Consider the following 1,082,408-nt stretch of genomic DNA (forward strand, 5'->3'; position numbering starts at 1 on the left):
ACGAAGGGAAACATACTCATAAGCTTGGAGACTTGATATTAAAAATAAGGCAATTCTACTAAAATCAAAGCAATTTCATTTAAAATTCCCTAAGAATTTTTGGTGAAATTTGTCAGGTATACCCCAATAGTCATGGAAAAACAACAGTTCAAAGATGAATAAGATTAATTTGAAGAAAAATGATTCACCCCCAAAATTCTATTTCAAGATTTACTAAAAATCTACTTTATCACAGTTCCTCATTTTGTCACGTTTTAACGTCTCTGAAATCAGAATCTGTTCTATTATTAATGACAGTTTATATTTAATTCACAGCATTTTTTCCTCCTCACTGATATTTAAAATAATTGATCATTTTAGAAATGATGACACCTCGGAATCAGTAAACATGAACATTAAAATGATGAGGTACAGTCACATAAAAAAGACAAATAGGACAATGGAACAGAGGAGATTCTTGAAAAAGACACTTTAGCACTTGATATATGACAGAAATGGCATTAAAATAGTAAGCAAACAATGGCTGATTAAGTAAATCATAAAAGGATAATTGGCCATACATTTACAGAAAGATAAAATCAAATTTCTATCTCACATTATACACAAAAACAAGTAGCAGACCTAGATGGTAAAAGTCAAAGCATTAAAAAAAAATGAGAGTAAATGTAAGCTATTCTTAAAGGGAAGGATTTCTTAAGACATGTGAAACTAAAACAGGCACAAAATACAAAACAAAGAAAATCTTTTCCATTGACAAGATCAATTTGATTATATTAAAATATAATACTTCCGTATAAAAAAGACACTAAAAATAGACAATCCAAAGACTCAGAGAAGTAATTATAATGTATATGCTCAAAGAGGTATTGCATTCAACATATATATTCATATAGAATACAATAATATTATTTAAAAAAGACAGGGCTCTCATCTAAGCCTGCAGACCAGGGAAGCTGGAAATGATGCAGATTCAAGGGAAACTTTCACAGCCTCCCCCCAACCAATGCACAAGATAACTAGTGCTCTCTTTTCCCTCTATGAAGCACACTGACTGACAAACACATATGGCTCATGAGCTACTCTATAATGCCCATGAACTTCTGCTCTCATCTGTCTTATAATTTGCTTACCAGGAATCAGTGCTATTTGTTCCTAAATTTAATTGGGCCAATTGTTCTTATGCTGTGATTAAGTAATTTAACTAAATGTTACATTCAAAATGAAAAGGAATTGTTATAAAAACAAAGTTGAATGTTTTGGAATAATACAATTAAATGGAGACATCAAAAACCTTGTTGAAGTTGAAGCTTGTACAAAGAACCATAATGATCTAAAAGGATTCTGCAGAGAGATTGCTCTCCAAGTGTTTTAAAGGGCTCATTCCTCTTCAATCAAACTGAAACTGTTAATCATGGATGCTGTATTTTGAGCGTGGTTTGTGCTAAAAGATGATGTGAAACTCTAGCAAGAAAATCTGTCCTCAAAGAAAGAGTTTAGGCCCTACCATGATAAAGTGACAGATGAGTATTCAAATTAGTATTAAGTTAAGATAAAATGTAGATGGTAGGCATTTTGCAATACCTAATGAAACAGTGGATCTTGGTAACGATCATCAATGGCTGCTATAACCACCAGAAATGTGGCAATTTAACTTTAATTTAAATTAAACTAAAAATTCAATTCCTCAGTTTCGCTAGCCATATTTTACGTGCTCAATGGCTACATGGGACTCAGTGGCTACCATGTTAGAACAGATATAGAGTGTGTCCATCACCAAAGAAAGTTCTACTGGACACACCATTCTAGCAGCAGCAGTTTTGGAACTATAGCATGTTAAACTACACCATGAAAATACAATCAGCAAAGTCCAGAACATTGGAAATGTTACAGGAAAAAATATACAGTTTATTTAAATACATGAATGACATGAAAAAGAAGGCGAGCTGCTATACATTTAAAAAGACTTAAGAAGCATTGAATCTAAATGCAACATAAGGACCTTGCCTGGATCTTAATTTAGCAAACTAAACGTAAATGACATTTCTGACACAACTGGGAAAAATCAAACATGGACTAGATATTATAAGGCATCAAGGAATTATCATTAATTTTTAGGTGTGAAAATGACATTGTGGCTATGTTTTTGTTTTTTAGTTCATATCTATTAGGGATATATAGAGTTATAGAGATATAAAGATGATATATAGGTGAAATGGTAAGATATTTGGGATACACTTTAAAATACTACAGCCAGAAAGAAAAGTGCATGCAAATGCATATATGTGTGGATTGATGAAATAAAAATGGTAAAATAGCAATAATTGTGGAGTCCAGGTTGCTCTTTCTACCTTGAGGTATATTTTAAAACTTCCATCCTATGAAGTTCGAAATGTACATAGTATGTATATCTCATGTATTCTTTTTGTCTGTGTCAGTCTCCATTGTAACTGATTTTTTAATTCACTGTCAAACTACTAGGTCATGTAAGAGGGTGTCGAATGCATAACCCCCTTTCCTGAATGCTCACCTCCAAGGCAAGATCCAAATGAAGAGAGTTTGTAGGTTCTCCTACTTGATCAGATTGTCTCCTGTCTCCTTACCAACTTCCAGACAATAAAGGGCTTGTGTTAAACATGAACTCACCCTAACTTCATTTCAGTGCGGCAGAGTGGTTTACAAACAGGATAGATTTGAATGTGGTTGTTAATAAATCAGGGGCTGCCAATAATTATGTTTAATACAATAGAATTTTTAAAATTCTATTTATGCTCTTGGTGTCCTTTAGTATAGAAACTATTCAAATTCTTCTTGTACTTCAAATTCTATTAACAATAGATTTATATATTTTAGTATGGAAAAGTTAAGCTAGACATTCATTTAAGAAAAATATAAGTGCAGTCTCTCTCTCAGAATACCCACAAATAAATGCTATTAGAAAATTATAACAGTGAAGTCACTGTAGACTTAGAATAACACCACACACATCTCAAAGAACTGATATACCAATATGAGAAATAAAAAACCATAATCTGACAAAATAAATCATTAAAATAGCATCACCCATATTCAGTATGTCTGATAAAATAATGTCACTGAAAAAAAAATTTTGGCTGTCAAGAGATGGGATTTCTTTTTCTAGCTTTTTACTCCTTACTGCATTTTGATCCCATTTCTTTAACTCCAACATGAGCAATGTTAGGGCAGTGGTGTTCATAAGTATAATTTCTGCATGCAGAAAAGATTATTCAGAAGTTCATTTTGTGTTCAACCAAGTAACATTTAATTTACTAATGCTAAAATATCAAGAACCTAATTTGTAAGTTATTATGTGTTTAGCTTGAAAATCCTATACCTTAGCAAAGTTTAAAAGCAATTGCATTTAAAGGACTTTTAAATAAGATTGCTTTCTTATTAAAACATCTCAAACATTTTAACTGCGTTTTAAATATTTAGTTGTTCAGTTCTTAAATATTTCCATTGCTAAAGCATCTATCCTTTGAGTCATATAAATTTAATAAGTTAATTTAAAATTTTGGTGAAACGGTGCTACGAAAATATTTTAGTTCTATATATAAACAGCAAAGTTTAAATACTTGTTCAATTATAAATTTTAAAACTGGACTTTTGTGCTCTACTAGGCTAAATACTCTTAAACATTACAAAATTATAAAATATTAAACTAATGCAGATTTCTTAATGAGATAATAATAATATTTGATTTTTCTACACATTTTATATAGTTAATTCTAAATCTCATTGATGTTAAAAGATATCTACTCATTGAGAAAGAGAGTTCCAATCCAAAGAAATTGAAGTTATTTTTCCACCAGAGATTTAGGTCAATCATAATATTTGGAACTACATAAATTATTATGTCATGTCATATAATTTTGCTAGTTGCCTCTCCAGTGTCCTTGACAAGGAGTTTTGGTCAGAGAAGTGGACTGTGTTCTTTGTGTAGACATTAGTGGATTCTCTCTACCTATAATTGCTATATCAATTAACCCACAATTACATTGAGGGAGTAGCCACTCAGTCCAAAACATTTCTGAATTCATACTACATGATAAAGTCTGCAACTCCAATGTGAGTTGATCTCTAGTTTGTATTTCATCATTTATTTGACTCTTAGGAAGTATACATATGTCTTCTCTCTGAATATAGAGTTTAATCTTGGTGAAATTCAACATTTCTATATTCCTATCTTCTTGGGACTATATAACCATCATAGATTTTAAGTTATATCTGATTAAACTCTAAATATCTTATACGGACTTTATGTGACAATTCAATGACAACTTTCATCGTCATTCTACTAACAATAATCTACCATTATTTGCCTAAAAATAAATGGAGTTGTACCTTACCTGAATTTTCTAAAATGAATGTATCATTTCCACTATGTGAATTTAATATTATTGCCCAGTTGAATTTACTTTGGTGCAGATAGTCAGTAATATGATGACATTCACAACCATCTCTCTAAGTAAGCTTCAAAATTCCCTATTTTTTAACACCAAGATGACAGCCAAATTCCCAACTTGCTGCTCACTCAACAATTGTACAACTGGTATAAACTCAAATACTGGAGAACCTAAATGCCATGATCACCATGGCTGTTTCTGGTGTCCTCTGTTCAGAGTTCACATTTGGAAAATTAAGGCACGTTTAAGTATTTTGACAATAGTGCTTGATCACCACACGTTAGAGGCTAATCTGTGTTTCCTTTGTTGCATCATATTTTTATGATGATTTTTAAAAGAAAATGAATGTGGCATACATGTTTACATAAATAGCATCATTTTTAAATACACCTATAAGAACACACACTATTCCTAGAAGAATACAAAGAAACTGTAAACATTTCTTCTTAAGGGAAGCATTAGGTGGCAATACTTTTCATCCTGTGTCATTTTCTACTTTCTGGGTTCTGAAATATAGGCATATTTTAACTATTTAAACACACAAAAATATAATCTATTTGTTAAAACTCAAGTTTGACATAAAATAAGGTCAATTAGAAAAACTGTTCTAATTAATATTTTTCTTAAAGAAATGAATGAGAATGGTTTTTCTAGTAGTGACAGCGATGGGATGGCTAGTAATAATAGTTGGTATCTGCAGGGTCACACTCAGTTGGGAGAAAAAGAAGAACATGTTCTCAAGGATTTTTAATCTGCTACATTTTGGGAAAGCCAATGTTGTCTTGTCCCAGAAGAGTGGAAGCGGTTATTCTACTTTGTTAGAGAGCACGTTCTTGGTTTTTTCTAGAATAAAATGTGCTATTAGAAGTACAATACAGATTTTGGAAAAGCAGGGGTCAGCCAGTCTCAGTTTCTCTTCTAGAACTGGGCAGGCACATTGCCCCCCAAGTGGATTGACTCTGAGCCTGAGTTCAGCGTTTCTGTGGGCAGAAAATGTGGTTCATCTCTGTGGCCATTTCTGAGAAGGGAGGTACTGAGTGTTTGAGGAGCTGAAAACACAGGTCCCTCTGGACCCAAAGTAAATACAAATCTTAAAACAATGAGCCTCTGTCTGAGCAGGTCTTCTGGCTCCCAGAGTGACACCTTAGCCAACCCGTTTTCTGTGGCTGTCCTGAGTTGCAGGGCTGGGTCAAGGAAATAATACCCACACTCTTAGCTTCAGCAGGAGTACTCAGGCCAGGTGCCTGAGGCAAAGCTACAGACAGACTTCTCTCTTTCTCCAATCTCTCTCTCTCTCTCCAGCCCCTTCCTCCACCCCCAGCTAGAATATTCACAAGAAACTGGTATACTTGAAACAGGCACATAACTAGGATTAATGACGTGACCCCAGCCTTGCCCAAATTACACGTGTACCCTGGACTCTGCTGTTTTTTATTCTCATACTACAAGATTTCCATTGTCAATATTTCCATTCCTTTCCCTTATTGAGAGAAATTATCTAAAATGTATATATAGGCAAAAGGACGATTTCATGTTCATTGTCTGACAGGCTGCCCAAAGATCATTTCATTTTCTATGCCAGGAGTCAAGAAACTTTTTTCTGTGAAGGGTCAGATGGTACACTTTTTAGGCTCTGAGGACCACATATTACTCTCCGTCACAACTCTTCAGCTCTGTAACAATAGAAAAAGCTATCATAGATAAGTAAATGAATGGGCATAGCTTTCTTTCCCAAAATTTTATTTACAAAAACAAGTATCCAGCGAATGAATTTTGGTATACTGTAATGTGGGGACCTTTGGTCTAGTCTAGGAGAATTAACCTTGTTTGGTTTGCTATTTGCACTTGATTAGGGCCCAACCTCTGTGAGTTTACCAGGGCTAACTTAGTTGAGATATTGATCCTATAGAGTTGCAAAATATTGTTATTTTCTGATAGAATAGACAACCTCAAAATTATATAAAAATAAAACTTTTACTTCAAAAGTTTTGATCCTCAAAGCCTCTTTGAACCAATATAAAGCTCTGATATATTTATTTTCCAGCTCTGCTATTCTATAGAATTGCCTGCTTGTAGCAAAGATGATTTTCTTCCTCATCTACTCCATCCTCATATAAGACAGTTCAATGCAATGTAAGAATAGTGGGTCCAATTAAGGTAAGGTACATATATATGCACGTTGTCTGTAATCCTTCAAGCTTGAGACACAAAATAACATTGTTTTAATGATTGCTTTAAACACTAGGAGAAATTTCATATAAAAATGAGCTCCCAATGAGCTCTGACTTTTACATGCCACCAGGGTTGGATCAGATTAATTTTAGGGAGCATTTCAAAGCTGTACTAGTACGCTTTTATCATTTTTCAACCGAGTAACCAAAAGCTCAGTCTGTCTGGTCCCTGCCGTGTCTTCAAGCATGATTTCTACGCAGATAAATTCTCATATCTTTTCTAGGATACTTCCTTCTTCTAAGCACCAGGCCCCTCGACGCAAAGGCTTTTGACCATCTCCATCCTTCTCCTCTTCCTAAGTTGCCCACAATATGGTACCACTGTCAGCTTGCCTTGTTTGCTCAAAACGTTAGAGACTTCTTTGACATTTCCCTCCCTCCCACCACCACCCCTGACACCCACTCAGCTGCTGTGTCCCATCAGCTCTCCTCCCCTGTCACCAACAGCTCCCTAGCACAGGTTTCATTAGCTTCATTGTCTTTCAGCTGCTCCTTTCTCTCAGAGCCCCACTCACCACATTGACACCCCACACAACCACAAGGGACTTTTCTTTTTTCTTTTTTTTTTTTTTTGAGACAGAGTCTCGCTCTGTTGCCTGGGGTGGAATGAGTGCTGTGGCATCAGCCTAGCTCACAGCAACCTCAAACTCCTGGGCTCAAGCGATCCTACTGCCCCAGCCTCCCGAGTAGCTGGGACTACAGGCATGCGCCACCATGCCCGGCTAATTTTTTTTTCTATATATATTTTTAGTTGGCCAGATAATTTCTTTCTATTTTTAGTAAAGACAGGGTCTCACTCTTGCTCAGGCTGGTCTCGAACTCCTGACCTCGAGTGATCCACCCGCCTCGGCCTTCCAGAGTGCTAGGATTACAGGCATGAGCCACCGTGCCCGGCCTTACAAGGGACTTTTCTTAAACATAAATTTTCTTGTTCTTCCCTTCTTTACCCCTGATGAACAAGTGTTGACTATTTCCTATTTCTAGGCAAATACAATGCAAACCCAAGACCCCATCTAACCTACATAACCAAGACTTCCGTCATTGATGCATTTGAACTGCCGGTGAGCCCTTGTTCACTCTTTTTTTTTTCCCTAAAATACATTTTTACCACAGGCTTCACGTGGACTACTATTTTTCCACAGGTCCCAACCCTGCCTGAAGCTCTTCCCGGTTTCCCCAAAGAAAGTTTCCCTCCTTTGACACCTAACGTCTTTCACTAGTTCTCTCCCACAGTTTTAAACTTCTTAGGAATGAGTAAGTGGAAATGTGTGTGGCAATTGAATCTGAGAGTTTTCAGCTTGCACCCCGGCATTGACATTGTCACTTCTGTGACCTTTGCCAACTGACAAAATGGCTTCGTGCCTTGATTTTTGCATGATCTTATAAAAACTTACAACAACAGCATTTACCTCTCCAGGCTTGGGTAGGTATAAATAAGTGAAATTCGCCCACAGTAAGTGTCATTTACGTGGCCCTTATAAGATCACATCTTGTATATCTATGTCTGCCTTCGAGTTTAAATTATTTAATGAGGACCTGGAGAAGGATTGCTTTTGGCTTTCCAGCATCCTACTTTTGGTAACAGCCTCCTAGGGAATTATTTCTCCTCATTAGGTCCTGTTTAGTGAGGCTATAAATCAAGGTGCCCAGCCTCTCTTGCCAACATTGTGGGCACATTACTTAAGCGAAACAAATTGGACTTTCTGTCCTGGGACTTTGTACCTTGAACTGAGTAATGAAAAGTTAAAAAAAAATTGGAGTTTGTTTATTCCAACATTGGAACCCAAACAAAACAGTTATATAGTTGCTCTTCCTGAGATCCCTGGAATGTCTGGTTTTATCCTTTCTGAAATTTCTTCCTTTTCTTCTTTTCTTCCCCCCTTCATTCCCATACCTTCCCATCCACTCCCTAAGCCCCTTTAATAAATTTATTTTCTGCCTGAGTTACCAAAATTGAATTCTGTTGCTTGCAACCAAAGAACCCTAACGCAGGATATGTCTCTACCTTTGAACCTCTAATAGCCAAAACTCAATGTCTAGCACTTAAAGGCCTCAGTCAATTTTTGTGTTATAAAAGAATTCTTCAACTTCCATTAGCCTTGTCTATATACACCTTAAGTTTATTCTCTTAATTCCATTAGAAATCAGAATTCTTGAACATTTGATTTATTTCTACTCTAAAATTAAGTACTTATGCTCATTTTGTTCCAAAAATAATTTAAGGTGATTTCATTTACATTTATATAGAAAATTAAAACAATGTAGGAAAAGTTAAAATGAAGGAATATTTTCTGACAAATAGTTGTAAAACAAACTAAAAAGTCTACTATCTTGGCCATCAGATTAATTCATTTCAAATACTTCATTTCTGGTCTAGTGTTTCCTACCCTGGTTATCCCTTTGGGAATCTTCCCCCTGGGAAGATTTGTTTTCTTTTAAATACGTGTAACTAGCTCTCACCAGAAACCAATTTGATCTGAAGTTCTGGGTGTGGGAATTGGGGTGCAATAATTTTTAAATGTTCATTGTTGATTCTAATGCAAAATGAGAGTTGAGGGCTTGAGAACCATGACTCTGATCAATTATGGAAGATGCTTAAAATGTAATGTCGATCTTCACATGATATTGTCAACTGTAGAAAACTTTGTCTAGATTTGAGAACAAAACTGTGAGTGTGAAGATTCAGTAAAATAAACTCTCTTGAAAAACACTAATACTCTACAATTATTTTCCCATCAAAATAAAATAGTGCCAAGTACATGGCCTCTTCCAAGTAACAAATCTTTAAAACCAAAGTGAAATTTTGAAACCACTCCTTCAAATAGCATCCATCCGGTAGGCAGATGGCATGTTTTAGTTCATTTCCCGTTTCAACTTGGTGGAGTTCATGGGATATTTTGAGAATCAATGGGTAAATTAGGAATTTGGTGCCAATTTAGGTATTTAATTTGGAAATCGGGTCTTTGAAAACCATCAATTCCAAATATAGAGCAAGCCCTACCTATTATGCTATCCCAGAAACTAGTAATAAGAAAACTCTAAAAATATTTACAAATACAGGAGCCAGAGTCTCCGGGCTGCAGGTGGAGGATACACAGCTGCCAGGAAAAGTAAGACACCTGCTATGTCCTTGAGTACCCCTTGATGGGTAGGGAAAGGAGGACAATAGAGTATGCTGTAGCATAAGTCTGGGTAGTAGATAGTTATAAATAAATGTGATTAAAGAATGTTGCTGGGAGACATTTCTGAATGATCATGCACAGTGATCCTTGGAAGTAAGGAATCAAGGCTGGTAGTTCTAAGCAGCTTTTGTTAAACATAAAGGGTCGCTGGAAAAGTTACATACCTGCCATAATCAGTCATTAACACCATAAGAGACACTACTTTAGCAGACACATAATTAGCTGCTCCTTCTAGGAAGTTTAGCAGATGTCTATGAAGTCTATCATCTATGTGCCATTGTGCTAGGCTGAGAGGCATCAATTTCAAACCTAGATGTGAAAAAGGATCACTTGAAAATTTTGTTAAAAGGCAGATCTCTGAGACTCAACACAAAATAGTCTGATTCACAGAAATTGTAGAGGAATTGGGAATCTGCATTTTACCAGGGATTTCAGGGGTACTTTTGATACAGGTGGTCTGTGGGCAAACTAATGATGGAGAAACTGATGATGATTAATACCATGCCTCCATTGAGAGCCACTTAATTTGAGGGATGGGGGATATTTAAGAAACCTGAGTAATGTAGGAATTTGGCAGGGGGTTCTGGCTGAAGTATAGAAGCCTCAAAAAGCAGAGAGTGATAGGTAATCCTGAGTACAAGATATTCCAGAAAGTAGGGGAAGATGAAAAGGAAGTAGAGGCAAGTGGTTGCTAGAAACAAACCTCAGAATTACAAAACTTTACCTAAGACCCATTCTGGGTAGAACAGTTTTGGGAAGTGTAAGAAAATTTCCAATCAGCAATCATTGACCAAGTGTACCTACGTGCCAGCATTGCACCAGGTGCTTTGGAAACCGCCTTCACTAGGAGGCAGCTGCAGGATGTTGGTCAGCTGCATGGATTCTAGAGCAATGGTTGCCAACCTTGGTTAAATCTGAGATCACCGGAGAGCTTTCATAGGTACTGATGCCAAGGCTCCACACAGAGAGTCTCTGATGACATTGTCCTAGGGTGTAACCTGAGCCTTTGTGTTTTGTCAATGCTCCCTGCAAGAATCGAGAACTAATGCTTTAGAACAGCACTTCTCAAACTTTGGAGAGGCTCAGAATCATCTGGAGAGCTGATACAGCACATAGGGCAACTTTGAAGTAGAACAGAGCTTGGCCTCTTGTGTTTACTGACTGCCCTGGTGATTCTGATACCTACCGATTTTGAGAACCACTGACCTAGAATGAGACTCTATGGGTTTGAATTGGGCCTTCACCACCATCAACTGTGTGTGTACCTTAGACAAGTTACATACCCATCTGTGCTTCACTTTCCACACCTGTAAAGCCAAGAGGGTAGGACACACCTGATGAAGGATGGTGAGGATGGCCCTAGAGACCTTTTTCCTTCTTCATTTTTGGTAAGCTTAGCAGGGAGCTGACTCAGCAGCTCTTAGTTTGTTCAATACCAGCCCCAGCCTCATTCTACCCACCTCTCACGTGGCCACGTGGCCATGTACCCCACTGGGAACTTCCATTATTTCATAATCCCATAGACATTCCCTGCATATTCTCGCCCAAGCCTGACTCCCACCACAGTGATGTACACTCATAATTTTTCAAACTCTAGTGTGCATTGAACCATTTAGAGGACTTGATAAAGCACAGGTTTCTGGCCCTACCCCCAGAGTTTCAGAGTCTGTTGGTCTGCCTTTGGCCAGACCAAATTTGCATTTCTAACAAGTTTTTAAGTGATACTGGTGTCAACCTGAGATATACCTTGAGAACCACTGATGTAGAACACTTTAAGGACAGGACTCCTCTCTGCAGAACCACTGGGTATCATGAGGTCCTGAGGATTGTATTTTCCACTGCATACTGGTGGTGGTAAGTATATCCATGACTATAGTGGGGATTTCATGTGCTGTCACCTATAAAACTGTTTAGAAATGTACCTAACAAATAGCCTGGGTTCTTAAATGGAAGTCAACACTATTTTTCATTTGTCAAACCCATCTTGAGCACCTGCTATGTGCAGGACATTTGGATAGATGCTGCAATCACTATGATGAACAAGACATATTCCTTATATATTAGTACTAGGAACAGACAGTCAAGAAGAAAATGGAAGCATGCCCACAAATAATCATAATTCTATAACAGACACAAGAATATAAAAAGCCTCTGATATGGGCAGGGTCCCATTAAGTGAGTTCTCATTAGGGAAAGGTAACCGCCACCGCTGATATTTTTCCTACCATCCAACACCCACAGTGGGCATCAAAATCCAATCCCTCCCCTCCCTACTTTCCCTATTCCTGACCTCCAGTGCCCACTGCAGAGATTGCTGCATGTGGGGAGTATTAGGCTGGACTAGATTCATCAAAGATAAATGTGGCACAGGAAATAGCTCTTAAGAAATCTCTATTAGACGTGGTTTCACCCTAAATTATTTTTGCCCATACACAAGATACTTGAAGTTTTTATCATTATTATTATTATCTGGTGTTTACGTAGAGCCTGTCTTCAAAGAGCCACCACCACTTCTTCAAGTGTCATCTTCAACTGTTACCTTCTTGGGAGACTGAAAAGAGTCACTGGCCACCTCATTTTGGTGGAGCAGACATGGGATGGAGAGACATTAAATGCTTCATCCAGAGCTGGGGCTGGAAACCAGAACTTCTGAATGAGGGGAACAGAGCTCCACATTCTGTGTCATGAGAGGTAAAAGATATATACCACCCAGGGGTACATGCCTCACTCATTAACCCCCTTCCTGAACAACCTGACAGCACTATGAGGGACAAAAATTTGGGGCAAAAATAAATAAATAAATAAATGAAACCAGAGAAGAAGTATTATTTTTCAGAAATCATGATATCATCTGAGAGAAGCATCTTGTCCTCTTCACAGGATCGTTACAAACAGGCTATTTCAAATGAAGATATAAATATCCATTTTTATTCCCAGGATATAGCAGCTTCCACTACCTGACTCCTGTTTCTGCCAAGAAGTGTTTATCCGTACTCGATGGCCTTCAATAATGCTTAACAAATGGTCTGGACTGGACCACCCAGCTGCTGGTAAGAAGAAAGAAACAACCATTCTCAGGCTCTGTGTTTTTCTACACTGACAATGTTGGGAATGAATGAGAACTGTATGTTAAAATATCAGGACTCTACTCATTTAAAAAAAAAAAATGCATCCAAAGTCTTATAACATTAACATGAGGAAGTCCAGAGAAGTTGGACAGACAAATGGTTGGGTTTTTTCCTCTCAGATACTTTGATGTAGCAACTATTTACCAGATATACTACTTAACCAGACATAAAAATAATAGGGCCCACGGCAGCCACCTTCCTGCTAAAACTTCCAGGGAAATCCAGTTCCCAGTTTATCACAAAAGCAGCTAAAAATTCAGCACTTCAGCCCTGCTGCCTAGGATATTTTCCTTCAAATTTGTTCATTTCCAGGAAATCCTGCAAATATTTATAATCTGAGGTCACTTTGGAATAACATTTTCTAGATGCTGATGGAAAACACGTCTAACTTGATTTGAACCCTATCAGATTCTATAGTGAGTCAGAACACCTTTACTCCAAGAGATTCTTATAAAACTCAGAAGTGAGAATTATTGGAAAGCTTGGACAGGGAATGAGGAAAAAGCCCCTAATTCCTGGGGAAGTCCAGTGGAGTTTTATATGAATTTAGTTGTAGTAAGCTAAGATTATGGTAAAAATTTTTCTAGCTTTGATCATCCCACATTTGAAGGAATTTGACAGAATTATATTAGCATAATTTCTGGATTGCTATAATAACTCCACTAAGCAAGTGAAGAGTAAGTAATTATATCTCTGAAACTTGGCATAATCACAGGCAGCCAATATCTGCTTATATAAATAATTCCATGACCACCAGTTTTATAATTATGTAACTTATAAACATTCACAGAATGATTATGAGGCTCTCTGGTCAGAGAAACACCACTACCCAGGTAAATCATGGCTGAATTTCCAACAGAGAAAACTGATGAAGACAGCTGTCCTGTCTCCCTAGATCTTCATTATTAATATAATCAGCACTAAACCCAGAAAAGAGAAATTCTCAAGGTGTTTGTCGTTGGATGCTTTTGATCAAGATCTAGACTAGTTCTCTGATAGTTACACAAGACCGAGGTTACCCCACACAGAGCAGGGCAATGGCATTCTGTTTCCCTGACCATCTGACATCACCCAGAGACTTAGCAGAGTTAGCTGTGTCCATTGTGGATGAAGACATGAAGTGAGAGAAAGGAGAACCAGTTAAACCTTCAGAGTCTTAGGTCATTGTGTTGCTATTGTGACAGAGATGTCAGACTCCTTTGGCTTGCAGACTTGTGGCTTGTGGCTTCCTGGGAATGGCAACAATGTCCCAAGATTATCTCAGCAAAATATATATCTGTATAAAGCTCCTGTAAATTAGAGAAAAACTTCTTCCATTACACTTGTTCACAACCCCTTCTCTTCACCTTAATAGGGGATGTTATCAGGGTAAGAATGAACGCACCTTTAGTTTGGCAAATTTCTCCCTTAATTCAGATTGGTTGGAGTAGGAGGTCTTCACTTTGTAAACTCTTAGATTTGTGTGACTTTAATATCAACTCATTAGCTGTGAATGGTTTTATACTAAAGTATCAACATTCCATTTAATATTATATCAATGGGTTGATACTAAAGTATCAATACCTTCCTGCACATACTGATTTTTACAGTACCTATGGCTCCCCACCCCACCAAGCTTCACAAATAAATAGTACCTCTCATAAACGCCAGGGGTTTATGAGAAAACAAAACAATCTAAAAGAAAGGAAACCCAGGTTGTTATTGCGTGAATCTTGGTTTAACACCTTGACTGCCACACTAGGAAAAAAAAAACCTTTTTCCTTGGGGCCATAGTGTTTTATTACGAAAATAGAATAAAAACTTCAAAAACAAAATGACTCTTTCTAATTCAATGAAAAATTTGTTATTTTTTATTGTTTTCTGTATGTGATTTATATGCAATTAAATTGTCGATATTAATTGTAACAATATCAACCAGTAAGATTTTCACAAACCAACTGCAGGCCCTGGGCTCACAACTAGCATGAGTTAAATACAACTCACATGGCAGTTAATGTGTTAAATGAGGGCTCTGAGAAAGAGAGAGGCCTATATCATGGTATTACCTTGAAGAACAAGATGTAAAATTACAAAGCAGAGTAGCACTCCCTCCAGACTCCCTCCACCTAGCAAAATCCAGAATTGATTCTCCTTGCTGACCAAAGCTCTTCATTAAGCCAAAAAGCTCATTTTACAATACTCGTTTTGTACACACTACTCAATGAGCTACTTCTATTTTCTTAACTGAGGAGTTTTCTACTAAATGGGAATAAGAGAGACACTTTTAACAATCAGTGGCCCCCTTGCTTTCTGGAGGCACCACATTTTCTTAATCGGACTCAGATGAAGAAAGGAACTGTATCAAAGACCTATTTCAAAATGCAAAATGATAACTTCCAGCTCTTGTTCTAGCATGATCAAATATTTGCAAACATAGGATACTATTTCTTTGGATCCTGTTAAATGGATGGTTCTCAACCTTGGTCACATGTTAGAATCACCTCAGGTGATTCCAAAAATCCAAATGTCCATGCCACCTTATATTGTTCACATAGGACCCCTGGTGGTGGGGCTCAGACTCAGCATTTTCTGAGTCCCACTGGTGACTCCAATGCATAGCCAGGATTGAAAAATAATGACATAAGCCAGTGGTTCTCAAACAGTACTGTATATTCAAAACCAACTGGAGGACATGTTAAAATACAGATTGTTGGGCCCCCATCCCAGAGTTTTTGATTCTGTAGGTCTTGGGGGGAGCCCCCCAAATTGCATGTCTAGCAAGCTCCCAAGTGATGCTGGAGCCGAGGCTTTTAGTACCAGGATACTACTTTGAGAACCAATGTCTTACATGACTACATTGATCTGACCATTTCAGGCAGAATAAATAAAGCATTTTACATGTTTACATCTTAGAGCAATTGGTTTAATACAACTAGCCATTTTAACAGCATTATATAATTTTTAATTTGACAAACTAATGGAAATACCAGTGACAGTGCCAAAGACCAAATCTTAATGGCTTCACTTCCCTCCCAAATATACAAGAAGTCCAACTCATAAAATATAACTGAGATGTTTAAACAAACCACTTATGTGGCACTTAGGTGAAATCGTAACCCTTGTAAAATGGTACAGATTATAATCAGTTTCGTGAAGTATCTGGTTCATTTCATACAGCTCACTTGAAAATTTGAGCAGGTGAGCATCAGGGAAAAAGAATTGCATGATCGTACCTAGATTAGCAAGAAGGCAGTAATTCAAACTATTTATCAGGTTCATAATGGCTTTCTTTTTTCTTTTTTTAGGTGATAGCTTTTTCCCAAATCTTTGAAAAGCTCCAGCATTTCTGCCCTGCATACCAGCTGGGGAACATCACATTAATTCCCTCACATGTTAATCATATGTCTTAGTATCATTGTATCAAATTCATTTCTCCCTTCATGCTGTTTTAATTTTTGTTAACTGGCTACATATGTACCAATGGCCTTATAAATATTTTTTTAAAAACTTGCAGATAGATGTTTATATAAGTTTTATGCATAACAGAAAAAAACTGAAAATAGCACATTCATCAACAACAAAATGATAAATAAATGATAGCATATTTATACAAGTAAATATCATACAGCAATAAAAAGTTAATTAGTGCACCACATAACAACATGATGAATCTCATAGATGTAATGTTGAATCAAAGAAGCCATATGCAAGAGTTCATACTGTATGGTTTCATGCATAAGAAGTCCAAGAAAAGCATAGCTAATATATAGCTATAAAATTTACATAAGTGTGTTCAAGAGAAGTATTGACTGGTAGAAAGGCAGAGCCTTCTGTAATGCTGTAATGAATGCATCTTATTCTGGGTGATGTCTGTGTATGTAATCATTAATCAGACATATGATTTGTATGCTTACGTTACAACTTAATTAAAAATTTTAATTTCAAAATGTCACTAATATGACAAATTACATTTTGTGAGATATTCCTCAAATCCAAATGCGAAAGCTGCCTATGTGCTGGAACTTAATAATGGTTAACAACAAGCCTAATATAGAAAATAGCCCAAAAGTGTTGCTTATAAAGTCAAATGTAAAAGACTTCCATCTAAAAATGATTTCTTTCCTCTTCTTTTAGAGAGAATCTTTATTAACAGATAAGAGATTTCAAAAAGTTGAAAGGTAGAAAGCAGATGAAGGATGGTAGCTGAGTTAGCAGATGCAGAAAAATGCAGCTTATGTCACCATGAAGGAGATGGGGAAAATGAGAGGGATAATTTTCCCTGAAGAACCCTAGAAAGACATGGTAGTCAGAGATAACAATATGGTGGTTAAAGTGAACAGAACAGCCAAAGTGTGGAGTTGAAAAATAAGATTTTTTTTTAAGTAAAAATCTATATATAGGATGATGGAGACCAGACTTCCAGCTCCAATGAAAGTGGTAAAAATTTTCTTCTCTGAAGGAGCTTAATGATCCTAGTAAAAAATATTTCTTGCATACTAGCATGAGCCCCAAGCTAAATGTTCTGCTCACAACTAAATAATCACTCAAATGCAAAGCCCATCAGCCTAAAAGCATATAGAGATGCCAATAAATTTTAGTTCCTCACTCTCAATATGCAATTGACAACCAAGGACCACCAGAAATTGAAATACGCTCCCAATTTAAAAGAGAATGACCAAAGTAAGGAGGGGGAGAAGGAAACGCCAGGAAACATAGAGAACATCAAGCAAAACTTTATAAGAAATGCTAATTGGTTTGCACAATGCAACATAAGAAATTGTTATATTCACAAAACAGCAATAGGATGCTGTTTTCAAAAAATAATGGGGGATAAATAATTTTTAGAAATTAAGCAAACAATCACCAAAATCAAACATTCAAAAGTAACTTGAGAAGATAATATCAGGAAACATCTCAGGAGATGGAAAGACAAAGAAAAGAAACAAAAATGAGATAAATACAAGGAGATGTGGGAAATTAATGAGAAATAGACATTTCAGATGGAGAGAAAAAGGCAAAGAAAGAAAAGGAAAACATTCTAAAAATCATATGAGAAATATTACCAGAGGTAAAGAGCATGTGTTTCTAAATTGGAAAAGCCCAGGACAATAAAACATAATAAAATAAAATAAAAAGATCACACCAATGCACATCGCCATGAAGTTTTAAAACTCAGGATTGGATAGGTGTATGGAATGATGAAGTGAGGATGTCTGTGAACCTGCTCCCCTATAAAAACAATGAAAATACTGAAAAAGCTATTAATACCAATAATTTCATAACTCTCAAAATTAAAGAAAACCACCAAACAAACATAATTGCTGTACAAAAGAAATGACTAAATCTCAGTAAGACAACAGATTGTGTGGCATTTAACTTGAGGCTATTTCCCACCACACTCTTTCTCACCAGCTTAGCAGCACTGCAGCCATGAAAAGCCAGCAGCCTCACAGTAAAGGATTGGCATCTTTTGGAGCTGTATTAAAAGCTGCATCCTCAAAGCACAGTCAATATTTTGTCCTAATGAGTAGCTTCCTGGAAAATCTCCATTTCCAGACTTGTGTAGCTATTTTTTTTTTTTTAATGATGAGCTCAGCTCAGCAAGAAAAAACAAAAAGTCCCATCTATGGGAATCAATGAAAATAGCAATCTGCTAGCAACATTGCAGATGGCTCAGGCAGTGATTTGAGTTAGGAAAAGCTAGATCCTGGACAAATATTTAAAAGAACTCTTGGAGAACTTGAGAACCAGAGGGAACTTTGAAAAGCTCCAACATATTCCTGGGGATCTAAAAGGGATTTGGCATGCACAGTCCTGTGTATAGTAAAAACACAGGAAAGTGTAAGACCTTAGACATTCACCACTGGCTGACCTTGAGGACTTGCACAAGCAGGAAGTAAAACCTGTACCTTTGTCTTTTAAACCTTCTGAAATTTAAAGGTGTACTTTCATTCGCAGATCCCCTTAACAAAATGTGAAAGACATAAACGAAGGGCATTGATGAAAATCTTTTGACAAATCACTGTCTTATTACTAAATTATACTGAACAAGCGGTGGTAACCCCTAGGAAGCCAAGCCTTAAAAATAAAAATGAAAACGTAAAAAAAACTAAAGCTAGCAGAAGATTCAGTCTTCTCAAACTGTAGATAATAAAGAATCAATATACTTAGTCCAGAAAAGCAGCAATAAGAGAAAAAAACAGCAATAACATTAATAAAGCCTGTGGGGTGGGGGTGATAAGGTATGGGATACCAGAGTTATATCCATATATTATTTTAAATGTTCACTTTTTAACAAATAATGATGAGAGATGCAAAAGAAATACAAATGAGTATTAAATACAAAGGAAAAAATGTAGCCATCAGAAAAAGTTCCTGAGGGAGGCCAAATATTAGACTGAGCACACAAAAACTTTAAATCAGCTATTTTAAATACATTAACAGAAGTAAGTAAATCATGTCTAAAGAATTAAAGGAAAGTATGGCAATGATGTATTGCCAAATAGAGAATATTAATAAAGAAATAGAAGTCATATTTTAAAAGAACCAAATGAAATTTCTGGAGTTGAAAAGAACAACAACTAAAATAAAATATTTACTCAGAGCCTCAAAAACTGATTTGAGGTGTCAGAGAAAAAGAATTAATTAATTTGAATATACATCAATAGAAATTGTTTAGTCTGAGAAATCAAGAAAAAAAATAAAGGAAAAATGAACAGAGTTGCACATGCTTATAGGACAACATCAAGCATACCAACATATATATAATGAGAGTCCCAGGAGAAGAGAATGAGAAAGTGAAGAAAACTATATTTGAAGAAATAATGGCTAAAACTCTCCAAATTTAATGAAAACAATCTATACATCCAAGAACCTTAATGAACTTCAACAGATCAACACCTACACACATATTAATAATCAACAAATTGACAAAAGGCAAAAATTAAGAGAGAATCTTGAAAGCAGCAAGAAAATGGTGACTTATCATCAATAATTTTCAATAAAATTAACAGTTGATTTTTCAATGCAACTATGGAGACCATAAAAGACCAGAATGGCATCATCAAAAGGCTGAAAGAAAAAAAGGTTGTCAACAAAGAGTTTTATATTCAGCAAAACTCTCCTTCAACAATAGAGGAAAATTTAGGCTATTCCAAGATGAATAAAAGCTGAGAGAATTTGTTTGCAGATTTGCTATAAATGAGATACTACAAAGAGTGGTTCAGATTGAAATAAAAATAAATTAGAAGGTAACTCCAATCCACATGAAGTTAACTACATAATTACAGAAGTCAATACTTTTGCTTGAACTTTTTCCTAAAGATAAATAGCCAATTAAGAGTTTTTAATTAAAAAAAAGAATTTCTTTTTGTTTTTTTTAACTTTCATTTTGTTTTAGAGACAGGGTCTCACTCTGTCACCCAGGCTGGAGTGCAGTGGCCTGATCATAGCTCATTGTAACTTCAAATCCCTGGGTTCAATTGATACTCCCATCTCAGTCTCCCAGGTAGCTGGGACTACAGAGGTACACCACCATGCCTGGCTAACTTTTTTTTTTTTAATTTTTGTAGGGACAGGCTCTCTCACTATGTTGTCCACACTGGTCTGAAACTCCTGGCCTCAAGTGATCCTCTTACCTCAGCCTTCCAAACTGCTGAAATTATAGGCATGAACAACCGTGCTTTGCTCATGGATTGGAAAGATCAATATTGTTAAAATGACCATACTGCCCACAGCATTCTACAGATTCAATATAGTTCATATCAAAATACCAGTGCCATTTACCACAATATTAGAAAAAATAATCTTAAAATTATATGAAACCAAAAAAGAACAGGAATAGCCAAAGCAATTCTAAGCAAAAAGAACAAAACTGGAGGCATCACATTACCTAACTTCAAATTACACTACAAGGCTATAGTATCAAAACAGGATGGTACTGACATAAAAGCACACTCACAGATCAATGAAACAGAATAGAGAACCCAGAAATAAAATCATATACCTACAACCACCTGATCTCTGACAAAGCAGATAAAACAGACACTGGGGAAAGGACAACCTAGTCAATAAATGATGCTGGGAAAATTGGATAGCCATATGCAGAAGAATGAAACTGGATCCCTGCCTCTCATCAGAAACAAAAATTAACTCTAGATGGATTAAAGACTTAAATGTAAGATCTGAAACCATAAAAATTCTAGAAGAAAATCTAGGAAAAAGTCTTCTGGACATTGGTCTAAGACCAATGTCTAAGACCCCAAATGCAAATGCAACAAAAACAAAAATAAACAAACAAGACTTAATTAAACTAAAAAGCTTCTGCACAGCAAAAGAAATCATCAGAAAAGTAAATAGACAACCTACAGAATGGGAGAAAATATTCATAACCCATATATCCGACAAAGGACTAATATCCAGAATCTATAAGAAACTCAAACAACTCAGTAAGAAAAAAAACAAACAACTCCATTAAAAAGTGGGCAAATGACATGAATAGTTATTTTTCAAAAGAAGATATACAAATGGCCAACAAATATATGAAAGAATGATGAACATCACTAGTCATCAGAGAAATGCAGATTAAATCACAATCTTATTCCAGTTAGAATGGCCATTATTAAAAAGTCAAAAAACAATAGATGGTGACATGGATGCAGTAAAAAAGGAACATTTATACAATGTTACTTATAATGTAAATGAGTACAACCTCTATGGAAATCAGTATGAAGATTTCTCAAAGAACTATTAATAAAAGTAGATCTACCATTTGATCCTACAATCCCACTACTGGGTATTTATCCAAAGGAAAAGAAATTATTATATTGAAAAGATACCTGCCCTTGTATGTTTACACCAGGACAATTCACAATTGCAAAGATATGTAATCAGCCTAAGTGTCCATCAACTGATAAGTGGATTAAAAAAAAAAAACATGGAGTGCTGTCAGCCCTAAGAAAGAATGAAATAATGCCTTTCACAGCAACTTGGATGGAACTGGAGGCCATTATCCCAAATGAAGTAACTCAGAAACAGAACGTTAAATGCCACATATTCTCACTTATAAGTGGGAGCTGAGCTATGGCTACACAAGGACACACAGAATAGTATAATGTACACTGGAGATTTAAAAGGGCGGATGGTAGGAGGGGATGAGGGATGAAAAATTATCTATTTGGTACAATGTACACTATTCAAGTGATGGGTACACTAAAATCCCATACTTCACCACTATACAATATAAACATGTAATTCAATGTGTATTCTCTAAATCTGTTGAAATTTGAATTTCAAAAAAAAGAAATTTTAGTCCACTGACTTTGATATAAATTTCCAAGTGGATCTAAAATCTTAGATAACATTAGAACTTAGAAAGATTTCATTAGAGTTTAAGAACACTTTCAAAATCATCACACTTTTCATGTCCAAAATATAGTCCATAGCAAATTATTGTATGGTAAACCAATAGGGGCTGTTATTGTATGAGGGAGATTGGGCAAATATTTCATAATTAAAGAAATCTGGGAAAGGCTATGTTAAACACAGATGAAAAATTTCTTTTCTTACTGCAATTCTGCTGAGATACTTAAGTATATTGTCCAAAAATGAAATATGAAATGCAGGAATTCTCAGTTATTTGCCTATTAAATGAAACTTTTTCTTAAAAAGCTTCCCATACGCCATATTGCATGGATCTTCAGAAATGGCAAATCTTTTCAATTTGGAGTTGAGAAAACTGAAGTCCAAAGACATTGACTATCTCATACCAACTGACTTGATTTCCACTTACATGACTGTTTCTAGATTGCACATGAATTACTTCTTTTTCTTTTCTAACCTTCTGCAGGATATCACAGAAAACGTTCAGTATGCTGGAGTGGAAAAGCAAGAGATGCAGCATCCAAAACCACAATTTCAATTCAGGCTTTAAGAATATGAGCCATAAGACTTTGTTTGTGTCCCTTAGCTTCACTTGGCCTCAATTGGCTAAACTGTAAAATTAGGATGATGAGACATGCTTCACAGGGTTGTCATGGGTGCAAAAAGAGATAAAAATGCATTGTGTGCTTCTCCACCCCTTAATTTTTTCATGCTCTTTCTAGATTACATGATGTAGAATATTTCTTCTATGGCTCTCTAATTTTGATTTATGATATCTGTGGAATATTTTTTTTTAAACATGAGGACAAATTTAAACATGGGGACACTGTGACTCTTCTTATACAAAAGTGGAGTTTATATCCACTTACTTGCACCTGGATAGGCTTGTGCATGCTTCGACCAATAGATTAAGGGGTTAGGTGTGTTACTGCAAGGTAGGAATATGAAAGACCTCATGTCCACTAGAATACTCATGCTTGGAGTCCTAAACTACCCTGTTAGAAAATCAATTATCCTGTGGCTGCCATACTTGAGGAGGCCAAGCTATGTAGAAAAGCCACTGATAGGAACTCCAATTGGCAGTCCTAGAGCCATCCCAGCCCATATGCCAGACATGAGAATAAAGGTGACTCTGGAAGTTTCCAGCTCCTGGTTGTGTAGTCATCCTCAGATATTGTGGAATGGAAATAAACCTCCCTAGCTGAATCCAGTCTAACTTTCTGACCAACAAAATCATGAGCAATAGGCAGTTGTTGTCTTAAGTCACTAAAGTTTGGGACAGCTTGTTACACATCACTAGTAACCAAAAGAGTGCCCATGAAAAGAGGCCTCTACTTGCATTGAACACACTTGTTATAATGGCTTTGCCACTTGTCATTCTCAAGCCACTGTTAAATAAACCCTTGAGCCATAACATGGCACAATCATAGAGCAGCTACTAAGAATCATGCTAATTAGAGGAGAGGAATTCTAACAATAATTTCCATCCTATTCCTCACCTATTCATATCAAATTACAATAGAATGAGGAGTAATTAAGCCAGAATGATTAAGCATTTAATTTTGAAGAATATAAGAATGGCATAATTAACTAATTTAAAAAAAACCTCTCATTTGACTTAATTTCTTGAGTATTTTTTCTCTTTATGGATAAAACTCTTTATTTCAAAGTATTTTCTCAACTTAATACACCAAAAACAAGAAGTGAGTATTATTAATAAATAGCACTAGAAAGTCATGGGCTACATGGCATGCTTCAAATTTAATTTACAAATATATGGTTGGATTTCTGTTTTTATTGTAAATTACAAATATGTTTATGCCACATAATGGACCTATTGGTCTGATGATGGAAAGTAGGAAAAACTACATTGCTTTTCAAAGGCCTTCTATTTATTCTGCTGTGGTCCCAAATCACAAGCTGTTCTATGACAGACATACTTCATAAATTGAAGCCACGAATGGGGACAGTTGCCTTATATATTTTTAATATTTTCACCCTTCTATAAGTTGAAATATACTGTGGTTCATCGACCCACTAGTGTCAATTGAGCGGATGTGGCTAGTTTCCTAAAATAATACAGTAGCTTTTCATACATCTTAACTGGGGAATGCTTAGTCTATAATGATATAAATAAACAAATAATTGAAATAAAATCTGAATCACTACTGAGGAAAGAAGCAAAACAAAACATTTGCATCATCTTTTCAGGGGGGTATTTTTCTTTTTACTATTATCTTTTCTTGTTTCATTATCTTTTACGTAATTTCTGGCAGAAAAGTATTAATACTCTAGGATGGCACTTCCTTAATAGTATATAAAGACTTTTTTTTTGGTAACTTTCATATTATTAAGTGTTATACTAAGTAATGTCACATATTATATCAGAGCTTTTGGTGGTTTGTGTAAAGCAATGGAGAGGAACTGACAGAGAATTTTGACAAAAGCCCCACAGATGTGATCTGAAAGGTGATACCAATTACTACTCAGAGGCAAAAACAGAGTCCATGAATTTGATAGAAGGGTCTTTACGTAGATGGTATATGGTACATACATAAATTCTCTTTAAAATGTGCTAAGACTGTCTCTTCTTTAATTGCACTTGCTAGGATAAATCATGCATGATTTTGTAAGCTCCATGAGCACAGGGACTTTGTTTTGTTCACCAAAGTGTGCCCAACACCTTGCATATTTGCTGAATTCAAAGAGGATATGACCACTCAATTAATATAAAGCAATAGTCTTGAATCAATATTATTTTGTAAAAATAAAAAGAGCAAACTTATTTATGAATCTGGCACTTTTGATCATTTCTTGATGTTTGGAAATAGGCAGTGATGGAAGTAAACCTTATGGATTGGAAACTCAAGTAGGAAGAAAAAGTAAATTGAGTGGTGAGGTATTGCGGCAGATCCTATGGTGTCCAAATGCCCCTTTAGAAATGAAGGACTTATCCCTCCATTTGCTGGAAGTGCCGCTAGAAGACAGCTTCTACTGCCAACCATTCTCGGGGATTGCTTCAGCTGAAGAAACAGCCTTGTCCAAGAATATGCCTCCTTCCTGGGCAGCCTACATACAGTGGCTGATCAAAAAGGAATTATAAAGATGCAGTCCCCTAATCTCAATGGGGATCAACTCCAAAGGACCATCCTAGCCCCAGCACTCTACTATTTCATTGGAACTGAAATCCCCCTTCTCTTAGTCCATTCATTTTCTGTTGCTTATAACAGAATATCTGAAATTGTGTAATTTTTTTTTATAGACAGGGTCTTTCTCTGTTACCCAGGATAGTGTGCAGTGGAATGATCATAGTTCACTGCAGTTGCAGATTCCTGAGCTCAAGTGATCCTCCTCAGCCTCTCAAGTTGTTGGGACTAAAGGCACATGCCACCACATCAGGCTAATTTTTTTTGTATTTTTTGTAGAGTTGGGGTTTTGCTCAAATGATCCTTCTGCCTCATCTTCCCAAAGTGTTGGGATTACAGGAATCACCACCATGATTGACCAAAAATTGCATAACTTATAAAGAAAAGAAATTTATTTCTTACAGTTATGAAGGGTGAGGAATCCAAGGTGAAGGTGTGACATCTGGTCAGGGCCGGATGGCGGGGACTTGCTGGTGGGGACTGCGTAGAGTCTCTAGGTAACACAGGGCATCAAGGGTGAGAAAGCTGAGTGTGGTAGCTCTCATCCACTTCCCGTAAAGTTAACAGTCACACTCCCATGGTAACTCATTAACCAATTGATCCCTTAATTCAGGAATGGAGTAATCCATTCATGAGGGCAGACAGGCCCCTATGACCCAATCACCTGTTAAAGATCCCACCTCTCAATAAGGTCACATTGGGCATTAAGTGTCAACATGAGTTTTGGAGGGGGCAAAAATTCAAACCATATCATTCCTCTATCCAATTCTGCTCCATTTCCCTCACCTTTGCAATGTTCATTATGAAAGCATCCCTGATTAGTGAGATGCTCTGTGCTAATCTCTATCTCAGAGAACTAGGAGCTAAGACTCCTATTAATTTTTCTACTTTATCAAGCTGCCTCATACATGAACCCACACAAAAAAGTGCTTTTTGTTATTTTTATCCCAGCAGAAAGTAAGAGTTTTCCTAGAATAATAAGTATTTGCTTCCTGGTCTTCCATTATGTGGGATGGTTTAATTAAATGAAGACTTCTTTGCTTTTCTCGAGCCTAAATACAAGTTGAACCTGTTCTCATAACATATAAAGAACGGTTTTATTACAGATTTACTACGTCTTTCTATTTTTATTATTTGTTTTTAGAGATTGAAGAGCCCATTCATGATTACACATATGAACAAATCAGTTCCCAGCTCCTCTAGCAACTTTCTGAGCACTCTTGCTTGGAAAACACCTGGTGAAACACAGCTTCATTCAACTTCAGGCAATTCAAAAACAGCTGAAAGTCACTTAAGTGGAAACCCAACTATGATGCTGCTTTTCAAATCAAAAGCAAGATCTCGACTCCACAGGATGTGGCAGATTGCCAGGTGTTTCATATTTGAGGGACAAGTATACTGCAGGGAGCTTCTTTACATAATTGACAAACCAAAACCCAAAGCACCAAGGTTAACAATTCACTTCTCTTTGACCACAGAACTGGTATTGTGATATTCCTCCACTGCACATAAATCACTTTCATAGAGCCATTAGAGGGTTGTTTTGAGTCTCTACAAGACTAGCAACAAACCTCTGGGTAGCTGAGCAATGTCAGAACAAGGTATAGGGTGGGTTTAGGGTCACTTTGGAGCCACCATCCGTTTATTTTTTTCTTGCTTCTGAATCTGCCAAATTATTTTGGCCCAAGGGCAGTGCGTTTGAATTCCATGCAGACGCTAGCACAGACTCATGGTTTCTCCACAAGGTCTTTGATGGATTGGATCAGGACATCAAACATCAGCACATCTCCAGACGCCACAAAAAGCTTTGCAGAGGCTTTTCAGACTTTGTTTTGCCAACCGCCTGGATTGTGTGACAGGTAGTTCAGACAGAGGATGTTACATGAGCTGACCAGCATTGGCAAAAATGACTGGTGGTCAGAGGTTAAGGTGCCTCATTCTTTTCTGTGTGTGTGCCACAAGATACTCTAGTGATTATTAGAGGAATGATAGAATAAGAAACTAGGTCAGAAGTGAGTCACACTGAGTACATGGGATTTCTAAAGGAAAGATTAAATTATAAGTTAATTTATGTTATTTTGCTTTCCTTTGAAAGAAGAGAAGGAATTGTAAACTGACATTTCTGAATGCCTGTAATATGTTAGTTGCCCTAAAAATTACACACATATATATTTTTTATGTTAAAATAATTTATGTCATTATATATATGATTAAATGTCTCATTGAATTCTCACAATAAATATATGAAAAGATGAGAAAACTTATAGCCTTAGAAAGTTCATAACCTAAGTTTACACAAATAAATGAAATTATCCTTATTTGTATGCAAGTTGTAGTGACTTCAAAATATATGATATTCCCACCCTTACACCCAATGCTATATGGGTTATCATCTAAGTCCTAAACTAAACATTCAAAATTGTCCTCTTCTACAGATTTTCATTTTTAACTCATAAAAGAAGTAAAAAAATTTTTTCAATCTAGTTCATATTTTTGCTACTTCTTTCATCAATTGTGTACCTCTTGGCAAGGCCTTCTATTCATAAAATGAGCCATGCTCTTTTCAAGACTCTTAGTCCAAAGCACAGTGGGTTATGCTGAGATGAAAGACACACTGAGCCTACCTTTGATTTCTTAATTAGTCTGTGGCATTGCATACAAATAAATATTATACTAGGAGAGCTTGTACATGCTATTATTTCAACCAGACTTTAAAAGATTAATAGGAAGAACGGAAAGAACACCCTAAGCAAAGGGAATAGCATGCAAGATTTCCAGGACATAGGTTGCATGGAGTGAATTGTAAACAAAAATAAAGGAATTGTAACCATATCAAACTGTTTTATAAAAAGCTAAGCAGGAAGTCTGGAGGAGAAGACTATTGAAGATTGAAAGGATTATCTAAATTCTTCACCCCTCTCTGTATCCACATCCTTTGCCATGTAACCTTGCTAGGACCTCCACCAAGGGTTAGGGTGGCTCATTCTGTCCCTGGACTTTGGCTCAGTCCTGTGACTTGCTCAGGCCAATGAGGTGTTAGCAGGTGTAATGCAAGCAGAACCTTGAAATGGGCTTATTCACTGGATCTTGCTTTATACTGCCTCTACCATTGCCATGAGAAAATGCCTGAGATGGCTCATTGGAGAATGAAGACATATGAAGCCGAGCCAAATTGTTCCAGCTACACAGGTGCCTGAGCTAAAAGAGTTTACATCAGGCAACAGCCTGGGCAACCCTAGACATTTCAGTAAGTACAGTATAGTTCAGCAAAGACTCCCAAACAACTCCCAAGTGACTTCAGACATGTGAGCAATAAACTCGAATTGTCACAGAACACTGAAGTTTTGTTGTTGTTTGTTACACGGCAATATATAATAAACACAACTAACATAGGAAGTGGTAAGACAGTAGACAGAAAAATGATGCAGGGAGTGATGACAAACAGATAGATAGCCAATACAGGGAGTTTTAAGAATTCGTGAGAAAATCCAACAGCGTCCATACAGTTGGTATAGGATTTTTAAAGCAAACATCTTGACAGTCTGCCCCCCAAATCTATGTAGGGCACTCAAACAGCTGAGACTCAGAAGGAATTATCAGCAGATCCTCACACCATGACAACTCTCCAAATCCTGACACCTGGTAGACTTTTACACAGCCTGCAGTTTGATGACACCCTCCCTCTGTACCCTTACTTCCTTTTGTCTGTATGGTATTTCTATTCATGTTTATTTTTTCCTAAAAACACAAAAAAGACAGAGCATCTTTGAAGAAAATAAAAGTTAAACTTATTGAAAAGAAAAATAAAACTGTCTTTGGTTGCATGTGACCTGATTGTCTATGTAGAAAATCCAAAAAAAATCAACAAAATTTCCTGCAACTAGTACGTAATTACAACAAGGTTACAGGACACAAGGTTTAGTATAAAAATATAAAATTAAAAACACAATGCCAATTACACTAGCACACACACAAAAAGAAATACTTAGGTATAAATCTAAAAATATAAACAGTATCTATATGAAGCAAATCAAAGAAGATGAAATAAATCAAAGAATAACAAATAAATGAAGATGTGTTCCATGTTCATGAAAAGGAAAACTCAAAATTGTCAAGATATCAGTTTTTCCCAACTTGATGTATAGATTCAATTGAATCAAAATCAAAATCTCAGCAAGTTATTTTGTAGATATGGACAAAATAATTCTAAAGTTTATATAGAGAGGCAAAAGACCCATAATAACCAACACATTATTGAAGGAGAAGAACACAATTAGAATATTGAAAATATCCAACTTCAAAATTTACTATAAAGTTATAGGAATCAGGATAGTGTGATATTGGAAAAAGATAGACAAATAGACCAGTGGAACAGAATAGAAAACATAGAAATAGACCCACGTAAATATAGTCTACTGATCCTTGACAAAAGAACAAAGGCAGTTACAATAGTGCAAAGACAGCGTTTTCAACAAACGGTGCTAGAACAAATAGACAACCACATGCCAAAGGAAGAAAAAAGAATCTGAATATAGACCTTGTAAGTGTCAAATAACTAAAATCAAACTAGATTATAGACACCTAAATGTAAAATGGAAAGCTATTAATCTCCTAGAAAATAACATAGGAGAAAATCTAGATGACCACAGGTATGACAATGACTTTTTAGATAGGACATGAAAGGCAAAATTTATGAAAAAAAAATTTACAAGCTGGACTTCATTAAAATTAAAAACTTCTGCTTTGTGAAAGACACTGTCCAAAGAACAAGGAGACAAGTCACAGACTAGGAGAAATTATTTGCAAAAGACATACCAGATAAAAGAAATTTGTCCAAAATATAAAAAGAACTCTCAAAACCCAATGGTAAGAAAACTAACAACCTAATTTAAAAATAGACAAAAGACTTGAAGAGACACTTTACCAAAGAAGATATACAAATAGCAAATAAGAATATGAAAAGATACTCAAAACCATGTGTCATTAGAGAATTCCAAATTAAAACATCAATAGGATACCTCTACACACCTATTAGAATGGTCAAAATCCAAATCACTGACATCAACAAATGCTGGTGAGCATGTAGAGCAACAAGAATTCCCATTCATTGTTGGTGGGAATGCAAAATAGTACAGCCACTTTGGAGCATAGTTTGGCAGTTTCTCATAAAACTAAACATATTCTTACCATATGATCCAGCAATTGCACTCCTTGGTATTTACCTAAATGAGTTACACTCCATGCAAAAACTTTCACATAAATGTTTATAGCAGCTTTATTCATAATTGCCAAAAGTTGGGAACAACCAAGATGCCTTTCAGTAGATGAACAGATAAATAAACTGGTACATCTAAACAATAAAATATTATTCAGTGCTAAAAAGAAATGAGCTATGGGCCATCAAAAGACATGGGGGACATGGGGGACATCGGGGGGACTTAAATGCATATTATTAAGTGAAAGAAGCCAGTCTAAAAAGACTGTAGACTGTATGAGTCCAACTATACATCCCGGAAAAGGCAAAACTATGGAGACAGTAAAAGAATCAGTGGTTTCCAGGGGTTGAGGGGAAGGATGGATTAACAGACAGAGTACAGAGAATTTTAGGGCAGTGAAACTACTCTGTATGATACTGTAATGATTGATATAAGCCATTGCACATTTGTCAAAGCCCATATAACATAAAACACCAAATGTGAACCCTAATGTAAATGATGGTCTGTGGGTGATAATGACATGTAAACATAGGTTCATCTCTTATAACATACGTATCACTCTGATGGGAGTGATCTGTGCATGTGTGGGGGCAGGGTATCTATGGGAAATCCCCGTACTTTCTGCTTAATTTTGCTGTGAACCTAAAACTCTTCCAAAAAATAAAGTCCATTAAAAAAAGAAAAAACAGACAGCTTAGACTAAGATGACCTCTTCAGGAGACAATTCAACCCTTAAAAAATTAAATAAATAAAGTTCCATTTGATGAGATAAATGTGGCTAGGTATGTATCTTATGTCTCTCAACTGGTCCCTCAAATAGACCCCTAACTCCTCCCACTTTCCCTTCATCCAAATTGGGCTTGCAGATCGAGGGTGGGAAATGAATTTTAGGTTGACTGTGTTGCTGGATTACTACTTGAAGTCCAGGTTTCCATGAGTTATCATGGACGGGTTTAGTCTGCTAAACTGAATGATTCAGTTAATCCTAAACCTCACATGAAACAGCAATTCCAGCCACCTCTGCCTCCTCCCCAGTGTTTAGCCAAAACTAATAACAAATCACAAGGATTCTGCTGCTTTCTTGGGGAGGTACTAAGGAACCTGTGAACCAATTACCATAATTTCTGAAGACCTACTTATGTCCACCTTCTAAGATGGGTGCAAGAACAACTAACATTTGTTGAGTAATTCGTATGTGCCAGACATTGGGCTGAGTAATTTACTCTATTATATAATGTTCTAGCAACACTGTGAGGTTCTTATTAATATTCCTATTTTACAAATGAAGAAACTGAAATTCAGACATTTTATATAATTTTCCCCAGGTCACACTGCCTGATATTTGTGGTTTCTAATTCCAAAATCCATTCTCTAGATATGATGGACTAAGAGAGACTCAGAATTGATTCTGTGGTATTCCTGCCAGCCTGAATCTGATTATAAGGAAACAGCATGCCTGGATCAAGGGTATTTTGCAAAGCAACCAGCCTGTGCTTTCCAGGGATGTTGGGGTCATGATGGACTAGGAAGAGCCCCAAATGGCTTCAGACGAACTGTCACCAGAAACCCATGATAGTGTAGGATCTTGAATTGGATGCTGGGCCAAAAAAATAACACTGCAGGCAGTCAGCATGATCTGACGAGATCTGTAGATTAGATAATATTATTGTATACATGGTGACACCCCAGCTTTTGGTAACTATATTATAGTTATAACAGAATGTACCTGTTTTTAGGAAACACACACATCAGTGTTTAGAAGTAAGGGAAAATCGTGTCCACAACTTACTCTCAAACATTTGAGGAAATAAGCATGCATATAAATACAAATGCACATGCACACACACACATGCAGTGGCAGTACATCTATTGCCCCTGACTTTGAAAGATCCTAAATCAAAGAGCAATACCAATTTAGTCTCCAAGTTACAGTTTTTAAATGCGTCAAATTAAAAAACAGTCAGGAAAGTCATTCTTAAAGCAAGGGAAAAGATCCATTTTGTGTAATTTTGCCTGATGTTTATTTAGTGCCTTCCCAGTATTAATATATTAGAAGCATTTAAAAATTCAAATTCGGAACTCCTACCCTTGAATAATATATATACATATATATACATATACATACATACATACATATATATATATACACACACACATACATAGTGTTTCAATTTTAATTGAATATGGCCTAACACATAGAAGCTCTATCTAAGGTTAAATGATTCTACAGATCTCAAATAGAATTACCTTGTTGTGAAAGACTAAAATAAAAAAGGAAATTAACAAAGAATTCTAATTTGGCACCTTATTCATAAGTGGTATCTCCAAAGTAAACTTTAGACTGATACCAATTAACTCCATAATACTTTACTAACTAATACTTACAGTGTTGTTTGTCAATAAACCCAATTATCTGAGACAACTAACTTATAGGAGCCACCCTCATATCCAAGCCAGGACCATTGACTGTGTTCACTGCCATAGCCTCAATACTTAAAGTAGGAGGCAGGATATGTGAAACTTGATGGAAATGTGTTGATTAAATGAAGGTTGAGACAGACGAGATCTTGACAGGGCATCCAAACAGGCAGGAGTTCTAACATTTGTGATCGTGAAAAGCCAACTTGCATTCATCCCATCCCAGTGCCAGACAATCCTTATTCCCAGCCCCCTTAAGTCATCCCTGGGTAAATGATGTGGGACAATGCATTTCCCAATGTGACTTCATAGGTCAAGCTTAATTAGGCAGAAACAACTTTCCCAAATAGCACCCATCCCCTGACATTCGGCTCCACAGCTGTCTGGTGGCAGGATGCTCACATGGCCTTGGTTTATTTAATTCCTTATCCAAGACAATACTACATTCGTCTGGATCCTAAATGAATGGCTTCCGTTCCAGGTGCAAAGGTTGCCTCTACTATCTTATAGGAAGGAATATAAAGCAATTCTGTTTTAAATATTTCAACTGCTGCTGAAATCCCTTTTCTCAGCTCAGCAGGCATGTTTGGACTGAGGTTTCATTGATCATCTGTCATCAGAACTCTGAGAATGTGGCTGGGCTGTTTGCAAAGGAACTCATTAAGGAATCACTCCAGCAGGTCTAGTTCCTCTATCTTCATGTAAGTAATATTTGCCATCACCTGGCATTTCAGATTATAAGTGTTATGTGACTCCCCTGGTGTTGGAAGGAGGTTTGGAAGCAACTGTGTAGATCCTGTTAGTCATGTGTTTCTATGGTTATTTATAAATATTATGACCAACCTTAGTCAATATATGATGATTACAAATTATTATTTTCTTAATTGCCAGGAGTTGTTTCTTCCAGAGGTCATTTAGGAGGGCTTACAAATTCAGTTGACTCTGATGAATGTAACTTACCAGACAGAAAATATTGACACGGCCAAGATTTCAGCAATTAGGTTGAGATTCAGACTCCAGCTTGCTGTGAAGAGTGAGAAAAGAAAGAATAAGAGCAAAAAGGAAGGTTCTTCTGACTATGTCTTGGAGGAGGTACTTAATTTACAAGTATGAGGAAAATAGCCCTCAAAAGAAAAATCATCTATATACTTGGTGAATTGAGGGAAAGTCTGTTGCAATGTAACTCTCTTCTAGGTCTGAAATTACACAAGACAGAATTAGGAAGTTTCTCGTATCCTTATAAACTACTACATCATTGGCAAAGACCACTATACAGGCTTAGTAAAGGGCTATATTGGATAAAACGCAAACATGAAATGGGAAGGACATTCAGCAATGTGTGCAGAGAAATTCAGCTGATGCTTCATGTAGAATATGTAACGTTTGCTTTGGACCATTGGCCAGGCTCAATGTAGCTCAATACTTTAACAAGCAATTCTTGGAGTTTTAAGGATCCTAAGTGAATGGCTAACTAAGTCTTGGAGTAAAAGACTTAGGAGTTAGGCTTGTTTGCACCATAAACATGAGGCAGAGGAAAATTGTTTGGTTAAAATTGAACCACAGCAGTGGAAAAGACTCTCACGTCTTTTCTGTATCTATTTTTTAAAAACATCCCTCTTTTTGTTAAATAGAACAGGTGCAGCCAAATTAAGTATTAACAACTTTAATAAGCACCTCTTGGAAACAGCCACAATGGCAAATGCAACATTTTAAGGTCTTAATTGTTGCTTTTGCCCATTGAACATTTTTGATGAATCTGTTGGTCATTTGTTCAGTGAATGTCTTAACATGCTTTCCTGTAGGTATGGCAGGGTTGTTTTTGTCAGTTTGGTTCTCTCCCCCAGACAATAAGTGGGGCTCAAGATACAATAAGAAAGTAATTAACTCTGAAGTCTCCTCTTTTGCCAGTTTAGCCCCTCTGTTGAGTCAAGCTATGTCTATATCCAGATCCATCTATATTCCTATCTTGCTGCTGAAGAAGCTATAGTTCAAAAAATTTATTTCAAATCTCCCAACTTGGATTTGAAAGAACTTAGATTTGCACCCAAGTCTGTGACTTCTAAACTATGGTTTTCTATTATATGTGGATTCCAGGATAAAAATTATTATCAAAGCTATAAAAATAATTATTATACTTAATTTTAACATGTTCTTACATTTTTAAATTTTACTTTTAATTATGATGATTGATTCTATTTTTTCATATATGTCAGTTATATTGTAAACAAAACAGAGGTGAGTCAGTTTAAAGAAAGATGTTGATCAGTTATTGTATAGATGGCAGGTGTATATGGTAAAAAAACTAGAGGACATACATGCTTGAAAAACCCATGCTATACCTTAGTGCCTGCTACTTGTAAGTTAAAGGAAATAAATCTGTCTCCTGAAATCAGGAAACATTAGAGTTAAAAGGAAACTAGGGAGAAATATTTCCAAATTTCCCTCCCTCCATTATTTTATAGATAAGAAAATTAAAAGTTGGAAAGTCATTGCCTACTAAAGTCACACATATATTTTTGGGAAAAACTGTGTTTTGAATTTCATGCACAGGCTTGGAAGAGAGTCTTTATTTGAAACATAGATTTCAGGACCAGAATGGGGGACCAAGAATTCCTCTGAGAATATGCCAGCAAAATATTAGCTGTCACTACTGATCTGGAATCCATTCCAATCAACAGGTACTGTACAAATAGAGGTCTGATAATGGACTAAGATATATTTTTTTCTTCCGCTAAATTCTCTAATGATTATGAATCCAGTTGGGAACAATCTTCCAAGTAGTCACTTCTGAAGATGTTACTCTCCATCCTGTGATCCTGTCATGGTCAAAAATATGTTTGAATCTCCTACCAGTTGAGGCCCAAGCTCACATATCTATGCATGCATCTGACAAAGACTTATCAAGGGTCTATTATGAGCCAGGCACTGGGAAAGGGTTGTGGATCCTGCAAAGAAGGCAAAGTCCATGTTTTCTGAGAGCGTATACTCAAAAGGAAGAGACTGGCCACTCACAATTAAACAAATCAATAAATAGATAATAACTGATAGGTATCGGTGCTGTAAGAAAAATTAACAAGATGTATGGAACAGAATGAGAAAGGTCCAATTTCCAATAGGACAATCATTGGAAAAAGTGATCACCCTATTAGATGAAATGAAATTTAAGCTGAAGACTGGTAGAAAAGGCAAGCCACAGTGAGCTTTTATCCATAGGGGGAAAAGTATTCCAGGAACAGGAAAGAGAGAGAACGGCCTTATAGCCTAAATAAGCGGGTATGTTTTGATACTTAAAAAGAAGTCAGACCTCGTACATATTTCTAAAGAGAAAACGGTAGCTGGAGATGAAGAGAATGAGCCAGATCATAAGGGCATTTGTAGGTCATGGATAGGAGCATAGTTTTAATTTTAAGAACAATGGATTTAGGGTAGAGAAGTGGCATAACTTGATTTTAAGTTTTTAAAAGATCCTTCTGGCTGTGATATGGACAATAAACTGTAGAGACAAGAGTGGAAATGAAGAAACCCATCTTGAGACAATTGCAGGAGTCTGGGTGAAAATGGTGATGGTTTAGATAGACCAGGAGTTCTCAAGTTGAGAAAAATAGAAGGGCATGAGGTATATTTTGGAGAGAGAATTGACAGGACTTGCTGATGGATTGGATGTGGGAGATGTCGGAAAGGGAGAAGTCAAGAATGACTCTCAGGCTGCTGGCTACGGTAACTGGGTTGACGGTAGTGCTGTTTTCAGAGATGGAAAAGGCTGGGGAGAGCCAGGCTCTAGGGGGAAACTAAGGACTCTATTTTGGCCATACTAAGCTTGAGATGCCTACAAGACATCCGAGTGGAAATGCTAAATGGATAATTGGATGTTTGAATCTCAGGCTTATAGGAAACACATGGCCTAAAGACAGAAAGTTGAACACTCTCAGCCCATAGATGGGTTTCTGTTCTGGGAGACAATGTAAATGTATCTTTCTGAAAATATCTCCACACACAGTACTTTCTATTTTCCTTCTGATTCTAAGAATTTGGATCATCGACCTCTCAATCTTGGTGCTTTCTACCCACTTTACCTTCTAGATTTGTCCCCTCCACACAGTTTTGTCTTTTTAGGTAAATTTCCATTTGTCCCTTCAAGCTGTCCAAAAAGCCACCAAACAGGCCCTTCTCCTTTTGGGTGTTTTTAACTACAGCAGAAAAAAAAAAAAAAAAAAAAAAACACTAAGGGTGGTTTTTAGTAAAAACTGAAAAATGTTTCTCTTACTATATATAAATTGAGCTGTCCTGTGACTCTTTCCTCCTAAGGTACTTCTTGGGACTTAAACTGAAGGTTTGCATTTACCCTTTATCTTTGAATCCATTATTCCTTGGAAGGTTCTGAAAGTCATTTAGAGGTAGAATTTGTATCAACTCAGTATCCCAGATATTGAGGTTTGGAGAAGTCTTCAAAGACTAGTACAAACTTCCTATGTTACATGTGAGAGAACAAAAATCTAAATAAAAAGTTTAAGTGACTGCCCAACACTCTACTTATACTTGCTTAAAGCTACAGAGAGCTGCCCCCAAGTTCACTTACTATGGGAACCAGAAGTCTCTCTCATTGAAACTGGCCTTTTCCCTAAATCAAAGATGTCTTCACAGAGACTTCACAGGAAGAGGACTTCTAAAGCAAAACCTTACCCATTTATGAAGGGGTCTGGTGACTCCAATAGGGCAGTGCATGAGATAATGTATATAAAAAGCATTAAAACATTATACTGCTTTGCATGCTTGGAATCTACATTACTTTCTCCAACATTGTTCTTGTTCTTTGTAATTATTAAATCCATACAAGCTCAACTAAGAAAGTTCTGAAAGGAAGAAAGCACAAAGTAAACAAAAATATCTTAATCCCACAAATCTTTGATAATCACAATTTATATTTTGTTACATTTCTTTCCAGACCTTATTCTATACATATAGGGACATATGTGCTTTTGTGTGTCTATTTAGGCAGTGTTTACATATTTTCATGTATATGTATATATTTTTTTATGTTTATATATAAAGTCAGCCCTCCGTATCTGTGAGGTCTGTATCCACAGATGCAACCAACTGAAGATCAAGAATATTTTGAAAAAAATCACATCTGTACTGAACATGTCTAAGGTCATTTTTCTTGTCATTATTTTATAAACAATATAGTATAATAATTATTTACATAACATTTACATTGTATTTGGTATTATATGTAGCCTAGCAATGAATTAAAGTACATGGGAGGATATGCATAGATTATATAAAAATACAATGTCTTTTTATATAAGGGACTTGGGCATTCGTGGATTTTGATATTTGTGGGAAGTTCGGGAATGAATCCCTCCTGGATACCAAGAGACAACTGTACATTTTATACATATACACATGTATATAATATATACACAGTTATATTTTTCTATTATATACCCTTCTTTAATTTTTCTCTTATATGCATTTTACACACACACACACATTCTTGTTGCTGATTCTTCTATCCTAGGCTACATGAATGCAGCAGACCTACTTCATCTTGTGAATAGGTCAAGGAAAGTCTGTGATTTTACTTTTTTTCAACTAAATTTCAGGAAAAGCTAAAGGTGCCCTGCCAAGTCCCTTCACTGGACCAATGTGCCCTCCCCTAGATGCTATGAGAGCCAATGGCTCATAGGAGCCCCTCATACACACACACACACACACACACCCAGGCAACTGCACAGGAGTATTCGAGTCACCTGCCCCAAGGTAGAACCAACTCTGTGGTGCAATTCGTGACCCAGAGCTCCCATAGGATCAGGCCAAAACTAGTATCGAGCTAAGGTCACACATTTGCTTAGCTTCGTCCCTTGCCCCATCCTGCTTCCCTCACTTAGAGTAAAAAATGTGAGGTAAAAGATTAAATCTAATCGGAGGGATTAAATGGGAGGTCAGTCATCTGACCCATTGACTTCAAGAGTGATGCATCTATTAACTTGGCTACATAATGAAACTCTCCAAAATACAACAGCCTAAAACAATATGTATTCATTATTGTTCTCTAGTTGTCAGTGGGCAGTTTGGGGCTCTGCCAGGCTCATCCATGTACCGGTGGTCACATGCAGGTTGGTAAGGTTCTACTGATCTAAGCTGGACTCTCTCACAGGGCTGGCTGCAGGCTGAGTAAGAACACCCTTGGATGGGACAGCTGGGATCTCTTCCACCATGTATCTCATTCTCTAGCAGGGTAATCTGGGCTCGTTCACTTGGCAACTAGGCAGGTCCCTAAGAGAAAGAGCAGAATCATATAAAATCTCTTGAGTTCTGGGCTTGAAATTACTACCCTGTTGAATCTGCAACATTCTATTGATCAAAACCAATCATAAGGCCAGGAGAGTAGGGAAATGAAACCTATCTCTTAATGAAAGAAGCTACAATGTAACTTTGCAAAGAATGCACATACAGAGATGGGTTAACAATTGGAACCATTATTTACAATCAATCTGTCACAAACAGGAAGAATTTAAGCATCAGAAGGAAAGAGAAAGCTAAGCATTCATGGCTGTGGATAAAAAGAACATAGATTCTAAACTTAGACTTGATAGTTTTTAGATGTTGACCTTGGGAAAGTTACTGAAGTTTCTATGTCTCAATTTTCTTATCAGTAAAATTTATGAAAAAACCAGTACCCACCTGGTAGCATTGTTGAGTGAATTAAATTATGTAATCGATGTAAGATCCTTAGAAAAATACATTGCATATTATAAGCTCCCCAATAAGTGTTTGTTCTGTTTTTATTATAAATAAAAATACAGAGTAGGTGTTTAAGGAGGTGAGGAGTGTTCTTTGGCCAAGGCTGTAGGATACACTCACAGAGTAAGAGTTGAAGCCAGCAGATTTAATGACTCCAGCTATCCTCCAGCAGTGGAGGGCCATAATGATTAGTGTTAGCATCACCAAAAACCCTGAACCGAGACCAGGAATGACCATAAACTCAACTGTTTACACTCCTGTTTAGAGAATGATAGGCAGTGTAGAACAGGCTTGCCTCAGAGGCATGGGAAACCCACCATTGTTTTGATTCTCATTCTCAAGTCTTTAAATAATAAATCAATTTTCTTTTCTCCTAACAGCTACCACCTTTCCTCAAATAACCATACTACTCTGAACACTTACTTGCCTAAATTTTGCGTTCTAGAAATGCTAGGTGTTGTTCTAGAGACATAAAACACAGTAAGCAAAAAGAACATTAGCCTGTGAGTCAATGAACCTAGAGGTTAAACTCCTTTCCCAATGGTAAATCTTTGTTTTACAAAAATATAAGAATGTTCAAGATCACTAAGAAAGGATAAAAACAGATACATGTCAATCAAAGAAAGTGAAAGAACCTGAAATTAGTTTGTAAACCACAGGAGACAAAGGTGAAAGGGGCTTAATGGCCATAATTATAAGGTAACTAATTTTTTTTCTCATTTCCCCTAAGGCATAACAGTGAACGCAGGCTTAGCCTCAGACTCCAGAGGCTAAACACAAGGAAGAATTCCTTAACAAGCGAGAGTCATTCGACACAAGAATGAATGGCTGCGTTTGCGAAATATTCTCCAGAGAGCTCTCAGAACAGGCATGGTTCTCATCTGTCTTTGGTTGACCAGTTAGATGTGGCTGTGGAAAAAATGGATTCACTAGTTGACACAGGGCTCTTCCAGGGCTCTGGCTCTGTGAAACAGACGTTGGTCCATGGATACTGGAAAAACACAATGATGTCTCCTAAATATGTACCTCCCAGGAATTACATTTGGGGCCAAGATTTTGACAAGCACCTAGCATTGTCCAGACTGTGAATATAAGCTCATGGATGTTGATCTTTCTGATGCCGCATGTGAACACTAGACATGCTCACAAATCATCTGGTGGGAATTCTCAAAGTATGAGGTATAGTGCCCCAAAACTCCCTGGAAACCTTTGGCTATTTAAACACTTAGCTATGTATGAGTATCCAAGCTTTGGATATGAGTCTTTAATTCTTTTCTTTTAATTGAGTAAGTACACACACACATTTACCTACAATACTATAATCAGACTATTTTGGGCTTTCAAATAGTCATGAAACAATTCAAGTGAGGGTAATTGATACCTTAGGACAGTTTTCAGCCCATCTGTTGGTATTATTGTGATAACTCAAATGTCCTTCAGTCAATGAATGGATTATTAAAATTTGTTATATCTATACAATTATATACTGTATTATTCTGCGATAAAAATAATGAAGTAGTGATACATTCTGTAACATGGATGAACATTGAAAACATACAAAGTAAAAGAAGTCAGGCATAAAAAATACAACAGACATATATTAGATGATTTAACTTATATGAAAAGTCCAGAATAGGCAAATCCACAGACACATAAAGTAAAGTAGAATTTACCTAGATTTGGGGTTGGTGGGTGTGGAAAAGAATGGAATTAACTCTTAATAGATACAGGAGTTTCTTTGTGGGGTGATAGAAGTGTTCTAAATTTTGATAGTGCTGATGGTTCTAAAACTGTGAATATGCTAAAAACCACTGAATTGTATACTTGAAATGGGTGAATTTTATGGTATGTATATTAAATCTCAATAAAGTGGTTAGCAAATCAAAAGTTTAAAAATCTGACTTTTCTTTACCCATCAGAGTACAAAACCCACGATCATATCCATGGCCTTACAGTTCCTAACTCTGCAATTCCTTTCTGCCGCTGCCTGGAGGCTCCCTTTCTCTCCACATTCTTGGCCAGAGGTTACCTCTTTCTATCTCATAATACCTGTTTCCTGGTTCTTAGAGGCTCCAGAGATTTAAGTGTCTCTCCTTTTGTCTTTCTCACCCACCAAATTGTGACCAACTACACAGCAATGATGGGTTTTTAATCTCAGAATTTCCAGAAATTTTGATCCAGATTTCTGTTTGAAATATACTTATCTATGTGTGAAATAGTAATAAAAAATCAAAGCCATTATTTAGTTGTATATTGTAAAATGGATATATTGGAATATCCATTTGCATTCAAATTAATTCATTTTATATGGAAATTTAAATGCATCTTCTTCTGCCCTCTCCCCACAGATACTTGGAATGTTTATAAATGAGGCATTATTAAGACTTGTACTACACTAGGGCTTCTAAACTGGCCTCTTACGTTATCTGTGGCTTATGTATGTCTATGTAGTTATACTGTCCAAGTGCATAGACTTCTAGCCCAGCAAACCTGAATTTGAACGGCATCAGAATCATACAAGTGGCCTATTAAAACACTGATTGCTGGGCCCCAGCCCCAGTGATTCCAATTCAGTGGTCTCCAGGTAGGGCCTGAGAGTCTGCATTTCTGAATCTCTGTAGTTCTCAGTCAATACTGATGTAGTCAGATCTACATCAGTTCATATGTAGATCATCACATCATTTTAGGATCTTTGATGGACCATCAGGAGGGAGGTGAGTGAGTACAACATGCATTGGAGTGGGAGTAGGAGATGAAGTTTGTTAGGCATGTTTCTATAACCCACTGAAAAGTGCATTTGCTTAAAAGAGAATTATTAGCAATTTGCTTAAAAGAGAATTATTAGCAATTTTTTTTTATCAGGATGGTTAGGCACCTAGTCTGATATGTTTCATTCATCTATTCATTCATTCATCCAACAAAAACTTATTAAGTAGCCATCATATCTCAGGAATTAATATAGTCCCCACCAGCAAGTTGCCTGTGATATAGTGTGGGATATAAGCCAATAAAAATCTAGGGTATAACATGGTCTGTGCTTTAGAAGTGTGTGAGCAACATGCTGCAGGACTTTACAAGAAGGTGTGACATAGCCTGTCTAGGATGTTATAGAAGGATTCACCATCAATGTGAACTTAACAGCCCCGACCCAACTTGATTCTTACTTAAAATGTGGCAATCTTGGCCGGGCACGGTGGCTCACGCCTGTAATCCTAGCACTCTGGGAGGCCGAGGCGGGTGGATCCTTTGAGCTCAGGGTTCGAGACTAGCCTGAGCAAAAGTGAGGCCCCATCTCTACTAAAAAAATAGAAAGAAATTATATGGACAACTAAAAATATTATAGAAAAAATTAGCCGGGCATGGTGGCGCATGCCTTTAGTCCCAGCTACTTGGGAAGCTGAGGCAGTAGGATTGCTTGAGCCCAGGAGTTTGAGGTTGCTGTGAGCTAGGCTGATGCCACGGCCCTCTAGCCTGGGGAACAGAGTGAGACTCTGTCTCAAAAAAAATAAAATAAATAAATAAAAATGTGGCAATCCTTACTGAAGAGATGATCACTTCCCAAATTCTGCTCACATAATAAATAAAGGCATCATAGCTACAGTTTTAAACAAAAGTGAATAAACTAAAATACATGAAATTCAATTAGATTTGATAGTTCAAGTTAAATTGAGAATTAACTCCAAGATTTCAGATTCTATATGAAAGGCCTTGATATTTATCATGCATATTATTTTTGTACCTTGACCTAAATTACTTTAATCAACATAATACATATCTCCTTGTGTATGTCACTGTGAAACTGTAGAGATATGGAAAGGATTAAGCTTCATTTTTTGGTGAAATTCAATTTCTGAGATGTTGTTTTAACCACACTGGTTAAATTTTGCACTTGAGAAAGCTCTGCTACTATTTTAATATTTTATAAATGTGAACAGAGAAAGATGCTATTTTACTTGAGAAAGTAAACTAGTCTTATTTGAAAAAAATATATACACAGACACTTTTTTGGTTTGTTGTTTTGTTTTGTTTTTCTTTTCAGAAACAGGGTCTTGTTCTATCACCCAGACTGGGGTACAGAGACATAATCATTGCTCTCTGTAATTCTGAACTCCTGGGCTCAAGTGATCCTCCTGCCTCAGCCTTCTGAGTAACTAGGACTACAGGCATGGGCTACCATCCACGGCTAATTTTTGAAAATTTTTTGGTAAAGATGGGGTCTCACTATATTGCCTAGGCTTACCTCAAACTCCTGGCCTCAAGTGATCCTCCCACCTCAGCCTCCCAGAGTACTAGTATTACAGGCATGAGCCACTGCACCCAGCCCACAGACACACATTTTTAAGACCTGAAGTCACTAGTCTCAGCTTAACCCAAGGGTTTAAAAAAAAAAGAAAAAGAAAAGGAAGGTGGCCCTGCCATGGGCATGCACACATGTATAAAGGAAGAGGAAAACGTAGCATCCAGGTAGTAGGCCAGCACTTCTTAGTGGAAGTCCAAGAAAAAAACTCATGGGAGTTCACAGTATCAAAGGAAAATGACAACTGTGTCAATTTTTGTTCTTCTAATCCAATAAATAATCTAACTTTTTGACTGTCCTCCCTTTGAAATTGTACTACATACAGAGCATCAGCGTGGGAATCAGTTGCTGTACCTAGAGGTCACAGAGAGCAGAGCCTGGTCAGGTCTGCAGTGCTCAGCAAATTTATTACTCAGTCAAACACCTACAGTAGTTTTGACTATCATATACTTCTTCATTGACTGGTTTTGTATTAATCAGCTATTGCTGTGTCATTCCAAAATTCTTTGGCATATAACAATAAGTCTTTATTTCTTTCATCCTCCATGGGAAAAGAGGTTCTCTAAGGCACGTTTTTCTGATGGTGAAAGGCAGGAGGAGCACAAGAATCCAAGCACAGACATCCAACTACTCAAGTGCCCAGCAAGCCTCTATGTATATCTTGTCTGCTAACATCCGATTGGCCAAAGCAAGTCACATGGGATGGAAAATTATACTTCACTTCCCAGGAAACTGAAATGTGATAAGACAAAGCAGAACATCAATATGGTGGGGAAATACCACAGGAAGAACGCAGGGGTAGAGGAGTAAATATTTTCTGAACAATAATCTAATCTACTACCGTTCTTAATGTATGTTTAACTTGCTCCCCCCAAACCATGGTTGGTTGAAGTCAAAAAGCAAAAAGGCATCAATTATGATTGAGAGATTACAGAAACTATAGTAATCCTGTAAGCTTTTCTCAATACAATCAGCACCCGATCAGCACGTTGAGTTCTTCTAATTAAAACGTCTGCAGACCAAATCAGAACAGCTTTAGCTCTTGAAAAATCCGTGATAAAAAAGGAAAAAAAATAAAGCCAGAATTATATGCAATTTGGTTTTTCATTTAACATGAATGAAGAAGTTCCAGAGGTACCCTCTGTTTGAAAATAGAATACTAAGCCACTCTCTTAACACTTAGAAAAAAAACACATTAGTTTAGAAAGATAGACCAACTCACTTCCAATTCAAAGTGGTAATATATGGAGAGAGAGAGAGAGAGATTTTAATTTAAGAAACTGGCTCATATAATTGCAGGGGTTATGTCTAAAACCTGTAGAATAAGTGGGCAGACTGAAAATCCAGGTAAAAGTTGATGTTGCAGTCTTGACTCTGAAGACTGGAAACTCGGGCATAATTTCTATATTACAGGCTAGAGACAAAATTTCTTCTTCTTTGGGGAACCTCCATCTTTGCTCGTAAGGACTTCAACTGATAGGAGGAGGCCCACCTACATTTTAGCAGGTAATCTGCCTCATATAAAGTCAGCTAATTACAAATGTTAATCACATCTACAAAATACCTTTACAACCTCTAGACTAGTTTGTGGCCAAACAACTAATTATCATAGCCTAGCCAAGTTAACACATAAAATTAACAATTATAGACCATGAAAAGAAAGAAAATAATACGTTTGTAGCTGAAGGATGGTGATATTTCAATTAATATTCAGTGTGGGAAATCTAAGCATATTTAAAGGACAAGGGGAAGGATCCAGGCTAAATATTCAAGGGACAAAGGGATAAATAACCCAAGTTAAAGAGATGATTGGAAGAGACAAGATACAAAAGCCAGGTGGAGAGATAGGACTTAATTGGAGGTGATATCATTTGACACTAAGGGAGAGGAGAGGTTAGACATGAGAGAAGAGTGGAGATGATCTGAAATGGTCCTCCTGGAGAGCAAAAGAGTGAACTGACCATAAACTATAACAGCATGGCCAGGAAAATGGAAGACCTATTGAGACAGGTAACCAGGAATATGTAACAAATGAAATAGCACAACATATCTGCCATGCTTGTTTGTTCAAATGTAAGCACTAAAAGGTAAATAAATAGGGTGAACAAGGATTATGATATTCCCAGTTAAGTGTGAATAAAAGAGCAAGTGGTTTGGCCTCTTGGCAAGAATGTCATTGCAATGATGAACTTGGAAATATAAACTGTAAGTTGAGAGAAATAAAGAAAATAATGGATGGATTGAGAGCCAGGCGTGATGGCTCATGCCTGTAATTCCAGTGACTCAGGAGGCTGAGGTGAGAGGAACATTTGAGGCCAGGAGTTCAAGACCAGCGTAGGCAACAAAGCGAGACCCACATCTCTAAAAAATTAGGAAAAATTAGCCAGGCATGATGGCGCATGCCTGTAGTCCCAGCTACTCCAGAGACTGAGGCTGAAGGATCACTTGAGCTCAGGAGTTCGAGGCTGCATTGATCTATGATCATGCCACTGCACTCCAGCCTGGTGACAGAAAAAGACCTCATATCTTAAAAAAAAAAGAAAAAGAAAAAAAAAGAATGGATTGGATTGAAAGAAAGGATAAATGGATGGAAGTTTATGAAGATAAGAGAATAGTGAGAGTGGGTCATGGCTCAGGTTAAACAGAAAATTGGGAAACAGAGAATGTTGTGCTTGATGTATTACTGAGCAACCATGAAGGTTGAGCAGTTCTACGTCCTGACAAAGTTCAAGGCATGACTGTGGAAAGGGCAGCGAAGGCAACTTGGAAGGGAAAAGTAAAAGCAAAGATATGCGGATGTCGAAGAATCAGGATGAGGAAGAAATCTATGGGCCATTTGCCAAAGTCTTTGATAAATGAGGGGAGTGGCCAAGAGTTGGGTAGATGAGAACATCAGAGGGTGGAGAAGGTTCCATGCCAGGACAGCATGAGCTCCAAGTGGCAGCGAGAAGCAACATGGACACCAACACCACTTCCTAACTCAGAGGCACATCGGGCCTCAGGAAGAAATGTCTCTGCTTGAGTGTTACAGGGATTGAAGTGCACTGTGAGGAATTACAGATTACATTCCAGGCAAGGAGGAAGAAGAAATCCATAGTGAGGATGCCTTTTCCTAACCTAAATCACGTTCTTCTCAAAGTCCTCAGAGTTCATCTTTTCCTATAACCCTATTCATCCTTACCTCACTTGGTCCTTGGTCTCCCTCTCTCACTCAGTCACATATCTAACAATCACAAATCAGTCTCTGTGGGCTTTTCCATGATTGTTTTCTCCAACTTTATTGGTATTTTCCTATCACCTGCTACCTGAGGACATTATCCTCTTTCTTTGCCTGAGTACAGAAATCAGATTTCCCACCAAGCCTTGTATCATATCCTCAATCCGGTGATCCCACTCAAATTGCTGCTACTGATTTGATTGTCCTCCACTGATTCAATAAAAAATATTAAATAAAATAGTAAAATAAATGCAGAGTCCAAATAAAGGGCAAAAAGAAAGCCAGGACCTGCTCTCACTTACACAGCTATCAGCGTGTCTCCCAGAAGGGTCTGTTTTAACCAAATACCAAAACCCTGAGTTCTTTTGCACAGCTTGTAAGCGAATGTTAGCATATAAATTAGATTTATATCTCTCTTGCTGAGAAAGAGAAAGGGTTGTGAGGCTGAGGAGAAGGCGTAACAAAGGTTTGTTTTGTAGCAATGGCGTCACCATTGCCTGGTCAGAGATGGACTTGACTGATGGGTTTTCCGTGATAGCCTCCCAGCACTTAATCTTAGCCAAATACTAATGCGCTGAATTTATTACAGTTGAGTTCTGAAATTACAAATGACCATCTGTGGCACATGTGTGTGGTATGTAGAACAGTAATATATTGTGGGCCAGCCCAACACGCAGCAAAGGATATAGTGATTGTGACAAGGCAGGCAAAGTCACTCACACGCCAAGACAACTCAATGAATCCAGCGGACACTGGTGTTGGTCCTCTCTGCAGGTATCTGCTTTCTGAAACAAGGCACAGCATACATGAGATATTTATTAATAATTCCTTCAACATACCTCTATAACAGACTGTGCTGTCTAGATCTGGAAATTCAGTTTACTTCACTGAAACAGAGCAATCAATTGAACAAACCCAAATTCTTGAAGAGAAAGATCGCAAGTGTTAGACAAAAGAAAAACTATTTTTTTTTCTAGAGAGCAATGTTGCAGTGAAGCTCAGCATTGCAGAGGCTGTTACATTGGGATTTTGAGGTAGATGTCAGGATCAAATTAGGGAGGTGTGGGAATACATTTTGTGATTTTTTAAAAATAGCATTTTTACTAGGAAATATAATGCAACTGAAATTAACTTTTGCTACAAATCCAAACAGAACATGATTATATTACAAGGCTGAAGATGTAAAAGCAGGATAAAAAACTGATCTTTCTATGAATTTTATAGAGGATACTCTTATGGAAAGAAAGAATATAATTTGACAAGGAGTAGGAACCACAGAGCACAGATAAAGTTGTTTATTTTGAATGAGTTTATTCATACTATGAATTGTCTGGGTCCAAGGAATAGAAACCAATTAGGTTGAAATTAATTCTTGGAATGCCATGTCATAAGTATCATAGCAGAGATTGTGTTTTTATGTCTGTGACTTTGGTTTGTACTTACATGACTGAGTTTATTTACTGTAGTTAATTCACAGCTAGACAAGATGTGTTGCATTAGTGTACTAAAGAATTAGTGACTTAAGTATGATTTCACAGATATAAACTATAGAATGTCCAAATATTGTCCTGTCAGTTACCTGGATGTCCACATAGGATTCCTGAAGACACTATGCAGAAGGAAAATTAGTGGAGTAGGAATTAAAATATAACCTTATTACTAGCTGCCCAATAGCTGTAATGTTGTTAAGTTCAGTGATTTTGGCCCTTGGAGAAAGTTCTGGAGAAAGACACAGAGGGCCAGAGACCCAGAGAGAAGAGAGAACACAACATCTACAGGGCAGATCAAAGCTGAATTTACCCACTATTTTACATTATTCAGTACCCTTTCAATTATAAGTCATAGAAACCCAACTCAGACTGAGCTAAGAATATTAACAGGCCATGAGAAATACAAAAATGGCCAAGGAAGCGATGAAAATATTTTATCCTTTTGAAAGAATTAAAACAATCAGCAAGGAGATCTTTTTACCTCTAAAACAGGCAAGCTGTTCATAAAGATTAAGAGAAATGGTCATTTTCATGCAATGTGTTATGAAATCTTTCCAGAGATTAATTTGGCTAGAAAATGATAAAATTTAAAACTGTGACTTGTCATTTATTCATTGATTAAGAAAATAATTTACTGAGTGCCTATTATGTGCCAAGCACTTTATAAAATATCTACCTCTCACAGTGGTTGTGATACACAAGTCAGATACATATTACAAAAGATAGGGATACTAATAAAGTAAACAATGTACAACTGCAATTAAACACTAAAGGAGATTTATGTGGGATTAGAAATGCCTATAAAAAAGGTAAATTGAGCAGTCCTAGAATTTTGGCCAAATTACCTAGGGTACACTGAGCTATAAAGAATTAAGTAAATGTTTACTGGGAAAGGAAGGGAAGTGTCAGGAAAATGTAATAACATGTGCAAATAACACAAGGAAGGAAAAGGAATGCAGACTATTAAGCAGCGTATCAGTCAGGGACAGCTAGGCTATGCTGCAGTAACAAACAAGCCTCACATCACAGTGGTTTAAACTATCAGAGTTATTCCTCACCTGCATTTCATATTATAGCAATTGTGAATTGACATTGCTCTAATCAACTCTGCTCCTTTTTCTTCTTACTGTGGAACACAGTCTTTTAAAGCAGCCACTCTCTAGAATATTATCAGTCACTATGGTAAGGAGAAAAACCTAAAAGGCCAAACTAATCACGTGACCTCAACAAAAGGACCCAGGAAATGCACTCCTGCGAGGTGCCCAGATGGAAAAAAGCTGAAATACTTACTCAATAGACTAATCATGTGTCCAATGTGACTAGAGCTAAATAAGAAATATATGAGCCAGAGTAAGAAAACCTGTCTTTATCCCATAGCCAATGGGGAGTCATTGGATGCTTTATACTTTTAGGAATTTTTGCCAAGGAGAAAAATTATGTAGTTATGTAAAACTTAATCTACAAGCTTGTTTACCATAGTAGTGTTTATTAATTTTTTCAAATGGTAGAGAAACCAAAATATTCAACTGTTCAAAAGACAGTTGCTGCATTTTTATAATAAAATGAAATATAACCAATGGAAATAATGTGCTTAGGAAAATGTGACATGAAAAATATTAACTGAAAAAGTATGCATGAAGTACATACACAATGAGATCTACCTAATTTTTTAAAATACCATCTATCCACATATGTGCATAAAAACTCTTAGAAATACATACAGTATATAGAGGTATTTTATCAGTAGTTACTTAATGTAGTATCATGATTTGCTTCGTTTTTACTTGTATTGTTGTTGGTTTCTTTGCTATTATGTGTGCTTTATTCATGTGCTAATTTTCTGTAAAGAATATGTATTCCTTGTCAGAAGAATTTTTTTTAACTGGCCAGGAACTTATTTGCCACTATTGGAAAATAAATATCTTTTTCTTTTCTTTTTCCATTAGCAAATATGACTACACTTTCTATAATCTCTTATAAAGTACATAAAAATTATTCACATGCTGTTTTTGTTATGGTTGTTTCAATTCATCTGAACATTCTGCAAATCGTGTTTACGTTGCCACTAGTTCAGACACAGTCTCGAGGAAGAGAAAGTTTAACGTTTGTTCTTTTCTTTTCAAATTACCTCTTGCCATGAGCAGTTCCACAACTCAGGTTCTGGATCCATGACTTCTACTCTGGGGCAATGAAACAACAAGTTGTTATCTACCCAAAATAACCAAATATTCTTCAGGTGGCAATTCTAGAGACCAGCCAAGGACCCCAAACTTATCAAACAATAATGACCTCATGACAACTGCTTTGCATCCTCTTTGTTGACACCCCTTTGGCTATGGTGATAGGATGGTCATAACCACAAGTGAGGAGTCAAGAACAACACATTGTACATGCCACTGATGCTATAGCATATCACTGCAGAACAAGTTGCCTTATTTTACTTTCCTACTCCATCACTGGATGTTTTACAACAGAAAATTCTCTGATGTTGCAAGAAAACATTTGGTGTAAAAACTCAAACCATACTTCAGCTCTGTTTCAGCTTCCAAAAAAGTAAATAATCTGTTTGACTGGACTTTGCAGGCGTTGGCCAAACGTTGGCCTCAGGTCTGCGCTTATACCTAGACGGGTTGATACCTCTGACACAATTGGGTTACCACAAACTGGGCTTTACATGAAAGGCTGGAAAAAGTTTAAAATCAGCAAGGAGTGGAAAAACTTCACCAGGAAGCATGTTGGTGGAAGAGGAGATTTGCATTTCTTGCCGAGATTATTTTGTAATTTTGCTGTAAATAAGTTTGTTTTTGTTCTTTAAAGGGAAAAAAAGGTTAAAGAATGAGATAAGAGTCTCATTACAATCCCAGGAAACCAGCACCTTGTTTATCCAAATTACGATTTATGAGTTCTCATCCATGTGGCCATTGAAGAGGGCTCCTATTTTGGTCTGCTGAATGAAAGTGGGATTTGAAATAAAATAAAGGTCAAAATATGAAGCGTATTTACTAGACAAGTGAAAGATTACATTTTTGAAACAAGATCTTTTTTGAAAGTATCTAATTCCTCTTTAGAGGTACAAGTAGGTCTTTCCTTAGTCCTGCAGCAGTAAAGCAACAGACAGGAATTCTGCCTAATATTCTGCAAATATTTCCAAAATAAAATAAAAAACACTAATCAATGTGAAAGGAGATAATGAAAGTTTGAGTCTGTAGGAAAAATAAATGATGAAAAAGGCAAGTCTTCAATTACTGTTTCTATTTTCTTTTCTCCTAAGAGAGGAGAAAAAGAACAGGGGAAACAAGAAGAAAAGTTTAAAGTCTAATTAGCTTCATCAAATACTTAGTTGCTCAGGGGCTACTCCGTGAATACATAGATGTTCTTCCTCAACTGAGGAAAAAACTATAAGAAGGGAAATCTCTTTGAATTGCAAAAGGGTAATTTAAGGTTAGATACATCAGTCAGCACCTTTTAGGACACCAAGACAAATCCAGATTGGGTCAGGGGTCCGACGTCACCAGGAAGTAGAAAAAATGCTAAAACCTAGTTAGATTAGCAGAAGTAGAGTTAGAATACGTCCAGGTTCAGATGTCAGGAGAACCCAAAGGGCACATAAAACTCTAATGGGCAAATAAGAGTGATAGTTAGGTCTAGATCAAGGCCCTTAGGAGATAACAAGAAGATGAGTAAGAAGAACCAGCACATGTACACTGTCTTCAGCAGGTATTGGAATCAAGATTCTGCTAAGGGTTAGGTCTGCATCCAGATGAACGCCTGTAAGACACAACACTCCAAGTTTATCTGTCACCAAACATGGTGACTGAATTCAAATTTTTTATTTCCAGGAGACATTTCTACACAACAGAGCAAGTGTAGAAACTCCAAATTGTCTGAGCTCATCAACTGAATGTTCGTCTTATCATGGCCTAAACCAGATGCATGCTCCTCACTTATCATAGTGCTTTACGGCCTTATTTACTATTTATATGCATCATTTCCAATAAATTACTTGAGAGAACTCGCAATTTTAGCTGTGCATTTCTCTTAATATCCTGTGTGTGTGTGTGCGTGTGTGTGTAAAATCAAACTAAAAATCTTTTATGTGACAGTACCAATAAATAATTTCAAAAAAACTCAGATATCAACCCTCTATTTTTATTTTATTTACTTATTCATTTATTTATTCATTTTTTAGACAGAGTCTCACTCTGTTGCCCAGGCTACATTGCAGTGGCATGGTCATACCTCACTGCAACCTCAGACTCCTGGGCTCAAGCAATACACCCACCTCAGTCTCCCAAGTAGCTGGGACTATAGGCATGCACCACTGTGCCTGGCTAATTTTTAAAAATTTTTGTAGAGACAGGGTCTCACTATGTTGCTCAGGCTGGTCTTGAACTACTGGCCTCAAGCTATCTATCCTCCCACTTTGGACTCCTAAAGTGTTAGGATTACAGGCATTTGCCACTGCATCAAGCCAACCCCCGATTTTTAGAGGACAATATTGAAATTCCCTTAAAATCTTACCATCAGCCAATAAGTTTCATAAAATCATAGATTTCGAGTTGGCAGTTAATTAAGAGATCATCTATGGCATTTTTTTAAATGTCCACAAATTTTGGATACTTTTTCTATTAAAAGTGGGATCCATGCCCCTCTTTCATGCTTCTATATCTATTTCTGACTCACTTACAAATACTATAATGCAGAAAAAGTGATATCACGTGACTTCTGAGGCCACACCACATGTGGTAATGCAGCTTCTGCCTTGTGCACTGGGACATACACTTTTATATCCATGAGTTGCCGTGTAAGAAGTTCAGCGACCCTGGAGCAACCTAGGACACATAAAGAGGCCACATGTATATGCTCCAGTTGGCAGCCCCAGCTAAACTCTCATCTAGCTGCCAGAAAAACCTGCCAGCCAGGTGAGTGGACTACCTTGGACATTCAACCCAGTAAAGCCTTCATATGATCACACCTACAGTTGGCACATAATTGCAACTGCATGAGACACCCAAGTGAGGACTAAGCAAGCAAGCCCTTTTGAGTTCCTGACCCATAAAATGTTGAGTGAAATGAAATTGTTGTTTTAACCCTATAAATGCTGGGGTAATTTTATACAGTTCCACATAACTGATAGACCATTTGATCCAAGTCCCCACTCTGGGATGAATCTTTTTAGATTAAATGACTCTAGTAAAAGGAATTCCACCTCACATGTTAGCCATGTTTTGGATAATGCTGTTTTATTCCTCATGTTAGAGCAAAATCTTTATCTCTTTAACTTCAAACCCATATTCTAGATTAACTTTCTCTGGCTTCCTAAACATGAAAGCTTGCCATACAGACAGAGGCATTCTGAAAATATCTTCTTGGTCTTTTTTCCTACAGGAAAACAATATCCTGATACTTTCAGCCTTGCCTAAAAAGATATGATTTTCCGAATTCTGTGCGCCTTCTTCTGAACATATTCCAATTGGAGAAGTCTTAAAATGTAATACAAGGTGCTTGACACTTTGTTTCATAAATCATCTTGCTAGAACAGGATTTGGTGAAATTGTCTTTTCTATTGCCTCTATTGTGCTAGGCACAATATTTCATTAATGCAACCTAAGATTGTGCTAGTCTATTTTTCTAACAGCGACCTCACACCATTGGCTTATTTTATGGTTGTCATCAAATGGAAATCCCAGAACACTGCCATCTGTACTGTGGCCAAACCAGCTTACTCTCATACAGCTGACTTTCTGAACCTAAACAGAACTTCAAATTTGTTTCTGTTTAATCTCATTTCATTGGTTTGGGCCCAGTTGACATCACTTTTATTCTTGAGTCTGTCACTTATAATTTTAGCTATGCATCCTAACTTCTAAAACTCCATCACAATTATCAATACAAATGTGAAGTTAACAGGGCTAAGAGTATGGCCTAGTCAAACTCCCTTAGAAAACTATAGAGCTATTTACCAGCACATAGCAGGCATATGTTTAAGGCACTAAATATCAACAGCTCTACCATTCAATCCACTACCTAACTGTGATGTCCTTGCAAAAAATATTTTCAGATGCAATGATGTCATTGAAACAATAGAAATGTGTTTTACCTGTGGAATTTTCTGTTCTCTAGACATTCTAACAAAATGGGAAATCCTGTGAATTTGGCATAATTTGTCTGGAATGAATGTATGCTAGCTCCTAGAGATTATCTATCTTAGCTTCCAAAGGTTTATAAATTACATGCAATCTAATTTATTCTGGAATATTGTATCAAGCTTAAAAAGAAAAGATAATAATCACCATGATAAGTCATCATTACCATTTCTGAAAGCCAATACATAATTTTCATAATTTAGACTTCTATCAGAAATTTTATCCTCTGATATTTCTTAAAAATTAGAATACAGTTATTCTATACTAGTAGATAATAACTATGTGTGGAATGAATGAACTAATTAAGAAATAAGTAAAAAAATACATGAATCATTCCATTATCCTGTTTTATTTTCTTATACAACATATCATTCTCTGGAGGTCATCTGTTTTTCACTTTATTTGTGGTTCTCTGTCTGCCCTTGCTCATGATATATAGACTTTGTCTGTTTTTCTCAATACTGTATCCAGAATGCCTAAAATAGAGTCCAAGGCATAATATACTCACTGCATAGAGACATGTTAAATGAAGGAAAAAGATTTAATCAACCTAGGCCTTAGGTCTCAAATTCACTCAAATACTCAATACTCCTTTACTTTATTGAGTCTACTTCTTCCAGTTAGAAACACCTTTTCCTTAATGAAGAAGACTAATTCACAATAGGAGTTCCATTTTCTTTCTGCCATTTGGGAACATATTTCCAAGAAACCCTTACAATTTGTTCTTATTCTTATGCCAAATATTCTTTCAAAACTGGATGCTTTCATGTAGGTTCCCATGCAAGCGGTTTATTTTGGAGGTGACCCCAGACAGGAAACACTGGGAGGGAAGTTGGAGAAGCAAGACAGGAAAGGGAAGTATGAAGAGTTTAACTCTTCCATCCAGAGCATTCAAGAAAGCCTCCTTGAATCTTCAGAATTGCCAATAGTCATTCAGATAGACATCAAGAGTGAGTGGAGTAACAAACTTTTCACTGACTTTACATTTCAAGCATCTTCTCCACTTTTCCAAACAAAAGTTATATTCTCTACCTCAGCACCCTAAGAAAGATTGACTTCTCCCAACCAGGTTGACATAGATTTAAATGGAACATCTGTGTACATCTGTCTCTTGTTTCAAAGAGAAAGATTCTCAATGAAATTTTTGCAACTGTTATTTTCCCTATTTTGCCATTGACTTAAGATTTGTTGAAGAAATGTGAAACAGGCTTCTAGAATTAGTATATTATAATTAGAATATTAATATATTTGCAAATTTATACCAAATGCTCTAAAAAACTTGGTAATTATACATAACTATTTTAGTATTTTGTAAAATAAATATCACACATTTAGTGCCATGAAAATATGATTACTGGTCTTTTATTTAAAATGAAAAATAATTTCAGAGTAATATATGTAATAGGAGCTCATTTTCATAAAAATGTGTGTGTGCATATATGCCTCTGTGTGTGTGTGTGTGTGTGTGTAAACATAATTGGCATAGGTGGTAGAATTTGGGTTCATTTTGTTACTGCTTTTAATTATCTATGTGTCCGATTTTTTTTCTAAAATAAAATTACATATTATTTTTGTAATAAGCAAAAAAAGTTGGTAATTGGTATAAAAAGTATCCAAAATAAGAAAAGAGATCAATTAAAAAATATTATTTATAGATGCCTATGTGCCAACAAATAATTATCTAACAATAAGCTCTTATGGTTTTTCCTATTATAATATCATTAGATGATCATAAATAGCACTATTTCATGTGCATTTTAAATAAAATTTAGGTTGTAAAATTTGGCCTACCTACAATTTCCCGTGTATAACATCTTTGAAAATCTTGAATAAGGTAGAAAACAAAAAAGGTACCAGAAATTTCTATTAACTTAGTTCCGATCCCGTAATTTTGAGTGTTTGCTTTGATTAAATATAAAATACTACTACTAATAAGTACTAGTGACTAGGTAAACTTAATAAATTACCTTGATTCAAACATAATAATTGACATTTAATAGTCATCATCATTGTCACCACACCATCATAAATAAATAACAATAATAAAATCTGTAGGTATTAGGCATTAAAAACAGATTATGTTGGTGGTACATTACATAAAACTCTTCCAGAGCATATCTTGTAGTGTGTAGTCACCTTATACGATTGAGCAAAAGAAATAAGATGGCAGCTGGCAGGGAAAGAACCTTCAGGAAAGCAGCTTAGCAGGGACCATACAGACAATTGTGCTTTGACAATATTTCAAAATTTCTCTCAAATTCCAATACACTCCTTTGTTATCACAGAGCCTGAATTCAATTATATCTTAGATGTACACAATCCTTTATGATCTGTTTCTTTGTTGTTTGTCATCTTTAACTCTAAGAGACACATAGCTAGAGGTAAAACAAGAAGCACTTTAATTCACTATCCAAAAGATAAACTGCTCCCTTAACTTAGTTTTCTACTGATTGTCAATCTACAACTTACAAACTAGGGTAGAATATTTTTGTCATCTCTATATGCTTTCCAGAGTTTGTATAGAAGTGTTCTGTCAATATGATATCCACAATTTAAAATTAAATAAAATAAATAATTTAGATCATCTGTTGTACTAGCCAGATTTCCAGTGCTCAATAGCCAATACAGCCAGTGGCTACCATATTGGACAGTGCAGATATAGTACATTTCCATAATTGCAGAAAGTTCTACTGGACAATGCTAATTTATATATATCAAATGCTATCCAGCTACTGGTTAAGATCTAATGAAAAGCTAAGGTTTTAATAACATTGTAGTTTTGCCATAACCTTAAGTATCTGGCTTAAAAGGTAGCCAGTGTAACTTAAGGTAGAATTATTAATAAATGCAAATTTTGCCTAAATATTTAGCTCTATTGTCACATTCCAGAAGTCATCTACAAATACGCCTCCAAACCAACTGCTATTCTGGGTAACCAGGGTTTAGAATAGATGAAACTTGCTATATGAATTATTTATTGCTATGTAAAAAATCACTCCAAAATTTAATAGCTTGAAAAGGCAATAATCATTATCTTTTACAGTTTCTGTAAGCCAGGATTTTAGGAGTAGCTAAATTGAACAGTTCTGGCTCAGAGTCTCTCATGAGGCTGCAGTCATCTGAAGACTCAATTGTGCTGGATGATCCATTTCTAAGGTAAATTACTCAAATGGCAGTTGGTTTCCCTCCATGGGAAACTAAGTATCCTCACAACATGGCGGCTGGCTTCTAGTAGAGCTAGTGAGCCAAGATCCAAGATACTAAGGCAAAAGCTGTGATACTTTCTATGCCCTAGTCTTGGATGTCTCACACCATGGCTTCTACCCTACTCTATTGGTCTCACAGGTCAGCCCTGCATGACTCAATGTGGAGACAACTACACAAGAGCATAAATATTAGACTAGAGGCTTTGGGGGCCATCTTGGAGGGTGGCTGCTACACTCGGCACACAGTGTTTCTTACTAAAGTGTAGGGTTAAGAAGAGGCAGTGAAGAACATTACCAAGGAATTTAGTCACACCATCTCTGGTGCCTGCACATAAAGATTTGCCTAGTGATTCCCCAAAGGAAGCTCAAAGTTTGATTTTCCCCTTGTGTTTTTCTCAAATGGTCAAGATGCTGCAACTCTCTCTACCCCCCAGCCTTCCCCTCAGAAAGCATTTACCATATAAGGGCAGGGATCTTTACAAGATCAGACCTTCAAGGGTTTTGAGCCTTAGTTGCAACATGGAGTGATCTAGAGATTAAAAACAAAAAAAAATACTGATGCCTAAGTCCCACCAGAGATTCTAACATAATTGGCTCAGGTGTAACCTGAGAATCAGAAATTTTAACCACCACCCCCCAGGTGATTGCAATGTGCAGTGAAAATTGAGAACCACTAATTAGAAGAAGACCCTTCTAAATGTTCTCTCTTGTGACCCTCTCCTTCCTTAATTTCTTCATCCTACTCTCCCAAACCTTAATTTTCAAATTCTGGCTCCTTGTTTTTCAACCCAATCCTAAGAAAGCTCTTCACTTCCCACAAACATTGGAAAATTGCTTGGTCTCTTTCAGCATCTAGTTACCTCCATTAACCCAAGATGCAGCCGACCCTTACAGAGCCCTAAGGGCCAGGAATTGGTTCTGTTCCCAAAACCAGGGGAGAAAGTAGAATGTTTGAATCCACTTCAGGCTTTTGACTGTGGGATGTGCTCCGATTCATTTCCTTACTAATTACCTAAGAAGCAAGCCCACCTTGTCAAAGGGAAAAATTAATATTGACCTGAACAACACAGTCTAATCTAACACAAGAAAACAAGTTCCTCCTGTTAATACTACTCTGATCCTGCTTCTTGGGAAAAAAATAAATAAATAAATCACCTTAGCATGGTGGCGTTAAGGCAGATCTGTCCCCTTCGATATCTGGCTTATGTTGCAAGAGCCGCCACAGTAGTAGAGAAAGAATCCCCAGCAATCTGGACTTGTGCTAGCAGTTTCACTCATGTGGTTTAGACCCTCACATCTCTGCTCCTTTTAAAAGGAGAGAGGTGCCTCGCGTTTTTCCACCACACCATCAAACAGAGTGTTACAGGAAAAAAAAAAAAAAAAAGCTCTATCTATCAGCAATTCTCAAAATTTAGCCCACGTGTGAATTATCTGGGGCTCTTGTTAAAATGTAAATTCTGAGTCTAGGGTGGAAACTGAGATTCTACATTTTGAACAAGCTCATAGGAGATGTCTAGGTTGCCTGTTCAGAGGCCACACTCTGAGTATCAAGGATCTAGATATTTATTGAAAAATTCAAATAATGACTGCCAAGGACTTTTCATCTCCCTCCTTTGATCTCATGCTTGTCTGCAGAACTAAAATAGTTTTATCTTGCCCCTCCTTTTTAGTCACATAGTTTTTAATATTCAGAGAATTCCATTACTCTTATACTTTCCATTTAATCTGGTTTTGTTGTGGAAACACTTCTGAACTTACTTATGTTATAAGATTACAGATGATTTTGTGAAAAAAAAACGGATAGGAAACAAATTCATAACATGATAAAATTTATTCTATTTCTAAAAAGCATTGTTATAATCACTGCTGCAAGTAGCCATACAAACCCCAAATCCTAAATCCCACAAACTGTACTTAAATCTTCTTTATCAACCAGACTAAATATTTCACAGATATGTGATATGTGTTCTCCTAGATAGGTATCATAAAGCATGCAGCACATAATACTTACAGTACCAAAATGACTCATGCCCGGTGCCATTGTGGTGACTTGTCAGTCAGTAGTTTACTAAGCTGTATTTCTCTGCTTTATCCTATTAGCCAACCTATTATTCAGGTCTCCAGGACACACATAAAAATATGCTCATTGGAAACATATTATAGTACCTCCTAGCTTTGCAGGGGGGGGCGGGCGGATTCATGTGGTGTAATTAGCTATAGAGACATAGAAATTATCCTCATTGTTCTATTTCCTTGAAGCATCCTTTGGCATTATAGTACTTGGCCATTCCAGTGTATTACCTACAATGATAAAACCAACTAAAAGATCTTCTTGACATCTTCTTTAAAATAATGCCAGTTCAAGGTAAAAAAAAATTACTGAGGTATTCCAAATAGTAATTTCTCCAAGTTAATAATAAGGTTAATAACAAGACAGTGAATAAGATTATGCCTTTCTTTTGTCTTTATAAGTATAAAGACAAAGCTCATCAAAAAAAAAAAAGCAAACAAAATATGGAAAACAACTGAAAGGACACAAAATGTATCTTTATCATCTTGGGTACTCACTATAATCAAGTTAAACTTTTTAAAATTCCACTTTTATCACAATATTCTTTTATCTATAAAAAAGGCACCAAGCAAATATGACTCAGTATCAAGTGAATTCTATCATTCTTGAAACTGTTATGTTAGCATTATTCCAAAATGTTTCCATTTAATATTTCTTTAATTGATTCACATTTGGACACAAAGAGAAACATTTACCCCCAAATTTCTATAAAACTAATTTTGTACACACTGTGTAACCCTGAAGGAAAAAATATATGATTGTTTCTTTTGCCTCCATGGTATCAGTCAGTCTAATCATACAATATTTCCACACCTCACCCAGCCCAGAATAAATAAATGTATGAAATGACATTGCAACTTGGATGCCCAATGTTCTCAAAGCTGACTCCTTCCTAGGAGTCACCCTTACCACAATCTTTACCTTGGAAATTACATCTGAAGAGGCTGGATCAATCCCTTCAAGCAGCATATGTTGAAATTTTAGTCTAACTCCATGGTAACTATAGCAATGTTTATTTCATTACTAACTAGTATAATGAACATAAAGAACTTTGGATATAAATATTTGGCAACAATAATGAAACTGCCTAAATCTGGTAGCTGTTGTTCTGTTGCCTCCTGGGAGACCATCGTGAAAATATAAAGATTAAGTAACTACGTCCTTGATTAGACTCTAGAATTAAACTATAGTTTAATAGGATGATTTTCATTTGGCTGGAAAATAGAAGATGTGGATTCCTGTCCTGATTTGATACTGACCAATTCTTAAATTTGAATAAGACACTCAACCTGACTGAACCTTAGTTAATTTATCTATAAAAAAAGAAAATGATTTGTTTCTTTAATTAATTTATCTATAAAATAAGAGGTGACTTGTTTCTATATATCTGAAGTCTTTTTCATCAATAAAAATATAAGCTGTCTATTTATATTTTACATGTAAATTAAGAAATGTGTGCCTTACCCATTGCCCCCTCTCCAACAGTCTCATTCTTAACCTAAATAAAGCTTTTTGGAAAATTTCAGCCACTAACTCTGAATCACTAATTAAACTCCTGGCTGCCCATTCCAGATGAAGGAATATACAACTCTAACAAGTGTGGTAAGCTAATTATTAGCCATCAAATATTTACTGAGAAGCCACTAGAGACAAAGTACTACATCAAACTGATTAGTATTACAGCCTCATTGAAAAGCAACGATGGGACAAGTGGGTGGTGTTCCCTCCTATAACTGGGAATATTATGAAACAGTGAAGCTCACACAGGTATGGATCAGAGTAGAGATACACAGTATCATCTTAAAGAGGCAGAACACCCTCCATCCAAGCCTGAATAATATCTTCCCACATATCCATATAAGCCTGAATAATACCCAAATGGACAGTGTTAGCATACTTGAGAAAGAAATGTGTTTGGCAGAAGCAGCATTGATCAGCCTTGGAAGTGCAGAGCTATGACCTTGAAAACTTGTCTCTAGCAGAATTTAGATCCACAAGCCTCTTGAGAAAGGTCCTCAATGATAGAAGAGATATAACTTTCTGGCTAAATTGTGACCAGAATTGAGTTCTTTCAACTAACTACACTCTCAGGGTACCCATGCCCACTAAACCACCTTCTGATTCTAATTTGACTTCCCACATATCTGTGGAAAACATGATCTCCCTCCAGAATGAAAGTAATACATTTTCTGACTGGGATTGACAGCTCTTGGTGCACTGATAAATCTATATTCTGAGCTTCTCAAAATGTTGTAGGGAGAAGGGGGCTGCCTATATTGAACTCCTTTAATAAGGCCAGACTTTCCCAAGGAACACCACCCATCACAACTGAGCTTCTTTCCCTTCAGACTTCAACAATTTTATTCTATCTCTCTGTCCACCTCTTGCTTCTAATTCTTATCTCCCCTGCCCCCCCAATTCCTTTTTCCCCAATAAAGATAATGAACTGACATGGGCTTGAGTTTAAAAATGGCTGGGATTAGACAGCTGTAAGAAGAAGGCATTTCAAAGAGAAGAGCGATTAAGCTGGGCTGGAGGATTAAGTAGACCAGCCCAGCCAATCTAAAGAGGAGCGATGCCAAGTAAGATGAGACGAGAAGCTTAAGTCGGTGGGATCCTGCTCAGGAAGACTTCCAAAGGGCATTAAAGCTTCTGGTCCTATATGGTTGTCTATGAGAGTTTTTAGAATTTCTTGAAAGATAATGACATAGATAAAAGTTGCATTTTAGGAAGATTGTATATGCTAAAGACAACTATGCATGAAGGAATCGCACTATAAACTATATTTAACACAAAAGTATATAGTCTGATGCTTTGAACTTCAATCAAAGAGATTACACATTCCTCTCCAGTGAATGGAGTTAAGGCACTTAGAGAAAAATGACTAAGGTTTACTCATAGAGAGACAACTGGAAGGAGGTGGGGGGATTTGGGCATGTCCATGAGTAATGGAAGGAGGAAGGAAAAGACAGAATAGAGATCTCTCTAATTCATCCTGTACCTTCCCTCAGGGGTAGAGTTTGGCTTTCAAATGACCAGCAAGTCAACATTGGCAGCAACTCAGCCACCACAGCAATATCCAGGAAGCTACCGGAATCACAGCGGACTTTGAAACACATGCGTCTGGGTTTTGGTGTTATTCCCCAGAAGTGTCTGTAGTCTTCTCCCAACATCTCTCTCTGTGAGGAATGGAAACTAGGGTGACACAAGGCAAGGAGGGACAAGTGGACACACCAGCTGAATCATAACATCTGGTGGAGACTTTTCTGCTATCACAGAAACTGAGACATGTTTAGTAATCGTGCCAGCTTGCAAGAGTAGATTTTCCTACAGGAGGGAGAAGCAGCCTCAGGATTTCAGTTCAGGGGGGAAATATGTCTGTATAAGTACGAGAGAAAGGGAGTTGGAGCATATGCATATGTGTGCATGTTCAAAGCAGAGAACAAACACAGCATCACACAGCCTTCTGGTCTGATGGGTTTCCCTGAGTTGAATGTTTCAGTGATGCAGTTTGGCTCTGGAGCCTTCACCCGAGCTGAGGTTCTCTCCCTCTCTTTTTGCTTCAGTTCAGTGTTTTGCTTGAATCTGAGTCATAAGCTCCTTAAGCTGGCAGGAAGCAGAGAGTCGGCTGGCAGCTCGCTCTGCCCCAAGCAGAGGGAGTGTCTTGGCTGACACCTAAGCAACCTTTTCCATCCCCAGATGCTGTAACAGAACCAATGAGCATTAGCAGAATGGAAGGCTGGGCTACACTCACAGAGCAGAAGAGGGAAACCATCCTGGAGAAATCCACTAGTTCAAGCCATGGTTAAAAAAAAAATGGCTTATGGAAATACCTTAGCCACTCACCAGGTCCTTAGAATATTTTGCATTTATCCCCCAAAGCTGACCATAAACTCTCTCTAGTCTAGCCCTCACCTGGACCCACAGATCTTTTCATTCTCCATCAAGCTTCTGATTGACTCTGCCCTCTAGCAAGCTCCATCTTTCCCTCTACTTCTCCTAAACCACAGCTAATTCAAATAGCGAAGTTCATACTCTCAGGGTTGGACCTGCCTGGGCTTAAAACACCGTATCACAAAGTATGGCCCCTTGGCCTGCGGAGTGCTTTGAACTGAAGGAGACTTGAAGGTCTCTCCTATCTTCTCCTGCTCCCTCTTCTCCCCAAGTCATGTCATGGAAACCAGAATTCGTCTCTCTGAGGTGAGGCATAGAAAATAGAACTGCTTTCCCCCAAAGAAGCCATAAAACCTAGAGAAGTTGCTCTCTGACCTAACTCCCCTGAAAGTTGGTCATAAGACCCTCATTCCAGAGGGTCCTGCCCCATACCCCGGGACAGAGAATGCTACACAGAGAGGCCAAGAAGAATCTGAACAAATAGGCTTTGCTAAGCCCTCTCCACTCTCCCAATCCATTCCCTTTTTTTCCCCCCAATCATGTTTCTCCACAATTGTCCATTTCTTTTATTAGACTTAGCATACAAACACACAGCAGCTTTCCCTGGGTCTTCAGGTTTTCATTTCTTAAGGCTCCTCTGCTATGTAAAACTTCGATAAATAAGTTTACTATGCTTTTTTCTTGCTAATCTGTCTTTTGTTATACAAGTGTCAGCCATGACCCTTGTGACGGGTGAGGAAAAGGTATTACCTTTTTTGTCTCCACAGTCCTTACTTATGGGCAAAGTGATAAGTTGCAGTCTGATGAAATCAACAAAAGGCCTCTTTCCTGCCCAATTCCGATGGAATTCCCTCTTTACTGTGCGAGGAAGAGTACAGATGTGATCGGAAATGAAGGAAACATGGAGACATTATAAGTCATTGCCATCTCATCTTCAATCAGTTGTCAAATTCACTCCGACAAGGATCAAGGGCACAGTAAAGAGGAAACCAGATTTGGGGGAAGCAGAAAAACTGGGAGGGAAAAGTTTGGTGTACGAAGGTTGTCCAATGATTACTACAATGTGGGTGACCTTGGAAGCTGCAGTTCAGGGGAAGGGAGGGTGGGGGTCTGAACACCTGGGTGGAGACACTCTGCCAAAAGAGCTAAAGGGTGTTGAAAAGCAAAGGCAGAATGTTGGCTACAATCCTTACCTCCTTCATAGTTTTTCCTTAAACCAACCTGGTTACTTAGGTTTGGGACCGAGCCTTGGCAGGTTTTCTGCATGCAGACCCCAACAGAAAAAGTCTGTCTTACCCAAGACAGTTCCAAGACTCTGTATGTCCCTTTCCCAGCTCCCTCTATACTCCTGGCAACCTCCCACCATCATGCACCTTCCATTGGCTTTCATCTACCTCCTCATCACCCTCCTCAAACCCCACTTCTGACATGGTGCAAGACTTCCAAGCTCAGGGCCCAGGGCCTGCTTCTCCCTGACGTTCCTCTGTTTCTTCCTGTCTGCATCATTGCCTGATACCTCTGATTGCTCAGACCAGAGTTCTGCTGTCAATCAAGTGCTTGACCTCCAGAAGGCAGTCTTCGGCCATCCAATTTAAGAAAAGTAAAAACAAAACAGAACAAAAAAAAATCCCTATAATATTTGAAACAGGTCCTGTTTAGAAAGTTAAAACTCGTGAATGCTGAGTGTGTAAAATAATGTCTCCCACTGTCCTAGAGAGAACTTTGCAAAGCAGCTATATTTCCTATATTAGAAATATATGCAGTTTTATTATGAATTGAGCTCTTTCTTTCCACAGACACTAGCTCTTTGTTTATTTCAGATACGAGCAGCTACGCAGCTGCTCCCAGCTCAATATTTGCAGCATATTAGTTATGAGAGATAACACTGAATTATTAATATAAATAATGTGTTAATACTGCCCCACCTGCACATGTAATGGGTCTCAGAAAATAGTCTCTATACTTAGTTTTAAATGATATTCAGAAATAGATTTTCATAGAGGAGAAGAGGACACACTCATAACCACCAGGCTCAAGTAAGTCTGTTCCTCCCTTTTTAACTGGCTGGGATGAGATGTGCCCTCCAATCTTTCCCCATGTGTCAGACTCTGAGCATTTGAACGCCAACCTCCCGGCAGACAGATTGATCTTAGAGTAACTCCAGCAAACTAAAGATCTTGTGGCTTGGTGTTTGAGCACTGCAGACCTTATCTAACAGTCTCGGTTTAGGGATATAAAGGAAATAATCAGGGACCAAATAACTTAATAACAAAGTCTGGTAGGAAACAGAAGTGACTGCAGGAAAACTTCATTAATTCAATGAATTGAGGAAAGACTGAGTTGATGAAATGACTTACAGAAGAAAGAGTTAGGTGAGAATCCCCTGAGAATCTAAATCCCTATCATAATTCTGTCTCTAATGAGATGTGTCACCTGAAGTAGAATTCAATGCTTTCTAAAAATCGCACAGTATGACATACTATATCCCATGAATTATGTCCCTCTCTGAGTTCAGTCTCAGAGAAGTGCTATAGTCAAATGGCCACAGTTCATGCAAAAAATATGAACCCTTGAGTAACTGAAATTTTCTATTTGTATTTTTTGAACTCCTTAAGAGGACAGAGAATCTCTAGTAATACTTTTTTTAAAAAAATCCCTCTTTTTCTCTCATCCACTGACAAACATACAACCCACTCCCAAGGTACGTTCTTCAAAATAGCAAAAGAATATTCCCCTCTAAGCCTCCTTCCCTCCAGACATTGTCCTGGCCCTTCCCCACTTCATGGCTTTATTATGACAATTGATTGACTACCTTTTGCTAATCCTTTCCCTCCTCTCACCTCCCAGGTACCATCCTTCTATGGTCATGCTCTCGTTCCCCAACACAAATGCCAGGAGGACTGGGATCACCCTCCTCAGATGGCAGAACTGAAGGGGTCCAGAGTCCTATTTATGCCACAGCAGATATGAGATACTGAGACATGCATAGACAGATGCTTCTTAGCTGTTACAATAATGGTTCTTGCACGGTCTTAAGTAAAAGTGATACGAAAAAATATGTCATATGTTCCAAAGGATTTTTCAAATAGAAATCCCTAAACATTGAAGAATTGCTGTGATGTATTGGACATGGAAGTAGACTATATGACATTCAATGAAAATTAATGCACTGTAGCTACATGCATAATGTGGCTGGTTCTCAAGTATGTATTCCTTTGTTCTCCAGCATTCTGTCCTTTTAACACCTGGGTCTCCCCAGACTCTCAGTTCTGTTTCCTCCACTCAAGTTGTCCACCAAGCTCAGCCCGCATCCTTCCTCCCTGGCTCAGCCTAGAAACTCTTTCAAGGCAGTAAGCTGGGGCAGTTACAGGGCTTCCCACACTTATTTGTCACCTCTCAGGTATCTTTGTTCTGTCATACCTGATGACTGATGTCTTAAAAACTCTTTTTTCCCATATATTTTGCCCCCCCCTTTTTTTTTTTTGGTTATTTCAGGTAAGCAGGTAAATACAGTTAGTCTTACTCCCTCTTAGCCAGAAGGAAAATTCTCGCCAACCATGGATTTAACAGAAACTCAGGCTGTATTTGGTAAATTAAATTGGCTAAAGATTCATAACTTCAGACACATTATGGCCCTTCTGCTACCAAAACCAGATCTCAAAGAAGAGCTCATAAACCTCATGATGCTTTGTGCTTTAAAAACAGTGTATGACCTCTCTCAGGGTGAGCAACCTCTCCCTGGGTGTATTAGATTCCAAGACCTGCTATAAAAAATTACCAGAAACATCATGCCTTAAAACAAGAGAAATTTATTTTTTCATAGTTCTGGAGGCCAGAAGTTCAAAATCATGGAGTCCAATTGTAATTATCTTGAGGCCATTAGAGTATCTTCCTTTTATTCTAAATCATAGCACCCAACATCGTACTTTGCTCCTTAAGTAAGTTTTATAGTGTTTATATAATAGCTAATTTAGTTGTAATGGCTAAGAAGTCTTCTATGAAGGTAATTTAGGCTCCAGTTTTTAGTTTGGGAGTTCCTAAATGCAGTGCCAGGTATGCAATTCTATTAATAATGTTCCTATAAGGGGCACTTGGCTAAGGAACAAACAGTATTTTTCCCACCTGTGCGTCAGTTACTGGAATGCCAAACTAGAGAAATTTCACTATTTTACAAGCCACAGAGAAAGAAAAAATGGTCTGTATAAAATCAAATACAAACAATATGAGCATATGTCTTGCATGTGAGTAAAATGAGATTGCTGTCCTGCTTGAGTTACCATTCACCCTGTCCAGAAACCTTCCCCAGCTTTCTATACTATGAGATTTGCCATCCACTCAGCCCTTCACCCCCAGACATCCAGCCACATTGCAGTTCACTGGCCCAGTCTAGCTTGGCCAATCATATTTAAAATTTAAAACAGAAATACCAGAGGCTGGGAATCTTTATAGCCAAGTCATATTAATGGCAATTGTCTGACACATGGTGCTGGGATGTCTCGTAACTTTCCTTTAGATTACCCTTTCCAAAGGCTAAGGGGTTTAATCCTGCCTCAATTCCGCCAAACACCCCAGCATCCTTCCAGTAAATTCTTTTTTGTGGCTTTAAGTCAGCCAGAGTTTATTTTTGTGGCCTGAAACCCAGAGAACCTTAACTAACACAATGCCCTGAGAATATTTTCAGAAAGATATATAAGAAATTAACCTTAATTATCTCTGAGAAATGAATGGGACCATGGGTCCTAAAGGTGTAGAAGGAAAATTCCATTATTACCTTACAATGCTCTGTACAATTGAATGTTGTATTGTTATCATTTGATTTGGGATGTCTGTTTTTACATGAGCATGGAGTAGTTGCATACTTTTTTCAGCTGGGTTTCGTGTGTTTATTTACTTTCATGTTTGTAAAGTAATAATATGATAATACCTTTCTAATTTTTCATAGCCCACTTTCATCCCTATTCTGATCTAGCCGCCTTATTTCAGGATCATACAAACTGAGCCTAGAATAGTTATAATGTGGCTAACAATTTCACAGCTACCATGATGTCATTGTTTTAGACTAGCTCAGAATTACTCTTACCTTGTCATAGGGTGAATAACAATCTTTTTTTTTTTTTCTTAATGCAGTAGGTACTAAGTGATCATACATCTTCCTGCTAAGTAGCCTTATGTTCTTTCCTTCTATTTAATACTCCAAATTTACTCAATTTGAGATTTTTTGCTGGTTAATAATCACCTACTTTGAAAGGAACATCAGGCATATATGGATTTGTTACTGATCATTTCATACTTTGATATGAATTGTCTTAACTGGATTAAATTCATCCAGACACTTGGATAAAATCACTCTCACTGAATGAATCAGGGTTCTCATGGGACTGTGTTAAGCGCAGACTACTGGATGTTACATATTAATAGATACACTCTTTTAGCTCTCTCCTCCATCTTTTTCCACCATTGCTACTTAAAAAGAAAAAAAATAATAATGTGATCAGAAAAATCTCATCCCCTGGAATGAAATTAGCACCAGTCAAGACAAGTGATCCAAATTAGTCATCTGCAGAAAGTGATCCATCCTGGGAGATGACCTGTAAATGCCTCCTCCATGGAGCAAAGGGCTTCCAGTCCAGAGAGGGCTCAGGAAAACCGGACAGGTGTGTCATAATTACAAAGCAGTAAACTTTGTGGTTGTATTTTACCTTCCTTAGGATGATGTCATGGTGCTTTAGCAAGTGATTTTAAAATAAGAATCTGAGAGTAGGAATGTATCATTGTTTGTCCAGGACTGTCTTGAGAATCAGAGCACCACCCAGGATCACTCTGATTCTACACGAGGGATCACAGTACTGTAGACATGCAACAGGTGTTTCCTAGGCCACTGAACTTAGTAGAAACGGGGTCACAAAGAGAGCAAGAGAGAAAGGAGGGAGGGAGAAAAGGTGGAGGGAGGGAAACAGGAAGGGACAAATGAAGAAAGGAGGGGCAAGATAGGGAGAAGATTGGGGCAAGGAAATGGGGCAGAAAGGAAGAAAAAGCCCCCTCTTCAAAAAAATCAACAAACATAATTTGGCCACTCAAAGTGTTAGAATGTTGGGGGCAGGTCTATTCCCCTGGTCTATCATAATAACATTTTGAAACCACCCTTTATAAATTTAATAAAAGACTGTGAAGTGAGAGCAGTGGTAGGGCCTGAAGTCTGCAAAGGTACAGGAATAGTTCAAATATATTAATAAATAACCAGCCACTGTTCCCTAGCTTGCTTTCCTATAATTGCTTACTACTCAGGAGTCATACAGCTGATGATCACAAAGATTCTTAGCTTTCTTCATTGCTCCCATAGATAACATCATCCTTGTGAAACCTAAAGCTGGTCTTTGAGATATCTTCCAGACCCTGCGTTCTGGTGGACCAACTGACCCAACCAGACCAGTGACCCTTACCAAGGAACCAACTCAACTGGTCTCGTGACCTGGGAAACTGACTCAGCACAAGAAGACAACTGCTTCCCAGTCCTGTGAGTTCATCCCCAGCCAATCAGCAGACCCAATTCCCTAACCCTTTGCCCACCAAACTATCCTTTCTCCCAAATTCTCAGGGAGACAGATTTGAGAAATTCCTCCCATCTCCTCACATGGCGCTTGCAATATTAAACTTTTTCTCCTCTGTACCCCTTGCTGTCTCAGCGTATTGACTTCCTCTTGAGCAGCAGTCAATAAACTTGGTTGGGTGGTAACAATTTTAACTAATTTTTCTGATATACATTTACGTTGTTTCATCATGTGAATCTGAATATGGAAGTAAATAGCCCATTCCTAATTAAAATTCAGGACTAGTCCTCTACCTCCTTTAGCATAATGTTGTTTCTCAGTTAAGTCTGCCTTTCCTACCTCAGGAGCTCCACCTCCCAGCCACACCCCTCCCCAGTGCCCTGTTTTTTTGTTGATACGTACAGTTTCCATAAATATGCCTTGCTTTTTCGTACCCGAATCTTTTCATATTCTATTTTCTCTAAGTAGAATGGAAAGCCTGCCTTTCAACCGCCCAGCCATCACCCCTTGCTTCTTGCTGTCTCAACCAATGAGACTTTGCTCAAACACTATTTCTTCTAGAGAATCTTGCATGCTCCTCCATAAGAGATTGATTCATTAAGATTCTACTGGCATGTAACAAATGAACTGTAGTGATCTGACAACATTCCTCCCTCCTACAAAAATACTGAGCTCCGAAAGAGCAAGCCACCTTCTTAAGTTCACCTGCATATACTGGTCTTAAATATATACTCATAATAAACCCTTAAAAATACTTGAATCAATGAAGAAGGCAATAGAAACTATTGTCAGGAAAATTTATACAAGACATGAAAATGATTAAAAAAATATTTCTTGGCTATTTTAAAATTCTTTACAGGTGGCTTTTAATTTGTAGGAAATAAATAGCAATGTGAACGATTCCTATCCATAGCAACACAAATGAACTATACAAATCCCTGCAAGTCAAAGTCTCATTTGAACCTGTTTTAACATCTCACTGGTTCCCTCATTTACTAATGAGTTGTATAAAATCTTTGACATGCATTCATGTTATATTTACAGGGGAGTCATAATTTTACTGTTTTGGAAAATTATGCTTTAACACTATAATAGAACATTTTTATTTAATGTGTCTTTGCATAAACTACCAAATAGCATAGGTTGAGTGTGTGTTAATAGACTATAGAGAAGGCTTTCTATTAAACAACTTAAAATTATGGCTGTAAAGCAATATGGAAGTGAAATTAATATATCTGTTAAAATCATAACACTAAATTAAAACACCAACAGAATAATATAATAGAGTCCTTTAAAGTAGATGGTTACCAAGTTAGACACACATATATTACATATGTTAATATAATACATACATACATATGCACATATATGTGTTAAAATGTAACTAATACATTATAGTCAATATAGTTTCCATACAATAATTTTAAGTTTGTAGGTTTCTGTAACTCAAGTATGTATCACACTCTATTAAACATGTGGTCATAAGGGCACAGTGTTAACTCTGTTGCTTAACTGTTTTAATCATCGTTACTCACCCTTGCCTGTTGTTTGCTTTTCCATCATTTTCCCTAACTAAAGCCTGTGTATCATCCCCACTGCCAGACATAGTCCCACTCATTCAAGTAAAAATAAGAACCTTTCCCAATAAAGGCAGCTAAACAGACCACATTAAGCAAAAAGGTTCAAAATGTAATGGCCCATTACTCATAGTTAACTGATGATCCATTGAAATGACTGACCAGGTAACTGGGTCAGCCAGCTCAAGGGAAGAGTTTACTATACAGCTCTCACTTTCCCAAACCCAAGAACCACAGCTTCAGCCTCTATGAACAAAGACAGGATGTGGTCCCAGAAGCCATGTTGCTCATTACCTGTGCAGCATGAGTTTCTCATGGAGACATGCATGCTTCAGAGGACCAGGAGTACACCCTATCCCTAAGACTGAAGTTCAGATTCTCTCTAACTCTAAGGAAGGGACACTGGAAGTTCACCAATCTAGCACTCAGGTTAAAAAAAATAATAAAGCACTGCATCACTTCTTAAGATACCTATTAGATATGATTAGAACTTTATCCTATTTTTCTCCCTCTCTTAGCTGGCATTCCTTGGGAGTGGAAAAAAAAAAAATCAAAGGCATTTCCACACAAAAGTCCACATTGAAGTATGTTTAAGTGTCAGATTAAAACTAACAAAAGACAGGAAATAGGGAGTTAAGACATTAACTCAGTCCTGAACTCACCCTATTGTGCCTAGGTACCAAGAGGTCAGGAAAAAACCCTTTAGGTTCAGAATTATCTGCTTCTGTTTCCTTTCATTACTAAGATATTATACTTCAAAAAATATTAAATAGACAAGTAATCCCCAAGCACCCATAACCCACAGAGGGTGATAATCTGTGCATATCTCTAGTTTTGAAAGGCATGTTTCCACCTTACACCTTTTCAAATTTATAAAAACATTTGTTACCTTTGGTAAATTCTCTTTCCTATGTATCTGCTTCTCAGCTATCCAGAGTCCTTTTCCTTTCAAAAATAAAAGAATAATAAAAAAAGAAAAGAAAAGATGCCAGAAGCAGGAAAAAGCAGGAATTTCTTATCAGATACCAACCAGCACTTTTCTTTTCTAAAGAGACCGCTAAACTCATATTCAAACTTAATTTTCTAGGTTTCTAAATTTCTTAATTTTCTAAGTCTAGGATGACTTCTAATACCAGGTATGATTCTGATTCTTCCTGGTCGTCGTTCAAATCTGTCCTAGAGTAATAATTAAACGTGTCTCCAGCTTATCTGCAGGGGAAGGGTGCACTCCTCTGCAAAAATAGACCCCCACTTGAGACCTAGATCATCCCTCACCACAGCGCTGGGGCAAACACTACTCAGGTATGCGTGTAAGTCCACTGACTGGAACTGGGAATGCATTTTGTACTTTGTATAGTGATCAACCATAGTTAGCCTTCTGTGATCTGTAATATTGTTGACGAAATTGGCAGGGGTTATTAAGACTCCAAGTACAGCATGTAACAAGAGGCATCCTTGGGGAGAGACACCCAGGGTTCCAATAACTCAGGGTCCCTGAAACTCCTCTCCTTGAATGTTTGTCATGCTCCATGACTTGAGACACATGTTCCAGCAGATTTCTTTCTCCAGATATGAGAAACTGTGGATAAGTGAGAGTTCCTGCTAGCAAAAATCTTCCAGGTGAATTTACAGAACAAGCCTGCACCTGCCACCCAAGAAAACCTGGAACAAGATTCTCCTTTAACATTGCTTCTATCATTTTGTCTCCTTTTTTAACCTCCCAAAGAAGTGAGCAAATAAGCACTCCTCCTTTGACTAAGAAACATAAAGCCGTTCTTTATATCTAACAGTAGGAGCAACAAGTGGGGTAAAATGGCAAACAGCAACACAATCACAATTTAAATAAGATGTAAGTGAGTGCACTGTCTCCCTCAGTGGGGTAAAAGTTTTAAAATTGTTTCCTGCTTGTTATGTCATGCCTCTCAGCCCCTTCTCCCCACATGCAAACATGCATCTTTCATCTTCACTTAAATCTTACAAGAGTGAAACTCAGGTATTGAGAAGAATACGCTGGATCTTTCAAAGAAATGGCTTGGTACCTTCAGAGAATGATAAAGACTATGAAAAAGGAAATAGTTAAGGGTATCATGTAATTGATTCTCTCAACTGGTTGAGCTTAGAGAGTGAAAGGGGTCAGGACGAATGCTACACTGGACAGAGCAACAAGAGGCTCAAATGGGGACTCTCCCAGGCTAACCTGGATGTGGGTGGTCTCCCTAAAAGTAAAGTTACATAGATTCCTGGAGGGACTTTCTCAGGCATTTGTACTTAGAGAGGCAGTGGGGAGACAGACGTTTTTGAGCTATACGGTGCCTGGCTGAGCTGAGCTTCGGAAAGAGCCACATAGAATTCAGATGCAAGCTGGATTTCAGGGGCCCCAAAGGAACAGGTAGATGTTTAGCTTATTGCACTAGATCCTTGAAAGGTAATAGGGGTTTAAGCTGGCTGATTCCAATGGCATGAATGTGAGAGATTATTGATGTGAAATGAACAGACTTCTGCAATTTAAGAGATCTATGAAACCTCATGTCTATAGACAGGGTGAATCAGAGGTGATTTTTCTGAGTAACTGAGTAATACCTTTAGCAGTATTTTGTGGAAAAAACTAAGGCTGAAAGGTTAAGTACTATGCACAAGTTCACCAACTAATAACACCGTGGCCTTCAGGCCTACCTTTTAGTCAAAAGATGACTATATTTCAATGTGATAAAGGTCAAAAAGGGGACATGAACAAGAAACTCTGAAATCCTAGGAATTGCTTCAAGTTTGCAAGGTGTGGTAAGACCCTGGACTATAGATCTAAAGATATGCCTCTGGGTTCTGCTCACTCAATCTCTAACTTTTATTATCTTTGGCAAATGCTTGCCCTTTTATGGGCCTCAGCTATAGATTTTGAATCTCTGAAATAGGTATGTTTCTTCATTACTACGTACCTTGGTCTGTGTAGCTCCCCTCCCCCCAAGGATGCCCTTCCCATCTTGTCTACCTGAGAAGCCCTTTGTCATGTCCAAAGTCACTGCCTCTGTGAGGCTTTCCCTGAAAAATAACCCCCTGGGAACAGCCTACAAATGGATCACCTGACTGTTGAATTCTTGTGCCAGACAGAACTTCTTCCCTTCTAAACACCTTCCAGCCAAGGGATAACCATGTAGCATGGTTTAGTCCAATGGCACATAAGCAGAAATATTTTGAAATGGAGATTCAAGAAAACCTTTTACTTCTCCAGTAAATAGAGATAGCTGTCATGCTCTTTTGCTCTTTTTCCTTCCTTCTGCAAACCACCTCAAACATCATTATAGTTTTGGAGATAAACCAGCCATTTTGCAACCATGTTGTTATCAATAAGAGAGTGAAAGCCAGTAAACTAAGTTGTGGAAGATGTGATAAGTGGATTATTTATGTCATTTTGACACACTATACCAGCCCTGTACCTAATTTTACCCTTCCTTTTATATAAGAAAAAGAAGTTGCTGCTTTCCAAGCCCTTGTGATCAAGATACTTCTTACAACTAAAATCATGCCTAATCGACACACTATCAGTTAGCTATGGCCAAGTAACAAACAACCCCACAAATGTACACGTCAGCTGGACAGTCTTGTTGATCTGAGCCAAGCTTCTGCTGGGTTCTCCAAGCATCTGGAGGCATGAGCAGGCTGGCCTATTCAGGAAGGCCTCAACTGAGACAACTTCTCTCCACTCCATGTTCTCTCTCATTTTCCATCTAGCTAGCGATAGCTCAGGTTTTTGCACATGAGAGGAGCAGGGTTTTGAGAGAATCCAGAGTATGCAAGTTTCCACCATCACTTCCACCACATTCTGTGGCCAAAACAAGACTCTTGTCTGGGCCAGATGCAAGGGAAGCGGTGGAGAATTGGAAGCATTACTGCACTAAATCGATCACACAATCATACAGTAGGAGAGTTTGGGGGCTGGGATTGTGAGCCTTCCTATATAAGAAGCCTCTTCCAATTTTATTTTCAGCCAAATGTTTGCTCTGCTTAATTCACAGGGCTGCTGAAAGAATCCTTTATTTCTGAGTCCACAGTAGGCTAAATGGGAGGCCTTTGGAGATGCAAGGAAAGATACTACAGATGATTTACCAAAAACTGAATTACTGCCAATATAATTAGATCTTTGGATGCACACTTATAGAGCAAGATTTTTACCCATCTCCAGAGACTTTGGAAAGAGTCAAGAGAGGAAAGTGATACATAGAAGAGCTTCAGCTCCCAGTTGATGTTTGAAGTTGAGTTAACACAGAGTAGTAGTCCTTCTTTTGCCATCCAATAATGGCCACTTATTACCAGTAGACCACACGCTGTACTTAAGTCATCTACTTGGGATGATACTTATCTTTGCCTGGAAGTAAAGCCACCCATTTGATCCCCTCCATGTGATAGAACACAAGGAAAATTGGAGGTTCAAGCCCAAAAGAATATCTCCCTGGGGGCTGCTAACTGGTACCTGCCTGATTTTTTTTTATTATTAAAGACTGCCTTGTTTTTGTTGAAATGCAAATAACCCAGAAAATCATTAGTTATTCCGTATTAGGAAGGACTTTATCATACCCTTTTTAAAACAAGGAAACATAGATGAACAAGCCAGAAATATGTTTTTATTATCTCATGACAGTTAGAATCCTAGACACCTGGAAGAGAGGGCTATAAACAGACAAGTAGGTGCTTATTGGAAAGATGGAAGGCTGCCTAACTTTGCCTACTTCGTTGGGCACAAGGCATGACCCTGAGACATTCTAAGCAGGTATCAGGAACCTAGGACCTGCCTTGAACTCAGAGGCCAAGATGTGTTCTGTGTCTCCAATGCCCTCTATCCCTCACCTGCTGTCTCAACTCCTCTTCACCATGAGTCATTTCCTCTGAGAATTCTTTAGATCCATTCCAGATCTACTCTTCTTTTGTCTTCTGCAACCCCTGCAATTAGTAAATGCCTCAGGAAAACATTGATTATGCTATATTGCAGCTATGATTTTCCACATCTGTCTCTCCCACCAGGCTTTAGTCTAGGGCCATTTCCTGGCATAATTTGTGAAATACAGAAGATGTTCAAAAAATATTTGTTGAATTAAAGGTAAGCTGTTCTCTAGGCCCATGGGCCTCCATATCTGGTTATGACTAAAAATTTCTTAAGGAATACATAGAATTATGGCTTCCTAGACCTATGGAATCAGAATCCCCATGGGTGAGACCCTAAAACTATTTTCCACAAAGTGATAGCAGAACATTGAGTTTTAAGCTCCAGTTTTTCTAACCAAAAGTTCTTCCCATTGCAGGAATCCAGTCGGGCATTAGTCCTGTCCTTTAGTGGCTCTGGTGTACCTTGGAAGTACCATGAAATTAATGTGGAGAACATCATTCATTCATTGATTTTGTCATTGTTACTGAGTACCTGCTACATGGCGAGTACTGCTGTAGGATTTGGAAATAGTGCCAGGAATAAAATGGACAAGAAACCCTGCCCTCATGGAGTTTATATTCTAGGAAGTTAAGCAAGATAAATAAGTACAAATTTTATTTGTAATAAGTGCTGGAAAAAAAATTAAACCAGGAAAGGTCAGGAAGAGTTAGAGAGTGTTAAAAAGGGTCCAGTTTTATTAATAAGTACAGCAGCCAGGGAAGGCTACAGTGGGAAAGTAACACTGAGTAAAGATCTGAAGGAAATGAGAGTGAGAATCATATCTAGGGGAATAGCATTGAAGGAAAAGAGCAAGGGTACAGATCCTAAGAGAGGAATGTTCCTGGCACGTTTGAGAAGCAGGGAGGAGATCGGGATGGCTGAAGTGGAGTGAGGAGATGAGTGACATAAAACAGCCTCCCAAAGGATAGAAGGTGTCACCTTACACAGGGCTGTGTAGGCCACTGTGAGGTCTTTGGTTTTCCTCTATGTGAGACGGAGAGCCATTGAACAGTTCTGGGCAAAAGATTGGCAAAGTCTAACTTACCTATGGACAGCATCACCATGGCTAATATGCTGAAATTAGATCAAAGTGGGGACAAGGGTTGAGGCAGGGAAATCTATTAGAAAACTGTTGTCCTAGTTCATGCAAGAGATTATAGCAGATCAGATCAGGGTGAACCAAGGGAGGTGATGAGAAGTGTTCGGATTCTGAATACTCTGTATTTCAAAGGCTGAACCACCAGGTTTTGCCTGTAGGTTGAGTGTAGAGTAAGAGGGGAGTAAAGGACAACTGCAAAGTTTGGGGGCTGATGGCATTGTCATTTATGCGGATAGAGAAAACAGGAAACTGAACTGATTGGGGATGAACATGGAAGCTCAGTTTTGGATTTGTTAAGTCGAAATACCCAAGCAGAATCCTAAATGAGGATAGGGGCCATTGTTAACTTATGGCGTTTCTTCTTCACTGACCTTCTCCAGCTTTGACCTCCAATGCCCTAATGTGAAACAATCTCCATGTTCTAAGGAAAGGGACATAATTGCATATGTTTGTAGAATTACTTTGCAAAACCATAAAGCACTATCAGGTGAACATTCTTACTATTTATACATGGAAATCCCAGGACAATGCCATCAACTCCAAGATGGGCCTCTCATTGGGCCTTTAGAAAACCAGGCTATAGTAAACACGAGTTCACAATACCCTCAGGGTTTGGGGGCCAGAGGCATACAGGCTGGATTTTTATAAGCAAACATAGAGCCCTTTCTGGAAACCTTTACAGTTTACTGAACTTAAAAAAGTTAAACACCCACCACTAAATCGTAACCTAAGGGGACGTGAAGTAACAACTGACCATGCACACCCTCTTCTCACCCAGGAAAAGCATTATGTGCAGCTAGAAGAACTATGAGCTCAATTGGGACTATCTGAAACCCATAGATTTCCTTTTTAAAGAAACTAGAGTCCAATCTTGCAATCCATCTCCCACTTCCATTCCATCTCTCAACCACCAGCTCTGCCCTCATTCCCACCCGTCAAGTCTTGGTAGAAACAGCTGTCACCACAAAAGTCATACTAAGCCAGAACAGCCAACTGGCTCTGTGATTCACAAACAAATTAACCTTGGGATTTTATTTTGAGCAAAGGGGCTTCCATCCTATGTTCTCCTTGGCCATCCATATTTTTGCTCTTGGATAAACAAACACCAACTCAAATGTCACACAAGGCTGAACAACACTGTGGGTTTTCAGGGTCACTACCCACCATTGCTCTTTCAAAAATTTTCCTTCTTAATCAAAAGCCTTTATCTCTTTTCCAATGCAGAAGTAAGTAGACCCAGTTTAAGTAGCCAGACCCATGCCTGGGGTTCCACTTCTCAAAGAGGGAGGGGTTTGAACATTGTTGTTCCATTAACAATTTAACGATCATTTCTCAAAGTGTAGTCATAAGGCGTAGAATTAGCAGATGACATAATATGATATTTAAAAGTTTTAAGAACCTAGTAAATGTATGTGTTGCAGCACAGCACCATCTACTGACCAGACAGGGGAGAAAATTATGGGGGAAGGGAAGGAGAAAGAGAAAGGATTAGAAGGGCTGAGAAGGCTTGGGGTAGGGGGAAAGGAAAAAGGAAAAAAAGGAAAAAAAAAAAAAGAAAAAAAAGAGAGAAAAGAAAAGGAGTTGAGATTTCTGTTGATACAATTCCCCATTCCATAGGTAAAGAATCAGAGCTAAGAACGTTTAGTTGAATTCACCAAGGGTGTAAAACACTCTCGAGTCTCCTAACTATAAGGAAAACATTTTTGCATTTGAACGGTTTAAAAAATAATTAGCCTGCTATGGTATCTGAGAACAAATAGATATATAGAGCAATGGGACAGAATAGAGTCCAAATATACACCCACACATTGAGTCCATTATTTTTCTACAAAGGTACCAAGGCAATGCAATAGAGAAAGTATAATCTTTTCAACAAATTATGTTGAAACAATTACTCAAAACATGTCACTTCAACCTATATTTGATACCTTGTGTGAAATTTTTATACACTTTGCATAAAGTTGACTAAATACATATCATAAATCTAAATAAAAACCATAAAACTAAAAAGTTTCCAGGGGACAACGTAGGGAGAAAATCTCCGTGATCTTGGCTTAGGCAAAGAAATCTTGGACGTGACATCAAAAGCACAATCACTAAAGAAAAAAATGATAAATGGACACTATCAAAAATTAAGAATTTCTGTTCTTTGACAGACATTGTTATGGGAATAAAAAGACAAGCGATAAACTGGGAAAAATATTTGTAAATCCCATCTCTGATAAAGAATTTGTACCCAGAATATATATTGAACTTTTTTTTTTTTTTTTTTTTTTTTTTGAGACAGCGTCACCCAGGCTAGAGTGCCATGGCATCAGCCTAGCTCACAGCAACATCAAACTCCTGGGCTCAAGTGATCCTCCTGACTCAGCCTCCCGAGTAGCTGGGACTACAGGCATACGCCACCATGCCCGGCTAATTTTTTCTATATATTTTTAGTTGTCCAGATAATTTATTTCCATTTTTTAGTAGAGACGGGGTCTCACTCTTGCTCAGGCTGGTCTCGAACTCCTGAGCTCAAACGATCCTCCCGCCTCAGCCTCCCAGAGTGCTGGGATTACAGGCGTGAGCCTCCACGCCCGGCCATATTGAACTTTTAAAATACAGTAATAAGAAAGTAAACAACTGAATTTAGAAATGCTCAAAAGACTTGAATAGAAAAAATGCTTAATATTAGTACTCAAAAGGAAAATGGAAATTGAAACCACAGTGAGGTACTCCTATACACTTATAAAAGTATTTTAAAATTTAAAATTGAAATTGAAATTACACTACCAAAGGATGCAAAATGATTGGAAATCTTTTATATTGCTGGTAGGAATAAAAAAATGGCACAATCACTTTAGAAAACAGTTTGACAATTGCTTTATATAGCTAAATATACACTTACCATATGACACTGTAATCCTACTTCTAGGTATTTACCCAAGTTAAATGAAAATGTATGCTTAAAAATAAGTTGTATGTGACTGTTGACAGTGCCTTTATTTGTGATCATCAAAACCTGTTTCCTCAATAGGTAAACAGACAAACTATGGCGTATGGAATACTACTCAACAATGAAAAGGAAGGAGCTACTGATTCACCCAAAACATGGATGAATATCAAGTGCATTGTTATGTGAAAAATGCCAGTTTCAAAGGGCTACATGCTGTATCATTCTATTTAATGACGTTCTGGAAAAGTAGAACTTAAAGAAACAGAAAACAGATCAGTGGTTGCTAGGACTGGGGTAGGGGGATAGATTGACAATAAAAGGACATAGGAAAATTTGGGGATCAGGGGAGGAAACTGTTCCCTATCTTGATGGAGATGGTGATTAAACAGCTATATGGATTTGCCAAAACTCTCAGAATCGTACACTAGAAAGAGTGAATTTCACTATATGTAAATTATGACAGTAAAAAATGTAAAAAGTAATTAGCCTGTAATCCAGTATATGACTTATATTTTTTAAAAAGATGGAATTAAAAGTATTTTGTACACTCACACACTATTTGTTTATATTAATCAATTCATTTTTAAAAGAAAGCACTTGCTAGATGAAATGAATACTGGCTCTTGCCTCAAATATCTTATATTTAAAAATAATAGAATCTTAATTGGTAAGTTTTGAGTGCAACATGGACAGTTACATTATCCATATTTTAAAATATAATATATCCATATGTATTTTATTATAGAGAGTGGATTGGGCTTGCATTTAATACAATTTTGAGTACTTTTAATTTGAATTTTTATCCATGTGAAATGCCTCTAGAAATTATTCGTGGTGGCTTACATAGTACAAATAAGTGAATACAAAGTTCTGAATGGTTTCTCTTTCTTTTCAAGCTCTAAATTACATTCTTATCTGCCTTCCTGTAGCCATACATTTGTTCTTACAACCCAGGTGACATCTCTGCCCTAAAGAGAAGAGTTCAAATGTTGCCACATATAGGCAGAACATTTATTGGATTGGATTTATGATGCCAGGAGTAAGGGCCAACCAAAGTGAGAAGAGGAAGAAAAACTATGAAAACTCTTACAGCACTAAAAGCCATTTGGCCACACTATTAATAACCTCATCAGGCGTCTTATTGTTGCTTCTCTTTAGAGTCCTCATCCACTGATAAGATTTTGGGCTATTAAAATTCATTTATTTAATAATTTTTTTGTATGTCTATTATGTAAAGTACTATGCTGGAAACAAATTCATGGTATTGTGGAGTACAGAAAGACAAAGGAACTGTCCTAAAGCAACCATCCCAGGGAGGGTTTATACATCCATAAAGTCAGAAATTATGGTACAATAGAATCAGAATTGTGATGGGAAGCTTCAGGAGCACAAGAGAGGAAGGAAAGGTCACTGAAGCAGGGGGAGCATGGTTAGTAAGGAAAATAAAATTACGACAGCATGAGCATTAACCTGGTTGATGCCTATTAACTATCCATTAACCAGATTTATTGGGGAAAATAAGCAGTAAGAGAAGAAAATATGAGCAAAGCCCTAAAGGCTTAGAAGTCTTTAGCTTTATATAATCTTATAACTAAAGCTTTACCACATGATAAATATTATGCTTAGAAAATATGAAAACTCAGTAAAACTTTTAACAGCTTCAAATCTCTGTTTAATTGATTTGTAGATACCCAATAGAAGTAATCCAACTGGTGCTAATCGAAAACAGAGGGGGCAAATCTTATCTAGAGAAAATTCTACCCCAAAATGATATAATTACTTTGTCTTTAATTGGGGACATATTCTAGACAACTAAGTCCTCATAGGATGTTGCCAACTGAGTAAAAAGCAATGTTAGTCTTCATAAACTTTCTAAGGTCTGACACTGTGCATTTGGAGGTAGAATCGGACCAGACTGATTTCTGATAGATGGCGTTTTAGAAATAGATAGAAATCTCTTACTTTTTATGAATTTCCTGTAACAGAAGTATCTTTAACATTTAGGCTTGCTATTTCTTTGCACTGACGTTCATCATTCATAGAAAAACCATTCATACATTCAACAAATCTAGTGCCCACAATGTGCCACTAACTCAAAATCCTCATTTATGTCACGCACTTGAGTAATTACTCTCATCAGTCATATAAAAGCCTGAAGATGTCCATAAAATTACTTAGCCAGTAGCTTAAATGCTGAGGTAAGCTCTCCCTCAGACCTCAAAACCTATAATAAAACCTGGGCTAAAATGTCACACACCTAGCCCTATTTTTGATCTGTGCCATTTTTAAAAGATAGAGTTTCAATAAATATTATTCCTTTAGCATGCCATGAATTCACTTCTCTATAGCTTTAATAGCTTAGTCGTAGTTTTACAATTCTCAATTTTAGTGAATTTGTTCACCTTTAACCATCAGTCATTGCCCTTCTAAAATATTCATGATAGATAACTCAGATATAACATCTTTTATTTGTTCCCTGATATTGTTCTTCTTTTTTCCCCTCCTCTTTATTGCAAATGTCATTCTCCCCTTATTTTCCAAAGGCCATTCTGATGTTTCATGGTGGTACTGACTTAAACAATGGGCTGAGGTACCATTTTTGAAGGAGTGTCCTCACTTTCAAAAATAGTCATGACCAAACAGCAACCCGGCTGACATTTAAAGAGTTTAAGAATTACCAAAAAGCCAACATCTTGATTGTTTTCTCAATGAACTAAGCAACAATGGAAAGAAAATTTCTCTTCTTTGCATGCCCCTATAATATTCTGCCAGATGTTATTTAGCTAGATACTTACTCTTTGTTTGGGTCCTCATTTCTCTTAAGCAGTGATGCAGGGTGGGCTGTGTGAGATACTCTTTCATGTGGATAATGTATTGATTCAGGCAGAAGGAAACACTCCTATACTAAATCTTCCAAGTGAGCTTGTTCCATAAGGAGCTTGAAAAGCTGAGCAAAACAGTGAAAGAACCAAACATCAAACATGAGGCAGTTGTCATTGCCGACACACAACGTTAAAGACACTCATTTACCAAGTATACCTGCCCAAGCTAGTCAATTAATGAGTTTTTCACTCTCTTTTATTTTTATGTCCCAAGAAAGAAACACTAGAAAAAGTCTGGACTGTATGTTTAAAAGAACATAGTGAATTTTACAGATTATTCACTATTTACTTTGGGTCATTATTGTTAACTCTTAGATGTTAAATCCAAAGAAATATGGGATTTCACCAATCTTGGGCAGTGCTAGGGATTGTCCACCATCATTCTTCACTACATACATGTCACACACCTTCAAAACGAAACATCATAGCAGCCTGGGAAACATTTGGAAGGGAACTCACTGATACTCACATGGTATCTACAGAGATTTTGTTCAAGTCCATTCTGTTAATTTCACACTTATGGGTTGGTAGCCAACTTCATCCAAGTGCTAATACCCTCTTCACAAATCTGCTTGTAAGTCTTGATGAGTTCTGACCCTGTACGCCATAGTCCTTAAGCTTCTCTATGACTGAGAACTTGATGTGGAGGATGAAACGCAGACCACATCTGCAATTCCTGCCCTCAGTCCCACATCAGCGATAGTCTCCATCCACACCAAGTTGTTTCTTAGAAAACTGAGTATAGGATAGTGCCTGCTACGGGGAATATGGCTGAGCTCCAGTCAGAGACTCTTGAATTCCCTATGTCATGTCAGAGTGCCCATCTACAAGCTTCAGTGGGCCTTGTTTCATGTGCCCTGCTCCTGTGATTACATTCGGAAGGCTGACCTTGGCTACTGGAGAGCCAGAAGTGGCTGGGAATTTATAGCTCTTAAGAGTGGCCAGCCAGTCCAGTTTGCTTCAGACTGAAGGTTTTCTCAAGAATTTTAGTGCTAAAAGAAAAATAGTCTCAGGTAATTCGGAACTGTTGGTCAACCAACACCAAAAATGGGCAACTCTTAGCCAATATGAGACTGTGCAGGGGTGTGAAAGCCTAGCTTGCTTGCTTCAAGTTGGGACAAACTCTCAGGTAAAACTATACCCTAGAGCTCCTTGCAGGATCCAGCCGAGACTGGAATTTTCCTTGCTTGGCATCTTCCATTCTGTGTCTGTTTTCTCCTTCACACTGCCCTGTGCCTCCTGGAAGTACTTCCTTCATAAGTCACATGCACCCCATCCTCATCTCGGTGAAATGCTCTTGGGGAGCTCCTCTGAGGATACCCAACTCTCCATGAGAATTACGAAATTGCAGGATATGTCTCTCACTGAAACCCACAAGGCAGTGGTAAATTTCATTTTAGCCAAATGTTTGAGCCTCCTCTCCTGAACCGAAACTGGGAATAGAAATATTAGCAGGTAGAAAAGGCTCTCGTCTTGGTAAGTTCCATTTTCTTGTTTCCATAGCTTCAGGTCAACCTGGAGGTGCCAGTGATCACAGCAGAGGGTGTAGGTGGCTCTGAGGGACAAAGAAGCAGTAAAAGGAGGCAGAAGAAATTTAACTAATAAACCTCAAATGATCACTCCTTCTACACTGGGGCTCAAAGGGTATTTTTCCTGAAATAAGACTACAATCTCTCATATATTTGAAGAAAATAATTGGCTTTACTATGATAAGTAATTGAGTTATGTAATTATATTGTTTCTGTATATTTTAAAATATTTTTCTGAAACAGTAACTCTATACAATATTAACCTAGAATGGAATTGCTTTTTTTTAAAAATATATATATTTTTTAAAAGCTCTCCTTTTCCAACTTGCTCTTTCTTTGAATTCCTGAAGTGACTGTATCATGAGGAGCAATTTGCAATAATTTACCAAAATAATAATAATAATAATAAGGTAGCTCTACATCCTGTGTGTTCGATTCAAGGAAAAAAGATTTCCCTTTCAGGACCCCATGAATGTACAAGGTTCAAACAAAGTGCGGGGCGCTAATGAACAGGCTCTGTTTTCCTGTGCAGGGCCCCTGCACAGAATGACTTCATTCAGGGCTACTGCTCGCGCATGGAAAGTGTTGGTAAAAAATCCCACAGAGTTCAGACGACCTTTTCCTAACTTTCGTTTTTTTTTCCCTTGTTTGTCTTTCGGGTCTAAGCCAGGGATAACATAAATATTCATCAGCTGATATTTGCAGTAGCTGTGAAGTTATGAATGAGGCCGTGCGGCTTTGCCTCCTTTCCCATCTACAGAATGGCAGCTTCTCCTCTCAGCTCCCAGCCAAAGGACACTTTCCGAAATCCCCAACGTGTACTAGTAGGCTTTTCAAATTCAGTCTTTTTTTTTTTTTCTTTAATGCTCAAAGCAGAAATGCTGTCTGCTTAATGTTTACCCTGGGATTATAAAAGAAGAAAAAGAAAAACACTGCTTTGCCAAGCTTTAAACTTTCAGATGCTTTGACGTAACAGGCAAATGTGCTAGCAGCTCAAAATACTGGTAGTATATGTCAATGGACATGACTGTTGCAGGTTTCTTTTTTATATCAAATACTAGACAGATACCTGAGACATTTACTGTGTGAAGAACAGTGGAAATAACCATAGCTTTTATCTGTTTCTACTGTTTTGTTAATTATCTGAACAGGTGTTAGAGAGCGAGGTTGAAAAACACTTTTGAACAAGACAACTTCAAATACGTCCTCAAGGTTGATACATAAAAAAAATGAAAATTATGACTGCCATAGGCTCTGGGATGGCATTGATCTTTCTGTAGTCCAGATTTACCATAAATCAGTGCTTTAGAATCTGGAATCTTTTCATCTTCCAGGGTCTCTTACTCAAATAAAACTTTCGTGGAAGGTGAGTTGTGAATGGAAGCAAGAGACTGTGTGGTAACAAACAGCCAACAGCTAATCAATCAGTCAATCCCCAGTGGTTAGTGAACAGAAATAAAACACGTTTCCATAGCTATGGGATAAATGTGTCAATGTACAATATTCTCATTTTGACTTTGCTCATCAATGTGCTATATTCAAAGCTCAACATTTGGTCTTTCCTTGTCTCTGTAGAAATGTTATCTACATTATGAGTGAATTGGGTGATTTTAGGACATGAGGATCATTTAGAAGAAATATTGCTTACTGCACGCACCATACTTGGAAAAACCTTGTTGGGAATGTTCTCTATTTCTGAATTTTTTAAATCACTATTGCAGATCAAGACCTCTTATAATCACTGTTCTCTCTGTTCTCTGGGTTTAGCCGTCTTACCTGTACTAGCCAGTGGAAATAACTATCTAAACCACCAAACCAAAGAGATGAAGAGAAGGGTCTCAGGTGTTCAAATAAGGAGCTGATCCCAAACTGGCAAGAAACCTGACTGGAACAGATACTCGTGGTTGGACTCCTGTCTCTACCTCTAACACAGAGTCTAGCCTTGCCAGGACCAGAATGGGAGCCAGAGGCAAGTGATGAGCTGCCCCCTCCCTGGCTCCCCAGAATAAAGCCTGATGAGGAGCTGTGGGAGGGAGTCAAAAGCAATGACCTTCTGCAGGAAAAGCTAGACAGTAGACAGCAATGATGGATTGTCATGCATGACCAGAGACACTTGGGAGGCCAGCAGAGTTCGCAGAGGCAGAAAACACTTCCTCTCCCTCTAATCCTTTCCCAGTACTGAGCATTCTGACCTGGAAGTAGCAGATAGAAGAATTAGTGGTTGATCCTTTTCAATGAAACTCAATTTTTTCAAATGACCTCAGATCACGATGTCAAAAGTACTCCAATTAGATACTTATTACTCTTACATTATCAGGGGGAAAAGTGACTGGATTCAACAATGGTCTGTAATATCCTGTGTACAAGTGATTCTACCTTTTGAGCTTGGATATGAGGAAGCAAAAGCATTCATTTATTTGCTCATTTTCTTTGTTTTTAAAGGGATATTTGCATGTTAAAGACCATTACCTGGGTTCTAGCCTTTCTTTCATCCCTTTGACTTCTCTAGAAATACTGTATTTCCTCCCAAGAATACCTCATCAGTTCAAAAACACAGCTAGAATTTTCCACAGTACAAGAGAACTTCAGATCAGTTGATGCATATCATGGGTATAGTTCATATTATTCCATCAACGTGGTCCATGTAATTTATAATCCAAATTGGGAGCTTTTGAGAGTAAACAGGCATTTTTAATTATGTTAGGAGAATGAATACAAACCTGGGACGATAATGGGCAAACTGGAGCATATGATCACCCTACTCTTGGAGTCTTCTAGCTGATTCTCTCTACTTTTATCTTGTCTCCAGTTTTGTTCTCTAGATAATAAGTTGCTTTCCTATGAGGAGATTTAATGGCACCTTATTGGCTGCTGCTCATAGTTATACCAAATTATCATCAATATGCTTTACCTAGCCTGCATCTACCAGAGGCTAGTTTCCTGAGGTTGTCTGAGAAATGTCATCTTCTTTCTGTCTCCTTGATGAATTTAGTGATTTCTAAAGCATATCACATAAACTACTGTGTGCTCTGCTTATATGTAGGGCCAATATTCTCTCACAAAAAAGAGATTAGATAATTAGATTATTTATTTCCTTTACTTCTGAGAGACTACTTGGTGAGTTCTGATTATCCAATGTTGGTTCTCTATACTGAACTATGCGCAGTTCCTGATGGAATGAATCAGAATGGTTAACAAGGCACAGAAGGAAATACTACTTCCATGTGGTCCATGTCCACAAACGCTAGAGAAGAGCACCTTGGCAGAACAGCAACTTTAACACATCAGTTTTGGATTAGAGGGACCCGTGATGCCAGCTGATTTCTAATTCCTGTGTGGTGAATTCTTTCCACTGTTGGCTCACCTTGAAGAGCCATTGTATCTCTCTGGCTTCATATAGATCCTTCAGTATTCTAATGTGGCTAACAAAATTGTACCACTACAAAGTTGATAATTTCTGGAAGTAGCAATTACCTGAAGTCTACAAATGCTATTTAAACTGATTAGGAGAATTCTCACAGGGATTTACATAAACACAGTGTTACATTTCTTAGCATTAAACCTTGATATATTTTGTTATTAAAACTTTATCAGGCCGGGCACGGTGGCTCACGCCTGTAATCCTAGCACTCTGGGAGGCCGAGGCAGGCAGATTGTTTAAGCTCAGGAGTTCGAGACAAGCCTGAGCAAGAGCAAGACCCCGTCTCTACTAAAAATAGAAAGAAATTATAGGGACAGCTAAAATATATATAGAAAAATTAGCCGGGCATGGTGGCGCATGCCTGTAGTCCCAGCTACTTGGGAGGCTGAGGCAGAAGGATTGCTTGAGCCCAGGAGTTTGAGGTTGCTGTGAGCTAGGCTGACGCCATGGCACTCTAGCCCAGGCAACAGAGTGAGACTCTGTCTCAAAAAAAAAAAAGAAAGAAAGAAAAAAACCCAAAAACTTTATCAATTATCTCCAGCTCTGCTACTGTTAGTTAACTGGTGTTGGGTCAGTCATAATTTTTCTGAGTTAATTCCCTAAACTACAGACGAAGGGGCTAGATTTTTAGCACTACACATAGCATTCCACAGAACTCTAATTCTTTACTATATTAACTGTACCCATACACAAAGTATTTATGGAAAATACCTGGTTTAACAATGTAATTAGTTTTTTTTTTTACAATGAGACTTAAAATACATCAATAGGCAGATGTGTCTTATCAAATGATAAGACTCAACTTTAAGTTTACATGATTAATTTAGGTACTTCAATAATAAAGCCACCAAGAAGTTAAATTTGTAAGAATGAACTGGCAATGCTCGCTGTGGAATAACATGTTAAACTTCCATCAAACATTCTGTGGTCTTAAACTGACAGTCTGGTTTTGGATCACTGATGGGTGGTCCAGCAAGCGAAGTACGATACTACTCACAGTGGGACTCATGGCAACTTCCTAGCCAGCATCTAATTTCCCAGTTGTCATGTGATGCTGGACCCATCACGTGTTATAAGATTAAGATCAAAGAACTAATATGTTTCATAAGTTCCTTTTTTTAATGAAAATGAGTCCAGAAAACACTAGTTGGTTTGTAAGGAGGCCCACAGTTAAAGTTGCTGATTTAGCTACACATGAAAAAAAAAATACAGGGTGCCATATTAACTATGAATTTCAGGTAAGCAATAAGTAGTTTTTGTTAAGTCAATATATCTAAAATATTGCATGGGATATACTTATATACTAAAAAATGTTTCTTGTTTCCATAGGAGACACCTATTAATTTGTTTCCAATAAAACTTCCCTATTCTGGAAACAATAGTACCCCTTTACGCCCCTCTTGTCCACATTACAATATTTAGGACTCACAGTGGCCCCCATGTTCATATAGTATCCTTTCTTCCTAACCATATCTGATTGGTTAATGGATGGACAAGTGACCCAATTAGAGTTTTGCTCTCAGATAATCTTGAACTGGAGTTGGAACCAGACAGTGAATTCTTCTTGGGGGTAGAACCAGGAGATGCGACTCTGGGAGCTACAGGCAGCCGTGTGCCCTACTAAGAGGAGGATGCCATTCTACACTGAGAAAGCATAAAGCCTGTATTCTGGGGATGGTGGGGGGTGGAAAAAAGCAGAAAGAGTCCTTGTTGCTTTCAAACCTACTGTCCCAGGTTTCCCAAGGCCCAATTGCATCCACACTCTTCCTATGATTCAGTGGGATAATAACAACTCCTCCTTTTCCTTGACCTAGTTCAAGTTGTATTTTGTTCTTTCCAACAAAGCATCATGAGTTATGAAATCTCAGTTAAACATTGTCTAAGGTGCTTAAATAAAAAATAATTTTCTCAGAAGGACTAAAGGGATATTAATTACTCACCACTTTTTAGGAACTAACTATTGCACAATTGAGATGCAGCATATACTTTCATCCAACTTATGTGGCCACAGAATCCTTTATTCAAAGAGTGGATTATACGACTGGTTCATAAGATACACATGAGTAACATCCGGCCACATGATCTAACATATTCCAAGCAACTTTAAAATTCTATGACTTTGCGATATTTCAATTATTTATCAATTTCAAATGGATAGTTATTAGTTGTAAAAATAGAATCAAAGAAATTTGATTCTATAGTGAAATCTACTGGAGAAAATCATGCTCCTTAATATTATAATATTTCCTTTTTTATTTCTGTTCTGTTTTTGTTATTTTTTATTTTTATAATGACCATTTATGATCATAAAATACTTACATATAAAATTGATGTTTTTAGAATTTTCCATTAAATATTGTGATTTTGAATTTTTTCAATGGCATACTTTAAAGTATTTGCTATATTTGATTCTAAGCATAGAATATCAGAGTAAGTTTTGAAAAAAAGTCCCTATAATATCTGTGACAAATGTTCATCAATTAATTTAACAAATATTTATCAAACAACTACAATTTTTCATGCATGGTGCTGGTAACACAGCAACAAAGCAGATTTTCTCCCCTTATGGACATGACAACTCAGCTACTACTATTCTTACATAATTTTTCCATATTGGTGTTTGTTCTATTATTAGGACAACATTGAATAAGATTACCTATATGTCTATTTAACAGCATGTAAGAAAGTAAAGATCATCACATGTCAACTTCAAGACTATGGTACATTCTATAAGCATGATTTGCTTTCCAGGCATCTTTCCCAGGAACATTTTCATCCCTGAATGCACTCAGGGTGGCCAGAATGGAAGTAATGCCACATGAATAGATAGAACATCAATGAGGGGCACTCATTCTATTGTTCTGGACACAATGTTTCTTTTAATGTATTAAAAGATTAAGTAAGTTCATGGTAATGGAGTTCTGCCATCCCTAAGATAAATATTGAAAGCACCCAAGTACAGAGCAGAAAGCAATGTGCTATAACAGAAAGAGCTCTCTGTCAGGAACCCAAAGACCTGGATGACCTCTTACTCCAGTACTCATCATGGCGTGACCTCAATGCTCACAGAAATATCTGATGGCATCTGGAGAACCTCTAGGTTATTAAAGGTTATATCCCAAATTTTCACCCTCACTGTCCCTTTCTCTCACCTTCCATATGAAACTGTTTAAATGGTTTTTAAAATACTATAATGTTTTAGTAACTGATGTGCTATGTGATAGCCAATGACAGACATTGTTATTCATTTTACTAAAATGCTTCAATAGTGTAGACAAAGTCTGGTTATGAACATTTTCTGACAAGGTCCCATATTTCTGAGTTTCATTGCCAACCCTTTGTTTTATGGAAGCAAAAATATAAATGAATCTAGACTGGGAAATCAGTTTAGTTCTTACATTAGATAGACTACTAAGAATGCCTAGTTTATGTTTTATTTCTGAACAAGAGGCCAAAAGTCAGAAGGGTTAGGGGTACATAAAATAAACTGAAATTGATGTGAAGAGTTAGAGTCTTACCGAGTGCGAGTCTTATTTTGTTGATGATGCTGTTATTTTTGCAGCTGTATCATCTCTCATTTCCCTCTGTTGGGCAAGGTAAAAAATATTGTAGGATCGTGTGAACCTTCATCATCTGGAAAATTGTATAAGCAATAAAAATGTGAATATTTATAAAAACTATCAGAGACCAAATAATTATAATTAATAAATCATATATCATTTTTAATTGTCATTGAAAAATATACGATATTTCTTATTTACCTGAAGCTTTGAAACACTTGGAAAGTAAGATTGTTAACAAAGATGATGCTTTGTAGAGAGGGAAGAGATTCTTGTCCCTGAATTCTTGGGACAGGGACATCTCCAATGGGGAGGCAGTTTGGATATTAACCTCCCATGTCCTTTAACCAAGAGGTCCCCAACCCCTCTGGGGCCACGGATCATCAGTACCTGTCTGTGGCCTGTTAGGAATGAGGCCGCACAGCGGGAGCTAAGTGGCTGGGTGAGCAAGAGAAGCTTCATCTGTATGTACAGCCAACTCTACATCGCTGGCATCAACACATAAATTCTGCCTCCTGTCAGATCAGCCTCGGTGTTAGAGTCTACTGTAAACTGTGCATGGGAGATCTAGGTTGTGTGCTCCTTATTAGAATCTAATGCCTGATGATCTGAGCTAGAACTGAGGCAGTGATGCTAGCACTGGGGAGCGGCTGCACACGCAGGTTATCATTAGCAGAGAGGTTTGACTGCACAATAATGTAATGCACTTGAATCATCCTGAAACCATCCCCCTTCCACTGGTCCTTGGAAAAATTGTCTTCCATGAAACTAGTCCCTAGTGCCTAAAACGTTGGGGACTGCTGCTTTAACCACTTCCTTCTTGAGAAAGGCCCAAAACCGTGAGGAGGTCTTGCTTTCCAAAGATCTTTCATTCTGTTTATTTGTTTACACTTGCATCATTTTATTTCTCATTTGCCTGCCCAATAAAAAATAGATAAGAGAAGGCAATAGAGTTGAAAGCCAATCAAATAATTCTAGATAAATTGTTAGCAGACCTGGAATAAGATTAGCCAAGAAACATTTCGCTAAAATAAGGTTTTGGGAGAAATCTGTGGATTTCATTTAGATTGTGTTTACATGACAACAAAGCATCTGGTCAATTCTGTGGAAAGTAGGCAAATTGTTTATGCAGTTGTGTAGACAAAACAGTTGCTTCAGTGCCTGCCTTTTCAAAGTTAAGGATCCTGGCTTTTGTATACACTGCTCTACCCATATTCATGAAATATTTAATAGTTGCATGAATTATTTTGTCTTTTTATGATAGGTTAACAATTTACGAATGCTTAAGTCTTCAAATAATTTTTGTCGTTCTGTCCATCTGTTGTTGTTGGTGGTGTTTATTTATTTATTTTTCATCATATATGTGGTTGGGAATCTTGAAAACAATGAATTCTAGCTTTATTCAGTCAAATGATTGAAAATTGTTTAAAAAAGAATTTCTTCCTGACTACTTTTTTATTGTATTAAAGCAGAAAGATTACTACTTAAAACAAGTTCACACCATGACACATATTATTATACATTAAATTACCGTTATTTAGAAATCCTAAAACAAAAAGACTGGTAGATATTGCTCTTTAATATTTAAACTAGGTAGTATGGCTATAGTATCAACTAATATTCAAACAAAAATTTGAATGAACACTATAATTTTGACCAGGGGAAAGCTATTGCCTACTGAAGTTCAGAAATTTTCAAAAAATCTGAGAGGTTTGCTCATTAATATTGAAACTAGATTACATAGTATCAACAAACAAAGAAAATTTGGAACCAAAAATGTGCTCTTGATTTGGGCAACCCTAATTGTTCGTATGGTAAAGAAACCTGTGGTCCTAGATCAAGAAGATGCCAAAATTCCATAGAGAAAGACTCCTTATTGGTGCCTGTTTGCTATTCAGGATAGAGGGTTTTGTTCACTCTGCTGGACTGATTTATAATTCACCAGACATTCTAACACATCTCACTATGCTATATATTCCATAATGATGCAGGGAGGTAGGCAGACACTACTGTCTTTCTTTTCACAGTTGAGAATCTGAGCATCCTAAAGTTAAATAATGGTTCACAGGGCTAATCACTCAGAGCTTCAGGCTCCTAATTCAGTGCTTTCAGGCAGGGGTTAGCCTTGGTCTTCATTGAGTGAGGTTAGTAAAGAACATCTAACATATAATGTAAAGGATCCTACCATAAATGACTCTATCAATAAGAAGATCCCACTGCCAGAAACAGATTCGGGAGTTTGACTGTAATGGAAAACAAATCAGCTTTAAAGAGAGATGATCTAACCAGTGAATATAGGTAGGAAACCAAGCCAGGTTCTTTTCCCAAGTGATGCTGAATCAAAGGAACCAACAAAATCAAATGTATCACTCACTTGAATTCCAGCCCTTATTCTGGCATCATTCAGGGTAACACAATTCTTGCTGTTTAGAAGAACCTGAAAAATTTATTCTTGATCATATGCTCATTATCTACGTTCAGAAAAAAATCAGTGGAGAAGCAAACAGATAACTGAATTTTTAAAAAATGTATCCTTTTATTTCCTCCCACCAACTATGGGCAACCACATTTAGGGATGAAAGAAGATGCCTATTGCTCAAGTTAGACTTGAGTAAGGACAGGAAATTGCATCTTTTAAAATAGATAAGATTTCCCATCATATAAACATAATAATAGCCTTCTATCATTTCGGTTAACATTTATATTACCTAAAATAAACTCTCATCCTGATGTTGTTCTATAATTGGCATGTGACAGAGTACACATTGAAGCAAATATAAGTTCAGAAAGCATCCTCTGTCTTTATACGAAATCTTCAGACTTTCCTAAACAGACAAACTTTATTTTGTTGCTATGCAACTGACATGCAACATAGGCCATCAGACAGTAAATAAATTATGGATCTTACAATGAAGAGAAAAGTCTTTTCTCTCTGTTTGAGAACAAGCCACAACTTCCTTTCATGCTATCCTAATCCACCACAGCCTTCTAAAGCTGTTTCACAAACGCCAATGTTTTGGCAAGATAAACAAGCGAATGAATAACACAGCAATGACCCAAATGTAGTTTGCAAACTGCACGCTAAGAAGCATCAATACCATTCAATTTGTCTCTACAAGCCCAGGAACCTGTGCTCCCCAGGCCTGGTAGAGAGAAGAAAGTTTATTTAACACCCACATTCTTCCAGGTAGCAGAATATAAGCAAGCTTACATACAGGAGATTCTAGCAATTTCTGTTGGCAGGCACGACCACTGGTACAGGTCTTGGGCATGATTCTGCGTCAGGGCATAAGAGTGATTTTAGCCATGAGAAAAACATCTGTGAGGATAAGACATTGCAGAGATTGAAAACTTGTGGCATGTGGGCCACATCCGTGTTTAACATGACCTGTTTGATGTTCAAAACATTAAATATTTGCCACCACTTAAAATCTTCACATAAAAATCTAGATGTCATGCTTTTTATGAAAAGTAATAAAATAACACTGAGTTTGCATTTTCCCAAAAATCAGTTGGAAACAGCTACCAGTAGAAAAATTGGAAACAACCCAAACATCAAACAACAGGAGAAGAGAAAGATAAATTGTGTTGTATTCCTATAATGGATTACTACAGAGCAATAAACAGAACTAACTATTGATACCTTCAGCAACATAAATGGATTTCACACGTGTTAAGCAAAAGAAACCAAATACCAAAGCATATACTACATTGTTCCACATATATATGAAGTTCAAGACTAGTCAAAACCAATCAATGACAATGGAAGTTAGCATAGGTTTATTTCTATTGGAGGAGGTACTTTTGGAGATGATGGAAATGTTCTATATCTTGATTTGGGTGATAGTCACATGGGTGTATATGTAAAGTTTATCCACCTATGCACACAGGTGTGAGCACTTTACACGCCTCACTGCGTGCATTTTATACTTCAATAAGAAATGAAATTTAATAAAAAGAATCAGCTGGCTAAGGCGCAACTGGCCTTTTAAGGTGGGGCATGGCCTCTGCCTAGAGCCCACACCCAACAGCTGGCTCCTTCGGCTGGCTGATTCAGAATCTGTGGGGGTGGGGCCCAGCAATCTGTTTCAACAAGCCCTCCAGGTAATTCTGGTACACTCTTAAAGTTTGAGAAACACTACTCTAGAGCACTATATACATTAAAAAACATACAAGAAAAGCAGACTCGGCCTATATTAAACCAGTTATTCCTATTACTGGCCCTCAACATATTTCAAGAAACTCAGGAACAGAAGAGTCAGTTGGCTTCCTCAAAGAACTTCTACCAAGTGTTAAGTGCTCCTTGGAAAGGGATGTGCAAACAACACACCTTCATTCTGCTTTTAACCATTGAATACGTTTGATTTTAGTATTATTACAACTGGATCCATGCCACCCATTAAAAAAAAAAGTAAATACAAACAACTGTATATCTTTCTGATTGCAGATAAATATCAGACATGAAGCATTCAGATATATTCCGACTTTGAAGAAATAAATGAAAATCTACCTTGGGGGAGGTATGATGGCTCAGGGGAATCATAAAAATGAAAAATTCACAAATTAAGACCAGTAATCCCCATTCTCATTGTAACTTGTATAAAACTTACATAAAACACCCTTTGTGGATATTTATTTTCTGGGACGTTATCAACTTTTTAGCAAGCTACCACCGAGCCATGCACGATGATACAGCCAAAGTGGATATGTTGTGCCAACAGCAGAGTCATTTCTGAATCAGTTGGGGGAGTCAAAGAGGTGCTTATTAGATACCTATTCATTGATTAATATTAATTGGAAACTCATGAAACAATCACATGATATGACAATGATATTTCCTCCGTGCATTTGGAGAAAAAGTTAAGGGATAACTATTTTCTTCTTTATCAGACTTAGATATAATTTCAGAAAGAAAATCTATGTTTGTGTCCATGTTAGTATTTAGGAATGTCCTAGGATTTAGAAGCAGAGAGACAGAAAGAGAGAGATCTGAGAATAAAAAAAAACATAATAATAAAATAAACCATTAAAAAAACACACTTTAAGGTGGTGATTCTCTTAATTGTCTCATTCAGTGCTTGAACGACCAGAGAGATGAGGAGAAATCCAACTTCAGAATTATTTTGGCTACGAAGTTCACCTCCAGTTTGTCAACTGTTTGGTTTGGGAATAAATCTGAAAGTCACATGTCCAGGGCTTCATGGGCAGTCAGCAGGGCTCCAAGCTCAGAAATGGGCCTCAGGCTTGGGGTTTGATGTTCTGTGGTTGTTGGCTTGAAATTCTTAAATAATTTTATCATTGAGTTTGTGTTTTATAAGTGAAGCTCAATTTGACAATGGAACCTGTGCTGGGGTCTTGTAGCCTAGCATGATATATTGTCCCATCTGCCACCACCCTATGTCCCCTGAGTGGGCCCTTGGCTACTGGCTCAGCCACCCTGCTCAATGATGTCATCTCTCCACCCCTGGCAGGGTTCTGGGCATGGGCACAGGTGGAGTTGAGGCAAGTTGCAGGGCAATATACCAGGCACCTGGGAGGATACACTCTTGCCCTGTGGCTATCCTCATACCCACAGAAGCGTGACATGAAATAGCAAATAAAAAACATCATGACAGGTTAAGAGAAAATCTGTGGAAAGAAGGAAAAGGGTTGGTTTTTTCTGCTTTCTGAACAAGGGGCCCACATTTTCATGTGGCACGGCCCTCACACATTATGTAGCTATCCCCAAATGTGCTACCAGCTAGAAAGAAACAAAAAAGAAAAGAAAAGGAACAAGGAGGTATAGGAGAATTAATGGGATACGCAGAAGGAGACTGGGGAGGTAATTAGGATTTAGAGATTAAATGGTTGGATTTCGTATTTTTACAAAGGGCCCAGATACAGTCTTTTCAAAAAATCCTTTATTACTTTCTGATTAAGAAGTAATATACATCATAAAACATTCCGATATAGTCAGACATTGAAGATGTGATTGGAAAGCTACATTCAAAGGAGTATCACAAATCACCAGCATCCATTCCAGTTCCACCCAGTGATACCTTCTCAGTGGTGTGAATCAGGCACTTCCAACACTTGTGTTTAAACACAATGCCGGTTAACACACAGTGAGATCGTTATCTTTTTACCTCGGCATTCACTACTTCCAGTTTTACCAAAGGCTATCTTTTGTTTTCCAGCACTTTAGCCTGCCAGCGGATGACGTTGTCTAAACACATTTTCAATGTTTTCTTTTTAACAGTTAATATATTTCCAGGATGCAAGTCCATTTCTTTCTAAAAGGTTCCTAGGACACCCATTGAAAAGTCAAAAGCAATGAACTAAAAGGGATTGCTATTTTGTCAGAGAAGAACGACACCCTTTGTATTGAAGTGGGGAATTACAGACTGTGGTCACCCTCTGCACAGTGTCTCTTTGTCAAGTAATACACGCTGAAAAAAAAAATAATACAGACGGGAAAATATTGTGCACTGTCAGATCTTGGAAAGGGCCAAAGGATTTTTCCTCACCAATGTCTTGTCGATGACTTTCACATTCTGGCACCCTGAAAAAATAATGCATACATTTAATATGAAATGAATGCAATAATAATCAGGCAGGTAATCGTTTTCCCAAGGAATGTAAAATTTGACAAATGTAAGGTTTATGATTCAAGGTAGGCTTGCCAAATCTTATGTGGCATGAGACCATTTTTATTACCTAAACAGCCCTGAACACAAAATGACTGGCACATATTTTTATTAACACAAAGAGTATATTCTTTCTGCCACATTTAATAGAGAGTCAGTGGCTGAAAGCTCTCTTTTAGGATATGTCTGTAGCAAATTAAAATGCGCAGTGAGGATTCACAGAATGGCATTCTTCTCATTGAGGCTCTGTCTGCACAGGCCCGGCACAGTAGTGAGTAGACCATTTATCTCGGGAGTTCTATCTACACGGACAATCCGGATCATAGGGCTTACAGAAAAGGAAGCCCTCTTTACCTTCAAAAATGGGGCAGCTGATAGTTAACTCAAGGCCATTCTTTGCAGCTAAAGGTTCATTCTGAGTAAAATTCCAACTAGTCACTAGTAATAATGGCACAGCTGATTGACTTATTTATTTATTCTTTCAACAAATATTTATTGTGTGTGTGCCAGGCACTGCTCTAGGCACTGGAAATACTGCAGTGAGGACAACAAAGACCCCTGTCTCGTGCATCTTACATTTTAAAGCAGAGACAGATAATACATAAGGCATATAATTTAAAAGATAAATTATATGGTAGATGATATATAGAAGATGATAGGTGCTATGGACAAAGAATGAAATAAAATAGAGAAAGAAAACTGAAAGCTGAATAGCTGAGTGGAGGAAGGATTGCTATATTAGATAGAGTAGTCAGTGTGAGCCCCTTTGAGAAAGTACCTACAATGCATGCGAAAGCTTGAAGGAGATGAGGAATTTATTCATGTAGCTATGAAGCTTGGGGAAGGGCATCCAGGCAGAGGGAACAGCGAATGCAAAAGCCCCAAGGCTGAAACATGTCTGATATAGTCATGGGAGTTCAAGGAGGCACATGGGGCCTGGGGGGAGTAAGGAAGGGTGACAGTAGCAGGAGCTGCAATTGGAAAAATAACTGGGTTCAAACCACAGTTGGCCTTGTAAATCATTGCAAGGACTTTGGCATTTACTCCGAGTAAACCAAGAGCCACAGGAGGGCTCTGATCAGAACATGATCTGAATTCATGTTTAAAAGGATCATTCTGGCTGCCATGATCAGAATAGACCCGGGAGAGGGGAGGCAGACAAGAACAGAGGTGCAGACCCACGACATCCACAGGTAGAGAGCTAATGATGGCTTCAGTGTGGCCAGATTCTGATCATATTTTGAAGACAGAGCCCCTGTGGATGTGAGGATGTGAGAGAAAAGAAGAGTCAAAATGACTCAAGATCCTCCACCTGAGTGACTGAAACTATGGGCTTCACCTGATCGGAGACTGGAGAGATACAGGTGGAGCAGGTTGGATGGAGAACGTTAGCAGCTTAGGTTTGAACAGGTCAAGTTCAAGACACCACTTAGACATCCAAGTGAGGTGTTGACAAGCCAGTTAGATTCATGTGTTCATGTGTTATGAGATGAGAAAGAGCATGATGTAGCATCTAGCCTTAAGTACTTCTACTCACCAAAATATTCCTAATAAGGCTGTCAAAGATAGAGGCTAAGTGACTGCTATAGATGTGCACACTGTAAAGTTTCTTAGTTCCAAGAGAGCTCTGCACTGGAGCTATAAATACAGACTCAACTCCAAATTTAATATGCCCCAAAGGATTCCACCCCCTTCCCTTTCCAATTCACTTCTCTCCACCAAGGAGAAAGACTTACAGACCACAGAAGAAAAAGAAAGTTGTAAACGAGAATGGCGAGCTTACCACTCAGAGCCATGGCCAGCCGGAATTCTTCCTTTAGTATCTCAAGGACATCTTGGACACCTTTCTCCCCCTAACCAAGTAAAAGATAAAGAACTATTGGGTAAGTCAGCCTGACTTGTTTCATTCATTTGTTTCACTGTCCAATCATCCTGTTTTATACCTTTATCTTTGTCTAATTACCTGGAAGGCCAAGCCCCATATGATCGGTCTCCCCACAAACACAGCCCTGGCACCCAGGGCCAGAGCTTTCAGAACATCAGTGCCTTTCCGCACACCGCCATCCAGGAAGACTTCCACCTTCCCTTCCACAGCCTCCACAACTTCTGGCAGAGCATCAATCTGGGGAGAGAAGAGGTCAATAATGTAACACTATTAACATTGAATTGTTATTCAGCTCCACCTCCAAAACCACTGATGCATCCAACTAGGACTTAGAGTTGAAGCTAAGTAGTTTTGGGGTCTGCAATAAAATTATTTCCTTCTGAAACAAAAGAGGTACAAAGGCTAGCACAACAACCACAACCACAACAACAAAAAAAAAAAAAACAGCTAAATTTGAAGTTGAGTGGTTTGCTTCTTTCAAAGTCCAAGGCTTTTTTTTTTGTCCCTGATATGCAAATTCAAAGATCATAATCAAAAAAATTAGAAACATAATTTTAAAACATTTTTATAGCAATTTTTTATAAAATTCATACAAGTAAATGAAGTATCTTGTTGATATAAATTATTCTTAACATTACTCATTGCAAATCAATTGTTAAAATTTATACTCAGATAATAGTGCAAGCAATGGCATATAAAAAATGCAAACACAGCTAGAAATAAAAAATTTAGTCTCTGATTTCCTCATCCAATATACTTTGTATCCAGTCATATGTTAGAAAACTTTGTGAAAATATTTTTCTTGCTTTTATTTTTGTTTCATTTCAAAGTATTAAGGGGGTACAAATGTTTTTGGTTCCACAGATCACTTTTGTAATGCCTTGAGTCACAGCTGTAAGTGTGCCCATCACCCAAATAGTGTTCATTGTACCCATAGGTAGGTTTTTGCCCCTTTACTCCTCACCTCTTCCCCCCACTTGATTTCTTCTAAGTTTTACATTCCTCTGTGCACATGAGGGCTCATTGGTTAGTTCCAGTTTAATAGCAAGTACATGTGATATTTGTTTTTCCATTCTTGTGATACTTCACCTAGAATAATGGTCTCCAGTTCCATCCAAACTGTTGTGAAAGGCATTAATTCATCCCTTTTTATGGCTGAGTAGTACTCCATGGTATATAAATACCACATTTTGTTAATCCACTCATGAATTGATAGGCACAGGTTAATTCCCCATCTTTACAATTGTAATATGATAAATTACATTTGGATGCAGGTGTGTTTTTTATACAATGACTTTTTTTCCTTTGGGTAGATACCCAGTAGTGGGTTGATGGATTGAATTGTAGGTCTACTTTTAGTTCTCTGAGGATTCTCTATACTGTTTTCCATAAATGTTGTTCTAATTTCCAGTCCCACCAACAGTGTGACCATATGCACCTTGAAGATCTTGGTCTTCATTGACAATTGATCATGGGCTTAGGTTAGCACTGGAAAATCAAGATACTCATAGAGGTTGATTTGGTGGATTGCATTATTGTTCCTGATCCTTCACACATCTCAAAATCCACTCCCTTTCCAAGGCAACTTCATAGTTTCTCCCACTAAAAGGAACAGAGCACATATGCCCATTCCTTGACTTTGACCACCCACTTTGGCCAATAATATGTGAGCAGAGATGGCAGAATGCCATTTCTGAGCATGGGCCTTAAGCAACCTCATACATTTCTACTTACTCTTTTGCAGCTTTCCACTTGCCATGAGAGGAGCATCCTCCAGGTAATGTTTCCCCTCCAGCTTGGGCCCCAGGATAAATATTTAGGAAACAGAGCTATCAAAGCCAAATGCAGCTGGACTTAAAACTTGGAGCACAGCCACCTAGCTAGTACCAAGCCTAGATCAGCAGACACTAGTTGACACAAACTTTCTTGGGAATAAATGATTATTGATTTAAATCACTGAATTTGGGATTGTTTGTTTTCTAGCATCATATGGCAGTAGGTGACACAATTGCATTTGAGAACAGAAACAATTCACAAGGTAATCTATATAGATCAAAATCTGTAGAAATGATCCACATTCATCCCAAAATGTTAAAATATAAAATTAAGTTCAGTTCCCATTTAAAATGTATGCTGAAGAAGCTACCATACACTGGAGTACACTTTTTCCAGAAATAATTATGCTGAAATCACTCAAAGGCTTTCCCACTTCTCCTCTAAAATTTTAGAGGCTAAACTTAAAGAGAGTTTTATGTAAAAGGCTAAAGACCAAACACAAGTACAGATTTAGAGGAAGTGAAGGCAACATTTGGCATGTGCCCCTAAATGTTTGGCAGGTAATGTGATTTTCCTCTTTTCCTTTGGCTTCTCTGCCTTGCCAAACATGCTTTGGATCCATTTACATATGTCCCTTTACCTATACATAGTCCTCCTTTTACATTCAGGCAAGTTACATCAACATATAAATGCTACAATTTCCAAGCGATGATGCAAGCTATAATTAAGCATATTTCCCCATTTGAAACCAGAGCCAAAGAAAAATATTAGCTAGCTTGGGTTCAATATACGTTTTCAAAGTCAAGCAAATCAAGTCTGTTTAGGTTATTTCCAATGCCTCACCTGGTCTAAAAGTAAACTAATAAGGATACTTACAATGTGAATCCTGGGTTAAAACACAGAGCCCAGATTGGTGTTTCATGTGTCCGTGAACAAGAACTTTTATCCACTGCTGAACATTTCTATCCTCCCCTTTTTCTTTCAGTGGCTGCAGTGTTAGTAGGCATATATTACGCAAAATAATTCTGATCAGAACAGATTAAATAAATAAATATAGTAGACAAACCCACCACTTTATGGCTCTGTTTCTGTTTCCTTCTTTTCAGTTTGCTACACATCGGTGAGATCATTTATTTCAGTTGTTGTTTCTTTCTTTAGTGTTTCTTTAGAAAACTAGTGAAACTCTGCTGAAGTTAATCTCCAGAAAATATGGTAAGATCCTTACCTACCTAGTGTGGCTCCTCTGTCCCTCTATTCACTGATTTATCAAACACTTGGTTGAGGACCTGGTATATCCAACGCACTAATGTCAGGCAGGTTAAGGGACGATGTGAAAAGAATCCCAGAGCAATCTGACTCTCAAAGGGAATCTTCTTTCTCCTTCCTGCTGAAGTCACCCTCTTCCAAGATGCTCCCTGCCCAACCACACCCCGCCCCCACCCCTAAACAAAATTTATACTCACAGAGAATTCTCACCTTTCCACCGTCCCATAACATCCATTGCTATAGTACTCTTGATTTCTGACATTTTAGGTATGCAAACCTTTGTTCAAATTAAAGCAGTTAAACATAAACAAAAGCAGGTAAAAAACAGAGCTGCTTAGTGAAGAATGGAGGAGACAGAGTCCAAGCCACTGTCCATAATTCCTTACCCAGCTCTATCCCACCCCACCCATTGCACTTCCTAGGCAGCCCTGACGGGGTTTCTACCAAGCACACTTAGAAAAATCACTGGTTCATATACATTTAGCAGATTGTTTGCAACCACAAAAATGGCAGCGATGATTTCCCACTCTATCTACATTTCCTCGTGGCATCATGGGGGAGGGGTGTGTCGTATAAGGGAGGAGGGTTCTGTTCCCCATTCAGGGAAGCTGAGTTGGCCTTGCCTTGCTTTCACCAATAGAATGAGAGAGTAGTGACAGTGCCGGTCCCACGCCTAGCTCTCAGGAGGCCTTGCATGCTTCCGCTCATGCTCTAGGAAACGTGCCACCTAAGAGAACAAGCCCACCTACATGCTGGGAGACTTGTGATAATGCAGAACTGTCCCTGCTAAGCTCATCCAGCCCCAGGCTGTCCCAGGGGACACAGCAGCTGACCACAGACAGGTACGAGTGAGCCCAGCCAAGACCAGAAAAGCACCCTCCTCCCCCCGGCAAAGATCTCAGCCCAAATTGTCAATGCACAAAATTGCAAAATCGATATTGTTTTTCTGCCAGTAAGGTTCAGAGTGGTTTGTTACACAGCAAAAGGCAACTGATAGATTAAATATTTCTCAAAGATGGAATTGCATTGAACCCTTTTTAAGAAGAAAAATAAAATCTCTTAGAGTTCACAGTACATGCCCAAGGGCTCAATTTGAGAAACATCGACTGACTTAACAACCCAAATGCTTATTCTCTGAAAATGTTTTGCAGTTGGAAATATTCACTGGAAAAGAACATCACATTTTTAAGCTTGAGGTAGTTTAGGTCCAGTTAGCATCCAAGTAAAAATGTGAAATTGAAAAAAAAAAAAAAGTGCTCCTAGGACTCAAACACTTCGGAGAATGTCTTTGAAACCTCTCAGTTTGAGAAGATCTAGTGCTACGGATTTTAGAAATCAATCTGATTCTATTCCATTAGTTTCTAATTACTTCAAGGCCAATCTGGGCCACAGTATTGCCATGAGGACAAAGACCTTGACATGACTTTATTTTTTAATTCCTTTTGGGTAGAGCAGAGGCCCGGCAGCAGTATTAAGATGAACTGAAGTTAAATTCCAGTTCTAAAACTCTTTTTTTTTTTAATTAAAAATTAAAATTTATTTAATGATTTATGGACACTTAAGCAGCAAGGAGAAGGACAAGCTACACTACGCTGGCTGAGAAGCGCTTCTTAAAACCTCACTCTGTCAGTGACGACATTGCTGTTTTCAGTGACAGTCAGCACAGGCAGACTTGGGTAACCCATGGCAGGGTAAATAGTCAAAGGTGTGAATGCTGTTGCAAATTGCCCAGCTTGAAATTCACACATTAAGCTGCAGGCAACACTGCCTGGCCCCTGTTGAGGAGGGATTACGTGAGCTCCCAGGCAGTTTGCTCCCAGGCTGCTGGGGATTGAAGAGCGGAAAGACAAGTAACAGGTGAAAGGAAATGTTTTCTTTTGTCCTCCCTGACGACACGCTATCCCAGGTGAAGAGGGAAAGCCGTGTTTGCTGATGCGTGCGCGTTGTCATGGCAGAGCCACCTGCAACAGCAGTTCACCTGGGCACACTTCTTTCTGTCTCACGCCCCTCGCATTATTCAGGGAAGTCTGGGCTAAGCTACTCATGCTAATGGCCGACCCACTGATTCTACCCTGTCTGACTTAGTCTAGACACTGAACGTGCCACGACTATAAACAATCCTATTAACTATCTATAATATTTACATCTAAACAGTGCCGGTTACACCGTGGGGATCATTAAATGAATGAATCTACAAAGCATTTCAATTTAATTTGTCTCCTTTTACCATCAAAATATCTATAGATAAATAAAACTTGTTTTTATTCCATTATTGGCATTATTATCGTCATTCCTATGCTCATTCCTTGCAAGCAAACTAGGGGTCCAAAAGGAATTAATTTCTGAGTAGCAGACAGCAAATAAACACAGAACTTTGACATTTTCAGTAATAACAGTTAGTTATTGCCTTACCTCGCCGAGTTTCACATAACTTATTTATGTTCAGCATTTCTTAGCACCAAATAAATGTTAAAATAATTTTTAATACCAATCTTAGGGAGAATATATTCTTTTTTTTTTAATTTCAGCTTATTATGGGGGTACAAAAGTTCAGGTTATATATATTGCTCATGACCCCCCATCCCCCCCGAATCTTAATGATAAGTATTTCCCCATACAATGGAACTCAGTGATTTATAGAAATGGAGAAATGATATAGTTCACTTTCCTTTTGAAACCAACACACCACTTTAAAAAGGCTCAAGCTGAAAAGTCTGACTTGCTCACCTAGCCCTTACCCCTTAAGAGAGGCCAGACAAGGGCTCAACACCAAGACTCCCATTTCAGTGCTCTTCCCATGACATCATGCTGCCTCTGTGGCTCTGACCTATGATGTAACAGAATCAGCAGGGCAGCGAGTGCTTCTTAGGCATCTACTGAAAAGCTTCACACTACGGCCGCCTTCAAGCCTCTTGCCACCCACTGCAAAACCCACACACTGAGGGAAAGACACCCGTCCCCATAAACCAAATCTTTTCTCACATTTCTCTCACCATCAGGAGCCTCAAATTTGCTCTTAAGTGGGAGGCAAAATTCAAGCCAGTATCTCCTCCCATGCATACAGCATGCAAAGGGGAGGGTTATTGTTTTTTTAAAAACAGTCTCAGAGACCACAACTCAAAAAGCCCTTTTAGATGTTTCCATATCCCCTCAGCCAGAGGGAAATAAACCACACCATTTAGATATTTTTCCCTTAGAATTTAGTTAGGTTTGATTTCAGTAGATTTATATTTTATTTTTAGAAAACAAACTTAATTTGGCCTGCACACTAAGTCTATGTCTTCATACACAAGTGAGGCATAAATTTGAGAAAGAGCCTTGAGCTGTGACCAACTTCTCCACCCTCCTCAGAGGAGGGCTTCACTTTCCACCTCTATTTACCTGCAGGCAACATTTAATATCTCCTAAAAAGACGTGTCTCTGGAAGTAAAGCTGAGTTGGAAAGGGCTGACAACTTCCAGGTTCATGATTTTAAATTCTTGCCTATATAATCCTACAGTGTACAAAGGCTTGGTTGGTTCTCACTCTTAGTGTTTTAGAAAAAACTGCAAATGTAATATGCATACCCAACATTCCCTGCCTTCCTTTGATTTACCATAAGACCTACAAAACTGATCTATAAATGTGACTAAATCAACCTGCTAGTGAGTTCAATGAAACAATAATCCACTACTGCTTGGCTGAATTACTTGTTCTACTTTTCTTCCAGTTATTTGGATAAATTCAACTGGTCATCCCAATCATAGTCATCCATATAATAACTAGGACTGAATGGTTCTGATAAAAGGGGGAAACATATTAATATATATATGATGATTCAGTTCAGAGAGAGGAGGAGGTCTGGGAAGTTCATCTACATTATTTAGTAAATATTTTTTTAAGCTTTGTTATATGATGCTACTTGACTTTGCTTATGTAACTCAAATTATAAAACATCACAGTTTAAAGGCACCAAAGAAATCATCAAAGTGATGTTTAAACTTTAAAAGATGAGGAAACCAAGGTTCAGAGTGGCAATCAATTCCCCCGTCCTTCAGTGGCCCAGGTACCCCTTCTCTGTTTCCTTGATGGCTAAATTATGGTAACCATTAAGGCCCCCTAATTGCTCTTCCTGCCTCTTGTCACGCCAAAATCCAATTTATGAGACTCACTGAAAATCACCTAAGGCTCTTCTGTTGCAAAGCCAACAACTCATAGTATTCAGGAATCTTCTCCCTTATCTCTCCAGACAAATATACTTCCCAGGACTCCCCCACTCCCAACAGATTCTGCAAACAAAATGGATTGCTCGGTATTCCCCAAGCACATCTCACTCCTTCCGATTTCACATTTTCTGTTCACAACCCTAAAAACAGGGGTTCCATAGAGACAGAGCAGAGATGAAAGGTAGCTGCAGCATCATTGCCTTCTCTACAAAAAATCTTAGCCAAATCCCCACAAGGGGAGAGCATGTAAGGGAACCACTTTTAATACCCACTTATGCTTCTGGCCCCATCCTGGACCCTGGATCCATAAAATCTGTGTCTGTCTTCATGGCTTTTTATGCACTTCTGTGCATCAATTCTTGATATTAAAATCTGTCCCAGCACCTCTGCTGGCTTCCTTAGATTTAGGCCTTTTGGGGAGCTAATTGCTTGCTCTACACCACAGTTCTAACTCAGTCTCACACCTTTAGGCCAGTTTAGTTCCTTTTTATATCTAGATTCTGGATCCTGATTTGCCCAGCACAGTGTATGCGGTGTCTAAAAACCACAGGTGCATGTTGAAATCCCCTAGATAGCTTTAAAAAATATTGGTGCCTGTGCACCCCACCTCCCTGCCAGAGATCCTGACGAATTCATCTAGGGTATAGCCTGAGCATCAGAATTCTTGAAAATTCCCCAGAGAATTCCGATGCACAGCCCAGATAGTTCACAACTCAACCAGAGTGGCCCAGTGCAGCCCACTGCCCCTCCCCTAGGCCATGGGACTCCTTTCCCATCCCTGCCACCCTCTCTCCACAGCTTTGCAACCCCCACCTGCATAGGAAATTCCAAACTGTCCCTCCTCCTGACTTCTTGTCACAATTGTACCCTGATCCCAAACTCTACCAAAGCCTTTGGTAAGCCCCCCAATTCTCTGTTAGCTCATCTTCTCTGGACTCTCATGGCATAATTTTTTTTCATACTCCAGTTTACATTATGTCTATCGGTGTACCTGTGAATACAAGAATAATCCCAGCCCACAAATGCCTTATTATTTAACAGGGACTTTTATATGTTTACAAACAACTGTATTGGGCTAACTAAAAATAAATGTAGTAGTTATTTTAGGTAGTTATGCCCCGCCAAACTCAAAATCCAAGATCTCACATATTCACACATATTGCAGCTTGAGTGATCACACAAAAATACACACACACATAAGGCAGACACAAAGAAAGAACGGTGATTGAAATGGGAACTCCAAAGAGAAATCCCAGCATTTGCCAAAACTCACAGTGGCTGGTACCCCATCGAGTTGTCGAGCCCCATGATTCGACACCAAGATCCCATCCAAACCGTGTTTAACTGCCTCCCTGGCGTCATCCCCTGGAAAGAGCAAAATAACAAGACAAATGCCTTATAGGAACTGCATCTTGACAGAAGACTTGAGTTCAGAGGCCTCAGCATCCCAGTTAAAGGGAGGCTGACCCCCTCACACACACATATACATCTTGCTCAATACTCTTAAGCATAAAAATATACCCCAGGGTTAGATCTAGAATATTAGTGGTAGTTTATTTGGCCCAAAATGTTAGCACTAGTAACAATTTAATTATGAAATAAAATTATCAACAAATAGTAAATTGACATGAAGTTTAAAAATTTATTTATCTTTATAAGGTCGCTAAATATTCTTTTCCAATTAATATGATCATACCAATTTATCAGTTAGCAGAATCATTCCTCTGCAATACAGATAGCATAAAAAATATATGAATGGCAAGTACTCATTCCTCTGCAATACAGATAGCATAAAAAATATATGAATGGCAAGTACTTTAAGTGTAACAGGCAATGAACAAACCTATTTCAAAAACATTCTTTAATACAAATTTGTTATAACTTCAGTAACTATTTTAAGTTATATTATTCTATAATTGTACTTTACCCATTGAAATCTATAAAAATAATATTAAAATTCTACACATCTATAATCATGCTCCAAAATATATTGATTTCCAAAAGTTCAATTTTAAAATAGATTAATGTTCTCTTAAATCAATGTCCAAAATCTTAAAAAATATTTTATATTCTAAAGTATTATTTCCAGCATGCTCCCAGTAACAAACCATTTGCTAATAGAATCATGAAAACAACACTGGTTCTCAAGTTTAGCACTCAAAATGCAATACTATGCAAAACCAATTGGTTGAAGGTTACAGTAAAAATCAGACTTTGGAAACTTAAGCAAATGCATACAGAATATTGTAAATATCTATAAATTCAGCAATGGAGATCAAGGCAGACTTGAGGAAGAATAATTTAGAAATATATAGAGGAGAATCTGTAATTCTTATTGTTTTTAAAATTTTATATTAAAATACCATTTTCCAAACTGTGTTTCATGGAATATTAGTTTTGAAATATTCCTGTTTAAAAAAAAAAACGATGATAGTAATACTTTTCTTCTAAAATAATTGCTATATGAAAATGTTAAACCTATGTGTTATGGACTGACTATCTGTGTCCTCCCAAAATTCCTATGTTGAAGCCCTAACCACCAACATGATGGTATTTGGAAATGGGGTCTTTGGGAGGTAATTAGAATTAGATGAGTTCATGAGGGGGAGCCCCTCATGGTGGGGGTTCATGCCCTTGTAAGAAGAGATACCACAGAGCACACTCTCTTTCTCTCTCTCTGTGCTTGCACAAAGAAGAAATCATGGGATGGGAGCACACAAAGAGAAGGTAGCAGTCTGCAATCCAAGAGGAGAGCCCTCACCAGACACTGTCTCTGCTGGCACCGTGAGCCCAAACTTCCAGCCTCCAGAACAGTGAAAAAACACATTTCTGTTGTTTAAGCCACCCAGTGTACGGTATTTTGTTATGTCAGCCTGAACTAATTAAGACACCATATTATATTATTATCTGTACTACTGTTTGAGAATCCATCTTTAAGGAATGCCACAACAAATTCTAAAATGCAATGAAATAGTATGAAAGATCATCTGATACATGAATTGGCAGTGTTTACCAGCTACTTAGTATTGTGTCTACTCACTTGCAGCCTGGTGTTTTGTCATACATTTTGTTATAGGTTCCATATGTAGTTGGCAATCTATATTTATTTTATAATAAATATAAGGGCTAATGTTCCCACGAGACTGTTTTGGCTCTCTGTTTTAATCCAAGCATGCACTACATTTTGTGAAATCTCATTGGTAACTTCTGAGCCATTCATGGGGGAAAGGCCCAAGATTGAAAGATGACTTTTTTCCCCACCCCATTAATTGCTTAATATTTTATATTTTATTGCTATTTCATATTTTATAACACATGTTTTATAACATAGCTTTCTTTTCCTGGATTTCTAATTGCCTTTTGTTTTCTTTTCTTTCTTTTCTTTTCTTTTCTTTTCCTTTGCACTTATTGTGAGACTTTTGAATATCCTCAAGTTCTTAAAATCTTTCTATCTTATTCCATCTAACCTATCTAACTTATTTAAGTTGGCATACTTTCCTCCTAGGGGCAAACCCTGAAGCCCTCTCCCCTCCTGCTCTGCTCTCCTGCAGCTACTCTCAATACCTACTGTCTACCTTCATCCTATAGGATTGCTCCTGTTCTCTCTGGGTTGAATATCTTGTAGCCTGATGCATGCGCTCATTTGGTTTCTGTTCCCATTTATTTGTAGTACTTTCCTTTGTAACTTCCTAGAAAAGGATCCCAAAGAGGTAAACTTATAGAGCACTTGAATAGCTCCTCTTGTGTTTGAACGATAACTGGATTGGATAGAACACTCTGTTGTCCTCAGAACCTTAAAGATGTTACTCCATTGTCTTCTCATACCCACTGATGTGAAGACCGTTGCCAGTTTGACTTACATTCCTTTACAAGTAAAATGTCTTATGTTTATTTTTTTCTTTATACACATTATTTTTCTGAAATTTCATAAAGAATGTGATCAGTTTTCTCATTCTTATAACTCATATCCGCAGTATTCCTAAATTTCTAGTCTTTAACAATTGCCCCCCTGCCTCTTTCTTTTGTTTTTCTGTCTGAAACCATATCAGTTGGATACTGGACATGTTAAAGTAGTCTTCGTGTTCCTCATTCATTTAATCATATTTTCCTTCATTTATCTTATTGTTGTTGTTTTACATTTGGGGAAATGTCATTAATTTTTTTGTTCAACCATTCAATCATTTTATTTTTAACTTCAGAAATCATGTTTTTAATCTTTGAGAGCTCTTTTTTATCCTCCAATTTTCCTTTTTTAAAAGAAATCAGAAGTCGTATTTTCCTAATGTTAATCATTGGGATTTTTTTTTTTATATTCCAATTTTCTTTTCATGGCGGACTCTTCTTATTTACGTATAATATATTTTCTACATCTTTGGGACAATCATTTGACTTTTTAAAGTTCTTTTCTCTTTTTTTATCTCTTTCTTTTGGGATCAGCTTTTTTATAGATTTGTCTTGGTCTTTTATGTTTTGGTGTTTCTGATATGACTTGTGATGCTAAATTTTCCATTTATATTTAAGGAAGAAAAGGTTTGAGAAGCTGCAATAGGATTCCTGGGCTGTTTTGTACATCAGTTTCATTCCTGCCAACTCTTTGCCTGGAGTGGAAATTCCATGTGGGAAAAGGCAGGAAATGTCAACTAAGAGGGAATTGGACTGTGAGGTACTCAAGTGTCAGAATGAGGACAGCATCATGTCATATTAGAAATGCCACCCACCCACATGTCATCCCAGCCATCCATTCATTGCTTTAGAAAAGATCATGCTGCTTCCTTATTGAGCAGTGAACACCAGGTTGCCCCTTGTTTCCAAAGCAGTGGGGCAGGGAAGGATTGCTGGCTTGCAGACAACTTTCCCAAACAGATTTTCCATTAATCCTACTGCTTTCATTCTCCACTCCCAACCCTCTTCCACTTGCAGATTACACCCCGAGCCTCTCAGGCACTCTATCACATAATCTGCCCTTGCCTCCTCTATGGTCCTCCAATAGCCCATCTTAAGATGCAGTTTTCTTTGCATTTTCTTCCTGTCAACATACTCCCATGCGTTTTGTTTCTTTCATAAATTACTCAAAACTTCTCTCCTGGTTGTGCCCCTCATCTTCCTTTGCTTTGCTGTCATTGGCTTAAATATATTTGAATTTCTGTGCTTTAAGTTTAGTGTGGTCTTCAGTTTGATAAGAGGGTATGCATGGATTCAGCCCATCATTTTGAACCCAAAGTCTGATACACTATCATTTCCCACATATTTGAAGAATGTCTCTCTAAATGTATGGCCTTAATGCACTGTTGTCCAATAGAAATTTCTGTGATGATAAAAATGTTCTAGATCTGTACAGTTCCACACAGTGGCTACTAGCCACATGTAGCCATTGAGCAATTGAAATGTGGTGGTATTACTAAGAAACTGGAATTTTGCCTTTATTTAATGTTAATTAACTTACATAGCCACATGTGGCTAGTGGCTGCCATATTGTACAAGTTTACATGATCTTATCTATTCTAATAAAGACATGTAGTATGGTATTTTTAAAATATCTAAATGTAACCATAAATAACCTTAGTAAACAGTATAAAATTATATCCTGAATTGGTGTTGTTTTCTCTGATTATTTAGTTGCATGCATGATACTAAATATCAAGTCAAATGTTAAAAAAAGAAACCAAAAAATGTTTAGTATGGTATTTTTGAACCCTATAACTGAGCATGTGTGCAGTCCTCCAATTTATTTTCAGATGTCTACCACTATATAGCTATGATCTGCATTTTGAGAAATCAAATATTATCAATAAATAGATCCTATACAGTATGAAGAAGTGATTAACTGCTTAGAGTAAGTCATCAGACCACCTGGACTTAAATCCCACATCTGCTATTTGTTTGCTGTGTAAGTGGCAAGTTACTTAACTTGTGCATCATTGTCCTAAACCATAAAATGAGGATAATATTACTAATACATATAAAATAAGCTTGTGGATTAAATAAGTTGAATGATTGTTTAGAAAGTGCCTGACACATGTGGAGCACTCAGGTAAATATTAACTATTATTATTATTTTCCTCTGATTGTTGCAAGTAGTATAAGCTAAGAAGAGGAGTAGGTGAAAGAAGATTCATTTGCAGTATGATTTTGGCAAATCTATTTGAGTTCTGTTTTTAGCCATAATATTTCTTCCTAGTCAGGATTTCAATTATAGAGGGCCTTTCGTTTAAAGTAATTGCTACTTAAGTAATAGTTTGTTATCCTCCATCATTTCAAGTGGTTTTCCTTGTTCTCCGGGCAGTGCTGGGAATATAGAGGGAAATAACAGAATGACAGAATGGTTTACTTACAGGATAGGATCATGAGTATCTAGAAAAGCAAACACAGCAAGAATAATTTGTGAACAGATATAAGTCCCTTTCATTAGCTGCTTATAAAACTTTGTCCACAGTTTTTAATTTTATTCCAACCCAGAGAGAAAAGCAATTTTGCATTAATGAGAGAGCCAAAATGTTCTTACGCAGCACAATGTTCATGAATCTTTAATATTTTCATTATTCCTTAGTGTTTACTGGTGTGGCATTCCATATTTGTTAATTTGCCATTACATATGTCGACCATTTGAGAAACTCAGTAGTCAACAGACAATAGCACTGTTTGCTCTCCTATTAATATATTATTTCCATATTTAATTTAAACAAACAAAGCGAAATGTAAGTACTCATGATTTATCCTCAAGTTTTTGGAGCTTTTGGCCTAGGACTCTGTTTTGACTTATAGGAGTTTAGTGACTAAATCCTAGATACACAGCAGCAGGTTTGAATACAACCATTGAGTGAATATTAGACAGTATCCTGAACAAATGTATACAGGCATTCCTTGTTGTATTGTGCTTTGTTTCAAAGAACTTCAAAGATACTGTTATTTTTACAAATTGAAGGTTTGTGGCAACCATGAATCCAGCAAGTCTATTGGTGCCATTTTTCCAACAGCATGTGTTCATTTTGAGTCTCTGTACCACATTTTGGTAATTCTCACAATATTTCAAACTTTTTCTTTATTATTATATCTGTTAGGTTTCATTTATCATTGCAATAGTTTTGGGGTGCCATAAACCATGCCCACATAACACAGTGAAATTAATTGATAAATGTGCATGTTCTCACTGCTCCATTGGCCATTCCCCCAACTCTCTTTCCTTCCTCGAGGCTTCCTATTCTCTGAGACACAACAATATTGAAATCAGGCCAACTAATGACCCCACAAAGGCCTCTAAGTGTTCAAGTGAAAGGAAGAGTCACATGTCTCTCACTTTAAATCAAAAGCTAGACATGATTAAGCTTACTGAGGAAGGCATGTCGAAAGCCAAGATAGGCTGAATGCTGGGCTTTTTGTGCCAAACAGCCAAGTGTGAATGCAAAGGAAAAGTTCTTGAAGGAAGTTAAAAGTGCTATTCCAGTAAACACACAAATGATAAGGAAGCAAAACAGCCTTATTGTTGATATGGAAAAAGTTTTAGTGGTCTGGATAAATCAAACCAGCCACAACATTCCCTTAAGCCGAAGCCTAACTCAGAGCAAGGCCCTAAATCTCTTCAATTTTATGAAAGCTGAGAGAGGTGAAGAAGCTGCAGATGAAAAGTTTGAAGTTAGCAGAGGTTGGTTCATGAGGTTTAAGGAAAGAAGCCATCTCATCTCCAAAATAGAAAGTGCAAGGTAGAGCACCAATTGCTGCTGGAGAAGCTGTAGCAAGTTATCTAGAAGACCTAGCTAAGATAATTGATGAAGGTGGCTACACTAAACAATATATTTTTCAGTGTAGCTAAAACAGCCTTAAATTGGAAGAAGATGCCATCTAGGACTTTCATAGCCAGAGAAGATAAGTCAATGCCTGGCTTCAAAGCTTCAAAGGACAGGCTGACTTCACTCTTTTTAAGAACTAATACAGCTGGTGATTTTAAGTGGAAGCCAATGCTCATTTACCATTCCAAAAATCCCAGGGCCCTTAAGAATTATCCTAAATCTATTCTGCCTGTGCTCTATAAATGGAACAGTAAAGCCTGGATGACAGCACATCTGTTTACAGCATGGTTTACTGAATATGTTATGCCCACAGTTGAGACTTATTGCTCAGAAAAAAAAAAAAAAAAAGATTGCTTTCAAAAAATTACTGCTCATTGACCATGCACCTAGTCACCCAAGAGCTCTGATGGAGATATACAAGGAGATTAATGTTGTTTTCATGCTGTGAACATAACCTCTATTCTACAGCCCATGGATCAAAAAATAATTTTGAATTTCAAGTCTTATTATTTAAGAAATACATGTTGTAAGGCTATAGCTGCCATAAATAGTGATTCTTCTGATGGATCTGGGCAAACTAAATTGAAAACCTTCTAGAAAGGATTCACCATTCTAGATCCCATTAGGGACGCTTATAATTCACGGGAAAAGGTCAAAATATCAACATTTACAGGAGTTTGGAAGAAGTTGATTCCAACCCTCATGGATGACATTGCGGGGTTCAAGAATTCAATGGAGGAAGTCATTACAGATATGGTGGAAATAACGAGAGAACTAGAATTAGAAGTGGAGCCAGGAGATGTGATTGAATGGCTACAATCTTACGATAAAACTTTAACAGATGAAGAGTTGCTTTTTATGGATGAGCAAAGAAAGTGGTTTCCTGAGAGAGAATCTACTCCTGGTGAAGATGCTGTGAACATTGTTGAAATGACAACACAGAAGTTAATATATATTACGTTAACTTAGTTGATAAAACAGGGGCAGAGTCTGAGAAAAGTAAATCCATGCAGTAAACTACCTTGCTGTCTTATTTCAAGAAATTTCCTAAAGCTACCCCAGCTTTAGGAAACCACCACACTGATCAATCAGCAGTTATCAACATTGAGGCAAGATCCTCCACCAGCAAAAACATTAGGACTCATTGAAGTCTCAGATGATTGTTAGCATTTTTTTTAGCAATAAAGGATTTTTTTAATTAAGGCATGTACTTGTTTTTTAGACATAATGCTATTGCACACTTAGCAGAGTACAGTATCGTGCAAACATAATTTTCATATGTACTGGGAAACCAAAACATTTGTGTGACTTGCTTTATTGAAGTTGTCTGGAACTGAACCCACAATATCTCCAATACCAAAATTTTGTATGCCTGTATATGAAAACAGCCAAGTAGAGGACAGTTTCTCAGAATCAGAAAGCCACAAGTGGCTCATGGAAGTGAGACAGCGTAGTATTAAAATTAAAAAAAAAATTAAAAGAAAGAGAAAAAAGAAACTCTAAAAAGCATTATGCCTTTGCTCATAAAAGCCATTTGTTTGTTAGCGTTTGAGTTCTGAGGAAGACCAAATCCTGACTCATTGTTTGAAGCTTGTGTCAAAAGCTCTTCAAGAGCAGTTTAACCACAGAGAGAGATTACATCTTACATTCCCATTTGCATCCATTAAAATTCAATTCTTAAAATAGTGGTGAGGATAGGATGTTTCAGCTAGGTCTTTCCAGGTGCTCATGATTTTATGTTTCTACAAGCACAATCTGCACTTTTCTGGTAAAACAAAACTGAGAGAGGATGATGGCTCTCAGTCAGTGCATGGGACTTCTGCATGAAGACCAGCAGAATGGTGATTTAGGAAATCTAGGATTTCCTAGAACTGGCCCTGTCACCTCTGCCCCCATATCCACATAGAGCCTATGTATTACTTGATGCAATTGTTGTCATAGAGATGATTCTTGTTTGTTAAATAAATGAAACAAATAGTTACAGAAAACTACACAATGTAAACTGTACGTGTATAAATAAGCGATTTCCTTTCAAATTCCAAATGTCTTTCTCTTGCTTTTTGCCTTTCTATCTAATTATATAGACTTAACATAGTTTTCCCTGAGAATTTTAGTCGATAAACATTTGGGCTATCTACTATGTCCAAAACATATGAAAACATACAGAAACAAGCCATATGTTCCATTTGGATGAAAAGAAAAGGGAGGTGGTGGTGGTGGTGGTGGTGGTCCTAGGTAAGGTAATCACAGAATGAAGTTCTAGAAGCCAAAATATTCGTGACATAACCCATGATAGTAAATCTAATTCAACGGATCTGCTTCATATCCTAAAGGACAAAGTTGCAGGAAATGATATGAATTGGAAATCCTACATTGAAAAGTTGGTTAAAAATGAAATCACTCCCGCCTTACATGTGTTCTCTGTTAACTGAGATAATTATGGGACCACACTCTTGTTATCCTTCCTTAGTGTTTCAAGCCAGCCCACCTGGGCCATCTCTGTCATTAACTGTCTCAGTGTTCTAATTTAATTAGATCTTCTCAGTCCCCTCCTTGCCATTCCTCTAGGGCAGGCTACAGTCGGCTCTTTCCTGAGCAACATTTCCTAAATGTCCTCCCACACCACAATTTTACCACCTTCATCTTTTATTCTGAAATGAAAACTTTCCTAACCCACTCTTTTTTTTTTTTCATAGAGTGCCATGGCATCATGATAGCTCACTGCAGCAACCTCAAACTCCTGGGCTCAAGCAATCCTCCCACCTCAGCCTCCTGAGTACCTGAGACTACAGGTGTGCATCACTACATCTGGCTAATTTTTCTATTTTTTTGTAGAGATGGTATCTCACTCTTGCTCAGGCTGGTCTGGAACTCCTGGCCTCAAGTGATCCTCTCATCTCAGCCTCCCAAAATGCTAGGATTACAGGTATGAGCCACCACACCCAGCTTAACCGACTCTTGTAATTGTCTGCACCCTTTTTTTAAGCCACACCCTTATATAGATTTCTATCTCAGTGCCTTTAACATTGTATTGCACCCAAAATGCTTAGTTATATGTCTGTGTCCTACTAGACTCTCCTTTTGGCCAAGGATTTCAAATTATTTTATTTCATAAAGCAATTTTGGCATGCAGTGTGATGAATGTATATGGAATAAATGAGTGAGTGAATAAAAAGATGGATGAATGAATGGCTGGTACAGAACCTACAGGTTAATGTTTTTTAGTATATATTGTTGGATGTGGCCACAAAAGAATAGCATTAACAACCATGAATGACCATATGGATGCAAGGAAGGTAAGTGAAACCGTTGTTTAAAGGTGTCTGTAAACCAAGATATACTCACTGAAGTTATAATCCACAGAACTTTGAACTAGGACAATGATCAATAGGAAACAGTATAACAATATTTTCTTAAAAGCACAGAATAATGTTTGAGATGATGGATATGCTAATTACTCTAATCTGATCACTATACATTATATGTTATCAAAATATCACTATGTGACCCATAAATGTGTATAATTATTATATGTTAACTGAAAAATTAAATTTAAAAAATCACAAAATAAGATAGTTCTGGATTTAAACATATCTCTGCTACTTAAAAGCTTGTACGGGGTCCATTCTTTTACTTTTATGAGCTCATTCCTGAATACATAAGATTAAATAGTCAAAGTAGGTAGCATGCCTAGAACTATATAAATAGAGGCCATGTGACTCACACATATTCAAGTAAAACCTATGAAAAAAGTTTTGATTCAAAGTTGTTGTTAGACCCTGAGATAAGTTAATAGACTGTCATCCCAGAGTCACTCACTCAAACACTTCAGTTTAAAAAAAATATTTTGGCAGTTATCTATAAAACCATACTTATTGAAAAAAAAAAAAGGTTTTTCTAAGGCAAGAAAACATTTATGTGGGTAAACACATTCACACTCCAAAATTATTATAGTCATCGGTACCTCCCTGAGGGATTTGAATACATATGGATACTGGGGAAACAGTCAAGTTTCTTATTATCCATGGCTTGATAATGGAGGATTTTACGATCCTAGTCAGTCATTCTCTACAGAGAGGTGATGTGGGTTTGACCACACTCAGAAATTAGTCCTAGCCATTGGTACTTGGAAGGAGCACAAGATAAAGAGAAAAAGTTCTTAAAACAGGTTGGACTGTCCTAATACCATCTTTGGGGCATCTCTTTGATCTGAAAGCATCTGTCGTAGCTTTCAGGTAAAGCAACGAACTCATGACATTCTACCAAGATCTTGCCAAACTCCATGATTCAGTAACAGCTATAAAATAAAGCAATGGCATCACAATACTTTGAAAAAGCTAACTTTCTAAAATTCATGAAAGTTATTCTATTTCAGAATATTGCCTAAGAACGAGCAGGTATTTACTCAATAACATGAAAAGACAGAATTGAGAGTTGGACTGTCTTTTTTGATTTCCATGTTAATATTTCCTGATTAGTTATTTTCCCTTAAAAATATCATGACCATAACCACAAAGGATCATAAAATCAGTATGGCTTCAAGTAGAAAAATAAACAAACCTCTCAAAATTCCCTTTGCAACAATAGGCAGTGACGTCAGTCTTCTCAGCCATTTGATATCTTCCCAGCTGATAGATGGGTCTATTTCTTTAGATACATATGCAGCAAGTCCACTGTTGTCTCCAAAATTTTTCTTAGGAGAAAATGCTAAATCGCTGGTTTCAAAATTTTTCATCCTGAAATAAAGAGATGCATAAAATGAGATATTTCCCAAAGTTAGATATCTTTACAATGATTCACTCAATGAAAAAAGAAGTTACCCTTTTAGAAACAATTGGCTGTTCACTCCTCAACCATTTTTAAGTTGATTGCATGTGTATTTTCTATATTTTGATACGGAATTCTAGGCTAACTATAACAATATAGTGGTCTTACTTGGTCACCCACAGTTTATTTTACAACTCAGGCTGTGTTTATACAAACAAATCAATTCCAAGGAAAAATATGTGGCTAGGTACAAATATCTCCTTTTTAAGCCATTTGTGAATATAGACAATAGACTTGATGCTATTTTCTGCCATCATTGCAAATTACTCACTATGAAAAACATTTGTATGGTGCTTTATAATTTACAAATGGCTTTCATATACCAAAATCATTATAAGTTTTTCTTTAAAAATCTTGTAAAAAGTAAAATTGATACTCTACAATTCCCATTCTAAATAGAAAATAAAAACAGACTTGCACCACAAGTTGCCCTAACTATAAAACTCACCAATGGCAGCATTTAGGTTCCAACCTGGGTCTCTTGACTTGACTCCTAATTACATTCTCTTTGCTCAGATCTCAGTTGCATCAGCTATTGCCCCTAACCTCAGGAAACTTCTAATGCCCTTGTAGAAAATTCTAGAGGAGGTTGAAACTTCAGTAACGTGTGTCCTGCTCTTGTGGTGGTGGCAGTGGTGGTGGTGGCCATGTTGCTTTTTCTTGCTCCTGGAGCCCGAGTCAACCCCCACAGAGCAGACCGGAAGCACAGGGATGTTGAAGTGCAAATACCCCAGCTCCCTCGCCCCTATGTAGATTAACTCTGAGATGAATTCTACATAAACACCCAAAATCTTCTAGCAGGATCAAGCTGCAGTAGCCCCCACAGTTGTAGCTGTCTTGATCACATGCCCTTTGATCGATGTTTTCCCTCCCTTGTTCCGTTTTTCTACTCCTTCGCCTTTCAAATGAACTACTTATACTTAAATCATAGACTCACAGTCTGCTTCTAGGGAAACCCAAACCCAGACACAACACCGCTGAGTTGCTGCCTTCCCCTGGGTTTAATTTTGTTGACCCAGGTTAGCCCAGTATTTCGCTAACTCACCTCTAAGATTCTGCTGGTGGCTGGCTCACCCTATGCCAGAAGTCTTTTCTCTTGGCCTAACATCCTGACTCAATTTTGGCAGTTCCCCCAACTAGGGCAAACACTTTTCTACCTACACCTCTGACCACTAGCTGGATGGGTGGCTACCTGGATACATAATGGCATCATCCCTAAGACGTAGCTGCCCACAGCCCCAAATCCAGTTGAGGACTCTGTTCCTGAAATACTGTCTTTGAATGATGACAGTGACCTGGATTCACCTTGCTCTTATGCATATTACAAATTACCCTGCCAGCCAATCTCTGTTTTGGGTAAAAGTAAGGCTGTATATAGATGTCTGACTTGGTTCTGGTTCTTTCTTCCCTGCCACTAGCTCTGCCATTGAACATGGAAAAGATCTTGGAGCCATGACTATAAAAATTTATGTATAAACCTAGAAGTATCTAAGCACGCTAATTTTTTTATAGATGGAAGTCTCCCTATGTTGCCCAGGCTGGCCTCAAACTCACAACCTCAAGCAATCCTCTCACCTCAGCCTCCTGAGTGGCTGAGACTATCTACAGGCATGTGCCACTGCACCTGGTTTAGGCACGTTATTTTTAAACATTATTTAAAACAATCTTGACTTCCTTTAATAGAAAACTGATGTTTTTACATTTTACCGTATTTCAGCTAATGTAACTGATTTTAGTTTGGGTGGCATATATTACCATAAGAACATGAACATTCGTATCCCATATTACTTAATTAGAGCTGTTGACAAAGTTTTCTTAATAAGGATTGAATAGTTAGTCCTAGAGTTTCATGGACTCAACTGGCCACTAAAGATCATACAAAGTTCCAGTGAGAGGCATATGGATACCCATCTAACTTGGGGGCCTTGGTAGGGATTTCAGCTGAAATGCTTGGGCATTTTTTTTTCCCAATCAAATCACTTAGGGTTGTACATTTTATCATAGGCCTTGGTCTTCTGTGGTCACTCTAACTTGAAGTGAATTAAGCTAATCTTCTGGTCAATAAATATATTCTTATTTTGGAGACCTATTTCATTACTTACAGATAACATTAAATGATATTAAATTCCAAACTTTTAGACGATAGTCTTAATAAGAAAAAGTCCAATCTGTCTACCCATAGCAAGACCAGAAAAAGAAAAAGAAAAACATCTGTATGTGTATATACTCTGCATGGCACCCCACCCCCATCCCAAACAAGCTACAGTGTTTCAGCAGGGGTGAGGTGAAAGGGTGAAATGGATAGGAAAAAACAGAAACATGGATAAAATTATATAAATAACTGTTGTTATTCTTGGACGGTGAAATGCAGATCAACACTTGAATGAATGTTGCCTTACAGAAATTTCAGTGCACAATGAAGCCTTGTTGTGACTCTAAAACTTTGTTCAAAGCCAGAAGCCAAGAAAAAGTTTTCAGATATCTTGACAGAGACCCACGATGGAGTGTTTTACCAATGGCTCCGAAAGAAACCTCCATGAATGCTATTTTTATTCGGATTATGACATATATATAAAAAACATTTAAAGCAGCTTCTGATAACCAAAGTATTCCATTTCGTAAGGAAGGAAAGGGGCGACATCAAAATAATAACATACTTAGGGTTTCATTCCCTGAATCCCGATCTGTTTCATGCTGCAAAGGCAAGGGACAAGATTTCTTCTTTACAGGGTACTTATGTAGACCTTGAATGGCCTTCAAATATGCTTTTTAATCAAATGTAGAAATTGGTTTAGCTTTTAGTAAGTTATCATCAAAAAATAAAACAATAGTACAACTACTAAATAAAGTTTAACATTATTAAATAACCAATAGTAACACTAATAATGAGTATTGAGTAATATGCAATATTATTTATTATAAATACTAATAACCTGACATTAAATATAAAGCCACGTGTCTCTATATTGGGTAACTGAAAAATAAAACAACCAGTAGAACCCACAATATCAACACATTATGAAAAGAAAGAGAAATTGAGAGAGATGCTCATAATCCATATAGGAATTGGACATGGGCCACCAGATTTTAATTCTGTGGTTAATTCTTGTGTTGAGAATATAGACCTGGTGCTTTCTTCCTCAGTGTGGCTAGGCAGTTAGAAGAAAGATTCAAGGCATGAACTTTAAGTACAAATCCTTGTCAAACTTCTTACTGGTTATGTTATATTAGGAAAATCTCATAGGTTCCAGTATATTTTTATTGATTGATTCAACAATTACTCATTGAACACCTACTACATGCCAGTATTCCAGATATTTAGGATATACTAGTAAATAAAACAGTCAAAAATCTCCAACCCCAAGAAACATAATCAATAAGTAAATTATGATGCATGATAGAACATAAGTACTATACCAATGGTACTTTTCTTTATATAAGAAAAAGAAATAAAGAATAAGAAAATAAAGAAAAAATAGGACAGAATAAGAGGAATGTTGAGTTGCCAGAGCCTCAAGTTGAAATTTCAAATACGGTAACCAGGGTTGGCTTCATTGGGAAGCTATCTGGAGGAGGAAATAAGGAGAGTGGTGTTATTCTATTTGTTTCTTAGTGTTGCTGTAACAAATGACCCCAAATGTGGAAGCTTAAAATGACACAAATGTGTTATATTACAGTTCTGCAGCTCAGAAATCCAAAATGGGTCTCCTTGGACTAAACTCAAGGTGTCAACAGGGCTGCATTCCTTTTAGAGAATCCAGGGCAAGACCTATCCCCTTGTCTTTTCCAGCTTCTAGAGACCATCTGCTTTTTCTGGCTTCTGGCTATCCCTCCAACCTCCATTTCTATCATCTCATCTCTCTCCGACTCTGACACTCATGCCTCCCTCTTACAAGGACTCTTTTAATTACGTTAAGCCTACTGGGATAAAACAGGACAATTGCCTCATCGCAAGGTCCTTAACTTAATCACATCTGCATAGTCTGTTTTGCCATGTAAAGTAACAGGTTCCAGACATTAGGAAATGGAGATCTTTGTCCTATCACAGTTATCAATGTGAATGTTTTCCTAACCAAAGTGTCGCGAGGCTACTGGGCTATGTACCAAGTCCTCCACCAAGCTCTCTCTTCCCCGCCCCCAATTATATTATGTCCCTGTCCTGGTCTCTACCATTGATTTTTATTGTGGTTCCCAGTAGAGAGACATGTAGACCCCTCTCTAACGTCTAGCCTTAAAGTAATTGAGGATGTTAATCATGCAATGATTTGGGACAAGATGTTACAGGCAGAGGGAACAGCAAAGGCTAAGGCCCTGGAGCTCGAGCAAGCCCGGCATGTGACAAGCACTGCATGGCAGCCAGAGTGGAAGAGTGAGGATGGGAGTGCCAGGCAATAAGGCAGAGAGATGATGGGACCCACCCACATTGCATCTGGCAGGCCTCTTTTACCCTCAGAGACCTGGGAAGATAGTGGCAACCTGATGTGCTTTGGGGTGACCTCTTAATAAATCACTTCCAGCCTTAGGAAAACATGTCACTGGGCAAATCGTAGAAAGGGTAAGTACTGTAGTTTACCTTGATCTTAGTCAATGATCGGAAATTACTTTTCTCCTCTTTAAACTGTCCTGGCACTGAACTAAGGAGCTGAACCTTAACCCTGAGAAAGGAGCTATCTCCAGGGGGAATGGGAAAAGAAGAGACCCCTGCCTCAAAGCCTCGGGAATCAGTCTGGCAAACTGGCTTCACTCCTTGCGTCTTCCGAGAGCAGATGAGAACTCTCCTCACTCCCTCTCAGTTTCAGGAACCTCCATGTCATTAATAACTACACACATGCATGCGTTTTGCATATGGGCCAAGCAGAGACTACTGAAACTCTGAACTCTTGCTGGTCGCAGATGCCAGGAGTCGGGCAAGAGGAAGTAGCAAGAGCTGGAAGGAGCCACTGAGTTACAGACTCATTCTCCTCTGGATTTCCTGCCTCTCTCGCCTGCCAAACCTCACTGCTGAAAAGCCAGGCTTCACCTTCTATGAGTCAGGTCGGTTGCGGAAAGAAACCAATTTCATATCAGAATGTAACAGATGAGCTTTTTGGGTGTATGTGGCCTCAAGCGGAAGCCTGGACCTGCCATGAGCGCTCTCTGCCTTCGAGAGCTGAATGCGGGCTGCTGAGGAACTGACCAGAAGGTGCTGGGCAGCTCTGGAGTCCACTAACACAAACAGCACCAGTGTGCGCTCCGGGGGGCCGGGGTGCACCCAGCTGCGGGGTGTTTCCCGTGTTCCCTGTAACCTGGATATGTTGCTCATGATTTGATCATCTTCAGACCAGACATGTGACAAGCCGGGGAGCCGCAGCCAGTCCTGTGCACACGGATAGCTGAAAGGGGACTTTGTTTTATGGCCCTTCACGTCATCTGGGCAGGAGCCCAGGAGCAAAAGAAAAGGGGAAAAGCAACTCAACCTTCCCGCCACTCACCGAGTGACCTTGGCACCAAAGGGACAGGAGGTACCAGTCAGGATTAACAGCAGTGACATCTCCCACACCTAGGTAGATACCTCTCAAAACACATTTTGCTGTCGCAAACAAGAAAGTGCCTCTTAGGTTTCAAAAAAACCAAACAGACCAAAAAAACCTCCCCGTATTTATTATTATTATTGTTAGTAGTAGTAAGAGGCCAAGGAAAAGGAAGAGCAAATTCCTTTTCAAATGGCCAAGGGGAAACAATCAGGAATGTTTCCTGTAAGAAGCCTAGATAGTGGGAAAATAATTATTTTAGAAAGTCAAAAACAAATTAAGGTAGCCAACATAGAGAAACACTGTAAATACAGATTTCATATTAGGGAAATTTAAAGTCATCAGCTTTTGGATGAATTTGGCAAGCCATAAGAATACATCAGGAGCTTTCAAAAGTAATTTATGTAACCTAATCATTTGTACCCCCGTAATATTCTGAAATAAATTTAAAAAAGAAAGAAAGAAAGAAAAATACCCACATCAACAAATCAAAACTTTTATATACTAAAAAATAAATAAATAAATAAAAATTTAAAAAATAAAGATAGGGCATTTGGGTAACCCTGTGTCTGGGATATGTGGGGCTGTGTTGGCACGTCTGGCAGGAAGAACACTTTCTCTTTTCTGTCATTGCCCCACTGCAGGTATATACATGGCAGAACTAATATGACAATTACATGACATGCGTACAAGACTGTATACCAACTTCTGTGGAGGTTGAGATAAACCTCAAGCTGAATATAATATATATGAAATTCCTGGCATCCACTACTCCTCTTGTCCTCATGTGGAATGCTGATCTGATTTTGAATCTTTTAGTTTTTGAAGCTTTTAGAAGGGTACACACAGTATGTTTACATGTGGCTTCTTTCATCTCTTCTCTTTTATCGTTTTTCAATCTTCTTAGCCCTAGTTTTTATAAGTACAATTAAAACACAGACACAGTAAGTAATGGCCTATGGGGAATGAGGGCTAGATGCCCAAGAAGGGATCTGTCATGCTCTGATGGGTGTTTTTGGGGGTCCTATCACAAAAATGTCCTTCCTTAAAACTAAGAGTTCTATCGCTGTTCAAATACATATAGCCCTCAGGGCTATTACACATGAAATCTGAATTGACTTGAAAACCCCAAGAGCACACTTGGGAAATGGAAGAAGAAAATATGTGATGGGGAAAAGAGATCTATAGCTTAGGGAGTTTGAGATCTTTCCCAGCAAAGTACACTGACTTCCCAGGTTTGACTCAAGATGATTCTAATCATAAAATACTATAAGGAAAGAGACAATTCACTCCTGATGGACAGTATGGATGAATGACCTGATAAAACCATCATAGTTCAATTTTAGATTATTCAATACATTGTTTTTGCTAAGATGAATAAGTGAATGAATAAATGAATCTTGATCCATGGATCAATGACAATGAAAGAAGAATATTGCTGAACGCAGAAGTAGAAGACTAGGCATCAAAGTTGTGGCTTCTTTCACCTCCACGCTTTTCCCTTTTTTCAATTTCTTTAGCCTTAGTTGTTCCAAATCCAATTAAAAATAAAATTTAAAGGTGGATATTTGATTTCAACAAAGAAATAGAGTATCAGGATGGCAATAACAAATTGTTGCTTGGGTAAGTATCTTCCATCTGTATGGCAATTCATCCTTCCCAAAGCCCTTAATGCACTCTGGTACAAAAATTTACTTGACTTTTACAAGCGTATGCTCAATTGCTATCCTTGCTTTTTGCCTCAAATAAGCATCACCCACAAAAGAAGGGTAATTTGCCAGAGATTACCTGGATATTTAGCAATGATTCCATCTGTAAGAACCAGATACTATCATGCCTAGACAAGATCCCTTTCAACCCAAACCAGCTCAGGGCCAACGTGATCATGGTTACCTGAGTTGTGGCGGCAGCTTGAATCGGTTACGCACATCGTCGAAGCGGTTGCCCAGGTAAGGGGTGTCCACCGTCAGGAAGATAGCCTTGTAGCCCATCCGCTCTGCCCGCCGCACTAGCTGCTTGGTGACCTCACGGTCCTTGTAGATGTACAGTTGCAGCCAGCGAAGTGCCTCAGGACCAGCCTCTGCCACTTCTTCAATCGAGGAGGTGGCCCAGGTACTCAGCATCATGCCAGTTCCCAGGGACCGACAGGCTGGGAAAGAGAGATGATCAAGGCAGACCTGGCATTGCTCCCTCCCCCCAAGCCTTCAGGTTGCAGGTCAAAGGGTAAAGACTAGAAGGGCAATTTGGCAATGTAAGGTCAAATCTTTTAAAAGTTAGAAATATGCATTCCTTTCCACACACTGTGTATTGCTCCTAAAGGAAAAAAATGAGTCAAATAAGCAAAGATAGGCTATATGTACGTAAAAAAATTGGGAACAACCTAAATGTCCAGCCTTAGGGGATTGATTAAACTATAGCTCATCTATAAAATGAAATATGTATACCCATTAAAGGTAATGTTATTGCGATGCTTAGTTTTATGGATCAACTGGGCTAGGTTATGGTGCTCAGATATCTGGTCAAACACATCTGGATGTTGCTGTGAAAGTATTTTTTTAGATGAGCTTAACATTTAAATCAGTAGATTTTGAGTAAATCAGATTATCCTCATAATGTAGACGGGCCTCATCCAATCAGTTGAAGGCCTTAAGAATAAGACTGGCCTCCACTGAGGAAGAGGAAGAGGGAATTATGCCGCAGATTGTGTTCAGACAGGAGCTGTAACATCAGCTTTTCCCTGGGACTCTAGCCTGCATACCTACCCTGCAGATTTTGAACTTTCCAGCCTTCACAATTGGGTGAGCTAATTCCTGAAAATAAATACCTACCTATTTATGGAGAGATATATAAAGATAGGTAGATAAATGTAGATATAGACATATGTGTGTGTGTGTGTATAGATATAGATATTTCCAGAGAGAGAGAAGGGAGGGGGGAGAGAGAGAGAGAGATCCTATTCCTTCTTTTTCTCTGTAAAACCCTATTATAATTATAAAACAATTATTTACAGACGTAGAAAGATGTATAAGATATATAGATATATTAAGGAAAGAAAAAAGCCTGCAAAATGACAGATATAACACGATTCCATGTTTGTGCAAATATAATTATTAGTATATGAATATAAACAAACAAAATGCCAATGATGGGTAGAAGAATTATGGGTGAGTTTAATTTTTTCTTCTTTTAATTTTTCTATTTTATCTTTATTAAATATAAAAGCTTTATTAAAGATATAGTCTACCATTTATATTGTCTTTCAAAATTTCATAAAATGTGCACACTATAAATATCCCAAATAGACTCACATTCTTTTGAGCAAGGTAGAGGTTACATCCTTTTGATAAAGGTAGCAAGAAATGAGCAAATAAATGAAAAATTAAATAAAGTCATCTAACCAATATAGTTTTCCAGAATATTTGAAAAAACATGGGTGATAGGCTTTCCTCCAAAAATAGGTGGTAAAATTGGAGTCAGCTTTAGTGGAAGAGAAACCGATACAGCATTTATAGGCCATGTGCAGAACACACCAGAGAGATAAATTACCAGTGTATACAACTGTCTATGTGACTCCAGATAATTTAACATATCTGAGTGTTCACCATGTATCCAACAGGAGTAAACACAGTTGTCTAAGTGACACTCTTATAATAAAGATGAAAATCAAGTTAGTCACTGTTTATAAAGTTACACTGAGATGTTAAAAAGCTTCCATGATGCTCGAACTTTAGAGGACAAACTCCCCTGGAGGGAGAATTCTCCTAGAGGATTTGTGAAATCACAGATGTCTGGGTCCCACCCGCAGAGTTTTCTGGTTCAGTAGGTCTGAGATAAGGCCCAAGAATTTGCCCTTCTAACCAGCTCCCAGATTTTGCTGATACTGCCAGTGCTGGATCACACTCTGACATTTAAAGAACATCATAACCATTTCATAGTAAAAGTCTAAGTTCAAATAGTAATAAGATGGATTTTTTTATTTTTTTTTTTTTTGGAAAAATGTTACTTTTCCTGTGACTTTCAAGGTGTTTTTCATCCATATTCTCCAGGTTACTGGTCAGATACAGAGAACCACTCAGATGACAGAACATCTTATTGTAGTTAATACAAAGGCCTCATGTAAGCCAGCAGCAGCTCTGCCAATAGGTTATCAAAATCCACAAAGAAAATCTTGACTTCATAAGAAATATCTACAGGCATTCCACACAGATTATAAAAATGCCACAAAACAATGCACAAATAATATCTACTTCACCTAAACTGTCTAAAGTTGCAGGAATTGTCAACCCTCACAAATATTCTACCCAAATCACGGGGATATGCATGTCCAGAGAGAAGCAAGATCAACCCATGTCATCTATTTCCTGAACCTACCTGCTCTGATACAAATAGCTCCAGGAGTTATTGCTGTTCAATGTTTACTTTCCAATGATTAAATCGTATGTGGCTGAAATTTTGAATTGGAGTTCCCAAAATTCTAAGTTACCATTGTTTCCAATTATAGCCATCCAATAAATCTTTGGTGATTCAATAAATTATCCCAAGAGAATTCTACTGGATGTAGGGAGAATATCAGAGTCTGTGCTGACATATTATCATTTGAGGCAAAGATACTACTCCTAGGACAATTCAGAGGAGCAAAATTTAGAAGGCTCCCTGCTCTCTGGAAGAAATATCAGTGATCACTGTGATCTCAATGCACTTGGGATTATTTGCTGTGATAATGAAAATTATTGATGAATTATATCCATTATTTTCAACACAGTTTTATGTTAAAATGAGCTAAGGGAGCCTGGGATTTTACAAATTTTATGAATGAGATAGCATGGTCAGACTGTTTTTCAAAGTTCTAATTATAGTTATCCTAGTCTAACTATAATTTGTGCTTGAAAGCACAAATGTTTCAGTCCTTTTACTCTCCCTATCCATTTTCCACAATGAAACTCTGACCTCCTGCTCTCAAAAGTAGGAACTGACCAGGTTCATTTTACAAAGGACAGGGATCAGCTTTTATTTCTGTTCCCAACTTGTGGCTACTAATTATACTGTAAATGAGGACTTCAATGACGTGTGTTGCATTTTTACAACACCTGGCAAAATGGAGCTCACAGCTGAGGTGATATTACTATAAAGGCAAGGCCTGGCTCTTGCATGATTAAGATTCTTAATGTTGATCCAAGTCAAAAAATCTTGGCTTTTGTAATAGTCGGCACAGTTTAGAGATAACATATACAGGAGTTTATACCATCAAGTAAACATTGATTCCATATGGCATCCCAGCATTCTATCTCCTATAAGGAGATAATTTCTGCATTCCCAAGGTGTACCTTCCTCTGGAGATCCAGGAACAAGATAATAGCACATAATCCAGGAAGTACAATAAAAATATGCCTTTCCTCACCCCCTACCTTCCCACCTGTTTACAAAATTTCTAGGCAGGGAAATGCAGAGTAAGTCTAAGAGGCTGTCAGCATTTTCCTAATCCAGCCATCAATCAATAATACTGGAAGAAAATTCAGAAGTTCTCAGCATATATTTTCTTGTTTTTTACTCTTCCATTTGTAATACAACTATAAATATAATTATATGGAAATGAATGAAAGTAATATCATTGTTTACTGCCACCCCTACCTCCCCCTCAAAAAAAAAAATGGGCTATGGGCTAATGGAAAACATTAATTCTTTCTGTATTACAGAATAAAAGTTACACTCAGACCCATCCACGATAAAGTTCTTATTAGAGTTAAATCACATGCCCTAGGGTGGGGAAATGCTACAACGGTCTGCAATAACCTAGTATAGGTTAAGTCTGGTTCTGACTTCCCAAACTGCCATTCAGTAGAGGATTAGCTGAATTTCCTATACTAGAGAACCTGTAAACAACTTTTGAGGTTTGCATCAACTCATATCAAACATGAATGCAGCTACCTTTGGAATTGACACAAATCCTAAACTCTAATGTACAGTCATTTATTAATAAATGGGCTAGAATAGGCAAATGGCTTTGCAAAACAGCACGAATTGGTAATGCCTTCCCTGTGGCTGAGAAATGCAATTGTGCTTTCAGAGTCTGGCAGAATTTTTTGTTTTGTTTTGTTTTTGTTTTTGTCTTTGGCATCGAGCCTTAATGAAAACATTTATTTCTGATCCAGGTAATCTGGATGTGAAGGAGCAAAGATAAAAAACCTATTGAGTACTTAAATGTTAAAAACCTGGATATTAAGTCTGCCCTAGGTTTTTAAACGAAACCTACTCTGAACACACCACTCTCATTTGTCTAGAGTCTTCATCTGACTTCCTGTTCATTTCAGGCCGTCATTCTGAAAGTGACAGGGTCTTCAGAAGGGGATTATATTCAGGCTACATCCAATACTGTTTCATGTTTGAGGATTTAAACTAACCTTTGGCTGGTAACCAACAGGCACTTTCATACCATGCTCTGTCCAGGGCTTCTCAAGATTTGGTGTGCACAGGGGTCACGTGGGGATGTTAACAAATTTCAGACACTGACCCAGTAGGTCTCAGTAGTGGGACCTGAGATCTGCATTTCCAACAAGCCTCCTAATGATGCTGATGCTGTTGTTGTTCCATGGACCATACTTTGAGAATGATGAGGTAGATATTTTCTTTCACGAGGACTTCTCTGAGTTAATGGGCTACTTGTGATGGCCTAAGCAAAGACAGGACCTCATAGAAAATGGGAGAGAGAATCTTAGCAGCGGTGGTGGAGTGGATTGTGGTGGTCACATGGCTTGCCACTTGCCAACCATACCCCACTGATGCATCTGTCTGTCTCCTCTGTTGGTTCCCCTCCGGAGAGGCCACAAGTACATATGCCATGTTTGCTCATACATTCATCCCTAATTAAAGTCAAAGAATTAAAGTGTGTTAGAGTGGCAGCCCCTTAGCACACTTAACCATCATCATATGTATTTTATAAGCTTTTATAAGGATTTGTCCAGCTTTCAGATTTCAGATTAGAAACAAAAAATAAAAATAAAATGGCAGAAGATAAGATGAAGAGAGAGGTTACTGAAAGATGAGAAGGCACAATTTACCAATTACAAAATAGCTTCCAAATGTTTCATGTAATTTCCAACAATCTTACACAAAGAAATAAGATGATGGATCATCCAGTAGAACAAAAGTCCATCATGCTAGGCTTGACAAGGAAGAGAAGTATAACACATTTGAGAACGATGTTCATCTATTGCCACCATCATCCCCACCAAACAACAATAAAGAAAAATATAAAATATTAGTTATCATTGGGAGTAGATGTCCATTGTTTGGAATATTAATTCATGTGGGACAAATCATATACCCAGATTCCAGCTGAACAATTAAGCTGCATGTTACCTTGGGTCCAAATAATGTCTTTGAAAACAACTCTCTTCTATGGAAAAGGAGAGCTGAGTTTCCAAAATCATGGTTTCAAAGGAAAAAGGTGAAGGAAGAGAAAAGAGGTAATATGTTTAAAGGGCCTAAAATTGTTGTTGTTGTTTTTAGGTGCATTTGATTAAAAAGCTCCTGCATAACTTAGTCACCAAAACAGCTGCACTGAAAATAATTTTGTTGAGTAAACTCATTTTGTCATCTGCACAGGAAGTCATTACATAATGAGGAAAATATTCAATGACCACGTACCAAGCAGTTGTGTGGTTCTAAACTCAAGGTCTGACATACTGAAGTGTTTGCATAACTGCACACCATTGCGTGTGTCAGGCTTTCTTCACAGAGGTACTACCTTTATACAAGTTTGTTAAATACACAATTAACAGTGTTGTGTAAATGTCTAAAATTACAGTTGAGATTCCCCAGAAAAATAAGGTTCTGCAGTCAGTGATGTAAGAGAAGAACAAAACTTCCACTTATAATTATGCTTGAAATACTTAGAAGTGGTCAAACAAATCTTAATTTATAATTTATGCGAGTTAACCAATTTAAACGTTGCCAAGAAAGGTCAGGAAACCAGACTTAATCTTCCCAGTGCTTTCATGTTGGTCCATTATCTGAATCTGGAGTGGTGTAATCTTGAGTGATCACACTGCTATACCTCTAGACCTCTTTCCTACTGTATGCAAATATTTGCAAGAAAAAATCAGTCCCAGTGACATCTTAGCTCTCTCTTCCTTGCTTCTACTTTGTCTCTGGGGCAGAACTCTGCAATGGACTAAAACTTTAGCTCTACCATAATGAATCATTATTCTGTCCTCTTTTTTGAATTGTCAATTTCTGGCATAATTGGCAGATCACATGGAGACCATAACACAGTGATAGAACTTTTAATGATGGTTTCAAGAAGTATCGTGTTTGCACACAACTTCAGTCAACCTCCCAGAATTTAGCAGTCTCGGTGTTGGGATACACATGTGGAGCCTCGGACTTCCCATTGTCACATTTTAATGTCATCAGGTACACTAACAATTCAGAGAAGGAGCAATCTCATGCTCTTAAGAAAGCCACCCAATAGCTTAATTTTTGGTGCAAAATCCTAGAAATCGTACCATTTGATAATGGTCTTTATGTATTGGTTTATTTATCTGTTTTTTTTTTTTTTTCTGAGACAAAATCTCTCTCTGTCACCCAGGCTAGAGTGCCATGGCTTCAGCCTAGCTCACAGCAACCTCAAACTCCTGGGCTCAAGCAATCCTCCTGCCTTAGCCTCCCGAGTAGCTGGGACTACAAGTGCGCCACCACATTCTGCTATTTTTTTCCATTTTTAATAGAAACGGGGGTCTTGCTCTTGCTCAGGCTGGTCTCAAATTCCTGACCTCAAGCGACTCTCCCATCTTGGCCTCCCAGAGTGCTAGGATTACAAGCGTGAGCCACTGCACCCGACCCGATAACAATCTTTAATATAGCTAGATTCTAATTTTTGAATAGGTGTTTTTGATCAACAATGTTTGTCTCACTGAAAAGTAATTTCAACACTGAAGCTACCATTTTAATGAAAATACTTTAGAGATAAATTATATATTGTATAGACATACAATATAGTATATACACATGTATATAAAGGAGGTCTATAATCTTTTAATACAGACATATGTATATGGACTGAGCGTGCATACTCACAGAAAGAGTATGACCACTGGCCTTTTACTGTTGCAAAAGCAAGTCCCAAACAAAAAATTGAGCTGAAATTGGTTGGAATAAAGGTGAAACAAGATGTGAACTGATGTTTTTTTTTACTACAATGACACCAAGAAGTATTCCCTTGCAAATATTTTTCTAATGTAATTTGGACACAGCTTTAGTGAATCCTTTCTCCTGTATTCCTCCCTACTTTTGTTTCTTCTTAGTAAAAAATGGACAAAATAATGGATGCGATAAATAACTTGGTCACACTGTAGCGTAAAATAGACCTAAGTTGGAACCTCATCTCCACCATTGACTGGCACTAGGCTTTGTTCAAGGTCTTCCTTCTCCTCCACTGTCAAATGAGAATGAGAATTACCTCACAGGTCTATTGTAAAGATTAATCACAGGGACTAAAGTCCAAGCATTACACCTGGTACGTAAAAGGCACTCCACTTCAGAGAGAGTAAAAAAAAAAAAAAAATTTAAAGCAAGCTTTGCCTAGATTAGGTAAAATTGAGAGTCATGGGGATATTTTCCTAGTAGGTAGACTGAAATGTGTATCTACTTGGTCACCTAGTACAACACATATAAATCAATAAAGCTTTCAAAAGTACATCGTTTGGGTTTGGAGCAAAGGAAGTGACAATTTTTCCTGTTGAATGGTCTTTCACTCAGTGTTAAGGTTGATCGCTTAATCTCGGAAAATCCAGAAAATTCAACAGCTAAAGATCTCACCTACACCCTAATTCAGTTCTTTGGAGTCTGTGTGGCTCTTTGTGTTACTCTGCAGTCTGCTCCACCTGCACCTTAATAGGTGGTCAAGGCAGAGCTGAGTCCCAAAACTTCACTCTGGAATGTTCTGCCCTTTTAGGCTCAAAAAGAAAGTGTTTAGATTTAATGGTTTTATGGCCCATCAAATCCTGTGTGGTAGCCTCTAATTACATCCAGGGGCTGGAATTTCTTTTAAACTTTTTTTTTTTTTTTGACAGTTTAATAAGAATTTGCTAATATGCTGAGCATTCCTGCAACGCATTAGGTAGGTTTTAATTTTTCTCCATATGAGGTCCCAGCACTCCCTCATGTGGTATTTGTCTACATAACAAGTTGGAAGCCAAAGGATAAATGAATATTTAATCTCTTTTTCTCTTTATTTTTGATTTCTCATGTTTAAAAGAAAAAAAAGGAAGCTCCTGTAGATCCATGGAAGATGAAGTAAAATTTTATTATAGCCACTATGCAAAAAACATGAGAGATTTCCATGATAATGCTCTTAAAGCATCAAGTGTCAGAGTAAAGCATTTTATTAATTGGTTCTTTGAGAAGTCAGAGATCCTATACTAACCTTGCAAGACTGAAATTTAACATGATACCACTTATGTTATATGCTTCTAGCATTTACGTTTATCTTGCCATTTCCTTCAATATGTTAAATGTTTGTAGAAATGATTCTATAGTCTCCCCCTGAAGAATATAAAGGACAAAACTCAAAAAAATCAAAACAAAAAAATAATCTATTAGGGTTGCAAATGGATATGCCATTATAAGTAGAGGCACTTACGAGATTGCTTAAATATTATAGCAATTGACAATTATTAAAATGTTGATTAATCTACAGCAACAAATCTTTTATTCATAACATGATGCATGACAAACTGTCCTTCATCCAGTGTTTTCCAGTTATTTTCCTTCCACTTTAAAAGAGTTTTAGGAATTTTAATTCTTGCTTGTTTGTAACTCAAGACTTTTTTAATGCTCCCAAATTTTCTAAACAGCTCAGGTTTCCTAATAATTTCATTTTCTGTAACTTATTTCATCTTCTCAAAGTTAAAAGGGTAAAACTATTAAAACATAGATGTTTGCAATTAATATTCTAAGACTATAGCATAGGGTTTCCCTTAGGGTACTTGCTGCAGTTAATGACTTTTGGAACTATCAGTAACTATCATATTATAGACAGTATTGCCTAAGCGATTAATAATATAAGCAAGGTTTAACCTCTCCAAGCCTTAGTTTCCACACCCACAAGGCTTAGCGAAAGATCCTCAGGGCTCTGGGCTCATTTTAGGTTGGTAGTAAGGGACAGATGAGATGAAAAAGTCAAATTTCCTGGTGCATATTAACTGCACAATAAATGTTGGTTATCACTGTTTTTCACAAGACTCTGAAGTATCATTTTCTAAGGTTATACAGCATTTATTAAACAACTATTTGTGTTTTCAGCAAGATCCAGAGATAATGACATATCTCCTTCCTCTCCTATATGCCAAGATGGCGGTATGAGAAATGGAAATCAAATGAAGACAAGGACTGACATAAAGTGTGGTGGAAAGAAGTGTGATTTCAGAAATATAAGAAAGGGCAGCTCAGTACTTAGAATCGTTTGCTTCTCTTTTTGTATTTGACAAAATATTAAATGGGAACAAAAATAGTATATGTATTTACATACTAAAAAAATTGTAAAGGTCATCCACTCCTGTTGGGAATTTTCTAGTTTTGTTTTTGGAGTTGCTTTCTCATTGTGGAGGGGTTTTGTTTGTTTGTTTGTTTTTAACTTAGTAGAAGAACTCTTTCTTTAAAGAACTCTTCATCTGAAACCCAACACAAGCAGCTGTATGCACTGTGTCACACCTAAATTCCCTAATATCCCTGGAAACAACCACAGCCCCTTTGGGACATGGTATGCAAACCAGTGGTCTTGCTTAAGCAGTTCACTTTATCAATGAGGAAACATAATCCCAGAGAGTGACAATATCCTGCCATAAGAAGTGAAACCAGTTAGTGGTGAATTACCACATAAATCAGATGTCCCAGCTGGACAGCCCAGGGGACACTTGTAGCCCACAGAAGTGTTTGCTTTGGCCCACACATTGTTGCCCCAAACAATGTTTTAGGGAATTTTGATTTATTGGCCAACATTTAAAAACCAGAAGATTGTACATAAAAATCAAGACTTCTGGCTTCTCTTAAAATTTGTGAAGTTTTGGAAACCTCACATCCTCACTCCCTTGGGCCAGCAAGAGCTAAGATGTGGCCGCCCCCTTTAGATGGAACCTGCAATCTCAGGCTTGCTGTAGTGTCCACTCGAAGCCTGCACTGTTATTTTCTTAACTTCATCCCTCTTTGGACATTCACATTACAAGCCTGGCCCTCAAAGGCATTTTTGAGATTCCTGCATAAAGCTGAAAACAAAAATATTTTTAGCAAAAAAAAACCAAAACAACTTTCACTTCCACTTAGGTGTAAATGGAGTGCCATTTTCTGAAGATGAGTTTTTATGTGAGAAAGCGATTTGGGGACTTTGGGCTCTGAGGGGGCTAATAAAAGTGTGTATGTCCTATTTCTGTAAGCTTCTCTAGCATGTATTTCATGAATCCTCACAAGAAACCCTGGAGGTAAGGGTTCTTATTCATCTAGGGTTACCAGATTGAGCAAACAGACAGAACACTGAGTTACAAATGATTTGTTGTTTATCGGAAATTCAACTATCACTGGCCCCTTGTGTTTGATTTGGCAACCTTATATCCATCACCATTTTGAAATGAAAATAGAGTAGCTTCGTTGGTCACTCTGCAACCACACAGATACAGACGTGTGAAAGAGCGGAGTTCTGTCCTCCAGCCCAGTTCGTACAGGGCTTGTGCCCCACGGTGGTGAGAGGAAAAGCAAACGTGCCCATGATGTCAGGCTCTGGGAGGAAGTCGGGACAGTCAACTGGGACTATGTAAGACCATGTGAGATAGAGTGAGACGATGGTGCCATGGCAACTCTCAGAACTTTCGGAGGCCCATTCTAATTACTCAGGCCAGATCATTGTCTGTGGACTCAAATGCTTTTCACTTACTCTCACTGACCATGCTGCTGGGGACACCTCTCCAGAGAGGTTGCTAACCAACTTCTGTCTTCTGAATTTGGCCTCAGCTTCCCTTCCTATCAAGGGGCTAAGTCCCTAGAAACAGGAAAACGTAGGTGCCAGATGATGAGGAGGGTAACAACAACAACAACAAAAATCCTCCAGAACATCTTCCCTGGATTTTCCAAGGATCAGACTTGCTTGAGAGGATTTCCGTATTCTTTCTGGGAATGATGACATCAATCAAATAATACCTTCATTTTCTGAAAGAAAATAATGTTCTCATGCTCTTGCTTAAATTTGCCTGTGGCTACCTATATAGTCTTCAGCGAGCTATCACCCTGGTTTCCACACCTCCAGAAGCCAACGGTGACACAAGAGGTGAGAGCAAGTCATCTTATTTGGCAATGATCTCAAGATGAGTGGAAGGAGTGGGGACGTGAGAGAGGCAGGAGAAGGCAGCCAATAAAGGAGCATGTGTCAATGGGCAGGTAAATTCTGTGGGCAACTGGGGCTCAACCCTTCTAGCAAACACTGGGTGACACTGCTGGAAAAGGATTCAGTTACCCTGATCAAAGCGAGTTGAGGTATTTATCCACCAACTGCTGCACATCATTGGCTGAGGGACCCACTCCCAACCCATCTATACGTGGGCTCCTGTTGCCAGACAAACTGTCAGGGAAAAAGCAGCAGGTTCTGACAGCAAGGGGAAGTAGCAAGGGGATGTATCCAGGGCACCAACAGCATCTGGTCCAGGCGTTCCTTCTTTCCTTCCACGTAACCCATTATTCTCCAAACCCACGAACCAAGGACTGCTCTTTGTTACAAGCTAATGGCCGTTGGCTCGAAGGGTACATCTAGATTTTAAATAGGCAACAACCCATAGGTGGTCGGTCATTGGAACATAAACGAAAACCTCAAGAGTGTTGAAATCCTTGAGGGATGTTTCTAGTACAAATGCGGAATATAAACTGATGTTGCTGCCGTGAGCAGAATGTGATGGAGGATTTTAGATGTTTGACGGCAACTGTGTGTAAACTTTCATTGCCATCCCAGTTCCTCTGTCACCTTAATGTCACTACACCCTCCCTGTTCTGTCGGTTCCACCTTATCTATTGTATATTTCACTTTCCTGGGGCCCTGCTTTGCCTGGACCTAAAACTATAAATTAATTACTTCTGGGGGCGGGTGTCATGGGCTTCTCTTCATGACACTTTAGAGGATTTGCTGGAAATTAAAGACAACACAAAGTGGTTGGGAGCCCAGATTCTAGAGACAGAATGCCTGGATCTCTGTCATTTATGAATCGCATGACCCTGGGCAAGCTACTTGTCTGGCATGTGCCTCAGTGTCTCATGTGTAAAATAGGCTTAATAATATGACCTATCCCTTTGGGCCGCTCGGAGGATTCAATGCTTTAATGCTTGTAATGTACATAGAATGGTTCCCAGAACACAGTCACTGCTTTGTAAGTGTTTGTTAAATAAATCTAAAGGGATAAACTTCTAACAGGCATTTAATATTCCCCCATGGTTAGTGCTGGGGGAAACAATGTTGTATAAATGAGTCCTGCCTGGGCTATCACATCATAATTTCTAAGTAAGCTTCCTTCTTCTCTTTCTGCCCAGCCCAACACCACCAAGAATAAGCACTGGTCTTCAAAACCATCAGAAGTGAGTTGGAGAGTAAAGCTGGTAATTGACTAGCTAAGAAAACTTGCTTTCTCTGGAATGCTAGCTATTCGCCCACATAATGAGGATCTGTAAAATATAAAATAAACTAATATATGTAGAAATAATTTGCTTGCTGCATGGTGTCCTACCAGGTGAGCTCTGCTTACTGCCTTCTCTGCTTCCTTCCCTCATTTCCATTCAAAAAATAGTTTGTAAGTATGGACCAAAACTCAGAAGAATATAAAGCCAAGAGTAATCTCATCGCTCATAAAGAAACATTTGTAAACTGTGGTCAGCATCTTGGTCTTTAAAACTAAGTATATTTTAGGATCTATTAAAAACTATCATTTGTAACTGCTTTTTAAAAATATTATTGTAAAATCTTTCTATGCCATTATACTCTTCCTATGGTACAGTTTTTAAAATTTTATGCTATATTTAATGTACCCTACTTTTTGCAACCTATCTCCAATAATAGGACATTTGGTTGGTTTTTTTTTTTCTCTAATGTTTCTCCCATTAAAAATAACAAAGCCATGAAAATCATTGCAGAAATGTCTTTCCTCAAAAATCATAATTATTTCCTTGGAAATTTTAGAGGAGAATTTACAGCATCACATGAAATTCACAGTTTTATAGCTTTGATATAGAGTGCCAAATTATTTTTTAAAAATATTGTTTCACTTTATACTTTTCCAATCAGTGTTTGAAAATGCACATTTTCCCCAATCTAATAATACTGTATAATCTTAAAATAATAATTTTCTATCCATAAAATAGAATATATGGTTATAATTTATATTTCTTTGCTTATTAATGAAATTTAATAGTTTTCTTATGCTCATTGGCCATTTTTATGTATCCATTTGTGAATGTTCTATTTATATCTTTTTCTCACTTATATCTTTTTGTCCCTTTTGGGTCATATATTATTTTTTATTCAAAATAAAGGATTTTACATAGAAAGGACATTAACCCTTTTCAATCTCATATTTTTTCAATTTTTTTCAGTTTGTCATTTGCTTTCAATTTTTATAGAAATGTGAGAGCACTGACGTTTTAGTTTTTTTATGTTCATTTGTTTGCTTTTATTTTAATGGTTGTTGCTCTGTAGCATCATGCCTGTAAAGGCCTTTCTTATCCTAACTTTAAATAGATATATACACACTTAGTATTTTCCTGTTCTTTTTTTCTTCTCCCTGCCTATGTTTCAGAATTACCATAGACAGATAGCTGAAGACCCAAAGCTATGTATCTGTGTATGATCCTGGAATTAAAGAAGCTGCCAGCCTCTGACCTAAGTCTATCAAGCAAAACCTCATTGTACCATTCTGATATCCCAGGCAAAATTTTGTGTTAGACATTTCAAGAAGGAAGGCAAATTCATAAAATCCTTAATTCTTAAAACCGAAATGCTTTAAAATAGTATTTGGTTCATGCTCTTTTGATCTGCATTTCCTGCCTTGCTTAGCATGAAAAAAATTCATTACTAACTGTAATATGAGTTTCTGAAGCAGAATTTGGGGAGAGTTATTACTATGCATAGCCTTTCAAATGCTCATAGCTGCCAGGGAACTGGAAAGTTAATAAATTAGCCCTAATAAGAGATTTCTTTCCATCATATTTGATTTTCTCATCACTCCTTACCAAGGCAGCTGGACATGCTCTATTTGAGAATGTAACTCATCCATAAAAAAGAGTCATGCTCCAAAATCATGGAAGAAAACAACCAACCCGGTTGCTGCATTTGCTCTTTCACTGTGGGAACACTTTGGCTTAGTAGAAGCAGAAAGGCTTTGAGATACAAGGTGGTCATAAGGTTGAATCCAGTTTCTGTGACTACCTGACTACTTTGGGTGTGTCCATTTCTCAGATCTCCATTTCCTGAGATGCTGACATTAACACTCATAACAGTTACTGAGCCACTACTCTGTGCCAGGCACTTTGTATGTGTGAACTCATTCAATCGTCACACTAACCCAATGAGGTAGGTACTATTTTTAATCCCCATTTTACAGCTGAGGAAACCAAGGCACAGAGAGAGCATCTTATCCAGAGTCTCACAGCTAGAAAGTAGAGGAACAGGAATGCGACAGGCATTTCAACAGTAGAGTTAATGAGCTTAATTTTTCTTATTATAAAAACATCCAGGGAAGCATTTGCTTGGTGCATACAGAGAAGGAAGTTGCTAAATGTTAGTCCCCTTCTGTCCCTATGGTGAGGACCCTCTTCCTACCTCTCACAGTTGCAAGTTCCCCGTCCTCATGAGCCATGCGCTGCATGGCAGTGGCCCCCGCACATATGGGCATGCTGACCCTCTGTCCTAGAACGGAAGTGGACAGGTCTATTTCAGCAACATTCCGGAGCATCCGTGGATACAGCTTCCATCTAGAATTAAAAAAAAAAAAAAACAGTTTTAGAATTTCAAAAACATAATCAAAGCTTTGACATGTTTTAGTTAAAAAGAAAAAAATATTGTTTTTTCTCATCAAGCAAATTATTTTATAAAGCTAAAGAGCCAATTTTAATGTTTGTTAGGATAGAAAGTTAACAATAAGATGATAATGAAATTCCCAAGCAATTTATTTTATTAAAGTATAATTAACATACAATAGAATTCACCCATTTTAGCCTACAGTTTTGTAAATTTTGACAAATGCATAAGATGATTTAACTGTCACAACAATCAAAAAAGATCTAGAAAGTTTCAACTATACCCAAAAATGTCTTCCATTTGCTTTTGTAGTGAAAGTCCCCAGTTCAATCCCCTGACAACCACTGATATGTTTTTTTTTTTTCCCTTTGTCCTGATAACTTTGCTTTGCAAGAATATTATAGAAACAGAAACATGCAGTATGCAACCTTTTGAGTCTGGCTTCTTTCACTTAGCGTAATTCGTTGCATATTGTTGCATGTATCAGTCGTTTGTTTCCTTTGGTTGATAAATTGTTTCCATTGCACAAGATTACCACCATTTGTTTATCCATTCCCAGGCTAAAGGACATTTAGAATATTTCCAGTTTGGAGTGATTGTTAATAAAGCTACCACAAACATTCACTTACAGGTTTTTGTGTGAACATAGTTTTCATTTCACTTTCAAAAGCCATTTTGAAGATGGTACAAAGTGCATAGAAGTTAGATTACAGTTGAAGAAGATAGGCTATGTCTACTTTGTCTTTTTTTGTATAATAGGCAGTAGCTTCAGGCAATTACTTTGAAAATTACAATTTGGTTTCTTCAAAATCCTTGAGCTCTATGCTGTATTCATTGAAGTATGATAATAAACGAAGATTTTTTTTTAGTTTAATTGAACATTTTCCTCAAAAATGTTATTTGACAGGAATTGAAATTTTTAAAGAGTTTTTGACTTCTCAAAATTATTCTAAATTACTTTTTCTGTGACTCTTCTGTGTTGGAATGAAAAGTACCAATAAACCAACAACCAAAAATGCACTAGTAAAATTTATAGGAGAACTAATTCTCTTTCCTCCCAGGAAAATTTATATCTCCTATTTGTTGGGGTTTATTATTCTCCTCATTAGTGCTGTTTAAAACTGCAGAAAATACAGCCCTATTTCTAACATGCATTAGTATAATAAACGTGTTGTATAGACACACATAACATTCCTAACCAGCACTCACCTTTCACTACCTAGATTTAACTCTGTTTCCAGAGAGATCAAGATTTTTTAGTAAATATAGTGTTGTATGATTTAGTAATGGAGTAACCCCCCAAAAGTCCTTAATTGAAGCATACTTCCTGGAGCGGAAGAAGAAATTCTGCCTTCATGTTGCTTTGTGGAGTAGCTGCGGGTCTGTAATCTAACCCTTCCTCACATAATAAAGTAAAAACATCCAGTCCCTGAAAAGCATAATAAAGAAGTTTTACTGTGTGATTTCTATGCTATTCCTTTGAACATCATAATTGTCATTATTTTATGTCACACCACATGCTCTGTTGCTGGAAGTCTTTTCTTCTCGACTGACCCTCACAGCATGATTCTTTGATCTCCATTTTGAAGGGAGAGAAGCAGAAGCCTTGAAGGGAGTTTTTATTACCAATCATCTCTAAGTGTGTTATTAGAATGAGAGAAAACGATTTTAATAGCAGCGATCGGCATGCCAGCCTTGGAAGGCATTAATATTTACTTAGAGCTGAAGAAACAATGAAAGCTTTTATGAAGAGAACACACAAGGCCTCAGGGCCCCAGCTGTGTGTCTGTGTGTGTGTGTGTGTGTGTGTGTGTGTGTGTATGTATGTTTGTGCAACAAGAGACATTTTTAAATGGCAAACTCCCATTTATGAGGCAAGGCTGCATCCCTCTATCCCCAGGCAGTAGTTTGACATTTGTCCACGTGGTGGCGCAGTCACTTTACTGTTAATAACTGTGCGATCTTGCTTCCCCATAAAACACTATTTTCTGCTCCGAGGATATTACAGAGACTTATCAACTAATGCACAAAATGAAATTCCTATGCAAAATTAGATAAAACTCAGTGGAATGAGAAAACGTATGCTCTCTAAAGATTCCTCCATGTTTTGATATTTTTCAAATAGCAATTACAGTAACTTTATCAGATAGTTCAGTAGCAGCTTTTTACTCCAATTTTAAGTAACTTTCCCACAATGATACATAAAATAGTACCTCACTTTAATTTTGGACTGTGCTCTAAGGGAGTCTCCACTTTGTAAAAAGGATATGAAGACTGTCAAACAGTTGAACCAATTAAATAATACACCTCAAAATAAACTTACCAAAAAATCAGGTGATATGCACACTCCCTAGGAGGTAGCTACTCTGTTGAAGGAAGACATGCATCAGCCAGCTTTAAAGCTTTGTGTTGTTTTTTAATCACACCAACACAGTTAATCAAAGTTTTGTAAGTTTTTGTCCTGTCCCGAAGTTACTCAGTACACATGTAGGATGGGAATAATCAAGTACCATGTAATTCACATAACGCATGAAGCACTTTGCAGTTCACAACTTGGAAGTCACCAAGCCTTCTATATCTCACAAAGTTTCTAGAATTTCGAGGGCTGCAGAGGTGGTCAGTCTGCTTTGCCTCACCCCTTCACTCCAGTTGGCTCCAAATTGCATTCCAGTATTCTCTACATTAATTTTTTTATTCTAAATATTTAAAGCATATAAACCAAAAAGCACCTTAGTCACCTGTTATGTATACTAGCTGAATGATTTTGTGACATTTATGCTTATGAGAAGAATACTGAAAATGTCACTAAAAATTGATATTGCTTCTCAAATATTAAAGTGAGAGAATAATATCAATTTTACCCATTGGTTATTTAAAAGAAGACAACACAATTTTCAGTGTCAATGGGTGATGTGGCAGAAAAGAGATGAGCTTCCTTTTTTGAAATCATGGGGCTTCTAAATACCTAAATTGTAGAATATTTTTCAGTAATAATTTCAGGAAAAAAAAAAACTCAAAACATGTGCAGACCATAGTTGAGAAGCCTACTTTGAGTTAATGTGTAAGAGTAACAAAATACTGTTCCTTTTCAAATTAGCCTCAATCAGTTCAGGCCATTGCAAAATGTAGCAAGCTGACATTTGCCCTATCTTGTCATATTTGAAATGAGAAATTTTGGTCTTCTGAGTGGTTCCATGTATTCATCTTTTTGTAATTTTTTTCTTTTGCCACAATAATATTAGAGTCTTTAGTCTTATTCAGAAATGTTTCCGAGCAATTTCTGGGTCACCTGACTGACCCATATCCCCAGAACTCGGAAATGTGGTTGTCAGAGCTGAGCACAGAGATTAAAAGCTGTCACTGTGAATGACCTTTTGTTGTACTTGTGGGAAGGAGACGTGTAGATATTTCATAAATGTCTTTGAAATACCCCGACCTTGTGCCACAATGGGTTAGCTGAGGTTTGGTTGAACTGTTCTTTTCATTTGGATCAGAATGAGAAATTTCAGGTGGATTTGCTTCATGCCAGCAACCCAAAGCCAACACAACCCTGGCAGAAAGTCTATTCTTAGTTGCATGTGACCAGCTAGATGATATGGGGTGAGGAATCAAGGATCAAGTAGCAAATTACACATCAAAGGAGGAATTGAGATGTTAGCTAGGTAACAGCCTCTAACATTTGTTGCCATAAAATCTCAGGCAGTTGATTTAAAAAAAAAAAGCGTCAGCCGTCTGCCAAAGAAAGTAGATTAATACATTTTTTTTCTTTTAAAGTTAAACAAAAGGGAATGATCAAAGTTCATGGAAAAGGTAGTATTGCAAACTCATTCTCATTATCTGTGTCCTGTCCCTAAGTTACTCAGTACACACATAGGACCGGAATACTCACTGCAGTGCCATGTTATTTACATAGGCATGAGGCCGTTTGCCAGTTCACAACTTGAAAGTCATCAAGCCTTCTGTATCTCACAAAGTTTCTATTATAGAATTTCTAGGGCTGCAGAGGTGGCCCATCTGCTTTGCTGCACCCCTTTGCTCCCTCTCTGAGACCTCCACTGGGCCAAATGTTTGGGGTCCATTTTGCATCAGGTCTGTCCAACAGCATTATGGAGGTCAGTGTGCATCCAGTGGAATGTAAGCTCCTGTGGATGGGAACTTTGTCTGGTTCATGGCGCTATCCTCAGTGTGTAGTACAGAGTCTAGTCTGTAAGACCCTTAATCAGCCTGAGTTAATTAACTAGAAGGGAGTTGGAGGGGGCACAGGAGTGAGGAAGGCTCTATGTAAAATGAAATAGGTAGTCACTTGAGCACTGTGAGCTGAGCAATGTGGAGACATTAACCTGTAAATCTGTCAAGGGTCTGAAATTTCCTTCTTTCAAATGACCTATTTGGGTTAAGGAGACCACTCAGAGGCAAACCACATCACTTGGTGAATACAGTTGAAATTGACCCAAGAAAGGGGTATCTCTCAAGAGCAGAGACTTTTAAATGAGTCCAAAATATTAAATAATGATTGGAAAAGATCATGCAGAATCTGACACCCCTCTCCTCTTAGCCAACTCTCCCTTCTCATGATTTACCCAGCATGTGATGGGCTCATTTGGGTTCCAGGGAAAAACCTAAGACAAACTCACGACTTGAAGGGTTGAGAGAGGCCCTGCCCTTCACCCTGTCACCATTCTCTGATCTGTGGGTGAATCAGTGCTGTCTACGAGGAGTTGCCTTAGTTAGAACAATTTTATTCCTCCTAATTTACATATACAAAAGTGATTTTGAGTAATTTTATTATAGACTAAAGAAGAAATCAGGAAGGAAAGCCAATCTTCTCCTCCTGCATATTTTCTGCCTTTTTAAAATTTGCCACCAAGTATCCACAATATCCATTGCCTTTACTAAGAGCTATAATGTTAGACGGTTAAGACTGTATGAGGGTGTTGTAGTGAAGATACGCCTCTTCTACTCCAGCAAATAAACCATTTTTATAACTGCTGAAAGAAAAACATCCCTTAAAAGTTATTTTATTTCTTGTTTTTATTACAAACAGAAAACATAAACCATGACACCCACCATCTTGGGCTTTGAAGTATGAAAGTCAAGGGAAAACTAATTTAGGAAGAGAAATGAAGTGCTCTGGAGGAGAGATGAAACAGCAAGGTTGAGAGATTAATGCTACATAGACAAATTGAAATCTAAAGTGAAAGTTCAGACAACGGTAATCAAAATGAATGATAACACGGAAAGCCAGCAGGATGGGAACATTTGAAGCAACAATCCAATCTGGTTCAACCAGATAAGATAGTCGTTTTGCGTTTAATGCTGTTTCCTACACCATGAACATAAACACTCACTGCTGTACTCAGAGAAAAAGAAAATGTAGTCACCAGAATTTATCGCTATTTTTCTATATGTAGTTAAATTAATTATCATCATACTTCCAAGTGAGGTAACATAGGGTCGGCTTTTACAGTCAGTTGTTTAAGATTCCCAGGTTGGAATATTTTTAAACAACCTAAAAGCCAAGATTTCTCATAGCTCCAAGAATTTTTCTTCTCTCTACCAAGCACAAAGATAGACAAATAATTCTTCATCAACATAAAACTAGATTTTATTTTGGTACAATGTTTTTGTGTAATTTTAAACCTAACTTTAAAAAATAAATTTTCTTACCTGGAAAATGCTGCCATATTATCAGCCAAGGTTTCCTGATCATTTGCCCCAGACCTATAATAGTCATATATGGACTTTTGAAGTGTGGATTTAGCATGTTGTTCATAATCATTGATACAAAGTAGCCTAGGGAGCATTTTCGGTTTGTTGCAACCCCAGATGTTGTTTTGGCTATTTTTCTTCATACATTGCCTTCTACACCCTGACTGTTCCGTTATTTGTCAATTATTAATAGACTTTTGCCAAAGTTCAGGTTTAGTTCTTTGTTGATTATGTCAAGTAGACAAGCATTATATGCCTAGACTTTTACATTTCACTTTGCAGACTGTCTGCCAAAGAACAAACAAGTCCCGAGAAGTTGGGGTTGGGGAGACAGTAGGTGGGGATATTCCTACCCCCTCATGGGTGCTTCCTTCACCTCCCAAATAATCTCTTGTATTTGAGTACTTTTCTCACAGTTTTCTTTTGGTGAAACTCAAACCAGGACAAGGAGAGAAATATTAACAACTGCCCTGACGAGTGACTGTGAGGACCAAAGAATATATCATCAGTGAAACGCTCAGCACATGGTAGGTAGAGTTGACCCTTGAACAACATAGGTTTGACCTGCATCAGTGCACTTATATGTGGATTTTCATTTGCCTCTGCCACCCCTGAGACACCAAGACCAACGCCTCCTCTTCCTCCTCCTCCTCAGCCTCCTCAGTAGGAAGTCTACAAGCATGAAGACCTTTATGATCCACTTCCACTTAATAAATAGTAAATACATTTTCTCTTCATTGTGATTTCTTAATAATATTTTCTTTTTTTAGCTTATTTTATTGTAAGACTACAGTATATAATACATATACAAATATGTGTTAATCAACTGTTATCAGTAAGCCTTCTGGTCAACAACGGGATATTAATAGTTAAGTTATGGGGGAGTCAAAAGTTATACACAGGGGGCCAGAACCCCTAACCCCCACAGTTTTCAAGGGTCAACTGTATTCGGTAAATATCACCCACCATCACCTTCATAATATATTTTGCCAACAAATTTTTCCAAAAGTCTTTTGCTTAGCCAATTATATAAGTACAAACCCCTAACATGCAAAAAATTGGGATATTTGGACTTCTGGAAGGCCACTGCTGTTCTTCAAGTTGATCCTTTTCAATATTTTTTTGCTAGATTTGCAATTAGTTCAATGTTTTTCCTATGGTTTCAAGAGAAATGCCTTCCCGAAACAATGTATATTTATATAGCCAGATCTTTTTAACAACTCCTTTACCTCTACTTTACAAATCTTCATAGAATATAAAGGATAGGGTGCAAGATCATACTATAAGGGTCCTCTAAGTTTATTTTGTAAAAGAAAAATATTCTAAGGTGAAGAATACTAGGGGCCAGTATGTAATCTGTGACTTGGTTTAGACCTGTGGCTACAGAGTATACACACAGCCCAGTCAACTATCCTATAAAATTCCCATGCTGTGGATCACAAAAAGGAGTAAGAGAGAGGCTATCAATCAAACCCATTTCCACTACTGACAAAGCAACTAGAAACCAAAGATTTTTGTTCCATAGCGGTCCACTGGGAAAACTGGGAATGAAACCACAACCAAAATTATAAGCTACCCTTTCCCAGCAATAATCATATACATAGTATCTAAAGAGTAGACAGTTTTAAATTAATCAAAATAGCTTTATGCTGTTAGGAATGACATTGAATTATACAATACATAGGTTTGTTCTTAAAGTTCACAAATGCTTACCTTTTGCATCAGTGTAGTGATAGGTCAAATGACATAATTGGTATTGGGATGTTAAAACTCTGTTAATAAGATAAACAATGTCTAGGCCGGGTGCAGTGGCTCATGCCTGTAATCCTAGCACTCTGGGAGGCCGAGGCGGGTGGATTGTTTGAGCTCAGGAGTTCGAGACCACCCTGAGCAAGAGCGAGACTCCGTCTCTGCTAAAAAGTAGAAATAAGTTAGCTGGACAACTAAAGATATATGGAAAAAATTAGCCGGGCATGGAGGCATGTGCCTGTAGTCCCAGCTACTCGGGAGACTGAGGCAGGAGGATTGCTTGAGCCCAGGAGTCTGAGGTTGCTGTGAGCTAGGCTGACGCCACAGCACTCTAGCCCGGGCAACAGAGTGAGACTCTGTCTCAAAAAAAAAAAAAAAAAAAAAAGATAAACAACGTCTAAACAACTCAGTTTCACAATTAACAAAATCATTATGAAAGGTTGATCTAAGGGATCTTAACTCCTGCTGAGAACTGATTCAAAATTTGCAGATTAAAGTAAGACCTTTTGCTTACATATTTATTCACTTGCAATTTTAGCCATTATTAAAACTACTAGCACCTTACAACTAATGTAATTGGGATGAAGAGGTAAGGTAACATTCTCTAATGAACCTTAAGCAAATCAAGTCCTGGTGAAACTAAAGAAAACACATAAAGGCCAATGGTTCTCAAAGTGGGTCCCAGACCAGCAGCATCAGCATCACCTGGGAACTTGTTAGAGATGCAAATTCTCAGGCTCCACCCCAGTCCTACCAAATTAGAAACTCTACAGCCATTTGTGCTGTAACGCCTTCCAGGTGATTTGACGCACAATATTGCCTGAGAACCATGGTTTTGGCAAGATGGAGAATAAAGAAGGATTTTTTAAAAAGAGCTGTCCATAAAAAAAAAAAATTCCACTCTCCTTCTGAACTATTACAACCCAGCAGTTTATTTGGAGTACCATCTTAGTGGGCAAACCCTGAAATGTGGTCCCCACTTGGCTTAGATAGGACTAAAAGAAGAGATGGGTGTTTAGAACAGCTTTTGTTAATTTGTGATCATTACATTGTTTAAATGGCTCACCATTCTTTTAGAGACAATACATTCTATAAAACTCCTCTCTAGGTCCCTGTGAAGTGAGATGCTGAAGAGGCACATCATAGCAAAAAAAGTTCAGGGTTTGTTCAAGTTGCTAAAGGCTGCATTTGCACACGCCTCCACATCCCCACAACCACCACCAGGTGTGGGGATCGATCAGGGTGGTAAATGCCAATGTGGATGGTATCTGCGGGGTTTAGGGCCCTCCTTCACAGTGGCCAAAAGAATAGGGTTTGGGGTTTTTGTTTCAATTAATGCAATCTTAACTCCGACCCTCCCTAATATCCCAATAAATATTATCCTCTGCAGAATAATGCCCCAACATCTCCACAACCTGTAGATTTTTTTTCAAACCATCTTGAGGAACTTTCTCCTGCTCGTTTATTGCAAGGGAAACTCAAACATGAACTAGAAGGAAGCAATGAGAACTCCACATCCTCAACTGAATGAATGTTCATCATCATTTGTCTTAAGATGCAACATAGGCTATTGCTTTGAGAATTTCCTGTTTTCTGATTTGTCTTTTTAGAAGGCTTTTATTTTAAATGAGGGATGGGGTTTGGTTGAATCTTAGTCATTTCCATGAGTGTAGGCACTAGAAGAGGCTAAGTTTTACAATGTCTCAAGCACCAATGGCTAGCGAGATGCCAGGGTATCCTAAACTGCTGGAGAGAGTGCCTCTTACAAAGGTAAAAACTATTTGATTGCAGTCTTACTGTACATCTTTATATATGTTTTTTATTTTTGGCAGAATGGGGTCTCACTTTTGCTCAGACTGGTCTCAAACTCCTGACCTCAAGTGATACTCCCACCTAGGCCTCCCAGAGTGCTAGGATTACAGTTGTGAGCCACCACACCCAGCCTCCATTACTTTCCTGACATTTCAGGAACACATTGTAAAATATGCTTATAATTTTTTATCTCACATCTGTAGGCGCTTTGTAAAAGACTTTTCATTAAAGCTAGTCCATGTATTTCCAAATGCTTTAATTATGGTTCTTCAATTATGGGCCTTTTATTGTATAGAAATGTAAAAGTTTAATTTAGTCAAATGTATCAATAGTGTTACTGATGGTTTGGGCTTTTTAGTCTCATTTAGAAAAATCCCTCAAAGGTCTTAAAAACATTCTCCCATATTTTCTTCCATCTGGAACTGATCTTTGTGCACTGTGGTGGTCGCTATTTTGTATCTGTAAGCAAAATGAGCAAAATATTTGGTTCAAAAAATATATCCAGCTCCTCCTTTCAAGGCACACAGTGATATTGTATGTTCTTGTTCCCCTATGCATGCAGCCATGCTGGTTCTGGCCCATATGAACAGTTCTGAATGAATTATTAGTGTCTGGTAACCATCAAATTGGGGTTGAAGCATTCAATTGCCAATGCGAGATACTTCCTCTCTCTCCTCTCCTTGGTAGGTCAACAGGTTCTGTCCTCATGGTGGCTGCTTCGTCAGCATGGGTGGTGATGAGAAGAGCCCTAGGCAACATATGACTGGCACATAGTGTGATCACACATTATATCTTTGTCATTCTAAGTCACATAATGTATCCCAATCTAACTGATCCATACAAGGCCCAAGGTAGAAATTAATTTATTTTTCCAAATGAATAACCAATTGTCTAACCATCACTGACTGAATAAACCAGATTTCCAAACTCATTCAATAATATTCATTAGGACAGAAATATTTCATATTATGAATGTAACCAAAATAAGCCTAAACCATGTTCTTTTGATGAACAAAATACTAACTTTAAAAAAACAAAACTAACTTTATGCCACACTATTTCCTATGTAGATGTAGGATATTCCCAAAGTTAATAATGAAAAAAGATAAATAATGGATGCTATAACGTATGTCCTCTGTGAGCAGTGTATAGACATCTCCAAAGGGGGCTATTCTTAAAACACAGTTGTACTTGGAATCAGTGAGCAAGAGCAGATTGGCTAATAATTGGATGCCATGCTCTCTGATTTTAGAGATTAGGAATCAAAATGAAATTATCTTAAACAGTGTTTTGTTTGAACTATAGTCTTCTGCTAAGAGGAAAAGCTCTTCATATTTAAAACAACACAATTTCTTCAGGTAGATAATTTGAATCTACACAGGAAAGACAGCTCTACCTGAAAGGTGATGCTGAAAGGAAATCACTGCACGTGGGTGCACATCCCAGAATAGACTCTCATTCTGCAGGCACCTTGTCTGAGAGGGTGAGATACAGACACGTGTATTCTTCTGAAAGGCATGCAGCTATTTGATCCTCTTATAAATGTTTATAGACGATTATTAATAGTATGTTTCTTGAAAATCAAATCTGAAAGCCAAATAGCCATGTCAAATAAAAACGCCTTTTAGCATATTTGAAAACTAGAAAATTTGGGGGAACAACATATTTTGGAAATTAGTAAAATATGAGACTACTTATGTGAAATGTATGTAGAAAGCACGCAAATTTATTAAAAGCAAACGGACTTAGGAAAAGGAGCAGATTGGATAAATTTCTATCTTCCTCTCCTCATTTTGTTGCTAAATATAAAAAACTAAAAATAAAAGTCAGTCTTTTAAGATATGTAAAAATGCTTTTTTATATTCTGATACTTCAACTCAATTCTGGGAATATCATTTGTGACAAGCAAAAGTAGCCGCCCATTCATAAAGGATAGCGTAAGAGGAAGGAAGTGTTTATCTTCTAACTTATTACCATTGAGGGAACTGTTTGGCAGGAATGGTGTTTCTTTTATCTGCTCTGGGACCATTGGTAGTGAATGTTCCATATGAGATTTCAGACCAACATAAGTCAGTTTTGTGTGGATTGATACTCAATTTTATAAACTCTTAATGAAATCGTGTAGGCTCTTATAACATGCCGATAGCCTCAATATAATCTGAGAGACAAAGACTTCAACTTCTGTGCAGCACCTAAACGAACCATAACAGTCGGCTAATTATGGAAAATAAAAGCAGACCATTTTTCAGGTGTCTCAGGGCTATATACCTCTGTACAGCCCCGGCACCAGGCAATCCCTTTAGTAAAAAGAGAAATCACAGGTTTTCCATGGCTGCCTTTCTTTGGTTAGGTCGAGACAATATTATATAATGAAACCTTGTAGCTCTTTTCCTTTCTAAGCCATGCTTTATCCACTGTAGAATAACTCTTAAAAGTTAAGTACACATGTATTTAAGAGTCCTATTTTACTCTTCCTTGTTAAAGAGGAGAGAAGTCACTGAAAAAAGGATAGGTTGAAATGTTGACAAGAACATGGTAAATTTGCAACAGAAAGACACTTGGAAAAAATTTCATTTTAATATGCTCTGTATCAAGTGGCTGTGAAATTATTATCTAAGCCAATTGTCTCCTCTCAGCTGTTAGGTCACTTGTGAAAACAAAAACAATACATTAGCCTTGTTTTCTCACAAGTACTCAGCCCACACCCACTTCTACCTTTTCTGTTCTCTTAGTATCTACGTTCATCTCTTCAGTTCCACAGTAGTCAGACAGCAGCGGGAAGCAGGCCAGCTCACAGCTCTTAGCCCTTTTACCTTAATGGGATTTTCCAGAAATCATGTGGATAGGGATCATAGAAATTGTTCTTCCCCTTCAGCTTGGAGTAACAGGAAAGTGTCTGCTAATGAGATTTCAGCATTGATAGACATCAGTATTAACCAGAAAGGAGATGGCATCATTTTCAATGTTCAGGAAACAATTTCTTAATGGATAATCAGGTTGAAAAAGCAAAGGACTTAAAAATTATAATCATATGGGCAGGTTTTTATTTTAACTGATTTTTCTAAGCATAAATAAAATGTGTTTTTTTGGTTCTTTCAGTCTGGAGTCAGTACCGACTGCTGCAAAAATCAACATTGAATAATGTTAAATAGTTCCTGCCCATAGGGGATACATAAGTTCTCAAAATGTTTGGATACATATAAAATGAGCAGTACCTGGAATTCAAATTTGACTAGTGAGACATATAATCTTTATATCTGCCTCTTTTCATTTCCCTTGATTGGCAAAATTACAGAAAAGCAGCAGTTCCTAAAGCAGCTTCCCAAACTGGGTTCCATGGATAACTAACAAATATTCCTTCAGAGAAAGTGCCTATATGTAGGAAAAAAATATGTGGTTCAATGGAAAACTATGATTGTTTAGATCACAACCTCCCGGGTTATCTGATGCTAGGTGTCACTGTCTTTGAGCTATTTTAGAACTGTGTAAGTTGTAGATGTCTGATGGAAATGCAAAATAACACAAACATTCAATCCATAACAGCAGTTTAACCCAATTAATTTCATCTTTCATGATCATTGACCCCTGGTGCTCAGGCAAAAACCTAGGAAATATTACTAATTCTTTTTCCCTTTGACCATCTATATCTTATCCAGAAACAAGTCTTACTGACTTTGACATTAAATTATATCCCAATTCCTACCATTAAACAAAACATGTATTGCAACCATCCTGGTCCATGCCACCAACCTCTCTCACTTGAACCGTGGACCACAATGAAACTTATAACTTAAGTCAACCCATGTTACTCCCTGGCTTTCAAGCCTTCATTGGTTTTTCATCACACTGAGAATAAAATCTATACTCTTACCAGGTGACTTTCAGGGTGTTAAATAATCTGCCCCTCCCATCATACACATTTTTGCTTGAAGATATCAAACCTATTTTAGCTCCAGAGCTTTTTACCTCCAAGAAACTCTTATTGTCCAGACTTTTCTAGGGCTGACTCCTTCTCCTTCCAAAATTCTGGGCAAGTGGCACTTTTTCAGAGAAGCCTTCCTTGATTACCTTATTTAAAATTGTATCCTCCTTCCCTAGCCCTGCTCCTTATCCTGCTTTATTTTCTTCATAGTACGTATAAAAAAGTCTGAAATTATATTATTTATCAATTTATGTGTTTATTTAATATTATCGGTGTCCCCTACAAAAATGTGAGCTCCTTGAAGTCATAGGTTTATTTCTCTTTTGCACAGCTGAATCCCCAGTGTCCAGAACTGAGTGTGGTATACAGGCTGCCATGGCAGGCCGAATAATGCCCCCACATTCCTGCCACCATCTGTTCACATTCTAATCCCTGGAACCTGTGAATATGTTAGCTTAAATGGCCAAGAGACTGTGCAGACGTGGTTAAATGAAGGATCTTAAAATGAAGAGATTATCCTGAATTGGGCCCTCAATGTATTCACAAGGCTTTTGTAAGAGGGAGGCAACGGGTGTAAGTGGGGCAAAGCAGCGATGGGATGATGAGAGCAGAGATTGGAGTGGTAAGACAGGAGCCAAAGAATGCTGGCAGGCTCCAGAAGCTGGAAGAGGAAAGGAACAGATTCTCCCCTGAAGCCTCCAGAAGGAATGCAATCTGCTGACGCTTTTGAGTTTAGCCTCTTCAGACTCATAACTTCTGGCCTCCAGAAATGGAAGATCATGAATTTGTGTGGTTTTAAGCCACTAACTTTGTGAAAATTTGTTACAGTAGTATTATAATGGCAAACTAATATAGATGTAGTCCATAGATATGTGCTTAAGGAACTGGTTCCCTAACAGAGGCAATATACAGTCAGGCACTGAATAACGATGTCTTGGTCAACACATGCACGGATAGACTGCGTATTCAATGGTGGTCCCTTGAGATTATAATATCATATTTTTACTGTACCTTTAATATGTTTGGAATATTTAGATACAGGAATACTTACCACCCTGTTGCAATTGCCTGCAGTATTGATCATAGTGACATGCGGTCCAGGTTTGCAGCCTAGGAGCTATAGGCCACATATAGCCTAGGTGTGTAGCAGGTTATCCACCTAGGTTTATGTGAATTCACTTTATGATGTTCGCAGAGGGATGAACTTGCCTAATGATGAATTTCTCAGACTATGTGTCCGTCATTAAGCAACACGTCTGTAACAATGATTTAGAACACAGACTGTGAACTAAGATTTATTGGCTTCAAATCTTACCTTTTAGATTAAGAAAATAGTACCCGTAAAGCACTCTATACAATCACTCAATAGACACCAGCTATGCTGTGTCTCATGGTTCAAAGAGAAGTCCTAGCCCTGTGTTTCTTAACCCTGGCTGCACATTCAAACCACTTGAAGAGGTATAAAATGCTCGTGCTTTACCTCACAAAGGCAGGGTCGGCTACATAATTTGCAGGGCTCCATGCAAAATGAAAATGCAGGGCCCTTACTCAGAAGCTATTAGTAATTTCAAAACTATAACAGCAGCATAGCATTTAAACCCAGCAGGAGGCCCTTTCTAGGCACGGGACCCTGAGGGACTGCACAGGTCATATTCCTGAAGCCCACATTGCTCAAACGATTGTGAAATCATTTATCGAGGGTAGTGTCCTGGTATCTGTAATGTTTAAAAGCAGAGCTATTCTAGTATAGAACCACAGGTGGGAGTCACTTATGTCATCCAACAGTATCATTTAATAAGTCAAAAACACCGAGGCCCATGTTCGACGCCGGCTTCCCACAATATCTCCAAAACCACCTGTCAAGAAGACCAAGTTGAGCTTATTGTTTACTTGGTAACACAGTCCTACCTCAACAGAGCCTTAATTGCATCTTACTGGGGGGATTGGCAAAATTGCGATATTTATCAAAAACTGGAAGTCTCAAATGTGAAACCTGCTATAAGTAAATGTTAGACAGCAAAGCCTTCCTTGACCCAGACGCCAGAAAAACCTGCAGGAAGCAGAGTCACTACTGCCTGGGATGCCCGCCCTGGGCTCTGTGAAACAGTAATAACATTCTTGTTCTTAAAGACCCTAAGATTTCGGGGGCCTATTAGCACAGCCTAGACTAGCCTAATACAGTTATCAATTTCAAGAAGTTCACATGTTCTAAGAAAAGAATTCCTATTATTATAAAATATATCTCTTAAAGACCTTCAAGATTGGAGCAAAGTAGAGGGTTGAATTTTAGAAGTCAGCATTGTTGGCTTCAAAGCTGCAGGCTTTGCTCCCACCAAGGATGGATAATCAAGGTCATGTAGGCGGATCCAGCATAACAGATATATTTCTCTGCATAGACAAAGAAGCATTCTGAGCTAGTTCCTCTGAGGGAGGAACTTGGTGGCATGCAAGTTTAATAACTATCTTCTTACTACACATCCTCCTACATCTTCTAAAAGGAAAAAATCAAATCTGCATTTTTTCATTCTCTGAGAGTGTTTAAAGAAGTCACTTCAGCTCCTCTCTGCTTTTCCACTGTGCTAGTGGTCGGGAGGGTTAGATGTAGAATGTTTCCTGAAAGCCCTAGGAGACCAGGTTAGCCCACAGTGTCCTGGAGGATTAGCAGCGTCCCTTGCCATCTGCTGCAGCCCTGGCCTCCCCTAGACATCAGGTCAGAGGGAGACCAAGAGGTCAGGACAAGGAGTTTCTACAGGCAACACCATGGGCTGTGATCCTTGAACTTGTCTTTGGTTTAGTGCACTTTCCAGAGCAGCTAAAGGGCACGTGGTTTGGGTTTCACTAAGCCAGGCAGGGACAAAGACAGAGAGAGAGTACGAACAGACTGGATGGACACAGAGGAAAATTATTTTAACAAAGTAATATTTTTTTACTGCCCAGGCAAATGGCTTTTGTGAAAATACTTATATGAAAAGCAATATGCCACTTTGTTTTTACTTATTCATCACTTTCATTAAGTTTTGATGCAAATGGGAATTTACAATAAAATGAAAACATTTAGGATCAAGGATTATGTACAATACTGAGATCAAATGATTTGTGATTCAGGCAATGTACTTGAAACACATTATCTTGATTTCTCATTCCAGTTGCTGCAGATGCTGTTTGAGGAAGCAAAGAATACAGGAAGAGAAAAATAAATACACTGGGCTAAATAAATCAAGACTATTACGAAGAATATAAATAACAAATTTATAACATATTGCAGTACAATAAGCAATGTTTTTAGTATAAAAATTGTATTTCCATGAAGCTTTCTAATAAAAAATATGATTAAACTACTCTGGAAACATGTCAAAGTTGTATGAGTCACACATACAGAGTGTCACAGTCTACATAAACCTTTACTGAGAAGAAGCCATCTGAAGGCCACATCCTGGGCTGAAGCTATCAGAACCCTTGCAAGTGACCTCCCTGCTTCAGGACAGCTATTCAGAAAGCTGCCCCATCAGGGTTCATCAGACTTGACACCACATTTGGCTTTTTCAAGACAAGCTATAATCTTCTCAAGGGAATCAAAACATAGGTCTGAGGTAAAGAGATATTACACAAAAAGGAACCTTTCTGTTGGCACAAAAGATTACATGAGTACTTTCCAAAATGTTGGTATATTTGACAGGATGGGTCAACCACACATTTATGATACTGGCAGAAATAACACTGCAACGCCGAGATGAAGGACATAGACAACCTACTGATAGACACTAGTAAAGTACCAGTCTCCCCCTTCTTTCTCACGTCACACCAAAGATTTTATGCTGAAATCTAAAGTTTACCCTTATCTTCTCCACCTTTCTATTTTTTTAAATTTTTCTTTAGATTCTTCCATGTTTCCCATCCTGTTAACAACGTATTAATACAAGCTCCACTCCTGAGGGACTTGGGAATAAAAAGTCACATGGCAAGTACTCACCTTAAAAATCATTTTTATCATCTACCTTGCAGGTGTTACAAGATTCAGGTTCTACACACTTAAATATATATACCCAAAACACGTTGCAAAATCATACCTAGCAAAAAAGGTTTGGGCCATATAAAATCAAAATTTGCCTTTCTCCACTATCAAAAGCCAACCCAGTTGAAGCTTATTTACTTTTTACTACAGTAGTTATTTTGAAGTTATGCAGTTCACGAGGCCTGTGGCTGACAGACAGGGCTCCTGTGCGCAAGATGAGACTATATGTGCCCATGCAGTGCAAGACCCTGTGAACTTCAAGGCCTCTCTCCCACCCCACCCAATGATTATACTTCAAAGGGAAAGAAAGAAGTGGGATTGCTGGTATGATGCTTCACTATGAGATCTCTAAGCAAGCTGAATTGGTTTAGCAGATATAGCAAGAGATGAATAATCAAAAAATAAAAAGGTAATCAGAACTTGCAAATTTTCCTTCTAATCAAAGAAAAGGTGCCTGCTCCAACTACCCACACATAAAGCACTGCACATCCCCACTCCAAAATCCAGTTACTTTCATTTCATTCTCTTAATTTTAATTCTTATAAACTACCATTCAGATATTTAACTACCATTAAATATCTGGTATCACAATAGAGGGAAACCTGATTTTTAACTTTTTTTAAAAATCACAAGCATGTTTCCAAGCACTTGACTTCTAGATTAAATACATTATCTACAGGAAAAATCTCCAAAGTCTTATTGAAATGTTGATCTAATTTCAAGTTTAAATTGTTTTAGGTTGATTTTTTTTCCTTCAGTTTTATATTTGTTAAGTATTGAAAACAAATCTAAAGCCTTCAAGTGGAAAGAAATTAAATCAGATGTGTACTTATCAGGCTGATTGGTAAAAAATAACCCATCATTTGCCAGGATGTTAAAAAAGGGAAAATCAGGGAAAAATGGTTCCCATAGACACATACTTAAACTTTTAACAGGTCCTCTTCTCTAAGATGTTTTGTGCCTCACCCTCCATTTTTTTTTAAGTATTGCTAAGAAAGAAAATGCACTTTTCTTATTACATAATTAGATACAGGTTGAGCATCTCTTAACCGAAATGCTTGGAACCACAGATGTTTCAGATTTTTTTGGATTTTGGAATATCTGTATATACATAATGAGATATCTTGAGCATAGGATCCAGGTCTAAACATGAAATTCATATACACCTTATACCTATAGCCTGAAGGTAATTTTATACAAGATTTTAATAATCTTGTACATGAAACAAAATTTTGACTGTTTTTACTGCAACTTGTCACATGAGGTCAGATGTAAAATTTTCCACTTGAGCTATCACAGCACTCAAAAAGTTCCATATTTTGGAACATTTGGGACTTCAGATTTTCAGATTCAGAATACTCGTACTATTTGGAGACCAGCTGGAAATTGGCCTTACATTTAGAAAATCCAAGGTAGATTGTATTTCTACATGCCTTCTCCTCTGGTTAAATAATCCACTAAAAAAATATAAGAATATTTCAATTTGGGAGGAGAGAATTATACAGAAAAGCTAAACTACAAAACCTTTCTTACTCTGTACCTCGGACCTTGAACTTACTGTTCTCTGAAAACTTTGTTTCAGGTGATTAAGAGAGAAAGAAATCCAGGGACAGGAGGGAAGGCCCAGCTCAGCTCTGATCCAGAGAAGATTCCTGGCATCAGGGAGACGGAAGTGCCATGACCAGAACTGTGGCACTTTGGGTGAGGATGTGTCAGAGACTGACATGGCAGGAGGGGCAGAAATGGGTACCTGTCAAGGTTCTCCCAGGCCATCAGTTCTGTGATGTACTCAACCTTGAGGCTGAACTGCTGAATGAACAGTTATTACTGGTGACTCTTAACAAACTTCACTGTGCTGGGCAAGGAGGCTATTAAGTAACTGCGTTGGAAAGATGAAAAATAACTGTTTCTAAAATTTGATACTTTCAGAAGAATAACCTCCTTTGTGCAAGGTTTGCAATAGTCTCATTCAACCACAGGAGGGCAGAGAGTTTCAGAACCTCTCCTCACCAGTGAGCCCCCATGTTCATGGTTAATACAAGGGAAGAGTTATCTAAATAGCCAGACAGAAATGTACTGCATATTCCTTTTTAAAGATGACAGAAACTTTTAGAATTTCATATACCTGTACTCATTATTTTTCCTGGACCCAAGGGGCACAGAATCAACTTTAGGCATCTTTCATATGCCTGGAATCTAATTTCATGAATTTATTCTGAGACATAAATCAGGTAAGAGAGAAGTAGATGGATGGATTTTTAAAGGAAACTGGGCTCCCTAGATACATATAGTTGATTGAGTATTGAGACATTTATAAAGATATAATTCTTTAGATTATGAAAGATGGAAACAAAATCAAATCTTTCATTTCCAGATATTGACTTTCATTAATTCTTTCACCAAAAGCACATCACCAAAGGAAAACCAGAAATGGTTTTCCAGTTATTATTAAAGTGGTTCAAGAGCCAGGGAACCCCTTGAGATGGAAACAAAACACCACAGTATTCAAGTTTTCTTCACAAGACTACCTTGTGCTGGCAACACTTAGAGGGCTTCTGGCTTCAAAAAGAATATTGCTAAAGAAACTTCTTGGAAAAAACTACTACATTTTGGCCAAAAAATATAAAAGATCTGTCCTTTAAAATCCCTGTTTCCTTTTGAATCTCTTACGGTTACAACATTTTGTTCGAGATGCCTGGCAGTCACAACTTCTTGGGTTGTGGTTGCTGATTATCTAAACCCTTAAGTCAGAATAAACATGGTTGATGTAAACCTGGCTGCTAAGTCCTCTCACCAAGGAACAACTGTGCAGAGTGTGAGAAGCCTGCAGGCCCAGAGGGAAAGAGTTGAAAAAAAATTAAAGGTAAGGAAAAAAATACCACAAAGGAGATTTAAAGGTTTGGGATGATTTCAGAGCTCTTTTCTAAATCCAGGACCCTGTCAACTTCTATCTCTAAAAGTGTTCATGCACTATGGTGCCTGATGTTTCCCGCAATTTCACGAAAATAAAAACACAAGACAAGGAAGCAAGACTTCTGCTGCACAGTGAGGATGCTCAGAGCCAAGGCTCCTTCGTTTTCATTGTATGGGGCCTGTGGCCTTGTCTCTAGAAGGGGCTAATGAGGGCTGGGGGTGGCCTCCCCTGGTCAAGACTCTCTAGCCCCAAGTGAGTGAACTTATCCCCATCCCAAGTCCATGAACAGATCCTAACGTCGCCATCATGTTTGTCTTTCCACATCATGATTGTCATACCCGAAAGATTCTCCTTAGCATATATGAGGCTTACTGTCATGAGACCACATGACTAGAGATCATCTTTTAAGTGAGAAGCTTGCTTATTTAGAAAAAAATCAAGGGTTTGGTTTAAACTGCAGACCAGAGGGAAACTGACATATTCTTTTGGTCTGTATTCTTGGAAACAACGTCATTAACCCTATGGTCCCTTATCAGCATGCTGACTTTTGCGCTGTCTCAACGAGTCCTCCCCTTGCTCTGTGTCAGCTGAGCGGGGCTGCTCAGTGACATCTTCTTCAGTCTCCTCAGGTTCCACCTCCCCCTGGGCCGTACTGCCCTCTGTCGGGGGTCCCTGGTCATTGGCATCACTCTTCTCCTCATCTACCCCAGAAGCCGGGTTGTCTTCTTCCTCTTCTTCCTCTATTTCATCATCATCACCAAGGTCTTCTTTCTCTTCTTCATCATCTACAAGGCTGTCCTTGTTTTCTTCTTCATTCGAGTCATCTTTTTCCTCCTCTGCATCCTGCAACTGTTCAGCCCTTCGAGCCTCCTCTGACCTCTGATTCTGCTCTGTGGAGGGAAGAGAGGGGAACAGCCTCTGAATAAACAATGGCAATTCCGTAATCAGCTGAATGTGTTCAGCTATGAAATGAAAACATGGGGGAAGTGAAATTTTTTCCACGTTGGAGCTGTGCTATCACACAGGACAGAGTCTCCAACTGGCATCCCAGCCCCTTCCAGGGCTTCTCCTTCCCTCTCTGGAAATTTCACTGACCACGTGGACTTCGGCAGAGCATGTAGGCAGGGACAGCAAAAGTTCCTTCATGCTCTGTATTTTGTACCTCGTAAAAGGCTCAGTGACCCCCACTGGTCATGGCAATTGGTTCAGAAATGAGACAAGCTGAGCCAGTCCAAGTGCTCCCCAGGCGTTCTAGGCCAGAGTAAGGAGGAAAAGCCTCTCTTTCCTCAAGGACTGTTAAACAGAGAAAATGTGAGTTGGGACTGTGGACAGCCACTGAATGAGCCACATGGGGCAGAACCCCAATATCACTTGGGTTGTGCTTGAAGCTAGAACATCTCTGGACTTTTCAGGTATGTGAGCTAATAAATTTTCATTTTTTTCTCAAAGATGCTTTATACTGGGTTTCTGTCACTTTTAAGAATTCTAAGGATCATAATATATTTTCTAATAATCTATGGAAATCTCAAAGCCTCAAAAACTTCAAGAACTAAAAAGAAATATGAGAACTCCCACATAAAATTTAATAATTACAAAGTCTCATAAAAGTCCTTATGCAGTCTAAAAAGAGTCAGGAAGAACAACATGAGAATCCAGGGCTGCTTGGTCCCAGAAACAGTGTTGAACAGTGTGAGGATTTGGGGAAACTGCTTCTAAAGGACTCAGGAGAGGAACTGGCACATGGGGGTTTCCCTCCCTCCCTTCTAGTTCTAGTTCTAGTTTGAATGAAGGAAATGATGTCGCTGATTAACAAAGAACACAGGCCTAAAGGGAAAAAACAATTGCCAGAATGAAATATTCCCTAATTTAAGAGAGGAAAAAAATATTTTTGTTCAAATCTACCTACTAATTACAGAACATATTTTAAGGAATTCGGTAGTGGTGATGGTTTGGTCAGCTAGCAAGTCAGAGGGAAAATCCTCTGTCTGTATGAGCACAAAAGGGCACATCACAGAATTCCAAAAATACTCTATGTTGCATGAGCTTATCGTACTTACCAGAACGTTCCGATGAATGCCTTGGAAGTGGCACATAGAAACATTCTGATATTATCACCAAGACCTGAAGGGAAAAAAACGATTTCACAGTGAGTAGATAGGACATTTATTACCAAAGGGCCTCAAAATTAGGCCTTCCTTCTATAACCAGATATTCTCAGACAAATAATTAGCAGCTGGTCAAAAATCTTCAGCAAAGACAAGGATATAATTAAGAATTTCCTACTTTTGAAATGTGGCATAATACAGAAAAATATTAATTTAGAATGGGGGTCACAGAGTCAAAAGTCTACAGAGAGCTCATTATAAATAGATGAATCAATCAGGTATAAGAAAATAGACATTGGCCGGGCGCGGTGGCTCACGCCTGTAATCCTAGCTCTGGGAGGCCGAGGCGGGTGGATCGCTCGAGGTCAGGAGTTCGAGACCAGCCTGAGCAAGAGTGAGACCCCGTCTCTACTAAAAATAGAAAGAAATTATCTGGCCAACTAAAAAATATATATACAAAAAAATTAGCCGGGCATGGTGGCTCATGCCTGTAGTCCCAGCTACACGGGAGGCTGAGGCAGTAGGATCGCTTAAGCCCAGGAGTCTGAGGTTGCTGTGAGCTAGGCTGATGCCACGGCACTCACTCTAGCCCGGGCAACAAAAGTGAGACTCTGTCTCAAAAAAAAAAAAAAAAAAAAAAAAAAGAAAATAGACATTATCAGCCAAGTCTACCCAAAGGAACAAATTCAAAACTTCGGCCTTGTCACCACAGTGTTCTAACCAAGTAGGCAAGGTGTGAAATCACAGCTGAGTCGGTTGTCTTGGAAACTATCAATTTAAATAGTGTCTCTATTTATCTTTTCATCACTACATTCTGGGCAGTTCTTATCTTCAGAATATGCAAGGACCGTATTAGGGGACAATAATTTAATGAATTTTCCATCATATCTCACATTACAATTGAAAGCAGTATCAAACAAGCAAATGTGATTTAACTGCTTAGATTATACACAAAGGAATATTTGTTCATGTGCTTTTTCTTTTTTGGCTGCCTTTTAGTTTTACATGAAATCCATTTTACTTTAAAGACAGGAAAAAAGATTGGTTATCTCTTACCAGACCCATGAAAAGGCCCAAAACCAAGGTGGCTATGACGAAAAAGACATAAGAACACCAAGGAGGAATTCCAAGGGTCCCTATGAAATAGTTGTGAAGATGCTGTAATCAGAAGAAAACAAAAATATTTACTTGTCATGAAATTCAAATGTAATGTTTGAATCTCCTTCTCTAGCTATAACTCAAATCTGCAAATCATCTGTACATATATAAGTTCCTCAAAAGGTTTATATATCTAAAATGATTCCTAAAGAATAAGTCAAATTTCATTATACTGGGAACTGAGAATAATAATCAAGGTCATATCTAGTAAGAGTTACTTCCTTAGAGTCCATGATCTTGACAGAAATCTGATAGAACTGTTTTGCTAGTCCTCTTTTCCATTACGACAGATTTTTTTGGTCCCCTTCCCCTAATAATTATATATATCTCAGTGTTTACTCATAATATGGCATACATAAAAAAATTAAATTTCTTTGGCCTTTATCAATTTTCAACTAAAACCAAATTCCTCTTCACAGAACACCAACAATTTAGAATGCCTCTTTTTTTCTAATCATATTCTCTTGGCTCTACATCTATCCATCCTTAAAAAAGTTTATTAAATTATCAGAAAACATAAAATGTAACATTAGACAGCAGAAATATTTTTTGTGGCTAATGTATTATGAGCAAATGAAATTTCATCAGTCTTTGAGGAGAGTAAACATCCCTTCATGCTTACTGTTCACTGTTCCTCTGGACTCCATTTGATGACAAACACTTTAAAAATGAGTGAAGAGGAACAATCTTAGCTAGAAAGTATTCACATACTAAATCAAACAGCAATTATATATATGAACCTGCTAGTTCAAAGTCAAAGCCACTTAGATGTAGAGTTGCAGGAGCCATGCTTCCCCATGAGGAAGGATTTAGTGAGCTGTTTTAGACTCATACAGTCTCAAAAAACAGCCATTAACTATAATCCAAACAATTCCTGGACACAGGATGAAATGACTCCAAGTTAAATATCAGCAGCAAGAAGAGATAATGACTGAATTCCTTGCCTAAAACCAATAAGGTTAATGAAAATGAGTCCAAGTTTTTATTTTCATATTTCTCAAAATTTAAATAATTCTCACTGGTTTCTTAGTTTATATAATTTATGCAGTTAAATAATATATTTTATTCTGGCTTCATTCTTGAGGCAGGTATTCCTATTATCTCCAGGCTGGTCTCAAACTCCTGGGCTCAAGAGATCCTCCTCCCTCAGCCTCCTAAGTAGCTTAGACTACAGGTCTGAGTCACTGCACCTGGCTATTCTGGCTTAATTTTGAATGATAAATAAATAAGCAAAAAAGCTTGTTAACTGATCTAGAATAATCTGAGATCTTTCTCTACAATTTCGTACTTAGCAGAAGAGATAACTCTAAAGACTCAGCAAGTATTTTCAACACTGACACATGTAATCCAAGTATTCAGTATTTTTTGAATAAAGAAAAGATGTATCAAATGCTTGGACTATTCATAGGAAATACCAACTATTGATTTGTAAAACTATCATCTGTCCTCTGCTGATAGCATTAATATTAGTCTGTGCTCAGCCAGGAAATTGTTTTTGTTAAGCATAACCTAGTATTTTACAACCCAGTAGGTAAAAAGGGTATTTGAGATGTCAAAAGATTGTTTCATTCAAACTCTTTTCAATAGAAGTTCTAAATCTATTGTACAATTCCCTACTTTAGAAAACACTGTGTATTAAACACGGTTTATGCTTTTCTTGATGACTCAGTGACATCATCAGGATTAAACCCTGAAATATGCCAAAGAATTAGAAGACGCTGAAAGCCAGTCTGCCTCAGTGCATTCTGGAACTTACTTTATAAGGATCTGGTGATTTACCTTACTCAAATCGTTGGCATGAATAATGTACAGTTTGGGGATGAATAATATGCAGTTTTAAGTGTTCTTCTGTACAGTGTCTTAAGCACTTTCTGTAAAATCATTAAAGCAACCTTCAAGAAACTTTCTATTTTTAAGTTTTCATTAAATTATTTGTTTTTGAATCATTGTATTCTGAGTCAAACACTTCTTAGTATTTTCAAAACATCCTCTTATTTTAATACACTCTACTTCAATTTTCTTGTATCAACTTACTCTTTAGGGGATTAAATTGAGTTTCTTAAAGAAACCCTGCCATCTTGTGGTCTTTTAGGTAATTATTACTAAAGACCCATTAGTCAAGCTCTATTTTCAAAACTGCAGGCATAAATTTTTATCTGTTCACTTGGACTATTCATAGGAATGGCTTTGGAGCCATTTAGAATGTTAGTATTTGTGGTATTAGGTACTTGAAGTTTTGTTTTATATATGTGTGTATATATATATATATATACACACACACACACATACATATATATGTTTCCAAAGGAATAATTGATTAAAACAAATCTAATTCAGTTTTAGATTTTTGTGTTTCCGTTTCTTTGATTGCCAGGCAAAGTGACAGTTTTTACTTGTAGAAAATCCTGATTCTTGTTCAGTATTATATGTGTTCATTACAATGAATTATCCTACTCTGTTTACTGAAAATGCACTAAAATGTCACCCGATAGCGATGATACCTTAGACCAAACATAACTCCTGAGTTCAAAGCAATGCAGCTATGTGGGTGTCTCATCACTGGAAGATCGAAGAATACTAAGGACCAGCTTTTACCTCCAGAATGTCAGGCCTGGCAAGTTAACTTCACTCCTAAAGCAGAAACTCAAGGACTTTAAGGAATCACTAGTTCAGTGGGCTCTGATCTTCTAGCTACTGCTATTGTTTACATTGTTGTCATCACAGAAAAATTAGAAATTATAGAAAAAGATAAAAGGTTTTTAAAAAATCAGCCATAATTCCAATATCAGAGAAAACTACTATTGATCTCTCTCTACTCATTTTCCTATATATTAATACGTAGAAAAACTCCACACAAACATTAACACTATACGTACTTGTTTTATCTTTCCCTGTGGAAGTACTTGTAACCAGTTACCCATGCAGGAGAAACTATTGCTGAAGACTGACTAACTTCTATCTGTCTATGTATGCAAAAAATCTCAAGGGTAAAACAGACTGTGGATAGGTATCAAAAATCCTACCTCACTGGCATTAGCCAGTCTACATCTTCCATTCATCTCTTTGTCTTCTTTCTCTGAGACTTTATACTCTTTTGGTTCTATCCCCACCCCCACCCCCAGTTTCTATCCGTCTGTCTATCTGTCTCTCTCTCACCATGTGCAGAGTTTCTTCTGTTCATTGTTAATATAGTTGCACTGCAGTGTTATACTATCTAGGCATGAGTTAAAACAGATTATATGCCCCACAGTTATACAGTCAACACTGATTTGAGGATCCCAGACAAAAGGAAGAGCCAGCTAAATGAGCGAACTGAGCAAGCAGGGTAGTTAGCTAGGAGGATTGGCTGAGTAAGTGGCTCCACAAGGGCAACAAAGCAAGGCTGTACCTAAAGACTGAAGTGGGAACCAGAGACCTGACGGGTAGCCAAGGACTAGGTCTCACCAGGCCAGAAATCATAGACTTTATGAATAAGAGGACAAGAGCCAGATTCTAAAAACACAGGTGGTAAGAGCCCTATCAATATATTTGATAAAAGGATGGAGACTTATTTCTAAGAATAAAGGAAACCACAACAGTTGTCAAGAGGTTTGGGGAGGCTAGATGCTGATACAGAGGGCAATAGCAGACTTCTACTACAGACTATTAAGGCAATGTACATACATACAAGGAGATCAAAATAATCTGCAAATCTACCATTTATGTTCTTTTATGTACACCTCTCCCGTGCCTTCCTTAACACACACACACATACACAAACACTATCTACAATCAGAACAAATGTATTAGTGTTTCCAATAAATACAAATGGATTAAATTCATCAGCTGAAAGAATTACTTCTTGCTATATGCTTTTCACAAAATTCTACTAAAACATAACTAAAACATAATGACAACAAGAAGGTTTAACATGGAAAAAATATTCTAGACAAATGCTAAATAAAACTAAAAAATATGGTATTAATACTAGACAAAACTGACCTTATAAAATATAAAATGTAATTATTTGTATATCAAATTTTATAGTTTATCTTACAAAATGATCTATATTTGGTTCCCTTTGGAAATATCTGGAAATAAATTATAAATCTATATTTACATACCATATATATTCTACTTGTCATCACTAATAAGAACATCTTAATTAGTTATTCAGAAATGGGTCATATTCTATTCTCCAAATGGCTCTTTCTCTGCAGTGCAATATATCCACACAGAATCCGTATGTGCTGCTCATGGCTGGGCACTGTGTATACAAAGATAAAACACTCACTCCTGGCCCTGAGACACCCTAAATGTCACACATTGTACTCATTTGCATAACATAATGAAAAACTATAACTTCTAATTTAGACTCTTATTTATCTAAATGCTAAATGACAAGCTATATGAGGTCAGAGCAATGATATATCTTAGGTAATACTATCTTTGAAAGTAAAACTTCTCTTTAACAATCAATGAAGGCCATGATCAATTTCCATCTAGGCTTTTCTTAACCTGAAGAACAAATTCATCTCTTGATCTGCACTTATCATAGGTTCTGTGCTAAGATCTTGCTGTCAATGCTGCCTGATTTCCCTCTACTACAGTCATCCTGTTGAAGCAGACATTATAATGCGACACGGCTCAGACAACTCTCAGGCTACATAACTTTGACAACCTTGATTGTCAACATAATGCGAAGGCAGAATCCTTTACTCTCAATTCCCAGTTTCTAATTCACAATTCTCAGCCCTTGATTAAAATTCTCACAAATGTACGAAAATAGCAGAAGAAAACCACATGAAATTCAAACTATCCTGAAAAAGGGAAAATACTAGTTATTATTTAATGTGATAAACAAATGCCAAAAAAACATTAAATTTTAGCCAAAAAAAGACTGCATTCAAGTATCCCATTAGCCACTGATGTAAAAAACAAAACCACCAACCAAAAAAAACCTATAGTAATATATTCTATCTCACAAAGTAGAATATATACTACAACTGAGAAAGTGGGATATAAAAGCTTGTTCTTAAATGTCCCTCCACATGTATCACTGTGCCTGAGAAAAACAGTCTTCATGAACTCCCTGAATATTAAGTTTCAAACATGACACCATAAGCTACAAAGCATAGCTTAGAAAACATATATAGGAAAACCCATTTCTAAGATTTTTTTTTAAATATTTTGAGCTATATTTAATTCCAGAGCAATTTTGTTAAATCTGGTTGTATTTAGCCTCCCCTCCACAGAGGAAGAACAAAAAAAAAAATGGGATATATTCAACATTATATAATAGCTCAACATTTTTATCTGAATAATGGTTTGAACCCACTGAAATAACTCAGTGAAATTACACGATCACATGTAACGGGGGTCTACAAACTTCTTCTTAAAGGCCAGGTTGTAAATATTTTAGGCTTGTAGGCCACAGCTCTGTGTCTCTGTCACAACTAATCGATTCTACCATCGTAGCACAAAAGCAGTCCTAGACAATAGGTAATGAATGAATGTGGCTGTGTTCCAATAAAACCTTATTTACAAAAATAGGCGGCACACCCACAGGCTGTAGTTTGCCAACTCATGATACACAGAACCACTTTCAGGCATAAACAATCTTTGATCTGTGTGGAGATATGCCAATGGGAAAACAAGATGAAGTGAAACCGCACAGCCCTTTTGCTTTGATGGAAGGACTTCATCACATGTCTAAGAAAATATGACTTTGACACAGTAGTTACAGGTCCCTATTCAATTACCACTGAGAACCCCACATGAGAGTAGCTGTGTGGCTTAAGAAGAAAAGGGAATCTATAAATGTATTTATAAAGGCTTATTCTCCAAAGCTTAAAAGCTACATTTTTATTCTTAAAAACCTCTCTGCAAATATAACTATAAAGTTTTATTTAAGATGACTCACCCATATCTTGCCAGAGATGCTAAAAAGGCCAGCCATTCCAGACATCCTAAAAAAAGAAAAGAAAGAGTACCATTGATCATGTATACTGTGAAAAAACAAAACAAACAAAATTCAGGTCTGGAGGCTGCACCTCCACTGAGCCCTCCACTTCTTGCTATATATTGTCCTCATTCCTGGATTTCACTTCTGTTCTTATAGAGCTTAGCTTCCATGGCCATCATTTGAATCATTCTGCTGCAAATACATTCCAATTCCTTGGCACTTTCTCCCTCCATTGTACCTACCTGGCAAAAACTTCAACCCTAAACAGCTAAATGTCTCTGGGGGGAAAAAAAATAATCACATGACTAGTGACTGTTCTCACTGCTTCACAGTCCCAAACCGAAGCAAACTGTCAATACTGCCCAGTCCTACTGCATTTTTCAGGCTCTGTGATAATAGCTCACATCCTTTTCTTCAAAACTTACACATCCTCTCCTCCCCCTGGACTCTCAGCTAACAAACACTCCTCATATGTCACTGCGAAATCAGAAGCCATTATGTGATCTTGCTTATCTTCCCACCCCCAAATCTGAGCCTGGTGTACACCTGCATCCACCTTCTCTTGTAACCACAGAGAAAGTCTATCCGCCCTACCACAGTCCAGTTCCTCCCCTTGTGTGCCTTGCATCCCATCCCTTTTGTCTTGTTAATGACTTGATTCTTTCTCCCACCCCCTCTTCCTGCATGAACAATTGTTCCCTCTCTGCTGGATCAATCTCATTGGCATGTTTGCTCTTTTCCATCTTTTAAAAAGAGCATCCTATAACCCACCCAAATCTGGCTACTTAATTCCCAGTAAACTAAAAACTAACTGAAACAAATGTGCTGTGTGTCACAAAACCAGAAATACCACATGGTCCAAGAGAGGCCATATGTAGTCCAGGTAATTAGAAATGATGTGAAGAAAAATATAGGCTTTCAAGGCCCATAGGCAGTTAACTGGATACCTCTTTTTTATTAATAACACCATGCTGTTAAAAATTTAACATGTTACGTTAGAGAAGCTGGGGATTTCCATCCAGTCAGAGGCTCGACTGATTGCCATTTTTTCTCTAAGATATAATTTTGCAGGTCTTCAAAGATTCCTGGGCCACGGTAACGGCGGAATATCCCATCCTTTGCACTATAAATTATAAAAACAAGTAGAAAATAAATTAATTAAAATAACAGGTGTTACAGATAGTAAAAACCAAAATAACTATTGGTCAGACACGTGAATTGCATTTGAATTTTAAATTGGCTCAAATGAAGAAAAAAGTATAGTTAGGCATAAATCAGAAAGCATGCATATTACAAATCAGAAATTCTTAAACTGAAAGCATTAAACAATTTATTTGATCACTGCATAATGTGTGACTAAAAGCAAAGCTCTTGACAGAGTTTACTTTGCTAAGTTACTTTTCATTATTTTTGCTAACAATTATTTTGGTTTTTGTCTTATAATAACAAAATAGCCATTGTTATCAAGGTAAAAAATTGTATGCACATTTCCAAATTCATGTTATTCAAGTCCCTCCCCTCAAAAATCAACAAAAACCTCTTGGTCTCATATCCACCTTCATCCTTCCCTCCCTCTTGCCTTCTTGCCACAATCAAGTTTCCCAGAAGAGTCTACACTTGCCATTTTCTCCTCTTTGTTACTCGTTCACTACTCAGTGTGGTCACAGGTTCTGCTCCAATGACTCCACTGAAACTGTTCATATTGGAGTCTCTAATGACCATCAGTGCCATAATCCACGGAGCACTCTTCTGCCATTTTCCCTTCACCTGTCATTGGCACTATCCACTACTGAACACCACTCTGTTCCTCTTTTAAGTTGGCTTTTATGACACGGACTCTCTGGACTTCCTCCTACTACTATGATCATTCTAACTTAGGTTCCCTCACTAACTGTCTCCTTAATTTTAGTCAACCCCAGGTTCAATCCTTGACCTGCTTCTCTTCCCAGGATATGTGTTTTCTCTAGATACAATTCAACTGTTATCTATCTCAATACTGAAGAATTTCCAATAGGTACCGCCAATCTAGATCTTTGTTCTGAGCTCTAGATCCTGACATCAAACTGCCACCTAAACTTCTCCATTTGGAATTAGCATAGGCACTTCACACTATCTCTTCCATTTTTGCCTCTATCTTCCAAACTATCTTATCCTAATGGCTTCTTATCTTGAAGGCCAGCAAAAGCTTTTACTAGTTATACCTGGCCTGTTGGTAGTCATCACAGACTTTTCCTTCCCATGGCTAATCAGTCAGCAAGTCCCAATGATCCCACCTCCTAAGTATCTCTGAAATCCATCCCTTCTTTTCTCTTTCCCCTGCCACTAGCTGAGCCCAACTGTACCTGTAGACCAGCCAAACAGAATGAGTTATAGTTCTCAAAAAACATCTCATTTTCTCTTGAGCTTTTGTATGTTGTCTCTTTTACCTGGAAAGACCTACTCAGTTTGTTGGCTTACCCCATTCCTACTTATCTAATAAGAATCATCCTACCTTTGATATCACTGGAGAAATTTTCTCTGACCACTCCTCCCCACTACACCCTGCTGAAATCATGTCCTCCTTTTCCATAACACTCCAGTCATCCTTCTCGTATCCTCAGAGCAGACCAATCTGTCTCCTCTCAAACATTAAGCTGAATGAGTGGTGGCCATGGAAAACAACTTAGACTTCTTGGCACACATCTACTCCTTTCTAACCTTTGCAAGAGCAGAAGATTATTTTAACTTACTGAAAAAATGCCGGGAGAGTGGTGACAAAGAAGCGGCCACTCAAACCTACAAGAAGCATAAACAAAAAGAAGATCACAAGTCAAGCCCAAGCACTTAAGTTCCAAGAAAAAGCATCTATGAGATTGCTTTCATAATCACATGAAAATCACTGCAATTATTGAGTCAAATACACTATTTTTTGTATTAAAGAAAGTTCACTTTTTACTCATTTTTATTAACACTTTCCAATCACTGACACAACCTGGTTATCTTCAATGTGTTACTCTGGAATTTCCTGGTTTGTGCATCACTTGGGAAGTGTGTGGAGGGTAAAAGGATAGATTTAGAGTCAGCTAATATGGGTTAAATACTAACTTCCCCATTTAATTATTTAACCTTTCTGAGTCTCAGTCAACTCATCTGGAAAATAGGTATATTAAAGCCTAAATGTTCTGAAGTTAGATTAGATCAAGTATAATAGAGCTTAGCACAGTGCCTGGCACATAGTGAAGGACTCAATAAACTATCGGTATTATGACATCAGTATCAGTTTCAAAAGAATAAAGAATGCAAAATACTAAAGATCATATACAGTCTTTGCATACTTATAAAATTTCCAAGTACAATAGATGGAATATATGTACGTGACCTATATTTTTTTCAAGTTGTCTTAGCAAACTTTTACTGAACACAAAGTACTGACCAAATGCTATGCTACATGCATGTAAAGACAAATAAAACCCTTGGTTACCTAGCAAATATTAACTAAGCATCTACTTTGTTCCAGGGACTGCTCAAGACTCATAGATGAGCAAAAACATGTACAGCTTTTATTCTCACAGAGCTTACAGTCTAGTGGCAGAGGAAAAGAATTTAATCAAGTAATCACAATCAGAACTATAAGCAGAGAACAATGTTACCAGGAAAAAGCGGCACGCAACAAAAACCTGAATGAGACTAGGAGTTAAGAACAGATCCCTGCCCTTTAAATGTTTATAAATAAATAATATTTACAAATAAATATATTTATGTAGGCACCAAAAATGAGTAAAGAGAAGGACAGCTAAAGGATCCTCCTGGCCAGCATGGAAAAATGACATTTTAACATTTCTGATCACTCTGCCTTTTCCACGGAAGATCAATCCAGACAAATCAAATATCTATTCAGATCAAGTTGCTCAAATTTTACTTTGAACAATTCTTTGGTAACTTGCAATTCAAAACACTGAAGCTGTACTTTTAATGACATGGGAAATTTGCTTTTACCCATTTTATAAATTAAATCCATATTCAGTATAATAATTTATTAATTAATGATAAGTTTTCTCAAAAAAGGGTTCTCTATTTTATTTCATATCAGATCAAGTGGACTCTAAAAACATCCCTATGATACTTAAAAGGAAACACAGTACTCAGGGTTAACTAAAGTCAGTGTCATGAAAAGAAACATTTACTATATAAATTTGTCATTGTACATAGAAAAAAATAGTTGTATTCGCAGTAACAAAAACACAAGTGACCTGAAATGAGGTCAACTGAGGATTGTAACAAGCACCTCTGTCTAAGGACATTTTCACCTCTGACGATGTTTGGAATTCCACTCTAGTGGGGAACAAGGGATCCCATAGTATACTTCCAACTACAAATTACCAGGGAAAAAAATATCGGTATTCCTAAATGATTAAAAATTATTATATCTTTGGTTTAAAATAATTATTACAAACAGTTTCATATCTCACTTCTCTCCTAGCTATAGATTCTTATGACTACCCAAAATTTTTATTTCAGGAGAATTATCATTTTAGGGAAGTATTTTATTTATATTGCCTTTTAAAATAGAATGAACACAATAAATAACTCATCACTTCTTGAAGTGTTCTACTTAGATTTTATTTTTATTGGAATAAACAGGGTTTCTAATAAATGTTAGATAACACAAAGCATATTTTAAAATTTTCTCTCTAAAATCCTTCATATATTCTTAGTCATCATTGGCTATGGCAATAAATAAGAAAGCAAAAAAAAAAAGCAGAAAAAATATTTCACTGCAAGAACTTCAAAAAGTGTGGAAAAACCAAGTATACTCCTAAGCTTATAAATAAAAAAGACAAAAGTCTAACTACAAAGCCTCTCAAAATTTCTGCATGCCTTTTTTACTTTAAGGGTAATTTCCACTTTAAAATGAAGACTGTAATGCAACATGGGAAAGGTATAAATCCGGAATGTAAAAAAAAATTTAATTTTTTATCAGAAAAATGTACCTTAAACATATGTAGGAAAAGAGAAGTAAAAGCTTAGAGAAAGTAAACAAATTATGGTAGGAAATTATATTTTGATATGCAAAAAACACAACAGAAATTATTTAACGACTAAGAAGACAGAGATAGCTAATAGTGTGTGTTCTATTTATTAGCTGTGTTACCTTGGGCATGTTGCTAAACATCTCTGAGCCTCAGTTTTCTAAAATAGAGATAAACAGTTTGTTCTTCATAGGGTTGTTATGAAGTTAAAACACACGTAGGTGTGTAATATAATTATAGGCTGAAGTAAATGTTCATTAAATGTTAGTTATTATCACCAAGGGAATAGCAGAAGGAAAACCATGAAAAGAAAGTAGAACTAAACTTATTTTGAGATTGAAATAAAGTTGGCAATAGAATACAAAAGAAAGACTATTTTTATAATTATAAAATTAAAAATGTAACACTGACTGAAGTATAGCAAACTAAACTGGATTCAGTATTAAATTGGAGGTTTTAAACAGAATGCTTATTCTTGGCTGTGGTAGGGGTCTAGTTTATCTCTAATCTAGTGAAATAGCCATCACCAACGGGTGATCTATGAGCAGATGCTGTTTTCCTGCCCTTGACAACTAAGCCCTTCTGCATAGAACAGAAGGTTTAAGTACATACTCATTAAATTTAATTTCCTAAATTCAGCTCAACTGAAACATTACCTGATCTATGCAATATTAAACAGGCAATGTAATGTAACCTAATCTAAGGCCTGCCCTTTCCTTGACTTGTACATCTCAGCTGAAAAAAGCAAAATGTTTATAATCTCTTGATAATTCTGAAATTTTATTTTCTGTTTAAAATACCTAAAAGGATCTCTTATTAGACATACTGATGGAAGAGTTAATTTACTGATAGCTAAAGAGTATGCATGAACACTTCAAAAATTCTTATATTTTCCTCTTTTTAAATTTTACTTGCAGGGAAAAGTATTCAAATTATTCCTTACTAGCACTCCTGTAGCAAGGCTATGAAGAATATACTTACAGAGATCTGTAATGGAAATTTGAATACAGAAATATCAAGTAAAAGACTTATGGAGAAAATAATGTCATTTCAACGATTTTCTACTGCTTATTTAGGACATTAGATTTTTGTAAAAATGAAGTAAATACTCAAATTGTTTCCAAGATGGGGCAAGCTGCCCTGGTGGCTTGCCAGTGAGTTAGTACAACATAAGATACCTCTCTTCACTTGGCTTCCACATGCTCCTACTCCTCCCTGTCCTCTTTCCTCACTGGCTAGGCTACTCCTTTTCCTCTGCAGCAACTTCTTTTCTTCTTCTGAATAGAGTGCCCAGTTCTCACTTCTCTAGCACACAGCTCCTAGGTAATCTCAGTTCTTCCCCTAGCTTCAAATACCATCTACACTGAAGACCATCAAATTTATATCATTAATTCATCTCTACCTGGATGTCTTATTTAACATCCCAAACTTAAGCCCTGTCCCAAACCTGCTCCTCCTCAGTCTTTTCCATTTCCTGTCTTTCTCCTATATCCTACAACCAATCCAGCAGGAAATCTAGTATCTCCAATCCATCCACTTACCACTACTGCTACAAGTCCAAGCCACCATCTTCTCACTCTGGACTACCTGCTTCCATTTCTGACCTCCTGCAGTCAGTGTTTTCACAGAGTATCCAAAGGAATTATTTTAAAACATAAATCATATCATGTTATTCTCCCTGCTCAAACCTTCCAGTAGCTTCCTTTCAATCATACCTCATTTAAAATCTAAACTCCTTGCTATGGCCAGTAAGACCCTACACAGTCTAGTCCCTTTCTACCTCTCCATTCCCATTTATCTAGAGTACCCTACTGGTTGTCATATTGTTCCTAGGACAATATACCAAGGACACTCCCACCTGCACATGGTGTTTGCTCTGCCTGGAATGCTCCTCCCGAGACTTGCTAAAGTTCAATTTATCAAGAACTCTAGTTGAACAGTCCTTACCTAGCCACTATATTTTTAAAATTAGCTCCAATCATTTTCTACATTTTTATCCTATTTTATTTTTCTTCGTAGCTTTTGCCACAATCTCACATTATCTGCCTATTTATTTCTGTTACTATTTATCTCCTTCACTAGAAAGTAAGCTTAATAAGGAGCCAGGCCTCTGTCTTCCTCACTCACTTCTGTATCACTGGTATCTAGAACAGGGCCTGGTGCGTGGTAGGAACCCATATATTTGTTAAATAAACATGTTATTTCTAATTCCTATTAAAAGATTAATTGAAAGCATTAGGTTTATAATTCAAAGCAAAATTATAAACTTAAAACAGATATAATCTGAAGTGAAAAATTCTCTAGGCCATTCCAACAATTATGCATGTAGAAGAATTTGCCTCCTAATTTTTATTTATGAGTTGCACTTTTTAAGTTTTTATCATTTAAAAGAATTCTAAAGCCTCTGCCTTTAAAAAACTTGCTCTAATACATAAAATAATTAATAACTTTCATTTTACTGGATCTCTACAGAATACCACACAGAAGTTTTCTCCTTCTTCAATGAGTATTTCAAGTATATATAGTTTAGATTTATATAAATTATGAGTTAAAACAATGTTTTTAAAATATTTCTTTAATTTCTCTTTTATTGCATTATCAAAAATAATCCATTCCCAATGGAAAAAATAGTTATGTCTATATTTTTAGATGAAAAGACTATATTTAATTAAACATTAGATTTGTGAACCCATCACAAAGCTTTTTAATCCTTTAAATTCAAATCATGCTATAAATTCGTGGCAGGTATACAAAATGACTGAAATGTGAATAGGCCAGCTGCATTTTTAAGAAACCCATCATAAAATGTGTCTGGTACCCACTAATTTACAAGTCTTACACCTGATTTTATTGGACTCAAAGTACTAAAAGATGAAAACAAGTTTTTAGCAAAAATGTAATTGCAATGATTTGGTGTCCAAACAGAATAACTCATTATGACAGCCAAAACCAGGAACTAATAACTATAATTGTCCATCTCTAAATAGTGCATGGGCAGAGGTGGCTTTGTTTCAAACGCTTACAAATATGGCAGCTCAAGAACTCATGCCTTTTAATAGAAATCGCTCCCCAATTTTATTTTTTATTTTTTTAAAAATTATTTTTGAGACAGGTCTTGCTCTGTCACCCAGACTAGATGATTACAGTCATGTGATCACAGCTCACCTCACCCTCAAACTCCTGGGCTCAAGTGATCCTCCTGCCTCAGCCTCCTGAGTAGTTGGGACTACAGGTGGGTACCACCATGCCCAGCTGATTTTTCTTTATTTTTTGTAGAGACAAGGTCTCACTATGTTGCCCAGGCTGGTCTCAAACTCCTGACCTCAAGTGATCTTCCCACCTGGGCCTCCCAAAGTGCTGGGATTATAGGCATGAGCCACCGTGACCAGATGACACAACAATTTTAACATACACCATCCATTTTGTTATCCAAGTAATTGGTCTTCATTACTTTGTGATTTTTGAACTCACAGTAATTACAGAAAGGTGAATAATTATATTTTTATGTCTATCATCTTTTTTCCCTGGTAAAGGACACAGTAGTTAAAAATTGAATGTCAATAAGAAAAGATGACTATTAAAATTTGAAAATAGACATATTTTAGAGATTTAGATCATAGAAGGCCAACTTTTCTTCTCAATTTATACGTAATACACAAAGTTATTTTAAAACTACAAATTTATTGTATGTATTTTTTTCAGAATTTAAAACAGTCTCTTCTATCTGTCTCCACTCTTCAGGGTAAAAGCAATTCTTCCTTTCTTCTGAAAAATTACAACATTGGCAGACAATAAGTGTAAATGGAATGACAGAATTAGAAATTCATCATTCTGGAACCCATAATGGAATATCTGCTTCAGGCAATATCATCATGGATCTTAAAACCCCAAAGCATCACCTTACAGACTACTTGCTAATCACACAGTGGGGTTATTTCTTCATACTTGAGATATTTAGTGTCACTATCTCAACCAAGTACTCAAATTAACATCATTAATGTGACAGCATGTGCCTTCTGATGAGATGCAATATGAAATCACAGTATCATCTATGAAGGACTCTTGCCATAAATGTTTGGCCTGAATCATGCCTCTAGATCTGAACTTCCAGTTTATATAGAAAATGCAGAGAATACTATATATATATTCTTGTAAGTTAAATGTAACCATAAGGAAACACCTAAGAAAATCTTGGCTTGTTCTCTTCAGAATATCAATGTTATGAAAAAAAATGGAGGATAATTCTAGATTGAGAGAGACTAAAAAGATGTAATAACCAAATGCAATTTATGAACCCTGAGTGGATCCTGGTTCAAAAAACTATAAAAAGACACATGGGAAATAATTAGGAAGATTTTAACAAGCTAAAGAATTGAAGGATAAATCATCATGATGTCTACAACTTACTTTCAAATGGCTGAGCAAAATAAAAATATAAACATATATGCACATGTGTATGTGCAAACTCATAGACAGACCCAGATATGTCAAAATGTAATTCATTGATTAAAGGTAATCAGTTCACAGATAATCAGTATCCTAGTCTTTCAACTTTTCTGTATACTTGAAAAAATTCAAGCTAAAAATGTGTTAAACTTTCACATTTAATGTTGAACATTTACAGTACCTGGCTCCTGAATGACATCTACCTTCCCCACACTGATCTGAAGTATTTCACCATTCTTTGCAAAAGTCTCCCATTCTGAATCAGTCTGCTGGCAGGATGGACACCACGGGGCATAACTATAAGAGAAGAATAGCTAATCAATACAAACATATGGAAAAATATGTAAAATAAAGAAATAGAGTATTTAAATTAAAAAAGTAAACTCTTAACTAAAGAGAACTATAAAAGCAAGCTTTTCCAAAGTCATTTGATATAAAAAAACAGAAGCACATCCCTCCCCCTAGGATTTAATGTATAAATGTAAGTTCCATAGGAAAAATTTAGTCAAAGTTTGAAAATACGTTCAAGGATTATTGTAATACATAAGACAGTTTATTTCAATGTTATTCTTACAATTTTGTCACTCTCCAGATACCTTTTGATCTTTGAGGGTGAGCAGTTTTTATTGCTCCACTAAGTGGGACAATTTTTGCAAGGCTGTCCCTGAACTAGCCAAACCAGTTTCAGATCTACCCAAACTAGAGATCTGATGGGCAGAGACCAGACATATTGCTTGAGAGTCATCAAGAATGTTTCCAAACATCAAAAGATCTGTGGCACTTTTGAAACATTCTGAAAAGGAAAGTAGAAACTACAGGCTAACCCAGTTCTACCCAACACTTTCTTAAATAGAAGAGGCGTTAGAAATACCTGGGCCTTCAAGCTAGAACCCTATTTTTCAGTTATTTTTCATTCAATAAACATTAACTAAGCATTATGCTAGAAGCTGAAGCTACAATTGGGAATGACACACAGACTTGGTGCCTCCTCTCCTTGTGGATCACAAATTCCAAAGACGAATAGAGGTAAGCACAGGGATAAACACAATCCAGGTGGCAAATGCTATGACTGAGCGTGTGGAACAGATGCTATGGAGACGCTGAGAAGCTGGGGTATCTCAGGAGGGCCCAGAGAGAGAGAAAAACCTCTGTGCTAAGATCTCAAGCAGGAGTTAACAACCAGAGAGGAGTCAAGGAATGTTCTAATCTAAGCACAGAGAAAAGGATGTGTAAAGGCTCAGAGCACTAAGAGAGCAGGGTGAAGACATCATCCATGGTCTTTAAAAAAGTTGTATAAGAAGTTGACACCTCATTCGAAGCTCCATGGTAAGAATTATGATCAGATTTACATTTTGGAAAAATCTCTCTTATAGCCCTGTGGATAATCAATCAAGGAAGGACAAGATGGAAGCAACTAGAACTAGAAGCCTGGACAGCAATCCTGGCAATATGTCAGCGGCCTCACTTTGCCCTCCCATGTCCTGGAAAACATCACAAATACTCAAACCATAAAGCTCTGAAGTTCTCCAGGATTTAATCTGCAGATGTTAAAATGATCCAGAGAAGTCTGCTGCTTAGAAAGTGTAGTGAACTAAACAGTAGTCCCTAAAAAGATAAGTCCAAGCCCTGGTGCCTATGAATGTGACCTTATTTGGAATAAGAGTCATTGCAGGTATAATTAAACTAAGGATCTCATGATGAGATCATCCTGGATTTAAAGTGGGCCCTATATCCAATAACGGCTGTTCTTCTAAGAGGAAGAAGAGGAAAATTTGACAGAGAGATACAAGGAAAGGCCATGTAAAACTGGAGGCTGAGACTGGAGTTATGCAGCTACAAGCCAAGGACTGCCAACAGCCACCAGAAGCCAGGGGAGGGGCTTGGAGTGAACACTTCCATAAAGCCTCCAGAGGGAACCAACTCTGCCAACACCCTGAGTTTGGACTTCTGACCTCCAGAATTGTGACAGAATAAATTGCAGTTGTTTCAAGCCATCAGATTTGTAGCAATTTGTTATAGCAGCCTGAGGAAACTAGTACAGAAAGGAAGACATCATTTGAAATTAGAAGAAATCGAGATCGCATAAGCCTTATAGAGATTTAAAGAGCTGGCAAGGCTATGCTTAACATGAAATAACACCAACAAACAACAACGTATGCTGGAAATCCATTTTATAACACTAACATGACATGATTAAAAGTAAAATTAACATTTACAGAACAATGTCACAAAAATACATTAGTACAAGTAGAAAAACATTTTGTTTTGCTTAATAATACCCAGAAGATTAAAACAGCAAATAAAATAAATCTATCAATGCTCATAAAATGGAACAGAAAAAAAAATCATCAGGCACTTTGAATAGTATTTCAGGATGCCACCAACAACTAGACATATTTTTTAAATCTGTTTAAATTAAAATTTTTAAAAATCTGTTAAGTCAAGTCAAAATATTGAGGGAATAAATAAACCAGACATTTGAAAAAGACTTGATATCACTAAATTGTTCATGTACAACGGGTAAATGTTAAAGCGTATAATATAAATTATACCACCAAGGGAAAGAGGGCAAGAGGTAGAGATGAAACAAGATTGGCAATATACTGATAACCGTGGAAATTTGATGATGGGTAATGGTGATTCACTATACTACTCCTATTTTTGTGTCCATTTAAAATTTTTCATAATAAGACTTGATTAAATAGAGAAATATACTAACTTGTGGATGAGTAGGCTGAGCAATGTAAAAATGGCAATTTCCTCCTATTTATTTGTCACTTTTTCCATTCCTAAACTGCTTTTTATAAAATGTAGCACCTATTATTTCTACATCAAAGGAAGAAAGGGATAGTAGAAAAAGACAGAAAAGAATGCCTGCCAACAAAACCATACACACACACACACACACACACACACACACACACACACACAATGCCTTAGGAAAGGAAACAGTAAGGCAGAAGGGTATGAAACTAATGAAATACTGTAACAAGATTTAGGCTCAAAGGTGCCTTTCAGGTCATCACTCACAAAATTTTTTATAATAAAATCTTTAACTGTGCAGAAACATGTTTACAAGTACCATTCAAATATCAATGCAATGATACACATAAACCAACTTTGCTAAATGACAAAACAAATACAAAAAACTGAAATCAGGCAAGATTTTGATCTTTCACGTTATCTAAGGTAATGGAGGGAGGAATTAAAAAGCCAAGATTAGGGAAACGAAGGCATTTATTTTAGGCTAAGTGTTGAAAATTAGGCAGAACCCAGAAGAGAAAGGGCTGCCCAAAGCCAAAGCATGCATTTCTCTCTCCAGCTAAGCACCAGAAGCAGCGACACATAGAAAGCACAGTTGTTCACCGTCTCTAACTGCACCTTTAGAAAAGACTATTATATAGCCAATCCGAAGATCATTGTAAAAGCTCATCATCTTCCCATTACAGCTCACTGCCCAAGACCTGGGATCCAGGAGACATGCACCAGAGAATAATCTGCTGACATCTTTGAACGTAGATTTTTTTTTTTAAAACATTTATGTCTCTACATTTCCAAGGCAAAGTATATTCTTGGTTTACAGCGGGTGCTCAATAAATTTTTGCTAAATAAACAACTATATAAACTTCAATGAAAATTATATTCTTAATCTAAGAAAATAGTTATTTTCTACATATTTTCTAAATATCCAAATGGCAATGAGGTTCAGTCAGATAGCTGTCAAACTTTAGGAATAAAAAAAAGGGAAGCATTGAATTAAGTACATTTCAAGAGGTATTTTAGAACATGGGATAAGAGTTATGCCAGAGGAATCAGAAAGACCAACCAGGAATTAACCATGTGACTTTGGGTTGATTAATAATCTCTCCATGCCTTGGCTTCCTCAACTGTAGTTACCTTAGAAGATTAGATGACACATGCAAAACAGGCACATATTAGACCAATAATTAATACAAATTAAATTTGCAGTATTCTGTTTGGTATCCAAGACACTTTTAGGATGCATTAGTTCATCTGACTTTGCAACATCACTGCCAAACAGACAAAGGTTTAGAGACTTGTTTAAGGTCATCTAAGACCACTCAGAGCACGAACCCTGACAAAGGTATTTCTGTGATAAAAATCTTCAAGGAAAATAAGACTCCACACCAACAACCAGAGGGAGGGAGGGAGGCAGAGGGAGGAGGAGGAAAAGAGAGAGAGGAAGAGAGAGAGAATAAGAGAGAAAGTAACAAAAATAAGGAAGAAATCTTGAAGTATAAAATAATGAACTTTAGATCTTCTCTATTTCCCGAGGACTCTGTTTTACAAATAAGTCATGGATACATTTGCTACATCAGTAATTATTAAATCACGCAAATTTCATAATTTTGAAAACTCCCAATCCCTAATCTCTAGATAGGTTTTTATATAAATTGGGTTTTTGGTGAAATTGACCTTCAGATATACAATTATGATACACCCTCAGATATGCCATTGAGGTAATTTTAGATATGCCATTTTCTATGTAGCTGCTACCTGCTGGTATGCAGCATTGTTAATGCCATTATTTCAGAGATTTAATCAGAGCTGATAGTGTTGGCATGCACCAAGATGTTCTTTCAGTGGTGGAGATAAGCCAGCTCTGAGTCTTTGGTGTGGGAGGTGGTCCATTGTTGCTGCAGCTTTTTAAATTATTAGTATTATTTTGTATCTGAAGGGTGGTAATTTAGATAGGAATTTAGAATCTACTCTAAGTAAAATACCTCCAGGAGTGAAATAAATGCAAGGATAAGTCATGAGACCTTCATGCTCTTTTCTTCCTCTCTCTCTCTCCACTCTGTGAGAGTGTAGACATATATATGTATGTATATTTAATTTATGTGTGCATATATAATTTACATATGTATGCATGTATGTATGAATAAAACTCATCAGAAAGAACTTAACATGATCTTCATTTATATTACTGAAAACTAATTCACAGTAGCAGTCTTCTCCTAAGAACTGTTGATATAAAAGATCTGACTGCCATAACTTTGTCTCCTATAAATAGTCTTTCTTTGATTTAAGAGCTTTCAGGGGGAACTAGCTCCATGATCATCATAGAAACTATAAACCAGTATCTTTTCTATTTAAACTTTTTGCAAGGTCACAGTGGTATATAAAATTAGTAAACTTCATAAAGACATTTGAAATATATTCTAGATAGCCAAAATACTGTTAAATCATACCAACTGAGATATCAGTCCAAGGTTTTTAACCATTTCTGAGAAAGAAAATTCAACAGAAAGCTTTTGTTGTCCTTGTTAGTATTCACGCACAAAGTACACTGAGGTTCTGCGAGATGTAAGGTGGTTGAACGACCTTGAATCCTTTATTGTAAGAACTCACTGAATTTGGTAGGCTATTATATAAATTGGTGTACTAAACATTTCATTAGGTGCACCAAACATTTCAAAGGAAGGACTTACTTAAATACATTGGGTAGAAAGAAACTTTTACTAAATATAAATTTTTATTGACCAGTAATGTCAATTTTTCTTCTTCTGTCTTGGCTGTAATTTTACCAGTGTTTCTCAGTACATTCTCTTTTCTCAGTACACTGCCCTGACTTCTTATCCTTGCAGAAATGAGATGGTCAATGATTAGATACAGTCAATTTGCACTTAGTAAAACTTACTTTGATCAAAGTGCTCAAAATACTCTGTGACAATGAAAAGGGAAAAGGTACACTAGGTTCACTTTCTACAACTTAATACATAAACCTAAATCAAAATGTCAACAAAGGATGCCTCAACTACATCAAGTGTTATTCTTTCTTCTGGAAAATCTGGACTGACTCAGGAATTGAAAGCTTTATGCCTGCAGTCCCCAACCTCCAGTGCCTATTAGGAAGCAGGCAGCACAGCAGGAGGTGAGCAGCAGGTGAGGGAGCAAAGCTTCATCTATGTTTACAGCCAGTCCCCATCACTCACATCACCCCCCGAGCTCCACCTCCTATCACATCAGCAGCAGCATTAGATTCCCATAGGAGCACAAACCCAACTGTAAACTGCACATGCGGGGGATCTAGGTTGCACACTCCTTATGAGAATCTAATGCCTGATGATCTGAGGTGGAACTGAGGTGGTGATGCCAGCCCTGGGGAGCGGCTACAAATCAAGATTATCATTAGCAGAGAGGTCTGACTGCACAATACATGTAAGGTGCTTCAATCATCCCAAAACCATCCCCCCGCCCCACCCCCCTCAGTGTGGAAAAATTGTCTTCCATGAAACCAGTCCCTGGTGCCAAAAAGGTTGGGGACTGCTGCTTTACGTGCAAATGTACTTCTTTAGAAAATCATTGCTGGACGACGTCATCACAAAAGGTAGAGAAAAAATAAAAATTGACAGCTCTGTGAAAATCATGATACCTGCTAGAGAAAGTGGAATTCACTACTTTCACTAGAATGAATGCTCCATGAAGGTAGTTAACCACTGCATCGCTTGTACCTAGAACACAGTCTGGCGGGTCCTACACCACAATAAATATTACTGCAATAAGCAGATGGGAGATGATAGTGATTATACTTAAAACTTAAGAAAATATATACAGATGTTCCTTCCAGACATATATTTGTAAAATCTCTTGATTAAAGAAACAATTGAAGTCTATTATTCACTCATTCCTTCAGTTAAAAAGTATTTATTGAACACCTACTACTTGTTATTAATAGGTATTAAGAATTTGGAAACAAACAAGGAAGAAGAAAAACCTTGTTCCTCTACTTAAAAGCTTGTAATGGAAGAGTCAAAGAAAAACTTAGCACTAAACCATATAAACAAATTTATAATTACTAGTTGTGGTAAGGATCATGTTAGATACAACCAAGGCTTAGTGAGAAGGAATATTCCTGGGGTGTAGGGAAGGCAGGGTACCTACCTAAGTGGTGAGCAGCGTCAGGAATAAGCATGCAGTAAAAAGGCTCTTCATTTACAGAAACTAGAGAGGTGGTAAAGCATGGATGGGCTTCTGAATCCTACAGGAACAAGGCCTCCTGTCATGGGTGAGGGTGCCGGCCAGCTGAGACCTAAGCAAGGCTTCCTCTAGGTTCTCCTATGACCTTCCCAGGATTGAATCGGGGCCTGCAAAACTCAGGCCTGCATTCTAGTTCTGGCCTTGCCCACTTCTTACTAAGGATTTGACCTTGGCCAAAGCTTTAACCTTTTCAAGTCTTCATCTCCTCTAGTCAGAATGCGAATGATAATACTGCACCACATTTTTAAGATGAGCAAATAAGATAACATTTGGAATATGTGAGGTAAGCAATGTAACTATTTAATATGATTGTGATGGTGATGATGGTGATGATGATGATGATGACAGAGGTGATGTGGATGACAAGTTTTAATGAGGCTTTACACCCTCTGTGGAAACTATCTAAAATCAAATATTTGCATGTTTTTAAATACCCGTAACAGTGCCTAGAGAGCAGTGACTTTCAATTAGAGGTATCTGGAAGTATGCACAGGGAATGAGGGGTGTAATATTTTTGCTGTCACAGTACTACTGGAATGTAATGGGCTGGGACGCCAAAGGTTCTGCAATGTGTGGGCCATCCTCATACACCAAAGAACTGTCCCACCCAAAATGCCAGTAGTGCCCTGTTGAGAACCACTGTTGAATGTCAAACACAGGAAGCATTTAGTAAACATTTGCTAGGTCAATTAGCATGACTTATACTATTTATTTCCTTCAGAGCACTCTTGAAATCAAGACTGCAGCTCATTCACCCTCACCTTCCCAGATCCCCAACCCACGTAACCAGCATTTAATGACTATCTCTTAAACATTCAATCAATAAATCAAGACAATCTATTAAACGACAAGAAATTATAACTATTTGACATAGGCAAGTTAAGGTAATGATGTTCAACACATCCTCTCAGGTATAAGCAGCATACTGAGAAGACAATACGAAAACCTCCATGTCCTAGGAAAATAAATGAGGTTCTGCTCCATCACCAGGTTTTTAATTTCAATTTTGAAACATGAGTATGCTAAGAACAAAGAGAGAAAAAGCAGTGCTTTAAAAAGATCTATATGCTTTACAGAGGAAAATTAATTTAATTCAAAGATACAATTTTCCTCTGGGTGTCAGTTTGAAAGTAGATGGGTCAAAATTAAGCCACTTGGATTTCTACTTATTTATTATGGGGGGCGGAAAGCCAACAGAACAGTACACAGAATGTATCATACTGCATACTTTTGTGTTTCAAAAGAACAAAAGTAGTATTCTCAAGGAGATATATCACGAGCCAAGCAAGGGTTTAAAATAGCAAAAGGTTGCAAAGTAACTGAAGCAGAGTATAAACAATGGAAATAGAGACAAGTAAGCACCAAAAGGTATTTTAAAGATTAGATCATTTTTCCTAATTCAGATAAAGGGCAAACTTTGCATTCAGAAGTTAAGGGAGTGGAAAAACACAGCAAGCCAAATTATAGGGACATGGCAGAAATAGGGATAAACACTATAAAACAATCTATGACAGGAAACAACAGGAAAAGTGAGTATACAATAAGGCCATGACATTAAGAAAATGTACTAGCACTAGGAGAATTTTTCAGATTTTTAAGGTTTCAGAATATTAATAGAAATGGAGAATTACTGCACACATATTTTTAACTGATTCTGAACTGACTCCTTAATACAGAAGTACTTTTCTAAAACTGAAAATGCAATTGCAAGAATCCAAAATATTGACTGTTTGAAAGACAAAGAAAATGTAACCAAATAAATCTCCTAATAGGAGCTTTTCATGTCTCAGAGCTGCCAAACACTGCTAGGTCCTTAAAAATAAATTAAATTCTCTATACCAATATAACCAGAAATTGCATTACAGAGGCTTTATACGACATAGGATATAAAAGAAAAAAAAACATTCCCAGGAGGCAGTGTGTAAGCAAATGAACAAATAAAGAACTGTCATTCAAAGTAAAGTCAATTTTTTAATATCAGAAAGCTTCATAACTTGCTTCTTTGGAGAAAGAAATACATCCTCTGCAGACTCCTAAAAGTTTCCATTTATTATGAGCAGTTCACCTGAACAAGGTGTTAACATGGAGCTAGTATCAACATACTTTGTTTTTCTGTTATATACATCAGGAAAAGAAATCTGTTAACTTATTGTCAGTTTAATGAATTCTTAGAGACTTACAGTAGGCCTACAATGGTAGGCCTACAATGGTAGAGAATACAATGAATTTTATATTTTTTAAAGTTTTGGATTTTTTCAGAGGGAGGAGAGGGAATAATGCAGAAAAATAGATCACAAATAGACAACATCTTTCCTTTATAGGCTTGCTTCCTATCTACCTATTCTAAAGTATGCTTGATGAAAAAAGAACTTCAACTAAAATGACCTCAAGTGTCTACAGAGGTTATTTCCAGATTGTAAGACTCATCTTGCATCACAGCTCAAGCATATTCCATACGATGGGACACAGAGCAAGCCTGGAACAATTGTTACTATGCCTAGGCTTGTATATTTATAAAAAAGTAAAATTTGAACCATCAACATAGCCAAACATAGGAGTTTGTGGTGGTCACTCATTTATCAACTTATTGCAGCCTTAGTGTTCTTAGTTCTTTTACTTTAGGAAAAAAAATAGCAATTCTAAAAGGAACCATAAAAAAGTTGACATCATTAAATATAAGGAAAACTTTCTGATTTGACTGTCAGTATGTACATACACAAACTCCATTTTAACCAGAAAACTGACATATAGAAAAAGTCCACTCTGTAAGGATCTACTGGAAAAAAGAACTTTCTGTAGTATTGGCTGACAAAATGCATAGTTTCTCTAAAACTCTTACAATTACAAACACGGCAGTCCTAATATAAAGCTCCACTTACTTACAAAGATTCTGTCTTAAATGGAATATTACCTCCTTATTTCCATCCAGAGTATTAATAGTTAAGTGGAGTATTTTAATAAGTTGTTCATGTCTATACCTCTAATAATTTCACTGATTTATTATGAAAACAAGGGTATCTCATTTCGAGGTCTTAAACATCCCCTTTGTGACCAAAAGGTAAATGCATATTTTAAGGGATACTATGCATTAAATTGTGTAAGCAATGTAATCTGCTAAGTGACATAACTTTTGGCCCTGATCTTACATTGAGGTTTTCACTCCATAGGCAACTGCTTGAAATCTAAACTGAAAGAATAGAAATTTGTTCTTGGATAAAGGAAAGACATAATTTTGTGTCTGTGTCCTCGATGTAAAATTAATTATGAAATAGTAGTGATCAAGTATACATATTGCCTGAGACCACAGGCTAAAGAGACATAGTCTCAGTGATTATTTCTCCATTCTTCATTTTCCCTGCAAGCTCACTATGATGGTCTCTCAAGTCTATTCAGACACCTGTTCATTGTCAACATCAAGCCTCCTTTCAAATGATCACTTCCTTACCATAAGGAGTTTAATTTTAAGCTGCAATCAACAAATCCCTGTCCTTCACCTAACATAAAAATATAGTTTCCCATCTCCTTCAAACAAAGACATTACCCACCATTTACCTTCTATTGTTCAAAAAGGACAATTTTTTAATGTCCATTTTTTGACACCAGCACAATTATGATAATCTACCTAGAAAATCCTACCTCTAAAAATGAGAACACATATCAACATTTATTTGAAATCTTATTTTAAAACTTAAAACGCACCCGTGTGTGTTTTATTTTCACAATGACATCTCAAGGTCTTAAAAGGGAGACCTTCAAAAGGGATATTTTATATTATACAAATGGTCTGCCTTCACTGTGCTGTAATTATTCACTGAACTAATAACTTGCCTAGCCTCTGCTACGTATTCATACTGTACACAAAGGTCATTGATTGCGCTTTCTCTTCCACAGACCTATAAAAGCACACGTTTTCTTGCAGATTTTCTCCCTTCCCCCCTTTCCCTGGCAAGTTGCTCCATCCCTAAAACACTTTCCCTCAAAGCAAGGGGCCAGCAAGGAAGGAGATACTTAGCACCCAAAGCTGTCACCAGGGAAGGCTGGGTGCGCATGCGCATGCGCAGCGCGAGAGGCCCACCCCCGGCGCCGCGGGTCGTCCGCAAGGCGGATCTGGGGCCCCAGGTCGAGTCAGGCGGCCGCGCGGGATCGGGAGCTGCCCGCAGGGACAGCGTGGCGTGCGGGGCGTGCGGGCACACTCACAATTTTAGCATCCACTCGCCCTCCATCACAAGCGTCCAGTTGGAGGCGGTCATGGGCTGGACCCGGCTCTGCTCCGCCGGCAGCGCGGCCTGCTCGGGGCTCGCAGTGGCCGCCACCGCCGCGACCCAGGCGGCCAGGAGCGCCGTCCACAGCGGGCCGCAGCGCCCGCCCGCCATGTTAGGGCGATGGCCGAGGCTCCTCGGCACGGGCTGTGAGGAAGGGGAGCGGCCGGGACCGCAGCCTGGCTCGCCCGCCCGTCGAGGTCTTTCCAGGCAGTCGGAGACGCCGGGGCCGCCCCGCCTCCGCCCGGCCGCGTAGACCAACCCCGCTCGCAACGCGACGGCGGGCGCCGCCTCTTATCGGCCCGTGCCGGCCGAGGCCACGCCCCCTCCCGCCTCGACTTGCCGTTGCCCTGGGTGTCGGTTGCCCTGGCAACGGCCACCCTTTATTCCTGACCGCTAAACCCACAATAAACAGATGACCCAATGTTGCTTAAGTTAGAACATACGCCGCTGGGGCTCAGGCTCCAGTCGGCGGAGGGCTGGCGCGTGTGGGCCTCTCTAACAGAGAAACATGGCCAGTAATTCAAAAATCCATCGCCTCGTCAACCGCAGCACAAACAGCAGCGGACTGCAGGGTAGACTTATGTTTGATGAAAAATGGAGGGACGTGGTGAGCATCTCTTGCTCAAAGGAAGAGGAAAATTTAAGTACTCTTTGCATGTGTATATTGAAGCATCGCTGCCTGATTGGGGATAATGAAGAAATTAAGCTATGCAATTGCATTGTTTTATAAAAAAAAATTTAATTTCATAGAAACTTTTAGGACATGGGCACTAACAGATAAAATGAATCAGTTAAGAATATTGCCACTTGCAATAAAATGGACCTCTCATTTCTCTCAGCTACAGTTTTGTCAGATTTAAAATGAGAGTAGCCTTAAATGATTTCCAAATTTCTTTCCAGGTACACATTAGATGAATCCGTACCTTGGGACCACTGCACCATTAGTATGTAATACTGGATTACCATTAGACCTCGGCAGAGCTTTTTGAAAGGATGCTTTACATTCCTTTACTAGGTGTGCAAACCCATGAAACTGGGTACTGTGGTTAATAGACCATGAAAAAGATGTAATTTCTCTCCTGGACTTAAAACAGAGACAGCAATCTGAGAGTACTTCAGGGCACATAAGATCAATCTTCAACCAGTACTTAGAGGAAGATTAATTTTGCCTGCAGAGAAGATCTTGCCTGAATTAGGTGTTAATTAGCAGTAGCTAAAAACTGTGGGCCCAGCCCTTATCATCAACATATAACACTCAAGGGTTTACAGACTATTATAAATTAGGAAAATGTCTTTGTAATGAATGCTACTAAGATTTGCTGCTATTATGTACATACACATCAATCCTATAGACTCAATGGGAAACATTTTACTGTGCCTATAAAAAGAAATGGTTCACAAACAGGAATTCTATCATTCTTTCCAGTACAGCTTTTTTTGCGTGTGTAAGATTTGTGACTTTTAAAAAATTCTTAAAAATAGCATGTGGTATTAAGTAATTATGTTAATTTTGTTGACTATGATAAATGTGTGATAACTATATTTTTAAAATTCTTTATTGGTTACAAATAGTGAAATATTTGTGGGTGAAATAACATGCTGTCTAGAATGTTTTAAAGTACTCCAAAAATAAAATGTGGGGACTGGAGGGAAGATGGATGAAACAAGTGTGGCACAACATCAGTCAGTGTTGAAACTAAGTTCATTTTGCTCTCTTATCTACTTTTGTATGTGCTGGGAAGTTTGCAAAATGAAAAGTTAAAAAAAAAAAGAGAGAGCATCTGAGATGCAAAAGAAATTTCTTGCTGAAGGGCTTCCTGTCTCTAACACAAATTGTGTGTTTGAGGATTGCATTCTTGGCCTTCAGACTGAGGACAGTAGGTTAAGAAATATAGAAAGAATGTGTGGGAGAGTTTGTGGTGAGGAGGCACAGAGCAGGATGAGGAAACCGTTGCTGTCAGACCATGATAGGCATCTCAGCCCTGACACTTCCTAGCCATGTGACTTGAGGATAAAATTAGTTAACACCAAGGTTCTGTTGAAAAGCAAATGATAAATGAACCTACTCTAAAAGGCAGCTGTACAGTTTATATGAGGTAACTATAATGCTTAGCACATGGTATGGCTCAAAAGAGCTTATTTATTATTATTTGGAGGCAACAATAAGCTGTAATGTTCCCAAGCCTATTTTTCCTATACTGAAGTCAAATTCAGTTAGCATGATACACAGTGTCCTTCACAATCCAGCTTCAGTTTTGCCCACCTTGCATTCCACCGTTTCTGTCATCCCCTGTGCTCCAAAAAGCTACTTGCCATTTCCTAAGCATGCTATGAGCTTTTATGCTTCCTTGCCTCTTTGTTCTGCTTAGAACGCTAGTTGCCTAGTGAATCATTATTCAGCCTCTCTCACGTAGCTCACATTGTACCTCTTACAGCACATGTAGAATGAGCTGCTGGCTCTTCTCAGATCTTCTATATAACTCTTCTGTATAACTCTAACATAACATAGTGTAATTCAATTACAGGTAGTTATCACACTCTCTCTTCACTTCTCCAGCCCCTGCTAGGAACTCTTCAAGGTTAAGGGCATTACCTTATATATCTTTGTGTCTCCTGCTTGGCAGAATACCCATCCCAGAGCAGTACTTGTGGTAAGCAGCTTCTGACGTGGTGTTCATGCCCTTGTGCTATCCTCTTTTCTTGAATGTGAGTGGGGCCTAGTGATTCACTTCTAATAGAATATGCCAAAAGTTACAGGTTATCACTTCTGAGATAAGATTACAAAAAGCTGCGACTTCCACCTTGCTGGAACCCTTTTTCTTTCTTACATGCTCACTCTGAGACTCTGTATGGAGAGCTCCATATGCCAGGGAACTAAGGGCATCCTCCAGCCCATGTCCTAAGAACCGAGGCCTCAGTCCAACAGCCCTCAAAAAACTGAATCCTGCAAACAACCACGTGAGTGACCTTCTAGAAGCAGATCTTTCCCCAGTGCTCTTGAGTGAGCCTTACGAATGACACAGAATCAGGGCACACAGCTTAGCTGAATCCTCTGCCCACAGAAACTGTGAGATAATCGACGTTATATTAAGCCACTAAGATTTGGGATGTTTTGTTATGCAACAATAGGTCAGTGTGCAATCATTTTCATGTTTGAAGCATGGATTTATAGTTTCAAGAAGATTGGTATCTGATACTTAGAAAAAGAGCTTTTGTCCTGAGAGTAGTTTGCAACAATATCACGGCAGTGTAGCTATGGTTACACAAAAATACACAGGTCTTAGTACGATAAGGAATTCCTTGAACTCTGATGAGGTAACAACATAGCAGGAGAGAGGGGAGGAGTTTGGTTGATGCATATTTAGTTCCCCTCTCTTTCCCTACTCTTTCCCCACTCCCTCCTTTTTTTAAGAGACAGGATCTAACTGTGTCACCCAGTCTAGAATGTAGTGGAGTGACCATAGCTCACTACAACCTTGAATTCCTGGGCTCAAGTGATCCTCTTGTCTCAGCCTTCCCTATAGCTAGGACTACAGGTGTGTGCCACCATGCCCAGCTAATTTTTTTTATTATTGTTTTTTGTAGAGTTGAGGCCTCACTATGTTGCCCAGGCTGGTCTCCAACTTTTGGCCTCAAGCAATCCTCCCACCTCAGCCTCCCATTCCACACCCCTTCAAAGTCAGGCATACCAATATGAATAGTTCTGGCAAATGGGCTACAAACAAAAGTAGAGGGTGTGTATCTCTTCCCTGGTTGAAGCATTTAATCACTGGTGCAAGATGCTCCAGTGTTCCCTTCTCCTGCTGTGGAAATTTTAGAGAAAAAATTATGAACTAGGGGTCTACAAGACCACAGTTGCCTGAATTGCTGAACTGCCCTATGAAGAACAGTTATACTGGGTGGTCTCCTGGATTCTCAATGGACTTCACCTAGGCAAGAGATAAATTTTCATTGGGATAGCCTATTCAGGTCAGCTACTGCTGCATAGACAACCACCCCAAACACATTATACATGGTTCTGGAGTTAACAAGCTCAGCTAGGCTGTATTTGCTTGTATTCCTTCATATGGTGGCAGGCACCTGGAGGCTAAGGCTCAAGTTAGTTGAAGTCCTTTGCATTCACATCTGGCACCTGGCATAGGCTGGCCAGAACAGATGGGGACTGATCAGACATCTCTCTTATCCATACGGTCTCTCTATGTGGCCAGCTTGGGCTTCCTTACAACATGGCAGTTTCAGGGCTGTCATGCTTTATCTAGAGCAGGAATTCCCAGAAACCCAGGTGGAGCCTGCATTGCTTCAGAAGTCTGAGAATGTCACTTCTATGGGATTCAGTTGATCAAACAAGGCACTAAAGGCCAGCCTAGACTAAAGGGGAGAGGAATTCTATTACTCCTTAACAAGAAGCAGCAAAATAAATTGCAGCCATATTTAATCTATCAAAAATCCACTCTGAAAGTTTGGAATCGTTTGTCACAGAAACATAATCCAGTCTATTCTGAGTAACCCACATCTTCCTTTGATGACTTATTCAGAAGTAGCTGAAAGGGATTTTTTTGGTTTTTTTTTTTTTTGTTTTTTTTTTTATTTTGGTTTTTTCCTTTAAGGGAATAATATTTCCAGAGAGCAGAGTAGGAGCTACGACTCCCCTTTTGCCTTCTGTAAGCAGGTCCCGTGAGATGCATGTATAGGCAAAAGGTATTGCAGAGAAAGATTTTCAAGCCCTTGGCAGAGAGATGGTCTGATGCCTTGGTACTTAAGTACTCATGGGACTTCACAGAATTTTTGTTAACTTTATTCCAAAAAGATTTAAAAAAGTGTTTAGATTTGTGTAAATAGATCTATAAAGATCAGATAATGATCTTTTATATTTGTACTCTTTTTAGTCTTGAAGAGTGGATATAAAAAAACAATTTATCGAGAGATAAGAACTTATTTTCTAAGGGTAGAAACTTTTAATACATAGTTATTAGCAAAGACTTTGATAAAATTGGCAACTCAGGACTCAATATTAAGAAGATAATCAATAACAGATAAGGAGATTTTATTCAGATTACAAACTCTATAATAATAGGGTATAGAAATAATATACAATTATTTTCTTATTAAGGATGGTGAAACTGGTATGGAAATATTAAATAACCTAAGCAATGCTGTAAAATTAGTCCATAAAGTAATAATAGTACAGGAATTTAATTACACAAACAGATTTGCTAAATGCCTTACAGGAACAAGAGGTGGAAGAGAGAATTTAAATAGGACACAGTAATATTTCCTAGAACAGATGGCAGAAGAAACCATGAAGAATGGAAATACACTGAATTACACTCAGGCTTGTGACTAGAAATGAATTCAGAAGGAGCCTTGAGAAACCTCTAAGAAACAACCCCAGGACCATGTCGTGGTGAAAGAAAATCAACTAATTATTTTCAGAACTAACAAGTGAGCTCAGGAAAAGAGCAACTGCTTGCAAGAGAAGTGTATACACATCAGTTCTCTTCCTATACACCAGTTGGAATTAATTTTAAAATCTATTAAAGTCAAAAAGTGAATTCAATAGTAAAAAAAACTATTTTTTTAAAAAAAAAATCCTAATAGAAATATGCAAGGCATAGGAAAAAAGCCAGAAGACTTTATATGGCATGGATGTCATTTACTATGAATTAGTCTGTAAATTTAATGCAAAAATCATTGAAATCCCACCAAGGTCTTTTTTATAGAAGTCTAAAACATCTATCCTAAAAAGTTAATGCTTAAGACTAACCAACAGGATTTTGAAAAGGAGCAATGATGTAGGTCTGGTCCTCTTAGGACCAAAATCTGCTATAAAGTTACAATAAAAGAGGGAGGTACTGGCATAAGAAGCAGAACATAGATAACTGGATCAGAGTAAAGACTGAAGAAACAAAACCATGTATATAGGTATTTATACATCTTAAAGGTGGTAAATTAGTAAGAATGAGGTAGACTTAGACTATAGTAACAAACAGCCCCTAAAATCTGAGAGGCTTAATTTACAAAGCTCATTTCCCTGTCATGCAAATTGCACCTTGGATCCAAGAGACTCTCCAGGGAAGCTGTACATTGGGCAGTATCTACATACACACACTGCTTCCATCTTACAGTTCTGCTATCTCAACACGAGACCTCTTCCATGACCATATCAGGAAAAGAAATGTAAAGGGCTACAAGGAGCTTTTTTATTTCTTTAGTCCAGAAGTAACACAAAACAGTTCAGTTCAGAGTCCATTGGCTAGAATGAATCATAAGACCTTGCCTACGTGAAAAGAGAGGGGGTCTTCCATGGAAACTAAATATTGATGAACATAATAATGTCCATAAATGACATTTCATATCAACAGGGGAAATTGGACTAATACACAGCAGTGTTAGGACAATTTTCTCCTTGCAAAAAAAGAAAAACTATACCTCTGTCTCAAGCTATACTCAAAATAAGTTCTAGATCTACTCAAGCTATATCCAAAATAAGTTCTAGATCTACTAATAAAAAAGCATAGAATTTACAATACTCTTGAGAAAACTTTTGGAGAATAATTTTACAATCATCTAGTGGGCAAAGCCTTCCTAAGTAACACATGAAACACGGAAGTCATGAAAAAACTGTGACATTTTCCACACAATGAGAAAAATATTATGCAAAGCCAAACTGGGTAAAATGATCTAAAATGCACACAGCACACAAAGGTTTAATATACCTGAAAAATTCAAGAAGTTCTACAAATAATTAAGAAAAAGACATACAACACAATGGGAAAGTAGAGACAATTATCAATACCTACAGAAGAAGAAATAACAAAAGGCAGATTACTATGAAAAGCAGCTTGTGCATACTGCTAATCAAGAAAGTACATTTTGTAGTTACTGATACAGTTTATTTGATAATTGTCTTTGACTCTCCTTAAGGTTAAACCAATTGTGATTAGGACTAGCCATCCCAATATTGTCAAATCATCAGTGGACTCAAATTACGACAACTTCCCTTTTGTAACTACTTTCCCTCACTGTCACTTTTTATATTATACAGCTTGATTACATGATATTTGGGAACACAGCTTATGTGTGTAGATTTTAAAGTAAGACTAAATGGAAACTGGAACAAAGGGAGCGTAACTTTTACTCTAGAGTAATTGTGTGCCTCAAATATGGCAAACTTTACGAAAGGGGGAAAAACTCAACTTCAATGTATAAAGATTCCTTATAATGTTTGGTGCTCTCTAATAATCAGTAGGCTCTGTGCTAGGCTCTGTGAGATCAGGAAATATAGGAATCTCCACTCTTAATTAGGCAAGGCAACTGATAACATGTTAAATAATAAAAGTCAAATAATGTTTGGAAAATTGCAACACAAGAGATGTTATGAAGTACATATGAAAATTGCTAAACAAATTTATTCATATACTACGTGTTTAGTGATTTAGAGCACTTCAGAATAAGAAAACGGATATATCATGGAAGATGTTGAACTTTAGAACTACTCAGTTATGTAAGTAGGAATAGAACAGATGAAGAAAAGTGACAGAGAAAATTTCAAGTGGGGAAAAATGGCATGATAACAAGAAAGTGTAAAAACCTGAAAAAAAAGAAAACCAAAAAAATCTAAACCGTGTTTATTATGAACAAACAGCTGTTCTTGTCTTTTGGCATTTGAAGATTGGGAAATCAGGAACTGTATTTATGCACTTACCACATTTAGTCAAGATTTATTTTTACTAAAGAGAAGAAACTGGAATGGAACAAAGATGTCCATTGATTTTATTGCTTTGCCCCAAGGCCATAAAACAGGTTAACTAAACCATCAGTTCTTGTATGTCTACCAAGAATTCACTTTACTTTACAGATCTCATTTTAGGAAATATTTCTTAATATTTGAACCAAATATCTTTCAGCATACTTAAATCATGTTAAATCATGTTTTAAACTTTGTTTTGTTTACATTTCAATGAAGGTAGAAAACAACTGTTCACCATTTAATGAACATAATTTTATAATCCTAACATAATTTTTGCCCTATTTTAAGCTCCTCTCCATTTGTCTTCAAGTAAAATTTTGAAATCCAAAAGTAGAGATAAGCATTAAAATATTAGATAATGCAAGCCTTAAATTTGACATCTTGTATTTATCTAATAAAATAATTGGGATATTTGCTAGGCAGTAATTTGTATGTTAAGATATACTATGTAAGAGAAAACATAACTAAAATGTAACTGAAACAAAAGTCCATATTTCATATAAATCAATAGTACAATTTACTACCAAAGCATAAACATAATACTCGAAAATTTTTAATTTAGTGGGATGGAGTCTATATAACACCATTTAGCCTAAACACCAGTGAGTACCATGCTGGTAAATGTTTAACAACCCATATCCCTGAGCCCAAGCAGCCCTGATTTGTTGAGTTTGCCAATTTCCACGGTGTAAGTACACTCCTGCTATGGCTGATTTCAAATGACCCATTCGATATCCATAAGCTAGTAAAATTTCTGAAATTTATCAATTAGTTCTTGCAGCATCCTACAAGGTAACTCCAGAACCACACTGTGAACACTTATAGTAAGATACTATCACTTAACAAATGCTTACCCTGTACTTACTATACATATTAACGGGATGGATTAAAACCTCTAAAATACATTTATAAAATATATGAATATAAGGGTGTGTGTATGTGCTGCATATTTATGAACTTAAAAAATAGCACACTTGGCTCAATCCCTATGCTTTTAGGCACTTATTCAATTTTGTTTTAAAATATTTTTTAAAACATGACCAAAGAGCACATATGTTGTTAAGTGAATTTTTGTATTGTGTATGAATGTTACTGGTGTTGAATTACTGCTTGCATCTGTTGCTGCACACACACACACACACACACACACACCCACACACACACACACACACACCCTTGACTTTTTAAATGACTCGATTTAGTACAGGTGGTTGGGCTGTGGCAATGATATTCTTTCCAACATAACTAAATGACGCTTTTCCTATGTTCCATGGCAGATTTATGGCACTGCCTAAACCCTAATGAATCACAACATTAATTTTTTTCTCTAAACGCACTTACATAAAAGACAACATGTACTTTAAAACATCTGTAATGTAAAACATGCCCTGTGTTGTCAAGTTTTCAGCTCTTAACATTTTTTACCAATAAAAATGAGAATAAATCTAACTGACTTAAAAGTACTTGTTTTCCCAGATCAAAGGGCCAGAAATATTAGGCTAATTTTAAGATGTTTAATTTGAAAATAGAAGTATTTTCAATTTCCATTGATCATATTTTATGTTTGGCAAAAGGGAAAATTTTCATCAACTCATTGAAGGTGACTTAAAATTCTCCTTCTATAAAGTAGTGGCCTCTAAAACTCTCACTGAATAAAGGAACTAGGGAATAAAAGCAAACCCAAACCCAGGATTTGGGTGAGCATCAGAAAATGCTCCTGGGAGAAGGGACACAAATGTCCCATCATTTTTCACTTATGTAAGAGGTGGTAGGTTCAAGTAGAAATTGTGTTGCCTGTTGTGACAGTAATTCTTGTAGAAGTGGAGGTTTTCCTAAGAGAACTACTATACCAGGGCTTCTCAGGGGAGGGTGGGAGGTGACTTTGCTCCCCAGGGAACATTTGGCAATGTGTGGAGACATTTTGGTTGTCAGACCTTGGGGTGGATAGTGTTACTGTCATCTAGTGGGTAGAGACCAAGGATGCTGCCAAATGTCCTGCAATGCACAGGACAGCACTCCACAATAAAAAGCCAAAATGCCAACAGAAACCTTGCACTATGCCCAAACATTTGCATATGTGCAAATTACACATGTGAAGACATGGAGCACCACCAGCACCACTGAAGCCCTTCACATGGCCCTCCCCAATCGTACTACCCTCCATCCCCTCTGCAGGTGATCTCTGTCTCAACTTACGGGACAATTAGTTCCCTGCCTACCATTACGGTTTTTTCTATCTATGCACATATTAGTGAATATTAGAGAAGAACTTCCCAGTCTTGAATTTTATATGAATATAATTTTTAGATGAATGTTATACTTTCATTGGGTATTCTTTAGCATCTTCTTTCACCCAGCCTTGTGTCTCTGAGTCTTACGCATTTTGTTGAACGCAGCTGTGGTCTCCTTTTTTAAATTGTTGGATACTATTGCACTGTATGAACAAAACACAATTTATGCATTCAATTTAATGTAGATAGATGTTTAGATTGTTTCTGTTTTGAGACTACTAAAGACAATGCTGTTGTGACCATTTCTGTACATTCCCGAACCTTGGGACAGATGTGTACCAGTTACTCTGCATTATACACATAGCATTAGGATACTAAATCCCAGGGCATTTGCATTTTCAACTTTACTAGAGAGCACCAAATTCTTTTCCAAAATGGTTATACCAATTTATACTTCTACAAGCAGTATATGAGAATCCTTGTTAAGTATCTTCTCCAATATTTGCTATTATCAGATCTTTAAATCTACCAGGCTGGTAGGTCTGTAATGGTATCTTATTGGGATTTTTATCTATTTATCTGATTCCTGAAAAGATTGGTAATCTTTACAAACATTTATTAGCTGGTTCTCCTCATTAATGAACAGCCAGGTCTGTCTTTTGTTCATTTTCTTCTACTAGGTTGTCTAATGTTTTCTTATTGATTTGTAGGAGTTCTTTATATAGTCTGGAAATTAGTTCTTTGCCAGTTACATGTAGTTTGTTCTTTACTAATGTCATGCTGTCATTTTGATTAATAGATTTTCTTAAAGTTTTTAATGTATTTACCTACACTTTCCTTTTTGTTATTATCTTTTGTGTCATATTTAAGAGATTTTTTTTCCTAATGTAAGGCCACAAAGCTACTTTTTTTATACTGTCCCAAAAGCTTTCCAATTGTGCCTTTAAGTTTTAGGCCTTTACATTCCTTACATTTTTTTCTGATATGGTTTGAGATATGGATTTAACATAATTTTTTCTTATGTGAGTCCCTAATTATCCCAGAGACACTTCATGAACTCTCATAACTTTCCCTAGTGATCTATCACTCTTCCCTACTGTCATTGAGCAAGTATTTGTACATGTATGATTCAATTTCTGACTTGTCTATTCTGTGTCATTGGATTATTTATCTTTCTAGTATTAATGTCATACTGTTTTAATTAGTATATTTTATGACACGTCTTCATATCTGTTAGAGAAACCCCTTTGTCTGTCTTTTTCATGAGTTCCTCAGGTATTCTTGCTTTTCTATTTTGTCATATACAGTTTATTATAGAATTATTTGATTTTAGCCAATCCTAAAATCAACCAAGCAAACAAACAAAAACTGCTAGGATTTTTTTAATTGAGATTATGTTGGGTCTATGAATTAATTTACAAGAACTGACATTTAAATAATATGGAGTTTTTCTATCAATCAACAAGGTAGAGCACTTCCTTAAATACACCTTATTTACTGTCCTTCATTAAAGTTTTATGATTTTCTCCATGGAGATAACGCAATTTTTCTGTCCTATTTACTACTAATGAATCCATTTTTAAATGCTATTTTAAATGGTCTCCATGTAATTTTTTTTTCTAACTCTGTTTCTGATACATAAAAATACAGATGTTTTTGTATGTCAATTTTGCATATACTTCACTTGCTAAGCTCTTGTTAAATAAAAAAAAAAAAAATGTCTGAGGTTTTGTGGCAGGAAGAGTTCTAAGATGGTCCCCAAGATTTCTGCCCTCTGGTGTACACTCCCTTTGGATGTGGGCAGGGCCTGTGAGATCACGGCATCTGGTTTAGTCGTGTGGCAAAGTTGAAGGGATTTTGCAGATGTCATTAAGTTCTTCGATCAGTTGATTCTGAGCTAACCAAAATAGAGCTTATTCTGGGTGGGCCTGAAAGGTCTTAAGGGGAGACTAGGCACTTTCTGAAAGAAAAAGACTCTCCTGCTAACCTTGAAGACTCAAAGCAGCCGCCCTGTGAACCGCCTATGGAAAGAGGTGCCCTCTAGCAGCTGAGAACCTCGGTCCTGCAACCACAAGAAGCTGATTTCTGCCAACAGTTTGCATGAGCTTAACAAAGAGCCCTGAGCTGCAGATGAGAACACCTAGGTCAACGGAGGAAATGAGCAGAGAACCCCGCTACATCCTGCCTTGGCTCCTGGCCCACAGAAACAATGAGAAAATTAATGTGCATTTTTTAAGCCAGTAGATTTGTGGTAATTTGTTGCACAAGCTTCTTTCTTTTAAGGTTTTTGATACACACAAATGTAAACGAATAATGAGATTGTTATGCCTTCCTTTCCCATCTTTATTCCATTTATGTCTTACTCTTTTCTTATTGCTTTAAGACTCTAACACAAAGTTGGCTAGAAATGGTAGTGGCATTATTGTCTAGTTCTTTATAACAAAGGGAAAGTTTTAAATGTTGTGATATTAAGTGTAATATTTACTGTAGGTTTTTTTGTAGACCCTTTTTAACAAGACTGAGCAATTCTTATCTATTTGCAATTTGCTAAGAATTTTTGTCAGGAATGAATATTGACTTTTATCAAACACTTTTTCTGGACCTTCTAAATATACCATGTAATTTTTTTCCTTCAAATAGTTAATGTGTTGAATTATATTATCAGACAGTCTAATGTTAAACCAGACTTTCATTCCAGGCGAATGGAGGTGGGAGAAGTAGTTTAGTCATAGTGCTGTGTCCTTTTTATAAATTTCTACATTCAGCTTACTAATATTTGGCTTAAAATTTTTGCATCTATGTTAATGACTAAGAATGATTCTTAATTTTCTTGTATTTTTCTGTCTTTTTTGTGTGTTTTGGTATCAAGAATATGCTAGTCTCATGGAATAAATTCTATGGAAGAGTTGTGTAAGATTGCAATATTTTTTTTCTCACATTTGTTATAGAAATGAGTGGTAAAATATCTAAATCTGGAGGACTCCTGAAGAATTGGATGTAGTGTCTTCAGGTTGTAAGAATAGATGTGTTGAATATGCTAACACATACAGACATCCAAATATAGCAGCTAAAGATGTTTAATCAGTTGATCACTGTTGTAGAAACATATTTGCAGAAATTGAATGAGACTATAAATTAATGCTTCCTGAACATATTTGAATACTGAACACTTCATCAAGTTTAATTTGTGAAATAGAGTTTATTTTGTTAATTTAAAACTTTCTTCTTTCATTCAAAGATCCAAGAGAAAGAATTTGTTTATCATAGTGTTTCATAAACACTAAATCCCAAATGATGTATCAAATACATGCTGAATTTAAATATTGGATTGGCATACATCAGTTAGTTAATAAATGCTACTTATATAATAAAGCTCCAGATTTTGCATTCATGACCATAGAAAAGTATAAGCCATGTGGTTCAGTTATGAAGCAAGAAGAGTCCAATGCCATACTCAAAAGTAATGTCAAAATACTTGTATTTTTCAAGTCTCTTGAAAGTGACACTTAAGCCACATAGTGCTTCTTACAAAAAAACATAAAAATAAAATTCTATTTCTTCTCCTATTCAATACCTCCTACATCACAGCTGTTCTTAAGTCTCTCTCTGGCACACATACACACACACATGCACACTTGAAAAACATAACCACTTTTCTTAGACCTTGGCCCCCTGCTCCTATGTTCCTTCAACAAGAGCCCCCCAAGTTATAAACTCACTCAAGAATAGGACAGGAGGCCTGGCGAGGTGGCTCATGCTTGTAATCTTATTACTTTGGGAGGCCAAGGCAGGAAGATTGTTTGAAGTCAGGAGTTCGAGACCAGCCTGAGCAAGAGCGAGACCCCATCTATACAAAAAATAGGAAAAATTAGTCATGGTGGCATGTGCCTATAGTCCCACATACTCAGGAGGCTGAGGCAGGTTGAGCCCAGAAATTAGAGGTTGCAGTTAGCTATGATCATGCCACTGCACTCTAGCCCATGCAACAGAACAAGTATCTGTCTCAAAACAATAGCAGCAACAACAACAAAAACCAAGAGGGGAGGAGAAGGAACTACTGGAGGAGACAAGACTGATGTTACTTCAACAGCCAAGGAGAAGGCTGCAAACTAACTCATACACATGAGCCTCATGGATTTCTTGTCATACATTGATAGACCACACCATTTATAAAGGTAAATTATGACATGCTAACAAGAGCAATTGGATATACATATTTGGTAATTTTAACTTATATTTCTGAAGATTTTTCTAAGAAAAATGTTTTCATTTGATTGATTTTTTTCTTCAGTGGAACACCTACCAATTTTCTATAGAATACGTGGTTTCTGAGAAACACAATTTTCAGAAAATGTACTGTTTATAAAGCGTCATTTAGTATTTAGACACCATTCTTAATGACTTCTTCTAAATCACCATCTTTAAGGTGACTTACAAATGTCCTTGTTGAAAATTTACTAAAACATAAAATTTGTAGGTGGGCATGTAGTCCAGTGTCAAACGTATAAAACATATTTGAAATTTTTTTCTGGTTTTAATTCATTACAGGTCTTTACGACCTTTAGTCATGTGAGTTGAAATGGATAATTTCAGCTTTACATATATCAAGTCATAGACACCTCACAAGCTCAGATCTGCAAATGATTAGCTGAGGTTTTAGTGAGAAGATCTTAGTAAAAGAAGTTGCAGTTGATTAATTGTCAGAAATGGAAGTCATAACTTTATATATTACTGATGGAAAATATTTTGCAATCTCTAAAATACAAAATTTGGAATATACGTAGAACACTTCCATTTGTTAATATGGGATTCTGTTTCAAAGAAGACTGATTATGGATTCACGAGCAAGTCAGGAGAGAGGAGTAGAGGTTGCCACAGGTGCCCTGAAGTGGGTTTGTTTGTGGTAAGTCATTGAGTTACATATCCTTGTGGTTTATACACTTTTCAGTATTTGTATGTTAACTTTAAAGCATTTGAAAATTCATATTGTTGAAATTTATTAACATGAAATTAATGTTGATCATATTGGAGAATATAATAAATTAAATTATATAATAACATGTGTAGTATGATACGATATTTGAAAAATATGTAAGTGTGTTTGATCACAAAGAAAAAAATCCTTGAAAGATATAAACCAACAATTTCATAGTGGTTAATAAAAAGTGTTACAGTGCATGCCATATAGCTAATATAGTTTGTAGATGGTACTATATTAGTACATAGAGAGCTTCTTTAATGCTTTATGTATTTATGAATAATTAAATCAATTTTCCATTGATGGCATTTAGGTTATTTCTAAACTTTTATAAACAAGGTTGCAATCAATAACCTTGTACATACACTGCATTGCATATGTGTAAGTACATCTATAGAATAGTTTTCTAGAAGTAGAATTTCTGACTTAAAGGAAATATGCATTTCTAACGTTGATAGCCTTGGCCCTCCATAGCAATGGTCCTCCATAAAGACTGTCTCCATTTGTGTTCCCATAAGCAATGTATGAAACTGCCTGCTTCCACACACCCCAGCCAATGCACGTTGTATTTATTTCATTTCCCCCACCCCACAAATTTTTGCTTAATGTAAAAAATGTAAAAACCACAAAAAACAAATATTGGTGGTATTATAAGTGATTGCCTCCCCCTTTGTCTTTTTGGCTTTGTCTAGATTTTCAAATTAACAGGAAAAAAATCAAGTTACAGTACAGTATGCATAATATACATTGGAATAAAAACATTGGAAAAAGAATAGAAGTATGTTTACGTATAAGCATGGATATCCTTTAAAAGTTGAGATAACACAGACACTGTCATGAATCAGAGAGGTATTTCCCAACATCAAGCGTTATTAAGAATGGCAAGGGCCTACACCATCAAAATGCTCAGAGGATGCAGAGAAAGGCCTGCAAAGTCCCGGTGGCTCCACAGGTACCATTACCTAGACAGGCAGTCTCTAGGTCAAGTTCACAGCAATGTGAAGGGTTTTCGTTTTACACCCAGATATAGCCCAAGCCTAGCCTACCTGAACATGGTGCTGAGACCCCCACCTCAATGGTTCAGGACTCTGTTTACTACAGGCTATCCTTAGCCAGGGACGGCCTTCTAATAGCCTTTCAGAGACAATGCCTCTTCCTCCTACAAATATTAATAAGTCTATTTATCTTGAAGTCCAGATGACTTGAAGGTTAGATCAAATCCCCTGGGGACGTACCCCCTATGAAGGAAGTGAGTAGATCTCAGGCAGCTAATTTAACTCCTTCCTCCTAGAAGGATATGTGACAGTATTCTGGGGAAGCTGAAGAGGTGGGATCAGGGTAAAATGGAGATTTTAAACTGAATATCCTTCTGTTCCATATGAGTGGACTAATTCAAAACAGATTAAATAAATGCAATTAGCAAAAGTAATAAAATGGAAACATGCAATTTATAACCAATACAACACGATATTTCTGGATGCTAATTTTGTCCATATTCATGGAAAATGCTTCTATGTTATGCTTAACCATTGCCAATTTAATTTTGGTAATGGAATATTTGGCACAGGGAGGATTGGAATTGAGCAGGAGAATGTGACAAGATTAAAATCCTTTGGCTAAGAACATTACAGATTCTTGTTTGGTTTTGGAGCCCTGCCTAATAAAAGCCTCCCCCACCAACCTTCTGAAATATATTAGTGGATTTTATAATTTTATGTGCTTTCTGAATGAATTAATGACATTACCATTTTTAAGTTTGACCATTTGTATTTTATTATGCTTCCTGAATTAAAGCAGAGGCTTCAGGACAAAACCATCCATCCTGTCTTTGTTACTTTAGTGCCTTAAGCAAGACATCACTTTTTTGTCTTGGGTGCAGGTACAGTACAGTACAGTGAAGAAAGCCAGACAGACCTAAGGTTTGGACTGAATTTGGCTTGTCATTGCTATTTATGTGACTCAGCTTCTCTGATTTCCACTAATATTATCCCCATCTGCAAAATGAGGATATCAATGCCAACTGTTTTAGTCCAGATTCCCCAGAAAACAAAACCTATGGCCAGGTTGAAAGCACTACTGGTACTTAATTTGAGGTGTAGGGATGAAAATCTGGAGCAGCAAGAGCAAGGGAAAGAGAGGTGAGGCACAAGAGGTCTAGAGCCATGACAATCAGCAGATGTGTCCACCTGGCACAGGATTTCCTGGATCATTGAAAAGAGAATCCAGGCATCAGATCAGTCCATCAGAAGGAGGAGGAACAGGGAACACAGCTGGCTGAGCTTCACATGTCTCCTCTTTGCTGCCAGCCAAAGTTTGCCTCAATGGACTTTAACTCCACACACTGCCTAGAGGTATCCTTTGGCCCCTTCCACTGCCTCTTGGAATGCTGTATGCCAAGTCCTGGGTGTGATGTTTCACTGAAGTCCTCAAGTGGCTGGAGGAGTCAGAACTCCAGAGGGATCTGCCTGGCTACTTGTGGTGGCCACGGGAGGAGGTTCCAGCACTCGTGGGACAAGTAACTGTCAGCCCCAGGAGGTGAGCATGAGCCAAAGCAGAATTGGCATGGCATGAGGGTGACTGAGATATGGCAGGTAGCTGAGCTTCTGCAAGGTGGCTCCCAGGGAATTGAGGACATGCATAATAGCATTTGCATCCCATATACTTATCTGGCCTTTTTTGTGTGTGTGATGGCTAAAAAACAAAACAAACAAACAAACAAAAAAAACTGTTTCATGCCTGATACATAGAGGTGCTCAACAATGCTAGTTCTCACAAATGGATATAACAGCTATCCTATTTATCTGTTAGGGATATGATTGAAATTAAGAATACATTAGGTATATTTATTCTTTGAACACTTAAAAACCTCCTTTAGTAATCACCTAGCTTTAATAATCAGCAATATTTTACACATCCCATATTTATTGCAGGACCATTCACAGTAGCCAAGATAAGGAGTTTACCTAAATGTCCATCAACATATGAATGGATAAAGAAAATGTGACATATATACACTATGGTATGCTATTCAGCCTTAAAAAACAATAAATTCCTGTCATTTGTGGCAACACTGATAAGCCCGGGGGGATATTATGTTAAATGAAACATTAAGAAGTCAGGCACAGAAAGATAAATATTACTTCTTGCTTATATGTGGAAGCTAAAAAACATTGAAGTCATAGAAGTAGAGCATAGAATTGTTATTAGAAGCTGGAAAGGGTAGGGGAGAGAGGAGGATGGGAGAGGTTGGTTAATGGATACAAAATTAACAATATTGTGAATATAACTAATAACTCTGAGTTGTACACTTAAAAACTATTCAAGTGGCAACTTTTATAGTATATATATTTTACCACAATTAAAAATGTGATTATAAAAAAATAAAAAAATAGGTTACTGAGATAAATTTTGATCTATTTTAGGAAAAGAATGAATGGGAAGAATTGTTCATGGACTGTGAGACTGTACTACCAAGATAGAGCGCAGAGGAAAAAGAGGAAGATGATTATGACAAGAAGTGGGAGATAGTCATTGGGTTTTGATGACATTGAGTTTGAGATGATCACAGGCTATTGGTAATGTGATTCCAAACAATGGAGAAATATGTTCGGAAATCTTCAGCATTTAGTGGTAGTTGAAAAAATAGTATAATGATAATTAAAAATTGAGATGATTTTAGGAAAGCCTAAGTTCTTCTTAAGCTAATTTGATTATGTTATAATTTTAAAAAAAGATGGAAAACAGCTTACTTATTAACAGTATTAATAATTCTTTTTGTGACTTTTCTCAAAATACAAAAATTAGAGTGAACATTGTTGTGCCACTTCATAGCAACAGTCTAATTTAGTTTTCTTTTGTTTACTGCCAAAAATTTAATTAGATACATAATCAAGGGTCATTAATGTTGGGTCTATTTACTCCAGAGGACAATGGGCTTTTGTAGGGTGGTTCTGAGAATCAACTTACTTATGTGCCCTTTGCCCTCTATGGGAGAAGGAATTGTTGCTGGGACCCCTAGACACATGAATTTGGATATTACCAGAAAACATTAATTGGGTTTACCCTGGAATGAACTCACTGCGATGGAGTCCCAAGCCAAGGTTCAAATGAGGTAATACATGAGAAAATCCCGATACAGTTTAAAGCTCTATGTAAATATTATTTACTGTTATTATTATTGTTATGATAAAATAAGGCTGGGTCATTGGATCAGCTTGCATCACCAGCACAAACTTGTTAAAAGGGACCTTAGCAGTGTGTTATTTTTTTTTCTTTCTGTGATACTAACAGGTTTCCCTAAGGATTAGGGGACTCTGATATAGTTTATTAACAATACAAAAAAAAAAAAAAACCAAACAACAAAAAACTGTGTCATTAGTGTATTTGTATATAGTGTATTTGCATATCTCTCAGTGCAGATATGCAATCTGTCTTATTTAACCTGTCCTTTAGCCAGGATCTATGTGATGGATGAACATTAAGGCCAAGTCAAAAATAAGTTTATATCCTATACAGTTCCTGTTTTGTACTCAGCAAATTTATTTAAAAAGTAATTTTTATTATAATGATCAACACACGTGCTTCCATAAATTAGAAAACCTTAATATAAACTCATTTATTCTCTCACACACATGGCCTTTTCCACAAGGTCCAGTGAAGGATTCTATGTCTTTCAAAGTTTAACTGGTACATCTTGATGCTATTATGCCAAAATAACCTTGAAAGCAGGAGTGGATTCTTATTTCATTTTTTCAGGTTTCTGATTTTTACTAAATCTAATTACCATTCTTCTAGTTGCTATCAAAATCCGGAAAACAGAGCTTAGAAGAAATTCCTCATACCTTCAAATGGTTTAAAAAAATAATCATAGATAATTTTCATATTTTGATTTAAAAGAAAATATTATAGGGGGTAGTAAGATCCAGCGAGGAGCCCACGAGAGCGCAGCGCCCGGCAGCTCGAGCCGCCTCCCCGTGGGACCCCGCCTCGGCCTCCGCCCGCGCCCCGATATCGCACCGGCCTCCGAGAGCGACCCCGGCCGCCGCGGCCCCCCAGGACCCCGCGCCCAAGAGCCCGGGTGGGGACGCGGCCCCCGCAGCCCCCGCAGCCCCCGCAGCCCCCGCAGGCAGCGAAGACGCGGAGAAAAAAGTTCCCGCCACCAAAGTCCTTGGCACTGTCAAATGGTTCAACGTCAGAAATGGATTTGGACTTATACATTGAAATGACACCAAAGAAGATGTCCCTGTACATCAGACCGCCATCAGGAAGAATAACCCACGGAAATACCTGCGCGGCGCAGGCGATGGAGAAGCCGTGGCGTTGGATGGGTTGAAGGAGAGAAGGGTGCAGAGGCAGGGGACTGGCCCAGATGGAGTCCCCGTTACAGACGTGGGTACCATGGCAGGCGCCGTGGACCTCTCCGGAATTACGCTGGGGAGGAGGAGGAGGAGGAGGAGGAGGAAGGGAGCGGCAGCAGTGAAGGATTTGAGCCCCCCGCCACTGACCGGCCTTTCTCTGGGGCCCGGGATCACCTGCGCCGCCCTCAGTACCCGCAGCTGCGGTTCCCGCCTTACCACGTGGGCCAGACCTTTGGCCCCATCCGTCCCAACAGAATGCAGGCTGGTGAGATTGGAGAGATCAAGGATGGGGTCCCAGAGGGAGCACAGCTTCAGGGACCCGTTCATTGAAATCCAACCTATGACCCAAGGTACCCTAGGGGACCCCCCCCCATTAACTGCCCCAGCTGTTGGGGAGGCTGAAGATAAAGAGAATCAGCAAGCAGCCAATGGTCCAAACCTTCCATCTGGTCGCCATGGATACCGGCGTCCGTACAACTGTCGGTGACGCTCCAGTCCTCCTAACGCTCTTTCACAAGATGGCAAAGAGACCAAGGCAGGTGACGCCCCAACTGAGAACCCTGCTCTCGCCACCCAGCAGAGCAGTGCTGAGCAACACCAGGCTCCCCTGGCACCTTCACCGTCTGCAGGGTGACCTAAAGAATTAATGACCATTCAGGCCGGGCATGGTGGCTCATGCCTGTAATCCCAGCACTCTGGGAGGCCGAGGCCGGCGCATCGTTTGAGCTCAGGAGTTCCAGACCAGCTTGAGCAAGAACGAGACCCCGGCTCCACTAAAAACTTAGAAAGAAATTAGCTGGACAACTAAAAGTATATATATAAAAAATTAGCCAGGCATGGTGGCACATGCCTGTAGTCCCAGCTACTCCAGAGGCTGAGACAGGAGGATTGCTGGAGCCCAGGAGTTTGAGGTTGCTGTGAACTAGGCTGATGCCATGGCACTCTAGCCAGGGCAACAGAGTGAGACTCTGTCTCAAAAAATAAAAAAATTAAAAATGACCATTCAAAAGTAAAACAAAGCAAAAAGCAGACCGCAACCTTACCAACACCAAAGAAACATCCAAGCAATACAGTGGAAGACTAACCAAGATTTGGACATTAGAATGTTTATTATTGTATTCTTTAAGAAACTAACAACTGCAAAAGGAAAATGTCAGCAGATTTTTCCAGCAAGCTGAGACCCCAGGAATGCCTGCACAAAAGACAAGCACAACCTCCCCAGTTTCAGCCACCATTAGGTTTATATTTTTTTCCTGGGTTTTACTGTTTTGGTAATGTGAATTGAAAGAACAAATATTAATGCCACGTGGGGAGAACCCCAACCAAAGAAATCTGAGATATATAGTAAATGCTTGTTTTCTTTTTTGTTCATTTTGGATGCTGGTGCTAAACTTCCAAGTGTCGTGATTTAAAAAGAAATTTTATGCTCTTCTTATTTATTTCTAGGATGAGGGGAGGATAACATTTTTGCTTTCTTATGTGACTCTTTTTGAAAATATGCAGAAAGAATTTCCTCAAAAATAAAATTTTTACTCTTCAAAGGAAAAATAAAAGAAAATATTATAGAAATTATTTCTGAAGCAACAATTACCCTTGATGTGCTAAGAGGAAAGTGAAAATTGTTCCTCAAGTGATAATAAATTAGGTTTTTCACCAAGTGAAATGATGCATAAACACATTTTTATATTCCATTGATGTGATTTCCTTCCACACCCTTCTTCTAGAGTTTATATAAGGAATTCATAACTAACATATTAATATGAACTCCCACACCATTCACTCTACTGTATACTGGCCAAGAACAAAGAGAGAAAATTGTATCTATGGCATCCAATTCCTGAGAGTAAGATTGAATGCTCCTAGGCAGATGGGATTCTGAAACTGTTCCTGATTGGTTTTAGCTGCTTTTTATGACTTTTGCCACTAGAGGGCAATAGAGTTTATAAATAGGCAGTCCATTCTTGCATGTTGTGGGATCTTTTTAGTCTTCCATTATTCACCCATTGATTTGTATACTTTTAAATTATCCTTTATTATGCAAATATAGTTGTGAGTCAGATAACTGCAAGGTACTATGAATTCCTAGAAGACAGAAACCTTTTTCTCTATTTTTTGTGTCATCTTTAATTCCTCTATGTAGATTTAAAGTACTATAAACACACATTAAATATGTGAATTTTAAGGAATATAAAAGGCAAGTGTTAAACAGCAACATATATACCTTTGTTCACTGTCTTATAAATAAAAGTTAATTCCAGGACTCGCTGACATTCCCACTTGGAGAAGCAACTTTCTGTTTACCCATGCAGTATAGAGTCTGACAAACAACAAGAACTCAATAAATATTTGTTTGTCAAATGAATGAATGTATTTAGTTGGCTCTCATCTCCCCTTCATTCTTCTTAAGCTAATCATTGCTTCAATAATATGCTATGTCTTTAAAGTCAAAATTAAATGACTGTTGAATTTGCCACTTGTAACAGAGTACCAGATTCAATCATTACACTGAACTGAGTCTTTGTTGCATCTCACTCACTCCCAGCCTCTGGCAACTACCATAGTCTAAATTTTCCAGAAGGCCCTATCTAGGTAATCAAAGAATATGCAGCTATTCATGTTTGGCACCTTTCATTTATCACAATACGTTTGAGATCCATTCACGTTGTTGCATTCCCTTTTATTCCCGAGTAGTATTCCATAGCATGAATGCACCAACATTCTTTTATCTGTTCACTCACCAAGGGAAATTTGAGTTGATTTCAACAGAGAACATTTTAAAAATAGCAGAATAAGGTAAAAATGAATCTTGGTATAGAGTCTTTAATTTCCTAACTTCACATTTTCAGGTCACTCCGAGTTTCTTATAGTAAAATTGAGAAATCATCAATCTGAAGGGAATGATGCAAGTTTTGGGGGAGCAATGATCTCTTTATAATCAATCCTTTTCCCACTGAATTCATTCTGGTTTGATACAATTGCTCCTGTTTCTCAACAAGCATGATTATGGAAAGCGGAGTGTGGAAAGAAGAGTATGTTCCCATCGGTGACAGGTGGCTTCATAACAGTTGGGTAACCAAAGGATTATCCAAGAGCATAACTGTAAAAATAGCGGGCAGGGACTGGGTCAGAGGATGGAACAAACACCTTCTTGGGCTGACTTTTAAGCTTCAATTCCTCAAATGATGCTGTTGATTAGACAATCGTGGACGTGCTGCAGAATGGAGAGTGAAGAGGGAGGGGCAGTGGGAGGCACCATAGAGAAAGAACCTGGAAATTTCTGTTTTTTCCATTATCCATCTCCCTCTCTGCAATAATCTGAGCAAGTCATTGCACATGCTGTGCATGATTTCAATAGGTTAGAAACTTATTTTTAAATCCATTAAAAATGAGCCTGTGTCAGCATTGTCTCCATGACCCCTGGCCTTTAAAACAACTGAGAACAATGCTGCCTTGCTGATTTTCTCATGCTGTTGTAGCATTTGATATAACACAGGTGTGCCGCAGACGTTTCATTGTCAACTCAACATAATGCACCTGCACAATTCCGTAATTTCACTGTCAATGCAGAAATATTTTCTCCTTTGTTAAAAAGCTCTCAATACCATTGAAGTAATGCCAATGCATACTGAATTTGAGTCAAATAATACATGTGCCTTTCTCACTAACTTTGAGTCCTTAAAAAGCAAGATCTGAAAAATAAGAGATGTGCCCTGCAGTGAGTCATTCTATACTAAGTTTTGTGACAGCCAATATTTCTAAAAAGAAAAAAATAATAAGAAAAGAAAAGAAAAGTTCTCTATTATGCTTGAAGCCTCAAACTTGAGGCTTCTATGTCTTCTATTTATTTCTAGTCCTTTTCATTTTGTAATAATTCTTTCCTTAAAAGAGTTTCCATCAAAAAATGAAATGACTATCCATTTAGATTCATATGCTGAACATTTGCTGTCCTTTTTCCTCTCCCACCTAGCTTCCCACTAATGCTGGGGCTTCATTAATAACTCTCACCAGCAGTATCTTGGTTAGCTACACAATGAGACACTTACAGAGTTATTCATAGTTATCTCAATCAGGATCACAAAATACATACTTATTTGTCTACGCTGATCATTTGGGTGCAAGAACTGGGAATGAAAAGAGATTCCCTCATTTTCATTACCTGTTAAACTGGTGTGTATTAATAAATGCATATAAATAAAATAAATACCTATCTAATTTACAAACTATATATCTAGTAAATACTCACATAAACACAGACATAAATACATGTGTATATATAATGTGTGTGTAACTATTAAAATGCATATCGGTGCCTGGAATTCCCATGATTGAACCCTGAGTGGTTTCTCTCCCATGGCAGTACCTGTCCCAGCTCCTGTACCTGTCTGACTACATCCCTTACCTTCCTTTCTTGCTTCCTTCACTCTGATCCACCAAGCCTTCTCTTAGCTTCTTGAACACACCAACATAATTTCTGCATCCTGATCTTTCCCCTAGAAGTTCTCTTGGCCCCAGAAAGATCTTCCTCTGATGTGAGCAGTACCAAGTGCCTCTTGTCTTGCACATCTCAGCTTAATCTCGCACACTTAGAATGGCTTTTGTTGGCCAATTTAACATAGCTACCCAGTCATTCCCATTCTCTTATGTTTTTCTCAGTTTTTACTTCGTTAATCACTGGCATATCATCTGCCTTCCCGTAGCAGAGTTGTAGGTGCCTCTCTCATTTCTTCTCATTCCACGTGGTTCCCTCACCATGTGGAATAAGGGCTATACTTCCCAGCCTAAGGGAGCACCTGCTCCTCCCTGCTTGGGGGCTTTCTCTGCCCACAGGGACATACTCGACCTGCACAAGGGGGCAAGCCAATCGCCAGCGAGTTCATGTCCCAGAAGCAGCTCTCGATCCGTGATGGCTAGACCGGGCAGGATGACTCCGAGGCGTCATTTGTGAAATATCCCAGAGATCCACAGCAGCCTTGGGCCCCAATTGTCGTAGCAGTAACAGCTCTTTAACACACTTTTATTGTCTTCTTTCCCTTCCTTACTTGCCCTCTCCTCTGCCCATCCCCATCACCTCCCGAGTAAACCATTTGTGCCCATAGACTTATTTCAGGATCTGCCTCTGAAACCATCTGACCTAAGACACTCCCTCAGCTAGAATATAAGAAGTTCCTCTAAGAGCAGGAACATCGAACCTACTCATCATTAACCACCCCCTCCCTCAGGGCTGGGCACATGCTGAGCACAAGATAGATACTGAATAAGGAATAAGTGAATAGTAATAAATTGAATAAGTGATCACATGGGTATGCATACATGTGTGGTAGGATATAATATGGATATCTTAAGAGGTCCTTTCCCTGAGTCATTGCATTTTCTCTGTTGGTCTGAAAACCTGCCTATCTCCCAATATAGGAAAGCTTTTTATTGCCGTGGGTCCCAAGTGGTAAAGAGAAAACAAAAGCCTCCAGAGGACATTAAAAAGAAAACTATTTGAAACTTTGGGAATACTAAATTGACTTAAACTGTGTCTGAAAGCTGAGGATTTGATTTCCCGAGAGGGGGACTTTTTCAGCGAGAAAAGGCTGTTGGAACATTCACATTGTGAGAGAGGCCCTGAGTGAAGTTGCAGAGAGTGAGGAAGACAGGTTGGGGGATCTGGTAAGTTCCCATGAACTGCATTCATCCAGGAATATTTCTCCACCTGCCTTTCTCTGCTTCAACTTAGCAGAAAAGAGGGACACTCTGATTCCTGGAGATTTTCAGTGGCTGTAATGAGCTCCTATGTTAATATCATTCAATCGAAAATAGTTATCAAACACCCATGATATATTTCCAGGGACTATTTGAGGCATTGGGGTTGTCAATATGAGCTGAATAGCACAAAATCCCTATCTCTATGGGGTTTACTTTTGAGTGGTGAGAGGAAATTTAATGAGCAAATTTTTAAAATGACACAAACAATAATATCATTGGTGAAAATAAGAGAAAGAGGTAGAATGAAATGATACTATTTTATATAGGGAGGTGAGGGCAGATCTCTCTGATGAGATGATACTTGAGCAAAGGCCTAAAGGAAATGAAGAAATGAGCTCTGTAGATATCTCTGGAGGCAGAGCATTTGAAGCAGATGAAATAGGCCCAGGCTCTGAGGCTGGATGGTGCTTGGCATGTTTGAGCAGCTGCAAGGGGATTCTGAGGCTGAGCTGGGTGAGAGAGAGCAAGAGTGAAAAATGGGACCAAAGACATAGCCAGGACATCTTGGTGTGGAGTTTAAACTCTCCAGTATTTCCAAACCATCTTTATTTGACCCCACGTCAATTAATCTGACAATCGTGTGTTAAGTGAAGAGCTACTTTGTGATGAAGTCGCTTCATGGTCACAAGATGGCTGCTGTGCTCCAGCTTCAGGTTGCAATGTTGAGTAAGACAGCAAATATTACTTTTATATATATCATTTCAATTGAAGAACAACATTCATATTGAAAAGTGCAAAAATCTTAAGCGTGAAGCTTGATAAATTTGTGCAAACTGAACACATCCATGTAACCAATATCCAGATCAAAAAATAAAACACTATTCTGTCTCAGAAGGGTACCCACTATTCTAAATTCTACTGTCATGCATTATGTTTACCTCTTTTTGAACTCTATATAAATGGGATCAAATATGTATTGTTTAGCTCACTGACTTCTTGTTAGCTCACCTGACTTCTTTTGCTCAACATTTTGTTTATAAGGTCCATCTATGTTATTGCACACAGTTATATTTTGTTCATTCTCTTTGCTGTGTATGAATTATGTTAAATATACCACAATTTGTTTATCAATTCTGATATTGGGCATTAGTATTTTTTAAGTTTGGGCTACGACAAAGAGTGCTGCTATGAATATCCTTGTCCACATTTTTTGGTGAACATATATGCACATTTTCATGGGTATTTAACTAGGAGTCAAATTGATGAGTTAAAGGATATGGATTTGTTTAGCTTTAGTAGAATCTGCTGAACAGTTTTCCAAAGTTATTTACCAATTTTTGCTCCCATTATGAGTGTCCGAAAATTTCTATTAGTCCATCTTAGACAACTGGTATTGTGTGTTCTTTGTAGAGATATAGGATTGTGGTTTAGTTTATAATGTTTTGATGAATAATAAAGTTGGCACCTTATTTTTTGCTGGCAATTAAATGTTTATACTTGAAAAATAGCTTAAAAATCATTATAAAAGAGGTTATGAGACTACTAATAGTACCCATCTCCCAGGGTGGGAAAGGACTACATAAAAATGTCCATGTGAGAACACTTAATATGATGCCAACCAGAGAGTAAGAGCTTACTTAATATTGTATATTATGTATTATTACCCTTATTTTATGAGAAAAAAGAAAGAATAGCCTCAAAAATATGGTGATAATATTTGGTGCTAAATATTCCATTTGAAGATGAGCTCCAGAAGCACTGCTGAGTGAAAACAAAGGTGTCACTTCCGTAGAACTAATAGAAAAAAAAAAAAAAAAGCACTGGAACAGAAATAAACTGATCAAAATAACTTCAGAGGCTGCATAATTTTTATTTCAAATTATAAATACCATCTTAAACGTCAAAGTGAGAGTCAAAATAATGACATTAAATAAAGCTTCGTCTTTAACAGCTTACATGCACTTTAATTGTTAACGTATCTTATTGAGCTAGATATTTTCCTCTTTGGCTTATGAATTCATGTTCTTTGAGGACGTATGATATGGATTTGGTTATATTGAATGCAATTATCTGAGGCTTATTTTCACAATTATCACCATTATGTACGAGTCATTACGTGAAGTATGAACTGAACTAGGCAAACCCAATGCATAGGTAGAAGAAAGGGAAGTCAACACGGTGGAATGCTAATACCAGAACTTTGCATCTGATCTCAACCTTAAAAGGTGAGTAGGATTTATTGGAATCAAGGTCAAAGAGGACATATCAAACCATTACAATAATAGCCACAAAAGAACTGACAAACTATTACACATGTGACGTGCAGGGGATCATGAAGTCTGGAAGACAGGTGTCCAACAGGTAAGCAGAAGGATGTAGGCTGCAAAGACATAAGGGAGCTAGATTATGATGGATATTGACTTAGGCTGGATTTGGTTCTGTAGCCTTTAGGGGCTTGTAAAATAATTCTGAATTGAAAAATGAGAAATGATATGTACATATTCTGGGAAGGTAACCCTAGGAATCTTGCACATAATAAATGAAGTGGCATTAGTTTGGAGTGACAAAGCTTTAAAGACTTTGCAAGAGAAGAGGTGGTATATGACGAAAGCCTGACTGTAGGTGATAACCAAGAAAAGGCAAAAGAAAAGATTAATTTGAAATATACATATTTGAAATAGACTTGATGAACCCTGACAAAACCTGTTGGATGAGAAGAATTGAAGAGTGGTCAAAGAGGGCATGGAGGATTCTAGGCTAATTCTAGTACTTTCTAATTCTATAAAGTATGAACAAAACTGGGTGGAGACCAAATTCAGGAAGAAAATGATGAGTTTAGTTTGGAATATTTTGATGTTGATAGTTTAATTCTTTGACATTTGTTAACATAATGGAGATAGTAATTAAAACTAATAGGAAATCAAAGGTGGAAGCAATTTTGACTATGCCTGAAGCATTTGTAGGGCAAAAGATAAATTAGAGGAGGGGTCAAAAAGATAAATTTATGAGGCAAACATGTTTGGACAATGAAATGACAAACTAACATTATGTAAAGATGACATGATGTATCGTAGAAGATGAAAACATCATTTAATGCATAGGTTTTTCTATGTATACATAGATTCTCCTTCTTGGCATCTTCATTTCAATCTAATCAATGGAGAATCATAAACACCATAACAAGAGAGTAATTAAGGGAAAACATAATAATTAACTATATCCATATTTTTAATAATCTCAAAATTGAAAAAAGATATTTCTAATGAGTTAAGTTATTCTTTTGTCAATTTTTTGTATTACTATGATTCATTCACTCAAAATTTTTTTTTTTAATTTCTTACTATTTTTCCAGGAACTATTTTAAGCACTGGTTATCAGTGCACACAACAGACTCCAAATCTCAGTCCTCCTCAAGAACGTTTTGATGGTTATCCAGAAAGTAATTTCTCCAAAATTCACAGCAACTTGTCTATTTGTTTACCTTCTCCCTCGCCTTGTGAAAGCCACATATGGCTAAACATACTCATGATTATAATATGCAACCTGCATTAGGCTTGGCAAATACCATGGCCAAGAGACACCTGTCTAATAGAGATAAGTGGGTAGTAGGATTTCAGCACAACGCTGCTAACTGTAAAATGCTAAATAAACATTTAATGTGCCTCACGTAATTCAGTAAGCGAGGCCTGTATTTTATGAATAGAATTTAATTCACATTCATAACTGTTCTAATTTTTCACATCATGAGAGCTTTTGACATTGCACAGTTCATTTTCCCAGAAAGGACAGTGAGTCCTTAAAATAATTATATAACTAAACTTGGAGTGAACCAGCTCTTCTGTCCCTGCTAAAATTTAGATGTACTCATCATATTAATAGGTTTTGGCTCATCTCTGCTTCTTTACTTCCATCTTTTAAGAATAGATCTTGTTCTCAGTGGTGTACATTTTGAAAAGATAAAAGATATATTTTAAATAAATCCTACTTTTGCTTTTAACTATTATTTCCTCTTAGAATTTGGTTCTGGAATCTCACACAGTTAAATCATAAAATAGATGGTGTTGAGGATACTTCATCATTATGAGAAACTCCCTGATATAATGTTGGCTCACACTGTTAAAACTGGCTGATATTTTATAATAACTTAGTCCCAGAAAAGTTCCCAGGATTAAAAATAAATACAATATATCCTTTTCCTTAACTGGTCATTAAAACCTGAAATGTTTACTACCAACATTTTAGTAAATATTTATTTGAAAATCAAATTTGGACATGTTTTGTTCTTATTTGAACTATGGTCTCTATGTATACTATTTTAACTCTTGCTTTGAAAATTCATTGTTATTGTTACTTATTTTCTGCTGCTTTAACTCAGTTCTTCACTTCAATAAGATAAATTCCTGCCAGAATATTGAGATTCACAGGTATACAAGTTGCTTGAAATACAAAATTTCACTGAAATAAAATAAAGCATTTCAAAATAGGCATCTGGATGAATGAAGTCCAGAATTTAAAAAGATATTCTCACCTTAAATGAGCATCATTTCTGTTCAATAAGGTTCTGTTCCATTGTATTTATAGATTTTACAGATGCCTTGAAATATGTACTTTTCCTCTGAAAGAACATGAAGAAAGGTAAATATCTACAGGAATTCCTGAGAAAGTATTTCTTAAACAAAACTATCTATGTGGAGAGGGGGGAAAAAACAGAAAGAGAATAAATATATTTTTGTTTTTCTCAACACTGATTAGTTTCTCTTGAAAAGGTTCCAGTAGGGGAAATCATAAAATAAAATTACAAATAAGGTAGCTTGATAAAATTATTATGCATGAAAAACTTCCTCTGCAGTGTGTTCCAGATGAAAGGAATTTATATCCATATTTCAATGTTAGTCATACATGCACTACATAATCTGTTCCGTTTCATTATGCATTCCACAACCTTCAGATTAGATCTTGAATCTTTTTATACACTATTCATCCAAGATTTTGTTTGTAGTATTGGATTATTTTTTTTAAAAAAAATATGATTAAGATGCTTTGTAGCCACTTTAATTTTTAACTCCACACTGTAAATTATAGGTGCACCATGTCTATATTTGATGGTTGCATAAAAAACATTACATGGTCATGCTTAAAGAAATGAAGTGCAGAGTATTTTTCTCACTCTACTGAAGGTCAAAGTTTATTTCTCACTCTATGGTAGTTCAAAGTTTATTTCTCACTTTGCTGAAGTTCTAAATTTACTTCTCACTTTACTGAACACTGCAGGATATAAACAACTCTCTTCAAAAATAAACCACCAAGAGTGTAGTGGAGAGGAGCTGTGCTGTGATATTTCTTTGAGTGAAAGTCTATCATGTGACTAGAGTTTCCACAGTCTTCAAAACAAGTTGATTGCATGTGTTGTTTAAAATATCTGAAAAATATTGAGGCATGCACATTTTAACCTTGGCTTTGGATTTTAAGAGTGAGCTGAAACCATCCTAATTGTGCAAACAATCACATGCTTCACTGAAGCTATCGGGAAGGTACTCAACAGTTTATGTCTCCTGCTAGGTTACCATATTTCCAGGCTGCAAGGTCTAGGTCAGCAACAATCCAGTTACTTGTTTCCACAGCACCCATTGTTGGAGAAGGTCATAGGCTTTTAGCTGGAGGTGAGAGACAGGGGTCTTATATCACTTTCTTCTGAAAGCTACAGTATTACATGTTTAACTGTATCACATGAGACGGAGACGTTCAGACTTCTTGTTTTGGAAACCAAAGCAAGAAAACCATCAAATGATACTGTAACTAAGGAGAATGACTAAAGAAAATGATTTCCTTTCAATGGGATGTAAAATTTTAGAGACAATAATAAGACTTAAGTATAAAGACAATTTCTGTTTTTAACTGGCTACATACACAAAAAAATTCAGCAAGTAGACTGCAGATGCATTATTTTAGAAGCTTTAGACAATGCATAGCTCAAAAACATATTTATGAATTCTTAACTTTTGAAAATTATCTTCTCTCATAGTAAAGTTTATAAAGCTACTTGATGTTCATTTTATATTGGCTTCTTCTTATTTTCTAAAGACTCAAACTGTATAAAAATTAAAGACAAGTAAATGTGTGATTCTTATATGTTAAAATGTAGAAAACAACTATTTCCTTTATTTACAGTAAGATATGCAAAATGCTTTTGCATGTCCACTAAGTGCTAGGTATTAGGTTGTAGAAATCTATATCAAAATTTCTTCATTAAGGTGAGAAAATGGATGCCAAATATATAAATCATATCATATGGTAGGATGTGCTTTTTGCAGATAGCTAGTATAGACAGTAAGTACAATGTGAATTTAAAGAAGAGAAATTTCTTGAGATCAGGGAGTCAGAGAAGGTTTTATGAGAAAGTAAAGAAGGAGATAGTATTCTAAAGTGAAAAACTAGTCATTTATTCACTCAAAAAACTTTTTATTTGTAATTTTTTAATATTTTACTTGTGCAAATTTATGGAGCACATGAGAAATTTTGTTACGTGTATATAATGGATAGTGATCAAGTCAGGTATTCAGGGTGTTCATCACCCTAGTACAATACATTTTTGTTAAGTATAGTTGCCCTACTCTGCTATCAAACACTGAATTTATTCCTTTTATTTTACTGTATGTTTGTACCCTTTAACCCACTTTTATTCATCCTTCCCCCTTCCCCCAACACAGCCTTTCCAGTCTCTGTTATCTATTTTTCCACTCTGTAACTGCATGTCTTCAAATACTTTAGCTCCCACATATAAGTGAGAATATGCAATAGTTGTCTTTTTGTTCCTGGCTTATTTCACTTAAGATAATGACCTCCAGTTTTATTCTTATTGCTCCAAATGACATGATTTCATTCATTTTTATAGCTAAATAGTATTGTACTGCATATATATACACCACATTTTCTTTATCTATTCATTTATTGATAGACCTTTAGGTTGATTCCATATCTTTGCTATTTGAGCATTTGAGTGCAGGTATTCTTTTGATATATTGATTTCTTTCCCTTTGAGTAGATACCCAGTATAGGATTACTGGATAGAATGGCAATTCTATTTTTAGTTTTTTGAGAAATCTCCATACTGTTTTCCATAGTGGCTATACTAGTTTATGTTCCCAACAACAGTGTATAAGAGTTCCCTTTTCTCTGCAACCCTGTCAACATCTTTTATTTTTTGTCTTTTTAATGAGAGCTTGACTGGGGTAAGATGATTTCTCATATGGTTTTGATTTGCATTTCTCTGGTGATTAGTCACATTGAGGGTTTTTTCATATTCTTGTTGGTTATTTGTATGTCTTCTTTTGAGAATAGTCTATTCATATGCTTTGCCCACATTTTAATAAGATTATTTGGTTTTTTCCTGTTTAGTTGTTTGAGCTCCTTGTATATTATGGATATTAGTCCTGTCAGATGAATAGTTTCCAAATATTTTATCTTATTCAACAGGTTGTCTCTTTGCTCTGTTGATTGTTTCTTTTGCTGTGCAGAATACTGTAGGAACAATAGTAAATGAGGTATGGTTGTGGCATGACAACATTTAGAGTTTGGTAGTTTCACAAATCATTTATTGCCACAATAATGCTACATAATGATGATAATAAAACTTTGGTAACATACAGTAATAAATATTCATTTAGTTTATGAATGTATGGTTTCAACTGATCTGGGCTGGTCTCAGTTGTTCTCACCTGGGCTTGTTCATGTGTCTGAGGTCATCTATGTATTGTTTAGGCTGCTCTGTTGATCTTGGTGGGGCTCACTCATATGGATTGAGGTAAGGGGGAGCTGGATGTTGGCTGATGTTTTCAGCTAATATGATTGGGACATATTTCATTCTTCAGCATGCAAGTTTCTGCTACATCATTTTGACTAATATCCCATTGGTCAAAACAAGTCACATGGTCAAGCCTGGAGTCAGACTAGGAGGACACAACAAGATTACAAGGCAGAGAGCATGGAAACTAAAAAGGGCAAAGCTTTGGGGCCATTGATGCAATCCCTCTACCAAAGTGACTGAAATAAGAACTACAAGGTTTGAATGCTTAAGGAAGAGACACAACACATTCCTTTGGGAATTAAGAGCAGAAACAGGATAAATTCAAGCTGTGATGGGCTCATGAAAATTTTTCAAAGTAAATAGTAATTTACGTAGCATCTCAAATAAAGAGTGAGATGAGGGAGAATTTCAATAGAAGATTTAGTGAAGCAGAGACATAGAAGTAGAGAAGCAGTCAGCTGAGCTAGGAGACAAAATGGGCACCAACTTAACTCCAGTTAAGGGTAGGGAAGTACTGAGAAGCAAGATTTCCAAAGTGGGCTCAGGTGGGAACCTGAATGGTTTGTCACACTTAGCTAAGTAGTCTGGATTTCATCCTGTAGGCAATAGGAGCCTTAAAGTTTGCAAACAAAGGCACACCTTTTCTCAGGATAAGCTGACTTCCAAAGTGGAACACGTATCCCCCTATATAGATTTGCTACTGCTTATGCCCAAACTATTTAGTAGACCTAACCAGAGCACCAACTCTGCATGGATTTTTAAAATAATAATATAGACAGAGGTAGAATGAGTTAAGATGTTAAAGGAAACTAATGTGTGCAATTCTGAAAATGACTTCTCAAGTAAGTTGTGGCTCATTCTTGTTTCAGACACTGATTTCTCAAAGTCTTAACATTTTCTATTTAAGGCAAATAGGAAAAAATAAAGACTATTCCAGATAAATAGGACTTGTAACTACTAGTTAGAAAGTAGAAACTGGAATAAAATACAAAGGAATTTTGAAACAAGATATACTTTCCTACATAATATACAATATAATGGGAGGGAACTGAAGAGAAAACAAATACTTGTGATCATTGTATGTGAAAGAGGTATATGTGAGAGTTTTGGGATCACTAGCAAGAGGGGTCGAAATCTTGTGGGATTAAATTTTTAGTGAACCACATTGTAATTTCATTTGTACTTATTCCAGGACAGCATAGGACAGGGTTGTTTGGATTATAGAGTAAATGCCATCAATACTCTGTCTATAGCCCTCAGGTCTTACCACTTTTGTGCCTGCTGACTACTTGCAACTGCAAGTATCCACATCACTTCACTGGAGAGCATTCTCCAAACTGCTGATGTCCTTTCTGCTTCACTGCCCATGCTCATGGCTGGCTGAAAATGGCAAGGAATTAACACCCTTTGGGAGCAGCCCTCAGCCAATGACTGAAAGAACTGGTCTTCCTTGCCCTTCAGTTGGGGTAACTGTTGGGTGTGTGTTCTTCACTGTCTCCTAGAGTTCCCCAGCAAGACTGAGTTTCAATAAATTCACAGTGGTGACTTGCTTGATAGCACACTGTTTATTGGCATCCTTCTCCTCCTTGTGTCACTTCCCTACTCCCCTACTTCCCTCCTAGATCACTTCCCAGATGAACTTCTTGCACTCAAATGCTTGTCTTAGAGTCTGCTCATGCAGGAATCCAAATGAAGGCAGATGGGATATGTGTAATTGATTTAATGTTGGCCAATGCAGTCATGTTTGACTAGCATGTGTGTACATGGAAGTGACAGGAATAACTAGAGAACAGCTGACTGAAATGCAAAAACTCTACCGAGCCACATTTTTACTAATTTTCTCTCTTAAGATGCTGAGGGTCTCCCTTTATCTGCATCGATAGATTCAGAAGAGTATGTTTTATGGTCAATGATATTCCTTGCTAGCTCATTCTAATAAAATTGAAGGCTACTAAAAGTGATTTTATAATAAAAGGTAGAAAATTTTATTCTGAAAAAACAGAGTTCACTTTGCATTGCTTTTGTTGTCCAGGCATTACCAAACTTAAGGTGAAATATAACAACTTAAGGAGCTATATTCCATAATTGGTAATGAGAGAGAGCCATTAGCTTAAGTGAAAGACAATTTTACAACAATTTTACAGGCATTGGACTCATTTTGTAGTCTTTCTATTTCAGCCACTAAATTTCCAGAGAGCATCACAAATTTGATTTTATAAGAATGATCTCAGAGTACACTATTATTTTTACACTTTCTTGTGAACTTATAATAATTCTCCCATCTCATGTTAAAATTAGCAGACATAGAAATCAAGGCAATCACTATTACAGAGGCATATATGAGAAAGTGTATTCACTGGTCATAGTTAATTATACCTCATGGATTCCAGATTATATAACTGCCAAAAAATAGCCTTTTAATCCAAGAATCAAATCTGCTTATTTTATTTTATTTTTTTTATTTCAGAATATTATGGGGGTGCAAATGTTTAGGTTGTATATATTGCCTTTGCACCACCCGAGTCAGAGCTACATGTGTGCCCATCCCCCAGACAGTTTGCACCTCACCCTTAGGTGTGAATGTACCCATCTTCTCCTCCCCCCCTCCACCTGCCCGACACCGAATGAATGTTACTTCCATATGTGCACATAAGTGTTGATCAGTTAGTACGAATTTGATGGTGAGTATATGTGGTGCTTGTTTTTCCATTCTTGTGATACTTCACTTTGGAGAATGGGCTCCAGCTCCATCCAGGATAATACAAGAAGTGTTAGTTTACCATTGTTTTTTGTGGCTGAGTAGTGTTCCATGGTATACATATAAAACATTTTACTAATCCACTCATGTATTGGTGGGCACTTGGGTTGTTTCCACATCTTTGCAATTGTGAATTGTGCTGCTATAATAAACATTCTAGTGCAGATGTCATGTTTATATAACGTCTTTTTTTCCTTAAGGTACATGCCCAGTAGTGGGATTGCTGGATCAAATGGTAGTTCTCCTTTTAGTTCTTTAAGGTATCTCCATATCACTTTCCTTAGAAGTTTTACTAGTTTGCAGTCCCACCAGCAGTGTATGAGAGTTCCTTTCTCTCTGTACCCTTGCTAACATTTGTTGTTTTGGGAATTTTTGATAAAAGCTATTATCACTGGAATTAAGTGATAGCTCATTGTTGTTTTGATTTGCATTTCCCTGATGATTAGAGATGCTGATCCTTTTTTCATGTTTGTTGGCTATTAGTCTATCTTCTTTTGAAAAGTTTCTGTCCATGTCCTTTGCCCACTTTTTAATGGGGTTGTTTGATTTTTTTCTTGCTGATTTTCCTGAGTTCTATATAGATTCTAGTTATCAGCCCTTTATCAGATGTGTAACATGCAAATATTTTCTCCCATTCTGTAGGTTGTCTATTCATTCTAGTGATAGTTTCTTTGGCTATGCAGAAGCTTTTTAATTTGATCAGGTCCCATTGACTTATTTTTGTTGATGCTGTGATTCCTTTTGGGTTCTTCTTCAAATGGTTTTCTCAAAATGAATGACCTTTTAAAAAGAAATAAATGAATTAAAAAATTTCCCTATTTTAACCTCATAAAATTACATTTTAAATTATATTTGCTTACTAAATAAAGCTCCTCATACTTTTCAAGTCACTTTGTTACCAACACATTGCAACTTCCTTCCCACAAGCACACAGAAGAGTTATGAGTAAAGAAAAGACCTAGAAAGTGCTGGAAAAATGGACCTCCATTAAAATGACCAGGACAAATAAAAAAGCATGACCCTGTCCTCAAAGGAAGGAGTGGAGAGACAACCCGTAAAAAGTGCAATGACTTCCTTCCTATCCCTAGAACATTAAGAGTATGCCTGTCAAAAATTAGATTGATGTCTTCCTTAGCTGTAAAACATAATGGCTACATTAAATCAAGATTTGAAGAAACAATTTTCAAATATTAGTAATTCTTATGTAGCATAACCTAATTAAACAAATCCCTTTGAAAAGTGAGCGGTGTCTGTCAGAGGTCCAATTTTCAAAGTTGCTATTATGAGTTGTATTTTACAGATAACAAAATTGAGAAGTTAAGAAACACTCCCAAAGCTGATAATTCTGGATCTAGAAACTGTGCCCCTTACCATTATGCAGTAACTAAGGAGAAGCAGGACCCAGGAAGAATGTGGCATGCCATCTGTTAATTTGGAAAGGAGATGGAGAGATTTGGAACATAAAGTACTGCCTGTCTGGGCTGTGGCAACTCTTCTGAACAGAGAAGAAATCAGTCTTAATTTCATTAGATTAGTTTCAATTATTCATAATTTTTGGTCCATTCTCAAATTTATGAAAAGAATAAAAATTCAAAACAGATATTGCCTTTGAAAATATAAAAAGTATTTTTACATCATTTGTTATATCTTTGTTCTGTGGCCACTTTTATATATTTAGGAGGAAACACAAACAACAAGTAAGGGAAATTCATTTCAGAAACTATTCAGTATTAATACTTTCCAACCTTTCATTACTTTAGGTCAATCTTGAAAGCAAAGTATCTGATTTCATGGGAGTTTATGTTAATGAAATGACTATGATAATATCTAACTAATCATCAAAAGGGACAGTAATTCATAATTTTATTTAGTTCCCTTATTATTGTTCCCATTGTTTATTTGGTTATATCTTTGAAAGATAAATAACTGGGAAAAACCATAAGCCATGAACATATTGTAAATCCTTTAGTGATATTATTTACTTCCTATAAAAAGCAACGTGCTGTCATTGTGCCAAATTTACTGATTAAACAGTATCAAAATTTTAAGAAACTCTGGTAACTTTGTCTAGTGGTTGCTATACACTCATCAAAGAATGAAAAACATTAGGAAAAAAATTCACAGGACTTCTATGCTGGTACCATTTTTTTTCCTAGTGACAGGAAGACCAGTCAAAAGGTAAGGAGTATGCCTAAGATTAAGCCAGAAAGTCATCAAATGATCCCGGACAAACCAACTGGATAGTTAATCAGATTCATGATGCAACTATAATAATTGAGAGACTGTTTTTTAAAAAGATAGAGTAGTAATGGTATCCAAATAGAGAAATAGACCAAAAAGGAAAATAAAGGTAATAAAATCATGCATGAGGCAATGATATATGAAAACGATGGTACTGCAATTTTGCACGAGCAGGATGCTATTGGGATTTTTTTGTATAAAAAGGTAATTTGTATTTCACATCATACAATAAAATAAAACCAGATGAAGGGTAGCTTTAAAACAAAACTACAAGATAAAAGCCTACCCTATTATCTTTACTACTTCAGAATATAGAATGACTTTTGAACAAAGAGATAAAGGAACATTTAAAACAATAATAATCAGAGGTTATTATCATAAGTAAAAGACTGATACATTGAATTGCATGATAATTAAAAGCATCTGTATAAATAAGACACTGTAATAGGCAGGTTCTAAGACAGTCACCTATTATCCCTCTCTGTCTTGATATTCATGACTTTGAATAGTCCCCTCCCATGGAGTAACTTGCTTCTAACCAACAGAATACCTCCATATTGAGGCCCTATCTTTGCGGTGATTAGATTACAAAGGATTCTGACAACCACCTTGCTGGCCCACTCTCTTTCTTGCTTGCTTTGATGAAGCAAGTTACCACGTTGACTTGTTAACAGCCAGGTAGGAACTAAAGCCTCAGTTCAGCACTCAATACTACCCGAACCACATAAATGAGTTTGTAAGCTGATCCTCCCTCAGTTAATCCTTCAGTGAGCCTCAGTCCTGAGTGACACCCTGATTGTAGCCTCCTGAGACACCCTGAAGCAGGGAACTCAGTGAAGTCATGTCCAGATTCCTGAGCCACAGGAACTGTGAAATAATAAATCTGTGTAATTTTAAGCTGTTAGGTTGGGGTAATTTGCTTCACTGCGATGGATAAGCTTATACAGAGATCGTGAGCAGATAAATGTAGTGCAACAAGGCATTGCAACACATATTACACTCAAAGGCTTACTAGTATCAGGATTACATAAGAAACTCTAACACGTTAACATAAAATGACAATATAAAAATGGGCAAATGAAATGATTAGGCAACTCATAACAGAAACTTGCACTGACAATAAACATGAAACAATGGTTATTCTCCTAGCATTCCAGGGAACAAAACCTAAATAACAAATAATGTATTGTTTTTATTTAATTTACTTGGATAAGGTTCAATGTGACCGAAGTATATGGAAATAGGAACTCACATACACTGCTGGTAAAAGTATAAATTGTCACAACTGCTCTTCAATGCAATTTAGCAGCACTTTGTAAAAGTTAAAAGATGCATACTGATGACCCAGCATTTCCATTTCTAGGTATATGTTCAAGAAGATATGAGCGAGAATATTTATTCTGATTTTTTTGCAATAGCAAAAAACAGGAAACAGCCTCAGTGTCCATCAGTATTGGAATGGCATAGTCAGGGTTTGAAGATGGATACAGCAATTAAAATGAATAAATTGGGTCTATGGCATTTAGATCTCAAAAAAGAACATTGAAAGGAAGAAGAAAATTGAAGAATATAATTCATTGCATGATATTATGTAATTCTAAAAATCCTTCAAAATTATTATTAAGTATTATTTGATAATATGTAATAATTTTATTATTAAAATCAACCAAATTTATCATAGCCATGGCCTTAAGAAAAGAAAGAGAAGAGTGGTTCCAGGGAAAATCTAAATGTTAGTATTTTATTTTTATATCTATTTTTATTTTATTCTTTCAAGTGAATCATAATTATCCATACAAAATGTCAACATGTTGAAATATCAGTAGTTACAAAGATGTTTGTTATCCTTACCTTTTGGAGGGTGTGTGGCAATTATTTCCTCGTTATATGAGTGATACCCAAGAGAGCCACTGACATGAGATTTCCAGTAAACTGCCTAAATTGATACATGACATTTCTGAGTGCTGTCAGTGAAAATTGCTATGAAGAAATGTCTTTGATTGAAGGTCTAATCACATACTATCACATATCAGACTGGAAAGGTGGTATATGAGTATGTGCTTTTAACATTAATACAGTCATTTTCTTCACACTACCAGATTCAAAGACAAATAATCCTCACTATCAACTCTCTTTAACTCACAATTCACATTTCATTGCTCTAATTTGATCACAAGCTTTATCACACGGTTCTGTTGATCTTGGCCAGGCTCACTGGTGTACTTAATGTCAAGTTGGGGTTGGCTAGGGACTAGATGATCTAGCATGGCTTCAATAGGACCATTTGGATCCAGTCCACATGTCTCTCATCCTCCCCCAGCTTAATCCAAATGTGTTATTATGACAGTGGCAGCAGTCCAAGAAAGAAAGTGAAAATACCCAGGGGTTTTTCCAAAGCTCACTTGACTCAAGCCACCTGTCCAAGGCCAGAATCAGTGCAGAAGAGCACTACCAAAGTGAGTAGATACCAGGAGGTGTGAAAGATTTGGGACATAAACACAACGAATTACCATACATGCTTAAAAATAGTCATGGCTTTTCTTGTAGTTCTTATAATAAGATTTACTAAGTTGTCCAACTTTGGAAATCACCACGCTATTATTATTAGACAGATAACACTATTATTTATTGTACAAATAAATAACACTCTTCATTCAGTCCCCAGATTACTGTATTTTATTTCCCACTTATCAATACTAGAAATTCTGAAAGTGAGTTTACTCCCCTCTACAATTGCAGTCCACTCCATTAGAGACTAAGAATCCATGAGTGCTCATAAATATAAGCACAAACAATCCAGTCCATGTTGGCCTTACAGCATTGTAGGGGTTCCAGCTGCCAGTAGAGGTTGCCATCTCCTAATTTTGAAGCAAAGTATGGATGGTAGGATGGCACTTTGCCTCGTGCTAGATTTTCCTCAAGGTTAAACTGACCCAATGAGGGGAGGGTTGCCATTCTTTTACCCTCTTACCTAGACATTTTCCAGGTGTTACTGGGCTCCAGAATGATGAAGAGAGCCCCAATTTGCTGTCAGTTGCCCTTTAATGGAAATTAAGACCACAATAGAAGAGAGTTTCTAAGGCCCATAATACCTTTCATTGACACTAATCTGCAGAAGAATGTCCTGCAGGCAGGTGAGGTTCCATCCACACTAGTAAAAGGATGCTTGCTGGTCAGAGAAAAACGTGGTGAAGAGAGACACAAGCTACCATCAAATCCATAGTTGAAAATGTTCTTGGCTTTTTTAGGATCAACTGAGAAGAGCCATAAATCCTGGCTATTATAATTCTCAGTGTGCATCCCTTTTAGTTCATACATAGTGACTTCTCAGCTTTCAGGCAGACCTCGCTTTACTATTTAAATAATTCTTAGATTGTCTGTTAGCTCTGTTGAATGTTTCCTTGGCTGTGAGGAAGCTTTTTAATTTAATCAAGTCCCATTTATTTATTTTTGTTGTTGCTATGATTGCCTTTGGGACCTTCTTCACAAATTCTTTGCCTAGGCCAATATCTAGAAGAGTTTTTCCAATATTTTCTTCTAGAATTCTTATGGTTTCATGTCTTAGATTTAAGTCTGTTATCCATCCTGAATTAATTCTTATGAGTGGTGAGAGATACAGATTCTGTTTCAATCTTCTACATGTGGCTATCCAATTTACCTAGCACCATTTATTGAACAGGGATTCTTTTCCCCAGTGTATATTGCTGTCTACTTTGTCAAAAGTCAGATGGCAATATGTGTATGCTTTTCTATCTAGGTTCTCTGTTCTGTTCCATTGGTCTATGGCTCTATTTTTGTGCCAGTACCATGCTGTTTTGGTTACTATAGCCTTGTAGTATAGCTTAAAGTCTGGTAAAGTGATACCTCCAGATTTGTTCCTTTTGAGCATAACAAATTTGCCTAAATGATAAGCATTTAAAACAGACTTTAAATTTTTTTTAATTTATTATTTCAGAATATTATGGGGGTACAAATGTTTTGGTTACATAAATTGCTTTTGTATCATTTGATAGGAATGTATAAGTTTATAAGTGTGCCCATCCCCCAGATAGTGAGCACTGTACCCTTTAGGTGTGAATTTACCCATCTCCTCCTCCCCCCACCCACCTGCTTGATTTCCGATGAATGTTATTTCCATATGTTCACATAGGTGTTGATTGATTAGTTCCAATTTAATGATGAGTACATGTGGTGTTTGTTTCTCCATTCTTGTGATACTTCACTTAGAAGAATGGTCTCCAGTTCCATCCAGGTTAATACAACAGGTATTAGTTCACCATTTTCTTTATGGTTGAGTAGTACTCCATGGTATACATATACCACATTTTATTAATCCATTCATGTATTGATGGGCACTTGGGTTGTTTCCGCAGCTTTGCAATTGTGCATTGTGCTGCTACAAACATTCAAGTGTAAGTGTCTTTTTTATAGAATGTCTTTTTTTTTTTCATTGGGCAAATACCCAGTAGTGGGATTGCTGGATCAAATGGAAGTTCTACTTTTGGTTCTTTGAGGTATCTCCACACTACTTTCCACCGAGGTTGTACTAGTTTGCAGCCCCACCAGCAGTGTATGAGTGTTCCTATCTCTCCATATCCACATCAACATTTGTTTTTTTTGGACTTTTTGATATAAGCCATTCTCAGTGGAGTTACGTGTATCTCATTGTGGTTTTGACTTGCATTTCCCTGATGATTAGATATGTTGAGCATTTTTTCATGCTTGTTGACTGTTAGTCTATCTTCTTTGAAAAGTTTCTGTTCATGTAAAACACACTTTTAAGAAACATTTTTATCCCCCCGTCATTGGATAGGCAGAGAAAAAATAAGTAGCGGGCTCTTTGAATTTAGCTGTACAAACTTCAGAGGATTGAAAGGGCTGATTCAGGATCCCAAGTTAGTCTCCCACATTCCCACACATAAATCTCAGTCCATACCACATTCACTACAAATTCACACATGACAAATAATAATCGATCTATACAAATACATATGAATAATATATATTCAGGATTAATCCATCTAGGAATAGTCATTTGTTCAGCACCTACCTTATGCCAGACACAGTACCAAGGACCGGACACAGGATGACAAATACAGCATAATTGCTGTTCTTGAGCTCCTGTAAGGTTTTTAGACAGGAATAGCTATAGAAAAAAATGATCATCTTGCCATTGTTTGTAATTTTGTAGAAATATAAACACGTATTGTTCACTATCAGAGTTCAGAGTAAAGAACATGAATAATTTGTGGGTAATGCACAAAGCTAAAGCAGTTTTTAGGCCTGCAGAGGTTCTTTAAATGGAAGTTTCAGTGTGGAATTTATCAGAGGCAGGGCCATTGCATACTTGGAAGTGATAACTAAGGTTATTCAGCTCCTGGCTTTTTCTTTTGATATAACTCAGATGACTGTGATTTTGCCAAAGTTATAAATGGCCTGCAGGCCCTTTGCGGAAACATATTTTATTTACCATGAAGTGTAAGTTTCGTATCTTCTACTTTGGTAAATTTTATGAATGTCAACTAGAAGCAGGCATTTTGGAGAAGAAGGATGGGCACATGTTGAGCAGTGATAGCTGTCTCTTTGGATTCACTGGTGGTGCCTTTTCTAAACTACATTTTTGGAAATTCTCCAGATGGCCAATTATTAACTGATAGAATATTCTTTTAATTGATGTTTACATTCAGGAATAAAATGATTATTAAGTAATCCCACATTTTTTGCAATAATAATTTCACTTTGAGTAGCCTTGAAAACTATAGCAATAAGCATTAGCATATTATTTCATTTTCATTAATTTGAAACATAAGGTGATACCAATTTCAGTGATTTATACTGAGACCTAAAGTTAAACAGACAGGCAGAGATGGGGAGAGAGAGAAAGAGAGAGAGACAAAGAGAGATGAGGGGGCAGAAGGAAGGGGGGGAGAGAGAGAAAGAAGAAATGAATTTCCTATCTAGATTCCAGAGATATAAAAGGGCTTAATTCTTTAATGATATTAGAAGGAAATAACTTTTCTTCCCACTCACTAGAGTGACCCTTGAAATATGGAAAGAATCTATTATAATTATTTTAAAAGCCTGAAGCACAACAGTATATTTAAAAGCATATGCCTGACACTTTTAGAAAGTATGAGACATTACAAAAGAATGCAAGTCATAAAGCAGAGTCATTTTTCAACATTTAAGGAATGGATTTCATACACTTAGGGAACCGGGAACTGGTATAAATCAGTCCCCAATAATTAATAATACACTTGGCAAAAGTGATAAAAATAAAAAAAAAAATACCTGAAGACAGCCAACCATGGGCAATCTTATATGGTCAGAAAAAGCAATAACCTTTAGGAAGCCAACTGGTAGGTCTGGTCTACATTTTTAGAGAGGCTTTGTACACATGGTTTAGTATTTCATGTAAAAGTGTTCAAAAATTAATATGGTCATTTTCCAGGATGAAAATAAAGCTAATCCTCCACTATGTAAACATTTTTTATATGTTTATTCTGATAAACAATAGGAACATTGGGAGTTGAGTCATTACACAGAATAAATTTTTGCCATTGATTGAAAGGACATTTGTTTATTATGCAAAGTTTTTAAAAATAGATCTTCAATTAAAAGGACAGCATTCCCAGCCTATTTCTGAAAAATGGTCAATTTTCTAGTTAATTACTGGATAAGATGTGTTCTGCTAGAGGGCATTGGTCATGAACTCCCTTTGACTCTCAGAGAAGTCAACCAGCCCCATTCCTCTGCCTCTCCACTGGAAATCACGACTGAAGTCAGAATGTTGAACAGTCAGTTATCAAGAGTCTTAAATGCTGGGAATGAAAAAATCTAATGTGGTGAGCATTTACATCTTCCCTGCCTTCTGGAAATGCCTGTCTGATCTTCCATGAGCATGCCTAGGAGGAATATGAGCAATAGGGATTTTTAAATTTGTTAGGTAAGAAGTAATACTTCCAGTTAATTATTCATTTATAGTTCCCCCATGGCTTTTAAATAATTTTTATTTTATTTATTTTAATTTCATGGACTCATTTATGAATTCTATTGTGAAATTTTGTTTCTAAAATAGCAAATAAAACTAAAGTGCTTTTGAATGGTCACCAATCCCAGCCCCTTCATACTGTATGTTTTTAATCCCTTTTGCTGTGTGTATATGTGTGCACTTGAGTCTTTGTGGATGTGTGTGTATGCATTCACATATTATAAAAATATAAGTAACAAGTATAGTTAAACATATTTTCCATATAGTTTGGCCATTTGCATTTCCTCTCCATGAATTTATTATCTGTGAAATTCAAATAAAGAACTTATACAGAAATATAAATACATAGCGATTTTTGATATACGAATGGTTTCATATGGTGTATCACTGTATAAGTCACTTAGAAAAATTTTAGAGATCTTTCCTTGTCAGAATTATAGAGAACTACCAATTTCTTTTTAACTGCTGGATATATTCCATGAAGGAGATTTAACATGTTTTATTTCAACGTTCCCTTTTTGTGCCTCTTTGCACACGTGTCAGATTTTTCTAGCATAACCAGAAGTAGAATTGTTTAGTCAAAGGGGATACATATTTTAATTCTAATTTTAAAGGAATTCTGCCAAATTCTCCTTCAAAATGGCAGAGCCAAATTATTTCCACCAGTCATGCATGAAAGTTAATGTTTCTCCCACCTTTGCCAACACTTGAGGCTGACAAATTTTTAAATTTTTGTCCAACTGATGCAAATTATTGCATCAAATTTGTTAAAATTTTCAGTTCCCTGGGTAACAAGTGCATTGAACATATTTTCCATATAGTTATTTACCAGTTGAATTTCCTACCTTGAATTTCCTATTTATGAAATTCAAGTGAAAAAATGTAATGATTATGATGATGGATATTATAATATTATTTTTGTCTAACTTTTAGCTATATTTTGTGAAAGTATTTTCTTGTCAAATTGCAGAAGTCATTTATAGACCCTGAATATCATTTAATTTGTGTTACAAATGATTTCCCCTATTTTAAGACTTGTCTTTTAACTTTAATAATAGCATGTTTTACAAAATTTTAAACTTATGATATGATTTAAATTTATAAACTTTTTATTTATGGCATCATCAGTCCTTTTCCAAAATCATACACATACTCTCACTTTTGTTAAGGTTTTGTGTGTGTGTGTGTGTGTGTGTGTGTATATATATATATGTTGATTTTAATCCATCTGGAATTAATTTTTGTGAGTGGTGAGTGGGAGACAGGGTTTGAATGTTATTTTTTCCAGATGGAAAATCTGTTGTCCCAATGTCATTTAGTGAATGTTTCATTTCCTTGCTGATAGTAGATGCCACCTCACTTATATAGGAAATTCTCATAGAGATGCTTATATTCATGATTCTTTCATTTGTCCCATCTCATTTCTTAAATTATACCACTTACAAATATTAGAAATTTAAGTATTATTGGTAACAATTAATTATGCTCATCACTCATTTACCAATGTATTGAGTGTTTATTATGTGCCTGTCACACTATTCTAAGCCCTGAGAGAGCAATGAACAAAACAGGCCCAGTCTCTGTACTCACGGCTGTTATGGTCTGTAAGGGGTGGGGAGGGCCAGAGGGCACCACACAACCAGCGAGTATGAGACCTCTAAACTGCAAAACGTCAAGTGTAAAAAATGTTCACCTTCTCTTACACAGTGTTAAAGAATATAAATCCATTTTAAGTCCCCCAAATCTTTGGAAGGTATTTTTTGTTTTGTTTTTATTTGTTTTGACTGACATTTCTAAATTCCACATCAGAGACAATCAATCTGCAAAATTTTGAAACTAGAGGAAAAGTAATGGCAGGTCCTTTTCCCTCAAAAAATTTAAATTTAAAACGAGATACCCATAATCAAAAAGATATGACATAAATAGACAAATTGAATAGTAAATGAGAGACTTTGTGACAGTATAGCACTATTTTCAAATTAATAGAATAACTATAAAGACCATGCCAATCTTAGGTACCAGGTCATTGTGATGTGGAAAGGCTGAGATTCTGACTCTAGTTATGAACATGCAAATAAGTGGACATAAAGGGCCCGGCATTCTTCTTGATCAGGGGAATGTCCCAATTCCTTTTATTTGTTTTATTAAAATGAAAAAAGGACATGTGTCATTAGAAAATAGGCTTAAAAAAGTAGTATAGAGAGAGCTAGGAGAGGGCCTTCAACAGCCAAAAAGTTTGATTGTATCTTATATACACCAAGGGAAATCAAATGAAAACTTTTCAGCAGAAGTTCATGGTCAATGTGTGGTTTCAAGGAACCAGTGGTCCTGGAAACCTTGAAGGCAGGACTGTTCTAGACAACAAAAATCTTTTTCACCTCAACTTTCGTTTTATATTTTTCTCTTCTTTCCAAGGTGCTAAGTAACCTTGGGCTGACCTTTTTCTCTGTGGCAGCACCCTTTGGTATTTTGGACACTCCAGAAATACTAAAGGTTCTTCTCTACTTCTCAACCCCCGTGGAAAAAATTCAATAACCTCTGCCAAATGTATAATAAATCTAAAGAAAATCCATATGCCTGGATTATCATGGCTGTTCTTGAACATTCCTGTCCTGTAAAATATATGGGCATTTAACATAATTTGCTGAAGAAGGTCAGGAGATGAAGATCCCTTTACTGGAAAGTATGTGAGAATTTCCGTTTCTGGGGTAGTCTGGGAGGAGAGGAGCTTTAGTCTCAGGGAAAGCTTCAGGTCTTGTGGTAGCCTCTATAACAGCTCCCAATGATCCACACCTCTGGGTTTTCATTTGTTTATGTCATCCTCTTAAGTGTAGGCTGGACTTAGTGACTTGCCTCCAACAAACAGAATATGGCAAAGGGGATGGGCTATCACTTCCAAGATTAGGCTATAAAAGACTGGTTTCCATCTTGCTTGTTCTCTCTGGCTCTCTCTCCTTCAATTAATGGAAGCCCACTGCCATGTTATAAACTGAGCTACAGAGAGGACCAGAAGAAAAAGAACTCGAAAAGGAACTCGAGGAGGACTCCGTCCAAAAACCAATGAGGAAATGAATGACACCTGTCAACCACCGCCTGAGTGAATTCTCCCCCAGTGAGCCGACTGAAGAGTCAGCTTGATTGTCAGCCTTGTAAGAAACCTTGAGACAACACCCGGCTAAGCCACTCCCAAATTTCTGACCCACAGAATCTGTAAGATAATAAATAATTAGCTGTTTTGAGCCACTAAGTTTTGGATGGTTTTTTAATTCAGCCTACATAACTGATTCAGGCTACCTCACAGCAGAACATTCTGTGGGTATTGCAGGAATCATAGAATCTTGGGATAGAAAGAAACTTTAAAATCAACTAGATCCATGCCCCATTAGACGTTTGAGACCCTTATAATATTTCTGCTCATGATGGTCAAGTTGCATTTGAACACTTCCCATGTTGTGAACATTTTAACACAATTTTCAGTTAGTTTTTTGAATTTCCCCTATAATAGTCACATGACAAAGATGAACTTTCACATCTTTAGGATCAGCTATCATTAATGTTGGCTTTTCATTTGGGATACAGAAAATTAAATTATTGGTTCAGACTGATGGGAAAGAAAAAGTGTGTTATTTAGGAGAAAGTTATCATTGGGCTTGGTCGAATGAGTCTATAGTCAAGTTTCCTGTGTAAAACATGTAAGCTCAGGAAACTGAAATGGAAAATGTCAACATAATTGTGCTCTGTGACCAGGATAAAGAGTGAAAAATGAATTGTCATTGCAGTTGAATAAATACCCACAAGTATTTTTTTAAAAAAAGATAAAACATATCTGACTAATTGCATAGACACGTCAGTGATTTGGCTTCTTTGGGAAGAAAACCTGCACAATGTAATCCAGCTCATAAAATTACATAAAATTCTGAAGCCAGTTCATAAACTGCTCTTCATTAATTACAAGGCTGGGACAGCTGCAGTGCATCTTGGAGTCCCCACAGCATTTCCCAACTACTTTGCTAACAAATTGAAGTCATACACCCAAATGTGGTGAGGCAATCCACTCAATAAATAGCAGCTGTGAAAGACCGGTCAGCCTGAGCAGACTCTGAAGATAATTTAACTTGCAAAGACAATTGAAAACCAATACGGCATTCCTGGATGATTTATGTATCCGAGGCTATTGATAGCCTGCTCTTACCCCGTTGGGACTTACCCCTACACTAGGAAGGCTGCTTATTGCAAACACCTGCTACTCTTTGCCTGCGAGCTTTAATTCTGACTCATACTCAGGGCAAATCAGACATGCCGGAGGGAGGATAATGCTCTGGGTACAAGCTTCAACCAACATTGGAGCAGAAGGTAGGAGACAGATAGATATACTGTCTTCATTGCAGTTCTGTTGGCATAACTCTAGAGCCGCCCCCACCACTTCTGCCCCCCACTCCCTGCATTTAAGAAGCAGTTGCCCACAATGGTAACTGCTTGATAATGTGACCTCTACTGCCTAAATATCCTTCCTTTTCTTATTTTCCTACTCCACTACCAGTGTTTCCAGAGATCACTTCTAGTCATTATTGCTGTTCCTGAGATCATGCAAATAAATCATTTGGACTCAAATCCATGTCTTGGGTTCAGCTGCTGAGGGAACTGAATCTAAAACCACTTACTTGGCCATTGCACATTTAAATCAGGTGTCACACTTTGAAAGAATTAGGGAAGGCTTATACCCACTGAAATGCTCACTATTAGATCACACAAAATGCAACAAGTTTTCCTGAGTGAGGGACCAAAACCAGGCTTGGAATGTTACCCTATGAATTATTGTTCCATTTCCTCTTCCCTATCTTCAACTGTGAGGTAGTGCCAGAAGTCGTACTGCTGTTATTACCACAGAGATTTCCAATATAGTCTTCAAACCTTCACGAAACAGGTTAAAATGTAGTATTTTTCAACCCAAGAAGACTGTGGATTTATAAAGAAAGGTTCACACATTAACAGTAATCATAACTTATGGAATACTTATTATGGGACAGGAAACGTGCTATGTGCCTTTTATATACTTATCCATTCTCAGTTCAAAATAACCTTAGGCTTTGGGTACGGTTCTTGCTGTATTTTTTTTTTTTTTTGTCTTTTTGTAACAGCTTTATTGTTGACATAAAATCTTCACATATTTAAAGTACAATTTGGTAAGTCTAGACATATGTATATACCCATAAAACCATTATCACAATCAGGATAGTGAATGTATCTATGACTCCCAGATGTGGGAGTTTCCTCATGATCTTTTGTATTAATTCCTCTCTATGATTTAACACTCCTCTCCACCTTCCTCAAGCAACAGCCAGTGTAGATTAACTTACATTTTCTAGCATCTAACAAAAATGAAATAATACAGAATGTACTCTTTTATTGCTTGACTTCTTTCATTCGTAAGTATTTTGAGATGCATCCATATTATACATATCCATAATTCATTGATTTTTATTGCTGAATTTATTCTGTTGTATGGGCATACTACAATTTGTTTATCCATTCGTCTGTTGAAAGACTGCAATTTACTTATCCATATACCTGTTGACTTATTCTTTCTAGCTTTTGATTACTGCAAATGGGGGCATTAATGTATAAGATTTTGTATGTATATATGATTTCATTTTGGGGGTATAAATATTGAAAAGTTAAATGACTGTATTGTATGGTAAGTGTATGTGTAAAATTTTAAGAAATTGTCGTTGTACTACCTTATGTTCCCATCATCAATATATGACAATCTCAGTTCTTCCACATCCTCACCAACACTTGATAGGGTTAGACCTATTATTTTTAGCAATTGTTATAGGTGTGTAGTAGTCTCATTTATTTTAATTTGCATTTCTCTCATGATTGATGTTGAGCATCTTTTCAGCTGTTTATTTTCCCTCTGTACTTTTTCTGTGGTGAAATTCCTGTTCAAATAATTTCCCCATTTTTATTTGGTTGGGTGCTTTTTTTTAATCATTTGAGTTTGAGAGTAATTTACTTATTTTAGATACAAATCCTTTATCTGATCTATGATTGGTAAATATTTTCTCACCATCTGAGGTTCAGTTTTTCATTCTTTTGTCATTGTTTTTTGAAGAGAAGAATTTTTTAATTTTGATGAAGTCCAATTTGTCAATATTTTATTTTATGGATTATGCTTTAGGCATCTTATCTAAGAACTTTTTGCCTAACCAAAGTTCACAAAGATTTTCTCCTATGTTTTCTCCTAGTTGTTTTAAAGTTTTACATTTAACATTGAGATCTATAATTCATTTTGAGTTAATCTTCATATATGGTAAGAGATATGGATCAAAGTTTATTGTTTTGTTTAGATATCCAGTTTATGCAGCACCATTTGTTAGAGACCATCCTTTCTTCACTGAGATGCCTTTGCACCTGTTCTTAAAACAAGTTCTTGAGATATGTGTGGGTCTATTTATAGAATGTATATTCTGATCTATTGATATCTTTATCTATCTTAACACAAATGTTACACTGCCTTGATCATCATAGCTTTATAAGTATTGAAATACAGTAGTACTAGTGCTCCAAATGTGTTCTTCTTTTTGAATTATTTTGGCTATTTTGGGTCCTTAGAATTTTCATATGAATTTTTGAATAATCTTGTCAATTTCTACAAAAAATTCCTACTGAGATTTTCGTCAGGACTGCATTGAATCTACTCATCAAATTAAAGAGAGTTGCCATCTTAACAATATTGATAATTTTGATCCACAAGCACAAGGTGTCTTTCTATTTATTTAGGACTTGTTTAATTTATCTCAGGAATATGTTGTAGTAGTTAAAACCTCAGTTTTCAGGATCAGGACTTCCACATCTTTTTTCAGACCCATCCTTAGGTATTTCATATTTTTGGTGCTATTACAAATAGTCTTATTTCAATTACTGAATATTTATTCCTCATATATAGAAATATGATTGATTTTTATGTATTGATCCTTTATCCTGCAATCTTGATAAACTCATTTATTAGTTCTGGAAGATTTTTTTTTTGTAGATTTCTTTGGATTTGCAATACATTTATCTAGTTGTCTTTCAGTGAAGATAGTTTTGCTTCTTCCTGTCCAATTTGAACAATTTTAATTTCTTTTTCTTGCTTTATTCAGTAGATGAAATCTCTAGTATAAGGGTGAATAGAGGTGGTGGTAGTGGACATCCTTATCTTGCTTCTGATGTTAGGAAGAAAGCATTTAATCTTTCACCATTAACTATGATGTTAGCTATAGGTTTACGGTAGTTGTCCTTTATCAGGTTAGGTAACTTCCCTTATATTTCTAGTTTGCTGAGAATTCATATTAGATGTTAGATTTTATCAAGTCGTTTGTCTGCATCCATAGAAAAGATCATGGAGTTCTTCTTTTTCAGTCTATTAATATGATGGATTACGTTATTTTTTTGTTTTTGAGACAGTCTCCCTCTGTTACCAGGGACTAGAGTGCAGTGGCATCATCCTAGCTCCCTGCAACCTCAAACTCCTGGGCTCAAGCGATCCTCCTGCCTCAACCTCCCCAGTAGCTGGAACTATAAGTACATGCCAGGATCAAATCATTTGCTAAATAAAAAATGTAATACATCATGACCAATTAGAGTTTAGCCCATGAATGCAGGGTTTATTTAACATTAAAAAGATCAATCAGGCTGGGCACTTTGGGAGTTCAAGGCAGGAGGATCACTTGAGGCCAGGAGTTGGAGACTAGATTGAGCAAGATCCTGTGTCTACAAAAAATAGAAAAATTAGCTGGGGATGGTGGTGCAGACCTGTAGTCCCAGCTGCCCAGGAGGCATGATGCCACTGCACTCTACCCAGGGCCACAGTGTGAGACTGTCTCAAAAAAAAAAAAAAAAAACACAAAACTTTCTTGCGGTATAAATCTGTTAGAGATGAATTCTCTCAGCTTCTATATATCTGAAAAAAATATCATTATTTCACCTTTGTTTTTGGAAGATATTTTCTCTAAGTATGGAACTCTGGGTTAATAGGTTTGGAGAAGATGGGGCAGGTTTCATTATTTTCAAGACATTGCTCCATTATCTTCTCTCTTGCATTGCTTCTGAGAAGAAATATGCTGCTATACTCACCTTTGTTCATCTACACTGATATGTCATTTCTCTTCTGCTACTTTTAAGATTTTCTCTTTATTATTGATTTTGAGCAATTTGATTATGTTATACACAGGTATACTTTCTTCATTTTTCTTGTATTTGGTGTTCATTGAATTTCTTGCATCTGTGGGTTTTTAGTATTCATCAAATTCGGGAAAATATCAGTTTTATTGTTTTAAAAAACTCTCTCCCTTTCAGTCTCTTTTTGCATGTATAAGTAAACCACTTAAAGTTGTTCCTTAGCTCTTGGTATTTCCTTTTGGACAGTTTCTATTACTATGTCTTCAATTCTCCAACAATTTATTCTGTAATGCTCAATCTGCTATTAATCCTACCCAATGTATTTTTTGTATCAGACTTTATAGTTTTCATTTCTTGTGTTGTAATTTGACCTTTTAAAAAATTTTCACTTCTCTTTTTTTTTCTATTTTTTTCCTTTTTTATTTTTTTTATTTTCTTATTATTTGCCTGGTCACAGGAAAAAATTTTCACTTCTCTACTTATCTTTTTGAATGTATGGGAACTGCTTTAATGTCCTTATCTGCTAATTCTAATGTCTGGGTCAGTTCTGGATTTTTCTTCTTATTATAATCTTATTTCCTGTTTCTTTTCATGCCTAGTAATTTTTGATTGGATGGCAGGCATTGATTGCAAATATTATCTTTTTGAGTGTAAATGTTTTTATATTGCTGTAAATACTCTTCACCTGTATTCTGGAAGAGAGTTAAATTACTTGGAAACAGTGTAATCCTTTAAATTCTTGCATTATAATTTGTTAGATGGCTCCATAGAATATTTAGTCTAGGGTTAATTATTCCCCACTACTGAGGCTCACTATCGAGTACTTTCAAGGTACTGTAGCTAATGTTCCATAAATTTTGATGCTCTTTTTGTCTGACTGCAGCCACTATTCCCAGCCCTGTGTTAGTTACTGATAATGTTCTTTCTAATTCCTTCAGATAATTCCTTTTCTCAGGCAATTTCTTTATATGCATGTGTGCTGATCTGTGCTCTGCTGGATACTTAAGGGAAGCCCTCTGCATATCTCTAAAGTTCGCTTTCAGTTTAGCTCTCTCCTTTCAACACTATGTCAAGAGAACACTAGCCAACTTGTTTTCCCCAGACACAGTTCCCTCTCCTCAGCTCACGGAATCCACTGTGCTCCCCCTGGGATTCCCCTTCTCTGTGTCCTTGGTTTCATGTCTTCCATTCTTGAGTGTCTCAAACCAGTGTCTTAAAAACCATAATTTATATGTTTTGCACAGTTGTTTTATTATTTCAGTTGGGGAGATAAAGCTGTTACCTGTTATCCATTGCTGCTAGAATCAGAAGTCCCGTATAATTCCTTATTGCAATTTAATAAATGAGTAAACTAAAATACAAGGATTATCTTGCTTAAGTTCACACACTATTAAGTGGCAAAGTCAGAATTCAAACATAGATTTTCAGATTCCAGAGCATTCATTCTTGACTGGTACACTCTATAGTTTATGTAAATCATATGCCACTCCTTGCTACCTAGTTAGTAGTCAACAAATATTACTCATTTTAATATTATTGGTAATAACAAGAGAGCTATTAAAGTAAAAAAATAATTACATGGAATTAAATTTTTTTTTTAAAGATCAGATTACCTACACACAGGCAAGGGACTCTAGCTCACATAAACTAATTACATAAAGGACAAAAGTAATTCCAGTATGGACATTAAAGAGTTGTTTTCAAATAGCTAAAGTTGAGCAAGGAAAAATGGACCTAAATCTTAACAAAGTGAATTCAGATCAGGCTCTAAGAAGTTCTAACTGTGAAACATTTTAGAACCCTTTTCTTGGGTTACCCAAAAGTTGTAAATCAGATAAAGACATGTATATCTGTAAAGGTATTCTCCAATAAGAGCTCCCCTGACAGTCACTGACTTAGACCTTATCAAGGCTGATTCATGGAAAACGTAATTAGCTCACTTTCTGGAGACCATGTGAATGAGAGGCCCAGATGATTATGTAAAAATTGTTCAGAGTTAAGAGGGGAAAACAAGGTAGATACTGCCAATAGTCTATTGTCACATTTGTCTTATTTTTTAAAATGGGGCATCATCATCATTTTGTTTCTGATGAATATATAAAAGTATGTATTAGACTAGTCTATACATATATACACAACCACACATACAAAAACACACACATATACACACATATATAAGGCTGAGAAACTCATAAGTGACACCTTTCAATCTCTCTTCTAGTCCTTTGATTCTAATTAATTCTAACCATTTCTCAAAAAAAAAAAAAAAAAAATTAGCCAGGCATGGTGGCGCATGCCTGTAGTTCCAGCTACTCGGGAGGCTGAGGCAGTACGATCGCTTAAGCCCAGGAGTTTGAGGTTACTGTGAGCTAGGCTGATGCCAGGGCACTCACTCTAGCCTGGGCAACAAAGTGAGACTCTGTCTCAAAAAAAAAAAAAAAATTCTAACCATTTCTCATAGATTGTCTTAGCTGGCAGGTACTACTCCTCATTTGGCAGCTGAGAAAGTGATGTTTATTGCAAACCTTGATGTGAGAAAAAAATACTAAAATAGTTCCTCTTCTTCCCAATCTGCCTCCATGCAGCTAGAGATTAGAATTAATTTGTGTAAAACATCTGGCACAATACCTAGTACAGAGTAGGGACCTAACAATGGCCCCTTACATTTCCATAAATGAAAACTTTAGGGGAATAAATATATCATTGAGTGAGAAAATAAAGTCTATTTAGAAAGAAAGAGAAAGAAAGAATGGGGAGGAGAATGTTGCATGACAGTCAGTAATTTTACTTCCACTCAGAAATAGGAAAATGGGTGAAGGTATAGATCAGACAATGAAGAACAGAAGCAATCCATTCTTCTGTTTGATCGAGAACAAGTTAATAACTTATCCAAAGGCCCTCAAAGTGACAAGGTGCTCAATAAACATGTCTAACCACTATCTCAATGGATTCCTGGGGCAATCTTTATTTTCAAGAGGATTGTGAGGCTGCTGAATCAAAAAGTGAAATGCAAATGTGAAAGTTTCAACAGGATTTGGGAGAAGAGGAAGGGAAGAATTAAATTTTAAAGTAGATATTTCCGGATAAATGACGTCAGGCTTGGGGGACAAGTGCCTTTCTCATTATAATATTTCCCCATGCTGACTTTCAGGGCTTTATTCTAATTTGCTTAATAATACTTCACATTTTAAAAAATGTTTTGTTGAATTAACATCATCACAACAGGTATTGAGTATATAAAATGTTACAAATATTTAATGGAATACTCATATAATTTTATCAGACAATTTTATATAATAAATATAAACTTCCTATTACTTTTTCCTTTAAAAAAACTACCTTCAAATATCTTGTATCATATATCACTATCACCATGCAATTTTTTTGACTGAGATTTGCTCTCTTTTTCTGCAACCGATTAGTAGTTTTGTTTCCAAGTCTACACATTGAGTCACTCACATCTGTAGTGCCCTCGTGTTTTTTCCTCACCTTTTCAGACAATAGAAATATGATCATTACAGGAGATGGGCTGTTATCTGCAACTCCCAGGAGACACAGTTCCTCAGATATTCTAAATATTTCATCACAGGCCACAGCATTGTACATTTAGGAAAGAATTGCAGAGAATCGAGTGCCCACCTGTGCAAGACATTTCTGTAACTACAAAAATTATTCTGGAGAAATTACATTTTTCCTCCTCTTTCTTATCATTTAATAGCATGCTTTGAAGTGCCTGCACCCACTGGGGAGATATGTTCTCTGTCCAATAGGGTTACTGCTGAGAAAGGGCCCTCGCTGACCCTTTCATCAAACTCACATCAACTCTTTTTTTAGACCTCGTTTTTAATCATATATGTATTTAGCTCTGAATTGAAAAATAATGGTATCCGGGACTGAGTGACTTAGCAAACAAATGATGCGTAGAAATTACATAGCCATGTACTGTCTTGAATTTTCTTACAAAATTGGCTTAATGAGATGGAGATGGCAATTAACTTTTTCCAATTATCATTTCTCTAATTCAACATCCAGTTCCTGAGTGTCAGAGAAAGCACCACACATCATTCAGGGGTCAACAACTAAATGCCAGGACCAGAGTTTTAATGGTCTCACTTTCTCTTTTTAAAATGAATTTTAATATTTCACTAATACGACTCCTTCCATTTCAAAATATTAAACTGGTGGGCACTGCTTCGCCTTTGCTCCAAAAAATGCATGGAAAACAATATCTTTCAGACATCTGAGGACTTCAAAGAACGTCTTTATTTTTATCTAGATGAGAAGAACCACAACAGTCTAAAACCCTGGCATTTGGGGTCAAGGGAACTGTATCTGAATCTTGACTCTTCCCTTCCTAGCTGAGGGGCACTCAGCAAATTGCATAGTCTCTGGTTCATTTTCTATAAAATGAGAGTAATATTAGCTATTTTTTACAAAGCTGTAATGAGGGTCAGATGCATGAACATATGTAAAATGCCTGACAATGAATATTAATTCCTTTTATTTTCGTGGTAAACATAATACTGTGAGTTCAAATCTCATTAACTGCCACAGTTAGAGGAATCAGGGTGGTGTTAATATTTACCTGCCAGGATATATGGGTTCCAGTGACATGCAGGTGAACTTACTATTATGAGGAATCTTGTCCTCTCTGAGCAGATTTTCTCCAAGGAACTTTCATAATTCATCTTAGTATTTCTCAAGCCATTACAGTCTTGAAGGCATCTAACTGCCATGGGATATATAGAAAACAACAGAGAAATACTTGATGGTTTAGCCAAAGCTTAGCAGATTCTTTTACTCCACTAAACTACCCTCATGGAATTCTCTGATTCAACCCTACTTTTAGTTTCTGGATGCCCTAAAATCATGCCTTATGCTCAAAATCTGTGAAATCTAACATTTTAAACTAAATGTACTTCAGTAAAAAATAACTTGTACATACCATCTTTAAAATATATTTATTTATAAATGATACATATATATGTCTATGCTAATGCAGTTCACCTATTTTAAAACACAGATAAAAAAACATAGAAATAGAAGTCCTAATATTTTCTTGATATATTACAATAGATCATCTTGCACATTCTTTGGTGAGCATTTTCTTTGATACAGGGTGTTTTTCCTGTTGAAACGTGTGATGGTGGGGAACAAATTAGGCAGAGCAGTTTAATGCTAGAGACTAGCATTGTTTTGTTATAAGTTGTGATAATGTTGTTATAAGGCTATACGTTAGCCATATTTGTAGTGTAACAGATTCTTCTATTCTCATTTTATGGACAGCCAAGTCAGGCTTCTTTACTTTGCCAACAAGAACTGGAGGAAACTGGGCTCTTGGCTAAATGCCAGCCAAGGCTTTTACCAGCTTTATACTTTTGTAACCAAACATTACATCGTGTCCTTTGAGATTTACAAAAATGGCTTGAATCCCTACATGGAGTCCTGTGCAAATTTTCTTGCCCTCTCTAAGATTTCCGCAAGTTCCATGGAGAGTTTACATCCCCATGGTTACCTCTCCCTTCGCTTTCTTATTCTTGTGAAATTCTCTTTCTTGTTTACTTCTTACTACCCTGCAGGAGTTTTCTCCTCTCTCCTTGTACCCACCCAGGGGAGGAACATGGGGCACCAGTACAGGAGAGGATGATAACAGCTGGGTGAGGGGTGTTACATTACAGCACGGAAGAGCAGATATTTACAGATAAATATTACTTATCCTGTGATCCCCCCACCCAACATACACGTATTTATTTGTCTCTCTACTGAATTTTCCTGCACTGAATTTTTTCTTAAATTTCTTTGGCCTTCCACTATGGTGATATGTCAATATTTCCCAAGATTACCCATCCATCACTCACTATCTTGGGCAAACCTTTTCAATGAGGTGAATTCCAGGTCAAAGGGCACCAGCATCCGAGTTTGCAACAGTACTTCAAATAACAATTGTTGATCCTGTGTCATTACACACAGATGTGTCACAATCAGTTGTGAAGTATGATGCAAGTCATTTATTCCTAGCAGACTGTTAATAATATTTATTATTACTAGTGAGAATGCATTCAAGGTTACTCCCACAAAAAATGTCATTTTTACTTTTTTGAATTGTAATATAAATTTATAGAGTAGGAAACAAAGGGGTAGAATTCCAACAAGCATGCCAGAAATTGTGCATAAAATGGGTATATCCCTAAGAGTGTGTCCGATATGTGAACATCAACCACCATTAAAGGTTCAGCAGGGAAATGTTAAGTGTCACTTATTGGGACCAATTGGTCTCCAGTGTGGGGTCCATAATAAAGTGAGAGGATTCAGTGGGGCAAAAAGAAAATATCACAAATTACATTGATACTTATTTTTATCTCATGCTTTAAAATCTTTAAAATTTATTTTTGTATGTATGTAATGTACATATGCAGAAGTTTTAAAATACAGCCATAAGTTCTATGACACTTTTCTCAAGAGGTGAATCTATGTCTCCTCCCCCTGAATTTAAATTTACTTGCATCAATAGAGCATGACATAAGGAAGGCTATGAGATAGCCTTCCAAAGCTAGGTCATAAAAAGCCATGCAGGCTTCACCTTGTTTGCTGGAACATTTGCCCTTGCAACCCTGAGCCACTGTGTAAGGAGTCCAAGTACCCTGCGATCACCATGCCATGAGACAGCACAACCTACAAGGAAAGTGCTCATGTAGGCACTCTGGTCCATCAAAAATCTCAGATACTAACTATGCACATATATGCATAGAGAGAAGTAAATCTCAATGGAAATCAATCAGGGGGGAGGGGGAGGAGGAAATGGGCAAAAACCTATCTGATGGGTACAATGAACACTATCTGAGTGATGGGCACACTTTTAACCCTGACTCAAGCATGACAAAAGCAATCCATACAACCAAAAACATTTGTACCCCTGTAATACTTCGAAAAAAAAATCCCAAATGAACCCAGACATGTGAGTGAAGAAGCCTTCAGATGATTCCAGACATCAGCCTTTTGAGTTACTTCCAACAAGTATTACAGAGCCCAGACAAACCATCCCCTGTCCAAATTTCTGACTCAGAGACTACATGAGCATAAAAAAAGTCTGTTGTTTTATACTATTAAGTTTTGTGGTGGTTTTTAATGCAAAAAAAGATAATCTGAAATCCAAACAATATAATATATTCATATATTAGTATGTGTAAATAATGTATAGATAGATCTATGTTGTGATGGTATATAAAAAATAATTTTACTGACGAGGTACAGTGTCAAGAGGTTTGGAGAGCACTGAGCTAGACAGTGGATACTGAGCACAGGGCATTCAGAAAGGAAATGTACAGACAGGAGGGTTATGAAACTAGGTGGGCTAATAGATGCAAGCATAGGGCTGAACAGCAGAGAGAAAATACTGTTTTCAAGCCAGTGGTCATAAATCAAACTTGGCAAAATGCAGGAATCAAAGACTCCAGAGCAATCAGGTAAAACAAATCCAATTGCATATGTGGAGAATTAGGTGAAAGGTCTCAGAGACTTTGAGGTGACCTAGAGACAAAGGCAAATTTTCAGGGCTGTCAAGAGCTCTCATGTACTTCCTATTAGAGTAGAAATAAACTTCAGGCCAGTGAAGCAGTGGAAGCAGGTGAGTGAATGCACCAAACTGCAAAGGAAAACAAGAGAGACCTGTCACTTTCTCTTAGGACTCTGCATATTTCCTTCAAGGTACTAAGACATAATTCACATATCACAAAATGTTACGCATTAAATTGTGCAGTTCAGTGGAGTTTTTTAAGCATATTCATAAAGTAATACAACTTTCACCACTAATTCCAGAATATTTCATCACTCCCAAAATAAACTCTGTACCCACTAGCAGTCATTCCACATTCCCTCCTCCTCCCAGATGCCAGAAATCACTAATCTACTTTGTCTGTAATGATTTTTCTATTCTGGACTTTTCCTATAAATGGAATCATACAGCATGTGGCCTTTTGTGTCTGTCTTGCTCCACTTAGCATAAAGTTTTCAAGGTTTACCCATGCAATCACGGGTATCAGTATTTCATTCATTTGTATAGCTGAATAATATTCCATTGCATGTATATACCACATTTTGTTTATCTACTCATCGGTTGATGAACATTTTGATTATTTCCACGTTGGGCTATTATGAATAATACTATTATGAATATTTATGTTCAAATATTTGCGTGAACATATGTTTTCATTCATCTTGGCTATACACCTAAGAGTAGAATCATAGAATATATAGTAACTCAATTTTTAATCTTTTGAGAATGTTTGTTTTCCAAAAAGGTTGAAAATTTTACATTCCCACCAGTAATGTATGAAGGTTCTAATTTATACACATTCTCACAAACATTTGTCACTTGTTATTATCTGTTTTTTTTATTATCGTCATTCTAGAGTTTGTGAGGTACTATCTCTTTGTGGTTTTGATTTGCATTTCTCTGATTGGCTAACGATATTGAGCATCTTCTTATGTGCTTATTGGGCATGATTAAGTTAAGTTTAATTTATCTTCTTAAATGCATCTCTTCTGAAGTACATGGTAAAACTCATGAAGTCAAACACTATGTCTGTTTTGTTCACCTTTCTACCCTAGTGCCTGCTGTACAGAAATGGAGCTTTGTCTATTATTCACTGACTGAGTGATTGATTAGGCAAATGAGTGAATGGGAAAGACCTGGATGGTATATTCTCTGCTACTGCTAAAAGAATTCAAAGTCGCTCAACATTAATGGTATGGGGGGAAAAAAACAATAGGTTTCATCAGTCTGCCTAGATTCACTTTGTCTTGAAATTCTAGCTCAGGGTTTCCTTCCAGTACAATGGATTCAGCCAATAGTAATTCCACAATGCTGCGTCTGTACTTAGGCTGGTCAGTTTTTCCCAACATGTTTCAGCAAGGAGGGGGGAGAAATTCATCTCATACATCATCAAATCTGACAGTGCTGTTTATTTGCTGTGGCAAATGACTCCCAGATGCAACACTATCATTGTGTGTTCACTCCAGGATCTGCCACACTGGGTCGTAGAGCCTAGAGATGGTGATAGTCAAAGACTTATCTATGCGATGCTTGTTCAGCCAACATCGTCCATGTAGCTGAAGCTGGATCATATGCCACAGAAGTTGCTTAATGTCACTGGGAGACAGCTGATTTAAGCTTATGGGTGATCTGTCTTTGTTACAGATCTCTTGCTTTTATTTCATAGCATGGATAATCCACACCATTTGTATTTTTAGCATGCCACTTAATAACTCAGGAATATTGAGGGTGATTCAGCCAAAATGGATGACCCGTTCTTACCATATGACCACTTTCCTTTCACTATGACTATTATAATAGATGAAATTCCTATACACTCTTGGAGAAAGAGGATTAGAAATAAGCTGTTCTTCGTTCCCCAAAGCACCAAGAGTTACCTGCTTGCCTTGCACTAAAACAACAATAATGGATGAAACCAGAGTGTTCACTCTTTTACTTTTAAAATTTACTGCAGCTGACAAAAGCTTTTTACTGCCAGCTCTTCGATAGACTCTCTTACTGTCTGTGATCATAACGGCTACCTTACTTTGTGATAAAGTTCAGGCCTTGTCTTTCAAGATGTAGACCCAGCAGGATGGTAAAGCTAGACAATGATAGTTCTATTTTTGAAGAATTTAATGGGTGAATTTGTTTTTCCATTGAGCAGTTGTGATATAAATCTACTTTACTCCTTCAGGAGCACTGGAAATACTGGTTGGTTTTTTGACTTTTGGACATTGGAGAAGTCTCAGTTCCCCAGAACTTTTAAATTTTCTATATAGCAGATTTGTAGGAAGTCAAGTTGTTCCATTACCACTCACAATATTATCATCTCCAGATGATGAGCCTGACTCCTCCAAACATTGCTCTTTAAAAGGATGCCAGCACATTTAATATGAGGTTGAACTGGCTACCTCTTATGTTGTTTTCCTCGATAAACACAAGGAAAAGTCGATGCCCATGCATTTTCCAATACTGCCTAGTGAACTGCAGGGCATTCTTTATACCATCTACCAGCAGTAAAACTTCCTGAAATATGCAGTAATCACTTAGGTCAAAGAATGTAATACATCTTTGATATGCTGAAAGAACCAATGAAGCATCCTAACTTTTTAGAGATACTTTTTAGAAATACATTTCCACAAACTTCTGTTGAGGCCATATATGAATGAGTTCACCTGTTGAGGAGATTGAGCTGTATACCATATATGTTGAGAAAAACATGAAGGTGTTGACTACTACTACTGTTACACAAACTACTAAATCTTTTTCCAGGGGACTGTCATTGGAAAATCTCATGCTCACATTATCTTGTAGGGGGACCTAGCCCTGGATTGAATCAATGTCTTTACTAGCCAAGAGATTTTGGATGATAAAAAGGCTTGTCCCCAAAGAAATAGTTTTCTATTATGCATAGAGTGGCTAGTAAATTGCATTTGACTGTGAGAGTTTCTGTTTTTATAAAGTCAGCTGGCACTCAATAATATTTTAGAACAATGACTGGATATTCTCTGATGAAGTACTGGAGTCAGAACATCCTGAAATTCCTTTGTTGTTTGGGATTCATCTTAAAACTTGATCAATCATTGTGCAAAAAAAAAAAAAAAAAACCTGGAAATTCACATTCAGTGCCACACATAGCTTAATTTCAACTGATTTATACTAGTGTCTATTGGAGTTTTTCAATGGTGTCTTATATCATCTCTCAAGAAGTGCTTATGTCAACAGTATGCTTGAAACAACTCATACAAACTTGCAAGAGCCAATTGGGTACATCTCTTCATGACTCAGCATTCAGTTGCTTCACACTGGTAACTTGCAATCAGTAATGGGTAGAGTATTTCCACCATAGAAACTAGCAAAGGAGTGCTGGTTGTTTTTTGGTATTGATTTCAAATAGAAAAATCTCTTCATTTATTCATATCTCTGTGAGCCTTTTGGGCAGAAGACTTGTGTTTTCATTGGGCAGTGGGAAAATTTCTTATATGGCAGTGGCAAATTATTGTGATGGTTTCTGCATTTCACCAGTCCTCAATGCCCCCCTCCCCAATTTCTGTTTTCTCTCTCTGAAACTTACATTATGTGGCTGCTCTGCCTCCTCAATTGACCCTTGATGATTTTTGCCATTTTTAAAAACAATCTTCCTTTTTTTTTCTTTATATTTGTGCTGTTAGTCTCAGCATTTCATAGTCTGTTCCTAACACAATAGCCAGAGTGAATTGAGTTTAACGTAAGTCAGATCATAACATTCTTCACTTGAATCCCATTTCTCCCCATTTTTCTGAGAACAAACCTGAAAGTCCTTGCAATTGATATAAAAACATACATGATCTGCCTCTGGAACCTCTCTGGCTTCACTTCCCACTACTCTCACCGTGACTCATCCCACTGCAGGTACACAGCCTCCTTGCTCGAGTTCCCCGGCTCACTCCTGCCTTATGGATTTTGCACAAGCTATTCCCTCTGCCTGCAACACTGTTCCCTCTCCCTGCAACACTGTTCCCCCTGGATACTTTCTTGAGCCCACTCTGTCATCTCTCTCAAGTCTTTGCTTATATCTAAATTTCACAATGCCACTGACATTATATTCTCATTTAAATCCAAACCCTGCCCCCTCCCCCAGTATTTTCCATGTCCATTTCCCTGCTTTCTTATTTGTTGCCTAACATAATCCAATTTTCACTTGTTTATTCTGTTTGTATTTATTGTCTATCTCTTGCAACTAGAAGGTCAGCTCTGCAAGGATGCCATTCTGTATCTGTTGTATTTGCTAGTATAGCCCAAGCATGTAATACGTAGTACCAGAACCAGGTACATAGTAGGTATTGAATTAATATTCCTTGAATGAATGAGTACCTTTATGGCCTTGAAAATTAAATGATTTGGTTTTCTTCCAGCCTTTCAATTAAATATTTTATTCAGTAATTCTATTTCAAATTTACATGAACACTTTCTTTTTTTGTAAATTGTTCCTTAATTGTAGCTTCTTGTTTTTGTTTTACAGTTGCAAAATCATCTCATATTACTCTGAGAATAGTAATTTGAATATTTCAAAGTTCTTTTTTTGAATTTTCTTAAGAGAAAAGGTGAATGCTAATTTCTAATTTATTCAGTCATTTTCATTTCAAGTTATATGGCAATATGCAATAATCAAGACTTGATTGTCAGTACCAGGTACTTATTAATAAATCAAATTAGCTTAAGCAAAGCAACAATTCTTTCTTTTCCTGCTGATGTAATTGAAAAGTCCCTGGGTATATCTGTGTTCATTCATGGCTGAATCATGTATCTCACTGTCCAGTTTTGGATGGGCTCCATCCTCAGATGGCTGACAAGATGGCTACCAGCAGCCTAAGGTTTTCATGTCAGTTTACCAACTCCAACAGTACACAGAGTCTTTGGTAGTTGCAGTAGAATAGCTTCAGTGAAGATCCTGATTGGCCTGGCTTGAATCACATGACTAATCTTAACCCAAAACTTATGGCCAAGTACTTTGGATTCTCTGATTTTCCAGACCTGAGTCTCATGTTCCCAAGGTAGAAAGAAATAAAGATGAACAACTAAACAACCTCACTTAAACTACATGGATTAAGTTCCCCAAAAGGAAGAGAGATTTTTATTACTATAAGAAAAAAAGGAAGCAAAAACTGTGTATCAGACATGATCTTTACGCAGTTTGAGAATTGAAAATGATTCTTATTTTTTGATCACATTATCTTCAGCTGTAATGTTAGATAAAGATATAGAAGATCTTACTTTTAAGGATAGCCACCTGAATATACCCCATTAACTATTTTTTAAATTGCTTTTTGAAGTAGTAGAAGCAGGACAGTATCTTTAATCCCCTATCTGGGCCGTTATTTATGATGCAATGGAATCACCAATATTCCATTGACTCTATGACTTAATTTTTATAGTCTATCATAAATACTGCTTGCTGAACATGAGATTAAATTCATATGATTAGATGTTCAAGATATTTGTTTTTATTTCTATAAACCCATGCTAGGCAAAATTTTGCCTGGAGAGCAACAATATCTAAGTTTCTGATATTGCCAGAAAAGACCAAGCACTATAATTAATTCATTTTAAAGTAGTGAGGTTTAAAGCAAGTAACAAAATAACAAAATATTAACATTATAGTAACACTTCTACTAATAATAACTTTACTGTTGAATATTCTTAAGTATTTCCAAATATTTTCACCTATATTATCTACTCACTTGGTATCTCATCTCATAAAGTTGCCAGGGTAGATATCATTGTGCTTATTTACAAAACAGGAAAAGTGAAGGTCACTGTAGGCAAATGTAATATTTATGCACACCACCACATAGCTTTTATCATATTGCATCTTTGTTTATGTTTCTATCTTACCCATTAGGATTAAGAGCTACATGAGGGAACATACCTTGTATTACTTATTTCTGTATTTCCAGGTCCTAGCCAGTGCGTGACATATATCCATGATAAAAAAAAAAAATCTTCTAAATAGAATTTAGCTGCCTATGGTCACAAAGCTAAGTCACATATGGCAGGGACTAAAAACAAGTTCTTGTACTTTTCAGGACAGCATGTAGACTGCTCATTAAAATGCAATCAACACATCACATGTGATTTTAAATAAGTGAACACAAAAACCTTGAGTCTAGGGAGATGCCATCCAACAGAGTATGAGTCAAGGATTCTGGCAGGAAGCAGATGACACATGCAAGCTGGGTAATTGATGCAGTTGATAAAGGGATTATTACAAAAGTTAGGGAGGAAAACAAGGGATCATGCATGTCGCTGGGCCTAGTAATACATCAAGGAGCTGCTACCACTTTTAACCCTGAAGCAGTAAGGAGAAGTGGTTCTCACAACCCCTAGAGAGAGTTGTGAGGGCAACTTGACAGGAGTTTGACAGTAGATGGAACCAGCGACTGTACTGAGATCCGGCTGACAGGAAGCTGGGAGAGTAAATACTCTGACTGCACCCTCCTCCCTTTCTCCCATCTCATCTTGATGCACCTTCTATGTGAAGCCAATCAGAAGACAGAAAGCAAGGAACCCCTGTTGAGAAATCAATCCAGGTTAGCATCCCAGAGGCCAGGGCAGAGAGCAGGGTAGACAAGGATAGGCATTGGATCTAGACGGGTCAACAGAAGACCCCCCACATGGAGAGTTTGCTAACTCTAGCCTTTATTGATAGAAGTGAAAATTCACTTGACTACTTAGCCTGCGCTTGATTGGAGACTAAGGAAGCTGATGTACTTGGAAGGACCTGGTGTGCTAATCGGGCTGCTGCCAGTCTTTGGAAGAGTAACTTGTTCTCGTTAAGAGGCACAAACAGATGGGGTCCACAGTTTAATTCACCACTTACACTGCACACAGCTGTCAGTTGTGGCTATAGTCCTGGGTTCCAGAGGGTTGCAAGCTGTAATTTGTATCCAAGATCTTCCAGAGAACAACTGGCATTCTATTTGCACAATAAGTACAGGCTCAATCCTTCCACACTGTTAGTATCAAAGCATATTCTTCATTAATTGAATGTGACAGTACATTTACCCCTTCTTTTCCAGAGAACAAAATACTGATTCAAGGATTGTTCTGACTATGAACTCCAAAGAACACACAGAAGCCAATGAATCAGTTTGGTCTATTTTTTCATGAATAGATTCTTCTGTGCAGTGTGTCACAATGAGTGCTACTAACTTGCAAAGTCTCAACTCTTCTCACCCGGGCTAAGACAGGAGTAGTCTTCCCTTTAACTTACTTGGCATGGCTTTTCCTCTTGGGCCATGATGATCTCAGCTGCATTAGTGTGCAACTTGTGCACATAGACTATTAAGGAAATGACCTGAATAAGTCCCTTTCAAGTAAAGGGTCGAACTCAGGCTTCTGGTATTGGCATCTAAAAACTGGGATGAACCACATCTGGTTCCATCATTGAATGACCCCGTGAACTCATTAATCCCTCTAAACTTTGGCATTTCCATCTATGGAAAAAGATATTTAACTTCCCTTCCTATATCCTCAGGGTTTTGAAATCTCTGACATGCTACATAATTATGAGCTATTATAACCATATAACATATAGTTATCAAACATATACATTAATATTAAATATCTGAAATGGTACACATTTGCCTTTTGTTTCCTGCAGAATAGTTCATGGGGCTCATGAGGTAGTGTGTCCTAACCAGACTAAAGGAAAGGTATTTTTATTTCAACTTATCATGAAAAGTTGCATGAAAATGGAAAAGTCCCTCACTGGTATTAAGATTCAGAATTCTTATGTGAGTAATGGGGATGATGAGAACATTTACCTCCAGAATTTCTTTGGAGCTAAAAGAAAAGAAAAAACATTTAAAAAAAATATCAAGTCACAAAAATGAAAGTTACTCCTGAGGTTAGTATAAGTGATGAGTCATAACATTTGATATGTCAATTTATTTTCATGTTATGTAAGTAGTGTCTGGTTACTCTTGACTAATATTAGAGTCAGAATCCTAGTCTGTGCAAATGGAATGTTTTATGATTTCTGAAAGGAACATAAAAAAGTCATGACCTGAATAACTCTGGTAAAGTGGAAGCAAACCCTGGATTTGCAAAAAGAAAGAACACTAAAGAACTGATTAAAAACAAACAAAAAAGCTTCTATAAGTTTACTAACATTTCAGTTCAATAGTTATGGATATCCATACTCCTATCATTTATCTACTGCCGTAACAATGCTGTGTTGTAAACCACCTCAAAACTCAGTAGATTAAAACAACAGACATTTATTTCTGCTAATGAGTATGTAGGTCAGCCTGGCAGGTCATTTGGCATTGGCTGGACACACTCATATATCTGCAGTCAGAAGGGGATTGGGAACGGCAGCTCCATTGACCTTGGCTGGGCTGTCTCATGTTTGGGGGTGGGCTGGCTCTAAGCTGGTCTAGAATAGGCTCAGCTAGAGTGACTGAGCTTTTCTCCATTGATTTCTCACATCCCTCCAGCAGGCTAACCCAGGCTTATCCTTATGGTTCCTGGGCATGGCTAAGGCTTAGGCTCAGAGCTGGCATATTTCACTTCGGCACCATGCTTCTGAACTAATCAAGTCACAAGACGTCCAGATGAAAGGGGTGGGCAAAGAGGCTGCACTGCTGGATGGGAGAAGATAAAAATTACATTGATAGGGTATAGACACTGGGAAAGGTGGAGAATTGGGGCCATTTTTATAGTCAGTCTACAACACTACTTGAATTTCCTTATGAGCAAGACTCAAAAGCTTATAAACATCCCGAAAGCTTCAGAAATTTAGACATTGCTATACCAGCATTGTACTACAACATGCAGGCTGCGTAGAGCAAGCCAAATTTGTACTTAGAGGGATCTATAAGATACGCCAACTATTTTTATGAATGTATGAGTTTAGCTGACATACATTTTCTAGTATTTGAGACATCCCATTTGTGTCACTTGAGCAAACAGATCAGGTGCAATAACTGGTGGTGTGACCCCCTTCTTAGCCATCCTTGTAACAGAATTAAGTTGCTATTTATTTTAAATATTGGATTTAATTTAGGAATAAACTTAAGTCAATTTCTGAAAACTTTCATCTTATTGCTTTATTTTTAGGGGGAGGAAAGTTATTTTTACTTACTATATTTAGAAACATGGGCCTAATACAAAGGGCAGTTGTATAGCACATTTGCTCATATCTCTAAACACCAAAAAGTGTCTGTGGGAATTTATTTACAACTCTTTGCTTCTGCAGCTGTAGATATTTTCTTCACTTAAACATGAAGCTTTAAAGGGGAATTTAGATCAATGATAGTAATATTTTATTGCTTGGCCTTGTTAATAACAAAGATTTTGCTTGCATAAGTTGAATATGGAGAAAATAGAATTAAAGGATACCATTGGATAAGTACAATAAGAGCATTATAATGAAATCACTTAAATCACTACAGAAAATGTAAAATTATATAATTAAGAAAACTATTGCCCCTGCCCCCGATGGTTTTAGATATTTCAGAATATAGCTGAGGCAGTTTCTTAGCCAGAGTCACTCCCAAGATAAGATTTGTAGCTATTAATATAAAAGGTAGCAGTCACGCATTTAGAGGAGGTGACAGTTTTCTAACCAGTAATAAAGTGGGAAAATGATCTTACATATTATGCTTCAACTTGGAATGTTTTTACGGGTTCTATCTCATCAGGCTTTAAAAGGTGAGAGTATTGTATGTGTTCTGTATATAGTAGGAGTTACTTGGGAAAACTATTACTCCCATAGTTCATTGTCCAAATTTCTAGTTAGAATTCTTGTTTCTCTCACGTGTTCATTCTCTTCAGACTGATGAACTGCTTTTGAACCCAAAGCCCTGTGCCAATCTGCATGCCATGTGTGGAGATTAAAATCTTGTGCAGCCTTGGGCTTAAAAGTTCTCTTTTGGCTTTTATTGGCCCAACATTATTGATTGTCTATCTCAACCTCTTGTTCACTGAATTTATATATTTATTTAAGTGGGATATTTATAACACCTGAAAATAATAATCATTTGTAAATCCCATGTTGGAAAAAGCCAAGATTTGGGTTCAAATTATGGCTCCTACATTACTAATTATATGACATTGGTAAGGAGTTAGTTCACCTCTCTGAGCTTCATTTTTCTCACCTTTAAATTGGAGATAATCACTTTACTTATCTCATAAGATGGTTGTGATGCTACAGTGAGGTAATGTGCATAAAGTAAACATGTAGTAAGAATTTTGTAAATAATGATAGATGTCATAATTGAAAATACACCAATATCCTAATCCATGGAAGAATATTGCTGGGGAGTATGACTAATATAAGAGAAAAAAAAAAACTAAGAATACTGATATTGAGGTTCCCCACCCAGTAGCCCAGTCTGATGACTTTACAGTATGAGCCACACTTCGTAAGCCCTGCCTGTGCACTTACAACTTTCAATTAGAGTTTTTTTCTTGCCCATTCTTTAAAATACACTGGCAGCCAAAGATCATGAGACATTTGTGACAAGAGTCTGAAATGAAAAACAGAGATAAAGCAAGCAGGAGGAAGCAACCAGGTGGAACAGAGACTGCCACTGGAAGAAGATGTTTAAAATAAAAAAAAAGCAGACTGACCTTGTGGAGAGAATTGGAAATGAGACCAGGATGCTATAAAAATGATCATCCAGAGAACAAAAAGAGCTCTTTAAAATAAAAAATGATAGCAGATAGGAAAACTGAAGCAGAAGAGTTGGGAGGTAAATGCAGAAAATCCCATGGAAAGCAGAGCAAAAATACAAAAACATGGAAGACAGGAAAGAAAAGATAAGGAAATTAGAGGACCAATCTAGGAGGCCCAAGATCCAAAACACAAGGCATTCTGGAAAGAGAGAAAATGGAAGAGAGGAAGGAATCAATGAAATAATTCTAGAACACTTCCCAGAACTCTAAGACATGGTTTTCTAAATTAAAAGAGCCCAATTAAATTAAACGAGTTCAGCACAGTGAATGAAAATAACCCAGACCACAGTCTAAAAGTCATATAAATTCAGAACACCGGGCACAAAGAGGAGTTTCAACAAATGTCCAGAGAGGAAAACAAACAAACAAATAAAAAAAGCAGGTTTCACATGGAAGATCGAGACAATCGGATGTCTCCAAAGCAACACTGCTAAACACTAAAAGACAAGGTGAGAAAGAAAGCCTTTCCAATGCTGAGAGAAGAGGATTTCTAAACTAGAATTCTTCTGTTCAATCTATCAATTAATCAAGCAGGGCAGAGCAAAGGCGTTTAAGCACGTGACAGCTATCAAATAATTTACCTCTTTTGCATAATTTCTTAGGAAGCTACATACAGATAAAATCCTTGAAAACAAGAGGGTTAAGCAAAAACCAGGAAGACAAGAATGGGGAGTTCTAACACAGCAAGGAGGCAAGCGGAACTCTCAGCCTGACGGTGACAGGGACATGCAGAAGACGGTGGTGCGGAGACCCGGAGGGCACAGAATCTAGACTGGAGCAGGGAAGAAGTCTCCAGAAAAGTCCTCTTCAAGAAGAGATTGAGAAAATATATTCAACTTGTTTGCACGTATCACGAGGAGCTTTCGACAACTAAGGCTATGTCTGTCTTGAAACAGCAGTGAGTACAGAACAAATTGATCAAATGATAAAACGAGGCACACAGAACAAAACATTGTACAGGAAATGAAAAGTAATTATGGCAGTTGCATAACTCAGACTCAGCTGTGTATACATATATATGCATTTTTATAATACTATATAATTATTATATTAGTATGTAAATAATAATCATCATAATTATGTATCACATACTATATATCATGTGTATCATATATAATAACAACCATGTCAACATGAAATATTGAGCTAACCAAAATTTAGATAAATCCATATTTATGATGGGATAGCGGGAGGAGGGCAAAGATGGGGAAAGGATGGTGAACAAAAAGCAATTTCCTCATTTTCTGTATTGAGAAGTCAATAAATAGTGAACAGAGTGAATCAGTAAGTAGTAATATAAATATATCATTTAATGAGATGGAGCTAAATGCCAAAAGACTCAACTGAAATAATTGAAAGTATTTACATGGGAAGAGAAGGAAGTTGGGTGGGGGTAGGACAGCGGACCACTTCTATTTATAAGAGTCTTTGTAGATTTATTTGATCCTTAAAAATTAAGTGCTATACTATTTAATGAAAAAAAATCTAAGAGTCAAACCAATGTATCTATGTCATTACTCTCATTTGTTCCCATTTTGAAAAATAAAGCCAAATATTTCCCAAAATAAATAGATTTGTAGGAACTTTTAAACATGAACACATTCACATATACACACACACACACTTTTCATTATCACCATGCTAAGCAACTGTTTTCTAGATGTGACACATATTATTTTGTGTGAGTACTGCAATTCTTTGTCTAACTTTTATCTGTAGATTTTATCACACATTCTTGAGAATCCAAACCTGTTAAGCAACCTTACAGCAGAGGCTAGTTAACAAGAAAACAGTGACTAACCTTTTCCTTCTGCAGCCTTCCCCTGGAATAAAAAACAGAGTACAAACATAGGATATATCCTATTACTTTAAAAAAAAAATGCTTCCAAAAATGGACCAAAATAATAATTTGTTTCATCAAAATTTATAAAAGCCTTTGATTAAATAAAGGATCAAAAATTAAATACATACAAAGGAGAGAAATAATTGTAAATAGTTAATTTCAATATTTAAAAATTCAAATATCAAGTATTAGCAATTCATAATACTGTAGTTCCCTTCTGAGTAGCACTGGTCATTGTGCTATAATCATAAAAATCAATTTTCTCAATGTCCGGGGATGAAAGAGGGGAAAGCAGTAGGACAAATTAATTCTCTGAGAAAGAAATTAAGTAATTTGTTAGCTTTTCTCATGTTGTTCAATCTTGATTTTTCTACCACAGCACATAAAATCATATTCTAACATGAGTGATTAGGTGATCAGTGTGTTTCCCATGGAATATGGTATCAACATGGATTTTTTTGCCCAACTTCAGTAATCCATCAAAGCGCAGCATGTTACTCCATTATAGAGAGTTGACCTCAGCTATTCGGTAAAGAATATACATCTCAGGAAATGAGGCTTAAGATAGATGCCTAGATGGCACTGTGATTATTTCATGTATGATAAAATACTGAAATTCTCTACAATGCCAAGATATTCCTTGATAAGAAATGAGTTACTAAGGAAACTGGAACTAGGATTGCAGAACACTAGAGAATCACTTACCTGACTGTGGCACTAATAGATTACACAGGTGTTTATCAACTCCAATGTGCACAGCGATCTTTGGGAGCTTGTGGCTAAAATGTACCCTCTGATATAGCAGGCCTGGGGTGGGACCCAAGATTCTGTACCTCTAAGAAGGTCCCAAGCAATGCTCATGCTGCTGGCCTGTCAAGCACACACTGAGTAGCAAGGTGCTAAATGGTACCATAAACTTCTCATTTACTAGATTGCTAGGTTTCATATGTTGGCACGAAAGAGAGAAATCTACTTATTGGGTCCAATAAATTGCCTTCCTATCGTAGTAACTCAAAAAACATATTCTGGGTGACTAGGCTATCCTCAGAAATGTGTGGGGCAGAAGAGAAACCCCAGAGAACAGGTCTTAGCCATATTTAATGAGAGCTAGACTATATCTATATATGCTATTATCTATCTATTTCATTTATATAAATAATGCTGATGAGAAGTGCTATTTTAATAACTGACTTTCTCAAACATTTGCAGATAAGATTAATTTGCATAGTTTTAAATCAGATACTCCAAACATTATTATTTTATTAGGGACATGTATTTTGCAAGGTGAGTTCCTTAGATTTTTCTTTATTGTGGGTTTTGCTGTTGCCAGGCTATTTTTGTTGCTATGTGATTGTTATGGGCCAGAATTTTATATTCACTTATCTTTACCTAGTTTAGCCTGTCTTCATATTTAAAACATATTCAGCTTCCTCTACTGTATTATGTGGGTTTATTTGTTTATGGTATAATAGTGGAATTAATTAAAGCTACATATATACCACAGGGAAATAAAGAAACGATACATTCATAAGGCAATAAATGCACAATTATTTTAAGGAAGACAGTGAAAGCTTTAAGAAATCTTGAAATTATTTCTTCCTGTAGAACAGGAGTTTTCAAACTACAGCCCATGGGCCAAATCCAGCTTACCACTTGTTTTTGTAAATAAAGTTTTATTGGAACACAGACATTTTCATTTACATGTCTGTTTTCAGTCTACAATGGTCTAAAGTTGAGTAGTTGTGACAGAGATCACATGGCCCACAAAACCTAAAATATTTACTCTCTGACCTTTGCTGAAAATGTTTACCCATCCCTGCCATGCAACTAAAGACTACATTCCAATATATTAATATGAAAAAGTAATAGGAGACAGCATTATATATAATCTTCACTCAGTAAGATTAGAATTAGACTAGAGGGTGATCACAAGTCTTATCTTGTTTTACTCTTTGGAAGATGCAGTGGCAACATAGCTCAAATAACAGAATATAATTTGGTAGGGAAGGGGGAGATACTCTTTATTATTTATTTACAATTTAATATTTCTTTTTTTAACCTGCTCCCCTAAAAAGGGATTACTTGCTATTAAAGCATTTAAATTTTTTTTCTCTGTAGTCAAGTAAAAGGAGGTGTTTCATTCATCTTCATATCGATGATTTGAAATTTTACTACAATTTTAAGTAAACCATTTTCCAAGTTATTTTTCTTTGTCTATTTGTAACATAATCGTTGCCATCTGTTGCTTGGCTTAGCTGTTCTTTCCTGCTCTTTGTACATGTTTGCATATGTGCAACCTGATATCTAATATGTGCCAGTGGGGTAATATATAGTAGGGAAATGCATATACATTTATAAACTATCTGTATTTACCCACCATATAGATATATGTACACGTTGAATTCAATTTAATCAATTCAAAAGTTGAGTGCGTTAAACTGCTAACCTGGCACCTCTTTGTGTGAATGCAAAAATCCAAGCTCAACATTATTCTTTATCTATATGATTCAGTGTGGCATTGCAAAACTGGGTCAACCATGAATGCGGGATTATTTATTTATTTCAGTCTTTAAAATATGAGAAAAACTGGAATATATTTCTTCCTTTTGAGTCATGCTATTTAGTTCGATGAAGAATGAAATTATCCAAAGCCTTGTTCTGTCAATTCCATAACAAATAGCAACATTAACGGAAAAGATGGTATTCAAGTTAGGAAAAAGTAAAAATTTATAATATAGTATCTGTAAATCACCATAAATTGGCATTCATGGTGACATCCACTCTAATTATGTAGCTGCTATAGTCACATTGGGACCAATTTTTAATAAAACGCATTACTATGCTGGCTCCCTTATTACCTACTCTTTCAGATACTTTGAGTACAACTCATGAAAACCAATGTTTCTATACTGATCCTGGGGAGACCAGGGGAAAATTGTTTCAAATTTTGGTGGAATGAATGAGAACCAGTAATTTCTTTAGGATCAGAACCCTGGGGAAATATACGAAAAAAAAATAAAAGGGACATTTTTCCCAACTTGCTGGTGCAGAGCCTTGAAAGGCAATTAGAGAACTGATGTGGAACGAAGCAATAGCACTGGAGCTGCCAGTGTTTGGTGTTTGCTTCTACATCAGTGAGGGTAAGGTGTGGCTGCATAGCATGAAAAACCCTGAATTATAGGGACTTAAACAAGATAGAAGCTTATTTTTTCTCTCATTTAAAAATCTAGGCGATCCAGGGCAGTGTGGTGGTTGGGAGATCCAGAGACATCTTTCTCCTCTGCTAGTCTAGCTCCCGGCTTTCATGCTCAAGGTCACCTCATGGCTGGTGCTTCAGGCTTCAAGTGGGCATTCCAGGCACCAGGAAGGAGGAAGGGGGGAAGTGAACGAAGTGCATTGCTAGTCTAAGTTAGACTGGAGTCCTGCTAGGAGAATGGACACTGAACAACATCTAGAAATCTCTAACAGAGCCTCTTCAAAAAGTCACTCTCACTCCACTCCTTTGTATGTATATTTTAAAGAATAATATGAATAATATAACCAACAACTCCGTGGAAAGGTTTGCTTTCAGTTCCCTAAGGTGGGCCACCTGTAATGGAATGAGATAAAGCCAGAAAAAGAAGTCCTGATCATACTGTTGTTTGCAAAGTCATATTGTTTGTTAAATTTCCTGGACAACTGCGATGGGATGGCAGTCCATATTTTATAGCTGTCACTGTATCAGTAAAAGTGATTGAAATCTTTGTATAAGAAGGGGAGGCATGGAAATGTAAATTTTAACTTCAGCTTAATTTGGAAGTGGATGATTACCCCCAAACCAACCAAAAGGCAAAATGATTTAAAAAAAAATGAGAATTCGTTCATAGTGCTCAAAATTGTGAAACTATCACTTCTGGGCTTGTTTCTACTACATATATCTTTGACTTTGTATCCTTCAAACTACCATCTCTCTATTTCAAATAAATTTCCTATAGATTCTATTGCCTACAACCACAGATATCACCAGACCCAAAGCTCAGTGGTTTTATTTGAAGTGAGAAAGAATTCGGGGTGTGCTGATGTTTATTTTTATAGGGAAGATACATATCTGGAAGATAAACTGACTTATGAAGATTATATTTTGATATTTGTGTATCTCAGTCACTCCGTCTGAGAGTCCAGAGCTGGCAGGGAGGGAAATGGGGTGAGGGGAATGCTTCTTTCGAGTCCTGAGGGATTATTTTGCAGTCCTCCCTTCCTAACATCTGCATTTTCTGTGAAATCCAAATTCTGCTGAGAGTGTCTCTCCTTAACCATTTTTGGATCTGAGATTCCAAATTCTTTTTTTTTTTCCAAAAATTGCCTTTAAGGCAATCAGCCAGATTTCAATGAAAGCCTTTTGCTTTAAATGAAGAATAACTTAGAGCTTAAATGAATATAAGGTCATTTTTCTTGTTTTTCAAGAAGAGAAAAAACCTCACCATTTTTGTAATGTAACTACAACAATCTGAAAACTTTGTTTCTTTAGTGTGATAAAATTTAGAGAAATGTACTGTTCTATTAAGAAAGGGTTCAAATAAGAGCCTCCAGGAAGGAAAGCATGGCTCCTTTCCACGTGTGGATGATAATTTTAAATCATCTTCCTTTGAGTCTCTGCCCATTTCAGGGTTTGTCTTGATAACAGACCTCCCTGAGTAAGAGCTTGGCTGTTTCATCATGGTGCAGTTTCGTATTTACCACGTAAGATGCGTAAACCTTATGTCTTATATCAATGTGAAATGTAATGATAATAATAATGCCAAGGACATTTAAATTCTTGGCTCAAATACTCTTACAAATGTGTTTCTTTTTCCCATAATTGTACTGGGCAGGTGGACAAGTCATCAGAGTGACCTCCTTCCATAGAGTGATTCAGGGCCTCAGGCTAACAGAAGCTCTGCCTTCTTCAACACGTGGCTTCCAAAGTCACTCTTTCCAAGGAGCATCTTTATCCTAGCCAGCTGGGCAGGGAGAGAGCATGGATCCGCACACATGGGGCGGGGAGGGTATGTGTCAAAGATGCTTTACTGTAACCCAGATGTGGTTATTAATATAAAGCTGGTTCTGGGCAGTTTTTCTCTGTATCTCTCTGTTATTTCAGAAAAGACAGAGTTAAAGGAACCCTGATGCTTAGAGGCAATTAGAACTCATTTAGTCATGATGGAAAAGAGCTTTTCAATTCTAGAAGGTTAGAGATGAAAATGAATGTGATTAAAGTTTATAGAATCAATGCAGCCACAAAGAATTTGACTAAATCACAGACCACAGAATTAGGATGCTATCTTTGAAGACTAAAAGAGTGATTCTAGGGCACATAAAGGCACTGTAGTACAATTCCAGAATAACTATAAGTGTGTTAACTACTATTAATTAACACTATGTTATAAGGACTTGAATATGTGATTTCATTTGAGCTTTATAATAACTCTTTAAGATAGTTTAGTATTGTGGTTAAATATACAGGCTCTAAGGCAAAACTAACTGATTTGAATTCTGGTTCTTTTACTTACTAGCTGGAAAATTTTGGACAATTTAACCCTTCTCTGACTCAATTTCCCCAACTATAAAATGGAGATAATAATAGTAACCCAGTTCATAGGGCTAATGTGAGGATGAATGTATTAAATGTGTAAAATTCTTAGAACAGTGCCTGGTCATAATAAGCTTTCATCATGTTTATTAGCTCCTCATTTACATAGTAAGATATTGTATTCCCAGGGTCACAAAGCTAGTAGTCAGTTGAACTGGCTATTAAAAGGTATATCTATTCAAATCAAAATACCTAGTTTTCCCACTGTGGCAGGCCTTGAGGGAGTTATAAACTGATATGAGACTGGACTACATTTAGTTTCTAGGGGGACTGAGACTACTTATAATAATATAGTGTGGTTAAAAGTAGAGAGAAACTAACTCAGATCTGCCTTGTAAGTTCTAGAAGTGCCAAGAGTCAAGGTTCTAAAGTCAGACTTTCTAGGTCTCAATCTCAGTTCCAAGTTGCGTGACCTTGAGGATGTTAATTCATCTCTCCAAGCCTCAGATTTATAATAAGCAAAACAGGGGACACTAATATTAACTGCTAGATCAGCTTAGAGTAACAATAAGGCTTAAAGAATAAAGACATTTATTATATCACTTATCAAAAAGTCTAGAGATAGTACAAAGGGTTAGAAATCTCATGAAGGACCACTGTTTTTTGTACCTTTCTACTCAGGGTCCTCTTTACATAACAGTGTACCAGAGAGATTGAGAGAGAGAGAGGGAGAAAGGGAGAGAGAAAGATTTCCCTGAAGCCTTCCCCCAACCCATTGATCAGAGCTGGGTCCTTTATGTATCTCTCAAACCAGTCACAAAGGAGAATGGAATTATTGTAATTGGTTTATACCAATCATAGTTCATTCCCCAGAAAGAGAGGAGGATCACCTTTCCTAAGCATGGTTGCCACCTAAATTAAATCAGGGTTTGCTTACAAGAGAAAGAGGGTGGAGAGTGCTATTGATTAGTAAGGATTATGTTATTGAGTGTCCTGGAAGTGCTTAGTTTAGTGCTCTGGCCTCCAGTGAGTGCTCAATAAAGGTTAGCTTTGCCAACTCCCCGAGGCTGACATTCCGCAGGGGGCAATTCTGTGCTCTCACAAAACACAGACTTTCCTATTGTTTCAAAAAACAGAACATAACACTGAACTTGATGGATCACAGGCCTGGCTCACACAATTTTGGATATTCTTATAGGTCCTTTTGCATGGCAAAAATCCCTACCCTTTAAAAACATTTCTGTCTTATATCCTTAACAAATGGTGTGGAAAATCAGGGAGTTAAACCAAGCTGCTTCAGGCCTCATCCTTCCTGTTGAAGGGATTTATTCTGTAGTACTCCTGTATCAAGCTGCATTATTTTGCTGGCAGAAGAAGCTTCTGCCACCCATGTTTGTCTTGAAGACAAACCCTAGTCAGAATTCTACAGCTTCACTCTACTTTTAACATCCATATTCACAGAAACATCTGGGAGGACCCAAAAATGCTAGATGAAATACTCAACCATCCATTGCCACAATAATGGTGCATAACAAATGACCCCAATGCCAACTCAGTGGCATTCAACAATGAGCTTTTACTGTCATCCTTATGGGTTTGCAAATTGCCAGGGTTCTGGCAGATCTGGGATGGTTTTCATTGGATTTGTCTCCAGGTTGCAAACTGGGCTTAGGTCTGTCCTGTATGTCTCCTTAGACCAGAGGTTCCCTGAGGCATGTTTATCTCATGGCAATGATAAGATACCCAAGAGGGCAAGCCCAACCTCCCAAGCATATTTTGAGCATTTGCTCATGTCACATCTTCAAACATTCCATTGACCAAAGCAAGTCACATTATCCAACATCAATGGGGTGGATAAATACACAGGCTGTCTAATTGAAAACTACAAGGTCATAAGGCAAAATATGTGGACGTAGGGAGGGGCAAGGAGCAGGGAGCAATAATGCAGTAAGTCACCACAAGGAGGCGCAATTTCCCTTCTCATTTTGCTTAGAGTCCATTTCTAACTATCCCAACTCTTCTTTCAGTGGGCAGAGCGCTGGTCTGTCTTACCTTCCGAAACCACTCTGATAGATAAACCCTATTTGCCCAATAACCTTTCTAGTGGATAACAAAGAGATTGAGAGAAAAAAGAAAAGGAAAAAAAAAAAGGAAAAGAAAAGAGAAGACAATCTGGTAGGATCAAGTTATAAGGACAATTGAGTCCTGTAAGCCAAGTTTTTTTGCAGTCCTCCAAGTAAGGAATATTAGTGTGAGAATGTGATGTAACTAGCAAGAAGGTGTATGAGTAGCATATTCATGTTTAGGGACATGTGGTCAAAATGAAACAAGTCTGTCTTTCATGAAATTTTTTTGTGGCAAATGGCTTCCAAGGACAGGGCAAGGATCCCCAAAGACAGCGAGAGTAGGAGGAGGTCTTGTTCACCAGGTTATCCATGGTGATATAACAGTGCCTAGCATATAGTTGGTGATAAATAAATATATTTTAAGTGCAACTATTAATAAATATTTAAAAGCAAATTTACTCATCAGAATCAGATCTTTGGTATCTTTGGACCAAGTTTACAAACACTGGGCCTTGGAGACCCTGGGGGGCAGAAGACAGGGAGAATAAAGACTTAAGAGACAGTCATGTTTCTCTCCTTTTTTCCCCCTTCATATTCTGTTCGTTGTTTTTAACTATCAACTTTTTTTTGAGACACAATTTAGTTACAATAAAATTTACTCATTTTAGGTGTACAGTTCTATGAGTTTTGACATACATATACACACATGATATAGAATATTTCCAACACACCCAGAGCTCCCTGGTACCTCCTCCGATCAATATCTGCCCACCCTTGGCCATAGGCAACCATGGATCTTCTTTCTGTTGACATAGAATATCTTGCCTATTCTAGAATTCCTACAAGTGGATTCATGCAGCATGCAGTCTATTGTATCTGGCTTCTTTAACTAAGCTTAAAGTCTGTACAATTCATCCATATCCTTGCATGCCCCTTCCTTTTTATTGTGGAATGGTATTTCATTGTTTGGGCACACCACAATTTGTTTATCCATTCACCTGCTGATTGTCATCTGTGGTTTCCAGTTTGGGGCTATTAGGAAGAAAGGGATTAACATTGTTGGACAAGTCTGTGTGGGATATGTTTTCATGTCTCTTGGGCAAATATCTAGGAGTGAATTTTCTGGGTTGTATCATAAGTAAATGTTTACGTTTATGAGAAATTCTCCGAAGTGGCTTTACCATTTTACACTCCCTCCAGCAGTGGATGAGAGGTCCAGTTCCTCCACATCCTCTCAAACACTTGGTATTATCAGTCTTTCAAATTTTATCCATTTCAGTCTGGTCTTGGTCTTCTTTCCTTCCTTCCTTCCCTCCCTCTTCCTTCCTTGAAATGAGAAACGTTTGCTGAATGAGTGACTACAAACATTTCTGGACCTATGTTCCTAAATGAGCAAGTTTCTATCACTAAGACAGCTCTCTCTCTCTCTCTCTCTCTCACACACACACACTACGCACTTAAGGGGACGATGGGGAGAGGGGACCTTCTCTCTTCCTTAGGAAATAAAACCTTTGCTTCCCTTAGGATCACCTTTCTATCTCAAAAGCACAACTCAACCCTTTTCCCAGACTGACTCGAAGATCAGCGCGCTGCAAACTCGCGGGCGCGGCGAGGTTTCTCCAAAGAGCTCTTACTCCAAGCCTCTCACCTGCGCTCTTTGCTGATAAATAGTAATTGTCTTTTCGGGAAGCTGGTTTGTGGCCGGCGCTGGAGAGCTCCGGCTAGAGCGGAAGGCTGCGGGTTGCCTCTCTGATCCCTCCAGACGGCCCCCTTTTCCCACCCGGTTAAGATCCAAAGACGCTCCCGGGCTCGCGCCCAAGTTCACGGCTCCCGGACGCCCCTGGCACCCCTGCAACCAGGGCACCGGGCATGCTCAGAGGGCGTGCGGGAGGCAGGCGTTGCCTGCAGTGGGGCCCCGGAGCCAGGAGGTGCCGCTGCGTCCCCGCTTCCAGGCGCCTGACCCAGCGCGCAAAGTTGGGCTGGGATCCGCGGGGGGAAGGAAGGAGCGAGCGAGCGAGCGAGGGTGGCGGGGAAGAGAGGGCGGGAGGAGGAGGGAGGAGGGGAAGGAGCGGGGGCGGGGGGCCGCCGGGCGTGTGTCGCGCGCTCTCTCCCTCTGTGTATAGAGGATGTGCTGAATGGTGCGCTTTGAGGCGGCGGCAGAGGAGGAGCAGGATCCGGCGGCGGCTGCCAGCCTAGGCTGCCCGGCTCGGCTTCTCTTAGCCTTCCGAGGCTCCTCACCCGCCGCGGGCTCCCGATCCCGCGTCCCGCCCGGGGCATGGCCCGGCGCTGCGCCCCCGAGCGCCCCGCCTGCTGAGCGGCGCCCGAGGGAGGTGCGGAGGCCGGGAGGCCAGCGAGGCCGGCGGGGGATCGGCGTCGAGCGCCTCCGGAGCAGAGAGAGGAGCCCGCGCCCCGCGCCCGGTCCCTGCCGCGCTCGCCCGGGCTGCCCGGAGCCCCGATGAGCCCAGATGGCCGGGGCTCAACCCGGAGTGCACGCCTTGCAACTCAAGCCCGTGTGCGTGTCCGACAGCCTCAAGAAGGGCACCAAATTCGTCAAGTGGGATGATGTAAGTATCGGGGCGGCCCGGATCGGGGCGCCGGCCCGGGCACTGGGCAGGGCGGGCGGCGTGGGGGTGGGGCGAGGGGCGCGTTATGCAATTGTCGCCCTGGGAGCGGGCAGGGGCGGCCTCGGGGCGCACAGGGTGGCACATGCCAAGGGTGATGGCAAAGGACGCGAGCTTTGCGCGCGCTCCTGGATCCTCGGGGTTTAGTAGTTGACATCCTTTCTGGGGCTGGCAAGCGCCCCCTGAGGGTCTTAAATCTTTTGGGCCACTGGAGCAAGAGGGCAGGCTCTACCTGGTGATGGGTCCTGAGAGTTTGGAAAGTGGGGAGTGTGAAGTAGGGACGCCGGAAAGCTCCGGGTGTGAACAAGACGCGCCCTTTCTCCGCCCGGGGACGCACCCCCCGCCCCGTTACTTCCTTTGCCCCCTTTCAAGAAGGAACAACCTGGAAGTCCGAAACTGTTCAGTGATTGCTAACCCTCTTAGCGCTTTTGTGGGAGCCCACGCGGCAGAGGGCACGGCAGTCCAGCCGACAGGTGGTCGCTGATACCAAACTTCAGTGCCTAGCTCCGGAGTGAGGGGCCCTGAGAAGGGCTGCGGGGGGGGGGGGCACCTGAGGAGGCTGGTGAGCAGAAGGTGGGGGCCTGGAGGGGTCCTAGAGGGCTCAATGGACCTGTAGGCAGATGTAGAGGGCTAGTTTTTGAGAACTGAGCTGGCTGGAGTCTTTTGCTTGAAACAGACACCAGATGTTCCCTCTAGATTTACCTTCACCTTTGGCCAGGTCAGAGCCTAGCCCAGCGCCAGGGTCTGCTTCACACGCATTCCAGACCCAAGAACTTCAAATGACTTCTCCCTCCTCCCTCCTCCAGTTGCCTTCAGAACACTTAAATTTGGGGGGATTACTATCCCCCTGAAAACATTCGACTCTTGGGATGGAGAACATTATGGCATCAATTTTATGTCCTAGGTGTCATTCAAAAGGTTTGATAAGAACACCCCACTGAAATAAACCCGGGCTGCCAGGCTCCGAGGAAATTTAGGTCCAAATGACTAATACATCTCTTAATCAGGAGGAATTAGAGGAGAATGAGGCGTTCTTCTTGCTGAAAAGATTTTCCACCTAGTAAATTATAGCCTGTTATCCTCTAGGGTATTTTTCTTTAATCTTCTTAAGCCATTTTCCAGTGTCTGAAAACAATTTAAATATTCCAGGTAGCGAATCCAATTACTTAGCTGAGTGCGTCTGTGTCTATATTTTGTCCAGCTGGAAGTGCAAACGGAACTTGGAGTATGAGCTACAGCTTCCTTGAAAGCGAATGCCAATTATTAAATGCTGTAGGCAAGGATGTAGACGTGCATCTTTTTACCCTGGACTTCAGACTTTTCTTCTTTCAGTCCTGGTCTAATTGGACCGTATGTTTTTGTAAATGGAAGAGAATCTAAACAATAAATTCAGACACAGATGACATGCTTTGTGTCAAGGAAAAAAAAAAGAGAAAAAAAAAAGAAAAGAAAAAAGAATGAAAGAAAAGACAAATCAACAATAAATATAACAGTCATACCCATCTTGAGATCCTTGACTAGAGAGCTAATGTGATGGTGAATTGACCAAGAAAGAGAACGAAGGGCAGAGGGAAAAGAGAGAAAGAGATTTCACAGAATAAAAAAAGGGAGTTTCAGCATAAGCTTTGGATTTCTATACACTGATGATTTTAAACCATGTTTTAAATAATTCTCCATAATTTCTTGTTGGTGGAAAATAGCCAACGTCACTTTGAGAGGGAAGGCCTTCTATGAAAACACATTTTGATATATCAAGGTAGATTGTTTTTATTATGTGCATTTATGTAACAAATATTTCTTGCTCACCTATTAGTGCCAGCCCTAAACTAGATCCTGGGATGATGAAGAAAGTAGACAAAATCCCTTCTGTAATGGACCTTACGTGCTAGGTGGAGGAGACAAAAATGATCAAAATCCCTAATGAACAGTGCATTGAGAATAATGGAGAGGGCCCTGGTCAAACACCATCCGATGAATAAGGTGAAAAGAACTCCCTGTGAGCACTGCAGCAGTGAGTTTCTGAGGAAGCCCCTGTGGGCAGGATGTAGGGCAGGCATTAAGGAGAAGGCCAGTAGAATCACGGCTCTTTTAAAAAAGAAACGTAGGCTGTACCCAGGAGTCAAGTTATCTGGCATATGATGAGCTGTCCTGCAAGTTCTTTGCCTCTCTTGGTCTCCACTGTGACCTGTGGACTGCAGGGGACCCAGACTTTCTCTAAATTGCCTTTATCCTCCTCAGGCATCACCTCCTTTGCTCTTCCTAGGTCGTCTGTGCCCTTCCAGAATCAAGCAGTTCAGGTTATCTGCCTATGGACATTGCATCACGATGAAAGTGTGACAGAAAGGACTAGATCTTGAGTCAAAGGCTTGTGTTTACCTGTTAGTTCTCTCACCAGTAAGCTATGTGACTTTAGGTAAATCACTTACCCTCTCTGAAACTGTGCTGCTTCTTGTGCAAAACTGTGTTAATGCCACATCCCCTGTTTCATCTAATAGTTGGGAGAAGCCAACAGGATAAGGCAGCACTTTATTCACATTGGAGCATGCATCAGAGCCATCTGGAGGGCTTGGTGACACTTAGATTGCTGGGTCCCACCCTTTGTTTCTGATTGGGAAGGTTTGGGGTGGGGCCTGAGAATCTACATTTCTCAGATAACCTGGTGATGTTTATGCTGCTGGTTGGGGGAACCACACTGTGAAAAGCATTGGGATATGACTTATAAACGAACTTGCAAGGTACGACAGACAGATAGCACAATCTCCTTGTCCTGCCTAAATTTTCCCTGGTTTGTGAATTTAATTTTATTTCTCTGTTTGCGTTTTGAGAAATTCATCCAACTTACCACCTAAGAGGTAGAAAGACCTCAATGACATAATCATGGACAATCTTTTTAGATCGTCTAGAATGTTTTATGAAGTATCCCTGATACCCAGATTGTCTTAAATCACATTTATACATTTCTTCTGAATTGTTTATATGCAACGAAAAATTATTATTATTTTTTTAATTTTCACCTGCTTCTAGTTGGATTGTTAAAAACGGAAAGGAAAGAGAAGCTTTTTGAGAGGCCGCCTAGTCTGACTTTGTGTCTTTGGGCAGGGCGGCTGCTGTGTCCTTCCTCTTGGCACTTGCATTGGGAAATACCTGCTGTCCCCTGCCCCAGGGGTGCATCCCCATCTGCATGTGTAGAGGAAAAGTAAATGCTATAAACAACCTAAAAATCTCTCAAATATCTAATGTCATTTAAAAACTGCAGAACCTGCTTTCTGGTCTGTAAGCAGAAGGCTGGGCAAACTCATAAAACATTCTCCATATCCTTTTAGAAAGTGTAACACATAGCAGGGTATTCAACAATGATGAGTTTGGGGTTACTTAGGATTGTGAAGAGATCATCTCTTGTACTTTAATCAATTAAAGCACCATAGTCACTGGTCCCGTTGTCCTCACCACCATATGGAATGGAAGATGTCACCCAGACAGTGCAGTGCCATGCATAATTTGCTGGCCACCGACCAACAAGTCATACTGAGGCTTCGAATGCTGCAAGGGTGATAGTCAAAAGCTTTGACATAGGCACTAACCGATCACAACAGACAGCGTGTGTGTAATAGAGCAGGGCTTTGGAGACACCCTCTTGTACCCTTTTAACCCTTTTGCTCCCTGATCATGGGGATGTCTGGGGGTCCCCAGGGTCTGTAGGTGGGTGGGTGGGAGATCTGGAATATTTCAATGTTTTAAAACTGGTGTTGGTGTATATAGTCTGAACATCAAGGCTACAACTGTCCTCCTGAACTTGGCAAGGAGATAAAGGACTGACCTATTAGGGGGACCTCTTTTACTAATGATATTAAAAATGCCACTTTATATCCTTGCTTTTGTTTTGCATTTGTGTATTATCAGGCTCTGGTGATGGGAGGTGGGCGTTATTGGAGAATTCTGGTGAGATAAGCAGTAAAAGGAGAGTTACTTTCTCCGTCTAAGCCAGGGAGCTTGGGAGATTTTGAGACTGGCCCCTTTCTCTTCTGGACCTTGGCCTTGCTCCATATTGGACAGGACATGGAGGGAGAAAGAGGAAGAAGGAAAAACTGTACAGTGGGCCCCCTAACCCCTGAGTCACCTCTGCCACAGCTAAGGACCATGTCTATTTGTTCTACAATTTCTGGGAAATGGAAAGGTTTTCATTTTTTTGTTCTTTCTTTTTTTTTTACTCTCACCTTCCAAATTCAGATCTTACTGTGGGCAAGTTGCTTAACGCATCCCATCTCAGTTTCTTCAACTGTAACTTACAAATTGTAATGTTTCCTACCTCACAGAACAGCTGTTAAGGTGAAATGAGCAAATGCATATGCATTGCTTTGCATAGTGCCCGACACACAGGAGACCCTCAGTAAAACATTTTTAATAAGTTGTCACAAAGGGATGTGAATTTTATCAAGGCGGTCAGTATGTGTTATATGACTCTTATTCTACAAGTGGAACGGTCCAGAGCTTATTCCCATTCCCTTTAGTGTGTGTGTTGATTTTATAATTTGGAGGGGGAAAACAAGTCAGGTTAATTTGCCCGTTTTAAAAATTTTAGATATTTCAGAGCAAATGAATCTTCTTAATTCAAAGCAGGACCCACTCTCTCTACAGCAAGTCAGTTTACAAATCATCTCGAAGTTTTATTTCTACTTAAATTCCGTGTATATATATACACACACATGTGTAGTCTCACATTGTACATCTGTCTTGCAGGCATAATCTAACATTCAAAAGTCATAATTACTAGGCTAAGTGGTTTGAGAAGTCTGAGGAAGCTCAGAGGTTTGAATTTGCATTCATGTCCTGTGGATTTGAAACAAGTAACTCCGGTCTTTATCACCACAACCCCCCCACACCGAAAAGCCCCACAACTAAAACAGATAATTAAAAAAATATACTATTGTACATTTCTCAGCATCCAACACAAACACTTAGAACTTCTGCATTATGTGGAATCTGCAGTTCCTGTTTCCTAAATGATGACAAGATGACACTTTGAAGATGGATGAGGGAGAAGAGGGAAAGGGTTTATGAAGTGGGGATGTAACATTCACCTGGGAAAGGGTATGGGAAGCAGGGAAAAAACAACTCTGAGTTGGTAGCCATTGGATGCACACTGGGACACCCACAGAGTGCAAGGCAGATTCTAGACTGGAAGGCTAGCAGGTGCTCTCTAAAGTGCCACTTAAATATACCCAGATATGTCCACTTTTCATGTCCAAACAGCTTTGTGAATTTCTCATTGACAGTCATTACTATAATCTAAATGTAAGATTATAACTTTTTCCAGGTGAGCCAATAAAGCTATCTTAAGGTTTTTCTTTATTAGTGTGTAACACGCATGCAGCAAAACGTGCAAATCGTATGTCCAGCTGGGTCCGTTATCACAAGGTGAACACTCCCGTGTCACCGGCACCAGATCAAAATAAAGCATGGCTGGCCCAGGAGTCCTGAGCACTCTCTTCCTGTCCCTACATCTCCTCCCAAGGGTAACCCTTATCTTGACTTTTAACTCTGCAGATTGGTTTTGCTTGTTTTTAATCTAATAAAGCTATTTTTATTTTGAATGAAAACTAAACAAAACCTCTTCAGCCTAAAGCACTTTTATTATTGCTGAATTGACCTTCTAGAATAATAACAACAGAAGTGACTTATCTTTAGTTCAGATGGCCCTTGATTAGGTCCTTATCTGTCCTAAGTTGAAATCTGGCAAGTGTAGTAGGTATAGAAAATGGCCCCAGGGAGGAAACAGTTAAACAAAGCTCTAGTAATTTAGAGAGGAAATGTAATGCCTACAGGCTGTTATTGACATAGCAGAGCAGACTAGTATAGTGCTACTGTTGCTAGAATATATTTTTCCCTCACAGGTTTTCTCTCTTATCTTGCCTGACACTGATACTTCCTACCTATGGTCCATTAGGATAATTTGCTCTGGCTATTAGCCTCCCTTGAAAGTTTAGCCTATCAATAAATAGCTTCAAACTATATTTACCTGCAGTGATATTTAAATGGGACAGGAACATTTTGCTTTTTTAGGTTGAACTTGGTAACCCATAGTTAAATGTTTCCTTATCAGAATTGTTTCATGTTATCATGAACAAGAAGTGCCAGCAGAAAATAGAATGAGATTGATTGTGTATTGTTGACTACGGCTGTGGGTCCCCACTTAAATAACAAATCCTTGGTAACTGAAAATGTTAGTGTTCCTGTTAGCCAAGTTAATATTAGGTTCATGCAACCTTTCAGATCTTATCATAAATCCTATGTGCTCAGACAAATGTCACAATCTATTTCATCTAATCCTTTCCCCATCTATTCTGTGTCCCATCCCCTCATCAGAGCCATGTGCATCAGTAGCCAAAGGAACTAGAGACATATTACTCAGGTCATTTGCATATATAATCCTAAAAAGCAACCATTGATTTTTGTAAAAATTTAGCAGAAATAGGATATTAAGAGAGCTTAGGCTCTTTAAGAGTATTTCTGGTTCCCTTCTGATATGTTTAAGGTCTAATATTCAATTTTATTATCTTTACTATGTGTTAAATTTTGGAAATTTTTACTTTAATTTTATTCTGAAAAAAATATTTCGGTGTATGTATTATTCACTCACTAAATCTATATATTTATCAGGAAACTAAATTATTATAAATTGAGAAACAGACTATTATAATTAGGAAAACCTAGGTATTTAGTATTAGCATTAACAGCATCCTACGTCTGTTTTTTATTTCAAAGGCTTTGTTAGTTCACATTGTTTGGTTAATGTTTCATATCTTTTTTATTGCATTGACATTTCATAAACAAGTTCAGGAAAAATGGATTACTTAGCAAAGGAAACAGCTGAACTAGTCATGGTGGCTATCAATGTATAACATTGGTATCTAGAAGATTAAGAGACTGTTTTGCCATTTTTAAAAAAAAAAACATTTTTTTTTCTGGAACTTGTGTATGAAACAGGTAAAGGAAAGCTAATTTTGATTAATTTTATAGAAGAGGCCATAGGAGCTCAAAACTCTGGAAAACCACAGAGCAAATCAGTAATTGGTATGCTGGATTGAAAAAAAAAACAAGTAAAGATGCTAACCATGATGCTCCTCAGGTGTGCTGTGTTGGAGATGGCTGAATCTCACTTAGCATCCATTCCTACATCCTCTCAGTAGGACTTCGTATAATACAAAGTTTGAACATCTAAAGCTACATTTACCAGACTCCTTTGAGGCTAATATTCTGGCTGAAAATTAAGTTCCACCAAATAGGTGCACACACATGAGATTTGGAGTGTGGAAATGTTAAGGAGGCCACCTTACTGCATCTTTTGGGTGGTTTCTACAGCTACATGAGATGTTAAAAGAGGTGGCATCTCCTGTAATAGTTTTCCAGTGTCTCCAAGAAGCAATAGTGGCAGTGGCCACTCCCTGTTCTCATTTTAATGCTTCATTGTCTGCCCCTAAGCTGGCTTGTTTGGGATCCCTGTAGTTATTTCTTGATTTCTCACCTTCCTGCATGTGGTGGAGATGATAGTTCTCCTCAAGGGTCAGTGCTACAGTGTTCTGGGGTCATCGGTGGCAACCCAGCCTGAAGCCAGCTTCTCCAACCCTTCCAGTGATTCTGTCAAGTGTTTAACTACCTGCATTAAGTCCCTTTATCTTCAAAATTCCAGAGAAGTTTTTGTTTCCTGCACCAAACGCTGCCTGATATGGTCTTTTATGGGTCCAGGATCTGAACATCCTATGTAACTTTCTCCTTCAATACTACAGTTGAGTAAAATGGAGTTTTGCTATAATATTGCCCATGGAAATCAATATCAAGAGTGAGACCCAGTAGCAGGCACTTATTCTTGTAAAGCCCTGTTATGTATTTACATTTACCCCTATTCAATTATGAAGTCCACCTTGGGTGGTAGGAAAAGAGCAAGTGTTCTTTTCCATTTTACATAGAAGTACATCGAAGTTAGTCACTTGTGATTTGTCCAAGGACATACGACTAGTTAGAACCAGCATCAGAATTTAAAATAAGATCTTATGGTTCAATCTAGAGTCCTTTCCAGTCTACAATGACATCCCCAACAGTATCCTTTTTCTAACAAAAAAACTTTTAATAAAGTCCAAATGATTACAAGTTGAAAGAGATTCATTGACTTTTCCAAATAATCTTTCTGGTTTTAGGATTCATATAACTGAAGCTTAGATCTCTACAAACTCATCCCTTTTGCCTAGTGTCTTCAAAATAGCTGTTTTATAGTGTACATACAAAACCCATTTTTGTCTACACTATGCAAGATGTGTAAACATGGGAAAATGTCACCTCTGCTTTGAGGTGACAATGTCACCTCTGCAGAGGCCAGTGTGTGCTCTAGAATCTTTACAGATGTTCTGCATCAGTTGGACAATGTAGAAACATGCATATGGAAAGATAGCTATTCCGGAATGGTGTTAAAACAAAGGTCATTTTTTTACACTGCCTAATAAGTGTAATTGTGATACTTTTGTGTCTAGCAGGACTCATTGCATCTGCTACTCTACCTTTTTTCTCTTCCCCAAATACTTGCAAATATTGTATTTTGCTGGACTCCTATTAACGCTAGTCTAATGACTTCTCATGGAAATCAAGGTGTGTCACCTGCTCCCAAGTAAGATGTAGAATGGCTTGGAATACAAGCTAACATCAACTTGAGAGGCCAGATCTAGATTATCTGTGCAGGGAGGTGGATATCTCTTGCCTATATTACAACTAGACCAAGGCTTCTGGAGGGCTACAGCTTTATATTATTTGCCTTCTTTCCCTAGGGGAGAGCATAGGCTTGACACTGTGGCACAGGTACGTGCTGGTGCTCAGAGAATATTTGTGGGATGAAATGTGTCTGGTTCACAGTGGCTTCACCCAGAGGAGTGTGCAGCCTTGAGGCAGACCTGGAGGGTGGTCATGCTCCCATTAGACCTTGTGACCTTTGCATAATGTGTGGTGTTGATGGGAAAGCCCTGCTTTGTGTCCTTCCAGTCCATCTGAAATCTCCTGGAGCTCTAAGGGACTCTGTGGCCTTCTTAGATGGGGTTTCTCCATGTGAGTTTGTGAAGGAAAATGTTATTGGTAATGTAGAGCTGACTGCTGTCAGAATATTGATTTCGTTTAAGGTCTAAATATGGCTTAAGGTTGAGTGTGTACTCCATTGCAATTCAATGTTGGGTGAAAATGAGGTTGCTTAATGTATTTACATGTGATACTCTGAATGGTACCCTTGGTTCCTATATTCTGAAAAAGATGCTTATACATACAATGCTTATGCATACATACACATATTGCAGTGAATATGGCCATTAAAGAAATTCAGGAGTGTTGAGAGTGACAGAACAAAAGAATGATCATTGCAAAGACACTCTATCGCAATGATGATTCATAGAAACAAAAATGAATATATGCACTTTATTGCTAAAGTGAGAAATTAGCAAGTAAAAGATATGGTGCTAAAATGTTATTTATAATAAAACTTCTACTCACATTATTCCCTCTGTACAGAGACAATGGAAGTCCTAGGACAGTATTCTTAACTTTCTCCCTTCCCCACTCCTAGTTTGATGCACTTGGGCCACTTCCTTTCTTCTAGCTGCCCTCCTACCCCTGGGAAAGCACCTCTCTGTTTATATTCTGGAGTCCATCCTTCCTGGCCTCTCTGAATCCTGGCTTCATTATTGTCTACCACCACCCCTTCTCTTCTGACAGTATCTGTGTACATTTCCCCTCTGTTGAAGCTCTTCTAAGAGCATATCAATATGCCTCTCCTCGCCTCCCACCTGCTCCTTCTCAGCCCAGCACTCCATAGCCTTTTCCTGCCCTCACCACCGCTCTGGAAATTCTCTTGCCATGGCTACTCACAACTTGCCAAGTGCCAGCCCCCATTGGTATTTTTGAGAATCTACCTTTTCTTTTTCCCCTGCAGTATCCTTCCACCCATCTATCTATTCATTCAATATTTATACTTTAAAAATGTATTGATGCCTCTTCAAATCCAGACTTTGTACTAGTGTTGGGGATGTATGATGATAAGTGATTCAGTAGCTACCCTCATGGAGTTTGTGTTCTATTTGGGGAGATAGATGCTAAACAAAAAGAAGTATAATTATTTCATTAGAACTGTGGTAAGTGCTATAGGAAAAAAAAGTACAAACGAATATAAGAAGCATGGAAGTTTCCCTGGAAAATTCTATTTATGAAAAGACGTGAGTTGTAGGTAGGACTTAGGCCAACATGAGTAGGGGGAGTGTTTTGGGCAGAGGGACACCAGGTGTGGGCATTGCAAAGAGGCAAGGAACATGGGACCTTGAAAGACAGAACTGGAATAAGCAAGTAGAGAGTGTGGCTCCCATAATGCCGGATGGATGGCAAGGGGCTGCAATATACTGCTTAGGTCCCTGCAAGATTTTAGATTTATAAAGTCAACAGGAAACCATTAAAGCCATGTTCTCATCCTTGGCAGTATTGACATTTGTGTCCAGTAATTCTTTGTTGTGGGGTCTGGCCTGTGTATTGTAGGATATTTAATAGCATCCTTGGCCTCTACACACTAGATATCAGTAGCAATCCCTGGTGATGATAACCAAAATTGTCTGCAGACATTGCCAAATGTCTCCTGGTGTATAAAATTGCCCCAGTTGAGACCACTGGTTAAAATGAAATTCTATGCTCTTAATTGATTTTGAAAGTATAAGGCCACTTCACACACACACACACACACACACACACACACACAAACACACATGGCCAGTAAGCACATGAAAAGATGTTCGACGTCATTAATCATCAGGGAAATGCAAATTAAAATCACGATGAGATGTCACTGCATACTCACCTGAGCTTATGTCTTGCTGAAATTATCGGTTTTCTCATCTAATGCCCCCACTAAGTAATGAGCACCTGGTTTGATCAGGGATCTGGGCTTTCATTTTGTTTCATAATAGACTATCCGAAGTAGCTAACATGGTGTTTGAAGAACCATGCTTCCTACTTTTCCCTACATTGTGTCAAAAAGGATTTTTGTACTTGTTCATAAAAGGCAAGTGGTGTTTAATGGTGTTTCTCGCCCCTGTTTTGCCTCCTCTATTCTGGACCTTCTCAACCTCCTTTGCTTGTCTTGGGGGAATTTCAGACTGGACACACCGCTGGAGAAAAATTCTTACTAATGCTCATGCCCATGGAAGTTTTACTTTACTATTCTTAAACCAACACTCCAGATCCAAGACTACCCTTACTGTGTTTTTATTTCATAGTCAGGGCTGCATTGCTCATGTTTGAGGCGCATCACATCCTGTGACGCTTAGAATTCATCTTCCCTCATGCAGCTATTTTTTCCCCATCCTATATATCTACTGTATTTGACTCTACTGCTTCCTGTTGCAAGTGTTGGGCAATCCCTGTGAAATGTCGCTTATTCTTTTTCCTGGTTGACTCCGTACTATTGATTAGGTTGGCTGTGCATGTCCCTGTCCATGAGTGTTCACTTGCAATAGCATAAGAACCTGAGAATCACAGTGCACTCAGAATTGTGGTCAAGCCTTGGCCGATAGACTTTCTGACAGTGGTGCTGAAGAATGTGCTGTGGGTCTGTACACGGGTCCTTGACATTAGCCTTGGGATTTAGGGTTATACTTTGTTGTAGTTTACTGGGGCTGCCATAACAAAGTACCACAGATTGGATGACTTCAACAACAGAAATGAATTTTCTCACAGTTCTAGAGGCTACAGATGAAGGTGTTAGCAGAGTTGCTTCTTTCTGAGGGCCGTGAGGGAAGGGTCTGTTCCAGGCTTCTTTTCTTGGCTGGCCAGATGGCTGACTTCTCCCTGTGTCTTCACCTCATCTTCCTTCTGTGCATGTCTGTGTCCAAATGTTCTCTTTTTATAAGGACACCAGTCATATTGGTTTAGGGCCCATCCTTAAGACTTCCTTTTGACTTAATCACATCTTTAACGATCCTATCTCCACATAAGGTCACATTTTGAGGTATTGGGGATTACGACTTCAGCATATAAATTGGTGGGGGGGGGACACAATTAAATCTGTAACATACCTCAACCTGGTAAAGTGTAGCTCAGAAGGTGGCAGCATGATGGCTCTATTTAGCTATTTGAAGAATTGACACTTAGAGAAGCAACTAGATTTATTTTGCACTACCTCGATGTTAAAAATTAGATGGTAGCTGTGTACCATGGAGAAAGATTAAAAATATATAACAGGAATTGTCTGACAAAAGAACCAAGATTGCTTCGTGAGAAAGATTTGCCTGTTAAGGTGTGTCCACGTAAAGGTTTGGAGCTGTGCTGCCTAACAGAAATATACTGTGAGCCACGTAGGACACTTTTGAATTTTTCTAGTAGCCATATTAAACCAAGTAAAGAAAGGGGCAGATGGAATTCATTTTAATAATGTATTTTATTTAACCCAGTATATGCATTTTGACATGTAATTAATATCAAAAAATTATTAGTGAGCTATTTTATATTCTTGTTTTCATTCTTAATCTTTGAAATCTTATAGCCTGTCTTAGTCATGGCAAGACATAGCCACATTTCAAGTTCTCAGTAGCCACGTAGAGCCACAGTGGCTCTTGGATTGGATTGTGTAAGTGCAGAATATGCATTCTCAGTGGGGTCATATCACCTCCAAGAAAATGAAAAGTGGTTCTTGGGGAACAAAAATATCTGCTTAATCTATTTTTCTTTTGTATAAAGCACAGATATACATACAGCGTGTAAACAGATGTTTAGGCTATCTATAATATTAGGTCATTAAATATGGAATGTCACATTTTGAATCAAAAATTTAGTTAATTGTATCTTAGACAAGAGTTATTGACACAGTTTTGCCTTCTTAACGGTATTGTTTATACCCAGCAGTAAAGAAGCCTGGAGAGCAAGTGGCGATGAAATCGCAAAAGGCATTTTCCACAGCTTGTTAGAGAATTGAATATTTTTCCTTTCAAGAAGTGGTCCAAAGCCTGGAAGAAATGGTAGTCAGTTAGTGCAAGGTCTGGTGAATGTGGTGGATGACAGACAGTTTCCAAGTCCAGCCTTTGCAATTTGAGCAGCATTGTTTGTGCAACATGTAGTCCAGCATTGTCTTGCAAGAGGATTGGCCTGTCTCTGTAGACCCATCTCGGCTGGTTAATTGCAAGCATCCTCATCATTTCATCCAGTAGACATACACTATAATGGATTGACTATGTTTTATGAAGCTGTAGTGGATAATACCAGTGGTGGACCACCAAACAGACACCATTATGCCAAACACTTGCAGTTATCAGAAAAAATCCGTTTTTCATCACATGTAACAATATGGTATAGAAATGGTTCACCTTTATGTCATGACAGCAAAGAAAGGCAAGCTTCAAGCTGATTTCTGTTCTGATGCTTGTTTAATTCATGTGGAACCCATCTATCCAGCTTCTTTACCTTGTAAATTTGTTTCAAATGGTCCAATGTTGTTGGAATAGTAACGTCAAACCTTGCTGTTAATTCACACATAGGTTGAGATGGATTCACTTCCACTACACCTTCCAGCTAATCATTATCCACCTTGGTCTCAGGTTGCCCACGTGGCTCATTTTAAAGATTAAAATCACCAGAACAGAACTTCTCAAACCATGAATGTACTGTGCCACATCCTTCCTGAACACTTTGCTGATATTTCGAGCTGTCTGTGCTGCACTGGTTCCACGATGGAACTCATATTCAAAAATAACATGAATTTTTGATGTATCCATGGTTTCACAAAAATTACTCTAAAAAAAATTTGAAAGATAATCCCAAGCCAAGCTATGCGTTTGAAAGAATAAGGATATACCTTCACAATAAACATAAAACAAGAAGTGTCAAAGTGAAATGTCAAAGATACCAACTGTCAAACTTAGTACTTAAGGAAATTAGACATTTTATACTTAATATTAAAATTTCATGGTGGATGATTAGGAATATAAAGGTCTACAAAGGCTCCTTAGTAGGGCAATAATGGAAAAACATTGAGAAACATTGCTATAGAGCATGTTCTTAAAGGTTTAATTTCCAGTGCTGGGATTCCTTGGGCAAGTTAGTTAGCTGGGATTCTTTGGGCAAGCTAGTTAGCACAAGCCTTGATCTATTTATCTATAAAATTGGAATAATTGCAATGTTTACCTCTTACATTATTATAAGTATTAAAGGAGAAAATACAAGTGAAGTTCCCCACAGTGATCAGCTCAGAGCAAATGTTGAGAATGTATCAGTTATTTTTCTGCCAGGGATTTTGGTATTAGAAGGGAGTTTGAAATACTAGTACCTTTGTCATTTCCTCTCAGTTTTTTTAGGGTTTATTATTCGTTTATATAAGTGAATTGATGAGCAAATCATTATAGTAAAGAGTTATAGGATTTGGTAGTGTTAATGTTGATCCCAGTGACACTTTTTTCTTAATGAAATGTTTCTCATTCTTTTGGATGTTGAGGTTTTGTTAAGGCCCTTTACTTTATGCCTTTGCTGTTCTTTATTTGGCCTATAGACTCTTTAGAGATTCATGTAAATTGCAAAACAACAGCTTCTTAATTATTGTATTAGTCTTCACTATTGATGATATAGGGATGAGAGTAAAATGGTTTCTATCAAATAAAGGGGAATAAATGGAAATTTACTCTGCATCATCTGCTATTACTAACTCAAAACAGGTATGTTTATTACTGTTCTCTCTCTTTTTTTAAAGGCAAATATTCTTTGGAAAAAATCTCTTGTAACTTTAAGTAAATTGAAGTTGAATTCTTAGTTTGAGGCAATGTACTTACAGGTTTGCCTACACTCTGAGCTCATGGGTGCTTCTTGGAGCTTTACGTCATTCTATTCCTCACCCAAAGCCTCGCCCAGTATGGGCAGGCCCACAGCAGTGATTTTCAAAGTGTGGTCTCTGGACCAGCGGCATCAGCATCACTGTGAAAGTATTAGAAGTACAGATTCTTAGTCTCTGCCAGACCTACTGAATGAGAGACTCCAGGGAAAGGGCCCAGCAGTCTGTGTTTTAACAAGAACTCTCAGTGAATCTAATGTACTCAAGAGTTTCAAAACAACCATCTTATGGAACACACATCTTAAAGATATTGTTGGAGATATAAAGAATAAAAAATAGTGTTGTCTTTACATTTCTACAGTAATATGTTCCAAGAGTCACAACCTGTCTGCAGTTCCCTTGGAAATGAAGAATGAACATATATATCAAACTTCAAACCTACGCATATGTTCTGACAATTTAAGAATATTTATGATCTGGGTTGAGTGGCTACTTTGGTATGGGGAGAATATAGACACTTGCAGCTGTGTAGGAGGTGGGAAAAAAAGCAGGTGGAATTGAAAATGGAGATTCATATATTTCTGGGTCAAATCCTACTTTGCATGGCAAGAATGCCAAGTTCCAGCTGATCTTGGAATGTTTGAGGTGATTATGGAGGAAGCAGGCAGGGAGCCTAGATAAATGATCACTTAACAGAGGAACTGTAGCCGGAAGAGTGAAGTCAAGAAAATATTGAACAAAGGAGCTTTAATTTTGAAGGAGTAGAAGGAGTAATCTAGAAATAGCAGTATCTGAAACAAACTAGGCAGCCTACTACAGTGTTCCAAAATATAAATTTTGAGTAGTTTTGTTCTGCTCACTTAAATGTTTGATCACCTGGGATCCTTGCAGGGAACTGCCACCAAGATTTTCATTAGACTCTTGTCAGATGCTCTGATAAGGAGAGGAGAAACTAACCTGAAAATAATCAGTTACACCTACAGTTAATTCCAAAATCATCTGGAAGTGGGAAAGGTGTGATCACAGCTGATATTTAATACCATTATGTCACCTGAAAGAACAGGGAGCCACCTAGCACAGGACTACCCATTTAAGGCAATTGAAATTAGAGCTCCACCTCACACCAGTCCTCAAAATACTTTATACATGGAATAAAATCCTATATTAATAACAAGGATGGTGATAAGGAGGCTGAATGAGACCTTAAATAAAGCAAAAAGGTGGGGTGAGGGAGGTTGACATGGGACTGCATCAAAGTTTAAAGCTTTAAGTAGTCTTTTGTTATGTAAGTTAGATGTTAAAAAAGTCAAAAACAAGTCACAGAAAGAAAGTATTTGCAACATTTATGACAGCTAAAGAAGTAACGTCTAGAATACATAGACAGCTCTCAACACAAGGACAAAGGATATAAATAGGCAATCCATGTAAGAAAAACAGAAATGGATAAAAATGTATAGGAATACACACAGTTTATTAACAAATCAAGCAAGGACAGATTAAAATAAACAGATACAATGGTCGCATCAAATTGGAAAAATGAAAATGTTTCCTAACAGTGTTGGTCGGGCTTGAGAAAACCCTTTCAGATAAGTTCCTTTCATATAAGACAGGTGGGGTCATAAAATGGCAAAGCCATTAAGCAAAATTTAGGATAGGTATAGCGTTCAATCAGCACTTGCACTTCTGAGCATTCTCCTTAGGGAACCCCTACCTGGCCCATATACCCAGAGAGGGATACACCTCGCTATTACTCTATATTATAGGATTGTTTGTTGTTGCTCAAAATTATGTACAGCCTGTCAGAAACTTTTTGTTTTGCCCACCTCTAGAAGAGTAGGTAACATAACAGGACTGAAAATATTGCTATGATTTATTGGAATTATTGCTGTGAACTGTTATGCATGTAATCTGATAGAAAAAGCCTAATTTTTTTTTACAAATTCTTTCATTATATTATCAGCTGATTTCCCAATGTCTTTTTTTGACATTTAAAAGTAATTTTGAAATTTTAAAAGTCTAGCTGAAGTTCCATGCAACAACACAATTCTTATAAAAGATATTTTTCAAACTGCATGTTAAGAATGTATGTTAAGAATATCAAGATAAAATAGGATGGCAGTTTCTCAAAAAATTAAACATTGTACTACTGTATGATACAGCAATTCCACTCCTGGGTGTATACCGAAAAGCATTGAAAGCAGAGACGTAGAGATATTTGCATCACCTGTGTTCACAGGAGCATTATTCACAATAGCCAAAAGGTGGAAACAACCCAAATGTCCATCAGTGGATGAATGGATGGATTAAAAAAACATGGTATACGTAAATGGAATATTATTCAGCCTTAAGAAGGAAGGAGATCTGACACATGCTACAATATGGATGAAGTTTGACAACAATATGCTAAATAAAATAAAGGCAAAAGGACAAATATTGTATGATTCCATTTACATGACTACCTGGAGTAGTCAAATTCACAGACACAGAAAGTAAGAATGGGGTCTATGTGGCTGAATTGAGGAGAGAATGGGGAGTGTTTAATGGGTGTGGAGTTTTAGTTTGGGAAGATGAAAAATTTCTGGAGATGAATGTTGATGATGGTAGTATAACATCATGAATGTATTTAATACCACTGAACTGTATACCTAAAAATGGTAAATTTTATGCTATGTATATTTTAGTACAATAAAAGAATATCAGGATTTAATTTTTGATACATAATTTTTTTAATACAAAAATTTAATATTTTGATACATCTGTTTTTTTTTTCTTTTGAGACAGGGTCTCACTCTGTTGCCCAGGCTAGAGTGCTGTGGCATCAGCCTAGCTCACAGAAACCTCAAACTCCTGGGTTCAAGCAATCCTTCTGCTTCAGCCTCCTGAGTAGCTGGGATTACAGGCATGTGCCACCATGCCCGGCTAATTTTTTCTATATATTTTTAGTTGTTCAGCTAATTTCTTTCTATTTTTAGTAGAGACACGGTCTCGCTGTTGCTCAGGCTGGTCTCAAACTCCTGAGCTCAAATGGTCCACCCACCTCGGCCTCCCAGAGTGCTAGGATCACAGGCATGAGCCACTGTGCCCTGCCTGATACATCTGTTTTTAAATATAATCCACTAGATTAATAATAAACATTTTTGGGTGGCAAACATTTGTCCAGGTTCTTTATCCAAGTTATCCTATTTAATTCTCACACAACCTTTTGAGGTAGGTATTGTGATTATCCCTCCCGTTTTTTTTCAGTTGTGTAAAATGATGTGTAGAGAAAGGACAGGCAGGAATTTGAACCCAAGAGAAGACGAGCTCCTTAGCCAGGCTACAGTAGAACTTAACATGTAGATGAAAATCATTAATACAACTCTACCCAGTAGGAAAATATCCCAAACTCCAAAATTTTCTCTGCAAGTTCTAATTTTCATTATAAGTTCTTTTGATCAGATAGGAGATATGACATATGATAGTTATAATGTATATGAAAAAGTTGAAAAAAGCTAGCAATTTATGTCTCTACAAAATGCAATTCCTGCAAAGGCCTGAGTATTTCAGTATAAAAATCTATATCCAGTGACATGTATTATCTTGTGCAGATGGTATGTCTTTATGAAAATTGCTGAAAGAAAAAGAACACATATTTTAGAAATGTTTAATATTATAATTATAATGCATGCAATTTTTGCTTTATGCTATGTATGCTTTAAACTCAGAAGACTATCTATGATGTTTTATTTTAGCATGTGAAATTTAAATTTGCAACAAGTTTGTGTATATCTTTCGGAGTATGTAGAAGTTGGCCTTATTTACTGTTACCTTGGAAACGATGCCCAAATGCTATGCTTACTCTCTTTAGTACAATTAAAAATCATTTTATGGAGCAAATGTAATTTAAAATATTATCCTTAGGCATGAATTTTAATTAATATTAATCATATAACGTATGTAATGATATTTAGTGTTAAAATTATTTGGAAAATTAAATATAAGTTTTTAATAGAAAACATGTCAATGCCTTTAAAAACTTGCCTTATGCATCACTGGCTTTTTCCTTTATAAGTTATGTACAAATATTCTGATTATTGGGAAATTACCTCAGTAAAATAATTAATAATCTGTGAAGTTAAAAATGCCATGTCTAATTTTTTGGAAATCTTTCTTAATAATAGACAACCTTGGAGAATCTCTTAGCCAGTATTAATTTTTAAATAACTCCTGGGTAGATTTTTTGACAGTGATATATGTTGATATGCATGTTTTTTCTTACATTTCTAGGACTCAACTATTGTTACTCCAATTATTTTGAGGACTGACCCTCAGGGATTTTTCTTCTACTGGACAGATCAAAATAAGGTAAGAAATGAAATATGTCTTTCTTACATTTTATGGTTGGTTACTGCTTGGCAAAGTATTCATGTGTCTTATTTGTATAAGTATATCCATTTCATGGGATGGCCCTTTGCAGTTTAAAGATTCTACTTTAAAAGAATATGTAAGGCCAAAGGTCTTAGAAGTTTTCAAGGACAATTACTTTGAAACAGTAGATTTTTAAATCCTAGGACACTTGGTATTTTTCAGTTCTGCATATGTTATTTGTTAGGACAAGAACATGGAAATGTGAATTACATTTGACGTAGAACATAATTAGCCGGCGTTACTGATTGAAGTCCTCACCCATAAAGAATGAATAAAAATGGTGAGAAAATGACATTTGATCCCAATAACCATACCCTTTGCTTTTCCTTTCTCTCCCTTCTCCCCTGTGCCGTTCATTAAGGGCTCTCCCAGCATCAGCAGGAGTTTGGCCTTGTTAATTTGTTCATGTCAGAAAACCAAGAATAAAATTTCTTTAGCTTATTCCTGCAGTTTTCAGGAATTTCTTCCTAAATTAGCTTTCTGCCCACAATACCATGAATTTGGTATCTCATTTATTATGAAACCAATTGATGATTCTGTGTTGAATTATTAAAAAGTAGAATGTCTGCCGATCATAAGATTTATTTGGAATTTAATGGGCAGTTAAACAAGAATATTCATAGAAAGTGGTTATTATTTCAAGAACCATGCCACAGTTCTACACTTGAACCTCAGAGGCCACAGAATATGGAATATTTTTATCTCCTAAGTTGTGATCTATAGAGAGATGGGATAGGGTTTATTAAGTGTGCAAAATACATGTTGAAACCAATAGAATAGCAATAGTATTATACCATTAGATTAACTGGGACCTCCACAGTTACTAATGAAGGGAGAGTGAATTGTTAGCTCTTTCAAAAATCTGCATTAGTCCTTATGTACAAAGTTCCCTTGGCCAGGTAGTGTGGCCTGGTGGCTCACACCTGTAAACTCAACAGAGGAGTTTGAGCTAGGATCGCGTGCCACTGCACTCTAGCTTAGGTGATAGAATGAGACCCTGTCCCTGGAGTGTTCATCCTCTCTTGCTGCTGCCTTTGGGACAATCTCAGTTAGACCTGCAAGGAGTAGTTTGGAAGTGGCCTTGTGCGATGGCATGGTGAGGGCAGTGTGAATCCTAGAGGAAGCTCTTACTTAGGGTGTTGGAAAGTAATATCTGGTCCCAGAGTTAGTCCTGAGTGGGCCTGTTTACACATCATCCAAAAGGCAAATTTCAGCCTTGTGGTTCTGGAGTTACTTTCTGAATATGTGTGCCCTGGAACCATCTATGGACACAGATGTGGGGGGGTAAACCATAGACCCTATGCTAATGTCAAAAATTTTGTTTGAGTAAGAGTTCATACTTAATGTTCATGTTTATTATTGGGTGTGTTAATCACTTGGCTTAGACATTCTGTTGGGTTTCCTGCTGTTGTGTGTAAAACAATGGCTTACAAGAGGTTTTGCTTTTTGTTTTTTTCCTCCTCCTATAAGCTATTTTTAGAACTGTTGAAGCTTTATTCATGAAAGATGTATTTATAATGCCTAGAGCATTTCTAAAGGTTGGGTATTTGTACAAGAGACCAAACTGTCAGTTTGATTTTTTAACTTGTAAATCAAGCTTCTATAAAAGCAACAGAAGATATTTTGGGGTTTTTAAATAATTCATGGCAACTCAGTTAAGCTCACCTCTAAGACCAATCATAAATATTTCTTTGCTTAAGAAACAGAGTGTAGGACTGAGGCCTGTTTGTCGCATCTCCATTGTGGACCCAATATTTCGAACCATGTTTTTGTTCAAATCAAGGATAATGTATTTTGAGTTCTTATACCAACCTTTTTCTCTTAGTTGTAGTGCTATTTATGACCAGTTGAAACAGGTAATTTGGTGGCAATTCCTTTTATCTCCTTGTGACTTTTCTTTTCATGGATATTAACCTTACAGTTCTAGCCAAGAGATGGTAAATTTTACTTTTCACTTTTTAAATACCGAAGTCATCCTTCAGTCATTTATCAGAGTTTGGAGGCTTATTTTTTAGTCAATGATCATATATCTTAGAATCCAAAAGACAAGAAGATTTAAGCAAAAAAAAAAAAAAAATTAAACTTACTGTGCTTTCAAGTTTGTCATTTTCCTTCTGGCTTTAAGCCTAGTCCTGGAACCAAAATGAGTGATTCATCTGCTTTTAGGAGATGGATGACTGTAAGTGATATATTAGAGTAAGTGTATGATAGAAGAAATGACTAGAAGAAATGGCACATGTAAATGGAGGATGGCACACCAAGCTTTTAGTTGCCGTTTTTGCATAAAATCATTTGAAGGTACATGGCTGTATCTACATACAATCATGATGTTATTGAGAGGATTACATTCTTTAAAATGTTTTTTTCTGGCCATTAGTTTTAAGAATCTGTCACATGCATAATAGAGACCATGTTTCAGAGAAAAATATATAATAACCTTTAAGTTTATCCCTTGAATGTTCCACACTGTGTTTTGCACTGGTGGGGAAGCGTGCGTTGGTATTTATGGTAATATGCTTTTCTGCTCCCTTGAGGCTTCCTCCCAACATGTTCTCCCTTTGTTGCATGAAGCTTATACCAAAGCATTTTGATTAGCAACCACCTGAAACCTAATCTGCTCACAGGCAAGCAGAGTGGCTCTAAGAAGCCCTTTGTAAAGAGCATTATTACAAGAGTTTTTGTTTTGTTTTTAACAGCATTGGAGGAAAGGCATCATGTTTTACAATGCCTTACATGTGTCTTTCTCTTGTCATGGCTACATCAGACCTTGTACCAGAGCCGCTAGTTTCAAGCCACTGCCTTTCCCCTCTGTAAACAATGACATGCTGCCTTCCCCTCCTTTGATTTGTCACCATAGAAATGATAGGTGACAAAGAAGACAGAAAGCACAGCTGATGGATTTAGGAATTAAACACCAAAGCTAGCAAGTAATTTTTAGGTGGCAGAAATGTGCTTTAGTGAAACACGGACAGAATGTTTGGAGTTGGTGGAAGCAGATACACATGAATATCATTTTTAGGGATATGTGTTCATACTTTGTACCAGCTCTGGTCTTATTTTAATAATTCTTTCCTCTTTGGTGTTGGCTCTGTAAATCTTATTGAATATAATTGGCAAAAACAAGTTTCTGAATATGACTATTTTAAGCACGGTGGTTTTTCTTGTCTAAATGTTGATTATGTGAAGAGGATGAGTTTGTAAATCATGAGTGAGAAGGGACTTTAGCACGGTCTGTGTATTTGAGACGGTGCCTGCGTTGGGCTGTGACTTTTTGTTGGATCTGTGCCACGGGGGCACCAGAAGCTACGCAGGAAGCGTTAGCCATGAAAACCACGTGAACTGTAAGAATCTGAGCACAATTTTGAAAGAAAGGCTAAAGAAGAGAAAAGGGTCAATGTTGAAGAGTTAGCAAAAACCTATCCTGCTGGAATATGAAACAAAATAGGCCTTTGCCTTGAAACTCGATGCCCGGCTTCTGTGCCAAAGTTGGTGTAAAAATAAAACTAGTTGCTACTAGTTCGGATCCAAGAAGTTCAATTTAGTTCAGTAAACCCTTCCTTGTATCCCGAAAACAGGAGCTTGGGGGAAGGGACGAGGAACACATAATTAAATTCAAAAAGGAACGAGAGGAAAAAACACATTTTAAATGAAGGACTCCTACAACTTTCTTTTTTGTTACAGATTTTATTTTTTTTTTTAATTTTGCAGATAATGTACAAATATCTCCTTTTTGTAAAAGAGTAAAGTGCTATAAATATCTTTAAACTACACTCTCCCATTAATCCCAATCCTACTCCTTTTTCCAGAGTCAACTGCTGGTGAGAGCTTTATGGTTTCTTCTTAAGTCTCTTTGGAATGAATTTGTGCAGGTATAACTATGGAAGTATTTCATTTTGTTTTGTTTATAGCCATTTTTATCCCAAGTCACATCATATTATTTTTATTATTCTACAACTTCCCTTTCACTTTATGGTATATCTTAGAGAAATTTTCATCTTAGTACCTGTGTATGTATCCACCTCATTCTTTTAAATTGTTCTGTCATATCTCAAAGAATAGATTACCTATTTTATTTGAGAATAAAAAAATTATCATTGATGGATTCTTGGTGTTTGTTTATAATTTTGAGAACAGCAAACAATCCTATAATATAGAGTAATAGTGAGGTGTATCCCTCTCTGGGTATATGGGCCAGGTAGGGGTTCCCTAAGGAGAATGCTCAGAAGTGCAAGTGCTGATTGAAGGCTATACCTATCCTAAATTTTGCTTAATGGCTTTGCCGTTTTATAACCCCACCTGTCTTATATGAAAGGAACTTATCTGAAAGAGATTTCTCAAGCCTGACCAACACCGTTAGGAAACATTTTCATTTTTCCAATTTGATGCGACCATTGTATCTGTTTGTTTTAATCTGTCCTTGCTTGATTTGTTAATAAACTGTGTGTATTCCTATGCATTTTTATCCATTTCTGTTTTTCTTACATGGATTGCCTATTTATATCCTTTGTCCTTGTGTTGAGAGCTGTCTATGTATTCTAGATGGTACTCCTTTAGCTGTTATAAATGTTGCAAATACTTCCTTTCTGTGACTTGTTTTTGACTTTTTTAACATCTAACTTACATAACAAAAGACTACTTAAAGCTTTAAACTTTGATGCAGTCCCATTTCAACTTCCCTCACCCCCCTTTTTGCTTTATTTAAGGTCTCATTCAGCCTCCTTATCACCATCCTTGTTATTACTGTAGGATTTTATTCCATGTATAACATATTTTGAGGGCTGGTGTGAGGTGGAGCTCTAATTTCAATTGCCTTAAATGGGTAGTCCTGTGCTAGGTGGCTCCCTGTTCTTTCAGGTGACATGATGGTATTAAATATCAGCTGTGATCGCACCTTCCCTCTTGTGGCTTTCTTCCAGGGTCAGAGTGTGAAGGGCATAAGAGTTGGGAGCTGCAATGGTAGGTCCCTCAATGTTGATGCTCTCACATGTCTCCCACTGCGGACACCTGCTCCGTCTGGTTTGGAGGGCCCACAGCCTCCTTTCTATGTTTTAATTCCTTTGGACTTCTGGGTCATCATTTCCTTCTTCATTCTTATCCCATTTATCTTCTGCCTTTCATATTTTCTGGTTGCAGAAAATATGCAACCCTTTTTGTTTACCCATGATCCTTGATTATAGACATAAATTTATAGCTGAATATTTAGTCATTTCTAGGGATATAGGACAGGAGAGATTGGCTCTACCATCTACTCCATTTGCCATCTTGTCCTGGCTTGTGATTTTTGCATGAGACACCATTCGGCATCTTTGTACAGAGTGATGATTAAGTTTCTATTAACAGCAACCATAGATAGTCTTCTCTTATGATAACCTTAGATTTCTATGCAGAGTTCAAAACAAAGCTTAAAAGTTAAATATTTACATAAGCCACAGTGACATTTTTCAGCATGAGTTCAGAGTTCAAAAATATTTTGAACAATGCATCATAAACCTCAACAAGAAAATCTAGTAATTTACTATTAAAAAATAGTCTGGCCTCCATAAAGAACCACCGGCACCACACGTTTCATTGATGATTGTTTAGCAGTGGAGCTTCCTTTTTGGGACACACTTCTGTTGTGTATCCTAGAAACATGAACTTTGACCTTTCTTGTGTATGGTAAATGGGATCAGGTATTCAAGAGTCCACTTAGTGATTGAGTGCAGTGATGTGGTTATAAATTTAGAAGATGGACTCTGTTCATTTTTATTTGGTAGCTTCCCCTAATGGCTGAAACCATTACCTTAAAAACAGCAAAATCCATGTGGGGATTGCTTTGTGAGGGCTAAGGTTATTGCTTGGCTTGGAACAGCACACTAGTCATTGCTGACTAACCAGCAGAATTTATGAAATAAGTCTTTTCCTTCACCTTCCCAGAATTGCCTTCACGATCACTGATGATATTAATAGCTAGAGTAGACAGTGCCATGTCCCGACCTTCCCTGTCACCACTCTATGGGATGCTAACTGGACTCCAATGACTGGCCAACACCTATGTTCTTTTGCTTTTTCTGGCCACTAGAACTCCCTTTGCCACCCATGCGGCTGCCCAGAAGTTCCTAGCAATTAACACGCACCCTGACCAATGGGATTTGGTGGATAAACACCACAGCTTCCTCCTCTCTTGGGGGGGGTGGATAACTCAAAGGTGCATGTTTTATATTATTTTCCAGAGCTCTCCAGTGGGATTAAGCCCAGTTAACTGGCTTGAAAACACATCCTTTATGATCTTCCTTCCCTCTCTGTCTCACTTCTCCACTCATAATGTGTCCTAGAACCACCTGTAAAATAAACTACTTTTACTAGAATCCTCATCTGGGAACTGCTTAATATAGATGTGTAATGTTTAACAACTTAATATAGATGCCCCCTAATGGGGCATTAAAAGGATTCTTTAGTTCAGAGACACTCACTGGGACATATTAGGTGTGAATACTTTTAAGCCAGGGCTGGTTCTCCTAAAACAGTCCTAATTTGGGAAGCCCAAAGCTGGTTAAGAAAACCAACTTTGAAGTTGTTGTGACAGATGTGGGTTTGAGTTCTGGCTCTGCTGTGTATTTAACGAGTCACCTCCGGTGAATCGCTTCAACAATCTAAGCCTCAGCTTCCTCATCTATTACTTTCTTAGAGTTATTTTGAATGTTGAATGTGAAAAATGAAGTGTCTAGCATAATGCCTAACTTCTCAATCCTTTGTGGTGGCTTTTATTCCTGCTATAGTATAAATAAACAGTAAATCTCTGACCAAACAATTGTCCCTAACAGTTAAGGGACTAGAAATGTGCTGTTTTGAAATTCAAGTGACCATTTATTTTTGTGTATATATATATTTTATGCCTTTCTTCTTTAAGGCAACAGTGACTTGTTTTCTGTTTAGACTCTGCTGTGGTCTTTTGATGTAAAGCATTGAAGCTTAGGTCTGTTTGGGCAAACAAGATGTTTATTTATGTATCTGATAATGTTTTGGGAACAGAGCCATAGAAAGCAAAAGAAGGGATTTATTGTTTAAAGGACTTTTCCTCTGTGGATAATTTGCTAATAAATACTCCATCATAGGTGAAAGTTTCTTGGACCATTGGGAATTTGAACCATCTGATGGAGTAAACTTTAAGATGATTTAAAGGACTTCGATAGAAGAAAATGGTATTATACACAAGAAGAATTGGATACTACCATAGTTATCTGTGTCCTTTTTCCTAAAATAATCACTTTAGGGTTATTACAGCTACATTGGCATCAGGCAGCTCCTTCTCCTCCATACTGTTCAGATCCTTAGAAATTAAACTTTTGGTGTTTTTGAGCATAGTTTAGATAGTCAGACGTGGGTCAAAGTGCTGAGGAACCAGACTGTCCTCATCAAGTCAACTTTCAGGCTAAGTTCCATTTTTCTCAACATTATCTTTTCTCTGTCATGATCCCAAAGGTTTTAATTCAATGAACTCTGGCTAATATGGGATAGTCAAATGTTATGATTGCTTAGCCTATGTGGACACTTACGTAAGAATAAATGTTATTAGAATGGAATCTTTTACAAATTCTTCTAGCAGGATGTGATTCATGATTTTTTGGTAGAATTTTTAACCGAAGTATAGCCTCCTGAAGAGTATTTTAAAATCAGGTTAGTCATTATGAGATGGCATCATTTCAGTTTATTTGGAATCATTTTTAAGGTGTTAATGCGTTAATATAATTTTTATGTCCCCATCACCGCACTTCATCATGTGATAAACAACAATGCTCATTTTAATACATTGTAACCAGAGTTGAGAAACATATACTACTACCCTGGCTTTAATTCAAAATTCATTACTCCTAATATAATTTAATTACAAAATTATGCCTCCATTTTATGAGTTGCTCATTTAGCTCTTCCCAGTATTGTAGGAGAAATTAAAGTGGATATTTTCCATGCTATGAAGCCATATATAATTATGATATTGGACTTTTTGATACCAAAAATGGTCTGAGATGTTGGATTGAAAGAATCTGTAGAAGAAATGCATTTTGTATATTGTTCACAATTTTATTTCCTGTCATAGAGAAAATCCATTTGCCCTTGTTGTGAATAGCATTCCCAGATACTTGATATTGACATAATGCTGTGCTCCTTTGTTTGAATTACAGATATGTAGACAGAGTGAGTGTTCTGGTTGTTCTCTAGTTCATTTTCTTGCCAGTTCAAGATTGTTTGGTCCTACCGATGGGGCTCTTGTCAAGCTTTTCCTATATTTACTCAGCAAGACAAGGTTCTTTTTGCCTTTGGTAAAATAAATTTAGATTAGTAGTTTAGTTATTTAAGCATTTACCACACATGCAAAAAGACTAAAAGAAATAATACAATCAATTATTTTCTTCTATTTTTCATATTTTATCATTGTTTACTTAAATAATTTTAAAAAGCAAAAATGTAAGCCTTGATCTATTCATTTATTAGGAAGTTGATACTCACATATTATAAACGAGTTTCTCAAGTCTAGGGAAATATTTAATATTCAGTAATTCAGTCTGCACATACCTCTTCATTATTGTTACTGTAGTCGTTGTTATCATCAGCACCAAAAACAGCAAACACATATGTTGTGTTTTCCACATGTGAGGACTATTGTAATACATATATATGTATAGTATTAATATGTATATTTATTGTATACATAATTTACTATATATATTTATATAGTCTATATGTAGAATATATACTGTATATAGTTATAGTATATATATAGTATGTATATATACAGTGTATATATACTACCTACATAGTGTGTTTATATATGCATATATATGGTGTGTGTATATACACAAACACACTAATCATTTCTACAAGCCTATTAGGAACAGTGCCACTGTTATCCACATTTAAAAGTGAGTAACTTGAAGCACACACACAGGTTAAGTAATAATCCCCCCAGTTGTACAGCTGGTTAATGGCAGAGTCAGGGCAGTTCTATATATCCCAGCTCTTAACTCTTTGTTTTTAAAGAAACTGTTTAATGTATAAAGTTAAGTTTACCTGCAGGATTTTTTTCTTAGGTTTGTTTGAGAAAGAAACCTCAATAGACACGATACATTTGCCAGGAAGAGGCAAACAGCTTGAAGAAGAGATTAAGCTGCTGCCCATTGAAATCAATGGGGAGTTTCAAGAAAATGCTGCTGCCTGGGCCCCACCCCCAGAGGGTCTGACTTCATTGTTCATTGGTCTTGGGTGTAGTCAGGGGCCTTGGGCTTGGTTTTTTTGTTGTTTTTTTTTTTTTAGCTCCTCATTTGATTCTAATGTGCAGTCAAGGTGAACACAGGGATAGAAAGCAAGCTGACATTACAAATTAATTCAGTAAACCTCCTGAAAGGATGTGCTCACTCTGCCTTTCCTGTCTGTGGTGTGGCCTACTTTCTATCACGAGTAATACTCCACGTGAGCACCTACAGGCCCTACAAGATTCTGAATTATTTTACTATGACCGGATCATATTCCCTGTACTGTACTTAGTAAGGCAGGAAATTACTAGCATGTCTTAGAATGATGCTCAATATTGAAGATTGAATCAAAACAGATATTTTTTGTTATATTCTGTTGATTAAAATTCATTTAGCTTCCCATTCCCTGAATAGACAGGTATTACCCATTTGTTTTATTCTTACCAAAGATGTCCTCAGCATTCAAGCCCTGTTTATTACCTTTTGTGTTTTTCTAGACCCTTAATTAGATCAATGTACTGTTTAAATTCCATACTCAAATTAGCTGCACCCTTGAATAAGTGAATCTGGTTGTAAGAATTATTTTATGTAATTACTGCATTTCATGTCAAAATTTTTATTTATGGATACAGAAGCAGATGTTATCTTATTAAATTGCAACATTGTGTCATTGTTTATCAATGAATAGGACTCCTTCTTTTATTGAAATATACACCTGACGAGGAAAACCAGACAGAGCCAGATAATTCCAGGTGTGACAGGAAGCTTGCCATTTAATCACCTCTACATAATACAATTAAGAGTAGTAAAATTCACATTTCTCCCTTTAGAATGTTCAGTTTTTACATGCTGCCTTCTATAGAGAAGGACTGTGGTGAGAAGGATTTTCTATGAGACTTCTCTCCAACATTGTGCAGAACTCTCCACTTACTTAGAGACTTTGGCCTAGAAATTATACTGTGTCCTGGCAAACAATGCACCTGTTTGAAATGAATGCTTCATTGAAAAGTTTTATGGGGCAGAACTAGTTGTTATGCTAAGAAACTAATGACTGTGCTCCTGTACATAATGGAATCTATTTTTAGATGAACATTTGTTCCTATAGCAGGGCTTCATTATGTAAGAGGACAGCAGTTTCAGCACTATGTTGTGAATATTCAGATGTTAGCATACCAGAGTAGGTGCGTCCTTAGATATGTTGTGACTTTTTCATATACTTTAGCCCCCGCATAGTTCATAACTAGAGGGAAAAAACTAAAGCAAAAACAAACTCAAAATTTCAAAATAGTGTCAGGTTGCTGGTGTTTGTAAGTTGAGTTCTTCCAGCAGCTGACTACAAAGCAAGGATTCAAGCTCAAGCGGTTTACTCAGGAGGTGGCCCCAGGAAACATGGACAGGGTAGTGGGGAAGAGTACCCGGGAAGGCAGCCAATAAAGGGTGAGTTATCACGTAAGTTGCCAGGGTGGACAAGTGAGGCTGCATTGCCCTGGAAGCTCTGGGAGACAGAGCACAGGGGTGAGGGAGCTACAGTATTTACCTACCAGTTCCCACCAGCGGGTGATTAAGGGCAGCTCTCCCATGAGTTATCTCCTCTGCTCTTCTGCCACCCTCTCCTGGTGGCTACAGAGCCACTAGGCAAGTAGGCCCCAAGAGGCTATCAGCAGCCCTGCACAGGAACACAAGCACACCACCAGCAGCAGCCGCTCTGGTGGCTTTAATTTCCAGTAAGTCAGACTTTATAAATCTATATCACAGCATGCGAACTGGAGGCTAAACCCATTTTCAGACAGACCTTGCTTAGCCTGTGCAGTACATTAAACACATAAACATGACTTACCAGCATTTAAAAGTCTGGGGATTTCACACACATCTGGATTTCTCAACAAATCCAAGGCATGGCAACACTGGCCAACATACCCCCATGGCAACATTTGGCTGGAGCAGAGCAGCAGCTTTCTGCTTTAGAACGGACATGTGGTGTCCAATCTGCCACAGTCCCCACCAGGCCAGCCTACCCTGATTTGCATGACCTTTTAGACTCATTTAGACATTTGAGTGTACATATGGACTCTCTATGGTAACATCCGTACCAGGAGCTTCAATGAGCTAATAATGATAAAGCTTCATGTGGAATGAAGTTAATTCTGTCACAGTGGGCCTGTTGCAGTGCTGGGGCATAGAGCTGAGTTTTACAGTGTAACGACGGCTGAAGGTCAGTGTATCCACGTCCTGCTCAGAATTGCCATAAGCAAAGCAATGATGCCCCGAACCCACTTTTTCTCTGTGAAATATGGACCTGACGTGTATGAGCCCTGGGGTCCCTCTCTGCTTTAAAAAGCCATTACTCCTAAGTGACTTTCACATGGCATTGTGCTAGGTAAGATTTATACATACGACTCCTTGGCAAAGGATTTCGTGTTGAAATGGGCCATTAATCTAGGGGAAATAAGAATGGTGGGTTCCAAGACACCAGATAGCATGACTTTCCTTTGTGGAATGGGTGGGATTAACCTCACTTTCAGCTCAAGACAGTGAGCACTGACTTGTTTAGCCCACCAGTGTAGCCCACCTTTCCCTCACGTAGAGCTGTACTGTTGGGCATGGTAGCCTCTGTACATGTGTCCCTATTGACATTTAAATTTTAATTAATTATAATTAAATTAAATTAAAAATTCGGTTCCTCAATCCCACTACTCACAGTTCAATGATTTCATAGCCACCTGTGCACAGGTGCAGTTACACAACATTACCATCATTGCAGAAAATTTTCTTGGGCATCACTGCACAGAGGTCAGATCAGGAATGGCTCTTAGGAGTCAAGGCAAAGTTTCTGTGCAATGAGAAGTTTCCTTGAACTTATTATGGGGAAAGGATCTTTCTCTCTTTTGCTGGATTATGTGCTATAAGGATATAATATCTGAACCTGCTTTTGTTATTTATTTATTTATTTTACTCATGGAAGAAGATATTGGGGAAGCTCAGATACCACTTTGGGAGCTGAAGGGGGAAACTAACCCTGCAGAAGACAAACCAGTGAAGAACCAAGTATGTCATTTGGGACCCCGGATCAGTCCATTTCAATTCCCTTCATTGTCTAAGGCAGTTTAAGATGGAGTGTTTGTCCCTTTGCAGTCAAGATTACGAGCTGATACACAGGACACTCATTTATTCTAAGGAAGGCAGGGACTCAGATATTAAGGATCCAGCTACATCTGGCACATAAACATGAAAGAGAAATAAAAGAGGGAAATAGAATTTGTGAAATCTTTATATACTCATTGGTTACAATTCCATGTACATTATTGTTTTGTATGTTTTTCTCATTTGGGTTTTAGCTATCCAGGGTAATTTTAGTGATTTCTAGCCATCATGAGGGAAGAGTATGTCTTGAGAAACATGGGGAAAAGTGAAAATTGTACAAAGAACATAAAAGTTTCTGGAAATTTTGTATATTAACCTAATAGTCTTAATTGTACCAGGATGATTTCTAGGGAAGAAGAATAGAATTTATTGATAAACTGTCACGTTGCAGACATTGTGCCAATGTACCTTATGTGCACTATTGTATTAATTCATCATTTGATTGATTTTTCCCATTTTGCACTGAAGAAACTGAAGCTAAGGGTAGGGTGGTTCTTTCTCTGGAAGGCTGTCTGTAACTTTGCAAGTTTGGAATGAAAACACCTCTTGCGCTCTAAGAATACCTCATGCTTTCTTTCACTTTAGCACTTTTAATGCTGTGTTCATTCTGTGAGGCTCCTTTTACTTGCCCAACAGATGATGGAGTCCTGGAATTCAGGGACCTTACTCCATTTGTTTGGCATTTCTAGGACACCTCTAGTACACAGTCATTGCTCAATCAGTGTTTGTCAAAGGAATGAGACTCACAAAGGCTCTGCATCTTGTCTAAGGTTACAGGTCACTAAGTGGTGGAAAGCCCGATCTGTCAGCATCCAAAGCCAATGCCCTTTCCTACTACTGCTCATTCACTAAAACCCGCTCCTTGTTTACATCTCCAGCTGCCTTGCTCTTAGCAGTTTTTGTGACCTTTTCCTCCTGGAGAAGAGAGAAAGCATGGTAGGCTATCTCCGCCTACTTCTTGCTGCCAGCCTCGGAGGCCCAACCTCATCTTCAGCCTCCCTCTTCTGCTGTTTCCCTCCTCCCTTCCCAGGCCATCCCTACTTCCCAGGCCATCCCTACTAATTTGGCCCTGGACCCTGGCTTCTCAGTGATTTTACACTCACATTTAGCCCTTCTCTTTCTTGTGTTCTCAGTATCTCCCCTGTAACCAGACCTATACATCAATCAATATTAAACATGACATGCCTCTCCTATCTTAGAAGAAAACCCTGTACCCCCTGTCAGCCCTCACTGGCTGCTTCTTAGTTTCTCCTTTTCATTCACAGCACATTTTTGGAAGACGTATGCTCTGTCCACTATTCTCGCTTTTCATCCATTCTTCAATCCATATCAACCTCCATTCTGCATTCTTCACTCCTCCAAATTACTCTCTTTAAAGTCACCAATGATCTTCACATTTCAAAACATATGGGCCATTGTTTGCTCTCTTGGTGCTTGACCTTTTGTCAGAATATTATGTTGTTGATCACCCTGTTTTCCTTGAAACATTTTATCTTCTTGACTTTCTTGCTCTTATACTTTTTCCAACCTCCCTGCCCACTCATCCTCATTCTACTTTGCTGGCTCTACGTTTTGGTCCTTTTCTATTTACTTTTGAGGGAATCTCACCTGCACTTACAGCTTCATTTACCATCTGGACACATTGGTTCCTAGTTTTACACCACCATCCAACGCCCTGTTCCAAGTGCTTCCAAGATTGGTACTGTGCTCTTCCCTCCTTTCGTCCCTCACCTGGTCTTGCTACCTTATTGAACCCTTCACAGAGTTGCACAGTTCTGAACCCTAAAAGTCTTTCTCCACCTTCCCATGAAGCTCTTGGCCTTTTGTGCTCCAGCCACTCCAGCCCCTCTTCTCTTTCCTAGATGTGGCGTATCCCTTTCTGCTGGAAGTCTTCACATTGCTTTCGCTCTACTTGGAATATATGTTGTTTCCCCCAGGGCATGACCCCCTCCCCTGCTTCACCACACTTCTCACAGTTGTGATCAAATATTTTTTATGTACTTATGTAATATCCAGCTCCCCTATTAGGACGTTGATTCAATGAGAACAGAGTCCAGTGTTGGCCTGGTCAATGTTTAACAACTGGCTGTTCCAGTGGGAAAAATGATTTGTAGCATTTGCTGATTCCCCTGCTGTAAATACTCCCACCAGGTCTGATTTCAAGCTGCCAACATATGGTCACTGAACGCATATCTGGGAGGTGCAGGGCACTGTTGGCTCTCATAAGCTTACACACTTGCCCCAGCACAGGGCAGATGCATGTCTGTCTTTACTGTTGTATTCTCAGTACTTGGGGCAGTGCTTGGCACATTGCAGATGCTCAATAACTATTAGTGGGAGGGATAAATGCAGTGTTTTTATTCCAACTAGACATATGATAAAAAATGCTAATATTTCAGACAGAAGTAACATAAAATCCTTCATTTTAGAATTGGACCAAGCCTTAAGGTTTATCACGTTCAGTTCCGTCATTTTTCTCTGTTGGAATTGAGGGGTCAGGAAGCGGGATCTACCACAGTCACATAAAAGAGCTCAAGGTAAAATGTACCTCTCTTCATAGCCAACCAATACTCCTTCCACTGTACTACAATGTTGTTTCTAAAAAGAAAGTGATTTCTTTTTTGCTAGTGATTTAGTTCTGGTTGTATTGTTAGATAATGATGTACATACATATAAATAAATCTGCTTTACAAAACAAAAAGCAATATGTGATCATTTCTGTTAAAATTATGAATTATCTATCAAGAGGGATATTTCTCTTTCTCTCTCCCCTCCCCTTAATATTCTGATGTAGTTGTTTATAGAACAAAGGTATTGAGTCAGCTTTCACTGTGTGGCAAAACACCCCAAAACTTAGTGTCTTAAAACAACAACCATTTATTTAGGTCATCATTCTATAGGTTTACCATCTGGGGGATCATTTTTCTGGTCTTAGCTGGGCTCCTTCTGGCTTCTTCAGTTACCTGTGGGATGGATCATGGTTCTGCTGTTATGTCTGGCCTCCCCTGTCTGAGGCTTCGGCTGGGATGGCTGGGCTGACTTGTGTCTGGTCCACATGATCTCTCATCCTTCAACAGGCTAATCCAGCTTTTTCTTGTGGTGCGCTGGCAGAGTTCTGAGAAAGAGTGGAACTGCAAGGCCCTAGAAACAGAATTTCCATACTGGCAATTGTGTCACATTTTCTGTACCAAAGCAGATCATTCAAAAGGTGGGAAATAGATATCACCTATTGATGACAAGGTCTGCATAGTCACCTTGCAAAGAGGCATGTATACACAGAGGGTAATGATTGTGTGGATGTTTTTGCAATCAATACAAAAAAGTTTTTTTTTTTTCTTCAAACCAGTGGAAGATTCTTCATAATAGTGGAGTGTTTCAGAAGGAAGTATGGATCAATGGCTTCCTCCTCTTTCTGAAATATGGAGGCAATATGAAATACCCCACCCAGGGAATTGTGTTAATTGTGTACACTCAACATTAGAGCCCTTACATTGCTGTGAGGTAGAGGTCTCTCTCCGTACGCTAGAGTTGGAGGTCCTCGATTGATGTTCTAATAGGGAAAGATCCCTGTGAGGTTATAAGGAAGTAAAGCCGCTTTCCAACCTAGTGCTCAGCAGGCTGCTGCGTCCTTCTAGCAATAGTTCTTAAAACAAGATAGTGTTTTCAGACATACTGAGGAATGAGGCAGGGTAGAGGCAATTGCAAAAGCAGAGGGAACACTTAAGTCATCTTTGAGGCTACCGATTCATTGTTATCAATCTCTCACTTTGTTGTGTATTTTTTTTTCTCTTCCTAAATGATTTTGAGGTAATTTTTCTTTGCCTGATATATTTTTTTTCCCCTGGTATCCTGTTGGGAACATGGAAATAATTCAAAATCTATAAAAACACTAGGAGATGGAAATTAAACCTCAGGATTCTTCACTGTTGAAAAATGATCATGGGCAATTTTCCATGGTAGAGAGGTAGAAATCATTTCAGACCTCTTTTTCTCGCTTGGGCCCACAACATGCATTTTTCTGGGATGAGAAACATGAGTGTGACTGAGGGAAAGTTTGGTAGGTTTTGTCAATGAAGCATGGCAAGGGATCAGTCCTTGCCCTGAGCTCATCTTTTTTTAAGCTGAGTGTGCTCTGGGAAGATGCAGGCGTCAGCATCGTTATATCCGAGGAGCCAACAGGGCATGCGGTGAAAGGGAAGGAAGGCCATTATCTAGAGAATGTATATTGGATGGGGAGCCACTGGGGTTAAAAAACTCAGTTTATTTCCATCTCCTCACTTTGTGCTGTATAGACATGGTTCATGACCTCTATAATTGTTCTTTTGTAAGATACTCTGTGGAAGATCATAGTCTCTGAAATCCAATTCCCTGGGCTCAAAACCTGGCTCCAACATTGTATGTATCTCTGAGAAAGACATTTAATCACTCCGAGCTTCAGCTTTCCCTTTTGTAAAACAGGAATGATAAATGGGAATCTTTTATTAAGTGAAGAACACATCTGAAATACCTGGCATAGCCCGTAAGTGTTTCATACTTGCTACCTGTTTTCAGTAGAAATTTTAGTAAATTTGAATATATATTGTGTGAATTTGAACTATGACAGATATTCAGATACTTCTGATTTGTACTCTGAATCTCTTTGTACCCAGTTTGATTGAAAAAATTAGGGCCCCCAAGGAATGTCGATTCTCAGGTTGCAGATATACTGACAAGTTACAGATATAGCCCTTGACTGGAGGATGATCTAAGAGTATATCCTCTCAGAGTACAGAGTTTGGTGCCTGAACTTGGAGAAAACATTGTGCTTGTGACCTATATCTGCAATTACTCCTGGCCCGTTGAACCTTAGGAATGGAAAGCTGCAGGGGAGAAGATAGTTTGTCATCCAAACCAAGGTTCCGGAGAAAGCTGGAGGCCCTGATTGCTGGGCCGGCCCTAGAGAATTAGAGTAAATTCTCCGACTTTTTGAGAACAGCTGCCATGTCTGATTTCTGTTTGTGTCAGCAAGGCATCTTCTATTAAAAGAGTGGCATTAGGGTCTTCATCAAGATGGCCCGAGGCAATCAATTCAAGGGACACTGATTTTGTCCCTCTGCTGGCCAACGTCAAGGTTCTGTTCAGGTTCCCTTTGATTCCTGTGCACCCAGCCTGTGTATTTTTGAGTGCCTGTGTTGTGCTCTTCCTTGCTGTATCTGAGAACTTTAACTGGGGAGATCTGCTCAAAGTAACAAATTATTTTGTCTATCATAAGGACAAATGGAAAATCTTACTGACTCTGGGAAAAAATGGCACATATTTTTTTTTTTAAGCTTTATTTTCAAAGCTTAAAGTAGCTACACGTGGATATTTACAGAGCACATGCAACAAACTCTGTTTAAAAACAGAGGTAAGAAGAGAGGAGCACATGAAAATATAACGGGAGTAATCACAGTTTCATTCAAAATTTAAGTGGGAGAATTAAAATAGGAAATAATGTCATTTGCAGATTTATTTTAAATCACATCTGAATTTTTAGGTTTGCAAGATCTGGGTAGAATAAAAAAAGCATCATTGCATAGGACTTCTTAGGAAAACAAATCAATAAATCACTAGGAAATAGGCCAGGCAGTGAGCATTATTTGGTGTCTGCTGTTTGACCTAGAAGAAGCAGATTATATTAAAAGGCTATGTACTTGGTACATACAATCAAGGTGACCTTTAATCTCTGACTTTATATAAACATAAAAACCATGAATATAAAAGACTGAGTTAAAGAAGAAAAAAAAAAGGAGGCCTGAATCTATTAGGTTCAGCCATTTGAAATTGCCATAATTATAGGTCAAAAATGGTCCAACATGGGCAATTTCATATCGTCCAACAATACAGTCATTCTGAAAGAGAATTAGTATTACTTTTGCTAAAATGACCATCTAATGATGACAGTTTAGAACCTGACATTGATGTGGCAAACATGAGTTAACTTCTCTACTTAATGGATACGATTTTATTCTAATACATGAGTATATTGTGCAACATTTTATAAATAACAGGAGAGAATATGCTACTTTCAAGAATATGCATAGGCTTCTCACATTTAATTATATACATTTAAGTGAGTCAAATATAACTTTTGCTTAAGAGGTCAGTTTTGAATTGGAGTTTTGGGAAAATAACCTTCAAAAATTTTTCATATATTTATCATTTTATTTGTTCATGACTTATGTTCTTTTTTTGTTGTGTGGAAGAGGAACTGATTTAGGTTGCTTCTTTCACAGTATAGGGTGGTAGTTAAAAGTCCAGACTTTGAACCATATCTGCCTGGGTTTGAATCCCAGCTCCAAGGCTTATGAGCTGTGTGACTTTGAGCAAGTGACTTAACCTCTCTGCACCTTAGTTTTCACATATATAGAAAGAGGATAATAATAGTACTCCCTTGAAAGGTTGGGATGGGGATTATATGAATTAATACAATGTGCTTGGATCAGTGCTTATCATGTTGGCAGCACTATGTAGGTATTATGATCATTATTTTTCATTGCAGTCTCCTTTATGAAACTTGTGTACATGGGCTGTCTGGAGGATGACTCTTTGTCTTTTAAAGTGAGAAGCTGTACCACTTCTCCTATAGTACCAGAAATTCATCAGTGGGAGTGTCGCTTTGTCATTAGAAAGGCCACACAAGCCAGGTGAACCAACACGGTGGATCTTCCTTAATCAGTTCCCATTTTGTGTGGATTGGTTGGTGGAAATAAACTACCTCTAACTGTTCACTCAGCTGGGAACTATCTCATCTGTTATTGCCTTTTGTGTGTTGTAGCACAGTTTCTTTTCAGGTGTGTTCTTTCCCACAGAGCAGTTTGACATAACCATTCTAAACCACAGTAAGTGATGACTGGGTCTGTGTATATGAACATGCACCCTAGGATCCATTCATTTATTCAGCACAGTTTTATTGAGCATCTGTAAGTCTCAAGTACTCTTCTGTGTCAGATGTATTGCAGGTAATAACCAGCCACCTAAATGCATAATGAGTTAGCTGGCCTGCTATGCAGAGAGGTGAGAGTGATGGTAAGAGTTCAGGGAGGGAGTAGTAGTAAGTATTTCACATAGGTGCTCAAGGAAGGCATCTCTGATCAGCTGATCTTTGAGCCTAGAGTTAAAGGATCTGGGGGGTCAGCCATGTGGCTATCTGGAGGGAGAATGTTTCAGGCAAAGAATTTAGTAGGTGTTAAGATGTGTGATTCAGGGATAGTTTGATGAACAGCAGAGGCCAGTTGGCTGAAGCAGAGTAAATTTGGTTTGGTATAGTAATAGGAGAGGAGGTCAGAGAGATCCCTGGAAGGCAAGGGCAGATTATGCTGGGTTTTTACAACCATTGTAAGGACTTTGGCTTTGCTCTGAATGAAATTTGAAGCTGTTGTAAGGTTTTGAACGAAGGTGTGTTGTGAGCAGACTTGTGTTTTAAAAAAAGGATCCCTCAGACTTCTGATCTAGACAAGATGGCATAGACACATTTCTCTTTGTTCTTCTTCGCTAAGTGCAACTGTAAATCCTGGAAGTAAGTCCAAGAGACAGCCAGCAGAGAACTATGAAAGGTGCTAAGAGGAAGGCAGACTGGTTATGGCATCAGGACTAGAAAAACAACACAGTGGTTGGGCATCTTATGTTTTCCCCGACTAATAGAAGAAGGTGATCCAAGTCCGGCATTTCACACCTTGACTTAGCAATAGAAGGTGGCCCAGGGAAGCTCCTTTCTGCTATGGATTTCATGGATGTCCTACTAATGTCACCAGGGGAGCCCCACACCACTGGCGAGGGGATCCATCAGGAGCTCAGCTAACAATAAGTAGCCACGGTGAATGCTCTCCTTCTTGGCCACACCTGAAACTTCTTTCTTCATCAAGAGACACAACATGGAGGTGGCTGGCCAGGTTGGACCAGAAAAGGGGAGGCCACTACAACACACAGCCTGGCCTGGGCCACCTCTTGTCCCCAAGGGCCTGAGATGCCTACCCCCTACCCTGAGACACTAGGACTTCTGGGTGGCAACAGTAGGAGGGATTTCACTGGAACAAGCACTTGGCCCAGGAAGCCTACTTATTTCCATAGACCTGAGACTCCCCTCCCTCACCGAGAAACACTGGAGGGCCAGACTGAAGAAATGCCTCTGCCCCCTCTGCCACAGGGACCTGTAGAAGACCCACCAGTATCATACAAACCAAGCAGATTAAAATAACACAGCACAGGCTCTGAAAATTAAGCAGTCATTGTAATGACAGCCTGGAAAAGTAGACGAGGACTCATGTGATAAACTTAACTAGGGTTGACTGCCTGCTAAAATAAAAGATTTAAATGAGATTCAAAGTCTTTTAACATAATAAACAAAATGTCATGGGTACAACTGAAAATTGCCAAGAACCAGGAAAACCCTACTTGAATGAGAAAAGTCAGTCAACTGATGCCAACACCAGTATGAATCAGATGGAATTATCTGACAAGGATTTTAAAGTAGCTGGGAAAATCAGCATATTTAAGCAGCTGCATAAAAATGATTCAACAATCAGTTTACAAATTCTTTAGAAACAAATGCAAAAATAGAAAACCTCAGCAAAGAAACAAATGTTTTGAAAGAGCACCAAATGAGAAGGATAAAACTGAAAAATACAATGGCCAAAATAAAAGCTGAACAGGCTCAATAGTAGAGTGGAGAAGGCAGAAGATAAGGTCAGTGGTTTGAGGACAAATTAATAGAATTTACCCCATCTGCAGAACATAAATAAAATAGATTAAAAACTGAACTAAGGCCCAGGGACCTGTGAGGCAATAACAAAGTATCTAAAATTTCTGTCAATAGAGTCTCCAAAGAGTCCCAAAAGAATTAGGCTGAAGATGATTCAAAGAAACAGTGGCTGAAAATGTCCCAAATTTGGTGGAAGACATAAACTTGCAGATTCAAGAATCTGAGCAAACCTCAAAAGGATAAACCTAAGGAAATCTATACCAAGATATATCATATTTAAAGTTTTGAAGACAAAAACAAAGAAGAAGTCTTGGAAGCAAACTTAGAGAAATAATGCATTAACTATATGGAAACACCAATTCAAATGACAGCAGATTTGTCATCAGAAAACTTGGAGGCCATGGCCTCCATGGCCAAGGCAGTGACACATCTTTCAGTTGCAAAAAAAAAAAAAAAAAAAATCTGTCAACAGTGACATCCATGCATAGTGAAAATATCCTTCTGGAGCGACGTGGCAATAAAGACACTATCAGATGAAGAAAAACTAAAAGAATATGTCACTAGCAGACCTACGCTTAAAGATTGACTAATGGAATTTCATGAAACGGAAAATGATCAAGCAAGTTAACTTGGAGAATCAGAAAGAAAAAACAATGGAAAGAGCAGAAATATGAGTGCAGGCAGTAGGTCATCCTTTGCTTTGTCAGTTTTGTAAATTGTATTTTATGGTTGAAACAAAATTCTGTCACCATCTGATACCCAGTATGGGGCTATTTTGAAAGCCAAGGAGGAAAAGGGGACCCAAATTTAAAGTGAGGTGATTTCCACACTTTAACTGAAGTGGTTAAAATGTTGATACCCGTAGACTGTGGGAAGTCACATATGTATATTGCAATAGCCAGAGCAACCGCTATAAAAATTATATTAAAAATACTTTAAAAAACTACAAAGAAATCAAGATAGAGTCTTAAAAAATGTTCTAGTAACCCCCAAGAAGGCAAGAAAAGGAAAACAGCAGAATAAGAACCAGAGTAAACAAACAGAAAACAAAGGATAAAAAGGCAGAGTTAAACTCTAACATATCAATACCTAAGATAAGCAGCGAGAACCCAGAAATAGACCCACACAAATCCACCCAACTGATTTTTGAAAAATGTGCAAAATCAATTCAGCAGGGGAAAAGATAGTATTTTCAACAGATGCTGCTGGAGAAATTGGATATCAGTAGACAAAAAATAAGAACAAATAAAAATAAACAAATAAGTAAATAAAACAAATCTCTGCATAAACCTTACACTTTATATAAAAATGAATTCAAATGGATTATGGGTATTCAGGTAAAACATAAGACTATAAAACTTTTAGGAAAACACATAGGAAAATCTTTGGAATGTAGGACTAGGCATAGTTCTTAGACTTGACATCAAAACCATGATCCATACGAAGAAAAATTGAATCTCATTAAAATTAAAATCTTTTCCTTGTGTAAGACCCTGATAAGAGGATTAAAAGACAAGCTACAGACTGAGAGAAAGTATTTGTAAACCACGTATATTACAAAAGACTTGTACCTAGAATACATGAAGAACTTTAAACTCAGCAGCAAAACAAAACAAAAACAAAAAACTTAAACTAAACAATTCATTTAGAAAATGGGCAAAAGGTCTAGGTAGATAATCCACCAAAGAGCATATACATATCGCACATAAGCATATGAAAAGATGTCAATGTCAATATCATTAGCCTTTAGGGAAATGCAAGTTAAAACATCAGTGAGATATCACTATACAGCTGTCAGAATGGCTAAAATTAAAATAGTGATGTTACCGAATGCTGGCAAGGATGTGGAAGAACCAGAGCACTGGTGCATTGCAGGTGGGAATGTGAAATGGTACAGAATTCTGGAAAACAGTTTGAAAGTTGCTTGTAAAACTAAACATGCAGTTACCATATGACACAACAATTGTACTCTTGAGCATTTATTCCAGAAAAATTAAAAAGTGCGTTCATACAAAAATAGGTACACAAATGTTCAAAGCAGCTGGAGTATATTATTTTTTACAACTGCATGTGAATCTATAATTATTTCACTAAAAAATTCAATGAAATAAAAAGGACCCTGAAGGTAGCACTTAGGTGTTCTCATTAATATTTTTGACTTCAGAACATCTCTAGACAGAAATGATAATGTGTTGTTTTCCTAGGAATGTTTCACAATGTGATATCGTCACTACTCCCTTTTCAATAATTGGTAGAATTACATGTATAGGAAAAAATCTTAGGATATATCAATGTTAGTTGGTGTTATAATGTGCAAATGCCTGGCATATTTAACTCTTTGGGGGATGCATAAATAGGAATACTTTTAGAACAACTGGAATATATGATGCATGCTAATTTAATTAACATTTTTTATTTAACTTCACTTGAAATTAAGCATAGAAAATGAAACTGAATTTAATCTAAAGGGCTGAATTCCAGTAACAGTTTCATTGTAGAATAAAGTTGTTTCTAAAGGATTCCACTAAAGTTAAGAAAAAATGATTATGAAGAAGTTGAAGTTCAAATCATTACTTAATGTAACTAGAATTTTTCCCTTTAGCCATATCTAATTCTTGCTAAGAAAGATGAAGAAATTAGATCATGTAGGCTTCTTTTACACTTTACCTTCTGAGCCCCTAAATTATTAGTTATAATATTATTTTTACATTTTTAAGGCTTCTACTATGCCAAGATGCTCTGTGGTAGTAATTCCTGAAATTGTTCAAGATCAATTTTGTCAGAAATATAGCAAATAAATTAAAATGGAAAATGCAAAAAGTCATTAAAATATAAAAAAGGAAACCCAAACCCATTCATAATAGTAGAAATGCAGATTAAAACCACACTGATTTTCTATTTCTTACCTATCAGATTGTCAACAATCTAAAAGTTTGACAACGCCTTTTAATGGTAGGACTGTGGGGAAACAGGCCTTATCATGCACTGCTGGGAAAAGTACAATTAACACCGCTCTTATGGAGGGTAATTTAGTAATCTCTACCAGAACTATAAATACATTTAGCTTTGGGCCCAGTCATTTCTCTTCTGGATATCTGTCTTTTTATGTATATATGCACATGTACAAAAATAGCACTTGTACAAGCTTAGTCATCTTAGAGTTGCTTATAAAATCCTAATTTAGAAACAACCTAAGTGTCCATCAATAGGGGATTGGTTAATAAATTATGGAACATTCATATTCAATGGAATATTTTGCAGCCAGGGAAGTAGGGGAAACAGTTGGGGAAGGGATAAAGGAGAGATCATTGTATAGATGGAGAAAGTTCTCTAAAGCATATTGATCAGTAAAATACTCATGTCCAAAAAGTATGACTACAGGAGATAAGACTGTATTTGTTTGTGTTTGTATAGATAGGAGGACAGATATTACATTAAGGAAAAGTGTTTACTTGGTGTGGGAGGGGACAGGACTGAAAGGGCACTGGTAGACTGGTCACTCTACCTCTTTAAATTGTTTTGATTTATTAATCAGTGACCATTACTTATTAAAAAAGAATGCTATTAAAATTTAGATAACAAAATCAGTAAATGCATGGGACCACTACATATTTTTTGGTGGTGGTGGTGTTGTGTGTGCCTTTGTACATATACGTATGTTTAAACTAGATGTGCTAAAGCCTTACATAGTTCATTACTGTATGAATCAGTTATTTATGTAACCAACAGCCACAGAATCGCTGTGGCACTGAACAATGATCATTATGTCTAGCACTCTTGTTTGTGGCTTGGCTGGGATTTGGCTGATTTAGACTGGGCTCACATGGCTTCAGATCAATCTCTGTATTAGGCCTGTTTTGCTCCAGGCTCTGGGTGTGGAGTAGGCTCTCATCTTCCCAACATGTGTTTGTGGTGGGGCCCAGGCTTAAGAGCTAGCAGCCAAATGAAGAAGGATCTTCTCATGGATGGCAAAACACAAGAAAACAAGACAACTCCACAAGCACATTTGAAGTCTTTGCTTGTGTTAATGCACACCTGCCTTTGGCCAAAGCAACTTACATGGACAAGCCCAACATCAAGTGGTCCAGTGAGGGGAACTGCAAAGGAAGTGGACACAGGGAGGGGAACAATAATGCAATCTAACATAATCACAATTGTTGCTTTCCATAAAAATAAAATAAATATAAAAAAACTTGTGCTGTGTTTATATGCTTTTCATGCTTTATGTTTAATTTTAACTAGGAGGGAAGATGCATTTTCCTGTTAAAATTAAACTGGAAACGAAAAGAAGGGTAATGTGGAGATCTAGACAAAAGGAAATGTATCGCATGGTAATTCTCTGATAAGAGTTGCCACCAACTGGTAAACAACTTCCAAAGTTTTTTCTGGAAGCGTCCTGGGAATTGTCCCTTCTCATTCACATTTGTAATCTCTAACCTATTAAGAGGGAAGTGTACTTTGATGTTTTTCACTTTCAAAAATAGTCTTAACCAACTATGTTTGAGTCTTATAACATGAGCTAAATAGTCATAACATTAACACATCGGCGATGAGTATATCAGGAAATGGAATCTCAGGAAGAAAATTTATAATTTATAATTCCTAAAGTATTGTGTAGTTGACTGCTACAATTAGTATATGATGAACCAAATCGTGATTTGATTGGTAATTCAAATATTTTGTAAGTGTTTCAGAGGAAAAGAATTCTGTAAAGCAAATGATTTAGAAATTAAAATGAGAAGCATCCCAAGAGGTGAGTAGTTGTAATACGTATTTCAAAGTAATGTTGCCTACCCTTCCTGCTAACCACTATTTTATTCTCCATCTCTGTACATTTGAATATATTTTTTTAGGATTCCACATGTGAAATCATGTAATACTTTTTTCTATCTCTGGCTTATTTTACTTAGCATAATGTCTTCCAGGTATTTTATTGGGGATTTTTGCTAAATGAGTAGATTATAGGTGCACTTGCCAAAGGGGGGAGTGGGAATGGGTAACTATATGATATGATGGCTATGTTAAGTTGTTTCAGTATAGTAACCATTTCACTATATGTATGCAATATCATAGCATCTTTTTGTATACCTTAAATATACACAATAAAATTTATTTTAAAATGTTGCCTAGATGGACATGATATAACATTTCCTTTATTAGTATTAGAAAGGATTTTAATTGTACATGTAGACACAAGACATTTCCATTTGAATTTTATGTAGAAGCAAAGATATTACACAGGAAAATGTGTCTCTTTTACTTCTACACCCTAGATGTTGGCAGGCACACTCTTATCCAGTCATAGGAAACACAATGAACTTGTGGTTGAACATACTAGAATCTTCTATCAAATAGTAAAATTTGTCAACACCATAACATGTTTATCATCCATATCTTCTTAAAAAGCATGACTATGACAATGTCTTTAATTTTCAATTACCCAAATTTTCTCCAGTCATATTATTCATGGTGAGATCCATCCAACAAACATATCTATTTTAACTTGGAAGAATTTAAGAACTGACAACTTCCCACTTCTTTGGTATTTGTCATACTTAGAATCCCTTAGAAACCTCAACACTTAACCATTTGCCATGCTTCAAGGGAATGTTTTGGTAGGAAAAAGAATTCCCACAAGTATAAAAGAGAAGGAAAAAGAAGTATAGTTTTAATAGAATGTTCAAGATTCAAGGTCATATAATGTGAAAACTAGGTAGCATGTTCCTAGCATGTCCTGAATTGGTAGTGAACATATGGCCTCACTGATTTTCTTTTCCTTATATACTGATATATATAAATGTATGAGAACTATAGATTCCACACTAACTACTGAAGTCAGAGTTCTCATGTAAGTTTCAATCACAGAAAAAGGAAATTCAAATGACAGGTGAAACCAATAGTAGCATGTTAACGGAAGTGTGGTCTGCGTTCTCCTGTTTTGTTCATAGTGTACGTTCCTATGCCCTTTTTGTGAACGTGGTTGATCATTAAGCTGGTCGGAGTGTATGAGCTACCTGAAATTCTCAGATAAGTAGTTTCTTAATATCTCCTTTTGTATTTGCTGTTAAAAGCAGTTAGTGTTATTTTTGCTTGATTACGTGGAACTGTTCAATTATATACTTTCTTTTTAAACTAATTGTTCCTAAATACCCTACTGTGATTTTGAACTTTGAAATGCCTTAACCTCCCCCATCAGGGACAAGTAATGTTTTGCAGTTAGTGAGCTTGATAACTTGCATATAACTTTGTGTTTATGATGGCAGAACAAAGTGAAGATTTCAGACAGTTATCTTGACGGTTAGGCCTCCAGATGGGCTGGCTGCTCTGTTTACAGGCAAAGCAAGCCGGACGTGAGGATGTCTACAGACAACGTGTTAAGTACATAATGGTCCGGATTGCCTTCTATTCTCAGCACCCAAGCCACTTGCTGGTGTAAGTTGGCTATTTAAGGGTGAGCATTAACTCTCATAGGTCACCAGGGAACCATTTAATAAGTAACTAGAGGCCTGGAGATGTTCATGTATTCCTCTAAATGCCCTGGTTTTGTTACTGGTGCAGTTCACTCAAGGTCATTCTGTGGTTTCAAATATTTAATGTCCTTCCCAAGTGACCTGGGTCCAGTGGAGAAGCCGGCTGATTTATTTGTAGTCGACTAGTACGTAGTAAGCTAATCGAGTTCATAATAATTGTATTCTGGCAAGAAAAAGCTGACCAACAGAGGTAATGGGAGTTCAGAGAAGCCAAAATAAATCTGAATTATGATAAAACAACCTCATTAGATAAGCATGTATACATTATATATTCGTAAGGATTTTGAGCTGAATACCTTTGTGGGTATTTTTTTGGTAACTTTTATTTTGATATAATTTCAAACTTGGAAAAAATTTGTAATACAAGGAGCAACTATACATCCTTCACACAGATTCACTGATTGTTTCTAATTTTTCCCATCTGTTTCAATATTCTATTTACCAAGATATAATTCTACATAAAAAGTTATTTTTCCTGAACCATTTGAGGGTAAGTTGCAAACATGATACCTCTTAACCTCTAAATAATTTAGTGTTTATATATTCTAAAAGCAAGAACATTTTTTTACATAACTGCAATGCATAATAATCAAAATGAGGAAATTTATAATGATACATACAATTATCTAATTTTAGTTATGCTTTTAATAAATTATATGGAGAAAAGACAGGGAGAGGAAAGTGAATGACCACAATTCCAAAATGCCATAGTGTCAGTTGCATTGAGACAGATTATTATGCTATGTAATGGTGAAATAAAGCTGAATTAATTATTTGATAATCACACATCAGGCCAACGGAGAACTATTAACACACTTAGCAAGAGAGTCTGTGTAATAATGTAAGCAATACGGATAAGGCATACTATTTGAATTTTGGATTTTAAAAAATATCATCCATTTTTTAAGACTTTCTAATGGTCCACTTTTGTAGCAATAATTAAGAAGGTTAAATCCCTCTTCCAGAAGACTTTAGGAATGTGCTTGTCCATTAGAATTATCTGTTCTCACCTACCTCGTGTGTGTTTGTATAGTCTGTTTCAAGAGGAGATATTAGGTCTGGTAGAGTTCTCTTGCCCAGGAAGCTAATTCAGAAAATGTATTCACTGGGCAAACTGCAGACTGTTACATGGTGGGGTTAGGATGAACACTAAAGAACAACATAAAGGATAGATGAACCAGTAGCATCACCCACTGCTGAGGATGGTTAGAGGTGTGGGAAGAGAGCCTTCCTTTATTTCTACCTCCTGAGTATCTTAACATCAGCATCTCTATAGTGGCATTGGGAGTTTTTTAAAAAAGAATGCAAAATCACCTGCACCCTCAAGTCAGTTATAGAGGTAGGACGTGCATCATTCCTAAGGCAATAATAGAGGCAAGACTGCACTCATGTCATTTGCAAGTTGTAAATGGTACATTAGTGGCACCAGTGTATGTCCCTAAGGATTTAGGGGATGGACAGAGTATCTTAAAGACAGATAGAGAAGACTTATGGGAAATTGGATATGTAGAAAGGAAGGAAGAGAACATTCTAAGAAATGGTATAAATAAAAATATATAGCTGCAGGGAAGCAGATAACTGCTGAGTGGTGGCCGAATATGATGTAATGTGTATATCAGAGATTTCTAGTTTGTTGCCAGTTCTCATGAAAATAGGATGCCTGTTAAGGAAATCATCTCTAATATCTAATTAGTAGAACAGGATATACCTAAGGGATGGATGCTTTTCAGATATCTGATTACACCTAAGACTTTGCTAAGACATTTGTTCATGCACGTCTTACCATAGTGAAGTCCAGCCCAATAATTTCTGCCTTTGCAGGTAATTATGGCATATGTAATAGTATATAATATGAGCCTGCTAGAGAACATTCAGAACAAAGAGGACTGTTAACTTGACACATATTTTGTAGGAGATGTCATGGGAAAACAGGCATGTTCCCATATTGCCAGTGGGAGTATAAATCATTACAATACCCATGGAGGGCAACTTGGTGATATTTATCAAGGTTACAAATACACCTTTTGCCCTGGAAGTCCAGCTTCTGTAATTTGTCTTATAGAGTCACTTATGCACAATGCAATAAAAAGCAAAAGATTGAAACCCAAACCAAATATTTGAAAATGGGAACTGGTCAAATAAACCCTGGTAGATCAGCCGTGGAATACTATGCAGCTGTAAAAGAAAAATTTAAGGAAAGAGAAGGAGTAGGAGGAAGAGGAAAATGTGCTCTACGTGCTGTTTTAGAAGCATCTCCTGGAACAAAGGCAGGAATAATCTCATTTGCATATATTTGCATAAAGAAACTAGAAGGAGATATAAAAAACTGAATAAAAGTGTTTTGTGGTGGGTGGAAACTGGCAGATGGGGATAGGAGTGGGTGTGAAAGTCTTCCCTGTGGAAACTTTTTTGCACTTTAAAATTTTTGTACTGTGTTTATGTCCTAGTTAATGAAAAAAACTGAAAGAGCTCTATTGTGTTTTTACAGGGTTGGAAAGGACTACTAGTTTTCCACCCGAACAGCTAATCTCCCAATTGTTTTGATTTTAAACCAGAACGTTATCCTCTAGACTTAAAATAATATTTTCCTAGCTTCCCTTGCAGCTAGGTGAGGTTTTGAGATTAATGAGATTTAATGAGAAGTGTGATGTAGTACATTTCAGTACTTTCTAAATGGATCTAGTCAGCCATGAGGTTCTTTCTTCTTCCTGAATATGGATTTGATGTCTAGAACCTCAGCAAACATCTTGGACAATGAGGGGAACTTGATATTGGAATCCATGTGGTAAGAGGGCAGAGAAAGACCCATGAGTCCCTGGTGACACTATGGAGCCACCACACTGGCTGCTTCCTGGATTCTCTCACATCAAAGCTCCTATCTTGTGTGCACCACTCTTATTTTGATCTTTGTGGTGTTAATTAGACATTGAAATCTAATCCAGCATTTGCCCCCAATGGAGGAGAATAACATTTTCCTTTAAGATCTTTTCTTTCATGAACTTTGCTGGGACACTCTAACCTTTTGCCTTCATTGGAAATCTAGTTCCTCTTTGGAATGATATAATTATGGCTTGTGATAAATGTTTCATGAAATATGATTATTATCTGTCCATGTGTTTTGCAGTCCAAAGAGCCAATGTTAGAAAAACACCCATAAGTGGATCCTCTCATTTTTCTTTTTAATGTAGATATACAGCTGAATTTTTAATATTTCATATGCAGTTAAAATAACCATACTTGTGTCAAAGTAAATGTTCAGATTCTTAATCATGGATTTAAAGATGTGGAAATACATCCATTTTTAGGGATGGTACATGTCTGTTTTTTGGTTTGTTTTGTTCTGTTTTTTGAGACAGAGTCTCACTCTGTTCCCAGGGGCTTAGAGTGCAGTGGCATCAGCAACCTCAGACTCCTGGGCTCAAGCAATCCTCATGCCTCAGCCTCCTGAGTATCTGGGAATACAGGCACAGGCCACCACACCTGGCTTTTTTTTTTTTTTTTCTTTCTATTTTTAGCATACACAGAGTCTCGCTCTTGCTCAGGCTGATCTCAAGCTCCTGACCTCACGAGATTCTCCTGCCTCAGCCTCCCAGAGTGCTAGGATTACAGGTGTGAGCCACTGTACCTGGCCTACATGTCTGTTTTATTACCACATCTATTAAGGCAAAAAAGTATGAAAAGTAAGGAATAGGGAAAAATATGGAAACATGAATGAAATTTATTTTTTAGATTTATGGGATATTTGCTCAGATGGTAGTGGGGAGGACTGGTGTATTTTCAGCCAGACATCTATTAATGTGACTATAATAAATAAACTATAGCTACCAAGTAAACATTAACCTTTTTATCAAAAAGATTTGGTAGTAAAAAGATATGTCATTGTCTCATTGGTGGAAGACTTGTACTTTCTCATAATAGAATGGGAAAGGAATTTCCATCAGTGGTTGCACAAGTACCTCTGTCTTACATTAGATATCTGTCTAAACCAGCTTTGCTTACTTAAAACCAATGTCTAAACACCATTAAAGTGCAATGGTGTTGGTCCCTGATGTCATAGAGCTTTGTAAGGGAGTCTTGTAATGAATGAATTCCTCAATAAACACTGTTAATCGAAAACTGAGATAGGTGCTATGGAGGGAGAGCAGGCCATTCTGTGACTGTGTTACATAACAGCCTGATCCAAGCTGTGGGCTCAGAGAGCCCTGAGCAAGTGGGAGCTGAGGAAAGTGGGGCTGCAGGTGGGGTGCACCTTGGGTTCTAAGTGTATGAGTCCTTTAGTGCTTTGCAACGTGAGGGAGCTTTACCTTGTCCATCTGTAGAGCTTTACAGTGTGAGGCCAGTGAAGGTGGAGCTTAGAGAGCAAGAGGAAGGGACAAGTGAGTTAAGAGGCAGAGCTGGGTGGGGCAAGACCACTTAAAGCCTTAGGGATTTCATTCTTTGTTATTTATCCTTCAGTCAAAGGGAAATCATTGAAAGGTTTTGGAGAGACAGTGAGTGGGGGACAGAAGGTTCAAAGCAGTCAGAGTGGATGCCAGAGCCAGTAGCCAGAACAGACAGCTCCTTCAGAAGAAGCTAGATATTTGACAGTTTGCTAACACCTGCTGCTTCAGTAATCCTCTCCTTCACATCTGAAGAACTGAATGATAGTCTTTGTATTTTCCAAATGCAATTACAAATTACATTAAGTGAAAGCAACAGTGTTTTCTTTTATAATTATATGGCAAACGTGTGTGTGTGTGTGTGTGTGTGTGTGTGTGTGTGTGTGTGTAGTATATACTTGTATTTAATAAGAAGAATATTTTCTTGGCAATGAACATGGAGCAATATTATAGTTTTAAAAAATTGAACAATATCCCCTTTTGTGGATGATCCACACTTCATTTAATAGGTCCCATATTGATGAAAATTTTGCCATCATCAACAATATTGCAGTGAACATCCTTGTATGTTGATATTGCATTCTTTTTTTTATTTCAATAGATTTAGGGAATACAAGAAATTGTATAGTGGTGAAATCAGGGCTTTTAGTGTACCCATCACTTAAATGGCGCACATTGTACTCAATCTGCCCAGATGTTTCCCTTTGGATAAAAGTCTAAAATTAGAATGATTAAATCACATATATATAAACACTTGAGTCTTTGGTTACATATAGTTAAATTGACTTACAGAATAAAACTGCTTTAATTTCAGCTTCCACTTCTAATGCATGAAAATGTTCATTGCCATGAATGTTTGCCAAAATAAGAAATTTTTGACAATATGAAAATATATCATTGCCTCAATTTTATTTCTTTGAATATTTTGAAGTTGAACCTCATCATATAAATTGTTTTTCCTTTTATTTCATCATTTTTGGTGATTTTTTTGTTACATTTTAGTTATTTTTCTATTAGGTTGTATGTCCTATTCTTACTGATTTTATATATTAAGGATATTAATGATTTGTCAGGCATATTGCAAATAGTTATTCTAGTTTGTAATTTATCTTTTAACTTTAAAATATTACTTATGAAATAATTAAAAATAAACAACATAATGGAGATCTTTGTACTTATTATTCATATTTAATATATAATAATGAAACAAATACTTGTAAGTGATTAATGTGGTAGGTAATATCCTAAGCATTTACACATATTAATTCATTTGATATTCATAAAAATTATTTATGGTATGTCCTGATATTATCTCTTTTCTACAAATGAGCATACCCAGGCACAGAAAGGTTGAATATATCACCTAAGCTCATATAACTATTGAGTGGAGAAACTGCAATTCAAAGCTAGGCAATTGGCTTTAGAATTTATGTTCTTGGCACTGCATTTTATTATAAGTTACAAAAATCTTTTTATTCTGGGTATTAATTATTTGTCAAATCATTTACATTGCAAATATTTTCTCCCTCTTGGAAGTCTCTCTTTTAATTTTGTTTATGTTGTCTTTTGATATACAGAAGTATGTCATAACCATTGTATGGCCATAATAATGTGGTCAATCATCAATCTTCTCCTTCCTGGCTTATGTTTTTTTGTAGCACACTTAAGAAATATATTCTTACTCTTATGCCATAAAGATTGGCTCCAATAATTTCTTCCAAAAATCTTGAAGTTTTATTTTTAACATCTAGAGCATTTATATATAATTAATTTCTATGTATGATATGAGGTAGGAACTTAATTTTACCTATTTTGTTATAGAAAGCTTATAACTTCAGTAATATTTATTAATATAAATTTATTAAGGCTTTGAACTTCTCAGTTTATTTATTTCTAGATATTTTTAAAATGTTATTGTTACAGAAAATGAAATTATTTTGTTTATTACCTTGCCGAGATTGGTTATTCTAGTGTGTAGGAATGCTATTGGATCTTAGAATATTGATCTAGTAACCAGTAATCTTGCTCAACTATCTTTTGAATTTTAGTAGTTTTTATGAAGATTCTCTTGGATTTCCTATGTAGAAAAGTAATCTATCTTTAATCTATACACAATCATGTATTTTCTCAAACCTTTTTATCATTTAATTTTTTTTCTTGTCTGCTTGAATCATCGTGGGCCTCTGATAAAATACTGAATAAAAGCAGAGCTATCTGGGCTTGTATATTTCCCCTGATCTTAGAGGGTAAAAATATCTTAATATTAAGCATGATCTCAATGTTAGATTTTCAAAATATATTCTTTAACACATTAAAGAACTTATTTTTATACGTGATTTGCTAAAGACTTTGGGAAAATTATAAATAGGTTAAGTTTTGTCAAATGACTTCTGCGTATATTGAAAGGAGATTTTCTCCTCTCATATGTTAGATTAGACCCTACTTGCTCGCTCGTTGCTGAAAGCTACTTGCTAATATTTTATTTTGCATCTATATTCATAAATGAGACAGGCCTGGGATTATTTTTTCTTGCCCTTTCCTTATTCAATATCAAGATAATATAGCTTCATAAAATAAGCTGGATAAATTGTCTTGTTTCTTTATTAGTTATTTAATATTTTTTATGTTCACAATTCTTCTCCGTCATTTACATTTAGTTCCTGTCTTGTGTGTTGTACTCATCAAGAAGAGGATCCCCCTCAATATTGTAAAGATAATCACCTTTCTTTTTGTATATTTTAGATGTTGTGGGTTTTTCTTTAACCTTTAAAGCTTAGATAACATAGAGTCGGTTCTTCCACATCCATGATCAAGATGGGGTTATACAATTCTTATTTTAAAAGCACTGTAAAAAAATCCAAAGATCTTTTTAGAAGAAGCCTCAAATGTATTCTTCATGATACCAGCTGGGGTGCCCAGGAGAATTGCTGTAGGTTTGAGGCTTAAAATAAACCCGAGTCTCTACCTAATTCAACAATATGATTCGCTACTTAATGCAGAAGTAAGTCTTCATCTCAAAATATAACTAGAGAAGAAAAAAATAATTCCAGAAGAGTTCCAACTCATATAGGCTATAACTCAGTCAGAACTAAGGATTTACTTTAGCAAGCAGTTGGAATTCCCAAGCATACTGAAGCAAGGCATAGATAGGTAGCCTGCAAAGCAATGTGTGATGTTTTTTAAAGCAGCATCCACCTCTGGAGCAAAATTTCCTCTTTCAGGTTTACAATCAATGATGCTATTAATGACATGATTTTTAAACAAATGTTGAATAAACTTAAAGGAAAATGCTACTTACTTTTAAATGAACAGAGACATGGAGAATACAGTTTACCTACAGCATGAATGAAGAAGTATAGAGTTTTTGCCTGTGTTGGGTTTTGTAGGTCCTTCTTGATTCCTGCCTATTTTGAATATGTATGTTAGAATGAAGGTTTCCAACATAGCTAACCTTACTATTAATCTTATTCTCAGCTAGTATATTAAAAAGGCAGTATTTGGGAATGTTGTTCTTTTCTTGTTGGCACTTACTTATCTTTTTGTTTTTATTAATGTTGCTATTATACTGTTTGGAACTTTAGCCATTGTTTATGTATTGTGTGTGCATGCCTGTGTGTATACTTTCTGCATGGTCTGTTTCTACAATGATATCTCTCTGTGGATACCTGTAGCAGAAATGCAGACAGACATGCAAATGTAGAAGATATCATGGTATTTTTTGGACTAGATAATATTGATGCCACACATAGAGGGTTGCTTGTTTGTCTATTTAATTCAATAACATATATTAGGAGTATAGTGTGTGCCAGGTAATACATTGTGTTCTGGGATATCACACAGGGATAAAGACTTCACAGTGGAGAGAAGGAGATGATTATCTACAAAAATCACATCAGACAATATGATAACTGATATTCCAGTATCATAAATGATGATTTGAGGGAGCACAGAGAAGGAAAAAATTTGTTTTTCAGGTGTTTGGGTGTGAATGCAGGAGCAGAGATGAGGAAGAACACACATAGAAAGCAGAATTGGGTCTAGGCTTTGAAGTGGGGTATATTTCAGATAGAAGGGGACCAAAGCACTGAGTCATGAGGGCCCTTTGCTTCTCTGGGGAATGGAAATAATAGAGGACGTGTGGTGAGCAGTGAGCGGTGATTATGGAGCAGGAAAGGTTAGGCTGGAAGGGCTGGGAACTGGAGAAAGTAAAGCTCTCTACAGAGTTGAGGATGCATTCAGAATCTGAACAATGGCTGCAGTAACAGAACAACAGAACATGGGAGAGGCACAAGAAAGAGATGGGATCGATGACAAATTTAATATGCAATGTAAGGAAGAGGAAGAAGCAAAGAAGAGGTGGAAGGGTCTGATTTGGGTAAACAGATCGAAGGTGACTCATGAGTGGAATGAAGAATTAGGATGGAGAAGTGGCTTGTTTTGTTTGTTTTTTAAAATGATTTCGAGTATGGTGATGAAAAGAAAAAGATGGTGAATTGGGCTTTGATCATACTGAGTTTGAGGAGCCTGCAGAACTCTTTAGGTGGAAATGTCATAAATGTGGAGAAAATGAGTTTGGGTTCTGGCAGAGTAAGAAATAAATGTCCCCAGGACAGGGGTGATGATTGAAGACAAGGGAGAGGATGAGCTTGTATAGACAGAGATTCATACAAACCAGTTTCCTGACGCATAGAAACTTTTAAGATGTACCATGGGAAGAGTCTAGCCTCTTGCTGATGAATGATCAATGAGAGATGGAAGGAGGAAACTTAAAGAATATACCATAACTTACTGTATCAAAATATCACATGTACCCTATAAATATATACAACTATTATGTACCCATAATAATTAAAAATAAAACATTAAAAAAACTTAAAGAATATTTTCTTGAAAATTGAGAGACACGTGTTCCTATGGGGAATTGCCAACAAAATAGATTGGGATTATTTAATAAAGGCCCTAACCTCCTTGCCCTTCAATTGGCATAGCCCGAGAGCAAGTTCTGCACAGTCTTCCAGAATTCCCCGGCAGGATTGAGCCCCATGTGCCCACAGTGGGTCACTTGTGCATTGTAACACTTTTCATTGCCTTCCTTCCCCTCTCTGTCTCACTTCTCACCTCCCCTCTGAATGCTTTCTTGGGTCAGCTCAAGATAATCTATTCATAATCAAATCCTTGCATCAGGGTCTACTTCGGGGGGGGGAACAAATCATAGACAAAATAGAAGCGTTTTTTTTTTTGTTTGTTTGTTTGGTTTTTTTTGATCCCTAAGAGTGTAAGAGTGGAATGGGTTAGAAGGAAGATGAACTGTGGAGAGAACTTTTGAAGTGATGGGGTGGAGAAATAATTGAGTGAATAATAAATAGTCAGAAGCACTAAAGGAGTTGGAGTTAGAGCAGTAGGGGCCCTTCATCCCTGAACCACAAAGGAAGAGATTGGAGTGGATGCACATAACGTTTGAGGTGTGATCATTCTTGATCATTCCATCCTATCATTTCTCATAAAAGGAGATAGAATTGATTATTGAACATACACCTCTTCACAAGCACCCTGGGAAAGACCATTCATCCTAAGTCTGCTGTCATTATTCATTCAACAACTATTTATAAAGCGCATCTTATGTGTCATATTTATGATTTTCTGTCTTAGACGATAGGGTCCCCTTCCATCATTTTTTTTTCCCTTGCCACTTATTTGACAACACTGGTTGCTTCTACTTTTCTGACATTGAACTCAGTTAATCTCACTCTGCTTTTGCCAGCTGTGGTAATAAATTATTATCGTACAAATCTGTTGTGAATTTAAACTGAATATCCATCTTGAAGTTGCCTTAAATTCTTTATGGTAAAATTCATTGTGCATCATAATCAGGTAAGGCAGAGTAAAATATGAATAAATAAATTAGTCGGTTGAATAATGTTGCTGTGAAATATAGCAGGGCTCTTGAGAAGGTAATTAATGTTCTTACACTTGCTGAGATGGAGCAAAATGAGTTTTTTGTTGTCTGATTTTCTTATTTGGTTCTTCTCTGGCTTTTAACTTCATTAGCATGCACATATTACATTTTTTTTTTTTTTTTTTTGAGACAGAGTCTCGCTCTGTTGCCCGGGCTAGAGTGAGTGCCGTGGCGTCAGCCTAGCTCACAGCAACCTCAAACTCCTGGGCTTAAGCGAGCCTACTGCCTCAGCCTCCCGAGTAGCTGGGACTACAGGCATGCGCCACCATGCCCAGCTAATTTTTTCTGTATATATATTTAGTTGGCCAGATAATTTCTTTCTATTTTTAGTAGAGACAGGGTCTCGCTCTTGGTCAGGCTGGCCTGACCTCGAGCAATCCACCCGCCTCGGCCTCCCAGAGTGCTAGGGTTACAGGCGTCAGCCACTGCGCCCGGCCTACATTTATATAATTATAAGTCTTCTTGGTATACATCCTATGAAGTAGTCTTGCCCCCCCCCCAAAAAAAGAATCAAACCTGAAATTTATCAAGCCTCTAGGTTCAGCTACTGATTTATTGGAGATACTGAGAAGAAAAGCATGTGACTAAATGATGGGCGTGGAAATCAATCTGTACTACACTATTGGAAATAGGAAACTCTCCAGGACAGTCAGCCTGGTTTAGTCAACAAATCGCAAGGAAAAAAAGTGAAAAAAACATTAGATGAAGGAGGAAATTGTAGTTTGGAATACTTACAGGTGATTTTAATCAATTGCAATGTGTAGCTTTCATTTAGGTTGGGATTTTCAAAGAGAATTATGGCACAAATGAGATAGTTTGAATATTGAGTGTTAGATGATACTTAGAAATTACCATCAATTTATTTTAGGTATTTGGTTATGATAAAAAGAGGGATACCACATCTTTAGAGATATGTTCTAAATTATTTACAGGTACAATTATATGATATGTAGGACTTGATTAATATAGAATAGGGTAGTGGGAGACGGGGGATGGGGTGGGTATTGGAGGGCCATGGGTGGCTGGTTTTTGAATGTGGTTTATGGGTCTGGGCATTCGTTATTTTTGTGTATTTTAAAAAGTATGATAAAAACAGAAAAATAATACTACATAGATAGATCACCCTTAGTGTGTTAACAGAACATGGTTTATTTTTCTATTAAAAACTTTTGTTATGTAATAGCACGGTTTGTTAAATTCATCTATTTTGTAGAAGTAAGGTTAACCAAGTGCAAGAATCGATTAAAATCATCCTACAATAAGCTTCATTGCAAATCCAGTTTTCACCTTTGTTCAAAGAAGAGAATATGAAAAGAACACATTTTGTGCATGTTCTTTTCCTCACCTATGAATTGTATAGTTGTTAGCACAGTGAATTTCTTTTTAAGGTGATGGTTCTTCCAGCAGTTCTCATCCTTCTCCCATCTTGCTATTATCCTTATTTATATTTTAATCATTAATGCATATTGCTAACATTTTAAATAAGATATCTAAGTCTTCTATAGTGCCCCTCAATTAAGTTTTCTTAGTTTTAGAACTGCAGGATTCAATAAAATGAGGTAGGAATGATGAGTAACTTAATAATGGAGTATAAAAGCATTGTCAGTATTGTAATATTTTTAAAGGAAATGTCCTCAATCTAACTGTGAAATCATTACAGTTTCTCATATAATAATTTGGTAAATTTAATAAAATTCATTTTTGGAGCTGCATCTAGATTTGCTTCTGTCAAACTAATATGAAATATAAAATAAATAATTACTGTGCCTTAGCTAACACACTGAGTTTTTAATTATTTTTATTCCAATGAGTGGTAAGTATTGAGAATTATCAGAATTGCTATGCTGAATCATATAAAGGTATTCCAAGAAAATATTTCAAAAAAGGAAAAAAAGTAAACGCGCACAAAGATATTCACTATAGTATTTTCAGGACTAAAACAATTAGACATGAGTTGAATGAAATATAAAAAGTAAATACATAAATCATGATATTTCAGCAACATGAATTATTGAACTACTGTGAGAAATAAATTTTAAAATTGCTACAATATGGAAGTATTGAGATATGAAATTAGGGGAAAATACAAACGGAATAAAAAATTATGCCTTTACTCTGATAATAAATATGTAAAATATGCTAGTTTATAGATAAAAGACTGGAAGAGGATAGTCAAAAATTAAGCCATCTGTTGCATTATAGTGTTGGTATTAAGGGTGATTTATTTTCTCTTTAAAATCCCCTTCTGCTGTTATAATGATATTTATAAAATGTTTAAAAAAACTTGCTGAAAACAAAAAATTAATTCTGCCATGAAAAACTCTAATTATATTGAAAATACAGTCCTACAGGGAAGAAATCGCAAGATTACTTTTAAGTTAGCCCTAATAAATACAATGAATAATTTTCAGTGAACTGCCACATATTTTAAAGTCTAGTTTGTATTATAAGAGACAATGCAGGGCATCTCATGGCTTTGTCCTCCTTAAATGGAAAGGACAAATGGTGCCATAAATCTTATTTCTTCTTCTTCTTCTTTTTTTTTTTTTGAGGCAGTGCCTCACTCTGACACCTAGGCTAGAGTGCAGTGGTGTCATCACAGCTCACTGCAACCTCAAACTCCTGGGCTGAAGCCATCCTCCTATCTCAGCCGCCCAAGCAGCTGGGACTACAGGTGTGGGCCACCATACCAGGCTAATTTTTTTACTATTATTATTTTTTGTAGAGATGGGATCTTGCCACATTGCTTAGGCTAGTCTTGAACTTGTGGCTTCAAGTGATCCTCTAGCTTTGGCCTCCCAATCTGTTAGGATTACAGGCATGAGCTACTGCACCTGGCCATTGTATATTCTTAATGAATCATTGCATCACTAAGAAAATGAGCTATACCCAGTGTCCAGTACAGTGCTGGCCCCATGTGGGCGCTTGCTAAAAGCACGGCAACTCTGAAAGGATGTTGTTGAGTCCCCTTTTCACACATTCAGTGCCTCCCAGAAAGCAGCATTTTCTTTTACAGTGTCACATTTTATTTCTCTATAATATTGAGTTCTTTTTTCAATAACTACCTCCTTTCTCCACCTGCATTACAACTTTTAAATTGTAGGTAAAGGTTAATATTTAGAGGTGCTAACATTGAATCTTACTGTTCCTATATTCTTGTGGAGGATTTGCATGCTGAAGGAGGGGGGCGAATAGAGAAAGGAGTTGGCTTTTTGTTTAGAGTTAGTGCACTGGGAGGCATTTTCAAAACATCTGAGTATTTGCTTCCTATTTTCAGGATCCCAAAGAGTAGACAGAGGTATTTGAATCAAACTGTAGATAACTGTTTTATTTTGATTTTTCTTTTTCTCTCTTTTTTTTAGAGACATTTGAGGTCCTATTAATGGGTCACAGTGATTTGTTCCATAGACTTAATGAAATTCTTGGGATATGGGACCATAAAGTGAAATCATGTGACCAGATGGAGTGTTTCTTTAGCTTATTCCTTTTTAGTCTATAGTTAAGCTAAAATTAGAAACTCTGAAAAGCTGGCTGCTTTTCAGAAGGCGATAAGGGACACAATCTTTGATGAAGGCTGGCAATGAAAGGGGAGGGGAGGATATAGTCATTTTTCTATGTCAATAAACCCTAGACATGTTTGACTCATTCCACCACTAGGATATTGCTGCTGGGAAGCAAATGTTACCCTGTCTCTTGTTTATAGAGTGCATTTTTTTTCAAGTTAATTAAAGGGTTTATTATCTCACTAAACACACAGAAGTCTTAATAAAATGTAGTGCTCTGTTTAGTATCATTACATCTGTTTCATAGATAACATGCGGAGTGCTCTTGGAATATAAAAATACGGTCCTTGCCCCAAGGAGTGTATATACACTTTTTGATGCATATGCACAAATATAAGGAAATTTGCAAATCAAGTGATAGATGAGGACCAGAGCAATGTTTTTCACTCTTTTCATGAGATTATTAAAAGCAATTTGATAAAAATGAGCATTTTTTCAGATAAAATAGTGTGCAGAATAAGTATAACATTTTATTGATGAATTTAAAATTTTTTAACCAGAACAGCAGATCATTTAGTTAAGTAAAACAGAGAAGAGAAGAAATTTTGCTTGTAAATGATATTAAAATTTTGCTCAGTTTTTGTCTGGCTCTCTTAGTGAAGATTAGGATCAGATAGTCAAGATAGTATTAATGTGTTTGTTTCTAAAAATGCTTTGCTGGCAGTTATCTTTGAAGAGGATGATTAATAGCAGTAGAGATAACAGTGAAGGAAAACCGGTTCCGCAGTCTGTACAGATGGTCTTCAAGGGAAGGCCTCAGTGACCAAAGGAACTCTGGCTGCTATTTTAATTAAACTTGAAGGCAGAAGAAAAGAGACTTTCCCCACCCCTCCTGAAATAAGTATTGACATTACACAATGTGTTTAACCTTGGGATTTGTCAACAGTTATAGAACAAAATGACAATTTAGAGGAACAAACCAGTACGCAGTTGTTCAGTTTAGTAGACTTTTCCATTGTAAGTGAAAGTGGGAAACAACTTTTTTTGGCAAATGTAGAATTTGTTCTCAGAGGAGTTAGTTATTGTCTTCACACAATGGGCATATGTAAAATGTAATTTAGGGAAAGAAAAGGAATGTGTAATCTTCTGTTAATTTTATTGTGTCATGTTATATTGTTTTAAAAAGTTAGTTTACTTCCCTAAACTTAAATTCTTTTCTTCGTTTCTTTAAATTGCAAAAGCAGTACTTGCTTGTTGAAAGTATTTGGTAATTTTTGATTCCAATGCCATAATCTTTGCTGGAAAAAAAGAGCTAAATGATACAGAGGGATGTGAAATAGACAGTAGAGTTCTCTCTCCATTCTCCGACCGACCAGGAGGTCATCATTGTGATCAATTCGATGTGTTGCCATACAGAGCATTTTATTCTAAGTAGAGGCAGACATACAAACGTTGATACTCATCACAGCTAAGATTCAGGAGTGTTTATCCCAGCCCTGCCCCCGTTTAATTGCTTTTATGCACATTAGCCATTTCAACTATACAACCCTCTAATATCAATGCTATTATCAAACCCCAATTTATATATAGATGAAGAAACAAGACAAGGAGGAGTTTAAAGTAATTTCTGCAATGTCACACAGTTAGTGACTGTTAGCCTGAGTTGACATTTGAACACAGGAGTATAGACTCTAAGCTAAAGCTCTTCATGACCACACATATTACTATATACGTGAACTGAATATCTTTATCTGTCTTGATGTATGATTTTTGGCTTATTTGTAAAAAATAGGGTCATTCTGTGCATCATTTGCATTTTCCTTCTTTTTATTTAACAAGAAATCAAGCCCATCTTTCCACGTCTGTGGGTATAGTTGTATCTTAGTGTTACCAAAAGCTCATTTTATTGTTACTTATGGCTTTTAATAATTCCGTAGTTTATATACGCTATCATTTGTTTTAGAGATCTCTTTATTGAAGACATTTTGCTTGTTTCTCTTTTATTCATATAAAAACAGTGCTACGATGGTCATTCTTTTACACACATCTTTGTGCTCATGTTGAGTTATTGCTCTAGTGTAGATGCTTAGATATACAGTTGTTGGGTCAAAAACCGTGTTGATTTAAAATTAGTGGAAGGTACTGATAAATACTGTACCAGTTTACATTGGCACCAAAAGGGCAGTTTATAATAAGTAAGACAACCCAGGAGAAATAGAAGCACTTATTCAATAAGGAATTGGGTTATATATTGTGCATTTAGGAGCATTATCAAAGAAAGACAAAACATGATCTCAACTTGCTTAAGCTTTTAATTCAGTTATGTGGGCCAGGAATACATAGTCAAAGGGACACAGGCAATTTCCACAAGGTCATAGTTACTGATGTTTTTCGCTTTCTTAACTTTGACCTTTTTTCCCAGAATCACATATCTTATGCAGCAGAGACTCAAATCCCACTTAGCCATATCTTTTAGGTCCAGGGAGTTCAAATGTTTTTTACTAATGTGCCCCAAATAATTTCTTTAAAAATCTACGTATACCTTCACAAATATTTAAGTTAGCATCTACATTTTTTATCTGAAGTTTAGATAGCCACAAAAGATGTAAATTCTGGTTATATTATAAAAATGGACATTAAAAAAAGAAACTAGTTGATCACTCTTAATATATCTGATGGAATGTAAGTACCACAACTATGTTATGCTAACATTGTTCAATTAGAAAACAAATAAGTCCTTCAACAACAGGCTTATAATTGTTTTTGCTTTGACTTGAACTTTTGTACTACTTCTACCAGAGAATTTTAATCTGACATAATTTATTTTGTGCTTGAAATTTTTGCGTTGGTTATTTTATCATACTTTTCTGCAACAAAAGTATATATGTATGTATATTTAGTTTATATGTGAATTTAAAAAAATCTATGACCATAAGGGTTTAAGGGTTAACATTGTTCTGGATGGAGTATTTCTATTATTAATTCACAATTGATAAAAACAACTATTTCTTAATAAATAATTATTAAATATTATATAATGTACTTATAAATATTTTAACATAAAATGTATGACTTTATTGGAAACATATCTTAATGAGATGAATGAGGCTATCCTGTAAAGATTAATTCATGTGCCTGGGGTGAGAATTATTATGACTGAAATGAAATAAGCTTCAACATCACTGTTGTTCCTCTTCTTCCTTTTTATAAATAAATGAACATGCTAAAAATTATGCTCACGTAAGTAAATGGATGGTAATGGAAGTGTATTTTATAGTCATGCCTCTCAAATCATTGAACCTACTAAGTTATATACCAAAAAATATCATCATTGCTCTATCACCAAAAACTATTTTATTAATTGATTGGTGGACAACTTATAAATAATTACGCTTTCCTTCCATTTTGTTAAATCTAAAGGGTTGGAAATAACCTTACTTGTAAAAGAATTTGTTTACCAGTATTGAGGTCTTTTACTTTCTTGATTTTTGGGAAAGGCATCAAAGGATCATTCTGTATGCACATTACTCTTTCATATAGGGGCATCCTGTATAACTTATTAAAGTTCAGACAATCAGAATATTGGTTATTTCAGTACACTTTTGCCCATGTACTGTTTTCTTTGGGAAAAGCTTTTTATCATAAATTTATGTCTATCCAAACTTTGGAGCTGTATTTTTAACTCATTCAGTTTATGGGAAATGTTCTTCACATAATCTCATTGGAGAACCCATCCCTCATTGTCAGAAAAAGTCTTATTTCATTTTTCAATTCAAGTAAATATGTTTATACATACTGTGATGATCTCCATTTCATTTCTGGATTCAGAATGCGAGATAGAAGAGGAGCAACGCTCTGCCAGGTGTTTGTGCCTTGGTGAAGTGATGTTCTGCTTCTGTTAAGATGTCTTCCAATTCATTCCTATTTGTCCTCGTGGGATGCTCCCTCAGGATAGACGCATTTATTCTCAATAGTGGGGGTAGAAGAGGCAAGTTTGTTAAATTAAAATAGCCCTCCCACTGAGCTCTATGACATATCTGAACTCTGAGCATAGGTATGATATAGGGAAGACCCAATGGCACCACTACAAGCTTAGGGCGCCTTGGATGAAAGAGGCTTATTACACCCCTTCCTTTGGTGCCCCAAGAGATTCTACTCCCTGAGATAATGCCCTTTAACGAGATTCTGGTTGGATGAGAGGCATAACTTTCCTCTACAAGGAGTGAGAAGGAGAAGGAGCAGCCAGCAGTCTCGTAACATCTCTGGCTGATCAGACTGGGAAGTTGAAAGCCTACTGGAATCCTATTCCCTTAAAACTTTCCATGCCCATGTTTCTCTTGAGAAATCTTGGTGTACACTCCTATCTCCTTTTGAATAACACCATTTTAGATCATTTACTTGAAAGAATTAGTTGGCTGACTATGAGAAAAATGCCAGCGATGAGCATTTACAAATTTTACCAAATTTGGGCTTTTAGGTTCTTTACACATAATTATATTCCGATGAACTTGTAAGGCGTATGGATTGGCCTGTAAAAGTCTTCAAGAAAAGGAAAGGATGCAGAACTGTGAGTATTAATAATGAAATAAAATAGGAAATAGTAACCTTGTTATTTTTGGTTGCTGAGAGTCTTCAAATTTTACTTGGGTTTGTATTTTAGAGTGGAAGATGTGTTCATTCCAATTCCTGTTGACATCTATCACTATTCTTTTGTGAATTATGATTGGAACAGATTGCAAAATCTCTTGGTGTATCAGTTTTCCTAAAATAAATCTTTAAAAGCAGTTCATTATCTATAATTCTATCCTGGGTTAAAATAAAAATCTACTTTCTAGGTCACTCTTCATCAAGCTATTAATATCCTTTTCATATTATAAAACTTTTAATTTCCTTTATTAGCAACAGCAAGTAGCTGAAATATGAATGTCATTGTTTTGAGTCTTAATTGATATTGTAATTCTTTTTAGTGATTTAATGATTCTTTGTTCTGATGCCAGCAACCTTCACCCTGGCACACACAGGTACAAGGAACTTCCCCAACATATCTGTATTTACTGAGCCATATTTATATTTTTGTTTTACTTCTAGTGATGGGTGTGCCTATTTTCTATGATTTTCATTGCAGCAAAATTCAAGAAGTGTCGCAGGGACACTTAGCGGTACGTTTAGAAAAGCCTGAATTTTATCCTGCTTTATTTTTAAGAAAAGAAAAACCTCTTCAGCATAAATAAATGAGAACTCAATTTCCTAAGTTCAGAACAGCATCTGAATTTTTGGTTCATTTTATTAATTGATATATAGTACCATCAAAAATATTTAAGCATTTTAGATGCATTTTATTCTAGATAAAATTCACATCAAGGAAATAAGATTAGCGGAAAGAGCTCTGGAGTAAGAGTCCTACAACCCTTTTTCTTTCTGCTCTATGCCTTTTGCCAAATAAACATGTCTCTGAGTCACTTTGTTACCTTTTATAATATGAAAGGGTTGAATCATGGTTATTATTCCTAATTGTTACTGAGTTTTAGGATTATAAAAGTAATATAAAATTATGGAAAACACAAACTGTGTAGATATACATAACACACAAGGCGTAACATCTCTGTAATTTCAAACCTTGGCCAAAAGCGCTGTGTACTGTTTGCTGGTGCCTGACTGAGACATCCTTGCATGAGTATACCATTGCTCATTTACCTATTCAAGGACATTTGGTGCACTTTGAAGTTTCAGTTGCATTCCACCTGCAGAGACTACCAAAGAACATTCTTGCACACATTTTAGCATTTATATGTGAAAATGTTACATCAAAGTTTGTGAACATTTAAATTTTCACTTTTGCTACCATAAAAGCTATACCAAACATGAACATTGTAGATTTTAAAGTTTCTTGGCAAATCTATTTGTTGAAAAACAAGGCCTCTCCTTTCTTGTGTCCCTTCCTCCACCCATGTCTTTGTGAACAGCTCATTCATTAAAGCCTCTCCCGGTTCCTTTTAGATTGCACATCATTGTTGTCATGTTTCCTGCTGGGACTCTACAACTCTGTGGTCTCCAAGTTTGATGGTGATAAAAGTGAATTCACTAATTTATCCCAGAATTTTGGGGGGCTGGTATTGTACCACATCCTGAAGCTACAGTGATAAACAAGAGCATTATCTTTCGTAGTTGCCTTTATGGAGCATAAGATCTAGTGGCTCAGGGGCAAATGTTAATTAGATAATGGCAGGAATGCGTGTGTAATTCCAAACCGAGAAGAGAATTTTGTGAATACAGAAGGACCTGACTCAGCCCATGGTGGTGGCTGGCAGGGATAGAGGCTTCAGGAAAGAGCTCACTGGGATGTGATCTTAGCTCTGAAGATGATTAGGAGCTAAAGGCCCACGGAGATGGGGATAGGAAGTAGGCTGGGAAGCAGAGCTTTGTAATCAGAGGAGACTGAATGTGCAAAGGCCCTGTGGCAGGAGGTAGCAAAGCAGGTCTGATTTGCTGAAATAAATCCATGTGGGTAGGTCCAGAACACAAGGTGAAGTTTGGTCAAAGGTAAAACCAGGACAAGGACTAGAGTAAAGTCTGACCTGCTGGCCAGATTTGATTACATTTGAAATGCAATAGGAAGCCAGTGAAGAATTTAAGTAAAGGTGGGAATAGGGGTGGTGACAGTATATATGTGTGTGGGGGGGGTGGTGTGTACACATGTATTTATGTGTCTGCAGGACAGTAACATGATTAAATTTGCATGAACACACCTTGTAATGAAATATGAAAAGAATGCTTAGATTTTAAAACATTATGATCTTGCTTATCTTGTACCAGTGCCCATGTAAGCAGGTAGTTCATAATTCTTTTGGAGATAATCCTCATCAATACTGTAGTTATTTCCCAGCCTTTAGCAAGGAAACACTAATAAAGTTATTTTCCTACAGGGAAGAGAGTCCCACTCCAATTTAGCATCCACAACTAACAGTTTCCATATAACTTAATCCTTAACTACTTGACTAAAGCAGGGACATTATTAAATGTGTTTTAAAAATCCTTCTGATTAAGGTGACTAAAAAATTAGCAAAAGTTAAACAGAGGAGGTTGAAGTAAATAATAGTCTTACGTGTAAGGTTTTAGCTTTAGGAACAATTTACAAATAATAATTTAGTAGAAATGGAACCAGTATAGGCTGATGGAAGTAGCTGTGTCTTCATTGATTAAAAGGCTACTGAAATATGCCTAGTAATGCCTTTTGTAGACTTGCATTTTCTCCATTTGGGAGCAATGTCTTTATTTCAAGGACTAAGGGCACCTCATTCCTTTTTCATGTGATAACATCCTCTGATGTGGCCTTTGATTTGGCCATTAAGCAATCATGGGCTTTGGGTTGGTGGTTTTGGGGCGGGTGTGCTATTTCACTTTCTTTTTTCACTCTCAAATATAAACAGGATCCAGGCCCTACTCCCGAGTTATTTGGGAGACTGTTTGCACTTTCTTGTTTGAGAAGTTGTGTCTATGGGACAGCTAAGATAAAGAAAAAAACAAGCTAAATTGAAAATGGCATAGTTATTGCTGAAAAATGTTTCCCACCATTTAATTCCTTCGCGTGCTACTGGCTGAAAAGTCTTTTGCCTTCCCAGTTCCACGCCAGTTTTTTCAGGACTCAGTCCGATTTACATAGCTGGGCAGACTGCAGGAGCTGTGTGTTTACCATGCGAATGTGAGGCCACTGGGAAGATTATTTTGTTTTTCTGATCTCTTGACCTCCTGGAAGCTCTCATCAACCCATTTGCCTCCCACCTTCCACCACACTGTAAATAAAAGCCAACCCATAGGCACTCCCTTGGACATAGCTGCTTCTTAAATCTCTGAATCAATTTGTTAATCTCAAACGGCCGTAAAAAAAAAAAAAAAAAAAAAAAACCCTGAAAAGTAGCTAACAGAGGGGAAAAAAAAATTGAAACAAATTCTTGGATGACTTTGAAGCTAGAATGCTTGGGGAACATTGTTGTCTGTTGAGGGATTAGAGTCAGCAACATCATATCCCCCAGCAAGACAGAGAACAGCTTTGAATTATAGCCAGGAAGGAGCCATAGTGTGTTTTTGGAAGGTGGTGAAGGCCAGTTTTTTCCCTTTAAATAGCTGACAGTTCAGGGCCCCCACCCCCCTTAGAGCACTAGGGCCAGAAATTATGCAATTTGTTTGGAATTCTCGCTCAACAGTCCTAGTTTGAGGGTAAGGCTAGGTTGTGGACATTTAGAGCTTTCTGCGTTGTCTTGACAAAATCAAATTCATTGGGTGTTCTGTGACCATCAACATTGTTTTGGTTATATAGACCAAGTGTTCTGGGCACAGATCCAAAACTTGTACAAGGAGATCAGCCTCAGAAGGCAGCCTGAGGATCTTTGAAAAGTACTGAAATAGGGCAAAATATTAGACAATCTGCCATATTTGAAATGTTATATGTCCTTATATAGTATATATATTTACCTATGTATTTAATTCACAGAAAGGAATGGCACATATGCCATAAATAAGATAGAAATCTACTTTATGCAGAGTTAACGGAGTGATACCACAATTTAATGATACACATACCACTCAATAATTCAGTCTGGGGCTTTCTCTACTTCTTTTTATTCTTTTCATTTTAAAAAAAGCTCTTTATATGATTTTGAGGAGTTTGTTAAAATTAGCTGATATTTTAAGATCCTTTTGACATTTTACATGATTATAGGACGTGAGGACATAAGTTCAGAAAAACTGGAAGGCTCTCACAGTTGAAGAACTGCCATATTTGGGAGTTCTTGGCAGAGTTTTATGTAAACTGTATGTTTTTTACTTAGGGAGTCTTTATAATAGAATTAAAAGCACCCACTCTACTTTTTACATGGACAGTATTCACGCAATGAATTTAGCAAAGCTATTGAGCAATATAAAATTTTAGGTTAGAGAAAAAACTGAGAGCATAAATACAGACCTAAGGTCATTGTGAACTCAGACTGAGCACATGGCAATGACTCCACTTGTGAAGCTAGATGCAAACCCAAATCTGGGACTATGCTAGAATCTGCAAATTCTCTTCCAAGGAGCTAAAGCAGAGTTTGTTGTGTTCTGTTTTGGTCTCCACAGTTTGAGAGGGGCTGCTAAAACAGAGACAGGGATGAAATTCAGTTTAAAAATATGATTCTAAGTAAAGATAGAGAGTGGGTATAGTTAAGTGGAAATAGAAATTGGATTGTGATTCTTGGTGATCACTCAGCTAAAGGTAGTTTCCTGAGCCACAGAAGATCCTTGCCCTCAAAGAGGGTAGAGAAAGGGTCCCACAAATGCTCATATTTAAATATACATTATGGAGCCACACAAAAATGATGCTCCATAAGAGAAAAATTCAGAGTATTTCCCTCACTACACATGAACACACACAAAAATATTTGGCATTTGCAAAGGCTACATAGAAACCCAAGTACTTAGAGCTCCAAGTCTACTACTTATGGAGTATTCGGAGCCTTGAACAAACCAAAATGGTAATGCCAACCCATTTCCCTGACATGATGCAATTAGTAGCAGAGTCCCCCGATTCTCCCCTTGCCCAAAGACACTCTTGCAAATGTGCCCTCTTGTGCACGGCTCACCAATGAGATGCCATGTCACTTCCCTTCTCTGTGTGATTTCAGTCTGTCTGAGGGTTAGTGGCTACTGTGCAGCCTTCATACACCTTTCCGAAACCTTGTTTTAAACACACTTTACTGAAGGTGACATTATTCCTAGTTATTCCTTACCCACATCTTCTTTGTAAAGCAGCTGGAACCTTGGCACACCAGCCAAAGTGTGTGACAATTCTGAGTAAAGATCCCTTTAAGTATGAAGGGCAGGTTAGTGTTCAGATAGAGTGTCCACAACACGTGTGGCAAAGAGGCAGGGTCAAAGTCTTGGGAGATGGTAGAGTTGAAGGGGAGATCATCTGATTGGTAAATTGACAGGGAAGAAAGCTCAAGAGGAAAGCAAGAGATTGAGTGAAGAAGAAAGAAAAGAGATGAGATGGAGCACCACATCTGTCTCTGAGGATGGAGGGAGGGAGGACAGAGGAAGAATGGTACAGAGGAATGTCCAGGTGGAGAGAACAGTGGCACTGTACAACAATCTGATGGGAGAGATAGGAAGGAATTTGTGGAAATTTGATATCAATGACCTTAAACTTCTCAGCAAAGTGATAAATGCAGTGATCTGCCAGTAGCATGGTGCATAGAGCTGAGGATCTTGAGGAGAGTTGGAAAGGGATGGTACTATGGGTTGACTATGTTTCCCAAAGTTCATGTGTTGGAAACTTAAACCCCAGTGCAACAGTATTGACCTTTCAGATGCGATTAGGTCAGGGGGCTCTGCCCTTAAGAATGGATTAAAGCCATCATGATGGGAGTGGGTTAGTTATCACAGGTATGGGTTCCTGATAAAAAGGATGAATTTGGCCCCCTTCCTCTTTTGCTCTCTCTTCCCTGTTTTCTTGCCCTTTGGCCTCCCATCATGGGATGATACAGCAAGAAGGCCCTTGCCAGTGGCGGTCCCCTCAACCTTGGACTTCCCAGCCTCCAGAACTATAAGAGATAAATCTAAGTTCATTATAAATTACCCAGTCTGTGGTACGCCATAATGGCAACACAAAGTGGACTAAGACAGATGGACTAACTATTGAAGTGAATTTTTAGTTAACATTTATTCATCCATCCATCCAATAATATTTATATTGCTCTTCATTATATACGGAGGGCTGTATTAGGGACACGTTCAGTGAACATGGTAAATGTGGTCCCTTTTTTCAGCAAGAATGTAGTGTGTGTCTTGCTTTTCCAAGGGAGGTTCCTAAAGGTGCAACACTGTATCCCCTGGGAGAATGTTGGGGATGGTAGTCTCTATGGACATTAAAAGTGAGAGGCATTGATACATGGAAGAGTGTTGATTCTGGAGCCAGACTGCCTAGTTCAAATTCCAGCTTCCACCACTTACCAACTCTGTGGCTTTGGACGAGTGATTTAATCTCTTAATTTCCTTTTGTGTAAACTGGGAATAATAATACTACCTACTTCAAAGAGCTATTTGAAGATTAGATAAGTTAATATTTATAAAATGTATTGGCACATAGTAAATATTCTGTAAGTATTGCTAAATAAAAATAGGCACTTAGACAAAATTCAGAATGTAATAAGGACGAGAGAACATGAACTAGTGGGTCTTAAGTGGGAGTAGTAACACTACACAGAATATATTTTAGAATTTTGTGGGGGGTTGTTGTTCCATTGATTGGGAAATATGGGAGGAAAGGTCTAGTTCATTCCTGCACACATTTCAAATTTTCTAGCAGACATTTATGTAGGTGAAAATAACAACAAAAAAAAAATGATCTGAAGGTACGTATAACTCCATCTTACACGTGATTAGTTGTTTTAGAGTTTTACTGAGTTGTCGGATAAGTCTTTCAGAGTTTTATTATACATTGGATTTCCAGACCCACAACTGCCTTGTAAATTGAAGGATGATTATACTTTGTTTTGTTCAAAATGTTACTAAGAATTACTCACCATTTCAGAATGTCACTGATACAACATTAACCCTAGCATTTGATTCCTAATGTAACACACCTCTGTCAGTGTGTGGCATTCCCTCTGGTTCTCCTTATTTGTACAAGCATCCAAAGACCTTGCTGTGTCTTCTGGTGAAGCTATGGCCAAGCACTAATATATTGAGATGCATATGCTGTTAGAATAATTTACTTTCCTTTTATTTCTTTAGATTCCAATGAGGGCATTATATTGATTTTTTAAGAAATATCAGTGGCTGGATAGATTACGTTATCAATGAATTTTATTTTATTTTATTTTATCTTATTTATTTAAATTTGTTAGTGGCAGTATTGGGACTGATGTGAGTGGGAACTACTGGGACAAACAAAGGCCCTGGGGCAGGTGTCAGTGAGTCAGAGATGTGGAACTTGAACAGTTGTTAGAGGTTGGCTGTTGGCTGCTCTCTACAAGGAAAGTACTTGTTAAATGGGCACAAACTGTCACCTGCGGAATTTAATGTAGTCTTAGCTTGCTAAGCTCTGGTTTATGGATGTAAGATATTGACAATTCTCTTTAAACTTTTATATACAAAGTAGAAGTTAATGTCTTTCTAAGGGAGAGCAGTGATTACACCAAAACCAGCAGTTCAGATTTATGTCCAGACCCAGTTCACATACACACGTCTGGAGTTAAGCTCACTTACTAACATAAGAGTGTTTATTCCGTGACCCCTTCCTCTCACAGATGGCAGTGACATTATTAGAGGGATAGACAAGAATTTGAAGTTAGGTATATATTAGAAACTTACTTTTTCACGTTGATACATACACACATTGTTATTCATAATTTGTATCTATGGCCCACAAATAATGTGAGGATTTCGTAAGTGATTTTTCTATTCTAGGTTGCAAACTGCTGGCAGACAGAGAGTCAGATTTGAATATCTTTGTGCCTCTGGTAACTAAAACAGAGTCTGGCATAGAATAAGAATGCAATACATCTTTAATAAATGAATGAACCCTAATGTGTGGGGCTGGTGGATTTGGGAAAGTAAGCTGAGTTCTAGGTTCCACTTCCAGATCTGTCACTTAACTGAGTTTTAAACTTGGATAAATGACTTAAAAATCCTGATTTGGGGATCATCCAAAAACTGAGATGAATAATATATGCCCAGATTATGTATAACATTGTTTTTAAGATCACAAGAGAGAAGACAGATAAAACCATTTGAAATTCACATAGTGCTAGTCAAATTCAAGGTTTAATAATTTCTACAAGAAGTGTAGAACCAGATTTGGGTTTATTCAGAGAAGGAGTATAGTGGGTTGAATACCGTTCCCCCCAAATTCATATTCACCTGGAATCTCAAAGTATAACCTTATTTAGACATATTTTTTTATAGATGTAATTAATTAAGATGGGTCATACTGGATTAGGCTGGATCTGAAATTCAATTACTGGTATCCTCAACAAAAAGAGAGAAGACACATGGGGGGACACAGAGAAGAAGGCCATGTGATGACAGAGGCAGAGATAGCATGATGCAGCTCCAGGCCAAGGAATGTCACGAACTGCCAGGAGCCACCAGGAGCTACCCGAATTAGGCAGAGGCAAGAAAGGATTCTTCCTTAGGCCCTAGAGAAGGAGCAAGGTCCTGCTGACAACTTAATTTTGGACATCTAGATTCCAAAACTGTGAGAGAATAAATTTCTGTTGTTCAAAGTCACTCAGATTGTAGCACTTTGTTATGGCAGCCCTGGGAAGCTGATACAAGGGGTCTTCATTTTTTCCTCTTATGAAAAAAGGGACAGGATCAGAGGTGAAATAACGCTTTTGGAAATTCACCTGGTGTCTTTGCATCATTGCCACTGGCCAGACCTTCTTTATGGAAAGAGAAGCAGCTAACATAAGGTTTAACAGCTGTGGCTTTTGAGACAAACACAGTTAGGATCTAGGTTCCACCACTGGCAGCACACTGAGAGCTTGGGCATACTCCACTTCCCGCCTGTAAACTCCAGATGATAATAGCCGTATCTAGCCCATTGATTGACTTGAAGATTCAATGACATGATATATGTAGCTTAAATATATAGATACATGTAACTTGGAATAACACCTTCTAAAAGTGACTGATTACAACCATAGACTGGGTAACTCAAGGCAACCATAGTCTAATTCCTGATAGCTCTACTTTATAAGACTATGAGCCAAGAAGTTAAAAAAGAAAAATAAAAAATGGGCATTTTCCATTTTGATTCAGGACTCTTGATCACCTCTTTGTCAGAGCATCTGAATTTGCCTTTGTTATGATGACAATAACTAACACTGGTCAATTAACTTCACTTGGCTGACTTGCATTCTAATTGTAGATGTCTTTTATATTTTTTAAAGTAACTGCAATTTTTTGTAACTATTTAGTAAGAACCAAGAAATGGAAGGTTATGAGGAGCTCAAGCCCTTGAGTGCTGCAGTTGTTTTATAGACACTGTTTATGTTTCAAGATAAAGGCAAGGTTTTAAACGTCAGTTATCATGGGAAGATTCCAGATTGGCTCTTTGCCAGTGTGTTTCATTGAGAGATGAATACACCAGATTGTCCTCACACACTGTCACTGCTCTCTCTGAGCTCAGGCTGGGCTCTCCTGTCCCTGATCAATAAATATTCTTCATTAGGTTTAACATCTCAAATAGCCATTAATGAAATAGGTATTATGAGAAATTTTCAGAGAAGAGTTGTTCAAGGTCAAAGTTAGAATTTACACAGTTTCAGTGTTTAAGAAGATCAGAAAATGTCATTTTCCATACATAGGCTAGTACTTTTAACTATACTTCTCAAATGTCTCCTTGCATATTTTCTTAGATTGAATTGAAGCAAAAATATCAAAATATCTGGAAATTTAGGTTTAGCTTTCCATTATTTTTCAACAGTTTATTAGGAAAGTTTTCGAAGCAGCATTAATACTGTACCCCATGTAGAAATCATGCAACCATGTAGGCTCATTTACTTATTCTTGGTTCCGTGATAGTTGTATGTTAATTACATCTACATACATTCTGAACCTCACAAGAGAGTGTTATAACTTTGCTTTAAATACTAATGTGTATTTTTAAAAAATGAAGAGAAAAATCACCTTTAAAAAAATTATCCACGTATTTTCCAGTTTTGGTGCTTGATATTTATTCCAGAAAATCCAAGTTTCATTTCCCTTTGGCCTGAATACCTTCCTTTAGCATTTTGTAGTACCACAGATCTGCTGAAGAAAATTTCTCTTTAAATTTTATTCTGTTTGAAAATCTCTCTATTTTATCTTCATTTCTGAATTATATATTTCCTGGATATGGAACTCCAGGGTGACATATTTGTTTTCTTTCAACATTTTAAAGATATCTGTCTGCTTCTTGTGCCCGTTGTCAGTAGTCATTCACATTCATGGTTCACGGGTGGGTAATATCTTGTTTTACTTTAGTGGCTTTCAAGATATGCTCTTTGTCTTTCCTTTTCAGAACTCATACTATGATGAGTCTGGACAACTTTCTTCGTATTTGTTCTACTTGGGTTTTGCTGAGCTTCTTCCATCTGTAAATTCATGTCTCCTCCCAAATTTCAGAAAATTTTGACTTTTTCTTCAAATATTTTGTCCCACTCTCTTTCTTCTCTCCTTTTGGGACTCCAATTACATGTATGTTATACTTTTTTATATTGCCTCACTTTACACTATTTTTAATAAATTTATTCAATATGCATCTTCAGTGTTGTAATCAAATGCAAATTTGGCTTTCTCATACTTGATTTCTTTGGCAGTCCCTGTGAAATAAATCCAATCCTTCACTATATTCTTTTCATATAGGTTATTATTTGTTTTTATTTTAAAGAATACTATTCAACTACCCAGCAAGTATGTATGTCAGTCTTTACATAAATCTGCTATGGCTATGGTATTTGATTAGCTAAATTACCATTTTATTTATGAGTAATGTACTAATTTCCATATATCTATTGACTATCCTAAATCAAACAGCTCTGTCCAGTTACAATGATCAAGCTTCTACGGGTAAGTAAATCTTCCAACCTTACTGTAGCTCTTGGCAATGCTTCTTTTAAGTGGAATTCTATTTCTGCCACAGCATCATTAAACTTTCCTGTTTATGTCCCACATGAAGACTTTATTGCATTTCTATTATAGAAACCATAGTGTAGTGCTAAGGGGTCTTAGCACATTCCTTTCAGGGAATTTGTGCCTCAAATAAATTGCAACAATTCAGGCCTTTTTGAATGTTTATATTGTCTAACAGCTGTATTTAGAACAGGCTATAAGACCTCTCTGTCCTAAGCAGGACTTAAAGACTCATTCTTACCATCACATTGGCAAATACACTGCAGACCAGCCATTTGGAGGAACCAAAATTGAACAATCAAGCCTGAAGCCTTGATAGAGTTCCAAATTTGACCTTTTAGTCAGTTTCTTTCTTTCTTTCTTTCTTTCTTTCTTTCTTTCTTTCTTTCTTTCTTTCTTTCTTTCTTCCTTAGAAAATAGAAGAATGGCTGTTTACTATTGATTGTAATGTGTATCAACTTTTGAAATTCAGCATTAAACTTGTTTTACTGTGCACATTTGCTTTTGTTGAATTAAGTCCAGGTCTTTTCATTTCCCAGGGCATAAAATCTTGGTTAAATTCCATGGGAAAGGATTGTGTTCTGGGTATATAAACATCTAGCCAAATACTTGTAGAATTCAGAAAGAACATGCATTCTTAACAGTGACTCAGTTCATACACACGCATGTAGATTAAACCTCTTCTTCAAGGAGGCATGTCGTGTTAATAGTTTAGAAAATGAATTTTCCCAACCTAATTCAAATAGCTCCCATTTTTCCAGAAGAAAATATATCTTAAGTTCAAGTGGGAGAATTGGCATCACTCCTGAAGTGTTTGCTTGGGGAGAGGAAATTGTGCCCTAGAATACAAAAGGGAATAAAATCAGTAAGTGGATTATAGTGAGATTTGGCATGTGTGAGGTTAATGGAATTTTTCAAAGTTGCTTACAGTTTCAAATTGTTTTCATTTTGAGTTATTTTGGTTAAAAACTGAGACCAAAATTTAAGCAAACAGTCTGCTTAATGTAAAATAAACATGTAACTTAATTTGTGCATTTGTTGGATGCTTATTTTGGAAATTATTGTGGTGAAATGGAACTAGTCGCAGGGATTTCTTAGCCAGGTAGATGTGGATTTGAGTCCTGGCTGACTAGCACTGTGGTTTTGGGTAAGTCCCTTAACTCTTTTGAGCTATAATTTCCTTTTCTATAAATTAGAAATGATTGTATTTATCTTTAAGTGTGGGTTTAGGGGATTTAGCAATTCAACCAGCACCCAGCAGGTTTTCAACAAATACTTTGACTTTTGAGAGTAGACAAGACCAAAAACATTAATTTTTTTTTATGACTAATAAACTTCTAGGTTATGTTGTTTGCATTGTGATCTTGCTGGGTTGAGACAATTGGGACTGTATTTCGAAATCTTTGTGTTGTGAAACAAAGCACCATGCATGTAGTGCACAGACCCTAAATGTATAAGTTAATGAGTTTAATATTAATAAACACCTGTGTAACCATCAGTTTATCAGCTTTTATAAAAAATTTTAAAAGAACTTTCTGATGGTTTTATAACATGCATATGGAAAATTGTACAAATTATAAGTGCACAATTCAAAATAATTTTCACAAACTGAACAAACCCTTCTAACCATTGCCCAGATCAAGAAATAAGACATTTTCTGGCCCCACCCACTGGAATCCCCATATCCCCATGTGCTTACTTCATTCCCTAGCCATCCTCACCAAGGAGGGACACTCTCCTGACTTCCATACATGGGTGAGTTTTGCCTGGTTTTGAACTTTATATACATGGAATCACATAGTGTGTGCTCTTTTATGTCTAACTTCTTCAGCTCAGTATGAAGTTTGTGATATTCATTTTTTAAAACGTATTTATTATGGAAAATTTCAAGAATGCACAAAGAATGAGAAAGTACATGAACCCACGTCCATCACCCCTTTCAAACCATCCTTAACTCATAAATACTTTGCTTGTTCTAAACGCCGACCTAATTCTCTGGTGTCCCCAGAGCAATGGATTGTTTTTCTTAAACATCCTATCATTTCATCCATAAATATTTTAGTGTATAGCTCAACTAGAAAAGTATTCTTTTTGTCACATCTAAAAACTTAACAGTAATTGCATGTTTTCAATATCCTGTCAGGGATCAACATTTCCTTTTTGTCTCATGAGGGATTTGTTTTTTTTGTTTTTTGGTTTTTTTTTTGCTGTTGGATTATTTACAACAGGGTCTGAATAAAGTGTGCATATACCTTTTTCTAAATGCCTAATTGTAAAGTTGGGTACTTTGTTCTGCTTATATAAACTGAATATTTGAATGGGATTGCAGTTCTTCCTGGCTCATATGAAGAGAGAAAAATTCTGCATATTTTCCAACTAAATCTGTTGGGGTTTACAATATTTTAGAGTATTAAAATTTGAGATAATCTTTTAGTTTCCTGATAGCTTGTGTCTTGGCATATTTCAGATCCCTTTTGTACTTTGGAAGTGAACCTTTGGCCTGATGTATTTTTATTTTTTTTTTAATTTTTTTGGCCTTTGGTATTATAGAGTCCAATTTTTGCTATTTTGCTCCTTTGATTTTGCTCCAAGTAACAAGCCCAATGGGCTATATTAACTCAGCTTTTCTGCAGAATTCATCACTGAGACCTGTGAAATTTCTTTGAAAGAAACTGTATAGAGAAAGCCAAAGTGTTCTCACCTTCAAGTTCTCGCTCTTGCCAGTGGGGCTGGAGAGAGTGATCTTAAGGGTATAACAGTAAATATGACACAATCAAGTGTTTGTTTAAATGATTTTCTTTGTCAATTTTATCTTACTTTCAAGCTGACCACAGAGAACATTTGAGGATTCCAGTCCAATATCTCTCAGTCATTTCTGGTTTGAAAATTTTAGAGTCTGAAGCTTCTGCTTCCTTACCTGTCACCTGCAGGGGAATTTTTCTCTCTGTCCTTTCCATCACAAGATGGTACCTGGGTGTGTGGGGAGGTCACACACATTGTCCCTGCAATGTCACGGGTTGACTGAGGGCTCTCACATTGTTTGAAGTCAGGCCATGTCTCCGAGGTCATGAAGAATCACATGTCTTTTAGAGGTCATTCTGGCATCCCTGTTGATGCCTTTTACCATAGCTTCTAGTCCTAAACTCACCTCTCACTGTGGATTCTGCCCCAACCCCAGAACACCAATCCTATAGCTTCCCTAGGTACTTGTGCACTCGTAGCTGCTTTTCCTCAACTCTGTAGGATCCCAGACTCTGTGAGGCCACCCTCTGCCTGGTCATCTCCCTCACCTTTGCCATTCTATCATGCCCGGGTCATATGGTGCACACTGTCATGGAGAAGGCTGAGCTTAGACTACACGCACAGGGAGAAGCAGGGGGCCAGTAGCAATGGTTTTAGAATGCTTGATCCATACTGTGATACTTTCCCCATATCTTCTGGGTGTTCCCTGAAGGGATTACCAGGACCCTTCAAGCTCTATCCTCTTATCTCCTTTATATAATAACCTACTTCCTTCTTCATGGCTTGTTTTGGTCTTCTAGGATTGATGCAATGATTTCCTTTAAATTACTTAGGTAATGTTAAATATTCTAGTTGCCAAATTAAGGAGAAATAAAAAGAAGCAAGTGAAATGAACTTAAAAACCATTTTTATTTGACCTAATAAATCCAAAAATATTATCATTTCAACATGGAATCAATATAAAAAATGTGGAGATATTTTACATTGTCTTTTTCCTTTCTTTTTTGGGGGAGTGGGTACAGAGTCTTTGAATTCCAATGTGTGTATTTTTCACCAACAACACATCTCAATTTGGACCAGGCACATTTCAGGCTAGTGGCTGCCTTATTAGACAGCACAGGTGTAAGCAATCCAAGGTCATAAGTGAGGAAGCTTCTAGATAATTTTAAAAGAACCAAAAAGAAACAAACAAAAAAAACCCTGAACTCTTAGAATGGTGCAGCTTTGCCTGCCTACCTGAGCATTCATTAATTCCAGGTATCTAATGACCGAGTCACTTGGTTCACTTGATGTATATAAAATTTTACTTCCACTGAAACAGTCAGCCTTTTGATCACAGGAATCAAGTCTCTCGTTTCTTTTCAATCCACCCAAACACCTGCCACAGTGCTGATCTCACAGCAGGTATTCAGCCAACTAACTTTGTGATTTAAGAAAACACTACAGGCAGGCTGCCTTGGTGCCTGTGCAGCTTCCATTCTCAGTAAGTCCATTTTAGTTGTCTGACAGAAAAACCCCATTTCTGTCTTTCCCCAACCCACCCAGCCCACCCATTTCCCCAGCACACCCATTTTCCAACTGATTTTTAGTTTTAGGTCAATGCAACCACACTTTAAAAACATGATTTCATTTTGCAGGGTTTAGCAATCAAGAAAGAAAACTGGGAACTGTGTGTTAAAAGTGGAAACTATAGGATGCAAATGAAGCTTATCTGAAAATTTAGGAATGGGTCCCAGAAATGGTTATCTGACTTTAATGCTCTCAATCATCCACATAAAATACGTGGTGTTAGCAAAGTTCCTTGAAAAAACCCACTCAAAGAGATGACTTATCAATAATATGGCTGAGCTAGAATGACTCCCAAATCTTATCTAATCATATATGAAAATGATCATTCTAATTAAATATATTCTGATCACTCAAACAGATCTAAGTATGTCTGCTATATCTCTCATGAACTCTAATGACAAACTTTGGAGACTTAAAATATATGAAAAATTACAGATGAATAACTGTTGGCCCACATTTTGCCCCAGCAAGAGGATGTTTGGTTTAAGGACGAGCGCTGATAAAAGCATGCACCCACCCTTCCACCCACACATCCAGTCACCAAACTTTGTAGATTATATTTCTTAAATTCCTCTCAAAGCTGCACTTTCCCCTCCATTCCTACTGTCCCCTTGGATTGCTGGGATGGCCTCTTAGCAGGTCTCCTTGCCTTCTCTGTAAGTCCCCATCCTCATGTTTGTCTTCTAGGCTGGTGATTCAAATTCTCAATGGAGGAGACCAATTTTTTTTCCAATTTTAAAATTTTTTTAAATGACACGTAATCATTGTGCATATTTATGGGGTAGGTAGTAAGTTTCAGTACACACAATGTGTAGTCATCAAATCAGTAACTAGCATATCCATCACCCCAAACATTTATCGTTTGCTTTGTTGGGAACATTCAAAATCGTCGCTTCTATCTATCTGAAAATAAATAATAAGTTATTATTGCTTATAGTCACCCTCCAGTGCTATAGAACACTAGAATTTATTCCTCCTATCTAGCTGTAACTTTGTATCCTTTAACCAATCTCTCCCTCTCCCCTCTCACCCCTATTCTTCCAGGCCTCGAGTAACCACTATTCTACTTTCTACTTCTATGAGAACTTTTTCAGCTTCCACAGATGAATGAGAACATTCAGTATTTATTTTTCTGTTTTCCTAGAGAAGACCGTTTATTTTCCTCGGTCCGTTACAGTCCAATATTATGATAATACATAAGACAAATGAATTCCTAGAAAAATTAAATGAGAAAAAACCCAGACATGCAAAACTAAATCCACTTAAAAAATTATTATTAGGTTAAATAAACCTAAGATTGCTCTCTCAACTTGCTATGAAAGTTCCCAAATATTTACCCTCAGTTTCTGTATTTATCTTCTTGTGAGTTGGTTTGCAGACCACACTTTGAGTAGCAATGAAACAGATCTGCAGGGTCCCATTATATAGCCAGTACCATCTGTGACTTTTAAAACTGAAATTTTAATTAGTCTAAATTAAATTGATTAATAACTCAATTCCTCAATTGCATTAGCCACATTTCAGGTATTCAGTAGCCACATGTGGCTAGTGGTTACTGTACCGGACATCACAGATATAGAACATTTCTGTCATCACAGAGGTTCTGTTGCACAGTGCTGCTGTAAATCCTTGCTACTCACAGTGTTTTCCATGGACCAGTAGCACTTGTTTCACATGGGAGCTTGTTAGAAATATTAAGTCCTGAGCCTAAACCTGCTGAAATAGAATGTACATTTTAATAAGTTTTTTAGGTGATTCCTATGTCCTTAAAACTTAGCCCTACCCTAGGAGGTTTCCAGGACAATCTAAAATCCAAATCTTACCATGCTATCCCACTAATCTTGTTTTTATTGATACATAATATTTGTACATTTTTATGGGGTAGATGTACTATTTTGATACATGAATACAATGTGAAATGGTCAAATCAGGGTATTTAGGATATCCCTCACCTTGAACATTTATCATTTTTGTGTGTGTATGTTGGGAACATCTCAAATCTTCTCTTCTAGCTATTTCAAAATATACACTATATTGGTGTTAACTTAGGTCACCCTATATTGTGCTATGGACACTAGGACTTATTCCTTCTATCTAACTATGTGTTTGTACCCACTGCTAATACCTCCATAGCTGTCTAGATCAACTCTGTCTAAAATGGTAAGCACTAAGGTACATGTTGCTATTTAAAAAGTTAATTAAAATTAAATAAAATTGAAAATCATTTTCTCAGTCCTCTGAGCCATATTTCAAGGACTCCATTGTCACATGTGGCTAGTGGCTACCATATTGGGCAGTGCAGATAGAGAAAATTTTCTTCATTGCAGAAATTTGGTTGGAGATTGCTGATCTAGATGCTAGATTAGCACCCAGAGTTCTGCATCATCTAGCCCCTGTCTGCCTCTCCAGCCTGCAGTCCCATGGTGCCCCAGGTTGACCCTTGTCTCCAACATGAATGAGTTTTGAAATTTAGCTCCTTTGCAACTTCATATACATTGTTCCTTTGCCTTGACACTATTTTTTCCCTTTTCTCCTCCCCACATAGCTCCCCATATTCTTCATCTAACCTCTATGTCAAAATTTACCTCATGAATCAGCTACTCCAAGAAGCTTTTCTAGAAACCATACATACGTCACACACGCACATACGCACACACACACACACACACACACACTTTATTTTTATTTATTTATTTATTTATTTATTTTGAGACAGAGTCTTGCTGTGTTGCCCAGGCTAGAGTGACTGCCGTGGCGTCAGCCTAGCTCACAGCAACCTCAAACTCCTGGGCTTAAGCGATCCTACTGCCTCAGCCTCCCGAGTAGCTGGGACTACAGGCATGCGCCACCATGCCCAGCTAATTTTTTTCTGTATATATGTATTTTAGTTGGCCAGATAATTTCTTTCTATTTTTCAGTAGAGACGGGGTCTTGCTCTTACTGAGGCTGGTCTCAAACTCCTGACCTCGAGTGATCCACCCGCCTCGGCCTCCCAGAGTGCTAGGATTATAGGCTTGAGCCACCGTGCCCAGCCTTCACACACACACTTTAGATTACCCTCTTTCATTTCTTAGGTAGAAGCCTATAATACACACATGTATCACACTCTTTTGTTACTGAATTATTCTCTCCATTTAGATCAGAGTTTCTCAGCCTCAGCACTATTGACAATTGGGGCCAGATAATTCTTTGTTGGAAAAGTAAACAGCTGACCTATGTGTCGTAGGCTGTTTAGCCCCAGCCCTGACCTCTACCTACTGGATGTCGATAACCCCCCAGTTGTAACCTTCAAAAATATACATTGCCAAATGTTCCCTGGGGAACAGAATCACCAATGGGTGAGAACCACTACTTTAGACCTATAAGTTCAGTAAGGAGAGAGCCTCTCGAGGGCTGTGAGACACTTCAAATCCCGAGCACTTTGCAGTGACTGCACACAGTTGGCACTGTGTTGGCACAAATGCTGAATGAATGATTGATTGGAAAATCTGTCATCAGTAGGTGTTTCCTTTCCTTCTTTCCTTGCTTCCTTCCTTCCTTCTTTCTTTGATTCTGCTTCTTTGCACAGTAAGCAACACATTATTCTGTCTAATTCTATTTCCAGAGTGAACCCACTGACCAAGAGGGAGGGCCCTATAAAAAGAACAATTGTTGGTCAGATATGTCTCCCATGGCCACTTGGTTCAGTTGGCTGGTTTTCAGTAGATGGATGGACAAAATCATCAGTCTCTTAAGCTGAAGACTGGCACTGGGAGTGAATTGGATGTAACAGTCACCCTATGATCTTCAGTTTTATTTTAACTATGAGCTAGAGTTGTCAGATCTATCAACTCTCTAACCAGCTATCCATACAGGATTTCAGAATTTTGATGAAATCTCAAATATTATGCATTCCAGCCAGGCTTGGTGGTGTGCACCTATAGTCCTAGCTACTCCAGTTTCTCATGAAGCTGAGGCGGGAGGATCATTGGAGCCTAGGAGTTTGAGGCTGTAGTGTGCTATGATTGTGCCTGTGAATATACACTGCTATAGTGAGACCCAGTCTCTTAAAAAAAGATTATGCATTCCAGACTCCTCATTTTATCTATATGTGGACACATTTGTTAGGTCCTACTCCAGCCATCATTAACATCCTAGATGAACATTGAATTTTGAGGCTCCATCATTTACAGCCAATCAAATGCAGAATTATAAGACAGTCACACTCTTGGTTTGAAAGCTCTATGCTTCAATGTCTGCTTCTTTCCTCCCCACCAGTAAGCTCCTGGCACTAGAGCAATGTTCTGAGATGGTGACCCAGCTTAGTTCTACTCTACTTCTCCAGCCAAAAATCGAAGACCCAAAATTTGTCTGCCATCTGGGTCTGCAACAGCTTTGGAGTCCCCTTTTTTGCTGTGGTCTTTGTTTGTCTAGAATCCTTTCAGAAGACTGACCCCTCATTTTCTGCATTCTGAAAACTTGTGCCTCATAATATTTGTCCTTCGAATGGCTTTTATTACAAAGTCCCAATAACAAATGTTGGTGTGGATGCGGAGAGATAGGAATACTCATATACTGCTGGTGGGACTGCAAACTAGTACAGTCTCTATGGAAAGTAATATGGAGATACCTTAAAGAACTATAAGTAGAATTGCCATTTGATCCAGCAATCCCACTACTTGGTATTTACCCAAAGGATAAGAAAACATTCTATAAAAAAGACATCTGAACTTGAATGTTTATAGCAGCACAATTCACAATTACAAAGATGTGGAAACAACCCAAGTGCCCATCAATAGATGAGTGGATTAATAAAATGTGGTATAGGTATACCATGGAGTTCTGCTCGGCTATAAAAAAAAAAAAGAAAATGGTGAGCTAATACCTCTTGTATTATCCCGAATGGAACTGGAGTCCATTCTTCTAAGTGAAATATCACAAGAATGGAAAAACAGATACCACATGTACTCACCATTAAAGTGGTAGGAGTCGATCAACACTTATGTACACATATGGAAGTAACATTCATCGGGGGTTGAGCAGGCGGCAGGCAGGAAGAGAGGATGGGTAAATTCACACCTAACTGGTGTGGTGCGTGCTGTCTTGGTATGGGCATACTTGTAGTTTTGACTCAGGTGGTGCAAAGGCAATTTATGTGACCAAAGCATTTGTATCCCTGTAATATTCTGAAATTAATAATAATAATAATAATAATAATAATAATAATATTTGTCCTTCTTACTGGGCACCATTTCTTCCCAGATGTTCTGGACATGTCTTCCTATGCCTGACTCTAATTGCCATGATATTGCCACTATCCTGTTTTGAACTGGAGGGAAGATGGTTAAGTCTTCTCTCCTGTCTTGGTTTAGCACTTGTTCTAATGCTTTTTTAGAGCACGATCCATCTTTGATCCCAGCAGGCATGGTTTGATACCCTTCCAGCAGCTGGTGATGGCATTTCATTGTGACACTGCCTTTATGCTGCAGGCTAGGTTTTAAATGGAAGTGGGTATACGTTTCTTCGCTGCAGAGGGTCAGCTCCCTCTCCTACTCCAGAAGATGCCTGCCTCAGCCCTGTCATGCTCTCAGCCCTGGGCAGCCTTTAGCTTCCTTCATAATTCAACCACATGCTCAGTTAGATGGCCTGGGAGAATGACCACCAAATCACTTGGGATCCTACTAATCCCAAAGTCATGAAGCTTTGTTACAGTCATTTATTCAGTCTCGTCTAATATTTATCAAATGCCCACTCTGGGATAGCTCTTGCGGATACAAATAAGATGTCATGTTATTCAAGCTGCTGGTCATCTAATGAGAATGGAAGTGAAGCAAAAACATGATTATAGTACAGTGGGGAATGAATATACAAAGTGATATGGTAACACAGATAAGGAGAGAGTCAGAGAATGATGATAAGAATTAAATCCTTTTTAGCAATCATGTACTCTGTTCCAGCCAAAATACTGGTCATTTTTTATATGGTTTACATTTCTATTTAAAGTCTCACAACCACTTGGCAAGGTGGACATGTATCCAATATAGGGGAAGCCCCCTTTAGAAATTGACACTTGGTTGACCTAATTTTTTTTCTTTCTTTTACTTTTTATTGAAGTATAGCATACGGTTAGAAAAGTATACAGTTCCAAATAGTACAGCTCAGTACATTTTTACAACCTGAGCACATTCATATAACTAGCACTCTGGTACTTAGATTAAGAAACAGGACATACCCAGCGTCCCAGAAGTCCTCACATCCCCTCAAATGCACCCTCTTCCCACCATCCAGCCTCCTTCCAGATGATGCTGCCTCTCCACCCAAGGCTAGTCTTCTGGCTTTAACAGCATAAATTAATTACGAATGTTTTGTTCTTTACATGAATGGAAACATACGCATGTACTGTGTGTGTGTGTGTGTGTGTGTGTATTTTTTTCACTCAACATGGTGTAAGATTCATCCACATTGTTCCATGTAATTGTAATTCTTGTTGCTGTATAATATTCCACTGTGTGAACATTCCAACAGTTATTTATCCATTCTATTGTTTTGTGCACTTGAATAGTTTCAATTTGGGGTCATTATTAATAGTATTGTTATGCATATTCTAGTGCACATCTTTTTTTTTGCACATATGTCAGCATTTCTGCTGGACATGTGCTTCAGGGTGAAATTGTTGAGTGATAGGCAGTTAGGCAGTTGTGTGCTTGAATATGGAGTGAGGAAGAGATGCACACAGTCGGCTCACGAGACGTTGCAAGCTAGCTCAGAACAATATTGGGTAAAGGGAGTGCATGTGTCCAGCTTTATTAGATGCTGCCAAACAGTTATCCAAAGTGGTTTGATCGAGTGCTGAGTTTTGAGGAGCAGGCAAGAGTTAACTAGAGGGTTAAAAGTAAATAAAAATAATGATGATAATAATAATAATAATAATAAAGAAAGGCGTTCTAAAAGTGTGCAGTGTATGGCTGTCAGAACTGGTTGTTACTGGCTTAGTCGGGTGCATGAATTTGAAATCCTGTCCTGTGTTTGCCTTGCTTATTCTTGCCTGAAATTTCCAGCCACTAATGGAATGTAACACTTTACCCTTTTTGAACTTCTTCCATCTCAACGCAGCACCACATTAAAGGTCAACTGTAAAATTTCCACATCCTATTAAATACCATTCCTAGAATGGGATTTAATACTTCAAAATGCTACTCCTATTCAAAGACATATTCGTACTAGTTGTCCTGGAAGGATCTAGTGAACCTGAAATTCTTTGTTTGAATATCCAGTTGTTTTTTTTGCCTCCATTGTCTTTCCTTTGCCTTTGTGGATCTGGCATTGGTTGATAAATTGTTTTGGAGTAGAGGATCACTAGATTAAAAACAGTATTCTACTAAAAATAGACCTCTTGGCTGATTATCAGTGTCTCAAGAGACAATGTGAGTGAGTGTCTGGTTCTTTTTATCACGATGTTAAATATCACCCAGAACATAAAGCCAACTGACTTAACTCCTTTTTCTTTTAAGGATACTATGTTTAGAATTCATTTGTCCCTTTGTAAGAAGCTAATTTAGGGGATTCAGAATGACATAGTGAACGTGCCTGATGAGTATTGATTTTGACATAATCATTTTCAAAAAGTTATTTCTCCTGAAAGATAATAATGGAGTACCAATTTGCCCAAATTCATGTAACTTCTTTTTGGGGTACAGTGTTGTTTATTGGACATTTCTGAATTTATTCTCTGTATGTGATTTTCTTGGAAAACATGCATCTGAGATAATTTCAGAGCCTTTGTTCCAACCATGTAGAAATATATGTGGAACTTGGAGAGAATGAAAATGTGATATGCGTTATTTACTAGTAATTCACATAACATATTCCATTTCTAAGCCATGCTGCAGAATTATTCTACCGAGTGATTAAGATTGAAGGTGTCTATAGATAAAATCTAGCAGTATAATAAAAATAAAACATAATAAAGTAGAGACTGATCCTGAATTGTAAGAATATTTTAATATTAGAAAACATATCGATATAATCATTACCTCCACAGATAAAAGGATGAAAACCACATGACCATACTGATAAAGTGACAAAAAGACATGTGATAAAATTATATTCCTAATAATTTTTAAGATATCTTACAAATTAGAAATAATAGAATCCTATCTCAAACCAACAACATCATACACGATAAGAACATTCTGGGACTAAACCGAGAAGGAGCCACGTTTATTCACTATCAACCCTATTAGTGAACAGTGTTCAATATAATGAAATACGCACTATAAATATTAGAAAAGAGAAGTCATTTTATAATTTGCTTATGACCCGATTGCCTACCCAGAAAACATAAAGATCAACTAAAATCCTAATAAAAAGTTTAATAACATTATTTCCCAAATAAATTTATGAAATGAGAAGTTTATTTATGTAATCAAAATTTCATAAAGTTGGCATTTAAAACCTCAGCCCCAAATATAAAATACCTACTTTTTTTTGTTTGTTTTTGAGACAGGGTTTCCCCTCTGTACTTCGGGCTAGAGTACAATGGTATGATCATAGCTTACTGCAACCTCAAACTCCTAGGCTAAAGTGATCATCCCACCTCAGTCTCCCTGTAGCTGGGACTACAGGAGAGCACCCTCATATCACACACCCCGGCTAATTTTTAAAAATTTTTTGCAGAGGGGGTTCTTACTATGTTGCCCAGACTGGTCTAGAACTCATGGCCTCAAATGACTCTCCTACCTCAGCCTCCCAAAGTACTCAGATTATAGGAATGGGCCACAATGCCTGACCGTTATCTACATTTTAAAATATCTTAAGGAGTGTATAGGATCCATATATTTTAAAAATTTGAAGCATTCTCAAGGCAATCAAAAATAATTTTAAATAAATAAAAATATCATATTTCTGGAAGGAATAATAATCGTATTTTAAAGAGACATATCATTCCAAATTAAATTAATGCAAATTCAGCCATAGTTAGAAATTTTTTTTTCAAATTTGGAAAATGACTCAAGTTAATCTGAAAATTTTTGAAGCTATGTGAGGAACACTAAGAGGGATCTATTTATATCAACCAGAATTCAAACATAATGTTAAGATAACTGATATAGTATTTTATTAATATGGAAACCAACTCATCAGTAAAACAGAACAGAAAGTTCATAAATACACCTAACTACTAGAAAAATTATCATTGAAAGGTACTAATTCAGTTGAGTAAGGGTGGATTATTCAATGAGAGGCAGAACGTACAAAAGGAAAGACACATCTGACAGCAGTATTTAAAAACACTTCTACATAAAACAATTCACAAATTAAAAGACAAAATGCAAAGGCAAAATAAAACAAACTGGGAATTTGTTTTCCAAAATAGATGACATAATTTAGAAGCTTTTAATCCTTATTCCATAACTAGTCTTTATAAATTAAATATAAGAAAAACAGAAAAATGGATAAAGGATAACACCAACAACAAAATGAAACAAAGAGAGAAAGAAAACAAATACAAACCTAAGTAAATATATAAAAAAAATTAACTCTGTAGATAACCAAAGAAATACAAATTACATAATAGCAATAATTATTTTCACCCATAAAATTTCAATTTTTTCCCATAACTAGGAGATCCAGTTGTTGGCAATGGGGAGGTGAGTGGTTGGCATACCACACTAAGCTATTTTGCAGGGAATTTAAATTGGTTCAGCTTTTTTGGTAGCCTTTGGCATATTTATCCAAAGCATAAAAGTTCTCGAGCCCTTTGGTTCAACAATTTCATTTTTAATGCATTTTTCTAAGGAAATTATTATGTAAGTGGGCAGATGTTACAAGGAAATTTATTGTAATACTGGTCAATAGTATAACAAATTGGAAAATAAGCTATAAATATTCAGCAATAAGAAATAAATAATGATGATATATGTCTACAGTGGAATCTTAGGCAGACATTAAAAATGCTGTTGCTGAATTAAATAATACATAAATATATATTCATGCTCTACTGCCAAGGGAATTATGAAGATTACAAAGGAAAATAAAAAATAAGATCTGATTTTTTTAAAAAGAGAAAATGCCTAGAAGCTATATGGATAAGCATCAAAATAACGGTGGTTTTCTCTGTCTGGTTGGATTATAAATGATTTTAATTTACTTGTAAGAACTTGCCTCACATTTGCAATTTCTTCTACACTGAGCATACATTAATTTCATGGCTTATCATGATAAAATCATTGTATTGTATTTTACAACAGATATATTTTGTTTTCTAAAAACAGAAAACAGAAATTGAATGATTAGAACCATTTATTACTTCTAAGTTTGAAGGAGGAATCTCTATCCACCGGTTTCTCCATTACTACTTAATTGGAAAATCTAGCTTTTCATTTACCCTGATGTAGACGCAAATAGAATCTGCAGTATAATCAGGCACCAACCATGGGATTAATTAGCTAACTAATTACATGAATCAGATCTCAGTTTTAACAACCATACCTCTGCAAAGAATGCCTTTTTCTTTGTAAAAACAATAAAGTACCAATTTTAAAAAATTCATCATGTCAATTTGTTGTAAAAAGATGTATAATGTCCTCAGAAAATATTTAGAATGTACAAGTTAAAGATGACTTTTAATGATGGACAGACTTAAATATTTAGCTTTTCTCTAAGGATTTAAAATTATTCTCAAAAAAGAAAATTAATGGCCGAAGACTCAACAAAATCTCTTCCATGTGAGTTATGCAGTCTTGGAGGCCCCATAGGGGTTACAAAAGTGAATAAGTTGAATAAGTAATGATTTGTACTCTTGAGGAACTTACTGGAAGGAGAGGTGGCTTGGAGGGTGTTGGTGGGAATGGGCCAGGTAAGACTGTAATTTTAGGTACGATAATTTGAGGAGCTGGCAAGTTACCCAGGTGGAAATATCCAGTAGGCAATTGGGAATACAAAATTGGCCCTTGAATCAGACATAAAATGGGGATGATACTGATGTAGGAGTCAGTTACCTACAAGTGACAGCTGAGGCACTGTGCAGACATGAATTCCAGGTGAGTTCAGAGCTCCCTCGTTGTGCAACTCCAGATCCAGGACATGCTTTTCTCATTCTGTTGTCTGGTGTTATGCACCAGGGCATATCGCTCGCATAAACTACATCATGAATAATGCCCTTCTATCCCCGCATCATGCAAGGTAGCATATACTAGATGAGGTCTTTCAGGAAAGCTAAACGGAAGAAGTACAAGACCTCACATTTATATGTACAAAGTGAGGAGCATGACAGAAGATGTACAAAGACTCACATTAACATGGCCAAGATGAAAGGGGAAAAAGGAGTCAGCCAACTGGTGAAAAGAGGGTGGATAAAATAGGGTAGCCTCAAGGAAAAATGATATGGGGTAAAATTTCAGGAAATGTTTGGCCCATGGTGTCAAATATTATGAACAAACCTGAGGTAGTGAGCACTGAGACAGGCCACCGAGCCTGAAAGTAGGTCGACATGGATAACCTTGGAGACGGTGGAGTCCATTGAGTGAATGCATGGGAAGAAGACATCAAGGCATCTGAAAGCAGAAGCAAGTGCCTGGGAAGGAATGGAGGACTGTGGGCTCAGAGTGTAGTATCATTGATTGAAAGACTTATTTAGGGAAACCTAAGCAAGTTTCTGTATAGAGCGAAAGGAACCAGGGGAGAAGGGAACATTGCAAGTATAGGAAAAAGAAAGGATGATTGATTAAACAGAGAGAGAGAGCCGTAAGGAAAGCAGTATGGGGTTTGAGCAATATTCCAGGGCCAGGATCGGCCCTTGAAAAGAGAAGGAACACCCATTTCTCAGAGCAAGGATGAGACTGAGGTGGACAAGAAACTAACTCCTTCCAGAAGAGAAATGGGTGGTCTGAGAAGTCACTGAATCCAACAATCTGGTTGGAATGTGACATAAAAGGAGAGACCCAAAGTCATCAATGAGCCTTCTCATGAGCTTACAGAGTCATTAACCTTCCTGTGGATGGAAAGAAATAGCTTTAAGCCATCTTAGGCAAGGCAGTACTAACAATACACCTTATTAATGTCCCCACCAGATGTAATGAATACAGGCCAACTTAGAGATGTTTGTGAAAAGACCAATGATGGGCTCGGATAAATTGGAGATAGCACCAAATGCAGTTTACAAAAGTGTTAAGTTTTGTCTCTGGTAAATTTAGTTTAGTTTTGCCAAATAGTGCTTCAGTGTTCTGTGTTTCCTCTTTCTGGTGCTTTTTTTTTTAAAGGTAAAATCAGTTCATCACACTTTTGTTATAGATAAATCCTGAGAAAGGAATACTAAGTAGAATACTGAATTTATTGGTTAACACTTTAGACAGATATGATGCTAGATAGGAGATCCTTTTTATTAAACAGAAAGAATAGCGTTTTATTCTGAGCCTTAGAATTCTGTGGTAGAACTGGCAACAATTTAGTTCACAAAAAAACCACAGGGCTGTAGCCACTAATGCACTGCAAAACGAGTTCTTTGTTGATGTTGACGTGGAGGCTGTGTTAAATACCCTGCCTACAGCTGTGAGGATCTGGGTACAAATCTATAAAGCTATTTCGTATTTATGTTACTTCCTTTTGAGATGATAGATAAATCCCAATGATTTGCTTATAAATGAGATATGGTTTTACAAAATAGTAGACTAATGGGTATTAAGATTTCCAAATATCAAATCATCCATAGTTTCCAATCAACATTTAGCTGGGAAAGAACTTGAAAATTATCCAGAATATGCCTCTAATTTTTAAAAATAATTGTAATTACAAGTGGAATTCATGAATACCTTCTTCATGTTAAAAAACAAAAGCAGTGTAAGTAAGGTCAATATCCCCTTTGACACCTCTCAGCCTCCTAACAAAAACTACACAGGTTAGCTGTTAGCAGTTTGCTGTGCAATCTTCCAAAATTTTCATGTATAATTGACATGCAAGTATATATATGAAAATATGCAATCTTATATAGTGTATGTTCAATAAATAGAACCATGTTTTCCTGCAAGTTGCTTTTAATACTTAGTGGTATGTCTTAGAGCTCTTTGCATATTAGTAGGCATGGAGCTATTTCACAATTTTATCTGATGCAGAGTATTTCATCATTATGGGTGCCCCAGAGTTTGTTTCCCTTCATATGGATATTCAGTTTATTTCAAAATTTTCCCTATTACAAATAATACTGGAATGCACACATCTCTTTGTGCATGTGCACTGGCTTCTTTGGCATGCATAGAGAAATATATATGCATTTTATGTTTTAATAGGCATTGCCAAATTATCCTCCAAAGTCATTGTACTAATTTTCTCTCCCACTAGCAATCTTTCAATTTCAGGAATCAGGAAGTTAAGGCATGGAGATTTTATAGTCTGCCAAATATCATAAAAATTCAAGAACTTGAAATCAAGTATCTTGGCTCCCTTATAGATTTCTACTGCCTACACCAAATTATTTCCAAATTTAGAAAAGAGGAAAAGAATATTGAATTGACCACAGAAAACTTTGCTTTATACTTTTCCTATCCTTTATGAGCTTTGCGTAACCACTTCTGATTGGTCACCTAAATCAATCCGTTAAAAAATAGCAGAAGTATAGTTGTCAAATTATGGGTTAGGGGAAACTATTGTGAACACAAGATTATTTACTTGCCTGTTTTAAGTTATTTTTCCTGGGAACACACATCTGCTAACATTTTCATGGTTGAGATATTTCCTATTGTAATTGAAATTCTCCTGGTTTAGAAATCACATTTTCATAAACTTATCCACAGAATCATCTTTATTTTCTCTCTTCATGTATTTCCAAATGTAAGAAAATATGCACAGTGAGCTGATAAAAAATACAAGTAATCTACCTGAAAAATTAAGCTTTTACTTTCTAGAAAAATAATTTTAATGCGGTTCCAGTTCATGCTCTATGAGTCCTTTCATAGCCTGGGGCAAGGTTGGGTCACAGTTGTCTGACTATCCCAGCTAAACATTTGATTAACTTCATTTGGGTCCTCTTGCCTTCTTCATTTGGAAAAACACATCACTTGGACTTCCTCATGTTTGAAGAGAACTGGGCTGGCACAGTATGTATTTTTTGGTAACTAATGTCTTTGTAGCCACTTAATGTCAGCTTAAATTCGAAGCAAAGTTCTATAGGAGTTAAAAAATACAAGAAATGCAATAAATATTCTCTGGGCTCCAAGTAGAGGCAAGGAACTAAGGTACACATTTTCATGTAAGTTATCTACTATATGCTCACCAGAAACCCATGTGCTAAGTCTTATTTTACTTGATTTCTGTATTAGGAAATGGAGGCTGAGAGAGGGAAAGATAACACAACTAGTAAATACAGAGATTCCCTAGTTTTCTCTAATTCTTTCCACCACCCTGCCTCCCATTTTGGCAGAATTAGTGAAAGCTGGATCAAAGAGACCCTCTTGGAAGAAGCGGAGTTTGAGCTAAATCCAAAAAGGTGGCCAAAATTTAGATGAAGACAGAGGAGAGGCTCACATTTAAGGAAGAGGAGGAGTTTGTGCAAAGGCACAGATGAAGACTCAAATGAGGTTTACTTGGATTAACTACAAAGAGGAGAGCCCTGACCAACTGGCTTGGCATAGTAAAACTTTGGAGGAGAAAAGGCTTTGACAAGAAACTCATTTGGGTGTCGTGGAGAACAGCAGCCAGTTATTAGGAGTCAGGGGCTAAGGTGATTTCCTGTGTCTCTCTAGAGAGCTTAGTGTGTCTTCTCTCCTTCTGTTGACCTTCTCACTATAAGTTTGTTTTGTCTCTCTGCAGAAGGGCTTGTTTGCTCTGCCCAGTGTGTGGTCACAGCAGCTACAGCAGAGATTCTAGCTACTAGCATCACTGAGCCTCAGTGCCAGATTCCACAGGCCAGGTGTCCGTCCCTGGTTCAGCCAGCTGCAATGAGGAGAATGGCCCCAAGTGCTCACTTACCTTTGCCTGGGGGCAGGTTCTTTGATAGCATGGCACAGGCAGCTTCTCTGAGAAGCAAATGATTGGTATTTGAATCCCAAAGAGCAAGAGAAGTGAGAAGTCAATGCAGTCAGACTTACTGTGGAGTATCTTGAAGGCCAGTGGCAACACAGGCACTTTTTAAGGGGTTTGGTGCAGGGCAAGTTGAAAGCGTGGAGAGACTGAGGCAGAGAACAGAGGTGAGCTAAGAGGTAATGGCAATAATATAGTCATAGAGCAGAATGACTAGACTTAGAGAGATGGGAGAGATATGGCGATTGCTGAGGTCACAAGGAGTTACTTTGAAAGAAGGACAGGCAGGATTTATTGACTGGTTAATAAAGAAAAGGCAGCTTTCAGCTCCAGGGATAGGGACAAGATTGTGTGCCTTTGGAAGATAAAGAAAGGAGGAGAGGGAACCTGGTTTTCAGGAGAGAGAGAATGCATCTGGTTTGGGGATTGTCGTCTCAGGTTCATTTGTGGTATGGAAATATTGGCCATAAGACTGCAAGTGGGGTGGGCAGAATGAATTGCATAAGATATGTAGCTATGTGCATTGGAAGTTAATGAGATGGGGGGAAACAGGAAGTCAGTGGCCAATAGCCTTGAATCCAAATTTGCATCATTGTGGGACATTTTATCTCCACGTTCGTGACAGGATTTCACTCAACTTCCAGATGGCTTGGTCACATGATTAGATGGTAAAACTCTTGAACAATACCATAACCTAAGATAAAATTTTTGGACTTGCTGAAAGCATAGTGCTAATATATGAGCTCCCTCCAGTAGGGAAAACTCTAGCAGCAAGTTTAATGCTTACTGTAGATAAGACTGATGCTAGAACCTGCTTAAAGCTTGTGCTGGGCTGTTGGCTCGTGATTTCCCAAGCATGCCTTAGACTACACATGCAAACAGGAAAATGTTAAATTTTCAAACACAAGGCTAAATATTCCTTCCTCTTATACTAATAGGACCTAGCCATTCCCAAATGCAGGCAACATTGGTCTGAAAGAATGGTTGTGTTTTGGCCAAACCACAAACTCCTTTTTGAGCCCCTGCCAGTTCCTGGTGGAAGCCAGGAAATATATTTTTAGGCCTCTATAACTCTAGCTAAGGGAACTATGTACCTCCTAATGGTTGTCATCCAATGGATATAAATAGAACCTTTATAGAGACAAGCCATATGCTTTGTGGTGGTTACTTTATTTAACTCCAGATCTGATTTACAAGCACTTTAATTCCTAAAAACCACTCTATTTTATTCATTAAGAATATGCAATGCACAAGGGAATGCTTTGTAACTTGGCTGTGGAATCACAAATCAAGAATACTTTCGTCTCCAAAACTTGTGATAAGGTCAAATGCTAAAGGCCTATAGTAATTGTTTTTAGTTTTTCTCTCAGAATTGAAAACAAATGTTTTCTAATACCCAAAAAGAGGTGTTCTGTTAGTAATATATTTGTATATTTTGGCTTCCTCATCATTTTTATGCAAAATTAAGTGTGGTTCTCTAATTTTCAAAGAATTAAAAGAACTTGTTTTTACTAATTAAGATTCATACTCTTTTGTAGCAGAGAGTGCTACAGTAAAAATTAAAATAACAAATTTATAATGACACACATCAGACCAAATACATGCCCACCAGGAAGGCAAACATTGAAAACACTAGCAATGCCAAATTTGGCACAGATGTAGGTACTGGAACTCTCCTGCATTGCTGGTGGCAGTGTAAATTGGTTACAATCACTTTGCAAGACTGTTTATTAATGTTTATTAAAGCTATACACATCTTCCTTATGAGCCTAAGAGAAATGAGCATATATGTCCATCAGAAGATAGTAACAAGAAAGATCATAACAGCTTTCTTTGTAATAGTCCCAAACTACAAACACAGTTGTCTATCAACAAGAAAAGGGATAAACAAATTGTTGTATATTCACAAAATGTTATGGAATATTATTCAGCAGTAAAAAAATAATGAACTATTGAATGTATATTACACTATAGATGAAATCTCATAAATGTAATGTTGAATGAAAGAAATGGAACACAAAAGATAAATATGATTCTCTTTATATGAAATTCAAGAAAGGCAAAACTAATCGATGATGATAGACATCAGACTAGTAATCAGCTCTCCTCCTGGGCAGGATAATACCTGGAAAGGGGCACCTGACAATTTTGGGGTGATGTGGAAATGATCTACACCTTGGTCTGAGTGGTGGTTCCATGGGTGTATATATATATGGAAAAATTCATCCCAATGTGTACTTGAGGTTAGAGTGCTTTATCATGTGTGTGACATATTTCAGTAAAAGTATGAAATATGTGTTATATCCCTGAAAATGATTCACAACAAATTATTTTCTCCTTTCCAATTCCACAGAAAAGGGAGAGGCTAAATCTAGCACTAAATGTTGATTCTGGGCCAAACTGGGGAAGAGATGACGTAATTTAAGTATCCAAGCAAATACAAAAGGACTTTAACTTCCCTGTATTTATTGCAAAGAAGTAAATTTGGTCTACTTGTGACGGTAGTAAAATAGTATGGTTTGAGAGAGGTCCTATTTTGGGAGGGGGGTCTGTACAGCAAGTAATAATATTTTTATATTTTCTACTACATCATATCAGATACATTAAAAAAGAAAGAACATTAATTTTAATTTTAAGCAGATTTGTTTTTACTTTTTAAATTTTATGACCATAAAACTGTATAACCACTCATGTAAATAGGATCATATTCATGCTTGTGGGATTTTTTTAGTGCAGTCTTTTTTTTAGTATTGTTCCTGCTGCTTCTACCTCCTTTACTTTAGCTCTCTATTGTCACAACCTATGTGTGCCTTACATTGTTTTTTAAGCTCATATAATAAGGCTTAATTATTATATAAGCATGTATGTGTGTTTGGGTGTCTATGTGTACACACTCCCACACTCACATCCACAGATAAATACAGCTTTCTTTGTCTTTGTGCTATAAAAATGGCATTATATTATACAAACTGTCTTGTATCTTGCTTTTATTCACCCAGTGAAACTTCATTGAAATCTCTGTAAGTCAACTGGTATGTTATGGTGGCCCAATGGTCCATGGTGTGGATATATCTTAATTTATTCAGTCAGTCCTTTGTTGATGGGTTTTGGTTGGGCAAGGTCTTTTGTGTACTGCAGTGAGAAAGCTTTGGACTTAGAAGCAGCAATCAGGGCTTGTCGCTTAAATTGTCTGAGCCCTTGTCTTCTTATCCATCAAAGGGGGATAAAGTTTTACCTGCTCACTCCCATTACAGGGCAGTTATAAGAATCAAAAAGATGACATGTAAGAGTTTATATGTTTAACGCTATTGGAAGAGCTTTGCCATGTTTACAATCAAAGTTTACTTGTGTTTAATGCTTGCTGTGTGTGAGGCACTGTTCCAAGGGCTTTTAGTATATTCATTTAATCCTCACAATAATGAAATGAGAAACTGTGTATTATTATTTTTCCTTTTTCCCGCTGAGGGAATTATGAAAAATTGAAACAACTTGTGTGAGTTAAGCAGGAAATCCAAGATTCAGATCCTGGATTTCCCACTTGAGTGTCTGTGATTTTATCTACCATGTAATATTAACCTCTCAAATATGGTATTCACTATATCTTTTATTTTATACATAAGTATTCATTGGTAATGGAATGAAATAGAATGGTTCTCTTGGAAAAATGATGTAATTACATTGTCAATCATAAACAACACTGAAATTTAAAAATAAAAGTAGGGATGTGTATCAGATAGTTATTTTTGTATAAGAAACTATCACAAAATGTAGTGGCTTTAAATGACAACCATATATTTAGGCCTTGATTCTGCAAATCATCAATCTGATCTGGGCTCAGCTGGATGGTTCTTCTGTCTCCTCTGGGCTCACTCAAGCATCTGTGATTAGTTGCTGAGTCAGGTAGGCAGCTCTGCTCTGGAAATTAACTGTTGTCTAGGATAATAGGGGCAATGAGCCATAAAGCTCTTATTCAGTAGGGTTTTTCAGGCTTGTGCAAATGGTGGTGGTATGGTTTCAAGAGGAAGAATAAAAACATCTAAGAATTTTTGAGGTCTACTGTTAGAACTGACAGAGCATGGCTTCCACCACATTCTTCAGGTTAAAGCAAGTCACAAGGCTATCTCAGATTCAACCGCTTAATGAAAACTACTACCAAGACACATGGCAGGGGGCAAAAGATAGAGAGTGATGAATAATTGCAGCTATTTAAATCAGGGTTGGAAGCGAAGATAAACATTTGGTTTTTACTACTTTATTTAATCTATCCCATAGATCCCTGACACTGATTTCTCATTATTACTATTCATGTATGTGTGTGCATGTGTGTGTGTTTTGCTGAGAATGCCTGCTATATATTTTTTATCCTTTAGTTTACAAACAGCTGGTTTTCTTAACTTGGGACATGTCTTTCTGATATAGTGGTTTGCTTTCTCTGAATGTCTAAGACGAATTAAATCCACACTTTTGAGCAACTCTCACGATCTTGAAGTCTCTTTGCAATTATTTTAATATCTATTTCTCAGGTAGCAAGAGGACAGAACATTAGGTTTTGGCTTTTCAAAGCAGCAGTTCTTCTTGCCTAGGTAATCAAAGTATCGAAACCAAATTCTCTAACTCAGATGGCTTACAACGTGTGCAAGTTGTGCATATTCCAAGGAACACTATCGTACTTTCTTTCTAAGTACACCTCCTACACCTTCAGCATCCTCTCTCAGTACTATCAGTTCCCAAAATCTTTGCTCCATCATGCTGAAGAACGACACATATTTATCAGATGAATAAACTGGGGCACAGGAAAATATCTATCAGTTCCATACAGGGTTAATTGACTTAGATGCATAGGTTTCTCATTTCATGGCCTTTAGCCATATAAATTATCTGATTTGATTTTTACGTCGTTCAAGGTTTTTCTAGGAACCACCTCTTTTTTTTCTGGAAAGCTTAAAATGATACATTCTTTAACTCATCTATTCAACCTGACTTTTCTAGGAGGCCTAGTGGCATAGAAATGATGGTGTCTTTGTATAAGGAGCTTTAGAAAACCATGTTAAATTAGGGGCTTAGTGAATCTTCCTTTTTTTTTTTCTCAGTCACATGGTATAGTAGATGCTTCTAGAAATTGGCCATCCTGGGACTCAAACTCTAGTTCTACCATTTATAACATGTATGAACTTAGATGATTTAATACAGTACATACACACACACACACACACACACACACAAATGAGTCTTATATCTGTAGTATTTAACACTGTAGTAAACATTCAATAAATATTTATTATCATTATTATTATTTTTACTTTTGAAAACAAGGGACAGCATAGGAAATGACCTTAAGTCAAATCAGGAGTGGCGACTACATGACAGAAGACCACTTGTGCAGATGTTCTAGTGTTTTGCCTCCTTAGCTTTAGGGTGATCTTTCAAATGTCAGATAGCACCTGCGTTACCCTTGGGTAAGAGCCCATGAGATAATATATGCAAAGTTCAGGGTCTGGAAAGAGTAAGTGTTATGTATTTCTTAGCTTTATTCCTCTTCTGCTTTCTCTTTTCCTGGGGACTAAACGACTCATAAACTAGCCCCCTATCTTAGGTTGGGTTCTCCCAAAACAGACCCTGAGGTGAAGATTGTACATAGGTGATTTGCTAGGGAAGGATCTCAGGAGAGACTGGAAAAAAGTGGTGGAAGCAGGGCAAGGAAGGGGAAGAACTCAGACACAGGTTGCATTTCGTGTAAAGTCCTGGCCATGGCATGACCCTATGGCATGCTCTGGAACATAAATGGCACCTCAGAATATGCCCTGTCTTGAGACAAGGGAGCTGGCCTTGCACACTCCTGCACCAGTCTCTACTATGAACCCTCCTGGGGAGCTATAACTTTCCAGGCACTTCAGCTCTCCAAACTGTTACGACAATTGCAATAGCCCAATGGAAATGCTTGGAAAAGGCTGCAGGTGCAGTCAGTTGAAAACAAAGCATGTAGGATGCACAGAACCTGTGAAAGGGATGGAGGTGGCAGATCTGAGTGGCAACAGTGATGTCTTAGGGTTTATAGGGACTGGGTAAACACATCTGTTTCCAATGGAAAGGGCAAGACTACTACTTAGGTCAATGGCACACATTATTTTTGTGAGTGGCTACTGAAGCAATCTCAATCAACAGAAACAAATCCATCTTTGAAGGCCAAATACCCCCCAAATTTGTTTCAATCTTTATCCTCCCAGTCAATCTTCTTCCAGGCATGATCTGAATGTGCCTGTGAGTATGTGATTAGAGCATTAGTGAGTGAAGGAAGATGGTGTGGAAGAATCACCTTTAATATTATCCCTATAAAAGGAAATAAGTAATGATTAATTTTCAGCTATATAGGATTGTTCCTACTAAATGAATGGATAAACTGAGAGATTTACTTTTGAAGCAGGATTGTCTTTTCATGTTAACTAGACCTTTTAGGAAAGAGCAACTCAGAAAGAAAGCAAAGAAAGTTTCAGAAAGAGTTCAGAACCCACAGAGAATTGTGAAATTCATCTTTTGGGAAATGAAATACTAATAATTTCATGGATATTTGTTAAAATCAAAATCAAATGTCTTGGTTGCATGAATCTTCAATTGTAGTTTTTAACTGAGGAAATGCAGTGACAAAAAAAATCTGAGGATTTGATTTAAATAAAAAATAGAGTTATTGGAAATAGCAAATTTCCAAAAAGCTGTTAATGGTTTTTGACATATTTAAAAAGCCATTTATTATTTGTGAAAGGATAATCTATTTTAATGCATAATTATTTCTAATGTGCCTCATCTTAGGGTCTCTTGAGAAATTAGAAATTGCTGAGAAGTACTTTTGAATATTTTGGAGGTAAGTCAATAAAACACTTTATCTGTGATTCATGGCTTGTTATTCTTATATTATTCTTGTCTGGGTTAAGGACCTGTCCATCATTGGAAGTAATTGGAAAGAAAATTTTGCCTGAAGCTATATGAGAACTGGAACCAGAAATGTTAAATGGTGAAGAGTGGCAAGATTCCAAAATTAATTATGAAGGCTATTGAAATGATATAGCATCTTTTAACCTATTTTGATTGACAGGAAGTATCATAAATGGACGACTGACTCTCCCTTTGCTCTGCGCTTCCCTGTGATTTTAGGTCAGATGTACTCTGAAATCTGAGCCTCCATCAAAGCCAGGTCTTCATGTCTATCTGTCTGAAGCGGCAAAGACAAGACAGCCTGTCTGTGTGTATGACTTTCATAGTCAGAAGGCCTAGAGCCTCAATTTGTTTCTTTTGATTATTGGCAGTCCGCTGTCTGGGCTGTTTCTCTGATGTGACTGTTTGAGCATATTAGCTGTGCCCTCCCCTAATTATCCATGCTTCCGGTGTTACCCATTTGGAATTTATGACCGTAAGAATGGTGGATTAGAAGCCTGAGGAACTGAGGCTTAAGTCTGCTGCCAGAGATTTACTGCCATTGTTTTAGGTGCAAAGCATTTACAGGCAGGCCAAGTCACTTCAATTCCTGGCCTCGTACACTGAGTGGAGAATTATCTGAGAGTGAGTACGTTTTCTTTGACACAGCTGCAAAGTCAAACACACAGGGAGTTGTTGAAAACTGGGATTTGAGCTTAAACCTATCATTTCCATATCTGATGGGCATCATTCCCTATCTTTGAAAATCTGACACTGGGGATGTGAAATGCAGGCTTAGAAGAATGGTCTCAAAGTGTGTAGCAAAGGCAGTCTTATTTATTTAATGTCTCCCATTTAATACTTTTCAGTTTTTAGTTAGTCAATTAAAGAGAAAATTAACCGAATAATCACACAACTTAGATTGCTACTGTAAATACTCATATTATCTTTTATAATATCTCACTTATTTTACTTTATTATTTGTGATCTGTTGAGTTTTGTGACCTTGTGCTTCAAATGATTTTGCTTCTGTCAGGTATTTGGTAGTTAGATTCCCTTCGTCATGTCTTTTGACATCTTTGAGTGGCTTTTTTAACCTTTTCTTTTTTTTTTTTAGATCCTTTAATCTACAGTCTAATAGAGTAGGAAAAAACTATGAATAAAGTATACTTACAAATGATCCATTTAAACTTTTAATGAACTGGTGCATTTATTTTTCCTTTCTGTCTGTCAGTCAACAAATATTTATTAAGTCCAACAATATGCCAGGGACATTGCTGACTGCTGGGTCAGGGCGGCAAGAGCCATGATGAATTTCATCTTAATTTGAAGCTGTCAGTCCACAAATATTTATTGAGCCCAACAATATGTGAGGGGCATTGCTAGCTGCTGGGGATTCAGAGGTGGAAGGACATACGTAGTTCAATTTATTTATAGAATTTCCATAAGTGATACAAATAAAAATAATGCAGGAGAAATAAGATATATACTCTGATTGTCTTAATCTGTTCAGGTTGCTATTGCAAAAATACCCTAGACTGAGTAATTTATAAAAAAAAAAAAAAGAAAGAAAAATATTGCTCACAGTTCTGGAGGCTGGAAAGTCTGACATCAGGGTACCAGCAGATTCAGTGTCTCATGAAGACTCCTTCTTCATAGATGACACCTTTGAACTATGTCTGTATGTGGCAGAAGGGCAAAGGGACAAACAAGCCCCCTCAAGCCTTTTATATAAGGCCACTAATCCCATTCATGAGAGGATACCCCCATGACTTAATCAGCTCCCAAAGGCTTCATTTCTTATTATTATCACATTGGGAACTAAGTTTCAACAAAGGGATTTGGGGGGGCGGGTCACAACCTTCAGACTGATGAAGGGTTAGGCCAAGTACAAGGAAATACTCAAGGAGAAAAGCTTTTTATCTCCCAGAGGGTAGGGAGGATAGCCTTGGAGCTGAGGCTTGGTGCAGAGAGGAGTTTGCTAGGAGCATAAGAGCAGGGGGTCATTCAAAGCAGGGGAAACAACATGGTCAAAAGCACAAAGGCCTACCAGAGCTTCCAGAATCTACAAACAACTCTGAGTTATCGGAGAATGAAGTGTAAGGCAAGGAGTGGCTGCAGCCGAGGCGTGATTGGGTGGGAGTTAGATCCTAAAGAAACTGTACATGCTGTTTAAAATGATGCATAGATTTTCTGCCAGCCAGTTTTCAGAAGGGCATGTGCCCTTCTAGGAGGCATCTGCTATGGATAAGAAAATCGGAAAGGGACTTTTCCAACAACACAGATTACATAGTTGTAAGAGAGACACAAACCCAGGTCTGCTTGCCCCCAAAGCCTTCAGAGTTGGAGCAGACTTTGTGATGATAAAGTTTGTGATGACATCACTTGTTTGCTGCTGCAAAGACAACTGAAATTGAGAATGCCCGTGGATGAAAGATATTTATTGCTAAGGACTTAGGAATCTGGGTGTGAATATTTTCTCATTGGTGGGGGAATACTGACAGCTGCCTTTCTCAAGCTCTTTGAAAGGCTGGGTAATTCTGAAGGGCCTGGGTGATGTTATTGTTTGAGGGTTCAAGCAGATCTCCAGATTTGCAAGACATGAAATATAAGTAGTAAGAAATATGAGTGATGGAGGAGCAAGGTTAGAGTGGTACATCCATCATAGACTGGATAGGAAAGACAGACACCCTGGTGGAGGGAGGAACCTTGGCAGGTTACAGATCCAGCTGCCCAAACAAGCATGGAGGTCCTTTGCCAAGCTCAGCTCCCAAGGGGCACTGATTGGCATCAGGCACCTGCTAGTTTCAGTGTCCACTGAGAGCATGGCTCTTCCATTCTGTAATGAACAACTACTCACCTCTCTCAGATGGTGTGAAACTGCTGACTTCCCTTGGGAAAAGGAAACCTCAATGTTGGTGAATTGTCTGTCCTGTGTTGGGGCCACACAGGAAAACTTGGTATTGCACCTCCTTTCTCTTATCTCTGCAGAGTGTTGGCTTGGAAGAAGAAGGGATGGAAAGCAGTTATATGAATTGGCAATGGCTAATTCTAGTCCAGTGATCTCATCTAACATTAGAATAAATTAGAATAAATTTTGATGAAAACTTCCATTTTGTTAAGTAGCTGTTTCATGCATAAGCAATGCATCTGGACCACACTGTTCCTAAGATTATTTTTAATAATACCCCATTAGCTCACCAAGGCAAATTGAATTCTTACTTGCTTAACCCGCCAGCCCTCATTCACCGCCACATAGAGCATAGAGTTCCACTTACTATTGGATGGGGAAGTATGTGAAGGGAAAGACCTTCTGTGTCTTCCTCTCAAGGTCATACTTAGCATCAGTTTGATAGGCTTCAGATAAAACAGGTTCTATGGTGCCATTATAGTTTTGTTTCACGCTACTTATATTTAGGCAGCCCCGTCTTGCTTTATCTGAGACGGTCACATTATGCCCAATTTCTCTGAATAATTCTTAATATGGCCCCTTTTCATGTTCTAAAATATTCCAGTTTGGACAAAAAATCATAGCAGAAGCTGTAGTGTTCTACTCATATCCCTCAGACCTAACCATTCCAGAATATTCTTGTTGACAACAGCCTGTTGATATTGTGTGAGGAGTGCTCTACTGAAACAACAGAAACTCTTGGCTTGCTCTCCTGGCAGGCTGGAATTTTGGGTTATTAACTCCCCTAAGAGCACTCTTCAACCAACAACTAACAGGAACTGGTGGTCAAAACTCGTTTGTTTTTTCCTTAGGGACTTCCAGGTGCTCTAGCACTATTTATTTAGAAAATCTCCCTTTCCTATTACATTTCATTGACACCTTTGTCAAAAATAAAATGACTTTATTTATATGTGTCAGTCTATTTCTAGACTCTCTTCTGATCCATTGATCTACCTGTACACCAATACCAGACGGCCATAATTATCCCCAGGTGACTTTAATTTGCCATCAGGGCTGAGACTCAACAGTGTAGACTAATCGTGATTCATTGCTTGGAGCTGAATGCATTACTGGTATAACTGATTTGGGGGTTTTCTTCATAGAGGAGAGGATGAATATTGAGTTGACAGCTAACAGTGTTTACCATATATATGTTTAAATCATATATTATATTACTATTAAGCAATATATTTGTTATAAATAGTTCTTTATTCTCCTCATGTCATAGAACCTTTTTTTTTCCCCAAAAAATCTTCACATGACATTGGATACATTGTCTTTTTGGCCACTGGAGTATATTTTGAGTCATCTAATAGAGTTTTCCAGAACAGATATTTTTCACTTTTATTTATATTGTTTGAGATTCTGCAATTTGAGAATCCATATATGATGCAACCACTGGAAATTTTAGCCCAAGCCACAAGTTTCATTTGCATAAATTAGGATAGATTTGGGGTTTTTTTGCCATCAATCCTACATATATTAGGGCATCTCTGAAAACGCTTACTGTATTGATTTTTAAAGTGATCCTTAAAAGCCCTCTTTAAAGTATACACAACACTTGAGATTGTTAGATTATGCCCACCTGGGAATAATTACTAAATCTATGTTAATTTTTGTTTAACTTTCTGATATACTTGTTCTATTTAAGTTAAACCTCTAAAAGCATCCAAACTAGGATTAATGGAGGTAATTTCAGGATAATGTATCTTTCCTAAACATCATTCTGTTCGGAATAAAGTAATTACGGAGACACTGGTAACATGAGTGACTTGACTATAAATCAGGCCTCCTCTTTCTTGAGAGACGCTTATCAAGGGAAAAAAAGTCTCTGCTTATATACAGGCTTATATAATTGTTTTCTGACTACCAATTTTGGGCTGTGTAACTGCTTTTGACTATGGCTCAAAGTCGTAAGTTTTAAATAATTTGAAAACTGCAATCTAATATGGTTGACTTATTTTATATGGCTATGAGCCACCTTTTGGTTCAAATAATGTGTGCCTCTTCCAGAAGATCCTTGCGTATCACACATTCAAAACTAACTAGATTACCATGACATGGGAAAATGGTGTCATATGTCTTAGTTTCTGAAAGTTCACTTTATCCTGAATAATAAAATTACAGATCTACCTAGAATTGAAGTTAATTGCACAATATTGTATTTCCTTTGCCAATTAACCCAATGGAGGTTTGAGGTAATATATATGAAAAATGCTTTGTAATCTGAAAAGCATTAGGCAGTTGTTAATCGTTGTCATTACTATATTGGAAAAACTACCTGTAGCTACTCACAATGGAGAAAAAATCTTAACAGTGAGCAAAGAACAGCTCAACCCTTAGGCAAATACTTTATCATCAAAACATTTTCCAATGACTGTGATTCATAGCAGGTGAAAACTAACTCCACTGTTTTTCAAACTTGAGGTCTTGACCATGAACAGGTAGTGAAATCAGTGTATAGATTGGAGATTGGCATTTTTAAAAAATGAACAGTAGAATACAACAGAGTATACTAGAAAATATTGGAAATGGTAAAGATAAATGTTTTGAGAAGATTTCTACATACACATATATGCACATATGCAAACACTAGATGAAAATATAGAATATTCTAATTGTGAATCACTGCTCAATTTCAAAACAAGTTAAATAACAGTGTCATTACCCTAATCCTTACTTAAAAATTTTAAGATGTTACAATTGTCCTTCAGCTTAGGAGTTATTATAGTATTTAAATTGTGACATAAAATGTTAAAGCTTTTATACATCATATGCGTCTCATTCCTGAATCCATATAGAGTTTAAAGATTTTACCATTAATATTCTTCCCATAAAGGATTGAATTATTAAAGACAACCAGCTGTCCAGTTAAATCTAACACATTTATTGAGAATTGAGAATATATAAAAATATATCCAGGAAAATAAATTAAGACTATATAATTACATTTTATGTTAAATGCCAGTTTAGTTTCTTCTATGGGGTCTAAATATTTCATAAATAGTTGATTTTTATTAGGTTATTAAATATGAAATGTCCAATTTTGAATCAAAAGTTTAGTTTATTATATCTCAAACAAGAAGCAGTACAATTAATCAAAGTATGTGCCTAAAATATCAACACAGTTTTGCCATCGTTGCCAGCAGCGAAGAGGCCTAGAGAGTGAGTGTGATCAAATCATGAAAGATGTTTTCCACAGCTTGTTGAGAAATGAATATTTTTCCTTTCAAGAAGTAGTCCAAAGCCTGGGAGAGGTGGGAGTCAGTTGGTGCAAGGTCGGGTGAATACAGTGGATGACAGAATTTCTAAGTCCAGCTGCTATAGTTTGAGCAGTATTGTTTTTTGCAACATGTGGTCTTGCAAGAGGATTAGCCTGTCTCTGTTGACCTATCTTAATTGCAAGCATCCTCTTTAGTTCATCCAACTGGTTGCAGTGGACATTTGCTAAGATGGATTGACCAGGTTTCATGAAGCTGTCGTGGATAACACCAGCGCAGGACCACCAGACAGACACCATTAGCTTTTTTTTTGATGAATATTCGGTTTTGGACTGTGTTTCAGCACTTCATCTTTATCCAGCCATTGTGCCTAATGCTTGTGATTGTCAAAAAGAATCCATTTTTTCATCACATGTAACAATACAGTGTAGAAATGATTCACCTTTATGTTGTGACAGCAAAGAAAGGCAAAGCTTCAAGACGATTTCTCTTCTGAAGCTCCTTTGGTTCATGCAGAAACCATCTGTCCAGCTTCTTTACATTGCCGATTTGTTTCAGATGGTCCAATATTGTTGGAATAGTAATGTCAAACCTTGCTGGTAATTCACGCATAGGTTGAGATGGGTTCACTTTCACTATAGCTTTCAGCTCGTCATTATCCACCGTGGTCTTAGGTCAGCCACGTGGCTCATTGTCAAGATTAAAATCACCGGAATGGAACTTCTCAAACCATTGATATACTGTGCGTTCATTAGCCATGTCCGTCCCAAACGCTTTATTGATATTTTGAGCTGTCTGTGCTTCATTGGTTTCATGACCGAACGCATATTCAAAAATAACACAAATTTTTGACTTGTCCATGGTTTCACAAAAATTGCTCTAAAAAAAAATTTGAAAGATAATCACAAGCCAAAATGCACATGTGAAAGAATGAGGATGCACCTTCACAATAAACAAAACAAACAAACAAGAAATGTTAAAGTGAAATGTCAGAGATATCAACTGACAAACTTAGTACTTAAGGAAATTGGATATTCCATACTTAATAACCTAATAAAATGCAAATATATATTTAAAAATATTTGGGGGTTATTTTTATCCATATGGTCATGTACTCCATAATAATATTTCAGTCAGTGATGGATCTCATATAAAATGGTGGTCCTATAAGATTATAATATGATTTTTACTATACCTTTTCTGTGTTTAGATATACAAATACTTACCATTGTTTTACAGTTGCTTACAGTATTTAGTACAGTAACATGCTGTGTGAACTGACGTTCACACAATGAAGAAATCACCTAAGGACACATTTCTGAGAATATGTCCCCTTTGTTAAGTGATGCATGACTGTATTTCCTGTAACAGAGACTATACTTGTTAACTATTGATGCATAACAAACCACCCCAAATATAGTGACCTAAACAACAACTTTTACTTCTTGTGGATCAGCAATTTAAGTTGGCCTCTCCTGGGTGGTTCTTCCTGACTCCCTTGTGTGTATGGTCAGCCATTCTGCAAAGCCACTCTGGTTCTGAGAGTTCTGTGACTGTTGGCTGGGATACTTCAGCTCTCCCCCTACTCTCATCATTTCTCATCGCAACAGACTAGCCCAGACCTGTTCAAAGGGCAGAGACAGGGCTCCAAGAGACAGTGGAAGTATGAAAGGGATGTTGAGGCCTAAACTGGAATGGTCTGGTGTCACTTTGACTGCATCCTGCTGGCTATAGCAAGTCACAGGCCAGCCCAGATTTAAGGGAAGAATAGATTCTACCTCTTGATGGTAGAAATGGCAAAGTCACAAGGCGAATGGTTGACATATAAGGAGGATCTTAATTGAGGTCATTAATTCAGTCAACCTACCAGATGTTCTTCTCCTTCCTACCCTTTTCACTGGGTAGGAATACAAAGAAATCCTTTAGTTCGATGTCCTCAAAGTCCCTCTTTCCTGCTTCTGACTAAGCTCATAGTAAAAAGAAGATTAATGTGGAAATTAATCTAATTCATGCATTAATAAGTAGAACACTTACTTAAACTGGGCAATTTTTGTCTCAATTTGATTGTAATAAATATTTTGCTTTTAAGAGTCTAATTTTACTGACAGAAGGATTGTGTTTGCTCTGAGAACATAGTGAATTGCCTTAGTGAACAAATGCTTTCCTAAAAGGGTGTGGGTGAATAGAATTGAAAATCAAACCAATGTTTGTATATTGACCCCACAATTTAAGGGGATCTTTTTACATGTGTTCTCTCTCCATAGATCTCTCTAAAAGTCCCGGTTTTTAAGTGGAGTATTCCCCCAAGCAACATTTACCTGTAGAACATAATTTCCATATTTAGCTGAATCCTTGGGCCAGAAAGGCTAACATAGCATTTAAAGCTTGCAGATAAAAATGAATATAATCTGCTGAGAATAGTTTCATCAACTAAGTCTAGAAATAACCAAGTACTAAAGTAATTTTTCTATTATCATTTGTTTCATATTGAACAAGTTCAAAAGAAAATTAGAAAGGAAAGTGTTAAATATCTACTCACGTGATAATAATTTTATGAGGAAAAATTAAGCAAAATATGCATCTGTGTATATCTACCTGCCCTGTGAATTTTTTAGTCTACTATAATCAGGGAGGTAATGTTACCAAGTAGTGAGGATGGCTGACTCAAAAGACAGGCTACTTGGGTTTGAATTTAAGCTCCATCATGTGCTACCTGTGTGTCCTATGTTAATCTTTTTACATCTCTTAGTAGAGTAGGGATACTAATGGTTCCTACTTGATAAGGTTGTTGTGAAGATTCAATAAGTCAGTATGTGTGGAATACACAAGACAGTGACCAGTGCATGATAAGCAGTGAGTGTTAACTCTCACTATCAATACTACGGTTGGGTTTTATTACAACCTTCATGCAGTTTCTCGGATTCATTCCACACTTGTTTAAACACACATGCTGTGTGCCTGTGCCAGGGGCCTGGAAGACATAGATAAAAGATAGAGTCACTGTCCCCAAGTAGCTCCTGGTATTGGATGAGTACCCCCAACACACTCCGATGCACAGATGGTAATGCCACCCATGAGTGGGATATCAGACTTGAAAGTCATTCAGAATGTTCATGGGACTTGTTTTTTTTAAAAGATAGTTTCATGTATATAATTTCCTGAACTAAGGGACCTGCTTTTTAAGCTGTTAACTAAGATGTATTGAATTAGCTGGATTTACTCAAGTTTGCATTCAACCTCCGTGTTTCTCTAATACGGAAATTTCCCAATATTATGTAAGGCATGTTTTTTAAAAAGAAACATTGTGTACAGAGAGTACACTAAGCCTAAGAAAAGAGTCATGTTCTTTACTGTTGTAATATCCAAGTATTTTAATCTTATTTTGGTGGTTTTTAATTGTCCTCCTGAAAATGTGCCAACCTTAATATTGACTGAATTCTGCCACAAAGCAAAGTGATTATAATTCTCTTCATAGATCCTTGGACCCCATAAAAGGCATTGATTGGTTGGGGACCCTGCCTGGAGAGCCGGCTGTGTCAGTACCATCAAATTTTTACTATGAACTTGGCTCTTCTTGAGTTGGTCCCATCCCTTTTCCTGCCATGGATTTATATTTGCTCTGCAAGTGGTGAACTAGGTCGTAGGAAAATATTTGGTATATGAATTTCATTCACTCATTGAAGAAGTGGTACTTGAGTTTAGCCTTTCCCTGCAAAGTGCTAGACTCTAACAATCTCATTGCACAGATTGAAATTAATTATGAAGAGAAATTTATGATAGATTAAAATTAATTACTTCGAAGCGAAATAACATCAGGATTCTAATACCTATAAGTTAAAATAGGCAAGAATTTCACTGTTATCAATAAATACATTAATTATGTTTTTAAAACTTTAGTTAATGTTATTTTTGGCTTAGATTATAATACGTTCATTGCTAACCCACAATTATTTTTTTCTGTTTTTAAAATGTAGGTATACTTTGCATGAATAGCCATATAAATCTATAGTCCTGCAAGTTTTTTACAATTATGTGCAGTCATGTAGACATCCCCACACTCAAAATATGCAACAGTTCTATCACCCCGCCTCCCAAATTCCATGTATTACTTTGTGAGATGGAACCTAACAAGGCCATTTGCAGAATGGCCTGAGGCCCCGTGTCGGGTATCCTTAGATCCTGTCTAAGGGGACACCAGGAGGGACAACCAAATCCTAGCAGAGATAAACTACAGCTGTCTATGTCTGGGGCCAAAGAGGGAATAAGCAATGAGCTAGAGGGAAGTGCATCATCCTCATCAAAAGGTCTGCAGGCAAAAGAGCTCTGTTCGTGGGATTGGATTTAGCAGATGCTGTTAGTGCTCTGTGTGTATCTCCTTTACCCCAGGGAGGTGCATCCATCCTCAAGCTGCTGTGGGTACCAGCTGCTAGAAACTCAGAGCCACCCCCACTCTCTGGCAGACTGCCTTTGGGTGACATTAGCCCCCTTGCCCAGAGATGCCATGTAGTTTACACCTTCTACCAATCTGGAGACTGCCCGTGGTCAGTGACTGGAAAATGCAGGAGTATTGGTTGCCTCGAGGCCTGACAACCTTTGTGTTACAATTTATGCTCCAGAGCTCTCCATGGGATCAGACTGAGACTGAACTTCAGCTGAAACAACATCTTAGCCAAGTTCTTTCTCCTGTAACATCCTGCTTTTCTTAGTCCCTTAGAGGTTTCTCCTGAGAGCTCTTCTTCAAAAATTTGCACAAGAAACCCCGTCTCAGGCACTACATTTAGGGAACCTACCCTGAGATAGGGGTCTCTGAGCAACCCACAAAAGCATGAAAGAAAGGAAGGCAGGGTGGAGAGAGAGACACAGAGAGGAATCTGCTACACTTGCCAAGCGTAGGGAATGTAATGCCATCTTACTATTACTACTATATCAGGTAAGAACTTCCCTGCCTCCCTTATCTCTTTGCTAAGCTCCTCTAAGTGTTAGCAACCATGTTAGCAAGGTAAGGAAGGAGATGTCTAACCAAGCTATTTAGGGAAAGAAGCTAAGACAATCACATTCTTTTCCTTCTTCTAAGATTGCAGCTTTGTCATTGGACTTGAACCTTATAGAGAGAAGCCTTTACAGGAACCACAGCATGACTTTCCCATGAGACATTAATTGCTGGCCAGGGTACCTGGGAAAGTATAATCAGAAAATTCATGGAGACTTTCATGTAGGAGCCAGAGAATAACCAACCCACCCAATCCATTTAAGGTGATAGTGTAGGGCTAAGTGCTTAATGATGTTATTTCATGAGTCTTACTTGCTTGGTTACTTGTTATTCTAAAATAATTGAAAGGATAAAAATATAATAAAATACTGGATCATGACAAATGAAGATAGAAACTTGCTTTTCTTCTTAAGCCAAGGGCACCAGCAATAATTGTATGAATTAGAATATTAATTCTAATTAGTATTGAGGTTAATTCTCAATGAGAGATAATCTGTCAGACACGACACACAGTCTCTATGTCATGGCCATCCTAGCAGCCCCACAGACATCTTGGACAGGGCACTCTTAGCTGCTTTATTCTTGATAGCAGCTGGATCTTGTCCTTCCCATCTTAGTGCAAGAAATGCCCAGATATCTGGAGGCAAGGAAGAGTGGGGAATGTATAATCCATGAAGTCCTGGTTTTATGAAAACCCCAATGAAGAAAGAGAAACAGGAAGATATGGCTTAGAGCATGGGGCTAAGCAGAAAAGAATTGAACTTAGAGTTGCCTTTGATCTGTGGAAAGCCCTCAGTGTGACTGGCTCTTTTAAATATAAAAATGCCCAGTTTCATTTTTTTTTTAATTTCTTATGCTCCCCCAAATTTGTGGTTTCATGTTTTAGGACTGGCTGCTATAACAAAACACCATGCACTGTGCAGCTTAAACAACAGACATGTTTCTCACAGTTCTGGAAGCTGGGAAGTCTAAGATCAAGGTCCCAGCAGACTCACTTCCTGGTGAGAGTCTACTTGATGACTTGCAGACAGCTGCCTTCTTGCGGTGTGCTCGCCTGAACTTGCTTTTGTTTGTGTGTGAGGAGAGAGAGAGAGAGAGAGAGGGAGGGAGAGAGAGAGAGAGAGGTTTTCCTCTTCTTAGAAAGGCTCTCATCCCACCATGAGGGCCCCACCCTCATGACTTAGTCTAAACCTAATTACCACCCAAGGGCCCCACCTCCAAATATCATCACATTGGGGTGTAGGGCTTCAGAGTATGAATCGTGGGGAGATACTAATATTCGGCCTGCAGTCCTAATGCAGTATGGAGTAACACGGTCAGCACTGGAAATTGACTAGTGTCCATTTCAGCTCGGCCACCGAGTGCCAGAGTCACCATGGACAAGTTACTTAACTTCCTAAGCCTCAGTTCCCTCCTCTGTTAAGTGAGGATGGATTAGTTAATGTCTGCAACTCCAAAAAATATGATAAGCACAGAGTAAATGTCCAGTAAGTGTTAATCATGAAGTTGGGCTAGACTCTGGAGTAGTTAAGGAATGAGATGATTATTCATTATCGGATGAGAAATCAAAATGACCTTATTAAGAAGGAGATGCTGAACATTGTATCATCAACAAAGTTTGCAACTGGTCTAATATTATTTCACACTGTGACATTAAACAATCATCAGTTTCAAGTGCTAAGGTTATTTCCTTAAATATGACAACATCAACTGACTCAATTCAATTCAGTAGAAATTTGCGTGCCTTCACTGTGTACATAAAAGTTACATATTCAATTCTCATTATATGTATAGTCATGCATCACTTAACAACGGAGATACGTTCTGAGAAATATGCTGTTAGGTGATTTCATTATTGTGTGAATGGCATGGAGTGCATTTTCACAAACCTAGATGGTACAGCCTCCTACACACCTAGGCCATATGGTCTAGCCTATTGCTCCCAGGCTACAAACCTGTACAGCATGTTACTGTACTGAATACTGGAGGTGATTGTAACATAATGGTAAGTATTTTTGTATCTAAACATATCTAAATATAGAAAAGGTACAGTAAAATATGTTATAAAACATAAAAGTAACAGATACAGTAAAATATAAAAAGTGGGCCACCAGTATAGGGCATTTACCATGAATGGAGCTTGCAGGACTGAAAATTGTTCTGGGTGAGTCAGTGAGTGAGTGGTGAGTGAATGTGAAAGCCTAAGACATTACTGTGCACTACTGTAGACTGTATAAACACTGCACACTTAGGCCATACTAAATTTATAAAAAAGATTTTTTTCTTCTTCAATGATAAATTAACCTTAGCTGACTGTAACATTTTTACTTTATAAACTTTCTATTTTTTAACTTTTTGACTCTTTTGTAATAACACTTAGCTTGAAACATAAACCCATTGTGCCGCTGTAAAAATATTTTCTTTATTTATATCGTTATTCTATAAGTTTTTTTCTTTTCAAAAATTTTTATTTATCTATTTTTACTTTTTAAACTTTTTTGTTAAAAACTAAGATACAAATACATTATTCTAGGCCTACACAGGGCCAGGATCATCAATATCACTGTCTTCCACCTCCACATCTTGTCCCACTGGAATGTCTTTAAGGATCAGTGGAGGACACGTGGAACTGTCATCTCCTATGATAACAGTGACTTCTTCTGGAATACCTCCTCAAGGACTTGCCTGAGACTGCTTACAGTTAATTTAACAAAATAATAAATAGAAGGAATACACTCTAAAATAATAATAAAAAGTATAGTAAATACATTAACCAATAACATAATTACCTGTCATCTATTTGTCATTGTACCTAATTCTAATGTTTAGGAGCATAGGCTCTGGTGGCAGGCATACTTGGGTTCAATCCTAGCTCCACCAGTTATACCAGTTATTAGCCATGTGAATTTTGAACAATCTCAGTTTTCTCATCCATAAAATGGGAATAACAGTATCTATTCCTAAGGGCAGTTGTGAGGATTAAACGAGTGAATACATATGAAAACCCTTGGTCCTGAATCTGGCACATGATGGCACCAGGGTAATTATTATTGTTGGAGTTGTCTAATTCAAAGCATTTTCATTCCACAAGGGAATGATGAAAGTATCATTTGAGGCTTGCCAAAGGGCGGGAGAGCTATTTAATATCTAAATAATGACATCACTGATAATTTCTAACTGAGTTGAGATGGTTACATATTTTTAGCTAGAAGGAAACTTTGATAGAATGTAAAAGCCGAACTTTCACAAGCATTTTCATTCTTTCATTTATGCTTTGAAAAAGAAAAATGTTGCAGCCCCTTCTATTATGGGTGCCTATCTCAGATTTATCTTAATGTTGTCTTATACTTAACCTTACTTTTGATTCTGCACTGCATGAACTTCAGGAATTTCTAAAATAGAGAATTGTAGAACATGAATACATGTCTTCAGTCCCAATCAAGTTGGCTAAGTCATAATAATATTATTAACAAAATCATAGCCTTTCTACTGGCAACAGTCACTTGACAATCAAAGCAGGTGCCAATATAGTAGGAACAATATTTAGTGATTTGTGAACCATTGTTTCATTTTCTTTTAAGTTTTTTCTACCATCACCCTTAGAAAATCATACAAGTGTCGCTACAGAAATCAGAATTAATTCTTATTATAACAATAACCATTTTGACCTGGGTATTTATTTAGAGTCTAAGTAAGATCTCGCCTGTGTTCTTGAGTCTCTTCCTTTATTTAGCCAGTGCTGTGTTAACTTGCTGCAGAGCCTCTGGGTTCTTCTTGGTCAGTCAATGCTGAGGCTTTATGTGTTGGCAGCTTTGAACTATGTATCCATTAACTGTTGCCACAATAATGTTGTGTTAACAAGCCACTCCAAAACTTCAGGCTTAAAACCACTACTTATTATTTCTAGCAATACGGTTGCATTGGTTCTGCTAATCTGTGCATGTCTCAGCAGGGCTCATTCACCTCTCTGCAGTCAGCTCTGTCATTGAACTTGGATGGGCCCTCACATAGCTGGGCCCTCAGCTGAGAGGATTGGGTTCTGCTCCACATGGAACCTCATTCTCTGCCAGGCCAGCCCTGGCTTTTTCTTAGGCCAGCCTAGTCATGGTCTCGTGGCAATCACTAGCAGCAAAAAAGGAGGCAGCAATGCCCAGACGTGATTTCTTTTTGCATCAAGTCAGCTAGCATCGTACTGCACAAAGCAAGTCCGTGGTCAAGCCAAGAGCCAGAGTATGAAGGAGCCATAAAGTTACAGGGAAAAAAATGTGGCTACAGGAAGCTATTAACTGGGTTATTAATAAAACCAATCTACCGCAGGTGGGATGGATCCACTTCACATGGAACCACCCCTTTTCAGGGAGATTTCCCCAGCTGGACTTCTTTAATAGCCTCTCTCTCCAGATGCCCTGCCTATCTGCCTCAAATATGGTATAAAAATGGGTCCATTTGAGATGACCTGGTAGGTATCCTGCTACTGCTACCTTTAAAAGGCGTGACTTGTTGCCACTGCCAAAAAGAATCCAGGATACTGATGTTTGAGCCACCTCCCTTTACCCAGAAATGCTACAGAGGTCATTTCTAATGGCTGGGGAGAGGTGACCTGTCAGTGCTCAGCAAGCAATAATCATGCCTTAGGGATGATGTTGGTGCTGTGCCCAGATCCTCTTGGGCTGTTGCTTCCCTGTTTGCTGCTAAAGTTGCCTTTTTTTGGCCCAACACTGACTTGGTCTTTGGACAATTGTTCTTACTTAGCTCAAGGGTCGCTTCCCAACCCCTGCCCCATCTGAGCGGTACCCTGTCTGACTCAGTGCAGACATCCCAGCTACTTTGCCTCAAGATGGAGCTGTCTCTGTGTATAGTCCATGCTCCAGAACTCCCTTGGAATCAGCTCAGGGTAGACTCCAGCTGCAACCGCAGCCTGACTTAGCCCCGTCCCTTTTTACTTCTGCTTCCCTCACTCCTGTGAGTCACCCTAAGTAAATCACATGCATCCAAATCCCTATCTCAGACGTAAGACACATGTTATAATGTTATTTTTTGATCATTTTATTTATGTGTCTTTAAACTTCTCATTGACTCAAAAAAAAAAAATAGAGATCTCCTAGATGCAAAGTGAGATTAAACTCAAAAATTTATGAGATATGGATTTTTAAAGGCCTTTTGCAAAATTGTCAGTGTGTATATATGTGTTGAGGCAGTCCTTGGGGAAAGGGACATCAACTTAGTCAGAGAGAGTGAATTTATACCCTTGTTCTGCCTGGTTCTGGCCACTTACTGGTCCTGAGAACTTAGGAAGATATTTCATTTTCATTTTTTAGACAGAGTCTTGCTCTGTCACCTAGGCTTGATTGTGCTGGCATGATCATAGCTAACTGTAACCTCAAATTCCTGGAATCAAGCTATCCTCTTGCCTTAGCCACCTGAGTAGCTAATACTACAAATTCATGCCACCATGCCTAGGCAATTTTTGTTTTATTTTCATTTTTTGTAGAGACAGGGTCTTGCTATATTGCCTAGGCTGATCTTGAGTGCCTGGCCCCATGCAATCCTCCTGCCTGGGCCTCCCAAAATGCTGGGATTATAGATGTGTGCCACGATGCCGAGTTTAGTGAGATTTTTTTAAGCTTAGTTTTCAATATCCTCATGTGCAAAATGGGAATAATATTTACAATTGCAAAGTATTATTTTGAGAATTAAATTAAATGAGATAATGCATGTTAAAGGACTTTGTTAAGGGGCTACAGATATGTTAATTTTTTTATTTGTAGACTGCATTTTCTTATAATTCAGGGCTTTAGAAAATCAAATATAACTCCTAATGCTGGTAAAATAGAGTTGCAAAATAATAAAAGAAACTGATTTTCTTGCTTACTACTTTTTTCAAAGACTGATTTTCTTACTTTCTTCCCCCCCCCCCCCCCAAACTGGTTTTGTTGCTTGCTGGTTTTATCATTTGGTCAAATTGAAACATAAGTTTTGTATCTCTATCCAGGGGATAAGAAGACAGATTTTTGGCTTTCATCACATAAGCACAGTAAGATAAAAGAATGTTCACTTTATTTTAACATTATATTTTGACTTCCTCTTCTGAATGCTACTTCAGGCATATGGCAAAACAAACTTTCAAAATTAGTAAGCTTTGAGGAATAAATAATGATTTAAACATTCTTTATTTGTGAAATGTAGATAATTTTCTTTAAAAAACACTCAGCTAACTTCATTTAATTCTACTGGGCTTTAGCAACTTTTGGATATTATGATTGGCAGATTTTAGGTTCAAGCTGAAAAATAGCACTTTTCTTGGTACCCTGTCAATGGTAAAATTCACCGGTATTTTGGGTCAGTTTAGGGTTAAATTGAAAATAATGTTCTTTAGCATTTGTGGCCAGAATGATTACAAACAATCTCTACCAAAACGACCATTTTTTTCCTAGTGAATATAAAATTCTGGGGATTCTACATAGTACTGTGATCCAGATTCACACATTTGTGCTCTGAATACCAGTATGTGCAAAGACTCCTCTTGTAATCACTTTTCTAATCACATTACATTGACTTTCTTCATTTCTTTGTGCTTCCCTTCCACCCTGCCCCCCTTCAACTTGCTGGAAAAAAAGTATTTCCTTCCTTAAAGACATATTTTTGTTGTTCAAATACATTTTTCCCATGAATTTGAAAAATTCAAGGGAAGGGAAAAGAATTAGCAGATTTAGATTCAAATGAAGGTTGATGCTGATTATTATGTAATGTGGGCATGTATTAAATGGGAATGAAAATCTGCAAGATTATTGATACTGGTCAAGGTTTTGGAGAATTTTGGGCACAGATGTTCACATATATGGTGGCATCTTCATTTAACGAGGAAAAAAATATGTGTTTTGATTGATAGGTAGCTTGATTGATCAATCAACGAGTTGGTTAATCTAGGAAAAAAATAGAAGAGGATGGAGTTCTGCAAATAAAATCCAATGACAAGAATTCTTAAGATTAAGATTCCTAAATTTCTATTCCTTGAGATTTTACCCTCTAGTGTGTGTTCATTCTGATGTCTGTGATTAAAATCCACTTCTGTTCTTCTTCTTTTTGAAAGTGAAAACTGGCAGAAATTTTTTGTTCATTTCTGTCAATAATATTTAAAATAATTGATCTGACTTTTGAATAAATACCTCTGTCCTATAGCAGCATTTAAAAATTATAGAGCTGCTGTTACATAATTGGCCTCAATCTCACTTGTACCCCTTTTGCTGATATGGCAAAACAAACCTACACAAATATGGAAGAAATTACAGTTACCAACCCCCGTGCTGCTCAGTAGAATTCATTGTTGTACATAAACTCAAGCTGAAAATACTGAACATTCTTCAACCAGAGCTGTCTTTTAATTGCCATGCCATTGTGTTTTGTTTGCTATTTTTAAACTTTGCTTTACAATAGGTTTCACTGAAAGTGGTAGACATCATTCCCTTAGATGCTTTTGGTGTGCCTAAAAGAAATGTGCAAATAAAAGGGAGATGACTACACTCTGGTTTCCTCCAGTTTTTCTTCCTGGGGTTTAGTGTAATCTCATCTTCTTTTGTTGTTTTTATAATATGAGAATTTAAGGCTTTCAATAGTAGGTTATATGATTGAAACTGTTGGCCATCTGTAATTTCATGAAGTTTGTGTCCACACTCTCTTCAGTATTATCTCAAAATCCCACTGTTTCATTTTCACCCCTGATAGAATTAAGGGTCTATGTTATAAAACTAAAGAAAACTTTAAAATCAGATTAAATTTATTTTATGCAAGACAATTCATATTACTTTAAATTCATGGTTATTCTTTGTTCCTTTCATTGTTTTTCCTTTCTGATTCTCTTTTGATCTCAAGTGAAAAAATGTCTGCATAAGTTCATCCAAGAAATGCTGGGGCATAACAGAGGAAGTTTGACTTTTAAAATGTTTGATTAATAGAGAGAAGAGACAAGGCAAAGAGTCTTGTCTTCAAAAGTAAAGTTGTCCTTAAAAGTATGTAAAATTATAGCCTGAATGTCTTGGAATCAAACAAGACAGAAATAAAATTAATATTTATGTAGGTGTATGGGCTTAAGCATCCTACAATCCAATTACATAACAGAGACAAAATAAGGTAACCCTGGTATAACATCTTGTAAAAGAAGAAGCAAGCTTATATAATTAGACTGCATTTATCAAGTAGCACATTCCACCTACACAGGCTCTGAAGAGAGGAGGAGGAAGTGGGGAGGGAAAGATTTCTAAGGAATAATGACTGGGAACAGTTTGATATGTGCAGTGGTGTATCCTTCCAAACTTTTTTTTTTTTTTATACTATCATGTATAACATCACTTAAGTGCCTAATGCCCTACAGTTTTATCCTTCAAAGACCTTGATCAAGCCAGCCTGTGGGGCAAAAATAAGAGCTCAGTTATTTGGGAAAGAACCCATACTAGCTTGTTAAGAATTACATCTAAGGAAAGAGGGCCAGAACAGCTAACTGAGATTGTGTTTGTTTGGAAAGATTGTTTTCAGTATTGGTAAGGAGAGTTATTAGGTGTATAGAGAGCACGTCTTTTGTGCCTTGAGATATATGAGTGGGAGGATTAGACAAATGTAATATAATCACTGTTACAGATAATGCAGATAACTCAGTATGTTGGTTCTATTAGTCCAACAGTGTCGTGGGAAGGTACAAAAAAGAGAAAGAAAAAGCGAAGTGGTAATAAGGAGTTTTATTATGGTGCTCAGTGGTTATAGGAGGGGTAATAGGGCAGAATCATTCCAACTACCACCCTGACAGTGGTTTTGGTTTCACTTGTTCAACCACAGTCTTGATAAGGCATTTCTAACTCCTGTGCTATTTAAATCTGAAACAACAGCAATTCCTGCTGAAGAAGTGTATTTTGCTAACTGTCCTTCAGTACACCCACATTGGAAAATTAAACTCCAAACCAATTTCCCAGATTGTTTTCTGCTATTTTCTTCAATGTTGGAGTTTGTTGAAACAGCTTAGGGTAATGTCCTTATACCAGTTCTATCAGACATCAGAAGTATAGTGCCTTTTGCTTGTCTCAAATATGGGATGGCAACTTCTGATTAAAGAAATAAAAAAAATTAAAGTCCTACTAAATTAAATGTAATGGCTGAAACTGCCAACATTACAATCAACATGTGGCTACGCTGCTACTGCTTGTGTTTGTGCTCCCTCTGAGTGCTGCATGTCTGGTGATGAACATACAGTGTATGTGTGACTTCCGTGTGTTCAATGGGAGGATTCACAAATGATACATAGGAGAGCAGGTGAAAGCAAAGCGGTGACAATAAATGCGTAATAATTCCCCAAACCCAGGCTGAACCCAGTTAAAAGAGACAGCAATGAATGGGAAACAAAGATTGTCAAATAGATGAGGAAAATGGTCTCAAATTCTGCTCTTTGGAAATAACCATCATTAATGTTGGATAAACTAGATTTTAACAGAAGTTGGCAAATAACCAAATACATATTTAAAGACAGTTGGTGGGGAAAAAAATCGTTTCATAGTATTTATCTCTCATTTTATGACTTGGCTTTTTATTTCATTAATATTAACCAACAATGACTTACTTTTGGCTCTGATGGACTTTAATCAAAATGTCTCAAGATTGAAATTGGCAAGAATGAATTGCTATTTAAACTCTGCTCTGGGATTGTTAATTTTACTTGTTTTAAGATAGAGGCTATATTTTACATATACGTCATTTGGCAACAGTAATTCGCTTCTAAACTTTTACCGTGGAAAGCAGTCGCCAGTTTGGTGATAACGTAGGCAGGCGCTAAATCAGTGAAATGGTGCTGATTTGCTGCTTCAAATCATCCAGCCTGAGAACCTTCGTAAGCAGGAAACCTGACCCCACGGGCTGAGCTGACGTAAAGAAGAGCCTCTCATGTGCTCCCTTAGATTTGCATTTTGCAAAGCTCCTTCAACATGTTAGATTTTAGGGGCAGTAACGATTTTCATTTATTTTGAGAAACTGATTCTCAGTAGACTTTAGAGGCATTATTCTTCTGCATGGATTCGTTTTAAAAACCAGCATGAGAAAATAAATTGTTACTAAAATGTCACGGTGTAAATATCACAGTCACTGACATGAGCTGGAGCTATAATATAGATGGAAGTACAGGAAAATAATGTTAATTTTCATATTTTTAATTTTCATATTTTTGATTTTGATAAAAATCATTCTGTAGACACTATTTTAATATAAAGACTGAAAATTTTGTTTTAGTATCTATTGCCTCTCTATGAGGCACGAGAACATTCACTGCCTGGTGTGTTCCCCCTACTCTGCCTGACTCCGTTATCTTGATGTTTGTTACTGGTGTCATTATTTTTACATTTTGCATCCTTAAAGCATTCATGGTGTCCTGGAACCATGATTTCCATATTTGATTAATACTAGCACCATGTTTAAATGAGGTCAATGTTCTCCATCCACCATTTACTATGGCTTTGCATGTCTAAATCATTTATCTTGATCTTCTAAGTTAGCTCTATTTCATTGCCAAGGTTTATTTAAAAAAATATTTTTAGGAAGGGATCACAGGTGTGTACCTTTTATGAGTTTTCCCATGTTTGCCAATGTCAGTCTTTTGCCTTGAAAATGAATAATACTTTGTCTCAATGTAATGTTCTTGGGTCACATTTGTAGCCATTGCTCTCTGACCACCGAGCACTAAATAATGCTGTGCAGAAGTCTAAGGAGAATCTGTTCTTTCCCTGCAGTGAGTTATTTGCTTTTTATGCCTTGATGCTTGAAAAATTCTTTCCTTTATTTTCCTCTGGATGAGGATATTTTGCATAGTTGTTTTGCCCTTTTTTCATCTTGCTTGGATGGACTTTTTCAAATATTCTCTCTTTTCTAATGAAGTATTGGTGACTTCTTGACTTTTCTTGCTTCATCTGAGACTGGAGTGTTTTCCTCTCACAGGCTATGGTTTGAGAGCTGGGTATTTCAAGTTTTTTTTCTGTTTCACATGAGAAGGGAGGCTGGAGGGGGTACTGATGTCATATACATTCTTTCTTAGAATGCCATGTCTATTTTCTCTCCTGACATTTTGATAAATGTCTTGTACTGGGTTTACATTATCCTGTATGTGTGGGAGGGGGATCAGGGGTGGGTGTAGGGGGAAGGGGTTTGCCTTCAGACTTTATTAGCTTTCCCAGTTCATTCTGAAGCACTGGATGGATTTGTCCCTTACTGCAAAGAAATCGTTCTCTGCTATTTTCCTCACTCAGAAGCATTTTTGCTATTTCTCAGACAAGGGAAACTATTAAAACACCTATTCAACTCGTTTCTCTCTCAATTTGTGGTTACTAACAAGACTTCTCATTAAATTTAGACTCAACCATTGGCTTGGAGGAGGGACGAGTATTGGGCGTCAAACAGTGACTCCCTCTGCCCCAGAAACTTCTATTATTTTCCTAGCTGTCCGAGTTATTGCATTGGGTCAAGCTTTGTTTCTTGTTGGTTTTACGTTGTTTATAACTGTTTTGCCCTTTTAAAATGTATTCTGCAAGGTAGTTTTTATTCTCTGTCTTAACCTAAAAATCGGTACAGGATTTTGACTTGAGCCCAGAAAGTTGCTCCTTTGCCTTTGAAGATGGTGTGTTTTCCCTGTAGGGAAGCTGTCTAGAAGGCATAACCGCCTGTGTGAGCTAGGCTTATCAAAGGCTATTTAACTGAACACCCACTGGGTTTTTTTTTTTTTTTTTAACTTTATCTCTTGTCAGTGTCAAACATACCATATTTTTCCCCCCTTTTTCTGTTTTTTTGGTCACCACTGACAAGCTGCATAAGAAAGAACATTCACACCTCACTGACTTTCTTTTTATTGGGAAATCCTGATTTTTCTTCTTGATTTATTTTTCCTCTCTCTGAGGAGGTTTACAAAACTAAAGAGAGCGAAGAACATCCAGATACAATGCACTATCAAGATTATTTAAAAAGCCAGCATCTTTAATGTTTTGAAAGCAAAATTTAAAAAACAAAAAAGAGTAAAATAGAATAGTCTTAATATTTCAAGGTATTTTCCTTTCCAAAATGTGTTTCTGCTCGAATTTTCACTGATTTGAAAGATAAAATGATATCAGATCAACCTGCCCAGACAAAGAGTTAGTTTTCCATGTTTGGCTTCCAAATGCTATTAATTGAATAAGATTGAAAATTATTTTCTGTACATACATACTGTGCACATGTGAAGATAGAGAAGTATTACAGTAGACTTTTCTGTCGTATCCTTCACTGCATGTAAAGTGCTGCTTGGGAAATGTGTCATAGTGTGATTGTGAGAATTTAATGGAAAAATATATAGGAAGCACTTGATAAGCACTTAATAAATATTTTCTGTGGCTGTTGCTGCTATTATTGTTATATCATCCAACAGAAATTTCCTCATGTGGGTTTCTTATTGAATGTGCTCTTTGAAGTCGTTAATGCCTTAAAGGAGATTTTTGCATCATACAAACTTGGTAGGTTTTACATTTGAACTTTTCTATCAGAACGTGTTGTTTTGTTGGTTAAAATGGGGTGTAAGTGAAGCCAGTGGGCTCTGATGGGGACAGGTCTGAAATGCATCTTTTGTATCAGTCTCCAGCAACACTCTTCTCAGCCTGTGTCAGCAGAGTGGCAGTAAGGAAAGCATACATACAACAGCACATCTATAGCCCCTGCATGAGAAATGCCACTGGAATTGAGGATTTAGATTGTTGTATCCTTGATTTCAATCTTGACCCCACTCCTGTATAGCTCATTATTTTTACATTGCATTTCTCTGAGAATCTGATTCCCTTTGTACATACAAAAAATATGTGTGGAGTCATTTTTATATAAAGATACCATCATACCAAGCCACCCACAAAAAGAAGGGATTTTGAGCATAGCATCCTATATCTGGATTATTCTAAATAAATGGTTATTTCACTTGATGATTTGTTTCAAATTTCTTCTTTAAGTTGCTGCGGATGTTTCATACCATTGATTCTATTCAAGTATATTTCTTAGGCTTGCAGCTTTAGCGCTCTCTGAGAGTTTGTTAGAAATACAGGTTCTCAGGCCCCAGCTCAGACTTACTGAATCAGAATTTGCACTTTACCAAGATCCCCTGGAAAGTCTTTTGCAGGTTAATGTTTAGTGTTACAGTATTGATGTAGCTGAGCTCTTCTTTGATAAGGGAAACCATAATGCTCAAGAGAAACATGGATTTAAAAGGCCTTTATACATATGAAACAGAAGCTCCCCATTCATAATTAAAAAATTGCAATTTTAAACTACAATTAAATACCAATTTTATCTTCATAGATTGGTAAAAATGCAAAGGGATGACAGTATGCTGTGGTTTGTTGAGAAATAGGCACGGGCATTGCTGGGAGTCGGGGGATGGGTTTTGGCATATCTATCCAAAGTCTATGTTTTAACGCAGCAATCCTACTCCTGGGAATTTATCCTACAGATATGCTTGCAAAATGATATATGTTCAGAGATACTCATTGCAGCATTATTTATAAATGAGGGGTCACATAAAGTTCAGTTAGCCACTAGTGCAATAAACACTACAATGGAATATTATATAGCTATGTAAAAGAATAAGAAAGTACACCTTGTACTGACTGGGAAAACTCTTCAAAATACATTGGTAAGGAAAAGTGCAAGGTGCAGACAAATGTGTACAAGATTGTTTTTTGTATGAACAAAAACACAAAATGAAAAATGTGTATTTGAAAATGTCTATATGGGCATTAACTCTGCAAACACACATAAGAAACAAATTAGGTATTTCCAATACATGTAACTAATAAAGAGCTCACCAGGACATAAATGGAACTTCTAAAACCCTGTAAGAAAATGATAGATGACACACTAGGAAAAAAAGGAGATAAAGATTTTCCACCAACCAGTTCATTATTGAACAGGCTGTTCATAAAGGAGAATATCAAACAGCCAATAAATGTTGAAAAAGGGTTCAATATCAATAATGCAAATTCATAACAAGGGAAGCTATCATTATATACCTACTAGATGGCCAAAATTAAAATTCCTTACAATAGCAAGTGCATCAGGGACTTAGATGCACGCTGGTGAGGTAAAAATTGGTGTATACACTCTGAAATACTGTTTGACATTTTCTGCTAAAGTTGAACATGTACGTCCCATGACTGAGCAATCCTGATTCGAGGTAGGTGTCTGCTGGAAGTGTGTTCTCCTATGCACTGGGAAACAGGCACAAGAGTGTTCTTATTGGTGTTATTTGCAATAGCTCCAGACTAGAAAGAATCCAAATATACAACAACAGTAAAATAAACATAAATATTAAACAAACAAATAAAAATAGCAAATGTTGATGAGAATGTGGAAAAATTAGCAACTGTGCATTGCTGGTGGGAATGTAAAATGGTGTAGCTGCTATGGAAAAAAGAGTTTGGCCATTCCTCAAAAAGTTAAACATAGAATTGCTACATGATCCAACAATTCCACCCCTATATATATTTGCGAAATAATTGAAAGCAGAGACTCTAACAAATACTTGTATGCCAGTGTTCCTATTCAATTTACAATAGATAAAATATGGAAACTCAAGTGTCCATCCACAGATAAATGGATAAGCAAAATATGGTGTATACATATAATGAAATATTTTTCAGTCTCACAAAGGAATGAAGTTCTGATATTTGCTAGAATGTAGATGATCTTTGGAAACATTATACTAAGTGAAATAAGCCAGTCAAAAAGGACAAATATTGTTTGATTCCACTTACATGAGATACCTAGCATGGGAAAATTTATAGAGACAGAAAGTAGAGGTTATGAGAGACTGTGGGGAAGGAAGATTAGGAAATGAGTATTTAATGGGTACAGAATTTCTGTTTGGGAGACGAAAATGTTCTGGAAATAGTTAATGGTGATGGTTATATAACATGGTGAGTCTACTTAATGCTACTGAATTGTACACTTAAAATGGTTAAAATAGTAGATTTTATGTTGTTTATACTTTACCATAATAAACAAATCAAATTGTTACATGTAAAAAAGAATATTATGTAGTGATGGAAATGAATATACTGTAGGTACACACCACAGGATAAATCTCTCAAATATAGTGTTGAGTGGAGGAAGCCGTATACAAAATAATGCATGCTGTTAGTAATCGTGTGCAAGTTCACTTATACGAAGGACACAGAGGCAAAACTAAACTATAGTGTATGGGGATGCAACAAAGCAATTAAAGTAAAAAAGAAAGCAAGGAAGGATTTGCTCCAGAAAGTAGGCTAATGATTATCTGTAATGAGGAGCAGGAAAGGACCAAGAGGGGACAAGAAGGGTCTTCTGGGTGCTGGCAGTGTTCTGTCTCTTGATCTGGGTATTCACTTTATGGTGATTTGTCCAGCTATATATTTCTTAATGCATTTTTGTGTATGTGTGTTATGTATCACTGTAAAATATTTTTTAAAAAGAAATGAAAAAAGTGGTTCTGTGGTGAGGATGGTAACGGGAGAATTGGAGGGGGTAGGCTAGAGTCCTTAATCATACCATTTCCTGTTTGGGTTATAAGGCTTATGGCATTTAATTGTTTCAATCGGAATTACTGATTCAGTAAACTATCAAATGACCTGGATTAGATAACTGCAAGAAATTTTGGTTTTGCATATTCAACCTATATAACCTTCCAAAACATACAAAGCCTTGTTTTATAGAAATATAAAAACAAATATATTTTAAATATATTAATAAATATTAAATTTCATTTATCTTCAGAATCCAACATATCTATCAGAATAAACATTCTGTATTAAGTACCACTCTGAAACCCCACTTTTTGACTTAAGTCATTAAATAGTAAGCATTTAATTATTACAAATAAAAAAGAACATATAAAGGAAGATGGATTTATGTGTTCCTTTTTTAGACTGAAAACTGTTTTGCCGAGGCCTGATCTGGGTAGCAGTTCTCCCCAAAGAGGGGCCTCGCAGCAAGCCAAATTAACTTTGTCATTTGGATCACACATTCTGAATAAAGCCATTTCCCCAGGAAGTATAGGGAAGCATTAGTGCACAAGAACATTAAGCTTCCACATTGACAATATCAATGGTACCATTGGCCCATTGGACAACTAGTTCTTTCCTGGTCTTTGTGTCTTGTTCAGGTGTCCCTTTTCATGGCTACAAAAAAATAAATACCCTTTCTAAAACTAAGAATCCTATTTGGGGGTAAGATGGCATTTCAAATAGAGTAAGAATCAAACTAAACAACTTCAGCATGTCTCTTTCAAAACTATGTGTTCAGCACTCAAAGCAATGTCAAGTTGGGGATCTTTACAACAGCTTATTAAGCATTTGCAGCTTGGGAAAAAGCTATGCGTTTTGGGGATGTCATGGTTTATATTCAGCTAGTCGTTCTTCATGTAAAATCACTTGGAATTTTTATTTGTAAAAAAAAATCATGTAAGTAAACCTAGTACTCTTTTTAAAGCAATTTGTCTTGTTTTTTTCCTCTTTTGCTATTGTCTAAGTTATTTTAAAAATCTTTTTAATGTAGACACCATGGACTCTGTTCAGTAAATAATTAAGCAGCAAAGATCAGAATTTTTTAAGGTGCATAGAAAATGAAGGCATTTGTTTACTAGAGCCCTTTAAACTTTCAGACTTATTTTACCAGTAATCCTTTACATACCAAAGAACAAAGATCTACACAAATAGTTCAATTAGATAGCCCTTCTCTCTGCTCCTTAATTTGTTTCCAAAAAGATTTTGTGACTTCGGCCTCAAAAAATTCTCCAAAGTATAGGTAGAGTTTATATGAAGATGTTTTCAAGTGTTATTTTCTTGATACAGTACTATTGTCTTTTTCCTAATTTTTCTTTTAAATTAACAAATAATAACTGATATGCTCATCATTCAACAAATATATGCTCCTATTTAGAAATCTATTTTCCTTTTATTCTGTAAAGTTCCAGTATAGTAACATATAACATATCTACTACAACAACAGGGACTATACTAACTACTGTCTACCTAATAACTCAAATTTAGGGATGCAATTTTTTATTGTATTTTTGTATAATCCTAATATATTTTACAACTACCATTACTTTTATTAAAAGGAAAACTTTAGATAAATTATATAAAAATCTGATCTGGAATATTGTTTTAAAAATTTAAGATCAGCCTTGTTGATTTTTATATATACATAAATTTACCAACATACTTATGTAAATATTTATATGTGTGTATATAATATCGTGTTAAAGTGTCCAAGCTATTCATTTCATAGTCCATATTTTGTAACTGTCATATACATTACAGCGATGCCACGCTGTTTGTATGTAGTGCGGTTTATCCAACAGGGTGAGTAATACCTACTATGGGGATCAGCTGTATGTCAAAACATTAGTGTTCTACTGCCTGCTGATTTTAGTTTTTAATAAAAAGGAGAAGAGCACAAAGAAGAAACAAAATCAATCCAAAGTGTATAAATCATACTTCTTTCCCTTATGATCCTAATTGTAACTTTTATTACCTCATTGGGGGACAAAGTTATACACCCACACTGTTAAACCTGGGTTAGGTCAGCTGGCCATGTTGAGTGAAAGATAGCCCTTTGGTTCTCAGATTTTAAGTCATCTGACATTTTAAACGTGCATTTGGAAGCAATGAAGGAATGTAACCAATATTCTCGGTTCCTTTAGCTCTTGAGAAGGAAGCTGATTTAAGTCAACTCTTTGTTCAGATTTTTGGTCATTTTGTGTTATATCCAGCAGACAAAAATGACAGCAGCAATATGGAGCCAGGATATAAATAGATTTAGTTGCTTCAAATCCACTTGTATAAAAAATAAGCATGTGAAACAAGGAGAAATAATCAAAAGAGTTGTAGCTTTTTTGGTGGTGGTGGCGGTGGTTTTTTTGGGAATTTTTTTTTGACCATGAGCCTCCAAGTTGGATCTTATCCCAACTGCTTTCAATTAAACCCCTACTTTTTCTTTTAATGCTATTTTCTCCCATAAAATCAATAAGGGATAATGGTAGAACTTTTGGAAAGTATGAGTATTAGTTAGGATATGAGTCTAGCTACTGTAATAAAGATCCACGTGTCTTGTGATTTGAGTTTATTTCTATCTGACATTACTCTTGGACAAGCAGTTGAGAGCTGACATAGTGCTCCATGGTGTCCTGGACCCCTAACCTGGACTTCTTCCACATTATTATGCTGCCATCCTCCAACATTGCTAATGCCTCCCACTCTAAGATGGCTGCTTCAACTCCAGCCTTCACAGTCACCTTCCAGTAAGGAGGAGGAAAGAGAAAAGGATGGTCTGGAAAGTCCTAGAAGTTGCACGTATCACCTGTATTTAAATTCCATCAGTCTGTGCTTAGTCACACAAAGAGAGACTAGGAAATTTTGTTTTAATTCTAGGTAGTCATGGGCCCATGTAAAATTGGTAGTTCTGTTACTACAGGAAGAAAGGAAGATTGCATGTTGGGAGACACCTGGCAACCTTTGCCAGAATACAAAAAAAGTATAAAGAAGAAAATAAGTATTACCCATAAACTCGTCCCCTAAATATGATGGTTACCTTTAACTTTTGACATATTTCCTTTCACTATATTAATTCATTAAATATTTTTTTAAAAAATTATACTATATGTTATAATATGCTATTTTTGTTTAATTTAATAATATACCCTGAACATTTTCTCCAACATTTAACATCCTTCGAAACATTATTTTAATGGCTGTGAATAGTATTATATATTATGGATGAATCACAGTATATTTAACTGAATTCATACTTTTTAGTATTTAGATTTTTTTCTAATTATGTTCTAAAGACATCAGTGGTTATAATTATTTTGTTACTGTCTGTGATACTTAGCTTAGAGGTACAGTGAATATTTTAAAGTTTTTATTATATTTTTAATAATTGCCTCTCAGAAATGTGGTACAAAATTATACTCTCAGAGTTATGTCTAAGAGTACTCATTGCATCACATCTTTCCCATTACTGAGTAGTATAAATGTTAAGATGATTACTAAATTGACAGTTAACAAATGTTGTCCTATTATTATTTTAATATCTTTTGCTTTGATTATGAGCAACATAGAACCTTTTAAAAAGATTCTTGGTGATTTGTGCATCTGGTTTAAATTTCCTCCATATAACTTTTGTCTGGTTTTCTACTTTTATAATAAATTTATAAAAACCCATCCTATAATAAGGGTATAATTTGTCTTTAAATATGTTCAAATACTTTCCCAGCTTGCAGTTAGCCTTTTGTTTCAGTAGGTATTTATATTCTTGGAAATTTGTTCTGTTACCACAGTTAGAACCAACATTTATTTATGTCTAGTAAGCAATCAATAAATGTTTGTTGAATGAGAGAGTGAACTATTAGTTTTATTAACCACATTTTACCGTTTTTAATGCTTACTGCTTGCCTTTTCTTCTTTTAATCAGGTCTCCCCCATTCTGAAGCCTTTAATTTTGGTTTGTATCTTGGTTGACTAGAACTTATATTTTAATAATACTTTTGAGAAAGCATTAATGCGTATTATGCATGATGTACTCATGCATATCAAAATATTCTATTGAGTTTAACCAAGGACTTGGGTGATAGTATAGAATTCTTCATTATAGCACTTTCCCTTCAAAACTTTCCTGTCTTCTGGCATGTGATACAAAGTGTGAGAGTAGCCTGGTTTTTATTTCTTTGTAATAAATTGTTACTGTTTTTGTTTTATCTTCCTGGCAGCTCTAAGGACTTTTTTCTTTCGTTTTAAAATATTTTTTAAAAAAATCAACTCAATATACTATGAGTGGATATTGATAACATTTCATAACTTCCCCCCGGGAATTTTGGGAACTATTTTAAATAGATTTGGAAATGTTTTCTTTCACTCTGCCCTTAATTCTTATTTCTCCTGGGTCTATCTTATTTCTCCTGGTCTCTTCCTCTGGACCATCAGTTTATACTATTCAGGATTGCATTTCATATCTATTGTCTTCTTTCTCATTTCTAAAAATATATTTGTCTGTTTTGCCTTTTCATTCTGGGAGAGTTTAAAAGGCTTGCTCCTGTACCAGGGGCTTGCTGCTCCTGTTCTAACAATTATATGCCTGTTTTTTAATAAAGATTTTAATTTTGTTATGGTATTTTTTCTTTCTCAGTGTTCTCTTCTTAGCCTACCCTGCTTTTATTTTGCTTCTGCATGTGTCTTAACTCCTGTTTTCTCTCATTCTCTGCCCTCATCTTTTCACTGTTTATAGAGTTCTTATTTCAAGGAATTTTATTGATCCTATAAAACAATGCTATAAAGCAGATGTTTCACTTGTGTTTGCTCTAGTATTTCCCCAAATATATGCTTCCTCTTTTTGCTTTGCTTTTCATATATATATGTACACATATATACACATTACATATACATATATGCACATATGTACACATATACATATATATGCTTTTCATATATATTGCTTTTTTGTGTGTGTATGTATAACACATGGTATCTTCAGAGCTCAAGCTTTTAAAAATTTTTTATTCCTTTTCATATTTGAACATTATCCATATTTGAACAAAGAAATATCTATGAAGTAGGCCTGATATTTGACCATAAACATGAAATAATGGTGGTTGGATTCTTGGATCTTTTCACGTCCAAATGTTTATTTTATTTTTTTTTCTATTTTTTTTTATTTCAGCTTATTATGGGGGTACAAAAGTTCAGGTTATGTATATTGCCCATGCCCCCCCATCCCCCCAAATCAGAGCTTCAAGCATGTCCGTTCCCCAGACAGTGCGCATCGCACTCATCATGTAGGTATACACCCATCCCCTCCCCCCACCCCCACCTCTTTTTTTTTTCTATTTTTAAAGAATCCTCCCTCATTTCTTAACCTGGAAGACTGGGTGTTATTGTCATACGTTCATGTTGCTGGTTCATTGATCCAGACGCTTGAAGGGCATGTCCATTTTCTGTATTTAACTTTCTGTTTCAACTGGTCTCCATATCAGGTACATGGCGTGGCCGTGCATGACCTTCTCCCTTGAGCAGCTACCTGATGCATCATTAATGAAGCTCCAGGTCAGGAAGATGGTCCAAAGTTTGCTTGGGTAGCTGTGTCATAAGATCAGGGCAACCTACTCTTGTGGCCTCCTCACCTGTACTCACCAACTGGGGGGTTTCCTAGGATCCTGCAAAGATTGTTTCTAACTGTGCTGTGTTTATTTCTCAAGGTGGAGACTTGCAGGATAGTTCTTGGTGTTTCTCTTCAAGCAATGTCTCTTCTCACTAATATTTAGCTGTAGCTTTATGTTTCTGAAATATTGTTGGTGGTGTTTCAGGGGCAATATATTATTCCTTGCATGTTGTAGTCCATTGGTCATTTTAAATGAATTTGGGAGGCAAAGCATAAGAGGAAAAGATATGTTTTCTCAGGCTGCCATCATATGTGACAGTGCCAAGTTTATATTAAACATTAATGCCATTAACCTAGAATATGTATGCTGTTCTGATTCCTGGTTTCTCATAGTATATGATGATTGTATTTTCATATTATTTGATATTCTGGCAAAAAAATTGTTTAAAACATTCCCTACTATTTCATCATGAAATTATCATATGTATATTCCTATACCCCTCCCACCTATGAGCGTTAGTAATTTGCTGAGGTTGGCCCCCAAAGTGGAAGTGTGGTTGCCCAGTAGGTTCCCGTGAGCTGTTAGCAGCCACTATCCCAGGAAATGGAGGCCAGTAAAGCTGGTCTGGGCAGGGCACCAGTGACATCCAGTATATTAATCCTTTATGGCTCCTTACCTGTGAATTATGTGTGCTCTTTGCCCATTTCCCCTTTTGTTAGCTAATTGTTCATTAATTCAACAAATATTGTCCATTATGTGTTAGAGCCCTTGAATCTTTCTAAGAGATGTCTTTCAATGAAACCCAGGAATTCCATTGACAGTTCTTTATAGTAAGGTAGATATCCTTTTACCTATTGCATTTGTAATAAAATAATTTCCTAGTTTCCTATTCTCCTTATGATTGTATATCATGGTTTTGGCCTAGAGAGGATATGAAATCTCATACTGTTGAAATTATCAGTGGGATTTTTGTGCTTCTTCTTTACTTCTCCCACTTGTTTTTTTGTATAAAAAGACCACCCAAGTCATCATAAAGCTGATAGTCAGATCCATATTTTTGTCTCTTAATTATTTCAATATTCAACTTTTTAATCTAATGGGAATTTATTTTGAATTTTTGTGATTCAAATGAATGTATTTTCCTCTGAAAACGAGCCAATTTTTAGTGTTTATTCAGTATTCCTTCCCTGTTCATATGTGGGCTTTTTAACACTGTACCGCAAGGGATCACACCTCAATATTCAATATTAACATTTAATATATATTTATGTTCCTGTACAAATATACATTTGCATACTATTTAATGCTGTGTTATATTATACATATGATATTATAATATTATATGATATACTGTATACATATAAATTTATATATTTGTATATAGATATTCAGCACTGTGTTTCCAGTGTCAGGGATATTTAATAATATAAAATCTCTGATTAAAATGAAGAAGGAGACAAGATTTCACCAGCTTATTGATGATAACTGCCACCCCCAGTACCTCATCTTGTCCCCAGGAGGCTTGCTGAGGGCTGGAGAGCCAGATGGTGCCTGTGGCTCCATGTCGATGATTCTTACAGGGTTGGAAAGCAATTACTCAGTACCAGTCCCCTGGGAGGCAGCTGACAAGGCAAGCATGTTCCCTGCATTCATCTTTACAAGGTGTAATAATTAAGCCAACAGAATCATAGCATCCACCTGATGGATGTACAAAGAATCAACATGGACCCTCTTGACTTGTTCATTACCTCGTCACCCACACAGACTAGCAATTACGCAAGGCAGTTATGGCATTTACATGTGACAATGATCTTTGCTGCATTAATGCCTCAGGCACGTAAGGTATAGTGGACAGTTAAAAACCTGATTATAACCAGTGAAGCTTAAGCATTGAGGGTTTAAGTAGCCTTTATTGGCATCACCCTTAAGAAAGATTTTAGATGTCTTCTTCAAGAAGAGGAAGGAGGTATGTGCTGGATGTAGACATTTTGATGTTTATAGTTGGCAGCAGCTTATTAAATGCCCTAAAACTGGAAGACTTCTCTATTTGAGGTATATCTATTAATGTCCCCCACTGACTTAGGCTAGTTTCAGAGACTAAGCAGCAGAGGGCCCTCCCAACTAGTACACTGGGAATTCTTGGCTGATGGTGAAGGCTGTGTTTTAGGTCTGTCCTTCTCTAGCTCATGTTCCCGTCTGGAGCCCAGTGCAAACTGCAAGGGAGGCTTTTGTCACCCAGCTTTCTCTCCTTGAGGGGCCCAGAGACTACAAAGAAATGAGATCTTAAGATCTGTAATTCTTGTGTTCTGATGCTGGCAGACAAAGAGAATTCATGAGAAAAGAGAAATTACCGTCTTATGTTGGGTTCCCTAGAAACAGAGCTTGAGATGGGGATGCTTATGCAAGTGATTTATTAAAGGAATGCTCTCAGGAGAAAGAGAGCAAGCAGAGCAAAATAGGGTAGGGCTAGAAGCTAACTATAGATGGGGCAGGAGGCCTAGCCTCAGCCTGCACCCACAGGGAGCATGAATTGCACCATGGGAGTTGTCCTGCAAACAGGCAAGGGGACTGGGCCATGATACTCCTGTGCCAGGCATTGTTTACAAGCAAAACCCTTCCCAGGGCTGGGTGCAGAACCTTCCAGGCATTGCCAGCCAAGATAGTATTCCCCAGCCAAGGACAATCCTCTAGAGAGGAGCAGAAGTGCCAGCTGTCATCAGCCAGCACCTACATCATTTATAGAATGGGTGCAACAGCCCCGTGGAGGGGACCTTAGTGGGGCACTGAAGTGCCAACTACAGTAACTGACTGTATCTTCCTTCCCCTTGCCCCTGGCAGTCACTCTGTCTATCTATTCCTCTGTTTCGTATGGTCATAGCACTTACCACTATCTGAACATGGCTGGAATATTTGTATATTTCCTGCTCATCTGCCTCTCCTGCACTAGACCCCATTAGTGCCATAGCTCATCAGTGCTGCATCACTGGTTTCTGAAACAGTGCCTGGCATATAGGAGGTGGCCCAGGACACAATTCCTTGAATGCATGAGTGGATGAGTAGGGGGAGGGGGAGGGAGGACCGCTGCACATCTGTGTAGGGCCCCATGTTAGTGGACACCATCAGCGTGCACCCATTTCCCCTCAGATCCCAGCTTCTTAGTCCTGGGCCACATTCTTCAGCTTCTTTATGCTTCACTCCTAATAGGCCTTCTCTGCTGATTAGTCTGTGTTTTGTTAGTTGACATCTTATTAGTTGAGATAATAATAGCAAAATTGATCGGGCCCTTTCAGCCTGTCAAGCTCTGCTTTACGCACTTGACACGTGTGAAGTCAGTGCTTCTCAGGCTTTAATGGGCACACGAGTCCCCTGGGAATCTTGCTAAAATGCAGCGTCTGTGTCAGTGAGTCTGACATGGGGCCTGAGGGACTGCATTTGTGCCCAGGCCCCCAGGGAAGTGGATGCCTCTGGGCTCCAGACCACCCTGTGAGTAGTGAGGCGTTCACTCATTAATCCTTGTAACAGGTCTGTGAAGTCGGTTCTGTTAGTATTTCCATTTTTCTGTTGAGGAAAGTGAAGCACAGAGACATTAAGCAATTTGCTCAAAATTACACAGCTGGTAAGAAGTAGAACCAGAATGTGAACCCCAGGCAGCCTGACTCCCAAATGCATCCTCTGCAATGCTCCAAGAAAAAAAAAAAAAAAGGTTTCTATTGAAAGATGAAGTTATTATAAATGAAGTTGACCAGGCTAACAAGTGATGACAATGTGAGATCTCTGTGATGGATCTTAAGGTTAATAAAGCCTAGACATTGCCCTGGGACACTCAGAATGAATCATTGAACGAACATGACTCAAAGAGAGACGGTTCCACTGTCAGTTTCTCTTCCAGCCTCCCATGACTCCAAACCATTAGGCTGCGGTTTTGACAGTGTTTCCCAGTGGCTTAGAAGTAACTAATGAGTGAGTGCCAGTGCCTAAGAAAGGTGAATGACAGCAGTTATAATTTCTCAAAGATCGTTTGATTTGTCTTCTGCGATATTTCAACATGGAATGTAAAACAGCAGGGAACTGGAGATTTATAATCTGATTCGCTCTAATTGATTTCTTGGCTTCCTTAGGTCTAATTAATTTTTTTTCTGTGTACCCTAAAATGGTGCAGTAGGCTTCCTAAAAGCTGTTAGAAGGCATCTGTATCACAGTTTATGAAAAATTGAGACTCGGCTTTTATTTGGTAGGTAAATAGACATTGATTTTGCTGTTGAGGTCCAGACATAAAGGAGGGACATTGACTCCGGAACTCAACAGAAGACCCTGGATTACTCTGTCTTGGTTTGAATTCCCTTAGGAGGAGACTCTGAGACAAGGATTTGAGTGCAAGTAGATTTTGGGAAGGTAGTGCCAGGAAACCCTTTGTCAAGAATGGAAAAGTGAAACAGAGAAAGGATGAATTCACTAGAGGGTGCATTGTAAGTTACCATTTTGGGCGGCTGGTACTCTGTCTCTGAAGTTGTCTAGGAGACTGGGCAGGTCTTATGCTTCTGTGTTATTCCAACCAATGAACAAGTCAACTGGGGTATTTATTGATCCATCTCATCAGTCATGGGTTGAGGGCTGCTCCTTGAAGCATGTGGCATTAACCCCCAGCACTTCCAGGCATATGCCTGGCAGGCTTTGACAGCCAGAGAAAACTCTCAGTCAAAGAGACCGAAGTGCTTGCATTTGGAGCTATAGGCTTGGGCCCACATGGGAATGGTATATGCAGTAGGACTGTGGACAGGGAACCTACAGCATCTGTTACAGTGGCCAAATATATTAATTATGGTGCTTTGACCTTCTTTTGTGCACCAGTGATTTCCCTTCAGTTCCTGGCCTCTTGCATCCAACCTTGTATGGAGCTCATAACTTAGACCACCTACGTTACTGACTCGGAGACCCTTAACTAAGGCAGTTTTCCATCTTACATTTTATAATGCAATGCTGTATCCCAGTTTAGAAGAATATAAATCACATTGTAACTATAAATTATATAAATTGTAATTATAAATTATAACTATTGATGATATTGTGCAAACTCTAAAGTGCTTTGGGATTTTATTCATGGATTTATTCAGAATGCCTCTCATGGTGATTTAGCTTTGAGTGGACCCATGGTAACCTTTTTTTTTTTTTCTTTTTGGTGAAAAAAAGAAAAGGAAAAAAGAATGCCCTGCCAAACTGAAAATTGAATGGAAACTTCTGTGTTGCAGTAGTTTTTAGTGGGCTTAAAATTTAATCTTGAAAGTGCGACATTTGTGTTTAGCATTGTCAGAGGTGAAGGAGGAATAACAAAGTGCATTCCAGGCCCACGAAAAATAAATCTGATTTCTTCCCAGGCTCTGCTGCCTGCAGGGTGTCGTTACCTCCGTCTCCTGACTGGCACTCCACAGGCTGTCTTGCCACCTCCCAGGCCAGCACATGTGTGCCTTATTCCTGCCCCAAGAAAGGAAAACCAAGCACAAACAGTGTAGTCACTATAGTCACTGAGACTGGGCTTAAGGTTGAAGAAGGGCTTTCTCCTCGGGCTCTGAGTACCTAGTTATTAACCTGTTGCACTCAACCATTTCCTTGGGAACCGTGTGCGTTTGTAGATACTGCAGACCAGGAGGAAGATTTCAAGATCAAGCCCTGATTAACTTTTTGTTATTTGGAAATGTACATTTATCTTCCTATGCTCTTTGTTATGCAACTTGATGACACATTTTCACTTTTGTTTTATTTTAATTAATAAAGTGTCATGCTCACCATGTGCCAGGCCATATCCTAGGCACTGGGCAGATTAAACTCATTTAGTCTTCATAACTTCACCCGTGAGGTAGATGCTGTTTTTGCTCCCATTTTACAGATGTGAAAATTGAAGTGCTGAGAAGTTATCATAGTGGTATTATCATGCAAATAACATTAAGATTGTTGAAATATATGTAATCATTAATCCTTCTGCCCCTCCCTGCTCCTCTCCCCAGTGGCTTTAAGAATGTTTTTCAATAGATTTTAAAGGGTTTATTTGTGTCCTTTCTGGATTATTATTTAAAAAATTGAGGATAAGATGGTCCTGGTACACAGCTGTACCACTTAATTTTCTTCTCTACATTGAAAACTATCAATCTTTCCCCTTTTCTGCAGGAAAGATGAATTTACATACAAAAAAGGGGCAATTAGCCATGTTAGTAGTAATAATGTTCAATATCCAGAAATTAGCTCAGTACTTTGATGTCCAAAATAGTCAATACGAAAGTAGTATAGAAAAAAGCCACTAAATAACATGGCCTCTTTAATTGTTTATTGATAAAAAATTCCCAAAAGGAACTGGAGAAAATGGGGAGAGGCAATTGAATGCCAAGTAATAATCATTACAACCACTGAGGGATGGCTGAGAGTGGCTGGTATTGATTGATTAGCAAAAGAAACTTTCTTGGGATTCTGAGGAGGTCAGTAACATTAATGCACAACCACCATGAAAGATTTTAAAAGGTGAGGCATAAATGTCACTGTTAGAAATAAAAGCAAAACATTTTTCAGGAAGGGTCCTGGCAGTTTGGTCAGTCCAGAGCTATTCATTCCAGTGAATTCTGCCTGCATAACAGGGGCAGCCTCCTAGGGCAGCCACCTTCAGTCCCAAACCTGCACATGCACTTGTCTTAACAAGCTGAGTAGCTTTTTCTTTGTTTTTTTTGCTGAAGTCTGCACTACATGGTTTTGCAGGATCACATGCTCCTTGTTTTCCATTTTAAATCACAGGCCCGCCAAATGCCTGCTCTCTTTAATAAAAGGAAACAAGAACTCGAATCAAGATGATAAAGCTGCAAACCCAGAAGAGTCATTGATAGAGTTTGCATTATCCTTTTAAGAGTCCTTGTGACTAACAGGTGCTGAGAGAAAAACCGATACCATTTGCATTCTTATTTCCTCAAGCAACTCACTATTTTAAGAAATAATTACCTCGGTCATATTTCTAATATTTATTTTTTAAGCTGACATACTTTTAAGTAAATGTATTGAAAAAGGCCTTATTCATGAACTGAACAAAGTATTCCATTTAGAAGTGTGGAACCGGGTCTTTTAAAAATTTTCTTAACATGGAATGAGCCGGTGTGGAATACTGATTCTTTATTCATTTGAGTACGGAAGTCTTGTTTTGGGTTTTGTTTGTATGTGTTACAATTTTCTTTGCTCTGAAAAAAATAAATAATTGCATGTAAAAGCCATCTATTCTTTAATTTCAGAAGTATGCATTCAGCACTTCTTGTATTCAAAGCTCTGATGGTATTACACAGCACATGGGAGTTTAAATGCAGCGGGACATCCAAAACATAACCAAACAGCTGTGAGGGGGCATGTGTTATGCTAATGGAAAGGCTAGCTACAGCACCACTTTGACTACGAACATGTTTCTTTAAGATGAGAGAGAGAGAGAGAGAGAGAGAGAGAGAGAAACAGGCTAGAATAGTTTCATTCATTTATTTATTTATTTACCGGAAAAGTAGCAAAAGAGAGACTACAAAATTTCCTAAAATCCTCTTCAGGCAAAGCCCCACTCATGACAGCAGCTGCTTTGGACATGCTGCATCTGCATCCCATAACTACTGCTTTCCGAATCTCTTGTCTTCCAGGAGTGTCTCTATGTCTTTTCTGATGGAATTCAACTTAAACTCTCAGACTGTTCTCTGGACCCATTACCCTGACCGACACCTAATGGCTTACAAGCCAAGCAACCCAATAACTATGCCTTAAAACGGTGTTTTTGAGTTTTTGGTTTGTTTGTGTTTTCAATGACGTCCGAAAAAAATCCCACATTTTATCATGTGCCTTGGCATACAAGTAAACATCACACACACACACACACTCTCTCTCTCTCCCCTTTTAGGTCCAGGCTCTCTTCCATTGTCAATCAGCATTCTTGTTCACGGGCGTGCCATTCAATCTCATGGGTGGCGATATACCTTCTGTCCACTCCCAAATTCACATCACGTTTCCTTCTATAAGCCCCTTTTGAGTTTAAGGCTGTCTGTCTGATATCTCCACTTGCATGTCTATCACGTACCTGATTCCTCATCTGCAGGCGAACTTTTAATTTTCATATATCCCCAAAACTATTCCTCCCCCATTTTCCTTTTTAATAAATTCCATATCTATCTCCTTAGTTGCCCGGACTGGGTGCCTTAGGAGTCACCTTTGGCTACCACTTGGACTCTCAACTCACATGTAATCTATCATGTCCTGTTGATTGTATATCCAAAATACATCTAGAATCCAGACATTTCTGTTTCCACTTCTTTTCTCAAGGCTCAAGGACTTCCCCTTGCTTTACTTGGCTGACTCTTTCTCAGTTCTCAGCTTGAACGTTGCCTTATCAGTTATCTCTTGTCATAATAATGCAGTGTGACACACAAAAAACCTCCCTGGCGTATGATGCAGTGGGCATTTTTTGCTCACACATTTGAGGGGGTGGGGTTCATCTTGACGACTGTACCGATCTTGGCTGAGCTTGCTCATGTGTTTGGAGGGGCAGCAAGCTGCTGGCTGATTTAGGATGGCTTCAGCTAGGAAAATGGGGTGATGTCGTTCTGCTCAATGTGTCTTGTCCTCCAGTGTGCTAGCTAGGGAATGTTCTCATGGGAATGGCACAAGAGCACAAGTAGAGACATCAAGTATTTGTTCAAGGCTCTGGTATGTTACATTTCCTAATATCCCATTGGCTAAAACAAAGCACATTTCTTAACTTGAGATCAAGGGGCAGAGAATTATACATTGCTTCCTGAGTAGAGATCTTCTAATTCTATGGCAAGGGACGTGGATTATAGGGAGGATGACGAATTGGGATCATTAAAGCCATCAACCTACCACACTAGGTCAGAAAGGCCCTTCCACCCAAATTAGAGTCACACCTCTCCCATTAACACCCTCTCACAGGGTGCTGTTTACAACTGCAGGTAAAGATAAGCACTTTAGTCAATAAATTGGCCCATCCACCACCAGGTCTTTGGTATCAGTGAGCCTTTTGAGAGATGCCAAGTTGCCAAGCTCATGGCTGTGTGGTACCTCTCGCCTTGAACCAGAATTAGGGGCAGGAGTCAGTACTACAACACTGTATCTAACTCCCTGTTAGCTTCCTGCCTGGAATTGCAGGACCCACTCAAAGGAGCTGGAGAAACCCTATCCCTTCCCTGGAAATTCATCTCTCCTCCCAGGAATGTAAGCAAAAGCAATGTATACCCTGCTAATGGCATGGTCCGCAGTATTATCTTCCATGCAAAGGGGAGCATTTTTGTTAGTAAAACTTTCTTGTAGTTCAAAGAAAACTGACCCCTTTCAAAGAGCTGAGGTTGGTACCTCACAAATTAATAGTCAAATCATTTGCTTTCTACTGTCAAAGATTTCCAGGATAATTTATGAAGAACTAGGATGCACCGAAAGATACCTAATGCTTTCTTTTCCTACCAAATATGAAGGTGCACCTCATCAGCATGGGTTCAAGGGGAATATATTATCTTTTGAGATAAAAGGCAGCCAGGATGCTGATGAGAGAGCCCCATCCTCGGCCCCACCAAGACCTGCCATTGCGCATCCCATCCTACTCTCCACGCACTAGACACATGAAACACCCGCTGCTGCCGGATCAAAATCCCCATTGCCCTTCTGGTCATGCTGTTTCCACCATCTGGAATACCCTCCCCCACCATTCCTGACAGGCCAGGCTCTACTCAACATCTAGGCACTAGGTATAAATTTAAAATGTGCGCCCTCTTTGACCCAGTATACTTATTTTAGAGGATTTATTCTAAGGAAATGATTGAAGCTGTGACACGAGATTGTGCGGCAGTATGCCCAGAACATTAACAGTATTTGTGTCATCTCCAAGAGTTGGGATTTGGTGGTCAAGAATGTGGCTTTGGTGTCAGGCTGGCTGGATTCAAATCCTGTTTTCACCATTTGCTGGCTGTCTGACCTTGGACAAATCACTTAACATTTTTGCCTCAACTGCTTCATATCTAAAATAGAATGAATATTAGCAACTACCTCCTGGGCTTGTTGGGTAGATTAAAAGTGTCAGTAAATCTGATATACTTTGAACAGTGCCTGCTGCCCAGTAAGAACTCAGCACATGTAAGCGCTTGTTATGTTTCCAGATGGGTTTTCATTATTTGGGGAGTTTTCTTCTTTTTCTTGCTGCAGTTGTTACCAGTGGAAGGGTTAGACCCTTCTCTTTGTATTCTCTGCAACCTTTACCCTAGTGCTTTTGCTAGATTTGATGTTCAGTGAGCAAATATTAACTTGTCAAGAAAAATAATGAACGTTCTTCAACTAAACTAATTTCCTTTATAGAGGAACACAAGCCAATTTGCTAATTTGGGGAGCTACTCCTCTTTCATGATAGCTTCTGCAGATGTCATGACGGTTATTCAAGACCCTGGCAACTTGATAATATGGCCCAAATATGGGGCCAATTTAACTCAGCTATGAGCCCAATTTAAACAGGCTCGATTGGGTCAAAATTAGACTTTTAATTATACTTTATCTAATGTCAGGAGCCAGTGTTGTGCTATAGCTATTTAAAACTTTGGCTTTCAATTAGAAATTTAATAGCAATGCATTGAGGTCTTTTCATCATGTCTTCAGAATATAAATATCTAGCTTTTTTGCTCCTTTGATTAAAGTGCATTCCAGTCACTGACATTTGTATAAGTTGTAAGTTGCGTGCTCTAATGTTCCCCTCCAATTTTTAACTTTTTGAATTTTATTTTTTTAACATCCCCTTTACAAAGCGTGTCAGAAGAGAAATTATTTCTATCACTTTTTTTTTCTAGTTGAAAACTAGGGTCCTTTTTATTTTCCAAGGAATAATTTCATTTACCAAATATTATATTTTACCATAATATAGCATGTGGACATTGAGATGGAGTTTTGAAGATAGCAAGAGACAGTTTTGATATAATAATATTAACAATAAAAATAGACAAATAGAATTACAAGAGATTACATGGGCTGCACCCACTGCTAAGCTGTGAGGTAGGGATCAATATGACAAAGCTTGGTATACTTCAAGAGAGCAGCGGTCTCGGCCAGGAGGACAAATAGAGGTGAGAAGTAGCCTTTCCTTGTAAAGGCAGAATTGATTCCATCATTGATATTATCTGGGATAGAAGGTCTCTCCTGTGAGCAGCTCCTGAAAATACGAGAAGAGCATCTGGGTTGAAAGGTTTCCTTTTCTCTCTTTGTTACCTTATTCTTTGTATAGGGCTGCAGTTTCAAAGCAAAGGTCATAATTTTATCTCCTTAGTTGTTTTGTCTCTGGGCCCCTTTTGCCTTGATAGCAAGGGTGGTTACTAGTTCTTAAAACTACCAGAAGAGCTTATACTTACCCTCCTGAGCAGATGGAAGCTAGAAGAATGCCATGAAGACAGACACAGATTCTTGAAAGGGACTTAGGTGAGAAATAAGGGAAATTTGTGGGTGGTAAATCATGGGCTTCTGTTAAACAGAAGACTCATTAACCAGAACAGTTTATTCTAGTTAAGTGACTTTACAATCCTTCTTATACATAGTACATGACTTCTTTCATAAAAGGACTAGAGAAGAACAATATGAATTTTAAAAATCTCCAAACAGTGAAAACACTAGTTTTTTTTTCCCCCCTTCAAATTGGCCTTTTATGTCCAGTCCTAGCTACACTTTTTTTTTTCCCTTGGTAAGATCAGCAGGAACTTCCAGGTGGCTGAAATCCATCCTGTGCATTGTTGCCGAGAACATTTATAGCACATTGTTCAGAACAGAATAGCTGAGAGCGACAGGGGGCTCTTCAAATGTGCCTCATCGAGCCCCAAATTGGAGACGTGTTTTTGTCATTTCAGAGTTTCAGCAGTAGGATCCAGGATTCAAAGCAAATACCAGCTCCCGCTGAACACAAGCCTTAATTAATTTCCAGCAGGAGATGAGCGATTGCCAATAAGCCATGAATTAAAATGGAACAGTGCACCCAAGACCAGGTTCTCGTCTCAAATGAATAGCATTTCTTGCTGTTTTCTTGAAAGATCACCTTAGACTGAGAGGTGAGCAAGCTCCCACGACAGCTATCTGTCCGTAAGGGAGTAGATAGAACACAAAGCACTAAGCCCCGGCCCAGTAGAAGATGGGGACCAAATCTGATGGACTCAAAGGCATTTTGTCAGTGTTCCCATCATACAGCCTGAAATTTTCATGGAGCATCTATGTATCTGGCATCATTATTTCTCCTATTACCATTAAAACTCAGTCTTGGGAGGGTTCTTATAGGTCAGCTGTTTCCGTCACTCAGTCAATGCTTATAGTGCATTGAGGCTACTTCTGCCAAAGGGTGTCCAGGTGCTGCTTGAACTCCTCTTGTGACCAGAAACTCCCTCCCTCCAGGTGCAGCCTGTTTCATGTCTGAGCAGCTCAGCCAGTTTCCATTTCTTCTTAAAATTGAGCAAAAATGAATCCCCTGCTGCTTTGATCCATTGAGCCTGGTTTATCCCTGAGGGCCAAACACAATGAATCAAAAACCTTCTTGTGCTTGATAGCTCTTTAATAAAAAAGGCAAGGCAGGTCTCACACTCCCCCGAGGGGCCTCTTCTATGGGCAAAACATCTCTGAGCCTTCCATGCCTTCTACATTGGGCGCAATTGGTGTGTGTGTCTTCACTTCATCTTACGTAAATGATAATTATTATTATATGGCAAATAGCCAGTACTTACAGAGTGCTGGCAGTGGGCCAGGCAATGCTCTATGTGCTCACATAATCCTCAACAACCATAGGAACTGGTTCTGAGATTTTTCCCATTTTGCAGATGAGAAAAAATGAGGCAGAGAGAGATTCAGTAACTTGCCCACCAGGATCTGAATCCAGTCTCCACACTCTTAGCAACAACCTTCTAATGCTTCTCATGTCCTTATTTGTTTATTTCAATCATACATGTCCCAAACACTTGAACCATTTTTGATTTCCTGTGGAAAACTGACATTTCTGTCATCTACTCCACCCTGAAGTGGATGCTAGGAACTTTAGATATGTTTTCCTGATTAATTTTCTCGACACTCAGCAAACATTATCAACCCTGTTTTCCTGATGAGAAATGGGCTGGAAGTGGTTAAAGACAGTGGTGAGCAGTAGAATCAGGATTTGAACCTATGTACTTCTGGGTCAAAAACCGTGGAGTTTTCCTTCTACCAACCAGCCTTGAAGTCTGTAACCACATCAGGTTCAGGGAAGTGCCTACAGGTAGGCACCAAACACCTGTGAAGGAGTAAGGCACCAATTTCCTGTAAAGCACAGCGCTGCTGTCTAGGACTAGTGCCCTCCAGTGGTGTGAGAGAAGGGGTGGGGTGAATTCTGATTAATGGTTTGACTTCAGGTATTCAGCAGCCAAATATCCACAAAGTTGATTCCCTGACACCCCACAAACCTTGCTGTGCGTATCTAGTCCTCAATTCTGAGGCCCTCACTTTATACTTGCTGTAATACAGATTCAGCCTTTAGCGACAGTTAGAATTATGTACTGAAATGCTCATTTCTGTGGTCATGCAGCGATTAGCTTGGATTTTTATAGAGATGCATGCAAAGAAGGTGACGTCTTGAGCGTAGAGAGCTTGAAGTGTGTGGGCTTCTAAGGTAAATTGAGCCCATGGGTGTGACACCCTCATGATTAGGGGGCGGCTGGGGTGCTCCCAGGAATGAGCTCCAGGAGCATAATGGAGGAACTGTTCTTTTCTTTCTAGCTCTCATGGAATGTTTAAAGATTTGTTGGGATTAATGGCATTTCTCCTTTGAAGTTTAAACACTCTCAGAGGGTGTTTAGATGGTGGACAATTCTCATTATAGAATGAATTGCTTCATTGGGTGGCACTTTCCAAAGAACGGCTGCAGGGAATAAGTAATTTGTTGGAAGAGAAGAAGCAAAGAAAGGTGGGAAGAGCAAAAGCTCAGTGTCTCAGATAGGTCTTCTCTCTAGCTCCTTCCTCTCCTTCTAAAATGAATTCATTATGACTGAGAGGTTCCAGCTGGACTCCTGGAGACATTTAGGAGGGGTGCCTTGGAAATGCCACTGCAGTTCACTAATCATGTGAAACTTGTGGAATCTTCTACAGCAGTCAAATATGAGAAAGATGGCCAGATTTACTCAAGTTTTGGATTGAATCCTAGCTTTGCTTCTCAATGTGGGCAAAGCCCTTAATGTCTGCAATCTTCAGTCTTTTCACCTGTAAAGTGGGGCTTACTAATTCTTTTTGAGACTACCTTAGGGATCAACCGAGGTAATGTCTATAGCATGATCAGCCTAGTGCTGGACACATAATATATGCTCAACAAAATGTGATTGTGTTAAAATTACTATTGTTTTAATATTCGCTTATGGATTTATTGAAAAGTGAATGAAGAGCTCTCTTCTTACATACAATCTTCATCAATTTTGTAGGTGAACAGTTTAAGGAGTCTTTTAATGAGATTTTTGTTATGCTTGATTTGGAAGCAGTGAGTCTTTAAAAGCTGAACTATGAAACGTTACCATCAGGGAAGAGCTGCTGCTGCAATTTACAAGCATTAACCAAATCCCCGAGAATTAAACTAGAACCGAGTGCATTTTTAACAAGGCAGTTTGGAGTTCTCAGACACATCTTTATTTCTTCAGCTCATTTGCAAATACTTATCTATGATTTAAGTCATTCAAATGACTTCAGAAACACAATGGAAGCAGAACAGAACTAAGTGTTTCCAACTGTCAGGTCTGGTGAGGGATGATGTAAAATGGGACATTTAGCTGGCATCCTGCATGGTCTCTAAATAGAATTAACAAAAGATTCCACATTTCGATGGCTAAAAATAGTGTTTATTGTAAAGGCAGCATGCCTGGAGACTAAGGGTGGGGGTGGGCACATGTGGGTGCAGGCCGGGTGTTCTGAGGGGTCATTTAAAAAAAGGCTCTTAGTTTTTGGATTCATTTTTAATTGATTTCATAAAATGAAGCAGAAATAACTTTCCTTCTCTTGCTGGTATCAGCTTTCAAATATATTATGGGCACTGAATCTGCAGAGGTAAAACTGGTTGAAGGATTGAACAGTCCATTGATTTACTACAGATTATCATTTGGAATAGTCTGTCAAAGGCCTAACTGCTCCCCTTTTGCATTTAGACAGAATTTCAATGTTAATAAGATTTTGAATTTTGTGTCTGTTTTGGTTTGGGATTTTCTTTTCTTCTATCTCTTTTTTTTTTTTTTTTAGTTCAGCACTTCCTCTCTTCCCATCCCCACTAATCTTTAATTATGTTGTTAGTTAAGAACACGTGTATTTGACTCATGGTTTCTTTTCTAGAGCTATTTATTGTCTGTATTATAGAGAACTTTAAATATCAAAGTGGTTAACCCAGAAACTTTTTACTTGGGTTGCACAAGCAAATTGCATTACTGCTTTATGCAGAAATCTTCTTTTTATATGGAAACAGTTTTTCATAGCCAGCAAATAAAACTATTTGAGATGGGAAGACCTTACTCAAATGCTTTCTGAGCAAAACACTTTCTCTTATTATTTAATAAATGCATATATATCACTTACCATCTGCCAGAAGATTTATAGTACTTGCAAATATCAACTAATTTAATACTCATAGTGATTTTATGAGTGAAGTGCTATTAATATTCCCATTTTACAGATGAGAAAACTGAAATACAGAGAGGTTACATAACTTGCTCATGATCACATAGCTCATAAGTGTCAGGGGTATGAGTTGAACCTGGGTAGTGTCCATGAGTTTAACCTATCAGTACTTTTTTGCAAGAGAATTCCTATACCCATATAATGGCTGACGTAGGAAAGCATTTTTCTTGTTGTTTGACTAAGAAAACATAACATTCTGAAGATTTCTATAAAGATATTCCTTAGAACTGGCAATGGTAGCTAAAACAATGTCATCTTTGGACACCTGCATTCTAACTGGCTAACAGTTTTGTTAGTTGGGACTATAAATGAGAAATGGAGGCCCCGTGATGATCTAGTCCATTGAAGTGTCAAGTTTAAGTCCCCTACTTCAGAATTAAAGGGAGCCGTAGGGTGAGAGACAATCTGTGTCCATGATCCCGTTGACAGCAGTTTTCCTCAGGCTTTGATTCATAGCTCATCTGCTCCCTGCCGATTGCCCTGAGCTCAGCAATGCCATGCTGGTTTCCATGGTGCTGATTTGCATACCAAACCGGGATTTGTATTTTTGTGTTTGCCTCACACATTTCCAGTGCTAAGTGTTCTTCTAAGAAAGGGATTAGCATGCTAGCCAATTAAGGCAGTTTGCCAGAAATAAAGCACCCAGGGAATTATTCTGCAGGTTATATTACTGCTACTGTGCCTAAGAATTGACAACATGGTTGATTGGTTTTCTTATGCCAGCAATGAGTCTTAAAGATAAAATGTCTACAGTGAAATCTGTAGTGTTTTCTTTGTTTTTTGTTTTTGTGTTTTGGTTTTGGGTTTTTTTTTTTTTTAGTTGTTTCCAATGATTAATACAGAGATGTTTTGTGATTTTCTTGTGTAGTCAGACTCAATTTCTCGGAGTTTACCTTTGGAGGTTTTGTTTGTTTTTGTTGCTCTGGGTCACTCTGGTGGAAAAAATTTGCCCCATTAATTTAGGAACATTTTGTTTAAAAAAAATCTTTTTTTTGTTCAGAAATCATCCAAATTATCTAAATCAGCATCTTAATCAGCTTGAATCATCAGAACAAAAGCTGGAAAATGTGTAGTTCTAAATTTCTCCAATGAATACTTCCTTAGCAACACAAAGGAATGAAGTACTGATAGTCCCAAACTTTTGGACCAATCTCAAAAACATGATGCTGAGTGAAAGAAGCCTTTTGCAAAAGAGTATGTACTACTGTTTGTTTCCATTCAGATGAATTTCTAGAACCAACAAAATTAATCTATGGTGAAAAAAGGAACAGTGGTTGTCTCTGGGTGGTGGGGGCAGGGGTAGCCTGTGAAGGGGCATAAGGGGCTGTCTGGGGTGATGAAAATGGTCCATATTTTATTAGGAGTTGGGGTTCCTTGTGGATGTGTTCATCAAAACTCGTGGAATGTACACTTAAGATAACTACACTTCACCATATGTAAATTTCACCTCAAAAGAAAGAACTGCAAAAATAATGTTCTCTATTGTAAAACCTAGAGCGAGTGTATCAGATATTTAGTAAAAATAGAAACTGAGAAAAAGTAGTATGCGTAGCAGTTCAATCAGCAGAACTTAGAAATCACGTGTGGGTATGTCTATTCTTTCGAATATTTATCTGCATCTCTAGAGCCCTGTGGGAAGATGTCTGCTTCCAGAAACTTTTATGAAACTATAGACTTCATTTATAGTTTTATGTGGTCAGCAATAGATTCGATTGAGTTGGAAAGCAGGTCCTATGGATTTCACTTTGAGCCATCTTTCCTTTTAGAAATGAAAGTGTGATTGTGCCTTTGACTGAGTGGTGTTCAATAATCCTGTTTCTCAGGGTGAGCTTAGGTTTATCTCTGTTAAACTCATGGTCCCTTTGGAAAGCCCTTGGGGTAGCACAGAAATTGCACCGTGACTCCTGAGTGATGGTTTGCCCTTACCAGTGCCTTGTCTCCTCTACGTTGCCACTTGTACTTGGTTAGGAAGCTGAGGAGGTGGCGGCTGAGGCAGTCAGACTTGTGGAAGGTGGCTGTGGATTCCTGCCCTGACCTTATGGTTGGGTCTTGTTAAACAATTGGCAGAAACACACGTGCACGGATGTGGGCTTACAATCTGAACAATGGAGAAGACCTTAAATAACGTCTACACAGGAAGAGAATGAGTCCTTGGACTCCATCTGCCCTATGAATTATTGATGTCCTCACTCTTCTCTTCTCCCTCAACCTCTGAGTCCTCGCAGCTTGTGTGAACAGATAGAGTGAGCTGTAGAGGCCATTGTGGGCAGCCCATCTAGACTCCCTTCACCTGGCCCATGTGCTTACAGACCAGCTGCTGTGAGGATTGCTTTTGAAGGCCCACAGTTGCTTCCCTTCTCAGAGAATAACCCTCAGCTGATGGCAATTAGCTAGCCAGAGGGGCTATAAATATGGCCTCTGCCTCTCTATCCTCACACACACTGCTCTCCTCTCCTCCAGCCAATGGGCTCGTCCTGTCCCATCCCCACAAGTAGGACTGACTCGTGGTGCGTTTCACGCTCCTGAGCTCTCTGTGGGATCAGGCTAGGGACTGTAATCAGATACGTACATGTCCTCCTGTTTATCTTCCTCATGAAGATGGTAAAGAACCTCAACAGACCTTCAAAGACAGCAAGTTGCCCATCTTCAGACAGGATCGATGACTGCCTCTAGGAAGAATTTCCATGTGAGTATTTGGGTACCTGTAATTAGGTACTGGATATTTTCATGTTTTGCCTGGTTTGAAACCACTACGTGTTGTGCTCAGGGGGTGCTGCTCTTCTTGTATGAGACAGAACCAAGAGTAATTACCTTCCCATATATTAACAGGGGAGAGGAAATTTTTTTCTTTTTTTTTTTTTACATTTTACTCCTCTTGAAAGGGCATAGTTTACATTCATTTCATCTATAGAACTTTCAACAGGAGGGACATATACAGAAGGAATACAAATCCTGACTTTGAGTCATTAGAGCTCAAATTAAATTCCAGAGATTTTATAGCTTCTGGGAGCCAAGAGCTTCTATATTTTCTCTCTTGGAAACAAACAAAGGCTTCGACCATTGGTTAGGCTCTCCTGAATTTGAAAGAGTCACTGTTTGAAGAGTGGCTGTTCTCTTCAAAGTATCTGGGATTATAGAGTCACGGAAAGAGTGTAGCTCTTTACTTTGTGTACTTGCTTATATTGAAAGGATGTTTATATTTGTATTTAATAAAATGTGAAAGGAAGGGAAAATGATTTGTTTCTCATTAGAGTAAAATTTTGGTGCCCTTGAGGGCTTTTCAGCCTCTCTGCAGCATGAATTTTATTTAAAGCAAAAATCACCAGAAATGTTTTAAAAAAAGGAGATGCAATAGAAGAGAATTGTGTCAGTCATCTCTTTATAGAATGGTGCTGTGTAACAAACCACCTCAAATTAAATCACTTTAATTAGCTTAGGAATCTATGGTCACCAGTAATACGGTTCTCCACTTGCAGTTCTTCTGGTCCTGGCTGGGCTCATTCATGTGCCTGGCAGCTGGCTATTGTTTGAAATAATGGGAACAACTGAGTTGCACGTGCCTCTCGTTCTCCAGCAGGTTCACCTGAGCGTGTTCTCGTGGTAGTGGCAGAAAAGCAGAGATGAGAGCAAGCGAGGTGACTTACAGAAACCTTTTCAAGCCTCCTCTTGTGTCACATTTGCTAAGATCTTACTGGCTAAAGAATGTCATATAGTCCAGCATAAGGTCACTGTAGGAGGATACTACAAGATTAATGTCAAAGGTGTGAATACTAAAGGAGCAGAGATTTGGAGACATTGTGTCACTCTACCTTAAAAAAGAATATACATACATACAAAATTGTATCTGGTGAAATACGAAACTCACTAGCTCGAACCCTAAAGCTCCAATTGTAAATTCATATTTTCTCTGTCTTCTTTCCAGACTCTTGCCCCTGTTAATTCTCCTTGACTTTTCTCACATCATTTCTCTTTCTTGGAATATCTTTTTGTCTTTCCTATCCAAATCCTAAATATTTCCCAATGCCCAGCTCAAATTCACACTCTCCTGAAAACCTAATATCTGTGTCATTGTTCAACATTTATATACTAAATATTAATGATTATATTTATCTGTATAACAATGTTTTGTTATTCAATTAAATATAAGCCCCTTAAAGTCAGGGACCAGGTCTTAGTTTTATTCCCCATGTGGACTTATTATATAGTAAGAGGTTAATAGTATGTGATTGATTAGTGGTTTCCCCATGTTCTATGCTAATCTCCTTTTCCTTGCCTCTGCCAACGTTATCTTTGCTCTGCATGGGGATACATGGAGATAGCGTCATGAATGTCATGTTCAGTCCGTCAGTCACAGCTGCCTCAGAGTACTGTTTTGGGACCAACTCTAACCATAAGTAGCAAGAGTTGGGATGAGTGCCGCCACAGATGAGCAGTGTCTGCCATGGATGCAGGAAGGGGACAGGCCATTTATATTTGGTACCAAAACAGTTCTTATTTTTTTTTTTGAGTGGAATCACATCTTATAAGCTCTGGGGGGAAGTAGTAGTAATATTAATTAAAGAGGAACAATACCAATGATGGCAACATATTATAAGATATGTGAGAAACCATATATTCAGTCAAAAATCTCTCCATAAGAGGCAGTATAGTGTTAAGAGTAGGGCCTCAGTCGGGCAACCTGACTTCAAATTTCAGCTCTGCTGATCACTAACTCCATGACCTTAGGCAAGGTATATATCCTTTGTTTGCCTCAGTTCCCCTAGGTGCTAAAAATGGCACCACACGAGGGTTGTTTGGGATATTCAATAAATTAATATACACAAAATGCTTAGAATTGTTCTTGGCACATAGTAAGCACTGAATAAATACTAAGCTACTATTTTAGTATTAAGAAGTCAAAATTACAAATAAGTAAAACATTTAAAATTAAAATAAAATATAACTCATCCATCTGGAAATCTTAGATGGGGGCAGTTGATGAGAAGAATGGGAGGTTAGGGACCCTGGGTCTAAGAGTGGAGTAGGCCATTCCCAAGACACCAGGAACCACTTTGAGCAATGATTTTTACCAATTACTGGCACCTCCTGTGAGTCAGTTCAATCAGAGGTGCAGAACCACTAATAAGGATATGTTATAGGGATTTGACCTTCATGCAGTTGTGGGAGCTGTTGTCTCTAAGTCTGTAGCCTTCACATCTGAGGCTGGAGTATAATGTATGCAGGAAAGGCAAATAGATGTAAAGTGGGAGACATCAAAGACGGGCTGGAACTCATGAGCATGAGTGAGACCCCAGGAGAACAAACCGGAGCTCATGCCAGTTTTCACTTCCTCCAACCTTGGACTAAACAGGTATCCTGCAAGAGAAGTTGGAACCCTTTGTCATGGAGCTGAATGTGTGTCTGACCACAGAGGTGAAGAATATGCAAGGGCAGAAACAGGTGGAGCAATTGCATGCCAAATAAGTGAGCCATCAACTAAGTGACGATGGGCACCTGCCCTGGCTTTTTGTGTGTGAATAGCAGTGTGGCCACCATTTCACTTCCTTCTTCTAGCTCTCCTGATAAATGTCTCTGTGGCCCACCCTAATCAAAAATTCTGGGAAATCTTGTTCACCCAACGTAAGTTGACACACTAAAGAGTCATCACACACCTCTAGTGACCATGTGGTACAACAGAAGGAGAAGTGGCCTTTGAGTAAAAGATCTGGCTGTGTAACCTTGGGTAAAACCACTTAACCTTTTCCTCTGGGTTTCAGTTCTTAGTTTTCTTATGGATAAAATGGGGGTGAAGAGTAGACTTTTCCATCCTTAAGGCCCATTTCACTTAGTCCATAATTTTGTCACCTTCCTATCTTCATTAAGTTTCTTGGGTCTGCGGGTCTTGATTACGTATTTCCTGTGATTCTGCCCCAAGGCAGCCAGCTAAGCCAAACTGAGTGCTAGGCAGATGAAAGGAGCCCTGAGTGTTTGCCTAAGCTCTCAGAGCTGCTGAAGTTAAATGCTAAGGGCAAAGGGCAACCTTAAGTGATGGAATTAAATATTTATCATGTTAACCATGACCACTCATGGATTTCAGAGAGCTGACCATATTGACTGGAGTTTTCACTCTAGTTTTTCTAATGATATGCAATCTTAACTAAATTTGCCAGCTCTCAGGGGGTTGAACACTATTCAGCAACATTAATTTCTTTGCCTACTTCTAGTTACAAGCAATTATAATCTTGGCACTTTTACTCGCCTTGAATAAGCACTTGTACCCTTTATTGATATCTGGCAGAGCTGACTCCCTGCGTGCAAAGACTCACATGCAGATTTGACATTGCTAACTACAGAGCATCGGAACCACAGATCAACATTTGCTGGGTGTTCTGGGGGAAAATTTATGTCATTACTGAATGCTCTGGGACGGGATTCCATGAAAGCTTAAAGAAGTTGGTTTTTGAGCTCTAACCCACATCTATTTTACCTCCCCACCCCCACCCTGTAAATCAGTGACTTAATCCTATAAGATACTAGCTACAGGTTCAACATCCCTTATTGACAGTTCTGTCTCTGGAAATTGACCATGCCTGGGGAAAGATACTTTGCATATAGTCATGCCCCCTTCCTATAGCACATATTCAGTGAGTGTTGATTCCAGTACATAAGACCCAGCCCCCTTACCCCAATTCAGGACAACTCTGTAGAACAGTCTCAATTCAGAGCTCACATGAGGTTGGCTGAGACATCGTAAGCAACTGTAACATAGTCTGACTTCTCCTTTTGCCCTAACTGCTCCCTTCCCTTCCCTTCCTTTTTCCCTTCTTTTCCCTCCCCTTCTATAGTTACTGATCTCACAACTAATCCATAAATTCCTGCATACAAATCTCTTAGACTTTACTTTTCCCAGTAATCAAAGCTGTAACTACAGTGACATGGAGAGAGACTGAAGTTTGGGAGGCAGAAAGACCTGGACTATAAGCTACCCACTTACTCTTAGATGTTGGGAAGTTGAGTTTCTTTCCTCATGTATAAAATGGTCTTGTTGGGAGGATTAGAGCCAGCTCAGTTAGTACAGATCCCCAGTCCCTGTTGGGGACATAAGCACTACTTTTTTATCCCCCATAGCATTTATCATCTTCTCTCCTAATTTGCTTATGTTTTTTACTTGCTTTCTGTCTATACCAATGTCCCTGCCCACACACCCAAAAGCAAGAAAGAGATTTTGTTTTGTTCACTCATGCATTTCAAACACATAGTAGGTGTCAGTAAATACTGAATGAATGAACGAATGAGTGAAAGGGCAAAAAGGCAGGCTGTGACAATAATATAGGTGAACAGCATTAGATGCTGAATGACATCAAAGAATGGGAATGAGAAAAAGTGGATAGATCCTAAGGGTTTGGGGAAAGTCGAATGCACTTGAGTGATTTAGAAACACAAAGTTCTCAATCTTGCAGGTGCATCAGATTCCATTGGAGGGCTTATTAAAACAAAGATTCTCAGGCCCTACCCCAAGAGTGTCTGATTCTAGAGATCTGTAATCAAAGTTTCATTTAGGAAATTATTTCTTTTAGCAACATCCACCATCATAGACTGAGCTCCATGGTGAGAGACGGACTGTGTCACCCCAATCACACAAGCCCGCCCCCATCACTAGCGGAGTGCTTGGCACAAGTTAGTACTCAGCAAGGATTTGTTCAGTGAGTAATTTTAACCCACACCCCAAACCCCATGCAAATCTGTGAAATCAGAGAACTTAAAAATCCTCAGTATTATAAAATGAAAATTTACATTTTTAGGCATTCTTGTGTCCCAATTTTGACCAGATCTGAGGTATAAAGTTGGGCTCAACATGCAACCCAGATTACTGTTAACACTGTTTAGAGAGAGACGATCTTCAGCTTCTGTTTGTATGTGCTTTCATTAATCATTATTCACTCTTCCTGTTTCACTTTAATAAGATTTTTAGTTATTTTGTTCATTGTAGAAATAAAAAATAAATTGCTAGCGTTCACTTTGTAACAGTAAAACCATGGATTTAAAGACGATAATTAAATAGCCCATTCATCTGTCTTTTAGTTTGAAATTCTCCTTATTACTACTTATTTCCTCTTGGATAGTATTGGCAATATTTTCCTTCTATTGAGAATTCATTAAGAATTATTTGGTTTTTTTTTTTGAAATATATCTAACATCTCAACTTCTATATTAGAATGCAGAGACCAACACTGAACTTGGAATTCATAAATAAAATGTCAGTTATAACCAGACATTATTTATGTAAAGCCTTATGTCTATCATGCATTTTGGTATTCATACTAGGTCTTTAATCAAAAAACCATTTTGTAAATTTTTATATAGTTTGTGGTATTATATGACTTCCAGGATTTGAGTCCTTGAACCACATTGGAGATAGGTATTTTTTCCTTTTGGTCTTATGTCAAATTCATTATTAACTGCTGTCTTGATATTTTGGCAGGGTCGGGGGGAATATAACTTCCTTTTAATATGATGCACCTGAATTAAGACCATTTTAACTAGTCAAATACATATATGCTGATATTTTAGGTCTACTGAACCCTGCAGAACATTCTGAATATACTAAGCTAAATGTTATTTTATAGAAACTGCCCACTATTTTTTTTTTTTTAATAGTCATCATCTGCGTTGTTTCCCAGTTATACAGATAGACCAGAAAACCAGGAAGAGTCTGAGGCTGTTTTATTCATGTTTGGGTTCCCAGAGATGAGCACAATGTCTTCTGCATAGTAGATGCACAGCCGGGCTTGGTGGCTCACGCCTGCAATCCTAGCACTTTGAGAGGTCGAGGTGGGAGGATTGCTTGAAACCAGGAGTGTGAGACTAGCCTGAGCAAGATGGAGATCCTGTCTCTACAAAAAATAGAAAAATTAGCCAGGCATGGTGGCGTGCGCCTGTAGGCCCAGCTACTTGGGAGGCTGAGTCAGGAGGATCACTTGAGCCCAAGAGTTTGAGGCTACATTGAGCTGTGATCACACCACTGCACTCTACCCAGGGCAATAAGCAAGACCCTGCCTCAAAAAAAACAAACAAAACCAAAAAACCAAATAAAAAGCATCGTATTAACAGATACACAGCAAATGTTTGTTGAATAATTGCCATTAACAAAGTTATATTATTATTTTTATCCAAGAGAAAATAGTGTTTTCTTCTGTGTTGATTTTTTTTTTTTATGTCCATGTGGCTGTTACGTGAAAATTAGATAAGAAAATTTGGAAAAACAAATATTTTCAGTGGATCAATAAGATGTCAACCATCATGCATATTTTATGGTCTGATTTCTCAAGTGTGAGAGTTGGAGAATAAAATCCTTAAAAATGATTTTTAATCTGTTAAGTATTGAAAGTGAGAATAGTGTTCCCTCGTTTTTATAAAATCATCACTTTTGTTTGATGAAAGTGATGTATTTTTTACCGTCTCTTCCTACAGCTAATACCTTCCACTTAAAGTAGTCTATGTTTAGCTGTATTGCATCTACACTTAGTCAAAATATCTTTTACAGTGTAAATGTATATTGCACAGGCGTACATATATTTAATCATGCAATGACTGCTTTGTTACAGCTTTAAAACATGGGTCTTGGAGTCACAAAGCCTAATGTTGAAATTTTACCTCTATTATTGTATCAATTATCTTTTGCCAAATAATATTGTATAAATAATGACCCCAAAACTCAGTGGCTTAAGACGGTGAGCATTTATTTAGCTCATATATCTATGGGTTGGAGAATTGAGCAGGAATCAGCTGGGCAGGTCTTCTGGTCTTCTGGTCTGGCGCATTCATATGTCTGGCAGTCAGCTGACTTCAGTGAGAGGGGTGACGGGGTCATGTGTCTAGCCAGGCATGTTCACACAGTGGCTGGGCAGGACTCCAAGAGAAAGAGTGAAAGGGCACAAGGCCCTTTGAGGTCTAGGCTCAACGTGACGCACTGTTGTTTTTGGTGCATTCTGCTGGCCAAAAAAAGAAAAAATAAAGCTAGCTAGAATCAAAAGGTGAGGGAATAGACTACTTCTGGAAGGCAAACAGTGTGGGTGCAGAGGTGGTTCACTGGGGCTGTCCTCACAGTCCACCACAGCTATTCACAAGGTGACTTTGAGCAGTAACTCAAACCTCAGCTAGATAAGGAAGGAGGGTTCACACTTTTCTTTTCCTTATTGTGACCCAATGGATGGTGCATTACTCTGGTGAAACAAAGATGCTCCTCATTTACCACCAAGGCATGGGAGTGAACCAGCAAACATAGTGTCACTATGCTATGCCATGATAGTAGAAGACCCATTGAAAGTGTTGGCATCAGGTTTTGGGTGAAGAAGATGACACGTGAAGTCCAGGGGTATGGCATTTGGCTGCCTGGATATCCTAGGATGTAGCATGATGCATGGAACTTTTTCAATAAGTATATGATGGATGTATAAATATGTTTCTCCATATGTTGCTGTTGTATTGTCATTAATTGTGTTTTTAACACTAGGATCTTTCATAGCTACGTGAAATCACATACATATGAAATTGAAGACTGTAGGTATGAACTGTAAACCATCTGAGAGTCCGCGTAACAGTAAATACTTGCTGAGTATTTGTTACATGCCGAATGTTCTAGGAGATCCCTTCTATTAATGCATTTAATTTTTAGGAGGTAGGTATTAGGCACTGTAAAATTCCCCATTTTTGCAAAGGAAATTAGGTTCATAGACATTAATTGAGTGGCTCAAAGTCACAGAGCTAATGAGTGACAGTGGCAAAATTTGCCCTCAGGAAGGGCAGCTTCAGGCTTAGCCCTAAACCATTTGTGCTGCGGCTTTAGTTAGGGCTTCCGTATGTGGTCATCCTTGTAACTCTAGCTTCCTTCCTTTGAGCCAGTGCTCAGGGAAACCAAATCATGACTTGCATGTCCTTCCATGGGTGTTTTTTATCCAACTCTGGCTTTTTCCTGACACCTATCCAGTCTGCATCTAATAGGACTTTCCTTTGCCCTTCACTCGTGTGTTGTCAAGGAATGCAAAACAGTTTTAATGAAAAATAGTTTTAATGTCAGCCAAAAAAGGAAGGAAAGAAAAAAAGGAAAGAATGAAGAAAAGAGAAGGAAAAAGAGAATGAAGAGGAGGAAAAGAGTAATAGATTGCAATATTTTTCTACCATCCTACACTTCTGCCTTAGCAAACAAAATTGAAAGAAACTGTTTAGGCTTTAAGCTAATTCTGCAGTGTTCAAGAAAAGATGATACACAATACTAATAACTCACAAAACTGTTCTCCTTGGTGGTTTTTATTTGTATGAGTATGTATATGTTCCCCCTTTATAGCAAAATGTAAACACATGTGAGAAAAATTCTGATTCAAAACAGATTTTTAACCCAGGCAGCCCTTTAGCCGGCTCCTAATTGGTACTCATCAAACTCCTTGTCATCGTGTTCCAAGTGCTTCATAAATTTGTTTTCTACTCCCGTTTACTCTTATAAACTTCCATGTTCCGCTGCCTATGTGTTTGGTATATGTTAACGGAAATCAACTTTTAAAATAAGCATTCTTGCTGCCCGGGAGGTTAGGAGAAACTTTGAAGAACCTGGAGGGGTGAATGGGGGTCCTGGGACGGGAACAGCAGGCTTCTGATAACATGCCAGAGAAGGCATAGGGTCCTTTAAATATTTATCAGTGCTCCAGAGTTCTCAAAAATCACATATACAAAACTTCATGGGTACAGGATCAACAACAAAATTAGACTGGCTTTGATAATAGCACATGGTCTACAACTGTGTTACCAAATCATCAAAATGTTTCCAAATAAGTGAAAACCTCAAATCAAAGGCCACTCTCACATGCCTGCTGTGTCCTGAGCATCCTGTGCCGGAGGACTTTGGTCAGCACAGCAGACATGTCAGTCACTTTGATACTCCTTTGGCATATACGCTGCTAGGTTCTTGTTGCAAGTACTTGGGACTTTCTGTCTGAGATTTTTCAGGCCTCTGGAATGTTCTTGGCCATGTGCTGGGCAGGCTGAAAGTGTCAGAGTTAAAGCCTGAGGAAGCAGCCTTCCACCAATTACTAATGGGTAGAAAAATACCCCAAGTTCCTCAGCTTTTAGTTGGGGCAGATCTGAGGCATGTTCTCCTCGGTGTTCTAGAGCTCCCCAGCAGGAATGAGCCCTCATTGCCAGCAAGAGTGACCCATTTATTAACATACGCTCTTTTGGCTTCCTTTACTTCCCTGCCTTGCATTCCCACTCACCTGTCACTGCTTCCTGGGATTGCTTTTTTTTTCCCCCCCTTTGAGACAGGGTTTCACTCTGTCACCCAGGCTGGAGTGCAGTGCTGTGATGATAGCTCACTGCAGCCTCAAACTCCTAGTCTCAAACAATCCTCCTGCCTTAGCCTCCCAAAGTAATCCCAAAGAATTACAGCACTGAGCCACTGCACCCAGCCCTGGGGTTACATTTCACAGATAAACTTCTTATACCGTAGCTCTGTGTCCCCAACCCCTGGGCCACAGACGAGTACAGGTCGGGGCCTTTTACAAACTGGGTGCACAGCAAAAGGTGAAGGGTGGGCAAGTGATCAAAGCTTCATCTGCATTTACAGCCACTCCCTATCACCTGCATCACCGCATAAGCTCCGCCTCCTATCAGATCAGAGCCATTAGTTTCTCATAGGAGGTAAAACCTGTAAACTGCGTATTCGAGGGATCTAGGTTGCACACTTGTTATGAGAATCTAATGCCTGATGGGCTGATGTGGAACTGAGGTGGTGATGCTACCACCGGGGAGCAGCTGCAAATATAGACTATCATTAGCAGAGAGGGTTGACTGCACCATAAATGTAATATGCTCAAATAACCTTGAAACCATTCCCCCATCCCCCAGCCCGTTTCTGTGGAAAAATTGTCTTCAGTGTAACCAGTCCCAGGTGCCCGAAAGGTTGGAGACCACTGCCCCAGCCCTTACCTCAGAGTGTTTTACTGGGGCGATGCTTCCGAAGACATCTACCATAGTATTCCAAAAATTAGATTGCTAAAGCTATCCTAACTATTTTATTACACTTTCATTCTGTCCTTTTCTTTCCTCTATCAATCCTTCAGTCCTTCTCCATTTCTCTTTCCCTTGCATTCCAAGTTCATTTAGCCCCACCCTACAAGGTCAAGTCTTTTGTACACTGGATAAGGAATAATGTATAAAATACGGAAAAAAATCAGTAGATAGAGTACAACACCAAAATCTTAATAGTTCTTGCTGACGTTGCCCTTAAGAAAAAAAAAAACTCATTAAATTCCAAGATAGAAGATGGTTATTAAAAATAGAATGAAAAGATAGGATTTATTCCACAAGTATTTTTTAAATTAGTTTTTTAAGTAAGAGCCTTAGGTCATCAGACATAAAGTAGAAAAACACATATCCACATCAACGGAAGATATTTCTCAGAAAGGGAAAGAGCCCAAAAATTTATTTCCAAAGTTTTGAATTAAAGATGACAGAGGAAAGTGTCAATTTGGTAAGTTTTTTTCAGAACTTTCCTTCACTTGGTGGAGTGGGCAGCCTACTTGGCCTGTCAAAGGAAAGCAAACAGCTGCTACTGACCAGACGTGGGGAATTGTTTGGGGCTGTACTGCATGTCAGGGTTTGACAGAACTGACAAAAAAAATACACCTCACATTGTGTTAGAATTGAAAGGAACAGCTCTTGTTCATTAGAAAGGCGAGGCTCCTCAGAGAAGCTGCCTAGTGCAGGCAGATCTTTACCTCACAGAGTGAAAAGGGTTTCCAATCAAACCCCAGTAGCTGATTGTTTTGGAAAAACAGTGCCAACAGAGATCTGAAGCCAAAATAAACTTGGTTACATGCGTACTTGCAGAATCTGGTCATTCTCTTTCTTTCCGGTATGTTTTCTGTCCTTTCTGAAATACAGTCATGGATTCTTTATAATGTATAAGGTATTCCTAGGAAAATGTATGTCAAAGGTACATAATGTACAAGTTATCAATGTCTGTGTAACATACCAGTCCAAACTTAGTGCCATGAAACAGTAACAATCACTTGTCATTATTATCTATTATGGTTCTGGGGGTCAAGTAGGCCCATCTAGGTGGTAATCTCTCTAGGTCCCTCAGGAATCTGCCCTCAGAAGTTCCCTGAGGCTAGAGGCTTCCTTCCCCACTCATGTACCTGGTGTCTTGACTGGGCAGACCCATACAGCTGGGGTCTGTAACGGTTGGGGCTCTGGGACATCAGTCTCTATCCCTATATACTCTGTCCATGTGGTCTCTCTAGCAGGATGGATTCAGGATAGTTAGGCTTCTCACATGGAGGTTCAAAGCTCCAAAGATTCATGCTCTTAGAGGGAGAACCAGGCCATGGCTGCTCTCTGATCTAGGCTTCTGTTAAGTTAGAGGTAAGTTGCTTATTCAAAGTAGTCCATATTCAAGGGAGGGACATTAACTCCATCTCTTGATGGAAGGATTGATTTTCAAGAAATTGGCAGATTTTTTTTTAAGCTACTACATTTAATAATGATTTCCTTTAATCATCACAGGGACTTACCAAAGTTTGTAAGTCCAGTGTACTTAGCCTAATACCATGCTCAGTCATTGCTAAAAAAAAGTTTGCCTAATTTAATGTATCAAAGATCAGAAAGCAGCAATACTTCTGCTAATTTTTGTGTTCTAACTACTTTTTAAAATATATTCATCTAGAGGGAAGAGTGAAGTGAGAAAACTGAAGATGTTCACTTCTAAATCAAGAAAAAAAATATGTACTATTGCTTTTTTCCTTGAATTCAATTAATTGATTTCTGCAAAGTAACTGCTATAAGCATAATACTGTGCTAAGCTACTGTGATTAGTACAGCTAAGTACAGGAACTTTTAAAATTATGAACAGAACTTAGTCCTAGATCAGTCTCTAAAAAGGTGTGTGTGTGTGTATGTATGAAACTCACTGACAAAGATTATTTACAGACCATTATAGAAGTCACTCTGATGAAATATAATTGAAAGAACTGTATTCGGTTTTGATATTTTCTGGAAGAGTCAGGCAATAATCCCTCCCAACATTCTTCTAAATCCATAATCGACCCAAAGGAAATTATAAACAATATTCTTTGAATATAGAAAATGCAAAAAGGGTTGTTCATATTAGGGAATAATCACATGGTTGATTTTCTTTCTTACTATAAATTATCATTTTTGTTTCATAAATAGCATGCAAATGGTTGTTGAATGAATGAGGCATTATGAAGTATCACTGGGTAAAACTACAATTGTCAGATCTTCTTTGATATGGGGACTTCAAGGGCAGGAATTTAGGGATTGGAACTTCTTGAATTATTTTGAAGTAGAAGTGTGAGGGTTATAGCTTAGAGAAAATCGATTTTTACTCACTTTATTTTATAATAGTGTAAATGATGCCAAGAGGCACTTTTCCTTGGCCTTCAGTGCTATTTTGCTCTCATGAGTTCATAAACATCAGTGTGCCTATGTATTTCCAAAAAAAAAAACCAAAAAATGACTTGTGCTTAAATCCTTGTCATAGCCGCTGTTTCTTGGCCAATGCAGACCAACACACTATGACTGGGGTGCTGGCTATTTGATAGGTGCTCTTATGGGCTTTCCATGTGGGAAGAGTTTCTAAACGATTTTCAAAGAATAAAACTATTACAGTAAAGTTTTTGATAACATTAGGTACTGACACAAGAAAGACAAAAACAGGTTTTTAGGTATTTTTCTTGTGAAATTTGGCATTTAAACTGAAGTTTTCTTCTTGTAACAATCATGATACAAGCATTTAGAAGTCTCCAGTGATTCACAGGAATGGGAATAGTAGGAGCTACCAGGGGAGGCTGAAAAGAAGGGAGATGCTCTGTAATAAATAAGTGACTTAAAACTACAGAGACAGTTTTCTTGGTTAGATAGATTAATGCATATTCTGAAAAGAAGTGTTTGAGATTTTGAGTTCCAGATCTTCAAAGAAAGGGCTGATACTCTGGGGTAATATTGATGTACTTTAGACTATTGTTCTAGAATCTTCTCTGGTAAGCCTTTGAGATAATTTTGTGGGGCTGTGATCATGCCAGTATTTCAGCGAAGTTGTATTTTCGCTGAAAAAGTTTTAAATAGTTTAATAAGTAACACTTATTTGTAAGATTCATACCATCTGTGAACTTGGCCTACTATGGTGTTAATCTACCTTTCTGTTCAAAGAAGACACCTATGGAGTCAGGAAATGACTTGACAACTTATGCGGGACTTACTGTGTTCCAGATACTGGGCTGAGAAATTTATCACGGGTTAACTCATTTAATCTTCGCAGTCACCCATTTAATCATCTCCCCTGTTCTAGAGATAAGGCTCAGGAGGATAAACTAATATACCCAAGGTCACATGCATATGATTTGGTGGAGCTTGGATTTGAACCCTGTCTGTCTTCAGTGTCCATGCTCTTGTGAGGTTCCATGTGTGGCTGTTCTCCAGGAGTTCCTAGTTAAGCAGAAATGAGGGTGGACAAACCAACAATAGGGTTAGGTGGTGTACTAGAACATTCAGGAAGTTGAAAGGCTTGACTTTGCCTGGGGGATTTGAAAGCTCCACAGAGGAAAACACCCTTATGACCTGAATTGGAAAGGGCATAGCCCATTGGAAAAGTTGTTTCCAGGGAACAACATACTTTAGAATATTTTGAAAATCTGAATGAAGCTACAAGTACTTCTACCTACTTTTCCAATCTAGGTTAGAGTAATTAAAAGTGTATTCTTTTAAAAGAGATTTGCCCTTCAGGGTTGTCGAAGTAAATATTTTGCTCTCTGCTAAGTGTTTCTCCTTCGAAGCGTAAATATCTGCTAATGTGTTTACATGGGTCTCTTTAACTTTGGAAGATTCTTAACCTGTTTTCTTCCAGCTCTTCATACTAAATATTCTCTGGGAAATCATGTAGTGATACATTAACCTCTACAGAGTAAAATTTTAATAGAAAGTAACTTACGTGATATTAAATTTGTGTTGTTGCTCATTTGTCTAGCTTGTAGTTGTTCACCCATGTACTGAGTGTGAGATTCTGGAGGGAAAATATTTGCATTCTGGCCCAGCCCCTCTTGCGCCACAGAATGACGCTGAAGGCCAAAAAATAGGCAATTTTCAATTGTTCTTAGGCTTTCCAGGAATGATGGATTATGATTTCCCTTGGCCTATGATTTACCCAGTCTTAAAAAAAATACATTTCTTTTTCATGACTTACAAAATCGTTCTTGGTATAAGTTATGTACTTCCTCAGAAAGTTTTGCTAGTGACTTAGTTCAGCTATTTGAAATCTCTGAGGCAACAAAATGTCTATCATTAATCATATCTTCTATCTAGGTAACCCCCTAATGTCTATTGCTTAAAAAAAAGTATTTTGCTTTTTTTAAGGAAAAAAGGGGATGTCTTTTTTTTTTTTAATCAGAGCCAGATTGTATCCTGATTTTTATTTTAATTCTATGACATTCTGGAAGTTTCTCGAAAGTGTACCTGCTTATCAAGATTGAAACATAACACTGAGACGGATTTGTCAGAATTGATGTGTCTGCTTTCACAGGGCCCAAAAAAGTGACCTAAAGAAAATGGAAGGTTTATTTCTTTTTCATATTAAGGTCTGAACCAGTGGGCAGTTTGAGGTGACCCTACTCCATGTGATTTTCCAGGTATCCAGGTGTGTTTTATGTTGTTACACCATATGCTAAAGTATTTATATGGCTGAACATGGATCACAGTACCATGTCCTCATTCCACTTGTGGGAAGGGAGAAGAATGTAGAGGGAAATAGTTGCCTTTTAAAAATAGAATGCAGATCTTTCATAAGTGACTGATGCTCACCTCCTGTTGGCCAGAACTTAGTCGGATGCCCATGCTTGGCTGCAAAGGAAGGTGGGAAATGAAGCTTAGTGGCCAAGAGTTCAGCCAACACTCAGAGGTTGGTCTTGCCAAAGGGCAGAAAGGAAACATGGATGTTGGAGGACAGTTAGCAGTCTTTGCCCTGGAAGGCCTGCTCATCATAGTTCAGTTCAGTAAATATCAGGGTCTTCCTCAGTTTACTTCATGACAAACTCTATATTCTAATTTTTAAATTAATTTGTGTTTCACTTAGGCCCCCAGGGATTTTTCTGAGGCTTTTCTTGCTGGCGATTTATTTCACACATTGTTTAAAAATTATATTGTCTTCCAGTTGCCACCGTATAAAACTGATTATCTTTTTAGTTCATTTTGCTAACTGTAAATATATACTATATATGTACATGTGTAGAGTTATAGTGTTATATATACATATATAGTGATATATACCTATACAGTAAAACACATGTATATGTACATACACAAACACACATGCACACATACATACAAATACAGGCTGGGTATCCCTTATCCAAAATGCTTAGGATCAGAAGTGTTTCTGGTATTGGATTTTTTCAGATTTTGGAATATTTGCAGTATGCCAGTTGTGCATATCCAAATCCCTAATCCGAAAATCTGAACTGGTCCAATGAGTATTTCCTTTGAGCATAATGTTAGCACTCAAAATGTTTCAGATTTTGGAGGATTTCAGATTTTGGACAGATTAGGGATGATCAAACTGTACATGAAAATATGAGTAGGGGTCATTTTTTAAATACTGTTCACCAAATCTTTTTTTAATCTCATTTATCTTGCTGTACTCTTTTATAATAGTTTAAATTTGAATTCTGCTGCTTCTGCAGGGTGCTTAAAGTGGAAAGAGGAGGCAGATGTAGGAACTGCTGGTGTCCACAGCCAGCTTCTCTTGTCACTATGTCGACTTAATTTTTAAGCATATGACATATGACTAGTTTTTTGCTTTTTTTAAGTACATGGCCTGAGTGTGGCCTTAATCATTCCATTTTAATTTGTTACCCTGAATCATTTCTATTGGTGTGTTTTGTTATTTCTTTATTCCTGGATAACTAACAAATATATACTTAATATATTTCTATATATAAGTTTTACAAACTAAGCATGTATACATATAAAACAGTAGCTTGCTGCTACTCTAATACGCTACTTTTGCCATATCAAAGTTGATTCCATTTTGAGTTTTCATATGCTCTGAGATACATGCCTCGAAATAAAATATCTAAGAGTTCTTGCTGCTCAAGGGTTCCTAGAAGACTCCCTGGGGTGGGAGATTGCTCAGGAAGGAAACATGGACCATAAGCATGATATTATGTTATGGCCAACTAATCACGGACTTCTTGTCAATTGATAATCCAGATGTGTGGGTGACATCACACTGGGTACAGAATCAAGAAGCTATCAATCTCAACCCCAGTATCTGCAGAATCAATATTTGACTCTGACAGTATCTTCCAGCATCAAATGAGAATGCGAGATTCAAGCGATGATTCTAACTCATTACTGCCACTCAACTGGTTAGCTTTGGAGATCTTAAATGACAAAATTTAATTCTATATTCCTGTATTTATATCCAGTATTCTATAAAGGGAGAAGTTTGATGAAATGGTTTTACATGTGTTCTGATGAATGGAAATGAATCTCGGCCTCTTTCACTTTTAAAATCTTTACTTGCTTTTCTACCAGATGTGCTTGGATAGTGGTTGAACATCTCTCAACTAGAGCTGCCAGGACTTTGAGTACAGGCAGCATTTTGTCCTATCGGCCTAAAACTAGGACTTGTTTTGATCCACCACATTTGCAGCCATTGTTTCCTTTTCACTCTTGGATGCAGACAACTGAAATGTTTCCTCGTTTCAGCTGCCAGGAAATTTCAATGATCCAGGTTCCTCTCTGAGGCTACCATATTTTGTTCCATGTGCAATGATAATGTCACTGATAACATGACATCTTCCTCTGCTAGTAGGAGCCCAAAGCCAGGTATACAATGAAGCTTTTCAGTATTGCTCTCTTATTGAAATCATCACTTGATTTGGACTGTGGTTTACTTTTAGAGTTTGCTTCAGAGGCCACTCTGTGCAATCTCCAGAGCTATGCCCCACCATGTTCTGAAATTAGAGTTGGGTCTTTCTAGTCTAGAACTTCATGAGGACTCGTCTTATGAATTTCATGGGATCTCCTTCACAGCAGAAATATATATTTCAGTAAGAATTCCTTAGATATTTGCAAAGGAGCTATATTTCAGATTTCCCTCTTATAATTAAATGCTGACATATTTTATAATTGAAAATAAGAAAAACTATAGGTAGATGTTCAGGAATAATTTTTTCCTGGGATGAAAACCACTAAGGTAAAGATCGCTTCTCCTGCTAAAAAAAAAAAAAAAAAATGTAGTATAAAACTATGGGGCCTTAAAATGATGAGAATAAGGACATTGAATTAATAATAGCCATCATTTATTAATTGTTTATCATGTGCTGGGGCTGTTCTTAACACTTTACATTGTAGTAACTCATTTAATCATTATAGAAAATGTAAGGGGCAGATATTACTCTCATTTTCCTTTTTAGATGGGAAGCAGAAGCAGAGAGCTTGAGAAACTTGCATCAAGTCTCACAGCTATACCTGCTAAAGTTGAGATTTGAACCCAAGTAGTCTGATTCGAGAACCTGCATGCTTAACCATTGTAACAAAGACACGGTCCTTCCAGGTGTTGCATATAAAGACTTAAGCTGCATTTTATAGCCATAGAGAAGCCATGCTGCATTAATAAAGAGTGCTCCCTAGAAGGCTCTGAAATCCACTGGATTGGATTAACTCTCACTGGTTCAGCTGCATCAGACCAGTGTTCATTTCTCATATCCAGGAGGACATTGGTATTTTGAGACAGGAGTCTGCCAACCTCCTCATTTGCTGGCAAATTGATAAACTCTTCTTTCCTTCTCCTCAAAAAGCAAACAAAAAATAGGTTGGTTTAGGACTCCTGTTTTCTTGATAGCATTCCTGGGATCTTATAAAGGCAACAGTGTTCTGCAATTCTACTTGGGGGACAAACCCTCATTGACCTGTAACAGATTCTGAAAGACAGTTTCTGGACATTTTGATGGCATTTTTTTACTGGTTGACTTGAAGGAATATTATATTATTGGCACCCACGATAACGGCATCTAGGTCCTTTCCTGTGTCATAAAGGATGGATGTAAAATAGAATGAACTATGAAGGAGGGAGGTAGGAAGTCATATTTTCTCAGAGCATAAAGTAGGTTTTCAGTATACATTGCACATTTAATATATATGAGGCACTTCTGGTATATGTGAGGTTGGACTATACAAAATATAGGTCAAAAATGGTAGGCTAGCAGAAATTTTATCCACATACACGCACACACATATAAAAACTCATGTATATACACATGTGTAAAATATTTATGTTGCCACCCCAGTCAATAAAACAAATAGACCAAGTTCAAAATTACTCAGTGGAATTTTACTCAGCAACATCCAGAGAATATTAAAATCTTGTATGGCTGAAATTAGGAAGTGGCTCTGAGGACCCATTCTATCGGAAAATAATGTTTTCCAGACAAAGACTTGCTTTGGGAACATTATGCCTGCCATTGTATTCTTAAAGCAAAATTTATACACTGAAAGAATGAGACTCAATGCATGTGACTTTTGTTCCTATATAAAAATCAGGAGAAGGGGATTATACAAAGCTGACATTTTGAAGCTGCTGTTTTGTGGTTTTTGGTGTTTTTTTGTTGTTTGGTTTTTTTTTGTAACACTGGTCTGCTGAAAGTGAAGCCTCTTCTCTTGGCAGGCTGATGACTTTTGCCAGGTTTTGTGGTTAGGGGCATGCCTGTGCCGCAGTGATGTGAGCAGTTTTTCACGCACCATCTTTTTGACAGCAGTTACTGAAGCGTGCTGTCTGAGTCCACCAAACCATTACAGCTTCAGTTATTAGACATCTAACTGAAAAGAGGGGCTTTGGGATATTTTGATCCTTAACAAAGAGATTGTTGTTTGGGGTAAAGCGGTGTTTTGTTTTATTTTGTTTTACTAAATAAATGAAGCCGAATGCTCATTGAGGGTGGAAACTCATCTTCAGTTGGGGGGAAATTTCCCTTAAACGTAAAGAGGTGTTTGTGTATAGAGAAACTTGGCACCCCGCTGAAAGATACTCTGTGGACTTTTTGTGTTTACCTCACATAGCTTCATATCACTTCACTCTGTAGAATGATAGAATATAAGGTGACACACATAAAAGCAGCACAGGTAAGACAAGTGGCCCAGGAAATTAGCAAATATGAGGTTTTGGACTCATGTCTCCCATTTAACCACTGACCTTTGTCTCCTCGACTGTAAAGCCAGGTGATTTCAGACCATGACCTGGAACACACATAGGTTGTGTGAGGTTGGGTGCTAGGTTTCTGTTCTTAGCCCTAGAATTTCTGGCTGCTGAACTGGCAGAAGAACACACAAGGCATTTGACCTTGTTCCTTCTTTCATCACGCTTCCTGCTGCCCTTGGTATTTAAATGAACATGATTCCACTGACTTGCTGTCGGTGGGGCTTGCACTTTGGGCTGCTTTCCAGCTGCGGGGAAGGATTTCTGCTGATTCATTGACACTTCCTTTCCCAGTTGCCTTCTCTCCCACTTTCTCCTGTAGAATTAAGCAAAATCTGCCAAAGTCAATGTTCTTTGTAAACAGGCTAAAATGGAAAAAACTAAATAGATGTCAAAACAGAACTTAAGTGAGATATGTAGTGGCCAGAAAATTCTGTAAATTTATAGATGTGTTAGTTATCTCTTGTGGCATAATAGCAATAACCAAAATGTACTGGACACTATTTTAAGTGCTTTACATGTAGTATCTCATTTAAACTTCATGACTATCCTATGTATGGTAACGACGATTTTTCCTATTTGAGAAAATGGAGGTGCTGAGAAACTAAATTACTTGCCTAAGTCCACATGAAACTACTCAGTGGGAAAGCCATGGTTTGAACCCAGTAAGACTCCAGTGAAAGTGCTTATAACTGCTCCATTGTTCCTCTCTTTGGCTAACGGTGCTCCCTGCCTGTTCTGAATATGCATTGCCTGCCTTCTGAGGGAGGAAATCTCAACTCAGAATCAAACTCTGGAGTTCTAGCCCTGGGATATCAACCCCAACTCAGAGGAACTACTTGTGTCCAAACTTTACCATGTATAAAATGTGAAAATAACACACATGTGATTAGAATCATATTTGCCTCACTAACAGGGTTCTTATTCGACTGAAATATTTACGTAGTCGCTTTGAAAGATGCATAGCTAGGCACAGATGGGTGGAAGATGACTAAAAATACATATGCCCTTCCATGGTGTAGGGTTATTGCCAGCAAAAGTCTTCTCAGTGAAGGGCTACATGATCATCTCTCACCAGTCCAATGTGAGAAAAGTGATGTGTGTCACATCCAGGCTGATACGGTTACAGAGAGGATGTGACTTGCTCACCACCTTTTCCCTACCCCCGACTGAATGGAGGGAATTCCAGTCACATGTTGAAGATGGTGGAGCCAAGGACATTGGAGACCAAGTTCCTGAATGGTCACCTGCAGGAAAGCCATCTGACCAGGAATGCCCACATTGGATTGTAACATGAGTTAAGGAATAATCTTGCAATGAATTAAGGCAATGGATTTTGAGGATTATCTGGTAGAACAGCTAGAGTTACTTAGCCTAGCTACTACTAAATGCACAGTGCAAAGACGCTGTTGGTTTAATCTAGGTCCAGAATAAAGAACTGGGAATTGTGTTAATGTCCAGGCTTTCAGTTGCTGAGTAAGATCTTGAGCTTAATACCTTTTATATTTCTTTTTGATGAAGAAAATTTTTATTTCATGGCCTCAGAGCAATCTTTCTCAACTGGGGGCAATTGTGCTCCTCATCCCCAGGGAACATTTGGCAATGTCTGGAGATATTTTCGGTTGTCACAACTTGGGGGAGGATGCTACTGGCATCTGCTGGGTAGAGGCCAGGGATACTACTAAATTTCCTACAATGCACAAGATGTCCCCTATAACAAACAAGCAAAACATTTGGCCCAAAATGTTGGTAGTGCTGAGGTTGAGAAACCCTGTCTTAGAAGCATATTTGAAACCACAGGTGTGAACACTGTCACTGTGCTCTTTGTGACATGCACTTGAACTGGTGGAGACCCTGTCTGGCCCCTGCTCTGTTGTGGGTCCTATTTACTAGAAGATACATTGTTTAGGGCATATACTCTTGACAAGACTCTTAGTTCTCAGGTAGCATGTTGTGGTGGAATAAACACTGGAGTAGAAAACGAGCTATGTCTTTCTGTTAATAGCTGTATGATTTGGGACAAGTTAATAAACCTCCCGAGGCTTCACTACTTTCACTTGCAAATGGGAATAATATCATCTACCTCCTAAGTTTATAAGCATTAAATAGAATGATATACATAAAACATTTACTATAATCACTGGCATATAACAGGCATTCTGCATAAATATTCTTTTCCTTCCCAGGGCTTCATAAATGTGACAAAAATAACTTGTTAACAAGATTTGGAACTATACAGTAGAATATATTAGAAATAATTTACTGAGTTGTATAACATACTGACCCATATATTTATATGTTCTTGGTTTATTGGCTGAATAAATAACTGGTTCCAAAATAAAATGCTGCAGTGAATATTCAGCTCTAACTCCTATAGTTCCAGTTTTAATTCCAGTCCCTTCTTGACCAAGAATTGGTGAACACTTTGCCAGTATTGACTTAGAGAAAGGTTACTATCTTGAAACAGGCCCAAGTTCTTCTGTGCTCATTCCAGTTCTATGTGGTCTTTTGTTCCTCTTTCATATCCTAGGCTAGCTAGTCTGTGGCCCTAACCTACCTCCTCCCCAAGCTTTTCCATGCATGGCTGCTTGTGTCCTTGTATCAAGGTTAACATGCCATTGCAGAACATTCTCAGGTGCTCTCGGCAATGGCTCAAAATTCAGATATTGACTTTCAGAGTCTTCTTCAACTTTCCTATAACCGTGGCTATTAATATTTCTGTACCAAATGCAATCTGCACAGATTAATGCAATGCTAAGCCTTAATGAATGGGAGTCTACCCATCAATGCTTGCACTATAAATGTCTTCCTTTTGCCTGGAGGGTGGTTTTTTTCTGCTCAACTGCTATGATATGTTTTCAAAACGGTCCTGGAAGTTGATGGAAAAAGAATATTTTTTTATACTAGTGCTTATTTTTTGGGGGGTGACATAGCGTATGTAGGAAAAATATTAATATAATGCATATGCAGACCCTGTGATGCTGGAGGTGACCAGCTGGGACCTTGTACTGTTCAGGTCTCACCCAGGCAGATCTGTCACAACCATTCATGACATAATGACTTGTTGGGGAGCTCTGTTCTAGACTGCCTTGGTACTGAACCATAAAAGAGACAATCTTAGCACAAAATTCTGCCCACCTTACTAAATAGTTCCCATTCAAGCCTTATCCTTAATTTTTATTTTCTGGCTTGTTATATCATTTGTCACCTTCTCTTTAGAAGCTTGATTCATATGTCATGATTTGCCCCTGTTGGCTACACTTGAGTGTCTTTGCATGTGCACAAGCGGATCTGACCCCAATCAATGCTTGTTCTTCTGTCTTAGGGGTTGCTTGGTGCACCGGCATTATCTTCCTGCAAGCATGATGCATGTTATCATTATTCTCTTCTGCTCCAGGAATGAATATTGAGTTCTGTGCAATTAGTGCCATTACAAGGCAGATATGGGGCTCTTGCTGGCATCTCCAGTGCATTTGGAAAATTGCAGAAGAAAAGCATTATAGTAATTTATGTGATTTTAGGAATTAATTTTTTTCTAAGACTGTTAAAATGACATTTTAAAAATGGAGAAATTATTAGCCAAGAAGAAAGGACTCTTAGAGAACAACTGATTGCCTACAGTAATGCTGATCACGGAAGAACTGGATTCTGGCACTGCTTGTAAGAGGCCTGTTGATAGCAGGGAGGGTTCAGAAGGGTAAGGTAGAGCAGCAGGATCCACTGGGAACATTTGGGGCCTTTAGCCTGGAGGAAAAAAAGTCCAAAGGGAGGCAGGCAGCTATTTTCAGCTCTCTGAGGAAGAATTCTTAGAACTGATCTTGAATTCTCCAGTCCACAAAATTAAGACTAAAGGATAAAAAAGGTAGTCACAGAAAGAAATGGCAAAAAACACATTTAAAACTTAGTTGCTAGTGTTATTCTTCCAGAAGTTTTCCTATGGAAACTTAAATCTAAACCTATATACATACATGCATATTTCATATCATGCATATATATTTACTTATGGGATTATGGCCTATATATTTTTCTTAAAGTGGGAGGCAAATTTGGATTCTATAGAAGAAAGACATTCTAAGAATTGGGAATATCTAGTGGTGGAACACACTGAGCTTGTCATGAGAACAATAGTATAGGCCAGCAGTTCTCTAAATTTAGTATCCATGCGCATCTCCTGGGGATCTTGCTAAAATGCAGAAATACCTTCTGATGCAGTCGGTCTGGGGTGGGGTGGCAGATTCTGCATTTCTAACAAGATACCAGATGATGGCAATCCTGGGACCACACTTTGCGGAATAGGGTCTAAGTGAACATCCCTCGGGATGCTAAGAATAAAGACTTGTCTTGGATTGGGATTAAAATACCCTGTAGATTGCCTTATAGCTTTAAAGTTTTATTTTATCTTGATTACATAGATATCTGTGGAAAAGAATATTGATTATATACAGGTATTTTTATTTGCTGTCTCACCACTACTCATCAGTTCTTTTTTTTCTTTTTTTTAACACTATGATAATTATGATCATAACCTTTTCTAATTTAATACTTACAGCAAATACTATATTCCCTAACTTCTACTGGTTTCATATATCTTTATTTAGAAAAATATATAACTGTATATTTTAAGATCATTTCAATATGTCTAAGTTCCGCTACTAAGTATTACATTCAAATTATGCCCCTAGTAATTCTAATAGAAGGAACCATAATAAAAATAATAATCATGGCTAAGAACAATTAAATACAACTTGTATGCTAGACACTGCTTTAAGGTGTTTATATACGTTAAACTATTTAATCCAAAATATGCCCTAAGGAATAGGCATTATTATCACATTTTATCCGTAAGGAAAATGAGATACAGAGAAATTAAGTATTTGGCCCAAAGTCACCTAGCTAGTAAATGGTAGAATTGGGATTTGAATCCAGGTAGTCTAGCCTCCGAGTTGGTGATCTCAACTATTATAACCATATTGGAATAATTCTTTGGGATGATGCCAAATAAGATATTGCCTTACACTTACATCAAAATAGTGGGTTTTCAATTTAGTCCCATTAAGATACCGTTTTTTGTTGATAATTTAGTCTTTTAAATAAACACTTCTTAGCCTTTGAGAGCATAAATACTGAATTGTGTAATTTCTAACTTATTTGTTGAATTGCCTTAGACAAGGAACCAATTTGAATTTTATGAAATAAGACTTAAAATAGTCCTTGTGAGATGCACATGAAACTTTTATAAGTTCAGAATGATAATCTGCTGACACTTGCTAAAACGACAGGATGCCTGAGTTTCAATATTGGTTTGAGTAATTTTTTTTTTTTATTTTTTGGTTTGAGTAATTTAAAATTTTTTTTGCAAAAATTACACCTGGTGGCCCAAGTAGTCTCTCTTAAGAAAGAAATTGAGATAAGTGATTTCTTTTCCAAAAGGCATATTTTCTTAGTAATTCATGCTGAAGACTTTATATTCACTCTTGGAAATGTTTTTCTGTAAGGAAATTGAGACAGAGAAATGAAAGGAGTAAGAGTAAGCCCCAGATCTGTCCATGGCGTGTCCGTGCCCATACGCCGTTTTGGGCACATGGTGACCATTGCTAGAAGTTGGAGAGGAGGATGAACAAGTGAAGGATGGATGATGCCTAAGAAGGTGACTGTGACCAAGACCGTGGTTCTTAAGAAGCCAGAGATATCCAAGACTCAGAGATATAGGGGCCAGTGATGCTCCTTCTAAAATGACTCACAGTTCTAAGAATTAGCAGGGGATGTTTGTTTCTATTTTCTAAATACTTAAATTTATTAAACTTTACCAATAGATAATATGTTAAAATGGTCAAGAAAATATTATAAGATAAAGGGCAGGATTTTAACAAAGAGAGGCATGTTGATTATTCCTGGAGCTCAGCGCATTCGTAAGCAAAGCTCAGATACTGTCGTGTTTCTCTGTGAGAGTATATTCCACCAGTGGGGCCCCAGCGTTATAATTATTTTCGTTACTATTCATGGATGTATGTCTTTTCATCAATACCCTTTTGCAGGAAGAAAGCATTAAAATGACCCAGTATCAGATTAACTGTTGGGTAGAAAGTGCAGCTCTGGTGAGGGTTCTGTTTCTTTCATTCTCTTTGCATCTTGTGATGTATGGTGATAGTCAGGTGTAACTAGCAGAGCTGGGACAAGGGTGGCAAACTTGAAAGTCATCAATGAAGAGATTCTCTTTACCCAGCTATCAGACCAAGGATGTTTTTAAAAATTTGTCTTGCATATCAATGATTCTTCTTTGAAATATAATGTATATACAGTAAAATGCGCAAATCTCAAAGATATCGCTCAATGAATTTTGACAGATTTATACACCTGTATAATCACAGCATAAATGAATATAGAACATTTTTGCATGATCCCAGAAAGTTCTCCTGTGCCCTCTTCCATTCAATACCTCTCCCTTTTACCCGTGTACACACACACAAAATACCCAGAGATAACTATTATCCTGTCACCCAGCTTAGTTTTATACATAGTCTTGCCTTCATCTAAGTGGAATCACACGGTATGTTTTTGTGTGTCTGGCTTCTTTCACGCAACATACTATTTTTGAGATTCCTCCATGTTATTGCATGTTGCATTGCTCTAAGAATTGCTGTCAAGTTATTTTTATGTATGGCTTTACCACAGTCTGTGTATCCAGTCTCCAGCTGATAGATGTCTGGGTCGTTTCCAGTTCTGAGCTATTATGAGCAAAGCTGCCCATGACCCATCTTGTACAGGTCTTTTCATGGACATAAGTTTTCATTTCTCTTGGGCAATTACCTAGGAAGGGACTGACTTGCTGACTCATAGGGTAGGTGTCTGTTTTACTTTATTAGAAACTCCCCATTTTCTGAAGTGTCTGTGTCACTTTACACTCTCTCCAGGGGTGTATGAGAGAACAGGGATGATCCTGATTACAATGGTGCGCTGTCATCTGCACCTCCTGTAGACACTTCTGCAATCTTACCTATCACTGCGCTGGAAAGAGTGGGAGAGAGTGACAGGCTGGGGATGGGAGGCAGTGGAATGACAGAGTTAGCGAGTTGGAGAGGGCTTTGATCCCACCCCTGCCAGCAGGCCGGGCTCATTTACTCCCAGAACCACTCCTCAGCCCAGCGACGCCTGCCAACCTTCCATTAAGAGTTACACCATGCAGACTGGTTGTGTTACAGAATTAATTCCGGGACTGGCTTTCAGCCCACCTGCACCTTGACCTCATCTCTGCTTGTTCTCTCTCACACCCACACTGTATTCATCCAGCTTCACAAAATCTCCTTCTTCTGTTTTTGGTGATTTGCTTGGTTGATCCTCTCATTGCTGAAGCTTTGGAGTCATAAATTCTCTCCCTTAATAGGTGTGTCAGTTTGGGCCAGTTACGTAAGGTCTCCAAGTTTCTGTTTCCTTGCCTGTAAAATGGGGACAAGAATGCTGTTTTAAAAAGTTAATGCAACTGCTAATGCCAATAAAGAGCTTGGCAAAGGGACTGGCACATAGCATATGCTCAGTAAATGCTGACTTCCAGCACAACCCCTCTTGTTGCACTTCTTACATAGGATTGGCTCTCTTGCCCGGCCCCAGGGGTGGGAGAGCCCTTAATTGAAAATTAAGGAATTCCTGCCCAGGTCCCTCCCTTTCCAAGGCTCAGCCATGATGTGTTACTCTGAGACACAGTTGAGATGACACAGGTATCATTTCTACTGCAGATCTTAAAGTTCCTGCCAGTTTGATCTGGGGTTATTTGGATTTCCTGTTTCATATTTCTCAGGATGAAGATTAAAATTTAAGGATTGTATGCTAAAAATAGATTTCCATTATGCATTTCAAAGACGTTAATATATTGTTAAACTCTAGTTTTAACACATAAAGACTATCCCCCCTTTAAAAATGAATTGTTACTGCGTGCCTAGTACCGGAACACTATTATCCTATGTTCCTGATGTTCCTGTGATCTCATGGATGTCCAGGGAGCCTTTCCCAGTCACAATATACAGGACTTCCTGAGCCCTGGGGACAGAATGGTCATTGTTTTTATCTTAAAAGATGTCAGCCACCATCTGCCCGCTTTCTTCCAGACTCTTCCTTCGTCTTGTAGTTTTCAGGCATGATGCCTGTGAACCAGCTTAGCTCCTCACACTCACCCTTCTGCTTCTGGCTTCAGTGTCATCACCCTTGGGTATCCCAAGGCTGCATGTGGACCTCCCTCCTTTCCCCTGTCCCACCTTGACCAGGCCCCTGCACACACAGCTGGTTGCAACTCTTCTCCATGCCTTTACTCATATCAGCCTTCTCTCTAGTTAGCACTTCCTCTTCACCAGCTTGAAATCACTGTCTACTACTCATTCTCTGACTTTGCTGCTTTCACTGGCAAGCTCTTTAGAGAGTGGTCTTCACTCATAGTCTCTGCTTCCCACCCTCCCATTCTCACCCTAACACATTCCATTATGGCTGTTGTCCCCACCACTCTGCTGAAAAAGTTGCCAATGCCCAACCTTGTGTCATTTGTTTTCGTCTCACCTGACCCCTTAGCATCACTGGATGTGGCTGGTGGCCCTACCTCTTCCTTGAAAGGCCCTCTTCTCCTGGCTTCTGGGGCACTGGGCTTGCTGCTCTTTCTGCCTGGACTCTCTTCTTTCAGGTCTTCACGGCGATACCCCTTGGGATTCTCCTACTTCTCATGGAAATAACTTCCTTGCAGAGCCCATCCCAATCCCAGACCATCATAACCAAATCAGCTTCCTTCAACTCTTGACCTCACTGTCTACCCACTTTTTATTTTTAACAGCACTATCTACATCTGACATTCTCATTTATTTACATATATGTTCACCTTCCATGGGGCAGTTGGTAACAATCAAATTGTACATTTGGTGATAATGATAGCTAATGTTTATTGATGACTGACCTGCTATGGTGCCAGTTACTGTCCTAAGCACTTCACCTGCATTAGCCCATTTGATATCCATGGTAATCTTAGGAAGCAGAAACTAGTATCTTCGTTTTACATATGTAGAAACTGAGGAACAGAAGGGTTAGATAACTTGCCCTTGGTCCCAAAGCTGTAAGTAGCATAACAGGGATTCAGACCTATTCACTCTGATGCCAAGATCTGTGCTTAAAATCATTGCAGGAAAAACCACTGAATTAAGCTGCTTCTTCATGCTTCCCAAGTGCACAAAGGGAGATGTGGTAGGACAGAACATCTTCGATGACACCAACTGAGAGAACTAACATTTTGTTTTCTCTGGAGTGTTGAGAGTTTAAAGGTCTGGCTTTGTGACAGCTCAGTCATACATAGGTCATGGGCAGTGAGGTGTTCGTCTCACTCTGCGTGGGGTGTGACAAGCAGTCATAAATGATAAGCACAGCATGGGCCTCTGTATAGTCTTAGAGTAAGAATATAAAATTTTAAAACTTGAAGTTTATAAATGACAACATATGTTAGTTTACTCGTTAATGAATCAGTAATCTGGGATGAACTAAAACGAGTTCCTAATTAAAACAAAATAAGGAAAAGGAGCTGGTCTGTGTTTTCTTACCTTAGTTTCTCCGCATAATCATTAAAGCCATAGCCTTCACCGATTATTGGCAAGGAAAAGCAGGTTGTAAAGCGTTTTGCAGCTAAAGAGAGCAGGTGTTCCTCACCTGTTCGGTTCCGTCTCTGGGCTGAACTTTGCCTTCATTACACAGATCCGCAGCGCGCTCTCCAGCTTGTTAGTGCTCCTGTGAACTGCTGATCTGGTGCTGGCGAGCTGAGCAGCTTGAGTGAGAGCCAACCCTGCCCACAAACCCTGAACTGGGTCTAACCTGTTCTCACCAAATTCCATCTCTGCCTGAGTGGTGGGTCCTTGGGGAACCCTCATCCCCTGCCTGTTACTTCTCTAGCCCCCCAAAAAGAGACTCAAAACTCATTGGAAGTGTTATATTAATGGCGTTATGTATAGCCTCTTTTGTTCTGGAAGAGAACAACCAGACAGGCTGATGATATGTAGCCCCACAGGAGGAAGCCTATTCAGCTATAGTAGATGCCGGGGCGCTTGAATCCTAACAGGCTAGTAAATCTGGTCTACGTGGATATCCAAGGAGTAGTTTTAAACAAGTGAATTATAAATCAAGTATTTGAATGAGGTGTTCACTAATTGCTCCAAATATTTCTGCAGTCGGCACTTGGCTCTCATTCCCACAGCTATTCTCACTTACTTCATAGTCAGCTTTTCAAACCAAATGCACCTACCAGGCACCTGGGGCTCTGGATAATATACAGATCCTGACTCAGCAGGTGCGAGATGGTGCCTGGGATTCTGCATTTCTAAACTGCTCCCAGGAGATGCTGATCCCCCTGGTCAGGGAGCACACAGGGCATAGCAAGACCCTAGACCACCACTTTCCAAACGAGACCATGTACCCAAATCCCCTGGGGGCGTGTTAAAACAGATTTCTGGGCCCTATGGCAAAGAGATTCTGATTCAGTGGGTCTCAGATGGGGCCTAGGAATTTGCATTTCTAACAAGTTTCCTGGTGATGCTGATGCTGCTGGTCTGAGACGCACACTTTGATAAGCACCATTCTAGATTCTGGGAGGAGCCTCTGACTTGTCTTTCTGCCACCTCTGCATCCTTATTTCACCATCACCAGACGTATCCTTTAAATTTCTAAAAATTATTTTATGCACATCTTACCTTGTTTATAAAATGGCTAATGATCCTCAGTGGATCATTTAGTACACTCCCAGACCCTTTGGCACGCTGTAACACACAAAAGTAGGCATCCCTGGGTTATCTTAATAGAAACTAGGAGATACAGCCCACCCAGTTCATATCCCTGTATTTATAAGTGACTTATTGATTCTCTATTTCAGGGACTTGTGCAGACCACAAAAGCAGTTGTTGAAAATGAATAAACATATACTATAGAAGGACATCTGTAAACATTTTAGTAATCTATAAGGAAAACATAATACCAACTACAAAGTCGTCACACTTTGTATGACATCAGGTTTGGCTGACATACTGGTTGACATCAGGATTCTGCTGCCGACCTCCACGTCCAACGTCTTGAGACCAGTGTCAGGCAAGCGAAGCTGCTCTGCTCTGTTCTGCTCTGACCTGACCTTCACATTGCTCTGCCCTATTTTTGTTAAGTCTCTTCTCTGAGACCCCACACCATTTCTTTTCCGGGCTGCTGCTAGCTGCAAGGGTTATTTGTTGTTGCTGATGTTTGTTTTGTTGCAGGGATCTTGGTCCTAATTCCTTTTCTTTGAAGCTGTAAATACTCCAAGTGCAGTCCATAAAGAGGCTTGACTTGCCTCCAGAATGCGCTGCCAGATGCTAGCTTCCAGCGTTACTAGCCAACCGGAGAGTTGGATTTTGTGGGTTTGTTTGGTCTCGCAGTTTGCGCCAACTGGGCATCGTGTCCTTAGTCCACCTTCTTCTTTGCACACAAGTACAAAAGGGAACATTTTATTCTGCTTCTTTGGGTGGCAACAGTCATTTTATTTACGGGGTCTGAGCTAAAATTTGATTTCTCTATTGCATGATGCACTAGCTTTATCTGTGTACATTCACATCCCTTATCATCTAGCCATTTGGTGCCCAAATTCTTCTAGGCTTCTGATGGCATTCGAGCCCTCTGTGGCTTCAGTCTTCCCTTCCAGCTTCACCTCCTAGTATTGTGACACATCTACTCCAGCTGTCTGCCAAAGAAGTCATGTCATCTTCTGTGCATCCTCTCCTGGTGCCCACACCAAATGGGTTAAGCCCACACATGGAGGCGTACTCAAATCTTAAACTAAATCTTGTTAAGCCCAATGAAAATCAGGTGATATGTCCCCAAAGGCGATTGAATCAAACTCATCTCAGTTTTCTTTTTGTCTGGTTTTCCTAGGAATGTGCCTGTGAAGGAGAGGGGAGGTGTTTGCTGCAGGCAAATGTTTGAACATTCAGAACAGTTAGGGGAAGAAAGGATATATAAGGGCTGGTAAGACTGAGCGCAGTTGATGCAGATTTGGCATGCTCTAAGGAATTTTTGCCTCTTAATGATCTCTACTTCCTTCTTGCAAGTATGACCTAAGGCAATTGAAAGCAGAACACTTTTCTAACCAAATTGGCAATTATTTTTTAGTAGACTTGGTACACTGTACACTGGTTTTCCATATTTTTGGAGTCCTTAAAAAGTAAAGAAGCTTCAAAACTGTCAAAGTTGGCTCTTCATTTGCTCTTCATGATGCCTTCGGAGGGGAAAAAAAAAAAAGGAAAGAGCTGGACTGTTTTGGGTTTTTTATGTTCTGACACACACATTTGAAGAATTTGAAATGGATTGCACTTTGACACTTGGGTTACTTTTTCCTTTTGTGTTTTCACCCATTTGGTATCCTTGACTGATACCGTTCATGTCAGGGGACAAACCACAGGTTTAAAACGTTGATATTCTCCATCAATACTACTGAATGACCCTAGTCCTAAAAGCATGCCAAAAATTCATCAGGCTTGATGTTTAAAATAGTTTAGTTTTGATTATGTCCGTGTTCATGAGCCACAGCCTTACTCCTCAGGTCTGTGGAATTGGAAGCCTTGAGTAGCAAATGATGTTGTTGCCTGGCCGGACCCCCTTTCTGCCCCAGGCACTGTCCTCCAGCTGTCAGAAGTGCTGCCCTGGGCACAGGAGGATGTTCAGAAGTCCCCCTGCCCTCTATCCACTAGATGCCAGTAGTGGGCGCCACTAAATGTCACCCCACCAGAGGGACAACCACAATATCTCTAGACTTTGCCAAATGCCTGGGCTGGAGGCCAGGGAGAGGGTGGAAATGGGCAGCAAAACTGCACCCTACTGGGGACCATTAGTCTGTACAGGACCTGAAAGTGTGGTGGGCAAAAGCTAGGTCTCTCCCTAAACTTATGCAAGCACAAAGGAGAGTAGAGGTATTCTGCAAAATGAAGACTACGCTCTTTGCACGATCTCACTATTTCCTCTCTGCCCAATTTTAGCCAGATTTTTAAAATGACATCTTTCTCAAGCATCTAAACTGACAGAAGAGAGAAGATGTCATGGTTTATACTTTGAAGAGTCCAGTGAGGTTGGGTTTGGTCCTGGCGTAAAGTAGGGAGGTCAAAGATATTCTTGTTCTATGTTAGACTGTGGCAAGATACAAATTATACAAGAGGTTTCATAGTGTTTCAGACTTTTTTTATTACAGTTTTTTAAAAAGAAAATAACTTATTGAATATAATTGCCTAACGTTATAAAGATGGAGGTAGTAAAATTATTCAGAACCTCCCCTAAACCATAGCCCTGACTAAACTAATTTCAACCTTTTTCTGCTAACAAATTTCCCCCTTCCATATTCTCCCTCCCTCAGTTTTGTCTGTCCATGCAGTTCAACCCTTTGTATTTACCCATGATGAAAGATCTGCACATGATAAAGATAATTCAGCAAACCTGATTTTCAAGGCTTGCATAATTAATAACTATGATTTTGACATTTTAAGAATGGTATATTGACCTTGTTCTCGGTCAGTCATGGGAATTAAATGTAGGAGATGGGCACCAGAGCAAGGCCCCTGGCTTAATAAAGATTTAATTTATACTGTTTCCTAACATTTTCTTTTTAGTTTATACAGCCCACATTGTACCTTTTCTCGAAGCAATCATGAGTTACAATTTAAACTATTAAACACACACTACCTTAATCTTGTCAATTGTTACATTATTCAAGGCAGTGACCAGCAAAATTCTGTCCCTGGACTCCTAACCTGCTTTAAAACAAAAGTAATGTTCACTTTTTCAATGCACCTTTAAATAAATCCATTGAAGTTTTGGTTGAAAAACGTTTCCCTGTGTGAAGAGTTCAAATTGCATTCGGCAGTTGCCTTTGGAATCTCAAAGAGAGCAACAGTGAAAGTTGTGTCCCTGGAAGACTTCTTTAGTTCCAAAAGGCAATTGCCTTCCTCTCCCAAAAGAAATCAAAGAGGAAAGACAGGAATCATCTGAAAGAGAGACTCAAGAAGTAAATGCGTATCTTGGTGGAAAGCTGGCTAGCTAGACAGATAGAAGGAGGATATAGACTTTCGAAATAAATGGGAATTTTAAAGGATTTGGGGGGTGGAAGAGAGATGACTATAAACAAAGCCAAGTGCTAAATATAGAAACTGTGGAAATAAATAACCCATGCTCCCAGGATAGCCTTGGCTTTGATGTTAAGCAGCAAAGCAGCTCCAAAGGGTTCCTGTGTAAAGCCATAAACAGGAAAGGATTAAGAATATGCTGATTAAGAGAAGCAAACTTGTTTTACCTCAGGAATTATGTCTGGATTTTGCTGCTTATGGAATAAAAGACAAGCATGTCAGCGCAAGCACTTTGAATGATTAAAATTCTAGAGTTTATAGTGGGAAACAGACATATGAATATTTCTATTTCATAATTTGTTGCAAGGGAGCTTTAAAAAGGCAGGTGCCTTATTCTGATAATGCTAGCTAACTAGTAAAGAAACCATGGACATATGAACTCTGATGAGCGAAGAATCTAATTGGAGCTAGATGATGTGTCTAAAATAAACTTCATGTGTGTCTTTCTTTTATATGTCCTTGGATTGGTCTTACTAGAAATTTCCACAAGTTGGGTGATACTGGGAAAGTAATGGATAGAGGTACTTAGTTTATTTGCCAGTGAGTTGAGAATGTAGCTATATTAGAGAAACTGGAATTGCCAAAAAATATGAATAGAGTTGCCCATCAAAATATTGCTATGGCCCATTTCTTTTAGGGCTACTTACAAAGTTACTATTAAAATGGATGGATTTAATTAAGCCTAAAGGTAAGATGAAACATAAGAATGATGAATTTTGTGAATTAAATTTCAACTTAATTCTATGAAAAAAGAATCTATGAAATCTTAGGGTTGCTTTAGTTTCAAGTGATTGGAAGACAATCATTTCTCAGGCAAATGAGACGGGGAGTATTTGGGTTGAAAACACTTCGCAAGTTTCTGTTGGGGAAGAGGTGTTCCTAGTCATAATGAGAGATGATATTCTGGATCAGAGCAATCTAGAAAGCAGGTCTAGAAGAGGGAGAATTATTCAATCAGTGACTCTGTTGTCTTTTGGCAGATGCTTATCTAATTACTATAGAACATGGCAAGTTGTGCTGATACAAACATATGCAGGAAGAAATGTACTCGTTTTTGCTAGAGGAAGCCTGTCTGCAATTGACCTAGTATCTATTCTCCCCCTGTATTTCCCAGTGTTCCTTGCGGCTAAGTATGCCTGTGAGACTAAATTCTGGCCAAAAAATGTAAACAGAAGCCCATAAAAATTTTGGGACCTTTTCTTAGAGGGAGGGACATGTCCTTTGTCATCCCTCCCTCCCTGCTGCAGGCTGAAATGTTGCCAATATGAATTGTGTTTGTGTAGCCATCTCCACTATGAGGTAGATGCTACATGATGACAACTGAGTGGCTTTCAGACAGAAAAAGCTAATATAGCCCCACCAGCCCTGGAATCCTACTTTGACGTTTCTTTCATGTGAGAGAAATGATCTCTTAATTTTGCTGTTATTTTGGCCTTTTTTATACTAGTAGCTGAATTTAGCTGATACATATTAACTATGATTGTAAGTAGGATTAGAAGATACTTAATTCATGAGTAGCAGTTCATTTTCTTTCCCCAGTTCATGCTGAAACTAGGGCTATATCTTTGCTTAAAAACAAAAATCAATCAATCAAATGTAATTGATTGTGTATGTATCGTAGAGAAATATAAAATGGAATTTTGATCCTCAAGCGACTTTATTCAAAGTGAAGAAACAAAGCATTTAGTAGGTATATGCAATATATTAATATATATTTATATGTGTAGACACATAAGGACATATACACATCTACACACACACCCCAATATAAAACACTCCATTGTGTAATAGTTCAATTCAATAGAACCAGCGGTGCAGAGAACAAAAGATTAGCACAGAAAATAAAATCCTCAGGAGTTCAGAGGAAACAGCTGAAAAACAACAGGGTCGTGAGGATTAGACAGGTGACAGAAAGGGGAAATGGGATACAGTGAATCCATTGTCAATAAAATGAAAGGCTTTTAGGTTGTTATCTTAATATGACATATTTGCAGTCAAAATTCCAGTTAAAGGATCTTTTGCTGGTGTTCATTTCTTTCAGCTGGTCTTGATGGAATGCCTACGTTACCATGATAGACCTCACAGTTCCACTGGTGGCATTTTCAGGACAATTGTGCAATTAATGCCTGGATTTTCTTCTATGGAGCGTCCTTACTGTTTGTCTTCAACTTGTAGTTCTATGGTCAAGGGAGATAAGTGAGTGATTGCAGTGTAGTGATTGTGTCCGGAGAGGACAAAAAAGCAACGCAGAACACTTTGGTTATCTGCTGGCAGCATTGCTAGTGGAGACTGGAAAATGAGGGCATTTAAAAGGTAGAGTGAAAATGGTGGTTGTTAAAGAGGAGCTAAGTAATATGGTGCAATGGGATGAGCAGGTTTTATAGGACTAGGTGGGAGATCAATACTTTGAGAAGGAGAAATTTGGGGGTCAAAATGGGCTGTGGAAAAAGTACTAAACAGGATCCCATTGAGGAGGAAGAGAATGGGTGCATGAAAAGACCCAAATCAAAGAAAGAAAGAAAACTGCTGTTATTTGCAGATGGCATGATTTTATATGTAGGAAAACCCAAAGAATCTACAAACAAACCTTCTAGAACAAATAAGTGAGTACAACAAGATAGCAGAATGCAAGATCAATGTACAAAAGTCAATTTTTTCTAGATTTCAGAAATGAACAATGGGAACTTGACATTTAAAAAAAAACTAACAAATAGTACCAAAAATGAAATACTAGGCGTAAATTTAACAATATGTTCAAGGATCTGTATGTGGAATACTAAAAAACTCTGACAAATGAAGTCTCTCCAAAGAGATTGGGACATATTTCATGTCCATAGTTGGAAAGATTTAACATTGTAAAGATGTCAATTCTTCCGAATTCAACTATAGATTCAAAGCAATCGCAATCTAAATCCCAGAAAACGTTTTTTAGATGTTAACACACTTGTTTTAAAATTTATATGTAATGCAAAGCACTGAGAATAGCCAACACAATGCTAAAATGGATGAACCATTGGAGAACTCACATTATTTGATTTTAATACTTACCATAAAGCTATAGGAATCAAGAAAGCATGCTGTTGACAAAAGAATAGACACATAGGTCAATGAAACATAATAGATTAGCCCTAAAATAGACCCAAATTAGTATAGTAAACTGATATTTTTACAAAGGCATAAGAACAATTCAATGGAGAAAGGATAGTCTTTGCAACAAATAGTACTGGAACAATTGGGTGTCCATATGCAAAAGCATGAACTTATACACAGAGCTCATACCTTACACAAAAATTAACTGAAAATATAAACTCTAAATGTAAAATGCAAACGCATAAAACTTCTAGTAGAAAAGTAGGAGAAATTTTGTGTGATCTTGGATTTTTGAATGAGTTTTTAGATATAACATCGATAGCATAATCCATGAAAGAAAAATCTGATCAATTAGAGTTCACCTAAAAACTGTTGCTATGAAAAAGACATTAAGACAATAAAAGGAAAAGACATAGCCAGGAGAAAATATTTGAAAATCACTATTCTGATAAAAGAATTGTGTTTGAAATATACAAAGGATCCTTAAAACCTAACAATAAGAAAACAAACAATGTAGTTAAAAATTTGGCAAAACTTGAACAAACATGTCACTGAAGAAAATATGCAGATGGCAAATACACATATGAAAAGATGCTCAGCTGGGCGCGGTGGCTCACGCCTGTGATCCTAGCACTCTGGGAGGCCGAGGCGGGCGGATCATTTGAGCTCAGGAGTTCGAGACCAGCCTGAGCAAGAGTGAGACCCCGTCTCTACTAAACATAGAAAGAAAGAAATACGGAGAGCTAAAAATGCATATAGAAAAATTAGCCAGGCATGGTGGCGTGTGCCTGTAGTCCTAGCTACTCGAGAGGCTGAGGCAGTAGGATTGCTTGAGCCCAGGAGTCTGAGGTTGCTGTGAGCCAGGCTGATGCCACGGCACTCTAGCCCGGGCAACAGAGTGAGACTCTGTCTCAAAAAAAAAAAAAAAAAAAAAAAAGACGCTCAACATCATTTGTCATAAGGGAAATGCAAATTAAAATTTCAATGGAGTATCACTACAGATTATCAAAATGGCTAAAATTTAAAAAAATTATAACAATTGCTGGCATGGATGCACAGCAACAGGATCTCTTATTCATTATTACTGAGGAGGCAAAATGGTGTTATAGTCACTTTGGAAGACAGTTTGGCAATTTCTTACAAAACTAAACATATTCTTGCCACACGATTTAGCAATTGTGCTGCTAGGTATTTACCCAACTGATTTGAAAATTCATATCCCCACAAAAAAACTGCATACAAATCTTTATAGAAACTTTATTCATAATAAACCCAAATGGAAAGCAACAAAGATATCCTTCAGTAGGTGAATGGAGACAAACTGACATATACAATGGAATATCATTGAATGAGAAAAATGAATTAGCTATTGGGCCATGCAAAAACATGGATGAACCTAAAGTACATATTGCCAAGTGAAATGTCTGTCTGAAAAGGCTACATCTTGTATGGTTCCATTTATACAACATTCTGTAATAGGCAAATCCCATAGAGATGGTAAACAGATCAGTGATTGCTAGGGATTGTAGAGGGGATTGAAAGGGGGAACTACAGTGGATTTTTTAGGGTGGTGAAACCATTCTATATGATACTGTAATGGTTGAGTACATGTGCTGTACATTTGTAAAAATCTATAGAACTTTGCAGCACCAAGAATGAACCTTAGGTCTATTCAGATTTTTAAAAATCATTTAGGATGTCAAGGGCATCCCATGATGGAATGCAGATGGTGAACAACAGGATCCAACTGTATTACAAATGTATAAAACAACCTTACTGAAGGCAGTGGGAGGAGAGAGTTGCTGATTTAAGTAGCTTTGGAAATGCATGGAATCTGTGAAACTAAAAGCACCAAGAACCATACGTTAGCACTGTGCTCTAGCTGGTAGAATTGTTTCCCATGGGGGTACAGGTTAATGATTCTGAGTCCACTATTACATATACACTGGAATTGAGTAATTAGGTGGATGGCAGATGGTGGGAGCAAGAGTTCTCACTATTGGAGTGGGTGATGATAGAGCAAAGGGTTGGGGCTAGAATGATCCATGTGGTCATGGACTTAGAGTTGGAGACATCAGGGTAAACTCAGATTTAGCTTAATATATATACAGATGGATAAATATAGGAAGAGTTATAGTTATGTGTATGTACATATGGGTTTGTACACACACCTATATTTCCAAACTTACTTCACTAAGAGAACCTAGAGTATCACTGAGCATAACCAGCCCCCAATCTTGGTTTCTAACACCATTCTTCCATAAAAGGAACCAGGGTCCTTGGAGAAATGTCTGATTCTAGAGCTGGGGAAGGGAATTTAAAAGATGAGCCTGGAGCATCTAACAGTTCCAGGAAGTAAGGGAATGCTCAGAAAACACAAACGAGGAGGGTATGTCAGAGGAACACAGGGAACCAACCAAAAGAACTCTGAAGGGTCAGAGCTGGAACAATTTAAGCAACAAAATAAAAAATGTAATATTGGACTGTAACCCAAAGTATACAATAAATGTCCATGAGGTCATAGTATTACAAATCAGTGATGAAACAAATAATTAGGAAGAATAGACAAGTCTCTTGTATAGAAGAATTCCATATAATTTATGTGGATGATGCCTCCTCAAGGAGGTGAAGCATAACTGCCTCCTCTTAAGTGATTCACACAGCAACTTCGTCTCACAAAGCACAGTACGGAAGGTGGGGGTTGGAGGGTGGTAAAGAGAAACTCTGCAGTGTGGAAACCTGACCAACACTACCTCACTCAGGTGACCAATGGTGATCTCATTAGGATTGGGTCATGTTGGTAGTATGTCTCTCCCTTATCTCTGTAGTCTTTCTCCTCAAGCCCATAACCCTGGTCTAATCATGAGAAAAACATCATATACCAATTTTGAGGGCTATTCTACAAAATGCCTGACCAGTACTCTTTAAAACTTCCAAAGTAATCAAAAACAAGAAAACCCTAAGAGATACTCACAGAATGGAGACCCTAAAAATGCAATGTGGTGTCCCAGATGAGCTCCTGGTGCAGAAAAAGGACAGTTTGGTCAAAACTAAGGAAATAGGAATAAAATGTGGACTTTAGTTAACATTAAAGTATCAGTATTGTTTATGATATGAAAAGTATCATACTGTGATAAGATGTTAACCATAGGGGGAACTGCATGCGACATATTTGGAAATTCTCTGTTCAACTTTTCTGTAAATCTGAAACCATTTTGGAACAAAAGGTTATTTTTTTTAAAGGACCAAGACAAAAAGTAGAATGGTAGTTGCCAGGGGCTGGGGTGAAGGTAGAGAATAGAGTCATTACTTAATACGTACAGAATTTCTGTTTGAGACGATGAAAAAAGTTCCTGAGATGGATGGTGGTGATGGTTACACAATACTGTGAAGGTACTTCCTGCCACTAAGTTGTACACTTAAAAATGATTAACGTGGTAATTTGTGTTATGTATACGTTATTATAATAAACAATCTATCAAGAAAAAACCCAAAGACAGAAAATTAGAGAAGGGAAACATCAGAAGGACTAACAACAAAATTAAAAAATAGACAAAAGAGAAAACAGTAGGATAGGAAAGAGAAATGAATAAGATTCCCCAGGGGAATATATCCTCATTGCTAGAACACTAGGAAAGAAAACACCTATTTAGGAATCAGAGTATAAAGTGGTACTCAGGGTTTTTTCTTGCCTTAATTTTTAAGTTGTACACACTCTGTCCAGAAAAATCCTATGACAAAAGGCAAAGGAAACAACTTTTTATTAGTAAATTAAATTTTGTACTGAGTATGGGTAGATGGAACAAAAAATGGAGGCTATGATATACTTTGGACCCAAATATTGGCTCTCTGGGAGAAGGAGAGTGAGGGTAAACAGATGTTATATTTATGGACTGTCATCTAGGTTCCAGGCATTTTACTATATCTATTTTATATATTGTTGGTAACCTTCACAACAACACTATATGCTAGTACTATTATTTCCCACTACAGAGCTGGCATTTAAGATCATGGTTTTTTGTCACTGATGTCAATTAGTAGCAGTGACAATTCCCATAGTCCTAGGAATATAACAATTTTTCAGGACAAGTGTAACATTTAAGTGAACTTAGCTGATCTTACTTGTATTATGGAACTCTTGCTATAAATTCAATGGGATTCCATCTACCAAGTCAGAAAAATTAGTTAAGCCAGTTGTGTTGGTGTATTGGGGGTATTAGAGTCTATAGTTATGAAATGGAACCCTAGTTGTACAACCCATTAGTTGTGTGATCTCAAATTACTTAAAATAATAGGGGTCTCAGTTTCACCATCTACCACCTACAAAATGAGGATAGAATTGGTTCTTTGCTTATAATGGTCTTTATCCTTTTCTAACATTCTTTGTACCTGTGGCATTTGATCTGAGATAGTGGTATTTGTCTTTAGAGGGGAAAAAAAAAGGTCATATAATCCCTGTATTAACTGGAGTATCCTAGCTACAGTAAAAAATAAAACTCTAGAATTTCAATGGCTTAGCACAATTGAAAGTATTTCTCATTCTGTTGGGAGTCCAGTGTGGGTGTTTTTGACACAAAAGTGACTTTCTTATACCTGGTGATTCAGGAATCTAGATTCTGTCCAATCTAGTAGTTCCAGTATTCCCCTAGGGTCTCCTTGTCCTCTGTGTAAAGAAGCAGGGGAAAAAAGAAACCTGAAATGACCCTCATCTCTTCCATTCACGTTCCCTTTGTGAGAACTCATCACATGACCCTCTTTAAATCCACGTAAGGGGTACTGTAAAATGCGGCTCATGGTTAGGCAGTAATTTCTCTGCTATTCTCTAAACTATGTAAGGCAAAGTACAAATTTGTGTGAAGAATCAGCCACCTCTGCCTTAAGCTCTACACGAGCTCATTAATGCTGATCTATGCAAATCCACTCACCTGTATGGAATGAAGCATGGCACCATTATAAAAAGCCTCCTTCGGTAACCACCAAGTGTAACGGGGACAATTAACCCTCAGTTTTCTATGTCCTTTAAATGGTTGAATAATAATTCCATCAGAAAATATTTATAAAGCATTTGGGAATGCTTGTATATAACTAAAATGAAATTGAAGAAATCACTAACTTGAGTCTCAGCACTAAATGACCTTTAATGCAACAAAAACCCACATCATATTGTATTTTTCTTAACTTTACAAATAGACTTGCAGAATGGATGTGATATCAAGTGAGACTCCTTAGTGCCTAGAATTTATTTTTCTTTGTATTTCAGGTGATATTTTCTCTCTCTCTCTCTGTCTCTCTTCCAGCATATAAATTTTTACTTACTGACATATTTTGTTAAAAATAGCAACTGATGATCATAAACATCAGGTATTTTACTTAAATAAGATAATATGCTTTTTCGTGAGTGTTTTAAAGTAAATGTGAGTGTTTGTAAGTAAGGGAATTATTAAGAATGAAAAACCCTGGTATATCCACATGATATTTGTTACCAATCTATAAGTGTCCATTCCAGTGGTTCTTGAATTTGAGGGAACACTGGAATCACCTGTAGGATTTATTATGCCACAGATTGCTGGGCCCCACCCCCTGGAGTTTCCAGTTCCAGAGGTCTGGGATGGGTCCCAGGAATCTGTGTTTCTAATGGGTTCCTATATGATGGTGCAGCTGCTGACCCAGGGACCTTACCTTGCAACCCACTTGATCTTTCTACCAGATAATGCCAAAGTCATGGAGAAAGGTAGCCAATCTATGCCATCTCTCTGAGGTTGGACTACCTGATACGTCCCAAGTTTTGTATTAAAAAAAATAATAATGCCGAAAGACATACAGTGCTTAACACTCAGGTTAATTTAATTCCATAATCATAAAGCAGAATAGTACCAATTTTGGTACGTGGAGACTTCTGTACTTAATTTTGACTGACCCACATAAAGAAAATGTGATTCATCTGACTTGAAACTGAAAACCCAAATACCTTAGGTTGTGAAACATAGTAGGTTTTTATAATGGGGCCTGCAAGGAGACAAATGATTATTAGAGTGATAGGAGTTCTCAGGCCAAAGGTGTACAGGGAGTAAGTTGCCCAGATATTAGGGAAACAAGCAAGAAAATCATGAAAAACTGTAATGACAAACAAGGTGTAATATTTTCACTAAATATGAGTTCAGGGTCTGAGCTAAATGGATTTAAAATTTTTTTGCCTGGGTATTTACTTTCTTAATTCAGGGGAAGTAATTCTGAGGGAGATTTATTTTTAGGTTTTACTTTCATCTGAGCAAGAAGAAATATATTGTACAATAATGAAACAGTAATCTGTCCTCTTGGATGCTCAAAGCCTATGATAAGAATTCATGAGTTATTTATTTAGAAAAATTTATAACTCACAGACAGTAACCCTGGTCAATATTTAGGCTTCAAAAGGGATTATGAAATTCAGTTGTTCTAAACTCTAGAGGATAAAGTATTTTATCATAACATTATAAATTGTGGAATGAATGAATAAAAGTCACAGTGGGTCCTTTTGTGAAAGTCGGGGGCTGCCTGGAATCAGCATATAGGACTCAGGTTCAAAAGGTGAATGGTATTAATCAATAATATGATTATTTGGGGAAATGATCTGGAACAGAAAGATACCTCACAGACCAGGCAGGTAATATTCAAGCAACCAAAAAAGCTAATGACTATTTCTTATGACTATCTTGCCCTTGGTGAAAAATTCTAATACAATTACTATTTTCTCTCAACTATATTTGTAAGGAGGCATTGAAAAGGAGAATGTCTTGATTTGAAGGAAGGAGAGGAGGCAAAGAAATTCTGCCCTGCATTCTGCCCATGGCACTTTTATTTGGGCACAGTGCCACTGTCAAATGCTTCTTGGTTCATCACCTAATTTAATATTTCAGAAAAGTCATCCAAGGGCTATTTCTTTCTTTCTTTCTTTTTTTTTTTTTTTGTGGTTGTCTTTCTGGCAGCATTCTGTGGCTTCTCTGTTCTCAGAGTGTTCTTCTGTCTTGACAAAGTCAAGTTCATGCCTAAGCATGTGTAGAAACCCAAGGTCAAATGCACCTCTCAGCACCTGCACAGTGAGTTTTCAGGGGACTGTGTTGCCACAACTGCTATCGCCATCAAACAGCAAGCCTTCATGAGAGACGTGGCAGGGAGGCCTCCCTACTGTCTGGCTGCCTTTTTCCTTTACCCAACTTACACTATCTTATGCCCTGACTTATCTGCCCTGACTTTCAAAGAGGAGCCAGCCTGTGGGTTCACCAGCTTGTCTGCTTTGGTTGTACTCCATTGCCATAGGCTTGCAAAACAACCAGCAGTGGCATACCCCATGGCTTGTTCTTTCCCACCTTGCTCCTTCCTCCTTCCCTTCTTTTATTCCTTCTTTCCTTTCTTTGCAAAAATATTTATGATATATAACAGAAAAGTATATGACAAAATAGAAAAAAAAAAAAACCTCTTAAATATTTTTGCTTTAATTTTTTGCATTACCCCAAGAACCTATTTCATTCATGTACTTTGTCTTCAGGGTGTAATTTCATTCAATGTCATCCTTGGACTGTCACTTGCACTACCATTCTTTCTCCTTAACAGTGTCTCTTCTTATCGTCTCATTTCCAATTTCCTATCCTTTAATTTTTTAAAGATTCTATGCTTCTCACCAATTTATGGAGATAAACTACACTGTGTTGCCACATTTCAACCTTTTAAACAAAGGGAGTAAATGCAAGAATTCCTCAGGGAATTTCTCATGAAGGTCAAATCAAGTGTGTGTTGGAAGAAGACAAATGACTTTTATTAGTTACTTTTCCTTGTTTTGATTTTACCCTACTCTTCGGAAGGAAGCAGTAATTGTAGTAAACATAAGGCCTTGTAAACGAGTTTTTACACAATATTATTTCCATTCTCAGTGTTACGGAGTGCAAACACGAAGCATACAGGCATATTGCTCCATCGCTTCCTGTTCAGAAGCTAAAGAATTCCAACGGGATTGTTTACTTAAACTTCCTCTTGACAATTAATCCATTGCCCACCTCTCAAATCTGTCCACATATTACTGTGATCACTTAAGTTCCTACACCCTCTCTTTAAAACATTTCAATTTTTCATTAACTTACAGAGAGGGCATAAAAATTCCCTCCTTTCCACATTAGCTGCTAAAGTTTATTCCTGTAAAATTGTACATCCTGATTTCATCTGTCTCTTCTAAATCTGTGCCATCTGTGAGTTACGCCAAGATTTCTGGTGAGTAACCTGTATGTGGACACTTCCTTTGTCCTTGAATTTTATCCTTGCAGTAAATATTTACTTTGATTTCTTAATGATTATTAGATCTTTTTTCCTCTCCCCTCCCCTCCCCCCCTCCCCTGAGTGTCCCTGCAAGAACAGGACCTCTTTAACGTCTAGGTCTTCCCATACATTTTCTTTGAGATCTGTCCCTATCCCACTCTGGGTCTGACTGTGACTTCTTTTTACTTCCTTCTTCTCCGTCCCCAAAGAGGTGATAATACTAAATTAACAGAGTTTGTGAAAATGCCTAGAAAAATACTGTTACTGACATAAAACCTTTTTTTTTTTTTAAATCATCTTCATTTTTAAAGTAAAAAGTTTTGATGAAATGAATCATTTTTATTCATCTTTGGAGTAAGGTTTTATATGTTCCGTCATGGATAGATTTCTTTCTTTTTTTTTAAGCACAGGAAGCCAGAGTAGGTGGTGGAAAACAGAATAAATTTTTACCAAGAAGAAAGTAAAATATAATGGGTATGAACATATTCGTTTTTAGCTTTATGGCAAAAATAAACTGATTTGGTGGTTAGGTAAACGGAAGCTTTATTCGTCTTTTAAAATCAGGTACTGTCTCAGATTATCATGTGACAAAGCTTTTGGGAAAACTATTTGTGCATTAGCTTAGATGGTATGTACCCATATGTTTTCCCAGGAAATGGTCAGTGTATTTTAAAATTTGGTTAAGGATAATACAAATAAAATAAAATATAGTGTGCAGTGACTGCAAACTCAGTCTCAAAGAATGCTTGTTTAGTGGGTATATCATAATGATTGAAACTATCGGTAAAGATATTTTTTTAATTCCAAAAACATACAAAAATCTTTCAAGAGCCAAAAAAGTAATACATATAAAAATAAATGCAATTTAAAAAATAGTTTGTGATTCAGAATAATTTCAAATTTGGCATTATTTTCTAAGTTTATTTACAAATGATAGCTCTCTTGGATCACGTTCTCTGAACAGACTCAGTTGTGAGGGGTTGTGTGCAAGTGATTCATTAAGGAGGTGCTCCCAGGAGGTCACAGTCAGAGAGCGGAAGAGGCAAGAGAGAAGGGAAAGAGCCAAGTGAGGGTGAGGTTTCAGGTGAAGTCCAGCCTCAACCTAACCTGCAGAGAGCGCCAAAGCATAAGTCACACCTGGACGTCATTCTGCCCCAACACAAGCTTGCTGGGCTTTCACACTCCTGCACCTGTCAAACTTGAGCTGTGAGCTTTCTGGGGGTATATAGGCTTCCAGGCACCTCCTGTCCTCTGCACAGCTGGGTGAAGTGGCTCCAAGAAGTCAAAGGTAGTCCAAAGACCACAGGTGTCAATTGTTAGGAATAAAGCAGGTAGACACTGGGGATGGGTGTCTGATCAGTAAAGGAGCCCAGCAGGGATCTAGGTGAGTTTCCTACAGGAGCTTCTATGCAAATTTCCTGGCAAACTGGAAAATAGCCTTGGATTTAGTTACCTTTTCTATCATTTGTAGTTCTTGATATGAACAGCTAGCCTCATTTTGTGTACTTGCATTAGTGTTGAGATTGATCAACAAATGAATGAAAAGGAGAGTTTACTTCCGGTGAATTTACAGCACTTGGGCAAAACCGTGGGGCTGATTTATTGGTTGACTTGACCAATGTCCTTCTCATGAAAATGCAATTAAGCATGATACTCCACATTAGACATGTCTAGTCCTTACCCCTACAAATTAGCTTTAGAAAAGACTCAATTGGATTCTTTCTGTCTTGCCAGAAAATCAAAAGTGAGAAAAAGTCAAGAAGCAAGTTTTCTTTGAAAGGGGGGGTTGGGGAAAGAAATATTACTACACACTTGACCACTTAAAAGATCTCATTTTGGAAAATACATTAATTCTTTGTGTATTCAGGATATCACCTGAGATGAAAAGGTCATCAAAATGCAAACCTTTGGGTAGCAGAAAAATCTGTGATATATTTTGGAATAAATAGCTTCAGAAAATTCAGACTACCCAGGTAGATATAACAAACTGGCTATTAAGGTAAGGAAAGGATAAATGCCATTTACCTATACTTCAGAAAATAGGGAAATCACCAGACATGCCATGACGGTGTAATTAGAGAGAAAAGGAAATACGTTGGTTGCCAGCCCAGATGTGTCCATCATGCACAAGGCTGAATCAGAACGTGGAAATCAGCCAAGCCTCTTGAGAACCTCTCCTTGACATTGTCTGGCCTTCAGGGACCAATGTGGAAATGGCTGCTTTAATCTGCAGTGATGTTGGAGTTACTCATGAACACAGTAGTCTGAAGAAGACTTTTCCTGAACAGATTTATTAGCAGTTCTCTCATTGCTATTAGGACTCTAATGCAGTTATTTTACAAATGGACCTAGATACGCTGTCCAAGTGTCAGAATATCCTACAAGTTCTAGCCCTAGTTAATATCTAGGGCAATTAATATCAGGTTGCATCTGAATCATGCTGAGATGAATCACCCAACACGGACTGTTGGACCCTCCCAGAGGTTCTGATTTAGTAGGTCTAGGGTTCTCATGTGATGTTCATGCAGTTGGTCAAAGGACCACACTTTGAGGACCACTGGACTGGAGAAATTAAAGAATTTAAGTCATAGAAACAGATAAATGGTGTGTTCAAATATTATATTAAGGTAGGGTTGAGGGAATAGGAGCAGCTTGCATTGCCAGATAAAAAAAGCTTGGATGTCTGTTCAGCTATAGTAAAATAGGTGTAAACCAGAGATAACATTTTGGATGATTCAAAGGGAAAATCTGGCTACGTTTATATCATCTGGACTTTTCAAGTGGAAACAGCTTGTTTGTCTGATGAATCTATATCATTTTCATATTTCTTTTCAAAAGACCTTTTATGAAAATCGGATTCTATGCTCACCCAAAATATTCATGAAGATGGTTTTTAGCATTTATGAAACTATTTGCAAAATGATGGGTGTTTCTAGTTAATCTGATTAGCCCAAAATGAGGACTTTTGCTTACCACAGGCAATGATAGAAAATTGTGACAATGAAGTCTTTGTCACCACAGTTTTGATTATTTTTCTCTAAAAAGCCTTTGATTACTTACAAATACAGTATTATTATTTTTCCACAAAAATGTGGCAAATCCCTTCAAGAAATGCCTGGTAATAAATAGGTACTAGGAAAATAAAACATATTGTTCATAAAGACCCAATATATTCCTGATATTATTTATCTTTAGAATATATATAGATTTTCCTGGTGATTATGGAGGTTTTTTCTTCCATTTTTTATAATAAGGTTAAAATGAAGCCAGTTACTATCATCTTAAATTTCACCTGTTTTCATTCATTTGAAAAAAAAAATTGCAAAAGATAGTTCCTAACGTGTCCTAGAATCTTGGAAGCAAGTGTGGCAGTTTTTTTCCTTTGGAGTCACAAATGTATCCAGCTCTACCATTAATGCTGTTAAGTTTTATTAATTTTATGTCTTAATAAAGCTTTTGTGCTATCAATGTAATTTTATGTTAAGCTGCATTTAACTTTCAACTTAAGAAATATTTTATTCTTAGATGGGTATATAAAAGTTTGTCAGGTTGCTGAAGAAAGAAGTAAGAAGGAGAAAACTTGGCTTTTGCACAACCAGAAGCTAAACTATCTCAGCAGATAATCTACAAAAAACAAATTAGCTAGATATCTGCCAATGTATCTCACGTTGCCTTGTTATAGACATAGCCTCTGAAAATGAACATTACATTCTATTTATTATAAATTTTTTATACATGAGCAAAGACTTAAGTCGTTTATTATTTTTGTTTGGATTACTCAATATTCCTTTTACTTTATCAATATTGAAAAATAAATTTTTAGAGTAAAAAGTAGATTTGGGTACATATGAATTCTTCTTCTATCCTCTACCCAGTCTCAGTGCTCTTGGGCAATTGACATTTTTTCTGGAACTCGGTTTTCTCATTTGAGATCTCTTCCAGCTTCAACAGTCTATGATTCTATTATAGTAATTGTTTCTGGTTAGGCATATTCAATAATGGTGACAGCATTGCAGTCACTTTTATGCTGGATAGGGTGCCAAGGGGGCTGGGGGAACCTGCGGCCTTCTGATTTCAAGCTTGTTCTTTTTTTAAGCACCAAAGGGGGGAAAAAGGCTTCATCTTTCTCTGCTGCACCCCTTTTAATAGAACGATTTGTTCTGTGAAATGTGGATTCAGTCAAAAGACTGCACTGAAGGACCTAGAAGGCCACGAGTTTCCCACTCATACAGGTGGGCTGTGTTCTCGCCTAGAGCTCAAGTTCCTTTTCCAAGTACGTAGGTTCATGCTGTTGCCAGAATTCTGTTCCTTGCAATTGTGGAACTGGTGCTGTTACTCAGAACCCTTCCTTTTCATAGGCCATACACAACATAGCTGCTTCTTCGTCTCTCACTCCTAGACCCTCTTCAGAAAGGCTCACCCAGGATCTCTCTTTTGATTATCTTTAAGACATCTGATTGGGAAACTTCGTTACTCCTGCAAAATCCCCTCACTTCTGTCATGTTACGTAGTATAATCATGGGAGTGATAGCCCATCACCTTTGCTATAGTTTGTTGGTAAGAAGTAAGTTGCAAGGCTTTCCCACACTCAGAGGGAAGGGATTACACAAAGGCATGGATTCCAGGCCAGAATTATGGTGGCCATCTTAGAATTCTGCCTACCACAGGTAAGCAAAAATGTTGACATTTGTGATTGTTGTGCGGTGGACCGACAGTAGTCATTTAACTTCTCTGTTGGTTTTCTCATCTGCAAAATGGAGAATGACAGAACAAACAGTTCCTACTTGCCAGTGTTGTTGGAAAGACTAGTGAGATAATGCATGCAAATTATCTCTTAAAATTCCTGGGACATTATTGGTTTTTTATTGTTCGTAGTTATGATGACTATTACAGTCATTAACTATATTACTTGACTTGGCTGTTTTTAGTGGTAGGAACTTTTATCTCATCTAAATAATTTTTCAGTTTTTATTGTATTTGCACCTCTCTGAGAAGTCCCTTTGGATTACAAAACGTGTTAAGAGAAATTAGTTGGCTTTTGGGTCTAGTGTCTTCCTATATTCTGTCCTTGACTCCTGGAAGAATGCATGAACTCCAGACCTTGGTGAATTCCTCATCTCCCTAGGAAAGGCAATGGGACAATGAAAGAAGCAAGGAAAGAAAAAATATGAAAAGATATCTTCCACATTGTCTGCCATTCATATACCTGCCAATACTATTGGGCCAAAGAATTTCAAAGTAGGGCCAGGGATAACATTTCATACTCAAGAATAGAACAGATAACATCCACAGGCATTGGATTCCCTACTTTTTTTTCCCCATTATTCGGTGATATTTAAGAGACCATGGAAGCACGGAAGGTAGTTCACACTACTGTATTAATTTTCGGTGTCCCTAGGTTGCTTGTAACAATTAGGCATCTGGTTGGTTTTCTGGGTAAAAGTGAGTCTGACTCATATTTTATGTACTGTGTTGCTGTTAGTGCCAGAGTCTGACAACACCTAAATCTTCAGCAGGGTGTCACTCATTCAGTAAACCAGGATAAAATACAGCCTCTGTGCTGGACTCTATGTCAAGTACAGTACAAAGAGAGATGAAAGAGCAAGGTCTTTTTGTCAAGGGCTTCACACCAAGTGGGAAAGCCCCATGTCAATAGGTAGTTATAGTACTACCCATAACACAAACAATCTCATTGCTTTTTCCTACTTCAAATGTTAATCCTATTTTACATTTAACTGTGACACATCAAAGTGAAAATAAGTTTTCTCTATAAGTTTCTTCTTTTATTTAGGTTTTAAGTTTTTATGAAATATCTATAGACTGCTAGGTTTTCAGATCTTTTTCCTTTTGTTTAGTTGCATTCCACGTTTTTCTTCTAGATGGTTTATAGCAACTTTCAACTTTTCTCCTAGGATCTTTTCCTTTTCATTTGGAATGGGAAATGTTGCAAGCATAAGAATTTATATGTATGCAGTACTCCCCACTTGCTAAGTGGAAATCTAAGTTTAATATCTCAGTTGATGTAGCAGCAGCCAGCCCTATGAGGAAGATGTTGCTGGCATCTACATCTGTGTTTGACAGATGAGGATACAAGGCATGCGTGAACATCTGTAGTAATTTGCCTGCTATTGCATTGCTAATAAGTGATAATTCCAAAGGAGAAATGTACATTTTCTGCCTCCTAGTTCTATGGAATTTGCACTGTATAAAACCTAATCGTGTTTGCATAAAGCAAGCCAGATGTATCGTCTTTCTTTTTTCTCTGCGTTGGTTGTTATTGATGACCTGGGCATCTCGTTTCCATTGGTGTTTCCTACACTGCGTCTCCTTTGCAGGCTGTGGAAATAAAGACAAAAGTCATGCCTAGGGAACAAAGAAGACGAGACTAGGTGGCAGACAGTGTAGCGATTTCTTTGAGAGGTGCACTGCACAGATTTTTCAATCCCTCGCACAGGGAATAAAGTTAAAGAACAGAGTTGAGTCTAAGTCCATCTGCTTCTCTTTAAATTAAAACCATTCATTAAAAGACTCTAAAACAGATCTTTTTTAAAAAAAAAAAAAAGCATTGTGCATTTTAAGGATGTTTGGCAGTCAATAAAATATTCTAATGTATTCTACTTTTGGTAAATCGAGGTTGAACTACTTCATGAATATGCCGCATGTGGAGGTATACATAATCACACCACACACACCCGGCCATTAATATCTTCTCTGTGAAATGTTTGTGACTGTAATTGCTGCTCTGATTATATATTGTGTGAACTTGAAGCACGTTATTATATTGGGTGACTAATGGAATTTGGTAACAATGCACAGAAATTGGTATTCTGGAAAGAGTCGAGTTTTAAATTGTATTCTTTCCTGAGTTTGAAGTGGATTTCATGGCTCATCTACCTCACAGTATGTTTGTGGCTGATGGATTGAAATCTTCCTGCTGAATAGTAAACATCAAAGACAATTTAGGCTTCCCTTAGCTTGCTTGTGTCCCCTTTCTCATCACTCATTCAAAAAACCAAAGAAAAACACAAAACAAAAAAAAAAAACCCACCCCAAACTCTGATTATTGTTAAGTCACTTTCATTCATACGGACAGGAGGAGAAGGCATCTGTCAACACTTCAGTGGGTATAGCAGGGGTCTGCAAGCTTTGCAGGGTGTCATTGTGGGCCTTGGAAGTAAAGGGGACTGTTGGTGCATTCCTTTATTGATCCAGGTAGGTTACATATCTTTGGACACCCTAAACCCCTTTTCATTGTTGGATGGGCTTCTTAGGGGTTAGAGAGAACAAATCTGTTACTTTTCTAAAGATGTCTCTAATGATGGAGTATAATGCGAAGGTTAGATAGTAGAACATTTTTGGCAAACATAAAACAATTCCAGTGATCACTGGGGTTTCTCAACACTTAGAGACATTTGCTTGTGTAAGGTAAAATTTAGTCCTAAGAGAACTTATTAAAATAGAAGTTGATGGCGTTTGCCATTCAATAATTTTTCTTCAATTAAGTCAAATTGAAGCCTAGATTATTCACCATTAGGCATTCAGTAGGTGTAATATTTTTATTTGACAGTTCCCTATATAAAGAACTGACAGTTATAGATTTTTCATATAATGTAAGTAATACATAGTTTCATCAGTCATGTTCACACAAAAAGCCTTAGAAACACAACCCTATGAGTAAGTATATACCAGTGGTTCCCAAAGTGAGGTCCTTGGCCTAGCAGCATCAGCCTCACCTGGAAGTTATTAGAGTTGAATGTTCTCAGGTCTACCTCAGACCCACTGAACCAGAAGCTCTGAGTGGTGCCCTGCTAATCTGTGTTTTACCAGGCCTCCTAAGTGACTCTGATGTGTAGGAAGTCATTGTCAAGTTATTATCATACTCAGCCTTTTTTCTCTTTCTTTCTTTCTCTCTCTCTTTTCTTTTCTTTTCTTTTTTTTTTTTTTGAGAAAAGGGTCTTGCTATGTTGCTCAGGCTGCTCTGGAATTCCTGGCTTCCAGCCATCCTCCTGCCACGGCCTCCCAAAGCACTGGGATTACAGGCATGAGCCACCATGCCCAGCCCGTAGTTATTAATAGATGATAAAATTGATAGTCAGTGTGTTAGAATGACTGACCAATTGACCAAATACATGACTAATTAATTTTAAGCCTCTTACTCAAACCCAGTTTTTCTGCTTATGTATGATGTGATCTCTCTCTCAAAGAAAGGAGCAAAGGAATAGGGAATTCCACAAAGCTGGAAAACAGTAACTCTTAAATGAGCTGAGAAAGGGATAATTTCACTGCATTATTATAATGAAAGTGGGTTGTGAAATCTATAAACATGAGAAAATTAACCTAGAAAAAGTGTTAATGACACGAGCAACACTTTTCTGGTCCTGTGCATTGGGTTCCTCATTTTCTTCTTAGTGGAGAAGAGAAAAGCATGTAGTTAAACTCCAGAGGGGTGGCTGTGGAATGTTAATAGAAATGGGAGAGACTATTTTAGTCATCGCTTTCTAGCTGAACGAATCCATGGACAGCTTTTCTACCGGGTCTTTCCCATGGCACATTACCCCCGTTGATAGTGCCCTGTGGTGATTTTCCTGCACACACAATTTTACACACGAGTGAGAGAAGTTTCTTTGTGGCTGTGGTATCAGAATGAATCCCTAAGGCAGCAGGCAGTAACTACCCCTCCGGGGCTTAGGGAATGAACATTTTCCTCTTGAGCTGAAAGTAGAAAACTGTGTTCATTAAATGTAATATAAAAGTCTATAAAATGACGCCTGTTAAGATGTAGTTCTTTGTGAACTCAATTTGGGCTTTGTGTATATAATCAAGTAAAGTTTAAGTCTATTATTTGTTCAACTGGGAGGAATTTCCTTGAATAGAAAATGTTGATAATAAATTATGTAAACAGATTGTCTGAGATTTTTGTTATATGTATATATAAAAATCATACAACGTATATGGAAAAGTACATTAAACATAAATGTTAGTGTTTTATGAATAATTAGGACACCCATGTACTGACCACTAAATCCAAAAGTAATTATTGCTAATGCTCCATAAACCTCTGCTGCATATCCCAAGTCTGGTAGTTCACCGCACACAATTCCTCTATGTACTTTCACCTGCTGTTTTCTCTCTGAAACCACCCCCTCAACACACACACACACAATTATTAGGCTGGCAAACTCATTCTCATCCTTGTGTATTGGCTGTGAAGATGCCATAGCTCTCTGTAGCCCATGTCTGCAGGGCACTTTGAAATGTCTCCTTTAGAGGACAATAATTGGTTGGAGAGCTTTTCAAAACTGGGATCTTATCTTTGTATGTTTTGGTTAACGCTCAGTACTGCCCTATACCTGACAAATTCAATAAATAATGTTCAAGTAAATTAATGACTGGCATTTCCGCTTGGATAAACCACTCTAACCAACATCTCCCAGTCCTGAGGATTTCCACAGGGTCATACACAGCATGGAATGAGCTAAGGAATCCTCTAAAATGGGGAAAAAGAAATTTATAAGATCAGGATGAGCAAGAGAAGAGAAGTACTGTTTCCTGTCATCCCTTTATCCCACAGAGAGGTGTGGTGGGGCCAGGTGTTCTGTTGGACCTGCCGTGTGGGTTTTCATTCCAGCGGAGGGACTCCACCTCTGATTTGACCCTTCTTACACTGAAACTGTATGTGCAGGAAAATAAGCAGACCATTTTGAACCAGACATTTGGAATGGGTGCAGCTGTTTAAAGAAGTTGCCTGTGAACACCAGCTGCTCGTACTTCGGGACCTCGGGGCTATGAGAAGTTACAGTCACTCCTGTCCAGAGGATCTCTTGGCAGCTGAATCATGATGCTGTGCCTTCTGCTGGGAGAAGGGGACTAGATGCCTCCACCCACCTGGCTCATTGTCCAGGAAACATAAGTTGGACATCTGGAGTCACTTTTAGACAACTCTGCTCACTGTACCGCAGCAGTGTCTGGCTGGTGGTAGAGTCTACTGTCTGACTTGGTGATGTGTTCATCTTAAACCTCATAGCTCAGTGTCCTTAGCCTGACTTTCAGGGTTTCCAGACTTTGGCCCATATCCCTTTCTGGTATCATCTCCCATGACTTCTTATCATGAGTTCTATGCTCCAGCCAAATGGAAAACTGAATGTCCTCCCTCATGAGTCCCCTTCCACACTGATGCTGTGCCTGCACTTCTGCTATTCTGTACTCCTAGATGCCCGTCTGTCCTCCTTCTCCTTGCCCCTTTCCCTGCAATGTTCTCGGTCTCTAAGTGTCTCAAGGCCATGAATACCTCATGGTTCAGCCCAAACCTGTGGTCCTTTCTTGTCTGTATTTGCACGTGTAGTCCTTTCCAGCTGGGATGAGCCCTGTTCCTCCCTACTTCCGTTCTCCAAGTTTAATGACTCCTCCATGAACTTCTTTCTGAGCCTGTAGTGGAAAAACTCTTTTCTCTGCTGAGCCCCCATAAACTTTAAATTTGGCATTAACACACTCTCCCTTGTCTTACACAGATGTTTCTTTACATCCCTACTTGATGTCAAGTCCATTCAAAGAGGCAATCACAACTTTTGTGTCGTATACCTTAGAGTAACTTGCATATTATGGGTGTTCACTAATGGATAATGAATAAATGCAAAGATCAGGGCATGAGGTATGTTGTAAAGGTGGGGTGGGGGGCACTGCAGGAGGCAGATTTGTATGATTGCCTTTGCCAGATGAGCTGAGTGTGTGTGAGCTGATGACAGCATCTCCCCCCACCCTCCTGCATAATCCTCCACCCCCACTGAGATACCCTCATGCCCTTGCTTACACGCGGAGTGACTCCAAGGATTACTTTCAACCGTGAAACACGAAGGCCCGATTCATCATGATTTAGGAATGACTTGTAGGATAGACTAGGGACCCATACCACATGCTTTATGCTTTCAAAATGTATTAGAATATATATTAAAGTGAGCGGTTAGCAGTTAGCTATCTTTTGCTTTCCATGCCGATTCAATTGGGAGGTGATATAAGAGGAAAAATATATCCCAACTGCAGAGAAATCGGCAGGCAATTCTCAAGATAATATTATTATTTTAAAAGTGATGTCAATGACATAAAATAAAGATCCGTGTGGTTGCTTAACAATTTCATATTTTTGCCTTCCAGGAGACAGAGCTGTTGGATCTCAGCCTTGTCAAGGATGCCAGATGTGGGAGACACGCCAAAGCTCCCAAGGTAGGAGGCAGAGCAGTGTGCGTGCACCAGATGCTGCCTTGATTATTTAGCTGTGCCATGGTGTCAACTAATTGCCCCAATTAAAAGTTTCTCTGTTGTAGATGTTGTAAAACACAACAGCCAGTATGGTCTAAATACTTCCACTTTTATTAAAAGATGAAAACAATATATGGGCAGTTGGACATAGGGGATTACTTTATTCTCCCTAATTTTATTTTTATTTGAAATAAAAAAAAAAACAATGCCAAAGTTACTGGGTCATTCTAAATGGTTAAAATGTGCTTAAAATTATTTGAAAAAATCTTTGGACCTCATAAGCATAAGAGAACTAACCTTTAGACATGATGAACGGAGATTCCATGTATCTCAAATGCTTTGCAATTGAAATAATTTCATCCCTGAAGCCAAAAGGTGTATAGTCTTATTCTGCGAATGTTACTGGTGAAGACCCAAAGGTGAGTCGTATGCAGTGTCATTTGTTTTTGTTTGAAAAGCTTGCCGAAGAAATATTTAAAGAAGTATTTGCAGTTTATTTTTTGAGGATTGTTTCTGAATGTTGGAGGAAGAACATACATATGTTTATAACTTAGCTTATCTGGTAGTGTATAGCAGCAGAATGTGTTGGCTCACCATCAAAGTTGAAAACTATTTTTATTATATTTAAAATTTAGTACTTTAAATCCTTCGTTTCTAGCAGAGAGGTTATTGGAAAATAAAAGAGTACACTTAAGGGCTCAATGCCTATTTCCATAACTGATTTAAAAAGTAGTGATTTTCTATTTGAGTGTCTTCCCACAACTTTTATTTTATCTTTTAAAAGTCAAAATGCTTTCTTCAACATCCAAATTTTGATCTGTTGCTTTGGAGATGCCAGAAAGAAAAATTACCTGGAATGATGATTCTTCAGAGACATAACAAGGCAGTAGGTGCTAACAAATTCTACCGCAGAGCAAACACACAGCTGTTGCTTTTTTTACGGAAAGGGTTAAAATGAGTACAGTGAAATGTCAAAAATAAAATTAGTACTGTTTTCAAGAAGGCTGCTTCTGTAAGTGTTTCTTGTGAAATGGTTGCATTCATTACACTCATCTCCTAGTAATATATGATTTCAATAGTGTGGTCTTTCAAGGTGGTATCAGGTAATTGGTGCTTTGTTAATGATTCAAAATTGTTCACAGTTTTCAGTGTAAGAAAGAATGGTTTTTCTTCTCCCAACAATATTTCAGCCAAGTTTCGAGCATGCCTGTTAGTTCCAAGAACTACATCAATAACGTAGCTATAAAGTTTGCCTTTTAATGCAAGTTTATTGGCCCAATTTAAAATTTCAATATCAATATTGGTTAAAGATAGTGGCCTACAGTGTATCAGACCCTGCTTTGTCTCCACACATTGGGAGTCAACATCAATTCTTCTGCCTCATGGAGAATTTCTTTCAGACTTGAATCTATCTCTTTTATTGCAGTACATAGCTTGCTTATCAGTTAAGTGTTTCCTTTATGGATGCGGTTTGATAAATGTCTTGTGAATGTTGACAAATGAACAGAAGTAGGGTCTGTACTGTGCTCAGCTGATAAACCGCTATGAGATCCTGAAATACTTGAGGATGGGTTTTTAACGCTCAGAATACTCTTGGCTTTGACTGTTTTTCCGTTCTTATTCCTTGCTGGTGTTCAAGAACCTCACTCTCCTTTAATACAGTATTTCCAAAGCCTAGTTCTGTTGAATATTACCTGTGTGGCCTTCCTGAAACACATACTTCTTCCTCATTTGCTAAAAGGTGATAATAATAATAAGTACTTCAAATGATTGCTGTAAGGATGAAATGAAATAATTCATTAGCAAACCTTTAGCACAGGAGTTCTCAGATTTAACTGTTCATGAACTCACCTGGGAAACTTTAAAAAATTCTGGTACCTGTTTTCCACTCCCAAATACTCTGTAGTGCCACAAGAATCAAATTGTTTACACGTGTGACGTGTGGGGTGGGCATCCTGGTTTTGAGAAACAAATTTGCAGCAAAATTTCAGCACTGCTGCCTTAACTTATTGCTGGTATACAATAAGCACTCGCTAAATATTAGCCACTATTTTTGGTATTGGCATCATTATTTTTTGTTGATATTATTATTAAAAATTTCAGATCAGATTCGCAGGAAGCCAATTCTCATTTCACTTACTTAATTTGGAAAAGTTGATGTTAGCAAGAGGGATCGGAGGGGGGGGGAGAGGTTTGGCTGAAAGGGGCTTTGTGGATTGACAGGCAGGGAAGAAGCTGACATTAGTATCTGGCAAGCTTCAAGTTGCCAAAGAAAACCCTGGCTCAAACTGGAGAAATCAAAAGATAGTTTATTTAAAATGATTGGAATGTATTGAAAATTTCAATGGAAGTGCTCAGTTCAGGTGAAGTCTCATGCAGCTGCTCAATTAATGTCACCAAGGACGAGGTGGCCCGTTTTTTTCCACAGATCTGGCTTCCAAGGTGCTGGCAGGAGTCCCTTTTCCATCTTAGGGTTCCCCAGAGTGGCTGTCCTCTGTATGCCACCCTAGGCAACTCCTGGCTTCCCTACACGACAATAGTTTTATATAATGTGGGCCAAGAGAGAGCGTAGCTGTTCACTAGAGTACTCCAGAATGATTACGGTATAATTACCTTGTAGAAGAAGGTGTATGGCCTGGAGGAGGAAAACTAAAATAGACCATTGAGTTGTTCAGGACAAAAGCAGCAGCAGGACTTAACAGGAAAAGATTACAAAGTGTAAAGATCAGTACCAAGTGAGGGAAGTGAGGAAAGCTTCAAAACTTGGGACAAAAAGGCAATGTAACATGAAGACAGATTGAGAGCAAGACTTTCTGCGGGGGCTTATAGACCATAAAGGATGTAAGAACATTTGTGGAGCAGATATTTATCAAAATACCCAGGCACCCTGCAAATATTTATCTGTATATTCATATTATTTTTTTTTGTATTTCACAGCAACTCATTATATAAAAATTCAAGATCAAGTTGAAAATGTACTATTTTCCGTGCCTGCTGTGATTTGAAATAACATTCATAGGAAATGGAAAAGTGTCCATGTGTTGGCCTGTTGATGAATTTAAATGTCAACTCCCAGTATAATGCATACAATTCCAGATCTACTTTTCTGTATATAACCTTTGTTCAAGTTACCAGTTTTGAAATTTCTCATCAGAAAGAAATTAGGAGACTTTTATCCAAATGTAAAAACCAAAAGAAAACATCTTTGAAATCTAAAATGTATTTATTTTTCCTTTCTTGCTCCCAGGTTTATGAAGCACACACATAGAAGGGCTAGGTGCTTTGGTATATACATTTTGTACTTTCTGGGTGGTCATTTCAAAAGGATTTTTGCTTTTAAAGGGTGTTTATCACTGTGGCTTCTGATCTATTAGTAGTTCCTGACCCAGAAGATTAGTTTGGTGGCTCATGTGCAGCATTCATGAAATGAAACAGACTTGACTAGAAAATATCAATGTCCTGTGCAGAGCAAGTTGTTTCATGAAACTTTTTTCATGTATGTGTTCACATGTTCTTGGTCACAACATAAAGTGTAATTTTTACTGTGGGCATGTATATATATATATATATCAGAAAGATTTTTTAAATGATACTGAAAAAGATGATTGCTTCATCCTCAGGATTCTTAGGAAGTATTAAGTCCTTAGGTATATTGAAAAGTAGCTGAAACTAGGAAAGAAGATGTGTGGGTTCAGGTGCCAGCTATGCTATTAAAGAGCTTTAGGAAGTTGTGCCTTCTGCCTGTACCTCCACTTCCTCATCTGTGAAATGGGGGCATAGGGCACATGGTTATAGGTGTGTAAGTTCTGTTAGCCCTTTATTCTGCCTTTTCAATTAGCAAGTTAATCAAGCCAAGGCTCTCCATCTTACAGATCTAAAACTGATGTTGAACAAGTTTACATAAAACTCCTTTCCTTGGTCAAGCAAATCGGGTGAACTTAAAAAATCAGGTCACACTCTAGACAAAGTAAAGTTTTATGCAAGCAAAAAGGATTTAAGACTTAACGTCAAACTTCACACATGGCTTCTTGGGAGCAATTCTAGTATTGCTTTTGGACTCCATGAGGATTGATCTCATGGTTACAGAGGCCCCTCCAACTTTAGTACATGAAAACTACATGCTGCTGCCATTCACCTCTCAATGTTGTATGTGACAGTATCACTGAAAAATATTTCCATAGTTTTATTTTCAAACTGTTTCATGCAAAGGAAACTGCTTCGCATGTTTATCTGACAACCAGTTCATTCTATTGCTAAAGGGCAGTTATTTCAGATGTGTAACGGTGATTGTAATGTGGATTCTTTGTAGCTATCTAGGTCACAGTTAAATTCTAGGTGGTACATAGTATCATCATCTCTCTCAGTAGTCGCAGCGTTGAAGAGAGATAGGGTCTTTCTTAGGATTAGGGTTTAGCTTAAGTGAATGTTGTGGCTAGTTTGATCTTCTATCCAGACCACTCAAACTTTCTCCATTATCAGCAATAAGACTGTTTTGCTTTCTTATGATTCATGTGTTCAGTATAATAGCACTTTTAATTAACTTCTAGAACTTTTCCTTTGCATTCACAACTTGGCTGACTGGCACAGAGGACGAGCTTTTGAACTATCTCAGCTTTTGACGTGCCTTCCTAACTAAGCCAAATCTTTTCTAGCTTTTGGTTTAAAGTGAGAGATGTGTGTCTCTTCCTTTCACTTGAACATTTAGAGGCTATTGTAAGGTTATTGGCCTAATTCCAATCTTGTTGTGTCTCAGGGAATAAGAAGGCCCCAAAAGAGGAAGAGAGATATGGGCACAGCCAGTCAGTGGAGCAGTCAGGACACACACAACATTTATCAATTAAGTTCACTGTCTTATATGGGCACAGTTCATGGTACCCCAAAGCAATTCCAGGGGTAACATAAAAGATCACTGATCACAGATCATCATAACAGATTTAATAATAATGAAAAAGTTTGAAATACTTGAGAGAATTACCAAAATGTGACAGAGCCAAGAAGTGAACACATGCTATTGGAAAAATGGTGCCAATAGCTTGTTCCACCTGGGGTTGCTACAACTGTTTCATTGTAAAAAATGCAGTATCTGCAAAGTCCAATAAAGCAAAATGCAATCAAATGAGGTGTGCCTGTATCTATAGCAGTCAAATTCATAGAGATAGAAAGTAGAATGGTGGTTGCCAGGTGCCAGGGGAGGAGAAAATGGGGAGTTATTCTTTAATGGGTACAGAGTTTCAGTTTGAGAAGATGACAAAGTTCAAGAAATGGGTGGTGGGGAAGGTTGCATAACAAGATGAATCTATTAAATGTGATTGAACTATGCACTTAAAAATGGTAAATCTTATATATATTTTAACCATAATAATAATAAACAAAAGGAAGAGTCTGAGAAGGAGCAACCAACAAGGAGGGTGAAGGATCAGAGAAAGCATATCCTGGATGCCTAAAAAAAGTACTTCAAGTATTTCAAGAAAGAGAGAGTTAAATCGTGAATTTGGATCAAATGAATTTTCTTCTAGTAGATTTTTTTTTTCTACTGAGACTTCACTTTTGCACACTTATAATTTTACTGAAGATACCATTTTGCATATGGTTTAAACTTTTTCCCTTTATTATGAGCATTTCCTGCTAATATTCCAACATAGGCCATTTAGGGGTTGTTGAATCTCAAATAGCTCATCATAGAATCTGGATGCCAATATATAAATCTCATAATGAGCTGATATTTGGATGTTATACAACAGTGGTTTTAATGAATCATCCATGAGGCCTGGAGTTGAAATGAATGGTTTATTTATTGTCTCCTTTTGCTGATTATGTGCTATTTTCCTGACTTTGTACCAATTTTACCATTGTGTGAAGCCGCAATCATAAAATTGGATGTAGATGTTTGAGGTTTAGGAAAGAAGAAAACTCTTTATACAAGCAAATAAAGATTTCTGCCTTTTTTCACTCAGTTGCTAAGAAGATCAATCTTTGAGGCTTACTCTTGGCCCCAGCTGTTTCTTAATTTACCTAACATGTTGCAATTGTTTGTTTTTGTCATTCTGTTTCTGTAAATGTGTGTTTATTTACATCTTTAATAAATGGGCAAAATAGGGCTAAAAATTTACAAAACGATCTATGTGTGTGTGTGATGGTTTTGACAACTATTCACATTTATCTTTAGATGTAAATTATATGGCATAGTTCCTTTTTTATGTTCATTAAATTCCATAGATGTCAGTGGTTTCCTTGGAAACAAAAACCTTTATATAACTAGTCAGAGATTTGGTAGCAGAAATATCAGGATGCTGGCGGAGGTGTGGGGGGTGGTTAAGGAATGGTTCCCTTGGTAGACATTTGCATTTAAAACTCTTCTTGCCTTTATACCTCGCCCTTACTCTCATGGCCATTCAGTGGTGAACAAGAGAAGATTTTTAAAGCTACCATTATAGGATGTCTTCTCTAATGGTTAAATGCTTTTTACTTTTCTTCCCCCCCCCCCCCCCCCGAAAAGCAATCACAGATATGCTAAGTCTTTTCTGGGATGTTAGTATAATTTCTCAAATTTTAGAAGAGGTTGGTTTGTCTCTTGTCAATAGGTAAATCTGTGTATTTGACCAATGTCTACATTACTCAGTATGTGTGTATGTCTATCTGTAAAACACAGTAAACTGAATATGTGTGAGGTTGAATCAAGATTCCATGTTATTTATAACAAGAAGGACTAGTCTTAGGACCCTACCACCAAAGAGTTCAAAAGGACCTTAAAGGTTTGTAGAGAGGGTAGGGGGAAAGCACAGTCATGACCAGAGTTAATTGTAGGTAAAAGTCATGCCAGCCAAGAGTACCAGAGTATTCTCATTGTGGGGGGACCCCTTATTGAAGACAGGATTAGTACCATGAGTTAAGTAAAGCCCAGGTCCTTTTTTTTTTTTTTTTTTTTTTTTGAGACAGAGTCTCACTCTGTTGCCTGGGCTAGAGTGCCATGGCGTTAGCCTAGCTCACAGCAACCTCAGACTCCTGGGCTCAAGTCATCCTTCTGCCTCAGCCTCCCAAGTAGCTGGGACTACAGACTGATGCCACCATGCCCGGCTAATTTTTCTAAGTTTGCAACTCATTTTATCATTGCTTTTATCTGGTGTAATTTCAATCTAAATCCAATTTGTTCTACACGCAATGATACAGAATTGCGTTTTGGAAACATTTCTCAATTTTAATTCTTTCAAATGCAACAATACGCCATCTTGTGGATGTATCTGATATTCATTTCTTTAATACTACAGAGTGAACCGCTTTCTAAGCCAGGGTTTTTAATCTTGGATTCACATATAGAGATATGAGAAGCACTTGGGGACCTTTTATTAATAAAATCTTGATGTGAAGGCTGTACCCAGATCAATTAGATTAAAATGTCTGATGTGGGGCTCAAACACTGATATTTTCTTTAAAGTTCCCCAGAGATTCCAGTGTTCAGCCAAGTTTCAGAACCATAACTCTATGTAAAAAGAGTACCAACTTCAATGGATGATTTCTTTTTAAAAATAGGGATTTTTATGTAGAAAAGCATTGAGAATTTTCCTGCAAAATTTCTGGTCAAAAGGACCACTTTTAAATCTCGTCTGTCTGAAAACTTGACTGCTACACTTAATACGGAGAAATGGACCATAGTGTTTGTACTAATCCCTTCTGACTGCCGTAGCAAAGTACCACAGTACAATTCAACCCATAACAGTATTCCCTCATTACATGACAAAGCCAAGTTTATTATTTACTTATTTATAAGGAGTAGCACTGTAAGATTATTTCGCTCTTGGTTTAATATAGATAAGTAGATTTTTTTTCTTTATAATCAATACAAGTGCTGAAGTAGATAGAACTTTGTAGTCAGATTTGTTTTGTGGAGTGCCTTTATTGTGAAATGTGTTGCTTTCATATCATTAGCATTCATTTTTATATGATCTGGAGCATCCAGCATGTGTCATTGTGCATGATAAGTGCCTACAAGAATGTAGTCATTAAGGGTACAAGCTCTTGGGTCAGATAGCCAAGCCTCCAAGCCAGCTGAAAGCTTTATAACCTAGCAAGTTTTGTCACATCTAAGATTTAGTTTCCCCATGTGAATTACAGGAATAATCTCCTTGTTTATCTAATCTGGTTGGAGTCATTGAGTCCTATTGAGGACTCAGGGGCCAGGAGTCAGTGATAACATGCATGTGAAGCACTTAATGCAATTGTCACAAGCATTGTATGTGCCACATACATTGTATGTGCCACATACATTTTAGCTATCATTATTAATGAACTTTATTAAGTAAACATAAAGTGTAACTGATGTTCATGTGATGTATTGTAGTAGGTAAAAGCAAGTCCAGGTTGCATGATTCATCTATTTATAATAGAATTCCATGTACTACTATGGATTGCTTCACACTGAGAGATTTATACTTTCGTAGCTCTGGTGTTTAAACCTACCTATGAAAACCTAATTTTTTTATGTTAACTATAGAAAAATGAACTTCAGGCATATTTATCTTCACAGCCAAGCACCTATCCCGAGAGAACTAGCACAGCAGTGTTGTTGTACCAAGACGTACAGTTCTTATTTAGAAAACTGTCTAGATTTGCCAACAGTTAAATGGATTTTCCCAACAAGCAAAATAATTTTAGGGCAATGGACTATCAGTTAAGAACATATTGATATATTTTTCTGCACGATGAAGCCACTGAAGCAAAATCCAAAGCACCGTTTTAAAATGGAATAACAAGGTTTGGGGTCAAAGAGACCCAGATTCAAATCCCAGTGCACATATTAGCTGAGAGATGCCAGGAAACTTTCTTAGTTCCTCTGAATAATACCTGCTGTATTGAGTTGTCTGGTTATTTGTATTATGACTGACTACAAGATGCAAATCATAATGTTTGACAGATTGTAGGAGCTCACTCATTGCTACTTAACCTGCCTACCTGCCTTAAGTTCACTTTGTGGTTTATTCTTTTTAGTGTTCAGTGAGACTGATAGATAATTATGCATATATATTATTGAACTGCATCCATTTGGGATATTAGGTTCTAAAGTAATTTGGCATGTAATATGACGCGTGGTCCAACAGGGGGAAATACTGGGATGTAATTTGACACATGACTGAACAGAGGAAAAAGTTTACAATGGGAATATTTTCTGAAAATATGGAGCATATCATTATAATTTCTTTTCAGGCTTTAGGACTTGAAGTAGACTAGGCACTATGCTTGTCTTCAGGTGACCTGGGTGCTATGGTTTGAATGTTTGTGTCCTCTCCAAATTTATGTTGAAACTTAATCTCCAGTGCAATAGTATTAAAAGTTAGGGCATTTAGGGGGTGATAAGGTCATGAGGGGTCCTCCCTCCTGAGTGGGATTAAGGCCCTTATAAAAGAAGCTTCACACAGTGCTCGGCCCTTTTTGCTTTTCCTCCTTTGCCTGATGAGGACATGGCATTCAAGGAGCCATCTGGAAACAGAAATGCAGCCCTCACCAGACACCAAACCTGCCTGCAGCTTCGTTTAGAACTTCCTACCCTCCAGGACTCTGAGCAATAAATTTCTACTGTTTACAAATTGCTCAGTCTCAGGTATTTTGTGGTAACAGCACAAACGGAGTAAGAACACTGGGTTTTAATTTGAGCTCTGCAGCTGGTAGAATGACCTTGGTAGAGTTATATCATCTTTTAGGAACCTCACTTCCTTTATCGTAAAATGAAGGAAATGAGCAAGATAATCCCTGGAGACTAAAGATAATATTCATAAAGCACCATAGAACTATTGTGAGAATTAAATGACGCACATACCTGAAATGGATTTGCCAGACTTAATGTGTGATATGTTAATTTGTGAGGCAGATGGGTAGAGTGGAAGCAACTTAAGAGCGTATACCAATATATCCTGAGAAATTCTTTCTTTACCATCTTTGAATGGGAAATCACTGAAAAATTCTTAAATTCTGTCCACTTACCATAAAAATGTGAACTCCTACATCACAGCCTTTGGATGTGAAGTGTGACACATAGTAGGTGTTTCCATGGATGAAAGAATTCTTTCATTGTTGTTTTTCTTTCCTGAATATCAACGTAGTCAACATCATTAGCTGTCTAAACTGAAATTTCACATACCGAAAGAATAAGCATTTATCTTATGTAAAAAGAGGCAATTCAGAGTCAAAATAAAGTAGTAGAATACTTGCCACTTGACAGATCATTGTTAACAGCAGAAATAAAATTTTCGAAGACTACCGAAATTGATGTCTATAGAGGTTTTGAGGAGACAGAATAACCTAATTAAACAGTATGCTTGTTGGTGGTTGTGAAACAGGATCATGGGGACTAACAGATGAGAAAATTCTACTCACCTAACACATTTTCTCCATGCCTTTTGGTACTTCTGTAGGCAGACGCTTCTGGATTTTTTAAATTTATACCCAAGAATTACCTATTTCAGTTAAGAGCAGTGGGGTTGGGAGAAGAATTTGCTCATCACTGTTGGCCATACATGGGCATAACTCTGTGAACAGTCACTGCATCTTTTCTCAGGGACAGAGAATACTTCTTTAAAAACCAGAAGTCAATATTTGTCCAAGTAAGTTCCTTGGAATGCTAGTAGGTGTTATAAGATAAAAGTATTGTCTGGTTAGATAAGTTTGGGAAATGCTGGAGATTCCTTTATTGAAAAAATTCTCATAGCCTTTGATGTGTTGGGCATGGATTGGGGTCAGGTTTTTTCTTTTATTTTTAAACTGTGAATCACTGTGTTACGAGCATCTCCTAGGATTAACATTCTGCTGCATTCACATTAGTAAGTGCCCTGATAGCTGGAGATTATGAAGTTAGTCACACTCTGTATGGGGATCGGAACACCAGTGTAGGGGGAATCTGTCCTCACAATGGTGCAGATACCTAATTAAAGAAGTTTGAAGATCAAGATCTTAGGTGATCTCTTGATAATACACAGTTGAATTTTGTCTGGTATTATATCATGGGTTGTTTTTAATTTTAAACTTTATTAGAATTAGTCCTCCCTATTTTTTTTTCACATCAAGACCTTGGTTTATGACAGAAAGCCATCAGCATTGCCCAAATATTATTCAAAACACAAATATTTTCACAGTACCTGGGAACTAGTGTGGCATTTAGACCAGCCTAAAGCCTGATGTACCACTAGTGTGAGATTCCGTGTCTACTGATTATTATTGCTGGGGATCAATGTTCTATGGCTTCGCATCTTATTGCTTATGTAAAATTGTTACCACTTGGCCTTCTTGGAAGATCTTAAATCAAGGTAAAGCTTGAATTGAGTTTAGATTAAAAGTGGGTAGAAGTTACTTGGGGAACAATAATTTCTAAAAGCCATAGATTCTCCCAGGTTCATGCGTGTGTGTGTGTGTGTGTGTGTGTGTGTGTGTGTGTGTGTGTGTGTCTGTGTGTCTGTGTCTGTGTCTGTATAAGAGAGAGAGGGAAGTTTCATGATTCTCTGGCTCATGTGAGTTGACTTTAATGTCCTGAAAATGAGGCTTTGATTCTGTTTCCCCACATTGGGCAGACAGCTGTGGTTAAAAGACTCTACCAGTATTATCCATGTGGCCATGATTAAGTTGCTTAACTTCTTGTCTTGATTGCCTCATCCATAAAATAAAGCTAATAATACTATTTCTCAAGGTTGTTGTGAGGATTAAAGGCCATCTTACATGTTTTATAGCAGGGCTCCCTAAGTGGTAGCTATTATTATCCTTAAAAGTATAGATCACAGTACATATGTTTAATAGACTCAACGTTGGTGTCATTATTTGACAAATTAGACTCTTTGCTGCCACAGCCATATTATCAATTTTTTTCTTTAGATATTTGCATTTGCCATCCATATTATGTAGACTTCTTAGTATCTGGCAAAATTTTCACTTTAGTGATATATTTAAAAACATTTTTTAAAAAAGCTTTTCTTATTCATATATAGTAGAGTAATGTTTAAATTTTTACATTAAACACTTCCTAAGATATTTCAAGGTTTGTAATATCTGGTTAAAAATCATTTCTTGAACATAATTTTCCTTTTTACAAATGTTAATTAAAAATTGAATTTTACTATCTTTAGTTGAAATGAAATAAGTAAATCATTTTGTATCTGTGAATGAATTGCAATTTCTTACATTCTTACAGCACCTTAGGGTAAATTTAACAAGAGTTAAAAAAGAATTTCCATGAATTGAGACACATACAAATGATCTGGGAAATTAAACAACTATCAACTTTATTATTTTTGCCATAGGTAAACCTCTACTGTCTAAAACAGGAGTTAATGAGAGATTTACTTTATTTTATGGGACTCTGAAACACATGTCTGTTATTAATCAATTTCCTTGCAATTTTGTTTGAAGCCTAAAGATTATTTATAAGGCATTGTCTACATATTATTACTTACAAATGTGAATACCAGATAAAAAGTCTAAATAAAATTAATTTTAAGTCCCAATATTAGTTTTATCCCACACATATACCAAAGAGTGTGGAATGGCTGAATAAGGGAAATTAAATTTTATGTTTACACAATTTTAAAGTCAATAATGCTTTCAAATAAGTTGTCTACACATAATCTTGAAAAGAAATATCTTTTAGAATATCTAAAATAAAAACAGATGATGAAGTGGGATAGTTCACATGAGTTAGTGGTTGACAGAGCCTTTGGAAAGTATATTAAAAAATAAATCGTGTATATAATAGCAAACTAGACTCGATATTTAATTTTATGGTTAGCTGCTCAAAATTTCATGGTTTGAGCTAGTAGTCCTTAAGTCAAATAATGTATTTGAAGGATATGAGCATTTGAAATACTGTGTGTGAGTAGAAAACTATTTTTAAAAAGAAAAAACAAAGTAAATTTTTATTCTAGGGTATAAAATATGGAAAGTCATGATAGATCAATTCTCTGCTCTGTAAATAGTTTCCCCCTTATACTTAACTGTGCCACGTTATTCTAAATTCTTTGTGGTAAATTCATAGAAATTGTTCCAAGTGTCTAGAAGTTCATCAAGCTTCTTTCAATCATGTCCCTGAAATGTTCTGCTTTTAATTTACCAATATTCATGCCCAATGCAAGATTGTAAATTGAGAAACTACCAGGTTGCAACAAAAATAATATATTGAGCTGAACCATGCCTTGCTTTTGTAAGTTGAGCTTGTTTCTCTGGCAACAAGACGTTAGATAGTAAATTATGTATCTAAAACCATACGCCTATGGAGGAAGTGGGGAGCATAAATTTCAGGAGTGTCACCTTGACTCTTTCGATGGCATCTTTGCCCCCATTAATAAGGTGTGGCATTGTTGACAGGAGGGCAAAAATTCAAGCTGTGATGAATCCAAGTCCATTCAAAATATTTCTTTTAATACTAACCAAATATATTGCTTTAATAGCATTAGTTGGTATTAGTTGCACGTGGCAAAAATTTCATGCACCGTTAATTCTAGCCCTACATTGGAACACTGAAATTATGTATCCTTGGAACTAAGTAAATCCTTTTGGCTGTATGACTGAGAAGAGAAAAATCGATTATTTTAGGGACCAGTCCTGAATTATTGCCTTAATAAAGGCTCAGTGTCCAAAAATGTAGAAGCTGTATGAAGCTGCAGTCCCAACCCCCAGGCCACGGACTGGTACCCATCAGTAACATCACCACATAAGCTCCGCCTCCTGTCTGATCAGCGTTGGCATTAGATTCTTAGAGGAGCACGAGCCCTACTGTAAACTGTGCGTGCGAGGGATCTAGATTGCGTGCTCCTCCTGATAATCTAATGCCTGATGATCTGAGGTGGAGCTGAGGCGGTGATGCTAGCACTGGGGAGCAGCTGCAAATACAGATTGTCATTAGCAGAGAGGTTTGACTGTACAAGAAATGTAATGCTCTTGAATCATCCTGAAACCATGCCCTCCACCTGGTGCTTGGAAAAATTGTCCTCCAAGAAACCACTCCCTGGTGCCAAAAAGTTGGGACCACTGGTATAAAGGACAGTTGAAGCACAAGGTGAGGAGAATAATGGAAAGAGATATCTGTCTTTAATTTTCTCAACATCTAAAGCTACTACAAAAAATATATTTGAAAAAAACATATAAACTAAATAAATTGCCTTAGAGTTTAAAGAATTCCAGCTATAGCCAGTCATCTGTTTATTTCCCGAAAGATCAAACTGTGTTCATCAAAGCCTTTTCATCTAACATGACATTGTAGACATGGTCATTAGTCTAAATTTTTTTTTATATTTGTCAGTTTTATGGCTGAATAACAATTCATTGATTTAAAATTATATTAACTATTTGCCCTCCATTTACTATTGAATATTTTGATAGTTTTCATTTTATTTTTGCTATTATAAGTAACTGTGAAGCAAATATCTGTCTTCACTTAGCATTTTTTTTATTTAGTGTTATTTCCTGAAATTATAATTCTAGCAGTAGGATTATAGATCTGAATAGTTCCAATTTAATCCATTATCATAGGGTTCTTCATTTTCTCTCCTTCCATGTATATGTCTTTTCTCATAGTGGCAGTTATGATTCCTTACTGCACTAATACATTTACTTCTTTGTTATAGTTTACGCAAAATAATTCTAGAATAAAAATACTGGTGTTAATTATAAGTACAGTAGAGAAAAATCCAACATTTATTTGCAGTTTTCTTTATTCATTAGACTGTTTCTTACTAAGAATATATGTTCCAAGATTATTATTAATTTCATAATCAAAATTATTGTCTTAGAGTCATTAATTTGCCATACAGTTTTATTTATTTATAGTTACATTCAATTTCACAGATTCCAATTCTCTATTCCTTTTATTAATTTCACATTTTGAAAGTATAAAATATTCACATGGTTCAAAATTCAAAATTATGTGAGAATACTCAAGTCTCATTCCCATCCATATTCTTTTTGTCAGGTTTTAGTCATGACTGAAGATTGACCAGACGTACCAAAGTTAGGCAAGCATGACAATGAAGTTTATTGAGGAGAGAAAGATAGGATTATAGAGCAACATATAGGTTAACAGAGCATGACACATACGCCACAGATAAGGACCAGACCCATTGTTGTAACAAAGGGAGAGCAGAAGGAAGGGGCCAAAAAAAGGGCTTAGTTATGGTCCACATCTTGTTTTATAGTGCCTGAATTAGAACCTCCATAGTGGCTTAGCCCTCACCATGGAACCACTTTGGATAGTTGGGAGTTGCATGACTGTCTTACTGTGCATGCAGGTTGTCCCGGTCAATTTCTGGACTCTATGGTATCTGTGCTCCTTGGCTCATGGGGTGGGCTAGAGAGTCCTCTGCATTCTTTTGCAGCTGGCACGCTAAGTGATGATCAGTAGATTCATAGAGTATAGCCTCCTCCCCAGGTATGGCAGTCGCTTAGGTTAGGATGGGGCAGGACAAAGATGGGGGCCTTCTTCCTAGGTGGGGCAACTACACAAAAGCAATAGCACCCAGTTTTGTCCGGAGGCAACCCGGAATCCCTCGCTATCTACCTAACACCTTTACCCCATTCCTTTCACCTTCTGTTTTTTTTCTTTACCTTCTGGTTTCTTTTTGCAAAAATAAGGAAACACACATGCAAACACACGCGCACACACACACATTCAGTCCTCTCATATCATTTAATGAAAAGCCTGTCTTTTCTCAGTGATTTGAGATGCCAGTTTTTTCAAAATATATGTAAAATGTCCCCGTCTTTCTTACACAAAAGGTAGCATTCTGTGCATATTCTTGTATAGGTTTGCCTGGTTCACTTAATATAACCTCAGTACCAGTCTGGATATATCATGGGGATCTTTCTCATTCTTTTGTACAGCTGCATCTTTCTCTACTGCATGGAGATACTGTAGTTTTTTTTCAATCAGTCTCCTGTGGATGAGCATTTAGGTTGTTTCCAATATTTTGTTACGATGTATAAAGCTGTGATTAGAATAAAATTATGTTTTCCTTAACATATGCATAGGTCTGGTTTCAGGGTAAATTTCTAGAATTGTTTTGCCAACATCTCCTTCACTGAATTTTTTGCTTTGCTTTGTTTTATTTTTACCATTTTCTACTCCCCCTGCAATATATGAGAGAACCTTTGTCTTCTCCCTTCCAACCTCACCACACATATTATGGTCAAGTTTTTTTTTTTTTTCCAATTTGGTAAGAAATGTTATTAATATAGTTTTAACTTTCATTTCTCTTACTATGCGTGACACTTAGCATCCTTTCATATGTTCAAAAGCTGTGTGTGGGTATGTGCATGTGTGTGTATACTTTTTTATGAATGTGTTTTAGTTTGGACTGCTATAACAAATGACAAGAATATTTCTCACAGTTTTGGAGGCTGGGAAGTCCATTGTCAAGGTGCTGGCAGATCTAGCGTCTGGTGAGGGCTTACTTCCTGGTGTGCAGATGGATGCCTTCTCTTTCAATCTTCACATAGTGGAGAATGAAGAGAGGGAGAGTTAGCTCTCTAGTCTCTTCTTCTGAGGGCACTAATACCATCATGAGGGGGAGCCCTCATGACTTAATTATCTCCCAAAGGCTCCACCTTCATATACCATCACACTGGGGGATTAGGCTGCAACATGTGAATTCTGAGGGGACACATTCAGCCCATAGGGGAGTGTTTGTATATTTTGCACATTTTTCCATACAGAGTTTGGTCTTTTTTTCTTGATTTTTTTTTTTAGAGCTCTTTATATATTAGGAGAACAAGTTTTATCATAGAGGTATAAAAATGTTCTCTCAGTTTGCTTTTTGCCATTTGATTTTGCTTATGATGCTTTTTTGTCATGAAAGTTTTTATTTTTATGTTGTCATCTTATCAATATTTTCTTTTATTGCTTTTGGATTTTGAGTCACAGGTGATGTCTTTTTCCATAGCTAGTTTGTAAAGAAATTCACCCAGAGATTTTTTTCTAGGAGCGTTTCGTGTTTTTATATTTAGGTGTTGCAAATCTTGGAGTTTTTCTGTTGTTTCTCAAGGTACGAACCCAGTTTTACATTTCTAACTTGCCATTCTTTTGTCCTAATGCTATTTAAGTCCACCTTTTCCCTAACGTAGTATTTAGTTGTTCCAATATCATTTATTTATTCATTTTTATTTCAGCATATTATAGGGATACAAATGTTTAGGGTACATATATTGCCTTTGCCGCAATATCATTTATTTAAAAATCTAATTGTATCTATTTTTGTATACTATTCAGTTGTGCCAACACCATTGATTAAAAACATCTGTCTTTTGCACTACTTATTAAAAAGTCCAACTTCTGCACAGGTGGGTTAAGATACCATCTTTTTCATATATGATGTTCCCATACATATATGGGTCTATTTCTGAACTGTTCTATTTCATTGTTCAGTCTGTCTATTAATGTCTACCATAATACTTTAAATTCGGGTTGTATAAAAGAAAAGTGGATTCTTATTCTGCTATAACAAAAAATAATCAGACATTATCATTTTTTATCAACCCATGATATCTATTAAATTTTACACTCAATACTATTCTCTGCCTTCCTTGTAACAACAGTTTCTCGTGGAAAAAAACCTGTTTGTTCATTTAATATATTTTATGTAGCTGCAGAATGCCATTTTCTAGTTTAAAAATTTTTTTACGTTTTACTTTTTCAAATCCTTAGGAAATTACAAGCAAAATCATTACCAATTAAATAATCAGCATGATCTCATAGATTTGATCACAAAGTTCAGGAAATAAAAATAAGAAAAGAACACTTGTGGTTCATGTGTCTTGTAAATTGCACTTTGGGAAATCTGTGCCATCATAAAGTTGTTCATTCTAAAATTTCTGAGTGCATTTTATGTAAAAAATAACTCCTGTGCATTATTCATGTTGACAGGCCCTTTAAATAGCCATAAAGCATGTGGGAACAGATTAATGCTGCATCTGCCCTGTGCTTTTTAAATCTATCAATTTTATGTAATGGCAATCTCGCATAGTGTCAGAAGTTTTCTGACATTCTCAACTGCCTGTGGTGGCATAGGGAAGTACCTTAGCTGCATTATGTGAGTGAAAATGTCACATTTCCTGATTGGATTTTTATCTGAGGAGGGTAAGAGCTGTCAGTTTCACTTCCTAACTGTTAGAAGGATGTTCTAAGTTGAGTAAGTTTTCCTTTAAGTGAATGTCATGAGTAGCAACTGTCTGCGACCTGTGTGTGTGCCAGAAGTTTTCTTAACAGTGATTAGCAGGCACATAACTAGTCTCACCATTTAATTGAGAAACAATGCTTTTTTGCTGCACCAGAAAATGCTTCAGTGTGTATTTATTAAATGTCTCTTTGGGAGTAATGGGTATATTTGAATTTCCTGTAAGTGAAATTGCTGGACCCAAATGTATGCACATTTCAAATTATAAAATACATTGCCAAATATGTTGCTAAATTACTCAACAAAGAGGTTGTATCAATCACACCTCAACAAACAACATTGGAGATTACCTGTTTCTTCACAGTCTTATCAACACCATGGTTGATTTTTAAATGGGATGGGTGAAAAATTGGTAGATTTTTATTATTTAAATTTGCATTTCTTGAATTATGGGTGGAGAGAAAACTTATGTGCGATTTGTATTTCTAATCATATCCTTTGCCCATTTTCCAACACATTGTTCTCTTCTTATTGCTTTAGATATTTTGATATATTGAGTTGTCATGTATTAGAAACATTTCCAGCTTTTAATTTTAATTTGACTTTGTAGAATTTTTGATTTTCATAATTATGTTTTGTAGCCAAGTTTATTATTTGTGTTTCCAACTCCTAGTGCTACTTAGAAGACCTATTTATTCTAAAATAATAAAGACCATTTTGTGATTTCTTCCAGTGTTTTCATGGTTTTAATTTTTATGGTTATATCTGGACCTTATTCTGTGATAGTGGCAAAGGAATCTTTATGGGTCAGGATAGACTAAGGTAGTCCATGATAACAAACAACCCTCAAGTGTCAATGGAATTAACACATGGAAAATATATCTCTTGCTCAAACAGTCTGCTGAAGAGCTGAAAAATACTACAAGGTAGCAATGAGGAAAATATTCCTCAGTGATATAGGCTATTTCTTTCTTGGGCTCTGCCATCTCGGCAAGAGGCTTTTGCATTTGGTAGACGACAGGAAATGAGAAGTAGCTGGAGATTCAAGAGGGGCTTGTCAGTGATCCAGCCTGGAAGTGACACACATCCCTTCTGCTCGTGTCTCATTGGCCATATCTAGTCTCATGGCCCAACCCAATTTCAAGGGGGCTGGGAAATACAGACTCCAGTATGCTCAGAGAAGAAAGGAGAACCAATGATTAGTGAGCTAGTAATATCTACCACAGTATTAATTTTATTTTACTCTAGATGGCTGCTCAGTTGCCCAACATTAATTATTGCATAATCCATTTTTTCTCGCTGATTTGAAATGCTCTCTTGGTTGTGTACTGTGAAAGCCACTATGTCTTCCCATGCTTCCCCCTTGGTGTCATTGACTTTTCAATATATTTTGGACTAGTAGTAAAGTGTTTTAATTAGTATAGCGTTCCAATATATATTATTTGCTAGGAATAGTTCTTCCTTAGTTTTTATTTACATTTATTTTAATTTTCATATGAATTTCAGAATCAGTTTATATTGTTCTCCTAAAAATGCTGTTGATTTTTTTTACCAGTATTCCTTTAAATGATGAGATTAATGTAGTAACAGTTTATGTCTTTAGCATACTGTTTTTGTGAAGTAGAAAGTATATCTTTATTTATATTGAGATTGTCTTTTATGTCTCTTATTAATGTTTTAAGGTCTTTATCATAAAGATCTTACACAGTTAGTGTTTAGTTTTTCCTGAGTATTCCATCACTTTAATGTTCTAAGTAGAGCTTCCATTTATATTTCTAACTGCCTTTTATTAAATAAAGGAAAACTAATTTTAAGAATATCATTGTGTGTCTAGGTACTTCACTGAATTCTTTTTAGTATTTTTCATTTGATTATCCTCATTCTAACAGGTATATAACCATACTCTCTGTAATACACATAATGTTCCCATCTCATTTCCAAATTTTATATTTATTTTTTCTTTGTCTTTGAGCTTAATATATTTTGATGATTTGGTAAAATTCTCATCGCTTTGCGCTTAGGCAAACAGTCAATATTGTATATAATATCATTTTATTAGATTCTTAACTCTTTGTGAATTAGAACTACTTAATTCAATAAAAATATTAAACATCTCCCATAGGAAAATCTCTGTGTTGGCCCCAAATGATATAAAAAGAGAAAAAACAATCTTTTTTGTCATGGTTGTTACACTTAAAACTGGGAAGCAACAGGAAGTATACAAAGGGTTGCAGTACGAAGTCAAATGTGGTAGGGATGTGTGATATATAATTAGGATGCAAAAGAAGTGTCTTGGGATAACAGGATTTTAATTTTGAATAGTGGGCTTGAAGTTAGGATGGAGGGAATGGGGAAAGATGAGCCAAGGCTTCACCAAGAAGGTAGCATTTAAATGAAATCTTGATGTTCAGAAACAAGACAGCATGTGGACTGCAGAAATGGCCACTGCAGACCCCAGGGTACAAGCTGGATTCATTTTTGAAGCTTAATTTTATTCAGCACCTAGAATAGGTATACTCAAAAAATTCAATGTCTTTGGGAGACTACACATATGTGGGAATGGTTCACTCATAATTCGTTCATATGTATCTTACTTTGAAATTTGAGAGTTTATTCTATTCGAAACTAGGACTATTTCTTTCTCACTAATTGAGAATCGTGGGTTGTCTGATTTCCTTTATTCAGAATGTATATTAGACTTTGCATTAAATCAGGCTTGTTTTATGGCTGATAAATTTTTATATATATGGATAGAAATTGCTTTTAATCAAATTTTATTAAGTAAAAATGTGACATTAATTTTGTAGTAAAATAAAATGGGTTTTTCTTTGCAGACAAGTTTTAATTCAAGGACTATTGGCAGTCAACATTGAAATCAATGGGTTTTGTGATTTCATGGAATGAATATTCTATACTAAAGAGTTACCTAGGTTTTTGTTTCTGGGTTTCAGCCAAATAGCTGCATGTCTGTGGCAAAAAAATCAGTTTTCTTTAGTTTTCTATCATGTACAATCAACATATGGGATCACAAAATTCCTAGGTTTCTTCCATTCTGCAACTTTTTTTAACCAATCCCAGTTTTGTCTTGCATGTCAAATGATGCATTTCTCTGGGTGTAAAACACAACTCCTGGCACTGAACTGAAAATAAGAGATTAAAAAGCATCTAGCACAAGGGATGAAAGGTATAATTCCTAAGCTTATTTTGCATTCCCTTCATTCCTTCCTTTTCCCCTTACTTTCCTGAGAAACAGGATATCAAGCTCCTGGGAAAACTAATATTTCAGGGGAAATATCAATTTGCTGTTGAAGTATGGAATCAGGTGGCTTCATTGTCTCAAAATGCTGTGATGGCCAGGGTGGCATTTTGTGATTTGAAGACTCTAAGTTTAAAAATATGAAGATCCTTTTAATAATTCTTTTTCAGAAATATTATTTACTAGTAGTACTTTTCAAAAAGCAAGTGTTAATTCTTTGGAAGATATGTTCAGTATTGAATCCCTAAAACATAGTAAGAATATTTTGGAAATACGATTTAAACACTTCAGATGGCAGAATTATTGCTGATTATGACTAGAGCTTTGGGTTCGAATAATATGCCAAACTACCATTCTTGATTTGCATGTCTCCAGATTAGTAAAAAGAGCAGTATTTCTCTCTCAACCCCTAAATCCTAGCTGTTGACTCTATTTCCTCTGATATTCACAGGAATTCTCTTTGTTCCTAGTAAATATTCAAATGGTGGTTCTTTTAGTTCTTCAGACAGAAGGCAGAAATCAGTCTTACTCACAAACTCTAACAAACCTCGGCAAAGCTCAGTGGCATATGCTATTACTAGTGACTCTGTAGGTCAGCCGAGTGGTTCTGGCTTAGGCTGGGTTCCCTTATGTGTCCCTGTTCAGTGTGGGTTGATGAAGTAACTCTGCTTATTTTGGCTGGGCTCTCTCACATGTTTGGGGGTTGTCTGGCTGCAGACTATTCTGAGGTTGTCTCTACTTATCTCCATGTGTTTTGCATACCACTCCCTGGGAACTAGCACTCTTCTGGTTTCACCAACCCGGGCACGTCTTCATGGTGAAAGCAGACGAGTGAGAGGCAGTGTGTAAGCACACAAGGCCTCTTGAGGCCTAGATTCCAACAGCACTCCTTCAATTATGCCATATTTAACCCAAAGCAGGTTTCAAGTTCAACCCCGATTTAACGATGGGGAAATAGACTACCCCTTAATAGAAGGAGCTGCAGTCATGTTGCAAAAGGGTATGGATACAGGGAAAGTGGAGAATTCGGACCGTTTTTGCAATCAATCTACCCCGGTTTTCTTCTGAGAAGGTGGTTGCTTCCACTGAAATCAAAGCCATCTGAAGCCTGGACAATCTAGTAACCAAAAACCTTCCCTGTAGGCTTTAGTGAATTGGATTTGGCTTGTACCAGTTTACAGAGTCAGTTGTTAAACACAGCTATTAAACTACGTAAACTTTAAACTAAATATATTACATTAAAAAGTGTAATAATACTAAAACTCATCCCTTCCTCATTATTTTTTATTATTATCTATGCTCTCAGGGTTATTTATAACTGTTATATCCAAGTGGTGGGAATGCTATGTAGCAATGCTGCTGACATCTCTGCCCACATCTGTGCTCAGTGACATCATGTTGATAGCTTGAAATCGGCCCTGGGGGTATTTATATCACAGAAATTGACAAACACTACTAATCAGGGCTCTTTTTATTCCTTTTTTGATAGATGCTCATTAACATTTACCAGCACACTACTGCCTGTATATGAGATGAAGGATTTAGAGGCTCAAGTCAAGTCATGCTGCATTTTGTAGCATGAATTACAGATTCACCTTACATACTCTTCTATGTTCTATTGCTTTGATTTAAGAAGGAAAAGATGTGGATATAGAGTAATTGAAGAAACTAAATTGCCTCGACCTACATTTTTAAATCAATGAAAACCATAGTGGTAAAAACTGTTTCTTTCTTTCTTAAGTAAACTCTTCTGCTTGCAATGAAAACATAAATTTATTCAACTTACTAGTGTCAAGGTACCGGCCCCCAACCTTAAGGAAAAATGAAGGAATAAGGAGGCAATGCTTTGAATTTTAACCTCAGTTATCAAAAAAGGGTGTATGCATTTGCGAGAAAATTGTCTTATGTGAAGTGTTTCCAACACAATAATTTCAGGATGAGTTTTATGTATTGAAAAGCAACAAAAGGCATATGAGATGCACTATGCTTTATCTCTTTGCTAATGGAGACCTGAGCTTTTTGTTTGTTTGTTTGTTTTCCTGAGTCAAATGGGTTGACGTTTGCCTTCCAGGATTGTAGTGCAGCAAAAGGTTGTTCCGTCTGCACAATAGCCTGACAAGCAGAGAGCCTTTTCAGAAAGAAAATTCATTGAAGAAGCAGTAGAAAATAGACAAAATACAAAAAAAGAGAAAGGCTCTGTTCAAATTCTATTCTTTAGTTTTACCAACTTCACGGTGAATTCCAAGAAAAAGCAAGAATTGTAGTAATTCCATGTGAGGGATCCACTTAGCAAGGCCATTTCTGGTTTTGAGTCCATTTTTTAGGGATGTTTTAATGCGTGATTAGGATGTGGTTTTGTTTCACAGTAGGAAAACTTGGACTAGTAACTAAGTACAGAATCAGAACTCTATTTCTAAGCCCCTGAAAACGCTAAGAAAATTGTTTTAACTTTCAGAGCAACTTCTGAAGCTATGAAGTCCACTGCCTCCTGAGATTTTAATTATTACAGACAACCAAGGTGGGGAGGCTAGAATAAATTATGTGATACTAGAATGAGATATCAGTATGAGCCTATGTTTAACTAAATACAGATACAGATGGATAAATACAGAAATAAAAATGTTTTTCAAATGTGAGAGAGAGAGACAAATCTCTCATACAGAAGGGTCCCAAATAATTTGTGTAGCTAATGCCCCCTCAACAGGGTGGAAGAAAATTGCCCAGTGCTTAAGTGAGGGCTTTGGTTACTGACTACCTTACAAAACAGTACAAGAAAGGAGGAAAAAAGTAACTTTCTCAGTGGAAGAATCTGACAAACATTACCTCAGCTAGGTGAACAAAGTCAGCCTTTTCAGTATTAAGTCATGCTGATGGTACGTCACTTTGATATGACTGAAGGCCGACACTATCGTGTGGTCTTCTTCCCCCAAACTGATAATTCCATAATCGTGATAAAAACATTCTACAAATCCAAATTAAGGGGATATTTTACAAAATACCTTGAACAGGACTCCTTAAAATATCAAGGTCTTCTAAAACAAGGCAAGTCTGAGAAATGCTCATGGAATAGACCCTAAGAAGACATGACAGCTAAATGCAATGTGGTGGCCTAAAAGGGGTCCTGGGACATAAAAAGGACATTAAGTCAAAACTAAGGAAATATGAATAAAGTATAAATTTTAGTAAAAAATGTGTCAGTTGGTTCATTAGTTGTGACACATTTATCATACTGATATAAGATGTTACCAACAGAGGAAACTGGATATGAGGTATAGGAGAATTGTCTCTATTCTTCTTGCAACTTTTCTACAAATCTGTTTACAGAAATCTAACATAATTGCTGTAGCCAGGCACGGTGGCGCATGCCTGTATTCCCAGCTACTTGGGAGGCTGAGGTGGGAGGATCACTTGAGCCCAGGAGTTTGAGGTTGCAGTGCATGAAGATTGCTCCTGTGAACTGCAATCCAGCCTGGGCCACATAGGGAGACGCCCATCTCTAAAAAAAAAAAAATAAAATAAATAGAAGAAAAATTAAAATAGTTACTCTGAAACTATTCTGAATTGGAATTTAATTTTTTTAAAGAGATTACATTGATTTTGTAGCCTGAGACTTTGCTGAATTTCTTTATCAATTCCAGTAGTCTCATGGCAGAATCTTTGGGGTTTTCTAGATACAAGATCACATCGTCAGCAAAGAGTGATAAGACCACTTCTGCCCCCATTTGGATGCCTGTGATTTCCCTCTCGTCTGATTGCTGTGGCTAGGACTTCCAGCACTGTGTTAAATAGAAGTAGTGATAGAGGGCAACCTTGTCTGGTTCTGGTTCCAGTTCTCAGTGGGAATGCTTTCAATTTTTCCCCATTCAGTATGATGTTGGCTATGGGTTTGTCACATATGGCTTGTATCATTTTTAGGTAAGTCCCATCTATGCCTATCTTATTATTAAGCATTCTTATCATAAAAGGGTGTTGAATTTTGTCAAATGCAATGACATAGATATTAAACTTCCCTTATCAGATATTTTAAATCACATGCTTGGATGTATTATGGTGTTTGGTTTTAAAGTTAAGTGTCTATAGTGGAAAGCAGTAGATAGTTGAATACAACACATGTTTAATACAATGATTCTTAACTCTAGATAGCTTTACACCTTTAATCATATTAGCAGTTTTGTCTAAGTAGCTGAAATCACACTGTAAAAAAAGTCAACTCTGTTAGAGTTTATTTCTAGCTGTGTCACTACCCAGCTGTGGCATCTAAGACAAACGACTTCGTATCACATTGTTCACCCTTTCTGCCCATTCCACGAATATATTGCTTTCTGTTCAGGACACTTAAAGTCATGCATATCTAGTAATAATAATTATTGTTCTATTGCTAATAGCTTTGTGATTGCATTACTAATATTAATCCTTCGGGTTCTATTTGGATTAGAGCTCTAGATTCCAAAGTATAGTTGATTTACTATCTAATACATCTGATTTTTAGTATTTTATACAGTGTTGAACATGAAAATTTAAATTTTTTTCTAAAAAACAAGTAGCATTTTAGGGGGTTATAGATTGATAGGGAGAGATCAACTCACATCCACCCGCCATATGGTCCCAACTAAATTAGTTAAAGATGCAAGAACCTGAAGTCAGAGCTAGAAAAGAAGCAGTGAATACTGGGTGGGCTTTACTTTGGTAGGGAAAGGACTCTTCTGTGATGGCATGCAGCTGCTTATGACCCTCTTTCCGCAAGTAGGCTATAACAGAATGAAAGATCATAGCCAGAACTTGCTATGCTATAGGACTTTTATATGGGGGACTTATATTCCATTCCACGTAAACTAATTAGCAATCAGAGAGGTCTACAAATACTATATTCTTGAGCTAAAATTGACATCTGCAAGCATAGACAAGTACTGCTGATGTGGAACTTATATTCTGTTAACAGTAGGGGTTGGTAATCGGAGACAATGAACAAACAAATAAGATGATTTAAAACAGTGATATGAACTATGAAGAAAAAAGCGAAATAATGGAAAAGAGGGGATTGAGTCCACTCCTTGAAACTGATTTAATATACTTTTATTGGGGTGATCCTGATAATGAGTTAGGTCTGATGAAAATGATCATGAATCCATTCCCATGATAGCTAAAAAAAAATTAGAATAAAAACTGAAATTTTATATAAATCCATTCATACTGTGTGCACTTTTTGTCTGTCTTTGTTTGCTCAACATTATATTTAGGACATTAAGCCGTATTGTTGTGTGTAACTGTAGATTACTCACTCTTTGCTGTGGAGAACATGTCATTGTATGAATAGATGACAGTTTATTTATCTATCATAGATCCACAGTCATTTGTGTAGTTTCCAGTTTGATGCTGTGACAACTAGTGTGGATTTCAACATCGTAACATATGCGTTCTGGTAAACACAAACACCCCAGGGTGGAATTGCTGAGTCGTAGGGTACCAGTATGTTCAACTAACTGGGCCAAGGATTTTTCCAAAGTGGTTGCCTTAATCTACATTCCCACTAAGAGTTTAAGAGAGATTTTCTTCTCCACATCCTCAGCAAAAGTAGATAATGTTCCTTTTTTTTCATTCGCACCTTTCTGGTTGTTGTGCCATGGAAATACATAATATATTATTTATCCTTTTATTATTTATTTGATTAAATAATTTACTTATTCTATTTTTATTGAGTTTGATGTTCATATTATGAACAGTTATAAGTCTTGGTTTATGACTCACACTCCCCATTAGCCCATACAGTCTGCCCTTATTTCTTAGCTAATTTGTTATTTTTAATTGTAGTGGGTTGAATGGTAGTTCCAAAAAAATGCATCCATGTCCTAATTCCAAGAATCAATGAATGTTATCTTATTCAAAACCATGTCTTTGCAGATGTAATTAGGTATCTTGAGATGAAAATATCCTCCTGGATTTTCCAGGTGGGCCCTAAATCTAATGACAAGTGTCCTTGTAAGAGACACATAGGCGAGATTGGACACAGAAGAGGAGGCAGCAATGTGAAGATGAAGGCAGAGATTAGGGTGATCAGCCACAAGCCAAGAAATGCCTGGAACCACCAAAGGCTGGAATAGGCAAGGAATAAATCTCCCCTAGGTCCTTCAGAGGAAGGATGACACTGCCGGTGCTTTAATTTTGGATGACTGACTCCTAAAATTGTGAGAATAAATTTGTTGTTTTAAGCCACTGAATGTGTGGCAATTTGTTACAGCAGCCACAGGCAACTAATACATTGAAATAGATAATTTATCACATCGTCTAAAACTGCACCATCCATTATGGGAAACGCCAACCAAATTTTAAAAGTGGCTAGTCCAAATACAGTGTATTGTAAATGTAAAATACACACTGAATTTTGAAGTCTTAGTATGAAAAAAGGAATGAAAAATATATCATTAGTATCTTCATGTATTAATAACAGGTTCAAATAATATTTTGGAAATATTAGGTTAAATAAAATACAGTAGTAAAATTAATTTCGCTGGTGCCTTTTTACCTCTATTTTTTGTTTGTTTTTTTTTTTTTTACAATGTGGCTACTAGAAAATTCAAGGGTGTTTATATGGTTCACATTATAGTTCTATTGGCTAGTGCTATGCTAAAACAACAGTGAAACATTTAGAGGTCTTGTGTAAGAATTACAGCCTGTTGTCAGCTTATCATAAATTTATCCTTTTAGTCTTTATTGACCTAATAAAAGAATAAAGATTTCTATTGTGCTGCTGTTTTCCAATCCTGTTATACAGGTTATTTGGGGTACAATTCAGAGATCCTGTTTTCCATTTTTAGAATTAAACTATCTGAGTCTATAACAAAAGAGCACGTGGATTTGCTACCCGAAAATCCAGAGGGATTTTTCTTCCTGACCTTGTCAAGTAGAATGACAATTTCTTCATTAAAGAAATTGACAAATATAGGCCAGCGCGGTGGCTCACGCCTGTAATCCTAGCTCTCTGGGAGGCCGGGGCGCGTGGATCGCTTAAAGTCAGGAGTTCGAGACCAGCCTGAGCAAGAGCGAGACCCTGTCTCTACTAAAAATAGAAAGAACTTATCTGGCCAACTAAAATATATATAGAAAAAATTAGCCGGGCATGGTGGCTCATGCCTGTAGTCCCCGCTACTCAGGAGGCTGAGGCAGTAGGATCGCTTAAGCCCAGGAGTTTGAGGTTGCTGTGAGCTAGGCTGATGCCACAGCACTCACTCTAGCCGGGCAACGGAGCGAGACTCTGTCTCAAAAAAAAAAAAAAAAAAAGAAAGAAATTGACAAATAAGAAAATTGTAGGTCAGCTTACCCTAGTTATTGCATGGTAATGAATATGTTGCAAGGTATATTAGTCAGCTATTGCTGTAATAAAGCTTCATAACAAAACTCCCCAAACTCAGTAGTTTACAACAATATGCATGTATTTTCTTGTTCAGGCATGTATGGTACGCTTTGTTCTGTCAGCTGTGTTATGCTGAGTTATGCTATGTGCTAGCTGAGTTTGACTCCAGATTTCAAAATAGGTTCAGATTTTCTCTTATGGGTTCCGTAATCTTGAGCCAGTACCTACCTGAGGCTGTGGCAATGCCAGGAAGTACAAAAGCTGTACGAAATCTTCCCTGCCTGTTAAGGCCCTGGGTCAGAGTTGGCACACTCCTCCTTCCAATGCATCCTGTTGGCTAAAACCACATGGCCAGACACAAAGTGAGTGGGGTAGGGATGTACAGAGCCACTTACCTGACCCCACTGTGGGGTTCCAGAGTGAAGAATTGAAAATGCTAATCTCATTCACCACTCAAGAAGACATTGCTTTCTTCTTTGAACTGACTTTTATTTCAATAACAGGTCTATATTAATTGATTATCTAAGATGTGATCAAATTACACAGTAAGAGAAGTGGGAAGTCAGACATGAGTAACCATCCAGGCCCTGCTCTATAGGATTTTATAGTCTAACAGAGGACACAGGCCCACTATTTAACCTCCTGTGCTTCCTCATCTGTAAAACAGACATAACACTACTGACGGTTTTACACGTTTATTGTGAAGATTCATGAGGTAGCACATATGAAGGGCAATGCATAAAGATGATAAGATTATAAAGATTATAGCTGCTATCTGTATGTGTCTATCTGGTTGTCCCTGTAGCTATTCAGTTTGACCTTGATTTTTAAAAACCAGATACATCTATATTTGCATGTACTTTGTAAAATAAAAAAATAGAGGAAACACATTAGTTTGTTATATTTGAGTTTTGGCATAATGAGGGATTTCTTTTCTTATGCATTTCATGTTTTCTAACATTTTTACAGTGATCATCTGTGACCAAAAAATGAAAAAAAAAATCAATATAGATACTAGAGGGTAATTTACCTGGTGAATTGGATTAAATTGGGCAATTCCAGCTCCAATATTTTTTATTTGCTAAATACTTTGACCAACTTCTGTAGATAATTATGGAAACATTAAAGTTTATTTTGTTTCATAGGTACTATTTTGGTATCTATGAAATAAAACATTTCTATAAAATGTTTGATTTTTAATATATATTTATGAATTTGATTTCTAATAATTTGCATAATTTTAATATTATGTGTGTTTAAACTCTGTAAACAATAAACCATACAGTAAAGTCTTGCCTTATCCTATTGTTTAAATGGTCAAGTATTACTTGATTTCCTCCCATTTACAAAGATGGAGTAGTGTACTGCCACAATAAACCCTCAATAAATAGAGGGTCTTCCAGATTTATTTTAACTATACAAACTTAAGAACATAGAACACTGAGCTGTCTGGATTTTTCTTTTCAAAGTTGTCAGTGTCAGGAAGGAAAGGCACTTTAAAATCTGAAGATCTTCTTCCACTAGCAGTTTTGATAATTAATGTGCACAAGGTTTATCCAACATTTGAAATAGGCCAAGTATTCTGTTGAATTTGTTACAGATCTTGGAGTTGACTCCATCAGTAAATGCTACTTTTCAGAGACCCTTTCAAGGTGCCCTAGTTACATAGGAAAGGACTAACATCAGAAGGCTTCCGTCACTGCTGTTTACCACAAAGCTGAAGAACACCCAACAGACAGTTCAATTCTAGATTCTTCTCTCTTTGCAGAATCAGAAACGTTTTAACATATTCTGAATCTTACATATATATTTTGCAACTTTCCCTGTCTCAAATTAGATTTAAAATCTCAACAGCTAGAGTGATTGAACTAGTGCCATCTCTATTCCCTTCCACAGAAGTGTTGCCTGCAGTGTATTCTGTCAACTGTAGTTTGCTAAATTGAATTGCATTTAATTATAATCAATTCATGCTGTATTTAATCTTCGGGTATATCTTTATTTTCCATAAAGATTGTTGTCATATAGCCAGCTCTGACTTCCTGAGACTCTAACAGAGTAATTGGGAAGAAAACAAATATTATATTTCTGAGGCATTTTCATCTATTGGAAAGATCAATGATTGCGTGAGTCAATAAAATATATCATGTTCATGCAAAGTTAGCTTGGAAGAGCACTATCAGGACAAAAAACCAGAAATCTGTTTTTCATTATAAAGAAGAACTCTGTTTTCTCAATCTTGATATTAAGATTGCACATATTTTTATTTTAGTTAATAAAATTGAGAAAGATTATTGCTACAGTTAGTACACTAAGTAAAGAGGACATTCAAGCCATATCAAATTTAATGTATTTTCCCCAACTATATTACTGAATATTTCTTATTTACCAAATCTACAAAAACCAGTCAAGAAACAAGGAGAGTTAGCAAGGGCACATTGTTATGGAGACCCATAGGACTTCAACTATTTTAGAAGAAATGTACCCACAGGATGTCTTAGAGTGCCCCGCCCCATTTCAGAATCCTATATGAATGTATCAGAGAAGAAAAAACTCCACAAACATAGTGTGAGGTATTGGGGGAGGGGGGCAGGGAATGAGGAAAGTAGAAAGGAAGGATTAAAATAACCAAAAATCAAAGAACAGTAAAATATTCTCTGAGAACAATTCCCCGATGTTTAAAACAATTCCCTCCATTAAAACTTCCGGCACTGCTAGAAATATCTGATATCTATGTTGTCCAGTATGATAGCCACTAGCCACATGTGGCTACTGAGCACTTGAAACATGATTAGTGTGGCTGAGGAACTGAATTTCTAATTTTGTTTAATTTTAGATTTCAGTAGCCATATGTGGATAGTGGCTGCCTTATGGGACAGCACGTGTTCACAGCTTTACCTCTCTCAAAGTGTATTCCTTGCACCAGTAGCATCGGCACCATCTGAGAGTTTAGTAGAAATGGGGAATCTTGGATCCCGCCACCCAGACCTACAGACTCAGAATATGCATTTTAAGCAGATTCCCCAGGCAAGTGGTATGTTCCTGAAAGTTCCAGGGACACTGCCCTAGAGCAATTTTCGCTTGCTAATTAATCACCCATTCAGAAATGCTGGGGATTCTGTATTTTTATCATGGGCTAGTGAACATTAGTAGTGTATTCATTTTAGCCACTGAAGAGTATTTGATGCAACAAAAGTGAGTTATAATAATGCTTTAAATTGTTACTTTAAATCTTTTCCAAAGGTATACAAAAGGTACCTTATTGGTTGAGCTATTGATTCCCCCATTCATGAAACAAACACAGTCCTTATGCTGTAGGTGTGCTGTCTGAGGTTTATGGAGCATCTGTAGTTGAATTTTGGTATGTGCTTTATTTCTCTGTGGTGAGGGAAAAAGAAGGAAATGAACAGAATATTGGGTTCTGTCTTGGCACCTGAATTAAAAAAATCATCATTAAAAAGTTTTAGAGGAAAGAAGTGTTGTAAGAGCTAGAATTGGAGAATGACATTGTTAGACAGTTGATTGCATTTGACCCCTTTCCGTAGGTCTTGATTTGAAATCTTGCAAAAGCTGATGCTGAGACAAGGACTTGCATACAAGCGTTTTATTTGGAAGTGATCCCAAGAACCATAGTGAGTGGAGTAGGAAGAGTGAATGAGAGATGGGGGGAAGGTCAGTAAAGGATGTATTGGTGAGTGGGCTCCTTATGTATGCATTGGGGGCTTGACCCTCTTGGGGCCGTCTGAGAGACGGTGGCTGTTTAAGGGAAGAAGATGTGGGAGCTGTCCAGCTAAGCTGCAGGAGTCCTCTTAGGTGGTGGACATGGTATGTGGCACCAACAGGATGTCCTATACCATAACTGAAATCTCTTATATGTAGTGGAAAACTACCCTTAGTGTGGGGCGGAATGATATCAAGAGCTATTGGAGAGTGAGAACTAAGGACCAGAGCACCAAGAATCTTGTCAAGGTCTCCTATTGGTCAACTATTTGGCTTAGGGAGATTGCGCTGGGCCACAGAGTACAACAGGGACATTGAAATTTGTAATCACAGAGGTTATTCCCTGTTGTAACGCCAGTATCCTTCTGCACCTGTACTTACCAGCGTCTATATTTCTATTTCTTTTTTTTAATGAAACTTGTGTGCTTTCTCTCTCTCTCTATTTCTCCCCCCGCCCACCCTTTCCTCTAAAGAATACTTAAAGAATACTAAAAATAATGTGTACATTGAAGAACTTGCAAAACACAGGTATGAGTTGTTTGAAATTGCATTTGACTGGTGTGTTTAGCTACTTCTAAATTCAAGGTATTGTGAGTACTTGAATGGTAGTTTTACAAACAAAATAATGAGAACAGGTGGTGTGACAAGGGAGATTTTTGATCTTTGTATGCATTTATTTATGTTTATTTCAAACATGAGGTAAAACAACTTACATGCATAGTACAGTGAGTTCTGGATGGAGAGAAAATAAGGCTAAAAATTTATAGAGAAAGTCTTTTGGATGTAAAAATATTACATTAAATTAGATTTAGTTCTATATGATCAAGTTGTTTTTCCTAAATAAAACAAAATTCTCAAGACTCTACTACAAAATCCAAAAGATGTAATCATACTAACTATGGAGTATACAAAGGTATGTTTATTATCCTTAAGCAACTTTAGTGTTCTTTTGGGAGGCAACATATATTCCCAAAAACAGGTTAAATAAGTTTACAAAGGAGCATGGTTTACGCATAGCCACATGAGTAGGGCTTGAAGGAGACAGAGTCTGTAGGTATTCAGGAGGATGTCTATGTGAGACAGAGCATAGGATTTAACATGGTTAGTAATGACTTGCTCAGAGATGGAAGCATTTGACCCAAGTTTTAAAGTACAAGGGCTTTGTGTAGAGACTCTTCCAGGGGAGTATTGCATCATGTGTGGATAGCCTGACTGAAGATTATTTAGCAAATAAGAGAAGATGCAGTTGCAAATGCCAGGGAAGAACATGAATGCTATTCATGGGACTTTAGGAAAATAGTCCTTAATGGTATCTCTTTTACAGCTGAACAGATTGGAATATATACATATCAAACCAGAATTGATCTTAGTACTAGGACTCCATTGCCCCAGTAGTTCATTTTCTTTTTAGTTCCATATAAAAACAGTGTCTTTAATTCATTAATAAATTCTTACATTTATTTGTATTTGTTGAGTGCCTTGCACTAAAATTACGACAGTGACCAGGACATGTTCTCTGTTTTCGAGGAGCCCATCCTACAGGTAAACAAATGGTTACACTTCAAAGCAATAATGTCATAATCAAAGTGCTCATGAGATTATATACAGTCTAATTCTAACCATGTTATCTAAGTGATGTGCAATTTAAATCCTATTCTCGATGGAGTCCTGCATACTTTGTAAGGAGACAGAATGTCTGAGCAGAAAGTCTTAGGAAGGAAAGCCCAGTGTGTCAAATACTAGAATTGCATTTTTTGTTCATGAATAATAATTCAGTCTAGTAGGATATTCCAGTGTAAACTGAAATGGGCCTGCAGATCCCTCTGTAGGAAATCCAGACCCCTCCTGGGCATTATACACGGGGTGTCACTGATCTGGGGTCACCTTGCTGGCACGGGGCAGTTTTCCACCTCTGGCTGCATCTCCTTCTTCAGTGTCTAGGAGTCCAAGGCCTGGGGACAGTTCCCCAGTGAAGGGCAGCAGCATCTTCCGCAGGTCAACTGAATTGCTGAGGTTAGAGGTGGTGAGGGTCAGACTTAGAGTCATTTGTCCTCCCTCTCGCCCCCTTTGTGTCCAGCTTTCTGTCCCAACTCTTGGTCCTAACCTCCAGGCAGTTGAGTGCCACCAGTACCTGCAATGGTAACAGTCTTCCATAGACTTCTTCACCAGTTCCCACAGTTTTGTAAGATGGAATCACTCTAATAAACCCTGATTCCATGTCACTCTGAGTGGCTCTGCTTCCCTGATCATGTGCCAGCGGCATTGGAGCCTGTCACCCACCCAAGCGTCAACCCACGTCCCAGCATCAATCACTAGGTGACGTGCCCTGTGCTTGAATGTCTTCAGAAGGTGCAGATCTGTCCTAAATAGATAGGCTTTAGAACTGAATACACAATTATGTGTGAATTTTTGTTTTATTGAAGTTTGAGTAAAATGCAATCACTTATCTACTGACAGAGTACCTTCTGAAAGCTTTCTTTGTTCTTTTTCTTTATTAAATTATTTATTCAACATAAATTACCTATATCTTTCTTTCATTTATTTTTCTCACTCAGCCATTCTGAGGAGGGACTGGCCCCTCTGCATGAAATGTTACCCCTTCTCTAGTGTCTCTGGTTCCTCATTTTATCACCTGCCTACACAGAGGGGGAAAAGGCAGTGTTTCTCTTAGAGTCCCAAGAGAAACGTTTTTAAACTCCATCTATATAAAATATTTCCTGTATGTTTCCATCATTAATATCATTAATGTAATTTCCACATGATTATTGTAGCTAATGATTGTGTAAGCATCCCTGATCATGTGGAAAATTAAAGATGCTAAATTATTGGCACTGATGTTAGTAAGTAATGATCGTTTATAAGATGTGTACATTTTAGAAGTCTTTGTTTACTTAATCTTTTAAAAATCAAACTTTACATATCTTTGCTATATAAAATGAAGCATGTGACACTGACTTTGAACTTTGTATAGTGCTTAATGGGTTTTATTATATAATACTTTTATGAGGCAAATACATTGGTTGTGGGAGCAGTCTTCTTACTGAATCTGCTGATATTTTCAGAAACATACCTTGAATTGGAGGCCTAGGACAGTGCCTGACCAATAAAAAGCTTCCCAAAATGTTAACGATTACAGATGGTCACTAACTTATGAAGGTTCACCTTAACAAATGATTTTTCAAGTTTACAATGGTGCAAAAGTGATACACATTCAGTAGAAACTGTACTGTGAGTACCCACACAACCATTCTGTTTTGCACTTTTCAGCACAGTATTCAATAAATTACATGGGATAATCAACACTTTATTATAAAATAGGCCTTGTGTTAGATGCCTAACTGCGGGCTAATGTCAGTGTTCTGAGCACATTTAATGTAGGCCAGGCTAAGCCATGATGTGCAGTAGATTAGGGGTATTAAACGCATTTTTGACTTATGATATTTCCAGCTTAGGATGGGACATAACCCCACTGTAAATGGAGGAGCATCTTTATTATGGTGATTTTACATGGAAGCAATGGTAGGAAATGGAAGCAGCTATTCAGAATTATAGTTTATAACTTAAATGTTTATGTGTCTAATCTGCTTATAAAATTTGAAATTTTTAGAATAACTATATTAGGTGTCTTAATGTTGCGGTAGGTTTGTCCTTGATTTGTAGGCCTCAAGTATCCAGAGGAGCAGCAGTTTGTATGCAAAATGATTATAAAGGGGTTTGCATGTTAGAAATATGCCTGTCAAGGTTCCATTGTTCAATAAGGTCACAGCAGCAATTCTGATTAATGGAAGCTGATTCTTGACAGTTCCGAGGATACTTCCAAGGCATATCATTGTAACAGTTTTACAACAAAGAAAACCCTTAATTTCCTTACTTGTAAAATGCGGGTAAAAACCCCTGCCCTCTGGATTGTAATGAACATGAGAGAAACTGCTGACTTACCTGGATGAGAATGACCAGATTAGAGATAAGATCGAGATGCCAGGAGGTCAGCAAGCTACTGTCACTATTCTAAGCCACCTGCTGCTGCCTACAATCCTTGCAAGAGACAGGACTCATATTTGCCATTTTTAATCATTCTGTGAGCCACAGGTTTATTCAGGATTATTTGACACCAGAAATATTAAATCTAAGACTAATAAGAATCTACTGAATAGCTGTTGTGGCATTTTCTAAAAGTTATCTTTTTAAAAATAAACACAATTTTGAAAGCTTCAGTCCTGTACATCAGATCAGTGCACTTACGTAGCTAAACAAGAATGGCGGAACATGATGCAAGGCTGAAGTTCAGAAATTCCAAGTGTGTCTGTGAGAGTAACAGAAAGTTCCAAATCAGAAAGAAAAAAATTTGCCATCACCGTTCAAAATTTCTAAAGCTTATTGGAAGTGCATAGGTTTAAAGTCTATTTTTGTTTTAAATACCCTGACTGAATAGACCAGTTTGGCAGTCTGAAAAAGAAATTTAAAAACTCAGCTGTCAGACAAATACGTCTCTAGGAAGACACATACTGAGGGAAAGATGTAACTGAGATAAATAAGACACAGGCTTCAGTCTTCCCAGTTGGGCTACTGAGAACAATGAACAGCACTGTTACGTGGAGAAAATGAATTACAGAGCAATATAATTTGTGAGGCTCATTCGCTTACACAGTTCGTTTGTATGTTACAAGATTTTATAGGTGCCCACCTCTCCTTGTCCTTAGGCTATAAATTACCAAGATTGTACAAACTTGGCCTTCTTGTTCAGAAAGTTGGTAGAATTTGTTATTTCAGAAAAACAGAAGCAAAAATGATTATAAACCATTGGGAACGGTTTTGTTTTGTTTTGTTTTGCCTGAGTTTTTGTTGTTGTTTTGTTTTGTTTTATTTTAAAGACAGTCAAACCCCTGAGGGAGCTCTTGAAGATAATAGAAGTTAAGGATTGGGAAGGACCTCCAAGGTCTGCTTGCCCTGTTAGAGGAGCACCCAGACCCATCAAATGTTCTGCAGAGAAAGCTTTCTGTGATCTAACAAATTGGGAAACCCTCATTCTCTCTTAGAGAGTAAGAATTCCTATTAGTGTGTTAAAGGCTCTGATAAGGTCTGCATTGAAGAAATCATTTTAAGTTTAACCCAGTGATTCCCAAACTTTTTTGGCCAGATAACCCTTTTATGCCCTAAAACCTTGGCACATTTGTAACTGTTTAATCCATATCTGAATCTGTCCTTCGTACCTTCCTACCCAACCTGGGTCCTCAGACGAACAGCATCAGCATCACCCAGGGTTTGTTAAAAATGTAGAGTCTAGGCCCACTCCCAAACTTATCAAATCAGAACCTGGATTTTAACAAGATCCTCAGGTGATTCATGTGCATGTTGAAGTTTGAGAAGCACATGTCCAGTGTTCATTCTGACCTAACACCTTCCCTCCTTGAAGTTAGCAGCCTGGTGAGGAAATACCTCATGCACAGCATTTATCACACTGACTGACACACTAGGAATAAACAAATTTCCTCGGGGCCATGGTGTTGTATTAGGAAAATAGAAAAAACACTTCAAAAATAAAACGATCCTTTTTAATTTAATGAAAAATGTGTTATTTTTTTTATTGTTTTCTGTGCGTGAGTTATATGCAACTTGCAAAATAGTCCTTGTGGCTTCAGGTGAAGAGATGTGTGAGTTACATATGCTTCGCGAGGTCCCATGCTCAAAATGAGCATGAGTTAAATACAACTCACGTGGCAGTCACTGATGTGTGAAGCAATCTGGGAACTGAGGCAGGTTGTAGCTGCAAAGAGTTTCTGCACATGGTGCTTCTCTCATTTCGGTGATTCTGGGAGATGTCTTTCAGAGGCCTGAGTGGCTCTTTACAACCTGTTTCATTTGTTCGGTGAGTTGTGAGTGATGAAATTGTGGATTACAAATAGCAGACAGACAAAGGAGCCTCTGCCTCTTCCCAGGCACGGCGTCAGCTGGTGGAGCTTAGGGAACCGGATGTACTGAGCAGAAATCAGAGCAAGGCTAACACTTCAAGAAGATTTGCCTATGCACAAAAGGGGCAGGGGAGTCCAGAATTGCAGCTTGCTTTTCAAATATGATTATTGGTTTTTTCAAATATGATTATTGGTTTGTTCTGACAGGTGAGACATTTATGATGAACCAAAACACTGTAAAATGCCCATAGAAGTATCTCTGTCAGAAACAACCAGAATGTATGCAGTTGACCCAGAACAGGTACAAGCACCTTTTCTTAGACACTGGAAATGGTCTGTATCTTGATAGGGGTTACACAGGTTATATGCATTTGTCGAACTCATCAAATTATTCACGTAAGGTCTGTATACTATTTCACTATATCATAATTATACCTCAGTAAAAAAGTAAAGCATTTGTCTTAGGAAATTTGAGTACAGCTAATATTAGATGCAGCAATATGGGCTGTCAAGGATATTTGGATGGAAACATGCATTTGGAAATAAATACCTTTCACGTGGTGTATGGGACAGTTTTTTATTGGCGAGAATAGCCATTTTGTAGACTGGTTGACATTGACCTCATGAGCGTGTCAATCAGCAATGCCAGCTCTCCAGAGAAGCCACGCTCATGGCACACAGGGTTGTAGCATAGGCTCTGGAGAAAGACAGTCTGGGTTCACATCTCGTGCCAATTCCCAGTGACTCAGGGCATGTGATTTGACCTCTTTGTGCCTTAGTTTCTTTATCTGCAAAGTGGAAATGATAAAAATATTTCCTTCACCAGGGATGTTTTGAACACTAAATGATTTAATATTTGTGAAGACTCTAGAATAGTCCTGCATACAGCAAACACGATATACCTGCCTATTAGATAAATACAATGGCTCCCATAGCTACAACCACTGTTACTGTCATCTGAAACTTACTTACCACTATTTCAGATGATCCTATTTTGAACCATTTCTGTGCATGTTATTGTCAGTTACCCACCCACCTTACCTCGTAAGCCCCAAGACATAAGGAACTGTTCTATTTTGTTCATCATTGTACTCCTGCGGCCCCACACCAGTGCCTCCCACACAGTAGATGAACAGTAACACACTGAATGAATCAATAAATGAAATGAGGTTTAAACAAAACCAGTTCTTAAAGAAATGAGTCCCATGATGTAATCTCATTTCCTTAAATATCTACTAAATTATTGTGTACTTATCCTGTGCACTTAATGACAAGTAAACACCTTACTGGGGCTGAGGATTAAGGATGTCTCCTGAATAAATGAGGAGGCTCCAATAACTGGAAAACCCGAAGACATGAGCTTTACAGGTAGAGGGAACTGCCAGTGCACAGTTTTCAGACCCAAATACCGTAGCATGTCCCAGGATCTGAAGAAGATTCACGTATCGATATTTAGACTAAGGTTTTATTTGTTTCCAGAGACACAAAAATGTCTACTTTTAAGAATACTCAAAATCTTAGCAAAGACATTAATTATACCATCTAATCAGGCGAAATTTACCTTTTTTCCCTTTAGGATGGTATATTAGCTAAGATTAAGCAGTTTATACCATGATCGGTAGGAAAGTCAAATTAACAACAGAAAAGTTTTGACCTTCAAATTTGGCAAATGCTACATTTCCATTAACCCCTGCACCTGGCTTCAAATTCCATGAGGTAGGGTCTTTATCATATTTATCTATGCATCATTCAGGGTTTCCCTGAGTATCTTGTACTTAGTAAGTATAATATATTTATAGCCAAGCTAAATGAATTGAATTGGAAAGTGTAGATGCATGCACAAGAGTTTGAGACCCAGGGTTTAAGGTAAGACTTAGATTTTTACCAAGACTCTGCCTGCTGGAAGGACAGAGGGGTCTCCTACACAATCTGGAAGTTCAGCTCACTCCTTGTATCTCACAATTTCTTATTGGCCTTGCTAGGCGTGCAGTTGATCTTTACAAAACTCTCTCTCTCTCTCTCTCTCTCTGTCTCTCTCTTTGTCTCTCTCTTTCTCTCTCTCTCTCTCTCTCTCTCTCTCTCTCTCTCTCTCTCTCTCTCTCTCTCTCTCACACACACACACACACACACACACACACACACAAACTGTAGTAATGAACAGTGGGTCTCACTTCAAGTACCATGAGTTATAAGACAAGCCATTCAGGGCAAGAGTGTACAACACTGCAAAATATATATTGGTGAAGATTCATGTTTGAATCATAGGACAGGAATTCAAATGTTTATTTCTAATGGAGCTCAGATAACACACATTTACTTTTGAAAGGCAACAGGGTATTTGTTCAGTTACACACTAAGTATTTATTATTTTGTTGAGACTAAATCACCCCTTTTGATTTTCATCATGCAGCTCTATTTTAGTATGGGAGGGGCTCAATGTTAGCATTTGCTATACTTTGGAGTGGAAAAAAATTTTGATGCAAGACCCAATGATTAGTATCTCTTTCTTTTCACTATCTCCTATGACCTGAAGTTTTTTCCTTTTTTTTTTTTCTTTCTTAGGATACGTTAGTTCTCTGGCCTGCCTTCTACCTTCCCCAATGCCATTTGCATAGACTGAGTTGAGCAAAGATGGTATAGCATTAGTAGGTCCACCAAAATCCTTACCTATGTTTAGAGAGACCTAATCAAGTCATGTATGACAGTGCTTCTCAAACTATAAGGTGCATCCATATTTCCTGAAGAGCCTTTTAAAGGCCAGTGTGGATTCAGCAGTTCTGGACAGGCCTGAGATTCTGTATCTCTAAGTAGGCCCCAGGTATTACCCCATCCACACTCCGAGTAGCAAAAGTCTAAAGTGAATTTATCACTCTTCAGAAAACTAATTCCGCTTTTTTTTAAAAGAAATCTTTTTCTTGTCCTTAGAATATAATTGCATATCCTTTGGCTCAGAGAGGGTTGACTATAAACCCCCTAGGCAATACGGAGATTTCCCCACTACGCTGCTGTAAGTGCAGAACAAACTGTTCTTACCCACTGTCAGCATCGATGTCCGTGGTGACTAAGGCCTTAATTTCTAGATGTGCCTTTGCAGTGGGCTGGGGTGTTAGGTTTCTACTGCATTCAATTTTAAAAAGAAAAAAGTTTTGAGAAAAGTTATCTGTCAGAGAGCATTTCTGTGCTGTTTTTAAAACTTCCTTCTCATTTTTCTGGTATCTTCCAGCAGGCAGCGGAGAAACCTGCTTAAGCTCACCCCTTTCACTCTGAATTACGGTGACGCTTTTCTGGCACAGATATCAGCAGACTCTGCTTTTGTGCCGAGTTGAAAGAAGCAGGGGAAGCACTGCTTCATTTCTGCCTGGAAAAGATGGGATAAGATGAAATGTGATTTCTTTCCCCAAAACATGGAAGGATGATTGGTGAAAAGTGAAACATAGCACCGGGATCGCTCTTCACTGAGGGGCCAGCTCCTTGAGCAATGTGCTACTTACTTTAATTCTCAGTAGTGTCTGGACAAGGCCTAAAATAAATCACAATCCTCAAGGAAGAAAAAGTTCTATTTCTTTGCAGTGGTATTGGAGAAAATAGGAAATCCATTGCAATTTGATTTTTACTCTATTCGTGGAAAACTAAACAAACTAACTAGTTTTGCTTATTTGTTTGTTTGCATACATATGTACATGCACATGCACAGACAACAAATCCAAAGCTTAGGATGGAAAATCTGAGTGAAATGGCATTTAAATGTAAGTACTTCTTTTGCAGTCAGAGCTCCAGACCTTCAAAAAGTGGGAGGATGTAGGTCAAAGTATACAAAGCCGCAGATAGAGGATGAACAAGTCTAGAGATCTGATGGACAACAGGAGGAATATGGTTAACAAAAACTGTATAATATTTGGGATTCTTTTTTAAGTAAGTAGATTTTAGGCTGCTGTTGTCACACACACACATAACTGTGTGAGATGATAGATACGTTAATTTGCTTTCAAATAGTAACCACTTTATTATCTATGTCTATCCCATAACATTATGTTGTAAACCTCAACTATATACAATAAAAAATCGTATATACCTATTGGCTGAGAACTTCAGAAGACAGAGGAAAAATAAATGAACTGGATGAGGATGAGAAACTGCCAAAAACTGGAAGGAGATTATTATAAAAAGATGGCTTTAGAATAATTAAGAATAGAAATCTGGACATACCCAGGTATGCCGCTTAGACTCATGGAAGATAAAAGTCCAGTTTACTCTCCCAAACAGAAAGTCTCAAAGGAAACCTGGCATCTGAAGATTTGAAGCTTTAAACCTTGAAATCTTATTTTCTAATGACAAGTGGCCTTGGATGAGTTAGAAAATACAGCTGGAGCTCGAATGGAGGGTGGGGCTGGCTACGCAAGGAGCTGTCTGCTGAGGGAGACATTTTAAGACTGAAAAAAACGAAGGAAGGAAGATAAAACCGGATGGGTCCAAATGATTCAGGATATCCTCAGCACAAGCCTCCATGCCTTGAGCCTCCAAAAAAAATATAAAAAAATCTGAGGACAACTGTAAGGGTTTTTATAGCTATGTTGAGATAAAATAGCACAGGGAAAAATATGCAATATCAGTAGCTTGGGCAGGATTTTCACTCCTGGTTTCAATTCTCCATCCCCAAAGGAACCACCATTCAACCTCAAAGGCTTATCAGGAACCATGAAGAAGGAATTGTGGCCAATTGAATAGGAAACTCTGTTTTTTGAGTGTAGATATTTCAGGGAAGCAGGTGACTGTGGACTCCGGTAGTCCAGATTGCCTTTGCCAAATGTTGGAGAACAAAAGTGGTGTCAGAAGTGAGGGGCTTCTGTGGCCTCCATCTAGATGTTTGCTTGGCATCTCAAACAAATACTCCTCAGAAACATGAGAAGAGGGGAAAACAGAGGTTGAATTTTATCTCGTGGCAGTTAATACGGAATTTGTTGTGAGTTGTGGATTAGTTGTGCGATTCAGGTGCTGTTGGGGGTTCCTGGAAGAGAAAGTCGTCTTAAAAGCCACTGGGAGACTAATATTATCCCTACAAGGAATAGAGGAGGTTTCCTGCATCTGCCCAAGCGATGTCTATGGATCCCTTCCCTCACCTGCACCTTACCCTGGGAACATGCTTTGGGTAGACGTGACCTGGCCCCACCTTCCTGCCCTCTTGGGAATTTTAGGTGTCAGCCACCAAAGTGGCTGACACAAGTGCTTACTCATTCTATTTTAATTTGCAGAGTAGGAACAACTGGCTTGGATTTTTTGTTTAACTTGTCTAACTCTTTAATAGCTAAATGAAATAACTCATGGTGGGAAGGCAAGAGAATTTCTTTTGGAATGAGAGCTCATAGATTTCAGTGTCATTGGTGCTAGCTAAGGTGATACAGTGATGTTGCTGTTTATTATTCTTTTCAGGTTGTGACCCATTTGTGGGTTGTGAATTCAATTTTTTGGATTGGGACCTACAATTTAAAAAAAAGAATATAATAAAGTACCATAGAGTCGAAAATGTCAGAGCATATCACAGCTAATAAGATTAAATGCTGGTTTGTGAAACTTCAGTTATGTATGTATATATGTATGAGCGATGATGTAAAATTCATTTCTTATTGAAGGACATAATCAGAAAAATGTCAACCCTCTGATCAATGTTAATGTATTTATGTTAGGAAAATTTTTTAATGAAGGTTTTTATGATAAAAGGAAGGAAGAACACTAAAATCTTTGAGGATCTACTCTGTACAGGCATTTTAATCCTTTCAGCCTCCAATTGAGGTAGGCATTATATTTTACCAAGTGTATGGATGAACCCTCAATGGCCTGAAGAGGTGAATTAACTCACGGTGGCTTTAAAAGATACATTGCCTTGAACCTGCCCAGTTGTTTGTGTCAAAGCCTGAGTTCACACATTGATCTGCTTTAACCACAGTAAGTTCGTGTGTTTGTCAGAGTTCAAGGTTAGGTAACAGAAGGGCCTGTCAGACTGGAAGGCTGAGGGTCTGAGAACTGGAGTAAAGCCAGGGATTATTTATGTTGTTACCGAACGTCAATATGAAGATAGGTCTGAAACTAGAAGGTGAGACCTTTGGGGAAATGGGAAACTGTGCCATGAATTTGAATTACATTTGCAAAACAATGGAAGGCCAGTCCAAGATGGAAGAATGTGTGAGGGTAGAGTTGACCACAGAGAGTTAGGGGACAGGGAAGAACTAGGTTCTTCCCCGGTCAGTTTTAAGGGTGAGATGTTTCAGGAAAACTGGGTATAAGACATGGTTGGAAATGACAGGCTGAGCTGATGTATCAGGAGACGAGTGATCTTAGCATTGCATCCCCTGGGAACAGGATGGGCTGAGACAGTGAGTCTCACAGGTGCGAGTAAATGCATCTAGTTGAGAGGATGTTAGGACTCAGAGACTGGTTGGGATGCGAAGTTTCCTTTCAAAGAATAGGCCGATAGAACTGCAGTAGTGCTATGATGGAAATTTCCTATTTCTATTTTTCATCAAAAGAGAAAATGGAATTAAAGCGAAAAATTTTCTCTTACCGTTTATCTTTATTGGTCTGACATATAAAAAGAGTTTATATTATATTACATATTATGTATTGATACATGATTATATATAATTAAATATGCATTGTTAAATTATACGTTGATAAACATATTGCCATCTCCTTCAATTAATTCTGAGCTCCAAATGACACGGGAAACAAAACCGAACAATCAAAAATTTACTCAGCTTCAGGCACTATTCCAAATGTTGCAGTTCTCTATGTAAATTAACAAACTCTCTAAAATTAACACCAAGAGACTATTTTCACTGTTGCCTGCTGGACACAGCCTTAATTATAGTAGTGATCTGAACAGCCAGGCTGGCTTTACTGTGAGGATGGTTCCCTGAATGGAAACATCGCCCTTTTTGCTTTTTTTTTGAAAAAGAAGCAGAAGGAGAGGGAGAAGGAGAATTCTTTCCAGCAAAATGCAACAAAGGTTTCAGGATTTCAGAATTGTGGGTAAGGGGTTATAGATCATATTGGGAATGTATGATATTAAGGGACTTCAATATTCAGTCTGATAGGCCACATCTGTGGGTTACTGCATGGGTGGGCACATTCTGCACAATGGTATAAAGTTCTCTAGATAATTTAAAGTGTCGACAAAAGTTCCTTTGGAATCTGAGTTTTCATGTGGGGGTCTTACGAAGAACAAAATATTAGCTGAAATTTAATTTAAAAATTGAAGTTGAAAGGGTTTGGATGCTGTATCAGTCTACCTGGGCTGCCATAACAAAATACCATAGATTGGTTCACTTAACAAAAATGTCAGTTTTGGAGGCTGGTAATTCCAAGATCAGGGTGCTGGTGAGGTAGGTTTCATTCTGAAGTCCTGTCTCTTGGCTTGTAGGAGGTACCATCTCTGAGTGCTCACCCCACCTCTTATTTTAATATGAGGGCTGGGCTGGGGTGTTGGGGAAGTGTATTGTGTCTGGTACCTCTTCTTATAAGGACACTAATCGTATCATATCAGAGCCCCACGCTTATGATCTTAGTTACCTCTTTATTGACCATATCTCCAAATACATTGGGGGTTAGGGCTTCAACATACAAATTTGGGGGATGACACAGTCGAGTCCTTAGCAAATGATAAAATTCAGACCTTTCATGGCTTTACCAAATGACTATGTACTTTGGTTTGTAGCAGTTTTTTTTTTTTCTTTTTTAAAACCACTTTTTTCAATTCCATGTTTGTTTCTTTTCTAAGAAAGTCTTTCCTTTATGATCAAAGTGACAGAAACTTAGAAGTGGCTGTCCAGGTTGCCAACATTAAATTTCTGATGGATCCAGCCCAGTTGCCGGCCAAAGGAGGAGAGATATCACTGCTCATCCATTTAAATGCACAACTTGGAGGTGTGGAAATCCAGTGGGAGGGGAAAATATTTCCTGTCCTGAGTCAAATTTAACACTGCACTCACCACACCTGGATGATTTCTCCCGGGGCCGGGGGGCACCCATGGGGGAAGGACAGTGTGACGACCCCCCCCCAGCTTTATTATCTGTAGGTTTCCCGATCACATGTGGAATCCATTCATCAGCTCTGGCTGAAACCAATTTCCCAGAAAGAACAGAATCGGCGTGTTGGGCACAATAGGCAGAGGTTAACCAGAGTTCTAATTAGAGCCAGGAAGGTGTATTAACACAATTAGCTTTAGAGAGGATAGTTACAACAGGAAACATTCCTTGCAGCATCCGGTCCTTTCCTGGCCATGTTAATTGTTGAAGAGGAAAACCTCAGACCTCGGAATCAGGGGCATAATAGTAAACATCTGGGAATTTAACTTTCTAATAACTGTAGAGCAAGACAGCATTCTAGAAAAAATCTCGGGGAAATTATTAATGATGGACTAAAGGTTTTAAGTTTGGGGAGAATATGGCTATTTTGATCTGCAGTGTGGAAGCTGCCTTTGTCGATGCTTTCTGAAAGTCTCCTGTCAAGAGGGGAACTGTGAATTGCAAAGTGAAACACGGGCTGTGGAGTGAGACTGCTGGTGTCATGTTCTATCTGTGTGACCTTTGCCAAGTTCTCCAATCTCCTGTGCCTATTTCCTCCGCTGTGGATGTAAGTAACAAAAATAGCTGCCTCACCGGGTTGTTGCAAGGATTAAATGAGCAAAACATTAATACATAAAGAAAATAAAAAGGGAGCTGGCCCAGAGTGAATATTCAGTAAATGATGGGTATATCATCATCATCATGGTCAATTGGTTTTATCCATCTGATACTGAACCACTGTGAATTGGCCCCGGGAGTGGTGTAAATGATGTCTGTCTGTATGTAGATACTCAAATGTTCAAAAGTGTTTTGTTTTGTAACTCAGGCCACAGCAATAAGAGTATCAAATCCTAACCACTGGACCACCAGGGGTCAAAGTGTTTAATTCTATCAGTATGATGTCTAGAATAGTTGTGGGTAGCACCAGGGAATAACCTCTTCCTCTGGTACACTGCTTTCTATTATATTAAAAAACATGAATTAGTCAGCCCATCATATTTTGATTTTGCCCTTATTACCAGAAAATTACAAGATGTTTTTCAGCCACAATGACTCTTACTTTCTATGACTAACGTATTTCTTTCTTTCCTGTTCTTATGAATTTGATTTTCTATTCTTAAGCTAAAAACACAATAGGTGTGATTTTGTGTACCAGTTTTTCCAGTGAGGCAGGAAGTGAGTTGACAGTTGTTTAATTCATGAATTAATTCTAGTTATAATAGTTTTGCATCTGTACTTCCTTCTAGAATTTAAACATTTTTGAAGGTATGGTCTCTATTTTGTTATTTTTCACTTTTTCATTCATTTAAAACTTTACTGATTGTCTACATGGGTCCAACACACCAGGCACTAAAGTTTCATAGTTAAGTAACACCTAGTTTCTTTCTTTAATGATGTTAGCCTATAGCAGAAGACACAATTATAAAATAATCCTATGTATGTAAACATGTAAGATAAGGAAGGTGGAAATTTCTGATATCTTGCTCACTGCTTTATCTCTAAGGCAGGGCCTAGAACAGATTAGATGAACAATTAATATTTGTTAAATGAATTACTATGCCAGGTATTTATATATATTTATTAAAAATATTAGAACTAAAGTTTATGGAGCAACTCATATCTATATGCCACGTACTCCACTGAACATTTCACCAAGAAGTAGAAACGATTATTAATGTTGTGAAAAAGAAGTGAACATTGAGGTCTAGAGAGGTTATACAATTTGCTTATGGTCACATAGTGCGTAAGAGCCAGACAGAGGTCTGCTCCAGGGCTCATACCCTTGACCAAGACCTCTATCCATGGCACTGCCTTCCCCAATACTGCGGGGGTCAGGGAATAGTTTCCTCTACTTCATGGATAATGAAACTGAGATTTCCTATGGCAGGACCTGGTTAGTGGAAGCCATGTTCAAATTGACACTCTTAAGAATCCAAAATGTGCACAGTTTCCACTATACCACACAGCCTCTCCTGTGTTTAGGCATGTTCTAACAAAAGTTTGTACCAGTTGTGCTGGGACCATGTTATGCAATCCACGAATCCATGGCATATAACATACCTGCAGTAGGATATCTGTTGAAATGAATTGAGCTACAAAGTTTTAACCTATTAGGGGTGGAATTTGGCATGATACCTACAAGCTACCCAGTAGCTTAGTTCTTGGGTAGATGCACCGTAAATATTAAGATAGTTTTTATCCTTACTGTGCACAATTATAGAGCATAGATGTGGTAGACAGCATTCAGGATGACTCACACCATCCCCCACCCCTTAGTGTTCATACATTCTATCATCCCTGCCCTTCCGGTATGGGCAGAATCTAGGACTTCTAACCAACAGAATATGACAAAAGTGAAAAGATTTTTGCAGATATAATTGAAGTCTCACATCAGTTAATTTTGAGTTTATCAAAATGGAGATGATCCTGGATGCGCCTGACTTACTTAGGTAAATGCCCTTTAAAAGGGACTGGGCCCTTCTGGAGGTGACAGACTGTCCTTGCAGACTTGATAAAGTTAGTGGCCCTGTTGGAGAAACCCACATAACAAGGAAATACAGCAACCTCTAGGGTGTAGCATAGGTAACCTCTTGTATCTAAGGCCCCAACAAAAAGCCAGGATCCTAGTCGTACAGCTCAAGAAATTGAATTTTACCAACAACTTTAATGAGCTTGAAAGTAGATCGTTCCCCAGTCAAGCCTCCTGATGCTAACACAGCCTCACTGACACCTTTATTATAGCCGTATGAGACACTGACAAGTGCTCAAGAGCTCAAGTGCTCAAGAGCACTGACAGCTGCATATGCCCAGATGTCCAAACCACGGAAACAGTGAGATAAGGTGTGTTGTTTTAAGCTGCTAAGTTTGTGGTCATTTGTGACACAGCAGTAGAAATCTAACATGCGTGCCTGAGTGACACAGCAGTTGTGATCCTCACAGGTCAGCAGGCCTCACGATGTGCTAGCCATTGTTCTTGTTCCTGTGGCTCCATTTCTCACACATAAACTTTTGGATTCTTTTAAAAATCAATATCCCATTTCCCAACATCAGATATACTGGAAAGGCAAAAGTAGTTTTTTCAAGGAAGTTGTGACTAGCTTAAACACCTTTTGAAATACCATGATTGTGGTTGATGAACCCCAGATGGAAAGATGAGTGCTAATGAGGTTTCGAGCATCTTTAAGAATAGATTAGAACGATTCTAAGTGATTCCTACATGAGATATACTAAAATTCCCCTCCACACAAGGAAAATAATGGTGTATTCTCTACTTTTGGAAATTCCATCTTTAAGAATATTGAATACAATATGCATTTATGGACATTCATTTTGTTTGAACAATGACTATTTCATTAAATCCGGAATTCTCACTTTGTGTTCAAAAAAAACCAATAAACACTTCAAGTTAGTGCTTTTATATTGTGACTACATGGAAAGAGATTTTTAATTTAAAAAATGTGTTCACACAAAACAATTATTCTTTCTCCCACTCTCCCTCTCTCTTTTGTCTCTTCTCTCTCTCACCATTTCCTGGGTTTGGTATCTCTTGATGTCTCTCCATGTGCTGCCCTGTGCTCTAGGCTCCAAATCCAGGAAAGATCTCTAGTTCCATTTGTTCCCATGAAAATCATGGTATGCTTTTTGTTTGACTAACTCAGTGCATGTGCCGACACTGGACATACTCACTGTAGCCATGGACTTTGATGATATGTTAGGCCAGGCCTGGAATGCATGTCTTTCCCGGTAGGTAGAAATAAAGTCAATCCATCGGAGCCATATGGACTGCAGTTCTCTTTTGAAAAGGGGAAAATGGATAAAAATTATCCATTTCTAAGATCTCAGTAAAACGGAGCTTTCCTGGGAGTAAAAGTCAGAAATGAAATTTAGAATCGTCCTAAGATTAGGGGGACTTTGGGTTAGAAGAGAAAACATTCTAAAGCTACTATATACTAAAATATCACTTGGTAGTACAGGAAGAGACAACTAGATCAATGGAATAAAAGAGATTAGGAACTGTTCAAAAGACAGCGAAAACCCATTTAGAATGGCTGCGTGAAATGCTATTTTATTTTATTACAATACCATTGTTTTAGAAACGTTTTCATTAAACTATACACAAACACATGAACATAAATCCATTGTGGTACCAAACAGTGCAGGTCATATGTATTTCTCAAATAGCCAGCCATCCCTTCTATTAATAGTAGACCAACATGGCACTGATTTTACCACCTATTTATTCTCTCTAGCGTGGTGTATATTCCTACCAGTATTTTTTATTATCATGAACATTTTGGGGCCAAGATGACTATCGAAAATATGCAAAGGTAAGGTCTGGCAGTGTCCACAGGAGTGGCAAAGAAAAATTTCCTATTTGATATTAAAATACCACTTTTATTAGGTCTCTGTGAAGCTTCAAGACAGTATTCAAGGAAATATAAGGTAAAATTACCAATTATGTAGCTAATTTGGTATTGGGGGAAATCTTTGAAAACTTAGTGGGCCACATACACATCATTGCAGCCTATAGAGATTGACAAGTGGAGGAAAAGAAATTGTCAATAAATTATACTGAGAATATATCACCATACAAACTATGCCATTATGAGGCAATCACTCCCTCAAAAAATATATGAACATATTTTATAAATTGTATGCTTATAAATATATTTTCTATATTTATGTAATTATATTTTTTTGTTATAAACTTTATTTTTATTTTGTACTATTTTGTATATTTATACATAATTTCATATATGTTCGTTTTTTGATAATTACACATCTAATGTAAGTGACATTTCCAATTAATAGTGAAATGGTCTTTTCTATGAACTTGTCGAGACAATGGATATCCACATGTAAAAGTAATTTTGGCACCCTACCTCACACCATATAAGCAAATAAATTCCACATGGAATAAATATCTAAATGTTGAAGGACATCCAAAATCACTAGAACATGCAAAAAATACTTTTTATAACTGTGGAGTAGGAGAAGACATTTTTAGACACAACACAAAAGCCAGAAACCATAAAAGAAAACACTGGCAAATTGTCTACTTAACATTGTTAAACTTCTGATTGGCAAAAGATAGACAAAGGTAAAAGACAATTTACGGGGTGGAAGAAAGCGTTTATAAGATATATCAGAAAAAAAGGAAATAGATGTTGTCTCTAACATACAAATGACTCTTACAAACCAATAAGAACACAAGGTTCTCAGGCATCTGGGGGATGTGAGCCACAGCTGTGTCTGAGCCATAAGGGCTAGGGTGCTTCAGGAGTCAAATGACTGCAGTCCCCAGCCAGATCTCCCAGCCCTACTGGATGAGATGCCTCTCTAGGGTTATGGAGAACAATCATGGGGTCCAGCCTATTGCCCCCCTTCCTGGCCCAGACAGCCAGAAAATCCTCAGTCCTCACCCCAGGCCACAAGAAATGCATCTGCTTAGAAACTGGCCAATGGCCCTGGGATGAAGGAAGCCGTCCATCCTGCTCTTCCATGGTGATTGGGAACACACCTGGCCTTGTACATGACCTCCAGGCACTGCCTATTTGCTCTTTGATTGTTGACTTTACTCCAGAAAGAAAATTGAGAGGGAAAAGAGAGTCAAGGACATGATCTCATAAGGCCATCTTCTCAGAATACCGCTCTCTCCAGTTATTTTTGGAGCCTTCTGTGCTGTAAGTTTCCCTGAGTCTACCTTCACGTCCCTAGTGCTTTGTGCAGAGTGGGCATTCAGTAAATATTTTGGCAAGAGTGAGTGAATGATTCAACAGTCAACACAGTGCAAATTGCCTACTTTACTGTATCTTTTCCATCCACAGAGTTCAGGATCAATGGCTAAAGTTGTCACAGTAAAGATGCCAAACTTTAAGGCACCTAGGGGGCATTGGCACAGTGAAGCATTTAAGACGGAGGACTATATTCTTTTATTAGCCCATTTCAAACAATACCTAAAAAAGAAACAACTTCTTTTAAAGGCATCAAAAGATGGCATGATGTGTTTTTTCCTACGGCCCATAAAAACAAGTAGCATAAACTGTTATTATCTCATAAGAAAAACTTAGGTACAGAAATATGTAGACATTTTAACCAAGGAGCTGGAATTTATGTCAAAATTTTTTAAAGAATTATATGGCTCGTAATACTCATATCACATCCTAAACAGGTATTTATCAATCTTTAAAGTTGTGTGATATTTAGATTTATAATATTTAGATATTTAGATAGATGATATTTGAATATTTACATGATATGTGAATATCAGATCTGTAAATAAAACTTGGATCTTTTCTAATATTATGCTTTCTCTTACTATGTTTTCTAAAGTGTACCTCATATTTTATTTAAATCTTTTTTCCTCCCTTCTTTTGACTGGTTAGATTTTTCTTTTTTTCATTGGTTTTTGTCCCCTAGATTATTGGCCTTTTTACAGGCACAGAAAACTCTTCTTACCATGCACCAAAGTTCTTAAATTTCCAAACCTTCCCATTACATAAGTCATCTCTTGTCCTCTTCGGAAACTACTGTGACCTCTACTTTCTATTTTATTTTAATTCACGGTATCTTAGATTTGCAGGCTTATTTGTGGATACATATGTATTATCTTGTTAAGGGTACAGAAGGCATCACATGAAAGATTTTGTTTCAAAGAGCATTAAACTACAGGAATGAGAAGATTCCTAAATAATAGAATTTTATTTATTTGGAGCTTCTGTCTTAAGGGCATTTGAAATGTAAACTGATTGTAGAAAGATCACTGTGAAATGAGATGATTTAAATTAGTTGTGTTTGGACAGAAATACCTTGGCGCTTGAAAGCCAGCAGTCAATGCCTGGAAAATATATCTCTAAGGCTGGAAAATCATCCTAATGATAGCCAATATTCTGATGACAAAAAACGTTTAAACATTTGTGAATCCCAAAACTAGTATAGATCTGGATGATGGGAAATAAGGATATATTCTTCTTATTGATTTGTTTTCATTATTTAAAAACCTTTGGATTATATTCATTTTTTTTATTGTCTAAGAAGACTGCTTAACTGTTATAGCTGGAACATTGAAGGGAGAAGAGAAACAGATCAAATGGATCCCTGGCAAGTCCCTGTGGTACGAATTGATTGCTACATATTATTTCATCACACACCTTCTAACCAATAAAATACTTGTCTATGTATCCATACAATTTAGTCTCTTCAGGGCTTACACATGTTTCCATGTATCTGGAAAGTTTATATATTATGGCTGGAAAGCATGTAAGAAATTAACCCAGCCTTAAAGTGTAGGGGGAAGGGAGGGATAGAAGAGAAATTTGACAAAACTATAGCTAGAGAGAAGGAATAAGTTGTAGTGTTCTATAGTACTGAAGATGACTAAAATTAACAGTAATATATTATGTAGTTTCAAATAGCTAGGAGGATAATAAATGTTCCCAACACAAAGATATGATAAATGTTTGAGATGATGGATATGCTAATTACTCTGCTATAATCAATATATGATATATGTACGGGAACATCACTCTGTACCCCATTAATATGTATAATTATTACGCATCAATTTTACAAATGTAATTTAATTTAAAAAAGAAAAAGAAACTAACTCATCCTTACCATTTTACAATAGAGAATCTTGAGGAGACTTTGCTCCTATCATTTAATGGAGTAACCTTTTGCAGAAGGTATAATCACAAGAAATCTGATATATACCTGCAAATAAGTGGCTACATTTCTTGACAATGTTCCAGTTTTTATTGTTGTAGACAATTAGAGTTAAATCATTGTTTCTAACTGGTAACATTACAAATTAAAGTAGTATCATCACTTACTCATTGGCATCAAGCATCTATGCTTAGCTCTACATGATTTGAGTGAGGATTTTACCCATGTGATTCTCTGTAATTAAAAAAAAATCAAGAATTATGTGGTTATAGTTGAAATCTATGTGAAAGTATCAATTTTCAAACATATAGACCATAATAGGATAATCACAGTAAAGTCTGATAACAACCATCTGCCAAGACTGCCTAAATATGATCTAAATTTGTGAAAGGTAGAGTGATTTGCTACAAGAGAGAATTGCTCTGAGTACATTTTCCAGCCCAGGGCTTTGACACTTTGCAATGTACTAGTTGAAATGGACTGATCACGAAGTAAGAAATTTGATCATTGTCCAACTTTATGTTAATAAAGTTGTCAATACGTACTCTTTATTCTGGAGATTTCCTGAGTGACTTAATATTTATCTAGATACAGATGGTTTTGCATGAACACTAGGGACTGAATGAAACATTGTTTGCGCTTACTAATGAACCAGACAGATATGAAACATGAGCAATGACTGACCACAACAGAAGATATGTCTGATATTATTCACTCTTTCAATTGAAGAATTCTCATAGGAAGGTAAAGGGAGGGGGTGGGAGCAGGATTCTCTTGAGATTATCTTTGGGAAGATCAACCATCCGGCCTGGCTTGTGCAACTATGAAACTCTTTGTATCTGAAAAAATTTTTAAACCATCTTAAATATCAATCCAGGAGGGTTAACTAAGAAGCAACAATAAGGCACCTTATCATAGAACTGTTATATAATCAATATAAAGAAGCATTGTATCAAGATAAATGAATACACAAAACAAGGATTCCATTTTCTTTGTTCTAGTTCTGACTTCAGATAAAACGACACAGGAGGAAGCACACTGAATATAATTGAATCTAGAATATTTGTGGAAATAAAATAATTGAATACATTCAGTTTATTCCTGTATGTGTGTAGAAGATAAGGTTTATGATTCTATAGGTTTTTTTCTTATTTTTGAGAATTTTTTTAGGAAAAAACGATGTATGTTTTAAATACTTAATTTTTATCTCTTTTTGTGTCTTGGTTAATTGGTACTGCTGTAATACAGTACTTGGGACTAGATAATTTATGAAGAAGAGAAATATATTTTCTCAGAATTCTGTAAGCTGAGAAGTCCAAGATCAAGGGGTCGGCAGGTTTGGTTTTCCACTGAGGGCTGTTCTCCGCTTCCAAGGTGTTTCCTCCAGAGGGGAGAAACATTGCGTCTTCTACTGGTAGAAAGTCAGCTCATGCCCTGTGTGAAGCCTCTTTTATAACAACCTTAACTACATTTTTTAGGGTGGAGACCTCATGGCTTAATGACCTCTTAAAAGTCCCACTTCTAAATACTATAACATTGGCCATTAATTTCAACATCTGAATTTTGGAGAAGACAGATACCAAGCTGTAGCATTATCTTTTAAAGAAATTCCCAACTTTTTAAAAATTTAAAGCCCAGTTCAATGAATATCTGCACTAAAAGTTTAGTGAAACCCCCAAACCAAAATTATCTTCTTTTGAAGGTAATTCAGACGGACCTTTCTTGAATTATCAAGATTTGCAATATTATCTATTCCAATCTTTCGTATTTTATTGATAAAACTCAGGAGATTAAAATACTGTATCATATAACCTGTAAAAACAGTAAAACAGCCAAATATGAGAACCAAGCATACTGGGAAAATACTAATAATTATGAAATATAGCTACTGAGTTATCTTTATTCTCTCGGACAGTAGTACAACGTGGAAAGACTTAGCAAAGCCCAGTTTTCTGCAGGGTAAAAAACTTGCACTTAATCTTTTGATCCTAAAAGTATCTTAAGAGGTTTAATGCATGTGGCACTTGACTGTGAGTCCTGACCTTGGACTCTATTTTTCTCAAATGTAAAATTATTGGGTGGTGTGGAAGATGCCAGTTCCTCCATGTGGATAGGATGAGACCTCTGATTTTCATAAGGTTATGGAAGGGTATGCTGTTCAATATCAATTTAAAAATAACTTTTTACTAATGTGGAAAAGAAGTTGTCAAGGAAATTGACCAGTAGCCGAACTAGAGAAGGGATATCTGCTTATTTTCTGTTTGCTGCCACCCCTAACTCACCCCTACTCTATCCAGTCTCCATTGTTTTCTCAGCTGCTCCTTGCCCTAAACAGCTGCATTATGCAGACTCCCTGACCAGCTGACTTGAGTTTGGGTTTAGCCAATGGGAGGTACTGTCAGCTGCTGGAGGGCAGGAGAGGAGAGACATTTGGTGTTTATTCTCTATTCCCCTCTGCTTCAGCAGCACATTTCTGGGGTGTCTGAGTATCTCCCCACTACATCTCCCAACAGGCAACCTGTCTTTCATGACTCAACATCTCACCATTTATAGTAACTCCATTTCTATCACACCTCCTCCTCCTCCCACCCCAACCCCATCTTCTTAGGTCCAGAGCTCATAATAGCTTTTCATGTGCCTAATTCTTGGGTGCACCAGATTTCTCTTGTTGGTTCTCCTAACCTTGCCTATGCCTCAAATTTTAAAGTCTCTTCACTTAATTATCTGATTTGATTTTTTTTTTTTTTTTTTTTTTTTTGGCTGGGATCTTGACTGATACATGATATTTAAGTCCCTGGTTTGGCACCCTTAGGAAAAAACAAGGTGAACATTGGGAATCAGCAGGAATAGGCCATTTAGTCCAGCACATCAGTAGCTCTTGGTCCTGCCATCCCCAATGAACAGGTGCTTATGATGGATGCTATCTCAGTGTTATATCCTTCCTCCCCTTCTAATCAATTGTCATCATTAAATTCTATGAAGCCATCATGGAAGATGTTATTTTCTAATTTTACTTGATGCACGATTTGGAGTTATAATTAATTCATTGAATAATATTATCAGTGTTCAAAGAGGTCTCAATGATCTGAACTCCTGGATATATAGAACTAGAGTTTCTGAAATTTGACATAAATCATACATATATATGCATGTATAAATGTACATATAATAAGCGACTGGCTTTGGTCATAAATTCAGTAGGAGCATTTTGGGCATCATTCAAAGAAGTCAAAGCCAGTTACACCCAGTACCCATCAGACTGTACATGGAGACATGCTTTCATTTGGGGACACCACCCTGAGATGATAAACAACCAGGAAGGACGGCTGCTTGGCAACTGGTTTCAAGGTCAGTTCTTTATTACAACGTGCTGGATTTCGGTGCCTGGGTTTTGCTGTCCTCTTCCTCCCTTGCTAGTTGTGAAATTTGAGCAAGGAGCATACTTCATGTTCCCTGTCTCTGAAATGAGAGACCTGGGGAGTGTTCATTGAGAGAATGTGCATAAAGTGATGCCTGGCACATTCCAGAAACTCTCCAAACAAGATCTAGAATACTACTAATGATTATAAGGATGTGACGAGTCTGTAAACCACATTATGTGAGTAACAGTCCAGGGAACTGGGGATAATTTAGCTTGTGGGAAAATGTGCTAAAGGGTAGAACAAACTTGCTTAGAACTGTGAAAGCTTGTCTAGAAGGAGAGAGAATTGTCATAGGAAGTCAGAATGAGACACTCAGTGGAAGTTACAGGGAAATATAATTTGGCCCAATATCAGAAATATCTTATTTCTAGAGCTGTCCAACAAGGAAACAAGCTGATGAGCAATGCCTTTTTGAGCTGTTTGTCAACAAAGCCTGGATAATCACTATGTGGAATATGATTTTAGCAGGAACTCCTGCAACAAGGGCTGGAGTAGGGGAGGAGAAGGACGAGGGAAAAGCTGACAAAATGACCTTTAAATTCCCTTTGGACTTTACAATTAAAAATTCTATGTGTATGTTGGAGAGAACATCAGGGAAATGGCTGCAGCCTTTGTTTGTATTCACATTGCCCTCTTTTAAGTCAGCCCTTTGGCAAAAGTCCTGAGACATCTTGTCCCGACTTGTATTGACAATACCACATACATATTCCTGTTCAGATGGTTTTGCCAGCCAGAGACTTGTTGGGTGGCACACAATGGCTTCTATGTTGCCAGCTTTGCAGATTTCTTCAAGAAACTGTTTGTTGAGTGGGCGCTTCCTAACTGGAACAAATCCCTTTAAAAAGAGGCGTGCGTACCTTCCTTTTCTGGACCGGAATGAAAAATGGGTTGAGCAGGGAAAGAAACCTCGCAGTGTTTGTGGTTTTCTTTTGGCCCTGCCAGGTATTTTTACCCTAATTGAGCAAGCTCTGGAAACCTTGAACACACATCAGTCTCGTGCCTTTTCTGCTTCTACCACTAGTAGTTGATAATTATAGCTTTTCAAAGATACTCAGCACATGCCACATATTTGGTGGGAGCAAAGCCTTTGTATGGCAAAGTGGCTGATATACTTCTAACTAAATCTGTAGATGTGTTATGTTTGGAAGGCAGCGGAAGAAGTCTGGGCTGGCAGAATAATTGCTATGTTAGGGTGCTGCTGAAGACAAATGGTGTGCCCAAGATTGTGAAACCCTGTCTTATAAAAAAACTTTTTTCGACATCAGGGTTGCTGCTGGGACAGAAATAATGATGTGTACTATTTCTGAGCACATTTGGAGAGAATGTCAATGTAATGTCTCTGGAATAATTCATTTTTGAATAAGGAGAATCCTTTCTACTGAATACTTTTTTCAAAGGGATGTTTCTAGCTTTTCAAACTGTGTTTTCTCCCCTGTCTGGACGTTCGCTGTTTGTATAAGTGGTGATGACAAAAAGTAAAGAAATGGTCCCACGCAAATCAGTCTCGATTGTTTAAGGTCACCTACATGGCTTCAAGGTAGAAAAGGATATTACATCTGCTGAAAGGCAGTGCACACACTATTGAATAGGATGCACTTGGAGATCCTTTTTCAGTCCTGAGGTTCTATGATTCCAAGAGCACAGAAACTACCAGTGAATATGACACTTGGTAACTCATCCACTGGCTATCTCAAATGCCAGATAAAGTAAGAAGAGAAATTGGATATTCTTAAAGACTAATTCAGGCTAACAGAAACTGGATATATTTCTTTAGGTTGATGAGCATTGTTGGTGGTAAAAGAGACATTAAAAATAAAATAAAAACAACTTAGACATACTGAATGCTTATTACATGCCAGGTCCTGTATCAAGCATTTTATATGTGGTATGGATTCCATTATTGTCACCATTTTATGGAGAAGGAAACTGAGGATTATAGATACTCTGAAGTAGTGTCATGGAGCTGACACTAAACAGACCCTCTGTCAGCTACCATAGCATTCTGCTTCTCTATAGCAGACGTTAGTGATTCATCACTCCACATTCCTTCAGCGTCCCCGCCCCCAGATTTCAGTACAACTGTCATGGACAGTTCATTGCATATCGCCAGTGCTTCAATTCCTTCAAGTGCAGGTGGGAGAGGGAAGATAAGGTGGAAGAGTTCTCGGCAGGTGGGTGCAACTTAGAATGAAGGGTGGGGGGGCGGCTAACATACTCCATCTAAGGACAGCCCTCAACCAATGCAATAATGGGCATAGTTTCTGGGTAAATTACCAGCTTCTCTGTCCCCTTGGAGAAGAGCTCTGAGGCACATACTACATAGTTTTTCAAAGTATCCCCTGTAGGGCTGAGCCCCTTACTCAATACAAAGTGGTAAGGAACTCATTCCTGCAACCTTTATTAATATATCTTCCTTCCCCGTCTCATTGTCTCTACTCCTCATTTCTACTTCCCAGGACCACCTCCCAAATAAACTTCCTGCGCTCAAGTCCTTGACTAAGGTGCTGTTCGGGGGAGGAGTCAAACTAAGACATTCCCTAAAAATACACATATAATTGCTATGTTTGTTATAAGCATAATCTCACTAATGGACTACGATATCCATCATACCATGGCATTGACTGTCACAAAACCCAGGTTTATATGAGAATATTTTTGTGGCATCAAATCTCTGATGATATAATGGAAGTTAATGGTTATGTATTGAAACTTGCTCTTTGGAATTCAATTATTCAATAAAATAAAAGAGAATCTCCACCACATGTGAGCATGACCCCTTTGAAGTCTTCAAAAAGCCTAATGATTTAGCTTGAATATTTCAAGATCATTTTTCCTAGGCTTCCTCCCACCCGACTTCCGGAAGTCCTCTGCTGTTAATTTCCTTTGTGGTCTTAGATGAGTCAGAGATTGTAGGTGGAATAATTATGTTCTCATTTCTTTTGAAAAATTTCACACCAGATCTCTTTAGATCTACTCCAATACCTGATATTTAACTTGAATGGATTGTGATGACTACATTGATTTGGGGAAGAGCTTTATTGAATGTATTGAACAAAGTCATCACATTAAATTTTCCTTTCAATTTTTTGTCAGTCTCTGAAATTAATGGATGTATAGAGGCATCCATCAGTTGGGCCATTTTTGGTGGCATTTTACATGTGAGAACAGTGCAGTTCCAGAGTATGGAATTAATGCACAACTCTCATATGAGAATTTTACAGTGAACTGCTGTTTTCTTCTTGTCTCTGATTTATTCAGTCTCTACTCTAACATTTGGGTGGTACCTTCCTAAGGATTCTGTATTTAGTGTGGTGCATCTACCAGTGATTCCATACTTTGTAGATATTATTTGAGAGATTCTATCATCCTCCATTCGTGACATATGACCAGCTCAATAAAATCAGGCTGAAAATAAGAACTGGTTCTAAAAGCTAATGGTAACCTGGACAGTTAACAACATTTTTGTGAAAGGATTGTGGTGTCAGAACACACACCAGATAGTTCAATTCTCCACACTAGACCTCATCACTTTAGTGCGAAGTTGTCAAGAGTGGGCTTGTAACTGATGAAAACATTTGGCAATTATGTGTGGGGTGGCAGAGGGAGATAAGCACCAACTGGCAAAATAAGACACAATTCTAACTGCTGCCATGTTCAAGAACTATAACAGCAGTAGGATGAATGCTAAATCTTTACAACAATATAGAAACTATACACATGTCTTCAATGGGTTATAAAACATTTTTTTCATTTTTGACCACATGGTGTTCATTCATCATTCAGCTGTGCCAAAATATGTCCATATCACGAAGTTATTTTCCTATTAAAAATTCATTCTGTCCTTGTGATAAGAAATATACAAAAGTTAGTTCACAGGAAAAATTCACAATTTGCATTTGGATAGAAATTTTAAATGAATTTGTTTATTTTGTTACACATCCTGTGAATCTCTTTCAGACTGTCTTTTTTAAATATGTATTTTAAATTACTCCTTATGAGCAATTTTTTTCGTCCTTCGCTTCCTTTCTCTCCTTTTCTATCCCTTTTCCTCCTTTGATTTCCCTCTATTTATTCTTTCCTTTTTACTTCCTTCTTCCTTCCTTCCTTCCTTCTTCCCTCCTCCTTTCCTCCTTCCCTGTTTTCCTCCCTTCCTGCCTCCATACCTTTTTTCCTTCCTTCTGTCTTCCTTCTTCCCTTCCTCCTCCTCTCTCTCCTTCCTTTTTTTCCCCTCCCCTTCCTTCCTTCTTTCTTTCTACTCATCTAAAAAACCTGTAATATAGATGTTTGAGGGAATTATTTTCATTTTGCTATTCATTGCAAGGTTCCCTGCAACCCAGTCCTAGACTTCTGTGCTATTTTTGAAATTGAAAACAGCTAAGAGATTTACTAGGAAAATTTGAAATGATTTTCATTATGAATATTTTGTTGAATTGCTAATACTTATGAAAATAATTGTAGCTCAGATGATTCTCAATTTGCAAAGTATCATTCTATTTTCATTTTTAACTTTCTGTTCTAATGCCTCTGCTAGGAAATAAACTTTTTCCTGGCAGGAAGAAATTATTCCTTTTTTCCTTTCTTATTCCTATTAACATTTTAATTTTTACCTCATCTCTTAGCCTTTTTGTTAAAACCAAAAGTTCAAGAGAAGGGTGATCAGGGCACCCTCCGAAGTTCATTAGCCAACTGTAAATGACTTCGTTAGCCAATAGTAAAATGACTTAAGGAGAGGCAGCATGATCTACTGGAAAAGCACTGAGATTTTGAGGATAAAATTTAGATTGATATCTCTGCCATTAGTTAATTGCATCAAGATCCTCCCTTGAAAACTGAAGATCATATTTCCAAACATTTATGCTGTTTCTCCAAATCGCTAAGCATGTGCTGGAAAGCTGGAAATGAAGGATGAGTAACATATAGGTGATGTCTTTGACAAACATCATGGAAGGACAGGATAAGCTAAAACAAATTTTAATTTGTGTGTGACAATAGAGTCGGCGGTCCAGCAGGAGGTTCTATTAACAGAGTTCAGTGATCCCTGGAAGAGCGTTTGTTTCTGTCCAAACAGATGGGGACACAAAGAGCCAAAGAGCAGAAATGATATTTGATTTGGATTTTAAAGGATACGTAGGATTTTTCCAGATGAATACGTTGGAGGAAAGACACCCTGGTAGGAACAGCATGAGGAAACAACTGTAGGACTTGGGGAGGGTTTGTGAGTAGAGAGTCCGAGATGGAAAGGATGTTGGCATAATGACAATCTGTGATCGACAACGTCACGTTCTCTTGCCTGGTTAAGTGCCCCTGAGTATACCAGCTGTCAGGGATGCCGGAATTCCAGTTAGAAGGATTTCTCCTCTATTCATTTCAAACCTGGTACAAATCAGCCTTCCTTGAACCCCGCCTGACTTTGCATCATGGTTTCTTCTCCTTGTCTATTCCTTTCTGAGTGTAAGAACTCAACTTTGGCATGCTAACTCTGTTTCTGGCATTGCATCTTTCCTAGGATGCTCATTCCTGAAACTATCCTTCAGCTCCAATACTTGGGCAGGAAGTCGCCTGGTCATAAGCCTCAAAGTTCCCCTCCACCAGCCAGCAGAGAACCTACGGGCTCCTGTAGCCACTTCACAGAGCTGTTGTGAAGAATATGATGATAATAGAGGGACCATGTGTTCACTTTTAAGGTGAACAGACTTGGATTTAAATCCGTATTATGACTAAATAAGCCAAGTCAACTTATTTAACTTCTCTGGGCCTCAGTTTCCTCAGTTTCCTATGATGGGGTTAATAGTACCTACTTAGTAGAATTGCTATGAGAATTTTTATTCAATAAATGTGGATTGAACACTGGTATACACAGGTTACTATTCTAGGGCCTGGAGATATAACAGAGAACAAAGTCCCTGCCTCCTGGGATTCCGAAAGGAAACAAACAGTTAACTACAAGATGTAATGTCAGGTAGGGATTGGTGGCTGGAAGAATTAAAGGGTAAAGGGAGAGAGAAACAGAATGAGGGTAGTGATAATAATGCAGAGGTTTGTCAAGGAAGCCATCACACTTGCATGAAATAGGAACAAACCCTGTAGAAATCTGGAAGAAGAGTGTTTCAGACAGAAGAAACTGCATACAAAGGCTCTGTTGCGGGCTGAATTGTTGAAGCCCCAGCCCCCAATGTGATTATGTTTGGAAATAGGGCCTCTAAGGAGGTAATTAAGGTTAAGTCAGGTCATAAGGGTGAGCCCTAATCTGATGGGCTGGTGTCCTTATAATAAGAGGAAGAGATACCAGAGCTCCCTCTCCCAGTGCACACAGAGGAAAGGCTGTGTGAGGACACAGGGAGAAGGTGGCCGTCTACAAGCCTGGAAGAGAGGCCTCACCAGAAACTGTCCCTGAAACCACCTTGATCTCAGACTTCCAGCCTCCAGAACTGTAAGAAAATAGATTCCCGTTGTTTAAGCCACCCAGTCTCCAGTGCTTTGTTGTGGTAGCCTGAGCTGACGAACACAGGCTCTGAGATTGAAACAAGCTTGGCATGTGGCCGTTTAGAGTAAGTGATGGGAAAGAGGGCTTGAAAATCTGGTGGAGAAGTAGCCAGGATCCAGGACACCTTTGCCATGAGGAAGAGTCGGGATTTCGTGCAAGGGGAATGATGGCTATCTTTTGGAGGATGTGCTTCAAGAGAGTGAAATGATATGGTATGTGTTTTCCAAATATCAATCTGGCTGCTGTGTGGAGAATTGACTCTGGGCCAGAAAGCATGGCCTTGAGAGCCGTGAGGTAGGACCGGGGCATGAGCCTAGAATGGAGATGTCGAGAAGAGGTTGGAATAAATTTTGGAGATGGAGCTGACAGACTTCGGTGATGGATTAGATGTGAAGTGGGAAGAAACGAGTCAGAGTCAGGATGACTCAGATTATTGGACTGAGCCACCGAGTGAATGATGGTGCTTGTGTGGGGACTGCTGTTCCTAACGTCTGCAGCGCTATTCTCCAGACACCAGCATGGCTCACTCTCTTCCCTCCTGCATGTCTTTACTTAAATGTCACCCTGGGATCCAGACCTTCTTTGAACAGCCTATTAAAAATCACATTGTTTCTCTGTTTTCTTTTCAGACTTTACTTTTCTCTGTAGCATTTATTCCCATCTAACACCTTATATATTTTATGTATCAGTTTTGCTTATTGTATTCTAGAATGCATGCTTTGTGAGAGCATGGATTATATTTTTGTCTGTTTTGTTCACTGCTTTTTGGTTCATCATGCCTAGAACACTGGCACATAACAGGTGATCAGTGAAATTCGTTGACTATAAGCATGAATGAATGAATGGGTAAAACCTGGGCAAGGGAAATCAAGAACTTTGTCAGGATGCCTGCTGGACAGTCAAGTGGAAATCTCTAGTAGGTCATTGGCTATATGATTAAAGAAAGTAAGGCCCATGCAATGACTAGAATCTTGCCTACCTCTTGGTAACAATTATTATTACAAGTATTATTACTCTATTTCTAAGCCTGTTGTACCCCAGCTCTTAACTACACTTTGTTTGAAACTATCTGAGACCTGTAATTCTTAGTTCTGTCACTTGTATGAGTATGTGGTTGGAAGAACGTGAGGAGGGAAGTGGCTGCAGCCCAACTTTCTCCTTTTGCAGCCCTCCACTCCCCACCATCACACAAATGGAAGCTTGTACAGATTTTCCATTTCCTTCATAGGCTCCTGTCTTTGTGCAAAGTATTAATTCCCATCTGTGTTCAAGGACCGTAATCAAGCAGGGGCAGTAATCAAAATGATGTGTACAGCAAAATCAGAGCTTTTTACATCATAATCAAACCATGCAGTAAATTACAGGAATACGTGTTATGGTTTAATCAATGACTCTGATCTTTCTGGGATTCTGGATGCAGAGAGAATTAAAGATTTGATTTAAAAGTGATCAGGGGAACATACTACAAATTTATCTCATAAACTTAGCATGTTCTTGCTGTACTTGTTTTTTAAATAATAAGATTTTGCTGTATTTCTCACCATACTACTACTTTTACCACATGAGAACCAAAAAAAAAAAAAAAATCTCTTTTACTATTTGTCTTTATATAGTGTCTCAAAGAATGAGACCTCCAAAAAGTTCTTTACAAGTGAGATGAAGTAAGCATGAGCAAAAATGGCTAATGTGCTTGTACCCAATAGTGTTAAGTAGATTCCTGTATTTGCTGTGAATTGTGAGTGAAAGGTTTGGGTAATTATTTTGTTTCTCACTGATAAATGAAATAATTGTTAGTTGGTTTGGGGGCATTGGTTTTGTGGGTTTTTTGTTTTTCTTTTTTTGTCTTAACCAATTACAGAGTAGAAGTAAAGGAGTAGGTTGGTAGGTTGGTCTTTTAAGGCTGGCAGCAGTCCCCAGCCTTTTTGGCACCAGGGAACCATTTAATGGAAGACAGTTTTTCCAGAGACAGAGGGTCGGGGAGTGTTGGAGCTCAGGTAGTGATGCCAGCCATGGGGAGCAGCTCTAAATAGAGATGAAGCTTCCTGCGCTCCCCACTGCTCACTCACCTCCTGCTGTGCACCCCCCTCCCTTTTCCCCTTTCCTAAGTTTCATGGAAGACAGTTTTTCCACAAGGGGTGGAGCGATAGAGCTCTGCGGATCAGTACCAGTCCCTAGCCTGGGGGTTGGGGACCACCGTTTTAAGGGATGCATTTTTTACTTTTAATAAACACAAAGCTTCATGAGGAAAAGTAAATAAATTTTAATGTAAAGTTAACATATATAGAATATAGACTTAGGCATAGAAAAGGAAAGAATCCTTTTACCTTTGCTTAGTCTGGGCTGCTATAACAAAATAACATAAACTAGGTAGTTTGTAAATACCAGAATTTTTTCTCACAGTTCTAGAGCCTGAGAAGTCCAAGATCCAAGGGGCTGGCAGGCTTGGTGTTTGGTAAAGTCCTGCTTCCTCAGAGACAGTTGTCTTCTCACTGTAACCTCACATGGGGTAAGACATAATGGATCTCCCTGAGGTCTCTTTTATAAGCGCACTAATCCCATTCATGGGGGCTCCACCCTCATGACCCAATCACCTCCCAAAGGCCCCATCTCATATACCATCGCACTAGGAGTTAGCATTTCAAAAGATGAATTTTGGAGGGATATAAACATTTGCTTAATTACAACGTTCTTTATGTTAGGCACATTTTATCCAAAATTATCATCTTTGAACTTTTATGGAGGTAGTTATATTTGTTAACCTACCACTCCTTTATACAATAGCATAATTTCTGTGCATATAATCTTCACCTGCAAAAGGGCCTTCCAATGAGGCCATATTTTTGCAAGTGTAAGAGGCCCAGCTGAAAGAAAGTTCTAGTGTGAAGAAGCACTGCCCACTGTCGTGCAGTGTCTGTGTCCACCTGGGAAGTGGCACATGCAGTGGGAGTGACAGGAGCTTTGCAGGCGTCGTCTTGGCCTCCTGTCCCATCTCTGCCACTTACCAGTTGTTGTTATTTACTTCCTAACCTGTTCTTCTCCATGAACAATGCCACCCAGAAATCTGGAGTGATTCTCAGTTCTTCTCTTGTCTTCACTGCACACCATGTCCCTTGTGTGTCCTTAACTTCTTTTTTATCTCACTATTGTGTCTTCGTATCCTTCCCCTCTGCTTTAGGTCTTTGGCATCTTTCATCTGTTCCACAGCATTGATTTCATTAAATTTCCTCTCTTCCAAACAGCTTCCATCATGCTGCTCAAGTAACATTCTAAAAATCTGAGTCCAATCCTATTAGTCTCCTATTTAAATCTCTTTTTACCATGGCCCATTATTGGAGTATAAACTTACAGACTTGCAAGTTTGTCATTTAATGCCCTTCATGATATTCTTGGTCTCTTTATTTAAAATCATCTCACGCTTACACCTCTAATACACACACAGACACAGACAAACACACACACACACATGCCCCACACACTGTCCTCCAGGCACCCTCAGCCACCTGCACTACTGTTGTCTTGCTGTCTCGCTGTCTCTTGCATAACTCTCAGTGCTTTTGCTCTTTGTGAAATATCCCTTTTCATCCTCCTACTGGATCACTTTATCAAGTTTGTAATATGAGCTTGTGAAAATACATGAAGACCACACAAAAGAGAATAAACACAGGTTATTTATTTCGAGTTTGCAAGGGAGTCAGCCACCAGCACTTGCTTTTGGCAGAGACTCAAAGGCAGGTAGAGAAGTAGGAACACTTTACAGTAAAACGAAGGGTAAGCTACGGATGTGCTCTGATGGGAGGTTGCTGGAAGGTGGAGCTGAGCTAACTAGATGTAGGCATCTGATGTGGTTGGTTTGGGTAGAAGACTTGGCTTTCTCTGGTTGATGCTGAGTTGAAAGGAAGGGGTCAAAAATAGGGAAGCTGACAGTGATCCACCAAATCATGACGGGGCTGATGATGGCAGAGGTTGTGGTTTGGCTTCCAGCTACTGCAGAGGTTGTGGTCAGAGATTCATTGTCATATATTGTCTGGCCATTTTGTTCATTTATATATTCAATCTCTCATGCTCAATCAGTATTTGTTGAATGAGATGAATGTTTCACTTTAGCCAGTGTTCATTTCCTCTCCTTCCATCTTAATGATAAAATTCTAATGTCCCAATTTCTTTATCTTTCAACAAATCACATTTCCCTTTCATCATGTATAGAAAAGGGAGCTTTCACACAGGACTATACGAATGGACTTCTGGAAAGAGCTCTTTCCTTGTCCCAAGGAGTTTCCCAAGCCTTCACCCCTAACCACTCTGCATACTACCATCTTTAGATGAAATCGAAACTTGACATATATTTCCTCATTCTCCACAGTCCATTTCTATTGCATATACAATCTGACCTGCTTACCTTACTTACAGTACCTGCCTGGGATGAAAGGCATTTGAGGTCATTCCGGACTCCTATGTAACTTGTTCCTTAACAGACAAAAAAGCTGACCTTCACAGCTAACTTTTCCCACTTAACAAGAGTCATAATAACACACCACCCACTCCAGAAGGGAAATCATGCAGACGAATGAAATAATGTTTGTACAGAGCTTGACACTCCACAAAACATTCTAATAACATGGTGTCTACTTTTGAAATGTTCAGATATTATTTCAATAGAATTAAAAGCCAATGTAAAATAAAATGCGAATTGCTTGTCATACTTTTACATGGAGGCATAGGGTGACATTTTGGTGCACTTAGACAATTTAAAAGCTGGATTTCAGCAAAGTTTCTAAGGAATCTGATTGGGTTGGAGGAGAAAAGGTGATGGTGCTATTTATTCATATCTATTTTTTGTAGAAAAACAATGCGCTACAACATGAATCAGAAACACTTAAGCAGCTAAATTCACGTAAATCTGTCTACTCATCTCTGGGGGAAAGATTTGGCTAAGCAAGTTAATTTTGTCATTAGACATTTGCATAGTAATTGTATCGGGTCTGAATGTGCATCTGCATGGAAATCATTCTTTTTTTTTTTCCCCAAACCTGTTCTTTGGACAGGGATTAACATAGATCCTGGCAAGTCCTTAAATAATAAATTATTGATGTGGAATGCTTAATTACTTTATGTTTGGGTCTTTTATCACTTGATGCTTGAGCCCTTATCACTTGATGCTTGCTGCTGCCTGTGTTGTTGTTACCAGGCAATAGTCACTTGAGTTGTATGTATGAGCTTGGTTTAGGGGTTACTGAACTAAAGAGAATGCCTGCATATAGCATAGTGTTTCAAATATTGTTAGAAAATGACAATTAAATATACTTTATGCATAAGAGACGTGTGATGTTGTTGAAACTAACGCTTTATTATGACTGCTGTGATGGTCATGAAAAATGGGATTATGTGAATTATCTAATGGGATTGATCCAGGAAACCTCAAGTGACCTCAGGTCATTGAAACCATTGCATGAGGTGGTCAGCCATGGAGGAAGCCACAAAATTCTTCATTTGTCCATTATGTCCAAGGTCATTTCACAAGTCACCACTTTGCATGACACAACCATCAGGGTTTCCAGAAATTGCCTGGGGTTATAAATAACACTGTTTTCACCAATAGGATTTCCTACAGTTAGTTTGGTCTCTGTGGACGGAAAAGGCTTATTTGTGCAGATGTGAGAAATGGTAAAAATGATTCTGCTAAACTTTGGATGGGAATGAGGCGGTGATCAAGAAATTAACAAGGTGAGTTCTGGTTTTTTGGTGCTTTCTTGAATCTTTCTTAGTAATTCACAGCATTTTTCTAAACTGCTTGGCTACAGTTACATATTGACATCATCCAGTATCACTCTAAATGGACGGCAATAAGGCTACTTTCCCGGCATTCACCTAAGAGCCGGGAAGCCATCTGCTTACACAGGGCTTAGAATATCATTTTCAGATACACGACCATAGGCCTGCTAACACTCAAGCACATACCTTAGTGCATCCCACTCAAAGATTTGTGAGCTCTTTTTGTAAATTCTGCTTCCTATTCAAGGTTCACTGGAAATATTCCCTCTTCCCAAACATTTATCAAAATACAAAGTGAATGCATTGTCAACATTAATCACTGTTCAAAAATTTCTTTCCAAAAGAAGTTTTATTTTAATAAATGCTAAGTCACTGCATGATGCCTGCCATATGACCATCTATAGATGATGACCATTATCTTTACTGTGCACTTTTTAGTGTTCATTTTGAATGCAAAGTTCTCTACATTCTCCTAAATGTTCCTCATTCTTTCCCTCACCCACTTGACAGCCTGAGTATTTACCTTGGTTGTGAGTATTTGGAGAAAGCCCTTGAAGCTTTTCTGTAGAGTACCCCATTTAAGATTTTAAAGGACATATGAATGACCGGGGCTCTTGTTTGTCATTGTTCCGATTCAATAGGTCTAGGTTAGGGCCTGAGATTCTTCGTTTCTAACTAGCTCCTAGGTGGTGAGGGTGATGCTGAGAGCACACTTTGATTGGAAAGGCTCTAGAGCGTTGCTTTCTAATATAACTTTCTATGACAATGGAAATGTCCACTGTCCAAACAAGTGGCCACTTGCTGCGTGTGGCTATTGCGCACTTGACATGTGATTAATGTAACTGAGGAATGGAAATGTAATTTTATTTAGTTTAATTCATTTAAATTCAATAGCTTCCTACCGTATGTGACCATGCTAGAGGACTTAAAGTCTTTATAACAAATTGGCTTTCCCCAGTCTCAGAAGGGGAATCTCTAGATGGAGGGCTTCTTCTCACTTATCTCTGAATATCTAGAATCTTGCACAAGGCGAAGAACATTATGTGCTTATAGTACATGGAATTTCTATTAAGAGATCTAGTCCACAGTTAATGGGGGCAGATTCACAGATCTGTCAGATGATAAAAAGATTTGACTTTGAAGCTGCAAGATATGGCGGGTAGGTAGTTCTGCTTCCACCAATTACAGGATAATTTCTGACAAGTCACTTAATCCCTCTCAGCATCAATTTCCTCATCTCAAAATAGCAATCATGATTATGGTAATGTAATACCTATCTCACAGGGTTGCTGTGTTGTTCATGTGGAATTTTTGGCAAACCACTTTCTCAAATGATATTTACTCTATGAATGCTAGTTTTTGTGGTTATATTGGTGTGTGTTCCTTCCCTTCCCTTCCTAATCATTTACATTTATGGTGAAAAAGTACAGAAAGATGCCTTATATGGACACAATTGCAGTCTAATTAGGGGTAAATAACAACACAAAACTATATGCAGTTTTGTATCTTTCCTCATGTGAAGAAAACAGTTCTGATGGTGAAGGAGGAAGACTTTAGCAAATTTCTTGGATATACTTGCATTTGATTTTATGTGGAAATAAATACAATATTTGTGGTGTGGGATTTTGTATTGTTTGATTTAATTCCCTCATAAATGCCTTGCTAAGTGTGATTGAAATTTTATAACTTCATCTCATCTTAAAAATACCCCATTCCAATCTGCCAAATATGTAATTTTCCCCTTGTGTAGAGTGGTAAAACAGACATTTTTTCTTTTCATTTTTCTTCAGCAGATTTTCTTTGGGAAAGGCTTTTTTGGTTTTCATACCCTCTATTTGTGTATATAAACATATATACATATACATTTAAGTCAAAAGAATTGTTCACTTCATGGGAATAAGAAAAATCACAACAGTTAACATTTAGCAAGTGTACAAAGCACTATTATAAACACTTTACATGCATAAACTCACTGAGTTGTCATTCAGGGTGAATAAACCTATAAGCTCTTTTACTGTTTGCAGTGGTGTTAAGTTCTGAAAATATTGATAGTCTTCTTATTACTATAATGGCATGAAGCCACCATCCAATGACCTTTGTACAATCATGATTTATGTATAGGTTGAACTGGGAGCTTCACCATTTAAGAATGATTGATTAAGACAAATCAAGACATTTCTGAAAGAGAACAAATTGACTTTATGTTTCTTAAAATATTTATAGCTTATAATGCAGCTTGCTTCTTTTATGTATTCTTAAACAAGCACCATAGACCTTATTAAATAATTTAAATGTTTTGTTTCAGACTTAGTTTTGCAATGAACTGAACTTGCTATTTGCATTTCATGGGTAAGTTTTCCTTATAGATGTTTTACCTTCATTTTAGATTACATTTTAAAGTAAATCAACAAATCTGGATAAATGTAAAAGCCGCCAGCAGTATATGTCAACAATCTCCTGAGACTGAATTAGTGCAGTGTGAGTTCTGAGTTTCTACGGCAGGAACTATTCAGAGCTCAGGTTGATTCTCTCAGCACCGGAGTTCCATGCCTTCTCCCTTGGCTCCCTCCACAGTAAGGCTTGGATAAAAAACCCTTGATTTTCCTACTCACCTCTCAGGCATGAGAGACCAGGTGACCTATGCCTGGCCAATAAGCAAAAAACAACCAGAGAGGACCTCCTCACATAAATAAAAAAGCAGAAAATTCTGAAGATAACACTTAAGTTATTCCAAACTTGAGTAAATACGAATTTACTTACTTGTTTTATTCCAGTTTGTTAATATCTTTTTTTTTTTTTTGGAGACAGTCATTCTCTGTCACCCTGGCTAGAGTGCAATGGTGTCATCATAGCTCACTGCAACCTCAAACTCCCTGGGCTCAAGCAATCTTCCTACCTCAGCCTCCTGAGTAGCCAGGACTACAGGCACACACCACTGCGCCCAGCTAATTTTTCTATTTTTAGCAGAGAACAGGGGTCTTGGTGTTGTTCAGGCTGGTCTCGAACTCCTGACCTCAAGTGATCCTCCAACCTCAGCTTCCCAGAGTGCTAGGATCACAGGCGTGAGCTGCCACGCTGGGCCTGTTCATTTATTTCTCATGCACTCTGATTCCTAGGCATATCGCTATGATGATTTTTTTTCAGATCCATGATCATTTTTCTTCTTAAAGTGGGGTTTCCACAAATTAATGCATTTCTCCAAAACCAATCTGACCTGGCACAGAGCAGTATATTAGTGTGTGTGTGTGTGTGTGTGTGTGTGTGTGTGTGTGTGTGTGTGTGCGTGTGTGTGTGTGGGAGTGTGCGTGCGCGCGCGCGCATATGCTCGTGCATGCTTTTAATTGTGTATTGAAGATAAACTAAAAATATTTGATGCCTATAAAAGATATAAAGAATAACAATAAAATGAGCATGTGTATAACTACCACCAGCTTCTCCTACTTTAGAAACCTTCTGTGTGCCCCTCCCTGATCCCTTCATTCTGTTGCCCACCAACATAAACACTGTTCTGAATTTTGTGTTAATCTTTCTCATTCTTCTCTTTTTTGTCATACTATATACCAAACAGTTCTAAAAATACATTGTTTAATTTTACATATTTTGGTCTTCTTAAAAAAAGTCATACTGAATATAAATGGAATCATATTGTATGTATTCTTATGGAACTTGATTTTTCATTCAATTATACTGCTTGCAATTTAGTTATGTTGATGCAATTAGCTACAGTAATTCATTTTTCACTGCTTTATATTTGTCTCAATTCTGCAAGACTTAATTTTTCCACTTTTCTCCTTTGAACTAGTTTGAAATTACAGACTTTACTTTTTTCCTAACCTCTTGGTTAACCCAGAAATTTTGACACGTATGATTAACTTCAGTTTAATCAAATCTTTATGCTTCTCTTGAATGGTAAAATGTTGAGCATTTTAGTTTCAGCTATAGTTGTCTAGTATTTAATTATATCTTCCTTAAGCACACATGTTAGATCTTTTTAATATAATCAATGCTTGATTAAATTCACTCATATATTTATCAGTTTTTTGGTTTACCTCTCCTTTCATCTCTGACTTTGCGTTTGGGATTATTTTCCTTCTGGCTACAGTTGATTCTGTAAGAATTCCTCTAGTGAGGATTATTATACATTTTTCAATTTTTTGTTTGAATGAAAAGGGCCTTATTTTGTCTTTGATATTAAGAGTTAGATTCCCTGGGTGTTTAGTTCCAGTTGGCACTTGTTCTTTCTTGGCACGTTGGCGACAGTGTCACACAGTCTGGTCCCCACGGTTGCTATTGACAAGTCAGAACAATTGTTACGCCTTAAGTTATCTTTTCCTCTAGTTGCTTTTAATATTTTTCACGTTGTATTCAGCGTTTCTATAATGTGTCTCCAGGTGTGGATTTCTTTTTAAGTATCCTCCTCGGGATTTGTTGTGCTTCCTAAATCTGAGGATTGAGGTAATCAGTTCTCAAGCATTTACAGCTCATTGCTTCATTCCTCTCTCCCATTCATTCATTTTCCCCCTTTCTCAGTTCACCTCCCCATTCTGTCCACCACCTCCACATCTCCCAACAACTCCCTCATGATTCCCACCTACTTGTCTCAATGCGCTGTCTTCTAAATCATTTTTTCATACCTCTTTCTAGTTCAATAATCTTCCCTTCAGCTGGGTCTAATCTGCTGATAAAAACATCCTTGGACTTTTCAATTTAATTATTATATTTTTAATTTCTAGAAGGTCTGTTTGGTTTATTTCCAAATGGGTTTGGTTATTTTTTTGTTGTTTCTTCTTCCACAATCATATTTTCATCTTCTTTTTCCCTTAAGTGAATGAAACATTCTTGGATAATTCTTATATCTGATAGATTTACAGGTTAAAGTCGCCATTCATTTTTTCCGCTAGTTCTTGTTCATGTTGACTTGTTACCTTAAATGTTATGTTTTCCTGGGACTTTCTTTTAAGTATTCTCTAAGGCCCGGGTCCACACTAAGAAAGATTTTTTGTTTGCTTCAACTAGGTGTCCAAGGAGACAGAGGTGGGCAACCGACCAGTGACCGATAACTTCATACCTCTTGAGGTTGTTGCCCAACACTCCACAAAAGCAGTGTTGAGTGCAAGCCATAAACACAAATGCAGACCACTATGCAGTTATGAAATCTCAAAGGAGATGTTTTTTTCCCTTCCCTTAGTGCTAATGTCAAGTCAGGCAGCATGCCAATTGTAAAAGGGATCTCCAGTTGGACTTCCCACAATGGGAAGTCCCTATACATTGTCTCTTAATTGTTCCGACCCCCACGTCTAAACTCATACAAATAGAAGCTCAGGGTTACCAAGACTCAGCAGGTATCCTCAGGATAAAACCTGGTTTCAATGTTAATGTCTCTTAAGATTTGTTAGTTTGCTTTCATCTTCCTCCAGCAAAGGAGCTATACAGGGAATCTAGGAGGTCATACTGTGAGAAATAGAAATCACGTGGCAGCTCTTTTTGCCATGCACAACAAAACAGTAATGCTTGAGTTTATAATGAGCTAAACTAAACCCAAAGCCAATGTAGTGTTTCTTTGCTGTCTTTCACTTGTGCCATGGTATTTTGGATCCAGAGTAAAGACTTTGAATTTAGTGCTATTAAATTTCTTATTTGTAGATTTGCTTTGCTTAGTAAACCTTTTTTGGATCATAATTCTATCACTTAGTCACAGTTTCCTCCAGTTTAATGTCATGAGTACATTTGATTGTTACAACTTGAATGTTTTTATCTACTTCATTGTAAAAATGTTGAGTAGGATCAGATTAAAGACAGAGCCTTGTTTTTCCCCCTAGATAGAGACTCATACACAATATGGCATTGATCAGATCTGCTGGCTACTGTTATTCCAGTCGTTATGAATACTCGTGATTGTGTTATCATCTAGCTCATATTTCTTTATTATATCTTGAAGAACATATTCTGCCAAATGCCTTCCTGAAGTCAGCACACATAATACTCATGATTCCAAATCAGTAACATGAATTTGACTTATCAGTGCAATTCTGAACTAATCAAAGGGCTCCATGGATAGCCACGCCAGGTCATCATTTACCATCTCCCTTTATTCCTCACTGAGGTCATTTGAAGATTGATTCTGACTCAGAATTACAGCCTTGATATGTTCCTAACGGTCAAGTTAGCCTCTTTTCCTAAAGCCTGTATTTAAGACCTCTATGGACTGTCATGAACTCTGGACAGTAGATGTACAGTCTTAGCATTACTTTCCTTCTCTTTTCCCCGCATGTCCAGGTAATCTGTACTTTTACTCTCATAATGGTGTAGCATCCGTCCTTTTCTCCTTTTATCTTTTTGAGTGTTTGCCAGGCTGCTTTCATCATCTAAGTTTTGGATTTTTATTAGAATATATGTCCTTGAACTTGCACACAAGAAAGACTTTCAGTGATTGACACATCCAAGGCTTCTTATTTAGGTTTTCTTTGACTCAACTACAGTGCCTTGGATGGAAACCATCCAAGCTCTGATGTCTGCAACATTAGGATGATTACAAAAAGAATTTGAATACTGGAGTTCAACGATTTGTTTCTAATATATAGGCTTCTCCCTAGTAATATGACATAACAAACTTCTGGTACATGCAAAATGTGGAAAAATCTCACAGGGATGACACGGAACAAATGAAGTCATGCACAAAAGATTGTTTACTCTGTGGTTCCATTTATAGGAAGTTCAAGAACAGGCAAAAGTAGTCAATGGTTCAGAATAGAGTTTACCTGTTGGGTTGGAAAATACTGACCAGAAGTTAGCATGAGAGAGCCTCCCTTATCTTGATCTAAGTGGTAGTTACATGGCTGTATACATATATAAACATTTATAAAATTGTACATTTAATATCTGTGTACTTGACTATATGCACATTATATCTTAATAAAGAAGAAAAACTCACTAAGGTTACAAGTGGGAATCAATTTCATTGTGGTGCTTATGAGTGTGGACTCTTCAGTCTTGGCTGTGTAATCACATGATACCACTAGTGGATGATTTGGGGGAAACTGAGTTTTCTCATCTGTATGGATTATTTTATGTAATAAGTATACATTTTTACTTCTTACATGAGGCTTAAATGGAGTTATGTGTATAAGACATTTCGCATCATACCTGATACAATACATGTAAATTTTAGTATAATTTCTTCCTGATTGAAAACATTTCCTCTTTCTAAAACCTCTTGCTCTTTAGACATGTGGCTGCCATCATTCAATACATCAAATAGTATGTTTTGTTATTACTTACCTACTTGTGAATTGTTTAGTAATTGTAATGACAATGACATTTCTCTAGCTCTTTATATTTAAAATCTCCTTTCATATACATTATCTAATTTAATTATCCACAACAATGCTATAAAATTGATATTCATCTTATCCTCATCTTACCAACGCAGAGCCTGAGATGCACAGACCTAAGGTAACTTGCCTAGTTGATTTAGTCAGGAAATAGCAGATGGAGCCACGACTCAGCCAGTTGTCTTCCCCTCCTCACATTGAAGAGTTCGGAAGAATCACCTGGAAAGCTGGTTAAACATTCTGACCCATAGTGGCTAATTCAGCAGGTTGGAGGTAGGGCCTGAGATCACAGCATTTCCCAGGTGATACTGATGCTGCTCTCCTTTGGACCATACTTTGAGTAGTAAAGCTCTGCAGATGAATAAAACATAAGTGTCAGACGTGAGTTCTGCCTTTAGAGAGAACTAAAGGCATTTTTTCCCCAGGAAACAAGACTGAAGTATGAAGTAAGAGAAACCTCCTTAAAGTGGTTGATATTCTGAAGACACACTCCTGGCTGAAAAAAAGTTTCATAGAGGAATAGAACTTAAGGACACTCAAGTTATATGCAGGAGAAAAATGTATAATTTTATAAGCTCATTTTAATGGTGCTCAATGATTTCTTATATGTCAAAATGGTGGGAGGACCCTAAATTAAGATTCTAATTCAAGAATCTTAGTCTTGTTATTTCCACAAATTGTCATTTCATTATGTCAGGTAATATTTTTAAGTGTTTTAGCCATTGTTATTTAGGACTTTGATTGATGTGAAAATTAGTCTCAGTGCTGTAACCCCAGGTTTTTGTCAGTATAACTTAGTTCCAGCTTCTTCTTTTTAAAGTACGTATATGTATCCATGAGCACTGTTAGCAATTGAAAGGGCTTGAGGGAAATAGAGGGCAAGAGAGAGGCAGAGAGAGAGAGAGAGAACACAGTGACCAAAATCCAAAATAAAGAGCTTCCCTTTGAGACCAGCTCTGTACCTGAGTGGTAAGGAGTAGCAAGTCACCTATTTTGTAAAAACAGCATTATTAAGATATAGTTCACATATCGTCCAATTCCCTCATGTAAAGTGTGCCATTCAGTGGGTTTCAGTGTGTTCATGGAATTGTGCTATCATTGTGTTACCACTACAGTGTAATTTTAGAACATTTCTGTTATTTCTCAAAGTAACCCTGTACCTATTAATAAGTCACTCCTCATTTCTGTTATTCTAGGCATTTCATATGAATGAAGTGAGAAAATACGTGGTCTTCTGAGACTGACTTCTTTCACACAGTGTAAAGTTTTTGTGGTTCATCCATGTTATGGAATGTATCAGTTATTTTATTCCATTTTATGGTTAGATAATCCACTGTATGGATATGCCACATTTTATCTATCCATCAGTTGATAGAAGTTTAAGCTGTTTCTGCTTTTTGGCCATGTATAAGCTTTTGTGTAGACATCTGTTTGCATTTGTTTGGGATGTATACCTAAGAGTGGAATTCCTGGGTCCCATGGAGACTCTGTGTTTAAACCTTAAGGAACTAACAGACTGCCTGTGAAGAGTTGCATCATTTCACATTCCCATCAGCAGTGTATGATGGTTCCAGTTTCTGCACATCCCCAACAGCTCTTGCTATTATTTATCTTTTTTGTTAGTAGCCATTCCCGTGGGCGTAAAGTGGTATCTCATTGTGTTTTATTTGCATTTACCTAATTCTAGTGATGCTGAACATCTTTTCCTGTGCTTATTGGCCATTTGTTTATCTGTTTTGGAGAAATGTTTATTCAAATCCTTTGCCTATTTTTCAAATTGGGATTTTTGTCCTTTCAAAAATTTAATTGTGAAATGTGAGTCACATTTTTGTTAGGTTTGTTTGTTTTGGTCTTCTTTTGTTTTGTTAACCTAATGATTACTAGTGGGTGGCTATTGATTGAAAGTGGGTGATTACTGATAAAACTACAATGTGAAAAAAGTGGGGGATTGGATGGGAGGAAGGAGAGAGAGAGAGAAAGAGAATCAAATAGTGTGGAACACTTGCAAACATAGCCAAGTTTCAGCAATTATGAACAGGTTAACATTTGGTTTGCTAGTTAGAAAGTTATCATGTACAACCTACATATTGGTTTTAATAGAGTATTTAATTTGTATCTTCTATGTCATATTTAATATCACCATTTCCCATATTGTTCCATGGAATGTTAATAGGTTTTATATCAAAAAGTAGCCTGTGGCTTAATAGGTCTGGAGACTCAGGCTCAATAAATAGAATGCAATATCTTCACTGTAGGGCTTCCTTGAGGCTTTAGTATGCAAACAGTCATTATAAGTATTCAAAAAATGAGCTGGCCATGAATATGAAACCCTTTTTCTTTCCCTAATAATCCTCTTTGGGGACTTGTGTTTTGTACAACACACTCAGGGAAGCATTGCTTTAAAGATGCCAATTTCCCTAAAAGAAAATGTATTGACATAGCTCAGTTTGTGACATCAGGACAAGTATGAAGGCTAGAGGAAGAAGTAGCAATTGTTATAAAGTCAGAATTACTATGGGAAAGATCTTGACATTTTTACCAAATGAAAATTAATATTAATTAAACAGAAAGAGGAAAAACCTGGGATGACTTGAGACAGTTCGTGATTCCTCTCAGCTAGCTGGCATGTTTATTTTTCATTAGTGTGCATAATTGACCCCCTGCTAGGTGGATTGGGTTTTGCAGGCTTGCTTTGTTATGTATTTCAAAGAGCTCTAAATTTAACACTTGCTGCTCCTCAAGGTGCACGCTTTGAATAGCCCTCCTTTTATGGGCTGTGTTTTAGCTGAGTAAGTTTCCCTCTATTAAAGAACAGTATCTTCTTCCATGCAGCCAATTTAATTCTGGAGATGTCATTTATGCAACATTTCGGTGAATCTCCTATTTTCTAAATTTAGGAAGAATGGAGCTATTTCTGGAAATAGGAATCAATAGTTTAATTGTTACTAACTCTCTTATTGCCCTCTCCAGAACCACAAAAAATAGCCTTTGCCAGTTCTTATTGCTTTGGGTTGAAGGTATAAAAGATTTAAAAATTGTTAATATGTTCATATTAAATGCAAAAATGATAAATTTTACTTTTCCCCATAAGGTCCTAGCAACGTGTCCATTAGGAAATTCAGCTCTTATTTTTAGGAAAATAGCAGAACTTTTCTTTCATGGAGGCAAATTAAGCAGAGATAACTTGACTGCAAAGATATTATTGTTTGCAAACCTTGTAGAATGTTTTTGGGCCAAATTAAACCACTGACTCAAAAGAATGGTCCTCTTCTTTCGTTGTTACTTACTTTCGTTTTACTTATTTTATATAATTATTCTATGATTCATTTTATATTTTTTGCTCATATTGGCTGTTGTGGTGGTCACGAAATTTTACTGTCAAGTAGATGTCAGATGAATGGGCAAGCCAAGCCCCAATATAATACTTAAAGCCATTTCAACTAGCTAAACTGATACAATAGAACTTAGGTCTGACCCTGTCTGGAATAGAAAGTTCAAGCCAGGCATGGGAGCACTTGCCTGTATTCCCAGCTCCCAAGGAGCCTCAGGCAGGAGCATCCCTTGAGCCTAGGCATTTGAGGCCAGCTTGGACAACAGGGCAACATAGCAAGACAATGTCTCTAAATAGAAAAGTTTTCTTCATCATTGAGATCTTGTATTGACCACATGTATTTTGGAGAATTGACAAATAGCAAATTAATGTCTTCGATGATGAAGACATGATGTAAGGTAGGAACTAGAAAGGTCAGCAGAGTCCTCTCTGGTGCTATTAATAGGATCCTGTAAAACATAAACCCCAAATTTCAGTAGCCTTTACTCTACAGAAGTTTTCGTTGTTTATAAAATCATTTTTCTGGTGGACTGTTTCCCTTCAAGCCATGATTCACAGAGCCAGGATCCTTCCATCGTGTACGCCCACCATCTGTAAACAGAGACTTCCAACTTGGAGAAAGAGCACAGAGAATCACCAATGGAGGGTGTCTGCAAACACACACTTTCACTCTTACCCGTGGACCAGAAGTCAGTCACATGACTCAAGTCAGTCACATGACCCCACCTTACCACAAGGGACACTGGGACATGCGTTCCAACCTTACGACCAAGAAGAAGAAATGGGTTTTGGTGAACATGCAGCTATCTGTGACACATACAGCTGCATATTTGCTTTTTTATGTTTATGATGTTGAAATTAATCTTAGTAATGAAAGGGAGTTAATCGCTAAAGGAAAAAGATTACACATGAACACACACATTAATTATACATTTAAGTCTTAGCCTAATAATTAATGTGTCAACATATTAAGTGATTTCCTTAATAAATTCTCTTCAAATTAGTTCAAAGATGTCTTTGGCATTCCTGGAAGGCACATTTGATTGAGCAAAGGATCTGTTCTCAATTTACAAAACAAATAACTGGCTCATATTTGTATATCCCGAATCCACTTTGAACGTCAGACTGAGTAGCGCAGCATCACACATAGCTAGAAAATGGATTTTGACAGCCCAGTCTTGTTAGTTATCATTTCAACAGGTACTGCAAGTGTGAAGATGGAGCTGCCTGCCATAGCTCCAGTACAATAATGGGAAGTAAATAACTATCCGAGCACCCTGGCCTCCTTTCTGAAATAGAAAATGACATCATGTAATTGGTTTTGTCTGAACTGCTCAGTGGGCGAAAATGTGATTCAGAAGAGTTAAGGCATGATGTCATTATTCGCGAAGTGAGTTTTTGCAAAGACTGGGCACTCGGCAGTGGTACACAGACCTGGTACAGAACTATAATCTCATTTGTACAATGTAGTGACTTTTTTCTCAAATGGAAACATGGTAGATTATCTTTAAAAACAAAAAATTATCATGCGCTCCGGAACACCACTGATGCCTCTAAGAAAACTTCAGACAGTCAATTCATTGTGTGCTATGGTCTTGACTCCCATCAGTCTCTCACCTGAGCACGTGTTGTACATTAGGCAGGTATATCATCGGGGCCCTCAGCTCATCCCCAAGCCACAGTGGTAAAGAGAGGTGGGACATGGAGATGATTTTTATTGATTCATTTAACAAATTTGAATCACCTGTAGTGTGCATGGTAACGATCTTGGTGCTAGAGATCTAGCCGTGAATAAAATAAAATTCCTCTTCTTATAGATAATAATCAAATAAAAATACAGTTCAATGCCAGGCAGAACTACGTGCTAGGAAGACAGGTAAAGCAGGGTGCTGGGAGAGGGGTGCATTTGTGTGGGCTGGAAAGGGGGCTATGAGAATATGACATCTGAGCAGAGGCCTGAATGAACTGAGCCCTCACTAGTTCACAGGGTTATTTGGGGGGAAAGGATTATAGATGTGAGGAACAGCAGGAGCAAAGTCCCTGGGTCCTGGAGTGTGCTCAGCAAGATTAAAGATGAGTCAACATGAACGGGAAGGCAGTGAATGAGATGGAGAGTGGAGAGGAACAGGGTGAAACAGTGGGGGGCAGAAGCAAAACATGCCAGACTCTGCCATCCACCTTCATAAGGGACTGTCTATAGAGCTCTAAAGCACCCTGTTGGGGGCTTCCCATTCATGCTTGAGCATCAAGAAGGTGTGATGCTGTCTAGTCTGTGGGCTCTGCATTTAGACCAGGAACTAAGATTTGCCGTTTCTGAGCCTTGGGTATATGGTGAAGGTTGGGAAAGGTGAGCGGTCCATGAGGAATTTTAAAACAGCTTTAAGTGTGATCAAAACTGGGCTGCTTTTTCTTATCGCCATGCTTTAACAATTCTGGACAATTTCAGTGACAAAATATTTTCTCTCCCCTCATCCCTCAGAACTCTGCTGCACTCACCTGAAGTTCACCAGGCACAATTAGACATTGACTAATTAAAAGAAAGCTTCCAGGTATCTAGTAACAATATACAGTTGTCAAAAAAGATCATAACATACATAAATACACACTTGCTTGCACACACAAATTCTTTAGTATATTTAGTAAGGAGAAATCATTGAGTATATGGATTTACAATGGGACAGCATATTTGCAAACAAATGTCCTACATGAAAAATGTTAAATTATTAAGATAAAAGAAGGAAACAATTAATATTACTGAGTACCCATGATATGCCCCAAACTTTTTTTCATACATTTTATTCATTTGTTCAAAAATCATTCATGTATTCATTCATTTTGTGGGGCTTAGCCTATGCTACTGAAGATATAATGAAGATCAAGACATGTCCTTGCAACAAACCACGAAGTGAGGCAGGACTAGTCCAGTTTTACAAACTAGAAAACTGATGTATGGAGGTGTTTGGTCTATGGTCAAAGTCTCACAGCTGGTAGCAAGAAGCTGGAATTCAAATGTGATATTTTTCTATACCTTCTCTTTTTTGGGAAAAAGAAAAACCAAAAACATTTAGACACTTGCACAATTTTTTTTTTCAGATAATTGGCATATGTAAAGTATTCTACTTCACATGAGCTATTTAGATGAGCATATAGCATCTAATATATAATATCATGAGCAGGAGCAATATTTGTATGCAGAATAGAAAACAATAGGCTAATCCAATACAAGTTAGAACATGGTAACACAGGAGTATTAATATTGGGATAACTGGTGGAGAATATGATGTTTAAGAACGAGTCTTCATCCCATCTGTGGCCCCTATATTAATAATTCTGTGACTTCCAATCATGCACATGGCTGCTTCTCCACACCTCTGCAAGGACAATACCTAAAATAGTGTCATACACCACTGCTTCTCATCTTGTTAAAGCACAGATTCTGACTCACAGGTCTGACACGGGACCTGAGATTCCGATTTGCTAACAAATTCCCAGGGGTTGCGGATGCTGATGGTCTGTGGGCCACACGTTGAGTTTAAGGCTGTTACATCCTTTCTGGCACCAATCATGAAGCTGTACCTTGGGCTCCACCCTTACTGTCATTACTTGTGCGAGAGTGTTTCCTGGGCAGATCTAGGAGAGCAGTTTACAGCAGTTGAAGAAGGTATGGAGTTGATGGCAGAAGGGCTAATAGTAGAGAAGTAAAAGTGTTAACAATGGACTCTGTACCTCGTCCCTGAGAAAACCACAGACCATTCACTCCTTGTGCAAGCGCATCAGCCTGATTCAGCACAGTGAATTTGATGAAGCATGATCTCATGCAGCAAAGCTGTTGATCACCTTGAAGAATGCATATTTTGCTCCTTGGTGTCACCTCAGCTTTACCTTGCTAAAACAAAAACAATCCAATATTCTCTCACATATTATTCATGCTGGCTGGGTGCTAACATTAATTTTTTTAAGTGCTTTGGACACTATTAAAACGATCACTTTTATCAAATGTTTTAATGGGAAGCTTTTCAACACAGGCAAGAGAATTTCTTCATTAGAGCAGTGCTTCTCGAATTTTAATGATTGCACAAACCACCTTAGAATCTTATTAAAAATATAAATTTTGACTCAGTGAGTCTGGGTGAGGATTGAAATCGTGCATTTCTTAAAAGATCCTAGGTAAGGTGGATACAGAGAAACCCTTACAGCACTCTGAATAGACAGGCCTCAGAATATCTGGTTTTGCCTTGAATTAAGATGATTTCTTTGTGTGTGTAATGTTCAAAGTGATGAGGAAGTTGGATATTTACATACCCCAGAAAGCTTGAAATAATGGAAAAGAGGCACCACCCCCATCATACAGGCCAGTGATCAAAAATTATGCAATCACATTATTGCCTTACCCTGACAGATTATTCAAACACCAGCTGTAGAGAAAGGACTTTTGTCAGAAAGATGACGGTCTATTCTAGTTTTTCTGAAATTAGGCTCTACTTGAGGATTACTCAGCAGGTTCTAAAAAGTACAGATGTTCAAGATCCACCCAGACCAACTAAATTCTCTGGGCATGGGCCTAATGAGTAGTCTCTATACCAGCAGCATCAGCAGCACCTGCAAGCTTATGAGACATCTAGAATCTCAGGCCCCATCTGGATCTACTGAATTAGAATTAGAATTTAAAAAGATTCCCAAATAATTCCAATGCGTGTTCAATTTTGAGAGACACTGCTAAGTGGGAAGTAAACCTGGAAGGTTGTCACAACAACTTAATTATAAGGTATTAAAGGTCTCCTTTCCTATCTACTAGTTTGGGTCTCTGCCTGGTATTAAGACCCAAAAGAAGACAGGCAGACATAATGCGCCCATTCAAAGCCTGGTACACTGATTGAACCATAGGCATCTGGAATGGTATAAAATAACAGGGAGAAAACACAGAAAATGTATAGAGTTCCATGTAACTAGATCAGCTGTTCCATCTATCTTTAGCTCCTCTTTGTCATGGTTTTTCCTCAACTTTCTCCCAGAAAGACTCATCACTTGCTTCCAGCTTTAAATCTTTTGAGTAAAAGTTCATCCGAAGGAAATTGAATCAATAATGCAAGTCGGGAATAGCTTACCCATAGAAACAGCTGTGCTCATATTTTTCTGTTAATTTTGCAGTGCTGGCATTCCATATCCCTGGGCTAAAATTCAAGTGAAGGAGTGGAAGATCGAGTATTTATTGAGTAACTGTTTTGTGCCTAGTATTATGCTAAGGTTTAATGGTGACAAATGCAAAAGGTTAGTTGCTTGGCATTTGTTGAAGATGCATGTATTTAACTTATAAATAAATACACAACTAGAGTGTTATTAACTTCCGCAATCACAGAAAAGCATAAAATAAGGGCTTAACAATGGAACACAGACAGTCTGAGAAAAAAAATATTAGTGAAATGAGGTGTCAGTTTGAGTTGAGGCTTCACAGAGCCGATGGAACTTGAGTTGAGCAGATGTAAGATACGGGACATTCCATTTAGAGTCAACAGTTTGAGGTTTTTATATATATAAAAACGCACAAGGATGACAAGGAATACATAATGTGAGAGCTTACTCTTAAACATGGCGTTATTTTTATAGCTTGTATTTTACCTTTGGGCACAAAATTTTACATATGTTGGAGAAATTGTAGAAATCCTTCTAATTCTTATTAAGGATATTATATATTCTTATTAAGCATATTATAAAATATGCTTATTAGTTCTGAAAATAAGCATATTTTATAATAATTTTTCATTATTTTTTCCTCAAGGATATATATTGTGATGTTTCCTTGTAATTTTTGCCAACTTCAAAATATAAAGCATAAATGTTTTATGAAATGTGAATTTTGAAAAAAAATTTTTCTGTAACTTATGATCTAGAAACTGATAATTTGAACAAGCTCTTTGCATAAATTAAAAATTCGCAAGGTTACATGGATCATATATACTAGTATTTCATAAACTTAATTCTATTATACTTGTAAAAAGCTTCACTACGTGGTTTATAAGCCAATTTTACAGTCTGGCAGTTACACCTAATTCTTTAGAAAATTACTATTTGGAATTTCTGTTGTCATTAATTCTTTGATGTGAAAATTGGATTTATAATTCCAATCAAAGTAAGTATTCTCTATTTTGGAGTAATAATATGTTCATAAGAAGAACATTTATACAAAATAGTACAGAATGATTTGCCTGATAAATTTACATGTTTGTTTAATATCTTTACTTTTTATTATCAGTTTTACTTGTTTATCTGCTTTAGACTGCTAATTGGTAATAAATTACATTATAATAGAATAGATACAGACTATCAAATTGTACACTTTTATGTAAACATTCTTATTTATATTCCAGAAAGAGTCACCTAAAGATAAACACAGTGCATTTTCAGCAATAAGATATTGCTGAAATGTATTTTAGAAGATACAGTATTTCTAAAACTCACAAGGGTTTGTAAAATATTAGCTTATATGAAATGATCTCCATGCTATATAAGCTATAATTTTGCAAAATTGACGGCTATTAACGGACCCTAGAAAATTGTATGAGGAAAATGGCTGGATGCTATACCTTTGATTCCACTAACAGGAAACATTATGGAATTTATAATTCTTAACAGACTGTGCGGGCTCCTTCACAACATAGCCATGCATCATTCACTTTTATATCCCTAGCATCTGCAATAGATAATACTTATTCACAGTTCCTTTTTTGCTCTCCATCTTTGCCATGCAAGTGGGTGGAGTTGACAATCTACCCCATTGACCTGGCCCTGTGACTTGATTTGGCCAGTCACATGTTAGTAGCGGTAATGCCCCAGAGACTTCACATGTGCTTGAGTTGTATGACTTGCTCTCTTGCATTTCTACCATCCACCATGAGAGAAACAGGCGTCCCTTGAGCTGAGCTTCTAGCATATAATGGTGGTGGTGACATATCTAGACATTGGTTTCTAGAAGTTTTCTAAGTAGTGGGATAAATGCCTAGAAATACAGGCAAAGTTGTCTAGGCTAGGAACCTTCTCCATCTCTGGGGTTTCCAAGTAGTGGTTGAGCATAGTTCAGAGAATCAAAGGTGCAACATTAGGACATGGGTTCCCAGGTCAGCAGGCTCAAGCAATTACCAAAAGATTACACAAGCATGACTTGGTGCCTAAGTGGGTTGCAAGCCGGGGGTCCCTGTCCAGTACCCAAGCTGGGCAGAGGGTAAAATCAGGGGTATGATTAAGCTCATATCCAACACTACAAAATGAGCAAAAAAATCCACCAACACAAGTCTGGTTAACAACCAGTAGTTCAAGGACTGAAAAGGGGTAGAAAACAAACTTGAAGCACTGGAAAAACATGTCAGGTCCTGAAACTGGGGGTGGGAGGAGTGGGAAGGAGCTGTTCTAAAGGATCTCACTGTGAAAGGCATATTTATCCTTGAATAGGTGCTCTCCAATCTGCCTGTAATTTTTAGATAGTTTTCCTAATGTGGGTAGATTACAGCCTTTGGGTGCAAAAATGGGGGAAATTCCATAGCTGTTGATAGCTGCCATAGAAGAGTGGGTTTCCTTATCAATTCCTCCATGTTCTAACCAGATGCTCCTCGGGAATCTGCTAGCGGCTGGATTGACAGAGCCTTCTGAAGAATAGAGTAGTGCGCAGATTGAGAACCACAGTGTAGACTAAGCTTGAAGTTGGCCTCAACAAAATTAATAACACTTATAAAACTACCTCTCCACCTGTAATCCTAGCCCTCTGGGAGGCTGAAGTGGGAGAATTGCTTGATATCAGGAGCTTGAGACCAGCCTCAGCAAGAGCAAGACCCCATCTCTACGAAAAATAGAAAGAAATTAGCTAGGCAACTAAAAATAGAAAAAAAAAAATTAACCAGGTGTGGTGGTGTATGCCTGTACTCCCAGCTATTTGGGAGTCTGAGGCAGGAGGATCACTCGATCCCAGGAGTTTGAGGTTGCTGTGAGCGAGGCTGGTGCCACGGCACTCACTCTAGCCCGGGCAACAGAGGGAGACTCTGTCTCAAAAAAAAAACAAAAAACAAAAAAACTGCCTCTCAGTTTGGGGAACTGAAACCAAAGTTTACTATCACATACAGAAAAATTTTGAATGCATTTTATTGAAAAGTGTTTATAATATATTATCATAATAGAAGGAAGGGAGACACCAAAATCTTCAGTTATTTACTTTCAAAGTGTCTCGAGGTGTCTTCTGATATAATTGCTAACAAGCAAGATTAATGCTAGTTAAATAGCAGGAATTTGATAAGAGTAATTATTGTGAGTTGTTTGGATGACCTCTGACGCATGTATTTTATTTTGAATACTGTTTTTTTCCCCTAGGAATACTAACTAATATCCATTATATCTGTTATTCATTGATGATTATTAAGTGTGCTATTTGTTCTATACTTATAAGGTAGGACATTAAGAATTCCAGTTGTTATTAGTTATGGTTGCATTTAGTATTATAAAACTCAATGCTAATAAACATTTTATGTTTGTTCTTGCTTGGCTGTAAATTTAGTTAATTTTCTCAAAATTAATTTTAGGCTAGTTTATCTGTAATAACCTTTAATTACCATTTTGAAGAGGAATTGTTTTATATACTAGTTGTTTTCACCCCACTAGATTATACATGCCTTCTCTGTCCTCTGTCCCTCACCTGAATATATAACATGAACATCATGGAGTAAGCACTGAACAAATAAATAATCTGAATTTGGTGTTTAGATCTAAAATTCATAGGTAATGAATGCAATTGAAAGTCAATGCTTTCTGTGAATAATGATTTTTTTTTTGTTTTTTTACCAAGTTGGAGTTGGTTTCTACTTGCATATCCCTCTCCTATGAAAGAGGAAAAATTAAATATCATGATAAATTTCAGGCTTAGAATCAAAAAACACTTAACAGTGATGTGAATCTTCATGAACATCATCCACAGCTTAAAGAATTATTTTAGTATGCCATTTATTCATAGTTTAATAAAACCCATGTTTCTCTATAGTTCAATTTATTACTATTTTATGCTTGAAGGAAATTATTTTAAAACTGTGTTTCTGTAATCCAGTATAAAATTTGTGCCTTTTGTCCAGTTTTACAAATCGGTATATCCATTTATCTATAGCAATGAATAAAAAGAATATTTCTTTAAAAATATTTGTATAAAATCCTATAGTATCCCCCTTGATGAAAGTCATGATAGCAATATTTTCAAAATTACTTAATTTTGAAATTAAGTGCCAAACACTCCCAATTACAGGAAAATGTGTTCCATTTTTGAAAATGATACTTGCAGTTCTCATTTTCACTCAGAAAAGTAAAAGGTAATTTAATTACAAAGGATGCAATTTTATAGATTGGAAAAAAAATGTAGACAGACCGCTTGCCAAGTGGGACTATGTGTAATAAAGTGGGTTTGAAAAACCTATGCTGAAAACATAATGAGAAAGTCACATGGCAAAGAGATGTTTGGCTAATGGTATCAGGGCAGGCAGATCTTCATTCTTTTTTACCTCTTCTTCTACATGTCCTCTACTGAATTTTAAGGGTAGTTATTTAGGGTTGGAGAAGTGGGGAAAATGTGAAAGAGATTTTGCTCTCTACTTACCTGACACCTTTAACATCTCTCTCTTTATGTATGGAAACAATAAGAAATGACACAAGCCAAAGCCTTCGTTGATTGACCAAGCCGGTATTACTTGAGATTCTATGGAAAGCACATTGAGACAAAACCCGAGTCCTCTATTTTGTCCTCCTAATGAACAACTGGTACAATTTACCATCTATAGAAGACCCTCCATAGATGTTTCTGATGAGTTTGGCTGATCTAACTCTTCCTAAATGTGGCACTCACATATACCTTATAAATGGATGTATACCTTATAAATACACATGTATTTCAATAGCTCCATGAATCACAAGCTAACAGATAAGCTTCAGGTTTTTTTTTAATAAAACCATTACAGTTAACATTAGTTATATGAAGTTGGTTCTCAAAAGTCACTGTATAGAACACACTTTAACAGTGACTTATACTGTTCCAGAAGGTCCTCCTAAATGTTAGCCAAGTGATTTGCCTGATTAGACCTTCTCTGCCTGAAATCATACATACTGAACAAAGAATTCTTTTCTGGGGTCCTTCTGATTAAAAATATTGAGTTCACATTTTGTACCCCATAAATATGTACAACTATTATGTGTACATAATAATAAAAAATTGAAAAAATTATAAACCTTAATACCTTAAATTTATGAGTGACTTCATGACATTTGATTTGAGTTTGGGCTAGAACAATGCTGCACTATAGAAATGTAATTCTGGCCACATATATAATTTAAAATTTTCTAGGTAAAAAATGTTGCAAAATGCTATCACACTGAAAATGAAGAACAGTCTCCTGTTAAAACCATTTAATTCTTTCTGCTATCTTGCTTTATTTCATAATGGATCAAAGATAGCAGAGACAAAGAATACACAATAAAATCATGGTAAAATAAGAGTTGCAACCTAAAAATAGGAAACCAAGAGCAAGGAAAACAAAACACAAATGCACAGATTTAACAGCTAAGCTGGCTCATATCTTTGGGGCCTTTGTTCTTCACTGTTAGACCAGTCACTTTCCCAAATCTTTTGATAGCTGCTTCTTTCTCTGTGTGTGTCTCCTTTGATGTTCTATTTTTTTTTAAAGATGCTCTCACCACCTTGTCTAAACTAGCTTTCTAGTCATCTTCTGTCACCTCTCTTTGGTTTCTTCAGCTCATTTAACAAAATCAAGTAGTTTCTCATTCCCTTACATGTTTAAATGTTGTCTATCTTCCCCAATTCAAATACCAACTCTAGGAGAGCTTGCTTACTTCTCTGTCACCCAGTTTTGAATGTGGGTACAAGGAGACACTTTATAAATAGTTTGAAATGAAAAATTGTTCTTAGGAAGTTTTTATGTGGCTCCAAGCTTTCTAGTAGTCAAAATGAAGAGAGAGGAATTAGAAAGGAAGATGCTTCCCAGAGAAGTACAATATAAAAACCAACATTTAATTATAACAGACTTACATTACTAGACACCCCCTTTAGTGCTCACTGAACTGATGCAGTGAGCAAAGCTCCCTGTATCTCTTACAGCCAACTTGGGAACAGAAGCTTCCTAGCTGCTTCCTAAAGTTTTCTTCAATTAAAAAAAAAATGAAACACATAATTGTCAAACAGAACTTTGTCAAACAGGAGACAAACTCTCACATGGTCCAAATCTGGAGGTTTCTATTAGGTTATATCCAAACACAGAACTTGGAGTAAAGGAGTGTAGATATTTGTATATTCCTCAGTCAGTCCTCCACAAATCTCATTTCTCTCCATTGGGTTTTTTTAATAGGAGCTGGAAAAGAAACAAACAAAAAAGAGTTATTTAATAAAACTTTTAATTTTTTTAAGTTCCCTTTGTTCTTGTGATGATTACTTTTGAGTCTTCAAATCGATCATAAGCCACTTAAAGTCAAACTAACATATTTAAACATTTCTTCTTACTAGCATGTAAGAAGGTCCCTATGCATGGCAGAGGTTTATTGAGAATCAGAGTTTAGTGGTGATAATGCTGTCATATGGATTCATTAGTCACATAGAAGTTGTTTATGTTCTGGACCCTTTTAAGGAAAGTTTCGAGAAACAGCATTAGACAGAATGGGCACAGAAAATCAGACGAGAGGGCCTCATTTGGTGAATTTGGGCCTGAATGAGCACAGCTAATTGTCGGTAGAGCCCAGGGCTCACTCTGCTAACACAATCGATTCCAATGTTGGTGTACCACCACATGGAGCAACGTGATATATATGTCAGTAGCATAGGGACAGCATTAAAAATGTAGATGCTTGGGTTTTACTCCAAACTCATAGATTCCGGGACTATTACAGAGGTGTTATTGAAATGCTCCCTAGATGAGGGAATGCTACACTGGGATGCAGGGAGTGTACATGACCTATCTGGGAGAAGTCGAGAAACCAGGATGGAGTTGAGGGATCAAGTTATCTATTGCACATGACAAACTTCCCCTAAACTTATGATGAGAGGTTTAAAACAACCACTTTATTATTGTTATTGCCATGACTCTGGACAGAGCATGATGGGGAACGCTACTAGCCTCAGCTCCACAACGTCTGTTTCATACTGAGCCAGGGACTGGGAGAGCTGGGGGTGGGCAAGCACCACTGTCCTTTGTCCGGTAGCCTCAGACCTCTCTAGGGAGGCCCTCTCAGATGACCTTTCCAACATGGCGACCTGAGGGTAGTTGAACTTCCAGTAGCTCAGAGTGTTTCGGGAGCCCTGAAATGGAAGCTGTCAATCTCCTAAAGCCTGGGCCCATAAACTAGCGGAGAATCTCTTCCTCTGTATTCTATTGGTCAATCACTCACAGAGCCCACCCAGAATAGAGGGGAGGAGATGTAAATCTCTTCTCTCAGAGGGAAGTGTGCTGAGGAACTCGTGACCATTCTCAACACACTACAGTAAAACAAAGTTTTAGGAAATGTCTGACTTCATAACTTTAGCAGCATTTTTTTTTCCCTAGTTTACAAAATCAAGAGCAAGAGTTGGAAAGTCTCCTAAAAATTGATTCTATGCCATAAATCCTAGACTATGTGAAATGGTTTGGAAGTGTTTCTAAAATTAGTGTTACAAAAGTTTGTTTAAATTGTTTTTGTTTGTAAATGTATTTAAAATAGGATTGGCAGAATAATTAGCGCTGTTAATTTATTATTGATTCATTTTTGTTTGCATTTGCAAGAGGAAAAGAAAATGGCAAATAAAATAATGTCTCAGTGTTGTATTAGGAAATGGAGATTTTATGTAAAGTAGCTATTTTAGGAGTTGTTGTTAAAGCCAAAAAAAAATGTTACATTGTTATGAGGAAAGAAAATATAAAATTAAACTTTACTGAATTGAATGTAAATGTCAACAGGCTCAATGTTTATAAGTGTCAAGTGGAAAAATAAACTGGGCGGAGTTAGAAAAATTAATTTCAGTGTCGACATAAAAATCTCTGGAGCATTTTATACTGAAAATAAAATGCCTGAAGCATTTCCAGGCCAGTGGAAATGCCATTGTTGCTGGCATTTGTTTTCTGTTCTAATTCCATAACTGCCCCTTAAAACCTGCACTCTCAGAGTTTTCACAGGCTTGAAATGATCACCTATTGTGGTAAACTTCTAGGATATTTTTAACTCAACACAGCATCCTATTGGGCGTGGCTTCCCCTGTGCCATTGCATTTTAGCTAGTTGAAAATTCTTCCCCTTTTCACACACTTTGATCTGTTATCAGATTCATTATCAATAATGGAGACGTTGCATTTTGATTTTTGTTGTTGCTATTTCAGTTCCTTTGTTAAGAACAATTCAGAGCACTTTTGAATTCCCCATTAACTGCCTGAGTCACCATTTTAGTTACCTTTCGGTGACTTAGGTACTGTATTGTTGTTTTGTTTTATATCGAATAAAATAGTTTTGTAACTGGCAGCAACTCGTTGTGTTGTTTTGAGATTAAAAACCAGATAGGAAGCAATGAAGTGGGTAAGACCAAAACAATCGTTGTTTCCACTAGAAATTTAATTAGGTGTAGAGTTTTATAAGAAGTTTCCACGTACTGTTATTTATTAAAAGTGACTGTTATAAGCACCATTTCCAAATGTGTGCCAGGTAGGTTAAAATGATATTGTAAAATATTTTTGATGCAGATGGCTTTTTAAATGAGGACATATGACTTGATTTAAGAAACATCAATGTAAACCCACTCACTATGAAATAGGTACCAAATGTGAGATCTTGATTGTTCAGACTCAAATTCTTACTATGATCTATACAAATCACTCTTGTCTAACTCATTTCCTCATACTACTCAAAACCTTTTATGTGACCCATTAGTCCATCAGCTGCTGTGTAATAAGCAAGTAAACTAATTTATTACTCACTTTAATAGGATAAACTAAAAGGTTCTTGATAGGTGTCCTTTCTCTCCCAAGCAAATGGTAATAGATTGGGATCACAGTTAATTGGCTGATCAAATCCAGTGCCAAGAGCACTTGAAAGGCAATCAGATTATGCTTATTATAGTCCTATCAAAGACTTTCTATCTGAAATATTAAAGGAACTACAGGCCTTCAGTCCTGAAGTTTTTCAATAGTGGGATATTTAGAAGGACCATTCTTTTAATGAATAACAACAGTGAAACTTCTGTTTTCCATAGGAATGAATAAAAGGAAAATAGCCTGATAGTGTCTATATAAGCATTACTTAGATGTTCTGAATGGTTTTCTAGGACCACAGAAAGTTCGTTATGAAATTAAACAATATGTCTGCTATGGTTTGAATGTTTGTCCTCTCCAAACCTCACGTTGAAAATTAATCCCCAATGTGGCAGTGTTGAAAGGTGGGGCCTTTAATAGGTGATTGGATCATGAAGGCTCTGCCCTCATGAATGGATTAATTCACTCATGGATTAATGGATTAATGGGTTATCACAGGAGTAGGACTGGTGGCTTTGTCAGAAGCGGAATAGGGACCTGAGCCATTAACAAGCTCAGCCCCCTTGTCATGTGATTCTCTCACTAGATGCGCCCCTTTGACCTTGGACTTCTCAGTCTCCATAACTATAAGAAATAAATTCATTTTATTTATAAATTACCTAGTTGCAGATACTGTTAAAAGCTACAGAAAATGGACTAAGATAATTTCCTAACCTGTTTTGAACAAACTATCATAATGTACACTCTATAAAAGCAGGATCCTTGTTTTGTTCACAGTGATATTGCCAGAACCTAAACCAATGCCTGGCACATCAGTGCTCGATACTTGATGGATAAATGAATGAAACTCAATGCTATAATGATGGCAAAAATCCAAGCATTAATACTCTAACTATGTAATTTAGCCACCACATGATGAAACATGATAAGCTGATCAAGCTGTCCTGGGCCACTAAGTAAAAAAAACTCTTAATCTATATAAGAGAGATCAAGCAGACACAAAGGCAAGCTCCAATCAATGGAGTTTCTCATACATCTTTTATTCTAACCCATTCAGATATATAAATTTGTCAAATGCCACAGTTACTTTTCCCACTTTCCACTTTCAAGTTATCTTTCTGATATCCAGAAAGATAAAGTATCAGCCATGTATTAAATGCATTTAAAATTTATTTCTCTCAATTGCTTTTATTATAAAATCTTTTCTTAAGAGTTGCTGACACTCCTACAGGAATGTAAAAGATAAGCTATATGTGTTTATTGGCATTCTTGATCAGAGTAGATTCTAAGCACTTTTGTTATATCTAATGTGAGTAAAAGAAATATGCTATTAAATGCTAATCAAGACTGGATGCAGGTGACATAGGCTTGCAATTTCATTAGGCTCTAGCCCTTCACAACTCCACTGTGGAAAGGAATGTGAATATTTCAACTGCCTTATGTTCACAAACCATTCGTTATATTTCCCTCTTTTTCTTATTACAAAGTATGAGCCATATGAGTTTGTGTGTACATGTGTGTGTGTTTCTATGTGTGTGAATTCAAAGGCTTATTCAGTTACAAGATAGAATCAGAAGATGGAGTCCTTGCTATTCCCAGGTTATTTTTTCTTTGTTCACATTTTTTTTTTTTACACTTGAATAAAATACTTCTGCAAAACATGTTGGAGGAGTTCTGAAAATAAATCCTAGCATTTGCAGATAGGTGATGTGCAATATATATATATTTTTTCCTTTGGGTACTAGTTTGGCCATGGTTGGTTGGCTGGCCTTCTGCCAAGTATGGAGTGATGATATCCCAGCAATACCTGTAACAAGTGCTTCTGAGGGACATAGAAGTGACACCAAATTCCCTTATACTGGGCTTCATCCTGGAGACCTGCATTACTTTGCAATAATTATCTGTGGTGATTGCCTGGGTATAGAAAGGGCTTCAAAAACTGGTTTTTTTAGTGTGGAATTAGTTGTCCTCTACTTGTCTTGGAGTGGCTGGGATTCTTCAACAACAGGAGAGACACCAAGTCTTTCTTAATTGGCTTGAATCAGAGAGGAAAGAAATGTGTGAAGCTTCCAGGTCCAATTTGTTCTTCAGTTCCTCAGAGAACAACTGCAGCTACTCTAGGTCTATTTAGATAAAAGAAGTGCTTTGATGAAATTATTCATAACATAGCCCACTTCAGAGGTCTTCCTGAAGAAGGTGGAGTGTTTGCAATAGCAGATGTGTGGGTGCTCCACCCATATCCCTTTTACTAGGCTGGTGCACCCAGCCCTCAGCTGCTGTGTGTGTTGGCTGCCAGTGATTCATCCTTGAGATGCCTGGTAGGTTATGTCACATTTCTCCCAGGGGTGGCACAAACAGGCAATGACTGACTTACATAGGATGTCAGTGTGCAGCTTCCTTGCCTTTAGGTGGGACTTTAGGTCCAGAGCTCCCCAGGGATCAGGCTGATCTCAATTCCAAATCTTTGCTAGCTTCTTCCCTTGCCCTACCCTGCTTCTCTCACTCCCTTTCAGGTTTCTCCTGAGTGCCCTCCCTCAATAAATCGCAAGCCCAAGCAAGAATCTCCATCTCAGCCTCTGATTCTAGGAAAACCCGACTAAGATAAAATAACTAATATGGATGCATCAGACCTCTGAATACAACAAGGGCTTCCTCTTGCTTAAAAAGGGGCATGCTTGAAATGACCTGAAGTGCTTAGAATAATCTACTTTACCTTTTTGACTAATGAAAGTTTCTCTAAAGAAGCTTTAATTCACTTCAGCAATGGTTAGGATTTACATTTCTGGACCCACTTAGATCATTTAAAACTTAATTATTCTATAATTGACAAATGGGCATTTTTAGAATTTTTAGGTTCCCTTAGCATAATATCAGAAATTATTGAACTGCATTTAGTGACTATTTTTTTTTTTTGGTATTAAATATAGTAAAACTCCAGATACAGGAATTTAGTGAATTTATGTGAATTTTCTAGATTTAATGACTTTATTCTGGGCAGTGGTGAAATAGAGATCACCATTTAATTGATAGCTTTTATTATGAAAAATATAACATGGCAAAGGTTTACAGGCCTGTTTAATCTCAGCGGTGGCATGTTGAGAAGACAAATGGAGATTAGGAAACATTTTCCTAAATAAAATACCTCATTTTATGTGGTACTGATAAGCAGTGTTTATGACATCAAATAATTTATACCTAGTACATTTATTGAATACCTTAAAAGTACGGGCAACTCCGGTAGGGGCTGGGAACACAGAGGAGTAGACTATGGATCCTGCTCCCATGAGGATACCATGGTCTATTGTGAGGAGGTAAGAGGGGGTTGAGGGTGAATGCAGACCTGTAAATAGCATACAACTTAAATGTCTATACACCAGACTTGTCTATAGCATGGCAGAATATTGGATATGGCTTTAGCAGTGGAATGAACAAAGTATTAAGAGAACTCAGAAAAAAGCTCTACTGAGAGCTGAATATTATTATTTTCATTAAAGGTATTACATAACTAATATATTTCAGCTGAATTACCCTGAGAAATAAACAATCATAGTGAAAGAAAATGTCTTTATATAACTGCTCATTTTGTAAAATGAATAACTTGGCTACATACCTTTTCTTTTTTTTCCCCTTCCCTCCACTAAATGCTTGGAGTCTGAAAGGTATCTATGATTTAGTAGATTTTTCAAAATGTTTATATTGTAGCAAGTTCTGGTTTGGGTCAAGCAGGTGATGAAAATCATAACTGCCTCCAGGAATCAGGTGGGCCCAAGCCACGGAAGCAGCACAGGACTTGGCAGGGTCCTGGTGGCCTAAGGTCGGCCAGAGTGCAGATGCATCACAGCCAAGCACAGTGCCAGGGATAGCTCTCAAAAGTTCTCACTGTTCTAAAGTATGGATGTGAAAGAGAACTTTTTAATCTGATCATTTTCACCTTGCAGCCTTCTATATCTGCGTCTAAAGAGCAGCTGTATTCTTCTTGCAAATTTGGGATTCTCTAGGAAGTTCTGGGGCCCCAGTGGTTTTATTGGGTTAGACCTTTCATTTATTTAATGAAGAGCCCTTCCTCCTGTTGTGATAAGTCTGATGGCCTGTTCACAGTGACCCTATCATTTCTGGGGGCAAGATAGAAGGAATCCAGGTGGAAGACAATATAAAAATGTCTTGAACCAGGCAGGGGAAGACTTCTAGTACTGTGGTAGGTTGTATTACTGTCAAAATATTTGTTACTCCTCTCTACCTGGCCTTCCTTCAAAAAGAATATCCTTTCTACCCCATCGCTGTGAGGCTTGAACAGGTGTCTTGCTTTGAGCAATGAAATGTAAGGGAAGCAATGTGCTCCATTTCTGAGCAAAAAAATTTGAGAGCCATTGAGTGGTTCTGCCAGGCAATCTACTAGGTCATTCAGCCGGAGTCTGGAGTAAAGAGCTGAATATCATGTAAGCAAGAAATAAACACTTGTTGTCCCTACACTACTGGTATTTGAGGGCTGTTTGTTACTGCAGCATTGACCTATTGATGGAAACAACTCAGTTTTCAGTTTATGGGATATTATTTTATCACATTTAGGATAAAATTTATTTCATAAGCTGAAATGGGATATTATTTTATCCATAAATTCTATGTACATTTATGTAAGTTTTGAGTATAGACATATGCTTTCATTTCTTGTACAAAAATAATACCAGGCAGTGGTAAAGCTGGATTATATGGCAGGTGTGTTTTTAACTTTTTAAGAAACTGACAAACCGTTTTACAAAGCAGTTATATGAGTTTACACTCCCACTGGCAGTGTATGGCTCTTCCAGTTACTTTGCATCCTTACTGACACTTGATACGATATGATCTTTTTAATGTTAGCCATTCTAATATACAGGTAGTGGTATTTCAGTATGGTTTTAATTTGTGTTTCTGTAATGACTAATGATGTGAAACATCTTTGCTAGGGCTTATTTGCCATCCACATTTTGTTTGGTAAAGTGTCTATTTAAATCTGCCAATTTTGGGAAGATGGTATGTTTTCTTATTTTCAAATTTTGAAAGTTCTTTACATATATATATAACTAGATACAAGTCCTTTTTTAGATATATGATTTGCAAATATTTTCTCCAAGTCTGTGACTTACCTTTTCATTCTTGTAACACTATCTTTCAAAGAGCAGAAATATTTAACTTTTATGAAGTCTAGTTACCAATTTGTTCTTTTATAATATTATGCTAAATAAAAGATTGTAACCTCTGTTTTCTTTGATAATTTACTTTTTAGTTTAGGTTTTGTGCTTAGGTCTATGATTTATTTTGAGTTAGTGTTTGAGGATGGTGTGAGGTACGGATTGAACCGAAGATTTTTTTTTTCTTTTTTGCATGTGTATATCTAATTGTTCCTGCTCTATTTGTTAGAAAGACTAGCCTTTCTCTACTGAATTGTCTCTTCTCTGTTAAAAATCAGTTGGTCACATAGGTATGAGTCTATTTATGGACCCTCTCTTCTGTTCCATTGATCTATTTGTCTGTCTTTATGCCAATCCTACACTGCCTTGAATATTGTGACTTTATAAAAATTTTTATAAAAATTCTTAAAATCTTAGTTCCACATTGGTCTTCTTTTTCAAAGTTCTGTTGAGTTTAGATTCATTCCATTTCCATATGAGTTTTAGAATCAATTTGCCAATATTTACAAAGAATCTGGGATTTTTGACTGGAATTGCATGGAATATATAGATGAATTTGGAGAAAAATTAATTTTTAAAAACATTGAGTCAGTCAGTCCATGAACATTATCTCTCTCCGTCTCTTTAATTTCTTTCAGCATTGTTTTTTAATTTTCAGTCTATAAGTCTTTCACATCTCTTTTTAGATTTATTCATAAATAATTCATATTTTTATGCTATTGTTTTTAATTTCAATTCCCAATTATTTTTGCCACTATATAGAAATATAATTGATTTTTATATATTGATCTTGAATCCTACAATTTGCTAAAATTGTTCATATTTGTAATAACTTTTTCCGGATTCTACTGGATTTTCTACGAGATCATTATGTTATTTTTCCTTTCTAATCTAGTTGTCTTGCCTTATTACACACTGGCTAGAACTTCCAGTGCAATGTTGAACAGTAGTAACAAGATTGGACACATTTTTCTTGTTCCTGATCTTAAGCAGAAAGCATTCATTCTTTCATCATTAAATATGATACTAGCTGTAGGCTTTTCATAGATGTCCTTTATCAGATTGAGAAAGTTCCTAGTTTCCTGAGAGTTTTTTCAGGAATATGTGTTGGATTTCCTTTAAATGTATTTTCTGCCTCTATTGAGATGACCGTATGATTTTTCATTTTAGTTTGTTATTATGGTGAATTACATTGATTAATTTTTAAATGATAAAACCACCCTTGCCTTCCTGGGTTCATACCATCACTTGGTTATGTTGTAATAATCTTTGCATATATTACTGGATTCAGTTTGTAAAATTTTGCTTCCAAATTGGCATTTATGTTGATGAAGGATATTGATTTGTAGTTTTCTTATGATTTTGTCTGGTTTGGGTATTGAGGAGTTTGGTATTGGGGTAAAATGCATTGGGAATATTTCCTCCTTTCCAATTTTCTAGAAGAGCTTGTGGAGACCGGAGGTAGAAATCACCAGTGAAGCCGTCTGGGTTTGGAGTGTTCTCTGTGAGATTTTTAACTACCAAATTAAATTTTTTCATGGATATAATGTTCTTCAAGTTACCTGTTTTTTCTTAAGTGAGCTTTGGTTGTGTGTGTCTTGCAAGAAATTTCCCCTTTTCTTAAGGTTTCTTTTTCTCTGGTTTAAGATTTTCCCTTTATCACTGGTTTCAACAATCTTATTATGATATCCCTTGATATAGTTTTCTTTGTGTTTCTTGTATTTGGGATGCATTGAGCTCCCTGGATGTATTATATTTTCTAAGACAGATATTCTTAGCTCCTGACGTATGTTTACATTATCATTTGGGCACAGAGGAAATGCATCTGCAGGGTTTAAATTTATTCTCATCAAATTTGAAAATTTTTCAGACACTATTTTTGCAAATATTTTTCTTTCCCTCCATCTCTTTCAGGGACTCTGGTGACTTTTATACTAGACCACTTTTCCTGGCTGGCTGGTGCCAGCAGGTACCTACTAGCTGATTCTTGTCACCTGTCATTCTTGTGGGTAGTTTTTCCCTCAGCCTTGGGTAGTCGATATTCAGGTGAACATTCAATGAGCCCTGTCAAGATGTCCAGAGTTCTTTCTCTCTGAAGCTCTCTATTTTCTAGTATTCTTTTTTTGTGCACTCAATTGCCTTAGTCTTCCTGGAGAACCAGCTGTATCCCCTCAACTTAGGGAATGCCTGGGGTCTGCCTGGGTTCTTCCTTCCTGTTCCATAAGCTGCCAACTCTCTCAAGATAGCAAGTTGGGTCATGCAAAGGACTAATCTCACTTGTTTACCTTAACCCAGGGATCAGTGTCCTTTGTTATCTGATGTTCTGTGTCTTAAAACTTGTTTCATATATTTTGGCTATTTGTTGTTTCAGATGGGAGGGTAATTCTGGTACCTGTTACTCTCTTTCGACTGAAAGTGGAAATAACTAAATTGATTCAAAAATCAATACATATTCTTGATTCAAGGTGTGATGTGCTAAAGTAATTGTCTCCAAATTGTGTTATTTGTCTTGGCCACATCATTTACAAGCAGACCTATTCATTTTTAATAAAAGGTTGCTTTGTCAACCATCTTTTTCCAGTCAGCCCTTCTCTGTTAAAAAAAAACAAAAAAAAAAAAAAAAGGAAAAAAGAAAATTAAGCTACCCACGTCCTGTTTACTTACATAGAGTTCCATTATTTAGGCTTTTGAAAATAACTCTTTTGACTTGTAAAGTTCTTTGACTGCATGTGTGAGTCACTCACTTTTATGTAGTTTGCATTGTTAACTGCATCTTCCAAATGAAATTCTGGTGATGCTGATAAACTGTTCGAACAGTTCTTTTTTAAGTTTGCATCAAAGAAAATTTTAAGGAAATGTTTGACATAATTGCCTTTTCTTGTTTTTTTTTTAGGTAACATGGGGGACATAAATAATTTAAGCAGGAACTACTTGTTTTGGTTGGGTCGGATTTCCTCCTGTACCTATGTTGAGGAGGTTATTTAGTGAGTTACAGTTTCAGTGTGATAAAGTGGGAAAAAATGATGCATTTCCTCTGTGCCCAAATAATAATGTAAATATATGTCAGGAACTAAGAATATGTCTTAGAGTATGTAGTAGAATCAAACATAAGCACAGATATTCCCAGAAGTAGATTTCTTATAATGACTTAGTTTTGAATTTGGAAATTTGTTTTCATGTGTCAATTTCTATAAAGCAAAGGTTTATATATGTATACACATACATATGTAATATAAAAATATATACTATATAAAATATATAGTGTTTATTTTTATGTATGTTCATTTTTCTATTTTAGAAATTATTTTTAATCATGTAAGTCCATAAAAAATAGCATTCCCATTGTAAAGAGGTCAAACAGTTCAGATAAAATAAAATTCCCCCAATATCATCTTTTTATCTCCAATCTCTTTCTCTCCCATGCGGTAATCACTGAAATGTGGTGTACCTCTCAATGGTGACATCAAGCTCCACTTCTGCACCCTATACCTGCCATCTTTGAGGTTTGAATATTTATGGGTAGCTGTCCTCTTCTGCACAAGTTCACCCCTGCACTATGAGTTTTGTTTCAATCAATCCTTATACGTCAGCCATCTTTCATTGATTTCTCAAACTTCTAGTAGTCAAGGGCACCCCTTCTTGTCTTATTATTTGGATGAGAAAGTGGCAAAAATGAACACTGACACTGACTTTTAAAACCTTATGCTGAAAATAGTTTGAGCTTAGAACAAAAGCAAATACATTGTTGGTTAAATTTTCTTCTTTAGGTTGTATAATGAATTTAATTTTCATCTAATTCCAAGGCTGTGATTATACAACATTTGATTTTAGCTAGTGGCTTTATTTTATGGCAGGTTCCAAAGATAGTACTATTTAGGGTAGATAAAAGGCTTTGGTTTGCTTTGTGTCTCTAGAAAATTTATCAAATCTCTGTAGTTTTCAGAAAGTAGCAAATGGTAAGATTATGCTACTTTGTTTGCCATGATGTTTTCAGAGTGCTGTGTGCTGTAGCATGATTGGAACTGGTAGTCCTTACCTTGGAGTATGAGTCTGCATTTTCATTTTAGAAGATTCTGAAAAGGAATTAAAATGTGATATCTTGAGTATTTGATAAACAAGATTGTAAGAAAACATTATGGAACTTTGTTTCCTTTTCTTTTAAATTTTCCATTTCTCTTTCTCTAGATTGTTCTGTAGATGTTCAGGGGTATTTTAGGTTGAATTGTTATGTTTTTAAGGGATTCTAAGACAATAATTACCAGGAAATTAATTCAAATTACATAAGAGTGTATTCTAGACAAGATGGGTCTTGTATGGTTGTGGTAGGGGAAAATGCCATGATCCATCACAGTATTTTAAAATTAGTAATATATGTTAACTACTTTGAACGTTCTCTTTCATTTCAGAAGCTAACTCATGCTTAAGTCAGAAAAGAAAAAAAAAAAAAAAAAACCAGGTGCCAGAGTGAATGAAATCCTTCAGGAACTAAAAGGAGAGAAAAAATAAGCTTTTTCTCAGTCTGTAATTCTGGATGTTCTTTAAATGTGTCACAGTATTCCCTTTGTCAGTTTTCTGGGTAAATTTTTACTTCTTATTGCTCAAAAAGTTCTATAATTCTCTTCCCTCCAACACAGTTAAGTCACTTACCCCTCCCTCCCTCCCTCCCTTCCTTCCTTCCTCCCTTCCTCCCTTCCTTCCTTCCTTCTCTGCCACCTCTCATTTACATAGTAGCTCTAGCACAGGATTCTTTTGGACCTTGGGTGGTAACTTCATCATTAACCTTCAGTTTCATGTTCTGTAAAATGCAGATGATACTTATGTATTTCACAGGGTTGTTAATGATGATGATTGAGCCACAATATGTGAGAAGACCAAACACCATGCCCTTAATACTCAATACCTACCTGTTCTTTTTCCATTTACTTTCCTCTTTGTTGTCTTACTTTGAGATTTCTTTCCTCCCACTCTGACATTTAGTTTAAAATCTTCTTTCTAAAAATAATCTTTGGGAGAAGAGGAAGAGAAATGAATCCACGAGTAGGAGGAGAATAACAACAATGAACTGAGAGCATTAACATTTATTTATTTATTCAGTGCTCACCATGGCTAGTCACCACTTCAATCCCTTCACTTGCGTAAATTCATCTAATTTTATTACAATCCTTTGAAATAATGTCTATCATTTTATCTATTTTACAGTTAAGGAAGCAAAATCTTACAGACAGTAAGGCAAGATAGCGCAGTCAGTAAGAAACAGGGTCAAAATGGAGACCTCAACATTTTGCCTTCAGACCCTGCAAGCTGAGCTGAGCTCAGCTGGTGTTTGAAACAGAACTAATATCCACAAAATGAAAATCTGACTCTCCTGGACTCGGCCTTACCTGCCTTTCTTACCCAGTCATGCCACTGACCTGGATCAGCCTCAATACCCAACGTTTTTCCTGCCTCAGGGCCTTTGTCTTCACTATTTCATCCTCTCTGCCACTGTTCTTCATTATTATCACCTCCCCATAGTGCCTGCTTCACCCTCTTCAGAGTAATGCAAGGTCCTTCCCCAAAGGACCTTGCACTCATATGGTAACATGGTTTGCTCTATTCAAAAGACTTATCACAATAGGATGTTATCTTCTATATTTGTTGGGTTTTCTTCCTTGTTTTCTGGCTGCCCTGGGAAGGATGAAAGCCATAAGAGAGCATGGACATTGCTTTTGTGTTTGCAGTTTTATCCTCAGTGTCCAGTATTGTTTCCAGCACATAAGTGTTCACTGTGAACTGAATGAGAAGACTAAATGATAGGCTTGTGTTTTGTACAGCAGTGAAGGAATGTCCCAAACTTAACGACATTTAAAGAGAACTTACTCTCTAAAAATGCAGGATAATTCATTTGTATTCCTACTTTGAAATGACTAATAATTAGAGAGTTTTCTCAGTTCTTTCTCTTTCTTGTGGTCCACTTAAGGAAATGCTGATGGACAAGATCAACAGGCCATACCTTAAACCCACTGATGGTAGTAGGTTAGGTTTTCTTCCCAGAGTACTTTTTGGCGTGGGATTGGCTGAGAGTGTTCTTAAATGGCATCTTCTGTGGGTGCAACATAGAAATAAGGCCAGAGAAATACTGTGGCTGAGCAGACAGTATATCAATACATGCATTAAGTTGACCTGTGTTGCACGAAATATTCAGTGGCGAATCTAGTAATATCTTCATATTCTTCATATTCCTAATGACACTTTAAAAATTTGCCTTCACACTCATTTGTATAATCCTAAAAGTTGGGCAAGGGAAATTATCCTTATTTTATAAGCAGAGTCAAGTAAAGGGCTTTCATAAATAAAAGCTAGCCTATATCCTATCTCTGCATGCTGGGTCTGAACTACTTTGACGATATTAGAAGCTAACGTGACATAAAATTTTAAAAGACTGTTATAATTACAGTGGATGTCATTTATAATATATGCATCTAAGGAATTTGATAAGTAATCATATGTTAGATGTGCTAATGAATTCAATCACTTGGAAATGAAAAAAAGTACAAAATTTTAATTTAGGCTTATGCTTTTTATGTAGAAAAAACATTGAAGTTTGGAAGTAAAAAACATCTTATTTGTAGCATAATTGCTGCCCATATATGTTAATAGCAATATGTTTAACTTTTAATTTATTAAATGCATTGTTGAATATTTGAAATATCCATCTGATATTTATTATTGAACTTAAAAATCATATATGAGGGTTTAGGTAAATACCATCTGTCTAAAATTAATTTTGGAAAGTAATTCAGAAGATAATATTTTGGATACAATTCTGCCAGCAATTATTAAATATATTTTGAGGAGAAAATTGCTATTCAAATTACCCATCTCATCCTTGGCACTTTTGGAAAAACAAGACAAATATTTTTTAGTTTGTGAAGGCTGCTCACAAGAGTTACAAGCCAATTAATTATAAAAGATTTAGCCATGCATTTGACCATAAAATAGATTGGTTGTGGCTGCTGGATTATAGTTTTAGATGATTTTCTGTAGATCCAAAAATTGCTTTGACTTATTGATGATTTCAATTATTATCTGTGGGAATCATTTAAAAAAATAACAGTAAGATTAATGAAATTATTTTTTTTAAAGTACAGAATGTTTTGAATAAGTAAAATATGGAAAAAACGTGAATTTTCATGCGTTTTTAAAATTAGTTGCTAAATGGTAAACATGCAAGAGGCTCATTAACTACAGAAATTTAGCCTTCTTTATTAGGTAGTATTTATTTTTAATCACCATATTCATTTGCTGGTTTAGTGCATAATATTTTCACAAGTACTTCAGATCCTCATTTCTTTTTATATGATAATGACTTTCCAAATATTTTTTCATTTCTTAGTCATTATCTATCTTTTGGGAAGATAATAAGTAAACAACAAAAATCTATTCCTACAGTTAACTAAATAGCTAAGAAATTGAAACATGAAAAATTTGTTATTTTATTTAACCTTCAAAATAGTTCTATAAAAATAGATTTACTTATTTACTCAACAAATACTTGTTGAGCACCTAATTACTATGGACTCTTCTTAGAGCTTGAGATATGCTGGCAAAATAACTTGTCCAAGAAAGATCCTTGCTCTCATAGAGGTACATTGTCAAGGAGAGGAACATCCAGTGAAGGGGATGGTTATAGTCTGTGATTCATTCTCAGAGACATGTGATGCTATAATAGTACCCAACCCATGGACAATGGGTTAACGTTTGCTGTATAACAAACTACCCCCAAATTTAGTGGCTTAAGAAACCCTTTATTTAGGCTCATGTTTCTGCTGTTTGCAGTTTGGGCTAGGCTCAGCTGGGCGGTTCTGCTGATGTAGGTCATGCTAAGCTCATCTCGGTTGGAATGACTAATGAGAATGCTATCAACTTCCAGATGAGTTGAAGGCTAGCTGAGGGTGTCCTCAACTGAAATGTCTTGTTTCTATATCCCATAGTCTCTCATGATCTAGCAGTTGAACCCAGATTTTTCACATGGTGGTAGTGGTAGGGGTCCCAAGTGCTGCAGGGGTCATTGGAAAAGCAGACATTCTGGACTTTGTTTAGTTATTTTGTGTGCATGCCATATAAAAATTGACCAAATTATCCACAAATCTTCCTGTATCACGTGTCAGGGTTGAAAATTCAAGGGGAAAAAAAACTGATTCTATTGTTGAAATGATATTACTGAGCTTCTCAGAGTCCGCCCTCAGGCCAACGTGTTTATCTAAGTCTGAACCAGTATGTGATTTTCATTCAAAAATAGGTATTTTATGATGACCTCCCTAGTGAGTAATAACTACAATAGATTATGTATTTATGGGATATTTCAGGTACGAATGAAAAAAATAATAATTCTGAGAAAAATATAAGTATTTCTTTTTTCATAGCACTCCCCTGTATTCTTCTTTTGTTTATTTCATGGAGAAATGCCTTCTTATATATTCTTCTGGCCTATTGAACACCAGTACAATATTAAATAACACAAAACACCATACGGGAGTTACATTGGGGAGAGTCAAACAACTGTAAATTTTTCCTGTCATTAGGAAGCCAGAAAGATATACAGAATCAGTTCCAAATACTTTATATCACATGTTCAATGAAGAGAAGATAACCATATTTATTGTACTCTGGTATATAAATATAGGGTACTTTTGGTTGTTGTTTAAACTCACATAAGCTTATTGTATTCTTGGTTTGTGTGCCGATATCTGTCCTTCAAAATCTATTGCACCGAAGTATTTCAAAGGATGTACTCAACTCTCTCACGTTTGTAATAATAGAATAGATTTAGTAATTCGCTACATCTGAATAAAAATAAAAGGACACAAAAAGTTAAATATTTGTGGATATTTGGTTTTGATCCATAAAGTTTTTAGCGTTATTTTTTATTACTTCACTCAACAAATGTATATTAAGTGCTTAGTACTTGGTAGGCACTGTTTTGGGTGCTGGGGACACATTAGTACATAAGACAGATGTCATTGCTCTTTCCAAGCTTCTAGTCTATTAGATCGTAGGTGACCAAGTTGATCGTTTTACTTTTTTAATAATAACCCGCTGATATTTTTTTTTAAATTGTAATGTAAGAAATTTATTAAAGGAAGTCAGAAAAGATTACTTTTTAGATTACATAATGTAAGGAATTTACTAAAAGATTACAGAAAAGATGACTGAGCCAGATCCAATATTTCAGTGATGTTTTTTAAAGCAGATTATTAATTTAGGAAAAGGTCATTTTGATTGGAACCATCTATAAAATCAGTTCATGAGGTACAAAGAAGCTAAAGAAAGCAGAGTATAACAAAGTAGAAAGAACATTTTAAACACTCTTAAATTCTCTTTTGTACCATACGCATTGTTTGAGAATTCAAATATTTTATAGCCAATACAACACATGTTTTGGTTTGGGTTCTATAGACTCTTCTAGTCTCTAGGGATGTACAAATACTTAAGACATCTAAGAAACCCATCCTGCCTCAAATGCTAGCATCTTCGCTGGCAGTATAGAGCATGGTGTGATCCACTGTGATGTGAGCAAGGATGGTAGTGTACCTGAGAGTTCAGTATGTGTACAAATAGTTCACGCTGTCTCAAAGTGTTGTTTTTTTCTGCAAGTAGGAAAGTAAACTTTTACTAGATATTTTTTCCTTATCTTTATTATACATCCTTTTTTAGTGATTGTGAGCCCATGCTCAAATGTCAGCTTGCCCGGATCCAAATACTGGAGTCACTCTTAAATATTTTCATCATTGTGGGCAAGTGTCTTCGCCTGCTTAAGACTTAGTTTCCTCTTGTGCAACATGGGAGTCATGAGGTAGATCCTAACTTGCTGCTAGAGTGGTCATGAGGCTTAAATGAGGTCATGCCTAAAATGGTTAACAACAGTGCCCAGAGCCACACATACACTCTGGCAATCTTCGCTATTGGCATTTGTATTCATATTTGTGTTCATGATACAGATTTCTGAGATACTCTAATCGTTCACATCTAGACACACCAATTGGTACGCCTGAGACAGACTGATGATACCCAGTCATTCTCCCTCCTCACACTGCCAGCTGCACTAGAGAAACCCACTGTAGTAGCCAGAGCAACCATACTACACATTTCATTCAAGGCCTGGGACCAATGATGCCATTTCCATAACAAAGACCAATCTCTGCCAAACCAAATCACTTGGCACAATTTCTAACTCCAAATTCATTTATTCACTTACTTGCTTGGTAACTCCCTCCCCCTCAGTTGTCAGGACAGGCTGGGAGAGACTCTGTTGCCCAGGCAGTAGATTTTGCCTAGCACAGTGCCTGATGCACAGTGAGTTCTCAGTGTGTGCTTGTTGAAGAAACAAAGACCCAGACATGCCCTTTGCATTGAAAGCAGTGGCTCAGGGCAGCAGTTCCTATCCAGGTCACCTCCATGTGCCTTCTCATGAGGGCTTGCTGAACTTTCCCACCCACCTCCTGAGGCCAAGTATGTAGAAAAGCCTCTGCCAGCTTGCTGGACTGTCTACCCTGGACTAGTGGATGGCAACTCTGGCCCTTCTGAATTTTCAGGATGGGGAAGCAAAATGTCAATCTATAAATTCCATGCCATTCGATGCACCTATAAATTCCATGCAATAGGTGGTAGGAAACATTCCCAAGCCATAATCCTGGTCCGAGGCATAATTCTTCTGTGGAGTAGAGATTCTCCTAAATTAGTGGCTTTTGCTTGTTAGTGTGCAGTCTTAAGGTCTTAACATACATTTACAAATAGTCTTAAAATATACTAAAAAGTGCAGCAGCAGTGTATATGGTATGCCACCATTTTAAATATATATATGTGTATATATGATTATTTTTTCTTGCTTACATTATTCCTTTGCTTTTACTTCTCCAAGATTAATATTTTCTTCTAAGGCATGCAATCCTCCCCCCAAAAAATAATCAAACTAATAAAGAAATAAAATTTATGGTTATCAGCTTCACTTCATTTGTTAACTATATTTAACATATATTTTTTTATTACTAAGATTATTTACCATTTTAATATATGATGACTACATCATATTTCATTTAAAATGTTATATAAACCTAAAACTAAAATTAACAGTGCCCTGTGGGTTGGCTCTAAAGATAGCATAATTATTAAAAATATATATTCTTAAAGCATGCTAGGAAGGAAAAATACTTGACATGAACTATTCTGACATTTAAATCTTCTTCTCTTATTCTTATCAGCACTGTCACAATCAGTGATAAGTGTGGTATTACATATACCATACAATTTTCTGCAAATAAATTGTTTAGCATTGACAAAGAAGATGGACATGTTTACAGTTGGAAATCTTTTGTTGTATTATTTGCAGAGATAGTAATATACGCATGTCCTTTTTTGAAGGAAATGAAATGCATAATTATTTTCTGGCACATTGACTTGCATTTAATTAAATGCAATATTTCCTACCTAAATGCATTTATTCATTGAACATTTTCATGTTCTAGTTATTCTTGGAACTGCATTCTCATAGATAAGAAAATTTTTTAAGTTTTTCTAGTTGGTAAATTGGTAATTACTACTTCATTTTTGGTTCTAAGTAGTTTTCTAATTGCTAGTCTCCAACTCTTGAAGAAAATATTTCGTTCTGCATGCATTTTTGCAGAGTTCTTAGAAAATTTGCTGGTAGAATAGTTGTACAAGATCCCAATTTCAGATAATAATTTTTGCCATTTTGCTGATAATCCCTAGAGAGGAATAAACTTGCACAATTAGTTTAGTTTTATTTTATTCCTATGTCTCACGTTTTCTTATTTCCTTTCCCCAAGTTACAGAAAATACATAAGCCTGGGACAGATTCAATACTCTGTTCTACTCTCCTCTGGCTAATCAGCTCTCTTCATCAATCCTGGACATAACTGATGGCAAGAGGTAATATGTGTTGCTTCACTGACCAGCTATGTGCTGTGACATTTTGGCACCTGAGTTGACCATTATCTGGACAATGATAGAATGAGACCCACCTTAGAGGTTCATGAGAATATTAAATTAGTTAATAGAGGGGAAGACACTTTGGAAAGTGAACCACAAAAGCCACCAGTAGTAGTAGAATACTAGGAACTGATCTTTCTAGACGCCAATCTGATCATGTGTTTCCTCCACCACACCTCCGACAGGGTAAATTCTCCAAACTCTTTAGAGTGGCATTCAGATCTCTAACTATGGCTGATGGCTGCTTGGACCTGCCATTTCTTCTGTTCCTTTGAGACATTGCACCTGTTTTTTCCTTTCCCTGGAATTCCTGGCCAACATGTCTCGGTTCTCTCTTAGACACCTGCACCTACCCTGCAAGCCCCTGTGTCTGGTCTCAGCCCTGTCTCCTAATCTCCTTCTCCTGCGTTTCCATTTCTTTCTTACCTGCGGGGATAGGAAGCAACCTCCTATCTGCTAAGTGAGTGTATACGCACCATACTTCACAGAGAAGTCTCAAAAAATACCAGCTTTCATCCCTTATCCTTTCTTTCCCATTGAACCTTATATAGTCACATGTGCAATTTATTGAATGAATATGGCGAGAAAAGAAAGTGGTATATTTGTATTCTTACACAGTCATCTAAAAATCTCTGAAAGCAGACATGACTGGGATTAAACAAAAAAAAGTTTAGGAATTGGGGGTTAGGACCTGGGCTGGCAGGTTCAGGGTTAAGATGGGGACTTTTCATTGTATACATTGATGTTACCTTTCGAATTTTGAATCATGGAAGTATATTTCTCATCTAAATATTAAAGAACTTCAATAAAAATATAAAATTTTAAGTGTAGGAAAGTTGCATGTAAAATTTTCATTTACTCACATATTGTTTAGATTACCTGACTCATAAGCTTACAAGGGAGAAAAGAATATGGCCAGCGTGGTCACTCTTTCCCCTGTGTCCTTCTGTTCCTCCTCCGTCACTCAGTGTGATTCTTCTGACATCTCTAGGGTTTAGGCAGGGATGGGGAGAAGAGTCAAGGGGCATAAAGACTTTACTTGAAAGGCATTCTTTTAATCAGATTTTGACAGAGGAGCTGGACAGAGAAAAGTGTATTTGTCAGTCTGGCTACAGTCCCATTCTAGATTGGCAGGGTCTGTGCGCTGTGTCACTTCCATTCTGAGGCCCAGTGATGGAGCAGCCACCATTTATTACATCACCAATTGCTGCAGCAGCAGGACAAAGCGAGTGACGAACCATGTCCTGGCTCTTCAAATGTGTGCCCAGAAGTGGCACAGATCCCTTCAGCTAACGTGCCCTTGGTGAAAACAAACCACATGGCCATGGCTAATTCAAAGTGAGCAGAGACATGCAACACCCCATGTGTCTAGAAATACTAAAAAAAATAATGGTAAATAGCGCTGAAAAATATTTTCTGAGAAATATAAGTCAAGAGTGGAATCCTTTCACTGCTTCATGTGGTTATAATCTGGGTCACAGGTATTTGGGTTACACGTAAAATTCCCATAATTAAAAAAACAGTAGGTGAGCGTGCTCCAACCCCGTGGCCCCAACTTCCTCCTCTTTCTTTGTTCTTTTTTCTTCCCTTCCTCTTTCTCTTATGTTTTCTTCTGACCACACCCTAAAAACACAGTTTAAACTACAAGTCACTAGAAAACCAACCAAACCAAAACAAACAAACAAAAACCCAGCTGGTGACCTTTGAAATATTTGATTGATTGAAATGCACAGCATCACTGAGTGGTCTAATATTACCAATGTGCCATTAAGAAATGGGCAGTTGTGTTCTTTCGTAGCCTTTTTTCTCCAGAGGGAAGACATTGGGCAGTTCTTACTGTGACAAACAGATAATAAGCCTTTTCTCAAGGAGGACCAAGGGCAATTCTTTTTACCCCACACTGCCGCTGCCGACAACGATTCTACCAGGGCCATTTCTGTTTCTTTAGTCTGTTGCCTCTTCTCTGATTGAGCAGGAAGCACACTTGAGACTCAGCAGTTGGCCCCATCTCAGTCCACTGTGACTACTAGGAAAACGTGGGCTGGGATGCAGGGAATGGATAATGGATATTGGTTTCAGTTACCCAACCAGAGACATTTTGAATTAATGCAATTGGTGAGTAAAGCAACAATCCAACAATTGAATGTTTATGGTTTTCCTCCCACCAAGGGAGGCAAGGAGCAGAAAGAATAGCCTACTATTCAGCTTGGTGTTTGTTTTAAAAAATAATAAAAAAAAAAATCTTAAAATCTTTGTAGTGACAAATTTCTCATTACTGTACTATCAAGTGAAATGCTCCATAAAATAACATCCCATTTTGCTAGATGTGTTGTGGACAATTTTCTGAAATTGTTAAATTGCTCAGTGATATTAACTCTCGTCCAAGAGACCAGTGGAAATTTTAGCATTTAATAGAGAGAGGAGGAAAATACAGTTGGCTCAGTTGAGAAGCAATCTCTTGGAGCTGGTAATTATGTCACATCTGTTTGGAGAAACAAGTTAGCCTTTAAGAGAGTGAATGAGGTAACAATTTAATTAAAGGCGGGTTAGATGGCATGCAAATTACTGCCTATTATTATTGGACGAATCTGTCAAAATGGACCACTGGGAAAGCACTGTTTTCCATGTTTCTTGAGGGAATAGCTCTTGGCATAGCTGGAGAATTTAACTTGCTTTTTTGGATGTAAGTTTTAGCCCTGGTGTGTGGAGTGAGATCACTGCATAGGGTCTGTGCACTTCCCCAGTTTAATTTTCTTGTTCCTTTTTTACTCAGGTGTTGCTCATTTATAACTTGGTTTAACATAACAGTCCAGCCAGCATGGTATTATTTAGTGGGGAGTGGTATTCCTCAGTTTGCAAGAATTTTATAAACAATTATTTGCCTTAAAGAACTTGATTTAAAAAAATTGTTTGTTTATTAGCATCTGGCCAGTAATTAATTCTAATCTAGTATTTTTAGCTCTGGGGACTTGAACCTACCTCAACTGAACTTCCTTATCTAATAATAAATCTACCCCCCCTTCAATATTGTCTATGGGATAGTAGAAGGTTTTATAAGCAACTCATTCTTTCTCAATGTGAAATTGTATCAGGCTTTTTGATGGTGTACCCTATATTGAACATGGAAATTCCACATTTTCACATGCTAAACAGCTAGCAAAGAACTACTCCATGAGTACTGAACTTGAAAATTACACATTTTAATACGCCAAAGTACATCACAGGAAAAATTAGAGCTTTAATGAAGCTACAATTGGATACGTTTAAAAGGACACTGAGTCCATTGTAGATGAGTTGCCATTTGTTGGTTGGCTGTTTATGGGGTGAATTGCCAAAAGAGACAACATTTCAAATAACAAGCCATCTAATTGATCATAACTAATCTAAAAATACTTTCTGTAAGCCCAGGGAAGTTATGAAAAGAGTGGTCCTGTGCCCCAGTTTCTCTGATATAATCTCAGATTTATATCTGTTGGTTAGTTCATTATTTGCCCCAGGTTTTCAATTTTTAATAGGATATTATTGGAATTTTATTTTTAAAAGTAGTTTTAATAGATATGTAGGTCTAGTTATATCTTAAAAGTACAGTAGACCCTTGAATAATGCAAGGGTTAGGGGTGCTGGCCACCACCCTCCATGCAGTCAAAAATCTAAATACAACTTTTAAGTCTCCAAAAACTTAACTACTAATAGCCTACTGTTGACTGGAAGGCTTACCAATAACATAAATAGTCAATTAACACATATTTTGTATGTTATGTGTATTATGGTACTGTATTCTTATAATAAAGTAAGTGAAAAGAAAATGTTACTAAGAAAATCATGAGGCAGAGAAAATATATTTACTATTCACCAAGTGGAAAGGGATCTTCATAAAGATTTTCATCCTCATCTTTATGTTGAGTAGGCTGAGGAGGAAGAGGAAGAGGAGGGGTTGGTCTTGCTGTCTCAGGGGTAGCAGAAGTGGAAGAAAATCCATGTACAAGTGAATCTCACAGTTAAAACCCATGATTTTCAAGGGTTAACTTTAAATTCGTAGTCAAAAACCTTTCAATTTCACAAGTGGCATGCTTGATTTGAAAAATAAGTTGTATGGTCACATCAGTCACCCTAGGTAGAAATTTGTTGATTTCAATAAACTGGAGGTTACTACATGGCTGTCAGGATCTGAGGAAGCAACTGAGATATAACAGTTGCCAAAGATCAGAGTAAGCAACAATTTACAAACCCTTTAAAATAGTGAAAGTTTTAAGGAATATGTTTTCCCATGTGCCACAATCAACAGTAAGCAAAGATCAAAATCAAGGTAGAATAGGAAATAACCGAGGTCAGTAGCCATCAATGGGACCAGAAATCACCACTTCAAGATTCAAATCTAGAATCATTAATGTAAATGGTTAGATATTTGCATCCTAGACCTATTAATATTTTGCAAATCTCTCCATCCGTCAGTGGGGCTAGAATAGATTTACAAGGACTATCTTACCATACAACAGAGAAATTCCAGATTTGAAATGCAGGACAATAAAAAATTTGCAACGAGTAAGTGGTAAGCTAGGGCTGTTTCATTCGGGTAGATGATGGAAATGTTGACATATTTCCTATCAAGGGAGGAATTGGAGATATTAGTGTCAGAAAATTGAATAGAGAAGGTAATGCAGCAATTATAAAGAGGTTAAGAATGCAGCATTTTGAAAATAAATAGTTTAACAAGATGCATTAATAAATATAATACAAAAGGAATGGAATAAGAAAAATACATTATTATCAAATATTCCTTATTGAGTTTTAGAATTTTATATGTCTCCCTTTCTAATGCCACAATTTTGTTGTTCATTTCTATTTTAGTAATGTTGGGGTCTGCCTATCCAAAGTAGACTTGTGTATCCACCTAATGCCTTCTACCCTAATGGCTATTCTAGTCTCTGTATTATTTTATCAACAATTAAGTTCAAGAGGAGAGGATTATAATTATGCCAGACATATTTTGATAGCTCTGTACTGTGGTGTCCAAGATAATTTAATTTTTTTTCTTCTTTTTTTTTTTTTTTTTTTTGAGACAGAGTCTCACTCTGTTGCCCGGGCTAGAGTGAGTGCCATGGCATCAGCCTAGCTCACAGCAACCTCAGACTCCTGGGCTCGAGCAATCCTCCTGGCTCAGCCTCCCACGTTGCTGAGCCTGCAGGGCACACTACCACACCTGGCTAATTTTTATATTTTTTATAGAGACGAGGTCTTGGTATGTTGCTCAGGCTGGTGTCAGACTCCTGGCCTCAAGTGATCCTCCTGCCTTGGCCTCCTAAAGCACTAGAATTACAGGTATGAGCCACCTCGCCCAGCCAATTTTAAAGTTTTTTAATTAGTTTCACTTAAAAACATCCCAGAAAAGTAATTCAGAAAATTATAAAATTAACAAAAATATCCCCTTACATAATTTAAACAAAGTGTAAATGATCAGATATTTGCATCTCAAATCCATTCTGAAAATATCTCCATCCATCAGTGGGGCTAGAATAGATTTATGAAGGCCATTTTACCAAACAACAGGATAATTTTGAGAGTGTTACAAGTAAAACAGTATGTGGATTTGAGTTTAAATAGCAAAATGAAATGCAACAAATATATTCCTACATGAACTAAAAGTTTGCCTTCCAAAGAAAAATATAACACCTTGAAGTTCATACTTTGTTTCACTGTTTCAGATTTTAAACATAAATAAAATACCAAATGGTCATATCAAATGACAGACATGAAGTGACTCAAGTTCTGGTTATTCATTTTTACCATGATTGTAATATCCTTGCTTATGTCCAATCTACTGTTTAAACTCTGGCATATGTAATACCATAGAGGCTGCACATACCACCTTTGACCAAAGTGATTAAATTCAGACCAAACCTTTGCTCACCTGCTCTGGAAACAAACATGTTGTGGTTTTTGTCTATATATGTCAGCTATATATTGGGGGATAACTATAAGTAGGAATTCTTTAAAAGAACTTCCTAGTAGAATGCAATAGTTATTTTAAAAAAGGAAAGAAAGGTATGCTAATTTAAAAAATGTATATGCTTTAAATTTTTATACATATATCATCATATCTCATTATGTATATAATGAAAACATCATATATATAATGAAAACTCAATGGTTTCCCCTGCAATTGTTTAAAAGTGAAAGCAACAAAAGATATTTATGGAGTCAGGAGGATTATTTTACTGCTATTAAGAATTTCCAAGGAAGGATAATACTAAAAAGCAACCAACTTTTAGCTGTAATTTTTAAAAAATTACTTCAGGTAATGCATTCCCTTACTAACTGCACCCAGGGCCAACCACTCCCTCCATTCCACCCTTGATACACCTCATTGCCTAAACCATCTCACTGTTTTAATTATGTTTTCTCATTTCATATCAGTGTAAAAACTATAATCCAATGCCTATCAAAACCTAGCCCTTTTGAAGTAGTAACAATTCAACATTAAACCTTGACTGGTGTCCAATAATATTTTGGGTCTTTGCACTGTGTACTGAAGAGCGATCACCCAAGTCCCCTGCCTGTGTCTGGCTAGACAATAGGAATGATGCCTGGCTTCAGGGTACTCCCCGAACACATTCGACATGAGAAAGCATCAGAGCATTAATTTTTGGAAGACAACTGGGAAATGAAGTCATAATTTTGAGCTGCAGCAGGGAAGGTTATGGAACATATTTTCCATGTGCTTTGAAAATATAGCCAAATCCTCATGAAAAATCCCTTCAATGATACCAATGAATCTGGGCTAGAAAGCAAAGGCAGTTGATGTTTGCCAATTGGTTTGTATTGTAAAAGAAAGCTACCTAGCTAAGGTGATTCATCAAGCTATATTCTTAGGCATACAAAATACAATGAAAGTAAAGAGAGTGAAGTTACAAAGCTGTTTTAGTATTTAGACTAGAGTACCCTATAGTACAGACATTGGCATGAGAAAAACCATTAAAAATGAGAGGTCAGTAGAAAAAAAAATACTTTGGCAGTATGAAATCTGTTGAGGTGCCTACAACCTAGGTTTTCCTTCTGAAGACTCGGGAATAATTGTCTGTTTTCCAAGTGACTGCTCAATACAACATTGCTCCATTGGGCCATTTAAGGACGGGTGTAGGTATTACGAAGGAACGTTGCCATCTGCTTTGTTTCTTGTGGGCTTGCTTATAATGTTGCTTTCTTCTCGGGGGCTGCATTATAGACAACTTATTCCCCATCATTTCTGGGAGTGATTATAATTTATGGCATACTGTATATGTCTTGATTGATTGACTGATTAATGTAGATTTTGTAGATAACAAGGGACCAAGAGCCTGAGATTTTCTGGAAATGTAAAAGTAATCATATTCTCTACTATGTATGAGACCCAAAGATCACTGTATTGATAATTTTAGAATGAATTAATGTCAAATATAATGAGGAGCTTGTTTATTCTATCAACCAAATGATTTCAGAACTGAGGATACCTTGCTTCCATCTTTGAAATTTTCCACTAGTCAAATCTAATCCTCTATATTCGTAACAAAATCAATTGAGCGATGTTTTTTAGGATAACTGATCTTTTTAAAACTGCAATTTAAAATTTACTGATCTCACAGAAGAAGTGAATTGATTTTTAATTACCATTCTCAGGAAGTAATTAAACTTTAGCTGGGCTACTTCTGAAAGAGAGGGTTTTTACCATGACTATTTTAAATAGGACAACCATTATTTCATTTTATTTTTTTAAAAAATGCTTATTTCTAATTGAAAAATAATAATTGTATATATTTATGGGGTACAATGTGATGTTAGGCTATATGTATACATTGTGAAATGGTTCTATCAAGTAGTTCTATCTGTCACCTCACAAACTAATCATTTTTCTATAGTGAAAACACTTAAAATCTATGCTTTTATCACTTCTGAAATATACAATGGATTATTAACTATAGTCATCATGCTGTCCAATAGATCTCAAATCTTATTCCTTCTGTCTGACTGAAGCTTTGTATCTTTTGATAAACATCTTCCCCCCAGCCTCTGGTAACCACCACTCTGCTCTGCTCTTCTGTAAGTTTGTATAAGTGAGATCATGTAGTATTTGTCTTTTGGGGTCCAGCTTATTTCAATTAGCATCATGTCCTCCAGGTTAATCCATGTTGTCCAAAATGACAGACTTTCTTTCTTTACTTAAGGCATTTAATGAGTAACATTTCATTGTATGTATATATCATATTTCTTTATCCATTGATGGATCCTTAGGTTGGTTCCGTATCTTGGCTTTTGTGAATAATACTGCAATGAACATAGAAGGGAAGATATTTCTTTAACATTTGATTTCAATTCCTTTGGATATAAACCCAGAAGTGAGATTGGTGGATTATATGGTAATTGTATTTTTAGTTTTTTAAGGCACCACGATCTTGTTTTTCATAAGGGCTATACTAATTTATCTTCCCACCAACAGTGTGCACATACAAGGGTTTTGTTTTCTCCACATCCTCGCCAACGTTTGTAACCTTTCATCTTTTTGATAATAGCCATTCTAACAAGTATGCAGTAATATCTTATTGTGGTTTTAATTTGTATTTCCCTGATGATTAGTGATATTGATCATTATTTCATAAACTGGTTTGCCATTTGTATGTCTTTTTTTTCAGGAAATGTCTAAATCCTTTGCCCATTTTAAAAATTCAGTTATTTGTTTCCTTGCTATAGAGTTGCTTGAGTTCCTTATATACTTTGGATATTAACCACTTATCAGATGTATGGTTTGAAAATATTTCCTCTCACTCTGTGGGTTGTCTCTTTAGTGTAGAAATGCACAGTTTCAGGTTACTTCCTGGAAGATCATTTTAAATAGAAGCAGGAAAAAGTTTTATGTTCCAAAATTTCAGTCCATATGATTGAAAAACTGCCAAAGTGGAATTGAAACATTTACTGGATTTCGGGTTAAGTGATCAGTTCCTTTGGCATTAAAACAGTAATGTAGTTTTAATCAGAAATCTATAATGTTACGTCCATAATCCTCACTTTTTTAGTACATTTTTGATTCATTGAGATCCTGTGGGAATTTATGGGAAAACCTATGTAAATAAGGCAATATTCCAATATCAGAAATCCAGATTTAGGCATATGTGTTATATCTACAATTCTTAAGTTCTTTTCATATATTTTATATATTTTTAAACTAGTATTACGGAATAGTTTAATTCCCTTTTCTCTGTGAGAGAAAAATCAAAACTTTGTAATATAAACCTCTCAAAAGATCTCCAAAATATTTTTAATGAACTGTTTTAGATTCTTAGAGAACTTATAAAATGTCAGTTTTTCTCTCTTTAAAAAAAGTTGTGGCTTTAGTTTTTAATTTTTCCTTTATTGACAATAATTGCATGTATTTATGGGTACAGTGTGACATTTTGATACATTTATACATTGTGGAATGAGCAAATCAAGCTAATGAACATATCTGTCACCTCACATACTTATTTCTTTGAAATAAGAACATTTCAAATCCTCTTTTTTAGCAATTTTGAAATACACAATACATTATTATTAACTATAGTCACCTTGCTGTGCAATAGATCACCAGAACCTGTTCCTTCTGTCTAGCTGCAACTTTCTACCCTTTGAACAGCATTTTCCCTTTTCCTTCTACCCTCTCTCAATCTCTGGTAACTACCATTCTCCTTTTACTTCTATGAAATTTGAATTTTTAGACTTTATATATAAATGAGATCATGCAGTATTTGTCTTTCTGTGCCTGGCTTATTTCACTCAGCCTAATGGCTTCATTTTTTAAAATGTTTAAACCAAAGGGTTCAATATATAATCTAGACACACACAAGTACATACTATGTGGTTCCATTTATATGAATATCAACAACAGGCAAAATTAATCAAAGAGAAGAGACAAGAAGAAAACTTCAGTGGTGTTGGACATACTCTTTTATCTGGGTGGAAGTCAGCCAAGACACAAAGTATTTCTGTGTAGAAAGTGTTAGAATTTTCAGTATATTCATCCCTGGAGGGAGAGCTTCATACATTTAATAGTACTACCACCACTTACTTACTGTTTCTGTTCGAAAGTGACTACAACAGCCCTTCAATTATAGAGCAGTTTCAGTAATGGTGTCTGCTTTTTTATAGCAGCAGTTTTATTAAACTAATAACTGTTTGCATGAAGATACCATTACTGTAAATTACATGTATAATTATGGCACTAAATATACTCTTTTGCATACCATTATTAAAAATTTCTGCCCTAATCATTTACATTTCCCATAGATTTCCTCCTGTCACACAGACTCTCTGAATTTATGTTGGTGTATGCAAGCTTTTATACGTAGCTGTTTTCCTCTATCCCGTACAATTTCTCAAACTGATGCATGGTCTGGGTCTGTCTAGAGACTTGTGTTACTAGCTCAGAAAGTAGTTAATTAGAACTTCCTTCTCAATCTCTACTTCCCACAGTCTGGGTTGATTCAGTGTTTAGTGCTTCAATCAGAAAGAATGTATTGTCAAGTTGTGCATGGCTTTGAGAGAGGCATGGTATAAAGAAAAGTTAATGTGTAGGAAAGGTACACATTAAACATGGATGCATAACAAACACCCCAAAGTGCAGGGGCTTAAACTAAAAGTATTTATTATCACTCCAGTTCCTTCAGCTGGTGGTGCTTAGCCAGACTCAGCTCAGTTGGACGGATTAGTTGAGACAGCTCTGCTCTACCATATCTCACATGCCTCCTCTGAGCCCTGGCAATGGTCCGAGCACATAAGGTACATTCAACTATGACAGCACACTTCAAACCTCCACTTATATTGGTCAAAGCCAGTCACATAGTTGAGGCCAACCTCTATCTACTCTCCTCATCACAAGGCCAAAACAAGTCACATGGTCAAGACCATCATAAATGGAGTAGAGAAGTGTCTTCCCATGGAAGTGAAAGGGAATGAGTGATTATTTTGGAAGAACGATCTAATCTATCAGATAGTTTCTCTTTTATTTGTGTAAGTACAAGTAATGTCTGCAGTCTGTGAGTCAGCTATTTTCATAACATGCTAAATAGCCACAGCTATATTTAGCCAAATTAGAAACATCGGGATTGCTTTATGTCTTTTAGAACATTAGGTTTTTATAGAAAGTGAGAAAGTATGGTGCTAACATCCAATTATGTTATTGTTTTTTTTTTCATTTTAGTGCTATGTGGTACTGGTCACATGTAAGGGTTTTAAATCCTAAAACATATGGTGGCTGAAGCCATAGGCAAGATAGGTATAGTTGAGTCTCAGTCAAGGTGGCAATGGTATTAATTCAACTCAGAAACCATTCATCAAAGATTTTCCATATGCCCTTTGTTATAACTTAACGGTTCTTAGAATATTTGCAGACAAATGAATTAGACCTTCACCACATGGCGTTATCCTATATGCCAGTTCTCACAGGGAGTGAGTTTAACCATGTGACAGAAGAGGAGATGCCAGAACTAAATCTTGAAGGATGAGAAAAAATTTACCAGAATTAGAGGGGTTAGGCATTCTGCGTAGAGAGGTGACATCACTCTGCATTCAGGGAGCCACAAGTAAGGGTGTAGAAGTGTTGCTTGTGTCTGACACCTTCTGCCTGACATCCCACAACCGAGGGTACTAGACCCTGAGGAGGGCTATGTAGCAAGCCTAGAGCCTAGTCAAGATGTAGGGAAAAGACAGAATTTATTGAAACATGGAAAGATTTTAAACAAAAGCAGTTGCTCAGAGGAGCATTGTCTACATTTGAAATTGCCAGGCTGATGTTACAGCAGGATCATCAATCACAGCCACTCAAGCCTGACAGCCATTGAAAGTTTATCTCCCTAGTAGTGGTGTTAGTCTGTTTCACAGCAGAGGGAAGTGGAGAAAGAGGGTCCAACAACCCCTGTATAGTGGAAACACCTGCACCAACGTTCACGTTCTCTCCTTTTCTTTTTGGGCATACAATAAGCTGCACCACCTAGCCTCCTTTGTAGTTAGGGGGACATATAACTAAGCCCAGGTCAATGCAATGTGAGTGGGAGTAGTGTATCCCACGTCTAATCCCAGCCCAGCTGCTGATTGAATACAGAGCAGTCCAGATCTAGAGGAGAACACAGGGACAAGATAGAAAGAATCTGGGTCTCTGGCTGACTGCGTGGGAAAGAAAACCATCCCCTTCTCAACTCATTGGACTATAATGTGAAATTAACTTTTACTGTGCTGCTAAGATTTGGGGGTTATTTCTTGGCAGAAGAAGTCCTGAGTTTGATTGTCTCCTTATTCTCTCCCCCAGCTTTAGAAATATTATATGAGTACATGTGGTGTTTGTTTTTCCATTCTTACGATACTCTTTATCCTTTGTAATCTCCCCACCATGGTGACTGAAAATTTAAGGAAGGGGTTATTTTAGGGATCTGAATATTTTTGTATAACTGCTTCTATTTTGTATAATTGTCTAGTTTTGTCAACATACATAAAGGTAGTAGACAAACTAGGGGTCAAATACAGAACTCTACAACCCCATCCCAGAAATACCCACAAAAATGATATGCAAGTATTATTATATAATTTTTATGTCTTGATTTTTTTCCATAAAATCCCCATATGAAAATAAATTTTCTATATCCATACTTGCATTTAGCTTAATAATTTTAAAGCAATATTAGGACATCATTTATTAAATCCTGGAGAATTCTTAGCTTTCAGATTTCTTGTTGGATATTTCCTGGTCCATAATGTGTAAAAGGATGTGATATTTGACCAGAACCATCTCTGTATGATGCAGCTATGTATCATAAGACAGACTGACTCAGGCTATTTAATGTAGGTTCCCTTTTATAGCATGAATGCTTTAGAATTTATGTTTTAGTCAAGAAAGAATTGCATTTTCTCAAACCTGGCAGGCACATGAGAAATGCTACTTAGAAAATCACACATAGGTAACAGAGTGATAAGACAAGTCCCTTTAGGGGCCATTAGCACTTTGCCTGAAGAAAAACTGTTAGTGGGTCTTTTTAACTTTTTAATTTACAGAGGCAACACTGTTGAAAAGTGCTTGGTGAGACTAAGATAGGTGAAGGAATTTATTTTGGAATCTCATTTTAGGAATTTCAGGATATCCCATGGGTTAATTTAAAGTTAGCATCCTTATTATTTCAATTTCCACCATAACTGATATCTAAAGTGTGTACTAGGTCACAGGACTAAGACTGGAGTTTGGAGAAATCATATAAATCTATATACTAAACTTTTATCTATTTTGCCAGTTCCCCATACCCAACTGGGTTTCTCTGTGTTAATCTCCTCCCTCTAAAGTTGGATCCAAGATTGAAATAACACCTATATATATTTTCCTAATAGTAGTTTATTAAAGTATAATTTACCTTCAGGAAAATGCAGAAATGTTAAATGTAGACTGCAAAGGACTTTGACAAATATGCAAACTCATTTAACAATCAAACAGGTCAAGATATGGAATATCACCCAAAATTTTCATCTCTCCCTGTTTTAGCTAACCACCCCAGCACCAAAGACAACTATTATCCAATTTCTATGGCCATAAATAATTTTTTATCTCTTTTTGAACTTCATATCAGTAAGACTATATGGTATTCAGTCTTCTGGATCTGGCTTCTTTTACTCAGATCTGTGCATTTTGAGGATTTCTGAAGTCTTAAGGTTAGCTAGGGATTCTTCAAATATTACATGGATGCACAACTTTATTTATATAAACACTGTCAGAATTAAGCTAATACTTATTAATCTGTAAGTTTCTGAGTACTTTGAAATGTTACTCTGGGAAGGGACTATATTAAGTTAGCTACATAATATCTAAGAAAACTATCTTTACACAAATTAAAAATAGAAATAAAATTGCAGGCAATAGCAGATATGTCTAACCTTCTTTATAGATAAGCTTATCCTAAGTACTTTTCAAGTGCAAAAAGAAAAGGCTAATTATAAATTATTCTTATCCATTTATTAAGGCTGCTCCCTTAAGGGCCAATTCTAGGTAATGCTTCATTAACCTTGTGTCAGTTACTTGTTCTTGAATTTCAAAAATTTATTTTTTTCATAATTTTGATTAATTCAGTCAGGCCTTCTTTATCATTTGTACAAATTAGTAAGGTGTCAACCTATATGTGGAGTTCTGTAGATTCCTCTTAAGACTTATGAAAGGGAAGAAACAGAAAAAGAAAAAGTAAAGTATTGAAAGCTTACTATGTGCTGATATTCTAAGGAACATTTATAAATGAAATCCCTTCAACCTTTCAATAAATTGTGATACACAGAATCCAACACATCCAGTAGAGTACTAGTTCAAATACATTAGTACTTAATCATGGACTATTTTCTAAAAGTTCACCTCTAAATCAGTTATTTTATCACTGAAATACAGATATATAACTAAAGACTCCTTTTATAGAATAATTCATATAAGCCTGTTTTGTGTATAAGGTGCCACATTTCATCAAATCTAAAAAGGCCATTGATTATAAGAGGCTTATGTATTTATGTAATCGATAGTAAAGGAGAAAAAAGACTACCAAGTATTATGGCATATGGCAATCCGATTTCTGAGATGTTAAAATATGAAAAGATATGTCTTAGAATTAATGAAATACAGTACGTATGTAGTATTGGAAATCTGGCTATCAAGACTGTAACCAAGAATCAATCAGGGAGGGGAGAAGCAAGGGCTCAGAACAACTGAAATATTTATTCAGAACTATTTGCAGCAGATTTTGGAAAATAAAAAGATGCTCAGAGACTCAACTACCATGGACCATTACCAACAACCCAAAGGAAGTGGAAACACACAAACCTTCAGGAAAGGGTGAAATATCGTTTCAACTATACATGAATCAAACAAAGTTCTGGAGTGCAAAATGTGTCGTCTTTCTTTCTTAACACAGTACTTCTCCATTGTACCAACTGTGGTTGGTGCTCGGCCTAAGTCACCGGTACTGTGGGTGCTGGTGCTAACGTTCAAACCCAAAAATGTGTCTGGAAGATTGTCCTTGAGAGATTGGAGTCACCTTTTTCCAAGGTGGTAGGGAGTCCCCTACTACCTTCATGCATCTAAATAAACAAGCAAAGACGCTCTGATCCTGTGGTAGGAAAACCCAGCCCCCTTGCCCCAAGACTAAACAGATACTGAGATGCCATTTAGGTTCCAGAACTCCCCTTGGGACCCATGTCTTACTTCTGTTCCTCCCATAAAGGTGTTTTCTGAGAGCCCTTCCTCAACAAATTACTTATTAAGGATCCCCATCTCAGGCTTTGCTTCTAGGGAATTGAACCTAATTCACCATTTCATGTATGATACCATCCTCATGCAGGCCTGAGAGGTTACACTAACAGTTGTGCTCTCCCAGAGTCCCACTGAGGAGGACAAAAGCCATTCAGCATGGACAGATAAAATCCAAAGCCTATTCTTATTCCAACATCCCGTGCTCCATATTTCCTCTTCCACTGGACATACATGGTCAAAGCAGAATGCAATGCCCTTTTCTTAGGACCCAGAAAAGTCAAATTAAGGAAATTGATTTTGCAATGATAAAACAGTCTCCTGTGCACAGAAAGCAGACATTGCCATTTTAAGTATGAATAATTGAAAAGCAAGGCATTAAATATTCTTAACCACAATAAATATATTTTTTAAAAAATAAGTATTCTAAGCTATAAAAAAGTAAAAAAAAATTCCTTCCTTGTACATTAATCCAAACATAGGAGGATAATTAAGAATATGAAATGAAGGCTTATCTTTATTTGAGAGTAATTTACTAAGGCAAGAAAGTAGGAGAGTGTTGCCTCTGCATCTCAAATAAGGAAATCTCAAATTAAATCAATGCGAATTATGTTGGCATTTTAGTCAAACTGGCTGAAATGTGCAAACGAAGCTATCAAATAAAATGTTGGTGATAGAGCATGGTTCAGGGTCCTCCATGGGATAGGCAGGTGAGGAGATTAGGGTGGATTGTCGTCATCTTCTACCAAAAGTGATACACTGACAGCTTATATCTTTGAAAGGGTCATATGAACCTTGGACAAAGGTTCAAGAGGACAAGAGTCCTTGTTATCTCTGTTGTTTCAATCATCCACCTGTCTAAGCAGCCTTCCACTTGATGTTTATTGAATGCCTATTCTGTGCCAGGCACGAATGTAGACACTAGGGATATGGCGGGAAGAGGATGGCTTAGGCTGGGGAAGCTTGTGATTTAGTGAGGATTCAAAAGAAAGATAAACAAGTCTGTGGAATGAAAATTATATTCAAGAGGAATTTTTATAAATGATCCTGATCATACCGAAATACATATATATAGAGAGAGACCACTTCCAAACAAAAAGGAAAGGCAAAGCACATGGTCGTGAAAAAATAGAATAAAATAGTGTGAGGATTTTATTGACAGTCTCAGGAGCCACCTGTGATACAGCATATGGTTGGCTACAGAGATGGTGTCAGTGGGCATCATTCAGGTTATTAAACTACAGTTTTAAATCCACTGAAAAGAGGACAAATGGAATTCATTAGGAGCCTAGTGGATCAAGATGGCTTTTGGATCAATGTGCAGTGGGAGGGAAGGAGATGCTTGTGCATTATGAGAGTTTGTGGTGAGACCTAGAGACTGTGAGTGCCTGAGCGATGCTCAGTGAGAGACAGAGGAAGCAACTGAGAGGAGGTCTGAAAACCATGTGTCTCCGGGGCCCCCATGCAGAGCCTGCGTTGTATGGAATCTGCAGGACAGTGTCAGAACTCAAGATCTCACGATAATTAATTAATTACTTGGTTAATTAATTAATTTTTAAAATACAAAAAAACTTCCAACATACATTTCAAAGTTTGGCATAAAATTTGAAAAATAAAAATAACAGCAGCAAAATGAAAGCATGAAATAAAAATCCCCATTCATTTCAATGCTGTGTATTAAAAGCCTTCATATCCAAAAAGTGGAAAGATTGTTATATTCATATACTCTAGTCACAGCTATAATAGTCTATAAACAACTATATGGCTTTGGCAGTGCAGCAAATTCAAAAAATCATGAGAAAAATGAATTCCCTGGGTTTTTCTTGGGAGGGAGGGAGTGGACACCACTAGATTTTTTGTTTGTTTTGACTTTGTTTTGCTAAACAGTAGCACTTGTTTCCCTCCATTAAGTGCAAATTAGGATGAGAGTAACATTGTAAATATGTCTTTGTCTTTTCAAGGTCATGTTTGGCTAAGAGTATCAGTCAGGGTTTCTTTTTCCATTTTTAAGCAGGCAGCCATGATCTAATTAAATATTTATAAGTCTGTTTGGGTAAAGTTAAACGGAGCAGAAGATACAATTAAGAAGTAAAACCAAGTGTCAAACTGAAAGGTCTCCTCCTCAAAGGATGCAAGACGTTGGACTCTTAAAACTTGTCTTTGACACTCTTTATAAGCCAGGGTTGGTTTGTTTGGTATCAGAGGTGACAGTGCTTTCTAAGATTTACTGATCGATGTTCAGAAGTCATCTAAAAATACTATCAGAGTTATTCATGGCGTCTCCATTTTCTCTAGAGATAGTATTACTTACAGGGGTGAGATGGAGGACAGAGAGGTGGTGACTGGGTGAAGTTTTACTGCGGTTGCTGTGAGCATTGTTGCAGCGCCCGCTTCCAGAGCGCCATCTCAGGCACCTTGGAGCTTGCTAAGAACATTTGGAGAGGTGAGAGTAGAGGTTAAATGTCCAACCATTTACTTTCACAGAAAAAAGAGTAAACATTAAAAAAAATCACCATTAACAACCTACATTCCTTCCATTGCTTTTACAAAGCCTTCCAATGGCTGGAAGGACACTGTTGACAATGACATTTAGGTAAAGGAAAAAATAAAAAGTAAACTTTTAGTCTTGGATTAAAGGGTGGTAGATGGAGAGGGGAACATAGATTCATTAGAAAATATCATTTTAACCCATATTTAGATACAAAAAAAGAACTAATTGCAGACCAGTTGTGGGAAAGGCTTACCCTTGGCAGAAAGGTGTGTTACTCATTTATAATTAGTATTGAGAATTTATAAGCATTTTCAAGGTTTACATTTATTTAGGGTTGAAATGCCATAAGTATTTGTCTGCATGGTAATATTCTAGTTAATTTGATTTGGGGTTGATAAGGCCAAGTTCAGGTAATCCATCTCAATTAGGCCAGTTAGTTTCACACTGAAAAACTGTACTTACGGGACACAATTTACTCCAACCCTTTTTGACCATGTTGTGCCTTTGGGCGTAGAGAGATCTTAAAAAGCAGGGAAATCACTCTGCAGAGACACTGAAGAAACTAACTCAATTCTCATGTCTTTACCAACAACCACTTGGGTCGCTGGCAAGTGGATAAAGTAAGACTTTAAAGAAAAATCAATTCTGTGCTATCCATTAATAATACCTGGATTAAATGAAGTGAAATTCAGAAAATTCTATCAAAAAATGAGGAAGAATGAGCTTTTCTTTTTGCTTGGGGGCTAGAGGATGATATTTCATTTTCTTTTAGTAGCTCTACCTTGTTAAATTATTATGACATTTGTTCAACTCCTCAAATGCAAATTGGGATTGGACTTTCATGTTTATTATTTTTTTCTTAAAGCATCCGTATGTTTACTTGAAGCCTTGGATTGCTATGAACGGTTACCCTTAAAATGAAAGTCAGAATAGTGGTTACTTTTGGAGTGGGAAAGTAACCAGGACAGAGCATGTGGGTGGCTTATAAGACACAGTAAATGTTCTATATTGTCATCTGGGTAGAGGTACACAGGTGTGTTCACTTTGGGAAACTTCGTTGACTCTTGCACTCATGAATTATGCACATACAGTTGTACTTCTTTTACACCTTAATTTTTGAATGTTTTAAAAAGGAATTTATTTTTAAAAACTGTTGGAGCCCTGTATTCATTCCTGTAAATAAAGTTGTCACACAGACCTGAAATTTTATTTGAGCGCTAGCTCTATCATTTTCTTTGTTGCATCCATTTTTATCAAATATATCTAATTTGATGTTTCTTTGATACACTTTCACATTCTTTTTTACTGGGACCTTGTTTCTGTAGTGTAAAAATCTACAGGGTGTCTCAAATGTCACCATACAAAGGAAAAATTCTGTAATGAATATTTTATAAATGTACATTTAGCTACAATTTCCCATTTTCCCTTTGTATGGCAACTTTTGGGACATCCTGTATTTGCAATTTCCAATATCTTCTTTCTGGCTGGGATTAGAAAATTCCTTGGGTTAAGTGGTGTCCTATGCTTCCAGCTGCCTTCAGATATAAGCCCTGGCTTTGACTTATCTTTCCATTGGCCTTCCCTGGGCAACAAGCATCCTTATTGTCCTCCCATATGGTAAAATGTTCAGTGTAAGAGTTGCCTTGACTCGCAGCATACTTTTTGAATCCATGCTGTTTTTCAGGCATTGACTGTTCCATTCATTACATTCTATGCAATTTTTTTATGTTGATGTCTTAGGGTTTTAATTGCATTTTAATGAAAAAAAATGGCCTTGATTAGTGGTAATATGGCCAGCTGTGGGCTCCAATGTTAATACACACCTACTGTTTCAATTTGCTGGTAAAGCTGATAATGACTGAAGAGCACAGTTGATTCAGAAAACTGTGCCTGGCAATTGCATTTGTCATCAAGGCAGCTTTTGACCACTCACCTCTAGCTGCTTGCTTCCAGCTTTCATTAAAGAGCAGAGGAAAAACAGGGCAAGTACATGCATCCTCTGATGCTTGTTTAGATTTTGAACTGGTGATTGAGCATTTGCAATTTTAAAGGACTAGTCTCCAGCATAGTTATGGGAGGTAGTGTCAGACACATCTGGATAGTGTTAGGCACACCTGAACTATGTCAGACACACCTGGATGGTGTCAGACACACCTGAGTATGCAGTCTTGTTCAGCCACACTAGTCTTGTGAGGTTTGGCAAGGTAATTTTATCACATTTAGCCTCAGATTTCTTATACAGAACACAGGTATCATTTTATCTTTATCATTAGGTTATTAAAAAGATAAAATGAAATTATATATATAGGTGTAAATTTCTTGGATAGCACCTGGTGTGCATTCCTGAGCTCAACAAATGGTAGACATTGTTTTTATTAAATATGCTGCAGCTTATTCCCATCAATATCAGAAATTAAGATTGGACTTGGAAGAAAAGTTCTACTTTGTCTTTTAAAACTTACGTATGAAAATAAATAAGTAAACTGTATGATAAGTATAAACTGTTAGTACAAACGTATGAAGGTTAAATGCAAGTACAATCATTTCATGGTATCAACATCAAAATATCGGTTCCCTCAGTGAAGCATGGTATGGTTTGGAAGAGGCATGAGGGTTTCTAAGGTACTGAAAATGTATTTCTTGATCTGGGCCATAGCTGTTGAATTTTGTATACGTAAAAATTAATCAAGCTCTACATTTAAGGTCTATGTACATTATTATAATTATTTTATAACTCGATAAAAAAGAAAGAAGGGGCCTAACAGCAATAACATATTTCAAATTTATTGAGAAAACAGAAACTAGTACAGATCTTTGGGAAATTAAAAAATCATGACAAAACCTAGCAATCCCACCGAAGTTTATTAATTAAATATTCCAATAGCAGGAATATTCCAGTAACAGAGAAAAATCATTTGCTTTGAAGGTGTTCATTACAGCATTTCCTGTTTAAAAAAAAAGCAATATCGAAAACAATATAAATTAAACGTTCAATAATCTGGAAACAGTGACATCATTGGTGATGCATGAATTCCAGAATTATGCATTTATCAAAAATAACTACATTTTATAAAGTGGAGCAGTCATTTTAGAGGACTCTGGCAGTATTTTAGAAAGGTACACATACATTAGCCCTATGACTCAGCAATTCCACTTCTGGGTTTCTATCAATACAAATGAAGATGTAGGACTCCACACAAAGACTTGCACATCAGTGTTCACAGCAGCCTTATTCACAGCCAAGAACTGGAAACAATTCAAATATCTGTCAATAGGAGAATGAATAAAGAAATGGTGGTATATACATATATGCAATACTACTCAGCCATTACCACAACATGAATAAATCTCAAAGAAACATGTTGAATGAAAGAAGCCAGACATAAAAGATTACATATTGGGTGAACCATTCATACGAGGTCCCAGAAGAGGCAAAATTAGTCTATGGTGCTAGATAATAGAACAATGGTTACCTCTAGTGGGAAGGTGGAAAATTGGTCATGGAAATAGTTTTCATCTTGTTTGGCAGGATCTACAGCAGCCATGTTGTGACCCCGAGGGTCTACTCAGTAGAAATGTAAAAATAACAGTCCTAAAATTGTTGAGCTGGGGAACCTATGCCAGGATCCATCTACTTCCATAATTTTTATGTAAAAGAAAGTAAAGCCCTATTTGTTCAACTCACTATACCTGAAAACATATCCTATAAAAGAGAATTCAAAGAAAGGCTGATATAATTTGTATGTGTAGAGAGCAGTTATTAAGGAGAACTAAAGGAATTCCAGAAGCCTTCTGGTCCTCACTGTGACATTACAGAATGATAGGCCTGGAAGTGACATTAGCATTTATAGGAAATGACACTAATCCTAAAGATGTTGTCTGTCTAACTCAAGGACACACATGGCCAATTCTCAGCCTCTTCTATGAGAAAAAGGAGACTGAAAGAGCTATGACAATTCCCAGAGGAAATGAAAGGGCTATTTTCAATACAATGCTAAAAGGGCATAAAATATGAGTTAAGAAGATGTGATATGTGAGGAGGAGCTGGTAACAATATGATGCTTCCACAGTGAAAAAACCAGTTCTACACAATAGTTTCCTAATGATTTCTGGTTGTGGATGTGTGTGTAGGTGGTTTGCACTTCTCATCCCTTTAATATCAAATGTTTATCATATCTCAAAATTACACACTTGATGTTTTTCTTTTTTCCTGAATTTTTTTTTACTTATTTGTTCTTGGTCTATTTCAAGAAATATCAACGAAGCATTTTGAATTGTGCTCTCATTAAACGTATGTAAATCTATAGTAATGTCATGACTGTATTTAATTATGTAGCCATTTATCATTTCACAGAAGAGTAAAACATACACAGAAATGCCCCTCTGTGTTCTTTATGGCTTTCATAGATCTATGAAATATTTTTATTTAAAGTTTCATATATCTATGAGAAAAAGACAATTTTAATTTTCTCTTGTGTTATTTTAGATGTATTTTATTTCTCCTCCTCAAGGAGGGTATGAAAAGCAACACTTTCTCCACCGCCTCCAGCATATATGCCCAAGGAACATTTGTCAGGATTTAATATAGCCCCGTCGCCTCTTGGGGTATGCTTTTACAAACAAGGAAAAGTTCCATCTTTAAATGAAGTGCTGTTTCTATGCCATTCAACTAGTTATTGACAGATTTTTGGTTTAGCCTCTTAACAGCGTCTGAATGAATGAGAACTGGGTGGGTGTGTTGTAGGTTGTTTCAACATTATTTTATCAATAGTTAATAGAAGCATTGTATTGCAGTCAAAAATTCAGGAAGAACAAACAACAAATTAAACTAGTCTCCCTCACGCCCTCGTTCCCCAGCCATTTTAATCCCTTCCCCAGAAGTAATATTTTTAAATAGTTCAACGTATTTTTGGGCTGTTTTTTTTTTTGTTTTGTTTTGTTTTTGCTATTTCAACACTATTACTATGAATATTCTTGTCAATGTCTCCCAACGCACATGATTTTAACAGTTTTGTAACTCTTGGAGTATAACAGAGAGTAGAATCTCTGCACTGTTTGCTGTGGTTACTTTCAGGCTAGCTACATTAAAATTATTAACTTTTTTCCAGATAGTACTGATTTATCTTCCCATGAGGAGTGGATGAGAGTTATGTCGCTCCATGTCATTGCTAATAACTGACAGTGTCAAGCTTTTCAATCCAATGAGTATGAAATCATATCTCACTGTGCTTAGAAATATGCATGTTCTGGATTATTAATAAAGTTGAGCATCTTTTCAGATGTTTATTCAGGTTTTCACTTCTATGAATTATCTCTTCAAGTGTCCCACCCATTTTTTCTTTGTTGGGTTTTTTGGTTTTGTTTTTTTTTTTACTGATTCATACAGCATTCCTTATATACTTTGGCTTTAGATATTTGGCAGTTGTATTTTTAAAAATGCCTAAATTAGATACAACACTCCCTAATTTCAAGCTTGTCTTATTCTCTAATATAAATATTTAAGACCATTCTTCTTAAGCCTTGTTTTAATTTCATCTTACAAATGTTGATATATACTATGTTTGCTGTAATGCATTCTTAATATAGTTTGATTTCCATTATTTATTTTTGGATCCAGGAATTGTGTAGAAGTGTGTCTTTGTATGTCTAAAAAAATAGAGTATTTCTTGTAATTTTTTGATTATTTTTTTAAATTGCATTGTCATCAGAGAATATATTCAGTATGATACCAGTACTTTGAAATTTGATAAGATTAGCTTTATTGTAAAGATGTGGTCAGCTTTTACAAATGCCCACATGCACTTGAACATGATGTATATTCTCAACTAAATCAAAATTGTAAATTGTACTTTTTAATTCTGTCTTTACCATTTGACCAATCAATTACAAAATAGTCTGATTTGTCTATTATTAATATAATGAACACACTTAGTATTTATATTTAAATATTTGGTTTGTTTTGGTTTCATTTTGATATAATGTGTGAAGTTGAGATTCAACTTTTTTCTCCCCAAATCCCAGGTATAACAGGAGCTTTTATTGAATAAATATCTTTTTCACTACCAATTTTTAATGTCTACTTTATACCAAATTATTTCGGTTTTGGTTTGTTTGTAGATTTCTATTCTGTTCCATTAATCTGTCTATTCATACAAGGATGGGACTTTTTTTTATCAGGTGACAATCAGTAATGAAAATTAGAACTGGGTCCTGATGTAATCATATGCTTATGGGCCCAAATCAGAAAATTAAAGCAGATCTTCGGAGAAAGATTTTAGAAAAATGGAGAGGGTGATGGTCTTTTTGCAAAAATGAATGCAAAACAAATCTCAAAGAGGGAAGTACATATTATTAGCAATTATTTAAACCCATGTGACAACAGACTGTAATTCTTTGCACTGTAAAAGACATCATATTAAAAAAGATAAACGTCATACTAAATTATGCTTGCAGTACTTACCCGTATCTCCAGAGAAAAGGATGAATATAATTAACACATGTGTTATAGTGTTTTGACTGTAGTGCAAACCAAGTAGATTAAAGAAATTTACTTATGGAACAAAAATTGTGAGACATAATAGTTGGAATCAGAACATGACAGTAAAGTACGTGCATATATTCCTTGTGCCTATAGCACTCCCTACTAGCAAATTAAGCCGATCTTCTATTTGCACTTATAATCTATTCTCCAAGATATGTGGAGTTCATACAAATTAATGCTCATCTCTAAAATGACAGCAATGCTTTTTCCACCTCTCTACCTCCTCTCTTTATGCATTTGAAAAATTAATCCTGACTACCTTAGAAGGCAGAAGGGAAAGCACGGTAAAATAAATAGTTCACTGAGATTTTACAAATTCTTCCAGATTAAAGTATATATCTTGAAAATACTGTGATGATATATCAGAAACAAAATTATTTCAACTGATCTAAGAGTTTAGGATCCATGAATTTTAAAAAACATTTTGTTTTATAACTTTTGGTTTAATTTTCCTTCATTATATAGAAAACTGGAAATTGAAATTGATATATGTAGCAGTGTAAAAATAATATTATGTGGTGAGTTTACTGCTGAAATCTGATCTCCTAGGCTTTGCTTAACCTAATACTCAATACCCAAGTAATAGGTAAGTTGGGGCATAACGAGGGCTATTACCTTCTTCAGGACGTTAATATTTTGTTTCCTACCTTAGCCAAAAATTCGTGTCTTATTTGCCAATCTAATATGTCTTATGCATCAATTCTATGTTGCTGGCATTTTGAAAGTATTTTTAGTTAAATAAAACAAAATGAGCATTTAAGTTGGGGACCTATTGAATTCTTCTGAGCTATTGGTAATATCAGATTCTTCAGCAAGAAAGCTGTTTTATCAGTTGCTAAGTACATAGGCACTGCATAATCTTGCCTATTAAAAGCAAGGTCAGGTACACATTTTGGTTGCCAGGCAGCCACTGGGGAAGCAATCCCTTCCAGACCTGTGGTTTATGCCACCTGCATTTCACACCAACTTCTGCAAATTTCCCAGGGAGTTGCTAGAGAGGTTCTCATGTTCCATTCTTTACTTTTCATTTCCCTGTCATGAGCACTCCATTTGTTTTTTATCAGGGACGTTTCTGGGAGCTAAATAGGGTAGATTTATATTAACTGATTCTGAAGATTCAAATTAAACAGAAATTGAGCAAAGCCATAAAGCCATCTATAGAATTTGAGAGAGTGAATGAGAATATGTATAAATTAAAAAAAAAATCCCTGTAACACTTCCATTTCCATGAAATTTGGTAAAAACACTTTGGAGGAAGTAGAAGAAATGGGACAGTGAGAGGGAGGGAAAAAAGGGATGAAGAGAAGTATCTGGGGAGGAAGAGGGGGGGAGGGGGAAAGAAGGACAAAAGGGAGGGAGGCAGATGGAAAAGAGGGTTGGATGGAAGTAGGAAATGCACTTTTTTATCATCTTTGAGAAATGTTATATGGAGTTATCATGGAATATTCTGATGTGACAGATGTTTTATACCATTATATTGACCTCTTTATCTGCCTGTACTTTGTCAACTCCTCCAGCAGCTACAAAGCCTGCCCTAGAAGTGATTTAGTGGTTTAGAGCTTTGGCCATCACACCCTGGAGAAGTGGAATGAAGGAGGCAGTCCTGTAGGAGGGGCTTGTGGACCCCTTAAGGGCAGAGTCTCTGCTGAGAGATTTGTGCCTGACTGCCCTAAACTTTGTGGGTTTGGAGCAAAACAACAGGAGGCAATGTTTGCAACCCTCTGGGAGAGAGAGGGTCCAGAGCCTTCCCTCAAAGAGCTAGGATGCTCACTGACAGCAGGCATTTGAGAGACCAGACCACAAAGGCAATTTTTCTCAATTCTATTCCTGACACAAAACAAGATCTTTGTTTTCTCTTTGGAAGGGGGGGGGGGGACAATAATGGGGTTTCTGTGGTGATGGTAAGGGGAAAAGTGGGTTACATACAGCTAATCATCCATCCTGACAGGTGTAGACACAGGCTGGGAAGCCTGATGCGTCTTCTTTCCTATTCACGAACCGGCACCAAGAGCAGGAAGCCTACCATTTCCTTACACCAGCAAGGCGACTGTGTTGAAATTGTTTTACCACTTGCTTTCTGAATTCAAATATAGACTTTGCCCTGTGAAGGGCTGAACTGTGTAGATGGTAAGAAAAACAACAATCTAGAAAGATACCTTCAAGTCCCTCCTCCTGGCTGGTGGAAATAGAGCCATTCTTTTCTAAAATATGATTTTTAGAATTATAAAGTAAAAAATAATAAAGAATGGGATCAATCCAAAATTTCTTTGCTGACCATTCATTCTGTAGGAAGGCAGATTCTCAGACAACAGAGTTTATGAGCAAAAAAAAAAGATTGCTTTAATTATAACATCTTAAGTTATAAATATATAGTTAAAATATACTGTTTTGTCATAATTATATTTATTTATATTACCTATATCTATATCTGTAGTAAAACATGTTGCCCTATATTTCAGATAACTATAAGCCTTTGGGGAAGGGGAATTTAGCAGTATACATTAAAAGCCATGTCAATGCCATTCCCTTTAACACACTAATTCCATTTCTAAGGGGCAAAATTAAAAACTGAAATAAAATCATATGCATGAAAATATGGTTTACTTATAATTATGACAAAAGGAAGTAATATAAGTCACCAGGGTAGGAGATTGATTAGGGCAGTTGCTCTCAAGTGGAGAGACAATTTTCCCCCCAGGGGACATTTGGCAAAGGACAGTGCCCTATAACAAAGAATTACCCAGCTTAAAATAGTTCCAAGGTTCAAAAACTGTACATTAGGATAATTAAAGTGTACTGACTCAACAGGAAAATGTGCAGTCTTTTGAGCTCATATTATAAAGGCTAGGCTTCAACATGGAAAATTATTTTGATATAATAAAAGAAAATAGCAGGATGCAATTCTATAATATATTATGGTCAATTTCAGATTTACCATGAAGCTAATGAAACTTAAGTTGCAATATCTATTGCTTACACAAGCCCCTTCAAAAGCCCTTAGCGAGGCTTTAGCAATGTGTTTCATATAGTTACAGTATTTTGTAAAACTTTCTACATCAAGATTCTTTTAATTTTTTCTTGATGTAAGATTTTTTCTTTTTCCTCCCTGAAGTTATACGAGTTTCAGGCACTGCTAAACGCGATCTGCCTTTGATTATAATTTTAATGAAGTGAAACATAATGCCAAATGAAATGCAATAATGCAATGAAAAAATGTGATGGAAAATTGCCAAATGGTGAACAGCAATAATGTAAAGATACTGGGGTCTCCGGGAATCTTTTCTTCGTCTATAGTTTACAACTGTTTTGCAGAGCTGTTATATTAGTTTATAATAGAAGAAATCGTTTTTTAGAGAAAGAAAGTTCATAGATTTACAAGAAGGAAAAAATGTGGAGAAAAACCATCGTATTAGATATCTTATGAGTTTGTCATAGTTTAAGTTTTGATCTTCTCCTGCTGATCTTTCTGGCTTTGTAGTTCACCCTCCTGTCATAGCTGTCTGTCACTCATATGTGTGTTCAACTACAGTATTTTACTAAGAGAGCATGTGTTCTAGTGCCCTAGTGCTGACTTTCAAACCACTCCCAAATCCTAGTTGGGTTGACTGGCTTCTGCTCCGTGGTTCTCATTTGGAGCCTCTCACATAGTTGCAGTAAGATGGTGATTGGAACTGAGGTCACCTTAAGCGTCCACTGGGCTACACATCCCAGATGATCATCACTCACATGTCTGGTGTCTTAGTGCTCCTATCTGTGGGACTCTCTTGACAGCAGAGTACTCTAGACTCCCTACATAGCAAATTGGTGCTCCAAGAGTCAAGAAGCAGAAAGGGCCAGTCCTCTTAACAACTATATCTGCACCTGGAAGATCATTCCTTTTTACCATATTCAATAGTTCAACCCAGTCCAAAGCCTGCCCAGATTGAAGGGATGGAGGAATATACTCCTCTCTCCATGGGGGAGCATCATGTAATACAGGGAAGGAAGGGCTTGTTGGTGGCCATTGAACACAAGCTACCACAGCAAGGAACATTTGATTGCCATAAGGTAGGGAGGGGTCTGCAATATAGAGCAGACACCTTTTGTAGAAATATGGATGTGATGAAAATGCCTCCCTATAGGGACATGGTTATATACAGAAACAACCATACGCTCATGAAGTTCAAACTTCTCTTCCCAAGTGCAAACAAAATTTCTTAAGAAAGGCACTCAAGATTGTGAATAACCTCAGCAGATATCAGACTTCCATTTGTATTTCTCAATAAGTCTATATGGTCTGCATTCTGAAAATACCATTTGTCACAGTAATGCTAAGCACACCCATTTCACCTTTCTGAAAGTAAGGGCTTTATCACCAGTAAATGACTTCCACACCTGGTCATAATTTACGCCTGTATTCATGTCAGCTGTATCAATTCTGTTCTTAAACTTGTGTTATACTTTCAAATGAGAAATTTTTTTTAAGTCTTTAGAAAGGATGGGAGAGCCTTAAACAGGAATCTACAATGCCCCTTTCCCCCAGGTGTTTGGTAATGCAACAATATGAAGAATTTTGACTAATGAGTATTGTGGATTCACCTGGGCATGCAGAGTAACTATTTATGTGTGGGATTGAATTGCATTCCCAAAAAGCAGTATTAAAATGTGTCTGTATCTATGACATGTAGAACATCTGGCTACCAAATGAATATTTGTGATAATTAGCTGTAGAATGTAAAAGAGCTCAAGTAGCACTTTGCCAATTAGAATGCTCTAAAAATGAATACTCCTAAAATTCTCCAGCATAATTTTCTGTGGAAATCTATCAGAACAGAATAGTGACACCCAGATGAAATTTTGAAATATTTACTATAATAATATAATATATTCATATATTTTTTAAAATGGGCAATAACTAATGTTTGGATTGGAATTTTTTTTTTAAAGAAAAGACACAAACTTTCTGCTAAAAAAAAGGTGTCCCAAGCTAAGAAGACTACCTTTTCATGATCATGGAGTGCTTGCTAAAGCAACTTGGAAAGTAAATGAAGCAGAACTCACCAGAGGCCACCTAAATCGTCATCAGAGTAACCAGAATTTGTTGACTAGTGCCTTTGCTGCTGGATTACAAAATTTTTACTCTGTTTCCAAATGTAAGAGTAAATGCCCACAGCTGTTATTTGCATTGGGGGATTAATATTATGTGGATTCAGTTGATGTTACTTATGATTAATGAGCAAATAGTCAAGATAATTTAAAATATGCACATATATTAATACTATAAAAAGATATTTGCAAATATAAACAGAGAAGGACATTCTCAAAAAATCCACTTACTAGAAAGAAACATACCAGTAGGCCATAAACTAACTAGTACTTAGCATCATTTCACTTTCTTTGCACCACGTTCCTCGGACACAGTACAATGCTCCAGTTCTGTGACCAGAAACGAGACTATAATCAAGACTATCTAAAACTTTCCATGCCCCATTTCATTTTTATTGCTAACTTCTTAACAACCCCTCCCAGAAAAAGGTCTTCAAATGTTTTCACCATACCCTTAATTCTCATTTTTAGTTTATCACAGCTATGTAGAAATATAGAATTAAGGATTAATAAAGTAACTTCAGTTATTTACTATATAGGGTAAATGGAACCATTTAAAAGAATGCTAGGACCTGATGTCTTGAAGAATCTAAAGACATGCTCTGGGGAAAATAATTTAAAACTATTTGTCTTTGATTCTGGACACAGTTCAAACAAACTTGTGCCATACATTTTCCCAGCCTGAACATACTCATTCATATTCATTCATTCAAGGACCGAATCAGTCACCCGGTAGACACATATTTAGTGACTATTTTATGTACAATGCTGATACTGGGAACATAGAATTAAAGATGATTAATGAGTTAAAATCCCTCCCTTAGAGACGGGAAAGATCTCACTTGATTGGTTTGCTGTTATATTGTTATATCCCTCAGTGACTAAGAGTATGCTTAGCACATAGTAACAACTCTCTCTCTCTCCCTCTCTTTCTCTCTCTCCTTCTTTTCTTCCTTTCTTCCTTCCTTTCTTCTTATCTTACTTCCATCTGCTGTTCTTTTTTTGTGGTTTAAATGAATTACATTAATAAACATAAAAACTGTTGGAAATAAACAGAAGTGAGAATATAAACAGCTTAACTGAGTGGGGTATGAACACATGGCCTTCCACATCTTGGCAACCCTCAGGAAGTTGGAGGTTATGTAAGTGTTAGTTCCCACTGAACTTCCAGCATTAGCCCAATGGCTTGACAAAAGTAGCAATCAATTAATAATTGATATCAAAATGGATGATTCAGTATAGGACAACACAGTCATTGAAGCTCATAAGAATGATATCAGTTTTTCACAAAAGTGTTAAATGATGCACACTCTACTAAAAAAAAAAAAATGAAGAATGGACTGGGCATAGTGGCTTATGCCTGTAATCCTAGTACTTTGGAGTGTTGAGGCAGGAGGACCACTTAAGGCCAGGAGTTCAAAACCAGCTGAGCAACATAGTGAAACTGTCTCTACCAAAAAATAAAAAAAAGCAAGAATGTTTGCAGCTTTTTTAAATTTATCTGGAATATTTATTCATACAGAAGTCCTCATTTAGTTTTGCTGCCTGATGAATGAGCTATTACGTGATATTCTCTTGCTTTCTTAGTAACCATCTCATCTAGAAAGCAGTGTGGGACCTCCCATTTCTCTAGCTCTTTTGACACAGTGAAGCTTCTATCAAAACATCTCACCTCTCTTTGGCAACTCACTATGCAGTTTGCAGAGGCTTACAGGTGCATGAAACCTAACCCAGTCGTAAATGACAACATGGGCACTTCCTGCATGTTGAAGAAGCCAGAAAAGAAAATACCTTGTCAGCCAGCAATCAGAGGCACATTATATCTCAGGAAGTCTGCCCCTGTACCTGTCAGCCTCAACAGGTCCTTTCACACAAACCTTCCTGCCAGTTCATTTGGAGCAGCCAGTCCTCTCCCTCCTTCCTGTCTTTCAAACGACAGCGTATGTCTTAGTTTTCCTTTGAAATGTTTTCAAACCACTGGAGCACACCTCATCATAAACCCCCATGGATGAAAGACAGGATTGAGGTTGTGTCAGATATAACTAATGATTACAGTCATTCCCACCTTCCCCACTTTGTTGACAGACAGTGAATAAAGGCAACGTTGTTATACCTACAATTGATCTATTGAAGTCAGGGCTTGTTTTTGACTCATGAAAATACCACCTTCGTCCAGGGCTATTCTAAGCCAATGATTGAGAGCCCAGATGCCCCATATTTATTTTTTTTACTAATTCTTCCACTGCTCATGCAATGAGGCATATCATTATTATTACAACTGCTTGGCTTCTCACAGTGCATGTGTGGCGTATGCACAAACCCACGGAAAGAAAAGGCAGACAGAATCCTCCACTCAAGTTGGGAAGGGAAAGACACCATAATTGTTTCCCACTGTCCCTTCTACTTTAAGTAGTGAGGATTTTTACCTGGGTTAAGCATTTCTGGATTAAGCATAGACTGTATATGTAGCTGTATAAATAGAAATTAGAAATTTAGGCTTCAGAGCCAAGCCCATCTGGGTTGATATGTGGGCTCCACCATTTAGTAGCTTTGTGAATGCTGGCCAGCCCCTAACCTTCTTCACATGGCTTTCAATGCCATTCCGAGATGTTTAGGCTTTCTTTCACAGGCAGAAGAGAGCCTTTGAATGCCTTGGAGCAGAGGAGTAAGATGGTAGGAGAGATACTTCAGGATAACTTGCAAAGGGGAGATGTCCATGGCAAGGAATTGCTCAGCTACATTCTCCTTCCAGGCACACAGACGTGCTCTGTGTCCAGCATCACCTCAATTCTCCTCATCTCAATAAACACTGCTGCAAATGACTGTGGTGATTGAATGATTGACTAAAAAAACCCAGGTCAAAAAAGAAAGACGATGTAATGTGAGGGCATGTTGATTCACAGATGAGATTTCCTCAGAGTGTATATTTACTTTTGGATAATTTCTATTTATTTTTTGAGTATTAGCTGAGCCAAATACATAACTTGCTCCATGCTTCACTTAATGATATAATAATCAAGTTGTATTGAATTAACACTGACCTTCAAGCAAGGTCTCAAATTCAGAAGCTACCAAGAGGTCTGAGGTGCGCCTTTTCTTTCTAACTTCCCTCCTTTTTGTATTTGCAGAAGATTTTGAAATAGCAGTACAATTTAGATCAGATAAAGAGGGACGAGGTGGTTTGGGCTAGCTGCAGAACACAGATGCAACTTTATTACCCAGCTGTGAGTAATTTTCCTCCCAATTGGAGGTAGAATTTTGAATAGACTGAAAGCATGTTCTGTGCAGGAGCCAAGGGACCTCCGTCAATTCAGATGCTTATGTATTAATTCATGCAATGGCCTCAGACAGAGATCCTTCCTCTCTTAGTACAATGCTGTCTATGCTGTCTCTGAATAGCCAGGTAAATGGCCCAGAAGTGGATTGCTCCTGGGCTCCACAACCTGTTCCTTCATAATGCGAACTTGGCCATGCGACAATCTCCTAGTGCCACAGGCACTCCCATGGCCTTTGCATAAGCAGAAAGGGCAGAATTTCCGGAATCCCAACAAGTGAAAAGGAAAAGCAAAGGTCAGTGGGAAGACTGGCAGTGGGCTGGCAAAACTAGAGCCACTATTGATCATTTTAAACAGTACATGTGTTGCCCCCACATTCTCTATGTTAACTGCCCTCTCTTGTCAAAAGTCCCCCTGGGTATTATGTCAACTTGCTTAAGGTCCCTTGTGGCTGTGAATAGGCTCTAGAAGCTTGCTTTCCTTTTTATAAGCATCAGCACACAGGTGTTCTGAAATCACACGTTGGAAGCTCTTGACTAGGAATTGTTGAAAGCAGGGGGAGAAAAGAACAGCACTTAAGGAAAAAATAGAAGAGCTTCGGTGACATTTGCAAAATTTGCCTTCCCTTACAATGTAGTTCGAAAAATTACTTTTCAGATTCTAGGAAATTGTTTCTCATTCACTTCATAAGATTATACTCTGAGCCAGAAAGGACCTTAGAGGTGGCAATCATTGTCTTCTGTGCAGATCAGGAAACTGAGGCCCAGAGAAGTTACTTGACTTGCCTAAGTTGTGGCTGCAGGGTCAACCAAATTTTTGCTAGAAACAAAAATTTTCTAGCAAGCCGTGCTTTGTTTCCTTATATTTAAAATTTGTGCATTCATTGGGCCACCAGCTGTTTACCGAACAGCTACTGGGTGGCAGACATTATCAAGGTGGTGAGAATACAATGGTAAACAGAACAGATCAAGTCTCTGCCCTTAAGTTGGTGATAGATACTCTAATCCCTTCCAAAATATATCAGTATCAGCAGTTTGTTATAAATGCAAAATTTGCCCTGGGATTCCATGTGCATTCAAGTTGAGAAGACAAAGAGAAAATAAATTCAAGAAGGGAAGTAGGCAGTGTTGGCAAAGTGTAGCAGGGCAATGTGATAGAGACATGTGAAGGCCCAGTGAGCAGGGTTCTGTGGGACATTTGAAGGACCTGGGCTTTTGCTGGGAGTAGGAAGAGAAAATTGGAGAGGGCTTTGAGAAGAGGCATGGTATGATCCGAATTAAATATAGATTAGATATAGCACGCAGCTTTAAACATTAGGCAGACAGAAAACAGATCTGTGGTAGCCTGGCAACAGGGGGTAGGCAAAAAGGGGCACAAGGAGCTTTTGGGGGTGATAGAAATATTCCATATCTTGGCTATGGTGGGATTACGCCAATGTAAACATTTGTCCAAACTGATCTATTGGTGCACTCAGAATGAGTGCATTCTATTATATGCCAATTACTTTAAAAAGTTAGGAAAAAAAATGTTGAGCACATTATAACCAGGATGTAACTTAAATTGTGTAAAAGAAAAAAGCAGGTGAGAGAACAGCTGTTGCAAAATGTTAACAACTGAAAACAAACTTCTCTCCAGACTAGGGGAGAAGTAGGGAAGGTGGGCATGCGCAAGATTGTGCAGTGCAAGACATCATTCCAGGACCCCAATACACCGGAGGGGTTTCACGATAAGAGTATAGAATTCAAAGTGATACAGAAATGAAAAGCACACTAGGTCAGGAGCCAGAAGGCAAGATTCTATTTTTGCCTCCACTTCTACTACTATCCAGTTTTGTGACCTTGGGTAAGTCACGTATCTCCTTCCATGGAAGGCAATTTTTTTTCTGTTTCAGGTAGCAATCTAGCAGTCAGAGCAAGCACCTGTTCCCACAAACTGAACTAAAGTGTTTCCCGAACAGGTCCAGCACCTGCACATCTAATATATCCCTTAGGTAAAGCCATTCTTCCCAATAAAAGACAAAATGCTGAAAGACAAAAATGTCTATTTGTAAAGAGAGTATATATAACAAAATCAAAAGTCACAAAATAGATTCAATGTGTACTTCTACATTCATGTACCCAATAACATTTTATTTTGTGTCTGGGACTGGCATGGAAGGATATACAAAGATGAATAAAACACAGTCTTCATGATTAGGGAGATGACAATCTAGAAGGATGTTGGTAAGATATGTCTAAAAATACCTTGAATGCAAAGCCATATGTGGAAAATATTATAGGAAAAAATTTAGTGGAATGGAGCTGGAAAGGGGGAAAAATATACACTTGTCTCTTGGCAACTTTCCTGAGAGAAGTGGGATTTGAAGTGAGCATTAAGAAATGAGTAGGAATGTGCTGAGAACAAGAGGGAATGTCAGAGGGAGGAATAGAGGAAGCCATGTTACACAATCAAGAAAATACAAGGCATTTCTGGAAAAATGTGCTGGCCCATTTGGCTGGGAGAGAGCTTATATTTGGGGCACTAGTGTGACATGGGAGACCCGGCTGGAGAAGGTGAATTGAGGACAAGATCATGGAAGGCTTTCCCCAGCAGCCTTTCTTGGTTAGGAATGGAAAACGACTAGAGGTCTGTGAGCAGGCGTGTGGTATGACTCAGTGTGTCGGTGGAAGACGACTTTGGCAGTTCTGTTGAGAATGCACTCATGTCGTGGCAGACCAATTAGAAAACAAATGCAATGGTTGCTGGGGGAGAAAATGAGGAACTATGAGTATGGTAGGCGTAAGGTTGGACAGGTCTGTACAAATACAAGTGACATTGATATCATCACATCGGCTGGACCTTAAAACCAGTTTGATGTGGGTGATGAGAAAGAAGAAAGTATCAAAGATGACTCTGAGATTTCCAGCCAGCGTGAAAAGCTTTGGAAGGAAGAGTACATTAGGTGAAAGAGAGTGGATTTACTTATAAGACATGCTGAGTTAGGGATGCCAGCGGGACAGCTAACGTTATTGAATATTTCTTCTATACTGCACACATTTACGTATATTATCCTATTTATTCTTCAAAACAAGTTTGTGAGAAGAGTACAACCATACCAGTTCTACAGATAGAGAGCTTGAGGCTGAAGAGGTAAAAGTAACCTGCCTTAGGTAGCAGAATCCCCATTCAAGAAGAAATTTTTATGCCATAATAAATGAGTTCCTTTGAATTCAGCTGTGTTTTTCTGAATATTATCTTCTGGCTATGTCTTTGCCTTATCTGCTGTTTTCAGATACCATATTTTGCTACACATGTCTGAAGATTTATTATATAATTGCACCTCCCAGTTAGAAACCAAGGCTTGGCATTAATTAACAGTTAGCGGTGAAATGGCCCACTGATAAAACAGGTGCATGCATTTCTAGACTAATAACTTTAATTCTTTTCTGAAGAATCCAAAGTGGCAGGCTGTCACTTCACGGAACTTTCTCATTTCCCCAAATTTGTAATAAAGGCAGCTCATTGTTTCTTCAGGCTACTAACGTCAAGCCGTTTGTTTTCTGTGCTCATTCTGTCTGCTCATGGCTTGCTCTTGAGTTCACTGAAGCCCTATGGCAGACTCCAGGACCGTTCTTGAAAAATAAACAATTATAGCACCTACAAATATGGATGCTATCATAGAAATGATCTAATTGTCCATCACGGAATTGGACCGAGAACTTATTTCTCATCATACCTCAGACTGAGACACAGGAAATTAGTCCTGCATGGGGACATATGCCAAATGCATTATAAAAGCATCGTCACCTTGGTTTAAATGGTGTCACCGCCATCCATCCAGCTATGCAATCTGGGAATTTAGGAGTCATCCTTTATACTTCCTTCTTCTTCTTTGCCCTTGTCAAACTCATTTTATGTCCTTGAAATATTACTTCTGGATTCATTCTGCTCTATTGTCCATTTTACTCTTTTTCATCTGCACCCACTTTTCAGTCTACCTTGACCTTTTCTTTTGCAGTAGCCTCCTACCTGGGAGGAAGAGATCATCTCCCTTGAGATGACTTCTCCTCTCCCATCTCATCCTTTGGTTAATTCTTTCCTCTGCCTTCACTTCTCAACCAAAGTGTCTGTTCCTCAGAGAAGCTTTGCTGACCTCCCAACATGCCTGCCCCCAGGATCTTCCTTCCTTCCCTCCTTCCTTTTTTCTTCTTTCTTCCTTTCTTTCTTCTATTACCTAATTTTTCCTTCTATCATCTATCTCTCTATATATCGTCATATATATATATATATATATATATTCAATAGGACTGAATCTTGGCACTTCAGACCGCTTATTTCTGTTGTCATATTTATTTGTGTTCACAGTCTCTACCACCAGGCTGTAAACTCTATGAGAACAGTGGTCCTATCTGGTATTGCTTAATTTTATATGCTCCACACCTGAATTAGTGTTTGGCACAGGTGAGCTTTCAATAAATATTAATAGGACAAATTAAAGAGTTTTTCCGAGCTCTGGATGTTGATCAAGAAGAAATAACCACTGGCAAAATATTAGATGCCAAGAAAATGAGATATTTTAACATTTCCCAGAAAACAGTTTTCAGTGAAGCAGGGAGGAAAGGGAAGGCATAATTCCTGAAGACTAAAAGAAATAAAAAAAGAAAATGGGAATGCAAATGAAAAGCACATAAACAAACGTCTTCCATCAGTTACTGTTATCTTGTAACTGAAACAGATTCAGTAGAATCTATGAAGAATGTCTAAGCCCAAGTTGCTAGTGCTTGCTTTTGATGACTTTCATGGTTTTTTTTTTTTTTTTTTTAGCCTATTACTAATTAGGTAGCAGAGGACCAGTTCTGGACCCATTGGAATGTCCAGATGGCTAAGTGGCTATCGATGTTCGCTTTTGATTAATTACTAAAACAAGCCATAGCTCATGCACTTCCCTAAGCCCCCTTTTCATTGTTGGGCCATCACAGTGCCTTGAACACAGTCTTAAAATCAAGCTTTAAACCAGCTATTTGCTTTTCAGTTTTTTCTGTGGTTTCTTGTGCACTTTACATCAAATTCACCATGTATAATGAAGTAAAAGAACAACTCCCAGAAGTTAAGAGGTTGGAGAATTCCAGCTGAGGACACATTGTCTCTCCCTCTCTCCTCCTCTCTCATTCTTTCACTCTCCTCTCTTTCTCTCCCTGTCTCTGAGTAATGACAATTTCTGCCAGGAGCAGATTAAAAGATATACCTATCAGTGTGGCAATTTAGTTTTCATAGCAGAATGACACACATTAAGACATTGCATCAAATAACGTCTGGGGCTAATTTTGCTTTATTCCCATGTCCCTTTCCACTGATTAATAGGAATAACTGAGTGTAATTTCATAAAATATTAGTGACTGCATTTCATCAAAAATCACTCATAATTTCCTCTTGCTAAATTGTGGGTTTTCAATTTAGTATAACTAAAGGGTGGGAATTTTACCTTTAGGTTGGCTGTAACCAAAAATATGAGGAAAAAAAAATTCTTTCTACTGGAAAGTCACTGGAAGGGCTATACTGTAAGATCTCTTTACCTGGGAAGATCAGAGCAGTACAGACTGGTTTGGAGAGAGTAAATATCCTCACGCTTTTATTCTTATTTGTAAGAAATGGTTTTTGTGCACTTTGTGTTCATTGCTACTTATTCTCCTTCTTGGCTTCAGCCAGAATATACACTCAGTTGGTCATGATGGCCAACATTTCTTCTAAAGGCATGACACAGGAATGTTCTTTGGAGAGGGTGGCCTTCACCATCCTGTGCACATCATCTGTCTCCCAGCCCCTGTACCTGTGTCCCTTTTCCTGAGGGCTTTCTCTTGTGGACCATCCTTATGGGTGCTGGGAACTGAGCACTTCCAGAAGCAGCTCCGAAGCCATGATCTATAGGAACTGGTGGAGCTTCAGCTCTGTTGTCCCCTAAGTGACCAACTATGCCATCCCTCCAGAGTGCCCCGAATGGTAAAACCCCACTCCCCACAGTGTTAGGCTGCTCAACCATGCGGCTTTTATAGGCTCCCTTCCAGGTCCTTCCTTGCCTTTTCTCACTTCCCCACTCTTCCACTAGTATTTTCTGCACCAATATTTTCACCTCCCAAATAAACTACTTTCTGTAGAATCCTTGTTTCAGGCTTTAGATTTTTCTGTAAAAGGGAATGACTTTGGATTTCTCTCAAAAGGTCTTCTTCAGGGGGAAGCCAACCTAAGACGGAGGGCCTTGGTGTTTGTGAAAGGCTGTAGTAAAAAATGAGATTTCAGGATTGTAAGACTGTTGTGTTACCAGTTATTAAAATATTGAATGTTTTTAGGCCAGATGTTTAATAGCTGCTTCTCCAGACATAGAGGGCATGGCCACTTCCCTGGTCACTTGCCCCTTCCCGTGGTTCAGCAACTACAGGTTAACACTTGGTGCAATTTTTTTCTTTTTTTTTAAGAGAAAGGGTCTCTCTCTGTTGCTCAGGCTGGAGTACAATGGCATGATCATAGCTCACTGCAGCCTTGAACTTCTGAGCTCAAGCAATCCCACCATCTTAGACTGCCAAATATCTGGGACTACAAGTGCATGCCACTATGCCTGGCTAATTTTTTCTTTATTTTCGATAGAGACAGAGGTCTTGCTATGTTGCCCAAGCTGGTCTCAAACTCCTGGCCTCAAGAGATCCTCCCACCTCAGCCTCCCAGAATGCTGGGATTACAGGTGTGAGCCACTGTGCCCAGCCTATTTTTAATATTTGGTACCCACTAGACTCAGATTTTAAATAGAGCTTTTTATTTTGATTATTGTGCAGAGAAGAGCTTGAAGTTATTAATATATTCTTTCTTTTAACCTGGTCTTTATAACTTCTTTGTACAGACATCCTTCAGCTCCAGGTGTCCAACCACGCGGTGGTAGATTTTTAGGGAAGTGGATGGATGAAAGGGCTAGGAGAAGGAAGAGTGCAAAGAACAATCAATACTTGATGATGAACTTCGGGGAAATGGTGTGAGCGTTTCAGTCTGAGCAGAGTGCTTCCTATATGGTAGCCCCGCTGTACTTAATGGAATGCCTGCTAGTACACAATGGATTGGACTTCCCTGATGTTATACTTATATTCCTGTCTGTGCTTTTTTTCTGGACTCAAAATATTAATGAGGAACAAAACATAGGACCAGAAGTCATACATATATCCATACAGATACATTTCATACTGGATATTTGCTGTTTGGCTCAGATATAGATAGTAGATTAAATTCCCAGGCCCAGTGCCAGGTGCCAGAGCCACTGCCCCCATTTAGACCCCGGACATCAGACATTTAACATCTGGTCCTGCACTCCCAGCTCCCCACCCAGGTTGTAAGTTTTATAGCTTGGAAAGCTTTTTCAGGCTGACTTCATGGTAATTACATGTTAATCACCTCAGGGAGTTCTTCAGAATTCAGGATAAACTTGGGTAGGTGAACAAGGAACATGTTTATAAATTATAGCTATTCCTGAGCTGTATCTTTGATATATTTGACAATGCCTAAAAACAGTCTACTCTATGTAACTGCATCATGAACAATAGGACTAAAGCTTAATAAGTTATGTTGCAAATGCCCAATGTTGTCTACAGATAAATCAATTATCAGAATCAGAGTGAATTCATAACCTGCATGCATTTTATAGTTTCAATAAAGTAAGCACATAATAAGCACAAAATTCAAAAGGCACACTCTTACAAGCGTGAAAAAGGCAATTTTAGGGTTGATTTTGGTTTCAGCTGTTCCAAGTCAGGATTCAGAAATAGTTTCTCACTATTTAGATTTGCTATTGAAATTTTAGTGAAATGCCAAAGATTTCAGTTAGCAAGTGTCAGTAAATGATGTCAATGCAGCTCCAAGTTCAAGGTGGAATAATTTCTTGAAATAAAGCAAGCATTGGTGCCCAGAAATCTTGTTTTATGATCCACCAATTTCTCAGCCCTTGGAGGCTCTTTATTTTCTAAAAAACAGATTCTTGGTTTCTTGTTATGTAAGCAGACAACTCTTCTCGTATGTTCCTGTTTCTGAGATATTTGTGTATGTACACAGTGAAAGATTTTTTTAAAATCTTTTATTCTTATCTGTAGCTGCTGAAAGCATTTGGGATGTGGAAATTTTTAAGATGGAAAAATCAAGTAAAGAAAAATTCAAGCAAATGAATCCAGAAAAACATCACTATTAGCAGCCTTAACAAAATTATTTCTTAACCCCAGGAAAAGCTGTTATACTACCATACACTCACTAAAATGGCTAAAATTTAAAAAAAACATACTAACGAGACTAAGTGTTGGCAACATTGTAGTATAGTTGAAACTCTCATACAGTGGTAATATAAATGGTACAACTACTTTGGAAACTCTTTGGCAGTTTTTAATAAAGTTAAATATAACCTATCTATCCTGTGTTCCAGCAGTTCTACTCCTAGGTATTTACTCAAAAGAGATGAAACATATATCCCCATAACTACCTGTGAAAAAATGTTCATAGCACTTTTACTCATAATAATCCCAAAATGGAAACAACCCAAAAGTCCACCAACTGGTAAATGAGTAAACAAATCATGGTATAGTCATATAATGGAGTTTCACTCAGCTATAAATAAGAATGAATTACTGATAAATTCAACCTAATGGATGGATCTCAAAATCTTGATGTTTTTGAAGAGAGTTGAAGAGACACAAAAGAGAATATACCCTACAATTCCATTTACAATAAATTTAAGGACAAGTAAAATAATTTACAGTGATAAAAACCAAAATAGTAGCTGACTCTGGAATACAAGAGGATTGATTAGAAAGGAGCACAGGCAGAACTTTCTGGGGAGACGAAATGTTTTAGAGCTTGGCCTGGGTGATGATTACATGGTAATATACAGTTGCCGAATGGCATTGATCCCTATCTTAATATTTGCATTATTCATATAAATTATACCTCACTAAAGTGCTGTTAACATAAAAGCCATCATCCAGCTTCTGAGTTTCTGCTTGGTGATGTTAATATCATCCGTTGTTTTTTTCATGTTAGCTCAGAAGCTAAATTCAAATCGAACATATGACAGGATCTTATTCATGTGAAATTAGTGGGACATGTACTTTTCCATTTAAGAAAATGCTCCAGAAATATTGAAGCTTCCGCCTTCGAGTGCCAAAAAAAAAAAAAAAAAAATGTTATCCGGTTTTGTGAGAAAAATCTTTGTTTTGGCAAGGTCTCATATTAGTAGTGTTCTCTATTCATGCAGGGTAGCCAGATGAGTATATTTTAAACAATAAGACGTTTAATACTTTAGAAAGATTTTTACTATGTGGCATGTCCCACAATTACTCTTTTTTGTTTCTTTCTCTAGCCTTGTTGCTTAATGTCAACTAACAGGTAGAACTCTTTGGGGAGTTGAGAACAGCAAAATGATCAAACTGCAGGAAGACGACCTGGCTGTGATGGATGTGATTGCAGGGTCAGGTTGCAGCAAGCTGAGAGACACCCAAGTGATCAGACCTGTTAACGCTGAAAGAATCTAAATCCTGAGATTAACCTAGATGTTTTGACTATTGCTGGATAAATCTTTGTCCAACCAAAGATGGGCTGCCCAGCACATCAACATTCATTCATAATCATTTATTAAATTTCTCTTCATGTAAAAATCATTTCTATGGCTCAGTGTCTCTCTCATGTAATTTCAGTCAGGTCTAAAATGATTTAAAAATTTCTTTCTGAAAATAATCTACTTGTTTTTATGGAACAGAGAAAATTGACTCCATCTTTATTGATAAGAATTTTCTAAGTTGTCAGTGACGGATTATTTGGGGCAGACATGGAAATTATAGTCAATTCCCCTTCAACTCAAGCAGTTTTCAGGTGCTTTGATGAAGCCCTGACAACCAAATAGCTCCTGTAACATTTATGATAAGAGCACATGCCATATTCTACCCTGGCATACACAGTGGGCTCTACCTTATCATTAAAACAAAATATTTCCACTTGCTTTTTATTTTGTCACATTTGAATGAAACACTTAATAAGAGTTAGAGCCAGAGATTTATAGAAAATAGATGGAGATACATGACCTTTACAAAGAAGACTTAAGACCAACCAGGAAGGAGAAAGTGTGACTTCAGAGGTGCTTGAATCATAAAATTCTAAGCCCTGTCCATGTTGAGTGATGTGCAGCATTCTTTGCAGTGGATGGGCTTAGTCTGTGAGTTGGTGTCTTCCTTATGCTTCTAGATTATATAATATAAGGTGGGGAGAGGGGCAGAGGGAGAGAGTGTGTGTCTAGATTGTGTCAAAACTTCCTTTTTCACTTCAAAGTTCCTAGGATTGGCTTGGCATCATGATCCTTTGTCTTCCCTGGCATTTGAAACCCATTCTGCCCCAGTAAGGGACGTTTGAAGCCCATTCAACCCTATTAAGTATTTAGGGTTAAGAGCCTTGAGATTTGGTGGTCAAGTCAGCAAAAATAGCAGAGTAGTGAGATCCAAGGGCCCATTCCTCCACAGAAACACTGATAAAACAAGCAAAAATTGTCCAAGCCAACACTGTTGGAACTCAAAAATAGCCAGTTTTAAGGCACCCAAACACATGCCAAATCAAGGAAAAAGGTGACTTTACTATGTTAGAAGAACTTTGTGGCATTTTAATTTAGCCTTACCACACACCCTCCTCAGCATGGCAGCAGTCTCAGTGTGGGTACCTGGTTCTAGAAGGAGCAGAGCAAATGCTCTGTTTTATAAAAGAGGAATTCCTTATTTTCTTCCTTTAGCAGGCAAGTTTTGAGTGCCTACTTTTTGCAAGGTCCTGTTGCTAAATTATGGAGATATATATTCTAAAATTTTAATGCACGTCAGAATCCCCTAGAGGGCTGTTAAAAATAGATTCTGGGCTTCATCCCTGTGTGTCTGATTCAGTAGGCCTGGAGTGAGACCCTAGAATCTCCATTCCTAACAGGCTTCCGGGTGATGCTCATACTGCTGGCTTGTGGACCAAATTTTGAGAACCGCTGTTCTAAGTCATGGCTTCTTCACTTTGTACATTGGCATCACCTGTGAGCTTTAATAATACTGATGCCTGAGTCTCATCCTCAGATATCTTAATTTAAGTTGTCTGGCATCTTTAAAAGCTTTTTAAAGCTTTTCTGATCTTTCTAATATAGAAGTAAAGCTGCAAACCACTGTTGTAAGTCACTGTTTCTCATCCCTGGCTACCTATTACAACCACCTGGGTAGGGTTTTTTTGTTTGTTTGTTCGTTTTTTTAATACTCACATCCATGCAGCATTATGGACTAGTTTAATTAGAATTTCTGAGGATGGAGCTTGAGCAGTTAGTATTCTTTAAAAGGTTCTCAAATGATTTGAATGTTTAACTAGAATTGGTTGAAAAATACTGATCTAAGCAAAAGTAGCATACAAAATATGAAGGAGAGAAGTATTTTAAAATAACATCTTTTCCCTTGTGTTCTTTTAAACTATTACAAAAACATATAGGAACATAAGTGGAAAAACAAATCTCCCATAACCTACCACTATGCTATGCCTATTACAATCATACATTTTTTCTATCCAGTCTTTGGCCATATGTGTATACTAGATCATATATGTGCATTTGAGATTCTGCCAAAAAATTTCTTTAAGCCAAAGAATGATCTTCTAAAAAAAATAATAACTATAAGACAGTGGCATAGTGAGGTTTTTCTCTCCGTTCACTGAGGAAAGACAGCAAGAATAAACTTGTATCTCAGCAGGATAATTTAGGCTTGTCACTGAAAGGAACTTCCTGGCGAGTAGACTTAGACTGTTGAAGGAGGGAATGTGGCGATAAATCAGGGTATGGAAGAAGTAAGCAAAGTCGCGTCTAAAGGCCAGATAATGGGAAAATGATCATGGAGGGATGACCTAGGATTTGGCAAAGACTGTTCCAGACAGAATGCTGAAGACCATTAGAAAAGAAGTTTACCTACTCATCTATCTTTCTCTTAGAGTCTCTTGTGGGTGGTTAACCATTTTGCTGTGGTTTGTGGATTTATCTTCTAGCTTAAGGAAATGGAACTAGATGGATATATTTCTCATTATAAAACTTGATACATTTAACTTAGAATATAATATAATTAAGAATCACGTAAAAAAATCTGCTACTTGTTCAAGGGAATGATATGTAAAACAAGGGCCTTCATTTTTAGTCTGTTCTAGGACAGTTGGGACATGAGCAGCTTGAAAACTCTTCTCTTAGTTAACTCAACTGGGTGCCAAGGCCCAAGCATGGGAGACCTGAAATACAGTGGATTTGATGTTTCAAGCAGAAGTTTAAGATCCCCTTTCTATTCTGTCTTGATATATTACATTGAAATGTAAATATAATAGTTTTTAATTCTATCAGTAAAAGTAAAAGGGGTTTTTTTTGTATTTGTTCCTTTCTATATTACCTTTCCTCATTTGTGTTCAGTAAATTTGCCTCAACTGCTCAGTTTGCATAAGGATTAAATTTCATTAGCAGATGCAATCAGAAAGTGCAGTTTATAGAATAAAACTGCTTTATACCCTTACCAAATTGACATAAAGATCATCAATGGAATTGATTAGAAATCCGTTAAAGAAAGTCAAGCCTTAGGTCATTTCAAAGGGAGTGTGTGGGGCTGTGAAACCCAGAGCTCTTAACACCATGACCAAATACTGAAGTTCTCTATAAGGCACCATAGTCACTCAATAGTGCTGTGTCTTCCTGCAGAGGTATAAGACTTAGCCGTTCATAATCCTAATGCAATAATCCATGAATGCTGATGTGGGAAAGTAAATGAATGTCTCAAAGCTGAAAGCAAAAAGAAAGTCAAGCCTACAGTTAAATCAGCATGTATGAACTAATAAGTCTAGTCCCTCTCCACCCCGTCACCTGAAATTAGGGAGCTATGTCAATTAGATATTCTTGGAGCAAGAAATTCTCCCTGGCCTGAGACAGAACATATTCTGGTTAAGCCTGCTTGCCTTTTTCCTTGTAGCAGATCTTCCCTTGGGTTAAGAAAGATAGAGGAGAGCCAGGGATCTTTGTTATATTGACTCTTAGCTTGGTCACAATCTTCCAGAGCTAAGTACAGAGGGGCTGCCTTGGTGGGAAGCAGAAATTAAGACCAGCTCCATCATGCATCCTACTCACATCCTGGACCCTGTGTCTTTCTTTACAGCAGTGGTGCTCAACCTTCCCTGCACAGGGAAATCACCCTGGGGTGCCTTAAAAAGTTTAATGGCCAGGCCCCGCTGTAGGATTCTGATATACTTGGGCTGAGATGCAGTCTGGGCCCTGACATTGTGAAAAGCTGCCCTGTGATCCTAACGTCTGGCCAGAGTCGAGAGCGGCTTTGCAGGAAGCAGTGCTTTCTTTCCCTGTGGCCAGGCAAATCAAGGCTGTGCCTGGGGACTTTGGGAACGAGAAGGGGGTTCTCTCGATGAGAGCCACGCTCTGGCAAAAAGCAGGTTAAGTGTCCCTTGTTGCCTATTTAAGTCACAGCTGTGCCAAGGCAATCTTGTTCGCTCTGGCTGCATGCTAATTAATAATTAATATTTGTATGTAGCCAGCCTGCCTAACAGAATGATGTGCAGTCTTTCAGCCAGACAGTACGCTAACTCCTCTGTGGACTTAAAATTGCCTTTTTAAAAAGAGGATGTCAGTTTCAATAAGCAAAACCCCAATTTAAATATAACCAACTGAAATTCTAAGTAATTTGGCAACATCACTTCACATGGGGGTAATCTTAACATTAAAAATACCTGAAATGAAGTAATTTCTAAAATACGTCTAATCTCAAATTACTACGTTTGGTAACATTTTGGGTGATACACTATTTTTACAAACTAGAATAAATTCTAAACCAAGGAAAAGTACATAATCGAGGTCTGGCTTTTTGAAGTAAACACTCTCATTATTTTATGAAATACATGTTGCTGACCAATCTGTAGGCCATTAATGTCATTCACTCTGTCACTTGTATGAAATTGCACCTTTTTGGTGGCTTATAGAATGTAAACCTATGAGACATATAGGCTGACAGCCAAGAAAAAAGTATATTATGTTAAATCACAGGGTAGGAAGGTAGCCAATTTGTAAATAATTCTCAGTAGGAAAAATTCTTTTGTGAATTGGCAAATAAGACTTGCATTCATACAATGAACTGAAAAGTTTGCTTAAGAATTAGAAGCAAGTAATTGATTTTTTTTTAAATGATGTGTATAGGGGTGGGAGTTGTATAGCTCAACCAAGTGGAAAAAAACAAATCAATTAAGTTAAAAGGTCTCATTTGAAAAATAATTTAGTCCCCATCTATAAGGGCTCTGGCTTTAACTAGAGTAGGAGGAGTCCAGGCCCCATCACCTCCCTCCTCCCACCTGTCAGTCTCCTCTTGGTGTGTTTCACTGTCCAAACTCAAAGGGAAGCCAGAGGCTGGAGGCTGGATGATGCAGTTAATAGAGTGTTGTCTCCTGGGCCCAGCACAGGTGGAGAAGGCTGGAAAGTAGGTCTTAAGGGGAAAACAGAAAATATACAGTATATTTGCTCAATCAATAGCTTTTGTCTCCTTTTTCCAGCAAGTCACCAGCTAAAAGACTGGGGCTAGGCACGTGACCAATTTTTCACCAATGTGATGTAAGCACAGTGGGTAAGGTGGAACTTTAAGGAAGATCTTTTTTTTTTTTTTTTTTTTTCCCCAAGAAAATATCGGCAGCTGGTACTTGTATTTCTGCCTCCCACCCTTCCTCCTTCCTAATACTGCTGTTTTGGACTATGAAGCAACTTTGCAATTGGAAATCATTGCTAAGATGGAAGAGCAGAAATTTACAAGGAGTCTGGGTCCCTAGTGACTGAAGCCCCCACACCAGCCCTGGATTCCTGATCTGGGCTTGTTTCCTACTAAGGAAAATTAATCCTTATGTATTTAAAACAAAAACAAAAAAAAATAGTTCAAAAGTTTCATCTCATTGTTTATTTACTATCAATTATATAAGTAAAGTATGATGAAGGTAGTTTTAAATCATTACTTTTAAATTTTTAAAATTAATTTTAAGCCCTTAACCTATTTGTAATTTCAGGATGTTATAAGACTGCTTTATAATAGGGCATTATCTGCTTATGAACTATACTTATTTGAGATGAAGTTTGTGCCTTACCAATAGATGGAAAACAATTTTGTCTGCTTAATGTATCGAGTGAATAGATGGACAGAACATCCCAATTTATATTGTTTTTTCCGCATGTGAACCAAGTGCACAGTTCATCAAAAGGTTGATTATTTCTAATGGACATAACAACAGATACTCTAACAATGTGGTCCCTGACCCCCAGGCCGTGGACGGGTACCAGTCTGTGGCCTGCTAGGAACCTGGCTGCAAAGCAGGAGGTGTGCAGTGGGAGAGGTAGCTCGCGAAGCTTCATCTGTATTTGCAACTGGTCTCCATCACTCACATCACAGCATAAGCTCTGTCTCCTGTCAGGGCAGCGGTGGCGTTAGATTCTCATAGGAATGTGAATCCTACTGTCAACTGCATATGTGAGGGATCTAGGTTGCAAGCTTCTTGTGGATGATCTGAGGTGGAGCTGAGGCAGTGATGCTAGCACTGGGGAGCGGCTGCAAATACAGATTATCGTTAGCAGAGAGGTTTGTGTAATTGTTTCATTATATATTACAATGTAATGATAATAGAAATAAGATACACAATAAATGTGCTTGAATCATCCTGAAACCATTCCCCCTACCCCACCCTCCTCCATTTCCATGGAAAAATTCTCTTCCATGAAACCAGTCCCTGGTGCCAAAAAGGTTGGGGACCGCTGCTCTAACACGTTCAGAATTAAACAAAGCTGCGAAATGATGTGTGACTTATCCTTGAAAATATGAAAGACTATAATTCTTGGGTAGCATGTGAATATGAATGAGGTGGTGATCGTTATTTAAATATCACCAAGTAAACATAACATTCTGTTGGGCACCTTTCAAGCAGTTAGATTTTCCATGGAATATATTTCAGGTTTGTTTTGCTTGGTTGGTAATCATAGCACTGAATTTAATAAATAGACATTATTGAATTTCCTTGGAATGTTCCTGGTGATGTAACATAAATTTAGTGCATAATTGGCTGTGATGTATGGCTACCTATCTATAGTACCTACAGGTGGTGAAGTCTGTTTTAGATTTTCTGGACATCAGTTACCTAGCTTGAGCTATTTCGAGAATATAAATCACTTCTGTTCTTTGAAACTATACGTTCATGACATATAGTATCAATATAAGAAGATTTCTTCTGTGATCCTACCAACACAAGAATATGTTGATAGTACAATTTTGCTAGGATCATTTGTACTTGGGGCTTTCTTGGATTGGTATGTAATAGCCAGTTAATTCAGAATTTCAAGGTGGAAAAGAAATGTCACAGAACTTTAATTCTGGTCCTGAGCCAGTTAGGTAGATAATTTGATCAGACCACCTCTAGCTTTTCTCGATGAGGGCACTATTGACATTTTGGGCCATTGTGTGTTATTAACCTGGGTGTTGGTCTCATAAAAAGTGGAAAGGAGTAGCGCTTACAGCCAGAGAAAGTGCCAGGGACTTCCAGAGCAGCCTCTTTATTTGTGTGTTCTTGACCTTGAGCTCCAGGGAAGATGGGGCAAGTCTGGAAGCAAATACTAGAGTTTGGGAAAGGAATTGCAGTTAAAGTTAAAAGGGCAGAGATGCCAAATGATATAGGTCTGTATTGACTTAATTCCATTTCCCCATCTGTCCTGAACCCTTTTTACTCAATTACACTAACTGTTTTAGCCTACATTATCCAGACACCTAAGACTTCTCTTCATTTTTCCCTTGTAGACAGTCTGACGCCTGAGGACATGATGTTCTTAAGTAAATTCAGTATGCTACAATAACATAAAGATCTTAATGGAAGATGTCTCTAAATTGTGATGGAAAAATCTTTTCTCCATATTCCAAATATTTTGAGTGAACATCATGATGCCCATAAAACCAACTTTGCTGGCATACATCAGAAACTACTTTATGGTACTTTAATTTAAAATAGGTTAGCAATAATCATTAGTAGGTAGTATGTTTCTACTCTGTTTCAAAGCGATCAGTGTTGAAATGTTCATTTGAAGTTGTTAAAAATTTTAAAAGATGTGATTTAGAAGTTGTGATTTAGCAACTAAAGCTGTAATTTTGAAGTCAGTTTATACTATAAAGGGAATTTATGACCAGTTGAATTTTTAGATCTCATACTCAAATTGGAAATCTGAAGAAGTTCTAAAATGCAATGTTTTGAAAGAGCATGGATGTATAGCTGTCATATTGTCTTAGCAACAAACTTTCTTTTAAGAGAAGAATTTCTTCTTATATTTTCAATCCTTAAGACAGGTCATGTATACTTGGAAAACAGGATGTTAGTGTGATAGATCTATAAAATACCATCTAAACTCCAAGCGAACTTCAAACAGCCCAAACCAAATATATGCTGGATAAAGTGTATTGTGGTTGCTGGAAAACTTTAAAATATGAAACATTCCCATTACTCGTGGTATTTTACCTCTGAGACTTTTCTAGCCAAAGTTCTATTTGAACTGAGGTCAAAAATCAGTTACTGTGTGGGCTTTTCTTAAGAGATGAATTTCATGAAAGGGCCTAGTTATTCCAACATATGCTGCCTTCCTTTCAAAAGATTTCCTTAAAGCATGATGATTAAAGCCTAGGGAGAAAGAAATTTGTACTTTTAAAAAGCTGTATGATGTACCCCATGGGGGGAAAAAAATCACCAAAGTTCTGAAACCACACATATAATGAATAAATACTCCTTTTAGCTTAAAAATCATAAAAAAATCATTAGTTATTTTCACTCCTTTTGCTTGGAAGTGTTTTAAGAATTTTAAAAGACCGGTATACATTGTACTAAATATTCCTGCTTATTTCCAAAGAAAAGTGAACTGCTTTATTTTGACTTTTCTTTTTACATACAGTAAGGAAGATTTCAAATGTTCAATAAGTAGTGATAAAAGCTTATGTCATTACACTGTAGTAAATCTCATTTGGTGGGTGTCTTAAATTGGATTCTCTAGAGGCAGAGCTTAAGAGGAGGTTCAGGGTACAAAGAGTTTATCTGGAAGGGGATGTCAACAAGGCCTAGAATGAGTGGGGAGAGTTAAAGGGAAGGAAAGGCAGCCAACACAGTGTCAGTTAACAAGCAAGTTACCACTATGGACAACTAGAACATAATCCCACTGGGATACTCAGGGCAAGAGCTTAAAACACAGACCTTTGTGTTACTCTAAGTGAGGGACAAGGGAGCTGAGCTATTTGTCTGCCAACTCGTATCAGTTTTTGAGGGATGTATCTGGTTTGTAAGGGAGGACAATTCATTCAACCACTTGCTGCTCATCCCACACTTAGGCTTACTGGACACCAACACGAATGTCCTTAGAGATACTCAGTTGTTTGCTTTGAAAGTCATTGGTCTAAGTTCATAGAAATGATGAGAGCCTAGAAAATATCACCAGGACACTGGCGACATCATCTGCCACAATGAGAAGCTACCTACAAAGTGGACAAATATTTCCCCAAACGATAAATATCAATAGTAAAATACATATCGGAAATTATCCAAACCCTCTAGTAATCAGAGAGATGCATTTTAAAACATAAGATGAAACCAATTTTGTAGGTATTGAATTACCAAAGGTTTGTTAAGAAGTCAAATTGTGATAAAGCCTAACATGGCAAGGTGCTGTTGGTATTAAAAATATTAGAATCTTTTTTAAAAGCCATTTGGCATTGTGTTTCAAGAGTAAAACAATTTTCACACACCTGGACTTAATAATTAAATTCTAGGAAATAAATAGAAAAGAAACAAAACATGAGGAGAATGATAATAATACTCTGTGTCCACAAAATACAGAAATGCTTAAGTAAATTATAGTATGTGTAATCACTAGATATTTATGTAATTAACAATATTATGGTTGTAAGGATAAGAATTACCAGAAAAATAAATGCTTATATTATAACAATAGGTAGAAAAATGATACACAAAAATATACCGGCATTCTAGTTTCAACTATGTTATTTTTTAACAGCTTTAAAAACTGCAAGAAGAAAATACATCCAAAGGCTAACAATGATTAAAATTTACTACCAGTGTCAATTACAATGGTTTATTTGCAAGTAACAGAAAATCCAGCTCCTACTGGCTTAAACAATAAAATTTGTTGCCTTGTTTAACTGGAAAGTCCAGCAGTCAGGCTTCAGGTTTGATCCAGCCAGCAGCTCAACTAGGTCATTATGAGTCTAGTTGTTTTCATGCTCCTCACTGTTCCTTCCATAATATTTGCTTCCTGCTAAAGCAGACTTTCCTCTCAGTTGTCATTCTGATGACAGCAGAAACTAAAACTAGAAACTAGATGCTTCATTGGTCACACCGAGGGTCAGAATGAGGGCTTCTCTTGCCCGATTGTTGAACAAAATCTCAAAGTTCATTTTTATTATCTAGGTTATGTGCCCATCACTGAACCCAAAACTATGGCTTGGGTTTGGCACCCATCTGCAACAGCGGTGGTGTCAATTTCCCTCTAAATTTATGGCTGTTGTACAGTGAGAGAGGCACAGAATGAGTGCCGAGGAAGCAATGCCAAAATCTATAGTGTATACACACATGTATGTATATATACACATATGTATGTATGTATATATGTGTTTCGCATGTGGGTGCATGTATGTACAGATACATGTATACATAAACACCCATCAACAGAGAAAACACAACTACACTTACAAAGCTGATTCATTTGTTCATTTACACATTCAGTCCACAGCTACCTTGTTGCAGACACTATCCTGGGCACTCCAGACACATTCGGTGAGACAGATATGATCCCTGATCTCATGGAGCTGACATCCCAGTGGAGGAAGACAGGCAATAAACAAATAAATGAATAAGCAAGACAAATGATAAAAAAGAACTAAAGCAAGATGCCAGTTGGAGTAACCAGATGGATTTTTTTTTTTTCCCCGAGTGGTTAGAGAAGGACTCTCTAAGGAGGAGACATTTATGCCGAGATCTGAATGAAAAGAAGAGCCGCCAGGCAAAGATCAGGGTCCAGGGCACGCCAAGAAGAAAGCTCATTAGTACAAAAGGGCTCTAAAGGTAAAAACAATTCTGGGATCTTGGAGAAATTACAAGAAGTCCTGTGAAGCAGAGCTATGATGTATAAAAAGGGGATTGAGGTGAAGGAGTTTGGAATGGTATATAGACACCAGATGATGTAGAACTTTGGAAACTGGTTAGAGATTTGGGTTTCATGAAAAAAGAAAGGAGGCTCAATGGAGAAAATTTATTGGGGAAGAGAAAATATTTATTTATGTCTTTAAAAGATCTGTTTAGGGGCTGTTTATAAAATGGATTGTGAAAGTCAGAGAATAAAAACTCTCAGTTTTTTTACTTGAGCAACTGGTGGATTTATGGGCTGTGATTAAGATAAGAAAGACAAGGGAAGAAGATTGCAAAGGAAGGGAAGGAAAATTAAGAATACTTTATAAGCATTTGAAGTTTGAGATGTCTGTCAGTCATCCACACTCATCTCTCTCTACCACTTGTCATAATTTTTTTAAAATTTGCTATTTAATGCCATTCTAAATAAAGAAAAATTAAAATTTTATATTATTAGCATGAGTTTTACCATTCTTTACATTGTGCAATGCCATCCTTAAAGCAAATTATGAAGGCATTTACTTTGTATACAGAATCACCAAAGTTATAAAATTTCTATTTCATTGTTTGTACATGCCTATGTATTTTGTTCTTACCTGAAAATGCTGCACAAAACTAACACCGTTGTTTTTACTTCACTTCTTGATACATCCACAATCAACCAACAGTCTCTACCTTCATCTTGCTGATGAGTAAGGAAAGATGGAAAGGAAAAGGAACTTTGGGTTCCTTCATCTTTCCCATTTTTTTCTACGTCACCCTTTTCAGTGTAACAGTTGTCTAATACAGGGAAAATGACACAAACAAGATTGGGCTTATTGGTGGTTCATGCTTTCAGAATGCTATTGCTTTCTTTCTGCATTTGCAGCAAGTTCTGATTGTAAAGGAAAGCATGGCTTCTCACAGCGGTTAGAGCCTTGAGATGTAACACTGTTACCTCATGCTACCTTTGAGTCTCACTGAACTCTCAAGCATTGTGGATCCATGGAAATTCTGTGTTTGTGAATATTGCAAATCCTATATGCGAATGGGGCAGCAAGGAGCAATGGGCATGCATCTTGCATGCACCTCCTCTTTTTGTGTGCATTCTCCATTGTCCCTTTGCACTTTAGTTACAAAACACAAGTTCAAAGATAATGGTTAAGAATTTCAGGACAGTGACTGCAGAACATTCAACCAAGCATGGGCCCTTCGGAGTGCAGGGCCCTGTGTGACGGCACAGGACTCACATTCATGAAGCTGACCCTGCATTCATGTGGAAATATGTAGGAAGTAGATGTTTGAGTCTGGAGTTCTGGGGAGAGGACAATTATTGGAGACGTAGGCTTGGGACTTTTTAGTATTTACGTATTAAATATTTTAGGTCATAAACAGGATGAGACCACCTGGAGGAAGTGTGCAGATAAACAAAATGATGCAGAAAAGAATTCTAGACATTCCAGTAACAAAAGGGCATGGACCAGCAAAGTATGTCAGGAAGGAATGGCTGGTAAAGTAGGAGGAAATCCTAAAAACCACCAGAAGGCAGTGTGTAAAGTAGGGGGGGACATGGTCACTTAGGTTGAAATCAGCTGAGCAGTCAAGCAAGATGAGAAAAGAAATGTCATTGAATTTGGCAACGTGGAGGTCATTGGTGACCTTGATGGAAGCTATCTCTCTAGGGAAGTGGGGACAGGCATTCATGTGACATTCAGGAGATGATGTATGGTGAGAAAAGAGAGTAGTGCTGACACTGTTTTCAAGAACATTTGATAGGAAGTGGAACAGAGAAATGGGGCTATGTTTGCAGAAGGGTGGGGTATCAAGAGAGTGATATTGATACGTTTGGCAGCAATTCATTTTAATACTATATAGGATTCCATTCTCCAAACCTGTTGTAAGTTTTATGTATCCTTTCTAAATTTTTGGACATTTGGACTATTTCTAAAGACTTTTTTCATATTTTATAAAAATACTTTTATAAATGTTCATATGTACAGACAGCTGTGGGGTCCAATGTGGTTTGCCACTTTACTCCCATCAACAGGGATGAGAGTTCCCAGTTATTCACATCCCAGTTTCTAAGGGTGAGACTCTGACCAAATAATGATCCTCTGACCCTTCTGTGAAAAGCCTAAATTCTAAATGGTTTTGGTTTTCACTTTGGGTTTCACTTTGATCTCTGCTAATCAAGATTTACACTAAAATCCCAGAGGCATACAAAGCTTTTTTTTTTTTTTTTCTTTTTGTTTGTTGTTTCTCTCTGAGCAGGACTCCATAGTATCAATGGGTGATTACAGTTATAGTTTCCTTCATTGCTTTCAGGCCATGATCAAATGAAAACAAAATGAAAAGCCAAGAATTTCCATGCCTCTTTAAGCGTGTTATTTCAGGGTAATTAAGCTGTTACATTTTTGCAGTTAGGGGCTGATGGACATCATTTCATGGACAAAAGGGAATGAGATAAATGTAGATCTTCTTAAAGTTTCGTCTAAGACTTTGTTTTTAAAAACTGATTCATGTTTGAAGCGTATATAGATTAGATCTCGGAAGTTTACAGAAATCAATTTGCACAGCAAAAGAGAAGGAATCAAGATCAGAGAACAATCTTATTTAAAATGCTAAGTTTAAGAATAGGCTATTCTAGGATCATAGAATTTTAGAATCATTAGAAAAAGACAGCAATAATAAGTGTTTATGATTCTTATTTTATTTTATTTTAAAATTTCTTCCTTTATTTGTTTTAATTTCCAAATATTAAGGAGGTGCAAATGTTTTTGTTACATGGACATCAGGGCTTTTGTTTGTTCATCACCAGAATAGCATTCATGTACCCAATAAGTAAGTTTTTATCCCACACCTCCCCTCCCACTCTCCTCCCTTCTTTGTTTCCATTGTCCTTTATATCTTTTTGTGCCCATGTGTACCCATTGTTTAGCTCCCACTTGTTAGTGAGAACATACGGTGTTTAGTTTTCCATCCCTAAGATATGTCACTTAGGATAATGTTCTCCAGTTCGATCCAAGTTGCTACAAACAACATTATTTCATTCTTTTTTATGGCTGAGTAGTACTCCATAGTACATATATCATGATTTCACATCTTTGCAACTGTAACTTGTGATGCGATAAACATTCGCATATAGGTGTCTTTTTTATAAAATGACTTCCGTTCCTTTGAGTAGATACCCAGCAGTGGGATTGCTGGTTTGGATGGTAGGTCTACATTTATTTCTTTAAGGAATTTCCATACTGTTTTCCACAGAGGTTGTACTAATTTGCAGTCCCACCAACAGTGTATAAGCGTTCCTTTCTCTCTGCATGCACGCCGGCATCTATTGTTTTTTGACTTTTTATTAATGGCCATTCTGATAGGGGTAGTTTTAATATGCGTTTCTCTGATGATTAATGATGTTGAACATTTTTTCATATGTTTATAGACCATTTCTCTATATCCTTTTGAAAAACTTCTGTTCATGTATTTTGCCCAATTTTTGATAGGGTTGTTTGCTTTCTTCTTGCTGATTTGTTTGAGTTCTTTGTCGAATGCATAGTTTGCAAATATATTTTCCCGTTCTGTTGTGTATTCACTCTATTGCTTATTTCCTTTGCTGTGCAGATGTTTTTGATTTAATTAAGTCCTATTTATTTATTTTTGTTGTTGCTCTATTTACCTTTGAAGTCTTAGTCAAAAATTGTTTGCCTAGGCCAATGTCTAGATGAGTTTTTCCTATGTTTTCTTCCAGAATTTTTATGGTTTCATGACTTACATTTAAATCTTTTATCTAGCTTGAATTAATTTTTGCATATGGTGAGAAGTAGAGATCCTATTTCATTCTTCTGCATGTGGCTATCCAATTTTCTCCGCACCATTTGTTTAATAGGGCTTCCTTTTCCCAGTGTATGTTGTTGTCTTCTTTGTCAAAGATCAGTTGGTTGTAGATAGGTGGTTTTATTTCTGAGGTCTCTATTCTGTTCCATTGGTCTATGTGTCTACCTTTATGTCAGTACCATGTTGTTTTTGTTACTATACCCTTGTAGGATAATTTGAAGTCAGGTAATATGATGCCTCCAGGTTTGTTCTTTTTGCTTAGGATTGCTTTGGCTATGTGAAACCTTTCTTGATTCCAAATGAAGCTTATGATTATTATTTTTTTCTAGGTCCGTGAAATAAAACATTGGTATTTTGATGGAAATTAGATTGAATCTGTAAGTCACTTTAGGCAGTCTGGACATTTTAACTATATCGATTCTGCCAATCTATGAGCAAGGGATGTTTTTCCATTTGTTTGTGTCATCTGCTTTTCTTTCATTAGTATTTTATAGTTCTCTTTGTGGAGATCTTTCACCTCCTTGGTTAAGTGTATTTCTAGGTATTTTATTTTCTTTGTGGCTATTGTGAATGGTATTGAGTTCTTGATTTGACTCTCAGCTTGACTGTTATTAGTATATAGAAATGCTACTGATTTGTGTACATTAATTTTATAACCTGAGACTTTGCTGAATTTATTTATCAATTCCAGGAGTCTCTTGTTGGAGTCTTTGGAGTTTTCTATGTATAAGATCATATCATCAACATAAAGGGATAGTTTGACTCCTCTTTCCTGAAATGGATGCCCTTTATTTCCTTCTTTTGCCTGATTGTTAGGACTTCTAAAACTATGTTGAATAGAAGTGGTGACAGTGGTCACACTTGTTTTGTTTCAGTTCTTAGGGGTAACACTTTCAACTTTTCCCTATTCATTATGACATTGATTGTAGGTTTGTCATATATGGTTTTTATAATTTTGAGATATGTTCCTTCTATGCCTAGTTTGTTGAGGGTTTTTTTTTATCATGAAAGGGAGCTGAATTTTATTGAAAGCTTCTGCATCTATTGAGATGATCGGATGGTCCTTGTTTTTGCTTCTGTTTATGTAGTGAATCACATTTATTGCTTTGTGTATGTTGAACCATCCTTGCATCCCTGGGATGAAACCCACTTTATCATGGTGAATTGTCTTTTTGATGTGTTGTTGAATTTGGTTTCCTAGTAGTTTGTTGAGAATTTTTGCCTCTGTATTCATAAGGGATATTGGTCTGTAGTTTTCTTCTTTGTTCTTGTGTCCTTTCCCAGCTTTGGTATCAAGGTGATACTGGCTTCATAGAATGAGTTAGCGAGGGTACCCTCTTTCTTGATGTTATGGAATAATTTCTGGAGTATGGGAACCAGTTCTTCTTTATAAGTCTGGTAGAATTTGGCTGTGAATCTGTCTGGTCCAGGGCTTCTGTTCTTGTTGTTTTGGGGCATTTTTTTAGTACTGCTTCAATCTCATTGCTTATTATTGGTCTGTTCAGAATTTCTACTTCTTCCTAATTCAAGCTTGAGAGGTAGTGTTTTTCTAGGAATTTGTCCATTTCCTCTAGATTTGCTATTTTTTTTTTTGCATAAAGGTTTTTATTGTATTCTCAGATGATATTTTGTATTTCCATGGTATCAGTTGTAATGTCTCCTTTTTAATTTCTGATTGAGGTAATTTGAGTCCATTCTCTTCTATTCCTGGTTAATCTGGCTAGTGGTGTATCAATTTTGTTTATCTTTTCAAGGAACTAACTTTTTGTTTCATTGATCTTTTATACTTTTTTTGTATTACATCTCATTTAGTTCTACTCTGAGCTTTGTTATTTCTTTTCTTCTGCTGGCATTGAGTTTGGCTTGTTCTTCTTTATCTAGTTCCTTGAGATGTGACATTAGTTTAATTAGTTTGTAATCTTTCTGTCTTTTTTATGAAGACATTTAAGGATATGAATTTTCCCTTTAGGACTGCTTTTGCTACATCCCATAGATCTTGAAAGCTTGTGGTTCCTTTGTCATTTAGTTCATGTACTCTTTTGATTTCCATCTTAATTTCCTCATTAATCCAAGGATCATTCAGAAGCAGGTTGTTTTATTTCTATGACTTCATGTAGAATTGATTGTTTCTCTTGGAATGTGCTGATGAGAAGAATGATGTTCAATAGTTTTGGGGTAGAATGTTCTATAAATGTCTGTTAGGTCCATTTGTTTTAGAGTCTCATTTAAGTCCAGCTTTTTTAATTCATTTTCTGCTTTGATGATCTATCCATTCCATCACTGGGGTTTTGAAGTCCTCAGCAATTAAGATGCTACTGTTTATTTCTTTGCTTAGATCTTGTAATATTAGCTTTATGAATTTGTGAGCTCCTGTATTAAGTGCATATATATGTAGGATTATTATGTCTTCTTTTTTAATTGCTCCCTATACCATTATATAATGAACATCTTTGTCTTTTTTGATCTCTATTGATTTAAAGTCAGTTATGTCTGATATGGGAATGGCTACACCTGCTCATTTTTGGTTTCCATTTGCATGAAGTTTTTTTTTCTATTTCTCCACCGTTAGTCTGTGTGAGTCTTTGTAGGGTAGATGTGTTTCCTGGAAAGAGAAAATACTTGGGTTGTGTTTTCAGACATAAATTTGATAAAGAAGAATCATGGGAACTGAGCAGAACATTGCTTTTTTTCCTTTGAACTAGACCACAATCGAGCAGTGACCCCATCTTAGCATTTTATCTAGAGATGAATCCTCCAGCTCTGGGGTTTTGGTTATCCCCTTTCATGGAAAGGTTTGATACACCATAAGAGGAAAATTCCTGGATGTTTCACAATTCACGCAAGAGTACTAACAGAGCGATCTGACTTGTTTGTACAGTAAGGATGGATCAGATTTCAAAGTGAAATCATCTTCCAAACTAAATCATCTTGATTTGATTTCCCTTTGGCCCAGCATCACATAAGAGTTGATCTCCACCCTACTTTGAGACTGTAGTCTATGCTAGTTGTTTTTCCCGTTTATTTTATACAAGTAGTAAGTTTGAATATGTACATCAGTCACCATTTGAAACTGATTGATCAAATTGAGTAAGAAATAAAACCTCCTGCTTCATGGAGTTCAGCCAGCCTTCAGTCATTTGCAAATTAATTAAGTCATAAGTACTATAGATTAATTTATAAAATAGAATAAAAATATCTCAGTTAAAATTACACATGCTTACATTTATGCAAAAGAAGTACAATAGGCTATTTTGAAAATTGCCTAGAGAATGTAATTTCTCCTTTAACTTTGTAAATTACTTCCCCATTGATCAAATTAATAATTGAAAATTACCTTTACATAATTGGTGGGAATTTCTGCCTACTTTTCAATAAAAGTAGTAGTTTAGCCTGTCTTCCTGAAGCACTTAACCTGATTTCGTATTTTAATAAAGAAATGCTATTTAGAAGTTCAGGGACTGTGCTATACTGTTAAAAGCATTCCTAAAAGCCTATTTTTGATATTGATGAAATTTCTCCAATCTGGGATGAATAAACTACAATGAAACAAATAAGAGACCAATGAGAAAAAAAGAACTCTGGCCAGACATTCCTAATTCTAAATATAGTTTATAGATCTCTCTTGCTTTAGCAAAAGGTTTGAAGATGACATGTCATACTAGTACTTCCCAACAATATTTTAGATAATAATTTAAATTTATGAATTCCTGTTTTTCATATTAAGTACACGTATGCTCATACTCCCTCTAAATATAATTACTAAAAGTTTACAAGCTCATTTAAAAAATATTAGAGAAGTATATATCTTTCAAAGAAGAAGAATATAATTCATTAATGCTTCTCCCAAAGGCAACCCAAATTAACTTTCTGGCATCTCTTCTATTAATAGCATTTTTTAAATATTTTTAATAGTATAATGGTTTTTTATTTGCTTTTTATTTTATTTAGCTGAAATAAAGTTAAATATGGGATTGTGTTTTATGCTATTATTATTGTTTTAATATTTTAAAAGTTGTAGTGATCAATTTAATGATTAACTGCACAATAATGTACACATCACCTAAATTTCTATGAGTTTTTCCAAAGCTATGTGATGGTGAATGAGACCTGCAGTTGAGATAAAGAGCAAACCAAGTGTAATGTAAGTACTACAGAAGGAATGTTGGAGAACTGATCTTAATTCTGTAGAGCCCAGGTCATGGAAAGGGAGTAGACAACCCCAAAAGAGGAGCTGGGGGTGAAAGAACAAGAGTGTGATGATAAATGATATTAATGAGAAACCAACAATCACATCATGTATTTTGTACACACACAAGAGATAGATATTAACAATTTTTAAAGTCTTGGAAAATAAAGATGTTGAGTCATAGACCATTTCACATTTTCCTTGATGACTTTCTAACTTAGGCAATCTTAACTGGCAAAAATATTAAACATTCCCCCATGATGTGTGTCCTAGTTTAGTTTGTAAGCCTTCATATCTACAGGGTCTGAAGAGAAATGACATTTAAAAATTTTTAAAAATAAGTTTAAAAGGCTAAAGCTAAATGCATGGACAATAAACCGTGCTAATTCTCTTCTCTTAGCTAATTATTGGATTGTCAATTACTTTTAGTTTTGTTCCCCCTCTGTCTTCCTTGTTTGATTGTTTTCAATGTTAAAATGTCAAGGAGCTCATTACTGCTTCTCATATTTGGTTATCTTGTGAAAACCATTTGTATTTTTATATAGACCAGATTCTCATTAAACTGGGTCCATGTGTGTGAGCCGTGGAGCCCCTGCCTTTGTTAACACGCCTTAAAAAATTGCTCCGGTAACTAATAAGCCTGACCTCTTCAGCCCGTGGGGATCTCTTTTATCTCTGTTCTAATAAAACTTACTAACAATTAAATCTTAATGCTAACCTTTGTATGCCTTTGTCATTTATTTTTAATGTACTCATTTCTTTGTCTTCACTGATTAATAGTTCAGTAAGGGCAAAGGCCATGCAAACTTTTATGTGTGTGTTTTCCAGGCACCAACTCAGTGTTTGGCACATACTATATCTGCCATTAATACTTTTGTTGAATGAGCCAACTTCCTTTGGATGGGCATGAGATAGCCACTTATGTATAATAAATTAATAAGTTCTCTCCAGGGCAATTAAAGCAATATTTCAGTGTGTGAAGGTCATAAGTGATCAGATCTCAACGGTCCTTGATTTGTTAAAGCACAGTGAGAGAAGAGAACACAGCTGTTGACCCACAAAAATGAATTAATACAAAATAACCTCTCCTAAATAAGAAATGGAATATGAAGGATAAGTGTTGATTGGCCACAAGGATCATAATTAGAAGTTATAGGCTGGGTGCAGTGGCTCCTGCCTGTAATCCCAGCACTTTGGGAGGCTGAGCCAGGAGGATTGGTTGAGGCCAGGAGTTCGAGACCAACCTGAGCAAATAGTGAGTCTTTGTCTCTACAAAAAATAAAAAAATTAGCTGGGCGTGGTGGCACCCACCTGTAGTGTTAGCTACTCATGAGGCAGAGGAGGTAGGATCACTTGAGCCCAGGAGTTTGAGAGTGTAGTGAGGTGTGATGATGCTATTGCTCTCCAGCCTGGGCAATGGAGCAAGATCCTGTCTCCAAAAAAAACAACAACAACAAAAAACAAAGTTATGATGGAAAACACATGTAAGTGATTTGTAAGAGGAGTAAATATATTAAAAATAAAAAGTTCTATGCAAAGAATAGTTTTCAACCAATACAGTTGGACTCTGACTATCCTTAATATAGAAATTAGATGAAGTTATTAGCAGAAACTGCCTCTGTTTGTTCCTCCAGTTATTTCTCTGGGCTTTTTAAACATTTAGTCCTTGTCCATTACCACTCATTAAAAAAGAAATGATCTATGACCTGGGTTCCTGAGAAACAAATCACATTGTTTCTTAGTACCTTCTAGTACAACTTGAAACAATGATTTAAACTCTTCTTTAAGCCTATCATATATAATCCTAAGTATGTAGATCAATAATAAGATGGATATTCATTTACAGACCTGAGAAAATTTCTGATAGCAGTCACATTTTGATAGGAATAAATATTGATTCAATATGAATTATTTAATGACTGTTCATCTGAATTCCCAAGCATTATGACAAATCATAGAATATTAATCTTGTTTGGTTTCAGAGTCCCTCTTTTCCTTTACGTACACTTGCTGGTACTTACTTTGCTGGAAGACTGATGGCATTTTTAGACCCAATTCTTCATCATCACCATCTCCCTGTATCCAGGCCCTTTATAATTGTATCCTGTAACTTTATAATTGGTTTCTACTCTGGCTCAGTAATGTGACATGCACAGAGAAATGAAAACCACTTTTGCCATTGTGCTTGCCCTTAGGATTGTTCTCTGACACTGCCATGAGAAGGATATGCCCAGGCCAGCCAGAGGAGTAAACACATGGAGCAGAGCTGAGTACCCACAGTGGTCTCAGCCAACCCACCCTGAAGGGCCAACAGCAAGTCTTCCTCCCCACGTGTGAGCAGGCTTGGTCAAGACCAGAAAAACCATGTATCCAACCCACAGAAGTGTAAAACCTATCGTTTTAAGCCACTGTGCCTTGGGGCAATTAGTTACATGGCATTAATATGGCAATACCTGCCTGATACACCTTGATGTTTCAATATTCAAATACTGCTTCTTGTTAATTATACATACAGAAGCATATGGCCAATGAATAGCAAGTCCTGGAATATGTCCATGATTCTATTCTTAGAATGTGGTATCAAATTAAATTAAAAACACAATGGATTTTTTCCACAAAATGCTAAGAAAGTTTGAACTAATATCTTTTTTCCCCACAACAGAGAACTAAGCAAACATAGAGTACAGCTGGCCTATATATTGAGTTTTCTAGGATTATGTATGAGTTTTCCAACCAATAATACGGCACTGGGCCTTAGGGAATTTCTAGGAGGTGGGCTTCTTAGCTGTGTAGAACAGAATGAAACAATAAAAGCGTGTTCTTTCTCACTATTCTGTGTTTTGAATAGGCAGATCTGGTCTGGGGTGGCTCAGCAGTGGTTGGAAGGTCTAGGACATGCCTTACACGCCTGGGGCCCAACTGGGTTAGCTGAGGTCTCTCTCCAAGAGGTCCTTTGTCTTCCAAGTAGGCAGGCCTGAGCTTGTTCACAAGATAGCAAAAGGGTTCCCAGCAGCAAGAGAAGAGAAGCTCCCAATGAGCAAACACTTTTCTAAACCTCTGCTTGCATCACATTTGCTGTTGTCCCATTGGCCAACACAAGTCATAGGGCCAAGCCTAACCCATGTATGTGTGTTAGAGAGCAAGGAGAAGGAGGAGCACCATGCAAGGCTTTTGTTCCAAAGAGCAGAATTTTGGTGGCCATTTGGCAAATACTCTGTCTTACATGGCATGCTCATATCTTCTTGGTGGGGGACCAGAACCCTTCCATGCCTGTTTCTCCAAGCTATTTAATAAGCCCTACAGCCTGACCCATGGAAGACAATTCCACCCCTGTTTTTAAGTATAGGTTTTCTTAGTATTAAGGCATGATGAGGCCAAAAGATCAAGATAGCACTACCATTGCACATTGATGTGGGGAGGAGGTGTGAGATGGTTACTCACAGTTCTCAGTAGAAGAGAGCATGCCATGCCACAGGGGGCCACACAGGGAAGCACCAGGGTCAGGAGGCAGAGGGAACAAGGGGAAAATGTGTACAAGGTCCATTATTGTGGTTTCCACAGGAAGGAATGGGCAAGGCAATGTAAGCAGGCTTAGCATTGATTTGTTTGAGTAATTTCAGCAGGCTCTGGGGTGTAAGAGCTGCCTCTAGTTGTCTGGTATCTGACCCTTCGTAATAGAGCAGGAGACAATTGGCCTTGAATATGAGAGGCTGATGAGTAGGTGGTGGGTATGGTGGGCTCTGGATTGGTTAGTCTGTATATGAAAGGCACCGTATTGTTAACCATCTCTAGGAATTAGCCAGCCCTCGATGGGGCAATCCCTCCACGGTCAGCAAAATTTGGTCTGGGGTGTCCCCACATGTCAAAGAATCAGAAATACAGAAAATAAAAAGGCGTGATTAACACAACCCACCCTTAAAAAATATATTTGTAAGGCAATAAGGTATTATTGTTCTGTGAGAGAAGTTTGGGGGTTGAGGGTATGAACATCGCATTATAAAATCATGTAGATAGGCCCTGATAATGATACAATGACCTCAACATTCTCAAAATGTTTTTTAAAGGATTTCTCAGTCTTATATAAGGTTTAAGCATTAACTTCGGCCGGGCGCGGTGGCTCACGCCTGTAATCCTAGCTCTGGGAGGCCGAGGCAGGTGGATCGCTCGAGGTCAGGAGTTCGAGACCAGCCTGAGCAAGAGCGAGACCCCGTCTCTACTAAAAATAGAAAGAAATTATCTGGCCAACTAAAAATATATATACAAAAAAATTAGCCGGGCATGGTGGCTCATGCCTGTAGTCCCAGCTACTCGGGAGGCTGAGGCAGTAGGATCGCTTAAGCCCAGGAGTCTGAGGTTGCTGTGAGCCAGGCTGATGCCACGGCACTCACTCTAGCCCGGGCAACAAAGTGAGACTCTGTCTCAAAAAAAAAAAAAAAAAAAAAAGGCATTAACTTCTTGCTATACTGTCCTCTTTCTAGGATTTTCTTTCCAATGATCAATGTTAATACAGGACCTTTTTAGCATTCTGCTAAGTACTCACTCTAAATACATGTGAAAAAATATATGGTATGTTCCCTGAATTTGTGGAATTTTTTTCAGGGGAAGGAATCAGAGAAATGGAAGGCAATGTGAACTTAATGTGCTTTAATATCAATTTATTGAGCACTACTATATGCTAGATACTATGATAGGTACTGGGAGATTTTAGTCAAATGCTGTTTATGCCTCCAGAGCCTCACTATTTAACCTGAGCACAAATTGTAGGAAAAGAAATGGGTGAGCTACAGAGAGAAGTCATCTCTGTTGGTTTTAGTCACAGATAGCTTCAGAGGGGAGACTGTCAAGGTAGGACTTCAAGGATGAATTTGACACGTGGCTTTAGGTAGCACTTCAGGCACAGGGAACTGTATGTGCAAAGGCACAGAGGTAGGAATTAACGTGTCATGAAGAACTAAAAGCACTTCCTGAATAACCAGAACCTGGTGTGCATGTAGAAAAGTGGTGAGAAATTAGGCTAAACAGGAAGTAGGTCGTGATTAAGGACGATCTTAAATGCCATACTAAGGAGTTGGGGTTTTACCCCACCAACAGTGAGGAACAATTTACCAGTTTTAAGCAGGGAAATAATATGAACAACCTGTATGCTTAAAAGGTTATTCAGGCTCTACTGTGGAGGACTGCAAGCTCTCTGAGGATAGGAATCATATCAGTGTTTTTCACAGTCTGTATCCCAGTACCTGCTAAAGGGCCAGGCACACAGGATGTATTCATGCGGCTGAGACTGTTGTGCTAATTAAATGTCCCATATGCTCCCCTGCACTTCCCAGTTCTCCTTTCAGTTAGATTGGAGTGACTAGTTCTGGCCAGTAGCTATAACCATAAGTGACTTTGTAAGCATTTGGATATGGGAGGTGAAGATGAGAGATGAACCGAGATGACTCTCCAAATCTTGCTTGGGTGGTTCAGAAATGGTTATAAGGAACAAGTATGAGAAGCAAGGTAATTGACTCAATTATGGATATCCTGAGTTCAAGATGACTATGAGATGAAGTTTTAATCATAATACAGTTAAATGTCACAAGGTGACATAGGGAGAAATTACTACGGGCACTGAGGAAGAAAAATTATTAAGACAATGCAGCACTTTATGAGGTCTGCTAGAGTTACCCACCATCCAGTTTTGCCCAGGACTGAGGAGTTTCCTGGGATGCAGGAGGGACCAACAGCACCAATACCAAGGTAGTTGCTGGCAAACCAGGATGGTTGGGCAGCCTAGGTCTACTACACCATACCAACTGCAAAGAATAGCTATTGAGTATTTTTCCTCTAAACTCAGAAATTTGTCTTAGAGAGATCTGGACTCCTCCAAAATTCTGTATCTCAACTAACAGTCAGTTATATTGACAATGAATCCTGATTAGCCAGAGCAGGCAAGAAATTGTGAATCCTGTAAACCAGTATCATGTTTTGCTCATTTCTTCCTGACTTTACACGTACTGAGTCACACCAATAGATTAAATATGGCCACAGTGGGAGAATTTACAGGATGGAAACCAGCAAATGCTATAAATCAGGGCTTCTCTGCCCCATTCCCAACCCCAGAACTGGTGGTTGTTAGACACGAGCACACCATTGCCATAAGCTGAGTTGGAAAGGTTGGAAGACATTGTATCATGGAGAAAGCCCAATGGAGATGCTAATAGTGCCCTGCCCCACCCCTTTACCTAGACAGCACACCTGTCTCCAGGTGCTGGAAGTGTTGGCTGCTAGCAACTCACGGCCACCCACTTCTTGTGAGAATTGTCCTCAGACAATTCTCCTTGTGAGAAATTCGGCTAAACAGGAGCTGCCTTGGCTGGAAATACCCAGGAAGTAATCCCTCCACCCAACAGTGGCCTGTAGCCAATGACTGACTCATAGAGTGGTATCAAAAGTCAGTTCCTTTACCCCAAGTTGGGCCACCATGAGGGTATCATTCATACTCTAGAACTCTTCCTAAAGTCAGACTGAGCCTAGTCCCCAGCTGAAACTACATCTTTGCTTAGCTGTTTCTGCTTCCCTATCTTGCTTCTCTTATTCCCTTATATGTTTCCCCTGAGAGCCTCCTTCAATAAATCACCACCTCAGGCATCCTCATCTTAGGCTTTACTTCTAGGGAACATAACATACCCAGCCCAGGAGAATCTCGTATGGAATGAACATATAATCTCTAGTATATATCTCACATACTAACAAGCAAACTCTTGAGAGAACTTTACGATCTGCGTGCTGACATTGAGCAAAGAACATCCCTTTGATTCCTGAGCTTACTGGAATGTCATGATGTAAATTCTCCCCCATTTTCTTCTGCATACCTAGTAGTAACCTCAAAAATGCTTTCAAGGAGGGATTTCAATTTTGCATTTTGAACTTTGGATCTGCTTTTATTTGCTTAAGTGAGAGAAGGAGAAATGAAATTCCAGTGTATTAGTATGACATTTAAGGTGGAGAAATTCAGCAGCAGTAGGCAATCACGTGGAGCGGCCGTTTAGGGCTGAATTATACTATTTGTAGCTGCTTAACATGCTGAACCATTCCTCTCTGTCTGGAAAAATCATAAAAAGGGGTCCGTCAGCACTCTGAGTCACTGCTAAGAAGCTTATGCGTCCTCACACCTGCATTTAAATGAGTGTTTCCGGGGCAAAAATGAAGGACCTCAGAGAAATGAAATGAAGCACTCTAGCAGAGAAAAACAATAATATTGGTTTCAGTCTGCATTTGTAAATTAACTGTGGGAAGAACGCTTCTAGAATTTAACTGTTAATAGCAATTATTGTTGAACAATTTTTTTTTACTTCGCATTTTTTTTTCATAAGGAAAGATTATAGAAGAAGGATTATAATCAAGTGGCAAAATTTCATGATACCGACATGTATACAAGGAATAGCAACGGATATCAGGGTATGGTGCTTGCCTTGCACCATGTATGAATTCAGTAAATATATGGAGAATGTATAAATCATGTTAAACATAGGATTCAGAACCAGGACTGTGAAGACCTCATCTTCAGTTTCTTCTTTCTTAAATTTCACTTCTTGGTAAGGTATAACTTGGAGTACGATGAGTAAATCTTAGGTGTGTGCCTTGATTAGTTTACACACACACACATAGAATCATCACTCATACTCAAGTAGAGAATTTTTAATACCTCAGCAAGTCTCCTCAGTTATGGCCCCACCAAAATGTAGCCACCTTCCACCATAGATCTTCCTGAATTTTCATGTTTCTATGGAATAATTGTTCCTATGAATGGCAGCAGGAGTAATCTAGTTATAGCATCCCTTGCTGCTTATTTCAAGACTGTCTTTATCCCATCATTGATCCCAAGAAATCATTAGTCTTTTTCTACTTAGACTCAAAAGAGCTCACCCTTACATTGCCCCCATTGGGTACTCTTGCCAATGCCAGGGCCAGGTTCTCAATTTGATAGTTGTATCTCCTGCTCACTTTCTGGGGCCAAAATGCCTCCAAGACTCTCAGCACTGTGGTTCTAGGTATATATCTAGATACACATTCTAGAACTAATGCTAGGTCTTTTCAGATATCCCTTCCCTTCAGGGGTAAGGCTCTCTCTCTGGATGTCCTGGAGCCAGTGCTGGCAGCCATGCTGTCCCAGGAGCTAGCACCCCATGGCAGAGTCGGACTCCATTGCCAAGTCGCCAGTTTATTGACCCTTAATTATGCACAGTTCAGAAGATGTCACACTTTGGCTCATGCTTCTAGAACATCCTCTTGCAGAATTACTTGAGATGAGATGGGATTGGAAAGAACTACCACCTCTTCTCCTTCCATGATATGTTCTATAGACATTTTACTCCAATAATACTAAACAACTTCTAGTTCCTGGTAATACCATGTTGATTCATGCCCCCTTGTCTGTGATCAAACTATTACTTCTTTTTAGGAGTATCAAGTTTTTACCTTTCTTGACCTGGGTGCTTTTTTTTTTTTTTTTTTGAGGTGTCATATTCCAGAATCTCAAGTTCAGCTGAGTCCCCCTCCTCTGGGTCCTCATGCCTAACATGTATCTTTAGCATTGCCTTCACTAGTTCCTAAATTTGAGGTGCTCCCTGTTCCTTGTCAGCTCCAAGTGTCCAAACACTATTCGTTTTTTAAATTTAAATTTAGATACTATCTCCATGAAATCTTTCCACCTCTTCTCTAATGAAGTGCATTGCTTCCTTTCTATACAAATTTGACAGTTTTTTAATATCTCTCATTGGTTTTCTCATTTTTATATTTCCTGCTAGATTGTAAAAACTGTTTTCAGAAGAGGAACCCTGTCTTATTCAACATTGGATTCCAATCTCCTCCAATGTCCGGCTGAATACTCCAGATTCAGTAAATGCTCTCTGAATGCATGCCTGCAGACCTGAATAGTTAAGCGAGTTCTGTTGACTAATCATGTCAATTTAACTGGGTCAAAGATGTTTTGTTATATTGGTTCCATTATCTGACTTCTGGAAAAGCAATGTGACCTATAGAGTTGACATGCCCTCGATATCACAGCGGAGGAGTCTTATCCTCAAATATCCCATTAGCATTTTATTTTCTCTGCTTAGAGTATATGGCTCACTTATTCCTGTCAACAGAGCTAAGAAGCTGCCAACTTGGAGATATTCTCTGTAATTCTTCTGAAACTTCTTTTTTTTTTTTTTTTTTCTTACTGCCTAAAAAAGCATCATCTTTCTGGATCACATCACCAACTCTAGCCTTTGGCTTTCTTTCCAGGGACATTTTTCACACAGAAAAATATTGTTCAGTGATGGTAGCGGAGTTATTACTAACATGATAAGTAGAGAAAAACAAATTTGCATTTAAAAGCAGATCCTGGGCCCTTGGCAGAGCCAGGCTTGCTAATTACCTCACTCCCTTACATTGGTAGGCTTACAAAGGTCTGATATTCCCAGTGACAAGTAACAACCTGCTATAGACCTTAGTGGTTACTCACAAATAGAAAACAAACGTGTCTTGGAATATTAAATTTGCAAATTAAAGAATCTCTTCTTCGCAATTTCTGCAAATTCCATTTTGATGTAAACTAGATCACAGAGATTTTTAATATTCCTATAAATGTAAACCATAGTCTGTAAATAATGTAAATATAAAGGCATTACTACCCTCATCCCCTCCACACCTTTGTGTTTAACTCACAGGTTCAATTTCAAAATCCAGAACTACGAAATTAACTCCAAAGTTGGAGCTACAAAAGCTGGGGCCCTCATATGAGCACACTACAAAATCTTTGAGATACAGATTTTTGGCCTCAGATGATATGTTTTAGTTTGAGAGTGCAGACAGTGAGTCTGTGGTGTAAGTTATATAACAATGATTTTTTATTAAATTTGCAGGCCTAAAAATATCTTTTACTGGATGAAATTACTTTTACCTACCAGAAGGGTCATTAAGTTTGTGTAATTGTGCCAAAATTTTAAGAACAATATATATATAGATAGATAGATAGATTTGCTATTGTGTAGGCCTCATGCCAGAGCTATGAAATACAAAAACCGTATAAGAACTCAAAGGGAGATGATGTAGGAATCTACTTAGCTTGAGCAGTACCAACAGAGAATTCTCCTAGGACTCATACTAAATGAGTTGGGTTATTGTTAATTAGTAAAAATTAAAACAATTATCAGATCATGCACGGCGATGTTCTTAATGTAGTCTGCCTAGGGACCCTCTTAGGAGGGTGTGTGACCGTTTGACTCTTGGCTATCTTATATAATAATTTCATAACAGTCCAAGCGAGGGGGATTCCAACAGGAATATATACCAGCCTATCTAAAAGGGGCCTCTATGGCATTCCAAAAAGTGAAAGAAAAACAGGAAAGCAGTAGTGAGAGCGGAGCCGTTCCTTATTGAAGACATCTTTTGTTTTTCCTTTCCTATTTTCTATTTTTTTTTTCCATTTCCATGAGTACTTAGATTCATCCCTGCATGGGAAAGAAATATCACAGTTGTATGTTTGTCGCCATTGTGTGTCCCTGTCTTAGTCCGTTTGGGCTGGTAACAAAATACCATAGACCAAGTGGCTTATCTAAAATCAAGGCACCAGCAGATTCAATCTCTGATGAGGGCCAACTTCCATGTTCATAGATGGAAGGCTGTCTTCTCACTGTGTGCTCACGTGGTGGAAGGGGGTGAGGGACCTCTCTGGGGTCTCTTGTATAAGGGAACTAATGCCATTCATGAGGGCTCTGCCTTCATGACCTAATAGCTCCAAAGAGCTCCACTTGCTAATACTGTCACTTTGGAGGTCAGGATTTCAACATAAGAATTTTGGATGGGGACGTAAGCATTCAGTTCATTGTGGTCCTACTTAAACTGATTTCAGTCAAATAATAAGTACAGAGAAAGGGAAGCCTGAACAAGAAACTTTAGGAGGGCCTAGTAGGAGCCTAGGGCAGACTGAACGGAGACATCTTTGAAGAATTGCTTTTTTCTATCCAGAGAGTACCAAGGAAAACCCCACCCCAGGGTGCCTATCACAAATTCTAATATAGTATCTTCTGAATTTATTCAGCTTTATTTTCAATCCATATAAATGTAAAATATACAAGAAATATCAGCTGGGATAATTCTGGCTCCTATAGTTGTACAATAACTAAATTTAATTCACTAGAAGATAAAATCCATAATATCTTTCTTTGCTCTTTGGTATTGTTTTTTCTTATTACTATTCCTAGTGCTGCTGTGACAAATTACCACAAACTCTGTGGCTTAACACAACACAAACTTATTATTTTACAGTTCCATAGGTCAGAAATCTGGCATGGATGTTACTAGGCTAAGATCAAGGTGCCAGCAGGGTGCAGACCATCCTGGAGGGCCCCAGGGGAAATCTGTTACCTCGCCTTTTCCAGCTTGTCCTTGGACCATGAAGCCCTTCCTCCATCTTCCAAAACAGCAAGGTTGGGCTGAGTCCTTCTCACACTGACAACTCTCTCGTTCTTTCTTCTGATTCTCTTGTCCACTCTTAAAGATCCTCTCAATTACTTTGGGCCTATCTGAATAAACCGGACTAATTACTGTATTTTAAGATCAGCTGACGAGCATCCTTAATTCCATCTGCAACCTTAGTACCTCTTTGCCACATAATCTAACATACCTACAGGTTCTAATGAGAAAGACAGAGACAACTTTGGGGAACTGTTATCCTACCTACCACACTAATTTATTTCATATGTTCTGATCATGGGGTGGGGGAAGTAAATGTAAGCGTAACATAAGCCCACTAAAAGAAAACAAGTTTTGTCTGTCCTGCAACACTAGAGAACATGGAGACTCAAAGAGCTTTATTTTTCATCTTGATCATTTTGACATGATACCAATTTACAAGGTAAGGTAAAGGACAACTGACTTTTGAAGTTCAATTTAAATTCAGTGAATGTCCAGCTGTGGGTATGGAGGGAAGATGTCAGTGGACTGTACTTACACCCCCAGGGGTGCACAATGAGACATTAGATTTTGAGACTTGCTACAGGTATGTCCTGCACCGTACAGGCCACATGGGAATTCCAACCTGAGAAGTATTGTTTTTTAAGCGCTTTTCTTTCCTGTCTTTGCCTTAGACTGTACACCCTTCAGGGGCAGGTATTGACATCATCATGCACAGCTGTTTATATGTTTTGGAGGGGGGGTGATGAGAAACACATTTCATTATATGTAACTTGCTGGCAACCCCAAATATTATGGTAACAATGACTGTGCTGCAGGGTTATTGTCCCTTATTGAAAATGCTTGGGATCAAATTTTAGGTTCTTTTAGATTTTTGGATATTTGCATATACATAATGAGATATCTTGGGGATAGGACCCAAGTCTAAACAGGAAAGTCATTTGTGTTTCATATATACCTTATACACATAGGCTGAAGGTAATTTTATACAATATTTTTCGTAATTCTGTGCATAAAACAAAGGTTGTGTGCATTGAACCATCAGAAAGCAAAAGTGTTACTATCTCAGCCAGCCATGTGGACCATCTGTAGCTGTTTGGCATCACTGCCATTGTGACTCTGAATTTATATGCTACTGATATGAAATCATTTCTTACGCTTATTCACACATAAGTACTTAGTGAAAAATATTCCATGCCGTTAATACAATGAAAAAATAGTGTGTTCATAGTAACTAAGCAGCACAGTAGCATCACCAGAATGCCTGTATCTTACCACTGTTACCTCATAGGGTATCTGCAGACCTTTTTGACATTTCCAACAATATCTTTATACAAAAGAGCAGAGAATAAGCAAAAAGTAAGTCTTGGCAAGTAAGTCTTGGCAAGTCTTGGCAAGTAAGACTTGGCAAGTCTTGCAAGTAAGTCTTGGCACCATGAGGGCCATCGTGGGAAACGTACTGTTGGTGCGTTGGGCCTGCACACGTGCCATCTTCTCACCCTTTGTGTGCATGCCTTGGGGAGGGGGGGCATCTGACGGTGTGTGGAAAAGATATATCGCAGCTGAAGGGGGCTGAGATGGTCTTTTTCCCTTTGGGGAGGCTGAATAAACTTTGTTGTGCACATGCATTTTGACCGTGACCCATCGCATGAGGTCAGGTGTGGAATTTTCCACTTGTGGCATGATGTTGATGCTCAAAAGTTTCGGATTTTGGAGCATTTTGGATTTTCAGATTAGGGATGCTCAACCTGGATTTCTTTATTGAGCAGTTACTGAGGGCCAAGACTCAGTGCTAAGTTCTGGCCACATATTATCTCGTTTAAAGACCACAGAAACACTGCAAGGAAGATGCTGCAGTGACTGTTCTCAACTTTGACTGCACGTGAGAACCACCTGAGCAGGCTGTGTAAGCTTCCCAAAGCCCAGGCTGCACCCAGGCCAACTAATCAGAATCACTGAGGGTGGAATGCAGGCATCTTACTTTTTAAAGTTTTCAGGAGATTCCAACACGCAGCCAAGGTTAAGCCTAGATCTATCCAATCCCAAGCCCAGATATTTTTGTCTGCCGAGTAAGCAGGATTGCCCAGGCCTTTCCCCATCTCCTGCCTCCACCTCCCCGCTCACTCACCCCAATCTCTTCCATGTATCCTTTCACTCCCAGTTAGATTTTGGCCCCTAAATGAAAACAAAAAATCCTTGAAGTCTTTAGTGTTCTCACATTGATCACCTGGCATTGTTTCTACCTGAAATGAACTTTACTGTTATTAGTGTTTTGTTTAGTTTGGGGGTTTTCTTTGGGGGCGGGGAGAAGAGAGGTATCTTTAGTTAACAGTGCTAGTAATTTTGCCATATTAATTGTGGTAGCTAAGAATGCATCACGTTGTTTTGTACACCAGGAATTTTGATGGACTTTATATGCTCTGTGGCAATCTTTTTGCGAAGGTTCCATCATTATGAGGAAACGGAGGCTTATGGCCTCCAGAGGGGCAGCCCTGACTTTCAAGCCCAGATCTATGTTATTTTAGAACATCAGCTTATACCCTCCATTTGGTGTTTTCCAAAAATGACAGGAAATAAAACTCTCTTGAGCGAGAGAGTTGGCCTCCTGAAAATTCTCGAGTCTGAAATGGGACTCAGGAATCTGGAGTTTTAACTCTGGTCCCTGGTATTCCTAGGCTACTTTGCCACACTACAAAATAGGGCCTTAGATCAGGGCTTTTCAAACATTCATGTGCATACAGGTCACCTGTGATCTTGTTAAAATGCAGAACGTGATGAGTAGGTCCAGGATGGGCCTGAGATTCTGCATGCCTACCTAGCTCCCAGGAGAGACAATGTTGGTGGTGCCCAAACCACATTTTTAAGGAGCATGTTGGTGCCAGCTAACTAAAGTTTTTGGAGAGCAGAGTTCTGAGAGCACTGTCAATTCTTCACTCATTGTAGTCTCCGTTTCATCCATTGATTTGTAAGAACCCCTTAGTGTGTCTTTGAGGAAATAAAAAAAAAAATAGCACTTTTAAGACAATGACATCAGTATGAACTCAGTGCTTTAAATGCATTTTATAAATAGCACAGCAGATAAAATTACCTCTTTCAGAAATAAAACATTTCACCAACTGTATCTTGTCTCCATTAAACATTAAACACATATCTAATTCATTCTTAGATAACAGAGTTCCTCACCCAAATTAGGTGCTTAAAAAGACATTTGTTAAAGACATAAATTATTATATTAATATGTGAGTCGTTTTTAAAGTATGTTTTAGATTTTATATTCCATATCCTAGCACCTACATACCTTTTTAAATGTGTGTCTGTGAATTTACATTCGAAAGTATGTATAGGGCTGGGCACGGTGGATCGCGCCTGTAATCCTAGTACTCTGGGAGGCTGAGGCGGGAGGATCACTTGAGGCCAGGAGTTCAAGACCAGCCTGAGCAAGAGCAGGAACCCCCCCCCCAACCCCCCATCTCTACAAAAAAATAGAAAAATTAGCCCCATGTGGTGGCTTGTACCTGTAGTCCCAGCTACTCAGGAGGCTAAGGCAGGAAGATTGCTCAAGGCCAGGAGTTTGACGTTACAGTGAGCTGTAATGACACCACTGCACTCTATCTAGCCTGGGTGACAGAGCGAGACTCTATCTCAAAAAAAAAAAAAAAGGTATATATAGACTACATAATATATTCCTCTGAGATGCAACATAAAGACACATATTTTTAAAAAGGCAATTAATATGCCTGTATATAAAATACAAGGAGGAAAAGAAGACTTTTAATGAGGCTAAAACTAACCTAAACATAGCAAAGGTATAAAAAGAAAATAGAGAAAATTGAATTGGCTTTTAATTCATTTCCCAAAGTTGTGATGCCCAGTGTGAAAATGTACATTACAGATTTAAAAATAATAATGGTAATAACAGCAGCATTGAAAGTTGACATTGATGGAGTAATTCCTGTGTATCAGTTTGCACTGATCACTGTGCTAAGCAATTACCCTCTGGGGAGGCTGTCTGACCCTTTGTGTTGATGAGGAAATACAGAAGTTCAGTGACTGTGTCCACACTTAACATGGCTGGTATGTGCAAAACCAGGACTCACCCAGGTTGTTCATCCCTAATCTAGAATGCCTTTGAGCAGGTTTACTTTGTACTCGAGGAGAGTGGAAGCATTAATATCTGTTGGTAAAGCTTTTAGACATTGATACAGAGCCAGGTTTGAAATGTAAAAGTTATCTCAACCTGCTCGTGTTAACTGGTACAAGCTCCCCTTGCTTTGAGACAAGGCTTGTTTTGGAAGCATAGCAGCTGTTACCTCCCATATTTCTGTCTCAGTCCAGCTCTCCTTCCTCCTCCCACCACCACGACTATTTTATCTCCTAGGTCTGTCTGACCTGCCAGGTAAACACATTTTCTGTGGGGCTCCACATTTTCTAGCCTCAGATAAGAATTAAAGTTCCCCAATGAGGCTAGTTTGAAAAGCTGAAAATATGAGACAAGGTATAATTTTCCAATACCAAAGAGTATGTGACACTGTGTTTTTTGGTTTTGTTTTTTAATCAAAGGCAAGATTGACTCTTGGTATTCCCAGAATAGAGGCTTTTATGACAGATCTTAAGCTGCCTTAATTTAAAGCAGGTGTATAAAATTTAAAATGGTATTTAAGGAGGTGTAGAGATATTAATTAAAATGGGCTTGCTGAAATGCCAGGGATATCATCACTTCTGAAAATTGAATTAAGCCCTGAATGTCAATGGTGAATTAACATGAATAGACTTATCTATCCCTGTCCAAATGTATTTTATCCATAAACTGTGTAATACATGGTGATTAACTAGAGGTTACGAATTCTAGCAGAAGCCCAATCAAATTCTTCAGAATTCTAATTCGGGAATGCATTCAGGTCAAAGAATATTAACAGAAAAGCTGCTGTCGCTTAAAGGGCAAGTAGAGTGAGTGTTTAAAAAGCTGTTTGAAATTTTGCTTAATTGTTCTCTTGATCTATTGTTCTTGATGATTTGGAAAACCTGTGTGCTGCAAGTTAAACTGCTTTAATTACAGTCATGTCAAATATGTAGGCTCTTCTTTTAAAAGGGGGTTTAACTTCTGTGGCTTATGAAAGTTAGAGAAACTGGAAGCACAGTAAAAAGCTAATATCTTAGTTGAGAACATTCCTGAATATCGTAAGAACAGAATTTTCCTAAATGCATGCTTGAAGAAGAGTTGGAGTCCAGAGGCATGGCATAGTGAAAGCTCCTCTGTTAGGAGCCCAGCATTTGGGGTTGTTTCGGGTTTTTTTGGCCTCAGCATGTCTTGCTTTTGAAAAGCCCTAGGTATTTAAAACTCATTGTTAAAAGTATCATATTGTGTGTACAGCAGGACCATTTGCACTATATTAAGAACACTGAAACTACAGAAAATGAAAGATCTATTGTATGAAAAAACAGGACAAATGCTCTAGCAAAAATCAATTTGATTTTCTCACAAATTTACTGCACTTGTTATTTACAGAAACGCTCCAGAATGTTATTTTTCCTTTTCTTTTTGCTTTTTCCTCATTGGCTTTAACTCCCTGTGAATGGAACCTGTCACTAAAAATACATTTCAGGAATCAAGTGCCCCTCTTTTGTATACATCCCTCTAAATCTATGGCTAAGCTCAATGTTTAAGGTTGTCAGAGTGGCTCCAGTCCAAACTCAGGTTAACATTTGCACTTTCCCTGAAGGTAGGACTCCGGAGAGGCAATTCAAACAGCCTTTTGGGTAATCCCAGTTAGTGGGTTTTAGCATTACCAGCTGGCTCTGAATGGGCCACTGCTCTCTCTGCAAAGAGGAGGGAGCCTTAACTGCAGAGTCAATGCTTGTCAATCCAGCTGTGTCTAAATTCATAGATCAGTGGTCCTCAAATTGTGTTCCCTAGACCAGCAACATGAGGATACTAACGTTAGTAATGCAGATTTTCAGGCCTCACCTCAGTGAATCAGCACCTTTGGGGTTGGGCCCAGCAATGTTTTAACAAGCCCTTCAGGTGATTCTGATGCACCATTAAGTTTAAGAACCACTTCCGTAAATTGTTTCAACCTGTTGTTAACCAGTAATTCCACCACTTAAATTAGCAGCTTTCATTTTTGTGATCCTTTGTGTTGGACAGGTAAAAGTGGATGATTTCAACTGCTTAATGGGTCCAGAGTTTTATTTTGGGGGATCGCTAATATTTTGTAACTAGATAGAAGTTATGACCGTACAACATTATGAATGCACTAAAATGCCGCTGGATTCTTCACTTTAAAAATGGTTAGTTTTATATAAATATCATTTCAAGTTTTAAAAAAGATATAAATTAAAGCACTTTGAAACTCTAGTGCTTTAGACATGCCAATCTAAACAATATACCCGCAAATTAAAAATTATCTAATCCTTAATCATTGTTATTTCGAGTACGTTCTAACTTTTTTGATACATATGATGATATAATGTATTTTCATTGCACAATTACTAAAGTTTCCCAAGTATGCATGAAAAATGGAGTATACATTAAACTGTGATTTGAATGATATTCATGGAGTTTCTCATTAGAATTTCTTGATGAGTCAAACAATAATTTTCAAATACAAATAAAACAAGGAAAATTATATTTGAATACCCATTATTGTTAGGGTGAGGATTATAGAAGAGGCAGAAAGAGTAAAAACCAGGCTTTTAAAATTAAATTTCAGGCAGTATCTTAAAATATCTCCACCCTCATATTACATAATTCAAGAGGGTCTGGTCCATTTATGTTGTACTGTATGAGAATTTCATTTCTTATGAAGTATCACATAGCATATTTTATGGTATAATATGATCTGAGGTTGTCCCCTGGAATTATACAACAGGTTTTGACCTCTCTGACTAGAGGATTTGTTAGCTACTGAGCACAAATTTCACTGGGGAACATTTTTTAAGTAAATTTACCAGAAAAAAAAATTCTATTAAGTTTCATTACATGTAGAAAACGTAAATCAATTAAGGCTTAAAGTAACATTATATTCCATTATAAAACCCTATAGGTGGGGCACGGTGGCTCACACCTGTAATCCTAGCACTCTGGGAGGCCGAGGTGGGTGGATCGCTTGAGGTCAGGAGTTCGAGCCCAGCCTGAGCAAGAGTGAGACCCCATCTCTACTAAAAATAGAAAGAAATTATCTGACCAACTAAAATTATATATAGAAAAAAATTAGCTGGGCATAGTGGTGCATGCCTGTAGTCCCAGGTACTCGGGAGGCTGAGGCAGTAGGATCACTCAAGCCCAGGAGTTTGAGGTTGCTGTGAGCCAGGCTGACGCCACTGTAGCCAGGCAACAGAGTGAGACTCTGTCTCAAAAAAAAAAAAAAAAAAAAACGCTATAAATCCCTCCGGATTTTAGATATAATATAGTACAATATAGAACATTGTAAAATATAAGATAATATACAAATGGAAACAATTTCCCCACACTGTCAGAACTGAGAATTGAAATCTATTGTATCTTCAGAGTGTATGTATGTATGTGTGAACATATATCACATGTGCATAAACCATAGTCAATAACATAACAGTACATTCTATTTTACCATATCATATTTTCCATTGACAAGAAGTGTTCTCCTACGGGATCAATACCATTTTAAGGGCTGCATAGTATGCCAACCTATGGACTTATTTCACTTGATTGATTAATTCTTCATAACCAAATAAACTGATTGCTTTCAGTTTGTCATTAAGGTATACATCACTACAACTGAAATGCTTGTACCTATATTTTTGTACTTTTGTTGATTATTTTTCCAATAATTAATTTGTAACACCTGTTTATACTAAAAACATCAACATTTCTCTTAGTCAAATTTTTTTCCATCTTATTGTATTCTTTTTAATTTTGGTTTTAACATCTATTGTATGTTTATTGTTTTCATTCACAGTATCACCTTTCTGTGCCAATATTATGTATAAAATTTCCTACAGTTTCATCATCATGGTTTTGTTATTTACATTTAACTATTTAAACAGTTATGATCTGTGAGATAGTACAAAGATCTAAATTAATTTTTCCAAATAGTTAAGAAATTATTTTCTTGTCATTGATTGATCAGTGTACAATGCTTTCTTCACAGATTTGAAAGATAAGTTTATCAGACTAGATGTGTAAAATAGTGTAAGTTATTTAACCCCTCTGCCTTCATTTCCTGACAAAAGAAATACAGTAATAGCAGGACCCTCAAAAAACTACTATATGGAAAGCATTTACAAGGTGTCTGACACAGAATAAACACTTGATCAACATTAGATTACTGCTACTTATAAAATGAAAGAGTTCTATCTCTTTTTATTTCTTTATTATTAAATGTAGAATTTATCCTTGTTAAGACAGATTGACAGAATTCCTCCCAAAGCTTGAACACAAGACTCTGAAAACCATTTCAAGGTCTTTCTTGATTTTTGATCTATCAAAAATTTCCCTTTCTTTTGGATCAGTTCTGGTAATTGATATTATTCTAAAATGAACTTTTGGGGAACATGCCTGAAGGTAGATATCAATAAGGAAGTTGTTCTAACAGTGTAGGCAGGAAATGGTTCCCAGTCCTAAATCCGTCACTTTCCCTGTAATCTCTGGCTCAGTAAATAGCAACACCATTCCCTCCATTTGTAAAGCCAAAGCCTGAGAGTCTTTAATTCCTCCCTTTCCCTCAACATCACCTGCTACCATCCCCAAGTCCCATTCCTCTTCGAGGCCTATTGCCTTTGTTCCAAATGACACCTGAATGCGTTCATTTCTCTCCACCTCTGTAGATCCCATGTTATTCAACCACCATAGGTAGACTTTGAAATACTCTCTTAATTGACCTCAGTGTCTCCAGTTTGTTCATGGCAGACAAAGTGATCTTCCAAAAATATAAATTAAACTACATCACTCCCCTGTGTTAAACCTAACAGATTTCCATTAGAAATTCAAACTCAAGTCAAGCACACATGACTTGGCCTAGAATTTGCCCCTGCCCCAGCTACCTCATCGCAGATCACTATCCCCCTCTCTAGCTGTGTTCCAACCTCCCTGGACTTTGTTACTGGGGCAAGCGGCTCCATTCCCACCTCAGGGCATCAGCACAGCCTGGAACATTCTGCAAACTTCTGTGTGGCTCCTTCTGTTATGTGTGTTTTGCTACCCAGATCCCTCCTTCACCACCCTGTCTAAGTTGTCCCTACCCCCAATCCACTCACTGTTTCACCTTATCCCATTTTATTCTCTTCATAGACTTATTCTCTGACATGTTCTTATTCATTATAGTTGTTAGTTTATTGTTCTTCTGCACGTGCCTGGCACATGTTTTGCCTTCATTAAATAGGTACTGAATGAATGAATGGATGATTTTAAAAAGTGGATAAATTTGAGAGATTTAAGGGTGATAATTTTTTCAAACTTAGATATTAAAAATGACCCAAAATTAATAAGTGTGTGAGGTAATATGTGCATTAAATAGCTTGATTTAGCCATTCTACAGTGTATACAAATATCAAAACATTACGTAGTATATCATAAATGTATACAATTTTTACTTGTCAAATAATTTTTAAATGACTAGACTATAAGGGAAAATGGGAATATCCTAACTTGGATGTGTTACAGAATGTGAACAAATATAAAGGTCATCAGCTGTACACTTAAAATTAATGCACTCTGTGCTCTTTAATTACATGTATATTATCCCTTAAAAGTAAATACATAATGTATTTTTAAAATAGCTGGAGAGAGCACCAAACTTAATTTATATGCCTGACTCAAAAGCTTCCCTTTTCACATAATCTAGGACCTAATATCTATCACATGCAAATTTAAAATTTCTTTGGGAATGAGCTTTGGGATTCTGTAAAGATTTTGGGCTCTATGGCTTGGTTGATAAACAAAATTGTTCTCTTTACTCAATGTACTAAATGAACTTTAAAATGAGCTGGTAATGAACTCGGGCTTAAAGGAAAAGGGTATGCCCACAGGGCAAACTTGTTTCAGCTCAAAAAACACTGTATCACGTGATATTCCATTGCTCACCCAAATTAGATAGCTTTACATTATCATGTGACATTTGTTAAATAATCTGAGTAAGAAAATGTTTCCTGATGTTTAGATAATGATAGATTGATAGGGTGGTTTCTTGCATCAGACACTAATGACTTTTATAAAATATTTCATAAATGCATTTTATGAAAGCACAAATGTGAGTCATTTGGCATAGCGACATGCACAGTGTAGCAACAGGAATATTTTCTGAATAAATCAATGAATGAAATAGGATAAAAAAATAAAAATATTAGAGGTAATTATTTGGGTTCCAAACAAAGCTTTAATTACAGTTTCTAATATTTGCATGAATTCACTATTTATTTTACTATAATCAGAAGACTGCAACAATTATCACTTGTACAACAGTCACAGCCTCTAATTTATTACTATTAGCTCCTGAAATGTTTTGAGTTGTATAAATATAAACACTTTAATCTTTCAAGTGTACTCTAGAAAACTGGCCCTAGCATTCCTGGGACTTTTTGAGCTAAGGGAAAGTGAAATGCCCTTCTCTTATTCCCTGCCGAAATAAGAAAATCTTTATTGATTTGAAAGTGTTATTTTCCTCCAACTTTTTCCTCACGGACCTCCACTCATTTATGCAGTAGGCAGGTCAGTTGAGCAAAAACAGTGTTGGTTATTGAAAATTAAGCTACTGATTTTCAATAAACTCTTGTTGTAACTGTACATTTCCCAAAGATACTACAACTGGTTCAAGCGTTTATATTGTGACTTAGAGCATCAGAATGAAGGTATTAAAAGTTTGGAATCTCCGCAGAATTTGAATGAAGCAGGAATAATGTGGTACAGCTCAAGAGAGTTAAGAATTACAAGTCATTATGCTAAGCCAAATGTATCCTTACAACGCTGTGCATATTATAAATGCTGACTCCAAGGCATCTATCTAGCCAGCTCTGCTATTTAACCATCTTCTTTCCCTTTCATTCACCACTTATCACTAGGCCAAAAAAAAACTTGATCATCTACCAAGAGGAAAAATATTTTAAAGTTATTTTCATACACACTGAATTCCAAGATTCACACGTTTTCTGAAGCAACTTTTTTCAAAGCATGGTATGAACGTCAGAAAGGGTAAACAGGTACTTTAGGATGAACATCTGTGTTTACACACCAACACAGTAACCCTTCTAAAGTGAACAATTCAGTGATTTTTAGTATACTGAGTATATTTATTATATTCAGAGTTACATAACCACCACCAATATATAATTTTAGAATATTTTCATCACTCTAAAAAGAAACCTCATACTCATTAACAAGCACTCTTCCTTGCTCCCTCCCCCAAGACCCTGGCAATGATTAATCTTTCTGTCTCCATATATTTGACTATTCTAAGAATTTCATATCAATGGAATCATTCAATATGTGATCTTTAGTGACTGGCTTCTTTCACTTAGCGTAATATTTTCAAGATTCATACATGTTGTGGTATGTAGCAGTACTTCATTGCTTTTAATTGATGAGTAATATTCAATTGCATGGATATACCACACTCTGACTATCTATTCATTAGTTGATGGACATTTGGGTTGTTGCTACTTTTTGGCTATTGTGAAGAATACTGCTATGAACTTTCATGTACAAGTGTTTGTGTGGACACTTTCTTTTGGGTATATACCTAGGAGTGGAATTACTGGGTCATATGATGACTATGTTTAACATCTTAACGAATTGCAAACTGTTTTCCAAAGTGGCTGCACCATTTTCCGTTCCCATCAGCAGTTTGTTGATAAGTTCCTTATCAGATAGAATTTGTAAATACTTTCTCCCATTCTGTTGGTTGTCTTTTTACTTTCTTGATAGTGTATCCTTTGTGGCACAAAGTTTTTATTTTGGATGAAGTTTAACTTATCCATATTTGCTTTTGTTACTCATGCTATAACCATTGCCTAACCTAAAGTGTCAAAGATTTGCACCTTTGTTTTCTTCTAAGGTCTTTTATAGTTTTAGCTCTTACATTTAGTCTATGAAATGTTTCAAGTTAATTTTTTCATCTAGTGTAAAGTAAGGGTCCAACTTCATTGTGATAGTGATAAGAAGTTTTATTTTAACTAAGTGCATTTTAATTTTTTAAAAAATTGCCAATTTAGAGAAAAGGTTTAAATAAATAGTAAACTATAAGTGTCTAAGAAATGTATCACTCTTTGAGCTTCCTGGAAAATTAATCTAGGATCCATATTACTGAGGAAATTTATACTCAAATTTTTACTTTTATTTATTTTAATTTTTACTTATAGAAGGTATGGATGAAACACAGGAGTAGGATAGAAGTTGGCACCCACATACATATATATGCTAAGCTCTTTGAGATTGTATAATTTTATTTTAAAGTAAAAACCCTCGTGTTTTAAAGGCAAAGAAAATGTATATGCAAGAAACTAAAATGGTGCCATTCAGCTAATTTTCTTGAATTCTTAGTTATGAAATACAGGGAAATAGTTTGGTTTTGATAAGTTTAAGCCTAAGTGACAAAAATTCTTATATAAGGTTAAAATTGAAAATACAAAAAAAAAAATAAAAATACATCAGTATCTTTTAACAAAGGGATCACCAAGAAGAGTTTCCGCTACAATTAGTTCATTCACATCAAGTTACCTAGTCAGCTTGGATTGGTTACCTTAAAATGGTAGAAGCCTCTATTAAGACTTCATTTTAATAGTAAAAAAAATTGTTTATGACTTCTTTAATCCCTAAAAGCATGATTTCCACGTTTCCACTTTTTAAACCTATAAAAACAACTTGTTCTTGAGAGCTAAGATTACCAGAAGAGCTAGTAACATTAACTAGAAAAGATTTTATTGGCCAAACATAGTTTATGGAGTTTTATTGACTGAATGTGTAAGAAATAGTCAGTGACTCTTTGATCAACTCTTTTGATATTTCCAGTGGCATTTTGAGGACATTCCTTTAGCACTATTCACATATCTGCACACTCTTAAGAGATGTATTCACCTCAAATTTTCTCTTGAAAAACCAACCAGTTTTAACTTCCTTACCCTTTTTAACTTCCTTAAACAGTTAGGTGGCTGCCTTCTGTGCTCCAAAGGCACTTATCCCATTATAATAAAAGGATCTATGTATTTTTTTTCCTTTACCTCATCGTTAGAAACTTGAGAGCAAAGACTATGCCGCATTTATAAACATAACCTTAGTGCAGAGAATGGCAATAAAGGCATAAAGTTTGTTGAATGAATGGGAGAAAAATAGCACAAATGTGAGAACAGATGAAAGAAATATGTTTGTCGTATTTGTAGAGCTCCTGGAACATTTAGGTGAATCAATTCTTTAAGAAAGGTCACTCAAGTAAACATTCAGAGTTTTCCTTGGATTCTATGATATAAAGATCCAAAAGGCAGTTTTGAAGAAGGCAGTTCTCAAGCCCTCGTCTTGACCAGTCATTGGATGGGCAAGGTGGGGAAAGGGTGTACAGCAATGATGCTCCCTGTAGTGTTTCAGGTCTCATCTCCTCATGGCCTTATTTGCCACCCTACACCCTAAAGCCTTGTTCTCTACCATGACCCTAGTAGAATTCCAGAGATTTCACCAGGGAGTCCAGTTATCCTCTGGCTTACCTATCCTGGAGGCATTAAATATCCCTTGTTCTGTAGGTGCATTGCGTTATTGTGGATCCACTAAACCCCGTAGATCTGTAGGTTACCCCAGATCCTTCTGCCCCAATCACTGACTGAGCCACATGTACCAGGTGATTTAGGTTCCCATAGCCTCCCCTGTGCCCTAGAGGGCTTAAACCCCTTTCCGCAGCAGAGCTTCATGACACAAAAATGAAACTACCAACCTAATCAATGAAACAACCATACTTGTTTCTGTATGAAGAGTGTTTTCTGAGACAATCTTGAGAAAGTCACTGTCTTTTTAATGACTTTTGAGGAAGAATTTTAGGTTCTAACTGGATAGACAGATTCAACGTTACCCCCCAGACATGACCCAGCTAAACACTTAAGTGAAGCATGGGTGGAGCGGAGCTGGATGTGACATGTGTGGGTGCCAGGCTGTTCCGATTGCTTTATTTTTAACCATGAAGCAATAGCACTAGGAATTGTGGGTGTCGGCCCTATTGTATACATTAAATGTCTAAATATGTGCCTCTATTTCTCTAGAAGAAAAAGGAAGATGAAAGGCTCTACAAGAAGTATCCAATGCTGTCCAATACTATGCTGAATTTGTAAATTTCTTCTGTGCATAAGGGGCTGTGTGCCACACGCTTAGCCAAAACAGCAATCATATAAAATGACACCAAAGACCACCATCAATTATGGCATTTTTATTCAAGTGTTCAGATATTAGAGCATGACAATTGCAGGACCATTTCAAGGTCTTCTTGGAGTGATGAATTCAACAATGGACTTGGGTGCTGAACTTCAGGGACATTAGCTATGCCCACTAAACATACCTGTGAGTGTTGTAATAACCTCATAAGGTGAAATTCAGAATATGGTCTAGTTAGCTGGCTCCCATCTCTGCTGGTATGTAACATTCAGTCAATATCATAAGATTCTTGTAAAAAGTCTAGCATTTGTAAATCCTCATGTAGAGACTGAAAAGAAACTATTATTAGCACACGTTCTCATTTAAAAGAAAATTTGATTCTTCATTGCTTTGAAAAATGATTTTCTCTGTATATTTTTCTCGATATTACAGTCATCCATTGAGTGCATGGTTTCTGTAAACATTTGTAAAGTATATCAAAGGATGAAGAGAAAATAAATGTCTATAAATTGAATATTTTTGAAACGTCAGGATAAAGAAGGCCTTTCCTTACATGACAATCAGAAAACTTATAGTAAAAACAATTGATAGATTTAAATTAAATTAAATCAAATTAAAAATTGCACTAGCCACATTTCAAGTATTCAGTAGCCACATGTGGGCTAGTGGCTACCATATTGGATAGCCCAGACATGGAACAGTTCCATCCTCACCAAAATGTGTATGAGATAGCACTGGTATAGAAAAATGTTCTTCACCATCTTTTCAGTGGTTGCTTCTGGCTGGTGAGATTTGAGTTAATTTCATTTCATTTTATTTTTCTATTAATAAGTTGCTTGAATTTTTATGAGTATAGAATATATTCATATTTGGAAGCTTCTTTCATCTGAAAAAAAGTCACCTATGATTCCTCTATGTAGAAATAGGCACTGCTAATACTATGTTGTATTTTCTTGCAGTCTTTGCTCTGTATACTCACAACTGCACAGAATTAACATCATATATACAAGTTAATGTTGCTTTTACATCTAATATATCAGAACCAGTGTACCTTACTCTATAAAATTCTTCATAAATATCACTTTAAAAATCTGCATACTATTCCATGCTATGTGTTTAAATGATTTTTGTTATATATGTTGCCTTGACTGTACTATTAAAATATTTAAGAATCTTGCAAATCACTTGGATTGGGGGAAATCAAATTCGTAAGGAAGACAATGATTTATAGCCCATTTGTTACATAAAGAAAAACAGCTGATACATTCGACTTTGAAGATGCTTTTTTGATTACAAATCACTATTCAAAATGACCCCCAAAACACAATAGCCTTAGAAATGAATGTTTTTGGTAAAGTGCCTTTATTATTCAAGTGTCCCCTTTCTACTACTGAATGCAACCTTGCCCAGAAATCTTTGTTACCATCTGTCTTCTAGGGAGATTTATCCAAAATGTGTCACCTTTCTTTGAGTTCCTTTAGAATCTGTTCTTTAGGTAGACATACATCCTTTGGCTTCCCTCGGCTACATTTTGATAAATATGACATTAATGTGGGAATCAAAGGAAAAAAATATTTGCAGGACTAAAAAACAATGACCTGATATCCATGGAAGAGAAGAAAGTACAAGAAATCTACTTACATCTTGCTCTACAAGTTGCTTCTGCAGTATTTAGAGATTTGGGGAAATGCTGTTTAAACTGAGGACTTTCCCTGTTTCTCAGTAGCATTGAATCTTTCTTAAATTCACCTTTTTCAAACCACATCTGAATGTAGCCAGTGGTGTGCTGGAGCCAACTGGTACCAGTTCATGATAGCCAATCGTCACGTGTTTGCTAAATTTCTACTGGTTGTTACAGCCATTATAAATTAAATAATATAAATTTACAACTAAATAAATTACATTAAAAACGCAAGTAATATATACTCAAAACTGATCGCTTTCTAATTATTTTATTAAATGTTATGGTTCTCTATGATCTTGAGGCTATTTATGCTTCTTGTACCCGTATGGTGAAATGCTATGTAATACCGTGCTACTACTAATCTCTTTCCAACTCTGAATTCATTTATATCATTAGGGTAGCTTGAAATTGGCTACAGTGGAAGTATTTACATCATGGGAATCAGTAAATGCTAGAATTCAGGACTGGGGGGGGAGCTTTTTTGTTCATAAGGGATTTTGGTTTTGGCATTTTTTGTTTTCGTTTGTTTAGCTGGTTTTTGAAAGTCTGTTGTTAAACATTTACCACAAGAGACGACCACTTTGCCCAAGACAATCCTCTTTTGTACTTAATTGTTGAAATTATCCTACAATACTAGGAAATCAGCAGATTGAAGTGGTATAGTGAATCAATCTTACAATCTTTTAAACTACATTTTTTCTAAACTACATTTCAAAAAAAGGCATTGCATTGGAATCATTAAAGAAAAAAGAGTATATATATATATATTCTTCTAATCCCACATTAAATACTGATATTTCTTAGTACCTAAGACAGTGTTTGCTGTAAATTAATTAAATATTTAATTAATGTTAATATTAGAATAAAATAATAAAAGAAATCAAGAAGTAGAATAAATTGAGTTAGTCCCTGACAATAGAATGGTTTGAATTCTCTTGATATGAAACTGGGTGACATTACAGTTCATCTCAAAATATTTCATGCGTTAAATGTCTTCTTAGGAAGACATAAGAACATTTGACTTCCCAGTTTCCAAAGGATTTACAAATTCTTCTGGGGAAAACTTTGGTAGGGGAGAGGAAAAATGGCTCAAAAGAAGGGGAAAGAGAGAGGGAAAAAAGGTGAAAAGAGATTGAATGAGATTTGAGAACAAAAGGAAAAAAACAATTGCCTAAAAATTAATCAGTGCAGGCCAGCAAGTAAAATGCAAAGAAGTGACTAATAATGTCCTGGGGATATTTACTGTTTTTTGCAAAATTTTTGTAAAATTAAGAGGGCTTCACACTCCTTAAATTTCCTTTTCATTCCCTGTTTAGAATTGTGCTAGCAAGTCTGGTGAGAGCTTTGTGGCATGGAGATATTATTAAGCTGCCTCATCTTACTGAATAGACACAATCACATAACTCTCAGGGTGATTTTTTCTCATTGAAAGTTGAGATTTTAGAGATGACAATTTTGGTCTTCATGCATAATGTGTTTTGATGGATCAAAAGTAAGTGATTTTAGAAGAAATTTTCTTACATTCAAAGAGAAGACACGCACAAAAAGGCATAGTTAAGATAGATAGGGCTTATTCAGATGCAACTAGTTATTCCGTATAAAAGTAGACATCAAACCTTGTCATGACTTTAAATTGTTAAGAGCTTTATAACCTTGTGTTTCTGAAGGTGTAATACATTATTGATCTTTATGTGTCATGGAACATGGTTAACTCATGTATATCTAGAGTAACAGAAAAGAAAAGTGAGATAACTAAAACAGAGGAAATAAATCTGAAAATCAAATAATATTTAATCTTGAAATATCTTTAGAGCCTTCAACAAAAACATATTCACATCTATATTTAGACATTTATGGATAAGTTATCCACTGAGTTCAGACTCCTTCAGTTACCTGTAGTGAACTGATGGGAAAATTTCTCCCCTTTTCACTCCTACAAACATTTATTATTTTAATAAGAAAAAGAGAAGTAACAGGTAACATTTATTTCACTGCTCTTTTTCAAGGCATACTTAAAATAGATAATCATGTCAGTCACCACAAAAATCCATTAATTCTTTCTATGCCTGTGACAGGTTACAGTGTGCAGACTGAATCTTAATCACTACACGAATGCTTTAAGGTGAACGGCATTATTAGTATCATCTACCTTGTGTGGAAACTAAGCTGAAGCTCAGGAAAAAAACACGTTGCCTGCTTTTCAAAGTTGGTTAAATGGAGGAGCCAGAAACTGAAAAGTTCTAGAGACGACTTGTCCCTTGGAATTCTTTAAATTAAGTTTCCCGTGGAAGAGTGAATTAAGAGAAAAATAAAATTGAAATGCATGTGTTCAGAATATAGTCGGTCAAATATACATAAACCATACACGTACACATAAATGCAAATATGCGTGTCCTGATTGACAAGTCTCAAAGTAAGTAAATGTATATAAATATGTATAGTAAAATGTTCTGGTTTCTGTAAGAGATTAAATTTGTTCGGTATGTGCCCCCATATTGTCTTTTATTTTCAAGCTATCGATTTATTTTTCAAGTACTCACAGCTTGTTACGTGCTACTCTTAGCACTTAACATATGATGATTTATTTATTTCCCATAACAACTGTTCTAAGGGGACACTACTATTGCCATCATCCCACAGATGAGAACACTGAGGCACAGAATGGTTAACAAAACTTTTCAAGGTCACATTGCTCTACATGGCAGAGCCCAAACTCAAACCCAGGTAGAATGCAGGCTCTCTGCTGTCTACTTCCAAATGTCCAAAGCTCTTAACATAGACAGGTGGATTTCCCAAACAAAGGGAGTATTACTTGTGTTTGTCATTATTACGGAACTGTCTGGGCTTCTTTTTTGATTTGTTTGATTTTAAGTTATGTTCTGAGGTTCTAGAAGCCCCTCTGGTAACATGTAACCAGTACAAAGTACCATGGAAGGATGCAGCTATCTCTACAAAATAGGAAAAAATATATATATTATCTCATCAGTGACGAACTCACCAATGAGGTAGATGAGGCGAACTCAGTGACAGTATCTGTGCCTTCTCTTCTAACAAATCATTATTCTAAAACTTGTGCACATCTCTACCTAGAAGCCCTGCCCTCCCCTGAAAGTTGAAAGGGAATGTAAAGCTTTTCACAGTCTTTGTTGGGGTTTAAACAGGAAGGCATATAAGTTGCCTAATTGTCTGCTTCACACACACCATTACCCCAGGTGGCATAGGGATTTTATGCACTGCAGTGGTAACAGCTGTGCGTAGAAATTTTGCTGGAAGTTAGGTGGTTGCCTATGTCAAAAAAGGCTGGGGGTGTAGTTTGAAACATGAGTGACAAGCTGTCTATACTTAAGAATTTTTAAGTTTAACAAATACTGATTAGATGAGGAGGAAGCTAACTACTTTTTCCATTGACTGTTTTTCAAATTGCGACATATTTCATGCACTTTTATTTTCAGTAAGGATGAGTGTACAAATGATTAAACTTGACCATTTACCTTCCATTCTTTCCTATTTTTTTTTATTTCAGCTTATTATGGAGGTACAAAAGTTCAGGTTATGTGTATTGCCCATGCCCCCCCATCCCCCTGAGTCAGCTTCAAGCGTGTCCATCCCCCAGACAGTGCGCATGGCACTCATTATGTAGGTATACACCCATCCCCTCCTCCCCTAACCCCCCACATCTGTCCAACACCTTGGTAACTTCGTATATGGATTATGTTATATTTTTAACAAACTGCCTAAAATATCACTGCAGGAGATGACTTTTGGGTGACTGCTGATTTATTCAAGTTTATTCTGCCAGTTGTACTATTTTTATGAAAATCCCATCAAATTGGATATGCCTTGTAACACGATGCAATATGGAGAGGGCTTAGAGTTTACAATCAGAAGTACTTGGATTCAAATCTCCCTTTGCCCCATTTTATAAAACTGAGCAAATTACTTCACCTTGCCATACCTCATAGGAAATTGGGAATAAGAATAGCTATCTTCGTGTGTTAGTTTGCAAATTAAATGGGAGGGGAGGGAAAGCATGCAGAAGAGTTAGTGTGGTGCTTGACACATGGTTACTAATTAGGACTTACTGCAGTTACATTTATTATTTTTACAGAGAACTGAACAGTTAGGAATCTAGTAGCCTATCTGATGAAATTCCTTCAACCGTGGATCCCGTAGAACAGCGGTCCCCTACCTTTTTGGCATCAGGGATCAGTTTAATGGACGACAGTTTTTCCACGGGGTGGGGGGAGTTGGGAGGGGGGAAGGAGGGAGGAGCTCTTCAGCCTGAGGCTTGGGGACTGCAGCCATAGAATACATGAACATTAATCAATATCGGGACAAAATTTTTCTTGTTTCTTATAGTCACTCCTTCAACACTGTAACAGACATCTTCAATCCACTCATATTCCATTGGCCTGCCCCTAGAGGTTACTTGAAGAGGGTTCCCCTATAGTCCTGAGAATGTTTTCTGGCCATGGAAATGCAAGGGAGTTAGCAACTTAGAAATGATTGTCCACCAATGATGGACCAGAGTGGGCAGGTAAATACTCCAGTTTCCAGGCTGCCTGGGGACATCCTGAGGTGTGTTCTTCACAGTGTCTCCAAGTGGATTGAGCCTCAGTTGCCCAAACCGGTAAACCTGACTTAACTTCTCCAGCCCTTATTGTGCCTCCTGTAACCACCTCCAAAACAAACACTTGTCCCCAGATCTTTGACTTGAATCTGCTTCTGAGGCACCCAGACACACATCCTGTATGCCAAGCATGTGTCTTGCAACATGGGAACCTAGCTCAGACACTTAAACTTCTTGCAACACATAGTCACAATATTTGCCCAGCTCTGCAGTTGTCTTTCCTTTAGACCTGTCCAAAACCCTGGGCCTAATTGACTTGGTCCAAGGGCTACGAGCACTTTATTTCAACCCATCTTTCTGCTTTTTCTATGGTCAACCTGCCTGAGTGCTACCAGCATCCTCTTCCTCTTTCCTTCCTAGCTGTTAAATCTGCATGAAACCAGACCCTGGGTTTGTTCATGGAGATGAGGAAAACCTAGAATGCTACTTCTTAGGGATTCTCCTTTAATTTTATTTATCTCTTCTCTGTGGTGACTGCCAAGGATAACTGAATTTTTAGCTCCATAGAGATGCCTGTGACCAAGGGTAATATTTTTCTGGATGGTTGCTCTCACATTTCTTCCAAATTATTTTTTTTTCTTTCTTTTAGATTTGAATAGTGTGTTCACTTTAGCTTAATCCACTCATGCCTGACAGCTTCAATTTTGGATGAAGCTGCATGGCCAGGATAGCTAGTTTCTCTTCTCCACCAACAGATTTCTATACTTATACATGGAGGCTCCCCATGAATGGAGTGGAGACTGCCTTTACAAATTCATCATTACTCCGTCTCAAAGCAAATATGAATGATCTTATTTTGATAATGCCACTGTGAGATAAGAAGGGCAGTATTCTACCACCTTTTCTTCTTTCTAGTACTTACCCATAGTTGCTTTTCTTTGCCACAGTCAGTTTTTCCTCCACTCCTTCTATCTAAAGAAATAGCTGGAAAATATTTAAGGATGCCCTACCCCACGTCTGTCACTTGCAGAAAAAAAAATACACAAGCAAAATTCTCCCAGTCTTTGGCTTTATGTAGGAAAATGTTTACAGCACTATATTTCAGAGTCATGATCAATGTAAGTGGATAGTGTTTTATCTATAAAGGCTTTCTGGCTATGTGAGCTGCCTAAGCCACTGGTAACACCTTGGTGAGCAGAATGACATCCCTCATCACATCATATAAAAGACAGAGAAACCTTGAAAATGAGAAGTATGAGGATAAGCACTGATTCAAAGGGAATTTGTTAGTCTGTGTTTTATTTTTTGAGATGCAAATGTTGAATTCAAGGGCTAGCGATGGAGAAGCAGCCTGGACATAAATTTATATCTTTCCTTTACAATGAAATTTGAATAAAATATAGCAAGAGTCTACTCTGCCTTCAAAGAAAAGGTAGCTTTATTGCTGTGAAGCTCAACTGTATGAATCTCACTTAAGTACAACATGGAATCCATCTCTTTAATTTCCAACTGTTGTACAGAAACAGACTTTCATATGCTTGATCTTTCATATGAATGATGGATTAGAGTTACATCTATATAACTGTAATTCAAATTGAGAATATGTCATTAAAATCTGGAAAGAAAATTAACCTAATATACAAATTGTTGAATAAGCCTAAAATCCAATAAAGATATATTCCATGAGGATGAAAAATTAGCAAGCTATATATTCTGCACCGAAAATGCTACTGGTGTCAAAAATGAAATCTAGAGATCCTGAAAAGATATCTTATTTTGTGTATATCTGACATATAAATAAAATAGCTTTTCTTTAAAAGTCTTATTAAGGAGCGAAGGTGCAAACTGACTTTTAACTCTTTTTTAAAAAATAATCCTTTAGCTTGTGTTAATTCCTTCCATTAATTTCTAATATTTTAAATGATATAATTACAGTAACACATGCTGTAATTGAGTCCTTGTTTCTTAGGTGTAGAACAGTCTTTCTTCAGCGGCCAATTACCTGGAAATTGGAATCATTAACTTGAGCTTTCACAAGAACATAAGTCAACTTTCTTTGCAACGGACATGAAGTAGTTTAATCACAAATCCTGATGATTGGAAGAAAATGAATTTACTTAGTCAGACAGTCTCTATTTTGTAACTCTTATGGGAACAGAGATGATCTAGTACTTAACTTTAAAAGTGGAATTAAATTACAGCCGCCAGGATTCTGAGCTGGTCTGGTTAATTCCAGCCATGGACACACATCTGGGATATTCTCTGCCAAAAGCAGGCCTTGAGTGACAGCTTAGCAAAAATACGAAATTCCAAGTTCACCTCACCTGTTACTTTTTTCTGAGCTATATTCTTTAGTGTTCTCCAACCGAGAAATTGAACAGTTTTACAGAGTTGTGGAAATGGCTTATTTTCTTTGTAAAAAGAAAAAAAAATGTGCAAGGAAATTATATCAATTGCAGGGATGGACAAATGTGTTTAAATCTGGTAGTTAACCCGGGTAGGTAAATCCTTCTCAGGAAACGTCTCAGGAGGTTCAGTTAATGAGAAACACTAAGACATAAAATTCCTTGGTCGAATAGGTTTTGAGGGAAGGGGTGGTTTGCATGCAAACTGTCTATAGGTTTTTGTTATTGCTGCTATTTTGATTTTATTTGTTTGTTTTTGAAATGCAGCCACTCATTCCCCAGATCTGAGAGTCCCATACCCCAGAAACAATCATTTTTAGATATCTGTTTCCGTTAAATTCCTTCCACCTATAAGTTCCTCTGAAAACTTGGTGCCTCTGCAGTTTGTCCTTCCAGATAATCCCCCCTTTGTGTGTTCTCTGAAAGTCTGAAAATGACTGAGGGTGAATTTTGGTACTTGAAGGGACAAATATCTTTTTCAGTATAACCCTTCGCATATCAATAATGACTTGTGTTCAAAAAAAGAGAAAAGTTAGAGTGCAGGTTAAAGGAAAAGTGAAATTGTTTTTGCAAGGAGAATTCTGACATAACCAAGTTTGGTGTTAATAAAAATGAAATAGAAGAACAACAGATACAGTTTTAGAGATAAATAAAATGATCAGTGGTGGAAAAGAAAGTAAAATATAGTTTAAATCACTGTGTTCCTTCACCAAAAATAAAGGACATTAGTAAGGAACTTGCTCATTATATACTTTAAATTATTTCTCCATTTATATCCAGAACTACAGGGTTTTAAAATATTATAGTTTCTTCTGAGTATTTCTCAAAACTAACTATTCCTTCAGTTCATGCTCAATAACCTTTTAAAAATGCTTTTATTCCCATGTTAACCATCCCAGATGTAGAGACATAATAAATCCTCAAATACCTACTTCTCGGATTCAATCATCATCCTTATTTTACCAGCGTACTTCATCCACCCAATCCCAGACATCACCCCAAAAACTTCATTATAAATTTCTAATTAGATAAAGGCCAGTAGTCTTTTTAAATATATGTAAACAATGATTAGTGGGAAAACCTTTCAAAGATGCCACAAAAAGTTGATCATCTTTATTATAAATTCTTCTTCTTAACTGTCCCTAACTGTATTGTGGGAATCCCAGAAGCTTTTTTCCAGAATTATTTTCTATTCTGAGCACCTCCTATGGGTGGTCTCTACTTGCCTTGAGTTCCTATATCTTAAGGACAATTCCAGTGAATCCTTGACCCCAACATCTTGTCCCTGTAATTCTGAGAGGTGGCACTCTTTAACCAATCAACTAACTAACTAATAAGTAAGCAAAAGTGTTTTGTAAGGACATGAGAATTAGGCAGTAAAGTACTATAGACTGAAAAAAAAATGCGTGGGAGAATAAAAAGGCAGAAGATGAGTTTTGTGCCTATCACTGGGAGGAAAGAAAGGGCCTAAAGTATAGAGTCAATTCATTCCCAAATATTTTCGTATTCAATGTTGTAGAAGTAAAAAATATTGATGGACTTTGTAATCACTGATTGAAAACTTGTGATTAATAATTACAAGTTCCATGTGATTTATGAGAATTCTTTTCTGAATATACAAAAAACAAAATGACAAGTCACTGATCAAATGTATTTTCTCTTTTAACCTTGTCTCAATGGTGTTCAAAACCTTCCATGCAATTAATCATTTCACAGAACAGCTGGTAATCATTGTTTAATTAGCCTTCACAAAACATTCATTCTTCCTAACGGACTCCTTTAATCTTTCATTAATGCTAGAGTGCTAAGTGTTTTCCTTTTTGTACTATTATTGTTTATTTTACAAAATTTTTATTATGTGTCTTGCCTTTTCTGGGTCATGCAAATTGATGCTTTTGTGGTAGCATTTGATCTTTCTAGGAATCTTGATAAGCTCTCAACTTGTTAGTGAACTTGAACTTTCAGTTATATGAGGCAAAGCCTTGAAAGGGGATTTTTCTCTCTTCATAATTTACCTGGAAAACATTTCGCTTCATGCAGCCAAACAGAGGAGAAAGTTTTATTAACGAAAGAGAGAATTAATGGCACCAAATAAAGTAACTTTGCTAAAAGGTTTTGTTTGTTTTCTTTCCTGGTTTTTTTTTTTTTTTTTTTTTTTTTTTTACATCCACTCTTTTCTTTGTAAGGCTGGTGTATATAAAACCTTCACAAGAGAGGTCAAAATAACCAGCCTAAGTAATCAGGACCTGCTGGCCCAGCATTTAGCTAAATAAATAAGAACATAAGTTTATTTTTTGCTCAGAAGCTGGCCGCAAGTTTCCTAAGTGATTGATTCGATGCTAATTTTCCGTGTGGAATTCTCATTTCCTTCGGGGCCTGTCCTATGGGAGGAAAATAAATTCAGCCAAGCTGACTAAGCCCTGTTTTAAGTTTTGAGTTCTGAAGGTTTAAAAAACTCCTTTTCCCAGGAGCACTATATCTCCAAGGGATTCTCATTTATGATGTCCCAAAGAGTGCAACTTGCTCTGAAAAGACTTAAGGTCTTCAGTCAATTGCTCTTTCTGTCACACTGTCACACTGTCACACATTTTTATGTACCACAGTTCTCCCTTTATTTTCTGCAGTCGTCCCATGAATTGCACATGGAAATGAAAAATCGCCATCCCTCTCTTTAATTCCTTATGTCCAAATCCCCGTACATTCTAGAATAGAAATGAAATCACCATATCCACCGCCGGCATTGCCTTTTTGCTCACTCTAACATCCTACGTCTTGACATCTGTCCTTGGTGTTGGAGAAGGTCCATGCTGGGAGCCTTGGCTGTGTTTCTGCCCCAGCCCAGGGTAACACTGTCATATTCTGATTCCACAATAACCACCTTCTTTGTTTTAATGTATCCATGAATTAAAAAGGATAGAGATTTTTCATTTCCATATGCAATTCATGGGATGGTTAATTGTTGCACATAAGAATGACAGAGTATACTTGACTGACAGCCTTAAGTCTTGAGCCAGAAATTCTCTCTCCACAGCCTTTGGGAAAGATGCTTCACCTCTCTAGGCCATTGTGGAGGGGTGGGAAGTTTCAATTCATAGAATTCTCTAGTAAGAATAAGAGGCAACTTTGCTTTGAAGTCATTCTAACTCTAGTTATTTGAGTTATGATATCATGTTAGCATCTCTAGCGATAGACTAATTGTTTCGATGTTTATTTTCCAGGACCCCAAATTACGTGAACTTTTGGATGTGGGGAACATCGGGCGACTAGAGCACCGCATGATCACCGTGGTGTATGGGCCTGACCTCGTTAACATCTCCCATTTGAATCTCGTGGCTTTCCAAGAAGAAGTGGCCAAGGTATGATGGATGGAAACCTCTAAAGGTTGTCATCTTGATCTGAATCCTTGTGATATTATTGTACTGAGGCCTGGGAGAGACTTTGAATTTTTGTCATAGTTAGCATGTGTTAAAATTTCACCTAAAAGTATTTCAGCTGCCAAGTGTAAGTGTAATTCAAACAATTCCAAATAATGGCATATATTTAGAATTACGGTGTTTTTTTTTTTCATTAGAAATAAGGCACTTGATATAATTCTTTTGCAAAACAAAATGTAGATAAAACCACATTTCAGTTCGTCTACCTTACCCCAAGTCATTATCTCTAAGCCTCATCCCTGTTTTACTTCCAGCCTCATCTTCTTTGCAACTGTCTCCTGGAGACGCATGTCTTCAGCACCTTCTTAACCTCTTTTTCCCTGTAGCGCACCTAGCCCACCACATTCATGTAGTAGTTGCTCAATTAATATATAAAAGATTGGAAAAATAAAAATTTAAATAGAAATATAAAATAATAAAAATAAGTAAAAAATAATAAATAATATTTATTCAACATTGGACTAAGAGATGTGGCACCTCTATTCCACTGAGTGAACCTTTCAGATACATACAGGAATAACTAGACTATAGATACAATATAGTAAGCAAGAAGTGTGAACATCTAGGACCCCTGGGTTCAATCAAGTGTGGTGCTTTCTCTGGTAATATCCAGTTGCCATTACAATAATACTGAAATGAACATATTTAAAGAAGAGCTTTCTTTTTCCATGTTTATAGTTGATAGAATACTAGTGATGATTCTTACCCTTCATATAATTTCTTTCAAGAGTTAATATGAATCTAAGAATAATTTGAAGTCTGTATATCATATATTTTCCCTTATAGAGCATCTCATGTCACAAATCACAACTCCAGGGTTACTTCAGGTCAGTGTGTATTGTCTGAGCGTTTTGATCTGTACATTTTTAACCCTCAGTGTTCTGAGAATTTTCTAATACAGCAGATACACTGGCCTGGTTTCTAATTCATTACTGATTATTGGCAGGGGTTTATTTCTAACATTTTTATAACGTCAACTTCAATTCTTATAAAGAAATGAATTCAGTGCCAACCAGTTTTAATACCCTAAGGCCTTTAGAAACTTCTCTCTCCAAGTGTATTACAAACCTAATCTATTTCTCTCCTTACGAACCAAGCTACCCATTTACTTCTGTAGAATAATCTGCACTTGAAGAGATCTTAGTTCAATGAAACATTGTCTACATGACAGCATTGTACTTGCCCTGCAATAGTTATTCTGATATCCTGCTAGTAAGCTTGCGAATTGTATATACTTCATTTCTCAGTATGTGGTTAGGTGGTTGGATAGATGGATAAATATGGAAAAACAAATTTTAAATCATTTGCAAAATATCTTTCCCCAAATGTAACTCTATTCCCTTTTTAAAAATAACCAATTCATGAGATTCCCTAAATCTCTATTAGAAACATACAATACAGTACAATGACTTAACAGGGAGGCTTCACTAAGAGTAAATATAGATTTTACATTACATACCCATCTGAATATCTTAAATTGCATTAAACTTTTGTGCAGTCATATTTAAAATATATTTTAATTTCCTGCTCTCTGTGGGTTCCTACCCAGTAATTTTCCTTAGGGATTTTGACTTCTGAACCCTGTAATATTCCCCATCAGGAGTGCATCTATAGAGATTTTTCCAGCAGCTACTTGATGTTCCCGGTATAATTAATGAAGTTATGGAGAATATTTTTGCCTTCCCTGGCTGTGATGTTCTATAGAGTAATTTTTTCCCCCACAGAAATGGCTCAGCAAGAAAGTTAGGACTTCCCAATACCATTTTACTCAGAAAACTTACTTTTCGTACTTCTAATTGTCAGTATTGTCTCATAACATCACACCCTCTATTTAATCTCTGCGACTAATGTGCATAATACCTCGCGTTACTGCCAGCACCCAAGGAGACAGCTCCCCTTATTATGTAGCATGCCTGGCAGAAACCAGAGCTTCTTTGAAAGTCAAATTTCTCCAGAAGAAATTGTTTACCGAAAAAATCATTTACAAATGGATTCCAGCTCATTCATTCATTCAACACTCATTTTTTGGATGCCTTCTCTGTGGCAGCCACAATTCCAGTGCTAGGGATGTGGCAATGAACAAAGGACTTCCCTCTGAGAGCCAGCATTCTAGAAGAAATAAACAGATAAATTAAGATTAAATGGTAAACGTATCTTATGTCAGATGGAGATCTGTGTGGAAGAAGAAAGCATGAGGAAAGGAGATGAGTGTGTGTGAGAGAGAAGGGAATTACCTTCCAGTGGGCTGGTGGTCATGACACAGGAAAGTGACTCCCAATGCTGGGAGCCACTTGAAATCCACGTGGGTCCTTGGCTTCGTGCAAGAAAGAATTCAGGAGCGAGCAGACAGTAGAAAGTAAAAGGGAAGTTTGATCAGAAACTATAGAAAGTCTACTCCACAGACCAAGCAGAAAGGCTAGCTCTCCCTTGCAGAAGAGAACTGGCTCCCTTGTTCCTGCTCCCTTCCTATAGAGAGGAATATTCATGTCGGGGGCGATGTTTCACCATCTTTGTTTTTAGGGGTTGGAACTTGTCCTGCCCCCATCCTGTTTTGATCAGGGTAATTTGAAACTTTGTTTTGAGACTTCCCAATGCAGTTAGGCAATATCTGCAGCAATGTCCAAAGCAGTACCTGCCAGTTCTTGTCTCAGTCAGAAAACGCAAAAGTTTTGAAGGAAGTTGGCCAGTTAAAATATCATAGATTTCTGAGAAATCGCTTGGATCAATTAGAAATTTAAAATTAGAACTAGGACTTAAACTTCCCTAAAGATACTATTCCAGATTTGCATGCTTTTTAAAATTCTTACCTAAATCGCTTGAAATTGAATTTGTAATTTATTCATTAAGACAAGTGAATCCTTTAAGAGGTGGCCATGGGGAGAAAACTGTGTCTTTTAACATCTTCCTCCACAGCTGGACTAAAAGTGTGCCTACGTGCCCCAATGATCAGCAGATCAGCACCCCCCTCCCCTCGAAGGGTGCCTGTCTTAATTCTTCTAGGAAATAGGTGGTTTGTTTCACACTTGCTCTGAGTTGCACGATTCTCCCAGCACCTCCTGCTCCCCTGAAGACCAGTGGACATAGACCAAGACAGTCTACGTTTGCTACAGCTTGGAACTTCTAGACCATAGTCCACCTCCCTGGGAGGGCCTGGCCTCTGCAGAGCTGCAGGGAGGTGGTGAATGTCACCATCCTTCCTATTAACTCTCTTGCCCTTAAATCGCCAACAGTATTCCACTCATGACTTGTGGTAAGGCTGGAGGTATCAGCAGAGGAAATGAAAACAGAGGACGAGAGAAAAACAACCAGGATGATAAATATGGCTGCCTTATGGCCCAGAGAAAGAGAATAGAAGTAAAACCCGGAGAAGACGTACCTGTGGGGATCCACTTCACTTGCTAGACAGCTTCCCAATTCTCTCCACGACTGAGGCGTCCTTGAAAATCTCCACCATGCCAACCTCTGGCCCCATTGAGGGGAGTGTCTCTCTACCCACCCTGGTCACTTTCATCTTCACTCCAGCCCCCTTCATCCCGACTGCAGACCCTGGACCTGAACGCCCGCTTGAGCACAACTCTCACACCTCACTTATTCAGTCTTCAGGATCAGGAAAATGGAACATTGACTCTGGCCCTCAGCTATCTTCAAACAGTCTGGAAAAGCCTTTACCTCTGCAGGTCTTGGTCTAGTCTCCCCCGAGATCCCCTACAATGAAGGGTGCTGATGTACTTCTTCACTCGCCCCTGCTGTTCATCCACCAGTTAACTCTTGAAACAGACATGAACACAAGAACAGTCACCCATTGTGAGAGACGGCATAGGCTGGTTTAAGGACTATAGGTGTAAAGCTTGTTAAAACACGGATTGTGGGGCTCCCGCCCCAGCAGGTCTGCTAAGCGTGCTGGTCCAGGCACCACACTTTGAGGATCTATTTCTTAGAGAGGGTCTGGCTCAGTGTTGCCAGATCTTTGAGTGTTCTTCCAAAAGGCGCTGGAGAATCCATGTAAGATATTAAATACTGGCAAGAGTTGCTTTAAAGCATCATGTGAGCCAACAAAACCAATCTACGGGCTGAATAAGATTTGGGGGCTTCCATTTGGCAGCTTTTTGGTCTACAGTCTCATTAAGTAAGAAAAACATTGTGCTAAATAAAACCTCAGGTCCTGACCACTGAGCACGGTGGGGAAAGCACACAGTATTATTTCGCAGAGCAGAATCATTGCTCCCCATCACATTTGTTCATTTTCTAATTTCCAAACCATTCCTAGGGCCCTCTGCCTGGGAGGCGGGAGGCTAAGAAATGCGACCTCTCAGCATGACATTTTTTCAAGACACAGGGAGCCATCTGCCCCCTTAATGACCATTGTGGAAATTTTTCAAAAGTTTTAGGATAGGCGCTTTTCTGTGCCTTAGATTAGATGATATTCTTAACCAGAGCATCTCCATGCCCTATAAGGGGAAAGGAGACAGAAGACTGTGAAAGAAAATCTTTTGGATGTCTCTAGTTTCCACTTTTAAACATGTAACTTGAAAACTAAAGAATAAGGGAGACAAATCATGATTTAAGCAGGCCAAATTGAAAAGTCAAGAATAGCACAAACACTGCACAGTGTTCTGTGAGCTCACCTTACCACATTCAACCCATTAATTAAATGAATGCAAACCAAGCAATTGAGAAATTACTGCTGGAGGAGACAAATATGGGCTATTTGCTTGCTGCAGAAAATAAGACTTTGCTGCAAATGAACTATGTCCCCCTGCAAGGTCACAGTTTTGACTTTTTGTGGGAAGGAACGAAGCAGTAGCAGAACTGATTCTCACATGAGTCCTGAGATTGGGCTCCAGGAAGGAGCACAGTTAAAGGGGAGAGAGCACTGAAGAAGGAGTCTGTAAGTCAGAAATCTCAGCTTCACTCTTCTGCCAAGTGGATTGTGAGCCTTCAAGCCTCTCAACAATTTGGGTACATTCTTCATCCATAAAATGAAGACCGTGGATTCATTCACTGATTTATTTTTTCAGCAAAATTTGCTAAGCCCTTTGCAATATGCCAAGTTCTGTTCTAGATGTTGGGGATAAAGCAGTGAAGAAACCAGATGAAGACCTGTGCCCATGGGAAGCATACCTTCTAGTGAGGGAGAGATGATAAATAAAGAAGTAAACCGAATGGTGTATTAGAAAGAGACAGTGATATTGACAAAAATGAAGTAGAGATAGGGAATGCTGGAGAAGAGGACGTTAAATAGGGTGGCCAATTCAGGCATCTCTGAGAAGGTGATACTTGGGCAAAGACTTGAAGATGGGTGAGGGAGAAAGCCATGGGGATATCTGGGAAGACAGCATTTCACATAAAGGGAACAACAGGTGCAAAGGCCCTGAGGCAAGACATTGTCTGGCAAGGCTGGCAGGAGGTTGAGCAAGATTGAGAGAAGGTAGTAGCAGAGGGGATTGAGGAGGCAACTGCAGTTGATTTTGTTGTAGGGTGGTGCAGGCTTTTGAAGGACTTGGGCTGTTACTGTGAGTCTGATGGAAGCCGTGAGAGGGTTTTCAGCTGAAAGCAGACAAAGTGATCTTATGTAACATTTAGCCAATAATGGACTTCAGATAGAGCGACAATAATGGAAGCAAGCAGATCAATTAGGAAACTATTGAAATATTTTAGGTGAGTTTCTAGTTATTTAGACAAAGATGGATCTATGGAAGAGATGACAAGGAATCCATACATACACACACATACACACATGCACATACATTTAGAGGAGGAACCGACAGCATATGCTTATGAATTGTATGTTGCATGTGAGAGAAAGAAGAATCAAGGATGATGTTGAGTTTTGGCCCAAGAGATAAGGATGGAAATATCACAGGGAAAATTTAGGCTAATATGTCAATTACTGTTTGGGGGCATATAGTAGGGTTTCAGGTTTGGTCATGTTCCATTTGACTTATTATTCAATATCCAAGTAGAGATGTTGAGTGGGCAGTTGGATATACAAGCCTGGAGTTGAGTGTTAATGGTATTAAGAAGTTATCATAGTATTTAATGAAACTGTATGAGATCGGCCAGGGAATGACTGTAGATAGAGAAGATGTCCAAGGCCTGAGTATTAACACTCCCACATGAAAAGATAAGAAAGACTCAGAAAAAAAGGAAGCCAAAAGAGAGAAGCCAGCAAGGCAGCAACCAGGCAAGTATGTGTCACTTGAAGCCAGGTAAAGAAAGTGTTTCAAGGAAAGGAGAAGAGAATGATCAGTTGGGTCAAATATTGTTCATAGTTCAATTAAGACGAAGACCAAGAATTGACAATTGGATTTAACAGTGCAGAAGTCATCAGTAGCCTTGATTAGAGCAACTTCAGTGGAGTGATGAGGTCAAAAGCCTGACTGGAGTGAGTTCTGGGAAATACTGGAGGAAATAAATTAAGAAGTCAAAATAGATTACTCCTTTGAGAAGTTTTAATGTAAAGGGCAGAAGAGAAATGGGAAACCTACTGGAAGGGGAAGTGAGGTCAACAGATGGTTTTATAAGATGGGAGAAACAACATGTTTGTGTATTGGGGGAATGATTCTGTGAAGGGAAACCAAGTACTGGTGTAAGAGAGTAGAATTTCTAGAGCTTGTTGAGCAGGCAAGAGCAGTAGGATTTAGTGCAGGGCTTAGAAAAATATAGCCTGGGGGCCAAGTGTGGCCCACCACCTGTTTCTATAAATAAAGTTTTATTGGAACACAGCAGCACTCATTTGTTCACTTGTCTATGGCTGCTTTTACATGACAGAATTGAGTAGTTATGACATAGACCGCATGGCCCACAAAGCCTAAAATATTTACTATCTGATCCTTAATGAAAAACATTTGACCCTATTCTAGTGCACAAATAGAAGGGCTGAGCTTAGACACGAGCAAGGGCATTTCATCCAGAAGAGGAGGAAAAGTGGATTACACTGATAGAAATGCCTGTGAGTGGTTCACATGGTGGAGGCAGTCATAGTTGTTGTCTTCTAGTCACCTCTGTTTTCCCAGGGACAAATGAGACAGAAGCTAAGAGTAAGGATTATTTGATTTTTCAAGACCTTTTCAGGACGAGTTGGTGAATTTTCTTTAAAGATCTGACTGGTAAGGTTAAAATGGACTGCAAAAGACAGATCATTTACATCTGCCCATAAAAATAGTGTCATTTTTAGCAAGTTAATTGATTCATTGGATCAAATTTTCAGTTGGTCAATGAATTTGAAGGTAAAACAGTTTGTGCAGTTCTAGTCTTTTCCCCAATATTCTGTTTTTCTTTGGGAGATGGTGGGGGACCTGCATAGAAATAAATTCCATTTGTTCCTAACAGCAAAAAGAAAAGAGCACCTGTATCAGGAAACCACATTTTCGCAGAACCCCCACAGACTTCTGCTTCCATGTGATTGGCCATGTGCCCTATGGGGCCAACCTAGCTGCTGAGGACATTGGAAAATGTTGATTTTTCAGTTGGGCATATTCCTGGCCTGAATGATGCTGGGTTTCGGTTAGGCAAGAAGGAGAAAATGAATATTAAATAGCATTTAGCAGTGGGTCTTACAACTGGAAAATGGTAGAATGGGATTCTGAAATCCAATAAATTGTATTTATAAATAAGCTAGAAAAAGGATCAATAATATGAAAGTCAGCAATAACATTAAATAAATGTATACCAGTATTTTCGTTTTAAATTAGAAGATAAAAAACAAACTGTGTTTAAGATTCACTCTTCCATGACCTCCACAGGCAGTGAGGAATGATGGAAGGTGAAGAAGTCAAGGCCAAGGGCCAAGAGTAGCTCTCATAGTAAAGGAAAGACTAACATGATCAATTTACTTACCAAGGGTCAAATAGCCCTTCATTCAAGGAGAAAGATCCAGCTTGCAAAATAGTTTAAAATAAAGTTGGGAGGTATAATTAAAGTGATTTAATACAAGTTGATTTCCAAATGAAAAAATCATATTTTAGCAGAATTCTATCATTAAGTTATAAGTTTAATGAAGAAGTACCTATGCATAATTCACTCATCAATTTTCAAGGAATACAGTTTTAATTTTGTCAAACAGATTTTGTTTGGCAGGTAAGCAACACTGCTTAACTCCCAAGAAACTATGATTGGTCCTCTTTTTCTGCTTGGCACACATCTTACTAAGGAACTTAGCCATGTTGCTTTTTCCTTTTAAAATCTTTTTTATTTGATCTCTTCAAATAGAATTATTTTTAAAAATGAACAATGATATCAATTTTAATTACAGACCCTGCTTACATACATTTATTATCTATAGTACCCAGCATGCAGGCAAATGCAACCAAAGTAATAATTAACATTGAGACTGCTGGGATTAAAAGACATAATAAATAGCAAGTGTTTTAAAGTGACATGAGGCTGTTGGAGGAACCATTTCAAAAATGTGGTGGCTTGACATGAAATCCATAGAAAGAAAGCTTTGAGGGGGAGTGTCCCTATATGAACACTCAATTAACATTTTCTCACTTGTAGAAATGAGCAGTGACTCAGGAAACCAGCTGGAGGCAGAGGAGGTCTCCCTGGCTGATGTTAAAAATAAACTTGGGACTCACAATGATATAGCTGCAAACCTCTCGTGAAAACTTCAACGGAAGCAAACATCTTTCTGCTTTCTTCTACTCTGTGCCAGGGATGTTGCTCTTTGGGGGAAGTTTTATTTTTTTTTTTTCCCTTTGAAGAATTCTCTTAAAGTTCATCCGAGTTTGATTTTACCACATTAAACTTTTCTCATTTGGCAAAAGAATGTCAAGGGGACTCAGAATGTACTGGACCTGGCACCTCTCAAAATAGCCCATCCTCTACACTGCATTTTCAGGAAGTGTGAAACACTTCCTTAGACCATCATGGTACCATTTAGTACAATACTACTTCATTTATCTGGGGGAAGACAGATGGGCAAGGATTCTTCAAAATACAGCCCCAAAACTTAAATCAAAACATAAAGCATGTCTACGTAGCCATTATCGATGCCCTAAACTCTAACACTAAAGCTCCTGTACTTCAGTTAGTTGGAGAGCTCCCTCAGCCCCATGTTACCTTCAGTACTTCTCATTTTTATAACCTATTCCAGCATAGTTCACTTTATCATGAATTACTTTCTGAAGACTTAAATTCTAAAGCATGGAACTAGGTCTCTTTCATTTATACATTCATTTATGCAGTCAACTCAATGTGTATCAATTTATTGTCTATTTTATTAAAAAAAATAAGGCACAAAACTATGAGATTCCATGCCAGTTGTGGAATGACACACATCCTATTCTTCTGTCTGCTTTCCCACAGAGCTCCAAGGTAATGGGCAATATGGCATGGTGTGTCTTCTCTACTTTCTGTACTCTCCCACCCTTCTGCTCGCTGCTATTTCCCCTAGCTCCAATGATTAAGTCGTCGTGGATACTCCTAGGTTCTTACCTGAATTGACTGTTCTAGGTCTAATCAGACCTTTCCCAGGCTGCTTCATACCAGAAGTGAGGGAATCAATCAGACTCTCTGGTGGTGGGAGGGTGCCATGTGTTTCAAGTCCTGGTGCAGCTGTTGGCCATGGGGAAGAATCACATAGTAGGGAAAAGAATAATGCCCTCAGGAAGAGAGAGCAGGGAAAAAGCACTGAAGAAAACCCACCTGATATTCAGTCTCCAGATTCCTGATAATCTTGTACTATAAATACATTCTTTGGTTGTAGTTTATCCATTTTTCCTTCAATCATAGGCAGTAACCCAATAATTCTTGATAAATTCTATTTCCTAAGTTAGTTTGAGTTGTGTGTTTGTCAGCTGTAGTCTAAGCACATTTAAATCACATAATCTGAAAATAATTATGCACCTTTCCTTGATTTGAGCAATGTGACATGCTTAGTGTCCCAGTAGTGATAGTATTGGATCCTAATATGTTTTCTTGGTTTTTTGTTTGTTTTTGTAACTATGTGTGGTTGTCAATCATTTCTATTTGAGTATGGAATGAAAATGAGAACATGTTGACTATAAAATATAAAACCTTCACTACCAACTAATACAGAGAATCTGTACCAGAAATTTGTCCAAAATTCTAGCTTTTCTATACATTATCATAAATGCAGTGGCCCCTCAGATAGTCCTTTCTGATTTTAACAAAAGGCTTTATAGCTCATGTACCATCTTTCACCATGAAAAGATTTTTCTCTGCATCAGGACAAATGCTCAGGAGGATGGGCGCTGATGCATGCCAGGAGGTGAGAGAAATGTGAGGCAACTCTGAGTGAGTCTCACAGTGTTCCTCCTTACTCACGTTCTAAACTGCTACCCGCTATTGAGTAGGGGTAATCAGGACACAACCATTTTTAGTGACAGCAACAGTTTTCCAATAAATAAAAAATAAATATAAAGCAATACAAGAATTAGGACCTTTGTATGTTTCCCAAATATTAAAATATCTTGTTTTAAATTATTGCATACCTGGGAACCTTTTAAAAATTAATTAAGTAGGAGGAGGGATAAATAGTGAAACACAGAGAACTTTTAGAAAGTGAAACTAGTCTGTATGGCACAATAATTATGGATACATGTCATTATAAATGTGTCCAAACCCATATAATGTGTAACACCAAATGTGTATGTTAATGTAACCTGTGGATTCTGGGTGATTAATGATGTGTCAGTGTAGGTTCATCAGTTGTAACAAACATACCACTCTGATGGGGGATGTTGATAATGGGGGAAGCTATGCATGTGTGTGTGCGGGGGTGGTAAATAGGAAATCTCTGTAGATTCCACTCAATTTTGCTGTGAATCTAAAACTATAAAAAAACAAGTCTATTTAAAAATTAAGTACAATAATTAGAGGTTTCTGAATCATGCGCTTTGGAAATACCTTAGCCCCCTTCCCTCCTTATCTGAGGTTTCAGTTTACCCATGGTCAACCTTAGTCCAAAAATATTAAATGGAAAATTACAGAAATAAATGATTGGTCAGTTTTAAGTTGCACACTGTTGTGAATAGCATGATGTGATTTCACACCAGCCTGCTTTATCCCACCCAGGTGTGATGCATCCCTTTGTCCAGAGTATCCACGCTGCATATGCTACCCACCCACTAGTCACTTAGTAGCTCTCTCCACTATCAGATGGACTTTCATGGTATTGCAGCGCTTCTGTTCAAGCCACTCTTATTTTGCTTAATAATAGCCCCAAGTACAAGAGTCGTGATGCTGGCATATTGTTATAATTGTTCTATTTTATGATTAGTTATTGTTAAGCTCTTACTGTGCCTAATTTATAAATTAAGCCTTACCATAGGTTTGTATGTATAGAAAAAACTTAGTACATAGCGTTTGGTACCATCAGCAGTTTCAGGCATCCACTGGGTGTATTGGACTGTACTCCCCACAGATAAGGGGGGGCTACTGTACCTGCTTTCGGGGTATTATCATTTGTCATTTCTTTTCCTTCATTAGAGTAACCATTGGCCACAATTACATAAATATATGAAAAAATATATATGTATGTATGTATATACATATATGTATATATGTAGAGAGAGGGAGAGAGCACACGCTATATATATTGATTCAGTATTCGTTTTAGAATTTATTCATTTCCCCAAAGGACTCTTTAAATGCATTTATGTTTTTGAAAGAAAAGGATACACTCTGCCTTTTTTTGTGACTCCAGCTGGTTGGTTTCGGGTCACAGCCGTAGCCTGGGGGTCTTGCATGCCCCAATGCCATTGATAACAAGCAGCCATTGTGTGGCACTTTGTTGCTACCAACAGGACTAGTCCTGACACTGTCTGTGTTTGAGCTCAAACCTTAAACAAACAGAACCCCTCTCCTCTTTTAAAAACAATGAACACAAATCCTCTAAAAGAAAAATGGTTTAAGAATATGAACAGGAATTCGTAGAAAAAGTAGAACAGCCCCCCAAAATATAAAATGATGCTTAACTATGCTGGTCAGTCAGGATGCTAATTAAGACCACTGCAGGATCCCACACTGAATCTATCAGATTTGCAAAAATGTTCAGAATGCCTAATAATAGCAACTGTTTTTAGAATATGGGAAAATGCTCTCATACACTACCCAAAGAGTGTCCTTATCCCTGATATCCAGGACCACCAAAGCTGATGGTGTTTTGGTGAGTACTATGAAAACGCATGCATCCTAAGAATTCTGCATGGTATTGACCCTACAGCTGTGGTCCCCAATCCCTGGGCCATGGACCAGTACCGGTCTGTGGCCTGTTCAGAACCAAGTCACAGAGCTCTACTTCCCCACCCCAGCAGCTCCACCTCTCCCACTTTGCCCCCTATCCGTGGAAAAATTGTCTTTCATGAAACTGGTCCCTGGTGCCAAAAAGGTTGGGGACCACTGCCCTAGAGAATTTCTCAGATGTGGCCTAAGGCAATATGAAGTATATTTGTCAAACAAATATTTTTGGAAAAAAAATGTCCATCAATAAACAATAGATTAATAAATTATACATTCCGACAGTGGAATAGTATAGTAGTTAAAAAGGAATGAACTTGATCTACATGCAGCAGCAGGACTCATTTTAAAGACATAATGTTAATTGCAAATATCCAATGGCCAAAGAATACCTACCATGCGATACAGTTTATCTAGTATTTTAAACATACAGGGGTCCATGCCAGGGACAAGCAAACTTTTTTCTGTAAAGGGCCAAATAGTAAGTTTTTTGCCTTTTTTGAACCTCTGTTGGAAACTAAACAAAGGAAAGATAAAATAAATACATTGAAATATTAAAGATCACATGAATCAGAACAATGGCAAACACAAACATCTGCAAGAATGATATTTCTTCCAGAAGATACTGTCCTTGTCTGTATATCCCTTTTAGGCATAAGTTGAATTGCCAGTGGGAGAAATTTTCCTCTGTTCTCGGAACTAGGAACAGTTGTTGAGCTACTGCAAGACTGGTATTTGGATCTAGGACAACTGGGAACCATGTTATGATTGAATCTCCCTCTTTACACCGGGTAAAGCAAGTTTGAGTTGAATTGGTGACCTACCTCCATCAAAACTCTAGTACTTTAGACCCGCATTTTGTTGCTTTATCTCAAACCCTCTCTCAATCTTATCCATTCTTCTCTCATTTCTCCACTTTGTTTACTTCATCATCATAACACAGTGGTAAGGTGTTTTGACTCTAGAGGCAAACTTTCCAAGTTCAAATCCCAGCTGTGCCTGTAATAAACTGTGGGGCCCCATGCCAGTTATTGAATGTCTCTGTGCCTCCACTCTCTCACCTGTAAAATGGGATGGTAATAATAGAATATATTTCATAGAGTGGTTGTGAAGATTAAATGAGTTGTTTGCAAAATGCTTAAAACAGCACCTGGCTCATAATAAGTGCTAAATAAGTGTTTGATGCAGAATACAGTTAAGTGGATTTATTTGCCTTTTTCTATCTTGTTTAATTGTATGTATCAGTCAACCCAAAATTTTCTAGAGCAAAATGACAGAGAGCACAGTGTCTAGGATTACAGATTTAGAAGTCCAAGAGACCAGTCATCTAATCCCAAACTGTGACTTTGATTAGCTCTGAGGACATAAATAAGCTTTATAAGTGCTTTTAAACTTTGAATCCTCATATGTAAAATGAGGATAGTGATTGTACAAACCTCCTGGAGAAAGGTCATGAGAATTAGATAGGTTATTGGGTACAAAGAACTTAATTTAGTGCATAGTAAGTCACAGCTATAGCTGTAAGAATAATTGATCATTGTGAAACAATTGTTAATAGTATTAGGCAAACACAGAAAACCCTGTGTCAAGAATGATGGACTTAAATAGCCTTAAAAATAAAAGTACATTAACTTTGTGGCATGGTAGGGAAATTTGGTATCTCTGACAGTGCCATGGCTGGCATTTCAGCAACAGCAAGCGAACCTGTGGGGTGAGGGAATTGCAGAAATAATCTCACAGATGTAATACACAAAAAGCACATTTTAAACTCCAGCGGAAACTCCATGGAGGTTGATCTTTAGAGCCATTTTCTCTAGCTAGGGTGTCAGTTGTCCCCTTCATGGGAAGATATTGATCATAAGGCATAAAATGTCACTTAAGAAGAAGCTTCAGAGTTTAAATATCAGGGGTGGAACCAAGTTGAGAGGCAATCATCAGAACTTTGAGAGTAGAAAAGCAAATCTTCCAGGTTAAATGAGAAGTTGTCCTTCCAGTGCCATGTTAGCCAAGGCCCAGCACTGGATTTGTGAAAACACTGCTGGGCTAGGATCTGTCTAGCCTTCGGCAAAGCATATTTCACAATCTCATGATGAGTGGAGGCTGCTTTAAGCCTCTCTGGCCATATCTCTTTGATTGTATTATGCTGTGCTTAAACTTTAAATAGGCATGACAAATGATGGGGTTTCCTGAAAAAAAAAAATGTAGATTTTGAATCAAAAGATGCGGTGTGGAGGCTAAAATCCTACATTTCTAACAGGAGGCTTTTGGTCAGTATTGTAAGTCCACTCTAGAACATTGTTATTCCTGGCAGTGTGCATCATAGACTGCGCCTGGGAGCTCCTAGGGAATGCAGAATCTCTGTCCCCTCTCCAGACTACTGAGTGGGCATCGACATTTCAACAGGACCCCCAGTGATTCATATGCACATGAAAGTTTGAGAAATACTTCTCTAAAATACATGTGGACCAGTTTTCCCAAGGCTTTGGTTGCAACTCCCTTACTTGCATAGGGAAGCAAGTTTTGGTACCCAAAAGTCCTGAACTGTAAATTATCTTGCTGCAGCTGACTCTAGTGATGCCTGTATTGCCTCTAATCCCTTTGCTATTTTCATGCACAACGCCTCCGTGGGCTTTCACTCCCAATAGCCAGCACCCGTGTCTCTTTGTTAGCTCTTCCCTCTAGATGCTAGAACCCACTTTGCTTGCCAGCAAGGAGAGCAGAAAGTCCCTGGGAATTTCTATTCCCTCCAGCAGTCCCTAACCAAGATTAGGCACAGGATTTCCACACTCCGGCTCCCTTGTCACTGATCAGAAAACTCAATCTGGAGGTGAAATCTACAAAGGGAGGGATTGAGCCAAAGGTACCACCTATGGGATTTTGCTTGGTCTCACCCTTCTGCCTTCTCCTTTCCGTGTTCTGCTAACTCCTCTATAATGTTGCCAGGGAACACTTTGTAGTAAACCCATTCCTCATAAATCCTTGTCTAATGGGGGAACTCAAAGTCAGACACATGCTGTTTTAGCCCAACGCCTTATAGCCTGAGACCAGCACCAAACCAAGAGTTTAGGTTGTTTCTAAAGTTCCTTTGGTCACTGCTTTAGTCCCCGAATATTTGATTCACACTGGGTCAGGTCTTATGAGTATCACAAAAGGCTGCAGGAAGCCATTGGATTCTAGGAATTCCACACTTGGGAATTCAGATGCACACAGTCTGAGAATGTGATGAAAATAAATTCTGCTTTACTTTCTGAATGAGCTGACTGTGGCTGTGAGGTGGGGGTGGTGATGATGCTGTCCTTCAGCTGGCTTTATGAAGGACGCTTGGAAAGAGTGAAGGATCTAGAAGACCTGCACTGACCAACGCAGCAGCCATAGCCATGTGTGGCTACTGAGAACTTAAAACATGGTTAGTGCAAATTGAGATGTTCTGGAAAGTGTAAAATCCACACCTTATTTCAAAGACTTAGCATGTCAAAAGAAGGTAAAAAGATTTCATTAATAATGTTTATATTGATTATGTGATTAATAATATTTCTGAAATATTGGGTTAATTAAAATATATTATTAAAATTAATTTCACCTGCTTCTTTTTACTTAGTGTGTCTATTAGAAAATTTTAAGTTATATACATGGCTTTCCACATTTTATTTCTATTGGAGTGGATATAATGAAAGCCTTAGCTTTCAACCTAAAAGGTCAGACCAAGTTAAATCTCCCCAATGGTTTCTAATGCCTTTACTGTACCTATTTCCAGTGTGGAATTGGCCCCAGTAAACATAAAAAATGGTGTCTTGCCCTCAATTATGAATACTTTTCCCAATGCATAAAGTTGCCATGGAGCTAGAAATGTCTAAAGTTTGACCGTTAGCCCAGAAAAATATTACACCAGAAACGTATTTTAAAAACCAGTGCCAGTAGTAATTACTCTTAGCTTAAAATTATGTAATTTGAGGAAAGCTGATTTTCAAGCTATTAAAAAATTATTCTGATGCTTTTCTCTGTCTATGTACATCATATTTGGTGGTCAGTAATTTTGCTTGTGTCTCACAGCTTGTCTATGCTGTCTTTTCTAAGTCCTCTGACAAAATATAGAGGTCAAGGCCTCAGCATTTCTCATCTGGACAATTGCAGCTTCCTAATTGAGTCCCTCCTCTTTGGACTCTCAGCCTCATATCCATCCTCGACTTGGCTGCCACATTATCTTAGCACCTCCCATTATTAAAAAAAAAAAAAAGGCCTGTAGTAGTATCACATACTTTCGCTAACATATTTCCAGACACATAAACACTCTCCATACCCTGACCCCAACTCTACTTTTTTGTTGCAACTTCCTCTCTCTTTTCTAATTCCTATCAGTCTACTTTTTGTTCTCTCTGAATTCTGACATGTTTACTCACCTCTGGTTCTTTTCCCAGTTTTCTCCACTTAGAACCGCCTCTTCTCTTTCCGATCACGCTATGACCCCTGTTCCTGCAGTCCCATCTCAAATGTTACTGTGTCACATGACAGTGTATCATCAGTGCCTTAGGTCAGGAAATGAAAAACAAGAGACAAACAGCAGTAGAAATAACAAAAAACTAGGTGGCAAAGTTGTTGAATTAAAAGACGTTATTTCATTAAAGAGGGAGCCAAGTGAGCTACAGCAATATCAGATAGATAGATGAGTACTTAGCTCTCATGTCATCTTCTCTTGGAGCGTTTTGCAGGGCCCAGAATGTTTACTGCGTATTCAAAATCATCACCCAGAACAAGCTTCAGCTGTATTTTGTAAACCCTTCCCCTTTTCTTGGAAGGCAAGTGAGATCACTGCTGAGTGATGAAGAGGTAGAGATTAGGAGAGTAGGGAGGGACAGAAAGAGTTGGGGGGAGGGAGAATACTGTAAATCGTGTGGCATCCTGACTGTGACTCGTTTAGAGAACTTCTAGAACTGTAGTTAACATTGAAAGATCCCCGATATACCTGCTTTGGCATGAGTAGCAAATAGGAAGATTATGTCTGCAGTTCTGTTGTAAATTTGTTTGACCGTATTTGAAACTTTTCTGTAACTCTTTATCTGTTTATAATTCAAGGAAAATAGTAAAAAAGTACGCAGTTATTAAAACTCAAGATAGCAATTATCTCCCTTTTTAAATAGGGATTTTAGAAAGCAGAAAAAAATGTTGTTTATGTATAAAGAACATTTCCTTAGGAAAAGAGTAGTCACTCAGGGGGTTGTATTTAATTATGTCATTTTTACCCTTCCCCCCTTCAAAATAAAACGAGAGGAAAAAAAAACCTTTGGTATACAAATTGAACTAATTTGTCTTCCTGGAAGCTGAGCTAAAAGCATGCATCTAATGACAGTGCAGTATTTAAGCTAATGCAAATGTGATTTACATTTTTCAGGAATGGACAAACGAGGTTTTCAGTCTGGCAACAAACCTGTTGGCCCAAAATATGTCCAGGGATGCATTTCTGGAAAAAGCGTAAGTCGCTCTAATTTTATTGCTAAGGGTGTTGCTCCTTCTGAGTCAGTTTCCTTTCTCCTTGTGAGTCTTTTGTTTGTGCTGCACTGACTTCTCACATGGGTAAACATAAATTTCCCTTTGAGATTTGTTAGGGAACTGATACCTCCCGTGTCCAGAATTGGAAGACTTCCAGGAAAGATCCTCCAAGCTGCACATCCGTGTTTCACCTGGGCTGAGCTCTCCTGAATGTCAGTGCCTTTGACACATAACAAGGAGACATTTCCAAATCCTGGCAGCTGTACTCAGAACTAAAAATTAATTTCAAAGATTCTTCTGCTTCTGCCTCTGCTTGTGTCTTCTCAATTATTAATCCAAGGAATAGCATATGTTCCTTATTTCTCTGAAGTCATAGATCTCTGATAGATGCTTCAATAACTTCCCTGCCACCTTAAATCAATAGACTAATGTCCTAATTCCAGCCCGTGTAGACCATCCCAGGAAATGTTAGTAAGAAAAGAGAAGAAAAAATGTAAAAGAAAGAGCACAGGGAAAAGAAGAAAAGCAAAGCAAAACAGATTACCAGGTCACTCTGGAATTGCAACAGTCTTTTGAAAAATTGTTTGACCAAGGAAAATAATGACTTAGGCCAGATGAGCAGGGAGGAAAGCTGGTTGTGATCATTTTGGAAGCTGTGGCTGTTCAGGAGGTTGAGAAGCCTTTAAATCAAAACCACAAGTGGAAACATTAATAGGTGGCCCTCTGTTTTATTTAACAGCGTTTCTCTCTTCCCTCTTCTTACGTAAGACGTAGCCATAGTTCCAGACCTAATTTTTAAGCCACATTTCTCTTTTACTCTTCTATGAATTACTTTTAGTCAGTACCTCACAGGTCTTCATTTAAATGCTTTTTGATGGGGTCACATCCTCTCCTGAGTGGGCTGCCTTAAGGACCCTTCCACATACCTCCACCTTCTCCCTTCCTTTCTTCCTCCTTTTTTTTTTTTTTTTTTTTTACCCTGCCTTTGATTTTATCATCCTTCTTTTAACAAACATTTCTAGAACATCTGCTATTCCAGGCAATGTTAATGGAAGGGGATATAGAGATATATAATGTGTTTTACCTGAAACCATGTTATACCAGGTTGTCTAATTGCAAATGTGTACAGGCGCCTCCTATGGACATTCTAGAACCAGTCTTTTGGCGAACACATTGTAAATATTTTTGTTGCATACGCACCTAGATATGGGTTTCTGGGTCATAGTGTGTCCAGTTTCCTGAAGCAGCATTCCCAGTTTACATGTCCGTCAACAGTGATGGAGAGTTCTGTTGCTGCATCTCCTACCTACATGTTCACAAGCAGTTGAAGAGATAAATACGGTTGTTATACGGTGAAATAGCATGCAGTGATGAGAATGAGCAATCTACAACCATAAGCAAAATATGGATGGATCTCAGAAACATATTATTGAAAGACATGAAAACACAAAAGCACGTGATTACTTTATATAAGATACAAAACCAGGCAAAAATAATCTATGTTATTTAAAGTCAGGATAACGGTTCCCTTTGGGGGATAGACCCTGGCAGAGAGTGCAAGCGGAGCTTCTGGAATGCTACTCAAGTGACAATATTCTATTTCTTGATCTGAGTGCCAATTGTGGAGACTTGGGCAGTTTATGAAAATTCAGCAAACTCTACATAGGCATGGGCCTTTTTCTATGTATTTTATTTTAAAATACAAAGCTTTTTTAAAAAAAATGAAACTCTTGTTTTTCTGCTTCTCCAACAGCTACACTAAACTTAAGCTGCAAGTCACTCCAGAAGGGCGTATTCCTCTCAAAAAGTAAGCTTCGTGAGCATTTCCCATTATTCATTTTCTTTTTCTCAAAGATTTGAATCTGTGCCACGGCTCTGTTTTGTTTCTCCACCGGCCTAAGTGAGAGCATGTGTGTGTCACCTCTTGCGTGTCTCACGTCAATGCAGCCAGTTTCCTCACAGACATTTCCCTGGAGTCCCCCTTTCCTGTGGCATCATTTTCAAGAAACACCAAAGCAGGAAGGGGGTGGAGGGAGTGAGGGGGGAATCTTGTTACTAAATTCAAATGACTGTCTGAGATTTAGATCTATTCTAAGGGTGGAAACTGGGTGACCTTAGTACCTCTTTCTAGCAAAATAGCTCCAGCCCTAAAGTGGGGGTTGCAAATTCAGATGCCAACAGGAGCCAGGCAGGGAACTGAAATGATGAAGCAGGAAGCAGCAAGGAAAGCTAAAGAGCAAAACCTGTCTAAAGGAGACAGCAACAACTCCCCCACCATATACCTTGTGGGATTGGTCAGTGCCAGACACCAGATTTTCCAATGTCTCGATAGAAACCATAAATCCAAATTAGTATATTAAAGTGTCCAGTACTTAAGTTCTGTTTTTTTAAAACCAAATTAGTGGGTGAGGAATCAAAACTTACGTATCAGGTACAACGTACACTATTCTGGTGACAGGCATACTAAAAGCCCTGACTTCAGTATTATAAGAATCATCCATGTAACAAAACCACTTCACTTGTACCCCCTTAATATTTTGAAATAAAAAAAAAAATGAAAAATAGAGAGTAAAACCAAATTAGTGACCAAAGAAAATACATCTCTAGACCATATTTAGCCAAAAGTCTTTAATCTTTGCTTTATAAGCTCCCAGTAAGCTTCTGTTAATAAACAAATTATTAATTATGCAACATATATTTTTGGGGCAATGGGTAGCAGTAGCAAGGGGACACAGTTGGTTTGGATGTCTGTTTTGTTGCTTAATATTAGAAGTTATTTAATTTTTTAATTAAATGCAATATTTTTTAATCAAGTTGTCACCGTTTTTCTCAAAACATTGACTTTATATTAGGCACTTTAATTTTAAAAGCACATACATCCATCTTTCAGAATATAGGTACAGATGCACGGAGAAATAGTTGCTTTTCATTCTTTACAGATGAATCATAAATAGGTCTGATTCAATGGGATATTCTGAGTTGGTGTCATCTGTTAGAATTGTGATCCATGTGCCTTTTAAACCTCTGTCGTGTTTTCAATTTGCAGCATATACCGCTTGTTTTCAGCAGACCGGAAGCGAGTTGAAACTGCTTTAGAGGCTTGTAGTCTTCCATCTTCAAGGGTGAGCATGTTGCCTTATAGTGCTATGGTTTGAATGTTTCCTCCAAAACTCCTGTTGAAACTTATTCTCCAATGTGTCAATATTGAGAGATGGGGCCTTTAAGACGTACTGGGTCATGAGGGCTCTTCCCTCATGAATGGATTAATGCATTAATAGATTAATGGGCTAATGGGTTATCATGGGAGGAGAACTAGTGGCTTTATAAGAAGAGGAAGAGAGACCTGAGTTAGCATGTTAGCATGTTCAGCCCATTTCATGTGATGCCCTGCACCACCTGAGGTTGTAACATTGAGTCCCACCAGCAAGAAGGTCCTTAACCAGATGTGTCCCCTTGACTTTGGACTTCCCAGCATCCATAATTATAAGAAATAAAAGTGGCTTTGGAACTGGGTAATGGACAGAGACCGAAAGAATTTGGAGGAGCAGACTAGAAAAAGCCTGGATTCTGGTGAAGGCTTAGAAGGCAAAAAAAAACTAGGGAGAGCTTGGAACTCCTTAGAGATTGGCTATTTTAATAGCTTTTAATAATTCTTACTAAATATGTATTGCCCCAATGTTACCTAAACATAATTTTTAATTAGTAAGCCCATAGCTTATTTGTTATGATTTGCAGTGTGTGAAACCACTGTTGCTATATTCTTTCACCCCCATAACCCCAACAATTCAATCTAGAATGACCCTTGTTTTGGTAGATTAAAAAAAAAAAGTAATCATCTAATCAGGTAATATAAAAAAATTAGCCGAAAAGGTCAATGTTATCAAAAAGACCACTTGAAATGTGGATTCAAACTTATGATTAACAATGAAACCCTTTCTTGATATCTCTTGAGATATTAGTTAATGATAGTGTGAAGCCATTATGTTTAGGAAGATACTTGAAATATTAATTTCATTGTATCTCATCCTTTTAAAAATTTCTACTTTAAGATATATAAGTTACAGAAGCAATTAGTATGGAGGTACATATTTATAAATAAATATATTTACATACTCTGCAGGGTCTATGCCCAGAAGGTTTTTACTGAAAGGGATGCAGGATCAAAACAGTTTGCAGAATGCCTACTCTGCTCATATTGTGGGAGAGTAGTTGAGAGGACAAGCATGTAACATGCTTTTTGTTTTATGCCTGACACGTACAGGGCACTTCATATAGATTAACCACCTGGAAAAAAGTAATTTGCCTTCATTTCAATTCATTTCTACATAACTGGCTCTAAAATGATTTGTTATCATTGTTTCTGGGAGTCTAGTGCATAAAACTCTTTTCTCAGGCTATATGCAGAACTCTCCTTTTTATTACAAATAGTTTTTACCTTAGTATCTAAGCAACCAGTAAACACTTAAGGATAACACTGACTTTATGGGAAGAAACTTTGAGCCTCTTGAAACATGCTGGCAATGTTCAAGTTGCACTGAATGAAGTGGCAAAGCCATTCTTAAACTTATGATTGAATTTTTTAAAAAGGATTGAGTGAGCTATTATTAAATTCATCGGCCAATTCTTGTTGTGAATACTTTTCAAAAAGTGAAGTTTTTTGTTTTTTTTTTTTTAACAACTTCTGTAGGTCACAGGAGAAAAAGAGTGCCTCTCCACAATCACTTTTCTTCTATAGGTGGAAAAAGCTAATGATGCTGCAAGACTGAGCAGAGCTGTGGAAAGGCTCCCAACACAGTTCACTTCACTTCACTTCGTTAAGCAAAATAAGATGCTTGAGACACTTGCTAGAGGGTGGATTAAAAGAAAAAAAAATGATGCTTGAACTTGCTTACTGTTGCTTTTTATTAGATGCTTTGGATTAGGAAAGCTATAACAAGATCCTGTCCTTGACTGAACAAATATTTCTTGAGCTCTTACCATGTGCCGATGGGCCCTGATAATATGGTGGTGAACAAAATGAAGCCCAGGGTTTCAAGGACCATGGAGTCTTCTGGGAGAATTAGGCAATAAACACATCAACAAATGCATTTGTAAATTGGGGGAAGTGCTATAAAAAAAAGGGGGTGATGCCATTGAGAATAAAGGAAAGCCCATTCCAGTAAAAGAAAATAGTATGTGTAAATCCCTGAGGCTGGAAAGAAGTTACTGGATTGGAGCAACTAGGAAAAGACCATTGCATTCAAACATAAAGAGAAAAGGATGAGAGATGGATTTGCACAGAAGTGCAAAGAATTTTTTTTCTTTGCAATCATTTCTGGTTTTACCTTTCCTGGATAACATCTTGTAAAATATAATGGTCAAAATCTTTAACTTAGTGTTATAGATCTAGCTAAGGGAAAGAAGGAATAGAAAATGAAGCTGAATAGAAAATCAGATCCATCAACCAATCTGTAAATTGCAATTTTCTTAGCAATTGGATTCTGAAAATTTAGTCAATAAACACAAATTGAGTCTTCATGATCCACTATGTCTATTATAGGTTCAAACTTTCAGACCAATATCAACTGGAGCCACTTTAAAAGGAAAATGTGATTCAATAGCAGGAGTTATATTTAAATTGGAAAAAATATATTTATTTTTAGCAAATTAAATGTAATGACAATTTTCTGAAAACAAACTGGGGATAATTTTAAAAATATATAGTCAATATCTCCATCACAAACTTTTGAAAGATCATTAGTCATAGTAAAGGATAATTTACTTGGGGGGCTTGTAGAATTAAAATGTTTTTTTAAAAAATCTAAAAACCAAAGACAGTTTCAGTGCTAAGAAATAAATGTTCCTGTGAAGTGACTGTGGCACATCACAACTATATTTTAAGTCTTTGTGGTAATTTCATATCTATAGAACAGTGGCTCTAGAAAATACCCACTAGTTAGCAAAAAGATTCTGAATATATTAACAGGAGGTATTTTAAACATACCACTGAAGAAAAAGATTGTAGAAATGGTAGATTATTCTGCAAAATTAGGAATTCATTTCAGAGCCAGGAGTCATTCAAACCAGATTTAATTGTGTTCTGTAAATAGATATGTTACCAGAAACGCAGTGGATATCCTGTTGAGATTTTTTAAACATTATCTTTGTGCACATTGTTAGGGATAATTAATGCAGTCGAACTTGTATCCTGGCTGACATGAACCATTAGAATAACACATTCCTTTAGAGGGCACTCCTTCAGAGATTATAGTTGCTAGTGTAAAGTTACTCTAATTGTTAAAAAGTAGTACTGTATCCAAAAAGACAGACAAGGCAATTACTGTCCTTCTATTAATAATCCAAACATGCTTTCCAGTGAGACCTTTGAAAACCTTTTCATATTCAGAAAATTACTTTACCCACAAACTTTCTGACAACTGAAAATAGTTTATTTGTACTAAAGTCTCTCGATTTAAGGCTTAGTAACTTGAAGAGAGCTCAGTGATATTTGGAATTGTGTTTTAGTCTTGCCATAGCATTGACATATGAAGTTGCATTTTAATGAAGTAGATACAGAATACATTAATGTATATGTATTTGTTTTAAATAATAAAGTTTACTGTAGTTGATGGACATAAATGTAGTACAAAGGGAAACTAGTTATTTTGGAGTTTTTTTTAACTTTTACTAAAGAATACTATGGATAAAATTTATAAAAGAACATCCCTGTATAACTTTAGAATGCTGCCCTTCTCCCATTCCTTACATCCCAAATATAAATCAGAAACATAATCATTTTTGCAGTTTGTGATTCTAAAAATCACTAATACCAAAATTCTTTTTTAAAACCACATGAAGTATTAAGTTCATTATGAATGATTCATTTGTAATTATTTCATGTATATATGGCTAATATAACTTTTGATTTATAGTTTTAGAACAAAAGTATTCCGGATAGGTTGACTTTCTGAATTTCCTGGAATAAAATCAAGAAAAAAATCTATGTGGATTCTATTCATTAGAGTCCACTTCAATAAATTAACATATTTTAAAATACTGTTTTACTGAATGTTACGTACCTGTTATCATAGAATTATTTTTTAAATCTAGAAATATATAAAGAAAATACAAGCCACCATCCCAAAACTAATATGAATATTTAGTTTACTGGTTTACAGTGTGAGTTAGAGTCAAGAGACCTAGATTCAAAATGTAGCCCCTGCCACTACTATCACCACCCTATTTGCTCACGAAGGACCTTAGAAAAATTTTGTAACCTGCTAGAACCTGAGTGTTCGTGTCTGTAAAAATGGGACACTAGTGATGCCAACTTCATAGAGGTGACAGGGAGAATAAATGAAAACATTCAAGTTAAACTCATAGAACTATACACATGGCATATAGTAAGTGCTCAATGAATATTCTTATCATCCTTTTGAGTATTTTTTCATGTGTGTGTATGTGTGTGTATATATATATATGTATATATGTATGTGTGTGTGTATGTGTCTGGGATTTTTGCTTTTTTTTAATTTTTAATTTGGCACATGGATGTGACATTTCCAGGTCTATGGGATCTGTAACTGCAAATCCCACCAGTACTACCAAGAAGATTTTAAAAAACATTTTCCCTTTCGAGATTCCTTGTATACAAGTGTGGAATTGAAACATTTTCGTATTTCAAGTTTGCTGGCACTTTGCATTTTCTGAAATAAATGGGCTTCATCCAGATGACACTGATTTAGATTACACTGGCCTTCTTAACTCACCTTCAAAAAGTTCCAATAACAGTAGCAGCAAGTAATCACTGACAATCTGTTTTGTATTGGGTGTCTGATGGGATGGACCAAGTCCTGAATTACAAAACAAGACCTAAGGCCTGGTACTATCTCCTTGGTTCATCCAGCAAACATCGTTTAGGTGTCTATTGTACACCAGGCACATGCTGAGAACACACAGGAATTCAATAAGAGATTATCACTCAAAAACTCACGGTCCAGAGGAAAATCAGAAATATAAAAAAAATGAACAGGTGTATGATGAATGCAATAATAAAGGTATATAAAGGGGGATTGTGTACACAAAGAAAAAATGTGTCATCTTTAGCCAATGTGGTTGTGAAGTGTTCACAGACAAATATTTGAATGTTAGGCATGATCTTTAGAGTATTGGACCTTGGATATTCCATGGCAGATATAACACAGGAGTCCTCTCAGTCAATTTCCACCTTTCTCATAAATTGCATTCATGCATTTAGAAAATGTTTACTGTACACCTACTCTACGTTACACACTGGAAATAGAGCAGTTAACAAGCAACACACGTTGTAGTTTGTGTACATCTGCAGGTTAGCAACTGTACACTAAAATGAGTGTTTAAATATGAGACAAGCAAGGTGTGATGGGTGCACAGATGTAAGAGAGCCCAGTTCAGGAGGAAGGCAAGGTTTTCCAGAGGATGAGATTCTAAACTAAGACAAGAAAGAAGAAAAGGAGAGGTCAGTAAGAGAAGGAAGACAATTATTGATATCCTTAGATAAAATCAATTTATCTGTGTGCTGGGTGAGGCGGCGGGGAGGGGGAATTGAAGTGAACTCTATTTAATAGAGAGAGAATGGGAGAACACACTTGGGCTTTGTAAAATCCAAAAACACTGAATGCACTTGAGTTGGCCAGCAGAGCCATTGAGCATTTTCTTGCAATTGATTTTAAATCTTTCTTTTCCCTGTGTCTCTCAGCCAATGATTGAGATAGGCAGGATCATTTTCAGCCATTAGCAAAACTATTTAAAGAGATGTAGGTGTCTAACTCAGAGAGCAGCACTGAAAAATATGCATCTTCCAGCCAAAGGGATTTCTCTCTTTTTCTAAATCAAGTGGACTTTTAGAAACCTGTTTACAGGTTGTACTTGTCTCTTTTATGACTGGCAGAATACCAATAAAACAATCCATGAGAATTTCCCATTGTTCTTGGATTTGACCACTTGTGCTCATGATTTCAAAGTTTGTGTCCAAGGAGACCTAAGTCTAATCGTACATCTCTCTACGTATAATGATTCATGTGTTGTCTGGTTGTCTCGAAATTCTATTTTGCAAGATAGATTTTTTCCCATCTCATTTTATAAATGGATTTAGCGAAGGAAATATAACTTCATTCATTCATTCCACAAACATGGACATCCTGCTATCTGCCAAATGATGAGCTAAGCAGTGAGCAATTTCAGACAATAATTTTTAGACATTTCTGTAAAAGTACATTTCCAAACATATGAATATGGTAAAAGAAGGGTGTTTTCTTTGGTTTAAGGACTTAAAAATAAAAATAGTCATATAAACACATACCTGAAATAGTAAAACTGTATGAAAAATGTCCTTCCTGTTAACAAAGGATTGAATACATGCTTCCAGTTTCTATGGCAGCACAACCAAACAGAAAAATAAGTCATAGAAGTGGTCTTTTGTATCAGTGTCTTGCCTCCCAAACAATAGGACCAGGAGCAATCAGTGAAAAATGACTGGTGCTATCCTACTTGCGAAAACTGTTTCACAGCTTATCAGATTATGTAAACTAGAGGGAACATTATTTGAAAAAATAACACAAAATTGGAATTTATGTTTTCATTTTGACTATGTCACCAAGGTCCTTACTTTAAAAAACAAAAATTCCTTCAAAAATCCAATACACAGCACAACAATGTGCATGTACTTCATGCCACTGATTTATACACTTAAAAATGGTTAAAATGGTAGATTTTATGTTGTGTATATTTTACCATAATAAAAAAAAAAAAAACTCAGGCGAAACAAAACAATCTTCTAAATAGACCCTGTCTTTCCTAGGACTAACTTATTGTGGTAAATGCACATAGGAAATTGCTTTAATGTCCTTTTAGCAGAAGAAAGTTCTTAAGCTTAAATTAAAATGAAAAAACAACAGAAAATAAGGGTTTTGACACGTAAAGCCAGTGTCCAAATGGACTCTACAGTTGAGGTCCTAGATGTGTTCTGAACATTTACCCTGACCTCCTAGAACAAAGGGAAAGGAAGGAGGGAGGGGAGGGGAAAGAGAAAGGGAAAAGACAAAAAGAAAAAAATAGGAGGGAGCAAGCTAGGGAAAGAAAAAGACCATTTGTTGACCCTGTCATTTTATTTCCCAGAATGATTCGATACCTCAAGAAGATTTCACTCCAGATGTGTACAGAGTTTTCCTGAACAACCTTTGCCCTCGACCTGAAATTGATAACATCTTTTCGGAATTGTAAGAGGACACATTTTAACCGACTCTTTTTTCGGCTTGCATTGATACTCAGGGTGGCTAGGGCAGGATGTCGAGCAGCAGTTGGAGATGGAAGAACACGACACACCATTTCTAAAAGCCGTGCTCCTGTGTGATTTCTTGGGCAGGGTCATATGTTCTTGCCCCTGAGGTGCAACCACTGCTTTTCATGCGTAGAAGTTTGCTGTGATTTATTGCTGGGTGTAGGAGGCATCTTGGCTTAGTGAACAGACTGGTGTAGCAGAAAGAACTCTGGACTGGGAACAAGTCATTTTACCTCTATGAGCCGCATTAGTGAAATGAGAATTTGGCGTTACTAAGAACCTGCCCAGCTGAAAAATTATTTGCTTTTATGTTAAAAAATATAAATTTATATAGGCATCACCTTTTTTAAAACACTCAAACAAAGCAAATATGGGGGAAGTAGCAATTTACCTTTCTGAATACACTGAAATCTACACGACAGAAAATCAATCTAAAATGTGGTAAAACAAAAATAAGTATTTCTTCATTATAGAAGAGAGGAAAGCAGTACTGCTGAGAATGACACTGGGTATTCTTGTTTTGTGATGTTCGTTGCCATCAAATATTTATTTGTACCATTGAACTTGTCTTTCAGTTGTCAACAAGATTGAAATGGGAAGTTTGAATCATAGTACAAGTAGAAGCGTAACTTTAATGGGAAAAAAATGTCCAAATGGGTTGTTTACTTTTTTAAGATGTAAACAGTAATAAGTACATCTTTAAATGATTACATGGGATATGGGAGTTTGGTGACTAAACCAAAAGTCCAATGTCATAATCAAAAAATGATCTCTACCTCTGTGTTCAATTTAGAATGGTGCATCCCTATGCACACAATGCAGGGTTTTTTCCTACTGTGGGTTTTCTTACACATTTGGTATTTTTCAAGAGCATGGGGTTTTAGAGATGGTGACTGCAATAGATATTTGTATCCCACCGAAGTACAGAAATTATGGTGGAGCAGCACAGGGTTTTCAGGGCGAGACAGGAATTTTAATACAGCATGCTTTAATCAGGTATAGCAGAATTTTATTAAATATTTTTCTATAGTTAAATGCAAATATATGAATGAAATTTGGTAGAAAAATATTCTTATTTCTTGGTTTTTAATTGTTTTTAGTGGTGCCAAAAGCAAACCATACCTTACCGTTGATCAGATGATGGATTTTATCAACCTTAAGCAGCGAGATCCTCGGCTTAATGAAATACTTTACCCACCTCTAAAACAAGAGCAAGTCCAAGTATTGATTGAGAAGTATGAACCCAATGATAGCCTCGCCAAAAAAGGTTAGTACTTTGTCATACAGCATAGGAAAGCTCTTGCTTCCAATGGTAAGTGGTCACACCCTGGTAATTTAGAAACTTTAAGGATTAGTTAGCTTAGTTTCCCTCATTCGTATACCTGCTTTCCTTTCTGTCTGAAATTATTGGTGGTTCAGCCTCAAGTTGATTTTTTTAAAACTTTGGTGTGTTTTTGTTGTTGTTGTTGTTGTTGGTATTAAGTCGTTAAATATGCAATGCCCGATTTTGAATCAAAAGTTTAGTTTATTATATCTCAAACAAGAAACAGTACAATTAATCAAAGTCTCCACCTAAACTATTGACACAGTTTTGCCATCTTAAGGGTAGCTTGTTTATTCCAGCAGCAAAGAAGCCTGGAGAGAGTGGTGATGAAATAGCAAAAGGTATTTTTCACAGGTGGTTGAGAATTGAGTATTTTTCCTTGCAAAAAGTAGTCCAAAGCCTGGAAGAATTGGTAGTCAGTTGATGCAAGGTCTGGTGAATACGGTGGATGACAAAGAGTCTCCAAGTCCAGCTTCTGTAGTTTGAGCAGCATTGCTTTTGGGGACATGTCATCTTGCAAGAGGATTAGCTTGTCTCAACTGACCAATCTCAGCTGCTTAATCACGAGCATCCTCATCATTTCATCCAGTTGGTTGCAGTAGATATCTGCTGTGATCGATTGAACAGGTTTATGAAGTTTAGTGGATAATACCAGTGCTGGCCCACCAAATAGACACCATTAACTTTTTTGAAAGAATATTTGGTTTTGGATGTGTTTTGGCACTTCATCTTTATCCAACCATTGTGTTGAATGCTTGCAAGTTGTCAAAAAGAATCTATTTTTCATCACATATAACAATACAGTGTAGAAATGGTTTGGCGTTATGTTGTGACAGCAAAGAAAGGCTAGCTTTGAAACAATTTCTCTTCTGACACTCGTTTAATCCATGCAGTACCCATCTGTCCAGCCTCTTTACCTTGCCAGTTCATTTCAAATGGTCCAATATTGTTGGAATAGTAACATCAAACCTTGCTGCTAATTCATGCATAGGTTGAAATGGATTCATTTCCACTACAGCTTTCAGCTCATCATTATCCACCTCGGTCTCAGGTCACCCACATGGCTCACTTTCAAAATTAAAATCACCAGAATGGAACTTCTCAAACCATCAGTGTACTGTGCATTCATTAGCCACATCTTTCCCAAACACTTCAATGATATTTCAAGCTGTATGCACTCCATTGGTTCTGTGATGGAACTCATATTCAAAAATAACACAAATTTTTGATATATTCCTGGTTTCACAAAAATTGCTCTTAAAAAATGTGAAAGATAATCACAAGCCAAAACATGCATTTGAAAGACTGAGGATGTAACTTCACAATAGGAAAAAAAAATAAAAAGTATCAAAGTGAAATGTCAGAGATATCAACTGTCAAACTTACTACTTAAGGAAACCGGACACTTCACACTTAATGACCTATATATCTATATATACATGTAACTGCTTTTTAATGTCTAATCATTTGTTTCAAATTTACCCAGTGACTGCATGCATTGTTCTCATACAGGAAATTCACTACCGTAAAAGTTATCCTTTTGGGTTTTTTCTAGAAAGTTCTATGAAGTGGCCCACAGATTTTTCTAAATCTCTAAAACTGAAGAAAATACTCAGCCTGTTAGACCTTTATCTTATTCCAGTTTACACTATCTGATGAATTTCCCCGGTTGGGGAAATATTCTAAAATTTGGACTACTGTGTAAAAAAATTAGTGTTACGGATAGAAAAAATTAATTAGTCCCCAAATTGATACCAGCTCTAAGTTGGCTGGAAGTTATTAAGAAATTTATGTTTTTGATTTTGGAAAAATGAATTGCCAAAATAAGATCATGATGATTTAACTGCTGTAAGTTTTCAATTATATGTGGCAACAGTGTCCCTGAATAAGATCCTCCACTGCTATGACCAAGTCTTATCTGGATTGAAATATCTTCACTGAGAAAATTGGTGTGTCGTCACTGATGGTATTGCAGATTGCCTAGATATTCCATAGGGAGGGAAATAAAGTACAATTAACCAAGTATTAAGAAGAAATAAATTGTATGTTAATATACAGGCAATTTATAAAGTAACAGAAATAGCTCCAGCAAGAGCTAGATAATAAGAATTTATAAGAATTTATAAGTAATTAATAAGAATGCTTATTATAAAAGTCTTTTAGTCCATTGTATTTGTTCTGAAAATGGTCCTCTAAATGGCAAATAAAAGTATTTGTTAAGTACAAAAGTAAAATCTTATTAATTTTATTCTACATGTTACAAGTTGGGAATTTTTAGATGCAAGTTTTTCATTTTTGTTTATGTTCTTGGTCAAGCCTTTGTTCCTGTCATCATTCTTCTTGTTGCCATGAAGGTGAGATCAGTCAAAGGAGACAAGAAACTCAACAGTATGTCTTGGCGTGGCCAGGCCTGCCCCTCCAAACCTACTTACATGGGATGCCTTTTCTTCCCTGATGCCACACAAAATGGGATTTCTCCTTGTCATTAAGCAGGGAGCACTTCTTGGAGATTTTGCCCACATGGCTTGGCAGTTCCCTTATGAAATCCAAACTTCTCCAAAAAATAGCTAACATACTATTACAACAAATCCAGAGACTTCTAAGAACTGGTTAGCCCATGCCACTAGGAAAACAAAAAGCTTTTGTGAAACCAGTGAAGCACTCCAAGGCATAAACTTTGCTCTTTTCTCCTTCCTTCACACCATATCACTGATGGGCCATTCCTCAGCTGGTAGCTGATGCCTCCATACATCATCCTCTGATGACTTAGACTAAGGACAGAGGATACAAAGAGAAAAAAGTGTGATAGGTTACTGTAAACCCCTACAATCCGGGAAGAACCAATTTTGATTCTAATGGAAATTAAGATGACATCTCCTATGATTTGCAAGATTATTTAGTAACCCTTGCTTATTTTTGTCAGTGTACTAGGTATGAATTCTGTAATCACAACAGGCATACAAAATTCAGGTATATTTTTAAGAGCAACTTTATTTATTTTTCTTTGCCTTCATATGGTATTGATCATAAAGCCTCTGTAATTAGCCTTAATAGCAGTATAGAGAGGCAACATAGAATAGTGGTTCCACTCGTAGGGTTTCAAAGCTGACAGCCCCTTCACTAGTTGTATGGTCTTAGTACTTAACCTCTCTGTGCTTCAGTTACTTCAAAGTTGAGGAGAGAAGAGTTCTTGATTGGCTTGTAAATTTGAATTAAATAATACCTGCAAAGAATTTAGAAAGGAGATTGCATGGCTCGTTTGACGGTATGAATAAATGTTAACTTTCTCCTCAATGTGTTGAAGTGTAGTGTGCTGGTTTCAATTCCTTGGGTGTTTCATCTATTTTCCTAGGCAATGACAAGATTTCTGGGCCTTAGACTTTTTTTATTCCCTCCCAGCACCTAGAAGATGGACCTGTTCACAGTGAAATACTCAATGTAGACTTGTATGTGTGACCTAATCATTGGTAGAAAGCAATTGTGTCCCAACTTATCACTTGAGAATGTCCCCTGATGGTCTCTGTACGGAGGAATTTAGACTGGTGCCATCTCCACCAAAAGCCTCATCTAGCACCCAGGAGGGACAAGGGCTTTGGAGTCCAACAGCCAGAATGTGGCTAGAGGGCCAACCACCTACTAGCATACGAGATGCGCCCTCTGTCACCCCAGGGGAACTCAGTGCCAATTAAGCAGGTCTTGCTGGCTAGATCTAATGGCCCTTTCCCCTCCGCACTCCATATGGGAGAAATACAACTCTTCAAGGAAGTCAATAGTAAAATTACAAAGACCTCAGCAGTGTCACTCCAACTCTAAGACATGTACACAAAAAGTGATAACAGCCTTGTATTAAGGGTAAAGTAAAATGGTGCACATTAACGTTCAGCACACGATAGTCATTCCATCAGTGGCATGTATTATTACTATTATCCCTATTTAAAGCAGGACAAATAGTACTGGAGGAAGCACACAATCTCTGGTATTCTAACCTTGCAAACTCAAACTTATTTAATACAAGCAAACTGTGTTCATTCATTCATAATTTTGGCATTCAATAAATCGTCAGTGAAAAGCAGGAGGCTATGGACTATGATAGATCCAAAGATAAAACCTATGGCTCTAGCGGCTTATACTCTTTTAAAAAATAAGATATGAATATAAATAACTAAACGGCACTTCTCAAATTCTAATGGGCACATGAATCACCTGGAACCTTGTGCAAATGCAGATTCTAGATTTCGCCTTTCTGACAAGTCACTCGGCGCTTAACCTCTCTGTTGGTTAGGACCATAGGTAATGCTGATACTGCTGGGTCAAGGACCACACTGAGTATCAAGGCTGTAAAAAGTACAGAAAAAGTGCAGTAAGTGTGAAGAGGGACAGATTTCTTCCTGTAAAGAAGAATGTGGAAGAGATAACATTTGGGCTGAATCAATTTTAACAGCAATGAACTAGAGGCCTTTTAGGGACAGAGAATGTCAATCTCTTATTCATTTGCTCACTCATTCAACAAACGTTTCTTGAGCAGTCATTTATTAAGCATCAAGAAGACTGAAGACAGAACCTTGAAGAGCTTCACAAGCTACATTTGAAGAGGTGTAAGGACGGGCAACTACATTTGGATAATACAGGGACAAGACAATTATTTTTCTAAGTTTCCCATTAGCTACCCAGAGTAAATCTTATTTTTCCATCACAGCATCCATTTCTTAACCCTAAAACTCCAGATGTTTAAACTTGAAAATAATGTTGAACTTGAGCTATTTCATAGCAAGTCATTTTGTTTGATGCTTTTTGCTCTATTTGTGTGAACAAAGAAGACTAGAGAAGATTGTTTTATTTTGTTACCTGTTATTTTATTGTGAAAAGTATAATGATTTTGAAATCTTTGTTTGTAGAACTAAGAAATTACTGGGGTAGACCTCAATTCTTTAGTAACTAAGAGTTTGAAATATTTTTTTCTAAAGTTGAAAATTAATTTTTTAATTTGATTTTGCAGTTCATAACATTTGATGTTTGACCTTGGGATTTTTTTAGAAACTCCTTTTTGTGTTTTCCTGATTTATTAGATAATTACAAGTAAACTCCAACAAAATACAATTAAAGAAACCATTGTTTGATTTCAATGTGATGACTGGTATGCACCTGCAAGAAAATTAGCCTTCCTTTATGATGTGTGACTTCCAAAACATACATTAACATTTTGCAAAAAAGCACACCAAAGCTTTGAGATCAAGTATCTCACCTAAGATTTCAGACCTATACGCTTGCTCTTTGAGAAAGCAGACTTGTAAACTTTTAGTCAAGTAGTTAATACATTTTTATCAATAAACACAGAAGAAAATAAGTAGGGAAATTTAATATTACACTTTTTTTCCTGTTGCTTTCATATTGACTAGTTCCTCAAATGTGCTCAAAGCATTAATTAAATTTGTGTTGATCTCAGTGCTCATCCAGTAACTCAGTCTCATTTTTCTGAGAAAGACACTTCCATATTGCCTGTATTTGTTATAAAATGCTAGGCATAAGATACACAATATATATAACATAACATAAACATGTATACTCTATGATATCAAGAAACTTTTATCTTAAAGTAGGTATTAAATAATATGAAAAACCTGACATGCTAATGTTTAGTTTTGATGTGTATTTTGTATAATTTTTACATAAAAGGTAGACTAAAATTAAATTAAAATTTTTCAATGTGACCAAAAGTCTAAATGCCATAGCTGACCATGGGTTAGCTGACTAAAAAGCCCAAGACATGGAAGTGTGAAATGAAAATCCAGAAGAGATGACGTACTTGGCTGCTTTGTAGATCTGCTGTAATTAGCATGTGTCAGCCACATTCTCAGACTGGAATTTCTGTTTCAGGAGATGGGTATATTGGTTATAAATAATCAAAGAGTTTCTGTGTAGTCTGAGGCCAAATGGTTATATGTTTGTCTTCCACACAGAGAGAATTTGAATCCTGTCACCAAGGATACTATTCTTAAGGGAGTTTGGTTTATTTTTATAATTTAAAATCACACATTGAAAAATGCTGTGGCTCCTGGTCAGCAATGTTTCTTCCTTGCCATGTTGTTTGCACTGTAGACCTAAATATGCTTGGCACAGGACTACACAATGACTCTGCCTTTTCCAAACAAAAGGCTCATGAATATCATAGTTTCAAGACTAATGTCTCATGAACAGTTATTTTTTTTTAATCACTCATACTCTTCAGAAGAAAATAAGTAAAATTAGCATGAAAGATAAAATAGCTATATTGGTGCCTTTGGTAACAGAATGCAGACTTCTAGACTCAACTGACAAGTCTGTAAATGAAGGCCAAATTTTGTGTAAATAAACTGCCAAGTAGTTTATTTAACTGGAAGCAGCTGAATGAGTTCATTCATGCTTTTGTTCTTCTGTGAAGAGCAGGTGTTTGTGAGTATTTGCTAAATAACTGAATTCATGTAGCAGATTATCATATTATTAGCTGATGTTTCAAGCTATATTTCTTTTATCATCAGTTCTTCCTCTTAAATTTTTATAAGGTATACTATACAAAAGCCCCCCCCACACTTTGTTGTAATTAAATCATAAAAATGAAGCTATATAATCCTTTTTGGTATTGGATCACTACCCATTGAGTTAATAATAGGTTAATAGTTTAAATGAATTTAAAATTATAATGGCAGAGCAATTTGGTTTTAAGTAAAGCAGTAGAAGTTCAGGCATTGCAAGCATTTTTACTTCAAGTAGACCTAAGCTAATAACGATTCAGTATCAGTAGAAATAACCTTATTATATTTTCAATATTTTTTTAAAATACTGATAGAGTTGAACTATATTGTCTCATTATTGTCAACATCAAGAAACAGGCAGAGTGTGACAGAAAGAGCACTGGACTTGGGAATCTTGAACCTGCAGTATTAGGCAGGACTCCTTCAAATGAAAAATGACAGACACTGAACTCAAACTGAAGCACAGGAAGGAATTTACTGGTGCATATAAGCAGAAAGTCAAGATGTTAATGACTTCAGGCATAACTATATCCAGGAGCTCAAGTGATGTCATCCAGAATTGTTTCTCGTTCTCTCGTCATTTTCTCTGTACTGTCTATAGTCCTCGGGCAGATTCTCCTGAGTGACAAGACAGCCACCAGCATACACAGAAATTCTTTTTACTACTTTCCAGTGAAAGTTCCAGCATCTGGAGCATGGCTTAGGTCACCCAAGGCCACTCTTGGACTAAAATCACTGTGACCTGGAGGATGAAATACAAATAAATGGAAAGGCTTAGGTCACATGACTCTCACCAGAGCCAATAAGGGGTCAACTACCTAAGCCACAGAGCATGTGAACTAATAATGGGAGAGAGGTGGCTCCCCAAGATGCAGTTGGGATGTACTTTCTAGAAGAAGGAAGAATGGTCTCTGGGCAGAGAAAAACAGTAGATTCCACTAAAATTCCAGAAATCAACAATTCCTTATGACTCTTTGTCTTACCTTAGGAAGCCATTTAACCTAGCCCTGGCCCCAAGTCTTCCCATCTTTGAAATGATTTCCTGAGAGAATTGCTGGGAGAATTAAATTAGATGGTCTTGGTAAGAAAGTTGCATATATTAATTATTACCCACCAAACTTTTGCTGACCTGAACTAATGAAAAGTGATAACTGGCATTTAACACCAAATTATTCTGAACCATTTAAGGGTCTAGAAGTGAGACTCAGAGCACAGTGCTGAGACATTTCCTGAACATTGTTGTCTCTCACCTAACAGGCTTATTTAATGCGCTACAATTAAGGATAAGTTACAGTCGTCTGTTAACGAAACCAGAAAATGTGGCATGTCATCTCTGTGCACTAATGCTCCATTGTGACTCAGTCATTTTTTGTATATTTGTATTAGGATGGAATTATGATCATAGTTATACATATAAGCATTTACACTTAACTCATTATTTATTTTATTATCACTTCATTTTCCTAGATTTCTTAAATCATATTTTCCCAGTAACATTTTTCTTTGTTAGGTGGAAGTTACAAAACAAATGATGATGATTATTATAATCTCTATTATGCATCCTTGAGAGATCAAACATGCCAAAATTAAAGAAAAATGTTGGCATTATGTCATAATTAAGCCAGTAAACCCCAGACAGGAGACTTTACTCGCTTGAGCTTCAGGTTCTTCATCTGTAAAATGGGGTGGGATAGGTACTGTAGCAGACGTTGGCCTTCATCCCATATCCCTTGGCACTCACTGTTCAAACCCAGCCAACAACATTCTCAGCCCTCCAGGACTTTGTCTCAGGCCAACCACAGACAGCCTGCAATGCCCCAGGATTTCGTGACTCCACGAGTAGTTGTTGGAGGACAAATCATCTTCCTTGTCTCTTGCATGGCACAGTTCTGATACATGCTCTCTACTTTCTCCCAGAATTCCTCAGTGGGGGGGAGCCCTGGTTCCCTACAGCTGTAACTTGCCTGATAACCTTCTCTTCAGTAGCTGCTTTTTCTTCCCTTCTCACGTGTCTTCTCTGCTGTTGTTTCCTGGGGTCACCTCCCAAATAAGCTACTCTCAGAGCCTGCTTTCGGAAGAATCCAAACTAAGTAAGACAAGCACTTACAGCAAATAAATGGCCCTCATGGAATCAAACATGAAAAATGGGTAAGGTCAGAGTAGCTGAGCACTGAGACAAAAAAAAATAGAAAAGGGCTATGCCTGTGGCTCATTCCTTCCAACCTGTCACATAATTAATTGTCTAAATTGTTATCATTCATGAAGCCCTGGCCAGTGGCCTCAGATCATGGGATTTCCTGTCTACAGGGACTTACCCATTGAGCCCTAACTCTCTAATCATTAGAAGAGGCAGCTACAGCAGTGGCAATGTTGGGAACAGGACTCTGTGTTCTTTGTCCCATTGCAGAATCCCACTATTCCAGACATCCACTTGGGCCCTCCATCAGGACTAGAAAAAAGATGCAAGGTGAACTAATTAGAAGTTAGAGACTAACATGTATAGCAGTAGCCTTCAAACGTGTCCTGAACACAGCATCCTTTTATTTGTGTTTGTTTCTCCTAATGAAGTCTTATGAGAAAGGTCAGTATGAAGGAAAAAACCTTTAAAAGCACTTTTGGTTGAAGAGAGGGGACCTTGGACTCTAGCTAACAATGGCTGGCTGACCTTCAGTTCCCATCTGCAGGCCCTTCTGCCTAAACCCCAGGACATTCGGGATGCTCAGTTTAAAAAGCACTCCTCTGAAGGAGATATCGACTGCTTTAAAGATCTGCCTCACAATTAAGGTGGCATCCATTGAAGTAATTTTATATAGACTACCTACATATAGTCATCGAGGAAATAAAAGAACCAAAAGGAATCCACAAAGTCAACTCAACTGAAATAGATTTTCTTCCCAAAAGACAAAGACAGATGAAAACTATATGATGTAGCCCATTCTTTTCATACCTTAATTAAATTACTACACTGAGAAAGCTGCTGAAAAGCCACTCTACTACTTTATTGATTGAGATCACATTTAAATTCCACCTATTGACTTTCTAGCCCCTGTGGAAGGTTACAGAAAAGTGGCACTGTCATCCTTGCGTACAGTCCAAGCTCTTCTTAACTGCACATCTGGTATGTTCACAGACTTCTCTGAAGTATTTCAGATTGGTGAGAATGAAAAAAAAAATTGTTTTTCAAGGTAGCCATTATGGACCCATTGTTCATTGGTTGACTTGGCAACTTCTTTCCTTTTTCTTTCCTTTATTGCCTTTCCTCTGTCCCCAGGAGGCAGGGAGTGGACGTCAGGAGGGGCAAATGCCTGGCCTAGGAATCCTGGTTTTATTCTCCTCCAGCCTTTTTTACAGTAATCTCAACATCTGCTCAGCAGCATGGCTCTGGCCAAAAAGTCACAGCCATGTCCACTCACAGCTGAGATGTCCTTTGTTCAGGAAATAACCAGACAGGAAAAACATAAACAGTAAAAAGGAAAGTCAAATGCCAGTCCCAAGGGGTAGAGAAGTGAGCTCAGTAGCCTAGTCTACCTCACAGTCTGCTGAGCTTTGTTAAAGCGCCTTTACCTCATCAGACCTTCCTCAGGTGCTTTGCCCTGTCGTGTCCCATTTGCTATTGGGACAAAGCAGGTAATGGCTGCTTTTCCCCAAATGTGACCTCACAGCAGAATATGGCATTAGCAAATGCTGACTAGTACACCTTTCCCCTCGCCAGCAGCAGTCAGGAAAGACTGGCTCAGTCGAAACAGCTGGGCAGGTGGAAACTGTGCCTGGAGGGAGAGAGGCCACAGGGCCACAGACATTTGACCCTCAACATCTGCTTTATCCAGAGTCTTGTTTTGTTAATAGTCGGCTTTACAACAAACATGTGGGAGGGAAACAGCTCAAATGTAGAGAGAAAATAAACCATGACCACAAGGAAACCAGATAAGTGAGTTGTGGACTGTGCACCCTAACACTTAACAAAAAAGTCGAAAAGGCCAGGTGTGGTGGCTCACACCTGTAATCCTAGCACTCTGGGAGGCCAAGATGGGAGGATTGCTTGAGCTCAGGAATTTGAAGCCAGCCTGAGCAAGAGCAAGACCTCATCTCTACTAAAAGCAGAAAAATGAGCCAGGCATAGTGGCACATGCCTGTAGTCCCAGCTACTTGGGAGGCTGAGGCAGGAGATTGCTTGAGCCCAGGAGTTTGAGGTTGCTGTGAGCTACAATGACACCACTGCACTCTACCCAGTGCAACACAGTGAGACTCTGTCTCAAAAAAAAAAAAAAAAAAAAAAAGCTGAAAGATGTGCCATGGCAGGGCATACTGTCAGGAAGCTGATTGATGACGGATGTCACTAATCTATGGTGGAGAGTCTGGGATGTCTGTCTTAACTGACTCACTACAGTCTCTCAGACTCCAGTTGTAAGAACAAAGATTATCTCGAGGCTAGGGGCAGCATTATTTTAAGAGAAGACTTAATGGAGAATGATGGACAAATTAAACTTCTTACCTAAACACTCTACCTTACATGTAAAAAAATGAGCCAAAAATGCTTGTCATTAATGTTGCTGTATGTCTTTGTTCGGGTTCCCCTAGAAGCTGACTCTGAAAGAAGAATTCAAAGACACAGAGTTTGAGAGGTGATCACAGAAAGCACTAGTAGGATAGTAGGAAGTGAGAATGAGGAAGAGAAGGCATCCAGTAAAGTGTGTGTGGTCAAACCAGTTATGCCCAACCACAGCCTCTGTCTGGGGATGCTCTTAGGAAGTTACTGCTCAGGTACTTCCAGCCTGCTCCACGTAAAGGAAGCCAGCAGATAAAGAGATGCAGGTGGAAGTCCAGCCCAACCATATCTCCTGGAGCATGAATAGAGTCTGATACAATGTCATTTCCAGCAAAACAATATTCACCATGATCACAGTAGTATAAGAAGGATTTTTCTATCCAACTATACAGCTCTGACAAGAATCTCCAGCATGTCAAAGGAGAGATGCTCCAAAGTACCTGGTGCTTATTGAATTCTTTTCTTTATTCTAACACAGATCTGAAGCACTTGCATGAATATTTTAATCTAACAATCATGTATTGCCCATCCAACTTAAGGATTACTAGGAAGTGGAACAAAAATGAAGATAAAGTCTTTGCTCTCAAGGAGGCTGTAATTCCAAGGAAAGATAATATTATAAATAAGTATAATACAAGATATAATGTGCTACATCTCCATTAATTCATCTATAATAGCAAATATCTCTTGAGTATCGTTGATGTGCTAGGGAAGCTAAGAGGAAAAGGGAAGTTTTGTTTCTTGACGTTGTGGGGAGTTTAGAGAATTTCTGCAAGCTCTTTCCCTGCTAATTATCCTGTATAAACCTCAGAACAAGGCTTCAAGTCTATATTGTCATCCCCATTTTATGATGAGGAAACTGAGTCTTTGGAGGGGCAAGTAACTTGACTTAGTTATGATGCTTGAGAAGGAATTAGTCAGAAGTAAATCAAAGAGTAGCATTTTTGACCTGAAGGGAAGCCTTCATGCTACTCCTGAGTCATTCATTCGTTATATTTACTCAACACAGTTTTTCGAGTCTTGCTACCTGTCCCAAGCCTTGGGCTACACAATGGAAAGGTGCCATTTCTCTCCTCATGGGACTGTCAATGCAGTAGACCCTCCTCTGTGGTCAGTACCGTGGGAAAGGATGTCCTGAAGGCTTCTGAAGAGCAAAGTGGCATTTCCCGCTGCACTTCAGGAGTGCTTTAGAGCAGAGGGCCAGATGAGAGACAGACCAGTATCTGGTGGCATTTAAGACACTGAAAGAGTCTAGAATGTTCTAAGCAGTTCATTATAAAGCATTAGTGAGCACATGATATTCTGGGCCTGCCTTTATGCTAGATAATGGAAGAACTGTAAACAAAGTGAAGGTCATGGTCCTTCCTCTTGGAAAGCCAATGTCCATTTTGACCAAGGAACATGACCTTTTGGTTAAGGATCTAGAACATTTTTGCCGCCTTTGCATTACGGTCAGGAACCATTGTGGAGGGTCTTGTCTCACAAAGCAATGTGACACTGCATTAATAAAATGCAATGGAACTTGTCTCCTACCCTCTGAGAACCTCTATCTAAGTGCTAAAACACACTGCAAATGCAGCTCTGAGGCTGTATTTCAGAGAGAAGGGTACAAATCTGGATTCTGTCCTTATCTCTCCACGTCAATTTAAGGGGACAATTTAATCTCTCTTGGGTCAAAGTTTGTTTACTTGTCATGTTAAATAATAAAACTCTGTTCTACCTACTAAACAGAACAGTGAGGAGTAAATAGACTCGCAGATGTGAGAATATTTTGAAAAAGAGAAAGTGCTAAATCAAAGGTGTTATTAACTTTCACACAAAACCACGTCAAATGGTACAACCTAATACAGGGAAAAACCGCAGGGACACAAAAAGCCATGAGCTCTGGGTGAGGGGCTGATTTGAAAAAGCTTTTGAGAAGAGCATGTAGCCATTTAGGGAACATTATCATACCATATCTTAGAGTTGTATTTGTAAATAGTGATGGTAATAGAACAGTTTTTACAATCCAGATGGAATAAGAATGTATGACGCTTTTCAACCTAAGATAATAAGGCAAGAGAACAAGTATAGAACATATTGACTCGAGGGTTTGGGAAAAAATGATAAAATATATAAAGAAACCAGCCAAGTCTATATACTATACAAAAACACATTTGGCGAATGCGATAGGAAGTTTTGTGCCCACACAAAGATAATAGAGAAGGGAGCGTTTAATAGATTATTTCTGAAAGCAAGCAAATAGATTTTGGTGAGCCGTGAGAAATTAATGCCATCTGCACTTACTTTCTCTGAGCTGGTCTAGCAGAATTCACAAGGGTCACAGCACCAGGAATAGATGTGAGCCAAGAAAGAGCTTCTCAAATGCTGTGCTTAGAAGTGATTTAAGGAGGTGCAAAAAAACCATGGGGCTGGTAGCATTCCGGTATGCTCTGGTATTATTACATTGAGTGAGGACTGAGCAATGATGAATGGATTCTCAACCACTTAATCTCAGTGACATCCAAACATATGAGTGCCAGATCCTGGCTAATTGGCATTTGGCTCAATAACAGGAGGCTGGTGGCCATGCTAGCTGGCAGACACATTGCCCGGTTTGCCCATCTCGACTGTGTGATGATTCTATGTGGATTTATAGGCCATCTGTCTTCCAGAGCAAAATTTGTAGAAATTTCTCTGGGCCTTGAAGATGTTACTTGCATTTGTTTGGCTGTGTAACTTCCTAAAAAGCTAACTTGCACATTTTTTACAAAATCCACAAAACAATGTCACCTCTTCTGTTTAGCATTTCTTTTGTCCTCCTGTTGTCATGACAGGTTTTCGATGGTGTTTTATTTTTCTTTTGGGAAGAAAAATAAAACACAACAGAAAGGGTTGGAGTGTAAAAAAATGCTAGAGGACACCTTTAAATGACTTGCGGAGATTAGAATGTAAATTAAGTCTGGAAAAGAATTTTGGACCTTGATAGACAAATTAAAATCAAAGAGCTAATCCTCACGCCTCTGCCAGATGGGTCATTTGTCCGCAGGATCTCAGCTTCTTTAAACAGGAAGATTTAAAGTAACACGTTTTAGAGAGATAAGTAAATCATGAGGAAACTCGGTCCTTGGTTCTATTCAGGGCTATTTTTAGGATTCATGCCCAGATTGAAGCCAAAATGCCCAGGAGGCGAGGCCCTCTCCTCCCCAGGGTCCATAGCCTCACCCAGGCCAGTGCTGGGAGTTGTGCGGACAGACGTCATCCGTCACAGCCACCACCATCTGTCTTTCCGTCGCCCCGGTATGGGCTCCAGAGACAGCTGTCACACTGTGGACCCCTGTGTCCTCAGGCATCGCTTACCTCTCTAAGCTTACGTTTATTCAACTGAAAATGGGAATTAAAAAGTCCTCTCTCACAAGATTCCTGTGCCTGGCACGTGGTCAGTGCTCAGTAATAGTAGTTCCTATTGTATTTATTATTATTATTTAACTTCTCCTATGACTACATGATATATGGTGTCTTGTACAGCAGCATCGCGTGGAGTTAAAGGCATGGGACACAAAGCCTGACTTCCCAGGCTCAAATCTGAATTTATTCACTTAGGAGTTGTGCAACCTTGAGCAAGGTTTCTCATCTGTAAAATAGTCACAAAAGTCCCCACCGAGAGAGTTACTAAGAGGATGAAATGAGTTAATATGTGCGTGCGGTCAGCAACACATCCATAAAGGTTTGTTAAACAATGTACTGGACACAGAGCAAATTCACCAAACTCTTCAAAGGCGCTCTGTCTCCTTTTCCTCCTTGCGCTTTCCTTTCAAGTCAGAATCTTTTTTTTTTTTCCTTAAGTACGGTGTACATAATGATGGCCCACCACATTCTCTTTCCTTGAACTTCTGCAGCATTTTTTCTTTAGCACTTTGCTGCTGCAGCCTCACATCTGCTTTCAGGACTAGCTCAGGAGCAGCTCCGTGTGCTGTGATGGGGTCATTTCCTAGGTAACCATCCTGGTAAAAAAAAAAAAAAAAAAAAAACACAGAGCAAGAAAGAGCCTGACTGCGGGCCTTTCCAGGTACCTTAGTAACGTGCCATGAAATCTATTTAGGGACTAACTTTCGACCACACCTTATGTGCTTTTCCCTCCTGTGGATCGTGGAACTCGTAGGGAGTATTATGAGAGACTATGGTGCTGAGGACCCATCCCTAAGCTCACAAATTTCTGTATAAATACCTATAAGCCAGGCACTGTCCTGAGTTCTGAAGATCAACAGTAAACTGCAGAAACTTCCCACTGGCTGGTCTTCCCACAGAGTGCCTGCATCTCTTTGCTAAAGGCTTTCTTTGGCTGCCAGAACCCCCCTTACCAAGGGTGCAGTAGTAGCATCAGCTTGTGCTACTTGACCTTATTGAAAGTCATGTTCATGAACTTCTGGGTAGAAGGTGAAGAACTAGGGATTTTTTTTTTTTTTTAAGATACACTTTTTACTCATAAATGTGGTAGGAAATTCTGCCAGGGCTGAGCAAAAGAAGCAGAGAAGAGAGGATGTCAATAGAGCGGGTAGCTTGCCATGTGCGATGGAATGAAGTACAATCAACTCTGCTATTATTTAAGGATAGATTCGCCCTATTCTGACTTATCCTAGTCCCCTTCTTTGGTCTATTTCAATGGCTTTTGACATTTAATGCTTTCTGATTAGTACTTCTGGCAGGGGCTAGGCAGAGGTAGGGAATAGAGATACAACTTTCAATGTCTCTAAGACTCTTGGTTGGGACTTAGCACTCCCTAAGTCCTTCCTGTCCTGCAAGAACATTTGTTGACGTTCAAGGTATCACCATTAGTCACTGCCGGCAGGCTTCTTGGTTCTGGTCTGTAAGCTGTCATTGTATTTCTGTTATGTTTTTTCTTACTCCATCCTTTGCAGTGTTGTTGACAGCTGAACTCCCAATTGCCACTTTTATGATACAATTTAGTTTGAGAGATTCAGTTGCCAAAATGAAACACAAATTGACTCATATGAATCAGTGTATAAGTGTGAATATTTATGGACTCAAACAATCGTTCTTTCAACTAATATTTATGGAATACTTACAAGCAAGGCACTGTTCTGAGTGCTGAAGATCAGCATCAAACTGAGGAAAGCCTGCCTGCTGGCTGGACTTTCCACTGAGTGCATCTCTTTACTAAAGGCTTTCTTTGGCTGCCAGAATCCCCCTTACCAAGGGTGCAGTGGGCCAAAGGTACTGGGAATTATCCCCCTGAAAGCAGTCCTCAACGAGTGACTGATGTAACTTGGTCTATAAATACACGCTCCCTCTTTCCTTAGATGGGATCACCTTCAAGTTCATGTCCTATCTCGTTTTCTAGTGGTCCCCCAATGGATTAAACTCCAGTTACCCATGGCGGTGAGTTGCCTGCTAACTCATTCATTATTGGCTGCCTTCCTCAATCCCCCATCAGTGTTTCTAAGAGCTCACCTCCCAAATAAACTAGTACCCAACTCCTGGTCTCAGAGTCTGATTCAAGGGAAACCCAAACTAAGACATTCTGTCCTTAGAACACTTACAGTCTTATAGGAAGAGACCAAAGCTAACAAACCAGTAAACATCTAGTATGACAGATGGTGATAAATGCTATGGAGAAATATTAAGCAGCCATAGGACATAGGAGTGCGGAAGTGATTACTATTTGTATGGGGTGATCAGGGAAGGCTCCATGTCAGGGTGACACTTGTGGAGAGTCTCACTGCACTCAAACCTTTCTCTTTCTCTCTCTCTATCTTGAAATAACATAGAATGATATCTATGTACTAAGAGCTTTCTTAGGACCTGGGCATCAGAGGGGAATCTGGCATTTGGTTTAAGCTGGCTGTCCTGAGATATCTCACTCCTTTCTGGTCTGAGTAGTTGATCATCCTTTTCACAACCACAGGTTCAGCCAAACCCTTGTCAGTCTTGGGGGGACCAAGGAGGCCCCCTGTAAGGCTCAGGTCTATCTTCTGAGACCATGCAGAGATTTCTGCTTCTGTTGGTTTTGGTTGCTTGGGAATCCCAAGGCTGGTGACTGTCTGGAGCACCTCTGGGAAAGGAGCTTTGTTGCTGCCTGTTTTGGAGAAAAGTAAGAGGGACTTGGGAAGGATGAGGGAGGAAATAGCTCATCTGTTAAATAGTCCCAACTATGACAGAATTGAACATGCAATTTATTTCACTCCTTTAGAAATTAGTTCTTGAAGTCTCCTTTTTTTTATTTAATCAATCAATACCTCTAGCAGTGTTTTGAACTCAAATTGCAACTTTTCATGAGAGACTTAGGAAACAGAGTTACAAATATGGATGTAATTTTCTGCCTATTGAATCAAGTCATGAAGAAAACATCCTATGAACACTATGAGGGGAGTTGGACAAGTCATCAGCACTCAAAAAATCAAAGGTCAGCTTGGCTCAGTTATTACTCTTTTAGAAACTTAGGGAATTGACAGCTTCTCACACATACTACTGTACCTGTTCCATGCAAGCAGGCTTGTTAGGTTAGCAAGAGAAGCCAAGGAATCTAAACATCTTCCTACCCCATAAGTACCCTGAGAGCTCAGGCTGCCTCCGTGACTCTGATTACACTCTGCTTAGGAAAAGATATAGCAAGGAAAACCTGGCTGACAAATTATCCATACAGTGCCATCTGTGGTGAGATATTTGTCACTGCATACTTTATTAGAAAGATGTAAATAAAAGAAGGCCAGGGAACCCCACAATAAGTCTAGGCAAAGCAAAAGACCTCATGTTCCTCCAATCTGATTCAATTTTACCTAAAAATACTGGAATCAAAGATAAAGAATGTGGAATCTGACTTTTTATTTTTTTATTTTTTTTTCTGGGCTTTTCCTCAAAGCAAAGAATCTGACTTTTTGAACTTAAAAAAAAAAGTTGCAGTATGGTATAGTAGAAAAATCATGGAACTTCAGGATAAATATGGTGCATTGAACATATTCATCTCATTGAACTTTCTTGAGACCACACTGAAACTACATTAAAATAGATTTTTTGAAGGCATAATCTGGCAAGCATAGTAAGATAAGAGACAACAATCGCATAATTTAAGCAGCTGGCTATATGTTTACACCTGTTACAGATCTGAGAAACTGATTGTAGATCAGCCATGTGAAAAGATGGGAACCAAACTGAGTTATTCCATAAAAACCTTATTAAAAGTCTCAGGAACTGATGGTGCTAGGTTCCTCTGGAAGTGGGATTGGAGATATGGCATAAAATGAAGGGGATTGGATGATAGCCGCTTGAGTAATAGTAAGAATTCCCACCAGCAAGACTAAAGGTTTACTCTCTGGAGACAGGAAAACAAAGGGTCCGAGGATGACACAAGGCCCAGGTGAAGGCAGGGCTACCATTTTGAAAGCAAGGAGATAAAGTGATCATAAGTGTACTAAATGCTGAGACCTCCAGCCTTCTTTCCCCAATTGGCTCTGCAATGCTGGCATCCAGGCCTTTACTCTCCTGGGAAGAGATGAAGCAGAACTTCTCTCAGGACTCTGATCAGCCCAAGAAAAAAGACCTAAAGATATCGATTACTCTGAAAGAGATGAAGACAATTCCTCTTCAATGTCGCCTTATCAACTCTGATACTTTTCAAGGCCACCAAATGCATTCAAAAAGCCAATCAGCTTTTTAGTCTACCAATTTGAAATATGAACAGTTAATTCAAAGTTACTAGACATACGAGGAAAACTTCTTTTAAAAAAGCCAAAATAAGAAGAAAAAAAGTAACTTTGTAGGAAACGATGACTATGTAGTCAGAATTCTTTAAATTTGCATATTTCATGTATGTCCTTAGAAAAATAACCAAATATATTGCATCCATGACAAACACACACAATGCTCATTTTTAAAATAAATGTCAAAGATCCTAAACTGGTTGTTGACATGAAAAAGAGAGCAGCAGGAAAAAGGCACTCAAAGAAGACTTGGAAATAAAGTTGAGGAAGTCTTTTAGAGATTAGAACAAAAAGATTAGATGAAAAATGAGAGAGAAAGTGTGTAAAAAATTAAAGTCTGACCAAATAATATTCCAGAAAGAAGAAAAAACAGGAAGTTACCATAGTAATAATTCATAAAAATTTTCCCAAATGAGACAATAGCTTTCAGACTGAGCTGTCTCAAAGGGTGCCCAGCATAGGGCATCAATATAAACCCCTACCAAAGTGCATCACTGTAAAATTTTAAGAAACTGAGACCAAAGATGCTAGAAATTTCCAGAGGGACAAAAAAAACCCCACAGCAAACCACATACCTGTTTTTAGAATGGTGAGTCAGAAAGTCTTCAAACCTCTTAAGAACCACACAGGAAGTTAAAGACAATGGAGCAAATTTTCCCACAAAATATCTAAAAAAAAAAAAATCCAATTCAGAATGCTATATCCTGCTAAACTAACAATCAAGTGTGCAAGTTTAATGAAGCCAGTTTTAGACATGCAAGCCTCAAAAAATTTAATATTCATAAGCCTGTTTTCAGGAAGCTACTGTCAGATGTGCTCCAACTAAAATGAAAAAGCTAATTATGAAAGAGGAAGACATGGTACACAAAAAGTAAAAGAGACTCAGCACGGAAGTGAAGAAAATGGAAATTAATCAATCTAGATTGGAACAGATCTAAAGGCTCTAGAGAAGACTTCTTCAAGAGAACATAGTTTGGAGAACACTTGTGCTTTAACATATTACAAAGAGGTTGAGATGACTGATGGAGAGTTTGGAGCTGAACTAGAGCTATGTGCAAAAAAAAAAAAATCAGATGACCATCTAAAACAATTTTTAACTACAGGGAAAATAAGTGTGAATGAAAATAAAAATAATTGTTAGGTTATTACATGACTCAGTCCCGAATAGAATGCATAGGTGTGATAATATAAACATTGAACACATTAACTAAATTACAACATAACTATGTCTAAAGCATGGGAAGAATGTGTATATGTGCTGTGGGAGTAGAGACAAGAAAGAGCAATATCCTCATCCTTCATGGTGATAACTAAAAAACTAGTGATATAAGCATATCATTTTGAGATACAGAAGTAAATACCAAAAGCTAAAAGAAAAGTTTGCTTCTAATCAAGGGGAAATAAGGGAGCTTGTTTCTATTAACTGTCCCAGTAAGAGTAGCACTGGATAGCAGCTATAAAAATAGTTGCAAATTTAGAAAACAGCCCTTGGCTTCTGGCTGCATGTTGTTTTCCGTATAGTTGTCCCCTGCAGTAGTATCTGTTCTTTAAGAGCAAATTACACAAGTGGCTTCTTAGTTCACCATGGTGATTCAACTCACTGGCCATACTCAGTACTCCACCCCCTCCCTGGTCCCGTTCCCCCCTTCCCAATCCTTCCTTCCAAACTCAGACCATCAGTGATCAAAACTGGCTGATTTTCTTCCATCTTCTGCCAGACTTGAGCAGCAGAGTGGTGAAAGAGAAACTGGAACAGAACTAGATCAAAGTGAGTTAGTCCTTTCAGAAGATTTCTGAAATTTACATCCCCAAGAATCCAGAAGGTTCCTATGTGGCCAACATGAAGTTAGCATGTTTGTCCACTAACTGGGAGTGTGGGCTCCAGCTCCAAACTCCATGGCTATGTGTACATTAGGACACTACACTCAATGAATAGAAACCTGAACTGAGCATCAAAGTGAATTGAGTAGGAATTTTACATGCCATATTTTTAATTTCTTGAAAGTCTCTGATGGACACACCCTTGGTTATTTTCAACCCTTAGCATGTAAAGATGGACCCTCAATAAAAATTTGTCCATTGATACCCATCAGCACGGAGTGCCCCAGCTCTAGGGTGAATGTAAGACATCTTGCTCTTCCTGGACCACAGGCCTGGAACCATAGGGTCAACCCAGAAATTTCTATTAAAAGTAGGTTTTTAGAAGCCAATAGATAAAAGTGTTGGGACTGAGAAGACCAAAGCTCTTCTAGACCATTATTCTGTTCTATTCTCCAGAGCTACCTTTTCTGGACACAGATTCTCCTCATTCTTCATTGTCCTCAAAGCCCATGAATGGCCCTGGGTTTAGTGAAGGCTTCAGAGCAGCCCCTACCCCAGTAAATACTCAAGTGCATGCACTTGTAAGCATGAGTTGTATCCAGCTGAGTGTCACTGGATACCATGCACAGTTTTAAAGGATGATTTTTAAAGCATCCCTGGAAGGTCTCGTTAAGTCACAGCAGAATTTGAATTACTGCCTTCCTGACATCTGTTGGAACGACGATTTTTTTCTATTAACAATATATATTCTTATAAAGACCTTTCTTTAGGTGCCATTATATGAGTGAGTGCTCAGTTGGAAACATACCCATCTTTCATTAAGAAAATATGTAAGTGAATTTATTTTTAGCCTTTGTCAGCCGGCCTTATCCTTCTCAACTTAACTTCGCTTCCTGTTGATTTTATTTCAGAAAATTGTAACATTGCTTTTCATTGTGGTTTGATGTTTCATAATCTCATTCTAATAGGGGACATTTTGTTTTCATTTCACTAGTAATAATCCCTAATCATTAATCCACTTGAATTCATACACGTTTAGAGCTAGAGGAGACTTAAGTGTCCACATAACTGACTCATTCTGTGGTCAAGGAATTCGTCCCTGACCAGTTACCACTGGCGGGAGTGGAGTGGGATTTCTTGTGCTGTTACTAATTTGTTTAGAAAAGCAATGTGTTTTGCTATCTTAATTCTCAAGCTTTTTCATTCTTCTAAGCGCCTCAGTGAACCAGAAGAAAAAAATTGTAAGCAATTTTTCACAAACAGTTCAAGCTTGATAGAAAAGGACTGGTGGTTTTAAGTCAGCAGTCACAGCAGTATTCCAGCTGCAGATTATATGGAGAAAGGAAAATCCTCTGAGAGTCTGTTCTCTGTCCTTAAGATTTTACTAGTCAGAACTATTTGCAGGCTAATTCATTATGCCGAAACATATGCATCTTTGTAAATGAACTTCTGACCCCTTAGCTGATGCCTAGATTACAAACTCACTACTCTTCATGTTTACATTTTCATTGGCTTTTCTTGACTTTGACCTATCTCTGCCTAGTCATTTGGTGCATCAGAAATCTTGAGCATTTGCTCCTTTCGTTAGCAAGGAAAAGCTTTGGGGTTGAAAAGTTGATCCTCCAGTCTACTCGCCTGTAGTCTGCTATGGTAATCTCTCTGAACTTCCCTTCAAACTCATTATTTGTTCTAATTCAAAGTTAGGGAAATTCCTTCAATAGTGGTTTTTAAAATTATTTAATATAATTGTAAATAATCCTCATAAATAGTGATTCATCTATTTTTTACTGATTTTAATCTATGCTAAAAATTGTGTTAAAATCTTTGATTTCTATGAAATACTAAAGGCAGAGAAGATAAGCCAAAAGGTTATGGTTCAATGAACCTGTAGGACATTAACTAGCTTTATGTTCATTTTAGCAATATCTGTATAGGTTATGGTTTTTGGTTTGTCTGTTTTTTGCTGACCAAAAAAATATGTACATGTACACATATGTGTATATACCAGTGTCTCATTGCCTTTTTTGAACTGGCATTGCCATCTTCCTGGCTTCCTTATTAATGAATTTAATAAAACTGGCATGTTCCAAATTATACCTTGACCTTTGTCACAATATCTTGTCATAATATCCAACTTTGTCATTTGAGGATGACAAATATATGGTGTATATACACCCTCACCTTTCTGTCCTGCACTTATGACAATCATCCAATTTAATCACAAGTGTGGTTCAGAATCTCCCTCAATACAAGCACCCAGAAGGCACCGACAATGAGCTCCCTAAAGTAAAAATTAATTTTTCATCCCTGCCCTATTGGCATATGTTTTTTATGATTTTAAAAGTTACTGATCAGACCAAAGGATATTTATTCCTGAAAGATACCAGTTACAGACTGACAGCCTCAGAACCAAATTCAGCACCATTGTGTTGGGTCACACAGTGCTTTGCTGCTGTAACCTGCATGCCTTTAGAAGGACCGTACACTTGCCAGTTTTCTCCACTGCACAACTCCCTGAGTATGCACATTCATCCAGCAGTCATGTTACTTTCCTGGCCCCTGAAGACACTTAACATTTACTGCCTGTCCTCTAAGGAACAGCTGTAGTTGGAGACTGAGTTGTATGAAATTGCCATTTGTGTAGGTTAGAAACATCAAATCTTAGCAATTTCATATTATTTGACCTAAGCAGAACACAAGAATCAAAGAAGATTATTCTGCCTTTGGTGATATTCCAGGTTTCAAAACAATTTATTTTCTGGTTTGAATCACAATAGTCATCCAAAAGAAGTGATGATTTAGCACCTACTGTTCACAAAGCATCGTAGTAGACTCCAGGGAGAACACCCTGTTAGGAGTTGCTTATGCCTGGTTTTCAAGAGGTGAATGTTCTTATTTTTCTATTAGATTATGAGCTCTTTGAAGGCACATGCTGAGTTTTACGCAGGCTTTATTTTTCTTTATATTTAGCACATGTGGGTGTTTGATAAGTCTTTGTGAAAAGAATGGAAGGTAAAGAGAGAGGGAAGAAGGAAAGGAAAAAAGGAGGGAGGGAGGAATAGAGACTCTAGTTTGAGAAGCACTTTACAAGCTGGACCTGTCACAGAAATAAGGAAGACTACAAAGAAATTAGATTTTTAAAAATGAGATTTTACCTCTAAATGAGTTTTATACTCCAAAATATTTTTTAAACCATCTATTAAAATAGCTTTGGCTCTAAGTTGACTCTAATTTGTTTCCAAAAACTGAAATCAGTTTAAAGGGATATATGCATTCAACTGTAGATGAATTTTAAAAAGAATTCTACAATGGCAGTGACTAAAGTGTTATTATCAATGGTACCATGATCAGAAAGATCACTTTGTTAAGTAATGGTTATTTAGAGGTATAAACTATGGAATCTATTAAAAATTGGTCTCACACGAACATACCAATAAAAAGACCTTTATGTCTTATTTCTCATTTCTAATGCAAGAGAACTTCTTAGCACTTTTTTCCTTATATCATTACTGAAATTATCAAAGTATGTGTTAGAGTTAATTTTTAAGCAGTTCATATTACAAGTATTGTTTCCATTTAAAAGTTCATTTAGGAAGATTTTTCTTTTATGAAATAGCTTCTCTCTTTAAAAGAGCCAATACCAAATTTCTTTCTTTTAGTTGATTTATTATTGGATAACAATATTAAAGGTTATTTAGCTATAATGTTTCCAGAATTTGGGAAAAGTAGTCATCGGTCACCTTGAGAAATTTATTGGATATGAAAAGATTTTTACTGTGGTCAATAGTCAGTGCTAGCTTTGCCATTTAGATGACGCATCTCATACCATTCAACAGTAAGTGATGCTCAAATCAATAAAAATTAGAATTGTTAGATATCACATTTTTACCTGTAAGTTTGGTAGAAAGAGTGAAAAGAAGAAAAGCAGGTACTTTTATGTTGTTGAAAGTTAATTGCTAGAACTTTAACAGCAAGGAAATTGGTTATGTGTATTAAAAGCCTTAAAAGTATTCATACTATTTGAATCAGCAATTCTATTTCTGGGAATTCATCCTAAAGAAATAATTAAGGACTTGTACAAAGGTTTAACTATCCGAATATTCAATGCAATGTCATTTATACTAGTGAAAAAATTAGAAACAACTTTAACGACCAATAATAATAGAATATTACTTCATGTTATAGTGTTGTATTTTCTAATATATACAATGTAAGTATATATTTTATATGTTGTAGTTAAATATTTATATGCATGGAATTTATTCTCACATGAAAATGTTAATATATTTTTTAATTAATACAAACAAAGGAGGTTACTAAATTATTTATATGTAATTATATATATGTGTGTGTGTATATGATTATAGCTTCATTAAAGAATTACACACACACACTTTTTTCTGGAAGCTTACATACCAAAATTGGTAAAGGTGGTTGCCTCTGAAATAAGAGTCTTCAGAAAAGGTTTTGTTTTTCCTCTGTTTATCTCATTTCCTAACTTTTTTCAATGAATATACCACTTTTATAGTAACAAAAAAAATTCAAAAAGAAAAAAAGAGAAATGCTGTCCACCAACATTTATCGGCAACATTTTTACTACCCACAATTGTGCTATTTTAAGGCTTTGATTGTTAAGGTTGAAGAAACAAACTGTGGTGATGGACCAAAATAGTTAAGATGATTCTATGTATCTATGAAGCTTACTATAATAAAGAATTGTCTCAATACATGTATCAAAGCATCAAGTTGTACACCTTAAATATATATAATTTTTGTCAATTATAACTCAATAAAATTGAAAAAAAGAATTATCTCAATAGCATTAGTCAACTCAGAAAGGTTTCAACAAAAGAAAAATTTCTAAATAGAATCTGCATAAACTATAAAGTGTAAGTCATATTTCTTTTATTTGAAGTAAAAACATTCTAAATGTGAAATTAAAATACTTCCTTTTTGTGAGCAGTCAGCTTTTTATTCCTAGGAATGACTCATTTGTGGTCATTTTTATTTTCTGTTTCAGAGAAAAAGATCACTATTTGAAAACACTTTCACTTCATCTTAAATAATAAAACCACTTGTGCATAACTTCACTGATTATGAAAGTAATGTGTATTTATAACAGAAAATTTAGAAATTTGCCCCAAAATCTATCACCCAGAGAAAGCACTGACAGCATTTTGGTGTCCGTCCTTAAAGTTGATGTCCAGTCTTACATTTGAAAACAGGAAGTTGGTGTTTGGCTATTTAAATTCTCTGAAAGGTCAGTGAGGATCATATATTAATAACTATTATCTGTGACATTTGGAGATAAATGTAATGAAATGGCAGAATCCTACACTCTTGTTTATCCGTGCTATTAATAAAATGCAATTGTGGCTACTGTCTTCTGCCTTGGACACTACCAGAGTTTTTTAACCCCCACCCAAAAAAAAAAAAATTAAAGCAACTTGATATCAGCACCCCCTAAAAAAGAATACATTCACATTCTTCTTAACTCTTCATTTCCTCTAGGACAGATATCCGTGGATGGATTTATGCGCTATCTGAGTGGAGAAGAAAATGGAGTTGTCTCACCTGAGAAACTGGATTTGAATGAAGACATGTCTCAGCCCCTTTCTCACTATTTCATTAATTCCTCGCACAACACCTACCTCACAGGTACAAGTTTATAGTTCTCTGTTATGTTAGCCAGTCTCACCAAATTGCACCAATCTCTACTTTCTGTTGTTCCCAAGTTAAGGTGAATTTGTGAAACAATATCTTCCTTTCTCTATATCCTATCTAAGTTTTCAAATCTTCTAAAATGTATCCATATCTGATATCTTCAGACCATTGAAATTTTTGTGTAACTGAACTGATTTTTCAGTGAAGTTCGTGCCATGTACGATTCTACCTAGCTCTCTGGGCTGTGTTCATCTACAGGAGGGCTCTGAAGTCCTAAATAACTTTTGCTGAAGGCAAATTGCTTTTTGCTCAAGGTGGAATAGGACTTTAGACAAGAACAAATTGACCTGTGAACAACAATTTATATTTCATTGTACATGTTATAATAAAGTAGGAAAAAACAAAATTTTCTAAGTTAAGCATTGCCATGGTTTTGGTAGATTATTAAACAGAAAAATATTAAAACATATACATATACACATGCATATATATTACATACTTATACATATGTAAACTATAGTTTAGAATTAAAATTTTAATATGTATTTTAAGAAGCTGAAAATGTTTTTATGACCAAAATACATTTCTTCCAGAATAATTTCTGTATGGCAGATCCCTTATCCCAAACCTTAAAAAGTCTTTGTAGAAAATCTGCTGCTAGTAACAAAAAAAAGAGAGAGAGAGAGCTTTTTAGAAACCATATCACTCTTGCTTCACAGAGTTCATCATCCAAACATAAATAAAGTAGCCAGGCTTAATACCCACAGCACAACTCTAGTCTGGGGTCTTATTTGGTATTTACATGCTGTAGATACTCTTCATGCTTTGTGGGTGGTTTTGATGTACTTGTGACTCATTGTCCTGGGCGTATGGTTTCTGTTGCAGGGTAGACCAGCAATGGTGCATGTAAAGACTAGGGAGATCCAGGCACTGGATAGCCATGGAGGTATCCAATAAAATTTCACAGGGTTCTGTCATCTGACAACTAAGCAATTATTTCTTTAGAATTCCTTAGGGAATTCCCTCATGGCTCAGATGCATGTTGCATTGGCATCAAGTACAGCATTGGCCTGGTATCTCACACTAGGTGAAAAAGAGCTTAGAATAGAAATGAGTTTGGGACAGAAATCACAATGTAGCCTCCAGACAGCCAGGATGGGCTATCTTAAGAGGATTCCATATTTTCTGAAACCAACTGGTCAGAATCATAATATTCCGAGTTCTATCATCAGTTGAACTACAACTTACATTGTTCTTTATGAAAATTGCAAGGCTCTCAGGACATTTGTGGCCTGTTTTGTTTCAACTTATATTATGTACTAAGAAAGATTCATGCCTCAAAACTAACTATGTTCTTGTCTGGCTCATCCTAAACCCTATTCTAGTCATCTATTGCTGCATAATAAATCACTCCAAAACTCCATGCCATAAAACAGCCACCATTTTATATTTATCCATAGTCTGTGGGTCAAGAATTCAGACAATGACTAGAGGGAATGGCTTGTCTGAGTTCCATGATGTCTTATTCCTCAGCTGGGAAGTGAATGTGGGGAGATGGTAACCCAAACAGCTTGGGTGCTGGAATCATCTGGAGACTTCTCCAACATATCTGTCACCTAGGCTGGGATGACCCTACAGCTGTGCTCAGTTAATGCTATTGACCTAATTGCCTACAGGAGGCCTCATCATATAGCTTGGGCTTCCTCACAGTATGGCAGCCCCAACGTAGGTGAACTTCTTTCATGGCAGCTCAGGGCTACAAGAACAAGTGTCCCAGAGAGCAAGGAGGAAGCTTAATTGCTTTTTTGTACTTAACTTCTGAAGCTGTGTAGTGACATGTCTTTTTTTCTTTATCAAAGCAGTCACAAGTTTACCCAGATTCATAGAAAGGGGACATGAACCACTGCTCTTGATGGGAGAGTGTCAAAGAATTTTCTGTCTTGTTTTAAAACCACCATACAGGTTCTGTGAGTTCAGGAGAAGAGTGTCCACATAGCCCACTTTCTTGGATTCAGTTCCTTAGGCCTATGACAAAAATTTTGCAGCTCCCCACCAAGTTCATAAGCCTTTATAAAGGATATAAAGGATTCTTTTTCCTCCTTAATGGTTCTTACTCTTATTTGATACCATTGACCCTTTTTTCAGTCTAGTGAAGCCTATGGACCCTTCTCTGAATGTTAAATGCATAAATAAAGTACCTAGGACTAAAAAGGAAATAAATTCCATGGAAATACTGTTATCAGATATCATAATATATATCTCTTAGCACAATTAAAAATAAATATAAGCAATATGTTGTGATATTTGAAAAAATTGGAAGATGATATGAAAATATCTGTGATTTCCATTGGTGACAAAGTTATAGATCTTGCTAGTACTACTGTGACTTTTGACCTAGATTCATAAACTGAAGAGAGTGTTAAATTTTGTGTAGATGTTAAAATTAGAGCTGTAACCTTTTTTCTCATTCAAGTTCAAGGAGGTCTATGGTAGGTCAAGTTGAGTTTAAATCTTTAACTTGATAAGATTCAAAGAAGTAAAACTTTAAAAACCTGAGGACAATATAGAATCTTGCATTTATCATATACTTAGGACCAGAAGACTTTTAGAAATATTTAAATGTATGTCCAGTTGACTTTTGTATACTACATGTGATTTTTTTCTACTTAGAAGTCACAATACAGAGTAAGTTTACCAATAATCTTTTTCAGTCCAAAATGCCTTTCAGCTGATGTATTTATGTTCATTACTTTCATATTATTTGTCATATAGTAAATGAGTCAGCAATATTAAAATAATTCAGTGACAAGACTGATTGGATATATATTCCACTCTTTTCACCTTCTTTCAGAATATATTTATTTTTCTCTTTCTATGTAAAATTATAGACTTATCGTTTTCAGATTTTATGTACGTTCATTTAGTCACAGCCAGTATTCTCCTTTTGATGCTCAAATTATCTCAACCATTGTGAGTGGGAGCCCTTTTTAGGCTGTCATCTATGTCCTCTTGACATGACCCATTGATTTTTGAAAATGTCCTTGGTTTCTGAGACATAAAGATCTTCCAGGCTCACCTTGGTCCTTTCTGCTCCAGACAAAAAATCAGACTTTTCCTCAATGAGCCCTGTAACAGAAATTTGGACCCTGTGCTTTGGAACATTGTTTCTGGACCACTTCAGTGAACAAAGCAAGAAAAGATAATTTTTTTCTCTTTTTAAGACATGAATTCACATATTTACGTTCCTATCTACCAACTAAATTCTTGATTTTACAGCCGTGCTTCCTTTAGTAATTTTGATACTTAAAAAATTATACATACTTAGTCATTTGCTTTACTGGTGACAAAAAATAGTTTTAATAAAATTGCTCAATGATACTAGTAATACATATAATAAAACTACAGAATATAGTTCAAATTTGTATCTGTAGTTTTTTCTAATTGCATTTCACTAGGGATTTTCAGTCAGATCAATTTCTTCTAGAGTCACTCATATGCACAACTTGCTAAGCACAAGTGTGGTAGAGAATTTGGCTCCATTGTGTCAGGTTGGTTTAAATTTGAGGGTGTTAGCATATTAACAAGTGATAGTTGTTGGAAGGTGGAGCTTTTGGCCATTAGGAAAGAAAAGGATTAACATTATTTTGTGATGAAGAAAGAACTCAAATAGCTCTGTCCAGATTTCTGTGCAATAGTTTCATATCAACACCATATACATGATTTCTGATCAATTCTCTCTCCAGTTATTTAATTTCTAGGACAATTAGTATCCACACATTTTTAAATATTCAACTTTTAAAAGTGTGCTATGTTAAATCCCATTCTGATCTAAAGGGGTTTGTTGTTATTTTTTATCTTGCTCTCTTTCCTGAGCTATGTATAATTATACCAGGATTTGCATTAGATAAATCCACATTCTCACGATATTACCTTGTCCCAGTACCAAAGTTTTATTTTCCTGCAGGGGAATAAAGGAGAATTCCATATAATTAACACAAAGGAAAACTTCCATAAAAATATTAATACAGGTTCTTGAGGTGTTATCTGAAATCCTCTTTTGACTTATGTGTCAAAATTCGTTTTTACTTCATATGTTAATTGTAGCATCATTGTTTTAATTATATAGAAAAAACTAATATAGAACTCCTGTTTCTCAGAGGCCGTTGGATAACTCAAACATCTATGTTATAAAAATTCAAATTTCCCCAAAACAATTAAGAATGTTATAAAATAGGTTGGATGTGGTGACTCATGCCTGTAATTCTACCACTTTGGGAGGCCAAGGTGGGAGGATTGCTCGAGGCCAGGAGTTCGAGACCAGCCTGAGCAACATAGTGAGACCCCACCTCTACAAAAAACAGAAAAATTAACCAGGCATGGTGGTGCATACCTGTAGTTTCAGCTTCTCAGGAGGCTGAGGCAGGAAAATCACTGGAGTCTCAGAGTTTGAGGTGGCAGTGAGCTTTAATGACACCACTGCACTCCAGGCTGGGCAATAGAGTAAGACCCTGTATGAAAACAAAAATGTTATAAAATAAAAATATAGCCAATGCCTAACTCAATAGAATCCAATTAAATTTTAAAACTATACCTAAAATAAGTAGATATTATATTTTTATGCCATTTCCAGAACAAGTAGAAACATTATTTCATATAAGAGGTGTTTGGTGCAAAAAAGGGCAGGTTTCCTATTAAATGAATTTAAGAAATTCTGAGTGCAAACAAAAATTAACACCTATTGTGGTGTGTCGAATACAGGAAAAACAGATCAGAGATTCTCAATTATTAAGGTAATGACCAACCCTTCATTCTGTCTTGTCACCCTCCCACTTATTTCCTTGGAACACTTTAAGAATTAGTATTCCTGAAAACTTTCAACATTTGGAATGTTTTCTTTTGAACACTCAAAGAGACTATAAAAATTAAATATACAGTATGAAAATAAATTAATTTAGCAATACATTATTATTATGTCTATTTCTCTACTCATTATTGCCCCTTTGTTGACTATCAAGATGCCCAGAAGGAAAAATAAATCGGATCATTGAAAGAAATACATGCACGGAATGAGTTGTTTTTAATTACAACGGTCATTTTCTAGGATTTTAGTGTTGGCAGTATACCCAGTAGTGATTATTGTTTAAATTATTGTTTTTCCTTGAGGAATCCATCCTTATGACTCAGGAAAAAAATCCTGCCAAGACAGAAAAGCATGCAGTCTATTCAATCTATACTTTTGCAGCTCTTCAGGAACCTTCCTGTACTCCAAACCATTGGGAGATAATGGCTCCATATACACAGACAAGGCAAAGCAGTATATCTCGGGATAATTAACATCCTTATTCAGCTTTACTGAATTAAAAAAAACTAGATTTGAGAGTTTAGTTGTCCAATAATCTGATGAATTAGATTATCTGACTGAATATATCTAATAATTTTTCCCCTCCTCTCCTCATGTATATGCTCTTGGCTGCAGAAAAGTTCTAAAAGTGATCCAAGGCCTACTTGTACCCTTGCCAGTCATCCACTATGAACCAAGACTTTCTGAGTGTCACTCCCATCTCACACATCTCTCCCACTCACTTAGCCCTCAGCATATGCCACCTTTTATCATTTGTTTTTAGTTTAAAGGACACACAGACCTAAGAGAGTTGGTTGGTAGAATGGAAAGAAGATGAATTTAGGAAATAAATAGGCCCAGTTTAAATTGGCCTTTAAGTAAGTTACATGCTTAACTCTTCAGAGCCTTGATTTCTTTGTTTGTAAATTGTAGATATATTAAAATATCTGGGGTTCTTGTGATTGAAGATAATATCATACTATTACTCAACGGCTTGAAGATTAAGGAATTTATTACTTCACACAGCAAGATCTTTAGAGGCAGAGTGGTTGAAGGTTGGTTAAATTGGAAATTTATTGATGTCATTGGAGACCCAGATGCTTTCTATCTTTTTGGTCCTCTTATGGTTTCAAGACTGACTTGAAACCAAACTTAGGTGCACCCTAAGTATCACCTCCATAGGAACCAAGATCCACATATGGCATGAGGAAAGTCCTTTTCTCATGATCCTTTTTTAAGACTTCCTAAGAGTGAAGAAAATGTTCCTATAGCTTCCCTAACACCCCCTCGGACCCCTGCCACAACCTGTAGGCTTCTTCCTTTACGCCCGGTTATATATAGCCTGGAGTTATACCACATGGAAATGCCCACATTAATCACTAGTATGCACCATGAAACTACCATGATTTGCTGAAAAGAGTCAAGATTTACCCCAGGGCTGGGGAGGAGACCCTGAAGCATATCAGAACCTAAAAAAAATATTCTCCTGGCAAAGAAAAAGAGCAAAAAGAGAAAGAAAAGGTGACCAGAGGTATATGAATGAGGTAAGATTTATAGTCTTTCCCCTTCCTAGACAGAAAGGGTAAGAAATATGTCCCACGTCATGACGAACGTTACCTTCTCTGTATATTGGGCAGTTTCCTCAGCTACGGCTATGAGATTACACGCCCTGAATGGTTGTCACAGCCTTGATAACAAGGAAAAATAGTCCCTGTCTCCATTTATTGAAGGAGACAGTGTTTATTGAAGAAGGCCACTAAGTTAACAAATGCATCACATTCTGGAAACTTCTTACCCTGGAGTTTGAAGGGAAGACAATAAATAATGATAAATACAAAAGTAGGTAATTAATCCTCAGCCTTTGCATGAGAATGCTTCAGAAGCCTATGTTAATAGAAGGATTACTATTTTCCAATATTCTGGTTTCGTCTGTCTTCGGATGCCTTGGGTAGTCTGAGACAAAGCTCAAGTGAATGTAACCAGCCACCCGAAATGAATGCTGTCAAGTAAGAAGTTCCAGAACTATGACTTGAGGCAGTATTATGAATTAATCTGAGAAGGAGCTTCAGCTCCCAAGTTCAATCATGGGCTTGGAATGTAATCCAGAGGGTGTTCACAGCCAGGCAGAGATGATGTCAGTTACTAGTTTCTGAAATACCAAGGGTTGAATGACTCATGACATACCAGCAGTTACAACCTCCAGCGATCCTCTAACCCCAGAGGCTATATTTATTGGATCTAATCAAATGGAAATATAATGGGTGGATGGGATATAATAAGGATGAGTTTAAAATTTTAGGGAAGAAAAATCAATCAGCTTTAAGGCTTTAGGCAGAAAAGGAGAGAATAACAGAGAATATTAATACATGTGTTTGAAAAATATCTCCATAAATGAAGTAAAACATACAGGGAACCTAGTATGTATTCCAAAGAATAAAACAATTATCAATTATAGATAAATGTGTGTTTTTTTTTAAATATGCTTTCTTTGGGAGACTTTCATTTCTAATAAAAATTACTCATTTTAAGAATGAATAGTGAATTTACCTTAGATTCTTTTTGACTTAGATACTGCACAATAAACACACACACTCTCTCTGTTGCTCTTTCTCATTCTCTCTGTCTTCCATTCTTTAGTTTCTTCCAGATTCCTTTGCATCTCACAAACCCAACCCCATACCTTATCATGCATTTCAAAACATTAACTGATCAACATTCAAAAAGTACATCAAATTCCTTCTAATTGTTCTTTGAATGATAAACTTGCAAAAAAAAAAAAAATCCAAAGAAATGTTTCTTGAAACTCCGAATCTTCTATGACAGAATACTCTAGTATCAGTTAGGTGTTTATCTACTTTGCTACACCATTAAACCTGATTAAACCCATGGCAACATACCTACCAAAGCTAATAATACTCAACAAAGTGTTAAGGAAATAGACTCAGAAATTGCACAATATGTAACTTTGTTGATATAGTTAATAATGGACTTAAATAAATCCCTAAACAGTACACATACAAAAAAAAAAATCTGCTATATTCTTTAATACCAGTGCAGTTTTCTGTAGGAGCAAGCATTTTTAATTAATTAACATGATTATTGTTTGATTTCTTCACTTACTTTAGCTAAAGTAACCCCCCCTTAAGTTTGGGGATAACATATATAAGTTTATCTACTGTTTCCTTGTCCTTTACGCATCCAAGATCTTTGTAAATCTTAGTCGTGACAATGAACTTTGAGGCAGTTATAAATGGCAATTTATTATCCAGTATCAGGAACTTTCTAGATTGTTTTGTTAGCATTTCTGCTTTTGCAAATATATCTATATGTTTAGAAAAACAACCTATTTTTCCAGTAAAGAAAAGTGATTATGCAAACCTACTTAATCAACCTTCCAGTGCATTTTACTAGGGCTTTGTAAAACTTAAGGATGTCATCCTTTTGTTATGCTGATGTTGGGTGTTATGACATGCATATAAAAATAAAATTAAGCCAGTAGGCTTAATCCTATTTTCTTTGTCCTGAGTGTCTCCACAGGGCAGATCTTGTTAATTTCAAAGTCATTTTGACAGTTTTCATCAACATGCCATCTTTTAACTGGCTATAAAAAACATGATGAAGGCTTACAGAGAATAAATCAAAGGAAATCTTTAATTTTCTTTAACTTTCCAAAGACTTCAATTTGTCTGTTAATAATGGGCTTGTCTCAAAAGTTATTTTTTAATCTTTCAAAAATAATTTATCAAGAAATAAGTAACTTCCATTGACTTCTTAAGTACAATAGAAGTAATTTGGCTTCCATGCCCTGTGTATTGCTGCCCTCAGACTTCTCAGCTGCCTTGATGATTACAATTCTCATCACTCCACTAGGATATTTTAGTTCTGTTCATAAAAGTTTCTAAATTTTTGTGAAGTTCAGGTGTGTTTTCTCTTTTGATGCCTGTGCTTTTGGTGCCATAGCTACAAAACCATTGCCTAATCCAAGTCACAAAGATTTACCTATATGTTTTCTCCTAAAAGTATTTTGCAGTTTTAAGTCTTATATTTAGGAGCTTGATCCATTTTGAGTTAATTATTTTTATATGGTGTGAGGTAGGGATTCAATTTCATTTTTTTGCATGTGGCTATCCATTTATCCCGGCATCATTTATTGAAAAGACTATTCTTTCTACACTGAATTGTCTCAGCAATTGTTGAAAGTCAATTGAACATAAATTGAAGGTTTACTTTTGGAATCTCAATTCTATTCCATTCATCTATGTCTGTCCTTATCCCAATACCATGTTGTCTTGATTACTATAGCTTTCTTGTAAGTTTTGAAGTTGGAAAGTATGATTTTTCCAAATCTGTGCTTATTTTTTAAGATAGTTTTGGCTATTTAGGGTAACTTATATGTTGATATAAAGTTTGAGTCAGCTTATTAGTTGCTGCAAAAAAAAAGGTGGGAATTTGAAAAGAATTAAATTTGTAGCTCAAGAAGATACTATTTGAAGAATAGTATCATCTTAATATCAAGTCTTCTGCTCCATGAACATGGTATGTTTTTCCATTTATTTAAGTCTCCTTTAATTTCTTCTAACAATGTTTTATGATTATTAAAGAATAAGTTTTGCACTTCTTTTGTTAAATTTATTTTTTTACATAAAGAGCTCTTTTGAAAGGAGAATGTTTAGGTTTTTTAAGCATTTGTACCTTGACCAAACATGACAGAGGGACTAACTTACATACTAGGACAGTCTTTCAAAAATATTCTCTCATCAGAATACAGTAAGAATTAAAAGACTGAGTTTTGATGTTATAATCCTGGATCTTCTACTTCTTAGCTTTGGAAACTTGGGCAGCTGAACTGCTTTGTGCCATTTTCATTATCTGAAAATGGTTATTTTTTTTTAAAAAAATAGTTAAATCAGAGAGATTTTTGTGAAGATTAAATGTTTAATACATGTAAAGTTCAAAGACCTGTAATTGGCATCTGCTAAGCAGTTTATAAACATGCATCATTGTTATTGTTACAATGCTGTCTTCTCCCAAACCACTGCTAGGGAGCCATGATTATATTTGGATTATACCATTACCTTCTGGTATGTTGAGGCAGAAGAAAAGCTGAGAATGACTGCTCCAGCTCTCAGAGCCTTTGTTTTCCCATTGTTGAGGAGCCTTTCTAAGAAAACACCACTGTCTTCCTTGCTTCATGGGATTCTAGGGTTTGTTTTGTTGGTGTTTTGTAGCTGGCCAGCTGGCTGGAAACTCCTCCGTTGAGATGTATCGCCAAGTGCTCCTGTCTGGTTGTCGCTGTGTGGAGCTAGACTGCTGGAAAGGACGGACTGCAGAAGAGGAACCTGTTATCACCCATGGATTCACCATGACAACTGAAATATCCTTCAAGGTAGAGTGGATGAATGTTGCTAAGAGAGGCAGCTGGGGAGACCTGACCTCTTTGGGGTAAAGCCTCCTAAGGTAGAAAGTCCCAACTGTCACAATTAAGTGCAAAGACTATTAATCATCTTTGCAACTCCAGAGGCTAAAATTTAGCAGTTTATCCATGGTAGTTGGCATCAGGTGAATTAATTCATGATAACCAAATTGTAAGGAAACTGTCTTGTGACAGGAAATATCAGTTTATTTGTCTCATCCTGTTTAGCACTCTTACTCTTATTTTCTTGTATTTAATTATTGTGAAATATAGCATACATAAAGAATATATACAACTTATTTGTACAATTTAACTAATGGATATAAAGTATACACCCCCATAACTACCACCTAAATCAAGAAATAGAAACTTATTGGCACCCCAAAAACACTCCCATGTACCCATTCCCATCAGAATGATCCCTAACCCCAGAGGTAGCCACCATCCTATTACAGTGACCCTTACTTTGCGCAAAGCACAAATTCGTATGCAGCCCTAAACAATGTAGCTTCACCATTTTTTTAAACTTGCTGTAAATTGATTGACACTTTAGCATGCATTATTTTGTGTTTCGCTTTTTTCACTCCACAGTGTTTGGAAGATTCAATAATATTGTTGCATCTATGTCTGACTTGTTTGTTTTCTTTACCATGATGATAATGATTGATGATGATGATGATTAATGATGATGATATTAATTACTAATACTAATTATTATATAAGATTCCATTCTGTGATGCTAGCGTTGGGCACATTGATGCCTATCAGTCAAAGACCCCTAGGAATACACCTACAGTCAGTGTCAGATTTATTTGCTCATACGATGAAGAACACATGTTAGGGGCAGCTGGGATGCCTCAGTAAAAGTGTATTAGAGAGGATTTACAGGGTTTGGGCTTATATTAGGTGATTTGGGGGATGGTTCAAGAAAGCAGGATTTTGCTATGGATTGGGTGCGGTCAGGAAGCAGAAATAATCCTATGATGGCGTATTTTAATAAATCCTATCTAGGAGGCAGGGCTAAAGTTGTTATTTATAAAAGATGTATCAGGCATTCTTATTAGCCAGGAATGTGGGGTGTGTTTGCTCCCCCTTTTATTTCCACCTATGACTCCATCTTGTACCATAAATGGCTTCACATGCATGTACATGGACACCCAAGCCCAACTATCCAAGTTCTGTCCACATCCCCTGCAAAGAGTCATCCCCAGGGGATTGGGACCATTGGGGTGGGGAAATCTGGCAGCCTAGGTACTTGGAGAGTGACTGGAAGGGGAACGTGAAGGCTTCAGCAGGCATGTTCTCTTGGCTGACTCAGGCTTCTCACCCCTTTGGAAGGGAATCAGAAAAGAAGGGCCAGAGGACAACTTCTAGAACTAGGTCCCATGGCATGAACCCCATTACCTGGGATGCCTGAGTCTCGGGAGAATTCAGGCTTCCTAAGCAACCAAGAAAACAGAGTCCAAGTATACGGGTAACTAAGTTGCATACTGAGAGGCCAGAATATTGGATGAATTAGATGTTATCCTTACCAAGATCGGTGACAAAGCTTTGGGTGAAGATGACCATGAGCCACTTGCCAAATCTTTGCTGACCAAGGGGGAGCTCAATAGATGGCAGAAGTGAGGAAGGAGTAAAAACTGGCTTGACTGCCTCACTGGAACTGGGATTAAAAAAAAAAAGATTGAGAGGTAGTATTTCAGAAGTAGCTTTGGGAGCTAAAAGGTCTCAAACCCCAGCTTTTAACCCTGGAGCACTTGGAATATGAGAAAATAAACAGCAATCACTGGAGAGAACAGCAAAAGAGAAGCAAGATTTTCAAGGGACAGCCAAGTTTCAGTTTAGACAAAAGGATTTTTCTGATCAAAGATTGCTATATTGAGCAATTACAAAAATGTATGCAGGAGTAATATCATTAGCACCTTAAAATACGTTTACCGTGTTGTGTCTAAGGAATTTGACTTTTCATGATTTCTTAAACTTAGGCTACAATGCAATAATTAAAGAAAAATAACACCCTTCAATTAAATTTACAACAAAGTTTAATGTGGGGTTGACATTAATTCTGATAAAAATCTTTAAAAGTTGTATCTGCTCCTGAAATTGAGCCCTTTTAAGGTCTTTGGATTTTTTTCAGTTGGAAAATCAGTGGGTTTTTGTCTTATTTCCATAGTGTCTCTCCCTCCCTTCCAGACTTTGCCATTGTCCTTTGCCAACTACAGTGGTCCCCAGCCTTTTTTGCACCAGGGACTGGTTTTATGGAAGACAGCTTTTCCACAGACAGGGAATGGGAGGGGAGACGGAGCTCAGGCAGTGATGTGAGCAATGGGGAGTGGCTGTAAATACAGATGGTTTCCCTCGTTGGCCGCCACTCATCTCCTGCTGTGCGACCCCCCGATTCCTAAGTTTCATGGAAGACAATTTTTCCATGGGGGAGGTGGAGCTCAGACAGTGATGAGCGGCCCGGTTCCTAACAAGCCACAGATCAGTGCTGGGCCGCGGCCCAGGGTTTGGGGACTGTAGATCTAAGATACCGGTCTAACCTGGTTGGGCTACTTAAAAAAAAAGTGGGGACAGGTGACCCTGGTATGGGGCCAGTGAGGTTTGGGCTCATCTGTCTATTGATGGATGGAGAGAGTCCTGGAAAGGCCGACAGCGCCCCCTGATGGAGCTGAGGGCTGACTGCACTGCGCACTGACCCACTGCCAGGAAGACCACCCCACCCACCTGCCTCCTGCCCTGTCACCCCTCAGAGTCCTTGTGAGGAGCAATCATATTTTCTTAAAAACTTAAAATCCTCCAAGTTCTTTGAGTTCCTTGCAGGAGAATAAACACGAAGCACATCCAAAGGCATATTTACTTTATGTGGAGCGTTCGCTTCTTGGCCTCTGCCTGCCATCAGCCCAGCCTGGAGTGACTCTCCTTATGCACTCGACCATGCAAGTGGTTCTTCAGTCACATCTGTAATCCCAGAGCTACGGGCTGATGGAACATCTCTTCCTGGGCTCTGGAGGCACCGCTTCCCAGCCACATCCACACGCTTGCTGGCTGGGTCAGAGGCTTAAAGGCTGCAGCTAGCCCGGAATGCTGCTTCCTCTCCGCTGGAGTTGGCTGAGAGCCGGGAGGTGACCAGGCTGGTGTGTCCAGCCATTCCTCCTGCTAATGTGCATTGGTGGGATAGATCGGTCTGGGTGTGCTCTGGGTGGGTGGTAGTGGGTGGGGGTGGGGAGTAGAAATGCCAGCCTGTTTTGTGGACAGATATTTAGTAGCAGGGATTCTTTGCATCAGGACTGAGACTAGGGTAAGGCAAGTGAGGCACCTAGGATGCAAAATTTAAGGAGGCCTTTGCTCTCAGGGTCACGTAAGGCCAGAGTTGATGCCTGAAAGTGAGTGTCTCTTGAAATTTTGCACTAAGACACTTTTCATGCCTCACTGTAGCCCCAGCCCTGCTTGTGTGATTATCAGCAGGCAGTCTGCTTTCCCCAGCCCTGGTGTGTGTGATGGGTGCACTAATAAGCCTGACTTCAGCGCTATGCAATATGCACATGTAATGAAATTCAACTTGTACCCCCTAAATCTATTAAAAAACAGTGCATAAGGTGACTTTGTAAGAAAGGGTAAGAAGAGGAACAAGGCCCTTCGTGATCTACACCCTGCCTATGCCCTCATTTCTTACTACTTTTCCCCTCTCCCACTGGGCTCCGGCTACACTGGTCTCCTTGCTGTCCCTTGGAAGGTGCCAGGCAGTTCCGTCCTCAGAGTCTTTGCACAGGCTGTTCCCTCTGCCTGGAATGCAATTCTCCTGGGTATCTGCATGGCTCTCCCTTTACCTCCTTGAAGCCTTTCTCAAATATCACCTCCTCAATGAGGCCTCCTGGAACCTCTCTGTTTTATGCTCTCACCAGCCATCACTCCCACTCCCCACAGTACTGACACACACTCCCCCACTCCGCATTTTTTTAATTAATAATTTTCCATAAGGCACTCACTTTCTAACATTCTGCTTAACTTGTTTAATTCTTATGTTCCTTGTTTATGGTCTCTCCTTCTACTAGCATGTAAGTTCCACAAAGACAGGGGTCTTTATTTTGTCCCCTGATCTGTCCTGAGCACTTTGAACAAAATCTGGCATATAGTAGGTGCTCAGTAAATGTTTTTTGGAATCAATTTTCGCTTCTCAAAGCAAATAGGCAAAATATAGCATAGCCTTAACTTTTAGTCTTTCTTACCTCTGTTCATCAGACAAGTGAATTTTGTCTTTCCTATTTCTGTGTGTGGAATTCCACGTGTGATATATTAATAGGCAGTGAAAACATTCTCCCAACATCTGCCAGTTTTGGGAAACATCCCATACATTGGGGCCTGACCTTCACAGTATAATTAGACTCTAGGCTATAGCTATAGCGTGTATTGCTGCAGCAAAAGAAACTGATTGCAAAGTTCATCATTTTTATATCACACAGTGTATCTGCTTTCAGCATACATGATCCGGAAAGCTTCTGTGTGATATATCCTAAAAAGCAAGAGTTCCTATTGGCATTCACTGCTTATTTATTGTATGGGCCAAAATAAAAGGTTATGGTCTAGGAAAGGGTACACGCTATCATTCAGACTCTTTATAGAGGGCATTCTGTTTTACAGCCTGGCTCTATTTATTATACTATTTCTCCCAAGTATCTGCTCTGTTTCTATGCCCCATTGCCTTAGCCTTTCTGATGCCCGGGACATAGTATTTCGCCATTTGGTCTTCATTCTCTCTGCTCCCCCTCAATCGCCCTCCCCCTCACACTAGACACCACCCACCCACTCCATTCCCAGGCTGGTCCTTCTCCCTTCAGGCAGCTTCCTTTTAATCAGTGATCGTACGAGATGGAAAACTGGATAATGTGATAAAATATATGATGAAAATGTATAAATTTTTAGTATGTTGTTAAATAGAGCATTTCTGAAAATAAGGCTTCATTACCTGAGAGAAGTAACCATAATTTAGGATGAAATTTCACTGCTACATAAAGTGGATGTCCAAATATACCTGACTGTTTGTCAAGGAAAAAGGATTTCCAGGGCAGTTTTTCCCACTGGAGTTTAGTCATTGAACCATATGGTTTATAGGTTATTGAATCCACCATTAGAAGTCTCTGAAAAACAGTTTGGGCTTGATGAAGAGCAATTTAGCATGAAGGTACTTTCACACCCAGTGTCCACCAATTATAGCACTTATGAAAGAATGAAACTTACAAACTATAACTAGTTTTCTCATTCCAAATGATCACACGTACCATACAAAATATTTCAAAGGCACAAAAGAACGGAAGTCCTCCAGTGCAACTTCTAGAGTGAAAACTTGTTCCCAGCTGAAATTATTATATGACATTCAGTAAGCACTTTCATTGGTTTGAAGGTTTAGAAAAGATTTGTTAAGCTGCTGGCTGAAGTTATGATAGAGGTGGGGAGAGACAGACAGGGGGAGGGAGGTGGGTGGGCAGAGCAGAGAGAAAGGAGGACATAGAAGTTGAGGATGATGCTGCTCTGGAGTTTACTGCCAGGGTTCCAGCACCAGCTCCTCCGTTTAGTTGCTATGAGACCTTAGAGAAGATTCCTTCCCAGTCCAAGCCTCCTTTGTTGTCAGCAAAATGGAGATGATAATTAGTGTTTACCTCCTGGGGTTATTGTAAGTAAGTATTCAATAACCCTATTTAACATGCTAACATCACTTAGAATAATACATTACATGCAGTGAGTACTCTATAAATGTTAGCTACTGACATTATCATTGAAATACATAAAAACCAAATGTTGGCTTTCTTTCTATAAATAGAATGGCTATGGTATTACATATGCAAGGAGTTCTTACTAAGCCAGATTGGGGGAGGGGGGCAGTTGAATGAAGTCATTTGTAAGAGTGCCGTGGTAGAGGCTGTGGGTGACTTCTGTGCCCAACCCATGGCATCCACTTCACCTCTAGAAAGGTGCCAGAAGTTCAAACTATGTGGTAAATTAAACACAGCCCAGGCCTTTGTCACGGGCCCAGTGAGATTTGAGAAGAGAGTGACAGGTGAGCTTGGAGGCTCCTTTGCAAACATGAATCCTGAGTCAAGTGCACAAGATCAGAAATGCACAATTCCAGAGGAAGGAAAATGGGAGAAGTAGGAGAAGCAAGATGGGAAGGACTAGGAGCCCCAGTGGCCCAGCTGTAGTTCAGACCACACCAGCCTCCCAGCAGTGGGAAGAGAAAAGCAGATCCAGGGAGCTAGGAAGATGGAGGAGCATGAACTCCCTACAAGCCTGGGAGCAGGCCCACAGAAGCAGGCATATTTCACTGGCCAAAGACAAAGAGAGATAGACCTTTGGCCTAGAGCCAAACACCCACTTTCTAAGGGAGAGGCATGACTCTCTTTGGCCCAAACACCAATAAGGCAAGTGTGTAATCAACCTTCATTATTAAGCATAGCTGGAGAAGTTCTCAAACAGACAAGGAAGGCAGCCATCATCAAAAAGTTAGCAAAGACCAATTACACTTTTATTTACATACACATTTGAAGGACTTTCTTTTTTAATGTAAGATTCATTCTTGATTGGAAATTTCAGCCTGGAAGGTATTAAAGTTAACCTATTGAGTATGGAATCAATATTCAAACTTCGGTAATACAAAATTACATTTACCTTTAATTACTGTCAAGTTTTAAGGTTTGCTTGATCAGACTAGCCTAGGGGTCAACAGACTCTTCTGCAGGCCACATTTATCCTGCCATCTGTTTCTGTGAATTCAGTTTTGTTGGACCATAGCCACACCTACTTGTTTACATATTATCTGAGCTGCGTGGGGGCTATGTATTAGCCTGGACTCTCCAGACTAATTGGCTCACATGGTCTCACATGGCTGTGAGGCTGAGAAATCCCAAGATCCGCATTTGTCAAGCTAGGGACCCAGGAGAACGATGGTGTAACACCATTCCCTGCCTGAAGACCTGAGAACAAGGAGAGCCAATGGTGTAAGCTCCAGTCCAAGTCTGAGTCCGAAGGCAGGAGAAGATCAGTGTCCCAGCTCAAAGACAGTCAGGCAGAAACAGCAAATTCTCTTTTACTCTGCATTTTTGTTCTATTCGGGCTTCCAGTGGATTGGATGAGGCCACCCACATTGAGAAAGGCAACCTGCTTAACTCAGTCTGCTGATTCAAATGTTAGTCTCATCCAGAAACATCCTCACAGAGACACTCAGAATAATGTTTTGCCAAATATCTGGGCATCCCATGGCCTGGTCAAGTTGACACATACAGTTAACTATCCCAAGCTACAAAGGCAGAGGTGAATAGTTGCTATAAGAAACCATGTGGTCAGCAAAGCCTGAAATACTACCTGGCCCATTATGAGAAAAAGTGTGCTGCCTCTGAACCAGTGAATAGAAGAATAAATGAGAGCACAACTAGATAAATTGGGTTTCTCTTTTACATAGCATTCTAGGAGTTCATTCATTCATTTAAAATATTTACTGAGCATCTAGAATGTGCCTCAGCAGAATAGTGAAGAAAACAAGTCCTTACCCTCAAGGATCTTACACTCTAGTGGGGAAAGAGAGTCCAAAATAAACACACCAATATGGTACATGGAGACATGCCCTTTATAACAACCTAAAAAAGTGGACAAGGGCTAGAGTTATCCCGTTTTCAACTGGATGACAGGGAAAGTCCTATGGTACTGTGACCTTTGAACACAGATCCTGTTTTCTCAAATTAAGGAAATCAGTCATGCTTTCAGGTAAGAGTATTTCTGACCAAAGGACCCAAGTTCAAAGATGGTGAGATAAAAGCATGCTTGGTATATTCAAGGAAAATCGGTAAGGTCGATGGATTGTGTCCGGGTGCTTGAGGGGGAGAGGAAAAGGAGGTGAATTTAGAGAAATATATGCCAGATCAAGTTAGGCTGTATAGATTATGATAATGGACTTGGATTTTACTCTGTGTGAAATGGGAGGTCATTGAAAAGTGTATAGCAAAGGAGTGAAACTGTCTACTCATGTTTAGGAGCAATCACTGTGGTTTTGATGTAGAATACAGGGGGCAAGTGACAGAAGCCGGGAAAGCAGTTAAAGGCTCTATCAGTTAGCTTCTGACAGGCTTTGCTGCAATAACAAGAAACCCCAGGATCACAGTGATTTCTTTCTCACTCTGGTTAGATGTTGACTGTCACTCTGACCAATATTGTTTGGAATTCATACCGAAAGAACAGCCCCTTATCTGTGGTATCACTGGGCTCCAGGCAGAGGAGAAAGAAAAATGACAGAACCATGTCATGTGTCTTGAAGACTCTGCGAAGCAGTGGCACATGTCATTTTCACACACATGCCACTGGCCAAAATGAAACATGCTGCAAAGACTATGGTAAACAGAGTGTGGAGATACTGTCCTCTCCCAGGAAAGGGTAGTGAATATGTGGTAACAATGGTAAAACCTTACTGTGGCAGTTACTGCAGTGGTTTTTGGATCAGGACAATAGCAGTGCAGGTGCTGACACGTGGTTGTGTTCTGGATATATTTTGGACAAGATTGCTGATGCATTGAAAGGTATGAGAGAGAAAGAGGAGACAGGATGGCTCTAATGTATTTGGCCTTTACCTAACACACTAGGGCCAAATTTATGAAATCAATAAAATCTAGCCTGTTTTTTCACACTTACCATCTACTTCCTTGATGACATCTATTCCTGGTTCTTTTGAGGGCTTTGCTCTTAGCTGCCTAAGGTTATTAGCTGAATGGGAGTTACTGCAATGGTTGAGAGCATGGGCTCTGGAGTCACACAGACCTTCCCGGCTCTTACTCTTGGATTCTCTTCCCTGTGACTTAGGGTAAGTCAGTTAATATCTCTCTGTGCCTCAGTTTTATAATCTGTAAAATGATGGATCCTGTTTTCCTTATGGATTATTTGTAGCATGAGATAACTCTCTGGAAAATAATAAATGGTCATTTAATGGTAGCTCTTGTTTTTATTAGTTAAGATTCTAAAAGGTGAAGGCTTAGGGTGAATGGGGAGGGAAGCCCCAGCAAGGTAAGCAACCTTAGTTGACTTGAGAATATATGCTCTACATGAGCTGAGTCCTCACCTTCTCTCACTGCATCTTCACAACGGCTCCGTGAAATGAGGTTTATGACCCCCACATTACACATCAGCAAACCAACGTACAGAGGCTTGGAGTGATTTTTCCCAAAGTCACACAGCTTGTAAAATCTGAGAAGTAGGATTCAAATGTAAGTCTGTTTGAATCCAAAGCCTATTCTCAAATAAAGCCTTTAAAATCTTGATGTTGCTTGCTTTTTATAGTGCTTACTTTTTTTTTTTTGATGGACTCAACTATCACAAAAGTTAAACCGATTATATATGAAAGGCAATCTGTGAATTCACTTCTAAGAAACAGTAAGAGTGATTCTTCTTGCTTTGTGCAGGCAAACCTTTCTAAGAGGATATATGCAAATGTGGTCCAAAATTAGAAAGCCTTATTTATACTCTGGGGCCAGGGAAATAGCTTTTAGGGAATGGATATAAAGAAAGTTATGTATTGAATAAGGAAGGTGGAGAAGGTACAGAAGATAGTGGAAAGGGCTTTAGGCATAAAGAATGGGAGTGGAAATCCCTACTTAGAAGGAGAATATGAAAAGAATAAATGTAACTAAAAAACAAATGTTTGGGAACGTGCAACCCAGCAGTATTGACAGTGATATAATTAAACAATATATGAGATTTTACCTTAATACCAGCTAAATAAGAAGACCATTTAGAAAAAATAATGCCCAAAGATGGTAAATATGCATTGAAATCTGGTCTTTCATGCATTACTCTGTGCAATCTACAATGAAAAGTAATTTGGAGATACTTGAGAGAAAATAAAAGTATTCATATTCTTTAATTCAATAATTCCCCTTCTGAGGATCCATTCCTAGAAATCATTCAAAATATTAGGAAAAATAAAGATGTTCTTTGTATTAATAGAATTATTTGAATGACAATACTTAAAATATACCTGTCCAACATTGGGGAAATAGTTAAATCAACTATGATACCTTTACTTTCTAGAATTTTATAAAGATATTTCTGCCTATGACATATATACATTTTTTAACAATACAGATTGAGGATTGAAGCACTGATACATGTTACAACATGGATGAACATTGCAAGCATGCGAAATGAAAGGTGGCAGGCACAAAATGTCATGTATTGTAGGATTCCATTTATAAGAACTGTTTGGAACAGGCACATCTATAGAGATGTAAAGTAGGTTAGCGGTTGCCTGGGGCTAGGTGTGTGGGGGTGGGGTGCAGGAATGATGAGTGACTGCTAGTGGGTACATAGCTACTTCGTGGGGTGACAAAAATTCCCAACTTAGATTGGGATGAAGTTACAGAACTCTGCGATCCTATTAAAAACCATTGAACTATACACTTGAAGTGGGCAAATTGTATCTCAGTAAAAGTATAACTCAATAACAGTATTTTTAAAAAATACAAATTGAATATATACTGTAATTAAAACTCAGTTACATGAATACATGAAAAACAGACTAGAAGTGAATACAACCATATGCTAACAGTGGTTTGGTTCAGAAAGTGAATTTATGGGTGAAAATTTTTGCTTTCTCTTATTGTCCAAAATTTTTGTAATGTGATTAGATTTCTTTCCTTATTAAAAAGAAGTGGGTGTAATTAACAAATAGAAGAATCATTCTTCATCATTCTGTTTCACTCCATTCTTCTTTCTTTTTACCTTGTAGCATCAAGAGTCAGAAATGTCACAGCCCAGTAGCTATCACAGCCCCATCTGGCCATTTCAGGCCATTTGATACAATTCTGTCAACGAAAAAGGAAACCATAGTAATGGGTTTAACACCCCTCCAAAAAATATATACACATTAAAAATTCTGGCATATTGAATATATATGTGTTCTCATTTTTAGGAAGTAATAGAAGCGATCGCGGAGTGTGCATTTAAGACTTCACCTTTTCCAATTCTCCTGTCATTTGAGAACCATGTGGATTCGTAAGTATTCAACACGTTAGCAAGGAGTCTTTTTCCCAAATAAGGCTGTTATATAATAATTGTTTATCAGATTTAAGATTATTTGATGTTATTAATGGTGTTCTCCAACCATGTGAGACATTAAGTGGCATGTTTTCATCTGTATGTGATGACACTCATTCATTTAAATCTCATGAACATTAAAGTAACCCATTAGACTTGTGGAATCTATTTTCATGCCATAATATGATTTTTAAATTAAGGACTCTTCTTTCTACAATGCAGTGGAACACATTTTCTTATATAGTGCATGTCTCTATTACAGATTTGGGTTGCATTAGGCCACTTTTATAAACCCCCTTCATTAGCTCCTTCCATTTCATGCAAATTTACAATCAGTTTTGCAAACCCAAAATTGCCAGTTCCCTTCAATTCCTTGTGGCTGGGGGAGGGAGAGCTGTAAATTCTATTCTGCCACTGTGCACCTACACAGGACTCTGTCCGCAAAATGCTCTGTCTTTCCCCTTCCCATTGGTTTCCCCTGTTTGTTAATATTTGTAAATATTTTCCTATTTCACGATATCCTGCACTTATTGCTGAGCTACATAAATAAAAGGTAATTTTGACTTAACTATTCTAGATTCATTTGATCACAAAGCACCAAAGAGAGACACATTTAAATCTAATACATATATTTAGTTTATCATAGAGTTACTCCCTTTAAAGAGCTTCAGAAGGAAAGATTATTTTATGTATTGAATCAAAGTTCATGGAACTAACATTCTAGTCCATGGAATCAATGTCTGGAGAATTTATAGTGCTATTGTTGCCCAAAAGAAGCCCTCTCTTTCATCTCAAGAACCTAAGGCAGATTTCCCAACTAGAAGCCAGTAGCCCCTGTCCCAATTTGGCTCACAAGTCATTTTTTACCCCTTTTCCTACTGAGTCTTTCCCAGGTCACTGATCCTCTTTGTCCACATAATTTGCAACACGTGCTTCAATTCACTAATTCTTAAAGAATGTACTAAATCTTGAAGAAGCAGTATGGTTGTGATCAAATTTCAGCTTGAAGAGTCTCGAAGTAGTTAAATGTGATAATGTGTTAATACATACGTGGAGAGACCTTATTTCAAAGTAATCAGTTTTATAATTATCCATATTTCTAGTTTGCCCTCGGGAAATCCATATTACATTTTCTGGCTTTTGGTTCTGTTTCTTTATGAAACAATCATCCAATGAATGATGTAATCATTTGGCACAGAGTGTGCCCAGCACCCCTGAGGGTCAAGTGAAGAAAAAGGAATTTATTCTGCCCCCTGGCTATTTCTGTTCTTACTAAAAGGGGCGCTTCTTTAGTGGCTGTATTTAATACCTCCTTTGCTGTGACAGCTCTGATTTGCAAGTGACTTTTTTGGAAGCACTTTCTCCTCTCTGTCCATCTGTTTGTAATTGGGCTCTAATACTACTTTAGCACTTTTCTTTCAGGCACTGTAGTGTGCAGACTTGTTGATGTGTTGTTTTCTTTTTGGAAGAAAAGGCAGCTAGCTTACTTGTTTTCTTAAAAAAAAAATGTTTCTATTGAAATTAGACAAAATGAAAGGCTATGGTTTTATTTGGGATGGTCCCACCTGCTACAGTAAACTCTCCTTTGAGGTAGCAACAATCACCACCATCACAAACATAACAGCAAACGCTCCACGAACGTGGATTTTGTGCCAAACAGCTTTCCAAATATTTCACGTGCCCCAGTTCATGTAAGCCTCACCACAAACCTAGGTGCTTCTGAGAGTAAATATTAAATATTATCTCTATTCTACAGATCATAAAACTGAGTCTCAAAGAGGGTACCTTGCCCAAGTCCATGCAGCTAAAATGTGACAGAGATGGGATTCAAATCCAGCTAGTCTGGCTTCGGAACTCACACTTTTAGTCCACGCCATCCCCTGCACCTAAACAGAAGCATCATGAGCCTTTGGTTGAGACAACAGAGCATCTGCAAGGCAACTGCCTGCAAATGTTCACATTTATGGAGTTTGTAGCCCTCAACCAAAGGATGTTTTTTGCAGTCTTCCACACCAATAATCCAAAACCGGGCATGAAAATGAATTCCTACATTGTGCACAAAAGCAACGAGGCTAGTGCCGTAATACTCCTCTTCCTGGTTGAAAAGATGGTAAATTTAGCTATTAAAAGTTCATTAATAATTCATATGTGACAAAAGAAAACAGGAAAACAACCTTCCTAGGATGCCATGATCGTATCCCAAAGCACAGATAATGTAATGGCAGGGAAATACGAAGAGACCGAATTCTATCGAGGAGGAAGTGGCAGGAAGTTGTTTGCTTTGTATTTCCCTTGTCCTTCACCTCCAGATATCAGAACTGCTTAGCCACAATTCTTTCTTGGGAGGGCTGTCACACACCCAAAGAACACTGATAAGCTTTCCTGTTGCTGGACAAACCTTATACTTGATTTGGGGCCACCTTGCTGGTTCCTGAACCCGTGCCGTGTAGTCAGAACACTCTTTCCGCTTAAACCTAGATCTAACCTCAGAATCCTTCTCAATACAGTGACTCAGGAACACATCACCAAAATATCTGGAACTTACCCCTGGTGAACCATTCTATTCTCCTGCGTGCTTTATATACAACATGGCAGATTCAGAACTCAGTCCCACCTAATTTGGGCCACACCTCCAAAACAAACTCACACTGGAAAAACGGAAGAAAGCCACTGAATTTTCTGGTTTTCTCTCCTGATATTTGAAATCACCTATCCATGAACAACAGAGAGGAATCTGCCATTACCTGCTTTCAACTTATCCACTTGCTACATCAGATTCCCATAAAGTGCTTTTCAAAATGCAGATTCCTGAGCTGCACCCCTCCCTCTGAATTAGAATTTCTAGAAATAAGACTTGAAAATCCTTAAGAAAAAAAAAAAAAGCCCTAGTTGACCCTAATGTTCCACTTGTGAACTAACACTTCCAGAAAAGGAATTGTACACCGAATTCAAGTGAAGTAACCTCTAGCCCTGTTTAGCCACAGACAACTGTGAGATTTTGGACAAAGTCCTTAATCTCCATGGGTTGCAGATTCCTACTCTATAGAGAATGAGGTTGATTTATTAATAGTTCCACTTGGAGGATTTACCCCATGAAATGAGACGAGTTCCTTGGTCGGAAAACTGACCACTTTGCCAGATGCCTACACTTTTGGAGTATTTAACATGTTAGAAATGTCTGCTATGGCCCAAAGCTCAAAATGCATTTGTGAATTTTTTCCTCTCACTTCATCTCCATGTTAGCTGATATTGATGCTCTAAGCACTTTAGGATTTTTTTTTTTTTTGGTGCTAATTGCAATTTTAATGCCTTTTATTTCTGCAGTTCTGACCTGCAATTAAAAAGTTGCTTTATTTTCCTCTGACTTTTTCTATTCGATTTGCTCTCTGTTCCGATTTAGTTCCCTGTAGGTGGGCATGTGTATGTATTGAGAACATGAATAGCTTCATTACGTAAATAGTTCGTTTTATTTTTTTCCTGGACACCTACCTCTTGCTCTCTCCACCTCAGTTGGTTTTGAGGCAGATCTCTTTAAAAGTCCAAGTTAGACATAGATTCTTGTTCTTCAAAGTGTAGCCCTCAGACCTGAAGCATCTGCATCACATTAGAGCTTGTTAGAGATGCCGCAGAGTTGGGGCCCCACCCTGGAATCTGTGTCAGAATCTCCATTTGTATAATACCCCCAGGTGATTGATTTGAAGGAAGTGGTAGAGCTCAGCTCTAAACACTGTGGTTCATTTACCATCAGAATTACATGCACCCTTGTTTAAAATGCACGTTTCAGGGTTTCCGTCCTCGCTACATGAATTAAGGGACTGGGGAGTTGGCCCTGTCACCTGCAGCCTTAACAGCTCAGGTGATTCTTTTGTGTAATTGAGTAAAAAATCATGGCTCCAGCAAAATCCCGAGGGCCTGATTTGGGAACCTCCTGAAAGAGGACATCTGCGTAGGGATACTTGGAGCATCTCCCCCAGATCTTTCCACTGGTGAGAATATGGTTCCCTGGGAAATCCTGAAAGCGGGGCATTAGGGTTAACTCTTGCCTTTCACTCCAGGTCGCTAATCAAAGAGACTCTGGGGCTCCTGAGTTCCAACACTCAGGGAAAATGTCATATACTTCAGCACTTGTTGGCTTATTTTAATCTATCACAGAGGTTTTCAGACTTGAACCTGCATCAGCATCATCAAAAGGGCTTCCTGGACTCCACTGCCCGAGGGTCTCTGGTTCAGAATCTGCATTTCCAATAAGCTGCAAGGGCTATTGATGCTGCTGCTCCAGGGACCACGCGTGGAGCAGTCAAGCTCCGTGATATTTAACAGAGTCATTCTGTGAAAGAAAAATGGAAGGTTTGGCCAGTTTCTTTAGTGCAACCTGGAACAGGTAGGCCCAGCACCAATGGGCTTGTTCTCAGCTGCAACCGGACAGTAGGCTGACTTGATTGAACCCTGGTGCAAGTTATCCTTGGAGGCAGAGTACCTGAATTGGAGGATGCCAGGGGCTGCCAGTTCTCTGCCTGCTCCCAAAGGTCTCATCGACACAGTTTCTAATGAGTTGTCCTTAAACGACCACCTCCAGTGCTTTTCAGGGTCAATTACGACCACCTCCAGTGCTTTTCAGGGTCAATTCTCTGATGAGCAGTTGTTCTTTCTCCCTGATACTGCGGAGGAAGATTGCAGTCTGTTCTGACGACTGCGTAAGCCATGTAGTAAAGTCTCACACAAGCCAAGAAAGAATGGTGAGAAGGTGCAAGGTTGGAGGGCTTTGCAAGCTCTTTGAATCTTGCCTTTCCTCTCCCTGTGGTTCCAAGAAAGCAGTGACCTTGGGGGTTCATATTTGAACTCCAAAGAACTCACATGGCCCCCAAAAGCACACAGTTTGATTGTTTTTGAAGGGATATAAAGAGTGTTTTTCCCTATGAATCATTGCAATATGATTTGAACTCCCAATACTCCCACTCCCAGAAAAAAAAAAAAAAAAAACATGATCCAGGCTTAATATTCAGGGAAGAGGGAATGAAAATAAGAACCACATTTTACAATCAATTTGAGTTGTTGTAAAATAAAAAGCGTTTTCATCACTGTTACTTATTCTTAGTACACTTGCAGTTCTGTTAAAATGTATTATCCTTGCAGCATGTAAAGAAAACTATTGGGAAATCAAGTTCAACGGCCTGTAGATCAAAATCAGAGTCCATAAACCCAGTGGAATTGGATACCTTTATAATGATATTTAACATTCCACAAAATGAGAAAAAAAAATTTTATTGCTTTTTAAAAGGTCGAGGAAAGCAGGAGCATCGAAAGAATGTGAATGTTCCCCTCTATCAACTGTGTTTACAAGTTGTTGGGTGCACGATTTGTCTAGTCTAGCTAGCGGACGCTGCCTCCTAATAGTGGAATCATCTTACATTTGCCCTGCTCTTTTAAGGTCTCAGAGACATTTGCATCCATTACTTCATTTCATCTTCTCGGCATCCTCTGTCCCTTTCCAAGAACAGTTATTATCCTCCTCGTTTTATAGATCCAGAGTGGCTCACAGCCTGGAGCTCAGCTCAGCAAACCCTGCAGCCCCAGCCTTTCCCATCTGACCAGGTTCCTACTGGCAACACACTCAGGCTGATGCCACCTTTGCTTCCCTGTTATGTACCTAAGAGTTACACACACCTTTCCCCAAGGTGCCTGCTACTCTTGTCTTTCTTCCAGGGCCCCCTGCCTAAGTGGACACGTTGTCTGCCTGCTGGCTCTTTTTATACATTTTGAGATTCTGTGTGTGTGTGTGTGTCTCTCTCTCTGTCTTTCCCACCTTCCCACCCTTTCTATTCATCTCCCTTCCTGCCTTCCTCCCTCTTCTCTCCTCCCTCCCTCTTCTCTCCTCCCCTATCTCCTTATAAACACTCCGTATGCAGCTCTGTCCATCTGACAAATTCCTCCCAAAAATTCACATGGAGTCATGAACCAGTCTCCCCTCCAAGTGTCTACTGACTGAGAAACAGGGAATTAAATAAAAGGGACTGAGTCTCTCAACTCTGAGAATTTCAGGAATCCAGTGACAGGCAAAGGACCCGCCATCTTCTCCCCCTGTGTCTGTGCAGCTCAGCCTTAGAAATAGCCTCTCCTGCCGGTGCCCCCACCGTCCACCTGTGTGTGTTACCCCAGTTCACATAAGTCAGGATAATGATGTAGAATGATAAAAGTCGATCCAGAATGGTGGGATTAGGGAATTACCTCTTTTTGTAGTTAACAACACAATGTGATCCTGTTCAGCTCTCTGAATAAGCCTCCCTGCTTTCCTCCTCCTTGTTCCCCCGCAGCCCAAAGCAGCAGGCCAAGATGGCGGAGTACTGCCGACTGATCTTTGGGGATGCTCTTCTCATGGAGCCGCTGGAAAAATACCCAGTAAGCAGTTTTGATGTTTGCTCCTGCAGGAGCATGTGTATTATTTGGGATTGGGGTTGGGAGGAGACTTAACTCACTTCCTTTCCATGTTTATGTGTCTTGGTAAGATCAATGCACTTGATAACAAACTCTTTGACCAGGAAGACACCAGCAGTGGGCGCAGCCGAGGGTGGGAGACAGAAGATATGCATCTGTTCTCTTCCTCTTCCCATGGTCTCTTCCCTCCCTCGCTGCCTGAGAAGGCTCAGTCGGGAGTGCAGAATTCCCCACAGTTGCAATCGGCCCACGGGGACAGTCTGAGAGGACAGGCCTCTGATCCCTCCCAGGGAAGCTCATCACACCCCTTTGGGATGAGAGGGTTGGCGAAAGAGGACACGACGAGTGGCACAGTGGCTTTTTGGCTGTCCTTGCTGGCTGCTGCCCACTTCCTTGCATGCACTTTTTGTTGCGGCACAACTCAGGTGTCCTATTGCCGTGGTAACAGCCCTGCTTTGAAAAGGGAAGCAGCAGAAATACCCTAAAGTAGCCTCTTCCCTCTGGAACCCTTTTGCCCAATCTCCTCACACCCTTAAGTGAGTTCATACCCAGAGTCATTGCAAGCAAAGAGTGGAGGACTATCTAAGGAGTTCAATAGACTTGCTAAAAATAACCCATCTTGTGGCTTGCATACGTATTGTCTGATACAGTATCTGATAACCCTCTCATGGGAAATTGATTTTCCCATTAAATGCACAAGCTTGAAACACTAGAAATGAGGCTTGCAAATGCGGTACCTTCAATCTCAGGGCTGGGAGGAAATCTGAAGTCACCTAGTTCACCTCTGCTGGTGCCACAGAGATGTGCAGCTAAACAACCTCATACCAGGATGAGGGGATTTGCTGTTTTTAAGGTGTATCTGAAAAGTGGATTCTACAGGCTCACCTAGAAGCTTCTGCCCATTCTCACTAACTCCTCCTGGCAGGTGCCTGGCTTCCCGCCTTGGAAAACTCAGGCCAAGGCTTTCGTATCTGTCCTAAATCAATGGGGTTGGATTTATATGGTCTGTTGGAAAACTCATAAAAGTTCAGGTTTAGTACATCAAATCTACCAGTGCTATGGTTGTATTCATGTAGATTTTGTTGTGAAAAAATGAAAGTATAGTAATTAAAATATATCTTTAAGTAAAAAAAAAAAAAAAGCTATGAACCAGCCCCCATGCAAGACCCCTTTAGAGCACTTTAATGAACAGTATTGGGCATGATAAAGAATAGTCTAGACACTCTTGGTATCCAAAGCTCTGCTGGGGGTCTGGGGGGACAGAGTCTGAAGGAAGGGGTGGTGTTTTTAAAGAAGGTGCTTTTCTCTTCTGTTAGCTGGACTCTGGAGTTCCCCTCCCAAGCCCTATGGATTTAATGTATAAAATTTTGGTGAAAAATAAGAAGAAATCACACAAGTCCTCAGAAGGAAGTGGCAAAAAGAAGCTCTCGGAACAAGCTTCCAACACGTACAGCGACTCTTCCAGCGTGTTCGAGCCTTCATCCCCAGGAGCTGGTGAGGGGCTGGCGGGCTCTCCTCCTTACGCTATGTGTGGGTTTAAGAGTTGCCGCTCTGGGATTAGCTTAGACAGACTTTAGACAGACTTTTAACATTCCTATTTCAGCAGTTTTCAGATATATTGTGGGTTTTCTGTTGCTGCTACAAAATTGGTGGCTTAAAAGTGCACAAATACATTATCTTCCAGTTCTGTAGGTCAGAAAGCCCACAGGATCTCATGGGGCTACACTCCAGGTATGGGCAGGGCTGCGCTTCTTTCTGGAGGCTCTAAGGGAAAAGCCATTTCTTTGCTTTTTCCAGCTTTTTGAGGCCACCCACATTCATTGGCACGGGGCTTCATCCTCCAGCTTCAAAGTCAGCAATGTTACATTTCACTAACCCTTCTTCTTTAGTTGCATCTCCCTCTGACCACAGGCGAGAACTGTCCTCTGCTTTTAAGGACTCATGTGATCACATTGGACCCATCTAGGTAATCTGGGGTTATCTCCCCAATCGCAAGGTCCTTAACTTAATGTCATCTGCAATGCCCCTTTTGTCATGCAAGGTGACATACTCACTGGGCATAGACTATGTCTTGGCCATTATTCTGGCTACTGCATAAACCAAATAATCTTTGGAGTGACCACATGATTTTAAGCTTCATAATGGGAAGCATTAACCATAAGACTGGGCGCTGAGTGCATTCTCACTGAGGATATGCTGAAGAGCATTTCTGGGCATTTCAATTTATCCATATTTTACAGAGCTTTTGAAAAATGTGCCATGGCAAAATTACTTGAATTCTCTAACAAAAACGACTAGGAAATAGTTAATTATCATTCCTTCTCCTTTTAAATTTAGATTGAAATAGATTTTTGTGATTGATGAGAAAAGAATTCAAAGTGATCACTCATTTCCTTTGGATTATTTGTCTTTTAGTCTAATTCATTTTCCACGTTCAATGTTCAGTCGGAATCTTGGGAATCTGAAATCTGCATGACAAAGATTTCCTGATTGGAGGGTGATTATATGGAGGAAACTTTAAGCTTGACTTTAGGAAGTTCTTCAATTGAAAATTTAACTAACATGGGAACAATCCCTTTGGAAAACTATTTAGCAGTATATACAAAAGCTGAACACAGGCACTCCCTGGACCCTAGGAATTCCATTCCTAGGTGGATACCCAACAGAAACACATATTTAGGTTTACCCAGAGACATGTACAAGAATTGCTTAAAGCAGCACTATTCAGAATAGCCAAACACTGGAAACCAACAAAATGCCCATCAACAGATAAATAAATCAAGGTATATTCACACAAAGGAATAATATGCAGCAATGAGAATGATCTACAACTACACCTAAAAATATGCATGAATCATTATAAATAAACATAATGTTAAGCAAAAGAAGTCAAATACAAAGAAATATATGCTATGTGATTCCATCTATATAAAGTACAAAAAGAGGCAAAACTAATCTATGCTGCTATAAGTCAGGATAATCGTTACCGTTGGAAAAGAAATAACTGGAAGTGAACCCCAGGGGGCTTCTAGAAACTGGTTATATTTTGTTTCTAGATCTGGATACTGGTTATGCAGACATGTTCATTGGGCAAAAATTCATTTCACTGAGCACTTATGATACGTACTTTTCTGTATATAGAAAAGTTATACATTAAAATATTTTAAAATAATTAAAAATTTAAAATATAAACTCTAAGTCAATTTAAAAAAAGGTTGTCTGAGACTCTGATTTATCTGTTCTTCTATTTTTCTGTCTCCATTGCCAATTCCTTTTATTGGTTAGACCAAAATCCTTATTCACAGACATTATATAATTCTTTGGAAGGGTTTTGTTTTGTAGCTTTTGAGTGTGTACTTTCAGCATTTATTGCACACTTCTTTCAAAATTTTTTTTCAAAAGTAACTTTTGTTTTCAGTGTGAATGTTCCTTTTGAAGTTTTGAAGTGAATACCATTAACAGGCTTATCATCGTTAACACCTATTTCCCTAACACAGCAGCTCTGTGCTTTGAACGCTAGCAAGTAAACCTTGTCTTCTTTTGCATGTGAGTGCTTGTTGTTGTTGTTGTTGTTTTACCATCTGCCTTTCCCAGTACCAGTTCCCTCCTCCTTATTAACTGGATGCGTAACACAAATGACGGTTTTTACAGGCAGTGAACATGATTGCTTAATACAGAGAAAGAGCAGCAATCTGTTAGTTATTCGGTAGATTTCCTAAGCTAGCCCCATAGTCTGTTGTGCAATCATTATTTATTTCGATGGAAATTTTTGGACATTTTAATATGTAGGTAGTCCCCTGAATAAAGAGCACTGCTAATTTACCATTTGGTTTGTAGATATTCACAGTACTGGGAACTCAAGTAACTTGAAAAACATGAAATGGATCTCATTTCAAAGCTAATGTGCCTATCATGGCCCCTGCTGGTCACATACCTTTTCCAGAATTTAGCCCTTTGCTGGTACACTGGCCCTAAAGAAGTAGGGGACAGGAAATTTTTTTTTTGTAGCTCAGTAGGATTCCCCCAACATCCCTCCAAAGACTTAGAGGAAAATCAGGTCTCTGCTTTTGTTGTGAAGAAAGAGAAATTCTTTCTTTCCCACATAAACCAAAGAATGACCTGACTGGCATTTGAAATGACTGGTGTACTATTGTGTCCCATGAAGCATTTTGTAGAAGGCTCTGCTAAACAACTGGTTAAATTACTTGATTAAAAGAATCTTCTCTCTGATTAAAAAAAAAGTAGTAATAACGTGGGGCAAAACATCCTAAAATAACATGTCTCTAATATAATGTGTTTTCTATCCAAAGTATAATTGACTCACCTTCTTAGCTAACACAATATCAGCGTCATAGATTGGTTGTCTGTGGCTTTGTTTAATAAATAAGCCATAAATAATAACCCTTAGCGGTCCCAGAAATCTTTTCTCTCTGAAGATATTTCTCACTGCTGTCATTCCGTAATTGATTGAACTTTGTTAGCCAAATGGCAACATTTATAGGTTTCTTGGAGGACAGTACTCTGGGCACTGTGTCAGTTATAAAGATGGGGTAGGACAGCCAACTTTCAGAGGGCTGGGGGGGTGCGGACATTTGCCAACTCAAGTTGCTTCATTGTTGGGCCGATTTTGCCATCTACTGGAATGAACGTGCTATTGCAGTGTGTGAAACCCAAAAGATTGAAGTAAACAATCTAGCACTATGATTTCTTTAATTTTAACTTGAAAATCTTTTTACATAACTGATATTACTGGGTCTGACTGAAGCCCAGGGTTGTGGAAGAATATAATGCTTCATACTCGTGTGAATATTTTTAACCTAGCAGAAATGACCACTAAATCGTCGGGGTGGAGAGAAGTAAGTTCATTGAAATGCTTGTGTTACTACTGGGTAAATATGAAGCTGAATTATTGCTGATAGTTAGATTTTCATAATGATTTTTAAGAGTTCATCCATTTTATGTCACCCGTTTCAACAGAATGCCACCATTTTCTAAGATATGTGCATTGTTTAGATAATAACACATCCATCAAATCAGCTTGCAGACAAATCGTAGGGTTTTACAAGTGTTGTGTAGTCAGTTGTGCTACCAAAGCCCCGCAGGTCCTGCCCCAGCTCCGAACTTCATCTTGGACTTCTGTGAGGTCCGCAGCCTTAGGAAAGGTTGACACGAGGTCACCCAGCTATGTGCTGGCCACGCATTGAATTGAAGAGTCGGGGCTTAGGAAAGGAGGAAAAGATGAAAGATAAATAGTTTATCTGTTCTAGGGTCATAGAAACCCCAAGAGAGAATGTATACATCAAAATAAGACACATGTACCATAGAAAGCGAACTGTATATGATGTCATGTTTTTAAAAACATATGGAGAAAAAAAATGGTAAGTATCTTTTATAGAATTTGGAAATTTTAAATACTATTTATTATAACAATCAAATTTAGAAAAAAATATTTGCAAAATGTCAGTATGATTTTTCTATAACTAATCCTAGCGCATTGGGGCACACCTATATATAGTCCCAGATATTCAGGGGGCTGAGGCAGAAAGATAACTTGAGTCCAGGAGTTCAAGACCAAGTTTGGGCAACACGCTAAGAACCCATTCTCAATATGAAATAAAATAGATCTATCAGATTAAATTATTCTAAGGCTCAAATGAAGCAGTGACTTAGAAAATACTTTAAAATTGTTTTCCTATAACGAATAAAATTTAAATCCCTGAAAAATAATTTTAAAACAAACAGCCCAATTTCCAAGGAACAGTCTAATCAAATTTTGGAAACACATGTGTTACAAGTGCTTTAAAGCTGTAAATGTTGACGTCACAATCTGTTGTTAATTTGACAGGGGAAGCTGATACAGAGAGTGATGATGATGACGATGATGATGACTGTAAAAAATCTTCCATGGATGAGGTGGGTACCTAGGGTTTCCAGTTTCAGGGGCGCTCTACCAACTTGCCAGGCTCGGTAAAACCGCCTGGGTGTATCCCACGGTCAGTTGCTGCCATCTAGTGGCCAAAAGGGTAAATGTGCGGCATCCAACTGCCAACTTCAATTTTTGAGACAATTAAATAGATTGTCAAATGGTCCATAGTCTGAAGCAGATATGGGATTTGGAGAAATGTTCAGCACTATGACATTCATAGGATTATTGTAATTTTAGAATCACTAGAGCCACCTGTTAATAAAATCTCAAGCATTCTAAGTAATTTGATGAGCTCAGAAATATTAATAGCACAGAACCTGGAAGCAAATCAGGGACAGGTCAATTGGAATTTTAGAATTTTGTCCTAGCTGGAGTCCTCATCGAAAAGTCTGTACCGGGGGCGGGAGAGGGAAAAGAAAAAAAAAAAGAAAAGTCTGTACGAAATCTGCTTTTAAGTATGTTAGAGATTGTCTGCCTCAGTACTTACAGCTTTATCATTTAGCTAAAAATAAAACCAACAGCAAATTATTCTTACTTGATGTTCTTCCTTTTTAAATTTTTTTTAATGTCTAAAATTTTGCTGCATTACGTTCCCCCACTAAATTTCAACTTAATTTCCATAAGGAAAACCGCTTACAATGCCTGGCGACGTATATATGTACCTGAGAATGATTTCAATTGTGTATAATTTTTGATCAGAGATTCTTGATCATTCTAAAATTATCTTGGTAGTCCATTTGCAAATGAATATTTCCCAGTTGACATTTAACCAAAATATTGCTAACAGAGTTTAAGAAACCTTGTCTCCGTGCATTCTCTCTTCTCAAACTGGGAGAAATACAGATCAGTCTGTAGAGGCCGGTCTTTTGCCAATTCTACAGCATTGTTTTTCTTCTTTATTGAAAACTTTATCAGAGTAATGTGTAATAGCTAATAATAGCTAAAGGTGATATGAGGTTTTACTGTTCTGAAGTACTGTTCTATGCCCTTTCACATAAATTAACTCGTTTCATAATCACAAAAACCTGATGTACTATAGGGGACGTTTTTATCTTCACTCTAGAGATCAGTAAATAGAGCCACAGAGCACTTAAATAACTGGTGCAAGGTTGTACCGCTTCTCACTGGTGGGTTTGGGATGTAAAATCAGGCAATCTGGCTCTAGAACCTGAGCTGTTAACCTTTACACTATCCCATATTGCTTGTCTGATGGACACACAAGGAACCAAGAAGGGAGGGAGGGAAGAAAAATTATGAAGAAAAGCAAGAGTAGTTTTTTGGCTATCCCAACCCATTTCTATGAGGCAACTTATTATTTTTACTAAAAATTTTTGGTACATTCAGCGGTCACCTACATAATTTTCTTATTGTACAGGGAGTTCTTGATTTATTAACCTCAGACATCATCTATGGACTCTCCGCTATGGAAGATGAGCTATGCAAACTGTAGTGTGCATCTGTGCATTCGAATCACCTTATTAAGATGCAGATTCTGACTCAGAGGCCTGCAGGGAGCTGAGACCCTGCATTTCTGTAATACCAGGAGGCTGTCTTCACAGGGGGGGCTGGTGCCTTCAGGATCCCACTGCCAGCCACCACTCAACCTTCCTCCTCCCATCCCTCACTTTTGTAAAATGAAGTATGCCTTTTGTTTTCTCATGTGAGGAATTTTCTGTTGGTAACAATCATTTTCAGAAGGATGATTTTCTGCTCACTTGAGCCAGCTGATAATTTTCCTGGAAAAATAACCCTTTATAATGTAATGCTAACTCTGGAAATGCATTTTTTGTTTACTTGTTTTTTATTCCTGCTTCCAGGGGACCGCTGGGAGTGAGGCCATGGCCACGGAAGAGATGTCCAACCTGGTCAACTACATTCAGCCGGTCAAGTTCGAGTCGTTTGAAATTTCAAAAAGTAAGTTTTCCCTGGAGAAAAACCCCTCATGTAGCATATCATGAATATATTTTACATACAGGGTAATTAGACCTAAAAATGTTACCCTCCGTAGAGCCATTCTGTGCTGGTGAAGTCTTGAATATATGTACAAGTTCACTATCTTGTTATCTTTACACATATATAAATATACATGTATTTTGATATATTAACATGAAAAATAATCATATGAGAAAGTATTCTACGATATTCCCCCGAAATATTTAACGGGTCTACAGGCTATAGGGTTATCTGAAAGGGTTATCTGACCAGAGTACAGCTAATTGAGAATTTTACATTTGCTTTTTGTTTGCAACAACATAGTGGGATCCATACGTACTAGTGTTAAAATGAACTACCCATTCTCCAAAAGGGAAGGAGGCAAAAACTTGGCCAACGCTGATAAGTAGAACTAGGAGCAATTCATTCCCATTCCATTTGTCCAGTACATTTTATATATTTAGGAGAATAAATCAACTTCCCATCACTTTGTGTTTTCCCTTTATCCAACTATATGTCTGCATTGGATGCAAAGAAAAATATTATCTTTACCTAGAGAAAAGAGCCCGTTTATAAAAGTGCCCCTTGTATTTCTATGAAGCGTAAGATGCTATCAGATTAAGAGAATCCTTGAAACTTAGTATCTGCTCATAAACATGTGCTCTTGCAAACTGAAAGTTTGCTTAAACACAGCAGCCTCGTATAAAGGATAGCTTTATAGATGTATTAAAATTCAAACCTCTACATAACATGCATTTATTTATATTTGTATTATTTTGTCCAAAGAGTCTTAACTTAGTGGCATATGGAATCTAGATCTCTACAACAAAGAATTCAACTTCCAAAAACTGTTTATATATGAAGTTCCAACATTTTCTTTGATGTCATAATTACTGATGCTTCCGACCACAAGTTGTTCAATGTGAAGCATCCTAAAGTAGTTATTTTTAGATTACTGTGACTTTCATTGGCTGCAAAATGAATTCTCCTAATTCATTAGCTAAAAGCTCTTAGACAAGTAGCCAAGGATGAGAAAAAGCTGATGCATCTAAGTTCTTCAGAACCTGCTAAACACAGCACCAGCCAAATAAGCACTTTTCTCCTTGTGTTTTATATCATATTATCACCTTCTTATAAAAAGGATACTGAACATATTTTACAAAGTACTCGTTAATGTTGACTTAACTTTAATTAACAGTCATGCTTTAAAATAATAAGCCATATGAAAGTAGATTTAGGATGGACCAAAATAAGAAAAGTCAGGGTTTACCTTAGAATAACTTTGAGAGGATGAGAAGGTAGAGAAAGAAAGGGTCTGGGGATGTTTAGGAAGAAGAATGGGGTTTTCATTTTGGAAGGGGGCCGGGTGAAAGATGGGAAAAATATCTGAAAGGTAACTCAGTTTTAAAAACTTAGAGCTGTCTAACCACTGTCTATGACACTTGTCTGAATACCATACATAACAGCTGATGTTTAGTTGGGAAGAGAGTAGAGACATTGTTTTCCTCTCAGTCTTTTTAAACTATGATAACTTTGTTTTGTTTTTCTCACTCTAATTGGAAGCGTGAATTCACTCTCAAAATGTTTCTCTCGTGTTCCAGAATATGAATATTGAGATCTTTAGCACATTCACCTCTCTGACCTCTATCTTATTTCTCATCTAGTATGAAAATGAGGCCATCAGAGTGGAAAATTTTCAAGGATCCTTCTGTTTTGAAATACCATAATTCTAATGTCTCATTAGTTGTTTGAACCAAAAGGACATTCACAAACTGAGAAGGCGACAACGTAGGCATGAAAGAGATAGTCAGCATCTAGCACAAACATTCCCATGGCCTCTTTTGTTAATCCCCAACAATAGCCCCCAAGAAACCAATCTGGATGGATTTAGAACAAAAGATTCCCACAGAGTCCCTGCTCTTTTGACAAAAAGTTTTCATTTCCACACTATACTGGTCTGAAATACATTTGTGTCCCTAAATTGCACAACCATAAGTAGATCTGACTCAAGTAGTAAATTTTAGAAAAGACGACCAACAAGACTCAACTTTTGTTATGGGTAAATAATTCACTGAAAAGAAAACATTGAATATGAAAGTTATGTTGAAGATTAATTGCCCTCAACTTTACTGAACATTTGCCTACTTTTGTGATTTTATACTATACACCATTGAATTTTATTTCTCACTTTCCTTTGTTGTTGTTGTTGTTTAACTCAGAAAGAAATAAAAGTTTTGAAATGTCTTCCTTCGTGGAAACCAAAGGACTTGAACAACTTACGAAGTCTCCGGTGGAATTTGTAGAGTATCCTTGATTTGACGGGCGGTTACTGAATTAACGTAACTGAGGTCGTGTGCTATTTGTTTGGTTTTTGAGTAAGGAGGAAGATGCGTAAAATGGCTTAAGTCTATAACCTGGGAGTGATAAATAGTTCCAGGTGTCATATGCAATGTTGGGTGGGATAGCCTTGCTTGTGGGAAAGAGAACTGGCCTTGGAGTGTAGGAAGCCCAGATTTCAAGGTTGCCGTGACACCATCAGGCTGTGTCCTTTGACAATTTGCTTTATCCTGACTTTGCCCCTGTGTAAAACAGAAATAATGGTACTAGCTTTGTGGTTTGCTCTTTGAATTAGGTACAACGTATGTCACATAAGTGTATACTTTATACATATGTAAGATGTAATAAGTATCCTGTCTATACATGCACATGTATACACACCTGGCTTGGCACCTCACGTACTTACATGTACTATATGTCCAGGTAAAAAATAGTTGGGATAATGATGATGAGAATGTAAATATATATTACTAAGAGTGGCTTTGTGGATACTACTAACAACAAAAATTTGCCCCTGAACCTGTATAAAATGAAACAGGCCTTTAAATTTTTTTCATAAAATTAATATTAAATATCCTGAAGTGCTCAATTTTATGAAGTAAGTTCTAGAATAAAACTCACCTTTAAAATTCACCAACAGGAGAGGAAACAAATGTAGACTACAGGAAAAAAAATCACATTAAAAAAAACCCATTATCATTAGTATTATTAACTATATGATACATCTTTTGCTATATATCTTATGTAATTTAATCCTCATAATAGTCCTGTGATATAGGATTCATTAAAGTCTATTTTATAGATGAGGAAACTGCAGCACAGAAATGGGGAATAACTTGCCCAAGATCATACAGCTAGCAAGTTCCAGAGTTAGCATTCAACTCCATTTTACCCAGCTCAGAACCTTAGCTAACCTCTACTTAACTTGGTAATAGGAACTAGACAATCTTGTTTTAGAGATACAGCATTTTCCAATAACTACAAGTTTCTTAGGATGGAAGACTGATGATGGTAAGAACAAAAATGAGAAACAAGATCAGAAACTTGTGTGCTATACTGGCCTTGTTATCAATCAAAAAGAGCACACAGTCTTGGCAAATAGAATTCCCAGAGAAGATGAACAAAATGAGCAGAGAACATTTCAAAAACAGCTGTACGGTTCATATTATCTACTTCTGCCAAACACAATCTCATCTTCTCACACGGCTTAACCCACTCCAGCCTCCTTGTGTGTCCTTAGTCATTAAGTCTGCCCTTAACACTCTACAAAATCACATTGAATTTGACTCATCCATGTTTGCTACCTCACTGGTTTTCACCCACAAAGCTCTGCAAAGATGGTGCTATGTTTATAGGGTAAGAACACATTCATTCTGTTCGCTTAGAAAACTTTTTTCATATGTTGCCCACTAGCTCAATGAGATCAGCAATATTTATTTCATTTCCCCAACAGAGAAAAGTAGAAGGTAGCCTCTCAGTTAATACTGTTGACTAATTATTTTTATAATTGTATTCACTACTTAACGTGATGGTCCAGATATAACAAAATGCAGCTCAGCAGGATATATCCAAAAGGCACACGCGTGGATTCATCCAACTATATGCCTCAGCTCTTCTGGAATGCAGGCTGTCAGATGGTGGCACTTAATTTCCAGACAATGGGTAAGTAACACAGTCATGTTCATGCCCATTCTGTTACAAAGTCATACTGCCAAGTGTCCCCATGTTATTGGGGGAGGAAAAAAAGTTGTCAGACTTGATTGAAAAAGTAAATAAAAGCAGATTTCAATGAAGGAAATAACAATGAGGAAAAAAAAACAAATTTTAAAAATTGAGACATTTTCTTTAATAATTTATAAATGAGTCTTTATTCCTACTGGTTTTGCACTATTTTTCAAACAAAAATTTTCATGCTTTTTAAAGTAATATGTGTTTATTTTGAAAAAAATTGAAAATTCAGAAAAGGATAAAGAGAAAATAATATGGCCAGGAATGCTACTGCTCAGAGATCCAATAGTGTTGATTTTTGGCTTTGTAATCGGTTGTTTTTGCCTACGTAGACATACTTTTTCATGTACTCTCTGTTTAAAATAAATATATTTACATACAAATGTAAATACACATCTAAATGCTATTCATGAATAGCTCTATATTAACCATATTTCACAGTTCACTAAAAACCCATTTCCTATCACTAAACAGTAAGGAATTTTTTTCTACTATAATGCACTGAGAACAGTCCTAAATATAAATTATCATGACTAACTTCTTAAGTTCTTTTAGAAAAGTGCCTTAAAAACAGAATTACTGTGTTAAAAGACATGAGACTTTTAAGCACCTCTGTGAATATTGCCAAATTGCCCTTTGAAAACGTTGCACTGGGTTCATCCTCCAACCCCAATGTACAATATGAGGTGACCTCTCTCATTTGAGATCTTGGTTAAGTATTACCATTAAATAGTCATTAAATTTCAGACAAAATGTGTTATCTCACTGCTGTTTTAATTCATTTCTTTAATTATGATTGAGGTTGAACATTTTAAAATGTGTTTCTGGTTTTTATATTTCTGCTTTTATGAATTGCCTATTCAGGACTATTGTCAATTTTCCTATTTATTTATAATAGCACTTTTTATATAGAGGGCACAGTGTCTTTTGTTTTATGAAACAGGAAAATCCATTTTATGAGGTCAGCTTGATTAATGTTTTGCTTTATAGCTCTTGGTTTACTTTTATGAGTACAGCCTTCCCACCCCAGGATCAGCTCTCTGCACCCCTATTTCTCTCATGAGCTCTTTTTTAATTTGTAATTTAACCCTTTCAACGATCCGAATGTAATTTCGATATATACTCTCAATGAGATCAATCTATTTTTGCCTAAAGAATTATTCCACTTGAACTGGAAATACAGCTTAATAGATGTAACCTTGTCTGTTAATGTAGAGCCATTTTTTTCACTTCATATCTTTTCCATTAATAAATGTGTCTGCCTTCCTGGATGCAATAACTCACTGTTTTTTATTATGTTTTATAATATAGCTTAATACCTGGAAATGGCATAATAAATAAATTCTCCTTCATTGCCATTAATTTTCAGTTCTTTTTTTTGTCATTGCTAGTAGAATTCCTGTTCCAAATGAATTTAGTTTAATTGTATTATGTTTCCCTCTTGTCTACTAAAAATTTGTTTATTAAAATCACACTAAATTTATAAATTTCTCTGAAGAAATTTTTATTTTTCTATCACAGAAAAAAAATTTTTTTCTCTTCACTTTAAAAATTCTTATACTAAGTCCATCAGCAAAATCATTCATCTTCCTTTCATTAGAGATCTAGTTTTCTAGTTTTCTTAGATAAAATCTTTCTTTTCATTTATATTTTAAGTGATTATGTTATATTGTTTTATAAATATATATATTTTATAAGTGATCATCTTCCCAGGATTTTTTTTTTTTTTTTTTTTTTTTTTTGAGACAGAGTCTCACTCTGTTGCCCGGGTGAATGCCATAGCATCAACCTAGCCAACCTCAAACTCCTGGCCTCAAGCAATCCTCCTGCCTCAGCCTCCTGAGTAGCTGGGACTATAGGTGGCGCCACGACGCCCGGGTAATTTTTCTATTTTTAGTACAGATAGGGTCTTGCTCTTCCTCAGGCTGGTCTCCAACTCTTGAGTTCAAGCAATACACCTGCCTCTGCTGCTCAGAGTATTAGGATCACAGGCATGAGCCACTGCACCCGGGCCCTAAGTTCTTATAAGAGTCCATTTTTGATAGTAGATTCTATTAGATTTTTGAGACACATAAAGGCAGTAATTTTATTAAATCTAATTCCCCCATCTTATTTATTGCTTTGGACTGATAATATTAAATAATAGTGTTATGAGTGAGCATCTTTCTTTTTTTTTGATTCAAGAGGTTCAGTGTTATACTTTTTATTAAATATGTATCAAGCTCTAAGAAATATGCAAGATATTAATAACAATTATGCAAGATATGGCTTTTCTTTTTTAATAAATTTATTTTTCATACATAATGGCTGTAGATATTTTCAAGGTACATGTGATAATTTGATAGTTATAAAATCAAATCAAGATAATTAGTATATCTGTCACCTCAAATATTTATCTCTTCTTTATGCTAGGAACATACAAATTATTCTCTAAGCTATTTTGAAATGTACAATTGATTGACATTAACTATAGTCTCCCTATTGATCTGTAAAACACCAGTTCTTATTTCTTCTAAGTGAAGAGTGGGTATCTTTCTCTTCATCTTGACACTAGTAAGCATTTCACTGTTGTGATGCCACCAAGAGGGATATTGGCTGTGACTTCGAGACAGATATTCTTTAACATACTACGGGAGTTTACACATGTCCCAGCTGGCTAACAGTATTTCAGTCAGTGTTATTAAATGTCTTTTGGACATCTATTAGGATGAGCATATGTTCATTTCATCTTTCATGCATAAATGTGATAAATTATATTAATATGTCATTATCCTTTTGTTCCCAAGAGAAATTTTATTTGCTTGCTATATATTATTTTTTAGAACATATGACTTGCTCATGTAATTTTTTAGGCTTTGAAGTCAATTTTTTTTGAGTATGATAGGTCTATCATTTTCTTTTTATGGTACTTTGTTCAATTTTGGTATCATAGTTAAAATAGTTTAATAAAATGAGAGAGAAAAGTTCACTTATTTTCCATGCTCTAAAAATTATTTGTTACAGGGAGCTTTGAAATAATTCTGTCATCACTTCTTTATTATCTACATAAATAGAGATGAGAAGTGACTTAGAAAATCTGGAACGGCTGACAGTTTTCCAGATTCCTTACAACTTTAAGATGTATTTTTTAACCCTGGCAATTGCCATATTGCAATAAGTGTGAACATTCATTTGATATACTAACACTTAGGAAAATTTTGATCAGTAACTTTTGTCCACTGGAAAAGAGTCAATGTATAATTAGATATTTGAAGTGGAAAAACAGACTATACACCAACCTGTTGGCAGTGGTTCTCTCTGGATTTGGAGCTTGCAGGTGATTTTGTTTTCCTTATGTGTGTTCCCTACATTTCTACAACGAATAGCCATTTCCTTTGTAAAGCAGAACAGTCACAAAAGTAGACTGTAGTATAGTTTTACTTTACAGTTTTACTTTCTTGCTCCAAGCATAAATGCATTCATAAAAGGTTTGTGTTTTTTATATTTAGACTTGGCTATGCAAATAAATATGGGGATGTATGAATACAACGGGAAAAGTGGCTACAGATTAAAGCCAGAGTTTATGCGGAGGCCTGACAAGCATTTTGATCCATTCACTGAAGGCATCGTAGACGGGATAGTGGCCAACACTTTATCTGTTAAGGTATGTACACCCCATCACAAAATTGTGTCTAACAAAAGTCTTCTATATTATCTACTTTGCATAAATAAATAGCTTAGTCATTAAAAATTTAGTAGCTAGCAAAGGTTCTACTTCCCTCATACATTGTTTTCCTTTAAGGAAGAAATCTGCGTTAAAAGTTTTCACAGGTCACATGGATGAGATAAAGAGGCTGAACCACATTCTTAATATGTAAAAATCAGACCCTAAATCAATAAGTTGAATTGGTGAGACTCAGCATAGCCAGTCCTCTCTTGTGTTGTAAATATTCCATCATGAAATTCACATGAAAAATTAGTGACTCATGTTTGAGAGACCTTCTAGATCTTTTCCCCCCATTATTTCTGAGAAAAATGATAGAAAAAAAATATTCTCTCAATAAGTTATTAATGTTGAACAAAAGCTTTCAAGTTACCATAGCATGGTTTTTGAAAATCTACCGGTGTATTCAGGGATTTTAAAACATGTATTAATGATCTTAAATGAAAGAATTGCTTTATTAAATGTATATGACCCTAAAAAATTAATTCTTAATTATTTTCTCCAGTCTTGGAAATTGATGTTACAGAATATATAAATTTTTTTAGCCGTCAGAAAATAGTTTTAATCTTATGAAGGGGAAATTCATTTTCATGAAGAGTTTTTGCAAGGATTTTGTAAGCCCTTGACTGTTAAAGCTTTTGTCAAGTATCATTTCTTTAACTGAATATAGAACTAAGAAACTGTTTCACGGGATATAAATGAAATTTTCAGACACATTTGAAAAACTATATATTTTCTGTTAATAGTTTCACTAATTTCTATCTAGCCTAAGCAATTGAGCCCGTTTTTTACTTTAAAATTTATATGACTTTATAGCAAAGATTTAAAAATAAAATTTCAATAATGTGTCTCATAATTATATATCTTGAAATTCTTTTAAGCTACATCTATAAAGAGTGAAGTTGGCAGAATTAGATCTTCATGATTATATTTATTTTAGGAAATATTATTCAGAGAAGGATATTTAATTCCTGTCAAGTGTGATTAAGATAAACTCATAATCATCATGTGCTGATGGGATGCTATTTTCAGAGTCTTTGCCCATTGTTGTTAGAGTTGGGCCAAATTAATAATGCTTTTGCCTTGTTTGCAGATTCATCTTGTTTTGAACATATTGCTTGCTTATTTATTTTGTCATGAAAATTCTACTGTGACAGTGTAAGCCATTACAAAACAATGACATAGAGGCAGGAAAGTAAGTTGAGTTGTGAAGGGGAAATAGCTGAATCCCCGACAAGTGTAACCTGCTGCTTCCTTCCAGACTAGAGAGGCTGTTCTAGGCTGAGTGTGCCCTGAATGGACAGGCCACACTGCAGTAGAATCCTGCCTTTAACATTACAGCTAGAGCCAAGACACAGCTCAGATCTGTCCAGTTGTGCCTTTGTCTTGATCTTCTGGCATAGACGTGACAGTGGCACATGATAGTGCCAGAATGGACTTACGAGCTCACAGATGCTGTGTCATCCTGTTTTACTGATGAGAACATTGCAGTTTAGTGTCATTAATTTAGTGTAGGACTCTACTTTGATCAAACATCTTAAGCATACAAAATCTGTGGTAAATCTGAATTCCCAATGGGACTCAAACAACTTGTATGTTCCAAACATGTTGTGAAATGCCTGCTTACATGGTTCTCAGGTTAAAACAAAGAGATCATTTCTAGCAGATCCCATGAAAGCCAAATAGAACATCCAGAACAAACAGAAATGGGTTGTCCCAGGACAAATTCAGAGAGGCTTCCTGATGACTTTCTCTCTGACTTGTTCAGAATTTCTAATGGCATCAACGTGTAGCTGCCTTTGACTTCTCTAGGCCTCTGATGGCTGTAATCATGCCGCCAAGGTGTCCGATTTCTGGTCCAGCCATAATCTTGGCAATTCTGTCCCCTTTCATGGACTTGAGCTCATAAAGCTCTTGACCAGCCGGCAACTTTGTTCTGACTACACAACCCAGATTCATTCACCAGCTTTGCTATCTCAGCTCTTGCTCTCTGATGTTCCTCTCCCTGCCATAAAGCAGAGTAGGACAAGTGTTTGCCTCCATCAACCTTTATGATGGCTGACAGATCCCTCGGATTTTGAAAATAGAGTTCGAAAAAGAGACAGACGTGGAAGACATTTTACAAATATGTACTTTTAACATCTCTTTTATCTCCACAATATCCATTAGTTCTGTAGCTACACAAAGGATCCCCACAATTGTGGAGAGAGCTAACCAGGTGAGGTTAGGGGTAATGGTAAACAGGTGCCGATGGCTTAAAGTGGGCATGTGCTCATTTATCCTTCCTGAGCTACTCCGTCTTATTAATTGATTCTTTCCAACCTCACCATTTTCTATGTTCCTCTACCAACTCAAGTGAAAGAGAAATCATATATCTCCTCTTGCTTCCATTTCATTTTGCTTATAATTCAACATTCACCAGCAGCATTTTTAGCTCTTTAAAGTATTCTCTTATGTCTGTGTTACTCATATATCAAGACTTTCTTCATTTATTTATTTATTTATTTTCTAGATTATTTCAGGTCAGTTTCTCTCTGATAAGAAAGTGGGGACTTACGTGGAAGTGGATATGTTTGGTTTGCCTGTGGACACAAGGAGGAAGGCATTTAAGACCAAAACATCCCAAGGAAATGCTGTAAATCCTATCTGGGAAGAAGAACCTATTGTGTTCAAAAAGGTTGGTCTTATGTTCTTGACATAAGATGTAACTGCATTTTCCAGGTGTTTTACACTGAGAAAATAATGAAATGAGGAATTATTTGTTTCATTTGGAAATTTACACATTTGTAAAGCAGTAACTTTTGAAAGCCATCCTGAAAATTCTTCAAGATCTCTATTAAACACTTGTTTGGATTTTCAGAATCATGTTATAAATCAGTTTATTCTAGTATGCCTCATTTGGAAGACTAGCAAAACATATAAATTTAATTAATAGTGTTTCATCATACAAGTGAAAAATGATACATTTTCATTAGAACTCAAATGAAGTAGAAAGGGGAAAAGGGAATAACATGGTGGCTGAGAGAAAGGAAGTCCATACTTCCTTTAAAAAGAATAGTGATTGAACTCCCTTGAATTTTTAACCACTGGCACCTGGTCATTCTATCCTGTCTGGCTTCTGTCTGATAAAGTTAAAACCTATCATGCTCGACTGAACATTTCTCTCTGGTATTCACCAAAAAGCAAATCTTCATGCATTGTTTATCAAATAAAGGAAGAAAATAAGCCCAGGAGAAAGTAGAGTAGACATTCTTATCCTACCCTTTGCTTTTATCTGACCAAAATATCTACAAAGGCAGTCTTCTGCAAAGAGAATATCTATATGAAAGCTCTCTGTGCTCTGAGATTTTTTTTTATATGTTAACTGGGTTTAGTAATAGTGTCTACTTCATAGGGTTATTATGAATATTCCATAAGTGAATACATGAGCAACAGTTTCAGAATGTCTGGAGCAGTGTTTGCTGCTGTTATTAAATTTTTAGAGATAGTTGATCTCATGTTCTTGACATGATCTATAACTGCATACTCCAGATGTTTCACACTGAGCAAAGAAATGAGTAATTACTGTTGCTTAATTTGGGAATTTACAAATTTATAAAGCAATCATATTTTAAAAGCTATCCTGAAAGTTACTTTTTTGTGTTTATTTTTGCTATGAAGGTACAAAAGTCATTTGCTTTGCAAATCTAAAACTAAGTGTTTACATGGTGATAAGCCCACTAACTCTTTGTGTTTAAACATAGAACTTTTGTCATTTCCACATTGAAAATGTTCATGTAAAAATAAAACGGCCTACGTTTTGAACAATGGCCTCATAGGGGCAAGGTGATAAAATATAGACGAAGCCCTATCTCTGGTGACCCATGTCTTCTCCTTCTGAAAATTTAACTTACAGAGCAACAGCTTAACTTTTTGTCTAAATTGGCTAAGTAGAAACTTCTACTCGGATTTGGAAAAGCGGGGCCTGATTGCATAATACCTTCCTAATTCTTTCTTAGAATTGCTCATTCTTGTAACCAGGTGTGTCCTTAATGTCCCCACAGGTGGTTCTTCCTTCTCTGGCCTGCTTGAGGATAGCAGTTTATGAAGAAGGAGGTAAATTTATCGGCCACCGGATCTTGCCAGTGCAAGCCATTCGGCCAGGTATGGATAGTGTGGTGAGAAACTTTTTATCAAAGTTGCAAAGGAAATCATTGCTGCCGTACATGATTATTAAAGAATGACTTAGACAGCCAGGTGCAGTGGCACACACCTGTAGTCCCAGCTACTTGGGAGGCTGGGGCAGGAGGATTGCTTGAGCCCAGGAGTTCAAGGCTGTAGTGTGCTGTGATCACACCTGTGAATAGCCACTGCACTCCAGCCTGGGCAACATAGTGAGACTCCGTCACAAAAAAAAAAGAAAAAGGAAAAAGAATAATTTAGGAAACTATTTGCTGCTTTGTAATTTCATTATGTAACAAGGGCTATGGCATCATTAAAATGACAGTTACATGTTTTTGTGACATGCTATGGGATATTCGTCAACTCTTGCCTTAATAATTACGTGTAACAATCTGAAAACTTACATACAAGTATTTATCTTCATGCTCACAGGTCTCTGGGTGGTAGGATTTGGCTGATCTAGCCTGAGCTCAGCAGCACAGCTGTGCGTCAAGCTGTGGGTTGGGTTTAGGTCTGTTCCACATGTACTCATTCTGCGGCATGGGCTGAAGGGATAGTGGCACCCACAACATGGGCTTCTCTTGGCAGACCACTGGAATGCGAAGGGCAAGCTCAACTCTACACCTGCATTTTAAGCTACTGCTTGTGCCATGTCACTAACATCCCACTGGCCAAAGCAAAGGATATGCTAAGTCCAAGTCAAGAAATCATGTCAAGTATAACTCTATCAGAGGAGGTGAATTTGGGCCAGTCATTAAATCTGTGGCATATGATTTTGAATTCTCTTTTGGGAGGAAGGTATGGTTGGAAAGGAAAAAAATCAGAATCAACAATGGTTTCCTGTCTCATGAGAAAAATAAGACCTTATCACCGAAAACCATGTGATTAAAATGAAAAAGAGGGATGTTTGTCATGCAAGGTCACCAAAAATATATAGTTCCATCATATACATGTTCATGGTTATAACTAATATTGCGAAGAAGGCACGTGATACACAGTATTATTGTCACCCTCTAGGCTATCACTATATCTGTCTGAGGAATGAAAGAAACCAGCCCCTGACGCTGCCAGCTGTGTTTGTCTACATAGAAGTGAAAGACTACGTGCCGGATACATATGCAGGTAAACAACCTAACACGAGAGACATTTCCATCTGGGTCATCCATATGTTTGTGCCTTAGTGGAAGGAAAACTGGACCAAACGAAAGCAGGAGATTTTGGTCTCAGAATCACCTCTATTTTTTTGTGTATGTTTAGAGATAAATTGCTGAAGCTTTTGTGAATAAATTTTAATTTAATTTATTTTAATGTATATCCTAATGCCTCAGTTTTGAACACATCTATTTACAGGTAGTCTTATTCTCACGGACCCAGCACTGCCTAACCCATGCTACCTGGTACTACAGTTGTCTAGATCTATACAATAAATGTGCCTTCAGCTAGTTTCAGAACCCTGATCATTTTCATGGGCAGAGTCCTAAGTTTAGAAAAATTAACTTACAATGATGCCATCCTGGAATGATAAATGTAAATGCTTATAGTGCCAAGTGGCCTCAGTGTAAGACACTGAAGAGTGGTGGGGTCTATGACAAACTTGGAGCACATGCCCCATCCAAAGAGGGCAGCCATAATGTACTCCACTGGCTAGCCACAGCCATGCGAGTGAACCCACATTGCCAAATCTTTGGGTTGTTCTTGCGGGCTTTTTATGCAAAATATCTCCATTCGTGAAACATCATTTGAGACAAGTAAGACAAGTGCATGGGTCATTGCTAGAATGGATGGAACTCTGAAAAAGAAGCTAAAGAATCGAGAATGTTGATGGACTGGAGTTGGAGCCTTTCCGGTTTGGCTCTCAGGGCTGAACTCTTGTGATTTCTCTCTTCCTGAGGTTTCAGCAGAGTTCTGACTCCCACTCATTTCCAAAATGTTGGATAGACGAGTACATACTTATGTGGGTAGATGGAAGCATGAAAGATGGATGATGAATGGGTGGATAGATGGGTGGGTAGATGGATAATGAATGAATGCATGAATGGAGGGCTGAATGGATGGACAGATGATGGATTGGTCATCAGTACCTCTAGGACCTTTGACCTAAAATGTCTCTTTCTATTTAGATGTGATTGAAGCTTTGTCAAACCCAATCCGATATGTGAATCTGATGGAGCAGAGAGCTAAGCAACTGGCTGCTTTGACACTGGAAGATGAAGAAGAAGTAAAGAAAGAGGTGAGAGAGTGGTCTAATCATATGCATGTCACGAAGCATGATTTCCACACCTACTTGCTGGGTTTGCCTAACTAACATCACACCTCAGGAGAAATAGCACATTGGAACAACACTTTCACAGAGTTCAGCACCATGTTACAAAACATCTATCTGATGGACTAAATTCTTCATATTTCATTCTCTTTCATCATTCAGTGGAGACCAACATCTTATATTGTGATCACATTAAACACTACATATCATGCTGTTTCAGGTGAAAGTTTCTATATGAATTCATGCTAATGAAAGGCAATTAAGGCACTTAAAGAAGATAATGACCAAGTCATTTAGTGTTTCCCTTTTTCCTCAAATGGGATAATAATCACAGTCTGTGTTTTAACCTTTTATTTTTACTTAATACAAATATTTTCCCTGTCATTAAGTATTCTTCTACTATATGACTTTTAATGACCAATCCTCAATTACTGGATATTTGCAGTGCTGCACTATTTTGAACAGATCTTCAATGTACATCTTGTAAATACATATTTTAGCATTATCTATGGTTATTTCCTTGGTTGTTTTTAATATAGAATTTTAGAAATTTTTGAAAATTTTTGATAAATGAAACAATGAAAAGCACTTCGGGCCCCTGCTTGAATTTGATGAGGGATTAGTCTAAGCAATCACTGATTACATGGAGTCCACAGAAGGAGGAGTGTTTATGTGCTTGAAGCAGAATCTGTTGGTGCCCTGCTCAGATTTCCTTCTGGGGGCTGCTGCACTCACTGCCACAGGGCTGCTGCAGGAGTTAACTAAAACCACTCCCTGAGGGCTGGCCTGGGCTGATGGGAACCACCTTGCCTAGAGATGCCTGGCATGTTACTCCTTAGAGGGGGCGAACCATGCCCAGTGACTGGCAGATCCAGGAAAGTAACAGCTCAGGTCCTGGCTTCTGGGCGGACAACTTCTCTGTTGCAGTTCATGCTCCAGAGCTCCCCAGGGGATCAGGCTGAGGCTAGAGTTTCCCTGAGACCACATTTCCTCTTATCTTTTTCCTGTCTCTTCTCTTGCTTTCTCATTCCCCTACATTTTTCTCCCAAGAGCATTCTCACAATAAATCATCTGCCCAAGAATCCTCAGGTCTAGTTTTGCTTCTAGGGAAACCAACAATGCTAAATAGCTTGCGGTTTTATAATTAAGTTCAAGAATGAGTGCCCTTTCTGAATTTTTTTCCTTGCCAACTAGAATTTAAAGATTTGAGACTAATTACTTCTTTAATTCTGGTATTTCTTCAGTGCTAATAGTGCTTTTTTCTTTCCCATGGCCTTTAGAAAGATTAAGTAAGACTAGAGAATTCTATGAATCTCTCACTTTGCTCGTATGGACATCAGTATGATATTAGAACTCTCCTTAGAAATCCAGAAAGCTCTGCCACTCTTTCCTCATTTTTCTGCTTTACTAATAGGATATTTAATAAAATATAATTTAAGGTCAAGATAATTTATGTAGATATAAATAAATCACTATTTATAGCATTCTTTTCTAACTAGAAAACAGGAATCTCTCTTTTTTTAATGATCATTATTATTTTTTTTTATTTTTTTATTTTTTGCCACTGGGTCTCACTATGATACCAGGCTAGCCTTGAGCTCCTGGGCTCAAGTAATCCTCCTGCCTCAGTCTCCCTAGTAGCTGGGATTACAAGCAAGCACCACTACACCTGGCTTAGGAAACAAGAATCTCCTTTTAATCCTTTTAATCAACTGGATGTATTTTATTTTCTAAGAAATAGAAGTTAAAAGAAAGCATTTTTAAGTAAATTACATGTATTTTCACTATTTAGAAACATTACTTCTTATATTATCAACTTCTGTTAGCCATCATCTGTAAGAGTAAGCACCCACTTCAAAAGAACATTTTGACACGACCATATTTCAGTTTATATAGTACAGCAATTGAGCGAAACATCTCATAATGGAATATATTGCTGATGGTGCCTCAGAGAGACCACTTCTCCAATGAGTGGGGGAAAAAGTCACTCTAAGAAGTGGGTAAACTAGGACCTTTGAGATTGCAGGGATCTTTTCACAGATTGGTGTCCTTTGAAAGCCTTATTTTTGTATCAGACAGACATCACTTGTCAAAATGCTATTTGGGGAGAATAGAACATTAAGGGGTATAGAAATACAGAAGTAGAGTTTTAGGTCAATCTTATTTTTGTTTCTCCTTTTGAAAAGGTGATCAGAAAGGATTTTCAGAAATCTATAATGTTGGCTAAACTTAGAGAATATTTGGACATTTTTAGATTTAGAAATAATTTTAGAGGCATTGAATCACATAGACTCCATTTTGGTCTAATAGAGAAAAATATGTTTTGTTTTTTTTTTCCTTTGAAATATCTAAATCCTTAACTGGCCTCATTTTTGAAACTCAAGGAAAAGAAATCATTTTTCCTTACCATGTAATGCTAGGAAAGAAAAGTCACTTCACACCTCTGAACCCCAGTATCTTTTTTATCTTGTCTTGGTATAATGTAAGTTTGTTTGAATGAGGCCACTGAAAATAAGTAGCTGTGGGTTTCTCACAAGAAAATTCTATCTAGGACATGGCAGGCACTGGAGACACTATTTTAGCATCACAGACTTTTTTAGTATAATCCTTTTAATGTGATGCTTCTAAAGGTCATTTCTATTTGAAAATTAAAGACTTCATTGGACTGCAAAATTATGACCAGATTTTTAATAGTCTTAATAAGTTATCTTCATAGAATAATTTGCAAAGCAAATAAATAGGAAAGTTGAATTTTTCCCCTTGATTTAAACAATAGACACTTATTTCAGATAAAGTGAAAAGAGATTATTCAGATTATATATATAATATTTAGATTATATGTATATGATCTGAATATATTATATATTTAGATCATACATAATTCAAAGTATATATTTAGGTTTTATATATATATAATCTGAATAATGGTTGGAAGTGGGAATAGTAGAGAATTAAATTGCTGGATTTATTTTGTCTTTCTTAAAGTCATAATTCAGGGTAGTGGGTTAGTAAAGATACAGGAGTCTAACATGAATTCTAACAAAGTATAGCATTTATAGTTATTCCTCTAAATAGTCATTTAGAAAAATTTAAAAACATAGTAAACTAAAAAAAAAAAAACAAACAAAAAAATAACCCTTAGTAATCCTGCAAATACTGTGAACATTTTGGTATATGTCCTTCTATCATGTTTTCTATGTACGTATATTTTATAGATTTTAAAAAAATATTTCACAGGCTGAATACTTTAATGTAATTACAGAAATGCCTAATGAAATATCCGTAACATATTTTTTCTATTTTTAAAATACACCTGTAAAAGGGAAAAGTAAATATCTAATATATTGATTAGAAAATATTATGTGATAGCATTAATGTCAAAATGCAAAATCTGAACATGTGTTTCAGCATGTCAGAGGAGTGGGGAAAAAAATAAATGTAACATTTACTGAGCGCTTGCCGTGTACTTGGCACTGGATTGAGCCCTTTACTGTATTAACTCACTTAAGTCTTAAAATATCCACATGTCCTAATGACTATTATTTTCATTTAACAAATGAGACAACTGAGGCACTGAGGGGTGAAATTCCTTGCCCAATGCCACACACTTAGTAAGGCACAGAGTTGGGATTGAAACCCAGGCAATCTGACTCCGTAATTCATGTACTACATTAGCACTTCTCGAAGTTTAGCGTGCAGACCAGGGTATATGTCAAAATGCTGACCCTGATTCAGTGGGTCTTGGGTGGGGCCTGAGACTCTAGTAAGCCCCCTGGTGATGGGATGCTGCTGGTCTTTGGAGCACACTTTGCGTAACAAGGATCTACACCACACCATATACACTACCTCTGTAACAAAACTAATTTCTGGTAGCCTTTAGCAAGGGCTGGCCCTTCCTTCATCTTTCTGTCCTCTGTTACCTGGGAGTGAGCGCAGAATATAAGACCTTTACCTTAAATAGTAACATGCTTTGAACTGAATTTTTAGTTGAATAGAATGTCAAGAATTTTCCTCCTTTTTTTTTTTTTTTTTTTTTTTTTTTTTGTTTTGAAAAATCACTGGATATTGTCAGAACTTGTTTTTCAGTAAGATAGGTTTTCCTTTGTGGGTTCTATTTGATTAGTTTGTGCATTACCTGGCCAACTTACAAGTTACAAAAGCTGAATTCATTTGCCAAGCATTCATTTCCAGACTTAGAAAAGTTGTGATCTAAGACAGAGTACCTGATGCTCCAAACCTTACTCAGCCCTCAAGTCCAAAATTTCTGTTCCCCAGAATTCCCAATGTCATCTATGTCCGCATAGTACAAGGGAAGGTGTGTGAGTGGTCTTCGCATAATGTTGATGTTGAAAAAGGAGAGCTTTGGTAACACTAAAATTTCATTTATTGCAAGAGACCTACTTTTTACATTGTCTGACTCATGTTCTTATTATGAGTGAGCTGAAGTTTACCTAAAATAACTTGAAAATATTTCCTAATTCGGTGTATGGCCCCCTGGCTTCTTCAATGGGATTTGATTATTTGAATTAATGATGTGAATTTCACCAATAAAATAACCCAACAGCAAAATAAGCCAAGGTGATACTCTTAAGGATATAGTGTTTCATGCAATAAGGTCTTGGGTACCGTTTAATTTCTCCGAGACAAAAGCTTGATACTTAATCCACAGGTTAAGAACTTGGCACTAAATTCAACGATGAGGTTTACTGTTCATTTTGGACTCTCTTTAAATGAAAATCTTCCCCCTTAAATCTTCTTCCTCAAATAAAAAATTAGTAAAATATCAACTTAGAGAAACAATACTTTATCCAAATCCCTGAATTTTAAGACATCTGAAAAGTAGGAAGAAAAAGTTTGCCTTTTAGGAAATAGCCTTTAAATAATTACACCATTTCTTTCATTTCTATGCTATACAGCTTTGAAGCTGACAAAGCACTTTTATAGGATGCCCTGGATAAAATATAGTAATCTCCATTTTCAGAAGAGAGAACCATTGCTCGTAATGGTGGAATGCTTGCTGCATATCAGTGGCCAATAAATTGGAGAACTAGGGTCTTTTTAAATAAGGTATCAAGAGAAGACTATAGATTCACGTGAGTTGAAACTCGTCAATCATTGGCTCAATTCACCTGCTTTTACAAATCTCCTCCATAAAATGTGTTAAAATTCCAGTGGATTTTAATGAGGGGCTTTGAGTTCATCTACCTAAAATAGGGATGGAATCCAGAAATTTGAGTATTGTAATCCATGCCCATGCCCAATGCCATAGAGATTATAAAATATAACTCAATTAATGATGAAGTTTTTCGTTCTGCTTTAGAGCAGAGCTTCTCAAATTTGAATGTGTGTACAGGGGAGGAAATGGGGAGATGTAGGTCAAAGGATACAAAGTAGCAAATATGTAGGATAAACAAGTCAAAAGATCTGATGTATAACATGAGGACTCTAGTTAACAATAGTGTATTGTATTTATGATTTTTGCTAAATAAATAGATTATAGCTGCTCTTGCCAAAGGAGGACAAAATTGGTAACTATATGAGATGATGGACATGTTCATTTGTTCCACTATGGTAACCATTTTACTACATATAAGTGTCTTATAACATCATATTGTATGCCTTAAATATACACAATAAAAATTATTTTTTTAAATGTGCATACAGATCACCTGAGGATCTTGTTACAATGCAGTTTCGCATTCAATAAGTCTGGCATAGGTCACAGAATTTTGCAATTCTGACAAGCTTCCAGGTGATGATGATGATGATGCTGGCCCATGGACTATAGTTTGAGTATGGAGGCTCTCAAACTTCAGCAGGTATCACATTCACCTGGATAGCTTCTTAAACCACTAATTGATAGGCCCCATCCCTAGAGTTTCTGATTCAGTAGGTTTGGGGTGGACCCAAGAATTTACATCTACAACAATTTGCAGGGAGGCTGATGCTGGTCCAGGGACTACACATTGAGAACCACTGCTTTGGAGTCCTACATCGGTCACGTGCAAGTGCATGATTCTCCCCAGATGAAATCCATCAATTGCATCCACTCCAAAATGTCAGCTTAATCACACACATCTGGGAAAGGCTCCAGGAGACACTCTTTTCTGGGATTTATCCAGAATTTTTTCAGTGACTGATTGGCCATAGTCTTTGCCAAATGATTTGGCTTAATTAATTTCAAAGATAATTCCCACGGGGTAAATGTAAAGGGTGGTTGGTCTACATTCTCTGGGAATTTATGATTTCTGTCTAACTGCAAAGAATTTATTCTTTCTGATTTCTTTGGAAACTGTATTAAAGCATTTCTAATAAAGGTGTTAGGAACTTTAATATACAACACATATATAAAATACTGTGTAGAGCTATGTCCTTTCACCCTTTAATAGCTTTCTAAATAACCTGCTGCAATTATGAGTTGAATACGGATTTTCTAACTATAGACAACAGAAGGAACAGCATCTTCATTCTTTTCATTCATTGATTTATCCATTCATTAAAAATATTTTTCTTATTTTAGCATAACATTTAGGTAGTTCTCTAGTTTCAGGACTTTGCCAGTAATACCTATTGATTGTGCACAAGCAGGAAACTAAGTATGTATTCATTCATTCATTCATTCAGTAAATGTTTTTAACACAACCATATGTCAGTCACTGTGCTGGACATTATGTATATAAAATGATGAGAAAAGTCAGATGCTCTCATAGACCTTACAACATGGAGGAAGAGACTGACAGTAATAAAAATTCATACATCTACATGTAAACTTACAGCTGTCACTCATTTTTCAACAAAGAGATACCACATAAATGTATATGATGACACAGTCTTGCTGTGTCAAAAATCAGTTGCATACATATTTCAGTTACTGCTGGAAGAACTTGCTGGACATTAATTGCCAAAAAAAAATAAAAGCCCACCAAAATCACTTTACTTGGTAAATGTTAATTAAAAAGCTGAAAAACCTGAAGTCCAGCTGTCTTTTGCTTCTAACTCACCCACGTAGACTCTTCCAAATATAAGAGTTTTGCCATATTTTACTTAGAAAATTTTCGAACTTATGTAAATGTTAGAATTGTACAATGAACACCAATATATCAATCACCTAAATTCCACAATTAAAATTTTGATGCATTCACTTAATGGTATGTAAATCCCTCTTTCCATATATTAATCCATCTGTTTTGATGCACTTTAAAGTAGGTTGCAAATATCAGTGTATCTCTCTCCTAAACACTTGAGAAAGCATACTTCAAAACACAGTTTTTAGGAATGATTCTGAATTTCTTAGAAATAGGAGGCAGGTACATTATCTAATTTCATTCAGGTCCAAATTGTACGCATGTTTGAGGAAGCTCTTTCTTGTTATTAGTAGGCTGGCTCTAACAAAGCCATGCTCATTGCCCATGTTTGTCCTGAGTGGACTGGATTTCTGCATGATGAAATTATGAGTCTTGCCCATAATATTCTGGAAAAACTGGTGACCTTGCCCCTTACCCATCTTGTGTCCACATCAAGATGCTGTCATTCTGACCAGCTGCACAGAAGGGACTGCACTCTTTAGATGACTCAGGCAAGGAGGACATGATCCAAAACCTCTAATAGCACAGTCGCACACCTGATATTTGAAAGACCCTTTACTTAGCATGTTAACCACTCAACTAAGTTCTCCAAATCCTAATTCTCTACTGCTTGATTGTCAGATCCAAATTTTCAATGCCCAGGGTGGAAATCTTTTTAACCAGCATGACATATGGCTTTTCCTCCTTCTATAAAACTTATAAAAATGGGATTTTCAATTACTCTTTTACTGATCAATATGTATTATACTTTATAGGTACTTCTGTTCATTTGCAACTAGGAAGGGCATAAATTCTTTTTATAGAATCCTAATTTTTAAAAGTCAATTTTGGCATGTTTTGAAGGAAAAACATTGCAATGACTTAATTTGGCCACAAGAGGGCAGGGATTTACTTCTGTGGCTCATTCTGTCATTCTGTGCTTTTTTTTTTTTTTTTTCCCACTCTCCACCAGCTAAGCGGTATCTAGTTAGTGCAACTGAAGTATTGCTATCTTCTAAAACTTCTTTATTTATTGGGCAAACCTTTATTAAGGTTTACTTCACATAGGGTACAGTGGACAAGCTGCTGGAGATGTGGACTGGAGATTTCATAAATTTCAATGCATTTATTATTATTCACTGGTTGTATTGCACAAGCTTAACTGTTTTATTGGATTTGATTTATTTTATGTCCACCTAAATAATGGAGAGATGCTTTCTACAAGAAAATAATATTTACTCAGGAATAGGGTATTGCAATGGGAAGACACGTGCCATAGTAAACCATATGAGTATTCAGGGAGGTAAAGGAAAGCAAAGGTTTATAAAGGAAAAATGGGGAGTACTGCATGATATTTTTGAGAGAATTGTCCTTGACTATCAGGATCAATAACAAAGGTGACACCAGTGTGAAGGTGGACAGGCAGTTGCAGGCAAATATCCTCACAGTAATATTTTTCTGTGTCAGTTTGCAAGAGCTGTTGTGCAAGATTGTGGTTTTTGCATGGTCTTTTTGATAACTTTTGTTACTGGGCATTTATACATGAGACCCTCTCTTTATGGCCTTCCCTTGCTCTATTTGTCAAGTCTTTCTTTTGTTAAAAGCACAAGTGACTCCCTGTTCTGACAACTTGCATATTATTTAACACCCAGTTATTTACTCTCTGCCAGGAACAATTCTAAGCATTTTATAAATATTAACTTACTTGATCCTCTAAACAATGTAGCAAGATAGATAATATTATGGTCCCCAGCACATACATATCCTCATCTATAAAGATTGAGGAAACTGAGGCACAGAAGCTAAGTGACCTGCCCAACATCATGCTGGTAGTTAAGTGGCAGGGTCAGAATTTGAACCCAGACCAGGTCTGGCTCCGTACCTGTGCTCTTATCTACCACATCAATGAGTTCTTGCTGTAAAACAATCCCCAAATTTAGTGGCATATAACATCAACTACTTATTATTTTTCATGAGTTATCTGCTCAGCTGGGCAGTTTTAGACCAGGCTCAGCTCATCTTAGCTGGGATCGCTCATGGGTATGTGCTCAGCTGGGGCTGGCTGGTCTAGGATGTCCTTGGCCAAGATGACTCAACTCTCCTCCACAAGGTCTCTCATCCTCCATTGCTAGAGCAGGGCTCTAGAAAGAGTAGAAAAATTCGCAAGTGCCTTTTGCATCAAGTTTGCTAATCTCTCATTTGATCAAAGCGAATCACAGGGTCAGGTGCAGAGTCAGTGTGGGAGGACACTACCAAAGGGCATAGACATAGGTTGGTGTAAAAATCTGAGCCTTTAATATAACAACCTACCACAGTCATGGTTCAGCCCTGTGCTGTTGTTACCATACTTTCCAGACAGTTTCAAATTTGAGATTTCAAATAACAAATGAGTTGTGAAAATGCTATAAAACATAGCCTTGTTGGTTTAGGAAGACAATAAAAGAGCAATAAGAAATGTGGAACATGAAAGGATATTTATGATTTTAGGCTGATCCTGGGGAAACACCATCAGAGGCTCCAAGTGAAGCCAGGACGACTCCAGCAGAAAACGGGGTGAATCACACTACATCCCTGGCACCCAAACCACCCTCCCAGGCTCTCCACAGCCAGCCAGCTCCAGGTAAACAATCTGAACAGAGAGCTGCACAGCAGGAGTAAGAGCCTTCAGTTTTATTTCATGGCACTGATGCAGGTGGTATGATTGAGTTAGCTAAAGCATCAAGCAAGAAAAGATGTGTGGGCTTAGGAGGTGCTCCATGACTGTGTGATGAGTGAATGAATGGATGAATGCATGGCAAGGGAACATCGTAAGCGCTCATCCGGCTCTGCTGGTAACTTACGAAGCCACAGCAAAAAATCACTGAAGATTCCTGTGTCTTTGTTTAGTGATGGATCATGGTCCATCTGCCGGCAGGGTTTGTGAAGAGTTCTTCAAGCAACTTACGAACAACTACATTTTCGAAGCATGATCTTGGTCTTTATTATGTCTCTACCAGGAGCTCTTTTCCCTCTTTCTCCAACTTTCTTCTCAATTACCTTGAGTGTCGGCCATGTGCAGGACACTCTGCTAAGCCCTTCACGTGAATAATTTCATTCCACCCTCAGACCAGGCCCACGGAAGGTACATTCTATTATTGTCCCCACGGTGCAGATGAATGAACTGCAATTTTGAGTTGCTGAAGTACTTCCTGAAGGCCACATAGCCAGTAAATAGTGAAGTCAGGCCTGGCACAGTTCCCTATGATATTAACATTCTTGCTTTCGGCTTCTGTACTCCAACCAAAGCTACACTGAGTGTCTCGTTTCTCAGAAAAATCTTCAATTTCTATGCAACTAACATTGACATTTAATGTTATGCTGTTTTATGTAATTATCACTTGTATGTTCTGTTTCCCCCGAGAGATGGTAGGCTTCCTAGCACAGGTTTCAGTTTGATGCTTCCTTTGTACATAACGCAGTGCTGAAGATTGGCATGTACTTGATAACTTTTTGTAGAATTGGTTAATAAAATAACTAAAAGGGAAAAGAATTTTCTTCCATGAAGTTCTGTTTTCATGTTCCCTCCCTTCCTTGTCATACTAGGTCAGGGCAGCAATAAGATCCAGATCTTTGATTTGGGGTGGAAGGGTATTTCTCATGGGGCAGAGTGAGATTTTACGAAGAACAAATCCTGTTTAATTTATATCAGACATGTATGAACTGAGAGGAGTGTGGTTTTAAAAAGGTTGCTGAAATCAATAACAGTAAGAATAGTTATGAGTTAATCATAAACAAGAATATTTTCAAATAGAGTTTTATAAACCAAGTAAACATTTTGAGTGCTTCTGAAATATAAATAAGTCATTTAAATATGTGAGTAAATATTATCTTGTGTTTCTGAGAGTAAAAGAGAATTCAGCATTTTAGTATTTGAGTGTTTTTAAACTTGCTATTTTGAAATAATTTGACTTACAGAAAACATTTTTTTTTTTTTAAATGGGCAGAATGCACTGCAAAAATGGCCTCCTCTTCCCCTAAACCAGGAAATTGACTCTTGCACTCTAGTCTGAACTGAACTGCAGACTTTGAACTTCACCTGTTTTCCACTGATGTCCTCTTATTGTTCCAGATTCCAACTCATGATCCCATGTTGTATTTGATTGTCATGTCTCCTTATTCTCCTTTAATCTGTGACAGTCCCTCAGCCTCTCCTGTCTTCCATAACCTTGATACTTTTGAAGAATTCTGGTCAGTTATTTTGTATTAATGGAATGTCCCTCAGTGTGGGTTGGCCAGATGTTTTCTCATGATTAGACTGAGGTTGTGCATTTTTGGCAAAAACACCAGAGAAGTGACACCGTGCCCTGCTCAGGGCATGCTAGCCAGGGGTATATGAGGTCTGCAGAGGTGTCGATGACTTGGCTAAGATGGTTTCTCCACTGAAAGTATTTTCCCCTCTTAGATATATTGGGGGAGATACTTTGAGACTATACAAATACCCTGTTTCTCCTTGAATTTTTGCTCCCTGATTTTAACATCCACGGATGGATCATGCCTGCAACAATTACTGCCGCCTAGTGGTCAGCATTTGATTTTGAAATGACCACTTGTCGTTCCTGATTTTGCCAGAAGGTGGCAATAGCGTCGCCTGAACAGAATTTCTTGTTTCGATTCCAAGTGGAGCGATGTCCTTTCTCTTCCTATAAATGAAGTGTATAATTTCACATTTAATTAGATTTGTCTCAAAGTTGCAAAATAAAGACTTTCTTTAGAATGATTTTTATACGAAATTTTCTCCCACAATTTATAATTTCTCTGTAAAGAGACTTAGATTCAAGGGTCAAACATGGTTTTTTTGATTGTTTTTGGTTTTTGTTTTTATAGAAGAATAAAAACTTAAAAGTTAAAGAGACTATTTATTTTATCCTTTTTTTCAGGTTCTGTAAAGGCACCTGCCAAAACAGAAGACCTTATTCAGAGTGTCTTAACAGGTAAATACCACCCTTTCCCCCCATGAAATTAGGCAGCTGAATATCATACAGTGTAAGTATATAGAGGAAAGAAGATTTCCATTCACGTCTGAACAGTAACATCGTTAATATTTCCTCTTTAAAACATCTACAGACATATAGACCTAGTTTAGGCTACATTACATGATATAATCAGATAAGTAACCATACTTGGCAGACAGGACCCTACTGGCATAAAAATAATATAGTTTCACAAGATAGCTATTTCAGAGGCAAAGAAGAGTTTTATGCTAGGAATGTGACCCAGGAATGCATGTTTTCTTAAAATACGAACAATAAACCATATTTTAGATTTGCAGAAATATGATCCATTTGTGATATGATTTTGGAAGTATTTTATATTTGGTTAGTTACATAAACTAGTGGAACTAAAATTGGTACAAGCTTTCTGCAGCACAATTACCAGTAGGTAGTAGTGTCCTGGAAGTGTTTATAATACTTGGCCCAATACACAACAGAAACATGCACACACGTTCACCAAAAGCAGCACCGTTGGTAAGAGCCAAAATCTGTAAGTAAACCAAGTGTCTATCAGCAGTAGAGTAGATAAGTATTTAATAAATTGTGATATACTCACAGGATAGAATAGGGTACAGCTGCAGGAATAGACTACAATCACACAAAAGCATGGATAAAACTCACAAGCATAATGTTGAAGAAAAGAAGCCAGACACAAAAGAACACATTCTGTAGGATTCCATTAACATAAAGTTCAAAGACAGGCAAAATGAATTCGTGCTATTAGAAACCAGTTTTGGCTTATACTTGGTGGGCAGCATGAACCCCAAAAGTAATGCTTCTGGGGTGCTGGCAATGTTCTGATTTTTGACCTGGGTGATTGCTACCAAAACATGTTAACTTTGTGAAAATGTACAGGGCTGTACATGTATGATTGATGTGCTTTTACGTGTGCATTTATATTTTGCCAAAAAAACACTTAAAAATACGAATAGAAAAATTTTTTGAGGAATGTATTAAAATGAAACATGTTTCAAAAGATTTAGTTCCATGGGAAATAATACAACATTAATGCATAAAACAAGAAACAGAAGTGTTCATAGAATGTGATTCCAGTGTTATTTAAAAGTATGCAAATGAATAGATAAAAAGCAATGGTCCATACCAATGTATTAGCTGTGATTATCTCTGGGTGGCTTATTTATAAGTGATATTTGTCTCTTTATGTAAATGAGCATTATTTTAAAACTTAAGAGCATATTCTAAGTAACAGCCTTTCACCTATAGGCTTTTTAAAAACACTGCTTTATGTGGAATTATTTTTATCATGGATTAGAACCCCCAGAACTCTATTTCTAAACTGCCCATAGCTGATTATACTGTAAACCATTTTTAAAGTAGAATTGAATCTGTCGCCAAGAATGCAGGCATTCCTTGGGATTATAAATTTTTAATGTAGTATCTTATTATGCAACCATAATGAGTCAATTTGGGCCTGAGGGAAACCATTAAATAATGTACCTGGTTCTCTCTGTGGCCTCATTCTCCAAAGAAATTGAATGTCAGGAGAATAGACACATTATAAGAAAAGAAGACATATTTCGATTGCTTAAAGACCTTAGCATTTAAGAACATGAGTTATTATTTCTGATTTCAATGGTTATTCAATAGACATCTCATTTTCTATTCAGTTCTGTTATTATTGATGGTGTATATTATTTCTGAATCGCTTGACAGTTCTAAATATTTATGGTAACACCTTTTTGTTCCCAGAAGCAGAAAGTTCAAATAAAAGGACGGAAACATGTGAACTATAACTTAATCTAGGTCCCAATAAGTGATAATTCATGGACATTAAGACACCATCAGTTGTAAGGGACCCCCAAATTCATGTATTGCTAAGAAAGCAAAGCACTGACTAACTGACACCCATCAACTGTAAGATACATCTTAATTTCAGAAATGGTAACATATTTTTTAAATGCATATTCTAAAACTCATGAAATATGTCAGTAAAATACAGAATGGTTTAAGGTCAGGCTCTGTCCCATTAAAAGTTTTCTCAGTATTGGATAAAATACTATGTGGTAATGTTAGGCTGCCACTAACCCTTCTGGTGCCTTTGCACAAATTAGATTAAAGGATCTTCTCTCAAGACACTTTACTGCTATATAAACGTACAAACTTATACTGTCTATAATGTGAGTGGAACCCCTTAGAGAAGGTGCTGTAGAATCTGCATAATCATTTGCTAAGCCCCTATAGGCACACTCCCAGAAACTATGTTAAATACTTTCCATGCATTCTTTTATTTCATCATTGTAACAACCCTCTGAAGTTGTAGAAGTGTTATAATCCTCATAGTGAGTGCTGTTGGTGCCCTGCCCGAATTTTCTGTACATCTGGTGCACCCCTCTCCCCACTGTGGTGAGAGTTGCCTGCTAAGAGTTCATAGCTTCCCTTTCTCTGCAAAATTGCTCCCAGCCAAGGAAGCCCCTGATTTTCCCAAATATGCTTGTTGCCTCAAGATGAGACCAACTCACTGGTACAATTCACACGCCAGAGCTCCCCAAGATCAGGCAGAAGCCAGACTCCACTTTTCTGAGACCACATCCTTGTTCAGCTCTTTCCCCAGCCCCATCTGTTTCCCTCGCTCCCCTACTCCGAGAGGCCCTCAGTAAATTATGCACCCGAATCCCTCTCTTGGGCTCTGCATCTAGAGAACCCAAACTTTAACAAAAACAACAAGAAAAAATACAAATGAAGAAATCGGGTCTTTGGGAAGTTTGGTAACATAATTGCAAAGTTAGCAAGTGATAGCACCAAACTGGAACCCAGGTACGTCTGACATCAAAGCTATGTTCTGAAGCTCCAGTTGGCCAAGATCAGACAGATGTCACTCGATAAGCTGGAGGCTTTGAGATAGGGAAATGGCAGACCCTGCTTGATAAAGAGTTATAAGACCCAAACCAGCCAAAATCAGGTATAATAGAACACAGATAGCCTAGAAAAACCATCTCAGGTTACCCTCACTGTTCATTACACCCTGCTTATAATGTATTTGCATACTTAAAGAAACTCCCAACAGCACCATGACAGTTCACAAATGCCGTGACAACTCCTGGCAGTTGTCCTATATCATTTAAAAGGGGGAGGGACCCTTGCCTCTAGGAATTCCTCACCCCTTTCCCAGAAATCTTATGAATAATCTTCCCTCCACTTACCGTAAAACTGAATAGAAGGTATAGAGTAAGACCCTGGAAAGTTACAAAGTGCTATTCTCTGTTGCTCTGAGAGATAGCCGCTGCCATGTCTATGGGGTAGCCTCTTGTTTCTCTTTTCTTCAGTAAACTGGCTTTTGTCTTACTCCATCAGGTGGCTCTTGAATTCTTTCCTGTGTGAAGCCAAGAACCCACTTCGCCTTCAGGACCCCAAAACTGGGGTCCACGTTCCTGTAATACCTTCTCCTCTTTACATGTGGACTTTCAGCCTTTCCTTTCCCTTAGCTCTCCTACTCATTTGTTGCAGAAGTGGAGGCGCAGACCATAGAAGAGCTAAAGCAACAGAAATCGTTTGTGAAACTTCAAAAGAAGCACTACAAAGAAATGAAAGACTTAGTTAAGAGGCACCACAAGAAAACCACTGACCTTATCAAAGAACACACTACAAAATACAATGAAATTCAGAATGACTACTTGAGAAGGAGAGCGGCTTTGGAAAAGACTGCCAAAAAAGACAGTAAGAAAAAGTAAGTTCCGTGAGTATTTTTGGTTTCTGTCTCAGTATAAAGCAAGAGTCATTAACGTGAATTTTTGATGTTTGGGACCTATACCACTGCAAGAAGGAAAGCCCCCTCACCTCGTCTGTTTCCTACAGCTCTTGAGTCACCTCAGCTCAGTTTTGCTTATGGACTGAATTTTTTTATTTGACCAAATTCTGAGAAAGATATGCAGGAAACCCTCCCTGAGTTCTAGCCTGTGGCCCCAATGTCAACCGGCAGAATTCCCATATCACAGCTGCCAACCTAGCAGGTATGAGATTCTGCCTTGTGTACCTAGAAGCTAGTAGAAGGGGCACCTGATCTTATAGAAAAGAGAAATCTCAAGGTAGGAGGATCCCTGGAGCCCAGGAGTTCAAGACCAGCCTGGGCAACTGTCTCTACAAAAAATTTAAAAATTAGCCGGATTCAGTGGTGCATGCCTGTAGCCCCAGCTACTCAGGAGGCTGAGGCAGGAGGATCCCTTGAGCCCAGGAGTTTGAGCCTTCAGTGAGTGCACCACTGCACTCTAGACTGGGCAACAGAGTGAGACTCTGTGCCTCCCTGCCACAAAAAAGGAGAAGTCTCAGTTATTCTTTGCTGCCCTGTCTAAAACCTATAATGCCCTACACCGGTGACCCCTGTGTTGAGACCTGAGATCTCAGCAGCCCCATGTACCCAGACCTTGATGGTGAGAAGCATCTCTTACACACTCACTCAACTAATATTTACTGAGTGCCTACTTTGCCCTGGGGACACAGCCGTGAACATGACCTATACAATTATCACTCTAAAATAGCCACCATGGTAATGCACAGAAGATGAACAGTAAATAACAAGCAAAAACACATCATAACTTCAGATTGTGATGAGGACTATCCAGGTTAAGAAATAAGCAGGATGCCGTGATAGAGAATGATTAGGGATGGGAGAGCCCTGCTGACAAGTCAATCTGGAATGAAGTGACACATAAAAAATAAAGCATAGTTGGCCATACAAAGAACTAGAGAGATTTATTTATTCCAGGCTGAAGGAACAGCAAGTGCAAAGGCCCTGAGGCAGGAAAAACTGGACTTGTTCCAGGAACACGAAAGTTAGCAAAGTGAGTGAGACATAGTAAACCATGGGTGGAGTGAAACAAGATGAGGTCAGAGAAACAGGAGGGAGAACCATATCAGTAGGTTCTTTAGAGCTGGAACAAGTGACAGTTCAGAATTTATAGTAAGTGCAATAGGAATCCACTGAAGAAAGAAATTTAATTGGAATTGACCTGGTCCAATTAATATTCTCAGAAAATAATTCTAGCTTCTGGGTGGTAAAGGGACCCTTGAGCTGTGCTTTTCAAACAGACATGAGTCCTTGGGGGTCCCGTTAGATGCAGGTTCTGAGTCCGCACATCTGAGCTGGGGCCTGAGCAGCAACAGCTGCTGCTGGTGCTGTAGGTGCATGGACAACACCCTGCGCAGTGAGCATCGAGGAGTCAGGGTGGAAGCAGGGAGACCAGCTGAGTAATGATGGTGGTTTGGTCTAGGGTGATGGTGGTAGAGATGGAGAGAAGGGGATGGATCCTTGATTTATTTTAAAGAGAGCTTCATGTGTGGGGTCAGAAACCTGGAAGAGAGAAGACAACTGCTTTTAGTGTGCGTATGAATCTCTTGGAGAGCTTGCTAAGACACAGACTCCTGGCCTTGACCCCAGAGTTTCTGACCCGGGGGCCTGGGGTGGGGACTGAGCTTCTGCATTTCTAACAAGCTCCCAGGGCTTGCTGATGCTGCCGATCCCTGGTAGACACTGGTCTAGAATCCTTCAGGGGCATATCAGAAATTGGAGGGTGGCTGAAAGGCTTTCTTTGGTCTAATCCCTGCTTGCCTCCCCAGCCACATGCCCCAACACCCCGCATGAAAACCAGGACCTTCTGCTTACATCCCACCATGATGAGATGCGGCAGTTGGGATTCTCTGAGCTTGTGGGCCCTTGTGAGTTTCAAAATCTCTTGCATGAACATTGCAGCCCTGCCTTGCCTCTAAATTCCAACAAAGGCCTGCTGCCAAATATGAGAATCCTAGCTTTCTGATTTCGCGGGGATTTCAGAATATCACCTGCTATCAGAACCCTAGCTGAGCCCTGGACTTTGTGGACATGGGGTCTGGCTGACCACACTGGGCCTCCTCTTTTGCCCCCTACTGGCTGTTCCCAGTCCTGCAATAGCCACTCCATTGAGTGTCAATGATGTGCCAAGTATACATGCTTTATCAGTTTCTTAGGTTGCTAGGAAACCTAGCAAGGTGTCAGCAGGGCCATGCTCTCTCTGAAAAGTCTAGGGGAGGAATCTTTCTTTCTCTCTTCTCACTTCTGGTGGTTGCCAGCAATCCTTGGCATTCCCTGGCCTGTAGACACATCACTCCAGTCTCTGCCTCCATCATCACATGGCATTCCTCCTGCATAGGTCTGTCCATGTCCAAATTTCCCCCTTCTTATAAGGACACTAGTCATTAGGTTAGGGCCCTCCCTAATCCGGTGTGACCTCATCTTAACTATTATATTTGCAACAATCCTATTTCCAAATAGTGTCACAGGCTGAGGTTCCAGGAAGGAAATGAAAGTTGGGAGGACACTATTCAACCCAGTACAAGTGCTAAGCACTTACATGCACTATTCTATGTATTTCCTGAAGCAGCAATGTGAAGTGGTTACAGGTATCATCTACCTTGGACGAGTGAGGACACAAAGAGCAGTGAGGCCATGTAACCTGGCCAGGGGCACATGCAACACGTGAGGTTGTAGTTACAGTGGAGTCACAGTACAGTACCCGCCCCGAGACCCCATCTGTATCCTGTGACATAGTAGGTCTGAACCTGCATCTCTGTAGACGTGTGACAGTGAATGGATGCATAAAATAGCAATGTCCAAGGAAATTTACTCATCAACTATGCCAAATGTTATGAAATTCTTCTTCCAAGTGTAGATTTCTGGAATTTCTTCAAATATCCTTTGTAGGTTTATAGTGTGAACTTGCTGACGATGAAAAAAAAATTGCAACATGAAGCTTTCTAATCAACAGTAGTAATTTTTATATAAAAATATCTTCTTCAAAGTTTAATAATTCAAGAAATGGAAGTAAAATGCAATTACTTTCAATTTTGTTACACAGACAATTTTGTCTTCCTTGGGGCTTAGTTAGCTGTCAAAAATATTTTTAATTTTTAATTTTAGTTATTTAGTGAGCACCGCTTTTCTAAAATCTTTATAAACATCAACTCATACCACTTTAAAAATAAAATGTTATTTATCTGTGGTATTAAAAATGTATAGTTTAGGAGATTTATAATTTTCAAATACAAAAATATCCTTTCTGTTTCAGTGTATGTGCAGTATTTTAATGAATTGCACTGTAAGATATATGAGAAAAACTTTTTAAGTCATTTATTTAAAGTCATCACTCCACTTAATTTCCCACAGCTATAGTATACAAATACTCTTATCAGGTATCTTTTCATATGTTGGCTAACCAATGGCCAAAAAGTATGGTCAAAGATCATCCAATGATCTTCACAGATCTAGGAAATCATGTGAAGTTAATTGTGCAGTTACTCAAAGCTTTTTTGGAAACATTGTCATAAGTTTTCTCATTAAGGAATCTATCAAAAACTTGACTTATAATAATTGCCACTGAGAAATAAAGTTGCTTTCTCTAACTGAAAATTTTATAAATCACCCTGAAATGATGTGAGCATGTAAGCGACCTGTCAGTGAGCTAAGAATCAGACAGGCTGCATTCCACCCTGCTTTTACTGAATATTATTTTGATGCCAGGTTATAGAGAAAGGTAAGGTACAGTGTTCAGATCCATATGGTGACATATGACTTAACATGTGCTTAACGTAAAAGCACAATCCAAACCTAATACTTGAGTTTTAAAAAGCAACAAAATCATCGTTTCTTAGAGCTGGAGCAGTCTTACAAGCCATCTAGGCGATATTTGTCACTTCCTCAAAGAGGAAGCAGAGTCTAAAGGCATTGCCATTTTTATGTAGTTACACAGTTCAGGCAAAGCTTGGCCTAAAACTTCTGCTGAATTCCTGCTTTAGTGTTATGTGTGTATTTGTTTGTTTATTCATTTATTCATTTACTTATAAGTCATATCTTGCAAATTTCCAATAGAGTATTGCAGTAACATCATAGAAGCCATATATATAAAAATCTTATGAAAATAGAAAAAGAAAAACAACACACACACACACACATACACACATGCACAGACTGAACTGTGGACCAGTTATCCAGACCTGCTGCCCAACATGGGGGCCACTAGCCACATGTGATTGTCGAACTCTTGAAGTGTGCTTGTCCACGTTGAGATGTGCTGTAACTCTAAAATACACACTAGATTCTAAGACTTCTTTTAAAAGAGAAAAGAATATAAAATAGCTGCAATATATCTATTGATTTTATTTTAATTAGATGTTGAAATGAAATAATGTTTTGGCTGTATTAGGTTACATAAAATATTAATGTATTATTAAAATTCACTCATTTCTTTTTACTTTTGAAGGTGGCTATTAAAAGTTTTAAATTACATATGTGGAAAAAAAACCACATACGGAGCTTACGTTGTATTCCTACTTGACAGCACCAACCATATAATGTCATTTCTGTCTTTGAATACTGCATTCAGCTCTTAGCTTCTGGGAAAAAAAAATATGGGTTTGATAATTCTCCTTATCTAATTAAAGGAAACTTGCTTGCTCTTCCAAGAGATAAAAACATTTTCCTGGTATTAAATTACCAAAGATTTTATTTTGAATCTCATACGAGCAGCATTAGGTGACAGAAGGGGTAAAGCTTTCAACCTTGTTTTTGCGGAAGATGCAGAAACATTATTCACTTGGTTATTTTTTTATACTGTCTCTCAAAAAAAAAAAAAAAAAATCTCTAAGCACCTAGTATCTAAAGATACACCAGAGGGAGCTTTTCCTCGAGTGTCAAAGCCACTGAAGACTGGTCATGTCCATCTGCCATCCATCCATCTGCCTTGATATACAGTAAAATTCTGAAAATACTTCAGAATAATGAATGGATGGATGTCAAATCCATTAGATTATTTCTTACTCAAATAGCCATTGTTTCAAATGTACTTTCCACATAATATGAAGAACCATTCATTCAAAACAGTCTGTGTCCAGACATGGCGTGCAATGACATTGTGTTGCTCTTAGGAGCACAGGTTTTGCCCTGCTAGATCTCAGCGATCTCTGTCCTTGGGCAAGTTGCACCACTGTGCCTCTATGCTGTGTCCTGGGACAAATCGTCTCTCTGGGCCCAAGTTCCTCTAATGTAAACTGGAGATGGTCAAACCTACTTGTTGGGTTGTTGTGAGTGTGCCTGGCACACGTGGAGTGGTCAGTAAATGGGAGTTGCCTCTGCTAGGGTGGTTGTAGCTGATTGAAGAAATGCCTTGATGTTCTGGCTACACTCACTTCCTGCCATGACAGATGATCCATGTAGCTTGTGTTCATGCCAAGGAAGGGCCATTTCAACACTGCAGGGACGAGCCTTATAGGATGTTTGTTCTCCTTTGGCATTGCAAATAAAATTGCAGAAAGAAACTTTTGAGAGAATTCTGCATCCCTTCTTTGACAAAACAAGATCTTAACACCAGCTTCAACCAACTCCCTGCTCCATGAGATGCCATTCATGGTGGCCTAATTCAAAGAAAAAGCAACCGGAATTAGTGACAGCTGATTCTAAGAAACTTCCTCTACCTGGTTCATTTGACTGCAAGTGAAATATATGAAAGCAGAGTCTGATATTCTGCTTGTCTCTTAGGTGGTGGCTTAGTCTTCTTTCTGGAAAAAGTTCCATACAAATGAAAAGAGCCTACCTGCTCTTTGCACCCTGTTCCCAGTCCTCTGTCTCCCTTTCTGTTGTTTCCTGCAGGTGATAATACAGAGTACGACATCTGAAGGAATCACCCCATAAGTTAGTGAGACTTGCCTTAATTTATTCCGACATCACTCCTGACCTTCTAAATATCTGTATAGTTCCCTAAGAACAATGCAGAGAAAGTCATTCTGCTCAGAGGAAACACTCTAAATATTTTAGAACGGACTGATGTCATCTCTTTTTCCTTGTTAAGCTTTTTGAGGAAAGTGTCATTTGGATAAGGGTATCGATGAAGTTGATACAGCCCCCACAGAGCCTTATTTTCATTATGTGTCTTTGCTATTAAAGGTCTTAAGGAACTAGAACTCACATGTCAGGCGGGAGGGTTATCTGCACGTGGCATCTACATGTGCTCTCTGTTTTTAATCCACATCACCCCAGATGCAAAATATGACACATCTTCAATTTCCTCTGATGGAATCCACTCGATGCAGAATCCCAGGGCTAAAGTTTTCATAAGGGAAATGAAGCTGGCAATGACATTACACAGGCCACATTTACAAATAATAAAAAGAAAAAAACCTTTAATTTTTTATTAGATATCATTTTTCCCAAAGGGGAGTTATCATTCTTGCCACCATGATGAGGACCCCCAGGTTCCTGGCTTGTTCTTCTGTCCCTGCCTTCTCTCTACAGCAGCAAAAATTTCATTCACTCTCTGTGATTGAGGAACCCCTGTTGCTAAGCTTGTCCTTCAGATCTCACCCTCCACTCCAAGTGGTTTATCAAAATATTTCCACAGTATTCTCTCTAGGCAGAACTCTAGTGAATAACCTTCCTTCCACGTTGCTGTCACCTGCATGTTTTGTGAGTCAAGCTCTGTGTCTTTGCAGATCAGAACCCAGTAGCCCTGACCATGGTTCATCAACGATTGAACAAGACCTTGCTGCCTTGGATGCAGAAATGACCCAAAAGTTAATAGATTTGAAGGACAAACAACAGCAGCAGCTGCTTAATCTTCGTCAAGAACAGTATTATAGTGAAAAATACCAGAAGCGGGAACATATTAAACTGGTAAGCCCAAGAAACGTGATTTATGTTTGTATGACTAAAACCCTCTTTCCTATAGAAGTGTTGATACTCTTGGATAACTTAAAAGAGATAACAGCAGATGTGACTGGCACCAACTTGGGAGATTGTCCAGGCCATACAGGGTCCACCACACTGATATTTTATAAGCCCCACTATTTTAGCATCTTTACAAACTCCTCTCTCTTTCCCCAGTGAGGCTATGTTTTATTGTTTTTATTTTTACTAAATTATTTTGGGATTATAATCATTTTAGGGAATCTGCAATCTCACAAGGAAGAGGAAGACATTTATCTGTGTTTAAGAAAATTAAGAACTTGCTACACATAAATTTTCACTTTTTTTGGTATCACTGGGCTTTGCAAGAACTGAAAAAAAAAATTATGTAGTCCACTCATTTATATTTAGAAAAGTCGATATCTAAATGGCCAGTAGGGAATGTTCCTGAGACTCCCTGTGAAACTAAATGCCATCGTTTCCATCAATGATCAGTTTTTTCCTCCAAGATGTTTTCTCATGGATTGTGACATTCTCTGCATTGTCGTTGATGCCTGACACATAGTAGTGGCACAATAAATATTTGGCAATGGATAGATTAAATGAATTTAGCAATAAAGTAGCCTTGAAAACAAGCTTAGGCCAAAACAAAATAAATGAGTAAGCTGGAGAGAAATGGAAGTGGTGGATTCTAAGAGGTATTTGTATGCCCTGTCCATTTCTTTGCTGAGGGTCTGTGCATATAAGAGAATTCTGAGGCTGTTTCTGCTTGTAGGGTTGGAAATCTGCAGATGATGTAGCCATCACTCTGTGGTACGTGACTTAGTGATACTGCTGTTCTAGCACTGGCTCCTCAATGACAATATGCAATGAGTGGGTCAAAAATCACATGAATTGCTTATCAAAAATCAAATTCTCCCTGGTAAGTTCTTCTCAACTTGAGCATGCATCAGAATCACCTGGAGAGCTTGTTGAAATATGGATTGGTAGGCCCTTCCCTAAATTTCCAACAGGTCTCTTGTAGAGCTGGTGTTAATAATGCTTCTGCTCCCAGGACCACACTTGGAGAACCACTGCCCGGTACCTAAATGTGAGAGGCTCAGGATTTGTTTTTCATAAGCTCCCCATGATTTTGATTACCTGTTTATGAACGACTGACATAAGGTTGAAGCACTAAAAGAACAGTTGGGGAGGGGTTGGGTTGGGTGTAAGGCGCGATTGCCTTGATAGTCAAAGTAAATTTTAATGGGTCATAATGGCTTTGAGACCCAGCTACAACCACTGCCGTGTGACTTTCTCCAATCACCCACCCCTAGTATTCCAGGAGATAATAATAACAAAAATTAAAATAGCAACCCTGTATTGAACACTCACCATGGAACCATGCACCGTGCTAAGCCTAATCGGGTGCTGTTGTCAGCCCCATTTTGCCCATATAGGAACTTACAGAGAAATTTAGTGGCTTTCCCAAGGTTCCACAACTAGGAAGTGATGCCTCTGGGATTTGAATCTGGGCCCTCAGACTCTAGAGCCTCAGCTTTATCACCGCTGTGTAGATGCCTCTGGGATTTGAATCTGGGCCCTCAGACTCTAGAGCCTCAGCTTTATCACCGCTGTGTAGATGCCTCTGCTAAGTCTGATTTCAAGCTAATGCCACGAGAAGGAAGGTGACTATTCTGCATGTCCTACCCACGCCGCACACACAGTGACCTCCTTAATTATGACAACTGGGGTACTATGCCTCTCTCTCTTTTTAACAACTTTTTTCACATACTGTATAATTCACTCATTTAAAATGTACAGTTCAGTGCTGTTTAGTCTAATCACAGAGATGTACAATCATCACCGTACTCAATTCCAGAACATTTTCATCACCTCAAAAAGGAACCCTCATTCATTCATTTATTCAACAAATACTTTTTAGACACCTGTTCAGTAAATATTTTTAAATAGTGGTAGATAAAAATGATGTTTTCCCCCCTCGTCTTTAGGGAGCTTACTTTCTAGAAGGGAGAATCAGACCATAAACACAGAAAGCTGGTAAAATAGGTAGTATGTCAGGTAGTGAAGAGGGCTTAAAAGAAGAATAACATCGGAAATGAGGAAATAGGGAGTAGGATTTGAGGGAAGGAGGCTGAACATACTTGGTAATTTTAAATAGAATAGGCAAGGAAGGACTTACTGAGAAGGCAACGTCTGAGTTTAGGAGGTGAAGAACTGACTTGTGCAAACATATGGAGGAAGATTTTTCTGGGCAGAAGGATTGACATGCAAAGACTCTGGGCTGAGAATAGGCCTAGGTGTTGGAGGAACAGCCGGGTAGCTCTGTCTAAGGAGGATTTTACTGTATCAGGTCAGAGAGATGGAACTTTTGGAGTGGGAGACACATCTTTTAGGGTTTTCAGGCCTTTGTAAGGCCTCTTTGTTTCCCTGGGAGTGAGGTGGGAGCTGCTGGAAGGTTTTGAGAAGAGGACTGACATGATCTGTAAAATCTTTCCATGAGGATCACTGTAGGGATATCTTGCCCAGAAGTGGTACCCCAGAAAAGGGGATTCCTGAAGCACGATTCAGACCAGCAGTGGCCCAAGGGGCTAAGAAGTCCTGGGATCTCCAACAGATGACTCAAGTTGACTAACAGGATGAATATTACTTAGACGTCTAGATATCCCAGCCCTAATCATCTGGGATTTCCCCACGGCCCCAACTCCTAGGGAAGACCACATTCCCCAAGGAGAGAGACATGGCAATTCAGAAGAGATGTAGCAGAATGATAAGGAAACCCAATACTTACAGGAGATTCCTGAAACAAGAATTCAGAGGATGGATGAAAACAAAAGCCCGGAGATGCCAGGAAGGCCTCTTGGAGAGAAAGAGATTTGAGCTAAAGAAATAGGTGCAGACATCACAAGGAAGAGCTGCAAAATCTCACCATCCTAGGAACAATACGCAAGCACAAGGCACCATATGAAATCTGATGGATGAGAGTGTAGAAAAGCAGTTTGGTAGCTTTTCTCCTGGAGGGGGGAAGACCCAGCTGAGCTCGTAGGTGGGAAAATCCTACTCGAGGAGCTGAGGAAGGGGGAAAATCCTGCTGGAGGTGGCAACTCCACCATATGCCCTTCTAATTCCTCCCTAAGAAGGAGTGTGAGTGCACATTGGAAAAGTTTAGAAGAGTTTTCAGAAAAACATAAACACATGTCCCAGCCAGCCTGGCCCTTTCAGACCAAATGTGAGCAACCTACTCAAAGTGTTCACCCCTTTACCGCTGTGACTGTGGATTTGGGTTTCAGATAAAGCCCCAGTGTCTTTTGAACACACCTGTATAGCACTTTATTAAGAAGGCTAAAGCCCAAACACCTTTGCTATGGAACCACACAAAGTTTATTTTATGGCCATTTGGGGCATTTACAATTTATGCTGTGTGCTTTCTGCTGTGACACGTGTACCAGCTTCCCATCCGCTCTATTTGTAATAACCAGAAATTGTTCTGCCAGGAAATCTTGTGACTGCAAGGCACCCAGAAGAGTTAGTTCTGTCTTTGGTGGCAGTTCTGAATGAGGAACGGGCCTCCCAGGCTAAATTAGACAAACAGAAGTGTAATTAAAAAGCGAGTAAGCCCCAGGTTAAAAGGAGTATTTGGGTGATGAGGAAAATTAAGCAGAAGATATTTCATCTCCCAGAATTGCTTTGGGGATTAAATACCAACGTGCTTTGGTTTAAGGATCATACATTTCAAATGCACATACACAGTTCAAGGTTGGAGAAAGAACCCACGGCATCAGTAAACACCCCTGTGCATTGTTTATTGGAAACTTAATATTTGCACAACGTTCTGATGGACACTGGAGATAAAAATGAATAAAACATGGTCACCACACACACTCAGGGAATGTGTGTAACAAACAGTTCTAATACTGTGTGATAAATGAAATAATAAAGTCATCAGCAAGTTGACATGAAAGCACAGATGTGGGAACAATTTACCTAACTCTATAAATTGATTAGTCTAAAATTCCTTTTGGTTGAAATGTGTGCTCTTCAGAGCTTGATCATCAAGCTGGATGGATACCTGTTGGTGACAAAGTCGCCATTCCAGTGGAAATTGCTTCTGTGGTTCCCTGCCTATATTTACAATAGAAGGAGATGGTTACTTCAGTTAGAAATGCATGAAAATAAAGTGGAAGTTTGCCCACCCCAAAGAGTTCTTGTACCCCCTGAAATCTCTCCATGAATAGCCTGGGGGTCTGTGTACCCCAGTTAAGTATCCCTGCTCCAGGGAGGAACTGTAGGATTGAGGAGTCCGTTCTAACTTGTTTATCTGTTGTTCATCAGCTGCCATAGGTTGACCCTGTGTTTTATCTGTACCATTAGGGTTAGGTTCTAATTTTAAGTGACTTTGGGCCGGCCATGGTGGCTCACGCATGCAATCCTAGCACTCTGGGAGGCCAAGGCGGGTGGATCGTTTGAGCTCAGGAGTTCGAGACCAGCCTGAGCAAGAGCGAGACCCCGTGTCTACTAAAAATAGAAAGAAATTATACGGACAACTAAAAATATATATAGAAAAAATTAGCCGGGTGTGGTGGCACATGCCTGTAGTCCCAGCTACTCAGGAGGCTGAGGCAGTAGGATCGCTTGAGCCCAGGAGTTTGAGGTTGCTGTGAGCTAGGCTGATGCCACGGCACTCTAGCCTGAGCAACATAGTGAGACTCTGTCTCAAAAAATGAATTAATAAATAATAGTGACTTTGGTAAGTGATGGAAATTCTTAAATGTCCACCTTAGGGTTCCCTCAGCCCTGGCATTGAATTTAAGCCTGAACACCCATGGTTGAGTGATAGGGATTTTGTAGTGATATTGACGGGTTTGCTTCTCAGACGCAGGAGTGTTTGTCCCACCATTTGGTCTCCTTCCTTCTTCCTCCTCTTAGTGGCTTCACGAAGAGATTTGCTCAGGTCCTTTCAGTCACCACACACTTTATCCTCTGCGGAGCCTTGCTTTGCTTCGCTTCCTGCCTTTTCTCTTCGTCCTCATGTTTTAAGTCTCCCATCTATTTCTACCTTCCTTCACATTGACCTTAATGGCTCACGTTCTCCTTAACGCATCCTCCTGTCTGTCCCACCAGCAATCATTTCAGGACCCCAAACCAGCATTAGTACCCATCAACCTGAGTTCAATCCCAGGGCATCAAAAGTCACATTTCAGACTGAAAGCTCTGGCTGGATACTGATCCACTACGAATAGACTGGCCCATCTAGATGTGAATGGGGGTGTGTGGGGGGCTTGAGTCAAATGTCCTCATTTCAAGCCTCTTCCCCCTCACTGAGTAACTGTGTGACCACTCTGAACTTCAGTTTTCTCATCTGTCCAATGTAAATAAGAATACTTCTCACCTCATTGAACTATAAGGTGGGATGACAAGACAATGGACATAAAACATCGTTTTTACTGAAAGTCTTTTTCTGTACCCTACATTAATTAACTAGGAAATCTATATGTACTTCGAATGTAAATGTCTATTACAGCTTTTGATATCCTGCTACAGCTTGAGGGAACTCATCATCTTCCTTTGGATGATTTCTGTCAGTACCATGTGCTATTCCAGCTGTCTGGGAGCCAAGCTTGAATTTTCTCCCCTCTGTGGTCGCCCAGCTGAAATATATGTGCCAGGACTAGTTGCAGTTTCAGGAAGTATCTCTACTGTTGCGGTAGTGTTATCTGTCTTCCTCCAATATTCTGACTTTAACATAGGATCATTTTTCTTGAGAAGTAAATGATTTAGCTTTCCCCCAAGTTTTGCATTTTCTTTCTCTCTTTTTTTTTTTTTTTTTGTGAAATCTTTGAAACACATGCATTTTCCACGAAACAAGAAATGACAAGTAAGTAAGATTTTAGTAGTGAAATAAGGAATGAAGTAATTGTCAAAATGTAAGGTGTTGTCAATTTTCCTGATTATTACTGTAATGGAGTTGGTTATACACACACATAAACACATGTCCATACATACATATACATACACATTATACAAATAAGATCCAAATCTATATACTGTTTTTTTGGGGGTTTTTTGTTTTGTTTTTTTTTTTTTTTTTTTTTTTTTTTTTGAGACAAAGTCTCACTCTATCACCTGGGCTAAAGTGCAGTGGCGTCATCATAGCTCACAGCAACCTCAAACTCCTGGGATCAAGGGATCCTCCTGCCTCAGCCTCCCAAGTAGCTGGGACTACAGACATGTACCACCATGCCTAGCTAAGTTTTCTATTTTTTGCAGAGATAGGGTCTCTCTCTTTCTCAGGCTGGTCTTGAACTCCTGACCTCTAGCGATCCTCCCGCCTCAACCTCCCAGAGTGCTTGGATTATAAGCATGAGCTATCATGCCTGGCCCTATTTACTGTCTTAAATTTTCTTTTTTCACTTGTCATTATGTCATGGGCAATTTTTCATGAAAGCTTTTTAGTGCTTTTTAATACCTTCATATTATTTCATTGTACAAATGTAGCTTAATGTATTTTTCCAGTTCCCTGTTGATGTGTGATGTTTTCAGTTTCTTTTACTGTTGATGCTATTACAATAATGCTGTGGAGAACATTGTTCAAGAATTGCTGACAAATTGCCCTCCACAGAGGTTATGCTAATTTGTGCTGCCACCAACAGTGTCTGACATCCACACTCTTTCCACTGTGGGGGTTTATCTTTTTTTTTTTTATAATTTCTGCCAGAGCACATGTTTAGAAATATTGATCTTAAACCCTTTTAATTTAATTATAAGCCAGGGTGAACATATTTCTCTGTGTGTATCGGCCATTTGTGTTCCTTTTTGCTACAAACTGCCTATTCACATCCATTCCCTATTTTTCTATATTCACCTGTCCTTTTGACTCACAGAATTCATGTTGTACTTTTTCATTTATTATTATTAGGAGGTTGAGCACATTAGAGAGTATTAAGTATGCTTATATAATCATTCACCAAAAGTTATTGAAGACTTGCTGTGTTCTACGCACTAGTAGAGGGATTCAGTATGGATGAGACCTAATCATTGTTCCTGCCCTTAGGGGCTTAAAGTGGTTAAGAGCACAGGTTGTGGACATATTAATAACTACTAATAGTATGCCCATCTTTATCAGTTGGTTTGGTTATATACAAACACCCCAAAATTTATTGGCTTGAAACAACAACCATTTATTTAGCTCATGATTCTGTGTGTCAGCAATTTGGACTTGACTCAACTAGATGGTTTGTCTAGTCTTGGCTAGGCTCACTCGTGCATCTCCGGTTCAGCTGCCAGTTACCTAGGGGCTCTGCTCCTGGAGGTTGGCTGACTGTAGCTGTGTCAACGCAGGTGACTGACCCACTGTCTCTCCCCATTGAGCAGGCTGACCTGGGCTTCTTCAAGTGGAAGTTGGAAAGGATTCCAACCGAGAGCAAGTGGAACTATGCAAGGACTCTTGAGAAGTCCTGTAACTTCTTTCTCATTCTGTCTCCCATTCACATGGGAACATCATTGAGATAGAAGAATAACATGAGAAAAAGTATAAAAGCATGTGTGTGCATGGATGGTTCTGAGAGCAAAATATTGCCTAGTTTATTGAGTATGATTAACGCTAATCCAGGAAAGGAAACTTAGAGCTGGAGCATACATAACATATTTGGGGGCAGAGGGCCATTTAAGTCTTTGGGACATACAAAAAGGAAGAATGTCTGGGATTGAGTAGAAGGGGTGAGGAAAAGCTGAGGTCAGAGAAGGAATTCTTGCCTAGTCCAGACTGAAGTTAATAAGAATCTGTACTGGAGTGCCGTTAGCCCAAAGCCATGAGATCCGTGGTAACCGGGAGAAATTAACAAATCTTCACGACTAACTAAATGTGGAAAGTACCCAAGAAGGAAGTCAAAGGTAATACACATTTTTGAGCTGAATGATGGTACATGATAAAAATGAGAAAATGCAGTGGCTGTCTTCCGTGAGAGACTAATTCTAAACTTGCTTGTAGAAATGTAGACATAGACATGGTGGCAGGTCATCCTGCACCGCAGTTGGCCAACAGGCAGTTGAAGATGCTGAACTGAATTGAAGCCCCTGAGAGAGTAGGAAACAGAGTGACTGGTAATTCCTGTTGACACTGAAAATTAAGGAAAGAGAGTTTTGTGTGGGAGTGGTTGGCAACTGGCACCCTACCAAGAGAATAAAGTCATTATTCCCAAACTGTGTGCCAGGGCACCCTCAGGTACCACATAGAACTCATAGAGACATAGTGGATATTTTACATTTTTGAAGGAAACAGAGCAACGTCTGTTGGGTATGGTGTGCACTATTAACATAAAGTTGGTTGGACCTTCTTGTTCAATAAATAGAATTGTTCTTTTATTTATTTTAGCCTAAGGGCATGATAAAAAATGACTGAGATCCTAAAGGTGCTATGAACCAGGAAAGTTTAGGAATCTCAGGAATGATAAAAGTTAAGTCCTGAGAAATAGCCAATAGGTTTAGTAACAAGAAGGTTTTTATAATTGTAAAGCAAAATCAGGTGAATTCCAGTGGTTGGAGCAGAAGTGAGATGGTAACGTTGAAGAATGTGGGGTTGGGGCCCAGCAGCTTTGGAGACACCAGTTTTTCTTCCATTTTAGGGATAGAAGTGAAGGAAAGTTCAAAGGTGGAACAAGAGTTCCAGATTCTGGGACCATAAGGAACATGAAGATGTGTTTTTATGCAGAGGGAATTTATCCAGTGCAGACAGGAAGTGTGAGAGGGGAAAATGACATGGTGGATGGATTGGGTCCTGCTGCAGGAGGAAGAAGGGTGGAAGGCAAAGGCAAGAACCTTTCTCTTGACAGGAAGGGAAAGTAAACCAAGTTAAGGACATATGACAAGATCTGTTAGAAATTGCACATGTGTTTTCCCTTGAAGTATTCACAACTAGCCCAAGAGAGAAACATTATCCGTATTACAGAGATGAGGAAGCTGAGTTTGGGATAATGAAGAGAAGGCAGATAAAGGTCTAAAGATCTTTTAAGACAGAGAAGAGAGAAGTTGAGATGGTTTCTTCTGGATTCTCTCCATCTTCCTCAATCATCTAGACAATGCTTCTCAGACTGTAATGTGCACGTACATCTCCTGGGAATCTTGTTGAAATGCAGATTTGGATTTAGTTGATCTGAGGTAGGGCCTGAGAATTTGCATTTCTAATGTGTTCCCTGGTGGTACCCATGCTGCCGTCCATGGACCACACTTTGGGTAGCAAGATCTGGAAAGCCAGGACATCAGCTCAGAGTCTCTAGAACAGTGCCAGGTCTCAGCAGATGCTTGATAAATGTTCATTGGATTGTGGCTGAACTGAATAGTTTAGACAAGATGTATGTGCTGGAAACAAAGAGGGAGGGAACTAGTTCTACAGAGGGTAAGAATTAGTGCAGCAGCAGGTCTGAGGGAGGGCAGAGAGCTTCCGGAGAACCTGGAGGGAGTGTGGAGCTAACACTTATGTGTGGGCTGACACCAAATCCAAAAAGTCAGAACTGAGTGGGCAGAAGGACTAAACTCAAGTTTAGTCTCTTCACTGCCTTGATGTCGATGTTGCTAAGGGTGAGGACAGTAGGTGGAACGGAAGCAGTAAATGTGAACAGATGCTGGCATAGTCGAGAAAATATGAAAATATTCTGGAGTTGGGTGAATGATGGAGATGAGAACATGGAAACAGAAGCATGAGTGTTACGGAATTCAAAAGAGTTGCTGGGAGACTTAAAAGTAGCCTGTAGAGTGACGGAGGGTTCACCAAGGACCCCTCCTCGCTAATGCCAATGCCAAGTGTGGCAAAGCACCCAAATCACCAGGACAGATTTTGAGGATGCTGATTCCCAGGCTCTGCCCTTAGACATTTGGAATCCCCAGGCCCCGGAATCTGTATTTGTAAGAAGTTCCTCCAAGTGGCTGGATGTTGCAGCCAAGGTGAAGGATTCATGTATCACCTTCTATAGCTCCCTGGGGTAAATGAAAGAGGAGAATGGCCCTCTGGGAAAGGGAGGATGCTGGCAAGAGGACCCTTTCCGCTAGAGTAGAGGCATTGTATTGTAAGACTCCCCGAGGAAATGGCCAGAGTCTCTGCATACTGGAATTTGACATCTAGACAGTTTGATAAATGGCACTACTACAAAGTAATATCTCATGATTTCTCTAATTGTTATGGTCATGCAGGCAATCTCTGTTGAATGATCAAATAGGCTTTCTGCTGGCCCAAGCCCCAGTTAGTATTTGTTCAGATTTAATCCACAGATGAATGCCTCAAATTTCATGTTAATTTTAAATGAATGTGGATTCTTTATTATAATTCTCTGACAAGCTGTGGAGCCTGACTTGTCTGGATTTGTGCCCAGCTCTGCCACTTACCAGCTCTGTGGCCCTGAGCCTAGAACCTGAGCCACGTGTGTCAGTGTGTCCATATGTAAAACAAAGATAACAATATCGACCTCATAGGGCAACTCTCAGAATTAAATACGTTAATATCAATACATGTGAAACTCTTTAAACTGTGCCCAGCATATATAAATTATCAATGAAATTTTGCTGAATTATGATGATATTGCCTTGTCACTATTGTAGCTACCACTTAATCGTGTAAGACTAGTCAACTCACCTTGCTTTGTATGTTTTTGGGAAAGAGATTCTCCATCTATGGGAAGCAGAAATGGCGCCTTTCAAAGAAGTCCACATCATCTATTTGGTGCTTCGGTAGGAAGGGTTGAGTCTAGTTGCTACAGCGGCCTGAGCAACGACAGAGGGTCCTGTTCCTCATGTGGTATAAAGAAAGAAGTTGGCAGGCAAAATTACCTTCATGTAATTGACAACTATTTATTGGGCATCTATTGAATGTTAGGAATTGTCTGGAGTGCCAAGGATATGAAAACACAGTTGATGCTCTCTGGAAGCTTGGTTTGATAAGAAAATAGATGCAAGACAGTGAATAATTGTGTTCACAGTGAAGTAATCAAAGTTCAATGGCAAGGATGGGCACAGTGGCTCACCGCTGTAATCCCAGCACTTTGGGAAGCCAAGGCAGGAGGATCACTTGAGGCCAGGAGTTTGAGACCAGGCTGGGCAACATACCAAGACCTCATCTCTACAAAAAAATTAAAAAAAAAAAAAAAAACTATTTGGGCATGGTTCACCATGCCTGTAGTCCCAGCAACTCAGGAGGCTGAGGTAGGAGGATCACTTGAATCCAGGACTTTGAGCTTACAGGGAGCTATAATGACACCACTGCACTCTAGCCTGGGCAACACAGCAAGATCCTGTCTCAAAAATGAAAAAAGAAAAAAGTTCAAGGCTAGCACAAAAGAAAATTTCTGATGTTCTTTGTATCAACTAGAAGTTACCCACACAAGGACACAAACATCAGTTCTTAAGATGGGTAACTCATGGCATCTTTGAAGCAATTCAACAATAACGAATTGTAACTCACTGTTGATTATAACTTAACATTTGTATCATACTCATTTTAAGTTACATGGTACCTCAAAGAGATAAAGACAGTGATAATCCCATTTACAACCAAGAAAATGTAGGTTCAGAAAATATAGGCCCTTGCCCCAAATCACACTTGTAATAAGACATAGAGTAGAGATTGGAACCTGGGTCCACACCGTTCGTTAGCTGTCTTCGCACTGAGCCAAGTTGCAGTAACTGCCCCAACAATCTATGAATTCTATTTAACTCAAAAGAGATAATAAGAATTTCATATTGAAACATATAAACCTAGAAGATGTCATGGTTCTGAATTATGTCCTCATTGCTAGTATTAGATGTCTGGTAATTTTAACTATTGCTAAATATCCATCATACATTTTCTAACTGTAGATATTATTGGGCGGGGGTGGGTATGGGAGGGAGGAGGCTCTGTTTGTGATCATGCAAAACAGCAATCTGGCATTTTCTTTCCCCAGCTTATTCAAAAGTTGACAGATGTTGCTGAAGAGTGTCAGAATAATCAGCTAAAGAAGCTCAAAGAAATCTGTGAGAAGTAAGCTTTCATTCCCGTTACAATCCACATGTGTATCTACATTTATTAAACTCGAATTCCCGTTTGATTTTTTTTTTCTCCCATTTTACTTCCATTTTGACTTCAGAGAGAAGAAAGAATTAAAGAAGAAAATGGATAAAAAGAGGCAGGAGAAGATTACAGAAGCTAAATCCAAAGACAAAAGTCAGATGGAAGAGTAAGTAGAAAGCACGCCCCCACCCCCGACATTTTACCTGGAAATTATTTTATTCTGTGTGTCAGAGCAATAGGTTCTTAATCATACAAAGACCCCCCTGAAGGTTCTCCTGTAATTAACCTTTCAAAATATCCTTTTCAGAAGGTTTTTATAGTGAACTATCAAACAAAGGGCAGTTCAATAGGGGTTTGAGGCTTACCCAGGGTCTTTTGGATGAAGAGTAAGCAAAGAGCTTCCCTCGGGGAAAGACTAAATCCTCACTTCCCGCACTGTCAGACAACCGTCCTGGCATTTAGTGAAAACAGAGCTTGTGCCTTGGGAGGGACCTGACCTTTGTCCAGAGGCTGGAGGATTATTTCTTCCTTGTAATGGTATCAATAATAAGAATGTTGAGAGTTGTGTAAACTTTCATCTAGAAGACTGGCATTCCCATGTTTGTCGATTCCAGATGAGATGGTGTAATGATCTCTTGGTCGTTTGCTTTTAGGGAGAAGACAGAAATGATCCGGTCATACATCCAGGAGGTGGTGCAGTACATCAAGAGGGTATGTGGGTTTGTCACTCTCTCTCCTTTGCAATCCGGGTGTGAATATTTTGGGGAGCTCATTGTGAGCTTCTGGAAGGAAATGCCATTTTGCCTTGTGTTTCTTTATCACTAGTACCCAGAAGAGCTGCTTCACAGCGTGGGCACTCCATAGTCAATGTTTTTGCAAGTTGAATTGCAAACCACTATACAAAAGGATTCACCTAAAGGTAGAATCATTTCCAAAGTCAGAAGCCTAGAATCATGGTGTGAAGGAATTTTCCCAAAGGAAACTTCAGTTGTCATCAATGATAAAGAAGATGGCAACCTCCAGGGGCCGTCTTTCTTATTTTTTTCCTTTAAATTTTATGTTATGGCAATGTTCAAACATTTACAGAAATGTAAGAATAGTGTAGTCCACTGATCACCACCCCCTCTGAAAAGCTTTCCATTCTTTCTGAAAACGTGCACTTGAACATTTAGATGAAAATGACTTTCCCTATACCTTTTCTTATAGTTAGAAGAGGCACAAAGTAAACGGCAAGAAAAACTTGTAGAGAAACACAAGGAGATACGTCAGCAGATCCTGGATGAAAATCCCAAGGTAAGCGGAATTAAATAATAATGCTCAATTATTTTATTTATTTCCATTCAGAAGAATAAAACCTTCCTAGTTCATGTAAGTACCTCCCCAAACAGTCTCAGATGAGTTCTCACGTGTGAAACTCATATCTTTCTCAATGAAGGTAAAAATTTAGCAATATTCAGTAAACATTTATCATCTACTGGTGAGCTTTTAAAAACTGCAAATGCACAGAACCCACCTCCAGAGATCTGGCTTAGATTGGTCTGGAGAGTGGCTCAGTCACTGGTATTTTTAAAGCCACCACTCCCACCCCCAGCTGATTCTAGTGTGCAAGATGGAGAATCAGAGGCTAAGCCTCGTCCTACTTCAGTTCTAAATACCTGATGCAATGTTGCAATGCCAGATTCTATCCAGCAGAGGATACTCTGCACCAAAATCACCCTGATTTTTCTCCAACAAAATATTCTCATAAATCAGGAATAAAAAAAAAGAAAAAACAGATCTTTTTTCCCCCCACAGTAACAGTTTATTGGGGCTTCGCTTTAAAATTATCTTGTACTCATTGTTTGGTTAAAATTAATTGTCTCATGAATGTTAACTTTAAATGAACTGAATATAAATCAGATACTTTCAAGTTAGCAAATATTAATAGCATCTCAGTTTTAGAACATTTCATCCATTTTGACTCACTACTGAATATTTTTCTGTTTGTGAAAAATGTGTTTTTCCATTTTCCTGCCCTTCTATCTACTGTTTAAAATATCTACTCTAAAAAATACTGCCATTCCACACAAGTATTGTTTGAGTCCTCACAGCTCAAAAGTATTAGTTTTATTTCATTGTATCTTCCATTCACCGATTTAGTTCTTACACATTTCTTGCGGCTAATTCTAAATATATTTTCATGGTTATTTCTGCTCTTCTGCTTTCATATATTTATTGTACAGGACATTTATTTAATATTTTTGATTTCTAAAGTTTTTAGGCTTGGCAATGTAGATTCTCAAGTAAGAATTAGTAATTACTTAGATATGCTGCTAATTCTTATGCTTCTCACATAAATATACAATTCGGATATTCTTAGCCACCCTAGCAGTGAGATATTTAATCCAGTCCTTAAGTGTATGCAGTTTATAGTTTTGTTTGAAATATGTCTTTTTATGAAAACCATAGCTGTAGAATTCTTAAGATGGACACAATAAACACTGGCCAGTCTTCTGACTCAATGATATAATTGGATTCCTTGGGATTTCCATGCATAGATTTGCCAGAGCCAACAGGAAAAAGTTTATGTGTACAAAAGGTGTTAGAAACTCAAGAACCGAACTGCCAGTGCAACGAAACCATGCCTTTGTGGTCCTGCTCAACTCTGAATTGATCCACTATAAAAATGGATCTTCTGCCTTTTTCCTGGACACTTCAACAAGATTTATTTTAACATGGTGAAACATTGTTAATCATGAGCTGCCTTGAATCTGCTGCAGACATCCCAATGTATATTGATCACTTTGTAGCTACTGACTCTCATTACAAGAAGAATCATCTTTCGAGGGGACTTTTTAATGAACTGTCTCCATAACCTCATAAAACAGTTGATAAATGTGTAATTCACTTTTTCTCTGATGCTTAATTTGTCTTTGTTGCTTCTTAGAACACAAGGTTTCTGTTTTAATTTCGCTCATCATCAAGAGAGAATTCCAGGAAGCTTTAGGGCATTTTAATTCATTCCCAAAGAACATTTCACCATGTAGCTACTGGCTCTGTTTTTTTTTCCTCCACCAGGGAAATATAGACTGATTTTCCTCATTTCCCCTCTGACATCTTTGTAACAGGGTGAGTGACTCATCTCCCTGCATGAAGTTAGTCTTGTCAGACCCACCTCTGGGCTCTGAGACAGACTCCTGAATGCGGCTGGTATTTCCCCCAGCGTTCAGGAGAGAAAAGACTAACTTGGGGATTGAAAGTAAAATTTTTTTTTTCTTAAATGATTTATATGTATCTCTAATCTTTGGCTACTAATGGGGAAATGTGGATTCTTCCTGCCAGCACCTATTGGGTCTCCTAGAAGCCAGACCACAGAGTGGGGACTGGCTTCCTGTAGACTGTGTTTTGCTCACTGTCAAGTCTTGATTGACTGACAGTTGTTTGTTTATGTTTGTTCTATGGAAGAAATCTATTTTTAATTTTTATCAATTTAAAGAATTCCCTTTTTAGAAAACATAGCTTCCATTGTTGAATATAAAATATATACTATATTTTCCTTCTGGGCAGTACCAGGACATGGGAACCATTTTAATTCCCTTTGTCCACTCTCCACTTATTTTTGAAATTTACTTTAATCCTACAGACTTTTAAACACATAAGACATTTTTATTCTGTGTTATATAATCAGTGTTCATTTAGATTTGTCTGTCTATTCACAACCTTCTTGGCTAAACATTCTTTCTTGTGTCTCAGACGATCCATTTGGGGTCATCCCCTTGTGCTTCCTCTGGAAGTTCCTTGCATGTAGTCTACTGGTGATAAACTCTTTGGGGTTTTGATTTTTGTTTCTGTCCAAAAATGTCTTTATTTCTTTTAAAGTGGATGAGAATCTACATTTCCTTCATTCTGGAATGATATTTTCACTGAGTATAGAATATTATGTTGGCAATTATTTTCTTTTGGCATGTTGACGATAAAATTCCACTGTCCTCTCGCTTCCACTGTTGTTGATGGGAAGTTGGTTTTAATGTGGTTCTTTTGACAATAATTTGTGTTTTCCACCGTTTAACTTAATTTAGATTTTTTTCTTGTATTTTATGCAGTTTTTAAATAACATATCTAAATATATGTTTGAGGTGGCTGAATGGGTAACTTTCATCACTTCTGCAAAAACTCTCAATTATCGTGTAAGCAAATATGGTTTCTGTTGACTTTTTTCCTTCTAGGATTCCATACATATATTTGCATATAAAATAAAATGGACCTTCTTACCCCATCTTCTCTGTCTCTTAACTCTTTTTAGTATTTTCCACTTTTTTGTCTATCTCCGCTGCCCTGTGGACAATTTTTTTCTGACCCTTTTTCTAATGCACTAATTTCTTGTTTAACCTGCTATTTTACTCATCCACCAAGTTTTTAATTTCAGGTTTTGTATTTCATTTTATTTCTATTTGGTTTATTTTCAGATCTACAATCTGTATGTCCTAGCTTATAGCAGAGAAGCTTCCTGTTAGATTCCTCCCTCTAGTCAGGGTTCAGGTTTTGAGTGTAGGCTCCTCACCCTTCAAGCCTGTCAAAAGATGAACTCAAAAATTCCAGCATTGTCAAAAAAGCATCAGGGTAAAAGTAGCTTCCAAGCTTATTACCTGTCTAGGTTCAATGTTCCCTTCAGTTTGGGCCTGATCACTCTTTAAGTTTTTGTGGTTCTTAGGGTATTTAAAGATAGCTTAATATCATACCCAGCTTTTTAGGTTATTTTCAGCGGGAAGCATGATTCAAATAACCTAACCAGCCATTACCAGAAATAGAAAGTCCCCACATAGTGTTTATAAATTTTTTGAATTCATTAGCATCCGACCAGTCTGGATTCAACTGGAGAAGCAGAGCCAGTAGGAGATCACATGTGTGTGAGTTACAGGGAATTGGCTTATGCCATCCTGGTGGCTGACTACGTGCGGTCATCACAAGGCTGCCACCACTTTCAGTGCCGACCCCTGACAGCCAGACAGTCCAGGAGGTAAGATTACAAGCACAGTTGGCTAGAGTAACAGTAGCTGAAATTTTTTGTCGCAGAGTTGAGCACACACACACATACCTGGCCCAGGAGTCAGACAACTAAAAGGAGATGTAAGGGGAAAGGGAAATGATTGCAGACCCAGTTGCTGCTTCACACCAACCAGATGAATCAACAGGTCAGCAACAATACCTATGTGTTACAAAATGGCTGCTGCCTCCCTCCTTAGACCTCAGCTCTCAGGCGAATCCCTTACGTCACCCACCATAAGCCAAAGCACAGAGAAAGGGAACTCTGGGAAATGTAGTTCATCTGAGCCAAGTGGGCACATTAAAAACCATCAGTATTACATAGAAATTGGAATTTTTAAAAAAATTCATTTCTTTTGAAAAAATAGGTTATAGGATTATAATATAAACATGCAAACAAATCTCTAGAGCTGAGAAGAGGCTGCTCCTTAGGCTTGATGGTACTCTGTAGGCTGCTTCATGGATTTCTATTGTCTGTTGGCCCCCACAAGGCAACTGAGTTTGAAGCTTAAACAAAATTATAACTTAGATTCACCTGGATACCATTGAGTCCTCCCCCTTTTCTTTGCCACATAAACTTTCTTTCCCCTTCCTTTGTCCATATTTTTCTTTCCTAAGGATGAGAAAATATGAGAGTATGGATGTACTGGATGGAGGGCAGGATCAGAAGAGAATTCTCACACCTGCTAGAGTAGAGGGGTTATGTGTTGGTAGGGTTTGGAGTGGCCCCAGCAAAACACAATTTAACACTAGGAATAGGATGAGATGGGGTTTCATTCCATTGGCTTTTACCTGCCCACCTGCCATACACAAAATAATCCACACAATCATCAATGGAAAACCGTTTGGGTTTACTTCCACTTCTCCTTCTGTGTGCTTGTCATCTGCATGATTTGTATGAATTTTGCTAATACTAATTAGATTTTTTTATTCCCAATGTATCTCTAGTTTTTGCTGTTGTTGTTTTAAGTCCGGCTTTAGTATAACCAGGATAATGAAAATAGTACAACATACACACACCACAAACTCTTTGTAAAAAAAGAATGTAAAAATTTAATTGATTTTCAGAAACCCTTACCTGATTTATCTGTGGCCTTCAACATTTTGAGGGAAAGGATGGCCAACCTCAAACCAACAGAAATATAGTCGTCCCTCAGGTATCTACAGGGGATCGCTTCCAGGATCCCCTACAGATACCAAAATCCACAGATGCTCAAGTCCTTAACATGAAATGGCATAATATCTGCATATAACCTACGCACGCCCTCCCGTATACTTTAGATCATTTCTAGATTATTTATAATACTTAATACAATGTAAATGCTATGTAAATAGTTGTTATACTGTATTGTTTAGGGAATAATGACAAAGAGCAAAAGTCTGTACATGTTCATTACAGACACAGCATCTATTTTTTTTTCCTGAAAGTTTTGATCCAAGTCTGGTTAAATCCATGGATGTGGATATGGAGGACTGACTTTATTTACCTACAGAAAATCCAAAGAGAAAATCTATTAGGTGCTCTGAAATATTTGATGGAGCAGTATGTGGAGACCAGAGACAAGGCTGCTGCAAAAGGGGAAATGTAGGACCACTGAGCTGAAAAAACACTGAAGAAAGTTTCAGTTACAAATAGGAAAACAGTTGCTAAGAGCAAGAATTATATTCTCTAGTTGCCATGTATGATCCCTAAGGCCATATTAGGGTAACAGATCGACCCCTTGGAGTCCTATTTATACATTTTCTATTAACAAAAGTCAATTGACTTGTGTCTACATTTATTATAATCATTAATTGAGGTTAATCTTTGAATTGGACAAGGAAGTCTTTGAATTTAAACCTGAAGCCAAACCTCAATATTTCCATATTTCAAAGAGTCACACACACATATATACATTAATACACACATTTATACCCCCACACACACACACTATACAACTGGGGGGGGGGAGCTCAGCAGGTTTAACCATTTGGCATCAAAATGGATTGTGCCCTAGCTAATGATGCTAGTAGTACATGGAACCTCGTGTCAAAGAGAGTAGCCAGCAGCATGTACATGTTTTTGGTACATATAAAAAAAATAGGAAATGAGTTTTCTTCTATCTTTGGTTGAAGAGGATTTGTTTCCATTGCACCTTACATATTATCAAAAAAAGAAATGAGCTCTTAGGTTTTGGGAAATACCTAACGAGCTGTTACAATTCTTAAGATTCTTGTTGGGTCCTTGTTTTAGGTATAACCAAAAAACCCTAGGACTTGAAAAATATTATAAAGCAGTTAAGACATCTTTATAATTGTTAAGGTACCAACTGCAGCACAACCACCTTAACCAAGCCCACCTTTATATGTCTCACTGGAATGTCTAAATAGCCTCCTAACTGGTATTCCTGCTACTGCTTGTATCCACTCAGAATCTATTCCCAACATGACAGCCAGAGTCATCCTTTTAGAACATAAATTAAATCAGGTCACTCCTCTGTTCAAGACCCTCCAATGGCTCCCATCTCTCTTAGAACAAAAACTTAGGAAGTCCCACATGCTCTCATTTCACTTTGCTGCATCCCTTCCTTTCCTCACTGACCCACTCTCTGCTCAGGCCATACTGGGCTCCTTGTGGGGTCCCAACAAGCCCATCTATTCCCACCTTGGGCTGTTGTAGGGACTGTTTCCTCATCCCTCAAGTGTCTTCTTGGGCAACTCCCTCCTGTCTTTCAAGTCTTTGCCCACATCCATCTTCTCAAAAAGGCTTTCTAGGACCATTTTATTTAAGTTTGCAACTCTCCTCCATCACTCTCCCACCCCTACCATCCTCCTTCCTTTTTACTTGGCTCTACTTTCTGTTTTTCATGGCATCTATCACCTCCTCTCATTAGGTCATATACTTCTTTCCTAAGTGTGACTTTCAGCCTTGGTCCTTCCCCATTAGAATGGAAGCTCCACAAGGGTAGGGGCTTTGTCTATTTTGTTGACTGATGCTGGTTGATGCTCCTGAGTTCCAGACACTCACAAACAATGCCTGGCATGGGGTTGGTGTTCAATAAATATTTTTTGAATGAATGATTTATGTAGAGGGCTAACAAAATGAACATTATATATTAAAAAATAATTCTCTGTCTTTGGGGGAGATAAGTAGAGCCATTAAGCCCAGATTGATGGGGCTGCCTGTTCAACTGAACAAACAGCTGTCAATAATTCAACACTGGCCAAGGGTGGTGGCTCATGCCTGTAATCCTAGCACTCTGGGAGGCCGAGGCGGGAGGATGTGCTTGAGCTCAGGAGTTCAAGACCAGCCTGAGCAAAACCAAGACCCCAGCTCTATAAGAAATAGAAAAATTAGCCAGGCTTAGTGGTACATGCCGGTAGTCCCAGCTACTCGGGAGGGTAAGGCAGGAGGATCCCTTGAGCCCAGGAGTTTGAGGTTGCTGTGAGCTACCATGATGCCATTGCATGCTACCTGGAGCAATGGAGCAAGACTCTGTCTCAAAATAATAATAATAATAATAATAATTCAACACCATCTTTTCTCAAGTTTCTTGATGGTAGTGAGATTTTGTAGAGGATTTTTCAAAAGTAGTAGTTGTGATCACGTTTAACATCTAATCCTTACAGAAAGTGGGGAAGAGCCAAGGAGAACGCAACGCCAGTTCCACTGCATTTGTGGTAGGCCGGGTGCCTCACCACATGGGCACTGTTGGGGTAGATAAAAGCAGTTGGAGGTGCTAAATCTCTATTCTAGAAGGCACTCAAGAGCCCTCCCAGACAAACAATTGGAAACACCGGGTGACTTAGAAATCACTTTCATTGCCACAAAAATGACAGCCTCCCTTTTTTTCCCACACAGGGGGACGGTTCCTCCTCATTCTTGTCGGAAACTTGCCATGAGGATCCCTCTGTTTCCCCCAACTTTACTCCCCCCAACCCTCAAGCTCTCAAGTGGTGACCACCGCCCCTCTGGCCAGGTAGGACTGGATGGGAGGGCTCGCTTTTTTGAGACAAGGGTGGTGTGTGACCATCCGGTTTTCAGGCATCATGGACTTGCTCCTTCGTTCTTCATCCTTCTTCTCTCTACATTCCCATTTTTTTTCCTGCTAAAATTCCCAGCCCCACCCATGATGCCTTCCTTATCCTTTCCTTGCTTCCTCTGGTATTTCTTTCTTCACAATCATGCTCTCTCTTCCTGATATAAATTTCATTCTTCTATATCGTCTTCTTTCTCTTTCTTCTTTTTGTTCCTCTATCTGCAAAATTGTCTTCTTTTTTAATCTTGATCTTTCTGTCTTAAACTATTATTCTCACTTTTGAAACTTTTTTTTTCATTCTTCTCACTGCACTGTTTATCCATGGTCCTATTATCTTAAAATCCAATGGGATCAAATTAAATTCTCAGGGCGTCTTCTCAACTCCCTCCTCACAACTTACAACACCCCTCCTTTTGAAAGTTTAGCAAAATTCATTTTATTCCCACATGGAATTTTGAGTTAAGGGGACAGGTCAGGGTTTCTTGATTCTGTAGAAGCAAGAGCTCTCGGAAATACCTCACTAATAAGAATGCTTGGGACAGGGGCTATTGGTTGTTGAGCAAACTTCACCTTGAAAATTAGAAAGAACTTTGACTTGCCGGTGGAGATGCATCATGAAAACTATTGTATTCCTTTCACTAATAAGAAAATTGGCCTATGCCATCCTAAAGGCTGTGCATTTTGTGGAGAAAAGAGGCATTATTATGATTATAGAAAAAGCAAACTTCTATCCTGATGTAACAAACTAGAGTTTTACAGTGGGGCTTATAGTGTTTTTGTCTTCAAACCTCGTTGATCTTTCTATAATTTAGAAACACATTAAAGAATTACTGAAAACAACTCTTTACTGAGAAAGAGGTATAAGTTCTTCTTCTGTGTCAGTTACTGTAGCTCAGTGCTTTGCAAATCATAATGGGTGTATGAATTACTTGGACATCCTGTATAATTGCAGATACTGATCCAGAACATCTAGGTGGGGTGGGAGATTCTGAATTCTAACTATCTCCCAGGAGATGCCAATGCTACCACATTTCCAATGGACTGTATTTCAACTGACAAGGATCTAGTACATTCCTACCTCCTGGCTTAAGCACCTGGAAGAAGCTTTAAGCTGCCTTCATGGTGTTTTATTGTATTTGAACTTCTTGGCTCTATCACAAGCCTGGCCCTTTGACATCTTTTTATTTTCTACTGACTGTAACATTAGAGAGACACAGGGAATGCCATTTGAGAACATAGCCAGAGCTTGGCTCTGAATTCTGGTCATGTCCTCTCAACAGTGACAATTTTGTTTCTGTGTGACCTTGTTATATTACATATTGGAAGGTGGGGCAGAGGAGAGACATGTAATATTGATTTCTAGCTTCTATAGGAAGGCATCAGGGAGACCTTGAAAATGCCTTTCTCATTTGGATATAAATGTTAAGACTATTTTTGAAATCAATTATAAGCATCATTGGATTTTGTTGTTGTTGTTGCATTTGTTACTGGCCTGGTAGTTTTGAGAGCTATTGTGAAGCATTTGATACCCCAAGTAGACCATAAGATTTTCTCAGAGGATGCAAATGACAGTAGAGCTAAGAACACGTGACTTGGGTGGTGTTTTTCAAAATAAATGCAATGGAGACACAAATGTTACATTTTTGTTGATGTGCTCTATCAGGCTTGTGATAGCCTGTTTACAACTTGCATTTTCTCCAGAATGTCAGCTGAGCTTCCCACTGAGCAAAAATATTTATTTTTAAAAAAAATATAAGTATTCCCACAATACCTGGAATTTAAAAAAAAATTGCAATCATCTTGTTCATTTTTTTGGTCCTGTTAGCTTTCCACATGTAAGAGGTTACCTAGGTTACATAAAAACAAAACAGTTTCCCACTTTTCATGGTTAGGTCTCATTGCTAAAACAGGGTGAAAAAATCCCATTATACTATTTTATATTAGAAAAAAGAACAAAAAGTTCTTTTATAGAAGTATATACAAAATAGATTTCTGTACCAATTTCAACGTTTCCCCAAATGTGTTTTGTGTTTTTGCTCTTTCCTTAAACATTTTCATTCATACACTACAGCGTAAAACAAAATAAATGAATAAAAAGTAGTAGTACATAAAACTACCACACATTTGCCAAAAAAATTATTTTTTATTATGATAGAAGATTGATCCCAAGAGTACTCATCACATAAATAGTTGGAATTTCACATTTTTTTTATTTGTGAGTACAAACCTTCATTGATGAAAAAATATATATTCCTTGTTATCAGCTAGCCACTAATATGTGAAGTTGAATATGTGAGTTATACTCTATTTGGTAACTTCTGTTTTTTAGTAGCTACAAGTCATTGTAGAACAGGGTTTAAAATAACCAAAAAAAAAAGATGTTTGCTCATTTTGGGTGTATGTGATCCTTTAGATAAAGAGCTATAGAATAACGAATTTCTAAAACTTCCAAGGACATAGTATTGGAAAATTATAAATGTATGCCAGGTATTTATTAAGTGCCTGCTTTATTCGAGGATATGCCAGTTTCAATAGAGAGTGCTGAAGAACAGAAAACACGATTCCTATATGCTTTAAAATAAAAAAAGTCAGTTTCAGACCACAGAAGGGCATTAAAAATTTTTTTCTGAAAAATGATAATAAAATCAACAATAATTAGCATTTATTGAGCACCTCCTGCATTATCAAGGATCTTTAAAGCACATCACCTATATTATGTTCTTATTCCCACCATTGTACCTTTGAGGAAACTAAGGTTCAGAAAGTGAGTGAACTTTACAAATGTCATACAAGAAGTGCCAAACCTCAGACACGCCACATGTATTGTGTCCTTCTGTGTTTTTAGTAAATATCTGAAATTCTGATTCTTTAGGATCCAGATGTCAATATGTGTGACATCTCTTTCTCGTGTTGACATGGGTAGGCAAACAGTAAGGGCATACCATGTGTGCCCCAGTATACTCACCTGGAGAATGGAGAGACCACCAGCCTCTTTGTTAAAAGAAGCATGTCTCTGTGAGTGGCCAGAAGGCGTAGAGTCCAAACGAATATCCCAACCGCTGTTTCCTATGCCCATGGCATCCCCCAGCCTCCACAGTATCTCAGCCAGACCCTGCCAGGGATTGAGCCCCCAAACTGATCACAACAGCAAATGCGGTTAAACTTCACGAACCGAGTTGTTCCCATTGCTCAAAATCGCTTGTTTTTAACAAGTGTCTTGGAGAAGGACATCTCTGAGCACTAGGTTTTAGAAAACCTCCAGCCCTATGAAAACGGGCCTCATCTCCAGGAAACCACAATTGGCCGCAGCTTCTATCACTGCGAGGCAGGCCGCTGTTTTCTGCGTTTGTCACATCCAGTGGGGAAGCAATGCCCAGCAGAGGGGAAGGGGGCTCCTAGGAAGGCTTTGGGATAACCTTCCCTGTCCATGGCTGCTGAGGAGTCGCAGTCCCCCTCTCTACAGCAGTGGGATTGAGGAAGGGCCCCCCTCCCTCACCTCCTCCCAGAGTTGGCTTTCCTCCCTCCTCTCTTCTTCCCTGTTTAGGTGCCATTCGGCTTACATATGTCAGTGCTTAGTTCAAACCCAGGAATCCAGTGGGTTTGCATCCCTTGAGATCGTCTTGTGCCCTCTTCTCGCCCCACTCTCCCTCTTACGTCCTTCTTTCCGCCCCAGCCCTGGAACAGCACTCTTGTCCGCTAAGCCTACTTCTGAATTATACAAGAATAGGGGTTAGGGTATGCATCGGGGTTTGCAACGAGCCTTTTTTTATTTGTTAAGCAATTGTTTTCCATTTGGATTGCATCGATTCATTCAAATAATATTTACTAGGCCCTAGTGTGTACCCCGGAGGATACTAGAAAATTTAAAGGAACATCCTAAGAAGAGAAACATCTGCTTTTAGATTGTATTTAAGTCTCAGCCATAGCACAGGAAGGGGCTTCTCCAGAGCATGTGACAGATGATCCTATTTTCCTTTATCTCTGGAGTTAGAGTCATGGGGACGGCTTTGGGCTAAATTATGAAAAATTTAAACGAGGCATGAAGAAAGTTTTCTGAGAGTAAGGATATCTAAATACCTAAATAGATTCCCAAGGGTTGTCGTGTGTGTCTCTCTGAAGATTTTTATTCGTGGAGACAAAGAAGCCAACTACCAGCAGAGGGTTGTATACGACCGAGTGACCTTTTTATGATCTCCTCGGAATCCGTGAAGGATACGATTAATTAAAGTCAGAAATTTGTCACTAAAATAATAGTTATGAGATCCAGAGAATTCAAGGTGTTGAAGGACTCATTAAATAGGGTTGCATAAATATCATGCTGAAAGATTTAATGAGTCCATAGGGTCACTTACAGAACAATGGAGCCAGAGATGGCCTAGAAAAATAAATTAAAATCGATATTGTGCTTCCGAATTAACAACTATAGATTGCTATATTAACACCTGCGAGATGAATTCTATAATTATACTTTAATGATGCATGTTGGTGTTCTCATCATGAGGAAAATGAAAATTGCTCACTTTCAGTTTTTTACTTGTCAATAATAAATTTACATGGGTGTATTTATTTCTGTGGCCTCTGAGAACCATGAATGCTTTAAGTGGCTGCAATTGAGTAGTGGGGTTTTTGCCTTTATTAATTCAACCAATAATTATTGAATGCCTACTACATAGTAGGTGCTAGGAAAAGAAAAAGATGCACTCCCCACCTTCAGTTCATTTCAACCTAGTATAGCGCTGTCCAATAGAACTTTCTCCAGGGATGGAAATTTTCCATGTCTGAGTGTCCAATACAGTAGCCACTAGCCACAGGTGGTTATTAACCCTCTGAAATGTGGCTAATGCAACTGAGGAATTGAACCTTCGATTTTTTTTTAATTTTATTTCAATATAAATATAAATAGCCACATGCATAATCTTAATTTCTAATGTATAATCCACCATTCTGTAAAGGATTGCACTGGGACCAAACAACAATGATCACCATTATAATAGACCGGTTTACCTGGGAGGAAGGGCTGAAACAGGCTTATAGAAACCAAGGAAGGCTTCCCAGAGGTGGCAACCCTTAACTGAGACCTACAGGAGTAGACAGGAAGGAATTCCTCATGACATGATGAAAAAGTCTGAGATGCAAGGATCCTATTACTCTTGTGGAACTGTCCGTAATTTCATGATTTATATGTTGTGTTAGTTCTGCTCAGCTTCCGTAACAAAATATCATTGCTTGGGTGGCATAAACAATAGAAATTTATTTTCTCACAGATCTGGAGTCTGGAGGGTGAAGAGCTAGGTGCCTACGAGACTGGTTTCCGGTGAGGCCTCTCTGCTAGACTTGCAGGCAGTGCCTTTTTGCTGTGTCCTCACATGACCTCCCTTCTGTGTACATGGGGAGAGACAGAGAGGAGAGAGAGGTCTGGTGTCTCTCCCTTTTCTTATAAGGACACCAGTCCTATCAGATCAGGGATCCACTTTATGGCCTCATTTAACCTTAATTACCTCCTTCAAGGCCCTATCTCCAGATACAGTCACATTGGGAGTGTTAGAGCTCCAACATGTGAATTTTGGGGCAGCACAATTTAGTCCATAGCACACACCATTCAATAAGCAAATATCTTTTCTTAGATTGTTTTTCTGAGAAAAGGAAATATACATCTCACACACAAACTCACACAAATTAGATAGAAAACTATCATCTCTTTATCTAGCATCAGATGATTTTAATCACCACTTTCGACTGATGTATTGATAGATGACAACATAGGGTTTGGTTAATAGAATATTAACAAGTATAAAAATCACCTAGACCAAAGTGTTCACCTCACAGAAGTCAAATGTAATTAAATATCGCTTAAGCAAATATTAATTTTTCTTTATTTGGGGACAAATATGTGGTGAACTGGAGCTGGTTATATTGGCTCACTAGAGCCCATTTTTAAATTTTTCGGGGATTTAATGAGCTGGTTGTTAAACAGCTATTATTAAAAATGACATTATATAAACTTGCAATTAAATTATATTAAAAACAAAGGTAAAAAATACTCAAAATTCATCCCTTACTAATAATTTAATACCTTTCACTGTTGTCTGTGTTCTCGAGGTACTTTGTACGCACCATCTGCAATGGTGGCTTTAACAGTCTGTTGCTGTGCACCTCTTCCCAACTCCTTGTTCAAGATCATCCATTTGGTAGTTTGAAATTGGCCCTGGTGCAAATATTTACACTGTGAAAATCAGCTAAGTCTAAAACTAGGCCCTTTTTTTTCCTAGGAGAGCCACGTTTTAACCATTTACCCTCACATCAATAGCATAAACCTTACCCTATTTCAGGGCATAAGGTTTTCCCAGGATTTATATAGAGTTTCTGTTGCAGCTTGCCATGGTTTAAACACTGTTACCCATCCTTTAAAATCAAAACAAACTTTCTGCCAAAATACATTATGTTTTTTAAACCTTTTTTCTATTTCCTATATCAGAGAGAGGCGGCACTGCCTTGATCAATGAACTCTCAGGCCCTCGGTATAAAGTATTTGAGGGACAACAGAAAAGTCCTCTAAAACATAAACTTAGCATTGATGACATTTTTCTAACCTCCTCAGCATTGTCTTCTACCTGAAAATTGCCCCAGCTGTAGCATAGCGTCCCTCCCACTACTAACACCTGCTTTGACCCAGTACTAAACTAACACTTGCCTCATTCGTTCTACAGGGCTGCACTTTTTTTCCCCCTGTAAAAGTTTTAAGTAGCAATAAATGAAATAGAATAGACTCCAGGGTAAACAGCAGTTTAGGGATTAAATTTTTTTATCAGTAGGAAACATTTCTCTCCAATGTTGTCCTTTTATACCATCTCCAAACAAGCAAGGAGTTGCACAGGATTTGAAAATGTAACACCATTTGGCAGAATTCACATTCAACCTTTTATTAAAACTACAATTAAGTCATACCTGTGGGATCTAAAATTTTGAGGCCCAGGGAGTTAAAGCAGCTTGTCCAATCAAAGTCAGGTGGAGAATAAGAGACAGCACCTAATTTCCCGCCCTGGCCTTTCAGGTTTATACCACAGTACATGTGTTTTCTGGTAAACCCATGTTCCTTTATGATTTCTTTTATCATGATAACATTTTACAAGGCTGTTATGCAGGTGAATATAGAAGAAGGAATTCAAGGAGAAAAGGTTAAGTGATTTAAAGTTTCTACCCTTTGTCCAAGTGAAATGCATACGCACGAAAATTTGAGAATCATGAATCTGGAATGAATAAAATCCTTGGCATATCTACAGCATAGGTCCCAGAAGGTACTTCTGGATAACTCTCAACTTTGAGAGGTCTGGTAGAGGAGAAAAAGCAAGTGAGAGACAGAAAAGGGGCAGCCTATGCCATGGAAGGAAAACCAGGAGTGTTTAGGAAAGCCCAGGGGAAATTCCATGCACTGATAAGGGAAGGATCCACAGTATCTAAAGCCAGTGAGTGGTACAGGAAAGCGTTCTTTGGCTTCAATAACCAGGAGGTCGTTATTGGCCTTGGTATTAGTGAGGGGTCAGTGGAAAAGTGAAAGTGGGAAGCAGATAAGAAGAGTGGGATAAGCAGGAGGCAGGGAATAGGAGACAGCTTGTCTCACACCCATCTGCAAGTTTAGCCTTGAGGGGAAGGAGAAATCTAGAAGAGCAATAGAGGGAAGTCAGGGAAAACCCAGTGAAGAAATTAATGAAATCTTCTAATTTATGGTTCAGTCTAGTTTATCATGAAATGCTAAATAAAATGAATGCCATGGAAGAATAGGGAAAAAGATATTTCACCTACCCTGATGGTTGGCATGGTGGTTTTTCCCTCTAATGAGTGAATATTCAATGGAAGAATAATATTTTCATGGATGTGCAATCTAAATTATCAAGGACAATAACAATAAGGGATTTCTGTAGATGCTGTTTAAATGTTATGTTCTTGTGCTATTGAGCTCATGAGTGATAATACTTATGCAACTTACATGGTGTATTCAGAGCTGACAGAAGACCACGGGCCTGCATGGCTGCTACACTGAGAAGCATCTACTGATCAAGAGACTTTCATGTTTACTTTCCTGTAATTACAACTTGCTCAGTCTCATGTAGCAGAGAAAATATTTTGCACACAATGAACTCCTACATCTTCTTTACTCCTTAAGCACATACTGCTGCAGGGTATTTACCCCCAAGGCTGAGTCAACCTCCAGGAAAGGAAAGGATGGGGCTTCATAAAAGAGGAAATCCTCATTAGCAAGGCAGAAATCTTCAAAAACAGGGATTGCAAGAGAAAGGGTTTCCCCAAATTCCTTTAGCTTCTTTTAACACAGAAACCAGGCCTGAGGGGCTAGAGTCGTTGCTATGTACCCAGCAACGACAGAACTCAGGATAAGACAGCCATGAAATTGTTGGAAGAAGAAGGGGAGAAAGAGAATAGAGCAGGAGGTGAGACTTTGTATGTACCTTTCTGAATTCTTTCTGGGCCTAAATCTGGAAGATTATGGACGGGGCTCATGGGTCCCCATATCCCCTGTGTCTTAGAAAGGACAGGAAAGTCCCTACATGTCCCAGTGATAGGAAATGGTGGATGGGTGATAAGGAGGCTGGTGAGAGCCCAGGAATAAGACAAAGAGCTGATGACTTCACGTCTGAAGTCCACTGAACTCCAGTAGTGAATGGACTCTGCAGACTCCACCAGAGCATCCGTCACCCCAAGTGCCCAGCAGTCATTAGTCCATGGAAAACTCTAGAGCAGTTATTTAACAACAGAGACCTGCAAGGATACAGAGGGTAGCATTGTAGGTCTGAGCCTGCCGCCCTTCTCCCCCTTGGAAGACATACTGAGTTGGTAAATAGATTTATCCACCATTTGGTGAAGCTGAAAATGGGAAGGATAGCTTTAAAAGCCTGAACTATTCATCCAAGCAACTTTAAACACCAATCCTACGGGGAGTGGAATTTTGAAGAAACTATATAAAGGAAATTGTTTATTTCCTCTAACAGTTGGAAAGGCTAGGGCAGCTTCCCTTCCTGTCACTGGAAGTGTGACTGCTGTGCCTTCAGCCAGAGCAGTCTAGGAGGCATTTCCGCTCCGATGTAAATTGCAGCCATTTCACGGGCAGGCAGCTCAGGGGCTGCGGTAGGCAGTGCCAGCTCCGCGGAGTCACCTGAAAGGGAGTTGGTCGCCTGGGAGTTTTCTAACCTGATTTCAGGTTTCCTGGACACCGTGTCCTCTCCCGACCCGACACCTGCTGTGACAGATAGATGTTTGTAATGAGGTGAATAACAAACAGTTTCATGAACATTAGGTCACACAGGCACAAAAGCCACACTGGCTTAGGTGGGGCCAGCGTTTTCCTATTTGCTCTTACAATTTTCTCTACCAAATTTACACACTTGTAGGAAGTATTGGCAAGATTTTTAAACAAAGCCTTTAAACTCACACTTTCAGAAGAAGAAATGTTTGCTGTTTCATGGCTGAAAGAGAGGCTCAGTGGTGCTGAGTTATAGACAGAAATTTGGTTTTTGTAAATGTCTGTTTCATACTTAAGAGCTAATAACACCAGCTCTAAAATAAAATATTCTACCACATATACAAAAAAAACCCCAATCATGATAATAAAAGAGGCAGGAGGAGACGTTGGGAGGTGATAGATACGTTTTAAAAATTAACAAATAAAATTAAATATTCCTAACAGGAAAATTAGACTGATTCTTGACTTTTCTGGTGGTATTTCAATAGATTTCTCCTATAGAGGTGTAAGTAGGTGAACGCATGCTCGTGTGCGGGCCGAGCGTCCCAGAGCTTTCCATGTGATCTGTAGGTTTTCCCTCTGCCCTGATATGACCGCCAGAACTGGGGCTCAGCTGGGAGTTTTAGAAATGATTTTTTATCTTTCTTTAGACTTTGTGCCTAAATATATTGCTTGATGTGTTGGTTAGAGCTTTGTCTTGATCATTTGTATTTCTACAGTTCCTCAGTATTTAAGTCTTACTGGCAAAACTAAAATTTGAAAAAATTATCGTGTGAGATTTCGCAAGAGCCCAAGCTGAAGAGTTAAGGTCTCTGGTGTCCACTGACTGCATTGCACTGCGGTTGTCATTCTGACCGGATGTGGCCTTTTAGAACATGCTATCTAAGAATTAAAACTAATTTAGTTGGAAAACCTGAAGCCTGCGTTTTGAAAACCATTTTAACACCTAGATTTCCAATCTTGAATTTACTGTACTCACTTATCAAAGAATAGGAAATAGATCTGTCCTTTTGACATCTTTTATCTCTTGAAATTGGAGGACAGTGGGTTTAAAAGTAGCACTCCATTAATATGTACTTCAGCACGCATGCACGTTTGTGTGCGTGTTTGTGTGTGTAAACATATTTAAAAGGCAGGTTTACTTTTTGGTTGGTACCAATCTCTAAAGAAGCCTGTATTAGTACTTGGAAGTTTATTGTCAATAAAATTGTATTATACCAAGGCAGGAGGATCACTTGAGGACAGAAGTTCAAGACCAGCCTGAGCCAAGGGCATGACCCCATCTCAATAAAAAATAGAAAAATAAGCCAGGTGAGGTGGTGCATACCTGTAGTTCCAGCTACTCAGGAAGCTGAGGCAGGAGGATCGCTTGAGTCCAGAAGTTTGAGGTTGCAGTGAGCTGTGATGTTGTCACTGAACTCTAAGCCAGGGTGACAGAGTGAGACTCTGTCTCAAAAAAAAAAAAATGTTGTAATATAACATGATTATAGGGAGGGGGGATGGGTGCCCCTAAATATCCTCTCTTGTTCTCTTTGAATTTTGTGCCATGTATATTACCTAACTCTTAAATTTTTTAATCCACTATTTGGACACTAGCAAGCAGATTCCCAAATGAGCATGCCACACTGTGCCTTGCTGCACAGCAATCTCCACACTAGCTATCCAAGTGTAATGTCCATCATTTTAAAAATCCAATCCCCTTCAGTTTCAGATCATGTGCTTCCCTTCTCTGTTGTGCAGATGTCAGGTAAATGGGTGATTTCTGTTCTGTTGCATTGTTTGTTCCAGTCTGCTTTCCTCTGTGTTTCTTCCCTTATTCATTTTCAGCTGCTATGTATTTATACACAATTAAAGGGGGAAGGAAGCTTATTAATTGAAAAATTGATTGCATAAACTTGAAGGCTTGCTTTAATTACCTCGTGTCCAGGAATGGCATTTCCCCAAATGTATATCCTTCCTTTCTTAGTAGAGGATTTTTTTCCACTGGACTTCTGGCAATATCTGGTGTTCCGACTATGGTGCCATCCATGCTCTGCTATTTTTATTTTTCACACAAAAATGTGTTGATGGGCCATGGGCAGGTAAATTTATAATCATCCAATCGTGGGGTAAAAGAGCCATTGCTAACCTTGGCAAACCTAAGGTAGAGAATTCCAGAAAATGACATAAACAATAAGAGATGCAAAGGGTTTTGACATAAGTTGGGCTGATATCTTCATTTAGCAGATATGGAAAGAGGCCCAGAGAGGGCCACTGACAGGCAGTGGTAGGGCCAGGCCAGAAATCTGGTCTCCAGCCTCCCTGCTTTGTCCCCCAGCCTCAGCCCAACCACTCTCTTCACTTACATATTCCATCTTAGTGAATTCCAATGCAACACAAGGGAAAAAATAAGATCTTGAAGTATTTAGCTATTCAAAAATTATCTGCTAATCATAAAATAATCTAAAACATATAATAAAAAAGAATTCAGTTGCTGTGTGCAATCTAAAATTTTGAAAGTCAACAATTTTTCTCTATAGCAGCGATATCAGTCTCTATATATATCAATATATCCTTGTGTGCATGTATGTATAATCTATAACAACAGAAACCATAAAATACCATAAAATATAGAACACATACTGTATAACCAATGTGTGTGTGTGTATACATATATATATATATATATATTCTTAAGGAGTCTTGCATATTTCTGTTGGACAGATTTCTGGAAGTGACATTTAATGATTTCTTATAAAATGATAGTGGAAAAAAAATAAGAGAATACAAAAGAGGAGACAACAGTGTACAAAGGATCAATACATAATTAGAAAATAGAAAGCAAATGGATAGAAGGTAACTGATTTTTTCAGAAAAAAGAAGGAATATAGCTACGTGCCCAGACCACAGGACCCCAGCTGAGAGGGGTGCCAGAAAGAGAAGATCCAGCAGAGCAAATTGTCAAAGAAATATGGTAAGAAGCGTGTTCACAACTGGAGAGTGTTGATTACCAGATTGAGGTCAAACTGAGTGCCCAGCAACAAGAAAGAAAAAAAAAAAAAACCCACACTAAGTCTTCAAAATGGGAAATTTTAGAACTCTCAAAACAAACAGAAACTTTTAAATATTTCCAGGGGAAAAAAAAACACTGTAGGTCACAAATTGAAAATCAGGCTTCTCTGTAGAAAATCTGAAAGTCTGAAGAGGGAAGCAAACCTTTCAAAGTTTAAAAATGATTTAATGGAGAATTCTATAGCCAGACTATGAAGCCAGAGAGTAGAACAAAAACATATTCAGACATATAAAATACCATATCACTATATATTAATACTTTTCTAAAATGCGAAACAAACTCTAGGTGGCTTTGAGCATTTATGAATCTCAATATAAATAAATAGAGAAGTCGTTGACATTTACACACCAAACTTAAACCATGGCTAACACAGGGAGGGGACTAAGACTGGGGAGCTGGTCAAAAGGTGCTTCCCAACAATCTGTATTGTTTCTTGGCATGTGTTTCCTGGAATAATGTATTTATGTATTATCTGGGTGATTGAAAGTATTCTTAATTTTAATGTAAAAGAATCTATTACTCATAAAAACTAGTTTTAAAGGGGAGATTGGAATTCTAAGCTTTTCTCTAACTGTTCATCTGGATCCACTTCTTTCAAGTGCCCTCTTTCTTTCTATTTCTAGCTTTAAAAAAAAAAAAAATCTAATTCACACTATGGTTCCTTGATATCATCACATTTCTGTTAATGAGCCTTTTGAACTTGATTGGTTTATAGTAGAATGGCAGTGATTCTGAAGCAACCCTGAAGTCACCTGTTTCCCTCTGCCGTATAAATTCCCACATCTGTTGCTCATATGATCTAAGATATAAAAATATCAAAAAAGCAAAGTAGAGACCTCAATTTCCAATAAAAACCCTGTGTAACTTTAAAAGTATGTTTAATGCAGCAATGAACGGGAAAGAAGTAAGAAGTGCTCAGAGGACAGGGTCCAAGTGAAAGCAGGTACACAGGAAGGCAAGGCGGTAAAGCTGTCTTTCACCTTGAAGGTGTCTACCAAGTTGACATTGAGCTTAGAGGTTTTTGATGGTATATGGACAGTAGGAGAACAGGAAATGAAGCCAAAATGTTGAGTCTAATAAAAGGCCCCCAAAGGGCCACATATCCTCAGGGTATGAATGAATAAAAAATAAGCCTGCTATCACATCAAACTGCAAGAAAAGTGTTAGTCTCAAAACCTGGTATTGAATAGAGGAGGAAAAAATTCTCCCTGAGAATTCATGGTTTGGTTATAAGCTGGCCCCTCATGAGGGTTTGAAGCCTGAATTCCCATCACCTGATAAACTCAGGATTTATTTCAAATCTCTCTCATCCTGGAAATCCTCTGGGCTCCTGGCATAATTCATCAGTTTATTAATGAAGGAACCCATCTTTAAACCAGGCTTTAAACAGATAGTGTTCCAAGAAGTTCATCAAGACAATCACAGTGAATACAAAGAAAATTCAGAAGTGAGAACCAGCAAAAACAACAGAGAGCAGAATGAGCCCTAAAAAAACTTGAGATTTTGGAATTATGAGAAACAGAATATTAAGTGAGTGCTTTTAAGATTGACAACATAAATAAAGAGCAATTGACTAAAAAAGTGATGACACATATTTGAAAACAATCTAGAGATCGAGTTACCAAAGTGCTAGGGGTAAAATTCTGGACCTGTCTCTTCACTAATTCTATAGTGATGCATAAAGCCAGTGTGGAAATTAAAGGATGAGAATATCAGAGATAAAGGGAAAAAAAGGCAGCAAAACATGAGTTCTTGGATCAGTTGGTTAAACAATAGTTATACATCTTCCTAAACACTTCTTCAGAAATGTCATTGAAAACTCCAGTTGGGAATGCCCTTCTGAATTCCAAGAATGATTGATTAAATGATGTTTCTACCATTGATAGGTTGCAATAAAATTAAGTTGTGAACTGGGGAGAACAGAGATGACTCTGTAAGAGTCCCTGATACGGTTCGGTCTGCCCTCCATATCTGTGGATTCTGCATCAGTGGATTCAACCAACTGCAGATCAGAAATATTCAGGAAAAAAAACTGTGTACTGAACATGTACAGACTTTTTTTCTTGTCATTATTCCCTAAATAATGCAGTATGACAACTATTTACAGAGCATTTATATTTTATTAGGTATTATAAGTAATCTAGAGATAATTTAAAGTATACAGGAGGATGTGTGGAGGTTATTTGCAAATACTACACCATGAGAGACTTGAGCACCCAGGAATTTTTGGTATCCATGGTGGAGGGGAGGCGTCCTAGAACCAATTCCCCTGGATACCTATGGACAATGTGTTACATTAGCTTACTAATCAATTCATATACACTTTACCTAGTGTTATGCCATGTTGAAATATTGATATTTGATTTGACATATCTGTGGTCATTTTTGAGCAAGGCTATTCTGAACCAATTATGCCTTGATGTGAGGGCATATTTCCTAATTGCATCTTTGTTTCTGTGGGATGCACATATTCAGTTTATATCCCTTTGATTTATACCCTGTTTCCATCTGGGAACAAGCTCTATCCACAAAAGCCTTCTACGCAGGAATGCCTCTTAGATACTTCAGAAGGCCCTTGAGGATTCTGTACATTCTAAATACGCTGGGACACTTCCCACCATGTCATGAGGTCATCACAGTTGTCTGCCAGTGACCATTTTGTTCCTTAGGTTCCTAAACATGCACTTTTGGTTCTCAGTGGCTTTGTCAGTATCTCACTGGGCTGGCAATGACACCCACCATGCATCTTCCTATCCAGCGTTGGGGAACTGGTTTAGCATCTTAGCTCCTTGCTTGTTGGAACTGATGTATCCGGCATTCAGACTGTCTGTGCCACATGTGAGATAACCAACAAACAAAATTGCATTTTTCTAACTCAAAGGCTTGATACTTTTATTTAGTATTAAACCGCAGATTGTTGGGTCTGTAAGTAGGTCACACATTGTGTTGAGTGATCCAGCTCTGTCCTTTGCCATCTGGCTACATGAATCAATGTCAGACGGATACAAATATATCTCTGGAAAGGGGACCTTGGGAAAAAAGTGTTGACACGCCAAGCACAGACCCGAGGACCTGCTCCCAGAAGAATATTTTCACGGTACATTCAAAGCTATCATGGCGTGGGTTTAAATGCTGGCTATATGATTCCTCTATCTTTCATTTTCATTGGATGCTAAAATCTGAATGGGTTCTGCCTCTGCTTCATTAATCTGTATCTTACTACATGCCAAGAAATTCAGGGGAACTCAGGGATGGCAGGAAGTGGATGAGGAAAAGGGAAGAGTATATCATAGAAACAGCAAGTAGCCTTAAGGGCAAAAAAAAGAAGAAGAATGTTAAGACAATGAGGCTTGTGTATCCAGCCAATTACTGGAAGATGGAAGGAAGGTACAAATGTGAATGAGGTTCCCAATGGAAAGAATATAGCAAGAGAAAGAAAAGAAGGCCTCAAATGTGGAGCCCTGCAGAGCTTTCAAGGAGCATCTTGGCCTGGGGTTATTCTGAACACAGCGCTAAGATTGTAAAGGCAAGTCTTTATTTTCTCACCATGAATATGAACTTCTTCCCTATTGTTTTGTTTTACCCATGACAGACAACTGTCACCCATCTCTCACTGTAGAATTGCCTTAATTCACCCCAAATCATCATTGCCAGTGATGACAAAGTTTCACCATAAATGGATTTAATCAAGATGAAGAATATAATTGTATCAGTTTTTAATGAATAAGACCTCATAGGTGTGCTAAATGATGCTTATTACCAAAACCATTTAAATGCTAGTGATGTCATACTTTTGCGTTTCACTGGTCAGTTTCTCTGGCTTTGACCTGTGAGCTCAGCCTGAGGTGCTGAGATTTGATCTGAGATGATGACCTGGAGTTGTGTACTGTCATTGACTTGGAAATGATCACTTTGCATATTTCAGAAGATGACATCTCTTAGGTCAATTTTGCAAATCCATTATTGCAAGCTGTCTAAAGGAGGTATAGGATTTTGTAACAAATAATTGAGGTAACCAACAGAAAAGTTGAAATTTATACTATTCAGTAGTTTTCATTCTCCAGTATTGTATTTTTATAGTAGACATTGAATAGGGGTGGAAAATCCTTATTAATTAATTGATAGGCATTTTTCCCCCATGATTACATGTTGTCTGAATTTGGTACTGATGGAATTCTAACAAGGAGCTGCTTTGCGATCGTGTGTGCATGTGTGCATGTGCCCTATGAGTATTGGCATGTGCTAGGTGTGTTTACCTGTGTTTGCCATGATATAGGAAACAAAAACCTCAACTGTTCCAGAGGGAGCCCTAACAATATAACTTAAGCAGCAAGGGGAGGGACTTTTTTGTTAATTTTAGTGTAGGCAAGAGATAAGAATGTTTTTTCAAGTTAGTAGGAAAGATGATTATGGAGCTGCACTGCTCAGTGCAGTAAGTACTAACCACACGTAGCTATTCAAATTTAAATTATAAAATTAAGAATTAAGTTTCTCAGCCACACTAGCCACCTTTCATGGGCTTAATATTCCCCTGTAGCCTGTGGCTACAGGGTTGGACAGTGCCAATATTCAACTTTTCCACCATCACAGAAAGTTCTATTGAACAGTGCTAACCAAGAACAGGGATCAAACCCAGGCTGCTCCCTTTTATTTGCACAGCCCATGCACTAAGAATGATTTTGACATCTTAGAATGATCCAAAGAAGAAGAATATTTCAGAACACATGAATATCATTTGAAATTCACATTTTAGTGTCCTTAAAGTTTTATGGAGCACAGACATGCCCATTCATTACGCATTGTCTATGTCTTCACACTACAACAGCTGAACTGAGTAGTTGTGACAAAGACTGTATAGCCTGCAAAGTCTAAATTCTCTGGCTCTTTACAGGAAACTTTGCCAACCCTTGAGATAAAGGAAGGAAAAGAACAGTGTCACAAATCGCTTTAATAAAGAATACTCTGCATAGTTTTGGAAAATGAAATCAATACAGAAAGGGGAAAGTGTATCCAGAGCTCATACTCTGATTTCATTGCTGTAGGATACCCTGCATTTTAGGATTTGATGGTTGATTGAGGTGAAGACCCCAGAAACATTGGAGGTGGCCTTTAATGTATATCCAAAGGCCTTCATTGAACCCTCAGTTTTCTCAATGTCTTTGTAATTTTTTTTAGAATACTCTCCAAAGCTCACTTGTCTCTATAATCCACCATCTTCCCCATTGTCAAAAGGAAGATTAAGTTCTCTCAAAGGTTTGACAATATGAAACAAGGAAACTCACTTACCCTCTTGACAGAAATGCCAATTATCTTTTTAACATTCTCTTAGGCAAATGTCTGAGACAATGAAAAATTATTTTGCAGTGGGACCTGAGCCAACCCAGCATCAATCTGCTCTCATTACTACCATCTCTTCCTGTCTCTTGAGGATGAGCCTACTAATAAGTATATGTCGTCTCATATTGGGCAAGGCTTAAATACATGCAAGAACTTCATTAAGTCATTCCCTATCAGAAATGCCGCAAAGCTATTGAGAATTTCCGCAGGGCTAGGAACGTGTCTTCTCAACCTGTGAACTGACAAAGCACCCTACAGAACACAGCCAACCCATTCGATAAGGTTGATGGACAAGATTATATGAAGAGTAGGGAGGGGAACACCTTTTTTTTCCTTCTTTGGTTACTTATAAATAGTTCTTTAGGAAAAGAGGAAATGCATGGCTTTGTCCTAATAGATTCTCACTTTAGGGACACCCAGGGAATTCCTAGGCCCAGGGGAATTAGTGTTTGATACGGAGAATCATGCTTCTCTTACAGACATCCCTTCTTAACCCTCATGAATCTTAGTTTAATGACTCATATGCTGAAATATTTTTATTAACGTCTGCACATCTCTTTGAAATGCATCCAAAAAATAAATGAGGTAGACATATGATAAACCGAGTATGTTAAAGTGTTAATAGTAGAATCTATTTGTGGGTATACTGGTATCCACTATGAACTTCTTTCAACTGTTCTGTATGTTTAGAGATTTTCATAATAAAATGTGGCAGAAAAAATCCTCCAGGAATACATTTTTGTTTAAGCCTCTAATTCCTCAGTATTGGTCTTAAGCATAACTGACTTCAAAGGAGTAAGTCATCAGGAAAAGTCTGTGACCCAAAGGGTTGTTGTCCAAGTTTTCTCGGGCATAGCCGAGGTTCAGGCACAAATGCAAATCCCCACTGACCTCACTGTGGCAGTCCCACCCCATGGCTAATAAGGGGTAATTCAGATTAACACCATGGTGCAATTAGACTTAAAGTCTTTAAAATGATTTCTGAGCCTGATGCTTACGTACCTACTTTAGCTTGTACTATCTTTGTGTACATCCTCCGTTAAAAGATGCTTTCAGGAGTTTTCTGTGGATTTGAGGACTTCTAATTAGTTCAGTACAGAATGCCCTGCTGATGCAGGCCTGGAAGGAGTCCATGGACCAATACTTCCATAGTCAAAGGGAGCTAACAGTCAGCCATTTTGACATTTCGATTTCTCACTGGTGTCTTATTTATTTAATTCAATTTTAATATTTAAGAATAGGGAAGGTAAAACAAACTGTTCAGCAATGTATACACCATTAGGTTTTAAAATAAAACAAAACTAAAAGGTATCCAGAGTAAAAATGTGCATTCATTTTGAAATTATTCTTAAAAACCCCGAAGCACACAGGGGCAGCTTTGGATGTGCTAGATATTTTTTCACCACGTAGAGTATCCAATGCCAAGTAGAGGGTGCTGTCAGAAACTATCATGAAGCCAATATATTATTGATAATTGCTTCAATTGTCTACATATATAATCCTAAATTTCTTTTTAAAATGCTTATACTACTTGTGGTCTCTGATTTATAGCTGCTGGGCCAGGAAATGGCCCATTAATAAAACAGCTGTAGCTTCACTTCATATCATATCTAGAGGATGTGAAATTTAAGGCAATAACAGACATGTGAGTAGGAGTGAGAACTCCAGAAGTCATGGGAGGGGGTTCCAGTCAGAGGGAGCAGCAGGTGCAGCTGCCCCAAAGCAAAAGGATGAATTTAGGATCTGAAAAAAGTCAATTCCAAGGAAAAAAGATGAGAATGGGGCCAGAGCATTCAAGACCATTGCAAGAAGCATAAACAACTTGGGGCTTTACTCAGAAGACAATAGCAGGCATCGAAGGGCATGATCCAATTTCTGTTTTAGCAGAATCTCTTTGAGTGTGATGTAGAGAATGAACTGAAAAGGGAAACCAGGAAACCAGTTAGGAGGCTACTCCTATAATCCATAAAATGGTGATATTCTGCTTTTATGTCCCTGAGAAGAAAGTATAGGTAAGGTCCACCTCGATTCACTTTTGGTACAATAAGCATATTCCCAGCCAAGGATTAAGGAAGATAAAAGTATCAGGACCTGAACTTATTACTTCATTTTCTTTTATGTATCAGATCAAGTACCCTTTCTAAAGAAAGCTAAACTTTATAGTTGTTTAAAAAAAATTGAGTTCCTGAGAACCTACTGAATATGAGTCTCCATGTATTAATTGTAGTAAAATCTGTCCAAAGGCTGGCATCAGTATATCTAGGCAGGATATATATTCTAGCCCAGATTTTGCATGGATGATGCAGGGAAACCCAGAATCCCCCACGTGTCAGACATTAGAACCCTTAGGAGCAGCTCATCTTCACAGGTAGGGACCTCCACTGCCATCAGAGTGTCTTCTAGCCGCTCCCAGCATCCCGGGCAAGAGAGGAGGGCAGCCCTGCTGTATCCGTGCCCACACTTCTCTCTGCTATGTGAGGGACAGCCACATCAGGTGTTATGAGCATATTGACCACAGGTTAAACAGTGACCCATCTTTCTCTCATTTACTTATTTAAAAATTTTTCTGAACTTCCTGCTTTTAGGCCTATTTGGATTATGTGGCCTTGGCTTACAGTGTCTTAGGGTCATAAATATGAAGGTCCGGTCATTATAAAAGAGGAAGGACTAAGTCTGTGAATACTCTCCAAGAGGTCACTCTCCCCAGACTCTGTGTAGGTGGCACGGGGGGGCACAGGGCTCTGCCCTACAACGTTCAGTCTCTTTCTACGACATGACATTGGAGATGAAGCCGGACTTCAAGTCTGTGCCTGCATATTCCTGGTACTTCTCAGGGTCTTGCTGACTGAGGAGACAAGCATGCAGGAAAAGGCCCTTAGAGCACCCAATCTGGATTGAAGTTTGTCTTATGTATTTAAGAAAAATTTGCTTTTACATGGTTTTACTGTATAGATAGATTAGGTTTTTAAAAAGAGTGGCGTCCATCACTAAGACCCCAGGCCATACCTTGGATATTGACATGTTGAATAAATCCCACCAGTGTCTTTTATTGGAATGTGCCTCCTTTTACTGAAAGCTAATCCCCCCCAAAAAAAGCTCAAATGGTCATTTTTTTTTTGATAAATTAATTTTTTGACATAAATTTTACAAATACTTCCCCATTTTTTTCAGTTAATGTTTAATTTTCAAGGGGTTTTTAAGGTCAGGATCAGACTTATGTACTCACTCAGTAGATATTACTTGCCACTGGTATATGACCGTTTAATAGAAATTTTATTGGTTTAGGGATGTTAAAGACTGAGACTGAAGTGTGGTTCCACTTCTAACAGCAAAAAAAGAAACTATTACTGGCTGTAATAAAATTTAGTGGTCTTAAAATTTAAGAAGAACAGTTGTTTATGCTCACTCAGGGAAATGGGGAGTTATATAGGATATTTAAATAAATCGCAGAACACTTGGTCCTGAATACTGCTCATTATAATACTTTAAACAGATTAAATTTAATTTAAAAGTTTCAGGCCTCCTGAATGTCAGGGGAAGGTGAAAATGCAGTCATGGAATGCAGAGACTAGTATGAGAAGAAAATAGCCAGAAATTCTGAACTTGGATCTCTTCTCATGTCCTTGTGCTGCGTCATTGCTTGAAAGATGATCTTGATGACCGCTGATGTTTTTAAAAACTTGAGTGCCAAGTGCAGGGTATTTCCTTTCCAGGGATTAGAGCACATGATAGCTCTTGAGCCAGATTATAAGAATCCCTGTGATAAGATTATGGCAAATGAGACAAAAGAATCAGAACTGAAAGCCTGACCCGCAGATGACTCCCTTGTCTAAAGAAAACATTTGATCTTGCTTTCAGAGCACGGCCTCCTGAGAAAAGATTTTTGCTAGAATAAGTAACTGTTTCATACTTTGCCAGACGGATTCATTCGAGTCCTTGGGGAACCCCAAGCAGGTTTAGTTATCTTGATGACAAAGGCCCACATTCCTCAGAAAGTACCCAGAGACCCAGGGACAGAGACCCAGCAGAGGTGAGTAGCAGAGAAGTTCAGAGACGTCTTAGGGTGAGGCTGGTGGCAGACCTGGCTGTCCATGGCAATGGCTTTTGCCTGCTTTTTGATACTTTGTTAGATTTATTTCAGAGTCTCTGCCTTTGTCATTTGCTATGTTGGCAGCTGTACAACACTATCCAGGGCTGTCATTGTGGAATCATAGAAAACTCCAATTTTTTAACCTAACTGTAATGGATTGAATGATGGTCCCCCCAAAAATATGTCCTTATCCTAATTCCCAGTATCTGTGAATGTTATCTTATTTGGGAGGGAAAAAAAGCCTTTAAAGATGTAACTAAGGTAAGGATTTTGCAATGAGGAGATCATCCCGGTTTATTCAGGCGGGCTTTAACTCCAGCGATGTGTCCTTACATGAGGGAGGCAGCGAGCCACTTCACACAGACAGAAGAGGAGGCACTGTGGCCACGGAGGCACGGATTGGAGTGGTGGCAGCCTGGATCAGGGAATACCAGCAGCTACTAGAAGCTGGAAAAAGCAAGGAACCGATTCTCCCAAGGGAGTGTGTCCTGCTGCCGCCTTGATTTCAGACTTCTGGCCTCTAGAACTGTGAGAAAATAAATTTTCTATCATTTTAAGCCACTCAATTTTCAGTAAGTTGTTACTGCAACCACAGAAAACTAATATGCTAACAATAGATTCTGTTTCCTCCATTTATTAATTGATTGGTACCCTCCTTATTGACTGCTTTTCCAGGTGAGGTGTCTGAAAGGGCTTTTTCCCTTCCATGCTCTTGCACATCCTTCCGGAACAGTCTCCGTGGCAGTTAGTACACACTATTGCAACCACATTTCCTGTGGACTGTGTCTGTGAAATTTGTGGAGCTCAGAAGAAAATATATGATTAAAAGCAACTCCTCAACTAGCAAATTTCTTTCTTCTCAAGTTCATTCATTTGAAAAGTATTTATTGAGCATCTACTATGTTCCAGACATCGTTCTGCATGTTGGGGATACAGTGACGGGGGGGGGGATGGACAAAAATCCATGTTCCCATGGAGTTTTGATAGGCAAGCAATAAGTGAAATAAAGAAGTTAAATTATAGCATGTTGGATGGTAGCAAAAACTACAGAGAAAATTAAAGGAAGAAGAAGGAATAGGAAGTAGAAGTTTTCTGTTCTTAATAGGATGCTTAGGGAAGGCTTTACTGAGAAGGTGATCTTCAGGAGGGAAGATGTCAAGTCAGCGCAGAGAATTAACCACCACAGGAGATCAGTTGAGCAAGCCGTAAGATATATGTGGAGAGAGTTTCCTAGGCAGAGTGAGTTTCAAGAGCTAAAAACCTGGCTAGTTGAATGACAAGGCAGCAAGTGCAGGAGGGACAGAGACCCAGCAGAGGTGAGTAGCAGATAAGTTCAGAGAAGTCTTAGGGTGAGGCTGGTGGCAGACCTGGCTGTCCATGCCAATGGCTTTTGCCTGCTTTTTGATACTTTGTTAGATTTATTTCAGAGTCTCTGCCTTTGTCATCTTCTTTTCTTTTCATGGGTATTTCTTCCAATTATATCCCTGAAAACCTTATTTTAAGTCCCTAACCGTAGGCTTCAGAGATCTATGCTATGCAAAAAGTGCTTCATCAAATTCTATCATGACTTATTTATGGAGATCTGCTCACTCACAGACACAGAGAATTCCATGCACGTCTTGTGTGACTAGTCTGTCCTGAGTATTCATGGGTTGAATTCATTCATGGACTCTTGAGTTGGGCTGTCTGTCTGCAATGGTCCTGCACCTGCATGCAGGCTTGCTGTGGAACCAGCTTATGAGTGTTTATGTTTTATAAACTGCATAATAGGCTTATTACCTTCTCCATAAATATTTAACGATTCTCACCTCAGAGGGCACAGGAAATAGTCCAGAGCACACGCCTCGAACTTAAAATGACTGACAAGGCACTGGGTCAGTCAGTTTTCACTGTACAACAAACCACCTCAACACTTAGTGACTCAAAACAATAACCATATGTTCTTGCTCACAAGTCTGTGGGTCAGCTGGGCCTCTCTGAGGATCTGGGATGGGCTCGGCAGATCTCAGCTGGGCTTAGTCAGGTGTCTGCATGCAGCTGGCAGATGAGCTGAAGTCTGGCTGGTTGAGGATGGCCTTGCCCACCTGTCTGGCAGCTGGCTGGCTGGCAGTTGGGATGGTGAGATTGATTGGGCCCTGTGTCCCTCATCTTCCATCAGGCTAGCCCAGGCTTGCCCAAAAGCAGAAGCGTATAGACATCTTGAGGTCTAAGCTCAATATGGCATATTGTCACTTCTACCACATTCTGCTGTCCAAAGCAAATCCCAAGCCCAGCCCAGGTTCGAGAGGCAGGAGATAGATTCTAAGTCTTCATGGGAGGAGTTGAAAGACAATTGTAGCCATCTTTTCAATCTCTACATAGTATGATAATTAATTTTATGTGTCAAATTGACTGAGACACAAGGTGCCCAGACATTCAGCCTGAGACTGAGGGCCTGAGAACCAGGAGAACCAAGGAAGTAAGTACACACACACACACACACACACACACACACACACACACACACCCCTATTGGTTCTGTCTCTCTGGAAAACCATAACTAATACAGATTTTTGTACCAAAAGTGGTTCTAGAGGAACAGAATTTTAAGGATGTGTTTTCTGAATTGATTCTGAGGTTCCTGGCATTGGCTCTCTCATCTGATTAAATTTAAAGACGTTAATGACTTTATTTCTATTAGTAAAGAGAGCACTGACAGTCCATGGTGCTCCAGCAATAGAGATACACAAAATGTCACCATTGGATACACCTAACCAGCCACTTACAAGAAGAGAAGATCTGGATGACTATGTATATGACGATTTTTTAACATGTTTGGTGAAATAACAAATACAGTGAGATCGGCCAGTAGCTCCTATTGTCATTGAACAAAGTGGAGAAAGAAAAGGATGAGCTCGGGGATTTGAATTCCCAGGCCAAGCACCACACCAGTGATCTGAGAGGGGGCATGCGGGTGTGTGCCCTCAAGGAGACCCTTATCTCCTATAGCCCGAGGGCGGAGATCACTGAAAATCCAATGCAGAGTCTCACCCTGAAACTGGCTAAATTACAACACAAATGGAACTCCCAAGCTATACGGTGTCTACCTCAGTAAGGGTATTGATGACGAAGGACGAGGATCCTGAATGTTGGAACGGGGATGTGTGGGAAGACACTGATGAAGGTGGGGACATTGAGCCCCTTAAATTATCATAATGGTTCATTGCCAGTGGAAGAGGCCTCTCCACTCCTTTCAAAGACCATTAACTCCGCATCAGCTGAGGAAACTGTCAGGGCCTCTCTGGAGGCAGCTGCCTTGTAAGATGATGTGGAGTCTCCTCGGGACCCTCTCGTACCACCCTTCTTTGTTTCTAGACCCATTACATTCAAGTCCCCTAAAGGTGAGGTATGCTGCACTCCAAAAGAGCTACTTCAGTTTTCTAATTTATACAGAGAAAAATCTGGGAGATATGTGAGGGAATAGATATTAAGAGTATGAGATAATGGTAGAAGGAACATAAAGTTGAATCAGGCTGAATTTATTGATATAGGCTCATTAAGCAGAGAGCTTACATTTTATTTTGCAGCTCAGGGATTTAGAAAGGGCTGTAATAATTTGTCAGTTGGATGAAACATGGACCAAAAGGTGGCCCACCGTGGACAAGCTGGAAATGCCAGACCTGCCTTTGTTTAATGTAGAGGAAGGGATTAAATGACTTAGGGAGACTGGAACGTTAGAATGGATTTGTCATTTAAGACTGACTCACCCACACCGGGATGTTCTAGAAGACATAACCTTCACCTCATCTGTGAGAAATAAATTTGTGAGGGATTCCTGGAGTCTTTGAAGAGCTCTGTATCACTCTTCTCTGTAGGCCAGACCTGACAGCGGGAACTGTAGTCACTGAATTGGGAAACCTAAATGCAGTGGGAATGACTGGATCCTGGCGAGTCAGGGGCCAAGTGGCACCATGCAACCACCAAGGCTAGGTGGGCATGGGTACCATGATGAACAGCAGAGTCATGCAGCTATCAAAATGGTCTGACACCTGCAGAATCCTGGCATGGGCTAGTTGATCCTGGTGTTCCTAGAAGTGAAATAGATAGGAAGCCTCCTAAGTTCTTACTTGATCTGTATAAGAAGAAAAGTTCTAAGTTAAATTTTAAAAATGTCTTACCTGAATCATAAAAACAGAATCACTGCCCCTCAAACAATTTCCGCACTTGAGCCAGTTTGCAGACCTAGCACCTCTTCAATGAAGGGGAGGCTGAGTTTCTTTGAGGAGAAAGTCCTGTGCACTACTGAAAATCTATACTGTAAATCTTTCTCCCAGCCTTCTCCAAATGGACCTATGGCCTTTTACTAGGATAACTGTGCTTTGAGGAAAAGGAAATAATCAGATCTTTGGGGGCCTATTGAATACTATCTCTAAACTGATGCCAATTCCAGAAGACTCAAAACATCTCTGTGGTCCACCAGTCAGAGTAGGGGCTCATAGAGGTCAGGTGATCAATAGAGTTTTAGTGCAGGTCCATCTCATAATTGACCCAGTGGGTCCCCAAACCTCTGGTTATGGATGATTTTGGGGACCCAGTTCTGGAATGTATACTTGGAACAGATCTACTCTATAGCTAGCAGAATCCCCACATTGCTTCCCTGACTTGTGGGGTGAGGGCTATTATGGTGGGAAAGGCCAAGTGGAATCCACTAGAACTACTTCTTCCTAGGAAAATTGTAAACCAAAAGCAATACCACATTTCTGCAGGACGGCAGAGATTAGTGCTAAGAACTTGAAAGATGCAGGAGTGGGGATTCCCAAGGCATACCCATTCAACTCGCTTGGCCCGTGCAGAAGACAGAAGGATCTTGGAGAGTGAGAGTGGAAAGTTTAACCAGGTGATAATTCCCATTGCAGCTGCTGTACTAGATGTGGTTTCATTGCTCGAGTAAATTAGCACATCCGTGGTATCTGGTACGCAGCTACTGGTCCTGCAAATGCCTTTCTCCCCACTCTTGTCAATAAGTACCCCCCAGAAAAAATTTGCTTTCAGCTGACAGGGCCAACAATACACCTCAGGGGCATATCAGCTCTCCAGCGCTCTGTTACAATTTAGTTCATAGGGTCTTGATTGCCTTTCATCACACTGGTCCATTACATCAATGACAGTATGTGATTATACCTAGTGAGCAAGAAGAAACTACTCTGGACTTACTGGTATGACATTTGCATGTCAGAGGGTGGGAAATAAAGCTGACAAAAGTTCAGGGACCTTCTACCTCAGTGAAATTTCTAGGAATCCAGTGGTATGGGACAAGCTGAGATACCCCTTCTAAGGTGAAGGGTAAGTTGTTGCATCTGGCCCCTCCTACAACCAAAGAAGAGGCACAATGCCTAGTGGCCTCTCTGGATTTTGGAGGCAACATACTCCTCCCTTGGGTGTGTTACTCTCACCTATTTACTGAGTGACCCAAAAAGCTGCTAGTTTTGAGTAGAGCCCAGAAAAAGTGAAGGTTCTATGATAGGTCCAGTCTGCTGTGCAAGCTACTCTGACACTTGGGCCATGTGACCCAGCAGATGCAGTGATGTCTACATTTAATATCATGTGTCATGTCTCAATAAACCCGGAAAGTAGATATTAACATAACCACCATCACCCCCCCACACACACACCCCTGCAAATGAAGAAATGAAGACCTCAAAAAAGTTAAGTGACTGGTCACACAACACACAGATAATAGAACCAGGAATCAAACATAATTACAACAGACTCCAAAGCCTATCTACCTGCTTTTAATCTTTCAATTAGATTTCTTTAGTACTTTTAAAACAAGTGCTTGTGTTGTGGACTGCAAAATATTCAGGACTGATTTATGTGTTGCTGGTTTTTTTATTTTTACATATTTTCCCCCATGTTCTATTCACATGTCATAGAACCACTGAGAATTCTTCTCTGGCATTTGCTGTGGGGCTGACAGGGCTTCTGAGTCCTGTCTCATGGACTGCACTGAAGTAGCACTAATGGGTGTCCTCCTGGATGAGCCAAGCCTTAGCACCATCCTGCACCTTGGTCAGCCAACCTGGAAATAGAATAGGGCGAGCTTCTAAAGACAGAAGGGCACAGTCCCTGCTTTTAGTTCACTGGTAATCTCAGTAGGGTGATATAACCAAGTGGAATGAAGAGATGAGATGAGATAAGGCCTAGGCCATGTGGGATGGGCCATAGGTAGACAAACTCCAGGGAAAGAGTGATTGCTCTAAGGAAGCTACACAAGGGAAAGGACAAGGTGAATTGGGTGAAAAAGGATGAGTTAGGTCTTGCAAGAGGCCTGGAAAAGGTGGAATGTCTGCAGAGGGACTAGCTTGAGCAAATTGTCCCAGACAAGCCATGAACTCCCTCTTTGAAAGTTCCAAGCTTTCATAACTTCACCAAAACTTTGACCAAAATGCCTCTTTTGGAGGCAATGACTTCACAAATTCTCTAAGAGTAAATTCAACACAGAACCCTACATTGATTCCATTTTCTCTTATAATTTGGTAGAGACTCCTTTCAGACTGAATTTCATCCAGAATAATGTGACCTGAGCCACCCATTGTACTGAACAACTTCCCCCTCTTTTTAAGTTGGAAATCAGCTTTTATTTTATAGGCAGGCATAGCATCCTGCCACATTTAAAAGTGAAAAAAAAAAAACTAATAAAACGTACTCCATTAGCATTTTCTATGATTGCAACCTACATGTACAAGTAGCCTGCTGTTATCTCATAAGGCAGTTTCCTTAAAATGTGTGAGTAGTGGCTATTAAGTCATTTTATGGAGTCATTTCTAAAACAAGATGCTTTGTCACTGTTACCTTAATTACCTTTAGCTATGGCTGTATTTTTAAAGAACAGAATCCTTTATGGTGGATTGTAAATACAGACAGATTATTTTTTTCCCTTGTGGGAATGATGAGGCTAATTTGTTTGCCTTTTTCCTTCTGAAACAGATCTTGATGAAAACGAAATCAGTACAATCATAGTTGAGATCAACAGTTCTCTTAATTCCACGTTCAGTTGGAACCCAAGTTTTATGTGCCTTTCTACTTCTATTCTTTCGTAAGATAAATCTTTTTGCTGGCAAGGGGTAAAAGTGTGCATTAAACTCCTGACTTATAATCTCCACTCTTAGCACTTGTGATAATTGATATTAAAATTAGAATTCCAGGGCAAGTGCCAATGAAGGAAATAAACTCTGAACGATGCAGGCCACGATTTCTGTCAGTTGTGCTTGGGGGCCGGGGGCTTGTCAGACCCTGCAGTTCCGAATTCAAGTTCTCAGCTGACTCTGAGCTCATGGCCTTGCTATGTGGCTCACACTTATCTTGGTAACATCTTGGAGTCATTTCATAGAAATGCTGAACTTATTTGGAGGGGCCTTAACTTAATTCTTTAACTTTGTGTAAAGAAGCTAGATATTTGATGTGTTCTCTGTTTGGAGGTAATAAGGAAGTAAATGGCAATAAGACATTAACATTGTCTAATTTCTATCATTGTATTGATATTCTTTGTCTGTAGTTTTGAAAGCATCTTGGCTTATGTGGTCACTGTTGCAAATGGTAAAATTGGGGTAAAACAAGGAAATGATGTTATCAGCATAAAATAGAATGAGCTTTAACTACGGCAAATGCCATGTTTTACATTTTTCTAAAAGCCTGGCAGAATGGTCAGGACCAGCTTACTCAAGCACAGGGGTAAGCTGTCAATAAAAATGCTTACATAGAAAGTGCATGAATATATCTTTAATATGAATTTTTAATATTTGATTAAGTTTGGTGGCTTTTGTCAACCTTATATCAGTCAGAATTATTTATGGTTATGCTTTCTTGCTAATGATTACTAGTCTTGACCTTTTGTAGATCCAGCCTTACAATTTATTCAGAAGTGTGGTTTTGAACCACAGAAAGTGTTTCATGGAAATGCAAAGTCTTTTCCTGAAGTGTTTTGTTTTATTTCATTTTGAACCAAAGAGATTATGTGGATTCAGTACTTAACAGGTTTTATTCATGGACTTGATAGTTAGATGATGTGAGGATAACAGGCCAAAATATAAAAGAGAAGAAATCATATATTCTGAATATATATTCTTTAGTTAATGTTAACACCTTGAGTTTAAAAACTATCAGGAAACACACAAAATCTACTGAAATGAAACTGAGTATTCAAACTTGGGAAACGATAATATTTCACCCATTTGTGTTTTACCAAGTTATGAATAATCATGACCTTGTGGCATCATCTAGACAGAAATTTTGAGGAATTTCTATACTATAAGTATACAGAACTCCTGTAAGGTAGTATTTAGGGTAGACCTTGCTTTGGCAAATTTCATTTTTGTGAAAATTAAAGTTAGACACTGGCAACCCAGTGGCTTTTACTTTCATGCTAGGACAAAATTAAATATAAGGCCAGTCGTTTAGGGCAGTGGTATCTAAACTTTTCAATTTTATGCTCCTGAAAAATTGAGCACCACCCCTCCACCGTAGGTCAATTCATTTATTCACTCATTTGTACATTATAGGTATTAAACTAACACATACATTCATTATAAGTGAATGTATAATATATAAGTATATTTTTAAGTTATGATGAAATAAAAATAATAAAGACAAAAATAGTGTTTAATGTTATTTGCTAATGATTCAAACAACTCTTTGCTCTCAAATGAGAGCACATGTGTTTCAATAGACTTCATAATTTTCAAAACTCTTTTTTTGTTGTTGTTTTTTAGACAGAGTCTCACTCTGTTGCCCGGGCTAGAGTACTGTGGCATCAGCCTAGCTGACAGCAACCTCAAACTCCCGGGCTCAAGCAATCCTTCTGCCTCAGCCTCCCAAGTAGCTGGAACTACAGGCATGTACCACCATGCCCGGCTAACTTTTTCTATGTATATTTTTAGTTGTCCGGCTAATTTCTTTCTATTTTTAGCAGAGACGGGGTCTCACTCTTGCTCAGGCTGGTCTCGAACTCCTGACCTCGAGTGATCCACCCACCTCGGCCTCCCAGAGTGCTAGGATTACAGACGTGAGCCACTGTGCCCGGCCTCAAAACTCTTGGTTTAACACTTTGATACAGAAATCTAAAAAGCTGATGCTAAGTTTAGAATTTTTTTTTTTCAATACTTGGTTTTAATGGCTTTCCCTGCTAGGGAAAAAAAAAGATTCCTCCTGGAGATTTGATGGTAGAAATGGAAGAAGTTCATCCTTTGTGGTGGTTACTGTGTCATTATGGTCCTTTTATTCAATCCCATCAAAGATTCAACTTTTTGATGGATGCTTAATTTTTAAGTGCCCTGCTAATTACAATGATTTTCCACTTTCATTAACATGCTATACACTTAAGGCAAGGTTCATTATTAGCTGTAAAGGAAGGTAAATCCATACTTCAAATAGTCTTCTTAATGATATTACTTTTTCAGCTGATTCTCCTGTGATATCTGATTGTTCATTCACCTCAACATGTAGGAAAGGGGGAAATGTCAACTCTGCCAGTCTCCTTTTGTTTACCACTTGTGTAATTGTTAATATGGCTGGTTTCCATGTCTTTGTAGAAATTTAGTCTATTTGGTGAGGGTTTGTTTGGCTAAAGTAGATAAAGTAGCCTATAAATCCACTTAACCTGGGCTCGTATGAACTGAATGTGTTGCAGCAAGCTGAAAGTCACTGTATAAACAAAGGCACCACTGTCCCAAGCCCTCAAGGTGTTTCACTCATGTCTTTCCTGCAAGGTCTGGAGCACTGTAAGGCACTGGTAACCATCGCACACACTAATGTGGCACCAGTGTCAAAATTTATAATAGGTGTGAGTAAAGCGAATTGCTCTTACAAGTGGAAATTCTAGTACCCTTTTCCTAGATTCCCATACAAGATCACCTTTCCAGTTATCCCCTGATCATATACATTGCCTCTTTGGAGGCTACAGGTTTAGGGAAATAGATCATTTTTTTCCCCTAGTTAAACAGATCGTGAGTACTTTTGGTTACTTGTGAGTTCCAGTATTTTGGAGGCAGGAAAGAAACTGGGAGTCCCCATGTTGTAAGCATTATCTCTTTGAACATATTTCAGCATATTAGATCTGTCAATTTTTGTTTCATGTAGTTTGAAGGTATGATTATTGGGTGCATATATGTTTAATATTGTTATGTTTCTCAGTTAAATTGATCTTTTTATCTGTGAAATGTCCTTCCTTTATCTTCTTGCCTTAAAGTAATGCTGTCTGATACAGTAGCCACTAGCCATGTGCCTATTGAAATTTAAATTAATTAAAGAAAAATTAAACAATTCAGTCCCTCCTTTGTACTAGTCACATTTCAATTGCTCAACAGCTGCATGTGGCTAGTGGCTACACCATGGGATCACACAGAGAACATTTCCATCATCACAGAAAGTTCTGTTGGGCAGGGCTGCCTTCAAACTACTTTATCTGATATTAAAATGACCACATCAGGGTTGGTTTTTTTTTTTTGTGGTGGGGGAAGTTGACAATTGTATGGAGAATTAAATAAATCCATAGTCAAAGATAAAGATTTTTTAACACAACCCTTTCTGTTACTAAAAGAACAAGCAGGAGGAAAAAAAGAAAAGCAATCACTAAGAACACAGAGGATTTGAATAACACAATTAACCAATATAAAATAATTCATGAAATTAATATATTACATCCAACAATTATACAGTACAGATTCATATAAGTATGCATTGAAAATTTACCAACATAGACTATGTGCTAGGTCATAAAGCAAGTCTCAAGACTTCAAATTACTGAAATCATGCAGAGTATGTTCTTTGGTCATAGTGGAAGTAAGTTGGATATCAGTAACAGGAAAATAACTAGAAAACCCCCCAAATATTTAGAAAATAAGCAATAGGCTTCTAAACCCATGGGTCAAAAAAAGGTTAAAACAAGAACATATTTTTAAGTGAACAACAATGAAAATACAACATGCCAAAACAACATACAATGTATAAAACTTATACAATGTTTAAAGGAAAGTGCATAGCTTTAAATGCATGTATCAAAAAAGAAGAAAGGATGAAGGTCAATGCTCTAAGCTTTCATCGCAAGAAACTAGAAGAGAAACCACATATTAAACTCAGAAAAAGTAGAAAAAGGAAATAATGAAAAATGAGAGCAGAAATCAGCAAAATAGAAAGCAGATAATAATAGGGAAAATCCACAAGGCTAAAAGTTTGATTTATTCGTCAGAAAAGATTAATAAAATTTATAAACCCCCCTACAAGACTGATTCCTTTCTCATGAATTTAATTGCATGTGTTGTCCAGATAAAAGTTTACTTTGGAACTATAATTTGCTAAATTTCCATCCAAGTCAATTTTCTTTCCATTATACCAGGGTTTTTAAAGTCTGCTTTTCATCAGTTTAATTGAATTTCAATGACAAGAGCATAATCAAGATAACAAAAGTGCCAAGGAAAAGCAAATCTGAGAATATGTGGAGCACAGGGACATGACATTTAAAATGAGTCTTTCTAAGGGCCTCAGTGGACAATGTGGGGAGACAAGGACATTTTAATAATTTTTTTTTTAAAAAATGAAAAAGAGCTTCTCTTTTATTTCACCTTTCAGAAAGATAGGAGAATATGACTGACAGAGCAGAAGGCACACCTGGCTGCCAAGTCTCCCCATGGGGGAGGCATTGATTGTGGAAGACACACAGCAAGGGACTATGTAATTCCATAATCATGAAATGCAGCAAAACTGGGCCTACACAAAGGAATCGCACCTATGGTTTGGATTTTGATAGCACCATACTGGTCCAACTCCTACTCAGTGAGTCTCAAACTTTAATGTGCATGCAAATCAACTGGAAGTCCTATTAAAATGCACATGCTAATTCAGTAGATCTATGGGCACTTTATAACAAGTCCACCTTTAGAGTCAGACTTTATAACAAGACCCCAGGGGACATTGATATTGCTGGTCTATGGACCACACTTAGGGTAGGAACATTCTAACTCAGAAGCCCAAACTAGCAGCCTAAACATCAGATCACGACAGTAGCTATTTCACCTGGCTTGTATCATGTTGATGAACACTGTGAAGAATTAGTTGCTAACATTTACAAAGTATGAAATTTCACATAAGCATCTGAAACCTCTCTTGAAAACTGGGAAGACCTGGCCAGGGCAGGTCTGCTTCCATACCTGGCAACAGTCAGCTGGAAGAGGGTGGAGACTGTCAGCTTTAGGGAATTCATACTTTATCTTTGCCGTAAGCCCCACCTCCATGACAAGGACACCATGCCCCTGACCCATCTCACTTGTTTATTTGCCTTCCTAATCTCCTCAGGCCAAGGCTCTCAACCTTAGCTAAATATTTGGAATCTGAGGAGCTTTGAGAAATACTGATGTCTGGGTCCCATTCCCAGAGATCCTGATCTAATCACTTTGGGTGGCCAGGGGTGTCCGAGCATTTGAAAAGCTCCCCAGATAATTCTAATATGCAGCCAAGGTTGAGGTCTTCTGTTTAAATCAATTTACTGGCACCAGCAAGATTCTCAGCCACCATCCTCAGAGATTCTGATTCAGAAGGTTAGGACCACTTCCTAATATTTGCAGGATCTGAAGAAAAAGATAACTCTCAGCCCATGGCCTTCCACCTTCTATTTCCACCCCACATCCCAATCCTGTTCTTTCTTGCACCATGAAGGATCTTCTGTGCATAGGCATAAACACACATCCAAGATCTGTCCTTACTCCCCTTCAAACACCTACCCGTTGGTCACTCTTGAACTTAGCCCTGTGTGAGATGACTGCCAGGTCTTCTCTCAGGAGGACTTCCCAAGGGAAGAAGACTGAGAGGGCCCAGAAAGGTACCTTGGGGCTAGTTGGTTGGAAAGGGAATTTTTGGTGTCCTTGTGGAGTGTTTTCTGACACCAATCACTTCAACATCAGCTGGCTGTCCAACTATTTAATTCAATGGTAATACTACCTGAAGTTAGCACAGACCCCACAGCTTAAGGGTGCGGTCCCACAAGACTGCCCTCACTTCAGATGCTAGTTGCAAGTCTTGGACCACTTGTACTTCTGACCAACCATCTATAAATTGAAGGTTCCCACAACACTCTCCTCAGCTTGGATAATTGCTAGAACAGCTCACAGAACTCCAGAAGGCACTTTGCTTACATTTGCATTTACAATTTATTATGAAGGATACAACTGAACAGCCACATGAAGAGATACATAGGGTCTCTTAGTCCAGTTTGGGCTGCTATAACAAAATAACTGAGACCAGACAATTTATAAAGAACAGAAATTTATGTTCTTATAGTTCGGGAGGCTGGAAAGTCCAAGAGCAAGGCACTGGCAGGTTTGATTCTCTTCCAGGAGGAAGTAATGCTGTGCCTTTACATGACAGAAGACAAAAGGGCAAGAGATAATGCTGTGCCTTTACATGACAGAAGACAAAAGGGCAAGAGAGCTAAATGCTGCATAAAGCCTGTTTCTCAAGGGCCTTAATCCCATTCATGAAGGAAGAGCCCTCATGGCCTAATCACTTCTTAAAGGCCCACCTCTTAATACCATCACATTGGCCATTAAGTTTCAACATCTGAATTTTGGCAGGGACATATTCAGATCATAGATAAGGCAAGGTCTGGAAGAGTCGCCAGAGCATGAACTCCATAGTGTTGGGATGTGCTACCTTCCCAGCTCACGGATGTGTTCACCAGCCTGGAAGCTTTACATAACGATGTAAACTCTTGTTTAAGATTTTTTTGTAGACCAATCTCTAGCTCCCACATTGGGCCAGTGAATGGGGCTATAAGTTCCAATCCTTTAACCACTAGATCTTTATGGTGACCAGCCCCCTCCTGAGGCTATCTAGGGGCCCTACCCTAAGTCCCTTTATTAGCGTAAACTCAGATATGATTAAAAGGGACTCACTATGGATAACAAAAGACACTCTTATCACTCTGGAAATTCCAAGGGTTTTAGGAGCTCTATGCCAGGAACTGGGACAGAGACTAAATATATTTTTTATCATACGACAGCTGGGACCCCAGCATTGGGGAGGCCATGTCTTTAGATGTGCAGGAATCATAGTCTTGTGGAATAGCTTTCTTGCCCCATTAGGAGTATGTGGGTGAAGGAGGGCCAAGGGATGGGCCCTCATCTGGAGATCTGGGATGGGGCCTGGGAGTCTCATTCTAACAGTTTCCCCCCAGTGATTCTGATACAGATTGTCCACAGGGTACACTTGGAAAGACAAACTCTGCAAGAGAATCGGAGCTAAAGAAGAATAGCTTCCCCTCTTTTCTCTTTTCTCCCTAACAGTTCTCAGTACTAACCAGAGCCTAGAAGCCACAGGGAATGTCAAACCAGGAATTTGTCATGCTTTTGCAGATGGATCATGTTTTGGGGACTTGGAAGCCAAACACTTAGAATCTGCAAACAGTTTGTCCCAGGAGAGAATGGCTGCCGGCTTTGAGAAAATGAGAGAGAAATTTAGGCTGGCTGCACCCTCTGCTCTCGAAGCTCTTCCTGCTGGAATGCTGTTGTGTTACGTGATCTTAGAAATAGAAGATAAGCCAAACACTCAAGTGGGCACTGCCTCAATCTGGGTTTACCCCCCGAAGGTAAATCCTGCCTTAGTGTTGGGATTTTGAAATAATGAAAGATTTCATTGATTGAGTTCTTACTACTTGCCGAAGCACTGAGCTGTCTCCTGTAATCTCCCTCAGTACCTCTGAATCCAATTCCACCATCCTCCTTTTATGCGAGGAAACTGGGATACAGAGACTGGCCACTCACCCAAGCTCATACAACTACCCACTGGCAGAGTTAAGACACGAACCAGACAGCCTTGGCCCTAGAACTCACATTCTCTAAGCCGCACCCTAAACTGCCTCTTCAAAACCCATAGGTATAAATGTGCCAAAGATTTCAAATAAGAGCTGTGTGACACCCAGCAGATTTTCTTTTCCTTGAGCACAGGAGATGACACTATGAATGTTAATGTTTGTCATAGCCAGAGCAGACCTCCTTAAGCTTCTGGGCAAACCAAGATGCTCAAAAATACTCACAGGGGCAACATTTTCTATTTGTGCTTACAGATCCAGGATGTGTGCTCAGGCATTTAAGAAACTGTGTAATGTCTCTAGTTGTACCAATACTGCTCATGAATTATGGATGTACAGGAACTTCCAGAGGCAAACATTCTTGAGAAACCAGACCAGACTCCTTTTACTTGGTCAGGAAAAGATAAAAGACTAAACATCCCAGGGAAGCGGACTAGTGGTTCTTATCCTAAACATCTGAAAAAATAGGAATAAAAATTCCCCAGTTGTTATGGTTTGAATGTTTATGTCCCTCCAAAATTCATGTTGAAACTTAATCCACAGTGTAATAGTATTAAGAGGTGAGGGCTTTAGGAGGTGATTAGGTCATGTGGGGTCTGCTCTCATGATGGGATTAGTGCCCTTATAAGAGGGCTTGAGGGAGCCTGTTTGGCCTTTTTTGCCCGTGGGCCATGTGAGGACACAGCATTTACACCTTCTGCCACATGAAGACACAGCAAGAGGGAGCCATCTTGGGAGCAGAGAGTCAGCCCTCACTAGATACCAAATTTTCTGGCACCTTGATCTTGGACTTCCCAGCCTCCAGAACTGTAAGAAATAAATTTCTATCATTTATAAATTATCCAGTCTAAGATATTTTGTTATCGCAGCAGGAACAAACTGAGGCAGCAGCCTATTCCAGGAGCCTGTCTCTGATGTTCCTATTCCAATCCAAATCCATAAGCCAGAGATTAAAAACTTAGCTGAAATAAGTAGAAGACACACTTTACTTGGCTCATAGGCTGTTATAATGCTTTTTCTCTATTATTCTTTTATTTTCTTTTTAAATTGATTGCCAACTTTAAAAATCAGTAGATTTCTCCTTTAAAAAATGTCTTCTTCCTTCTTTGGAAATGGAAGAACTAACTACACTGGGTCTATGTTCCAGTGGACTTGGCAGCAATGAGCTGGACCTGAGGAGTGAGTTCCCCCTTTAGATGGGTTTATGTGCTCCATTTAGCCACAATCACCATCACTCATTGTTGCCTTATAGCCACATACTCACACTGCCATCAATGGTTTTTACTCTTATTCTTTACTTCTCTTCCTCCTATAGGCATTTGCATTTAATAACTGCTGTTTTCATGTTGTTCCAGGTCCCTTGTAATTTATAATGTATGCGGTGTTTTATATAAACTTTGTTCAACAGGCCACACCAGTCTAGGAGATAGTCATTGATTGAAGGATCTATATTGGGCTGCAAAAAAGTCTGAGTGCCCACCCAGCCTTCAGTCCATGAGCGCCTTATTCTGGATGGCGACAAGTTGATTTTTGCATGGCAACCCTGGCATGTCGTGGTTGATGCCTGGAACTTTACATTGATAAGGATTCCAAGGCCATCTAGGCTCACTAGAAGTACTGCTATGATCTATTAGTGATGCCTGCCATGGTCACCCTGATGCTGCTATCCATCAGAAGTCATCAGCCCTGCGCTTCCTTCTCCACTTCCCTTTTTCTCTATTTTGGGCTTCCTCTCTGGCTCCTCATTATTCTGCCGTTTCAGCCACATCTGGGGTTGCTAAGTGTCATTTCTAAACTGTAGCTACTGACATTAGTGAATAAGGCCTCGTTAGGTCTCCCAAAAGAAAGTCCAATCATTTTTCTAACCCCTAATTGAAGAACTTGAGAAAATCGCCCTGTTATAAGGTGTTCCTCTTCATCAACCACAAAGCAATCCTTCAGGACAGAGTCGAGGAAACCCCGTTCCCTCTAACACAGCCTGAGTCTAATGACATCCTTGGGCTCTTCCCTAGGAGTGAGAGCAGCTGCTCTGCCCACCTTGTTCAGGTACCTTATCCTGCTACTCTGGGGCTGACATCAGGCCCCCAGTCCCAAGAAGTGGAGGAGATCCTCACGTGTGCAGAACTGCCGCTGGCCGACCCCTAGCATGCTCAGGATGGGCCTGTGGTCCTCTCCTCACCTTTCCCTTGTCCACAGGAGTCACATCAGTGGAGGGTCAGTCATAAAGACCAAGAAGCAAGTAAGGAGGCATTTACTTCTTCTTGGATTAGTTAAGTATGAGACGGCTCACTTTGACATTCTAAGATTGGAAAGTGCCAGAGGTCACCACAAACCTCCCAAAGCATTGTTTGTTCACTGATTTTCTCATCTCTTTCCCCTCTCTGTAATGTTTATTATTTTCTTATAATATTCACCAGCCATTCCCACTCCCAGAGCTAGATGTTCCAGGCAATGGAAGCACAGAACAACACAATGATCATATCCAGCAGCCCCTGGCCCGCCCCAGGTATCATGGCAGTGACCTCCAATTTTGTCACTGCTGCTGGGAGGTGGCTAGAAGTTACATTGTGTCAGTTTACAGTGTGACAGTCACTATGACCAGTGGGGGAGGCAAGAGCCAGGCAGGTAAGGTGAGCTTCACCCTGCTGGTGAGTGAAAGTGTCATAAACTGCTTGAGTTTACAGACCATGTGAAAACACAAATGCATATTGAATTCTCTGAAAAATTACTTATCCTGAAAAAAAAAAGAGCATTTATTAAAGGTACAATGGGCACATAAGGACATAAATCCAATTGTCTGCTCACGACAATTAGTTATAAATAAAGTAGGTTACTAGTCCATATGTGATAGCCTGAGAAAAACAATTAAATGCCCAAATCATAAGTGTACAGCTTGATAAAAGTTTTATAAAATTTATGAAATTACCACTTGCGTCAAGTTCCAGAATATTATCAACACCCCAGTAGCTCCCCTCATGCTGCAGTTCAATCGGTACCACCTTCGTCCTGAAGTAACAACTATCCTGACTTCAGTCAACATAGAGATTCGTTTTCCTGTTTTGGAAGTTTATATGTTAATGGAGTCATACAGTCTGTAGCCTTTTGAGTCTGCCTTCATTTCTTTGTTGTATATAGCTGTAGTTGGTGGTTTTTGTTTTGGTTTTTTTTTGCATTGATATAGAGTATTCGAATACATCACAGTTTATCCATTCTGCTGTTGATGGGCATTTGGGTTGTTTCCTGCTTTTGACTAATACAAGTAGTGCTGCTATGAACACTTGTACTGGGGAGAAAAATGTCAGATATGGCCACTGCCACGGGTAACTGCCTCTGAATTGCAACTTCCATACAAGCAAGGAAAGAGAACATTTCCCTAGAAAAATTCTCTTACTTTCTATATGAATCTCCTAAATGATGACACTCAGAATGAGATGCTTTGTATCCCTTCAACAATCTCCTGTGCTGAGGCATTTCATATGATTGTGTGGGCGCTGGTCCAAGCGTTGATCTACAAAGAAGTGTTTTTCTCCCAAGGCTCTGCAAGGCAGAAAGCATTCCTAGAGCTGTTCTTTAATGTACTATTTCACCACTAGAGGGCAAGAACGACCCCACAATGCTTGGCTTTGTCAGATCTGCAGTCAAAATGATTTATCATCAGGCAAAAACAAGAAGCCGGAGAGAAAAAAAGGAAGAACATGCAGAGGCCAAATAAACATCCATAAACTTAAACTTTCCCGGGTAGGGAGGATATGAAAAATGTCACCCACGAGTCACTTTCTAACACTCTTTCCGTCTTTCCTTTCTCTTTCCAGTTTTTGTTGTTGTTGTTGTTATTGTTTTAAATCAATGTCACAATCCTCAGTTGCTGAAACTACCACCCTTTAGGGTGGGACTAGGTCAGAAAGATCTTAGAGGGCATTTTTCAGCACAGCCTAGAGCCTTGGTTATTAGGAAGATAAAACAATCTTGCAGAGCCCCAAAGCCCCAGGGACTCTGTCCAAGCAACAGGGAGTTCTGTGACTATTGGAAGTAGTATTTCTTCCAACAAAACCATGGTGTTTACTCAGATCAAGGCACTGATGGGCAAGGCTGCCAGCTGCAACACCTCTGCTCTCTCCTCCTCTCTCCAGCCCTCCCATCTCCCAAAAACTCATCCAAGACTACAGAATGGACATGTGGGGGTGTTTTTCTCTTTTTCTTTTCTTTTCTTTTTCTTTCTTTTTTTTTCTTTTATTTTTATTTTTTGCAGGGGGGAGAGAGGTAGGGAAATTAAATATGAAGCCAAGTTGCCTTTAAACTATTTATAATAAATTTCTACTAGAAAAGGACCTTTGGCTGACAATCGTTCTCTGCCTCGGCATGACCAAATACAGTAAGAATTCAAAAGGAAAACTGGAAAGCGAGGAAGAAGAGCCTACAGCTGGAGCAGTTCTGTTTTCACATCTCCAGCTGGCGAATGACGAACCAGGAAAGGAGCCTCCTGTGTATTCCTTGTCCTCGTTATCTCATCGCTGCTCTGAAGGGCTAAGAAGCCTTCGCTGTTAGCCAAGACTCTTCCGTGCTTCAGCTTAATTTTCCTTGCATAATTTTAAATACAGATCATGTCTACAGTGCAGCAATTAATGGATAGCCTAAAGACTTATTATTTCAAACTAATTGATATGTAGGAAAAGTTTAAATAACATAACAGGGATAGGGGAAATTTTAAATGATGTGTGCACAGTGAATTTAGAATTTCTCTCTGTTGCGGATGGTAGCAAAAAACATCTGATTAATAAGAGGATGTGATCAAAATGCAGAATCGATCTGGAAATCTTTCCCCTTGGATATTGTTGAGCATAGGAGTGGAAGGAAGAAAAATCCAGACATTTCAGAAATGGGGGAAGTGGTGGAGGGGGGAGCAGGTTCTCCCCCCACCCACGCCTGCCAATTCTAGAGGATGAACTCACAAGGGAAAGGAAAGCCTGTGCATATTTTGAGCTGGGCTCTTAAGTAAGCAGTAAGAAATGGGAAAACTATGCTAGTATTTTCATTCTCTTTGGCCAAATCCTCCTCTTGACATAAACTTGACAGAGAAGTCAATAAAGACCAAGTTCACCCAACTGCAACAGAACCTATTCTGAATCACCAGCACTTCACAACCCAGGATCTCCTCCGACTTCCAAGAAATGTGATGTGATTAATCACATTACCAGCAAATAAATAAGTCTTTCTAATTCCTCCATTTCTCATTCCAACAAGTTTAATAGGAAAGTTCAGAAAACTTACCTGAAAAAAAAAGATACTCTTTCAACAGGAGAACACAGGAACGTTTTGAGAAGCAGCTGAGACCTATGATACTGACAGTGTTTTAAACATCAGAACGCAGCATTTATACAGGAATAGAATTCACTCCAAGCATAAACCAGAGAGGGGAAAAAAACTACCCTTAAAATGTATTTTTTCTGCTGAGTGCGGTGACTCACATCTGTTATCCCAGCATTTCGGAGGCTGAGGCAGGAGGATCACTTGAGACAAGGAATTTGAGACCAGCCTGGGCAACACAGTAAGACCCTATCTCTACAAAAACATTTTATAGAAAATTAGGCAGGCACAGTGGCACACACTTGTGGTCCCAGCTGCTGGGGAGGCTGATGCAGGAGGATCTCTTGAGCCCAGAGTTTAGAGGCTGCAGTGAGCTATGATCATGCCACTGTACTCCAGCTTGGGCAACAGAGCAAAACCCTGTCTCTATTTTTAAAAAACAAACAAACAAATGAATAAATACAAAGTACTTTTTCATACCAAGTGCACATCATAAGAATTTCTGAAGGACTTCTAGCCAAGTCACTTTAACTTCATGGTCTTCAGTCTTCTCAAATGTAAAATCTGCCACATGGACTGGTGATTTCTCAGAGCCCTTCCTTCAGTTCTAATCTGCTTTATTTAGGTAGCTCTCACATGTTTTAAAAATTGGAAAGATAATAATCCTTAGTTCATGATTCATCCTTCTCCTTGGTCCATGCAAGATCATATGAGTGTATTTATAATATACATAACCATGAAATAATTATACCACACAAAATCTAGGATACTGCTTCCTACCCATCTGGTACTCTTTCCTTGCCCACCTTCTACCCCCCAGGGTAACAACAAACCAGGATCTTGCAGGTATAATTCTTGTACTTTTATATCTACATAGGCATAAATGTACATGTGCATGTATATCATCTGCATGTGTATTCCTATCATGTTTTATTTTTGGTTTTAGTTTTTAACTTTATAAAAATGGTATCATATACAGTTAAAAGTATCATAGGGAAGTATGATAATGTATGTAAAAGAATCATACTGAAGTATCATACCATATATAATCTTTTGGGACCTATATTTTTTTCTTAAAAATAGATTGCTAAACCCAATATAAATGTGCATATATATTCACCAAAAGACACATAGTAAGATGTACATAGTTGCACTGTTTATAATAGCTCCAAAGTGGAATAAGCCCATGTCCATTAACTTATACATGAATAAATAAATTATAATCTATTCACACAATTGAATCTAGTGCATCAATGATAATGAACAATCCACAGTGGCACACAACAAAATGGATGATTTTCACAAATGAAATATTGAGTGAAAGGAGCCAGACACAAAAAAGAGTATAAAGCAATATCATTCCATTTATATGAATTTGAAAGGATAGCTATCGCGGGTGGGGGACAGGTGGCTAGTGATTGGCAGGTGGCAAGAGGAGGACTTCTGGAGTGCTGGTAATATTCTCTTTCTTGATCTGGGTGCTAGTTAAATGGGTGTGTTCACTTTGTGAAAAAAAAATCATTAAGTCCATGAATTTGTTGTGTCACTTAGCTATTGCTGTGTAACAAATACCACTTCAAAACTCAGTGGCCTAAAACAGTAAGCATTCTTTGTTACTCCCTAGTTGGTGGGCTGGGAAGTTTTTCTGGTCTTAGTTGGTCTCACTCATGTGTCTACAGTCAGCTGAGGGCTGAGGGATGACTCTGCTGATGATATTGACTGCACCCTCTTTCATTATTTGGGGGTCAGCTGGCTATAGGCTGCTCTAAGTTGGCTTCAGTTAGAACAACTGGATCTCTCCATATCCTCTCTCATCTGCCAATAGGCAAGTCCAGGCTTGTTCACGTGCTGATGGCAGGGTTCTAAGATCAAGAATGGAAGCATATGAAGCCTTTCGAGAAACAAACTCAGAACTGGAACAGTGCCACTTTTGTCACATTCTATTGACAAAAAAGGTTACAAATGAGTAAAGAATTGCATGTTTTTTAAATTAATCTAGAATACTCATGATATATGCGCTTTTCTCTATGTGCACTAATGAAAACAATTTAAATAAAATTGAATATATCTATGTATGATTTAATCTATATTGTTAAATGTGGCTCTAGTTTGTTTTAAGCTTCTATAGAACAGTTTGTTCCATGGATATATTACAATTTATCCATTCTCCTGTCAATGGGCATTTTAGTGATTTGCGGTTTATTGCTGTTAGAAGCAGAACTGCTATGAATATTCCTGCACACATCTCCTAGTATGCAAACTCTATGCAAGAGTTTCTCTTGGCTGTAAATCAAAATGGGGAGTTACTGTGTCACAGAGAATATGAATCTTTAGTTTGACAAGATGATCCTAAGTTGTCTTCCAAAGTAACTATACCCTTTTCCACTTCCTCCAGCAGAATATGGGAGGCTATATTGATCCAGACATTTGCCAACAGTTGATGTTGAAGTCAGACTTCCTAATATTTCCCACTAAGATGGATATAAAATGGCATCTCTTCACGGTCTAGGTTTGACTTTTCCTTATCCATGAAGAGAATGATCATCCCTTCTTTTTTGATTGTTTTTGTTTTGCCTTTGGCCACATGTTCTTTTGAAGGAAAACACCTGTTTGTGTCATTTGCTTATTTTTAAAAATTGAGTTATTTGTCTTGTCTTATTGCTTTATAACAATTCTTTATATATTTTTCTATACTATTCTTTTGTTAGATGTGTTTGTTGTTAATGTCTTTGCCCAGGTTGGAACTTGCTTTTCACTTTATTGAAGTTATCATTTGACTAACAGATTCTTAACTTTAAGTATTTGACGCTTGTTTTAATTTTTAACATTAGCTTTACATGAAGCCTGTTTAAGCAATCCTTAATCACCCCAAAGTCTGAAATATATTTATTTATATTGTCTTCTAAAGGTACCAAAGTTTTGGTTTTGACTTTTAAATCTTGACTCTATCTAGAGTTTATCTTTTTGCATGGTATGTGGTGGGGATATAACTTCATATTTATGTATACATATAACCATCTTTTTAAGCTTTACCTATTAAATAATTTCTCTTTTCACACCAATCTGCTATGCTACCCTGGTCGTATATTAAAGCTCTACAAATGAAAAGACCAGTTTCTGGGCTCCTTGTTCTGTTCCATTGGTTAACTTCTCTATCCTTGTATCTGCACCAATCTTTTGATTACTATGACTCTATAACACAACCTATATCTGGTAGGGTATGCCTCCCTATTCTTCTTTAGAAATGTCTTGGCTATTCTTGGGCTCTTTATTCTTTCATAGGAATTTGAGAATTCTTTTTCCCATATAAGAAAAGTTTCAATCCCTTAATACCCTGCTTTCTGCAAATTTCTATTTAAACAGCCTTAGGGTATCATTTTTAGCTTTTCCCATTTTGGGACTGTCCATTGACCCTTTTTGCAAATTCAGTGCAGCCACACCTGTAATTTTCATTTCTGAAGTGCTCATGCATGCACACCACACACACACACACACACACACACACACACACCCACCCATGGCCTGCTCTTGCACACAAGAAGTTTTGGTAATGCTGCTCATGTGTTCATTGTGCAATATTTAGGTATGGACTTGTCCTCAGTAATAATGTCTCAGTATAACAGACTCAGGGAATCTAAATCATTCTGACAAATTATAAGAATAATTCCAAAGAACACTTGCTTTTGGTGCCAGACCCTGGAGTTTGTGTAGTAATGGAAGTGATGGCCCCAGCTAGAACAATGCAAGAATCATTCAAATCTGCATGGTATAAGGACATAGAAGCCCAAGTGAGACACCCTCCCCCAAACCAGGGAGTGTGGATCTTTTCAAAGATTTAAGCTGTCTTCAGTGTGAGTGTACAAAGATTGCATGATTCCACTGTGATCACTTCCACCTGATGGGCCCAATGGACTATAGCCGTAACCTTCAAAGGGCTTCTTTTCATAGCTTAGAGTCCTAAAGTGGGGTCAGGTCATAGGAATGTTTCAATAGTACAAATGAGGTGACCAGATGAATTAAACATGGGGTCTTAAAATAGGATCTTGTTTTAAAAAGGGGTTCAGTAGACAAAGATGTCTATTTTCCTTTTCCCCAATTCTTGGTCTCAGAGTAGTGTGCTCTGGCAGTTTGAGTGTCCAGAAAGGATCCATGTACCTGGTAGTGGAAGTAGGATGAATAGTTCTTCTTCTGCCTCCTGGTGTGCCACCTCTTTGAAGGGACTTAGATTGTGACATGGGCAAGGCAACTGGGCAAAGCACTGCTAACTCAGAAGCCCTGATGATGGCGGCCTGTTACTTGTTTACTAGTTCATCTTCCCCAAGGTTTCTGCTTTGGAAGTGAGGACTGATTCTTAATCGGTTTATCCACTTCTAATGCTAGCACTTAGGAAGAGTGAGCTTGTTCTCGATTGGCTCAATAACTTGAGTTCCTCTCAAAGAAGCATCAAATCTGGAGTAATCTTAGAAGTAACATCTGCTGGCAAATAGAAAATAGTTCAAAATAGTACAGCCTAAACCTTTTCAGCTTAACCCTTCATATCCACATTAAGGAAATCATAACAATTATCTTTAAATTTATGCTTCCAACACTTTAATGTGTATATGAATTACCTGGGGATCTTGTTAAAATTTAAATTCTGATTCAGTAGATCCGAGGTCGGCCTGAGATGATATTGTGGGTTCCAAGACCACACTTTGAGTAGCAAGACTTTATGAAGTTCTCTTCCCCACACAGCTGAATTGAAGAATTTTTCCTTATAGAAATGGCATTTGGCTAACTTTTGAAACTCTTTTGAATTTTTTTTTTACCTGTCTTCTATTAATTCAAGAAACCTTATTTTCTTTTTTTCAATCTCTCTTGATATTTTAAGAATCTCTTCCTAATTCTGTGGTGGTGTTCAGGTAGTTCTTGTTGAAGTCGGTTCCACAGTGTAGACTCTAGCTTGGGGGCTATTAGAGCAAGTTAAATATCTTCAAAGGCGATGGGTTATTCAACTAAATAAATGCACACTAGAATGTGGTAAAATCTGGAAAATACAGTGGGAATAGGAGAGGGAAGGGGAAAAGAAAGATGTAATATCTTTTTCTCCACTCTGACTACCATGATATAATAATATATATCGATTTTGCTTTCATTCTTCATTTATTGTGTATAAAAACTTCCACTAACTTTCCATCCTAGTGAGTCATTGAAGGAATACAAATATGTAGGCTTCTTGCTAAAGCCTGGTAGGAGAGGAGGTTATTGTTATTACATATAATTGAAGACTGTGGAGTTGCAATAACTGAGTTTGAATTCTGACTTCATCATTTACCAGCTGTGTTACTTAACCATAAAATGCTAATACTATTTACCCCAGAGAATAATGTACAAATTCAAAGAGGTAATTCATGCAGATAATCCATGCCAATCACTTAACCTAGTTCCCAGCATGTAGTAAATGCTCAATATATATCCGTAGTAGTAGTCATTGTCATTTGATAACTATTATAGAATAGCACCTCAGGGCCTAGTGGAAGAAAACCTTGGTGCTTAGGACACTGGCAAATAAGCTCATTTTCATGTGTGGTAACTGGAGGCTTTGGTTTTGTGAATTAACTCACAGGCAAGTCTCACCACAGGGATTCAAGGTTTCTGAATTCATATACTGTATATATCACTGATTCAGCAATTCATCTTATATGACTAATTCATGTTATTAACTTTGCTTTGGATCACCAATTATACTATAAGTTTCTAACCTTTAAGAGAGAACATTTTTATACCATTCAGGATTCCCCAAACCAAATACCACAGAGGCATTTATGTACATCAGTAGGTACTCAGTCAATATCCGCTAGTCATTTGAATGATTAATAGAAGTAATCCATACATCTCTGCAGGGACTCAGGCTGTCTGAATCAGGAGAGGCATCCTAAGACCTATTCCTCTTTCAAGAAATTAGTATATTATCAGTGCATTCTCATTTGTTCTTGAATTATGATGCTCTCCCTGATGTCTGAAGAGGACTCAAAGGGAAGAGTTCATATATTGATAGAACAATCATTAATTAATTTTCAAACTAGTTTTAATTCAAAACTAAGTAATTGCAGTTCTTTGAATTTCAACTCATTGTTTTTACCATATGGTAGACAAAACTTTCTTGAAAGAATCAATATCATCATGTCCATGTTTAATCTGACAAATAAATATTGTGATTTTATTCTGTGGCATATTTCCCAAATAAGTTGGTTACTGATCTAATAAATAAATACGTGTACATATTTTAGGGTGATAGAAGAAAAAGGTGAATAGAAATTATGGGTGAGTAAAGGGGAGGGAAAGCCAAATCACCAATTCTCTTTCTGATTATATTTTAATCCAAAAGGCCATAGTTTAAATCAGGCTATGGGTCTTGATTCATGGCATTTTTACTTGAAAATATTGGTTGCATTTAGCTCCCAAATGGGAAATGCAAACATACTTGTATGAAGCAAACAAGTTTAACTTGTGTTATTTGTATTAATGACATTTTATCAAGGCACAGGAAATGTTACTAAAGAATCATATACTTATTATGTTTATTTGAGACAGAAGCAAAGGGTAATTCATTAGTTGGTGAGTTGGGTCACTTTTTTTAAGGACAAAACATTTAGTTAAAAGGCAAGCAAAAGAGAAAAAATGTTAATAAACTTTTGATGTATTAGAAAAACATTGAAAATATACATTGTGACAACTGGATATTAAATGTTTATTATAATGCAGAAAAATTTTCCTTTAAAAAGACATTGTATCTTACATTATGATTTGATTATTTCAATGCAAAAGCTATTTTCTTAAACTATGACACCTCCACTTGAATACACTGCAGTCACATATTTCCTCTTATAGAACACATTTGGTCTTGTTTTGATGGGATAAACTGCTTTTGAATATACTCACTATGTCATGCATGATTTATTTATTTAAATGTTCAGCATAATTTTTCTTGACAGCCTTTTCTTTTTCTTGAAATGTTATGTAACAAAAACACCAAGACCAATTGGTATTTTAGTTTATCCATCTATTCCATATGCTGCTAGATGAAGTGAAAAAATGTGCATCATCACTATGCTGGGCACATTTCAGTCTCAGTCTATCTTTTCTCCTGTACATCAATTTTTTTCTTCATGGAAATAATTTCACAGCAGGTTAGATTCCTGTTACATTATATGTGACCACTGATGTTAAAGCCTATATGGTAGAGGCCACAAGATATCCAAATTCAAATTTACTTGGATTGCTGCTTGAATTTAATCTGCTTCGAGACCAGTTAGATCTGTGTAGATTTAAACAGGAATGGATGTTTTTCAATCTAAATTTGGTCACTGGACAATTTATGATAGATCTCCAACACAAGTATTTTATGAGCAAGTCAAATGATATCACCCTGCAGCAGAGACTAGGGAGCAGCGACACAAAAACTGTAAGAAAACTTGGCAATTTTCATACCCACTCTATGGGAACCAATAAAGTCAAACTAAGTACTAAGTTAATGTCTTAGTTTGGATTCTTCCAGAAGCAGACTCTGAGACATGGATTTGAATATAATTAGTGTTTCTGAACAGTGATCCCAGGGAACCAGTAGGGCAGCAGAGACATGAGGTGGAAAAGGGAAGACAACCAATAAACGATGTGGTTTTTCTCAAGCAAGTTACAAAGAGTTTTCAGTCGCATGAGGGAATTCTGGGGAACTGTGTAGAATATGCATCTTAGAATTATTCCATGCAAAGGGTAAGGGAGCTGTGATCGATACACACCAACTTCTGGGTGGCACTTTCAGCCAGTTATGTACTCTGCGAGGAAAAAGTAGGCAGTTGGAATTAGGGCAGTCTGCACTACCATGGTTTCAGGCCAAAGGGCTATAAACTTGGCATTGACAATCCCCACCATAGTTAGCTTCAGAGTTGGATGAAAAGCCCCCCACACTTATAATGCCACAGCCTCAATAATTCAAATTCCAGTGGCATTAAACTTAGTACCTTGTATGTGACACTACTAATCAAGTGTGTTTGGGTTTAGAAAAATATTTTCCAAATGTGACGCTACTCTTTTGGCAAGACTTAATAATTAAATACATGAGTGATTTCTCGACAATTCATGTAAATGAGAATCACCAGCAAGGCTTCTTCAAGTTCTAAATTAGTGGTTCTCACACTTTGAAGATTCATCAGAATCAGCTAGAGGGCTTTAATAAAACACAGATGACTGGGCTCCCACCCCCAGAGTTTCTGATTTAGTAAGTGTGGGTGGGCCTGAGAACTCGCATTTATAACAAGATCCCAAGTGATGCTGATGCTGCTGTTCTGGGGACCGCAGTTCCAGAGCCTCTGCTCTGCACAATCTCACATACCTTGCGTGCCCCTGCCCTAGTCATTTCTACCATTATTACCAAAAGAAGTACATTATATTCTTCAGATAAAGGAAATGTTAAGAGGCCTTGGTTTTCAATATACTTCTAACTAGATGAGTTAAGCAAAGGAAGTTTTTTTTCTGCCTCTGATGAAGGCAGACAACTCAAGGTTGGAATCGTCTATTTACAGTTGAAAATTCTATCATATTTATAATCATTTTTGATTAATGTATATTGAAAGATGGTCATTCATAGCAAGAATTCATAGGTAGGGATTCGGTTGATAAGTTTTCTGAGTGGTCTTTTATTAATATTAAGCACTGTGAATAATTATGCATGTCACGTTTTTATTATCGATAGGTCACATTGATCTCTGATGTGTCAAGTCATAGTTCCAACTTTCAGGATGTTTTATTCTCCTTAGCATAAAATTAGACAAAATATTCAGGTTTAAGAAAACAATTCAGAGTTCTTGTTATTTTTCCTTTTAGTCATTGTAAAACTTAATTGGATGTGCTACCAAAAGAAAGGGGGGAGTAATATGGGGTGGGCTCTGGATGAAGTTAAGTGGAAGTCAGCTGGACAAGTGTGCAAAAGGACTGGCATTTAATGATGTCCAGCAACACTTTGGGTCTTAGGTAATTGCTGTTCTGTCATGCCAGTGAGAGATAATCGCTCCTTCCTTTGTGCTCACATTTTATAATTTTACCATGGTACTTAGCATATCACATTATTGTTTTGTGTTTCACATTCTCCCACTAGTCTGGGGACTTCTTGAAGCTAGGGCTGTTTCTCACTCATGTGTCTTACCCTAGCACCTGCCACAGTGCCAGGTACACAGAAGTACACTCAATAAATTTTAGATAAATGGATAAATAAATCAATGCATGTGTAGGGAGTGAAGGCCAAAAACAAAGTAAATGTAAGTAGAGAATGAGCCATGAATCAGTGGCATTTGCCATCCAATCCAGTATTCCAAGTATAGAAATATGTTCCTAGATTTGAGATTAGGATGGCTCTCTGGCTGACACGATCAACTGAGCACCAGAACAGGCTTGGTAGAACCTAGTAGATTTTCCTGTCACAGGTAAGGTCGGTTGTAGCTTTCCCTAAAGCTATGTACCCTTATGTAAGTAAGGATGACCACGATTCATCAGAAAGGCTTCTAATCCTTCAGATTGAGTAACTTGAAGGAATCCCCCGAATTTTTGGAAGCAGCCCCAGGATTACATATGCCAGAATGTGGTTACATGATGGGAAGCTGGGAGCAGAAAATAAGATTTAGTTGACCAGCTCTTTCTTGTTATCCAAAGGAATAATGTTTTAAAATTGATTTTGAAGTCACCTATTCCTGCCCTTACTAGATTCACTTCACTGTAGCCATACACTATAGGTTCTGAACATACTTTAACCCAGTGATAACAATGAAAGAAAAGGTTTTATTTTTATCTTTGTATTTTTCTTGTAGAAGAGAAAGATATAAAGATTGACTGAAAGTAAAAAGGCCCTTGTTTTTTATACTAGCTCTTTCTCTCTTTTGGCTATAAAGTACTCAAGATTGATCATTAGGATTTATTCTCTAATTTTAGTTTAAATTCATAATAGCCAAAAAAGCCCCCAGCAACTTTAAGAGGCCATCCTTATGGTGTAAAAATTGGCTAATAAAGATGAATCATAAGTAAGAGAAACACTCACATCTATATGTATATTCATCACTCCCCTAACCTCATTGTAAATCATGCAACACAAATTATATATGTAAGAATGTTTTTGTTAGCATGCCACTAGCTGTTGTGACAAACCACCAAAATGTCAGTGACTTCAAACAATAGAATTTTATTTCTCTTTCATACAACAGTCCAACATAGATGTTCCTGGTTGATGGACAGCTTATTTCCACGTGGTGATTCAGAGAATCACCCTCCATAATTCCCTATGACCTTGCTGGAGACGGGAAAAAGACAGTAGAGAAGTCCCATATGTTTCTAAAAAGCCCTGCCCGGACATTCCATGGGCAAGAACTAGTCATATGGTCATCCCTGGATACAAAGATAGTGTACACATCATCCCTGGCTTAGGCAGCTGCATCTAGGTGCAGTAGACACCAGGAAAAGGTGAATGCAAATTTTGAGGATAACTAGTTATTTTCTGCACTGTAGACCAAGATAATGGAATTCAAATCTGCCAAATGTAGAATCACTCTAAATTAACTGCCATTCACATAACGGTAAAGCCAGTAAAGTGACCACTTTGTATTCCCAAATCACCTCTATAGACCTCTTGAAGAAATGGATTCATCAGCAGAAGGATGTGGGCTAGAAGACTTACAAAAGAGCATTTCTATAAAAACACTTTGCAATTCAGTTTATCAGATTTCCGATTCCAACCCCGCTGGGTTTAGCACAGTTACATCATCACTCTTATCTGACAAATGAGAAAACTTGGAAAAAAGGGAGATGTCCCAAATTCTTTAGCAAATGCCTTTTATTCTAGAAGTGGATCAAAAGCTTACCCAGGGATAAGGAACGTGTTTTCCTCTTCCCAGTAATAGTTGCCTTGTTAAGGTCTCAGGACACCAGCAGAATGTGGCTAGGTCTCCACTCGTGTAATAAAGGGTGGAAGCCAGGCCCTGAGTGGGGAGGCCCCAACTGGCTCTAGTCCAAAGACAAACACATGTAACACATTAACTCAGATACTCCAGAAGTTACAAAGTGACCTGTGTGGTGTTGTGTAAATTTCAAATTTAGATGCTAACACTGAGCAATCCGGAGATTTAACATGAAATCCAGATTTCTGGCTTTTTTTAAATTTCAGCATATTATGGCAGTACAAAAGCTTAGGTTACGTATATTGCCCTTGCCCCCCCACCCCACCCCCCACCCCCGATTCAGAGCTTCAAGCGTGTTCATTCCCCAGATAGTGCACATCACACTCATTATGTAGGTATACCCCCATCCCCTCCCCCCCAACACCCGATTAGTGTTATTCCCAAATGTGCACTTGGGTGATGATCAGGGAAACCAATTTGATGGTGAGTACATGTGGTGCTTATTTTTCCATTCTTCAGATACTTCACTTAGTAGAATGGGTTCCAACTCTATCCAGGAGAACATAAGAGATTCTATATTACCATTATTTCTTATAGCTGAGTAATATTCCATGGTATACATATACCACATTTTATTAATCTACTCATGTATTGATGGGTTCTTGGGTTGTTTCCACATCTTTGCAATTGTGAATTGTGCTGCTGTAAACATTCAAGTGCAGATGTCTTTTTTATAGAATGACTTTTGTTCTTTTGGGTAGATGCCCAATAATGGGATTGCTGGATCAAATAGTAGGTCTACTTGAATCTGTTTAAGGTATCTCCGTATTGCTTTCCACAGAGGTTGCACTAGTTTGCATCCCACCAGCAGTGTATGAGTGTTCCTGTTTCTCCACATCCACACCAACATTTATTGTTATGGGACTTTTTGATAAAAGCCATTCTCACTGGAGTTAAGTGATATCTCATTGTGGTTTTTATTCGCATTTCCCTGATGATTAGAGATGTTGAACATTTTTTCATATGTTTGTTGGCCATTCTTATATCTTGTTTGGAAAAATTTCTATTCATGTCCTTTGCCCACTTTTTGATAGAGTTGTTTGATTTTTTTTTCTTGCTGATTTTCCTGAATTCTAAATAGACTCTTGTTATCAGCCCTTTATCAGATGGGTAGCATGTGAAAATTTTTTCTCATTCTGTAGGTTGTCTGTTTGCTCTCATGACTGTTTCTTTGGCTGTGTAGAAGTTTTAAATTAATCAGGTCCCATTTATTTAGTTTTGTTGTTGCTGTGATTGCCTCTGGGGTCTTCTTCATAAATTCTTTGCCTAGGCCAATGTCTGTAAGAGTCTTTCCCACATTTTCTTCTAGAATTCTAATAGTTTCACACCTAAGGTTTAAGTCTGTTATCCACCGTGATTTGATTTTTGTAAGAGGTGAAAGCTGTGGATCCTGTTTCAGTCTTCTATATGTGGCTATCCATTTTTCGGTCAGCACCATTTATTGAATAAGGATTCTTTTCCCCAGAGTATGTTTTTGTCTGCTTTGTCAACGATTAGATGGCTATATGAGGATGGTTTTAAATCTGGATTTTCTGTTCTATTCCACTGGTCTGTGTCCCTGCACTTGTGCCAATACGATGCAGTTTTAATAACCACAGCCTTGTAGTATAGTTTGAAGTCTGGTAAATTAATACCTCCCATTTTGTTTTTATTGCCTGAAATTGGTTTTGCTAAACGGGGTCTTCTCTGGTTCCATACAAAGCATAAAATTAGTTTTTCTATATCTGTGAAAAATGATGTTGGTAATTTAATAGGAATTGCATTGAATCCGTAGATCACTTTAGGTAGTATAGACATTTTAACAATGTTGATTCTTCCGGTCCATGAGCATGGTATGGTTTTCCACCTGTTTACATGCTCTGTGATTTCCTTCCTGAGTGTTTCATTGTTCTTCCTGTAGAGGTCCTTTACCTCCTTAAATATATTCCTAGGCATTTTATTTTCTTTGTTGCTATTGTGAAGGGTATTGAGTCCTTAATTTGGTTCTCCATTTGACTATTATTGGCATATATGAATGCCTCTGATTTGTGTGTATTGATTTTGTATCCTGAGCCTTTACTGAATTCATTGATTAATTCCAGGAGTCTCTTGGTTGAATCCTTAGGGTTTTCTAGATATAATATCATATCATCAGCAAAGAGTGAGTTTCATCTCTTCTTTCCCTATTTGGACTCCCTTGATTCTGCTCTCTTGCCTGATAGTACTGGAAGTCCTTGAGAGAGCTATGTTGAAAAGTAATGGGAACAGTGGGCAGCCTTGTCTGGTTCCAGTTCTCAGTGGGAATGCTTTCAATTTTTCCCCATTCAGTATGATGCTGGCTGTGGGTTTGTCATATATGGCTTGTATCATTTTTAGATAGGCCCCGTGTATGCCTATTTTCTTAAGCGTTCTTATCATAAAAGGGTGGTGAATTTTGCCAAATGTTTTTTCTGCATCTATTGAGAGGATCATATAGTCTTTATTTTTGCTTCTATTTATGTGGTGAAGTACATTTATACATTTACATATGTTGAACCATCCCTGCATCTCTGGGATGAAGCCCACTTGGTCGTGATGGATTATTTTTTTGATAAGCACTTGGATTCGATTTGCTAGGATTCTATTGAGAATTTTTGCATCTATATTCATAAGGGATATTGGTCTGTTGTTTTCTTTTTTTGTTGTATCCTTTCCGGGTTTTGGTATCAAAGTTACATTGGCTTGATAAAATGTGTTGGGGCAAATTCCGTCCTTCTCAATGTTAGAGAATAATTTTTGGAGGATGGGCACCAGTTCTTCTTTGTAGGTGTGGTAAAATTAGGGTGTGAACCCATCTGGTCCAGGGCTTTTCTTTTTGGGAAGGTTTTTTATTGCTGCTTCTATTTCAGTTCTTGATATTGGTCTATTCAGGCTGCAGATCCTACGGGCGATGGTCTGCCCCACTGCAATGCCTGCAAGGTCCACACACTAATCTCTCCCAACTGGGGGAGCACTCAGAGTTCACACATCAAAACAGGACCGTTGGCCATAGGTCGCACAAGGGTGGAGCTCATAGCGAGAGTCTCTGGCTTCTTTTGAAAAATCAAATGTGGCAAACCTGAGCATACACTTCCGCGTGGCAGTAATCTAGTTGGCAAGATGGGGCGACCGCAGTTTGTAACCAAGGCACACCCTCGCGCTGCATTCACCACAGGTGCCACCCAGCCCTTGTCACTCATTTGCCATTTGACCCAGCTCTCCTTCAGTTTACTCTTCCTGAGAAATCCCATCATAGTTTTCAGCTTCACCTTGGGTGGAGAATTCAGCCAGGACGAATGGCCTTCTCAAAACGCCTATGAGGCCAGGAAACAAATGTCTAGTTTCTTTTCAGATCGAGTTGTAAATGGTCAACCTAAAACCACAGCAATTTAAGCAAGGGACATAAACATCATGTTTAGAAGGAGTGACTATGTAATTAGGACACACTCACTCCCTGAGCATCAAAATCAATTACCCTGATAAAACCCTAGGACACCTAACCACTCTTGAAATATACATTTATAAAAAGAAAAAGAAAAACCAAAACTAATTTTAGGTGATCAGGAGAAGGGTGTTCTCCAGGGACATGGCTGAGTTCATTCTAGGACATTTGACACAGCCTGTCTCTTGTTTTTTAAATGCCATGTGCAGGCTTTGAGTTGAGAGAGGGGTTGTAGCTAGGGCTCAAGTTGGGTAATTACTAATCCTTGGTGAGTCTCAAAAGGAGTTAGCATAAAGGTGTGCGCAGATGAGGAAACAGAAGGGCGGGATCTCCATGGGAAAAAGCCTTTGGAGACCTGAGACTTCCAGAGGAGGATGTTTCACGGGACTCCAACTTATCTGAGATGGTTGCATTTGTTTCTACCGTGACTCAGTGTAAGAGCTGAATTCATAACATAAGTTCATTTCTTCCCTGTCGGTAACATTCCACCTGATTGAAAAGAAATACACACTTCATCTAAAAACAATTAGCTTTTGAATGGCCTTTTATTTCAATTGACTTGAGGCCTTTTATTGATTTTTGCAGGGTTTATGTGGCTGAAGGAATGGGATTCTTCTGGTGCTTTCTTAGCCTCTCTCAAGAGGGCCATCATATCTTTGCTCTTACTGGTGCAGCTAAACTGGAAGCCACAAACTAGTGACTTGCAGACTCGATTGAGCCTATCATTTGACTTTTGGTATATGTTAAAATTTCTGAATTTAAGTGCTTTATACAAGAAAAAAAATTCTAATTGGCCACAGGTCCTGCTACTTCTCTATTGCCTTATACCAGATCTAAATCACATATTTACATTGTTTCTTGGATCCCATAGATGCTTGAGTTCAGAGGTTCTGAAATTAATATACATGTATTAAGTTGGCTACTACATGTACGGTCTTAAGAACAGTGCCTGCCATGCAATAAGCACTTAGTATCTTGTAATTATTGCTATGATTATATTGCCATCATTATTTTTATGGTTCTATATTTCCCTGTTTATCAGGAATATTTACTAGATTGGTTAGAGCCCCAGAGACTTTTCTTCTTTCTTTTAATCTATGATTTTTTTCTTTATTCCAGTTTTCCATTTGCTTATCCTTTCTTATAATATCAGACTCTTTACAGAAATACTCTAATTTAATTAGACTGCACTTAATAGCAAACAGAAAAACAGCCAGCTGACCAGATAAACATCCTAGACTGAAGAATTATGTAGGAGTAAAAGCCAGTCTCTTCCAAGTATGACAGACACAAACAGAAAAGTCTAGTGAAGATTTAGAAATAGGCTGGGATAATCACAGCTGGTTGAGAGTCATTGTTTTCCACAAAACCATACTTTATTATTAAGAAGACAACATTTCCATAAGACCCTGCTACCATGAGACCTCCTCCTCAACATCACTTTTCAGTAAAAGACATTTATCAATTATTTTGTGAAAGCAACTGTAAAATCTTAGATGTGCAAGGAAAACACATTGGAATTATTTGTTATTCTTACCTTAACACAGAGAATATCAGGTTACTGAGATCTTCAGGCATCCTGTTTTTCTATAGTAAGGGGTTAGCCTGGAATGGTGGGGATGGAGCCCTGCACTACGAGGTGAAAGTTTGGTGTTCAGACCTTGATTCTGCCCTAAACCACTTGGGTGGAGGCTTTCATTTCCTCACTTCATGAATGATGGGATTTGATAAATAATGTGCTGAATATTTATTCCTTCAAAATTGCAGAACAAGTCTCTTAAGGTTCCTTAGCCCAGAGCATAGGTTTTCAAAGATTTCTTTTGGTGTTTCAAATACTACAGTAACTTTCTGTTTGACAAGGTTATTGCTGGACTATTATCTAGATTATTAATTATTTTAGTAAAATCAAAATGACTCATTCACAGTCATTTTTATTCCCAGCTATAATGGACCCCAGTTGAGTCTTCCCACAGACAGCACTTAACTAGAAATAGGAAATTCCTAGGCCTTGATAGCAGGTCCCATTAGGGGAAAGTACTCCGGTTCTGACACAAAACTTTCAAGACCTGGAACCCACACATGAGCTGGGGTGAAATGGCTTGCTGAGTAGCTTATTTATTGCATTAAATTATAATATAAGTTGCTGTTGGGTGCTGAGTGGCTAGGGTATGTATGTATATAAGGCAACAAGAAACTCACTCCTGGAACATGGTAAACAATTTGATCCATGTCAAAGCCATAGAATTTAATGAACATTTTTAAGAGAAATGATGAGCACCATGGGAACATGATACAATAATTGCTGTACAATAAACATAACATTTCACTGCCATGCAATAATAAACATTTATTTAGCTCACAGGCTTGTGGCGTTCAGCTGACCTTGGCTGAGTGTGGCTGAGCTTAGTTGGGCTTGTCCATGCATCTATGGTCCGTTACAGGTCAGGTAGCTGGCTCCACTGCTCTTGGCTGGACTTTTTCACATCTCCAGATGCTGAGTGATCTAGGATGATTTGGGCTGTGTAGCTGGGATGATTGGGGTGACTCAGCTCTGTTCCATCTTCTGGTAGAGGACATGTCTCATCCTCTACCAGACTAGTCCAAGCATGTTCCCATGGCAGAGGAACAGGAGTGAAAGCTAAACAAGTGCTTTATCAGGCCTCTGCTTGGGCCCTGTTTGCTAACATTCTATGACTATCAGGTGGTCATGTGACTGACTTTGGCCAAGGGATGGAGAAATAGACTCTTTATCTTTAGTAAGAGGAACTTAGAGTCATAAGGTAAAGGCTGTGGATACAGGACAGGGGCATTAATCTAGCCCCTATACGATAAAGAAGACTTGGCTAAGTTCTGGTCCTAGTTTTGCTATTAGGGAGGCATATCCTTCTATGGGCCACGGGTTTATATTAAGTAAAAGGAAAGGATTTGACTATGTAATTGCTAAAGCTCCTTTCCAAGACTTCTCGGTCTTGGAGGGTTTGACTGTATAATTGCTAACTTTCCTTTCCAAGGTTTCTACAGTAATCTCTAGATGATTATAAAAGAAATTTTAAAGTACATTTCAAGATTCAGAGAGGAGGTATAAAGTATGGGCTATGCTAAGAATTGTAACATTTCAGGAGCGGTATATTAGGAAAGACACAGTAAAAAAAAGAATGGGAATGGAGCCAAGGAAAAAGTCATGAAAATTTGATTATGTACTTCACTGTTTTAAGAGCAAATTTCCTCAGTGGCAGTTTCATGGAATATATAGATATATAGAGAGGTTTACACAGAAGACCTGTGTCAGAATGCATCTGGCTTTTGACTTGAAATAAAATTTAAAAAGAAAATGCATGTTAGAAAGTGTACTTGGTAAATTACATGATCTCTACCTTCTGTCTTTCCTCTTTTATTGATTCAATATTTGGATCTACTTAGTATTTTGGCTATCTTGCTCTCAGATCCTCCATCTCCGTTTTCCCCGCACACTAAGCCACCCTCATTCTGCCCTTCACCCAGTAGCCTCCCAGGAACACTTTGAATCCAAACCTGAACATCAGCAACTCTGGAGGTCTATAGACAAGATCTGCAAAAAAGAATCCTTTAATGTGTGCCTAGACCCTGAAATAATGCTGCTAAGGAGAAAATTGTTGGAAGACCTTTGTCTAATGAATGGGATACTTTCAATGTTCCTTAGACCAGCAACATCAGCATCACCTGGGAGCTTGTTACAGATGCAGACTGTCTTGCTTCGTCCCAGATCTACTGAATCAGAATCTGCATCTTAACAAAATCCCCAGGTGCTCTGCACATTAACTATTGAGAAGCGCTGATCTAAATCTTGTTCATCTTGTCACTTTCAATGTGCATCCAATCTTTTGAAGGAGTGTGCCTATCACAGAGTGAGTCCCCATTGTAATCTGTGGCTAATTATAATGAAATGTGATAATGACATAATTTCTGTATATTAGAGAAGATTCAAAGATTGAGATTTATATTCTAATCCCTTGTACATATGTGTACTGTATACCTTTAGATTGAGCACAGAAGAGGGAAGTTACAGCTTGAGAACTGTCTCCTAGTCAATGTCATCTGTTATATGTCCTATGGGGGAAAGGCTAAGAACTTCTTCTTAGAATAAAGCTACTATCAAGGGTATTGGCCAATCTTACAAGGGCCAATTTCTTAAGTTTAATCTCCTCCATAAAGTATGTCCCATATCACTTTAAGGCTACTAACCAGTCTTCATTTTTAACATCCACATCCCATGTGTTCTGTAGCGCCTATTCATCCCAACATGTTCTTTTCCCCCATACACATTTCTTGTCACCTTGGAAAAATTTCCAGTTCTTCAATTCCTCCAGTACCAAACACAGGGCCTTTCACCAGTTAGGGTATTCAGAAATATTATTTATTGGTGAATACATCAAAATCAACAACAAACCAGAATGTAGTCCAAAAGACAGATCCAACAAGTACCATGATTGTGTTGCATTGACCAAATAATGACTCAAATGATATAACTGGAAAGGTCAAGGACCTGCTAATGGACAGGGTTCAGATGTTTTTGGGTGCAATGCAAATCCTTTTTTCTCTCTCTCTTTAGAAATAAGAGAATACAATGTTAATTAATAAGCAATCAGAATATGCTAAACATTTAACATGCATGATCTCGTTTAAACCTTTTAACGCCTGGGGAAATTGGTATTATTATCTCTGTTTTATATATGAGACCATTCAAATCCAAAAAGATTAAATAAGTTGCCCAAGGAGATATTGAGTAAAATGCAGGCATTCTAGACCCTATGTGGAGAAAGAATCATGTTTATCCCTAAATGAATTATCCACTTTGTGTAGATCTATGGCAACAGTTTAATTTATGGTTGCCTTCTTAACCCTTTGCAAGAGGTCCTATTGCTAATTGGTATTTGTTCACAAGATGAAAATTAATTTTAATATTACTTTCAAGTAAATGTAATTATTAAGGAAAATCTGCCAAAAATATAGGCATGCACTGTATTGCAGCACATAGTAAAAAACAACAGGAATTGATACCCATTGTAAATTAACTATATTCTTCCACAATGGCATAAACTATCCAATTCATTTCTGTTTAAGTCTGGAGTATTTTCCACTGTGACCTACAAATATACCGATCACCATTTTAATCCTTTTCTTTATATTTCAGTTGCCAATGGCAACCTTGAATTACCACAATGAACAAATGCTGCAGTTTTCTTCAGTGGTTTATAACTGTGAACTTGAGTTCGTGTTTACTAGGAATTCTTTGTCTATAGGTGTCACTCCTGCCCTGGGTTATGGAGGAATTCAAACAGTCTGAATTTCCTGTGCCTCTTCTGAGACTCAATGGGTCTTATCAATTTTTGAAGAGTTTGTGCTATAATTTGTGGGGACTGGGTACTCAATTCACAGGAATAATGTGAGTTTGGAAACTACTCACTCATGGCGCTGGTTTGGGTTTCTGATTCCCTTTTCCTCCAAAGGGCCCTATGATTCATTCACTTCCTTGCCTCATCCCCCAAGATTGTGGACTGAGTTTTCCTAGTTCCCATTTCAAGAGTGGAGTCCCCTAGCTTCCTACAGAGACTTTAGTTTCAGCACTCCAACAACCAACGTTCCCAGGTCTTCTCTCGCATCCTCTTGGAATGTCAAAACTCCCACCCTCCAAGATGGAGAACTACTCTGCTATCCCATGGGCCTTTTAACTTTGAATATAAGAAAAGGAAATCCCCGAGTTATAGAAATAATGAAGGAACTCGAACAGCTCTAACGTGGAATAAATGTGTATGTTCTGTTTTATTGAGCATTTTCCTGCGTATGGAATAGAAAAGGAATTTCTCACTCAGCCATGGTGACCCAAAAATCCCACTGCAATTTATTCTAAGGAAACTTAAGGAAAACAAACAAAAACTGAAATGGTTAGGATATATAATGTAGTCCCATTTGCCTAGATGCCAGTTTCCAATAATACTTGGGTAATTTGACTGACCTTACTCTGTAATTTTCATATGATCCTATTACTTCCATTTTGAGTAAAATTCATGAGATTATTCTAAAAATAAGATGAGCCCTTGCAAGGTTCTTCAGCCTATGAAACCACCCCTGCTATGAATTATTATTATTATTATTTTTTTTTGGCTTTATCCATTGTTTTTTAATACCCTCAGCTAACTGATGATGATGTTGAGGTTAAAATACTATAGTCCCTACAGTAATTCTTAGTAAAATTTTCCTGGTCACTGTATCCCACATTCAGAGTTCTGTATTTTTCTTTTTTGCATTTAAGAATATATTAGATTATGATTGCATTTTAGAATGCTATTTTCATGCTAAAAATAAAATAATCACATCACCATAAAAACAAAAAATAGAAAAAATAAAAATACTCGTAATCCAAATACCATTTATATGTTAGTGTTTCCTTTAAAGTAGTTTTATGTTTTTAAAAAAATATTCTCATAGTTATAATTCACAGTATATATGCAACTATAGATAGGTTTTTTCATTTATCACAACAACAAAATTATTTCTCCCTAAAGCCATTTATTAGTTTATATTTCTTTGGCTGCATCATATTTCTTTAAGTGGGAGCATTATGATTTTATAGAAATGCTTAAGTTTTATTGATGTTTTTGTTGTTTCTCTGCTTGTTTGGTAGTTTTACTATTTTAGCAGTAAATTTCAAAATATTTTGAGCAAGATAATTACAGTATCAGATTATCATACCTATATCCCAAAGGCCAGGAAATATATTTTAAAAGGGGCAAAAGATTGCAAGGGACTGGGGGGGGGCGGTGTCAAGGGACAGGTAAAGAAAAAGAAATAAAATAAAAGACTGCAAGAAATTAAATTTTAAATATACACAGCCTGTATTATACATCTCAAAATTTCTTCGAGTAAATTTAGAATGTTATGACAAAAAATGATAAGTGTTTGAGGTGTTAGATATGGATATTTAGCTTGATTTACTTCCACATATTATGAATCATAATATCACTTTATACCCCATAAATATATACAATTTTAAATTGTTAATTTACAATAAAAATATACATCTATATGCACAATAGATGCTCCTGGAGAAGAAAAAAAAGTAATCTAAACTGTCCAATGAGAAATGAAACTGAAACAAAATGACCCTATGTGTATATCAAAAGTAACATAATCATGCAAAGATTATAATTACGTCAAGTCAATTTTAGTAGAGTAATATAATCATGTGCCTTTAGTGGGATATATTCTGTGAATAAAAAGAACCTCAAAAAAGTCTTAAGCTTCACTTGATTATTTTATTGCTTGCTCATATTATTGAAACTATTTAATATTTCTGTACATTCTAATGTAAAGCAAATAAGTAAATATGCTAATGTTATCAGAAAGCAAACTTTGTTGTATGAGAAATTATATACAAATATAAAATCAAACAAGCTAAGAAAATAACTCTGTAATATTACATTTGAAATATCAATTTGTATGAGAATTTTTCACAATGTATTTCCTAACTGTCTGCTGAGATGACATAGAAGCAATGATACTGCAGTAGCAATGAGCACTCTTAGTAAAAGGTGAAAGAGATCTGAAGAGAAACCAGCAATGAGCACTCTTAGGATCCAAAGTTTGGTTTATGAATGTCTTCTCTAAGGAACCAGAGATCCTTGAGAAAGTGTCTGGCTGATTTCAGGTGCAGGGAAAATACAAGAGAGTTTGGGAAATTTTTGTTGTACCTAGAAAAGCAAAGAAATGCTTACAAACCAATGAGATTATATCAAAACGACCCAGAAGCTGGCCTGAAAGTGCTCCCACTGGTCAAATATGGGATAATTTGAGCATCAAAAAAAGTAATAATTGCAAGTAACCTCAATCCAAGGAATAAATTAAAAAATTATTGTGCAGTTATTTTCAGAGAGAGAAAGAAAGAAAAAGAAAACTCATTTGTTGGCTTTCAAAGTGATAATTATCCCAATTCTTTACTCAGAAAATGTATAATTAAAGGAAAATAATGAAACATTAAACCTTCCTTTTTATGAGGAACTCTAGTTCTTCTACAGAAGAAGGAAGCACCTGCCTTCATTTATGGAGATGAACACCAGATAAATAAAAACGAATTAGAAAATTACCATTTACCTTCAATGAGACAGCCAAGAATAATCAATTACATGAAAGGGCACTAAGGAAATTTTATATGGATCCAGAGTTTGACCCCACAGAATAATTGCCAATTACAAGGCGAAAAACATGCCTTGACAAAATGGAGGTCTGGTATTTACCACTTTTATCCAGGTGATCAAAGAGCATCACTGATAATGGGACAAGTGGATACTATGCATCCACTGATATGTTGCAGTATGAGTTATAATGGAATACCTATTGAAACATTCTTGCAAAAACCTCCATCTAATCAAGCCTAGAGACTTGGCCTCTATTTGCAGGAAATGCAAGGTTTCAAGGACCAACTTAAATGACAACACAATCAAATAATCAGAGAAGTTCAAAATGTGGGCATTCAAAAGAAAATAGGACAATACTCTTCAACAAATTCAAGTTATAAAAAATTTTAGAGCAATAAATAATTCAAGGGAAAAATGAGAAAGACATAACAGGCAAATTGAATACATGAACTTTGAATTCTGGTAAAAAAAAAAAGCTACAAGAGATTTGGGAGGGGTAATATTAGGAAAATTTGAACAAGGATAGGTGTTAGATAGCATTAAGGAATTATTAATTTCCTTAAAATGATACAGACACTGCCATTATGTAGGAAACTATCCTTATTTTTAGACGTGTGCTACAATAGTTCTGGGTGAAATATCATGTCTGCAACATTTTCAAATGATTCAGCAAAAACAGAGATAGAGATAGATAAAGTATATGTGACAAAAACTTGAAATTCAGATTATTTTCATAGGTTGCTTTTGTTTTATTTTGTTTGTTTTGCCTGTACAAACAATGCTGAAGTGAGTACCCTACTGCATCAATTCTTATATGTTGGTGCTTTTATTTCTATAGACCAGATTCCCAAAAGTAGAGTGTCTGGGTCAAAAGCTTGCTTATTTTCTTCTTATAGATACTGTCAGATAATTGCCCAATGTTTGAAAGTGTCAGTTTCTCACCATATATTATTGTATCTTTAAAGGAATTTTTTACCAATATAATGTTCCTTGAAAAGGTGTTGTGCACAAAAAAGAAAACTATAGGCCAATATCTATGATGAATATAGATGCAAAAATCCTCACCAAAATACTAGCAAATCAAATTCAACAACACATTAAAAAAATTATTCATCATGATCAAGTGGGATTCATCCCAGGGATACAAGGATATTCAACATATGCAAATCCATCAACGTGACACATCAAATCAACAGAATGAAGAACAAAATCCATATGATAATTTTAACTGATGCTGAAAAAGCATTTAACAAAATTCAACACCTCTTCATGATAAAAACTCTCAAAATGCTGGTTATAGAAAGAACATACCTCAACATGATAAAAGCCATATATGACAGACCCATAGCTAGTATCATACTGAATGGGGAAAACCTGAATGCCTCGCCTCTAAGATCTGGAAAAAGATAAGGATGCCCACTTTCACCACTGTTATTCAACATAGTACTAGAAGTTCTAGCTAGAGCAATCAGACAAGAGAAAGAAATAAAGGGCATACATATTGGAAAGGAAGAAGTCAAATTATCCTTGTTTGCAGATGCTATGATCTCATACCTAGAGAAACCTAAAAATGCCACAAAATAACCCATTATAACTGATTAACAAATTCAGTAATGTTGCAGGATACAGTCAACATACAAAAAGCAGTAGCATTTCCATATGCCAAAAGCAAACAATCTGAAAAAGAAACAAAGTAATCCCATTTACAATAGCTAAAGTAAAATACCTAGGAATAAGTTTAACCAAAGAAGTGAAAGATCTCTATAATGAAAACTATGAAACATTGATGAAAAAAATTGAAGAGGTCACAAAAAAATGGAAAGATATTCCATGCTCATGGATCAGAAGAATCAATACTGTTAAAATGTTTATACTACCCAAAGCAATCTACAGATTCAATGCAATCCCCATCAACATACCAATGACATCCTTCACTGAAATAGAAAAAATAATCCTAAAATTTATACAGAACCACAAAAGACCAAGAATAGCCAATGCCATCTTGAGTGAAATGAACAAAAGTGCAGGAATCACATTACCTGACTTCAAATTATACTACAGAGCCGTGGTAACCAAAACAGCATGGTACTGGTATAAAAACAGACACATAGATCAACGGAACAGAATGGAAAACCCAGAAGTAAATCCACACATTTATAGTGAACTTACCTTTGACAAAGATGCCAAGAACATACAGTGGGGAAAGGACAGTCTCTTCAATAAATAGTGCTGGGAAAACTGGATATCTATATGAAGAAGCATGAACCTAGACCCCTATCTCTTACCTTATACAGAAATCAAATCAAAATGGATTAAAAACTTAAATCTAAGATGTGAAACTATGAAACTACTAAAAGAAAACATTGGGGAAACACTTAAGGGTATTGGTCTGGGCAATGATGTCTTGAGTAATACTCCCAAAGGACAGACAACCAAAGCAAAATTGAACAAATGGGATCACATCAAGCAAATTGAATCTTCAACAAGATATCATCTCACCCCAGTTAAAATGGTTTTTACCAAAAAGATGGGCACTAATTAATGCTGGTGAGGATGTGGAGAAAGGGGAACCCTCATACACTGTTGGTGGTAATGTACATCAGTGAAACCATTATGGAGAACAGTATGGAGATTCCTCAAAAAACTAAAAATAGAACTACCCTATGACCATGTTTATTGCAGTACTATTCACAATAGCCAAGAATTGGAATCAACTTAAGTATCCATCAGTGGATGAATGGATAAAGAAAATGTGTTACATATACACAATGGAATATTATTCAGCCATAAAAAAGAAATCCTGCCATTTGCAACAATAGGGATGGAGCATTATGTTAAGTGAAATAAGCCAAGCACAGAAAGAACAGATCTCACATGATCTCACTCAGATGTGGGAGCTAAACATTAAAACAATTGATCTCATGGAGAAATAGAGTAGAATGCTGGTTACCAGAGGCTGGGAAGGGTAGTGGGGAGGTGAGGATAAAGGGCAGTAGTTTATGGGTACAAAAGATAGTTAGATAGTAATATTTCATAGCATAATAAAGTGACTAGTCAACAATAAGTTATGGTATACTATAAAATAATTAAGAGAGTTCCTAATTAGAATTTCCTAATTGGAAATGTTCCTAACACAAAGAAATGATACTTTCTTGTGGTGTTGGGTTCCCCATATATCCTGATTTGATTAGTACACATTGTATCCCTGTATCAAACATCACATGTACCTTATTAATATATTCACTACAACTATTATGTACCCATAATAATTTTTTAAAAAGTGTTGTGCTATTGTATTTCCCTGATTGCTAATGAGGCTCATATATGCATGCATATATGTAAGTACTTACATATGTGCATATATATACTTATATACATATATATGTGCATGCATACATATACACTTATATACATATATACACTGTATATATTTTATATTTGTATTTCTTTCCCTATGAATTACTTGGTTTGTGCTCATTTTGCGCAAAAATAGATAATTTTCATTAGGTAAATATACCTGTATTTTTCTCTTTATGGTTTGCTTTTGTCTTGTTTATAAAAGTCTCTCTACCCCATGATTATATAATCCATCAGTAAGATTTTCTCCAAAGATTTTTATTGCTTTGCATTTTATATTAAGATCTTTAATATATTTCATTGGACAAAATGGCCCGAGTTGGACCTGAGTTCCAAATTGTGAAAACCTTGCAAATATTTGTCTATGCATTCTCCAGTCACATTTTTTAAAAGTTTTATCAGTTCTTGTTATTCCACTATAGTTTATTGTTCTCTGGTTTCAATTTATTTCCTTAGGAAATTGGTTTTGATTGTCTCTGGCTAATAATTCAGTAACCTGGCTTATTTTATATTTATACTACATTTGTGTTATACTGGGTTTTGTGTGTTTGTGTGTTTTTTGTTTGTAAGCTAACCTTCACAAGTAATTTTGCTTACTCCTTGGTCTTTATCTACATTTTTGCCTGTAAAAACTTCCCCTAACTAGATCAAATCCCTGCTTTCATTCTTTAAACAAATCAAAAGAATTTCAGAGGCAGAGAGTATCCCATGCGCTAAAATCTTTGACAACATAGTCAGATAGGACTGAACTCATTTAAGTTATTAATAAGTGTATTGACTTTTCCTACTTAACTACCCAGGGTTCATAGAAGCGATGAGTGGGCAATGTCTTTTGAAAATCAGGTTAGCTGAGAAATTTAAAAAATGAGTCTGGCTAATCAAATTGGAGAACTCGGCCTATAATTAAAAAAAAAAAAAATCGCTGACAATGGTCTTTATTTATTAATTTCTGAGTATAACAGCTCATCTTAAAATTAGAGGTTAAATTTAATCACGTTCTTTCCTCTTTTTTGCATATTTCCCAAACAAAGATTTTATAAATTTAGATCAAGCAATGTTTGCTAATGTTGTACTAGAAAATCTACAAGGCATGGCCTACAAAATCAGATTTCTCTTTAAAATCTATCTGTCCTGTAGTGATTTTTTCCCCCAAGAATGTGTTTTGAGGCCACAGCAATGAACATATGGAGCCAACTGAATTAAATTAATTAAACTAGGAGTGTTTCATGAGACTCCTTTGTATTCTCCATACTCGAAGTTATTGCCATAATATTGCTGCCTAACAACCAACCACAAACTCAGTAAACACTTACTGTTTTATGCCACTAAGTTCACAAGTTTATGAGCTGGCCAGGCATCTCTGGTCTGGACCAGGCTGAGCTGATCTCAGGAGGCTCGCTCATGCCTATGTTTAGCCGGTGGATCGGCTAGAGACTAGCTGCCTTAGAACAGCTTAACTTTCGTGTCTGAGAGTCAATGGAAGTGATGGGGGGTGATGTAACTGGGCCATGTGTCTCCTCCTCCAGCAAGCTAGGCTGAGCTTGTTCACATCATGGCTGAATAAGCCCACAGCAGGTGTGAGAGCAGAAGCACACAAGGCCATTCGAAGTCTAGGCTCAGAATTGCAAACACTTCTGGCACATTCTCCTGGCCAGAACAAACCACAAGGCCTCTCCAGATTCTAGGAGCTGGGATGAGCTGCGAAGTCATACTGCAAAGCCTGTCGCTGCCAGGAGGGGTGGAAAATTACTGCCATTTGTGCAATCCATGTACCATTTCCACCTAACATACAGTTTGAGTTGCACAGAGTAGAAACTCAACATGTTTGAGTACAAGAACCAGAAGGTGGCAATTAGATAGGATGACACTGAACCCAAGAGCAGGAGCGATCAAGAGGAAGCCCTAGTGATTCCTGGAGAATCATCTAAGCTCAGGATTGCAGGGAGGGAAAATGAAAGGCAGTCCAAACTGGAATTCCACAGTTGAACTCGTCCTCTGGTCTGAGCCCGATTTAAATCTGCTAGGACAGAGATTACAAACTCCCCACAAGCCCAGTGGGGCTCTCACATGTGACTTGAATTGATTGCCAACAATAAAAAATCAGGAATGCTTATACCACTTATAAGTGGTCCTCTTGACTTTGATGCTCCAGTGATTTCCCTGCCCTGATGCTGGGGGCAGGGTTCAAGGTGCTCCATTGTATCAGTGCGAATCTCAGGGCCCTGAGTGCCTCTCTTACAGCATTTCCTCTGTGGCTTGTTAGAATTTGTATGCTGGCACAACAAATTCATAAATAAACCTGTATTTTATATTTGGGGAGAAGAGTTGACTTTCAACACTCAGCCTAAGCCATTTTTATCAAACGCCTTTTGATGGGGGAAAAAAAAAAAAGTCATTCAAACAAGATCCACAATCCATTGTCTGAATGTCTTGGGGCCTGTTGGTTTTCAGAATAACGTTCCTGGTTTTAGAAAGGTAATATGATGCATAATACTCCAGAGAAGCCTGGCTAATTCTCATCAGACAAATTAATATCTCTGCAGTAAACTGCAGGGATAGTCACATGAAAAAGAAAAAATAAAATTATAAATGGCCCAATATTACTTCATGTTGATGCGTTTGCCACAAATTTACAAAAAAAAAAAAAAAAAAAGGACTTCTGGATTTCAAAACTTTGAGGATTTTCGAATTATTATACAAATGAGATTATTTAATATAGGTTAAATAACTAAGTGTTGACAAAATGTATATGGTGTAGAAGCCAGAGTGAAATGAGTTAAACTAAAGAGGATGTTGTCAAGTGGCTGACAGTGTCCAAAAGGTGGTCATAGGAGCCACAGAGGGGAAGATGCCCTGGGGACTGGTTTCATCCTGGAGGGCCCTGGGTTTGGGCAAACCCCAGAGGCTGAACTGGAAGCTGCAGATGGAGGACGTCCAGCCAGCGTCCAGACACAAAGTAGAATCAGGAACTCAGAGTGGAACCCAGACAGGGGGCTTTAGTCGACCCGCCTCATTGCAATTTAGAATCACCCCTGAGTTACTGAGAAATGCAGGATCTCAGGCTCCACCCAGACCTCCTGAATTAGAAATGAGATCAAGATTCCAGATAATTTGTGTGTACCTTAAAGCAGCGGTCCCCAAGCTATGGTGAGTTGTATATTTCATTATATATTACAATGTAATAATAATAGAAATAAAGTGCATAATAAATATAATGCATTTGAATCATCCTAAAACCATCCCCCAACCCCTCCCCAGTCCATGGAAAAATTGTCTTCCATGAAAACGGTCCCTGGTGCCAAAATGGTTGGGGACCGCTGCCTTAAAGTGTGAAAAGCACAAAAAGAAATTACTTACAGGTTTGAAGGACATATCTCAAGAAAAGTTGCCTTGAGGCTAATAAGAGAGGTAAGAAGCACTTAGTCTGGCCTGGCATTTCAAAGATCATGCTTCCTCCTTCCCATTCAATAAGGGGAGAGAATTTTATTTAAAATGCTGGGTGTTCAGTTGGGCTCAGCACGGCAGAGCTTTCCCGCAGACAACTCTCCCTGCCGTTCCCACCTTCTCCCTACTTCCCCCGGAGAATCCTAGCGTTTACAACTGTTTTATGACCGGGGCCTCCATGTAAGCCTTCATTTAAAGTAAGTTTTCCATGACTTTAAAAAGTCTGAAAATTCTCCAGGGCATAAAATAGGCACATTAAAAGACAGTTTTAAAGGTAGCTGAAACAGTTTACAAGGCAAATAAAAACGAGAATGAAAAAGGAATCACATAAAGAGGTGATAAAAGAAGTCAAAATAAAAGTTAGAGTTGGTTACATGAGTGAGGTTACTTTGTAAAAATGCACCCAGCATCGGCTTCCTGGGCAGATTAGGAAGCCCACTCCACATGCCTCTGTCTACTCCAGTTGGCTTCTTTTCTTTTTCAAGTACCAATAAGTTTTTATTTATTTATTATATTTTCCCAGGGAAAGTAGAAGGGAAGGGAAAAGACAGAGCACGTGTGCTACAAAATGATTAGAAAATGAGAAAGAAAGTACCCAGTACAGCAAAATCAACCATCAGATAAACACACCCCAGCATGGGGTCACCAAAGCCCACGGGGGCTCAGTGTCCTGCAGTGGAAGAATGAGGGGAAGGGATCAAGAAAAGAACAGACCAGTACAGGCTTTCCTACCCTCTCTCCCCAATACATTCAAGATTTCGCACAAAGCTTCGGTTTCTAGCAGTAAACATGGAGTTACATTCGTCTGTCTCCTATTAAACAATCTTTTGGCCACTTTGACATAAGTTTCTTGCACCTGTATAAAAGTTCCTGAGTTACTTGGATATAGATTCATGATCCCTGTCTTGGTTTCCTGCCCCCACTTTCTACATGGAAGGACCCCAGTTGCTTCTCTCTGCTTGAGGATTACAGATTAAGTGCGTTTGATCCATCCAGAATACAGCAGTGTTTCAGGGGTTTGGCGTGAATCACTGTCCAGAAATGGTCTTGACTTAGGAGGTTGGGATCAAGGGATGGAGGGTTCCTAGCTTCTTCGGGATGTTTGCATAAATTATTTAAGAGCTGTGGAGACACCCCAAGAATTAAATGTGTATGTGTGTGGGTGTGTAGGTTTTCTTTTGGGGTGTGGGGGGAATGAGAAAGAGGGTAGGGTAGGAGACAAGTTTTTAGGACAGAAGATCTGGTCAAAGATAGGAAACGGGAAGGGAAACATAAAAGAAAGGTTGGGGTTCAAGGTCCCCATTTCAAGAGGGTCTCCCCAAACTAATGTTTCAGATCCTTTTGCCTGGTGCAGATGGGTCAAATATGCGTTGGCTATTTTTCTCTCAATAAAGCCCCCAATGCACGTGAATACCAACCCATTATATTTACACAAACTAAGCCACCTAGCAATCACCAACTCAGTAAAGTCCTACACAGCCCAGACAAACCTGGGGGCTGGGGGGCGGCATTTAGGAAAGACAAGAGCCCAGAATCAGACACACACCAACCAATGCGTTCTATTGCATTTGTCCCATTTCAACACAGTGCGGTAGGTTTGTGGTGATCTCACAGCACACAAACAAAACCCCCTTTTTCTCCTTTAGCTACCACAACACTGTTACTATTGTAGCAGGCCAGGACACTGGCTCTGGGCACCCCAAAAGGCCCTCGCTTATGGGTCTCCCTGGAATCTAAGAACTTTGAGAGGCTAAGATTTTAGTCCTCAATTTATATATCCATCCCTCCACAGCACAGAATGCCCGTCAGCTTCTTAGCTCCCCCAGCTGGACTCATGTCTGGCCTTGGCACATTCAGCTATGAATAGCTGCCAATCCCTAAATACAAGAACTTCAGATCATTGTTTATAACTCCTGTAAACATTTTCAAAAGACCCTTCTGTGTGTGGTTTGTAGATATACTTATTCATCTTATTCCAAGTCTAAAGTGCTATTATGCCATACATAACCTGAACTTGACTTTCAGCTATGCATAAATGATGTGTCCAACTAAACCATTTTACATCTTCTCTACAGGTGACCAGTGAATGATATTTTAAATTAATTTATTTATCTTCCCCTCCTGTGTATATCTCTTTCAAAGAGGTTTCTCTACATGGGTGGGTATGGAAACCTGAATGACCTCAAATCATTCTCCTCTCTTGATGTCTCCCAGCTGCAGGTGGAGCTGGAGCAAGAATACCAAGACAAGTTCAAAAGACTGCCCCTAGAGATTTTGGAGTTTGTGCAGGAAGCCATGAAAGGGAAGATCAGTGAAGACAGCAATCATGGTTCGGCCCCTCTCTCCCTGTCCTCAGACCCTGGAAAAGTGAACCACAAGCCTCCTTCCAGTGAGGAGCTGGGAGGAGACATCCCAGGAAAAGAGTTTGATACTCCTCTGTGATTGTTCCTGCCAGGCCTTCAGAATATGCATGGCCACTCAGGCACCATCGGACTCCCTCTTATTGCAAAGATCACTGCCCAAGACCATCTTCCTGAGAAGCATCCCTTAGCCTAAAATCCACACCAAAGGGAGAGTTTCAGAAGATTCCATGCAGAAGCCCCCTGCCCTGGCTTCATGTGTCATGTGGAAGCTACTGCAGGTCCACTAGTGAAGAGTGCATGTTATGTGAGATTTTTGTTTTTTTTCCGATAATAAATTCAAAGCAAGCAACTTGCAGGCTCCATGGAACATTTATTGAAGGACATGTCTTCTTTGAAGAAAATCGAGCTCATGTTTATATTTGAAGCTCTGGTGTAAAGTATTTCAAAGTAATAGAAATAGTTTGAGAAATGCATAGCATTATTTAACACTATCGAACAGCCGACTTTGAGCATTTTTTTTTCTAACTGCCCCTCAACGACCGTATCTTCAAGATAACGTGCATCTTAAGTGGTTTCATCCTTTGCTTTGCAAGCACTGATGGCTTGCAGTCTGCTAATTTATTTATCGTAGAGGCATCAGTGTATTTGTTGCTGACATGGTTTTATTAAATACCTTAGTGATTCAAATAAGCTGGCTTTCTTTTTGGAAAAAAAAAATTTGATTGTATCCTTGCTCAGTGAAGCCATCCCAAGACTTAGCAATATAGATTGTACATTCGGCTGCATGAGCAAGTCGGCTGCACACCTCCAGGCAGCGTGCCATCTGAATTGACTATTTGCACTCAAAGGCTGGGTATTCATTGGTTGTTGGCCTGAAATGATCAAATAACTACAGAGGGTCTGTTCTGTTGAATAAAAATAGTTGAGCTGATATATGTTAGGCAAAAATTCAATTAGAGTGAACAGGTTCCAATGGTTATTTTGCTGTCTGACATTTTTTATGGTTCATTTATTTTTAATATAGAGAGGAAGATTGAATATTTATCTAGAGAATACAAAGACCCACATATAAATTATATATATTATCTCCCTGTGTATATATATGTATGCACTCAGCTGTGTAAGTGCATACACACACATACATGCAAGTGTAAATGTGTGTTTATTAATTGGCAATGACCCAAATCTCTTCCACAAGACTTAAAACCATATTCAGGGATAAATGGATAGAGAAGAAAAGGGTCAAACATCTAGATTATATGGATATTAAATTACGTGGAAACACTAAGAGGTAATTGATGGAGCCATTGATGCAAGTTGACATAGATTTAGATTTTAGACTATAAATTTGATTTATATTTTGCAAGATTCAAAACTTGGATTTTAATATCAGATTTTAAGCTTGATGGTCAGAATATTAGGACAGTAATATGAAAATTTATTAGTATGTTCCATAATTTTTAAACCTGACAGATTTCAATTTTATTCTAACATTAAAAAAACTTTCATTATATATTTAATAAGTACACTTAATTCACTTTAATGTGTCTTTATAAGTTCTTATTTTAGGTGGCATAAGAGAAACAAATTATATCATGGGAAAATTGATCAAAAATATTATTGAAAGATCTTAAATAAGACAGAATTAGATAAAAATATAATTTAGAGAGTAACACAAGGAGCATTAAAGCTTAAGCCCAGAGGCAAGATGCTCAGAGCTTTATTTTACTTTAAAATAAACCTGTCTGATTGTAGCTTAGCAAAATATTTTAAAATGCAAAAGCCAGTTGTGTCCTGAATATTGTTTCAAGAATTTAATATTTTTATGGAAATTATTTTATTTAACTTTAAGCAATAACTAGGAATAACAATTAAATTTTAATCAAAGTGAAGGCTTAGTTCAAACCTTAGGAAAGCGTGTTTGATTAAAAAAACACATCTAGGGAGACACGAGGGGGAAATCACATCCTCTTTGAGATGATTATATTTTGATCTGAAGGATTTGGGGTGTTAATTAGACACTTAATAAAACTTAACTTCCACTGAAAGAGACATCTTTTGTAAATTATTCTACTTTTGCACTTTGAAAGAAAGGCATTAATCATACAGAAGCAAGAATGGTCAAAATTGAATGCTGCATTTTTATAAACAAAATTACAGACTGTCTAAAATTGCAGAAGAATGAACTAATAATAGCATTCATAACCAAACACAATGGTGATTATTACAGAACATTGTATCACATTTTAGTCCAGAGATAGACTAAGGTTGAATAACCTTAACTTCCACAAAACTGTTTTGGTAGTTGGATTTCATTATCTTAGTGACTCTAGTCATTTTACAATATGTTTGTATTTGGCCATTTACTGTAATCACATTTTTATATCTGTACAATGACACTTTTTGCAGTTGTGGGGTAGTATGTAACAATGTCCATCTTGCATCATTGAAACTACTACAGTGATATTATCATTTAATAATATTAATATTACTTGAAATAGACTAAGATAAAGAAAAGGGTCTATATGATGTGCGGTTTTGTGCCTTTATGTATCTGCCTTGTTCTTTGTTGAATGTGTGAGATTCTGTACTGTGGTTTTTCCTATAATAGAGAGTAGAACCGTGTATTAAATTAGACTGTGTCCCTCTGATACATTACTGAGAATAGCGTGGTTTTGGCCGTGTAAACCAATTTTCAAAGTTCTAATGACATGCCATGTGGTTTTGGTTTTTAACATTTCATTTTTAACATTTTAGTACCACCATACATTAATTAATACTCCTTTAATAGATAAGCAGTTAAATAAATTCCAAAAGAAAGGGCCATTGCTTGCATTACTTTGAATTTAATGTTGCGCTTGTGCACTGTATTAATATTGTTCGTGACGGATTGAACATTGTGACTTTTGCCTTTTAAGAAGAAAAGATTAGGACAAAGTATTTGAAGCTCTTAAAATGTACATATTTTGGTTCTTCTATCTCAAATTATTTAAAATGCATAATTCACATTTTTGTAATAATTCTATGCAATTTTGTGGCATGATGTTTCTTCCACTTGTAATTTTATGTGCTTTCATCACAAATCCAAAGGAAACAATAAAAATTTCTTAACACAACCCAGCTGTTGTTTCTTGGTGTCAGAGCCAACCTTCTTTTGACAGGGAGGATGGTGGGGGCGGGCATAATGCCAGTCTTCAGGGCCATCGTGCCCACCCTGACAGGGCACATCTGTGCCTGTGCAAGAAATCTGGATGCTGCCAAACGTGTGCCAAAGGGCACAGTTGTCATTGCTGTCATCCCACCACCCTCCATCCAGGAGTGGCACTGCGCTTGCCATTGCTTCCGAAATGGAGAACCTCCCTTCCCTTCGCCCTTCCTTCCTTTCTCTTTCTTCCTTGACCAAAGATATGGAAGGCAAAACAGTCAAGTGTGTTTGACAAATAATGCAAATGGTAAGAACTGACGGAGCACACGATGTAAATTTTCTTATAAGACAGATTTTTAAAAAACAGTCTGCAACATTGATAGGAAAAGAAATATACATGCCAGTTCTACATGACTGTCCCAGAGGTACCCCAAATGCAGTGTGTTAGTTATTTTTTGCTGTGTTACGAATGAATCCAAAATCTTGCAGCTTCAAATCATAAGAATGATCTCTGATCTGGCATAGCTTTCTTGCATCAGGAATCCCAACAGGGCAGAGCAGAGATGGCTTGCCTGTGTGCTGCAATATCTGAGGCCTCCGCTGAAAGATTAGAAGCCTCGGGGCTGGAGCCCACTCCCACAGCGGGTGGTTGATGATGTGTCAGGTGGGAGACTAGCTGGGGTGCTGACCTTGGATGCCCCCAAGTGCCCTCTCTGTGGAGCCCTGGACTTTTTCACAGTATCATAGCTGCATTCCAAGGGTGAGCCTCCAGAGAGAGCCAGACAGAAACTGTCAACATTTTTGTAACCAAGCCTTGAAGTTAGATACATCCTTTATGCCAGATTCTATCCATTTGCGCTATCACAAGCCCCTCCCCAGATTCAAGGTGAGGGAGCAAGCACAGACCCCATCTCACCTTGGGAGTAGTGTTGGTCACACTGAAGAAGAATGGGAAGGATGGAATAAATACATAGGCACGGCCGTTGGAAAATACAGTCTGCCACATAACACTATGCACCAAACTGAATTTGTTTCACCCTCAAAGTAGCTCCATCTCCTTTGTTTTCTACATCAGTGAACAAAACCAATATCACACTTCACACTCCAGCCTTACGGACCATCTCACTTTGTGGGCTTTTTAAATGATGCTTCCTTTCTGTTTCTCTTTCTCTTAACCTCTTCCCCAATGCACGCACGTGCACACACACACAGATTTCCTCGGTTCCCTGCTTTCCCTGGCTGACTCCTGTTCATCTTCTGGTTGATAACATAAATATCACTTCCTCTAGGATCATTCTTTGATCCACCCAAGCTCTATCAGGCCTCTCCTTCTGTGCTCCCATTGTACCTGCATCCACTATCTACTGCTGCATAACAAGCAACAACACTTAGTGTTTGAAAGAGCCACCAGTTCCCCTGGGTGGCGGGTCTATGGCGGATGGACGGCCGGTCTGGGCTGGGCGTGGCTCATCTGCCTGTCTGCTGTAAGCTGTGTGTTGGTGGGTGGCTGCTCCTGGCTGTGCTTGGTCACGTGTCTGGGATCTTGATTGGAACAACTGGGCTGAATTGACTCTGTTCCATATGACTTCTCATCCTCCAGGATGAGGCTGACTATGGCTGACTATGGCTAACTATGGCTTTTTCACATCTCAGAGGCAAGATCTAGAGAACACATGAAAGTGTTCAAGGCCTCTTGAAGTCCAAACTCAGAAGCATTACTTCTGCCACATTCTATCATTGAAAGTAAGCCAAGAGGCCAGCCCAAAAGGATAAAAGGAGCTTCCAATGTCATAAGGGAGAGGATGTGGATACAGGGTGGTTATTAATGGTGGCCATCAAGACAGTCAATCCACCAAACTCCCTGAGCTTTTTTCCACATATAAAGTCCATGCCAACTCCAACGTCACAGCCCTCCTACCGCAATGCATCCTCCACCTCCACTGACAGCTTCAATGACAGATGTCATGTTTCATTATGATTGAATCCCCACACTCACCCTAATAACTGCTTGCTAAATATTGCATTTATGGCAAATAAATTCATTTGCTCATCTAGCTATTCATGCTAAGGTAGATTAAAAATAAACACTTGATATCAAAATAATAAATGTCATTACCTCAAAGCTACAGTATTGTTTAGGTACTTCCTGAGTCAACAACACTACAATAGTAAGGCTGGACCACACACGAGCCACACTCTTTGCCTTTGACTTTTGGTACCAGCCCCAAAACACAAAACAGCTGGTGACTGAAGAAAGGAAGTCGCTCAACAAATATTAGGTTCTGAGAAAGTAAGGCTCACCTTGGATCCCACAGGTACCAAGCAACCAGCCTTTTTTTTTTTGCTCACAGGGGAAAATTCAGAAACTATCCTTGCCCCTGGCATTCATGTACCGTCCAGTTGTCTCTTGGTACACTCTGGATATTTATTTTTCTTAATAACAGCTTTATTGAGCTACAATTTATGTACTATAAAGATTACTGTTTTGGCCGGGCACGGTGGCTCACGCCTGTAATCCTAGCACTCTGGGAGGCCGAGGCGGGTGGATCGCTCGAGGTCAGGAGTTTGAGACCAGCCTGAGCAAGAGCGAGATCCCATCTCTACTAAAAATAGAAAGAAATTATCTGGCCAACTAAAATATATATAGAAAAAATTAGCCGGGCATGGTGGCACATGCCTGTAGTCCCAGCTACTCAGGAGGCTGAGGCAGGAGAATCGCTTAAGCCCAGGAGTTTGAGGTTGCTGTGAGCGAGGCTGACCCCATGGCACTCACTCTAGCCTGGGTAACAAAGCAAGACTCTGTCTCAAAAAAAAAAAAAAAAGATTACTGTTTTAAAAGGAGAGATCCAGTTTTGTTTCTTTTCTAAGTGGCTAATCAATTGTCCTAACATCATTCAATGAATAATGCCTTCTTTGCCTGCTGCTTTGAAATGCTGCCTTTATCGTATACTAAATAACAAAGTAATCTTTTATTATCATTTTTGAATGACTGTATTCCATTTGTGGAAGATGTTTGTGGGGAGTTAGCTACACTCCCAGCAAAAAATCAAGTCCCTTTGGCAGGGGTCATCGCAAGAGATAAGGAAAATAATAGAAAATAATAGAATATAGAAATACAAGAATACACAGGAATGAAAGTACAGGTTTACAAAGCATAGATTTTATAAAAGTTGGGGGAATCAGGAGACCCCAGCATCCCCATGAGCTGTGAGGCCCCTAGTGAAGTTTCACATCAGTATTTATTGGTACAGTGATCAGTTGCCAGGGGTAACAGATTTACATAATAACAGGTAATTCGTTTTAGGTTAAAAGTCTCCCAAAAAGCTTCTAGAGGCCAGGCACAGTGGCTCATGCCTGTAATCCTAGCACTCTGGGAGGCTGAGGTGGGAGGATCGCTCGAGGTCAGGAGTTCAAGACCAGCCTGAGCAAGAGCGAGACCTCATCTCTACTAAAATAGAAAGAAATTAGCTGGACAGCTAAAAATATATAGAGAAAAAATTAGCCAGGCATGGTGGCGCATGCCTGTAGTCCCAGCTAATCGGGAGGCTGAGGCAGAAGGATCGCTTAAGCCCGGGAGTTGGAGGTTGCTGTGAGCTAGGCTGACACACCAGCACTCTAGCCCTGGCAACAGAGTGAGACTCTGTCTCAAAAAAAAAAAAAAAAAAAAAAAGCTTCTAGAGATCCCTTAATTAACTCTATCTACATGAGCAAACAGTTACAAAATCTTTCTAAGAAACTTCTAAGTTCTAAGATAAAACTATCACTTAGCAGAAAGGTTAAACATAGTGGCTCTATATTTATCTAGTTTTTGTGGATTGAGACAGGCAGTCAGGAGTGAAGTAGGGACTGTCTCTTAGGCTAATTGCTTTTACCAGCAGGTGTCTGTCTGTCGGGCGGGCACTCTGATCAGTTCTTATGCCGTGGCCTCATGCATGCCAAGCTTTGTCATACAGAAGCAGGCGAAAACCGACAGGTTTGAGACACAGCGTCACCTTGGAAGGTGCTGCCGCTGACCTGTGAGTTGCCCTCCTGAGCGAGGCAGCTTTTGATATGTGAACTAACATGTTCACAGATTCCTTCAGAGCTAAGCCCTGCAAAACTCCTGAAATCATTTCTGCCTCTATAGGAGACAGCCCTTACAGAGCAACAGATGTTCCTTAAGGTTCTGTTATGATGACCTAACTTATGGGTTGATATGAAGAAAGGTAAGCAGGTTTCAGCCTGGTGTTATGAGAATTTTCCTTTATAGATTATTTTTTCCCTTAAAAAAATAAAGGTCAAGGATTTAGTTGATCATTAAAAAAATACAGTTTTAAAGCACAGACTTCAGTGATTTTTAGTATAATCAGAGTTACTCATCAATCATCACTCTCCAATTCCAGAATGTTTTCATCACTCCAAAGAGGAACTTCACACCCACTAGCAGACACTTCTCATTCCATCCCTTCGGCATCTTCTCCCAGCCCCTGGGAACCACTAATCCTTTTTCTCTCTCTGTGGATTTATCTATTCTGGACATTTCATACAATTTGATTTTACAATATGTGGCCTTTTGTCTTCAGCTTCTTTCACTTAGCAAAAGTTTTCAAAGTTGATCGTGTTTGAGCATGTATCCATACTTGTTTTTAATAGTTGAGGAATATTTCACTGGATATACATATTATTTATTCATTCACACTTGATAGACATTCGGGTTGCTTCCAGTTTTCAGTTATTACGAATAATGCTGCTATGAACATTTGTATATAAGTTTTTCTTTGGAAATATGTTTTTGGTTCTCTTGGGGTTTATACCTAGGCATGAAATTTTTGGTCAGATGGTAACTCTACATTTAACTTTTTGGGGAACTGCCAAACTGCTCTCCCAAGTGGCTGTACCACTTTGCATTCCCAGCAGTGCGTCAAGCTTTCAATCCCTCCACATCCTCACTCACACTTGTCATTTTCTGTTTTTTTGATTATTGACATTTTATTGGGTATGAAGTAGTATCTCATTGTGGATTTGATTTGCATTTTCCTAGTGACTAATGATGTCATTTATCTTGACCATATGTATATCTTCTTTGGAGAAAGGTCTATTCAAATCCTTTGCCCATTTTTGATTGGCTGGATATTTATTTTAAAATCTGGGTCTCCTTTCTTGATTTTTGGCCTCTGGTGCATTTTGTGCCTATCTGTCCCAAAAGCCTATCTTAGGAAGTCTCTCGCAATTACCATTTTTCCTGAGGCTACTGAATAGCTGCAGGTTCCTTAGGAAATGGTCCTGGTTATTTTCAGTATGAATCCAGAAAGTCATTTGTCTGCTTATTTTTTACTAAATGTCAAATATTTTTCTGTTTCCCCAGATTTCTCTCTTCTTCCTAAAAACAGGGCACACAAGTCGTCTAATAAATGTGAGTTCAATTCACCAGAATCTGGCAAATTTACTATGGATGAAAATTTATTACAGACAAATGAAAATTTGAATCTCATAATGGAAATATTTGCAACACAGCTTTTAAAAGTTGAAGTGAATTACATAACATGTTATCTAACTTATATTGTTAAGAATTTTTTTTCTCTTTTTTTTGAGATAGGCTCTTACTCTGCACCAACTGAGAGTGCATTGGAGGGACTCATAGCTCACTGCAGCCTCAAACTCCAGGGTTCAAGCAATCCTTCCAGCTTAGCCTCCCAAGTAGCTAGAACTACAGAAATGCACCATCACACCTGGCTAATTTTTTTTATTTTCATTTTTTGTAGAGACAAAGTCTCACTATGTTGCCCAGGCTGGTCTCAAACTCCTGGCTGCAAAGAAAGCTCCCCCGTCAGCCTCTCAAAGTGCTGGGATTACAGATGTGAGCCACCATGACCAACCAAGAAATTTAATATGTCAATAAGAAAGGTACCAATAACAATGGAAAAAAAAACCTTGCTGATTAAACTATGACTCCTTATCAGACATAAAGGCATCCAATACAATTTCAGAAAGTTTAAAACCAAAAGTATATTTTAGAATGAATGAAATATCATAATATTTTTTCTTTTTTTCTTTCCAAGAACTACCTGCTCTATGAGAACCTATGGTTGTACATTAATTTATTTAAAACCAGTAGAAAGCCCAGTCTGCAGGCAGCATTGTATTTAAAGTAAAAATAGTCCAAGACCAGAAAAATAGTTGAAAAGCAGAGATAAACGTGTACTGAAATCTCATAAAAAGTGCCAAAGTAGGATTTGATTCAGGACATACCACAAAATCTCTTAAAACTGTTTTTCCTTCTCATTCTCTCTCTGCATGTGATTGTGCTGCCCAAACCTCCCTCAAAACACAGTCTATGCAGCTCATGTCCTTTTTCCCCTCATCCTTGGATCTACTCAATTTTCTTTACCCTTCTTTACCCTTTTCAGCAATCCTTTAACTTTTCCAATGTGAATCATTTGATTCTTCCTGAACAGTTTAGTGTAGCCTAATTCAGCCCCTCAAAGGCTCACAAACTAAGCAAGCGGAGCTAGATTTATCCTGCCACTAGGATGTAAGAAGAGGCTGTAAATAATGCTTATATTAACATTTTTCCAGTAATATATTCAGTCAACATATACGTAATAAACACCTGCCATATTCCAGGTACTGATTCTGCGAGGGGCTCAGTCAGGTTAAAATTTTAAGGTGATAATCATGCCCAGATAAGTTTATCTTTAAGGCTACCTGCTCAGAATGAATCATACTGTGTGTCTCTACTCCCCACAGACAGAAGGAAGGATCTACTTCCCTTTTATCATGGCAATGCTAATGCTAGGCAAGTGTACACATGTGCACGTGTCCACACACACACACACACACACACACACGCACACACACGCACACACACTTCAGGCTGGGGCAAAATGTCTTCAGCATCAAATGGCATTTACCATCTTTACACTCACTCCCAACTTATGGGCAGCAAAGGGCAACCCCAAGTTTTTGAACCTAGCATATAGCCAATATCTGACTGAGAAGCAATTTATGAGTCCAAGTAGTTTATTTGGGAGCTAAATTTGTACTAAAATTTCTATATCAAATACCAAGCTAACATTGATTCGCAACACACTACAAAGTCTCTTAGAACCACTTCCCCTATCTTCTTATCTCCCTATATATGATTATCACAAATTAAAAATCTGCCCCTAAAATATCTCTCAATTCCAGTTGATTTATTTTATTTTCCTCCTTTCTTTCCTTCTTTCTTTTTTCCATTTTCTCCAAAGGAGGCAAGGATGTGAGGAAAAGCCACGGAAAGTTATTTTGATAAACAGGTATCACTATGAGCAATAGAGCTCAGTCCCACGGGGCACCCTCAAAAAGACTCATGGATGCACCCCTCACAGTGAACCTGCCAAGACCTGAAGTACTCAGGATATTTACCCAGCAATCCCCATTGCTCATTGGCTGAGGGTTTCTTCTGGGGAATTAGCCTCCTAATATTTCTGAGCTGTCCCATCCATATTTGGCATATTCCCAAATTTGCCCTTATCCTGCTTCTAAGACCTAGGCATACCCGATTTTTCACCTGAATATGCTTAATGCCATATACTACTACCCTTTCTATTCTAATGGCCCCCGGTGGGTATATTGGATCAATCTGTGTTATCATGTGCTGCATTCTAATTCTGGGGAAAGAGGGCCATTGTATATGCTGTTTATCTTATTTACTACCTGCCTAAGCCCCAAATAACCCAAGGGGAGATCAGATAACCACCTGTGTTAAATTAGCTATTACAGTGGTCCCATGGGCCTCTGAAATCCTCTGTTCTTCTCAAGTTCCTTCTTGTCCCATTCAACACATTAACTTTATAATGGCCTCTGAGTAAACTATCATTTTCAGTTCACTTCCTATTATTAGTTCCCAGTCCTTCTGACCTATCTTCCAATTCATTGATTCTCTTCCCAGCTGTGTCTAATCTGTTGTTAAATTCATCTATTGAGTTATTTGTTTTTTTTATTTCAGCTATTGCACATTTTTATTTCCAGATGTTTTATTTAGTATTCTTCTAAAACTATTAGGTCACTTTTCATAGTTTTCTGTTCGCTGATGATTACTTCCACTTGTCTTTTTTTAATTTATGTATGGTAAGTTGTTTTATATATGTCAGCCTCACAGGCTGTTTTCTGCTGGCTCTTGCTTACAGTGCTTTATTTCCTCGTATGCCTAATTTTTACTGTATAATACTTATTTTCCTTGAAAAATTATTTATGACCATTATCTGAGACCTAGGATGGAAGTGGTGTACTTTCTGACAGAATGAATTGGTGTTTTTTTCTATATGGTGCCTAGAGGAATATACAACGCAGATCCCTTTAGGATTTGGGTTTTTTGTTTTTTAATGTTTCTAAACTACTAATATATGTGATAGTCCCTTCTACAGATGAAAATTCTTATGAGGCCAGTTTATAGATATGACCTGTTTGGAAAAATTTTCCTCCAGCTGAGAATCAAATGAACTTTCTTTGCAGGCCCTATAACAAAGACAGTGTTAGGGTTACTTATGGTTTTCCTTTATTCTAATTTTGAACACTTTGGTGTACCAGTTTAATGGTCAAAGGGCCTTTTGTTAGACTTTTTGACTTAAAGGAACTCCTAGACTTTCATTTTTATTGATCACAAGAGGCCATCAAAATTGAAGTTCAAATTTGTCTGGATAGGTAAGCAATCTCAGGACAAACTGGCTTCATTGTTCTATTTACCCTCTTGCTTTCTCTTTTTGGATTATTGCTTACCCTTAGATTTTGGCCTGATAGTTAGTTACTTGTTATCTTCTTGTCTCTCCATTATCTTTAAGAAAAGGTTTTGTTTTCTATTTTATCTAGCATTTTGGCTGTTCTCTCAAAAGAGTTACTCAGTTTCTATTGGGTATATTTTGAAAAATGTTAACTATTTTCCTAAAGAACACAGTCAATGTTACCCAGACTAGGCCTTGCAACAGGATAATATGAACATTTTACTGTCAGTCTCCTGGTGACAGTAGCCGATCAAAGTCTACAAATGAAGTGGCTCATTTGTTGTTTGGGGACACTCTATTGCCTCACTCTCATAGCAATTAGATAGAAAAATATCAGGTAGAGGTGGCCAAAACTCCCTCTATAATCTAAAGACCTTCAAGTTGTCAAATGTATATATTATATCCTTGTAAGCTAAATTTAGCACTCAGAGCTCTAATTTCTCTCTAAGATGTGTAAAAACTCATCTAGCCTGACAGTTCCCTGTTGGCTGCACCTCTGAGAAGTCAATTATTCTCACCAAAGCCAATTTTAATTTATGCATCCTAAATTACTCCTGAATTTCTATGTGATTTTTTTACAGAAGGTATAATATCAATTTTAAGGACTAATGGGCTTTCTGGACCATGATATAAAATCTGACCCTTAGTCACCAAATTGCCTAAGGAAACAGATATTTTGATTATATATTTTTTACTAAGAAGTATAAGATCAATTATTATTTTTTATTTTATCTCCAGGTCTTATAGTAGCACTGGACCAGGCACAATGCATGACAATTAATAAAGGTTGAATGAATTCACTAACCTGTGGTAGACTGATTGCCAAAATGGCACTAATTCTTCAGAGCCTCCCTATATTTTTGCAATGTGACTTTACAGATCACCAAGAGGTGATGTCTCTTCCCTAACCCTAAATCTGGGTGGCCTTAAGACAGACTTTGGCTAATATAGTGAGATTGCTACATTATTCCAGTTCCCAGACTAGGATTCTATCTTTTGGAACCTTGATACAACCATTAGAACAGATCTCTGTTAGTCTGTTGGGGACTGAGAAACCTCATGAAACAGAGTTGACCTCATTTTCCCAGTTGAAGCACCAGACATGGTAGAGCCCAACCAGAAGTAGCTAAGCCACTTAGCCACCAGCAGCTAACCATAGATGCATGAGTGAGACCAGCTAAGGTAGCAGAGCTGGCCCAAAGCAGCAAAACTACCTAGCCAATCTGCAAACTTATAAGCACTAATACGTGGTTTTGTTTTTAGCCACAAAAGTTTGGGGTGGTTTGTTACATAGCAGTAACTAACTGACACAAAGTCTTTGTTACAAGCCTTCCTGAGGGTGTTTTAGAGGAAAGGACACAAGAGTGGGAATCAGAAGCCCTCAATTCTGACTCATTCACTGCTATGAGTTTGCTTTTCTTGCACAAAACACTCTCTCTTTGCCTTAGATTTGAGATTCCTTTAAGTTCCATTACTATATGTTACATGGAATTTCCCAAAATGCTTTGCTCTACATTCCTGCCATCCCTCATGACATAGTGAGAAAAGTTGATTTTTTTTTATAGTCAAGCATTTATTGAGTCTCCAAGGAATTTGCTTGTATATCAACTATTAGAAATTCTAGAAAGTTAGCTGATGTGTTTTTACTCTAAGCTATCCCTAAAATTTTTTAGAACATTTTCATATTTTTAGAACAAATCCTTATTATCCTTACTGGGAACTTTCTATGACTTTTGTTTGTTATTTTATTCTCAAAGCAGAAGTCAAACAAACAAAAGCTATTAAAATCAATATCCTTGTTAATCAAGGCTTTAGTGAACTATGTCCTTTACCATCATCCCAAAGAGGAACACAGAACAAAGATTTAACAATGGAACAAAAATACCACTCAAAAAAAAAACCAAAAACAAACCCCACTCTACTCCAATATTCATCTGGTTTTTACTAACTGATTATATTATTAAAATAGAGATAATTGGACCTCACATTTCTTAATTCTGAAAAGTAGACTTATATATACAAATGGACTCGAACACACAGATTTGTGTTTATACAAGGGGAGTCCTTGTGATAGTAATTCTCCATATATGGGGATTCAGGACCTCTTTGACATGCTAATGAAAACTGGAAGCCCATGATTCAAAAAATCACACATATGTACACATTCACATAGTGGACTTCTTCATGCTTTTTGCCTTTCAGCACCTTATAAACACTGTTCTTATGTTTGAGGATTCTTTTCCCGCCTTATTAATCTGTATATCCCCCAAGTAGATTCTAGAAATTCACTTCGCAGAGTTGCAGCTATGGATGGTTTAGGATCAACTATTGAGATACATATACATAAGACATCTATTTGGAAGCAAATGACATTCAGAAGCAGGTACTGCCCAGATCCATCCTGGCTAGGATGGAGGCAAAGACACTGATAATTTCAGAGATAGCAGTGGGCAGAGGTTCTGGTACATCATCCTGTGTGGCAGCTGTATGAGGAACAGTGGCTCTGGCCAGGAGTAGGGGGAGTGGGGTCTTCCCTGAGACACTTTTCAGTGTAACTGTGGAGTTATTCCTAGCTGTGGCAGCTTCCAAGCCTGATTCTTAGGCCCTTTCAGAGATGCTGTAAGCTGTTTAATGCCCTTTAATAAATGCTTAAACTATGTCTGCACAGAGAACTCTTACTAGTACACACACACAAACAGATTTTGCACATAATTCCAAGGTTTTGTAAGACCTTCTAAAGACCATGCATGGCTTGGCTCTCTCAGAATACCTAGATTCTCACAGATTATGTTGTGAGGTGGAGAGGTGATGAGAAACAGGGTCACACAGGGCTTCTTTGTATGGAAGAATTATTAATGACACTGAGTAGAGTAAGCAGTCTTGGCTCCAGTCTTAGCTTTGCCACTCCCTACCTAGTCAGTGAGCACTAGGTGGTGTCTACGTCCCCCACCCTGAGTCTGGGCAGGATTATGACCAACTGAATAAGGCAGTAGTGATGCTGTGTGACTTCCAAGGTTAAATCGAACAAGGCTATACAAACAGCTTCTGCCTTGCATCCTGGGACACCCTGAGCCCCCATATAAGAATTCTGACTACCCAGGGGCCACCACACTGTGAGCAAGCCCAGACCATACAGAGAAACCACGTGAAGTGCTCCAGTTGACAGACCCAGCTGAAAGCCAGTGTCAACTGCCACACACAACCCTATAATGCCTAACCCTAGGACATCAGGCATCGACCAGGACTATCCCAGGCAAAACTGATGTCTGGTCACCCTTTTGAGCATCTACTCTGAGCAAAGCACTTGAGCCTTTTTCTACCTCTGTGAGTTTCCTTAAAATGGGATGAAGGGCCCTTGGGTCAGTAGATGTCACAAATCTCTGTGCCTGCAAGGATAAGGCAAGTAACAAAAACACACAAGACGGCTGAATATGAATATAGCAGAGACTTCAACTGAAAAGCAAACAGTGTGGAGGGAACAAATATTCAGCTCCCGTATTTATTAAAAGAGAGCAATGCGGGTACAATATTTCCTGATATTCTGATTTTTTTTTTCCAAAAGAAGTTCAAAGTCTAAATTTTTTAATTTAAGTTTAAAACTTTTTAGACAGTGTTCAAGGTAGTCTTTATAGGGTGGAAGATTTCAATAGACTTTCCAGGCTTATGAGCCAGAATCAATTAATTTAAATACCCTAATGCCACCATGGGTGTCTGTTGATTCTGGCTCTCCAGCAGGTTACTTTGGAGACAGCTGTCATTTTTGTTAGAGGGTGGCCCACAGTATCACAAGCCACTCTTTTTGCTCTAGTCTCAGAATTCCAGATTGAAGCTGATTAAAACTCCCTTTCTATCTCTTGTGTAAAGGAGTTTTAAACTATCAGGTTAATTTACATAAGTGTTCACCCAGATGCAGGAAAAAAAAAAAATATGCAAACCATGAACTCCGTGTGTTAGTCAGCATTTGCTATAATAATGCTACATAGCAAATATCTAAGTAATTTCCAGCAATGAGCATTAAAATTACAATCACAGATCTGGGGGTTGGCTAACCTAGGCTGTGCTCAGCTGGATGGATCTGCTGTAGGCTGTGAGACAGCTAAACTGTGGACTGGATTCAGGTCTTCTCACTCTGTGCTTCTTTTGAACTTAAGCAAAACGAATAGCATCTGCCCAGCAGCAGCTCGCAGCTCCCCTCACGGCAGACCCCCAGAGTGCAAGAGCCAGGCCTAACTGCACAAGTTCAATTCAGGCCTCTGTTCACCTCACACCTACTAATATATCATTGGCCAAAGCAAGTCACTCACACAGCCAAGCCCCAACACAAAAGGTCAGGAAGGACATTCCACTGACAACAGAAAGGGGAAAGAAGTGACTACTTACTGAAATTAATCTAAGCAGATGTCTTTTTAAAAGGCTGAGATCCTTTCTAAATCATGCCCCGAACAACCTCTCTCCCAGGCCTTGCTGGCTCCCCACTGAGCTGCTGGGCTCTGGAACTTCATAAGTGGACTTTGGCCTGCTGTGAGCGAAACACGTGGTGGGTGGCAGCAGATGCCGAAGACTTGGAACTCTCAGGACAAGTGCTCTAAATTAGGAACAAAGCATTCCATGGGCTACGTCAAAACTTTAAAAATAAGCCTTTGCTCCCTACACAGCTAATGACCTTGCTGAAGACATTCAAAATGCCTCATTTGAGATGTTTAAGCAATTACTTGGGAGCAGTGACCATACGGTTTTTCCATCCCATCTGTGGCCTGCCTCTGAGGCCTCTCTTTCCCCTTGTTGTCTTGGGTTCCCATGCAGGCTGTTCTGCATAGGACACACTCCTCAGGCCAGTTCTGCAGTCGTAATACCCACAGGCAAATTTCTCAGGCACAAGAACAGGTCAGCTAAGGTAAGAAATCTGTAAGTGGATGATGCCTTTGAATGGTTTCTTTGCTATGTGTATTGTGTGTTTACTCAGCTCTTTTGATGCCTTCTAAGGAGAGAGGAGTCAACCTCTGTCACAGTGAGTATTTCATTAAGGCTGAGTCATAGGGGAGGGTGAGGGGGATCGGGGATATCCTAACATGCTCTCTGACCACAAACTCCTCTTAAATATCCTTTTCGGAAGGAACCATGAAGCCTGTTGCCAATTCAAGCCTGAGTGAAAAAATAGCCCCACATATTCCCTAATGTTCTGTAGGAGCTCCAAGAACCAGGGTGCATGAAGAACATGGGAAGTAGATACTAGTCAGAAGTAGACTGAGATAGGATGGACCCACTCAGGCTCTCCGATTCCTTCTTTACTGTGGAACCCAAGATAATTGGGCTACCTCACGGTCAAACTTGGTACATGATTACATTCCAAAGAAATACAAGTGCCTCATCAAACAAGGAAACAAAAATTAATTCAGATCTTCCAAGAAGACTCAGAGATGTCCAAGGTAGAGGCAAATTTTATTCCATAACATGCCACACTTCTTTTCCATATCTTCTCGAAGTCCTACATATCACAACAACTGTTTAACCAAATTGGTTCCTTCCAACTCTTCCCATTTGTTTCTCCAAACATCATTTAAAAAAAAAAAAAATACCTGGGACCAGAACAGATAAACAAGGGATTCCTTGAAAGGTAGAGAGTCAGTATGTATCAGTAGAATGTATGCCCTGGTCACACTTGCTTGGGTTGGGTTCCAACACCTCAGACAGGCATTGGCTCTTACATTGGTCCCCAAGCTTCTCTGGGCAAGCATTGTATTCAAAGTCACACTCTGTGGTTAAGAAAATAGAACTGAAGCCTAAGGACGTTGGTTCAAATCTCAGTTCCATCACTTACCTAGCTGTTTGAATTTAGACAAGTTACTTTGTTTTTATGAACCTATTTTCTCAACTATAAAACGGATTTTAAAAAAATTCCACTTCAAAGTATTATTTTCAGGATTAAATATGATATAATGGAAATGAAATCTGGACACAAGTGGGTACTCAACACACCTGTGCCAATTCTGAAAAATAGCATCAGAAAGGGCTTAGATCACCTAGGTAGGCCATTTTTCAAATTTGTTTTCTCATTTATACCCTGTCCCCCCAAAATATATTAAAGCTTCCTGATTGCTATAGACTAAATGTTTACCCTCCTCCTCCAAATTCATACATTGAAATGTTAATCCCCAATGTGATAGTATTTGGAGGTGGGGCATTTGGGAGGTAAATAGGTCACAAGAGTGGTGCCCCCATGATAGGATTAGTGTCCTTATGAGAAGAAACAGGAGAGAGATGATCTCTCTCAGCCATGTAAGGGTACAGCAAGAAGGTGGCCATCTGCAAACCAGGAAGAGAGCCCTCACCAGACATCAAATCTGCTGGCACCTTGATCTTAAACTCCCAGCCTCCAGAACTGTGAGAAATAAATGTTTATTGTTTAAGCCCCTTAGTCTATGGCATTTTGTTATAAAATCCTGAGCTGACTAAGATACTGACTCATATAGTGTCAGTCCACTGAAGTGTCTTTGGGAAATTATGTAATTTCTGTAGGCAGGACATCCAGTGTTGGAGATCTTTCTCATATACAATGAGGACAAGTTAGTTAAAAAGATGATGGAGGTTGAGTTGGACTACCCTAGACTACCCAAATCCCAAGAAACCAGGTGCCTGCTCTCTGGGACACATCCTCCACCCCTCATTCCCATTAGCATTTATAAATTTAATGGAGCTTCAGTTTGTCTCTGCTTACTTTTATTGACAATCTAAACAGTGCCTGAAATTTCTGGCCCTCTGAGAGCCTTCACCAAGCCATTTAGAGTACAGATTAGGTTGTCATTTACCGAACTTGATATTACATCTAGGGGTAGGTCTTCTAAACTGAGGGGATTCGGGATGACTATGTGGGCTTGTCCAGTCTGTTTGGAGGATAAAATTAAGCCCTAAAACCATGCAAATTGGCAAAAGGAATGTCTTCCTTGTAACTCAACTGACTGAAGGAAATGGGGGTTTTTGCGGGGCAGAGGGGGTAATTCTCACAAAGGTTCTGTGGGTGCTGGAAGCAGTCCTGAGGAGTTTGATAAACCTTCCATTTATTGATCTAAGAAAATTAGAGAGCAATTGAAACTTATCAGAACTCCTTAGAGGAAACATGCTATTATGTGAATAAGATCTATAATTACTTTCAAGACTTTTCACAGAAGCTATTGCTTAACCCAAGAGAGAAAAAAACTCAACTAATGTCCACAGTTCAAACTAACATATAGAATAAAGGGCCTCAGAAAAATAAAAAGAAGTATATGACATTTAAAAACAACCAAAATGAGTTTTCACAGGACATTCAATCTAGTACGTTGTCAAGAATTGGTGGCTTTGTTAAGCTGTTTAACAAAACAGGAGTTCTGACTGCTTCTCACTGTTAGACATTCCCCTCTATTAAGACAACCATCTGTTGGAGTCATATGCTTACCAGGACAAGAATTCTTTCTTACCATGTACCTGCATTATTGACCATTTCAAAATGTGTTTGTAAATCGAAATGTCTTTTCAGGCTTGATAATGGGTCAAGACCCTTCTTCAATGTGGAAAGAGAACTTCAGTAAAGATATCTGTTATCAAAGTTTCCATGCTGCTTAGAAATTTATGCCTATTTCTTGTTTCTAGACTCTGAATCCTCATCCCTCACCCCAGGGTAGGGACATTATCTTCTTTCTCTTCCAATACCTGAGCTATAATGGACACTGAATAAATGCTTGTTGATTTAATGAATGAACGAACTAAAGTTATGTCATTACATTGTCTTTTTCTTCAAACCTCAATGTGAAATTTATTCTACATTAGTCTAAAAGGAAATTTTTTTTAATGGTGGAATTCTCACATAATACATTATAGTGTATTCTATATACTATATAATATTGCATACTATATATAATTATACTATATAATAATATGGTATTATATTCAAATATAAGAAAGCTTATTCTTGCTGGATGAAAATTATTTTTATATAAATATATATGAATATGTTTTTATGTGTATTATACTCTATATATATTATATACTTGATAACACACGTACACATACAAGATTTTCTGTTATTTACCACCATCCATAACAAATAGCTTTGTTTAGCCGCTGTTACGAACTATGAGATAAAATTTGTCATAGCTTCCAGGTGATGAGACAGATGTCTTCACATATCATCCAGGTAGACTAGCCTGGTAAATGCACACCTTCTGTCACAGCAAGGATGTTTCTCTAGGCCCTTTCTTCTCAAAGTGTGGCCCAAGGACATCACCTGTTGGCTTGTTAGAAATGTAGAATATTGTTCCTGCCCTAGACCTAATGAATCAGAATCTGCTTTTTAACAACATTGTGGGCTAGAAGACCATGGTTAAAACAAAAGTTTGCAGGCCTCACTGACTTCTAAGCTATACCTGGGGAGGTAGCCAATGCTTAAGACAAGAAAGTCTCCACCAGCGTCTCCCAGCTCCTGCATCTTTTTCCTTGACATTGTCATAGATGGGAGCCAGCCATTCCTAAAGCCATCCCCTTCTCTAGAACTATAGACTAGGGCAAAGGAAATATTTTAGATAGAATAGATTTTTTAAAAATGACCCTTCATGAATTTGTGAGATTATTTTCATCCTGTGTTTGTTTTCTGTGCCTTGTCAGCCTAGGCTCTCTTAGAATGAAGCGACTATTTATCTTACTCTATGCTTAACTTTGCGCGAAGTGCTTATGACCATTTAGTTCTTAGTGTTTTCTAAAGATGATGATGATAATGATAATGACAGTGATGGTAATGATATGCTGAGAGTGCTTGAAATGCCTCCTCCTGATCATTCTCCACAATCTGCTCAGAATTCTAAGTAACCAGTGATTTTCAAACCAGGATCTGCAGAACCGTAGGTCCTGGGGCAATGGAGGGGGAGAGGAAGGCGGGAGGGTAGGCAGTTGAGTGGCATGGTAGACCCACAGGGGTTGAGGTTAAGATCCATAAAATGGACAACACAAACTTGGACATCTTTGCTTTGATCTGCTTTTACATATAAAAGACTGATGAAGTCTTTAATGTCATTTTTTCGAACGTAATTTTCTTTTCCTATTAAAGCAACCTAGATTATTAACTGCAGTCCTACAATTACTAGATCCTGGAATATTTACTATTAATGATTTTTCTGGGAAGGAAAGAGAAACATTTAAGAGAATAAAAAATAGTATTTTGACTTGAAGCATAGTTTTCAGTCCATGGAGTTGAATAGAATTTGTTTGCATATTTCAGATTCAGACCTAGGTTTTAGCAAGACTGTGAGATGTTATGATGAGGGAAATATCAATACCGGTAACATTGAAGAAGTTTTAAAGGCCCTGAATTCTTTGGAAGAATGTGGAAGACACAACTGAGAAATGATATAAAAGAGTCTCCTTGTATGGGTACATTCTGGGTAGGGTGATTAAAAAAAAAAATCTCCTTGGAATGTGTTAAATTCAGTTTTGTCTGGAGTTAAAGGAATGTGGTAGATACTCCCTAGTGACCTGATCCATTACAACAATTCGACAAATCTGAGTCTACTTTTCTATTTCTGAGGTAGAAAGCCATTTCAGTTCAGAATCATAAAGCTGGCAAGTTAAACTGTATTGACAACAAGCCCAAATTTCCAATCCTCCCCATAATCCATTCCTTTTGTTCTCACACACGTTCATGCTCTTGTCAATGCTTAGAACCAGGATAAAAGGAATAGGAATTATATTCGTTTTTTAATTGCTCCTAGGATATATGTGTAGCAGATTATATTTTCCAAAGATGACCAGCAAATCCCATTCCATATGCTCTTCTTTTGTGTTATTATTTATTTGTTTACTTATCTGGATGCAAGATCTTGCTCTGTCACCAGGGTATCATCATACCTCACTGCAACCTCAACTTCTGGGCTCCAGCAATCCTCCTGCCTCAGCCTCCCACGTAGCTAGGACTATAGGCACACTCCACCACACCCAGCTCAGTTTTCTATTTTTCATAGAGACAGGGTCTCACTACATTGCACAGGCTGTTCTTGAACTCCTGGCCTCAAGCAATCCTCCCTGCTCAGCCTCCCAAAGTGCTAGGGTTTCAGGCATGAGCCACCACACCCAGCCTCATATGCTCTTCTTACAGTGTGATGGTGACACAGTTCCCATCAAGTGGGGGATCTATGTCCTTCCTCCTTGAATCTGGACAGACCTTTTGTGACTGACTTGATCAACAGAGTATAGAGGAAGTGACACTATGAGATTTTCAAAACCAGTTCAAAAAAATGGCATTTGCTTCTGCTTTGGTCTCTTGGGACATTTGCTCTTGTAACCTAGCTGCCATATTGTGAGGAAGCCCAAGCCATAAGGGTTGACCACAGGTAGGTGTTCAAGCTGACAACCCCAGTGGAGCTTCCAGCCAACAATCAGTATCAACTACCCGACGTGTGCTTTGGGAAGCCTTCACATGACTCTAGCCTCAGCCACAGTTTGACTCCAGCCTATAGAGGAGGAAAAATATCACTTCCTTATATCTGTCTTAGGTTCATTGGCTGAAGCCCCTGTAGCAAAAGACAGATTAACAAGAGAAAAGCATGCAATTTTATGTATGTAACTTTTACATAACACTGGAGCCTTCATTAGGAAATGAAGACTAGGAGAGGTGGTTAAACCTGGGTGTTTGTGTAGTAGGTTCGCTGAAGAATGGAAAGTTGTAGAGAAATATGATAGAGCGAAAAGATGAGTTTGAGGTAAGGGTAATAAAATGGGGAAAATTTGGCAAGCCCTGTTTGTTCTGTTCTCCTCAGCATCCCTTGTCTTGGGGATACTGATGTTTCTTTCCCCCGGGTATAGGAAAGGCACTTCTCAAATGAGAGTTTTATGACCTGCTTCAGGGGAGAAGGGCAGGGAAAAATCAGAGAGACCTTCCTGCATATGCTGTTTCTCAAATTCTTTCAGCTTAAAATGTTCAATATGCCAAGGTGTCATATTTTGGGGTAGCATGTCCTGAACTCCATCAAGCCCTAGGAGATACCCCACCGAGCTGAGCCCAGCTGAGCCCTCAGAACATGAGAGATATAATAACAAAATGCTTATAGTTGTTTTAAGCCACGAATTTTGGAGTTATTTATTACACAGCAATGGATAAGATACTACACACTCTGTGTTAACTAGGGTGGAAGACCTTGTGATCAGCTACATTTTCTGCCCTTAATAATTAACTCATTATTAGAAGGAGATGCTATTAATTTTAGGTTATACGTAATAGCTTTCATTTCCTAAGTGTGCCTTTGGGCTTAGTCTGTAAACCAAACACATTATTCTACTCTCAAACCTAGATTCTCTTTCCAACTTTCCAATTTCTGTGAATGATGTCAATTTTTCAGCCACTTCAGGATCATCTCTGAATAATTTCTCCATTTTCATCATAAGTGACCATCCAGTTATCAAGATCTTCTGATATTTTATATTTGCAATGTCTTCTAAATTCGCTCATGACAAAATGTCTCTAGCAACTTTCAGCCTCTTAGCTTCCTGCCTCCATATCCTCAGTCCTACACTCTAACCACCAGAATAGCCTTTTTAAGATTACATTCATCATGTCATTCTATTCTCCCAAAATCCAACCCCCCCAAAAAAAATATGTTCCCACTCTTTAAACTAGAGTTGCAAAGTAATATGCTGATAGGGGCCAGTCAGGTAATGCAAATGAGTGAATTTGGACAGGTATGAGACAATAGGGAGTGGTGGGAATTGTAGCAAATTAGATTATGCAGTTCTCATGTAAGAGAATTACATCTACCCAGGTCACAATTGTTGTCAAGCAGAAATGCAGGCCCAATATTTCCATATCATACGACTTTTTCAAGGAAAGATGTTGTTCCATATTTTTATGAGAAATCACCCATTTTTAAGGTTGGCATCTGAGTCAGGTTATTTTTACTGTGTAATACACTATTCCAAAGCTTAGTAGCTTAAAGCAATAATCTTTTACTTAGTTGACGACTCTGCAGAACAACAATTTGGGCTGTTCTCCAATGGGTAGTTTTTCTAATCTTAGCAGGGCTCCCTTTTGGATCTGTGGCCTGCTGCCAGGTGGGATTGGAGGGAGGAGGATGGGGAATTGCTCCAGGAATGGATCAGCTGCAAGGGCTCATTTTTGCTCCCTGTGTCTCCCATGCACCAGCATGGCTAACCTGGCTTGTTCATCCAGTGGACTCAGGGTTCCAAAAGTAGGTGGAAACATGTAAGGCCCTTTGAAGCCTAAGCTTGAAACTGGCACATCATCATCTCCTCTGCACTCTATCATGCAAAGTAAATCACAAGGCTAGCTCTGATTCACCACTGAGGAAACTGACTACATCCTACGTCTATGGATGGGAAGAGATAAAAAGTTACAGTGTAGAGGGAATAGATATAGAAAGGAGAAAAGGATTAGGGTCCTTTCTACATTCTGCCAATATATATATATATATTTAATTTTAAAATGTTCATGCTAAAAAGCATATGAGTCAGAATTGTACATCTCCATTTGGTTTCCTGTGCTTCCCTCTTCTGCCCTCACTCACAGAGCCACACTTTTCTCCTAGAATTTCTTCTTTCTTCCTGCTGTTAACCCATGGCTCCATGCACAGTTACATGCAGGTCTCTTTTTTGTCTCCATACCTGGCCTGCTCATTTCCCTATTTGAACATGAATTCTTTGCTCGCTCATCAGGAATGGTTTTCACTACCTCTTCTGTACCTCTTCTGTACATGTTCTCATTTCCTCAAAGGTTTCTTCAAATCGTTCTCTCTCCATGAAGCTTTCTCTGAGCACATATTTAACCTCACCACACTCATCATGTTCACTATATTCTTTTTTGCACTTTATTTATGCTTTGACAACTTTATATTGGTTTTTAATATTTTCAGTTGTGCACACTTTATTTTCTCACCAAAATTATAAGTTTGTGGAGTAAAAAAAATCATGCTATTTTCTTGTATAGTAATCACAAATTGGGGTATGCATTATTATTATAGTTAGCTATTGCTATGTAACAAACAATCCCAAAATTTCATGACTTAACAATAACCATACATTAACTCAGTTCTGTGGGCTGGCAATCTAGGCTAGACCTTAGCTGGGTAATTCTCCTTGTCTTGGCCAAGTTCCTTCACATGAATTGACTTTACTGATCCTAGCTATACTTTTTCACATGTCTGAGGCCTCAGCTGGGACAGACAGACAGATGTGTCTATGCCCCACATGATCTCTCTTCCTCCAGCCTGGGTGCTCATGTTGCAGCTGGAAAGAGTAGCAAGAGAATGAGTAAAAGCCCACAAGTCTTCTTGAGCCTAGGCTCAGAATTGGCCCATTGTTACTTCTTCGAATTCTGTTGATTAAAGGAAGTCAAAAGGCCAGCCAGATTTCAAGGGCTGAGGATATAGACACCATCTCTTAAGAAGAGCTACAATGGCACATTGCAAAGAGGTATTGATATAGAGAGGAGAATAGTTGCAGCCATTTTTACAAATCATCTACCAAATAACGCTGGCCTGCCTCCTAAGGCTTCTTCAAGGAACTACATCTGTTTGTCCTTTTCATTATGTGGAACTGCTCCTTCTTTAATTCCAGCTACATCATTAGAATAGGATTTGTATATTCTTCTATAATCAATGCCTCTCTGGACAAAATAATTAGGTAAAGATTGGGTTCTTGTCCCAAATGTGTCAATCACAGTAATTTATCTGCCATCTTCCCTCCTAATTCCTCCAACAATAACCTCCAAGAGTGGTCCAGGGATGGGCACACAGCCCAAGGTTTTCTACGGGGAATACTCCTTCAGGGCTTTTATCATTAGAACTGATTATAAGGAGCTACTGTTCTCCTTCCTTGTTCTTAAACAAAGAGCCCAGTTCTACTGTCACCCATATGCCCCCGTGTGGAGAAGCCTGCCTTCAGTAGGAAAAGTAAAACTCAGAGATAGCAGAGATGAAAGACCAAGAGAGTCTTGATGGTGTTCAGGTTCCTGCCTCAGCTTCCTTTCTACAGCTTAGTTATGTGGATAGTAAATCTGTTTTTGCTTATGTCAGTTCACATCAAGTTTCTCTTGCCTGCAAGCAGAGAGACCTGACAAATACATTAGGGCTATCCTTCAGAATCTAGCACAGTGCTAGGTCCACAGTGGTTATATAATACATACATGTTAAATTCAATAGAAAATATTAATAACACAATGTGATACTACACAACCAAAAAAAATGACTAAATTTTTAAAAGACAATACCAATATTGGCAAAGATATTACAGAACAATTGGGACTCTCATATAGTGCTGGTAAGAATGAAAATTAACACAACCATTTTGGAAACATCTTTGGCAGAATTTAGTAAAGCCGAATATGTATGTATACCCTGGAACTCAGCAATTCTAACTCTAGCTATATATGCAACAGAAATACAAATTTATCTTCAATAAAAACATGTATAAGAAAACATTACTCATAGTACCCCCAAAGTAGAAACAACCCAAATGTCCATCAAAAAGTAGGATGGATACATAAATTGAAGCGCATTCATACAATGAAATATTATGCAGCCATCAGAATGAATGAACCACAGTTAATGTAACAAACATAGCTGAATCTCAAAAACAATGTTGAGCAAAAGTAGTTAAATACAAGGAGTACATACTGTATGATTTTATTTATAAAGTGCAAAACCGGAGAAACTCATTTACACTGCCAGAAATTAGAAGACTCATTATCCTTGTGGGGGAGTTGTTTCTGCAAGGGGAACAAGGACCTTCCAGAATGGCTCCATGGATGTGTAAACTTGTGATTTGTGCACTTTTATATGTATGTTAAACTTTAATAAAAAGTTTACTGAAAGAAATTGAAGTAGAAATGGTTTTGTGGTTCTTTGGACAGTTGTATGCTGGCCAATTTCTTCCTTTCCCTTTGAGTGCTGTGCCTGACGCCTCCTTTCTCTGTAGTAGAGGGGAGAGGAGGTGAGAACTGCAAGAAGCACAGCTATCCCCATAAAAGAGCAAAGCCATCAAGAGAAAACACTTCTGTGACAAGGGAAAAACATGTTCCTCGACTTTCCCCATCTGTCACACCATATGCCATAGCATCTATCAACACCCAATTTGCTGTATGTAGTTGAGGACATTCCTTCCACGTAGGAGAATAACTTACCCCAATTAGATCTCAAGATTAAAATTGTTTTGAATTTTGATGCTCTGTGACTCAAGTCATTATCATTTCAGGCAGCCTTAAGTGAACAGAATTGGATCCTGGATTTGTCAAAAACCCAGGACTCCTCACCCAAAATCTTGAATTCCAAAAATCCCATCACAGGCCACAATCTTTCAACTTTCATTTCTTTCTTCTGATTTTTCTACACTTGTACTTCATTCAGATCTTGACTCCATAGGCCATTCTACTTTCAGGCATTATAGGAGCACCTTCTAAATGTCGTAATTTCCCTAACTCATCCTTGGGGATCTATTAGTTCAAATTAATCTAATCACTAATGTTAATTCCTTTGCTCCTTTAATTTTCAATCACAGTTGCCCAGAAAATACTTGTATTTACCATCCCAATTGTTTTAAGCTATTTAGTCTTTTGACAGCCAATGGTGAAAAATCATAATTACATTATGACAAATGCATGCCCTCTGACCCATCCCTGGCTTTCCTCCTTGCCTAGTTAGAATTTTCTTTCAAGTCCACAGCCAGTTCTTTCTCCAATTCCCCTCAAGGACAGTTCCAAATTTCTCTCATTTCTCATTCTTTCATTGTAGCTGCTCCAGTACCTCCTCTCACTTCTTATTTCCATAGGAAAACCCATCTGGTGAGCTTTCCCTCCTGCAGGGCCAGTTCATGACTGTGCAAAACCTGTGCAGTGACACAAGGCCCCACACTTATAAGAGCCCCGTGCTTGGTTTAACACTGTTGTCACTATCTTGAAACTCTTAATTGTGAACAAGGTACCCTACATTTGCATTTTTCGCATGGGCCTACACATCACGCAGCTAGTCCTGCCTCCTGCCAATAGAAACCTGCCATTTACACTCCTCTTGGCCTTCCTGCCTTAGAGATTAAGGGGTCTCTCCTCCAACTAAGTTGAATCCTTTTAAGTTTTTTTTAATTGAGATACAATTCCCATACCATAATATTCATCCATTTAAAACGTACGATTCAGTGATTTTTATTATAGTCACAAAGATGTGCAACCATCCCCACTACCTAGTTTCCCAAAACAAAAGCCCTGTCCAATGCAGTCACTCCCGATTCTCCCCTCCCAGCAGGTCCCAACAACCACTAACCTACTTTCTGCCCCTTTGGATTTGCCCATCATAGATATTTTATATAAATAGAATCGTATACTATGTGGCCTTTTGTACCTGGCTTCCTACACTTAGCATAATGCTTTCAAGGCCAAGGTGAATTCTTATATCCCTTCTGTAGACACCAGTTCCTCCTACCTCCACAGAGCCTCTGTCCCAGAGTTGTTCCCACTCCCTGTCATTTCTTCTACAGAGCCTGTTGCTGAGTCAGTGTCCTTAAATCCCTTCCAATATTTACAACAAAATCCTTTCCTTCAATCCCACCATCTCGCCCACTAGTCCATGCTCTCTCCTTCCCTTCCTAGCCAAGCTTCTTAGCTCTCTGCTTTCTCATCTCTCCAACCTTCCCCAGTCTGGCTTTTGCTCCCACCATACCAAAGAAAACGTTTCTGCTGAGTGACCAGTGGATTAGCTACCTAACCAATGACTTTTCTGCCCTTGGCTTTCTCGACTTCACTGCAAGGTTTGACATGGCTGGTCGCTGCCTTGTGGATACCCTTTTTCTCACTGGCCTCTTGGTCCCGACCTTCATCTCTCTGGTTTTCTTTCTCACTATTTTTTCCCCCGGAATCTTCATGTTTCCATCAGTCCCTAAATTGCAACACTCCTCAGAACTCTCTATTTGGTTACTTCTTATTCTGGTTTGGTAGGTTTTCATTAAGCCCTTCATCAAAACTGAACTATCACAAATATGCTAAGAATTCCCAAGTCTGTTTCTAGATCTGCCTTGTGTCCTGGGTTTCAGACCTATATGCAAAGGTCTATTGACTTTCTTTCCACTATAATAAACAGACGTAAATTTTGGTCTCTCCAGTTAGGCAGAAGGCCAGAGTCCATCCCAGATACAGAGAGAAAAAAAAGGTCTCATGATTATTAACTGTGTTGATGATTATCTGCTAGCATAGTACAATGGGTAAATAATCAAAGTGACCTAAGGCAGGTCCTAGGTCCAAGGGAAGGGGGAGTCAAATTAAATACTGCCCAGCTATATGAAATTAAATTTTACAATGCTTATTTAGGTTGTAAAAAATTATACTTTGTTCTAACTAATACTATCTACTTCTATAAACCTACTTACTTTTTACTCAATTATTTAAAATAATTAATCAGATAGGACCAGAGGGTCTTTAAATGATCTCATAACCTTAAAACTAAAAATTATTGCCTAAGATGTCCCAAGGTATGTATGTTTAATATTCCATATAGTGCAATAGTGAAGGGTATATAAATTGTCCCAAAACCCATGCTCAAGGCCACACTCCAAGCTCAGGGAGATTCCCTGCTGGAGAGCATGTCACTGGCCAACTAATAAAGACTCACTAAATTTCAGTCAGTCTTTCATGGTTGACTTTCTCACTCTGGTCCATAACACCATCAGCTCCTCAACCTCCTTAAATGTGTTGTTTATAATTAAACTCACAATATTTTTCCAAACCTGTTTAAGTGAATGAGATTTTTGTCTATCATCCAAACTATTCTACATAGAAACTGGGACTCACCATGGACCAATAACTTCCTCCTACCTACACACATTAATCTCCTAGTCCATTCCTCCTTCTCTATCAACATCTCCCAAGCATTGTGTCCCTTTCTCCAGTCTCTTCCTCGGCATCCCAACATCACCACTGGTAAAGACCTCAGCCCCACCCTACCCCAACCAATCCATCCAACAGTCCTTGCAGAATGAGTTTTATGAAATACATATCTTATTATTCCTTCCTCTGCTAAACTCTAAGCTTTCCAAATAAGGTTCAAACTACCTCTATGATGGTATTGCCCACTGCTCTAGTCAGAACACATATCATTTCACAGCTTTATCTTTAAATACATATTTTTTCTCTATCAGAATTACCTTTGTTCTTTACCCCCATTTCTCAGACTAAATAATGTTCTGTAATTCTGTAAAAGATTTTCCAAGAGTTTGTTCTTCCTAAAAGTCTTCTCTGATGACTTGGTATAAGTTCGATTCTCCTTTTTGCACCCAACATGCTCATCTCTCTAATTGCAACAACTATTAATTTACTTGCCTTTCTCCCCTCCCTGAGTGCAAGTCCTTGATCTATCATACCATTTGGGCTTTCATACCCTAGTACCTAGTAATGTGGATGGTATATACATTAATAATAGGAGGTTGATTAACACCTAACAAATGAAATAAGTCACTTCTAGGGATTCTATGTGATTCTTTGGCTCTTAAATTATCTGATTCTTAAAGAATATTTTATATAGGAGGCAGTACCATATACCAAATGGTTTGGAGACTATCTAGAAAGGAACAGAATCCTGTAAATTTAACTGGTTTGTGGTCATTGACCCTTTTTAAGAATCTGATTAAATCTGGACTCTGTCCTTAAAGAAATGCTCTCATAAATCAGGATTTGCATACAATTTTGGTAAGTTTCTAGAACTTATTCATAGGCTCTGCTTGGGATTTTAAACCTGAGTTCTACTTTCTCCTGTGCACTTCTGGGCAGAGGTAGCTCCCAGGAGGAAATTCCTTCTTACTGGCTGAGTCTAAATGAATAGACTAGCTTGAGGGCATGAGGACTCAATTAAACATATTAACATAACAAAAGAATGATGTGCAAACTGGAAGGGAAGTAGCTTAGCCCAGGCAACACACAAAAAAATAGCCTTATAAGGACAAAACTTAGCAGTGCTCACCTGAGCACCATTGGATCAAAGTGACAGTGGACACTGGGTTGAGGATCATAGAGAGTGTATCCAATCCCCCAGGACAGGAACTTCCCAAGTGAGAGACACAAGCATTGGGCTCTTCCAGACTTAGGCAATTAGTTCTAATCTCCCTTGATCACTCAGTTACACTGAAACCATCTATATTAAAATAATATAGAGCCATAAGGTATAAATAATAATCAAAGTCTGATTTTTATAAAAGTATAGATATAGCCAGAAGTTAACCAGTCATTGTTCCCTAACTTCCCTACCACTGTAACTGGTTACTGCTTAATGACACTATCCTTCCCGTTTAGATTTCTGTGCCTCTTAAATTAACAAACTCTGCTAAATTAAGCCCACCCCTGGGTGATAGGATCCATCCTCACTGATGTTTGAGCTTCAGAGCCCAGAGCCATTTGAACCCTGCAAACTAAGCAATGCCTTGCATATAAGACCCCTGGGAATGGTCCGATTTTCTTGCTTGCCGGTAGTATAGCATTGCTAGTACTAGTGGTTTGTCTTCTTGTGGAGGCAGTGCTTCTGGTATAGTATGAGGAGAGAAAATGAGAGATTGGACTCAGATGATACGGTGCTAAATCTCAATCCAGTCTCTAATTTTGAGAACCATTTTTCCCCATCTTAACTCCATCACCTTCTATCAGGGATTCTAGCATATGGCCCTGGTAACTCACAGAGCATTGCAAGGCTCTCATAAGAGCATGGGAGAAAAATCCTCCTCTACAAAAAGGAGGATTCTGATTCTTATACCAAACTATTTAAGATGTGCTACACCTTCAGCTTTCTCACCTTTAAAATACACATAGAGTGTCTAAGTATTCAATAGACAAGGTTACTACCCATGCCTTTGCTCTTTCTGTTGTTTTAGAAAAGTTCTCCATCTCACCCTATTTTAGCACAATCATAAAAATGTTCTGGGGTTTAAGCCAAGTTACACCTAGTCTGATGCCAAGACTAGTTTACGGCCAGTAGCCATCACCAGTAACCAGCTGCTGAGCCCTACTCTGAAGGAAAAAAACACAGCCCACCAGACAGTTCACTGGATCAGTTGGCTTAGAAAAGCAGGACATCATTTGCTTCATTTATTCATCTGTCCTTGAAACAAACAATTATTTATTATTGCCTGCTATTTGTCAGGTGTCAAGAATATCTTCTAAAATATCTTTTGTTTTGTGCTGTGGAGGGTCTAGGCATAAAGAAATTAATTTTTTTAAAAGAGCTGACATTTACAGCTTATCTTAATTTTTACCTCAATACTTGAGTATGTCCTCCTTCCTTCTTCATTCATTCAACAAGTTTTAAGTGAGTTCCTACTATATGCAGAACCATTCACAGGAGTGAATAGAACTTGCATTCCAGTGTGGCTAAGAGCTATGAAATGAAAATGTAAGTGTGTAGTATTCAGATGGTGATGAGTGCTACAGAACAAAAGTGAGCAGGAAGATGGGAATGCTGGAGATGGGGGAAGGCTTGCTCTTTCATAAAAGACAGCCAAGGAAGACTGCACAGATATTCAAGCCAAGACCCAAGGGAAATGAGAGAGTAAGCCACACAGATGTATGCAAGAAATGCAGAGAGGAGGCTGTGACATGGTTTGCAAAATCAGGAGAGATCCAGGAAGCCAGGTGGCTGGGAGAGAGCAACACTGGGATGGAGAAAGTGATGTTGGGGTCATACAGATAAGGGTGCACAGGGCCATCATGTGACACCTCAGAGTTTTATGCTGAGTAGACTGGGAACCCACAAGACAGTCTGAGAGAAGAGCAACACCCTCTCTTTATTGGCTGGCTACTGTGTGGAAGACAAACTGTAGAGAGATAAGGGTGAACATAGGAGTCTCTTGACAAACCCAGGGAGAAGAAATTGAGCTTTATAATAGGGATCAGTGGATATGGTGTGAGTTGGTAGATTCTAAATATGCTTTAAAGAACAGTTGCCAGAATTTTCTGACTGGATTTTGATGGAGCCAATCCAATTTGATGGATTGGATGCCAGGTATGACAAAGAAAGAGGAGTCAGATGACTTCAAGGTCGTACAAACATAAGGTAAGCAGGTACACAAGGCTCCAGAATAGCACTTCTCCAATGTCAATGTGCTCACAAACCACCTGAGAATCTTGTTAAAATTCAGGTTCTGATTTGGCAGGCCTGGGAGAGGCCTGAAAGTCGACATTTCTAAGAAGCTCCTGGTGCTACTGATTAGCCTGGTCTACAGACCACACTTTGAGAACCACTGTTAGAGGAATGCAGTGCATCTTAGTAGTTAACAAACCAGACTTTGATCTCAATCTGAAAGAATTCTTCATAATGGCAGATAAAGAATCCCAAATATTGAATCTAAAGAAGCTCAATGAGATAAAAGAGAAATCTAAACACCAACACAAAGAAATCAGAAAACCAATTCAGGATCTGAAAGAGAAATTTACCAAGGAGACAGCTATCATTAAAAACAAAACAAAACAAAAAACAAATTCTGGAGCTGAAAATTCATTGAAGGAAATATAAAACACATTCAAAATCTTCAAGAATATACTAGATCAAGCAGAAGAAACAATCTCAGAACTTGAAGTCAGGTCTTTTGAAATAATCCAGTTAGACAAAAACTAAGGAAAAAAGAATGAACAAACTCTGAGACATCTGGAACTACATAAAGTGACTGAATTAACAAATTATCAGTATTACTGAAAGGGAAGAAAGATCAAAAAGTTTCAAAAACCTATTTAAGGAATTAAGCAATGAAAACTTCCCGGGACTACCAAGAGAGTTAGACATTCAGATATAGGAGGCCCAACGATCCCCAGGGAAATATATTACAAAAATGACTTCACCAGGGCATATTATAATCAGAATGACTAAAGTCAAAGTCAAGCCATCCTCCTGCCTCAGCCTCCCAGAGTGCTAGGATTACAGGCATCATCCATCGTGCCTGGCCCTGTATCCCTGTTTCTCACCATATACAAAAATTAACTCAAGATGGATTAAAGATTTAAATCTAAGACCTTAAATCATAAAAATCCTAGGAGAAAATCTAGGAAAAACTCTTCTGGATATTAGCCTAGGCCAAGAATTTATGACTAAGACCCCAAAAGTATATGTAACAAAACCAAAAATAGACAAATGGGACCTAATTAAACCACAAAGCTTCTGCACAGCAAAAGAAACAATCAAAAGAGTAAAAAATCTACAGAATAGGAGAAAACATTTGCAAACTATGTGTCAGACAAAGGATTAATATCCAGAATCTACAAGGAACTCAAACAACTCAACAAGAAACAAGCAACCCCATTAAAAAGTAGGCAAATGACAAACAGGCATTTTTCAAAAGAAGATGTACAAACAGCCAGCTAGCAGATGAAAAAATTCTCAACATCACTACTCATCAGAGAAATGCCAATTAAGATCACAATGAGGTACCACCTTACCTCTGTCAGAATGGCCACTATTAAAAAGTCAAAAAGCAATAAATGTGTATGCAGTGAAAAGGGAACACATACACTGTTGGTAGGAATGTAAATTAGTACAACCTCTATGGAGATCAGTATGGAGATTTCTCAAAGAACTAAAAATAGATCTACCATTCAATCCTACGATCCCACTACTGGGTATCTACCCAAAGGAAAAGAAATCAATATGTCAAAAAAATACCTGCACTCGTATATTTATTGCAGCACAATTCACAATCACAAAGTACTGCTCAGCCATAAGAAAGAATGAAATAATATCTTTTGCAGCAACTTGGGTGGAACTGGAGGCCATTATGCTGGGTGAAGTAACTCAGGAACGGAAAAATAAATGCCACGTGTTCTCACTTATAGATAGGAGGTAAACTATGGCTACACAAGGACACACAGAGTGTATAATGGACATTGGAGACTCAAAAGTGGTCAGTGTGGGAAGGGGAGAGGGAGGAAATATTACCCACGAAGTACAACAGACACTATTCAGGTGATGGGTACACTAAAAGCTCAGATTTCACCACTATACAATATATACATGTAATGGAATTCAACATGTACCCCCTAAATCTATTAAAATTAAAAAAATAAACAGTTAAAAACAAGAAAGATCTGAAGTAAACAAAAAAATAAATGAATAAACAAACTGGCTATTTTAGGCTGCTATAATTTGTGTATGTTATGGAATTATTGAGACAAAACAAAATTATGATGATTAATGAGCTAATAGTAACAGGAACAACAATTTGCACTGCAAAGACACAGCCCTGTAAGCTCCGTGAGGGCAAAACCACATCTGTTATGCTCCTTCTTTATCCTCAGGGTCTGGCCCAGACGAGGAAGCCAAACTGAGTTTATAAGCAAACAATGCTCCATACGAAATTTGAATACTATTTTATCATCCTTGTATGTCCAAATAAATCATCGTTGATTTTTAAAAATCACAGAATTAAAATTTTCCTAAGATTCCCTGACTGGCTTCAGGTGGTAATGTTTAGCGCTTTTTCTAACTACAGAGACCTCAGAGCACAAAAATACATTTAAGAGCCAACTGTGGCTAATTTGTAAAAATAGAAACTATGCTATCTTAGCAAATCCACTGATTAGAGTCAGGTTTACGCTTCTGCTTTCAGCTATACTCATTTGTTTATTTGGACAACAGATACCCTTTTATCCAGATTAAGGGCCACAATATCAATGTGTATCTCCTCACATCTCACACTGGAGAGCACACACACATACAATTGAAATTGGAGTCAACACTTACAAAGATGCCTTACAAAGCGGCAGTTTGCAAAATGAAACACATTGAGACAAAATAGCACAATTAGAAGGGCAGAGGCCACTTAAAGGGAGCAAGGGGTGATGTTTCTACATGCAAAGGATGGGCTAATGAGCCCCACTGGCCAAGGACTTGGTTCTGAGGTTACTGGCAGCTCAGACCAAAAAACAAAGCATGTCAATTTTAGGATCTGACACCAGTTTTGTCTCTTCAGGCAAACTCTTCCCAGGAACTAAACTCTAGTATTGATTGTCTGGGTATTTGTAGAGTAGACAATGTCTCCAGCCACAGCTTTGGACAAGACATGGAAATATATGTCCACACAGAACTGCAGTCCCCAACCCCTGGGCTGCCGACCAATACCGTCCCTGGCCTGTTAGGAAGCAGGTAGCACAGCAGGAGGTGAGCAGCGGGCAGGCAAGTGAGTGAAGCTTCATCTGTATTTACAGCCACTCCCCATGGTGCACATCACTGCCTGAGCTCTTCCTCTTGTCAGGCCAGCAGTGGCATTAGATTCTCACAGGAGCACGAACCCTCCTGTAAACTGCACAGGCACGTCTGAGGGACCTAGCTTGCTCACTCCTTATGAGACTCTAATGCCTGATGATCTGAGGCGATGATGCTAGCACTGTGGGGCAGGTAGAAATACAGATTATCATTAGAGAGGTTTGACTGCACAGAGATCATAATAAATCAATTGTTGACTCATACCAAAACTATCAGTGAGTGGCAAGTTATGATGTATTATAATAATAATAATAGAAATAAAGTGTGCAATAAATATATTGCACTTGAATTATCCTATACCCCACCCTCCTGCACCCCCACCCCCAGTCTGTAGAAAAATTGGCTTCCATGAAACCAGTCCCCGGTGCCAAAAATGTCGGGGAGTGCTGTTTCAGGAAAAGATCGAGAATGCAACCAGACCTGGCCCAAATCATTTTAAATGTAATACCTGTCTCTTAGGCTAATTTCATTTGCAAAGAGAATCATTAACAAGTCAATCTGTTTTCTTCCCCTCCTTCATTCTACCAAGTATCTATTCATCCTCCCTACTAAGCATTTATTGCCCCTAAACAGAATTACCTATATTCCTCATCTCTCCCTCCCCTTTAAAATGAGGGTATATAAATTTCTGGACCCCACTGGGATATTAGGTAATTACTCTGTGATTCTCCCAGTGTGCATGGTAAATAAATAACTTTCTCTTAATAATCTACCTTATTGTGAGTTGATCTTTCTTTCAGTGAACCTTCCGGGGCAAAGGGGAAGTATTCCCTCACCCCCAAATATCCGACACTTTCTGTAGAAGAGACAGCTAGGTCTCCACCGAAATGTGTGCTCTCTATTGCATGATAGGGTACTGAGCTAGAGAGCAGCTGCCCGGCAAGAGATCACATTTCCCAGATCCTTTGCATCTAGGCAGGGCCATGGAATTAATTTCCTCCAACAGACTGTGCGTAGAGGTCATATGTGTCCTTTCCAGACTGAGAAGTCTTCTGTATTATCTCTTTCCTCATTGTCATCTACATTGCAGAGGACTCTGAGGCTCTGGGGAGGTAGAAACACAAAATGAAAGGAAATTCAGCTCGAGAAATTTCCTGGAAGGCCCACCTTCTGACTAGGAATACCAGCATTGCACTGTTACGTAAGTGAGAAACAAATGTCTCTTGTGTTGAATCACTGATATCTGGAGGCTTATTTGTAACAGCAGTTGACATTACCCCAATTAACACAAAATCACCCCCACAAATCACAAAATGACCCGAGCAAGAAATAATGTCTAGGTTTTAAGAAATTAACTCCTAAAAGAATTGATTCACCTTGGGGCAATGTGTAGAGTTGATGCTTGATTAATTAGAGGTTGTCGGAACAAAATTATTTCTGAAGTAACACTGCAAAAAGGTGTGTGTTAAGGACGCTAGGTAAAGAATCCCATAGAGAGAATCTTCAGGTTTAACACAAAGGCCCCAAGTTTTAAACAAACAATGGGCAAACTAGTCAGATGGAGATCTAAGTTGGAGCCCGATGTCACAACCTGCTCCTGTCCCAAATTCTTATTGATACCAGAAGACTTGCTTTGTTTATTGCAGTCCCTGTTGCTGTTGAAAAGTGTTAATAAGCTTGCTTTTATTCAAGCAGGTGTGAATTGCATGGATTCTATTTCCTAATATGAGTCTAGTGTCACTTGATATTGTCACATGAAGAGAGCTGCCTTGTGCCATGGCTTCTGAAGCTAACATGAGCTTATCCTTCACAAGCCCACAGAAACTGCAAACTATAATTCAGAAATTTGATCTGGTTGCTCTGTTAAACCTCATGAGCTTAATGTTTTCCACAGCTCAATGTTTTCCTTGCCATAAATTTACCCTCAACAGGAAACACTGACCTTTCTTTAGCAGGATCCCAGTGGAGGCTGAGGCTCAAATGACTTCAGTGACTCACCCGAGGTCGTTCATGTGGTAGAGAGGTAGCACCGAGCCTCCATTTTGGGCCTTTTTAAAAAAGCCATCAAACACAGTGTTTGCCAATCAGAGATTCTTCTCAGTGAGAGACCAATAATGAGATCACAGTGAGCCCCTATTCCAATTTAAAGCTACCACACTGGATTGCTCAAGGTTTTCGATGGGGCTGATTCCAGTTAGAGCTTCAAATTCTTCATTAAGCTCTATGAAGCATTATAAAGCCCATTAAAGGAAATCAAAATGTTTTACCCCCAAATATATTTCTTTGACATAGTTTGAGACGGCTGTCAGAGAGCCAGCATCAGAAGTAGCCCTGCAAAGCTGTCTTTTGTGGGGGAATTTTGTGTCCGTAGAGAATCTGCACTAATGCAGCCAGTACTTCCCTTGCCTGGATCTAGGAAATATTAACGGAGAGTCTGACGCCTTTAAAGGTCTGCTATCTACTCTCCCTGAGGGCTGTCACCTGGGAGGTTTCATCTACATATTAATAATGAGACCACCTTTGCTAATGGAGCCTCCTCTTCTCTCCCTCCCATAACCCGTTTTGCCACCGTATCTTGTTTTGCTGTGACCCAAGCCCCTATTCTTTCTGTAACCTTTAGATGATATATAAGCTTCTGCACCCCACTGTGGGGTGGGGTAATCACTCTGTGATGCTCCTCGTGTACATGTTAATAAATTTTGTATGCCTCTTCTCTAATTAATATGCCTTTTGTGAGCTAACTTTTCAACAAACCTTCAGTAGGTGAAGTTTTTCCCTTGGCATCTACACCATCAATAGAAGAATGGATACGTACATTGTGGTAGATTGGTGCAATGGAATACTATACTGCAATGGGGATGAACAAACAGTTGCATCTGACCACATGGATGAATTTCACAAACATAATTTTGAGCAAAAGAAGCCAGATAAGAGAATACATGATGTATGAGTCTCTTTATATAAAGATCAAAAACAGGCCAAATTAATCTACTGTATTAGAAGTCAGAAAGATGATTACCTTTGAAGATTGTGTAGTAAGTGGAGGAAGGCATAAAGTAGCTCCTGGAGAACTGCTAATGTTCTGTTTTCAGATGGGCTCTGGTTCCTCAAGTGTTTTCAGCTGGTAAAAAACCCACCAAGCTGTGCACTAATGCTTAGCACGCTTTCCTATATAGGTTATACTTCAATAAAATGTTTACATAAAAACCAAGCAAAAAGACCTTAAAACCCCTGGAGAAGTTTAGGAATCCCAGGTAATGAATCACTGCCTCATGCCTCATATACTTTGGGAAAAAAAAAATTCCATCTTGGATTTTGTCATATGTTGTCAATTAAAGTTAATCAGGTTAAAACAGTTTTATGAAAGTGGGGTTTGGACAGATACATTATGATTGTATTCCTGTCCCCCCTTCTTTTCCTACCACTTTCAATTTTTTATTATAAGCAAATATACATATTTCAAAGTGAGGGCTAAGGTTCAGGTGTGGCCAGTGCTCCTACCAAGAGACAAAGTTTCAACAAATTTAGTCTACAGATCTAATTGGCTTTCATTAATGATTCATGAATTTGGGAGCATCTCATCTAAAGATTTCGAAAAGGCACTCCAATGACCTGAGCAGAAGAGTTTGGCTTTATAGGCAGAAAAGGCTAAAGAAAGCAGAAACAAAGGACAAAAAGCTTTGTTAGCATCAGATTACTCTCCTTGTAAGGGTTAAAGCAGAGAGGACTTTCTCATCATGCAGGCTAAAACTGGCCTGTTTGGGGCTTTGGCTATTATCTCTCCCTGTCCTGATTTCTTAGAACATCAGATAAACAACTTAGTTTGGGCTCAATGATGTGCAACTTTAGCATGACTGACTCCATTTTGGTTTGATCTGCTATAGCCAACTGCAGGAACTCGGTGCAAATCAATGGCCTTTTATAAATGTTATTTAACACCCCGTAGATAAGGCATGGAAGTAAAACCAGACCTTGCCTGACAGTTAAGCAGTCATGGCTATTAGATGTTCCAAAGAGTCAATGTCGCACTTAAAAAGTTATCTCCAACACTCCAATGGGAATGAAATGCGACGAAGTCTTGTACTTCAACTCATTGCTTCATTATGCTTCTCTTTTTGATTCTGTCCTAGTAACACAAAGAAGTCACAATCGATATGTATACATCTAACATTTTTAAGCCGTGTGGTTTCACCGCTACCCTCAGGATCTCCACCATCTCCCTGATACAGTTAGAGTAATAATATTCACTTGCTGCTCTAACTGTAGGTTCTGGTTATTATTGCTGGTATTATTGCTACATAACAAATTACCCCCAAACTTAGCAGCTTTGATTATCTTATTTTGCTCTTGGTTTTGCGGGTCATGCAGTTGCAATCAGAAGTTGTCTGGGCTGCAGTCACATGAAGACTGCACTAGGCTGAACATCCAAGACGGTTCATTCAGATGGATGGCAGGGCCTGTGGGCTGTCAGCTGGTCTCAGCTGGGTCTAATGACTAGAGCGCCTACAACTGAGTCCCCCTCATGGTGATCTCAGGGTAGTCAATTTTCTTACATGGTGCCTAACTTCTAGCTTCCCACCGCCAGTGTTCCCCGAGAACCCAGGGGAACTGACTTTGCCTTAGAAGTCACACAGCATTGCTTCCATTGCAATCTGTTGATTATAAGCAAGTCCCAAGCCCAAACGAATTCAAGTGGAGGGGATTAGACTCCCACCTATGAATGGGGAGAATATCAAAGGATTTTCAGCCATTTTTGAAACCTCCACACTACATGACCAGTGCAATAACCAAATTAAATTTGATTGATTGCCTTCCTTATGCTGCTGTTCTCCGGGGGTCTTCACCCAGAATGTTACATGTAGTCATGGAAATGCACATCAATTAATCAAATTACTCCACTGGATCTATTATCAAAGAAGCCACAAGATACTTTCATTAAATGAAAACAGATTTCTGTAGACTTTGCTCCTCTAATTCTGTGGGAAGAGGCCTTGTTATATACCTGTTCCATTTGAAGAAACTGAAACCTGGAAGGGCTCATAGTCACCTATCTGTTAAGTTGCAGGCCCAAAATATAAACTTATATCTTCTGACTCTAAGTCTGATATTTGCAAATATGTCTCTGGGAGTTTAGAGTTTAAATGAGTTTCAGTCCTTTCAGTGACATATTCTGCACCAAGTACCTGGATGCTTTAGGGACAGGTGTATCTTACATCCCAGCACTGTATCCTGGGATAGTTTGACCCATTTGTTTAAGCTGAGGATTGTGCTAGCACCAACGGAATGAAATATTTGCTGCTCTTACAAGCAAAGAAAATGGAATAAACAATCTTTAGAACTTTGACAGAACTATGCACTCAAGAGGGAAAGAAATTTTATTCTGGGTGCAGAATATCTTTATCAATTGCCTGGCTGAAAGAACTGAGGATTAATAAGGATTAGAATGGCAAGCAAAATGAAGCTAGATGGAGTTGCTCTGGGCTCAAGGGACCAGACCAGAATTCAATATGATCCTGGACAAATTAAAAAGGCAGCTTGTTAGAAATGAGATAAAATTCAGTGGGAACAAATGTAAGACAGCTCGTCTCAATGAAAACCCACATAGCTGCAAATGGGGGCAAGACCGGTTAGACACAACTGCAGTAGAGCACCATGTGATGGGTGGAAGTTAGCAATATTAATTTCAGGTGTGGGAACTCATGGACGGAACTACTGGAAGATATTAGCTCAATGCATAGGGAATTTCTCTGACCCTACCCTCAAACTAGATCAATTCTTCCTGCAATACATACTCAAAGCTCCTTTATCTTTTCTTTCATGGACTTTATTACTGTTGTGATTATTTTTTTTATTTTTTATTTTTTTGAGACAGAGTCTCGCTCTGTTGCCTGGGCTAGAGTGAGTGCCGTGGCATCAGCCTAGCTCACGGCAACCTCAAACTCCTGGGCTTAAGCGATCCTCCTGCCTCAGCCTCCAGAGTAGCTGGGACTACAGGCATGCGCCACCATGCCCGGCTAATTTTTTCTATATATATTTTTAGTTGGCCAGATAATTTTTTTCTAGTTTTAGTAGAGACAGGGTCTCGCTCCTGCTCAGGCTGGTCTCGAACTCCTGACCTCAAGCGATCCGCCCACCTCGGCCTCCCAGAGTGCTAGGATTACAGGCGTGAGCCACCGAGCCCGGCCTACTGTTGTGATTTTTAAAGTTTTGGTGTGATTATGGGGTTACTATTGCCTTCTCTCTAGATGGTCAGTTCCATGAAAGCAGGGTCTGGATCTGAATTCATCATATTCGCAGTGCCTGCCATATACCTATTATATAGCCAGTATCTTCTCAATATTTATTGAATGATAAAATTAATATTAGGGTGAAAATAATGTATACCATGAGTTGGTAAACTATAGCCCACTGACCACATTCAGTCTATAATCTGTTTTTGTATGGCCTGTAAACTAAGAATGGTTCTACATATTTAAATGGTTGGAAAAAAATCAAAAGAAGAAACGTATTTCATGGTGTGAAAATTATATGAACTACAAGTTTCAGTGTCCACAAAGAAAATTTTACTGGAGCACAGCCCATTGGTATACCTATTGTCTATGGCTGCTTTTGTGCTAAACTGGCAGTGTTGAGTTGCAATGGAGACCATATAGCCCACACAGTCTAGAATATTTACTCTCTGGCCTGTTACAGAAAAACTTTGCTGGCCCCTGATGTAGACAATCTGGTTCCCATCATCCTGGGGTCCCTTCAAGTCAGGAGGGGGCAGATACTCCTAAGCTTTTATCTGAAACCAATGGATAAAGTGATTTTTGTGGCCCCCACTCCCTCATTGAAACATAGAAATAGCCACTTTCTATTTTATAAAAGCATGAAGTTTATTTAAAAAAAAAAAAAAAAAACTGCTCAGTTCTCCAGAATGGAGGCAGCAGTTAGGGAATGAGCAAATCAATATTAAGATGAGAATAATGTAGACTGGGGATTGGCAAGAGCATGGGCTTTGGAGTCATGTGCAACTGGATTCAAGTCCTGGTTCTGCCATTCAGGTGTGTAATCTTAAGCAAAATAATGGTCTAAGCCTCAACTAACCTTTCTGTAAAATGGGAACAAAATTATCTGACTCGTAGGATGCTGTGGCTGCTAAATTTAGGTGTGCTTGCCCATCCAAAATTTCTTTCTCTGAGAACTGTTTGCCCAACTCCACAGGCATCCTGTACAGCCCTTTCTACCTTCCTTCTCTCCTCTGGCCACAATTGATTGGACAAAGCACGGACAACTGATGCAAAATCCGTCCTAGGCCAGCTACACTGTTTTCCCCCCGAAATTTTGAAAGTGAAACACAGAAACTCTCGTTAGTCCATCTGAGGCACCTGGACTGGAGCTACTTGTTTGGGCCACAAGCAAGGGTAGAAGAAACTGGTTTGCAGTCAGAGAGGAACCAACACATTGCAAGGTCTCTGTGTAGAGAGAATGCAAGTGGTCCCTCCCCGTGGGGGTGGGAGCCCTCCTGCACCTGTTCCGCATGGCAGCAGGTATTGCATTCCCAGCCCATGGGTACAGGTCATAGTCCTGCAGGTGCAGCCTGGCCCACCTCCATCTCCAAGCTGCCTACACACAGTCCCTCAAGCATCCACATCCCCTCATGCATAAGCTATAGAAACAGGGGGGATCAAAGGTACCTTGTATTCCACTATTTGTGCTAAATACTTGCCAAAGATCCCTTTATTCTGAATCCCCCTCATCAGAAGGATGCGACTGGGAAAGCAAACAACTCCACACAGAGGTGAGTCATCCCATCCCATAAAAGCAGAACTTTGGAACTGGAGCATCAAGTCTGTTAACTCTCCAATATAACTGTGACATTGCTAACAACATATTGTGAAAAACTGAGCTTCAGATCCAAATTGACATAGCAACTCCCTGATTGCCTACCCTCAGAAGTCTGAGCTCCTCCTGCAGCTGCATCCAAGCTGGATACATGCAGGAATTTATAAGAGAACAGCAGCCAAAGGGCCAGAGATTTCCCTTGCTACAGATTTGTCAAGGAAATACCCCAGCAGCCAGGGAAAGCCTCTAACGCTAAAGACTTCCCACTTCCTAGTTTCATTCCCTTGGGTGCAACCCGACTGGCTACCTCTTGTCCCTGGTTCAGGGAGACGGTCATGCAAAAATCTCACTTTTAAAACTAGCTCGAATGGACTGAAGTTTCTTCTCACAAACATGCCAACCGAAATAATACAGAAAGTTCCAGGTGCACAGTTGTTGTTCAGCAATGTAATGGTTGCTATTATTTTTAAAGTTGTATTAATTGGTGTGATTACTATGGAATAATGGATTATTGTTATGGAATATCCTATGGAAGCCAATAGCTATAGTTTTTATAGTTGCATACTTCCCTATGTAGACATAAAGTTACGTGGTATCTGGGATTTGCCTCAGAACAATTCCACAAGATTTTCAAAAACAGAAAGAAAACGAGGAAAAAAAAGAAATAGATAAAGCAATTTTGGCAAACTCTTGGCTATCGTTGAGTATGGATGATGGGTATTCATTCTACTTTGGATATATTGGAACATTTTCATAAGAAAAAAATTAGATTAAAATAATTTTTGAGAGTTAAAATAATTAGATTTTAAATGTATTAAGTTGCTTAAATAAAAGTTTTAAAAAGCCAGTTCATCATGAAGGCTGTAAAGAAAGCTTTAGAACTATCTATCCCTTTAAAAGATAAAAGATACCTATGTTGGAAAATGTGCAGTGGCCCCGAGACAGGGAAATGCACCAAGTGCCGTTTTAAGACACCCCCCTCAACTCACTTTTCTTGTTTTTTTAATCAATTCAAGAATAATTTATTCTCAAGTTTTATCAACACAGAAATACTTTCCTTGAAGTACATTAAATCTTTCAATTCACTTTAACATCTCTTGCTTAAAATTTCAACTGTAATGCCCATATTCCTAATGTTAATTCTTAACCTCATCCTGTATTTTATTTTATCTTATCTTATAGACAAGTTTTTGCTCTGTTGCCCAGGCTAGAGTAGAGTGGCATCATCACAGCTCACTGCAACCTAAAATTCCTGGGCTCAACTGATCCTCCTGCCTTAGCCTCTCCAGTAGCTAGGACTACAGGTACACACCACCACTGCCGGCTAATTTTTTTAATTTTTTGTAGAGATGGGGTCTCATTATGTTGCTCAGGCAGCTTTCAAACTTCTAACCTCAAGTGATCCTCAAGGCTGGGTTTTAAAAGAGGTGATGAAAGTAAAATGAAGTCTGACACACATACTTTCCAACCTCTACTATTCCATATTAGAAATTGAAGCATTTTTTGAGACCAGCCTGTGCAACATAGAGAGACCCCATCTCTTAAAAAAAAAATTTTTTTGTTAAATTAGCCAGGCTATGGTGGCACACTCCTGTGGTCCCAGCTACTCAGGAGGCTGAGGCAGGAGGATCGCTTGAGCCCAGGAATTCGAGGCAGCAGTGAGCTATGATCACGCCACTGCACTCCAGCTTGGGTGATAGAGTGAGACCCCACCTCTAAAAAGGAAGAAAGGAAGGAAGGAAGAAAGGGAGGGAGAGAAGGAAGGCAAGGAAAAGAAAAAGAAAGAAAGAAAGAAAGAGAGAGAGAGAGAGAGAGAGAGAGAGAGAGGGGGAGGGAGGGGAGAGGAGAGGAGAGGAGCAGGGAGGAGAGGAGAGGAGGAAAGGGAAAAAGAAAGAAAGGAAGGAAAAAAGAAAAAGAAAGAAAGAAAACTAAATTGAAGCATTTCTTTCTAAACAAAGGGCAAAGTATTCTCCTTCCCAACAATATTTAGAAAACCATCAACAATCCAGAATGTGTCAAAGAATTGCAAAATTTCCTTAAATCTCAGAGGAGGCCAAAAGCAAATTACAGATGTCTTTTTTTCCCCAGTACATCATGGCAATGGCAACGAGTTATGTGGTGCTCTCTATTCTCATGGGACAAATGAGGTCAAGGGTTCTGCTCTTCTGTGGCCAATAAATCAGCCCCTGGAAACTGTCTCCCTGGCCACTTCCTTCACATACAACAAACTGGCAACTAGTCCTGGGTAAATAAAGCCCAATTACTCAATAAGCTGGGGTTTATCCAGTTTGTATAAATAGGAGCAATAAAGACTAGATATGGCCTGGGCCAAGTCAGACATATGACTTTGCAGCGCAGATTTGAGCCAAGAAAGGGAAACTCGGGAAGGAAGAGGCAGAAAACCAAGGGGGGCAGCAAACCCAGCACAGAGCTTGGAAAGGTCTAAGTTGCAAGTACTCTCTGCGGAGGAGGAGCTGCTCAGTCCGCCCCTGAGAGAAAGAGGTGGCCCAGGTTTGGCTGAAATGGCATGCAAGGGACAGGAGAGACCTGGGTGCCTCCTGGATCCCTTTATTTCCCCACCTCATGGCCATAGCCTGAAACTCCAAACTTCTGCACATTCAGATTGGAGAACTGAGAACAACTTCTACTTGAAGAAAAGGTGATTCCTGGAGGCAAGTCACAGAACTAGATGACTGAAAACCATCCTAAAGAAAGGAGCAAGGCAGCACCTAGCACAGAACTTGGCACATGGGAGATTCTCCATAAATTCATTCATTCCTTAAAAAAAAAAATGCCAAGTGGTGCCTGCTGTGTGCTCTGTGTTGGGAAAGTCAGCCCTGAAGGAAACAGGCATAAGGTCCTTGACCTCTTGGAACATAGAGCCTGTTGGGAGGACCGGTAGTCGTGCAGATAAACATACAATTGCTCGGTGCGATAATCATAAAAACACCGAACTAGTGGGGTTCTGGGAGCCTCTAAGTGGTTTGTGTCCAGAGGCACCCAATGGCAGGACAGCATGGTAACTAGGCGTCTAGGCTCTAGAAAAAGGATCCCTGGGTTCAAATCCCAGTTCCATCAATTCCTTTCTGGGTGACCCTAGGCTGGTTAGAAGCCTCTCTGTTTCTCTGTAAAACAGTGATGATAACAATAAAGGGAATATGAGATTTAGCCTCAGCCGAGAAGAGGAAACTGATCTCTAATGGCTCTACCACCTGGCTCCCTTGCCCTCTGGCTTCTGGTGGAATTTTACCAATGGGAAGCACGTCGAAGAGATTGGAAGGCCATGGTTTGGCACTTGCCAAATTCTCCTGTCTGGTGGCCCTCTCCTGGAACTTTCACTCCCTTTGAAACCCACCCCTTTCCAGGCCAGTGACTGGTAAAGGGGAAAACTCTCTGCTATTGCCAGCACAGCAACACCTCCTTTTGGTTTCCTAAAATAATCCCTTCACTAAACACCCTTCAACCACTCCTTTTGAATGTACCATGTGCTTTCCAATGGGGAAAGGCACCTGACCAGGGCACCTGAAAATAGTGCGTGTCCCTTGCTAAGCACTTGATAAACCAAATTGTATCATCCAAGTAAAACATTGTTTTGGAGCTATGCTATTTCATAGACAGTGCCTATGACCCCCACATTGAACATACATTGAGAAGAAGTTACCAAACTTTTCCCAAACTCTCTAGGAGCACATCGAAAGAGGATAAGAAAAGTAGGACTCAGCAAAACACTAACATAAAGTGGCCATAATGTAATGTGTGAAGCACTAATAGTTTTGATCACTAGCAACCTTTGCCTTGTGCACGAAGGTCATAATGCCATTGTAAGAAATAAAAACCCTTTGACAATGAGGAGGAAGGGGAGATTTTCCAGCGAAAGAACCTCAGCCAAATTTGAGGCTGTTATTTACCCACTTAAGACAGAAACTATCCTCTCTGGGCTCCTTGTGATCTAATCCTTTAAGCCTCCTGCTGGCACTGGAAACCATGTTAAGCTTTGGGATCAGGCCCTTTGATTTTTATAATCCATGGGAATTTGAAGATGATAAATTTGAAGAGAGCCTGAAAGTTCATAACATGTAATGGAGCCCAAGGGGGAAATAATTAGGATACAGTCATGTAACTCCATCAGCTCTTCTGGAAGGCTCTGAATTATATAAGTCTCTAGCTGCAGCCTCTCTCGTCTGCATGCCCCATTTTGCCTTGGGACAAGAAAAAACGCAGAGGCCATGAAAGGGAAAAGAAAGATCTGTCCGATATGACTATTTATTAGCATTTTCTGTGACAGGTCTGGTGGGAAAAGAATTCAAACTGATGACACAAGCATGGGGCAGGAATCAGCATTAGACTGAACTTACTCAGCCAAGCCTGGCCACACGCACACAACTCCCACCCCCACCCCCCAGCCCATCCTTGCTAAGGATGACTGACAGCTATACACAATAACAAGCACATCTGATCTGTTCTTATTAATAAGATTAGTGGGGGCAAGACAGTCCTGATTTTTGGTGGCGTGGGCTTCGCTATTGAAAGTAAGAGGACGAATAAGAAGTCTCTTTTGTTTCAACTGTAACTGTCACTATAAATAGGGCTTCTATTAAGAGGATGGACGTTTAGGGGTTGTTCAAGCAATGGCTGTGAAAGATTTTAGCAAAACCTCAAAAAATCAATTCTTTTTTTTTTTTTTTTTTTTTTTTGAGACAGAGTGTCACTTTGTTGCCCGGGCTAGAGTGAGTGCCGTGGCATCAGCCTAGCTCACAGCAACCTCAGACTCCTGGGCTTAAGCGATCCTACTGCCTCAGCCTCCCTAGTAGCTGGGACTACAGGCATGAGCCACCATGCCCGGCTAATTTTTTTTTTTGTATATATATTTTTTAGTTGGCCAGATAATTTCTTTCTATTTTTAGTAGAGACGGGGTCTCACTCTTGCTCAGGCTGGTCTCGAACTCCTGACCTCGAGCGATCCACCCGCCTCGGCCTCCCAGAGCTAGGATTACAGGCGTGAGCCACCGCGCCCGGCCAAAAAAAAAATCAATTCTTATTTGTCTAGTTGTCAGAGGGAGTAACCTAAATTTGCCATCACTCTCATGCCAAAAAGAGAAGCGCAGACCCACCCACCCAGGTGGGAACTGCTGCATATGTACAGGTACCACCAAGGGGCCAGTGTCAGGGGATATTGGCTGGTCAGAAGAAAGGGACACCTTTGACACTTGGTCCATACCATGTTCCGCTTTGTCTCTTTTGTGCCTGCAGTCTGATAAGACATTATCTGACTCATGTATATTACAATTGATTTGGTAGAAGCTTAAATGGAGCCATAAAGGAAAGCTCATTGAGAGTGACCCCTAACTTTCAAGCACAAATAGCTCTAAACAATAACTGGCACACAGTGAATGCTTAATAAGTGTTTGTCAGACTCAAATGAAGTCAGCGTGCAAGATTTTGTTGCGGAACAGACCCATGCATGCTGGTGTGGCTGGGGGGGTTGCTATACCTTAAGATACCCAGCATCCAACTAGGCTTTTAAGCCATGAGGATAACAGACCTAGCCATAAGCAAAGGCAGAACAGTTAAATTCAGGTATATGGCACAATCTGAAGAATTATTGGGAATACTTTATTTCTAGGCTTTTATAATTCCACTATTAGTGAATCACTTCGCAGGGAAAAAGGTGCCTTCCCCAAAGAACTCCTTTGAAGAGCAATTCCATAAAATCTCATACTTTTACAGCACTTTGGACTTTTCTGTTTGTTTTCACATCCTTCAATCTGCTTACTTCTCAAATTGATATTTTTTTTAATCTAGGTGGGATCTTTACTGGTAACTACTATACAAGTGAGGAAACTGCCATCTTGATTTTGATGGAAATGCTTTTTAGAAGCTTGACTTGGGCATTCCAGGACAGGTAGCATGCACAGTGCAGACTTATTTTGCAGAACAATTTCTTTCACTGGAGAGATGGAGCCATAGAAGGCCTCAGAGGGCTGGGAACTGGAAGCAAAATCCATCCGAAAGTTCCAAAGAACTTTGCATTCTGCGTATAGTGCATTCCAAGCAAGTTAGTTCATTATTCTTAAATTTAAAGCAGAGCTTAGACCCTGAAATAGTGAATGGATCTTAGGAATACCTCATGTGGGCAATGTCTATGTACTTTCGCAGAAATGCTTCAAATGCAGCTTTTTTTCCAATCTGTTGGCGACAGATGTCCGCGTCTACAGTCTCATCGGGGAGGCTAACACTTGTGCTTCCTGCTGATCCAGCCACTGTGCAGACACACTTCATTGACAGGCTTGGCTGAACGATCTGATTGGGAAGTTTCCTGGAAAGGTCCTGTGCAGAACATGTGGATACTGCCTTGCTTTCAAAACATTTATCTACACATAGGCAGAAACCAGTGGGCTTAGAAGAAAGAATTGTTGCCAAGACTAAGTTCTTGAAATAAGGCAGCACAGCTGTAGGAGACAGCACCTAAGTATGCTAAGGAGGCGTCCCTTGGGCAACATCTGCTCAGCAAGAATTCATCATTTGATCTGTACCTTCAAGGGCCCTTCACTACATCTCACCTCTTGGGTTGACCCTGGCTCCCAGTTTCCTCTGTTGACATCACATCTTCAGCTTCCTTCACCTGGACCTGCTTCCCTATTTTCCTCTTCCTAACACTCAGACTACCTCAGCTGTGGCGTTTTGGGGAAATTCTGTACCCCATTCTGACCCAGATCTACCCCACTGTTCTTTTCACCTGAGAGTCCAGAAAGAGTTCTCAGAGTCTCTCTAATCTTCCTGATGTAGAACACTATACTCTACAAAAAAAGCAGCACATGGAGGGGAAATACTGCTCAGAAGCCTTTAGTTTCCTGACTACGTCAGATAGCTATTATGCAAAACAACCATCCAAAAACTTAATGGCTTAAAATGACAACCATTTTAACTCCCGATTTTATGAGTTAACAATTGGGCTTGGCTCAGCTGGGTGGTTCTTCTGGTCTCTGCTGGGTTGGCTCAGGGATCTATATCAGGGTGCTGATCGACTGGCAAGTCCTGTCTAAAGGGACTGGCTAGTCTAAGATAATCTCACTCAAATATCTCATGGTTGGCTCACTGTTAGCTGGGGTCATGGGGATGAATGAACCATGTATTTCTCACCCTTCAGCAGAATAACCTGGACTCATTCATATGGCAGCTCTATACAATTCTGAAAGAGTAGAAGCATGTAAGACCTCTTGAAGCCTTGTTTTGAACTAGCATGTCACTTCCATTCTATGGGCCAAAGAAAGTCAAGAGACCAGCCCAGAATCAAGAGTTGGGGAAGTAGATCTCTTGATGGGAGTTGCTGCAAAGAAAGGTGGATACAGGGAAGAGTGAAGAATTGAGGACATTTTTTTCATTATTCAGAGATGAAGTGTACTGGCTATAGAACAGAGCCTACTGATCTAAATATAGTCTTGTTTTCTGGACCCATTGACCTCACACTTTCTTTTTCTTTCTTTTCTTTTCTTTTTTTTTTTTCTTTTTGAGAGAGAGATGAGGTCTCACTGCATTACTTAGGCTGGTCTCTAACTCTGGGCCTCAAGCAATCCTCCTGCCTCAGCCTCCCAAAGTGCTGGGATTACAGGTGTGAGCCACTGCATCTTGATCCCTGCCCTTCAGGGTCAGTCCTGGGATGCCCAGAAGTTTAACCAAATTGGATATATCGGGCCTATCATCTGGTATGAATAGAGAGGTGGATGAAACAAACTTACAGGCCTGTTGAAGTTTTGGGTATATTTTTTGCGCTCCAAGGTACAACCAATTGTGTTCCCAAGACTGTTGAAATTTTCCATAATCATCTAGATTGAAGAAAGTGGGGTAGAGTATAATCAATTTCTATAACATCCTCATCTATTCCAGCCACTCTGCTTCTTCAACACACTGGTTCAGATGGGCCTCGCCCTCCTTCATCAGAACTAGAACTCTATACATACAATCTCTCAAACAGCATCCTTCATCCCACGGCTGGCTCTCCGTATCCTGACAGTTCTGTGACTGTTTACTGCATTGCTACTTGGTTTGCCTGGCTGTACAAGGCCACTGGACCAAATGATATTAGATTGAGGCCCCCAGTTTGGTTTTCATTATGAACAGTGCTACATCTAACTCTTCTCCACATACTGTCTCCTGTCAGATTAACAGGAATCATCAGACACTAGAACATTTCTCACAATTACAGGCTATAAACCTCTGTTACTTAAAATTTCTGTGAAATGACTATAATCCCACCTCCACACAGAACACCCCCTCACTCTATTTGGAGGTTTACCCCTAATCACCTCACCCCACAGATTTTTCCTGAAGCCAAACTCAATTTCTACCCCTTTTGTTGAAAGGTACTTAGCTGCACTTTGTTTCAAAACAGTCAGTTTTATTATTCAGATATGGTAAGACCAAGTTCAAGGCCACATCAGAAGATGAAGACATGGGGTTTGAGGAGAAGGGAAGAGGGGCTTATCACTTGGCTGGCAAATGAGGAAGATGGAGACTCCTCTCTGAAATGCCATTGTTTAATTATAAGCAGAAATACAGAGCTTTTAAAGCGAGGCCATTCAGCTTCAGGCAATGGCTGTTCAACTACAGTTGATGATTCTCATGGTCCCATCTCTGTCCCATCTCCGCCAAAGACAATCCTGTGACCTCCTCCCAGGACCTCTATCCGCCAGGCACAGGCGGCCAGGCAGTTCCACTGAGTCATCTCCTGCAGTCCACAGAACAAAAGACAGTCCCTGCCCCTCCCAATCACTGGCCTGAGACAGGGATGCAGGTTTCTGATCCCAAAAGGAGTAAGTGAGGTTTTAAAGAGATAGAAAACATCCTTGTCTGTTTTTTTTTTTTTTTTTTTTAAGGTCACTGTTCCCTCTTGTAACAAGATCAGGACACAACTGCCATTGAAAAGACAGTTTGTTATTCACAATTCTTGAAAGGAAGGAGCACAATAAGCACAGTGAGCCCTGCAGGGCCACACCGGGAAGCCTCAGGCAGGAGGCAGAGGGAGTGAGGGACAGAGTGGCTGAGAGCCTTGTCTGGTTTCCATGGGAAGGATGAGAAAGTCAGGGAAAGTAGGGTTAGGATTTGCTAGTGTGTATAATTTTCAGTGGGCTCTGAAGAGTCAGGGATGTCCTGTGTTGTCTGGTACCTGGCTCTGGAATGATGAGGGCTGGAGCATATTGGCCAGGAGTGTAAGTACTAAAGGAGATACTTGGGGATATGGGCTTTGGATTGGTTGATTTGCGTATGAAAGGCATGCTCACAGACACTGTGGGAGGGGAAGTCTATTCCTGGTCAGGAAAATCTTGGCTAATATTCTTATTAGAATATAAGAAAAATATAGTTAACACAAGCTTCCAGCCCTTTCCAATAGGCCATTTTCAGAATAAAGGGGCTACTTACTATTGGTGGCCCCTGGTGAGCCCCTGCACATAGGGTACTAGGCACTTTTAAGACCTGGGACCCTTCCTCACAATACGCAGAGTCAGGTGTAGCTTCCCTGCTCCACCTCCCACTGTCCTTCCCTTTGGCTTCTGTGTGCTTTGTCTCAAATGGCCACACCCGGGACTGTTTGTAGAACTGCCTTTGGGCTGTGGAGGCACTTGGCCCACTCATCCTGAGAGCTGTAAGTGCTTGGGGTCTGTGCATTCGCCCGTCTCCTAGGCTCCTGTGACCATCAGCCTAAGACTGACTTATAGGAAATACGAAAGTCCAGCTCCTTTCCCTATAGTGGGGATAAACTCTGAGGGGTGTATAGTTTTTGCCCCCAAGCTCCCCTGCAGGGTCAGGCTGCAGCTGAGGCCTTGCCTGAAATCGTAGCCTTGCTTGGCTTTTTCTCCTTCCCTGTCCTCCCTGCCTGTCCCAGCTCCGTTTCTGGTTTCTCCTAGGCACACTTCCTTTGGAAAAAAAAAATACTACACACAAGTCCTTATCTCAGGATCTGCTTCTGGGAACCAACCTAAGACAGAGAGGAAACAAGATGAATCCATTTGGGCCATGGTAGAATAGTGGAACTATAACCATCGGCAGGCCCTTGTACACACAGTGGGGTCAGTGTCCCAAGATGCCCACTCCAATACCAGTTGTTAGGAATCAGCTTTCTACACCACCTCCCCAGCAAAACCAGTTTCCTAAATGAGTCTTGTGGTGTTTGACTTCTTGGGGAAACATCCCTGCCCTCCTTGACCCCGTTCCCTCAAACCATAGCTTGTTGCGCCCATCCTGACCCAAAGTAACCCATCTGTCAACATTTCAGCAGCCAGTGTGGCCCTGCCTGATGACAGAGGGCACCAATGAGATGCATTTCTTGGGAATCTGAATTTGTAAACAGAGGGACTAAAGCAGTGAGCAGCAAGGGTAGACACTGAGCGCATAAGCCCGTATTTCACAGATGAACAGATTTAGGGATGTCATCACAGGTGACTAGTGAGCCCGTTTCATTGACGATACATCACATAATGTTTTTGACTCCCTCCTTCCTGAGTCCATGACATATAGACGAAATGCATTGGAATTATTCATACCTTTCTGCAATTCTCTCATAAGACAATCTAGACAACCCTGTGCCCTTTCCTGTTTTCTTGGCTGCATTACCTTTTACTGTGGGAAAGACTTAGAGCATTGCCTTTGGGAACATTAACATGTTCAGATGCTTTGTTTCAAGAAAATGTTAGGGCAGCTTGACAGAAACTGAGAGCCGTGAAACTGAGGGAGAACAAGATAAAACTTCCAGATGCTGAATTGTAAAATGGCATAAACTTGGCTCCACCTTTGGTGAAAGGGGACTGCAGGCTGAGGTCAGAAGATGCTCCCAGGCATGACTCCTCTTGCACAGACCTCTTTTGTTTCTTTGCTCCTGCAGGGCAGCGGGGAGGCCCCTGGGAAGGAGAATGGGGCAAGGTGGATGGAATGCTCTCATTTTGCATTTTGACCTTTCAATCTTCTTCCCTTTTCCTCAGGGCTTGAAATAGGCTTTGTGGGTGGTAGAATACAAAGCCTAAGCATGTACTTATTTGAAACACCAGGTACAAGAATCTTTTCCCTAGTTTCCTAATCCATGCAGGCTTCTATAACAAAATACCATAGACTGAGTGACTTATAAACAGTAGAAATTTTCTTCTCATCATTCTGGAGGTGAGGAAGTTCAAGATGAAGGCACTGGCAGATTTGGTGTCTGGTAAGGGCCTACTTTCTGGTCCACAGACACCCTCTTTTTGCTATGACCTCACATGGCAGGCGGGTCAAGGAATCTCTCTGGGGTCTCTTTTATAAGGGCTCCAATCTGATTCATGAAGGCTCTATCTCATGATCTGATCACCTCCCAAAGGCCCTACCTTCTAATACCATCAATTTATGGGGTTAGGATTTCAACATAAGAATTTGGGGGGGGCCATATACTTTCAGACCATTGCACCTAGTTACATCCATTCTGGGTCTAAATAAATAACTTGTTATCAAGCAGCTGCCTAGAGTCTATCCCATGGCCCCTCAATCTACCCCTGACTCCTCTGCAGCTGTTGAGATGAGTTCCTGGGAGCACCTGCTTTTCTCTTTTTCACAGCTTGAGGGCTTTCTCCAGATCCTTGGAAGTTTGCTCAGTCTACCTCGTTTAACCTTAACTATTTCTTTATAGTCACACTGAGGATTAGGACATCAACATATAAATTTAGGAGACGCAGTTCAGTCCCCAAGAATTATATTAGTAAGCATCATTACAACTACTCACTACTACTACTACTACTACTACTACTACTGCTAGTTAATTAGCTAATAACATAATTAATAATAGTTCATAGGTAGTAATATAGCACTCACTATGTGCCAGGATCTCTTCTACGTGCTTTACAAATATTAACCTCTTTAAAACTTGAAACAATTCTCTTATATAGACACTATCATTTCCCCCATTTTGCAGATGAGAAAGCTGAGGCAGGGAGAAGCTAAATAAGGAAGTTGAGGTAGGGTAGCCAGTCAAATGATGGATGCCTAGTTAAATTTGAATTTCAGGTTAATAGTAAGTTTTTAGTAAACATATGTTCCAAATATTGCATATGACATGTTTATACCGGAAAAGTTCCAGTTGCTAATCTGAAATTCAAATTTAACTGAGCATCTTGTATTTTTACTTGCTAAATGTTGTAGCCTTAATTAGAGGCAAGGTATATTTTCTACTATACCAGAGGAGTGGAGTTGAAATTGCTCAAGAGACCCTGGAATTCTCAAGACATACATTGGAAGGTTGCCAAGAGGGCAAAAGAGAAGATGAGTAATGAGGTTCCCCCTTTAGATAGGTATCTCCTTTCTAATCTCTTTTATGCACTGAGATTTCCTGTAAGTGTGCACTTGAAAAAAATAAATATATTCCCTTGACTTAAAAAAAATAAGTTTTCAAAACCACTGTTTTTCATGTAAAATTAACATAACTTCTAGGTTTTTTTTTCCCCCCAAAAAAATTTGCCTTTGTCTTTTCCAAATTTGATATTCTCCAACTCTCCTTCTCTCCCTAAAAAAATCCCCCAAGACTGGCTCATTTACTTGGAAAACTCTAAAAGAAGAGTCTATGAACTCTGGCCAATGGCCTATAGGCTGCCCCAGATTTTGTAAATAAAGCTTTATTGGAACATAGCATCCCCGTTAATTTATATATTAGCTGCAGCTGTTGACGCTGTTCACTCTACAAAGGCAGAATTAGTAGGTACAACAGAGACCACATGGCCCAGAAAGCCAAAACTATTTATTATATTACTTACAAAAAATTTTGATGACTCCTAATCTATAAGAATCTGTTTTTGATGAGATAGCATGGCTTAGAAACAAATTGTCATGAAGATTTTTTTGAGTTGAGAAGAGGGGAGATTAACTGGGCAGATTGATTTTCTGTGATAACTTTTAATTACTTTATGTCACTCGGAAAAATTGTCTCATAAAATAGCCAAGCTATCAGACAAAGTGTTTCTATTGAAGATTCGGTCACATGGATTGTTGCTGGTAATGACCTTTAATTCTGGAGAGATGAAAAAGAAATGAAGCTTTTACTGAGGCCAAGTCTATCAATATTATCTGCACTCATTACAGCTCTTTTCGAAAGTGAACGATGAAGCAGAAACCCGATAATTTCTCCCCTGATTCCAGATCGTTCTCTGAGTCAGTTCTTTAACAAGTTACGATGATATGCAATGTTGGAATTCCAGATAAGGCATTTAAGGCCATCCGACTCTTACAATAATCTAAAAGGGTTTAGGTTGATAATCCCAGGATCATCCCTGGAAATTTTAATAGAGCTGCCATGTCTTTGAAGTCAATCTTAGTGACACATTAGTCTTCCTTCATGAAAAGTTGTCTGTAAATACATTATCCACCTCTTGGCCCTGGAGAATTGGTTCATTGCTGCCTCAGTTTGCATTTTAAGCAGTTACTTTTTCCTGAATCATCAATACACATAATTCTTCCAGGGCCATGAAAAACTCAGAAGGAGTAAAGCCACTTAGAAAAATGTTTCGCTCTGAAGGTTGAACTCTCCATACTTAATACCATAAAAATCAGACTGTTGATCTAGCTGGCACATATATCTGTAATATTACTTTTTGTTACATTTTTCTTATTTGAACTTTTTTGTGATATGGATTATTTGTGATTTTAAAAAATTGAGTGTCCAAAAAATTAAGAAAATATTTTAAAGATGTTATGATATAATTTAAAGAACCGCACGAAAAGATATACAGTCATATGCATTGAAACATCAACTTTTGCACTATTATCACGGTTCAGATTTCCCTTCCTTTGAAGCCTTAAAAAGAGCCACATTAATAGTATGTTTCAAAAACACATTTATTATAAATGAGAAGACAAGACAATCCCTTTACATCACTTATAATGTCCACGTCATTTATGAGGTCTATTTATGACAACAGAAACATGTTACAAACCACCTTTGTAGGAAATGAGACAATCCCTTTGGTTCAAACAAGGATCAGTCATTTTAGAGCCTTTTTGAAAGTGTGAAAAATGTTTTAAACAGATGTGGTGGTTGGGGAGGCCAGCGTGCACCATCTGATTTAATTGGTGTTATCTATATTAACCCCCGGCAGTGTCTGGTGTTTGGTGATTCATTGGGACTGGGGTTGATCCAGAGATGCTTCCTTAAAATGAGTCAATTGATTTATGTCTAGGGCTTAACAAATAATTTCCCCTAGGGACCACGATAGGATGCACATGAATTTCCAGGTAGAAGTTGAGAGGAAGTCACTCCAGGAGATTTTAGGAGGTTGAGTGTTTTCCAGACAGAATGAATCTTCATTTTCTTCCGCTAATAGAGAGGGCAAGAAATAATGGGCTTGTGAGAATCAACACTGAAAATGGAAAGATGAGGGCATCCAAACAACCAGACAGAGCCCTAGTCAAGCCAAGAATACACTAAAGACAGAAAAGAAAGGCTTAAATTTGTCCTAAGATGAGAGTGCCCAGGGCTGTTGCATACAGTTGTGTGGTTCGTGTACTGCACAATGGCACCCAGCCGAGAAAGTGGGTGTGGCCTGGGCTCTAACAGGAGCTGCCGTCTGCCCAGAAGGACAGCCTTTTTCTAATTTTACATATTATTTCAGGGGGTTCTCCAACCTCTTAAAACCATCCAGAAACCCCTAGGGTAAAAATCCTTCATTTGGATAACAATATTACAACTATTTATGCCTGGGATTTTTTGTTTGTTAATATTGTTTTTTTTTTCTTTTGTTCTTCATGAAAGAATAATTCCTTCATTCATTAAACAAAATCTGGACTTAGTGCCTTCCATGTAGCAAGGACTGGGAATACCATATTGAGGTAGATTGATTACATTACTGGCCTCAATACTATACCCTCTCCTGTGTCCACATCCTGGGCTGTGTAACTTTCTAGTGCCCACCTGCTCTCAAGCTTGACCAGTGGGATTTTAGCAACCATGACATAAGCAGAGGCTTGTAAAGTGCCTGCTCAGGGGGCTTGCATCCCCTTACCACTGCCCGTGGGCAAGCCCAAACTACCCCAGTCATCTGCATGACCCCAGCTGACAGCCAGCCAACGGCCAGATGTGGGAGGCGAACCAAGGTCAGAAGAACCGTACCATCAAGCATAATCTAAATTGCTAACATGCAAATGCATGATAAATAAATGCTATTTGTTTATGACAATGAGGCTTTTTTGGTTATTTGCTACGGAGCTTTATTGTGGCAATAGAGAAGTGATTTACATAGTGAACATGACAGATAAGGTCTCTGTTCTCCCAGACTTACATTTTAGTGGGGGAACAAGATAATGAATGAATAACGGAAGGAAGGAACAAATGGACTAGAAAGAAACAGGTAGTGGTAAGTGATATCGGAGAATTGTAGCAGAAGGGGAGAGGGGAGGTGAAATTAGTTAGGCCCTACAGTGGCTTAACTTTGGATGGTGAAGGATGATCTCGCTGACTAGGTGACATTCAGGTTAAGATCTGAATGAAAAGAAAGAGTCAGCCACGCAAAGACCGGGGGAAATAGTAATGTAGACAAAAGGACTAGCTACTGCAGACGCCCTAAACTGGGAATTAACTTGGAGAACTCAAGGAACAGAGAAAAAGCCACTAGGCTTGAAGTATGGGGAGTGAGGGGAAGACAAGCACAAGATCAGATCAGAGAGAGAGACAGACTAAATCACATGAGGCTTTGTAAGCCAAACAAGGAGATTAGAGTAGCCAGCAGAGATGGCCTGTGTGTACCCAGCAGAGATGGCCTGTGTGTACCCAACAGAGATGGCCTGTGAGTGCCCACCAGAGTTGGCCTGTGTATTCCTTTGTCTCAGTCCTAGCTAGGCCAGGCCATAAAGAGGTTGCTGGAAGAAAACGATCCCATTTCTGGCTTTTGTAAAAGGAAGGGGAGGGGACAGAGGGTCAGGTTCCTGGGGTTGGGAGAATGGGAAGGAGGGAGAGAAGGAGGAGATTCCCCTAGACTGGGCAGCAAGTGGTGGTCTGGAGGCCCAGGTCTGAGGAGCCAGGCAGAGCCTCCAAGAGGGCCAGGTGCTCTGGGGGCAGCTGCAAGCACACCTAGGGGGCCTTCTCTGGGCACTGCAGCGCTGGCCTCAGCACAGCCACCTTGCCTAGGAACTGCAGAGAGCCCCAGGGGTTTCGGTTTCCAAGCACTGTGCAGGCTCAGACGATGGGCATAGTAGGGCCGACCAGTGTGGAATGAGGCAAGGAGAGGCCTCACCAAGTGTTTCTGTGCCTGAGACGGCCCCTCCTCCACGCCCAGCTTGCCATGACCTTGCAGCTGAGGCTGGGGGCGGGGGGAGCCCTAACACTGACTCAGAAGGATATCCGGCAGCCCGGTGCCACAGGGGCTCAAGGGCAGGTCGTTTGATTTTTAAGAAAATCAAGAAAGGTGCCATCTGGATCTCAAAAGCACGATGCTGTGTGAAAGAAGTCACACACAGGAAATCCAAGAACAGGAAAAACTATGGTGATAAAAATCATAACAGTGGTTTCCTCTGAGGGTTGGGGTCAGGGGGCAAGTGACTGATAGCGGCATGAAGGAACTTTTGGGGGGGTAGAAATGTCACGCTCTTGGTCAGCGTGATGGTTATGTCACCACCAAACTGTATACTTAAGATCTGTCCATTTCATTGGGTGTAAATTGTGCCTCCGAGAAATATTGACTCGGGGCTCCCGTGGCATCCCAGGAATGGAGGAAGGAAGACAGGAAAGGAGGATGAAGGAGGAAGGTGGAAGAAGAGGATAGAGGTGCCAACACCTGTCGTGGAGCCCAGGCTGTCATCGCTGACTCATGCCCATTGCACATTTTCCATGCATTTGTTGCACAGAATGAGCACCTAGCTTGTGACAGGTCTGTGGCCAAGCACTTAGTCTATGCCAAGTAGCTAGAGAGAGAAAAAAAAATGAAAGCAAATAGGTAAGCACAGAGCTCAGACCTGCCCGAGGGGGCCGGAGCGGAGCTCTCTGGAAAGATTTGAAGAGAAAGCAAAAAAAAAAAAAAAAAAAAAAACAGGGATTCTCTGAGATCTGCATCTGCCTGTGCTTGTGCTTCTCCTCCTTAGGAACCTGAGCACAGCATGGCCGTCTTAAAGCCCAGGACTGACCTGCGCTATCTCTGTGAAAGGTGCTTATGACTAACAGTGATGTAACTGCAAAGCCCAGGAAATGATCTATGGAGAAATGGGCTGTTCTGAGTCCCCACCGCAGTGCCCCAGCGGGTCATTCTGACAGATTTCTGCAGGCCCTGCCCACAGGTCACTGAGTTTCCCAGGTGCCGCTGGTGACCTGGAGCAGGAGGAGAAGGAAACCCTCTCAGACACAGTGTCCCTTCAGGAAACGAGGGACAAAGAGCTGCCCCGAAGAGACTTGGGAAAGTGACATTTCCTCAGGCCCAAGGACATCAGGAGGTGACTTTCCAAAACACTGAGTTAAATTGGCCTGATTGTTTATCTTCTTCAGCTGTCTTAGAAAAAAAAATATGTCCATCCGGCTCTTGATATCACTAAAGAGAGCACTTGAGGCTATTATAAACACTGAGGGATGATTGTTTGGGAGAACGGGGAGAACGGCACCGCCATTGAAAACGGCAGCACACACGACCTTCCACACAGCCATTTCCCTGAGTACCTGCAGGCTGAACGACTTGGCGACTCCACTTTGCTCTCAAAGGAAAAACTCAAGAACTGTCCAATGCTGTGTGTTTAAATGAAAACTTCCCAAGATGCCATTCATCAAGAGTCTGGAAGCAAAATTGAAATGTGTTTTGAAAGGCAGAGTTTTGTTGACACCTTATGATCTAGGTTATGACACTGTTTTGTCAAGAGGCAAAGGTTGCTTCTCCTCTTTCCGAATGAATCGGACGAGTTCTGAGTCAGTGGCCCTCCAAATGTGCTCGCTTAACCAGCAGCATCAGCACCCCCTGGGAGTTGTTAGAAGCACAAATTCTCTGACTCCACCCCAGACCTAATTGTTAATAATAAGAAACTCTGAGGGTACATTCAGTAATTTGTGTTTTGTTTGTTTGAGACAGAGCCTCACTCTATTGCCCGGGCTAGAGTACAGTGGCATCATCACAGCTCACTGTAACCTCAAACTCCTGGACTCATGCAATCCTCCTGTCTCAGCCTCCTGAGTAGCTGGGATTATAGGCATGTGCCACTATGCCTGGATAATTTTTTTTTTATTTTTTGTAGAGACAGGGGTCTTACTATGTTGCTCAGGCTGGTCTCAAACTCCTGGCCTCAAGCGATCCTCCTCCAGCCTTGCCTCCCAAAGTGCTAAGATTACAGGAGTGAGCCACTGCCCCCAGCCAGTAATCTGTGTTTTAACAAGCTCTCTGAGGCATGCTGAAGTTTGAGAAATGCTGTTTTAAGGAAATCAGAAGCTAAGCTCTCTTTGATATCAGTTAGGAATTGAATTCAGCTTCTATTAAATATTTTCAAAATAACAGTGACTTAATGTAGAAGTTCATTTCTCTAACACATAAAAAAACTTCAGTTGTCGATGTTCAGGGCTAATACTAAGGCTCCGTGATGTCAGATGAACCCTAAATTCTTTGTTTTTCTGCTCTGCCATCCTTAATGTATGGTTTTTAATCTCAAATGGCTCCATGACTATCACACAACCCAGTAGTCTCACTACTGCGTATTTATCCAAAGGAAAAGAAATCAGTATATCAAAGGGATACCTGCACCCTCATGCTCATTGTGGCACTATTCACAATAGCAAAAATATGGAATCACCCTATGTGTCCATCAACAGATGAATAGGTAAAGAAAAGGTAGTTTTATATACACAATGGAATACTATTTGGCTGTAAAAAAGAGTGAAATCCTGTCATTGGCAGCAAGATTGATAGAACTGAAGGTTGATAAGTGAAATAAACCAGTCACAGAAAGACAAATAGTGCATGTTCTCACCCATATGTGGGAGCTAAAAATGTTACTCTTAGGAGTTGTATTTTAGGAGCATAGAATTCCTGTAGAGGGATACAAACAGCTAGAATGGACACTATTTTCTTTCTCCCTTCTTCTTCCTTTCTCCTTCCTGAAACAGGGATGTAATTTTTGGAAAATACATTCCTAAAATGTATTCTGAAGCAGCAATCTCATGAGAGACTCCATAGAAAAAGAACTCCATGTCAAGTGTTACCAGTCAACATTACAAAGAACCTGGAATCCATGATGACTTAAAAAACAAACAAAAAAAAAAAACCAGGCTATTCTTCATACTTAACACACATACCATTCATCACTTAGAGTGAGTCCTTAGAACAATAAAAGAAAATAGTTGCACTGGGAATAAATTTTATTGCTAATTCTCAGAACTTATTTCAGAACTGCTAAGGCCTGCTGAGACTATTTCAGGTTCCACTCATGAAACATGGGCAACCAGTTATGGTACCTGCATTCTCCACCTGAGGGTGGGGGTCGGAAAAGGTACAGGAGGAAAACAGGGTGAGAAGGATGAAAAAGGGGTGAAGAAAAGCAAATGTGCCCACGTCCAGGTAATTTTGCCTTCAGAATCCTGACTAACTTACGCACTAAGTAAACCATTTCCGATTTTACACAGTCTGCAAGTGGGCCACCTTCCCCAATACCAGGTTGCTCAAGGTGATTACAAGAAGATTGTAATCTCCACGTCTAAAAGCCACTGGACACTGAAGGATGTTTCCCTGCCTGGTCCCTGCAGTGACTGTGCTCGTCAGATGTTGGTTCACTCCCTTCCTTGCTGTGGACTCCTGCCAACGCAGCTGCAGCTCTTTGGCAGCTGTTTAAATAATCAGCTAGAACGATAAGACCAGGGCCGCCCTTTTATTATTTCCGTGAGACTCCGTGCTCAGGAAAAAAGCCCCCTGAACTGATGGGTGTGGCCAGGGTAGGACCACAATGGAAATCAAAAGTGGGAAGGAAGGGAACCCCCTCAGGAACTTCACCTGAATGAGGTGCCAAGTTAGCAAGGCATTGGGCGGGAATCGCCGGGGTCCTCTGGGAATTTTGTTTTCAAGAGCAGAAACCAGTGGTCACGTCCAGCAATGGTTTAAAAAAGAAAATGACATCAATACATATTGAAAGGATTATCATTGTCAAAGTGGAACGTGGTATTATGGGAATGTCAAGGTTAGACACTCTTACAGAGGCTGCTGTTGCCTGCCCAGGTCTCCTCACCAGGCTGCTGTGAGGATTTGCTGCTGATGAGAAAAGGTCCCTTTCTCCAGAAAATTTCCCTGGGATGAAGGCCTTGCCCAGATTCGCCGTCCTTTCTGCCAGGGGTCCACAGTCAATGACTCTCTGACAGGGAAACACGATGCTGGTCCTCTTGCCTCAAGGTGAGACAGCTGGAGGGCATGATTCATGCTCCAGAGCTCTCTGTAAGTCAGGCCACATCTAGACTTTACCTAAGGCCACAACCTTGCTCAGCTGCCAGCTCCATCCTGCTTCCCCCCCTTCTCTTCTCTTGAGAGTCCTCCTCAATAAATCACACCCACCCAAATCTTTGTCTCAGGCTCTGGCTTCCAGAGGACCCAACCTAAGACAGTCACTGACCCCAGAAATCTTTTCTATAGCTATTCTAAGTCCCTCCTGCTTTGGTTGAAGACCTGGCTTGAATTTTTGCTCCATTCTGTGGTTACTACCCAGTGTCAAGAATTCGTAGAAACGTCTTCTACTCTAATTGTATTTCTACATCCTCGTGTTTACCCTCATCATTGGGGCCTGAGTTGGTCAGTGGTTTCCCTGTTGAATCACTAACTTCCTGAGTCACTTTGTCACTTTGTATCTGCTTTTGTGTGTGCAGAGCCCTGGGGGCATGGGGAGACGGATAAAAGTCTCAAGTTATTTCAAAGGTTTTGGAGGAAAGCAAACTATTTTATATTAAGGTAAACATCAATATACCATGGAATTGAGAGCAAAATGCACATGAATGTCTAAGATGAATCAAACAAGTGACTTTAAAGAAATCACGGGCAGTCTATAAGCTGCTTTTGATTCTACCCAGAAAAGCCCTGGACAGCATAAAGATCTAAGTTCTTTCTGAATCCTGACAATAAGACAACTGCAAGGAAGAGAGACATAAGCCTATGTTTTGGAGACAAAATAGTAAGAGGCCCTAAGGCATTGTTTTCCAAAGCTGAACTTCTGAAATTATGCATAGAAATCCCCCAGGCGTTGTAATTCATCAGGGCCAGGGCAAGTTCCAGATTTTTGCATTTCTGACAAGCTCCTGGGTGATAACCCAAGTTGCTGGTCCCAGACTACCCTTTGAATAGCAAGGCTGTAGAGCCCAGCCTCCCACCTGTGCTTCCATTAGGTTTCAACATATGGATTTCTTTAGGCTTTAAGGTGAAGATGAGGGAGGAAGGCGTAAACCTCCTACTCCAGCATATCTATGCTTATGGCACCAGGTCCTAGTGGCAGCCAGGTGAGTCACCAGTGGGATCCCTGGCCTAAGCCCTGCCCCTCCCTAGGCATAGCCAGGCTATACCCATACCCTTATTTTAGACTATGGGGCTGGGAGGAGAAATGATTCTTGGACAAAGACCCCACTGAGCAAACACTGAGTTCAGTCCCTAATAGTCCCCTATGGGCAGAACTGCTGTTTAGCCAGTATGACTCAGAAAGACTGTCCAGTTGTTACGAACTTGAAATACTTTCCTTCCTGACCTCCCACCCAACCCTACCCCCACTCCCCCTTCAGGGCCCCAACTGTCCAGACCAGGCCCCTCTGGCCTAGCGATAGAAGACCTGCCACTCTGGGCCTCCCCCAGGGCCCCCCTCCAGCACCATGGCCGATCCACGTTAAGGTTGCTAAATAATTCGAGTATCATTCCTGCCTGCAGAAAATCAAGAAAAAGTCCCATCTGGGTGACACATCATTTCTTGGTTTTTTTGCACTTTTTAACTGAGGTAGTTAATGTAACATCAAATTACCCATTAACCATTTTAAAGTATACAATTCAGTGGCATTTGGTATATTCACAACATTATACAACCATCACCCCTATCTAATTCCAAGGCATTTTCATCCTCCCAAAAGCAAACCCCATACCCCATGAGCAATCATTCCCCATTTCCCCCTCTACCCACTCCCTGGCAGCCACGAATCTGCTTTCTCTACAGACTTACCTCTTTGAGAGGTTTCATATAAATGGAATCATACAGTACATGACCTTTTATGTCTGGCTTTTTAAATTTACCATAATGTTTTTTATGTCCATTCATACCATAGCATGTATCAGTACGTTCTTTTTTATGGCCGAATAACCTTCCACTGTATGGATATTCCATATTTGTTTATCCACTCCTCACTTGGGGGGCATTTGGATTGTTTCCACCCTCTGGATGTTATGAAATGGATGACATCTTCTTGGCTCAGAGCCCTTTTTGATCCACAGGAGGAAAAAGAGTTCTGTCACCTGCCCAAATCAACCTTGATTTTCAGTCTTGGTCTGAACTAACTTTTGGCAATTTAAAACAATTCACTTAATAATGCTCAGCAAATGAAAATTTCACACCACTGGAGATCTCAATCCACTATTATGGGTACTGAAGGTAGTTTGAAAAGAGGAGCTCCCCAAACGTTTAAGTGATGGCAGAGTTAGTGCAGTAAAAAAGCTGGCATCCCAGAGGAGCTTACTTGGCCCTGGGCTTCTGCTGAACAGGGTCCTCTGCTACCCATCAAACTTAAAGACCTGCTCTACATATTTCTCATGCATGCTCACCTAAATTGGGGTCTCCCTAAATTGGGTCCTGAGACAAGAACCTGGGTGCAAGTAGTTTATTTGGGAGATGACCTCAACAAGCACAAGTGAGGGGCAGTGAAGCGACATAGGGGATGAAGGAAAGTTGGAGACTGTGTTTATGAGCAGGTTACCACTTGGACACCTGGGGCTCAATCTTCTTGGGGACATGCAGCAGAATACATCCCCCAAGGAGTGAAGGCTATGGAGTGTTTATCCACTAAGTCCTGTCCTTCGTTGGTTGCCAGTTGCTCCTGGGATCATTACATGCCTGGCTAGTCCTGTCTGGCCAAGGAAACCCTCAGACTGGTAGAAAGGCAGGTGTTTGACATAGGAAGCTATCAGCACGTGTAGAAACTGCCCCCCAAAGCTGTGGCACACCTGGGGCAGGGCACCAGCAGGGTCTGTTGCAAAGGTAAACTGTGAAGCACAGCAGGGCTGAGATAGAAAAGCTGAGGGAGGAGAGGGTGACATTGTTGATTCCATGGCAGGCTGAACTGGCTCATCAGAGCAGTCTTTTTGGAGAGGGTGAGGCCCCTGCTGGGCCTTCCAGGGTGAGGAGGAGAGAGGGAGGGTTTCCCCAGGGAGATGCATGAAGCAAAGACAGCTGGAAACCAATTCTTTCCCATTCAGGGCTCCCTGCCAATCATGCAAGCCTCAAAAGTGAACACTTTGCCCTCAAAGGTGATAGCTCCGTGAAAAGGCAGAAGAAGACTTACTCTGCACTCAGCACAGAGGCATTTTTATGGGGTGAGGATGGAGGAAAAGGAAAGTCAGTCCCCGTTGCCTGCCCCAGGAGCTTCCTAAGGAGCAGCAGGCTTCATTGGAACAGTGGAAGGAAATCTCATATCCGCTAAGGAGCAGTGGGGTCCAACAGACTCCAACCTCTTGTTTTGTTACTTTAGTCTTCTTAAAGGGCTTCAGGGCATTTTCCCTAATATTCACATTCCATCCTGTCAGTTCTATCACATTGGTTTATTTCATGATACAAAGTCAGTTCCTTAAACCCATAGTAGTTAGCAATTGTAGTATACTTTTTTAAAAAAAAAATTTAAATCAGAACTTCTCCAGGTATTTACCAGGCACAGCCATAGGCAGTTCTAAACTTTGTGTCTTTAATCTGTTTTCTGTCTTGGGCTTGAGTAACATTCTATTTATTTATTTTTATTTTATTGAGAGATGGATTCTCACTCTGTCACCCAGGCTGGAGTGCAGTGGTGCGATCATAGTCCACTGTGACCTTGAACTCCTGAGTTAAACGATCCTCCTGCCTCGGCCTCCCAAAATGTTGGGATTATAGGCATGAGCCACCACACCTGGCCTGGAGTAATATTTTATTTGAAAGAAGTGTTCTATTGGTTTTTTTTTTTTTTTTTTTTTTAAGAGCTTTAAAACCACTGTTTTGAAATCTCTTATCTTGCCAGTGAAAAATCTGAGGTCAGAGGGCAAATGCTTTGCAGATTTGTATCTGTGCTAGCACAAGGGTTATGAGATTTGAAGTCAACCAGATCTGGATTTTTAATTCCAGCTCACCATTTCCTAGCAGAGACACCTTGGACATGTTCACTGTCCTCCCATCATCATAGGCAAGAATCTGTCCAGTGCCCTAAGTCCTAAGGCTCTTCAGTTGCTGACCATATTGAAGGGATGAAATATATGAGTGGACTCTCCACTGGGGTAATCTGTACTTACTCAGACTGGGAAGGGCTCTCTGTACTCAGCTCTGTCCATGGAAAAAGTTGCAAAAGTGCCCCCATCTTGGTGCTAATGTTCTTATCTGAAATACTGCTGAACTGTTGGGTTTCTCTCCTTGCCCTTCTCCTCCACTCCCCTTTCTTTGGCAAAGTCCTGTGCATGACTTATGTATATACCTGTCTCCCCTAGCGGAGCACAGGCTTTTTGGAAGGGGAGGGTCCCTCTTTCCCTGTTTATTTCTCCCCATGCCTGAATCTCACACCTTATCCCCACTCCATGACACAAAAACCATCCTATTTCACAGCAGCAGAGAGTCTGTCAATGGTTCTAAATTAAATAATGCCTTTTCTTCTCCATGACCCTACGCAGGTTTTTGGAGAAGACACAACTTCAGAAATGATTTCCCCAAAATTCCGAAGGTTCTTAAAACTAAAGAAAGTCCTGTGCTCGCTGCAAAGGCTCCTGTGCAGAAGCTGGCCCAGCCCAAGTGTACAGAAACAAAGCAACACTTCAAGCCAGTCAAAACCATTAGGCTCATTGGCTCTGATTTCAAATCAGCAGAATAAACAAACTCCAGTCCAAGTAAGAACTGGTTCTGTTGCCCTGTTCTTTTAAGCTTTCCAAAGCCAAGTTACAATGTTTTCATGTTTCAGAAGTTTCCTTCTAATGGGTTTCCTTTTATTGTGTGTTCCAGATGGCCAAAGGATCCTAGGATAGTAAAAATCAACATGCCCATTTTAAACTTTGACTTCATTTGTTTAGCACTTTTCTGGCATCACTTGTGCATATTAGAGGATGAAAGGTGTGGCTATTACATTGTTCTATAATAAATCCAGCTGTGTTTCACTCATATTGCTACTGCAAACATTGTGACTTCTGGTTATGCACAGGTTGACAATGAGGGCAGGATGTAAGCAGACACACATCCCCCTCCACCCAGCACTCCTGGTAAGTAACCAAATCCATCCTCCACCCTGAAATTCAACAACCCAGTGGTTGAGATGAATGCTTTGAGGCACAGTGAAAGATTCATATCAAGCACTCTGGTTCTTAGAATTCATGAGCTCAGGCTCATTTTACTTTTCTATACCCAACACTCATCCTATATCTGCTTTTCTAAAACCAGGACACTTAATAAAACTGCCTAGTTATGAAAGAGCTCTTTTTACTCTGTACATTTAAATTTTACAGTGTAAACAAGAGACGGGTCAAATTGCCAGTGGGTGCTGCCACTGCAAGTGTGGAGTTGCTCATCTGGCCTGCTCACGATGGGCCGAAGTTGGACAGCACAGCAATGCCATCCAAGAGTGCCTCATGGCAGAACAAGCGGTATTTTTAAGTAGTCAAGGAAAAGGCCTAATCCATAGGCATGAATTTTAATACTTCAGCCATCATAAAAGCAGGACACATACAAATGCCCACAACTTAATCCTAGGCAGCTAAGAAGGAAGAAAACAGGAGGGCCCTGAATAAGTGAGTCCTCTGCTCCCCAGGGGAGGGTTACCTAGTAGCTCTTCTTCCAGATTCATGATGGTGGACTGAGAGTTGATCCTGCAAGAAGAATCATCTTAGAATGTTTTGCCTCCAAACTTGGCCTTCCAATTCCAGCCCAGATGTCCCCTTCTTTCTGAAGACTTTCTCCTCCTACCTCCCTAGACATAGCTAATCATTTCCTCTTATGTTGGACCTATGTACTCTGCATATGGCCCCATTGCGGCTCCAGTCAAATGGCATTGCCATTTTTCATATGTGTATCTGTCTCTTCTACTAGGTTCTAATCTCCATAAGAGTAAGGGTAATGCCAGCCTACCCAAGGAGCATGTTTGCCCCTTAGTATAAAATCCTGGGGCGTTTAAGTAACTCATATCACCTAGTGTCGGTAAGTTATTTTTTCCCTCTACAGCAGTGAAAACCAGGAATCAGCAATTGCAACCTCTTGTGAGGGTTTAGAATCAAGAACATATAGACAAAAATTCATCATTGATTGATTTTATGGAACTGAGATACTAGTTTGCCTGCTTCTTCTTAGCTTAGCCTGACCCACTGTCCCCCACCCACCCGGTAGCCCTAGGTAACAGGTAGGCTCCTGTTACTAGGGGTACTGTATGTTCCAATCTCTCAGTGGTCACAGCGCATTGGATTAGCATGCCATTTAACCCACAAGATAGGGGAAATTGGATTATATGATTCACAATTTTGAATGAAGAAGACTAGAAGTTGAAAATCACTCTGTATCTGAGGTCATGTAGCTTCAAGAAGAAGCAGCCATTTATTATTTTATGGTCACATGGGACGAAGACTGGTTACAGACAGAAGCAGGATAATGGAGGAGACACACAGAAAGAAGCACAAAATCATCTGCTTCATGAGTCTCCAGAGAGAGAGACAGATAAAACAGAGAGACATATATAGAGAGGAATACCTGGAGTTTTTTTTGTTTTTTTTTTTCCTCAATTCTTGTCCCATGGGAAGCTTGCTATTTTCCTAACTTTCCATTTCCTATCCAACCCCTCCACCGTATATTCAATATTTATTTTAGCTAACTTGTGTAGGTTTTAGTTTCTCCTACAGACTATGAATACATTATTCCTAACTAAGGCATCATGCAAAACAGAATTCAACCTTGACCTAATATATTCATTATTGGTATGTATCCATAAATTGGAACTTGGTTTATTGTATTCAGAGCAGTAAAAAAAAAAATCTCTGCAGGGCCCACCCATGAATACAACCTTAACAACTAATGATTATTTATTTTGCACCATACTCTTTGTAATAATATAAAGGTCACTGATATTTTTTAGTGAAACTCATCTGGATTCTGATCCCAGCTTTGCTCACTTAATAACTAAGTCCATTTAAAGAAGTTATACAACCTCACCCTGCCTTATTTTTAAAAAATAATTTTACTTCTACTATGGAAATTTTCAAACATACCCAAAAGTACAGGGTATCCGAAAAGTCACCATACATTGGGAAAATGGGAAATTGTAGCTAACTGTACCTTTATTTACAAAATATTCATTACAAAATTTTATGGAATTTTTTATTTGTATGGAGACTTTTGGGACACCCTGTAGAGAGAATAATATCATGAAAACCTAGATATACATCACTCAGCCGTAATAATTATCAACATAGCCTCAATCTAACTGTGGGAAAACATCAAGCAAGCCTAAATTGAAAGACATTCTACAAAATGAGTATTCTGCAAAAGTGTCAAGGGCACAGAAGTCAGGAAAGATTGAGAGAATGACAAGTAAATGCAACATGGGACCCTGGGTTGGATTCTAGAAAACAAAAATGACATTAGTAAGAAAAAAAGGTGAAATTAGAATAAAATCTCTAGGTCAGTTAATAGTGCTATATCATTGTTAATTGCCTGGTTTTGATCCATGCACCATGTTTACACCAGATATTACATTAGGGGAAACCAGGCAATATTGTATTTGAGCACTCTATTCTAAAAAAAAAAAAAAAAAGAAAGAAATGCACAATTTTTCTGGAATTCTAAAATTGTTTCAAAATTTTAAAATAAAAACTTTTAAAAATAATATTTACCAACATTCTGCCATTCTTGTTTCATCTACTCCTTTCCAGTTCCACCTCACCCCCTTTTTTTTTTCTGAAGTATTTTAAAGCAAATCCAGACAGGATATAATTTCGGTCTCTCAGTGATAAGAACTCTGTTTTACAGCACAATAACATGACCACACATAACAAAATTAGCAACAATTCCTTAATACCTAATTCCCAGTTTACATTCCACTTCACCAAATGTCTATTTATGGGGTTTTTTGGTCAAATCAGGTTTCAAACAAGATACTGATATTGCATTGTTTGATACGTCCCTTATGTCTCTTCATCTATAATGTTTCCTGTTCCTCCTCTCTTCACACCATTTATTTTTGAAGAAACTGGGTCATTTTTCCTGTAGAATTTCCTACATTTTGTTTTGGATGGCTGTAAGCTTGTGGTTCAGTGTTTTATTATATAAATGGGGATAATACCTCTCACCTAAGAGAGCTTTCATGAGAAAATATGTGGGGAAAAAAGCACCCAGAGTTTAGTAAATGTTCATTGCCAACCCCAATTCAGCACTTCCTCCTCCAGGCCATTCTGGGGGCTTATAATGTATTTGGTTTTGAGTGGCCACCATTTATTTACTGTTAAATCATCGTTAGACTCTTTCATAGAGAGCACTCAGGAGGGGTAACAGATGAGTTTTTGCAAATGGTGTATAATAAAGACCTAATTCTAGAAAGAGACAGATAAAATTCTATCCGACCTCTGAAACTGACCTTGCTACTCAAAGTGTGGTCTATGGACCAGTAACAGCGCATTCTCTTCAAGCTTCTTAGAAATGCAGAATCTCAGGCCCCAGCGCAGAACTGCCCATTATGCATTGTAAGCAGATCCCAGGGTCTCTGTGTACACACAATAGATTGAGAAGCACTGGTCTTTAGAGCACTAAAATGTAGGGTTTGCTGCAGAAATTGGAGATTCCCTTTCTTCTTCCTGACAGAGAAGGTTCTAGTCTTCCCTCCCCTTAGGAAGGTCTTGTCTCTCTGCCCCTTAGCTCCTGTCTCTCTCTAAATTCCAGCCAGAAGCTGGCCAGCTATTCTCCTGTGGGCAGAGGAAGTGAGCCACTTCTCTCCTTCCTTTCTCCACTGACGCCTCAGAAGGAGTTTGAAGAAAGAGATGGAGTTTCTTAAGGTCTGTAGGCAGCACTGGCTAAATGAGCCATAAGTCCTCACATTCCTCAGCTATATACACAAGGAAGGTCTTTTCAAAATCCCTGAAAATAGGGATTTTGTCTATAGGGTTTACTGACTTCAGAGCTTCTGCCCACTCTGTAGAATGGAGATGTCCTTGTTTTGGTTTGAAGAGAGACCTCCAAATGGGACATCTAGATAACCTTGGAGGGTTTGCAGTGAGCATGGGCCATCCTGACCCCACCAGGACAGTCACCTTCCAGGGAAGGAGTGCAGTGTTTCTACTATACCTGAGCTTATCCGTCTGTATACATATTTTTATTTTAGAGAAATTTAATTTTGTTTTAACATGCAGTCATATTAAACAAATATGAGGGATTTTTATCTTGCCTCAGACTCCAGGGTAGAACTGATGTCTGAACTTCAAGCCAAACAAAATTAATGGCTTTGAGCACTATGGCTTAAAAAAAATTATAAAACCCTTTTAATTGCACAAGAAGATGAATGTATTGGAGTATTTTTAGGTAAATCCCAGATATCACATCTTTCCACCCATAATTACTTAAATATGTATCTCTAACATGTAAGAATTCCTAAAACATAACCAAAATATTAATAGTGTCAAATCAAAACGAATTCATAACCCTCGTTAATATCATCTAATAATAGTTCATGTTCAGTTTCCCCAGTTTTCTCAAATTTTTCTTTTTACAGTTGGCTCATAAATCAGGATCCAAGGTCCATATGTTTCATTTGGTTAATATGTCTCTTAAGTCACCTATTATATAATAGCCCTTATCCATTTTTTAATGCCACTTATGTGTCGAAGAAACAGGGCCATTTGCCTTGTAGGATTTCCCAATTCTGGATATGGCTGATGGTTTCCTTGTGATACCATGTAACAGATTTCTCTATCTCTGTATTTCTTGTAAATGGTTAGTTAGATATTACGTGGTTTTTAAGTTAATATCAGGCAATGCAAAGTTATAGTACTTAGGGGTTGTTATGGACTGAATGTCTGTGTTCCCCGCACTCAAAATCCATTTGTTGAATTCCTAACCCCCAGTCAGGTGGTATTAGATGGTGGAGCCTTTAGGAAATGTTCAGGTCATGAGAGTGGAACCCTTATGAATGGGATTAGGGTCCTGATAAAAGAGACATCAGAGAGCTCCCTCTTTCTGCCAGGTGAGGACACAGGAGAAGTCAGCAATCCGCAACCCAGAAGAGGGCTCTCTCCAGAACCTGACCACACTGGCACTCTGATCTCACACTTCCAGCCTCCAGAACTGTGAGAAATAAATTTCTGTTGCATTTAAGCCACCCAGTCTGTGGTACCTTGTTCCAGCAGCCAAACTGACTAAGACAGGGGCTGCCTGGGCAGGGTGTGAGGGAGTGAGCATGGCTTTGAAGCTCCACAGAACCAGCTCTGCTCAGGCTCTGTAAACTTGACCCTGTCCCTTGAAGTCTTTCATCCATGATTTCTCGCATTATGCTTCTATTTCTCATACCAAATAATGAGTAGGCAAGAGGTTGCCATGAATTTCTATATTTGCAAAGCACTGATCTAGTATACAGTTGATATTGAATAAATGCTTATTTCTCTTTTCCTCTCTTAACCTCACACTTCTTGACAGTCAACTAAGATGACCGGACTGTATGGCCTGAGTTTCCTCTCCAGCTATGAAATTCCATGACCTCTATTACATTTTACTATCAGAGACAGGGTCAGTTAAATTGGCATGAAACAGAATCCACTGTTTACTTACACTTTCTTTCTGATATGAGGGGCTTACAAGTCATTTGTAATCATTTTTTCATTTGACAAATACTCATTTGTCCCTGACTGTGTGCAGAGACACTACCCTGGGGGGAATGTAACAGGCAGCTCACAGCTTGGGAGCGGGGAAGGAAATGAACACAAGGTGAAGAAGCTACACTGGAGGTTTCTGAGGGAGATTCTTTCTCTAGAATGGCAGTATCAGAAATAAAGATGGTATCGACATTTGGCTTGTGTTTGAGAAACTCTTGTCAGTGGGGGTGGGTTTAGGCTGGTCTCTCTGTCTCTTTCTCTCTCTGGCTGTTCACTTTCTTCCCTCCTTGTGACTAAGGACAAACTGATTATGATTTATCAAAGAACAATCAACAGATAGAAATAAGGGTAGGACCAAGAGACACTGTGTTTGTGAGGAAGGCTGAATTCTCTCTTCTCCAACTAGAAGCATTCATCATAATGCTGCCCCTAAGGCTAGCATTGGAGGAGATGCCACTGAAAACGTTGGGAAGGAATGATTGGGATTGGGGGTGATGAATAATACTTTGGGGAGTTAGTCAAAGTGAAAAGTCAAAACCAAAATTCCAAAGAAAGGAAAAAATCCACCTCTAAAAGTTAAAAGCAGACAGTCATGAAGAATGTTTCATTTTACACAATCAGCATTTTTTAAGCTGCACAAAGATAGCAGAGTCAGTATAATCAAGTTCAAATACATCAAGAAAGAAACATCTGACCCTGACAAGCAGTTTCTTACTTCAAGGTCTTAACCCCAACTTCATTTGTAGATTATTACTTTTCACACATTGTACAACACACACATACCTTCACATACCTATAAGCACGTAGAGTTTACACACATTCACACACATACACACATATATACTAGGGCTACTTAATATTAAATTACATACTATAATACTGATAGTGTGATATATAAAATATTAAGTACACTAGCACCATATGACTATGATATATAAGTACTACATAATATATATATTTAAGTAGGCTGGGCCCTAAGATTTTTTAGAATTCTTAAGTGTTCTCTACAGTTCTTAACTCCTTTTCAAGCACAGTATTCACAAACTATTATGGATGACTTGAGACAAACATAAATGCACAGTGGCATCATAATAGAATTCTATCACCAATGTTCCCTGAATCAGAGAAGAAAAATCAGAATCTAAAAATGTCACGAAATAACAGGACAATCACCTCAGTGACAAAACAAATGGTCGCCTCAGATCAGCTACCTGCCCTCCTTCCACATGAGCACACCAAAGAACCCATCTGAAAGTATTTCTTGGTATTAAGCTGAAAATATGAGCAATGTGCAAATATCAAGAGCTTTAAAGAGAAAAAGAGAAAAGGAATTGCATATTCCAAAGTCCCTTTCAGTGCTTGATAGGTTTTTTTAACACATCATTTAAGGAGGTATAATTGGATATGAGAGAATTTTATCAGAATGCAATGATATATTTAATCAAGATCCCCCTGTGACAACCATCTAGGACACAAAGAACCTAGATTCATCCATTGAAAAATACAACATACTGCTCCTCAACCAATGGGTCAGTGCCCAAGTAGCTGAAACAAAATCACATCACTCCCATTATGGCATGTCCCAAAAATTAACAAACATCACTGCAACCCTCGTGGACATGAAATGATGACTTGAGTGTACAGTTGGTAAAGGGGTCTGAGGCTTGATGTAATCTAAGCCTGGATTTAAATATTTGGGAGCCCTCTGAAGTGACACCCTACGTCTCTCAATCTCCTGTATCAGGGGTCAAAAAATATTTCAATTAAGGGCAAATAGCAAATATTTTCATCTTTGTGAGTCGTACAATCTCAGTTAATCACAACTACTCAAGTCTGTTGTTCTGCTATGAAAGTAGCCATAGAACAATATGTAAATGAATGTGCATACCTTGTGTTCCAACAAAACTTTATTTACAAAGCAGGGGGCTGGCTGGATTTGGCCCATGGACCATAGTTGGTTAACTGTTGTCCTATGTAATTGTCTGTATTTTGCTACCTAACTGAAATGAAATTTCTTCTTTAATATGGACCTTCACACAAAAAAAGAAAGCAAAAAAAAAAAAAAGAAAAAAGAAAGAAAAACTCAGTAATATAAATTTGATTAGTTTGGATTAAGTAGGTGCCTTGTTAATCATTTTTATGCTGTTGTATTTGGGGGATTATAAAAACATGATTTCAAGACTCTAGTCTCTAGAAGCTAGCTAAGTGTTGAAATTGGGATTGAATATAACATCCATTACTCTTGATATTAATATATTTTGGTGGAGAGCATTTCTATTCTGAATATTTGCATCCCATTTGCAACTTTGGATTTATAACACCAAATAGATTCTCTTCTGAGTTAAAGGAATCAAAGTCTTTCATTGTATGAGTTTGATAGAATCGGTGCATGAGATGACAATTTTTCTTGGATGTTTGATTCTGAGATAGCAGTCACTTGTGTGATGAATTTGGCCAGACTGATGCAATCTGAGAGCACAGATTTCTGACTTTACTTTCCATCGTGATTGTGAACAAACTCTCACAAGGCTAGTAACCATCATTATGCCCAAGGATGATACAGGATATAATATAAAGGGGCTGCCTCACTTTGCATTTTGTTCTTATTTTAAAAGCCCAGTGAAGGAGGATCCAGTTCTGAGTCAACAAGTGAAACTGACACATGCTGGGACCAAGTGCATCCAGTGTAGAACAGTGGTTCTCAGCTTGGGCAGTGTTGCCCTCCAGGGGACATTTGGCCATGTTTGCCAAACGTTGTCTAGAGAAATGTGTGGTTGTCACACTAGGGGGGTGCTACTGGCATCTAGTGGGTAGAGGCCAGGAATGCTGCTAAACATCCTACAACACACAGGGCAGCTCCCACTACAAAAAATTATCTGGCCCCAAATATCGATGGTGAGAAAGTTGAGAAATCCTGTCCAGATCTACTCTTAGATTTGGTCACTGTGGACCCCAGTCCTGATCCCCAAGCTTCAGAGGAATCTGTCTTCCCAGGGAGCAAGAAGTCTGCAGGCCAATAGGACATGCCCACCTAGAGCCCACATCTCTTATAGAACACGCTCCGGGCACCCAGAAGCCCAGAAATATCTGAACAGGGTTTGTGTGGGCCTCTTCCTGCATCTGTCCTCCTTAGGGAAGGCCTCTCTGGTAGTATTTATACCTGTCTGCCTAACAAGTGGCACGCCAGCTAGGGAGAAGGTCCATATGCACAAAGTCTATTACAATGGGGAGAATAAATTTGTTATTTTGGCCCAGCCATGCAATTGTTTGAAGTGGATCTTATCCATTTATCCTGTGCAGAGTCTACAGCACCATCTCACATCCCCACAGGTTTTGAGGACCCCCTGCATAGTGGCCTATGATCACTTCAGGTTCCAAATGCCCAAGTGCTTCCATGCTGACATGTGTATATGTATGTATTTGGTGGGCAGGAATGGGGTTAGCAGGGTGTGTCAGCCCAGATATTGTCTAAAGCCAAACTGAATTAACAGCAACCCAGATTTGGGCAAGACCAAGGGCTGCAGAAATCCTCAGATGCCCAGAAAACACAGAGGATTTTCAAAGCATCTTGGACCCAACTGATCTGGCCCCGGGATTCCCCTAAGATAGTTCTGGGGATTCTGTTATGGGCCTAAGTACCAGGGCAGAGATTTGCAGAAAGAAATCTGAAGACTCAGCATCAGTAGGCTATGGGCCCAATTCCCAAGACCAGTGTTCTGTTTTGGACCTATTGTATATACTGCTAAAGAGTCAACACTCTCTATTCTTAAGATAGATGGGCAGTGGGCCACTGTTTATTACTTGCTAATTTACATTTAAGCATGCACTTGCCAGTTATGAACTGGCTAGCCTACAGGCATGTCTTGCTGAAAGCAACAAAAGGTTCTAAAAGCATGACTTAAAATGAATTGTTGTCAGTGGAACCCTATTTAGGCACAAGAGGGGAGATTAATATCTCAAGTAAATTACTTATTGAATAACGTGGGCCCCTGGGCTAATTTATCTGGTTTAAATTTTCATATATAATGTTTGCTTAAAGCATGGTACAGCAGGGTTGCATTAAGGATATTTTAAAAATAAATTTTTATATCCCTCCACTGAATCTATTTTAAAGATATTTATCTCACTTGAAGAAAAAGGTATTACATACACACAAACATATGCACATAGACACATGCCTTATATTCAGAGGTATTGTGCAACCTAAAGGAACATTTTCAGCTGGAAATGCCTTTTGAGACCCACCCTGAATTACAACATAGAATGAGATCAAAATGGTCATTTTTATTATTATAAAATAGTCTCTAAGATTGACAAGAAATTCATTCTGGATGAAAATCATCATTGATCTGACGAAATGAGCTTTTAAAATATAATTCAAATTATGTCCTGCCCCAGACTGTGATCCTTGGTGATCCCATAGGAAGCCAGCCCTGGCCTTCAGACCAGTATCTTTGGCACCTGCAATCCATTGGCAACACCTGGTTGGATTTTGTGTCCCAGGTGAGTCTCATACCTGAGCACGTATCAGACTTACCTGAAGGGCTCACTCAAACACAGATCTCTGGGCTCCCACTCCAAGACATTTTTATTCCTTGGGTCTAGGATGGGGCCAGAGAATTTTCATTCTAACAAGTTCCTAGGTGATCCTGAATCTGATGGTCTGGACCCCTTTGAGAAATAATGCTTTGGCTTTGGGGGGAGGTCGGCAAAGGTTTTCCTTACCCTGTCAGATAGTAAATGTTTTTGCTATTGTAAATAGTACTGCAATAAGCACAGTAAGTGCTAAATTCTCTTTGAGGTCCTAATTTCAATTTTTTTTGGATAAATATCCAGAAGTGGGATTGCTGGATCATACATTAGTTCTATTTTTAATTATGTGTGTGTGTGTCTGTGTGTGTGTGTGTGTGTGGAACTTCCATACTGTTTTCCATAGCTGCTGCACCATTTTGCATTCCCACCAACAATGTGCAAGAGTTGATTTCTCCACATCCTCAGCAATACTTGCTGTCTTTTATTTATTTATTTATTTATTTATTTATTTATTTATTTATTTATTTATTTATTTATTTATTATTTTGATAATAGCCATCCTGACAGGTGTGAGGTGACATCTCATTGTGGTTTTGATTCATTGCAGCATTATTCACAATAGCCAAGATGTAGAAACAGTTTAAGTGTGCATCAACAGATGAATGTATAAAGAAAATATGGTATGTACATATAATAGAATACTATTCAGCTTCAGAAAAAGAAGGAAATTATGGCTAGGCTTGGTGGCTTACACCTGTAATTCCAGCACTTTGGGAGGTTGAGACAGGAGGATCACTTGAGACCAGGAGTTCGAGACTAGCCTGAGCAACATAGCCCAAGACCCCATCTCTACAAAAGATACAAAAATTAGCCACACGTGATGGTATGTGTCTGTAGTCCCAGCTACATGGGAGGCTGAGGCAGGAGGATCACTTGAGTCCAAGAGTTTGAGGCTGCAGGCTGCAGTGCCACTGCACTCTAGCCTGGCAACAGAGTGAGACCCTGAAAAGAAAGAGGAAAGAAGAAAGAAGAAAAAAGAAGGAAATTCTGCAATATGTGACAATATGGATGAAATTTAAGGACATTACGCTAAGTAAAATAAGCCAGTCACAGAAAGCCAGTCAAGTGCATGATTCCACTCATATGATGGAATCTAAAATAGTCTAATTCATAGAATCAAAGAGTGGAATGGTGGTTGCCAGGGCCTGGGGGAACGGGGAAAAAGGGGGTATCTAATCAATGGGCATAAAATTTTAATCACGCAAGATGAGTAAGCTCTAGAGATCTGCTGTACAACACTGTACCTAGAGTCAACAATAATGTATTGCACACATAGAAATTTATTGAGAGTACAATTCACGTTAAATGTTCTTACCACAGTTTTAAAAAAGACAATGAATAAGTTCTAGAAACTACTGTACAACATTGTGCCTACATCTGCTTAGAGGGCAGATCTCATGTTAAGTGTTCTTATCCTAATAAAAAAAATTTTTGAGAGCTCGAAATAAAATTAAAATAAATAATTTTTTTAGGCTTTTCAGGCTTTATGTCTGTCACAACCACCCAACTCTGCCATTGTGCCCTGTAAGAAGCTACAGGTAGTATGTAAATAAGTGGGTGTAGCTGTGTTTCCAATACACCTTTGTAAGCAAAAGAAACGTGAGGTGGGGATTTGGCCAGTGGGCTGTAGTTTGCCAACCCCTGGCCTATGGGATAAAGGGTGCTCAGGAGGGATTCTTAATCTTATTTTCCCATTATGACTCTACACTGGACCCTGGCCACAACGGTCACCATGCAATACCAACCAGGACCATCTCTTTCACCAGGGCACACGTGCATGTGTGTGTGTGTGTGTGTGTGTGTGTGTGTGTGTGTGTGTGTGTGTGTATTATCTTGCTGTTAGTGTCAATATAACAGCATATGGCAGGTAGGGAAGAGAGGAAAGGTTAATGAGAAAAGTATAAAGAGAATTAGCAAGGAAGGAAGAAAGTATTTTAATTTACCAAAGTGAGTCCCATGAGTCCCAAACTGAGGTTTTGAAACATCTTTTAAATCTTTACCCTCTCCTCCAACTCTTTTTCCTATTCTTAATTCCGGAATCCTACATTCTTTCCATAAGTGCAGTCTTTTGGGGTTTAGTGCATTGAACACCTTCCTAAAGCTTCCGTTTTCAAACATCAGGGAAGAGCTTATTCTGAGTTATATGCTGCTGCTTTAACAGGAAGAAAAGTGACTCTAAAAATAAAACAAGAAGAACATTTAATGGGAAATGAAGGGAAGCTGTGGAGTTTGTGTTATTGATGTTATCTTTGCAATATATCTGAAACCCTTCAATGTATCCCCGAGCTTTATCTCTGACCTCTCAAGACAAAAAAGGCAATTTCAGTTCCTCCCTTGTCTTTATCCTTCCATTCAAACAGACAAACCAAAAATATTTTATAGACAACTTGTATTTTTAGTTCACTCAAAGGTGCGAACTCTACTGATCAAGAAGTTATATTTCAGTTTCTACACTGCCATTCCAATTATAAAGGGAAGGACAGGAATGAGGTAATCAAATGAATTATCCATTTACGTGACCACAGAGTCACCTGCATGCATGCACTTCCCCCCTAAGTACGTGTCACACATTAAAAAATGTTAAATTGTTGTGAATGGTTTCCCTATTTTCCATTTAAATATAAAATACCAATATTATCTTCCTATTAGAGAGCCAACTCAACAGTAAAAGAAGGGGTCAAAAAGACGAATAAGTACACCTGAAGCTAATTACAACCCTATAATTCCTTTTTATGATATTATCTCATGTTAAATTACACATTCTACACACATACATTACATAGCATTCTCTCTGCAGTTTTAGCCAAAGTGAATAATAATGTCCTCTGAGCAATGTCTATGAACAGCAGTTTCTGTCCCTCCTTTGATCTTGAACGCTGCACAAATTACTGAGAAGGTTTGCATTTCTCTGAATCCGACAGACACTTTGAGAATTCGGTTCCTGACATTAGCACCAGCAATTGCAACAAATACTGAGGCACTAAAAGTAGATAGAGTCTTAAGTAATCAATATACTTTTAAAACAAAGTAGAAACGTTCTGAAATTAGACATACTTATAATGCATTTATATAATGTAATTAATATAGTACAACGGGCTAAGCAGTAAGGGAGAAATATTTTAAATGTTCAGATATCACCGGTGTCTGAAAAATTACATGAGAAACACTTTGGAGCTCCCTATTACTCAAAGACAGGAGTGAATGCTTGATTCTCTCTAATCACATTATGCAAGACTTACACACAACGCTTACAGAGCAAATAAGGAAATTCAACACTTCAAGGCTTACAGAATAAATATAACTTATCTGTTGTCCTCAACGGCAGCCAATTCCTGGTTCCGGGTCCATTAACCTGTAGGAGTCCCGAGATTAAGCAGCTCTGACAGCTTTGTCTTGCTTATCCATTTTGGTTTCATGTTTGTCTTTCATTTTGCTCTGAAAATCAAAATCCTTCAGGGGAAACCTTTCTGCAGACTGTTCCTCAATGACATTACAACAATTGAGCTTTGGTTCAACTGGAACATACTCAATGGCAAAGCCCAGGGAGCTGGACTGCTATATATAAACGGAGCTTACCTTCTGAGCTTTGGATATTGGAACTGTTTTTAATCAGTAATATCCTTTTTCTTCATTATAACTGGGATTTTAGTTCTAAGGGGAAATCACATAAAAAGTAGGTTACCATATATCATTGTTCATGCAAACTATATAGAATCACCCATCTTATTCTCTCTAAGTTTATTTAGAGAAATCACCATCTTATTCTCAAATTTTTTTAATTTTAGCATTTAAAAAATCACTTTCTTGATACAATTTTAATATTACATATTGCCATAAGTTTTATTTTTAGGTGACTCTTCTTAGGGTAAGTTATTGAGGTAATTGGTCTGCGGAAGTGTGCAAATCCCCGTGGTCTGCATTTTGCAATAGACCATTGATTCCTAACTGCAGTTTTGTGGCACCAAAGGGTTGACCCCAATTATATCAGAGAGTGTCTCAAAGCCCTGAATTCATTTATTTTCTCCTAATTTAACTATATATATATATATACACACATATGGCACAGTACGTTGAAGGCAAAGGGATGAGGGAGTTTTGCAAAATTCAAGCCACATCTAAAGAAACTGAAATCATGCCTATAGATCTGAGGTACAGTCATCCCTTGGTATGTGTGGGGAATTGGTACTAAAACCCGAGAATGCTCAAGTTCCTTATATAAAATGGCATAGCATTTGCATATAATCTATGCCCATTCTTTGTATACTTTAAATCATCTCTAGATTACTCATAATGTTTAATACAATGTAAATGCCATGTAAACAGTTGTTAGACCATATTGGTTTTTTATTTGTATTATTTTTATTATTGTATTGTTATTTTTATTGGGTTTTTCCCTCTAATATTTTTGATCCATGGTTGGTTGAATCCATGAATACAAAACCCATGAATATGGAGGGCTGACTGTATACCTATTCTCAGATCAGCTATTTTAAAAGTTCCTTTTACAAATATCAGCAGATTATGTAAATAATTGGCCTGTACTCTTCAAAAATGTCAATGTCATGAAAGACAACAAGAAAAAGGTTGATGGACTTTTTCAAATTAAAGGAGACTAAAAAGATTTAAAAAGTAAACAAAATCCCTGCTCCTATAATAGATTCCCGGATGGCGGAAAACGTTGCTATTAAAACTATTATTGAAGCAATTAGTAAAATTTGAATATGTATTCAGGATAAGAACATTGTATTAACATTGTAAGGTTAAATTTCCTGATTTTGATCATTATACTGTGGTAATAGAGGAAACATACACTTGTCTGTGTAGATGCATGCAGAAGTATTTAGGGAAAATTTAGCAACTTATTTAGCAAGTGGTTCAGCAAATAAATACATATGTGTGTGTGTATACACACATATGTACATACAGAGACAGAGACAAGGAGAGATACAGAGAGAGACAGAAAGGGGAAGGAAATGTGGCAAAATGTTAACAATTGGTTAATCTAGGTGAAAGATGTATGACAGTTCATTGTACTATTCTTTGAACATTTTAATTTTTTCATAATAAAAAAATGTTTTATATGTCAGCACAATTGATAGTAATTTTGATGATAGAGCAATGTTAAGGTGTTTTCTCCTGTTTTGTGTCACTATCTTCCATATCCTCTGCCTTTAAAAGAATTGTTTTATCCTCTAACTGAGCTTGTTGGCAGCTTTCCATAAATCCTATCACCATTGCACCATGACACCCACCGGGGATCTTGAGAGGAAAGTTTCCTGAATTGAGAAAGAGTCTGAGACCACAGCCTGCATTCAGCAGGTCCTGAATACAGAAAATGGCAGTGGTCCGAGTCTAGCGGTTATGCCTGCAGACTCTGCAAGCAGGAAATTTGGAAACCTAGAAGTCTCTCTGTGTTGTTTCCTCATGTGTAAAATGGGCATAGTCATCTCTATTAGACTAATCATACTAATTCAACACAAAGCATGACAACCAGTAAGAATTCATTATTATGTTCACTAATGATAATTATTATTAGAATAATAATTATCATTGTTACATTAATGTGTACTTGAACCAGTGCCCCTGGGGTATTCCTATATGCACATGGATGGAGAAGGCTATATTGTAAACCTGAAATAATCAAACTAATTCAGGTCCCAACATCTCTGCTGTAGGACCTTATTCTCGAAAGATAAGGAGTTTAGAGAGAGAAAACTTTTCCTAACTGGCCAGAGAAACAAACACATGTAATTTAGGGGCACATGTAATAAGAAAACTTCGAAGCCCCAAGGAAAAGAAATGATTCTGGGGCAGAGGTGGATCACAATCACCCCAGTGGCCCAGGATACGTACTGAATAGATTGAGGTTAGAGTTAAGGTGTCCAGCTCTGGCAAAGCTGGCAATGTCACTATGAGCAGAAAAACAGAGTAACTAGATGCAGTGGAGTGGGCCTGTAGTCCCGGATACTCAGGAGGCTGAACCAAGAGGATCACTTGAGGCCAGGAGTTCGAGTCCAACCTGGGCAACATGGTGAGACCTCATCTCTAAAAAAATTAACTAATTAATTTTTTTAAAAAGGAAAATGAAGGAAAAACAGTATCAGGCAATGGCACATGCTATATAAAACCAATCTTCTCTCCTCTGGAAATTCCCATAGAGAGTGAGCCGCCTGTCTGTCAAACTATTGAAGTCCTGTTACCTAATAGATGGGAATACTTAGATGAAGTGTATCTTTTATAGAGAGATTCCTGATTACATTAAAGAATAGAAAATAATTTTCTGGCCAGTGCTGATAAGAGCCCCTTTATTTCCCATTACAATTATCAGGGTAAACCAGAGTATTTTGTTCCTTATGATCAAGGCATGAGCTGCAAATACTGCACGTAAAAAGCATTTGCTCTTATCTAAGAAGGAGCAAGTGGTTTGTCTGTATTCTTACTAGTTCCCAATTGGTAGAAGGTCAGGTTCACAGACTCCCCAGGGATTCATCTGGGATCTTTTGTGTGTTACGGTTGATATTGTTAACTGGATGACTGAGTTCGCTGTAACAGCTCTGACTTTCATTGTTGGGTACTGAAGACTTCAGGCTTCTTTGCTGCAGCTACTTCAAATCCTCATCTCTTCTGATCATTTAATAGGAAGTTGGGAGGGAAGGCAAAGAATGGAATTGTTAGCAAAATGGGAGTCCTGTGGAGGTTTTTAATGGTCTCAGGCAATTGGAACAGTCTCTGGTCCCAGAAGAGGACCCTTCCCCTGTGGTAGTGATCACTTGCTCTCTAGCTATCTCCCAATGCCCTAGGGTTAAAGATTTTGAGAACTACTGCAAAAGTCACTTTAGCTCAGAGTGATAACCACAGCTCTTCTCCAGGGCAATGCAGCCAAGCTGCTTATACATCATATCTAATTGAGGGAGTATCTATATGAGTAGTTTCTGGAAAATGTCATCCCCAGTGAGCAGGAGGAGCATCATTTGACAACTTGTTAGAAATTCATTCTCTGGCCCCACCCCAGACCTACCCAATCAGAACCTCTGGGGATGGGCTCAGCAATCTATTTTAACAAGTCCTCCAGGTGATTACGATGCACACTAAAGTATGAAGAAACTTAATCTACGGATGCCAACCCATCTTGATTGTTTTAACTGAGTTGATGTGCTAAGTCAACTGGACTCAAATTGTGTTTGCATATTAAAAAACATACCAAGTATAAAGGAAGTTTCTCAAAGGGCCTCACTCTCTTCTATAAACTGGTGCCCCAGGCTGGAGAAAGAACTCTAGGCCATTAGCAAAAATGAATAAAAAATAAACAAATACTGGTACCCAGTCTAGCACCCAGAAATTCCAATGTAATTGGTTTGCTGTACTGCCTGAGTATCAGGCGTCATCCCCGTCGACTGTGACAGGCAGCTGTGGTTGGCTGATTGCCGAAAGTGATCACAAACTACTCCCCTCCTAATATCCATGCCTTTTGCCACATGCCTTTGTCACTTCTCCTATTTAGAGGAGTGTGTTTCTCCACTCTCTTGAAGATGATGTTGTCCGTGTGACTTGCTTTAGCCAGTGGGACAGTAGCAAAACATGACATGAGCAGAGACTTGGTGCTTTGCTTTGGATGTTTGTCCCCTCCGAATCTCATGTTGAAGTTTGATCCTCCATGTTGGGGGTGGAGCTTAATGGGAGGTGTTTGGGTCATAGGGGTGAACCCCTGGTGAATAGATTAATGCCCTTCCTGGGGTTGTGGGGAGTGAGTGAGTTCTTGCTGTATCAGTGCCTGTGAGAGCTGGTTGTTAAAAAGAGCCTGGCACCTCCCCTCTCTTGCTTCCTATCTCACCATATGATCTCTGCATATGCCAGCTCTGCTTCACCTTCTGTCACTAGTGGAAATAGCCTGAGGCCCTCGCCAGAAGCAGATGCTGGTGCCATGCTTCTTGTACAGCCTGCAGAACCAGGAGCCAAGTAAACTTTTCTTTCTAAATTACCCAGCCTCTGATATTCCTTTAAAGCAACGTTAAATGGACTAAGACACTTGGAGAGTGCTTACACATTGGAGCTTGCTCTTTTGTTGCTTTTGGAACCCAAGACTACAATGTGAACCAGCTTGGAGGATGAGAGACCATGTGGAAGAGGCCCACGTTGGCCCATTTGTAACAACCCCAATCATCAAAAATGCAGATGGTTCCAACCCACTTGCTGACCACAAATGCATGAGCAGGCCCAGCTAAGATAAGCCAAACCTGAACCAAGAACCCGCCTGCCCTATTATGAGCTAAATAAATGGTGATAGTGTTAAGTCACTAAATTTGGGGGAGGTTTGTTAAGCAATCATGAGCAGTGGAAGCTAATGTTTGCTGTTGATGAAATGGTGACCCCCAAAAGGAAAATCATGAAGCCAAGGAGATCATTCCAGATATCCCTCACTTTAGGGCTGCTTGGTTCGGCTCACTGGGCCACTCTCAGCTTCCACCTGCTCTCCTCCCAGGCAGGAATACCCAGTTACCAGCAGCTTCCAGAGTCTCATGATTTACTCAACCATCACTAAAGGCAAAAGGAGAACCCGTCCATGAAATCAGAAAGAGTTCAAAGAAGATGTAACATAATAACCTGTTTTTAAAGCAGAATATTGAATAGAATATGTATTATTCAGCATCTGAGACAAAGCTGGTTTCAGGATTACCCTCAGCAGGGATTATGGAAGTTTATGAGATTTGCATGTTAAATCATCACAAACATTTTTCAGTATGTGTAAGAAGGTATAGTTTTTGACAGAAAGACCAGTAGGAAATAAAGATTGAACCTAATCCTTTATTTGCAATGTTTGATGGTTCCAATACCCCTCTGCCACTCCACATAGAATGACAGGAAGATATTTTCAGTGCAGTGTCTGATGGGGGGTAGGTTTGATTGGACTTACTTCTGGTCCTTGGGTACCTCTCATCGCTTTGTCCTCATGTGGCTTTACTCCTGGTCCCCTTCTAACTCTATTGTCCTGTTGCTATCTTTTCTAGCTGGGCCTCTAGTTCCCTTAACCCTTTCCCTAACTAAATCCTTTTTACCTTCAGGATTCATCTTCTTGGATTTAACTCTTCCAAAAAGCCCAGCCTAGAAGAAGTTTATGGTCCATTTTCTATTTTTAGCCTTCCTGTATTTATCCTTATCATAATGCTTTCACCTATATTGAGGGGATGCTACCCTCTGGGTGCCTTCAGAGTACAACAATGTCTTATACATTGTTGCATGTTGTATATTAGAAACACATTTGTCTGCAAGTGACAAAACCTGATAGCAGAGCCTCAATAAAGAAAAGTTTATTCCCTGGCCCCTCTAGGTAAAAAGGGACCTGGATATGGGCAGTTGGTGGCTTTGATTCACATACTTTAAATTGCAAATAGGAATTCCAAGTTTTTCTATCTTGCTGCTTCAATATCCTTAGCTCATGATTGGTTTCATTTCATCCTTATTAATAATCTCGTGGGTGCAGGATGGCTACTATGTTTCCAGGTATCTATCATGCTTACAGTCAAGTAAGGAAAAGAAGAAAAGGAAACATCAACCAGGTTTGTGCTTTTTTCCACAAAAGCAAAAGTTTTTCCAGAGGTTGCACAGCAGAAGTCTGTTTAGGTTTCACAATTTAGAAATAAGTCTCATGGGCCACGCTTTCCACAAGAGAGCGTAACGTAGCAAGTAAAAGCAGAGTCTGCTGGGCACAGTGGCTCACACCTGTAAACCTAGCGTTTTAGGAGGCTGAGGCAGGAGGATCACTTGAGTTCAGGAATTTGAGACCAATCTGGGCAATAGCAAAACCCCGTCTGTACCCAACACAAAATAAAAGTTTAAAAAATTAGCTGTGTGTGGTGGCATGCACCTGAAGTCCCAGCTACTTGGGAGGCTGAGGAAGGAGGATCACTTGAACCCAGGGGTTTGAGGTTGCAGTGAGCTATTATGATGTCCCTGAACTCTAACTCTGACAACAGAGTGAGACCCTGCCTCAAAACAAAACAAACAAAAACAAAAAAGCAGAGTCTACGTTAGGTATGCTGCATGCACATTTGTTGAATAACTATATGAAGAAATTGCACTGCAGGTAAGAGAAGATAATCCTGGACTTCTCCCTTTAAAAGTCCTTGACTCTACATCATGAACACAACAGAGATATTTAGCCAGAAGTTCTCACAGGAATTGAGCTTTTTCTCCTGAACTCACCTATCAATTGAGTCTTTTTTCCTCTTCTACGGAGGAATAGGTAAGGGAATGAAGAAAGGCCAGAAGTGTTACTCTAGTAGAAATCTGTTTACTTGGAAACATGGAATGAGGGGAGAGAGGTTCCCTCCCCAGCAGACCACAATATGAAAAAGCTTTCTTGCCTCCTTATCTAGGTACACTGATGAACTGTTTTCTTCACACCTGCTGCTAAACTACCCAGGTGTAAGAGACTTGTAGCTTCACGGGCTCCATGGCAACAAGATAGAGAACTCTGTGGCAGATGGAATGTATTTACCTAGAGAGAGAGTTTGCTAGTGGCACCTTAGAAAGAGCATATAATTAATGATGGTGACGATGATAAATATATTAGTAACAATTCTACTCTGGATGTTGTTCCATAAATGGAGAGAGATGGATTTTATTTTAAGTGAAAAATGGAAATTGGAAACCAATAGCATCAAAAGAGATAAATTGAGAAAAATAAACAGTGTGAGAGGAATATGGCGAAGAAACTATTAGCCACGACAATTTGGTGCTAGCCTCTGTTTAGAACAGTGTTTTTCAAACTTGTCTTCATTATTGTCCCTCCCAAAGAGATTTTTTTTAGACTTTTCATACCAATCTCTTCACCACTCCTACTCCCAATCCATGAAATTTTAAGACCATGGGTATCCTGTATATCTGTTTATGTACTGTGTTTTGGAGAGCCATAGGCCATTGTAACTTTAGAATTCCCCCCTCTAAGAACCCATTTTCTTCCTTTTGGGAGCAATATTGATTGCCCCATTGAGAACACATGCCTTCGGATAATAGCAAATATTCTACTCTGTATTCTAGGCTCATGCCTATAGGCCTTTCGGATTCCTTTGACTCCTTATAAAGAGACCTGAAACTCATGATCTGGGAAGAAATCAAAAGTTGTGTTAGTGAAATGACCAGGTATTTTTAAAACAATCCACTGCTGTGAATCAACATATTAGCAGCCAGGTGGGTTTTACAACCATAATAACTGGCTAATTCATACACCCTGCCCTAGCAACCAACACTTCTACCTACCATCATCATAGACAGAGCTACACAGTCCATCAGTCAGGTGGGCAAGCAGACATGTAGATTTTAAAAAACATTTCAGACTTTTGTTTGGAAGCCCATATTCCACATTTATCATTCTTTGCAACCAACTGAGCAGTTGGTAGAATCTATGGTGGTTTGTCTATATTAAATCCTTAACACAGACCACTAAAATAAGGCATTATATCAGTTAGCTACTGCTGCATAACAACCTTAAAATTCAATATCTTAAAGTAATAAATACTTATTGCTCACATGTCCCCAAGTCAGCTGCATATACTTGTGGTCTTGACTGGGCTCATTCATGCTTCTGTAGTCAGCTGTACATTGGGGAGGTACCTCTGCTGTTCTTGTGAGTCTGACTCACATATCTGGGGGTCAGCTGGCAAATGGCTGGTCTAGGATGGCCCTGGCTGGTACAACTGGGCTGTCCGCCATGTAATCGTTCTTTGTCCAATAAGCTATCCTGGACTTGGTCACATGCTGGTATCAAGGGTCCAAAAGAGAAAATTTATTTATACTAAGTAAACTAAGTAGGCTTTATGATCATAAAACAAATTAGCAAATTACAAGTAAAACAAACAGGTGAGCAGCATTCAGGCCCATAAGTACTGATTTACTGCCCATAAGTACTAATAAAAAAGAGAAACAGAGTGGCAGAGTGGAAAGGGCATTAAATTAAAGGTTAGAAACTGGATTTCTGATTCTAACTTTTCTGGGATATAACATTAGAAAAATTGCCCATGCTCTCTGAGTCTCAGTTTGCCCATCTGTAAAGTGGGAATAATATATTTTCTTCCCATCTCTTAAGCTTATTGTGATGAGCAAATGAGATGATTTTTAGATGGTGAAGCTCTGTATAAACATGACACATTGCCCCTTCCCCCACATATATTCACAATCTCTAAACCATTCCTTTTCCTAATTGTTATGAATAATAAGAAGAAATTTTCTGTGTTACCTGACTAAAACGATAGAAGAAATTATTCTGCAGGAAGAATGAGGACGCTTAGCTTCAACGTTTGGCTATGTCAGTGAGAAGCCAAATGACTTTGGGAAATCCACATGACCTTGGGAAATTCATATGACTTTAGGAAAGCTGTGTGACACCTGGCCCTTACTTCCTTTGAGGGTAAAGTCACAGTACTGGCTTTCATTATTCCTGAGGTTTCTTGTATGAGTCAGATTCTAAATGAATTGGGCTATTATTGCAACAAGTTAAATCCATGTCTATGTTTGTAAAGTTAAAAAACAAAGCAGATAGAATGTTAACTGGCCCAGGCATTCTGGTGGGTTAGAGGGAATAAGAGAATTTTCTTAATTGCAATGAACTTTTAGAGATGAGAAGTAAGAGAGAGGGACAAAAGAGGAAAACAACTGGGAGAGGACAACACAGAGGGAGGGTATTGACGGGCAAGAATGGCAGGAATAGACAAAGATTAGCAGCGTTATCCACAGGGCTCAAACTAAAGTTCTATCAGCTGCCATTTAGAATGGTTTTGTGAAACCAGCAGAGGACTTAAACGTTTTACAAAGCGAAATGCAAACATGTTCATATTCCATTTGGCTATAGTTTCCAACCATGCGTGCCTCCTTTAGGAGTTTATAATCCCTGGTTGTAACTGAGAAGTAATTAAAACTCATTAGTGCCCCAGCCATATATTGGACAAACAAGTTACCCTCTATTTCCTCTAAACGATAAGCAGTAACATCTAATTTAGGGGATTTTGTGGCAATTCAGGGGGCTAGCAAGTCTAAAGAGCATAGGAAAGAGTCCAGCACACAGAAGGTGTTCAATTAGCCTTGGTTCCTTTTTCCCATCTCTGTTCTCTCTCGCTTCTGTCTTCTGTTCTTTTCTCTGTTGTCCCTTTTCTTCCTGTGTCTGTCCTTTTTCTTTCTCCCAATCTTTCTCCCCTCTTCTCTGCCCCAGGGGCTCACACCTCAGGAACTTCTGAGCTCAGTTTCCACTCCCTGGAAAGGACATTGTTTTTCCCACCTTTGGCAGAATGTTAGTGTGGGGTTCACACCACAGGGACAAGGGGAGAAAGACAGTGTCTCAAACTACCTTAGACTGGGTGGCTGATAAACAACAGAAATTTATTCCCCCCAGTTCTGGAGGCTGGGATGTCCAAGATCAAGGCACCAGAAGATTCTGTGTCTGGTGAGGGCCCATCCTCTGGTTTATAGATGACAACTTTTCGCTGTCCTCACCTGGCAAAAGGGACAAGGAAGCTCTCCAGCTCTCTTTCATAAAGGCGCTAATCCTGTTCATGATGTTTCTGACCACATGACCCAGTCACCTTCTAGAGGCTTTACTTGTTAATACCACCACCTTAGAGGTTAGGATTTTCAATATATGAATTTGGGGAGGAGTGGAAGACACCAACATTCAGACCACAGCAGAGGGGGCTCCCTTTTCTGGACTTGGGGCTTCTGGAATCAGTTTCACATCCGTGGACCAAAGTTGCATCAGAAAATCAGAATTCCAAGTACCAGAAGTATGAACAAGAAGTATTTTGATTTAAAAAAAAAAAACAAAAAAAAAAAACAGCCAGCAGCTGAACCCACTTGCCTACAATATCGAGAGAAGTCATTTTAATTACTTTTTCTTCTTTTGGCTGAAATCGTTTGATATGGCCAATACCAAAATACAAATGGAAAAGCATCCAGGGCTTTTCTTTTTAAGTGGTGATTTTCTTGAATAATCCTACACTCAACGCCAGTCGAAATGTTTCATTTATTTCTTGATAGTGCTGCTCTTTATGTAAAGTTAATGGTGTGAAATGCACCAAAGAAATACAACTTGGATTTCTGTTAATAGTTTCTGAAACAATCTAGAAGACTGCTGTAATCGTTAATGAGATTCCTTTTAATTTTTTATTGTAATGGGTTATCTATTCTCTCTACATGGGATTTTTCTGGGTAATTGATTATGTTATTTTCATTCCACTTTACGACTGTGAGATTTTTTGCTTGTTCACACCATTTGGCAACCGTTTATGTTTATGTCTCTGTCATTGTCCCCTTACCACTTTGATTCGTATGCGTTGTGTGCTCTTCTTAAAGAGCAAAATTAAAAATAAGGTTTTCTCAAAGTGTACAGTGCTGAGATGTCTTCCCTCAACTCTATCTGATTGGCCTTGAAATCACAAGCTGACTTTGATGTCTTCAGGGGCTACAGCCCTTGCTACCCAGGGATCCAACCTCAGCATAGGACTCTGCATAGAGCACTAAGAAAGTGAAAAATGACTCTCTTGACAACTAGGCCACGATGTTCCTCACTGAACATAAACAATGCTCACAGGATATAAACAGGACAGAGACAAGGCCACTTGGCACCCAGAACAAATGATTAACTACGGCCTTCTTCTGACTAACAAGTGATGGCTGCGTCTTTATCAACCATACATCTGGCCCTGTTTTCCTCCTCCTGCCTCCTAGAGAAAAATTATTCAGATACCCCAGCTTCTGGACAAATTCCAATCCAGCGCTGGCCCCTATTTCTTAAACTCTCCTTAGAATCATCTGTCATGGTCTGAATGTTTGTGTCCCCCTAAAATTCATATGCTGATTCCTAACCACCAAGGAGATGGCATTAGGAGGTGGGGCCTTTGGGAAAGTGGTTAGATAGTAAGGGCAAAAGTCTTGTGAATGAGATTAGTTCCCCTAGAAAAGAGGCCTGTGGGAGCTCATTTGCCCTTCCACTGAGCGAGGACACAGCCAGAAGGCACCAGCTGTGGGGAGCAGTCCTCACCAGACACCACGTCTGCTAGCACCTTGACCTTGGACTTCCCAGCCTCCCATCCTGTGATAAATACATTTCTGTGATTTCATAAGCTACCCAGTCTATAGTATTGAGTTATAGCAGCCCAACCAGACTAAGAAATTATCTAATACAAGCCTAAATCCTGTAAGAATTGCCTTCTAACTCGCTTACCAAGAACACCCACAACTCCTCCAGGAGATGTTCTTTCTTTGCTGCAACAAGCTAAATAAATCTCATTTTGATTTAAGGTGTGTTCCTGGTAGTCAGTGGGCTTTAACAGTAGGTTCTTTTTCTTCTTCTTTTTTTTTTTTTTTTTTTTTGTTTAAGACAGAGTCTGACCCTGTTGCCCCATCTAGAGTGTCGTGATGTCAGCCTAGCTCACAGCAACCTCAAATTCCTGGGCTCAAGCTATCCTCCTGCCTCAGCCTCCCAAATACCTGGAACTATAGACGTGCACCACCATGCCCAGCTAATTTTTTTTTTCTATTTTAAATCTTGCAGCTAATTTTTTCTATTTTTAGTTGAGACAGGGCCTCATACTTGTTCAGGCTGGTCTGTAACTCCTGACCTCAAGCAATCCTCCCAACTTGTCCTCCCAGAATGCTAGGATTACAGGCATGAATCACCACACCTGGCCAACAGTAGGTTCTTTTTTTTTTTTTTTTTTTTTTGAGACAGAGTGTCGCTTTGTTGCCCTGGCTAGAATGAGTGCCGTGGTGTCAGCCTAGCTCACAGCAACCTTAAACTCCTGGGCTTCAGTGATCCTACTGCCTCAGCCTCCCGAGTAGCTGGGACTACAGGCATGCGCCACCATGCCCGGCTAATTTTTTCTATATATATTTTAGTTGGCCAGATAGTTTCTTTCTATTTTTAGTAGAGATGGGGTCTCGCTCTTGCTCAGGCTGGTCTCGAACTCCTGACCTCGAGCAATCCACCGGCCTCGGCCTCCCAGAGTGCTAGGATTACAGGCATGAGCCACTGCGCCTGGCCAACAGTAGGTTCTTAATATGTGCTTGATTAATGAATTTTCTATTTTTTAAAAAATCAACTAATTGTGTGAGATTCTTCCTTTGCAAACTGCCTCTATTTTAATTTCTATGGCGTCACTTTCTCCTGATCTTCCTACTGGCCTCTCATCTTCTCTGCCTCCTTCTCTATTCCTTTTCCTCAGTCTGCCCCTTATAGGTTGGTATTCCCGAGCATTCCACCCTTTTCTCTTTTCTAAGTCGCAGTTTTTTCATTGATAAATGGATATAAATGATTATACATACTGTGATCAAAATTGCTAGTTTCCATCAATATTCATTCTTTCTATCTTCCATAGAAATTAATTAAAGTCTTTTAATATTGAAAATTTTAAACATATACTAAAAATTAGAAGTTAGTATAATGTCCCCATGCACCTATCACACAATCTCAACAATTATCAACTCATGGCAAATCTAGTTTTATCTGTATCCCTTACCCCAACCTCACCATGTTATTTTGAAGCCAATTCCAGAGACATTGTATCATTTTATTCATAAATGTATCAGTATGTATTTCTAAAATATAAGGACTTTTCTCACAATTAAATGTCACAATTAAAAAGTAATTAAAGTTAATATAATCCAATACTCTGTCAGTATTTGTCTTTCCCACAGTGTTTCCTAACTTTCCTTGTTTAAATCAAGATCCAAATAAGGTTTATATGCTGTATTTGGTTGACACAACCTACACCTTGAATATTTATTTTTTATTATTTATTTTTTTCTTTTTTTGAGACAGAGTGTCGCTTTGTTGCCCTGGCTGGAGTGAGTGCTGTGGCGTCAGCCTAGCTCACAGCAACCTCAAACTCCTGGGCTTAAGGGATCCTGCTGCCTCAGCCTCCCAAGCAGCTGGGACTACAGGCATGTGCCACCATGCCCGGCTAATTTTTTCTATATATATTTTAGTTGGCCAGATAATTTCTTTCTATTTTTAGTAGAGACGGGGGTCTCGCTCTTGCTGAGGCTGGTCTTGAACTCCTGACCTCGAGCGATCCACCCACCTTGGCCTCCCAGAGTGCTAGGATTACAGGCGTGAGCCACCTCGCCCCACCTACCTTGAATATTTTTGTCCTTGAAACTTTTTGTTGAGTAAAGCAGTTCTGTTGTCCTGTTTTGTTTCCCACAGTCTTGATTTTGACAATTAGCATCACCTGGTGTTGTTTAACATGTTCCTTTGTTCACCACATTTCCTATGAACTGGTAGTTAGAGACAAAGGATTGACAAAAATAGATTTGTTGCTTTAGAAATTCTAGGTCACTTCACTGTGGCAGCATGTACTTCAGTTAAGAGGGACATAATGTTTGGCTTTTGTGATGATGTTGGCAGGTCTTGTGACCATTGCCTAGATCTGTCTATGCATCTATCTTATCACATTTAGGGGGTGCAAAATGGCAATATTCTGATTGTATTATTTCTTCTCTATTTGTTAATAAGAATATTTTGTAAGAATACATCTAAAAAGAAAAAATGTGTACCTTCTTTAAGCCAGTGTTGTTTTTGGTCTTAGTTACACATGGCTGAAACCATGTTCTAACTAATAATACCTGTAACTTAAGGGTTGCTATGGCTATTAATTAAAATGACACAGGTAGCGCGCCTAGTAAAGGAGCGCTATGTCCTTAGGCCACCTCGTCTGACACAGTGGTTTCCTCCACTGCCAATCAGCTAACAATTCCAAACTTCAATCATCAGCCTAAACCTTTCCAGACGCATACATCCAAGTCTTTAGTAATATCTCTGCCTCAGAAGAAACAAAGTGTCCCCAACTGAACTTCTCTCCCTTCTTCTTCCTTTATTTGTATCTAAGGGGAATAATCGCCATCTAGTCAGTTGTCCAAGGCAGTAACCTAAAGCCACCTTCTAGGCCTTCATCACTTTTGCCTCCTATATACAGTTTCCATGTTTCATTATTCTGCTTCCTATAAGAATGACTCTATCCTCTCTTTTGCCCCACTAAGCCTGCACTTTCTTATCCATTGCTTTAGTTCATATCTCTGGCATTTCTCTCTTTGATTCTTGCAATACACACTTCCAGTCTTACCTGTATCTTATGAAAGCACTTCTTGTCATTGTTGGCATGATTGGAAGACATTTGAGGACAGTAACATTGTTTTTCTTTTTTATATACCTCATGCTTAACAGAGTCATTGGCACATAGTAGTTACTCAATAATTAATAAGAATCTGGAACACTTACCAGCAAGTATCAAGCAGGAGTCTAAGAGATATAAGTGTGTTACCTTAATCCACACTCAACATAGCCCTATGAAATAAGTACTATTACCCCCATTTTACAGAAGAGGAAACTGAGTCATTAAGTGATTACATAATTCTTAAATTTATTCAACTGGGAAGGAATCAAAAATGGATCCTAGATGTTTGCTAAATAAGTGAAAAATATGAAAGGATGAATGAATCAATAAAGAGAGATTATTTTCTATTTTATGAACATCTTGCAAGCCTCTTCTTTCACAACACCAGAGAGATATCTGGAAAATTTCATTGGATGCCAAAATATGTCTTTCATCTTTTCACTAATGCCAGACATTTCACCATCAGAACCCATTGCCCTATCTTGAAGCTCTTCTCTCCTGAGTCACCAATGCACTTTGGAAGATATTAATAAATATAATGAATATAATAAATACTTTCGGTTACTCACTCATCATGTGTTCTTTAATGTGGACTAGTGAAAGTCAGGATGAGCGGAGTTGATGTGGGAAGAATCATGAAGGCAGTGGTCTTCTAATTTGGGGAAAAGAAGAAAGACTAGCAACAACAGATGCTAACTTTCCTCATGTCTGGATTCTTTGTAAGGTTTTATTGCTGAATGTTTATTGGCTTTTATGTTCATTTTGATTTTTTTTGACAGAAAGGCTTGGATCACCAGAACTGGAAATGAAAGGTGATAACATGGAAATCTGCTGTGTCCCCAAATTCACTATAAGGATGGAGGAAATATTATAACACCAGAATTTATGAGATCAGACAAGCCCTGGCTACCCACCAGGAACTTTTCATCCTCGTGCCTGAGTGATAAATTACTCTATCATTTTCAGGGACCATTTGCTATAGAAAAGCAAATTAACCCAGTAATTTTTAAATTATACCTCCGAGGCTTCTTGAAGACACATCCAATCTGGTTATGTTTTGGTCCTGAGGCCCTGGCTTCCTGATTCTTCTGTGATTGTACTAACTCCATTGCCCTTTGATTTGGAAGGGAGCTCCATTGTTTTTACAGGCTTGAAGCTTAAAATGGTGGAAACCTAGGGATGGTGAATGTTTTAACTACCTGTTAATTTTCTTAGGACTTCGCGTTCTACCTGCCAATACTGAGTTTCTTTAAACCAAGTTGACCCTGAAACTTGTATGTATTTTAAGAGTTTGGGATATTTGGTTTTATTAGCTAAGTTATATTCATGTTCATGTGGAAGACAAATTACAGCTTCTTTCATGATTGAATGTTTTATCCTATTAATTGATGATTATTTATTGATAATGCATCAATCGGAATCAATACTAGATAGTTTTAAAAATTAATGTCTTTTTACATATGACAATACCAAAATATTTCCTGACTCTTCAGCTTAGTTAAACATTCATTCCCTGTATTTAGAAAGAGAAAAGCAACTTTACTCTGTGTGGTTCTTTTCTTTATATTTCCCAAGTCATTCATTCCATCATACACTCATCCCTTCATTCATTTATTCATTGGATAAATACTCATTGGACACCAAGTATGTCCCAGACACTCTGTTAGGGGATAGGGATAAACTGGCGGGCAACAGCAGCCCTGTCCCAAATTCACATTGGAGTGGGTTTTGCAGAAAGGGTAATGGCCTATGGAATTAAGTCTAGGGTGCTCTGGGCAATGCAGTGATGCCATGCAATCCAAACCAGGATCAGTGAGTGTTATCAGTTCCCTCTCTCTCTTCTTTCTCCTCCTGCTTTCTTTCCTCTGCTCTCCTGTCTTCTGCTCTCCCCTTCCCCACCCCACATGTCTTTCTTCCCTCTCTGTGTCAGCATCATTTTATCTTTGGCCACATAGGCTTCCTCCATATGCCCACCTACTGACTGACCCATGTGCGTGTTCTCCCAGCGTGACAACCCCGGCAGAGAGAAAACTTCTTTTTCCTCTGAGAATACATGAATTCCAGGAAGGATTCTAATGGGCCATTCTGGAATCACATACCCATTTCTTGGACCTTTCACTGTAGCCAGTGCTATAGGACACTATTTTTGGCCTGGCCTGAGCTATGTTATTTTCTGTGTGTGGGTAGGTGAGCTAATCTGATTGTCAATTCCAATCAATTCCACCTGGAATGAGGAGCAGCCATCCTAAATTTCATCATACCCTTTATTCCCCTTCTGAGTACTTATCATAATTTGTGAAAATATTAAGTCTTGGTTATCTGTTAAGCGTCAGTTTCTCTAAACACTAAAACCTATGAGAATAGGAACTGTGATCAATACTGATACTGATACATCCACCCAGAATTTTATATCCTTATTCTGCTTGGATTCTATTTGTACACCCCTGTGTCCCTGGTGCCTGGCACATGGGAGGTATTAAATACATATTTGTTGAGTGAATGATGAATTGGTACTATTGACTCACTCTGCTCCCCTGAAATGGTCCTGCTTTTTATCCCTAAATTTTCTGTTTTAATTCTGCTGGAAACTTCATATCTTTTTGGACTCAGGTACTAAGAGTTCAGTTGAAAAGAGAATGGGATTGCATCATGGATTCAGGCAGATGTGAGTTTAAATCCAAGTTCTGTCACTTCCTACCTGAGAGACTCTGCTTCCTCCACTGTCCTGTGAAGATAATGTCTACTTTGCAATGATAATTTGATAATTAAACAGGACAGTGTATGCAAAGTGCTTATGATTGTGCCTGTAGTGGTTTTAACACATGTCTGCAAATTGGTCACTCTGCTGTAACAAGATGGAGTATAATTTGTCTCCCCTTGAAGATGATCTGGCCTAATGAATAGAATAGATGCTGCATGACTTCAAGGCTCTTTCAGGCCATGTGCCTTTGGAGCTGTGGACCACCATGTAAGAAATCTGGCTACCTGAAGCTGCCATTCTAAAGAGACCACATAGATGCAGAGCCCCAGCTGCCACAGCCTACAACTGTTTGTATCTTACTGGACCAGGCACCAGACATGACAGCAAAGCAGCTTTCAAGATGATCCAGCTCTGTCTTTGGCCTGACTACCCAGCCACCACCAGGCTGCAACTGCAGGAGAGACTGCAACCAAGAGCCACCCAGCAGAGCCCATTCGACCTCCAGAACCAGGAGAGGTAGTGATAATCAATGGTGGTGGTTTTATGACACTACAGTTGAGTTGGTGTGAGACAGAGCAATTTGCAGATAATCAGAATAGTGACTTACATAGTAGGTGGTCAGTAAATGGCAATTGCCACAAACTATCATCTCAGAACATACTGTATACCAGGTATCAAACAAATGAGGCAAATGATATCAGGGATTATCTGTCTTTTGTAAACATCTCAATTGTTGTAAATAAACTAGAATTGACTTAATATTATGGATATTTGATTTAAAATCACATGAGAGACAATATAGCCCAGTGGTTAAGGACACTGGTTTTGGAGACAGACCACTCTATTTCCTAAGTGCAAGACATTAGATAAGTTGCTTGTCCTCTACAATATTTAGTTTTTTCATAAAATAAGAATTTTAAGAATACTTTCATAGTAAGCATAAAATGGAAAAATTCACATAAACTTGGCCCACTGCTTAGAAAACAGTGCCTGATAAATGATAGCATTATACTGGGAATGTGCATCTAAGCACATGCAAGCTACTGGGCCAAATGGCCATGGATTTCCAAACCATGAGATACATGCACGAAGGAGCCATTGAATTAATTCAGAGAGCCTGACTTGGAGACAACAGTCCACAAACAAAATGCATGTTTGATTAAATTAGCCTGCAGGTGCTATCTGAAGATGCCTAAATTATCCTATGGTAATAATTGACATTCTGTAAAATGTTTTCATTATGCTTTGTATTAGATAATATTGTTGTTGCCCAAACTGAAAATCTCATTGTATCACATTTCTTTTGGCAGTAAATTTTCTTCCTGCACTTCATAAACTCTTTGAGAATTACATTAAAATTTGCATTTTCCTGGGGCAAAATGTATGCCCATGGAAGAATTCTTTCATTTAAATTAATGAAATCATAGCAGTGGCACATTAACTTTTAGGATTCTGTCCTGCAAGCATAGATTATAAAGCCTTGTCCACACAAGTGATCCTAAAGATTTTAAGTGGTTTTCTGTTATGTGTTGTACATAAGTTTTCTCAGACACTCATGGTAGAAGGGAGGAGGACAGACATATTAACAGTACAATTGCTGAATGTTCATTCAATGTTTTGACCCTGGGGCTATACACAGAAAATTGGTAAAGTTAGAGCTTCATATTTCTAAGTGGAATCCATTTTTAAGTGATTTTTTAAAATCAATGTTCAAGGTTTGCTTTTTTTTTTGGATGAAGATTTTTCCGCTTGTACAGACAAAAATAATACTACTATTGAAAACTGACAGAGTAGATGAACAAAGGAGGTTGCTTAACAAAGGGCAGCCCCAGAAACTTCCCTCCCCTTCTCTCCAAGTCTTTCTGTGGCCTTAAAAAAATAACCCTCCAGCCCTGTTTTCTGCCTCTTTCTTGTTTCTTAGTGTATCACATAGGAACAATGGCTTCTCTACAATGAATGGATAAACACTGGTAGACTGGGGTGTAAGCTTTACAAAAGTGGATGTTTCTGCAATTATTTTGTGGACAATATGTCCAGACATATGCCATGTTCCTTACTACAGGAGCCATATTTCTTCTATGAAAGGATACAGAAGAATGGTTGTTTTATATTAGCCTGTAAAAGGAGACAGTTTTTTTGATAGCATGTCAATGGGTAATCTGTAAAAGATGAATAAAATAAAAGCTTAAAGTCAAAGCTATTGAGGTCTCTACATGTTTCAAGATGGGCATATATATAGGGAAATTTTAAAGATGGATGTATTTGACAATTGAATCATCCCAAATTGCCTCATATGAATATCAAGCCAAAGAGAGTGCAGAGAAATGGCTTACTCATGGATGGCATGCATTGAGTACACACCACTTGTGTGCAAAATACTCTGTTTATACTTTATCCAGCATAATATTATAATAATAGGCCTCATTCTCACAATTCTGGACTTAAAAGACATATATATTTGGTTTGAAAATTTGGTACAAAGAATGTCTTCTTTCATTAGAACTCACAGTACTCTGGCTCAACAAAATAACAGTGGAACCTGGGTCATGTTTGAATCTCAAATTGTGTCAAACCATGAAATTCTTTTCAGTGCACAGAGGATTGCAAGGGAGGACTTAGATTTTATGGTCATGGAAAATTAAGGAAAAATATCTTTGGAACATAAGAAATATAAATATGTTCACAAATTTGACTTCAGAGTCTATATTTTCACATTCTAATTGATATAGAATAAAAACCATAAAGAAAATAAATGTATTGATGGATATTTAGAGGACTGGTTTATCAAAATATATCCAATTGTCTTATTAGTCATTGAGTTGTTTTACAAATATTAATAAAATAATAGTAATAGTAAAAATAAAAACAAACTTATGTAGAACTTACTATGTGGCAGGCACTGTTCTAATTGCTGCATACATGTGAATTAATTAAATCCTCATAATAAACCTTTAGTGATGAGGCAACAAGACATGAAGAGTTCAAGCAAATTTTTCAAAGTCTCACGGAACTGTACCTTGAATCCCAGCATTCTGGTTCCAGAGTTTGTTCTGTGAACCACTGTATGCATATTGCCAAAGCTTTAGTTGCATATCTATGAACCAAATGAGTCAAATATTATGAACTGCCACATTCAGTTGATTGTGGATTTTTTTTTCAATGTCTGGACATACTGACCAGAGTATAAAAAGTACTGATAATATAGGAATTTCCCGATTTGACAATTAAGTCCTTATTCAACAACTGTGCCAGGCCCTGGGAATACCCCAGCAAATGAACATTCCTTCCAACTCCTAAAGGGGTTCAGTCTTCCAGGGAGATAAGTCAACTGGAAATGAAAATATGGAGTTATAAGTGCTAAGATGGGAGAGAACCATGGGAATGCACAGGAAAGGCTCTTGATTCATACTTTCTGGTGGAAGGAAATCAGGGAAGATTTCTTGAAGGAGGTGACCTCCAACCAGAGATCCTGGGAGAACAAGACGTTAGCCCATTTAAGGGAAGCTGAGGGGTTGCAGGTTTTGGAGGAGTGAAAGAGTCTACATAAAGAGAGCAGCACATGAGTCAGTTACTTCTCTTCCAATATAAAAAAGAATTAACATTTTAAAAGCACCTTGATATGTATACCCATTACTTCAAATTGGATTTAATACAATTAGTGATGATTATTTTCTCATTTGAGGGGAGGAAAATAGGAATATTAAAGATGGTGAATATTATCCTCTTTTTCTCCTTATGTTTAGAACATAGCACTTTAAGATGTGAAATAGATCTGAGAATGTGTATGTGTGTGTGTGTTTATGCTCCTGAGTGAAGTATTCAAAATCTATGGGAATTTTAACACCGTATCAACCCATAAGGCCAAAACCCAGGCTTTCTATATAAATATATATATATTTTTCCTACCAAGTATTCTGTCCCAACATCACTCATAGAAATGTTCTTTTTTACGTTATAAAAGGAACATCCATCGTAACTCTCTGTAACCTCATATGAAAAGCACAATTTTCTTATCCCTGAAAGGTTATATAACAATCACTAAACAAAAATTTCCAGCAATGTGTTTTTCATTTGTTTCAGTTACATAAGTGGGTGTCCTATTTTGCAATAAACAAAAGACCACCATTGATAATAAAACTGCAGAGAACATTTTGTAAATTTTTAAGGAATGTTTTTTGAAGTATTAGCAAAGGCCATCAAATGCAACCCGTGTCTCTCTGTTCTGTTGTAAGAAGATCTGTACCAATGAGAACGGAAATACATTGAAACTGTGCTAGTCATCAGAGCTGGCATCTCTCTCTGTATTAAGTCAGCGGTATCAAGACAGTTAGACACCCCAAGAGCTTCATTTAATGAGCATAAAAGTACAGGCTCTCCAACTCGGGCAGGGTAGGTGTTCCTTTATCCTAGAAGCAATCTACCTTGAATTAACATGACCATCTTAAAATCATGTGATTCCCTTTGATGCTGGGGTGTAAAGGAGACATCTTAGCATCCTGAAGCCAGTAAGATATTACCTACTTTGGTTTTTTTCCCCCTACTGCTTGATAATTTAAACATAAAGCTCCAAGCAGTGCAACTACTGAATAATGTTCAAAGAATTATACATTTTAATGTGCCCACTGTATTTCTCCATTTTAAAGAATGTTTTGGACATTTTATTTTAGTATCATCACCCAGCTCCAGACTTGGCAGAGCAACATGGTGTATAATTTTGTGTCAGTCTACATGATACATCAAAAACAAACAAAAAAAGTTTAAGAAAGTGAAAGAAAATCATAACCAGTAACTAATCAATGTATCACATAGGCTGAATTTCACTGCAGTTTGTATAAATTTTAAACTGTGGTTTGATTTTTTTTTTTCTGAGACAGGATTTCAGCAATATCACCAAGGCTGGAGTGTAATGGTGTGCTCATAGCTCACTGCAGCCTCAAACTGCTGGGCTCAAATGATCCCCCTGCCTCAGCCTCCTTGAATAGCTGGATCTATAGGCGTACACCACTGTGCTGGCTAATTTTTAAAAAAATTTTTTGTAGAGATGGTGTCTTGCTATGTTGCCTAGGCTAGCTCGAACTCCTGGCCTCAAGTGGTTCTCCCATGTCAGCCTCCCAAAGTGCTGCGTGGCATGAGCCTCCATGCCTGGACATAGTTTCCTATTTTTTTTTAAATTATACCTATTTAAAAATTAATTGCACTTAATTAGAGACTGACTATAGCCCGTATACCTGGATAAAAGCACAAAAATGTGAAGGCAATGTGGGTAATCAAACTTTATATCATGGCAATATTATTAGAACAAAATAGAAAAGAGACATTTGAAGAGAGAACAGTTGTGTGATATAACATGGAGAGGTGCCTGAAATGTTAACATGACCATTTTCATTTTCTATAAAGATTTCTAAGTCAAAATAAAGTCCCAGGTACACCATAACTGGTATGACCACATCCTGTTACAGTAGAACTTTGTGACTTCTGGGTTATCTACATGACACTATTCATGATGTAATTGAATATAATAGCGCTGCATTTATTCAGCATCACTGGATAAATTTAACCTTTAGACAATGAAATCCTCCCCCTTTAAGTTATAAAACTTTTTTTTAAACCATGTTAATGGCTTAGAGATTAATGGCTCCACAATACTTGGAAGTACAAAAGCCAAACTCCTTGAATAGCCTGCAATGACCCCCTCACTGCTGTTGTAGCATCTTCCCTACCTTACTTTAAAATCTATGCCCCAGCCATGAGATTAAGTGTTTCATGACTCTGCTTACTAATACTGGCCCCTTTTACTAAGATCTATCCCAACTCACTCCCAAAATCAAGCCAAAATGATCCTAAGATCTTTCTGCCTGGTCAGTACCTCTGTTCATCTGTTTTCCCCTATCTTTTCCCTTGTCATCAGTTTTGCTTCCTCCAGGACAGTGGAAGCAAAATTTGACCATGCATCAGAATTGCCTGGAGGGCTTGTTGAACCACAGATGGTTGGATCACACCCCTGGAGCTAATTCAATAGGTCAAATGTGGACCCAAGCTTTGCACTTTGAACAAATCCCCAGGGTGTGCTGATGCTGCTGGGTTCAAATTAATACTTTGAGAACTCCAGGAAATCACTTCCCCCCTTTTAATTGCTCTTTCAAACTTCCAGAAGACTTTAAAACCAGATAACTAATCTCATTAGCCGTGAACACAAAGCGAAAAAGAATCATCAACTAAGAGAGGGTCTGAGATTTCCTCTAAGACAAGTGAGTTTGAGTTGTGAACTTCGTGACATCTATTTTGGTTTCTTGGAGAGCTTTTGTATACCCCCAGTTCTAGCCTCTGTCCTGGGTGGTTCAAAGTTACAGAATAAATGACCTCCAGATGATGGAGTTGTTATTCTACCTTGAGTGATAGTTTTTGTGGATTCTGTCACTTTCAAATTGTTGCGTGGTTATCACAACCCAGTAAAACTCACCAATCGGACATCTCTGAGTTTGTGTTCTCAAACTTTTATATGCATAAGAATCTCCTGCAGGATCTTGCTAAAAATGCAAAATATGATTCAGTAGGTCTTGGTTTGGGTCTAAGCTTCTGCAAGTCTAACACACTCCCAAGTGGTGTTGATGCTGCTGGTCCATGGACCACACTTTGAGGGAGGGAAAAAAGGCATCAAGCTCCTGGTTTTGGAGAACTCCACCCAGACTACATTTTGACTTAGTTAAAAAATAAGGCATCATGAACAAACTTAGTGGACACCTAAAAATGTTGAAACTTCTGCAGGTTAAAATTGTCTTTTGTGACGTCCTTGTGTTTGCAGGGTATGTTGCTCCCTCATGTTGTAGTAATAATTACGTAGTGCTTATCCACACATTCAGCCTTGCAGGAATCTGTGGCATTCAGGTGAGTGTCAAACACCAGCATGCATCTTTTTGAGGGACAACAGACAGTTGCCAAGGGTCACACTACACGTAGCCTCACACTACACACTGCATTTGTACACACCAAGGGAATCTGTTTGCCAGGATCAAAAATAGCAAGGTTGGGTTTTGTGTGTGTGTGTTTTTCCTCCCAAGTTAAGATGTCATAGTATGTGCTCCTCAGTCTGGGCTCAAGAGACCATTTTCTTGGGTTCCTAGAAGCAGAGGCTGAACGAAGCATGTGTGTGCACATAATTTATTAAAGGAATGTTCTCAGAAGACCTAGAGAGAGAAACGGAAGGATAGAGAAGGGTAGGGCGCCATGTAAGGATGGAGTCTCAAGAATGGTAGCCTTAACCTGTTCAGCAGAAGACTTGAGGACTCAAGCAAAGTTGTCTGGCTTTGGGGCAAAGGGACCAGGCTTTTGTGCCCTTTTATTTATGAGTCATGTGCACTTGGCGATAGGAGAGTTAACCTGCCAGGCATCTCCGGGCCAGGTGATTCCCATCAGCCAGGGGCAATTCTCCAGGGAAGGGTGCAACTATTAACAGCAGGCAGCTCTCACTGAAGCTGAGGGATGAGTGTACAAGACAGTAAACAGGATCTGAGCAGAAAACCAGCAGTGCCCACTGGGAGTGAGAATGGATATTCCAGGGGACACAAATTACTCACAGTGAGGACTCCTCTCCATGGGTGGTTAAACAAACCCTCCTTCCCTACAAGGTGTTTAGCAGGGACATGAAAGTTAAAGGCAGGCACAGATACAGAGAGGTGATGTGAGAGAAGCAAACAGCTAGCCTGAGTTCCTTGTTCATGACACAAAAAAGATGGGCACACTTAGGACCCAGAAGCAAATCCCTGGGCCCTAAATGAGGTCCCAGCCAGGAACTCAACAGAGGGGACACAAAGAGAGACATCCTGGGTAGCTTTTTGACCTAACAATGCAGTCCCTGTTTTGCAAATCCTTCTCCAGGGGAAAGCTTGGCAGGCCTGTGGGCATTCTACGGGTTTTTTCCTTCCAGTTACCTTTCTGCAGGCTTCACATTCTCCAAGTTTGTGCTCTCCCAGGAAATCAAAGAGGCCTTCTGTCCTATCAGATGACAAACGTCTCATTTCCTTGGCATGCCTCCAAGAAAGAGCAAATGCCATACCTCTAGACTTTCAGAAATGAAAGATTCCAAAACCTAGAAAATTCTTCCCAGGGATGAAGGGGGCAGTGGAGAAAGAAACTTTCAGCTGTTTTTTTCTTTTTACCCAAGTGTCTATGCCTTTCAAAGTTAGTGGGATTTATTTTCTGTATCATGTCTTTCTGGTTTTAAACAAACTAATATAAAACGAAGGCAATTTTTTTTTTAAGTGTCCTAACCAATAAGCAATATTTTATCCCCAGGATATACATTCAGAACATATCTTTTGTGCTAAAAATGTGTAATGTTTTCTAGTTGTGGAAGGTAACATTCGGGAACAAACACAATGGGTTCTATCTATTCACCACCTTAAAATTAAATTTTTTTTAAAAAGTGGAAACTGTATTAGCAAGGAATGAAAGACATTGTCTAGACAGCTTCCTTCCTTGGGGAGAATGAACAGCCAGCAGCCCAGTGGCACAGCAGGGTGCTTTGCCCTTTGGGACAGGGGCAGCCACAGACAGCTGAGGCTTCAGGGAGGAGGGGGCTAGAAAGACCGTTCACATCTTGATCGAGCATGCCATCTCAGGTGATTAACTTCTGTTCTTCCAGGTAGAAAGGAAAGGGGGACACCTTTATAAATTAATATCCTGCAAATAGGAAAAGGGCAGAGAATTTTTCCTGTATCTGCTTTTTCTCAATTGCCTTCAGCACAAAATAATTCTTATGCCAAAGTGATATATTTTGGTGTGGCATATTCTGCTACCTTTCAACTTTAAATGAATGTTTCCTGGTGTTTTTATTTATAGTCATTGAACCTTGAACATCAGGCCATCATTCTGGCTTATATGGAAAATATAGCTCATAGCTGAACACAAGCAGTAGAAGGTAGACTGACCGCACAGACCCTTGAACTTGCTATTTGTTTAGAGGAATTAGCTGACTCAATTGGTTGTGCATTCAATGATTAAGAAGAGCAAAATGTAAATATTTCTATTAATAGGTTTGTGGATCCCTCTAGCTTTGAATAGCCCTTCAAGGAAATTCCTGAAAATCTGAGGTTTAAAGTGCTATGATACTTCAGAAGCTCTGATAATAAATATTTCTTTGTGGTTTGTATAAAGTTAGGCACCAATAACTGTGTCTAGTCATTCTCATCTACCCAGGAAATTTGTCGGAAAGGAAAATGCAGTGAGCCATGTTAAGCTAGTGAGAGAATTTTCCAAGTTTGAGAATGTCAACGGAGTAAAATCCTTCATAAGGACTTAGCAATAAAATAGTCTTGTACATGACTTTACCATATTTAATTTCTATTCCCCAAATGATTACACATTTAATTTTTTTTTCCTAAAACTAAAGAGTCTATATTAGCCACCTTGACCCAATTGATATTTATAGACCATCTTACCCAATAACTGCAAAATACATATTCTTTTCAAGTGCAAGCAATAAGAGCAGTAGGTTCACAAAGATAGACTAAATGCTGGGGTATTTAAAAAGAAAACTCCCAATAAATTTCAAGTGATCGAAATCATACACAGTGTGTTTTCTGACCATGATGGAATTAGCCTGGACCACAGGGCGAGACCCTGTCTCAGAAAAAAAGAAAGAAACATTCAATATAGAAGGAAAGTGTGTTTTAATTAAATGTTATATCATTAAATGAGTGCCATCTCAGGAGTTATGCATGGGAACATATTATGGACAAGACTGCCTTTGCTCACTGATAGCCACATTCTCTTCTTTTTCTTAGGCAAACAGCTTGACTGCTCTCCCAACCCTCTTCCAGTTTGGTGGAGCCATGTGAGTTCTCCCAGTGGGATGTGAGCAGAATGATATGGGTCACTTCCAGGCTAAGGTAGAGAAGAACTGGTGAGTATTGTCCAATGTTGCCTCGCTTCCCTGTCAGTGAAATATAAAACATTCAATGGAGGACTCCAAGACTCCAGGGAGGTACTACTCATATGGTGAGGAGCTACTGACCATTAAAAAAATGGCGAACTGATATCTTTTGTAATGACCTAGATGGAACTGGTGACCATCTTTCTAAGTGAAGTTATCACAAGAATGGAAAAACAAACACATGTACCCAATACTAAATTGGAACTAGTCAATCAACACTTGTGTGTACATATGGAGGTAAAACTCAACGGAAATCAAGCAAGTGGGAGGGAGTCTGAGGAAATGGGTAAATTCACCTCTAACGGGTACAGTGCACACACTATCTCGGAGATGGGCACACTTATAACTTTGACTCAAACTGTACAAAAGGAATTCATGTAACCAAAATGTTTGCACCCCCGTAATATTCTGAAATTAAAAAAAAGATATGAACTTAAAAAGAAAAAAAAAGATATTTCCATTGGCTTAAGACAGTGAGATTTTAGAGTTTTTTGTGATAGCAATTAATCTACTTGAATAGTGTCCTGAGTGAGTGCATGCACTTAATTAGTGTGTCTATGTGGGATTAGTGTTGAATGGAGCACCCTGGGAGTGAGGGGACTTCCTTGCCAGATGCTGATTCTACTCCCTGGGAGCAAATTCCTTGTCCTTTTTCCCCAGATCTGCCCCCCAGGAGTTTCATTCTGGCCCATAAACTTCCTTGGCCAGATCTGGGGAGTGCAGTGGAGACTATACCTTCCTTGGGGGATGCACAGCTTTTATATCCAGATTCTAGCTGCAAGTTTCAGATCTCTCAGTATTGTGTTTTAGTCTTTTTCTCAGCACATTTATTAAGCTTCCACTCTGTGTGAGGCCCTGTCTAGGCACAGGGTTCAGTGGTTTAAGAACACAAACAAGGTCCCTCTTCTCATGTATCTTACATTCTAGTGAACAACACAGACTGAAGGTTGTTTTAAAGTTCAAACAATCCAAACTTTTCCCGTCCTGGCTCACACATAGTTTCTTTGGCAATGCAAGTGCTTCAAAAATTTAGTGCGCTCACGTCATTACATAGTTCTGATCCTAAACATAGTTCTCAAATCTGTTTTTTATTAGTTTGTGTCCTAGCTCTAACATCTTTCTTTTTAGACTTTAGGGGTAGTTACTTCAAGGACATGTGAAACGGTAGGCTCAGGTGGGAAGAAGGTAAGTTATGTCTGATCTTTGTATCCGGCTGAATTACTTTGTTCAATTATGAAGAATTCCTGGCACTTTGTCAATCAAAGTCCCTTCAGTTTTATCTATTACTATGTGAGAGTCCAACCCTGTAACGGGGATTCTTTTGATTTCCTTTGATATTTGCCTTAAAATCAGCCATTTCTTGTCTAAGCCAGTTGTGATCTTCTAATATCCTGCTAACAGGCATCTGTAGTTGCCGACAGACAAATTTTCCACCCACTTTCCCTAGAGCAGTGGCTCTCAGAATTTAGTCCCCAAACCAGCAGCATCTGCATCACCTGGAAAGCTGTTGGAAATGCAAATGCCCGCTCAGACCTACTGAATGAAACACTCCACGTGTGGTGCCCAGGAATGTGTGTTTTCACAAGCCCTTCATGTGAGGCTGGGGCACACTGACACTGAGAACCGCAGCTCCAGAACTACAGCGATGGGCCTGTATTGTGGGCTGCATTATGACAGGTGTAAGCATATCTGGTTGCATCAGGGAGTACCTGTTGGAGGTAGAATAACACAAGACCATACAGAGGAAGAGGAGCAACCAACCATTAGGTTAAGGTGATTATTGTCAGACATTGAGAAAGTCCGCATGGTTTTTCCTGACCAAATTTTCTAGGTAAGAGTTACAGACTCTTTGAAGATAACCCTATTCTGTGGTTACTGTGCATGCTGTTGGCATCATGGTTTCACTCTAGATAATGTCATTACAGTGTCCTTATCTACAGAGTGCCCCTGTTTTCTTTGGGGATCAGTTCCTTCTCCATTCTGTGAGGACCCAGGGCTACTGGCAATCATGGTGTCCCACGCCTTTAGGGACAAGAGAAGGTGTACAACTCAGGCCCAGCTGAAACTAGTAATATACTCCAGTGACATTAGCAATTATTATAGCAAGGGCACGTGACTGAAGCACAGTCAACCAGAACCTAATCAGAGCCAATGACTAACTGATGTTTGGCACTAAGGACTGCAGTTTTCTGTTCACCTGTGCACAAGGCCAATATGGCTCTTCATAGTGCCCTGTGTTAGCACAAGAAATGCTGGCTGTTGTCACATACACACCCCCAAACTGTAGTGCCTTAACACAAACAAAAGTTATTTCTTGCCCATGTAGGAGGCAAGGTGGATGTATTTGGATGGCAGGCAGTCTTCTCCACCAACATTCAGGGACCTAAGCGCCTTCCATCTTTACCTTCATCATCTCCTCCGCAGAATAATCTTCAGACTGACCCCGTGCCTGTGTCCAGCACACAGGGAAAGAGAGAGCTTGTGAATGACTGGGCGTGGGACGTATTTGTGGGCCAGACCTAGAAGTGACACACACCACTTCCTTCCACATTCCATCATTCAGAACACAGTCACATGGCTACATCAAACTGTGAGGGAGGTGGGATAGGAGGTTTGGATATGTTCCAGGAGACAAAGGAAAAAGATATTTGTCGGGTTATAGTAGCCTGTGCCACATGCCCCACTCACAGTGATTGGTCCAAGATGTGGACATGTGATCCAAGGCTACCAATCTGAGTTCTTCCCTGGGATTTACCTATGCTGAAATGGAGTATAAGAAGTCCTGTCATAATTCTAAGGTCATTAGCTAGCATAAGCCTGAAACTATCCAATACTGTTCCCTTTCACTCCATCCACAGGCTAAGAGAAAGAGCCCAACACATAAGGAGAACAAGTGCCAAAGTACCAAGTGAGTCCTGACCACTTTGTTTTGAGTCTTGCATCAATCATGTTACAGGTTAGGTCCAAACCCCCCCTTGCTAGTCACCTGAGCCAGTAAGGTCCCTCCTCTCTCAAGCAAGTTTGAGTTGAGTCCTCACATAGATAGCCTTGGTCAAATGCTTGACTTCTTTCCTGATGTGGCTTACCATTAAGTCCTAGATATTCTTTTACATCTCTGCTAGAGCGGAAAGAGAGAGGGAAGACAGATTTCTTTCAGTATGAGGCAAGTAAGTCTCATTCTCTTTTGTAGTTGTTGTTGCTTTATAGTTTTAAAAACATGCATTTGCAATGTAGATAAATAAAAACAAAAAAGGAAAACATTAAAAACTCAGTTTAAAAAAATCAACATGTAGTGCGTCACTAGTCTTATAAAAATCCTTCTGCTGTTGATTTTGGTGGCCTACCCAGACACCCAGCTGATGTAAGTGCTGGTTGCTCCCAGTTGAAAGATATACTCTTCTCTGGAGAATTGCCCTTAGCCTATGGGAGCCACCTTGCCTGAGATGGCCTGGGAAGCTGTGCCTTCTCCTAGAGAGAGCCCCCATTTGGTGGCTGTTAAGGTAGAAAAAAAAAAAAAAAAATCCAAACCCAGTTCCTTTGCTGTAAGGGCAAACTCTGTGGTACTGTTCATGCTCCAGAGCTCCTGTAGGATCAGGCTGAGGCTAGAGTTTAGCTGAAAGTGATTCTATTTAGCTTCTTTCCTGGTGCTATCCTGACAGTTTCTCCTGAGAACATCTCAGATTCTGCTTCTATGGAGTCCTAAGGCATAATCATTAGCCCCTTCATATTTCGTACTTACCTCTTCCTTTTTATTCCTGTTGAAACTACCCTGAGCATTTTCTCTTTCAAAGTGTCCATCCCTAGTCTTTCTAATATAGAATGGTCAGTTTGAGCATATTACACCCCTACTAAAAATGCTTTTGAAGAATTGTCTCTGTTTAAAGGCATCTCTAAAGCCCTCCTGAATACTCGCTTCCCCGCAACCCACCCCCAGGTTTCTAAAGCATTCTGCTTTGACCCTTACACCATTCTGCTTTTATTGTCATTAGGTGTTTGCATGCCTGTCTTACTTAAGAAGAGAGTTTATCTTTCTTTCATCCATGTGCCCTAAAGTGCTTTTCGTATTTTTTCCCCAAGGATGCACACCAATAAAATGCACTGGTGAAGATGGCTTAGTTACAGCCTTAGGGCCCTTTAAATTTTCCCAGTTTATAGCAGGGCTGGCATAAGATCTTAGAGCAGAGCAGAAGGATCAGGAAAGATTAATTTACCCCAAGCGGCTATGGCTATGGAGATTGTGGGAACAAAGGGGCCAGGGAAGCAGTAAATTAGAGGGAGGCCGTGATTTGCATGAGTGTAACAAGATATTCTTGGGGAGAGAAGGCTTTGATTGTATAGGAAGATGGGATCCAGGTCTTCTCCTGGGCCATAGTGGTGGCAGTGGGTGGGGGTGCTGGTGTATTCATTATGTGGTCAGAATGCACTAAGATCCTGATCAGGGTTAGGTTCTATATAAAAGGTTCCATTCAATTTTGTATTATTTGTAGCACAAAAGGCCTGGAATTGATGTCATGTTCAATAACTAAGAGCTCATAACTATTTTTGTTGCTGTGTTTCTTGCTCACTTTACCTCTCTGTTCCTAAGTTTTCTCATTTGTCAAATGAGGGTTAAAAGGAAATTTGCTTTTGAGATCTCTCGATAGGACAGATGAGATAATGCATATAGAGTGCTTAGTCCCAGGACAGCCCAAAGGAAGTACTCAATGAAGTGTTGCTCCTCCTCCTCCTCTTCTTCTTCCTCCTCTTCCTCCTAATACTATTTTATTGTTATATGATCACTATTTAGGCCAGTGTTGTAGATTGTATTTTTTTCATACTCCTATCTTTGCTCCGAGGTTGTGCCATGGTTCACTATGAATGGGAGTATACTATTCTATACCCTAGTCACTTTGGGCTTGGCCATGTGTTTTGCTTTGGTCAATAGAATGTGAGAAGATATAATCTGTACCATGTCTGTCCAAAGGTTTTGAATCTGTTCATACAGTTCAGCTTGCTCTCTTATATTCCTGCCATTTGCCATGAGAAGAGCATGTCCCAAGTAGTTTCTGTGTCTTCAGCCTGGGTCCTAGAATGAGAGAAAAGTGGAGCATATGTAAACCCAGTCTGCAGTCTGAAGCAGAGCTGGTCTAGCCAACCTGCAGTTGCTGGTCCAGCAAAATACAAGAAAGGAATCTGAGTGAAATATAAATGTTCCTCTAAGTCACTGAGATTTGGGGACTGTTTGTTATAAAGCATTATTGCCATGCAAAGAACTTACGAAGACAGCCCAAAAAAGAGAAAAGACAAACAGAGCCTCAGAATCTTCTCCAAATTTGTTGCATGGTCCAGAGAGACATGTGACATCTGGGATAGGCCTTAAAACAGTGGAAGGGCTGATTGGACCAGTGGATTCTGGGCTCTACTGATGACCTTCTAAGAGGTGAAAGGCTCAAGCTTTTAGGCAGACTTCTCCACATCATTCAGCTGATGTATATGGACCAGGTTCTTCCTATAGCAAGGTTCCTCAGGACTTCCTGTGTTGGTCATTGAGACACAATTGGCTAAATTGGTTCAGGAGGAGGGAAATGGTTTGGACGCTGTCAGAGACATCTCTTGATTACTCTGCATAGAACAAAAATTCCTCCAAGGGAAATACCTCTGAGAAGCTGGACCAAGGGGCCAGATGGCGGAGAATAGGAGGAAGTCAGCTGGTGAGGAACAGGAATGGGAGACTGGAACAACAAGAACCAAAGGCACAGAGCACAGAAAGGACAGTCAGAAGAGCAGGCAGCTCTTCCAAACCACAGCTCTGGCTGAGAACTGAGTGGAGGTCAGCATGGGAGAAAAGGTGAGCGTGGCAAAGGAGACAAGTAAGTGTCTGTCAGTATCAAAGCCATGGCCCACTTGTTCTAAACCATTCGATCTGGATACAACCTGCTTTGAAGTAAGCACTGGAGCCAAGACATTGGGAGGATATATTACCAATGTCCCAGGTGTCACAAGGGCAATGTGACTCCTAACTCTGGTTTCCTGGCTGGCACCCCCATGCCTCTGGGACTCAGCTTCAGAATTTCTCACCCTGTTTCCCTGAAAAACTGAGCCCTCTTTAAACCTCAAACCCTCAGTGGAGTCCGTGCTTCCTGGCACCGCTGTCTCCCTGTGTGGTTGTTTGCATATTACCTGTCGCCAGATTCCCCTCCTGTCTGCCAGGACTCCCAGTGGCTTCCCCTTGCTGGGCCTTCCCAGGCTGATCCCTGGAGGAACTGGACCCCTGGCTTCCAGCTGCCACCAAGCCTTCCCATCCCATGCTCCACCTCCCACTTCACCCTGGCTCAGCCAGGAGCATCCACAATGTTCTACCTGGTCCTCAGTTTCTGGCTGTTCCTCTCAGAACTTTCTGTGCCCCACTGCCCAGGATCTGGCACGTATTTAGGTGTGGGAAATGCCTAGAGCCTCCTTGAGTGACCTTCTCTACTTAACTTTCCAATCCCTGAAATTATGCTTTTATAGATGTGGTCCTTTAGTTCACATTAAAATATAAATTCCCCATGAGAGAGACCCTATTAAGCCTTGCGGGGAATTGCTAATTTACATCTTAATGTGAATGAGGTTATTGGATTTTTTTTCCCCCTTAAAGCAATCTTTGATGGGGGTAGGGGACAGGTGGAGAAAGCATGATCATCAGTTAATGAAGTAAGAGGGTTGGATGACTATGGAGTCAGAAAAAGGAAACAAGACGGGAAAGTTTTATTCACAGTTTTGTGTGAGGCATTTGGCATAGAGAATGGTTCCAGGTGCTTCTTTTGACCTTGATGGCTAAAGATTTTTGTTTTGCTTTGTCTTGTTTGAGATTTAACTCTTACTGTGTTATTTCTGTAATGGAGTGCTATAAAGCATTTTGAAAGCAAAAGGATTAATGGTAAATAGGGATGCATTTTTAAGACGAAAATCAGCCAGCATATGGAAGACGCCAGCATATGGAATACAGCAGCATATAGGATGATGGATATAAATGAATCACAAACCTGGCTATTGTGTAGGTTGTGGCTAAAGTAACTTAAGAGAGTGGATTTCTCTAGGGAGGCTGATCTCTCTGCTGTGATAGTACAGTGAGTGTTCTATTTGGCCATCCCATTTTAGGGTCTGATTCTAAGTGTGCATTTTCAGAAACTCAGTTTTGCTGGTACATGCAATAGATCAGCCTCAAAGGACTGACTCATAGCTGTCAAACTCGCAAGACTATGATGAGAGATAAACCTTTCTAGCGTGCATAATATTTTACATGCTGGCAGTGCATCTGCTTCCTAGTTTTAGAATCATTGGGAGGCTGAAGCATAGCAAGCCGGTAGCCTGGTGGAAATGAGTGGCGTGGAAAGGCTTATCCGCACAGCTTCAGATGGAGTTCTTAGGTGCCAGGAATTTATTTCTCATTTAATTCTCAAAACAACCCACAAGCAAGGTACTTTCATTATCTCCCTGTTACAGATGAGTAAAGGAGGCTCCAGGAATTTATGTTTACCCCAGTTTATCAGCCTGGAAAGAGCCTGAGCCAATTCAAACCCAGGTAAGGGAGTCAGTCAAACCAAACTAAGTGGTCTTGGGCTACATGGAAGAACTGGAGGTGGATCTGGACGTGGAAGGATGGGCAAGATATGAGTGGGCGTGTTGGACATTTATGTTGATTTCAGGTTTTTATTTTTCAGAACTCATTATTCATTGAAATGAAAATTTTAATATATTCTTAAATCATTGTCCCCACAACTAGTTATATATTTTGAAGAGTCTACTCTAAGTGAACTAATAGTGACAGAGTATGTAAGTATTGCAAATTATTTTTAGGAATATTTACACTCTCCCCCACCAACCAGGTCAGAGAGTACCTGTTTTATCTGCAGTAAGTGTGGTCATTTAAGGAGGTCTTTGCCAATTCAATGAGTCAAACATACTACATTATCCTGTTTTAAATTTTATGCTTGTTTAATTATCACAAGTGAGGCAGAACATTTTTCTCTTATTTCTCCTGTAAATTGTCTGTTCCTGCCCCATTTTAATACCATAACATTTTCCCCCTGATCCTTCCTAGACTGTAGACCTTCAGAAGCTATAAACTGTTGGAAATGTGTATTCCAAAGAAATCAGACCAAAAAAAAATTTTTTTTCTAAGATCTGGGCACGGTGGCATGCTCCTGTAGTCCCAGCTACTTGGGAGGCTGAGAAAGGAGGATTTCTTGAGTCCAAGAGTTTGAGTCCAGCCTGGGTAACACAGTTAGATCCTTGTTTCAAAAAAAAAGAAGTCAGACATTTACTGAGGCTTTTTCCCTTTTGCATTCAGAGGGTGTAACTTTAAAAAAGGAATTGCTTTGGATTGTTGCATAGGCAGCTGCCCAAATGTGTAGGAACCATCACCAATTTTTCTATTTCTGGGCTTCTAAGAACAAAGAGGTTCTTACGAAGTTTGTAGGTATAGAAAATGAAAACTAAATAATAGTAATAAACCAGTGATCAGTGTTTCTACTACATAATGATTAAAAAGAACTATCATAGTATATTTAAAGTTGTTTTTAAACCCTTAACTCCTTGGCAGATTAACCTGGGGATAGAGAAATTTATTACCTTAAAAATAAGATGCTGCCCCTTGAAAATGACTAAGAGAGAACAAAAAACATCTCTTAAATATAAATATGATTTGACAGTAAAAAATTCAAATTTTATAATATATCAGGAATACATCACTAAGTAAAGTGAGTTACATTTATGGATTGAAATTTGATGATGATGATGGGGTTAACCTCACACTATCATATCATGGGACTAATTAAGGAACCTGAAGTGATTATTATCTATAAAATGAAAAGCAATGAGAAACTCAGAAAATCAGGCTTTCTCCACTTACTTCTCAATCATCTCAACATGAAGTAATATGCTGGGTCCCCTGGTCATCACCTTGCTCAAACTCAAACTAGGATTTGTTAAGCAAGATAGTTTATTTTATTTTATTTTATTTTATTTTATTTTATTTTATTTTATTTTATTTTATTTTTTTAAATAACATGGTTGTTTTTTTTTTTTTTTTTTTGAGGCAGAGTCTTACTCTGTTGCCCTGGGTAGAGTACAGTGGCATCGTCGTAGCTCGCTGCAACCTCTAACTCCTGGGCTCAAGTGATCCTCCTGCCTCAGCCTCCCAAGTAGCTGTGATTATAGGTGTGCACCACCATGCCTGGCTAATTTTTCTATTTTTGGTAGAGATGGGGTCTCACTCTTGCTCAGGCTGGTCTCAAACTCATGAGCTCAAGCAGTCCTCACACCTTGGCCTCCCAGAGTGCAGATAGTTCATTTTATAACTAATTAAGGAGCTGGTATTTGGCAATACCTTACCTGATTTACTCACAAGGAAGTTTCACTGTATTTAAGTTCCAGTGGTTCACAAGGGGAGCATATCTTCTTCTGATTCCATTTTATTTCTTCGGCACCGTTGTATTTTTTAAACATTAAATAATAAGTCCAAATGTTCATATTTATGAAGTTTTTCCTCTGAGTCTCTTGAAAATATATACATGGAGCAATAAGAACTCTCATTCATCGTTGGTGGGAAGGCAAAATGGTACAGCATTTTGAAAGACAGTTTGGCAATTTCTTGCAAAACAAAACATACTTTCATCATATAACCCAGCAAATAGTCTCCTTAGTATTTATCCAAATGAGTTGAAAACATGTCCACACAAAAGCCTGTACATGGATGTTTTTAGCAGTTTTACTAGTAATTGCCCAAACTTGGAAGCAAACAGGTGTCCTTTAGTAGATGAATGGATAAATAAACTGTGGTACATTCAGACAATGGAATGTTATTCAGCACTGAAAAGAGATGAGCTATCAAGCCATGAAAAGACATGGAGGAAATTTAAATGCATATTACTAAGTGAAAGAAGCCAATCTGAAAAGGCTACACACTGTATGATTCCAACTATATGACATTCTGGAAGAGGCAACCCTTGGAGACAGTGAAAAGATTACTGATTGGTTGCCAGGGGTTAGTGGGGAAGGAGGGATGAACACGTGGAGCACAGAGGATATTTTTAGGGCAGTGAAAATACTCTATATGATACTACCATTGTGGATACATATCGTTATAGATTTATCCAAACCCATAGAATGTGCAACACCAAGTGTGAGCCCTAATATCAACTGTGGACTTTGGGTGATAATGATGTATCAGTGTAGGTTCATTACTCGTAATAGAGGTACCACTCTGGTGGAGGATGTTGATAATGGGGGAGGTGTGTGGAGGGATAATGGGTATGTGGGAAATCTCTGTACTTTCCTCTCAACTTTGCAGTGAATCTAAAGCTGCTCTAAAAAAAATAGCCCCCCAAAATAAATACACTTATAAGTAATATGAATATATATCTTTTATATCACTATTATGTATGTGTATATATATTCATATAACTGAACAGTCTCAACTAGAAGTACAAACATGAAATGATTTCCTTTTTTTTTTTCCAGTTACTACTTTAAATGTTCTGGGCTGATTTGCTCCCCCTACTCTTAATGGCATCCTGGATAGATTCGGAAACTTACTAGCCACTTTCTAATTAGTCAGGATAGGCTATGTTAGGCTAATGTAACAAAATGAACCTTAAAATCTCAGTGGCTTAGCACATCACAGGTGTATTTTTCACTCATGCAATGTCTGTTGATGTGCTGGTGGCTCTTCAGGGTAGCTCATGTCTAAGTGATGCCTTAAGAATCTATTTGCTTCTACATCGTGGCTGCATCCTCTTGACGCTTGGCTCCCAACGGGGAAGTGATACCTCACTTGCATGGCTTCATCTTGCTACTTCATCTTGCACTTTTACGTTACAGAGCCGGCTTCTTTCCTTAAACCTCATGAACCAACTTCTGCTAGCTTCAAACTTTTCTTCTGCAGCTTCCTCACCACTGTCAACCTCCCTAGAATTGAAGAGTTAGGGTCTTGCTCTACATTAGGCTTTGGCTTAAGGGAATGTTGTGGCTGGTTTGATCTTCTGTACAAACCATTCAAACTTTCACCATATCAGCGATAAGGCTATTTCACTTTGTTGTCATTCATGTATGTGTTCACTGGAGTAGCATTTTTAATTTCCCTCAAGAGCTTTTCCTTTTCATTCACAACTTGGTTTTTTGGTACAAGAGTCCCAGCTTTTGGCTTATTTTGGCTTTTGATATGCCTTCCTCACTAGGCTTAATCATTTCTAGCTTTTGACTTAAAGTGAGAGAAGTGTGACTCTTTGTTTCACTTGAACACTTAGAGGCGGTTGTAGGGTTATTAGTTGGTAATTAATTGCTTTAAGTATTGTTTGTCTCGGGGAATAGGGAAGCCTGAGGAGAGGGAGAGAGACTGGGGAATGGCCAGTCAGTGGAGCAGTCAGAACACATACAACATTTATTAAGTTTGCTGTCTTATATGGGTGCAGCTCGTGGCGATCCATAACAACTGCAACAGTAACGTCAAAGATCACTGATCACAGATCATCAGAACAGATCTAATAGTCATGAAAAAGTCTGAAATATTGCAAGAATTACCAACATTTGACACAAAGACATGAAGTGAGCACATGTTGTTGGAAAAATGGTGCCCATAGACTTGCTTGACATATAGTTGCCATAAACCTTCATTTTTTTAAAAAAATGCAATATCTGGGAAGCACAGTAAAGTGAAGGGCAATAAAATGAGGTGTGTCCATATCTTCCTTTTATGGCTTTGGTGATGGAGGAAAGGAGCAAGAAGTCAAGGAATGTGGTGGCCTCTAGAAGCTGGAACAGCTCTCGGTTTACAGCCAGCAAGGAAATGTAAAACTCAATCCTATAATTACAAGGAATTGATTCTGCCAATAATCCAACTGTGCAAGAAAACGGATTCTCCCCTGGAACCTGCAGAGAGAAATGCAGGCTGCTGACACCTTGATTTTAGTCGTGTAGGACTCTCACCCTACAGAACTTTAAGATCATAAACTTTTGTTATTTTAAGCCTAGGTTTGTGGCAACTTGTAACAGTAATAATAAAAAGCTAACACATGCCCCAAGTTATCTCTGACACCATTTTAAGAAACTTTTTTCTCCTTTTTACATCCATCACTGTCCTTCAGATCCTGTTACCCTGTTGCCCACCACCTGACTGATAAGCCTCTAGAAAACATTGTAGGTTTCTGTTATGGTAGCCCCCCCACTGCCAGTATTAATTTCTACATTAGTCAGACTAGGTTAAATTATCCTCTGGTTACAAATTTACCATGAAACCAAGTGACTTAATAAAGGTTTATTTCTTACTTGTGGAAAATCTGCTGTGAGCCCAGCAGAACTCCAGGGCATCTCCCTTCCAAGAGGTGACTCAGAGATCCAGCCTGCTTATGACTCTGTTTAATCTAATATGTATGTTTCAGGCAGCCACAGCAGGGAAAGAAAACACTGGAGGCTCTCCAAGGATTTTTACTTCTTCAGACCGAAAACAACACTTGTCACTTTTGCTCATAGTCCATTGGCCACAGTCAAAACACGGCTCCACCCAAGTCCAAGAGGGATGAGAACTATAGTTTTTTGTGTGTGTCCTGAGAGAACTCAATATTGGTGGCAACTAGTGATATCTTTCTACACTTTGTTATTTAGAGAAAAAATTCAGACTCGTCCCATTTAAAGTTCCAGTTCAAGTTGGTTTTCATTTAAACCTGGTTTAGAGATCTTCTTACCTCCTGACTTGGAAATTTGGAGACTTCAGGGAAAAAAGCAGCGTGGGCAGCATTTTTATTTCTCTTCCCATGCTAGCATCCTGAAGTGGAAGAAATTAGTTGTCTTTTATGGGAATATTTCTTTTCCCTTCTTCCAGGTTGGAAATCCGTTGTTTTATAAGGATGATAAGGAAATAGGAGAAATAGACATAGAAATGGTGTCAACTAGGGGTGGGATGGCCCCAGTCTTGCTCTGGCTGGGTGGGCTGCTGATGGCCTGTTCCAAGGTGATCTCCATCAAGATGGTGATGCATTGTTTCTTGGGCTGACGCTCAGTGTCATTCTGCCTGTGCCCCAGTGAGGACCTTGTGGAGAGCAGCAATCAAGTCTCCCTCCGTTACAAAGAATCACAAAGCTTGACGTGGCCACTTGGTTTACTTCCTTTTCTATCCTCTATGCTTCTTCATGCATGGGAATTGCTGAAGCCCTTTGATGTTCACTCTAAACATCTCAGAGACCTGGGATATGGTGAAGTTTGCCCCCATCTTCATACCTGCATACTATACACCACAGTCCCTTACTACCTGGCTCTTTTCCCCACCCCACCCCACGTTCCTACCAATTGATATCTATCTATCTCCATGTGAGAAGCAGGCATTAATTGCACTTAATGTCCATTCACTCTCTCAAACCCTAGGGCTGCACATTCCCACCCAAGAACTTTCTCTGCAAGCTCCAGTTAGCTGTAATAGCACCAAAAGGGCCAACATGTTTCATAGCCCAGTTGTTGCCCAATAGATGCCCAGTGAGATCCCAATCTTCCTTCAAATGGGCAAATCCAAATCTTCAGGAATGGTTTACTCAGAGCATCTTCCTCTCTTTGGCATGGTGTGGGGCAGGAATCCCTCTCCTTTCTCTCAGGAGCAGCAAGAGAAAAGCTACAGTTCTCCTTACTAATTTAGCAACTGAAAATGCCAATGATTTCCTTTTTATCTCCCTAATCTCTCTAGGAAAACAAAATGGACATCAGCAATCAATAAAATGCATTACAGTGTTGTAAATGCTATATAAAGTAGTCCCTTTATAGTACTACCACTAATACATTATAGAAGTTCAGAGAAATATAGAGACTAATGAGAATTAGATGTGACCTGAAAAGGCTCTAGCATTCATTGAATTCTTAAAGATGCCAGCTACTATGCTAACCATTCATGATTGTTAATTTTATGTGCCAATTTGCCTGGGCCATGGGGGGAGCCAGGTCACTTGGGAAAATATTATTCTGAGTGTGTCTGTGAGGGTGCTTTTGGATTAAATTAACATTGGAATTAGTAGTAGACTGAGTAGAGCAGATTACCCTGCTTAATGTGAATGGGCCTCTTCCAGTCAGCTTGAGATATGAACAGAACAAAAAGTCTGAGTCAGAGGGAATGCATCCTACCTGACTGTTTAAGCCGGGATTTTGGTCTTTTCTGACCTTCAGACTTGAACTGAAATATTGGCTTTTCTTGGTTCTCAAGCCTGCCCGCTTTCGGACTAGAACTTACACCATTGGCTCTCCGGGGTCTCCAGCTTGCCAATTGCAAATCATGGGACTTCTAAGCTTCCATAATCATGATCATGTGAGCCTATTCCTTATGTTTTCTTTCTCTCTCTATATATATATATATATGAACACACACACACATACACATACTGGTTCTGTTTTTCTGGAGAATCCTAACTAATACAGAACTTTATCGCATTTAATCCTCAAACCAACCTAATAAGTAAGTGATTTTAATACTCCTCTTTTACAGATAAGTAAACTTGAGGTTTAGGTCTCCTACTAGGAAGAGGTCCAGATGAGCCTCTAAAACCCCTTGGACAGAAGCCTCTGGCTATATAAAAGCAGAAAGAAAGACCTGGAAGAATGTGAAAGGGCAGTGAGGAGGAGAGATGGTGCTCCCTTGAGAGACCCACAACAGGATGGAATTGGAGGCCAGCCTTCTGGGAGCCAGCCATTCCAGGATAATGCCCTGCCTGAGATCCCTGTGGAGTCTACAATGAGGCCTACTGGGGGGAAAGCTTGTATAAGTGGAGTAAAGACATGTTGTGATCTTTTGCAGGAGAATTACAAGAAGAAAAAATGTCCAACAATGTTATATGTAAATAAGGTTCTCTTGAGGATAAAATCTTGTTGAGGCATATTCTGTATAGCCCACATAAAGCTCAGTACCAGTCTAGACATATAATAAACAACAAATAGTTTTCCAGACATTAATAAAATTGTGAATAAGCTAGAGTAACAGAAGCCACCTTGGTGATCCTTACCTAGATTCACCAAAACTGCACCTGGAAAACTCCACTGCACTAGTGAGTCCCTCATCTGTACCTACATTGAATTCTACTTTAAATCATTCCTGCTTCTATTTATTTTTATTTTTCTAAATTTAGCCCAAAGACTGAGTCAACACAGCCTTAATGTCCATAATCAGTTGTGCCTGGCTCACTGAAAAAGTATCACTGTGGCCTCATGGAAATGACATTAAAGTAGGCAAAGGAAAAATGCACCCGAAGTCATTAAGCAGATGAAACTAGAGTCATGCTTCCTTGGAAAAACATTAGTGCATTATTAAAAATTAGTGAGGAACAGTGGGCAACAGATGCTATCTATCCAGATGCCACCCCCAGGGTTCTAGATCTGCATTTTAGAGCAATAGGGCCACCTTAAAGAAGCATCACAGACGCTTCTGACATTTTGAATAGGATTAAAAAACACAAAGACCTTCTCCACATGCTGTAAGCAGTTTCAAAAAAATGATTTGCCCTGAGATTTTTGGTAGTCTGTATGATAATTCCCAGAACTATTCTTCATTCTCTTTTTTAAAATAATAAATTTATTTATGTCTTCAAGATGCCAGAAAGTTAATTCAAGTTGTAATCAGTAGCTTACCTCTTTGAATACATTTTTCAACTAGATTCTAAATGTTTTCATTTGCATAATTTCTGAATATCACTTGTGTTAACTTAATATTTTCATATAGTCTCTCTGTTATCAAAAGTTTTTCATATATTGCATCTTATTCCCCATGATAAATTCAGATTTTGAAAGACAATTTTAGAAATGTCTCTTTTCAGTATCATCAATTTGAAATACTTCCTCAATTATTGTCAAGGTTTGGAGTTTATTACTTTTTTATATCCGTGTGCCTTTCTATCTATGATTTCATATCTATATTTAAACTATATATACCATTTTATATTTATATTTAATTTTATATTTACATTTGATCTCTTATACTATATACTGGCATCTGGATAGACAGCATCTCGAAAGAAATGCTTTAACAGGCTTTTCAAATAATATGTTTTAAATTATATAACTTATTCTTCCTAAAAACGGGATTAGTCAAGACATCTTTTTATTCGAGCCATAATATCATGTTCAACCTCACTCTGTAAGGCATAAGATTTTACTTATCTCACAGAGAAGCCAAGTACTTGAGCACTAGGAAACTTTACAGCTCTTATTAATATCAAATTGAATCTCACTATTGCAGGCTAGAATTAAATTTGCATAAGAACAAGTAACTTACTATTTCCTTCACTTCCATTGTCCCTCTGTGATAGAATAATGCACCCTGCTCCCAAGATGTCCATGTCCTAATACCCAGAGTCTACAAATATGTTTCTTTACACGACAAAAGGGATTTTACAGATGTGATTAAATTCAGGATTTTGAGATGCTGAGGATTCTCCTGGATTATCTAGCTGAGCCAAATGTAATCACACATTTCTTTATAAGTGGAAAGCGAGGAAGACAAAGAGGTCAGAGTGATGCCATGTGAGAAGTACTTGACCTGCGACCAGCTTTGCTGCATTGAAGATGGAGGAAGGAGCCAGGAGCCCAGGAATGTGGGCAGCTCCAGAGGTTGGAAAAGGCAAGGGAATGGATTCTTCCCTAGGGAGTCCAGAAAGGAATGCAGCCCTGCTGGCACTTTTATTTTATCCAGTGAGACTCATGTGAGATAATAAATGTGGGTTGTCTTAAGCCATTAGGTTTATAAGTAATTTGTTGCAGCAACAATAGAAAACTAATACGCCTCCCTCCTTTCATTTTCTTTTTCTTTTCTTTTTTTAAATTTCAGAATATTACAGGGGTACAAAGGTTTTGGTTACATAAATTGCTTTTGTACCATTTGAGTCAAAGTTATAAGTGTGCCCATCACCCAGATAGCGTGCATTGTACCCATTAGGTGTGAATTTAGCGATCTGCTCCCCCACCACCTGATTGATTTCTGATGAATGTTATTTCTATATCCTCCTTTATTTTTCTTTTAGCAAGTATTAACTAAGTATATATCATATTAGATCCTGGAAATGAAAAGAAAAATGAGCTAGAAGGTGGAAAATATTGCTGTTCTTTTCTTATTTAGAATTTCTTAGTAAAGAAATATGTCCCATTCCCCCTTGCAAATCACCTTAAAACAAAAAGAAAATGCGAAAAGGAAATGTGACTTTATGAGCCTTAACAAATATCTAAGTAAGGGCTGCAGCATTCGATGAAGACCAGATAGGGATGCAGGAAGATGCTGAGAGAGGACACCCATTGCAATAGGTCTGAGACTGAGACAGTCAATTACAGTCAGTACAATTCTTCAAGGCACATGGCACATGGCCTACTCTTGGGGTATTTTTTAGAATTTGAGATATAATTTATATGTGATTGTTTTGAACAGTAGGAAGGAGGATTATCAGATGGTAGTGAAAGCTGCCCTAGACAAAATTTTTTTCCAAAGAGTCAGGGTTAATGAAGGTTTACATAGACATCATATTTTAGGAAGCATTCTCTCAATGAAGCAGAGAGGAAGAGAGAGAGACCTTGCTTTGGGAATAGCCCTGAAGTTGCCTTTTTGTGGGCTGGAAAGAGAGAAATGCAAACCTATTTCACAAAAAGACTTCAGAGAAGATAACATGAGACATAAAGAGGAGACTAGTTAGCACAGGTAAGGGAAAAAAGTGGAAAAGAAAAGTAAAACCACAAAAATAAAAGCTACAAAGAGAAGTACAAAGACAAAAAGATCTTGCTTAAATAACACAGTAGTGGAGATGGAAGATAGGAATAAGAAAAGTGAGTAAAATAAAATGTAAAAGAACAAAGAGTTAAGAAGGATTAGAGAGAAAACTGTATGTACAACACCAACAAAGGCAATCTAATACATATATAATCAATCTCTAAAATAGAGAACTGAAATAATAGAACATATTAATAAAATATTTAAAGATGTAATCTGAGAAAATATCAGAGTCATAATAACTTTGAATCTAAAATGTGAAAAAGCATTCTATCTCTCACCATTAAATATTACCACTGATGTAAAAATATTCTAATAAAATTATTTTACTTTAAAGATAAAGAAAAATCCTTTGGGAATTTTGGTAAAAAAAAAATAATCATCTTTCAGGGGAAAACCATCAGACCAGCCTCAGACTTCCTCACAGCACCATTATATGCTAGAAGTAATGTCTACAAAGTCCTCAAGGAAACAAAAAGGTAAAACAAAAATTTTATACAAAGCCAAGCAATTATTTAAGTGCACAGTGAACAGATACCTTGACATTCAATCATTAAAGTATATGGTTCCCATAATCCCTTAAAAAGAAATTATTATAGGCCAAATTATTATAGGTCAGCAAACCAAAGGATGAATGGAGAAAATAAAGCAAATGAACTATCAGTGAAACTAATTAATTGTTATATTAAGATTAAATCAAATGCCAATTAAATTCAGAAAATGTAAAAATAACACAAGTAACATTCAGGAAAGGAAGGAGGAGGAAAGATGAAAAGTAGTACAAGTACACGGACTACCTTCAGAGCCAGATGTCGAAGATATTATAAACCAAATATAGCAAGTCAGAGTAGATATATTTAAATTAAGCTACAAAAATAAACACTAAGACAAATTATGCTGTACACAACTAAAATTTTGGATGGTGAAGAGGAGAAAGGAGTGGGAAGGAAGTGGAAATATATTACTTTCATTATTGCTCATAGTAAGGAGTAGTCGTTAATACCACAGATATAATAAATTATGGCGAATCCATACAATGGAATGATAGGAAGCTATTAAAAAGATTGAGGTTGTTCTACATGTATAGATGTACATGTACAGTTTCCAAAATAGAGTATCATTTCCAAAATAGATTAAATTTTAAAAGAAGAATAGTATATAAGAAGGACAAAGAACATACGTATATAAGTTTTCATATACACACTGATACAGGTCTGTAGGAAGGCTAAATAAGGCACAGAAATATAATGATTTCTTCTTGGTACTTGAATGCTTAGGGGGAGGCAGTCTTTTTCACTATATACCCTTTTTTACTGATACATAATGATTGTACATATTTAGGGGTACATGTGATATTTTGATATATACATACAGTGTATAGTGGTCAAAGCAGGGCAATTGGCATATCCATCACCTCAAACATTTATCATTTCTTTGTGTTGAGAACATTCCAAATCATCTCTTCTAGCTATTTTGAAGTATACTCTGTTAATGCCTTTTGAATTTTATATCTATGTATTTTAAAATACATATTGTTATTTCTTTTGCAAGGAAGAAAATGAGTTAGAATGCTGATTTTACCCTCTGGAGTTTCACACTCCTTTGAGATAAGACAGATAAACAGATAACTCTTCAACAATGAGGCAAGTGCTTATGAAATAGGAATATACCAGGTGCTTTGGGGAAACAGAAGAGGCTTAATTCCTTCCGGAGGGGTTTGAGAAGCTGAGTTTTGACTCTAAAGAATGATTTAGGAGCTATTTATAAAATAATATCAATCAATACTACTTAATGATTGACTCAAGGAATAATGTGAGGCTGCAGAAAAAGTCAAATACTGAAACAACACATTGTACCCCATAGATATACACAATTGCTATTTGTCAATTAAAAATAATATAAAACTAAAAAAAGATTCACTGCTCCTGGTCCCAGCCGCTCAGTGGATTGCAGGGCCACGTATTTTCAGTTCAGCAAACATTTTTTACCACCTCACTATATTCCAAACACTACGTTGAGCCCTGGGGATTAGAAATTAAATAAGAAATGGTCCCTGTCCTCAAGGAATGTGCAGGCCAATACTGTAGCGTGGTAGATGGAAATGATGACCTCAGTTATTCACTGCTCTCTGTAGCCATGTGCTTTGCAGCACCCTCTCACCATGGGCAGGTCACTTTGCCCTATACCAGACACTGAGCCCAAACCCGTGACTTGCTTTGGGCAGTGAGATGTTAGCAGGCATGATGCAAACAGAGCTGTGAAATAGGATTGTGCATCGGCACTTGCTCTCTCTAGCACTTTGGCCATCACCATGAAGTTGACAAGGAATAAAGCCCTTCATGAACCAACTAAAATGGACACACTCACTTCTGGTTGCATTAACTTTACTTTGAAAGGAGTGAAAAGAGGCATAAACCACACAGATCCTTTGCTGCTAATTATTTGTCTGCAAATCTGCTACATTTAACAGAATATTATATAGATGAGGCAAGTCTGCTGGCTGCATCTGTTCCATTGAGTCAGGCCTATGCCACAACTTTGTCCAATTTGGAAAGACTTACCCCTTCTTTGGGTCTGATTCAGCCCAGTGCCAGACAAAAGGCTTGGCAAGGGGAGCATCTCAGTCAACACTTGCCCTATTGGCTGTGTGTTCTTGTGCAGTGGACAACATGTCCTACCACACGTGGTAGCCCTGCCTAAATCCTAGATGGGAATTTCTTTAGTATCAAAAGCTTATATGGGTGCCAGAAACTCAGTCTTCTCATTGGTGAAGTGCCAGAGCATTTATCAGCTCATTTATAAAGTCTAGAAAAGGAAATTTGTTTGAGAAAACTTCTATAAAATACAAGGAGAAATTTGTTTTTGATCACGTGCTAAAATATATGCTTTATAGAATTCTGACAATATTCAATTAATCTTCTTTGTTCTGGATTGATGTTGAACTGATGTGAGTACAGTTTCTAAAAAGGAAGCTAGAGTTTCTGCATGCCATTAGCTGGGCATGCAACCTGAGCAAGACACACAACCTCTCTGAGACTTTAAATGATCATTAATTAGTTGAAGTGAATGGATAACATGATCCTCTAAGTCACTTCTAGGTGGAAAGCTGTAACAAAATATATTATTTTATCTTGGTCAGTAAGAATCACAATGGCAAAACTGACTGGAAAAAATAAGGTAAAAATTTTATTTGATGTGTGGGTGAAAATTTTGGGCTTCCTGAGGCATAGAGGAATAATAAATTTAACTGAATTGTACTTTTGTTGTGATTCCAACCACATGGAGTCAGTGAAGGAAAGAAAAGAACATTGAGTCTTGTTGAGTGTGCAATTGATATTTATATTGTAAGTTAATGTATTTTTCTAATCTTGTTACAGTATAACAGAAACGGTGGGAACGAATCATTGTATTTACAAAACTGATTTGTTCACATTTAAAGAATGGAGAGAAACATAAAACCATGCAATTAGGCCGGCAGTTGAGCAGCCTCATTAAGTAGTGAGTATATTTTCCATATGCTCTCATTTCATTTTACGTAATCTTGTCATAAACATCAGGTAAGTAGGAACAGTGCACTCATTTGTAAATTATACCCTGTAGGTTAAATGCTGACATTCATTTTTGAGGCTTTCTGACTTAAATCTAACAGCACATATTCCTCACATTTCAAGGGAATGATTACAAATATTTTGGCATCAGAAAAATAATTTAATTGTCCTTTGGCTTATTTGGAGAAAATCCTTTATTTTTTCTCCAGAAATATGTCATAATTTTATTTGTGTTTTTTTGCATAAAATACTTAGGAATTCACTTTACCATGACACAGAATAATCTTTAGTCTCACAGAAGAACTCATTAACACAAGTATTGAGCACTTAGTATACTACATTGTGTTAGGAATAGGGAATATACAAACAAATAATGCAGTAGTTCACAACCAGCTTTCAAGGCCCGTCAAGTGCACTTTTAAAAAAAAACCCATAATTTTTTTTATCATCACAATAGTTGGATAAACACTTTTTATATTCATGCAAGGATATTACACAACAGTAAAAAAGAGGAAACTACAGATACAAGTTACAACATGGATGAATCTCACAGACGTAATGACAAATGAAAGAAGCCAGACCCCAAAGCATGCATTCTGCATGATTCCATTTATGTGACGTTCACAGACCAGGGAAAGCAATTCTATGGTGTTTGAGCCGTGATTGCCTGTGGTATGGTGGTGGTGATGGGGTGTGTGTGTATGTGGGAGAAGTGGGAGGGGTATTGACTAGGAAAGAACATGAAGGAACTTTCTGGGGTGCTGCAAAGGTTCTATTATATATCTTGATCCAGGTGGTGGCCACATAGGTGTTCATATAAGTGTAAATTCCTCAAGCTCTCACTTAAGATTTTCATGTTTTATAGTATATATGTTATATCTCCATAGTAACAATCATCATCATTACACGATATATTTGAACATCTGCAGTCTAGTCAAATCCTAAGCCTGGCTCACACGTAGAAAATCCTCTTCTTAAGCAAGTACTTTGGGATGGAATTAAACTATGTGCTCTGTTTTACTTTTCTTTTTATTCTACCTTCAAACTCCAATCAAGAATTGATTTAACAGAAAGTTTATTGTTTTCAGTGTTTTTTTTTTTTCCATCTGCCATTACATTGTACATAAACTTAATCTTTAGGCAATTTTCCTTCATGATCGTTTTCTTTGTTTTTCAGCACCCTGTGAGTTGTTTTAGTCGCTGAGCACACAGTGGAAGAAGACACAAGGTTAGGGGAGGGATTCCCTGGGCAGAGAGGGCTCACATCAGGCCAGTCTGTGTGCTGTCCAATTTTCAAAGATATATGTCTCTGATTAAGGCAACCTGGGGCCAGTGGTGATCTCTTTCTTTCCAAAGGACAGCACACAAAGAGCTAGGTGGAAATTGTGATTAATGTGTCATTTTAAATTGGGACAAGAGATGTACTGCCCTTTCTCTAAAAGAGATACAATGTGGTCTTTTGTTAACACAATTGAGACTATTAACATAAAGGTCCTTATTGTTGCTACTCTCCTTTCATATTAAGTGACAATAACAACATGTAAGACTTTATAAAAATCAAAGTAGCAACTGGTTGCATTGGTGGTTTGCTTCTGCTTTTCTTGTGGTGAATGTTGATTCCTATAACAAGCAAGATGTTGCCTAGTAATTGATCACTAGGGTCTGTAGCTGAGCACAAAGGTGTTCAGGGATCCATAGTCTAGAAAAAGCCTTCATAATTGGGTGTAGGCATCCTCTGTGTGGCAGAAACAGCCCCATCGCAGCTGCCTTCCTCCCAGCCAATCCTTTAGCCTGGACCCAGGATGGGCAATTTTCTCCATTTTCTCTGGGCTTCCAGTGGATACAGTGGAAGGCTGCTGAGCTTAACTTTCCTGTAGATACCCCACCCAATAGGGTGGCCCACCTGGTGTGTGAGCCCCAGGATTGAGATGCTCTGGACTGGACCACAACAAAGAGAATTGTGAAGCTTGGGGAGAAAAGGAGAAACTGGGGGTGGGAGTTCCAGAAGGACCCTCTGAGAGCCTCTCTTATGTCCTCCATGGCAGACAGTTGGCACTGGACGCCTGCCATAGAGTGTGCCACTGGTCCCCTAGCCAGAGAAGCAGCCACTGTGAACCAAGGGAGGACCACAATGCTGTATCTGTGACCCTCATTCTGCTCACTCCATGTCCTGCTCTGGCACTCTGGCCTCCTTTCTTTCCCTTGGATGTGCCAGGCACATTCTCATCTCAGGGCTTTTGCTGGTTCCTCTGCTGGAAACACTATTCCCCAGATATTCTCATTTTTTTTTTTTTTTTACATTCAGGTTCTACTCAAATGTTGCATCCTTAGAGAGGCCATCTCTGATCCCTATCTGAAATAGCTGTCCTCCCACCCCACCTCAGGAAGCCTTTTCACCATGGTTCTTAGCACTACTCAATGTTATATATTTTTATATGCTATTGTCTGTCTCCTGATAGCAACCAAGTTTCACAGGGGCAATAATTTTATCTCTTGCTTATTTCAGGATCCTGGGCAAAGAATAGTGCCTGGCACATAAAAGGTTTCAAAAACATTTGTTGAATGAATGAATGACTGTCTAAGATGTCATCAAAGGAAAGGGAGCTTCAACAGAAACAAAGTGAATTTAGAACTTGAAAAAAAAAACTATTTAAGGTTTATACCCCACTGAGTTGAGATTCCTTAATAAACTCAGTTGTAGATGGAAGACTTAACAGGAACAACAAAAGTGTGTTGTGATTTGGTTTACCAACATGTAAAATGTAAGATGGGCTTAATCTATAAAACTTTGAATTCTAAGGCAGGAGGGCTGGTTTTATAGAAGTTGATGTATGTGGTAGATTAAAAAAAAAAAAGAGCACTCTTTTTTGCACCTCCTTTTAGTAAAAGTGAAGTTTATTTCTCCATGTTTTGAATCTCAGCATGGCCATGTGGCTTTCTTTGGTCAGCAGGACATTAGCAAATGGAGGGCTTGCTCTCCCTTGCTGCTGGGAGCTAGGAGCTCACCATAGGATGAAGCCATACAGGAACACCTGTCATCCTCGCCATCCACGTGGGGTGCTAAGCTCCACATGTCTGCAGCTGCATGAATGGGCCCAGGATAAATGCCAACACTCCTCAGCTGATTCCAGCCCAAATTGCTGACTCACAGAATGGTGAACTAATCAATACTTTTTACTCTAGGATACCAACTTTTGGTGTGAGTTGTTACACATCAAAGGCTAACTGATACAGTATGTTTGGGTGCACTATCTACTAAATTTATTTCCACTGTTAAAACTGCCAAGACACATAGATGACAGCTTCCAGTACATGTACCTATGAGTTTTACCTGGGGAATACAGAAACATACAGAGGAAGCCCTGGAGAACTGGTTTTGAATTTAAGTTATACTACTAATTGGCTGTGTGACCTAAGGCAAATTGCTTAACCTTTCTGAACTTTAGTTTTCTCAACTATAAAATAGAGAACAGGCCCAAAATCCTGCCCTAAGCTCACCCTACTCAGAATCTGATCTAAAGACACAACATCGGCATGTCTCAGGAACTTGTTAGAAAGGCAGAATCTCAGGTCCCATCACAGACTTGCTGAATCAAGATCTGCACTTTAACAAGATCCCCAGGCAATCTGCATGCCCGTTACAATTTGAGAAGCACTGCCTTACCCAGATGGTATCACTCAAAATCACCACATCTTGAAGACCCCCCCCCCCAACAGTGAAAAGCCACCCAGCTTTTGCCTGGGACCTGTCTTTCCTTTCTAGTCTTGCAGGGAAAGTTGGTCTAGGATATTTTTCTTGGCTTCTTCACAGGCAGACAGGCTCAGCAGCTGAAGAGTTTTTTTTCAGGGCTCAGCTAAAATTGTAGCGCAGTGGTTTAGCTGGGAAATGGTCAGTGGACCCTCAGGGCACCCCGCCCCCGCTTAAGGATGTCCAGTTGGTAAACTTTTGATGATCATCCTCCACTCTTAGCCTTGCCTGGAAATGGCCAGGATGTGCCAGCGGAATGAGCCTTTTGCATCTACAATTGCCCCTGCCCCTCAGAGCCAGGACTATTGTTTGCACACGTATTCCCCTTCCATTTCTTACCCTGCACAGGCCCTATCTTTCCTCTTGGCCAGCCGGACTTGCTCAGGCGGCTGAGCATGCCCAGTTCAGCTGCGAGCGTGGCCCCAGTCCCCAGTGCGCAGGTGCCACGTCTCCGGGTTTTGGTGGCCGCCGGCTGGGAGGAGGAGGAGGAGGAGGAGGAGGAGGCGGAGTGGCCGCGGGGAGGAGGGAGCCCTCCGGGAGTCCTGGAGTAGCACGTTGTGAGGGTCCACACAAAGGGTGATGCTAGGCTGAACACCATTAGGGCCTGAGTGTGAGTGTGGCTCAGAGGCACCTGGGGGCCGTTACAGGGCGCGGGGGGAGACGCGAACCGGCTGGAGCTGCGCCCCAGCATCCCAGGGACCAAAGTCTAGGGGGGTTGTGTGTCTCAGGTTGCACTTTGGGGGAAGACTTTTTGGAACCACTTAATCTCTCTGTAGCTCAGTGTGAGCCTCGCGAAAAAAAGATAATAGTAGTACTTGCTTTGGAAGATTGTTTTACGGATTAAACGAATAAAAGGCGTTTAGAGCAGTGCCTGACGCACTGTAAGCGCTGCATGTGTTTATTAGATAAAACATCATATAAACAAATAAGCAGCCCCCCGACCCCGCCACGGCTTTGGGGCACCAGTTTTCTCCAGTCCCGAACCCGCTTCACTCTTTACTCCCACCCACGGCCCACAGCGGGCTGCGGTCTCCCATCCGAGGAGGGTGTCGCTCCCCACCCCCAGCCCCCGGTTCTGCGCCCCGCGCCACCCAGCGCGCCCCGCGACCCCCAGGCATGGGGCGCATGTCGCGGGGGGCAGCCGCGGAGACCCCAGACGAGCGCTCAGCGGCCGGACTTCCCCGGACGCCCCACCCACCTCCCCCGGCGCTGCCCTCCACCCGCCCGGCCGCCCGGCCCCCGGCCCGCGACGCGGCGCCCCCGGGCCGCCCGGCGTCCCCTCCCCGCCCCGCGGGCTCGCGGCAGCCGGGCGGCCGGCCCGGCCCCTGCCCACCCCCAGCCCAGCCCGGGCGCGCCGCACTGGGCATGCTCCGTAGCCTGGGCAGGTTGGGGCTGCGAGGCGACAGCTCGGGCTCCGGAGCCGAGAGGCTAGAACGAGGAGGGAGACTCGGGGGCAGGGGAGGAGGGAGCGGCGGGCCACGGAGGGGCCGCGGGGCCCGGAGCCGGGGACACGCAGAGCCCGGCGGCGGGCGGGCGGGCCGGCGCTGTCCCGTGGGCTCGCCGGGGAGACGGCGGAGACCCCGGGTCCTCGGGGGAGGTAAGGACCGCGCGGCGGGGAGGCGGGGAGGCCGGGGAGGGGGGGCGGAGGCAGGCGGGAGGGCGGGACCGGGGCGCGCCGGGAGGGGGCTTGGCGGCAGCTCCTTATGGCGGGGAGGGGGTTGGTGTTGCCGGGAGCAATAAGTGAGCTGCTCCGCCAACAAGACCTCTCTCGCACACACACACACGCGCGCGCGCGCACACACGCGCGCACACACTGGGTCTCCAGGCAGCGGCAGTCGCCGCATCCCCGGCTGCGGCTCCAAGCAAAGTGACAGGTAGGAGAAGGCTTTTCGGGTCCCGCCCGAGGATGCTCCCGCCCGCCCGGGCCTGTGGGGCTTGTTTGCTTTCCGCGGGTGCGTCCCCGACGCGCGCGCGCGCGCTCCCGGATGCCCAGCGGGGACCCAGTGCAGGTGCCGGGTGCGAGGCGCCCTGTGCGCGCGGGAGGCAGGGGACCCAGCCGCCACCCCCCTTCCCCTGTAGTCATCGCCTACTGGGTTTCCTCAGACTCTCTCCAGACGTTCACCGCTTCTGGGCTAGAAATAGCTCGGCTCGACGTGTATATGATTATTTTGGTTGGAAAATAGTTGGCACCGTGCACCGCATGTAAATGTGTGTGCGTGTGGAGCTTCTTACCTCTTCTGGGGAAATCATAGACATGATTGACCATTCCCCCTTAAAACAACACAGACAGGCTCAGCGCTCATCGGGGGCAGTGTTCCGGCCTCCTAAAAGCATAAAAATGAAGGAGAGAATTTTAAAGTTGCTTTTTCCTTAACCAATTAGACCATGTCTATATAGTACAATACTTCTGAGTGTAGACTTTGTTTCTAGACAGTACTGAAGTATAGAAATATGAAATTCTCCAATTTCCAAGGGTGTCTAAGTGCAACTTTATCTAGAATCATAAAACTATCATAAAACTGTCACTTTTTTCTAGAGAGAAATGCACATGCCCATTATATTTCCATAAATATGGATATATTTGAGAAATGTCCCTCCTCTTCTAACTTTTTTTAAAAACTCTTCTAGCTATTGTTGTAAAACACGTGTTTGAAATTTAATTTTGGCCAAAACATTTATGGAAGATTGCCTTTTTTTTTTTTTACCATAAATGTGATACGTGGTGGTCTATAAATTTAAGTTATGGGTGTGTGGAGATAGCTGTTTAATAATTCTGTGTGGTTGGCAATAATTTCATCCAAACATAGGCAGCCATGTAACATCTTAAAATGGAATTGAATTTCCCCTTTAAAGAGAAATCAGATTCATAAAGTAAACATGACCAGGAAAAGCAACTGGTGACTTTACCTAGGCATTCTCTGAGCATGTAAGAAAGTATCTGAAGAATTGTGCTTTTCAGAATAGAAAAATTGTGTGCGTGTGTAAAATTTTAACTTTATCCTTTTAGTGTGTTCAGATTGTTAGTTTCAAAAATGTATGGTTGAACTGAGAACCTGATGGTTTATATTCTTCAACCTTCAGTGGCCTAAGTTACAGAATCATACAGAAGATCAAAAATCTAGCTCACCAGGGGTATGTGGTGTAATCCCTTTCTGTGTTATGTAATCTAGAATGCTGTGTTTTTCATAGGACAGTCTTACATATTTTTCAGCTAGTGTATTGATCTGTTATGTCATCTTCCTTTTGAAATGTAAAAGTTTAATAAATGATTGCCATCTTGGGAGAATACCTGTTCTCATAAAAATTCACTTTTTAAATGGCACAGCATTTTTTATTGGCATTTTTATGTACATGAGACTTTTGCTGCCAGAACTAGTAACATATCATAACACATCTGGAGGTGCCATGTATTAGATTACTGATTTCACTTCCCTCCAACTATATTATTACTCAACCATCAGAACTTAGTTTTGATTTAGTTTTGATGATATCACCACCCAGCTCTGAATTAATCACTCATGAATATGCTGTTCTACAACTGTCAAAACAGAATTTCTAAGACTCCATTTGATCACTGGGTGCACATTTACATCTGTCGGAATAATTCTACCTTTATTTTGCAAATGCACACCCACGCAGAAAGCTTTGTTCTAAAATATTCTTCTGGAAGTTTTATATTTGTGTGCCTGAAAATGTGAATGATGTTCAACTACTTACATGCTCTGGCATCCTGAGATGGTGTGTTTTTGCCTTATGAGATAGAGGAATATGGAAGCTTAAAAAGTATTAAGGGTTACCAGAAAGCTTTTGCAGAAATGGATTTTTAAAACCTTTATTATCTCTGAAATATTTCACCTACAGCAGAGACCGGTCACTGCTTGGAGTGCTGCTAGCTTGTCTTTCCCAAGAACATAACCAATTGTTTTTGGATTAACGTATACTGCTAATTTTGACAACATGGGACAGTTATATTTGCCAATCCCTATGCACATGATATTTTCCCATGATACCACTAAATCCATTTTAGGGTTTGGTTTATTAAGAATTGACATGGTGACTAAGGTAAATTGAGGTGAAATTGAGTTTCAATGCTGCTAAGCTTTTTTCCTTGTATCAATTATATTGGCATGCTAATTTGTGAGAGGATGTGATATAAGTGAAGTTAGTTTCTGAGTTCAGCATCTGTATTTCTATCCCTAGTTTTTCAGATGTAACTGGCAAACTCAAATAATGGAATCAATGAACAATTTTTGCAGATTGTTAAAAAAATATGTTAGTAATTAGCTACCAAATTTAAAATTTTAATTTCAAAATCCTATGTTGAGAGTGAATTGTATCCTTTCAGACCAGAGCACTTAGGTAATACAGTCATGGGAAAGAAAGATTATGTATTTCTCATGTTCTCCACCAACACCCTTAATAGTGAACTCAAATGATTTTTGGGAGGTAGAAATTTTCTTTGAAACTTAAAATCATTTAGCAGAATGTGACCGAATTATTGTTTGTGACCACTTAAAAAGAGTGAAACAGCATGTTTATTAGCACTTGATGACCCAGGTTTTTAATAAACTGTCTATTACAGTGAATCTCTGTAAAACCAAGAACTTCTGCATTTGATATGCAGAATGAGGTCAAGGACTAATGGAGACGTTTTAATGATCACAGTTGGTATTTCATGTCCAGACTGAAGTTTCTAAAATAGTTGCTTTTCACCTTGTAATATATGAAAGTGTAGGCCATATTAGTGACTGTCAAACAGACTTATCCCCCCTATTGAGAAATAAATAAAGCTTTTCATCACTGATGGGTGGCAGCAGCGACTTTCTGTGGTTTTGCTGTTGGTATTCAGATGTTAACTGTGTTTGTGAGGACACTGCTGAATTCTCAGTGTTGTCCATTCCACATTGTCCTATTTCCCAATCATATTGGGGAAATAGAATAACCTTGCATAGGTCTTTCTCGCCTTCCTTAGTATTTGTTTTTCTGTTTAATAGTTTTTCTTTTGATAAAGCCTCACCCTTTAAAGTAGAAATGCTTTTTCAAGTTGTCATATTACTTATCTAGTTATGCCTTAGAATGATATAAAGGTTTTGCAAGTTCCTAGGCTATGATTCTTCAGCTAACCAAATACAAAAACGGGTTTATTTCACCCGCAGTGGAAGTAGACCCAGGTGTGTTAATGCATTCCTGAGTGGGTGAATGAGAAGTTTGCGTTATCTTCGTTGGAATTAAGCCTGCTTTCAAAATATCACCCCAGAATGACTTTTATTTGCAAGGTCCGTTTCACTCAATTGCAGGGATCATTCCCAAACCCCACTTTCTAAGAGTCTGGCTGGAAACTTGTGCCTTTGGGTGGTTTTCCTGTGCTGAAGGTGTAACCTGAGTTTCTAGAGGAGATGAAAGTAATAATGTCCTACCTTTCAAATCTCAGCAAGGAGCTCGTTATGTTCCAGGGAATGAAGGACCAGCAGAGTTTTTATTTTCCCTGCATGGATGCCATCTAATTTTTCTTTCCTTTACTTTATGGAATCAAAATAGTTGAAAGGGACATAGATCAGAGGAAGGTTTTTCTCTGAACACCTCTCTCCCCTACTACTTATAAAACCTTCAATGAGAATGTCACACACCATGTGACCACAAGATATTGTTATCTTCTCCCTGTGACTAGGAGTCTCCTTCACAGCTCAAAGGATTCCATGATCCTTTGGGGTGCCCAGGGTTGGGAAATTCCACCTCCAGCTACTGAAACACCATTGGTAAAAGGCGAAAGATTTATACGATCTGAAGAGAAACCAGAGTATAATGAAACACCATTGGGCCAGACAAATGATCGCTTTAAGATACATTGCCCTCCTAAAGCATTCTTTTCCTCCTGAACAATTTAAGGGTGTTTTTGGCTCTCTAACATTAATGAATTAAAGTAGCTAGCCATTTCCTCAGAAACAGGAAGAAAAAAGTATTTCAAATGAATTAATTATAAACAGCTTATCAAGTTAGAAGAGATCACAGACCACTGATTTTACATTTGACATCTCCCGTTTTTTCTCCCAGAACAGGAGTTCTACACCTTAGGTACACCCCGTCCATAAATGCAGCTGGCAAATGAATTACAACTTTATTTCACTTACTTCCAAGTGATAATTAGGGCAAGTGTTAGAGCCACTGCTACATCTTGGCAATTAATGGGTTGAAAAGAAGAACATATATTGCTATGCATGTCCATTTAAAAAACATTATTTTGATAAGTATTTTCAAATATGACTGCTTTCCATTGTACTTTAAGTGTTTAATTTTATGCATTTAAAAATATTATGCTGAGAAGGGTCTCTAGGATTCACCAGATTGCAGAGGGCATCCATGACCCACACAAGGTGAAGGAACATCTGCTCTGGAAATGCTTCCTCTCAGAGGCAGCTAGGTGGGTGGATGTGTGTTTCCACTGCAGGTTTGCTTTTAGCAGTGTAATGTTGCTGAGGCCTTCAGGCATTGGAATCAGGCATACCGGAGCTCAGATCCTGCTGGATGTCCTGTATTAGCTAGCTGTGTGATGCTGGGCATCCACATTGAGCCTCACTTGCTCCATCTGTAAAATGAGAAGAATAACCCTATAGGGCAAAAGTGCCTGACACTGCACTATGAATAACAATGCAGGGTACTAACTATGTTACTGCTGCTTCTACAACAGCTGCTGCCCCTCCTCCTCATACTACGACTAGTATTACTGCTCACGCCTCTTGTTCTCCTTCATAGAGGCAGATGGCATCGAACTATCCATACAAAGCAGGCTGAGAAAATTCCTATAAAACTTATAAGAGACATTTGCTCTGCTACCATGCAAGGACAGAAAGTTTCAGTCACCCCACAGGGCCACCATGAAGTGCCAGATTGTCCTTTGGACTTGCCTAGCCCAGTGACTGCATTTGGACAGAGGGACCTAACATTAGCTCAGCGCTAACAGCCTCAGAATTCTGTGACGGTGAGGTTTAGAAATATAACTCAGTGAACCAGATGCTATCCCCAGGGTATCTGTGTCTCCCAGCTAGGCTTTTAAAAAGACTGTATTAAGGTATTTAGGCCTGGTAGGAGAGAGGCATCCATTAGAAGAATTTGGGGATCTCTGATATTTAGGAGCAGTCATCCTGGCTCCTGTTTTCCCAGGGAGCTTCAGTGGGAGCGCTCATCTCTCCACTTTACATAGTAATAACAACAAAACAAAATAAAACAACAGACATTTTTTGAGCACTTAAAATGTGCCACTTCATTTAATCCTTCCAGCAGCCTTTTTAGGTGGGTACTCATAGTATCTCCAGTTTACATTTGGGGAAACTGAGACTAAGAGAGGTTAAGTTAATCACTCCAGGAAGTTAGAGTTGGGATTGAAACACAGGTAAGCTGACACCAGAATGCCAACTTCTAACCACTGTACTGTGTTGCCTGCCATTAAGATGGTACATGCTACAGAAAGGTGGTTACAATAAAAAGTTTGTGACAATTATTTTAAGTGACTGGGCTGAGATGTGACAGATCAGCTTCCGGCAACCCTGCTGTGAACATGGAATTGAAATAGGAAGTTCAGGATAAGGCCATGGGTCCTCGTCTAATTCTAGGTGCTTTTGTTTCTGCAGTTGCATGGGCCAGAAGTCTGAGATAGGGAGGTTATAGATGCTACTGGGGGGTAACCTAAAAAACTGATTTGAGTTTTCTGGAGGGCCAGTTTTGACCTGGTGAAGTTCCTCATGGTTTCAGTGCAGGTGTTGTGTACTCTCATTCCTCCAAAGGCCAAGTATGTGACATGCCTGTGTGTGGCTGACCAGGTGTTAGAGACCTTAGGGAGTAGTGAGGCTTGCAGCCTTCCCAGAGCCCAGTTCTGCCCCTCCCCGGGAGCAGCTGCCATGTGGGTCTGACAGGTTTCTGCCAGCTTGGCCTGGGCCTCAGCGTTGCCAGTGCCTCTATATTTTCCAGAGAAGCATGAAATCCAGATTTATATGAGTCTCAAATCTCCTCGTTTTAAAATGTTTGGAAATAATTAAAATAAAACAAATATATCAGCCCATGGTGTGGCCAAACAAGATGCTTTGTGGAACTAATTCGGCCGAAGAGCTCCCATTTCGAGCCTTTTGTCAATTGTAAGGGCTTGGAAACACCATGTACTGGAAAATTAGAAAATATCAGTCATTTTCTTTTGCTTTTTTGTTTTTTGGCTGTAAAATGTCTTACAAAGGTTGTTACGGCTATGTGTTAATATTTCCAGGGTGCATAAATTTCTGGTTCTGAATTGTCCCATTTCATGGTGCTCCTTTAAAATAAGAACACCTAAGTGTTGGGAAATGGGTGACTTCATTTATGAGACATGGAGGTTGTCTTGCTTGCGTCACTGATTTGAACTCTAACCAGTCACAAGATGTCTCTCCTGCTATTTGGTAGTAGCTATATTTATCCTGAACATATAGAATGTAGATCTGTTTCTGCAGGTTAGTGTTTTAAGGTGGAATCCACTTCACGGCCCTCATTTTCCTTTTCATTCTTAAGTGAGAGACCACAGTGGATCAAATGAAAGGGCAGTTCCTTTGGGATGGCTTTCTCTCATATCTGCTGATGCACTATCATTGGACACATCACAAAAACCCTTTCTGGAGTTTCTTTTAATCTTTTTTCATTGGTTTTTAAAATGATGTAGGTGATACATTAATATGTTCTGGTTGAAATGATAATGCAGAAATATAGAAGCAAAATGTAAAGTATCCTTTTCCACCTAAACCCATCCCCAGATATAACCATAGGCAACAGTTTACAGTGTTTCTTTCCCCTCCATTTTCTATGCATGTATATATGTAAGTACAAATACATGTCTTTTTCTTATTATATAAACTGGATCATACTGTGTATATTTTTCTGTAACTTACTTTTGTCTACTTTAACTGTACATCACGGAGATCTTTCTATGCCAGTATACTAGTTAGCTTGTTCTTTCTAACATTGCATAAAATTTAGTAGTATGGATGTATCATACTTTATTTAACTATTCTTCTGTTTTCACTATTGCAAACTGAAAGATCGAAGATTTTTGTTTGTAGGTCTTTGTGCATGCGTAAGAATTTTTTGTAGCTAAATTCCTAGAAATAGAACCATTTGGTCAAAAGGGTATGCACATTTTACATTTTGACAGGGCACTGCTGAATTGCCTTGAAAAAGAGTCCCCATGAAATTTGTATCTCGTGGAACCTCAAATTATGCAGCTGAACGTATTCTCTAATTAAAGCATGCCCCACATTGTGAACATTGCTTTACTAATTTGGTTAGATTTCAGCTATATACAATGTATCAGGAAATGACTTTAGAAATAGCCTATGTCCTTAAAATTCCTTGAAAATACAATACTTATTTAAAAAGAATTTACCAGTTAAGGGGGTAATGTAAAAACTCTTTAATTAAAAGATATTTTATAGAATTAGAGGGTTGAAAATTTGTTTTAAGTCTAGACCCCGCCCAGCAGGGACATGTCATAAGTGCCCTTGGATTTGTGGTCAGAGAAGTGAGGTTTTGCACAGCCAATACCGAGAGGCCAGAGGTTGATATTGACCTGGGAAGATTAAGTTAACTTCATTGCAAAAAATCCTGTCCGGATATATTTGTAGCTTTAGACTTTCAAATACTTAATTATTTAAGAATCTCTTTTAACTTCTATAATACTTAGAGAATTAGAAAATTCAGAGATAATGCTATTTTACTGAGTTTTATTTAATAGATACCTGAAGTTAATTTCCATGATTTTTAGAAATATAGACAAAGACTATATAAATTGGAAACTATTCCATATTTTCATTTACAGAAATATTGGGGAAAGTACTACAGAAAATGTAGGTCACTGATTCCAAACTTTTTTTTACCAGTGACAACTTTGATTAACTGTAATTGTTATCAATAATATGAAGTGAATTATTAGTTAATTTTCAGAATTTTACAACATCCCCTGAAAGACTTGGAATCACCTTAAAGTATCTCAATATCAGGGTTAGTAAATCTTGATGTGTATAAATGGCAAAAAAGATGAAATGTTGTTTCTGTCTTCCAAAGATAGATTCAGTTCTTTCATCTGTTTCTCCAGATCCATTTTTAAGACAAATTCTGGTTAGGTTGGCAGTGACATTCGGATTCTGATTGTATGCCTTCTGCATGTTTATTTTTACAGCACACTGTGAATTGTAGAAATATGGTAGGACTCAGTCATTATTTCCTTGGCATTGAAACCTTGCATATTCAAGGAAGTCTGTGCGAGGTTTTGCTCATGGAAATGTTATAGTGTTTCACAGTTTTCAGACAATTTCCTTTGGTAATGTCTGTGAAAGCACAATGCAGGGCACCACCTGGTCACTTTTTCAATCTGTGTCATTCCGGGCCCTGCTGGGGAGCAGATGGCACGTGTAAACCAAGTCCTTTGAGGAGGGCTTTAATAAAGGGACCCTTTAGAGGGAGTGGACAGGTGTAGGGAACACACCAGGGGAGTGATAAAGAGGGACCTAGCAACGATGGGGAACTGTTCCTACCCAAAGGGGAGGGGCAAGAAGGGTTGTCTGGCAAGTGCTGTGTCCCTTTGTAGAGGACACTTGTAATATCCCTGCAGGAAAACAGCAGGGGAATCAATATACCTACCTCAATCTCCTCCTGCCTCCAGACTCTGACTGGTGTGGTCCAGTAGCTGAATCTAGACAGAAGCCAGAGGGCAAGACAAAGGGGGGTGAGGGTGGAAAGGGTTGGCAGAGGGTCTGGGGAGGCCAGTGGCAGGTTCCCCCTCCCCCGCACTTGCCCTCCTAGAGCAGAGTCTTGCACAGGTGAGAGGTCAGGCCAGGGTAGAAAGCCTATGGTCTGGTTTTGTGGGCAAAGAAAGTAAAACTGCTGCCACAATGATTAAATTTATTTTAAAGTTGGGAATGTTCCACAGTGCCACAGGCTGGTATCAGTAAGATTTGTGGTGGGTCTTAGGGTAACATATTTTTTTGGGTAAATTTTTGCTTTCATTTGGGATGGATTGTACATCTTAGGACATGCATAGAATGGGAAACTTTATGTATTTATCTGATGAACCAAAAATGTAGGCTTAAAGATAGGAAAGACAGAAGGGAGTCATAAAGTCTGTCAACATGGAATTGGGTACCTAATAGATAATTCCTTTGCTCTTAATATTTTATGAAAATATTTTATTTAAAATGTCAGGTACCTGGGGGAAGAGACTAGGAGGAAATTAAGGTTATTAACAGTAATTTTCCTTCAAAGAAGTCAATTTAACCGAATCATTAGCATCACTGAGTAGAAACGAACAAGCTGTATTTTCACATTTGTTCAGCATGGCAGTAAGACTTGGAGATTTCAGGCTCATTTATTCTCTCATTTTCTTGGCCCTGTTGTTTGAAAAGGTGGAGAATGCTCTGTTTGGTTTGTGTACTTGTCCTGAATGAACAAGCAACGAAACTTGATTAGAATCATAAAATCATACTGCTGGAAGGAACATCAGAGTCCATTTCTTCTTACCTCCAAATTTTATGGCCTAAGAAACCAAGATACTAGCTATGAGCAGCTGCTGTTGTGCAGGTCTTTGGAGTTGGTTAATCTGGGGAAGTCACATCACCTCTCCAACTGGAAGGAATTGCACTAGATTAATTCAATTTTGCTATTACCCTTATAGACTCCCAAAGTCCCCGATTCCGAGGGCTTACTTGTCCATTGCACACTATTTCCATGTATTAGAGGCAGAACTTCATGAATACCTTTTCCATCGCCCACTCCTTAAAGTGGTATTCTCTGGAGGGTTCTATGTTGCTTTTGACATTTCACTCTATAAACTCTTTCTCTGTGAAATAACATTAATTTCTACCATTTTTATAACTATTCACTGAAGACTCCTGTATCCCTGACCTCTTGTCTGAGCTCCAGCTATATCCTGTTGTCTGCTAGAGATCTTGACACTGAAGTCCTGTGGGTACTTTCAAATCAAAATGTCCAAAACAGAAGCCTTCAACTTCGCTCCAAACCTGTGTCTCATCCCAAGTTCTTAAATCTTCATGAAACAAGTCACCCATCTGTTGCATCTACCCCATTTATATCCCTCATTTTTGTTCACTTCTCTCCATTGTTCCTTCCACTGCCTAAATTTATGTCGCCATCATTGCATGCCTTGATTATTCCAAGAACCTTTCAGTCAGTCTCCTTACACTCTTTCTTTCCCCTTCATGCCGTCATTCGTGCTTATTCTGTTGGCTATTAAGTGAGTGTCAGGTACTCTAACAGTGAGCTCTTGCTTTCAGGGGTTTACAGTTTACCAGAGGAGACAGACAAATAAACAGCTACTTTATGAGTTTACATCTTTGCCCCTTCACTCCATTCTTCACACTCAGCTAAAGTAATTTGCACAAAGCAAATCTTATTATAGCATTACCTCTAAAATACTTCAACAGCTCCCTATTGCTTTCAGGATTAATTTGTTTCCCTAATTTGCCAAATGCAAGCCATCTATGGCCTGACCTCTAAGATGAAGTTTTAACCCTTTATTTGCATCACCTATGCCATGCTAGCTATATTGAAATCCAGGAGCATAAAGGCTGTGGCCACCGTGCCTTTGCTGACTTTGCACTCAGTTCCCTTCTTTAGCTAGCTAATCCTACAGGCTTTCATAGACCCTACACAGTTGTTGCCTTCTCCACAAAGCCTTCCTTGATTTCAACTCCAGTTCAGGGTGGGTGCCCCACTTGAGTCCTCCTGTTAAAAGGTTTGCAAATTTCAGCCACAGCATGGCTCTCTGGGGGTATGGAACAATCTGGTGCATATTAGTGACTAAGTAAATGTCTCTTAAATGAATGAATAGCTAAATGCCATCATTGCAAAATCTGCAGATTGGGCAAATTAGGAAAGTAATCTGACGGATAAACAAAAGCGGTGCCATGTGTAATAAACTGAAGCCATCTATAGACTTATACCAGAGGAAAGAAGTATTCCAGGATTATTTACATGGGTCACAAAAAGTAGCAGAATGATCAATTTGGAAAGATGATAGGTAACAGAAATCCTGATATTGTACTATATTAGTATACTAGATCCGGAAGGGACGTTTCCTTGAAGATAATTTGTCATTTATTTCTGGTGGGCATACATTCACTCACATTCTTTTTCCTGTGAGTTTGATTTGAATCAAGTTATGCTTATTTTTCTTATAGTGTGTTATAACCTTGAATCAAAGAAATTTCTTTACTTAAAACTTGGCTGGAAATTTAGGGGAGAAAAGCATTTATTTAATCAGATTATTTTATTAAGTGAGACACTTGGTAATCTAAAATGCTTTGTATTTATTTTCTTGTAGCATTTTATTTCAATGCCAAATAGAGAAAGCAAGAAAGCTATTAATTGAAATATTCTGCTGAATATTGTTTTTGAGAGAGCATCTTTTATATTTACAAAATCAGGAGGGAGCATTTTATTCACAGCGGTTTGAATCTTGTGAAAAGAGTGGCTTTGACAATCTTAACCAGGGTCCCCTCCCCAAGCTTGGGGCATTAATAGGGTTTAAGAAGTTTCTTCTTTGCAATTGGCATCTTTCTGATTTCGCAGATTTCTTTTAGCTTTGTGTTGAAAAAGTGCTGGCTAAGTATGTTAATTATTAGATATATCATTATTCAAATTTCAATGGAGACAACATTTAGGAGGATTATAGCTTAGTTATTGCAGCTGCTCAGAAGATACTTCACAATAGCACTTGGAAATACAGATAGAGAATATTTCCTTTTATTTAGAACATTTTTGGACCTGTGAGGCCCTTTGAGAATCCTGAGCCTGGCCTCATTCTGTCCATTTTTCATTCTCTTTGAAAGAATTTCAAAGTAACTGGTTAAAGTTCCTCTCCAAATGTCATAAGTAACATACAAGGATTTCTTGTGCAGGTAGCAAGGGGAAAGGAGGCTGTTTAAAAGCACAGATGATTTGGGTATTAATCCATATCCTGACAATGACTCTGCTAGAATCAGACGCTCCTGAACCATTCTGTTACATGTTAATTTTCATTTTCTCGGCTTGAATTTTATAAATATGGCAGACCAACAGGTTTTCCATAAAGATTGATAACCAGGAGGAATCTACTCTTTGGTTAAGAGCAGCAGATGCCTTTTGAAAACCTTCTGGAAGTGCTCCACTTTCCACCAAACCACGGTGCTCCCAGCTTTGCTGGAAAGCTGACGGAAATAATTACCTGGAAGGTATATCTCATTTGTCAACAGGGGTTTTGGTTGAGCATATCTTGACAGAAATTCCTGTCCATTTCCTCCTAGAGGTGAGAGCAGCCTTTTTACTGCAGAACTGTGACGCAGTGAACGTAAGTACTAGTCAGTTACTGCTTCTTACCCTCCCACAAGGTGTGAGACCCTCAGAAAGGAAGTTTCTCTCTCTTTCTTTCTAACACAAAATGCACACACACATGCACACACATGAACGTGAGTGACAGTTGGAGACTGCAGGTGCTTGAGCCATGCTATGGAACAGGACACATGAAAAGCCACGTTATAAAGAAATGGAGTCAGTTCTTTGATATTTTTGAGGCTTTACAGGGTGGCTTTGTAATATTTTAGAATAAGATTTCCTGGGATACTTTAAGACCAGGCCCAAAACCCAGCATCCGTTATACTTAAGCAGTATGCCCTGGGCCTTGCAAATGCAACCTTATTTCATTCTCTCAGCAATTCTTTAGGTTAGGTATAATTACCACCATTGGATACTAAGAAAACTGGGTGATTAAAGCACTCACTCCCATCAACCAGGGTCACGTGGTTGATCAGTGGGACAGACAGGCTTCAGAATAACGTTGACCTGAATCTGTATGGGTACACCTGAGGCTGTCTGTGCACAGGGGAAAGGCCGCGTGAGGACACGGTGAGAAGGTGACAGTCTTCAAGCCAAGGAGAGAGGCCTCGGGAGAAACCAAGCTGGCTGGCACCTTGATCTTAGACTTCCAGCCTCCAGAACTGTAAGAAGACACGTCTCTGTTGTTGAAGCCACCCCCGTCTGTGGTATTTTGGTTTGCCAGTCCTAGAAAGCTAAGACAGGGGGGCTTCTTTTACATGCAGCTGAAAGCGGTCCTACTGATAAAGAAACCACAACAAATAAAAGTATTATAGACCAAAATAACATACATGATTTGAATTATTAGTTCTTTTGTTTCTTTTTTTATGAATGCTGTTTCCATAGCAGTTATGACCTTATACTTTACTTTTTCTGTTTATTTGTCTACCTTTCAGTGCCCTGCCCCTACATATACACACACACACTTTCTCTCTCTCAGCTCCCTCAGTCGCAGGTTGTCTCTTTTTTTTTTTTTTTTTTTAACTGAGCTAAAAACTTTGAGTTGCTGTTTTAAGGTTGCCTATTTCTATTTCCTCCATTCATCTACTGCAATATTTAGCATGTATCAGGCACTTTAACCTTGCTTGTTAAATTAAGGCAAAGTACTTAGCAATTTAGGAAAACAGAATGGTCAAATTAGACTAATCATAAATAATAAATAAAAACGTGTGCTCTTTTTATCATTTCAAAACAACAATTTTGGTGTTTGAACACATATTCCTAATTTCAGAAGGTGATTTTTGTCATGAGTTGGCTTAGTTTACAAGGTATTTGCTTTCATTAAGTTTTCGTGGGAGTTAATTTGTTTATAGGCAGAGATTAAATAAATCATGTATTTCTTAGTCTGTTTCTTTATCTATTTATTGATTGTTCCTATGTGAGTTTCAGTTACTTCTTTAAGGAGTCTTTGTATTGAAACATTTCATGTGAAATGAGCTTATTTTTCCATAATTAGGAACTTGAATCATTGACTGATTTATAATTTGATACGTATTGTGTACTTGTAGAATTTCTCTGCTATCAACCTAAGTCCTGGGGGTAATTTTCTAAAACAAAATAAAAATGATTTGGGCTCTTTTTTGTTTCCTTAACATATTAACAGTAATCCAGGAAATATTTTAATTTCTCTTTAGTTAGTGCTTTCTCTTTGTAATATTTTTTGAGTGGAGAATAAATTATCATAAGACTTTCATTAACTGCAGTGTAGTGTTTTGCTTAATTTGGTGCCCATCAGGGAAAAAAAACAACAGCATAATTGAGGTGTTATGAGGGAGTTATTTTATTTATTAATTCCAATGTAAATTTATCACTGATTTAGAAATAAAGTATTTGTGTGGAATTGGGGTTATAAAACAGGGAACATACCTGCTGAATAATTTATATTCAGGACATTTTGAATATAAAGATTGGATATAAGGATATTTTGAATAGAAAGCATTACACTGATATGCTTTAAATGACAAATGAATAAGTTAATTTATCTTTTTCACAATATTATTATTATTTGAGTGAGCTTTTTAAGCAGTAAAGTGCTATTTTATCAGTTAAATCATTTAGAAATTGCTGTGTAGGTATGATATATTTTGTTGGACTCCTTTATGTATGTGCATGAAATTTCAGTGATTCACATGAGCTGATATGGTCATTTGGGTTTATTTGAATAAATTAATTATGAGATGTTTAGCTCTTTCAAGTGGTCGTAACTCATTCTCAATTTTTAAATCAAATTTGTATAGTATTAGCACATAGTAGGTTCTTCAGTGTGTCTTAAAATTAATATGTAAGATGGGAACAGTGGCCACATGTTGTTATTCTACTTTCTTCCTTATTTCATGGTTTTGTATATCCTATTTTGGATTTGTAATGCATTCTGCTGTTTCTAAAATTGGTATCTAAGCAATGCATTTTTTAACATTAATTATCAAGTTTTGTCTTACTCTTAAATTCCATGTGGTTATGTAAGGCAGTTTAAATGGGCATTATCTACCTTGCTGACACCTACTTTCCTGGGTCTAAAATATATTGACCTTGACTGTAAACTTGACATTATGGATAGTTCACTAGACTCTGAAAAGATCAAGCCCAGTGTGTGATTGTAAATGCCTATTTGTATGACATCCTCAATTACGCAATAAAAATAATTCAGAAAATTGTCAAGATACTTGAACATTTTATACAGGGATTGGTCTTAGATAGCACAGACTTACCCACGGGAAATAGTTTATTTTCTGAAGAATCTTTCACCAAACTGAAGGCTGGGTGTACGGTCCTGAGGATATGATGACTCTTTGGTTATTGTAACCACAAAACACAGGAATGGCTATTTCTTCCTTTGAACAAAATGATATGTTTAAACTTTTTTTTTTTTTTTGAGGGATGTTTTAAAATGTGTTTGTTGTGTGACTCAGTTTGGAATATAGGCGGTATTATGAATTAAATTGTTGAAATGTTTACCCTGTCTGCTTTGTTCACTTTGACCTTACGAAGAATGAGGAGAAGCCATCAGGACAAGAAAAAGCGATCTTCTGAAACTCATTACCTAGATGGAAAAGGATATATGTTTCCATGGAAAAGGATTCCACGTAGAAAATACCTTTTAAAAGTCACTCTCAAGTGCAGCATTGGTGAATAGGGAAAGAAACCAATGATTTTCAGTGTCTTGTAAAGGTCAGGAACTCCATCAGGCACTCTGATTTGGCAGGAAGTTTACAAAATGTATCATGTGTATTGTCGGATCCTGGCTTTGCCACTGACAAGCCAAGTGACGTTGGACAAGTAATTGACCTCTTCCTCCTCATCATCAGTTTTTACATCTGTCTTGTGAGATAGGTGGTGATATCCTCATTCTACAGATAACGAAACTGAGGCTCATTTAAGTAATTTGTTAAGGGCCATATAACTAGAACACTGCAGAACTTGAATCTGGAGTCAGCCCTTACTCAATATCCCACCCTCTTCCTCCCCTTCCGCATGGCCTTCTCCTCCCAAGTCTATCTTGTCCTAGCTACCTAGTTGATGGTTTTAACCAAACAGCCTTGTAGCTTTCATGTTGAATGAGCTCAGAATCAGGGCACGGATGACACCAAAAAGGCTCTGAGAGAAGTGACTAATAGCTGGCCATTGTCCTAGCTGACTTTGTGTCCTTGAGCAAGTCATCTCACCTCACCTGTCTCAGTTGCCTTATAAGGGCTTAGGCTTGTCGAACTCTTCCAGATTTACCCTTTTATCATCATGAAGTATTCCTCTTTGTCTCTGGTAACACTGTGTTAAAGTCTGTTTTGTCTTATTACTATAGCCAGTTCAGCTTTCTTTTGCTTACTGTTTACGTGGTACAACCTTTTCTATTGTTCCAAATTATTTGTTTTTCTATTTAAAGCATGTCTCTTAGCCAGGTGTGGTAGTGTGCACCTGTAGGCCCAGTGCCTCAGGAGACTGGGGCATGAGGATTTCATGAGCCCAGGAGTTAGAGGTTACAGTGAGCTATGATCATGCCACTGCACTCCAGCCTGGGTGACAGAGTGAGACCTTGTCACTAAATATATATGTGTGTGTGTGTGTGTGTGTATTTATTTATAAAGTGTGTCTCTTTGTAGAGAGCATATATTTGATTCTTTTAAAAAAAATCCATTTTGACAGTTTTTGCCATTTGGATGGAGTGTTTAGTCCACACTCAAACACTGCTAGTGGGACTGCAAACTAGTGCAACCCCTGTGGAAAGCATTATGGAGATAGCTTAAACAGATTCAAGTAGACCTACCATTCGATCCAGCAATCCCATTATTGGGCATCTACCCAAAGGAACAAAAGTCATTCTATGACAAAGACACCTGCACTCGAATGTTTATAGCAGCACAGGTCACAGTTGCAAAGATGTGGAAACAACCCAAGTGCCCATCAATTCATGAATGGATTAGTAAATTGTGGTATATGTATACCATGGAGTATTACTCAGCTATAAGAAATAACGGTGATATGGCATCTCTTTGGTTCTCCTGGAGAGAGTTGGAACCCATTCTATTAAGTGAAGTATCCCAAGAATGGAAAAACAAGCACCACACGTACTCACCAACAAATTGGTTTCCCTGATCATCACCTATATTCACATTTGGGAATAACACCAATTGGGTATCAGACTGAGGTGGGGGGAGGGGGGAGGGGATGGGTGTATACCTACATGATGAGTGCATTGCGCACTGTCTGGGGAATGGTCATGCTTGAATGTGCTGACTCGAGGAGATGGGGAGGTGGGGGGAGGGGATGGGGGTATAACTACATGATGAGTGCGATGCACACTGTCTGGGGAGTGGAAACACTTGAAGCTCTGACTCGGGGGGATGGGCAGTACATAGGCAATATATATAACCTGAACTTTTGTACCCCCATAATAAGCTGAAATAAAAAAAAATAAAGTAGTTGTTGATATATTTAACAGTTGTGTTCTGTAGTTAAAGTTTTATGAGGTATATTAAATTTGCACTTTGATTTTCTGTGTCTTCTCAGTTTTCTTTCAGACTTTATGAAAAAACAATCTTATATAGGTTGGGTACTTACTATAATTGGTTTATTGAATGGGTCACACTTAAGTAAGACACAAACAGAACATATCTTTATTCTTCTACTTTGGATGATATTTTTGGCAGATCCTATAGCTTTTGAATCATTCTAAAGTATTGGAATAACCTCATTTTCAAATACTAGAAAAATGTAGTACAATGTTAATCAAAACTTCCATTCTCCCTTCCAGTTTATAGCTTCACCCCCTTTCCATCCTCAGGGCTGAGCCCAGGCTTAGTGATCAGCAGTAAGGAAGGCAGGTAATTTCTAGTTTAACTCTCCTCTCTGCACCTCCTTCTACCCCATTTCTGATTCTTCCAGAATTGGCAGTTGGGACAATTTTATTTGTTTTTACTTTTGTCCAGTTCTTTCTCATACACACCCTGCTGGATTCTTTGGAGATCCCTTGCCGAGTCCATTGGCATCATGCCATTATTTTATGTGGGCAGTGCAATCCCTGGGTGACTGACCTTAAGTTCCTGTCCTTCAGTGGAACATCACTGGAGTGTCCCTGTGCCCCTGTCTAGGCAGGCTACTTTGGTGGAGACCTTTCAGGATCACTCAAACCTGACTACTATCTTCCACGGTATTCACTTGGTCCACAGGAAAACTCACAGCTTAGTACCATCAGATCCAAGGCATAGCCTGTTTCCACTTTGACTGAAGCTCTTTTGCCTTGTTCTGCTATTGCAGATGGCATTAGTCAGGCTTGTGGGCTCCAGCCTCACACATGTCCCACAGAGTTTCTGCACCGAGGCAAGCATCCAGCCTGCGGACAGAATGTCAGCCTCTCTTGTTGCAGATAGCCCCAATTTTATTTATTTATTTATTTATTTATTTATTGGGCACTTCCTCTGAGCTGCTAGAGAGGGAAGGAAAAGGATCTCCTGCAATGCAATTTCTTCTCATAGGTGGACTCTGGGGTGACTCTGGGCTGGTTTGGCCGTGCACAGCAAGTCCTGTGGGCGTTGTGAAGGGGACTCATCACATTGTCTTTAGCATTGAGACTTTAGCTGAAAATTTGAAACAATAGGAGAATTCTTACTCTACTTATCTTCAGAAGAATTTAGAGATTATTGGCGTAATCGTAAGTCAATAATCAACACAGTAAGCATTAAACCTTTAGCTACATTTGTAATTTGCGAACTGCCACACTCTGTAATCTTTTCCCTTCACAGTAATGAGAAATAATAAGTACCAAATAAATGCTTCATGAATCAGCTCATGGTGATTGCAGCATATTGGTCTCTGGGGAAGGTAAGGGTGACCAATATAATAGGAGGAATGAGGTTTCTAATCTGCAGCATTCCTTACTGATTTGGTTAGACAATTGGTCACTTAAGTGGGAAAAAATATAATTTCAAACCATTGTTAGCTTAGTCAAACTAGTTGGTCAGGTTGGCCTAGGTAGATAAACTGGATTGACAGGCACCTCTGCTGGAAATCTCTAAAGAGTGCAGATCACATATACATATATTTTATATATATTATATAAATGTATGTATATATATATGTATATAGAAGTATATATGTATGTTTCCATGAGGAATATGTATATATACTTCTGTGTGTGTATATATATACACACATAAATATATGTTCTATAGTTCCAATATTGCTGTCAGAGAAAGAAATGACATGATGTAATATAATATAAAAATATATTTAAGATTTGGCAAAGAAAATAGAACAGATAAAGGAGAATGGTTTGGAACAAGAAACAGGTAATTTTCCTTAATTTTTGGAGTAAATGCAGATGAATATAAAATGTGTGTATTGGTTTATCAGTTAGCTTATTTTGAAGTAGAAAATAACCTTAAAACATTAAATATGATTTTGTACCAGAATCTGTAGGTGACAATATCATAGGAAGTCATTTTAAAGTTATAAACTTGACTAGAGTTAATTATCAGTATATTTAAAAAATATGTTAGCATGTATAATTTATTGTCCAAAAGTACTTTATGTGAATAAAAAGATTATATTTCAGTACTGTCTAACATTTTAAAAAATAATTTTGGAGCTTATTAAAGTAATATACGATCATTCTAAAAATACAAAGAAGGAAAAGCACAAAGAAGGCAAAAGGACCCTTAATCTAATCATAATAGGCAAATATTTATAGACCAGAGTGAGAATCACCAGATTGGTTTTTCTTTATTGATACATTTTTTTCATGAGTGATGAAAATTTAGTCTTTTCATGGTAGAACTTCTTTGATCTATATTTAATCAGCTCACTTATTTTTCTGTTAAAAACTAATAAGAATTCCTTTCATGGCTAGACTTTGTATGTAGGAAGCTGTACTAAGATTGTGTCCAATATAATCAGAAACCTGCTACATAGAACTCCTCGAACTTCATTTGTAGACTAGAATTTTGTATAATTTTTTGAGCCTTAGTTGTTAAGAATTACTTTAAGATGCAGAAAAAGAAATAAAGAAAGTTAACTGGTGAATAATAAAGAGGTATTTTGACCCTTCAACCTGTTTTTTGTTCTAGCCCTGGAATTACCTGTGGCAGTTAATTTAATGTGGACCTCAATATTTCATTTTGTAAATGGGCCAGTGTCTGTCTGATTGTGGGGTCAAATGCAAGGGGGAATATAAATACTTTTGGCCTATTTTTCAGGGTATACTTTAAGCAAGGTAAGCATTCATAAAGGAGTCCTAATTTGCTAGAAAGCTTGGAGTTTTGAGTCAGAGATTTAGAAAGAAGTTGTATACAGAGTTCTACTTTGAATATTGCCAGATACTGTCTTTGTGAAAATATCTTCTTCCTGTTTCTTTATGAAGCCTGTCTTTTAAAATCATTGGCCTTTGAAGATTGAACACTTTGAAAAATAACTTTATAGAAGAAAAATTGTAAGTGCCATGGGAAAGTGTTGAAACGGGTTACTGACAAAAAAGGATATGTTTACTTTCTTAAGAGAATTGAGCCATTATTTGGAAAAAGACTCAACATCCTTATGCTAAGTCATAATTTTTTTCTAAGATCTGTGTATGGAAAATTTTAAAATAATAGATAACTAATAGAAAGGATGAGAAAAAAATGGAAGTATGCTTTATCACATAATAAAGATCCCAAAACTAGTTGGCTTTAAACACATTTTCAGTTTTTTTTTTTTCAAATGAGATAGCTTTCGTAATAGAAATGATGACTTAGAAAATATTCTGTGTTACAAAATTGCTGGAAAGGTTAACTTGCAATGGCAGTGCAAGGAAGCCCATGTTACGCTAATACACGGCAGTTAATTTTTTCATCTGTTTACTCACATCATAAACTGCACATATTGTGTAAAAATAATTACCACATGTTTCGGGGGTGGTGAGTCTATTCTCCGTGAGAATTTATGAAGTTGTTAAATTAGGTTTCTTTGGAGTCATAACAGTTTATTTCACTAAGATGTTTACTGGATAAATATTTTCATAAAGGTTTTCATCAACTTCCAAGAGGTATTATTTATTCAGTGAAAAGTGTTAGGAATCTATTGCAATATGGCAATATGCATTCATTTTTTTTTTCTTTCTACAGTAGATTTTTTTTCCCCTTTGTGGTTCAAATGAATCTAAAATTTTAAGCTGCTTGTATCAATCTGGTGTGTTATATGCATAGAAGCAGGGGGTTTTATTTGTAAGCCCTCCTAGGGAACAGAATCTTGGTTCCACATATTCTTTAAACATGGCAGGAGAGCTGTACTGTTTGTGTGGACCCAAACTGAATCCATAGACTCATAGGTTTCTTTTCAGCATTTCTAGGTTGTATAAGTACATGGTACCTTTTTTCAAAAACCTGCCATGGGTATGTAGAACCTTTGCAAATCCTTACAGCTCTACGATGAGCTAGACAAAGTCACTATCTGGGTCATGCCAAACCACATATGGTTTATGATATGGGCATACAGTATTTGTGTTTGATATTACAATGGAACCCCTCCTTGCATATGCTTTTGAGGCCTTTGACTGAAAGTTCCTGTGAACGTTCCCTTGGCTAATGTATGTGTGTGGCTTATAAATAATATTTTAATAAATACCAAAGTGAGAAGCAGCATAGTGTAGCAGAAAACTGAGAGCTGACCTTCCTGGGTTTGAATGGCAAGTCTGCCTTTTACTAGACAGATGACCTTAGGTGAGCTCCTTAGCGCCCTCTGAACTTACTCTCATCTGAAAGGGCAGACACTAGTGACTAACTGGAGAGCTGTAAAGACTAAATGAAATACTAGGTGTAAAGTGTGCAACACATCACCTGGCTTATAATAGCTGCTTCTTAAGTGTCTTTTTTGTTTGTAGACGTTTGACCATTAAATATGCCACACTCGGTCAGTTAAACAGTTCTTACAGCTCATTATTGTATTTCTAGAAGTGCTGCTCACAGATTTTCTGAGGACTGTGTACTTTTCATAAAGTCTCTTGGAACAGTAATTTCTCTGTGGTTTTGCTCATTGATTTATTCAGCATTCTCTAGTACTTGTTACATGCCAACTTCCTGACCTCTAGGAGTTTATGTTGTATCAAGAGAGAGCAACAGAGAAGAGAGAAATTACTGTAGAATTTCATGTTCCACGGAAGGGGCAGTCCTGAGGCCTTCTGCAGAGTAGCAGCATTTGAATCAGGCTAGCCCTTACGACCTCAAGAGGTATATCTTTGTGTTCTTTTCTGTTTTTTAGTGATGTTTCATTTCTGATGCTTAGTCCAACCATGCTCCTAAATACTTACTTTTCTTTGTTGAGACATGTAGGTTTTGAAGACTATCTTAAATTAGAAGATTCTCTATTTCTTTGGTTATTGGAATAGTATTGCTCTCTTTTTTGCCATCATTCTCCTTTGTGTCCTTCATGGGAGAGTGTCGGGGTCCATAGGAGGGCACAGTGTGACTTGGTAGAGTGATGTGGGCTGTTGTTTCTGGTGGTTTTCCTATTCTCCCGTAAGCCTGTTGGCCTTTTAGTGTGAGACATCCTCATGTTGACAAGTGGACACTGTTGATGAGGTCAGCAATGATGATGTAACTGGACAGTTATATGGAGCATCAAACTTTGTTGAAATAGGAGCAACTTCTGGGAACACAATCAGGGGAAAAATAAGTTATATCTGGTGTTTATTAGAATATTTTTGGCTGTGAATACTAGAAAACAGCAGCTTAAACTTACAGAAGTGTGTCACACCTAACATGAAATGCAGGCTTAGAAATCTAAGCATGTCCGGCAGATGTAGCATCTTAGCGATGCCGTCAGAGAACCAGGTTCTTTCTGTCCTTCTTTTCACTACTTATTGTCTGGCTTTTGACTTCATGGTTGTGAGGTGGCTCTGTACCTCCCAGCAGCTATTCCCAGGAAAGAGGGAAGGGGATGTTTTTATATCTTGAGAATGTACTTTCTCAGAGTCCTCTCTTTTGCATGTCATTGGTCAAAACTTTGCCACATGGCTACCCCTAGCTGCAAGAGAGTCTGGGGAAACAAATCATTTTACCCTGGTATATTTTGCCCCCCACAAGAAAGTCAATGTTATGAACATTGGGTAGACAACTAGCTATAACTGCCATACCGGGGAGTTTTATTATTGTCACTTCTAATGGCTTTAGTCTTACATTTCATGATTTGGTGAGTATCAACTTACTACTTCATTCACTCATTTATTTGACAAATATTTATTAAAATGCATAAGGCCTTATGATATACCGTTCCCAATTTAATAAAACTAGACCTCAAAGTATGGGTGCATGAAAGAAGATATCTAAGTATGGACGTAAGCTAATGGAAGTTTTTCTTAGCTCATGTAGTAAATTGTTGGAACTGTGATTTATTTTCACATTGAAAGCAACTGAATTTTGTTTAGCTGACCTTCATAGTGTAGCTCGTTCATAATTATCATCCACACACTTCATCCTCTGACCCTCATCCTTTCACCAATAAATCTGGAAGCCTGCCTCCTAAGGCTGAGTTGCTCTGGTTTTCCCATAATACTCCCTTTTCTAGCTTTTATATGCTTACCCATTAAGTCACACAAATTTCCTTTTCAGAGTTTGGCATTGTCTCTTTATTGGAAAGGAAACAGATTTGTTTTAGGCCAGGAAAACTCAAAAAAGAAAATAGAAAACCATGAACTACTTTTTTTCTTTTTTTGTTCTTAATCATCACATCTCACATTAGGATTCAGCATTGGGTCGTGGTGTGTATTCTGTTCAGAGGAAACCTGAGTTTGTTCTTCCACCTGGTTTGTCTTTGATGTAGGCTTAGCCCAGCTTTGCACATGGTCTTTCCATGAACTGTGACATAAATCCTGCCTTTTATTTTATGTCCAGGGTCAGGTTTCCAGTAGTGGTGTCTGCCAGGGTCAGTAAGTCAAATTCCGAGGCTGCGAGGATGATTTTACTCAGTGTGACTTTCCCTGCTTGTCGTGAAAGCTGAGCTCTAGCCTCATATGACCCCTTTTGTCTCTTTCACATTTTAACAAAATTCAGTGGTATAATCTGTGGAGCACCCATATATTGGCTATTTCTTAGTAACAGACGGCTAAGCTCAGCTTACTCAGCTAGCATAAGCAGGTAGAAGATCTCATAGTTTATATCTGTGATCCCAAAGCTTGCCATCAGTAAAGGATCTTTTTTTTTTTTTTTTTAAATTGTTCCCTCTCCAGTCTCTTATTTAGGAAGATTTTTGTTCATGAAACAGATCACATTGATATTAATTATAAGTTATCCATTTCCCCAGTTACATTAATCAAAGGTGTACTTAACTGCCAACAATTTCTGGCAAGCATGAGGTCACCAGTGTTCCTATGTTGATATCCCTTAATTCAAAGCAGAGATATTTGAAATAATTAAAAAATACAGAAGCTTTATTGTAAATAAATATATACTTGTTATTTGCCTTTTAAAATATTGAAATAAAGCTTCAAGACCATTATTAGCATGTTTATAAAACCATACCTAGAAGCTGTTCATTTTTCCTAGTGTGATGTATGATTTAAAAAATTTTTCTTAAAGTATTTCCTTAGTCTTTTTGGAGGGGAAGGTATTTGAAAAATATCAAAGTTGTGATATTTATGATCTGGGCATTTCTGTCTTTCTATATTTT

General features: G+C 38.1%; 3 protein-coding genes, 2 non-coding genes and 1 pseudogene across 6 annotated transcripts; 4 read left to right on the forward strand and 2 right to left on the reverse strand.

Moving 5' to 3' along the window:
- Positions 1 to 98,521: 98,521 nt before the first annotated feature.
- On the reverse strand, positions 98,522 to 149,448 carry HAO1 (hydroxyacid oxidase 1). Its single transcript, XM_045528091.1, has 8 exons — positions 149,224 to 149,448; positions 143,359 to 143,510; positions 128,412 to 128,667; positions 120,742 to 120,917; positions 109,671 to 109,762; positions 101,229 to 101,387; positions 101,049 to 101,118; positions 98,522 to 99,180 (listed from the first exon to the last, which is right to left on the reverse strand). Exons 1-8 carry the CDS (start codon positions 149,406 to 149,408, stop codon positions 99,110 to 99,112), a joined length of 1,161 nt encoding a protein of 386 aa, XP_045384047.1. The 5' UTR covers positions 149,409 to 149,448; the 3' UTR covers positions 98,522 to 99,109.
- A 14,535-nt stretch (positions 149,449 to 163,983) lies between these two features.
- On the reverse strand, positions 163,984 to 193,933 carry TMX4 (thioredoxin related transmembrane protein 4). The gene is made up of 8 exons (XM_045528258.1): positions 193,536 to 193,933; positions 182,518 to 182,633; positions 175,611 to 175,656; positions 173,876 to 174,004; positions 172,840 to 172,885; positions 166,836 to 166,937; positions 165,732 to 165,795; positions 163,984 to 164,564 (listed from the first exon to the last, which is right to left on the reverse strand). Exons 1-8 carry the CDS (start codon positions 193,709 to 193,711, stop codon positions 164,194 to 164,196), a joined length of 1,050 nt encoding a protein of 349 aa, XP_045384214.1. The 5' UTR covers positions 193,712 to 193,933; the 3' UTR covers positions 163,984 to 164,193.
- Positions 193,934 to 194,108: 175 nt separating this feature from the next.
- LOC123622258 lies at positions 194,109 to 214,550 on the forward strand (annotated as a pseudogene).
- A 62,828-nt stretch (positions 214,551 to 277,378) lies between these two features.
- On the forward strand, positions 277,379 to 923,737 carry PLCB1 (phospholipase C beta 1). 2 transcript variants are annotated; one of them, XM_045528129.1, is made up of 33 exons: positions 277,379 to 277,555; positions 277,616 to 277,841; positions 296,989 to 297,066; positions 487,381 to 487,449; positions 697,601 to 697,738; positions 715,407 to 715,486; positions 717,258 to 717,311; positions 718,551 to 718,626; positions 725,639 to 725,739; positions 726,902 to 727,068; positions 753,210 to 753,356; positions 763,431 to 763,588; positions 774,561 to 774,643; positions 780,997 to 781,081; positions 782,434 to 782,611; positions 786,963 to 787,030; positions 788,861 to 788,957; positions 791,195 to 791,279; positions 792,850 to 792,974; positions 796,529 to 796,683; positions 799,256 to 799,420; positions 800,787 to 800,886; positions 801,922 to 802,026; positions 803,025 to 803,134; positions 812,719 to 812,851; positions 815,148 to 815,201; positions 818,727 to 818,946; positions 825,732 to 825,912; positions 837,852 to 837,928; positions 838,035 to 838,124; positions 838,612 to 838,669; positions 839,165 to 839,251; positions 920,473 to 923,737. In XM_045528129.1, exons 2-33 carry the CDS (start codon positions 277,743 to 277,745, stop codon positions 920,698 to 920,700), a joined length of 3,651 nt encoding a protein of 1,216 aa, XP_045384085.1. In that variant the 5' UTR covers positions 277,379 to 277,555; positions 277,616 to 277,742; the 3' UTR covers positions 920,701 to 923,737. The 2 variants fall into 2 exon arrangements, with proteins under 2 accessions (XP_045384085.1, XP_045384086.1); XM_045528130.1 differs by lacking the exons at positions 277,379 to 277,555; positions 277,616 to 277,841; positions 296,989 to 297,066; positions 487,381 to 487,449; positions 697,601 to 697,738 and adding an exon at positions 714,970 to 715,021.
- Positions 644,351 to 644,479, forward strand: LOC123622949. Its single transcript, XR_006729687.1, has one exon. It is a non-coding gene; the product is annotated as a small nucleolar RNA SNORA25 (small nucleolar RNA).
- LOC123622930 lies at positions 867,314 to 867,515 on the forward strand. Its single transcript, XR_006729670.1, has one exon. It is a non-coding gene; the product is annotated as a small nucleolar RNA SNORA73 family (small nucleolar RNA).
- Positions 923,738 to 1,082,408: the final 158,671 nt, after the last annotated feature.

The sequence above is a fragment of the Lemur catta genome, chromosome 17, assembly GCF_020740605.2.
Source record: "Lemur catta isolate mLemCat1 chromosome 17, mLemCat1.pri, whole genome shotgun sequence".
Classification (NCBI taxonomy): domain Eukaryota; kingdom Metazoa; phylum Chordata; class Mammalia; order Primates; family Lemuridae; genus Lemur; species Lemur catta.

Bases quoted from the DNA above. Each gene is read 5' to 3' on its own strand.
- HAO1 (XM_045528091.1), bottom strand. From the start codon at position 149,408: ATGAAGAAAAATAGCCAAAACAACATCTGGGGTTGCAACAAACCGAAA. The intron at 128,668-143,358 runs GTAGGAAGAGGG...TCTCTTTCCCAG, and splicing joins GGAACTTGCAACTGTGAGAG to CCTGTCGGTCCCTGGGAACT. The intron at 101,388-109,670 runs GTGAGTTTTGGC...TTCTCTCCCCAG, and splicing joins TCGATGGGGTACCAGCCACT to ATTGATGCTCTGCCAGAAGT.
- TMX4 (XM_045528258.1), bottom strand. From the start codon at position 193,711: ATGGCGGGCGGGCGCTGCGGCCCGCTGTGGACGGCGCTCCTGGCCGCC. The intron at 174,005-175,610 runs GTAAGTTAAAAT...TATAATTTATAG, and splicing joins ACTCTCCCGGCATTTTTTCA to TGCAAAGGATGGGATATTCC. The intron at 165,796-166,835 runs GTAAGAGATAAC...TTTTCCCTTCAG, and splicing joins TGGGCCTTTTCATGGGTCTG to GTCTTGGTGATAATATCAGA.
- PLCB1 (XM_045528129.1), top strand. From the start codon at position 277,743: ATGGCCGGGGCTCAACCCGGAGTGCACGCCTTGCAACTCAAGCCCGTG. The intron at 487,450-697,600 runs GTAGGAGGCAGA...TTTATTTTCCAG, and splicing joins GACACGCCAAAGCTCCCAAG to GACCCCAAATTACGTGAACT. The intron at 718,627-725,638 runs GTGAGCATGTTG...TTTATTTCCCAG, and splicing joins GTAGTCTTCCATCTTCAAGG to AATGATTCGATACCTCAAGA.